The 1,000,673-nt window shown below is 39.7% G+C and overlaps 8 protein-coding genes and 1 long non-coding RNA gene across 12 annotated transcripts in view; 2 read left to right on the top strand and 7 right to left on the bottom strand.

The window, feature by feature from the left end:
• LOC102799377 (solute carrier family 22 member 7-like) overlaps positions 1 to 5,299 on the bottom strand; it is a 9,048-nt gene extending 3,749 nt beyond the window's left edge. The window contains exons 1-8 of the mRNA XM_087849677.1: positions 5,259 to 5,299; positions 2,959 to 3,025; positions 2,466 to 2,869; positions 2,160 to 2,263; positions 1,801 to 1,955; positions 1,496 to 1,664; positions 1,235 to 1,355; positions 1 to 7 (exon numbers count right to left, since the gene is read on the bottom strand). The exon at positions 1 to 7 is cut by the window's left edge and continues 103 nt beyond it. Of these exons, the coding sequence (XP_087705803.1) occupies positions 1 to 7; positions 1,235 to 1,355; positions 1,496 to 1,664; positions 1,801 to 1,955; positions 2,160 to 2,263; positions 2,466 to 2,852 (943 nt within the window). The 5' untranslated portion in view covers positions 2,853 to 2,869; positions 2,959 to 3,025; positions 5,259 to 5,299. The remainder of the gene's footprint in view (positions 8 to 1,234; positions 1,356 to 1,495; positions 1,665 to 1,800; positions 1,956 to 2,159; positions 2,264 to 2,465; positions 2,870 to 2,958; positions 3,026 to 5,258) is intronic.
• Positions 5,300 to 34,284: 28,985 nt separating this feature from the next.
• epas1b (endothelial PAS domain protein 1b) lies at positions 34,285 to 82,608 on the bottom strand. Its single transcript, XM_087849990.1, has 16 exons — positions 82,197 to 82,608; positions 58,026 to 58,216; positions 53,069 to 53,223; positions 51,507 to 51,594; positions 47,196 to 47,314; positions 46,254 to 46,456; positions 42,785 to 42,891; positions 38,252 to 38,399; positions 37,919 to 38,124; positions 37,524 to 37,759; positions 37,074 to 37,184; positions 36,059 to 36,591; positions 35,739 to 35,835; positions 35,468 to 35,543; positions 35,198 to 35,374; positions 34,285 to 34,997 (listed from the first exon to the last, which is right to left on the bottom strand). Exons 1-16 carry the CDS (start codon positions 82,220 to 82,222, stop codon positions 34,846 to 34,848), a joined length of 2,625 nt encoding a protein of 874 aa, XP_087706116.1. The 5' UTR covers positions 82,223 to 82,608; the 3' UTR covers positions 34,285 to 34,845.
• Positions 82,609 to 85,386: 2,778 nt separating this feature from the next.
• Positions 85,387 to 191,836, bottom strand: LOC102799087 (protein kinase C epsilon type-like). Its single transcript, XM_006783506.2, has 15 exons — positions 190,778 to 191,836; positions 149,777 to 149,840; positions 139,296 to 139,464; positions 136,527 to 136,561; positions 136,348 to 136,436; positions 136,104 to 136,233; positions 135,825 to 135,967; positions 135,411 to 135,507; positions 135,054 to 135,322; positions 134,779 to 134,952; positions 111,933 to 112,087; positions 93,868 to 94,006; positions 92,814 to 93,002; positions 90,333 to 90,479; positions 85,387 to 90,050 (listed from the first exon to the last, which is right to left on the bottom strand). Exons 1-15 carry the CDS (start codon positions 191,123 to 191,125, stop codon positions 89,904 to 89,906), a joined length of 2,295 nt encoding a protein of 764 aa, XP_006783569.2. The 5' UTR covers positions 191,126 to 191,836; the 3' UTR covers positions 85,387 to 89,903.
• A 12,590-nt stretch (positions 191,837 to 204,426) lies between these two features.
• Positions 204,427 to 564,077, top strand: atrnl1a (attractin like 1a). 3 transcript variants are annotated; one of them, XM_087849987.1, is made up of 30 exons: positions 204,427 to 205,277; positions 251,230 to 251,313; positions 253,156 to 253,269; positions 254,155 to 254,283; positions 258,606 to 258,814; positions 261,708 to 261,882; positions 261,958 to 262,045; positions 264,211 to 264,457; positions 270,789 to 270,972; positions 274,259 to 274,413; positions 288,333 to 288,417; positions 290,864 to 291,075; positions 294,070 to 294,188; positions 295,363 to 295,479; positions 296,486 to 296,618; positions 303,270 to 303,457; positions 306,079 to 306,292; positions 306,900 to 307,091; positions 322,550 to 322,798; positions 323,201 to 323,338; positions 350,336 to 350,429; positions 365,211 to 365,263; positions 384,938 to 385,032; positions 387,345 to 387,423; positions 391,149 to 391,306; positions 410,561 to 410,622; positions 427,797 to 427,875; positions 499,707 to 499,802; positions 543,471 to 543,585; positions 562,394 to 564,077. In XM_087849987.1, exons 1-30 carry the CDS (start codon positions 205,033 to 205,035, stop codon positions 562,513 to 562,515), a joined length of 4,230 nt encoding a protein of 1,409 aa, XP_087706113.1. In that variant the 5' UTR covers positions 204,427 to 205,032; the 3' UTR covers positions 562,516 to 564,077. The 3 variants fall into 3 exon arrangements, with proteins under 3 accessions (XP_087706113.1, XP_087706114.1, XP_087706115.1); XM_087849989.1 differs by lacking the exon at positions 204,427 to 205,277 and adding an exon at positions 239,818 to 239,936; XM_087849988.1 differs by lacking the exon at positions 295,363 to 295,479.
• On the bottom strand, positions 262,195 to 266,464 carry LOC102798880 (uncharacterized). The gene is made up of 4 exons (XR_436667.2): positions 266,397 to 266,464; positions 263,026 to 263,110; positions 262,523 to 262,931; positions 262,195 to 262,412 (listed from the first exon to the last, which is right to left on the bottom strand). It is a non-coding gene; the product is annotated as an uncharacterized LOC102798880 (long non-coding RNA).
• Positions 564,078 to 579,624: 15,547 nt separating the features above from the next.
• Positions 579,625 to 705,173, bottom strand: gfra1a (gdnf family receptor alpha 1a). 2 transcript variants are annotated; one of them, XM_087849986.1, is made up of 11 exons: positions 704,651 to 705,173; positions 703,873 to 704,178; positions 702,969 to 703,049; positions 684,363 to 684,533; positions 616,009 to 616,187; positions 614,925 to 615,097; positions 610,745 to 610,854; positions 609,958 to 610,092; positions 598,437 to 598,618; positions 586,626 to 586,673; positions 579,625 to 583,401 (listed from the first exon to the last, which is right to left on the bottom strand). In XM_087849986.1, exons 1-11 carry the CDS (start codon positions 704,688 to 704,690, stop codon positions 583,249 to 583,251), a joined length of 1,578 nt encoding a protein of 525 aa, XP_087706112.1. In that variant the 5' UTR covers positions 704,691 to 705,173; the 3' UTR covers positions 579,625 to 583,248. The 2 variants fall into 2 exon arrangements, with proteins under 2 accessions (XP_087706112.1, XP_087706111.1); XM_087849985.1 differs by lacking the exon at positions 684,363 to 684,533.
• Positions 705,174 to 708,058: 2,885 nt separating this feature from the next.
• Positions 708,059 to 728,537, top strand: ccdc172 (coiled-coil domain containing 172). The gene is made up of 8 exons (XM_087850496.1): positions 708,059 to 708,243; positions 708,414 to 708,499; positions 709,903 to 710,019; positions 710,469 to 710,634; positions 713,200 to 713,301; positions 715,780 to 715,882; positions 728,260 to 728,347; positions 728,502 to 728,537. The coding sequence occupies exons 1-8, from the start codon at positions 708,165 to 708,167 to the stop codon at positions 728,535 to 728,537; spliced, it is 777 nt and encodes a 258-aa protein (XP_087706622.1). The 5' UTR covers positions 708,059 to 708,164.
• Positions 728,538 to 733,056: 4,519 nt separating this feature from the next.
• si:ch1073-126c3.2 (uncharacterized) lies at positions 733,057 to 740,459 on the bottom strand. The gene is made up of 6 exons (XM_006783505.3): positions 740,370 to 740,459; positions 740,121 to 740,209; positions 739,854 to 739,968; positions 733,770 to 733,882; positions 733,553 to 733,667; positions 733,057 to 733,319 (listed from the first exon to the last, which is right to left on the bottom strand). The coding sequence occupies exons 1-6, from the start codon at positions 740,410 to 740,412 to the stop codon at positions 733,144 to 733,146; spliced, it is 651 nt and encodes a 216-aa protein (XP_006783568.2). The 5' UTR covers positions 740,413 to 740,459; the 3' UTR covers positions 733,057 to 733,143.
• A 177,623-nt stretch (positions 740,460 to 918,082) lies between these two features.
• On the bottom strand, positions 918,083 to 920,182 carry LOC148099888 (sterile alpha motif domain-containing protein 3-like). Its single transcript, XM_087850495.1, has 5 exons — positions 920,042 to 920,182; positions 919,264 to 919,356; positions 919,009 to 919,173; positions 918,511 to 918,717; positions 918,083 to 918,277 (listed from the first exon to the last, which is right to left on the bottom strand). The coding sequence occupies exons 1-5, from the start codon at positions 920,072 to 920,074 to the stop codon at positions 918,083 to 918,085; spliced, it is 693 nt and encodes a 230-aa protein (XP_087706621.1). The 5' UTR covers positions 920,075 to 920,182.
• Between the last annotated feature and the right edge of the window lie 80,491 nt (positions 920,183 to 1,000,673).

The raw sequence follows: 1,000,673 nt of genomic DNA, 5'->3' as shown, positions 1-1,000,673 counted from the left end.
AAAGAGTCTGTAGAAAAACAGAAATAATAAGCAGTTAAACATGGATATTGATTTCTGGGCTAAATCTAAATTTTTATTGGGTTTTTTTTGTTGCTATTTTAATATGTTGGTTCGAAACAGGTCTCTCTTGTAAATGTTTTCAGTTTTCAGTTTTCAGTTTTATTTGTCATATGCAAGTTAGCACAGGGTCAACATTGCAATGAAATGTGTTTGACGAGCAGCAGTCACTCAGCAGCATGATACAGTAGGATAAAATATATTAAAATAAAATAAAATAAAATAAAATAAAATAAAATAAAATAAAATAAAATAAAATAAAAAAATAGAAAAATAGTAAGGAGCAAAATATTAGAGAGACATAGTAAAAGAGAAAAGATGACTAAATATATATGTATCTATAAATATAAATATATGTACACTAGTGATTAAATAAGAAAATCTTGAAAAGAAATATGACGAGAGGGCAGATGGGATATTGCACAGGAATGAGCAGCAGAAAATTACAGTATTGGGAATGAGACACAGAGTCTCAATGTTTTGTCCTTCAGAATGCTGAGGCACAAAACTCATATTGTATGTTTTGAAGAAGGTGATGAAACAGGAGGAATGACTGCAGTTTTAAGCGGTCTGTCAAGAAAAGTTCATTCAAGAACTCTGGAGTTTCACAAAGTGTGGACTAAGGCTGATGTCACTGTATCAAGAGCCACAATCCACATCAAACCTCTCCTGAACCAGAGACAAAGTCAGAAACATGTAACTTAGGCTAAGGAGAAAAAGAACTGAATCGTTGCTCATTGATACAAAGTCCATTGAACATCAAAGTTGAAGAGTGTGGATGAAGAGTGCACAGTATCCAAGTGTGTGAAGTCCAATGTGAAGTTTCTGCTGTGATGATTTGGGGTGCCATACAACTGTCTACCAAGAGATTTCAGAGCATTTCTTTAGTCTGCTCACAAGCTTTGTACGGATCCTGAATCTGTTTTCCTGTAGGACCTGGCGCCTTCTCACAGTGCAAAACTTGTTAATATTTTTGCTTGATTAACCCATGCAACTTAACTTTGTACTTAAGTAGAATTGTCAGGTATCTGTACTTTACTTGAGCAGTTTTTTTCTGACAACTTTTTACTTTTACTCGCTACATTTTTAATCGATTATCTTTACTTTCGACTCATTTTCTTACATTTTCAAAATGGGCTTGTTAGTTTTGGTTTGACGTATCTGAGGGAAGTCTTACCTCTAGTTTTTCTCTGGAAAGTTTTTGTCTTCTGTTGATGTTTGCACATTTGTCAAGATAAAACTGGGCCCTTTCCACTTTACCATTTGCTAAAAGCCAGCGAGCAGATTCAGGAATCCACCTACAATTATAATCATACAATACAATTACAACGATTCTAAGTCAGATGTGGGAAATACCCTTCCAAAAAAATGTCATGAATTAATGTTGTTATGAATGAAAAACATCTGTTTTGTTCCCCTGCTGTTGTACTTCACTTACCACCAGGTTAGAACTGCGAATCCTAACGGGGCTGTAACTGTCATGGTCAACGCCCGCCAGTCAGTGAGAAGAAAGGCAATCCCAGCCAGCAGCATGTAACCTCCAGACCAGGCCAGGCTGCCAATCACCCCAATAGTTGACCTATGACTTATGTCAGCCCACTCAATGGCTGAAAGGTATGACAAGTACCAAAATTAATGATTATTAGTTTATTGTTAATCATGAATTTTAAACCTACAACAGCTGATTTTAGGGGCGCAACATGTGATGTGTTAACATTTTTTGAAGGCAAAAAAGTCATTTACTGAGAACTATTGAGATGACGCTGATTCCTGTCAGTGAAAATCCAGTGAAAAATCTCAGCACTGCAAACAGTGTGTAGGAGTTTGCAAATGTGCTGGAGAAGCCGAACACGATCGACAAAATGTAAGAGACCAGAAGCATGGTTTTTCTCCCATACCTGGAAACAGCACAGGAAGTACATTTTCCCATAACAACCTACAAAGGCCTCAAAGGGGTTTCACAAATGTAAAAGTACAGTCATGTTTTTTAAGTGTGGTTTTGACCAAAGAATTATCACAACTATTATTCCTTATACGATAAATTGAACAATGGAAAAACAAATGCATCTCCAGCGTAAAGTGAACTGCTAGAATTGGCTTACTTATCACAGAAGAATCCAAAAGCTAGAGCTCCGATCATAACTCCAACGAAGAATATTGTGTTTGTGGTTTTTGTCTGGCTCTTTTTATCACAGACAAGGTTCCACTGGGAAAGAAACCCACAGAGGAAAGCATCATTTAATTTGATCCATTTAGAGACTAGTTTCTTCTATTCAGGCCAATGTAAGGGTCAATATTTTTTTAAATAAAATTTGAATTTCATGACAGTCAATTTATGTCACACACATCTGTGCATGTTTGTTTTTTTTGCAATATTAGTTTTTAGTCGTGCACTATTTTTACTGTACCTCTGTGGCCAGCGTGGAAATGAAGGTGGAATTGTCATAAACCCATCCACTCTGACACCAAACTGTGGGCAGGTCAGTGCGGTTGGAGCTGTTGGATAAAAGCTGAAACTGAGGCTCTGCGAACATCTCACAGGATTTCGGCTCCCCATCTTCTCGTACAGGAAGGCTGACAGTCAGTTTCTGCTCCCGAGTTAAATTTCTGAAGAGTTCTTCTGAAGACTTCTCCAGCGTGCTAATGTCACAGTGGTGAGGGGGCACAGCAGCAATGAAGTTATTTAGTAAGAAGTGACAGGGGAGGACCATCCGCGAGGTGCACAGCAGGATGAGGATGGCGATTTGGAAACGCCCAAACCCATCGATTTCCTCGAGGATGGTCTCAAACTTCATCTTTGCTCTGCTTATGACTGCAAAAGTAAGAGGTTTAGAGTTAGTTTAAAATGTCAGAAAGTTAAAGATGTGAACATGTATCAATACAAAGACTGAGATTACTCACCTGCATAAAAAGCTGCATAGGGTGCATGCACTCGAGCTGCAATGTCCTCTTCTGAGTTCTCTGCGCTCTTTTATATAATAGGGTTGGATTTAAGCTCTTCAGAAATTTGTCTGGCAAACTGACTTGATCATTAACTTCAGGGTGACTTTTGGCCGTCATTACATTGCAAAATACATCAAAGTCCAAGTTGGTACTCCAAGTTACACATTGGAGAAGCTAGTGCAAATGTGAAATGCCCCTTAACCCTCATGCTACATGAACGTAAGGGCAATAAAATGTAAATAATGCAAACCGCAAAACCGAGCAAACAAATGATCTCCATAAAAAGCTTGTGACATTTCCCTTCATAAAATCAGTAAGCGAAAGTGACTCTGGGAAAGGGCGAAATGTTCTTACTCTGATCTCAGTGTCTCGGGGTCTCTGTGTGGGCACCTTCTACAAAGTTCAAAGTTCAATAGAATGTAGATTTTAAGGCAAATGCCTCAAACAAGCTAGGCTGGTTAGTAAACCATCCACTGATAACCCTCAGCCACATTTTAACTTACAAGTGTTAGTCCTTCTTCCAAGAACAATTGAGCTTCAGACACGCCCCACTCTGCATACGTTTAGGACAGAAATTATGTAATGCTCGAGGGTCACTAGTCAGCAAATATGACAATTAAAATAACTGATTGGATAGCACTTCTAAGATATTAATTCTCTCACAGTTTACACCTGTGTACATTATTAAATTGAGCTTTAGTCATGAACTGTTTTATTTCTCATCTGTTTCTAATGTATTGATGTTTCACCTTTCTTCATTGCATAACAGTCAAATAACAATGTAAAAATCAGAAACAGATACATCTAAAAAAGAGTTAAGAAATACTACTTTAATTCACACAGATAAACTAAAAAACAAAACAAAAAAAACCATACTAGATGTAGTTAGAGCCCAACTTGCCTTGCCAGGTTAAGATGTGATTGAAACATGTCAGTTTAATCAATTACAATTTAACATGTCAGTTTAATCAATTACACAGAACAGTACAACATGTATATATGTAGCTGTAGCTCAGGTGGCAGAGCGGGTCAGCCACTAATCAGAAGATCGGTGGTTCAATCCGCTGCCTCCTGGCTGCCAAATATCCTTGGGCAAGATACTAACCCCATGTTTGCCTACTGGTGGTGGTCAGAGGGCCCGGTGGCGCCAGCCTCGCCTCTGTCAGGGCCCCAGGGCAGCTGTGGCTACAACGTAGCTTGCATTGTGAATGTGTGTGTGAATGACTGAATGTAGTGTAAAGCGCTTTGGGGTCCTTGGGGACTGAGTAAAGCACTATACAAATGCAGGCCATTTACCATGCCAGGCCATGTTTGTTTTACTTGGCTACATGTGTGTCAGTGGATGTTTCAACCAACCAAGCTTGTTTAATTATTTAAGAGCAACAATAGAGGAACTGCAAATGTTACAAGCAATTCCACTGAAGAACCATCTGCACACTGCACAAAAATTACTTTTCAGGTTTACAATTTCCCGCTACTTGGAAAATTAAAGAGTAGAGGTCAAATATCATGCAATTTGAATTTGAAAATTGCATTTTATGCTGGATACTATTACAGGTCATCGAATCCCCACTGAATCAAAATTAAATTAATATTTAAGAAAGAGGGGGCCTCTGAAAATTAGCATCTACTTCACCATTTTTGAAAATAGTCAGAGGTTAAAATGTATTTGAGTTATTTCTGGTTTTAGTAAACAACTTTTGATCAAATAGCTGAACCGCTTTTTGAAGCATTTTTATATGTTTTTTTCCCCAGCTACAGATGTGAGAGACAGAATGTAAAAGTTAGCAGTGCCATGCTATCATGCTGCTTTTGTGATTTTTGTTTGGGAGTTGACCTGCGCAAATACGCATGATGATAAAGCACTGTAATTTGGAAGCTCAAATTTGCATCAGCAAGATATTTCCTCATGTTCAAAACATTCTCCTCATTGAAATTATATCACAAACCTCTGTGATGATTTTAAGCAATCTGGTGGGACAACATTTGGCTGTAAAAATCATTCTAAATTTGGGAATAAACATGTCTTCAGGCATGAGATTGCGTGTGTGTTTTTATGGGGCAAAAAAGTCCATCAGAGGCACAGTTCTTAATTGGAGTAAGACACATGTTCTAAATATTGGGATATAAGTAAATACACTGTAGATATTTTCCACATCAAGTAGTAATAGATGAAAAAAGGGGAAAGCGCATAATTTTGTTTTGAATAACTTTTTGTAAGAAGAATTTAAACCATTAACTTACATTACTTAACTTACCTGCAAAAGTCTTGAGCCACTTTCTTCTTTGCTTCCAAGGAGCCAGAGTTTCTTGCGTGTTTTTAAAGTGTTCTTGAGAAATAGTTCTTCAAACTTTCTGAAGGTTCTTTTGTTTGCTTCTCAGTTAAGCCACTTATCAGGCACGTGAAGGGGGGGGGGGGGGGGGGGGGGGGGGGGGCTAGAGGGGCTTGAGCACCCGCCCCTTTCCTGATGGGTGCCCAAAGTGCCCTTTTGTTGAGGCAACTTTTTTTTTTTTTTTTAAATTATTATTATTATTTTTTTTTATGTGTGTGTGCGTGCGGAGTCCTGTCTGTGCCCCTCAACAATAATATTTAACTATTAATCACAGTTTTGCTAAATAAAAGGATCTGGCTTGCATCAGTCACATGATCACATTTAACCAATGATCGCCCTTGTCGGCAGAACGCGCTGGTTACGAGCCGGGAACGAGCTCACAAAAAGCACGCGCATTTTTAGCGGTCCGGAGCTGTAGGAGAAACACAAATTAACTCAGAAACACAGACTGATGCGACAAAACCAGTAAGTAGGTGTACAGCGTAAACTGTAGTGTATAGCACACAGGAGTATTAGCTTATTACGTACACGTTGGTAAGCTGACAAACATTACCTGTCCTTTTATTAACTGCACAAGTAGTGCTGGTCATAGCTGCTAGCTACCTGGCTGTCATGGGTCTGTAGCTCTGTCACCGTTTTAGAGAACATATTTAGTTTTAAAGTAAGTTTCCGGGCTTTTCCTGCCTTATTGGGGGATTATATTTCACTAAAAAAGGATCTAATATGCATGTCCACATAATTATGCATTATTATAATTATAATATATTAAAAAACACACGCTGTATTTTAAAGAACATACATTAAGAAGCAGATTATATTAGATTTATATTTTAAATAAGACGAAATTTGGATTTTACAGCAGTAAAATTATTGTATCTTTACAGTTTAATAAGCTTTGCCCCTGCACAGAGTGGATAGTGAAACAAATGGAATCATCATAAATACATTATTTCATATTTATTACTTCCCCCTCCTCATTGCTTTATTATTGTAGCTCTAGTAATAAATAATAATGTAAGGGTTCTGCATCAGCACCGTGATGCCCATAGTATATACAGTATTCTGAAGAAGGTCTAAAATGTCACTGTGTGTGCGTGCATGTGTGTGTTTTATTTAGATGGATTTTTTTTTTTTTTAAATATTACTCATGATATAACATTGTCCAGACATGGCTGGTAAGGACATGAGGAGGAAACAGTAGGAGCTGTGTGAGGCTACTAAAGGCAGGGCTATAACATTTTCTGTCATCATTTTATTATAGATTAAGTGCAAGAGTTGTTAGGTGTGGATAATTAGATTATAGTTTATTGCAATAGCAAGTTGTGCCTTGTTCTCAGATAGACAGCAAGTGGAGAGTGATATATGAAATGATGGGATGGAAGGAAGAAGAGAAGCAAAGAGTGATTCACAGGCAGAGCCTAATTTATTTCTCACAGTTTTTTGTGTCCTTATGGTTCCAAGCGCTGTCACCAATCTTTGCATTTTGTTATTATCTCATGACACTTGTTTAATCAGCTACCATCTCTCCTATGGACTTTTTAATGTCTACAGTCTCAGATCAACACAGCCCTGCCCTTCCCATATTAGATTCTTGATGAATGTGTGCTGTTGTTATTCAGCCTGGTTCAATGTGCCCCTTTTTAACTTTGAGCACCCGCCCCTTTAAACCTCTCTGCACGGCCCTGCCACTTACCACTGACCTATCAATCAATCAAGCATAAAAAGGCACTTAAACTCAACAGACAAACCAATGTTGAGAAGTAGAGCAGAGCAAATAAAGAATTATGCCTAAACATATAAAAGGGACCATAGTGGCTTTTTTCATACGAAGTTTTAAAACTGGTAAATTTGAATTGAAAGTGACATCACTGGACAACACTTTTTAGAGGGACTGTTTAGTTTTGAAGCTCTTCCATCCAGGTTTTACTTCAGTGCTATGAAGTAAAAATGGACTACATCTAGAGAAGAGCATTCCAGGGTGATGACCCGCAGTTGCAAATACAAGTAAAACATAACCATCCTACATAATTTACATTTGAGTAATCAATTGCTATTTGTCTTTTTCTTTAGCCTTTTTATACTAGAAGAATAATGAAAAATGGGAAAAGCAAAACACATCCAAATTGGAAATGTAGTTAATTTTAGAAGTTTAAAAATGTTTACCTTTGTTTTTATTTTTTCAGCCCAATAATAGATTATTGTATTATAATACCTAAAGAATTAATTAATGTATTAGAAATTATTAGAATACATTAAGTATTCTAATACATTAGAATACTATGTATTATGTATTAGAATACATTAAGATTAGGCTTAAAACTTTCCTTTCCGGTAAAGCATATAGTTAGGGCTGTATCAGGTGACCCTGAATCATCCCTTAGTTATGCTGCTATAGGCATAGGCTGCTGGGGGACTCCCATGATGCATTGAGTTTTTCTTCTTTAGTCACCCTTTTTACTCACTATGTATTAATAGACCTCTCTGCATTGAGTCAAATCTGTTATTAACCTCTGTCTCTCTTCCACAGCATGTCTTTATCCTGTTTTCCTTCTCTCACTCAAACTGGTTGCAGCAGATGGCCCCGCCCCTCCCTGAGCCTGGTTCTGCCGGAGGTTTCTTCCTGTTCAAAGGGAGTTTTTTCTTCCCACTGTCGCCAAAGTGCTTGCTCATAGGCGGTCATATGATTGTTGGGTTTTTCTCTATATGTATTATTGTAGGATCTACTGTACAATATAAAGCGCCTTGAGGTGACTGTTGTTGTGATTTGGCGCTGTATAAATAAAATTGAATTTAAAAAAATTACATTAAAGGTATATAAATGTATAAATTATAACTGTTGGCTAAATTTGACAATCTGTATTTAATGACTGAGCAAGTGTTTTGTTTTAGTCATCTGAAACTGATTGAAGTCATGCTCAAGTACGACGGGTATTTGTTACGGCAGTGACCACATTTGGACACTAGGTGGTGGTGTAGCCTCTTCTTATAAAGATAAATTAAGCTCAGCATGCTACAGCAGGTGAAATGACAGGATTAACACACTGAACAACTTAATGTTGTTCTTAACAACATTAAGAACAACTGGAGAAGTTGTAAAAATGTAAACGCACAGGACATAAAAAGGGATACAAGTCCTTTTGGACTTTGATTGTTTGCGGTTTGTTAATCAACAGAGTAAACCAGCAGCCCACACTAAAAGCAATTAATGTGACTGATACACAGCAGTAAGAGTTGTAAGAAAGCAAAGAGTTTCTACGATACTATATAAAAGTCCTCAAGCAAACCCTTTTAAAAGGGAAAAAATCAGAAAAATAAGGCCCTTAAAAACTTTTATTATCTTACATTCTTTCTGTGTGTAAACGACTGTTGATTAAATGCATCTAAATGCTGAAACTGGAGAAATCTCTCCCTTGGTTTCAATTTAACAGGTAAACCTTGTTATCAGTGCATTTCACTTCAACCCATTTCAAAGGATGAATTAGAGTGGAAACTGTGAGCCGGGCCTGCTCGGATCACTTCTGAAAGAATGGTCAAAAATTCCCATAAACACACACTTAAACCCTGTGGAAAGCTTTCCCAGAAGAGTTGAATGTCAGGAGATCCTGAAGCCTCAGAACATGAAGAAAGAAATTTCATTTTAACATCATTTGTTATTTAATATTTTTTATTGCTTTGTTCTAAAATTCAGAAAATGGAAGAAAAAAAACAAGAAAAAGTAAGTCAATTAATTTATATATTTTTAATGTTTCCTAGTTAAGACAACAACTAAACTTAAACACACTGTTTTGAATAATCATACATGTTCGTGTATTTTAAAGAACGTGAAGATTTGTGTCAACTCAGAGAGGAAAGCTTTATGAATGTATATACACGGAGAAGTGCTTTCTAAATGACAATCTTTTATTTTTTACATGAAGTTCAATATTGAGTACACATACAGACAAATGCACACATGAAAAGCATCTGAGCAGTCAAAGAGAGAAGCGTTCTCATGAGAAAGCTGATGTTTACCCTGCGGAAGCTATACAGTCTGCACTGTCTGTGGCTTTCACTTAAACACACACACTGACGGATGAAACGTCTCCCCGGCCATATGTCTGTGTGCTTCCCCTACGCACAGGAAGTGCCCTCGAGGGCGCCGAGAGGTTAATGAAGCCACACTAACACAAGGTCAGAAAATGTAGCACATTGAATAACAAAATAACTGGAATGTAAGATTTTTTGCTTATAACTTTTAATTTCGGAATATAAAGATGAATAAGTAATAATAGTATTGAATTAACTAAAACTCAGCATTTAAATTGTGATTGTAATTTACTTAGAAGAAAGAGCTTTGTATTGAGCCATCGAAACCACAAAACCACAACTTTGCTATTCTGGTTTATTCAGTCTGCTGAGACAGTGCCATTTTTGGCCAAAGGCATTTATTTTCATTGCTCGAGCTCGGCGACATACAGCAGACAGATGTGGTTGTGTAGTAATTGGTGCACATAATAAAGCACTTAGTAGTTAAAGAGCAAGATATTTCTGTAAGGAACTAGTAGACACCATCTGCTACAATAAGCAGCTTTATTTATACAGCACAGCTCTTCAACAAGTTAGTTCAAAGGTCGTTACAAACACAGGGGTGACAAAAAAAAGCCAGAAACAATATTAATTGCTTTAGCGTGGTGTTGGGCCACCTCATTGTACCAGAGCAGATTCAGTTTCTCCCATGGGGGGTTAAAAAAGTATCATAAAGTAAAGGTTATCGCTCATAACAACTTTATAATTATTTGCAAAGGATCCATTATTTTTCCTTATACTTGTTGTTTGCCACCTGTCTGCAGGTGGAGCAGCAACCTCTAGTGCTGAAAAGCTGTGAAATGCTAATATAAAAGTACCTTTTAATGTGAGCAGTAATCCATTTGTTTTTTATATTGGAGCTATTCTGCTCATTCTCAGCTTCATATTTTAATTCTTGGAATCCACTACAGTTGATTTGAATAAATCCCAGTTTAGAAATGAAGCATTTGTATGTTATACTTGGCCATGATGCAGTCCTTCAGCTCATTTTGCATGAAATAAGCCATTTTTGCTACCCTCCCTTTAAATCAATCTTTCGTCTGATTGGCTCTCCCTTGCAAATAGAAGGTGTGAAGAGCATGTAGGCAGGGTTTTCTGTGCTCAAAGCCAGAGCTGTGTCTGGTGAAAGTGAGGCTGTTCTGGAGAGAAGACCACCTGCGGGCCTGGCAGGTTCCCCGCGCACCCGACCTCCGACCCCAGCTAGGTAGATCTCTCCCGCACGTTGTCCACCACCCCAGGCCGAGCACGTCTTTCCAACGCTTCAACCTCCGGCTCCAGCTGGGCAGGACCTGCTGGCTCCTCAACCTCTGAGCAGGTGAATGCACAGGTGGTGGGGGTGGAAGTTGTTCAGCTGAGCTCCTCCAGGAAACAGGCACGGGTGCAGGCTCTTGCCGGGCACTAGCTGCTCCCACCCACGGAGTGTGTACAGGTGCAGAGGGAGGCTGTGCCTTGGGTGCCCTCACCCTGGGAACTGGCACAGGTGTCAGAGTAGACCAGACCTCAGCCACTCCCACACACTTGGGAGTTATCTATATCACTGACTTTAGCTCATTAGCTAGTTAGCAGTCACAGAAGCAGACAGCTAATAGTATTTATGAATACTGGTACTTATCCAGCCAATGGAGGCAAAACCTGTGCTATCATAGCAAAAAATAATTTTAGTTTTCACTAAAATGGAAAGTCATATTAAACCAAAATCAAAATTATTTTCAAATTGAGACAGCAAAATATTCCTGACTTATCTGGTTACAGCAGTTAACCAAAAAAAGTAACAATTCTTCTACTGAAACACTTTATTTTGATAAAAGCATTAATATTTACCACAGCCCCACATGAAGCCTGTCAGTGTAATGGCTGCCCTCCCTCTCACTTTTCCCTCCTTTTGGGGTTCTTGCTCCCACAATGCATTTCAGCAATTAAGCAATATAGAGAAAACTCCTCTAGATAACCAATATGGAAAATTTCTTCACATTTATAAAGTACATCGTACATTTTTAAAGAACGTTTTTACAGCGAAGGTTGAAGTCAAAGCAGCTTGCAAAGAAAAGCGTCTGGACTTCTTTAAGTTGCTTGAAGACGTTTCACGCTCAGAAGAAGCTTCTCAGATGAGAGGTGAAACGCCTTCAAGCAACTTAAAGAAGTCCAGACGCTTTTCTTTGCAAGCTCCTTCGTCTACGATGACCTGGATGACTGAGAACCTTCACAGACAGTGAAGGTTGAAATTGTTTTACATCTGGATGAAAATATGGCTGACTTAAGTGTGGTTCTAAAATGAAAGAAACGAGAACATAAGGTAAATTTTAGTATTTTAGATAAACAGAAAATGAATCATAAAGTATAAAGCAATAAAGAGGATTGAAAAACAGCGACAATGAAAAGAAAAGGGAAGAGTAAAAAACACCATTTCGGTCAGGCTAAAGTTTGGTGATGTATTTTAATGATCCAATCTGTTTGATTGCAACAGATTTCTAGAACATAATAAAAGCTTGAATCTTACCGTACCCTTGTATCATCTGTTGTTAGACTGCAGCACAGTGTAAAACTAAGAAATTACTTTACAGTCTCATTTTATGGTAATTCCTCTGTAAAATCACAACTCAACACTATTGTTTCCTACTTCTGAGGTACTTGTATAAGTAAGAAACAGAAGAAAAACTTTTTCTTAAATCTCTCACCAATTATTTCTTTATTTACAGTGTGTGAAGGATGTGTTATAAATGTAGTGTTTTTATGTTTATTAACCCTTTAAAACCGGTCAGAGCTGCACGCTCCGTTTTGCGCAACTACTTTTAAATCCTTGTAGAACTGCAACCACGTAAGCTAGCGCAATAATTTTTTTTGCATATGAAACCGGAGGAGTTGTACTTACATCTTATGCCATCAGCTTGTCCTAGGTCACAGTTTCCTTCCACACACTTCCTACGTTAGAATAGACGTCAGCGTGAACTATCGCATGTCCGCCATTACCTGCCCAAAACCGGAAGTGACGTCATTTTCGCGGAAATGTAGTTTTTTACCATCAAGGCCTCATGAGCCTATACTGGTGTTTTTAAAAGTTATGTTTGACTTTATGACTTTCTGTGTCGTTTCTGGGATGTTTAGAACTAAAATTGCACTGCTGGAAATAGTTTATTTTGATGCATATGCTGCTTTTTTGCAAATTTGCACTATAATATTTTTTTTTCGTTTTTCCTGCAGTATATAAAAATTGGTGTATTTCAAAAATAAAACTATGAAGACACTCAAAATAAATTTCCTGTGGTGGGAAACTATTTTGTGCAACTTTTTTGTATTTACAGTTTTGAGGGATAAGCCTCTTAAATTTCTCTAACTAGAAATATATGTTAAAAAACAAAAACGATTTTCAATTTTTTTGTAGTTTATTGCACTTTCTTGCAATTTATGTAATTACTATGCACTTAATGCAGACATATTATTAAAATTTGGGCTATAATGGTTGTATTGATGTATAGCAACTTGAAATGCTCCCAAAAATGGCTCTACAGCATGTAAAAATATAATATAAGCTCTGGCGGACTTGGTTCTATGGTAGGTCTTAAAGGGTTAATAGGGGATTACCCCTGACCGCTTTGCCACCCTGTCCCATCAAACGGCTTATTTTTGTCGCCTTTCCTGATCAGGCAAACTGGGCTCTGATGGGGTCAAACAGTAGAATGATTAAATAATCATTGCGTAAGCTCTTTGTCTTTGTGCTTCCCAGATCAGAACAGTTCCTGAAAACAAAATTCTAGACTGGAAATGGTTTGATTTGGCCAAGCATTGTATGAATGCTGAGTGACTGTATTCCCACAGAAAACAGATTGGCAGTACTTATGTGATGTCAGATAGCCATTGTCTTACTGTGTCACAGTAAAAAATAGCTGGGTTCCAGCGTAGCAGACATTGCTGATTATTCATAAAGAATTAATTGTTTTGAATAGCCATTTCCCCGAATGGGGAAAATTACACAGAAAGCTGAGACTTCTCACTTCAACAAATATCTGCTGTTAGTCAGTTTTACTGTTTTACTTACCATCAAGGCAAAAAGTTTTGGCAATGGCACAAATTTTGTGTTTCATTTTACTGCTTCAGTTTTTATTTGGTTTATATTTGTCGATGACATTCACACAATGCTAGCATCACAGGCTAAACACAGAAATGTCACCAGCATCGCTAAGGGGTCAAATTTCGCTAGCTGACTGGTCAGGTCCCACCCCCAGGTGTGTGCGGCTGTACTGAGCAGGGATTTTTCCTCAGCAACGTTTGCTGGACAAGGATTTGGGTAAAATAAATGTTTATTGGATATTTATATGGTCTGAAGTCAGAAACAGTTAAACAAATAAAAATGTTCAGACACAGTTTTGAGAGAGATAATGAAGTTAATATAAACACTGAATTCTTTGGAAAGTATTCGATTGTGTTGATGTTTGGCTGTTTTTGTGTGCAGCCAAGATTTTCAGTCTCATCTTTGGTCAGCTCAGCTTTTCTTGTACTGCGTCTCAACTATTATCTAGAATTGTGGCATGGTTAAAATCAGTGCTAATAATGACAATTCTCATATAAGCACTTTTCCAGTAACACTGTTCTGAGTCCCGACATTGTTCCTTATATTTCTATCACAAAGACAGGTGCTAATAGCAGCAAAAACTAGCACTGACCTGGTACCAAAACTGCGGTCGTGTCCAAATTCATGGGCTGCATCCTCCTGAGGCCGCATTTGTAGACCGATTACGTCACAGCGACGCGCCGAAGGCTGTCCAAATTCGTAGACTCCTCCGAATGCAGCCGACAAATGCGTCCTCCTTTTCCCCGAATTTGAAGGATGGGTCGGGTGTGTCCTTCGTGGCCTACCATATCCCAGAATTCATAGTTCCCAAGTACCCCACCCAAACTCCAGTTTCCAACAATGGCGGCTGCTACTAAGTTTTAAAATTACTCATACTAATCTTTCTGGGTCACAAAATAAACTTTTAACATATTTTCAGGCGAGAAAGTAGCTGTGTAAACATCAAATATCTGCTCGGTTTATCAAGATATCGCATATTTGCAAAAGCGCTTTGATGTTTTCGGAGACGTCTGCTACCCACCAGCTCGATAGCAAGCCGGGAGCTCGAGGGTCACTGATGCGGCCGAGAACGGCACAACTCCCGGCACATCATTTTCAGATCACCGCGGACTTTCGCTGCTCGGGTTAATTGTAATATATAAATCACTTAGACAACCTAAAAATGTTATTGTTGGGCTTTTTTCAGTGTTTTGTTTGTTCGTGAGTAAATCGGTTTGGCTGAGATTAAAGTTATTAGATTAGATTAGATAAAATAAAACTTTATTAATCCCCGGGTGGGTTCCTCCTTGGTTTTTATACAGCTGACTAAACTTCAAACAGAAAACTGATTAAACAGAAGTGTGAGACAGTCGAGAATTTACGCCAGTGTCCTGTTATATTTTAGAAAGCAAGGAGCAGACGGCCGAGTTTATTAAACTCCACCGAGACAGCGGTGACGCTAATCAGAAGGCTAGACCGTCCAATTTCACAGCCGTTTACTTCCGGCCTACCCGACCTTCTGAGGACCCGGCCCACGTAGACCGCGAAGGCCGGGTCCTCAGGAGGATGCAGCCCATGAATTTGGACACGACTCTGTGCCAAAGTCAAAGGAAAAATGGACACCTGTGAATATAGGAGGGGCTAGGGGTATTCTACCTGCTATGACTTTTTCCCCCCAAAAATTACTTCAGTGTATGCTAGTAATGCAATGTAAAGTTTGGCCTGTTGAAATGTTGCCTGTGTGTGATACCCTGAGGGAAACTTCCAGTCATGCAGAATGGAAATCAGACACCAAGCTCCTCTTAAAGAAACTAAGTGTCTTTTAAGTACATTTTGTCGTCTTTAATTTTTACTTGCATTTAGCAGAAAGCAGTTCCAAAGTATTACTGTCCAAGCATTGATGGTCCAAAGCACACGCTCCTCCAGGGAGCCTATGTGTGCTCAGCAGAATTTATTCTCTCCATTATATTTACACCAGAGCCATCTCTGCTGTAGAGATAGCAGAGATCCTTAAACTATAATTTCAGCATCCTTTAAAGGAATAGTCTAAGGCAGACGTTCCCAAAGTGTGGGGCCCGCCCCCTAGGGGGGGCGCAGAGCCATTGCAGGGGGGGCGCGGCATGAAAAGGGAAAAAAAAACAAAAAAAACAATGCTGCTAGCATGGGGCGCCTACACGAACGCAAAGCAGGAGATGAAGCATAGCTGAATATGTTTCCAAATCAACTTCATTCTAAGGATTCTAAGGGAAGCATATCTTCCCTTTGTTTTAACCTGCACAAGTGCCGAGGTAGGTCTCCCCTGCAGAATTGGTTTTCCCTTTGTCGGGAGCCAGCCCATTCTCACTCCCGAGGCGTAACATGCTGACGTTTTTTCACGTTTCGCGGGCTGTTCAAATCATGGACAAACAGGATCCCACATTCTTGATTTTTAGTTCAAACACTTGTTGTAATGACTAACTACTCCTGACATGTTGGAGATGTTTGCTCTTTATACAGTAAAGTTACAGTGGGATACAAATAATATCAGGCTGATCCTGCCAGGATTTGTTCCCCCTGTCTAAATCACGGACAAACAGTATCCCACAGTTGTTCATGTTTTTAAACCCATTTTGCATAGAGAGGCATTTTTTTTTTGAAAAATGTATTGATTGCAATGTTGAATATTATTACACAGGAAAAAAACAACTACATGTAAAATAATCACACCGTGACGCCTCTGCCTTTGTAAATAGACAGTAACTGCGTGTTTATATGTAAGCCTGTAAAACCTGAAGATAGAGACAAAATACTGTTAATCTGACTATCTGCCATTCTGCAATTCCTCTCATGTAAACAATAACGTGGCGCACAGTTGACGTGAAAAAAGGCACATGAACTCTAATCCTCATCCACACGTAAACGCAAAAAATTAGTTTTAAAAAATCTCCATTTTCGCCGTTTATGTGTGGACGAAACAGCTGCGTTTTCAAAAATACCCGTGTAGGTGTGGACGTAGTGTAAATTAGTTAGCAGTTTATTTTCTTAGATTACTTGTTTTTGCTTAATTGTTTACTAAATGTTTGAGGTGTGAAATAAACCGCAATTGAGCAAAATATGGGTGTGTGTGGTTGGAGGACGTATTAGTGCGTGCGTGTGTGTGCGTGCGTGCGTGCGAGGGGGGGGGGGAGGGGGGGGCGCGAACATTTTTCTGTAAAACAAAGGGGGGCCCAGCGAAAAAAGTTTGGGAACCACTGGTCTAAGGAGCGTGGAAAGAAAAGCATCTGGACTTCTTTGAGTTGCTTGAAGACGTTTCACCTTTCATCTGAGAAGCTTCTTCAGTTCTAAGGTCAAATGGGGGAGAGTCCCAGATTCAAACCCAGTGGGAGTTTCCCCCCAAAGAGGGACAAAAGGACCCCCTGATGATCCTCTACCTAATCACATGAGCCAAGGTGTGAAACTGGGTGTAGGTCACAATCAGCCAGGGTTTCAGGTGAGTTCATTGTGAAACCTGGCCTCACCCTATCATGTGACTTCCTGAGGTCAGATGGCCCAGGGTGTGAGTGGGCGTTAAGGCGTCTGGGAAGGGATCTCAAAACTGGATTATAGATGGCAGACAGTTGGTGTTGTAAACCACCGCCTCTGTTCAAAGATGGTCGCTCACAGTGGACATAGATGGCTTCTTTCACTCCTCTTTCAAACCACACCCGCTTTCACACCTTGGCTCTTGTGATTAGGTAGAGGATCATCAGGGGGTCCTTTGTCCCTGTTTGGGGGGAAACTCCCACTGGGTTTAAATCTGGGACTCTCCACCATTTGACCTTAGAACTGAAGAAGCTTCTCGGATGAGAGGTGAAACGTCTTCAAGTAACTCAAAGAAGTCCAGACGCTTTTCTTTCCAAGCTCCTTTGACTACGATGACCTGGATGACTGAGAACCTTCACAGACTTTAAAGGAACATATACTGAGAAAATTAATTCTAACCGCTGTTGGGATCCAGTAACTTGGCTGTCAAAACAAGATGTAAGGTATACCACGACTCTCTTTCTATCTCTCTCATGTTCTAATCTAAAAGTGCTCTGTGATTTTAACATGGGAAAGTGCCTGTTTGTTTACAGCGTGATTTGAGCTATACTGGGGGGGTCAGTCCCAGCTGAAGCAACGCAGTGTCTTGGGACTGAATCGGAAAAAAACAAACTGTTCCTGGATCAGCGTGTTGGAAAACAAGCTGAGTCCCCACAGCATTAGGCTAATATAAGAGTGGACAGAGAAAGGTTTTGACAGAAAAAAATGACTGAGTCAGGTCACACCCTTACAAACGTTAGTTTCCTCTTTTTATCAGCTTATCTGTTGACGCTTCTCATAAGTAAAATAACATTGTGTTTTTGAGGGTAATATGAAGCTTTGAGAAGCTCATAATATTATTCGCAAATATTGATTTGATCCGAATAATAAAGAAATATATATAAATTACTGACAGATGAATCTTTGAATCTATTTCATAACAACTCACCTAAATGACAAAATATATCAAAAAATGTCTTGATGCATGCTCAATCATCCAGGTAAGTAAATCTCCAAAAGTTGATTTTGTTCATCAGCGTTTTTCAGTGGGAGTACATTTGCTGTCTTAAATAATCAGGCCCCATCTTATCTTAATGACCTTGTAGTACCATATCACCCTATTAGAGCACTTCGCTCTCGCTCTGCAGGCCTACTTGTTGTTCCTAGAGTATTTAAAAGTAGAATGGGAGGGAGAGCTTTCAGTTTTCAGGCCCCTCTTCTGTGGAACCAGCTTCCAGTTTGGATTCAAGAGACAGACACTATCTCTACTTTCAAGATTAGGCTTAAAACTTTCCTTTTTGCTAAAGCATATAGTTAGGGCTGGACCAGGTGACCCTGAATCCTCCCTTAGTTATGCTGCAATAGACGTAGGCTGCCGGGGGATTCCCATGATGCATTGAGATTTTCCTTTCCAGTCACCTTTCTCACTCACTATGTGTTAACAGACCTCTCTGCATTGAATCATATCTGTTATTAACCTCTGTCTCTCTTCCACAGCATGTCTTTATCCTGTCTTCCTTCTCTCACCCCAACCGCTCGCAGCAGATGGCCCCGCCCCTCCCTGAGCCTGGTTCTGCTGGAGGTTTCTTCCTGTTAAAAGGGAGTTTTTCCTTCCCACTGTCGCCAAAGTGCTGCTCATAGGGGGTCATATGATTGTTGGGTTTTTCTCTGTATCTATGAAGCGCCTTGAGGCGACTTTTGTTGTGATTTGGCGCTATATAAATAAAATTGAATTGAATTGAATTGAATTTGCATAATGACTGAAACTGTTTATAAGGTTGGGGAAACCTGCAGTCAGCTGAGACTGAAGAAGTCACTTGGATGAGTGACGAAACATTTCTCCCACTGAAAACGCTACGTCCAGATGAACAGAATCAACTTTTGGAGATATCATGGCTTGGTGCATTAACTCCACTGGTTGCAAAACAGATTATTTATACTGAGTCACAGTGAGTTTAAAACCTTAGTAAACACTTTTCTGGTGTGATACAAAATGTTGTTCATTATGTAAATAAAAGTCTCCATGAGTCAAAAAAGAGGCCTAACTTCTGATTGACAAGTTGGTACTGTATGAGCATGCACACCAAGAATGCAGCGCTTGGCTCAACGGTCCCAGTTTGGTTGCAGTAAAAGTTAACCAAGACATTAAGCTCAAATCTTTGTTTAGGTAAAAAGAAAAAAGATCTACTAGCGCTGCTAACAATCCATATTTTTAATGTTGTAAAGCATTCAGTGAAACTTCCGAGTTTCAGCCTTTTACTTTTACTTTTTCTGGATGTTCAAAAGAAATTTCAAACCAGTCCGTTGCAAAAAAAGATCAAATTTAACTCCCCGTGTAATTCACTAACGCATATTTGGAGTTAAGCTTTCGGCTTTTTGTAAGGTGTAAGGTTTTCAAATTATTTTTTCCCCAAGAAAATATATTGTTTAAAGTGGTGAGCTGGCATTTAATGACCCCAAGTCGGTTACCTTGCACCGAAAAATGGGAGAATTTTACTGATTGATGCTTGAATTAATGCTGGTTTCACTTGAGTTGATGAACAGCCATGCCCAGACAATGCAAGTAGCACTCTCCTGGCTTCCAGCAAACCTGACAGGTGATGATTTATCTCTTCAGATAACACCTTTCCACAACCCCAGAGTCAAGTGGGTTGGTGTTATTCATTTCCCATGGTGTTCCAGGCAGTTCACTGCCAGAAAAGCATGGCATGCAGCTATTTTTGATGCACGTAATAAAAGCCACAGCCCTTCAAGGCATGGTGGCATAGATAAAGGGACTTGTTGACTGTGTTGAAAATGTGGTTTGCCAGAACAAGCAATGTGCCTGCCATTTGTCCTTCTTCATCTCTCTCTCATTGGCTGCTCACTTGTTTCTGCTTATGCTACTATTCCAGACACTTTTTATAATAGATTTGCAGACCCATCACAATTATACACCCATTATATCATGCTAATGTGGTAAGAAATATGCTGTTTGGTGTCTTCAAAATAAAAGCCTCATCCTGGTTTGATAATCTAATTTATTATTGTCAAGCAGCATTACATTTTTGTTTTTTTCGCCAGTATGACTAAAAGTGATTAATTGTAGTAAAGCTAAAAGAATAAAGTTATACCATAGATATGGAAGTGAACTCAACAGACTAGTGACCGACTGCCATCTGAATCACTGGGTCTGGTGGCCTGAGATTCATATTAACCTGTCGTTAACGTTTAACTTGTCCAACTTGTCCAAAAAAAGCAAGAATGAGATACTCTCTTGCTCGTCTGCCCACAGGCTTTCTGCTTTTGTGGCAGTATCTGTGGTGCACCGTAGTCAGTGTTGGGGAGTAACGGAATACATGTACCGCCGTTACGTATTGAAAATACAAAATATGAGTAACTGTATTCCGTTACAGTTACCGTTTAAAAAGGTGGTATTTAGAATACAGTTACTTTGTTGAAATAAATGGATTACACGGCGGTACTTCCCTGTTTCATATTGTGGCGGGTCAGGACTGTTTGGGTTTTGTTTGACAGCTACGTTCTGTTGTTCCAGGCGGCAGCGTTACGGTTGCCATGGTTACAGGGTGACGCTCTCTCTCTGCGTGTTTCCTGGGTGAGAGAGACCTTTCTGTTGTTGTTGTGCTAAGCTAACAGGCAGAATGCTACAGGTATAGCTCTAAAGAATGTAGCATCATAGGCAGTGTAGTCCGTGCTGCAGGGAGAATGGACTGCCATACCCGTTATGTGTCTGTGAGCAAGGGAGGGAGAAAAAGGAAAAGTATGAGTTGTCATCGAGCAAAAATGGGAGCTGGAAGCATGTAAATATAATAATAACCACTGCAGCCAAGAAGAGTGCCTGACGAGCCCAGTTGTAAGTAAGCTATTAAGACTCGACTGTACACCATGTTTGTGTTTTTCTCCGAAAACAATAAGTTCTGTTGGAGCAGCCTTTCAACGCCTCTCTTTGTCTCTCGCTAGCAAAGTTGACCCAGACAACAAAGTAAAGCTATTTTTTGGCTACGAGCCCGACACAGAACCCACCGTATTAGCCAGAGGTCCCTTTACTACGGTTCGGAGCCGCGGACCTTCAGTAACAGTAATAAATCACAGCAATAGTACATTCATGTAGTTGTAAACAGCATGATAATATATTAAGTAATCCAAAGTATTCAGAATACGTTACTCTCATTGAGTAACGTAACGGAATATGTTACAGAATACATTTTGGGGCATGTATTCTGTAATCTGTAATGGAATACATTTTAAAAGTAACCTTCACAACACTGACCGTAGTGCACACCAAACATGCACTTTAGTGCATGTATGCAGCTTTGCGGTACAAGCCATACATACCAGCTTCTCGTGCAGTAAATTTTAGTTTGCCGCATGAAATGGGCAGAGTGAGAGATGCACAAAGCTGCAACCGGATGCTGATTTCCATTGTTTCAACCTAAACTTATATTAACTGTGTCTGTTTGTGCATGTGTGATTTAACTTTGCTTACCTGCTGAATATAGATATTCATTTTACCTTTGTAGCCTCTGATTAAATGGAATGATCCTTTTCAAAAAGTGCTGAAAGACACCACAAAAACTCTTGTTGTAGAGAAAATCTGACACGCTTTTACTTTTTAAAAATTATATTAAATTATATCACTACATTGCAGCCCGTTCTCACTCCCGAGGCGTAACATGCCGACGTTTTGTCACGCCCCGCGGCGTTCCTGAGGAACGTGATATGGCAAGCCATTAGTGCCAAAAATCGCCACTTTTCTAACCCGTTTGGTTAAGAAATGGCGTAAAAAGCGCAGTTTAATTATTCAAAACGCCAAAAAAACGGCGTTCTGTTCCGACAAACGGCGCTTTTTACGTCACTCGAATGGCGCCCTGAACGCACCATCCGAGTGACGTAAAAAGCGCCGTTCAAAATCAGACGTAAACGCCGTTTTTATGCATCTTTGAACGGGATTTTTTACGGCGTTTTGAATAATTAAACTGCGTTTTTTACGCCATTTCTTAACCAAACGGGTTAGAAAAGTGGCGATTTTTGGCACTAATGGCTTGCCATAACGCAAAAGGAGACCTTCGGCGTTCTTATGGTACGCGGCTGGTTATGGCCGAAATCCAGTGCAATGACGCTCCCGCGGTAATAGACGTTCCAGCCCTGTATTCCAGCCCTAAACCTAACCTTATCCCTAGCCCTAACCATAACCTTTTTCCTGAGGTTAACCAGGACTTTAATTATGTTAAATAGCGTGTTTCTAAGCGATTTGAAGAAAAAGAGCGAACATGTGTAGATTGAGTCCATACGGTTCTCATATTTCCTCATTTTTCCGAGGTCGTCATTTAGGAACGTGGTGGGTAGCCGAAAACGTAATATGTTGACGATTTGTCACCTAGCGTAAAATGTGACGCTTTGGGAGTGAGAACGTGTTGTACATTGACAAGAGGAGTTGGTGGGCCAATGGGTCAACTGGTCCTACAAGCACTGACAGCAGCTCATTCATTCATTTTTATTGCTGACACTGTATTACCCAATCAAATCTCTTAACGCAAACACCCCACCCCTACCTTCGTTGTGTAGAACAGAGTTTAGTGTGAAAGAAGTGGTGAAAAGGTGGAACTGAAAAGATAAGACATAAAAAGAAACTAAAAATAAATGCAGCAAAATGTGTCAAGTTAACTGACATGTTACCTGAGATTGTTGCTAGCAGCAGCAGTGGAAAAGTGCAGGAGGAGGAGGGGCCACGACCGCAACCCTAGAGACGAAGAGACGGAGATGTTTGACCTGCTTTGACCTTGAGCCACTGCTAAAGTGTAGTTTTTAATTGTCACATGATGCAGTGCAGTGCAACTAAGAACTAACCCAACACCACCAGGACTTGTTAAGTCCAGTAGAAGAACTTATTTTCTTTTTTTTAAGTCAGCCTCAGCTGGTCATTACAGGAATTGCTGTTTCTTGAAACTTCCTTCTACTCATTTTTCAACCCACAAAGTTTGGCAGTTTTAAGAACATCATGATTGATAATTACAGTAATTACAATAAATTCTGTACCGTGACACGCATATTTCACAGGCAACTGTCTAATAATTTAAAACAAACAACAACAAAACAATTCCAAAATGTTTGGCACTAGTAGAAAAATGCTGCTAAGTATGGAAGTGTATATAATTCGGAAAAGATTTGGTGCCATATTAAATGTTCTGCAGAAAGCACTGGATAAAGACTTGCATTGGAAACCTGAAATGAGAGGAAGCTGGTTGGTCTGCGTCGCCGGTTCCGCCCATTTTTTACCTCCGCCGTGTTTTCCTGGCTCCCTACCTGAAGGAAACAAAACACTCTGAATCAGCATGGAACAAAGGGATGCAAGATGTGTGTGTTGTTTACCTGCAGTCCTCTCTGAATGGCCCATGCATGCATTTGTATGGCCAAAAAGTTTGGGTTCCTGTCTTGATGCAAAGGAAGGAAGAGGTACAAAACATTAAAAGTTGAATGTATTTTGGCTGATAAGCCATCAGGATGTGCTGGCATAACACTTTGCAAGAGCCTCTGCCGTCAGCTCCCATTTGCTTTAATGACTGGGAAAAATTCTGTCATCATTTGTTTGAATTATGGGAAAACACTGAGCTAAATAAATGCAACAGGAATACTCCAAAGACGTTTGTTTGGTAATGGTTGTTTAAGTGTATAATCTGCTTGTGAATCAGATTATCCTATGGAGTTCATGTAAAAAAGATGGACATAGCTAGCAGGTTTGAAAAGAGAGGCCGACATGGAAATTTCCCCAAACCTGCAAAGTCAGTGAGAAAAGGATCCCACTTCTTTATCACTTCCCCAATGAGGTGTTGTCTCCGTTATTTGCACTGTCAGATTATGTCTGGTTATTGAAGCCTTAGAGGGTACAACAGAAACATTCAGTCAAGGCTCAAAAAACTCACATCACCACAAGCGTGACATGTGAATCATACATCTGCATCAGATCTACGCCATAACCAGAACCCCATTTTAACCCTACACCATGACCTTCTACATAATCTTATGTGCACCTCCCAAGAAATGTAACTACATGGTTGACACAACGACTTGAATGGTGCGGAATATATGTATTCATAGCTGCTATAGTCAGCTGCTGTGTAGGTGTAGCACTTAGAGCAGGGGTGTCGGACTCCAGGCCTCGAGGGCCGGTGTCCTGCAGGTTTTAGATCTCACCCTAGGTCAACACACCTGAATCAAATGATTAGCTCATTACCAGGCCTCTGGAGAACTTCAAGACATGTTGAGGAGGTCATTTAGCCTTTAAATCAGCTGTGTTGGATCAAGGACACATCTAAAACCTGCAGGACACCGGCCCTCGAGGCCTGGAGTCCGACACCTGTGACTTAGAGGAAGCTGAATATGTGGCGGTGTTTGTCTCATCCTACCTGAAAAACTTCCATTACTTGTGGTTTTGGGGTTTAGTTTATCCTCAGCGTTGTGACCTGAATGTGGCAGAACCTCTCTCACCTGGGAAGCAAAAATGTGGGGAGACAATAAGTCTATAATTGCCTTTCTGTGCCTGTTTTGGTCTGTTTGTGTGGATCTCTCAGTATTTCCCAGTCAAATAGAGGATATGCGTCATAATGCAGCATAAAAACACAGCAACAAAAGCACAACAACAAAGGTAACGCTTTGAAAAAGGCTTTCCATGCAACAGGAAAGTAGATCAGACTGTCATCAAAAGGTTTTTAATAGCATGTGGAACATTAATGGTGGAAAGTATGGCCATCTTGAGTTTGCGTTTAAAATCAGGTGGAACAAAGCCAAGTATATTAAAACGATAAAGTACAATTCAGTACAGTTCATTTGTTAAACTGTACAGACAGATAGAAAACAAAAGAGACAAAAAACACCAGCTGTCTTAATGAAACTGGGCCACCACATTCCTCCACAACAGGCAAACTGGTGATGGTGATGTTCACTTTGTTTCTGTTGTGATAATTGTGGTGCTGGTAGACAGCAAGGTCAGTCTTCTACATTTGTGCTGACGTTAATACCTGAGAAGGTTTAAAACTCTGCAGAGTTACTGATTTTGGTGACTTTTACTTACTATGCACTTTGTAACTTCAGTCTGTCACTTCATGCCAGAGATTCCTAAATGCTTCCACCTTACAATGTCCCAGATCTTCTATTGGTGAGTTTCAATCTAGTGACTCAAGATCACTCAGTCAGATCACTTCAACAATCCATACATTTTCTGATGTTTATCTGGGTATGGGTCGCGGGGCAACACTTTAAACAGCCACGTACTCCCGCTATGTTGGTGAGACATTGAGGCGTTCCCAAGCAATCTGAGAGAGATAATCTATCCAGCATGTCCTGGGTCTACCCTGAGGCGTACTTTCAGTTGAACATACCTAAGACACCCTTACCTAGGATGCGCCTGGGAAACACCCTAGGCATCCCAGACAGATACCTATCACCTCAACAGCCCCTCCCAAATGACCAAATTCCTTGTCCTATGTTTAAGGGAGAAATGCGGTGAGGAAAAGGATTAATATCCCTTTTTATAACGATATTATTCATTGGCCATGCAAGTAAAGTTTTTGCAACAGCACAAAGAAAGCTGCCAGGTGCTCCTAGTGTAGGATTAGAGTTTTTCCTTTAATTTTTCACCTGGTGTGTGTTGCCTCAGCTTGGCCAAACGTTAGAGTTAAGTAGGAGTTAAGACGACTTTGTCTCAAACAGAACACTTAAAAAAAAACTTTTATGCAAATATTAGTATTGTGTAATTATTGATTTCAAAGTGTGTGTGTGTTTAACAGGAACAGCAGTTTTGTTATTTATTTATTTTAAGTAAATGTTAATGGTCAGAAGATGAATCATTTCCATGAGGTAATCACATGGAAAACAGTCTGCAAATATTAAGATACTTACTTTTAAGCTAACCTCAACTATCACAACAGAGCGCTTAACTCCAAACTTTAACGTTAGACTAAACCTGAATCCCCAAAACAAACTGAAACTCGCAGATTTGCCTTGTAACATTTCTCCTTTGATCCTGTGCTCACAAAGATGGCGCTGCAAGAGCACACACAGAGAGCGAGGAAGAGGGAGGGACCGGCAGCACAGAACAGGCTGTTACAGAATGTTCTTCAATTAAAATGTTTGAAACTGCTAAATGGTCTTGAACTGAGCACTCGATTGGCTCCAGACCAACTCAAACACGAGAAGACGCACGAGAGCGCGCACAAAGTTGCTTGGGCAAACTCAAATCATCTGGTAAACAGTCCCTTCTGTCACAAATAAGTAAATACTTCTGCCTACTCCTTTTCAAACAAATAATGGAATGATATTTTGTAATGATTGTGAAGGCACATGTTTGAAATGTTTGAAATGAAAATGAACTGAACTGAACAGTAACATTTTAACAAGGATGAGTACACTACATGATAAAAGTACACCAGCTTTTGAAAAATGTGACACAGCTGGCTGTCAACCAGACGTGGAATTCCACATTATAATCTTTCTACTGATCTGAGAGGATGATGTTTAAATATGTCAGGTTTAAGCAACGAAAGCAATGTATCTTGACGCTGAAGTTCAGCAGAGCTGTGCCACATGTACCTCTGTCACATGTAATAATTTTGAACATTTAAATACATTTGAGATGGTTTTCACTAGCTGGGACCACATCCTCATTTTAGGTTTGACAGCATTTCTAGTGGACAATGGCAGATGGCTTGAGCATGAGTTGAGGCTGTGGTTTGGGGAAGGCCTCAGAGGGGACTGGCAGCGTCTACTGGGCCGGGCACATCCCCATGTACTAATGAGAACTGAATATATTAAAAAAGTGAGGTAGGGTGGGGCATGAAAATGAGAGCAGCTTGTTGTGCCAAAAGGGGGGCATATATAGACAGTTCTCTGTCTACAGGAAAAAGCCATTTGCCTGAACTGTCCTTATGATACAGACAGTGTTGTGAAGGTTACTTTTAAAATGTATTCCATTACAGAATACAGAATACATGCCCCAAAATGTATTCTGTAACGTATTCCGTTACATTACTCAATGAGAGTAACGTATTCTGAATACTTTGGATTACTTAATATATTATCATGCTGTTTACAACTACATGAATGTACTATTGCTGTGATTTATTACTGTTACTGAAGGTCCGCGGCTCCGAACCGTAGTAAAGGGACCTCTGGCTAATACGGTGGGTTCTGTGTCGGCTTGTAGCCGAAAAATAGCTTTACTTTGTTGTCTGGGTCAACTTTGCTAGCAAGAGACAGAGAGAGGCTTTGAAAGGCTGCTCCAACGGAACTTATTGTTTTTGGAGGAAAACACGAACACGGTGTACAGTCGAGTCTTAATAGCTTACTTACAACTGGGCTCGTCAGGTTCTCTTCTTGGCTGCAGTGGTTATTATTATATTTACATGCTTCCAGCTCCCGTTTTTGCTCGATAACAGCTCCTACTTTTCCTTTTTCTCCCTCCCTTGCTCACAGACACATAACGGGTATGGCAGTCCATTCTCCCTGCAGCACGGACTACACTGCCTATGATGCTACATTCTTTAGAGCTATACCTGTAGCATTCTGCCTGTTAGCTTAGCACAACAACAACAAAAAGGCCTCTCTCACCCAGGAAACACGCAGAGAGAGAACGTCGCCCTGTAACCATGGCAACCGTAACGCTGCCGCCTGGAACAACAGAACGTAGCTGTCAAACAAAACCCAAACAGTCCTGACCCGCCACAATATGAAACAGGGAAGTACCGCCGTGTAATCCATTTATTTCAACAAAGTAACTGTATTCTAAATACCACCTTTTTAAACGGTAACTGTAACGGAATACAGTTACTCATATTTTGTATTTTAAATACGTAACAGCGGTACATGTATTCCGTTACTCCCCAACACTGGATACAGTTGAATAGCATATGATTTGTTTTGTTTTTTTATTTAGGACAGTTCTGATTTCTTTTCAAACATTATGACAGTCAAAAGGAATATCCTTCAAAGAAAAGAAATTCAGACATATAACTATGTGTTATCCTCAGTTACCTGACTTGACACCACAGGTCAGCCCACAGCAGCAGTGCTCCAAGCTTCAGACTCACTATGAACCACACCAGCGTAAGGGAGTGTTATAACAGTCATTAGCAGGATGTGGTTAAGGGATAAGGGTAAGGGATATTGTCATGTCTATTTATGCTGAAGTCATGGTGGTTTGAATGTTTTGTAAAAACCTGTATGTGATAGATATCTAGAGAATACATCAAAAATAATTACATCGAAAAGGTGGGTTTTATCTAAAAAGATGTTTAACTGGGGGAGAATCACATTTTTATCATGTACTCCAACAAAAACAAAAAAGATGATTCAGTTGGTGAAGAATGTCAAAGTTATCTATATCACACGTACTAGGTTTTGCTTCTGTTAACTATCTATAGATGTACTGTAATATCTAATCAGCCAATCATATGGCAGAAACTCAGTGCAATTAGGTATGTCGATTTGGGCAAAACGATCTGCTGAAATTCAAACCAAGCATCAGAATGGGGAAGAAGGCTGAATTAAGTGATTCTGAATGGGACATGGTTGTTGGTGCCAGACAGAGTGGCCTGGGAGTTTCAGAAAAGGTGATTTTCCTGCACAACCACCTTTAATGTTTACAGAGATCCATCTGAAAAGGAGAAAATATCCAGTAAGCAGCAGTTCTGTGGGTGAACATATGTTGTTGAAAACAGGTGACAGTTGCAGTGCGGTGCCATATAAATAAAAGTGGACATGCATCATGACTGCAGCCCACAAATCAGCAACTGTGTGATGCCATATCAAAATGGAACAAAATCTGAGGAATGTTTCCGTCATCGTGTTGAATCGATGCCATCAAAGAAAATAAGTATAACCTTGCAGCATGGTGTACCTAACAAAGTGGCTGTGTTTCTGCTAGTTACATACAATGCTTGTATGCAACTAGCAGAAAGACCAACTCCCAGGTATTATTCAAAGCAGGGTTTTCTTTAGAGAATTTTTGTAACATCAAAGCTGCAAATGTATATATTATATTAGAAATATGTCCATTATTATTACAGCAGATTATATCAGTAAGAAAGCTGAAAAGATATTCATTGATAATTTATGGCAAAGAGGTGGGATTAAATAAGTGTGCACCTCTTCCTACCCCTTTTCCATATGTAACTGACTTGATATTGCGATATTGAAATTTATTTTTGCTTTATTTTGTTAGCATTTTTTTCTTTTCTTTGCTAAATGAACTTCTGTGTATCATTTACATGATCAAAATAAATCGAACACAAACAAACATAATGGAATATCTTTGGATTTTGATTAAGAAAAAAAAAGGAATCCTCAATTTATTTTTTTTTTAGAGAAAGAGATATATATAAATAAAACATACACACATATAGTTGATGAATAAGGGTAAGATCAGTATGCTTTAATAAGATATCAGTGCAGAAACACAAACTTCTTATTGGGTTACATTCCCCATATTGTAATAATAATAATATTAATATTCATAATAATAATAATATCATCAACATAGATTTTAAGCATATTATTTTAAAAAAATCAAAATGGTATTGTAGGACATTGACAGAACAGAATACAAGTAGCTTAACATGGATCCCATAAGGAAAAACAAAAACCCTGTTACACAAGCCAAAGATAAAATGCGGATATCTTTTTAAAGAGGAAGCGCGATGAGTGAGTGATTTGTCACTTTACCCTTCAAGCAGCACAGTATGTTGCGCAATGGTGATAAGCCTCCTAGAGTTAAAACACAAAGCTAAAGACCCAATGATTTTTTTTGGATTAGCGTCACTAACGCTCGTGTCTCTTCGACATTTCTTCAGGGAAGGAGTTTTTGTTTGTTTGTTTGTTTGTTTGCTTCCCCTTTAATTTCCGACTTGGCAACATATCTTAGTTGTCGTTTTATTTCAACACTGGACATACATTTCACCTATTTGGCATTCAACAAGTTTCACGGTAGCTGCTGAATGCTAACAACATAATCGCTTTTAATTTTCTGGCCAAAGCTAGTGGAGTTTTTTTTTTTCCTTCTTTTTAAATCAACTTCCGTGTAGCCAACTTTTTCCACATGCATTACCACAGTTTCTTTCTTATCTGATGAGGTCACTTAAACTCATCTGAGGTGCTGTTCTTTGTCACTGTGCACATTTCCTCACACTAAATACATCTTTGGTTTGTAAAATTTCACTTACCACTGAGATTCTTTACTAGTTTATATTGCACATAAAATTTGCAATTAAAAAAAAAATGATAACATGCTTCAAACATGCTGTAAGGTGCTTTTCTGGAAACCAATGTTTCTATAATTTTATATATTTCAAACACTGTACACAATCCTACAAACATTATTAGCATTTAATTGAAGCCTCTTTTTACTCTAAATATGAAAAACTTCCAATTTAATCAAGGGTATAAATGGCCTCTTCTTTGGGGTTAAAAAGAAACATTTTGGTAAAGTGAAAGGAGTGAAGAGGAGAGGAGAAAAGTGATTTATCAAATGGACAAATGGAGAAATATGGCGCAGGTAGGCGGGCTGAACAGGAAGTCTGTCATTTCATTTGTCCTTCAACTGAACTTCACTTCTTTACATCTCCTCTTATTTGAGATTGTTGCAAGTTTTGGTTGCAATTTTACTGTTAAAACTCTTCCTCCTGACAGATTTGGCCTAATTATATGCGGTTAACTTAGAGGAAATTTAGAGGTAATTAATTTAGAAGTAAGTAACTGCACATTTTCATTGTGTAATTACCTACTGCATTTTTATTTTATTTTAATTGTTATCAGGACTGTCCCCTTCCTCTTTTTTGGCACAGTTTCAATATAATCTTTTGATATTTCACAAAAGTATGCTTGTAACAGACACCTTTAGCACCACTCAGTGCCAGAAAACCCTTACAGGCACATGAGCGCCGACTGAAGCAGCATGTTGAGACACTATATATTAAAATATAAGAGCTTAACATTACAGTCAAATCTTTTTTTCCCACCCAACTAATTCTAAAAACCCACAAGCAGCCTCATTAGCAAACAGGTCATCTGATAAGCCTCACACAAAGCTTAATTTGTTATCAAAAGGAAGGATTGGTTCTGATGGGTTTCTACTCAAATCCAAGAGACTGGCTCATCACTGCTGATCAATTAGGATCGAAATAGATCCCAAAAGCTCTATTAGGTTTGGGTATATTCAAGCAACAAGTGAAAGAAAGATACAATGGCGCAAAATCTGAGGAGTTATCATCAAAATCATTCCAACTGAATGTTTTCTCCAAATATTATAAAACACATGACAAATTTGTATTTAACAATAATCCATATTTCTTAAAAAAAAAAAAAAAAAAAAAAGTTTTTGGGGGTTTTATTTTTAGATTGATATCTTCTAATTGGCTGCGAGAAAATATCGCAATTTCATATCCAAATTTAGATTCATGCAGCAAACAGGAGAAAAGAATTTACCTTTAACTTAAGATGCAATGTCAAGTTAAGATTGCATTTGATAATCATCCTCCGCAGACCTACAGTATGCCATCTACAGATCTAAAGGAACAAACTGTGCACTTGAAGGGTGACCTCGGTATGTTGAGACAACCATAAAGTCATAAGGCACATCATAATGATTAAAATGAAGTTGAGCACATCAGGCAGAGAACATCAAAATACAGTGTTAGTGGATCCAAGAGATGTAATAAAAGTTCTACAAATGACAATGATACAAGGTCTATGAGGCACCTTTTGCTTTTATATATGCAACTGGAAAACTATGTGATTAACAATGTGGCAACTTCACCTTCCTTACAATATTCAAAATGCTACATATCTGAAAAGTGAAACTTAGAAAACTGATATTTACCTCTTGTTTTGTTGTTTTTTTTTTAATCTGATTTTTTTCTTGTTATTTTTAAAGCAAGAACAACAACAGTACTGGCCAGCCAACAGACTCCACGGATATTTTAGGATAGAATAAAAAACAAAAATGCCACCACAACACAGAAACAGCACAAGAAGAAACAGCACTGTGAGGGACTGGCTCTAACTGCATCTACGGGGGGGTAAGGTAAGGACAAAGTACCAGGACACAAACACGAAAAACACCATCTTCAACATTAGTTCTGTTTTAAATACATAACATATGTGTACAAAGCTCAAAGTGGTCACCACACAGAGATAATTACCTCAAAAATATAGACTGAGCTTAAGAAAATACTTTGAGAGGAAAGAACAGAAAAACTGTATTTCACTGAAGACATACTGACAATGTTTGGATGAAAAATTAGTTTCAAAATCTGCTTTTATGGCAAGTAATCAAAGCCTCAAAGCTTTCTGTAACTGGCAGCCACTCGGTTTGTGAGTAAAGAGAAACTGGCCATGTCCTAATCTTTAAGAAAATTATATAAACTCCACTTTCAAGTCATGTCACAGGCTGCTGTACTGCATTGAAACCATGGCTGCTGCTATGTACATATGCATTGTCTGAATGAGTAAGTGATCATGCCAACGCTGCCGTCTTTACCCTGTCTGGTATGTCCAGCGGTGTGCGCAGGAGGTCGGGGCGGGGGACGACATCCAATCATGATCTTTTGCCCTAATAAAACACCAAGGGGCAACAGAGGTTAGTAGAGCCGCTTAAGCTAAGCGCTATTTGGGCTCTACTGGATCCCCCCAAAAAACACCCCTCAGCTGCCCGTCTAGACAGCTCAAGTGCCCATCTGATCAGCTAAAGTGCCCTTTTGATCCCTCCCACGGCACTTGTGATTAGCCCAAGTGCCCCCTGTGTTGGGCCCAAATGCTCTCCAGTTGGCTTAAAAGAGCACACCAGTGACAAATCTCACATACTTTACAGCCTGACCATTCTCTAAGCATTCTGCAAACCACATTTCTTTTTCAAGCTGTGCTTCCTACAATGATTGTACAGCTTGTCTGCTGACAATTTTGTTGTGTACTGTACATAATTCAAACCAATAAGTGTCTCAAACTAAATGTAAAACCGTGCCACGACATTATTCAGCAAATCATGCAAACTTTTTCTTAAAGCTTCCCCAAGTACAGGTGCAGGACAATAACGAAACCAAAACACCCCCCCACCACACATAGGTGTCCCCCTTTTTCAAACAGTCCCTGGTCCCCTCATAGTCTGTGCACACCACTGGTCTGGTCTTTTCGGGTTTCCTGTATTGCATATAATGTGTGTTAGCTAATAACATTTAATCATATGAACTCTTACAGTGTGTGCATGTCACATTCCTTTGTGCAGGCTATTGATTATGTACATAAAGTCTAACTTTGTTACTGACAATCTAAGTTTTAGCTCAATGAAATAATTGCACGATAAGAAAATAACCCTGTATCCACACAAGCTACTTACCTGACTGAGAGACACTAAAGTGAGGAAAGCGTGTTTAGACAGATTTAAGATGAAGATGTTAAATCTTAAATGTTCAGATTACATATATTGCAATATGTTTATTACAGTGTCAGAGAGAGAGTGAGAGACAGAGAAAATGAGAGAATGTGGTACGTTGAGTAAGAACTAAAGAAGAAGAAAAAAAGACAGCGTTAATGTGGTGAAGTGTCCGGTCAGTTTGGTTTGAATAAACTGGGGGAATTTCATAAAAGCTTCAATATCTCAATTCAGGAAAAGAAGAAAAGACTATTTACAATAATGATATGTCATTTGAAAGTGAAACATACAGATCTAATGCTACTAGTTTATCTACTAAAGCAGCAGAGATATGCTACAGTGATTTGTGGGATGGATTCAGACAAAACGAGGCAGGCTGATGAATGTGAGGCTTGAGCAAGGCTGGGTATCACTTTTACTGCGTCCGATTCTGCTCGGCAGTTCTGGTTCTGGTCATAACCTTTCAAATAAAGCAACCTTTAATTCTCTAAAGATTAAAATAATACTTAAATTGGAGTATTTAAGTCTTGGGCATAGAGGAAATGAAATTAATACCGATCTGGCCACACTGTAAAGTACTCCAGTCCAGCATATTGCACCACTATGATTAAAAAGAAATCATCTTTGGGTAATGAGAATTCAATAGTGTAAAGGATTCTTAAGAAATCTTTAAAATGGCTACAATTTACCAGTTCTTGCTTGAAGCTTCGACTGGGCCGTGTCTACAAGTTGCTGGTAAAACATGCAAATGTGAAAGAAGACCGTGTCTCTGTTCATGTGTAGGTAGTATAATATCATCTCTTCTGAGCGAAATGCTTTAGCTAGAAGAGTAGTAGGGCTGGGATCTGAGCTGCATAGAGTCCATATCAGGGCGTAGGTCAGCTCACAGACTCCCGCTTTGCTAAACCTAAGCAGGAACCACTAACACCCCTTTTACACCAGAGACCCGAGTTCAGGATGTGTTTTCAAACATAGCGTTGCCACCCTGTTGGCATCTATACCAAACCCGGTGAGATCCCAGTGTCAAAACTCTTAAATAATTAATGTGATGGTGTGACCTTTGTCATGTATTAAATGTGCAGCATTGACCTTTTTTTGACCAGTGACCGTTTGTTATACATGCGGGTCATTTGATGTTTGGCTCAATGGTGGTCAACCTGCATCTGATATGAGTCGAGAGCTTGGCAGGGAAAGGGGTGCGTGTGGCTTGACCCTGATAACTCAGCTTGGTCTACACAGAGAACGTAAAAAGGGGATGGGGAAAAGAGTGTGGGGCTAAATAAGGCAGGATGTGGCCATTAATACCATTCTCTATAGTTAGCTGAGCTTTAGGGCTCACAGAAGGCCTAGAGGTACAAAGGTAAAGAAAGGCTTAAGTCTCGTGCTGCAGGTCGAGGCTCAGGGCAGGGAGTAAGTCTAGGTTTATGTCGCTGTTTGAATCTGGGGCTCTAGGTGGCCTGGTCCAGGGCTCTCAGCAGGTCGCAGCCCTGGAGGAGGTGCAGGTTGCCCTGCAGCGGGACATTGACCTCGCAGTCATAGCGGGTCAACTCCGGCAGAAAGGAGGGTTCAAATGAAGGCCCCAGCAAACGACTGGCTATGCCTAGAAAATGACAGAAATAAAGAAAATCCCTGTGTCAGTGATTTACTTGTTTATTTGAATAAAGTAGATTTAGTCAGAGCAAGATGTTAATGGCTGAGTCATATATTCTGCAACGTAAAGGTACTTTAAATTAAACAGAAGACTAAACGAGTACTTTAACTGTCCACGCAGTGATATTAGCCGACTAAAATCCAGCTCACCCTCAGACTTGTTAGAAGGCAGCATGTTATACTCTCTGTAGTCACAGCTCTTTTGGGGAAAGCCTTTTTCATTTCGACCACTTATCCCATTTCCTGCGTACAGTGACTTCCTGTGTTGTTGCAGCGAGTTGAGACATGGAGCCATGCTCCCTGGCATCATTCTCGCCATCTCCGACTCTGAGAGGAGAGAGCGAGAGGTTAAAAAGGTGCAGCTGATGCGTGGAAGAGATGATAAAACATGGTTTCCATCCGTTTGCTGCACAAGCATACCTGCACAGAGGGAACGATCCATGCAACTGTCACTCCTTATCCTCTTCCATATGAACTCTGGCAGCTTGCTCTCACCCTGAAACAGTCATACTCAACTGATTAGCAGTTCGTGCATGAAGATTTTTTTTAGGCAAACTATCAAACTCAAGAATTTAAATCGTGGTTTGGAAACTAACGTGCAATCTTGCCTCAAAATAATGCTTTATGTTACACTGAATGCTTTAAGTTGCAGTGGAGCTTTTGCTGTACGATAGGAGTCGGAGGAACTCACCACAGCCATCTGGCTGAAGGAGCGCTTCATACTGTTGGCCATGGCCACTCTGGCTGGACTCATGTCTCTGTAAGCTTGTACAAAGTTGTCGATGGACCTGCATACACAAAGTGGATAAAAAAAATTAATTAATAATAAATAATTGCGGCATTAATAAAGAGAATTTGGTGGTAAACGCCCTTTTTTATTTAAATCTATCATTTAAATCATGTTGTTAAGGTTTTTATTCCTTATTCCTTTTAGTCTTATATTTTCACAGTTATATGCATCAAGTTAAATTTTCCTTGAGCACTAAAATAAGAGACTCATAGTTAAGTCACCTCTGTTTCTGCATGCCATGTGGCATGTTCTGCTTGCAGGATGGCCGATCTTCCAACATCGTGTCCATCAGACAGGCTTTGGTGGGTCGTGGTTGTTGTTGGTAAGTCAACAGCGGGTCTGGTGGCCACTGCAGATTCTGACTGCCCCCCATGGAGGACAGCGGGGAGCTGGCTGGAGCCTGGTATGGGGGATTGTGCAGATGCCCCATCATGTATGACCTTCCATGGGGATCTGCATTCCCCTGGCTGGAGACTCTCTTCTCCCCTCCAGCCCAGGATGAAGATGCCGCACGCTGGTAGTGGCCTGGGGATTGGGAGGAGGTGGACAGGGGCTGGAAGAGGCTGGCCACATTGTTGAAACTCTGTTGGGTGGTCTGGTTAGTTTGAGGCAGGCTGGTGTTGCTCCCCATGGATCCTGCTGGAGCTGCCTCCAGGGGCTTGGACTCTGTGACAATGGGATTGAGCTGGAAGTCCTCTCCATCCATAGGGATATAAGGAGCCAGAGTCTCCAGGTCCAAATCACTCAAGTCCCTCTGGATAGCAGAAATCATTTTTGTTTTGTTTTTTTAATACAAATATTTAAGAAAAGAGATCCTTTTAAGCATTTGGGAAAAATATAAATTATTGCTTTAGACATTTGAGTATTTGTGGCTGAGATAATGCTGCAGTGTTCTTAAACTGCCACTCAGTTTAGACTAACAGGATTACGATGATTACATTAGCAACTCAATAATAAAAACATCATTGTGAGCACTAATATTTTATCAGCAGCCACTCAAATATGTAAACCACTGATTTATAGTTTTGTTTAATCCAGTACTCATTAAATTGAAGAACTACTAACATAAAATGGAAAATGTCCTGGATGTTTTTCTCACAGACTTATAAGCTAAAGGTCAAAGACACCATAGCAGTAAATTAAAAAGCTAATGATACAGAATACATATGTTGAGCTGGTTAATTAACTAACTCTACACAACTTTGGTCACTCACACATATGCACACACACACACACCTCAGTGTTTGCAGGACTGTCTCCCTTTGTGTCCAGAGCAAACAGCTTCTCTGTGAGCTCCACCCTCAGGTCACTCTCCACTGAGCTGTAGTAATCATCTGGGCTGCTGGGCTGCAGAGGTGAAGGACAGAGGGAAGGATGAACAAAAGGAAGAAATTAGATTTGAATGAGAGAAAGAAAATGATAAACACAGACAAAAAGGACTAATACATAAGAGAAACAAGAGAGATGAGTTTTGACAAAGGCACTATTCACTGCTACGAGCCTATCCCATCCAAATAACCACCCCCGTTATTCTCACACACTCTGCCCAGTTTTAGTGACCTCACCGCACACTGAGAGAATAAACCATGCAACAAGTGTAACCAACCAGTCACTCGCTCACTAACTAATTACTCTTTTCAGTTTCACAAACTGGCTCTCAGTCGTGCCCCGTCTCGCTGTCCTCACCGTGGAGCAGCTGCTGAGGCTCGGAGTGGCGCTGCCCGGTGGAGGGTTCTGCTGCACAGTGAACCCGCCACCGGCCATTTTACCCACGTCCCCTGGAGCTGCAGTTGGGGGTCCAGAGGCATTGGAGGCAGAATTGTGGCTCTCACTGGCCCAGGACGGTGGTCCCGGAGGGGCCATGGCTGAAGCAGACACCTGGGAGTATGCTGGCTGCTGGGGCTCTTCAAACTGAACACGACCTGCGAAAAAGAATCACAAATTTGAGCCAATCTTTTAAAAAAGAAAATGAAACTGTATTAAAAAGTTGTTTCTGCTATATCGTTTTTGCCAAAGTAAGGTGGAAGAACACTGTGACCATAACAGACGCAGTAGGAAGTTTTACAGAAGTAAATACTGACTGAAGTCGAGGGAAACGATCGTGTCTCCAGGTGTTGGAGCGAGCTGAGCGAGATCTTCCGGCTCCTCTTTGAATTTACTGAAGAGGGCATCTCCAGGCTCTCCGCTCACACCCACTCCAGGACTGAAGAAGCTGCTCATGTGTCGTGGCTTGAACAGAGACTCCGTCTGCCCCAGGGACAAAATCATCGACTTCTCCTCAATGTCACTACAGATTGGAGAAAACGCAGCAAATTTGAACTTTGAGATATAGAAATCGGAATATTTTATGATTAAATCCAGGCAAAGATGGCATTTAATTGAAGGAAACTTGGACTAAAAATGAAGACTCTTACCTGAGGACATAGTTGATGCACACGATGCACTGCGGCTGAGAGTTGCGGCTGTTATAAATGACAGTTCCCTGGGTTTCTACCCAGACGTAACCCCCGTTCTTAGCCAGCATACGATACTGACCGCTTACTGCCTGACCCTTGGTACACACTGCATAAGGAAGAGAAGAAGAAACAAAAAAGAAGCGATGAATAACATTGGCGTTTTCGCTTGCAAGTTTAAAGCAGATATAAAACAATTTTCCTGAAACTGTGAGCATACTTCCTTTATTCTTCAAAAGTGGCACACTGATTTGACTCGAAAGTGACACTGAAACAATAATGTCTGGTCAGGGTTTTATTAAGTCATTTCTCCATGTTCACCTTTTGCTATCATTTTAATTAGAGTCTTTACATAACGATTTAAAATGCCATGAGATGACTGTTGACTGGCACTAAATAAAACTGCGCTGAATTTGATTTCAGCTACTGTCCTCATGAACAGGACTGCTTCAAACAGGGCCATTGTAATCAGTGTTCTTCCTTATTACTCAGAAATGACTCACTGAGAGTAGTTGTTGAGTTTTTGTTGTCCATGCGTAAAATTGTGACGCGTTCACATTGTCGTATAACCCGGTGAGTAATCTTCTGATGAGGAAACAAAACCAAAGAAAATAAACTGATGGTTCTTTTTAGTTTGTCGATGTCAGTGACAGGTGGACTGTTTAATCTTCTGTGTTGCAACTTTCCAATCAAAGGTCACATCAGTAGTAAAGCCTCACGCCAGTCAAATTAGAAGACGGTGTAAACCTTCAGTACTACTTATTAAAAGATTTACGTGAGTTTATGTATATATTGGAGCTTGCATGTGTAATTTTGACCATGTGTGTATTAGAGGAAATCCAAATAAAGTCAATTTTTGCTTTTTAAGGTTATTAAAAGATCTATTCTAGGAAAAGAACAGATCGAAGGAAGTATTAAATTCGTGCCCATTTGGAGTGCCTGTAAACTCTTGACCACAACTGTATGTGGTGGATTTTTATACTTTGTTTTTATTTAGGTGTTTAAAGTCCAGATTGGCTAATTATTTGTTAAATATTTGGATAATCCTTTAAAAATCAAGCAAATATTTGTAAGCGGGACAAGGCGGGATGTTTGACTTTGACTCGAGAAGGAAATGTTCTGGCTACAGTCCAGAGTTCAGCACTGGCGTGGGAAAGGCGTAGGAATGGTCACAAAGCGTACATAAGGCCAGTGACTCCCTGCGTGTGTGTGTGTGCGCAAGTAAGAGTGTTGAGAAAGCTTGGAGGGGACAACACTGCATGTAGCAGAGAACACTGTTAGCATGTGCTGATCGACAGGCCGGTCACGTTGGCCGTGAGAGCGGCTCGTCTGTGTTTGTGAGACGTTCAGATGGATAGAGAGTCCTTTATCTTGGCAAATGTCAGACAGCTAAGGGCTGCGGATGCAGATGACTTAAGATCAGTGGAAAGAGGCTAAAAGAAAAAAATTTCACATGCAGCACACTAAACAAAAACCTGAGGACTACAATCCTCTTTCAAGTCACTTTTTTGGTTTTTGTTGACATGCATAATTAAAGTGCAGCGAGACCAAAAGAACATGTCTAAAAGGTCGACTTTGGAAGTGCAAAACTTCAAAAGACAACTTGATATCAAACAATCCCAATATGTGCTGAAATATTTCTGTTTCAAGCACAATGGATTTGTTTTTTAAGCCTATTGTTGTTTTTTTTGTTGTTTTTTGAGCCAACCTTTCAAAGTAAGTCTTTGATTTAAAAAGTCATAATAACTTGACTTTTGTAAATGTGAGTTACTTTGGTTTTTTATTTAAAAAGAATGCACTTATTACCCCAGATGCTTGTAGATATTATTACTTTGGGCCTGTGGTGTTTTTTAATCCATCCAGACCGTTTCAGTGTGAATGACCATTTTTGGAAATATTGTCCATGTTATTTATTTATTTTATTTTATTTTTTGTTTCACACATGGTACAGCAGTAATTCATTCCCACACACAACCTTCCATTCAATTAAAGTAACACTGTTTCCATGCATGAAAAGGAGCAGGAAGAAGAATCCTTATTGATACCTGCCCCCTATTTGTGATAATACAAGTAGGCAACTAAAATTACACTCTGACAATTTTCTGCACATAACAAAACAAAACAAACATAACAATATACTCAACAATGAGCAATACCACTAAATATCAAACTAAAAGGATCATTTTTCTACAATTAAATTCTATTATTTTCAACTTCTTCATATTGGTTTATCATTTTATTCTTATAGCAGATTTTAAATTGAGAAACATCTGTACAACACTTAAGATGATCACTGAGAGAATTCCAGTTATGCCTGTGACTGTTGGACACATTTGCCTTTGTGTGGTTCGAGCAAACCGGTGCTTAAAATAAAACTTCCTTCTGCCGTCCCCATTTTCTGAACACAATACAAATAAACTTTGTAACTTAAGAGGTAGTGTTTTATTTTTTGCCCTAAACATAATAGTTAAAGTCTGTAATTTTACTGTGTCTTCTAGTTTTAATAATTTCAATTTTCTAAACAAATTATTAGTGTGTTCTCTATATTTAACATTGTGCATAATTCGAAGCGCTGTCTTCTGTAATAAATATAATGGTTTCATATTAGTCACATATGTATTCCCCCATACTTCAACACAATAACTCAGATAGGGTAGAAACAATAAAAAATATAATATTCTCATTGTCTTGTAATCTAATATATATCTAACATTACCCAGGATATAAATACTGTTCTCTTTAATACTAAAATATGACAGTATTCTATACTTCTTATGGTTATTGAAGTATCAAAAACAGAATTTAAAAATTTGCATTTAAAATTGCACAAAATAAATCGATCTTTAATTGTAAGCAGTTTCCCCCATAAACTGCATGATTGTGGAGAAAGACCCAACTGTGATGAGAGGCTCGTGCTTGGCTGTATGCATTAATGTCATCCAGTCTCTATTGAGGGTAATGTTAGCTAGCGGCATGTTTTATCTGACTAGTAAATGGAGAAAATTGTAAAACCACAATTTTTCTTTATGATTTTGGACTAATTGGGTGTGGAAAAAGTGACTGTTGGTTTATTTTTTCAATTACTGTATTTAGGTACTTCATGGTAGGACAGGGAGAGTGCTTTTAGTTTAATGAAACAGGCAGCAAAGACAACAACTACAGCTCTGAAACTCACACCATAACAATCTGGATTGAAACACACCACTACAGGCTACAGGGGGGAAAGTATTTGGGTTGTTCTGCTTCTTTAAGTTTCTGCTTGACAGCTTTTTAAATGATGAAAGTTTTGGATGAAAATATTATTTTCTGTGAAAAGTAAAATATCAAATTAGGTACAGTTTTGTGTCTTGATGCATGCTCAATCATCCAAGTAAGGAAAGTTGATTCTGGTCATCTGGATGTAGCGAATCAACTTTTTTGGAAAGTACAGTTTTACTTTTCAAAGAAAATATCAGGATTAGTGTTGGCCCAGATATGCCAGGAGGAGGGGAAAAAAAGCATAATCCTCTTTGTAACAAGAGCATTTTTTGCTGTGTACACACAGACACACACACACAGACACACACACACACAGCCATTATGTTGCAGGGGTGGTTTTAAGGAACTAAATTACCACTTTCCCTCGTGCACTGTCAAAGCCTCTAATGATACAGTACTGTCAGTGAAGAGAATAGCCATGACACTTCAGAGCCTTGTCCGCATGCACACACACAAGCAACACACATCACACACACCCACACACACAGTGTTATTAGATTGTAATAGAGGCCACCTGGTCCCCTGTCCACTGTGTTTGTGGCACCAGATGTGCAAACCTCATCAGGCCATCAGTGGATGCACTTAATTTAATAACAGACATCTTAATACCATGTTGCTGCTCTTTACATACACACAGACATCCACATATGTCTAAACAAGGATAAATGTATTTGTCTACCTAAAACATAAATAAATAAATAAATAAATAAATAAATAAATAAATAAAATAAATTAAAATAAAATAAATTAAAATAAATTAAAATAAAATAAAATAAAATAACATTTTAATGAAACAAAAATGTCTGACAAGAAAAACTCCGATATCTTCACTCAATAAACTTTAGGTATTACCAGCTGACTACAAGCTTGAAGCGTTTAGCTGATCTGGCTAGTGATTATGCAGTTTTTACATCCTGATCACTAAAATTAGAGTTCATTTAGGGAATCCTTCAAAATAAGTGCCTCGAATGTGCCATTTCAAGATGGCTGCCAATAGTAGCAAGCGTGCAGAAAGGCTCTAATTATTGTTTAAGAGTTGCTCCATATTTCATCAGGTTTTTGAACCAATCGCTTACTGCTACGCGCAAAATCTGAGGACACGCAGGCCTAGATCTTAGCTAAAGGCAAACTACACGTGCAGATTGTGTCCATAGCTGAATCACCGTGGCTTGTTTTGCTTCATATTTGATGTTTGAGGCGTTCAAAGTCTTTTTTAAAGTCCGAGCGTGTACTTACAGTTTTGATGACTCTTGGTGACACTGTCTGAGTCCAAGGCGTGGTAGAAGTCGTAGATGGAACGACCCAGCAGATCCTCGGGAGTGTAACCCATCAACTCTGTTACCCTGGAACACAGACACAGACATTTAATAAGACACGGGCTTTTACTTATTATTTGAACTTTTCTCACATGTACGACTCAAAACACAAATCCTGCACTCCATCCTGAACTTCAAAAGACATCATGTGCCATTTGGAAATCAACCTGAAAGGTGGATAGATTTCCAAAAATAAGAATTGCTCGTTCTGTCTCCAACCTCCCGGTGCTTCAGGGAACAGCTAATCTCTCGTCTCTCATCACAAGTTCACGTTGTTAATCAGGATTTCGTTGCTGGCTTTCAATAACCACGTTGATAAAACTCCCTTTTATTTCTCCTCAACTCTTTCGCCTGTAAGTAGAGGTTTTGAGACTAAATAACAGGATTACTGTAATCTGATTACAGGTGCACTAATTTAAATGAAGTTTTTGAGTGCTGAAAATAATTACATACTTAGCTTCAGGCTGTTTTGACAGCAAATACACTTATTTATATACGTTATTAACTTTAGTTTAATTTTGACTTCACTGAGAAGCCAACAATTAGGCTAAGGGTCAAAAGCAGAGCCTCTTCCAAACAAACTGTGCTGTGAGAACATGATTCAAACCTACAACAGGAAATGGGCCCCTGAAAACAAGGTTTTATCAGGATAAGGAGACCGGGGAGGGTAAACTGGGACCGAGAATGAAGATAAGTTGTACTTAACCCAAATTAAAGTGCTAGGAATGTGATTTTATTTAACTCCAACTGCCACCAAAATGTTTCACTCTGGCATGAGGATAAACTCCATCACCTTGGATAAGCAAGCTGCTGACTGAGTGGATGTGACTCAGAGTTTAGGGATAGGAAACACTGCAGCACCGTTTTATCCTATTTGTACCTCTGATCATCACACTCAACATTTTTTGATGTCAAATCAGTTAAAATACAGTTTTCATCATCTATATTGCCCTTTAGATAGCTTTGGAGGTGTGAAGCCAAAGTTTCATTGAGATGAACAGTCAGCGGATGATGCGGTGGATTTATTGTGTGAGGGACAGAGCGAGAGGTCTGGTGATGCAGACCCTCAGATTGCGTAACGCTGACAGATGTAGTGAGGAAAGGGAGGGAAGGGAGGAAAGGGAGGGGATGAATGTCTGGAGGGAAGAGGAGTACATAGGCACAATGGGTTTAAAAAAAATGCATTAAGGCCAGAGAGGAGAGTCAGAGTGGGGAAAGAGACGAAACAAAAGCATTAATAAAACATGGTCACAACTAAAATAGCTTCGAATTACAACAATGATGATTACGATGGTGATTGCTTTCTTTTCTTTCCTTCCATTCATTTCCTGCATGTTAAGTAAGTACGAGTGTTTCACTGTTATTTTTATGTTATTGTGCATCACGGTGTACTTTACATTATTACAGATATAAAAGCAACAAATGACAGTAAGACCAAAGCAGAAGAGCACATTACCCTGCACGCTATCGTCTGCATACTAGAGGTGGGAATCACCATACATCTCACGATACAATATTATCACAATACTTAACGCACGATACGATATTATTGCAATTTTTTAAAATATTTTGCGATATTCAGATTCTGTACATAAAGGTAAACTTTATCAATATTTATTTTATCTAATATCAAAGTCTCACACTCAGTCTTTCTCTCATTTCAGTTTTATTGTTGACAAACTGAACGGTTTGTATTACAGTCTAGTCCAACTTAACTGAATCAACCATCTGGTACAATTATAGCTATTCTGAACTATGCAGTTTATGAAAACTATGCAGCCCCTTCAGCAACTGAAGAATTTGAAAGTAAATTAAAACAAAATATAATTTTACATTAAATAAAAAAGTTTTAAACTTAATTAAAATAAAACATGTCTTAAATTAAAATAAATAAACTGTCATGTTTATTTCTGCCATAAACAAGTTAAACACATTTGGACAGTGAAGGAATGTCAGGATTCTTGCTCAGAAAAAGGATCAACATGCTCTGAAGTCAGAGCACAAAAACCTTTTTTGTAACAAAATATCGATTTCTGCTGTCCCTGTATCGATACATTATTAGCAAGCAAAATATCACCATACTACACAGTATCAATTTTTCCCCCACCCCTACTGCATACGAATGATTTTATACAAATGTTTGAATTAAAACTCTAAAATGAATTAATGCAGGAATCTGATAGATCTACAACATGCACTGTAATAAGTAATGATTACTTGCATGACATTTCTGAGTGACACTTAAAGTAACATAGTACACACAGAAGTGTTGTCCAAGTCTAAATTATCCAAATTGTATAACTTTAGAAATTCCCTTTGTGTCCTTTTGTGTTTGTATTCCTTATACTGTAGAATTGAGAATACAGCCAATAGCCATACGTCATTTATAAAGCTGGTATTTAATCATAAAATGGACTTTCTTACTGTACTTAGTAAATTATAAAGAATCAACAGGGACACTGAGGGGAGGAAATAATTGTTCTTCTTAGGTCAAACAGAGTTTAAGCAAACTAAAAGGTTAAACTTCTGATTGTTACCCCTCTTGACGAACTAATTATTCCTAAGTGATACGTCTCTGTTCTTTCCCCCTCTCTCTCCTTCTTTGTTTCCTCCATCTCTCACACTGCCAGGCATGAGCTGAAGAAACTTTCTGTCCCTCCTCTAATGAGTGTAAGTCTCTGCCGAGCCAGGAGGGTCGACCCACCTACAATAAACTCATTTGTGTAATTGGAGAGAAGATTTAGGCGGCTATTAAATTGCACTAAAAAGGGTGAAAAAGAAAATGGGCTCTTGTTTGTAGTGCGGTCACGCACAGACCTGTGCATGCAATACACAAAAGGAACATTTCTCTTGCATGAGAGGCTTGATAAGATTACAGATTTGCGTGCATGCGATTGTGTAACACCAATCTGAAAATGCGCCGTGTTCCCTTCTCGTGCCAGTGGGAAAGAAATATCTGGGTGCAAACTATGCAGTCCTTTTTAGGTTTAAGATAGCTGCTTTTCATGCTAACCTACAAGTGACGAATGATACCTGACACAATGTCAGATGTCATTTTGTTTGGCAGCTTTAAAAATGTTTCAGCTTTTAGGCTTGTTCACGCTCTAATCCAGGGTCATTAACACTTGGCACGCTCTGACAACGGCATGACAGCGCCTCATTCATTTAGGTTTCATCACCAACTTCTATTTTCTTACCTGCTAAGTCAACACACTGCAATCGCTCAAGTCTTCTGTGTGTGTCAGACTTTAAGAGTTATGTTTTAATTGGCAGCAATGTGAATCTGCTGCTCTACTGAGGTTCAAACCAAATATAGGTGCATAATATACGCTTCGGTGAATATATTTTTATCATTTAATAAGAAATCTAAAAAATATGTTTCTGCCTACCGCTCGTCACAGTAGGTGAATTTCATGTCCATGCTGTGTCTGCTCAGGAAGGTCTTGCTGTCCAGCGGCGTGTCGATGTTGGACGGGTGCGGTATTGGTTCGCACATCAGGACAGCACATGTGAGCGGAGGCTCTTTGAAGCCACACAGCACTCGTGGAGGGCAGCTGTTGTACATCCTCAGTTGTCCGGTGCAGTGAAGCACCTGAGGATGGAGTTTACACAGTGTCAGAGTTACCCCTGTGGTGAATAACATGCAGCCATAGCGCGATTATTACAGTTTTCCCTATCTGAGTGTTCATATTTACCATGACGCAGACACCTATTGTAGTGGTCATGTCTTTTTTCCCCCCAAATAACTCGATATTAATGGCCAGGGCTGCGATGGTTTCTTCAAAAGACTGTAAATTACGTCTTACCTTTAAAAATAATGCTTTGCATTACTGCTATACAACCCAGAGAAAGCATTTCTCTACACTATTTGTTACACTACTTTTGTGTTGCTGCACAAGATTGCTTGTGGAATTGCTATTTAAGGATATAACATTAAACTTTTAACATGGGCTTCTAGACTCCTACCAGCATCATGAATTGCTCTGGATGATGGAACTCCAGGCCTCGAGGGCCGGTGTCCTGCAGGTTTTAGATCTCACCCTGGGTCAACACACCTGAATCACATGATTAGTTCATTACCAGGCCTCTGGAGAACTTCAAGACATGTTGAGGAGGTAATTTAGCCATTTGAATCAGCTGTGTTGGATGAAGAACACATCTAAAACCTGCAGGACACCGGCCCTTGAGGCCTGAAGTTCCCCCAACCCTGTTCTAAAATCTAAACCCTACCTGTGTCCAATATGTGGCTAAATCTATTCAAAATGTAATAATCTCATTTTGTGTGTGCAGTTGCTGCAGATGTGATGCTTTGTAGATGTAGCAGTTGTTACCTTCCAGCTGGCTGACTTGAGGTTGACGGTGCGTCCTCTGTTGGTCACCGTGCATTTCATCCTCATGAAGAAATCTCTCTCTGTGCTCAGCTCTTTGCCTTTTTTACCAAAGCCACTTCCTGGAAGACACAAAAAACAGTGTGTCAGAAGTCATCATCTGAATCATCATACCATAATACAAAGTCACTGAGCAGGGGCAAACAGAAGCATTTAAATGATTCAGACCTGCTCTTGTGAACAGCTTTTTAGCTTTTTGCACAGTATATAAAATTCCCTTGACATTAAAGCATGATAATATATGGATCCTATAAGTATGAGGAGATTTAAAACAAAGTTCAGTGTCTTTTTTTTTTTTTGCAATATAATAAACTGGAAGTTCACTCCCTTTATCTCCCTTCCAGCTTAGACACAGAGGACTTGGAAAATAGGCCAAGCTGTTACATCACAAGGTCAGAGTTCAGCCCCGGAGCTGCAGCCACAGAGCAAAGACAAGTGAGTCTTTTGTCAAACTCCACGCTTAAAAGTGTGTCTCTATCTCCATATGGTTACACTCGAGCAAAACAAACACCACATAAAAGTTTCCCCGACACTTACAACCACTTTCATGTTCAGATGTGAATGAGTGTGGAGTGAAAGTGTGTTAAATAGAAAGGGTCTATAAATCAGAAGGTATCGTTCTGCTTGTGTGCTTTGTGGCCACTGCTGATAAGAGTTATCAACCACAGCACAGCGAGTGTGACCCTGTATGTGTGCAGGAGAGAGGGAAGGAGTAGAAAGTGGATTCACAGACAGAAAACATGTAGTATGGGTGTACTTCTGGGTCTGCTTTGCACTGCAAGTGTAACATCTCGTCACTATCTCTACCCCATAATGCCTTGTTCCTCTCTCAGCGCCTTCCCTCGTCTGCTCTTCCTCACGGTAGCAGCTCTTATCGGCTTTCCTTTGCACATGTACTTTACAACTCCTCTACTTTATCTGTTTATAGGTTCCTCTCTGTATGACCTTTGAACTTTTGTTCTCATGTTTTTTTCCCCCCTTGTGGACCCATCAGATATAGAATATTAATAACCACGCTCTGTTCATGTTTTGAATTGTTTTGCATAGATCGTTTCTGTCCCACAAGTAAAAGCAGGAGAGTTAAATGGCTCCGTAACAGTAAGAGCTGCAGGGCTGTACAAAGCATGCGGAAGATGTCAGGCGTTACACAGATTTACTATTTCAGAAGAATGATTTTTCATCCTCAAGTAAATCAGAGGATATAGATGTCTGAGGGTCCATTAAATACTTTGGTCAACTCCTAGATAAGACAGCTGCTGACAACAAGCTGACAGTACTGTGGAATATCATCGTCCTGTAGGATTGTGCAGGATTTACAAGCCCCTGAACTTTCCTCTAGCACCACAGCCAGCCAAACACTTCTAACTAATCTACATTGGCCTCAATATTGAGCCACTGGTACATGAAGTGAAGAACCTGTCCAGGCTATATTAGACCTAAGCTAAAGTGTACATGTCTGCAAGTATGCACGGTGTGTTTAAGTCAGTGTTGACATCACCCACACTACACTACAACACAGCAACCACGCTTGAATCTTCCATATGGACAGCTGTCTGCATAAGTATGTGCAAAAGCATATCAGCAACTGTGCATTCAGTTTTCGGAAGTTCAAACGTTTTTAGGAAGAAAATGGGCAGATTTAACAACTCCTGAATAATCATTTAAGTTCATTTAAATTCCTCAGACTCTAAAAAGTGAGCATTTATCTGATGGAATTAGCCACTGACATCAAATCGAGTCAACGCCCGGACCAGTGAGACGTGTTTGGGCAGCACAAGGGATTTTGTTAGTTATATGGCCGAACTGTGGGAATAAAGGGCATAAAAGGAAAAAAAAAAATATATATATCACACTATTAAGAAGAAGAAAACATGCTTATTATGACTTAATGTCATTAAAAAAAAAAAGTCAAGGTTAACACAGTCATTATATCCCTCGGCCCACATGACAGGAGTTGGAAAGTAAGCCAAGCTGTTACATAACAAGTGAGAGTTCAGCCTTGGAGCGATGCCTCAGAGCCAAGAAATGAAGTGTCAAACTCCAAACTCAAGTCTTTATCTCCGTATAGCTAAAGTTGAGCAAAACAAACACCAGACGAACGTCTCTTCAGGCCAAAAACAACTGCGTACGTTAATATGTGAGTGACTGAGTGAACGATTTAAATAGAAACAGGTCTATAAAATATAAAGTATTGTTCTACTTGCAAGTTTTGCGGCCAGTGCTGATAAGCGTTATCAACACTCTGTGTGTGCTTATATTCTATATATACACACATGCAGGGGAAAGAGTTCAAATACTCAACAAAAAATAAATAAATAAGTTTAAATGAGTTTGTTTGCGTTAACATCAGCTGATGACATTTTATTTCACTGGAGTCACGCTGCAGATACGTAACACCAGTGCGACTACACATACACAAGTAAAGAAGTCACACCGGTGTTACTTGTCCACAGAAATGTCCAAAAAGCAGCAAACTAACACAATATTGGTTTATTGTCTTTTATAATTGAGGCGACTGTTGTTGTGATTTGGCACTACATTAAAAAAATTGATTTGAAATCAGAAACAACTAGAATTAAAATACAAACTCTAACATGATTGGGGGAAGTTTACTCAGATTATGCCTCCAGTTATCCAGCATGGCTGCATGACTTCAAACTTACATAATCTCAAAATGCTGTAAAAGTGGACCTAATGAACCGCTGCCACGATTTCAAATGGTGAAGTCAGAGTGTGTACAGGCAATGAATTAATATGAGGCACGCTCTCGGGTTTAGATGATACACGGTTTAACACAGTTTCTTTTGCTCTTGTTACTGTATGATGTCATTGTGAGTGGTCATGAAAGCGGACTCAATACGGAGGGTGACCATAAATGAGGAGGAGCTGATTTCAGACAGAATGAACTGAAAGGCGAATTTTTCCTTTACTAACAATATGAAGCTGGTAATGAGTATTACAGGTGACCTTTAAATGTTTCCAGTCTGAATCAAAGCTTAGGAATCTTGTCTTCTGGGCTCGAAGACTTAACTATTCGTATTGTGAGCATCTTTTAAGTGTCATTTTTTTATTATTTTTTTAATTTGCGTGGTATTAATGCTCTCCAGTGATTTGCTTAATTTGTTTTCTGGAGGCGGCTGCACACCGGTGCAGCCCCCTCTAGCTTCTGCCCGGTGGCTACTGGGTGACCCCTCGTCTGGGGATCCTCAGCCCTTCCCATGAAGGTGGCACGGATGCCCCTCCGGTGGTCCTCCTTGGGCTCTTGCACTCTGGGGCCTCTGGATGTCTGGGGCCTGGATCTCCTCCATGCCTGCTTCATGCCCTGGGGGGCGGGGCTATGGCTCTCTACATCCTCTAGCAGACCATTACATGGGGAAACCATTTGAATACAAGCGCGCCGATCCACACAGGTGTGCACACGGGTGTTCACTGTTCATAGACTTAAATCACACCTTTCTTGGCTGCTACTTCAAAGCACATTGTGCGCTGTCTGTCCTGCGTGCTGCACAACAACATTCAATATTTAGTATTTACTGCTGTTTACACTTAGCTAGATTAATGTGATGGTGTTGTGTTTAGTATGTTGCTCTGTTTTGGGTTTTTTTTGCTTGTTTTCTCTTCTTTTTCTCTCAACAGGTGATCCAGGAGATATTTTTTCCCCCCCCTTTCTCACTGTCCCTCTCCCCTTCTGTTTTTCTTCTCCTTCCTCTTTCTTTCTCCCTTTCCTATCCCTCACTCATGTCTGTCCCGTCTGTAACAACTGAAAATAAAATAAAATAAATAATAAAAACCAAGGTCGATCAAATGGACCAATACGGCAATGCCATGATGATCCATTTGGCAAAATAAATCCATTGGGTATCCTTGTTGGTCTTCAGACAACAATTCTGACGGCTAAAGAACCAAATGGGACAGGCAAAAAAAAAGAAAAAGAAAAGAAAAAAAAATGTTTTCTGTTACATAGGTCTTTCTATGATCTCCTCATGGTGACGTGGGTGGGACAAAACATCAACTTTGTACACAGGATATCCTATTATCTAATAGGCAGCTTAGCTTGTGAATTACTGAGCAAATTTATTCTTTTATTGAGTAGATAAGACTCCACAGACATTCCTCTACTTTATTTCAGGGGGCATTTTTTGATAAGGAGGAGAATGAAAAGATCACTTGTCATGTCAGAATGACTGCATATTTTTTTTAATCAGTAAACCATAATCAGGTGAATGTAACGGTTGTATGAGATTGTGTACTAACCAGTCGTCTTCAGACTGAGGTTTTCTCTGATCTCCTCATGGTCGCATGGGTGGGTGAAGTCAAAGATGCTGTGACCAGTAAGCTCCACCTGAAAAACAAAAAGCAAACAAATAAATAAAAATCCTGAAATAAGGAATGTTAAATAAAGATATACAATTGCCTTTCTGTTACAGTTTTCTCTACATTTTACAGTAGTTGTTCCATCAGTTAGACATGCTGCATATTTCTTTTTCTGCCACCAGCACCAGTAGTTTGTTTGGGATAAATAGATGAAGAGGGGGTAGTGAGCGTGATGGCGGCCACCATGAATGAACAAATGCACAAAGGTGTGTCACCTCCAGAAACACAGAATGCTTCAACACTAAACTAACAAAACTAAAGTTTAGCAGCTTGTGATTGTAATCCTCTGATAACCAGTCAAGCTGCACTTTCTATGCAGTTTATATTTGCCCCATATAATATAAAATATGTAATGAACACACTGAAAGAATTAAATTTGGACATCAAAGACAACCAGAAGTGAAATGCGTCTCCTTCTGTTCCACAGCAAATCAAATCACTTTTATTGTCACATCACATGTGCAGGTACACTGGTACAGCACATGTGAGTGAAATTCTTGTGTGCGAGCTTCACAAGCAACAGAGGTGTGCAAAGTACAATAACATAAGAACAAGCAAATATAAGAATGGCTAAATCTGAGAATTATATGAATAAATATATGTACAATATAAGAGAGTATGCATATTACTGAATGTTTATACTAAATATGTATGTCTACGTGTGTGTGTGTGTATACATATTTTACAAATTAAATAGAGTAAAAATAAAATAAATATATAAAATATACAGAGGTTGGTAGTTGGATTGTGCAAAACAAGTGGCATTTATATACAGTATGGAGTGCAACGGTGTAAGGAGTGAAGAAAGACCACTACGTTTTTGGACAAATCTACCACAAATGATACATTCTTCCAGAAAATCCACTTAAGGGACATCGAGTTCAGGCAGATGGGTCAGAAGGACAGCCTGAAATCAGAAAGCTGAGGGCAGCGCAGGGTCGCAAAGCAGAGCTTTTGTTTCATCGTTTACAGTAAACGTCTCCTTTACGATTGGCTGTTTAAGTTGGTGCCAGAGAGGGTGGGGAAAGAAAATGCCGTCTTGACTGAACACACACTGCTGGCATGACAGGCATTTCACATAAACACACCCCACTCTCTCCTGACTACCCGTTAACATCCTCATCTGCGTCCTGTCTGACTGGGTTAATGTCTTTCTTCCAATCTTCTTGAGAAGTTGAAGAAAATAAAAAAAATCTATCCACATGTCACGTGCAAAGATGTTAGACGTTGGTGAGGTTTATGACCACTCAAAGCACTTTAAACTACAAGCCAAATTCACCTGTATTTATATGGCACTTTATTCTGTGTCTGTGGATGCCCCCCTGCCCCCCCACAAAAACAAAAAAAGCATCAACTATGACTGCGTGGAAATAAACAGGAACTGATCACATTTAGTGTCTGCACATGTCTGTTTATTTAAGTGTTCTTTAATGGCTGTGTACCTGCGTGAGTCCCATGAATTTGTTGATGTTCTCGGACAGGAAGATCATGTCACCATCTGATGTTACCACGGTGACGAAGCCCTCCAGAGACTTCAGGTACAGGCTGTCCATCTGTCCGTTGTCCTCGCTGCCGTCGCTGCTGCTGCTGCTGCAGCCTGGAGGGAGAGGCAGCAAACAAGAGACGCTCACAAATTGTTTCTCATTCAGTGCTGATTATAAATGGATATCATTGTAAATCTGTGTGTGTTTGTGTGCACGCATCAGGCTTGTTTTCCCTCTTGAAGCTTTGGCTCGGGGACAAAACAAACCACTGTAGCTTCTTCCTGCGTCTCCGGCCACCCCTGATCCTCGACCCTGACAAACTGCAGGCAAACTGCTCAAGCGGTGCCCGCTTTTAGGACATAACTTGCAATTATGCTCAAATACGCTCAGCGCAGTATCCAAACATTTACACACAGTGACTCCAGTCTGTCCACAGTGTCTTGTTTCAGCTAATTGATAGAAAAAACACCTCTAGCCTCGAGCTGGCCCCAATTCAAGAGGCAGGGCGTATGCGTTTGCAGACGCTGGCTTCACGCTGAACAAAGCCCAGTAGTTGATGGGGGTGGAGGGTGGGAAGCTTGCAATTCCTCCAGTGTGTTTCCCTGAGATAAGAGAGAGCAACTCTCAAGGCTTCCAACGAGGCCTGGGGCTTGAGTTTGGAGCTGGGCCCAGATAGCATTAGCCCCTGAGGGACCTGGAGCTTTCACATGGGCCCCAGGGAGCTGGGGAGACTCTCAAGGCTCTATCCAAAGACCAGCGCCACCTTTGGCCTAAATACTAAGCTGTGATTACCAGTCATTTGAACCGAGTTGCACTTTTCTTCTCTGTGCTGTTCTTTGGTTGCGTAACTGCCCTCGTTTCATAATAATGGGAGCAGAACAGAGCGTTTGATAGGGACAGCTGCTGCTAAGATAATCATTTCCCCTCTATTTTCTGACATTTGTCCGGTCATACTGGACAGAATGAAGGGACAGAGCAGTGAGGCAAAATAAGTTTCTCACAATATGAACTCAGAACATTATGTGACTGTCATAGTGGGAATTCTTTTTCCGCCATTGTCCTGTTCGTCACGTTTGTAAAGACGGAATATCTGGTGCATGCTTTCACATGCCAAACAAAAAAGATTCAGGGTGTGCTACACATTAGGACGCCACAAGAGAAAACCTTGACAATGTCACCTACCCGATGTGGGCTTCAGGGACTGAGGCTCAAATGAGCATCTATTTTTTTGGGTTAGGATTTGATTTTAAAACGAGGAGAAGAAAACGTGAAACTGAACAAAAACAAATATTTTCTTTCTTTCTTGTTGAGCCTAAACTGTCAGAATAGTTTTGTTAGGTCAGTAAATGCCTGAAGGGAACCAGTACCAAATATTTAGACATAAATCTAAAAGTAAGGCACAATTTCGATAAGTACCATTAAAAAAAACAAATACATAACACACAAACTGTTTTCTGAAAAGATGAGAAATATTCAGTAATGAACGCAACCAAGGATAGAAAAAAAGAAAATCCATATGCACATCTTGTCTGTCATTTATGCACATGTTACTAAAGCAGTAACTTAACATAAAAACACTCTACTGAAAACATCTGTTACAATAATTGTTTGGAAATTTCTATATTTTTTCCCTTATTTTGGTCAATCTGCTTTTTATTCTACTCCTTATCCAATCGCTAGGGTTGCTGGAATGTTGAGCATATCCTGGTATATGAGCATGAACTGAGCATATCCTCACACCCATTAACAACAGGCAGGGCTCTGCTGGACAGTGGGTTCAAACTTATCAAACTTTTTTCTATTTGGCTGATGATTTCAGACAATCCCAGTGTTGGTCAGGAGATCAGGTGGTTAGAGCCAATATTGTGTCACTAAGACGCTGAACTGATGTTGTGCTCATAAGTTTAGTTTTAAAGCAATAAAATAGGCTAAAAACACTTAACACTTTTAAGTATCTCAAGTATATTTATTTTGATTTCCATTAACTTCAGCAGTTTGTAGTCTTTGAGGGAGCCGCATTCTCAAAATATCTTATAATAGCATGTATAAAATATATATAAAAGTAGTTGCTTAAAATCTGGGGAAATATTTATTAAAGCATGAGGAGAGGAAGGAGCAGGATTTCAGCATGTTTTATCATATATTAGAGCTGCACGTGGTGCAATTATGTGTTTATTTTAAATTATTTCTCTTAAGTTATATGCTAAGAAAACGTTAAGCACACTAAAGATACTTTTTTAAAAACATAAATTATTAATTTATTATGAACTCAATTGAGGGAATTTGCAATTTGCCAGAGAACAAATGGCGTACAGATGAAAACAAAATATTTGGCCGTCTGATCAAAGGGCAGTAAATCAGTATATTTCCCAAAATGTAGGACTCTACTTCAAACACAGCTGGGACCACTGCAATTAGGAACGCATATGTTTCACAGTATTTTAAGTTAAGTCAAAGTCAAGTCAAAAATACAGCTGAATCCTTTGAGTACCTCCTAATCAGTACATCAAAGTTCATCAGGTCCCAACTGAGCGTACGTTACATAAGGGAGGCGTTCCCTACAGCAGCTCTTGGAGGCATACACAGTATGTTTGTGTGTTTGTGAGGGTGCATTCCAGCATGTTTGGCGCCAAGGCAGTCGGCTGTTATGGCTAGCAGGGGTAACGCCAGCACCAGCCGAACGATGGGCAGAGCTCTTCGTTTCCTCCGCAATCTCTCCTTCCATCACGGAGCAATCAGACCGGCCTGATAATGCTGTATCTGCAGCTGCATCTCATGGATCTCCTTGTGCTCTCCTCCCCTCTCACCCGCTGCTTTCCTACCCTCATTACCTTTACAGCTCCTCCCCGTGCACGCCTCCTCCTCCTCCTCTCGTTCGCACTTGTTAACCTCTCGTTTACATACATCTCATACATACTCCCCCCACCACCACCTCCCTTAACACTTCTTTATCTATGGCGAGCACGTCTGACAACCGCTACTGGAATTTCAGGAAATGTTAATCACCCTAAATTGGTTGTATCACCCAAATTACTTTTGAGTGCTTTGAGAAAGTTTCCGTAGCTACCATTGTGTTCGGATAGAGGCAGATGTTTTACAGGTGGATATCTCAAAATCTTGGAATTTGAAACTGAAACCATTTGCATTTTTTTCTCTTTTTGTGGTTAACTAACCCTTTAACCTCAGGCAAACGCGCAACGAATGTGCTGCTGGATTGCTTTTTTTTTAATCTTTGTAAAACACCCTGATTAATTGTTCTTTTTTAGTGGAAACTCAGCCCATATTCCATAATCTTTATCAAGCATCGATTTAATTTGTGTAATTTGTGCGCTTTAAAATCCTTAAAACTACTTGAGCTGCTAAATGAATAAAGAAACGACACATAAATGCTCTGATTAATGATCGTCTACAAAGAAGAAATGGGAAGTAGTGATCATTGTTGTTTAAGGAAGCACTGGTTGAATGCATGGCTATTTCCTCTGCGAACAATGAAAGTAGTCAATCATAAATAAAGAGCAATAAATAGAAATATCAAAAGTTACATAAGAATAGACTAATGGCAGTCTAAAGATTTACAGATAAGTCTAAGCTATGGCATTAATCACAGTGCTTTCCTGTGTTTTATTACAATGGTGTCGTAGAGCTGACAGCTTTTATTAATTGCTATAAAAATGGTTTTAAAAGAAATTATAAATCAGGTCAGCTCACAAAGTGTGAATGATGGGAATTATTTAAATTACATGCCAACATTTTTTTTTCTCCTCCGTGTGTTATAATGACACAGTCAATAAAACAAAAACAAAGAGTCATTTAAATCAGCGACAACCTGAATATTGCTCATCTACGCACAAACAGCTTTGACTTTAAAGATATCGTGGGGATGTTTACCAGCATACAGGTGTCAAAGGTTAAAAGCTCACTTTACCTCCTCCCCCTGTGTGAACTCGAGTTTTCTAGCTCTATTAAGGAAAAATAAACATTTTTTAACAAGCTGCAGCGCTGACAATTGACGTCGGTTGTTAAATTTTGTGGTTCTCTGATCTCGCTTCGAGACATGTGCAGGAATTCCAGAACAATAGGTCTGATTCTTTGTCGAGCTTCCTCGGCTTCTAATTTTAACTAAGACGAGAGGAAGGAGGAGAAGTGCAAAGAAAGACGCCAGCAAATACTTTCCTGCTTTACTGGACAACTCGACATAGCAACAGACACACGCACGAACGTGCCGACGCAAATCTGTGATCACGCGTCAAAGAAGCTGCTGGAGGGAGGTGGTGTGCCGTTTGAATTTTTTCCCCTTTGTGTAACGAATTAAGATTCACTGCACGGAAGCTTGCACCGATTTGCATTTAGACGTGTGTGACAAATTAAAGGAAAAAATACATATGGGCTTGGTAAAGAGCTGATGTGCTGTAAGAACATCTTCAGAGCGCCTTGGTATTGACACACTAAGAACTCTACTGAAGGGATGGCCAATTCTCCCAGGTTCATTCTGTTCTCCTAGAGGTAGTGAGTCCTGTCTGGAGGACCAAAATCGTACATATTTGACATCAAAGGCCAATCACAGCATTGGTGGCAACAAAAGTTGCCTCAAGGTGCTTTATATTGTAAGGTAGACCCTACAATAATACATACAGAGAAAACTCCAACAATGAGCAAGCACTTTGGCGACAGTGGGAAAGAAAAACTCCCTTTTAACAGGAAGAAACCTCCAGCAGAACTTCGTTCAGGGAGGGGCGGGGCCATCTGCAGCGACCGGTTGGGGTGAGAGGAGGATAAAAGACATGCTATGGACATGCATATGCCTATGTTCATAACTGAAACCAAGTCAGGAGTCTCAATTTCTCCCTTTAGTTTGTCACCCATGTGCATATTTGTGTGAGTCTGTGTGTATCTGCCTGTGGCGTAGTGTTCGTACTTATGGCGAGCAGCTTGCGTGTACGGAGGAAGCTGATAGCGAGCCTCATGATGGATGCCTTGTCCAGGTGAGCGCTGACGCTGTGGGATAAAGGCAGCTGGTGGGCCAGCTCGTAGAACACCTCCGTCTCTTTGCTGCGCCTGCAGCGCGCTGCATCGCGAGACTTCTCCTTACGTCTCTCCGAGCTGCTCCTGCGCCACAAAACATGACAGACAAATGGTCATTTAAACATGAACAATGACACATAATCATACGGTTACTCTGGAAGTCAGTTGGCTTAATGAGACAGTCGGTCTTCGTTAATAATTATATTCCAGGTTCTTCTGTATCGTTCAGCAGTTAATCTTCCATGAATGCACTCACTGGTCTCATAAATCCCCATGTGATTCGACAAGCACCAAATGTGCCCGTTTCAAAGGGGGTTCGCTCACAAGTTCGAATACAATGCATCATTCAGTATAAATACAAAGAAGTGGTTGGTTTATAAAGCTTTTCTGCAGCCCTGAGGTACAATAATTGCTCTTTTTTTCCCCCTGAAAAATTAGGACTTACATAATTCCACATCAGAAACAAACTGGGCCATGTGGAAATATCAGCAATATCAGAAATTCACATCAATGATACAACAAATAGAGCTGCAGAAATGTTATTGCGCTGCCTTTGTTTTTGCAACCCAACACACATGAACTCACTTTTTTGATAAAGTTACACAAACATATTCAGTATTCAAAAATTGCTTGACTTGCTTCTTAAAGGACTACGATTGAACCCGAATTTCACTTTGTGTGAGCTTGACACCAGTTATTGACCGTCATACACAGTGTTGGGAAAGTTACTTTTAAAATGTATTCCATTACAGAATACAGAATACATGCCCCAAAATGTATTCTGTAACGTATTCCGTTACGTTACTCTCATTGAGTAACGTATTCTGAATACTTTGGATTACTTAACATATTATCATGCATTTTACAACTACATGAATGTACTATTGCTGTGATTTATTACTATTACTGAAGGTCCGCGGCTCCGAACCGTAGTAAAGGGACCTCTGACTAATACGGGTTCCGTGTGGGGCTCGTAGCCGAAAAATAGCTTTACTATGTTGTCTGGGTCAACTCTGCTAGCGAGAGATGGCGGGAGGCGTTGAAAGGCTGCTCCAACGGAACTTATTGTTTCGGAGGAAAACACGAACACGGTGTACAGTCAAGTTTTAATAGCTTACTTACAACTGGGTTCGTCAGGCACTCTTCTTGGCTGCAGTGGTTATTATTATATTTACATGCTTCCAGCTCCCGTTTCTGCTCGATGACAGCTCGTACTTTTCCTTTTTCTCCCTCCCTCGCTCACAGACACATAACGGGTATGGCAGTCCATTCTCCCTGCAGCACGGACTACACTGCCCATGATGCTACATTCTTTAGAGCTATACCTGTAGCATTCTGCCTGTTAGCTTAGCACAACAACAACAAAAAGGCCTCTCTCACCCAGGAAACACGCAGAGCGAGAGCGTCACCCTGTAACCATGGCAACCGCAACGCTGCCGCCTGGAACAACAGAGCGTAGCTGTCAAACAAAACCCAAACAGTCCTGACCCGCCACAATATGAAACAGGGAAGTACCGCCGTGTAATCCATTTATTTCAACAAAGTAACTGTATTCTAAATACCACCTTTTTAAACGGTAACTGTAACGGAATACAGTTACTCATATTTTGTATTTTAAATACGTAACGGCGGTACATGTATTCCGTTACTCCCCAACACTGGTCATACACAGAAACATCGCTTCAAAGCCTATCAGTGTCTGTCAGTACATTAGGGGACGTCCCTGTTTGAGATGCAGCAGAAAGCCAGTTCAGTTCAGCAGTGGGCAGTCAGGCTGGTTTAAGTTGCAGAAACAGTTTCCGTGTAATGGAAAGCAATAACTTGTATAACGAGTAAAGACACTGCAAGGCAGAGCTACAGAAGGAACACGAAAAAGATGTATTTAGAGATAAGAAAACAATAACTTCTTATGACGCGACACCATTTCCTTCACTTTCTGCATGAAGAGATCAGTCACCAGGTCACTAACACAAACACTGTATATCTATGAAAAACACACATATGTACTCGCTGAAACAGCACACTTCAAAAATGATCAAAAGATCTTTTTATGAGAAAAAAGCAAAATGTGAAAAAAATGCATTAAACTTGTTATAAAAGACGTTCATCCTGGCTTCTGATTTGAATACTCACTAAAATTCAGTCCCTAACCAACTAAAGACTGGCTTTTCTCAACCTTTTCCTCTTGATGTTAAAAGAAAAATAACCATCCCACTGGTAACTCATTCACCTCCTGTGTCCACTTTCATGCATATTTTTGTTCAACTTTCTCATTCATATTTGGATTTAGTGAAACCTATTGAGCAAAATTCAATTTGAACTTTGCCAACAGGAGGATTATACAGCGTGTTTGGAGTCTGTGTTCCATGTCAGGGAAATGGGTTTTAATAGATGTAAATTGGTCTTTAAAAATAAAATTTAAATTGGAAACCTGCTTAAAGACGTGTAGGCAGGTGATTATTTTAATTTCCTCTGGTTAATGCATTTGTTGTTTGAGGGAAAGAGCTTTTGCTCACAGCACCGAGGTTCCAAGATAAAAGCTTTTACTTCAACAATCAAATTGCAATCTGAAAATCTTTTCATGGCGGTCAAGCTATAGCAAAAATGCTGCCAACAAAGCCTACACAAGAGCGAGCCAAATTATGTCAGCAAGCAGAACTCTGGGTAATTTTCCATGCATATGGTTTCTTTTTTTTGGCTCCAGGCTCTGAAAAAGAAATGCATCAGATTTGGACGTGAAAGCTCAAATAGGCGAACAGTCCTAGTTTAATCGCTGATCCAAGACAGCAGCACAACAATCCATATTAGGACATCACACGTGGAGTTTGGCTTTATCTGGGCTCCCTCGTATGCTCAAATTCAACTCTTAGTCACTGGATACCGTCTGCACAACATATGACTGGTAAGGTTGCGCAACAGGGTTCAGGTTTATATGAAAAAGCTGCAAAGCAACAGCAGCAGGGGAAGAAACTGACAGAAGAATGCTGCCGGATGGAACAATAAAACCATTTAAACTCCATTTAAATCCACTGAATCACCTCTGCAGAAATACCTGGACAGGAACAGCATGATTATGCAACAGGTGTGACTATAAATAGGACAGTGACCAATATGGATACACAGCAGAATACAGCATAGTTTGGTTTTTTGCAGTTACTGCAGTTTCTCACTCAACAACCTGAGGATTACTCCAAAATACACAATTGTCATAGACTTTCATATTATTTAGAGTCTGTTAAAAAAAAAAAAAAAAATCAGCTTTCATCTGTATAGCTGTTTAGAATTACTTAATAGAAGACTTTTTTCTAATTTATTCGTTAAAATTTTTTTAAGGCTTAAAAGTTATACTCTCTTTTGCTTGTTTATTGTAGTTTATTGTCTAAATACCCATCTATAAAGTCTTGGCTCCAGCTCTGGTGGTGTTTACTTTATTTGGGCATTAAAAAGCAGGTATCTGCACCTTAAGTTCATAAAAGTGTATTAGCTTGGCTCTGGGATATCAATTCTCAGGTAAAACAGCATTTAATTTGTTTTTTTAAGTAACAAAATTAGTAACAGGACAGAAACATTCTTACAATCTCCATCCTAAAATGCAGAAAAGAAAAAACTAAAATAAAAGTTCCGATACAATTAAGTGGGACCTTTCTCATACAGATTTAAATTGAGCATTTTGTTCTTTAACAAGAGCCAAAAACATGTTAAATTTAAAAAAAAAAAAAAAAAAAAAAAAGTGCTGTGAACAAAGAGCTTTTTTACCCTCAGATCTGTGAGCAGCCTCTACGGAAAAGATAACTTTACAAACCACAACAGACGAGGTGCAGCACTGCTGAACTTCACATGCCCTCAGTCAGTGGTGACACGATGTGGTTTATCAGACTTGATCACATCTGTGGCAGAACTGCAACATGCAGGCCCAGAAAAAAATGTAGCAGTGCAGAAGAAACAAATATTTTGGCACCACAGTTAAAAGATAAAGAAGCCAGATGCCTTCACACCGTAAAAGATCTCTTCTGAAGCGGAGACTTAAAACCCACTGAGATAAGAGAACAAAGTGCCAAATTAAACACCTGATGAAATACTGAACCAAGTGAAACGACTAAAGAAGTGTTTTCTTGCTATGACACGGTCGAACAGCAGAAAACGTCATGGGAAACTAGAGAAAGACCTTCCTGCATGCCCATATAGAAAGTGTACATTGAACCATTCAACCGTTGTGCATACCGATGCTTTACACAACACAGCAGCTAAATGCCAGGAAAAATGGCAGTCGTGTGTGTTCTGGACGTGTTTACATTATTCCATAGAGCAGCAAGTACATATAAGAGGACATTTTATCACCACTTGGATCAGATTTACAGTCTCTGTGGGGCTTAAAGTGTTTTTACAGACTCTTGTAGATTTCAATATATTACTGGTTTCCAATATTCAGCTTACACTTTATTTACGATACTTTAGATGACTCGTTTATTGAGTGGTTTTCACATTTCCACGAATCCTGGCTCGATGACACATATCCCTTTGCCTCAGGAAGGGCATCCAAGGTAAAAAATAATAATAAAAAAAAATCAAACATGTGGAGTTGCTCACCGTCATGACCCTTTGTGATTAAGTGTACTGCCAAAAGTGGCTTTTGTTGTGCTGCAATGAAGGGATACTTCAGAAAAACTAAGTTATGATAATACTCAACAGGTGCTGAAAGTGTCCACGACCTTCCCACTGCAGACTACAAGACATAAATGCTTATGCATTAACATAAGATCACTATGATGCACATTTATTAATTTATGTAAATAAATGTCAAGTGTTCTCTGTCTGTGAGGTGCCCACACTTGAAAAAGACCAGACTTTGAATTCACTTTATTTTGACCAGCTAGTTTGATAGCTGATAGGTAGGTGAAAAGCCTTTCAACACAAAAAAATAATCATTCAGATAAATTAAATGCATTATACAGAATACAAATGAAATAACAAAAATATATACACTTCAGTAAAGCCATTTAACATAGCTAAAGCTAAATACTTTTGTCTAGACTATCATTTAATCATTTAAAATATATCCAAAATCATAGTAGAAATAAAAAGGGTAAATTGGCTTTTTATTTTCTATTATCACAATTATTTTCTCACAACATCGTCTATGGAGAGCAAAAACTGCCAAAAGTAAATAATCATAGATTATTTTATTTTTTGTAATTTAACTAAAACAAATTCTAGAAAGTTAATAACATAAATTTATAGTATTTCTGATTTAATTTGCACTTCTGTTAATGTTAATTCCTTATATTTGTTATGTTTATGCTCCAGAGACAAAACCCGTCCTTTTAACAGACAAGAGTTTTTTTTGTTTTTAAACAAAAACAGGATCAAATCATCTCTTTTACTTAAACATAAAGCAAGAGCGTTTTCAGTGGTTCGCATTACAAAATTAAACTTTTCCCTGCAGCCAAAATCTGGAGTCCACAAAACGCACAAACTAGAACATCCAACATGCATTAAGGACAAGATAGCATACAATTAACAGGAAAGGCAGAGCACAGAAGCACCATTATCTTATCTCATCGAGTGTTATGTCCCATCAGTGCGTCTCCCTGCTCGTCTCTCCCAGGTTTAAACTCATTAACCTCGACTGTCAGTCACTCAAAGTCTCGTTACTGATGAGCCAGCAGACAGCAGACTGTTTCCACTCAATCAAGCCAACTGAGAGAGCTAACTTCAACTAGCTCCTTGATGTGTGAATGTGTGTGTTCTTTTATCTTTGTGTGTGTGCGTAGTGTGCCACTCTTTGATCGTCCACGACCATTGTTGCTGAAGGTCCCAGCAGACTATTTCAGTACAGAAAACAATGGGAGTCACAGCGCTTCACCAGGGCATCGCAGCCTTCTGATGTACTCACTGACCCCTCGCTCACATTCGCAAACGTGCACGCACACACGCACCCACCTGTGCGTGCATGTGCATACCAGAGGTTAGAGGTCAGGTGCATCTACTCAAGTAAAACTTTAAAAAATTTCCAGTATTTTTCTTCTTCCTACCTTCTCTTTCCTTCATTCCTCAAATCGTTCCCGCAACGATTTACTGCAGAAAGTGTGTTCACTTTGACCTGCAGTAAAAGATAAATCTGGTCTGACAGATTTATTTCATCTTGTGCTTCAGTGACTCAAATCAAACAAAACCAATGCTGGTAATCAAGTAATGCCGTTTTTTAAAGCATTTAATACAAGAGGTACTCCCAAAGTGCTCTTTCTGACACCAAGATAAAAACCTACACGCACAAAAAGCACTAGGAGATACGTGGGGTGGCTGATATTGCAGTCACACATCCTCAAACTAAAAGAAAAGAGTCTCGTCAGATACCTCATATTCAATTATTTTCCACTTACGTTTATTATACATGTATATGTTTTTTTACCTTCCCTTATGTCATTGTTTGAATACATTTAGGCAGTAAAACTACGTGACTAAGTTTGCAATCATGGCTCGGGTTAAAGCACAATGCATTTATGACAGTATCGACACAAATGCATCACATCCATTTCAGACCATAAAGCACTCCTACTGAACTCTATAAATGCTTACAGAGTGTTTTACAATGTGGCGTCTGAGTCCTGAGCGAATTGTTGTTCCAGTAGTAAAAATACATCGAGTGGAGCGTCTCGTCTTGAGAGAGAGGGCCATATTGGACAATTTGCCAACCAAATTTACTCAATACTATCTCAAGTTCTGTGGAATTGCCTCACTTGAGTGAGACAGGAAGTTTCCTCTTCTGAAGCCTGATTTCTGGACATTGAAAGTTATTGTGCAAACTTGAAGTGGCTTAGATATTGACCCAGATTGGTAAATGGAGGTAAATGTGGTCTTTTCTGTTTGCTCCATCTCTTTTTAGGGTTAACCCCAGCTCTTAGACTTTGCACCTTACTCATGCAGGACTCCAGATCTGATACATTTATTTAAAAAGAAAGTCTTCGACCTACAGAACCTGCTCAGACTTGCCTTTGCATTGCTGCATTTTGTATGTTTTGATACAGTTTGAGATGCTGCATAAAAAAGTTGTTGGTAGTTGCTGCTCGATACAGACGCATATTTGAGAAGACATAACAGTCTGGCTGCAGAGGGTACCGAGTTCATGCAATCAAGCCATGTGGAAAATTCTGTACGATCAGCCAGTCGCTGCCCTCCTCAGACTCTCGGCTCATCCCAAAAAGTTGGATCAAACATCATGAAAAACACATTAAAAGGGCTGCTAAAGGACATTATACCGTTTGCACCAACCTCTCAGCTCCTGCTGGCAGGGCCTCATCCTTTAACCTTGGGCTACGCACACTAAAGCAAACAAGCCAGAGGTTAAACATACCTCAAACCAACATACCACAAGTTTCTGCCACTTCAGAATGACACACTAAACTCGCAACCACAATATATAGGTGTGCTGTACATGTACAGCAAGGTGACCTCCAGCAAGCTGACAGTGATGATCCGTCAGTGCTGCAGTCATAAACACTATTTTGAAAGCTGAAACACACCTAAAAGAAAAACCCAAAACAGCACACTCACTAACCTCAGGCCAAAACATGAATCAAGCCCTGGATTGTTGAAGCTTCTGAAATGAAAACATCCCACAAGTTTCAGCTCCGACTTCTATTCTTGCCAGAAAATGATGTAAAACGCGGAGAAAACATTCTTTGTTCTGCTCCGATTCATCGGCACATCTAAAAGCTGCTTTTAAAAAGGCCTATGAGAGTTGCAACCTAAGCTGAGAGGGGGGAGATGCGGGTCACCAGCTATTTTAATCATCAAGCACTCACGCAAACGTGGTATGAGTAGCTCCAAAAGGATTTCTGTTTGTGATGGAACAGATGATTTGGTTTGGTCTGTTTCTCCTCTCTAAGAGGGCGACGTGGTGTGAGATCTGGGTATTAAAACAAGTAGAAAACACACATCTGGCAAACCTCTGCAAGAGAAGTGAGACTCACTCCAAACCACAGCAGTCACATGCTCAGGTACACGCAAAAGGCCTCTCACACATACACAAACACGAGCAACATCAGCCTGACTCACACTGAATGTAGAGCCCTGAATGTGACAATACTAATTGTGGTTGAAAGGCTGAAGATGGAAATAGTACTTTAGCAGCAGATACCACTCAGAGATACTTGGAAAAGCCAACCTTTATTTTCATACCTGCAAGCCCATCAACTTTCCTTTGTTTGCTTGCAGTAGTTGCGACTTAACTGGAAGTTGTGGTCAAGTCGGCGCCACTGAAGCAGACGTCATTTTATGCAGCTCGTCAGCCTCGCACACTCACCAGTACTCTGTTGTGTTCAGATGCAACACTAAGCTTTTGGCGCCAGTTATCTTTGTCACATCATTCCGAATACCAGTCGAGCCAATTCTTTTAAATCCGTCTCAGCATATTTTCTGTTTCACTCACATTGCAAAATAATGACGTCAAACTCGTTGCACATGCAGGCCGTTTATCCTACTCTGTTTGCACGTTGTTCATACGCAGATAAGAAAGCAGCTTCTTCAATTTACCCTCCTCCCCTCGACACACAAAACAGCAGAAAAGGAGTAAATATGGGAATCAATAGACGAATTGGCCTATAAGCACAATTGGTGATGGTATCAATGATATCAATAAATCAGAACCTATTTTTCAAGATTAACTGGCGTCTTCAGCTTCAAATGCAACGCTTCTATATTCTCTAGGTAATCTGATTTTTTTTAGAATATAATTATCAGACGAACTAATACCTAATTTATTGGTTAGCTACAACCTTATGCTTAAAATACTTTCTAGGACTGTGGAGTGGTTAGTCATTCAGTCATTGTTTCTGGTCAGTGGGCTGTGAGGACAGAATAGCTTGTGCTGCAACTACTTTTTAAAATTTATCATACTCTACTTTTATTCTTCTTCTCAGCGCTTCTTAAAAAGTTTCAGAACCTCAAATTGCATTTTCCTTCTTCCATATATCAGCAAAAAGTCATTACTTTAACTGACAGCAGCGTAACACTAATCAAAACAGTGGCGGAAATAAAATTAATCACAGTGAAATAGAATAGTAGAATATGAATCATGTCTATTTTGATTTGTGAAATTAACTTTAAAATGACTTTTAATGGTTTTTAAAATGAAAAAAACATCTATAAATCATTTGGCTCTGGCAGTAATTTGTCATCTAACAGATCCACACTTGCAATAAATACACTTTTATTGAATAGACTTCAAATGACCAAATTTGAGTTGTGTAACTCGTGTTTATAACTTTCACTTGGCTCTCAAATCGTTTTACAAGCATCGATCAGAATTGTGAGCTCACCCGACAGGCAGCTTCAGAATCGAACAAAGCAGCAGAGCCAGATGTTTTTCAACCTGAAGCGTTGCTACTTCTGAATGTGGTACAACAGTCCACACCCTCGGGTCCTCATTCATGATTTTTCTCCCCCTTACCCGCAATCTTTTTTCAATCACTTTTGGTACTCTCGCTGCGATTAACTTGCCATTGGACGCCTGCAGCCCGGAGCGTGAGGAGGAACATGTGCACGCACGCTCACATGCTGCCCAGTCGCGAGATTATTTTCAGGCCTAATCGGAACAAAAACAAAGCGGGCAGAGCTGCTGCCGCTGCTGCTCTCGGACATATTGTGTCTGTTCCCCTCTCTGCTGGCAGTAATGAGGCCGTTAATACAGTTTTCCCCTGCAGCCCTCTCTGTCTGCACAGCACAAAGCTTCATCTGTTCAGATCTGCATTCAAACATGAGCAGATAGAGAGCGTGGTGTTCAGGGTGATCTGACACCGCATCATATCTCATGCACTAACGTATGAAAATTAATCTTATGTAGATTCATGTACAGTAATAAGCATAAGACACACACACACACGTTAACATTTAATTGAATCTGTCCAATTCTTATTTTTAGGTGCTTAAAGATTTATTTTTGTATCTTTGGAAGGAGGTTTTAAGGTTTCCTGCGACAGAGAAATTAACTAAAAATAAAATAAAACAGCCCAGGACTGCCCCTTTTCTAATTAGCAGTTTTTACACTTTCTTACAATCTTATGTACAATTAAAAGAGGACTTAAAATGTGTATGAAATAAACTGACTTTTAAATATAGAAACTTGTGGGATCATAACACAGAAAACCCTGCTTTTAAGACAACTTGAAATACTATAGGGACAAAAAGTAAAAGTGAGGGAATCACTTCAAAGGATCGTTTCAGCAAATGTGAAGCTGCAAGTGAAATTAAGCTTTAAAAAAAGTCCTTTTTTTTTTATTAAAAAAAGATTTAAGGCAAATCTTCCATTTAAGCATGAAAAACTTTCATCTCGTTACACATTTATTTCTTTATTTTTACTTACACAGAACATCAACGCCCATTCTTTGGACATAATGTCATGGTGTGTTATTACAACAAGGCCGAGGTTTCCATCACTTAAAAGATGCGTTTAACTCCAGCTGTTTGCATCAACAGCAGGCAAAAAAAATTCTACAAAAGCCTGTAATCTGAGTAAGCCGAGTTTAAAAGACACGAGCTCATCGCAGGTTTATGATTCATGACTTCTGTAAAGACACAACAAAAAAAGAAAAATTGTCTTCACCTGGTTGTTCGGGGCAGAAATGTGGGTTACATGAGTAACCTGTTTGGTCTGGAAACACGAGTGTTGTTCACCTGTTTTCTGATCTAATATTTCTGAAGTGTATTATTTGTAATCTTGACTTTGCTTTCAATAGCCAAAGTCACTGCCACAGTCATTAAAGAGGCTTTAATATGTTCATGTACATAAACAGAGGTATACAAACACTCTGCAGTCATATTGGTACAATTTAACCTCCCAAAACTTTACTTAAACTGAAATATATATAAATATAAATATAAATATATTCCTGCTGTCTGGGAGATGTGTCTTTCTGTTGACACCAGAAACTACAACATGCAGGTGCTGTTAACTGAACAGACACTAATCTACGAGTTTGTTATTCAAGTTCTGGGTTGAATCCTCAGGTTGTTCAACAAGCAGCCGCATAAACACACGAACACACGGACACAAATGCCCAGAAAACAGGTCCTGACTCCTGCTGTGATTGTTGTGATAACAAGCTAAAAGGTGCTTATAGGAAACAGATCCTGTGACCAGAGCAGGTGTCAGGCTGTGTTAGTGCGAGCGAGTGTGTGAACGTGTGCATGTGAGTTTGTGTGCGCAGGTGAGTGTGCTTCATGGACCATTTGCTCTTTTGCTCAGTAACTAAAAATGTTCTAATCAGTTTGTTGTCATTTCTCTGAGGCTTGAACTTTTGTACCATCCCTTCACCTCTTCTTCAAAGATCAGTACAGCTGTATGAAGATCGCTATCAATTCCACTAAAACTAGATGAAGTCTTGTTGTGCGCGGCTTTGCTGAACAGTACGCCGTTTACATGTCTGTCTTTGGTCTGAATTAAAAAAATAATATATATTGTTCTGATTTTAAAATTAAATTTTCATTATTTAACAATGAATAATTAATCTTTGTTTAAAAAACAAAAATATATTATGTTGATCAATCAGAAGAGGGAGACTAATAGATTTAAAAGTGACCAAGTATTTTTTAGTGTGTTACTAAAACTATAACTGATGAAGTAGTCTTTGGAGGAATGTTACGAAACAACAATAATAATAATAATAATACTAATAATAATATCATCATCATCATCATTTCATTAATATCATTTATTTCCCTGGGCAAAAGGGAGAATACACACAGAAGTCTCACACAGGCATATTGGCACTTATTTTTTTAAGTGTACTTTAAAGAATGTTGAAGTCTGTTTGCGTATTTTTAGATTGTGCTTATGGAAAACATGCTGCTTTCCACTATAAATGTGGTCTAGATTCAGAAAAGGCCTGCCCACACCCATAATACACACACAAACAACTAAGCAGACACACACACACACACACACACACCTTTCCTTGCTTACAGTGGGTCTTCCTGCAGTTGTGGCGCCTCGCCGAACAAACACAGAGCAACAATACAGTACTGGCTAATCTGTGATCCTAAGGAACATCAAGTTCTGGAAACACAGCCAAACAGGCGTTTGTCTGTGTGTGGGTGCGCACACACAGACACACACACACACACACACACACACACACATGGGTGAACAAACAGCTATCCCAGACAGGGGCCCCGACTTCGCCTCAATCAGGGGAAGAACGATGCAGGAGATTGCTGATGATTCCGATAGTCCATGAAAGAGAGCAGCGCACACACACACACACACACACACACACACAGTCACACACACACACACACTCACTCACTCACTCTGGCACAAACAAACCCGCCCACAGCACGCTGATGGTGGGGATAGACTGGCTGATTGAAAGAAGCACAGAGGAGATGGAGAAAGGGAAAAGGAGAAAGAGAGGGAGGCCACAGGTGGCGCGAAGGAGGTCAGCTGACCAGACTAGAAACCCCGCTGAGAATACCAAATGAGCCGAATGGCACAAATCTAAACATTTAGATAGAAAAACCAAAGTAAAAGTAAAAGTACAAAGATTTACATGGTGAGTTCAGGCACCTTACAAAATCATTTATTTCAGCTCATCAGAGAAAATTTTAAAAAAGTTTGAAATTTTTTAAATTAATGTGTTATTTTGTTGCCGTCTTTTTATTGTCATTATTATCATTGTTACTGTATCCAGATTCTCCAAGACCTAATTCATGTTTTAATTAGTGTTCTATATAATCACAATAACTATGTCAACAATGTCATTTTACACAGAGAATTGTACTATTTTACAGTAAGAAACTGCTGTTGTACATGAGAGTAAGTGCACTGTTAAATCCCAATAAAGTACAGCAAACTTTAAGTGTTATTATATAAATAAATTTAAAAAAAATCAGCACTGTTGGGGGGAAAAAAGAGCACCTGTAGTCATGATGAACAAAGTTTTTCCCCATGTGATCTGAATTATTGCCCCCTGATGAGATAACAGCCGACCTGAAGTGATTAACTACTACAGGAGTCTTGTTCATGGCTCTGTAGAACCAACAGCAATCAATAACTTAAACACTTAAATCAGTAGAGCACTAAAAAGTTTGGGACGCAGTCCATTTTCTTATTCTAACTACAGATGAAAAGGGATGAGCTGACTGCTGACTCAGTTAATGTGGTGGGGCAGATACAGATGGCACCTGAGAGAAGCTTTGGTGGGTAAATCTGTAGTATTCGTGGTTTACGGGTCTCGCATGGAAAAACTGAAGAAAATCAGGTTCCTAGCAATGATAAAACTGTTTCATTACTCAAAGTTTCTGAAGAAAGCTAAAGCGATATGATTAAAAAGAAGGTAAGGAGAAAACTGACTGTCTTTACTTTGCATGTTTTTAAACGCAAACCCAATGAACAGAGGACTGACTACAGCGGGATTACAGCGACAGGATTACAGGAGGAATGTGAGTGTGGTTTTCACTTTATTATTGCTTTCACTCAAGTTTCTGACATAGTTGTCAAGTCAAAAGCTGTGAAACTCATTTTGGGGCATTTTTAAGTGTTTTACTGATTTACTGTTCCATCCTGGTTATCGGCTCTTGACCTCTGGTCCCGTTTTGCAAATTCACCTTGAACAGTAAAAGTGCAGAGAGAGCTGAAAAGGACATTCAAGGAAAAAGCTTTTAACACACAGGAGGGGGAAACAAAAAGGGAACAGTAATGTCTTTCAACACAAAAACTTTTCAAATGAGCAAAAGTGAAAAAATGACAACTGTTGTTCTGGTGAGATATACAAGTTTCCCTGATTTTTTTTTTCTTCTAAACAGCATAAACTCCACTGTGAAATTAAAAAATATATATAATCTTACAGAGCACTGCAAAGTGACTTTTGCTAAAGTGCATTGTATTCCAGACTAAATTTGTGAATGTGCCCTAAAGCTCCAGAACAGTGACGCATGAGGGAGCATGTGGAGGCTTTTTCTGTGTTTGCTTTTAATGAGTGCATGAGGTGTGATCAAAAAAAAATCCCCATAGAAAGAAATAATCTAATCTGATTCATATTAGGCTGATCTCCCTGTGAGGCCATCTCTTTGTGCACATACGTTCTGTTCTGACATGCAAATCTGCACAATGGATGTGGGAGGTGACTGAAGACTGTTTTCCCACTGCATCTGCTCGCATACAATGATACACCAAATCTTAGACACCTGTGGACATGACAGTAGAACTCTATATTGATGTCCTGATCCTGGAAGATGATTGGTGCATAAACTGGTTAATGTGGGATAAGAGTCTTAACTGGAGATATAGCTCTCATCAGCACTGATGATCCCCCAACATGAAACTCGGGTCACGTTACAGGGTGAGGTTTTCCTCTAAGAGCAAGTTTGAGGTGAAATTGTAGATGCATACGTACAAGTCTTCAACATGAACACTGGAATAAATATAAATGTAAAGGTTTATGCAGCTCTACTGTGTTTAAGGAGCATGCATCCATTCTTTGTGCAGTGTGGTTAAAATGACTCTTCTGTTAAAGTTAGTGGAACTTTATCATTGGTTACAATAACAGAAACAAGGCTGTGGATATGGAATGATTGCGGTCAAGCAGATGTTTCGGTGTGAAATAGAACAACAGCGGTCACCCCTTTTTTCCTTCCACCCTGACTTCTCGCTACATGGACTTTTTACTTGTGTTTTTTGTGGGAAATGCAAATATGTTTACAATAAAACTCCACATTAAGGAAAATGTGGCTGCAGTTATTTATGATGAGTTTCAGAAATTTGTAAATAAAGCAAAATCCCTTCTGCACACAACTTTCTATGTCCAGCTTCTGACTTTGAAGCGCAAACGTTTCACAGTCACTCGAGGTGAAACGGGAAGTCTACAGGGAGATGGAGCTCAGCCAGGTGACATACAGGGGATCGTGGAGCCCAGCCAATTTGGTAGCAGAGGAAAAGGAAGAAGGGGAGCTGGCGGACGGGAAAAAGGAAACGGCAAGGAGACACAGTTCTGAAAAAGAGGAGAATGTGGAGAAGCAGAAAAGGCAAAGAACAGAAGGGGGGGGAGGCCGTGGCAACAACAACAAAGTGAGCGGGGTAAACAGCGCTGTCGGGTGTCCAGAATAAATGTGAGACAATGTGATACGAGCGAAAAGCAAAAAAGAAAGAGGTTAAAGACAGGAGGAGGTAGCGTAGGCGGGTGAGAATGAATGAGATAAAAATAACAATGGAAAGATGGAGAGGTTTCCCAGACCGACTCATCGCCTCCCCTGCTGTTTCCCCCTCACTGCGCAAGGGTCTGATGGCCAATTGGGACGCTGGACTGTACGTACGGCTGACCAGGGCCCTCAGCAGTTAGCAGGGTCTCAGGTTTACCAGTTTGTTTACTGCACACACTCACTTTTGAGCTCTTCTTGCCATTGAAAACAAAAACCTTCTTTTTTTATTTAATGCTTGATATTTACAGCTCGTTGGTGCACTCACTCACTCACTCACAGACTGAAGAAACTTCCAGTTTAATTACAGAAAGAAGTACGGAGCCCCGCAAGGGACATGGGAGAAAAGAAAATTGAGACGGACTTTTGCGAGATCTCGCAAAACTAACTCGGGATCTCGCAAAACAAACTCGAGATCTCGCAAAAGTTTTAGCCGCAGTTTTAGCTCGAAGCTAACGGGAGGTCGAGACCTCCCGTTAGTTCGAAGCTAACTACAGCCGGGAGGAACACCGCTTTCCCGGCACATCGTGCCTCGACCTCCCGGTCGGCTTCGAGCCAGCGTCCGAAGAATGCGGCTAAAACGTTTGCGAGATCTCGCAAAAGTTTTGCGAGATCCCGAGTTTGTTTTGCGAGATCTCGCAAAAGTCCGTCTTAATTTTTTTTTCTCCCATGTCCCCTGCGGGGCTCCGTAAAGAAGTGCAATCTTTTGTGCTCTTTAATTTGTTTAAACACTCAGAGCGTTTGTATAAAATTCCCCAACACTAAAAACCTGCAGATAAAGTTGATCGTTTTATGTCTAATTATGGTTGATGAGTTTTCTCATTTAACTAATGCTTATGATAGCCAAAAACAACAACCGTTCCAACAGTCTGAGTACTTAAATAGAAAAAAAAAAACTCTAATTTTTAATCATTTAAAAAAATTAAAAAAAACAGTCAGTTCCCTTTTACCAAGGCTGCGCCATGCTGATCGTTCCAACGAGGGAACAACACCGGTTTTTTTTTAAAGCTGTCCAGTGAATTCACAGCAGGCGAGTGCTCATCATTATCCTCCGTTACTCAGGCAGCTCCCTCTGCTAAACCAAACCAGCGCGCTTCCAGTAGTGAGAACACGTCTGACACAAACCATCCCCTGCGGCGTGATACATGTGAGAAAGAGAAACCTTCAGATAATTCAGAACCGATTCTCCCAGCGTTTTCCATGGGTCATGTGTAAAAACAGCTTGTGTCAATAAGATCGTGTTCAGTAAAAAGCAACAAAGTAAAACAAGCACTCGGTTCACAGGCATTCCCACTCAATTCACAGCACTGTATAGAATAATGAAATAAATTCACACCCGTTGCTGGAAAGTAACAATCACTGACATGCACTTTTATTAACTTCTGAATTCTGTCCTTCCTGCTCTGTAAGTGCTCTCAGCGCTGATGTGTTGGCCAGCCGCCTCTTTCTGAATCCACAGCTGCTTCTAAAGCTTCAAGTCCACCGCTGTCCGTGAGCAGCAGCAGCAGGAGAAGCAGCGTTCACCCAGAAAGAATCACTCACGATAAACCACACGAGTCACACAGCTGGCAAATGTAGCGTAGCTGCGTCTGCATCACTTTGCTACTTAATAACCCCAAGTCTCTCTCTCTCCCCACTCAATCTTTCACTCGCTCTACCTCGCTTTAGTCTCTCTTTTTGTTTGGCCTCTATTGTTTCGGTCCTCATCTTCCTCTCAAATTGTTTACCCCGAGTAAAACACTGAATAAGAGCTTGACAAACGCAAACAGTGTACTCTCAAAATAAATGGACACATTCCTGACCACAGAGACTCAAAAACTGACAAACAGACTGAAGTGACTGTTGCTGGTACCAAGCTTTTGTTTGTTTATTCAGATTTTAACTGAAAATAACTCACAATGGCAGAGCCGGCGAGCAGCTCATAGTGTGTTGTAGTAGCACCCCCCTCCCCTGCACCCCCCTCCCCTCCACCCCCTTCTTAAGGGAAGCAATAAATTCTGCCCATACTTGATATTGAAGACAAAGTTCAGTCGAGGTCTGGGAATCATTGCGAGTTGTTAAGAGGCGCTTCTTGTAAGTCATCAAACCAAAAGTGTAACATTAGTATTATTTAAGGTCAAGTTTCCAGCTTTGTCACACTCCGGGAAAACTGTTTTGGGAAATCCCAACACAACTTAAAAAAGAAAAAACCCCAAAAAACAAAACAAAACCGATTAACTGTTCAGCAACTGTTAGTAATCTTTTATGCAATGCGTTCTTGTTCGGCCTCACATTTTGGTTGCGTTGCTCATAACGCACATCCAAGGTGTCGGCTGGGCAACAGAAAAGTCTACAGCCTCTGGAGCTCAAAGTAAAGGCAAAAACTGCAGTTTGTCTAGCTGCCACTTGAGGCCCTTAAAACTAGTGTGAAACTATAAATCCAAATGTCTTCATAAACTTTGCATTTACACGAGTTCCAAACTTTTTCTTAGGAAAGATAAAGCTTTCCTTCTTTAGACTGGGCAGTAATGAAGATAGATTTTAGACATATTGTTCCCAATATGAATTATTTTAAAGAACTGTGAGGATTTAGAGTTTCAAACCTCACTAAAGCCCTCTACTCTAGTTAATGTACTTAATCACTCCCCATCTCTGAATACAACAAACAAGCTCCAATTTTAAACATTCGGGCTTCACCCTCTCCATCTTTCCTTTCACTCCTCTGTCTTGCAGCGGGCAGGTTGCACGCCTTCTGTAAGTGGCGTGATGTTTGGGTCGGGAGGCCGGGTTTGCCCGAGGTTAGCGCACAAAAGAGGCATGAAGGCACTGAGTTGACGGGCTTCTGTAATCTGACGCAACGCCACAGCTGCTCCTTCTGCACTTTACTCATCGGTCTTTAAATGCCTCATTGATTTACGCTCATCTATAATCACCTTTGCATCCACTTGATTATTCTTGATTATTTCTGTCCTCCCCTTTGTGTGCTCTCTGTTTTATCTTTGGCGACTTGCTCACCTCCCTCACCCTCCCCTCCCCTCTCCTTCCCGTGGATGAGCATAAGAAAGCAGGACACAAAGATGTAACAACAGCAAGAATATGTTGCCAAACTGGTGTGTTTAGGAGATCATTAAAACCACAAATCAGGCTTTTAAACAAGTCACTCCACAGCACCAACACCACTCAGGATAAGGTTCAAAATGACCAATATGATGGATGTGAGCAGTTCTAGCTTTAAAGCACTGCAGCACTGACAGCTCACACAAGCTGACAGAATTATTCAGCAAGCATTAACACTGCCTGATGTCAGATCACCAAAAGGTGAGTCCAGCCCACTGCATCAAAGCTGCATTTTACACTTTTCATTGTATATTATTCTAAGAATCAAGTTGCAGGTTATACTTGGAGCAAATCATAAAACTGTTGCTTGTTAATTTTGTCCAAACCAGAAGTTTTACAGCCTCCTGACAGGAAAAAACAAACGCGACCTGTGGCCGCTGTGACGATCTGCTTCTTTGATTTACGAGAAATTGTTTAAATTACACTTATTTTTACAAAGTCATTTAAGCTGGCCCATATATTTTATAAATGGATGGTTCATTAAATGTCAATGTTTTCCATATGTACCTCTTAAGACAAACAGAGGGAAAATTTGGAGGCAAGTTATTACATTTCAACTAGTCTGAGGTTTAAACTGGGCTAGCTCAGCATATATTCCCACAAAAAGAAAAACTTTTCAGACATTTTCCCTTTGAGTCTTTGGAGTGAGTGAAAGGCTACAGTTAGACAGCTTAGTATGTACCATCTCTTATAAAACAGTCATTAAGAGAAACTAAACTCAAAGTCATTAAAGGTCTTAAATTCATTCAGCTATTTTTTGGTGTGACAGCTGTCATATAAACACCTCAAAGACACCATAAAATTTGATTCTTGTTAAGATGATTTAACATGCTACTAGTTGTTTTTCTCCTAGAATTAAAACCAAATCATCTCCTCAATAAATGCAAAAGTTTTATACCTAGAAACTGCTATGATAAGGTTCTTAACATCCACAATTTAAATTGGCCCATTTTGTTATTGCTAGAATATACAGCTACGCCCCCACCAACTATGATAACGGTAAAATGTCCTCCAAAGAGACAGAAAATACACCCGAATGGCTCAATCTCTCAGCAGTCATGTAATGTATATCTGCCTGGCAGCTGCCCTGGACTCTGACCTTTGAGCATTGTTTCCAATGGGATCACATGCTGAAAGAAGCGAGAGGAGATCCTCACAAGCCCACAACTTATTTCTGGTATCAGTAGACCAACATGTTAAAAAAAAAAGAAAGAAAAGAAGCTATTCAATGTATTCAGTAGCGTGACAAACACTGCTGGTGTGTTACGGAGTCAGGTTGTGGTAACGGCTTTCTGAAGTTGTTACAAACCAAAGTAAACATACAAGTGTACACTATGTCAACCACTGTTATACATAACAAGAAAGAATACTAGTAATGTAACATTACTTGTGAATCCAGTTGAGCAATGTAAACACTCGGGTCTAATAAATGAATAAAAGAAAGCTACAAAGCAATATAGCGTTGTAATAATCATCGTAACTCAACAAGTAACAAAATCCAAATTATTGTCGCAACAAAATTATGTTTATATTATTTATAACACAAAATATAAGATGTATTTCAAAAATAAGAGAGAGCTTTACTTCCCCACTGATCTATGGCCGACACCCTTGCAGTCATTGTTATTTGGGGAATTTCAGCTTGCCTGGAGGACATTTTGGGGGTTTTGGGAGCACTGCTGGCTGCTTATGCAAACTCAGGAAGTGTTTCTTTGCTCCAAATCAGAAAGGTGTGGTAACTCTACCAGCAACTAATATCATCAAGACTCAGAAAAGATTACAGTGACAGTCCAAATCAGCGTTGACTCAGTGGATGACAAGACACAAAGCTGGCCTTACGCACACAGATTTTATCAGACGTTTTTCACCCAGTTCAAGGTTCTTGTAACATGTTCGGGCTCCTCTTTTCGGGCTCTTGTAAAAAGATACTCCTGAGAGGCTTTCCTGAATTTATTTGTGCCTTTAGTTTGAACTTCTTTTTTTCTTTCTTTCTTTCTTTCTTATGAACAGATTTATCCGTTTACGTTTTTTCTGTTTTTCTAAGAACTTGTGTGACTGCTTTAACTTGCCAAAACTCGTAATGGTAATGTAGAAAAACCTAAAAAGTACCCCGTTTCCTCCAATTTTGCTTTACTGCATTCTCAGTTTCGCTTCAAGGGGAATGCATTTTCTCTCTGACAAAAAATCTTCCAAGCAAAAAAAAAAAAGAAGAAAAAAAAGGCAAAGCCTGCATAAGGTGGAAGCTTGATCCAAAAGATCCAAGATAGTACATGCAGGAGACAAGAGGGTTCAACTACAGTGTGAAATCACTACTTTCCCCCCTCATCAAGTCTTGTACTGTTTGTTGATGTGTGCATTTTTTTTTTTTTTAATTTTCAGTTACTGATGAAGTCCCAACCCATCAAATTTTTGAATATTTGCCTTTAAAGTTCCAACTGCAGAAACATAAATGATTAGTCAGTTATTAAAAAAACATTTATTATTATTTTCTCCATTTGCAGACTATATTGAATTGAATTGAAATGTTTATTTCAGTCAACAACAACAACAACAGATTATAATTTTACATAAAAGTACTCAAACAGTAACCGAAAAAGGAATAGGCTGAAGCTTTATGGCTTATACTTATCCTATCCCTTACCCCCATAGAAATAATCAAATCCTTAACCAAGAAAATAAATAGCATTGATAAATAAGTTGTATAACAGTTTGAAAAGAAATCAATGATAAATCAAGAAATTAAATCAACACAAACCTTTTTTAACAAACCCAATTTCTATAACCTTGTATAATACGAATTTTTAAAATCTTCCTGAAGAATGACAAAGAAAAACACATCTTCAGTTCATCATTAAGTCCATTCCATAATTTCACTCCCAAAACTGACACACATCTATACTATATCTGACAGTTCATTTTTCCTTCTTCCATGAACATGTTGGGCTTTTACAAAACAATAAGCAAAAAAAACAATCAAATACGTTCCAGCTGTAGCTTTAAAATAGACACGCACGCCAACTTATAAAGAAAAATCAGTGACTCTGTGATGAAATCTTTTTGTGTATCACGATACAGAAAATATGTACCAGCCGGACAAGAAGTCAGTTCACCACATCCACATGAGTATTATTAATAAAACCAGTGAGAGACGCCGCATCTCAAATAAACACTGGCAGCTGTCATGAATCAAAACTTATCAAACCAATTATGACTTCCAGGCAGCAGCAGTGACAGCATACTACTGTGTGACACAAAGACAAACACACACAGAGCACACCAGCGAGAGGACAAACACCAGTGAACTCTCACACACTTACACACACACACAGCCTGACAGAGACACACTTGCAGAGATCCCTTCCCCTAAAATGGCCGATAGGTCTTCAGTGGGAGCACCGAGGCGTTGACCAGTCAGAGGAAATGCCCTATACTCATCTCACTTTCCATCTCCCCGAGTCATTTTCTCCCTTTTTCTCTGAATGTTTTCACCCCTGGCACAGTTATCCTGCCTTAGTCCCCTGCTTTGTTCACCTTTACGCTTGATCTGACAGACAAGAGTCAGAGAAAAGAGTCAGAGGTGCACAGGACATACAAGCAGGTGTCGAGCGAAAACAGCTGCACTGGTTAAAAATCAGTTTTCTTCTCCAGGTCGTGTGAAAGATTAATTTGCAGAAAATCTCTGGGAATCTCTTAATTAAATGTTAAGTTGAGCATCGTTTCACGCTCTCACCAGGAATCAAGCAGCAAACCTAATTTACATTTTCCCACAGGTAAGACGTTAAAGCTAACCGGCCTGTTGTGACCACAAACCGAGACAGGCTGAGACGAGTTAAGCATTATCACGCAAGATTAAGCCTGAGGCTTCATGGCTACTGATGAACAATTAACAACCAGAAAACAAAGGAATAAAGCCAGGGAAACTGAAGAAACCTGAAATATTACAATACATAATTAGTTGTAGAGCCAAATTATAAACAACTTCACTGGTCAGATCAATGCTGGGATACACTGACCTAGATGAAACAGGCACAATTATCTCCTGTTTGACTAGTTACAGGACAAGATTATCTGCTGTGATATGACTAAGTTAAGAAAAAGAAAAGATGTCACAGCTCTATGAATGCTGCCAGTCACGCCGCCAAATATCAGCAACAGTTTTTGAGATTTTGGCTAAACATCAGGTGGTTAGAGCAAGAGCAAGGTACTGCAATATATCTGCAGGTCTAGAACTTTCCTGATCAGGCAGTCTGATATCTGCTGTAATGATTGATTATCCTTTACTGATGCCCAGCTTCTGTTAGAAGGAGGTTAAAGGTTAAGAGCTTGGGTTCTCTCCAGAAAGTGCTGCCTTACTCAAAAAAAAAAAAAAAAAAAACAAGAAAAAAAAAAACTGTGGTGTCTTTTTTTTCTTTGTTACCACTTGTTCAAAAGTCCATGTAGATCTTGTTAATATTTATACATTTATAATGACATGCACCTTTCTATTGTAAGCTGCTACTTCGCATGCAAGTTGAGCCTTTTCTCTGTCTGCTCTGCATCCTGTGTGCAGGATCAAAGTGTTTTACGTGGGTTTCATATGAAGAAAAGAACTTCCATTTAAAAAGATCACAAGTGTTGTGCATTTCAACAGCGAACCTCTACATCATTTTTTAAAAGTTAATGATTTGTTTACAGGACCACTTAATGTGGAAATTAGTCAGTAGTGGGGTTTAACCTTAGAATGAGCGAGAAGCAGATCAGAAATTGTATTAAATTTCAAATTTGAATATATTTAGAAAGTATTTTAAAGTCCTTTAAAGTTCATTCGGGGTTTTAAAATATGCACAAGTCAATGTGACTGCGGCTTCTCGCAGTGAAACCCAAATCAGCTCATTTCCAAAACAAAAGCTCAGTTCAGTTACAGGCTAAACCGGTGTTGTGCCAAAAAGTGATTGTCTGCCAAAAACTGATTTCCAGTGTTTCTGTGTATTTTTTATGTGTAATATCTTTACGTATGTTCGTAAATAGACTTCAGTGAACAGGGTTTACAAAGGGGTTACATAAAGAATTTAAAAATTATCTGTTTTTTAAGTATCTTTACAACTTGTACTTACCAATAGCGTAACCAATCCGCTCCTTTATCCCCACTGAAAATATTTTTACTGAACTATTGTAATATTTGCTGCCATTTCTGCTGTCCTATTGGGCAACTTACTCTTACAAAATACATTTTTAATGTTAATGAGATTTTTTTTACTGCATAAATAAAGGTTATATAAAAGTCACTGCCAAAAACTGATTGCGTCTTCTATCTTGTTACAAGAATGTTGTTTGTGGCTCAAGATGACTTTATGTCATCCATGAGGGATGCATTTTACATATGTTTAACATATTATAGCCCAACAACTTACTTATAGCACTTTAAATATGAGCAATCGCTTTTTGGCAAATACCGGAAATCAGTTTTTGGCAGACAATCACTTTTTGGCACAACACCCGGCCACTTACCTTCCAGCCCCGGTGCATCGGAGTTAATGCAATGCTAAGATTAAAGCTGTGTGAAACCAGCGCCTGTCGCTGCCTTCCAAACGAGCACAGAGCGCAAAGCTAGGCCAAGTCACATGCAGCACTGCAGCAACAGGTCCCTCTCTGTGCCACAGCAGCCAACTGTCAGGCAATTTCTGCACTAAATAAACAGCCTCTGTTATTAAAGCCGCGAATTAATAAAGTCACATCCAAGCGGAAGGCAATTAAAACCGCAGAGAGGCTGAAGGAGAGGAGTGAATCCAGTATCTCTTACCTCTTTTTCTCCTTTTCGGCTGTCATATTTTCGCAACGCTGTTTCCACGACAGTCTTGAGTAAAGTCCAACTTTAATAAAATTATATTAAAAAAAATAGGGAGACGAGAAAAAAGCAGGTTTAAGACCGAAGTGCGCAGGTCACAAGGAGCCCGCTGACAGATCAAGTCATTAAACCTGTGAAGCGTTCAGTTAGTCCAGGCTGGCGGTGATTGAGCTGGGGGATTGGGGCCGTACAGTCTCAGAACACTGCCGAGGATTGTACAACCTCTCACCCGCTGAGAAAAGACTCCACACAGGCTGAACGCTGAGCTGCTGCTGCTGACAGAAGCCGCCCGCAGGTCCGCTTGTCAAAACTTTTCTTCGCTTGCTGATATGCAAACTCCCAGAGCTGCTCTGCCTCTGACCTGAGGCTCAGCTGAAGCTCAGTCCCGAACAGCTGATTGGCTGGAAACGCCACCGGGAGACCACCCCGCCCCTTTATTCAGCCCCGCCCCTCCCATTGTAGCCGCTGAGCTCCTTACCTGTTTTGTTCCTACAGATAAAGTCGCTTTTTGGCCTAAAAACTAACCTACAGTAACCAGACTAGAAGTATAATGTAGTCACCTCTCACTTTAATGTAAGCTTATGAAGCTTTACATGAAACCATGATTACAACTGTTCTGAGAATTTATCTTTATGCCATAAACACACAGGATCAGATTGTCTCAAAAGTGAGTTTTAACTCAGTGTATCCTAGTTGTGCTTCTTTAAAGGCACAGTTTAACTACTCGTGTGACCTTTCTAGGAGAAACTAAACTTTTACTGGAGGAAATGCTGTGTCAACTTACTAAGAAGTTTAAAAAACAGTCTTAAGTTTGCCAGAGTTTGCCCATCATTTATACTTCATGTATTAAACTTAGGTACCTAATCAGGTAAGGCTCAACCTCCAAGTTCAGTAAAATTATGTCTTACTCAAAAGTGAATTGACATTTTGAGACCCTTGGTCAGTAAATTCAGATTTTGAGTCAGGTAACTCAATTTTTTTGACAATTTCTGGTTTTCTAGTAGCGAAAAGCCTCCACAGAGTGGGATGATTTTCTTTATTTAACAACTGGATGCATCTGGATACTGGAATCAGGGTGACGGCCGCGGTGATTATTCCACCGTCTCCACGCTCGCTCAAAAAACACACGACGACACTCAAAACGCTATTGTTGAAACTTTAAAATGTGGAATTCAAAACCAGTGAGTGATGTCATGGTCATAGTCTGCATGTCATATGTGTGTCGTGACTATGATACATCTACAATCTGTTGTTTGAAACACACTAATGTCACCATTGCACAATACAACCAAAATGTATAGTGCTGTAGCTTGTAGTACTGTAATTACTTTGTGACACAAAGTTTTAACACAGACGCCAACGACAATTTCCAGTTTCCAAATTTATATACGTTTATTTACACACACCCATACACACATACATATATACATATATATATATATATATATATATATATATATATATATATATATACACAGTGTTGGGAAGGTTACTTTTAAAATGTATTCCATTACAGATTACAGAATACATGCCCCAAAATGTATTCTGTAACGTATTCCGTTACGTTACTCAATGAGAGTAACGTATTCTGAATACTTTTGATTACTTAATATAGTATCATGCTGTTTACAACTACACGAATGTACTATTGCTGTGATTTATTACTGTTACTGAAGGTCCGCGGCTCCGAACCGTAGTAAAGGGACCTCTGGCTGATACGGTGGGTTCCGTGTAGGCCCGTACCGAAAACTAGCTAACTAGCTAACTAGCTAAACACGCAGAGAGAGAGCGGCACCCTGTAACCATGGCAACCGTAACGCTGCCGCCTGGAACAACAGAACGTTGACAACAAAACCCAAACAGTCCTGACCCGCCACAATATGAAACAGGGAAGTACCGCCGTGTAATCCATTTATTTCAACAAAGTAACTGTATTCTAAATACCACCTTTTTAAACGGTAACTGCAACGGAATACAGTTACTCATATTTTGTATTTTAAATACGTAACGGCGGTACATGTATTCCGTTACTCCCCAACACTGTATATATATATATATATATATATATATATATATATATATATATATATATATATATATATATACACACATTCCATGGTTCCAACTTCCAACCATGGAAATCTTGACATTTTCAGTGTCTTGTGTCAGATTAAAATGCCCAATCATGCAACGTCATCCTAACGTCATTGAATGACCTGTGGTCTTAGTTAACTTGAAAAGTATAAAATGTACTAAATGTTTTTACTAGAGTTTTAAGTAGGACAGGAGTCAGTCCCGAGGCCCGTGCACGAGAAGCAGCCTCGCATGTCGTCTTCTCTTTGCCTTTCTTATCACTGATCTGCTGTCAGTCTTCACAGCAGTGTTTCCATCGGCGACGTCCAGAAAAAATGTCAAAAACATGGAAAGCATATTCATTCAAACTCATTTCTTCCCCTCATTCTTTAATAGAATAATGAATACAGCCTGCTGTCCTGCTTTTAGCCTCAGTTAAAATGGAAATCTTGTTCTGGGTTTTACGTAAAACTTAGATTTTCTATATTGAATCTCTTATCATGAAAATTTTTACCATTCAAGTCCATACAAGTTCACCATTTGCACTTTTCTGGCGGTTGTCGTTCGGGAGTCATTTACTGGCATTGTCCGCTGAACTAGAAAACAGATTTCTATCTATGCTGCAGGTTGTCAGGTGTAGATGTAACACAACTGTGTCAATTTGTGTTTATGTGTAAGCACCTGCAGAACAGACCAATAGCTGGCTTTAAATATTCACTTTTTCTAATTATGATATGTAAGGTGTACAACTAAAAACCAAAGTAGACAGCAATAAACAGCCTGTTGCTATTGTTGCTATTCTCAGCGAAACATCAAAGTTGAGCTGTCATTTTAAGAGCAGGTTGCACCGCATTGTTCAGAAACACATGCTTTGGGTGTTTAATGTTGTCCTCCCGAGTCAACATCTCAAATATTTCAGATGGAAAAGATACACTTACAGTAGCTTCTGCGTTTTGCAAATTATAAAACATATTTTCATCTGTTTTTTTGACACATCTGAAATTAGTGCAAAGCGAGCATTAAAAATCACAGGAGCTGAAATGATACGCCAAACAAACAGCCGTCTCTCTCTGACATCATGATATTTAATCCATTTCAAAAAAAATTTAAAATACACCTTCACATCCTTTTAAAATACAGTACATTTGGCACGTAGCGCAAAAGGGCGAAAAGAAAAAAAAAATCAACATAAACACACATGAAGGGCATGGAAATAATTAATCAATGAACAAAATGTACAGACAGAGCTTCACAAATACAGGGACTGCGAACAAACCGCATAAACATACAGTAACACTGCAGGAAGATGAACGTTTGACACTGTATGCATCATAATACTGTATCCACTGTTTGAAATCAACATCGTGCCTCCTTGTTTTGCATTTATCTCCAACCGCCTCCATCGCCGATGTGACAACGAGTGAAGATGAGCTTCCTACATGAAGGATGTTTTTGTTGGAAACAGCATTTGGCATTTAACATGGAGGACTAGGCGTCCCTTTCTAGTTGTAGTGGGACAAATAGTTTGACTTTATTTTTTCAAATTAAAGACTAAAGCAACAGGAGACACGAGAGAAGAAGAAAAGTTGGACAACGTTAATCGATAGATCCGCTGTATTTACAGTAACGCATCTTCAGCTCTTCAAACTGCTGCTACAGCATGAGTTTTACTGCTACATGAACGGTGCTGCTTGTTGTGCTATTCTTGGACTTTAATGAAATGACATTTAAATGTCATCTGCATGTGAATAAAATTAGATCACAACTCCCACAAATTACCACATATGTAACTTTTTAGCACGATTTGAAACCAATTTCGCAGTAAAGGTTCTATGTTGTCATCTTTTGGCTGATATTAGCCTATCACTGCTGTATGCTGTCAGATTTCTTTCTTTTACACAATAAAAAGAAAAAGCATAAAAGATGCTTGATGACATTTATAAATGCTGTCATCACGCAGTTTGCTCAGCTTTGACTGACTGGCGCTGGTACCGGTCCAAAAAATGCAGTATCACCCTTGAAATGTTTGAGCACTTCGTAAGCAGAGGCTTTATGGGGATGGACGGGGAATCATTTTGGAAAATGAACATTTATTCTATGCCGTTAACATCCCTGACACTCTGCCTTCTTCCTCTACTCTGTGCTACCTTAAATGGACCAAAAGTAGCTTCTGAGATACTGAAATGTGCTGCTACATGTCTGGTGGAAGTATTGTGCTCAGGGGACATAAGCGGCTCTGGTGTATTACCGGGACCAGTCTTGCTCCAATCATAATGCTTTTTTAGACACAGCACTCAAAATCTTCAGATCTGAGGATGGCGTGTCTGAAAAACACTCATCGTCTATCCCTGTATTTCAGGGTGATATCTTGAGGTTAGGCAGCTAAAACGCGGAGATGAATCGGATTTTAATTGTAACTGCATTTTCTTTCTGTTTGTTCCAACAAATAGCATGATAATCAGCTCTTATTTATTTTAAGTTGTTATTTTGTGAGTTGTAAATTAAATGCAACCCATCAGTGCCAGTGCAGTAGTTTTGTCCTTGTTGAAAAGTTCAAAATCAAAGTCTTTGGCCAGCATGATCCATCCATCCAATTCCGGGTCAAGGCGAGCTGGAGCCTATCCCAGCTGCCATAGGATGAAAGCTGGGGTACAAATTTGGGACAGGGCTAACACGTAGACATCCACATCTACGGCCAATTTAGAATCACCAGTTCACCTAACCTCTACTATCTGCATGTCTTTGGACGATTGGAAGAAGTACCTGGAGCGAACCCATGCAGATGCAGGAAGAACATGCAAACTCCACACAGAAAAGCCGTAGCCAGAGGCTGTGTGCCCCATGATCTGTCAAGAAGATCTAACATGTTCCAGACATTTTAACAGGTTACCTGCAACTGCTTCTGTCCCCAGATAACCAAGGATTTCTCAGCAGAGAACCGGGGTGTTGTCTCCCACTGGAGCTGTTGTTGCCTCTTCGTGATGGGGTGTCACACATATGGGTGGAGGCTGCCCCTGTCAGACAGGCTTTAAGGTAACAGCCCAGCATCCCTCACACCGTTCAATCAATTTAGTCATTTATTTGTTTTGTAAGAATCATTCTAAGTAAGAATTAAAACTACAAATGACCAAACTAAATGGTCACCATGACGAGTTAAGAAAGGTGTTGATGTCCACAACCTGCATGGGACAGGTGTGACCTCCAAGCACTCCAGTGTTGCACATTTTCCTTAAAATTGAATTTGAAGTTTGCACATTTACTCACATAGCAGCTCAACATGAAACGTGCACTTGGGAGAGTTTAGATTTGCTCCAACTAGTGGTGCATGAGCCCATCGGCGGTACAGAGACTACTTCCTGTTTAGCTATTTGGGAACTGTGACCATTATTTACACACTTACTGAAAAAGTACAAGGAAATTAAAGAGCACATACGCTCTTAGGTATTAGTAAACTTTCGGTCACGTTTGTGTTTATTAGTGCCCTTATCATCATAATTTCTGTTAAATAGGCCCTCAGGGGCACTTATTGATACATAAATGATTATTTTTTATAGGATCTGAAGGCAGATTTCAAAGCTTCAATCTACTTTAAAACCTCGTTGTGTGTTGCCTTCAATACTTTTTTACAATCGCCTTTGTTCTGCTGTCATGCTGGAAGGAATTTAATAAACAAATGAAAACTTGCAAAGTCTTTTTAAAGTCACACAAGTAAAAAGTGCTACAAACTGTAGCCATCTTTTTTTTTCTTATAATAGCGCGCTACTTTCTGCACTGGCTGCTCTTGACGATATTCATTTTTGGCAAACATCTTTCATCAGTGCGTGGCAATTACATATGAATGTGAGAGAAATGGTGCTGAAATGCTTATTTGATGGTTTCTGAGAGAAGGTGGTGAATACTTGTCACTTCTCTCTGTGAGCTGAACCTACTGTACTTCTCTTCAAATGCAAAAAAGATAGAAAAACCCCCAAAACTCCTATTTCAGAGTATTGCACATGGAGCTTTCTTTAACATTTCTGGATTCTTTTCAGCTCGCTATAAAGGTATCAACCTGCAACATGGAGCAAAATCGGCCCAATATCTTCCTTATTTGAAGCTTATTTTACTTCCATGTTTAGGCCGTACAAGAGAGGGGAGGAAGAGGTCGAGTGAGTCTCACTGAAATCTACAACATGAAATTTAAAGATTTCTAAAAACACAAAAAGAACAAGACAATCCAGTAAAAACTACTCAACAAAAACCAAAAAATGTATTAAATTAAAGTACAACTTGATGGCAAGAGAAAACGGGCTCTTCTCATATGTACACACACACACACACACACTGCAGAGCAAATACATTCAGTTGAACACATTCTCCTCTGTGTACGATCCTCGACTTTCCTGTGGAATCACGGGGGTTTGGTTTGTCACGTTAGAGACAGTAGGTCCAGTACATTCACTGGTAACGCAGTTACTGTACACACACGCGCGCACACAAGGCATTTCAAGGATAAACTGGTCACAAAGGTGTTTAAGGAGCTGACCCGGGAAGATTTCGCTCCGCAAGGTGCATCGAGAGAGTCAGTAACAAGCACTTCAGCTAAAATGAATCGTCTTTTTAAAGGGCGCCCCGGACGTTTCCGATTCAGCTTGTTCCAGCTTGTTATTTGGCTTTACTAGACAAGTGTCTCCGTGTCAAGTATCGTGTCGTATGCAAAACAGCTTGTTAACACTGTAAGCAAACCTCATCCCCATAATGGACACTCCCAGTAGTAAGCTACAGTAGTACCATTTGTTTTTGTTTGTGTTTTTTAACGAGGAACTGGAATGTCGATGTCGAGAAGCTAAAAGAAAGTTAGTAACGGAGCGCAGCAGAACTACTGAGATAATGCTAAACTCAAATTTAAAATGCCAAAGTGTCACTCCAGTGATGCCTCTTCTCGAGTTATTATTTAAGGTATTTAAACGCACTGACGAATACTGAGACTACACTTTTAACGTCAGAAAAATCTCGGATTTCTCACGCCTCCTTTCCACACTTCTTTCCATAACGAATAAAACAGTTTTCAAGATATTTCTTGTTTAAATACAATCATTGGTTCAATGATTTTTTTTGTCATTTACATACACGTAGGAAGGGAAAACACTGTTTAAACACTGAGACACAGGACGCAGCACATCATGTAAAGAAACGACTCTCTCTAGAAGAGGTGTGCAACAACACATGCATGCACACTTGTACACACATGATTTCTCTCTCATTCTCACACACAGAGAACATGACCTTGCCTTTGTATCTACTTCCGTTTGGTTTTGTCCGCCTGCTTTTACAACACACCCGAACCAGCCGAAGAAGCATCGGGTCGTTTCTTACAGTAACTGACCTGCACTTGCATGCTGCTTGAGGTCCATGGGATATGCACAAATGGACAAACGACAAGAGCACAGAAACCATAATGAGTAATACAAATGGTCTAGTATATTTCCTGGAGTGGTCAGAATCTGGAACAGCTCAGGAGGCCGTGTTTCTTTAAATACGGTGTCTTTGAAAGTTTTTCGGGTGTGGTGCGGTGTTTGTGGTTAATGTTACACATCGGCATGTACGTGTCTAGGCTTTGGTCTCATCGCCAAAATAGGAGAATCCTTTGAACTCGTCTTGGTTGATCTGCTTGATGATGCTCTCTTCAACAGGCGTCAGAACGGGTTCCTCACGGGTGAAGTCCTGGTCAAAGTTATTGACGTCCCTTTTGGTTTTCTGGAAGGAAAGGACGAAGAGATAAGGTCTTCTTTTGGTGGATTTAGCCTTTGGACATGAAGTAACTGGGTGTGCAGCAGTGTCAGCAGTCTTCAACAAGTAAGATCAGTGTTTGGTCATTCAAAGAAATTGCATTTTTGCAACAAAGGCTTAACTTTAACTTCTTTTCTCCACCTTTGAACAGAATAGTAATAATCTTCACATTTTTGCATCATCCTCTGCAAACAGTCTACAGTTGCTTTCCCCCACAGTTGCTTAGTTACTTAGCGTGTGTGTACTCACGATGCGAGGTTTGAACGGTGGTCTGATCTTCCTCTGCTCCAGCAGCGTCCAGTCAATCTCTCTAAAGAACGGGTGAAGTTTAATGGCCTCCTCCAGACCCTGAGCCACCACGCAGCCCAGACGCTTGTTAGGGCTCTTAGTCATAAACTGACAAGTGCCAGAGAGAAAGAGGAGAAACAGATACGAAAAGAGAAAGAGTGAGAACATTTTTAAGGATGTGATTTAAAGAGGGAGATTTGCTGCTGAACAAGAATGTCTTTGTAAAGGAAATAAAAACTAAGACAGGGTTTTAAGTCTGTTTCATTATTAATTTCTATTTCATTTCCTGATTCTAGTCTTGTAAGAAGAAATTAACAGATATCATTTTCAGAGATCTCAGACTGAGTCAGAGGAAGATTCGCACAATAAGGCCAAAAACACCAAACATCTAAAAAAGACAAAGTTTTGTTTCAGAACAGAAAGTAAAATTAAAAATCTTTCATTTTTTTCTAATGAAAAAAACGTCTTGCAGCTGCTCTACCAGAACAAACTACCAAATATAAATTACCACTGATGGAAATAATCTTCTTTTAATATTGTATTATTGTATTTTAATATTATATAATATAATTTTTGGCATTACAGTTGTTTGCTCTTTTTCTAATGCGATCTTTTATGTATAAAGGCAAAAACAACAACAGCATGTGAAGAGTCACCATATTTTCAAGCAGAAAAGGGGAAATTCTGGGACTATTAGTTGCTTATTTATATAAATAATACATAAGAGCCATTGTTTTTTATTAAAATGCCTTCAGGATTTTTCGCATGTATGTTAATTAAAAACTAGTGGAGCAGTAGCGCACAAGCTGTTCATGTGACTTGAAGTCCTTCAGCTGGATGACATGTCCAATCAGAGCCCATAGCGCCGGTCAAGTGACCGGTCAGAGTCCAAGACACTGTCCAACATAAACACACACTTTCCCACAAGGCTTTGCAGTCAAACTGTACCCACAGCCAAGGTAAACGCGAAGCTTGTGATGGAAAAACTGGATGAACAAATACACAAATGGACAAGTGGTGCTGCACACGCAACCAGTACCACACAGAGACAAAAGTAATAGAGAGGGAATTATCTTATGTTGCTTTAGTGGAGGAACAGGAAACACGGATCAACAAATGACACTGAGAAAAAAGCAGCATCCTCACTCACATGTGAAAAAGAGACAAAAGCAGGGAAACACGAGGACAGATGGAAACACACGACCAGCTCCATTTGTTCAATTGTGATACACTCTAGTGGAATCCTTTATAAAGTGCAAGTTTTAGTGCTAAAGATATACATAAGATCGAATTATATATCTTATGTAGCATAAGGAAAAACACAAGAAAAATCAGGAAAGACTCAGAAGACGGTAGTAAAAAGGGTGATTTGATTATGTTAATTTGTGTTCTTACTAAATATCCAAAAATGTCACCACTGGAATTATCATGATATGTGGAAACCATATCTTTCTGTCTTTGTGGAATCTAAAATTGGTTCAGAATCTTCAGAATAATCCCCAAAAGTCTGGACGCAGCATTATCCACATAGCAGACTGTGTAGGTCAGGAGTGTCCAACTCCAGGCCTCGAGGGCCAGTGTCCTGCAGGTTTTAGATCTCACCCTGGGTCAACACACCTGAATCAAATGATCAGTTCATTACCAGGCTTCTGGAGAACTTCGGTCGTGTCCAAATTCATGGGCTGCATCCTCCTGAGGCCGCATTTGTAGACCGATTACGTCACAGCGACGCGCCGAAGGCTGTCCAAATTCGTAGACTCCTCCGAATGCAGCAGACAAATGCGTCCTCCTTTTCCCCGAATTTGAAGGATGGGTCGGGTGTGTCCTTCTTGGCCCACCATATCCCAGAATTCATAGCCCAGCCAAGCTCCAGTTTCCGGCAATGGCGGCCGCTACTAAGTTTTAAAATTACTCTTATTAATCTTTCTGGGCCACAAAATAAACTTTAAACATATTTTCAGGCGAGAATGTGGGTTAGCTCGTTGATAATTAAAAATGAACACAAAAAACGGAGAAAGATTTTGGGGTCCATTTTCGATTTTCGTGCCGTGGCGCTGACAACCGGAAATACTCTGAATTAAGGGCGGGAGTAGATCGAGAAGGCTAGACCGTCCAATTCCATAGCCGTTTACTTCCAGCCTACCCGACCTCCTGAGGACCCGGCCCACGTAAACCGCGAAGGCCGGGTCCTCAGGAGGATGCAGCCCATGAATTTGGACACGACCTTTAAGACATGTTGAAGAGGTAATTTAGTCATTTAAATCAGCTGTGTTGGATCAAGGACGCATCTAAAACCTGCAGGACACCGGCCCTCGAAGCCTGGAGTTGGACACCCTTGGTGTAGGTGAACTGTTTCTATTTAATCTGTATGAAACTGCTTAAATAACTCATTTGCTGAATTTCGACAACAGCGCAAATGACACAGTGTCACAACTAACTGACCGCTCTTAGAATGGACACGGCCTCCTTGCTGAGCCAGACCGGATAGAGCACGTCATCGTGGAGGATGGACTCAAACAGGTCGTCTTCGTTATCGGCCTCAAACGGTGGCTGTCCTGCCATCATCTCGTACATCAGCACCCCTAGCGCCCACCAGTCCACTGACGGACCGTAATCCAGCTCCTGGAGGATCTAAAAAAACCCAGAAATACTCCTGTCAAGCCCAAAATGCTTTTATATACAGTTTATCTTTCTTTCTTTTCTTTCAAAGGCCTTTTTATTAGACAAAGGTTCCAATACAATGTATACAATAATACAAAATGCTTCAGAATTTTCCAAAATTTCAATCTTGTTCTCACCCTAACCCTTAAAACAACAAATAATTGGCAAATAAACCAAAAAACAAACAGAAAAAAACAAACAAAAGCAAAAAACAACAAACAGACTCATAAAAGAAAAAAAACTAGACGGGGGGGGGGGGGGGGGGGTTCCTTGGACTACTCAGTAACAGTAGTTGTGGGCCTTTCAAAGAAGTCCAGAAAGGGGGACCACAGTTTATAAAATTTATTTTTAGACCCACGAACTGTATATCTAATTTTTTCTAAATCCATACAAGACATTATATCTTTTAGCCATTGCGTGTGTGAGGGGGGAGAAGAGTCTTTCCACTTCAGCAGTATAGCTCGCCTGGCCAACAATAATGAAAAGTTTAATGTTTTGAGTCTGGAGTTGGACAGATTCAGATTCTGGACCGCACCAAACATAGCACAGAGTGGCTCTGGTTCAATTTGATGCTGCAGGACTTCAGACATGGTATGGAAAACAGATTTCCAAAAGGTGGACAAAGAAGGGCAGGACCAGTACATATGAAACAATGTACCAGGAGCTTATATACAGTTTATGAAGACGAGCATTGGTCCCCCTATTTAGTCTATCTTAATAAACTGTCGGGGATGGCGTGCTTGGTTATAAAAATACCCGTCTAATCACAGCTTAGTGTTTAATACTCAAGTGATGTTATGTCTGTTGCTCTGTTTATGCATTGTTTGAGTGTTACCTCAGGCGCTATGTAGTCCGGTGTCCCACAGAAGGTGGTGGTGGTGACTCCATTGAGAATTCCCTCCTTGCACATCCCAAAGTCTGCCAGCTTACAGTGACCCTCAGCATCCAACAGTATATTGTCCAGCTTCAAGTCTCTGCAGAGCGGAGAGGTTGTACGGATAAATAATGACAGACATCTGTGTTGTATAGCTACAGCGTGTTTCCATATTCAGAAAGATCAGTCAAATATAGGCATAGGAAAAGTTTTTCAGGAACAGGGGAAGAAAATATTCATTTGGAATGACGCGGAAAGCAAACGTGTTAGTTAAAGCTACAGTTATAGCATGCACTTTATTTCACACAAGTGTATATTTGAGAAGTCAAAGATATAGCCACAGTTTTAGTCACAAACTAATACAGGGAACGGCAGGAGGACAGGGGGCAAAGAGAGAAAGTTAAGGGTTGAACAGGAGGAGCACGTAAAGGCGAAAGAGAGAAAATGAGAGAGCCAAAGAGATAAGAGCAGCAGTGTTGAAAGATGACAAGGTTGGTCATGAATGCAGCCGCTCTGGGCTTGATGGTTGATCGCTACAAAAATGTCAACATGTCCTCGATGCAGCCACTGCAGCCATTCAGCCCGAGGTGTTTTCATAAATACAGTCGCCCCGACAAGCCAAAAAGGAGACGGAGCGTGCGTGCTTCAGGTCGAGAGCTTATGCAAGCGTTCTGTTTTTGTAAGCCCCAAAAATAAAAAAGGGAGTTGCACAATCCCGTGCTGTTGAAAAGTTTGTTCTTTTCTGTCCCACCGTGTTTTTGTCTGACGGAGCGTTAAAAAAAAACCATACGAAAAATTCAGATATGCTGAAAATGTCTATCTGGTTCCTGTCTGTTATGTTTCATAACTACACTTATATCATTTTTTGTCATGTGATGTATTTCGCAGTAATCTAACAGGTCCGAGCAGTTAGGAGATGCATCTGGATCTCGTGCAAAGTTAAGCCGCGAATGCTATGCTAATGGGAAAACTAGCGTGACATGTTAGATGCAGCAAAGCCTGACAGCTGGGTTTGACCACGTTTTTGCATAACAGACTTGGAGTCAGGCTCAGGTCAGGTGCTTTTTTTCAAGTTGGAGTGATTTTCAGTTGAGGAGGGGAATGTAGTGCACGAGAAGATGATGTTTAATGTTGCGCTGTTTTCATATTCATTCGGTGATTAAAGAACATTCAGCTTCGTCTGCCAAGAAATCTATTTTTTTGTGGTTTTTGTTGTTGATGAATGTTTGCTTTCATTTCTCTGAAAACCACTGGAAACCCTAAACTCTCATCAATCCGAGCTGAGCTGCCCAGAACAACCATGGTTTTGTCCGGCCGAAGAGCTGGACGCTGTGCCTTGCCAAAAGGCACACTGGCACAGCAAAGAGCAGCGCTTGTTCTGTACTTTCCCAGATGAAAAATTACAACTGCGACCCCTCCTCGGCTGCCTGTTTGCATATCTCACCCCAAGGCGACTCCCTGCACATTAATTCTGCGCTGCCTGTGGAAAGGTACAAAAATCACATATGAATTTAATGCGTTTTTGATTGAATTTAAATGCCCGCTGACGTTAATCTTTGTATTACACATCACCTCGGTGCAGGAAATTCAATATTAAGTGGCTGCAGGTGTTCAGCGGCACTAATGGAATGATATTTATTAATGTGAAAATGCTTTGTGAGCTCAGAAGTGGGTGTAAACAAGAGCTAATAATCTATGTTGCAAACCAGAAAACAGACAAAATTTATATAATCTTTGTGAGTATAGTTATATCTTTAATTAATATACTGCAGATTAAGAATCCGTTTTCATCATCAAACTTTGATTCTCTGCACAAATCTTCACTGCTATTATCACAAGTGATGAAGTCTTTCTGTTAATAATTGGTAGGATTATGGTAGGATGCACGGCAGCCTGGATCAGAATGAAAAAATAAAAAGATCTCTGGGCTTTGAACCAACTTCTTTATTAAGATTAACGATCAGTAGAGCCCATAAATGTATTAGTTTTTTATTTGCAGGAACAACTTTCAATAGAGATTTCACATTAACATGTCTTTATTACTTTACTAATAAATGCTATGGTTTGCTCGTTTCATTCGTACAGTGTGCTCCTTAATATCAAGTCTGAAAAACATGTTCGTTGTGTTCAAACAACACAATAATCAAAACCATAAAGCATTATTAACTTATGTCATAAAGATTCAGGATCAAAAGTTGCAGTATCAGAGTCCAACATTCAGTTAATGCTTAAGTACCATGGCTTGTATTTCAGTCTTTTAGTAAGTCCAATGAAAGCAAATGATAAAATGTGTCATCAGTAGATGGTCAGGGTGTACGAGATATACAAATCTAATTGTTTGAGTTTCGCAGCTTCAAAGTCGATTGAATCAAACGGTGCGGAAGGTGGGGAGGGGGTCAGTGCATGCAAGGTAGTAATCTGGAGGGTAAAAAAAAGAATAAAACCAAGGCAGAAGTGCAAAACACTACAGCTACTCAAACGGACACTTCAGGGTAACTCGCAGAGATTGTGTCCAATGTCTCCAAAAAACAAACAAACAAACAAAAAAAACCTCATGATGTGATATTATAGTATATCAGAAATCTGTTCACAATTTTTATTACAAATTATATCAGTAAGGAAGCTGACTAAATATTAACTGATAATTTATGGCAAAGGGGTGGGATTAAATAAGTGTTTACTTCTTCCCTTTCAACTTGTAAATTAATCAGAACATTTTTTTTGTATGTAATTTGTATAGTATTTTTTTTCTTTCTTATTTTCTTTTCTAAACGTACTTGTATATTGTTCACATGTTGAAATAAATTACCAATCAATCAATCAATCAATCAATCCAATCTCCAAAGCTCCATATTGAAGCAAATATAAACGTGTTTACAGACATTTAAGTTGCATTGTGACTTAAAGTTATACATCTTTAGAAATAAGGTTGCTCCATATCACACTGCCCAATGACAGAAATACAAAGCGGGACCAACATGTAAGCCGCCAATGATGATTCAATAAAAAGGGACTTACATGAAGGTTCAATATTAACGTTTTTGTATTCTTAATTCCTTTTTTTCTAACTAAGGTACCTCTGTCTGTTTGATAATATGCATTCAGTGCACTTGTCCAGATCTGGTTACTCCTGGATCCAAAAATCAACATCTATCATATCATCCCTTTGCAAACTCTGAGGTCAATAAACAAAATTCTTACTTTAGGCAGCAGGTGAGCTTTTACTCAAATTTTCAAATACAAACTATTATTTATTCATTTCGTGCTGGCACTAACAGAATAAAGCATTACGAAAAACTGGAATTTTACTTCATAGAATCTCCTGGGATGGAATTTTGTAGAAAATTGTATCTTATTGTATCCAAATCAGTATCAAGTCATTTTCTTTCTGCAGGGAATTCACTGCTGTAGTTTCTTTTAGAGGAGCTGTAATAATGCTCAAAAAACAGGAGCTGCTCTGCTCACACTGTCAGGAGCTCTATTTGGAGTTCACACACACACACACACACACACACACACACACTCACGCACACACACACAAGGCAATCAGGCCCAATTGAGAGCATTTCCTGTGTTTCATGGTAATCTTGAGTGATTTTTCCATTACGTCCCCAGCGGCAGGGCCTATGCTCTGTGACAGCTAACCCTTCTCTCCCATCCCTCCATCTCCTCATCTGTGTGACTATATGTTCCAAACACACATCTGGTCAAACATACAAACACACACAGACTGTTGCCACTGTATATTTTCTCTTTGTGGAATCACTGCATGAGAGGCACATCAGGCTGGGAGGATATTAAAGTCAATAAACTTGAGGATTAATTTGAAAAACTATAATATTGATGTCAGCGAGTATGAATATTAGGTTTTGCAACTATACTTTAAATAAGCAACAATGCTATATGTGACAGAGTAGCACTCAAATACTTAAGTTAGATATTAAGGATGGAGTTTTATTACTTTTAAGCAGAATTTAAAACAAATTCTTCATAAGAAAAAAAAAAACCCTTATCTAATTACCTATTATAAAAGAAAACAACTTACCTAATTTCAGTTACTACTACTGCTTATTTTTTTTGGATTCCTCTCAGATAGTCATATCTTTACCACTTGTTTTTGTGCGTGTGCAATAATCGCTACTAGTAAAAGATCTGGGTCTTGAGGTTTGACCCAGACACCCAACAGCAGAGTTCAAAACAAGATTTTGTGATGACCAAGTGTTGCATCAGGACAGGAACGTGATCAATTGGGAGACAACAATATAATCGTCACTCGAATTGAAGACAAGCTGTTTTGACACAGATAAAAAGGCACATGAGAGCATGTGCAAATGTAAGAGGGTGCACCGAACAAGTGGAATGAGTGGTCAGAGTGGGAATTTGACTGTGGTGTGGAAAGAGTCTAGAACTATAGAAAAAGATGACCCTGAAAGCTTGTATATGGTGTTCCTTTTTAGCATCAGGGCAAGCAATTTCGATCAAACACTACACTGTAAACGACTGAGTAGCATTAGTTGTTTTGACGTATTCATATTCACGTTCCTAAATTAATAGCATATTAATTATTAATTAACTTAATAAACTTCATTTATTGCATTGAATAATTAATAGGTTTATTATCCCATTGTCTTTTATTTGGATGTAATGTTCCCAGATTTCCTCAAACTTCCCTACTGTGATACTTTCCAAAAGAGGCACATTTGGCCTTGAGGGCCAGTGTCCTGCAGGTTTTAGATGTCACCCTGGGTCAACACACCTGAATCAAATTATTAGTTCATTACCAGGCCTCTGGAGAACTTCAAGACATGTTGAGGAGCTTATTTAGCCATTTAAATCAGCTGTGTTGGATCAAGGACACATCTAAAACCTGCAGGACACCGGCCCTTGAGGCCTGGAGTTGGACACCTGTGCTTTAGGGAATTATTCTAAAGATTCAGAACCAATTTTAGATTCGACAAAGACAGAAAGACATGGTTTCCACATATTATGATAATTCCAGTGGTGACATTTTATTTATATTTAAATCAGCTGTGTTGGATCAAGGACACATCTAAAACCTGCAGGACACCGGCCCTTTAGGTTTGGAGTTCGAGACCGCTGATTTAAGCTATCCAGATAGAAGATAGCAATAGCTATCTGCTATTCTACAGGACAGATTTAACGAGTGTTGGATACATTTCTGAGACATTTTGGTCCATACAGGCATGATAGCATCACACAGAGGTTGCTGCAGATTTGTCGGCTGCACATCCACGATGTGAATCTCTCATTCCACCACATTCCGAACGTACTATTGGATGGAGATCTGGTGACTATGGAAACCATTTGACTACAGTGAACTCATTGTTATGTTCAAGAAATGATTTGCGAGATCATTGAGCTTTGAAACATGTGATCTACTGGAAACAGCCATAAGAAGATGGGTACACTGTGGTCATGAAGGGATGGAAACCGCAACAATACTCAAGTATGCTCAATTGGTGCTAAAGGGCCAAGAAGACATCCCTCACCCCATTACACTACACAAGACACAGTTCATCCACGCTTTCATGTTCTTCACATCAAATTCTGACCCCACCGCCCCAATGTGGCAACACAACACGAGACACATCAGACCAAAATTTTCTTTTCTACAATTTCGGCGTGAACTGTAGCCTCAGCTTCCTGTTATTAAATGACAGGCGAGGCATCTGGTGTGGTCTTCTGCTGCAGCAGCTCATCTGCTTCAAGAATCAATGTGTTGTGCTTACAGAAATGCTCTTCTGCACACCTTAGTTGTAACTAACGCTCATTTGAGCTACTGTTGCCTTCCGGTCATCTTGAAACAGTCTGGCCTCTTTCCTCTGACCTCTGGCATAAACAAGACATTTTTGCCAGAGAAGTGCCGCTCACTGTCGCTATTTTCGCTTTTTTTGGAACATTCTCTGTAAACTCTAGAGATGGTTGCGTGGGAAAATCCCAGTAGATCAGCAGTTTCTGAAATAGCCAGAACAGCCCGTCTGGTACCAAAACTACGGCACGTTCACTTAAGTCATCTTTCTTCCTCATTGTGATGCTCGGTTTAAACTTCAGCAGTTCATCGTGATCATGTCTACATGCTTAAATGCACAGAGTTGCTGCCATGTGATTGTCCACTCAGATACTGGCATTAATTCAATTCAATTAATTTTTTGCAAATGGTGCAAAAGTTACTTTATATTGTAAGTTAACCCTTTAAAGCCGGTAGGAGCAGGCACGCTCTGTTTTGCGTAACTTTTTAAAAATCCCGGTAGCACTGCAACCACGTAAGCTAGAGCAATCATTTTTTTTGCATATGAAACCGGAGGAGTTGTACTTACATCTTATACCATCAGCTTGTCCTCGGTCACAGTTTCCTTCCACATATAGCTTTGCAAAAACTGCATAAAAAGCACTTGCAGCAACAAAAACATAATATTTCAGAAACACGCTTTGCCGATCCGATCAGCTGTTTGTAACACTTCCTACGTCCATCAGCGCGAACTATCGCATGTCCGCCATGACCTGCCCGAAACCGGAAGTGACGTCATTTTGCGGAAATGTAGTTTTTTACCATCAGGGCCTTATGAGCCTATACTGGTGTTTTTAAAAGTTATGTTTGACTTTATGACTTTCTGTGTCGTTTCTGGGATGCTTAGGACTCATATTGCACTGCTGGAAATAGTTTATTTTGATGCATATGCTGCTTTTTTGCAAATTTGCACTATAATATTTATTTTCGTTTTTCCTGCAGTATATAAAAATTGGTGTATTTCAAAAATAAAACTATGAAGACACTCAAAATAAATTTCCTGTGGTGGGAAACTATTTTGTGCAACTTTTTTGTATTTACAGTTTTGAGGGATAAGCCTCTTAAATTTCTCTAACTAGAAATATATGTTAAAAAAACAAAAACGATTTTCAATTTTTTTGTAATTTATTGCACTTTTTTGCAATTTATGTAATTACTATGCACTTAATGCAGACATATTATTAAAATCTGGGCTATAATGGTTGTATTGATGTATAGCAACTTGAAATGCTCCCAAAAATGGCTCCACAGCATGTAAAAATATAATATAAGCTCTGGCGGACTTGGTTCTATGGTAGGTCTTAAAGGGTTAAAGACCCTAAACTATTAAAAAGGAACCCCAACTACATCTGACTCGTATAAGCAAGCACTTTGGCGACAGCGGGAAGGAAAACTCCCTTTTAACAGGAAGAAACCTCCGTAAGAACCAGGCACGGGGAGGGCAGGCATCTGCCATGACTGGTTGGGAGATTAGAAGGAGACAGTAAAAAAGGCTACACCTCTTCAACTGCATTAACAAGCAGCTGAAGACGTGTCTCTAACAAAATGTACAATACTAAAATAGGATATAACTAATATTACTAACCATATAACTAACAGCAACCATAGAACTGATTCAACTATAATACAGGTTAAAATGAACAGAATGGCTGAACCCGAAAGACAGACTATCTCATTAGGTCAGGCATTCAATCCTAATAACATTATGCTGACTGTGACCCAAAAGACTGTGAGGTGTGACATCTAGGTCTTTGTTCCCACTATTGTGTGACGCCGTGTGATGGTGTATATTCATAGGTTTACTTTACACAGATACATATCTGCTCTTAAACCAGTCTCAACCTGCTCTGACAACAGTATCACCTCTAAGCATTACCTTCCATTTGGTCACATAACAAAGTTGAAAAGAAGGGAGCGTGAGCTGCAGTCTAAAAATATTTCTTTATGAGGAGTGCGGGGTGGTGGTGGAGGTGATGGGAGCATAGATGAGAGGCTTATGGGAGAAAAGACGAGATGGCGAGGAGAGGGAGGGAGCAGAGGAAGAGAGCCGGGACGTAATGTTCCCAAAACACTTGTTGTTCATCTTCTCTGTTCAATAAAGTGGGTCAGGGACAAGAGAGAGTGAGAGGAATAGGCGGCGAGAAAGACACAGTGGTAGCTTAGTCAACTCAGCCATCATGAATTAACACGCAATGCGTGCGCATCCTTGCCAACCTCTGACAGAGTAATATTCACTATCAAAACAGCATGACTGAGAAAACACTGTTGAAAGACTGAACCATTAATCTCAATGTTCGCGAACGCCAAGTGGAGTCAGTTTGACCTGGGAATGGGAATGAATTCTTTCTGGAGGTGAGCCAGGAACTTCAAAAAATGTCTCCATTATGATGAATTTCAATGTGCTTGTGCTCTAAACTCAGTGGAAAATTACCTTCTATGATACATGAAACTGAGCTGGAGCAGTCAACAAAGCCTTGGAAGCCCTTTCTCTCCAAAAATGCAGAATTCAGATACAGAGCAACAATCCTGCTAAGGCTAACTAAAGCAAGTATTATTCTGACAACCTACTTAAAACTGTCCAAACATGGACATAAATCTTATTGTCAAGTGATGCTCTACAGCGATTAGTATACTAGAAAAAAAAAGTTCTGCATCTTTTTGAAGTATTTCTGTTTTTACAAGATTATACCCCATTCACGAGGTGGACTTTGGGTGGAGTTTCACTTTAATGCATGATTATGAGGCCAAAAGCAACAAAAACTAAGCGCGGGACAATAAAGCTTAGAGCTCTTGGTTAGGACTTTGATGACTGATTTGGATACCATTGTGCCAACCAAAAGAAACACAGACATGTTCACACAGTTGAAATTGTATGATTAGACCCTCCCCCTTCATTAATAAAACCATTGTAACACAAGCTGTGTGAAACAATGAGTCGTGTTCGAGCAGGCACCAACAGGACGGGACATTTGTTTGTCTGAGATCATGTATCCAAAACAACCACGTAGCAAAACAGAATTATGAAAAACTGTAGATCTGTATTTGACATCCTCTGTTTGTAAATTATGTAAATATGTTACACAAGTGTTGCCTTTTTTGTCCTTCTTCTTTTTTATGTAAAAGCTTGTTACTCTTTCTTCATATTTAGTTTTCCACTATGTTTAACAGTTCTGCTCTTTGCCCTTGTTCTGAATTTGATGTTCAACCAACCATAACGTACTATTTCAGGCATTCACTCTGTAGCTGCTAGTCAATTTAACAGCTATATGTTTCATAAGTAACTAGTTTAGTCAGCTTTACATTTTTAATACTGTTAGTAATAAAAACTGTAACTTAGTTATCTTTTTAACAATACCAAGTCTTTGGCATAGTTTTGGCAAAACACTTTAATTAACATTCAAATTAATTAATATTGATATTTTAATATTTTAGCTCACTGAGAAAAACATATATCAGCTGTTGTATCTATTATATGTAGCTAGCAATGTAACTTTCCAAAGCATGAAGTACTGATTCTTACTTTTAAAAACTATTTTTTAAAAAAAACTATTTTTAAAACTATTTTTAAAAAACTACTTTTAAAAACTATTTAATAACTTTCACTTTTAGACCATTGTTGTGTGCAACCTAAGGTTGCTTCACACACACGAGCATGTGTGTGTGTGCGCGCGCGCACACACACACACAGAGCAAAAGGTCAAAGGCTTCAGTGAATAGGTGACATAATCCAATTAATCCATTACTGGTTAAACTTGTTCAAATATGCACAATTATTCTCCGTGTACCCCTGGTTGGGAAACACAGCTGTAACTGGCTTATCTTTAGCACCCAGCAGGTACTGGGATATTTTTTGTTGTATTTCAATGTAAAAAAAAAAAGACTGCATAAGACAGACGTTCCCAAAGTGTGGGGCCCGCCCCCTAGGGGGGGCGCAGAGCCATTGCAGGGGGGGCGCGGCATGAAAAGGGAAAAAAAACCAAAAAAAACCAACGCTTGGACACTGCCAGCACGGGGCGCCCACACAAACGCAAAGCAGGAGATGAAGCATTGCTGAATATGTTTCCAAACCAACTTCATTCTAAGCCAAAGACTAGAAAATATGGTGAAGCACATCTTCCCTTTGATTTCACCTGCACAAGTGCCGAGGTAGGTCTCCCTGCAGGATTGGTTTTCCCTTTGTCGGGAGCAGCGCTGGGCTGTTTAAATCATGGACAAACAGTATCCCACATTCTTGATTTGTAGTTCACAAACACTTGTTGTAATGACTAACTACTCCTGACATTTTGGAGATGCTAGCTCTTTATACAGTAAAGTTACAGTGGGATACAAATAATATCAGGCTGATCCTGCCACGATTTGTTCCCCCGGTTCAAATCACGGACAAACAGCATCCAACAGTTATTTATGTTTTTGAACCCATTTTGCACAGAGAGGGATTTTTTGAAAAATGTATTGATAGCAATGTTGAATATTATTACACAGGAAAAAAAACAACTACATGTAAAATACTTACACCGTGACGCCTCTGCCTTTCTAAATGGAGGGACAGTAACTGCATGTATATGTAAGCGTGTAAAACCTGCAGATAGTCAGATTAACAGTATTTCGTCTCTATCTGCCATTCTGCAATTCATCTCATGTAAACAATAACGTGGCGCACAGCGTGACGTGAAAAAAGGCACATACTTTTGACGTTGCATGACGAACTCTATATTCCTCGTCCACACATAAACGCAAAAAAGGAGTTTTAAAAAAATCTCCATTCTCTGTGATTCGAAACGCCGTTTATGTGTGGACGAAACAGCTGCGTTTTTAAAAATACCCGTGTAGGTGCCGACGTAGCATAAAAGACTTTATTAGTTTATTTTCTTGCTACCTGCATATTACTTGTATATGCTTAATTGTTTACTAAATGTTTGAGGTGTGAAATAAACCGCAATGGAGCAAAATATGGGTGTGTGTGGTTGGAGGATGTGTTCTTGCGTGCGTGCGTGCGTGCGTGCGCGCGCGAGGGGGGGCGCGAACATTTTTCTTGTAAAACAAGGGGGGCCCAGCAAAAAAAGTTTGGGAACCACTGGCATAAGAGATGGATGTAGCTTCCAGGTTTTAAAAAGGGATGTTGGTGTTCAAGTGCCTTACATTAGCTTTTTTTTTTTTTAATGTCGAACACACACTTTCCCGGTGAGTTGAGGTTCTCAGTCACTGGGTTACAATCCTTTTTTTTTTTTTTTCTTCATATCATGTCTTAGAGATGATTATTTGTGGTATGCTTATTGGCTAACGATTTGCCAAATCAGTGTGTAGTTTTACAGGATTCCAGAAACCAGGTGACATCACAACATTTCCCATCATCTCACTCAAAGTGCTTTTTAAAACTTGCCTCAGTCACTCAGTCATACAAACACTGTTTTCTATGCTTTTTCTATGTAAATGCGTTCTATCTAGCGTTCACACACTATCATACTCAGATGGATGCTTTGGAGAGAAACTATTTTTTGTGTCGATTTATTTGAACATTTGTGTTCTTTTTCTTTATTATTCTGGAATTGAAAACTAAAAAATGGCCAACCCATTTATTTCTTGTTTATTTCTTATCCTATTCTTTGATTTGAAATGAATATTTTTCCTTCAAAGCACATCTGATTTTATAAACATTTACATTTTCAACTAAAATCTTCTATATTTAGTTTTATTAATGCTTTACTGACACATACAATACTGTAAATATAAACTAAATAACACGTTAGACACTAAGATTTGTTATATTAACTTCTAAAACTAAAAGTTTTTTTTTAGTAGATGCACTAAAAGGGACAAAAAAGTTTTCTGCTCTATTGCTCCTTTGACTCAGCTGATGCTAGTCATATTTCATCCTGTCTGTCTGAAGAGCAAAACAAAGAAAACATACCTGGCAATATTGTGATCAGCTACAACAAAATGAGACTTTATTAAACCCTCTGGCAGAAATGAGCTGTTGGAGCAACAAAACAACAGGATTCATACAAAGTAAGAATGTTTAAAGCAGTTTCCTGCAACCATTATTATCCTGCACATATTCATCTGATAGTTATGACTTTTTGAGTAATTTTTAGAGGGGTGTTAAAGAAGAACCCCCCCAAAAAACACATGCTTGGTAGGTTTCTGGAAATGAAACCAAAAGACTGAAAGGGCAGTTAACAAGAATTTTAGGTGGGTGATTACAGGAAGAATGTGCGTTGTGCAATTGGAGTTTACCATCATCTCTGGCGTGAACTGACCTTTAATTTCTGGGCAAACGAGCAAATTCCCAGTTCTGCTCACACTGTGTTTGTGTGTTTGTGCATGAGGATTTCATCCCATCACTTTGTATTCATGGCTTTGAAGGGCAGACACATGGACAATAAAAAGTCACGACAGTAAACGTGCACATACACACAACCAGCAGCCCCGGGACAAGCTGCAACCAAAACAACCACATCTCATGTTAATGCAGTATTTGTTATTGTAATAACTGATATATAATTTTAACAGAGGCATTCTTTTTATTTTAGGACATGTTTTGGAACAACTCAGAGACATTTCCAAAACAGCGGTGGTTCTTTTTGTTCTTAATAATAGCCCCAATGTTTAATGCCAAGACTGGAACCAGTTAATTAGACTATTAAAGGCTTATAGTTTTTGGAGGTTGTCACATCATAACCAGCCAGGGTACCTGCTTATTTGTGAACAACTGCTGCATTTATCAGGTATCATTAACAATATCAAAAAGTTTGGGTTCAATGAGAAGTTTTTTTTAGAGTAAACTGAAAGTGCATCACCAGGCTGCTATTTTAGTTTAGACTGGCATTAGCTTTTAATAGGCTTAGAAGTTACGGTAACTTTGTAGAGCTGCACCGATTACTGGATAGTCACTGGTCTCATTGACTGTTAATTTACATAAAACTGTTGTGTCTGCTCTGACAGGATGCTTACAGGTTTAAATACTTTCACGTGAGAAAGAAGGTTTTCACAGGACTCTATGCAGTCCTTTGAAAAATCGTCATGGAGGACTTTTGGCCCACTATTCTTTGCAACAGTTAACCAACATTTGCAGCCGTTCATTCATATACAGCTCACTTAATGTCCACCCACAATATTTCAGTCGGGTTGAGGTCTGGACTTTGACTGGGCCACAGGGACAACTTTTCTTTTTCGGCCATTCTGTTATAAATTTGCTGCTGTGCTTGGGACCATTGTTGTGTTGCTTGAGCCAATTTGAGCCAAGCATTTAGCTATCAGACAGATGATCTCACATTTGACTCTAGAACACTCTGGAGTTTGGAGTGCATGGTCAACTTAACTGCAAGGTCCCCAGGTCCTGTGGCTAGAAAGCGAGCCCAAATCATCACCCGAGGTGTCGACACGAGGTGTTTATCCTGATATGCTGTGTTGAGTTTTCGGCTGAAGTAGTGCTAAGGCTTATGGCCAAACATCTCCACTTGAAGAGAGATATTTGGCACCCCTTTCAAACAAGCCATAGTTGTTCAGTCTTTTGCTAATTGTGTGGTCAGCTTTAGTATTCAGTATGCTGACTGAGGCCTGTAGAGTCTGATATGTGGCTTTTAGGTTCAGAATTAGGATTAAATGGTCTGATCTTCTGGTGAATCTGCTTGTACATCAATCCCTGTAAAGACTGTGGCCTCCTACAGCAGTCTACAGTTATCTATCCTCTCTATGGAAGCAGTAAGGCTTTACTCAGTTTTTCACAGACCTACATGGAAAACTATAATTTTTACACAACTTCCTTAACCCATAGGTATTGGTTCAGAATAACAAGGTAAAATGCAATTATTTGGTAAATTTTACAAATGATCCTGATTGCTAATGTCACCGTATTGTCCTAAGTTTGATAAGCAAGCAACTACCAAGACTGAAAGTATAGTTTTCCTCGCAAATCTCACATCTGTCCTTTTTCCTGTCAGCTACCAAGCATTTTGTTTTTTGTTAGTTGGCAAACAGCTGTCATTTTGTCACATTTTGTCCAATCTTCTCGCCCGCTCCAAAAATAGCACACTCTTAACAGTGCCGTTACACTGTGTGATCTAAATGTGTCGAGGGGTCAAAAATAGTAGCATTCAGTTCTGAAATGTTTGTGCTGGCAGAATCCATACAAACTCTGAAAGGACAGTTTGATAATGTTCAATGTCTTTTATCAGTAAATGTGTGTTTAAGATTTTTAAGAACCAGCCTGTAAACAAGACAAGTAAAAGTAGCCAGTGTACTTATCTTTTCTTGAGACTTTTTTTGAGAATAGACAAAACAATGAAACAGTTTTCATTGTTCTGCTCAGTTTGTAGAGTTCATCAGATAGCAAAACAGGGTGAATCTGAAACTGAATAGAAACTTACTACTATCCCAGTACTCTTTAGCCGACAGGGTGGAATAATCAGGGCTATGTAATTTTTTTCAGATAGGTCAAAGCTGTTGTGGTATTCTTTCTCTATTATTGACAGGAACAACCTAAGACCTTGACAGTCTCCACACTGTGAAGGTTTTGACAGTCTGCCTGATTTCACATAGCCTTCTAGGGTTCAATCTTGACCACAATGCTGACCCGTCAGAATTTAACATTTTTAAATATTATTTGTTTTTCTCTTGCTGCACTGATCTTTTCTGCTGTGGAACAATCAGCTTTTAAGATAACAGTGAGAAAAAAACCCATGTTTGGCTTATAGATGAAATATGAATATCAGAGATGTGCCTCAATCTTTAAATTAACGTCTCAACTCTGAGAATTTTATCTCCTTATTTCTTATATTTACTTCTGTTGACAAGAAACTGGCCTGAGATGTTTGAAGGAAACATGTCAGAATTTTGTCATCATCAAGTTAGAGACATTTTATTTCTAATGATAAAAGTATTTATGAACTCTTAATGAAAAGTACATGTAAATGTGTTTAGAAAGTATTGAAAGTTGCAGGACATTTTCTTAAAAAAGATCGAGTATATGGACATGATATTTTCATATATGGTCTTAGACAAGGACAACATGTGGAAATGTTTAAAAAAAAAAGGAAGAGGCACATGGAGGCTGCTGTGCCTCAGCAGGTAAAATTATGGGTCGTGTAAGACTGGAAGGTCAATAGTGATTGACGCTTGTAGTATACATATACATATTTATTCTTTCTGGATTCTTACAGTGAGTGTATTTTCTAACTTACAACAGAACATTTCAACAGGGTTTTTTTCACGGCACCATTCAAAGAGACCTGGTTGTTAGTCTAGATTCGGGCTGGACAGACTGCTGTGAGGACTGACATGAAGTTTCAACTAAGGAAAATGTTTTATATCAACAAGCCTGTAGGTATAGATGTGAGCTTGTTTATTTGTTTTAAATATTTTGCTGTTGGGAGGATCATACAGGTGTCAGGGAATTGGAAACTTAAAGCCATGGTAGATGGTACGACATAAACACATGCAAACTCATGCACAGGTTGCATGATGAGAGACTCTAAACAGCAAATTAAAGTTCACATTCATCCAGGAAAACAGCAGAGAGAACAACATGCTTTTCTTCCATCAGTGATATTTTTGGATCAAACAACCAAAATCTTCCCTGAGTCTCCATCCATCACAATGGTGTTATGATTCAAGTTGTGTGGATTTTTTGGGACCAATTGTGTGTTTCTTATTGGTTGACAATGATATTATGACTGAATGGATCCATGCAGACAGAAAATACCTGGAGCAAAAGGACAGTGAGGTAATCTCAGCACACGTATGAACGCAGAGCACTTCCAGGGTCATGACCAAACACAAGAACACTCTGTGAGTACTCGACAACAAGCAACACTGTGAGCAACAAAATGAGCTGTTCCTCTCTCAGTCGCTGTTCTGAAGGATCCAAACCAACCTGACATCAGTGCCACTCAACATGCCTGGATGAAGTTTAACTACACTCACATATTTGGCTTAGTTGTTCTACACCTACTGTAAATCAGCTGATCAAGCTTGAGGATGTTTTTTCTTAAAGGGTGTCCATCCTCCACAGAACCAACTAGCAGTGGTCTAGAAACCCAAACATTCACTTACCATCACCGGGTAAAGTATTCGTTAGCAACACGAAGTGAGGCAAATGACTGAAGCAGCTATCGGTAGGAAAACCACCGACTTGCATGTGACTGAGAAATAAATCCATTAGAGAGTTATCTACCTAAATGATTGTGCACTAGTTACCAACTGTCAGCTACAAAGCAACCCCCACTGAGTGAATCACTTTCTATCTTAATAGGGCTTTGTGTTGGAAAATTAAGTTTTTCTGTGGTTGTTTACAAAGCTAACAATGTGCAGCCCAAGACTGATGATGCCTGAACTAAACTTGAGTTTAGCTTGAACGGAAAGAAGTTAGAAAAAAATAATCAAACACTGGTCAAACATAGCTGGTGAATAGAACTGAGACTACCAAAAATGCAAACATCTTGGTATTTAACAAATAGTTACCAAGATTTTGAGTTTGATGAGAATCACGGCTTTACTATTATTCTTAAAGTGTTTTTTTTAATCCACCCAGTATTTACTCAGAAAATACATTCATAACAGACAATATATTAGATACTTTGGTAAGTCTTTGGTAAGTCGGAGGAACTCTCATTTATACAGTTTTATATATAAGGCAATACTTGGGTTTCTGCCTTCTTATATATGTTCCCTGCTTGTAATGAAACATGCTGGTCGGTATTCTCTTCGTCCGCATGGCTACTTGTTGCTTTCTGTTCCATTTGCCCGAACTGAACTTGGTAAAAGAGCTTTTGTCCATTTAGCACCGTCGGCTTGGAACAAACTGCAGAAGGAATGGAAAATGACTGAATTCATTTCATTAAGTGCTTTTAAATCTAAACTACGAATCCTTGAGGCCAAGTCCATAATATGCAACTGTTTCAATTAGATTGAGTGTCATTTTAACTGACTTTTTTATTTTTATTTGAATTTTATTGAATTTTATTTTATTTGTATTCTTTCACTTATTGTTGCATGTGTGTTGTTGCTGCCTGTGTTTGAGTAATTTCTGTAACTGTGAGACATCTGCTGCTGCCTATCTTGGCCAGGTCTCCCTTGAAAAAGAGGTTTTTAATCTCAATGGGATCTTCCTGGTTAAATAAAGGTTAATAAATAAATAAATAAATAATACTTACTGGAACACACTTCTACATACAGGGGTGGATGCAGCTACCAGCATCACCATCACTGGCTAATAAATCATGCAATAACTGACTCTACAATAAATAAATTGTTGTTGCTAAAGTGTTTAGAAAATGTTCAGGACAAACTGTATAAAGTTTGCAGTTGTTGATTCTCCATTCATTCTCGGACTTTAAGCATTGCAGTGCTGATGTACCAACTTCGGACAAATGCTAGTGCCTTAGCCAAGGGCAATGACAAAATAATAGTAGCAAGGTAAAGCAGATTAAGCATGGTGACAGCATGCAAACTGCACAGAAGAGATGTTATGCGGCATTTTTGTCAAATTAAATGGTTACCTAGCACCGTATAAATTTGAAAAGGACTGGTTCTTGCCCCAAAGCCACTATCAATAAACAGATAAAACTACATTTGGCACAGAGGAAAAATATTACTTTAACAAGACTTTATGTTTTTTAATTACTGTGCTGCATATGTATTAAAGCAAAGCAATAGTTGTAAAGTATTTGGTCATGTGTGTTTTCCACCTTGGAAACTCAAAAGTACATATTTAAAGGTTCTTAAATATATTTTCAAACCTACCACTCCACCTTTTATGGTTCATGCATTCAGAAACGTTCAAACCAGCAGAATGATGTGCAGCCACTGAGCAGTTTGACAACAAAGTTCACAAATTACGTGCTCAGTGATTCTGTGAATCACCCACCTCTGAATGACTGTCCAAACAATGGAAACATGTTATGTGTTGTTAAAACATGGGCGCTCTGACACCTACTCAGACCAATGTACATTTCAGGAAAGGAAAGCTTTGCTGCAGTTTTCTTCATTCTTTGATTTTTTTCAGAAATTCTCTTATGTCTCCTGTTAATCGAACAAGCAGCATGTGCACGCTTCGCAATCACAATTAAAGAAGGGCGAGTTAAAAGGCTAAAACTAAAATATGTCCTGAAAGAGGACTGGTGTGCTAAACACTGCTACACCCGCTAAAATGTGGTAATACACCATGAAAAGAAAAAGATCGCATGGTTGCCTGCTGACCATTTAAACACATCACGGTTACCTGTAAATGACTCCGTGTCGGTGCAGGAACATCAGGGCAGATGTGACCTCGGCGGCGTAAAAACGAGATCGTGCCTCATCGAACTTCCTCGATCGCTGGATCTGAAACATCAGGTCTCCTCCATTAACATATTCCATCACAAAGAACAAGCGGTCCTGCGGGAAGACAGTGAAAAACAACTTTATTCAGTAACTGTGGAAATATTTCAATTCGAAAATGGCAAAAATATCAACATAACTCACTGATGTTGGTAATTTTGTGATGAAACATGGCAATAACAGAGCAGCACTTCCTCTTTTAAGATCCTTGATTTTAAGCTAGTGCTTTTACATTTATCCATTAACAATAAATAATTTAAACTCATAAATCATATGCAGTCATTAAAACAAAATACATTTTATACACTTGCTTTTGAATATTTTCAAAACTTTAGATTATATGAGTTTTGGAAACTAAGCAGAAATCGTTTACAGTTAACTGTTAAATCTTCTGTTACATCTTTTTTGGAAACTTAAAAGGAACCAATTATTCTTTTCTTTATATTCTGTCTAATGAAAACCATTAAACTGGTGGATGTTCATTTTAAATATGTTTCAAACGTTTCAAATAATGAGGTCGGTGTATGTACGAAGAACCGCTGTAAGCCAAAAGTTCCATTTTCAAACCGTTTTTCTGCTCTTGATTCTATATCTGTCATGAATCGCTGTGCGGCAGGCAGGAGTTGGACCCAAAATGCAGACACTCAGGCACGAGGTTTAAACACAAAGAACTCAGCTTTATTTGCTGGCAGGAGAAAGGCATACAAAGTAAACTAAACTGGAAACTCAAACTAAACTCACAAACTAAACTCACAAGGGAGACACAGGGAGATCCACACAGCAAGAGGGACGACGCGACACTGACTCAGAGAAACACAGGGTTTAAATACACTGGGATGTAACGAGGGGAATGAGACACAGAAGGAGAGCACAGCTGGGAGAAATCAGAACTGACGAGACAGGGAGCAAAGTAGGATACACTCACATGAGACACAGACCTTCAAAGTAAAACAGGAAGACGCAAACTAGACTAGGGGAGACAGAGCAACTAAGAAACACAGACAATACCAACAACAAAGAGACACAGAGGGCAGCTACTAAATACTCAGAGAACTAAACAGAATACAAGAAAACCAAACAAAGACACTACACTAAAGAATAAGCTGGGACAACAAAGTGAACTAAGAACATAATACAAAAAACTCAGAGGCACAAGAAACTCAAAACACTGGGTCACTGACCCAGGACCGTGACAATATCAAGCCTCTTCAAATGGCGGCCCGCGGGCCACATGCGGCCCAGAAGCAACCTCCGAGTGGCCTAGCAATATTCCACCCACAATGCACCGTGTTGTAAACATATCAAGCTATCGCTTCACCGTTGCCTTCGGATTGCACTGACATCTTATGAGCTAAAAGTTGCTGCAATTGTTCAGAAAAGAAAATGTCACTTCTCCCATTAATAATGTCAGGGTAACTATAGCCCACATATCAACATAATGTGGAATGTCTAACAAAGCCATGCCTAATTCCAGGGGTTGATATAAAACAAAACTGTATTACCTCAGTGTGCAGCAGTAAATGTTGTATTCTGTGTTACTGCTATTTGTGCACTGATAGCTTTGATAGGATTGACTGTTCTATTTTAATTGTGTTAAATGCACTTTAAGATGTGTCTAGGTCACATATATATTGAAAGGGAACTTTCAAAATGTTTTTTTTATTTTATTGGAGTTTGTGGTGTGCATTTGTGAGATGTCACCAGATTTAAAAGGGACAAAATGAATAAACATTACTTGTTTTTCAATACGTTTCTGTTGGTTTGAAATTTATCACGATATGCTGCTTAATGGCTGCTAAAAAATATCTGGCCCAGATAAATTCCTTGTTTTGAAAATCAGGCCCAACCAACTTTTTAGTTGAATAGCCATGTTCTATATGATATCCTGGAGTCTCTCATGATCGTCACAGGTACACCGCTCTGGCTCGCACAGCAGCCCCGCCCACCAGCTGTTCAAACATTCAGTTTTTCACAATTTTTTCATATCACATCTGCCTAAATCAAGACATTAGAAGAAAACAATAAATGGAACACGAACTGTTTATTAATCAGAGAGAAAATCTTAGTTGTAAATTTAACTCATTTTTAAAAACACAAGACACTTTGGATTTTGTCTCAAATTTCCCCGAGTAGAGAAAGAAAAACAATACAGATCGCTATGTGACAACCACTAATTGTCCCTACTTCCATAGAACCCCTTCCTGTGATACACACACTTACAGAGGCGAAAAAACAACACACACACTGCTGTAGACCACGCCCTCTGAGCTCTATTCTCTTGGTAATGAAAATGGGCTCCGTGGGGAAACAAACGGCCTCCTTCCTGAATTCCAGCTCGCTTTCTCATATAGGAAATAAGAGAGAGAGAGAGTATGTGCAGTGAGGGTGCTGTGATATAAACAGCTGGGTATATAAGAAACAAGGAGGAGCCCGTCAGAGCCATTGTGTGAGGCCTCAGGGTTCACATCGTTAGCTGTTAAGGTGACACAGAGCTACAGATCTGAAGCTTCTGTGTTTCCACCACATTAAAGGAGACCCCCGGCTGTGAGGCGTATATAGGATTTGTAAAGAGCGACAAAGACTGAATCTGAGACACAGGAAGTATGTAAACAGAATATGTGCATATGTCCATTTATCCCGTAAACTCTCTAGAACAAAGACAAATGCATTTCTATGTGTGCGTTTCATTACATTGAGAGCAAACAAAGTTCTGTTTCTTGCATGTACCTAAAACTGTGGAGCTAGCTGCACAAACAACCGCAGTTTCCTCTCCAATGCAATTAGCTGTGAATGGGTTTAGGCATGACCTTTATTTTTAATTTGCATGACAATGATTGTGCATGTTCTACCCTTTGTTATTTAAAAAAGACAACAGAGAAGAAGAAGTCGAAATTTTGTGATTGTCTCGCACCCACTGAGTTCTCCTTATTAGCATTGGAACAGTGATTAAGCACGAACATACAGCATCTGCTGCATTAACTCATCAGATGCACGTCAAACCTGTCGCCTGCTGGATATTTGGGGCATGTTTACTTAAACTGTCTGTATGTTTGGCCATAATGGAGTGTTGAGTTGCTGATCCTGAACTAGTGAAAAATTCTGAAGGTAGTCGTCACTCTAAAAGAAAGACACATCTTGATTTGTTGTTTCGAACATTTCAAAAAGCCGGAACATTTTTCTAATACCTTAAAAAAGCAGTTGGTCTTGGTTTAGAGTTATAGTCCCGGAATAGACAGCGAGTGTGACACAATCGACCTGTCAGGTGCAGCTCAGTCTTTGCAGGTTTGTAAGCGACTGTAAATGTCTAATGGACTAAAGTAAACAAATACATAAGGACAACAGACATTTATGAGAGCATCATTAAGCCAGAGAATTGAAAAAGTTTATGGCATAAAAAAGACTCTTGTTTCTTAAATCTAAAATTAGAGTTTTCAGTTTTTTTGACCACTTTGCCCCAGTTTTCCCAACCCACTTTACAGATGAGGACATAATTATTAGCCTCCAAGTATTTCCCAAGTGATGTTAAATAGAGCACAGAATTTTAACACAGCTTTTCCAAACATCCTGGTTTTATTTTGGATGCTTACATTTGCACAGAAGCAAAATGAATCTGAGAAAAATCTAAAACTACCAGCGTCAAAATGATTAGGCCCTGTGATACTAATAGACAGTTATGTTGTAGTGCAATCATTTGTTGTAGTCTCACATCCTTCTCTCCCGAGTACTCCCAGACTATTTTTCTTTGGCGAATCTTTCAAACTTCTCTAGATTTGCTGGTCTTCCTGCATAGACGTTGATCTTCAGTTCACCTCAAAAATTTCACTGGGATTCAAGTCGGGGCTTCGTGCAGGCCAGTCAGTAACCTTCATATTGGTCTTTTGGAGGTAGATTTTCTGCCAGGTTCGTTCTGTACTGTGTGGCTCTCTTTGAATTTCTCAATGATTCTTCCCACTTGAGTTTTAGACACTTGGAAACACTGTGGTAACTTCAATTCAATTAAAAATGTTGGAAATTTATAAAACAGTGCACAGATTTATTTCTCTTCTGATAGCAATATTAACCAGTTATGGCAATTCCATTGCAGCTCAAACAAAACAACAGTCTGTCACCAACTGTATGCTTCCTTTCTACAGATATACATTAACCTTCCTCTGGTTCCCCTTTTTTAAAATAAAAAATACAAATAATTTATATTTCAAGTGCTAAGCTTCCCAAAGGTGAGGGTCATTGCTAGATGGAGAAACTACCTGTTTCTCAAACTTTTATCTTGATCACAACTTTTGACTTTCCACAGTTAACCCTTTAAAGCCGGTTGGAGCGGACACGCTCCATTTTGCGTAACTATTTTTAAATCCCGGGAGCACTGCAACCACGTAAGCTAGCGCAATAATTTTTTTTGCATATGAAACCGGAGGAGTTGCACTTACATCGTATGCCATCAGCTTGTCCTCGGTCACAGTTTCCTTCCACATATAGCTTTGCAAAAACTGCATAAAAAGCACTTGCAGCAACAAAAACATAATATTCCAGAAACACGCTTTGCCGATCCAATCAGCTGTTTGAAACACTTCCTACGTCCATCAGCGTGAACTATCACATGTCCGCCATGACCTGCCCGAAACCGGAAGTGACGTCATTTTGCGGAAATTTAGTTTTTCACCATTGGGGCCTTATGAGCCTATACTGGTGTTTTTAAAAGTTATGTTTGACTTTATGACTTTCTGTGTCGTTTCTGGGATGCTTAGGACTCATATTGCACTGCTGGAAATAGTTTATTTTAATGCATATGCTGTTTTTTTTGCAAATTTGCATTATAATATTTATTTTCATTTTTCCTGCAGTGTATGAAAACTAGTGTATTTCAAAAATAAAACTATGAAGACACTTAAAATAAATTTCCTGTGGTGGGAAACTATTTTGTGCAACTTTTTTGTATTTACAGTTTTGAGGGATAAGCCTCTTAAATTTCTCTAACTAGAAATATATGTTAAAAAAACAAAAACGATTTTCCATTTTTTTGTAGTTTATTGCACTTTTTTGCAATTTATGTAATTACTATGCACTTAATGCAGACATATTATTAAAATTTAGGCTATAATGGTTGTATTGATGTATATCAACTTGAAATGCTCCCAAAAATGGCTCCACAGCATGTAAAAATATAATATAAGCTCTGGCGGACTTGGTTCTATGGTAGGTGTTAAAGGGTTAAATGGGGAAAAATGGGGAACAAAAAAATCAGTACCCATTAATGAACCTGCTTGTGCCAATCCCAGTGCCGTACACCATCATTTCTTCCTGTTAAAAGGGAGTTTTCCTTCCCATTGTGGCCCATTGCTTGCTCATTAGGGAATCATACGATTATTAGGTGTTCTTTCTAATCTTGTAGCGTCTTATGATGTAAAGTGCCTTGCGCTGACATATACTGTAAATTTGTGCTATATTTTATTAAAAGCTGAACTGAAATATATTTAACTGAATGCAGTTACAGAGCTTCAAAGACTTGATTGTTCTTTAATGAGAGTCGCTGAATCTAGACGACGAGGAAGTCCAATTTTGTTCGGATGCAAAAATTGTACATTAGCAGGTATTTTGCAGATGACTGCGAACTTTTCTTCTTCTCATATACAGATACTTCATAAGACCATTTTAACCCTTTCATGCATGAATTATGACAACCTCAATCAGGACTTTTTTTTTCTTAAACATTTTTATTCATCTTTAGGCATGAAAAAAAGATTTTTGAACTTCATTTTTTTAAACATGAGTTTTTTACATATCTGAATTATGAATTTGGTATGGAGGGACACATCACTGTCCAATGTACTGGTTGATGTGCAAGTATACCATCAACACTGGCACAAATACAAGAAAACAGCCTTTGAATAGCCACTGTAGTCCACTGTAGTGACCACTATGTGTGAAAGGGTTAATGTGCTATCATTATTTCCAGTAGGCAGGTTAGTATAACAGATACGATGGAAATCATTCGACTTCAAAACATTTTGCAGTTGTGTAGCAACTATATGAAGGCTACAAGAGATAAAATATTACGCTCTATATGAAATATGTCAACGCTTATCATATCTAAGGGTATGATAAGGGTACCAGATGTTGGTAGATATTATGGTCTGCTGACCTGCTGAGATTGCGGTTTAAATGATTAAATTGGATATAGACTTAATTTAACAGCATTTGAAAATCATGTCTTCTTAGCTTACCAACCTCTGTCCCTATGTAGACGTTATACCTTATTTTGTGTTGTGTAGAACTGCCTAACAAGTCTAAAACTGATTGTAAACAGGTACAGTGGGTATATGTTACTATACTAATCCCTTTTTAATCCTTTTTAACTGCCATGAAATCAGGATTGCTACTTTTTTTAGGGACCTTCCATAATGAAGCATTATACTGTCTGTAGTGTATTGTTGCTTTTCTTTAGTTGGATCGGAACTGATTAAAAAAATTAATTTGGCCATTCACAAAAACATGTCACATTCATGCCATGTATATTTAAAGCCAACCTTGGGCTCTTTTCTCCCCTCTGTTATCAGTTTAAAGAGGCCTCAAAATTTCGTGTTACATAAGTGGCCGATAGTCCACCTCAGAGAGAATTTCTTCCCTCCCTCCACTCCTCCTGAAAGCGACTTTAAACAGGATGTTGAAATAGTTTGTTTAAATGTACCCAAAGTCCCAGCTGGTCCCACCCAATCAAACATGAATAAACATTTCCTGACTGTAATTACAAATGTACAGATACTGGCTTCCCATTTCTGACACACGGGCGCGCACACACCTACACACACACACACACACACACACACACACACACACACACACACACACACACACACACACACACACAGACAGAGACAAAGTCAGGGCATATTTTAGAGGCACACGGCCAGACGATTCACTACATACTACATAATGCTGACAATAACGTCTTGATGGTTATCCGACGATTTTGTGTGTGTGTTTCTAAAGTTTGTGTGTATGAGCCCTCTTGGTGCCAGCCGGCTGTTAAACAAGTCTTAACTTGAATCTCATTGCATCTTATATAAGCCCAAACCATTACCTCATACCCTCTGTACTGTGACCACACAGTCAATCACACACACACACACACACACAGACAAACATTTATATATTAGGGCTGTCAGCGTTAATCTCGTTAAAATGACGCTACGCCAAAACTGCATTAACGCAGCAAATCATCATTCAGATCTGGCGTTTGGAACTATTTTGGTTTTCATGTGACGTATGACCCTGATGGTAAGCGCGTCATGGACTAAAGTAAAACAGTATGTCAGCTGTGCCACGCAATGCTCAATTACATGGGTGGGAACTAGTGTGTTAGCGCAGTTAGCTCGTTAACGTGTTGACGCCGTCCAGCCCCACACACGGGGCGATCCGCGGTAGCTCGTTAACAGAGATTTGCCGTGTTGTGGCGTTAACGTCATTTCAGATTAACGCTGACAGCACTAGTGGGAACACAACGAATATGACTGCACATTTACTCCGACATCATCCTAGTGCAAAGACAAGTGGAAGCAGACAAAAACAACAAGCACGCATGCTACAAATTTTACCCGAGTCATTTAGACAGCCGTTAGCACATGATTCTCCTTATGGGGACCTGATATGTTTAATATGCTGCTGAGAATATAGCCCAGAAGAAGCGTATAGTATAGCTTTTATTTTGGAAAGAGACATTTCTCTGTAATAAATTCTCTTTTCCAAAGATGAGGGATTTCTTGATCAGATAGATTTTTTTTATTCATTATTTTGTTGTTTCAGCAACATTAAATTTAAAAACTGTACTTTTGAGTTAAAATATATATTTATAATTTTAAAAAATGACAAATTAAAAAGGCATGAACATTTTTTGTATCGAAAATAAATAAATAAATATATATATATATATATATATATATATATATATCAAAGAAAGGAAGAAAAAGAAGTAAATTGTGTGCAGCATAGATGAGTTTTTCTGTATTTGTTTATTAAATTGCAATAATTTTGATGTGCTCACATTGCCCTTAAAACTGAGATCTAATTATAGAAATGTTAGATAAGATGTGTTCATCTGCTGAATTACTTTCCACCACTCCAGTTGTTGAAATGTTAGCTGTAACGCACTGCTTCTCCTCTCCTGAAAATATGAACGGCTGACATGAAGCTAAAATAAACACTTTCATCAAAGTCAGTCAAAAACGGGGAACAAAAAAACAACAAGTGGGGTTTGAACTTTTGTCCGTGCACGAACAAAAAAACTCAATTGCTGCCCCATTTTCCTCGGAACATTATGAGCCATTACCGTTTGGCTGCTGGTCATTACCACACAGAGGCAACCAGTAAAGATTCACTTGGTGATTTCATTCAACAGAATCTGGGTCCTGAGTTTGTTTTGTAACTTTGAGGAGTGACTTTCACTCCAGATGTGACAACGACTCTTCAGAAAAACTTTGATTCATACTTTTATTTCCCTTTTTATTTTATTTATGTGTTTTTCGCAGATGTTGACTTGAAGAGAAGAGCTGGACTTTCTTTTCTCTTTGCAAAAGGAAATAATTGTAATTGGAGGACAGAGCGTACTCTGTGTGTGTGGCCACTGAACCTGTTTTTGCTTTCAAAAATTCTGCATTCTAATCAGTTAAACATATTAAACCCTAATGTGTTTATAAGTAGAAACATCATTCCTGCATTCTTGGCTTTGCCTTGAGTCTGTATAATCTTCAATTTAATTTGTTCCTCATATTTATCAATCACTGCATGTATAAACACACAACAGCAGTAATACAGGGCAATGCATAATGCAGTAAGGGTTTCATACATATATTTTTTTACGCAAATGGAAGTTAAAGTTGACAAATGTTGATTCTTTTAGATGTCTGTTGTATTTCAAATGTCCTTCTACTATCCAATGTTATTAAAAGCTACCAATAGCAGAAATTAAATATGGTGAGATGTACATTTAATAAGCTGTGGCTTAAGGTGGATATATTTATACATTTTTCTGGCTCTGGCACAAAAATACAACATCCAGAAATCAGTAATTAACTCAATCATACGAACAAATGTTGGCAGCAATTTAGAGTTTTGGAAGCAGCCTATAGATGATGTGTCTCCATGGACAGACCGTAGACTGTATATAAAAGACGGTCATAGTCATCCACTACTTTGGCATTTCAGCCACAACTATGTCAGTGTTTCCAACACATGCTAAATATATATAATGGCAGATAACAAGATAAAAAAACAGAGCCATAAAATACACACTTTGCTCATTTTAAAATTGTGGACATTGCATAGTTTGTATGGTACTGTGTGGTGTATGGTATTGCTCTTAAAAAAGCTTATATATTCCAGGCTCAAACTGAGAAACAGAGAGACGTGCACTAAAACATAGCTCAATTTATTTTCTATTTTCCACTAATTGGACCATAATTTTTTTATTTATTTTTTTTTAGAAAAACCTGAGATACTATATCAAAAAAGTAATTTTCTTACAGACTTTTTATAGAATCTGACTTTTTCTCCCCCTGCTGGCCATTAGGAAGAATGCAAGTTTAAGCCACTTTAGTTTTTGGTGCATATATGTAAAAAATAATGTCAATAACTATATTAAAAAAAATGTCATGATAAACTAAAGACAAACTTTATAACAAAAGAAAATCTTATATAAGATCAAAATCAAAATTGATTTATATTAATCCTTTCTGACCTGCCACCTCTACCACCGTTAGGTTTAGGTAAGTAAACATCAAGTCTGAGGTCTAAGGAATGCATTATGTAAAGGTTTCAAGTATAAAATTACATGTTTGTCTATGCCTGAACTGCAACCCAAGAACAGCAAACATACCTCAACTAATGACTGTAGTTTTGTAAAGAACAAGGCTGACACATATTTGGCCGGGCAACCTGAATGTTGTGCCTGTGTGTGTTTATTGTTCTCACACACTAGTTAGATACTTGGTGTGGGCTGCTGGTTCTCCCTCAGAATATCTTCTTACTCCTTGTTCCCATAATAAATAAATGAATGAATGACAAGAAAAACTTGTTTTTCATTGGTCAAAAGAGAAAAAAAGGAGGTAAGTAGTTGACTGTGATTCATTTAATGAGAAACAGACTTCCAGGAATGTCAGGTGACTATAAAAGGTCGATCAGGTGAACTGTGCACCGTGTGTGTTTTGTGTGATTTTGAACTGGACAAAGAGGTAGATGATTCTGTGTGTGAAGGTTTTTTCTGTCTCTAAGCAACAAAAAAGTGCAGTGAGGATAATGTTCATCCATACATGTGTGAGCACTCCCTGCACATCTTCAATGTGTGGACAGAGTGAGAACGTGTCAGCAGCACATCAGGAGGAAAAGAGGAGGATGGAGGGAACAAGTGGCAAAATAGGGATGTTAGGATAACTGGAAAACAGAAGAGAGTGGGACGTATGAAGCCAAATATGTACTTTGATGGGTCGGCACAATAGTGCAAAAGTTCGCCTCACGCTGAGAAGGTTCACCTGTTGGTTCTCCTGTTTGCTCATGTTTTTTCTTGGTTTCCTTGAACGCTCAAAGATATTAAACTGTATTTATGGCTCCCTCTGCCTTCTCTAGGAGTAGGACCAACGCAAAAGCTGAGGACACAAACCTGTGCGCAGGCCTGTACAAGCAAAAAATGTGTTGCCCAACAACCATGGGGATGGATGCTACATTAAGGCCAAATTCTGACTGGCTGCAAAGTCAAATGAACCCAAGTACACATCAAAAATCATCTCAAGTTACTTTATGTACTAAAGTAATCATCGTACAACATCAGAGCGTCCCAATCAGGAAGAACAGCTACAACAGAGGAAGTGATTACCAGCAACATGGCGAGAAGAAAACACATTAGGTGACGGTCTGGTGCAGAGGTCTTGAGATAAAGTTTTCTCAACTTCAAAGCAAGCAACTAATGCAACTACCAATGAGAGTGAAGGACACTGTTGACAGACATATGGCAGGGTAGTATATACATTGGAGGGTTACCTAGGCAACCGGAGCCTGGACTGTGCTTTAGTGACCAACCAACAACTACATCTCTGTGTGGATGGCCCTTTAGGAGAGGCAGCCATCTGTTGCAACCAGTCACAGAGTGAAGGGCAAAAAAATATAGAAAACAGGAGTACCAAGAAACCAAAAAGGGCAAAAAGTATGAAACATAAACTGAGGAAGAGACAGAAGATGATATTTAATGAAAAAATCTTTACCTACATTAGTCCACTACGACAAAAAACCCTATGATGGGCTGGTGAGGCTGAACCCTTCTGCCCAGCTAGGCTAGGCCGCAGCTGCCTTCCACCCTAGTCAGATAAGTAGTTAAAAAATGGATGGGTGAAGACGCGATTGTAATAACAGCACTGTCAATGTTACCAGTGCTTTCCTCTTTTCATTTGAAAATGTGCAAAAATGGTGCCAGTCAAATCTGTTGTGCAAAGAAAGGAGCAGCATGACACTGCTGACATCGGGTTAATGGTTGTCAGAGATGCTTTTTTAACCCCACTGCAACTCTCAAAAAGCTCTTTGGGGAAAAGAGGACAGGACAAAATGCTCTCATTTTAAAGGTTGCACAAGAAGTGCAAGAACACACACACACACACATCCAAATAATTTGTACTGATGAGGTGATAAACACAGAGCTGGCATCAGGCTGCTGGTTGTTACTACTGATCCGTCTATTAAAAAGCTAATTTGCCCAGAAGAAACGCTCAGAAGACATCTTCTATTCACATAATAGTGTCACAGTGACTTGTAAAGGGTCTAACTATCACCCAGCTTTCTTGAACACCACTGAAGATTTGTCATAATGATAAGAAGTAGACTATTCCTGGAACATATCCACCCAGATCCAAACATATCCACCCAGACTGGCTGTCTGGGTGGATATGTTTGAAGTTTTTCTTGTGAGTGTTTACATTCAGTCTAAGGTGAAGAGATGGGGTCAGTTCAAGGGTGTCAAAAACAGGCCTTGCAACTTACATTTGTATTGTGTAACATCAGGTGCTGGTCTTAGTTTATATTTAATATCTAATCTAAATGCAAATTATGCTCTAGTTCACCATCTACATCTCACATGACATTAAAGACTGCAAACACATCTTTAGCTTTAACTTAGCTTAGCTGCAAGAAAGGTTCAAATTTCACAATAAAATAAGTTTGCTATTACCACAAATAGCTACTAGGTTGTCTGTATTTAGATATTATGACTGTCCACATAAAAGCACATGTAGATGTAGATATTGCACCCCCAACGTCATGCACACAACGTTATTTGCAGGTCAGGTCACTGCTAAACCACAGGTAGGTTTAGGTTTAGGCTGCATTTTAGCAAAACAAGCATAGCTTCAAAAGCAAAAAGATCTTATCTTTCAATCAAAGTCTCTGAGGTACAGTTTGGCCTTGCAATTCTTCAATTACTAAATTATGTATAAATTCCATATAAAGGGGAAGATATGACCCCAGCCATAACCCTGACACAAAGCCTATGATGAAGTTAAAGTGAATAATGTCCTGTGTTACCTGAGCCACAGGGGGCAGCGTTCAGCTGAACTGTGCACAACACTGCTGCTGAAGAGTTTGAGAAAAGTGTCGGCAGTGACAAAAAGGACATCCGCTGTGTCGTGACAGGTTAAAGTCCTCAAAAGCAGAGCTTATAAGCATGAATTAGTAAGTCTAGTACATCCTAAGTAGTGGTAGTAGGAGTGCTAATGAGCTCGATGCTCAGCTGAGACGTGGTGTCACACATAAATGACCAAAGCAAGGTTGCAAGATTGATATCTATCAAACTGCTTTATCCATTATTACTGCAAAAGCAAAGGTGGTCACTTTACATACAATAGGACAAAAAATTGATAACTCCAAATAATTTTCATGTCGCCACATGTGAATGTCAATAGTTGCAGATATAACAGATGTTAAAAAGTAAGACACATGAGTTGAGTTTGACTGATTTTCATCTCTGCTCTCAGTCTTCTAAACCTCAGTCTGTGTCTGTTATTCTCTGGCTGTCTTCATCTCTATTCGTCCTTCCATCGTTCTGTGTCAGTCCATCTGTCGCTCTCTGTCCTAAGCACCGAACAACAAAGGTTCATTAATGTACCTGCCTGGTTTCTGGCCATCCCTGCTTCCTCTGATCTTTCCCTCTTAGAGTTCATTAAAAAAAACACTCACTCTCCACTGCAATCTAACCGGCTCTTTACATCACAGCTACTTTTTCCCCCCTTTAAACCAATCCGTTTCAACGTCTGCTTCTCTTTATGTAATCTTTCCTTCACTTTGGCAAAAAGAAAACAACAACACAAATACCACCAGCCATCTTGTTATCACAAATACTGAAAAAAGACTTTTTCACGTCTTCCCCTCATCATCTCGAGTTTGCTCTCCTCGCCATCTGCATTTCCTCATCCTCTCCTTCTCTGACTTCACTTCTCAGCCTCACAGTGTATCGAGCAGAACGAGGCCTTGGCGCTACTGTTGTATAATGTTATTTACATTTCTCGGCAGTAATTAGGCCGATAGGGGAACGGTTGTGATCCCACAGTCGATTAAGAAGAACGAGGAGGGCGGGGCGGTTGTAGGTAGAACATAGGTCACACAAAGTACAAAGACTTTTTTAGACATAGTGATGTCACCATGAACTCAGTGCCTCCATCGGGTTTTGGGATATCTTATAATGTAGTCAGAAGTTTAAAATCAAATTGAATAAAAATGCATAATGTAAAAATCGACCGCAATAATTATCAAAATAGATTTAGACAAATAATATAATAAAATAACTTAAAAAAAATAGTAAAATAACAAAAATAAATCATCCAAATGATAGTTTTCTCAAATTTTGGAATTACTCACATTTATATAAAATGAATCAATACAAGCACTAAATTAAAAAAAATCCTATAAATATTATAAATCAAAGAAAATGGATTTTACAGTTATCACTTTAGAAAAAAAAAAATTTCAAATTAGCACAATCTCTCTTAGACAGACACACAAACACTTGCATAACCACGTCCATGTATTCATCACCAAAGATTATGCACGACACAACATGTCTGGACAGGCTTGTGTACCGGAGGCCTGCAGGTAGAGGCCACTGAAGCATCCCGCGAGTTAAAGGGACAGACCTGGTTACTGAGGTGAGATAAGAGTTTTTTTCGGGGTTCTTTAAAAAAATCATAATTATTATTTTAAAGTGGAGTAATGCTTCTAGCTTTGTATAACTGTGCTGCACTTACAGCCACACAGTGGTAATACCCACCATGTTAGTGTAGATGCTTATAAGTAACATTGCATTCACATTTGTCTTTCTTTAAATATAGGAATTAATTTACAGGACAATAAATAACTGTTTTTTGTTTAGAGTTAATTCACATATCCACATAACACTGCATTCTAAAATAAGTGCGCACATTTTAGTTTACACTGTTATGTATGATTAATCTTTTGTTTTCTGAGTTACCTTAGTTGCAGCTGTTCCAGTCCCTTGATTAAGGAGCCAAGAGGTGGAAAAGGGGCGGAGCAAGCTTTAAAGGAAGACTGCAAATTGGTTCATGCCATAACTCGGGACCATGGGGGGGAATTGGAGTTCATTATGTTTGGTTTAGTTAGGTTTTGTGTGTTTTACCCCTTCTCCTGTTTTTGTGGGCTGATCAGCCACTATTTAAGTTTCCCCTTTGTCTCATTAAGTTAGGTCCGTTTGTCTGAGTTATCAGTAGTGTTGTCAACTTTGAGTAGAGTTTTGTTATTTTGACCTCTTTTATGGGCCCAAGATTTTGATTCTTTTTCCATAATTTAACCAATTATGTTTGTTTTTTTTAGGTTAAATAAATAATTTTTTTGGACTTTAACCTGTGCCTAAGTTTCCTTCACTGCTCGGTCCATCACAATAACCTACAAGTAATTAGTAGGCTATATTAAAAGTAGCATCTGAAAAACCAAGGCATGGTTGTCATTTGGACAAGGGTGGATTGGAGATGAGTCAGGGCCTCAAGTTGAAGACTTCAAATATCTCAGGAACTTGTTAGAAGTCGGGAAGAGAGAAGATGGACTGAAGGCAGCGTATCAGCGCAAACAGTGTATCAGTGCGCTGTGGTGAAGAGAGAACTGACCATAAAGGGGAAGCTGTTGACTTACTGGTAGATCAATGTTCCTTCCCTCGCCTATGGCCATGAGTTTTGGGTACTGATCAAAAAAGTAAGATTGTGGATACAGGTGGTGAAGCTTTCTCCAAGAAAAAGGTTGAGAAGCTTGTGATTGGGGAAGTTTCAGAGGGAAGCTGCTATGTCTTTGCATAGTAAGAAGCCAGTTGATGTGGCTCAGGCCTTTGATTAACACACCTCCTGAACACATCCTTAGTGAGGCTGCAGGAGGTGGCTGAGTAGAGCGAGGTCTAGGCGCCTCGGCTTAAACTCCAAGTAGTGGAAAACAGACGGATGGTGAAAACACCACAAGAAACAGAAATCCTTCTGCAGACACTTGAAATGAATGTCAGAATCAATCTCTTGGATTAAATTCTTCAGTTTAAATCAGTGCCACATTGTATCGTCACGGTCAGACTAGCACACTGAGTCGATACAGATCAGCCCGGTGAACGGCTGAGTGGGACTGGCGTTTTGCAAGAGGCGAAGAGTGACACCGCTGCTGTGTCTGTGTCGTTGTATATGCAGCATGTACATGTGGGTTTGTTTACAGAGCATTCAGTGCGTGTTCTCAGAAGAGTGAGGTGGGAGGGTGAGGGGAAGTAGACGGGGTCAGTTGGGTGAGGCAGGTGATGAAGGTGGGGGTTACACAACATATGGGATACACATCACTGATAAGGATCAAAGCTGTTACATAAGAATTGCAGTCCCTTTGTCTCAATCAAGAACACAGTTTCAATAACCGCTGGTGTGTGTGTGCGCGTGTGTGTGTGTGCGCGCGCGCGTGTGCACGTAAGAAAAAAATAGGAAGAACAAAATAAAGACGAAATAATGCAAGACACAAATACGTTTTCTATCGTTCTCTCCGTCTCTGTCGACTCCACACACGTTTGTGTTCGCTTTGGAGGAAAATAACAGGAATAAATAAATTGAACAGGAAACGCCATCAATTAGTGTAAGACTTTCCAGAGCATTCAGAGAAAATAAATACAGATGCAGCTTGCAAAATATGCCTCCTCCCTGACATATCTGGCTCCCACTGGTCCCTTGCAGAATTATTGCAATGTGAAGTATAAGCAGAAGCAGGTGAAATAATCTCTTTACCAGTGTGTCATAATTCTCTTCCTTTCAAACATTTCTTTAATTGTCTACTTCTTCTAGATTTTTAACTATAAAGAAGGTGATTATGGTGACACTCATGAGGTCATGACCTTTTTTTTAATGTTTTGAAAGGAGGAAATGTCTTAAAAATAGTATTACCGTAATTGTACTTTTTGCACAAGTTTTGAACCCTGCGGCTTTTAGTCAGGTGCGGCTTTTCTATGGATTGTCCATGATTTTTGTGATATCGTAAGACGATTTGTTTTGTTTGTTCCGCTGTTCTCCGGCACTACATTGCCTGGCGGAAGGATCGGGGTTCAAGAGTGGTATGTTGGTCACATGTCCATCCGCCAGGCAACATAGTGCCGTACGAAGTAGCGCGAAAAACAAACTTCAAAGTAGCGCTACGCGTTCAGTGGGAGGCGTGGATGACGAGCGGCGATAAACTTGCGAAAAGCAAGTTATGCTCAACTCCACCGGTGGATTCTGACAGCGTGGAAAAGTGTGAAAACATCCACGATCACCAACGGATTTCGAAGGGCTGGACTGCTGCATGATGGAGATGAGGACAGCGCCACGGCCCTTCTGAGGGTGTTCGACTCTGACACTGACAACGAGGATTTGTTTGGTTTTGAAAGTGACAACGAAGGAGAGAAGCTGAGAGTGGATGACGAAGCCATCCTGAGCCTGTTCGTTTCCGACACTGGAGAAGAGGACTTTGGTGGTTTTAGTGCGCAGGAAGAAGAGAAAGATGGTGGTGAATGCCTGACTTTTCTTCTTGTTAAAGCCGTGTCACTGCACCTGAGCCTAAAAGGTAGGCCGAATCTATTTTTCTGGTATGCTGTAGGTTATTGTTATGTACTACATTTGTTACTCATTTATGAAGCACAGTACATGTTTCGTACTTGTAATTACCGCTACTTGTACATATACCTAAAAAGTTATGCAAATATGTACCCGTAACTTGTTTTTCAAAATATTAATAAAAGGGGTGTGTCTCCAAACAGCCATCTCTTTCCTGACAATTCCCTTTGTGCATATTCTCTTACATATGATAAGTCAACATTGAAACACCTGCGGCTTTTAGTCAGGTGCGGCTAATGTATGTACAAAACAGGATTTTCCCCTGATTTTAGCTTGTGCGGCTAATATTCGGGTGCGCTTTGTAGTCCGGGAAATACGGTATATGGATCACTGGCAGCAGCAAACACACCTTGAGAAGCGACTCGATTGATGGTCTGTTGACACAGAAAAGGAAAAGAACAAAGAAGCGCTGTTTTATCAAAGAAAGTTATTCCCGAAAGTGAGGTCATGTTGCTTTAAATGAGAAGGTTGAAGATTCTTTCACACTTCTGACTTTTTACTTTGATGTTAACCTAACTTTGAGGCACGAAACCTCCCCTGAACTTCGGTCCAGTGACGACAGCTGGACCAGATGACAAATCTCAAAGATGGTTGGTTTCAATTCTAGAGTGGAAACTTAACTGAAACTCTGAAAAATGTTGATTCTTTCCAGATCTCTTCAGAGATGATGACGGAAAGAATGGAAGAAAAACGATACCACGTGAAGATAAGGAAACTAGAAAGCAGCAAGAGAATAAATCCATGCATTTATTATTTATCCATCCACTTTTGCAGATAGGAAGCTACCTGCTGAACTGACAACAGTCGATATCAGAGGCACAACCTTCTATAAACTGAGGGTTCCACATAAGTAAAGTTCAGTGGTGTGGCATGATTGAAATATGAAATATAACAAACTGAGAAAAACTCGCATGCAGTGGAACCTGACCATTAGTGTGAATTATGTATATAATGTGTATGTATATCATTTTGACCCTGTGTGGATTAGAGAAAATTCTAAATATTGTCAAAGTTGTGCAAACGATTGTTTTATAAAACCATAAAAGTTAAATGCTATAGAATCATTCCACCCTGCAAAAATTACACACCCCCCAAAAAATCATAGAAAGCCTAAAATGACCATGACATCTATGGCCGTGACAAGTGTCTGTGAACTTGTGACCAGAGCAACACACATATGCAGTATGTGTATATTCCATTTCCTGTCAAAACATCATTTCCTGGAACATAATCTGAATTCTCAGAAGTGTTAGTACCTGTAAGAACTGCACAGCAAGTCTTCTAAAATAAATGCCTCATTTACAGCAGACCTATAGTGTACAGTGCATGTAGTGAACATATAGTGTAACTTTTTTAAAGATTGTTTTAACGACTGAAATATCTTCAAACGGCACCTTCAGGACCTTCAGCTGAACTCAAAGACGTTTTCACGCATTTAATCCCAGCATCTTATCTGACCTTTAATCTGTTTTGCATTTGCAGTTATCTCATACAACCGATTCCTGTCTATCTACATGAACATGAAATGGCTATTTTTCACTTTTAAGACGCAAAGGTCAGTAATGGATCAAATTATTTTGCCGATCACACCAGACACCAAAGTGTGAGAGATATGCATCATAGGCTTTTACGCTTTTATGGCTCCTGCGTGACCAGGCTGAACTCTGGATGCTGGTGGAAGCACTGGGATGGGACAGAGCCAGCAGGCTGTCTTTTCTCACATGTTGGACATGATGGGAAATTCTCTGCATCAGATGCATCCTCACTACTCAAAAGACTCTGGCTGTATCCTAATTCAGGGTCTGCAGCCTTAAAGGCCGCATTTTAAGGCCGATTACATCACCGCGACGCGACGAAGGCTGTCCCAATCCAAAGGCTGCTCGAAATGCGGCCCTCAAATGCGTCCTTCATTTCCCTGAATTTTAAAGACGTGGCGGTGTAGACTTCATGGCCCAACATATCCCAGAATGCATAGCGCGGCGGTGGGTGTGGATAATTTTGCCGAAAAAAAACAGCGGATGAGGGGCGGCCGAAGAGTAAACTTTAAGTAAGTACTGAATATTATGTCACTTATTTATGTGCAAATGTTTACTAACGAAGAACATTAAAACATTACTGTTGGCCACATGTCGGCAAAGTTATGTGACAATAGTGACGTTTGTACTAACTTGGTTTTACAGCCTTTACTTTAAAATATACGCCGTTCAATAGCTGAGCTTAATCTCACAGAGAATGATCAAAGCTCATGTAGACACAAACAAACAAATGAACAAAAGATTTTCTCCTTCATTTCTGTCAAACAAAGCTGTACGAAACGTTTCCAGCTGTTAGTATCATGGTTGCTAGGCAACCTGGGCAGCGCAACGGAGGCTAGACCGTCCCATTTCACAAGCCTCGCACTTCCGGCCTTAATGGTCTTTGAGTACGCGGCCCTTGTGGACTGTTAAGGCTGCGTACTTTAAGGCTGCAGACCCTGAATTGGGATACAGCCTCTGTTTGTTTCAAACAAGGGTCTGAACCAGCAACGTCAAACATGCAGACCTGAGAACAAAAGTGCACTGGATGGCTTTTTGAAAAGTGTGAAAAAAAGCAGAAAAGTCATTAATAACTCCAATTTTATAACTAAGTGCGCTGGTAGTATTGATGTGGGGTCACTAGTGTTGCTAAATAGCAGTGAAAATACATGCACATTTAAAGAAAAACTTCCAAATGTGAAGTTGCACGGGTCATAAATAAGCAGCACAGCAACTTTTGTAGATGTACTGTGATCCATAAATTTTAATGGCACTTTTTCAGAGTAGAAAAATAGAGATTTTTAAATAGAGATGTTTATCTTTCATCTGTTTGGTAAAACGATGGTTCATTAAAGGTGAACAATGGTTGGTCTAGACCATTTGAGGTCAAATTGAGCCAACTACAATGACTTTGACACCCTTGGTGTTAACTTTAAATGGTCTGGTAGAGCGTGCAGGAGGCAGAACACATGGCGTTCACTCACTCAGTGTAAATTCAATGCACAGCTGCCTCGGCTTTTCACACACGGGCATGATTAGACATTAAATTGTAATTCGCAGTAAAGAGGGATGGCAAAGAATTTATAAATCCAGCAGAACATTTGCCTTCTCGTACTCAGCTCCACCAGGCTGTGAAAGTGCACACATGAAGGCACATTGACACTGATGAGTGGTTTTAGCTATTTCAGGAAAGAGCTGAAGAGATGCTTTATTTGTAATAAAAAAATAAAGGTTTCAGCTTTTTTTCTTTTAAATAACAAAACCTCTCAAACGTTCATGCTTACCTCGCTGACTGTGTGTGCAGCTTGTGTAAAGCTAACACCTGAACCTCTTCAGGTTCAAGCTGATCAGAAAGAAGTTTGCACCTCAGCGAATTATGTGTCCTGCTCTCGTCTGCATTTTAGAAAGGACACACCTGGAAGTAGCTTTATCATAAATACACACGCTCTCACACATGTGCATGTACAAAGCCACTATATGGTTCCCGACAGGAACATTTATGTAATGCACAATAGACAAAACATACAGAGGTCTGAAAGGACTGCCCATGTAGGGGCGTCCCACCCACGGCTGCCCTTTGTGTGTCTGTCTGTCACAGCCAACTTAAAGTACTGATGGATAAAGACGCTAAAAGTGGAGATGATGAAAGCAGAGTAACCTGTGAACGAGGGAGGAAGAAGACTGAAGACTGGTGCTTCGCTGCTTTAGTGTTAAAGCTGCTTGAAAAGCTGCCTGTTTAACAGCACAGTTCATAAAATGTTGCATTCAGCAGATATAAAATATGACACCTGAAGACGATTTGATCCAAAACATAACGAGAAGTTGTGATGTGTTCTGAGAAGTGAATACAGAGCAGTTCTCTTATTATAGTTCTCGTATAGGTTGACTGTCTTGCTGTAGTTCTCAGTCTATTACTGCTCTGGATGTGTTTACAAACCTACACGGCATGCTTAGCTGTTAACACGTCCTCCTTTAGGGCCTATTTAACCCAAAATAATGAACCTAAAATACAACTAGGTCAAGGGGTGGACAGGTAATGGCCTTAGGCCGTTTTCACACATGAACTTCGAAGTCTGAGACGATCAAGTTGGGATATTTTCTCCACAAAGTCACTTAAATCCTAAATTTGAGCCACCTCTCATTCAAAATCATCTTCTCAGAGATGTCCAGGCAGCTTCCAACAATGAAGCGATTTTTGGAGCACGCTCCGGAGGTCCTGGCCTGGCACCTGTGATATCTCTGTGGACCTTAAACTTGCTAGCATCAATGTCTTTTTCAAACAGACAAGACTTTCATGTGGAAAATCGCTGCTGGTAATTTTTCATCATTTTGCTAGACCTACCACATTGTAAGGGAGGATTGAGGATTTGTTTTTACTTTTACAGGATTGTGCACTAAGAATTTGTACCCCAGGTTAAGTTGTTGGGGTGTTACTGCAGCATCCTGAGGGAGAACATTTAACAGCATGTCACAGTGCCATCTTGTGTCAGCACAGGGCACAATGATTATGCAACCCACATTCGCCTTTGATCTCTCACCCAGATATGCATCCCTGTGACTTTGTCCACTTTCTGAAAATAAATCAAGTTTAAGGTTTGCTCATTTGACACCGAAGTGAATCCAGCAGACGTCACAGCGTAACAAGTCCAAGGCAAGGTGGCGTGCTTGAATCAAACTTCAGCTACCTACTGTCTTTACAGCAGGTAAGGGTTTAGACGTTTGGAGAACCATCACTGAAACTTTTTGATCACACCTCACTTCATTTGCACGGGTGGAAACACTCCACGTGGTTTAGCCAGGAGGCCTAAGGCGAGGAGCCTGAGTGTGAAGGAGGCACGTACCTCCCAGTGGTAAATGCACCGGACTATTAGCAGCACCATTTGTACCTCTGAACAATCCAACATCACTCAGGCAGGTTAAATATCAGCTAATGTTCTATCCAACATAATCCCCTGCCAAGCAGAAAAGTACACTGCTGCAGTGCACGTGTGAAAGCAGCTGTAGTGTGAGCACAAGATGTACGCAGTTTAACCCAACAATCGTTTTTCTATTAAGGAGAGGGGAAGAAAACAAAAGGAAATTACAAAAGAATTAACAGAAGACTGCCTAACAGTTTTTCTCAGGTTTTAAATGATCTTTTATCCCCTTTACTAATAATCTAATAAGACTAAATAATCAAAATGAGAAGAGCAGTAAAATCTTTTATCCTGAACATGTAAGTTATTTTTATCTTATTTCTTCAAATTCAACAAATGATCAAAGCTTTGGATTAAAGATGTTCAAAAGAAAAGCAGCAGAGAAAAAGTTCGAGAACAGCCTGCAGTTTGATTCAGGTTTTCCTGTGATGGATTTCACTTTCACTTGTTGGGTGAAAGTTTCCCTCTTTTTTAAATGTTTCTATTTTCATTCTTTTTAATCTGTTGTACTTTTGAAGTTTTCATCAAGAAACAAACAGCAAATGTTTTCTCCAAGAGAGCTTGTCAGCTTTGATGTACGATGGTACAGATTCTAAGTCCAATGCTGCCCCCTGGAGGTGCAAATAATGTCTGCATGTTTGTGTGCGTATGTGTTTGTGTGTGTGTGTTTGTGTCCCTACTTTAGTCTGGAAGCAGCAGAAGAGCTGTGTCAGGTAGGGGTGTCTCCTGGCCAATGCTAAGATCCGTTTCTCAGTCATGGTGCAGTCCACGTCGTCATCCTGCAGGATCACGTCTTTCTTCAGCACCTTGACGGCATAAACCTCGTCTGTGCCCTTCATCTCCGCCAGCATCACCTGGTCACATGACACAAACTCGTCTTTGTTTTCCGGTCCATCCTTTTCACTGCACATCTTACTGAATTTCACAAACAGAGCTGCAGAGGAAGTGAGCCCACCTTTCCAAAGCTTCCTTTCCCCAGAACTTTGATAAACACAAAGTCATGCAGGTTCATCCTCTTGGCCTCTGGAACGCTGTGACCTTTGACCTCGCCATTCGCCTGGCTTTCTTCGCTTTCCTCTCCGACGCTGTTCCCATCGCCTCCCGTGTGCGTGTCACACGTTACCGTGTCCACAGACGAGGAGGAAGACAGTGGGTGTGTTTTGTGCTCCTCTCCGCGGTGGTCAAACGACAGAGCCTTCCGGATGTTCTCCAGCTCCTTCACGTCTGCAAGAAAACCAAGAAAAATAAGAGCTGTGCGTGTGTCTCCATTCTGTTTGCTCTTCAGAGTTTAATAGTCAGAAAATGAGCCTACCCTGATCACACGGGGAGGTGGGGGCAGACTTTGAGCGATCGTCTTCTATCTGAGGGATCCCTGATAACGGCTGCTGAGGATCCTGAGCCTGAGTAAGCTGTTCACAGAAAACATGTCCCCATCAACATTTTCATCAAGAACTTATGATTCACGGTCGGTATGTTAACACCACATGCAGGCGACAGCGAAAACGCTCATCGCAAGGCTTCATAACAGGACTTCACACAGCAGCTGTTGACACCATAGTGCGTAGATCCATCTTTTAAGTACATGGTTTTTGACGGACACATCCCCAGTGGGTACGCCCCTCAATTAGTTTCCACTGTTTATTCAGAAAAACCTTTAAATACCATTAAATATAAAATTTAGAATAACTCTAAAGCCTCTCGAGAACACTCTGGCATATTTCCAAACCTTTTTCCGTCTCTGGGCACTGTTAGAGATCTTGTCTGGAGTGACTCCGAGGTCAGACAGGACTTTAGCGATCCCTCTGGCATCAACGCCACAGTTTGGAGCTACGTTACTCTCACAGCGTCTGTGTACATTCACCTTACAAACTGGGAAACGAAGCAAGAAGAGTAAGAACAGTTTCAGAACAGATTCTAGAAAGAGTTTATCCGAACGATAATATACAGACATCTTTAATTTGCTTACAGTTGTATTAGCTAAAGAACGTCACATGCTCACTTGTACCTTTACACTGGAGCCCCTGTCGCATCAGACCCCACAGCAGAGACCCACAGTGGTCACAGAAGGTGAGAACTTTAAAGTTGTGGATGCTGAACTTGTGCGGGACATTAACGCTGAATCTCTGAGACCCCACCTGCAGGATGCATCAAAAGACAGTAAGACAAACCTGCAAGGATCTAATGTTAGAGTGGTCCCTGAAATTTTTAAGAATCCGTGCGTAGGTTGTTAAAGTGTTTCACATCCGTACCTCCCCGACCATGTCGTCCTGCTTCTTCATGCCGGCACATTTGGTAATGATCAGCTCATGGCAGCGCTTGTGGACAACACAGGTACACACTGCAGCAGGTAGACACATACAACACACACATTAACAGGTTTTACGTGTGATTGAAGTGCAGCCACTTGTAAAGGTAAATATTGTCTTACCTTGACACTGATAGCCCTGCTTTCCTAAAACCCCCCTACAATCAGACAGAGATAAGAGAAATGTTAAAAAAAAAAGTGTTGTGGACTGCCCTCTTCATATTTTTTACATAATTTAGAAACTTTGATTCCCTTTTTCAAGGTTTATGTCACAATTTTAGAAGATTATTTAAGCTGCATTTAATAGAAAATAGAATATCTGATTTAGAATTGTTACAGTACTTTGATTTTGAAGGTCAAGCTTTATTGCAAGCCCCATAAAGGTTATGAGTGAACATCAATGTCTGAATGATTATAAATCTCATAGTAATGCTGGAAAACGAGTCCATTAATTTGTTACATCAGCTTCTACCAGGGCCTAGAAAAACGGCTTATCTTTCACCTGTATTAACTTCTCTTTACTTTGAATTTATAATCAGTCTTTCACAGATAAAGTCCTGAATGATGAGGACTCATTGTATTTGCTCAATGCAAATAATTTTTTTTTGATTTGTCTACTCTGTTCCAAAGTTTGGGTTTTGTCCTGTTTGTTACCACTAGAGCTGGCACAAACGATTATTTTCATAGTCGACTAGTCACCAATTATTTTTGCAATTAGTCGACTAATCAAATCCATTGGACATAAAACGTACAGCTTATTGCACTAGCATGTGTCTGCTCTTATATAACTATCATTAGCTTACAGCTTTAAGTGTTTAAGGTATGTGTTAACTAAAAATAAAGACAAGATGATAGTTTATTAAATTTTAATGAAATTTGCAGATTGTTTCAGTGAAGTTTAATAAACTCCTTGCTATCTAAAACATAACGGGACACCGGAGTATATTCTGGAGCATCTCACACTTCTGATAATCAGCTGTCTGCTTGATGTTTATTCAGCTGTGTAAAAACTATAACTTTAATCTCAGCCAAACCCATTTACTCAGGAACAAATAAAATACTAAAAAAAAGCCAAACAATAACATTTTTAAGTTATCTAAGTGACTTATATATCATGTTTAACCTGAGTAGCGAAAGACAGCATGGTTCGAAAACGATTATCCAGAGTCCGGTGTTCTCACGGACTCTAGTGAGCCTAGCCCCCAGCTAGCTATCGAGCTAGTGGGTAACAGACGTCTCCGAAAACGTCGGAGCGCTTTTGAAAATATGTGGTGTCTTGATAAACCGAGCAGATATTTGAAGTTTACACAGCTACATTCTCGCCTGAAAATATGTTAAACGTTTATTTTGTGACCCAGAAAGAATAATAAGAGTAATATTAAAACTAACTAGCTGCCGCCATTGTTGGAAACTGAGCTGGGCTGCGCTATGAATTCTGGGACAGAGCTTCTTCTTCTTCGGGGTTTAACGGCAGCTGGCATCCTTGTACATGCAGTGCTGCCATCTTCTGTTTCAGTCCGTTATTACACTCTTAAATCCTACTACTTATTCCTGCGTCTTTTGGGATCTTACAAAGCTTCAAACGACGCGTCGACTATTAAATCAGTTGTCGACGATTTTAATAGACGACGTAATCGGGACTAGTCGATTAATCGTGGCAGCCCTAGTTGCCACTTATCTTTTTCCTGCTTAACTAACTACAGCAGGCGCTTAAACCTGAGGCTGGTTCGACTGGAAGTGTCTCCCTGTTAAAAGGGAGTTCTTTCTCAGTTATGTCATTAACCAGTTGTTGTGGTTGTTTTTCTAAAACCGTGTGTCCTTACTTCCAATTTAAAGCAAATGTGTTTCATTTAATAAACGAGAAAGAAGCGCAGCTGTAAGCCAGTTTGTGGAAAAAGCCTTTTTGTGTTTAACATCATGCAAATTCTGCAGCATCTTCTCTTTCTCCTTTGGCTTTTTTTTTTTGCACACATACGGGAAGGTAGAGGTTGAAAGTTTTCCTCCTCCTAAAACTCTACCAGGAGGATGATGGGAGTCTAGTATTATTCTTCGGCAAGATTCAGTGGATTCTTCAGCCTCTGCAAAATGATGCAGTCTATGCTGGTTTCCGACACATTTATAAACGGGCAAGAAACGAAAAGTGGCGCTGTTCTCAAACCCACTGAAAGGGCGTATTTTTCAGAGATTATTTCAGGATATAACAGTGAGCTTACACAAAAATTAAACAGACTCCTTGCAGTTTTTTTGCTGATTCACCACATCACAGACCCTGACCACTCGGAGACCGAAGCACAGCTCCCTTGTGATTCTGATTACACATCAAACGTTCTTTCAGAGCGCAGCTGAAAGCGAGCGGAGCACCGAGGCCACATGGTTTCCATGTGAGTGAAGCTAACAGCCGTTTGTTGGGATGGAAACAAACACAGCTGGCTTTGTTTGTTACTCCCCACTTCACAGCATCCACTGTGCTTACGTGTAAACAAGAGAGCAGGTTATTACTGGGAGAAAATCGGGTTAAGGAAGTGAAACAGCGAACGCACATCAGTGAAAAGCAGCTATTGTAAAACGGATGTTTACACACAGCTGGTCAGTTAAGAAACTTTTTCTTTATTAACCCATCAACACTTCATACGTTCACTCTGAACCAACCTTGGCATTTTCAGTGAGAGACTCTGGATTCATTAACCTTTGATAGAAGGACTCGCAAATGCAATTGCTTTCATCTCTTTGCACTGCTGCCACATTCCCGTCCCGTCTTCAGTGCAGACACACTCTCATCTACAGTTTGTTGATTATTTTTCTTTCTTTATTTACAGGTTTCTTTCTGCTGATCTGTAACGACTGTGCGCATATTAATCACTCTATAGACATGAGCGTGCATGTGCTTCTAACCAGATGAAGTCCCTGCAGTGCGAGCAGTACGTGGGCTGTCTCAGGTAGGTGGCCATGAACTTGTGTCCGTTGACTTGGTGGACTCTCCGACGGACGGCACCTTGACGCTTCCTGGGACGCATCCGCTGTCGAAACACGCGCTCCTCATTTTCGGTAGAGCCTGCCGCTGCTGCACGAAAACACAACAAAAATAGAAGAAGGATGTTATGTTGTGTTACAGTTATGGTTTTATTTCCAGTCTCTTCAGTAAGCCAAACTAACGTGAATAAGCTCCATTTATTCCGCTTTTTGATAGTCAGTGCTTTATAATCTTGGTAACTCATGCTGGCATCTCCTGTAAATGAGCAACACCTGCACGATTGATGATAAATAAAAACTGCATTTCCAACAAGTAGCCAGTAGGTGGCAATGACACTACAGGGCTGGCAGTGTGTCCCTTTGGTGACAATCAACACATTAGTCCTTTTTCCTTAAACCAAGTCCCAGTGTTTGTGACCTCTGCTTTTCTTCTGGTTTAATTACTCAGGGGTTTCCCATGGCAGTGCAGAGGTTTCAATTACTGCCTGATCTTGTTAGGCTGTAGCTCAGGCGGTAGAGCAGGTCATCTACTGATCGGAAGGTTGGTGGTTTGATTCCTGGCTTCCCCTAGTCTGCATGCCAAATATCCTTGGGCAAGATATTAACCCCAAATTGCTCTCCGATGCATCGATCGGAGTATGAATGTGTGTGAATGTTACTTAAAAAGCACTTAGATCAATGTGCTTGTGCAAATGGGTGTGAATGGGTGAATGCACAAGTTGTGTAAAGCACTTTGAGTGCTCAGAAGAGTAGAAAAGCGCTATATAAGAACCAGTCCATTTACCATTTAATTACACACACATTTCATAGGATGAGTAAGTGAGAGCGGAAGACAAAGAGGTAAAGGAGAGGTCAGTTAAAGTCAAGTAAAGAGGAGTAAGGGAATAGAGCAAAGACTTCACTTTGAAACTTTGTAGAAATAGAGGTGGTGAGAATTAAAAAAAAATAGAAATGAGGTCGTTTGTATTTATTAAATAGGCCAAATTGTTCAATTTGATGTGTTAATACACCCAGATCTATCATATTGTGCCATTTGGATAGAAGAACTCCATGTGGACTACAAGCATTATCACTCACAACTAAACTCCGAGTACTGTGTGTTACATTCCACCTGACAGCGTGTATATTTTGGAGACGACTCAAACTCACTGAGAACATTTAAAAAAAGAACAATTGAATAATTCAGTCCTGCGATATAATTGATTTGCATTTTTGATATGACTGACGCTGCGCGAACATCTGTCTTCTGACTCTGTCGGCCACATGTGCCGTCGAGTATGCATTTCCAGTTTCCTCAACAGCCGTGGCTTGAGAACTCCAAACATCCTCTCTCTTTGATCTTACATTATTCAGCATTCAACAACGCTCATCGTGTAGGAAAGTAAAGCAAAGAGCAAAGCTCATCTGGGACCCTGACAGAGCAGCTGCTGCCAGTGACAGCCCAGGCTCAGCTGATATCCTCCAACACACCCAACTGGACAATCTCAAATAGGGAAAGCTATTTAAGCTACTGCAGCATGCCCATCTGCAAGCTGCTCTGCACCCCAACCCCACCACATCTCCCTCTTTCCATTTAACGCTCTGACTACATCAGCGTCATATCTGCTGTCACTGACGCTTGTTCTGTTCTGCGCTTTGCTCTCAACTTTTTTTTCCACTGGCAACACCTGCAGCACTTTATCTCCCTCCCTCTGGAGGAATATGAGTTCCCAATGCTCCTGCAAATACATGAACTTGAATGCATGAAAACTTGGTTTGCTAGCTAAAAAAAGACACGTCTACATCAACTTACATGGAACCTGCTGAATGCTATAACGCTTAATGATTCTTGTTCATACATATCGCATGTTTGCTCATGTATTTGGAGGTTTGAGAGATTGGCAGTGAAGCATTTTGCCTCTCTCTCCAAATACTAGAGCCAAACATGTGACAGATCGTTACACTTATTTCTATTTCTTTAAATTAGGGGAGTTCCTGGACTAATCTGATAGTTCTTTAGGTGACAGAAAAAACATTAAGAATATTCGAGTGGTCTAAAACAGCGGTCCCCAACCCCCGGGCCTCGGACCGGTACCGGTCTGTGAGTCATTTGGTACCGGACCACGAGAGTTGAGGCTCAGGTGTGAAATGTATAGTTTTCAGGGTTTTTATCGGTTTTCAGCGTTATTTTGTTATCGTTTTTATCGTTTACTCGGTTTTCCTGGGTCTTTTCACGTGTGTTACGAATAAATCTTCTTTTTTTTCGGTACCGGTACTAGTTTTATTTTGTTGTATTTATCCGCGACACCTTAAAGGCCGGTCCGTGAAAATATTGTCGGGCATAAACCGGTCCGTGGCGCAAAAAAGGTTGGGGACCGCTGGTCTAAAAGACAGAAGACACTTAAAACTGAGCAGATTGTAAATGCACAGTTTCCTGTGTAACCTTTCTAACCAGTATAATGCTGGTTAGTGCGGTCATAATCGGTTTACTTTCCACCTGTGCTCGATTATGACTTCCATTCAGATAGAGTGGGAGAGAAGGTAGTAGCAAGTGGGATGGTGACATCTTCAAACGGGTAACTGTTGTTGTAGATTAATGCTATAAGAATAATATGTTTAACCGACCAGTATTTCTGGATATGACTGGACATGTGCATGCCTGTTTTAACACATTGTTAGCTTATAATGTGCCATTAATCACCATTTAAACGACTACAATCACAGTTAAGGTCAAATACAACAGTTGTCATGTCTTTTAGAGCTTTTTTCTTGGAGGTCAGAGGGTCGAAAAGTCTGGACAAGTGATATACATCAATTTCAAAGTCATGATGTTACAAAAAAAAGGAGACAACAAACATGAAGAGATGGATTTTTTTGGGTGAGTATTTCACATTTTGCTGTTATGCGGTGGTAGCTGACGGAAGACACTAAAAGAACAGAGAAAGTGAGAAAGAAAGCTACTGAAATAAAGACATAGACAACAATGTTTTAGCTGGGGGAGAATTGCAAATCACAATCTGAAGTAAGAACAAATGGTAAAATGGTAAATGGCCTGTATTTGTATATATCCAGTCATCCACCCATTCACACACTGGTGATGGCAGCTACATTGTAGCCACAGCCACCCTGGGGCGCACTGACAGAGGCGAGGCTGCCAGACACTGGCGCCACCGGGCCCTCTGACCACCACCAGTAGGCAACGGGTGAAGTGTCTTGCCCAAGGACACAACGACCGAGACTGTCCAAGCCGGGGCTCCAACCGACAACCTTCCGATTACAAGGCGAACTCCCAACTCTTGAGCCACGATCGCCCGAAGAACAAAGAACAGAACAATTTAAGACCTGTGGTTAAACTCACGTGCAGTATTTCCCATTCAAATTTGGCTGGTTTGTGTAACTTAGCTTGAGTTCTGCTGTGTTTTCTCAGAGTGAACCCCAGTGATTGTGGTGATGTAATAACTGAACTTTCCTCTGGTATCACCACCTTGTCAAACTTTACATCTCCAGTAGCACCACTCTCTAAGCCTCAAAGTCTACATTCCTTCCTGCCTGTCATGTTCTGCTTGTCATCAGTCTTACTCCTTCAGCCCCTTTGCCATCAGCATCGCCTAGCAACTGATGACTGCTGCCTGGCAACAGTGTTAGACTTGGTGTCTTACACTAGGGAAGGAGTCAGGGTTGGAGGTTGGCAGCGGTAGAAAGGTTGCTCCTCTGTCACGTCCTTATCATGACCCCAAAAGTTAGACTTAAGTAGGCCAATGCTTGCATTCTTTTTTGGCTTTCAAAGTCAGGAACATATTGACAGATAGTCTCTGATATTTGTTGAGATGCAGCACGCTAGTATCAAATGTTACCTTGAAGATGAAAGGCCTGAAGAATTTTGTGAATAAATCTGAACATCATCTCCCTGCCATGAATGAATTCAATCTCTGAATCCTGAAGGATATCTGGATGCAGATTCATTTGTAACATTGTCCACCAGGCCAGTGTTCTTCAGGTCAGTGTTGATGTTCAACACTTTTATGCTGGGCAGCGCCAAGCTTGCATTTTCATGCAAATGCATCCACAGTGTTTCAAGTAATTTGAAAAATGAATAGTCAGACAAACCAAGTAATCACATTACATCCTGGGTGAGTGAAGGAGGTAAACATAACTGCAAAGTTATGTTTATCTAAAATATAGATATTTACTGTTGCAAGGATTTTAGTCCAGAGGGCCCGGTGGCGCCAGTGTCCGGGAGCCTCGCCTCTGTCAGTGCGCCCCAGGGTGGCTGTGGCTACAATGTAGCTGCCATCACCAGTGTGTGAATGTGTGTGTGAATGGGTGAATGACTGGATGTGTAAAGAGCTTTGGGGTCCTTAGGGACTAGTAAAGCGCTATACAAATACAGGCCATTTACCATTTACCATAATGGCACGATATACTGGAAATGTTTTGGCTCCACATCCATGATGTGAAGCTCAGACTCCTCAGGCCAGGCAATCTAATCTCCCTTTCTTTGGTTTTGGTGAGTATGTGCAAATTGCAGCCTCGCTTTCCTGTTCCTAGCTGACAGGATTGGTACCCAGTGTGGTCTTCTGCTGCTGTTGTTGCCCATCTGTTTCAAGGTTTGACGAGTTGTACCTTCAGAGGTGTGTGCTCACCTGCATACCTTGACTGTAATGAGTGGTTATTTGAGTTACTATTAGCTTCCATCAACTCAAAGAAGTCTGCCAGTTCTCGTCTGGCGTCTGCCATCAGAAAGGTATTTTCACCCAGAGAACAGCTGCTCACTGGGCATTTTCCTCTATTTTTGGACTATTTTCTATAAACCCTACTGAAAGTTGTGCAGGAAAATCAGAGTAAAGTAGCTTTCTCTGAAATACTGAGACCAGCCCATCTGGCACCAATGATTATGCCACGTTCAAAGTCACTATATCACCGTTCTTTTTTTTTTATTGTGTGCTTTTTTTGTGCGTGGCTTTATTTTGAGCCCCTACTCTATTAACCTATTTCTATTCTGATGCTCAGTTTGAACTTTGAACAGCAGGCTGTTTGACCATATTCTCATGCATAAATGTGCTGGTTTCTGCCATATAAGCAGCTGAACAGGTATACCGAACAAAGTATTTGGTTGGTTAGTTCAGCGGTCTCCAACCCCCAGGCCTCGGACCAGTACCGGTCCGTGAGTCATTTGGTACCAGGCCGCGAGAGTTGAGGCTCAGGTGTGAAATGTGTGGTTTTCAGCGTTATTTTGTTATCGTTTACTCGGTTTTCCTTGGTCTTTTCACGTGTGTTATGAATCAATTTTCTTTTTTTCAGTACCGGTACTAGTTTTATTTTGTTGTATTTATCCGCGACACCTTAAAGGCCGGTCCATGAAAATAATGTCGGGCATAAACCGGTCCGTGGCGCAAAAAAGGTTGGGGACCGCTGGGTTAGTTTATGTTGTATGTATTTGGTTAATAAGATTTTTTATTTTTTTATCAATAAAGAACTCACTAAATTGTTGTGTGTCCTGGAGGAAGCCATAGTCAGTGCTTACTTGTAATTTTATTTTAATTTTTTGCTGTTGTTATTGTTTCTTTATCTGTTTCATATTAATGTTAATATTTAGTCAACACAAAAGTGAGGTGACCCACTACTATCAGTATACGGCAGCGGTCCCCAACCTTTTTTGCGCCACGGACCGGTTTATGCCCGACAATATTTTCATGGACCGGCCTTTAAGGTGTCGTGGATAAATACAACAAAATAAAACTAGTACTGGTACCGAAAAAAAGAAAATTGATTCATAACACACGTGAAAAGACCCAGGAAAACCGAGTAAACGATAAAAACGATAACAAAATAACGCTTAAAACCGATAAAAACCCTGAAAACCATACATTTCACACCTGAGCCTCAACTCTCGCGGCCCGGTACCAAACGACTCACGAACCGGTACCGGTCCAAGGCCCGGGGACCGCTGGTATACGGTATCCCGTGTGCCAACAGACAAGTCTGTATTAAGCATGTGCATCTTAAGCATCGTTTTTTCATCACTTTCACAGAAGTTTAACAGATGATAACAAAAAGGGTCAGACAAAACACACACATTACACTTGATTTTAGCAGCAGAGTATGACCCTGGAGACAACAAGGCTTTGTGAGAGTGTGTGTGTGTGTAGGTGTAGCTGCTTCCACAACCCCGTGCTTGTATTAAAGCTAATAGGCTGATTGCTGTTCTCAGGCCTGACAGTTCACCCATGTCTTCTTTGCTATGCAAACACATTTAAGTAACGACTGCAATTGCAGTAGATCACAAACACACAGGCACAGAAACATACGGTATGCCACTGCAAAGAAACAACAAGGAGCAGAGTCCCAGCAGGCAATATAGCTTTAGAGTCCATTTACGAAAAACAGGGAAAAGGAAAATTAATATTTCCTGCAGAAAAACCTAATGAGACCTCTTTGTCACTCTCCACTGATCTCCCTCTCAATCACTTTCAATGATGTAACTGGTCCATTAACGAACACTCCACTTTACTAATCAATTTATCACCCCACAACCACTCCCCTTCTCCTCTCGCGACCTCTGAATAACTCCCCTTCTGCCTTCTCTCTCACAGTCTCTCATGTCTCTCCAACATACCATAAAAATGCAATTAGGTACAGATTAGATGTACCAATGTTAACTTTTCACCTCTAGTTCAACATTCTGTTAATAGGAGGCCCGATTGAAAAGCTCCACAAGTATGAAGAGAAATTTCAAAATAAAAGTTTCTACAAAAAGATGATTTGCAATATCACTGTATTTTGCTAAACATGCGCATATCACTTAGTAGTTACATCTCAACAACAATAGAATAGAATAGAATAGAATAGAATAGCTCTTTATCGTCACTGTTGCAAGAACAATGAAAGGCAGTTTGGCATCTCTCCATGTGTGTGAAATACACAATAGCGTAAGTATTTGCAAAATAACACAGACAAATTTACATTTACACAAGAAAGATATGTACAAGTTATACATACACATGCAAACATACGGATATGATATTGACTTTCTGCTGAAGTCGGCCAGTATAAATGTCTCTGCTGTGTGTGACCAGCCCCACCGTGCGTGGCTCTTTGTGAGTAGTTCTTAACTGAGCGGTGGTTTCCCTTAAGTGACGGCGGCCTCCATTATTTTGTTTGGCCTGCCTGGTTATTGTTAATAGCAGTGTTGCTGTCTTTTTCTGTTGAAGCCTTATAGTTGTTTTCTTTGTTGAAGTGGTCACTATCTCTTTGGGTTGACCTGTCCGATTTATCATTAAAGCAGCGGTGCTGTCTCTTTTTGTTGTTACTATTTATATGATTATTGAGTTAATTGATTATAATAAAGACTTATTTTGTGTTAAATACCTCTGCCTGGCGTTCTTTTCATTTCAACCCGGATCCAACTGTTACTGTCTCCCACCCTCTTCGCCTAGCTTTTATGTGGGGACGTAACAAAGTGGTGCCGATTGCCCGCTCTGCTGCCCTCACCACCCGCTGCACTTTCCTCGTGTTCTCCACAGTGCAGCAGTTGAACCTGAGTGTGCAGCAGTGAGTCAGAAGGGTCTCGATGGTGGAACGGTAGAAGTTCACTAGCAGTCTCTGGGGTCTGTGACTTCTTCAGTCTGAAGTCCGAGACTGAAGAAGTCACTTGGATGAGTGACGAAACGTTTCTCCCACAAAACGCTACGTCCAGATGAACAGAATCAACTTTTGGAGATTTACTTTCCTGGATGATTGAGAATGCATCAAGATATCCAGGCATTGCTACAAATCACCCAAACTGGCACAGCTGGCATTTCGAAACAAATGAATGCACAAAGCTGTAAAGGATGTCACCATGGCTACATCCATCCGGTGGTGTAATAATTTCAGATTTTCACTGCATGATAGCAAATATAATTCACAAAAACAATAATATTGCAAAATTGATTGAAAATCTGAAAAATGGATGCTATCGGTCAAAATCATCCTCAGCTTCATTTTATTTACTTAGCTGAAGCAAACATCAGATATGCAATGCTCAGTTTTTATACTGCAGTGACTCAGTCAGGCCGTGCACAAACTGAAGTCAAAGCTCAGTGTAGAGCCACACAGCTGCAGTGCTATGGTTAGCTTACACTGCTCAAAATGGAGAAGAAAAACCACTGCAAGAGAAGACAATAAATCAATAATTAAACTAAGTATTAATTCATTATACTTCATTCATTCCAATGCTTGACTCAACACTGTAACAACAGCCTAACTATACTTTTGTCTATGACTAAGGAAGCAGGTTTGCTGCGGGAAGTACCTCGCTCCACAAGTGAGAAGTTGCTGCAGCAACAGAAAAGTGAACCGGTTAGTGGTTGTCAGCTTACTTTAGTCAGGCATAGTGTGGTTGCAGAGTAATGGTTACTGAAAGGGAAGAGAACCACGATAAATTGGAAAGTGATTCTGTTGCCCTAACTGGGCTGGGCTGATTATTTCATCATGTGCGAATATTTGACATATCAGTTCTTCATTTTTATATATCTCGAACCTTGTGTCCATCTTTTACATGCAGTCTATGGGGCCTCAGCATTTAGTCAAAGCATCAACGATTATAGTCTCGTTGCAAGTGTAAGTACTAGTTCTGTATATCACATCAGTATCTGCACTCCTTCTCAACCACACTGTTACATCTCTGTTTTTGCAGCGAAACATACAGCGACACGTAGGAGTACAAGATTACAGCTCGAGGCTCTCTCGAAGCACTGTGTCTCACATCTTAAATGATGAGGTGATCTCTGAGTTTACAGTCAAACTCTGATTGCATCATTTAACTTATACCGAAGAAGATATCATCGTCATAGAAACACGTAGGGAATCTGACACATCTATTTCCTAATGTAATGCTGCGAATTCCGTGCAGTGACAGGGTGACTCACTCCTGACTTCACGTTCTCACCGAGTAACAAAAACAAAAAAGAGAAGTAACTTAGAACTAAACACACATATCTGTTGGTTCATCTAACACCAACATTGTTTTTACATTCTCTTTGTTCCTCTATTCCTAATTCCAAATTATTGTCATTTCTAAAGTGTATGCTGCATTATAGAGCAAAAACCTACTTTCTCTTAACACAAATGGAGCACTTACATTATTGCTTTCACTTTCCTTTCACTTAACACCCACTAAAAGCTCAAAAACTGCACATTAAGATTATTAGAGAAAGGATGTGAAACTATAATGACGATCAGTATGAGTGCAGTCATTTAACAAAGGCTGTGGAGACTGTTCTGGTTTTTTTATATTAGATATTTTTTTCCTTAATCTGGTGGACTTTTGCAAATCAAGAGGTTCAAACTTTTTTTGTTTAACGACCATTTTTATAAATGAAATTGAAAATAGCAGCTTTTTGCTCATGTTTTTACAATTTTGCCATCATTCTGTGTTTCTGGGAGACTTTACACATCACTATTTTACCTTTTTTACCTCTATCAGAAAAACTATATGGACTGTAATTTCTTTTTTTTATGACAGTTTAAATTTGAGGAAGGCTTTGAGTTGTGCATACTTAGGGCATCTCTTTAAGTGACAAAGCCAAAGCTGTCTTCTACACTTTACATGCACTTATTCCCTTCTTCTGACTGTGTCTTTGCTAGCACTTAAAATAATATTGTTAGGTTGTTTTTAACTATATTCACTGCATGTACAATTCCAGTATTTTATTTTAAAACCACATAACATGTATTTGTCTCTGTGCAATACAACCAAAAAGGCCAAAGGATGTACCTTAACAACACAACAAGGAGGGCCAAAGTAGTATACTTGAGCTACTGCAGTTAAAAACTTTAACTTTTTAACTGTTTCTAACTGCATGATAAGAGATTAATGGTGTAGTCTATGCTTTTATTTTAGCTCTGACATACCTTTGAACTGTACTTACATATTTAACTCAAATACATCACTACTAGCGTTGTTATTACAAAATGCAAAATAACAAATTATTGAACTGTCATTGCATATTTGCGTATCCTATTACTCTGTCCCATCTTAAAGATAGTGTTATTAATATCCTATTTATTGTCAATATTTGTTATATGAGCTTATTTGAATTTTTTGATATAATTTATTAAAGGTTATAAAACATGCTGCAAATATGTATAAGGACTTTGCACACATGCAAGATGTTTTAATACATCTGAATGTGGCAACACTGGTTTTCTGCAATACAATGAGGAGAAGGTGTGAATGTAGCATCAGCTGTGAGAGTCAGAGTGACTTGACAAACACAGGCTTTTGCCTCGTAATACAACATCTTCATCATCACTTTACACTGAAAGCTCCTGCGACAGTTACACAGCAGCTTTTAACAAGAGATAAGTGAGACCGAGAGCTCTGTGTTACATACATGGCAGACCCCGCTGAGCTTCATAAAACAGTGTCACTGAGTTCTTACCTTCACTGGAAGATCCTGATAGGTCAATAACAACATACACCTTCCCCTCTGGTTCCAGGTCAATCTGCAGAGAGAAAGGTAATGAGGAATAAAATAAGAAAGAGACAAAAAAAAAATTAGACAAACTCGTACTAAACGATGCCGAATTAGCAGCTTATGCTGCAGTGTACTCATAGGAGTCAACTTAATTCCTTTTATACTAAATGAAACTGAATTATTTCCTGAAAATAAGAAAATGATTCTTTAATAAATAATAATTAATTAACAATGCTTCTCTACTTCTTTACGTGTTAGGACTAGGGCTGCCACAAACTATTATTTTGATAGTCGACTACTCACCGATTATTTTTGTGATTAGTCGACTAATCAGATCATGCATCCATTGGACGTAAAACATACAGCTTATTGCACCAGCAGCATCTGCTCTTATATAACTATCATTAGCTTACAGCTTTGGGTTTGAAAACGATTTGCCGGGAGTCCGGTGTTCTCACGGGCTCTAGTGAGCTATCGAGCTAGCTGGTGGGTAACAGACGTCTCCGAAAACGTCGGAGCGCTTTTGAAAATATGTGGTGTCTTGATAAACTGAGCAGATATTTGAAGTTTACACAGCTACATTCTCGCCTGAAAATATGTTGATCGTTTATTTTGTGACCCAGAAAGAATAATAAGAGTAATATTAAAACTAACTAGCTGCCGCCATTGTTGTTGTTGAGCTGGGCTGCTATGAATTCTGGGACACAGCTTCTTCTTCTTCTTCGGGGTTTAACGGCAGCTGGCATCCTTGTACATGCAATGCTGCCATCTTCTGTTTCAGTCCGTTATTACACTCTTAAATCCTACTACTTATTCCTGCGTCTTTTGGGATCTTACAAAGCGTCAAACGAAGTGTCGACTAATCGTGACTAGTCGACTAATCGTGGCAGCCCTAGTTAGGACCATTCACTCACTAGAGATAAGATAAGATAGACGGAGATAGAAAGCATTGCAGTTATGAAAAGCATTAAACAAAAGACATGCAAATATGTAAAACATGTCATTTATCATTGCACGTTTAAGGAAATCAGTGTTTGCAAGGATGTTACGAGGCAGCTAAAGCAGCTAGTTAGCAGAGTCAATAAGAGTAGCTTATGTATTGTTTTGGTTGTTTATTGTATTGTATTTATGCTTTGTTTTTTTTAATGATACTATTAAATGGGGTTTTTATATACTCCTGATAGAACAATGATTCATTGCAAACCTTTATAGAGAGCGACTGATGCAAAAATAATATCTATCAAAATATGAAGCTGCTAGACTTGCAGAGAGAAAACAACTGCAATAGATATTTCTGATTATACCGCCCAGCGCTATCTATGTTGGTTAGATATCCTGAGTAAGCGGAAAATCACACTGAATGATGTCCGTAGCTTCATGTGCTCAGATAACTCTTAAGTGACTCAGCAATTTATAACAATCAGGCGCTATCAGTTTTAAAATGCATGAACTTCATGCAGCAGTAAGACCATTTAAATATATATGATATAATTCAAATGAAAAATAATTTAAATGAAGAGGTGAGAAGATGGGGGACACAGGTGAGTCTGGTAGGGATTTAAGCCCCGATTAGGGTGCGTCTTTGACCAAACGGTACATCTTACAAGACCATCATCCAGACAATGCCTGCAAGTGAAGCCAGAAGCAGAAGGTTGCCAAGGCTGCAGCGGACTTGCGTGCCACAGGAGACCAACATGGAAACCACAGGGCGAGTGAGATAAAACCAGCTGCGAAGTTGTTACTCTGACAAGCGAACAGGGCAAGAGATGCAAAGTGAGATGTAGACAAAGGGAACCATTAAAAATCCTTCCACAGCTTCACCTGAAGGCACCTTGTGAGTGTTGCATCCTCTAAACACATCTTTTAGGCTGGAACTGAGCTAAACATCAAGTGAATTCTAACTTTCAGGCAGGGTCAAAAGTGCAAGCAAGTAAAGGAAAGAGGTGCACTGACTCACAACACAAGGGGAAAAAACATGAGTTTCCTAGAATTACTAGCTTTATTCCAATACCGCTGGAAACCAAAACTGCAAATTAAATTAAAATATAATTTTCCAGCCACCTAGCCCTACAAACAACTTCCCAGATTTGATACCATCTGAATTTGAAAACGCATAAAAAATCCAGACTTTTAGACAAGGGGCACGTGGTCTGATGGAAAAGTGCTTCTCAATCTGCTATCACTATGCACCATCACTGCAAGCTAATTAGCAGAGATCAGTGGAGCAAGAACAGGGGGTGCATTACCCTGCTCTGCCTTCCCTTCTTCAAAGTTTCAGTCACCTTGTCTGAGTTACAGTTAGAGTGGCAGGTATGTAAATGTGAGGTCTGTTTTGTCAAATGTTTTTGCATGCTATGTTGCTCTCTTGCGTGCACAATTATGCAATGAAAAAACACAAACCCTACCAAAAGAAGTTTTAAATAGGGGATCATTCAAAGGAAAGCCCTATGATGTGATTGTTTCACATGTGGTTTTCACAGTATTTTCCGTTATGTGCTTATGGTATTGGAAAAAAAAGCAACGCAACTAAAAAATATTTACCAACCTGTGAGAAACCGTACAACTGTGGCATCCTGTTGGGCCAAAATATCACAGTGCCACTTGCAAGACACACTGGCAATGTGGCAAGAAAGTTCAAGGAAAAAACTGCTGTGGCGTGCAGTTGAGATTGACACATATCCTGTCAGACACCCACACGTCAAATATATACCTCACAAACACTCACAGCCACACTCTCACACGTATAAGACCCATATGCAAATATCGAGGAGTCTGAATGGTTTTAGGGAGACGTTTAGGGAAGTGGAGATTATTGAGTGCCTGCACGTGTGTGTGCATACAGTATACATCAAAGCATGTATGTCTGCGCCTTAGCACATTTGAGCAATCTGATGAAAGCGGGTACTGGCTGAAGGGTTCACTGAGTTTCTACCAGCAGATTGTACCACCCACGGTGGTGATAATCCCAATGTGAACACACACATTCACACATTCACACGCACACTGTGAACAGCAGTAAGCGAAGACTCGTGCAGTGAAGGCGAACAGGCGTGGGTTCAGTAATGTATACAGTAAGAGATGGAAAGCAGAGAGAGGGAGACGGATGAGGGGGAGGACAGAGAAAGTTTGTTGGCTCGTTCCAGTACGACAGTGAAGGAGAAGGAGGGGGAAGAGGGTAGCACTCTTCCTGATCTTTTTCTTTTTTTTTTTTGCAGTTGTAGTTGTTAAAACACATTTTATATCCACTACTTGTTCCTGGAATGGCACTTCTTTTTCCTTCCCCGCTTAATGGATCTTCATCATTAGGCAGGACAGTACACTGTGAACATTTTGAGGTTTAACAAGATAATTATTCTCATCCATCTGCATTTTCTAGAAGAACAAACGGAAGGAAGGAAGTCATTGTGGCAGATGGACAGATGAGAGAGGCAAAAAATTACCATGAAACTGACAGAGGAGGGACAGTCGCATTCTGGTGACAAGACTGAACGATCTATAAACAACGAAATTACTCAGATTCGGGCTGTTTTTGTTGCCTCTGTCAATCAAGCAAAGAAAGTGTGTTGTCTTTGTGACAGATATGGAAAGAACATGTAGGTGTACTGACAAGTGTATTGGGGATGTGTTGTTTTTCTAAACCCATACGCACTAAAATTATCCAGGGTAAAAATGTTTTATAGAGAGGGATTGACATTAAGTGTAGTTAAAAGTCAGGCGGATTGTTTGGAAGCAGTAAAGCAGGCCAATGATAACTGTTTTTGATGAATAAAATGGGCTGTTTCCCACAACTGCTACAGGACCGGAAGTCTTTTTGCAACCAGAAGTATAACAATCTGGCTGTTCATCCACCCATCCACCTTTGCTTATTCAAGCCTGAGTCATGGAGGTAACAGTTCCTTTAGTAACCTCCTTTTCCCGGCTAACAAGGTGTTCTCAACCCTCCTGAGAGATCTATGCAAAAAGCAGAAACCAGATCCTGAGAAAGTGCAAACCTTCCATCACTCGGTTACTCTGATAAATCATTCCCCTTTCCATACATTTTTTGTACAGAACTGGTGACAAAAGGCAGCCTTGGTGGAAACCAACACAACTGGGAATGGCCTGTAGCAATATACCCCTACTATATACCCCACCCCGAGATACCCCATACTCTCAAAACACCCCAACACACCCACATACATGCTCAAGGGGATAAACAGTTTATCCGGCGTTCTGGATAGGACAATAACCAGATTGTTCCTCCTGAGTCCGAGGTTTAACTAATGGATAGACTCTCTTCTATAGGACTCCGGTACAGATCTTCCTAGGGAGGCTGTGGATTGTGATCCCCCTTTAATTAAAGCACACTCTCTGTTCCACCTTCTTAAAAAGGCAAACCATCCAATGGTCTGCCAATCCAGAGGGATCGTGCCAGATCTCTGTGCAAGGATGGGTCAACCAAGACAACCCCACAACATCAAGAGGGTTAAGGAACTCAGGCTGAATCTCATTGGCCCCAGGGCCCCTTCTACTTGGGTGGATGAGAGTTGTGTAGTGATGGATAAGGTACCCCCCACATTCCTAAAGTGCTTCCTCTATGGAAGCAGTTGAGGAGATCATCCAAGTATTCCTTCCAACACCCAACTATATCCACAATGGAAGTCAGCAGTGCTCCATCCCCGCTGACCAGATGATTTTCCCCTCCCTAGTCATCTGATGGCTTGCCAGAATTTCTTTGAGGGCAGCCAAAAGTCCTGCTCCAGGGCCTTAACAAACTCCCCACACACCCAAGTTTTTTTTAATGAAGGTCCATGCTGGTTATTTGGGATGTGCCTGACGAGGCCCAGCAGACAAAGGCCAGGTAACCAGGCACTCTCTCTAAACCCTTTAAAGACCAATCACCTGCAAAGTTAAAATTACCAATTACTGTTTGGCATGTAGTTGGCAAATGTTTGCAGACATTTTCCAGCCCATTCTCACTCCCGAGGCGTAATATATTGACGATTTGTCAAGTCCCGAGGCATTCCTGGGGAACGCGAAAGGTGACCTTCCGCATTCTTATGCTACGCACCGGGTTAGGGATGAAATCCAGTAGAATGACGCTCCCGTGGTAATACACATTCCAGCCATGTATTCCAGCCCTAACCCTAACCATAACCTTATCCCTAACTTTAACCAACCTAACTTTAATTTAAGTTAAAAAAAAACGTACATGCGTAGAACGGTTCTCATGTTTCCTAATTTTCCCGATCTCGTAACATAGGGACGGGTTGTCACCTGGCGCAAAATGTTACGCTTTGGGAGTGAGAACGTGTTGCATGTTCCATGCAAACTACAGGCAACTGTAGCAATCTGCTAACGACGAATCGCATCATTTGCCAACAAATTTTCCCTAGCAATCTGAGATTGTCCATAATTTTTGCCTGGAAAAGGAAGGTGTAGGTAATTTTAGTTCTACCCATATGGAAAAGATATATATAAATCTGATAAAGTTTGTATCTGTCTTGTATGAAACTTGTATGAAAAGCATACAAGAGTGAAAACACATATAAGATCCCTTGAAAAATTATATAATGAAACTTGTATGTTTTGGATACTTACTAACAAAATATATGAAAGTAATGAGAAAGTGGCCACTTTCATGAGTAAATCATATATGTTTTTACTGTTTCTTTCCCATATGGGTACATTTACAATAAAAGAATATGTGAAGCCCCAAACTTAAAATCAGAGACCTACACAACAAACAATCGAAAGTATAAACACTGGTGTAGAGCCTTAGAATGGAAACAACATCAGGAAAGAAAAAAGCGCTGTGTCCATCAGGACCTCAAAGATCACAGCACACATGCACACAGTGCCTTTGAGGTCACAGCTCTCCATTCATCTGCTGCTACTGAGCATGCTCAAACTCACAGGTGCAGATGTCACTAAATATAGATGCTGAAGAGGAAGGAAAAGGCCCTTCAGTGTGCATGCGTGTACGTCCGCTGGTTTTGTTATTATGAATTCTCTCCCATACACATGGCACACGCTCTAGATTTACTTGTCATCGCGTTCGACTGGTAAAAGGAACATTTTAAGATTAATCAGGGAATAACTTCATCATGTGACTTCACATAAAACAAATCCATTTTTCAGTTTTCATAAAAATCAAACATGTTAATGTGAGACGTAAGTTAATCCAATCTAGATTTGATTGGTTATAAACAACACAATGCTGTATATCTGCTACTTTATTTCACTGGCAGATCAAACGTCACATGGTTTTCATCACTGTGCATATTGTGTTGTATATCAAACAAGGAGTCAAATTTAATATATATTTTTTCTTTCGAAAAGCTGTACACTTATTTATAGCGGAAAAAACACACACACAGACACACACAGACAAACAAATGCACACATAGGATAATTAAATTGCAGCCTTTAACTCAATTGAGCAGGTTTTCCTCCATCCTGCCTCATCTGCCCTAATGCATCAAAAGCGTGTGTGTGTGTGTGTGTGTGTGTGTTTGTGGTTTATGTTAATAACTGTAAAGTGCTGAGATGATCAGTCATTCTGTTCAATCTTTTAACACCATGAATGTTCATCACAATCATCCTTTTTCTGTGTTTGCTCTCACACACCTGCTACACTCTCTGCCCGAGTCATGAACTCAGATTCGGAGGTGCTAATTCTCAACTCTGCCACTTCACGCTCGGCTGCAAACCGCCCCAGTATGAGCTCGAGGCTGTCGCTCGATGAAGCCAACAGGACTTAATAATCTACTACTAGCATAGGTGAGATCCTATACCTGCAAATTCTTTCCATAAAAATCATTAACAATCTGGAACAAAGGGAAGCCAAAGGGAGTCCAACAGCCAACTATCATAAAAAAGAGACAATCTAAAACTACCATGACCAATGTAGGGACTTTTTGTTACTTCACTGCTACTGTATCAAATGAATTAGAGATGCAATTAAGGACTTTTTGAACAGCTTAATTTTTGATTATTACCCTTTTTGCAATTTACTAAGCAGGAGTATATTTTTTAATAAATTGAGCAAAATGTATCTTATCCACAAAGCCCAAGATTGGTTATTTTATGCAGCTGTTCACTAAATTTGGGTCTTTTCTTTTTCTTTTTTCCCCAGGTAGAAACTTCAAACAATAGCCCTGGGTGTAAGGGGCAAAAGTGTGACTCAGCTGTATATTGCTGTGCAGCTTCTACTGTGTATGAGCACGTGTGAGAAAGTGTGAACTCCTAGTGATCCAGACTGGCCCAAAAATAAAGGTCCTTCAACAAGTCATGACTCCTTTCCACACCTGCCAGCTCTCTAAACACACAGAGACACACAAACACACAGCCCCACTGGCTGTCAAGGTTGAAGTGAAATCACATGACTTTGGTGAACTCTTGGCTCTAAGTCGCTCCAAACACGCTGTACGCTGACACTCTGACACTCTGACGTTCTCTCCTCCAACATGAAAACAACAATGGTAATGTAATAATATATGTCACTGTGATTTTAGGGTCTAAATTCATGCAATTAACGTGAATGAAATACTATAATCCAGGGAGAAAACTGACAATAAAATCATCGTGTTGTACAATCATGCTGTATTTTAGTAAGTCAGGAGTGACTGGGGAGTGCCCAAGACTAAGACCAAGTATCCAAGTCTTTCAATGCCAAACTATCTGTGCAGCCAACTTGTTTGCCAAACTAGAAACACCGAGCGAAACATCATGCACTCCCATGGTAAAATTCCCTCTTTAACAGGAGGAAAAAAAACATTTACAGATTGCTACAGATAATCGGGCAAATATGGTCACTTCTGCTGTAAAAAGCAACATGTGATCAACCAAAATGTCCAAATTCAAAGCATAAAAATGGAATTCCTCAAACCAATCTCTAATATCATGGTAGCTATGTACAGCTTTTATGGAGTGTATAAAAAAGACACTAAATGTGGCCACATTTGAGTGTGGACAAAACTATTATAAAACATATTCAGCGATCAGGATTAAGCGCGGATGTGGTCTCAAAAAAGAAGAGAATCACAACTGCGAGAGTAATAATGAGTGAGAGACAAAGCGAGAGCGAGAACAGGGAGCACATTGTGTTTTATCTATTCTCCGTGACAGAGAGCACACGGCCCCTGTGGACTGACACACTGCAGAACCTTCAGACACACACACACAGACACAGACACACTGCTAAACTTGTAAGAGCGCCTGTTGAACACACGCCTAACATAAACCCATGCAAGCTTGGTATAAGCTTGCTCTTCTGCTCTAAGAGCTCCAAAGGACTGTCTCAGATTTCAGTTTCATCCCGTTTCAGCTTGTTGGCCTGATGCGCCCGTTTCTCAAGGAAGTGATGATCATGCTTCAGTTCACCTCAGTGTAGCCACTTGGTCACTAGGTTAATTTCTAGGGATGCACCGATACCGATACTGGTATTGGGTATCGGGGCCGATACTGTAAAATGTGTGTGTACTCATACTCGTAAAAGTTAACCGATACCATGAACCGATACTAACTTATTTCATTAATCAGAGGGTGGCTTGTCATTTCTGTTGTAGTTTTTTAGATTGGCCACTAGGGGGACATCCCGCGCTAAACAGGCACAGGGTTAGACGAGTCAGACTGGCGGCTCTAGATAAAAAAAAAACAAACTGGAGGCTGCTGTAGCTAGGCTAAGCAAAATGTCAGCAGTGTGGACCGGAACAGCCAACTTTAACTCAGGTTTTGGAAAAGCGATGAAAAATGTCAAGAGAAAATCCACGGGCAGTTAAAATAACAGAGGCTCTGAGTCATTTTATCGCTCTGGATGACCAGCCAATGCCGGTCGTGGAAAACAGAGGATTGCACCGTCTTCTCAGCATACTCGAGCTGCGATATGAAATTGCGATAATGGTGCCAAAACTTTCTGAAGAGGTAAAGACAAGCAGTGTGTGTGTGTGTGGTAGAAGTATCGGTTTTTGTACTCTGTATCGGCAAGTACTCAGATCCAAGTATCGGTATCGTATCGGTTTGAAAAAATTGGTATTGTTGCATCCCTATTAATTTCTTTAATTTTTCCATTTCTTTTTTTTGTATTGCATTAATCCATTTTCATCACCGAAAAAGGGACATTGTAACATTAGATATAATAATGCAAAAAGGGTTATGAAACTACCAGAATCATAAAAGCTGGTGAAAACAAATTTGGTCATAAAAACAGACAAGACAACAAATAAATATAAATATAAATAAATATAAACAAATAAAACAGTTTTTTTAAGTAATGAAAAAATGTCAACAATGAAGTGATGCATGCGTATCACTGTTGTGCATGGGATGGATGGATGGATGGATGGCATGCCACACATGGTAAGCTCCACACCTCACCACCCGTTGATTCACTTTAGTTTAATTTACAGTCACTACTTTAAAATATTCTACTTATTGTTTAATATTGTTTCTTTATTAAATGTATTTATTTTTCCATCACACCTTCCAATGTTTATATGGCGTGCACACATATTAACGTTGCAAGGTCAAAGTTCTGTTTTATGTTATATTAATACATCTTTCTTTGTTTGAGTTACCTGGGGGTTGGCTTCTCCTCCTGTCGGGCAAAAGGTGCAGCAAAGGGCTGGGAGAGCTGAAGTACCACTGACAGCCTAATTGGATTGCACCACATGCTTCATTGCCTGGGGGGTGTTTCATGTTTGTTTAATTGTTTTGTATTAGTTGGTTATGTGGCAGCCATCTTGTTTTCCCCCGTGTGTGTCATTTGGTTTAGCTAAACCAGCAGGTCAGTTTATCTTATGTTTGTTTGAGGTTTTGTTTATTATTATCTTGAGTTTAGTCTATTGAGTTGACCTGTTTTATTGGTCTGCCTGTTTAAGTTTTGGCTTTGTTAAATATATTTTCATATTTTTGGGTCAATAAAACCTTTTTGAATTAAACTTTTGAAGTAAAACTTTTTGAATTAAAACACCTGTGTTCTTTATGCTTTACTGCTTGGTCCCTGACAATGGAGGTAGACAAGCTGAGATGGCAAACATTGCCACATTTACAAGAAACATGCAGAAAACGAAATCCTTATCCAACAAATATCTGAAAATCTCTAATATGTTACAAAATTTACAAAACCTATAACCTTTCAAAAGGGTTTCATAACTTCATTCTCACTCAACCAGCAAATTACAACATTGTAAAGATGCCCAGTGGTCTAATAAATAAACTATCAACTACTGAAGCTGCCCATATGGAAAAGAAATAGTAAAAACATATATGATTTACTCATGAAAGTGGCCACTTTCTCATTACTTTCATATATTTTTTTAGTAAGTATACAAAACATACAAGTTTCATTATATAATTTTTCAAGGGATCTTATATGTGTTTTCACTCTTGTATGCTTTTCATACAAGTTTCATACAAGACAGATAAAAACTAAGATTTATATATATATCTTTTCCATATGGGTGGGGATTGTGGGTTCAAGTCCCATCTGGGTTCAAGTCCCATCTGGGTTCAAGTCCCATCTGGGTCATATATAGAGTCATATATAGACAATTCCTATGGTTGCAAACACATCTCTGGGCCTATAGAAGTTGATAAGAAAGCATCCTTCTGGTCTGAACTCTTTCATGATAAGTATAAACTCATCACTTCAGTTATTTATTTTTTAAATATTTTATTTATTCAAAGTGAGAGAAAGAAGCATTATCTGAGACACGCTCACTGGCTACCAACACATAAATCATGAGTTGGTAGCCAGCGAGTACGGCGACAGTCAGGTCCATCACTCACTCATCACATCTGATTTCTCAGACTTGACAAACCAGTTGGTGGTGTATTCAGCACAGACTTTTTGCACCACATGCTGAGCAGTGTGCATGATGTATAAATGCAATGAAAAAAATGTGTTTCTGTTTAGATCTGAAGGTCTATAGAGACTCTGTAACCCAGAGTAAAGGACGAAATGAAAATAATCTCTTTTACTGTTGCAGTCAATTAATGACAAACAAATGGAGGCATTAATCCCAAGCAGTAAGATGAGCGCACATGTTCTGGCTCCAGAGAATGACTTTAAACAGCTGGATTGTTTCTACTAATGCACTGGATTTACTTCAAACAAACCAGAGTTGCGACAAACATACAAATATACACACTTAAACACACAGGCCCCCTGTCGGTTCCCATTCATAACTGTCCTCGTCTGTCTTTGCCTAATTTGTCCCTGTTGAATAAGTGATGCTGCAGCATTGTGAACTAAGCAGCTATGGTGACACACATACAGAGACACAGTTTCCACCAGAGTTATGCATTTAAAAGGGTTTACTTTATTAGCTGTCAGAGATTTATTTTTCAAATAAGACTTTTGTACTTTTGTTTTCTATTTTTATAAAACTGAAATTTTAAAAAATTGTGACAAAAAAACAAATTTTTCATAGATAAATATGTCATCCCCAATATTCTGCTCTTATTGACCTACATTCTAACTCAATAAGAGAAGATAAGAGAGTGTCGCTTTTTCCCAAAGTAACACTATGTTCACAGGAACATTAAATTCAGTGTCAGATTGTGGGTATTTTACATAATTTAATCTACTGCTGCAAACTGACACTAACAATACAGAGGATTCTCACACACAGCTACAGTCGTCTGATAATGTTTGATCCATTGCATATTGATCAGCCAGAAGCACCACAGAGGTGGACCTGGACCGTTCCTCGTTTTCCAAGCTGCATATCCTTAAATCCTTCACTCACTCCCCTCACACAAAGATTAGAGGAGAGGAGACAAGGAAGCTTCCCCGGGCGCCTGCTTAGTGGCTGCCCACTGCTTCACTGAGTGAATGGGTCAAATGCAGAGAAAAAACAAGTAATCTCCCCACGGGGATCAATAAAGTATCCATTATTATTATTATTATTATCTCCCTAAATGGGACTTCTAACCTCACTGTGACATTAGGCACAGATGCACCATACGATTTTTGCTGTAGCCTAATTAATGCTCATGATATGTTTTGCAGAATACTTTTAATTAATTGACAATATGGTAAAATATGACAAGATATTCTAACTATTATATAGCTACGAGTTCTCCTCTGGTTTTGGTTTGCACATATAACTGTGTCATCCCTCTTTAACACGATGAAGACAAAAACAGCACCTTTGCCCCTCCAGCATACTCTAGATGTAATTTAGGAGTTAAGACCTCTTTCAATATGGCGTGCTGACACTGAGGCAGGGGTACAAAGCACAGAGGACACAGTTAGGAACAAATTAGAGAAATGAGAAAACCCTTTTTCTCCTACTTCATGCAAAACTACAAGCCTGCTTCAGTGTTTCGGGAATTTAGAAGCTGTTCGGGAAAAGAAAGGAGACCAACCAAAACAAAGACATTGATGCAGCTCATCAGGTTTGTAATATAAACACAACGGGGGAAAGATGAGACAGAGATGTTGTCATTCGAGGAGTTTTAAGAGCTGTAGTTAAGCTCACAAGTGATTTCTCCCCAAAACTGTAAAACCTTCACTATGGGAAGCTTTTAAGAGGAGAGTTGCCCCATTTATTGTCATTAATGATCCAGCATTAGCTGTATGTAACAAGAAACCGGAATAACTGAAAAAACTAAATTATCCTGGTTAGTCCAATTAATATTTGTGGACATGGATGTACTTGTCTCAGTAATGCAGAACAGCCAATTAGTCGATCCACATGCTCACTGGCAAAGAGAGAGTCGGAGCAAGCGCCATACTTTAGAACATCCTTTCACATCCTCACAACAACCTGCCACCGTCTGAAGTACGTTTCCTTCCCCAATACAAAAACTTTGCCTAACTGCACCATAAATGAGCTTTTCTATTCTTATCTATCACTAAAGCATTTTACTTGATAAGTTACGCTTACACAGGCATGGGCACAGGGCTCGATCTAAATGATCTGTGGTGACTTTTGAGTGACTTTAGTGGCCTACTTCTATTTCCTAAATAGAACACAACCACATGATGTGCAGGACTGTGTCACAGCTTATGATGACCCATTGTCAAGGCGTTTCCTTGCTGAAAATATGTCTTTGGTATAAATTAATAAATGAACCTGGACTTTAAAAAAGTGGTTGAAAATATTCTAATCAGTGTGCTGGTGACTTTCATTTGGAGAAAGTCCAAAAGTGTCGAGTCTTGACTGAAAATAAGGGGAAAATAGTGTCGGGGAATGGGAAAGCTTGAACCATGGATGCCATGGTCAGCATAACCTGTGCTCAAACCTTTATTTAAACCACAAAGAAAAACTTAAACATACTGTTAATAACGGCATATGCAAAATAGCAGATGAACGAATGAGATGGCATTGAAGCAAAATTATAAATGTACACACTGTGATAACCAAAGTAGGTCAAAAATGTCTATCATCTAAAAATATAGCACATTTGGCACACTGGATAAATATATAGCAAAGCATATCTGCAGTTTTTGTATTGAATTCTCTTTTTCCATGCTAACTAAATTACTCACATGTTGCTCAAATTTACAACAAAATCTTGAGTAATCATGCCTCATAGTGCTGTTTCACCCCAACAGAGCACTTTGCTGTCAGACTGCTGGCTTGCATGTGGCTCCTGGAGTATTGGCTGTAGCTCAGGTGGCAGAGCAGGTCAGCCACTAATCAGAAGGTCGGTGGTTCGATCCCAGGCTGCCTCCTGGCTGCATGTCAAATATCCTTGGGCAAGATACTAACCCCATGTTGCCTACTGGTGGTGGTCAGAGGGCCCGGTGGCGCCTGTGTCCGGCAGCCTCGCCTCTGTCAGTGCGCCCCTGTGGCTACAGTGTAGCTGACATCACCAGTGTGTGAATGGGTGGATGACTGAATGTAGTGTAAAGTGCTTTGGGGTCCTTAGGGACTGCGCTATACAAATGCAGGCCATTTAAAAGTAAAACGGGAGGCAGAGCCTCCAGCTTTCAGGCCTGTCTTCTGCAGAGCCAGGTCCCACTTTGGATTCATAACACAGAGACACTTTCTACTTTTAAGATTAGGGTTAAAGCTTTCCTTTTCATAAAGCATATAGGTAGGTTAGTCAGGAACTTTGTTACACTGTAATGTTTTATTTAAGTCATCTATACTTATACATCAATACTTGTTATTAATCTCTGGCTTTCCTTCACTTTGTGTCCTTTGTCCTGTCTAACCCCCCTCACCTACCGCTGTTTACGGCAGATGCCGCAGCCCCTCGCTGAGCCTAGTTCTGCTGGAGATTTCTTCCTGATAAAACTGAACTTAATTAAACAGAATTTTCACCTCAGCCACCACATTGTGCACATTACATGCTGTGGACTGATTTATAGCGTAAATTACTTGATTGTGCAAATACAGTCTGTAAGGCTGTAAACTTCCTCTGATTGGTTAACTGAGCTCCTTTAGTTTGTCACTTTTATCTGGCTTTAAACAAACACTGTACCAACCAGGTAAATTTAGTGAGCATACACACACAAACACACACACACCTCCACAAATATATCAGCAACTGCTGGACTGACAGTGCAGGATTTTAATATACTGCATGTTCGTTTGTATGTTTCACAGCCATAAACTAGTCTTTGCAGCATAAGACTTTAAAGCATGAAGTTGGCACACTGAACCTCAACTTCCACAACCAAATCACTCTCAGCGTGCCTATGCAGATGTCTTAGAGGCCCTCTCTGACAATATCTGTATGTACCATTTGAACGCAAGTGCATCTGTGCAAGAAGCAGCAGTTGTGGTTTCTCACAGATGGAGATAGAGATCGTTGCCTGGAATAACGGAAGAGAGAAAAACAGAGATTGAGGAGAAACATGTGCATTAACCTCCAACTGACTCGAGGCAGGGTGGATGACGCTCTAAGGGAGCAGGAAGAGAAGTGGGGAAAGAGACAGACAATACTGGAAGGAGATTCAGAGACAACTCACAGTTACCACTGACTGCCACACAGCGCTTCAGTGTCCAAACCAAATGTTAACAAATGTATCTGAAGACATTTACTTAACAGAGATAATACATTTTTAGGCCGGTGCAGACATCAAAAGAAAATAAAATACTGTACATAAAATCTAATACTCATAACTAGAGCTGGGCAGCATCTCCAAACATTTGTATCACGATATCTTCTGAGTTTTTGAGTTTGCATTGACTTCTTCTTTTCTTTGGAGTTTATAAAAACTCTTGTGTCCTCATAAAACAACAAAGAAGACATAAAAACAATAAAACACAGCTAAAACAATACACGCTCCACTCTCAGGCTCTGTCAACAACAATTAAATATTTGGCACAGGGCTTCAGAGCCAGGCCTTAAAAGACTTGTTATGATTTTGACTTAGCAGTAATGTCTGCTGCCACTGTTTTTAAAGCGAGTCAACATCTGGCTCATTACCTTTAGCATTTCCAACACACAGCTGTTACATGTAGACTTGAAACAAACTCCATTTGGGCTAATTCTTCCAAACTCTGGGGCACCAGTTACTCTGTCGCTGGGTTAAAACATTATCTTTGCCTCACCTGGTTCCTGAGTTGCCTCACTGAAGTCCATCACACAAGCAGCACAATGACAAACAGGCACAGTGAAGCAAAATAAGCAAAATGATTCTCATTGTGCTGCCCCTTTAAGGCAGGCATGATCATTTGGGTGTGTGTTTTTTGTACCAGCAGACTTGCCGTAGTACCTCATCAGTGAAAAACAGTTCTTTAGACAAACTGTCCTCTATTCCACTTTTTGTTAAATTTTTCTTGCTGAGCCTGAGAGAGCACATGCCTGTAAGTAGTTGCTATTTGTTTTGTAAGCTTTCCCGCGATAGTTTTGTGTAGCAGTTTAGAGGTTTGTGTGGAAAACTTTCTTTTGTGAGGAAAAACGGCCGCGATGCTAACACGTCTATGGGATTTCCTATGTAATGTTAGCATTAAGCTAATCGCTAAATGCGTGGGCCTAATAACCAGTGAAAGGGTTTGGATAAGTTTGTGTTTATGTGTTATATACATTGTAGTGCATGACTTAATGTTTTATGTTGTAAAGAAAATGCAATTACAGCAGAAATGTAATATTTTATTTTTGTTTCTGTACGAGTTTTACAGTGCTCCAACATTAAATATCTAAAACATATCCGCTGACACCTGTTAGCTATCTGCCAAGCTAGAAACCAGCTTCACACCCTAGTGAGGGCAGAATACTCATATTTAAAAAATAACAATATTTTCTAAAAGAGGAAGAAACAACTGGTTTCATCGTTAAAAAACAGTCTGCAGGATTTCTTCTCTCCTATTTTAACATCCAGTAGCTAGCATTACCATCTTTGTAAGTTTATAAATGTGACATTAATAATGTTAAAAATAATTTTCTTGGCTTTAAAGTAGTGAGCCAATAAAATTAGTTCTTAGTTAAGAGATAAAAGATAAAACTTTATTAATCCCTCGGGTGGGTTCCTCTGGGAAATTTGATAATACAGTAATACAGTTGTAGTAATACAGGCCTCTTCTCTAATGGCTGCTAATATATCATTTTTAGACAAAGTCCACAATAAATTAATAGTGTGAATGAAATTCAGATCAGTACGCCGCAATATTGGTCACTTCTACTTAAACACCAGGGTTTTTATAGTTAACCAAAACTACTCTAAAAACTAAAACTAGATGTGAAAGGACCTTATTGTAGCTGGAAGTTTCGCCTCATTCACGCAGCTCCTGAAGCAGTTTAATATTCCTCGGCCGCATTTTTTTATTTAAAATTTCGTTCATTTCTGGAATTACCTGAGGAAACTTCTTTGGATAAAATTATTAATAAAAACATTCATAAGAGAGGGGCGATTAAAGAAATCTATACTATATTATTAGATCTACAGTCTCCTTCTCTCTCCATCCTTAAGGCACAGGGGAAGAAAGACCTTGGGATGGATATAACAGATGAACTCTGGCAATCTTTTCTCCACAGGGTACACTCCTCTTCTATATGTGCCAGGCATGGGCTCCTCCGATTCAAGGTCCTACACCGATTACCTATCTCCAAGGAAAACTTAGCCAAGTTCTATCCGGGAGCTGACCCCCTGTGTAACAGATGTAAAGCAGAAACAGGTTCACTCCTTCATACTTTTTGGACGTGCCCCAATCTTCATAACTATTGGGTGTCTATATCTAAGACCTTTTCAGAGATATGTAACATTAAATTTGATCCTTCTGCTCTTAGGCTGTCTTTGGAGTGATACCTCAAAACGTCACTCTCTCAAAATACTTTTCGAATTCTATTTTCTTTACTTCACTTTTAAGATGGAAGCAGGAAGCTCCTCCCACACATGAACAGTGGCTTGCAGACCTCATGAGGTTTTTTCAACCACTAAATTTCTTAAGGCATGGCAGCCATTTCTATTTAAAACATTTAAAACATTTAAAATGATCACCTCATCATGACCTGATACCAAATCTCTACATCACTATCGTAGTTAACTGTACACTGAATGTCCCTTATACATTTTATTTTATATTTGAGTTTTGTTTTGGTTTTTTTTTGTTTGTTTGTTTTGGGGTTTTTTTGTTTGTTTGTTTGTTTGGGGGTTTGTTTGTTTGTATTTCTTCTCTCTTTCTGTTATCTTTTGGGGTATTGTACATATTGAACAACAAAGTATTGTATATTCAACGTTTTCCCAGTAACATGCTGTTGTAACTGAAAATAAAATTATTTTAAAAAAAAACTAGATGTGAAAGAAAAATGTTTCAATTAATTAAAATCAAAATAGAAACTAGACTTTAAAAAAGCCAAAATAACTGAAATGGTTTTGGGAACCTGCACTGTAAGACCGAATAGTAATAGTTTGATAAATGAAATGAGTTCCAACTACTTAAAAACCTGTTATAAGTTCATACACCTTTATTTTTTTTGAGTAGTTTGAACAAGTTTTTTCAAGTTATCAGTACTTGAATATATTGATTAGTTTCTGACATTACCCTTAAATAATTTTAGTTTTAACACTGACGTCACTTACGTGCCTACGTACGTACCTACATGCGCCACCTGTTTCTTTATGAAGTGCTGGATTCCTCGCTTCGAGTGCGAATGCCCGCTCATTACTCCGAAAGAAACTTGTGGAACGTTAATATCCGAACAAAAATAAAAACATTTGTGAAGGGGTTGTTTTGCGGCATTGCCTTTGACGCTGGATAAAGGAGGACGTGCTATGGTATGTTACGGACTTTTGAACTGGAACAGCTAACGCTCTGCACTTGGCTAGCTGCATTTACCGCCTTTGCAGCATCTTCAGGAGCGCTTTTGTGGTAAGTTTTATTTTTTCTGAAACTATAGTTCTCTTGTAATATGGGTTTTTATCGTCATAAATGTACAACTCTAGCAGGCATTTAAGAATTACATGCATGCATCGTTTTATCCATGTCGCCTTGGCGATAAATATCATATAACTCAGACAAACACTGAAAATAATTTTTTAAAAATCTCCCTTGAAAGAGATCCTTCACACTTAATGTACATTGTGTATTAATACTAGTTTAGCATACCGTTGTGTTTAGCAGCAACAACCTAAAAAAAGATTTTGAACAAAACTCTTTCAATGCAGTTTAATTAATTAAATTCAGACACTTTCTCTTGAAGAAAAAAAAACACATCCACTGCCCGAAGCCCTTACTGTGTGTTCTGTGTTAACAGACACTTGTTATCTGCAGAATATGTTGCATGTATCCTTATGACTTTGTGCCTTGAGGGGAAACTGACTGTGGGAGGAGCAACAAGAAAATTGCAAACTTCTTTTACAGAGCTGAAAAACACAACTGCACTGCACAAGTTCATCTTCGCGATAATACTCGTGTTTATTGCTCTCTCACTCTCAGCATGAGTGGAGGAGAGAGGAAGAGACCGCCCACACACCCATCTGTTTCTACTACTACTGCACACACACACCCACACACATGCAAAAACACATGCATACGTCTACATTCAAAAAATCACGCGAAAAAGACACAAATTATGCATTAGTATTAGCAATTACACCACAGCTTTCTAACTTAGATTCATTGTGCCACAAATGTCTGCAAGAAAGTGTTTTGCATGCACCAGCCTATATTATGGTCCTGGCGTTCTTCCAGGTCTCTTGTACTGTGTGATCTATTTGAACACGTTGTCATGATGCTATAAAAAAAGGTTGTCTCTGGGTTATCTTGCACACACACACACACATATATTCACAGTACACACATAGTATATCATGCTGTCCTCGCCCGCCAACACTAATTCAAAACATACCTGAAGCATTAGTCGACCATTAGCTCCACTTAAAGATTTATATTAGAGCTGTTTGGCCTTTATAAACAGCAGGCTGCAGAACACAGCCCTGTACTGAAGGCCTCGAACACACCACATGACAAACATCTTAACTTGTAAATTTACAAGTTGAAAAAAAAACAAAACGAATTACTCAAGATGTCTGCATCTGCTCTGGATGAAGAAACTACTATGAGAAATACCCAGAAACATGTGACTTAAGATTTATCTCTGTTTGATCAACAGAAGATGAATGTTCGACATTTTCAACCAAATAAAACAGCAGTTTGTCAAAAGTCTAGACCCATGCTGGCACCATATGAAAATAGGTAACAGGGTATCTATTCTATGTCAGAGTGAACACTGTGGTTATTTTAAAATGAATAGTTTATTTATATGCCTCTCCTGTTGCACAGAAACAAAAAAGAAGCTAAAATTCAATTCAGTTCTATTCTATTTATGTAGTGCTATTTCACAAAACCAGTCACTTCAAGGTGATTTATATTGTAAGGTCAACATCCTACTAGACAGAAAACTCCAAGAATCAGATGATAAACAAGCACTCCGTCACAGTGGGAGGGGGCTTTGCTTTTAACAGTAGCAGCCAGAAGACAACAAGAGAGAAAGGGAGTACAAAGAAAAACGTAATAATTTGTCAAAAGGAACTTCACAATTCTTGAAAAATAGAGAAACTAAAAGACCACAGGCATTGGATGTTAGCTCTGAAAAGGGTGACATCTGGAGTTGAGAACATTTGATCTACAGAACTGACATTAATGTACCATTTTTTAGGAGCTGGTGAAGCTGGTCCAGTATCTCTAGCACTAGCTTTGGTGGAATCGTAACTGGAAATGGGATCCTGGCATACCTTTTATCTGCATCTAATGTAAGTCAAACCACAGTTTACACAATAAACAATGTACTGAAGAAGTCTCGCAAGTAATGACTGAGACCATAATTTCACCACAAATGAGTTTATCAAAGTCATAACTGTAGGAAGCACTAGGGGAGTTTTGTCATGTATATATATCATCTATATATACAATATATAGATGATATATATGCAATACAGCAGGGGTAGGCAACTCCAGGCCTCGAGGGCCGGTGTCCTGCAGGTTTTAGATCGCACCCTGGGTTAACACACCTGAATCGAATGATTAGTTCATTACCAGGCCTCTGCAGAACTTCAGAAATGCTGAGGAGTCATTTAGCCCTTTGAATCAGCTGTGATGGATCAAGGACACATCTATAACCTGCAGGACACCGGCACTCGAGGCCTGGAGTTGCCTACCCCTGCAATACAGTCTATGCTGGCCATCAGAGAGATGGTTTAAGAAGCTTCACTAGTGGCTCCACTTTTCATTTTCACAGGCAATGTCCATCTTTTATGTACTTACTGTCACGGTCCTGGGTCGTGACCCAGTGTTTTGAGTTTCTTGTGCCTCTGAGTTTTTTGTATTATGTTCTTAGTTCTCTTTGTTGTCCCAGCTTATTCTTTAGTGTCTTAGTTTGGTTTTCTTGTATTCTGTTTAGTTCTCTGAGTATTTAGTAGCTGCCCTCTGTGTCTCTTTGTTGTTGGTGTTGTCTGTGTTTCTTAGTTGCTGTCTCCCCTAGTCTAGTTTGCGTCTGTGCTAATTCCTGTTTTACTTTGAAGGTCTGTGTCTCATGTGAGTGTATCCTACTTTGCTTCCTTGTCTCGTCAGTTCTGATTTCTCCCAGCTGTGCTCTCCTTCTGTGTCTCATTCCCCTCGTTACTTCCCAGTGTATTTAAACCCTGTGTTTCTCTGAGTCAGTGTCGTGTGGGTCTCCCTGTGAGTTTTAGTTCATTGTTTCCCAGTTTAGCTTAGTTTACTTTGTATGCTCGTTTTTTCTGTGACCAGCAAATAAAGCTGTGATTTTGAGTTCATCCCCTGAGTCTGTGAGTCCTGCACTTTGAGTCCTCATCTCCTGCCTGCCGCACAGCGTTTCATGACACTTACATACTGTAATATCAAGCAACAGGTTGATATTATCTGCCGATACTAACTACTTGCCAATCTGACAGTATGGGCATTTGTGATGGCCTACAAATTAAAAATTAAAAAGAAGAGAAAAGACAGGAGAAAGATATTGATATTGTGTAGTTTGTCCACCAGACAACATTGTGCAACTTCCCAGCTGATCCTAGCAGAGTCGGGCAGAACATAAATAAGTAAATAAATAACTATACACAACACACGTTAGGAAAATCTGTGTAACTCTTTAAGACCTACCATAGAACCAAGTCCGCCAGAGCTTATATTATATTTCTACATGCTGTGGAGCCATTTTTGGGAGCATTTCAAGTTGCTATACATCAATACAACCATTATAGCCCAAATTTTAATAATATGTCTGCATTAAGTGCAGAGTAATTACATAAATTGCAAAAAAAGCGCAATAAACTACAAAAAAATTGAAAATCGTTTTTGTTTTTTTAACATATATTTCTAGTTAGAGAAATTTAAGAGGCTTATCCCTCAAAACTGTAAATACAAAAAAGTTGCACAAAATAGTTTCCCACCACAGGAAATTTATTTTGAGTGTCTTCATAGTTTTATTTTTGAAATACACCAATTTCTATATACTGCAGGAAAAACGAAAATAAATATTATTGTGCAAATTTGCAAAAAAGCAGCATATGCATCAAAATAAACTATTTCCAGCAGTGCAATATGAGTCCTAAGCATCCCAGAAACGACACAGAAAGTCATATAGTCAAAGATAACTTTTAAAAACACCAGTATAGGCTCATGAGGCCCTGACGGTTAAAAAAAAACTACATTTCCGCAAAAATGACGTCACTTCCGGTTTCGGGCAGGTCATGGTGGACATGCGATAGTTCACGCTGATGGACTAGGAAGTGTTACAAACAGCTGATCGGATCGGCAAAGCGTGTTTCTGGAATATTATGTTTTTGTTGCTGCAAGTGCTTTTTATGCAGTTTTTGCAAAGCTATATGTGGAAGGAAACTGTGACCGAGGACAAGCTGATGGCATAAGATGTAAGTACAACTCCTCCGGTTTCATATGCAAAAAAAATTATTTTGCTAGCTTACACGGTTGCAGAGCTACCGGGATTTAAAAATAGTTACGCAAAACAGAGCGTGCTGCTCTGACCGGCTTTAAAGGGTTAAAACTCAAAAAATATTGGTTGACATATCAGATTTTTAAATGACCAAACATTGGTTTCGGTATCATTCTAATGGCGCCTATGCTTTCAGGTAGAGGGATTCATTTTGCTGGATTCAAAAAATGTTGTTGCAAGTTTATAATATATAAGTTAATAAGTTGCTAAACCTTAGGTTTGGCGAAACGTCAAGACAAAGGTGCAGTAAATATACTCTTTTTACTTTTCATTTCGCTTTATTTTGTTTTTACAATATCCGCAAATGACTAAGGGGGCAACTGACGAAGAAGTTTGGATACCTCCAAGTCTATCTCTGACTACGAGGTTGATTCAAAGATTCAATTATTAATGTCACATGTTGTCAACTGAAGCTTAATGAGCTTCATGTTAACCTAATCACACTGAGATGCATTCCTCTGGCGTAGGGGAGAGAGAAAACTGTCCCAAAGCCTTTACGGTATCACATGAGCTTTAGTCAAGCTGAAGTCATGTGGCTTCATGTATCCTCAAAGAGACCTACAGCTACACTTGTACAGGAACACAGCACAGATAAACACAGAGATACAATCATCTAGGGGAAGTTTCATGAAGGCAAAAACTAATGAGAAGAATCATCTTGCACTTTTACTAAGAATGTCACCTAGATTAAAATTTGCAGTAATTTTCCAGTTATATACTGCATTATGCATATTTAGGTACATTCCTGTATGGCTGCTTGTGATTCGAAAGCATGTTAACATTTCCGAAGCTTTTATTGAATCTAGCAAGACACATGATTTATTATTCCCCAGGACATCACGTTGCCTTACTTAAGAAGTCGACCGCTTTGGAACAAGTTTTAATTTAGTAGACTCAGCTCTAGCCATGATTCACAGCTCAACAACTGTTGTCATATTTTGATTAAATTGATAGTTATATCTAGTTGGTACACCACACTGTAAAAAAATAAATAAATGTAATATAAAAGTATTTAAAGTTACATAAACAGACCGTGATTTTACATTTCAAATGTAAAATAACATAAAATCACTGTAAATGTAATAAAACATAATTTTCTTGTTTTTTTTAATATATTTGTCTGTACATATGCATATTTAGATTGTTAAAATACATTCACAAATGTATCATAATTTCACAAATATTTGTCTGTTATTTGACAGATTGAACTGTTAAATTCAAATGTAATGCTATGGAAAAATATATAAAATGATTCCTATAAACTTTTTTTTTTTACATCGAATAATGTTATTTAGGGCGATCATGGCTCAAGCGTTGGCAGTTCGTCTTGTAATCGGAAGGTTGCCGGTTCGAGCCCCGGCTCGGACAGTCTCAGTTGTTGTGTCCTTGGGCAAGACGCTTCACCTACCGCCTACTGGTGATGGCCAGAGGGGCCGATGGTGCGATATGGCAGCCTCGCTTCTGTCAGTCTGGCTCAGGGCAGCTGTGGCTACAACTGTAGCTGCCTCCACCAATGAGTGAATGAATAGTGGAATTGTAAAGCGCTTTGAGGGTCTCGAAAAGTGCTATATAAATGCAATCCATTGTTATTATCATTTAAACCAACTGTTAACTGCATATTTCTGTACATTTAAGTATAATTATTCATATTGCCGCATTCATTGACCTTGTTTATAGGTAATTTCATTGTTTAATCACATTAAAATCCCATGTCAAATTAGGGCAACAAACTGTATTGTCATTACTGAAAATAACCGTATTTTTATGAGAAAGTTATTTTCTGTTATTTTACGGTATTATTTTGGCGCCCCAGCTGCCGGAACATTAGGGCTGCACGATTTTGCATAAAATGAGAATCACAATTTTTTTGCTTAGAATTGAGATCACGATTCTCTCACGATTTTCTTTTCCAGTATAAATATTTATTGCACTTATTAACTGCACATCAACTTCGTAACAGTTGAGACTGAACATAAAAACAATAAATAAACATAAAAACAACAAATGTCTCACATTTTGTCGTTGCCGCAAAATGTTGTACTGCTTGTAATTCCGTCTCCACCGTTGCTCGACACTGCGTGTATAGAGCAGGTAGTGCAACAATAGAAAAATAGTTGCAGGACGGCACTGTGTAGCGTTTGTCTAGCGTGTTGATCGTTTTCCTAAATCCCTCGTTTTGCACAGTGTTGATGGAGCCATATCTTTGGTCAGGTGATAAGTAACAGCCTCCGTAATTTCTTTGTGCCTGCGGGAGTTCGACGTGTATAGGGAAGCGCTGTATGAGGTTCCCGTTATTGATGTTTGGGCGGTTGACCGGGACGGATTTTCTCCTGTCACTTTCTCGTCATCCGTGACGTGCTCTCCGTTGTTTTTTCCTGCTAATTTTAGCAGCCAGCTTCTGTATCACGTGGTATAAGGCTCCGCCCTTGTCATTTGTTGAGCAGGAAGAGTGAGCGCTTGTTTTCATGCAGATTACGTCCCGGATCAAAATGCGGTACAATCGTTGTCTTTTTTTTTTCTTTTTTTTTTCAAATCGTTGTCATTTGGAAATGAGATCGCACATAAGTATGAATCGAGATCGCGATTTTCTAACGATTAATCGTGCAGCCCTACGGAACATTACTGTTTTTTTAGGATTTTTTTTTACAGTGCATCTCTACCTGACTGATCTGCTCTGCTTTTTCTGGGGTGGGGCCACTATCCAGAATACTGAGTTTACACCTAATTATGTGCATTAATAGTTGGATGGCTAGACATTTACAGACATCTTTACCCAACTGTTACATAAGTAGCTAAGTGGAAGACCACGAAAAGCAAAAGAAACCGATTACATGTATTTGTGTAATACAGAAGTAGCTGATCACAGCATCATAAGCCGCTCAAATCCTTGAGTTTGGCTGAAAGCTTGATAAACGTCCACTCTGTGTTTGTGTGAATGGAACAACAGGGTGTTTTCTCTCCTCTCATCCTGTTTATGAGGAAATGTAGATGGTGCCTTACTAAGTTTAATTCTGTTGTGTGGAGCTCACCGGTGATTTACGTTGCAGACATTCCACAGATGCTTGACCTCTACACTGCAAATTATGATTTACAGACTTCATCAGGCTGTTACATGAGCTCTGCAGTACCTCTGTGTGGTATATATCAAATCTCCAGTTGATTTTCTTCCTTTCCTGTTCTGAGAGCCCATGTTTACATTTCTGTGTTCTGCTGCTTAACAATTCGGCAGGTTAGCCACACATAGGTAGCACCATGTTTTAATCCTCCCAGTGCCATCCACAATCATTTTACTAGTGAACAATCCCCTCGCACTTACTTTGAAAGGTCAGATACAGCTGAGCAGCTAACTAGTAATGCTTGCTTTCGTTATGCTTTGGAGATCTACTGCTACTTTAACTAGAAGATGGTTGTGCAGAAGCATTCTCTCAGGCTAACGCTGATATCAGTACTTGTGTCCAGACTTGTGAGATGCCTCTTTTCTGCCCCCAAGCTCAGGTGTCACTACAGGCTCTGGCACGTCCTTAGACTTTTGTTCTGTATTTAACTGTTAGCATTTAGATATGAAAACCCACATTTTAAATGTGGTTTATCATAGCTACACACCCAACTTTTGCAACAAACCAAATTGCTTGAAAGTTACTTAACCCTTTAAGACCTACCATAGAACCAAGTCCGCCAGAGCTTATATTATATTATATTATATTATATTACATGCTGTAGAGCCATTTTTGGGAGCATTTCAAGTTGATATACATCAATACAACCATTATAGCCCAGATTTTAATAATATGTATGCATTAAGTGCATAGTAATTACATAAATTGCAAAAAAGTGCAATAAACTACAAAAAAATTGAAAATCGTTTTTGCTTTTTTAACATATATTTCTAGTTAGAGAAATTTATTTATTATCCCTCAAAACTGTAAATACAAAAAAGTTGCACAAAATAGTTTCCCACCACAGGAAATTTATTTTGAGTGTCTTCATAGTTTTATTTTTGAAATACACCAATTTTTATATACTGCAGGAAAAATGAAAAAATAAATATTATAGTGCAAATTTGCGAACTAACTTTTAAAAACACCAGTATAAGCTCATGAGGCCTTGATGGTAAAAAACTACATTTCCGCGAAAATGACGTCACTTCCTGTTTCGGGCAGGTCATGGCGGACATGCGAAAGTTCACGCTGACGTCTATTCCAACATAGGAAGTGTTATGAACAGCTGATCGGATCGGCAAAGCGTGTTTCTGGAATATTATGTTTTTGTTGCTACAAGCGCTTTTTATGCAGTTTTTGCAAAGCTATATGTGGAAGGAAACAGTGACCGAGGACAAGCTGATGGCATAAGATGTAAGTAAAACTCCTCCGGTTTCATATGCAAAAAAATTATTGCGCTAGCTTAAGTGGTTGCAGATCTACCGGGATTTAAAAATAGTTACGCAAAACAGAGCGTGCCCGCTCCGATCGGTTTTAAAGGGTTAATAGTTTAGCATGACATATATTTAGCACTAATCCTACAACAAATAGACTGTTTTTGTCTTTTGGGGTTTTTTTTTAATTATTACTTGGTTATTTTGATTATATGGAAAGATTATGAATGTGTCTGTTTTAGCCTAAAACCATTCTGCAAATAACAGAGCACCGGAAACACACTGGAAAGAGACCAGGAAACGTCATCAGTCGATAGAGAAGAATATGATATAAATGCTAATAATCCCACGTGTGGCAAGCACAACGATATGGAGAAATTTCACAGTAATTCTTGCTTCAGTTCTTTTCTTGTGAAAAGTGTTTTTTTTATGAAGTGGTGCTGACAGGAACTGCAGGAGAAACAGTAAAGCTTTCATCACAAGCGGCTTATTTCTTCATCATGCATTCCTTACATATCTGTGCCACTGCAATTTACTGTGTTGTAGCGAACACGGACAGCGCAGCAGAAAAATGAATGATAACAGAAGCTACGGCGGGGCACCTGGAGAGCCAGATTTCTCATCTCCCTCTTCCTTTCTTTCGCTGGGAAGTAAACTTGGACAGTGAAAACAGGAAGTAGGGCCTACCGTGTGACTCCAACACACTGCCCCTATTTTTAGACGCACACACATACATAAACATGCACAGCCCAGCCCCCGTTTCCTTCAGCCCATACAGAGGACACCCCTCTACTACAGCCCACAGGCAAACAGGGTCAAGAAGAGAGCAGGCCTGAGCTCTTCCTCTATTCCCTCTGCATGAGAGTTTACAAAGCCTACGGAAGCCAAACTGCACTGCACCGAAAATGCTGAAGAGGCTTTCAGCAAGACACTTCCAGGTCCAGAACCCATGTAAAACACAGATATGCATGTCATTTCACAGTGTTTACTGAAACCTCTTCTCCTACAGACTGTATTGCATTGTATTGTATAATGGTGTAACTCTGCATTAACATGCAGACAGCCTTATATTTTTGTAGCTGCCTGAGATGGTGCAAGTAAAGGACCGTTAACTTTTAAGTGGCTTCATCTTCAGGGATTATCATTTGATTGAATTTTCTACTGTTGCACCACTGTAGAAAGGTTCACTGTAAAAAGTTTAGGCGAATGGTTTAATAATAAGATTAGTAAGATTTATATATTCTACCAAATAGTCCAGATGTGATTACATGTAGGTCAATGATTTAACGTGGTCAGAGTACTAACACTGCTCAGTAACAGCAACAGCGGTAAGTGATGCCAGTTTCTGGCAAATACATTGGTATAATTATTAATTTGATCACTATCCTCTGCTAGTTATATCCTTCCTGCACTTCTGCTATTTTTTAGGTGACACCCTGAAAGTCTGTTCTGACCAATTACACTTTTGAATGTGCAGTTTTCACCACAGACTTGTGCAAATAAAAACTGCTGAGTGAGCGAGACCCAATGGTCATATCAGAGCACAGGCATACTGGTATGCAGGTATTTTTCCCTCTCTCTCTCACCTTTCATTGTGAATTGTATCCTAGACCAGCGGTCTCCAACCTTTTTTGCGCCACGGACCGGTTTATGCCCGACAATATTTTCATGGACCGGCCTTTAATGTGTCACGGATAAATACAACAAAATAAAATGAGTACCGGTACCGAAAAAAAAGAAGATTTATTCATAACACACGTGAAAAGACCCAGGAAAACCGAGTTAACGATAAAAACGATAACAAAATAACGCTGAAAACCGATAAAAACCCTGAAAACTATACATTTCACACCTGAGCCTCAACTCTCGCGGCCCGGTACCAAACGACTCACGGACCGGTACCGGTCCGAGGCCCGGGGGTTGGGGACCGCTGTCCTAGACTGAACTTTAAAAATGAACATCTTTACATTGTGTTCGTCTGTCAGAATTAAGTTGTCCTTTCTTTTCTGAAAAAGCGAAAATGAAACACTGCATAAAACTATCAGCCACGAGAAAAATAATCTTTATCAACTCATCTATGAATATTAATTTCAACCATGACAGGGGTTTCATAGGGTTAAGTACTGAATTCAACAGGGCTGAAAATACAGAAAATGTTCGGTGCCTTTCAGCAAGACATTGAACCACTGACTGATCCAGAATCAGTGCAAAAGCATGCTTTGACCTTTGTACGCCCATTTGCATTAGCACACTAGGGCAACGCCTTTCTTTAAAATTATACAACATGAAGTGAATTTTACTTTCCACACAGATCTTCCAGTGCACAATTGTTTTTGCATGAAACATTCCTCAGATGACTGAACATAAAGTATATAACTGTTTACAGAAATGACAGGCTGGGGCCTTCATCAACATGAGCCTTGAAGTGTGGCGCACTCGTTAACTCGTCAGTCGGAGCTGAACTTGTTTTCGCCTCGGCAGACTTTTCCTGTGTGTCTCCTCTGTCAGCTCCGGCAGCTGAACCACAGTCGTTTCAACCGCAGACAACCACACAGCAATCTGCCTTTGTCACAGTTGCAATACCACAAAAACAGTGTTAGCGCCACAGCTGGGAACGAGAGAGCTGGAAGACACACCAATGATAGTTACTGGTTGAATAAAACAATATTTTCCCATTTTAAAAACTTTATCAGTCTGCTTTCATTATATCCATCCATCCATCGATTCTCTTCCCCTTTTGCTTTTCAGGGTGGGTTGGGGGGGATGCCCGAATCAGCAGATCCCCCAAACCAATGCATCAGTATCAGATTGCAAATGGCAAAAGTTGGATCCGTGCATCCCTGGAGAGTGCAGTCTTAATGAAAATGGACATTTTCACAGATAATTTCACAGGTTTCATTTAATTCCCCTAGGTAGTTTTTGTACAATCTTACCTCTACCTTAGAAGAAGATGAAGAATATTTGCACATGTTTATTTTCTCTATGTACAACGGTTCTATGGTTAACTCTGTGCTAATCACAAAGAAGCTATCTCAGCATGTTTGAATGATTTATAGTGTTTTTGAACCTGTATTGTTTGCAATGCACGCATCCCACGGGAATATACTACAATCACTGTATTCCCGCCTCCTACCCCTCTTAGAGTGATATGTTTAGCCACACACAGATTACCATAGTCTACCACTGGCACTGGTACTTCATAGACTTTTTTTCATATGTATTCCATGTCCAATAGAATTAGACTCTGCACAGAGTCCATGGATGATCATTGCTAATCAAAAGCGATGCAGGAAAGTATAGAAAATGAGAATAAATTGTAATGTCTTTCATTGCAGTTCTGGCAGCTGCTGGCTAAATCCATATGGCACAGAACCAATGTTAAGAAGATATAGCTCCTGCCAACACTACTCACATCACACCCTTTACACTGCTAACAAATGAGGGAAGGTGGGAGTCTTAGCAGGAGAGAGTGAACAACAGAAAGAGGCCAAATGTCCGTGTTTTTTTAACAATTATGTGAAGCGTTTTCATTCGAGTGTATCAATGTGAGATGGGCTTTTACAGCAAGTGCGCAGACCACTTAATCTGATGAACCTAACAATGAGAAGAGTTGTGACTAAAACATGACTGGACAAAGCAAATGATATCTGTTCGTACTCATCGGTTAGCTACTTCCTCTTCTTTCATTACATCAGATGCCCCCAAAATACATGTGAAACATTACAATTTAAACACAAGGCACAGAAAGAGAGAGAGATCTTTACATGTCCCTGTGCAATCTTAATCTGCAATACCAATGCTCACTGTCTCATATCGCATTTTCCTCCTTCTGCTTTGCAGTACACTACAGCAGCGGTCTCCAACCTTTTTTGCGCCACGGACCGGTTTATGCCCGACAATATTTTCATGGACCGGCCTTTAACGTGTCGCGGATAAATACAACAAAATAAAACTAGTACCGGTACCGAAAAAAAGAAAATTTATTCATAACACACGTGAAAAGACCCAGGAAAACAGAGTAAACGATCAAAACGATAACAAAATAACACTGAAAACCGATAAAAACCGTGAAAACTATACATTTCACACCTGAGCCTCAACTCTCGCGGCCTGGTACCAAACGACTCACAGACCGGTACCGGTTCGAGGCCCGGGGGTTGGGGACCGCTGCTCTACAGTAGACCCCCGCCAAGTCCCAGTTTGGAGTTTGTGGCCTCAGCCATTTGCAGATTTTTTCTTAGAACCTAACTAATAAATGTTCATGGAAATATCCTCCACAAATAAATACCCCTGTACTTGGAGGGGGGAGGTTTGAAAGTAGCCAATCCGACAGCATCGGCATTTCTGCATCATAAGAGTTTACCATGTGCAGCTATCTCGAGTGTTCTTTGTTATTAAGATGCCGCCCAAATGCATATTTAGGATTTTAACTACTTTTTCCTACCACATCTGAAATACACGGTTTAAGGATCTTGCTTTGGCACGTACCACCAACCTAAACGCTGTTTTCAACCAAGCCATGGCAAAGATGTCCCCCCGGCAGGACGATAGGAACAAAAACCATGACACAAGCCCAAAGTGTTGAGCAAGCCTTAAAACAGTGCATATCCCAATCCAAGTGAGAGTCTGTGGGATGTTCTAGAATAAAGCTGATCCACAAAGCCTCCATCACGCAATCCACAGTACCCTGAGGTCCTCTGCCAGACACCACAGGTATTTGAAAACAGGAAAAAAGTTAATTGAGTGGGCTGCTGTTCAAACGCCATTAGACCCTAGCCTCCCATTTCCCAATGTATGGAGAGGTCTGCACAGCTCTACCTCCAACTTTGACCATATCCCTGACTTTCATAAGAAACACTTGCAGCTATACTTCTATAACTAGGACTGATTGATATATGTAAGAACATGTTTAGCTGAAAAAGAGAAGTTATGGTTCTAGCATTTCTATCACCAGTGCTATGGTATAGAAAAATGTCTATTCAACCATAGAATCCATAAGAACTTTCATTTCGATGTGCATTTCTAAAATCCTCAACATGAGTTTGACAGCTGCTGCAGTCCTCCCCCTCCATCCCTCAGTCATTTAACCATTCAAAAGCAGACAGCTTCCTTCAACACCCTCTTTGTCTTGCTCTTGACTGCCTCTCTACCTCCCCTCAATCGCTGCCTGTTTGACAGAAACACCAAACCCTGAATGTCCTTCTCCACACTTCTCTCTTTAATGACAAGTTCCGACAAGGCAGCTGCCTACACACGATTCAGAGGAGAACAGAAATTCCTGACAGATTTAGGAATGCGATCTCCTTTTCATGTCAAACGAACATCAGTTCTTGCACCTTTTTTCTGTTCTCCAGCGTTTTTTTCCGGATCTTAGCCAAAGCCACATATCAAACTGATATTTGCTGGACTGAAGTAGCGTTAATTCATAAATCATGTTCACCACAGACCAACCAGTGACCGGCCCTGCTAAATCACATCCCACATGTGCTGGATATGCAAGGCAAAGCACAGTTATCTCATTAATTCTGAAATTATTGAGTTTATTTACAATTTGCCACATACTTTATTACGTCTTGGCAGTTTGGAAACTGGTCAGTACCCAAATGCTGTCACTTCAGCAAGTCAACTGTGAGCTACTGGAGCACTTTGCACAATCCATTACACAACAATTTTCATATCGTTGATTACTGCTCTTCATGCATGCTTGAATAATGAGCTCAAATTTCTGGGATGTGAACTCACTGTTATGGCAGAGTGTGTGTGTGCGCGCGCACTGTGTGACCTGCTCGGCAGGTATGACTTTCTCCTGAAGGTGATCATTCACAGAGCTTGTAAAGGCTTGCGGGAATACAGTGACACATTTGGATTTATGCCCAGTTTCTTTTTTGTTGTTGTATTAATATTGTTACTTGTCACAGCACGGGTAATAGGTTTCAGTTCACATGCTTTTGCCAAATGAAATATCTGCTGATTTTTTGATTTCCAGGCACAGTGGATACTGTATCACCATTAGACAAAGACAACACACCAGTGTCTCCAAAACCTCTTTCGTTTGCTGCAGAACTATTTTGCGTCATGGGATAAGATCTTGCCAAAGGATAAAACTGTCCAAAAACCTTAACTCTCTGACGTTCCTTTGCCATGAATAAAAAGGCTATTGTATGTGCTGCAAGTGGGGAACTGTGTGGGTTCTTTAATGGAGTTCATAAAATTCATAAAAGATTAAAGGAGAAAGCATTATCAGATATGAAGAGATAATAAAAGTGTGGGAAAGCAGAAGCCACAGACATAGACAGAGGATGACAGTAAAGCATTCAGGTGGGACATTGTGGGACAGTTCAATGTGTTCTCGTCCCAGGGTTTCAAATACATCCATTCTGTCACATACTGCTGGCATTACAGAAATACACGCAGGATTACCTTTGGTGTTGGTGCTGTGATGCACCGACTGTGGCAATACTGGTCTAATGTTTTAAAAAACAGTGGACCCTGGATTGAGTCCCAGTCTCAGTCTAATTTCCTTTCACTCATGTTTTTGTGTTTGTTGGTAAAGTTTAATAAGGTTTGTTTTAACATGCAGCATTCCACGATATTAACCCTACACACTGCAAAATGATGCTTATGGCCACTGACTGCATCTAAATCAGGGGTCTTGAACGCCAGGCCTCGAGGGCCGGTGTCCTGCAGGTTTTAGATCTCACCCTGGGTCAGCACATCCAAATCAAATGATTAGTTCATTACCAGGCCTCTGGAGAACTTCAAGACATGTTGAGGAGGTAATTTAGCCATTTAAATCAGATGTGTTGGATCAAGGACACATCTAAAACCTGCAGGACACTGGCCCTCAAAGCCTAGAGTTCGAGACAACTGATCTAAATGAAAAGCTGTGGTAAGTCTACTGGCTCTGAATGCACCTGAGTGACTTTTATGTGGCAAAGAAATCATTTTAACTCATTATGTTGATGAATTACTGGATAACACAATAACTGCTGAGTTTAGATAGAAAGCAGCCTGGGTTTTCTTTTGTTTTCCCTGTTCCTGTGGTTACTGGCTATTGACAAGTGACGAGGCACCATCTGATATGTGTATCAGTCTGATCCTGACCCAAAAACCTAGATGGTGACAAAAGATTTCCCTCAGCAACAATCAATGGAGCGGTCTATTCAGTTCTTTCAATTTATAAAGCGTGGATAGCCATGTTTAAGTTGAGCCGTTTGTCACCTTACACACAAAACAGACACTCACAGCCTCTTTATCATGCTGACGGATTCAGTTTCCTAATTTAACGCTGATATTCAATCATTATTCTCATCATTTCTTTTAAATTAAAGATGTGTTTGAGTCCTATGGCTTATTTTTCATTGTCCCAAAATGTTTCGATTAATTTCCATCCTCTATACAGCCACCACTGTTAGGCTTTTGCTCACTCTGAAATCACATGTTATATTTTCTTGTCTGGTGTTTAAGCAATCCGCACAACATTTTATTTCATCTCCTGTTTTCAAACCAACACTCCCTGAATCAGCAGCAAATTTCACAAAAATGTAAGATGAATTAGTCTTGTATTCATTAGTATAAAGAGGAAATAAACTTGGAGAGATACCATCAGTCTCCCACCCCCATGGGGCCCCGGTGTTGGTAATAATAGCAGATGACACTGCAGCACTTACTCTAACACACTTTGGTCATCTAAACATAAAATGATGAGAACCATGTAGCTCCAGAAACAAAGCACAGACTGCATTTGTATGACACTCGGGGGAAAAGTAAGAAGTTGTGTTTCATGATTGATGACGTATGATACAAAAACAATCTGCTGACTAACAGTAAGTACTCTGCCTGAGTTCCTGGAAGACATGTTTTGGTGTCACAGACAGGTGGCACGGCTCTCCTGAAAAATGCTGTGTATAATAAAACATCACTGTGAGGCAAACAATGTGCACACTGTGATTTGTGGTAATGTTCTTCTGACTTTCTAAGCAGTCTGAGTATCATTCTCCTAAAAAGATCTCATACTTCTTCAAGTCTGTCATATGCCAAAGAATAAAATAATACGTTTTTTTTTTTGTGGGAACTTACACAAATCTGTAACTGAGCCTGAGCCCAGAAATAACAAATAAATCACTCTTTGGTATAAGTGGGACTGTTTTAGTCTGGAGCAAAGTTAGTCTCCATCAACCTAACGATGAAATTTAGTTAAGGTTCCACTACTGATTTTACCGTCTAATATTATTATGGATGCATGTTATGCCATATTCTTGATATTTAAATAGATTTATTGTTTCCCTGCATGCATGATTGAAGAAATATTTGGAAAGAATAATACAACATGACACAAAAAGATGTACCATGTAATGCGATACGATACAATCCAATGGGATAAGATTGGATCAACAGACATGCAGGGTTGTTAGTTGGTACATGATACAGGACATGTTGGTTTACACAAGAGTTTTCTTTACAAGTTTCCTCTTTCTCACCACAATAAGAAACAACATATGGCCTCAGCTAATCAACTCACTGATTGGTGATTACTTCAGACCGGTATTGATTTCAGCCATAAGGGCAGCGCTAAGTGGTGGGAGTGAGCAAGAAATCCAGTCTAAGCAAATCATGTTTTGTTATTCTGGAATTATTTGATGTGAAGAATCGGTTTGAAGCTACTATAGTAAACATCAACTTTCTGAGCCTTTGCAATTCCTCTGCTTAAAGGATAAAAACACTCCACAACAGACTTTGTTGAGTAGCTTACGTTAGCATTACTCATGAGGAAATTACACAGTCTTAGTTCCCACACGCTGTTATCTAGTTCTTCTTTAAGCTGACATAACTCTTGATGTAGCTTAAGTTGAGACATGTTCGCCCGTGGGAGTGCCTTAAAACAAGTGCAAACACAAGGTGCAAGACTCAGAGGACCAAGATGAAAAATTCTTGTCATGCTGATGAATGAAAATGGATCAGGCTGACAGCCGTATAGCGCCTTTTGACTTAAAAAGCACCACCGCAGTTCAAGAAGATTACTATTTTCATGTGTAGTAATTTATATTTAGAGGTATACCTCTGCGATCTTTCTTGCCCTTTACTTGCATACATGGAGCTGGAGGCTGGGGAAAAAGCAGCAAGACTAGCACAAACCACAAGTGACCGTACTGGAACGAGAAGGCATAGCGCTAGGTTAGCAGCTAATGCTAGCAAACACTTTTAGTAAGTACCATTCATAAACTGTACAATGCACAGACACTATTAAAATATCACTCATCAAAAAACTGAAGCACAAACGTCTTGGATTAGCTGTGCCTCACATGTTGCCAGATAATTCATTATAAGGCTACAACAGCACCGACAGCACAAACGGTTCTAGCTTAGCAGCTAAAGTTATCAACAGTGGCCATACTGTTGGTTAACATGCGTTTTGATGCTGAAAAGTTGGGCATTTTCACATGAAAGGTCTGATTTGCCTTCAGGAGTCAGCCTTGAGTGGCTACAAGAGGAAACACACTTTTTTGGCTTCATTTTTGAGCTCTGGAGGTTGCCACTTGCAGGCTAGAGTAGCGTCAATAGCGTGCCATAAATGAGATTTGTCAATACGATGCTTTACTTTTTGCTTGATGTAACAACTTAAGAAGGTTTAACAAAGACCTGAACTCGATAAAGTACTCTAACTAGCAGAAAGTTTCAACAGGCACATTGTGTAATACTACTACTTAATTTAACTGAATTTTATCTAATTTGAGTTACTAGTGAGTAGTGAGGAGAGCAGTCATAACAGCATCCCTGTTTGATTCTTTCCTACATTAAGGGCAATTAAATGTTTTTAATATAGCGCCAGATGACAACAACAGTCATTTCCAGCTGCTTTATATTTTAGGCAAGAGAACTCCAACAATTTTAAGTTTTAACAGAAAGAGACCTTCAGCAGAACAAGGCTGTGTGATGAGCAGCCATCTGCCACGACCGGCTGTGGGATTAGAGGAAAGCGAAGACAGAAACAGAGGAGCGCAGAGAGACTGAACAACAAACAAGCGAGCAGAAATAAATGTAATGATATGAAATAGTGTAAATGCACAGGACGTCCACCAGCAGCACATGTGATACAGCTCAGAAATATTTAAACCCATCAGAAGATTCACTGAGACTCTCCTATTCCGAGTCCTTCTGTCAAGAACTTAAACTGAACACATGAGACTTCACACTCCCCCACAGAACAACCGTCTCTGTCCTACAGAGCAACATTCTGTAAAGGTTTCCATCCACTGCTTTCTCTCATCCTGTCCTTCTCCCAGCTCTCTCTCACTGTGTCTAATGGACCTGATGGCCTCATCAATAATACAATCAACCAACTATTTGCTTCACCGGCTTCAGACAACAATGGACGGCTCCCCAATGCTTCTGTGAATGTGTGCATGAGTGTCATGCATTTGGCCTAACTGCATCCACTCTTTGTAGCTCTGCCGTGGGTCACTGGTTCATCTAACAAGAGCACAACAAAGGCAACAGGATCTATATTGTGTGTGTAGCGAACCCTGTTGTGCATCTGCTAAACTTAGCTGCAGGACAGCAGAGTTTGGGTTGCAGAGATCCTGCAGTGTACAACAAAAGCGTGATCTTCTTTGCACAGTTTCTAAAGATGCGATCTGTGGTCTTTCCAGTAGATGTATCAATATACTGTGTATCTGTATGTGAGAGTTGGATGAAACACCAACAGTGACCATGTTTGGAGTCGCTTCTGCTCACAAGTCCCTGCATCCCAGCATTATGTCTTTAACCACCTTTCAGCTGCTCTCAGTGTTATGTGGCTAGCTGCTGAAGACAGTCAAGTTAGCTAGAGGAGCATGTAACAGAAGCAGAGCCAGACATTTCCCTTGGTTTGGTTCTCTGCACAGAAAACATGACTTCATATGAATCAGCATATTGTTCCATGTCTGCTGGATGTGTAAATAAGCAACTGTTCGCTAACACAGCATAACAATTTAACAACACACACTGTCACTTTCCCACTTGTTCGTTTTAGAGGAACAAATAAACTTTAAGAGTCAAGGAAACTGATGTACCAGCTCATGGTAAGAACATGAGCTTCTACAATATAAATGCTGTTATAAATATAAATATTTGTTTGTACTTTTGAATGTTTGAATGAGCTAGCGTCATGCTAAACTCTTATGCCCCATGTCATCTGCTCTGTTCAGTTGACTTGCAGGTTGAGATCTGCACAATCCAACTTTGTTTACCTAGTTCACAGCAACAGTCATTTCAAGATCTCAAAGATACGCACAAGGTGTCCCATCGCTGCATTAGGAAATAGTGAAAAGGGTTTCATATTCCCAACTCGTCCTATACAGAGGCTTGCAAAGGACCATCTGGAATCACATTATAAGTCATTTAATGTACATCATCAATGGTGAGAAGGTGAGTTTAAAATTTTAACCCGAGCACTGCTCTTCTTCTTTTACCATGTCTTTCTTCAACACGCTAAAATGCAAACCACAGTCTCTGCAGCAAAAACCTCCGAGGCTAAAAAAGAAAGTTTCTTTTAATGGCCACTTGAAGCTAGCTACAGAAGTCCTCACATGTTAAAATGTCCTAAATTAAAGCAGAACGAAATATTTTACATTCTGTTATGATAAATATTTATGGGTTTCTTTGGGTGATGAGAATTTTGTATAATTCATCCATCTGGATACTGGTGCAGCCTAGACCTAGGAACATGGCTGCTTTGATTGACAGGTGTGCCCACACAAGGCTCTGTAGCCAGCAGCCGTCTGCTGAGCCTAACCTCCACTAACTGAGTCACTGAAACTGACTTACTGGTACTGATGCCTTTGGAGGGAAATTATCTTAAAAATAATACTACACAAAATAAAAAACTGTGTTTAGGTTTTTGTGAGTCAAACTTTTGTACTTTATTTTTAGGTTACTTAGCATTAATTACCCTGTCTGTACGTTGCACTTGTACAGTTTATAGATGCAGCTCGCAGACCTGGGCTAATAATTTAGCGCTCCACCAGCTCATCATTTCCGGATCCAAAAAAGCAGCATGCGGGTTGAGGAAACACTAACACTGAGAGTTCAAAATGTAGAGTCTGAAATCTATCTTTGACCATCTTTTATATACAGTCTATAGCCTTAATCTACTGCCACCTCTCCATTTTCCAAACGCAGCCTTTGTAGCTTTTTAAGACATCAGTTCTCTCTCTTCATCCACTAATGCACCATACAATAGGACACCGTGATGCATCTGGTGATGCCAGCTCCATGTAGCAGTATTTAACACACTGGGATGGGGATCTTTCCCATAACTTTTCCATCTGAAAATGCCAGTTGGAAAAGTTACTTTTTTTCTTGGCATCCACACTTTACAGCTATCATTTGCTCTAGGTAAATAAATAAATAAATAAATAAATTTTTATTTATATAGCACCTTTCAAGACAGAATCACAAAGTGCTGCACATAAGATTACAAGTCATAAAAAGATTTAAAAAGAGAAAATAAAACAGGCAAAAAATTTACCAAAAGCAGTTTTAAAAAGGTGAGTTTTGAGTTGTTTTTTAAAAACAGCTACTGAGTCCACAGTTCTTAATGCTTGGGGGAGAGAGTTCCACAGTCTCGGGGCCACAGTGGCAAAAGCTCTGTCACCCTTAGTCCTCCTCTTAGTATTTTTATAGCAAGTAAGCCCTGATCAGATGACCTCAAAGACCTGCTAGGGACATCGGGCTGTAGCAGATCAAAGATGTAGGCTGGTGCCAGTCCGTGCACAGCTCTGTAGGTCAAGACCAGGATCTTAAAATCGACTCTAAATTTAACAGGAAGCCAGTGTAACTGAGATAATAACGGTGTCACATGTGAGTACTTGGAGGATTTTGTCAAAAGCCTCGCTGCAGCGTTTTGCACAACCTGCAGACGATCCAGAGAACCTTTGCTTAGACACATAAACAGCGAATTACAATAATCCAAGCGTGACGAAATAAATGCATGTATAGCAATCTCCAGTTCAGAGCGAGATAAAACCGGGCTTAGCCTAGCCACATTTCTTAAATGATAAAAACAAGACCGAACCAGAGATTTCACAATGTTTACTTGTGTTTACTTTCAATTGTGAACATGTCTAAAAGGGCAGGGCTTGAACTTGAAATCGAGATGACGAGCAAATGATCTTCACTTAATCTATTAGTTGACTCCTACTCGTTCGGAATATGAATCATTTATCAAGTTAAAAGCAATTAATCATTTATCAAGATAACACACTAAATACTGAGCGGTCAAAGCTTCTCAGGCGTCAGGATGTCAAACCCTAAAACGATGCACGTTTATGGTGGGTCGTTTTGGTTAACTGCACTTTTCTTTTGAAAAATGCACTCACTAGTTATTCATCTCTGCCTCTCTTCCACACTGCATCTTTTATTTTACTTATTTATTTATCTATTTATTTGTCCTGTCTCAAAGGGGTGTTGGGGTTTTCTCTCATTTATTGTGGAGCAGCCACATAAAAAACATTTTTCACATACAGCTCACGTTGATATCATGTTCCAGACAAAGGACTGATAAAAATCAAATTTCTGTTAGTGTAAAGAAGTTTAACTAAAAATGTAATCAATTAAGTATCTTAATATAAGACAAAAAGTGCAATTTTAACAGTATGTCTCAGTTTTTCTACATGATAAAAAAAAATGCTGCTGTAGTAAATGAAAGGAATCTGTGAGTGTGACTCTTTGGGATTCAATTTGGTGTATCGTAAATGGCCCGAGGGGAAGTCTTTAACAGTAGGAAAAGCTGTAAAACTTGTTAAAAGTTCAAAATGTATCCCCTCCTTCACATTTTCCAAAGTCATCCAGAACTGCTTTGTTTGACACCCCTGTTGTTGGGTCTTTAGATTATAAGTACAGCGCCTGGAGGTGACTGCTGTTGTGATTTGGCACTATATAAATAAAATTAAATTAAAAACAACATTAGCTAAGCCTTTTGTATTATTAAGTGTTGGTCCTGTCTTATTATATCGAGTCTGTAGATTATGTAATATGATGGAACACACAGCTTGTATTTTTAGGTGTAAATCCCTGCAACTATATGACTACTTATAGTCTGCTTCCTGCCAGACTCCCGGGAGAATTGTGATTGGAAAAAGAGCGATTAACTGATTCATTGGAAAACTTTCCCACTGAGGTCCGTTTGCCTACGACAGAGAAGGTGTGAGCACCTTGTTCCACTATCACTCCCACTGTGTGTGCTTCAGGTGTCTTACCCAGTCCTCAAAGTGCTTGCTGCTGTTCTGCAGGATGTCCTCGAATTGGATGATGCAGTTGGCCACGAAGTCGTCGTAGCCAATGGGCGCGTCGTGGAAGACTGATAGCTCTATCTTGCGGCCGTCGTGGACCTCCGTGATGAACTCGTCATTCCACGTGGGGCTGTTGGTTTTCTGCTTGGTGGAGGTCTGGCCCACGCGAGAGTCGTCCACGTTGAGGGCGATGTACGTGTCCAGGAGGAAGGTCTGAGTCTTGGGACCGACGGCGTGACGCAGGGACCAAGCTGTGGGTTTGAGGTCCAGAGCCTCGCGGATCCTGATCTTCAGCTGCCCGTTGAAGACCACCATGGCGATGAAACGTGCTTCCAGTAAAACCACAGGACACCTTTCTCCTCAAACACCCCCCAAATCAACCGTGCTTTAGCGCTTTGACGGCTCCGTTCAACCGGTGGTCCTCCGGGCAGAGCGTGTTCCTTCCACTCCGATATGAAGGAGAGAGTGCAGTCACCAAGCACACCGGGACTGCTGTCGTGTCTCGAAACGTCTGCACTTGTCGATTATGCTACAAAAATTTCCCCCCAGAAACTGAACTTCAGTGGCGGAAAAAGCGACCGTTAGCCCGGGAAGCCTTCAGAAGTGCACGGAAGAAACATGAATAGCTACGGCGCACATACGAGCAGAGGCCCCAGATGTGAGTCGCTCTGTCATGGTGTTTACCTTCGAGGTATTAAAAAGCTCTGTTAGCTGCAGCGGGGCTCCCTGGAAGCACTGGCCTGCGTTGCATTGCACCGTGCGGAGGGTGGGAGGCTCCAAATACCTGCTGCCAGCCGCCGCGGCGCACTGGAGATGTTCGAGCTGCGAACCAGACAGCGGCCGGTAACGACCGCAGCAGGGGCGGAGAGAAGGGGGGCGGTGGGTGGATGTGTCAAAACGGGCTCCTGCTGCTTGGTGCACGGCCTGGTGTCAGTCCAGTGCAGCTGTTTGAGCTCAACTTCCCGTGGACACAGCCTCCCGACACCGCTGTGTGTCTCCGTCTCTCTCGCGCGCTCTCTCTCTCTCTCTCTGGTGCAGGAAATGCGAAAAACACGTCAGATTTAGCGGAGCCTGATGTGACAGACGGGGGAGTGCGACGCAACCAAGACTGGGGCGGTGTTTAGGAGCAGCGGGGCTGGGGGGGGAAGGTTGGATGAATATGAAAGCAGAGAAATAAAAGCCCGAACAATTCACCAAGGTGCCCTTGAGCAAGGCTAGGGCTGTATAAAGAAGCCAGTGCAGGTTTACACAGTAATAGGCTGCGTGTAAAGCTGTTTTATTAATGCAGAAAAAACAGGTGTGTGTGCAGAAAAACAACAAGAGTGTTTAATACTGAAATGTGGACGCCAAGCAGCATGTCTCCACTCATTTTGCTGCATGTCCAGGTGCAGAATTATGAACATTCATTCACTTAATAAAGGCCATTTGCCAAGGCCATAAAAAGATGGGACCTTAGGGGGATGAATGTGAGGCATGTGTGGAATTTAAAAGAGGTGACTGAAAGCCATGTTACTTATCAGCAGCATGATGTGTGCAGCACTGAAGAAAAATATAACCTAAAACATCTGCAGCCTCAAGTGGCTTTCACAGCATTAAGCAACATTTCAGTTTTCAGTTTTGGTTTACCAAGGATGCAATGCACAGATTGTGAGTAATTGCCTACTTTGCACCTGCAAGACTGCATTGCAAGATATGAATGTTTGCCAGGGCTCTAGCAGGACTCTAATTAGTTTTGCAAAATCGTGTCACAAGTCTTCATAGTTTCCATAGTCTTTAAAACTGTACCATTGTTGTTTGAATTCCTTCCAGGGTAAAAATGAAGCGGCGTGTTTGCAAGGAGCCAGACGCAGCATGTGACACAGAGGAATGAGATTTTCTACCTTCTCATATATACAGACAAATGCTTTATATGTTTGACACAGAACCTGCAGTCTGTTTCTCCCGAGGCACAGATGACAAATGTGATTTATGTGTAAGCTTAGTTTTATTTGGAATAATTGTAGAAGAAGAGTCGGGCGTCTGCTTCATTTAACAGCAGAAACTACAAGGTGACCACATGCACGGGGATCTGTCTTAGTGCAGGAGCACACATACCTGACAGGCTGAGTGCAACACCAAGAGGGATTCATATTTTGCACGAGGGGAGGATGCATTTATGTGCAGATAGCACTGGAGCAGCTGAAAACACTGACAAAACTCAGTTTTTAATAGAGAGTGAACATGTTCTGTTATCTATTAGCAAATACGTAGGACAAATATGTCGGCTTTCACTGGCTTTGTTTAATGTGTTAGACAAAAAAAAAACAGTTTAACAGAGTTGACCTGTTTTCAAACAGCTGGTCTCTTTCTTTAAGTTCACTTTTGTTGAATACTTATGCAACAACAGTTACAAAAACAGAGAACCTTTTTTTTGCGACGTGTCTTCATCTCTTTATCTGAAATATGAGGAAGTTTGAGAAGACTCCAAAATATCTTTACAATCTGCAGAACACAAGTCTGTTAGAGGCTAGTTTACTCGCCTCATTTAGGCCATGTTATGCAAAAGTGAACATTAATATAGAGTGGTGGGTGCAGATTAACGGAAAAAAGGTGGATATTGAGAAACACTCAGATGAGCAGGGTGAAAGTGATCTGTTGTGCTTAAACCTTGAACATCACTGACCCCTGTTGTCGATTGTTTGTCATTTCAAGTTTCGGGCACCTCCCACCAGCTGCAAAAATGATAAACTGCACTGCTTCTGAGAGAGGACAGAGAAAGTAAATTACTCTACACCGTCTGTCCCAGTTTAATTCTCTTACAGCCTCTTACCATGGCCATTTCTGTGTCAGAAATACAAGAACTAGTGTATTTCTATCATGATTTCTTTCAATGTCCTAAAAAATTACAAGGTGACTGAGAAATAAGACTTTTTCATATACTCATCATATACTGACCTAATGATTTCAAGTCAAGTCAAGTCAAGTTTATTTATAAAGCACATTTAAAAACAACCAAGGCTGACCAAAGTGCTGTACAATAAAATACAAATATAAAATACAATAAAACACAAGTACATAAAACACCTCACTGATAAAACAATAAGTTAATACAGTAAGTTAAACCTTGCTAAAAGCCAATAAGAAGAGGTGAGTTTTAAGAGCAGTTTTAAAAGTTCCTAGGCTTGTGGAGAATCTGATGTGAGGAGGTCAACTGTTCCACAGTCTGGGTGCAGCCACAGCAAAAGCCCTCTCTCCCCTAGTCTTTAATCTGTACCTGGGAACATCTAAAAGCATCAGGTCTGCTGACCTCAAAGATCTCCTGGGGCGGTAAATGCTAAGAAGCTCTGCCAGGTAAGGAGGTGCAGTACCGTTAAGAACCTTAAAAACCAGCAGTAAAATTTTAAAATCAATCCTAAAAGCAACTGGGAGCCAGTGGAGAGAGCAGAGGACCGGAGTGATGTGGTCTCTCTTTTTGGAACCGGTCAGCATGCGAGCAGCAGCGTTCTGCACCAGTTGGAGGCGACGCAGACAGGAACGATCTAAACCAGCATAAAGGGAGTTACAGTAGTCCAGCCGTGATGTAATAAAAGCATGGACCACCCTTTCTAGATCGTTCCTGCACAGGTAGGACTTGACTTTAGCTAAAATCCGTAGATGATAAAAAGATCCCTTGACTACGGAGCTGATTTGTTTATCAAATTTAAAAGCACTGTCAAAAGTAACACCGAGGCTCTTAATGGAGGAAGTACATTTGGAAGTTAGGGGTCCCATAAAATCAAAGGAAAGGTTGGGGTCTTTAGGAAGCCCAAACACAATGACTTCAGTTTTACTAAAGTCAAGTTACTATTTCAAGAAACACACAGAGGTGGAACCATACTTGCATACAGGCAGGGAAACATTTTTAAGCCATCTTAGGTTTTTAATCCTCTGGTTTGTACATTTTATTAAATGTTACACTTTGTTACAGTAAATGTAGAATATTAGCAAATAGTTTAAGATAAAATAAGGCTATGTGTGTGTGTCTCAGTTTAAAAATGAGTTTGACACCTCTGATCTAAAAGAAGTGCATTGTTACTCATGTTACCAATAGCTGTTAGCTTAATGTTGGCTTAACATTAGCTAATGTAACATTTGATTCCATTCAGTGCTAATGTTAAGGCAGCTTTACTGCAAAAAGTCCAAATAATAATATAAGATAAATAATAATTTTTAATAATAAATAATATAATAATAATATAATAATAATATAAGATAAATAATAATTTTTAATAATAAATAATATAATAATAATATAAGATAAATAATAATTTTTAATAATAAATAATATAATAATAATATAATAATATAATAATAATATAAGATAAATAATAATTTTAATAATAATCCAAAATAAGAATTATAAGGTAAAATATTGCTACATGTAGAGAGAGGAATGATACATAAGGATCAACAGAGATTTGGATTATTAGCGAAGTGATGAGGATCTGACAAACCTTTGAAGATATAAAACAACTATAAGCTTTAAATATTTCTTTAAATGAAATCAATCATCATCCAGATACTTTGGATGCTTTGAGTGTATAAAGACATACAACTGAAAGCAAATATGTGGGAATGTCAGCAGTTAAACTGCTGCAGAAAGATGTTATTTGCTGTGTCTAGTGAGCATTTGGTGGAAGCTCAGTCTATATTGTTATAGATGTGAAAACACAATTTTGTCTTCCAATTGTAGAAAAGGGTATGAAGCTTCCTTTTATGACTCTTTCAGCTGCTGCAGAGAGGAACGACTGTGGTCGGTGGTTGCAGCAGTGAATCTAATATTCTTCTTTTCTGTGGTTTTCCATCATTGTTTAAAAGGAACAATGTATTTCGAAGACTTCTCCAACTTGTTTTCTCATTAGCACATCAGCCAATGTGTCTCTGAGCTCTGCAGATAGGAATCAATCACACGCACAGGAAATCCCCTGGACTCCGGCCACGTCCTGCCCTCTTTCCCCTCTCACTCGGCCGGATCTAAATCAAACGAGCGTGGCTTGGCAACAGTGGATAGGCTCTTCATCACAACTGTAACTATGGTCACACTAGGACAGTAACATCCCCATGGCTACAGGAAAATAACTGTCCTGGACATTTTTCCACTTTAAGTGGCTGCAGGAATGAAAGGAAAATTATTTTTATGGATCAGAGAGGAAGTTCCCAACAGGAGAGAGGAGAAACTGTAGACTGTAGAAAGATGGAAAACTGTTCTGAATAATTGTAGGAACTGTTACTAATTTGTTTTTATTGAATTTGACATATATTCCAAACATAAAAATTCACATCTCCAATAACAGTTCATCCATCCTTTCCCTAACTGCTTATCCAGCTATGGTTCCTGGAGGCTGGGAGCTGAATGATAAATAATAAATTCATTAAAAATAATAAAACATGCCAATATTGTATAGGTTTATCTAAAAGGAAAGTTTTAAGATAGTCTTATTGGAGCCTGATAGCCGAAGACTCTGCCCGCCACTCCTACTTTCAGAAACACGAAAACCCTGACATCTAAGAAAATTAAATAAAGATGTTTACATCTCTTTCTGAGTTGTTCTTCCCTTCCTGTAGTTGTATAAGTCAGTTTCTCCACTACTTACCTACTTTTACTGGTAAAACAGCAATCTTTCTGAGAAACTGAGAAATTTGATTTTGAAATGAAATTAAACAATTACTAGTTGAAACTAATCTAATTTTCTTACAGTTTATGACCCTGTTTTTCAGAGCGGCACGTGTTTATATCATATTTACAGGGCAAGTCTTCACTTCTCCTTTTCCAAATGATTGACACACTCAGTCACAGATGTCCTAAATCCATGATTTCACAGTCTTTTGTCATGCGTTTATTTTTCAAGAAGGGCAAAGAAATTAAACAAAGAGTCAATCATGACTTTCTCACATCTTCTGGGGGCCCTAAGCAGGATGGAAAACCCCACTCAGCCTCCAGTTAAGCCCTTCTGTGTCTTTTGTATCATTATTTTTTTTATTCTTTTCAACTGGATATTGTTTGTGTTCCTCTATCAATCTTGAGTCTGAGTCTGAGTCTGGCTTAAGTTGAAAAATATATATCAGCGTTGAAATCTTTATACTGGGGGTTCTCTAAGCTCACAAAGACCGAGTGCCAAGTTAGGAAACCAACATATGATTGAAGACTTCACAAGAAAATAAATGTTTAGTCCATGTTTGTAATGTGTCAGGTCAGTGCACACGCTGTATTTGTTAATGTCAGGGAGGGTTACACTGTTGTGATGGCTAGAAGGGCTGAAATTGAACACAGGGACACCATCCTAGCTTCAAATCACGCACTGACGACTTCACCTTGTCCTCGGGCTTAGAATAATTGATTCCAAATTAAACAATTACTTTCCCCTATCTTGTTGGTAAATTTCTATGTAACCTGCCTTAGCAGCTACTAAACACCAGGGGGCACCAAACATCAATCAACATTTCTAACGTTTTTATTATCTCTTCCCAAGGACAATATAATTCCCCTTTCTTTTTTATTATCCACTCTCCCGCTGCACGTCAGTGTGTGTGTGTGTGTTTTAGTGTGTCTTCTTTCTTTTTTATGTCGGTGAAATGGCGGCAATCGCTCTCAATCTGTAGCCATTTTTGAGGCACATCTGTGTTATTAAACACCTCACAGCTGGTAGTGAAAAACATTAATATGAGCACGGAGAGGAAGCTGATGGGCAGCAAACCAAATGCGCTGAATGCACCTTCTCTGTATCCTGCATGTCCGCATAATCCTTACTCATCCCCGTCCCTCCGCACCACTTAGTTATTGCACTGTTTAATTATAAACAAACTGTCAAAATCAATATTGGTTTATTTATTTTTTTCATTTTTCCCCCTCAAAGTGGGTTTTTTTTGTGTAAGCCAATCAATAATCCTACTTTGGCCCTTGGGGGGAGGTTAAAAACGATCTATAATAGGATTCAACTCAAGCAGCAGGAATAACAACGAGCCAAACCAATTTCCCACAGGCTAACAGTGAGGTTTAAAAGCACAGTTTGATGTCCCTTGTAGCTTAAAAGCATGAAATATGAACACAGAAGTGACAGTTTGCGTTTATTAGGCCTTTCAGCCTAGAAGTGTTTTAAAAGAATGATGACATGTAACTTTCATTTGTATTTATTCACTCAAAAACATCACCAGGGATGAAAGCATCTAGTTAAAGTTACAACGCTGACAGTCCTGACACCGCACTGTGACAATTAATTTTCTACTTCATGTCCTGCCAGAAAGTTAATGAATATTGATATGCAAAAGGTGCACACCCCCATATTCTTGACCTTGTCATTTATCTCATCTTATGAGGCGAAGCAGAACCCAGATCAGTATTCTCATCGGAAGACATTTGATAAATACTCTCCCTAATTTAGAAGCAAAGCAGATGGTCTTGTTGCTGGCAATAGAGTTGCGAAATTGGGGCAGAGAAATAAGTGTGTGTCAGCAGCAGAAGCATCAGCAGCAGCAAGGTGCTCCGTGAAGAGCAGGAGGTAGTGCTGCGTGTCCCAGGAGGGGTGTAGAAAGGGAAAAACCAGCCTGCAATAAAACAGCTGTTTCTGCAAGAAATGGCTGGCTGCCGAAATACCTGCTCCGCTCAGATAAAACCGAGTCCAAATAAGAGTTCTTGCTAAGCCAAATGTATTCTTTACATACCCGAAGGCACTAGAAATGAATTTGAATGTTCTTTTTTTGTTTTGTTTTTTAAAAGTAGGCTGTTAAAATCATTTGATGTTGTTGATTAATGCGCCTAGTGTGAAGTAACAAACCCATATAAAATCAGTCCCAATCATATGCAGCTGATGGATCTTTTACACCGCAAGATATACTCGGTGTTTTTGCTGAACACTGCAGGCTTTCATTTATCTTTTTCAGAGAGTCATCTTCTTCTTTTTTTTTTCTTCTTCTTCATTTTAAAATTTCCTAAATCAGTGAACACCAAAGTTTGGATGCTTGGTGTGCAGATCTGTTCCTAACCTTGACTAAACAGTTTCAAGTGGCTTACGGGGATCATAGGAAATAAGAAAAAAAGCTCCAGAAAAGCATCTAAATTGATGTTTGCCAACTGTTCTGGTGCAATAACGTCACTGGCTGTCTTATGTGTCAACTTACTGTAATTATCATTTAGGTTTAAGACATTTTTGCACCAAGTAAGGTTCTCAGACTCAGCGATTTCTTCTGAGCTCACTGTCTTAGAGGTTGCTCTATTTACATTTCCAAGTAATATTTCAATTCAATTCAATTTTATTTATATAGCGCCAAATCACAACAAAAGTCGCCTCAAGGCGCTTTATAGATACAGAGAAAAACCCAACAATCATGTGACCCCCTATGAGCAAGCACTTTGGCGACAGTGGGAAGGAAAAACTCCCTTTTAACAGGAAGAAACCTCCGGCAGAACCAGGCTCAGGGAGGGGCGGCCATCTGCTGCGACCGGTTGGGGTGAGAGAAGGAAGACAGGATAAAAGACATGCTGTGGAAGAGAGACAGAGGTTAATAACAGATATGATTCAATACAGAGAGGTCTGTTAACACATAGTGAGTGAGAAAGGTGACTGGAAAGGAAAAACTCAATGCATCATGGGAATCCCCCGGCAGCCTACATCTATTGCAGCATAACTAAGGGAGGATTCAGGGTCACCTGGTCCAGCCCTAACTATATGCTTTAGCAAAAAGGAAAGTTTTAAGCCTAATCTTAAAAGTAGAGATAGTGTCTGTCTCCCGAATCCAAACTGGAAGCTGGTTCCACAGAAGAGGATATTTGCATTAATGATATTTGTAAATGTCATCATGTAAGGTTGTGTTACATTGGTGCTAATTTAAGCTTTTGACCTAACAGAGATTTATTTATAAGCGAGTAGTCAAGGATGTAAAATGTGTGTTTTTGTTGTAGCCTTTACTCCTGGCCTATACTTTCTTATAGACACCTGCCACCAGTATGTGTGAGTGTAGTGGTAACAGTACTCACCTATGAAACTAGGGCGTGTGCACGTGTAGGTAGTAGGTCCATATAGTGTGTTTTAGACCCTTTCAAGAAGACAGAAGTAATATTATGTGAATGACTTATTTGTAATAGCTGAAGTCCATGTGTGCTTGTTGATCTTTGACAGTTGCTCCAAGCATCATCATGGTGTCAGTCAGCAAAATGTTTGTCCCCGTGTGGTGTAATGTTACACAGGTGGACACTGATACTGGACCATAAGTAATGCATCACAAGAAGCATCACGATCATCCTCTGATAAAATAAATTGGTCACATCAGTGTTACAAGAACTTAATGTCATAAAAAGGATCTTTTTTAACCAAACTATGATATTTTCTTTGATATACCCGAACTTAAAAAAGCAGCAAGTGAAAATCAAAGCAACACTGAGTGAAAGCAAAACTTACCTGTGGTCACAGATGAAGCTTGAACTCCAGTTCATGGTTGAAAGTCGGGTGTGTTCGTGCCACCTTCCTCCGTGGTCACATTTCTAATGTGAAAACATTTCTTTTTGTTGCTTCAGGAATGCTAAAAGAAATCGGAGCAGCAAATCTGGTGATCTTTCAGGTGGGAGACTTTTTCAATTTAAAGCTGCTTTCTTTTTTATTTTGGCTACTTGGGGGAAAGATTAACTCTTGTTCTGAGTAGTTTTGTTTTCTGTCTATCAAACTACACCTGCAGTTACTCTGGAGGTTGTAGACACCCCTGTTGCTCTGGTCAGCTGAGCTGCTATGTTAGCTAGCTTGCTGTATACTTGTTGATGTAGATGTTGACATTAGACTGTATGGTCATCAGAGATGGGCCGATTACTTTTTTCAAGTAACGAGTAAAGTAAGGGATTACTATTGCAAAAACGGTAATTAGATTACCATTACTTTCCCGTAGGAACGCTGCGTTACTGCGTTACTAAAACCGTGATTTTTTTTGCGAGAATGTCTCATGAGAGTGACGTAAGCGAGTGCGACGTTCGTGACAACAGCTGTGTGCAGATCAACAATGGATCATATATCGAGTGCAGAGAGAGTATGAGCGTGCAGCGTTTAAAGCGTGGAAGTACTGACCTTACTTTGAGTTTGATTCCATAAAAAGTGACAAAAACATTAGCGTCCGTTGTGCGTGGGAAGAAAACTTCTTTTTACAGCGAAAAAAACCCCTAAACTTCCAAGCAAACACCGAGTGCGCTATGACATAATGGGAAATTCACAGAGAAACTCGCGGATTCTTCCACTGACCGCTGCAGCACACCTGCACCAGGATAAACCTCCGCCTAACCTACTCCTGCTTTACAGGTGAAAATAGAGCAAAAGGACCGCTAGTCTTTGACTTTATTTATTTTCTGCTGTGTTTTACTTGCATCTATTTGAAAGAGTGAGTGTAAACACACACAAAAAAAATTATTTTATGTGCTGGAATGTGCAGAAAATAGGTTTAAATATTAAACAAATTTCTTCCAGTCAGAGAATGTTGCATATAATTAAATTTTTTGCTTGATGCATAAAGTTAAAAGATTAAAACTAATAAAACAAGTTTTAAAAAGAGACTTTTTCATTTGATTACATTTTGTATGATGGATTATGTAGAAAAAGTAGAATTGGGCTGAAAGATCTATCGCTTTATCACCTATTCAGGTTGTAAATCGTGTTTTTAAAAAGTAACTAAGTAATTAATTACTTTTGAAAATAAGTAATCAGTAAGTAAGGGGATTACTTTTTGGGGGAAGTAATCAGTAATTAGTTACTGATTACTTTTTTTTAGGTAACTTGACCAACACTGATGGTCATACACAATAACCTTTGGCTACAAAAAAGTCACACAGACTAGTGCTAAAGCCAGCAACAGTAGCCCACAATCACATTGGTGACATAGGGTGGCCATGCTTTGCACGAGGTATGATCAAAACGTCCAGGTCCATAAAAATATCTCCTTAAATCTGGCCAGTCTTATCTTTAGATCTGTTATTGGAAGTGCTGTTATGTCTCTGTGCGTCTGTGTTGGATCTCCCCCATTGTGTCAGTAGACCAACTCTTCAACTTGATTTTTTTATTTTTGGGAAGTGGGTGAAGCTGAAGGGAGGAAGATCTGGGGTACAGCTGGTGAAAGAAGAATGTGCTGGTGTGACCCACTCCTCAGCTGTTGCAGCATGACCTGAATCTCATCACCAGCCGTGATCCTTTCACATGAAATTCAGGTCAGTTTGACACACTTGCTCTCTGCACAAGTTAGAAGTTTATGGTGAAATCGCTGAGCACACAGTATAAGTGGTCACAAAGGGACTTTTCTGCTAAAAACAGCTGAGAGAAGCTGTCTGTACATGGCTGAAAAGACTTTGAACTGAATTACAGCCAAATTTTAGTCAGGCAGGGTTTTTGAAGTTTATTAACCTGCTGGTAAAATCTATATTCTCCACTAATTATTAAGAGTAATTTATGACCGTTTACGAGCTCTGTAGATTTTCCTGTTCCATCATCTGCTGACTGCTAACTTTGCCTGACTGTTTGCTGTGCATGAAGGACAGTGTGCAGTGGATTTATCAGAGCTTGTATTAAATAGTTACATATTCCTGCTGAAAACAGCTTTTTGGTGAGGGCAGTGAGATCAAACCTTGCAGCAAATAAGCTGTAAACCCCAAAACTGCAAGATCAAAGATACTCACAAAGCTGCACAGTTAGTAATAATTTGGAGTCCTTTTTTGTATTACACACCTGAACACAGAATACCCTCAGCTTTTATTTATTAGTATAATTTAGCCAATAAATGCATTTTTGGCAAATTTCGGCCGTGCCTTTTTGTAGCTTGGAAGAAATTTGGATACAAATAACTCACTGCAGTGTTGAGACTCACCTTGTTAAACACCAGGTGTCTACACACATGTGTAACTGCTGTAACCAATATCTCAAGTTGAAACAGAGTGATTCTCTTCATCACAGTGTGGCAGAGTAATATCTTGCTTTAGAGAAGTCAATGTTTCGGTTTGAGGATTATCGTCTTTTGGCTTGCTGCGTGGTTTTTGTGAGCCCTCGGGGAGTGCAGATGCAAATCTTGGCTTTGTTTTTCAAAAGCACAGCTTGGCTCTAAAGAACATCTTTGTGTCTTTAAAGCCTTCAGAGTGAGATGAAGTTATAAATCAGGCAGACAGTTTGGGGAATTAGGCCTCCGTTGTGTCAGTCCGGTTTTAATGTTGTTGTCATATCTGTCTTTGAATCGACTCAGATGCATCCAAATGTGTCCAACCAATGCACCGAGAGCTTAGGTGGAAAGAAAGAGGTTAATTTCTTATTTGAAAGCATCTTTTCTCAGCTGTAGATATTTTGCACTTTAAATCAACACTGACTGATCTCTGAAATAGAAGGACAGACTGTGGGATTACACGTCTTTTACTGTTTCCAGCTGGTTTTGAAATGTTTGTTACATAGATAATAACTATTTGAGCAATAAAGCGTACCAGTGATTGCTAGAATGAATGCGGTGGGGGTTGTTACGCTGTCTCCAATTTGTCTCGGGGCAATAGTTCTTGAAGAAATTACCATTTTGCTGCAGTTTTATTAGCGATCATTCCCCGCGGTTACCCTTTCTCATAAGTTTCTGTGAAGGCGCGAGCGTGTGCGTGCGTGAAAAACTTCTGTCGAAAATGAGTAACAAAATTGGATTTTGACATTATGGTTGAATTTACTCAGCCTTGAAAAACTAAACAGCCAGTGTTGGGTTTTGCTGAAAAGAATTAAGCTAATTTAATTAGCTAATTTTTTTCATCAAAGGCACAAAAATAATCGAAAGACAATCATATGGATAACAGACTTTCAGCCTCACTGGGTAATGCTTTGAGTGATAGCGTGTCCTTTACAAGGCATGCATTTTGTTTTGACATAAGCATCATACAGCATATACATTAGCGGTCTATACAGTGTGCATGCATACCCTTGGTGGCCAAATTACTGGATATCAAGGTCATTCTGCATGATGTTCAGGGCCAAAAATGTCCACATTCACAACACTTCTTCTAGATTTGCTGGGGGAATATCAGGAGACAGCTGGCGGTCAGGACAATACAGAAAGGTGGCGGGTTTTCCCTGTTTTCCTCCAAAACATGTGCAGTTATTGTTTTACTGGCGAAGTTTGCTGTAGTTGCAGATAGCCAAAGCTCTCAGTGATCAGTGACACTGAAAAAAAGCTACAAGAATTAAGTTTCTAAATGGAAGAAAGAAAAATAATTAAAATAAATGTAAAGGAACCCCTGTACCCGATTACTTACAGTACAGCACATGGTGCATCATTTTGACTTGGAAATACAATAACTCTCTCTCTCGCTATCTCTGTATAGATTTAGGTAAGGAACTAGTGTAGGTATGCATGCCATAGGGATAATTATTGTAAAAGGAAAATATTTCTTCTGTGTGCAAAATGTCTTTCTTCATTCTTCTTTCTTTCATTGTTCGTCTCGAACATGCGCTTCAGGTGTAAAAACGCGCTGAGACAGTCGGTGTTGCAGGCGAATGTCACCGGCTTTGTCTCTGCTGCATGCCGTTTAAAGGGAACTGCCCCTTTAACCGCGTGGCCGTACTGCTCATGCTCGGGGCTTTGTGCTGGAGTTTCCCCCTGTCAGAAACCAGCTGTGTGGACTGAAGAGCGAGAGCAGCAGGCAGGAGAAAGAAGCAGAAGAAGCGACGATCCGGGGGGAGCTGCGGCTGTCGCATCCTCGGAGGAGAACAAACCCGGGCAGAGGGGAGGGCGCGTCTTTGTCTGGGAACACATCCAGCAGGAGAGGAGCGCACGGTCGTCTGAGCTCCGTGGATTGATTTTATCTCCTGGATTACAGCTTTTCCCCGCTCAGAGAGCATCATCCGGTCACCATCGCTTGTATTCGTTGGAAACTGCACACTGGAAGTTATCTGGAAGAGTTGCTTGGACGCGCGTAAGGGGGCTTTCGATGTGAAAGTGGATGAATACGAGAGGAAATGCGTTCACGGGCTTTTTAACGTCGGAGCAGTTTCCATCAAAGTTTCACCTCTTTGTCCCGTCCCGCAGCTTCTCTCCCGCAGCTCGGCATGTTCTGACAGCGTAACTGCTGTTTTCCTGCGCCTTTCCCACAGGCGTCACAGGTAAGCTGCTTGAGCCAAGTGACACCTCAGCTCATGACAACACATCACCTCACAGCCTAACGTGACGGCTCGCTTACTCTCCGCTTGCAGCCTCCGAAAAAAACAAGTCTACCCGCGTCCATCATGGTCCTTGTTAGCGGGACACGTCTGCTCACCTGGACCAGGTCTTCACAGAGCAGGTCCCGGGAAGTGTTGAAAATATACCTGGGAATACTGATGATGCTTCATCTCGTGGTCCACGCGGAAGCCTCCTCGGTGTCCAAGTCTTGTGATAAAAGCTGTTTTTCAGGGAAGTGCATCAACGGGACCTGCGTGTGTGACCACGGCTGGGTCGGGGATCAGTGCCAGCACTGTCAGGGAAGATTCAAGTAAGTTGGTCGACAGCTTGCGTGAATTTACAGTTCAAATCGTACCTGTTGTACTGTTTCTCATATCACTGTTGTGGCGATCAAAGGCCAAAACATGCAGGGTCTAAACTCTGCTAATGGTTACTACATCTTCTTTTCTTTGTAATATTAGTTAACTAATCTCACTCTTCGGGGATTAAGTGTAAAATGTTCACCTGCGTTTAAACCCAAGCACTGTGGATGATACCTGGCTCTATTGTCAGAGTGTATGAGGGTAAATTAATGCCACAGCAAAACAAAGACTGAGCACCCTGATATTATGCATTCATATTTTATGTAAAAAAAATGGTAGAAGTTGGTACACAGGAATATTAAATGTAATCTACAATAGTAAGTCATGGTTATGCATGAGCAGTGTTGGTCAAGTTACTTGAAAAAAGTAATCAGTAACTAATTACCGATTACTTCCCCAAAAAGGTAATCCCGTTACTTTACTGATTACTTATTTTTAAAAGTAATTAATTACTTAGTTACTTAGTTACTTTTTAAAAACACGATTTATAACCTGAATAGGTGATAAAGTGATAGATCTTTCAGGCCAATTCTACTTTTTCTGCATAATCCATCATACAAAATGTAATCAAATGGAAAAGTCTCTTTTTAAAACTTGTTTTATTAGTTTTAATCTTTTAACTTTATGCATCAAGCAAAAATTTAATTATCTGCAACATTCTCTGACTGGAAGAAATTTGTTTAATATTTAAACCTATTTTCTGCACATTCCAGCACATAAAATAAAATATATATTTTTTGTGTGTTTACACTCAAATAGATGCAAGTAAAACACAGCAGAAAATAAATAAAGTCAAAGACTAGCGGTCCTGTTGCTCTATTTTCACCTGTAAAGCAGGAGTAGAGTAGGCGGAGGTTTACCCTGGTGCAGGTGTGCTGCAGCGGTCAGTGGAAGAATCTGCGAGTTTCTCTGTGAATTTCCCATTACGTCGTAGCTACTCGGTGCTTGCTTGGAAGTAACGCATTACAAGTAACGCGTTACTGCCCATCTCTGTGCAGGAGTGTAATGTACTGCACAGCTTTGTTTGTTTGGCTGCATGAGTATAAACATATTTCTAAAAGGAGGACATTAAGTTTTAAAGCCCAGACATCAGACTGGTCACTGCTTTAGAGCTGCAGGCACGAGTCTCATTCAGCTGACATCAACCGAGTGATTCAGCCATTGCCCGGCTGATGCCTTGCCTGTGATGTTTTATGAGACAAATTTGATTTGTTTGCAAAGCTGAATTTTGAGTGAGTTTGAGTAGTAAGTGAAAAGTAAGAAGCGACCATGCTGTTGGGTCTGTCTAGCACAGGCTGGAACGAGACAATTTAAAAACTCAGCAAAAGCATTGAACACCAAGTAGGCAAAGTTCTTCGTGTTACTCATGCATGAGGGAGACCTGCCTGGAGCCAAGTGTCGTTCCACCACTTGACCTTCGTCAGACTCTCGTCCGCTCCCCCGTAACACTGCTCTTTTATTGAGCTTACATGAATATACATAGGTTCATTAACATATGACGTCTACATACAAACAAAGAGTACCTTGCCTGTGCGTTGTGTAAGTGTGTGTGTGACCCCATAAATGACTTCCCTAACCCTGCTGGTCTGGAAGTCCAGCAGTTTATCTAAACAAAAGGCACTTAGACTAAAACAGATATAGATACGCTTATCCTACCATAAAACAATAAGAGAAGGTACGACCTCTCCCATGCTCCCAGGATGTGGGTGTGAATGCCAGAACACTCTGGAATGCGCACAAAGCCTTTGCAGACTATTAAGGATCACACATCCTATCACTACACAATCGATTATACACCTCTAAGCATATATGGTTAAATATATGGTTAAATATTTCTAAGCATAAATGATAATACAAACAGTACAAATCTAACACATACTTCTTGAGAAAACTTAAACAAAGCTGACTTAAGACGTTAAGTTCTGATTAACGTCTCCAGAGAGTCTGAACGGGTTCTGCTAAAATATTTATAAAGACACAAGCCTGACCCGGAAAAAAAAGGAAGAGAAGAAAAGAATAGGCATTGTTTTGTAGAAGCACTAATTAGTACAAACCACTGTCACCTGCTCAGCCACAGGCAGGAGAAGATGGTACAACCACAGAACACAGTGCTAGTGTGTACTCTAGAAAGGATTGCAGCAACAGTTAAGTTTAATAATACATCCGAGTGGGGACATATGTGCGGGCATGCTAAAAGACAGTATGCAATAATTTCAAATATGGTTCATACGGACCACATGGTTTTCTTTGTATCACTTGCCCAGAACTGGCACCAGAGTAGGTCCCTGGTACACCTGTCTCAGGTGGGCTGACTTGATCATTTGATCTCTTCATCTTCATACATGTTCTGAATTGTTCTTAGTCTGGTTTCATTGGGAAACCGTTACAGGAGAAAAGGTGGAGATTCAGAGACTTACTTAGACTTAGATCCTCCCGCGCCGATCGGCGGGAGAGAACGCCATCGAACTCGGTCTATCACGGCAGTTGTTGCTTCATCCCATGACAGTCCGACTGAACGTAAATCTTCAAGGAAAGTCCTCCTCCATGTTATTTTAGGTCTTCCTCGCCGTCTCTTTCCATTCTTCGGGTTCCACAGAACCGCGACACGGGCAGGTCTCGGGTCCGGTAGCCGAAGGATGTGATTCACAGAGATTCAGAGAGGGTAAAGAAATTCCAGCCCCACAACTCATCCAGTATTATATATCATAGCACATTATCTTTTAATGCATTAAAGATGTAGTAGTAGACTGCAACTGATTTTTTATATTTTAATCTTTTGATCTTATGCTGCATCTATGTTCAGCAAAAAGGTTTTAAAGGTTTCCAACACAGGCAATGGCACATGCATATTTTGTCATTAAAATCACTTTTGCACGTAATGAGTGAAGAAGTGAAGAATGACACTTGGAAGGGAAATTACACAGCAAAGAGCCGATACTGGGGGGAAAAGTCTGTCCACCCACTGCCTGTTCGACTGGTTTATTCCCTCTTGACTTTTATAGCAATATGGAAGCCCCACATCACATATGCATGATGATAAAAGTGAAACATTTTATATGAAAACAATGTGTTTGCTGTTTATAAAAGCACACTAGTATAGTCACTGATGTCTGGGTCAGGTTAGGCCGGAATTGCTCTGCAAAATGCTTCCAGCAGAACATTATTCTGATAAGCCTTCCTGGGGAGTGTGTGTACGTGACATAGAGGCAACTTAACCAAATGTTAGATTAAAAGTCTTCTATAAAGGAGGTGTTTCATACTTGACTTAGAAAAACTGCTTTAGGTATTGTAAAAAACAGATATTTCCCTCTCTCTGCCTGGGAGCAGCTTAAATGGTCAGATCCCCTCTCCCTCCTCGCTCTGTGGCAATATTCACCCCTCATATCGTCCTGAAGGAACAAGCATACCTTGTCACGGTCACCTGCAGCCTGCTCTGTTTGAGTACGGATGAAGAAATGGCAGGATATCAGTCTGGTATTTTCTCTCTAGAGGACAGTATCGATTCCTCGATCAATACGAATGTTGCAAGAGCACCGGGCAAGACAAAACTGCAGGGATGAGCTTTTCTTCTTAGCATCTGCTTGATATCATTCACTAATACAGAGTGCTTCTTATATACAAGCAATGGGAAATGATGGGAGTGCTCGATTAAAAAGGTAGAACAGCTGCGCCATCAAATTGCCCAATGAAGTGAAAGCGTATCATTCATGATAGTTCTGAGCTATCAGTCTACAGCATGTTTAACCCTTACGTGACCACTTTACAACTATACAACTAATAAGGGCTTGCTAAGCAGAGGCTTACGGTGTCAGGAGGTCCCTGCAGCAGATTGCATCTGTTTGGACTGTTTGCATTTCTTGTTTGAATGTTTATCAGCTTGCTACAAAGGTCACTAAAAGACAAGAAAGGGACTCAAATGAGTACAGAGAGACTGAAATGACCGTAAAGAAAGAAATAATGATTGTAGAGAGACACAGGCTCACTACAAAAGAGTGCAAAAAAGCAAATAGATGAAAATAATAAATGACCACAAAGAGATAGTTAAACGATACGAAGAAAAGACAGCTAAAGTGACCACCAACAAAAGAGCAAACATAAGTAGCATAAATTGGGATTTGCAGGCAATAAAGACACAGATGAAAATGGCTCACTCGCTATATCCTAAATGACCGTAGACCACAGGGAGACCTAAATAACCACAAGGAAAGACAGATTTATCGCACAGAGACCCTAACTCATGAAAAATATGGAAGAAAGTCAAACAGATGAAAATGATGGATGTTTTTTTCATTAGGAAGAAGCCGTGAAGCGAGACTTTTAAACACGGCACGTCTTAAATGCAGGTGGCGGCATTAACCAATAAACACACTGAAGATGGTGATTTAATGGCATACGAGGTCGTTACATATAATGGGGACACAACTATGTGGGAAGTGACATGTGGGGAAAAATTGCCTGCATCTCGGGCTTTATACGGCATTTATTCTACTGCCAAGTGGCGATAAAAAGTGTCTACTGTGGCTCTCGTTATCCTGTTGCAGGTATGGGCTTAATTAGAGTTGCTTTGCATGGCTGACAGTTCAAAATAATCCTTATCTATGTTTGACCCTTAGTTCATCCACTGTATGAAACAAGCTGTTCTTTGCTCCTTTCCCACTCTCTTTTAGTCAACTTTGGCTGCCCCTTGTAAACAAAGTTTAAATAGCAGGTGAATAGCTTACAGTCAGTGATGTAACCACATTAGGGATATCCTCGCTCACTGGTCTTATACAGAGGCTAGAGTAGAATAAAACTTGTCTGAACACTGAGCTCAGACATTTGGCATCAACTTGCACATATCCTAAAATAATTATATGAAACTTCAGCCATGTTTGATAGAAGCATCCAGCAGTGTAGCAGGTTATGCATGACAGAAAACAGGAGAGAACAAAATAAGATCCTTTCATGATACACATCTGATGTCAGAGAAGGATTAAAATGACCATGACGTCTTGATGTTACTGGAGCGGTGGGGGAGTGGGGTATATTTACAGGCCTATGCCTGGGCGCCACTGACTCAGGCTGCTCAAGATGTGACTGTTGAGTGACCTTTGACAACAAGTTTCAAAACATAATACTCTTCCCATCCTACTCGCATGAATATGGTATTATAAAATAAAAATGGATGGATGGATTTCAAAACCTTCCTTTGACCACTAGAAGCAAGCCTCATTGTCATGCACTGTAATTAGCGCTGTGTATATATTCTACACATTGTACCTTAAAAATGGACCGATCCAGCACCTACTGTTTAGACTGTAGCTATTTTGTTTTATGTGTTTTTTGGAGTCAGAAGTATTTAAAGGATGGAGTGCTAATTGGAGTGGAGTGCAGCAAATGCTGCATCTGTAAAGCATATGGGTACACCTGCCAATTAGTGGGAAATAACAGATAATTAGACTGGAGCACAGATGTCATATTGTCACATACTTCCAAGGGATCCAGTTAGTTATGGAGATGAAGTCTAGCAGATAGCAACATACTTGCCAGGACTCTAACTTTAAACCAGTATCCAAATGAAAGAGTTTAGTTCTTATGAACAGGAAAAAATATATCAGGGTGTAAAAATGTTTATTTCAACAGTTACTTTAAAATGGAAAAATAACTATTGAAACATTTTAACGTGGGAATCTATGGAAATTTAAAGTGGCTATTTGAGGAACTGCAGTTTTCAGTATTTCGACATTGTCTTCATTTTCCAGCCTTGGAGGTTTTTCATGGAAATATAAAAAGATATCTTTAAAAAATACTTTTTTAAATTTTAATTTGTAAAGTGAAAATGTGTCTTTATGTTAAAGTTAATAATGGAGCAGAAAGACACTGGAGGTTGCTTCCTGGTATTATGAACAAGCTGTTGATAAGTTTCCTTGTCAACAATGCTCTCTCCAAACAGTTGTATTATCTGATGGAATTCACTGTTTCATCAGCTGCATCTATAGTGAGGACAGACTGAAGGGATCTGTGCTTCAATAACGCTGGTCTGCTTTGGAAATGCTCTATAAAGCTAAAGCTTTACTGGCCATTGGATTGCAGTTGGATGAGCCACACACACACACACACACACACACACACACACACACACACACACACACACACACACACACACACACACACACACTGTACTGTGCCACATAGATAGATCCAATAAAGGAGAAATAGGGAGACAGCTCTGCTTGTCTATTGATTTAAGGCATATGTGCTCTGTTTGGTCTTATTGGTTCACAGTATCAAAAGGTATTTTCTCTCTTTATTTTTTTTCTGCTCTCATGTTGTTTTTCTTTTGATACAAACTAGATAGCATCTTTTTCCCCACCTGCAGCACACAAAAGCATACCTAAAGAAGTCATCAGCCATCAAAACGCTTAACTTTAAAATCCAATTTCCTTTGATGAAATGTTTTTTATAACCATTTCACAGCGCTACAGTTTCCAGTATATTTGAAGTTTTTGAAGCTTTATAACATCTTTAAACACATTGTGTTTTCTTTTGTGTTGGTTTGCAGTAATCTGTTTCTGTCACAGTGAAAGAACTCATCATACTAAAGGAAAAGATCTATCCAAGTCAACATGGTAAAATTGTTGGCCAATCCTTAAGCTCTTATTTTGAAAGTTCAGTTCAAAGTTCACTAACAACCACATAGGTCCAGTCGTCACCCTCTAGTAATTTCCTACAGCTTGATCAGCTTGCTCTTCTTGTGGTTCTCGGTGACATTCTGCTGTCTTGAATCTGTGATCTTCATGTCGTACTCATTCTCATTCTGCTCTGGAGATCGCCTGTAAACTGGAGGGTGACTCAAAACACAACCCACAATAGTTGGAGAGCTGGTGCTACTACACTGAGTTCAAAGAGGCAGCCAAGCAGAATGGGGAAATACTGCTCAGCTGCTCTCCAAGGTAAAAGAAACTATGTTTAACATCCATTTTCACAAGTGCTGGATCTAAGGTGTAGTGGTTTAGAAATGTTTGCCTTACATTCAAAAAAAAGATCCCTGATTTGAGACACAAACTCAACCTCTCAGTGTTGGTCAAGTTACTTGAAAAAAGTAATCAGTAACTAATTACTGATTACTTCCCCCAAAAAGTAATCCCGTTACTTTACTGATTACTTATTTTCAAAAGTAATTAATTACTTAGTTACTTAGTTACTTTTTAACAACACGATTTACAACCTGAATAGGTGATAAAGCGATAGATCTTTCAGCCCAATTCTACTTTTTCTACATAATCCATCATACAAAATGTAATCAAATGGAAAAGTCTCTTTTTTTTTTAACTTGTTTTATTAGTTTTAATCTTTTAACTTTATGCATCAAGCAAAAATGTAATTATATGCAACATTCTCTGACTGGAAGAAATTTGTTTAATATTTAAACCTATTTTCTGCACATTCCAGCACATAAAAAAAAATAATTTTTTTTGTGTGTTTACACTCAGTCTTTCAAATAGATGCAAGTAAAACACAGCAGAAAATAAATAAAGTCAAAGACTAGCGGTCCTTTTGCTCTATTTTCACCTGTAAAGCAGGAGTGGGGTAGGCGGAGGTTTACCCTGGTGCAGGTGTGCCGCAGCGGTCAGTGGAAGGATACGCAGTTTCTCTGTGAGTTTCCCATTACGTCATAGCGCACTCGGTGCTTGTTTGGAAGTTTAGGGGTTTTTTTCGGTGTAAAAAGAAGTTTTCTTCCCACGCACAACGGACACTAATGTTTTTGTCACTTTTTATGGAATCAAACTCAAAGTAAGGTCAGTAGTTCCACGCTTTAAACGCTGCACGCTCATACTCTCTCTGCACTCGATATATGATCCATTGTTGATCTGCACACAGCTGTTGCCACGAACGTCGCACTCGCTTACGTCACTGTCATGAGACATTCTCGCAAAAAAAATCACGGTTTTAGTAACGCAGTAACGCAGCGTTCCTACGGGAAAGTAACGGTGATCTAATTACCGTTTTTGCAATAGTAATCCTTTACTCGTTACTTGAAAAAAGTAATCGGATTACATCTCTGGTCACAAGCTAGTGCACTCCCAGTGTCTCTCCCAAGCCTGGGTAAACTGGAGGGTTGGGGCAAGTAGGGCATTTGGCATAAATGGTTACAGTTACAGGGAAATAAAGCCACACCTGAAAGTACTTATCTTTCACAAGTTGTCCTTGTGTCCTTCTGTTAAACTGATACATACACTTTTTTTTATTTTATTTCTGTGTTGACCTGTATCTACTGTTCTACTGTTCGGTGTGGCTATTGCTATTTATGCATTTACTTGGTTGACATCAGCTGCAGGACTGCATGGTTGCCTTGTACTATCCCTCCTCCCCACTCTCCTGCAGGACTGTGTACACCTTGCCTTGCACATCAGTTCATGTTAGCTGCTCTCTTGCACTTGCTCACTTTCTCTTTTATGCACTCTTGAAGCTCAGCTGGGGAAGCGTTGACACACTGTCCTCTAACATATTTGGTAATTAATTAACAAAATGATTTTTTACAGAGGTAGCAGATCCCTGGTCAGACACTGGTAACGATCACACTACAGACAGACTCCTACAGTGCATGATTTGCTTAACTGTGCAGTTATCACACTAGTTGAACAAACCGATCTTTGGGGGACAACTGTGCCCAGACACATTATAGAAATCACTAAAGAACTACAAAATAGTCTCTTCTAGTAAATGCAGAGGTAGTCATCCTCCTTATGTTAACTTCGGAAGCACTTCCTGTAGTTTAGCACCAAACCTCAATATCTCCATAACTTCAAATAAAGTATAAGAATAAGGGTTAGTAGACCCATCCATCCACACCAGGAAACTCTTGCTTACGTTAGCACAGTTCAGAAAAGTAGCCCTACAAACAAACAGCCACATTGTATTCGATAATACCATAGTTTTGAAAACAACTTAAATTTCGGTGATGAAAGCCGAGTGTACGATGTCCAAATCAAGCGCTTTGCTTGTGTATTCATCTTTCATAGCTCCTGTCAGCAACCTTTCTATTGGAAACATTTGAAAAACAACCCATGCTTATTTTTGTTTTAATTATTTAATTATTATTATTATTGTTTTCTGTTATTATTGTTTTCTTCAATTTGCCATTCTGTTCAAATGGCAAATTGAAGAGTCTCCTTAAGTCAAGTGCACAATCAGCAGGAGTAAATCATAAATCACAAAGGAGAACTATGCAGCAATGAAAGAGTACTCTCAATAGAAGAATTTCTTCTAAATATGTTACCTGTTTGTCCTCAATTAACCTCATGGTTAGAAGGAAGAGGCGGTGAAACACTTGTAGACCTGCGTAACATCTGGCAGTTTCACCAGCAAACTCTGATGCAGCACATCAAAGTCAATCTTTTTGCCCAAGGTTTTGCTAGAATAAACTGCTGCATTAATCTTGCTTTGTCTCTTGAAAGTTAAGTGAAAAATGAATTCACACTGATCAAACATTGCCAAGCCATTATCTCCCAACAGAGATGTAACAGGGAGGTCTGAAAGAAGATGCTGATGGTACTAATTGATAGAGAGGAGGGGGAAAAAACATAATGCTGCTGCTGTTGAGCCAGATGGAGCGAACTCAGTCAGTTTATCAGGGTTGGTGTGATAAATACAGCACGCTTCGCTCCAAATTTAGACAGCAGCCGATCAGATGACAATACAATATTGCAGTTATATTAAGTGAAAATATACATGCAGAAAATGCTATTTTTATTTCTATAAAAATGATTATAGCTTTAGATTAAAACCCTCCACTTCATGTCTGATTTAATCTGTCAACTAATACTGTGAGCGCAGTTTTGATATTATAGTGCCACCAAAATCCTATTACGTGATGCTGGAGTCCATTATGGTCCCCGTTCAGCTCTGCACATCACATCTGTGTGCAGCAGTGTGAATATCATGAATATCATTTCCCTTGTTGGTTTAGAAGTTTGGCCTAACAGAGTTAAATCCTTAGAAGTGATAGATGAGAATTTAAATCATGATCATGGGAATTTGTTCAGTCTGAATATGACATGAAATCTTGTTGCCAAGTCGGAACAACGTAGGATCTGTTGCCAAAAAGAACTTTTAACTATTTGAAGATACTTTACTTTCTAATAAGTTGATGACTCATTCTTCTGTACAGAGTAAATTGGATTCAGGACACGTCCATTGCAAAAGTAAAATATGTACATTAGCAAAAAACAGTTTTTTATTTAATATGAATTAATCAGCAAACATTGACCTATAGTAACTTTGAAAATAAATCTCCATCACAGTAAAAAAAGCTGAAAAAAATAAAGGATTCTACATACCATATGTAGAAATGTGTTATTAAAGAGCTTTTTGTGTTTCTAACTTATGGTGTTAGACTGGCTGTAGCTCAGGCGGTAGAGCAGGTCATCCGCTGATTGGAAGGTCGGTGGTTCGATTCCTGGCCTCCCTAGTCTGCGTGCCAAATATCCTTGGGCAAGATACTAACCCCTTGTTGCTATCCGATGCATCCATCAGAGTGTAAATGTGTATGAATGTTAGATAGACAGAACAGATTAGAAAAAGTGTTTGAGTGAATGAATTAGTTGTATAAAGAGCTTTGAGTGCTCAGAGTAGAAAAGTGCTATATAAGACCTAGTGAGTCTTGGGAGATTAAAAAAAAAAAGAGAGATAAATGTAGCCACTATCATGTAACTTATTAATTTGTGATTTTAAAACCATGAACATTATTATTATTATTATTATTATTAGTAGTAGTAGTAGTAGTAGTAGTTGTAGTAACTGGAACCAGAGCAATCATCTTGAGTTATTAGCTAATGCTAGCTTGGCTAATGCTAGCTTGGCTAGCATTAGCCAAGCTAGCATTAGCTAATAACATCAAGGTGTATCCATGGACTGATGATGTAGCTCGAGTACTGACTCCTTCTTGGTCTGTCAGTACAGCTGAGTGCAGAAACGTTATTGCTTTAAAACCACAAATGTGGTTGAGAGTTCCAGTTTATAAAATTAGCTGAGGTGATGCCTGGCAGACAGTTAGTGGCTAAAGCTACTCGTGTCAGGAACTGTCTACCATTCAAAAGCAGCCTTATCCTTATTAACTCTTTTTCACCCAAGTATCAAACAGACTGCCTGGACCTATGTTGTAATTTTGGCTGTAAAATTTCAAGATAATTCTCATCTTTTCTGAACCATTTCAGTTTTCTCTCTAGCCCAAAACAGTTGAGGAGTTATGGAAATATAAGCACACATAGTAACATCTATGCCCAGCTGATTCCTCTGTCTATGTGTTAAGTGAGCAGTACCTTTTGTGCTATTGTGATACAACAACTATCCTTATAAAGCACATGTCTTTTCTTCTCTTCTTTCTGAAACCATTTGAGTTTCTTTGTAGCACAAACGGTAACAGACTTACGGTCGTTAAAGAGTGCCTGTGAAATCGGCCCACTGTCAGGCTGATGGTAAAAAGACTTAATGTTTCATGTCTTAAAACAACTGAAGTGGCTGATTGGTTAACACCATAAAAAGAAAAAAAATCCACCAGTTATCAGCTGTTACTAGGAAGGAAGAAACGAGCCTTTAGAGAATAAAAAAAGGTTTCCTACCAGACTGCAACCATGTTAATTTGTGCTTTAATGGGAGTCTGTTGTAATTGACTTACTTTTCGAAACAACCCCAAGTGGCTATTACTGTGTTTTGTTTTGTTTTTTCTTGGTTTTTTAGGTACATCTTTTTAGGCCAATCCAGATTGTTGTTGATTGTGAAATACAACAGCACGGCTTATTTGAGCTGCAGTGTAGAGAATGCAGAGCTACATTATTTATGGCCAGTTTAACCCTTATCACACACAGGATCAGGATTTAACTGTTAAAAACTAAAACAAATGCCCCTTTTCAATAAATTTGTAGAGAAGTTGTAGAAATTTTAATGTCTTAAAAAATGCCAACAACACGATGTTTAAGTGCATTAAAAATATTTTGCAGATGAAAATTCCCAATCAGGTTTCATCATCTCACTTAAAATAACAGTATCTATTGTATTTATAATACCGTACCTGTATAGTTATTGTTTTCTGTAAATTAAGCATTAAAAATATGTCATATTACATTTTCTTGAATATCTTGAAAGTGATAAAATGAACACTGTGGCTTGAAGTTTAACACTTTATTTTATAGTTTGGTAAGTACCGAAATATTCAATTTAAAAAAAACACATAAACAACAAAATAAACAACAAAAGAAAAAGTAAAAATGTTCAATAACTACCAGCAGCTGGCAAGAATTTCAGTTCAAGAAAACTCCAAAATATTTATTGCAGTTACATCTCAATCCTGCCAGTCTCGATTTATCAGAGCACTTATACCCGCCATCAGATTTTCTGTTTTTTGTTTTGTTGTAAGCCTCTTTAGTGAATTTGACCCGAGGATGAACGTTATCGAGAACACAAAGTATAATATAAGAAAACATTTTGATTGCCTTAGGAGATACTTTTGATAACAATCAGGGTCTTATTCTTAAGAAAATATCTTAAAACACACTCATCATGTTTACAGTAAATTATAGCCACAAATATGCATAAATAGTCACAGTCGCAAAGGGAGTTCCAAATATAAATCCTGCTGGGAGAATGGAGCCATTCAAGGATAAAACAACCACACAAGTGTTTTAGTGAGAGACGTGCAGAGTGGAGACAGAGTAGAGTGCTTTTTTTTGCCATCAGAGTCATCATCTGCTGACATGGGCTCCAGTCCATGTGTGTATGTGTGTGATTACGTGTGTTTAAGCCTCTGGCAGTGTGGCGTAATGATGACACAGCTCGTCTACTGAAGATGTGGTTTGTTTGTGAGTGTGTGTTTGTGTTGGTGTGTGTCTATGACAAACCGTGCGTGGGAGGGAGGAGCATCACACTGCCATCTGTCCAGTGGGAGTTAATCCTGCTATGATGAGAGAACGCAAGGGCATGACACACGCATGCACACATGCACGCGCAGCCGGATTGGCAGGTGTGTTACATGAATAATGTCCCCCATGTGGTCCTCCCTGAGGCCGTAGCAGTTTCTCAGAGATGAAGGTCCGTATTTATGACATCACAATAACAGTGGGCTCCACTAATACTCCATCTATAGATCAGACAGGACAAATTTAGGTTATTTTCAAGTAATTTTCCATCATTTGAAGAATTTAGCATCAGTCATCTATCAGCAACCACTAAAACAAGTAACGTGAATGTCACTGATCCAGGCATGTGCACCCCATCTAAGCATATGGGCTAGGCACATATGATTGAAGAGAAATTATAAGGCCCAATCATATCATTTCCTCTCTGTCACCTTGTTTTCAGTCCTGATTTAGTTACATGCAACTCCACATCATTAACTGTCCTTCTATTAAAAGTGAGTTTTTTTTTTCCTTCTGAGTGTTGCCAGTCTCAGCTATCAGGTTATTGTAATAATTTAGGATGTTTACCTTTCAATATAAGGGGGTGTGAGGTGACTGTTGTTGTACATTGGTGCTTTATTAATGAAACTGAACATGCCTTCTGTAATGCCACACTGCAAAAACTGCTCAGTGTGTCAACACATGAAAAAGAGCTGAAGGTACCGACCCCGATTCTCCAATCTTAAGATGTTAGACTAATTAAAACTCCACAAAATGCTATGAAATCAGCCTGATCTCTGGGGACACCACCCCATAGGACAGTGGTTCCCAAACTTTTTTCGCTGGGCCCGCCTTTGTTTTACAGAAAAATGTTCACCCCCCTCGCGCGCACACACACACGCACGCACTAACACATCCTCCAACCACACACACCCATGTTTTGCTCATTTGCAGTTTATTTCACAGCTCAAACATTTAGTAAATAATTAAGCAAATACAAGTAATCTGCAATAAATTACAGGTAGTAATAAAATAAACTACTAACTACAGTTAGTAAGGCTACGTTCGCACCTACACGGGTATTTTTGAAAACGCAGCTGTTTCGTCCACACGTAAACGGCGTTTCGAATCACCGAAAACTGAGATTTTTTAAAACTCTTTTTTTTCCGTTTACGCGTGGACGAGGAATACAGAGTTCGTCAAGCAACGTCAAATTGATGTGCCTTTTTTCACGTCAGCTGTGCACCACGTTATTGCTATGGCAGATAGTCGGATTAACAGTGTTTTGTCTCTATCTTCAGGTTTTACACGCTTACATATAAACATGCAGTTACTGTCCCTCTATTTACAAAGGCAGAGGCTCACGGTGTGATTATTTTACATGTAGTTGTTTTTTTCCTGTGTAATAATATTCAACATAGATATCAATAAATAAATAATAAAAACATAAACAGCTGTGGGATCCTGTTTGTCCGTGATTTGAACTGGGGAACAAATCGTGGCAGGATCAGCCTGATGTTATTTGTGTCCCGCTGTAACTTTACTGTATAAAGAGCTAACATCTCCAAAATGTCAGGAGTAGTTAGTCATTATGAGAAGTGTTTGTGAACTAAAAATCAAGAATGTGGGATCCTGTTTGTCCGTGATTTAAACAGCCCAGCGCTGCTCCCGACGAAGGGAAAACCAATCCTGCAGGGGAGACCTACCTCGGCACTTGTGCAGGTGAAACCAAAGGGAAGATTTGCTTCACCATATTTTCTAGTCTTTGGCTTAGAATGAAGTTGGTTTGGAAACATATTCAGCGATGCTTCATTTCCTGCTTTGCGTTTGTGTGGGCGCCCATGCTAGCCCTAGGGGGCGGGCCCCACACTTTGGGAAGGTCTGCCATAGAACAAGGTGGGAAGTGACTCAAACTGGCCAGAAGGCAGTGACTCCTCTGGTTGGAAAAAGAAGTATGATTGTAGGACTCTATAGTTAGCTTAATTTAAGACCTCAGTAAACACCCGATGACTTTATAGTCCAAATCTATTATTTTATTTTATACAACATGTTGTAAATTTTTATTTTCATATCTCAAGGTCTTGTTTATGAGTGTGGGAACAGCAGAGTGGGAGATTGACAGAAAGATTGGTGTGGCATCTGCAGTGTTATGGACCATATACTCGTCTGTTATAGTGAAGAAAGAATTGAGCATGAAGGTCAGGATGTTGATTTACTGGTCAACCTACCAACCCAGTTAAGGTGGTTGCATCTGACTAGGATGCCTCCTGGATCCTTTCCTGATGAGTTTCTTTCTTTCTTTTAATTTGTATCCTTCTTGGAGGAAGCTACAGGGTAGAAATGCTGGAGAGATTCCATATCTTAGCTGGCTTGGGAACAAACTGGTGACCTCCCAGAAGAGTAGATTCAGTCATTAGGGAGACGGAAATCTGGGCACATCTGCTCAGACTGCTGTCCTTAGACTTGGTCGAATATAGAAACATAAACCTGGATGTGCTTTAGGATGAGGATACCTTTTGACTGACACGTTTTTTTACTGTCACATTTGGTTTCAAAATTGGTGGAGACAGTTATCCAACTTAGGACAGCAAGACCCCGCTATGCAAGGGAAGACCTCAGGTGATAATATCTGTCTTTTACCTACAGATGTTGCCCTACTACAAAACCCATTTTTGTGACTGTACAATGTGAAGTCAGTTACTTGTGGTTGTGAATTGATATATGCTACAATTCAGTGATTTCCTGTTGTTGGTATATTTGTAAATTGAACATCTTTGTAGTTTGGTCAATAGTCAGCTAAAACAAACAACAAGACCTGGTAAGATCCTCACTCTAAGCGTAATTTATGTTCCTCAGAATGTGTCTGTGTCAGTACATCTTACCGTTCACACAGCGATCCACTACCAGACGTGCTCACGCTTAGTGCTTCAGAATTCCATCTATGTGTCGCTGGAAGTGGATGACATTTGCATCTGCTAAGTGTTGATTGGTTAACACGTGTTTCTACTTCATCTCTTTGTATGTTCTAACTTGCTGATGGACCAATACAGCACAAGCAACAGCAGCCCACAGACTGGTTGTATCACATACTTTGTGCATTGCCTCCATTGACAACAGAGCTCTTAGCAGATAGACGGGTCATCCTCAGATTGGCTGCAAACTGCGAATGCGCTACCCTCACTAAACGGCAAGTTACACTTTAATAAAGGCGTTGACGGATTTAAAAGTAGTATGATAGTAAAATAGTTATCTCATGTGTAACCCAAAGGCCTTATTTCCTCTAAGATGCAGTGTTGCCAACTTAGCGACTTTGTCGCTATATTTAGCGAGTTTTCAGACCCCCTAGCGACTTTTTTTCTAAAAAAAAGTCGCTAAAAAAAAGACGTGAAAGCGCATATCGCTTTAACTCTCAACAAGCAGCGGGTGCTGTAACGCAGTCAGTTCTTCTTTTACTCTTTTACTCTTATGCTGTTTTGTGGATCACAAGGTTTAAAACTACTTATAAACACACACACACACACAAAGTAACTCCACCAGAGTGCCTATTTCGGGTCACTTTTGCCGGTCCAAGCCCGGGTAAAGGAGCAGGGTTGGAATTGTGACATTACAAAAACAATAATTGCTAAAATAAATTTAATTTGTAGTTCTAAATAAATTCTAAATGCATTTAGGACGTTTTTTACTCAGTTTATGTCTCTTCCACGATGTTATTTCTCTCTCCAACAACATAGATTACAATTACATTAGCATGACCAATTATGCAAATTAGGTGATGACGTCATTTAGCGACTTCTAGCGACTTTTAGGACAGCCAATAGCGATTTTCCTTACTGAGGAGTTGGCAACACTGCTAAGATGCTGTATGAAAATGATTTTGCAAATAAAAGACTCTTTTTTTTTTTTTTTATAATTCAGTCCAATTAAAAAGAGGACAGCATAATAGAAACTTGACCTCATCAGCAGCAATGGTAGTAGAGCAAACATACTCAGCCTTTAGCTTCTTAGGCATTCGTAATGGCAAAATTTTGTGTCCTCATTGGGTAATTGGACAGAATGTTCATAGACTTCTGGTGGAGTTTAAATCAGCTGATTTTCAGTGACATTTGGATTTGAATTTGATCAGTACTCATGGATAGCTTGCTGGATTTCCAGACGGTCTTTACTCCTGGCTTTCTGCTGCATTAGAGCTGAAAAGACATGTAAACAACTCACAACAATCTTTATTTGTCGTCTCAAGACATGTTTGTCACAAATATGTAGAACCTGGTGTGCTGTCTGTTCAATCATCTGTCACTTTCAAGTTCTTCCAGTGACAGGAAAAATTGATATAGCTTGCTGTTTAGCTGATAATTGATGTCATGGTCCCGGGACTTCTACCTGGTGTTTTGTGTTTTCCTGTATTTTTGTCATTTGCTGTTATTATGTTTTAGGTCCACTGCTTATTCTAAGGGTTCCTAGGTTATTCTGTTTAGATGTCATTTATTAGATTTCCCCTCGTGTCCTTACCGCCTGTGTCTCTGTCTCCCTCCGTGTATCGTCAGTTTCTCCTCCTTGCGTTTTGTTCCATGGTTTTCCAGCCCGTTAGGTCTGTGGTCTCCCCGTGTTCTCTCGCTCCCTCCTGTCTGCGTCTGTGTGTACTTCCTGTTTTACTTTGATAGTCTCCCGTCAGTATACGTCACGTTGTTTGCTCCTGCCCTGTCTTGTTATGATTATCAATGTCAGCTGTGTTCCCATGTCCCTCGTTATCCTTCTGTGTATTTATGTCTGCGTCTCCCTCTATGCTGTGTTTTTTTTCTCATGCACCTCCCTGTGTGATTAGTTTAGTAATTTCCCAGTTTAGTTTGGTATTGTTTGTTTCGCCTTTTCCTCTGTTTCAGCAAATAAAGCTGCCCTTTATTTGGTGAGTTTGGTGAGTTTGGTGAGTTTGCGCTTGGGTCCAATTCCTGCCTGCACACAACTAGTTCATGAGAAATTGAATCAAAAATGATAAATATCTAAGACTGACACCATATGTCTGGTCAGCTACTTTCTGTTAATGTGTGGGGAAACATCAACATTTTGTGTAAAACAAAGACAATTGTCACTTTTTCCTCTGTCAACTAGAAGTCTTGTAGGCAACATTCAAACTGCAGTCCTGGGTGTGCAGTTCAGGTTTATTGCTAACACACAAAGACTGTAGAAAACTTTTATACAGTCAGTGGTAACCAGAGATGAGCAGTAACGCGTTACTGTAATCTGATTAATCTGATTACTTTTTTCAAGTAACGAGTAAAGTAAGGGATTACTATTGCAAAAACGGTAATTAGATTACCGTTACTTTCCCGTAGGAACGCTGCGTTACTGCGTTACTAAAACGTGATTTTTTTTGCAAGAATGTCTCATGACAGTGACGTAAGCGAGTGCGACGTTCGTGACAACAGCTGTGTGCAGATCAACAATGGATCATATATCGAGTGCGGGAGAGAGTATGAGCGTGCAGCGTTTAAAGCGTGGAAGTACTGACCTTACTTTGAGTTTGATTCCATAAAAAGTGACAAAAACATTAGTGTCCGTTGTGCGTGGGAAGAAAACTTCTTTTTACAGCGAAAATAACCCCTAAACTTCCAAACAAGCACCGAGTGCGCTACGACGTAATGGGAAACTCACAGAGAAACTTGCGGATTCTTCCACTGACCACTGCGGCACACCTGCACCAGGGTAAACCTCCGCCTACCCTACTCCTGCTTTACAGGTGAAAATAGAGCAAAAGGACCGCTAGTCTTTGATGTTATTTATTTTCTGCTGTGTTTTACTTGCATCTATTTGAAAGACTGAGTGTAAACACAAAAAAAAAATTATTTTATTTTATGTGCTGGAATGTGCAGAAAATAGGTTTAAATGTTAAACTAATTTATTCAAGTCAAAACAATTTAAAAAAAGAGACTTTTCCATTTGATTACATTTTGTATGATGGATTATGCAGAAAAAGTAGAATTGGGCTGAAAGATCTATCGCTTTATCACCTATTCAGGTTGAAAATCGTGTTTTTAAAAAGTAACTAAGTAACTATGTAATTAATTACTTTTGAAAATAAGTAATCATTAAAGTAACATGATTACTTTTTTGGGGAAGTAATCAGTAATTAGTTACTGATTACTTTTTTCAAGTAACTTGACCAACACTGGTGGTAACACCTGATATTTTTCCTCTAGCTGTTCACATTTTTGTTTTTTAAAATAAAGCCACAGTATTTAATTCCAGCGTGCACTGGTCACAGGCCTGAAAGCCGTCACATGAGTAATGCTATTGTACAGGAAAAAACACTGAGGCCACAGAAACCAACATTTACAGTTTTAGAGACGAGTCATTAGAAGATGCCATTAAAGCCAATGAACTTGCATGGATGATAAAGACATAAAATTATGGCTTTTCTATGGAGCGGTGTTTCTGGCTGCTAGAGCACAAACAAGTAAACTAATTGAGAGCTGAAAATAAAAGTGGTTTAGACTGAGGGTGTGATGCAAAAAGAAAAATGAGATCTGCATCTGAATTAGGATGATACACGGAAGTGGACGAAGTTAGATCTGAAAGGATTAGATCTGATGTGATTTGTGCTGCTGTTACTGTACTCATTTTTTAATATTAAAAGGAAGAGGCACCAGGAATCATGAGGCGCACCGTGCTGCTGCCAGAGTCTCTGTTTACGATCTCCGTGAGACCACTGCTGGTTTCCATGAGTCAGTTTTGTGTCATACTCGTTGCTGAATGGTCAACAGAGTTTGATTTGGAAAACAAAACATGTTCCTCTAAAGTCCGGAGCAGATTTTCCTACACGTATACCAACCAACTGTGTCTGTTACGCATCTAATAAGTACATACATAGGCTGTATCCCAATTCAGGGTCTTTTCACACAGCTTTGTTTGACAGAAATGAAGGAGAACATCTTTTGTTCATTTGTTTGTTTGTTTCTACATGAGCTTTGATCATTCTCTGTAAGATTAAGGTCAGCTATTGAACGGCGTATATTTTAAAGTAAAAGCTTTAAAACCAAGTTAGTACAAACGTCACTAATGTCACATAACTTTGCCAACATGTGGCCAACAGTAATGTTTTAATGTTCTTCGTTATTAAACATTTGCACATAAATAAGTGACATAATATTCAGTACTTACTTAAAGTTTACTCTTCGGCGCCCCTCATCCGCCGTTTTTTTTCGGCAAAATTATCCACACCCACCGCCGCGCTATGCATTCTGGGATATGTTGGGCCACGAAGTCTACACCGCCACGTCCTTAAAATTCAGGGAAATAAAGGACGCATTTGAGGGCCGCATTTCGAGCAGCCTTCAAATTGGGACAGCCTTCGTCGCGTCGCTGTGACGTAATCGGCCTTAAAATGCAGCCTTTAAGGCTGCAGATCCTAAATTGGGATACATCCATACAGATTATAATGTTTCTTCGCAAGATTTATTATTGTGGGAAGCAGTCACATGAATTTATGACATAAGCTTGATTGTGTTCATCTTGAATTTTTACTGAAATACGACCAAGAACAGCTTTAATTCCCTGCTGAAACCCTTAGAAATAAATGGTGTGTGTATGTACGGTATGTGTCGTGTGTGTAGTTGCTTTAGAAATGCACACAGTGTGTCTGCTGACTCTGAAGTTATTTCGTGGCGGGGTGCATCTCTTTGGATTCAGACCTCTGTGTCCTTTCTGGGGTTTTTTTCACTCTACCTGTTTTCATCTCTCCTTCTGTGCTCTCATTTTTGTCCAAGTACACACACACACACACACACACACACACACACACACACACACGGCCATGTTTTCCATCCATGCCTTGAGAAAAAAAAAGTCAGTTTCTCTTTTTTCTAACAATCTGTTAGTTCTCACAGATGATTTCATCACTAAAGCATGTGCTAGCTCTGCTTTCCTGTTTTTGTATCCATCTGTGTGTGTGTGTGTGTGTGTGTTTGCACGTGGTGGGTGGTTGTGTTTACAGTGAGAGCTGGGCCTCCATTATTTGTCTCCATGTTTGGTGTTTGCCCATGTTTGCTTTTAACTTCCAGTCCTCTTCGATTTTATTTTCTTTCTTCTATCACTGGCATGATTCTCAGGCAGTGCTCTCCAGACAGGCGTGTACGTTTATGAGCGAGAAAGAGGGAACATTTGTGAGAAGGACAATGTGATAAGAAGTCGTAAACGTACGTATCTGCTGAGAAATGCATGCTCTGCCTGAGGGGGAACGGTCGTCTTCTCGTGGCCTGTCACTTTGTGCAAGGTGGTCAGGACTTCCTGTTCTTTCTCAGGTACTCGGGATAACCAGGTGTTATTATTTTACTTGGCTTTAAAAAAAACAAAACAAAATAACATTATAATAAAAAAACCCATTTACAAATTTTTAGACTGTAGTCAATATCCACGTTTCTTCTCTATAGGACGTTATCAGAAGTGTGTATCTGTGTTAGTAGTCCAAACCAGACGGTGGTCTTACCTAAAGCTAAATCTTAATACATCCAAGATGAGGGACATTTGTTTAACCAGGTCTTATCAGTTCTGATCCCAGATTGTGTTTTAACTTTAATGCCATTTGGGATCAGATCAAACCCTTGTTGGTCAGTTTTGTGCTGGCGCACTACTCCAGGTAATTATGAGCAGAAATTGCTTCTAGAAAGTCAAAACATCAAATTCCATTCCATTATAATATCTGCCAGATGATTTTGAAAAAGGTGACTTGCAATAGTTCAGCTTCTGTGTCAGTGGTTCTCAGGCTTTTTCTGGCGTGGACCCCTACAGAAGACAAAGTTCAAAAAAGTTCAAAACTCATTTTAGTGAAATAAAGGTTATCACGACAGCATGAGGAATCTTCATTCATGATATTTTTTTAAGCCTTGCACTCCAAACCCCATTTGCCACTGCAAGCCAGTCCCACAATTGTTGAGCATTTCAAAACGGCCTCATACCTGAATGATCAATATGTAGATTTACAGCTATCAAAACAAATATGTCTGCAGATTTGAGTCTCATGCATGTAAAATGCTTTGCTAGGTGTAGAATAACCTCACAGTCTAAGTTAAAGTTAATCAATATTCCAAAGCTAGTCTTAATGACCACTCAAAGCAATTCACACTATAAGAAATTCTCTCTCTCTCTCACACACACACACATGCAGTCTTTATTCCTTCCACTCTCTATCACCTCACACCCCTATCATCTACTGCAGCGGTCCCCAACCCCCGGGCCTCGGACCGGTACCGGTCCGTGAGTCGTTTGGTACCGGGCCGCGAGAGTTGAGGCTCAGGTGTGAAATGTAGTTTTCAGGGTTTTTATTGGTTTTCAGCGTTATTTTGTTATCGTTTTTATCGTTTACTCTGTTTTCCTGGGTCTTTTCCAACACGTTCTCACTCCCAAAGTGTAACATTTTAAGCTAGGTGACAAATCGTCAACATATTACGTTTTCGGCTACCCACCACGTTCCTAAATGACGACCTCGGAAAAATGAGGAAATATGAGAACCGTATGGACTCAATCTACACATGTTCGCTCTTTTTCTTCAAATCGCTTAGAAACACGCTATTTAACATCATTAAAGTCCTGGTTAACCTCAGGAAAAAGGTTATGGTTATGTTTAGGGATAAGGTTAGGTTTAGGGCTGGAATACAGGGCTGGAACGTCTATTACCGCGGGAGCGTCATTGCACTGGATTTCGCCCATAACCCGCCGCGTACCATAAGAACGCCGAAGGTCTCCTTTCGCGTTCCTCAGGAACGCCGCGGGACGTGACAAAACGTCGGCATGTTACGCCTCGGGAGTGAGAACGGGCTGGTCTTTTCACGTGTGTTATGAATAAATCTTTTTTTTTCGGTACCGGTACTAGTTTTATTTTGTTGCATTTATCCGCGACACCTTAAAGGCCGGTCCGTGAAAATATTGTCGGGCATAAACCGGTTCGTGGCGCAAAAAAGGTTGGGGACCGCTGATCTACTGCACAGCCAATTTAGAATCATCCATTAACTTCAAATGCAATAAATACTACAAATGTACACAATTACAGTATACTGCAACACACTGTTGCATGCAGTAGTAGACAGGAAACAAGCATCATTTCCAGTGGAGAATCCCAAACACTTCCCACTTTGTTTTCCTGAGTAAACTCATTGTTGATCCTAAACCCGTTTTCCTCCACAAAGCACATCCAGTAGCTTTCCGTTATTGACAGGAGGAAGTGAGGACAGGTCCACATCAGTTCAGCTCCCGAGAACCAACAGCAAAAGTTTTGTTTAACATTTTTACAGCTGTAATAAAAACTGTTGTGCTCAAGCTATTAGGGAACCTTGTTCAGTGATTACACAAACTAACCTCGGCGCAATGTTCAAATTCATTTGTTTGTTTTTGTGCGGCGGTGAGTTGAAGTGTATTCAGGACTAAGCAGGCACGTTAAGGGCGTGCCGTGGGGCTTGTGTGCACATGCGTACATGCATGCAGAGTATTGGAAGCCAACCAACAACAAAAGAAAGAGGCTGACAACATGGGATTGTGATTTCAGTCGGCATGACAACCTTTTGCAGCCTCATAACACACAATAGCATTTTAATGCAGACCACATGTGATGGTACTCACCACTGGAGCAGGACACACACACACATACGCAGATGCACGCGTGTGCACACATACACACATGCATACCCCTCTGTGGGCTGTAGGATAGTATATAATCAGTCGCGGGTTGTCTGGGCTGGAGTGAAAACTTTAATAATACAGCGTCCTGTTGTAAGAGTGTAATAGTGGTTCGATTTCTGCACACAGCTAGTAGCTGTGTCAGCACACAAAGAAAGAACAGTTTCTCTGTCCCAGGAAACATCAGGGTTCGCTGACTGAATTCATCAAACTGCTTAAAAGAATCACTTTAAGATTTTGTTGTTTTTGTAACAAAGCCAAGCATCTGATGTATAGTTAGTTTGAATGATACTGTAACAAACCCTTCAACTCTAATTTGGCCCTCAACATGTGATTGCAGTATACTGATACCAGGAAATAAACATCACATCCTTTAAATCATGATTGTAATAAAGCCTTTTAATGATGAATCAGCGCTATGGCAATAGTTTGATTACATTTAAGCCAAAAGCAAGTTGGTTATATTTAGGGAAAATTTAAGATTAGAAAACCTTTGTTGTCTTGATTACAGTAATAAACAAGTGATTAAGGTTGCGGGTGTTCCTTCAGCAGCCAGTCCCTGGTACAATTCCTGGCATACTGCATGTCATTCCCCTGCTCTGTTATCTAGAGGCTATGACTCAGTAATCACAGGGTTGGCTATTCAGTCCCTGGCCCCACCATGCTGCAAACTTTCCTTGGCCAAGACAACAAATCCTTGCTGATCTTGATTGCAGCTAAGCACCTTGTGTCTTTGTGTGCGTGTGTTGGTGCATGAATTGGTGATTGGGAAACATTATAAAGTGTTTGGTTGAGCTATCTAGCATTTCTCCACATTTTCTGTCTAAAAGTAACAATAGCAAAATGTCCAAAAAAAAATGAAACATGACAAAACTAGCAGATCTGGGACATGGGAGAGACTCTTTGGACTTCTGTGTCCATTGACTATAATAAAAATGTGAAACTTGCAAGAAGCTTAAAATTCTTGCTGTTAACTACTCCATTCAGTGAACAGCGCAAGCTACAAGGAGAGAAACAGCAGTGGGAGGCTCATATCTGAAAGTGTGTAGTTTAAGACAACAATGCCTACTGTATTTTACTGTCAGCTGCACTAAATAGTATTTGTCAAACACCAGTGTCAGCATCAACAGTGAAGAGGTGACTTCAGGACACTGGACTTCCTAGCAAAGTTGCCAAGAAAAAGCCACAGACTTGCCAATAAAAAGAAATAGACATTGAACACTGGAGGACTGGAAGAGGATGTTGTGGATGGTAAATCCAAGTATGAGGTCTCCAGATCAAACAGAAGAACATTTGTCAGACCTAGCATAAATAAAAATATGCAAGAACAGTTATTAAAACCATTGGTGAAGCATGGTGGTCTCCGGAGCTTTGGAGGTGGTAAAATAGCAGATTCATACACAATAGAAGAGACCTTAAGGAAGGAGAGCTATCACAAGATTCAGACAGCATATGATTAAGGCCAGTTTCAACCTACAACAGCATAATGACCCAAAACACACCTCCAAAATGTGTCAGAAACATTTAAAGACTAAGCAGTCAGACAGAATTCTGAATATATTGGTGTGGCCACCACAGTCTCCAGATCTGAACCCTGTAGAGCTGGAGGGGAAGTTTGACTGTATTATAATTTAGTATCTAATTCCTATAGGTTGTCTTATTATGACAACAGTACATGGGATTTCATCTGCACAACCGGTGTAAAGTACCTACATTTTCTTTAAAACATTTTTCCCTGACGTGTACCAAATTAAACCAACTATTTTTTTGTGGGTTTAAATTTTAGCATACCCACAGTTTTCTATGATGAAGAGAAATTGACCATTCATTGCTGTGTACTCACAAAACATGAATGTTTTCTGTACGATCATTTCTTGGTTTAATCTGCAGTGTATAAAATGTACACTGCTGCAGGTGACAAAGCAGAGCAAGTCTTTGTTTTAGCTTGCTCCCACTTCGAGCATTTTCAAACCTATGTTCAGTCAAGCTGCCCAAACAAATCACATTGAGTGCGATCCACTATCAATATGATATACCTTTAAGGCATATCCCTCATAGTTATTAGCTGTTAGCAGCTAGTGGGAACAGAAACTGAGATTTGAGCTTGAGTAACAGCAATATTGGCTTTTTAAAATTTACTACACATCGATTCAATGTGTCAAAAATGAAGTCACTGGTGAACAGACCTAAACCAGCATTCTTTCTATTCAAATTCAAATTTTATTCAAATTTTATTTGTCACATACACAGTACGATATGCAGTGAAATGCTTAGACAACTGCTCGTGACCTAAAGAAAAAAAAAAAAAAAAGGCTATGAATAAGATAGGAAATAAATATGAAAATTAAAAAGGGTAAATTTAACTAGGAAGGAATAAAATAAAATAAAATATAAAAATTAAGTTAAAAATGAGATAACTGTACAACACAAATTAGAATGAAGGGTAAATTTAACTGGGAAAGAATAAGATAAAATATATAAATTAAAGTTGAAAATAAAATAATTGTACAACAAAATACACAGTATAGAAATATATAAGAATGTATGAAGAAATATAAATATATATATATATACACAATAACAGCAGCTGTACAAGTATTAACTGGAAATGAGGAATATAATGTCCAGTGTAATGTTCTAATGACCACCAGGGGGCAACACCTCTCGTTACCAAAATGCATCTACTATTATAAAAATCTGTGGAAAAAGTGACCCTCTGCTCTCTTACTGTGTGATGTCAAACACTGTCCTGCTAAGAATATGGGCTCATTCAGTAGTTTTGAGTCACGCTGAGTACAGTATGTGCATTTTGTAAATGTCGGTCCCCATTAATGTTAAGAAGGATGCTAGTTGCTAGCCTTTAAGTGTGCATTATCCCTCAGTTTCTCTGTCAGATCACCCCTCGCCTGCCATGTCTGGTTTCAAAACCCCAAGATGGCATGACTATTAAGGTTGGTCGCCGCTATGTAAAATCTTTCCAACCAACATTCGTCAGTCCAATAACCGATGATAGTTGATATATCTGCGCAGGCGCAGAGTTTTTGATGGGCGGAGCAACATAATCCTGCACGGATTGATTTTTCTAGGTTTTCTTTGAAGGGAATATTTTACTTTCATTTCTTGTTTGTGTCAGTATTAATACAGCTACTTTTTGGACTATTCATTCATTCCTTTATGTATTTATTTGAGATGCGCCAAATCACACTAAAGAAAACTTTACATTAGAATTTTTTTTAATGTTTGCTGGAGGAAACATTTTGGTTTTTAACTTTTTGTTTAATTTTGTATTTGTTGTTTGGTCGAGTGTGTAAGACAGATAAACACTGGAACGCCCTGTAAACACTGTTATAGTGGAAAATAGAAGCCAGTTTCTCTTTGTTTCCCTCCCCACCATTGTGTTTTTACTTAAATCAAATGTTTTGGGTTTTTTCTGGACACAGGCTACTGCCTTTCTTTCTTTCTGTTATGAGCCTGAGTAAATGAATCGCTACTTTTGGGTTAGCGTTAACCCAAATGTAGTGTTTAATGCAATTGTTCGCAGCTGAAAGAGGGTGCCGTTAAAGCAGCGCTATTATTTTTCCATTGACTGCTTCTCTTAGCTTCAACCAACACTATTAGCAAACTTACTCATGGGCAAATGAATAAATAAATAATTTGCTCTTGTAAAAACGATCTGTGAAAGGCTCAGCCTATCATTGATGGTCGATATATTTGTCCAGTTGCCCGACCTTAATGACTATGTCAATGCTCATCTTTAGTCTTCACAGCAGAACTCAGCAAGTTAATCCTTAGTGCCTGTCTTTTATATACAACTGTGCAGTAGCTCAATAAAGGCATGTAATGCATTATTTTAACTTATGAAATTCACTGTCCTGAAATTGGCATTTAGATATGCCTATTTAACTTATGAGACACAAAATAGAGCTAGGAAATAGCTACTGAAGAAATACGATCTTGTAGCATTCCTCACGTTTTATTACCACAGCCCAGTTTTGTTTACTTGAAAGCAAACTTTTCATCTTATTAAATCTAGTTGTGTAGGACCTTTACTTTGGTGGTGGTATATGTCAACTCACAGCGGCTTTGAGGCATCTTTCAGGTTCTTTTTGAGCAGATTGAATTGACAAGGAGGCAACTTTATGTAACCCCAAGTCAATGAAGAGTCATCTTGTGCATCTTGATCAGCTGTGTGGTTATGCTGGAGTGCAGTTATATATTTTTGAACCAGCCATGATGGGACAGAGCGTTTCTTATCTAAAGAAAAATCTTTAGATAAGAAAAGATCAACAAAGCTGCAAAGATTGAGACTTTATTGAAGTGCTGTATATATTATTCCATGCATGAGCACAGCTGCTGATACTGATGGCCCTATAAAGGTTTCCATAAATTAAGCTGTGTTTTTCATAGTGATGCTTACGGCTGAGTCAGGATGATTTTCTATTCAATCAATAAAATAATTCCAACAGAAGTGCAGCTGTCTGGTTGAAAAACCTCTGCATACACTACACCTGTGTGATGCTGCTTACAGCTTCCCCTGGAACGCCCTCTCACTTCATCTTCTCTATGCCATATGTAGACAACACAAATGTCCTCAGTGATGATAGAGGGGGGGTAGTGACTGAAGATGAGCTCAGAGCATAGGGTTTGTGATGATGTTTGGCTTAAGTAGCTCTAAGTTTTGGTTCCTATCTGTAGTTCATTTAACAACTTCTCTTATTTTTCTTAGTGTTTATCATCTGTTTGTCATTACCTGTTTTAGTTTGGCGTCTTTGTTTATTTCCCTCCTTTTGATTATCTGCTCTATTTCAACATCATAAGTATATATTATCCTTTGTTTTCCTTTTCAGTTGTTGGTTTGTCAGTTTACCACCGGTTATCTTCCTCCTTATGTTCCCAACTTAACCTTTTAACTTTGTCTTTGTCAGTGGCTGCGGATTTTTATCACACTGTCATATAAAAAGACAACAAAAAACAAAGTTTTCACAGTCTTGTTTGTCTTTGCAGTCCTCTTAAGTTGAGGTCTGAACTTGGCCATTGAAACACCTTGATTATTATTATTATTATTTTTATCCATTCTGCTGTTGCCTATGATCATTATCCTGCTGACAAAGTTTCTGTCCAGCTCTAGCTGGCAGACAGATGATCTTAATGTTGCAACTAATGCAACTTAATAATTGCAAGGTGCTCAGGTCCTGTGGCAGCAAACCAAGGCCAAATCATCACCCATCCACAAGCATGCAGACTTGTTTGTTTGTTTGTTTTTACAACAGGGGGGCTGTGCATTATGTCAAATATCTCCACTTTGGTCTCACCTGTCCAAGTACATTATTGTAGAAATCTTGTGGTTTATACACATGGAATTTTTGCAAATTTAATGTGTGCAGCCATGTTCTTTGTAGAGAGAAGATGATTTCTCCTGGCAGCCCTTCCAAACAAGCCGTGCATTCCTACTGACAACATCTTCATCTGACATTCCAACTAGATATAAATTACTAAGAGGAAATACAGGTTTTATTTTCTGTGTTAAATTGAGTTCAATTTACAGCCAATTGCATGTTTCAAACCTAAGTAAAGCATATTTGTATGATTAACTTAAATACCTAAACCTTTGCACTCTGCAAAGAAAACTGCTGCAAATTGCATTGTGTAAGACCTGTTGCAAATATACTCTTGATTAAATCATCTATTCTGTTTTGTTTTAAATTAAAGTCGGTCTCTGCAATAATCAAAGAGAAATTAATGCACAGCAAGAAGTGATCATTTGGCACGGATATGAAAAATCTACCAACAAAACATTTGATAGAAAACAGATGTAGCGTTTAATGCCCTTTGTAGTCATGTGACTTTTTGCCTCATGGTGTATTACTCAACTTCAAGTTTCCCCAGGTTAATAGAGCTGAGACACCAGTAATAGACTGACTAATAAAGCTCATTATCTACAGGTTAAACCTTGGGGGACTGATGAAGATGAATATTTGAATATGACTTTCACTTCCTGCAGAGGCAGATGGGTAAAGCAAAGTCACCTCATGCGTATGGATGTCCACATCGATATGCGGCTTGCTCAGTGTTTTTGTGAGTGATGGTGGAGGAGGCTGGGCACGTGTTATATCTGTTCTTCCTTCTTTGCTCCTTTTCTTGCCCATAAGAATAACAAATAGAAATAAAAATCCCTTTTATCCTTTATCCAAAAATGTCTGGTTTTTGGTTTATATCTAGATGCTTTAAGACTTGTAAGTCTCATCCCGTAAAAGCAGTGCTTTTACATTTTTCTCATATAACTCAAACGTCATATAACTTAACTAATAAAACACTTTTGTGACTAAATATCTATTATAATACATATTTATCATAGACACCTATTCTATCTGTTATCTTCCTAACCTCTTCTTCCTTTCCTTTCCTTTCCTTTCCTTTCCTTTCCATCATTTCTTTCTACTTATTTCTCTTTTTATCTTCGTCTTGTGTCTGTTTTCTTTTTCTTTCTCTTCTATTCTTCTGTATTGATTCTATTTTCCTCAGTCATCCTTCTTTTTCATCCCTCTACCTCTTTGCCTGCATCTTTAATTTTCATTCCTCATTTTTTCTTTATTCCTCTGCACCACAAATTTCTCTTCTCCATCTCTTTTGTTGTTTAACATCTCATATTCCTTTCTGTTCTTTTTTGTATTCCCCGTATTCTTCTCGTCCGATCCTCTTTGCTTCTTTCTTTTTCCTTCTTTTTTCTTGTTTTGTCTCTTCTCCTTTAGGTGACTCTGCTCTGTTTAAACAGGTCATGTTGCTATTAGCTTTGCGTTGACCTTATTTGAGGTACAGGAGTAATTTGAACTGTGTGTGTGTGTGTGTTTTGAGAGAGAGTGCGGGAGAGAGAAAGATTGGGGGTTCTTGCAATGAATGATGCTCTAGTGTGAAACCCATTGGACCATGACTATACCTTAGGTGATAGAGACCCAGTAACATCAATCATACACACTCACACTCTCTCACATACACAGACACACAGTCTCACTCTCTGCCTTTGTTATTCCCGGTAGAAGGGCTTTTCTTGATTTTTAATAAAGGATATCTGCAGAGAAGGTCAAGGTTATTCAATTGTTGGCCATTCATCTCCTCATTTCGCTTTCCCTCGACACACACACACACACACATACACACAGATATCTCAATCTTCCCTGTTGGCCCTAGCTTGGGGACCCTTACACCTTTGGGCATGTGTGTGTTTGTGTCCACCTTTGTGTGCACACTCTTCAGTGTGAACAATGCAGCCGTCATTTCTGGCTTGTCTGGTTATCCATCACTGGCTCTACGCAGCTCTGTCGCTATCTTCTGTGTATTTTATCCACTGCGAGAGTTTTGCACAGACCTCAAGAGGTGTCACAGATAAAATTACTTACTGTTTTATCAGAAGACTCTTTGAACTTAATACAAACATAAATGTTTGGAAATTGGAAAGTGGATGTATTGCCAGTGGCAAGATAACGCTGAAATAATGTATTGTATCTAGTAAAAGGCAACTGTGGCAGGACAGAGAGGGCATATAAAGCTCTGAGGTTACTGTGGAGAACACTGTTAATCTGTTTCCTTGGGGGATGGAAGCTAGAGATTTTTGAAAATAACAGATTAACGCAGGACAGTGAATTACCAGATGGAATATTATATGAAATTCCAAAAGCCTTTGTGTTGTAATCGTTGTGAACCAGAGACGAGATAATACAATCAGACCTTCTTATGTGATCCAAATAAAGGCTTGAAATAGCAGAAATGCTGTATCTACCGCCACCTCCAAAACAATGGAGAGAAGCCTTTCCCTGTTCAGAAATAAAAACAAGGCAGAGGCCCAGTGGTGTCCTCATCTTTACGAGATCAATACATCAAGCTTAGTTTGCTGATATGGAAATTAATTCATTAAAAATGCCAGACTGCACTGAGGAAAAATGCGTTAAGAGGGTAGACAGGTACTCAAAATAATTTCTCAGGAGGGGAAATAATGGGGAAAAAAATCTTATTTACTGTTGAATCCAAGTTTGTGGCAATAACAGAGAAGTGTATGTAAGGAGACAAACAGGAGAGAGAGAGCGATTCTGCAGGAAACCAAACCCACTGTGAAACATGGTTTTAGGATTCGTCAAGTCTGGGGGTTGTTTTGTCTACTCAGAACATATCCACAGTAACCAAGGAGAAGCAGCAGGACGGAGAGCTCAAACTTACCTTAAACACTAAGTACTTTGCAGTATGGAAATCTGAGAGGCGTTTATATTTGATTATCCATCCATCGCTTTTCTTCTGCGTGTCCAGTTCAGGGTCAGATTCAGGGGCTGGAACCTATCTTAGCTGCTATAGAGAGAGGTTGGAGGCAGGGTATAGCCTGGATGGGTCCCAGTCTGTTACAGACAACCAATCACATTTACAATAATGGGCAATTTACACTGCTTCAAAAGAAATGAAGGAACTAGCATTAAGTCAGTTAAACTTTTGGGATATTGATGTGGTCAGTTAAGTAGCTCTACTCATCTTTTCTGACTGTGTCTCTACTGTTAGCATGAGCTGATACCTGGAACCTACAGAGGTTGCAGAGGTAGTCCAACTCCTCTAGGATGGCATCATCAGTGCATGTCATTGCCAGAAGGTTTCCTGTGTCTCCCAGCACAGTCTTAAGAGTATGGAGGAGATTCCAGGAGACAGGCAGCTACTCTAAGAGCGCCAGGCAGGGCTTAATCCATCACCAAGTCCTTAATCCATCAGCAGTTCCGGTATCTCCTCGTCTGAGCAAGAAAAAACACTGCCAGAGCTCTAGAATATGAACTGCAAACTGATGGTGTGAGTGTCTCTGACAAAACAATCAACAAACAGACTGCATGAGGGTGGCCTGAGGGCCCAAAGTCCTCTAGTGGGCCCTTTTCTTATTGCCTGACACCGTGGAGCCACAGAGTAAAAGAATTAGCATATCCACCACTGGCACCATGTGCTTCTCAAAGATGAGAATATTGACCCTCAGTACATGTGGCAGATGTGAAAGGGCATGGAGAAGCTGTGGAGAACTTGTAACATTCAGTATGACTGGATTTGTGGCGTGTCAGTGATAGTCTAGGGAGGCAGGAACAAACTTCATACATAAAGGTCCCGTATAGAAGGTGGATTCAAAACCAGGACCTTGCTGTGAGGCTATGGTGCAAATAACTTCACCTTTGTGCTGTCCTGCATTTAACTGTGATGAAATAAAAGCTAAAGCCAGTCTCTGCTTTTGTAGCATACGTGTTTTGATCTCAAAATAAAATAGCTAAAGTATGAAAAACATTTACAACCTGTTGTCCAAAAACTCTACACAGTCTTATGGAGTGATTATACACGATGTGCCTTACATATACTGTCCATTCTCTTCTGCTTGTCCTTGTCAGGGTCGGGGGGCTGGAGTCTGTCCCAGCTACAATAGTGTGAGAGACAGGTTACACCCTGAACAGTCTGTTACAGGGCTAACAAAGAGAGACAGACAACCATTCCCACCCACATTCACACCTATGGGCAATTTAGATTCACCAATTAACCTAACCCCACTAATTGCATGTCTTTGGACTGTGGGAAGAAGCTGGAGTACCTGCAGAGAACCCATGCCAACACGAGTCCGCAGCCCGGTGGTGGACAAACTCAGGACCTTCTTGCTGTTAGACAACAGTGCTAGTCACTGCGTGTCGCCTCCTTTAAAATAAAAGTATTTACAAACTCATTAGTATATCATATTTACAAAAAAAGTGCATAAATTGTAAATGGCCTCCTCTCGATTCAACACAATTTCATTTCCCATCGATAATTTATTCATGGCTCCCAGATGTGACATCTTTGACTGACTGAACACAACAGAAAACTGAACACTGACGATGAATAAAAGTTGGAAACTTCCCCAGGCTCTAGTGGGACCCTGTATTTGAGGACACATTGCTGGTATTATTACCTCAATGTTACCTCAGAAAAAATGAACTTTACTTGAAATCCCACTGTGATTGAATTCCAACTTTCTCTCGCTTCAGTATTCCCACCACTTCAAGCAAGCTTACTGCATGTACAGAATTAAAATAAGGTCCTAATTTTTCATTCCCAGATGAATAGAAGAGGCTTCTCTCTCTGCAGAAATGAGCAAAAAGCTTTTATCAACCAACTTATTGGGTAGATTTACAGTAAAGCACTCTTAGATTATGTTGTTACTGTGTCGTGTGTGATGATATAACCACATTTAACTGGGCCTTCTAAAGTCATTCAGAGGGCATATTCAGAAAAAGCCTAAGTAAACAAAAGTGTTGTTTGGAGGTGCAAAGGCAACCTTCCTGACATACTTACTCTCATTCAGGTTAGGAGTTGTCAAGTCATTATCTAACCCCAGTAACCTAATATTCAGCTGGGAAAGCTGGCAGGACATTGGATATTTATTTCTCCTCGTTGCACCGTTAGACTTTCCTAGAATGTAAAATGCAAAACTTATAATATCACAGTGTAGTATATTTTGGATCTGCACCTGAACTATGAGCCATTATACTCAGTGTTGGGGAGTAACGGAATACATGTACCGCCGTTACGTATTTAAAATACAAAATATGAGTAACTGTATTCCGTTACAGTTACCGTTTAAAAAGGTGGTATTTAGAATACAGTTACTTTGTTGAAATAAATGGATTACACGGCGGTACTTTCCTGTTTCATATTGTGGCGGGTCAGGACTGTTTGGGTTTTGTTTGACAGCTACGTTCTGTTGTTCCAGGCGGCAGCGTTACGGTTGCCATGGTTACAGGGTACCGCTCTCTCTGTGTGTGTTTCCTGGGTGAGAGAGGCCTTTTTGTCGTTGTTGTTGTGCTAAGCTAATAGGCAGAATGCTACAGGTATAGCTCTAAAGAATGTAGCATCATGGGCAGTGTAGTCCGTGCTGCAGGGAGAATGGACTGCCATACACGTCATGTGTCTGTGAGCGAGGGACGGAGAAAAAGGAGAGTGGAAAAAGTATGAGTTGTCATCGAGCAAAAACGGGAGCTGGAAGCATGTAAATATAATAATAACCACTGCAGCCAAGAAGAGAGCCTGATGAGCCCAGTTGTAAGTAAGCTATTAAGACTCGACTGTACACCGTGTTCGTGTTTTCCTCCGAAACAATAAGTTCTGTTGGAGCAGCCTTTCAACGGCTCTCTCTGTCTCTGCTAGCAAACTTGACCCAGACAACAAAGTAAAGCTAGTTTTCGGCTACAAGCCGACACAGAACCCACCGTATTAGCCAGAGGTCCCTTTTCTACGGTTCGGAGCCGCGGACTTTTAGTAACAGTAAATCACAGCAATAGTACATTCATGTAGTTGTAAACAGCATGATAATATATTAAGTAATCCAAAGTATTCAGAATACGTTACTCTCATTGAGTAACGTAACGGAATACATTACAGAATACATTTTGGGGCATGTGTTCTGTATTCTGTAATGGAATACATTTTAAAAGTAACCTTCCCAACACTGATTATACTATATATAGTTTTAAATTTCAAATTAGAACATTTACGTTAAAATATGACTTGCTATGTCATACTGTGATATAATGTGCAACCATGAAAAGTATTCCCATGTAGTAAAAGTGGTGAACGGTGCTGCTGAGTGTACTCAAGCTGCAGCAACCTCAGCAGAGACTCAGCTGTGTTTTTTTTTTTTAACACAAGGGAGGGTACCGAGTGGCCTTAGAGGGAATTCCACTGCTCTGTGCATTGTTATAAATTATGTGATTCAATCAGGCGAGTCTCTGCCACAAGCTGTTTTTTCTAAATATGGTCATCTAAAACTATAGAGTGCAGGAGTGGTGTTATTCTTGGAGGATTTTCAAGGCTGTGAATTTTTATGATTTCTTTTTCCCCAAATGTATGAAAGAGAGTGTGTGTGTGTGTGTGTGTGCGTATCTGTTTCATGAGGGAAGGCATTTTTGCAAAGTGAAATCACTTCTGGACAACTCTCCCTTCTTTAATAGGTCAGTTTACGGCACAGTTTGAGAGCAGGCGTGTGCTGTGAAGGGTTAGGGTGATGATTAAAGGGCTGGGAACGAAAACAGTCTCTGGAAGCTCTTAAGCACAAACATGTGTGCGTCGTTTTGTTTCTCACATAGATGATGTCAAAGTCAGCTGACTAGATGCTGTCACTGAAAGTCTTTGTGCGTGCGGTTGTGTGTTTGTGTCACTGCGGTTGTTTTTGATTATGTGTTCCTCTCTAGTATGAATGTGTCACTGGGCTGTCGTGCAGTTAGCGGTCAGTAAATGTCTGTCTGTAGTGGGGGATTACAGAGAAAATCAATACTACAAGGCTGCTTTGATGTAGCCTGTAAGACACATTGACCTGTCAGTTCAACTTGTAGCCTTGAATTTCTTCTTCTCTTTTTGGTGAGCAGACAGTCTGCTTAACTTTAGTTCTGCAATTCAGTTCAGTCAGGGTTACACTGCAGACTCTCTGGGCTAATACTGCTGTAATTCAATTTCCTTACTGGTGCCATTATGGCTTATTAAATCTTAAATAACCTGATGCATTAACTGTGGCACTGCTGTACAGCATAACAGTATAGACAGATGTCCACCCAACTTTCTGAGGCATCCTCCTGGGAGCTGTAGTTTTTAAATGCTCATAAAGATGGTGTGTTTTGTCTTTATTAAATGAGGTGTCCATAGTGTGCCCACCTCCTGTCTAAAGACAGCTGGGATAGGCTGAAAAATCTGATTTAAACTTGGCTAATCTCCCCTTGAAAGTCATCTCTGTGCGCACCTCTAGGCCACTTGCAGTGCTATTTAAATCACTTCCTGGAAGTATCACTTGGTACTTTTGTGCATTTGTTATGAGCCTCAAACATGCATAGAGAGTAAACATCAGCTCTGAGCCTAAACCGGCTTTAATGACTGCTGATAAAAACTGGGTCTCCAAACAGCAGCTTGTAGTGGGAGATTCATAGCTAGAAAGCAGCACGTTTTTATTTTTGTTTTGTTTTTTAGACATCTACAGTGCTGTGCATCATAAATTCATCCCTCAGGGTGAGACTGTCAATGCCGTGTTCTTCTGTAAAATCTCAAGGTGTATGTAAGGCGTACGCCTGCAGTTTCAGCCCCTCCCCTACCCAAGCGTGCACGGGTAGGGCCACGTATTATCGACACTTGCAAAACAGACGTGTCTGTCTGCCTTGCATGAACACGTACACAAGAAGCAGTAGTTAGTGCGTGTGTGTGTAAGCAGCAGTTGTGCTGATCCATCATCAAATAACAGAAAACAGGAAGATATTTCCGACTATTGATTTTTAAGTCAGATTGTAATTTGACTGCATTTGCCAGTAAATGTCATGACTTAATAATGTTATAGCTGTTTAGCTAATATCCAGGCACTTGTGTTCACTAATTAGAGTTGGCTAAATAAATCAGCATTGTATATCAACTTTAAAACATTTCTTCATGATGGAAATGAGAAATAAAATCCGGCATGCGTGTTTGTCTTTCATCTGTGCAATAAAGATAAATAACGCTGGCTCCAATGCTCTCGGCCATCGACAATGCCATCAGGAAGCAATAGGATGATTGGACTATGAGCAAATTGCCCAACCGTAGTTCAGACCCAGAATACATTTATACAAACTCTAATAGGGATGCACCGATACCGATATCGGCCTGGATACCACATTTTCTAAAGTACTCGTACTCGTTAAAAGTCCCCCGATACCGGGGACCGATACCACGGTCTGAGACCTGTCTATGTTTGAGCGGCATGTAAGGGGTTAATCACAGGCCCCAAGTGCCCGCCCCCAGGCCCCGAGTGCCCGCCCCCAGGCCCCGGCTGCAGCTCAGAGCTGAGAGAAGGGCAGGCGAGACAAGTCAGCCGTGTGGAACTATTTCAAAGTGAACGAAGACGCGAAAACAAAGGCGGACTGCAAATTGTGCTCAGCGAAATTGTGCAGAGGAGGCTCTAAAGGTAGCGCATTTAACACAAGCAATTTAATCAAGCACCAAAATCCCAACACGACAACGAGTACAAAGAGTTTACCCACGCTTATTTACCCACGCTTATTAGCACAGAGGAGCATAGCTGATGCTATAGCAGTGGGACGCAAAATAGTTGGGCATTTTAAACATTCCGCCTTAGCCTACTCCCGCCTCGAGGACATTCAGGGACAGCTCAACCAGCCAATAAAGAGACTGCAGCAGGACGCACAGACGCGCTGGAACAGCACGTATTACATGCTCCAGTCCCTCATTGAGCAAAAGCGAGTGCTGGGCGTGTCCGAGCACAAACTCCCTGACTATCTCACCGCTCACCAATGGGCTCTTATGGAGACGACTGTTGCCATCCTCGCCCCCTTTGGGGAACTAACTAAAAAAGTGAGCAGCTACGACGCACTAGCCTCTGATGTCATCCCAGCTGTGACTGTGCTAGTGAGACTTCTAAACAGAGAAACAGACGAACAAATTTAAAATTAAATTTTGTTTTTTTATAATTATTTATTCTGTAATATGTTGCATACAACATGCTTTTCATTTTAAATAAATGTTCTTAATTCCAAACTAGTCCCTTGTTTGTTTGTTTTTTGTTAAATTATAGGACTAAAGCTGTTACCTGCAAATTTAAATCATGTTTTTATTAAGTACTCGGTATCGGCGAGTACTGAAATGCAAGTACTCGTACTCGTTTCCAAAAAAGTGGTATCGGTGCATCCCTAACCTCTAAATGTATTCTGTTGTTAATAATCTGCTGCCTCTGTTAAACATGACTTATCAGATTCCAATGATTCCAGGCCGATTTCTGTTTAACTCTGGCCACAAGTGACAGTATCAGGCTGCTGAAGAAGTAAATTTTGCAGCAGACTTAATAGAGAAGTCATAAAGTAAGCAACTGAGTAATATTAGTAATATTAACTAATCAGCAATAAGGCAATAAACCTTTAGTAAAATGCCACAGGCTTCCGGAAACTGGTGGTCATACCCTACCTAATAAGACTGAATCAGTGAAGCAATGCATTTAACTCAATCTCTGATACCTTATAAATTTACTTCCATCGATTACAACCTTTTATAATTTACTGAGAATCTGAAAGATTTAGCTTCAGCATATGACAACAACTATACTGCAATTCTGAGACTGAAATGCTCGAGAGAAACAAGTGTGAAAGGGATGAAGAAGTTGTTGGCGTCATGAGTAATGCTGCTTTAAAAGAATATGTTTTTTTTTATTTGAATAGATGAGGAGGTGAGTGAAGGCTTGAGCTTTCCATTAGCAGATGTGTGCATGACACGAGCAGATGGTATTAAATGAGTAGGGAGGTGGTGCAGAAGGTGTAGCCAGGCCTCCCTCTGGATAGAGTGACAGGGGAGAAGATGAAAAGGGAGATTTGTAACTACACTACCTGGCGATATTGGGCTCTCTCTCTTAATCTGTCTGTCGCGCTTGTTCTTTTTCCATCCATTTGTCTGTCTATCCCCCATGCATCTGTCTTCTGTGCTGCATCAATTATTCACCCGGAGCAAATGAATATTTCAAGGGGGTGCTGGACTCTCTTCCTCCATACCTCATGCTCTCATTGCTGTCTCTGTTTTTATCAGTCTGCTCGCCGCCCCTCCTCTTGCTCTGCCACCGTCACCCTTTCACGGCTCGTCCCTCGGTGCTTTCGTACAATATATAAGCATGTGTTACTCCTGATCCCAATTCCGCGGTGTATGTAAAGGTTTTGACTTTGGCCTCGTATTATGACCAGCCTTCTGCCCCTGCTCACCATTTATAACCTCAGCTAGCTGTGAGTCTGCCTGTGAGTGATGGCTTCCTGCCGACACATGTACGCCGTCTTCTTCTGTGCCAGGCGTTTTTGGGGGAAGATTAATGGGAGAGGTGTTTGGAGTGACGGCTTGTTGAGACTGTAGGAGGCTACTCCAGTCAGCTTCACATTAACAATGAATGTGATCTACCTTGCACATGCTTTCATAGATACTGAATATGCAGAAGATCTCAGCCTGAGAAAACCAGAGGAGAGCTAAACCAAGGCTTTGTTAAAATTTAACTCTTGATTCTATTTTTTTGAATAATAATTTTTTGCACGTTTCAAAATGTTAGGGTTTGGGCGATATAGTGAACCGGTCATTGTCCCACACATCTGTTTTCATAGCTGCTTATACAACTGTCGGAAACAATGATTGCAAATAGTTGTGTTCACGACTTTAGATCACAAAGCAGAGAGGGAGGCAACACACTCCAACATGGGCAGGCTGCAGTCAGACTGAATGGTCAAGGTTTGCAAATAATTGGCATCTAATTTCTAAACACAAGCAGATTACTAACACGTTACTATCAATCTGAATTAGTGCAACTGTGACATGTCTTTTTGCAATAGCAGGCTTGACTCAGCTGGTTCCCAACTGTTCATATTCTGGTTATATTCCTATATAAAAGCACGATTGTCAAGCCCATTTGTCACTGTGCAGTTAAATTGCTGTCTTGCAGCAACTACATCTCTTTTTATGGAGGAATTTCTGGACTCTGAAGACAGCAACAGATTTGTCCTTTCTTGTCAATTTATAGCAGTTAATCACCAAATTATCACAGATTACATGTACTGACTCCATTTTATCACAAACCTAAACTGTGCACAAAAGCTGCTTTGAAGACAGACCTGATTGCCGTCCTTGAGGCAACCATTTCAAATTTCCAGTCTATTGCACACGGTCACATTAGTATTTAGCATCTGATTGCCACTTGCTCGTAGTAATCGTATGATGACTAATTAGCTGTTTTTTTTTTCAAATGCCACTGTACCTGTAAAAATACACAAACAATTAAAACACAAAAGAAGAAGAAGAAACAAAAGTGACAATGGAGTCTGAGTGACTGAGGTTCTGCAATTGAATTTCTAAGAAGTTTACAACGCAGTAAACAGTAATTAAAATAATAAAAATATAGGCTGGGAAGTGCGTTTCACTGCTGCCACACATCAGCATGGTTTAAGCTTTGGCTTATTCAACCCACGAGGAACTTTTTCTGCAGGCAGAACCCAGGCATGAGTAGGGATGGGTATCGTTTAGGTTTTATCCGATACCAGTACCAAACCGGTACTTTTGAAACGGTGCCGGTGCTTAAACGGTGCTCGAACCGGTGCTTAAAGAATGGAGAACACAAACTTTGTCCAAAAACCTCTCATGTTTAGCTGTTTTTTTGTAAAAAGATAACAATGTTAGCCTTTTCTGCAGCTATAGGGGATTTATGGCATCACTCTTGGCTGGAAGCAGTGCTTAATCAATGGAAAAAACACAAACTTTATCCAAAAACCTCTCATGTTTAACTGTTTCCCTCTTTTTCTTTGGTCATTTTAGCCTTTTTGGCCAGGGTGAAGGGAGTATCTGCCATCAAACAAGAAGACAGCCGCATGTAACTACGACGGTGTTTGCTAGTTCACCTTACATGCATTAATGTAATAACGTGGTTAGCCTACTCAATGTAAATTACACACGAACAACATTAAGCTACTCACGCAGAGAAGAATGGCTGCTGCTGCCATCATCATCGTCCTGGCCACTGGCAGGGCTAGGGGCCAGGACTCTCCTCTTCTGGTTTTTGGGGGATGTTGCTTACTCCGGGTCCGATAACAGGCAACCCACAAGCAGTAGATGTGCACGGTGTGAGGTCTCGCAGCAAGCTATCAAATACGGCGCATTTCTCGGCTTTAAAAGAACCCCGCTATGCGTCGCCAGGTGTTTCATCAAATTTGAGGTGTTACCTCCTTTGCACAGTATCACCTTAAAGCACTTGTTGCAGGCTGCTGAGTTTCCATCTTTTGGAGTACAGCCAGACTTTTGACCGCTTCGCCTTGGGCATTTTTAATCTGTAGCTCTGCTCTAAAAGAACGTACGTACCAGGGCTCGCCTACTATCCTTGGAAAGGTAAAATGATTGGCTAGAATTCAAAGTGTATGACATCTCAGGGGGAAAAAAAGCACTGAAATAAAGCACCGAAATGTGTGCTGCTTTTTGGTCTGGTTACTACCGTTTATGTCAGAACCGGTGCCATAATGGCACCGGATACCGGTACCCATCCCTAGGCAGGAGTGGCCTTGTTGCTTTCCCTCACAGTCCAGACACATGCATGTTTGGATAACTGAATAGATTCAAAGATTCCAGCTGAGATGAGTTTTTCGTGTGAATGGTCATCTGTGTGTCAGTGTGCATTATCCCCTCTATTACACCATCTTATTTGAAATAAGCTTCATCCTGCTCCAACCTTCGATGCAACAGTGTGGAATGAATAAACGTTCCAGCATTTTTTTCTTTTCTATTTCACTTTTGTTTTCTAGCTTATGAACTCGTGCTGTCACAGCACAGCCTTTTAACCTTTTAGTTGCTGTTGTGGGTTAAGATAAAATAGCCATACTAGGCTTTTGGTTGCTGGGATGTAGCAGTTGCTTCCTTCTAGTTCTTCATCATTTAACACCCACACTGCAAAGAAATTGCACGAGTGACAGTTAGTGACTTTGTAGGCCTTTTCCTCTTTTTCTTAGACTTTGATAATGGCTTTACATTTTATTAATTTCACCTTTCAAAGCTCTTTGCTAAAGTTTTACAGCATTTCCATAATGACCTTCTTTAAATGGGATGTGAAATATGGCCCTAAATTCCAAAAATGTGAACATCAATAAAACAGGTGCAGTAATAAGACAAGAAAATAGACAATAGATCTTGGGAACAGACATTCAGTTTTAGACATTAAAGATGTTCATGTGTCATCATCATCATCATTATCATCACCATCATCATCACCATCAATATGATCAACATTTAAGTCATTGTTACAGCAGCATGACATGAATATTTGTCTTCTAATCCAGGATTAAAGCCGGGGATCTAACTGTGATCAGCAGGGACTGATAGAAGAGTGATAGATGGAGGAGTAAATGGGCAGAAGTGAAGGGAAGAAGAGAACAAAACAGACAGACCTTCTGCATCCTGTCTTGTTCCTCCTTTACATATATTGTGTCTGTGAGTGTGAGTATATGTGTGTGCTTCTGTTTTACTGGCAGGATGTATGCATTTACTGTAGCTCGCATCCCGCTGTGCAGCAATCTGTTAGCACTTCCTTAGGTTCCTTTGTTTACCAGAAACGGCATACCTGGCTGAGGTTCTGAGCTGGGAGTGAAATGTAGTGAAATGTTGCACTCGCACAAACACTTGTTACCTCAAAAACTGAGTGTATGCACTCTGCAGGATGCTAGGGACAGGGCAGTTTCTTCTAAACGTAACCGATGATGGTTTATGACTTATGAAATGCTGTTTTACAATTGCAGCAGTAAGTGTTTTGCTGGGCGTGAGAAGCATCATGGCAAATATAAATATGCTTTACCTTTATTGATCGGATGGATGCTTCTATTCAAAGTTATGGTGGTAATGTTATATATATATATGTTGCTAGAGGCCTTTTTTCCTTCCATTTTATGCTTTCAATCACTATTTGATGTTTTATTAGCAGTAATACAATACTATATGCCTTTCATTATTGAATGTCTTTTTTTCTCTATTTCATATCAAGCAGCACTATTTTCAAGACAGATTTCCTCTTGGGGACAATAAAGGTTATTTGGCTTGATTGATTTCTTTGAGTTCTGTTTCCTCTGACATTAGAGTCTACGGTCAGAGGAAAGCATTTTACATTGATTGCAAAACTAATTGTCTTTAATTGGTGTATCATTGGACACAGTTCATAAACACGAGTTAGGATAATCACATAGACCGACGCTACACCAGTGAATTTTTAAAACAGTGGGTTATTCCATTTTCGACGTGTGCTTCAGAACTAGCTCTCAGCCTCATGTTGTGATTTTGTGGATTCTACCAAGTTTTATCTACTATGTCTGTCTCTGTTATCTTGTTTTATGCTTTCCCCCCCAAGGACACAAGAAAAATGAGTTTCACTCTATTTTTCTCCTTCTTCTTTTTTTCCAGTCTGGCAGTGTGCCACGGTGAGCACAGATCCTATAGTGAGGGCTTAGATAATGAGCACACACGGTCACACAGTAACATAGTGTTCGACTGGCGGCAGCCGGCGACGTCGTCACTGTATGTGGTGCCGATATGTTGTGTGTGAGAGTGTGTGTTTTCAGATTTTCCCTTGAGCATGGGATTACTTTGATTGACAAGTGCAATCGCTGGTTACCACCATCTCAGTTTTTACAGATGTCACACGAATTTGTCATGTTGGGATCGCTATAGCAACAGCATCAGGGATTGTCTCACCTTGATTTCAGAGGGACGCCACGTTTCGTCACCTCATACTGTTATTCTGCCAATCTTTCAGTCAGTCTGAATCAATCTGAGATGCTTGTTAGGCCTGCTGCCTGGGAAAATAATAATTATTAACATGACTGCAAAGCAGAGCTGTGTTGGGCAGTCTTTGGTTCCACTATAGCACCAGGAAGGACAAAAGGGGAGATGACAAATCTTAGTTTTACAAGACATAATGTAATGTAATGTAATCCAGGATTAAATAATGAATACAGCTGTGGTGTCTGCTATTGTGAAGCCTGATGGTGTCTTCACAATAAAACCAGCTCCATTCATAAAAACTGGCACGAAGCAGATGAGTTAGAATACACACCAAGGGAAATTACATTTTTGATGGGGTGGGTGGTGCTGAAAATATGGAGAAAATTTTATAATAAAGAAATAAGTGTGCGAGATATTAAGTATTCTTTGGCAGGTAGACTGAGAAGAATCCTAGCTGAAAGTAAAAGATGGTGACTGGACAGAGAGGGGAAAAAAAGATGATGCACTGAAATAATGTTGTACACTTATAAAATTTACTGAAATAACATAAAATATGTTGGAATATAAAATTTACAGGCTTTAGTTTTAGTCTTTGGTGCATCTGTTTATTGAGTCATCTGCACTGAAAAGGTGCTGTGTTCTTATTCTAATACCTGTGCAGAACCTCCATATAGTAACAGTTAAAAATACTAAATGAACAATCAAAACTAAAAACTGAAACTGAACATTTTAAAATGGTAAAAACTCAACTGGAATGATACCCTCACCCAGGCACCACCCACCCCCAACACTGCTCACTGGTGGTGGTGATGATGATGAAATCATGGCTCATGAAGACTTTGGATGAGGTGCCTGAACAAAACACATGATGTAGAAATGGGGAGGAGGATCGCTTCGCCATGCCACACCCCTTCAAGGGAGAGTGGAAGATCACAGTGGATTAAAAGGCGATAAGAGGCCGACTGGCTGCGTGGACACAGTTTGTTGGACAGGAACATTTTGAACGAGGTGAATTTGACAGTGTGAGATAATGTACGTGCTGAAGAATAAAAGGCAGCAAGAATAGGCGATGTTACCAACTAACTTCCTTCCTGGCTTCCAGCCTTCTTCTGTGTACATGTTGGTAGTGGGGATAATGAGTTGAGCTGTGTTGATGTTTGCAAGCATCTCTCCTGATGCACAGTTGCATCCCAGTTTGTGTGGCTTTGTGTCTTCATCCTCAGCTCAGTGGATGCATCCATCATGGCAGGCGGTTTTTCCTTCTTTAACACTGCTCTCTTCTGCCAAGGTCAGCTCGTTATATCCATGCAGCTCAGTACTGGTCCCATTGTATTGCAGGCTCTCAATCTCTCACTTTAATAGCAGCTTCCTCTCATTGATTTTAGGGTGCTGAGCTACAGGATCCTTCTTGGTTAGTGTGGATGTTCTTCTGCTCCTCCATAATTTCCATGTAAGGTCTCTAATCGGTCCTACTGTTACAGCAGTCTTTAGGGCGTATGATGTTCTTAATCTGGGGGAAATAATTAAATGGGCCATTTTAGAACAGTTAGGCTGAGCACCAGTTGTTATAAAGTGCTCACTATTTCATATTGCCAAAGTTTTACTGTGCAGTCATCAAATGGATGTTGATTTTAAATAATTTAAGCTATTATTTTCAATTCAAATGATATAATATTAAATTTGTTGCTAAGAAGAATGGTTTCTTCTTCTTCTTTTTATATGATTAGTGTGTTTGTTTAAAACAAATGTTTATTTGTATTTTCTTACCAAGGAATAACCTGAAATAAGGAGGGAAAAAAGCTCATGCCCTGCCACGCTTGATCTGGTGGTAGTAAATCAAACATTAAGCCCAAATACAACTCCTCGATGTCACATGATTGCACTGATGGGGACCCTCACTGATGTAAAAATGAGTATCTTTGTCTTGTAGGGGTCACAAGATAAGATTTCAACTCTAATTTCTGTCTGTTTTGGGTTGTTTGTTGGTGCGGAGGGACGAACCAGGCCACAGACTCCAGTTGTTTCTGATTTTGAGCATATTAAACTGTGTCGCTGTGTTCATGTTTTCTCCCCTCTGTGTCTCTTTCTGCAGGTTAACAGACCTGTCAGGCTCTCTCACAGATGGTCCATTCAACTATAAGTACAAGACCAAGTGCACTTGGTTAATAGAAGGATTGTAAGTACCACTGTTTTTATCTTCCACATGTCATCATTAATCTTACTTACTTCCACTTGGATAAAGACTTTATTCTGTATCTAACTTAAGGGCTCTAGATAAGAGAGACTGTATTATTCTGTAAAAAGAAGGTTTGTCTATGAATATAGTAGTTACTGTGCTCCGTAGTTGCTTTTTGCATATTTACTGCTCATGCTGCACTGACTGAAAGTGCTTCACTCGCAATTTTATTCTCTTGCTGTGGAAATACAATGCTTGTTTGCACTACATGTTGTATACAGTGTTAGACCACCGTGTAAAAGTCACAGAATGGCAACTAAAATCATTATTTTCTAACACGGTGTGTAAAGTCATACATTTAATGGTCTCTGTATGCTCTGGAATGTTAGATGAGCTCTGGGTAAAGCAATGAAGATGTCCATGATCTCCTTGGGAAATGCTGAAGGGCAGCTCAGGCTCCGTAATATATTACTACGATTATATATGCTATTATTTATTTTACTGTACTAGCTGCATTTTCTCTAAGAAAAATGAGAGAAAGTTACTCAAAAGTCAGTTCAAGCTCATTTTATTTGTATATCGTATCACACATTCCCCTCGGAAGGCTTTAACTACTGAATGGGTGACTGAAAATGTGATTTTCAGGCATTTTTGTTGCACAACAAGAAGGTCACCTTGCCAACACATTTCAACTCCCAACTCGACACTTAATGGGACTCACAGTAGTGCATTTGTGTCAGTTTGTGTAGGTTTTTGGTTACTGAATAGAAAAGGGAAGTGTCAAATTTTAACTCTGCTGGTTGTCAGCTCTTTGTATTTTATAAATTCGGTCTGGCCCACAGACCAGTTATTCCACATATATTCTTTGAATCAGCTCCCAGCTAACATCTACATGTAGAGGACAGTCTGCACACTCTCTGATAGGACCAAAGCACCAAAGCTTCTCCTTTCTTGTTATACTTTAACATAAACTTCACTGATATGTCTCCATTTACAACACGTCACATTACTGTGACAACTTTTGCCCACCGTGTTGTTGTGCCCATTTCAGACATTGAGGCATTCATTAGAACAAGCTGCACAATGAAAAATGATGCTAAAGGGTTACTGCCAATCATTTTTACACATGCTTTAAAACATGCTAATGAGCTAATCTGAAAGATGATTTTAAGTGATAGATTCATTTTTAAAAAAAAATATTTTTAATGACAGATTGTTATAAAATCTCCAGAGCATATTCATTTGTCAAAGAGGAATAAATAAATCAGGTATGAGCTAAGAAAGGAAACAATCTGCTCCATCACACCCTGGTGTATTTAAATTTGCAATGATTGTACAGTGCAGATTTTCCTGGAGATTTACCTTCATTTTAATGTCTAGGCCTATTAATGTCTATTTTTTACCAATTAGGTATGCATGTCCACATAAGGGAGACAATGATTAGTTCCCTGGTGTTTGCCTTTATGTGTAAAATCGGTTGATCATCATATGCAGGTTTATCTAAAGCTGAAATAAAAGTTTATTTCAGGATTGGACCTTTACAAAACTAGAATACTTGATACTAATAGTCTGCATGTGAACACTGCACGAAATGCATCTTCTACAGTGCTGGCATTAGGCAAGGACACATCTCACAAGGATTTTAATATAGCAAAAAGGTTTTCTGCAGTGGCTGTGAGTCCCTGAACTGTCGATTTATGATCTTAACCACAGATCTTATGAATAGTGGAGACACTTCCATAAAGTAAGAATCATATGAAGCTTATAGGTAGTATATATATTTATCAAGAGTACTTTTGTCACACCTGTTTATTCTGCATTCCCTCTCTCCCCGTCTCCCAGCCCCAACGCTGTACTCAGGCTTCGCTTCAATCACTTTGCCACAGAGTGCAGCTGGGACCACATGTACGTCTATGATGGAGACTCCATTTACGCCCCTTTGATTGCCGTCTTCAGGTGAGCACCTGCTAGTCTGAATAGGAGAGCTGTGCAATGGAGGGAATATGTAAATGACTTAGGTACCCTTTGGCACTGCTTCAAAAGTGCCAATAAATTTGTGCTTGTGCAGTCAAATGACTCCATGTATGGCCAAACAATGGACCCCATAATTGCTGGCTTACCACAATACAGCAATAATAGAAAGAAAATACTGCAATTACTCACATTACCCCTGAATGCCACTTCTTTTTCTCGAGATTTATTCTGTACTTTGCTCTTTTTTCCCTTCTAAAGAACAATCTACAAGCATGTGGGTGGAACTCTTTCATTTCATGCAAATTCATTAAAACAGTAATGCCGCAATATTTTACCAACCTCCCACTTATTCTAATCCACTGAGGCTTATCTCTCGTTAAGAGTTCAATTGTTTCCATAAAGGGGCAATTTGGACTATTTCAAGAAAAATATATAAAAATATCTGCCATTTGATTATGCATAGTCTCGACTTGTGTCGCATTCTTACCTACAGTAAGTAAGCTTAAATTGTTCATTATGGATGGGTACCTCCACTTTGCATTGTAAAAAACAAACACTAGTTCCTGCAGGGAGCTTGGGCTCAGTGTGGACATGGGTACATTTGCAGCGCATTGCACGGATTAAAAGTGACAACCCGGTCCCCACAAAAAATCATAATCAAACTAAATTTAATTTGCCACAGCACTGCAATGTTTTTTACTTCAAGGCTAATTACTGTCATGTATTTCTGTGGGGTGGCAGTGCTTTCAGACTAGAGCACATCATAGACCAAATAGATTTCAGAAAACCTTCTGTTATTATTTTGGGTCCACGGGGGACGTCTGTCTTTGCAGGTCTCATTGCCTTTCTGTTGAATTCTTTTCTCAGCGGTCTAGTGGTGCCAGAGACCAGAGGTAATGAGACAGTTCCTGAGGTTGTGACAACATCCGGCTATGCTCTGCTTTACTTCTTTAGTGACGCTGCCTACAACTTGACTGGTTTCAGCATCGCCTACTCGTAAGTCTTGATATTGTTCTCACCGTCACTCACCCCCACCCCATCAATGTGTCCACTATTTGACAGATTACCAGCTTGTCGTGGAGGACAAAAATGGCCAAAGAAATGTAATTGTTCCCGTTCGTGATCAGTCTGTTCTCTCCGATATAAACAAAAGAGAACACATTTGTATTTGTATTGAAATTTGTACTGAAATGTCAGCCAAATACCAAATCCTGATAGCATCAGCTTGTTAATGTGTGCTTATTTGTGGCAGCAGATCAAATGCATCATCAGCTAATTGATTTGCAATATCAAGCAGTTACATCCACAGCTTACTAAGTGATTATTTTTACCAAATGCTATGGCTGTGTTATATTGTGTGCTTCTATTGTCTGTGTGATTTCATTTGTCACTTATAGAACAATGAAATTAGTCTTTTCCCATTAAGACAAATCAGAGTGACATGAAAGTTCAATACAGACAGAAAGTGTGCAACAGGCTCATATTATTAATATTTTGATAAGATAAGATAAGACTTTATTGATCCCACGACGGGGACATTTTTGCGTTAATGAGAACTTAACAAGGTAAAAAATTTAATCTGTATATTTCAAAATTAAGCAAAGGCTTTGAGAGTTTTTGCAGCTTCTCATTATCATCTGCTGCCAGACTTTGACTTCAGCTTGTAGTGGCATTTGTTCCCTGGGGCGACAGAGAGAGACTAACACAATTTTTTGTGTGTTGGTGGCTGATTTAACAACCGTGATCACTGATTGGGATGACGCCCACTCATGTGAACCTGGTTATGTTGGGAGAAAACTTGGAAAGACATATAACTGGCAGCTGTGGGCGGATACTCTCCCAGGAAAACAACACAAGAAGAAGGGGGGGAAAAAAAAAAAATCCAGATTTTTCACACCACCTAGCTTCTTGGATTTGGTGAACCACATGCACAATTAGCTACACTAATAGTGTGTTCAGAGACATTGCATAAGCAGGACACATGACATTTAAAAAAAACTTACCAGGAAGCCTTATAATGCTCTCCAATGTTGCTCTCTGTAAAACCACAGTTGAATTATGAGCTCCAGCTGGCCTCAAATGGCAACAGTAAGCCGCTCTCCATTTCTGGCTGTCTGTTGCCGTTGGGGACAAAAGAATCCAAGGTCACTGGGAGAAACTCACGTGATTGGAAAAAAAAGAAGAAAGAAACAAAGCTGAAATACTTTCAGCCAGCACAGATTGTGAAGACACCAGTATGTGGCACCACCTGGTGAGCGGCTCAACATGTAACGGTAATAGTCAAGCAAGGCAAAATTATAATCTATAATCACAGCTGTGTCATCTGAATTGACAACAATGATAACTTACATCCATCCTCTTATCAGAAACTTGCCTATGGTGCAAATCCCATGTCTTTTTTTTTTTCTATGTATGCTTCCTGACACCTCTTTATCTTTGGCACTATATTTGCATTACCTCTTGGGCTGAAAGCCGTTGAAGTTCCCAGTCTGATGAAGCCATAAAGGAAGTTGCTTTTGCAGTTGTTTCTTTTCTTTTTTTTTCCTTTAGCTGGTTTTGTGCACACCATTTTTCTATCTTCTCACAAATGTTATGCTCATCACTGTCGATAGGGCGATCGTGGCTCAAGAGTTGGGAGTTCGCCTTGTAATCGGAAGGTTGCTGGTTCGAGCCCCGGCTTGCACAGTCTCGGTCGTTGTGTCTTTGGGCAAGACACTTCACCCGTTGCCTATTCAATTCAATTCAATTCAATTTTATTTATATAGCGCCAAATCACAACAAAAGTCGCCTCAAGGTGGTGGTCAGAGGGCCCGGTGGCGCCAGTGTCCGGCAGCCTCGCCTCTGTCAGTGCGCCCCAGGGTGGCTGTGGCTACAATGTAGCTGCCATCACCAGTGTGTGAATGTGTGTGTGAATGGGTGGGTGACTGGATATGTAAAGCGCTTTGGGGTCCTTAGGGACTAGTAAAGTGCTATATAAATACAGGCCATTTACCATTTACTGTCAGGCAGGGCCTTTGATATGAAATAATATAATAAACTTAAATATTATTCATTACTTTTGTGGTTCACACAAAATCTCAAGTGTGGGATGGTTATGGCTTAGGGAGGTAGAGCAGGTTATCTGCTAATTGGAAGGTTGGTGGTCAGGGAGGGATCCTTGGATATCCAAGATTCTGAACCCCAAGATGCTCCTGATGCATTCATTGGGGTGTGAATGTTAGATAGAAAGCACTTAGATGTGGAAAAAAGTGCTTGTGTGAATGGCTGAATGGGACATCTTGTATAAAGTGCTTTGAGTGCTCCAGTAGAGTAGAAAGAGTGCTATATACATTTACTATTTACTCGGACTGAAGGCCAGCCAGTCTGCCTCGCCATGCCAACTGGGAACGGTGTTTGGGAGCCGCTGTAACATTGCTGGTTTTTGTTTCCTGGCTCTATTAAAAGCTGAGTCGTACAGGATCATTCACACTGTTAGATTACTATCACCCCTAACGTTAAACCAACCCGCTTTGTGCAATTAGTGATGGTCAATACTGAAAACTGAATGCTATGTAACTCCTCCCAAGCTGGACATGCGTACATTTACACAGGTTCTTCTTAGCACACACATACACATACAGACGCACACACATGCCCACGGAGAGGAGATGAAGGTTGTCATGACAACACCCTTGTTACGGTAGCAAACCAGCTTTTTGCATTAACAAAAATATGATTCTCCGCCTCTGGTCCTTCACATCTTTCCCCCCAATTTTTCTATCTCTTTCATCTCGAACTTATCTGATATTCCATAGAAACGCCTTGCAACGTCGGTCTCAGTGCTTTTGTGTTCAGTTTTGATTTTTATGTGGAATTTCTTTGTTCCACCTCAGTTTCCCATTTTCAGTCAGGTCTGTCTTTTTCTTTGCGTTTTCCTCGCTGTGTCTATAATTTATCTTGTTTAAAATCAGAGGTGGTTTAGCTCCATCTCTATTGTGTGTCACATTGTTTATTTTTGCATAACATTCAGTTAGATTTGGTGGCTTTTATCCAAAGCCACTTACAGTAAGTGGATTCAAACTTTAATGTAAGCAGACTCAAAGTCCAGATCTACACAGTGATGCCTTCATGGTCTCTGGCTTTGCTTTGTATTTTTAAGGTTCTTCTTTTTCAATACATAGTATTGCTTTTGTTGTCACTGTTATTGTTAGGTTGAGTTCTGATTCCTCGTTTCATTATCATTTTTTTGCATGCTTCGTTTACTCTTCAAGTCTTATAGTTTTAAGACGTCTTTAGTGTCACTTTCTATTCTGACTTTGCTGTAATTCACTCAGTAGCTCCTATTCCTGTCTCACCTTTTGTGTATCCCCCCCAGTCCCTCTTGTGTCTTGGGTTTTATTTCCAGTCTGATTGTCTTGATTATGTTCAGCTGTGCCCCTTTCCCATTTCCCACCTGTCTCCACTTCCCCAATCAGCCCTTTTTGTCTTTTTTGGATTGTGTGTTGTTTCTCCTGAGTTCCTTGTGTAAATTTCCTGTATTTCAATGCCAACTTGTTTGGGTTTTTTTTTTTTGTATGTATTTGGATTATTTATCTTTTGTTGTCTTCCCAACAAATCTGATGCTCATGTGATGTTTCAGTTTCACGCAGCAAGACTGAGTGAACATTCTTTGCTACATTTTATTTAATAGTAAGAAATAGTTGATGTACTGTGTGGTTATTTAAAAATGATACAAGATGTTTGTATACAAAAGCCTTGAGAGAGTAAGAGAATAATATATCCTAGGGATGCATTTTTACCCAGGGAAGCAAAACTGGATTAGCTTAAAATGAGAAATTCAAAGAACTGATCAAAAATGACAGCAGGACTCCTGATAAAAGAATTAAGAAGATTTGATTGTCTTGCCTCTTTAATGAGATGAGAACTTCAATTTTTACCGGGGTTGATAACGAGGAAATTGGAAGACTTTTAGATAGCAATGCTGGTGAAATATTCACGGAAGTTAGTGACGGTTTTGATGGTGTTGGGCGTATCTGCTGAACAGGCGTTCCAGCAGATATTGAACATGAATCCACTCTAAAGCAAATAATACACACATCTAACATGTAAATGTAAAAAATAGCAACTTTGTTTATCAGTAAAGTTTACTATAAGTATATAAGTAGATGACTGCAATCGCCTCAGTTAATATTTCACGAGGCACGCACAAGATCTCAAGGCCACAGACTCATCTAAAAATAATATCTGGCCCGTCACAGTCAAGTATTCTCTTTTGCTCATGGCTCTCCATAACCTTGAAGATGTTTTTTTGACTTTCTGGCTAATTGTGTCTCCCGCAGGATAAACTCTTGTCCCAACAACTGTTCGGGCCACGGCAGATGCAGCACTGCGAACTCGGTCGCAGGACGTGTGTACTGCGAGTGCGAGGAGTACTGGAAGGGGGACGCGTGCAACATCCCTTACTGCAGAGACAACTGTGGCAGCCCAGATCACGGCTACTGTGACCTGACCGGGGAGAAGCTGTGCGTCTGCAACGACAGCTGGCAAGGTAAGAAAACGGAAGGCTGAATTTTATTGGGGAATTTAAAACTTAGTTTAGTGATACATAGGAAATGAGGATTTTATTGGGGGAAACTTGGCTTCATGTGGTGCAGCCAGGATGGCAAAACAGGCACTTTAGCTTGGTGCTACTGTAATGGGCTTCCTGCAGTGAAGACAGGAGTGGAGTGCAGGCGAGATGATAACAGAGAGGAAAAGGATAGGGATAGTTTAAAGTGCTATGTCTGAACCTTCATGACCTTATTTATTAATTCATGAAGTGTTCACAAACACAGTAACCACTGATCCAGTAAGTATTTTATACACTGATGTCTACAACTGTAGTCTAAAATGGGGCAAAAATGACTCTGAGATATGACACCATGCTTTTAGAGATGCTTCTTATTGGATTCTAGTCATGCAAACACATTTAAAATGGTTAATTTAGTCCAGTTTCATGATGCTTTTTTTAGTCATCAAATGAACAAACGAGCTCAGTGTGAGTTTTTTTGCTTATGCTTTCCTTTCAGTTTTGCAGTTTTCAATATTAATATGAAAATCAACTGAAAGCACAATCCCAGTGTCCTCCTGGTTTATGCCTAACACAATGCTGCCTGATTCACTATTATTTAATATCATAAAATATTATACGGGATTCCCAGGGAAATGTTCCCTAGTGGCACAATATATATCTAGCTTCATTGCTTTTTTTTTTTTTATATTGCAGTCGTAAACAAATCCCTCTTGTGGCTTCACAATCAACAACTTTATTTCAAATGATGTTCTCTGACAGAGAATGATTTTAGACTAATTTCCTTTTAGAAGAAAAGCGGCTTTTCTTGGTGCTGTTCACAGGGGTTTTATCATTTGTAAAAGGCTTTTGCATGAAATGAAAGTAACTGTTAAGTCAGCCAGTATTTACATCTTCTAAAGCACCGGTTACAGATTTGCGTGTTTCGGTTCAGTTTTTGCAGTTAAAACATGGATAATCACGAAAATCTGACCAACTGCATGTTCATTGGAGATACAGATCCAGTTTGATCCTAAATGTGTAACAAACATATTAAGAGAATACATAAGAAGAACAATTCAGCAGACAACAAAGTCTGTTGAAGTTGGATGGTGAAGTGCTGCCCCCTCCTGGAAGGATAATGGTAGCACAAGGAGAAAGGAAAACCAACTTTTCCCCATAAAATGTTGTTAAAAACAATACAATAAAAATCTCCAAGAATGAAGATTAAAAATGGATGCATTTTAAAGGCAAAAAATAAAAAAATAAATTGATGACCTGATTGTGTGTTATAACTAAACAGATTAATATGAGAGGTGCTACAGTAGGAACATATTGCTAAATTGCAATGATCGCGCACTCTGTGACTCGTTAAATAAAGACCCAGTTTAAGTACAACAATAGGAAAAAATATTAAAATCACTTAATATTTAACACTTCAGTTTTAGGGATATGTATGTGAGTGTAAAATTCTATTTCAGTATTTGCTTTAAGTTTTTTAGACACAAAGACATAAGACTAATCCTAAAATCAAAGGTGTGTGTGTGTGTGTTTTGGTAGAAAAAAAATCCAACCTGCTTACAACAATGCTTGTTTGTTTGTTTGTTTATTTATTTATTTATTTATTTATTTATTGAGTAATGAAGTCATAATTTGCACAAAGAGATATTGGTTAACATATTTTTTTTTGGTGTTTTGACAGCCACAAAGGTATCATCTCTGAACCTACCTAAGTCACTTGAAAACAATTCAGATGGACTGTGCTATCCATCTATGACAGTGAATGGGTCAGATTCTGGGCTTTAGGATTTAGCCTCTTATTTCTACAGATCACAAACTGTTCACACAAAAGCAACAGAGACACCAGTGAGGCAAAGTGATGTATGTGTATCTGTCTGGTAATGAGTGAGGTGGAGATGGATACAGAGCCTCAGAGCAGGCATCAGAAACACAAACGGGCTTTTAATAAAGGTATTGGTCACCATGGAAACCACCAGTTGGCAGCACCAAAAAAAAAAAAGTTTTTTGCATTAATGGAAAGAGCATTTTCTACAATTTGTCCTTCATTCCCCTCTTCCCTCTACCCCCCGCAGAAAGAAAAGTGCTGAATGCGTCTGTGATCGAGTGCTTTTCATTTATCTCGTTTTCTCACGTCTTGCTTTAATCAGACTCACCCGCAATGTTAGAAAACCCTCATTTAATCTGTAAAGATGTGCTTTTATTCTCGACTGCCATCTGGATAAGCTCTGCTTTGTGGTCTGTCAGTTTTCTCGCTTTGAGTTAAAATATTTTAATGTGCTTTACAAAATAATAAGTAAAAAAAAGAATAAAATAATTTAAAATAAAGGTTTTTTTTTGCATTATATAAATAAGTAGAAGAAAAACTGTTCACTGAAGAAAACACGATCAATTAGTGAAACTAAAGAAGGCAAAACGGTGACGATGGGTAGAAGGGTTCAAGGAAGAGCAAGAGTATAAGCTTTAGAAAACGATGGACAGATGCAGTGAATAACAAAAATGTATATTTTAATAACATGTATTGTAGAAGTGGTCTTGTTTTTCTTTTTCTTTTTTAAAAGATATCTGAGGTTGCTCATCATCATCTGCTCATAAATGAGCTCGAGTTTGTGTGTTTGGTGCCTATTCATAGAACAGCCACTAGGTGGCACCAAAGTAAAAATAAATAAATAAATAAATAGACTGGCAACCTGTTAAGGGTATTCATAGGCTACAGTTCCCCCATGACCCTGAACTGGATAAGCACAATAGGATTTATAGATTGATATTTTGAGAAAACTGAATTCATTTGCCCTTCACTATCTGTAAAATAAATATTGGACACAAAGTATGTAGGAATTCCAAAAAGTGAAACATGTCCTTTTGCCTCCATCAGGTCCAGACTGCTCTCTTTCCGTTCCCTCCACTGAGGCTTTCTGGGTGCTGCCCAGCATTAAACCATCTGCTCAATCTCTGGGTCGAGCGTCCCACCGGGCTCTGGTGCATTCTGGGTTGATGTGGGTGGTGGGAGGTTACTCCTTCAACTACTCCAACTACCAAATGGTCCTCAAGTAAGACACATCCATCTGACTTAGTCGACTGTGATTGTCTTTGAGCTTTTTCCCACTCTTTCCCTTTGTTTAAAGCTACAACCTAGAGACCAGCACGTGGGATGTGGTGCCTGTCAGCAGCGGCCCTCTCTACAGATACGGACACTCACTGGCTCTGCATCAGGTAATCCTGCTTAAGTTTTATATTTCACCAATGCTAAAAACAAGAAACAGTATCATGTTTTTGGTACTACTCCATGCTACTCCACAGCAGTGAAAATGTGGAAAGTTTTAGCATTTATTCTGGATTCTTAGCTTCTTAGCTGCCTTGAATGCGTGCTTCTCTTTCTTCATTTTGATAAATATTAAATAAGTCTGCTTTGACATTGTATATATCATTTATGGGGGGGGAAAAATCCCAGACAACAAACTGATTAGAAGTGTGTGTGTTGCAGTCCATGTCTAGAAACAGCTCTTGCTCTCTGAAGTTATATGGGGTCATTTCACAGGACTGAGGCGTTTCTAGAAGACTGGCCCATATTTCAGCTTGCCTATAAAGAAATGAGAACATCAGAATCATTCATGTGTCTGCTATAGATCAATCACGCCAAAGCCAGGAGCATCAAATGATGTGTCGCTGTCCAAATACTGGGGCGCTTACTTTTTTTTTAGCGTGGAAGGAATGGTTTAATGGTGGAGGACAGGAGGGAGAATGAAGACAAACATCTCGTCCTGCTGTGCTGAAGGTGAGATTTGATCCAGAGGAGGTCAGAGCGTCTGACTGAAGCCTGCTGATGATTTGTAGCCTGCAGTAACTCCTGGCTTGTTTACTATACGCACAGCTTTAACTTCAAACCCACCCTGTTACTGTGAAGGCGGATGAAAGGAATCACTTTGCTCCATCGGCAGATTTTCTTTTGAAACGTCTTTGACTTGAGGACAAAGCAGACGTGCTTTTGCCTCACCCTTTAGTTTCACACTGGTATTTTTGGTTACTCACTATTTTAGGTGATTATGTTTGGCAGATGGGAATCACACGATGGCTGATGGGTGCGTGACAAGGTGTAAGGCTGCAAAAAAGAACAGCAAACACAGTTTTTGTTTTGCATTTACAGCTATTATAATTAATATATTCATATTTACAGTTACTGACTAAATATTTACAGTGCCAAAGGTGTTTGTCAGCATAAAATGCATTAATAGCTGTGCTTGAAAGGTTCACAGCAGTTAAGTGATCCTGCAGCAGCACCTGTAAAGACAAGTGATTTCATTAGTTGATGCTAACAGATGCCTAATGTTATCAAGTTCCTCCCTATGCCACTAAGTAAACTCTGATCTTTAAAGGAGCTGTGGTGTTTTCTGTTTTATGGCACCAGAAGTGTACAGCAGGTTTTTGGGGTCCTTATTTGGGCTTGTATTGATACTGTCAGGGTGTAACGTGTACACTAATCAGGCATAACTTGGGCACTGGCAGGTAAAGTTTATAACACTGATTACGTCTTCATCATGGCACCTGTTAGTGAGAGGGAAATATCAGGGAGCAGGAAGAATGGGCAAGCATAAGGATTTTAATGGGCCAAAATGTCATGAAAGACGACTGGGTCGAAGCAACTCCAAAACTGCAGCTCTTGTGAGATTTTCTCGGTGTTCAGTATGAATCAAAAGTGGGCCAAGGAAAGAGCAGTGGTGAACCAGAGACGGGGTGATGGGCAGCCAAGACTGAAGGCTGGCCTGCGTTGTCTGATCCAACAGATGAGTCGAACGTGCTGGACGAACAAGTCCAATCCAAAGAGGTCCCACTTTGCAACTTCCACAATTTAAGGATCTGTTGCTAACATCTTCAGATACCACAGGACACCTGCAGGGGTTTAGTGGAGTCCATGCCTTGATGGGTCAGGGCAGTTTTGGCAGCTAAAAGGGGGACCAACACAGTATTAGGCAGTTGGTCACGATGCTATGGATGATCGAGGTGCATCCCTGAAGATCACGCAGCAAAAAGTTGAAGCAAGATGATCAATTTTATTCAGGTCACTAGTTTACTGCAATCCCCACAAAGTGGTCAAAGATCAGTAATAATATTAAAAACATATTGATTGAATCAATGTCTGGATGTTTTGTCCTTGTTGAACGCAGTGCTGTCTTTTGCTGCAGAAGACATTTCCCATTATAATGATGGGGGTGGTAAGAACTCTGAAGTCGTATTACTATCAGACAACCAGGGGGCCCATCAGAAGGTCTGCTGACTGCTCAAATGTGATTAGATATTAGAGCTCAGGCAAAACTTCATAACACTTCCACAAACATCACATCACTCTAATACGAAATCTTCCTCGTGTTTCCCTTGTGTAGGATGACATCTACATGTTTGGCGGGAAGTTGGAAGCAGGTCCTGCTAATGTGACCGATGAGATGTGGGTGTTCAACATCCCCAGGCGTACCTGGTCGTTACGGAAACCAGTCCCGCCACCTCCTTATGCCCTGGAGGGACACGCGGCGCACGTGGTGGAGCTGGCCAATGGCGAGCCAGTGATGCTCATCATTTTCGGCTACTCGCCAATCTACAGCTACATCAATAAAGTGCAAGAGTACAACATCAGTAAGTGTGCTTGCTGAACGACGTGCAAAAATATCATCGTCCTTTAGAGACTTTTCAGTTGGTTTTCATTGATGTAAGCTGGACAAAAGGAACCTTCACAAACTGCTGATGTTTTCTGTAGAACGTTTCTTGAACTGGTTGGACCATAATTAGGTGCTTTTAGGTGCAAGTAAAAGGAAAGCCATTTCTTCCTTTTACTTGCTTCCTTCTACCGTTGGATGTTCATGTTAAATGTAGACAAAGTTTCCAGCAGTGACAAAAGCTTATGTGAGGAGGGGATTCTGCACTTATGGAAGCCAGAGGAGGGGCACCCAACCGGTAGAAAGGCTTATGGTAAAAAAGACTGACTGACTGATGACTGAAGCTAAAGTGTCTTGTTCCAGAAAAAGTAAAGACATGGTAAAGCACTTAGCACTTAGTTCCTCCTACACCATCGGGCAGCTAGTGATCTCCATCGATGTCGGTCAGCAGCGACTGCTTCAGCTTCGTCCCAGGCAATGTCGACAGTTCTCAGATCGTCCATGAATGGTCGGCCTTGCTTTCGCTTGCCAGTGCGTGGACGCCATGTCATGGCAATCTTCGCTGTGTCCCAATTCAGGGTCTGCACGCTTGAAGTACGCATTTTAAGTGCGATTACGTCACCGCCACGCGACGACGGCTGTCCCAATTCGAAGTGTACTTCAAATGCATACTCCAAATGCGCCGTCGATTTCCCCAAATATCAAGCGTGGTCCGGTGCACGCTTCGTGGTCCCATATATCCCACAATTCATAGTGCGGCGGTGGGTGTGGATAATTTTGCCGCAAAATACGGCAGAAGGGAGCGGCCGAACTGTCAAAGGTAAGTACTGAATATGACGTCACTTATTTATGTGCGAATGTTTAATAACGAAGAACATTAAAACATTACTATTGGCCACATGTCGGCAAAGTTATGTGACATTAGTGATGTTCGTACTTTCAGCGTTAACTTGGTTGTGTGTGTATATATATATATATATATATATATATATATAAATAATATGACAATACTATAATATTGGCCATATTATATTTACACTACCACAATGAGATGATTTTAGTCTCGTGACCAACATTAGCTAATTGTTATTTACTAACTAATCTTAAAATGACTGTTCAATACAGAAATGAAGCCCAACAATCATGTTTTACAGTCCTGTGGTCTCAGCCTCAGATACTCAACTAATCACAGTGATGTCATGACAAAAATAAATGACCAACAAAACATTTTTCTCCTTCATTTCTGTCACACAAAGCTGTATGTAACGTTCCTCGCGGTTAGTATCATGGTTGCTAGGCAACCTGAACAGCGCGACGAAGGCCAGACCGTCCCATTTCACAAGCCTCTCACTTCCGCACTTCTCGTACTTATAGTACGCACCGTACGTAGTACGCGTAGTGCGCGTACTTCAAGCGTGCGGTCTCTTAATTGGGACACAGACCTTAGCTGGGCGATGAGGGGGTAGGCGTAAAATATGGCCCGCAAAGCGGAAGCGCCTTTCTGCAACAACATCGGCTAACGGGCAGGTGCCTGTTCTTCGTAGGACCTCCTCATTTGTTATTCGGTCCCGGTAGGAAACTCTCAGGATTCGCCGCAGACCACGTTGTTGAAGCACGTTCAGATGTTGAATAATTGCACTTGTTGAGCGCCAGGTTTCACTAGCGTAAAGTGCAGTAGGGAAGACGATAGAGTTCAGTAGTCTGATCTTGACCCTAACATTCAGGGAGGTCGAGTTCCAAATAGGTTGGAGACGTCGCACGACACCAATTGCCTTCCCTACTCTGGCGTCGACATCCCGATCAGAGACCCCGTCAGTCGAGATGATGCTGCCAAGATATGTAAAATTCTCCACCTCTTCAGCACGTTGTTGGTTGATTATGACAGGAATGCGGGCACGTGCATAGCCAACTCGGAGTACCTTGGTTTTTTTGGCGCTGATTCTTAATCCAACTTTCGTCGCCTCCCTCTGCAGGGCCGCGGTCAACTCTTGGAGGTCTTCCTGAGTCGAGCCCCCTCGACTCTTTACTATATAAAGACATAGTAAAGAGTCAGTATTTTTTAACTGCAAAAAAATCTAGTGGACCCATGTTACTGCAAATCTATCAAGAAGTCTAATGTCATGAATTCAATAGCTGTCAGTAAGAATACTTCCACTTGTCCTTGAAGTGGGCAGTTTTAAAAGCAGGAGGACTACAGGTTGTGTGAATTAAGAGATGAGAACATGTTGAATTTTCTTCTTTGTCGTTATAGTGATGAGTTAAAAAGACATTTAATTAAAGTCTAGGTTTAATTAAATGTCCTTTAACAATTCAGAAATGTTTGTGGCACACTGGTGATGACAGAATGAAATGAGTGCTTTAATAATTCTGGTGTTTATAGGTTAGCAGTCTTTGCTTAAAGGTTATGCTGCTACCCTGGCTTTGCTTTCTGGGTATGTAATGCTTTGTTGCAATCTCTGGGCTGGGCGTGTTGTTTTATGCATGGCACAACAATAAAATCCAATAAATGAAGCCAGAATAAGAAGAAAATGAGCAAAATATATTCATATTCTTGTGAATGGAGTGGGCTGCAATTGGCATTTGTTTCCGGTTTGACAGTGCTTTTGTACAATTTTACAATGACATTGTACTGTACAGTATACATGCTGTTGTAGTACATAGTGGTGTATAATGTAATTACCACACAAGAGTCAGATATGTGATAAACAGCCTTGTGTTTCATTTCAGTTTGTTTTGAACACAATTGTGGCCTAAAGACTAAAACGACTGGAGAAAAACATCAAGCCAGACGATCTAAAAACTGAGAAGTACAACACGCACAGGCACTGAAACCTCTTAGTCTCTGCTTTGCGTCTGTGAGCCATACCTCCCCAAGCTTCTCTGGTTTAAAATTTAAAACACCGACTACATTAGAAGACTTTTCTTGAAGAGTGCAGTTGTGCACAGTTGCAGGCTAAGTGCTGCTCCCTGATAGCAGAAAGGTTTTATGAGGAGTTGACTCTAACAGTCCATGTATGACTGATTACTGATTTTATTCTGTCTGTGATAGATGAACGTGAGCTTGCACAGTTAACTGTGTGGACTAAAGCCACACCGTAACCCTGGTTGGCTGAGGGCCTGAGGAAATAGGTGGATGGTTCTAGTTTTCAGGTTGAAAAAATCTTCTCTAAAGCAAGTTTACTGCTATAGTTTTGTCTGTGTAGCCTCTCTTTCACATGCTTTTAAAATAACGTTGATATCGCATTTATCATCAGTGTATATCTGACTCCGTGTCTTTATGGCTGTGTAGAAGATGGCGGTATTGTAATGTTGTACACCAGCTGATGGCGCTAGAACCAAATGTTTGAATAATTCTGGAGAGGAAAACACAAGCATACACATATTTACACACTTCCCGCAAGATGCACAGCACAGGCTGAAAAGCAGAGGTGTGTGCAGCCACACAATCTTCACACACACCAGTGCACAGAGCGTGGTCATTAAGAAGAGGTGGCACCTAGGCTGGATTGTCTGGGAGAAGACAGTGATTAATGAATCCGCTGCATCCCCTCACTCCTCTACCTCCTTGTCATCTTGATTTTTTTCTCCCCCTCTCCCATCCCTCCCTCTGCACTCTTTCATCTGCTCCTCACACGCCTTCTTTCTTTTTTAAATCTCCCTCTGTATTTTTCTTTTCACCTGCCCGCCTCAGCTTCTGACCCCCTCTGTCCACATCACTGTGTGCTCCTCTGCCTCACCTTCTTCCTTCCTTATCTGCACTCAAACGTCTATCACTTTCATCTTCACCCACCTCCATCGATTCCCTCCTTCCTCTTTCTCTGACAGTGTCACAACGTAAGTCTGCACTGAGCATCATTAGGCTTCAGAGGGAGCAAGAAGGAGTCAGCGTAGTGTGGAAATGAACAGAGGGGGAGTCGAAGCGAAGTGTAAAATATGAGGTAAAAGGATTTAATGACCACTCGGAGAAGCGGGTTCACAGCAATTAGCTGTGAGAGATGTGATAAGAGTTGACCTTCTCCTTTCTTGTCGTCACTTCAGTGCTGCCTTTCCTCCTACCCCTGTTTCTCTTGTTCTTTTATGCTATTTTTTCCCACTCCAGGTGTGTGGTCGGCTGTCAGTTGCTCGCCGGCTTTCTTTTCTCCTGTCATTTTTCCTTTCTCAATTGAGTACAGTTCAGTGAAGCTTTTTTGGGGCAAAATGCTGTCATTAGCAAAGAGAAATCAGATCGACAGGCCGCTAAATCATTTCAATGATGTCAATATTGATATATAAGACGAGAAGCTCTGGTCTAAAAGATGAAACAAACTTCATCCTGCTAAACTATTAGTTTTTCTCTCCGTTTCTCTCTATATACTTCCTTACTTGGTTTGCTTTTTCTGTATGCTAGTTTTGTTTAATATCATTTATAAAATATACAACAAAAATACAGCAATTTTGTTCTTCTGGCTGCTACCATCAGGACCTTATCTCTAGCATCCACTCTGTCTCACTAACTCTTAGCATGTCTTTCACTACAATCGTCTTCCTGGCAACTCCATATTCAAAATCCTGTTTTCCAATATATTCACTATCCCTCCTCTGCACATCTGCCTTCGTGGCCTCTGGTCCTCGCAGCTTCACTGTTCCACCCGTCTACCTCTCATACACATGCATTCTGTCTTGCTTCTACTTACCTTCATTCCTCTTCTCTCAAGTGCATGTCTTTACCTCTCTGGACTCTCCTGTGCCTGCTGCCCACAGATCACAATGTCATCTGCAAACACCATCGTCCACAGAGACGCCTGCCTGACCTCATCTGTCAATCTGTCCATCACCACTGCAAACAAGAAAGGGCTCAAAGCACTGATGTAATCCCACCCCCACTTGAACCCATCTTTCACTCTAACTGCACACCTCACCACTGTCTCACTGTTCTCATACGTGTCCTACACCAGCCTCACGTACATCAATGCCTTCTCTAGATCCACAAAGACAATTCCTCTTGTATTCTTCCACATCAACACTTGCAAAACAAACAATGCATAACTTTAACTTTAACTTTGCTCAGTTTCACTTAAGTAGCATCGATCTATTCACAGTTAATTATATTGTTTTCTTCCGTTTTTGATCTACTGCAGCATATTTTCAAGGGGGTTATGTGCTATAAGAGGCCAGGCCAGGAAAAACTTCATAGTTTGCTGTGTTGTATCCTCAGTTACTTTGACACAGTGGCATCTGCTGTGATGCTTACACCTCTGATAAAGTCTCACAAGTGTTAACTTTAGTTTGATACCACATAGTTTGTAATTGCAGAGAAATGGTCAATTCACTTTGGGCATGTCTGGTGTAACCTGATGGGATGAGAGAAAAGCAAAGACTGAAAAAAGAGCATAAACAGACAGACAACAAACAATATAACAATAAACAGAGGGCATGTTGGTGGGCTGGTAACCGCTGACCTGAAACATTCAGCTCTGGAGCCAGAGATGCCTGCAGGAAGGTACAGAGAAGGCAAAGCATGATCTGTGACATGAAAAAGGCACAAAGTTAGTGACATGAAATATTGCATGGAGCGTAAAAATGAGGCGTTTTATTTTCTATTATTTTTGTTTTATTTTTATTTTATTTTGCCTCCAAATATCTTAGAACTTTGAAACAAATTTAGCTTTGGTGTAATGAGCATCCACAATACCAAATAGATCTGCTTTTTCTGAGTTGTATTTTACGGCTCTCGCTGTGTTGTTACTATGAAGGAATGCAGTTGTTGTGATTTGTAATTTTAAAGTGTTTCCATTTTCATTTTTGTACAAAGTTTGTGAAGTGTTCAGATTTGTGTTTCTTCTTTTTTGAAATCGTCATTCTCAGATTTTGAAAGAAGAATCAGGAGCAGCTTCAGTTCAAATGCACTCTCTCCTCCCTTTTCTGTCTCTATTTTGATACTACACTTGGTCTCAAAAAATTCTTCTTAGGCTTTGTTTGTTTACTTTCTTTTATTTATTGGGGTTCATCTGATGACGTAACCCCTGCCCATTTTTTAAAAATCATTTTTTATGCACCTGAATCGATCTTGGCTCTTTGAAAGGCCGCTTTTAAACTGAAGAAACTCTAATTTTCTGTGGCCTCTCTCCCTGTTTGGCTCGCTCTCTCCTCTCTTTGCTTTACATCACCTCTGGAATAAAAACTGCTTTGCTTTTTGGCAAGCACAGTGAAAAGCCAAACTTGCCAAAGCATAAAAAAACATTTTAAGTGATCAACTTTGATCTTTCCACAGGGGTGCACTCCATTAATCAGCCCCTCTCTCTCCCCCCCCTCCCTGTTTGTTTGTGTCTCAGGGTCTAACTCGTGGCAGGTTGTGTCTTCCGGAGGTGCAGTGGTCCAGGGAGGTTACGGTCACAGCAGCGTGTATGATGAAGCCAGTGGCTGTGTGTTTGTCCACGGGGGATACAAGGCACTAAATAACAACAAATACGGCCTGGTGGACCACATGTACCGCTACCACGTCCACACAAGAACATGGTGAGGGCACATTAACAGTACTATGGATTTTTTTTTTATTGCAAACATTTCGTTTTAATGCTAAATGGATATGATATCTTCAGCATAAAAAAAAAATAGAAATTTACTTTGATGTCCATGGTAAACATAACAGCTGTCTGAATCATGGTAATTCCAGTTTAGCTGTTTGTCGTGTTCAGGGCTATACAGAGGTTTGACCAATCCCATCATGCACGAGGTGAGTTCTCTAATTGGGGTGCAGGGACCACATAGTGCCTGTGACTGAATTACATCAATAACACAAGTGAAATGAGTCCATTACTCTTTCCCTCATTATCTTTTGGCCATAGCACACCATGCACTCTGTCATGAAATCACTCACTTCTGTGAGTTTGCAGCAAGGTTCCTGCTGCTACATGGCTTGGCTCAGCTTAATAGCGGGTGAGAAATATGTGAAATATACCCAAGCTATCAAAAGTAGTGTTTATATTATGTTGGAGTCTTAAGAACATGTCCGCACTGGCTGCAAAAAAGGTCAACCCTTAGTTTAGATCAGCGGTCCCCAACCCCCGGGCCTCGGACCGGTACCGGTCCGTGAGTCGTTTGGTACCGGGCCGCGAGAGTTGAGGCTCAGGTGTGAAATGTATTGTTTTCAGGGTTTTTATCGGTTTTCGGCGTTATTTTGTTATCGTTTTTATCGTTAACTCGTTTTTCCTGGGTCTTTTCACGTGTGTTATGAATAAATTTTCTTTTTTTTCGGTACCGGTACTAGTTTTATTTTGTTGTATTTACCCGCGACACCTTAAAGGCCGGTCCATGAAAATATTGTTGGGCATAAACCGGTCTGTGGCGCAAAAAAGGTTGGGGACCGCTGGTTTAGATCATGGGCAGGGTGCATCCTGAACAAGCTCACAGAACCAGCATAAATATTCAAACATGTTTTAAAGTTAAATCCAGCCAATCACAGCTCAAACTTCACTCCACTGTAATCGTGTTTTGATTCACATGCAATTTACCAAAAGTAGATGTTGGTCAGCTCGTGTCCCCGGCCTGTTCACGTACTGCAGTTTTAAAGCTGCAGGTGTTTCCATTAAAATGTTCTTCTTTACATTACAGATAACGATTTTGTTCTTTTTAACCCTGCTGCTTTTCCTGACAGCTGATGTCATTAGTCACTCTGCGATGATTAAAACATTACTTCCACCCTGTTGCCTTTTAGACATTATTCATGCATTCTTGCAGCCTTTAGAGGACTTGCATGAAGGAGAGATTTTCATAACAGAAATTTATGCAAAATCATAATGCGCCAGAAACAAGAGTATCCCTTGAGGAACAGTTCTTCACAATGGGCGTATTTACCTTTGATATTTTCCTATTTACCTTTGTTAAACGTTGAGGCTGAAATCATTGAATTTAGCAACTTTGTTACACAGACCAAGATAAATTTGTGAGTGCGACAGCGGTGCGTTTGCAAATAAGCTTGTTATTATAAAGATATTGTACTGTTTACATCACAGCTTAATAAAGAAATGTTTCACCATATAATAAAAAACATGTTTAATAAGAGTTCTTAATAATAGTAGTGAAAATATGATAATTTATTGTAGCCTCATGTCTTAGAAGATAAAAGAGAGTCTGCATAAAAAGTTAATAACTAGTTAATGTGATAATATTAATAGTTCTGTGTAATCACTTTAAATATACACAAACTCCTTCTGAGGAAGGAAAATCACCAAGTTCCTGTCAGAAAGAGGAGCCTGGAGTGAGAATGCAAGGATCTGCCAGGAGCTTTGACCTCAGATGAACTCTGACAGATGGATTGGTGAAAGTGGATGCTGGGCTCTATCGTGCTCTTAACATCTTTTAATATACATGCGCACAGTGGACACACAAGTAGGCATACATTAACAAATGCTCACATGTGCATGCAATCTCTCGGTGCCTCTCACTTTCCAGCTGGAATGTGTTGTTGGAGTCGAGTGTCACTTGAGCTCTTGGACTGATGAAATTCCCAGACTGACACATCCCTGGGTGTTCCAGTGATTTATACTTCTCCCTACCAATGTAAAGATCATCTGGCCTCTGTCAGTGTAAAGCTTCTGACAGGCATGACAATCTTTTCTACGTGACATCTATATGTTAGTGGTTTCCAACTGTTTTGTAGCCATTAAATTTGTCACATATACTGGCCAGTTTAACTCCTATTCCAAACTGTTGGACGACGGCACATTTTGCTTCTGTACAGCTCTACAGTAGCTTTTTTTCCCATCTTTTCTCGTGTTTGCTCCCTGTAGATTGCTGCTCTACAGGTAACCCAGGATTTGCTCAAACCTGGAGAACTGCCTTCCCCTATTTTTCACCCTGGTCGATTGAATAACCTTGAAAAAACACTTAAGCTTGATGATTTTTGCATCTCTGGGAGTGTAGAAGCCTCTAAAAAATATCCTAAAGAGTTTGGTAACTATTCCAAAACCTAGTATTTGGTTTTGTGTTTATTATACTTTGCTTGATTGTTGGCTTTTTCTATATTCATTATGCTTGATTTTACATTTTTATAACCTTGTAATGGTGTGGACTCCTGATCAGCTCTCCTTTTTTAGAAGAAAAAAGTTTATATATTTACATTTATTAGCAATGTGACCTTAATTGGATTTGTTAAATTACACACGTATTTTTTGTTTGATAAAAATGTTTTTAATATAAAGATATTTCAAGCTCTTAGAAGTAGATGTCTGTTTTGTTTTTGTTTTGTTTTTGTTTTTTTGGTCAATATTTTAGAATCAATAAATATGACTTCCATTCCAGGTCGCTGTTTCAATGCCATATTTAAAGTATGTTCTGAGTACTCGTTGCCTTTTCACAATAGAGATAGCGATGCTGCTCGTACATATAAAAAGTCTCTCATGAAGTAGTGGGTCTAGTTTCAGTATGAGAAGATTTAAATCAGTTGAAGGCAGGGCAGAAAGTCAGCATTGCTGCAGTAAATTAAGCCACAGATAGACACTGCAGTTGTTCTCTACTTTACAACCTTTGACCTCAGAGAGATTGGACACCACAGACTGAGACCCCCTACAATGTCAGGTGTGTGTGTGTGTGTGTTGCTCCTGTGAAAGAACAGTTGGTATGAAGGGCAGTCACCACAGGCCAGGTCACAACCTGAGAGACGCCATCAGTTGCAGTACATGCATCCATGGACACACATGTCACGCAGACACACGCATAGCTGACAAATTGATGCTTTCCTGACGTGCCTCACATTGCTGATTAACCCAACTCTGTGTGGGTGTGTGTTTGTGTGTGCACGCAGGTTAATCCTCAAGGAGAGCGGTTTGGCACGGTACCTCCACTCGGCGGTGCTGCTGAGTGGCACGATGCTGGTTTTTGGTGGAAACACTCACAATGACACATCTCTGAGCAACGGAGCCAAGTGTTTCTCTGCAGACTTTCTGGCTTATGATATCGGTAAGAACAAGTCACATATAAACAGACACTTTCACATGGGTGGATGCTAGATTTTGAAGCAAATGTTGGTGTGAACACCAGTTTTCTTGTGCACAGCTATTAAAGGTCAGCCACTTGGCAGGTAAACACCTCTCCAGAGTTCTCATGTGGATTTAGTCATGCCAGGGTCTTTTGTATCTTCATGTAATCCAAAACTGACTTAATAATGTTAAGATAAGGCGTCTGTGGGTCCATTTCACCGTCTCTTCTCACAGGCAATAAGACAGTGAGATATAGTTTTTGCTGCACTCCTTGTTTTTGAGTTAATTTGTGATAAATTATATGCCTGCCTGATGGTATTAGTTATTATTGATTAATAACTGGGACATCTAAAGGTGCTTTCATTTATTTAATTCTTCCTCTAAGGCTGGAAAATAGGTCCTTTCATTGAGTGATCTGGATGGAATTCACAGAATGTCTTTTCAGATAGATTTTCTGTTAATTTGATATAATACTACTTGGAACCAAAACATTCAGTTTCTACAGTAAACTGTATATAATAGGTGGCTCTAGCGTCTGAGTCTCAAAAGTGAAGCTAATTCAGAAGTACCGTAAACAATAATTTTCCCCCCCACTGCCAGCAGGGGGCGACTCCTCTGGTTTCCAAAAAATTGACATGTTTATTTTGTAAATGTGGTCCTGTTGTGAGTAAATCCGAAAGTAGAATATGCTTTAATGTAGAGCTCTGCCAAGCCACAAGTGTGCGACGTGTCTGGTTTCAGAGCCGCTCTTTGTATGTTCAAAAAATTAAGATGATGACAGTCAAAATATTCAAGTCAGAGTTTAAAAACCAAGCTTCAAAATCACCACTGCGTGACAACATGGTGTTTTTATCTCTCTTTTTAAAAATTCATTTCACTTTTTGGGGTTTTCTCTTTGATTTTTTTTTCTTTTGTCCTTCCACTTCCATCTGTTACTGTTAAAAGGCCAGATTTGCCTCGTGCCTACTTTTCTACATATAAAACTGCCTGCTGCTTCTAACCATGACTTGTAGTTGACTAAAAGGGGCTGCTTTAACCCCACATCTGCACTCTGAGTGCTCCTGCTTGCAAGGAAAACATGTTTTTAAATTACGTTCTATATCTCATGTACGATAAGTCTTGGTTTGCTCTCAGTTCTGGTATTATTATAAGCATCCTACATATTTATATTCTGTATTCACAGGTGATATTATCTGCAGGGCAGTTCCATTCAATAACCACTCATAAGCATAATATTCAACTCATCCTCACCATCAAGCTTTATGTAGTATTTATTTGTTCTTATTAGTCATTTAGAGTGCTTTCTTCTAAAAAGAAACACACATGCATATTGTATTTGGAAGTGATTTCCTGGTGTGAATCCGATTTGTGCAGCAACAGCATGTTGAAATGCCCTTAATAGTACATAGAGGAAGCTGCAACGTTACTGCACTGTGACAGACCTAAAAACAAGCTAAAAATATTCTTGCAACCAGAAGAGACAGTAAGAAAGAAACCAAGACTGTGTTAGGTTGCGGACACTGCAGTATAGGTATGGAGTATTGATGATTAAGGATCCCATTATAGGCTAACCAGTTACACCATCAACCAGATGGTATGGGAACATTAACGGCCCTTGACAGGGATAGAGAAAGACAACAATGAAAGGGGCTTCAGGTGAGGAAGATGCAGATTAGTTCTGCTCTTCAGGAGGAAACAGTGTGCAGTAGATAGATTAAAAGAAAGAAGGAGGAAATGATAAAGATGTGCGAATATTTATGCAAAAGGTCCTGAAAAAATCGAGTGAAAGTGAAACATGAAGAGGAAAAAGCAGCATGTTGGCGATGGTGGTTCTTTAACTGTATATTTATCTGCATGTAATGCTTGCCAGTGTCTGTTAGTGGTGAAATAATTGTTTCACTGCAAAAAAAAGTCATTCAGAATAATCGTCTGCCAGTTTTTATACTGATCAGTGTTTCTTTGACTGTGATCAGGGGTGTGAGTGAGACTTTCACGACATAGAGCCTCGGGTGTGGTGGTTCACCTTGTCAAATCGGATTTCTAATCACATGCCGCTAATAGTGAGAGGCAATGGAGACCCTTTGTTTATTTATTTAATACTACTTTTTAAGTTTTATTATATTCTCGGGGTGCAGAATATGTTAAAAATTTCCTCTTAGCCACAGTTCATCCAACAGATGTCAGTGCAGTATGTTGGGATGTTGCTGGAATTTAAAAGCTCGGAACAAAAGGAGCAGAGCCTTAAAATGTCTAAATGGAAATCATGTAGGGATTATACTTGGGAAAAATATATTGTAGAAAAAAGTTAATATTTTTAAATATTGTTAGTTAGAATGGTTATTTTTTATATTTACTGACTGCCAAGAATTGGGAAAACAATTTTATTGAAGCAGCAGCTATAGATTGTTTAGGCATCACTGGGTGAAATGAGTTTTCATATCAGGGAAAATGAAACATGCTAATGCTTACCTAGCTTTTTTGTATGGTTAGGGTCAGGAGCTTGTTATCTCCGAAAGTTGGTGGCCGCATCCACATCACCAATGTTAAATGTAATCATTAACATATGAACATTACCTCTGAAATTACAGCGGTTTTATTAGAGACACAGCTGATCGTTTTGCATTTTGCATAATTTTAAAAAGTTGAAATTTGTTCAGAAGCCTATTGAACGGCAGAAATTAGGTTTTCTTTTTGGAAGTAAGTAAAAGGGAAAAAAACAGCGGCCGACAGCGCTGTAAACAACGGTAGACTTGTGCGTAACAAGCATGCGAATAATGCAGAAAACTGTTCTTGAAGTACAGAGAGAGAGAGAGAGAGAGAGCTGTGCATGAAGTGTGATTTTTATTGTGGTGGAAGCAAAACAGCAAAAGTCAGAGGGAATATAGGACGATGTTTATGTGAAGCGTAGTTTGGATCTTCTTTTGCTGCTGGTTCAGTCAACAATCTTTGGAGAGAGATCAAACTAACAGCTTTAGAATCAACGCCAAAAGGGCGTAAACGCAAAGTGTGGACCTGCCGAAACATCGGAATCAGCGAGCTGTCGGCTTTCAGCTCCGACCGTGTCCGTGCCTTCGGGTGAGAAAGGCGACATGTCACTGATTCTGATCCGTCGGCAGGTCCGCGCTTTGTGTTTACGTCTTTGTGCAGAATCCGTGTTCCTGCTCTCATTTACTGTTTTAGCTGTTTGGTGTTTGTCGAAACTGAGATTCCGGCATTTCGGGCAAAATAAATTTATATTAAAAAATCGATTCAGGATTTTATTAAATCGATATCACGTTATCCAAGCCAGAATCGATTTTTAATCGATAAATCGATTATCAAAACCCACCCCTATTTTAAACCCAGTACGTGGGACCACCAGTAGCCTCTGACCTGAAGACCTAAGTGCTCGGGATGAAGCATGAGGTTTCAACAGGTCAGAGATATACTGGGGAGTTTCACCGTGCAGAGCTATAAAAGTTACAACTAAAATTTTAAAACCAATGAAGAGAAGCCAAAACTGGAGTAATGTGTGACTTCTTGTTTGTACCAGTTAAAATTCTTGCCGCAGCATTCTGTACAGACTGAAGGCGATCCAGAGCTGATTTGTTGACACAAGTAAAAAGACTGTTACAATAATCCAAACGAGAAGAGATAAAAGCATAAATAATCATCTCAAGTTCTGCCTTTTACACCAGTAGTCTGAGTTTAGAAATGTTTCTTAAATGATAAAAACAGTTCCGGACAAGTTGTTTAGAGTGCTTCTCAAGAGTTGTTTAGAGTGTTTCTTAGAGTGCTTTCAGCCATGACAAAAGGTCTGGCTATAATGCTAATGTGCTCAGCTATTCCGTGTTTGAGTTGTAGTTGAAAGCTGCAAGTATTTTCTTTTAAATTTATAAAAATGGGCTTTAAAATGCTTTTTTGTACTTGGAAATATCAGCCCACTGTCCAAATCTGTCGTCCTTCCCACTCTATATTTTATATTTCTCGTCACTCTTGTAAATTACAGAATAACAGGAAAAAAACGACTGCTGATATTAGAGTAGCAGGTGTGAGGAGGGTGATGAAATAAAGGAGAATAGTGCTAAAGAAGGAGAGAGGGACGAACACGGAGTGGAAGAGAAATAAAGAGTAAATGAAGTAGGGATTTAGGGAGGAGAATGGAAGCACTGCGGACTTGTGAAAGAGAATTGCCTAAAGACATTAAAGGTGTGCCAGGGTGAAGATGATGATAAGCTTGTGAACAAAAGGCAAAATAAAAGGTGATAAACAATCAGGCATGGGTTTACAGAACGTCCCCATCTTAATGAAGGTGAAAGCCAAATGGTTTCAGATACTGTTTTCGCTCCATCAACGCTTGCAATAAATGTGTGAATTTACGTGTCCCTTAACTCTGTGCAAACACCCCTGTCTTCATAAATATCATAATTTATTCATTACTGCTTTTATCACCTGCAACTTTTGTCCGTTTTCAAGCTGGAGCTTACCGGAGAGGCAGATAGAAGCTGCATTATAGTTTAGGTGGGAAGATGAAAAACCAAGAGGAAAGATGATGACGTGAATGATCATCAGCTGGAGAAAATAATATGTTGCAGTCAAATATTTATTTGTTTTTTAAATATTGCTCATGTGTGTAACTTAACTGGGCCTTTGCACATTTTAATCTTGCCCACATGTTGCTTTAGGTTCGTATTCATTTTGCTTCACCAAGGTGTAGCTGTGGTCTGCACAGTAACACGAGGGCCGTGCACATATCAGCCTAAACAGATGGGCAAACCTCCACAGCACCTGCAATCTAACTAAAGCTTCAGTTGCACAAGGCTGAGGCTCCTCCATGAGAACTATGGATGAACACAGTAGTCTACTAGAGGGATGGAAGCTATTACAAGTGGTTTTCACCGGAGCCATGTATACCTATTGTTGACCATTTTCACCTGGACACTAGCAAGCTACTTTCAGCAATCATTCGTCAACCAGTCAAGACCAACCATAGCAGTCAATGGTTAAGCCATGCATAAAAATGTTTACTATAATATTTTGTTTATAATTACAGTTTAGTTAAAACTGCATATGTGTCCTTTGCACAAATGTGACATAAAAAGCATTTTGGACATCAAGCAGTGTTATCATTATATTATGCTTGGCTAACTGACTGCTTGAGTTTCCATAGGTAAAAGCTTAAGTATATGCTTGCTGGCTCACTAGACTTTGATCAAAATAGAAAGCAACCGACACTCCTCAGTGTTGTAACTAGAAAAGTGAGTTTTTTAAGCTATGATTTTCTCCTAACCATAACCATGTTGTTTTGGCAAACGTTGTGCAAAAACTGAAACTCGAGGCATTTATTCCACAGTTGGAAGTCCTGCTGCCTCTTAAAGGGACTATTGTTTGGTGTAAGTGAAAGCGCGTTGAACATTATTTCTGTCCACCAAAGTGGAACAACCACCATTAAATCAGGTAATAACTGAGTTCTGGGCTCTGCCCTGCAGATTGTCTACTTGTAATATCTATGGCAGTAATAATAGTTAACGACCATGCAACAAGCTGCTAACATTCAAAACCAGTGGCTATCTTTATAACACAGACATGAAATATATGATAATTTCATAAACACTGAACAGTTTTTGTTTGTTGTAAAAAAAAAACTGTAAACATCACTATCTGTGATAGGAATAGTTTTTGGTTAAGAGTCAGCATTGGATAATTATTTTGGTTAAATGAATAATTAGGTTAAGGTGAAGAATGGTTATGTTATTTGTTCTCAGAGGCAGTATAAACAGGTTTCCTGTGTCAAAAAACAACTACACTTCGACCCACACTTTATTGTTCACTAGCTCTTTCTTCTCTGTGTGACAGTAGTTTTTAGTTCAATGGCAGTTTTACGGTTTTGCCCTGAATACAAACACCGGCTGCTCTGGGATTTGCTTAAACAACCAGTGCTGTTTGTTTTCTTGGGAGAACAATCTGAAGTATACACTGTGTTACAAAAATGTACGACTTGGGGGTCATGACATTCTGAGACAGCTGCAGGCTGTTTTCCAGTGTGGCTCTCTTCTTGCACATTATAGCGGGCTCCCCATTGTTATGGACTTGGACTGCGTCTTCTGCAGTGAAGCCCTTTCAAAGCAAGGATGTCAAGGTTTGGCTAAGAGAACTGGGAGAGTCAAAGTGACCGCTGAGTAAGGTTCAAATGAGTTTATGGAAAGTTCAAATAATGAAAGGATTGAGTTGGGTGAGAGCAAGACTAGATTGTTTGTGAGGAATGAGGAGGCAAAAGGAAAACTTGAGCAAAGGTGAACCTGTAGGAAGCCATAAGCCAGCGAGCACATTTAAGGAAACCAGGACCACGCAGTGCTGGAGATTTTAAATTCAGCAATCAGGCTAACGGTTAGCGGCTAACGGTTAGCGGCTAACGGTTAGCGGCTAACGGTTAGCGGCTAACGGTTAGCGGCTAAGGTGGTTAGCCGTGGTTAGCGGCTAACCACCTTACGTGAGTGGTTACCCGCTAACCACTCACGTAAGGTGGCTTATTAACTCGATAAGTCAGGCCAGGAAAGGGCCAACAGAGCTGGCAACAGAGCAGCATAATTTACAAAGAAAATAAAACTATAATTTTACAACAAAAATACAAAAAGGTTAAATATTACAGGTTAAAAGTGACACGGCTGCTGCACACAAAGCTACTGCTTGAGAAGAGTTTTGCATGTATAGTATTATTTAGCACTGTGTGAATGTCCTGGCTTCTAATCTGTTTGAAACCAGGACAGATGCTGTGTAAGTTAATAGAAATGTCAATTTCACAGTTTCTTTCATTAAGACAAAGAACAAGCTCACATGAATACAATTCTGTATTCTATTATATTAATATATTGTTTAGATGTGCGCAGGACAATTTTAGCCTTATTCTTTCAACTGCAGCTTCTGCAGCAATAAACAAAGTGAGTTCTGAACTGTCTGAAAGCATCTTTTAGCCAACAGGAAAAACCAACAAACAGTGAAGCGAACATTTTATAGATGCTCATCAGCAAAAGACAGAGTTCAAACCTGACTGTCTGTAGGATCTTCCAGGTGATGTAAGGAGATTGTTTTCCAGACTGGTGAGAAATGACTGGTCAACAGGTTGTGGCTATATTTATCTCATAACTAGAACATAACCTGCCTTGGAGCAGGTTAGCTAGGCAGCATACGTTACTACGGTGATCTGCTCCAGTGAAAAGTAAACTACTTTTATAACACTGAAAACCAGGATTCAGCCCCAAATCATGCTTCTTGACAGAGTTACTGGGTTAATATTAAACCTGAACGTGCTTATCAATAAAACTGACTGTGTGTGTGTGCGTGGTCAATGACCAAAAATTAAAGGAAAGTTCAAATATAGCAAACAAACATACACATTAATATATTGATGTAAATATTTTAGTTCAACTTCCTTACGTATTTTTTAAATTTGTGTTTCGACATATATCTTATTCTTTCTAGTAGAAGTTTATCTGGTGTACGACCTTGATCTTAAATATCTTCTTAGTTTTACAGAATTACTCCATCCCTGTTGTAACCATGTTCCTTTCACAGTACATTATATTTTTTGACACACTGGCAGTTGAAATGTGTTCCTTGTTTGTTTTTTAGGCATTTTTTTTTAATTAAAACAAAGCTCAGCAGCATTTCGGGATCCACCTAATGACTCCTTTCACTACAGAGTGTTGTGGTGCCAGGTTTCTCAAGGAATTGATTAATTAAATACCTGAAAGAAAATGTCAGCGTCAACAGTTTCTTACAGTCCAGGATGAAGAATTCCAATTAGTGCTGAACAACCGACCAAAACGAAAAGATGTTCAGTTTACTATTGCCTTGGTTTAAGGAAACAAAATAGTTTGTTTCAGTAGTTGCATTTTTACTTAATGGGATAATTAGACAAGCTAAAAGCTGCACTAGCATCATATATCAGAGTGGAGTGTGTCGCATGGAATTCCTTTCTTTCCTCACTGTGGTGCAACAGACTCCTCTCACCCAGAGAGGGATTATGTGGAATTAAAGGCCTCCGCTGGGTCAGTGTGGTGACTGTTTAACACACTCAGGGTTATGAGGAGCTTAAAAAAAAGAAGAGTTTAAATCTGAGCCAAGAAATGTCTCCTAGCTATAGTTTCCTCCTTCCTGTCTTCATTCTTTCTCTTGCTGCATTCACACTTTTCCTTTAACCCCTGCTAACTTTAGCTAAATCTGTGATGTTCGCCCTCAAGTTACATTTGAAAACTTTGATTTTTACTTTGTTCTTCGTGATTCCTGTCTTTGGTTTTTAATCGTTTACCTTATTAGCTGTTTACTGCTCTATTGGCATCTGCATTTATAAGGGCTGGTGAATTAAAATGTATAAAGTGGAAACCATCATCGTGAGTAACCATCACTTTCCGACCAGAAAGCACTTCAACTTAAATGTGTTTGGAAGTCCACAAACATAACAACCAGCTGATCCGAGCATTGGTGGGCAGAACTTAAGCAAGGAATACGCGACAAAAACCCCTAAAACAAAACAAACAAGATTATCTTTAAATAGAATTAGCATATAGTCTTTACTAAGACAATACGCTATATCTTTATTTTTCTTGCATGTTTGAAAAAAGAATCTATTCTATTTTCAACTCACCAACTTTCATTGTGAGTATTTAAAATCCTGTATCAGTCAATTTCTAAGTACAAGAACCTCATGATGAAGGCATTTATGAATCTCCTTATAAATGGAAAGAAGTCAGAAGAAAACATCTTCTCCTTCTTGTTACAGTGCTGAAGTTACAGTATTCACATTGGCACAAGGTGGTGTAGATACAGGAAAGGCCCCTATATCTTTTGTTTACATGTCTGTGGCTCCACCCAAACACGAGGTGATGAAAAACACTTTTAACCGCGACATTAATTCTGCATATGCACAGACAGAGGAACTTAGTAACAAAAAAGGAGAGAGCTGAGCTGCTTAAAGGCTTCTTTTCTTCTTGTTCATGTCAAAGTTTATGCTGTTGATGTTTCAGAGAGGGCAGCAATCCTCAGACCTAAATAGGACCTTTTCTACCTCCCTCTTTCTATTGTTAGACTGCTCCAGAGTGGCTTTGTGTGAGTCACAGTTCAAAATAATCCTGGTTTATCATTGTTGTTACTGCCCATGTTCCAATCACATAGAACTGAGAGTAGAAAAAAACAGAAATGGCCCATTTAAAACCTCCTAAGCTTTGAGCTCACTGCCCTTATTTGTATGTGTACTGCTTTCAATGTTTAAAACAGGGCATCGACGCAACAAGAAGCACAATATAGCTCTTATACCCTAAGATTGCTGAACCTCTACAAGCAGGCTATCAGGGGCACTCAAAAATCCTCAGACTAGCTACTTTTTTCTCCGCCAAAATGGCACTAAAGGAGGCCGTGCAGAGGTGCTTCCTGCAGTGGAACACAAGTTACTGAGAAACAGTTTTTCTTAAAGTGGCTTCAAGCAGCAGAACAAAAGACATCAGTTGGCTTTGACAATAACATCGTAACTAAAAGCACAGCAGATAATTGATTTGATTCTTGACTTTAAAGAAATACAAAGTCTATGAGAAATGTGTTAATTACACTCATTCTGAATAGAGCGTCTCGACTGAGCACAATTTGGTCATTTTTGGGGGAAACCTTTAGTGTTAAATAGGACATGCTGTGAAAAATACTAAACATGTTTAGAGTTACGACAGGGGGTTGCTTGGCTTCGTATCTACGTGTCTTCACAGAAAGTGTTGATCTGCACAAGTTCTTTTTTAAAGCTCTGCCCTCTGTCGCATCTCTTCAGGAGATAATTAATTAGTTCCACCTGTGAAGTCACTTCTCTCCATCCCTTGTTTTGTCTCCATTTGCTCCTCCGTTCCTCCCTGTCTCTGCGCTCGCTGCGAGCGGGGGCGTTTGGAGCACTAATTTGTTTTTGTTTTGCCGCGCTAACCTTGGAGGGGTGACATGACGTTATTAGCTTCTCCTGCTCTTCTTCTGCCACACATTAGATTCAGGTAGACATGGAAGGCACTTTTCATTTGAATTTAATTCTCCCCCTTCAGCTCTCCTTCCTCCCCACTTCCATCCTCCCACATCCTCCCTTCCCCTTAACCGTGCCACCCTCACACTTCTAATTAGATTTTGGGGGAAAATGAACTCTGATTAAAAACGCAGTCCTCTCCAACCTGACACACCATAGGCGCACGCCCACGCTCTGTGTGCGACACACAAACACCTGACACATACGCAGATCTCGCTGAAAGGCCTGTGGCAAGCTGAAAGCTTGTTTGGAAGATGTTGGAAGTCGGGATGTATCTGAGGAGCAGACAGTGGCTGCCGTTCAAACCTCCACGTCCTCCTCCTCCCGGCTTTCTTCATCAACTTCTCCATTAGCACAGATCCGATCAAACTGTCAATCAGCCCGGCCGCACGGCTGCTTCGATCTGGACTCATGATTTCTCCCTCTGTCCCACCATGCATTATTAACACAGATTTTCTCATATCCTAAGAGGAAATTAAAATCTGTGTGGGTCCGTGTGTGTGTATGACTGTGTGTGTGTTGTGGCTGATAAGTATCTGTTGAGCCTGCAGTTCTTGGGTGGACAATTTGACAGCAGTCTCGGGGTGACTGGTTATGACTAGAGGATGGGATCAAAAGTCACCGAGGTTGTAATCTTTTTTTCCATTTAGAGCTTGTTAGAGGAAGATTTTTAGCTGTGGCTGGAGGTTTGAGGTCAGCTTCATCATCACAATCAGGCTCTTGATTCACATGCACGAATCATAGTTCCACATATTATAGAGTAGAGCTTTCATGCACAAGTTCACTCCTACTTCCAAGGTGCATGGGGAAGCTCTTGATCCTCAAGAAGTAAAATCTTAAAAATGCCACAAGCTGAAATGTGTCATTCAAACAATAAGTAGACAATAAGTCCATCCATCCATCCTTTTAACAGCATATCCATTTTAGGTACCATTCCCAGCCTCGCCAGGGTTTCCCAAATGAATGAGAACTTGTCATAAAGAAAGATTAGATTCAGTCAAACTGGAAGACACAGGAAAGGGAAAATGACGGGACACAAAATGGAAAAATGAGAATACTTTTTTTTATTACAGTTGCTAATTCCTTTTAATATCTTTTTGTCCACTTAGGATTTAGTAGAATCAGTACCTCAGATTTTATTGCTTCGCTTATGTTAGAAAATCCATCTTTTGTCCATGTAGTTGTTACTATCCATTCCCTTAGAGGTGGAGTCACAACACTGAGACACCTACAAAAAAAAAGAAGAAAACTTTAAAGCGTTCAGTCAGAAATCTGTCTTCTCACCATGAAGGGGGCTTGAAACTGTTTACCTTGGGCTGCCTGAAGCAGCACAGAGATGCAAATCTGCTTGTTTACTGTTTTCTATCGTTCTATTGGAGCACAGATTACAAACAGCTGGGACGTTTCGGTCAACAAAAGCGAGAACTCCACAAAACAACAAAACCTTATTATTTTTTATTATATATTTCAGATGCTGTTGGTTATTAGTTCGCTTATTTTAGCAGTTATGTGTCTTGCAGACTGTTTCGTGTGGTAGATTCTCTAAATCACATGAAACATACAGCAGGTCTCCGAGGGTGTTTATTGGCTTCACAAGAACTGCAAGGCCTATTAATTCTTAATAATTATAAAGTGAACATAAAAAAAACACACATGGAAATATTAACGTAGGAAGCTGTTGACATTTTGTCAAAATTGTCTTGCAGATTAAGTAAAAATAGAGCTTTAATAATAACCTGCTTATTTAAAAGATATGGGCCCGTTCTCTTATTAACCGCTCTCTCACTGACTTCAGTAACAGCAAATCAGTCCAGAGAAAATAACAAACCAAGCGCACCTTGGTATATTCAGTACTAACAACATGATTTATTAACTCCGATGCACAAATTCAAGTGAAGTTTTGGTTGTAATGATTAATTCTGGAGCAAAACGAGTGAATAAAATATCGAAGATAAACGTCAGCTGCTTTATTCTGCAGCCAGCACAACTTGGAAAGTTCTCAAGGAAACAAACTCCTGCCTCACTGCTGATTCCCTGTAGTGCCTAAGCTTATTTCGGTGCTCAGAGTGCCAAGTGCCACAAGTGGAAAAATATTTAAACTTTTAGCATCACATGTGCCTCAGGCTTCAGATGGATGTTAGATGCCATATAGTTGTGCACACCTGGATCCCACATTGAGTGATGATTACCCAGGCAGAGGTGCCAATTTGATTCAGGTCCTTGCAGGTTATATTAAACATGAGCTGACAAACAGCTGTGTGTGTGTGCAAAGCTCTAGAAATAGATGCTACAAGGATAAATCTCCAGACTGGAGTAAAAATGTCTCGTGTTAATAGCAGCTGTCTTATGAATTGTTTGCCCTTCTTTTAATAAACTTCTGGTATCCTGCTTCTCATTGTTTAAACCCTAAGTTTTATTTATTCATAAATATTATTCATCAGCCTTTTTGTCAAACAATATTAAATAATAATTCCATTTACATGGTTCTTTTGCCAAGTGCTTTGACTAGCAAAGCCGAATCCAGAATTTCAGCAGAAAGCTGGAAATTAGAGCTTCCTGTTTAAAAGCAGTTAAAGAAAAAGACTTATAACATTAATGAAGCAAATCTAACAGAAAACCGTTGGAAGGACATAAAAAGACATCACATAATAGTGAGTTTGTAAAAATGTGTTTTTAGAAGTGATTTGAAGGAGGTCGCAGATTATCTCCTCAGGGAGGTCGTTTCAAAGCCCACAACTTATTCGCTTTAGTGATTTTTGAGTTTCTCGAGCAAAAAGACTTAATTAATCTTGCTTTGGTAGGTTAAAAATCGGTTAAAACTTAACCTATTTAAAAACAAAACCTGAGGAGTTAAACACCTACAAACCGGTGCTGTTTAATTTAGCCGCACAATCACCGTTCTTCAGAGCTGCCCGATTCCATCGGCATCACTCTTCTTGTCGTGTTAATACGACTGACCTTTAACCCCTGCTAGTTATGAACCCATTGCTCTTGGCGTTGATTAGAATAACCTCTTTTTGTCTGTCCCGTCACCGCGTCCTCTGTGGCATCCCTCGCTCTTAAACAAGCGCTCCCAATTAGCACAGCGCTTAACGAGGTCGTTAGCAACCTGGTGTCCTCAACTCGACCAGCGTTCTGTGTTTAGGGAAAGGCGTCTATAGCTAAATGGCACATTTACACTCACAACTTGGACTCTTTTTCCATCTATCTCACTCACACACTCTCTCTCACACACACACACATACATTCAGTCACTCAGTCATTTCCATATTAATATAATGGGAGTATGTAGGGGTCATTAAAACATCAGCGAGTTGTAAAATCCAAATAGTAAAACACACAGAGCTGAATAGCACCAATGATAACTTGAGAGGGAGAGAGAAAGAGAGGAGGCTGTTTTATGATCATATTTGTGGCATGATGTGTTTTATGAAGTCAGCTCCCACATTATCTCCCCTATCATCTCTCTATCGCCATAATTCGATGTGAGAAGGTTATGGTAATGAGTTCTTATGGAATTGGGGGAAGGGGTTGAGCTGTGGGTCACACTCTACTGCTCATTGCTCTTGCATATAGTACGTATGGTTCTCCTTATTCTTCTATTATAACTGCATGGGGGAAAATGAAGACAATATTATCCAGTCGTATATTATCGTTAGCATTACCAGTTAAGGAAAACTGTATTTTTTCCTGCTTACAGTGATGTTCACAGTAGCTCTTTGTCTGTTTATTTTGTGCAGTGCATTTTCACTTCCTCAATAAGTGGGTTGTTTATGTTTTGGTTTTCAAACGCTGCAGCAGTATATCAGCGCACACTCACGAGTGATTATATTCCTAAATATCGTTGTGTGTCTGCATGTGCTCGTCCTCAGCTTGTGATGAGTGGACTGTCCTTCCCAGACCAGGCCTGCACCGGGACATCAACCGCTTTGGACACTCTGCTGTGGTTAGCAACGGGTGAGTTTCTGCTTTTCATAACACGCCCCCCTAACTGATCCAATCCCAGACTCTATCAGGCTAATTCTTGTTTCCACCCTATATACAATAGTCAGTGTTGGGAAGGTTACTTTTAAAATGTATTCCATTACAGAATACAGAATACATGCCCCAAAATATATTCTGTAACGTATTCCGTTACGTTACTCAATGAGAGTAACGTATTCTGAATACTTTGGATTACTTAATATATTATCATGCTGTTTACAACTACATGAATGTACTATTGCTGTGATTTATTACTGTTACTGAAGGTCCGCGGCTCCGAACCGTAGTAAAGGGACCTCTGGCTAATACGGTGGATTCTGTGTTGGGCCGAAAACTAGCTTTACTTTGTTGTCTGGGTCAGCTTTGCTATCGAGAGACAGAGAGAGGCGTTGAAAGGCTGCTCCAACAGAACTTATTGTTTCGGAGGAAAACACGAACACGGTGTACAGTCGAGTCTTAATAGCTTACTTACAACTGGGCTCGTCAGGCACTCTTCTTGGCTGCAGTGGTTATTATTATATTTACATGCTTCCAGCTCCCGTTTTTGCTCGATGACAGCTCGTACTTTTCCTTTTTCTCCCTCCCTCGCTCACAGACACATAACGGGTATGGCAGTCCATTCTCCCTGCAGCACGGACTACACTGCCTATGATGCTACATTCTTTAGAGCTATACCGTTAGCATTCTGCCTATTAGCTTAGCACAACAACAACAACAAAAAGGCCTCTCTCACCAGGAAACAGGCAGAGAGAGCGCGTCGCCCTGTAACCATGGCAACCGTAACGCTGCCGCCTGGAACAACAGAACGTAGCTGTCAAACAAAACCCAAACAGTCCTGACCCGCCACAATATGAAACAGGGAAGTACCGCCGTGTAATCCATTTATTTCAACAAGGTAACTGTATTCTAAATACCACCTTTTTAAACGGTAACTGTAACGGAATACAGTTACTCATATTTTGTATTTTAAATACGTAACGGCGGTACATGTATTCCGTTACTCCCCAACACTGACAATAGTAAAACTTTGATAGAAAGGTCTTTGTAATATATTTTCTGAGGTTAATGTAATTTTGGAAGGAGAATCCCCCGTATTACTAAAGGTAACAGAGTATTTTATTTTTTCTGAGTGTATCTTGAAATAAAGCGATTTGGTTCACAAAAACATGCATGAACTTGCATTTCCTAAGTGTTTTCTTGTAAAAGTGCCACTTTAATCATAAATCTGCACCTTTACCAATCGTCCTTTGGACATTTCAGCAGTGATATTCAACCTTTGAAAAATATAAGAACAAGCCTTCCTGCTCAAATGACATTCATGCAAATAAACCACATCTATCCACAATGCGTGACGCTCCAGCACAGCTTTTTCATTTCCTTGATGTCTTCCTGTGATGTCCTTCAAATCTTGAGCGTCTCAGGTGAATTTTGCCTCTGCCTTCCTCCTCGACAGGTATAGTTTTGTTGTGTAGACTGTTTATGGATTGATCTTTTTTTTATCTCAATCTTATATTTAGTTTTGGTTGGCACTTCTCTTGTCACTTCTTCCTCCGCCTGCTCCTCTGTAGCTCCCTGTTTAGAAACTACGTCTCTCCCACCTCAGCTCTCGCCTGTATGTGGATGTTTCTCCTGCTACACTCTGTCAGAAACTTTCTTTGCACCTTCTATATATAGATACTGCATATATATATATATATATATATATATGGCCACGTGTATTTCACTTCATTACCTCGAGACCTATATTCATTTCCATTTTTTTCCTCTCTAACTTTTTCTCAGTACCCTCATTCACACGCAGGCGGATGTGTGAATGGCCTTTGGGCTCTGCTTTCTAGAAAGACGTGGTTTTCAAATTACTTATTACAGCTACGTACAACAAAGAAAACCCTGCCGTTGATGCACTGAGCATTTCTTGTTGCTCAGGTTTAGCCTGAAAACAGATTTTGATTTTCTTGAAAAGAATCTGCGAACATCAGTCCCAGACAATCAGAGAGTACAAGACATTTTGTTTGGTGAAATAGAAAAAGTTATAGTGAAAGTATAAATATCAGAGCTTTGTGATACTTAAATGTTTGCAGGAGTTTCATCGACTGACTTATTGCTGGGCTGAGAAATGACAGCCTGACCTGTTAACACCATTTACCCACCAAAAAGTCAGCTTTGAGCTCAGAAATGTCAGCTTTGAACTTCACAAGGACGGCTTCAAAATAGCAGCTTTTCTTTTTCATCCCCCCCCCCACCACCACCTAAGTCCAGGTTTATTTTTAAAGGTGTTCCTCTAACTTTCTCCTCCTTTCTGGAGGCATTTCTCATCTGTGTAAAGCGTGTAGTGTCTCGCTTTTGCTTCCTTCCACAGCTGTATGTGTAAGTTCTCTTTTCCTGTTAGTTTGTATAATCGTCCCTTCTTCATCTTCAGCTCCATGTACATCTTTGGAGGCTTTTCTGGTATGCTTCTGAACGACGTGCTGGCTTACACGCCTCCATCCTGCCAGGCCTTCTCTAGCCCAGGATTGTGCGCCGCTGCCGGGCCGGGCGTTCGATGTCACTGGGTGAAAAGTAGATGTGTCCCCTGGAAGCCGAAACCACTCGACCACATTTTTCCTGCTCCGTTCTGCCCTGCTCGGCCTGGTATGTTATGCCGAGCTTCTGTTTACCGAGCAAATTCTTTGCCATTTATATGCATCTGTTTCTTTGTTTCAGTCTAAATATTTTCACTGCCATGTCAACATAGTTTTCCTGAAATGTACCACACAATCAAGCACAAGTGCAACTCCCAAAAGGCTTATTTTTTCACAGGAATCGTAATTATTCTGGAGGGCTCTGAAGTATGTTTGCAATTCATAATTACAGGAACAGAAGGTCAGCACTGCAACAATTACCTAATTTCAAAGTAATTAGGATCGGTCTGAACCAGATGTAGATGCGGTAGCTCTTCCAGGTATTCTGCTTCAGGCACCTCGCTCGAGGTTTAAGTAGAAAGTAATTATGAAAATGATTTTGCTGTCAGTTTTAAATGGAGCATAAACCCACATGGATTGAATGAATTAAAAGATCAAATCAATGGGTTTGCATTTAAAAGCCTGCTCATTGCAATTTACATACACCTTATCTAACCTTCATAACCCATGACAACATTTATGTGTCATCCCAAGCACACAAATCCCATTAATGTGCATAAAAACAAAATAAAATCTAACCTTTATTTAAAATTTAAATGCTACGTTTTCAATTTTGTTTTCCTGGGTAATGTGATAAATGACACGCCAAAAAAAACCCCAATACCAGATTAAAATGTGTTCTTTACTGAGGCCAGAATAACAAATTATAGAAACTATAGTTCAAAAAGAGCATGTAGTCAAACCAGCAGCCTTGTGAACACTGATCATCTCTTCTACTGCCATCCTGTGCAATCTATGTTTAGCATGTTGAAACAGTCTTAGTTCACACTGCAGGCGAAAGCGCATCAAATCCGATTTTTTTGACCCTATGCGACCCATATCCAATCATGCTATGACAGTGTGAATGGCACAAATCCGATATTTTCAAATCCGATCTGGGTCACTTTCGTATGTGGTACTGAATCCGATACATATCCGATGTTTTAGAAAGCAACTGCTGTGTGAACGGTCAAGTCGCATTAAATCTGTCTTTTACGTCACTGACACAAGACAGACGCCAATTATCAGCGCCGGAGAAGACATCGCGAACGCTTTCTGGCCATCCAGTGTAGAGGTCAGTGAAACTGTTGGGAAGACAACGTTGGAGAAACGTGAACATTTTATTTGTTCTGTATAATCTGCAGATTCTGACAGAAATCTGCAACTATCCTTTGAAGCACCGCTCCTCTAAAACAGCAATAAGGATCATTATTAGGTTATTTACATTATTATGTAAATAACAAAATAACTTAAAGCAAAATTGGGAAACGTGAAGTCCGAAGTCTTTATATTAAGGTCATCAGTCAAACAATACTGTTGGTCTGGGTCTAAACAGAGCGCGTTGTGTGTGACGTCTTCTTTTGCGCATGCGGGCATCTTTGAGCGTTCACACTAGAGCGCGTTTGCTGTCACATTTTGTTTGTAGTGTGAACGAGCAGACAAAAAATCGGATTTGATCAAAAAATCGGAATTGAGCATTAAGACCTGCAGTGTGAACGTAGCCTAAGTATTAGGTCTGCAAATCCCCAATGCGTAGGACGATAAAGTTTAAATGTTGATACGGACATTTGGTAAGAACTTGAGGTGCCCACTAATCATCTCTGGGTCCAAATATCTCTTGCCTATTGGAGGAATTGAACTTAGAACCACTTTCACTCTTGAGTCGTCCATGTGCTTTTCCCTGAGCTATCAAGACAGGTTGACACTTTCCAACGTCAGAGAACACAGGAAGAGACCAACGATGTGGTGATAACGAGCGAGCATGAAATGGCTGTGAAATTCAACGACTTGTAGATTGGTGAAAAAAAATGTTAGCGGAACAAAATTGGCGGGTTCTAAGTTACACTTACCTCATTTTTGAGGCAGGTAAGTGAACTAGTGAAAGGTACCACTGATTGACATAGGACAGGTTTGGAAATGAAAAACTTACATTACTGAAGCCAGAAATGTCCATTATAGTATCAAACTGTCAAAAACAAAGTGATGCTCTGTGGTGTGCGTTCATCGATGCTGAAGACAAGTGGGAAAAAGGACTGTGTCCAGTCGTCAGCAACCTGTCTGGTTGTGGAGAAAGATAATAATGGACGACCGCAAAGACACGTAGACGACTCAGGTAAACATGTGGGACAAACCTAAACAATTAAGCCTCCCAAATAATTAAATATAAATAAAGAAATAAACTTTAATAGAAAAAGTAAGAAGACCTGCAAAATGGGAGATTTTTGGATGTTTCCATATTTGGAAATATAACTTGTCAGCTGGTAGCTCCTGATTATCATTAAGCAAATGAATCATTCAGCTATTAAGTGTAATTTTAATAAGATGTTAAATTCATTTTAAAAGCTTATGATTAAAAGTATGAACAGGCAGTAAGTACACTTAATGTTTATTATAAATGACTGGTAGACAAGAGAAGAAGGCATCCACTTAATAATGCAAACTTAAAGCCTGAGTAGGATGTAAATGGCTGAAATATAAAAAATATTGACACCTGTACAAAAATAAGCTATTTGGATTTTTTCAGCTAACAAAGTTGTCACTTGGTAGCTTCCTGATTATTGCATCCAAATATGGTAATACATTTTATTTTACACTGCCCTAATAGTTTAAGTAGTTGTACATGTTCACCTGATGACTCTGTGCATTATATGTATTAACTGACTGATAGACATTTACATGAAAATCACATTTACATCTTTGCTAGTCAAGAAGTCAAATCACCAACAGATGAACTCTTTGAAACATTTGTTGGTTGATTTCAATAAGTGGAAATCGATTACTGAAGGTAAAACTGTACGAGTTATGCTCAGTCCATAATAATATGTAAGCATTTTATTGTCCATACACTTTATTTAGACAGTAACAATACAGATTAGGGGAAAAAAGGCTGTGACCTGGTCTCTTTGTTGCCTTTGTACCGATATACTTATGTTTTTTTAAATTTGTCTGTGTTCTCCATTTTTAGACAGTACAGATGAGCAGTGTTTCCGCTTCTCAGACTGTGCGAGCTGCACTGCCAACACAAGAGGATGTCAGTGGTGTGAGGACAGGAAGTGCATATCTGCCTCAAGCAACTGCACTGTGGTGAGGCTTTGCTGACTATCAGTAAAATATCTATGGAAAACCTTATCGTATAGTATTGATAGTACAATAATTAAATTAAATCTTTGATGGAATACTTAACATATTGGTTCCCAACAATGCTAGAAGTCATAAAAAGTGCAAAGACTGTTCTGTCAGTGGTTGAGCATCAATGCAATTTGGCACCATAGAAAGTATAAAATATGGATAGAGGTAATTATATTTGGATAAAAAGGGCTAATCAGCTAATTGTAGCTTGTATGGTTTTCATCCATAAGCTGTATAGGGGAACACACACATTTGCTAGTTAGCTAAGTGACATACAACACTCAACAAAACCAAAGCAGAAACTTCTTGGACGGTCTGTATCTCACAGCAAGGCATAATGTTAGATTACTCAATAAAACGTTAAAGACAATGGAAAAGTCGAGTGTAATGACCCAAAGTATTTAAAGCAAGGCCTGCCTCCAGCTGCCTAATTTGGGACACCTGTCAAATTGGCCATGCCCAAAATGCCCCACTTAGTTATTATAGAGCTGTGAAATTTGACATTTTATCATACAAGTCTGTGCGGATTGACTTGCTTTTGCAGTCTCAAGTGACCATTAAAGAAAATGCATTTTAAAAAAAATTAATCTGAGGTTTTTCCTTGTCTGTCACCAAAATTGCACTCAGAAAAAGCTAAATTAGTGGTGGATTGGAGATGCAGCCATTTGGAAACGATCCTTTGTTGAGCGAGAGCTGAAAACTTGAGCTGATAAATGCTGGAGGAAAGTTCAGAGGCTTTTCAAATGACTGGTTAAAGGAAGAAGCTGTCGATGTCTTATGTAAAGTCTTAAAACAATCAACACCAATCAGTGTGGTCTTTTTAAATGATCACACATACACACACGCTCATTTAAGGTTTTTGTTTTTTCTTTTATTCTCTGAAGCATCAAAATGAACATTAAAAAAAAAAAAGCAAAGTAATCGTTGGGCTGAAATTAAACTTGTTATAAATATTTTCTTGTGTTATTTTGTTACGTTTGCTCGTTTTGTTTCCTCCTTTCACGGTCTCTGTTTTTAATCTAAACCCTGCTTTGTGTGTGTTTGGCTATCTGTTGCTTTCTTTCTGTCTACGTGCTTGGCTGGATTTGATCTGAATCTGTGAATGGTTGTTTGTGTGTGTGTGTGTTAGCTGACTCTGGAGCTGGCCCAGCAGCATGGCGGCGCTCTGTCTCTGTCTCCCCCTCCGTCCATGTTGTCTGAACATCAGCTGAGCTTGTGGAAACACGGAGCCAGGAGAAGGGGACATGTGTGTATCATTTGACACTTCCTGTTAAGCTTCAGGTTTGGGCTGCAAGGTCACAGGTCACAGTAGCCCCTAAGGTTATGTGGACACTGGGGGGCAATATAAGTACAAATTTGCATGTATTTCATGCATTTCTTCTTTCTCCAACAAGTGGTACTAAAAACGGTGTGAGGAAAAAGAACACTATGTTGTGAGGAGCTGTTCATGTCATTGAGTGATGTAGAAATTGTTACTGATCAAAAGCTTTTGAAGGTTTTGTAAATAATTTGTAAGCAATAAAGAGAATCATAGAATATGGTCTCTGTTCTGAGACAAGACTCGTCATGCTTGTTTGAACATGAGTCTGTTTTTGGATCAATCCAAATGACACATCCATTTAATGCCATTTCAGCAGCAGAAAAACAGAATGTACCCTCAATAATCCTCAAAGTACGTAAGCAAAAATCATGAAAACAGGACATGAGCAAAGGCCTCTCCTTGGCGCTTTGTCTAACCTTCAAGGTTTTCATAGAAATCACTTTTTATTTAATATGCTAAGAAATTGGTGGACTAAAAAAAATGAAGGTCAGGATTGTATTTACCTGTGCAATCATGGATATAAAGATGTGTCATCCTTTTGCAGAAAATGGGATTTTGTTTTTTAGGCTAAAGTACACTTTGCTGGTACCTGATCAAATTAGATTTTTTTTTGAAACTTTTAAATAATAAAACAAATTTCCTATCTGTTCTGAAACCAATAGCTAAAATTGCTGCAGTGTAACTGTGCAGCATATAGAATAAAAACTACATCTCAGTATAATGTGTCCTGCATATTGATTTTCTTTTCCACTCTGCATGTTCTGTTGGCTGTTTAAATCACCACGCCCATTTATACTTTATTTATTTTCACCATTTGTTGCACACTATATCGAATTCTCTAGCTTTATTGTATTTATTGTTGAAGAGAAAACTGTCAAAGAACTCTAGCCCACTGATATTATTTCCTGTTATTTTGTGTGTGTGTTTGAAGACGGTAAGAGACTCATCCAGGTGTAAGCGCAGGGAAGAGCTGGAGTGTTTCAGGCTGGCCAGCTGCAGGAGCTGCTTGCTGAACGTCAACTGCCAGTGGGAGCCACAGCAGCAGGAGTGTCAGGCGTTGCCCGGTGAGGAGAAACACTCGTGCATGTAACATAGTAGCAAACAAATTAAGTACCTCAAGTTAAATTCATGAAGCTCATTTTATTCCAAGTGAATCTGAAAACTTTTTCACCCGGCTTTGCAAAGTCTTTGCACAGCATGTTTGTGATTTGCTTTCTAATCTGCTTCCTCGTGCAGATTGAGGCCATATGCAGCAAAAATGAGAACGCCTTGAGAATCTGCTCTATTTACATAAAGAGTTTCACAAATGCACGCGTGGATAACCTGTTTTATAAATGCACTGTGAATCTTTTTGATGATATTTACGACAGTGTAGCGTTCGCCCTGAAGTGACTGCAATACTTTTTCGGAACTACTGGAATGTGTGTCATATAAAACATACTGTGAAGTAAGACAAAACATTTTGCATGTTCCCACGCTAACCGGTGGCATAGTCTTAGTGGTCTTCGCAAATAAACACCCTCATATATTGAGGCAAGCAGACATTCAGACAGGATTAGTATGAACACACACATAGAAGCATGCACACACTTGAGAAATGTGCTCTGCACTCAGCAGCATAGAGAAGTAGGCCAATTAGAAGTGTTTACTGGATGTTCTGAATATGAATCCTTGGATGACTAACAAGTTTGAGTTATGCTGTGCAGCCTTAAAGCCATAGCTGCTCCTACTTTGACTTTTACTGCTAGCAAATATAGGGGCACAGGAAACACTCCTGCTACTTGAGTCCATAAATGATGCAGTTCCATGTTTTATTGTGTTATAAGGACCTGCTGGGTTCAAGACTTGTACCAGCTTTAAGCCGAAGATGGCGGGCCCTTATGTTTTGCTGGGATAATAGAGTTTGATAACTTGATTATTACTCAGGAATGTGGTAGTTTGTTCATTTGCCGTTCAAACCCATGTCTGAAACTGGATAAAACGAAGCAGAAATATCAAGTTTTCTCATGACAGTACAATGTAGACTAACTAGGAATGTTCCCGATGACTAATTTAAACAGGAGAACCACTAATGGACTAGCTCTGTGAAACAGAAAAACAAAATTATGCTCAAGCTAATGGATCAGGTTGGGGGGGTTCATTATAAACGTGTACTCAATATTGTGTCAATATTGCACATAGGATAATGTCAAATAATTTGGTAATTGTTCATTTGCACAATTATGTTCAGAAACGTCTCACTACCAACATGCATGTTTCATTTCAGTTAGATCTTGAAAATAACAAGTACAAAATAAAACCATAGATAAATTTTAGTCAGAGCATTATTACAGCGTTTTTATAAATATTCTATAAATGTTACAATACTGTGAACATTGTTTCACTATTGAACTGAAATTCTGTCAGAGTCACAGCCCTAGAAAGGTTAAACCACAGACTGTATATATGTATGAGTCATTGGGTTTTGGACTGAATTTTGAAGCCTAAGCATTTCATTTTCATTTTAGTATCATATCCATATTTGGATGAGACAGTGTACTGTTAATCTAATCATCTAATTTAAATACAAAGAAACTTCATTCAACTGTAAATTGGTGCAAAGCACTGAAACATGAGTTAAGTAAAACTAACATGATATCAATAATAAACAAACTGGATCTTCTGGGTGGGTTGTACCTTATAGCAAGCTATTCTATGTTAGATCATTCCATTAAAATTGCACCAAAAACACCAAAGACACAAACATGGCCCAGGGATCCAATTCAGTGACTACACTTAGCAGAGGTGAGGCCTAGCAGAATTCAACTGACCATAACTCAGTGTCATTTAAACGCCCACGCCCTTAATTCCAGTATCCAGATTGAAGAGACAACTATACAGTTGTTATGAGAGAAGACCCCATAGAGGCCAAAGTTGTTTTGTACCAGGGTGTAAAAATACTTTTTAATGCTATAAAGATAGTATAATGCCTTTAACATGGCAGTGCCAGATTTTTAATCGGGATTTAAAATAATTAGTAGGGGTGCAACGATACTGGTATCGATATTGAACCGTTCGGTACAGTGCTTTCGGTTCGCTAGCATATGTATTGAACAATACAAAATTTTTAATTTATTGTATCAACTTTTCTTCTGACGATGCTGTCTGTGTTGAGCGCTCAGTGGATCTGCGCTCGACAGTGCAGCCTAGGAGGAGTAGTTGAACGCAGGTTCACTGAGCGCAGGGCAAGCTAGCAGACAGAGGTTAAGCTGTCGTTGCAACATGGCAAATTGAACCTCCCCACCCTCATTCAGATCTGGGGTTTGGAACTATTTTGGTTTAATGTGACGTATGACCCTGAAGGTAAGCCCATCATGGACTAAAGTAAAACAGTATGTCGGATGTGCCACGCAATGCTCAATTACATTGGTGAGAACTAGTGCGTTAGCGCAGTTAGCTCGTTAACGTGTTGGCTGTCCAGCCCCACTCATGGGGCGATCCGTGGTAGCTCGTTAACAGAGATGGAGATTTGCCGTGTTGTGGTGTTAACGTAATTTCAACGAGATTAACGCTGACAGCACTAGTGGGAACACAATGAATATGACTGCACATTTACTCCGACATCATCCTAGTGCAAAGACAAGTGGAAGCAGACAAAAACAACAAGCACGCCGTTAGCACATGATTCTCCTTATGGGGACCTGATATGTTTAATATGCTGCTGAGAATATAGCCCAGAAGAAGCGTATAGTATAGCTTTTATTTTGGAAAGAGACATTTCTCTGTAATAAACTCTCTTTTCCAAAGATGAGGGATTTCTTGATCAGATTAATTTTTTTTTATTACTTTGTTGTTTCAGCAACATTAAATTTAAAAACTGTACTTTTGAGTTAAAATATATATTTATAATTTTAATAAATGACAAATTAAAAAGGCATGAACATTTTTTTTGTATCGAAAAAATATCAAACCTTGACACCAAAGTATCGAACTGAACGGTGAATTTTGTGTATGTTACACCCCTAATAATTAGTATAACTGGTTAGTACTTTTTGTGATAAAATAGCAAGGGCATTAACGTACTGTGTACAGTCGAGTAGTTACCCACATCCCCAAATAATTCTAAACTTATGGTTTTTTAATTATTTTTTTCTATTGTTTTTCGGCCTCAGTGGGAACTGTTTGGGAAGTGGCTTGTTTTTTAGCTGCTGAGGTTGCAGCTTGAGTTAAAGATCGTCCGTACAGTTGTTGCCTCAGTATGTTAGAGCGATTTAAAACTGTTAATTACAGTTTTAAATAAATGAAATATATGTGAATTACCATTGAAAATTTTGCACTTACAATCATCTGCATAATATTTCACAAATGTACGTAGTTTATCAAGTGTGCTTTAACGTTAGCAGCGCTAGCACTAGTAGACTCATTTCCTTGTAGTTTAATGTCATATCCCAGTGCAGACTATGGCTGGATATTTCTCTGGTGGAGTGGAGACTTCACATTGGTTTATTATCCAAATGATGAAAACGGCAGTTCATTTTCTGGTGGTTCTGGTAGTATAATTTTGTAATGATATGTTTATTTTCAAGGTTTGGGAAACCAAGGCTGTGATTGTATTTTGTTTAAAGCTTAAATGGACAGAGATAGAAGACAACTATGTGCTTCTCTGTAAATCAAAATGAGTACTATTTGCATCTTCCATGCATCTGATAGTATTCTGCAGCTACCCTCTTATATTGCACCACTGGAGCTTCACCATCCTGCCACGTCTCTAGTATTTATATGTCCACAGGCAAGATTATGCTACTTGGCATGAAGCGTTGCAGACCACACAGAATAAATAAGATATTTCTTTTTGGTTTGAGTCCATTAACATGCTGAGGCCGAAACAAAGCTTCGGTTTTCCTGGAGTTTTATGTGGAGATGGCTAAGAAGAGTTGGGTTATTTAAAGCTGTCTCTAACACCATGACAGCAGTGGCCTTTTCTTTAGACATCATGTTATGACTCATTCTAAACGGTCCAACATGTTTATGTCTGATTCTTACACAAAGACTGTAACCCAGTCAATCTGTTTATTCTTACGCTCCCCCTTTTTAACCCTTAATCTTACTTTCTTCTCCTGTTTCAGTCAATTATTGCATGTAAAAAAGATAAATAAATAAAGAGAGCAGGTATTTTCTTTTCTGTTTTGGAAAGGTTGGTGATGGAAGCCATTATAGGCCTGTGAATGTAATCAGTCCTGGAGACCAAAATAAACAGCAGTGCTCTGGAGACTGAATGGCTATTCTTTCCTTTCATCCTGGCTAATTGAACGGCCTCTGCGCTGTTATAGTCTCCCACAAGACACTTTAGTGACCCTGATAAGAACAATGAGTGCATATATGCGTTTTATGGGCGAATTTATCTTCCGCTTCTACTCAGTCCTGTTCCTTTATCCTACGGGCGACATATTGTTAACTCCTGGGAATCCTATTTGTCAGGTCTGTACAAAGCAAGAATTTGCTGCTTTAATCTAAGACAGCATTAATCAACAATTACATCAGCCTCTAATATTAACTTCATAAATATTTAATCACATAAGCCAGAAGAAATTCTTTTAATGTGGTTCAGTCATCTGTTTATTCTGGCAGAAAAGTTTACTCTCCAGGCCATCACATTTGTTCCAGTATCAGTGACTTCTTTGTCCATCACTTACCTTCACTGAGGATCCCGCTTTGGTCTCAGCTGACTCTCAGCTCACTTGCACACCTGCTCCTCATTAGACTTGGTCTAAATACCAACCCTCAACTGGCAGCATGAAGGATATCAATTAGGTGCCTGCTTGACTAATGATACCTGCAGTTACATCCAAGTAAAGGCTTAGACCATTCTTCTTGTTTGCGCCTCCTCCTTGATGTTGCATTGTTGCAAAAAAATAAATCTCTAATATAAAATGTGTTAGTCTAGCACAGGGGTCGGCAACCGTTAACACCCAAAGAGCCATTTGGACCCGATTTCCATGCAAAAGAAAACACTGGGAGCCGCAAATACTTTTTGACGTCTAAAATGAAGATAACACTGTATATATTGTTTTTTACCTTTATGCTTTGTGTGAACAACTAAGGTGTGTTGCTTATTAAATCCATTTTATTTATGTAATTAACACATTTTGAACTCTTAAAGTAATATAACAAAAGGAAACACCCAGCTGAACTAAAATGATCCATGTAGCAAACAAAAACTGTTGTGAGCCGCCCCCCTTATATCGCCTTTGGGCTTTTAGAGCCTTGACCTGACTTTTAAAAAATAATTGGGAAAAAAAGCACTATGCTGCTAAAAAATGAAAAATAGATATTTGCAAAATTCTGCCTAAATATGTATTTTACCTGGTTAATGTGTGTGGCGGGGCGTGGTCTGCAGCGCCGCTGCAGGGGAGTTGGACGCAATCACGCCTTGCCGCCTTAAAGTCTGTGCTCTCTCTGCTGTTGTGTTGTTGGACTGTGAGCTGAAAAGCTACAGCAGCCGTGAGTGAAAAGTGGTCAATAAAGAGATGCTGAAAAGCGTGTTCATGGAAACATCGTCGGGTCTGCCGTGATATGTTTACAATGGGACTTCTGCTCCTGAACCTCTGCACACAGCTTCTGCAAATCGGGGCTGTACGAAGTTACTTTCATCTTTACGCAGGACTGTAAGCTGTCATCTATGTATGGAACGCCAGGACTGAGGCGTGAGGGGTGTTAGTTTTTAACATAGTTCACAGTGGAGAATAGCTGCTGACATAATGTGGATCCGAAGATCCATAATTGGCCTATCTGGGGTTGAAAGTCTCAATAAATGCACGGCGTTTCGGCGGGTATACCGGCTTCCGTGAGTGTGACGTTTATTTTGAGCGATGAAAAATAAAAAAAATACAATTGTATTTTTATATTTCAATATCACAATCTTCCAATTTAGAACTACAAGTTAAAGAAAGAACTAAAATACACTTCAGCTAAATACTTCTAATTTATTTTCCCAAACTACCTGGAGCCGCAGAATAAGGACTAAAGAGCCGCAGGTTGCCGACCCCTGGTCTAGGAAGAGGCCTATGTCATTTTGGGGAAACTGGCCCATGTGATTTTTCTCTGCTGTCTGGCTGATTGTCAAATTTATGCTAGACATGTTAAGCTAGCTGTCTATATGATGTTTTGGTGTACAAATGACACTCACGTTTTAGGTAGAAAAGAGGCTAAATTGCCTAAAATGTCAAAGGAAGTTAGTTCATTAGCGTGCTAAGATTTTTATCCTTCAACTTTTTCTTTTAAAATGCTGCTTTTAATTACTAAATATGTTAACTTGCAATGCTAGCTAACATGCTAATGATCTGTTAAATCTTAGCCTGGGTAGATAATATGCTAAAGGTCCAGTAGCCTGTTAGCATGCAAATTGCTAACAGGCTAAACGTCAAAAGCCACTCATTAGCAGAATAAATTCTTAATATATATCTGAAAGTGGAAAATTCTAAAATGCAAAGATTGAAATCATGTCAATCTAAGGTATTGCTTTAAGGTTTTTGTTTTTACCCCAAATGTGTAATATCTGTACATTTATTAATCATATTGTTTGTTTTCTTCTGTGTAATGAATGAAAATTTGAGGATTAGAAGTCACTAAAAATATCATTTTTATGCTTTTTATAATGTAGAGATTATTGCATGAAAGTTCATTGTACAAATGAAGTCGAAGGGAAAAAAAAAACAGTACTGTGTTTCTGTATGCAGGCCAGCTGTGTGGGGATGGCTGGCACCAGGTTGGCGAGGTCTGCCTGAGGATCAACTCCAGCAGAGAGAGCTATGACAATGCCCAGCATTATTGCAAAAACCTTGGAGGAAATATTGCTTCTTTGTTGACAGACAAACAGGTCAATTTTGTTCTGGAAGAGCTACAAAAATATCAGCTACAAGACAAGGTGGGTGGTTGTCATGCAGTAAATTCAGAAATGACAGGCATGCAAACAATGTCAGTGACAGGTATTCATTATTTTCCACTTGTATGCCTTATAAAATAGCAGTGGCTGTTTATGTACCATTATATGTTGGTGGGCGAAGATATAAATCCAAGTTTTAGACATGTTTGGAATGATAATCATAAGAAAGAGTAGCGTGGAAGCAGATGTAGGTTATCACTTTAGAATAGAGGTTCCTGGTGAAAGCTATATTCTTCAAGTCTGTGTGTATTCTACAAAAAAGTTACATTGGAATGACAATAATTTAGGTTTTTAATCATCTTTAGCACTCCTGACTAAAACGATGTGTAGTCACAACCTTAAAAAATTATTGTTCATAGTTATCTTTATTAATTTGGTCATATGAAGAATTCATGAATCTTCTGTGTATAAATATTTTTTAAAATTTAGCTGATGTACCTGAGGTTTATTTAGTGGCATTCCTTCTTGTTAAAGCTTGTTATAACTGCATGAAAAGGTTTGAAAGTGTATGCTAGATCACTTCAGGGCCAGTGTTGAAAAGATGTAATTATTTCCAATAGATCCTCCAAATAAAACGATCAACTCAGTTGTTTGTGTCTATCCTCAGGAAATTGAATGAGTCTGGTCTGAGATTAAGCAAAATTTAAAAGCATTTTGCCCAGATATGATTAAAAAGTTGTATGAATGTAACTTAAGGTTACAACTGCCACCATCTTCGTGCCATTGACACAGGTGTAACTTTGTGTATTGTGGCCATTCTGTGACACATGTGTACACAAACCTGCCTCCATACATTATTTATCATTGGATGCCAAAGAATGTGTTTCTGACCATCACAAAGCAAGGCTCACAAGCAACTAATCATTAACAGAAGCAGTTGTGGCGGTTCCATTTCCATAGATTCAAGATATTTCTAATTGGGGTGTTTAGTGTTTTGACTACCATGGAAATTGGACATTTAGAAAGCAAAAAACCCTTTTAAGACCACCATGGAGCACAAAGACAAACTGCATGGTTACAAATGACCGTCACACTGAAATGTTCACTTCTAATGCTCATGTTAGGGACTCCATATGAGAATCTGACATGCTTGACAACATTTCATGATGAATCCAACATGTCCGGAGAAACAGTGGAGGGTACAAATGTAGTTAATTTTCTTCATTTTTTGACGTTTATAAATCAAAATCTCACAACCTACATTTACTACGCCTTCAAAAAAGGTTTTTTCTTTTCATCTGGTTTACAAAGGATTTGTAAATGGAGGAGCTGACTAGACATGCAGATACAGAAAGGCGTGTGAAAATATGCATTTGCTGACATATAAATGCAGTGTCACAGTATTCTTGGGAACCTGAATTTATCTAATGAAATGAATCACAGCTGTGGGAAAGTATTCTTTCACGTCACACATGTTTTGTCGGCAGATAATTCAAATGTTCACTGAACTACACTTCAATCAGCTGCCGTAATTTCTGGCCCTTTTTGAAATCTTGAATGAGTTTGTGCTTTTATAGTAATTACAGTCATTTGCAGATGGTTTGATTTAGGATCCACTTTAATGGAAAACACGACACTGGCAAAGTAGATGTTGTCTTAGTTAAATTACTATGTGCTTCTTGCTTAGGTGATAAAAAGCATAACGTGACCTGCTATGAAAGAAACAGGATGAAGATTAATCGTGTTTATACTCTTTGATTTGATGAATCTGACAGAAGCACAGCTATCTCTCTAAAGGGCAGCGTCTACATTTGTGCAGCATTTACTTACACAACTCTATGTAAGAGTTTATAAAATATTGTAGGGAACATGAATGGAGACTTTTACCATCTTTGTCACCCCAGAAACAAGTTTATATTTAACTATCAATAAAGCTCAGTTAATTTCTGAAGAAAATTTTGGAAGGATCTTCTCTTACTGTGATATGAAACAGTGTCGAGTAACATCATAAGGACTGTCAGCTTTCTCCCAAGTTAATGACCAGTGCTAATTCCACATAACAGAATATCAAGAAAAGGCAAGGCAAGTATAGCACAATTCAACAAAAAGGTGATTCAAAGTGCTTTACAGAGACATTAGAAACAAAAACAAATAAAAAGCATGATTTAAAATTGATTAAAACAAGCAAACTAACTAATTAACAAACAAACAAACAAACAAAACAGTATATAAAATCAAAACAGATAAAATCAGAACAGTAGATAAAATCAGTAGTTAAATGTAAGTTTTGAAATTTAAGCTTAAAAGTGTGGATTTGGTGTTTTATTCAAACGCAGCTGAGAACAGGTGAGTCTTCAACCTGGATTTAAATAAACTGAGTGTTTCAGCTGATCTGAGGCTTTCTGGGAGTTCGTTCCAGATATAAGGAGCATAAAAGCTGAATGCAGCTTCTCCGTGTCTGGTTCTGACTCTGGGAACTGATAAAAAACCGGATCCAGATGACCTGAGGGATCTGGAAGGTTCATACTGGGTCAGGAGGTCACTGATGTATTTTGGTCCTAAACCATTCAGAGTTTTGTTTATGGTTTGTTTAAGGTTTTTTTTATGTTGTACATAAAGTCAGTCACTGACTGATTCAAACCTGTGTCTTTCTGCTTCTACAGATGTTATCTCCATGGGTTGGCCTGAGGAAGATTAATGTGTCGTACTGGGGCTGGGAGGATGCATCGCCCTTCACCAACACCACCCTGCGATGGTCACCTGGAGAGCCCAGTGACTCAGGCTTTTGTGCTTACTTGGAACAAGCTCAAATGGCTGGTCTTAAGGCCAACCCCTGCACTGCCACCACTGATGGCCTGATCTGTGAAAAACCTGCTGGTGAGAGAAAAAAAGAATAGAAAGACAAAAGAAAAAAATGTATTTGAAGGTTAGCGCACCTAATGAAACCATACACCCACCAGCCACTTCATTAGGAACATCTGCTCATTGTGCAAAATGCTAATCAGCCAATTATATGGCAGCAACTCAATGCATTTAGACATGTAGATGCGTTCCAGGCAATCCGCTGAAGTTCAGACTGCTGTCTTTTTCTTGCACAACCATTTCTACAGTTTACAGAGGTCAGAGTAATTTGAGTAGTCTGACCATTCAGGCTCACGGTGGTAGGGTCATGGGGTCATAGGGGGATATTTTCTTGAAACACTTGCGGCCCCTGAATATTACATGAGCATTGTTTAAGTACCACAGCCTGCCTGCGTATTGTTGCTGACCCATGTCCATCCCTTTATGAGCACAGTGTATCCATGTTCTGATGGCTGCTTCCAACAGGAATGTGCCATATTATCTCCAGATCTATAAAATAGTCAAACTTGTGTTTTTACAGCTACACTATCTTACTATTTGGATGTCACTGAATGCAAAACAAATGTAGCTAACAGGTCATTTAATGTCTCACCCACCACGGTGCTGTCTATCCCTTGCTCAGGGAGTCCTCAGAGTCAGAGTGCTCGTCCCTGTAAGACGCCTTGTGCTCTGCGCACCAGCTGTGCCAACTGCACCAGCCAGGCCATGGAGTGCATGTGGTGTGGAAGTACTCAGCGCTGTGTAGACTCCTCTGCGTATGTCATTTCCTTCCCCTACGGCCAGTGTCTGGAGTGGCAGACCCAGGATTGTACTGGTGAGACTTTTTACTATGCTGCTACCATCATTGTAGAGGGAAATATTATATTGTTTTTTGCTTTTATTCATCTGACAGGTAGACTTATAAGTATAACCATAGGTAATTACGTGCAAGAACAAAAAAATCACTCATTTAGTGTGCTTGGTGCCTTACACTCCTTCTTTTTGTTTTGTTTTTTTTACACGTAGCCTGAACAATTCCTTACTGTCTGTAATTCCTATTTATTTAGAGGAATATTTACTCAAAATGGGTCATTGTTTTTCTTTTTTTTCTTTTATTAAACTGAGAAATTCTAGTACTTTTTATTTGATTACTTTAATTTTTGCGAGTTTTGGATTGGATTCTTGTACAAGTCTCAGTGGTTTAAAATTGTTACTGATATTGGGAGAAATAAGTTACAAAGGTCAGGTATAATATTGTTTGTCCATAATCAAAGTGGAGTGTAGAGCCATGCCAGAAAAACATACACTTGTGGCATTTTTGAATGTTTGTACTCTGCTGTATGTTATCTTTGTGTCAGGATCGTTTATGTCTACACAAACAAATAAACAAAAGATAAAAACTGTTACTCATACCTTTGGGAAAGAGACCAAAGTGCGATGTGTGGACAGAGTCATTCCAGGCTCCCATCGACCGTCTTATCAGCAGTCAATGCTACCCATCAGCCTCACACACACATTGACTCAAAGGCACCAACACTAGGGCAGCGCCAACTCTCCTGTAGCTACAGGGCAGAAAATCAATCACCTACAATGACACATGACTCACTCAATATGAAGTCCTCGCTGCTGTCTCTTAACATTTCTCTGATATACAACCTCTCCCTGGGGATGGTATAGTTCAGCTTCACCGCTGCTTTCTGATGAGATGGTTTCTTGGCATGGCTGAGCCCTGTGACTCTTTCGTGGCTCCTAATCGTTTTTGGAGTTTCTAAATCCTCAGTCTCACCGGGAAAGTAACTTGGTGAATTCCGTACAACAAATTAAACGTATAGGTGGTTAGGTTTTTAGGTGAATTTTCATCTACTCTGGATCACATTTCAATTGAAAGGTTGGTTTGTCCAGGCTAACACAAACAAGACAGAGGGTTAAGCATTAAGGCGTAAATGGAAATCCAGGGAAGATGTAACTATTACTACTAGTACAGATAAACAACAAGATGGGAACCAAAATACAAGCTATCACATAATTGAACTGTCTCTAGAAGTTATAAAATAATAAGCAGCAAGAGACTAAAAGGACAGGAAGATCAACTAAAGACTATATCACCACAACTGAGATTCACAAGAAATGTGAATAATAAAGAAATGAAATATAATTATTCTCAAACACAACCCAACAATATTCAAACATCCAGAGTACTCAATAATAAACTGATAAATAATACATGAATACCAAATCCTCACAGTAACTCAAAATCCTGGGTCCAAAACCTGGGGATAAGTACTCTAGGTTGTACTTTTGCAACAGCCAGCAGACCACATAGGGATTATAGGACCACCTTGTGTCTTCCTTTTACATTTTATTTTCCCTTGCTGTAAGAGCTCTGTAACACCGAAATTTCTCATCCGTGGGATAATAAAGGTCTATTCTATTCTAACTCAGAAAATCTAGGGAAACAATAGAAATTGCAGTTTAATTGACCTAAAGAAGTTTGGGTAGAAAAGCTCAGTTTATTAGGAATATTGGATAAAAAAAAAATAACAACAGTGACTTTTTTTTAGTTCATGGGACAGATACAACCAGTGTGCCAAACTGTCTTAGTTTTTCTGAGATGTGGCATGAGACTCTATAGGGGATGTCCTTGTGGACAAGAAATACATTAAACTGGTAACAGTATACACTGTGGCACTCAGTCCTAGCTGGGGCTGCACAAGACCCTCAGTCATGGGTCGGTTGCGTCTGATCGTCCAGCTCAGGTCTCACAGGCCGAGGTGGCTCACACAGGGGACTCAGGATCCACCAACTGGGGCACAGCTTTTGCAAGAACCTGGACAGGTGCCAGTTCAGTGTGGGGAGGCCCCGAGCAGAGCTGTGTCCGGTGGAGCCATATGTGGGGGGGGTCCTGGATACCATCAAAACACTGGATACATGGATTTCAGTCTAATGGAAGTAGAGCAGAGTTAATCCAGCTTCCAGAGAAAATGGCCAACTGCAACCTGTAGGTGGCAGTAGGAGGGAGGCCAACAGGCCAGAATAGACATCATTTTAATTGAGATCGGTTTTCAGATTTGACTTGACAAGCCCCACTTGCCTCACTTGCCCTAATTCAATGCTGTGAGGAATGAGGCATGACTTATTCTATACACATAACACTCATTTTCTATATTTCTATATACATAGCTGCTTGTGCAAAACAAGAAAGCTTGGAGTTGATTACAAATTTCTGCCTTTGATTTTATTGCAACTTTGGAAACTTCAGACGTCTAGTTTAAGATTCTGGACCTCAGTAATTTCCAAACCCTGTTTAGAAATTAGTTTGGTTTTATTTTAGGGAAGGTTAGAGCAAGGTAGAACTATATTTTATTTGGCAGTTCAACAAGTGTCTCTTAGGGGGAAAAAAAAATCAAAGTATTCCCCTGAGGCAAAACTTTGCATTGTTATTTTCTGTCATTTGTTAGACAAATACTCACTTTGGAGCAAAGTGTTCTTGTTTGTGCAGTTACAGAAACTGCTTAAGAAACAAGAATTTTCTTTCTTTTGTGACTGGTGATTATTATTCCTTCCTGATGCCAGTACTCTAAGTGCAGACAGCTCTCCAGTCTACTGTTAGCAAGCCAAGGATGTCTTTCGTCTTACGTTCGGTGCTTGCATAATGGCACGTCCCCCAACTTCTCTTTTATTATTCATGTCTCCATTTGGTGACAGAAGGTATGTAGGAGGCTTTTGTTTTGTTTTTTGTTTTTTACCTTTGTTGCTGAAAGCACAGCTTAGTTTACTTATTGTAAAATATGACATATTTTATTTTTCATATTCCCCCGATAATGCATCTCAGTCCACAATAAAGGCACTTCAGCTAACATTATTTAATATCAGTTAATTTATAAATTAATTAGCATTAAGTAACGATAAACAAATGTCTCAATGTTTAAGGATTTACCTGTTTATTGCTAATGTATGTTACTAGATGGTTAGTGAAAATTACTAACATGTATATCATGACATTGGCAGCCAAGGTGTTTCATTAATCATAAGCAATTGCTTTATAGTGATAAAATACAACCCCATTTACTTTTTTAAATCAAATTTATTCAAGGTTCATGGTTGTCCACCTACTCTTCCATTCTCTAACTTGTAATCGGTTTTTCCTTGAGACTTACGTGAGACTTATATTTACTGATTTCAACTCTGACTTGACCCCAAACTAAGTGATACCACGTCAACAAACAAAAACATTAAAAATGTGCACCGCCTGTACCTGAAACAGTTTTTTTGTTGTAATAAAAAGGCCAAATTTGGGTTCTGCAGTGTGATTGTTCCCCCCCTTCCTTTCACTTCCTTGTTGACTTGTTTTCAGCTAAAGCTCTGCCCCAGTTTTTGGCGTGGATATGTATGTATTCAGTTTTTCATTACAGTAGTTTTGTCCTTAAGAAGTTAGAATTAGAATTTCACTGTGTTTGGTCTTATAGTCCTGTTTTAAAAACCAAGTTCACCCTTGGTGGCTTGAGCTTCAATATAAAATAATAAGATTAAAATGTTGAAACATGTAGAAAATAGCAGCATTTATTTTTATCATTTTTCTAGGCTGGTAGAGCACAGTTCTGTACTCTGGTAGACGCTCGCTGCTGCTTCTACTTCTATAGTGCATAGAAGTTGTGGAAAAATAATTATTTAACAAATGCTCTTTGTGACCTATATTGTAGGTCGAAAACAGTTATTTGTTAAGAAATGCTTTATATATGATAATTATGATTGATCAGAATTCATAGCACTCACATATGCACACATTTGCTGTGAATGAGCTAAAATAGTACATTGGTAGATTGGTACATACACAACTGTGGTCTTTAAGGCACAATGACCTGCCGTAAACAGCTGAAGGGTTCATGACCGTGGCGTTGGAAACTTCCCCCTCTTCCCCCTCCCCAAAAAAATAAAAACATTCTATTGCTTGTCTGATGATCCAATTTGAACTGGGTTATTTCTGTCTCAGACTGATTTGGCTGCAGGCTTTCTGTATCATTCCCATATTTCGTGTAAGCCAGAGGCTGTCTACACACTCTTCAGCCAAACATACTGAAATAATTAATTTCCAGATGTCAAAGTTGGAAGTTTTGGAAGCTCTTTTGTGGGTAAACTAGTTTTAATTTCCAGTCTACAGCAATGACTTTGTGTTATGAAATGGTGTATATCGTAGACCTAACAATGCCATGGGAAGGCTCTGTTGAGAAGTTCTCCAAGAGCAAACTTGACTCATACTTGAATGTGGCAGCTGACGTTCAACTGTCAACTGTGAAAGTGGAGAACCCACAGAGATTGACTGCGGCGCCTGTGTTGCAACATCTACAGTTAGGTTGAAACACGCTGGGGTGCAGTACAGGGCTCACCATCAAACATCACTTACATCATCAACAATCAAAGATCTGTCAGCAGCAGACACTGCAGGCCACTGGATCTGGATAAGGCAGCAGAACACCATATGGGCAACAAAAGCAACATCAACATGGTGTCATGGGGGGGTTGAACTTGGTATGTTGGGATTCACTGTTAAGCTCTTTGGAGGGGGTTTCAGGCTAGTCAACAATACAGAGGAGATGGAGGACGTTACTTAAGAAAATGGTGATGAAATCATGTGAAGTCTAATAGCAGCACCGACAATGTTTGGTAATAGTCCTTGGACTCTTATGTGAATTGGCAGCAAAAAATACTTTGTTAGCTTGTCTTCAGTTGGTGTTAACTTTGGTGACAATTTTATTACACTTAAGATAATTAATGGATATGCTGTTGATGTCTATGCTTGGGGTTATATGACATTATAGTTTATTATGGCAAATAAGGCAAAATACATGCTGTTAACATGTGGTGTGAAATCAGCAGTGGTGTAGGAAATATACAGGTTCTTTTGTTGAAGTAGCAATAAGTCACCATTAAGACTCCGTTTCCTTACAAATAAGTGACCTTCCTTCACGATAAATCAATTACACTTGTTAGCTGATTGGGAAAACAGTCTTTTAGACAACTATATATTTACAGTGGAATAGTTTAAGAAAAGCAACAATGATGAGCCCCTCCAACACTTTCACCTTCTTCTTTCCCAGAGACCCAGGGCTCCCTCTCCCTAAACATACATGCACTTGTGTTTGCCTTTCAGTTTCTATTGCTGTCAAATTTAGCTTTTCTTTGCCACCTCTGACAAAGAGATCTTTTCTTTCACTGTGGAGAGTTTCCACAGTTCATCTGCTTGTTCCATTATCCTTCATTTCAGCTAGTTGGCAGTGGCTACAGATAGCAACAAAAGTGCTGTCCTGTTCTTGGTTTGGTTGAAAAATTGTTGCAGATTTGGACCCTGCTGAAGGGTCTCGTAAGGGTTAGAAAAAAAAAATACAGGCTTTCAGTTCAATTCAAGTTTATTTATATAGCTCCAAAACACCACAACAGTGTCTTCAAGGTGCTTTGTACTGTAAGGTAAATACCCTACGGTATTCCTCCAGTCTCTTCAGCAAGTTATGGTCATTACCTATTGGAAAATGTGCCTTTCTATTTTAAATTCTTCAGCAGCACTTCCAAAAGGTCCCATTTAATTATTTTGTTTGTCTTGTTCTTTAAGATTATCATTTATAATAGAAACAACAACTTAGTTTTTGTTTTCTTGTGTATAAAAGTGGCTTCCTGTGGTCTGCTAAGCAACGAAAAGCCAACATTTGCAAAGGTGGGGGTCCCCACTTTATAGCCATAGTTTTATTAGGGCTAATTTTCTCATGATTATAAAATAAGCAATGAGAAATTTCAAAAGGAGCCAGTTGAGGAAGTTCTGGCTAAGGTTCCTTCCTTTGGAGGTTTTACAGGCACACCTAACTGGGTGGAAAGCCTGTAGTACACTAGGAATCTGTTACTGAGATAATGTGTCTCCTCTGGCCTGAGAGTGCCTTGGGATTCCCAGGAGGAACTGAAAAGTGTGACTGGGAGAAAGGGGATCTGGAATACCCGACTTCTGGTAAGCAGAAGAGAGTGGATGGATGGATATTTACTACCATACCTTTATGTGGAGCAAGGTGTATTTCAGTTGAATGTAACAAATCGCTACAGTCCAAAGGCTCAAAAAAGTCCTCTGCTGCAGAACTGCAGCAATTTGAGCACAACTGGTTACATTATAGTGTACATGATTTGATTTGATTTTTTTGCTCACTTACTACCTTCTTGTCCACATACAGACATAAACCAGATGTTAGTTATATTATTTGAGCTGATATTGGAAAAATAGCCTTATTTTCTGTGAGGAAATCATTATGTGAAGTCTGTGTGTGTGTTTCATGTTTATCCCACATGGTTTCTGTGTGGCGTTTGGGGGTTTCATGTGCTTGGAGAAAAGTGAAGGGGGAAGACAGCCTATGGGTTCTAGACTTGATGTATTATGCATGGAGGCTTACAGATCTGTATTCTACTGGCTTCAGTGATGCTAACTGTCAAGCACCGTAGGAGCAAATAGATTACATGAGATGGAGCCAGACGATCTGCGCTATCCAGGGACACCAGATATCAGACCCAATGTGATGAACAGAATGTGGCACTGAAGATTTTTGATAAGGTGAAAATTCCCCCTTCAGAACAAACAGTCCTTTCTTTGGAACACCATAGATGTCATCTGTTGTGTTTAGGTATCCTCAGGGTGATTTCTGTCAATGATGATGACTAATCCTGATTTCAGTAAGGAAGCTGATGAGAAAGAACACAGAGCAGAAATGTACCTGTTTTTTCTACACATTGCATGAAGTATGTGGTGGGTGTTATTTCATTTCTAGCCATTTAAAGCTGCCATCGTTGAGGAAATGCAGTGCTTAATGTTTGTTGTTGACACAACTTTAAAGGCCCTCAGTCTCCAAGTGATGATAGGAACTTGAAAAAGTTTTTAGCGACTGATGTTGTGCGAGATGCAAACACATGTCCTCTTGGATATGACCCAGTTACTGCATTTATGTCTCTTCTTCTAGATGGAAATCCAGTAGATCCTGTCTTCCCCAACTTTGACCAGTGCAAAATACAAATTTTGTTAATCTGGTTACTTTAGATATTTTACAGGAGTAATTAATATAATATACATCATTTTACCTGCCTATGCAAAAGGGATAATTGTCTCATCCCCAGATCCATATTTTTGTTATTGTACAGTATAACATCAGTTGTGCATGATTCATATTTCAGAATAAGAATTATTTATCTTATATTGGTCCTTGGTCCAGCATCACCCTTCATCTGCCACCTGGAAATGAACTATTTTGGATTTGCTCTGAAGCAAAGTTGAACAGCATGTATGAGGGGCTTCTGTGCCACGCCTCTCTTTGACCCAGAAAGTCGATTCTCTTCTTCTGGTCGCTGTGTTATCAGTTGGAGAAATTATGATGACTTTAGTCTCACCTGACTGCAGTTTTCCCCAACCTTATAAATGTAGCTACATAACGACTGACTAGCACCATTACATAACAATGAACCACAAGCTCAGTTTCCTGTTTGTTAATCATTATCATGGCCAATGATCAACAACCATCGGTGTCATTCACAGAGAGTTGAAAAATTGCCCCAATTCCAGCACTTTAGCATATACTCTTGTTCACTGATAGTTGTTACCTTGACATCGGCATTCCTCCCAGTCCAGGATGTGCACATGCTCTTCATTGAAGGTAGGCCCCTAGCCTGTAAACGTAAAAAGCCTACAAAATCCTGGTTTGATACGGTAACTCTGTGTTTGTGCCGAGGGACTCGATCCTTGGTTTGATTGTTTTTTGTGTAGCATATCTTGGGGTTTGAAAATCAGAGAGATATTGTGTTTTCGAAAAAAAAATGCACCTCAGCTATTCTTACACTCCTGACACATAAGAGATCACCATTGATTTTCCTTTAGGAAGCAGTTGTCCTTCTCTCTTGGATCACCAGGAGAATTCTTTAGGCATCTTCCCAGCTTTGACAAATGTAACCCTGGGATAACCACTTTTACTCAGGCTCTTTTTGATGTGATGTAGCTCTGCTTCGCCTGTCACTGGTTCTTTGAGGACAGTGATGACACCCAGTTTGTGCTCCAGTAGATGATGAGAGTCAAACCTTAAATATTGACCCGTATGTGCTAGTTTACGGTACACATTGACTTTCACGTCCCCCATTACTGATGGCAGTTTCACAGAATGCTAGCCTGTCATTTTTCATATCCTCCCTGTTGAATTTGATATATTTGTCCAGCAAGTTAATGGCATCTGTGAGTTGTGGTAGGTCCTGAGATTAGATTTTCGGCCAGGTCTCATCCATATACCTGAACCAATGGCTCTGGGATGTTCTGGGATAGAATAACAGAGCCCTCTTTTCCACTTCCTCCATATACAAGTTGGCCGTAATAGGCGAAACTGGGGAACCTGTAGGACACCCATGTTTCTGCCTGCAGTATTGGCTCTTATAGCTAAAATATGTGTGTTAAGATACTGTTTAAAGAGCAGACATGTTTGGTTGATAATAAAGCTTGGGTTCATCTTGTAAAATATTACAACTACCTCCATAGCTTCGGTAACTGGAAAACAATTGAAGTCTCTTATGATATAACATTCTTATGACAGAGCGTTGTTTAATCTGATTCCATAATGACGTTCCTGACCTTCCCCTCAAAATTCAAAGTGTTCTGAACGTAGTATGTGAAGCTGGTTATCGACGGGTTGAAGACCAAAGCCAGAAACCTGTCGGGAACTCATAGGCTACAACCTGCTGCTTTCATTTGTTGTGCTGGAGAAGGAAAGTAGTGGTACAGTCTGCAGTGTGGATATGGGCATTACTTTTCATTACTTTTCAAGTGCAAACTCCAGGACAGAAACAACAATATTATGCTGCTAACACAATTTTGGCTCTTTGCTAGTTTATGCTAACAATAAATTAGCCAAAAGCTCCGAGTTAAACTGAGTGAATCCCGACCCCAGTCCAACAGTCAGACCCTGAACTCATCCAGGTCTGGAAATCCCAAAAAGTTAGTTCTGTTCATCTGGACGTAACGTTTTCAGTGGGGGAAACGTTCCATCACTCAGTGATTTCTTCAGTCTCACATCGTTTTATGGAGAAATGCAAAAATAAAGTTAGAAGTGTTATAAAAAATGCTTTTTTCCTGGGAGTAATTACTTTTAAATTTAGGAAAGGTATTATTTGTAATATGTGTAAAGCATTATTTTGTTTTTGAAAAAAAACCTGATCACAACAAAGAAGGGAAATACTTCCAAGATACACAAACATTTGACCACACATTGACACAGCATGCAATTAATCTACAGGAAGGTAATGTCTTTAATATGCTGCTTGGTGATGGTGTTGAATCTCAAAGCAGAGCTAATGAAAACCTAATAAGAATTAATAAGAAAATTGATAAGAAATTGATAAGTGATATTGATAATGGAATCAGAATCTCTAATATCATTTCCCATCCCTACACCTCTGTAGCAGGTTGTACAGATCCAAGAATAGAGGAAAAATGTGAACTGAGCATTTGACCCTGAGCTTGTGGATCAGTGATTACTTTTACATAATATGCTGACCTTGTTATGTGAAAGTCCATTTTATTATGAAAATCCACCATTGTGTCTATTGTTGTGGAAGTTTTCCATTTAAATAAAGCCTGCAGATGAGCGGTAGCTAACATTCTTTAATCCAAACACACAAAGAACATACAACCAAGCTTGATGGAGAACCTACATGACCACGGGGCAGGGTCAGCAGAGTCTCACTGAGCCTAGCATGGGTCTCAGTTAAATACCTTCTCCAGGAACAAAAGGCAGTACACAGCCTTTTCACACCTTAAGATTCACACTCCCTTGCTACCTCCCAGAGTCCTCGAAGAGACAAAAGACTCTTCCTGTGGAGTTCCTGTTTCCCCCAACATCCTTACTGCACCCCCTCTTAACATATGAGTGTCAGACATGTTAAAATCCAGTGGCACCAACGCATCATACCATAATGTGATTAATAAGTGAAAGAATTCCTATACAATATGTACTGTAAGTGAGAAAAAATACAGAAAAGCACAATAATCTTTTTAAAATGATTTTTTCAATCATGAATGTAACAGCATCTTTGTATTGCATTTAGCAGCCATAATTCATATTTTAATAACTATGAAGTGCAATACATTAAAATTAAATCACCATTGTCCATCATTGTTTACTCGTTACCATCGGTTAAGTGAGAGAAAACAAAGCTCTTTTGCAAGATATTAGAGAAAATATTTTAAGCCATTTGAAGTATGTAAGTTATTAGTTTCTTATTTTAATCTTAACAATATTCAATAAGGAAAAAAATAGCCAGTGGTCAACAGTTTCATCAGTGAATCATGATTAGATCTCATGTTGCTGTTGTTGTTTTATTTATTTTTTATTTTTCCCACTCTCATGAAGGCACCATCCAAGAGAATATTTTCTCTAGAAATAACCTGGAGCTAATGTCATGCAATGGCACATGGTACAGCTACATCTTTGGTGCTGTTAAGTAAAACGAAGGCCTTGTAAACCCCGTAGGCACTCTATTTTTCCTCTCTCTCATCTTCATCTGCTCTGAATCCCAAGACTTCAGGAGGCAATAACCTCTTTAAATTCTTTCCATGTGGAACACAGATGAAGCCAGATAATTGGAAATGCTATTAAAAATAGAAAAGGCTCAGGCAACGAGAACATAGCAGGTAAATTAAATTATCCATGCAAACTACTGTTATGTTAGTGAACATCTAAGGATCTCAGTATCTTCTGTCCATGCTAATATTTGTTTTCTTCTACATTCTCTCACTTTTGAATTAATTGCTCTTACTTGTGCCATTTAGTGCCCATCGAGCCCGTTTTATCACATTTGTGGCGTTCAGACTGATGCCTGAAATATTTGGTGCATTTTCTCTCACTAATTTTGACACATTTTGCAAATGAATAGCAGTTCAAAATTTCAGTCAAATGTTAGATTAATATTTTGCTGAAAACAGCCTTTAGTCGTGAAGAAATTGCCTTGCACTAAAATTACATCTCAAGTTTTACAAAGTTGAAGTCTGAATCCTGTAACTTTCAAACCATGCAAATCATTGAAACAAGTATCTGCAGACACAAAACTATACAATTCACTTTTTGGAGAAAAAAAGAAGCTGGGGGAAGTTTAATTGGTTGTTGAGTAAACATTTTGTCTGTCTTATGGTCCAGAACTGGTTTAGATTGGATATAAATTGAAGAGGAGATAGGCACAAGCTCAGCTGTGACTTACACTGACAAATCAATAGTGTTGCTTCCTCCTTAGTGTGGTTCAGGAAATCGAGAGCCAAATAAGCTGTAGAAAAGAAAATCTTAACATTTTTGACATTTTTAAGGAAAGGTTTTGTTCATGTGTCTCAATACTGTAATCTGATTACATTAAACTACCAAATGCCAAATGTGTTGGTTTGACATGATTGAAAATGGTTTATTGTACCTGGTTAAATTGCGTGCAAAAAGGGTGCCATGATTAAATTGTGTTCATCCAACAACTGATTTTTTTGAGTGTAGATTGTGTAGCATTCATTACTTGGTAAAGACCGATATGTAGTGATGATATATAGTAATGACATATCATTACTATATAAAGGTATAAAGAATGAGGGTCCTGATGCATGCTCAATCATCCAGGAAAATAAATCTCCAAAAGTTGATTCTGTTCATCTGGACGTAGCGTATTCTGGGAGAAACGTTTCGTCACTCATCCAAGTGACTTCTTCAGTCTTCGAGTCTTCGTCACTCATCCAAGTGACTTCTTCAGTCTTCGAGTCTTCGTCACTCATCCAAGTGACTTCTTCAGAAACGTTTCTCCCAGAATACGCTACGTCCAGATGAACAGAATCAACTTTTGGAGATATAAAGAATGAGATCACTGATACAAAGGGGGGGAATGAGGTTTCTCCAAAGGGTGGCTGGCATTGCCCTTAGAGTTAAACCAAGTAATTCGGTTATTTGAGAGGGGCTCAGAGTAGAGCCGCTCCTCCACATCAAAAGGAGCCAGTTGTTTGGACATCTGAGTAATAGGCATCCTAGTCAGATGCCCAAACCATCTTGGGAGATATCCTAGGGAGTCTGCTTGGATCTGGAATCTTATTCGGACGTGCCTACTGGGAGAAGAACCAGGAGTAGGCCGAGGACACACTGGAGAGATGACATCTCTCGGATGGCCTGGGAATGGCTCAGTGTTACCCTGGACAAGCTGGAGGAAGTGGCCGGGGAGAAGTGCCCCCACGACCCGGGCCCGGATAAGCGGAAGAAGATGCATGGATGGAGCAAAGAGTAATGTCAGACTGGTTTGCACTCAAGTATATTAAAAAAAAAAGTGTCATTGTCCGGGGACTATGTATTGAGCATTACTGAGACTGAAGCAAAAATTGTGGCCCTGCACTGAAAGTCTGACCTGACCTGGAGGGACAAACAACAGCTGTCACAGAATGAGAACAGATTGGATCTATTAAATCAAAGAATTCTCTTTTCATGAAAAATGAATAAATAAAAAGATCTGGCAGAAGAGAATTGGAGTCGGTACCAAAATCTGCCAACATAAATGCAATGGACTGATATTTTTAAATGGTAAACAGGCCTGGTATATTTATTGGATATTAGAGTCTGCTCTTGGGTATGTAAATGTGTGCTTTTCTGTCAGCGGAAACCCTACCATGCGGTGGATTAGGGATATTCTGTTGAACCGCCTTTCTTTGAACTACTGACTTTAGTGGAAGATCAAGTGAGCTGTAAGAAGAGAAGGGCAAAAAGAGATGAACTAAGGGGAGGTGAAAGTAAAAAGGGAAAAGAGCGCAGTGGGAGAGCGGACAAAAAGAGAGGATGAAGGAAAAGTAGAGCGGTTCCGTCGCTTGTGATTTCATTTGTGCCTAAAAGGGTTTTAGACGAATAAATGGAAAAAATCAAATTAAATCAAAATGACAGAATATGTAAAAGAGGGTATAATGGTGGAAAGAGCTGCAGTGAATGAGCACGAGATGGGGAGATGCCTTAGTGAATAGAAACGGAGAAAGAAGGATAGTGGCAGAGAGGAGATAAAGAGCAAATCTGAAAAAGGGGGGAGCAGAAGTTGGTAATTACAAAGTGGGAGAGAGAACAAATGAATCAGCATTGCTGAAGCTGAATAATGCAACGGCGTAGCTTGCAAACACACAGAGGACAAGGAGTGTATTTCAAGCAGGAACGCATAGAGAAGGAAACAGATACTGGTTCGGCTAGAACATCTGTGGCTTATGAAAATGCCTCATGTTCAAAAGAGAAAGAAGTTCTGGTGAAAATGCAAATGTTACGCATTCGAATCATCTCACTGGGCTATAAGAAACAACACCTCGCATACCTCCTCTCAACCTTTTGGTTTCTTGTGTACACGGCAAGATACCCACAAAGTCTCTTTGTGAGTGTGTACTTCCACCCTGGCTTTGTAGACTAAAATTCATCATGACAAGAAGATGAGCTGAACTGGAGAACAAGAGCAAAACAAGAATGAGATTCAAAAACAAGCTGTAGAGTTAACTTTGGAAGGCCAGAGACTCTAGAAGGAAAAAAATCGAATGTTCGTCACCGATTGCCTGCTCTCTGCAGCGTTTGCTGAACTAAAAAGGCTTCGGTATGGAGATTTTCAGTTTTCTTCCACAACTATTAAATGCCATACCTTAAAAACATAATGCCATTTTTAATTCGCACTAGTAAAGTGTTTTTTGAATGTCACCTCCACTTTATGAATACAAATGCTCGTCTGAACATGTGGAGTGGCGTGGCAAAGAAAAGCCCATTTATTTCTAAATGTTGAGGGTCAAAGAAAAGGTGAAAGCAAAAGATGCAAACAATATTAGAGGTTGTAGATTACATCCCAGGAGGCTTTTATGGTGTTTATGCTTTTATTCAAGCTGTTGGGAAGAATTGTAAGTGTAAAAGACAGAATATGGATAAAATCAGCTTTTAAGGTTTCAAACCAAATGCGTGTTGAACATCTCTTTCACACACAGATAAGACTGGTGTTGAAGTATATGGTAGTAGTTCTACATATTTAAAACGTTTTGAGTTTGAAATGCTGCACTAACTAATATCATGTTGGGAAGACAACTGGTTTTTGTGCCTCTAAAGCAGGGGTGGGCAATCTCAGTCCTCGAGGGCCGGTGTCCTGCAGGTTTTAGATCTCACCTTGGGTCAACACACCTGAATCACATGATTAGTTCGTTACCAGGCCTCTGGAGAACTTCAAGACATATTGGTCGTGTCCAAATTCATGGGCTGCATCCTCCTGAGGACCCGGCCTTCGCGGTCTACGTGGGCCGGGTCCTCAGGAGGTCGCGTAGGCCGGAAGTAAACGGCTATGGAATTGGACGGTCTAGCCTTCTCGATCTACTCCCGCCCTTAATTCAGAGTATTTCCGGTTGTCAGCACCACATCATGAAAATCGAAAATGGACCCGAAATCTTTCTCCGTTTTTTGTGTTCATTTTTAATTATCAACGAGCTAACCCACATTCTCGCCTGAAAATATGTTTCAAGTTTATTTTGTGGCCCCAGAAAGATTAATAAGAGTAATTTTAAAACTTAGTAGCGGCCGCCATTGCCGGAAACTGGAGCTTGGCTGGGCCGCGCTATGAATTCTGGGATATGGTGGGCCAAGAAGGACACACCCGACCCATCCTTCAAATTCGGGGAAAAGGAGGACGCATTTGTCGGCTGCATTCGGAGGAGTCTACGAATTTGGACAGCCTTCGGCGCGTCGCTGTGACGTAATCGGTCTACAAATGCGGCCTCAGGAGGATGCAGCCCATGAATTTGGACACGACCGTTGAGGAGCTAATTTAGCCATTTAAATCAGCTGTGTTGGTTCGAGGACACATCTAAAACCTGCAGGGACACCGGCCCTCGTGGACTGAGATTGCCCACCCCTGCTTTAAAGTATAATCGGTAAAATTTGTCAGTATTTTGCTATCAAATGTAAATTGAGTGACCCATTAGTTGAATGTCCATATTCAAATGAACATATCCAGATACAAATCACACTGATGTTGTGACCTTTTAAAACCTTGCCAGAGAGATTGAAATATCATGGAGTAACATTACTTATTTTCCTTGGGCAGTAAGTACCTTAAGGTAACTGTTGTTATGATTTGGTGCTATAGAAATAAAACTGAATTGGACTGAATTGCATCGTCATCCTGACTACACAAGCAAAATTATTTTCCGTGACTGTAAAGTTTGCATGCTTGTATGCAAGTTTATATTTGATTTCTTTCTTTTTTACATCCCTTATCTGTCAGCCCAAAACTGTTCAGGTCTGAGGACGTGCGCCGAGTGTCTGGAGAGGGTGGAGTGTGGTTGGTGCGGTGATCCCAGTAACACCGGTAGGGGCGTTTGCATGGAGGGCTCCTACAGAGGCCCTCTGAAGCCTGTGACCGCAAAGGCAGGGCCCAGAGACCGGGATAGACTGCGAGACAGGGACATGGTGGTGGATCAGGGTCTCTGTTCATCAGACAGAGGCTACAACTGGGCTTTTATCCAGTGCCCCGGTGAGTGAACCACGAGACCAGACTGGACCAGATGACACTGAGGTTAAGCTTTGTGAACTCACCTTTCATACCCTGTAATTGAGTATCCCACTTAATTTGAATAGTGAAGCCTCTTCTGGCTGCAGTGTTTTATCTGCAGCTAGAACTGAAGTAGGAAATGTGCGTTTGCAATAGTTACCCACTTCATCTATAAGTATGCGATCGCCAAGTGATTCTGATAGTGAGCAATGTGTATGATGGAAGCAGACAAAATATTAGAAACACCTTTCAATGCGACGTTCAGCGCAAATAAAATGATAACCTTTGCAGGTATTTATTGCATTAAAACCACTTATGGTGAAGTGAAGATGATGTGTACTACTGCACAGGCTTTCTCATGTTCCTATGAATGTTCTCTTCCAGCATGCCAATGTAACGGTCACAGCAGGTGTGTGAACGGCAGCGTATGCGAACACTGTGGAAACCTGACGGCAGGGACGCACTGCCAGAGCTGCATGCCTGGTTACTATGGCGACCCCACCAATGGAGGGAAGTGTAATGGTAAGTGCAAAGGTGACGGAGGTTAATAACTTTGTTTTTGATGAGCATCAGCAAACCTCGTGAGTGCTCTGCAGAAACATCCTGTTCTGTGTGTGTCTGTGAAATAAGTTCATTTAAACGCAGCAGAAACATTTTGGCAGACGTTCCCTATTTTAACAGCTTTCAGACGTGTGAAAATATTACTTGTAACCAGCAGTTTACAGCATTGTAATGGCCACAAACAACCTGGTGGGGGCAGTGTTTAGAAGGCATGATTCCCAGCTTTGGTTCCTTTAGAGCTTGTGGTCACCAGCAGGACACCGGATGAAACCTGAAATGTATGTAGTGCGAAGAGGATTGCAGTGTGTGCGTTTCCTTTATTATTTTTTCTTTCTTTCAAACCTCCAGAATTAATGAAGATGAACACACAGATCTGTATGTTTTGATTAGAAGCAGCCTCTCAGCAGTTCCTCCTCACTTTTGTTTTAATGCTTCATATGGAAATAATCGTAGTGCATAATCCAGCAGTCGAAACAGGAGAGCGTGTGCGTGTGGGAAGCGTGTGTTAGCGTGATTTGAAGGCTTCTGGAGTCTGGTTTGGGAAGGTATGGGTCTTGATAGGAAAACAAAAAACCCCGTCAGCGACAGGAGAGTGTATTGAATGAGTGAGTGACTGCTAGAGTGTGAGTGAGGGAGGGAGAAGTGAGAAGGAGGTGCAGGAGCATCAGTCTCGCAGTGACAGATGTGCGTTTTGGCTTGGCGGCGGCATGACATTAAATCGCTCTTAATCATTTTCTTATTTCCTGAGTTGACTGGTGTCTCTGTCCCTGGTGGCTTTTTGCAAGGAGCACGGCGCTGATAGATGCACGCCTCTCTACGCCCCCATACAGTACAGCCTTTAATACAGTTTCTCTCCTTTTTTTGGCTTTATTTTCCTCTGTATCCTGTTTTTTTTCCTCGTGGTCTCCTTAACATCCCCTGGTCACATTTTCCCAGCTGTGTTTCTCTCCATGCTCCACACATTTTCTCTTCTTGACACCTCTTTAATATTTCCTCCATATGTTTTATGTCATATTCAACTTTCTTTTTTTTTCCATTCTTCTTCTCTCCTCACTTTATTCCTCATGTCCTTTCCCTATTTAATGTAATTGTCTAATCTTATTCCTAAACTGTTAACTATCTACTTTTTTCCTCTTTGTCACATTATCAGGATTTGAGTGATCGCTGTGCTGTTAGGAGTAATTTTGTTCTGTGAGGGTTTCTATGGTCAAACTGGTCACTGTTGAGAGTCCAGACATGCATATAACTTTAAAAACACAAGAACAAATCACCTTGCCTCAGAGAGGGTTACCTGGTCACCACCTGGGCCAGGCCTGGTGTGTTCCTACTGGCACAGCCCAAAAGAGCGACATGGGGCTTACCTTCCTCTAAGCCAGGGGTCTCGAACTCCAGACCTCGAGGGCCGGTGTCCTGCAGGTTTTAGATGTGTCCTTGATCCAACACAGCTGATTTAAATGGCTAAATTACCTCCTCAACATGTCTTGAAGTTCTCCAGAGGCCTGGTAACGAACTAAGCATTTGAATCAGGTGTGTTGACCCAGGGTGACATCTAAAATCTGCAGGACACCGGCCCTCGAGGCCTGTTGTGTTTATGTTTTACATTTTATTTTCTTCTTTGGCATATATGTGCTGGTTAAACTGGATTTCTTAACAAACTAATATCATCTATAATGTCTTTTTTCTTCTTTGACTACAGTGACTGCACTACCTCTTTTCACATCACCTTATTTTTTTCTCTTTTACACTTCAGCTGTTTGCTCTCTTAGACCCTACAGCAACTCTTTATCATCGCCATCTTTTTGTGTCACCTGTCCATCATTTCTATCAATATCCATTTTCTCCATCTTTCTTTATAAAAGGGACCACTAGATTTACCTTGGGCTAAATGGCTGGGAGGCAATGATGTGTGGCCGATCACAGCGCTGAATGATAGAGACACAGCTTTGTCCCTAGCAGGAAGGGGAAAGGCCTGTGCTCATAGCATTGTAAAGAGTATGGGACAGCAAGACAGTGGGGGGAAAAGAGTGAGAGAGACAGAAGCAAAGACAGGCTGACAGGGGGAAAGATAAAAAGCATGTGGTGAGATTTACAAGGTTAATATCGGTGGAAAAGGACAGTTGCCCTTGGACAGAGAGGCGATGAAGGAGTAGAGGAGGAGATGGAGGGATAAATAGAGAAGAAGAGATGGAGGACGGACAGAGGAGAGGGGAGTCTGTCCGTTCCCCTGTCCCCGTGACAGATGATTAACTAACCTTGTCAAATCTGGATGAAGTGTGCGTCTGTGTCTGTGTCTATGCATGTGTATGCCGGGCATTAGTGTCCCTTTTCTCTCACTATTCCATTCACCTTGTCCTGCACACATACAAACGCACCCACAACCACACCAAGCTTTAGAGCCGCAGCTGACAAAATGTTAGATGTTTGGTCAGACTTTCAGGCCCTCAGAGGAGAACATACATTTTAGAGTGTGACAGGAAGCATGCATGTTTTATACACATTCTGGCAGTTTTTGTTCTGTTGATTTTTTTTTTACATCAGAGAGTCAGACTGGTGATTCTTAAAACATTTTATAATAAATTTGTCATAGTTGGGTTTGCCCTGGAGTGTTAGAGGAAAACATCCACACCTGGGAGTATTACAACCGGAGTTCTTGTACCACGATCTACACAATGCCTGACCTCCAGCCTGTTCAGTGGCCTCATGTGGGCCATTTAGCCACCAAACAGCGCTTGACGATAAGGACTGAGTTACGGTGCATTTACACATCTTTGTGTAGGTGTTACAAAGGCTGTGTGTAGGCGAACGTACAAAAGGATTGTTAAATATTACCTGACGCTCTCTTTGTTCTAAAATTATGAATTGGGGGTCTTTGTCCAGTCACCAACAAAGATGTTAATTTGTGGTTGGCTTTGTTGCTGCCATGAAGGTGTCCTGTTACCACTGCGGCCTCTTTTTTTTTCCTGGTCTGTACCTGCTGATGTCTTTTGGTGGTGGCAGCCTCCAGCAGCTTCCATTAGGAGACAGGCTGACGCATTACAGTCAGGTCCACACATTTGTATAATGACAACATTTTTGTAGTTTTCCCTGTATTTTCTTTGGAGGATTTCCCATCCGCCACACTGGATGTTAAATAATGAAATGTCATTGAAGTGCAGACTTTGAGCATTATTTCACAGGGTCCAACAACATTATTACTTCAAGTGCTTGTGCCTGGATAAATGAGGAGGGTTGTGACAGGAAGGACAGCTGGTGTAAAATCTTTTTGCATCTTTGCCAAATAAGACATGGTTGGGGTGATTGCCCCTGGTGCAACAAGGCGTTGCTGGAAACTGTGCTACTTTTTGCTGAGGAGAAAGTAAGAGGAGGGGGGGAAGGAGTGTAACGACAGGCTGGACTGTGGAGGTGAGTAGCAAATTTAAAAGTAGGGTCACAAGTAAAGGGAGATAGTTTACTGATATGATGGAAAAGACATAGGAAGTAAGTGTGCAGGAGACCGGGTGGCAACGCCAGGAGTATTAAAGGTCGATTCAAGCTGTTCTACAGGAAAAGTGTGCGAATAGTGTTGTGAAGGTGAATAGTGTGTCTGGAGCTGGAAGTCAAAGGGGTGCAGGGCTCGCAAAATCGCCCGACGGGCGGGGCTGAGATAGATTTTGCGAGCCCGACCGGAGATATCGCTAGCTAGGACGTCGGGCTAGCGATTTTGCGAGCCCTGCGGTGATGTTCAGTGTTATTCGTGTGTATGCCCCACAGGTTGGATGTCATCTAGAAGAAGTAGTCTGGACTAAGGCCTGGTTTAGATTTCTGCAGAGTCTTGTATGTAAGTGGTCGACTTATGTTTCCAGCATTTATGCTTGTTTTGGTGCATTATGTGTTAATTACTGTGGGGTTGTGTGCCTGTGTTTTACATTAGGTGTCATCCAATAGAAATAAATAAGATGCCACGCTCTTTTATCCCCGCTGGGTCCCATCTCTCTGTGATGTGTCTGTCTAGAATTTTCACTTCTTTGTACATCCCTCGTGTCCATTCTAGTTTCAGTCATCTCCGTCCGGGAATTTATTCCTTATATTGAGACAATGATTGTTATTCTATCACTAAAAAATTTTAAAACTCCAGTGAAAGGATCTGCAAAAAGTAGCTGGAGTAGTTGACGGTGCTTACAGGCCAGTCATAATAGTGTAGTTACTTTTCTAGAGAGGTGCACTTCAGGTTATGGTATAGAGATTGTGACTTTCGCGCGTTGCATGCCGGGAACTCGTGGCAAAACAATCCAAGTACCGCATCAAATGCAAGCATTTGCAGCACCGCAAAACGTTCATTCTTCGGTTCCAATAAATTCTTGCTTTTTCTTTGCCCCCCAAAAAGGAATGTACAAAACGAAGGAGAACAATGCCGGTCCGTACAAAGACAGACTTGATGAAAAGTCAAAGAAAAGATACGAGGAAAAAATCAAACGAGTGAAAGGGTTAGACCTTTATGAGCACACAGAGTGGACAAAATACGTCCAACTTTCACCACGCTCATATTTATAATTATACGCTTCTTGGAGTGAGAGCATACACTCATGAAGTTTAGTAACTTCAGGTCACTGCAAAAAGCCCAGGTACAGTTATCGACGGATGGGTACAGGACCTTGAAATGCACCGTGTAGAAAGAAAGACCATCGTACGAACAAACGTAAGTTTACCAGTCTCACAATCGTCTTCATAAATACACATTTGTTAACCGTTTATTAATAGGACCTTTGAGCTCAACGGTAATTAATTAGTAGTGGAAATCATTTCTGGTACGCGTTACAGAAATGTAGCAGTGACAATAATACTGTATGCTGTAATCGTACTGGGCAATTAGTGATACAAAAAACCTGTTTTATCCTGTGAATAAAAGTATACGTTTTGGTAATAACAGAAGCGAAACGCAATATTGTGTCAGGACAATTCACTATTTATGCACAATAAACAAATGAGCATAGCGCGACAATTTCTGTTCAGCGCCAGACTTGCTTGTAACCTATATCACCAATTATGTTATGAAAAATGACGTATTAACTACTACAAAACACTGACCTTTGTGGAAATGCTTGGAGCAGACTAACCTGTGAGCTGGAGTGTTCTGGGACGTTATATTTGGTCTTTGAATGGCTGTAATCCAGGCCATCCGTCGCCTCTTTGTTACTTCGGAAACATGGCTCGAACAATTTCTCTTCAACGACGTAATCCGATAACAACCGATCTCTTTACCCGTCGGCTTCCCGTGGCTGTCATGCGACCGGCTATTGCAGTTAATAATACAACAGCTTCTTGCCATTTTTTGTGTTTCTTTTTATCGCTGTGTAACTGAGTTCAATTGAAAGCCTGCGTGCGCTAGTACCTCTTGCCACAAGTTCCCAGAATTCTTTGCGGTTTTACCCCTGAATGACATCACATTTTCAATCTCTATAGTGTTCAGAGGGGTTGTAAATTTCCAGCTGAAGCATAAATCCTCAGTAATTTGGATGAAGTGGTGGAGTGTGTCTCCTGGGACTGGTGACAGAGAAAGAGGAAGGCAGTGGCAAAGATTAAATGGTGGAAGTTGAAAAAGGAAGAATGTTGCACAGAGTTCAGGAAGGAGTTGAGACAGGCTCTGTGTGGTAAGGAAGGGTTACAGATGATGGGAATGTACTGCTGAAGTATTGAGGGAAACTGAGAGACACATTTGAAGTGTCATCTGGAGAGAGATGGCACTTTGTTGGACGGTGGTGGAATGAGGAAGCACAAGAAAGTATTCAAAGTAGACAGGGGTACTGGTAAGTTAAGTGTATAGCAGAGGAAACGCCTTATAGTGAGTTGTATGTGAGGCTGGACACTAAGGAAAAAGAAAGGGACCTGTATTAATTGGTGTGGCGTGGAGCGCCATCAGCTCATCACGCCTCCCTTGTTCAAAAGAGTGCGCCCGGACCTGGAGGTGGTTGTTGCGTGTAGGACGCAGCGTGTTTCAAGGCAAAAGCAACCAAAATAAAGGGTGTAAAGTGGGAACGATGTGGTCGGGTCTGTCATTCCCGTTTCAATTGGCTAGATAGAAAAATTAAGACAGAAGGTATGTGTAACAGGTTAGGATAATTGGTGAAGAGAGTCCTTGAGAAGTAGGAAAGAGTGCTTTGAGGAGCTGATTAATGAAGAAAAGAAGAGAAAATAGGATGGAAGAAGGACAGTTAGTGAATCAGAAAATGCAATCAGTTGGTAAGGAGGAAGTGGGGGCAGCTATGAAGAGTAGAAGGTAAAGGTGACATAACTGTGAAGGTATGGAGTCGTCAAGAAGAGAGCGCAGTGGAGTTTTTAACCAGATTGTTCAAAAGTGAGAGGATGCCTGAGGATTGGAGAAGGAGGTGCCAATTTTCAAGAATAAGGGCAAAGTGCAGAGCTGGAACTACAGAGGGATGAAGTTGATGAGTCAGACAATGAAGACAGTCTGGTTAATCAGTTACTGGTATATCTTGTGTACTTCTTATAAATATCTGTTGTGCTTTAACAATAACACAAATCTTTAAAAGTGCAATTCTTTAACACTCAAACTAAGAAGACAGAAAAACTAAAGATTTGTCAACAGAATTGACGGCGACCAAGCTGTGGTAATAAAGCTGTTAAACATTGTCTACACAGGGAACCAAATTTCATTTATTTCACGGTGAGAGTAGACGCCCAGCTAACATGTGATTCATTCTGTTTCCTGATTTTTGGGGGAACGCAATTTCTTGGCCTCTGTTTGCTTTGTGTGGTATGAATATAGCTGCATGTCCTCATTATTTACCAGTTCAGAATAAATAAGGCTTTTAGAATAATCGGAATGCTGCGGCACATATGTGGCTCTTTCCCTCAACCAAGTTCCTCGTACTCATCTCATTTCTTGCATTCAAATTATGTATTTCTTTTCAAATATATATAAAAATATATTTTTTGGGTATTACTCAGCCTCGGTGAAAAGTCATAAATAGCAAACAGACCACGGAGCGTCTGTGCTGCCCTCTCAATTGTCTTCCAGGCAAGACTTGAGCATGTATTATGTCTTCTTGAGCTTGTTATCCTTTGCTACCCAGTGCTTCAGCATATAATGCTCCTCTGCCATCGGCACCTCCCTTTGAACAGTTTTATTGCTTCCATAAATTTTGCATGATTCACATCAGTAGCTCCCTGTCTCCATTGCACTCTGATACTCCATCTTTCTCTGCACCACCTCACTTGCTCTCTCTGGCTGTCTCGGAGTCGCGGTGAATGTGTGATACACAGAAACGCTTCACATTTCAAAGGTAGCTGCTGGGGCTTGGGGATGTTTTGTCACTTATCTATATGGTTTCATCATTTCTTACAGGTTCAGCTCAGGTCAGTACTTGTTTCTTGTGTGATACAAAGAAGTTATTCAGTGTGCTTTAGTGTTCAAGCATGACGAGATTAATAAATCTACAGAAGCTTACAAGAATAGACAATCTGCTATGAATTAACTGAGAGAAAGAGAAAGGAGTACTTAATTCAATTCAATTTTATTTATATAGCGCCAAATCACAACAAAAGTCGCCTCAAGGCGCTTCATAGATACAGAGAAAAACCCAACAGTCATATGACCCCCTATGAGCAGCACTTTGGCGACAGTGGGAAGGAAAAACTCCCTTTTAACAGGAAGAAACCTCCGGCAGAACCAGGCTCAGGGAGGGGCGGGGCCATCTGCTGTGATTGGTTGGGGTGAGAGAAGGAAGACAGGATAAAGACATGCTGTGGAAGAGAGACAGAGGTTAATAACATATGTGATTCAATGCAGAGAGGTCTGTTAATACATAGTGAGTGAGAAAGGTGACTGGAAAGGAAAAACTCAATGCATCATGGGAATCCCCCGGCAGCCTACATCTATTGCAGCATAACTAAGGGAGGATTCAGGGTCACCTGGTCCAGCCCTAACTATATGCTTTAGCAAAAAGGAAAGTTTGAAGCCTAATCTTAAAAGTAGAGATAGTGTCTGTCTCCTGAATCCAAACTGGAAGCTGGTTCCACAGAAGAGGGGCCTGAAAACTGAAGGCTCTGCCTCCCATTCTACTTTTAAATACTCTAGGAACTTAGTTGTGGAGAATTTTTTCAGTCAGGAGTTTTAGTTTTGTTTTAGTTTTTTTTCTCATCACACATGTTGTCAACACAGCAGCACTTATTTTCCAGTTGACTCCAGACAGTCGATTGATGGTTTACTTGTGAAAAAACCCAAAGAGGCTGAGAACTAGAAACCAACATGAAAGTCCTTCGATGACCACTTAGGTTGGCTCCTAAAGTGGGTGAATCCCCTTAGATTCTCATGTTAAAGTCATAGATAAAAAAAATAACAAAAACAAAACATGTTTGTGGTCTCTGTGCAGTAGCTATTTTTTTCTTTTGCCAACAACTGTACAGGGAGTTAAGTATAACAAAAAAGAGCTAAATATCTCGAGATGAACACCTTATCTGGTTATTTAGTTTTCCTTTTGGAGAGACATTAATATCTGTAACATTATGCGCTACAGATGCGCTGCTCATTGGTTCAGATGTTTTAAATGGCCTATATTTACGTTTCCCTGACGAGCAGCCTTTTGCAGACAAGTGACCCAAGACAGCAGCACAGTGGAAGTAATTCAAAGTTTGTTGAAACACTTTAAAACCTCTTCAGGATGGAGTTCAGTGGATGTTTTGGTTGGTGTCCTCAGTCCTCACCCTCAGTCTCTGAGCTGCTATTTGTCTATTTCTTGCTTAAGTAGGAGGAGTTTTGGATCAGGCGTGACTCATGCGATGAATCCCTTTGTTAGTCATAGACACACAAACTGTGTTGTTGTTGTATTTTGAAGTCAACCTCCAATATCACAGGAAAATGCCCATAAAAAAAGAAATCAGTTGGATGACTGTCAGGCATTGCTGCTCTGTGAGCGAGTTAAGTTTGTTTTTTTGTATTTAATGTTTAAATATGAACATTACTGATGATTATTTGGTAAAGGTGGCATCTTATGTTCCAACTGGTGCCTTTTTGTTTTCCCTTTCTCTGTTTCAGTCTGTCCCAAGTTTGAGGTTTTGATGTACAGTCTCTAAGCGGGGTGTGACTGCAGGAGCTCTTTGTAAATTTGTGTTCAGTGCAGGAGCTATAGAGATGAGTGCTGTCTCTGCAAGAAACTGGCAACCCAGTAGCATCAACCACAGAATGGGACAGATAGGACAGCAGGGTAGTGTGTGTGTGTGTGTGTGTGTGTGTGGATCAGACAGAGCCAGCTGCTGTTCAGCTTCAGCAGCAGTGGAATAGCAGAGGAGGGATGCAGCCTGCAGAGTCGCTCCATTCACTCTTCTCTGTGGAAATGCTGCCAAATTCACTCTCACCTGCTGTCTCGAGTATGTCTTTGTGAGTGCGAGTGTTTATGTGTGTTTGTGCATTTTTTTAAACATTTTTTTTTGCCTATAAATATGCGTGTGTGTGTTTATGTACCTGTGGATCCCTGTGGCAGAATTGCAAACTACCCAGCATTCGTAGCGGTATCCAGTCATCTTCCCCCCGGCAGCTCTATTCCTGGCATGTGACTGGTCAACACACAAACGCATAGACAAACCCAAAACACACAAGCAGACCGACACACAAAACCACACACGTACAAACACTTCGGTAAATATGATTTTAAACGGCTTTTGAATCCTTTTTGATCTCCAGTCGGTGGAAATAGTGTTTTTGAAGTCTTTCTGCAGCTGTGACTCGTGTCTCATCTAGAATAAGCTGCTTTCTTTGAGACTCTCATTTATGGCATTCAGCTCAAAGAGAGATTAACCGGCATGCATTTAATAAATTAGTTCATGTGCTATCACGGAAGACAAGAAGTTATGCTGAATATACTAAAATAATGTATCCTTTACCTTTGACAACTTTTTCCTTACAAATGCAACCACAACAGTTCACACAAAAATAATATATATATTTGTTTGTTTTGTTTTGTTTTTTTCTTTGCAAGGTAAAAATGGTGTGCATACTCTTAACTGGGGCCACTGACCAGGCAGGGTTGACTAAAACAGCATTACAGGTTTTTAAAATTAAGTGGAGACCATGCAGAGAAATGTAATAGTATAGAATGTAGGGGGTCAGTGAGGTACTGAGGGTCTTGCAGGTGAGGAGTCTTTGAGGTTGAACCCCGATAAGCTTCTGCAGCATCATCTGTCGGTTAATGTATATTTTTTAAATGCATCAGTTTGGATTTGCACAATGTTGAACAGTGTCTCCTGAATCTCTGGGCCTGCCTTAGGTTTTTACACTGCTTAGATGCTGACCAGGCCCTGGGGGTTGGTGGGGATTTTTGAGGGATTTTAAATAGTATTTTGTGTTTTTGACTTTTCTATTTACCATATTTGGGAAAGAGAGATGATACTGTTTTTTGGCTTTCAAGACAAAACACTATTCAATTCACCAAATAATGAAATATTTAATACCACTTCCTCACATTCACAATCCCAGTGATCCCACTGCAGTCCTCCCTGATTTTGCTCCATCTGTCAGTTGAAACATGCGTAACAGAAAAGAACGAGGTATAAAAAAATTACTTTATTTCTGTTGGTAGAATATTCTGTATAGGGTCAGTGAGCAGGTTTATGTTCAGTGGAGGCAGTGTTTTATGAGTGTGTGTAGCTACTAGCCTATATTTAAAACTAGACTTAAAGTAATTATAAAAGAGAGAAATTAATTTCAGTTCATTTATGTCACTTTTCATGTATCTTTAATTTAATTGCTTAGCTTAGTTTTTTTTCTTCTTGACAATGAAAAATATAATTTGACAAAGTACGCCGGAGTTTCGCAGAATCGCCAAACGGTAACAATTTGTTAGGTGAGTGACTTGAAATCATCAGAACACCAGATAAATCTGCATTTGGAGAAAGAGTTGATACTTCACATATCACAAAGAAGAAAGTGAAAAATAACATCCTTAGATAGAACTGAGAGTCGGTTAATTAACAGCTTACTGCAAGTGTGAAAGCCATCGCTTTTATATGTGAGCAACATTAAGTGACAGCAACGTGTCAGGCTAAAACAGATGTGTACTTGCACATCTGTACTACTTGGACAGCACTATAAGCACTTATATATACACATACATTATAATCATCCACTATATGTTGTCCATATTCTGGTCTGCAGGGAAATCAACACATACGGTAGGTGTAAATGCGTTTATATTCAGGAAAACCACTGGAAATAAAGGCACTGCTGACCATGTGTGTGACCTCTAATTAAATCATAGCAACTCTTTCTGAATTGGCCAGCATGAGGAACTGAATCTGAATCAATATGTAGTTAAGAATTGACCAAAGTGATCTTTTAATAACCATCTTATTGAGGAAACTATTTCCAAGTTTGCCAAATCTGCATAGACTTTAATTAGATGGCTGCTTATTATAAGGGACAAACACCTGAATATGGATCTGTTTTTATTTATCTATTTATCTATTTGTAGATGACAAACATGGCGCTGCAGCTACAGTATGTGTGCTTCACTTCTCCTGCAGCTGATGATTCCACACATCGTGTGCCTACATTGCTGAAATGCAAAGAATTGTTTAGTTGCTGTCATGGAAAGAGATTTTTTATTTACTGTTTATTGTTTGTTTTAATTATATGTTCAAGGGCTATCATTGTATGATCTCTACCTTACAATTTAAAGAGTTTTGAGCTGACTGCTGTTATGATTTGGTGCTTTATGAATACAATACATAAAGCAACCCTGCAGTGTACTCTCTGAGTACAAAAAGTATTTGTATCAGGATTGATTTTAAACGTAGTTAACTTGATCTTTATGCAGAGCAGCACATATCAAATCTGTACTTGTATACATTTAATGTTGTTTTTTTATTGATTGATGCTCCCAATGTTGCAGTTGGATAGCTTATTATATTATAATCTAGCAATGGCATATTTTAGTGGGGATTTTTTGTTTAAATAACCCAAAACTGCACATTTAACAAACAAAAAAAAAGCTTTAAAACATATTTTAATAAAAGTAGAAGTAGCATGCATATGAATAAGTAAATTACTATTGGCAGTGATCACTGTGGTTCATTTACAGAATGGAAACGAATGAAGAAAAAGGGGGAAAATTATTATGAAGAGCTGTTGTCAAAGGAGCTTGCAAAGAAAAGCGTCTGGACTTCTTTAAGTTGCTTGAAGACGTTTCACCTCTCATCCGAGAAGCTTCTTCAGTTCTAAGGTCAAATGGTGGAGAGTCCCAGATTTAAACCTAGTGGGAGTTTCCCCCCCACAGAGGGACAAAAGGACCCCCTGATGATCCTCTAATCGCCTGAGCCAAGGTGTGAAACTGGGTGTGGGTCCCAATCAGCCAGAGTTTCAGGTGAGCTCATTGTGAAACCTGGCCCCACCTTATCATGCGAATTCCTGAGGTCAGATGGCCCAGGATGTGAGTGGACGTTAAGGCGTCTGGGGAGGGAACTAAAACTGGATTATAGATGGAGAGTTGGTGTCGTAAACCACCGCCTCTGTTCAAAGATGGTCGCTCACAGTGGACATAGATGCTTCTTTCACTCCTCTTTCAACCATCTGTCCTCTCTGTCCAAAATGTGAACATTGGCATCCTCGAAAGAGTGACCTTTGACCTTTAGATGCAGATGGACAGCTGAGTCTTGAGTCCTTAGAACTGAAGAAGCTTCTCAGATGAGAGGTGAAACGTCTTCAAGCAACTTAAAGAAGTCCAGACGCTTTTCTTTGCAAGCTCCTTGGACTACGATGACCTGGATGACTGAGAACCTTCACAGACATGAAGAGCTGTTATTTACAATCCCTCATTTATAATGTTGCATTTAGCTGTACTGAATTTTTCCAGCTCTAAATACCTAATTGAAATATATGCTGTTATTAGCTTAGAATTACAGTGGAAAAAGTGTTTACCCTCTTCCTGATTTTCCTTTTTTTTTTTTTAAATGTTTGTCATACTGAAGTCAGATCATCAAACACATGTAATAAAGATAACACAAGAAACCAAAATGTAGTTTCTAAGTAAATGTGTTTATTTTTAAGGGGAAAGAAATCCAAATGTGCATGACCCTGTGTGAAAAGTGATTTCTGAAAAACTGAGATGAGCCTTTATTTCTTTTGCTCAGCAGTGATTTTCATCTTGGAACTCCATGCAGGCCATTTTTGTCTCTTTGTTATGTTGGAGTTATGAATACTGACTTTAACTGAGGCAAGTTAGGCTTGGAGTTCATTGGTTGTTGTTGCTGCACTTTTGGGGTAATTTTGGTTGGTTGCCATTTGTGCATAATGGTCACTGTGGTTCGCTGGAATCCCACAGCTTTAGAAATGGCATTATAAACATTTCCAGACTAAGAGATCTCAATTACTTGTCCTCTCATTTGTTCCTGAATTTCATTGGATCACAGCTTGATGGCTGGATTTTGGGGATCTTTTGGTCTATTCCACTTTGTCAGGATGGTCCTATTTAAGTTTCTTGATTGAGAACAGGCGTGGCAGTAATCAGGCCGGGGTGTGGCTACAGAAATCAAACTCAGCTTTCTAAAGATGTAATACACCACATTTAATACATATTATAATGGGGAGCAATCACTTTTTCACACAGGGCCATGTAGGTTTGGATTTCCCCCCCTTAATAATAAACACCTTCATCTAGAAACTGCATTTTATGTTACCAGTATTATCTGTGTCTAATATTTAGATTTCTTTGATCAAAGTCCACAAAACTTTATTTATCCCCAAGGGGCAATTAAAATACATGATACCCTGCCAACCATACATATAATACACAAACATCACATTGGGGAGACAGGTCAGGCTAGGGTAGCACTGGCCGGTCGACCGCACGAGCAGCGATCCAAACCGAAACCATAGAAAATGCACAACATATGGAAACACGAGGAGAAAAAAAGAACTCCCCCAGACTGAGCTCCAACAGGGAGATCAGTTTGAGAACAGAAAAACCACCTCAGCACATAAATCATCACATCTCACAACGTAGAAGACATAAGCTTCGAAATTGTTTGGAGGGGTGGGGGCTGGAGTGTAGGTATGTGTCCGTGTGTGTGTGTGTGTTCAACCGAGAGAAAGTGTCCCTTCACCTGGTTAAGCAAAAGTCAACAGTCTTCGGTCGACGCGGGTGGCCTTGAATGAGGGGAAGAACGTCACAACACAGTCCTGTTATCTAAGGGAGAATTTTGTTATTCCCGTCAGCTTTTGCCTTGAGCATCCAGTTGGCGCCAGCAGGGCCGCATGAGATGAAGATGGTCCGAGCCAGCTCCAATCAGCCAGAACTCTGTTAATGTGGTTTCGAATTGATAGATGTCGTCCAATGTCCTCCATCGAGAGTGTCGCCAGACACACGACGATTGATGATCTGAAACGCTTAAATGTGACAAACATACTAAAAAAATAGAAGATTAGGAAAGGGGCAAACACTTTTTCACACCAATGTATAAAATTCAATAAGTGATGTGGCAAATTATATTTGACCTTTTTCTCCTTGTGCATCCTGCACATGTGCTGAATCACTGCTGATGTAGATAATGTGATACAGTGTGTTTGGACTGAAGCTGCAGCTGGCATCGGCATGTTGCTACGCTGCCAGGATGAGCCATGCTAAAGGTAGCTGGCTAATAGTTATTGTTTTTGGACAGGCTTCTGATGGCTTTAGCTGAGATCAGTGTTGTTAAGGATTGCTGTTAGGTTGTGGGGCAATTTTTTGTGTGGCGTTAAAGCAGAACATGGTAGCACATTTGGGTCTAGTTCTCTAGGCAATCAACCAATGCAGGTGAGTTTGCATGCATTCCTCAAAAAAAAAAACCCAAAGTGCATTGCAATCTTTTGTCGTTTATTGGTTCAGTGGCAGGAGCAAACAGCACAAACATGAACAAAAGTAGCACACATTAGTTTGAGATGCACTTCCCCATGTTTTAATATGCAATCTATTTTCTCAGTTACTTTACATTTTAGATCAAATTCTCTTGCCTTCAGGTGTGCATGAAATATTTTCCAAGTCTTCGTAAAAGCATTCATCAGATTTTCTAAAGAGCTTTTCAACTGTAGAGGTAAAAGCATTTCATTTGTGTCTGCATGATTTTCAGTATGTATGTGAATTGTCTGTGTGAAATGTCCAGATATATAAATGAACACATTTGATTAGTATGTGAGGAAGCTTTTTGATAACACGTGTAAAAGGTTTCACTAGTTTATGTGAAAGTGTTTCAGGTGTGAGTTCATGGTTTTCAGCATAGTGTGCGAATGAATATTGGAGATAATTCAGAATAATGCCTGTAATGGTCGCACTAGTTTTTGGTGTGATACCTGTTTTTTCTTCTTGATGTAAACATGTGCTTTTATTCTGAAGAACTGAAAAGTTGAAATTAAAGGGTAATGTCTTTTTTTTGTCTAACCTTTTTCTAACCTTAACATTAGAGGTGCAACAATACTCGTATCAATATTGAACCGTTCGGTACAGTGCTTTTGGTTCGGTACGCATATGTATGAACAATACAAAATTTTTAATTTATTTGATCAACTTTCCTTCTGATGATGCTGTCTGTGTTGAGCGCTCAGTGGATCTGTGCTCGACAGTGCAGTCTAGGCGTAGTAGTCGAATGCAGATTCACTGAGCGCAGGGCAAGCTAGCAAGACAGAAGTTAAGCTTGTTGCAACATGGCAAATTGAACCTCCCCCACCCTCATTCAGATCTGGTGTTTGGAACTATTTTGGTTTTCATGTGACGTATGACCCTGAAGGTAAGCGAGTCATGGACAAAAGTAAAACAGTATGTCGGATGTGCCACGCAATGCTCAATTACATTGGTGAGAACTAGTGTGTTAGCGCAGTTAGCTCGTTAACGTGTTGGCCGTCCAGCCCCACACACAGGGTGATCCGCGGTAGCTCGTTAACGGAGATTTGCCGTGTTGTGGCGTTAACGTCATTTCAGATTAACGCTGACAGCACTAGTGGGAACACAACGAATATGACTGCACATTTACTCCGACATCATCCTCGTGCAAAGACAAGTGGAAGCAGACAAAAACAACAAGCACGCATGCTACAAACTTTACCCGAGTCATTTAGACAGCCGTTAGCACATGATTCTCCTTATGGGGACCTGATATGTTTAATATGCTGCTGAGAATATAGCCCAGAAGAAGCGTATAGTATAGCTTTTATTTTGGAAAGAGCCATTTCTCTGTAATAAACTCTCTTTTCCAAAGATGAGGGATTTCTCGATCAGACATTTTTTTTTTTATTATTACTTTGTTGTTTCAGCAACATTAAATTTAAAAACTGTACTTTTGAGTTTAAATATATATTTATAATTTTAATAAATGACAAATTAAAAAGGCATGAACATTTTATTTTTGTATCGAAAAAATATCGAACCGTGACACCAAAGAACCGAACCGAACCATGAATTTTGTGTATGTTGCACCCCTACTTAACATCTAATCATCTACACATAACCAAGTGAACAGTACAGCAGCAACATGCAGCACTGGTGCAACTGGTGATTGAATTGGAGAACGACAAGTCTCATGACCTAACATAGCAGTTTTACAGCCAGTGTTTTTATAGCTATCAAAATTCAGCTTTATAAAACCAAAGAAACACCGACCAAAAGGACACAACACAAGAATGGTAATGTGTCTTGTTTAAGCTCCTTAATATTAAGCAGAAATAAGAATCTGCTGGTTTGGAAGTCCAACTGCACAAAAATATTTTTTTTTAACCTTTTTCTGCAGAAATGAAGTTGCATTGAGTTTTGTACCTGCAACCCTATCGGGAATAAGACAAAACAGACCGAAGTAACATAAAAGGTTCATTCTTGAGTCAGGTGTTCTGACTGACGAACATACTCGGCCACCTTCTCACCTAAACACACATTCAAACACATACTGGCAACAGTCTGGCTTTTTATTGTGCGCGTACATGCGGAGGCAGTGGAGTGAGAAATTGTACTCTCTTCAGGGGCTCACACAAGTCATGGGAAATATGATTTATATCAATTTTTTTGCTAAGAGATCAGGTTTCTTTTTTCCCCATTGCTTATTTTTGTGTTGTCAGCATTTGCTTGATGTGCTTTCTCCTCCATCCATTTCATTCATTCATTTATTTATTCATTTTCTCCCCCTACTCTTGGCACTTGAATACGTCATATTATGTGGATGGACCGGATGACTTAAGTACTTATTTTACTTTTAGTGACAATATATCTGTATTAAAAAGATTCAAAAATATTTTCCATTTTTACTGAAAGAGTCTGTCTTAATGAAAGGGTTTATTGAATAGTGAATTCTGAGAACTCCTAACCTAAAGAGAACTATAGCTATATTTAAGTGGTAGAGTTAGCTTCCATATCATCTTTCAATAGAGGGTAATATCCTGTGCATATCCTCAGCACGCACTGAGTCATAAGTAGACATTTAGAAGACTAATATAAGATAAGATAAGACTTTTTTTTTGCGTCCTTGGTCAGGTCGTCTGGTCGTCATCATGATGTCTGTGCAGGACAAACATGGATTGTACTTTATTATCTGAAAAGTTTGATAAAAGAAGTCTGGTTAAACAGATCTTATTGCCACATTAGAAAAACTTAAACAAGTTTCAAGTAATGTTCAATCTTATTTGCATGATGCATTTTATTAACAGCTTACTGGTTGAAAACTCATTTTGATACAGGAGGGAACTGCCGGTCCATAACAGGGAAAACATAGCTGTGTTATATCTGCCAGATTGCTGTATTTAGTCATTTCATATGGTGGGCTAATTAGGTTTAAACTTTCACAGTGTTTCAGTTTGTTCAGGAGGAATTCTAGAGAATCCATTAGCTGTCAGAGTCAGATTGTGTACAAATTTCCTTTGTTGCTGATGTTTGCTTCACTGTATAATCCAGCTCATGCTACTAATTACATTTTTCCATGAGTATATTTGTCAGCAAGTGAAAAATATAGTAGTGTATTGTCACAGTCTGGCGAGGGCAGACTGTAGGGGTTGACAAAAGGACCCAAAACGCAGACTCCAAGGAACAGGAAACAGAACTTGAAATGTTAACAAAAAGCGAGCCGTTTAATATGGCTGGTAAAAAAAGGTACAAACAAAGGGCAAACTGAAGCAAAATTAACACAAACCTAAACTGGGAAATCTAAACAAACAATAAGAAAAACCTAGACAAGAAACTTGGAAGCATGGCGTGGACAACAGACGACCTGACCATGACACACTGAAAACAGAGGACTTAAATACACAGGAGGTGATTAGGGGAAGTGGGAACACATGGAGGAACAGCTGACTGACATGAGCCTAATGACAGGACAAGGGAAGTGAAACTAAATACAATGAACAAAGAACACACGACTCCTTCAAAATAAAACAGGAAACACGAGACAGACGTGATAATACGAACTTGATAACATAAGACACGCAGCATGAAACACAAAGGGTGAGGGAAACTTAAATACAGGGGAAGAAAACACAAGGAGTCTAATAACCAAATGAACTTCGCTAATCTAATGAACTTAAACATAAACAACATCCAAATAAACTAAAACTTAAAACGCTGGGTCAACAGACCCAGGAACATGACATGTATTTCTTAAAGTAAAGATAATGTTGGTTGAATCGGTAGTTTTTAGAAGTATTAGTGAATTCTGACTAATAACACTTGTTACACTGGGGTGTGCCAAATGTGTGTGTTGGGGGATATCTGGGTTTATACAGTAGCTATTATATATATGGATGTTAGGTAAAATGCAACGTATGTTCTGTCATAATCAGTTGTTTTTCAGTCATATATTTTGCATTACACAGTACTTTAAAAAGTATTGCATTACATCACTGAATTACTCTGTGTGGAAAGCGATTTCTTACAGTACTTAATAAGTTACTTTTGCAGTACTCTATAAGCTGGTCTGAGAGGCATTGTCACTACTCCTTTTGTTAATGGTCTAAGATCAGGCTCTGGCTGCTTGGCTGGGATCAATATGCACTCAGCTTTAAAACCACTCTGGATTTGTCACTGCTAACTTTGTGCTGGCATGCTGTCAATGCAGATATTTGCAAAGTCATATTAGCAGCACCTACAGTATACCAGGCCTGGACACAGTTTGCACTTTATAAAAGTTGCAGACTCAACTTTTCAAAAGTTACAGACTTCCCTAACATTTTCCTCATCCCTTCTGAAGTCTGCTAACTGTAGAATGAGGATAAAAGGGTAATGTCAGGAACTGCATTTCTTTTTTTCTTCTTTTTCTTCAGTTGTCATTTCCAGTTGAGCTGTGGCTAGGGTTGGAAAAGTAATGTATTACATATACAGTCCCAATCAAAAGTTTAAGACCACTTGAAAAATGGCAAAAAATCCTATTTTGCATGGTTGGATCTTAACAAGGTTCCAAGTAGAGCTTCAACATGCAACAAGAAGAAATGGGAGACTAAACATTTTTTTTCAGCATGCAATTTATTGAACACAACGCTTAAACTAAAACAGGCTGTTTTTACTCAACAGTTTGATTCTCAGTTGGCTGAAATTCTGCAAAGAGAAACTCAAGACCCCATCACGCGTAAATCAGTACTAGCCACATTACTTTGAACTGCATTATCAAATAGATTAGCTGTGTGCTGTACTGACAAATGTTTGGTAGACTTCATTGAATTACTTTCAGTGTTTCGTGGCTGTGAAATTTACATAATTTTATTGAGAACATGAGGTGAAAACTGATTAATGCACATTTGTAAATTATTTTTTAGATGTTTTTACGAGAACGAGATCGCGGATACAAGTGGCAGAAATGAGCTTCCTCCGAAGGGTGGCTGGCATCTCCCTTAGAGATAGGGTGAGAAGTTCAGCCATCCGGGAGGGGCTCAGAGTAGAGCCGCTGCTGCTCCACATCGAAAGGAGCCAGCTGAGGTGGTTCGGGCATCTGACAAGGATGCCCCCTGGGCGCCTCCTGGGTGAGGCGTTCCAGGCATGTCCCACCGGGAGGAGGCCCCGGGGCAGACCCAGGACACGCTGAAGAGATTATATCTCTCGGCTGGCCTGGGAACGCCTTGGTGTTCCCCTGGATAAGCTGGAGGAGGTGGCTGGGGAGAGGGAGGTCTGGGCCTCTTTGCTTAGGCTGCTGCCCCCGCGACCCGGCCTCGGATAAAGCGGATGAAGATGGATGGATGGATGTTTTTACACTGAAAGGTCACCTGTCCTAGAGTGGCCCATATGCTGTGAAGTGATTGCTCTTATACCACCCATCCATTTTCTTCTCTTTATCCAATCCATGGTGATGCAGGGGTCATCCCAGATCAGTTTATTATTCATGCCTACAGTCAATTTACCCATTAATCTGAGATGCATATCCTTGGACCAGGGGAAGAAGCTAGGGTACAAACAAATAGAACCTATGCAGGGATGTGGTGAATATGTAACCTCCACCCCTTTGGATTTGAATCCAGGATCTTTTTGATGTTGCCGCTGTGCTAACCATCATGATTCGTCTTTGATTTAAGAAAAAAATCTGCACGAGTTCATTGGAACCATGATATCTTTTCAGGATTGCAGTCGAATCATTTTTAACAAAGTAATCAGAAGTGGAACCTCTAAGTTTTGCAGACTTAAAAGCAAAAGTAGCACAAAACATAAAGGCAATGAATCTGATCACAACAGTTAAACTAATCAATATCAAACTATATGATCAAGTAAATGGACTCTTACATTGTTTTGGGCCAAGAAAAAGGTTTGTGAAGACTAAGGATTTAATATGAAGATTAGGGCTGCCACGATTAGTCGACTAGTCACGATTACGTCGACTATCAAAATCGTCGACGACTGATTTAATAGTCGACGTGTCGTTTGAAGCTTTGTAAGATCCCAAAAGACGCAGGAAATAAGTAGTAGGATTTAAGAGTGTAATAACGGACTGAAACAGAAGATGGCAGCAATGCATGTACAAGGATGCCAGCTGCCGTTAAACCCCGAAGAAGAAGAAGCAGTGTCAGGTATCATAGCTTTGTCCAAATTCAGGAACCCATCCTCCTGTGCCCGCATTTGTAGGCCGATTACGTTACAGACTGTCCAAATTCGAAGACTCTGACAAGCGGCCAACAAATGCACCCTTCATTTCCCCAGATTTGAAGGATGGGTCGGGTGTATACCACGTGGCCCAACCTATCCCAGAATTCATAGCGCGACCCTGCTCAGGTTCCAACAATGGCGGCAGCTAGTTAGTTTTAATATTACTCTTATTATTCTTTCTGGGTCACAAAATAAACGAAACAATCTGCAAATTTTATTAGAATTTAATAAACTATCATCTTGTCTTTATTTTTAGTTAGCACATACCTTAAACACTTAAAGCTGTAAGCTAATGATAGTTATATAAGAGCAGATGCTGCTGGTGCAATAAGCTGTACGTTTTACGTCCAGTGGATGATGATCTGATTAGTCGACTAATCGCAAAAATAATCGGTGACTAGTCGACTATCAAAATAATTGTTTGTGGCAGCCCTAATGAAGATGATGTCAAATGTAACTTGCTTTCACATGGTGCTCTACCAACTTCCTTATAATTATTGAATATTTGTCAGTAATGTGTTAAGAGAAATCAAAATAGTGCTAAAACTGCAGGATACAGCCACTGATTCTAGAGTACTTTTGGATGTTTAACACATTTATTCGCTCCAAAACAGGCCTTATTGCCCCAGTCGGAAGTAGGAAAGTAGGATGTACAACCAAGAGCTGGAAATGCTGTGTAATTGTCAAATAGAACAAACTTATTTTTATTTTGTGCTCACATTTTACTCGAAACCAAACTCTTTAGAATTTAAATTGTATTTAACTTGTCTCACTGAGCAGTACTTCAGCTGAAATTTGAATTCGTGCATACGGTTTTGTGGACAAACGGCTGGACTAGATTCTAGTCACGGCACTCATCAGAACACGCAGAGCAGAGGATTTGTCTGTGCCGGGCCTGCTCTGTTGGAAGCAGGGTGGCTTTTTCTGCTGAGGGGATTACAGTAGTTTCATGTTTGTTTAATCAAAGGAAAGAAATAATGGTGCAAAATTGACTTTGTTATACTGTGAGATCTTAAATAATTGAACTTAATTCTAGCATCAAGTGGCAGCCAAAGAGGTTGCGCTACGTCTCTGTTCAAGTGTCTTAATTCAGCCTTTAATTAGGCCTTTGAGATTACAGTTAGACAGCGGGGGCTGAGAGGCCTTTTCTTCTTCTGTGTTGAACCTTGTGTGTGAAGCTCTCAGATGATTGCAGTGTTCAGTGCCAGCCTCCAAACCAAAACAGTACTTTTCTGTCTGTTTTTCTCCCTCTGTCCCCTGTTCTTATTCTTTAAGAGCCACTGGCAAAATCAGTGCGACTAGACGAATACATGTTTCTCCTGGCTGTGCCCTTTGTGCGCCTTTGTTGGCTGCCAACTAAATCAATATTGTATGAACAGCAGGGTGACCTGAGCCTGCGCTAACACACCTGTGATTTGTCTATTATCTCAAGTCTAAAAGCCACTTCTTGTCAAGATTCTGTTATCTTCCGGAGCCGCGCAGTTCAGTGTGCATCTCCGAAAAGGTTTTCTGTTTTTCTGACGGGTCAATTTAATTTAAAGTAATAGATTGAAATTGTATTTTGTTATTGTTTCTGTCTCGCCAGTCGGCATCTGTCACAGAATGTCAGTTCAGCTTTCAGCCTTCTGACATTTAAGCTCCCCTTGTTTTTGTGCCGTAGCAATGTTTATGTGTGCTACTTTGCGTTTGCTCCGTGTAAGCAATCGAATCGAGCGCTCTTTCCAGGCAGAAGAGGAGAGGGAGGACTTGAAGAGGTTGCTTTCCTCTCATTATCTGCGTCTTGCCTTTACCTTGACCTGAGCTCACCACTGTTTTTATTACAGGCCCTGTCTCTGAGCCAAATGGAAAGAATAAGAACAAAGCACAAAGTCAATTCAGCTGGAGTGGGACACAGTAACGAGTGGCTGTGTGTGAATGTGAACGCACACACATACGCACTGAACTACAAGGGTGCAGAGAACGTTCTTGTTTGTCACTACCTTTAGGCGCTGCATGCAGAAGTGATTTAGTGTTTAAATTATAGGCTTGGCTCCATGTGAATTATCTGGCGACATCATGCTTTTATACAAGAAAGTAATTAAAAAGATTAAACTCACATTTCTGTGGCTCGAATCAAAAGTAGACTAACTACAACAGATAGCTGGCAAAAGTCAAATTTTACCATCCACACTGTTACCAAAGGGCTCTATCCACTTTTAAAGTTGGATTTTTTTTACATCTTGTCATTGCCAAAAGTTTTGAGAATTACCCAAGTTTTGATTATCACAGGCTACGTCCACACGTACCCGGGTATTTTTGAAAACGCAGATTTTTCTATGCGTTTGCACCTTTCGTCCACACGTAAACGGCGTTTTCGGTCACTGAAAACTCTGTTTTTGCATTTACGTGTGGATGAGAAAAACGGAGAAAACGCAGCGTCAAAGGTGTGCGCATTTTTTGACCTCACACTGTGCGCCACGTTATTGTTTCGGTGAAATGAATTTCTACAATACTGTTAATTGTTCTCTCTGCAGTGTTTAAATGCTTACATATACACACACAGTTACTGTCCCTCCACACATACGACTCGGTTCTGCTTCTATGCCCCAGCTTTGTTTACTTTTTCCTGCCGAGGCTTCTAGACTTCTGATTGGCCAACATTTCTACACGGTTAGGAATATATCGCCACCTGCTGCTTTGGCATGTTCCTAGCAGCGTTTTCCTTCATTTCTGCCTTTACGTGTGGACGGGATTATTTTTTAAAACGAAAATACACGTGTATGTGCGGACATAGCCTCAGTTTTGCTGCTTTAGTTTTTGTGATGCCAATTTGCGTATACTCCAGAATCTCAAGAAGAAACAAACAAACTGCAGTTCAGCACTGCAACATAAAGCATCATTTCAGGGATCCTCTCATTTACACAGGTGCTAGTGGACAAGGCTGGAGATCACTCTGTCACGTTGGTTGAGTCTGAATAGCAGACAGGATCCTTTAAAAGGAGAGTGGTGGTTAAAATCATTGTTATTTTTCTCTGTTCACCATGGTTATGTGCAAGAAAACTTCATAACTTTGCATAAAAAGGGCTTGTCCAGAAAGGCTGTTGCTGCCAGTAACACTGCACTCAAATCGACAATTTACCGAATTATTGAGAACTTTAAAGAGAGAGGTTAAATTGTTGTGAAGAAGCCAGGACTGTCCCTTAAAGATGATTCGATTATAGGATCATGACATCACCAGTGCAGAGCTTGCTTTGTTGCTTCAGGCCACAGTGGGTTTTACGTTCCCCTAAAAAGGTCCAGGGGATTAGGAAAAGTAACAAAAGATGTCCAAATGGTTCAATTAACAGGTTTTATTAATGTTTCTATTAGTAACTAAACTAAAAGAGACGGACAAACCGCTATCACCTTTTAAAGAAACAAAACACCAAAACTCAGGTGTTGGTTGATAAACTGAAAATAAGTCAAAAAGGGTTAGTATCAAAACACACTCCTCTCCACATAGCAGCAGCAATCAATCACCACACACACAGCTCACTAGCTGCAACACAACATGGCTCTCTGGCACTACAGCTCACCTTTTTCTGGCCTTAAGTATTCCTAATTGCTCATGGGAGTGAGCTGTAGAAAAAAGGTGGCACCTAAGGCAGGAGAGGTCAATTTCACAATAACAGTGGTCACATCCACTGTAGACTGCAGTTTGGTCTCTTGGTTCCTCAGTGATGATCCTTGACACGAAGGTCAGTGTGACAGACGATGATATGTGCTCTCTGTGCAGGTTTGAAACCATGCGGTGAAATCACAGATGCGCATGCGCAAGTGGTCAGAACAGGACCTCTAGGAAATGATCTAAAAATAACAACAGCAGTGCTGAAAGCAGTGCGACAATGCTCGAGATGACCTTGAAGTTGATAGCAACTTAATTTGCATTAGGAAGTGGGATTGGTCTTCATATGGACGTTTGACTTTGGCACGGACAGTGCTACACCTGTCAAGATAAATGGTACATCACTAGGGATGGGTATTGTTTAGGTTTTATCCGATACCAGTACCAAACCGGTACTTTTGAAACGGTGCCGGTGCTTAAACGGTGCTTAAAGAATGGAGAACACAAACTTTGGTATCACTCTTGGCAGGAAGCAGTACTTAAACAATGGAAAAAACACAAACTTTGTCCAAAAACCTCTCATGTTTAACTGTTTTCCACTTTTTCTTTGGTCATTTTAGCCTTTTTGGCCAGGGTGAAGGGAGTATCTGCCATCAAACAAGAAGACAGCAGCATGTAGCTATGACGGTGTTTGCTAGTTCACCTTACATGCATCAGTGTAATAACGTGGTTAGCCTACTCAACGTAAATTACACACGAACAACATTAAGCTACTGACGCAGAGAAGAACGGCTGCAAGTCGTCTCGCAGCAAGCTATCAAATACGGCGCATTTCTCAGCTTTAAAAAAAACGCTATGCGTCGCCAGGTGTTTCATCGGATTTGAGGTGTTACCTCCTTTGACAGTATCACAGTATCAGCTTAAAGCACTTGTTGCAGGCTACTGAGTTTGCTTATTTTGCTGTGAAGTACAGCCAGACTTTTGACCGCTTCGCCTTGGGCATTTTTAGTCTGTAGCTCTGCTCTAAAAGAACGTACGTACCTGGGCCCGCCTACTATCCTCGGAAACGTAAAATGATTGGCTAGAATCTAAAGTGTATCACAGCTCAGGAAAAAAAAGCACCGAAATGTGCGCTGCTTTTCGGTCTGGTTACTACCGTTTATGACAGAACCGGTGCCATCATGGCAGCAGATACCGGTACCCATCCCTATACATCACACTATTGTTCTTACATTTGTAACACACACTTTCATATTTATTGGTTGAGACATTTTAGTTATCCATAACTGAAATGACTTTGAGAAGCTAATGGGTTTCTAAGAAATGCACATTGAAAGAGTCCTTGGCTGAGGCAGCCTTTCCTCGTGTTCATACTTCTGCTGTGAATAAATCTCCTGTAATGTACTGCAAGATGGAAAAAATGTCTGTCTTCATTTTGTGTGAAAATGTGTAAAGAGGTTGAGCTGAAAAGCTGAATGAATAAGGATTCTACAATCGGCTGAACAAATTATTTTATTTCTGCTCTTCTGCTAGTTTGAGTTACAGGATTAAACATCCCACAGAATGAGGACATCATTTACATTTCTTTCTTTAACTTTGAACAACATGGGGAACAAGAAGATTCTGCGTCCTTTAAAAGTCCTGATCATTTTAACAGGGATCTTCTCATTGCATGGATACAATCCTAACCAAACACTTTCTTTGCAGCTGTTGGGAAATGTGTTGTTTGAGTGAGAGTTTTTGAAGTCTTTGAAGAATGCATTAGCTTAAGCTCACTTTTGTCCAAGAAGAGGGGAACAAAAGAAATTAGTTAAACAAGAGATATCAGTTCAATCAGAAACTAAACAACTGTTATGATTGGGAATGATGGGAATGATTCAGAGCTGCAAGATGCCTTGATTTTCTTCCAAAGACATGAGTGATTTGTCCTTTCCTGTGTTTTATTTTTGCCATTTCTCTGCTTTCTTAACCATTTTAACTGCCTTCTTGCTTCCTCCCCACAGTTTCCTTTCTGCCTCTATCCCTCCTACAACTCACTTTGTCTGCATACATTTACTCATCTGGAACATTGTGAACGACAATGTTTGCGGATTAGTGTGTTTATATACAGTATGCATGTCTCAGTGCTGTGTGCTGAGCAGGTCCGTTGCAGTAGATGGAGATTAATGTCTTGCTTGAAGGGCGCCTCAGCATTATTTCCACAAGTTGTCATCAAGAAATTGCTGGTTTTCTGTTATGTCTCTTTGATATCAGGAGTTTTCAAAAACCAAACTTGACACATCTTTGCTTCTTCTCTTTCTCTTGTTGTCTTTACAGCGTGCAAGTGTAACAGCCATGCCAACGTTTGCCACGTCAACACAGGAAAGTGCTTCTGTACCACCAAGGGCGTCAAGGGAGACCAGTGTCAGCTGTGAGTGTGCCAACCCCGATCTAACTTGTCTTGAATTATTAGACGACCCGATCAAATAAAATTTATTTAATCAGTCACTTTAATGCTTTAATATATGACTGACAACAAGAAGCGGACTGGAGAGAACACTCAGTGATGTTTCAATGTGCAACGATGCTTCATCGTGACACCGAATCCATTTCATGATTGCAAATTTGCTGATTATTGCATAAGTTTTGGATTAACAGTGAAATTAGGTTGATTCAGGATTTGATATTTTGGGTGATTGGAAAGCTAGAATAGTGTTTAAAGAGTGCATGGGTTGTGTGTGCATGCTTTCCCGTGACTGCCAGACTGCACCGCTGCAGCACTACAATATCCTAAATGGCTTGGCGGGCCAATGTGCCGCGGAGACAGACTGAAAACTGCTGCATCAATAAATCTAGCAGGCGAGGGTAGAAAGCAGAGCTGCTGAGTGCTCTGGTGTTTGTGTGGTTTGCCATGTACAACATGCAGCATGATGAGACAAGACAACCCCGGCTGGGACAGATTTCTTCCCCTTATTCTTAAGCTATGATAGCATACCTCAGGTTATTTGAGTCTATCTAAGTGAGTGTGTTTGATGATTTGCCACCAGTTATATATTTTAATAATCAGGTATAGATTCTCTGCCCCGTCTTTTCAATTACTTCACTCAAAACATCAGTATGTTAACTCGTTTTATTAGAGCTGCGGCAATTTGTTTTTGATTTTCAGAACAAATAACCATCTAGAGAAATGATTTGCAACGTGAGTTGTTATGATTGATGGTAAACATGGTTTATATAATGATATTTCCTCCTCATTATTTCTCCTCCATGCTCTTGCAGCTGGTGCCTTTACCTTTTCTTCCCTCGCTGTATGCATGAAGCTTACAGCTATATGTGGAGGAAGAGGTGTCGCGTTAGTTATTGGTGTTATCTTGCATATTTCTTTTGACATTTACACTAATGTTTGCATCTAGTGTCGGTACTTAAACAGTCTCAGTCCTTCAAACAGTTAAAACTAGAAAGTAACTCTAGCACATGGGTCTTGATCTCGGGATTCACCGATACCGTAAAATGTGTGTGTACTCATACTCGGAAAAGTTAACCGATACCAACTTATTTCATTAATCAGAGGGTGGCTTGTCATTTCTGTTGTAGTTTTTTAGATTGGCAACTAGGGGGACATCCCGCGCTAAACAGGCACAGGGTTAGGCGAGTGAGACTGGCAGCTCCAGATAAAAAAGAGAAACTGGAGGCTGCTGTAGCTAGGCTAAACAAAATGTCAGCAGTGTGGAACAGCCAACTTTAACTCAGGTTTTGGAAAAGCGAAGAAAAATGTCAAGAGAAAATCCACGGGCAGTTAAAATAACAGAGGCTCTGACTCATTTTATCGCTCTGGATGACCAGCCACTGCCGGTCATGGAAAACATAGGATTGCACCGTCTTACTCGAGCTGCGATATGAAATATAATAAATGAACAGAAGTGTTTATTTATTATTCTGAAAGCTCGAGACAGTGCCAATAGTTCAGTGATATTTTGTAAAATTACAATGTGGAGACTCCGCAATAATTTAACAGAAGTGCTTATTTTTCAGTTGAAATATTTTTGTGGTCATTTTTATTAAGATTTTATTTTTTATTGGCAGAGAATAAAATAAAACCTGTCTTCCAATTCATTGCATTTGTGTGTGTGTGGTAGAAGTATCGGTTTTTGTACTCTGTATCGGCAAGTACTCAGATCCAAGTATTGGTATCGTATCGGTTTGAAAAAATTGGTATCGTTGCATCCCTATCTTGATCATCTTGAGTCATACCTACTGCATGTGACATTTTGACCCCGATTTAGACTTTGACCCTCACCACTGACGACCTTTTGCCAACCTCTCCGTGTCCTTTAAGTAATCCTGAACCCTAGCTCTGCTCCTGACATGAACGTGACTTTGTCTGAGGGCAAAGCACCTGCCCCCTCACACTACCAGAGACTCTCCACATGTTTTCTGTCAACTTTAATCAGTCTTTTCCTGCTGTCAGCGTGCAGAACATTTTGTACTCATATGCAGTCCTCCCCATGTGACCTTGGAAACTTAACCTAGAGAGACACAGATTTTTGCCAATATTTCCCAACTGCATTTTGTCTTCAAACGTGTTTCTGTTGAATTGTGTTGTTTTTGATCGACCTGCAGAGCTAAATAAATTTTAGAATACCTTTGAAGGCCAGGATAATTTTTTACAACACAAACTTTGATATTTTCTGATAAACAGGAACACAAACCTCTTCACTATTTCAAACAACAGCACCAGGGTTGCAAAATGAAACAAATTCAAAAACATTTGAAAACAGTCCCTTAACTGTCTGTGAGGCTGGCTTCAAAACACTGACAGTATAAAAGGTGGATGTAGCCACTTTGGCATCATCTACTATGCTACAAAGTCCCCTTTAAAGGCTTGGAGATGTGTGTTTTAAACATTGCCATTGTGATGTTGTGAAACAAGTGGTGTCTTGTCAATCACAAGTTGCTAGCCAATGAGCGTTCCCTGTAAAATTCTTCTTTCTGATTCTTAAATTTAAAATGTACAAAATGCTCAACAATGGCTGTGGACCTGAAGAAGGAGCTGCTGACCGTCTTCTACCGCTGCTCCATTGAAAGTGTGCTGACATATTGCATCGGTGTGTGGTTCTCCAGCTGCACCACAGCACACAGAAAGGCACTCCAGAGGGTCATCAATATGGCCCAAAAAAGGACTGTACGCACCCAGGACACCGGGTGTTTAAGCTGCTGTCATCTGGCAGGAGGTTCAGGCTGCTGAGGTCCCGAAGAAATAGACTCAAGGACAGCTTTTACAACAGGGCAACAGCCCTGATCAATGCAAATAGCTGACCTGACTGGCTACCTACCTGGACTTTTTTAGGGGGGAGGTAACAATGTTTAAAACAATAATAATATTTATATTTATAACAAGGTGCAATAATAATTAATGTGCAATAATAACAGTGTGCAATACACTTCTTCTTCTTTTTTTATTACTAAGTTATTATACTGTGTTGTGTTGTTTGTGTTGCGTTGTGATGTGTCGTATCGGGTCGTGTTGTGTTATATGTAGTGCCGACGTAGGACAGTTTTCCAATTTCATTGTACTACTGTACTATGTATGACTGTGCAATGACAAAGAGTTATCTTATGAAAAAGGAAGAAAGGACGTTTGCTTGAGTCATGTTCGAGTTCTCGTCACTTTTAAAACTTGCAAACTGCATCCATCTGTTTATAGTGTATCTGCTCCAAAAGGAAGTTAAAGCACCACATATGCTCCCGTTTTCAGATGGAGATCTTTACAGCACAAACAAAAGACATGTTTTTGTATCAAGAACTCAGTAAATATTCACTACACATTGTCTGGGCTTCGGCTACTCAGACAGTCAGATGTCTGTAGCTGCCATCCCTCATCTAATGAGAGTATCTCAGCCGGAGCTCTCTCTCAAGTCTTTATGCCTTTGTGAACACAAATATTTCTATATCATAAATAAAAACAAAAGTAAACAAGTGAACATAAGGCTTAAAATGGTCCCAGATAAGACTCAGACTCTAGCTTCACTGGTGCTTAAATATGGAACTGCTTGCTTATGCTGTCAGGTAGTACAGTAGGACCAAATGACTTGTGTTAATTTAGTTGTAGGGAACTAAACAGGAGAAAGCACAGCTACAGTAGCTGGTTAGCAGTGAGTGAACTAGTTTATCCACTAGTAAGTCATTGGCATCATTGTCTCAGATGGAATAAAAAGTAAAAAGAAAATAAATAAATCACCAAATTTCCATGTGCAACCTGCCCAAGCTGAGACTCTGTGGGAAACCCTGATCATCACTCAGCTACATTGAGTCTACCACTATTAACCCTTTAAAGCCGATCGGAGCAGGCACGCTCTGTTTTGCGTAACTATTTTTAAATCCCTGTAGAACCGGAACCACGTGAGCTAGCGCAATAATCTTTTTTGCATATGAAACCGGAGGAGTTGTACTTACATCTTATGCCATCAGCTTGTCCTCGGTCACAGTTTCCTTCCACATATAGCTTTGCAAAAGTTGCATAAAAAGCGCTTGCAGGAACAAAAACATAATATTCCAAAAACATACTTTGCCGATCCGATCAGCTGTTCATAACACTTCCTACATTGAAATAGACGTCGATCGCATGTCCGCCATTACTTGCCCGAAACCGGAAGTGATGCCATTTTCGCGGAAAATGTAGTTTTTTACTTGTAGGCCTTAGAAGCCTATACTGGTGTTTTTATAAGTCATGTTTGACTTTATGCTTTTCTGAATAGTTGCTGGGATGCTTAGAACTCAAATTGCACTGCTGGAAATAGTTTATTTTGATGCACATGCTGTTTTCTTTGCAAATTTGCATCATAGGATTGTTTTTCATTTTTTTCTGCAGTATATAAAAATTGGTGTATTTCAAAAATAAAACTATGAAGACACTCAAAATAAATTTCCTGTTGTTGTAAACTATTTTTTGCAACTTTTTTGTATTTAAGGTTTTGAGGGATAAGCCTCTTAAATTTCTCCAAGTAGAAATATATGTTAAAAAAACAAAAACGATTTTCAATTTTTTTGTAGTTTATTGCACTTTTTTGCAATTTATGTCGTTACTATGGACTTAATGCAGACATATTATTAAAATTTGGGCTATAATGGTTGTATTGATGCATAGAAACTTGAAATGCTCCCTAAAATGGCTCCACAGCATGTAAAAATATAATGGCGGCCTTGGTTCTGTGGTAGGTCTTAAAGGGTTAATAGAAACAGCTATTAAATATGTGTTAGCTATACTTGTGATCATCAGCAGTTTAATTAGGACAAAAAAACGAACTCAAGACAATGTCGGGTCACTCTGATTATCATGTTAATAACGTGGCACATTTGGAACAAAACTCAGTTAAGCGGACTAAATAAACTAAATAAACGCTGAATTGGAATCGGCCATACGTCCTAAGTACACCTGCTCATTTGGCATTTGTGCTTGTTTTTCCGTGTAACGTTTCTTTTCAGTGCACACGGATATTTCATTATTCTGTTGGAAACTCCACAGAGGGCTGAAAGCAGAAAAGGTTCACTTGTGTGTGTTCACTTGTGCATCACTAAGCCACCGTGCTGCTGTCGCTTTCACCTTTGATTTGCCCTGACGCCGCATCCCTCTTTCTCTCTCGCTCGCTGTAAATGTGTCTCCGTCACAGCGGTGGGTGTTTTGGTTGAGTCACTCCAAAATGGTGTGCCAAGCAGAGGGCCATTTGTTTGTTGTTTTGATTATGAACAAGCAATTTCCCCCCGGGGGTGTGGATGGCGAGCACCCTCGGGTTGCAGCAGGTGCGTGGATGCATATTTGTCTGTGTGAGAGCGTGCGTTCATAAATGCAGAGAATCAGAGAGACGTTGGGACTTGTTTTTGTCTTTGGTGTCTGTACATTTGTACAGATATTGTCACTTTGTCTCGGTTTAGAGTGTCTTTTTATATTTATTTTCTTCGCAATAATTTTGCATCCAACATTAACATAATCAGGTCAGGACACCCACCAATACAAGATCTTCACTGACACATTAATACAGATTCAGATTCCAAATAACAATCATTTTAAACTTCAGTTTAAAAAGTTGCATGCATTAGTTGTACATTTTAGATAATTCCAGCAATCTTTGATGAATGATTATTTGTGCACACTTGTGTAAAAGAATATGTAATCAGCCATAACTTGAACTCTACATCAGATAAAGTTGACATAGCAACAGGTACCTAGTTCATCAAGAGCATGAGATTGTTAGCTTAGAAAATTTAGCTTAGAGTGTTAGCTCGGACATGGAAATGGAGGCTTTCCATTTTCAACACTAACACTCACTGTGCGTTGTCATAGCGCTACATAGTCCTATTACACAGTCATAGTCATACTGATTACGATTTCTGTCAGAGCATATCTACACAACCTCAAAACAACACAACTGTGGGAGCGACCATGTTGAGGGTGTCGCTCAGTAACAGGTTCATTATTTACCTGTTTGAATTTCATTGAAGTAGAGTTTCAATAAAATGACCAAATTTGTATGAGAAGAAAAGAAACTGTTTATAAACTCCAGCAATTTGAAAATCTCAATGGATCAATTGGTATTGATTTAAAATCCAAGCAGTATGTGCTTCCACAATAAATGTAAAGTATTTGGTTTTGGTTAATGTAAATTTATACATAAGCTTTTAAAAATCAAACCATTGTGTGTGTCAGCACTTTTAATGTGCAGTTTATTGAACAGTCCATAATTTCTTCTTTCTTGTCGTGTTGTTTGATTCTTTGATCATTTTGATTTGGCTTTAATTGGCCTTCTCTACTGGGCTCCTTTCATCGACAGCCTATTTGCATGTTTTACTATTCCCAAGCTCAGACCTTCCCAAAGTGTGGGGCCCGCCCCGGGAAAAAAAACAAAACACTTGGACACTGCCAGCACGGGCGCCCACACAAACGCAAAGCAGGAGATGAAGCATCGCTGAATATGTTTCCAAACCAACTTCATTCTAAGCCAAAGACTAGAAAATATGGTGAAGCAAATCTTCCCTTTGGCTTCACCTGCACAAGTGCCGAGGTAGGTCTCCCTGCAGAATTGGTTTTCCCTTTGTCGGGAGCAGCGCTGGGCTGTTTAAATCACGGACAAACAGTATCCCAGATTCTTGATTTTTAGTTCACAAACACTTGTTGTAATGACTAACTACTCCTGACATGTTGGAGATGTTAGCTCTTTATACAGTAAAGTTACAGCGGGATACAAATAACATCAGGCTGATCCTGCCATGATTTGTTCCCCCGTTCAAATCCCGGACAAACAGCATCCAACAGCTGTTTATGTTTTTAAACCCATTTTGCACAGAGAGGCATTTTTGGAAAAATGTATTGACAGCAATGTTGAATATTATTACACAGGAAAAAAAACAACTACACGTAAAATAATCACACTGTGACGCCTCTGCCTTTGTAAATGGAGGGACAGTAACTGTGTGTGTATGTAAGCGTGTAAAACCTGCAGATAGTCAGATTAACAGTATTTCGTCTCTATTTGCCATTCTGCAATTCATCTCATGTAAACAATAACGTGGCACACAGCGTGACGTGAAAGAAGGCACATAAATTTGACGTTGCGTGACGAACTCTGTATTCCTCGTCCACACGGAAACGCAAAAAAAGAGTTTTAAAAAATCTCAGTTTTCGGTGATTAATATGAGGACGAAACAGCTGCGTTTTCAAAAATACCCGTGTAGGTGTGCACGTAGCATAAAAGAGTTAGTAGTTTATTTTATTACTACCTATAATTTATTGCAGATTACTTGTATTTGCTTAATTGTTTACCACTTTTCTTGTAAAACAAAGGGGGGCCTAGCAAAAAAAGTTTGGGAACCACTGCCCAAGTTTAATACCACGTGTTGTCTTTTTTGTCTTGTTTTGTTTTATTCTGTGAATAATCTGCCATAATTAAACCCATAAAATCCCAGCAGTAAAAACATCTTTCTATAGTAAAAAAAATATATTTAATATATATGAGCTAAAATGTTTCGTCTCAATTTTATTTACCTTTGCTGAGAGTTTTACCAGATCAGCACTTGTCATTTGCTGTGTGTGTGTGTGTGTGTGTGTGTGTTGTGTAGCTGACTCACCATTTGTTTTAAGTGATGAGGCTCTCCAGTCTCGTGTGGCCCCTATCTTGTTCCCATTACAGTCGTTTTAAGCAGCTTACGTGTCTGTCCACTTTTTGTGGGAGCTTTGCATCCAGGACTTTATGGTCCCTTGAAGAGTAAAACAAAAACATGTCCTCTGCCCATAAACCTAACCTCTTGCAAGTCTTTCAACTTCTTGATATTAGAGTTACAACATTCAGTATGCATGTTTAAAAAAATCATTATTGATTGCTGCTTCAGCAAATTTGCTAAGTGTGTATTGTTTATAAGATTGTTTCTAAGATTGGGGAAACCTGCAGTCAGCTGAGACTGAAGAAGTCACTTGGATGAGTGACACACGTTTCTCCCACTGAAAACGCTACGTCCAGAAGAACAGAAACAACTTTTGGAGACTGTATTATTTTTTTTTCTAGATTATTAGCAACAATCCTTCCCCTTTTTACAAATGTAATAATATAACTTTTTTTCATGTTCATGTTCATGTTCATGTTTTTTATGTTCAAAATCTGAGCTCATACCACCAAATGCAGCCTACAAATAGAGACGGCTACTTCAAAGCCATCCTATCTATAATTGGGGTCGCACTTGAATTTGTCCCGAAAGACGATATTCCTGCACTGCAAAAAGATCCAGAGCAACAGAATATATGTTTTGAAAATACTATTTTTATAGGTGCCCCTTTTTTTTGATCAACAATTAGATTAATGACTAATTTAATTGCATGATTTCTGTTCGTAACTAACTCGGAACTGCACCAGAATGACAACATCACTAATTAAAATGGATCCAAACTCACTCACAAAACCATAAAATCTGTTTGCATGTGTGTTTTTTCAAAAACATACATGTAAAGATGACCTTTTTTTTTCCCACTTTCCTGCAGAAATGTTCTGCTTGAATTCAAAATACAAAAAAAAATAGGACAAAAGTGCTTTCAATATTAAAGGAGCAGCTTCTGCCACTCAGAAACTTTATTTTGTGAGGCGAGAACGGCACAAAACAGCCTCGTCTAAAAGGAAAGCTCTCTCCATTTTGGCCTCCGCTGCGTCCGGGCTTGCAGAGCATTTGTTTGATAAAAAGTGAGTGCAGAGTGAATACAGTCCCACATCATGAAATAACGGTGGTTAAATCCAAGAGTAAAGTTTGTAAGAAGGCAGAGTAGGGCAGGTTCATGCTTCTTGTACCAGCTAACATATTCTTCAGAGCAGCTATTGTAAGTAGTTGGAATGAATCTCTAACCTACGTTGTGGGTAGAGAAGCAAAATTAAAAATATTTGGAAATATAACCACAGCTTAAAAGAAGAAAACTATGATTAAAATGAGTGAACGTACTTTTTAAATCATATTTGGCTTCAGATAAAGGCCCAAGGCAATTTATGACATTGTGTTTATCAAAGTAAATCTCCTTGTGCTGAAATAGGCTTACTATATTCATTCCTTTGTGGCAGTTGGCTGGGAGCGACTCCAAAGCTTTTAAAGTCACAGAGTCCTCTTGAGATGATGCAGCTCCATTTACCAAGTCTCTTCTCTGGATTCAACACTTTTAATAAGCCTCTTTCATCCTCTCTTAAGCTTCAGTTCTCCTTTTAAGAAGGGCACTTCACCTTCCTTGTGCTTCACTTTGCTTTGGCTTCTAGTCTCAGAGACTGGGTGGGGGGTCTATTTGATTCTTATGTTTTTTTTCCTCCATCCACATCATATGTGGTGGTCTATATGTAATAGAGTCTTGCTCATTTAAGTGGTTTTGAATAGGGATGGGTACCGGTTCTGTCATAAATGGTAGTAACTAGACCGAAAAGCAGCGCACATTTCGGTGCTTTTTTTCCCCCTGAGCTGTGATACACTTTAGATTCTAGCCAATCATTTTACGTTTCCGAGGATAGTAGGCGGGTCCAGGTACGTACGTTCTTTTAGAGCAGAGCTACAGATTAAAATTGCCCAAGGCGAAGCGGTCAAAAGTCTGGCTGTACTTCACAGCAAAAGATGCAAACTCAGCAGCTGCAACAAGTGCTTTAAGCTGATACTGTGATACTGTCAAAGGAGGTAACTCCTCAAATCTGATGAAACACCTGGCGACGCATAGCATTTTTTTAAAAGCCGAGAAATGCGCCGTATTTGATAGCTCGCTGCGAGACCTCACACCGAGCACATCTACTGCGGGTGTGGTGCCTGTTATCGACCCGGAATTTGCAATATCCCCCAAAAACCCGAAGAGGAGAGTCCTGGCCCCTAGCCCTGCCAGTGTAGCAGAAATGATGAGGATGATGATGCAGCAGCAGCCGTTCTTCTCTGCGTGAGTAGCTTAATGTTGTTTGTGTGTAATTTAGGTTGAGTACACTAACCACGTTATTACATTAATGCATGTAAGGTGAACTAGCAAACACCATCATAGCTACATGCAGCTGTCTTCTTGTTTGATGGCAGATACTCCCTTCACCCTGGCCAAAAAGGCTAAAATGACCAAAGAAAAAGTGGAAAACAGTTAAACATGAGAGGTTTTTGGACAAAGTTTGTGTTTTTTCCATTGTTTAAGCACTGCTTCCAGCCAAGAATGATACCATATATGCCCCATAGCTGCAGAAAAGGCTAACATTGTTATCTTTTTACAAAAAAACAGCTGAACATGAGAGGTTTTTGGACCAATTTTGTGTTCTCCATTCTTTAAGCACCGGTTCGAGCACCGTTTAAGCACCGGCACCGTTTCAAAAGTACCGGTTTGGCACCGGTATCGGATAAAACCTAAACGATACCCATCCCTAGTTTTGAACAAATAATGCAGAGGGGGGTACTGTGGAGCAGGTTCAACAAAGCCAGATTTTCTTGGTTATCCAAAAGCCTAATCAGAGTTAACCCAGACTTCCTGCTTCAGGCTTTGTGTTTGATTACATGAGCATTTGCAAGGGGAAAAAAACACTAAATATACATAAAAAACTAAAAGCATCTGATTAAACTTGGATCTTTACTTGGTAATTACACCTAAAAGCTAATCGCGTTTTTGCTTTTCTTTGGTACTTTTGGGTCAATATCATGTTGCACCACTCAGGCTGTCCTTAACATTAGGTCTTGGACTCCTGCTCTGATATTGTTTCTTAAAATTATGAATTTATTGTTCTCTTACTGATTTTCCAACATGGTCCCAAATCATAATGCTACTTCCACCATGCTTCAGTTTGGCTCAGTTCCTGGCATTGGTGTGCCTTTTTCTCTAAACAAGTGTTGTTTACACAGAACATTGTGGTGTTGTGGAACATCCAGGTGGTGCTTCACAAACTTGAGATCTGATTTAAGTAATGGATTCATTTTTTAAGCAGTCATTTCTTCCGTTTCCTTCTGTGTCCAAGTTATAGAAATGTCTGCAGGTGCAGGTTTTGTTGTTACTTTATTTCATCTTCACCTTTTCAAGGATTGTATATCGTGTACATCATGCCTTCTCCTAAAGATTGCAGCTGTCCTGTATTTACTTCAATTATAGACAATTTACATTAACATTTGAGTTTTTAGAAATGCTTTTTGGGTCTTTTCCAGCTTCATACATCTTTAAATTGCTTCTTGTATGGTCCTGTGAAGGTTTTTGTGATCGAGACATGGTTCACACCAATCAGTTTCTAATGAGTGGAGCTGTAACCGGGATTTGTGTCTTTATTTATAGGCAGGGCACATCTACAGCCCACTCTACTCGTCTCCTAATTGGAACAACTGACACCAAGTTGCTTTTTGAAAAGTACCGTTTGAATCCATACTGTTTCACGGGAACTTGCGCTTCTTCCATTTGGCCTGATGGTGGTGTTTATTGACGTCACAGAATTTTCTGCATCCTAATATAACTACCTAAAAAGAATAAATTTAAGATGCTGATGCTTCTTGTTAAAAATGTGTTTCTAGTATCTGACTGCTGCTGTCATATACACATTTCTGTGTCAAAGCCAGTGCACATCTTAATGAGAACTGGCAAGCTGAAGCCAAATGTAGGTCTAAGCTGTTGTTTATCTGTTTAAAGTCTGAGAGGGCTTTTCCTCTAATTTATTAGAGAAGAGTCTTGTTGCTGTTTCTTGTTTTATTGTTGTCCTAAACTCCTGATTCAGGATAAAAGCTCTGTGAAGCTGCTATGGTTTAAGGCCACGTCCTTGGCCAGTGTTTATAGCAGAATGAAATATTCAGCATCCAGCATAGCTCTGTGACCTGCTGCAGCGATACAGAAGAATTCATAAAGACCAGCTGTAAACTCGACCTGCTCTCGCCTTCTTGTTCATGTAGCCCCCCCCCCCCCCCCCCCCCCCCCCCTCACCCCTCACCCATTGTACTCTTGAATGTTCTTTTTAGGCTCTATTTTCTTCCCACTAACTGTCTGTGTTGTTGAACCCTCCCTCCTTAATCTGTTGCACTATGAATCAGTCATTGTTCTGTGGAGCTCTTTGGATTATTCATTGACCATATTTGGTCAGTAAGCTGCATTTGATAGCAGCTGGTTTGCTTTCTCGCTCTCTCTGGTCAAAATACAGGATTCATCAAGTCATTGCAATATCAGTAAACACCTTATTGTTTTTCATTTTAAAGTCTTCCAAATGAATGTCCTATAGAGCCACTCACCCACTGACACAAAAGAGATTTTTCACTCCCTCACGGCGATGCAAAGAGCCGTGAAAGCCTTGGCATTATAATAACAATTATATTTGCTCTTATCACATTTTTTACGGTTCCTTTTCCACCGAGCCTGCACTGGGAGTTTAATAACTGTAGCTTTTGTTCTGTTCTGCCAGGCAATAATTTACTTATCTGTGGCCTAAGCTGCTTCAGGTACACATCATCCATCTTGGCACTTTAATGGCTTTAAAAGTATGCACATCATTTCCCGATGATAACGGAATAAAACCTGTAACTCTGACGTTTTTCTTCTATTAGTTCTACTTACGAACTTAAAACATTCATTAATTCTGTTTATGTTTGATTTTTTTTTAACAGATATTTGTTGCAAGAGCTCATTTGAGTTATTAGGGACTTTTTGTGGACCTAAAGGTCACAGATGTCAGCAACAGCCAATTACCGCCCATCAACAGATGATGCATGCATTTTAAAAAGATGTAAAAAGTCTTTTTGGTCACAGTGAATCGGCCTAAATGTCAAAAATGAAGTTCAGATAAAAAGTGAAACGCAGACTCTGATAAACAATTTATTGTTTCACAATGCTTTTTGGAAAATACGTCCACAATGACAGCGGCTGTTGTCTGAAAAGTGAAATGTCAGGGTGTTTGTCTCTTGCCATTGTCAAAAATATGACGAATATGTTTCCTTCTTTGTTTTCCACTCAGCAGCCTTGATTAGAGTCAGCCCAGACAATCCAAGACAGAAATTTCAATCTGAGTGACCTAGAAGAGTACAGGTCGAACCTTTGAGTCGCATTTAAAAAAAGGTAGCATTTACCGTAAAGCAATGTGCTTTTAAAAGTCTGTCTACTTCAATATCAGTCTTGAAAGATAGCAAAACACTGTCAGTGTCTGTTGCTTGCCTAATGTTTTGTCTGAGCTCTTCTACAAGTCTTGTGAATTTTATATTTATTATAATTGAAGAAGTTCATCCTTTGGTCAGTTTTTGATAGATTAATCTGTCATTACTAATCCGTCACAACCATTGGCGAACGTGGCTCAAGAGTTGGGAGTTCGTCTTGTAATCGGAAGGTTGCCGATTCGAGCCCCGGCTTGGACAGTCTCGGTCGTTGTGTCCTTGGGCAAGACGCTTCACCCGTTGCCTACTGGTGGTGGTCAGAGGGCCCGGTGGCGCCAGTGTCCGGCAGCCTCGCCTCTGTCAGTGCGCCCCAGGGCAGCTGTGGCTACAATGTAGCTGCCATCACCAGTGTGTGAATGTGTGGATGACTGGATATGTAAAGCGCTTTGGGGTCCTTAGGGACTAGTAAAGCGCTATATAAATACAGGCCATTTACCATTGTAGCAGAATTTACATTTGTCATAATTACCACAACTTGCTATCATTCTGTCTGTGAAAGTTTATTGGTCCAAGGGGACCTTCTCTGTGCTGTGTGTAGTGTGATGTACTTGAGCTACCTGTTGCAAACCACTCTGACTGACCTGGACGTTTTACTTTCTTAGCCAGAAGCATTTTTTTTCTCTATAATGGGTAATGCTGAAGTGATTCCACTTTACAGGCTGTAGCTCGCCAGTCTGTCTGACCAGTTAACATCCTGTCTTATCCAGGTAATCGTTAAACGCAAAAACACAAAAGATAAACAAGGTTGTTCCAGAGTTTTCCACCCCAGCCAAAGCTGACCAGTTGCTTGAGCTAACGTGTTACTCTAAAGCGTGATCGAGAACAGCTACGCTATTGTCCCAGCTATGGATCTGAGCGCAGCAGTTGCTTTTCAACGTTGTCTTTTCAAGTGATGTGTTTTTGTATGGATTTCCAGTGTGATCTCATCCCAGGGCATCTAATAGTGCAGATTTGTCAAATGTGGTAAGAGCCTCTGTTTAGCTCTCCGGCTTATGAGGGAGGCACAGTTTGTGCCCTGTTTGTGGCTTTGTGTCTGATTTACTGTTTTTATATCATGGAAGTGAAGCCAAGAGGACACCTTGAGCAGTTTCCTTTGGACTTGGATGGAGCTGGGCCGCCCTTTGCATATAAATCCGCCACATTTGTTGAGTTTGTTCAGAAATCTAACCTGACCCACTGTTTCTCGTGCATGTGCATGAAATTCTTTAGAATGTGGAGACACTGAAGACTTTGGAAGAAACTGTCTCTCTCATCAGCGTTATAGTTTGAGGTTTTCTTTTTGGTAATTATGCGTGCCTGCTTGTATGCGTGAGTCTGTGAGGCTCTGGGAAATAGAGAGCACGCAACTGATTAGAGAGAATTATCGGGGGAATTGGCCTCACAAAAAGCTGGCAGAAGACGACACACACACACACACACACACACACACACACACACACACACACACACACACACACACACACATTTTAAGACAAAAACTTCATGCAAACTCAAGCTGCATTGAATGCAGATGCTATTATTCTTTGTCTCACTTCTTTTCTTTGTACCGCTCTCTTTTTCTGTGTTGTTGCAGATGTGACTCAGAGAACCGTTACCTTGGTAACCCCCTTCGAGGAACCTGTTATTGTAAGTATCCCGCCACCGATACACCTGAGTCTCCCTCGCCTGCGCACATCCATTCTCACCTTGATTAATCTGTCAGTCTGTGTGCATGTTTCGTTTATTTTGTGTCTCCAAAAAGAAAGGAAAGCGTCCAGGAAGTGGACACGAACCTTGTTAGTTTTCATTATTTTAAGTGACCACAGAGTAATAATCTTAATTACTTAATTTAATAAAGTAAAAGAAACTTCCTTTATTTGAACTTTGTTGAAACTTACTGCAATGGACATACACTTCAGTTGGGCAAATGTGGAAATTAGTGATTAGCTTTATTAATCACACATACTGCCAAAGGGTGACTTTCAGTACAGCTTAGAAGTGTCATTAAGTAGATTTCATAGCGTTTTGGTGAAAAATTGATTGTGACTTGAATACAAATCTGCATTGTTGTTTACCGGTTGTGTCTAGAATGTTAACTGATTTAATCTCTTTGAGAAAACAGAGCTGTAGAAGCTACAGAGGGATGCAGCCACAGGCTAGGTTTACATCACGATCTGCCCTGAGAATCTTCTTGTTTGCAGTGATTGATAGATTGATAATACTTTATTCATCCCGAGGGAAATTGGGTTAAGGCTGCCGGCCGTGCCAGCGCCATCTTACCATACATACATTACACAAACATCACATGGGGAAGACAGGTCAGAGAGGTCTAACAATGGAAAATGCACAACATGAGGAAAGATGAGGAGAAAAAAGATTGGTAGATGTCGTTCAATGTCCTCCATCGAGAGTGTCGGCAGACACACAACGCAACCGACCATTGAGTATCCAGCAGCAAACGTCTCGCAGGACAATCGGGCTCTCCCAAGCCCAGGAAGGTGTCACTTCCATTACGGGACCAGTTGATCAAATCCATAATTCTTTAGGTTTTAGAGAACAAGACTGAGAAACTCTTTGAGGGTTAGAGAATAAGCGAGACTATACAAAAGACATGAGAAACCAAGCAGGAAAGATGAGGGAGAGGGAGAAAAGTGCGAAGAGCCAAGAGAGCAAAAATAAAAAAATAAAAAAATAAAAAATGATGGAAATGATGAAGGTTGACAGAAAGGCCTGGAAGGGCTCTCGTGGACTGATTCAGATGATGTTATGAGCTGTAGTGAGAGCTGGGAGCATGTGAAAGTGAGCCTGGAAAGATGGAGGTATGAACTGGAGAGTAGGGATGCACCGATACCGGTATCGGCCTGGATACCACATTTTCTAAAGTACTCGTACTCGTTAAAAGTCCCCCGATACTGAGGACCGATACCACGGTCTGAGACCTGTCTATGTTTGAGCGGCATGTAAGGGGTTAATCACAGGCGCCGAGTGCCCGCCCCCGGGCCCCGGCTGCAGCTCAGAGCTGGGAGAAGGCGAGGCGAGACATATCAGCCGTGTGGAACTATTTCAAAGTGAACAAAGATGCGAAAACAAAGGCGGACTGCAAATTGTGCTCAGCGAAATTGTCCAGAGGAGGCTCTAAAGGTAGCGCATTTAACACAAGCAATTTAATCAAGCACCAAAATCCCAACACGACAACGAGTACAAAGAGTTTACCCACGCTTATTAGCACAGAGGAGCATAGCTGATGCTATAGCAGTGGGACGGAAAATAGTTGGGCATTTTAAACATTCCGCCTTAGCCTACTCCCGCCTCGAGGACATTCAGGGACAGCTCAACCAGCCAATAAAGAGACTGCAGCAGGACGTACAGATGCGCTGGAACAGCACGTATTACATGCTCCAGTCCCTCATTGAGCAAAAGCGAGGGCTGGGCGTGTCCGAGCACGAACTCCCTGACTATCTCACCGCTCACCAATGGGCTCTTATGGAGACGACTGTTGCCATCCTCGCCCCCTTTGAGGAACTAACTAAAAAAGTGAGCAGCTACGACGCACTAGCCTCTGATGTCATCCCAGCTGTGACTGTGCTTGTGAGACTTCTAAACAGAGAAACAGACGAACAAATTTAAAATTAAATTTTGTTTTTTTATAATTATTTATTCTGTAATATGTTGCATACAACATGCTTTTCATTTTAAATAAATGTTCTTAATTCCAAACTAGTCCCTTGTTTGTTTGTTTTTTGTTAAATTATAGGACTAAAGCTGTTACCTGCAAATTTAAATCATGTTTTTATTAAGTACTCGGTATCGGCGAGTACTGAAATGCAAGTACTCGTACTCGTTTCCAAAAAAGTGGTATCGGTGCATCCCTACTGGAGAGAATAGAAGCAAGAGAGCATACATGTGGAAATGAGAGGAGGACAGGTCTAACAGGCTGCGAGGACTAGTAAAAGTAGATGAATTTAAATATGTGGTTATAACTATTCAAAGAGAGTGCAGACAGGGTGGAATGGGTGGAGACAAGTATCAGGGGTGATTTGTGACAGAAGCACAGCAGCAAGAGTGAAGGGCAAGGTTTATAGGATGATAGTGAGACCTGCTATAAACAGGTTGCAACATAAAGACAGAGGATATCAGAGGACGGCTCAGACCGAGCAGTCGGGAGGCAAAGTTGGAGAAGCAAGGCTGAGATGTTTTGGGCATCATTTTGGATGATGTTGATCTGACAGACTGGAGAAAAAGAGGAAGATGTAGTAGTGAAAGAGGATATGCAAAGGACGTGTGTTTTGGAGGAGGAGTCTAGAGTTTGGGTGAAATGGAGGCAGAAGATTTGCTGTGCTGACCCCTAAACGGAGCAGAGCAGTCAAAAGAAGAATCTCTTCAAGAAAACATGACCCTATTTAGGTAAAATGCAAATGAAGCTTTGGTTATGTCCCTTAAAATTGAATTTTCAAATCAAATTTCTGGCCCTGACACAGAATCACACTTCCTTCCTTCCTAGCATGTCATGTAGCAGGTTTACCACAACTATACATTCATTTGAGAGTCTAGTGGGGTGATTGATTTTCAAAGAGTAGTTAAATATTTTCCAGCGAATATCTGTCTATCCAGTACTTTTGGCTCTAAATGGACATTCTTAGTTGGTAGTAAACCTTTTGGTAGATGTTAGTATTGAAATAACTGCATCACTGTTAGGGCTGCACGATTTTCTGGCTTAGAATTGAGATCACGATTCTCTCACGATTTTCTTTTCCAGTATAAATATTTATTGCACTTTTTAACTGCACATCAACTTCGTAACAGTTGAGACTGAACATAAAAACAATAAATAAACATAAAAACAACAAATGTCTCACATTTTGTCGTTGCCGCAAAATGTTGTACTGCTTGAAATTGCGTCTCCACCGTTGCTCGACACTGCGTGTATAGAGCAGGTAGTGCAACAATAGAAAAATAGTTGCGGGACGGCACTGTGTAGCGTTTGTCTAGCGTGTTGATCGTTTTCCTAAATCCCTCGTTTTGCACAGTGTTGATGGAGCCATATCTTTGGTCAGGTGATAAGTAATAGCCTCCGTAATTTCTTTGTGCCTGCGGGAGTTCGACGGGTATAGGGAAGCGCTGTATAAGGTTCCCGTTATTGATGTTTGGGTGGTTGACCGGGACGCATTTTCTCCAGTCACTTTCTCGTCATCCCTGACGTGCTCTCCGTTGTTTTTTCCTGCTAATTTTAGCAGCCAGCTTCTGTATCACGTGGTATAAGGCTCCGCCCTTGTCATTTGTTGAGCAGGAAGAGTGAGCGCTTGTTTTCATGCAGATTACGTCCCGGATCAAAATGCGGCACAATCGTCGTCGTCTTCTTTTTTTTTCTTTTTTTTTGTAAAATCGTTGTCATTTGGAAATGAGATCGCACATAAGTATGAATCGAGAACGCGATTTGATTTTCTAACGATTAATCGTGCAGCCCTAATCACTGTGTTGTTTTGCCTTCTCGTGAGCAAAAACATGGTCTGAATCTGATGGTTTTCTCATAAAATAAGAGTCGGATCCAATTTGAACACCAATATGTGCCTCACTTTTGATTGTGAGAGAGGGTCCAGTTATTGTTATTTATTTGCTTGACCACAAAAGCATCATATCTACTGCATGTCTGAGGCAAATGTAGAAATAAGCCATAACCATCTCTCAGTAGTTGGACTCATATATTGAAGTTTTGAAAAAGAAAAAAAAAGAACACCATCTTCTTGTAACAGTTGGTTGCAAATATTTTCTTACTTTTGAAATGGATAAAGAAACAAAGTTTTGTTCCGCTCCACAACTTTGTTTTCCTGCTTCCAGATGCTAGCAAGGATCACATTGACTTATCTCATTTGCAACAAATTGCTGGTTTTCCTTTCAAAGGGCAAACGAAGGAGGAATGCTGCAGACAAAACAGATGTTTTGTGGCACACAACCATTCTCACTCAGTCTGCATCTTCTCCGTCTCTCTCGCAGCCACTTGTGCATAAATACATACACGCGTTCAGTCTATGAATTGCCATCATCGCTTCTTATATTATAACACACTACAATCACGTTCAAGTCCTGTCAATGTCAATAACCCTCTAGTTTGAGTGAGGCTATCATTGTTTCAATGAGGGAGGCTTGAAAGGATACAGCAATCAGAAGCCATCAATTGCACTGGTAACATCAGAAATGCCTTTGATCGCAAAACAAGGTCTGTTGAAGAAAGGATAGCAGCATACTCTCACCTTTGCTGCTGGAAAACTTTTATCTTGATATGCTTTGACTGAGCGGTTTGCACCATTGTGCCCTTCAAGGAAAGGCAACAGTCAGTTAAAGAAACAAACCAGCTAAGATTTTGGAAATTAATTATTTATTGTTAAACAGTTCGATCACACCGCAGTTATTTTTGCCTGGAAAGAGAGCAGTTTGCTTTGAAGGTACATTCAGTATCTTTTTTGAGGATTTTAAATAGGAAAAAATAAGTTATCGTCTTGTACATATACTCTATACTGGCAAAATTATTCACTTACCAATCAAAACTATTAAAATCAGGTGTTTTGATCACTTCCATAGCCACAGGTGTAAAGAATTAAGCACCCAGACATGCAGACCGCTTCTACAAACATGATTAAATTACGTGCTCTGTGAATGCCAGTGTGGTATTCCCTACTAAATATAACACAATCAGCTGTTAGCAGTATTATAACAAAGTGGAAGCGATTGAGAACAAAAGCACATGAGCCACAAAGTGGTAGGTCTCTTAAAGTCACAGAGCGGGGTCGGCGAGGTGCTTAGTGTGCAGAGGGCACCAGCTTTCTGCAGAGTTAATCAGTACAGACTGCAAACTTCATGTGGCCTTCAGATTAGCTCGACATCACTGTGAAGAGAGTTTCGTGGAATTGCTTCCAGTGGCTGAGCAGCTGCATCCAAGCTTTACATCACCAAGCACAATGCAAAGCATCAGATGCAGTGCTGTAACGCATGCTGCCACCGGAGACGAGCAGTGGAGACGGGAGTTAGAATCATTTGGCGATTGATGAGCCAATTGAGGTTCGGTACTTGTCAGGAGAACAGGACTTGTCTAACTACACTGTGCCAAATGTAAAGTTAGATAGAGGTTGTTGTGTGAGTTTGTTTCTTCAAGAGTTAGGCTCAGCTTCTTAGTTCCAGTGAAACGGACACTTAATGGTTGAGCATACCAAGACCTCTGGGACAATTTTAGGCAGATGAGCAAACACTTTTCACTATGTAGTATACATTGAGTAGTGTGTGATAACACCTTCCAACAAAATGATGCATTCTCATGAACTTTAGAATTAATCTGTGATTCAAATTCCTTCCACTAAATTACTTTTTATTTATGTGGCTAGAGACTGGTCAGATACTTAGCACCTTCAAACTCAAGATATGAAGGATCATAGCTATGTTTATTATTTGAGAAGGGGTTCCCTTTATCCAAGGAAGTAATGATGTGAAAGAAAGAGATAATGAGATCGGCACTAGGTTAAAAAAATAAAAATCTTCCTCCTCAGTTCAACCCTGATTTCCTGAACTGAAGTAGAGCTCTAGAGTGCTAGACTTGACAAAATATTTAATTGACAAATATCCGATTTATTCTTGATTTATTGCTAAGTGTTGATTATTCAAATATGTTGAAACACATCGGCCAGCAGCAGCATTATGGAGACATGCGAAGAGCTGTCTGTGGCTGGTATGGAGTACAGACTTGCATTTAATGCTTCTGATCTCTCTTGGTTTACTAAAACATGTTTTTTTCCTTTAGGATTATACACTTTAATGGGGAGGTGTAAGAAAACAGAAATGAGTTCACTGCAATCTACTGACATCTAGTGGTCATATTTTGCACACTGTACCTTTAAAGCAGGGGCTGGCAACCTTTCTGATGATGAGTGCCATCTAAAATTACCTCAGAAGTCAATGTGCCATATGATTGCATTAGCAATAAATTTAATAACGCTTTATATTAAGTTACACACTATATAGAAGAACTTTAAAGAATTATATTTGTTCGCAGATGTTGGCAGCTATCAGCGAATAGTTATCAGCTATTTTGAAACAAAAGAGACACTTTTTATCCATAACAGCAGATGAACTGTACAACAGAAAATGCAAATGCTATTTATGGTCTCCTCACAACAATGATAAGAAAAATGAACTGGGCCAATATGGCATGTTTGTAAATACAGAGACTCACATGTTAATGTGATCTCTGGTCTCTCACTCAGAGACACAGGTCTCTAAGTGTCCAGCATTCAGACGGCTACCTGAGGACACTTTTGAGAGAAAGTCTGCTCACACAGATATGTAGAGCCAAATACTGTCAATAAGGCCTCTGCAATGTTCTGAAGACAGTTAAACTTGTCAGGTAGTGATGTCCAGCAGGTGAAAATGCAGCTCCATGAACATGAACAGCTGTGGATTCCAGCTGCGTTTGTAGTTCTGCAAACTTTGACCCCCACAGAGTCGAAGTTTTTATTTCAATCAGCTGCATTTCGATGTTGCATTAACTGGCATTAACTCAGCCAGTTAATGCGAGACAAATCCAGCTGCTTATTAAAGATTTCTGGTTTGATCAGAAAAGAAAACATTGGTCCATGAGCGGAAAGCTCCTGAAGCATTTGAAGTGTCGGAATGTGGAAATTTCAACATCGCTTGAAAAAACTGCCAGCTAGCAACGTCCCTGTCACCGGTAGGCTGTTATTTTTTGCCAATTACAAGTTGAATCTGGTATTTGGGGTTGTTAGCTAAGATACCGTCATTGAGAAGCGGCACAACTGTGCCTATGCGAGCTAATTTGCGATGTGCACCGCTGGCGCAGCCATTTATTTTTTAATCAGATTAATTCACTGCGTGTCGTGCCCTGGGCTGGACTGGGACAAAAAAAAAATCGGCCCGGGCATTTTGACTAGAGACCGGCCCCCCAGGTATTAAAGCCATAAAGCCTTTGAATGAAAACAAACACTGTTGTGACAGTGATGTACAGTCTTGTTGGTATAAGTATGATTTCTATACATTTTACATCAGATAAAAACTTTGGTTGTAAGATTCAGATAATTATTTTTTAAAAGCGAGACTTTTTAAATGAGAATAAGAAAGAAAAGTATTTCTTTTTGCCCCCTTTCCCTGTTAATGCCTTACCTGGCAAAACTTTGCTAGATCCACCCCTGCACATTTACCAGCTGTCAAGTACTTAGAAAAGGATCCTGGTGTTATTTGTCTCTCAGAAACAGTTCATAACTTCAACTCATTCATGTCACCTAAAAGGTAAACCTGTTTCTCCATCACCTGTTCAGCTCTGATGATTCAGTAAGGACGTCTCCTGCTTTCATCTTCATGTTTCCCTCTCACCACATATCCAAACCGACATCATGACCAGCAGCTTTTACAGCTGTGGCTCCAGCAAACATCAGCTGACACTAGAAAGTAATATTAAATAAATTCTAACAACAGCTGATCAAGCTTAAACGTGCTGCTGTTGTTTAGCGTGACATCCGGCGGTTTCCTCTTTCTGGCGCAAAGTGGGCGATAAACAAACAAGAGAGAAAAGCTGATCAGCTGATCATTGACCAGTTTCATGATTGAAGTAGCAACAGAAGAGGCAACTGACAGCGTAAAGACGCAGAATAACTCCACCTTTGCATCTTTTTCCATTCTAGCTGAAGTACGGGACTGTGTTCCTTTTCAGCTCAATACAAAACATGTAATATTTTCTCTGAATACAGGATGATTCCATTTTTACGGGACGGTTGGCAACTCTACTAACTTATCTATCTATCACTATCAGTAACATCATAACATCCACCCAGCTGTATAGAAACTCCGTCATAGCTAGTACGCAGTACGAGTTATTGTAACTGACGGTAAAAAGTCACCACAACGAAAATAAACTCCACCTAAACTTGGTTTATATCTGACCCAGACAGACTGCAGGTCATAACTTCTTACCTGAAGTTCAGTTCACCTGACACTTGGACCGGCGGCCGCCTCGGTTCTCTCTTCCTCCTGCCTCCCCTTTCCCTCATCCACCTGCTGGCCTCTGTGGAAGCTTCGCCATAACCCCGACCAAACAACTCAGTTATTTTTACACATCGGCCAGCATCTGGCCAATCCGCCACCTTTCATTATTTATACCGTTACAAAAAAAAAAAATCAGGCCAACTGTGGTCGTGCCATCAGTTAACCCTTCACGTGCCAGCTGTGGCACGCGTGCCCAGGGTTGCCGACCCCTGCTCTAACATTTTTGCACTGGGTTGTAAACATGCTTATTCCTCTGCAGAGTTAGGGTTATTCTAACGTGGGAGTCCAGGGAACTGACTAGCTTTTGGAATCTGCCTCAAATGACCATTTAAGGAACAGCAGTTTTTTTGGTTTATTTTTTTGGTTTATCCATGTTGTCTTAATTGTTTCCCCAGACACCGCCAATTGATTTGTCCCAGTCTTGCAGACAGTCTGACCAGCAAGCAAATGCTATTTAGTTCCTTCATGTCAAAATCAAATCAGACGCTCTACAGTGAACACTACTACAAATAAGAAGTAAATATGTGAAAATATGTGTTCAAAAGGATAATATTACCCCTGTGATTGCTTTTGAAACAACTGCTATTTTATTTGACTCTTAATAGATTGTCTATTTTTATCCAGTCTGCTGGCTTTAAGACTAAAGATTGAAGGCACTAGATGGCACCAATGCAATGCCCTTACTTTGGATAATGCTTATATATGTATAGTCAGGCATAGAAATGCACATGTGCAAGTTTTTAGTGTTGTTAGTGTGTATGTACAGGGGTCCTTAATATCTCCATGGCTGCACCTGAAGTGCTGCATGTTCGACTCCATTATGTTCTGTCATTAATGTGGTTTTATCTTTTCTGCTGTTTATGAAATGGAGCTGGCTCTGTTTGAATAAGAGCAAGCACACTTGGCTATGCATGCATGAAAGCACACCGCAGCCTTTTCTGTGCACACATGCAGAGAGCGAGTGTATAAATTACAGATTTAAAAGCCATCTATTTCCTTGTACTTTGAGGAAAGGAGCTACAATTGTGGGAGAGGTCAATATTAGCTTTAAATGTCATTGGAAGGAAGGTGCTGATAAGAGAGGCTTCATCTCCATCATGTGAAATTACATGCAGAGTACATGAGAGGAAGCACACCGTGTGCTGGAGATTCGGACAGATTTACAGTAGAATTTTGGTAAAGCTGCACCACCTGTGGATGTCTATTGATGTGGAGAAATGGTGAAAAGCTGTCAGACAGCTGACAGCAGAGAGATTAACTGGAATCTAAGGAGGCAGTGTTGGGAGTATTAGCCATGCGAATAATCAAAGGATGTGTATTTAAACCTTTATGTTTATAAAGTGCAAAAGGAAACCAGTTTATATGCGTTTCCATTTTTTATTTAAATAACAAAGAACTCCCAAGTTTTCAAATCAAGAAGTTTTTTCTTTTTTTATTATTTCAATCTTAAATTGGCAAATGGAAGCACTGAGTTGCTGTCCAAATTTCTTTTGCTTTCACTTCTGACTTTGTTAAGCGTAGGAAAGAAAACGACTTGGTTATGAAAATTTTAGTATTTTCCCCATACAGAAATTCAATTTTCTGCTTTCTACTTCTTTAATATGAGAAATAGAAGCCAGGGAAACTACCCAGCAGCACTCTGGACCTCTAGTTATAAGGCAGGATCTTAGTCAAAGGCATAGTGACACAAAAATAAGTTTAGCTTGTTTTAATGGAGGAATTCGCCCCACAAAAATGAAAATTCCAGAGAAATGTTCGGCTCTAGCTTGAGTTTGAAACCAGGACCTCGCTGCGAGGTAACCATGGTAACTGCGTGACAAATATATACTATGTAAGGTTTAGGAAAATATCCTAGTTCAAGTTAACACCATTAAGCAACACATCAGAAAACTTCCATAATCCAGTACAGCAAGATTTACTGTAAAGCCACATTTAAAGGTGTCTGCACCGACTCAAACGAGTTTGTGTACACAGCGGCCAGAGGTTGCTTTATTTAACTATAGGTCATAAAATAGCTTTTGATAAGATTGTTTTGTGTAGAAGAGCAGTCACAGCTGCTTCAATACCCTTGAATTAGGTTGATGCACCTAGTTAGCATCACTGTAGTCACAACAGAGTTGAAGTTTTCACTCAAAACACATTCGACGAGATATTTACCTTTCCAGTTTATTGTAAGCAATGTTTCGCTTAAGAGGTTTAAGCCAGTAAAGTCTGTGGTGGGACTAAAGGCAAAATTGGTCTCTTAAGGGACAGTCATAAGGAGTGCACGTGATTCTTAAATTTAAATAAAATATTTCTACGCTGCTTCTGCAGAGTAAAAGGTTGGATTTATTCCATTAATGTGGCAGTGACCATCTGCCCTAACGAGCAGCAACCCTTACACAAAATACTTAACAGGGCATCAGAAGTCCAGGAAAAGGGGTTAAGTACTCACCTCAAACTTCTTAAAGGTGAGCAACAAGCCATTATCTAAACCAAGCAGCTACTCAAGGTCTAACAGCTGAGTGTCCTAACAAGTCCAGCACCCTTGGCATCTGCTCTGAATCAGACATGTTTAGCAATCTGCTCCCTTGTCTCTCTGCGTCTGCTAGCCTCTTACTCATTTGTACAGACTATTTCAATATCGGCTGTAAATAGGATCATTGGACGTCATGTGTTGTTTCAATCTGAACTTTGAACCTAAATTTTCAGGAAGATGGACTGATGCTTGAAAGCTCATTCAGTCATCTACAGTTTTAACTCAGAAATCCTCTTCTGGTAAACTGCAGTGAATTAAACAAATAATTAAAAATTGCTTTTTTATGGCTGTCATGCACACAGGGGTAGTTCTTGTACAACATCATGGTCACATGGGTTCTTTTTGTGTGACATCGTGTGCACATGGGTTGTTTAATGTGTTTAAACCAGTGGTTCTTAACCTGGGTTCGATTGAACCCTAGGGGTTCGGTGAGTCGATCTCAGGGGTTCGGCAGAGCGTCCGCCGTGACATGCACGGCTCATTTTGTGCACCAGTAAAAAACATATCTATGTCTTGAATTTGAAAAAAAAAAATCATATTTTATTTTTCACTAAAGGGGGGTTCAGTGAATGCGCATATGAAACTGGTGGGTTCGGTACCTCCAACAAGGTTAAGAACCACTGGTTTAAACAAAGCATATTGGATGTGATACAGCCACTGGGGGGTTTGGTGAGGGTTGCTGTCTAATTCCCATCTGATTGGTGAGTGATTCCTTGAAGTTGCCATATAGCCAAATTGACCTGTTGCTTGGTAAACCAAAAACCTCCTTGTGATTGCTTTGGTCACCTACTGTTTGCATGGAAGATGCCAAGTTGCCTACAAACACTTACCAAATACTAGTCAACTGGTATTAAAATCCGAGAAAAGGCAATGCAAACTGGAAAGGGAGAATGCAAACATCTCTGTAGCCAACATACTTCAAAAGGCACAGCTTTTACATTTCTGTTTCTGGTCTGTGTTGCACTTTTTGCAGTTTCACTACCACTGTGTTCAAGGCAATCTGCTAACGACCAATGCAGCTGCAAGGTGGTTTTCACTAACCAATTGTCAAATTCAATTCAGTTTCATATACACAGTTCCAAATCTCATCAACAGGCACCTCAAGGTGACCTGCTTCAATATATAATTGGTCCATCCTTGTGCAAAATTTGAAAGAATATAAAACTTGATGAATGGCCAATCTGATGCCTCTGGCCAGAGCTTCCTTCCTGGCGCATAGGCATACTAATATCATCTCTATCATTTAAGCACGGCATCTTATAATGCAAACAGAAAGCAACATTTTGTCCTAGAAGTCTAATTTTCACAGAGTTTACAGCAAATATGTGGAAAAAAAAACAATCCAAAATTCTTCTTGATGAAATCTTGTTTTCAGAGTGACGAATGCGAGCGTCTGACTGGTGACGGCAGCGTTTCTCATCTCACTTGGGGATGGAGAGCAGAGAGCAATGCTTTGGTTCAGTTAGCACTGTCATATTGAACTAGCAGATCATTGATGAAAAGCAACTTTGCTATTTAATGAGTTTGCCCCCAGTCAGACTAGCATTTATGAGGAGGCATCACCAGGACAACGCTTTAATGAACCACTGTCACATTCTATCACAGTCAGCTACAAGCGACGTCTAATTAGGAATGGCCACCAAGTGTCCCACCACTTCCATTGGGAAGAACAGCAGTCCCTTGAATTAAAAGCTAACATCAGTCACTCCACAGTCCGTGGCGCTTGCTACCCTCAGGTCTGCCGGGAAAGCCTAGTCAGGCCGAACAAAGAGGCTCCCGTGTTTACTGACAGTATCACCCTCACAATTAAGGGATAATTAATGATAGACACCAACAAACGAGACTGAATAGTGATGCAATTTCTATAATATGAACCAGTGATGGGAGAATATTGAGGACATTTACTTTGTCATATCCCCATTTCTTCTAGATATCACTAGATTTGTTCTTGTGGTGATGTGACATCAAAGACAAATGAAATATAAATTGGAGAATGTTGTAGCCACTTCAAACCTCAAAGTAGCTGCATGGCAGTAATCAGCAAGCAACAGCATTGCTGGCCGAAGGCCGTTCATTAGGCCACGACGTGGCGTCCGTCCAAGACGCCTTAATATTCGCTGACAGGCAGTCTGTCTGGACTCCTATCCAACATACACTAATTGGTCCTATCAGGCCAAAAAACCTTTTTTGCAATCCAGTAGTTACCCTTGACAGGCTATTAAATATTATTTTAGATCACTTTCACTGAGGTTCACTTAGTTTGATACATAGTTATGCGCCTGTGACATTTTGGAATGATATACACACCAGACAGTGCAAACATCTTAATTGCAGTCTGAGAATACAGTGCACCCAACTTTTTATGGTGTACTAGGCTCCAGTATATACAAGTCCTATGGAGTATCTTTGTATGACAATCTGCTAATAGTGCATCATGGATATTTGCTTATCTAGAGTATTGGGAAAACTGACTGGATGGAGAATGTTACCTGTGAAGTCTTATTTTATAGTTATATAATATAACCACAACAATTATTCTTTGCATAGGAGTATAAGTACATGCAGTGTTGGGGAGTAACGGAATACATGTACCGCCGTTACGTATTTAAAATACAAAATATGAGTAACTGTATTCCGTTACAGTTACCGTTTAAAAAGGTGGTATTTAGAATACAGTTACTTTGTTGAAATAAATGGATTACACGGCGGTACTTCCATGTTTCATATTGTGGCGGGTCAGGACTGTTTGGGTTTTGTTTGACAGCTACGTTCTGTTGTTCCAGGCGGCAGCGTTACAGTTGCCATGGTTACAGGGTGACTCGCTCTCTCTCTCTGTGTGTTTCCTGGGTGAGAGAGCGCCTGTTGTTGTTGTGCTAAGCTAATAGGCAGAATGCTACAGGTATAGCTCTAAAGAATGTAGCATCATGGGCAGTGTAGTCCGTGCTGCAGGGAGAATGGACTGCCATACACGTTATGTGTCTGTGAGCGAGGGAGGGAGAAAAAGGAAAAGTACGAGCTGTCATCGAGCAAAAACGGGAGCTGGAAGCATGTAAATATAATAATAACCACTGCAGCCAAGAAGAGAGCCTGACGAGCCCAGTTGTAAGTAAGCTATTAAGACTCGACTGTACACCGTGTTCGTGTTTTCCTCCAAAAACAATAAGTTCTGTTGGAGCAGCCTTTCAACGCCTCTCTCTGTCTCTCGCTAGCAAAGTTGACCCAGACAACAAAGTAAAGCTAGTTTTCAGCTACGAGCCCGACACAGAACCCACCGTATTAGCCAGAGGTCCCTTTACTACGGTTCGGAGCCGCGGACCTTCAGTAACAGTAATAAAACACAGCAATAGTACATTCATGTAGTTGTAAACAGCATGATAATATATTAAGTAATCCAAAGTATTCAGAATACGTCACTCTCATTGAGTAACGTAACGGAATACGTTACAGAATACATTTTGGGGCATGTATTCTGTAATCTGTAATGGAATACATTTTAAAAGTAACCTTCCCAACACTGAGTACATGTCCATGTGCATTATTTAACATTAACAGAAATAGCATCAATAATATAATAATTGCTTTTTTGTAGCAAAAAAATGAGACTTTGGAAGGTGATCACTTCTTAGCTAAGCTAATCCAGGTAAAAACTTCTCCAAAAGTTTATTTCCAAAAGGTTTGTTACTTAATGCATATTTGCAAAGTATAGTGGAAAACGATGGCTCTTTTCCAGTCCTTTAAAAACACACTTGCTTTCATTGTTTTAAAGCACCTTGAGGAAACTGTCCTTGTGATTTGTCGCAATATAAATCAAACTCAATTGAACTGAATTTTGTGTTACATTCTTGAGAAAGTAAGATGACGTAGAGCTAGCATGGTGTGATATTTTTGGAATATGCAAATTTGCACATCGTGTACATGTACTCTTTCTGTGATATCGCCACCTTTAATATGCATTGTATTATGTATTTTCGCATGTATTTGAGCAACTTTGGATGCATCTGAAACACTGGTGATTGTGCACTTTGCTACTTGCTTCCACCTCTGATTATTGTATTATTAAGGCTCAGTGAGCTAGAAGATCAAGGTCACTTGACCTCATGCATATATTACCTGAAGCACCTTGAGCTCCTTCCGGGTCTGATATTGAATCCATTGTGTCCGAGTGTTTACTCGCCCAGGTTTAACTTGTTTTCTCAGTGAGGTGATGTTGTAATATCTGGCCTGTGCTCTGTCAGGAAAGTGTTGCAAATGGGAAATAATGAGTTGTTAACAAGCATTAAATGAAACCTCAGCAAGAGATTGTGACAGCCTGACATTGTAGGTGAGTTCACGCTTGTTTTGAATTTCTATTTGAAACAGACTGCTGGAATATCAGATTATGTTCTGGGTGAGGGCTTCCTCATCTGTCTTCTCATTTCTCATCGCAGTGTTTAGTTTCATAAAGGCTGAATCAGCTTACACACTATGGTAATAAGATCACCCATCTGTGAACCTGAGAAATTGGCACGGACTATTTCAATTTCAGCTGTTTTTTTAAATTTTTTTTGGTGTGGGGAGGGGTGCTAATACCTTTAGTGACACGATGATACGATTCATTCAGAGTGAGAATTTGCACATGCACACTTGTAATTGAGATTGTCTAACTGCTGTCAGATTTCTCAGATGGGAATTGCAATTAGCTGAAATGAAACGAACTTTTAAACCTGCATGATGCTCTTCTTCTTGTTAGGCTTGAAATCAAGCATATTGGAAATGCACAGAGGGACTGGCAGAAATTGTTTTAGTGCTGCTTTTCCTACTTGTTTCCTTGATTAACCGTACAGACAAATATGCAAACAAACAAAGATGCATGCAACCATCCATGCACAGGAAATGTACATACTGGATGTGAGGACTGAGAGGTAAATACATGAATACTCTGTTCATGCACACACAAGTCCCTATCCTACTTACAAAGTTAAGAAAAAAAAACAAAAAACCAAATACTGTGAAGTTGTACTGACGACCCTTATGGGATAAACAACTGAGCAGCAGCAGTGCACGTCTGCCTGGGAGGGAGGGAGGACGGGAAAGATGTTAAGGAAAAATATTGTCTTTGATCTGATGATATCTGCTGTTCGGGCTAACTTGCCATGAAGGCTGAACAAAACAGGGCTGTTTGTCAAACATAATTTGCTTTCGTCTTGGAGACGCCCCAGGATTCCACAGCTGAAAGGAAAGTAGTAACTAAACATGTTTCTTTCTTTTTTTACAGCGTGTGACACAAAGTTTTTCTGCTGTGTCGTTTGAAAGCTTTCACAGCGTCTCTACTGACTCCTGCCACTCAGTGTCACATTTTACGTGTGACAGCACTGGCGGTTCTTTTTTTTTCATTCACACAGTAACTCTGCATCAGATCTGCTGTGGAGCTACAAAGCCCTTTTTACCCCTCAGCCGTAAAAGGCTGATGGGGTCCTGTCGTCACCCCACTGGGCAGGAGGGCGGGTAGGTGGGGAGCCTGAACACATACATTTCTGAATGCAATAACTCGAGAACAAGGCGATGTAGGAGCTTAAAATTGATACGAAGTTCAAATCTCAGTGACTTCAACCTCAAAGTCAGAGGTCAAGTTTTCTGAAAATCGTGTGACTGCAGTAACTCCAGAACTAGGTGACGTAGGATTTTGAAATTGATACCATAGGTGCAGCTACTAAAACTCTTGGAGGACTTTGAATCTCAGTGATCTCGAACTCGAGGTCGGAGGTCAAGTTCTGAAAATCCTGTGAAAGCAATAACTTTATAAAAAGGAGATGTAGGATACCATGGGCATATCTACCAGTAGGCTGAGGGGTAGGGATGGGTATCATTTAGGTTTTATCCGATACTGGTGCCAAACCGGTACTTTTGAAACGGTGCCGGTGCTTAAACGGTGCTCACACCGGTGCTTAAAGAATGGAGAACACAAAATTGGTCCAAAAACCTCTCATGTTCAGCTGTTTTTTTGTAAAAAGATAACAATGTTAGCCTTTTCTGCAGCTATAGGGGATTTATGGCATCACTCTTGGCTGGAAGCAGTGCTTAAACAATGGAAAAAACACAAACTTTGTCCAAAAACCTCTCATGTTTAACTGTTTTCCACTTTTTCTTTGGTCATTTTAGCCTTTTTGGCCAGGGTGAAGGGAGCATCTGCCATCAAACAAGAAGACAGCCGCCTACTATCCTCGGAAACGTAAAATGATTGGCTAGAATCTAAAGTGTATGACATCTTAGGAAAAAAAAGCACCGAAATGTGCGCTGCTTTTCGGTCTGGTTACTACCGTTTATCTCTATCTCAGAACCGATACAGATATCGGTACCCATCCCTACTGAGGGGTAGCGCTGGCAGCCGCCAGTATTTTATTTGCTGTTGTCCTTAATGAGCAAAAAACCCCATTAACTAATCCAGAGTATAAACTGTTTTTATAATACATTGTAAAAGGGAGTTTTTCCTCCCCACTGTCACCAAGTACTTGCTCATATAAATCCATCTGATTGTTGGGCTTTATTATTGTAGGGTCTTTACCTTACAATACAAAGCACCCTGAGGTGACTGTTTTAAAAAGTAAATACTTTTTTTTTTACTAAACTATCTAATGTTAAGTTTTGCAGGCATGAACAATAATAAAGAAAAAAGATTACAGTTTTAAATGTATAAATTATATAAAATGCTTAAACTGCTAATGTAACAAAATATCTCTCAGTAAAAACAATTTCACTTCCTCCACTTTTTGGCACATGGTAAGATCGAATATGAAATTGTGAAAGAGCAGAAATATTGTATCGATTTAAATTCTACCACTGCCCGTAAAAATCAAAACTTTTAGCTGTTTTTAAGTTTATTTTCAATCTTCTCTTCCACGTTGTCTGCTTTCAGCATGGTCACTATTCTTTACTCGGTGCAGGTTCCAGGCTGACCGAAGCCATTGTTGACATCTGTGTCAAACTGACCCGACTTTTATGTCAACTGTCAGCATGGTGTTCTCCTCGAAAGACCTGAGGCATGTGACAGAGAACGTTTGGTAGAAACCACCAGAAGTGTGGGGTTTGTGCCATTGGGTGCAGCCATACAGTACATTGAAAACTCAACAGACTCTTGCCTTATTAGCCAGATTTGTCTCCCTGTGACTTTGTCCAAATTCAAGTTGAATGGTCTGAGGAAAAGTGTCTGGAAGTTTCCTTGAAGATGTTTCACCTCTCATCCGAAAAGCTTCTTCATTTCTTAAAGAAGTCCAGACGCTTTTCTTTCAAACTCCTTAGACTACGATGACCTGGATGATAAGAACCTTCACAGACATATTGACGTTGAGTGGTTTGCCTTCATGACAGTGGAGGAGATCCTGCACACAGTGGTCAGAATGAAACTCAAATAACAGCATCACTGGAAGTAGATGCATTATCCAAGGGAACTCCCCCGAAGGAGCTTTTTATGCTTTGTATCATGGAGCTTTGTAACTGCAGCTCGTGGTTTGTGTGGTTATTCCAAGTTCAACTAATTAAATCAGTAAAGGGTAAGAAACAGTGGGATTGAAGTCTTGCCCAAAGACCATTAATAAGAAAACCACTAGCTCACATATATTATTTTCCTATCTCACTGGCTACTGGAAAAAACTAAATGTTTCTTTGTTATTGTTACACATTTAACTACATGGAGGAAAATAAAACAATTATTTGGTTACATCATGAGTTTAAGTTTTTTTTAGTTACATTGGTTCAATTTTAAGACTTTGATGTTTTGTGTTGTGGTTTGCATGGAGTTTGGGTAAAAAAAGTGTTTTATGTGTTATGTCAGTCTCCCTACTGGTAATTATCTGACAGATCTGGTGCTGAAATTCAATACACAACTGCTCCGGCAGATTGTTAAAAACTATGAAGAAAAAGAGAATAACTACAAACTTTTTCTTTGACCTAAAAATAAAAGTTGTACCCGAGTCTGCTATAACCTTATTTTCCCTTGAATATGTGCGTGCGTGCACACACAAACACACACACCTGAATTCCCCTGAAGGGTTAGCAGGCAGCAGTTACACTGATTAACTAAAAAATTATCCTCTCAAACAGTTATCTTCTCATGGCCGCACAGCTGCTTTCTCTCCTCTTTCTGTGTTTTCTCTCTCGTGTTCCCTTCCTCCCGTTCTTCTACACCCCCTTCCGACTGGCAGACAAGGTGACCCAGCGTCGCTCCTGCTGTCCATCCAGATGTTGAATCACTGCGATTCTCTCCATACGTTGCTCATTGTCTCGCTGACAAAGAGCTGCCTTGAGACGCTCAATAAGAGCTCCTTTCAGAAATTATTAAATCACTGAGACAACATGATTATTTATACTCTAAACCATGTTGCACTGATCGATTGGCCTGTTTGCTTATAGAAAAGACCGGCATCCACAATGAAAGCAGCCGTGTTCGGCTTTATAAAATACATGTGTGGCTGCGCTTTTACTCAAATATGCGCACCTTGTTTATTTTGTGACTGATTGAGATCTTTGACTAAAACTCCACTACTGTAATCTTATTCATCTAATTGAATATCGACTCACCGTCAGTGCCTCTGGTGTTTTTACTTTCATAAATCTGTGTTTGATGGTGACGACAATAAAATCAGGCAGGATGGAGCCGTTCTTGAAGAGAAAACTATTGAAATCAGAGGGAGCTAAATACCTAAAAATGTTCCACTGCTAAAAGATCGGCTTGTTCACAAGACTTCTCATTTGTGTTTTGTGCCTCTGTTTGTCTTTCTGTTGATCAGATAACCTGTTGATCGATTACCAGTTTACCTTCAGTCTGCTTCAGGAAGATGACCGCTACTACACTGCCATCAACTTTATGGCAACACCTGAACAGGTAATGTCAAGAGAGGCTCATTAATTATTTTTAGTATTTAAGAGTGGCCTGTTACGTTTTTATCCAGCTCTGTGCTTTCATTATCCTCTCTACTCTTAGGATTTATGCATAAAACCTTTTGATAAAACCCATAGCTGCCCCTCCCTGAGCCTGGCTCTGCTGGAGGTTTCTTCCTGTTAAAAGGGAGTTTTTCCTTCCTACATTCTCCAAAACACTTGCTCATAGGGGGTCATATGATTGTTGTGGTTTTCTTTGTATTATTGTAGGGTTGTGACTGTTGTTTTGATTTGTTGGTATATAAATAAATTGAATTGAAATATATAGTTCCAATACATGAACGTTGTGTAATGCATAGCTACATACATGTCTGTGAAGGTTCTCGGTCATCGTAGTCAAAGGAGCTTGCAAAGAAAAGCGTCTGGACTTCTTTAAGTTGCTTGAAGACGTTTCACCTCTCATCCAAGAAGCTTCTTCAGTTCTAAGGTCAAGTGGTGGAGAGTCCCAGATTTAAACCTAGTGGGAGTAACCCCCCACAGAGTTCCCTCCCCAGACGCCTTAACGCCCACTCACATCCTGGGCCATGTGACCTCAGGAATTCGCATGATAAGGTGGGGCCAGATTTCACAATGAGCTCACCCGAAACTCTGGCTGATTGGGACCCACACCCAGTTTCACACCTTGGCTCAGGCGATTAGAGGATCATCAGGGGGTCCTTTTGTCCCTCTGTGGGGGGATACTCCCACTAGGTTTATATCTGGGACTCTCCACCACTTGACCTTAGAACTGAAGAAGCTTCTCGGATGAGAGGTGAAACGTCTTCAAGCAACTTAAAGAAGTCCAGACGCTTTTCTTTGCAAGCTCCTTTGAATAGCTACATACAGTTTAGGTTTTTGTCCTATAGACTGATGGAAATGTGGGAATAAGCTTGCACGCTCTTTAGTGGCTAGCAGTGGATGACTTCTCTCTCCTCCCAAAAAATAAATATATTAATAAATAAAGTCTAAAACTGGTCCTAGTCCTTCATGATTGCTGCCCACCAACACCACAGCGTTTCTGCTTGGCTACTGGAAACCAAATGCTCCATAGAAATTTGGTCATAGTGACCATCAAGTCATATACTGGTACTGAAATCCTGACTTGTCGGCTAAAGTAGGAAATTTGGCATTTTCATTGCCATCTTTTCAAACTGGATGTGATAAGTCAGGAGGAAAGTTAAAGTAAGAAACCAAGTTAGCTCTAAGACATACACTCATCCATTTCCATTAAATGGGAGCATAATTTGCAAAATTAGGGTCATGTAGTTTTCAATAAGACTTAAAAATAATGATTGAAACCGTAAGCTCACTATGACTTTACTTAAATAATAGATCAGTGGAGCTGAACACTCTTTTTCTTATAGGTTTCTTTTTGCAACAAGTAGAGTTTCCCTCTGCTGGCAGTTAGAACAAATGCTTAATTAACAAGCTTCTACACTGGCTTCACTTTTTAGACCCGGCAGTCGTCTTTCATATGCCGTCTATCCTGCAAAAAGAAGTGCACGTAATATGACAACTATAAGAAAGTTTCCAAGCTGACATGAGATCAGCACAAAACTTTAAAAACTTGAGAAATCATGTGCTTGGAGCAATATAATCCCTGTGCCCTTGCTTACAGGGATTATTTATATATTCCCTGACCTCATGAACTCTGCCCATGTTCCATATCAGCATCCGACATTGTAACAATACTTTTAAATGTTACTTTTAAAACTATCCTTTAAACAAAGACAGAGGAAGGCATGTTGTGGCAGTGCACAGCTTTGGATCTATAAAAACATATATCCTCCAAATGTAAAGATCTGTTGTCAGACGAAGGAATCTGTCTAAACTCTTGACTTTTATCTGTCCTGTTTTTCCTTCTCGGTGCCTAAAGCTGTGTTGAAATACAACTCAGAGTGGTAACACTGGAGACAAAATCAATGTAACGATGCAAAAAGAGGCCAGCAGATTCAGATTTGCCCTAGGTGACATGAGTTGAGGCCAGGACGAGTCTGCTCAAGTTAAAAATGTTTTCGCAAGTAGTTCTTCTGTTGGCTGAAGAAAAGCGAGTTAAAGGAATGTAAATAGCCTGGGGAAGGTGTCCAACAACAGCGTGAACTGCAAAACCTGTACATAGACCAAAAAAAGATGAGAAAGAAATAAAAAATTTGCTTCAGTTTCTTGCTGATTGCTTCTTAGGTCTGTCTCTGAGGTTCTCCATCTTCAGTCAGTTTGTCCCCGAGCTTTGATTTCATTCTTCAGCTCAGTAACACAACCTTTGTTTTCTTCTTCCAGGCCAACAAAAACCTGGATATGTCCATCAACGCCTCAAACAACTTTAACCTGAACATCACCTGGTCCTTAAGTTCAACCGGTATGCTGCACACACACTTATTCATACTATTCTTAAAGGGTTCCTTTTGCTTGATTTGCTTGAAGGTAATTTGGCTCGTCCATCCACTTGCTATTAAATAATAAATAAAAAGAAATCTTCAGGTAGCAAAGTTCGCTCCTTCACACACGCTGGGTTGTGCCCCATCAAATAGCTTTAATGTGGACATGAAGATATCTCGAGGCATGTTCCCTGTTAGGATGCTGCATATGAGCGTTACATATAACTATATATAACAGTGTTACACAACTTTGTAATGCTGGAGAACAAGGCCACCTTTATTTGTACGCATACACAGACTTTATCTGCAGATAGTAAAGGGTTTAAAAAGATGAACATACCACAAGGAAAAAAACATCCGTTTATCTCAGAATAAAAGCTGTGATTTGGTTATTCGAGTGACGACTGCTGGAGCAAAACGTTTTGGGACTGTGTCCAGAAAGAAGAAATTCAAACAGTCGAGTTATCAGTGTCATGTTGCCCTGCATCACACCCAGATTCATCACCAGCTTGTTACAGCCAGGTCAAGTTGGGAGCTGATTTAACACGGCACATTTCAGTGGCATTTTTCCTTAATCAGAATCAAATGGCACATATAAATAAAATGTATTATTATTACTATTATTGTTGTTATTATTATTAATAATAATTTGCTGAACTTATTCTATATTCAGTATTTATTTTAAGTACCTCCTATTAAATGTGTTGTATCGGGAATTAAACTGTACTCAACTTCAAATTGCAGCACATGTTATGTTGATCTGATAAAATGTGGGTGAGGGTTTGTTAAAGTACAATCTCTGTCTGTAAACAAAAAAGTGCCAAAATTACCCAGTAAATTAAAAAAAATATACAAAAAAACCCCCAAGGGGGTGGGGGGTTCAGGGCATGAGGCTTTTTTGGGGCTGCAGACTTTTGTACATGGATGTGAAAAGCCTGCAAGTCAATTTTCTAAGTGGTGCTTCTAATATATATTTTTCTTTTTACCAGTTTAGTCATGTGTGCAAATTTCAGAGAGTTCTCAAGCAATTTAAGATGTTAAGAGGAAAAAAAATGTGATTAATTTTATAGGACATTTTTAATAAACACAGCAGTTTCATGAAGGCCCTAATAAAAGAATCAAAGCGCCTACAGGGTTAGCATACAAGCTTTAGTAATGTTACTGATTTTAGCTGATTAGCGCTCGACTCAGGACTCTCTCTGAGCACAGTGTGTGCTTGGCATTCAGCTAACTATTTTTAATTACTTTCCTTTCTTTTTTTGAATTAATAAAAAGATATATATTAGTCCCGCAGAGCCCTGGGCAGGAGACAAGCTCGTGACTCTCCTGTTAGCTTGTTAGCTTTGTTGCCGGCATAGTTCTGCTCACGTTTACACTGTGCATAGATCTAATCGGCCAAAATAATTGGAAACACTTTAAAGACACATTTAAAGAACTCCCTTCATTTTAGACATCTCTCCATTGAAATCTTTTGTCATGTTGTGATACAGTGGTCCAGTCTGTCTCCAAAGCTCAAAAATGGTCAGCTCCACTTCCTGCTTGCCTTGCAGGGATTCCCCCTCTTGACAAAACACATCAGAAGATATTCAGAATTTTGGCATTAGGGTATTTTAGACGTTTCCCCTCCTGATTCCAATTAAGATAAAAGCACTTTCTCACTCTTGGGATCTTGGGGCCCACAGCTTAGTCATTTTGGGACTCTGCGCTTTGTGTGTGTGTGTGATTGTCTTCAGACTATTGCAGAGTGTTTAATGGCCCTCGATAAAGCAGGAGGTGGAAATATATTATTCACACCATCTGAAAACTCAGCCATTAACACAGAACTGCTGATGATGCTCCGAAGGATCCTGAAATCAGACCTCTTCAGCACTGCGAGGAATTTACAGGCTCACTGTGAATTATTGCAAGGTGTCATGATAATGCTTTTGCTGTGAATGTTAATTTGCCTGCTTGGGATGAAAGGCACGCCTTGGCATTTTAAAATCACCACGCTGTTTTCGCTCAACCTGTCCAATTACCAGTTTTTGTTTTAAATTTATCTTTACAAGGACATTTGGATTGAAAACAGCCTTGCTGATGGGCAGCTCATTGTGGTGTTCTCATGTGGCTGCTGAGTATGAAAGTTTTTACCGCTGTAAAACCGAGCTGTACTCTGCAGGCTGACATGAGACCGGTCTTCTTATGTCTTCGTTTTCAGAAGTTATAACAAGTGTTTTGTCAAAATCTGTGTAATTTGAGTTATTATGAAATGTATCTGATCAACTTCATTCAAAATATCTACAGGAGAGACAGTGTGCTGGGGGAAAGAACTCCACAAAAACAATTATATGTTACCAGCAAAGTTTCAGTCATCCAGTCAAAGGATATCGGCTAATGCAAACTTAACAATTTGTTAAATGGGGCCTTAAAAAATGGTATTACTTTACGCCAGAAAAGCCTTTTTTTCCCTCTTTTTTTTAGGGCTTTTTCATCTATTTTTTTTAAAAATATATAACATTTATAGGAAACTATAAAATTACACTAAATAAACCTTTTTTTTTCAGTCCTTTGATGATGTCTTTAATATAAATATCCAGAAAGCCTCTCTTCTTCTTAAAAACAAGTCCTGATCTCCACCTCTAGGTGGCCCTGAAACAAATTCAATGCCACAGATGCAAAGGTCCCATTTAATATCACTGAATGTGCTGCTAACAGCTTTACGTATGCATGGCCATGTATTTTTTTTTTTCAATATTTTATAATACAGCTCAGGCGCTGAGATGATAGGACAAGAAATAGCACAATAATAATAATCAATAGGGAAAGACAAAAGAAAAAAAGGAAGAAAACATTAAAATTAGAAACTACCAGTATCCATAATGAATTAAATGTCATGAATATGTAATAAACAGGGAAATTGCAGTGCCATGGTACATGTTTATACAACGTGAGCTTTCTCAAGGTGAGTACAAAACGGAGTCCAGGATTTTGAGAAAACATTTGCTGCAGGTGTTTGCAGGTATCGAACTTTTTCCAGTTGAATGACTGATAACATGTCATTGAGCCAGACACTGAAGGAGGGAGGAGCAGCGGACTTCCATTCCTTTAGAATAAGTCTTTTCGCAATCATCCGAGGTCGATTGGCACCCGCACAGTCGCAGGGATAGTTCTGGAATGTACACAGCCAAAAACTGCAATTTCTGGATTGGGTGAGATGGAAATCCCATAAGCTTTAGAGTACCAATCAAATATTTTGGACCAAAAATTGGTCAATGAGGGGCAACGCTTCTCATTGGTCTCTGATGTTTTACATCTGTCACATATGGGGGAAGTTGAAGGATAAATTTTGTGTAGCCGAACTTTGGAATAATGTAGCCGATGGACAATTTTAAATTGTATTAATTGATGTCTGCTGTTAACAGAGCAGGGATGAATTTTTGATAGGCATTTGTCCCACATTGATTCTGATATTTCTATGCCCAATATGGCCATGTATTTTTACAAATGCAGGTACAAAGGCTTGTTGTCATCCAAGAATGTTTTTGACTTTGGAGGCAAATTTTGTTCCTTTTACCTCTTCTCATGGACTGTTATGAACTTCCTGCTAATACACGTGTTTGCTGAAAACTGGTTATTGAAAACAATTATCTTCACAAGCCACGAGCGGTTGTTGTTAAAATAGAAGAAAAATCGCATTCGTTTTTTAACCTTTTTCTGTTCCTCACAGCTGGAACCATCTCAGGTGAGGAGATGCCCATCATAGCGAGGATGAACATTAAAGAGCACCGTGACAGTTTCTCGAGTGAAAAGTTTAACTTCAGACTTCACCACAACATCACCTTCTACGTGTATGTGTCCAACTTCAGCTGGCCAATCAAGATCCAGGTAAGGTTGCATGGATGCAGGGATGTGAAAAGTCAGGAGAGTTGGGAATGCTGTAACTTCATATTCATTTGACTTAGTAACTGACTGTGAGTCATGTAGACATGCCTTCAGATTTTTCTTTTTGTATTGTGATACATTAAAATCAGCAGTTTAGAAATGTGTTACTAAAAAGATTAAAACGAATACTGAAACTAAAACACAACAACTCTGATTCTGAGTTTTAGCTCTGGTGAATGAAGTTGTTATTGCAATTATTTTAAATTGACAATAATATTTCTGCTGTTTAGTCTGCCATTGATACAGGATATGATGAAAATTATTATGATAGTGTTCATTTTGAGGTCTGACTGTGATGCATGCTGGGAACTCATCAGCTAGTCCTCCAACTTTAGCCTCAAAAGGCAGACATCTGAGCCAAAACTTCCTGTTTCATCCACCTACCGCTCTGGTGGACCTGCTACATTATCAGGTCTCTGAATCAATACCTTCAGTACAATATTGTGGCAAGCTGAGGAATCTTAACAACAAAGAACTCACCCAAAGGTTGAGCCTGTTATTCTACCCCAAGCAGGAAGGGGGAGTTTTTTATTGAACAGTTCACTGTGTTACACTGTGCTTCAGAGGGTCAATAACCCCACACATGAACTCACTCATGGGCTGTGTCCCATTTCAGGGTCTGCACGCTTGAAGTACGCATTTTAAGTGCGATTACGTCACCGCCACGCGACGACGGCTGTCCCAATTTGAAGTGTACTTCAAACGCATACTCCAAATGCGCCGTCGATTTCCCCAAATATCAAGCGTGGTCCGGTGCACGCTTCGTGGTCCCATATATCCCACAATTCATAGCGCGGCGGTGGGTGTGGATAATTTTGCCGCAAAATACGGCAGAAGGGAGCGGCCGAAAAGTGAACTGTCAAAAGTAAGTACTGAATATGACGTCACTTAATTATGTGCGAATGATTAATAACGAAGAACATTAAAACATTGCTGTTGGCCACATTAGTGATGTTTGTACTTTCAGCGTTAACTTGGTTGTGTGTATATATATATATATATATATATATATATATAAATAATCTGACAATACTATAATATTGGCCATATTATATTTACACTACCACAGTGAGATGATTTTAGTCTCATGAACAACATTAACTAATTGTTATTTACTAACTAATCTTGAAATGACTGTTCGGTACAGAAATGAAGCCCAACAATCATGTTTTACAGTCCTGTGGTTTCAGCCTCAGATACACAACTAATCAAAGTGATGTCATGACAGAAATGAATGACCAACAAAACATTTTTCTCCTTCATTTCTGTCAAACAAAGCTGTATGTAACGTAGTATCATGGTTGCTAGGCAACCTGAACGGCGCGACAAAGGCCAGACCGTCCCATTTCACAAGCCTCTCACTTCCGCATTTCTCGTACTTATAGTACGCTCCGTACGTAGTACGCGTAGTGTGCGTACTTCAAGCGTGCAGACCCTGAATTGGGACACAGCCATGCTGTAATATTTTCTCTTTCTATCAAAACAACAACTATCAGTGAATTTACACCAGAATATTAGCAGGAACGGTCATAAGAGTTACGTAGCCAAAACAAATGCAAGTACAGTTTAATCATCTTAACTGGCAACACATGCTCCCAAGGCATGATGGGAGATAGCCGCTCCCAACACGTCACAATGCGCTATATCTCACAGTCACAGTTCTACTGTGTTGAAAGCACATTTTTCTTTTATATGTGCATAGTGTGGAGGATATCATAAGGGCTTGAGGCAATCAGATATAAAACACAATATTTATGAGTGTTTTAAGTTGTAAATCGGTCATTTTGACCCGAATATGACGGGAAGGTTAATCAGCACCGTCACATGTGTCTGCGTTTGATGTGGAAGTCTGTGCTTCTTTGGTTGCTAGTGGGCCTAGAACAGGATTTACATCAGGAACATCTCCTGAGCAGGAGAGTTTGTGGGTGGCGTATGAAATAAAACGCACATGAGTAACTGCCACCATTCCCTTTGGCCCCAGTTGCACCACAGCCATGTGGGTTGGCTCATGTGTTGGCAAGACGACCATTCAGTCCCACCATTTTTGACAACCACATTTCTCATTATGAATTGATAGAAAACATGTTTTTATAGTTTCTGCAGAGGACAATAAGCAAGAGGTTGAAAAAAATATGCATATTTTTTTCTAGTAAGCAGTAAAAACAGATCAGGCTGACCTGAACATCAAAAAGTTTGTGCAAAATTGTTGTCCAACGACAATTGATGCATTTTAGTAAATGGACTCGCTCTTTTGTTTGCCACCTGGTGAGCGTGCTCAAACATGAAGGGTCAGTAACTCCAACTGATTACAACCACAAAACTAAAGCTTCATGCACTATAATCTTGTTAAATACACATTCCCACTGTTCATATGAAGATATGTGTTTTTTGAGATAAAGTGTGATGTAACAGAAAGGAGGCTTGAAGTATACTTTGTTTGGATCTCAAACAAGAAAAAAAGAAAAGGTTCATTGTTCAGTTTTCATTTTTTTAGTCATCTATAAAAACGTGTTGCACAAGTTCTCTGTATTTAATTATATTTTGAATGTGGTATTATTGAGAAGAATAACTTGTGTCCACACTTTAAATCAGTTTAGCTTTGGGAATCATAAACTTAATCAATCAATGAATAACGCAATACATCATGCAAAATCTGAAACGATTGAGTCATTCTGTCACGTTTAACTACAAAGGTTCACCAAAGTAAAAACATGTATTGTTTTCTTTTGTTTCTGATAATCTAACATCTACTGGGACTGTGTCTACCTCACATGCTTCGCTCACACACCATATGCTGCAGATATGCAAGCCGAGAGTTTGACAAGCATCAGTTTCCAAAGGAAAGTTTCTTTGTCAAATAAATGTCTCTTGTGTTGGCTCAGGAAACAAACTTTTATTACAATATTACAATATTGCTGTCTGAGGACTTGTGGGTAAGTTAAAAGAAGCGATTAATTACTCATTACAAATCCAAATAAAGCAGTTTTTGGGTGGACTCGTTTAAGTTGCAATCATTTAAAGATTCTTGAAGATTTAAAGTGTTGGGAAATATAATGTCTAAGGACTTCACAGCCATTGTGTTGAAACGTGTGCCTGAGCGAGTCAGTAACAGTGTTCGGAAGTATGCGTCGTGATGATGATCACCATCATTCCCAGTTTTCAGGAGCTGTCTCCCTGCAAAACATATAGCCCCAACAGGACATTGAGCATAAACTATTCTGAAAAGTGTTTGGCAAATCTGCTATCACATTTAATGATCTGTGAGTTTTCCAGTATCTCTCCATCAATTATGCAGCACCGGATTAAATCTCCAGGCGGCAGCCGCACACACTGAATATTCACACTGCAGCCTTATGATCCATTAAATTGAAGTAGACTTTTAGTGGTGATATTTTAAAATGACTGTCATGCAGGTTCTGGAGTGTGGGCTGATGAACGGTGTCAAGAAGTGAAAGAACGGAGAAATTAGGGCAGAGTGATGACGGGTAGGATAGCTAACTGATGTCGAGACTATCTTACAGTCACAACGTCCAGTGCTGAGGAAGTGGAGACATTTTAATTGACAGACTGGGGAAGACGGACAGCAGGTTGAGAAACAGCTGAGGATGCAGGGTTGGATGAGGAGATACATGCAAAACTACAGTAGCTCTAAGTTTTGTTAACTCATTCATTCATATAGTGCTTACTGCAAATGTGGGCTTTGAGAATCGTAGGAAACCTTGTTATCAGTGCATGATTATCTGCTTATAAGTTGATTAAAAAAAGACCCTTAATGAAGATTTAGCAATATGAATGAACAGTGTTGGGAAGGTTACTTTTAAAATGTATTCCATTACAGATTACAGATTACATGCCCCAAAATGTATTCTGTAACGTATTCCGTTACGTTACTCAATGAGAGTAACGTATTCTGAATACTTTGGATTACTTAATATATTATCATGCTGTTTACAACTACATGAATGTACTATTGCTGTGATTTATTACTGTTACTGAAGGTCCGCGGCTCCGAACCGTAGTAAAGGGACCTCTGGCTAATACGGTGGGTTCTGTGTCGGGCTCGTAGCCGAAAACTAGCTTTACTTTGTTGTCTGGGTCAACGTTGCTAGCGAGAGACAGAGAGAGGCGTTGAAAGGCTGCTCCAACAGAACTTATTGTTTTTGGAGGAAAACACGAACACGGTGTACAGTCGAGTCTTAATAGCTTACTTACAACTGGGCTCGTCAGGCTCTCTTCTTGGCTGCAGTGGTTATTATTATATTTACATGCTTCCAGCTCCCGTTTCTGCTCGATGACAGCTCGTACTTTTCCTTTTTCTCCCTCCCTCGCTCACAGACACATAACGTGTATGGCTGTCCATTCTCCCTGCAGCACGGACTACACTGCCCATGATGCTACATTCTTTAGAGCTATACCTGTAGCATTCTGCCTGTTAGCTTAGCACAACAACAACAAAAAGGCCTCTCTCACCCAGGAAACACGCAGAGAGAGAGCGTCACCCTGTAACCATGGCAACCGTAACGCTGCCGCCTGGAACAACAGAACGTAGCTGTCAAACAAAACCCAAACAGTCCTGACCCGCCACAATATGAAACAGGGAAGTACTGACGTGTAATCCATTTATTTCAACAAAGTAACTGTATTCTAAATACCACCTTTTTAAACGGTAACTGTAACGGAATACAGTTACTCATATTTTGTATTTTAAATATGTAACAGCGGTACATGTATTCCGTTACTCCCCAACACTGGGAATGAAGTAGTTAAAATCAGTAAATCTACATGTGATTCTATTAGAGGAAGCTCAAGGCATTTGTTAATGTTCTTAAACAGACTGTAACTGTTAGGATGGAATTGACTGAGCTTCAACACAGAAGAAGCTTAAAACAAAAGAACAAACATCTTTTCATCACCTAATGAAAAAGAAAATTGTGAAATTATCAAACCATCTATTTATCACATTATTGAATCTTTTTTTGTTTTCATCATCCCACTGCTGAATATGATATGAAGCACGCCATATTAACTTCTAATTGTTCTTTCTTTCTGAGGGTTTGATGTATAAAGTGCATTTTAAGCGCACATGGATCAGTAACACAACCCCAGTCGGCTTGTGTTATCAGAGTCGTTTGGTGTGTGTAAAAGTCAAAGTTTAGTGCAGAGCGTTCTGTACCTCATTATGGGTCATTTGTCCATCGATCGCTCCCCTCATATGCATTTCCCATTAATGGTACATTATCAAAGCTCCATATATCTGCTGGTGGAAAGGTGATATGATAATTACCGAGAGGAAGCCTATCTCGTCACCATGTCAGCCAGGCTCGTGTGTAACATGAGAAGCATGCGGCGTCCGGTCCTGTGACCTTGGTGGCTTCTGATGATGGAGTAGGGCGAGTTTGAGAAATTGTCCTGAGAATTGATAATGACCTGGCCTGATATATTTGATTTAATAGAGCTGGGTACACACACACACACACACACACATGCATGCAAGTCACAGGATAGCAAATGGAGTGACGGCACAAAGTGGCAACACAAGACAGCAACAAATCTAGAGGTGCCTGCTTGATTGTCAGGAAATGTAGAATTTTCTAGAGGGAATGATTGCAAGGCCACCCCTCTGACCTTGGGTCGTGAGCTCCCATCAGCTCCCATCTATTTGTTTTAAACGTGTATCTCATTCACGGGCACTGGCTTTTATAATGTCAGGGATGCAGTGATCCAGCAATAGTGATAAACTAATAAATTTAGCAGGTGCTACAGAATATTTACAGACATTGCAGGAAGATGTAATTCTGTTAAAGTTAACCTGGCTTACTCTGTTTGACCTTTTAGCTGTGTGCACCTCTGGCAGCACGAGTTGACACCAAAAGTGACGTTATCTTTTGTGGCAGTGAAACACAAACAAACACTATGATCTACAGTCTCACTTCACATGGCTCCTCCTCGACTTCATATTGAGCCCCGGGCCAATAAGACTGCAGGCCAGCTCTGGACTGAAGTCTGTCATTCAGAAGCTGTTACACAGACTCAGGGCACAACCTTACATGTAACCTTTTCTCACTCGAAAACAACCTATGTAAAAAAATAAGATAAATAAATATTGAAAATATCTGTGGCAAACTATCCGGTTGTTAAGTCTGACGTCACTAGCCGTGTCTGGGCCTAAACTCCGCTGCAGGTCCATATATCAAACGATCACTATGGCATTACTGAGAGTTGAAAAGCTGTCTAAAGTCTTTCATCTTTAATAAAATGATCAGCGTTCTGCTCTACCAGGTGTAACAATTGAGTTTAACATCCAGGCATCCATGAAAACGGAATTTATGACATTTAACGGAGTTAGCAGGAAGTTAGCAGGAAGTTAGCTCGCTAGCTTCTATCTAAATACAATATAGCATGTCCTGACTGCGGGGTTTTGGAAACAAATTCAAACGTACAGCTCTGTTATCACTTCCAACATAAATGAAGACAGAAAACTAAACAGCAGTGATGTTTGTAGGGTTACTGAAGTTTGGCTAGCTGGTATATAATGATGTGCTATGTGACCGCTAGCAACACAGCTATGTTAGCATAGCATAAACAAGCTAACTTTTTTTCCACTCGATAAAAGTTAACGTGAGTGTTCTCGGTGGTCAGGAACAAATGTAATCGCATGGCAGGATGCTGTAAAAGGACCAAACTTCAGCCAGGAGAACAACTGAGATAATCCATCCACAATACGAGGTTAGTCATTCATATACTGCTGCATGGGCTGGGCTGTAGTTACATCCTAAGGTTTTAAAAACTGAGCTTAAATAAATGATTAGCGGTAATAAAAGCCGAGGGAGGTCAACAGTGATCACTGACTGTTTTAGGAGCTTTTTGAGATTAAATAGAAGAAAATACAAACATTAAACATGTTAACAACACAAAAGCCATATTAAACGCAGACTACCTTAGGCCTGGAAGTAGGATTCATCACGTCATCACTTAACAACCGGATTGTGGCTTTACAGTGTTTCCCTCACAGGATCTTGATGTTGGCTGAGAATTGAGAGCTGGATGCGGAACAGATTTTTATTAGCTCACTGATATTCCCCCTTAGCTTTAGCTCCTCTGCACTCATCTCATATTTTTATGTATTTTATGTCATATGTAACTCCATCGGTACCTACATACATCCTCTCATGTATCTGAGTCCAGTTTGTGGGGGCAGCAGTCTAAGCAGAGATGCCCAGTTTTCACTTCAAGTGGCCAGTTGCTCCAGTTCTTCTGCAGGGAAACTGAGAAAGCTCCAAGACAAGCCAAAAGATATAATCCCTCGAAGGGTCTATCCCGGCCACCTCGCAGTATGACTTGCCTGAAACACCCGAACAGGCATCCTACTCAGATGCCTGTTCGGGAATCTCAGTAGGGTACTTTCAGGGTGAGGGAATACAAACATGGAGGAGGGAGATGGCATAATGGGTTTTCATTAAAAGTGTGTGTGTCTGCTTTTTCAGATATCCAACACTTTGCAAATACTGAATTTCTCTCTCTTTGATTAAACAAACTTAAGTCCGAGATAATAAAATTATATGTTGCATCTGCAAATACAGATGCAACAAATCCCAAGAAAATACAGACCATCACTCTAATTTGTTCATTTGACACCATTTTTTCCCATAAAGTAGGACTGGCCTGGTTTTGTTTCTAATCAGAAAATCATGTTTTATTGATTGGGCACACAAACATTGTTGGAACATGACCCAGTTTCTCTCCATCTTTTCTTTTCATTTGTTTGTTTTGAAAGAACAACTAATTTAGCCACAAGTTCTATAACTCAACATCATAACTGTCTAATTTGAACATCTCTGTTTGTAATTTAGCAGAAAAAGTTATTTTAACAGCGAAGGCTTTGCAATATTGCTTAAATTAACAGACGTATGTGTTTACATTTTTCAAAAACACTCAATTGGAATCGATGACAGGAAAATTAGCTGTAAAAAGAGCTCGTTCTGTACATCTGCTTCCCTGCTGCATCGCTCAATGCATTGCAGCTTAAACGCCCGCTGATTAAAAGCCTTCTGTCAGAGGTGAGCAGCCATTTTGTTGCAGAGGAACTCAGGGCTGTGATAATTTGATTTGCTGCTCAGTGCTCGGTCACTCATCGTCTGTGCCATCATTGAAAAGGATGCCTCTTCTAATCAGATATCCGCCACACACACAAACACCCTCTCTGATCAGTCGGTTGCAAAGTATCCATTATTGGATTAAAACAGAAGCCTAAATGGTTAACTGTCTGACCATCACACACACACACACACACACACACACACACACACACACACACACGACAAAGGAGGATTGAAAGCACATCTATCTGATGCATCTCATTGAAGCAGTATCGCATTTCATAGGCTAGAACAGAAGTCGAGAGGCACGGCGCTACACATGTAACCAGACAGGAAGTCATCAGCAATCATCAAGACAAATTAGGTTGGTTACAGAACAGATACATGTGTAGCATGCGTGTGCGGGAAATGGTCACCTCACATTTATAACAGCAACATTTAGTGACCAAAATCAATGTATTTAATCAATCATCTGATCAGTAAAGCTAAGTCAATTTAAATATTTTCTCAAGACATGTGCAGGTTTAACTTCTAATTCAGAGATAATATTTGAAATATTCAATTGTAACTAAATATTTCAAATATTTGAAACAAACAGAAGTCCTGACTGCTCTGTTATTTGTTATTTGGGGTTTTTACTGCAGTTTGTTGCTGGTGTTTGAGCTGCAGATTAATGCACGAGCGTGCCTTAAGCACCTGTTTAAAGGAGACTGCATCTGTGAGCTCTCCTAACAAGTGCACACATATGGTAGAGCAGGACTCATTTGCATAACATGTAGGTGGAGGCAGCACTTGGCAACTGCTTCACGTTGGTCATTAGGTTCTTATGAATATTCAAATACTGAGGGAGCATGCACTGTAAACACATCGCTTTTCAGTTAACATGCTGATATTAGCACGTGTACATGATTTCTATATGCTTCATATTCATTGAGCACTGTCTCACTGCTTTGGGCTGTTATTGAGCTTTAAACCCTAAAACTAATATAGAGTTGCATTAAATAGTTTCAGCATATTTATTTCTCACTTAGACCATTTTTGTACCACACGTACAGTAGACATGTATGTGCGGATGTAAGAAATATTTCCCAACATATTGATTGCTTTGATTGTTTTAATGGATTTCCATACTCATTTTACAAATAACTTCAGAATTTACTTTTTAAATATACTGTACTACACTTAAGCTGGTTTTATAGTTTAAATTACTATTAATATTACATACAAAAGTAACACACTAACAATAACTATAATAGAGAAAAGGGCCATTAGATTAATAAATAATGTGGGGTACAGGGACCGTACAAATGCACTCTTTGTCAAAATGCAAGCTATTAAATTCCAAGACTTGGTGAAGCTTAAAACAGCGCAAATAATGTATAAAGTAAGAAATAAATTGCTTCCAAAATAAATCTGTAAATTGTTCATAGAAAGAGAAGGTGGGTATAACTTAAGAGGGAAATGGATACATAGTATACATGAATACAAAGTGCTAGAACAACTTTAAGAACTATGTCTATCTCAATTGCAGGAGTTAAATTATGGAACAGTCTAACATAAAACAGTTTAAAGTAAGATATAAAAACCTAATTTTAAATAAGTATAAGGATGAAGAAAACGGGGTTAACCCAGGACGGTAATGTTGCTGGTAATGGTGTTGTGGTTCTTTTTTGTTTTTTTTGTTTTGGTTTGTTTGTTTTTCCATAACTTGTGTATCTGCAAATTTACACATTCTGTATTTTTCATATGAAAGAAACTATACTGTGGTGGGGCTTGCTAATTTCTTGTTTTTGATTTATGTATGTTTTGTTTTGTTTTGCTTTACTTTTGTTTCATATGTTGTTTAATTTAAGACTAAAAAAAAATTAAATGAATGAGAGGTAAAACTTGAGGGGGTAGGGACAAATAAGTAAATACTTCTGCCTACTCCTTTTCAAACAAATAATGGAATGATATTTTGTAATGATTGTGAAGGCTCATGTTTGAAATAAAAATGAACTGAACTGAACTAATATTACTTTAATAAATAGCACTTAGGTGGGGAGTAGGATTCCTCTTTTAATACTCTTAATACACTAAAATCGAGCATAGGGTTAGTTCAGCCAGGCCAGTGAATATTTTAAAGTCAAGTGAGCTAATACAAATAGATAAGATGACTGCACAGCTAGCCACTATCAGCAGATTAGTAAAGCCTCCAGATACTGTACATCTGCAAGCCGCTTTGAAACCCTACTCCAGTCTAACACCTTCTTTTTAATGCTGCATTTGACTCAATCACTGACAAATGTGTTGGTACTGGTGCCTGTTCAGTGCTCCACAAGTTTCTTTCTGCTGCTCTTACTCTGCTTTATGCTTCCCACATGCATATTTACAAGGGCAGTTAGGGAGATGAAATATGTACTTAACTTTCTGACTGTTGAACAATATTTTTATTTCAGTCTTTGAAAATACCCTTGCTATATTGCTCAAGGTTGGTATTTGTTAGGAAAAACGTCGTGGCTAAACTCAAATACGTTGCATATATTAAATATAAAAATAGACTTTTGATTTGGATCTTAATACACTAAATCTCTCTGCGTGTCTGCTAACTCCTCTACACAATCACTTCAGCAACCAAACTCGACACACAGGTGCATCTTAGGCTTCTGAGGATCATCTATCTAACAACATTGTGCTGCCTAGCAACCACCTATGAATTGATTAAATGGCATATTTGTAATGTTTATGCACGTATAACAACTTAATAAAAGTGCTGCCACTTTAATTTCATGAGTATCTAATTTATAGCCACAAAACATCATCAGTTATGATAACTGATGATGCCATCACTTTGCCTGGCACCCACCTAATAGACTAAATTGAATGTAGTAGCACACTGTTTTTTAGACAGAGAATGGTTGACAAATTATCAAAATTATCAATTAATCATAGATATTTAATTATGCATATTCACTTTTTCTGGATATTAGCAAACAGTCACTCTGTTAAGTGTTATCTTGAATACTGATCCCTTTGTTTTTGTTGCTTTTCTCAGTGTGATTAAGTTATCAGTTTGCCAGAAACACAAACAAACCACTGTTGTAGCATTTCCATGAACTAGTTTTTATAATTAAAAGGTCCCGATTGCTGGTTTGAGTGAACAATTTATTCTTCTTTGGCTTTGTAGGAAAAAATTCCCAAAATGGGCACCACATCATTACTGCCTGAAGTCTGTGTCAAACACGAGTTCCAAAGTTACTGTTTTCAGCTGCTATAGGTTTGAGTATCAATCAGGGTCTCTGTGTTATGAAGTAGTTTCCCGGTGATGGACTGTTTCTTTCAGTTAATATGAACCATAGTTCCACTGCCCTGCAGCCCTGATGAAGATTAAGTGAGAAGAGTTCCTCAGCTGCTCTTTTCCATCTTCTTTTCCTTCTGTACTTTCTGTGTACTCATTTCCTTTCCCCCCTTTCGGTGCACCCCTTTTCTATTTTTCTCCTTTTCCTTTTACCTTCCTGTATTGATTAGCTAAGCACTTTCTTTTATTCCACGTTTTAACAAGCGGCCCTTGGTTCAGGGTTAGGGAAATCAAAGGCAGCCCACTGCTGTCACAGCTCTTAAGCTCGTCCCCAGAGGGCCACCGGAGTCCCTTCATAATGACTGGATTGTAGCACTGGAGTCCTTGGAGCCCTCTTTATGTCATTCCTGTTCTTCTCATTTTTTTACTCCTCCCTTCCAGTCCTTCCTCTCACTCTCTTCTCTGGTAATTGCAGTTCTGACTAGCCGGTTGACCCCTGACCTTCAAACAATTACATTCTATCATGTGTTTGTGCTGTGATGTGTGGGTTGTTTCAGTGTTTATTGTCTGAGTTTTGGAGAATTCCCTTCTGTAGTAATTTTTTCTGACCCCTTCTCCCTGCTGTATTTCCTGTAGCTGCAGTTTGTGTTAGGACCAAGTCTGCTCCAGCAGCACTCACCGTACTGTTTCAAAGCTTAGTTATATCGCAATAGAAACATCAGTTCTTCTTATGTTATAGTCATTTAAATCCGTAAGTGAAATATACTGAGGCATCTCTTTTATTCTAAATCATTGTTCGGTGTATATGAATCCGATCTTTTTCCTGAATCCTTCATCTTTTTCTTTTTTACCTTGAGGTATGTCTGAAACTCATTTGAAGTTGTTTTGTAGTATTGGCCACTAACTCTTGCACAATGAGCATTTTGCATGTTTTTTAGATTCTCGTAAGAATTTTCTGTAATTTTTGAAATGTTTGATTGAGCGAACTCCAACATGAAAATGCACAACTACTTTGACAGCGCTATGTGTGCTTGTGCCACACCCCCACAGTGTATTATTGCAGCTTTGTAGCATAGTTTGCTAATGTTAACAACATAGCACTGCACCCTTCTTCTTCAAAACACCAATAACATGGCATTGGCCAAAATGCTGATGTTTAGGCTTTAAAATGAGCCCAAAACTAGTTGGTGATGTCACCGCAGCTATGTCCAATTTGTTGAAGTTAAATTCACTGATTCTGTTGTGAAAAACAGAATCTATTATTATTATTATTATTATTATTATTATTACAACAGCTGCAGTATATTAAAAACCACTAACCTCAGTAGAGCTGTTCCTACAGATGCATCAAAACTATGAACGGGCTTAAAAGAAAATATGTAGCAATAAATAATTCAACATGCAAAGCACACAGGAGCACTTTCTATTCCATAAATAGCATATACTGTGGTGACTGATGTAATCGCTCTTTTTCAATGTAAATTTCACTAAAGATGTCTAATCTTTCAGGAGTGCACTACTTACCATTATAGTATCTGACATTGATTTGTCTTAAGCCCTTTTTGGATGGGATTATTGTTGCCTGGGGGCCTCATGTGATTAAGAAATTACCCGTCCCACTATCTCTGTAGGTCCTCAGTCATCCAGATCGCGGTAGTTTTGAGATCTTGAGAAATAAAAGAAGGAAACTGGACTTCCTATATTAGTCCTGTGTTAGAATCCCTTTATTAGAAGTACAGTTACTATTTATTTTCTATCACTCCTGCTCCAACCAGCTGTTTCATATGTTAGTTTCACAGATTCAATTCATTTCAATTCAATATAGCGCCAAATCACAAGAACAGTCGCCTCAAGGCACTTTATATTGTAAGGTAGACCCTACAATAATACACAATACATACAGAGAACAACCCGACAATCATATGACCCCGTATGAGTAAGCACTGTGGCGACAGTGGGAAGGAAAAACTCACTTTTAACAGGAAGAAACCTCCAACAGAACCAGGCTCAGGGAGGGGCGGGGCCAACTGCCGTGACCAGTTCAGGTGAGAGAAGGAAGATGGGATAAAAAACATGCTGTGGAAGAGAGCAAGAGATTTATAAGAAGTATGATTCAAAGCAGAGAGGTCTATTAACACACAGTGCATGAGAAAGGTGACTGACGTAGTATTTATAAAGTGTGTTTTACTCAGATTTACTGACATTACTGGTCACCAACTCGACCTAAAGTCAACCTAAAGGCTGTTGGGCCTGTTCACAGTAAGGATGCTGTCATTCATGTTATTCATCTCATTTCCTTTGGCAGTTTGCTCCCCTCCATGCTGTACAGAAGCAGAAAACCTAGATTTGTACCAAAAGGTTTCCAAACTTTCCTTTTTAATGACAAAGCATCACTTTAAAACACACACAAAGATGTTTAAATATAGGAAAAAAGGCAACATCACCAAGATGTGACATTGTCTTGGTGAATGAGGCTAAAATTGTCACAGGACATTTGTCTTTGATGCGATTGTATTGACATGGCTTTTATTGCTAAGGATTGATATTGAAAATGACTTACTACAGGTCTCCATAAAATAATTACACCATGTAAAGAATGGTAGCAGGATAACAACATGGTTATACAAATAGTTTAGGGCACTTTCTTATATGCATCAGTTTTGTGTTGCTGCAAGTTACACCATGGCAAACTGCCGAACTATAAGTGTGCACAGGTCTTTGCTGCCAAAATCTAAATGCCAGTATTGCTCTACACCACTCTGCAGTTTTTACTTAAGGCATATAAAACCTGTCAAGAGACACAGTTAAGTTTGCTTTGAAGAAACCAGCAAAAACAGTAGCTTGAAAATGACCATAGAATTATCTCCTCTGTATCTCAGTAAGAGTTGCACAAATATAGTGCATTTCTTCTTCTTTCTAAGTTATACTTAAATTGTCCAAGTTATACTTGTCTGATGGTAATTGGCTCATTCTACGTATGTGCACATTAAGCTTGCATTATGTGTTTGTCCTCGTGTTAGATTCTCGTTTGTGGCTCTGCAGTGGTGTGTGCCGGGATGAAAAGGGTGTGGTCTAAACATCTTATTGATTATAGTTGTTTAACGACTGCAGTTGTTGTAAATTGAAATGATGGTAGTTGGCTGGTGCTGGTATGGGACTCATGAGTGCGGGAGAGAAAAATTAGGAGCAGTTTAAACTTACTGCATTAAGTGCAGCGATCATAATTTGTCCACTGTGCAAGTTTGTGTTTGTTTTGTTGCGTTTGTTTTTCAGTGTACAGGATGTTTATCCATTGTTTGACAGTAAATGTGCTTTTTTTTGTTTGTTTTTTGTTTGTTGCAGTATGTGTGTACACTCATAATAACTCTTTATATTGTCAGGGGGGGATGATGTAAACTGCTGCAGTAGAAGCCTGAATGCAAAGCCAGGCTCTTTTCTCCCTGATGCCTGTATTAATGCTGTGTCCCACTGGACCAAAATCAGCTTTTCTGCAGCTTTTTCACTGTCAGGCCATTTTACCTGCTGCACAAGTGCTGGTAAACCTCTTAAGCTCATTCTGCCCCATTTCTTTCCCTCTTCCCCTCCCAAGTAGTCTCAAAGGATTCACCGAAGACAAAGACGCAGCCTCTTTGACTATTAGGGCCATTTAAAGGTATCCCCATGTTGAACACGGCTGAAATACAGAGCCGTTATTTTGATGCGTCCCATCAGTATTTATTTTATATTTTACAACCCCAGTTAGCTGCAGTGGTTTAATGTTTTTAAATTCATTCTTCACAGTCTACCCCTCACAATGCCATGTGAGGGGTAGACTACTACTCAGTGCTACTAAGTACATAAGTGGCTTTGCCTGTACCTCTCTTATATTATCTTAAAGTTTCATGAGAGAAAGTGTAAGATTTTGACACCTTTGAAAGACAATTAGTACGAAATGAAAGACTTTTTGCCTCTAAAGCAAAAATGAAAAAGAATAAGAAAGTGCGGGTCTGTCTAGCATAGGATGATTTCTTATTAAACAACTGATGCACATTTAAAGACATCTAAAGTTTAATTGTTAAGAATTTATTAGATTCTAAAGTTAGCTTTTAATTTCAAGAGAAACTCTGAGGGCAACATGTCCTCATAGTAATTAGATGTCATAGTCTCTCCTTGGATATCTTTTTTTTGTTCCAATACACTTCATATCAAAAGCATAAGCTGTCCTTATAAACATAATTTAATTTTCAGTTGGAAGAAGTGATATTTCTTCATGAATGACACATTTGTTATTTATATAATATGGTTTGATCTTCATCTACATGTGAGTCACACTTTTATGCACAAACTCACTCAACAAATAAACAAAAGCACAGGTCTCAGATGTTGGGTGTTCTAGTTAAGGAGGTAAGACAAAGTGTTAGTTGAGCTCCTATAAAGAAACACATACTGATAAAGTACGCTCTTCTCAAGAGGATTGGTTGGTATGAACTATGCCTCGATCACAACAACTTTCTTAGGACCTTAATATAATCATTATGTAATATCCTGGAGGTTGGATCAAAGAATTAGAAATATTAGGACATGTTGCACAAGAACATCTGGGCAGCAGTTCCTTAAGCTTATGAGCACATTCTGTAGGTGATCTAACTAAACAATAAACCAAACCAAAGTAAATATTCAACAGAGTGCTTGAAAGAGAACTAAATTTAAGTTTTGGAAACTCCAAAGCAAGTCACTAACTTTTACCTAATTGAGACGTCTGTGGCAATGCCTGCTGTGTGCCATCAAGACATCAGTTGATGATGTGGAAGTGTCAGAAGCAATTTTAGGCTAAATCTGATGAAGGCTATTGCTGTTAACCCTTTAAAGCCGATCGGAGAGGGCACGCTCCGTTTTGTGTAACTATTTTTAAATCCCTGTAGAACTGGAACCGCGTAAGCTAGCGCAATAATTTTTTTTGCATATGAAACCGGAGGAGTTGTACTTACATCTTATGCCATCAGCTTGTCCTCGGTCACGGTTTCCTTCCACATATAGGTTTGCAAAAATTGCATAAAAAGCGCTTGCAGCAACAAAAACATAATATTCCAGAAACAGGCTTTGCCGATCTGATCAGCTGTTCATAACACTTCCCAGTTGAAGCAGACATCAGCGGGAACGATCGCATGTCCACCATTTCCTGCCCGAAACCAGAAGTGATGTCATTTTTGTGGAAAATGTAGTTTTTTACTTGTAGGCCTTAAAAGCCTATACTGGAGTTTTTATAAGTCATGTTTGACTTTATGCTTTTCTGAATAGTTTCTGGGATGGTTAGAACTCAAATTGCACTTCTTAAAATAGTTTATTTTGATGCACCTGCTGTTTTCTTTGCAAAGTTGCATCATAGGATTGTTTTTCGTTTTTCCTGCAGTATATAAAAATTGGTGTATCTCAAAAATAAAACTATGAAGACACTCAAAATAAATTTCCTGTTGTTGTAAACTATTTTTTGCAACTTTTTTGTATTTAAAGTTTTGAGGGATAAACCTCTTAAATTTCTCCAAGTAGAAATATATGTAAACAAACCAAAAACGTAGTTCTAGTTGTAGTTTATTGCACTTTTTTGCAATTAATGTAGTTACTATGGACTTAATGCATACATATTATTAAAATATGGGCTATAACAGTTGTATTGATGTATATCAACTTGAAATGCTCACAAAAATGGCACTACAGCATGTAAAAATATAATATAAGCTCTGGCGGACTTGGTTCTATGGTAGGTCTTAAAGGGTTAAAAGAGGACCTAAAAGTGTCAAGGCTACACTTTTGCATTTGTTCAGTTAAGCCATTAAAAAAATACACACACATTACGTGTTGAGGTGTTGAAAAAACTCCTTTGTGAAAAGGTTTTTAATTGGTAGTCATCTTAGTGGGACTTTGACAAATCGATTGTTGTTTGGTCTGCTGCTGTGCAACTTTTCAGTTCTTGTATTTTCTTAACCAAGAATGCTCACTTTCTTAAATGTAACCATATTTTAAATGAGTGGTTAAGACATTGGGAAACACCATTAATAACAGTCATACTGGTTGAGCTTGGAAGAAACTGACAGGTAATCAGTTTTCCAGTGAAGCACACCTCCTAATTGAATTACTCCCATTTAATTACTAAATGGATCAAAGCTCTAAGATGGCCATTACAATTCTTAGACTTTACTCTTAGTTTTCTACGAAACAATAGCAGTGATTTTGCTCAGTGCACTGGCACACCAATACTAGCTCTAAGATGATGACTACTACTTTTCCCCTGTACTTCTGTACTGGTTGTGCTGCTGGCATGAAATCATAAGTGAAAACAAACAAACCACAAACCAGTAGCAGCCAGTAAATTTGTGCTGTTGAGAGTTTTACTTTTGTACACAAATATTCCTTTTTTTTAAATGATCCTCATTAACCGCTCGTCTTTGGTTGACTTGGTCATTTGGTTATTTATCTTACAGCATTGATCCATATCAGGAGTCTTTGTGCCTTCTAACTGTAACTGAAATATCAGCTTTTTGTTGTCCCTGCAGGACAGGAAAGTGAATGGAAAATCAATTATTTTTGTAATAAATAATCCTCTTAACATGATGGATTTGAGACATAGACTGCAGTGGCTTTTCAAGAGTTTTCATATCTGAGAGCCAAAACTGTACTCTGAAGCCAGAAGGCACATCTTACATAGACACAGCAAAACGCACAGTAAACTCACACAGCTGTTCATAAACACGGATTGTATTGAGTTACAGCGTGAGGGATGAGATGAGGTGAGAGGTGAGGATGGCTTTCATGCTGTTAGGAATATGTGTGGGTGTGTATGCTGACGAAACGAGTGGAAATATAGATAATACATCTTTTAATATAACAAAATCAGTACAAGAATGTGGCTCATTTAAACATGCACAAACTAGATGAAGTTTTTGGCCACTTTAAAAAGGACATATCATATTTTTTAACTTTAAGAGCCTTAATTAGTATAGCAGACATTGGAAACAGTAAATTGGAAGCTCGGGTTTCCACAAGCAATAAAGAAACGTTGTTTGATAATCAGCCAGGATGTTGTATTCACTAATATGTAATTGTGCTTTTCTTTACTGGTTTTGAAATGTAGAATAATCTGTTAAAGTTAAACCAGTTAATATCTGCATGGTTGAAGACGAGCGGAAAAATCAATTAACAATAATTACAATAAATACGCAGTGTGCATTGACTGAGTCGACATGTTTTATATCTGTGGCTTTGAACGCCAGAGTGTCACACACTGCACCAGCATCCCAGAACAGAGAACATGATGGATGATGCAGCCAGTGGATTTAGTGGAGCTATAGCATGCAGTAGGTTTGTCAAATTTCAATTGTTGAACAAAGTGCTGCAGAATACCGAAGAACACAAAAGGCCAGAAGCTTTTAGTCACAGGCTAATCTTATAATAACCTGCAAACCATACGGTGCTGCGTCACATTGTATTCTTTGTGTTTGTGTCATGTTTGAATGGAAAAGGCAGGAATAAAACCAATGTTTTTTGTAAGAGGTCTGAACGCTGGCCTTGGATAAAGAAAGATGTTTAACAGATACTGTTTTGGTTTCCAGTGCTCTGTAAAAGGAGCAATAACAAAGCAGTGCAGTGACTTTTGTGGATTTTATAGTCTGTGTTGTTCTTACGTTTGCAGGAAGAAGTTTTGTTGGAAAAAGTTCCAATCACAAATGGGAGGAGAAGAAAATCTGCATTTTAACTGCTGTTCAAAGGTCATATAGAGGCAAAAAAGTCAAACTTGTACATTTTGCACTAACCTCTTGCACTCTCTTTCCCTTTCTTGTCTTGTCTCAGATTGCTTTCTCTCAGCACAACAGCATCATGGACCTGGTGCAGTTCTTCGTTACCTTCTTCAGGTAAGTTTTTGTTTTTTTGATTGTTATATTTACTTATTTACTGCATCTTTCATGCTGAGCATCCGCCAGCTTCTACAGCACCTTGTAGGGCTTTTGCTGCTCAGTGGTTCAGCTCCCAGAAGATCTTTGCTCAACTGAGCTCTAACTTGAAGTCACAAAGTTACAGTAGGAGGCAGCAGCCTCAGGAAAGACACTTCACCCTCAGCAGCTGTGTTACCTGCTGCAGGAGAAGTGTGGGTTGCTAAGAAAGAGCATGGATGCACAATTGATTGAAACGCAATTTTATCCTGAAGAAAACCTGCAGGATTAATAAGACTAAGGGTGTTGTGCTTGCTCTTAAAAGAATCATTTTGAAACCTTAATACTTAAAAAATTTAGGTTTCATAAAACAAAAAACTTTCCAAATGAGTTGCTTTGACCTGCAAATCAGCTAATTAGTGGGCTCCCAATCTTTGAAAAACCAGTGCATTATTAATAAGCTCATAAGAATTTTATAGTTGTTTTTCATACCTTCTCACTCACTTGAATTGAAGAAAATATATGAATTTCATATCTAAACTCAAAATGCTGAAACCTAAGAATCCAGTGAAATTAACTATGAGTTTTTCCTTACTATGTTTGTTATGTTTCTCTTATTATAATAAAGCCATCATAGCAAGTGAGGAAACGTTCACTAAAAGATTAATTTATATAGTAATATTTATTCATACTTGCCCTTGGTTTACTTTTTATTGCATAAGTGTAAAAAGACTATAAGTGTACACTATTTGTGTCCAGATGGTTGATTCTTCATAGTCTTTAATCATCTCTGGGTTGTTAAAAAACACATTATAAATACAATAATCGTGGTTATAACAATGACGATAAACGGCTAAATAAAACACGAAGAAATGAATGTAGGTTTGTTAACAGCTCACATACCTTGTAGTCCTTGTCAACAGCCATCAAGTTGAGAATCACAGCTTCTGGGATATTACCGAGCACTTCCATTCAGTTCAATTCATTCCTTCTAAAATTAAGTTTTTCAAGGCTGAGTGTAAAAAGAGTGACCAGAGCCACAGAAATAACTCCTCATTAACTTTTCTAGTTGCATTATAGTCTTTCATGTGGGAGAGTATTAAAGATTTCCCACTACCAAATTACCAGTACTTGGATGACAAGCTTTGATCCAACTGTGTAAAATACACTTTCTGGCAACTCTCTAGAGGGTAGGCCTAAGAGGAATCATTTTTTGTATTGCTTAATTTATTTTTTATTTTCCACTAAGTTCCAGGAAATCCTAAGAACCTGGAAATCAATTTACTCCCCAGAAGCAGCAAAAATATGTTCGCCTCTCAGAATGCCACTTAAAATATACTTGAAATGTGCAATTTCATTACACATTGTATTGCACATTGCATTGTATTTTTATTTTTATTCCTATTTATTCTATTTATCCCCTTTGTATATTTATTTATATATGTCTTTGTATTTATATATGTGTGTGTATATATATATATATATATATATATATATATATATATATATATATAATATTCTGTAACTCTGTAACTCTGTAACTTCTGTCGGTGCTGTGCTTTTTTGGAAACCGAATTTCCCAGAGGAACCCACCCGAGGGATTAATAAAGTTTTATCTTTATCTTTAATGCACAGATGAGGTTTTACCATGTTTAACTATAAACCTTGATGATATTTGACATGTGTTTGTTCAGACAGTTTGAACTGAAACAAATGCAAACATACATATAAATAAAGTGTATAAGAAAAAAACAGAATTTATAAAAACAGAATTTATACAATTCTAATGAGTTTGGAAATCAATATTTGATATGATCACCTTTATTTTTCAACATCGCCTGAAATCATTTTGGCAAGTTTTTGTAATTCCATCAATTTTGACAAGATCCCCAACACTACTGCCTGAAATGCAACCCCAAACCATGACAGAGCCTCCTCTACATGCTTTACAAATGGCTGTCATAATCAGTACTGTACCTCTCTCCTGACCTACTCCAGGAACCAAGATTTTCTGATTTAGATTAATCACTCCATCAGATCTGTTGCCACTGATCTTCATTCCAGGTCTTGTGTAGTTTGGCATGCCCCACCTTTTCTCCCCATTTCTCTTCCTTATGAACTTCTTGACAGCCACGCTTCCACTGAGATTTTGCAAACAGTAGATTTATCAACCAGGTGCCAAGGGCCAGGTGCATCTCTCAGGCCCTGTGTCACATCTTTGCTGGATTTGTTTTCCAATTTCTTAAGGACAAGACTATCTGATGTTATTAATCTGCTGTAGTTTTCTTGTCCTCCACTTATCTGGTTTCCTCAAAATTTTTGATGGCAGACTGCACATATGCTGCCTGCTGTGGTGAGATTTGGTGCCAAATGTTCATCTAAAAGCTCTTTGGAATCATCTTCCTGGTGCAGAAACACTATTTATAGCTGTAAAACTATGTTTCCCCTGTTACTTGTGATTTTTGGATTTCTGGAATTAGTTTTTTTGTTGCTTGTTAGACTACCTGCCTCACTCTAATAAAGGTTCATTGTCCATTTCCTTATTCTGTCTGCAAGTCTGCATTTGGCTCCACATTATCCACACATTATGATAACTATCCGGTTGTTAAGTGATGACGTGACGAATCCTACTTCCAGGCCTAAAGTAGTCTGCGTTTAATATGGCTTTTGTGTTGTTAACATGTTTAATGTTTTGTATTTTCTTCTATTTAATCTCAAAAAGCTCCTAAAACAGTCAGTGATCACTGTTGACCTCCCTCGGCTTTTATTACCGTTAATCATTTATTTAAGCTCAGTTTTTAAAACCTTAGGATGTAACTACAGCCGTACATGAATGACTAACCTCGTATTGTCAGTGTTGGGGAGTAACGGAATACATGTACCGCCATTACGTATTTAAAATACAAAATATGAGTAACTGTATTCCGTTACAGTTACTATTTAAAAAGGTGCTATTTAGAATACAGTTACTTTGTTGAAATAAATGGATTTTCCTGTTTCATATTGTCGCGGCTCAGGACTGTTTGAGTTTTGTTTGACAGCTATGTTCTCGGTGGCAGCGCTACGGTTGCCATGGTTACAGGGTGACGCTCTCTGCGACTGTGTGTTTCCTGGGTGAGAGAGCGCCTTTGTTGTTGTTGTTGTTGTTGTTGTTGTGCTAAGCTACAGAATGCTACAGGCATAGCCCTAAAGAATGTAGCCTCATGGGCAGTGTAGTCCGTGATGCAGGGAGAATGGACTGCCATACCCGTTGTGTCTTTGAGCGCGAGGAGGGAGAAAAGGGAAGTAGAAAGGTACGAGCTGTCATCGAGCAAAAACGGGAGCTGGAAGCATGTAAATATAATAATAACCACTGCAGCCAAGAAGAGAGCCTGACGAGCCCAGTTGTAAGTAAGCTATTAAGCCTCAATTGTACACTGTGTTCATGTTTTCCTCCGAAACAATAAGTTCTGTTGGAGCAGCCTTTCAACGCCTCTCTCTGTCTCTCGCTAGCAAAGTTGACCCAGACAACAAAGTAAAGCTAGTTTTCAGCTATGAGCCGACACAGAACCCACCGTATTAGCCAGAGGTCCCTTTACTACGGTTCGGAGCCGCAGACCTTCAGTAACAGTAATAAATCACAGCAATAGTACATTCATGTAGTTGTAAACAGCATGATAATATATTAAGTAATCCAAAGTATTCAGAATACGTTACTCTCATTGAGTAACGTAATGGAATACGTTACAAAATACATTTTGGGGCATGTATTCTGTAATCTGTAATGGAATACATTTTAAAAGTAACCTTCCCAACACTGCGTATTGTGGATGGATTATCTCAGTTGTTCTCCTGGCTGAAGTTTGGTCCTTTTACAGCATCCTGCCATGCGATTACATTTGTTCCTGACCACCGAGAACACTCACGTTAACTTTTATCGAAAGTGGAAAAAAAGTTAGCTTCTTTATATTATGCTAACATAGCTGTGTCGCTAGTGGTCACGTAGCACATCATTATATACCAGCTAGCCAAACTTCAGTAACCCTACAAACGTCACTGCTGTTTAGTTTTCTGTCTTCATTTATGTTGGAAGTGATAACAGAGCTGTACGTTTTAATTTGTTTCCAAAACCCCACAGTCAGGACATGCTATATTGTATTTAGATAGAAGCTAGCGAGCTAACTTCCTGCTAACTTCTAACTCCGTTAAATGTCATAAATTCCGTTTTCATGGATGCCTGGATGTTAAACTCAATTGTTACACCTGGTAGAGCAGAACGCTGATCATTTTATTAAAGATGAAAGACTTTAGACAGTTTTTCAACTCTCAGTAATGCCATAGTGATCGTTTGATATATGGACCTGCAGCGGAGTTTAGGCCCAGACACGGCTAGTGACGTCAGACGGATAGCAGAAAGGCAGTGTTCAGCAGCCAGTCTAGGAGTATATCATCATTGATTATGCACACAAAAAAGTCAAAAGATAGAATGAGTTTCACATTTACGCATTAATCAGCTTAAAGCAGCAAAAATACAGATGATGGGAAGCTACATGGGATGAAATGTCTTGCTTACCCATCTTGTTTATTTGTCTATATACAGTAGAGCTTGCTGTGGACATTTAAAGGAATCAGCACAAATAGACATGAAACAGGGCAACATCCTGCTGTCTGTGCATTTTCCTTCTTTATCTTTCTGAGGCAGGACGTTGTTTAATAATATTATTATTGCTTTTTGTCGTTTAAGATAAATGGACATAATTAAATCCAAAAATAATTTCCACTCCATCTATGGTTTTCCTTTATAATAACTCCATTAGAAAACACACAGCCAGTCATTTTTATTTCTCTATTTTTGGACTGGGTGAGAGTCGTTTGTGTTACAGCTCATAGTCATGCAGACCCACACTGGATCTAATGAGACTGTTTTGGGAAAGATGTCTGGAACGAGCTCTGCTGTCTTCAGGCAAGATTCTGCCACTCAGCTCTGACGTCGGACAAGTGTGTGTCTCTGTCTGTGTTAGTGTGTGTGTGTGTGTGTATATTATTTCCTGTATATGTTCACATGTATCCTCTTTCCTGTGTTCATGTTTGTGTGTGTGGGAGTGTGTGTCACTATGCAGCCATGTGAGGAAGTGAGACGTTTTTGTGCCCAGGGCCGGCTTCTGGACATCGGCGACCTTTAGGCCAGCATAGAGAGATGATGTCACCATTAGGGACAGTGTCAAGTTTTGCCGGGAGAGTTTCTTGCATGTGTGTATGTATGTTAGTCACTGCTGTGTTGATGAGTTGCTCTCTTCTGCACTGCAGACTTGAGAAAAGGATATGTGCTAAAACAAGGGGACTTTTCTTTCCATTGTTGGTTTATTTGCAGCATGTTTTATAATGCGATGTGCATTTATTTTTCTTTAAGTTGTGACAGGGGATTTCTGAGAATCACCCCACAATTCTTCAGCTGAGACACCTGAGTTAGGAAACACAAACACTGCAGTTGTCTTTACTCGCGAGGACGGTCACAGAGCGCTCATACGCAGGAGACACTCACGGACTCGCGCTCTGTCACTGTCTGCGTTCTTTATTTATACAAGCTTGTGTGTGTGTACAAAGATAACAAAGTTAATCTAAGAACTCAGAGCTGAGGTTCCCCTTTTCTAAGTCTGCATCAGGGTTTTAATAGTTTTGCAATTTTCATTAGTTTTTATTTTTATTTAGTTTTGACTTCAGATTTTCAATTTTATATCAGTTTTAATTAGTTTTTACCAATTGTTTGCTAGTTTAGTTTAGTTTTTATTTTTTGAAAATCCTTAGTTTCAGTTTAGTTTTGATTAGTTTCAGTTATAGTTTTAGTTGTGTTTGCAATAATTAAGTGTAACAAAATCCCAGTTTCATCATATCAGTCATTCTGCTTATCCTTGGGTATGTTGCTATTCCAGCTACCATACTGCACCCTGGACAGGTCGCCTGTCTGTCGCAGGGCTAACACGCAGAGACAGACAACTCACATCCCCACCTATGGGTTCTTTAAATAAATAAATAAAGGCAGATGAACAACCATTGATACCAGGCAACTATAAAATGTATATCTTGGCCCCAATGAGACTATTAACTCTCGCAGCACCGGGTGTTCGTAATTTTGGTTCAAGTGAATTGATAAACGTTTTGAAGGTAATTGACTCACACAGTTGTGTAGATATCCCCGTCCTGTTGTCTCGGGATGCATCACGCTGCCTTGCCTGGGGTTAGCTTCTGTTTTCTGGGGATGAGGGTTGAGTGTGCTCCCTTACCTTCTCAAGCTAAGCTAGGTTAGCCTTCTTGTGTGAGCTTTTCAAGTGCACTTTAAGGTTTGTGGGATTTTTTTCCCTTTAGAAATGTCCCTCATAATTTGTCTGTTTCCACTACAAGACACTTGCTTTATCCAAAACACAGTCATATTCAAAGTAATCCCAATTTGGACTCTGACGCTTTCTCCCGACTTTTCCTGACATGATTCTGCGCGTGGACGGAGCAGCAACACAGACGACTCGACTAACGTGCTGCCACCTGCTGGCATAAGGAGACACAGCAAGAAAAAAATCTGGAAACTAAACTTCATTTTCACCCTTGACTCTTGTATGACACGCACACATCAATGAAAACTAAACACATTTTTGCTATAAATTCAGTTAATTTTAGTTAGTTTTGTGAACACTCATTCCAGTTTTAGTTAGTTTTCCTTTTTTTGTTTTTATTTTTATTTCCGTTAACGAAAATGTTTTTTCACTTCTAGTTTTTATTTCGTTAGTTTTTGTTAACGATAATAACCTTGGTCTGCATGTTCTTAGAAAAGAGGAAGCTGTTAGTTGTTTATCGCACAAGAGTTCATGTCAAAAGTCACGTAGACATTTGCTTAGTGATCAATAAAAGAACACATTTCATGAAGCTGATCACACTATATACAATTTTCTTTTAACAAGTTTCATGAGTTCATTAAAGGGTTTTGAGCAGCAGTTTTTGCCAATGTTGAACCGAAAAGCAAACAGACCATCACGTTCTCGTTCCCATAACGAGGTGAACAATGTGGCCTTTGTGTCTGTGATATTGGGTTATGAAATAATAAAACTCGTTACCACTATGCCAACTCTCGCCACAATGCCAACATCCCCTGCTGAGTTTGGAAGTTTGTTCACTTACAAATGTATGAAAAGGCTCTGTGGTAGCTTCATTGTTAAGTAGAGAGACAGAATATTAACCAGATCCAGACACATACATTACATAAAAGTTATGAACGGCTGTGTGCCCATCTGCCATTACATAATAGACATGCATTGTAATATACTTTGCATAATAGATTACAGCCAATCAATTACAGATAATACTGATCTCAGCTTGTGTGAATAAAGCACACCTGTACACAGAATCACCACCATCATTGGCAAGACCAAAGACTTGTCAGATGATGTCATGGACAAGATTATAGATCCTAAGAAAGAAGTTCGGAGAACTGTTGGTTATTCAGAAATGGAATAAATGCAGAATGACTATCAATTTCTCTTGGGCTTGTTGCGAAATCAGTTTCACCCCGGTTCTTTTATTCGTCGAAACTTCCAGAGACGGCACCGGAACTCAGTAGTCATTTTCACAAAACTTTTATTCATCTTTATTCATCTTCATTTAAGCATGCACTTCTAGAAGGGAAGACGAGGCCGGTGTGTCCCTCTGCAAAATCTTCACCCCTTTGTTAGTTACAGCCAGCTTTATAGAGGCGTCCCCATCATAAAACCCCCCTACGGTGTGCTGCAAACTCTGTGTCTGTGTCTATGTGAGTGCTCGTGTGTGACTGTGTACGCATACCTGTATGTATGTGTGAGTGCACATGAGTGAGTGTGCGTGTGGATGTGTGTGCGTGACAGTTAAAACACTGTGGGTGTAGGTGACTCCCTAGAGGTCATAAAAAACCCATTTCCCTTCCAGACCACAGCTATCCAGGTCAAATGTTGAGACCCCCACCCAAACATTTTCTGGGGAATTTCCACTCAGGATTAACTCCTCTTTGTTTTACTTTCACAGTTCAACTGGGGAGGGTCTCCTATACTCTACTCCTAAATTCAGGACACAATCAGGCCTTTATTACATTGAGGGCAGTGTCAATGTTTCTACAATAATTCTAGATTCTATGTTAACACATTTCTAAACTCTAAATCAGCTAAACATTTCTACAAGCTCATGCGTGAGGATGATCATGAGAGATGGTAGATCAATCCAAAACTACACGGGAAGATGCTTGTTAAAGTTCTGAATGCAGGTGGGACCAAAGTCACCAAGAACACCTGCTGTGTTTGAAGGAAGAGAAATGCTAAATATGATCCAAAGAACACCATGGCCACAGTCAAGCACAGAGGTCAATCTATCAAACAAATTTCCCAGAGGAACCTACCCGAGGGATTAATAAAGTTTTATCTAATCTAATCTAATCAATCTACCTTGCTATCCTCACGAGCTCTGGGTAGTAACCTAAAGAATGAGGTTGCGATACAAGCAGCAGAAATTAGTTTCCTTTGAAGAGTGGCTGGAGTAGAGCCACTGCTCCTCCACATTGAAGGAGCCAGTTGAGGTGGTTTGGGCATCGGACTGGGATGCCTTCTCAATGCCTCCTAGAGGTGGTTTTCTGGGCATATCCTACTGGGAGGAAGCCCCGGGGCAGACCCAGGACTCTCTTTAGAGATTCGATCTCTCAGTGTTTTGAAAAGTGAACTACTTCAGCTGGGAGGTAGGGGTGGGGCAGTGTGTTCCATCTATGCTGTATGAAGTTGTGCGTAAAACTGAAAGAGGGGAAAACTGTTCGGTATTGGATGGATTACCTGTTCAGAGATTAATTGTTAGTTATTAGTATCTGAATATTTTTTGACAACACTTTAGGGTAATTGAAGAAAAACGAAGAAGTCTGATGAATTAAATGCAGTCTATCGTCAAATGTTGTCCTTACCATGTCCACATGCGGTGCTGTAGATTCTGTGTGTGTCACAAGTCTGGACTTCTTGGCTTGTGTTGCAGTGTGCAAGTACCAAAGAGCCTTAGTCATGACTCTCATTTTGTGTGTGTATGTGGGGGGTAGCCTTTAGGCAGAAGGCAGAGTGATGAGATGCAGTCTGGCAGTGGGAATGCAGAGAAAATTAGAAGATATGCAGCTAAGGCAAAAATCAGGACTGGAAGTAAATATTGAACATGTATCTGCATGTCAGTTAGTGATCTGATTTACTCAGATTACTTATTACCCTAAAAATACATTTAGGCTACGTCCACACGTACCCGGGTATTTTTGAAAACGCAGATTTTTCTATGTGTTTGCAGCTTTCGTCCACACGTAAACGGCGTTTTTGGTCACTGAAAACTGAGATTTTTAAAAACTCCGTTTTTGCATTTACCGTGTGGACGAGAAAAACTGAAAAAACGCAGCGTCAAAGGTGTGCACATTTTTTGACGTCACACTGTGCGCCACGTTATTGTTTCGGTGAAATGAATTTCTACAATACTGTTACTGTTACTTGTTCTCTCTGCAGTGTTTAAATGCTTACATATACACACACAGTTACTGTCCCTCCACACATACGACTCGGTTCTGCTTCTATGCCCCATCCTTGTTTACTATTTCCCACCGAGGCTTCTAGACTTCTGATTGGCCAACATTTCTACACGGTTAGGAATATATCGCCACCTGTTGCTTTGGCATGTTCCTAGCAGCGTTTTCCTTCATTTCTGCCTTTACGTGTGGACGGGATTATTTTTTAAAATGAAAACGGAAAATCTCTGTTTTCAAAAATACCCGTGTACGTGTGGACGTAGCCTTAAATTCTATCTCTGCAATAACCTCTCCAAAGGGTTCAACACCTTTAAATTCGGTTTAGGCAACCAAATCTCTCGGTTAAGGCTGGAGAAAGATTGAGTTCTGGGCCAACACTGCTTTGTGCATGACAGTGATCTACAAACGTCTGTTGAGTATTCAGCAGTTAATTCAGTAATTGAGCAATTAAGTGTCCTTCAAAATCAATTTGGTGATGCAAATTAGTTATAAACATATTTTGTCAGAGATAGGTGATGGAACCTGGCCTCCATTGGTGCCTGAAGAATTGTGTGACAGTGTGGTGTGAAAAGGCATCGTGTTTCTTTTAGCATTGCTGGTCAAAAATCCACAACAGTCTTATCATATTATAATTAATGTAAATGTAGAAACTGTGGTGCAGCCGATTAAGTAGAGGACTTTTACCCACTCCGAGTTGAATCCCGTATGAAGCCAAAAGCCTGCATGAAGCAGGCTTAATACAGAGGGGGGGACAGCTGCAGGAGAAGGGCTGTCTATTTTCAAATCCTTAAGGGTTTTTATTTTTCAGTTCTAGATTTCTGCCTACTGCAGCTTTAATTATAGTCCAAACATTTGAAGCAGAATGAAAGTTGGCGACATGAGGGCAGAGGGGAAAAGAGAAAAGACTGAAATGCTGCAGTATTAAACAATAGCTGGAGAAAAAGCTCAGCCATTATTAATTTTATGTGATATTTTGAAAATGGCATCGTTTTAAGTGTAAATACAGTCTCGTAATGACTCATATCGATCTGTGTTGGATGTGCTTTTGAAAATTAGGCCCAGATGTTTAAAGATTCCCCGAGTAGTTGTAAAAGTTTCTTCCACAAAGAATCTACAGTTTAAAAACTCTCCTCCCCTCATCTTCCTGTCTCTCCCACCCTTCATCCATCCTCCATGCACATTCTTTTTCATATCCAAATGAAGGAGAATGGCCATAATTAAACAGCATTTATGTTGCTCCTGTCCACAGTCTCAGATGCTAATTGGTGACACCGCAGCGAGGCTTTGTCCAATTACTCCCAGCTCTGACTCGCTTGATTAGCAATCAGTTTCATTCTCTCTCTTTTTTTCCCTAAAACAGCAGAGTCGCTACTCAGAAGTGAGTGGCTCATGAGACTCCCTGAAATTGCCCATGTCATTTCAAAATGACCACCATGACCAACATCCACTTCGAGTTAAATTCTCTGTGGTGTTCTCTTTGATCGGATATCGGGGTAGTGACCGAAAGGATGAGATTGCAGACAAGCGGCGGAAATAAGCTTCGTCTGCAGGGTATCTATTCTCAGGCTCAGGGTGAGGGTGCTTGCTCATTTGGGAGGGACTCAGAGCAGAGCTGAACTTTAGAGCAGCTGACTGAAAATCTGGCTAGGTTGCCTCCCAGGTAAGGAAATTTGCCCGCCCCCCCCCTCCCCGTAGCAGATAGCTACGAATTTAACTATTGATCTTTTCAGCATTGTCTCTAGTTACTAAATTTTCCAGATTTTACACTCAAGTCAGTATAAAGAAGCTGACTGAGTGGCAGTGGGATAAACCAGTGGTCCAACCTGCCAAATATCATGATAAATAATATAACACACGAGCACATCAGTGCATTTTTCCCCTTTCCTGCCATGAAAGATGACTGCTCTCTCTGTGGGCCTAGTTCTTCAAGAGGCTTCTTTCTTTTAAAATGAGTGCTGGTTCACAGGGAACCGTTAGACAAACGACATCGTCTAACATTGTAAGATGTTTACCTTCCAGTGTGGAGCACCTTGCACTCACTCTATTTTCATTCATTTTTTATTTTTGCTCAGGTTATATTTGCATGTTGAAAAGTGATAGTTACGGATTCCCAGTGGGAAATGCCGGCGTTCCATATGTGATTAATTGGAAGACAGACCAGATAACTTATTGCAGAGACCAAATGAGTCCACTTAAATGGTTTCATCCAGACTCTGCAGCACTTTGTAACTGTTTATTTTAAAGAGTGGTTTAAAAATAAATTATAATTATTTCCTTTGCTGAAGTGCCAAAATCAAGGCTTGGAAACAAACAAACACACACATTGAAAACATTACAGTTAGAGAACCTGCAGCTTCTCTCTCATGACTCATGCCCTCAGCCTGTCCCTACACTTAGAGTTGATTTGCTGCTTTAGCAAATAGCACAGAATCAGAAACAGCTTTCTATCTGTGACCCATGTTAATTGACTATCTTATTGATTTTTTTCCTACCTTCAGGGGTTCAGATGATTCACTGTACTTCTCTGCATGTGTGTGCTCTTGTGTCTGTCGTATGAACTGTGCTTTTCTACATTTATTTGCCAAAGGCTGAGTCACTTAACCCTTTAAAGCCGGTCGGAGCGGGCACGCTCTGTTTTGCGTAACTATTTTTAAATCCCTGTAGATCTGCAACCGCGTGAGCTAGCGCAATAATTTTTTTTGCATATGAAACCGGAGGAGTTGTACTTACATCTTATGCCATCAGCTTGTCCTCGGTCACAGTTTCCTTCCACATATAGCTTTGCAAAAACTGCATAAAAAGCGCTTGCAGCAACAAAAACATAATATTCCAGAAACACGCTTTGCCGATCCGATCAGCTGTTCGTAACACTTCCTACGTCCATCAGCGCGAACTATCGCATGTCCGCCATGACCTGCCCGAAACCGGAAGTGAAGTCATTTTGCGGAAATGTAGTTTTTTACCATCAGGGCCTCATGAGCCTATACTGGTGTTTTTAAAAGTTATGTTTGACTTTATGACTTTCTGTGTCGTTTCTGGGATGCTTAGGACTCATATTGCACTGCTGGAAATAGTTTATTTTGATGCACATGCTGTTATTTTGCAAATTTACATTATAATATTTATTTTCGTTTTTCCTGCAGTGTTTAAAAATTGGTGTATTTCAAAAATAAAACTATGAAGACACTTAAAATAAATTTCCTGTGGTGGGAAACTATTTTGTGCAACTTTTTTGTATTTACAGTTTTGAGGGATAAGCCTCTTAAATTTCTCTAACTAGAAATATATGTTAAAAAAACAAAAACGATTTTCAATTTTTTTGTAGTTTATTGCACTTTTTTGAAATTTATGTAATTACTATGGACTTAATGCAGACATATTATTAAAATTTGGACTATAATGGTTGTATTGATGTATAGCAACTTGAAATGCTCCCAAAAATGGCTCCACAGCATGTAAAAATATAATATAAGCTCTGGCGGACTTGGTTCTATGGTAGGTCTTAAAGGGTTAAAGAAGAAGAAATAAAAGCCATGGGACCCAGAGTCGTTCTTACACATCCCTCGGCTGTTTAATCGTTTCAGTTGTTCTTACCTGTAGCTGAACAGTCTTAAAACTAAACCTATCAAGAAGCTCAGTCGAGTGTTAACAAACCCACAGGACAACCCTATCCTTCCCTCTTCTTTCTCCTCCCTAATAATTGTAATAGCCACAATTAGCCATTCTGCTTCATTGGGTAGATGGCTAAGCTCAGGCCCTGTGGCCCATTAATGGTGAGCTGAGGTAAAACAGATTGAATTGGGAATCATGTGCCCGATTGAATCTGAGCCAGTGGAGTGTTTTTAGAATTTAGAGGATGGGAAATCCTTGCAGTGGAGTTACTGAGTGTGTTTGTCTTTGCAGTAATTATTCTGGGGAATAGTTGCTGTAATTGGGGTCCGGTACTATCCGGTGTGGGGGTTGTTGAGCCTGTGAAATCAGGACCGTGTTATGCTGATGGTTCAAGTGGTTCTCCAGTTAGCTGTGAATACACCAAAAATAATGTTGTGTTGTGTCATTTAAAAAAATCACGTTTGTCTAACTGGTGACCACTTAAGCCAATAAAACAAGCATTTTATGTATATTATTATACAATCTTTGGGCAATGGAAAGACACAAAATACATATTGCATCAGTCTGTCATGTATTCACTACAACCACCTTTGTACTTCAAAAAACTCTTTGAGGCAAGCTTTTTTATAATTTATATAAATAGCCTTCAGAAATGGTTCTCCAGACTTCTTGAAGGACGTTGGCTACTTCTTCCTTCTCTCTGTTAAGATAATTCCCCACTGCTTCAGTAATGACCGACCATGTGGGGTTTTTTCCCCAGATACGCTGTTTTGCTAATGTATTAGGGATCATTTTCATGCTGTGAGAGAAAATCTGTTGCCAATCAGATGTTTTCCAGATAGTATTGCATGATGGATTCAAATCAGACAGTACTTGTACGTGCTCATAATTCCATCAGTTTTGACAAGAAAGCCACTGGTTGAAATCAGCCATGACAGAGGCACCACTGTGTTTTACAGATGGCTCTAGATACTGTTGTATCTGCCATACACACTGACTATAATTTGAAACAAACGTGAAATTTGGATTCTTCACTCCCGATGACCCTTTGCCACTGATCTTTATTTCAGTTCTTCTGTACCTTAGCATACCGCAACCTTGTCCCTTCCTTAAGAAGAACTTCTTGACAGCCACCCATCCACTATGACCATTTCTGAGGAGACTTCAGTGAACAGTAGAGGGATTAACTGAAGGTCAAGCTGCATCTCTCAAGTCCTTTGTCAGATCTTTGCTGTTTTCCACCTAATTTTTTTAAGGACATGGCTTTCATTTCTTCTGTCCTCCCCTTTTCTAGTTTCTTTAAACTTTTTTAAAGACAAACTGGTAAGAAACGTAGCAAATAGCTCTTTGGGAATCATCTCCATAGTACAAAAATACTTTATTTCTGTGCTATCTTTGGCTTTTTCATAGTTTTAACTAAAGAAACAGAGAAAAAAGTGTTTTGATGACAGGCTGGTAGTAATATCGAATCTAAAGATACAGTTAGTAATTGGTTCTTTGCTAAGCTGCCTGTTGCTTGAATAAGTCACAGATTATTGGGCCAACAAAAAAAAGTTCAGGGACTGAACTGAAAATCAGTGAAAAAGCAGCCAATGTCCAACAAAACTCTTAGATGGATGGATGGACGGATGGTCTATCAATCTTCTTCTGCTTATCCGTGGCCGGGTCGCGGGGGCAGCAGCTGGGTCTGTCCCATGGCCTCCTCCAGGTGGGACATGCCTGGAACACCTCACCCAGGAAGCATCCTTGTCAGATGTCCAGACCACCTCAACTGGTTCCTTTCGATGTGGAGGAGCAGTGGCTCTACTCTGAGCCCCTCCTGGATAGCTGAACTTCTCACCCTATCTATAAGCGAGAGTCCAGCCCCCCTTCGGAGGAAGTCCATTATTGCCGCTTGTATCTGCAATCTTGTTCTTTCGGTCACACCCACAGTTTGTGACCATAGGTGGGGGTAGGGATGTAGATTGAACAGTAAATTGAGAGCTTCACATTTACACTCAGCTCACTTTGATAGACATTCAGAAAAAAAGTCTTACTCCTTGAGAACAAAATCTAAAGCCATGAAAGGTGACACAAAACTTTTGGTCAGTACTGTAGGTGTTTGTACCATGTTTGTTTTAACCGAAGAAATGAAAGACACTGTGATGCTAGATGAAAGCTTTCATAATCTGCAAAAGTCAGCAGCAAGAATCTTTAAAGTGGATGGTTTTCATCCAGCAGCAGCAATGAGCATCTTGTCCTCACCACCGGAGGGGATTTCCTGGTTGCGATGTCTCTGAATGCAACTGAAAAGTCAGTGGACTGAAGAGGCCATGACTGCAGCCTCCTCACCACAATTGGTCTGAAAATGTCACGCTCATTACAACACTAATACCCTTTACAATGCTGTCATCTCCATACTGAGAGATGGGAGAGCACATGCACACGCACTGACACACACAGAAACAGATGAAGAGCAGGATTGTTTCGAAGCTGCTGTCCTCAGCACTTTCTCAGGGACTTCCTGTTGTTAAGTCTTTGGGTGTGCTTGTTTTGAGTTGCTGTCAGAAGTTCTGCTTGAGAGAGAAGCTTTGTGTTTGGCCTGATAACTTTGGCCTCCAGACATTGAACTTTGTAACAGAATGTGTGGATGTGTGTGCGCATCTGTGTGTAAATGAAACCTTGTTCTTTGTTAGAGAGCATCATGTCGCTCGTTGCCCTCTTGCCGCCCCTTTTGTGTCCTAAAATCCCCAGCTGCCTGTGGTCACTGCGGTTTTGTATCTCGCCACATATTTCTCAAGAATTCCTCTTTCCTTTTTAGCCTGCGGTCTGCAAAAAATGGAGGTAAAGGGAAGGAAACCATTTATGGTTGTATTTTTATAGTGAGAGCTTAAAAGACAGTGGAAGCTCCAAGTACGTGGTGCTTAAATAATTGTGTTATCCACAGATACTGGAAGCAGGATAACCCCAACTAATAAAAAGAAAACATTAACAGCTGAAAAGCTAATTATAAGAATGAACACAATGATTTTTCTTTTGTTTCACTGACTATTTTGTCACCTTGAGTGACGTCAAACACTTAGTTGTAATATTTTTGACTAACAAGCATTAGGGATGCAACGATACCAATTTTTTCAAACCGATACGATACCGATACTTGGATCTGAGTACTTGCCGATACAGAGTACAAAAAACGATACTTCTACCACATACACACACACACACACACACACAAATACAATGAATTGGAAGACAGGTTTTATTATATTCCCTGCCGATAAAAAATAAAATCTTAATAAAAATGACCACAAAAAAATTTCAAGTGAAAAATAAGCACTTCTGTTAAATTATTGCAGAGTCTCCACATTGTAATTTTACAAAATATCACTGAACTATTGGCACTGTCCTGAGCTTTCAGAATAATAAATAAACACTTCTGTTTGGAATAAAATAAATACAAATTAGGTTTGAGAATAAAAGAAACTTTTAAATTATTGCAGAGTGTCCATATTGTAAACAAACAAAATAATAATTATTATATAAATAATAAGATATAAAAAATTATAAAATAAATAATAAATAAAATAATAATTGGCCCCCTAGTGGCCAATCTAACAAACTACAACAGAAATGACAAGCCACCCTCTGATTAATGAAATAAGTTGGTATCGGTTAACTTTTACGAGTATGAGTACACACACATTTTACAGTATCGGCCCCGATACCCGATACCAGTATCGGTATCGGTGCATCCCTAACAAGCATAATAAAAAAAACAAAAAAACAACCCATGTTGTCTTTTGGGTGAAAGCCATCTGTTCTGATTCGTGCCACATCAACTGCTGGTTACTTGAAATGCTAACATTTCTTGTATAACCTTTTATTCCTAGAAGTAAAGCGGTTCTTTAAATTGTTTCCATCTAATGCTGCCTGATGGGTTGTTGTTTTGTTTTTTTGCATATTCTTGTTCATGCACTACTGAGAAATCATTGATTTTGGATTGATTTCTCATCTGTCTGTCTCCTCTGTCCAGCTGTTTCCTGTCGCTGTTGCTGGTGGCTGCTGTAGTTTGGAAAATCAAACAGACCTGCTGGGCCTCACGGCGTAGAGAGGTAGGACACATCTTGGATAATGTCTCGCCTTTGTGTTTGTAATGCGTTTTTACGTGTGCATATGCATTTGTACACATTACATGCAGAGCATTGTCAAGCTGTGCGTGCACTTGATTCTGCTGCACAGAAACGCAGATGCAGCTGACACATCAAAGGGTAAACACTGATACTACTTCCCACCCACAAGTTGTGAAGGGTGGGTTAATGTCATGAGTACTGGAAGGAAAAAAAAAATCTCTCTGCTTAACGAGCATCGCCATGACGATAAACAAGGCCATTCCCCTTAATTAGTGCTCCTCATGAACCAATTAACTCAGACGAAGTGATGCTAAACGGAGTGGAATAGAGTGATATATCACTTAAAGCCTGAACAGATGCCACATCATTTCATATTTACTTCTGACCCTCCTCCGAACACACTCGCAGACACATGCAAAAACAATTTAGGCTCCAAATCAATCCCATGCTGCGCTGTTTGACATGTTTTTGGGGGGATTTTTGTTTTGTGTTTTAGCAGTAACCCTTATTCTCTTTATCACACTTTGTGTTTTATGTTTGTGTCATCAGGGAGGAATCACTGTTGGTTTTGGACAGCTGTGATAATAGTCTATTGTTACTAGTGTGATCCATAGATGTACCACGGGGAGCTATTGTGTTTAAATACACTTGTTGGTTCTTGCTCTTCCCCCTTTTCTCCTCCACTGCTGTTTTGTCATCGTGCAGAAAATGCTGATCTTTTCATTTGCAAATTAACTTTCCCCATTTAAATGATGATGACGTGTGTCTTTAAGATTTATGATGTTTCAAAAATGAATCGCCTTCAATTAGGACTATTCGTAATCTTCTTAAGTGGAGTGAACCTTTATGTTCAGTTAGTGACGTTTTTCTCACATGGTGAATGCAAAACTAATTGTTGTTCGGTTTTTACAGATTTTAATGAATAGAGTCCAGATTGCAGATTGAGCCAGTATGACGTTGAGTTTGCATTAGCGTCTCTGCCGAAGAGAAAAGCTTGAAGAACATTTCTGGTTGCAGAAAGTAAACAGAAAATATTTAAAAAAAAACACAAAATAAGCTGCTAATTATGTACCTGAGACTCTAAAAGATGTGTGTGCTGAAAACTTTAACAGACTTTTTTTAAACAGTCCAAACAAAATGAGCTCCCCTGCTGCTAATGAGTATAACAAACAGCAGTGTTGCAATGACAGTAAACTGGCATTAGCATTAGCTAATGAAGCCAACACGAAACACTGAAAACCGCAGTTCTTAATATAGCCACTAGAGGCTGTCTTCTAAAGAGAGTCGATCCCAATAAAGTCCAATGTTAAAGTGACTTTAAAGATGAAAGAACTATTTTTACAGCTTTATAACAACTGTATGTGTGGTGAATCTCACCCCGTCTGTATTACTGTATTAAGGGGTTAGCGTTATGCGTGATTGGAGGCATGGCTGCTCTGAGGCCACTAGCTGTTTTCTGGGTATACCCTTAGCTAATTTGTGGTATTGTTGCCTTTTGGAGCATTTTGGGAGTGAAACTGTAGAATTTGCTTACATGTTAATCACCACTACTTCACAGATATGCGTCTTTGTGTTTATATTATGTACCAAGGTTGTTTAAATATTATAACTAAAAAATATTATTAGAAAATGGTATCACAGTGGTAGGACATATACAGTCTATGATCATCCTACAGCTATAAAGCTGTAATAAACCCACCATGCTGTGACAAGGGGCAGAACAAGCTATGTTCAAGAGTAGCTCATTTTAAACGTGTGTTTTTGTTTGTTTATGTATATGTATATACATAGATAGATCATCAACTCATTGGAGTGTCCAGATAATGAATGCAAACGTTGCTCTGACCAAATCACTGCCAACACATTTCACATATGAGTCTGATGATAAATCAGTAATGTGTTTAATGTCTGGAAAAAAGGTGCTTACAGACAATCCAGTTGTTGTCAATTTAAATAGTCAGATTTTTGACCTTATCATCTGTCTTTAATATTTTATGTTGTGCAGAATCTTTCCTGAGAAATGACAAGTGAAATATAGAGCTTGATATAAATATTGAGGATTCTTGAACAGCTTTATCCTGTGTGTGTGTGTGTGTGTGTGTGTGTGTGTGTACTTACAGGTGTGTATGTTTCCAGCGCAGTGATTGTTTAGCCCTGTTTTCTCAGTGTGAGGAGGAGTATGCTGGTTGCTGGCAGGCTGCTTGACACTCTGCTACAATATTTATGAGAGCTGGTCTCATATCACAGCACATTCGCAATGCTTACTGCACTGTTGGTTAATTTCCACATTTCTCTGTCTTTAACTGTGTGAGTCTCCCTCATTCTTCCTGAGGGCTATTTTCTTTTTACTGTCCTTTCCTCTGGATGATGGAGGATATAATAAGTGAAAAGTTGCGCAGTGGAGAGAAATTATTGTTATTGGAACTTGAAAGATCCGGCTCAGTTTTCCTCCCATCGTTATTTACAGTGCAGTTATATAAAATAAATTACTTCTTTAAGCACATGGTTAAATCAGAAAATTCTAATAGAATTAAAGTGCAGCATTCAAAGTATCAGGGAACAGCCATATTTTTTACAGCTAGTAGTGCAAGTAGTTACTGTCTACCATATATAAGCAATGCATTCATTGTTTTTACTAAAAAAGTCGGGGATTTTCTGTAATACATGACCTCAATACTGACCTTAATCTGAAAAACGACAGATTAGTCTGTCAGTGACAAAATCTCGTTTTCCTTCTTTAGCTCTAAGGACCAATTGTGTCTTTTCTATTTACCTTCAGATGATACCTGAAGCTTTCAGATCAATCTCCAACCTCAATTTCCCACTGTATCATTTATGTCAGATGATATACGTGACTCAGAGGCACACTTACCCACACAGATACAGTTCTAAGCTTCGCAAACACAGTTTGGCTTCAGAAAACAATCAAGCAGAAAATTAACCAGGCCAATCAATAGCGCTGATTTCTTTGTTTTTATGGTTTCTTGGTGTTGATGTATTTAGTGTCAACCTGATTATTAGGGAGATAAACTGCTGCTCCTTAAGGGGAGAGATGGATAGTACAGCCATGTTTATCTCATGTAAATTTTGCATTATATGAACTACAAGCTGATTGCTGAGCTGTTTGTGTGAGCCTTGTTGTAACAGGAATCCACTCAGTGGTCAATTCATTAGATACACTTTTTAATCTACCAATTAATGGAAATATCTCATCAGCCAATCACATGGTAGCAGCTTAATACATTTAGCCATGTAGACACAGTCAAGGTGAACCGCTGGACTTCAAACTAAGCATGAAAGTGGGAAGGTGATTTGTTATTTAAGTGACTTTGAACATGGCATCGTTGTTTCCAGACCGGCTGGTCTAATTATTTTAGAAACACACAACCACCTCTAGGGTTTAATAGTTTGAAAAAGAGAAAACAATCCAGTTCTTCTTCTTGATGCCAGAGTTTAGAAAATAATGCCCCAACTGCTTTGAGCTGAAAGGAAGGCGACATGAACTCGAATAAACACGTCTTACATCCAAAGTATGCAGAAGAGCATCTCTTGAAAGAGATGTGCTACAGCAGCAGATGGCCACATTGGGACTGTTAGTATCAGCTAAGAACAGGAAACTGGACAATAGAAGACTGGAAAAACATTGCCTGGTCTGATGAGTCTTGACTTCTGCTGTGACATTTTGGGTAATGGGCTCATAAACAACATCCTGCCTTGTATCGGTGATTCAGGGTTCTAGTTTTGGTGGGTTTTAAACACAACTGCTGCCTGAGTGTTGCTACTGACCATATCCATGTCCTTATGACCACTGTGTATCCTCCTCTGATGGCTAATGCGCAGTGTCACAAAGGTCAAATCAATTCAAACTACTTTGTTGAACATGACAATGAGTTCACTGTATTTAAATGGTCTCCAGAGTCAAATCTGTGGCAACTGTGTGATGCTACCAGGTCAATATGGAACAAAGTTTCTGAGGAATCTTTTATCACCTTGTTGAAGTTAAATATCATGATGTACCTAATAAAACTGATACAATGAATATAACTTCTTTTTCCTCGAGATGAATTGATGCATTTGAGCCTCGTGTTGGTGTGAATGCTCGTGACAGTGTGCCCGGCTCACATTATGCTACCGGTCTGCTGACGTCACTCAGGACTAGGGCTGTACGATATAGCGATATATATCGGATGACGATATAAAAACATCTATCGTTTCATTTTACGCTGTCGTTTGTTTCGTGGTGTCGCAAAATAAACTGTTTACGGCAATATTTTTTCATCGTTCTGATGGTCACTGTAGTGGCTATATTAATTAAATTTCTCTCTTTCTCTTATATGTAATATAACCACACTACGGACGGACAAGCGTCTGTTTTTATGCGTTGTGGTTAGCAACAACGACAGTAAAACCATCGTGTGTCTGCTTGTTTATGTTCCACATATATCTTTCACAATAAAGCTCAAGATCCTGTTGAGACTTTTCAAAATAAACTGAATCACGTGAAAGAGCAGATTAATTAAAAAAGAGCCGCCAGGTGCTAAAAAATAAACCTTAGACTCAAACGTTAGAACAGGCTTTTCCCCGCAGCACGCCGTGTAATAAATACTCACACAGAAAACGGCGTCCGTTACAACTTATGTCTAAAAATGTATCGTTTCATGCATCGGTTAAAACACTCGACTCCAGCTACATGATGCGCAGCTGGCAACACTTCCCGCAAGTCGAGCTGCACGAGAGTCACAGAATTTACAGAAAATGTTACATTTTTGTGATTTATATCGTTACCGGGACGATAGAATTCTTATATCGGGATATGAGATGTTGGTCATATCGCACAGCCCTACTCAGGACTTCCATATGATATGGGTGTGACATAGATGTGAATATGCATATTTCAAAGAGAATTTTCTGACATCTTTTAACACATCAGCACATCTTTGTTTATAACCACCTTTTTAAATGATCAGGATTTACTGTGACTTAACATAAAAAGAATTTATGAACTGAGCCGTAATATAAAGATATTAAAAGTGTCAAGTCTGTCAGGTTTAATACTAGAGAAAAAAAAATCTCTTTCTAGCTTTTCTGTGTGAAGTATCATCTGTTCATTGCTCTCTCCTCCTCTCTGCTGCGCTCTCCAGAGAGCTGGTCTAGTGGGGAACCACAGCAGAAGGTGAAAATGGGATCTCTTCACCGTTAATTATGGATCACAACCAGCCACGAGACTACAGAGAAAACTGGATATTAATAGAGCCGCAGCTTTATGTTAATTGCTTTTTTCTCATACTTGTTTTTTATTACCAACAATCATTTTTGGATATGAGATCAAACAATCAAAAGCTACTTTGAAATTCTAATGCTGATGCGCAGAGACAAGCTGCGCACCATGTCTCTGGTTTTCCCTAATAGGGTTGCTCCTCTGAAGACTGTGTGAGTATGTGTGTGTGTAGTGTGTGGATTTTTTGAAATCCACCACAGCTGATGCTGCCTCGCGGCTAGATAAATTAGTCAAATAAAAATGAAAAGCTGGAAAGATGGCCAGCCAGAAGGACAAGATTAAGGTCTTCTCTGCACCGCTGACACTTTTTCAGATGCCTTTTTTAAATCATCCTCTCCTCAGTTTTTAAACTCTTATTTGGCCTCATCAGAAAAGCAGAATGTTGTTATATGAATCTGTATGAACACTCTTATAGTGGAAACACGATATTTATGGGACGATACCTTGAAAAGATCCTGGATTTGGTGATTCTAAACTGACCATGGCACATGGTTATGTGCCTCCATGTGTCAGCCCTGCAACAGACTGACAACCTTTCTAGGGTTTACCCTGCGTCTTGCCCTATGATACCTGATAGGCTCACATTTTAACATATTTGGGCAAGAAAGTTACATGGCAACACCTCCTTCCACTCGCTTAAAGCTTGGAATAGTATCTGATTAATGTTACATGCCTTTTGTTACCCATCCATCCTTTCGCTTCTGCTTATCCTTTTTTTCAGCATCGCAGGGGGCGCTGGAGCCTATCCCAGCTGTCATAGGGTGAGAGGTGGGGTACACCCTGGACAGGTCGCCAGTCTGTTGCAGGGCCAACACATAGAGACAGAGAATTTAGATTAATCAATTAACCTATCCTCACAAATATGTCATGTTAGTAGATATGTCACCAGAGTGCATGTTAGATGTCTGGCAGTTTTGGGCTATTGAGGTCTGTCCAGGGCTTTGCTTTGGATCCCGAACAAGACCCATTGCAGTTGTCCAGTGGGGTGGTAACAAATCGACGAGTGTCTCTGCTACAGAGTCAATAAGTGATGGACGAAGTCAGCGATGTTCATTTATTGGAAAATAAACTGCTTTATTGACAGATTTAATATGAGCCTGGAATGCAATGGATGCTGATGCTGATGTGGTGCAACCGTCAGTGTCGAGGAGTAGAATTCCAGCCTTCGAGTAGGGCCTGGGGGGCTACAACCAGGAGTTCTGTTTTACTACTGTTGATTATAAAATGTGAGTGTCTCAAGTGGCTATAGAAGAACTGCAGTTTACTACATTCTTACCTTGGCTTCATTTTTCAGCCCGCATTTGAACGTTTGCTAAAAGCAAGTCATAAAACGTCCTACGGTCTTTACTCCAAGTCGTCAAACACCAGTTTAACCCTCGGTTATCTTATGAATGCTCTGATGTAACACCTGTGGCTCTCTTCTAATGAAGTTGTGCTTTAATACTGCGAAGCCACACCATAAGTTGACAAACAAGACACATTTTCTCAAATATTAAAGTGTCAATTTTAGCTGTCTTCTTAGCAGCATTTAAACCATCATCAAAACAAACAAACTGTCAAAAACAGATTTTTAGCTGCTGGTTCACATAATTATCTGATGCTTTTAGTTGCTGGCTTTATACTTCTAATACAGATTAAAAAAAACTTTAATATCCGATTCAATTGAAAGTCAATTTTTACCGACTGTTTAAGCTGGAAATCAATAGAATATTACAAAATAACCATTTTTAATTAATAGGAAACCTTTTTGAATAAGTCTGTCTCCCATGTTGTTTTTATGATGATGTTAAAAGTTAAAAGTCTGCCTGCACCTTCTGTGCATCTGTCTCTCTACTCTATAAAAAGATTCTCATTTAGTTTATTGGTTTACTTGGTATTTTTTTAAATTCACATCCCAGACAGATGTCGTCACTCTTCTTTGCTGATAAGTTATCCTGAAGACTTTATTACTTTGCAGCACCGCCGGTTTCTGCTTCTGAATCTGAGCATCGCTCTCCCTTTAGCTGACGGTGCCCCCTGACCTGTGCAGTCTTCACTACAGCGGCTCCACCTCTCACATTAATTTTCTTAAATTAGATGTTTGCACTCCCCTTGCGTGAGGCAATTAACATATTGTGTCATTTTTCCTCTACACTCATTAAGGAATTATACTCAGAGATGCTCCACTCCAAATTACAGGAGGCTGAAAATTCTGTGCATAATGAAGAAGAAGCAAGCTTGATTAAATTTAAGTTTTGAGGCTGTTTTGTTTGTTTAGAACTTGTCAGCGCTGCACTGCAACCAGCGAGCTGGCTTATGGAGCTAATTATGCTGCTGTAAATGCTTTCCCGAGGTCTCTTACTGTCTAATTTCAATGGCAAGATGATGAGTCAAAGGTGCTTAAGCTAATTTTAATGACAAGATTGTGTCAATATTATGGCGCTGTGAGCCAGAAGCCATTTATTACCAAAGTAAGTAAGTCAAGTTTAAAATATAATAAGCAACCTTAATTTTTTAATAAAGCTTAGAATTAGATTATATTGCTCGGAGACTTTTTTTAATTTCAAAATAAAGGCTCTTCTTTTTTTCCCCTCTTCTCCTTTTTATTAAAACTTGTTGGGTTTCCACGATTCTGCAGAGGTGATGTTATGCTCTGATTGCTCAGTCCTTGGCTGCAGCACACTCCAATCTGCAGTTGGAGAGATTAGCCTGTCTGGACCACTGAATGCCAAATCACTTGTGTACGGGCGCCGTTTTTTTTTTTTTTTTTTGGTTTGTTTTTCCTCTATGTGTGTTGGTGCTACACAGCATGTACATATGTTTGTGTGTCCTATTATTTAGTTGGCATTAATCGAGGTGGCAGATTAGTAGAAGAGGTTTAATGTGGCCAAGCATGGCTGGATGTCTGCGGATGACCGCTGTTTAAACAAATCAAAGGGACGAGAGGAGAACGTAGACAAACACATGCACACACCGTGACCAGCCACCGTGCAGCCGGCGCTTAACCTCCAAACGTAGTCGTCCCTACTGTTGCATTTACGAGCTGGCCAAGTGTACAAACAAAGCATACAGAGAAAATAATGGGAGTTAGTTTACTCTCTGTTCATCTATTTATAAATTAGGCAAACATTAAAAATATTTGTTTTAAAAAGATGAATGAATCAAAAAAAGAAACGAGAGGGAGGTCTGGGCATCTCTCTTTTGTTCTGCTGCCCCCACCTCTCGGACCCGATGGAGGATTGAGGTGTATTCAATATAAAGCATTTTTTATTTATTTGGTTAGTCTTTAAATTGAGCCGTGTATTTGTGTGCTACTGATTCTGGCATTTTCAGGTCTCTATACTTTTTGAAGCCACTCAATCAACAGAAAGCAGAATGACATCCTGGCATTTTCACTATTGCAATGCTGGAAAAGCATTCGACCTTTAAATGTATTTATTTAAATATTTTCCTACCCGTGAAGTGTTGCATTTAAAAAAGAAAAACATGTACTTTGTGTGATATCTGGCTTTTTGAGTCCTAAAATAAAAGTCTGTTTGTATTCATTTAAAACTGCAAAACCTGATGCAAATTACTGTACACACACCCACTGTGCATGTTGCTGATAATTTCTTTCACATAGGGAACATTCTTGCTGTTGATAGTACGGAGTCTGTTGTCTACCACCTTTCCACCTTTGATATATATTAGGGCTGAATTTTGCAAACATCTTTTACTTTGTGGCAATTATGTCATATCTTCCTGTTGCCTAAAGGATTGCAGAGTCATCCTTCGCTCCTTCTTTTAAATACGGTGCTTCTTTGTTTGTGAACGCACAATGAGCCGTATGTGAACAGGATTCATAAACACGTCTCTGGGGTGAAGCTCAATTAAAAGGGCTGAAGCAAAGTGGGAAACTGTGTCCTGGTCAGATGAATGGGAATTTGAAATTCCTTAGGAAAAAAAGATGGTGGATCTTGGAATTAGTAGCTTGCACATCTGGAAAAGCACCACCAGTGCTGAAAGACATACACAGCTTCCATCCAGGGAAAGTCTTTTTCAGGGAAGGCCTTGTGTATTTTCAGCAAGATGATGCTAACTGCGTATTGCAGATATTACAACAGCATGGCTTCATAGAGAGAAGACCAGGTCGTGAACTGACCTGCCTGCAGTGCAGACCTTTCAAACTTTTGGCACCGCACGGTATAAAATACACAAAAAGGCGCTGAATGCGACAGCATCAAGGGTGCCTCCTGCCTCTCAACCCCATTTTTCTCCCAGTATGAAGATTTTTCTGAAAAACATTCTTGCGAAATTGTTTTGCAATTTCAGAAGTACAGTGGAACCCCGACTTATGAAATTAATTAGTTCCCGAGGGTCTTTCGTAAGTCGAAAATTTTCACAAGTCGAAGCACCCATCGCGCCTTTTGAGTGAACGATAGGGCTATAGGCTAATTGCTAACTGCAACAACAATACGTTGGTCATGTCCAAATTCATGGGCTGCGTCCTCCTGAGGCCGCATTTGTAGACAGATTACGTCACAGCGACGCGCCGAAGGCTGTCCAAATTCGTAGACTCCTCCGAATGCAGCCGACAAATGCGTCCTCCTTTTCCCCGAATTTGAAGGATGGGTCGGGTCTGTCCTTCATGGCCCACCATATCCCAGAATTCATAGCGTGGCCCAGCCAAACTCCAGTTTCCAACAATGGCGGCCGCTACTAAGTTTTAAAATTACTCTTACTAATCTTTCTGGGTCACAAAATAAACTTTTAACATATTTTCAGGCGAGAAAGTAGCTGTGTAAACATCAAATATCTGCTCGGTTTATCAAGATATCGCATATTTGCAAAAGTGCTTCGACGTTTTCGGAGACGTCTGCTACCCACCAGCTCGACAGCTCGCCGGGAGCTCGAGGGTCACTGAAGCCGCCGAGAACGGCACAACTCCCGGCACATCATTTTCAGATCACCGCGGACTTTCGCTGCTCGGGTTAAACGTAATATATAAGTCACTTAGACAACCTAAAAATGTTATTGTTGGGCTTTTTTCAGTGTTTTGTTTGTTCGTGAGTAAATCGGTTTGGCTGAGATTAAAGTGATTAGATTAGATAAAATAAAACTTTATTAATCCACGGGTGGGTTCCTCCTTGGTTTTTACACAGCCGACTAAACGTCAAACAGAAAACTGATTAAACAGAAGTGTGAGACGGTCGAGAATTTACGCCAGTGTCCTGTTATATTTTAGATAGCAAGGAGCAGACGGCCGAGTTTATTAAACTCCACCGAGACAGCGGTGACCAAATCAGAAGGCTAGACCGTCCAATTTCACGGCCGTTTACTTCCGGCCTACCCGACCTTCTGAGGACCCGGCCCACGTAGATCGCGAAGGCCGGGTCCTCAGGAGGATGCAGCCCATGAATTTGGACACGACCGTTGTTCAAGTGGAACAGTGAAGCACAAGTATAAAAGCCAAGGGGGTTGTCACATGATTCGGAAGGCATTGTGGGCATTGTAGGCATTCTGGGCTCAGCCAATCAGAGCCAGCGGATTTCGTTACGCGGGCATTTTGCCGTAACACGGGCAGAAATGTTGCTGTTACGTGCCTTTGTAAATTTTTCGTTAAATGGGGTACTCGTAAGTCGGGGTTCCACTGTAACGTTACACTGCTGTCAGCTTTTGTATTCAAATATATATTTAAGATGCTGTTTTTATATTTTACCATGCTCTGTTGCTATTGACCCAATTAGTTGCAAAATTTTCCTGCAGATGTTTCTTTATAGTACCACTTGTTACCACATGTGATGCCATCATATCTAAAATGAGCTAATATTATTCTTAAGTGGATATTTTTGGTACTAACAGTCTTAAACTATTTCTCAACTAGTGCTCATGTTATGTTTACTCACTTGTCGCTGATACAAAAAAAATGTAAAAACAGGCAATATGATAAATGTTAATGATGCTGCTATCAGTGCAGGCCAGGTGACCACCGTCAAAGTCAGAGACCCCGATTAGCTTGAAGGTGTTGGTGTTCAGAGTGCTTTAGCAGCACCTCACAGCCACCAGCAAACTTCAAAAGCACCGAAACGTGAGAGACGATGGCGGAGAGGGGGGAGGAAAGGGGTGGAGAGAGAGAGCGGAGTGTTTTGAGGGACACAACAAGGACATCTCCCCGGAGCCATATGGTGGTGGAGATGGTTTTATACGGTTGTGTTTGTCTGCCTGTTCCGTTTAAGATTTTTACTGGAAAGTGCCTCAGGCCGGCCGTCTGTAATAATATAACTCCCTCCCTCTGCTTCCCTCTCCTCCTTTTTTTTGTGGTTTCTTTGTCTCTGCTGCCGTCCTAAAAATCTCTCCGCCACACAAAGCATTTTGATTGATGGCTGCTGTTGACTCTGCTGTTGACACATATCTGGGTGGGCGTGGGTGGTCAAGCTCATATAAATAACTCCAGCCTAAACCAGCGACTTGACTCCTGGACTTTAACTCTGCCCTTTGCCCCTGTGCACGTCTGCATGGACAGACTGATATTTATTAACAGTTTCTCTTCTTTTTTTCCATTTGTTTGTGTTCTAGACTGAATACGACACGTTAACACGATCATATGCCTGCATATATTTGAATAAGTGTAGCCTGATTATTAGGAAGGCATGTAACCCTTATATGTTTAATGATATATTTTCTAGTATTGAGAAAAGTTTAACATAAGCAGAGTTTTGACTAAATCCCAGGAGAAACTGAAGCTTATCATCGTCTTTTTCACTTTATAATTCCCTGACAAAAACTGAAGGTGCTTTTCACTTCGTGTCAGTGAATTATAAACGGATTGCGGTCAGATTGTGGTTGGACAGAGCGTGTGCCAGGTATGAATGGGCGTCACTGTGAACAATGTGATCTTATAAAAGAAAAATTACCTGTCAGTAAAACTACTTGGACTAATTATAGATTTACCACACTTGACTTGAAGCAAAGAAAGATGGTTTCAATTAAAAACCTGTTCTGTCTTGTGACTCCAATCAGCATGAAGGTCTTCCAATGGGGGTGAGAGGTGGAGGTGCAGTAAGTCACTGTTTTATCAGCCACGAGAGAGAGGGTGCCTGTCGCCCAAATCTAAACTGGGAGCTGAAGGCTCTGCCTCACGTTGCACTGTCAAACTCTAGGAACAAAAAGCAACCTGCAGTCTGAAATCAAAGTGCTCTCTGGGGTGATGCAGTACTGTGAGGTCTTTAAGATAAGATGGGGCCTGATTATTCAAGACCTTGTATGTGATGAGCAGGATTTTAAATTTAATTCTGGACTTAACAGCCAATGAAGAAAAGGCAATATGGGAGAAATATGCTGCTTCTTTTGTGGATTTCCAACTCTAGTCACTCTAACCAGCATCATCTTAAATATAAAGTAATGTCTACAAGTCTAGATTTAGCCAGTTCAGCAAACACACAAGAAAAACCTAATTTATAAATTCAGTATCTGATTTTAATTTTCTGAAATGAATGAGGACATTACATGTCTATAAATGTTCACTTGCTGAGCAGTGAGCAGTCACCTTTGAAAATAATCTCTCCTCTTCCTGTGCTTCTCACATTTTTCTGCATCTATCAGTGTCGCACATTAATGTTTTTTTGTTTGTACATTTACAGACACGATTTCTGACAAATGACATAAGAGTTTGTGTGTTTGGGGATATTTACCGAGTCGTTTGAAATTAGTATTGAACGCTGTTTGAGATCATACCAGCATACTTTAACTCCTGACTGTTATATATGCCCGATATTGCCCAATTGTGTCATTTCAGCACATTTGACTGAGAGTTAAATGCAGTAACTAAATATTTGTCAGGCTTTTTGCAGTGGTTTCTTCCTTGATTCAATTTTAATTGATTAAAGGAAGAAAAATGGTTATAAAAAAACAACAAATCAAATTTTAAATATATTTCGCTTTTATTGATATTTTATTAAATAGCTGAATACACTAATGTCTGTGAAGGTTCTCAGTCATCCAGGTCATCGTAGTCAAAGGAGCTTGCAAAGAAAAGCGTCTGGACTTCTTTAAGTTGCTTGAAGACGTTTCACCTCTCATCCGAGAAGCTTCTTCAGTTCTAAGGTCAAATGGTGGAGAGTCCCAGATTTAAACCTAGTGGGAGTTTCCCCCCCACAGAGGGACAAAAGGACCCCCTGATGATCCTCTAATCGCCTGAGCCAAGGTGTGAAACTGGGTGTGGGTCCCAATCAGCCAGAGTTTCAGGTGAGTTCATTGTGAAACCTGGCCCCACCTTATCATGCGAATTCCTGAGGTCAGATGGCCCAGGATGTGAGTGAGCGTTAAGGCGTCTGGGAAGGGATCTCAAAACTGGATTATAGATGGCAGAGAGTTGGTGTCGTAAACCACCGCCTCTGTTCAAAGATGGTCGCTCACAGTGGACATAGATGCTTCTTTCACTCCTCTTTCAAACCATCTGTCCTCTCTGTCCAAAATGTGAATATTAGCATCCTCGAAAGAGTGACCTTTATCCTTAAGATGCAGATGAGCTGCTGAGTCTTGTCCTGTGGAGGTGGCTCTTCTGTGTTGTGCCATGCGCTTGTGAAGTGGCTGTTTGGTTTCTCCAATGTAGAGGACTGGGCATTCCTCGCTGCACTGTACAGCAAACACCACATTGTTAAGAATACACTAATATAAATCAGGAAGGAACAAATATGTTAATACAGGTTTATCTTCATTGTTTAGTTTATCTTAAAATGGATTTTCAGTTTTGCACCTGTTCTGAGAAGTACAGCTGTTCTGTCGGGTGTACTAAGACATAAAAACAATTCTATGCCATTTACAGGATGGGCAAGATCATGACATGAGTGACCGGCGTGCTGCTGGAGTCATAATTCCACCCATCCAGTCCCCTCTGGAGCCACAGTGCCTGGCTGAAGGAAGCTGTCAGTCCTCTGACTCCCTCTCAGAACAATTAGAGAGACCTTTAATGGACTACAACTAACAACAACAATAAATGCATCAGCACAACATGGTGTCTGGATAGTAGTTAAAGTGAAAAGTTATTTCATATGATCTGGATCAGTTATCTGAGTCTGATAATTATGTATAATTATCAGACTCAGCAAAGGGCGCTGCTGTTATCAATCCTCATGTTCATTATATACATAATAAAACTGGAAATTCAAGCTCAAAATACTTTATCACGTTAACACTCATAATAAAAATATAATTTTTTGTGTTATTCACAGGTTGTAGGTAGAGATGGCACGATACCACTTTTTTATGTCCGATACCGATATTATAAATTTGGATATTGGCCGATACCGATATGAATCCGATACAGTGTGTTTTGTAATCAATAAAACATTTTTTTAATATCTTGCTGCATTTTGTATAAGTTTATACTCAAGTTTAAATAAATAACAACACTAAAGCTATTCTGTTATACCTGTATGTAAAAAATACACTGCGCCCAAAATATTTCATAGTTCAGCAACACTGATCAATCTAATAAACTTAAACCTGCACCATCCTCCCTATTCTGGTATTTTAAAGAGTACTTAGCAGAAATATTAAGCAACCTAACTAATGGGGTTGCAAACTCCCAGCAAAAAAAAATAGGGAACCACCATCTTCCTCATGATGCTTAATCGAGGTAATCAAATTTAATTTGAAGCAGGGGGGAAAATATTCACAGAAATCAATTATTTTTCAAGAATAATTAAATAGATTCAACATCTTTCTTCAACAGAATTGCAGACTGCACAGATGGTATCTTCCCAAAGGAAAAAGTACTATAGCTTACTAGGGTATATTAGACTTAACAGTTACTATATACAGTAATGGACTTCTATATATTTTACATCAGATTAAAACTTTGGGTGTAAGATTCAGATAATTATTTGTTAAAAGCTCGACATTTTAAATGAGAATAAGAAAGAAAAGTATGTCTTTGTGCCCCCTTTTCCCTGTTCATGCCCTATATATGCCCTAAATTCCATCTTTTATACTACCTTTATAGTATCTGTGGGTTGGATAATCAGCCGTGCAACTCATGTTACATGTGCGTGTTTCTTTTTGAATGTAGTCGGCTAAATCTACAGTGAGCAGTGAAAACTGGAGCAGCACAGATCAGCTGATCGCAGCCTACTAGTAAAAAAATCTATTGAAGCTCACGAAACAAGTTTTTTCCTGAGTGATCCTTTACCTGGGAGGGTTACCCCACCTACAAACTGATATGTTTCACATTATATCCTCTGAGCTGCTTGATTTTCCATGTTGAGCACATGTGGAAAATGAAGACAAGAAGCAAAACCTGTTTTGAGTTTAAATTACAAGATGCTACCACTGCAGTAGAGCCCACAATCTATAAGCTGCATCCCAGTATACAGCGCCAGTGTGGGCGTGCAAGTTCTGGGATGTGTTGCTAAACATATCTTTGTACTAACATAATCCTTGTCATATCATAAGCCAGTGGACAATGATGATTCTAATCCAGCTCTAAGAAGCTTTTCATAAACAGGATGCTCACATACACGCACACATGCACGCACGCACGCACGCAGAGCGATGCTTCAGCAGCAGAACTCGGAATAAAAACTCGGAATGAAAGCTTTGAAACGTGCCTTCAGAATTTGTGGTTCACAATTTTAAAATGGTGTTTTTTTACTTACTCATCGTGTGTCCTCACATTTCAATACTTTGAGGATGCTTTTAAGTACCTGATTATTGAAGAAATGTACCTGCTATAGCAGAAATTCAAAAGCAGCATTTATTGTTTTGGTGAAAAGTTTAACACAGTATAGATACACCGCTCAAATTGTTAAAGATTCAATTTAAAATTGCTCACAATCCATAGATGCCATTAAACAAACAAGCAAACTTTGAGCCAATGTTCTTTTTTTTTTTTTTTTTTTTGATTTTATTGTTTATTTCATTTTCACTTGCTAAACACGGGACAGACATGACTGGGGGAAAGAAAAGGGAGAAAGAAAGAGGGAAAGAAAAACAGTGAGGAAGAGGGACGGAGATAAAGGACAAAAAACAAAAACCAACAAAACAAACAGACAAAAAAATACATATATCAATCACCTGTTGAAAGAAAAAAAGAGAAAACAAGCAAAGAAAAAGAGAGCAATATGATAAACAACATCACGATGATCTATGTGAATATAACAGTAAATACTAAATATTAAACATTATTGTGCAGCACGTAAGATTGACAGCACAGTGTGCTTTGAGGTAGGAGCCAAAAAGGGTGTAGTTTGTGTGTGTGAGCACCCGTGTGTACACCTGTGAGCATGGACGCGCTTGTATTTAAAAGTTTCCTTCATGTAATGATCTGCTAGAGGGTGTGGGGGGGCCACAGCCCTGTCCTCCAGGGCATGAAGCAGGTATGGAGGAGATCAAGGCTCCAGACATCCAGAGGCCCTCAGAACACCAGAGACCAAGGAAGACCAACAGAGGGGCAGCCACTGTTGGTCTTCTGCCTCTATCCCGGAAAGAGCTGAGGAGAGTCCCAGATGAGGGGCCAGAGTGACCGAGCCCAGGGCCGAGGGCACCCCACCCCCGAAGTGGCCCGAGCGAGCCCCAGGTTCCAGGCCCGACAAGCAGCCACCAGGAGTGAGCCGGTGCGTACCTGGACGCCCAACCCCGGACACAAAGAACCACCAACGCACCGAAATGAGCCAATGTTCATTTCAAGAAATCATCAGTTAGCACATCGCATGTGAAGGTCAGAGCTTTCAATCAGCATCCAGCAGCTGCTCTCTGAACGTTTCTGTCAGATCCATAACTAGATTCAGGGAGAACTTGAACCATGAAGATGACTTTCCATATTCTTAAGGTGATGCTTACCTCAAGTCTCTGCTCCCATTATGGCTTCTTTTCTGACCCACTGAGGAACATGTTTTATATGATGGGATATTTGGGACATGCCAATCATTCCTGAGGGGTGATTGTTTAACCCAGTAGTGGGCAGTTCATTTTCCCGTGGGGACCACATGAGAAGCTGGCACTGTTGTGGAATACTGCACCAATAAACTTAGAGATATAAGGTAAAACTAATATTGGGCGGTATTGAGTTCAGTTTACTGGCGTGGTCCTGCAAAACGGTGCGGCTTTCTCATCCGGCCCTTCTGGACAATGAACTGTCCACCGCTGGTTTAAATGCAGCATGAGTCATTGAACAGGGGCTTTTTCCATACTTTTATTTGGCATATGTTGGAAAATGCCTGTTGTTTTTTGTTTTCATTATCTTCCATCACACCACAAACCTTGGTGCTCAATTCTTATGAATTGCTCAGATCTCACTTTTTGTTTATCTGTGCGCTTTATTCTTTAGATGTGGCCAGTATTCAGGACGCTCCTGGAACTCACGTGTCGAAACGATGCCGCGTGCGTCCTGCTTTTACGCAGGAGTAAATATGCAGGCGGCTGAACTCAGCATTTACGGTTTCATTTACAAGATCATGTGGAGTGAAGGGAATTTGTGAGGGGATGACAAAGAGGATGCAGATTGTGATGTGGAAAGAATCATAACGAGACATTAAGGTCAGCCAAGTGACATTTTAGTCGCATGTAGATAAAGAAGAACAAAATCAGACGTGTCTGCGATTCAGGACCAGAAATGGACAGAATTGAAAAGATCATATTCAGCGTGATTGGGACCAATCACACTGTTGTGAAAAAACAGATCTGGATCACATATAAATAAAAAATGCATGATTTGGGCCACTCTTGCCTGCAGTGTCGACTTAGACCTTGAAGTCTATAAAAAAAAAGACAGAGCAAGAAAAAGAGGGCAGGTGCAGGATTACAAACCAAAATAGCAATGTACAAATATATAAGCATTCCTCGTTTCAGCTTTTAACCCTTTAAAGCCGGTCGGAGCGGACACGCTCCATTATGCATAACTATTTTTAAATCCAGGTAGCTCTGCAACCACGTAAGCTAGCGCAATAATTTTTTTTGCATATGAAACCGGAGGAGTTGTACTTACATCTTATGCCATCAGCTTATCTTCGGTCACAGTTTCCTTCCACATATAGTTTTGCAAAAACTGCATAAAAAGCACTTGCAGCAACAAAAACACAATATTCCAGAAACACGTTTTGCCGATCCGATCAGCTGTTCATAACACTTCCTACGTCCATCGGCGTGAACTATCGCATGCCCGCCTAAAACTATGAAGACACTCAAAATAAATTTCCTGTGGTGGGAAACTATTTTGTGCAACTTTTTTGTATTTACAGTTTTGAGGGATAAGCCTCTTAAATTTCTCTAACTAGAAATATATGTTAAAAAAACTAAAACGATTTTTAATTTTTTTGTAGTTTATTGCACTTTTTTGCAAGTTATGTAATTACTATGCACTTAAGGCATACATATTATTAAAATTTGGGCTATAATGGTTGTATTGATGTATAGCAACTTGAAATGCTCCCAAAAATGGCTCCACAGCATGTAAAAATATAATATAAGCTCTGGCGGACTTGGTTCTATGGTAGGTCTTAAATGATTTAAAATGTTTTTCCCAGAGGGAAACATGCTTCAGTTTGAATGTACTGCACAGTTTAACATATCTACACTCATTACACAAAACAAGCTCTCTCTTAACTGTCTATGACTCTGTCAGTTCTGTTTAAGACCTAATGAAGCTTTTTTCTCTCTCTCTGTCTGAACATGGCGATGATTCCTTGAGTGCAGAACAATCTCAGTCCAATTAGCTGCTCGCACTAGAAATTCATCCTACAGGGAAGTGGAGCTGATGCTTTCTCAGCGATGTTGATTTGTTTAGGGAAGCAGATTAAACCGATTCTCGCTTGAACCTAACTTCATTTCACATACCTGAACAAATATCATGCTGAATATGGGGGAGCTCTTTTTCTTTTTTCCTTTTTTTGAATTAGTGGAAGCCAAATTGCTTGTTGGGATTCAATTAGAGACTGTACACACACAAAACAATAATGAGGTAAATCTACAGAGAGAGCGGTTTGCATAACACTGCACAGTCTGAGTGTAAAGTGTTTTATACTCTTCTGTTAACCCCCGAGTGCAGTAATAGTCACTTTTGTTGTCTTTAGTGGAGGCATGTCACTTAGTAAGGACAGCGATGTCAACATCATCATCCTCCTGGTAGACAAGGGTGTGTGGACAATTTTGTTAAACCAGACTGACTGTAATGAGAAATTTAAGTCACTATTCAGTGACAAAGATACTTCTGAGTAGGGATGGGTACCGGTATCTGGTGCCATGATGGCACCGGTTCTAACATAAACGGTAGTAACCAGTGTGTAATTTACATTGAGTAGGCTAACCACGTTATTACAGTAATGCATGTAAGGTGAACTAGCAAACACCATCATAGCTACATGCGGCTGTCTTCTTGTTTGATGGCAGATACTCCCTTCACCCTGGCCAAAAAGGCTCAAATGACCAAAGAAAAAGTGGAAAACAGTTAAACATGAGAGGTTTTTGGACAAAGTTTGTGTTTTTTCCATTGTTTAAGCACTGCTTCCAGCCAAGAGTGATACCATATATGCCCCATAGCTGCAGAAAAGGCTAACATTGTTATCTTTTTACAAAAAAACAGCTGAACATGAGAGGTTTGAGAGGTTTTTGGACCAATTTTGTGTTCTCCATTCTTTAAACACCGGTTTGAGCACCGTTTAAGCACCAGCACCGTTTCAAAAGTACCGGTTTGGCACCGGTATCAGATAAAACCTAAACAATACCCATCCCTACTTCATAGCCCTACAGATCATACATAATCTAAGCTACACCAAGTCTGTGTGTCTTACTAAAAGGCTGCACCGTTTAAACCCTTTGCTAGTGTGAACAGTTGTGTTACCTACAACATCTTCCAAGTGTCTGACTTTAGTCTTCAGTCAGTTGTTAGGCAGCTCAAAACACCACATTCAGAACACTTTGGGTTTTATGGAGAAGGTGCGGAGGCAGATGAAACACTGGACTTTATTCACAGGAAATTACAGGATGACCTCAGCAATGGAGACACCCTGAACAGCGACCAAGTGTGTCTGCTCTCCAAACTGTTTACAGTCCACATGGGTGTCCCACAGGTTCCCCACTTTTCACCTATTGTGGCTAACTTGTATCTAGAGGAAGTAGCAAAGATAGCCCTGATATCCTATTCTGTGACAGCACAGAGCTGTTGGTTCAAGTATGTGAATGAAACCTGGGTGAAAATCTAATCTCAGGAAGCACCACAATTCACAGATCACATTAACCCAGTGGACAAATACATCAGGTTCACCAGCGAGTATATGAAAGATAACAGGCTAGCATTCTGGGACTATGAAAATGCCATCAGCAAAGGGGATATTTGAAAGTTGATGTGTGTTGTAAACCAACACACCATCTCCGTAGACACAGTTGCCAGGGAAGCACGAGAGCATCATATCAAAAGAGCCTTTAGTAAATGTGGTTATCCCGGCTGGGCATTCATCAAAGCTCGGAAGATGCCGAATGAGCCAACTGATCCAGGAAAGAAGGACAACTGATTTCTATATGAAAACCAGTGGTGATCCCTTTGAGTATCAGAATGGCTGAAAGGATTTTTTTTAACACACAGCATCTTTAAACCCCCAAAAACATCCATGGATTTGGTCTTCAAGCACAAACAGAGAAATATAGTGTAGTAGATTAAGTGCCCAGAGGATTGCCTTAATCAGACATTGGGGAAACAGAACAAACTGCTGCAAAATTGTAAAACACAGAAGAGCTACTTCGTCAGGCCAGAACTTTGCGATTGTTTTATACCTACAGGCTAGACCAGTCCTTCAGTGATGAGGAAATGCACATCCTAGATAGGGAGGGGCGCTGAGTGGTGCAAGGCAGCCATCTGTATGAAAAGGGAATGACCATGATTTATACTACTGCAGGTAATCGAAATCATAACCGATGACATAACCGAGAACCCATCCACGTAACCTGACTGCTTCTTCTGAGAAATGTCACTAGTTGTTGGGTCCACGGAGCCCCACAGTGACTGAATGCTGTGGAAGGATTACATTGCAAGTTGCAGCATAGATTTCCTGCAAGAGTCTAAATCAGGCGTAAAAGTACATCTGTTACCATCTTACAGTGCTGTGATTGCAGCTATTCCCCATCTCTATGTGAACAGTCGTCATGGATCAGTAGTCATGACAGTTTGCATATTAACAATGAATAAAATGAGCTCTGGGGCCGAGCGGTAGGTAAGGGTGCTAGTTTTAGGTTTAGTGTTATGCAGCTGTACTGTTTATAAGGTCGGGGAAACTTGGAGTCAGCTGAGCTGTAGAGGTCACTTGGTTAAAATGTTTCTCCCACTGAAAAGTCCCAGAATCAACTTTCTTGGATCTGTGTGTGTGAGTATGTAGGTAGAAAAATAATGCAGGGCAGCAGCACTGGCACATCAAACGCAAGCTTTACGCAACATGTGCTGTCATATTGCTGCTAACTGTCCAAGAACAACCACCTCCTCTGTAGTAGTGATGCGTGATACCACTGATTTGCTTTCCGATCCGATACCAAGTATAATTCAGGGAGGTATCGGCGATACTGATCTGATACTGATACTTTGTACCTCAAATTATAGCTTCATAGTGATTACAGGACGTCAGATTACTTGTTCTTATCACTTAATAATGCAGAATTATCATACAGAAAACTGAAGTTGTGTGCCATTTGAGCATGTTGCCTGCCTGCAGCACTAAAGGACTCCTCAAGAGACGTCTGTCTCGCCCTAGCAACACCTGTCCCCTTCCTCGTGTTCAGTTCGCCTCAACATAAGCTCGTCATATTCTGTGATATGATTTACTCTGAGGTGTTTGACGAGGTAAATGGTGTCGCCACAACACCTCACTTTCTTGCCACATGTATCACAAACCGCATCTTAGCTGTTTGTGGAGGTAAAATACGTCCGCACATTATTCCATTTACGCTCAGCCATTGCTGTGAGTTCGCACGCCACGGGGCTGCGACACATTTATACAGCCGTATTTCGCACATGACTATTAAAGGCGGAAGAGGAAGTAGTTCCTTCCAATGTAGACAATCCAAATGATATAGTTTCTTTCCACTCTGTTCCTGTTAATGATAAACTACAAATTTACCCTAAATTACTAAAATATCGATATTTTAATATGAGAATCGATTCTAGAACATAAATGACTGGTATCGGAGGAATCGATATTTCAGTATCGATCCGCACATCACTACTCTGTATAAGAAAATGATTTTCAAGTGACAAAGCTCATGTTGTCTATATTCAACAATAAATATGATAACACGTTTAAAAGCTTTAAAAGTAATGCAAATGATTTTTATTGCAGCATTTTACTGGGTACATTCCACAAATGCAATACACCAGAGAACAGGAAAAATCATGCAAAACCAAAGCACTGGGACATGTTAATGAAGCATGCTTTGACAGCTATGATGTTTTCAACATGAATATGTATCTTGAATTCTGTGGGTAAAGTTTTATATATTAAATATATTAAATAAATCAAACATTATCGGGGCTGTATGATCTAGTTAGAGACCTGCTGAATGTGGTAGAATTTCCTTCTGTTGTTGCACTCTGTCCACTGCCTGTGCTTCCTCCTGAGGCCGTCTGCAGGACTCAAATGAGATTTGCATTTTCCTTTTTCAGCTAAGTTTTCCTTTTGTGATTAAAAGAACTTTGTAGTCGGAGGTACACTCACACTGCAGGGAGATGCACTGGTAAACAGACTGAGAGACCTGGTGATTATTAAAAGTTTCAAAGCTCTGTCCCCGGGGCATTTCTCCCATCATCTGCGTGTATTTGTATTTTGCTACATTTTTGACTCACTCACAAAAGACTGATTTGATTTACGTCGAATCCGCGAATGCTCTCATTCCACCATCTGTGGCGTTGAGTAATCGCAAGAGAAAAATCAGGCATATTCAGCGATGTCAAAACATTTAAAAATACACATTTTGCATCCACTTCATGTCTACAGTTACATCTCAGACTGCAAATAGCAGCGATCCGTGCCAGCAGTTCAGCAGTGACTTCATAGATTAACTTATCAGCCTGAGAGAAGAAATTAATCAGTCAAATCAAACCTCCTGCAGTCTGCAGGAAAAGGAAAAGCTGCAGACGCCCACTCCATGATGCATAAACACAGGTCAGGCTGAAATTACTGTTGACTCAGGAAAAAAAATAATGCCAGCACAAGTCTAATGGTAGTTTAATCCTTGAGAAAAACATTGTCCGTAGTTTTCTCCATCATTTCTCTTCAGCTAGCCGAGTGTCTGAAACATCTATTAGCATCTATTTGGTTCAAAACTGTTTTATTTTTTCTTGATGCATTCTCAACCATCCAGGAAAATAAATCTCCAAAAGTTGATTCTGATCATCTGGACGTAGCGTTTTCTGGGAGAAACGTTTCGTCACTAATCCAAGTGACTTCTTCAGTCTCAGCTGACTGCAGGTTTCCCCAATCTTATAAACAGGATATTTGCATAATGACTGAAACCAGCCCACTGAAGGAACAATGGGCTGTGAGGTCAGTTCCTTAATCATAATTATGCAAATTCTCATGACCATTGATCAAAGACCACTGATCAATGGCCATGAGTACCATTCACAGAGAGTTGGGGAATGGCTGCAATCACAGAAAACGCTACGTCCAGATGAACAGAATCAACTTTTGGAGATGTGTTTTATTTTGTTTTTTTCAAACTGGCCTGAAAAAGTACCTGAAAAGAAGCAAAAAAAAGTCAAAGAACTTAAGGTTTTAGGAGACTTTATTTTGTAGACAAAATACTTAATACTGAAGTTAAGTATATATGTGTGTTTTGCTGTGACTACAGCAGCAATCACAGCTGAAAATGAAAATATGTAGTTAGACTTAAATATTGCAATGGCAAACTTAATTACAGTAAAAATTCTGATTTAATATGATGTCATTACTGAATAACTTCCATTTGCACCACGTCTGATTGTAACATTTGTAACAGACACACACTGGGCATCAGGGTTTAAGAGTGTTTTCTTCCTGCCAGCCCAGCAAGAAAACAGCCACTATCAACAAGTAGCTAACAGCGAACATCCTCACAGAGACATCCACATAAATACTCGCACTTTCCATTTAAGACGCCTGGAGTGACTCCACTACCAGGAAGACAATTAAAGCCTCTAATCAGAGCCTCTGATCAGAGCCTCTGATCAGAGCGCAGCATCTCGCTTTCCTCCCGCTCTCTACCTCGTGCTCGCGCTCCTTCAGTGTACTTTCCTGTTTCTCGCTTTTATTAGATTAGACGTAGAAAAGAACATACAGACCAGGGCGCTTAAATGTATGATTCATAAAGGCTGGAACGACAATTACAGAAAACGTTTCATAAAACAAAGAATGGCGTTTCTCTGTAAACATATTGTTTGTATGTACCCAGTTAAAGTGCACCAATACATCAGACAGATTTATTGTAGGTTTATTTTCTCTGAAGAACATGATTTACTCTTTACTCTTTCAGACAATAAGATTTCCTGGATCTCTTGTTCAGTCGTGCAGTCTATATATTTTGAATTTAGGTGTGAAATATGCCTGCAGAGATGCGTTTGAAATTCAGCTTTCTTATGTTTTTTCCACTTAAACTGCTGTTAACTCATCTTCTATACCAGGGGTCTGTAACCTTTAACACCCAAAGAGCCATTTGGACTCGGTTTCCATGCAAAAGAAAACACTGGGAGCCGCAAATACTTGTTGAAATCTAAAATGAAGATAACACTGTATATATTGTTTTTTACCTTTATGCTTTTTGTGAACAACTAAGGTGTGAAATCCATGAAGTGCTACAGAGAAAATTACATTTTATTTATGTAATTAACACATTTTGAACTCTTAAAGAAATATAACAAAAGGAAAGACACCCAGCTGAACTAAAATGATCCATGTAGCAAACAAAAACTGTTGTGAGCCGCCCCCCTTATATCGCCTTTGGGCTTTTGGAGCCTTGACCTGACTTTTAAAAAATTATTGAAGAAAAAAACATTCAGCCTAAATATGTATTTTACCTGGTTAATGTGTGTGGCGGGGCGTGGTCTGCGCCTCGCCGCCTTAACGTCTGTGCTATCTATGCTGTTGTGTTGGTATGTGTCGGGCTGTGAGCTGAAAAGCTACAGCCGGCTGTATGCGTGCAGCAACCGTGTGTGAAAAGTGGTCAATGAAGAGAAGCTGTAAAGCGTGTTCATGCAAACATCGTCGGGTCTGCTGTGATATGTTTACAATGAAACTCCTGCTCCTGAACCTCAGACGGACTGTAAGAAGTCACTTTCATCTTTATGCAGGACTGTAAGCTGTCATCTGTGAGGCGTGAGCGGTGTTTGTTTTTAACATAGTTCACAGTGGAGAACAGCTGCTGACATAATGTGGATCCGAAGATCCATAATTGGCCTATCTGGGGTTGAAAGTCTCGATAAATGCACGGCGTTTCGGCGGGTACACCGGCTTCCGTGAGTGTGACACTTATTTTGAGCGATGAAAAAATAAAAAAAAAATACAATTTTATTTTTATATGTCAATATCACAATAATCTTCCAATTTAGAACTACAAGTTAAAAAAAGAACTAACATAAATAAAATACACTTCAGCTAAATACTTCTCATTTATTTTCCCAAACCACCCGGAGCCGCAGTATAAGGACTAAAGAGCCGCAGGTTGCCGACCCCTGCTCTATGCTAATGTTGGACTGTAAAATGTGTTTAATCAATGGTAAGGTCAACTCTAAGTATTCCTCATTAAACATAGCTAAATGTCACCAGGGGAAAATGAGGAAGTACCTACTGTAGGTTCACCTCTGCTTTACAACTTTTTCTCATGTTCACAGTTCACATTAAGAGAATTAGTTTATCTGTTTATTAGTATTTTTTGAGTGAGTGCTGATTAGTTAAAAAAAAATCTGTATCTGTTATTTTTGTAACATCAGTCACATGCTTTAAAATGACTTAAATAAATATAGTGAACAACTGTAGATGATATGTGGTATTGTTGAGGAAGGCTTCATAACAAATACGATACAAAGAAATTTGAGACTATTTTTACTCCTGGTGTACGGCTCATTGTTATTGATGCTTCTCTGTATATACTTGTATGTGTGTGCACTGCACATATGAGACTTCAGAACTCATGCATATTCACATTTGCATACATTAAAAATGCATATAATTAAAAAAAAGAATTCAGGCAGCAAGAGAGCGAAAAGACAAACTAAACTCACAGATGTGAGTGTTTTTTGGCCTTTATACACACAGATTGACTGATTGAGCTTCATATGTCTGGATAAATATGTTCATCCTGATTCTGAGCATGTCGGTGCAAATTTCACTGACCTCAGATAGAAAATTCATATTCTCAGGTTTACTTATTTACTTATTTTTTTGTCAAAGCCACTGGTGTCTCATAGATATGCACATTGTGTCCTTTGGTTTTTCATGGCAGGTTTTAATGCAATACTGAGATAGATCTTGCTCCCAACTTATTAAATATGATTAAAGACCCCTTGGAGGCACATTTAAACACGCAATATAAACAAATCTTTACAAAAATGCACGGTTATATTGTGAAGGAGCTTATTTTAGCCAAAACCACAAACTTTTCCAGTCATTTTCAGGACCTAAACCTAAACAAACAGCCATCCTTTCAAATTCCAAATGCAAAATATCTGCTTAGAAAATGGTAGCACTTTTCAGAATTGGCTGTAATTGAATTCCATCTTTGCAACAGCAGTATTTGATGCCCTGAGGTGGGTGAGAAGTAATTTAGCTGTGACTAGCTGTGTGCAACTGTTCTGTTGACCTCAACTTCACAATCAGCTGTTGTACTAGCTCAGTTGTTTCATCTTTTTTAACCATTTAAACCTTGAAAAAGTTGGCAGAATTTTTTTTTTTTGAAAATTATGTTTATTAAAGCTTCTGACAAATTTAATACAAGAAAAAAAATAATATTAATTTGCATATATGAGTTTTAATTTGTATTATATTTGCAACGTCCCTTTTTTTTGCAGTTTATTGCTTAAAAATGTATTGTGCAATTTATTTAGAATTTTCAGTTGAAAGAACAAATCACACTGATGATGCAGAAGGCTCAAAAACTAACTCACGTCTTAAATATGATATGCTCGGCATTACAGGGTTCAAATGTTACCTGAAGATATACTTTAGCTCTAGTAAGGTGCAAAGGCAGTCTTTCTCTTTCCGCTCAGTTGTTGAACAATCAAACCAGAGAACAGTCTTCACTGTTTCTCGTGCTTGGCTGTAATGGGACGGGGCCCTTCTCTGTCTGAGTGATTGGCCCAGTAATGTAGGCAGAGTGCTGTGGTGGCAGAGTAATTGGCTGTGATTTAAAAACCCTCGGATGGCTTAAGTGGGAATGCAGTTTGGCAAATTAATGGTTCTTAATCGAACATGTGTGAATGGTTTAATATGGTGGAAAAAGACTCCTCGGAGGGCTCTAACGGAGAGCGGCGAGGCCATGGAGCTGTAGTCCTCCCATAAACCGAAAAACAACTGACGGTTACAATATAGACGAGCGTACGATATTAATAACACAATGACGCATGCTACAAAGTTTTTGAGTTCACTTTAAATTATAGTTTGTCAACTCTAAAAGCCTAAAAATTAAGTTTAGTTTAGCATAGCAACATTGTTTTTTCCTCAGCATCATTCAGAGTAATGTCTTTGACAGCAGTGAAGGCTGATGTGTTAAAGTCTTGCATGGCGAAACTAAATTATGTTCGTCAAAAACTTATGGCATGCCTCCATGTTAGTGTATCCACGGCTACACGAGAGGGTCCCTTCAGAGCGTGAAAGCGGAGCTGTTTCTCTTTGATTACCTGAGAAGGTAAATACTGTTGTGCAGTGGAGAGAGAAATGGGCGAGAGATAGAAACTCCTCGAGTTATGACCCTCTGTGTTCGCAGTGTCTCTGTTCTGCTTCACGAGAGATGCCAGGAAATTAGAATAACTGGGGTGGGAGCACCGGATGGGGTTGATCAATAGATTTAACACGCTTGCGAACACCTATCTGATGTTTATATTGGGATATCGGGATAACATGAGCTACTCAGTCTGCTTCATTGGTCCCGTCTTTGCAAGTAGCTTAGCCTGGAGCAAGTTATTTCATCCTAAGCCTCTTCTCTTCATCTATATTCATCTATATCCAAGGTCCAAAACCACTGCGCTGATGTCCTCTAGCAAAATTAAACTGGACTGGACACGAGTTATCATATTTTACACGATAATTATCCACATTTCCACATATTTTTAGCTGCTTCCTAAACAGGCTCTTAGAGTAAATGGTGTTTATTGAGTTTAAAAAAAGAAGAAAGCAGATCACGTGACCGTAAATGCTCACAAGCACCAACTATTTACCAACGGGAAATGCCAATGCTTTGTTTCACCAATCCAACACCTTAACAGGACACTGAAGGGGAGGATTGTGCTTCAGTGACTGGTGAGTTAAAGTATTGTGTAGCTGCTTCTGTAATGCTAAATAGGACCACCAAGTGTGCACCCTTGGTTGCACTAAAGACATGCAGAGTAATAGCAGTGCTTCTAACTTTCTTAGTGAACACAGAAATGAGCAGAGAGTTGTGTGCGTGCATGTGTGTGTTTGCACTTCTGCATCCCTATCAACTGCCCACTGTCACTGAGGGAGCCACTCAATCCCACTGTTGCTTTCAGCTGCTGTTACCACTGAGAAAGATTGCCAAAATATTTTTTTCTGTTTGAATTTTGAATTCTTTATCAGTAAATTAGAAATGTCCAATGGGATTTTTGAGTAAGAAGTCTGTGCAGAGCATCCCACAACCATCTAAATGTGGTTAGCTGTACTACACACCAAAGAAAACAGTCATTTCATTAATTGCACTACATGTTTATTAATTGCGAACCACAACTTTCAAGAAGTCCTGATTAAAATTAATAATTATAGAATAATTGAAATTTAATAGCACAAAGCAACAAGAATAAGTGATTTAAAAAAAACTGACTTCAATCCAGGAACAACAATATAAACACATCTGCAAACAAACCAACTCTATACGAGATGGTCATACTGGCTGTAGCTGTGTAGGCAGAGCAGGTCACCTACTGACCGGAAGGTTGGTAGTTCGATCGTAGTCTGCTCCAGTTTGCATGCCAAGTATCCTCGGGCAAGATGCTAACCCATGTTGCTCTCTGATGCATCCACCAGAGTATGAATGCGTATTGATGTTAGTTAGAAAGCACTTAGAAACAATAGAAAAAAGTGCTTGTGCGAATGGGTGTGTAAAGCAAGTTGTGTAAAGCACTTTGAGTGCTCAAGATAGAGTAGAAAAGCACTATCCAGGAACCGGTCCATTTATTATTTCTAAGCATTTGACAATGCAACATGCTAACCTCATCCATAAACAAATTAAGCATGTTAATGTTAAGCTAGCAGAGTGTGGTGCTGAAGTGGAAGGTATGCTAACACCAACTTTAGCAGAGGTTGTCAGGGTCCCTGTGCCTACCCGGTCGGCTCAGTATGGCTACATATGTTTTTATATTCTTTTTTGTTCCTGCTCTCTCCCTTTCCCTCCTCCCTCTGCCTGGGCGGAGCTCACCTGTGGGCTCCTGCCCTTGGCCCACGCACCTGGTCGCAATCACGCACCTGTGGCTCATCACGAGTGTTCCAGCTCCTTTATAGGCAGCTCTGTGTTTCTCGTCGCTGGACCGTCGCCGACCCTCATTCCCTGGACCAACCCCTGTGTTACCTGAGAGTGTGAAGAGGAGCGTGAGGAGTGGACGGAGTGTGTGTGTGACTTTCGGCGTCTTTCCCGTTCGTGTGTGGACCCCCGGAGCCCGGCTTTCCCCTCACTTTTGTAAATAATCACCTGGTGTATCGTAATATAGACTCTTGTGTTTTCAAGACCTAGAGCTTGCGCGTGAGTCCGTTCAGTCCCGTTGTGACAGAGGTGACCAGGTTTATGAGATACATTTCTACCAACTTTCATAGGATTCTTAGGCTTCTTTGAACTGCTCTGTTAGCTGATTTAAACAAATTAAGCATGTTAATGTTAAGCTAGCAGAGTGTGCTGCTGAAGTGGAAGGTATGCTAACACCAACTTTAGCAGAGGTGACCAGGTTTATGAGATACATTTCTACCAACTTTCATAGGATCGCTGTCAACAGAAAGGCTTCTTTGAAGCTCTATTAACTAATTTTTCACAACTTGGTTGTCAACTCAACCTCTCCCAGCTGGCATAGGTGCAGAAATGTGAGCACATGAAGAGTTTGGGAATGGGAATTACAAAGACGGGGTATGATAACTTTTTAAGGAAAATGAGATCTTTTAATGTCTCACCTGAGATGTTGTTCTTGTTTTATAGAAGTTTTATCGAATCTGTGATGTCTTTTTGTATCGCTGCCTGGTTTGGTAACCTGACGGTGAAGAATAAGAATCGGTTGGGACTTCTGGTAAAAACTGCTAGCAAAATTTCAGGGCACTGGCAAGATGGACTTTTGGCCATTTACAATAGAAATGTGCTTAGAAAGGCTCATTTTATTATTAATTGTGTGAACCATCCACTTCACAGTCAGTTTGAGTTGTTGCCTTCTGGCCGCCGTTTTAGAGTACCTCTGAGGAGGACTAAAAGACTCCAGGTCTCTTTTATCCCTACTGCGTCTTGTCTCCTTAATGGCAAATAATTGTCCTTGAACTTTCTATCATTATTATTGTTATTATTATTTTATTGTTCTGTTTATTTTTATCCTGCTGCTAAACTAATTTCCCCTTGTGGGACAATAAAGAAATTGAATTGAATTGAATGATCACAAAATTAATGGAATGTAGTAGTGATAGTAGTATTAGCAGTAGTGATGTAACAGTGTAACAAATAAATAAATAAGTAATCCAGTGCATTACTTTAAAAAAAGAGCAAATGTTAGTGTGACTTGTTCGTGACTTTTTTTGAACAACAAATCCTAAACTAACAAAAATACTGTACCGTATGTCCACCTTTGCTGTCTTTGTTTGCCATAAGAGAAAGTGTCGTGTGTTTTTGTCTCTCACTCCTTTTAGAGCATCCCACCTTGTGTGTATTTACTTGCCAGTGTGTCTCATCTGCCTGCATGTGGAGACGAAGAGTAGATAAAGAGTGTAACTCTGCAGACTAGTGGAAAAGTCTCCAGGGGCGAAAAGCCACTACAATCAAACAAACGGAGATGCCATTAACCCCCCACGGGGACACGGGCCCAAGTGTGTGTGTGCGTGTCTGTGAGTGTGTGTTTTCTGATCAAGTTTAGCCGCCCTCGTCGCTTTTTACATCATTACTTCATAAGAGAACATTGTGATTTTTCTGTGTTTGGGTTTTCATTTGTATGTCTGAGCATCTGTTTGTGTGTATGTCTCCATGCATGTGTGTCAATGTATTTGAGGGTACTTTCTGACAAACGCGCTTTTAATCAAACACTTGAGTTTCTTCTTTCTTTAATTATGTGCGACCTAATGATGCATAGGGCTTTGTTGTCTTCATTAAAACACAAACACTCGTTCTGCTCTTCACTTTCCCCCCCCTCTCTCTTTCCTCACGCTCACTCTGCCCCTGAAGTTAAACTATTTAAACTTTTTACCAGACGTTTAATAGAGAGGAGAGTAAGAAAAATAAGAGGATGGAAAGAAAATTAATTTTGCTGTCCAGTGAAAGTCTGACAGTTTCACATTTAATCTGCTGCAAAGGAAGTTTATTTTTTCACAACTAATAAAATTTGTTTCATGTAAATGCTTTGAGCAGTGGTGAGAGAAGAAATTATTAAATTCAAGGAAAAGTAAACTTTTACCCCGTTATTCTTCCTGAAAAGTAATCAGGTATTCGCAGTTTTAAAAAAAAGTATAAATAGATAGTATAAGAAAACTTAACAGTTTCTGCTACATAGTCTAAGGAGCTTGGAAAGAAAAGCATCTGGACTTCTTTAAGTTGCTTGAAGATGTTTCACCTCTCATCCGAGAAGCTTCTTCAGTTCTTTGGTCAAATTGTGGAGAGTCCCAGATTTAAGACCTGTGGGAGTTTCCCCCCAAGAGGGACAATGGACCCCCTAATGATCCTCTATCTAATCACACGAGCCAAGGTGTGAAGTCCCCTGTGGGGACACTCCCACAGGGCTTAAACAGGTGAAACGTCTTCAAGCAACTTAAAGCAGTCCAGACGCTTTTCTTTCCAAGCTCCTTAGACTGGCATGATGGCATGGATGACTGAGAACCTTCAGACTTTCTGCTACATACACACGAGTAAAAACTGTGGCTGGATTCCACTAATAGAGTCTACTGTTGCAAAGAGATGCATCAGATTGCTGCTCTGCTTTTACTCAGTGTCTGATCCATCTGTCTTTTTTAAAAATTTGGAACAGTTCATATTTAATGCTCTAGGAAAAGAAACTGATTTAGGAGATGCCAGTAACCTCACTCCTACTTTATGTCGCTCTGTCCTCATTGGCTTCTGACCACTTTAACAGCACATCTGAAGGTGTGGCCCAAACATGGCAGTCTTGGATCCGTGCACTTTTATGAATGTGCAAAAGTCACGGCATCAGTCTAAAGATGACTTCTGCCATTGACTTTACAAAAACTTACCTGCAGAATCAGTGACATCTAACTAAAACTAGATTAATTAATGATTTTTTTTTAAAGATCTGTTATAATGAGATTTTATCAGCCTTTCTTTTATATATTAATAATAATGATAATAATAATAATGCTTTTAATGTTTTTTATTCACAGCAATTTCAACTTTTGAATTACATACTTTTACATTTGACTTAGTTTTATCTATTTTGGCAGATTTTTTTTTTCTGTTGGTTTGATGTTGAACAAAGAAGCAGTGACATTACAGGAGGCGACGGGTGTATTTGCTGACATGCTGATATTCTGTTAACTCATTTCATGTAAGATAAAAGTGTTCGATGGTCTCTAAATGATAGAAAGTAGGTAAAAACTAAAACTCCACAGTTTATTTTAACCTAAAACCTTTCTTTTTGAAATCTTGTGAATCTGTCTGAGATAAGGACACTGACTGGACTCCAACAGTCTTATTAACAGTTCAGGTCGACCCATAAAGACAAACCTTGACCTCGACTACAGTTTTAAGGAGGAGGGTAAATGAAACGGGCAGAGTAGAATTACAGGACGGAGAGCATGGAGGTGATATGAGGAAATAGTTGTCAGAGGACAGGGACAAAAATACAGAGTAGTTGTGTGTGAGAGAGAGAGGCATAGCCGAGACTACCTGCCTGTGTGATTAATGAGACGGTGGAGAAGCTTGAGCTTCTACATGAAAGTGACTTCAGGAGAAAGTTTTTATTAGGTGTCAATGCAGCCCAGGTAGTTTTTAAATACTTTAAAATTGAAAAAAGCAGTTTCCCATCTCTGTAATGATTTATTTATTTATTTATTTATTTATTTTTGCTTGTTGTTGGTAACAGTGATTCATAAGCCTTTTAAAATAGGTTAAAGGAACCAAACAGAGTCAACGTTGTCAAAATGTGTGCTGTTTTTCTTTGTCGTAATGTGTCAGATTTGAGATATGAATATTTACTGTCTATCCTAAATATATTTTTTCTCATTCTTAATCATTTAATCGTTTTGGTCTAGAAGAGAACTTGAGATGGTTTTCTTAGAGAGTCTCACTTAACATGCTGGATCTCAGTTACAAGCGTAGAAACTGTTACACTGTTACAATCCCTGTTCCAGTCCCTCCGCCACCTTAATACATCATGTGTTACTATATGTTAAAAAATTAATTTAAAGCATGTTTCCTACAGCTGATGGTACAGCCAAAGATAACAGAGGAATTTAGTCACTCAAAGCCTCGTACAGTCACACAGCTGCCCTGGCTTTTTTCTAAGAAAAATGTGTATTACTCAACCAGTTGGCAAGTAGTTGCTAGAAGTTACCAGCTGTCACAAAACAGGTACAAGGTGCTCCTCCTGTGCAGTAAAACTTATGAACAGTGCAACTCTTACTTTGATGGTAAATGGTCTCTGTTTCCAGTCTTTCAATTTCACTATCACTAAGTAGGTACCATCTGTTTCCAAACAAGTCCTCATTCAAATTATGGGCATATTGTGGCAACCAATCACGAGGATGTTTTTGGCACAGCAGCTTCGAGCCTGATTCCACCTCCAATCACTCACCATACACTCAAAAAGACATGCTGCTGATTTTCAGGAGGTCACCAACCAATCTCTCAGCCCTAATTACAGCACCCTGAATTCTTATTATCTATTTGATTTAGGGCTATATTGCTAAAATTAAGTATTCCAAGTGTAATTTATTGAGTATACTTTGTATGGGTTTAGCACCAAAATCAACGGCTCTCTACGTCAGTTGTCACCCTGTCTGGTAAAACCATAAAGGAAAAAGAAAAGATGTTCATAGCTGCGACATTCCAGCAGCTTAAACAAAGCAGCAGTAATTGACATCACTCAGAGGACTGTCCCTTTCCAAAAACAAAACAGTCAGAGCGAACGTCCCTGATACATATTTCCCTTTCCTCATGAGGACTCTCTCCTCGTCTCCTCTTTTATCTTCCTCTGCCCCTCTTTCTGCGATGTGACCGGTTTGTTAAAAAGTGACCGCCTCTCATTAAACAGCACTAATGCAACTTTTAATGAAGCTGCCGTTAGGAATTACTGGGCAGTAACACACTTGCTTTCACATCCACAGAAACACTCGCGCTACGAGAGGGAAAACAGTCTCATTAGTTTGATAGTTATTGTCGTGGTTACTGCGAGCATCGTTACCGTGGACACAATCTGACATCATTAAGCGTCGGAGGCCAGCCCTTTAGTTATGAAGTCAGCAAAGATTTCACACAAGTTTGAAATCCCTGCAAGGTTTTATTTACAGTGAACAGAAATAATGGAAAACCGATTTTAAAGAGTTTTACTTGTATATTTATGTTGTATCGAGTGTATTAGCAAGTTCAGTTTCCACTCGGTGGCTCTAATAGCTTAAACAGATATTTTTGCTGCATTGTTTTATGTGCAAATCAGTGATTGAGTGTGTATCAGCATGTCCATGTTAGCTTGTGTGTGAAATTGCTGAAGAAATGCTCATTGCTGATTAAATCACTGATGCATGATTTGAGAGTTTAGTGATGACAAGAAGCATTCTCCCTGATTTGTTTTATACAGTTTTGAAGTTGAATTTTTTTTCTTCTTCTTTTGTTAAATCAAGCATCATAGAGTGAAAACACTGTGCCGATGAGCACACCAGAGCAAGTAGAGAGCAGATTCTTAGTAGAGATCAACCCCCCACTGTTTTGGTCAAGTAAAACCACATAGCTACATATGCATGTGGATTACTGAAGGCTTTACTTCCTCATGTGTAAATACAGTCCTCTCAACTAAACATTTATATTAGCCTTTTGTTCCTGCGGGCGGGCCTGTAAGTGTTCCCGAGGCAATATTTAGCAATGCCTTAAATCTGCGTTCTCTTTAATGGCCAGCATGGATGATTACTCTGTAAAAAGATGAAAAATAACCCTCAGTTCTTTTACTCTGTGATCTCCTTAAATGCTTTTTCCTGATGACTAAATGGGCTTATTGTAGGTCAAAGTGAATATAACACAAAGGTCATTTTGTGAATTTTGGTCATTATTAGAATCAAAGAGCTCAGATTATTGGCTGCTCTCATGAGGATGCTCTCATAAAGCAATCACCATTACCTGCCAGGAAGTATGTTAAGTTTGCAAAGTATGTAAATGCAAACTCTCTATAGCTCAAACGTGCAACACCAATTTATAGCTTGCTGCGATTTAAAGGGTATTTTCTTCAAGTATCTTTAGGAAAAATCCACTGAAACACCTGCTTGCACAGTTTTTGCAGGTAAAGTTCAAAGGTAACTCTAACTGATACGCAGCTGCATGTAAACGCACCGACTGCCCCGCGCCTCAGAGGTACGGCAGCGCTGCATCGTGGTTGGCTAGCTGGCAGGAAGCCCGAGCAGCAGCAGCTGTTGGTGCCACTCTGCAGATGTAAATAACGGTCCAAGATCATGAGCCCACATTCACAGCTTATACACAAACACACTCGGAGAGAAACACCTCCCATAGCACCTTGGGAAATTCTCCTGCACTCGCGTGCCATCTGTTAGCGTACATGGATGAGATGGAGAGGAGGAGAACAGGTGGGAAGGGATCCCATTCAGCGCAGGTGGTAGGTTAGTCAGACATAAAGGGAATGAAGTTGGGAGAGAGAAAATACAGTCGGCGTACCCGAGAAAACAACTCATTTTACAGGTTTGAAACAAAGAAAAGAACAGACTTTGAGACATTATGTCCTATTTTGTCAATTCTTATTATTTTTTTAAACAACCAGCAACATAACTGGGGTAGCTGTGGTCGATCAGAACATCTGCTAATTGTAAGGTTCAATTCCTGGCTCCTCCAGTTTGTTGTGTGTGTTAAAGTGTTTTTGGGAGAGGGTTAGGGATGGGTATCGAGAACCGATTCCCACTGTTTAAATTCCTTGGAATTGTTTGCCATTTTTGCAAACGATTCCCTTATCGATTCCAGTCGCCCCGAATGACGTCACCACGTTGCCGAGCGTCATTTACCTGGCAGGAAACACGGCGGCTAAGCGGCTTAAACGCTAAAAGGTTTGGTTATACTTTACGAGAACGGATGACAACAGGGCAACTTGCAATACTTGCAAAGTAGATGTTTCATTTAAGGGAGGAAACACTACGAATATGCAAAAGCATTTGCTCACAAAACACACGATGACCTTAAATGAATGTCGTGTAACGTGCAAACGTTACCGCGTGCAGCGGTAACGTTTGCACGTCGTCTCCCGTTAATGCGGCAGGTAAATAATCAACTAACAGTGCAGATTATGTTAGCGCGATCTGCCTTATTACAAAACCTGCCATTACTGTGCATTTAGGTGACCATGATGAGAGAGACAGACAGAGTCTGGCTCAGATGCTGGCAGTTCTCGCTGCAGTCTACCGTAGCGTCTCCTTTCAGGCAGGATAGACGAATGTTTGTGGTAAAAGGCTTGCACCCATTTGCCACAGCAGATGCCCCCGATTTTTGGTAAGTGAATGTGTTTAATTGTAGGCAGGGACATTACTGGATATTCTTGTGTGATTGCTACAGAATAATTTATGTTACACTTTATATTTATTTTATTATTTTACATTTACAATTTTTATTTTTCCTGGGGACCCTGTGACACCCCATTGAAGAGCCGTAGGCTGTGGATCTCTTAAGATCTCACTGTTGGGTTTGTAAGGCCATGTTACTCCTAACAAAGTTACAAAGTTCTGAGCTAATCGACCTTAGTGTTCTCCTTTTTTTAAAAGGATCGATAAGAGAATCAATAAAGAATTGAATCGTTAAACAAAATCAAAAATGGAATCGTAATCGTGGAAATCTTATCAATACCCATCCCTAGACGGGTACTGAACCGGAGCATTCATCAGGGAACACAATAAGGTATAAACAAAGTAATATATAGTCTTGTCAAGTGAAACTATATAATACAGAAAATATTTATATAGTCTTGACCTTTGACTCTGTTACTTAATTTCAATACTCCTCCAAATGTGATATTGCTAAAATCACAAGCAACCTGGTGACACAGAGTCACGAGTACTGGAAGTGTCTTGCAAACATGGCACAAATAAGTCAAGAAATTGAATGCAGCACACAACTTTACCGTTTACTGACTTCAAACTTGGACAGCTGCGTGTTATTCTCACTTTTTTCCCCTTTTCTGTCCAGATTGATAGTTTTGCTTCCGCTTCTTCACTCACCTCACATCACTCACCCTAATTTCCTTCGGGATTAATAAAGTATTCTGATTCTGATTCATCAAACTTCTAAACACAGACACCTATAATGACACCAAGGGAAGGTGGCGCCCTCAGTACTAACCACCGAGAGCTCATATCTCACCCACCAGGTTCCTCTGCTGTGTTATGGAAATCCCTGCTTTGTGCTTTTTATTTGTAACCTTTATGAATCTCCTGACGCAGTATTCAGGAGTCTTTGTTCTGGTATTTGTTACACTACAACAGACACCTTCTTGTTAACATGATAACTCAAGAATGAAACACACTTACACCACAGGTGCTCCATATGGAGATGATCTAATTAGATGTTAGAGCACCTTGTTGCATATATTTTCATTTTAATGAGGGAAAACTAGTTTCCCAGAAAACGCTATAACTCCTAAACACTTTACAATTCAAACTGACACCAGACGTTAAGAGTATGCCAAAAGTCAAACGTATTATTGTGGGGGGAAAAGTTGATAATTGCTAATTAATGAGCTAATTGGCTGAATTAGGATAAACTTTTTAGCGAACATGATAACTCTACAATACAGGAACTTTGCACTTAAACACTGCAGGAAATCCACATGAAGTAGATGATCTGATTAGATGCCTCTCGGCATAAATTTGCATCGTAATGACTTCAGTTTGATTTGTTTAAAAGTATGCGTGGCAAACTTCTAGTACGTGTTCTGTTGTCACAGAATTAATGATGGCACATAAGGCAGCCGAAGTGCCTTTTGCATTACTTTCTCAGATTTCGGTGACCTTGCGAAAATCGAAACGCAGCTCAGCCAGTGTTAAAAAGCAACAGAGGTTTAATCAGCCAAAAATATGCAGTCAACTTAAAAACAAGGAAAAAGTCATAATATGTAGCTCATATTTGCTTTGCAAACATATACTAAACATACTTACTTTAGCTGTGCCCTGACCCAGATATGCTTTTATCTCTTATGCTGCCCTTTTCTGTTTCTGTAGAACATTTCCAAACTTTATTAGTATTAAAAATCAGGATAATAAGAGCTCCAGTCAGCGCTCCAAAACCCTGTTATTTCATTTTGAATCCTTTCCTCTCTGTGAGCATGCATTCTTCAAAAAGGGATTTTCTTTTCTTTCTTTTTTTTGTAAATGATGAATATCTTGTTTTCAGAGAAGGGCTCATTCATTTCCACCTCCTGTCATCAGACTGAGTCAGAAACAGACTCCGATATGTGCCTTCCAACAATCTGGTCCCCTGCTGTCTATTCATCTCTAGTAATTTCCTCACCTCACTAAGTTCATAATTATAACTCTGCACAGCCATTATTAGGGCTTCAAAACAAACAACAGAGCCCCTGCAGCTGAGAAGCCAGCCATGACAGCCTAAATACTCTTCCTTTCCTTTTATTAGCTAGCTTATTAACATTTTAGCCATCAGGGCTTTCAAGATCCAGGCTGCCACACAGAAATGATGAAATGTAATATCCAGCAGATTATTCAAAGTAAGTTTGACATTGTTATTATTATTATGGTGTGTGTGAAGACGTTGATGGCAAAATGAGATATTCAGCTTTTAGAAGTTTGACATTCACTTTGAAGATAATCAAAGTAAAAGGAGTAACACCTTTATGGACTAAGTGTGTTGTAAGATATGTATGATAATGTTGTCTTTTTTCTTTTTTTTTTGACCAAATATTGACTTTCAAGCTCATTAAAATCGTACACACTCATCTGATGTACTGTATTTAGATTGTACGTTTGCATAAGTTTCAATAAATCAGTGCAGCTGATTCCCAATTTCCAGGCAAAATATAAAGAAATGAAGAGTGGCTCGAGAAAGTTGCACAGTCCTTTATCTTTATTCAGCTTTTTTTTTACAAAGGTTCAAGGTTCTTTATTTGTCACATGCATAGTTATACAAGTATAACCAGTGTTGGGGAGTAACGGAATACATGTACCGCGGTTACATATTTAAAATACAAAATATGAGTAACTGTATTCCGTTACAGTTACCGTTTAAAAAGGTGGTATTTAGAATACAGTTACTTTGTTGAAATAAATGGATTACACGGCGGTACTTCCCTGTTTCATATTGTGGCGGGTCAGGACTGTTTGGGTTTTGTTTGACAGCTACGTTCTGTTGTTCCAGGTGGCAGCGTTAGGGTTGCCATGGTTACAGGGTGACGCTCTCACTCTGCGTGTTTCCTGGGTGAGAGAGACCTTTTCGTTGTTGTTGTGCTAAGCTAACAGGCAGAATGCTACAGGTGTAGCTCTAAAGAATGTAGCATCATGGGCAGTGTAGTCCGTGCTGCAGGGAGAATGGACTGCCATACACGTTATGTGTCTGTGAGCGAGGGAGGGAGAAAAAGGAAAAGTACGAGCTGTCATCGAGCAAAAACGGGAGCTGGAAGCATGTAAATATAATAATAACCACTGCAGCCAAGAAGAGTGCCTGACGAGCCCAGTTGTAAGTAAGCTATTAAGACTCGACTGTACACCGTGTTCGTGTTTTCCTCCAAAACCAATAAGTTCTGTTGGAGCAGCCTTTCAACACCTCTCTCTGTCTCTGCTAGCAAAGTGACCCAGACAACAAAGTAAAGCTAGTTTTCGGCTACGAGCCCGACACAGAACCCACCGTATTAGCCAGAGGTCCCTTTACTACGGTTCGGAGCCGCGGACCTTCAGTAACAGTAATAAATCACAGCAATAGTACATTCATGTAGTTGTAAACAGCATGATAATATATTAAGTAATCCAAAGTATTCAGAATACGTTGGGGGGGGTAGAGGAAGAACATTATATATATATATAGTATATACATTGGGTGAATGTGCTGTAGTAGCAGCAAGCAGGTGAATTCTGTACATTAATAAGAATAGACAATCTGACTATTTTACAGAATAGACAATATAAACATATTTAAAATTGAAGGAATTTGAATTAATCTGAGAAGGTGCATCAACAAATAAATGGCCGCGCCAGCGGTGCACATCGCAAATCAGCTTGCATAAACACATTAGTTGTGCCTCTTCTTAATAACTACCAGATCCAACTTGTAATTGGCCAAAAATAACTTAGGCTACCGGTGAAAGTTGTTAGCTTTCGACATTCCGACACTTCAAAAGTGTCAGAACCTGTCCGCTCAGCACAGTATCAGCACCACGGAGATACACGGATACATCCGTAGACTCGAGACACAATGCATTTTTGGGACTTTCAGGTGTATGGACCAATGTTTTCTTTTCTGATCAAACCAGAAATCTTCAATGAGCAGCTGGATTTGTCTCGCATTAACTGGCTGAGTTAATGCCAGTTAATGCAACATCGAAGCAGCTGGAATCCACAGCTGTGCGTGTTCATGGAGCTGCATTTTCACCTGCTGGACATCACTACCTGACAAGTTTAACTGTCTTCAGAACATTGCAGAGGCCTTATTGACAGGATTTGGTTCTACATGTCTGTGTGAACAGATTTTCTCTCACATGAGTTCTCAGGTAGCCGTCTGAATGCTGGACACTCGGAGACCTGTGTCTCTGAGTGAGAGACCAGAGATCACATTAACATGTGTTTCTCTGTATTAACAAACATGCCATATTGGCCCAGTTTATTTTTCTTATCATTGTTGTGAGGAGACCATAAATAGCATTTGTATTTTCTGTTGTACAGTTCATTTGTTGTTATGGATAAAAAGTGTCTTTTTTTGTTTCAAAATATCTGATAACTATTCGCTGACAGCTGCCAACATCTGCAAACAAATATAATTCTACAAAGTGGTTCTATATATTGCGTAACTGTTCATATAGAGCGTTATTAAATTTATTGCTAATGCAATCATACGGCACACTGACTTCTGAGGAAATTTTAAATGGCACTCGCCATCAGAAAGGTTGCCAACCCCTGATATAGACAATATAGTGAAATATTCAATACCACAATATAAGAGCAGCAACGTATTTTATGGAGCCACGAGGCTCTTTGATAGGAAGCTTGATCTCATTACATCACATATCCTGAGCTCGTTGATTGCAACATACACACTCGTATTACCATAAAGAGCTATAGACTGTGAGCACCGGACCATGCTGTGTGTGTGTGTGTGTTTTCAGCTACTGTACATGTGTGGTCCAAAGACATGTGACTGTGTGGTTCCTATCTTTGTGAAACTTCTCACTGGGAGCAGTGAGGCGAGACTGAGGAGGCGCAGTTTGTGACCCATGCTTCATTATCCGTCTTGTAGCGGGCTACAGTGCGTGGTGAGCTGTGACGGACACTTGGCACAGCCAATCCTTGCTGGCAGCCAGACAGAGCAGACAGGTCGTCGACAGCAGCAGAGGAGGCCCAGGGTGAGCGACTAGCCCACAGAAATGGAGAATCCTACTTAAAAGATTTATGAAGCTACATATTCAAGTTTGAAACAAGTTTGCACATCAGAGAAGGGAATTTATGGTTGAAGGGAAGCATTTAATTTAATTAATTTTTTCCAGAAAAAAGTGTTGTCATTGCTTAAAGACGATGATGAAGACATCAGTGTTGATCAGTCTGTGGGATCTACAATTATCAAATGACACATTTTATTATTATTATAATTAGTAAACTAATTTGTTCCAATAGTTAATGTTAAAAATATTTAACACTAAAAATGTTTTCCCATACTGAAGCAGACGGCAAGCCCATGCAAGACCCCAATGTTGAGATATGGGAACCTGTTGCTTTACTTGAGCTTTCTGGTTTCAAGAAATGAATTGAGATGTGCTGTAAGGATGCATGGATGCCTGAGTGTGCACGTGTGAGAGACACAGAGGAGCAGAGAGGAGGAAGGTGATTGCAACCGAGTGGAGAGCGGACATCTGCTCTCATCTCACTGGAGAGGCACTCGTCGGCTTCTCAAGAGGACCCGATCCCCATGGGCCAATCAAAAACCAAGCGCAAACCTCCTTCCTGAGTCAATCGTCCAATCAGGCAGAAGGACACCAGCTCCTTGTCAGTCAGTTAACCAATCACTCTTTTTTTTATTTTCAGGTTAAAAAAGTATGCTCTTTTAGGTAAATTTATCAATAAAGGGCAAATACAGCACTCGTATTTAGGCCAGTGCTAGACTTGAATGCTGATAGACTGCAGTGTGGTTACAGCATGGATTGAACCAGCTAGAATATAACTGAGTATATTTGCTTGAATACAGGTACAAACTTAAATTAAGTACAACAGGGTACATTAAGTATTTGTTATGCTACTTTATTCTATTTTGCCACTTGCCTTTACGCCAATATGTATGTATATGTAATCATGGCAGCACAGGAACAGCTCTGAGCACAAGATTCATAGAGGCTGGGGTCTATCACACCAGGCAAGACCCCAGGTGCAGGCTGTGTAAAGATGAGACGATCCAGCACATAACAGCGGGGTACAAGATGCTAGCACGCAGGGCATACATGGAACACCATAACCAACTGGCCAGCATAGTGTACAGAAACATCTGTGCCGAATACAGCCTGGAAGTCCCGAGGTCAAAATGGGAGACACACCCAAGGGTGGTGGAGAACGACTGAGCTAAGATCCTGTGGGACTTCCAGATACAGACGGACAAAGTGGTGATGGCTAACTAACCGGACATAGTGGTGGTAGACAAACAGAAGAAGTCGGCCGTAGTGATCGATGTAGAGGTTCCCAATGACAGCAGCTCGAGAAATACCAAGGGCTCAGAGAAGAGCTGGAGAAGATGTGGAGGGTGAAGGTAACAGTGGTCTCAGTGGTAATCGGAGCACCAGGTGCAGTTACTCCCAAGCTAGGTGAGTGGCTCCAGCAGATCCCAGAAACAACATCGGAGATCTCTGTCCAGAAGAGCGCAGTCCTAGGAACAGCTAAGATACTGCGCAGGACCCTCAAGCTCGACCTTGAAGGATAGACCGCCCTCAGGGGCGAGAGGGGAATATGTATATATATATATATATATGTGTGTGTGTATTTTCTTATTTTGTTTTTCTTTGTAATACATCATTAACTGTTAAACGGTATATGACTGGGAAAAGTTCCATCACACATAATGGAGCCTTGGTGTTAGTATTGACTCAGCTCTGACTTTGGATGCCCATGTAAAATCTTTGGTTCGCTCCTGTTTTTATCACTTGAGAAACATTGCTAAGCTGAGTCCCATTGTATCGCGCTCCGAATTAGAAACTGTCATTCATGCATTTGTTTCATCTCGTCTGGACTATTGTAATTCTTTGTTTACTTGTTTATGTAAAGCCTCTTTGGAGCGTCTGCAAGTTGTTCAGAACGCTGCTGCAAGCTTCTGACCAAGTCCTCCAAGTCCTCCCATGTCACACTCCTGCTGATTCAGCTGCACTGGCTCCCTGTTAAATTCAGAATCCAGTTTAAGGTTTTGACCTTGACTTTCAGGGCTCTGCATGGACAAGCACCAACATATATAAGTGAACTTTTACATCCATACATTCCCAGCAGGTCCCTGAGGTCATGTGACCAGGGCTTGCTTGCTGTCCAACACACGAGGCTGAAAACAAAAGGCGACAAAGCTTTTGGAACTGTGGCCCCCAGATTGTGGAACTCTCTCCCTTTGAGCCTGAGATCTGTGGACTCCGTGGTCGCTTTTAAAAAACAACTAAAAACTCATCTTTTTAAACTTGCTTTTGGTTGATTTTTATTTTTAGGTTTTAGCTTCTGTGAAACACTTTGTGATTTTTATCTTGAAAGGTGCTATATAAATAAAGTTTTACTTACTTACTTAATGATTATGCTTACTTTTTAGGTACTTTAAATATGTTTTGATTATACAACTTGTGTGCTATTAATCTACTTAACTAGGATTATAAATTTTACTTACTTTTCCACTTTGTACAACAGTTATCCAACACAATATTACTCATATAACGTCTTGTTCAGCACCACTTTGTGTAATGAATCGCACACAGGGCTGCAGTCTGAATATCATGCCCAAACTTTCTGGAAACACCCCTGTGGTCTGGTTAGGATAATTTAAACCCATCCTGTGCTAAACTGTAATAAACATTATGCTCATCTTAGTGAATGAAAACAAGCAGGACTGAGATTGTAAACACTTTTTAAAGGAACTTTTGAAATGTCTGGAGAAGACCAGACCCAAATCCAAGGTGCCTTAGTGTCACTTTGAATGGCTAGCCTACTGCTGTAGGGAGGTTGGGTCTCACGTGAAAAGAGGACAGACATTACCACAACCAAAAAAAGGTGCAGCACTGGAAGATAACTGACAGTGACTCAATAACAAAAATCTATTAAAACCAGTAAGATCTTTTCATTCTGCATCAAAAGGGTTACACTGATCTCAAAATTAAAAAATAAATGTCACAATAAGAAGCTTTGATCAAAACAGAAACTGGCATAATGTGAGAAAATTGGTTATTTCTGATGCTGAAATGGTGCAGCGTAGAAGAGGGAGTTACAACAATGGGTATGATATTAGTTACCGTCAGGCTCTCAGTAAGATGAATGGAAGTGCATTAGTGCTGTGTTTATTAATGGTTTGGAACAAAGGAGCTGAGAAGTTGCTATGCAGCATAATTTTTTTCATTCTTCTTCCCAGCACAGAGATTTCGTGTTCACGTCTTCCCTGTTTAATAGCCATGTCTGAAAGAACCAGTAAGTAAATTTGTTATCAAATGAAGTTTTAAAATTAAAGAGCAGAGGTAACAAAAACAAGCTACTGCTGAAAAGATGTAAACAGCAAAGATGTCGCTGTGAGACATCCATGTTTTTTAAAAGGAATGACAGCGTGTGTGTGTTTTGCTTAAAAACAATAAGAAACTACAGGGGCTTGGAAAAGTATTTGTCCCCCTTGAACTTTTCCGTATTTTGTCACATTACAGCCACAAACATGAATCAATTTTATTGGAAGTCCACGTGAAAGACCAACACAAAGTGGTGCACACGTGAGAAGTGGAACGAAAATCATACATGATTCCAAACATTTTTTACAAATAAATAACTGCAAAGTGGGGTGTGTGTAATTATTCAGCCCCCTGAGTCAATACTTTGTAGAACCACCTTTTGCTGCAATTACAGCTGCCAGTCTTTTAGAGTCTGTCTCTACCAGCTTTGCACATCTACAGACTGAAATCTTTGCCCATTCTTCTTTGCAAAACAGCTCCAGCTCAGTCAGATTAGATGGACAGCGTTTGTGAACAGCTGTTTTCAGATCTTGCCACAGATTCTCGATTGGATTTGGATCTGGACTTTAAACCGTTCCAGTGTTGCCCTGGCTTTATGTTTAGGGTCGTCGTCCCGCTGGAAGGTGAACCTCCGCCCCAGTCTCAAGTCTTTTGCAGACTCCAAGAGGTTTTCTTCCAAGATTGTCCTGTATTTGGCTCCATCCATCTTCCCATCAACTCTGACCAGCTTCCCTGTCCCTGCTGAAGAGAAGCCCCCCCAGAGCATGATGCTGCCACCACCATATTTGACAGTGGGGATGGTGTGTTCAGAGTGATGTGCAGTGTTAGTTTTCCACCACACATAGCGTTTTGCATTTTAGCCAAAAAGTTCCATGTTGGTCTCATCTGACCAGAGCAGCTTCTTCCACATGTTTGCTGTGTCCCCCACATGGCTTGTGGCAAACTGCAAACAGGACTTCTTATGGTTTTCTGTTAACAATGGCTTTCTTCTTGCCACTCTTCCATAAAGGCCAACTTTGTGCAGTGCACAACTAATAGTTGTCCTATGGACAGATTCCCCCACCTGAGCTGTAGATCTCTGCAGCTCGTCCAGAGTCACCATGGGCCTCTTGGCTGCATTTCTGATCAGCGCTCTCCTTGTTCGGCCTGTGAGTTTAGGTGGACGGCCTTGTCTTGGTAGGTTTACAGTTGTGCCATACTCCTTCCATTTCTGAATGATTGCTTGAACAGTGCTCTGTGGGATGTTCAAGGCTTGGGAAATCTTTTTGTAGCCTAAGCCTGCTTTAAATTTCTCAATAACTTTATCCCTGACCTGTCTGGTGTCTAAATCCAATCGAGAATCTGGCAAGATCTGACAACTGCTGTTCACCAACGCTGTCCATCAAACCTGACTGAGCTGGAGCTGTTTTGCAAAGAAGAATGGGCAAAGATTTCAGTCTGTAGATGTGCAAAGCTGGTTTTGCAAGCCCCTGTGTGTGTGTGTGTGTGTGTGTGTGTGTGTGTGTGTGTGTGTGTGTGTGTGTGTGTGTGTGTGTGTGTATATATGCGCATACATGGATAGATAGATATAGATATATGTTGAGAGAGAGAGATAATGTATAAACTAGAACACCAACATTAACCCCATGAACATCAAAAGTTGATGTTCCTCAGTAAGTTGGAAAAATTAACCGACCTCCGTCTCTTGCATCCGCGTCTTAACTCTCTCCTGCTTCTAACGCTCACCTCTGCTTTCCAGCCACAATGTTTTGTCTTCCTGCAGCACTTTGTTGCTCATCTCTCTGTTTATCCACCGTTCAGGCAGCCTATCCGTGCCTCTATCTCCTTGTTGCTTCCCCATCCCTTTCCCCCCTCTTCTTTCATCAAACACCACTCCTCACCTCATTTCTACCCCAACAAATATAGATCTTCACTTCTGCTGCTATTCCTTTCTGTACCTCTCTTTCTTCTATTTTCTTCTTTCAAGAGGAAAACATAGTTTGAGCTCTATGGATGTGAGCAGTGCTGTCTTATCACAGCACAAATCTATCATCCTCTCTCACCGGTTTCTTCATCACTTTGTCTCTCAACACCCAGTCTGAGAGTCCTTACCTCTGTCTGACTTGTGGAATAGTGCACAGCTTTCTCTCTCACACACACACTCACACACACACACACACAGTCACACACACACACTCACACACACGCACTCTCTGAGGAGTACAGCTTCGTTCCAGTGGCTTTGACTGTGGTACTTTACCTTTAGATGCTGCTCTAAATGCTGTGTGCTTCCTCTGTCCTCAGTCTCTAAGGAGCTATTTCCTGCCTTTTCATGTAGCTCTTTAGCATCTCACCAGTCTCACTGTCATTGAATGTCAATCCAGTGGAACGGATCCTGTGACTTAGTGCTGAGAATAAAACCAGTGACCTCCCAGTTATCGGTCAGTTCTGCCACTGAACAGGCATAAATGCATAAACTGTGTGAGTAGACATTTTTCAGCTTAAAATTTCTACAGCCTCTAGGATTTTATCTTTTCAGATGTTTGCATTAGATTTTTTTTAGACTAAAATAAGAAAAAAAGGACTTTAGCCTCATCTGAAAGTTAATGGACTTTGATATAATTATCGCATTGCCTTTAATTTAGACAGATAAAACTTATTTTACTGCATTAAAAAAACACCCTCCCTCATAACTGAGTCAAATCTGAACATGCTGATGTATACATGAAAAACCACTAAATTCACTTTGATTTACAATTTCACGTTTTTGTGATTTTAAGCAGGAGGTAACTTATCACAGGGCCAATTAGCTACTTGTGAAGCACAATGCATTGTTCTTCCTCCAATAAGAAACATGATCAGTCTAAAAAACAATACAAGTGATTCTGTTAAGGCGAAAATAACAACAAAATGCAAAGATTTAAAGAAACTATAAAGCTGAGCAGGAAAGAGTGAACAAAACCCACTGATTTGAGTCAAACATTAAAAACACGCAGGTTGGAAATCTATTTAATCACAGATTTAGTCTGCATCCATTGTTTTGGGAAGCGGCGCGAATCAATAATTTTGTGATTGTAACAGCCCTGAGGGACGAAAGAGGAAAGGAATCTGCTCAGATAATGAGCTGCTACTCGAAGCTGCAGGGCAGCAAATTATAACGATACACACATCACACACACTTCTGCACACACACTCACACAGACTCCTGAATGGAATAGAGTGAGTTATGAGCATGCCTGATTTATATGTGTTCACCTCATGTCACATTTCATGTCATCAGCAGCCTTAATTTTGCCTGGAAATAAAATTGAGAAAGTAAAGGCACTTTACACAGTGATAAACCTGAACATTGTAATGTATACTGCTGCTCCTAATAACTATGCCTTAAACTTAAAAGAATATCTCCAAAAGTTTTATGAAATAAATAAAATATTTCTTTTAACAATAAAAATGTTACAAACTGCTGCTCTTGGTTAGTGGCTTTCTTCTTTTGACTTGAGGCTCTTCTGTGGTGTTTATCTGTTGTTTCTGTGGCCCTTATATAGACAAAAACTGCATCAAAAACACACTACCAACATGTGAGACCACGTGAGAGTTCACGAGTCTCAGGTGTACGCTCGCTGCTCCACAGATGCACGATCAGCTCTTGTTGCATTGGTCTGATGGGGCAGACTCTCTAATGCCTCTATCCTGTATACTTAAGCTCTATGGCAATCTGCAATAGTGCTGTGCTGGCTTGTTTATTGGCAAAACCGTTGGCTTCCCTCACTCTGCTCTCGAATTCCTCCCTCCCTTTACCACCTCTCTCTCTCTTGCTTTCATGCGTGCTGTCTTTCTACCTTGCTCTCTCCATCTCTCTCAGAATATTTGTTTATCCCAACGTTATTGACTTCTCCCTCTCTGCCAACTTTCCCTCTTGGAGGCCGATAGCTCGGCCAAAGACGCTGCTGGTTTTTCATTTCCACAGCTGGCACACTGTGCTGAAAGGGGCCCGACAGGATCAGCACTATGCCTAGATGTCTAAATTAGTCAGCCTGACAAACAATTGCACTCACACACCCTTGCGTTGGCGAGCTTCAGCTAGTTATCGATCAGAGATTGATTGACCGGCTCCTTGTTAAAAAGATCTCAAGATGAGGCCTGCATGCTGGCCAGTAAACTTGCTGACTCCTCTGTCACTCACAAACACAATGATGGTTTACACACACGTATATACACACTCCTAGTTGATGAGTTGTATATATTGGCGATCTGAGGCCATTGTTAATGAGATGAGGGAGTGTTGAGTAGTGCTGGTCTCGGCAGCTTTACACTGAGGTTTCACCGACACTGAGAAAGATGAGGGGGGCAGACAAATAAAAAGGGAGTGAGACAGATCGTGTGGAAAAAAGATGGATGAGATGATACAGTAAAACAAAATTAAGTAAACAGACACCGGGAAGATGTTTTGGTCATATATCATGTATATACTTTGCTTTCCATAACTTCCAACTGGTCAGTACTTCTTTTTAAAGCTCCACTTTGTGAAACATGCACTCAAGTTAACGTATTGTAGCATTTCAAATGGGCAGAGACGTCAACCAGAGCATGCGAATACTTTTAGGTTGGAATTGTAAATGTAGAGTAAGTTAACCAGGACACCACAGTTTGTGTTCCACTTTCTTTGATTTTTTTTACATATACAGGGTGGGCCATTTATATGGATACACTGTAATAACATGGGAACGGTTGGTGATATTAAAGTCCTGTTTGTGGCACATTAGTATATGTGAGGGGGCAAACTCCTCAAGATGGGTGCTGACCATGGTGGCCATTTAGAAGTCGGCCATCTTGGATACAACTTTTGTTTTTTCAATAGGAAGAGGGCCACGTGACACATCAAACTTATTGGTAATGTCACAAGAAAAACAATGGTGTGCTTGGTTTCAACGTAACTTTATTCTTTCATGAGTTATTTACAAGTTTCTCACCACTTATAAAATGTGTTCAGTGTGCTGCTCATTGTGTTGGATTGTCAATGCAACCCTCTTCTCCCACTCTTCACACTGATAGCAACATCGCAGGAGAAATGCCAGCACAGGCATCCACTATCCGTAGTTTCAGGTGCTGCACATCTCGTATCTTCACACCATAGACAATTGCCTTCAGATGACCCCAAAGATAAAATGGTAAATGGTCCTTACTAGTCCCTAAGGACCCCAAAAGCGCTTTACATATCCAGTCATCCACCCATTCACACACACATTCACACACTGGTGATGGCAAGCTACATTGTAGCCACAGCCACCCTGGGGTGCACTGACAGAGGCGAGGCTGCCGGACACTGGCGCCACCGGGCCCTCTGACCACCACCAGTAGGCAACGGGTGAAGTGTCTTGCCCAAGGACACAACGACCGAGACTGTCCAAGCCGGGGTTCGAACCGGCAACCTTCCAATTACAAGGCGAACTCCCAACTCTTGAGCCACGATCGCCCCATAAAAGTCTAAGGGGGTCAGATCGGGAGACCTTGGGGGCCATTCAACTGGCCCACGACGACCAATCCACTTTCCAGGAAACTGTTCATCTAGGAATGCTCAGACCTGGCACCCATAATGTGGTGGTGCACCATCTTGCTGGAAAAACTCAGGGAGCGTGCCAGCTTCAGTGCATAAAGAGGGAAACACATCATCATGTAGCAATTTCAAATATCCAGTGGCCTTGAGGTTTCCATTGATGAAGAATGGACCCACTATCGTTGTACCCCATATACCACACCAAACCATCACTTTTGTTGGTCCAACAGTCTTGGAGGGATCCATCCAATGTGGGTTAGTGTCAGACGAATAGCGGTGGTTTTGTTTGTTAACTTCACCATTCACATAAAAGTTTGCCTCATCGCTGAACAAAATCTTCTGCCTGAACTGAGGGTCCTGTTCCAATTTTTGTTTTGCCCATTCTGCAAATTCTGTGCGCCGATCTGCTCCTCATGTGTTAACCTCTTCGACGTGTCAATGGCTGTGAACAAAGAGAAACTTGTAAATAACTCATGAAAGAATAAAGTTATGTTGAAACCAAGCACACGATTGTTTTTCTTGTGACATTACCAATAAGTTTGATGTGTCACATGGCCCTCTTCCTATTGAAAAAAATAAAAGTTGTATCCAAGATGGCCGACTTCTAAATGGCCACCATGGTAACCACCCATCTTGAGGAGTTTGCCCCCTCACATATACTAATGTGCCACAAACAGGACTTTAATATCACCAACCATTCCCATGTTATTACGATGTATCCATATAAATGGCCCACCCTGTACAGTCATGAGAAGAAGAAAAAAGTGAGTACTGTACACTATGCAGTCTTGTGAAAAATTAGGTACACCCCACGATACAGTAGATTTTATCAATCATTAGGGGGGGAATTTTGGCCCACTCTTCCTTACAGTGCTGCTTTTGTTTATTGGGGCTTACTGGCATTCGTTCATGCACAGCTTTCTTAAGGTCTGACAATAATACTTCATTCAAGATTCTATTGTAGATTTGCTATGTTTGATTGTTGATGTGATGCTGAGCATTATGGCTTTACATTCCTACTTTGGTGTTGTCTGTCCAAAGGACATTGTTCCAGAAGTCTTGTGGTTCGTTCAGATGCAACTTTGCAAGGTTATGCTGTGCTGCCATGTTCATTTTAGAGAGAAGATGCCTTGTCTTGGCAACTGTCATAAACTTTAAGGTTTTACATGGTGACATGGTCTATACAGGGTCACGGCAGCCTCACCCCCTGTGATTCTGATAAGGACAAGCTGAATAGAATGGATGGAGAATGGATGGATGCTGAGTGTGGCCTTTAGAGTCAGAAAGCTAGCTATTGGGGGGTTGGTTTTTTTGCAATTTTTCAGGGCACCTGAATGGTCCAGAGTAGCAAACTGCCAAAACATTAGATTTTTTTAGAGGTGCTAACACTTGTTGGTGATCAGTTAATCAAGTTTGATGAGCAACCCTTCTGCTTTTTAACCTGTTAATTCCTATGTAACTAGTAACGGTGGAGTCAGTTGTGTTTTTACTAGCATTTTCCTTTTTACGTGACTGTATGCTTATTCTCTTGGTAGCATAATAGTAGCGTTCATCTCACTTCTGAAGCTTGAATACATGCAGAGAGTTGTATGATGTCATCGGAAAAATACCATGGTATAATAACTATATAAATATATTACTGCCTCTTTTGATGTATTATTTTACAAAACTTACATCTTTGGTGTTTCCAACCCACCAGCACTAGAAGCCAATTTTATTCAGTTGACCCGTGTTAATTCCCTTGGAGGAACCATAAAGTTGTGAATAAAATTATATTTGACAGTAAATTAAGCCCAGAATGATTAAACATCTCTTCACATTACTACATCATGAAGATGTAATGATCTCATTAAGAAAAGGTTTGCCTGTGTGGATGTTAGCCCCCTAACAATCATTTAGAGAAACCTCTCCTTGACCTCAGGGTTGACAACCTTAGCCAGACTATCCTGGCTGGGGTCACTTCCCCGCCAGAATCTAATTGGGCACGGGGCAGGAAGTGGCAGTCACCTGGCCCGTCAGCTGTGGAGCATAATTGGTGGATAGGACGGATGCCAGCCAGCCAACCAGAGAGGTCAGAGATAAGGATCGTGTGCTGCGTCACTGGTGCAGGTGGGAATTGATGAACGTTAATCTGATATTTGATTAGTTTGTGGAAGGGAGGGTGCGATGATCAGACACACACACCCCACACACACTACTTTTGCCACATGCATATACACAAGAATAGTTAAATACACAAGCATCAGTCACACACACACACTGGCGCTCCTCTTGGGGCCGGGTAGACAGATGGGAGGTTGATGCTAATGGGACACACGGCTAAATGGACTAAATGGACTGGATAAACACAGTTCCCAAGGAAACCAAAGGACTGCGTGTGTGAGAGAGAAAGAGGCAAGAAGCAACACAAAGAGAGAAGACCAATGCATTTACAGAGAATCTGTTTGCAATGTGTGTGATTGGGGACTCCTAGAATAACAAGCCAGTGGGCTCATTGTGGATTACATGTGTGTAAGTGAGAACGACTGCGGTCAAAGGGATGCACGGTTGTTTAAATCTTGTAAATCAGGCTGTCAAGGCCATAATAAGAACCACCTACAGGTTTCTCTCCTGGCAGACACATTTATACACACACACCTACACACAGGCCTCATCTCGAGGAAAAGTTATGCGTATGTAAAAATAAATTCTCCTTTATTGAAACCATATGTACATCCATTCAGTCAGGAAAGATTTTAAAAAACTAAAGCGAGCTAAACCTTAAACAATAATAATCCAATTAAGTGGTTAGTGAGGAATTTAGTTATATAACTCAGCCCTACATACGAGATCATGACTGACCTGAAATCCTCGATTATACACACGTACACATCATCTTAAAAATGAATAGAAACAATAACCTGTTGTAATAATAACACAAATAAATCATATGTTAGCACAAAAAATTAACAAAAAAAATACAGAATCAATTAACAAAGTGAAATTTATGAACAATACAACAATAAATGATGACTTAATGAACAATAGTCTATCAACTCGTGCATTTGTATAATAATTTTGAGTGGTTCTTATTCAAGTCTACCTTTCTATATCAGTTTACAAGTAAAGAAGAAACTTACATGTTCACATACTCAAGTGGAAAATGGTTCAGTTCTGCAAGATCCCAGTAACACTGTTGCCCTCTGCATGGTTCTCCAGTGCTGGAAATATTTGATATTTGTGTTTTATTCTTTATTCTACGTTGTCAACTGCTAATTGTAAAAAAAAGAGAAAAGAGTCTAATAATATAAATGCAGGCAGACTGACTACAACATGTCATCTGAGTCAGTCTGCATCGATAAGCCCGACTTTTATATCTTATATAAAAACAAGGTTTCCAGGTGCCCGTGTCACTTCGCAGTTAAATCGCTTTGCTACAGCAACCACGTCACTATTTCTGGAGAAATTTCTGTTTCAAATCAATGAGCTGGCTGGACATTAAACGCAAGTTATCACAGACCTGCCTAGTCATTGTATATGATCATACCTTTGGTCTTGCTAGGCTCTCCAAACACAATTTTCCCAACTGTGACTCTAGCATTAGGCGATAAAAACTACTTGGTTTGGTTTTATAAAAAAACCCCACACAACACTGACCCTTCATACTAATAAACTATGTTTGATTAACATCAAAGGACACCTTGTGCGTATCTGTGCTTATCCAAAATTATGATATTTGATGTTCTCAGATAGAGAGCAGGCTGGCAACACCTGTTGATCGCTTACTGATATTGGCTATAAATACTGGTCTGAAACACTTCTGTGGGAGCTCTATAAGCACCATATGTGGCTCATATACATGGTTGTGTTTCAGTTTGCAAAAGTTCTGAGCGTAACTTGAGAGTTATATGCTCCAGGTACATCAGATTAACACCAGCTGCTGGATTTTTGTCTGTAACAAAATGAGATGGCGAGACGTGCTAACGACACCGACACATGCATCCTAGTAATACTCGCTGGTCTTTCATTCTCTTAAAATATGTGCACACATGTGTGCTGGCCTGTGGAGAATGGGGATGGATGATGGCTGTCTGAGGAGGCCAATGATGAGGGCTAATGTGATAGGATGTAATGAATGACCTCTGAAAACAGCCCACTTTTCTTTCGCTCCAGCCCTGTCTCCTGCTTACTCGCTCTGTCTTTATGTCTCCCTCTCTCTGTCTGTCAGCCGGGGGTGATTTAGTGGACCAGGTCACCACACTGTTTAACACTGCAGTCGCTGTGTTTGAGGAATAGAGGGGTGGACAGCGGGGTGGAGAATAAGAGACATGTCATCAGCTTATATTTGCCCTTGTTCTGACACATTTTCGATCCACCTTTTTATGTTTAGTTTGGTCAAAGTAACACAAAATGTTACGATTTTGATCAGACTTGCTGTTTTTCATGTTTTGTATACATCAGTGTCATATTTTGACTCTGAGAATATATTTGGATATTTTGAAGTTTATCACGATCGTTACAAGGTTGGATAAAAGTGCTGAAACTTCACATGTCAAATCCCATAAATGGATTTTAAAAAACTGATTCTACTTTGCCTATTCTCCCCTTCAGGTTCATCTACTTGATCACATCTGAACTGCCTGTTGGTGTTATCTAAGATGGAGCATTATGCATAAACGATTATAGCTTTTCATATCACTAACGTAAACTGATTTCCACTTTGGAAGAAATGCAGTCAAAATTTCGTGTAATTGTAATCTAGTATTATTGGACATATCGGGAAGGAGGCCTTTCAGTGTTTTGCAGATCCAGTATTTTTTTGGTAGCAGTGAAAAGAGAGCTACCCACCTGCAGTGAAGTTAAGGGTCTCTTGTAAAATATTCAGGCTTTCAAACTGTTCATGTATACATATCGCCCATTTTTGTCACATACCCAGTGATTTCTTTTCCTATTTCTGTTTTATCTCATGTTATTTCCCTATTTGTGTCTCTGTGTGGCCTTTTCTTTTCTCTTTCTCCTTCCAGTCAAAGCCTTAGCAGAAATTGACAGACAGTTAGCCGTGAATGGGACTTACTGGTCATAATACAAGAGTGTGTCCGCCTTGTTCACAGTAACAGCTACAAGCCATGCGATCTATAAGCCGTTTCTGTCTCTCTTTGTCTCGCTGGCCCTCTCTAATTAGCTCCCGAAATCAATTGGGGTTAATTCTACCACTATGCCAGGATGTGTGTCAAAGATATTCTGCTGCAATCAGATTGTGTGGCTCTAGCTGTAACATACCGCCTCCATCTGTTGTGAAGCTGTTTTGAGGATGGTTTTCGCTATTGGGACCAGAGTGAGGTTTGAGATGCAGCTTTACATTTTTAGTTTTCTGTTGTTTTTTATCCTCAACAAAGTCTGCTGTCATTCTAACCTTATAAATTGTGCTTTTAAGTCTTTCAGCACAACCCTCACCCACCCACCCACCCAAAAAAAGACAATTACTTAATTGTTATGCTGAGAACCTGAAATGACCGGTCACATACAGACTTCCGATTGTCATGTTTTGTACTTTTGGGAATGAATTTAGTGATTTATTGTTGAATTTTGTAAAACAAGGGGAAACAAAGGCTTAATGTCAAACATTTGTTCCTAAAGACAAAGTCAAAAGATGAAAAAACATAAACAAAAAAACATGCGGGTTAGAGGACCCATTCCTGAAGGACTCTATAGGAGTGTTTTGCTCGTTGCCTCTCGAATGCTAGCTTGGGTTTGTGTCGTCAGTTGCAAATGTTGTAAGCCCCTTACAAGACTGCAGACATATTTTTGTTGGTATCCGTTCAACTACAATCCAAAGCCTTGTCTTGCAGCCAGCTCTGAAAAAGAAGTGTTTTGTCCAGTCCTCGAGATGGTGTGTTGGAAGTCGGTGTAAAGTGGCGGATTCTATCAGACGAGGATATCTGTGCCCTTGTTTACTCTACTCAGATCCCACTCACCACATTCAGCCAGGAGACAAATGCTGTCTGGAAACTTGGCAAACATGGCGGAAATGAGATTTGTTATCGCCTCTTGATTGTGGCCCCGCTAGCATACAAATCCAAGAGGCATGGAAGTGTGTGGGGCGAGTGTGTGTTTGTGTGTGTGAGATTCCCAGTGTAAGTCAGTCTTTCTTTACTCACACCTGTTTCTTTGCAGACACCCCACAGACAAATTTGGCTTTTTTTTTGCCAAGTGTTTTTATGATGTAAATCCACGAGTGCACCCATGTGTGCGTCCTTTGTTAAGCAACCGCATTGTATCAAACAATCGGTCCAGCGGCATCTCTGTGGACACGACGTTTGTGCAGATTCATTCTTCTTTCAATAGCTAATATCATACTTTATGCTGAGAAGCAAAGCTGAAAATCCTATCTGTCTTCAGTCACAGCGCTGAACTCCAAAGCCACATAATGAAGGACTAATTGAATACTTATCACTATCAATCATGGCTTTATGAATATCTGCGTGTGTGTGCGTCTGTGTGTGGTGTTTGTCCATGTGTCTATTATGGTGTTCCAACAAAGCTTTGCTGAGAGAGTAAGATATTATTTGTATCTTCTTGTATTTCTCGTCTCTTTGTGTCTGAAAGCATCCATGTGTCTTGACATACTTGAAAGTCTATGTATTAAAAATGAAACAGCATTTCTGGATTGCACTTTTTGTGCAGAATGAGTTGATGCCCCAAGTTCATGTATCTAGGGATTCCCATTAATGAGAGTCCACCTTTTTCACACAGGCCTTGAACTGTAAGCTCCATATCAACAGCAAAGAGGCAGCAGCTTCAGTCCTCAGCCAGTTAGCACAATTAAAGGAACAATTCACCCCAAGTTCATTTTTTCCCCCCATTTGGCCTGTAGTACTTTTTTATGAATCTTGGTTATTTTGATATAAATACACTCTATACTAGACGTAGGGCTGTGCGATATGACCAAAATCTCATATCCCGATATAAGACATCTATCGTCCCGATAACGATATAAATCAGCGGTCCCCAACCTTTTTTGCGCCACGGACCGGTTTATGCCCGACAATATTTTCATGGACCGGCCTTTAAGGTGTCACGGATAAATACAACAAAATAAAACTAGTACCGGTACCGAAAAAAAGAAGATTTTTTCATAACACACGTGAAAAGACCCAGGAAAACCGAGTTAACAATAAAAACGATAACAAAATAACGCTGAAAACCGATAAAAACCCTGAAAACTATACATTTCACACCTGAGCCTCAACTCTCGCGGCCCGGTACCAAACGACTCACGGACCGGTACCGGTCCGGGGGTTGGGGACCGCTGATATAAATCACAAAATTTAACATTTTCAGTAAATTCTGTGAATCTCGGGCAGCTCGACTTGCGTGAAGTGTTTCCAGCTGGGCGTCGTGTACTTGGAGTCTACTGTTTTAACCGATGCATGAAGCTATACATTTTTAGACATAAGTTGCAACGGCCGCCGTTTTCTTTGTGAGTATTTATTACACGGCGTGCTGCGGGGAAAAGCCTGTTCTGACGTTTGAGCCTAAGGTTTATTTTTTAGCACCTGGCGGCTCTTTTTTACTTCTCATCCATAAACAATCTGCACGTAATTCAGTTTATTTTGAAAAGATTCAACAGGATCTTGAGCTTTATTATGAAAGGCTTATGTGGAACATAAACAAGCGGACACGTGATGGTTTTACCGTCGTTGTTGCTAACGACAACGCATAAAAACAGTCGCCTATCCATCCGTAGTGTGGTTATATTGAATATAAGAGAAAGAGAGAACTTTAAGAAATGAATATAGCCACTACAGTGACCATCAAAACGATGAAAAAATATTGCCGTAAACAGTTTATTTTGCGACACCACGAAACAAACGATAGCGTAAAATGAAACAATAGACGTTTTTATATCGTCATCCGATATATATCGTCATATTGAACAGCCCTAACTAGACGTAGATTTACACAAAGCAACATCCAGTCTACAGCTGTGCACCTTATTTTGAATGTACCTATACTGTTCTAAAGATAATATATTTAAGTTATATTATATTTATATTATATCCAAGTTATATTTTGTTACTAAAGCAAACTGTGCTGTGAACAGTTTCCCAGAGTAATATTATTTGTTTTACGTCAAAGACAAAAACCCCTTGATGATGGTGACAATCTTACAGGATACGAACATTTGCGGCACCTTCAGCAGTAATGCTGTAATGTTAGCACTTCTTTCAGTGGCAAATGTAAACAGGAGACATAGTTTCTATGTAAAACTTTGAGTATATTGGTCATGTTTCTAGAGACAGGCATTGCTTTTGAGTTTTTCAAATATATTCCTGGGAGCTTTACACACCACACGTTGAGTGGCATGTACTTCCATGAACAGAAGGCAAACATTTCCACAGATGAAATCTCCAAAGCTGAGCAACTCGCAGCATCAACACTGCTGTTATGACATATTTGTGTCCAGAGCCTAACCCAGACACAACTGAGGTATGTGCAGAAGTCAGAAGCAAACAGACTTGATGCTTGAAAACTACCTGCTGGTCTAGACAGATATATTGATACAAATTAAGGCTTATCTTCCTATCATGCTTCTGTAAGACAGACGCCTGAAAAACATGGCTTGAATGCATTAAAGGAAGATGGAGCGTTAAGATGGTGTCTGAGATCAAAGCTGACGACAAATCTCTGTGTTTCCAACTTGCACCCATTGTTACGAGTTGAAAAACACCTACAAGGTCTTTGAGTGAAGGATTTGTTTAGGTTCAAAGCTGTCATTTGACTCATGTTTCAGTTGTATTTTACAAGCTTTAATAAGGATACCAAATGAAAATTAAATGAGATAAGACTGCAGATGTAGGCGAAGAAAAAAAAAACTTCCTCAGCAACAGTGAGAGGAGGCCAGGGCTGACTCTGGTTTGTAATTGCGCACATACTGCTGTATTATATGTTTTGACATTGTGAACTCCTTTTTAGCTCCTGCTTATAATCGCCACATTGATCAATTATAGAAAGTAGCAAACCAACAGGAAAAGCCTCAGAATCCCTTTTATAGGCTTTTATTATAACCAATGAATTACCTTCTCCTGAGACTAATTAAATAATGTACTGTTTGAGTAAAGTGCTCTGTTTCATATGTGTAAAAATTACTTTTTTGAGTAATGACCCCAACATTGTCTGTGAAGGTTCTCAGTCATCCAGGTCATCGTAGTCAAAGGAGCTTGCAAAGAAAAGCGTCTGGACTTCTTTAAGTTACTTGAAGACGTTTCACCTCTCATCCAAGAAGCTTCTTCAGTTCTAAGGTCAAATGGTGGAGAGTCCCAGATATAAACTTAGTGGGAGTTTCCCCCCACAGAGGGACAAAAGGACCCCCTGATGATCCTCTAATGGCCTGAGCCAAGGTGTGAAACTGGGTGTGGGTCCCAATCAGCCAGAGTTTCAAGTGAGCTCATTGTGAAACCTGGCTCCACCTTATCATGCGAATTCCTGAGGTCAGATGGCCCAGGATGTGAGTGGGCGTTAAGGCGTCTGGGGAGGGAACTCAAAACTGGATTATAGATGGCAGACAGTTGGTGTCGTAAACCACCGCCTCTGTTCAAAGATGGTCGCTCACAGTGGACATAGCTGGCTTCTTTCACTCCTCTTTCAAACCAGCTGTCCTCTCTGTCCAAAATGTGAACATTGGCATCCTCGAAAGAGTGTCCTTTATCCTTAAGATGCAGATGGACAGCTGAGTCTTGTCCTGTGGAGGTGGCTCTTCTGTGTTGTGCCATGCGCTTGTGAAGTGGCTGTTTGGTCTCTCCAATGTAGAGGTTTGGGCATTCCTCGCTGCACTGTACAGCAAACACCACATTGTTAAGTCTGTGTTTTGGAGTTTTGTCTTTCGGGTGAACCAGTTTTAGTCTGAGCGTGTTGCTGGGTCTGAAATGCACCGGGATGTCATGCTTGGAGGGGAGGGGGGGGGATACTCCCACTAGGTTTAAATCTAGGACTCTCCACCATTTGACCTTAGAACTGAAGAAGCTTCTTGGATGAGAGGTGAAACGTCTTCAAGCAACTTAAAGAAGTCCAGACGCTTTTCTTTGCAAGCTCCTTTGACCCCAACATTGCTCACAGCAAAGAGGGGAAATACCTCCAACATTCACAAAAAGTTGACCACACAACAAATCTGCAATTAATCTGTAATGTCTTTGATATGCTGCTTAATGATAGTGGTGACTCTCAAAGCAGAGCCAACGAGAACCCAATGAGAATTGATAAGGCATCGAATCGAGAAGTGATAGCGATAATAGAATTGGAATAGCTGAATTCTTCTCAATTCCCCATCCCTAATCGGGGCTTGCTGGTTGTGCAGCATAAAAGGCTGAAAACTGAAGGAGACAGAGCTTTTGCAGGCTCTGGAAGTCTCTCAGATCTGTGGACTGTGGACTCTATGCAGGCTTTCAAAAAAACATCTTAAAACTCACCTTTTTAGCCTAGCGTGTGGTTAACTTTTGTTTTTATGTTCTGGCATTTTGTTGTGAAGCTCTGAATGTTGCTATACATGTAAAATTTCATTTACTTTAATTACTTAGTGTTGAATTTAGCAAAGGACAAAATTTCTTCTGGGGAAATACTGTTCCACCCCTCCAGAAGGTTTCCAGGTGTTTGGAGTAGACTTCTCCACAATCTTAAGTCAATCTTACTATATATGCATTTTCAGGATTGGATATGGTTCGTTTCCTTTTTATCTTATCTTACCCAGAAACATTCAGAATAATGTATCCATCACTTTACCAGTGCCATTGGTTACTACAACTCTTTATCATAAAACGATGTGCATATACAGACAAAAATATTCACACTGCTTTTCATCGTTGAAGTTTTTATTAATACTCATATCTTTGAACTCTTTGGGGGAAACCCACTCAGGCACGATGATGGCAGGAAACCTTTAAAAGGGCTGTCTTACTGAAAAAGGACTTTTAATGGACCTAAAACTGAACTTTATCACGCTTCTTCGAAACAGATTATTATGTTCACATGCATAATGACACAAATAGGCCAAGACCCAGATCAAAGCCAGAGCAGTGATTTTTTTAAACACCATGAAAGCATATCACTCTCTTAATCTTTGCTTATAATCAAAGGGGGCGAAATCAGTTTCAGATGACTGCTATTCCTGTAGCCAAGGGACTGATAACCAACTTTTGTTCCTATTGTAATTTTCCTCAAAAAGATTCCAATCCTGAAATTGTAATTTGTCACATCTAACGGATGAATAGATTTGTCCTGCTCTACTGACACAGAAGAGAAGACTTTATTTTACGAAATCACATATTGCTTGACCAGATTTTACATTAAAACTTAACTGAACCATAAAATGTACTGTCACAGTCACCCTTTTCATCTGCTCCTTCGCACATTTGCATTTCCCTTTGAGGCACACAGTAGACACTCTTTCAAGCAGAACTATATTACACTCTTTATGGGACATTGGGCGATTCTGTAACATCAGTTTCAACAAGGCCTGTGGGAATATTTGATTTGAACATTTTACACCAATTTCTTTAAAAAAATCCGTTTTTAGCAGCAGCCATTATAAGAATTACAAGTTGTTTTTTTGCCTACAATTTAAAGTGCTGCTTATTCTGGGACACTTATCGTTAGTTATAACACTACTTTTGAAGCATACCTTGCAACAGAGTGAAATTCTTTGCACTGGGAGCAGTCTGTAAGAGTTATTAAGCCTTGTCCAGAAGAGGTGGTTTCTCTTGTATCTCTGATTAACACATTAATCACAACTAAACTTGCAGCCTTCGGTGGAATTGATTAAACCATCTAGTTAGGTTACAGATAGACTGTGGGGACATGGACGCTGATGTTGCATTCCATCTACAGGGGAAATGTGGGGCAGGGGCGGTAACATTAAATGAGAAATGGGTTGTTTGGTAACTTCATATTAGTACATTCAGTTGTGTCACCCTACATTGTTCTTTCCTTTTACTTGCTATGCTATTCTCCTCTGCGTTATCAGTAAGGCTTCATTTTATAACAGATTTTCACAGTCAATGCAGGAATCAAATCTTTATATTACTGAACAGTGTTTCACAATCCACAGTCAAACTGGATGACGGGTTTAGGAGTTTCAGCTCCTTATGTGCGACGCCCTTTTTAAAGGGACCAAAAGTAATTGGACAACTGACTCAAAGGCGTCTTAATGGGCAGGTGTCAATTTCCTCAGGGTTGATTTGAGGGGTCGTGCTTGTATTTGGAAGTTTTTGGTGTTGTTGAATATCCCAATTCTTTGATCTTTGGGCTGAAGGAAGAACAACACTCGGTGTATAAAAATGCTCAATCAACAATCTCTTTATTCCCTACAACAGCGGTCCCCAACCTTTTTTGCACCACGGACCGGTTTATGCCCGACAATATTTTCACGGACCGGCCTTTAAGGTGTCGCGGATAAATACAACAAAATAAAACTAGTACCGTTACCGAAAAAAAAGAAGATTTATTCATAACACACGTGAAAAGACCCAGGAAAACAGAGTTAACAATCAAAACGATAACAAAATAACGCTGAAAACCGATAAAAACCCTTAAAACCATACATTTTACACCTGAGCCTCAACTCTCGCGGCCCGGTACCAAACGACTCACGGACCGGTACCGGTCCGAGGCCCGGGGGTTGGGGACCGCTGCCCTACAACACTTTGACCATAAACGTCCAAACGGGAGATGTGGACAGGAGGGTGTCCGCCAGATCTCGAAGTGTCGGACAGTTTCTCACGTTCTTATAGCGTCAGCCCCCCTCCAAAGTCATAAAACCTAAACATCCACATTCTTTCTCTCTCAGTGAGCCTAAGTTTTGACCTTGGCTTCTTGTGCAGTATGTTCTGTTCTTTTCTAATCAGACAAATAAGGCCACGATTCTCCAAAAACAGTATTTCTTATTAATCAGCAGTATAATGCATCATAAAACAATGTAATTCATTCACAATAAATCAGCAGTCTAATGTAATACAAATCAGTCTAATATATCTAATAGTTGTCAGGAGTTAAATGCAACCTAAAACTACATAATGATTTTTAATCTTTAATTAGGGGTACAACGTGGCATAACATAATATAATAATCTCACAGTGTGAACAGACAAGATGCGGTCAAAGGAGCTCTCCCTGCAGGTGAAACAAGCCATCCTTAAGCCATCCAGAAAAAACCTCATCCAAGAAATTGCTACAATATTAGCAGTGTCAAAATCGACCTTTTGGTACATCCTGAGAAAGAAAGAAAACACTGATGAACTCAGCAATGCAAAAAGACCTGGATATCCATGAAAGGCAACAGTGGTGGATAATCGCTCCATCATTTCTATGGTGAAGAGAAATCTCTTCATAACAGCCAACAGAATCCAGACAATACAGAAAGAAAAAGGCAAGAAGTCGTTGAAATCTCTTTATTCAATCAGGAAAGTATTTACATGACATAACCTACAGCAAGCACTGGTAATTAAAGTGAGTGAGAGCACAGACATGAGTCTTGATAAAAGTGCAAATCTTAAGTAAACACAAGAGTCTTCCTAACTTGAGGCTGGTCAGAGGAGCAACAGGCAGCAAGGGGTTGGGCAAATCTGCGAAACAGGTGAGGGCAGTTAGATGGGGCAGAGTAACCAGGGAGAATGTGTCAGGTAGCGTGTACACGAAATAATAATGAGATCCTTGGAGGTAGTAGGAGAGACCTTGGTCCGAGAGGAGGCTGATGGTGGATGGGCGGGGGGCGAGTGAGGACCGGAAAAGAATGCCAATAGCCAGTAGGTGAGTGGTGGTCCAAGCTGACAGGAAATAAGTGGCGTCTGTCTAAGGGGGTTGGTGCACATGAGATAAAATCTGAGGCGGGCTGGGGAAGCGGGGGAAATAACGGACAGGAAACAATCACTAAAAAACGTCTAGCTGGACTGGCCGGTTTATCAAACTGAGTGAGCCGATAATCTGCCAAAGACTGGATAGCCGCATTGGTCATTTTGAACGGCGGTTGTTTGCGTCCGATGATTTGCAGGTGTTATTACAGTTTTCATTCATATAAGTCACCTTCCTGTGACTCCCTATATTTGTTTTGCTTCCTGTCCACCCCATTTTTTCTCACCTGTCTCATTTCTCATGTGCTTATATTCCTGGTAGTCAGTTCCTATTATGTTTGTATTCCCACCTTCTCCTCTTTCCTTGTTAAAGTGTCAGGTTGTCTGCCTTTGGGTGTCACTGGTCTCTCTTGGAGTGGATTTTCATTAGCTTTGCGTGTACACTGACAAACGCGTGCTGGTTTTATTTTTGTAGTACCACCAATTAGGGGCTGATGTTGTATTACACCCCCCCAACAAAGACCTACAATCATGCAAACACCCACATACATAGATGGGTTTACTAACCTTTCTATAGCTGTGCCCTCACAGAGCTGGTGTGAAGTTTAATTGCTGCCACAGTAGAAGAGGGACACTTGTGGTGCTATGAAACCCATCATTAGACAGGAGTAGATCTGAAATCAACAAACATCACATTACACAGATATTTCCAGCCTAACAGGACTGGCAGTTTGAGCTTGCAGGTGCTACTACGGTTGAGCGGTGTTCTGTGAAACATAATTCAGCATGTGATTGGCTTCATTGTCGCATTTTTTCTCTTGGCTGTCTGTCCAACTCAGATGGCTGGATGAATAAATGTGTGGATTTTGTCCCGCTCCTCATGGCTAACTAAACACAAACATATTTGATATGGAGTAAAAAATGGCCCAGTGCCAGTATTACCTGAAAAATATCAGCTTTGTGTCTTTCTCTGATTTAGTTTGGGATTTCAGGTACCCAGCTAAAGCCCTTGCAGGAAAATTGGATAATATTTCTAACTGTAACTTAAACACATACTCACATAGGCTTTCTTTGCTCTCCGCCCTCTTATGTCATCTCGGTGGTGTGTGGTGTGGCACTGCTTGTTTACAGCACAGCAGAGTTAATTAGCTGTTTTATGGCTGATTTACAGTCCGACGGGCAGACAGAGGAGATGGCCGCTGTCTTGTCCTTGTTGCCTGCTCAAGGACTTGTCAAAGAGGGCATTAAACTCGCAACACATGCACAAGCACTCACACACAGACATAGACAGACAAGTGGTCTTTTTCTGACCAAAATGTATATTTGTATTTTTCTTTGTATTTATAAAGACGTTTGGAGGTACCACGTACATGCAGTACACACTTGCATCTTCAATACACTTACCCCAGACATGAATATTAAACCCACTTTTTATGTCTAAACATAATTCCACTGTCTAGACTCATTTATCAGGTTGCAGCGCTCACACACGCAGATGTGACCCGGCTCACCTTGACCAGTTTGTCTAATCTCACTAACAGAGGAGCAACAGCTTTAGGGAATAAAGAGCTGAGAGAACACCTCGCATGACACAAGCTCGCACATGGGTGCACGCAAACGGTGTATAAACAGCTCAGCTACCGTACTGCGGTAAAAGCTATCAGGAAGGAGACTTTGTTTAATGGTCTGATGTAGGGCTGGGCGATATATCGAGTTTTTTAAAAATATCGATATGTTTTTATACGAGATATAAGATGTGACAATATCCTTTATATCCATATAGTCTATGTTACGTTATAATTATAGTTGTGGAGCCACAAGTTTGCCTCTCTTTCGTCCACTTTTGTCTTTACGCAACGTTACTCGACCTTGCCTCTCTCCTTAACTGAACACAACTCCCCCATCGCTTCACCTGCAGGCAGCGACAAGATGGACACGGCAAATCTCCGTTAACGAGTTACTGCGCATCGCCCCGTGCGTGGGGCTGGACGGCGTCAACGTGTTAACGCGCTAACCACGCTAACGAGCTAGCCACGCTAACGCCATGCAGCCCACAGGCGCTGCACAGCCTAAAATCCTTTCATTCTCTCAAAAGTTGATAGTGCGCCTTTTGTATGAATTCTGGTTGTGCTTACTGACTGCGAACCGATTTTATGTGGAACACGGCGCTCAGCAATCTGTCAAAAAATGTTTTAGTTCGACTTTGGTAAGCTACGGAGCTGCACCGCTTGGTGGATTGTCGGAGCGTTACGGCTACCGAGGAGCCTCGCGTAGTAATACGTACTGTGCTTCAATGTAATATTACCGTATTGTGTGTGTATAAGGACCATAAATGGCACCTGTTAAGAGACACGGTTATGAAGCGGATTTCAAACTCCAGGCTGTCAGTCACACAGTAGAAGTTGGGAACAGAGCAGCTGTGAAATCTGTCTCTTTGTTATTATGCTCATTGTCTTTTAGTTTACATTTTGACTGCACAATTGTGAGCTATTTGTTATGCACAAAAACAACATAGTTTTCTTTTATTTATGGAGCATTATTATTTAATAAATGCTCATAATTTATTTTTGAGTAGTTTTTTTTCATGTACATCTATGCTGTATGTTAATAAAAGTGCCTGTGTGACATCTGGGACACAGCTTTGACTAAGAACTCTCTTCTTGTTCTTACTTTATGGCTTTAAACAAATATCGAGATATATATCTTATATCGCCATCCAGCTAAAAAATATCGAGATATGAATTTTGGGTCATATCGCCCGGCCCTAGTCTGATGTCTTCTTCACATCGTAATCCTTGTCTAAACTAAACCAAACAGCCTTAATTTTGGAAATTTAAAGAAATGTTAAGGGATCCAGTTATGGATGAATTAATTAGGAATTTTCAGGCCCGAATTTTCCAATACCAGCACAGCTAAGAATAAGAAGTGGTAGAAACTCTGATGTTACAAAAAGTAATAATGTCAATGGAAAGAGAATTTATTAGGATGCGTTCAGCATACAGCATATGATTTTGTTTTTCAAGCTTTAAACAAAGATGGATAAATGAAATAGCAGCAAAGTTTTGGATGGTTAGTGAACCATCAACCAAAGCTAGGATTGCTAGGCTAATATATAAAACAGAAGCAATGCAGAGCTTATTCACCACACTGACATCCTAATTGGCCAGACGGTGGTTCATCTTATCAGATATATTAGTTTGGTGTACTGGGAGTCTGGAAGCTGAATAAGCTTAATGAGCTTAATAAGTTTGCATAAAGGTCTGTGAAGACTTTCAGTCAGAAGCCACTTGGATGAGAAGTGAAACATCTTTGCAAACCTAAAGAAGAAATTGTCTTTTTTCAAGCTCTCAAGATTTGCATAATGGTAAACTGCACATGAATACTGTTAATACAACAAATGACTGCTGTAAATGTTTGGGCGATCGTGGCTCAAGAGTTGGCAGTTCGTCTTGTAATCGGAAGATTGCCGGTTCGAGCCCCGGCTTGGACAGTCTCGGTCGTTGTGTCCTTGGGCAAGACACTTCAACTACCGCCTACTGGTGTTGGCCAGAGGGGCTGATGGCGCGATATGGCAGCCTCGCCTCTGTCAGTCTGCCCCAGGGCAGCTGTGGCTACAACTGTAGCTGCCTCCACCAGTGTGTGAATGTGAGAGTGAATGAATAGTGGAATTGTAAATATAATATATAAATGCAATCCATTATTATTAAATTCTGAAAACAAAAAGGAAATCAACACTAAACCGTGATGGACGAAATCCAGAAATATGGCTGACATTTCATTACTTACCAACAGCGTCGCCCACTTAGGTTCAGTTACTCCAGACAGTATAGACTAGAGGCACATTTGCATGTATAGTAGTGACCTTCACATTCAGTGTTACTTATGAATAGTTTTTCAAGGGGGTTAATATGCAATCTGAAAGGCCTGGGATGGTTTGGTGCTGATCACAGGTCTGTCACACTACATTTTTAAAATAAATCCTTTTTTAAAAAACTTAATCAGGGTGATTAACAAATGCCTCTGTGTCTAACAGATGCACCTCTGGACCCTATTTTCAGTAGTTTTGGACCTATTTTTTCCCCCTGCCACCTATCCTGCCTTCACAGCAGTATAACAAATCCTGACGCACTCATAAAGGTTTAAAAAGGCTTAAAGGGGATCTGTTACCTCATCCACAGCTTCCAGTACACAGACACCCTTCCTCTCACACACACCTACTCAGCTAGTCTTTTACAAATCTAAACTGACATCTGCAGGAGGCTAACAGCGATGCTAGCAAGCACTCGCTGTCATGTGAGCAGCATTCCCACAGCGGTGACAGCTAACAAGGAAAGACATCACATTAGCGGGCATGGCAGCGTGCTAGCAGAGCGCTTGCCGCCGCCGGAGCACCTGACTGTGCTGATGTAGCTACAGGTGTACTATTCAGTCATGCTTAAAGAGTCTGACACCGGCAATCGAGCAGCCGGCGGCGCGCTAGCACAACACCTGACAGCCAGTTAATGTCAGTGTGCAGCCTTTTCTCATCAACAGGAGAAGACACGGCAGCACGAGAGCTGCTTCAGTTTAGAGGAGTGTAGCAGAGTGTAGAAGCCATTGATATTTAGGAGGGGTTTACACTTTTTTCTCTCTCCTTTTCTCCTTTTCCTGTCCTGTCCTTGCCTTTTCTTATTAATTTGTTTTTATTTTTCTCTTTCTTAATCTAGTGCTGTGCTTTGGGCTTCTTTTATTGGTTTTGCTCTTTTCATTTAATTTTTTCTTTATCGCCATCCATCTATTTTCTTTTGCTTGTCCAATTCAAGGTCACAAGGCGGGCGGGGGCTGGAGATATGCTTCGTTATCTGTTTCTTTTTCTTTCAATTTCAAATATTCTCTAACATCCTTGCAGTGCTTCTGTTCCTAATGTCTTTCTTTTCTTTTGTTAGGAATGTTAGGAAGTATAAGGAAAAGTCTGTTTTAAACTAGGGATGCAACGATACCAATTTTTTCAAACCGATACGATACCGATACTTCGATCTGAGTACTTGCCGATACAGAGTACAAAAAACGATACTTCTACCACACACACACACACACAAATACAATGAATTGGAAGACAGGTTTTATTATATTCCCCGGCGATAAAAAATAAAATCTTAATAAAAATGACCACAAAAAAATTTCAAGTGAAAAATAAGCACTTCTGTTAAATTATTGCAGAGTCTCCACATTGTAATTTTACAAAATATCACTGAACTATTGGCACTGTCTCGAGCTAATAATAAATAAACACTTCTGTTTGGACTAAAATAAATACAAATTAGGTTTGAGAATAAAATAAACTTTTAAATTATTGCAGAGTGTCCATATTGTAAACAAACAAACAAAATAATTATTATTAAATAAATAATAAAATATAAAAAAATTATAAAATAAATAATAAATAAAATAATAATTGGCCCCCTAGTGGCCAATCTAAAAAACTACAATAGAAATGACAAGCCACCCTCTGATTAATGAAATAAGTTGGTATCGGTTCATGGTATCGGTTAACTTTTACGAGTATGAGTACGCACACATTTTACAGTATCGGCCCCGATACCGATACCAGTATCGGTATCGGTGCATCCCTATTTTAAACCACTTCACCGTATCCTGATGTGGTGAAGTGGTTTTTGTTTTGTTTTTTACTTCGACCTACTGTGAGTGTTTTTGCATGCTAGGTCAAACTCCTCCAATGTTCAGGTTATTCACATTAGAGACCAAAAACTTGATCGACTCCCTCTGTCTTCCCAACATTGCTTAACATGTCACAGCCTGCATCAGGCAGAATTTCTGCCAAAACGACCAGAAACATACTGATTATTGCCTGGCATGTAATTGGCTAGAAATGAGTTCTTCTGTGTGTAGAACAGGTGGCTAACCCCGAGCTAAATGTAGAAACAAAACCCCATTAACATGTCCGTATTGATTTGGAAAGAGCTGGGAAACCGAGCTAATGATGGAGAGGGGAGATGAAGATGCAGTGAGCATGTTGTTATTTTTCAGGTGTAGATGCACTCCTTAGCTTTATTGATGATGGTGCGTGTCGCTGTTTTACTTTGTGTGGGAGGATTCTTCTCTTTCTTTTTCACTCTTCATTTAAATGCTGTGCTGTATCTTTGTTTGTGTTTTCGGTCAGCGTTTGGACCTCATGCTGATGAAGGCCTCGCTGTTTGCCTTTGTTCATCCGACATTTCCTCATTAATGAAGTTTGCCTGCCCTCCTCCTCCTCCCCTCTGACTCCCACCATTCCCCCACCAGCTGCTTTTCCCCACTCATCGTTGCCTTCCTCCTGTGTGTTAGAAAGCATCTACTTTGATCTCTGCCCCCCTCCATTCCTCCTAAACCTATATTTTCATAATCCTTTCTTTTTTATCATTTTTCTTCATCTACCTGCTTCTTTCTTACTGCTTCGTTACTTCTGGCCTTCTTTCCAGTGATATCCTTTTTGTCAGTATTACTCCTTTAGCCCTGTGACTTCTCTTTCTTACCACCTTAACATGTTTGCTTTTGTCAAACAACCCTGATCGGTTTTGGGGAGTTTTTTGTGAATTGTGAAGCACTTTAATCTCATTTAGTTTGCACTGTTAGGATGCCCTTGAGCAAAGCACTTAACCTTCAGCTGTTCCCTGTAGAGTTTCTCAAGGATAAATCCAGTAAAAGAATAACAACCTGTGTTTGAGTTCTGACACAGTAATCTGTCAGAAATAAATCCATGAAAATAAATAAATTAAAACTCTTTTTTTTCCATCTCACTCTACAGCAGCTGATGAGAGAGCGACAGCAGATGGCCAGTCGTCCCTTCGCCTCGGTCACTGTAGCACTGGAGGCTGGTGATGACCAAGAGGAGCTGCTACAGGTCAGAACAAAGGCACAAACACAGAAATATACAAAACCAAAGAAGACTTGAACACGTGGGTGAATTCTTAGCATTGCAATGGATAAAAGACACGTCTAACACTTGTGTTTGCAAATCAGCAGACTTCATAATGTTATGACTTTGTTAGCTCGATGACCTTCTGTCATGGCTGCTGTTGTGCAAATGATATGTGTGGATGCAAAACATGATCTAGACACTGTGTCTGTGTGTTGAATTGCAATTTGGATTTTTCCTTTCAACTACTTGGAATATCAGGCTGTTGTGAAGAGCTGTGATAGGAATTATCTCACATCATCAGCATCAGCAGGTTATCAAAGTAAACTGATCACATGAGTCCATGTAGTAAGCGATCAAGTTCCTTTAACAAAAGTGTAAAACAGATATTAGTGATGGAGTCCAAAGATCTCCCATGTAGTTAGGTAATCCCTGCTGGTGGCCCAATAACTGAGAACGCTTGTACCATAACTATTGGGATAGTGCACCGAGAGCTACCAGGAAGTCTGGTGAGAGGGAGAGGCTTAACCCTTTAAAACCGATCGATCGATTTTTTGCATATGAAACCGGAGGAGTTGTACTTACATCTTATGCCATCAGCTTGTCCTCGGTCACAGTTTCCTTCCACATATAGCTTTGCAAACATTGCATAAAAAGTGCTTGCAGAAACAAGAACATAATATTCCACAAACACGCTTTGCTGATCTGATCAGCTGTTCATAACACTTCCTACGTCCATCAGCGTGAACTATCGCATGTCCGCCATGACCTGCCCGAAACCGGAAGTGACGTCATTTTCGCGGAAATGTCGTTTTTTACCATCAAGGCCTCATGAGCCTATACTGGTGTTTTTAAAAGTTATGTTTGACTTTATGACTTTCTGTGTTGTTTCTGGGATGCTTAGGACTCATATTGCACTGCTGGAAATAGTTTATTTTGATGCATATGCTGCTTTTTTGCAAATTTGCATTATAATATTTATTTTCATTTTTTCCTGCAGTATATAAAAATTGGTGTATTTCAAAAATAAAACTATGAAGACACTCAAAATAAATTTCCTGTGGTGGGAAACTATTTTGTGCAACTTTTTTGTATTTACAGTTTTGAGGGATAAGCCTCTTAAATTTCTCTAACTAGAAATATATGTTAAAAAAACAAAAACGATTTTCAATTTTTTTGTAGTTTATTGCACTTTTTTGCAATTTCTGTAATTACTATGCACTTAATGCAGACATATTATTAAAATTTAGGCTATAATGGTTGTATTGATGTATATCAACTTGAAATGCTCCCAAAAATGGCTCCACAGCATGTAAAAATATAATATAAGCTCTGGCGGACTTGGTTCTATGGTAGGTCTTAAAGGGTTAAAAAGACAGTGACATGATTAAGGTTTTTATTTGGAATACACAGAGCCTTCCTGAAGCACAGTGCATGGCCAAGTCAATAATCGACCTTTGACAGTTCAGACAGAATGACAGAGTGTTTCTCAAGTAGCCATTAGAAAACAAAGAGCTACAGAAGGTACATGCCAGCCATAGCAGCAGTGTGTGGTGGATCTGAACAGAGTTCAAATTATGCACAAACAACCTCCTAATCCCTCTCTTGTGCCAGGAAGCACCTGTATATACTCTGGTGTTGCACTTCTAACCTCATAACTTTGTCATAAAAATGTAGAACGCCAAGTTTGTTCTGCAAAATTTGTGTGCACGCTGACTTAACCCACTAGGTTTGAAGACTTATCATTTGTTGTGTTGGATTTTTTTTTTTTAATCAAACTCATTTTGGTTCACAGGACACATGCAGGCCTGTGCATGAGCCGAGAACTTAAGAGAGCTGAAACGCTGAGCTCAAGTGAAAAACACCCTTTACCCTTACTCTCTTTTATCATTTGCCAGACAACATAAGATTTTTTCTTGTTGAAATATCTTTCTCATTCAGTTAGATATTTTTAGATTAAGTACATCATTTTGTTTATATTTAGTGAGTCTGACATACAGATCACAAAGGAAAGGCACAAAACCTCCTCATGCACTCACTTGTAGTATTTTTTTTTTTGCAAGTAAACAAGAAAATACATTTTCAGTCCTGTTCAGTGAGGCTGCTGTAACCACAAAATAAACAGCAGTGCATCTTATAGAAAATTTGGAGCAATTAATGACTTCGGTTAATCGTCCAAAATGCCCAATGTGACAGGATCTCCACTCATGTGTATGGCACCACTGTCACTTCTGGTCCAGGAGGTGGAATGTTTCCATGTTGTTTATCAAGATTAATTCATAGACTTTATAACTGTGTCACATTAGTGTGTCAAACAGGTGTGTCTCCACAAAAAAAGGGGGAGAGGTCCAGTTCAGGGACTGCTTAAGATGGGAAGGCACCTGTTAGCTGCAGGCACCTACGTCACCATCTCCATGTTAGTCACCAGTATGACCAGTAAAGTTTAAAAAGATGATTCTTTTGTATTTGTCTTGTTTTACTGTTTTTAACTTGGTTTTTCTGCTGAATAGTTGGACATTATTGTAGGCTATGGATGTTGACCCTGAGGTGGTCATTAGAGGAACTGCACTTTTTTGGAGCTTTAATTCAATTAAATTCAATTAATTTGAATTCAAATCCATTTGAGTTTATTTATATAGCACCAAATCACACCGAAAATCACCTCAAGGTGCTTTATGTTGTAAGGTGAAGACCCTACAATAATACTGAGAAAACCCCAACAATCAGATGACCCTCTATGAGCAAGCACTTGGTGACGATGGGAAGGAAAAACTTCCTTTTAACAGGAAGAAACAAATGGCTGCTCAGGAAGAGGCAGCCATTTGTTGCGACCCAATTGGAGGCAGGAGGAGGAGGACAGGACAAAAGACACGGTGTAGATGAGAGTCAGAGATGAATAACTAATGACTGAATGCAGAGTGGTGTATAAAAACTCCTGTGTTGGATTATATTTTCCAGCCCTTAAGGTTGTTGTTTAAATTTAACCAAGAAAGAGTCAAACTTGCCTTGACTCTGAACTGAAGCCAGTGTGAATACTAATGGCTGTTTGTTTATTTTCTATTGACCAAGCAAAGAAGTGTGTTTGCATTCTGAAACAGAACTAAACAAAATATTTAATTTTTAAAGAAGATAACTGCTCAAAGATCGATCTACAAAATACAGTGTGCTGTACTAGGTGAGCTGTAGGTGAGCTGCTGAGCAAATGGTGATAAGCTGACATTTGCAGACATTCAGTGTGTGTGTGTTTGTGTGTGTGTGTGTGTGGGCCACAGCAATTGATAGAAATGACTGAAAACATATTAAACACTCGCATGTCTTTCTGTGATGTTGCAGGCGCCCTCAGGCTTTAAGGTTTGCAAGAAAACAGGACGACATGAAATTGTCTTTAAGATGCTCTGCCAAGCAGATGTAGACAAACACAGCTCACCTTAAAAACATCCATTTTACACCTCAGGGAAGATAGGAAGCTGAGGGGGGGGAGAGTGCAGCTGTTTTCAATAGCTCACTTTTCACTTAACTGTCCTGTGTGAGAACAGGCTCGCTCTGTGATTGTCCAACATGCTGGCGCCTCACCTTCATCTGCTGGCTCTGAAGGGTCCTCCAGAGGCAGTCTGGGTGGTGGAGTAGGGGCCCTGAGAGAGGCAGCTGGCCCCAGTGCTCCTATCAGCCTCTTCTACAAAGAGAGCAAAGGACATGAAAGCAGCACTCTCAGTGAAATGGTAACTGCCAAATCAGCCGTGCCCTTCTCCGGCAGGCTTTTGTTCAAATACTGGTGTCACCTCTGTTTTGTGATTCCTGCCGAGTTTAAATAAACAGAGAGACAGATCGGCTGTGGAGTGGCAATTAGAGTGAATGGCAAGTGGATCCAAATACCCAGAGTGAAACTTTCCTGAGAAATGAATTGAATTGCATTCTGAACAATGATGTTTGCTTCCAACAGTTGTGGGGAAATATATTCAGTATTGTGCTGCATACTGTTAAAATAACCCCTTTCCTTAACAGCAGTGCACTCACTAACAGCTCAAACACATTCCCTCCCGAGCTGTGACAGGTTTAGTTCAGCTTGAGCCTAAATAAGAGAAACGGAGCTTTTGAAAATAACAAAACAAGCAAAAAAAAAAAGGTTAAACCAGTTCAGCTGGTTGGAAGCTTCATGGTTTCAGCGAATCTGAGAAGAACAAATATATCTAAGTTCAACCTCAGAAGTTGATAAAGTGTGACATTACTTAACGGGCCATAATGAAACCCCTAGTGCGGGGTTAAAGGATGTGGTTATGGCGAACGAGTGGGATTAATTTGGTTCATCGATTGGGAAACATTTTTCTACCTTGTCTCTTGTCTAGCATATTGAAAAAATGCTCCAGATTTTGATTGGCTTGATTTTCAACACGTTCTCACTCCCAAAGCGTAACATTTTAGGCTAGGTGACGAATCGTCAACATATTACGTTTTCGGCTACCCACCACGTTCCTGAATGACGACCTCGGAAAAGTGAGGAAATATGAGAACCGTATGGACTCAATCTACACATGTTCGCTCTTTTTCTTCAAATCGCTTAGAAACACGCTATTTAACATCATTAAAGTCCTGGTTAAGATCAGGAAAAAGGTTATGGTTAGGGCTGGAATACAGGGCTGGAACGTTTATTACCGTGGGAGCGTCCTTGCACTGGATTTCAGCCATAACCCGTAAGAACGCCGACGGTCTCCTTTCGAGTTCCTCAGGAACGCCGCGGGTCGTGACAAAACGTCGGCAAGTTATGCCTCGGGAGTGAGAACGGCCTGTGATTTTACAACAATGAACACTGCTGGACAGACACTTTATAAGGTCTAGCTTTTCTCCAGGAGCTGTACTGAAGACAGGGAAGGCTGCCCCCATGTGAAATTGCGGGTCACCACTAAGTCACAAGCTTTGTGGACTTTGTTGAATATCACAAAAATGACCTCAAATATAAAGAAATGCAGCTACAACAGAGACTCTGGCAGTTTCGGTAACTGTTTGAGGTCATTAGAAGGTGACGGGGTTTGTGGTTACTTCTGTTTTTTGCATTACTTCTGTTATTCTTGAGTTTCACAAGAAACTTGTGGATTGAAAAGAAATGTGACCATCCATGGACGCATCGCTAGTGAAATCCACTTGATTAACAGACAAAAGACAAAATCATTGCAGTTTGTGAAATAGTCACAATGTGTAATTATTGATTTGCATTTCTGATGTTTATCTGTTCCTGGATGGCAGGATAACAATCTGCCCAGGCGGATTAGGACACACACACCTCTGATCATCTCCCTGCCTTAAAATCTTTTAGTGCTGCATCTTGAAACAGTCTAGAGCTCAAACAACAACCAAATCAGAAACTGACTTTCACTTTCTATGCTTGGCACTGCATGGAGGGATCAGCCGATTTGGTCCATTCCAACTTTTCATTAACCCTTTAAAGCCGGTCGGAGCGCGCACGCTCCGTTTTGCGTAACTATTTTTAAATCCCTGTAGAACCGGAACCGCGTAAGCTAGTGCAATCATTTTTTTTGCATATGAAACCGGAGGAGTTGTACTTACAGCTTATGCCATCAGCTTGTCCTAGGTCACAGTTTCCTTCCACATATAGCTTTGCAAATATTGCATAAAAAGCACTTGCAGGAACAAAAACATAATATTCCAGAAACACGCTTTGCCGATCAGCTGTTCGTAACACTTCCCACATTGAAACAGACATCAGCGTGAATGATCGCATGTCCGCCATTACCTGCCCGAAACTGGAAGTGACATCATTTTCGCGGAAAATGTTGTTTTTTTTTTACTTGTAGGACTTAAAAGCCTATACTGGTGTTTTTATTAGTCATGTTTGACTTTATGCTTTTCTGAATAGTTGCTGGGATGCTTAGAACTCAAATTGCACTGCTTAAAATAGTTTATTTTGATGCACATGCTGTTTTCTTTGCAAATTTGCATCATAGGATTGTTTTTCGTCTTTCCTGCAGTATATAAAAATTGGTGTATCTCAAAAATAAAACTATGAAGACACTCAAAATAAATTTCCTGTTGTTGTAAACTATTTTTTGCAACTTTTTTGTATTTAAAGTTTTGAGGGATAAGCCTCTTAAATTTCTATAACTAGAAATATATGTAAACAAACCAAAAACGATTTTCAAATGTTTTGTAGTTTATTGCACTTTTTTTGCAATTTATGTAGTTACTATGGACTTAATGCATACATATTATTAAAATATGGGCTATAACAGTTGTATTGATGTATAGCAACTTGAAATGCTCCCAAAAATGGCGCTACAGCATGTAAAAAAAGGAAGTAAGCTCTGGCGGCCTTGGTTCTATGGTAGGTCTTAAAGGGTTAAGCAACCAAGCATGAGTGAAAACTACTGCTGACTAAATAAAAGGTCAATAAAATGGATTTAGAGCCTCAGATTTTACAGGAGACTCAAAAAAACCCTGAAAATACTTGCCTTGCTCCTCACAAAGGTGAGATCTAAACCTTCCTGTTTTAACTTGCTGGATTTCAGTTTAGTTTCACCGAGTCTGCAACATCCTGCAATTAGAAAGGCCATCTTTGCTTTGCTGATAAACCACAACTTACCTTAGTCGGAGCATGTCGTTCTGAAACTTCTGCCAGAGTTCTTCTTTATATATGGATGGAAACATATCGCTAAAGGTTTATGCACAACAATGTGTTGCACTTTTTTCCCCGTATGCCCTAGTAAACTATCGATGTGTCATCTTTGCTTAAAAAAAGAGAATGTGCCTAGTGTAATGTACTGTGACATTGTTTATTTGCGAGTTGTTTAACAATAGATTATCTCATTACACAAGGTGCATGGAGCAGCAAATCAGAACAAACTAATTTAAGTGACCTTGCCTTGATGTTACTCATTTCGGCAAATAAATAATCCTGATGGGAGCAATGCATTGTGGGAAGTGAACTCTTACTCCTGAGCCCCGTGACAGATGGTGCAGGAGATTTGATGGCGTTCAAGAGGCCAGCTAGTCAGAATAAAAGCCACATGAATAATAATGTGCATTGAAAGCTTTGTTAGATGATGTGAGGTTTAAACAAAGACTACTAGAGTCCTCGGCATGTTTGCTAAATCAGGAGAGATTCATAGACTTTAATAATATTTCTTGGGTTTTTTGCAACATTCAACTTTTTGTAGGTTCAAAGATGCATTAAACTTTAACATCCTCTTTATTAAACATTACTGAAATGATATCACATTGCAGATCTACTGGAAAACGGTTCCCCTTGTGTTGTCGATGATGTCGACGCAGGAAATATATCGATTCACGTCTTCAATTTAAAATCCCGTCCACCTCCACGTATCTCCCCTTCCCGCTTAAGGTTTCCTCTCCTCGCATTGTTTGAGCTGAAGGTTACAGAAACAATAACGAAGAGGGCTATCTGCACCTGATGTTTAATTAGTTTTAGTTTCGTTTTGGCCACGTTGGATTTGGCTGAGCTCGGTGTGGCTCACGTGCCTGCAGAAACCTCAGGAGTTCCTTCCCCTTATCGCCGCCTCTCTGCCTGGTTTCCATTTCATTCTTGAAGGTGAGAGACAATGGAGCAGAACGCTATCTTCACACTGAGGTTAATTACACAACATCTGGTTCATAGTCAGGCATGCAGCTTAGCATAATTGTGTAATTAATGAGAGAAAAAGAACATTTCCATCCTGCCCCGCTATTTTATGTTGTCCTGCTTATGCAGTGCAACAAATAGAGCCATCATCACCCCATTTCATGCCATGTTTAGACAGCGAACAAGGAGCACAGCACCTGTTGTTTCCACACTTGAGCAGTGATTTGGTGTGCAGAGGAGAGATGGGGAGGTGTGTCGATTCAATGATTAACATATAATTGCGAGGAAAGACGTGTGATGGAGGATACATGCATGGAGGGCGACTGAGTTGTGCTTGTTTTACATTATCTGAGTTGGATCGCTTTTTTGACAATTTGCGCTTCGAACCATTATTTCTCCATTGTCATGCTGTGTGCCGTTTTAATCCAATCACCACTGTTGAGCTTTTCATTTTATAATATCAATCCAAGGTAATTGGCATTTCTGCTTGTTATCTATACATACGGATTCAGTGAGATGACTGTTTTTTGTAGAGATACTTTGTCTCAAATTCAATCAGCCATGAAGAAGAACCTGTCTGATTACTCCGTGAGGGGTGAAGCAGGGCTGGGTGTCGTCACTGATTTCTATAACTGATTCAATTCTGATTCACGAGGTTTTGATTCAATTCAGTTTTGACTCAGACAGTCAAAAATATTATAATTCTGATGATTTATCAGTGCTGACACTTGTGAGACTTCATCAGAGGTGCAAGCATCGAAGCAGATGCCTTTGTGTCAAAGTAAGAGGATGAAACACAGAAAAACATGAAGGAGGTTTCCTGGCCTGGCTTTTTATAGCAGATAACCACCTTAAAAAGATCCTGCAGTAGATCAAAAACAGAAGAAAACCACGAGTCAACATATGAACATTACCTGATGCTGCTTGTCTCGAAGTACACTGAGAGAGAAAGCTGTGAAGGGAGTGCGATTTTATTCTGGTGGAAGCAAAACTGCCAAAGTAGGAGGAGATTCAAGCATAGTTTTGATCTTCTTTTGCTGCTGGTTCAGTGAATTTTGGTTAGTGAGTGACAAAACCACTGATCTGTACCTGTTGCTTTCCTATGTATCAGTGACAGCTACCTGCTTGCATACTTAGTACTTGCTTTGGTCCTATTTCTATTATCCTCCTCCTATTCTCTATCTTACTTGTTAAGCACATTGGCATACCCTTGGTTTTTAAGTGTGCTTTATAAATAAAGATTATTATTATTATTATTATTAAAACCTGCAACTTCAGAATCTGTGAGATGTCAATTTTGAGCACCCGACGACGTACCCGCGTACGTGCTGTCGTACTTTGTGTTTACATCTTTTTGCGGAATCCGTTTACCAGCTCTTTCATCGTTTGCTGTTTTAGCTGTTTGATGGTTGTTGAAATAGTTTTGTGAGCTTTAAGCTGAGATTCTGGCATTTCTGGCAAAATACATTTATATTTAAAAATCGATTCAGGATTTAATGAATAAAACTGCACTATTCAAACTGTGAGAGATTAGAAATTATTTTGCTGTTATTGTTAATCATCATCATCATCATTACCATTGCATTAATAATACAATCTGCAGTATTGATATTGCATTCAGATGTTTGAACATTTTGGTACCCAATTAGCCTTTACTACAGGTGCAGTTATAACCACTTTAAACTGTGGAGTTGAATCTATAATCTTAAATGCTTTTGAATGCTTGTTATAATCTTAAATGTGTACGTGCTGGCCTTCTGTCTGGTGGAAAAGGTTACAAGTTCGTGTGAGGTCGACCCACATACACTCACACATTAGATAGACTCATTTATAGGTGAGAGGTTAATCATGTTTGCTTGTAACTCTAAAATTGTCTCTGTAAAAGAGGAACAGTTTGGTTTTCCAGACGGGAAGTGAAAGTCAGAATGTTGACAGGAAGCATCTATCGTGGAGACGGAGACAATGTTATTTTTAAACTGTGTTAAGTCATTGTGGTTTTGAAACCTATGTATGAACTGTATCTGAGTGACGTTGAAGGGCGTCAGTAAATTTAAGCCCTGAAAGGTATAAAACACCTGCTTATGCTCTGTAAGTCGGGGATCGGCGCTGTCTGCGTACAGTGGCGGTCTTCCCACGCGTGTCATTAAAATCATCGTTTGACTCCACCCGGCCGGACCAGTGTTGTTATTATGGAAGTTGATTACCTCCTCTACCCCTCCTCAATACTGAACCTAACAAAACTAAAATTGATTTAAATCAACCCCTAGTGTGAAGGTATGAGAACTGAGAGCGCTGACTACAGTTCCGAATAGTGCCATATAAATACATTTTGCTTACGTACCAATAAATAAGACAGCAATTGATATATTTGTGAATTCCATTTCAGCACCAGTTTCTGAAACGTCTGAACATTAAAAAAAAACAGCAACTGATTTGAATCTTGCCAATTTCCCATTCAGTGATATGTCTTTGTGGACTCTTCCAGCATGAAAGCTGTTTTTAGTTTGCTCTTTCTGAGCCACAAACTGAAACTGCAGAAAAGCATCTTTTCTTTGTCGAACTGATCCAATTTTCATGTTGAGGTTCATCACTGTTGTTGAGAGCTGATCCATCAGTGTGAAGCATCCAAATTTTTTTTTTTTTTTTTTTTTTGGGGGGGGGGGCACACACGCTAACACATTTTTTGCTCGCTGTCTCCCTTGCTTACCAGATTTGCCTCGCTGCAACTTTTTCCTGTTCCCCAAAAACATATTCAGTTTGAAGAAGTGGTTTTAACACATCAGAGGTGATGCAGTGTGATCACAATGGTTCTTAAATGAAATTTAAATCAGCTTACTTTTTATAATGTAGTCAGAGTCACAGAACTCTTGATGGGTAACATCTCACTAAAATCAAGTATTCAGTAGCCGAACTTTGGTGTCAGGTTTCACTGCACTGTGCTTTCCATACACCCCACTCACATCTGTACACTTCACCATTCTTTTGCATGAAAACATTGTCTGGTAACATAACTGAGGGATCACTTGCTTTTCTCACGGGAATATAATTACATGAGCATCACTTCTAAAAGCCATGATTAAAATAAACGTATTCATATACACAAACATTCATCATCTGACTGATGATTCATGCTCACTTTAACCATATGGGATCATTTTACCATGTGGGGAAATACTGTATCTTCTTGCATAGTAAATGGTAAATGGCCTGTATTTGTATAGCGCTTTTACTAGTCCCGCCTAGAGACCCCAAAGCGCTTTACGCACCCAGTCATCCACCCATTCACACACTGGTGGAGGCAGCTACAGTTGTATCCACAGCTGCCCTGGGGCAGAGGGTGATTTTCTCAAGTTTTTCTCTAAAGCTTCCTTTAGGTTTTCTTTCAGAGGCTTCAGTTCACACATAAAACAAACAATAAAAAAAATGTCAACTTCTCAGTAAGAACAGTTTTTAGGATTGAATTTTCACATAGACGTGGTTTACGCTCAGACTTCCTAGGACACATCAAGGATGAACTTAAATTCTCCAGGTGGATTTTTTTTAGACATTATTTCCATCTGTGGAAGACTTGCAATTACAGGTATTCTTGGAACAAGAGCCTTCTATCATTAACATTTTCAAATGACGAGGTGTCTGGGCTCGGTTAATCTCTTTTAGTGATGCAGACTGCATATGTCACAGCTGGAAACGGGGTTTTTTTGTCGTCTAAAGACTTGCAATTATACTCTTTAGAAAGAAAAGTACGTTGAGCAGAACTCTCAGTGTCAGGGATGGGTTAATGATACAAACTCCATGTGTCACAGCTGGAAAGAAATGTGTTGGCTTGCACACGTCCATGCAAACTCGTCTGTGTTATCGTCTCCGTTCTCAGAAGATGGAAAGTTCAGTCGCAGAGAAAAACAGAACTTTTTACAACTTCTTTCTCTGGGGAGCATTTTCAGCTGGAACTTTACAAATTTTCAAACTTTCCGTGGCTGCAGTGAATACTGTATGTGTAAAGTTTATTGGATTAGATTGCCTGATATGCAGTGCTGAAACAGTTCATGGTTGACAAAGATTAGTAAACTTTTCGATGGCACGCCACAGTTTCTAGGGGTTTACTGCTTAAAAATTATGGAATATTAAATTGTACGAAAGCAATTGTTCACTTTCCCTATTTTGTAACCAAATCCTTTCTATTAAACATTAGAAATGAATGCATGAGACTCAGATGTTTTGATCAAGTAACCATTCACATTGTTAACAATGCATTGGTAGTTGCTTAAGTTAACTCAGTTTTATCTATGATGATTTATTTACCAAATCGATGTTTTTTCAGCATGTTGTGGGTTCGGAGATGCTCTTCTGCATATCTTGGTTGCGGTGAGTGGTTGTTTTAGTTCAAAGTTCTTCCAAATCGACATTTTTACCTGCTGCTTACTGGATAGGTTCTTTTTTTTGGACCATGCTCTGTAAATCCTTGAGATGGTTGCATAGGTAAATCTCAGTAGATCAGTAGTTTCTGCAAACTTCAGACTAGTGATGTTCGATTCGCGAACGAATCATTCAATACTCGAGAATCACTTTACTGACTCGTGAATCATGATTCACAAGCCCAACTGACTCACTGACTCATCCCTGTTTCTGTTAGCAAACTAATTCCATTAGTAGAAATATATCTAGCTTATAATTAAAATTGTGGGGGAGAAAAAACAACAGCCAGTTTCTTAACAAAAGCATTTCTTCTCTGAACTGGAAGAAAAAACCCTGAGTGGAAGCTCACATCAAGAAAATAGCTCCTCGGTTCATAGTAGCATCGCTCTGCTAACATGCTAACAGCACATTTGAGCTACTCACCCCCTCCCTTCCTGTGCTGAATCATAGAGCAAACGAATCACTCACTCACCCCCTCCCTCCTGGCTCACAGCTTCTTCTTCTTCTTGGTTGGCAACCAATGTTAAGGCGCATTACCGCCCCCTGGCTCACAGCTCAGTGGACATTTAGATGAGAAAATATATATTTGACAAATAAAATACAAATAAACAAAATAAATGTTTATTAAGCAATTTTGATAGGAAATTGCTTAATTTTAGAAATGTTTTTGCTCTTTTTTGCTCTATAAAATAGTTGTTTTTTTAGAATCATTCATCTTAGCAGTGGGATTTACATGAAAAGAGAAACAAATTAAGTTTGAGTGAAAATGTACATTTTTTGCACTCTCTGGTCAACTGACTCAGTGAATCAAATGACTCAAAAAACCCGATTCACTTTGGTGAGTGACTCATTAAAACTCGATTCAGTAAAAAGAATCAAATTTACCATCACTACTTCAGACTGTCTGGCACCAACAACCATACTACATGCAGCCATGATACATTCAAAGCCACCACCTCATGGCGTACGTGGGCCTCGTTTGCAGCTGAAGATCACCTCCTCTACAGCCCAACTTGATCAGAGCTTTCCAGCGAGTCATGGCCGCATCATGGAACCCAGGCAAAGTCATCAGCATAAATCGATGTTTGCACCACCTCTATAAACTACTGCCATTACATCGTAAAGCTGATGAGCCCGCAGCAACTAGCATCTGCACGCCGCATGCCTCTGCCTGCAAAAAAATCAGTTCCCACCTTGCTGCTGATTAATGGCAGGCTCTTGTTTTCATAATGCTATTTAAAGGAAAGAATGAATCAATTTCATATCTTATGTTTTAATGTGGCATATTTATTCTTCAGTTGTGTGGATTTAATGTGCCTCAGAAAGGAGTGTTGGTGGGTGGAGATGGATGCACGGATGGATGGATGGATGGAAGAACAGTGAGAGCGAAGGGGAAAGAAGCAGATAAAGAATATTTATGATGACTGGGAGTAATATATGTTTGGTAGAAATAAAGCACAGATAATTATTGAATGCATGCAATCACATCACACACAACGACCACTACAGGGCTTATCGGATAACACAAAAGCTTTTATCCGACAGAGAAGAAGAATGAGAAAAGGTGCAAACACATATGAAACACACACTCATTTGCATTCATCTTGGACAATTGCATGTACGCTCCTTCGGTTTACTTTGGCTTTCCAGTCACCTGTGGCTCTTTCTGTGTGTCTCACGGCTGAAGCGCATGGCTTTCACACACAAACACGCAGAGCTGTTATTAACTCAATAACTCACACCTCTGTCAACACTAACGAGGCTAAAACAAACCCATTCCTCTTCATGTTCTGTTTGCACTTCACTAAAAAGGCGCTTTTTCTTTTTTTAATCATTCAAAGCATGAACAGACATTATTTCGCTGCACCTGAACAACCTCAGCTGAGCAAATTTACTGATGGGTTTTCACCAGTCTCTGTTTCTTGTTTTCTTTCTATAGTGTTTTTCTTTCTGTCTTTACTGCCTCGCTGTCTCTCTGTGGTGTATTTAAATTGTTTCCTGAGGGAAACAAGGGGTGAACGATCTATTCTTTTGCGTCTTTTTACCCAGCAATTTTATCATTTTGCAGTTTGCAATGAAGTAATTCAGGGTAAAGACAAAGATGCCAAGCACTCAGTCAAGGATAAACAGTGGAGGTTAAGATATGGCGCCAGAAAATTATGGTTGAACTTGTTGACCCGGCTCAGATAAAATACCACAATAACCAGCTCCTCCTGAAAAACACGCTGTGCTCAGTCAGACTTGGATTTATTGTTTCTAGTAGGACGAAATTAAAAATGTAATCAGTTTTTTTTCTAAATTAATCATTAATGTCTCAATTTCTTTAAAGGTAAGAAATGCTTGAGTGAACCCATATTTTAAAATCTAAAAATTGAGAATCAGATCTGCATTATATATCTTCATATAGATAACTATACAAACACAGTCCCATTAACCCTTTAAAGCCGGTCAGAGCGGGCACGCTCCGTTTTGCGTAACTATTTTTAAATCCCGGTAGCTCTGCAACCACGTAAGCTAGCGCAATAATTTTTTTTGCATATGAAACCGGAGGAGTTGTACTTACATCTTATGCCATCAGCTTGTCCTCGGTCACAGTTTCCTTCCACATATAGCTTTGCAAAAACTGCATAAAAAGCACTTGCAGCAACAAAAACATAATATTACAGAAACACTCTTTGCCGATCCGATCAGCTGTTCGTAACACTTCCTACGTCCATCAGCACGAACTGTCACATGTCTGCCATGACCTGCCCAAAACCGGAAGTGACGTAATTTTGCGGAAATGTGGTTTTTTACCATCAGGGCTTTATGAGCCTATACTGGTGTTTTTAAAAGTTATGTTTGACTTTATGACTTTCTGTGTCGTTTCTGGGATGCTTAGGACTCATATTGCACTGCTGGAAATAGTTTATTTTGATGCATATGCTGTTTTTTTGCAAATTTGCATTATAATATTTATTTCCGTTTTTCCTGCAGTATATAAAAATTGGTGTATTTCAAAAATAAAACTAAGAAAACACTCAAAATAAATTTCCTGTGGTGGGAAACTTTTTTGTGCTACTTTTTTGTATTTACAGTTTTGAGGGATAAGCCTCTTAAATTTCTCTAACTAGAAATATATGTTAAAAAAACAAAAATGATTTTCAATTTTTTTGTAGTTTATTGCACTTTTTTTTGCAATTTATGTAATTACTATGCACTTAATGCAGACATAAATTTGGGCTATAATGGTTGTATTGATGTATAGCAACTTGAAATGCTCCCAAAAATGGCTCCACAGCATGTAAAAATATAATATCATCTCTGGTGGACTTGGTTCTATGGTAGGTCTTAAAGGGTTAACATACTTTCCTTTTCACCCAGATAAAGTTATTTCTTAGGCATTGTATGTAAGGCCAAATAGATTAGTCTAATGATTAAAATGTTACTGAACACTAATAAAACGTGTATTATTTATTATTATTATAGACAGTACCACTAATGCTAAGTTTAAATTGTCCAACAGATTATAAAGGTTGCATTGGACGTATATTTCTAAAAACATCTCAAAATACATTAAAAAACTATTTCCTGCTACTTTACCTTTACATACTGTACACATATATAATAATGATGTATCTAATAGTAATGTGGCTCTCACAGACAAAGTTCATATATTTCTGCAGAGCTAAGAACTTGTTATATTTCTGCTTCATTGTCCTTCCTCCTCTGTACTAGAGGATTTACCTTGAAACAGTAGGTGGGAACCAGTATCTTGCGGAGAAGAGACACAAAGTGCAACAAAAATATGGCAGTTAACCTTTTATGACTGAGCCTCCATCCTAAATTTTGGACTTTTTGTAGACTCTAGTTTTAGCTTTCGTCCCTGGTTGTTTTTAACAACTTTTATCAGTCGAAGCCAGATTTTTCGCTTTAGCTTTAAAGAACAGCTTGCTCTTTTTACCAATGGTACACCATATGTACCCTCTACATATTTGAGGAAGCATAAATGGGTGTTTCATTTGATCTTTGACCAAACTTTATATTTCTGTTTTATTTTCAGCCTATATTCTCTTCAGCTCTCACTACTTGCAGCAGTGTTGCTATCGCGGTTTTTCAGATGTTCTGAACTCTTTACAGCCTCTTCACAGGTCATTTTATGGCTGCCATTGAAAACGTAGCGTACCTGCTTTCTGACCATCTCTCCTTGGGTGAAATTTTGAAAGTTGCATAGATTAATTTTTTATTCTTTAGCATAACCCCAGTGAGTTCTGATTTGACATATAGGAAACAAAACCACTGCTGCTATTTTAACAATTAGGTTTGTTTGGGTTTTACTTTGCAAAATTGGGTTTTTTTTGTCGCAACAAGATGATCCAGCTGAAATATATTTATTTAGATGTGTTCTGATGAAAAGTACTTTTCTTTTGCAGTTGATAATGATGCCTACCTTTCTTTCTTCTGCACTGTATCAATCGCATAATGTCAGTATTTATGTACAAGCAGGTGCTGAGGTGCTTGTCACACTGATGTTAACATTTCTCAAGCCTTTTTATCTCCTATGTTGTTGTTGTTCGTGTGTAGGCTATCACCACCAGCCTGTATATAAAAGATTAATGTAGCCCCCGTGATGTCACCTGTTAGCTTGTGAACTGTCTTCAGCATTCTCACTGTCTTAGTTATTTTGAACCTGTACATGACTATATTTGGAGCAGAGGGTAGATTCAGTAAGTTAACAGCTAGCATTAGATCTGGCCAGCTAGCCTGGTTAATAGGATCCATATACAATTAATTCAGTGTGATATTGAATGAAAAGCTCATTTTGACTAAATACAGGTTTCTAAGACTGTGTACCTTCTAACAGCACACTTAACCCCTTAGAGGCGTGCTGGTAAACATGTGCCACAGGGCAAATGCTAACCTTCATGGTGCACAGTCCGGTTTGGCTGACTAGATGACTTTTCAATATATGGACATTGCAGGAAGCCATACAATCAGTTATTTTTAATGGAAACCAATGCCGTTCTCGGTGTAGTGATGCAATGCCAGCATTTCACATACAGAAGTTAAGTGGAATGTGTGGAAAGTTGGCTTTTTTGTACTGCCAAATCCAAATGTTTCTGCCTTTTCACTATTGTCAGTACAAACTGGTGACATATTGATATTGCCCTTTTTTTCTAGAGACTTTAACTGTTAAGAACAGAGCTCCATGGACCTAAATTTCTACACAGGTCATTTATAAGTATTAAAGTATTAAAACCTTGCCCTGCCCATTGGGCATTTGTAGTAATAATAGCAGCATCTGAGCTTTGCTACAGCAGTGTTTATGGGTAAAGTGACCTGATGAAATGAGCTGGACATGTTGTTGGCCTGTGTCTCAGCTGGTACAGCTGTTTAGTGCCCACTAGCTTGCTGCTTCAATGGTGCAAAGAATCACTCCATGGCGAAAACATCACTGTGCTTACAGTAAAACGAGTTTGACACCCTTGCATTGGAGTCTTTCTAGAAGTGTCTCGCCTCTCACTTTAATTTCAATGGTCCTCAGAACATAAAAAGTGTCATATGACATGACTCTTATATTACTGAACACGCAATGAGAGGATATAACATCCATTTACCACTCAAAGAGACTGCATCCTTGTATGTAGCCTTAATTACTTGCTTACTACTTAGTGAGATTAGGAAAATCTACCTTCAGAAGACAAAGTTTTGGTATTTTGGTAAAACTATAGGTTTTCTTTGGGGCCCCAGAGGTTGGCTAATGGGCTGGCAATGACAGGCTCAATACACAAGATCTCAAATTGTGTTGTGATGTTTCAGTGTCTCAAATTTTGCGCTCATTTCTTCACAGCAAAACCCATTTCTGTCTTTGTGTATCTTTCTTCATGTTGCGTCTTTCCTCTCCCGTCTTGTTTATCCATTTTTGAGCCTCCGCTCCTTCGTCTTTCTCCCCCAGTCTGTCCAATCCATCACGTTATTTAGTGTCAGTTTCAGGTTCAGCTGACCAAGCAGCAGCGCCTATTATGTCCAGAACACTCAGCCGGTGCATATACTGCGTTTGTGGGTGATGTTTTAGTGTGTGTGTGTGGATGTGGGTGTCTGTTCCTGCTTGCAACAGTTCGCAGTTCTGAGAAAAGGGTTGGGGTGTGTGTGTGTGTGTGTGGAGATTCACAAGGTTAGAGGTAAAAGCTTTGTGTTTACTTGATAAACCATAAACTACTGCACATCAAAAGAAAAATAACAATAGCACTTTTTGTTACTGATGTGACACCAACTTGCCTCAGAAGGATATACATTTTATCCAATCATTTTTAGACACAAATAAATTTGAGGATTGATGGAAGTATGTTGATGTGTTAACATGAATAATACCTTTCCTTAATATTTAAAAATCAGCTCATGCGTGGCTTGTTCTGGTGTCGAGACAGGGACTCAAAGCAGGCCTCAATAATAAAAGGATAAGAAGCTGATTAAATCAGATATATTAAGGAAGGAGATTGGGTGGTGGTGGGTTGCAAAGCGGCTTGTAGATTGTACCATACATGAGGGAGCCAAAAAGGAGGAGGGTATCAGCTGATATGGACTGGCACTGACATATGCTGGGATGGAGGTTTGACTTTGGCCTGTCCTAATTAATGTTAAGCTTGATTTTGGGCATTTTTGTTTTACAAGGTTGTAAATGTGCATTAGGGAAACAGACTCCTGATGTGTCAGGTTGTAGCAGAGGCCAAACTTGTCCTATTTACATAGTGTCATATCTTCTTAACACTTACCTTATCTGTCTGTGGTCCATTGCGGCTTACTTTATACATTAATAATATAATATACCGTAATTGTCGGGCTATAAGCCGCTACTTTTTGCACAAGCTTTGAACCCTGTGGCTTTTAGTCAGGTGCGGCTTTTCTATGGATTGTCCATGATTTTTGTGATATCGTAAGACGATTTGTTTTGTTTGTTCCGCTGTTCTCCGGCACTACGTTGCCTGGTGGAAGGATCGGGGTTCAAGAGTGGTATGTTGGTCACATGTCCATCCGCCAGGCAACATAGTGCCGTACGAAGTAGCGCGAGAAATAAACTTCAAAGTAGCGCTACGCGTTCAGCAGGAGGCGTGGATGACGAGCGGCGATAAACTTGCGAAAAGCAAGTTATGCCCAACTCCACCGGTGGATTCTGACAGCGTGGAAAAGTGTGAAAACATCCATGATCACCAACGGATTTCGAAGGGCTGGACTGCTGCATGATGGAGACACCGCCACGGCCCTTCAGAGGGTGTTCGACTCTGACACTGACAACGAGAATTTGTTTGGTTTTGAAAGTGACAACGAAGGAGAGAAGCTGAGAGTGGATGACGAAGCCATCCTGAGCCTGTTCGTTTCCGACACTGGAGAAGAGGACTTTGGTGGTTTTAGTGCGCAGGAAGAAGAGAAAGATTGTGGTGAATGACTGACTTTTCTTCTTGTTAAAGCCGTGTCACTGCACCTGAGCCTAAAAGGTAGGCCGAATCTATTTTTCTGGTGTGCTGTAGGTTATTGTTATGTACTACATTTGTTACTCAGTTATGAAGCACAGTACATGTTTCGTACTTGTAATTACCGCTACTTGTACATATACCTAAAAAGTTATGCAAATATGTCCCCATAACTTGTTTTTCAAAATATTAATAAAAGGGGTGTGTCTCCAAACAGCCATCTCTTTCCTGACAATTCCCTTTGTGCATATTCTCTTACATATGATAAGTCAACATTGAAACACCTGCAGCTTTTAGTCAGGTGCGGCTAATGTATGTACAAAACAGGATTTTCCCCTGATTTTAGCTTGTGCGGCTAATATTCGGGTGCGCTTTGTAGTCCGGAAAATATGGTAATTACTTTTAATGTACTTCAATGTCAGTGTCAGGCCCTGACTCTCCTTTGTGCTGCTTTTTTTACCTTCCATATACTTAATGACGAACCGGCTATTCTCTACTTTTAGCTGTGAATCTGAATATCTTGGAGTTACAAATATTTGCTGTTTTGTCTCGCATGCTTCAAAGCACAGTTTCATTATTAAACATCTGTCCCAAAGTCGACCAAGGTTTTTCTCATTATTGTTAGCATTGTGTTATTTTATATGTGACATTCATGCACTGTAGCATCAGCAAGCCTTAAGGCTCTTTAGATAGTCATAATCTTAGATTGTAGCACCACTGCCACACCAATAAACCAGGATTGTGTTCCACAAAATTGAGAGGAGGAGGAAATGGTTAAGAATATGCTTCAATCAAACTAGGCCGCTTGAGGTCTTGGTGTTGTCCGGCCGCTTCTGAATCATCCAATTAGCTATGATGAATTTGACAAATGGGAATATAACGCAGCCTGTTCTCAAAGATGTCCATAGTACCGAAAACTGATGGAAGCAGGCGTGTAAGGAACGAGTCATGGCTTCAGAGAGAAGGTGAAAATATTCACACATCCTAGGCATTCACTATGCTGTTAGATGTTTGTTTGTAAAAGTAACAACATTTGTTGCACTACCACAAAAAAAATCCGATTTGTTAAATGCTTTTTTTAACTTAACAACAGCCACTGATGGAAGCAAAACCACGTCTTTTTAAATCTGATAAAATATCCGAGACTTTCAGAGGTGTGCTACAATGCAGCATTGTACTCATTCACTTTAGGCCGTTTCTTCAACATACAGCCTTTGCTTCCCTGCCCTCTTAATGATGAGTGTGTTTCTTTGTTCTCCTCTTGCCGCCTTAATCGATATCTCTTCCTCTCCACCTCTACAGTCCATCAATACTGAATTTGGAGCGGAAAAAAGCATTTTCAGGAATGATGATAGCTATCTGAGGATTTTTACGTGGGTTCGTGTCCACATGCGTACATATATACAGTACAATACATGTCTTTGTATATGTGTGTACAATCATGGGTGTACGTATTCCCCTATGGATGCAACCTCACATCCTTGGCAGCAAAACACATTAATCTTTCCAACACTAATAGTGAAAGAAGAAGTGGAAAGGACAGAGGATGTGTGGGTGTGTGTGGAGAGAGGGTGAACGAGAGATATACTCCACCTTCCAAATTAAGAAGAGCCAAAAAAAAAAAAAGTTTGGCTTTCATGAGGCATTAGAGAGATGATTAATTTGTCGTCTCAGAGAAAGAGGGATGGAGGGATAGAACGAGACGAGGGAGCGGGAAAGAGACAGTGAGGGAGAGGTTGTGAAGTGGCCCTTCTGTCCTCCCTTGCGGTAATAGGATTGTTCGTTTACTGACGTGCTGATTAAAATGGAAATTCAACACAAGTCCAGACTCCCTCTGTCTCACACACGCAAACACACACATTCATACAGTGTGCTTAGTATGCAGGTGTGTGGAGACAAGGATGTGACCTGGTGTCCCGCTCTCAGGAATGCAAGAGGAAATGACAGGGACAAAAATGGAAAAAAAAAAAAGTAAAAAGGAATGATGGAAAGTGGGAAAACATAAAAGACAGATAACGGAATAAACAAAGGCAGAAGGGGGAAACGAAACTTAGGAAAGGCACAAGGATACGTATCAAAGTTACAGGAGTTAATTTAATCATAAATTATTCATATTCAGGAGTAAAACTCCAAGCCGAGGAAATATCAGCTTTTAATTATATAGTAAATATACATGATGGCTGCTTGTGACCGCTGTGGTTTTGTTCTGTTTGCTGTTTGACTATTTGTGAACTTTAAACATGTGTGTTTGCAGACTGCAGTTTGCTACACCAGCATTTAAGGATGAGAAATTACATACCAGCAATATTTGTTTTTGTATTAATGCAGGGTCTTTACTTTATGTACCTAATATAAAGCATCTTGAGGCAACTGTTGTTGTGATTTGGCGCTATATAAATAAAACTGAATTCAATTATTAAGACATTTCCAAATTTGCTCAGTGTTGTAAATGTTGTAAATGAATTGCCATGCTTTGGTTATGCCAAAATACACAAGAAGTAAACTGTACAGTAAGCAAAGCAAGTGTTTGCTTATGGAAAAACTTTATGGCTTCTGTTCATTACAGAGATTATGACTGATAAAAATATACTCTTTGCATAGTTGTCACACAAACAAATGTTAATTTTAGACATAGATAACAAGTACATACAAAATGCACTTTTTAAATGGTGATTTCATTTTTTAAGAGAAAAAAGCTATCAAAACCTACCTACGTTGTCTGAAAAAAAAAGTGTCCTCTAAACATAATAACTGGTGTCCCACTCTTCTTAGTCCGGAGTCTGAATAGGCCACTCGAAAGGCTTCATTTTGATTTTTGTTTTTAAAGCCATTAAGAGCTGGACTCAATGGTGCGATTCCGATCACTATTCGGCTGCATAACCTGAGTGTGCTTGAGGTTCAGGACATAAAATGATGGCCAGATATTGTCCTTCGGGATTTTCTGGTACAGAGCAGAATTCATGGTTCCCTCAAAAACACCAAGTTGTCCAGGTCCTGAAGAAGCAAAGCAGCCCCAGGCCATCACACTACTACCACCATGTTTAACCCCTTTTCCATTAGTATCAACTCGGATTGACTTGGCTTGGTTCACCATGGTTTTCAGGGTTTTCCATAGTACCAGGTAGCAGGTACGTTTTTTAGTACCTGCTCACCAAACGAGCAGGTACTAAAATGTGAAGCTGTCAGACTGCATGCCACCAGTTGGTTGTTCAGTAGCATCACCCTCAGTCATAAGAGTGTCCCATTCATGAAAAATACAACCACCATATTTGAAACCCGGCAATGAGGGAAATGGCTACAGAAAACAACGCCATGATCTCCGGGTCTGACGAAAAGCCAGACTGAGCAGCAGGTATATTCCTACCTCAACGTCCACCTTTTTTGTAGCGTTCGTGTCGCATACAGATGCTCGGACACGTTGCAATGATAATGCACACTAGTACGGACTGATTGATGATCGGTAGCAAGTCGATCCCAGTAGGTACTAATGGAAAGGTACAAATGGACTGTTTTTTTCATGCAATGTTCTTAGTTTTACTCCAGATACTTTATTCCAACATTTCAACTTTTATCTTGTATTTTCCCAAAAGTTGGCAGATTATCAGGATGTATATTTGGCAAATGTGACACAAGCCTTTGTGTTCTTGTTGGTCAGCATTGGAACTTGGAGCTCTCCCATTGATGCCATTCTTGACCACTTTCTTACTGTTGAATCATGAAAACTGACCTTAACTGAGCCAAGCAAGGCCTCTGGTTCTACGTGCTGTTGTAGGTTGTTTGGTGACTTCCTGGGTGAGTCATCAGTGGGCTCTTGGAGTAATACCTAGGAAGGTTCACCACTGTTCCAAGTTTTCTCACAGTGGTTTGGTGGATTCCGAAGCCTTGGAAATGGCTTTGTAACCTTTTCCAGAATGATAGATACTCTGATACTCTGATGATAGATCAGTACTTTCTCACCTGCTCTTTTTTTTAGATTGTGACATGTTGCTTTTTGATATTTTTTAAGCCTCCTTCACTTTGTCAGACATTTTCTGTAAAGTAATTTCTTGATTCAACCGGTCTCACGGTGGTCAGGTCTGGGTGTGGCTATTAAAATTAAACTTACCTTTAAGAAATGATGGTTGATAACAGCACCCTGAACTCCAGGCCTCAAGGGCCGATGTCCTGCAGGTTTAAAATATCGCCCTGGGTCAGCACACCTGAATCAAATGATTGGTTCATTACCAGACCTCTGGAGAACTTCAAGACATGGGCTGTATCCCAATTCAGGGTCTGCAGCCTTAAAGGCCGCATTTTAAGGCTGATTACGTCACAGCGATGCGACGAAGGCTGTCCCAATTCGAAGGCTGCTCGAAATGCGGCCCTCAAATGCGTCCTTCATTTCCCTGAATTTTAAGGATGTGGCGGTGTAGACTTCGTGGCCCAACACATCCCAGAATGCATAGCGCGGCGGTGGGTGTGGATAATTTTGCCGAAAAAAATCCCGGCGGATGAGGGGCGCCCGAAGAGTAAACTTTAAGTAAGTACTGAATATTATGTCACTTATTTATGTGCAAATGTTTAATAACGAAGATCATTAAATATTACTGTTGGCCACATGTCGGCAAAGTTATGTGACATTAGTGACGTTTGTACTAACTTGGTTTTAAAGCCTTTACTTTAAAATATACGCCGTTCAATAGCTGAGCTTAATCTTACAGAGAATGATCAAAGCTCATGTAGAAACAAACAAACAAATGAACAAAAGATTTTCTCCTTCGTTTCTGTCAAACAAAGCTGTATGAAACGTTTCCAGCTGTTAGTATCATGGTTGCTAGGCAACCTGGGCAGCGCAACGGAGGCTACACCGTCCCATTTCACAAGCCTCGCACTTCCGGCCTTAGCGGTCTTTGAGTACGCGGCCCTTGAGGATCGTTGAGACTGCGTACTTTAAGGCTGCAGACCCTGAATTGGGATACAGCCATATTGAGGAGGATTTAACCATTTAAATCAGCTGTGTTGGACACATCTAAAACCTGCAGGACACCAGCCCTTAAATCCTGGATGGGAGACCCCTGATTTACTGTATTGTATTTATTTAGGTTTTTCTAGGACAAAGAGAGCGGTTATAGCAAGAAACTCTTCAGCACTTAAAATGCCAAATAAATAACCATAAATGGTGCGAATGTAACCTGGCAATGAGGGGAAAAGGACACCAAGGTTAGCTAAGTATGGAAATTATATGCGCATTTCACATAAAATGTTTCATATTTAGTGTTTATAATGATTTTTAAATTATAACTGTAATATTTGACGATGTTGCCGTTCTTGTGGAGGCTTCCTTTTGTCTCAGTTAATGAGGAACTCCCATACTGGCCTTTTATTTGGTTGATGTAAAACTTGACTATACTGACTTCAGACTTGATATTCAAATTTAATTAGAATTGGGATTTCCTTAATTATGTTTTACTAATTCCAGAAAGCGGTCATTCCACCCTCTTTGCAACTCAGTAGAGCACAACAAAGAATATAAGAAGAGGAGGGAAGAAATGCAAAGCAACATGCAGAAGGATTGTGAAAAAAGGAGTGAAAAGACATGAGAAAAGATAAAAAGCAGCCATTGACAGCGAGGCAGAGGGTGTTGTGTGATGTGCGAGGCATAAGCTATAGACACATTAACACTCTTATAGATGAGAATTGTAAATAATTTGCAGTAATGGTGCATTCAGGCAGCTCTTGCAAAAGGCTGATTCAACATGACACTCGATTTCAGTCCCACTCTGGGAGCCTTCAAACACCACTAAGCGATTTGCTTGACAAGCAGCCGACTTCGTTCCCACCAGCACAGAGAGCAACAGCGAGCCACCAACTCCCAGCGGTGCAGCTTAAAGCCAGGGTGCATGTGTGTTTAAAGGAGTATCATTCCTCGTTTCTGCTCCTGATTTCAGCCCTGTCATCCTCTCTGTGTCTCATCATCTTTCCTCCTCCAGCCCTCTACCCTCCTGTTTTGTTCTTCTCCCACTCTCATCTCTTCTCGCATTTCATCTCGTGTTCTTCTGCTCTTTTTAAGCTTCTTTTCTCGCCTTTCTCTTTGCCTCCCTTCACTTCCTACACTCTTTCATCTCTTCTTCTTCTTTGCTGTCATCTGTCTTTTAACTCTTCAGTCCCTCTCCTCCACTTTTATCCTGTTCTTTGCCCTTTTCCTGTATTTTAAGGTCCGTTTTTTGCTTTCCCTCATGCCATCCATCTGTCCTTCGTCTCCTTGTGAATGTATCTGTTTCTAATCTCTTCATTTCTGTTTTTTTTCCCCTTGCTCTTCCTCTCTCCCTTTGAGTCTTCTTTTCTCATTTACTTTCGTACATCCTTATAGTTATTTTCATTTGAAGTTGAAAGTCTGCGTGTCCAGTCGGCATTTTCAACCGGAATGCCCCCTCAAGTCGGGCTTTTAACTTGGAAAGTCAGAGCGACCCCACCAACCCCGACTTAAAGATTCAGCTGCAGTGTACGTAAACATTTAGTGAAGCTGTAAAACTAAATAAACCACACATGGAGCACTGACCAGGCTTTGCAGCAGTGTCTTTAAGTTAAAACTGTATTGCTAGTGATGCATTAACGGCTTTGCCTTGCTAATAAGCAAAGCAAATCCTGCTTTTCCTTCTGTTTTCCAACTGTAATAATGGAGCACATTCAAATTGGGATTGACATCACTTCCAGCTCTTAAAACTGATTTCTGAGGATTTCTGAGGCACTTTGCCTCCTTTCCTTGTTTCTTTTTCTCATCACCTCTACTTCTCAGCATCTCCTCCTCCTCCTCCTCCTCCTCATGAAAGCCACTCTGTCGATCAGTGTGTTCATACATTTTAAAAGGAGAGCTGTTACGATAATGCTGGAGGCGAGCCTGCAGGAAGCTGTCAGAGATACAACAGAACGTCCGCGCTGCTACTCCTTTCTGTTTACTTGTTTACCAGTTGTGACAACAAACAGTTTAAGAGAGAGAAAAGAAGAAAAGGGAGAGGGAGAAGAGAAGCGACGAGGCAATCTGTATCTCCTGTTGGATCTCTCTGATTATAGGGATAAAGATACCACTTTGTGCTAGAAAATCTCTGCTCCCTCTCAGAGCCAGAAGGGATTTTTCCCCCTTTTTTCATAGAAATACCTCAAACATGTTGCATGCCTGCTGTCTCTGTCGTCCTCTCCTTGGGCTACCGGCTGAATCCAAATGTAAATGGCAAGCTGTGCTTTGGTTTTTTCTTCTTGTTTTATTCATTAAAAGCAAACTGCTCCTTGTTAAATGCCACAAGGAAGGAATAAAGGTTAGAGACATTTGCGTTTGCTCTATTTGTGGGTTGACAAGTTTTGAGATTTAAATCCTGATGTCATTTGATCACGTTGTTGTGAACTCCAGAGTAAATTATTGCAGGTATATATTAAAAATGACTACATATTAATCTGTTTGAAGTGATGACCAGCTTATCATGTGAAACGATATCTGCACTTTCATCCAGTAATGGCCTAGAGTAGAAAAATAGTAGACTTTTCCCCCACCAGTTACTGATTTGATTTCCTGGTGCAGCTGAGTGTGTCTGGATAATAAAACTGAACGACATTCATACTTCTCTGGAAACTCCTCTTATACAGGATCACAAGCAGAAGAATGATGAGCTACGTAGAGCCAGCCCCTTCTTAACCCTTTAAAGCCGGTCGGAGCAGCACGCTCTGTTTTGCGTAACTATTTTTAAATTCTGGTAGCTCTGCAACCACGTAAGCTAGCACAATAATTTTTTTTGCATATGAAACCAGAGGAGTTGTACTTACAACTTATGCCATCAGCTTATCCTAAGTCACAGTTTCCTTCCACATATAGCTTTGCAAAAACTGCATAAAAAGCACTTGCAGCAACAAAAACATAATATTCCAGAAACACGCTTTGCCGATCCGATCAGCTGTTTGTAACACTTCCTACGTCCATCAGCGTGAACTATCACATGTCCGCCATGACCTGCCGAAACCGGAAGTGACGTCATTTTGCGGAAATGTAGTTTTTTTTACCATCAGGGCCTCATGAGCCTATACTGGTGTTTTTAAAAGTTATGTTTGACTTTATGACTTTCTGTGTCGTTTCTGGGATGCTTAGGACTCATATTGCACTGCTGGAAATAGTTTATTTTGATGCATATGCTGCTTTTTTTTCGCAAATTTGCATTATAATATTTATTTTCATTTTTCCTGCAGTATATAAAAATTGGTGTATTTCAAAAATAAAACTATGAAGACACTCAAAATAAATTTCCTGTGGTAGGAAACTAGTTTGTGCAACTTTTTTGTATTTACAGTTTTGAGGGATAAGCCTCTTAAATTTCTCTAACTAGAAATATATGTTAAAAAAACAAAAACGATTTTCAATTTTTTTGTAGTTTATTGCACTTTTTTTGCAATGTATGTAATTACTATGCACTTAATGCATACATATTATTAAAATTTAGGCTATAATGGTTGTATTGATGTATATCAACTTGAAATGCTCCCAAAAATGGCTCCACAGCATGTAAAAATATAATATAAGCTCTGGCGGACTTGGTTCTATGGTAGGTCTTAAAGGGTTAACAGCACAAACAGCATGAAACTCTTACCTCGAGTATCCAGAAAATGATAAATGTTGACTTAAAATGACAAAATTATTAACTTTAATTATTATCAACTGTTTGTTTCCATACTGCATATTCCATGTCTCTGAAACAGATTTTCGTAAAAACCTAAACATACTTATTGTTAAAAAGAGAAAGACCTTTGATCCAGAGGAGGTCAGAGGATTGTGAGGCTGGCCCAGTTAGAGTGAGTAATTAAACACACACACAGATGGTGAATAGTGACACTAGTCAATGTTTGATGCTGCATTAATTAATGGCGATTAGCATGTTTTCTAAGAAATTAGTGTTGTTGTGTTGTTTTTTTCTCTTCGTGGAAAAATGAAATGATACATAATCTGATCATAGCTGACTGTTTAAACCCCATCAGGTTTTACACAGGCCAGCGGTCTGTAGTACTGGACTCAATCCTGACTCAGCAAACGAATATGAAACTGGGTTAGCCAATATTTTCTACAAATTGTGAGGAGTGCTTCTGCTGTGGCCTTATTTAAAATGCATACAGCAAGAAGAAAATCATGCTTCTTAAATGTGTTCCCACCTAAAGTAGAATATCACACAGATAAGCAAGTCAAATGTACTGCACAAACACACACACACACACACACACTATCTGTGTTGCTCCCTGATCAGCACCATTTCCTCTCAATCCAGCAGACTTCCCGGCGAGAGCAGCGACAGATACAGACAGAGAGAGGAGGAAATGGCAAAAGGGGCTTTGGACGGAGAGAGGATTGGACACGACAATTTTCTGCCCCACGGGGGTGGACACGCATGGGCGCCCTAATCGGCTAAGGAAGACACGGCGGGGGGGGGGCACTCTTCACACCTCAGGGGTCAGAGAGCGAGGCTTTGTGTATCTGTGTGTTCCCACGTGTAGGCTAGTCTGAGATGTGTTTGGCAGGGAGGCCATTCCAGGGTTGCAGCACCTTCAAAGCCCTTCAATCCAGCGTCAAGCCCTTTGTGTCAGTTTAAAGCCACTTAAAATGCCACCAAGGAGGATGGGAAATGGTCGGTAAGGGCAAAAAAGGGGAGAGAAGTAATTCAGGACCTTCAATTACATTCAGATATGTGAGTTTTTTTCCTCAAAATTAATTTGGCTAAACAGTAGAGCATTGCCTTTTTTCTCTAATTGTATTCTCCTGGATATAGGAAATTTAACAAGTCAGAGTCCAACTTTGGTTCCATTTGGAAGTCTGGATACAGCCATGTACAGCAAAAGTACATGTGATCTTGGTTTAGTCAAGCATCTGAAAACGGATTTCTTGCTAACCACTAACAGTGTTGGCAGTTTTGAGTCAAGCTCAATTAGGTGTGGGCGATAAAAACGATAAAAAAATTTTCCAACGATAGAGATTTTGACTATACCGCTCTATCGCGATAGCGCATGTTGATGATGTCTTCAAGCTGCGCCGGTTTTGGTCGAAAGCATCGCAGCGGCTAAAACCATTATCATCTGCAAATTATGGCGGGCGACAGTCGTAGCAAAGAGATGAAGCACTTTTGAAATATGGGGAAAGCCAAAAACTGCGTCTTCCGTAACATTGATTGATTAATGTTGAATTCTCTCGCAGCTGCTCTATTCCCATGTTGTTGCAGTATATTAATATATAACCTCGTATTGTGGATGAATAATCTCAGTTGTTCTCCTGACTGAAGTTTGGCCCGTGTATAGCATCCTGCTATGCGATTGTATTTGTTCATACAGAATCCCTCACGTTAACTTTTATTGAGTGGAAGAGAAGTTGGCATTCATCCTCCAGCTTCACTGTGCTAATGTTATGCTAACATAGCTGTGTCGCTAGCAATCACGTAGCACATCATTATATACCAGCTAGTCCAACTTCAGTAACCCTACAAACGCCACTGCTGTTTAGTTTTCTGTCTTCATTTATGTTGGAAGTGGTAGCAGAGCTGTACGTTTGAATTAGTTTCAAAAATCTCTCAGTCAGAACATGGTATGTCATGTTTAGGTGGAAGCTAGCGAGCTAACTTCCTGTTAACTTCTAACTCCGTTAAATTTAATAACTTCTGTTTTCATGGATGCCTGGATGTTAAACTCAATTGTTACACCTGGTAAAGCAGCAACGCTGATGATTTTATTAAAGATGAAAGAATTTAGACCGTTTTTAACTCTCAGTATTCGTTTGACTTTGGGACCTGAAACTGACGGAGTTTTGGACCCAGATTACTCCGCGAAGATCCTCAGTACGGCAGCCGTAATGCTCTGACAATCCATCAAGCAGTGCGGCTTACCAAAGTTGTACTAAAACATTTTTAACAGATTTCTGCAGCCAAAATCGGTTCGAGGTCAGTAAGCACAACCAGAATTCATACATAATTCATACATCCCCTCGATTTTTGAGAAAATTAAAGGATTTTAAGTGTGCCTTATAGTGTGTAAAATACGTTATACAGAAGGAAAGAATATATCGCGATATATATCGTTACCGCACGTGCTTCAAATTATATCGCGATATGGATTTTAGGCCATATCGCCCAGCCCTAAGCTCAATGCATGCTCAGCCGAGTAGTTGTCAGTAGAAGAATGCAATCGAAAACTCTTTAAAAACAAGCTCCTTCAAGGTAATCACTTACTGCTGCTCTTTTTAGAGGGCTCCCCATTTGTTTTTTAACAAATGCACAAGTGCATCTGTGATTTCACCACACATCTTCATCAAACTCACCCAACCTTTGTGATCACTGGCAAATGAAGCTTAGTCTACTGCTAGCATGAATACACTAGTCCTAAATGGAAGAGTCCACAGTCTCGAAACGTCAAATTGGATGACAGATGTGAGTGTGAACAAGTGTCTGCTGGCTTTGTGATGGACTGGCAACCTACACATGGTAATCCCTGGCTCTTACCCAACACCCCCTAAAGTTGGGGTAAGTCTGTAAAATACTAAAACTGCCTAAATACCTAAACAAAAAAACAACAACAACCAAACAAAAAAGGGAAAAGTGGAAAAGATGTGATCCGAAAGATAGTATTAAACATTTTTCTATCATTTCCATTCCAAATATTGTGCTTCAGCCTTCACAGCCAACATGAGGTGAATTTATCTCAACTGAATCTTTTGTTACTTTTATTACTTTGCAGTGCACAAAAAGCTAAACCCAAGTAGATTTGATAAGGAGTTCAAGATAAAGGAATCCGATTAAGATTCAAAGGCACTTTCACATTTGATAAAACATTTGCCAGACACCCCTCTACATATCGGTGACGCTTCGCACACGTGCAAACACACACACCGCAGTAGCTTTGAACATTCGAGTGTGAGAAGTGTAACAACCAGACAATCAGCGTAGCAAAGATCCTGCTGTGCATTGAGATGGTCCCTGAGGCTCTTGTTGATATGAACAAAGATAAGATCCTTTTCCTGAGATGTACGTGATATCCAAGTTTTAATGCATATATATTTTCCTCACTTGTTAGAAAGCATTTGATTTGGGACACATTTAATAATTTTTAGTCATTCATCTTTAATCCTGACATGTAGGTCTCTTCTGACCAGTAAAGTCACTGGATTGCTGGGATGTTCAGGACTGTTGGACATTATCTGGTATTTGTTCTGCAATGCCTTGATAGCGTCAGTTTCAGAGAGTTTGATGAGATACAGAAAGAGGAAAATGAGATGGGAAATGGAGGGACACAGTGACAGACAAAAGACAGATAGAGAGTGATGGAAGTAATGGGTAAGATGAGCCTGACAGTGAAGATTGGCTATGAGAGGACGGTGGAACCAAGGAAATGATGTGAAGCAGAGGAAATGAGGGAATTTGGAGGGGGGGGGACCTTGGCAAGTTCACATACAGGTCATCTCATTGTTAATATGCATATTTCTACGTAGACCCTTCAGGTCAGGTATTTTCCTGCTGAATATTGAATGCACATTTTTACTGACCTTATAGTGTAGACACTGTGTCAAAGCACAAAAGAAAACAAGCGATTTTAGAATCGTTTAAATATACCTGACACAAGTCCTCACAACTTTGCTGAACTCTAAGGTTCTTGTCTTTGAGAACGACGCTGTCTGTGATCAGTTTTCTAATTTTGTTTCCGTGCTGGTTGGCTTGCTGGCTAGGTCACTGTTGTGCTACAGAGCAGAACCTCAACTACTGTCAGTAGCTGCAGTCCAGGATGTTGGAATTTACTGACTTACTGTGTGGATTCAGCCTACTACTCCTGTAGGAGAGGAGAAATATTCCAGACTTAGGTTGTCCTTTGTTTGCTCAAACAAGAGATAAAAAAAATGTACTACACAGTAAATAAAAGTGCATAATACAAATTCAAAAATATGAAAATTATTATTGCTACAATGAGAACGCACTTGATTGCTCCATTTTTGTCAAAACCTACTGGTAACTTGACAAAACCATCTCCTGTAGCTATGTAGTTTGCCACCTTAGCCTGAGTGCAAAGAGCCACAGCAGAACCCAGTCACCTGGGAAGATAAACAGGAGTGCTACTGAATGGTGGTAATGGTGTTTACACAAATATATTCCCCGCCAAAAAAGTTGGGATGTTGGTGTGTTGATATTAAATACTTCCATTATTCCAGATGTTGCCAGTTGTTCTTTGTCCACCAGCTGCAGTAAAATTAGACACCTCTAGTTTGCCTTTAAAGGGCAAAAAAGGGAGTAAGTCCTCGGTTTGTCAGCAGGGGACTGGCAGGTCATGTTGGACCTGGTTTTGACTGTTAGTATGTTAATGACTGTTTATAACTCCTTCCTTTGGCTTTTAGTCACTGATTAAGTTTAAGCACTAAAAACTGCTGCTATCCACAAATGTGCCTCCCCAGTGTGGATAAATGTGACACCAGTGGTGTCTTTTACAGCATCCATATGTGACAAGTTGGGTGTGAAAGACCTGTCTTGCAAGAATCTGTGTCACACACAGATGTGTTATTTTTAAGAGCAGAAGCGAGAAACCGAGTCCCAAGAATCACAGCATGTGCAAAATGTTTAAAAAAAAAAAGCAGAATGTTGATTGGTGGACCATTTCAATCATTTTTTAAATTGAAAACACAGCAAACGCACTACGACCTGAGATAGATTTATATATTAATACTGTATGTACTACATTTGGCCAGTTTTCTGTCAGTGGCTAAAACAACAGTCTGCGGCTGCTTCTCTTCTCCTCAGAGTAGATTGCATTTTCATGCCATGCTTGCTGTCCACTGGTTACTTACATGCTTATTTGGATGTCTGGATTAGGAATTTGCAATTTACCACATCTGTGGTTTCACTCTGCTATACCCGGGGTTGAGCACAGCCTCAGAGTAAAAATGACAAAATGCAGTTATTCAGAGGAAGATAATCTTTGGCTCTATTTCCTCTGGCCACAGACAAAATATCTATCAACGTCGTAACACACTAACCCACACCTACAAGCACTGCTCAATTGACAATAGTTCATTCAGGGAACAAAATGGGGGTATTGGACTTTTGCAAAAACTGTTTATTTGAAACAAGTACAAGAGACAAGAAGCAGAGAGATTTGAATGAGGAGCAAACCGGAGAGCTGAGAAAGGATGCTGTGAAGGGAGGAGATAAAAGCAGGAAAGAGGCGAGACTGACACCTTTTTCAATGACCTCACTTTTCCTGAAACATCTTAAAATTTTCCTCTTTTTCTCTGCTGTTATTTTTGGTAAATGCAGAAGGAAAGAACCTGAAAGAGACAGAAGAAATGGACTCAAAAGAAAGTGACCTTGTCTGTTTCTTTTCACTTTATAGGGTGCAAGGGGAAAAAAGTTAAAGGCAGTTTTCCAGCCAGAACCAGTTTCGTGATCTGATGTAACCAGCATTTTCTTTTTTTCTGTACAGGGGGAAAAAACACACAAAAAAAACATTGACTAAATCATGAAACAAAAAAATATTCACACTTTACTTACGCACACAGATAATGCAGATAAACACACTGCGTACCATTTGCTGCAATTATGGTGCTGCTCCTCTGCAGTGACGTTAGCTGGGGTCATCAGCGCTACAACACTGCATGGCCAAATCTGACTCCATCTGTTCTCACAGGAAGGTGTGATTAGCAAGCAACAATGTATGGCACTGAATATTAGATTAGATTCAGTTACAAAAATGTTTCCTTAAGAGGTTTTTCTTTTAATTACCAAGACAAAATATTCCTCATCCTGTTAATTTGGAACATTAACAAGGAACGTTACAGTTTATGTTTACAGGGGTTTTAGTTTGTTATTGATGAATGACTGTAGGGCAAAATGCTTTTGTTACACAGTTCTGCTGATCCACTCAAACTGTTGTCAAATGTTAACAGAAAAGAAATTAACATGCTGTGAATTGATTTTATTTGCACAGTTGAGCATATTGTTCACGCATGCCACGTTACCAAGCTTAGCGCACATCCTTTGGATTTGGATGCCATATTGGTAAATCGCATGTAGAAAATGTGCTAATTAAGCCCCTCCTATGACCCTGAATTGATTACGCAGTTGTGAAACTGCATAGATGGAGCTGGTTAAACTGCCTTAGCGTCTGTGCCACCAACCGTTTACCAAAAAAGTCCATATAAATCCATACTTTATGGATTCGCTCGTGTGAGAACGTTAAAAATACGAGTTTGAGATCTACATTATGGACTGGTCACTAACTATTTAGAGGTTTTTTTCTTTACTTTCCTTTTTTCATCCTGTTTATTTTTTGTTTGGTTCAATTGAATTGAATTGTATTTATAAAGCACCACATCACAACACTCGACTCGAGGCACTTTAAATTTTAAGGTAAAGACCCATTAATACAATAATACAGAGAAAGGCCCAACAGTCAGACGACCCCTATGAGCAAGCACTTGGCAAACAGTTGGAAAAAAAATCCTCTCTTTAACAGAAGAAACCTCCAGCAGACCCAGGCTCAGGGAGCAGCCATCTGCTGTGACCAGTAGGGGGTGAGGGGAGGGAGAATGCAAATGCAGAGAGGTGGATAAACACATGGAAAGTGGAAAAAAAGATCAAGAAGAAGAAACTCTCTGGAACCTAGGCCTATTGCAACGCAACTAAGGGAAGCTTCAGGGTCACATCCTCCAGCCCAGACTATAAGCTTTATCAAAAAATCATCTTAAAAGTAGAGATAGTGTCTGTCTCCTGGATCCAAACTGGGAGCTGGCTCCACAGATGAGGGGCTGAAGGCTCTGCCTCCCATCCATCCATCCATTTGCTTCCGCTTATCCTTTTCAGGGTCGCGGGGGGCGCCGGAGCCTATCCCAGCTGTCATAGGGCGAGAGGCGGGGTACACCCTGGACAGGTCGCCAGTCTGTCGCAGGGCCAACACACAGGGACAGACAACCATTCACACTCACATTCACACCTAGTGACAATTTGGATTATCCAATTAACCTATCCCCACAAGCTGCATGTCTTTTGACGGTGGGAGGAAGCCGGAGTACCCGGAGGGAACCCACGCAAACACGGGGAGAACATGCAAACTCCACACAGAAAGACCCCGGCCTGATGGTGGAATTGAACTCAGGACCTTCTTGCTGTGCGGCAACAGTGCTAACCAGGCAGCACGGTGGCTCTGCCTCCCATGCTACCTAATTCAGTTCAGTTTCATTTATATAGCGCCAAATCACAACAACAGTCACCTCAAACCAACTGTTGTTGTGATTTGGCTAAGAACCACAAGTAGCCTGCAAAGTTCGTGTGCGGTTCTTCACATGACCACTACGTCTCTCCTGCATAAACTGTGTTGATGAATCATAAAATCCTAATGATGTGATTGGAAGGTAGAGGAGAGTACCTATGGACCTGGTAAAAGCCATTCAGTGGGTGACAAAGTAAAAAAAATTAGTATAGTTGTCTGTAAGGTGAATGAAAATCTGATATGAGACAGTTCTGCCTGTCAAACATGAGTAGAAGTAAGCAAGTGAACAGTGTGCAGACAGCTTTATAAGATTGTGCTAAAGACAGCACAAAATCTTTATTGCTGAAAATCATTTTGTGTCTGTAAAATTACATTGTATTAATAATATGCATGGAACAAATGAATAAATACATCAAGACAGCTTTGGCATTCCCAAAGATGGGGCCGAAGCTCCAAGAGCTGCATGCTTAAAAACAACAATCTTTCTGGATTATTTCCAGTAATTCTTTATAGAACGAGGGAGCGAAATAGCTCAGTATTGCCAAGTAGCCAATTTCAACATTGCACACAGTCAGCAAAAGCTGTTGTCTGGGCTTCAGTGACATTTTATATTTAAAATATAAATAAAATGAGAGTAAGAGACACTGAGAGTGTGTTGTGTCTCTCTCTCTCTGTCAGGTCAGAACCTTCATCTCTACTCGGTCACTATCAGCTGAGGAAGCTTTTATGCTACACACAGCTCAGCACGAATTTACTCTACACTTAAATTGCTACCTGGACACCACCCACCTGACTCTCCTTTCTAACCTTACTAATTTCTGTACTCAGCCCTTTTTTTTTTCTTTGGTTCATGTTTACCCCCCCTCTTCCCCCAGCACAGTCACCTCCCACCCCCCCACTCCTTGCTCCCTCTTACTTACCTTGATTACTTTGGGAAGGGAGCCAGAGAAAGTTCCTACAGTTGTCACACTGGTTATGCTATGTCATTTACTATCTCTCACACACACACACACATGCTAGCATGAAGTCAATATACCATAGAAAGACGCACACACACTACTATTAGATTTGTCATTTTGCAGAGCTGATAAGACTTTTGGACAGAAAGATAAAATAGTCCAGCTTATGTTTTTTAAGCTGAACTGCTAATTGCACTGCTCACACAAAAATCAATTTAAACAGTGTGTGCATGTGTGTGTTTGCAGATATTGGTCAGTAGGTGCATTGCTGTAACTGTTTACTAGTAGACAAGCTTTTCATACTATATCATGGTTCCTCTATTCAGGTTTCACTACTCAAGGCACTATAGGACCGTCTACATTTGTGCAAAAGGCAGTGGTGTTTTGTTAGAGATGTGTTAAGATCTCCTTATTACGTTTAAAGATGAGTCTCTTTTATTCACAAGTAAAAGGTACTCACTCAGTAAATACTTTAAAGATGTCTCAAGTGTGATCTATTGGTTACTCTTTGAATCACCTCATGTTGCCCTTCCTGGTCGTGGCAGGGAGGGGTGTGGTCATAAACTCTGCAACTGTATGTTAAAACAAAGAAGCAGCAAATGTATGCTTGACTGCAGAATGTGTTCTGCCTTCTTAGACAGCAAAACAAACTCACAAGATAACTAGCAAGTTGTTTTAAAGTGCAGTTTGACACATGTTAATACATTTATGAAAACCCCATGTCTTCCACAGGACTCAAAAAACCCCAAAAAACCCAAAAAACAAAGTACATGCTTAATTCAATTCAATTCTTTTTCATTTATACAGCGCCAAATTACAACAACAGTTACCTCAAGGCGCTTTATATCGTAAAGTAGTCCCTACAATAATACCTACAGAGAAAAACCCAACAATCATATGACCCCCTATGAGCAAGCACTTTCATGACAGTGGGAAGGACAAAAACAGGCACATCCATTTAACAGGAAGAAACCTCCGGCAGAACCAGGCTCTATCACTGCTCCTCCACTACTGCTTCCATTGCTCATCATATCTGATCATCAGCAGAAGGTTTTAGCAGTTTGCTGGTCTGGAGCATTCAGGTTTGCGTTAACACAATGCCACAATCCTTCCAGTAGTGGATGTTAGAGCAGCTTCTCCCCATGGTCAGACCCCCAGAACTACATCCCAGACTATACAGGCCTCAATTAGCATGTTCAATGTGAAAGTTCATCACAGAACAGTTTGGAAGGCTTTCCAGGTAAAAAAAAAAGAAGTAACACAAACTACTATGCTAACAAGTTTTCTGGAACAAGGAGTTTCATTTACTAAGATTTGCATAGAAACGTTCTTACCCTGAGCAAAAAACAAGTGCGTATCCAAAATTACCATTCATAAAACATATGCACCAACTTATTTTGTTCTGTGTTGGTGAATGGACATCAATCTAAGCCAACGAGCTTCTGCAAGCTAAATGCAGACAATCTGCATACTATCCCACCTCCAGTTTCTCTGTAATGAGACACGTTTACCTGCAGGTAAAATGGAGACAGCGGTGACAGTGATGTAAGAGAGAAGACTGCACCTCAAAGGCAAGAAAAGTGGGAAAAAGCCAGACTCAAGAAACTGTAAAATAGTGCATGTGAGGAAGCCACAGCTTTCTAAAGTGTTTCCACCACAGTGATGAAATAACAGGATGCTGAATATCATTTCCCATGAGATGCTCACTGTGGCTAAAGTAAAAAATAAAAAAAGTTTGGACATCAAAGCTGATATACAAAAATGAAATTGTTCAGAAATTGTTGTTCGAGAATATAGAAGTCATTTTTAATAAAAGATTCTAATTCAATTCAATTTTATTTATATAGCGCCAAATCACAACAGCAGTCGCCTCAAGGCACTTTATATTGTACAGTAGATCATACATTAATAGATACAGAGAAAGACCCAACAATCATATAACCCCCTATGAGCAAACACTTTGGTGACAGTGGGAAGGAAAAACTCCCTTTTAACAGGAAGAAACCTCCGGCAGAACCAGGCTCAGGGAGGGGCGGGGCCATCTGCTGCGACCGGTTGGGGTGAGAGAAGGAAGACAGGATAAAGACATGCTGTGGAAGAGAGACAGAGGTTAATAACAGATATGATTCAATGCAGAGAAGTCTATTAATACATAGTGAGTGAGAAAGGTGACTGGAAAGGAAAAACTCAATGCATCATGGGAATCCCCTGGCAGCCTACGTCTATTGCAGCATAACTAAGGGAGGATTCAGGGTCACCTGGTCCAGCCCTAACTATATGCTTTAGCAAAAAGGAAAGTTTTAAGCCTAATCTTAAAAGTAGAGATAGTGTCTGTCTCCCAAATCCAAACTGGAAGCTGGTTCCACAGAAGAGGGGCCTGAAAACTGAAGGCTCTGCCTCCCATTCTACTTTTAAATACTCTAGGAACAACAAGTAGGCCTGCAGAGCGAATCAAGTGTGAGGCCATCTGTCCAACAGCAAACATATTGCCCAAAATGGGACACAACGGGACGATGAGTCCAAGAACTGCGGCCAAAGAAAAGAATCAAGATGTTACAACAACCAGTCAAAGTCTAGACCTCAACCCCACTGCCACTGCTCTGGCATGACCACCAAATTAATTTTTAACATTTTAATTTCTGGCCAAGTCAACAAACACACTGATGTTTTCACTGTTTTCTTCATCAGAACATATGTACAACCTGTACATATCACTTACAGATGAAAATCTACAGTAAAAGTTTTCGTGTTTTCTATTTTGGCCTGTTTATGACACTTTAGTGCATATTGAGTGAAGTTCCCAAAGGATTTTAAGCCATAGTTAAAGTAGAAAATACAACATTTTCTTAAGTAAAACTTGTTTCTTACCTCTTATACTTTATACCAGGTGCTCCTAACACATGCACTTGTGACCTTTACGTGACTCTGCAGATATTTTTACTGTTTCCTTACGTTTGAATTTTAATGACCCCCGTGCAATAGTAACGAGTAATTTCCTGGGGGAAATAGTGTCTCGTAAACAAGATGTAATGCGAACATGATTGCGAGTGTGTGTTCTCATTCCTTGTGGGTTGCAGTCTATGCATCTCAGATTAAAGAAACTAGTGGGCCATAACTATACAAACACAAACACACACACACACACACACACAGTCAGAAGGGTTGCTGTTGCTTTGGAAACCATGCATTCAGGTAAAAGTATAAACCACAATGAAGGAAATAAATAAAAGTGAGCAGTTTGATATATGTTGATGAGTGAAGTATGCAAGTGTAATTTTCAGGTCTAACAAGCACCTGTTGTTCATTTGATGCCATTCCTTTCTTTCCCATATTATCTTCCTCATCCTCTCACTTAACACTCCTCAGCAGAACAATGACTCATTTGTTTGTCTGTGTATTATCTCAATCAGGACAAAGAGTGTTTGCTAATAAGAAGTGGTAGTTACAAACTCAGTTAAGTGTGTGCATGTGTCTTTCTAGTTAGCAGAGTATTCATCATTTCCTGACACTCTGGAAACACTAAACAAATAGAGGAGCTTCCAGCTTCTAATTACGCTGTACACTCCAGCACTTAAACCTATTAGCACTGCAGGGGAGTTTGTGTGTGTGTGTGTGTGTCCTGTACCAAGCTGGTCCAAGTGCACTGATAATTTGATCACTTTTTTGATAAAAGCCTACTGTGCTGCCCACTACTTATATTTACAGTGTTTAACATACACACAGTGTACTCAGTGTTGGAGAGTTGAAATCAGTCTCATTGAATTTTAAGTTATTAGAATCTAAGGTCACCCGTAGTAATCCCATAGTTGGAGAGCAACCTTTATTTACTTTTGTACGCACAGATGGTGTTTTCTCACAACGGCCTGTTTTGAATTTATTCAGTTTGACAGAGTTGTGCTTTGAGCTGCCCATTTTAACCACAGCATTATACCAATGTGCAATTGTGCATTCAGCATTTGTGCGTTTAATATTTAATGTTCTTCCATGTGTTTGTTTTTTCTAAAAAAATAAAAAATAAAAAAGGCATGTCACTCTGCAAAATTTCACTGTGCTATAACCAAGCTATGCAAAACACTCACCAGAGCCAACGCAAAGTGCAGACATTGGAAAGAAAAGTTTGCAGACATCTCTAAGCAGTCCTGTGAAAAACTAAATACATCCTACGATTTGTAGAACCAATTTTAGCAACAAAAATGTGAAGAGTCGTTTTCTGTATGACTTGATCAACCCCTCAAATGAAAAATAAACAACATACCATACACATAGGTGTTCACAGCCTTTGCTCAGTACTTTGTTGAAGCACCTTTTGCAGCGATTACACTCTCAAAACCTGTGGTAGTGATGCCACATGCTTGACACACCTATTTCTAGCCCATTTCTCCCATTTGTCTTTGCAGTACTGCTCAAGCTTCATCAGGTTAGATGGGGAGCGTCTGTGCACAGCCAATTTCAGATATTTCCAGAGATGTTCAATTGAGTTCAGGTTTTTTACCTTCAAGTCTGTGACAATCACACAATGATATTGAAGCCACTCCTTTGTTATCTTGGCTATGTGCTTAGGGTGGTTGTCCTGTTGGAAGATTAACTTTAACCCCAGCCCGAGTTCCAGAGCGCTCTGGAGTCGGATGTCTCTGTACATTGCAGCATTCATCTTTAGTCTCCCAGTTTTTGCTGATGATAAACCTCCCCACAGTATGATGCTGCCACCACTATGCTTCATTTAGGACTGGTATTGGCCAGGTGATGAGTGCTGCCAATTTCCTATAAACATGATGCTTGGCATTCAGGCCAAAGAGTTCTACCCTTAAACTGGGGATTTTGTTTCTCATAATTTGAGAGTCCTTCAAAGCACCTTTTGGAAAACTCCAGGCAGACTATCACGTGCCTTTTACAGAGGAGTAGCTTCCGTGAGGCTTTATCATACAGGCCTGATTGGTGGAGTGCTGCAGAAATGGTTGTTCTCCAGGAAGGTTCTCCTCTCTCCGCCGAACAACGCTCGAGTGACCATCCTTTTCACTTGCCAACTAAGTCCCATTTAACCTGATTGCTTAGACTGGCTTTGGAGCCAGCTCTAGGAAAAGTCTTGGTGGTTTCAAACGCCTTCCATTTGTGGATGATGGAGGCCATTGTGTTCACTGGGACCTTCAATGCTACAGAATGTTTTTCTGGACCCTTCGCCAGATCTGTGCCTCGATGCAATCCTGTCTTGGTCACTTTCTTGAACTCCATGGCTTCCTTTGTGCTCTGACATACACTGTCAACTATGGGACCTTATAAAGACAGGCACACCATCCAAATTATGTCCAATATACTGAAGTGGACTACAAGTTATAGAAACATCTAATATCTGATCAGTAGAAGCTGGATGATACTGAGCTTATTTTGCAATTTTCAACTGAGCTTCATGTCAAAGACTGTGAATACTCATGTACATGTTTTATTTGTTTTTCATTGTAAATACATTTGCAAAAAAAATCAAGCAAGTTTTTTCAGTATGGGTCATTGTATGTAGAATTTTCAGGTAAAAAAAACTTTGAATACTAAGTTTCCGTGTGTTTTAAAAAAATTGATGTGCATATTTCCCATTTTCCAAGCAAAGTCTGAAGTAATGAGAGGTGACTCAATACTTTTGCATAGCACTGTATGGTAAATGCATTTGTATAGCGCTTTACTTAGTCTCATTCACACACACATTCACACACAGGTGATGGCAAGCTACATTGTAGCCACAGCTGCCCTGGGGCGCACTGACAGAGGCGCCCCAGGGCAGCGTTGCATACCATAGATATACATACATATATTGTCTTCATTTGTTTTATCAAACTGCTACTGTATTTCACTTTTCTTTTTGATTTTTTCAGTTTAAATTTTCTTTAAAAACATCAACACAGAACAATGTATATTAAAACACAAAAACTAGACTGCATTTGCAGATTTTGTGAATTTTCTTGTCTCCTGATTTCCACACGGAAAAGAGGATGAATCAGAAAAAGCAGAGGGAAAGGGTAAACAAGGCAATAAATTGAAAGAAAAAGTTGTAATAAGAAAATGATGTATTTATGCATACAATATGTGAGCATGCCACTTTACCACAGACTGCAGTGCTAAACAGAGTCCATCCCTGTGACCTCTGTGGTACAGTGCAGCAGGCGGGTCAAACCGGATCAATATATCAGTGACTCTTATCCTTGTTGTGTATTCAGATGAAAGGAAACAACTCTATTAGACATTTAGGTATTACACAGACAGTAAGGAAAACTACATGTAGTGAGTCCTAGTTGGACTGCACAGGGATGATGTGGTGTCCTTATATATATTTTTTTAAACTTCATAGCTTTATGTATTCAAATTTTTTGCTTCATAACTTTTGCACTGTCCACTTCCTGCTATGACAAAACAAATTTCCCACGTGTGGGACTAATAAAGGTTATCTTATCTTATCTTTAATTTTTTACCATATTTAAATGTGGTTAAATAAGGTAAAGGTTTATGTTCAGGAATTTAAAATCAATCTCAACACCTGTTTGAATGCAGAACTAACTGATGATTACGGGATGCTTGCTTGATGGATGGATCAATGGAAACAGAGGAAACAAAGTTGCTATTTTTATATATAAATCTGTGTCTGTTTGGGGCTTGTAGAAAAACACGAGGCATTAGCAGGAGGGGCGGTGCAGCTGATATTTTAACACCTGTTTCTGTGCACTTACCTGGAGAGCCTGATAAGACGGTCTCCATCTAAATCAGCTGCACAGCAGGTGCAGCTCCACAGGCTGCCAGTCAGCCTGCTTCCCCCAGCTGGGAGCTTTGCTCATAGGGATGTTGGCAGCAGGGATCTGGGCAGCACAGCTTGAGTTGAGGATGTCTGCTACATCCTTCGAATTGACTGGCTTGCTGTTCTGTTAACCTATAGGAGTACTGTGTACATACAAATCACACCACTGCCTACTTGTTGCATATTTAATGTGTTGATCCTTTTGTCCCTGTCTGTGTGTTCTGTTTGTAGGCAGTGCCGAAGCCCATAGCCATGGAGCCGTGCTGGGGGAGCAGAGCAGGTGTTCTCACAGTGCTACTGTACCTGCCCAGAATCCCATCTGGAATACCTCCACCTGGACAGTCTGGTAAGATCCTTAGACAGTAATAGACAATATGCAGTACAGTATGTTTTATGTTCAAAAGATTGATGGGCAGTATTTGCAATGTTATCTAAGAAACTGCCAGCGACGTGTTATTTAAGGACCCAAACCTTCTGCATACATCACTGCAAATTTCTAGTAAACTTCTGCAGTGTTGTGCATGGATTTATTTTTTATTTCTTTTTTTAGGGAGGGGAGGGGAGTAGTAATTTCTATCTAATTCTAATTTGTTGTTTGTTTTTCCCTTCCAATATATTGTCCACTAAAGTTTTACACAGTTTCTCTATAAGAAAAACAAAAAACTGCTGCCTTAGCCATATTTTGTGCTGGCAAACTTTAGTAGGCAGGTTGTACATAAAGAGCAGCTGCAGTAGTTGCAACTATCAACACAGTATTTATGTCCACACATCCATCTCCAACGGCCCATGTTGCTTTTTCGTGATCAAATATAACATAGAAAGCCCCGCACTGGTTATTTCTCTGCTTTCATTTGATTCTCACCGCTGTAAACTAACAGCTGTCTCTGAAACCTGAATTCCTTTGTTACTGCCACAGAAAGCATTCACGCCATTATGTGATCTTTTACAAGGTGAGCTGAACGATGTTTCAAAAAGATCCAGATGCAGCAAACTGTGCTTCACATGTGCCTTGCAGCAGCTCCCCATCGGCTTTTTTGTAGAACAGGCTGTGGCATTTTAATCAAAAGCCGAATAAACACTAAAATGTGATGGCATCAACGGCATCATCAAAAAAAAATGTCTTGATGTTTCTTGGTTGCCACCATTAGAGCAGAGCCATGAGCAGAGCAGAAGGGTAGCTTAGTAGTTTGTTTCGAAGTCATTTCATAGCCCAAAGGTTAAATCTTCAATCCCTGATCTTACGCTCAATCATAGCAGAGCAAAAATATGTTCTACTTACACTGAGTTTAATGTTGAAACTGTAAACCTAGAGGTAGGGCTCACAATATCCTGTGAGCAGAGTCTGCAGGTTATGTTCTGCATCAATCAGTGGCAATTAAGGGAGAAACGGTGCCTTGTTTGATTATTCCTCAATCCAATAGTGTTTAGTTCAGCACATGTAAATCGGGATTCGACGTGTACCCACTGACTTAGTAAAATACAAATCTGGGATTTAATTAATTGTTTTTAAGTTGTTCTTTTGTTAATATTTGGACTTCTTAAGGACATTCATAACATAGCAACACAAGAAAATCTTAAGCAGGTTTTAAGAATCCCATCTATAGCTTAAAGACTTCTAAAGAGATCTAAAACCCTCAAGTTTTCCCATTATGATGGCAACACAAATAAGGTTTAGTCAGGAAAAGATCACAGCAATGGTAGATAAAACATGAGACCAAGTAAAAATTTATCATATAGGGTTGAACAACAAAATAAAAAGTGCATTCAAATCATGATTCTGAGAGCAAAAGATCCGAGACAAGACGGGCTTTAAAAAAAAAAGCAGCTCCTTTGTTGTCCAGTATCCAGGAATCCTGCGGTCCAACCGAATTTAAATGTGTTGACTTTACCTAATTTCATGTTGAGTTGATATTTGCAGCAACTGTTTATCACATAACCAGCAACAAGCTTGTTCATTTCCTCTTGGAGTCCCAGCTTTAGCCAACACAGTTCCTTTCCCCTTCCTGTGGAGCTGCAGTGTTTAGATTGCAGATGTTTCTTGTCTTTCAAGTATCTCTTTGTATCTGACGCACACACATTACAGATATAGTGTTTGATTTACTAGATACTGGTGCCCTTGCTAACCAAGCTCAAAAGTCCAGTTGGATAAACCATTTACCTAACTTACCCGTCTCTTGACCTGTGACACTTGGGATACGCTCCAGCTCCCTTCACAATCCCGGACAGGTCGCCAATCCATTAACAAGTAAACAAAGTGAGTCAGACAACCATTCAGACACCTAAGGTCAATTTTTACCAGTTAACCTAACTGGCACGTCTTTGAACTGTGGTAGGAAACTCCACCCATTTTGCTCATTCAAACCCAGGACCTGGATTTAGGGGTGACAATGCTAATTACTGCACCATCTAATGTTCGCCAGAAGAATAAGAAAATACTTGATTACTTACAGTAATCTGTAGTGAGTTAATTTTGCATTACCCAACACCTTTTGCCATTTTAGTGGATGAACTGGGGAAGAACGAGCAAGAAAAATCAGTTCATGTGATGATTGGGTTGAGTTTTTAAAACAAAGTTAGAGTTTAACAGCAAGATGATTGATGACTAAAGTCATATTATTTATTAAATGAATATCTTCTATAAAAATGTTATTTTACTGTTTCAAATCAGGATGTGGTTCATTCTTATATACTACAGCAAAAACAATGGAGAGCACAGGAAACGGTCCAGGAAAGAAGTAACCTGACAAAATGTTCAAAATTATTTTTTTTCTTTAAATTAAGATATTAAAATGTCTTTAATTTTAGTATGTGAAGAATAATGAATTATTCAGAAAGACTCTTGACATATGGCATGTTAAAGTTGGTCTGATGTGGTTAGACCTGCCTGGTTTTCCTCCAACACTTGCTGTTGGATCAATTGTTCCCCTCAATGAGACATCCTGACTTTCCGCTGTCTGAGCTCATGTTGCGCTATAGACGGGTGACATGCGATATCCCCGGGCCGCTCCAGTCGACCACCAAACAGCTGTGGAAATCAGTGTAAAGACAGCAGTGCTTTCTTTGAGACCTGACCAAAGCTTGCAGGGATGTGCACTGTCAGCATGAGGTCAGTCTTCTCTCTCTCCAGCTCATCTTCCACCTCAGTCAACCTTTCATACTTTTCTCGCTCAGGCATATATATTTAATCTCCCTTTGTATTTTCCTTTCCCCCTACAGCCTTTTGGTTGAAGTAGACTGTGTGTAACTGAAGCTGGTGTGGGAGGCTTTTGCTCCTCCAGGCAGGAAGTGTTTCCTTCGATGCCATGAGTACCTTGATGACGAAAACAAACAGAGCAGACAGAAAATTGACCACTTTGCAAGAAAGCATTTTCTCAAGGTTGAAAGATCCTGCAAAACATTGCAACAGTCACTGGAGTCTAACACAGGGGAAGGAATAAAGCATTAAAGACCCAGAAGTAATTATGCAAACTATAGAGAAAACTAGAGACACTAAAAGTAACACGAAAAAATGAGGACCAGAAAGTAGCCAAGAAATGTTAAACAAATTTCTCCTTTGTGTGTCATTAGCCCATCCATCAATTTCCTGCCATTAATCTTAGCCAACCAGTCCATCCTACCAGTGGCTGGACAAAGCGGGACCAAAACAGCTTGTCCCTGTGCTGCCATGATTAGTGCCTCTGTGCTAATTATGGCACTACAAGATCCATTGAAGTTGGGGTCTACCACAGCAGACAAGACCCCAGGTGCAGGCTGTGTTAAGATGCCCCTGAGACAATCCAGCACATGTGGCTGTAGCTCAGGCGGTAGAGCAGGTCATCTACTGATCGGAAGGTTGGTGGTTCGATTCCTGGCTTCCCAAATATCCTTGGGCAAGATATTAACCCCAATTTGCTTTCAGATGCATCCATCGGAGTATGAATGTGTGTGAATGCTACTTAGAAAGCACTTAGAACAATGTGCTTGTGCGAATGGGTGTGAATGGGTGAATGCACAAGTTGTGTAAAGCGCTTTGAGTCCTCAGAAGAGTAGAAAAGTAGAAAAGCGCTATATAAGAAGCAGTCCATTTATCAACAGCAGGGTGTAAGATGATAGCAGACAGGGCATACATGGAACGCCATAACCAAGCTTAGTATACAGAAACATCTGTGCTGAGTATGCCCTGATGATACTTCCAGATACAGATGGACAAACCAGTGATGGCTAACCAACTGGGCATAGTGGTGGTGGACAAGCAGAGGAAGACGGCTGTAGTGATAACTGTAGCGATACCGAATGACAGCAACATTAAGAAGAAGCAACACGAGAAGCTGGAGAAGTACGAAGGGCTCAAAGAAGAACTCGAGAAGATTTGGGGGGTGAAGGTAACAGTGGTCACAGCAGTAATAGGAGCACTCGGTGCAGTGACCCCAAAGCTAGGCGAGTGGCTCCAGCAGATCCCGGGATCAATAGATCTCTGTCCAGAAGAGCGCAGTCCTAGGAACAGCAAAGATACAAGCTTCCAGGCCTCTGGTAGACGACCCAAACTTGAAAGAATAAAGAATAAATAAATACCACACATGCAATGTGTTACAAAAAAGTACTACAATTGGCATGATGTTTTTGTTTTGTGTTCACTACCTTAATCTACCTGATGTTTTGGACATTAGCTCATCACAGAAGGTTTAGACTCATTTTCAGAAAATTAAGGGCGATACGAGGCTCATTGTTCCAGTCAGGCTGCTCTCTGGAGAATGTTTAGGCCTTTCTCATCACAGTGGAACAGCAGATCTTGTTACCAGTGTTTGAAGTCTGACATTGTTACTGTTGCTCTGATTACCACATAAGCGCACACAGACGATCACAGTATTCAGAAATACAAACGAAATGTAGCGCATTAACACAACTTTTAGAACACCACATGAAAGTGCTTCAGTAACAACACATTTCCCACCTACTATACACTCGTGCTCCTCTCCTACCAACCTTACGCTCCCTAGAGAGGCTCTCGTGTAGGGTCAGACAGCAGTCCTCCATTGATGTTAGCATGTATGAAGGTGAAATCACTGCAGGCTTGCTCCGCCCACCCTCTGTGAAAGACACTTCAAGAGGAATCTATGATGAGCGTGCCCATTTTAGCTCGCTTTCCTTCGCATCATCTTTGTTTTCTTCTTGTCCTGCGCTGCTCTGCTCCCTCGAGGTGTTACCATTAACTGACCCTTTACATGTAAGAGGGGGAAAGAACAATTGGAAACAAAATTACATGGTTACAGCTCACAGTTTCTCAGCTTCCTGTAAAAAAAAAAAAGAAAAGAAAGTAGAATAAATCCTGCTTACTCTTTCCTTATTCTATTCTGTTCCATTACTGTTCTTTGAAGGCGGGGGATAAAAAATGTCCTCCACACAGGTTCTTTCAGACTGCAGGAATTTATCCATAATTCTAGTAACTGTACAAGGTAGTACCTGGTATTTTTCCTGTGTGTACACTGCTGGACCTGGGAACCATTCTACTTTTTGGTGCTACATTTTTGTAGTCTTGCTCATCTTGCTTAATATGACGTAGGTGCACTCTAACTGGTGTAGATAAGTGTATGCTAATTGGTCATTAAATGGACAAAAAGGCGTAACGCTAACAAAAACAAGAGCTCTTAACATCAACCTTTAAAAAACACAACTAAATAACCTGAAGTCTATTAAAAAATCCAGAGGAAATTATAGTTTGGACAGGTAAGAGCAAAATAGAGAACTCTTCACAAAAAGCGCAGAAAGAAAAGGAAGAGGCTGAAAAAAGACCTCAACAAGGTGACACTGCATTGCCAACCACTACCCAGCAACTAGTACTTCACTTCAGAGTTCCTGTTAGTGCAAATGTCAAGAGAAAAATGCCTTCGATCTACATGATTTCCATGTAGAGGAAGGTATGTAGTTACTGTCCAGCATCCACTTAGTCTTACATAATCAGCACAAATAACACTGATCAAAAAGCACCTACTGAGAATAGTTACATCACCTTCCAACTCAACTAAAGATATTCTGTAAAGCACCAAAAGACGTCATTCCAAGCTGATGTGTGGATTATTTATTTATTTTTTATTTTGAAAAAGTAATCGTCTGACTTTTCATTATCCAAACTCCAGCAGAGAAGACATTTAATTGCAATCAAACGTCATTTACTGTACCTGCAGCACATCTGGTGCATACTGCAGCGACTACGTGACAAATGGCACATTTTAAGCATTAAGCCATTACGCTGTTCTAAGAGGTTTCTTTATTTCAGCTGAATTTGATTTGCTTTTCACCCTCTTTCAAAGCAAGCGATAGATGGAGCACAGATAAACTGGCATATTGTTCGAGCATTAGCCAGGGTTCTGCTAAACTTATGATAAAGAGAGCGTACGCCTAAAGGCAAAGCTCCTGCTTTCCTAGTGAGTCTAGTGTCCAAGTCTAATCAGCGATAAATGAGACTGCAAATCCAAGTAGTTACTCTTTCTGCTTGGAGAGGTAATTTGGCAATCTGATGAGTTTTAAAGTGTGACATGTTGCACTGCATGAGCTGCAGAGCAGTTCTACTTTCCTGCACTGCTACAGTGTAACTACACTCTCCATGTATCACAGGATGGTGTGACTTTTTATCATGCTGCATGAGCTAACCTCTGCATGTGAAACGTCCTTTCTGGATAGCAGAAGAGGCCTCCAAAAGCTCCCGTGTGAAGCTCTTGTTTCTTCATTTTGATCCAGCTAGACAGAAATACAGTGACATTGCAAATAACACAAAGATCACTGTGTAAAACCAAATCCTTTTCTCTAATAATAGATTCACTTTCTGGTCCAATAATTCAACCAGAAATCCTGAAAAGTCAAGTAAATAGCGGGCGACCCACTCCAGTTAGACCGGCTGACAGCTGTTGTCAGCCAAATTGCAGTGGACAACTAACACATGGTGCCTGCCTCTAAGAGCTACTCGCATAGAAGCGGGACAGCTTGACCACTGTGTGACTGTTTGACTGATTCAAAGTCACAGTGGCCTGACATGATGGACAGAGCAGGAGAAAAAGGCTGACAGGATGGGTGACATAGGGGAGAATGGAAAAAAATAACAAGAGATCGTATTTTTGGCTCCAGCCACCACTTCTCTGTGTCTGCATCCCAATTCAATTCTTTCTCATGTCAGTTTTACCTGTTTCTGCTCCATCTGCGGCAGCTGGTGTCTCCCCCCCCACTTTTTCATTATTTGGTACATAAAGCGGCTCTATCAATGATATTAGTGGATTTAGCAGAGTGCAACTATTCTCAGTTCAACGCAGCAGAGTTCAGGAAGGAGAAAGACAGACTGTAGGCTACATTTTCTTCTCAGGCGCTCTCCTGAGCTTAGATAGTGGGTCAATAGAAACAGAAGCACAGCATTATTCACAGCCGCCTTTTCCTGCACTAATCTGCCTATTCAGCAGCACAGTTAGGCCCTTGAATATATGAGAAAAGGGAAAAAAGAGGGAGAAATACAGGTACTGTAAGATGTTAAGTCTTTCAAGAGTAAAAATAGAAAAAGCAATGTGACAGACAAAGAGAGAAAGGAAGACTTCAAAGACAGTTTTGATAAGAAGCAGAACCAAGTTTCTGAAATGAATTATGTGTGAAAACAAGTAGAACATTGGCGATACATCAGTGGTTACAGAATTGTTAAGAACGGAGCCCAAGGTAACACCTCTTTGTTAGCAAAAACAGATTTGCACAGTAAGACAAATGTTGTAGGCATCCATCCATCCATACTTGTTCCATCCATCCATCATCATCTTCTTACCCAAAGTCAGGTCATGGTTGCAGAAGTCTAAGAAGATATTGTGACCAATGTTTTTGGCTTCTCACGTAGCATCCTGAGGCATTCCCAAGCCAGATACATCATGTAATCCTCCAGTGAGTTTGGAGTTTGGATCTAGGGGCTTTGCAGGAAAACATGCACAGATGCCAAAAGTACCACAGCTGACTATTTTCTCAGACTTTGTGTTGTGCTCTCTAAAGTTGGATACACCCAAAATAAAGTTCAGTAGCTTGTATTCACATTTTCATTATCTTGGTCATAATATAGAGGTAATGACTAAACGTGAAAAGTGGAATACAATCTTGCCTTCTGATTCATGTTTGAAAATCATTTGGTATCATACCACTATTACTTACCCATCTCATGCTCCATTTTACCATCGTTCGCAGATTCCAGATCTGAAGTGCAAATCAGAACCACATCATCTGTAAAGAGTAGAGGCGATTCTGAGTTTCTGAACCCTGATACCCTCCTCACCTCAGCTGCATCTTAATCCTGGCACATCACAATGCCACTAGAAGTTCAAAATCCACAGCACCTTCCACAGGTTTTTGTGGACAGTATCCACAGTCAAATTCTGTCATTCCATAAAGCACATGTCGAATGGATGGTCAAACTTGGGGACAGATTTGGGAGATAAGCCAAACCCCTCTAAAAGGTTTTTTCATTCACTTCCAAGTGTACATATTTCTAAAAACAAGATAAAATTAAGTTATATAAATTTAAACAGTGCTTCGCCATCTCTCTGATACCCTTCTATTTGCCTTGTTCCCTCTCCTGAGAAAGCATCTTTTGCTCATTTTGCTCTATCATTCTCACTTTGGTCAATTTACCGGTTGATCTACGTCCCTACCCTCACCTATGGCCACGAGCTGTGGGTAGTGACCGAAAGAACGAGATCGCGGATACCAGCGGCGGAAATGAGCTTCCTCCGAAGGGTGGCTGGCCTCTCCCTTAGAGATAGGGTGAGAAGTTCGGCCATCCGGGAGGGGCTCAGAGTAGAGCCGCTGCTGCTCCACATCGAAAGGAGCCAGCTGAGGTGGTTCGGGCATCTGACAAGGATGCCTCCTGGGCGCCTCCTGGGGTTGGTGTTCCGGACATGTCCCACCGGGAGGAGGCCCCGGGGCAGACCCAGGACACGCTGGAGAGATTATATCTCTCGGCTGGTCTGGGAACGCCTTGGTGTTCCCCCGGATAAGCTGGAAGAGGTGGCGGGGGAGAGGGAGGTCTGGGCTTCTCTGCTTAGGCTGCTGCCCCCGCGACCCAGCCCCGGATAAAGCGGATGAAGATGGATGGATGGATTCTCACTTTGGCCCTCTCCCGAAAGGGAAGAAAAATCCAACTTTATTATCCCTGAATAGGGCAAAAATACACCACTATGGAAAAAAATGATAAGAGTTGACACATTAATAAAACACTTTCCTAATTCAGTTAAGCCTCGTTTGCCATATTACTCCTTGATGCAGTATGATTGTGCAGGAAGCAAACAAAGGATTTATAGAAATATTCTGCAGCTTTATTGAACAGCTTAGTAGATCCACAAAGCTGGTCAGAATGTGCCTAACATCTCTCTTTGCGCAATTGTTGTTTGGAAACAACATTTTAACATTTCCATTGTGAACACAAATATGTTAAAAATCCATTTTAAAACCGCTAAGCAGCAGTTTATTTTTTATTCTAGAAGTAAAAATGAAATTGGAAAGCAACTGTCTGTTTTCTTACCTCAGGATCAAGACAATGGATCGACTTTCATGTTGTTCTACTACATGTATAGCTACCTGTTAAAACTGTCTAGATAGGGACCCCCTGAGATGGCTTTCAAAAGTGAGCAAAAAAAAAGTGTGTAAATTCTTGAATCCTTTGTTTAAATGCCAACATTTACAGTAGATCAACATCTTTAGGGCCTAGTCCCCAAAATGGTTTGGGTCTCTTTAAGTAATTAAACAATGTTAGGGTATGTGAAACCAGGAAATGATCCCCTGGGTGTTCCTCAGTACAGGGCCCTGATATGTACATTTCTAACCCCAATAAAAATAATACCGTGAAAAATAGTCAAATCAAGGCTTCTACATAAATATGTGAAATGTGTTTTCAAGCTATGTTATATATACAGAAAGAGCAATGCAAGCTGTTACACAGACTATATTGACAGCTGGACTGATGAAAACAGTCAGACGTAAGAACAACAAGTGCAAAATGCAGCTGAAACAGTTTTTGTGTTGACAGGCCAAGATGTTTGTAACACTAGCTCAGTTCATAGAGTGAGACCAGAGGGGTTAGAAAGAAAATGAATAGGTTAACAAGCTTTGTTGAGTCTAAAGCCAAAGTTTTTAGTGTCACAACGATGGCTCTCTTTACCTGGTTAGATCATGATAGACATAAGCTGCACAGAGCAGATCAGATTTAGAGCTTTGGTTTAAAATCCACAGGAAATGCCATGTTTTCACAGATTCTTTTATTTATACTATGCTTTAAGTGTTATACAGACTCTTTGCTGTAGGAATAAGTTTTATACAGTGATCTCATAAAGAATGTTGTCACAGGACTGCATTACAGGAATGGATGCCCCATCAAATTCACCCCCAGAGCAGAGTGTACAATGGTCAGAGATTATTAAATGTTAAGGTTTATGACAGTACAATTAGAAAAAGACAAGTAAGGCTTTTCAGGAAGGGATGCCAGGAGAAGGCCTCTTCTCTCTAGAACAGGGGTAGGCAACGCCAGGCCTCGAGTGCCGGTGTCCTGCAGGTTTTAGATCTCACCCTGGGTCAACACACCTGAATCAAATGATCAGTTCATTACCAGCCCCCTGGAGAACTTCAAGACATGTTGAGGAGGTAATTTAGCCATTTGAATCAGCTGTGTTTGATCAAGGACACATCTAAAACCTGCAGGGACACCGGCACTCGAGGCCTGGAGTTGCCTACCCCTGCTCTAGAAAGAACACAAGAGCACAGTTTAGTTTTACAAAGTTGCATCTGAAGAAACCACAAAAGCTCTGGAACGATGTCGTTTGGACAGATGTGACCAAAGTGGAGCTTTTTGGCTATAAAAGATACGTTTGTTGAACAAAGCCATATGAAAGCAAATGTCGAGGGTAGTGATTTAGACTTGTTTTGTAGTTACTGGACTGGGTACACTTTGCATTCACCTTAAACTCATCTGCATAGCAAAGTATCCTGGAGTCAAATACTGGGCCATCTCTCTGACAGTTCGACTAGGTGAATGGAGCAGAGCTTTACAGTCACAGCAGAGCAAACTGTGTATCACACTATTATAGAAATGTTCCCGTTTTCAGTTGGCAATGCAGAAAATGTATCAACGTTTATATGCTTGATCCGCATCTGCTGCCAAGTCTCTTTTAGATTGCTCAAACTACAGCTAATAGAGAAGAGATTAGAAAATTGATCAGTTAGAATGGTATGCTATTTATCACTAACAGCCTTCGGTGAATAAAATTGATGCCTGATTAAAGCGAGATTAAATTAAACACATTTCCATGTCTCCTTTATTAGGCGGGAGGGTGTGAGACCCAAAACCAAGTAAGCTTTACCGTTTAAAGTTGTGACTAAACATTAGCACCAAAAGGACAGAATAGAAAAATAAATATTGAGCCAACTTTTATTTATTTTTAATTTAGATGCTGTTCTTATGAAAATAGATTTAAGAGAGAAAAGTGGTCTCTGTGTTTCGGGCTTCAATGCAAATTGTTCTTAAAGATTTTTAAAGAGCGAGACAAAATACTTCTTGGATCTTATTCTATCCCCAATGATTAAATTTCTATCGACCTCATTTAACTGTCGGGCTATTATAAATAAGCACATTTCCCAACATGAATTTTTATAAGCAGACACTGCGTTCCTGTCTCCCAGCCTCTCTCAAACCAGACTGAGTGTCCTAAAAGGATTGCTGTAGCTGTATTGTGTATATATGACCTCTTCAAACCCTCCTCCCTACACCCCACTGTCACCCTCTGAGCGTCAGACTTGAGAGCTGCATGACAGGAACTGGAGGGCAAAGCTTGGAAACTCAGCTCCATTGACCCAGAATGGATCTCCAATACTTTGATCCTCTCCATCTTTGAAACCATCTAACCCACTGGGATACGGCCTCCTGTCACCCCCACTCCTCCATCTGTCTGCTTGTTGACTTTTGCCCATTGTGTGGCATTTACACACAAACAACTCGTGTATTTATTGTGCAGGTTTGAATGATGAAGTCTTAACCCTTATCTTGTTTTTCCTTTGCCACTTGCCTTTTGTTTTGTTCCAAAATGCGGGCGTACTATTAAATTGATGGACATCACTTTAGAAGTGTTGACGGATCAAGTAAGAGACTCAAGGTCTTGCTGACTTTATAATTTTATCAGATACATTTAAAAGAAAAACGCAGCAAAGGAAAGTCGAGGCAATGTCAGCTCCCCGATGAGCACCACTGCTTGAATTCATGCAGCCGCTAAAATGACTGCTTTTCAACTTTAAAGACACATGGTTTTGGTTGTTTAGTTTTACTGCTCTGCCTTTTTGTCCTCTTGGCTCTAATACACTTAGAGATATTTAAATGTAAATTTGTGCACTTCAGATCTCTAAGCAGGCGTGAAGAAATCCTCCACCAAATGCTGTCATGTACTATTAATGTAAAGCATCCTAGATACCTGAATCCCAACATGTGTAGTTCAAAGCCACTGTAGCTATGTGTCATGTTTACTGAATGTTTCGTGGATCTATTAATATTAGAATATCAGTATGTTGCTGTTTGACTGACTTTAATTCACGTTGGCTTCATTGAATGCTGATAGCTCTGTTTTTCTGTTTACCACTGCTCTGCATCCTCAGCACGCTTCCCACTTTCATTCAAGGGGAAACACAAAACCAAGCTTTGATGTTTCTTATATAGGAGGGCCTCACTGTGAGTTTTGTGACCAGGTTAGCAAGCAGGCTCCGCCTGTCACAGATGTTTTCCAGCTGCAGTCCCAGTTTTCCACATCGGATCTGTGTCGACATGTGTTCCTGGGGAATTTTGTCTCCCGCTAATGACCCTATTAGTGCATCGGGAGTTGGAGGGGTCTGTGCATGTTAGGGGGGTGAGGTGGGGTGGGGGGGTTAATGATGCGTCAACTCACCTGACAAAACAATCACGTTAATGTGCTCGGTTACCACGGCAGCAAACGAGCACTTGCACTCACCTGCAGCATAATTTGATTACTTTTGACCAATTTAATTTTGCAAATGGAGATGTGTGTGTTCACCTGGAAAAATCAACACAATTATGATGGCAATTTGTCAGAGGTGAAAGCGTTTTTGATGGAGGAATATTCAGATATCACATTAGAAAATTAATTCTGTTTGCTTTTTCACTCTGTGTGATCTTTCATCGTGAGGCCATGTGTTTGATAATGTGCAGATGCAGGGCATGTATGTAGGTAAATGACAATGGCTTTGTTCCACAGAAACATTACATTCCTGCTGCGTGTGTCTTTTTATAAAGTTCTTGTGGTAAGCAAGTAAGTTGCACACAACCAGGTAACAAACCTGTGACAGCAGATTTAGGAAATGTGAGAAATACCTCTTATTATCTGTTGTGCTACTGTTCATTTGATTATTTATCAAACACTTCTAAACCCTCAAGTTTCTTTTCTCTTCTCATTGAGGGGAATTTAATTTAACCTCTTAAGACCCAAACTCTTCCACAGCATGCATTTTTAATTTCTCTTTGATATTTGGGCATATTGGGTATTGAATTACCAGATTGATTTATTTTTTACCTGATTTTTGTTTCTAAGAAAAATGAGAACCACATATGAGGATATTCGTTTAAAATTTCGATGGAACAGTAACAGTATAATGTCCTCAGAAGTGGATATCAGTAGGGCTGAGTATCGTCACTGATTTCTAGAATCGATTCGATTCCGATTCAATTTGATTCGAATCGGGGAAATTTTGCCTCAGACAGTCAGAAATATTATTCAGTTCATGCAGCAGTACATTTCCATATTTTTATATCTATAAAAAGAAAGCTGACACTTGCCAGATTTTATAAAAGATATAAGCATTACAGCAGATGCCTTTGTGTCAAAGTAACTGAGGATAAAACACAAAGGTGATTTTCCTGGCCTGGGATTTTATAAAAATATTCTGCAGTAGATCAAAAACAAAAGAAAACCATTAATCAACATATGAACATTACCTGATGCTGCTGAAGTGAAGCAGAGCAAAGTTACAGAGGTTTTATTAGAGACACAGATGAGCGTTTTGCAATTTTGCATAGTTTAAAGTTTAAATTTGTTCAGTATTGAACAGCAGAAATGAGGCTTTCTTTTCGGAAGTCAGTAAAAGAAAAGAAAAAACAGCGGCCGACAGCGCTGTAAACAACGGTAGACTTGTGCGTAACAAGCAAGTGAATAATGCAGAAAATAGATTTTTAGACGGGAAACTGTTCTTGAAGTACAGAGAGAGAGAGAGCTGTGCATGAAGTGTGATTTTTATCGTGGTGGAAGCAAAACAGCAAAAGTCAGAGTGAATTCATGACGATGTTTATGTGAAGCGTAGTTTGGATCTTCTTTTGCTGCTGGTTCGGTCAATATTGTCTGGAGAGAGAGAAAACCTGCAGCTTCAGAATCAGCGCAGAAAGGGCGTAAACACAAAGCGCGGACCTGCCGAAACATCAGAATCAGCGAGCTGTCGGCTTTCAGCCCCGACCGTGTCCGTGCCGTCAGGTGAGAAATGCGACGTGTCACTGATTCTGATCCGTCGGCGGGTCGGCGCTTTGTGTTTACGTCTTTGTGCAGAATCCGTGTTCCTGCTCTCATTTACTGTTTTAGCTGTTTGGTGGTTGTTGAAATCTTGTGAGGTTTAACCTGAGATTCTGGTGTTTGAGGCAAAATAAATTTATTTTAATGAATCGATATCACGTTATCCAGGCCAGAATCGATTTTAATCAAAACCCACCCCTCGATATCAGGCCCTTGTAGAGCAAAATTGAGTATTTTGGTCTAAATAACCCAAAATGTGATGTCCACATATGTGGACGCCAGGTCCTAGGAGGTTAATGCAATAAATATGTCTTTTTGCTGTCCCAACAATCTAAAGTATATGAAGCCTTAAAGGATGTGAAAGGAGTTGTTTAAGCTCTTTTGTTGAGCTTAAAGACTTCTCAGATTTAAATTAATTAAAGAATACTGGAATCTGTCTTTACTATATTCAATAAATATTGTTTTAAAATTCCAATTTAAGAAAAAGAGGAAAATCCAAGCACACAGCTCAGCGTTATCAGTGGCACTGCATAGAATAAGCATACAAGCAATGCAGCAATAGCAGGGACGTGTATTTACTCCACAGACATGCAGAGAATCTGCAACAATCCTTGCTGGAGTTTAGAGCAAATTACAAATTACCAAAAGACCAAGAAAAGCCAAATCCTGCATGTATGGTCGCCAAACAAGCATACCTACGAAACTATTGCCAACAAAACACAAAGAGCCGTAATGAACCATGTTCCGACACACCATGTGCTGCTAGCTGATCATCTGCCTCCAATGTTTTTTGGAAGAACAGAGCACATTACCGCTCGCTGCCATGTTCGCCTGTGTCAGAACTTTGCAAAATACTCATAATACCGTGCACAGGTGAACGCACGCTTAAATGCATAAACTTGCAGAGTCATGTACACACAGTCACGCACTGTGTAATCGGCTTTCCCCTTTCCACCCACTGGAGAAAAAAAAATATCCCAAGAATCACTTGAGTGTGAAATGCTGAAAACATCCTGCATCCAAATCATATCAAGAGCACGGCAGATTCCCTTTGCTATTTGCCCGTTTTGTTTACTTGGCTCCTGCATGCCGGCAGATTGAGCACTTGTCGTAATGACCATGCATTGTCAGGCCCACGGTTGTCGGCAGGGAGAGAAGGACTGGCTGTATTGACAAAGCTGCCATGACTCTAAAACCACATTAACAGTACAACTGCCAAACTAACACAATGCTCCGAGGCATCGGATGCTCGGTGCATCCATCCTGATGTCTGTAAGCCCTGCTGTGGAAACCGAGGCGAACTTCACTCACAGAAGATGTTTTTAGATGGATGGTGAGAGGGAGACAGAGGGAAAAGAAGGAAAAGAGACACGATGGTGGGAAGATATACCCCACTGACCTGAGCGTTATCCCCGCTGCCTCCTGCTGAGGTCAGAAAGATGTTGACAAAACATTTTTTGGATGTTGTGAAGAGGTGCCTATTGAAAAGATGATGCATCACCACCTGCCACATGCTAAGGAATTTCACCTTGATGTTTTCTCCCGTAGGGCCAGATTCACTTATGCCGGGCTCACACTGTGCGATTTTTGGCCCATTTTGAGCCGATTTTTGAGTCGTGCGACCGTTTTGGCAATCGGCCCGATTTTGGCCTTCATCGTGCGTCGTGCATTATACGTGGGGTAACGAGAAGCGATTAACACCTCACGACCAGCTCCCGATCATCAATCGCTTGGTCGTGAGGATGTCACCGCAGTTTCTCACACTGCGCACGCGCAAACACAAATGTCAGCGAAAAAGACGGCGCAGCACGGCAGTGCAGCGTGTGATCTGGACACAAGCGATGGCGGTACTTGTAGAACTTTGGAAAGCTCATCCGAGCCTTTTCGATGTGGCCTCACAAAATTATCACGACCACAACAACCGTGAAAATAGTTGGATTTACATTGCTGCTCAATCACAGCTGCCTGATCATGTTTTTCATTAGCAATTTAGCAAAGTTGATGGTGGTGTGTGTGTCTGTGTGAGTCTGTGTGAGTGAAAGACAGAGAGGGAGGGCGAGCGACAGATTTTCTGTTATAACCTTCATTTTATGGAGGCACAGTGTGAGCACTCGGGTCGCATCAGAGCATCGGGTCGTATAGTGTGAGACCTGCATCGTGACCTACGAACTTCTAACCCCTGCGAGTCAATCGTACAGTTTGAGCAGGAGCTGAATAACGCGACTGACAAAATCGCACAGTGTGAGCCCGGCATAACTCGTACCACCAGCACCAACTAGCATTAGATATCGTTCTATATATACAAACTGAGTGCAGGGATGGACCCTTTGTCAAACATTTGGGAGTTTTGTGCATCAGGTTCCTTCCTCAATGCACAAAATATAAGATGGAGAATATTTAACTTAAGCAAACAAATTGATTTACTAACATTTGTGCCACACAAGTTACATAATTGTGCCAACATTTATCAGATATTTTCAATTACTGAAGCCGATGTTCATTAAAACGACTCTCTGCCAGCCTACATGCAACATACGTATGACCTATATTTATATGTTACTGATTACAATTAACAAGCTGTGCCTTTCTTGTTAGTAAATTACCTGCAGCTGAATATCATCTCTTAGTTTGTGACCTAAATTGCACAGGTCTTGGCAGCTACATTGAAATGAACTCTGACTTTATTTTGAAAACCGCAAAACTTTTGTAAATTACCTGCAAAAATAACCACGACTATCATTACTATTTCTAGATTGTGCTCACATGCCAATTTGCCCCATCGAGTAAATCTGGCACAGCCTCTTTACTTTCATCTGTCCTGTTGTTTATTTTTACCATCAGTAATAGTTTAATATTAACATTACTGGAAATCATCCCTGAGAGGGTTGCATCAGGAAGTACTTCTGGGATAGAAATTTGCAGAATAATATGCAGATTCATCTGCTGTGGCCAGAAAGAAGCTTTATTAACATTATTAGATAAAAGAAATAAATCACAGTCCTCCTTTCACTTTGGGCGTCACCTCAGCATCTATTTCCATCTCATCGTATCTGTAGCATCCTTCTCTGTTACACCGAGCCTCTGCACATCCTCCTTCACTACATCCATTCAACATCCTTTGTCCAATATAACTATTATCCCTCCTGTGCAAACCAACCCTCATGCCCAAACCATTTCCAAAACACTTGACTTGAGCGGTCTCGCTGATATACCCATTTCTGTTCTTGTCCATTCTGGTCATTTCGACATCTTCAGCTGTGCTACCTTCAGCTTGGCCTTCTGTCAGCGCGACTGTGAATATATGGAAGTCCAAACGAGGATAAAATAGCACTTCTCTGATCAAACTCAAAAGATACGAACAGGGACTTGCTTTTCTAATGACTATAAAAATAGAAGGTACCAATTTAGATCCTTGCAGAACTCCACTTTGAACTCCACAATTTAAGCATTGAAAATAATTACTGGATATGGAAAAGATTTAACCATGTGAGGTATAAGTTATCATTGATGACAGGCCCAACTCTCCTTTACTGGCTATAATGACATTTTTTTTTTCTATCAGTCTTGTCTTGGCAGGATGTGTTCTTACAAATGAAGATATTCTGCATTTAAAATTTTTGGTAACAATTAGCTGTTTCTAGCTGCTTGTAGATAAGGAAAGACACTATGCCACTTTACTATCTAGAGAGATTGTGCCGTTATGGGTGCATGTCTGATGCAGGGGCGTTAACACCTTTCTTATATCACCACTCTGAAGACCGATGAGCGTTGTCAACAGGTTTACTGATATTCAAAAGGGTAAAACTAAAAACAAGACAAAAAATACAGTCATGACATACATATGTGCAGCATAATATACATTTATATACTACAATGCTACTACATAACATATGTCTAATTATGTAAACTTTTTAAACTACTACTGATGCTATCCCAGACGACCTCCAAAATCGCGGGTAGCTAGCTTAACAAAAGGACTAGCTTTACAGCCAAATACTGCATTAGCGGGGAACATATTGTACAAAAAACAAAGTTGCAATTTATACTTTAAGTACATACCGGCGATACAACCATAAACCGAAGATTTGAACAGTATTTTTCCCAACAGGACACCATAAACTGTGTGCCGATATGTTTCCCTTCTTTTTGCCTTTCTTGCGCCGACTTCCTGTTCAATAAAGTTGTTTCAAAATAAAGCAGTTTCTAAAGCGCATTACTTGGAGCAACCACAGAGGGCGCTGTAAACACATAACAAATAACAACTGACTGAGAATGATATTTTAGTGATACAACATTTTACAACTTTTAGTGATAACAGAACAGAGATAATCAACCATGTCAGTTGCAACATGTATCCATTTCTTGGTGTGAAGTGATATTCTATGATAAATGTATCAATGTTTTGTACTACTTGTCTACATCCCCTTAATTATTTCTGTATAAGAGCAAACATAACAAATAACACAGGCACGTATAAAAATCTACTCTCAAAAAGTGGTCATAGTTTTACCTTGATCAAGCTGTATTTATCTCACCTCTGTCACATCACACTTTCAGTACAATTTGAGCCCATCTTTCACTGATGACCCTATTTTGTCTCTGGGATTGCAGGTATCGCCATAGCCAGCGCTCTGGTCGACACGTCACAGCAGCGAGTGATGGACTTAAAAGAAAGAGCCCTGGGTCTGAAGCACCGCAAGCACATTGTGCACCATCAAGGGACCTGTGTATGAACTATGTGCCCTCAACAAGGTACCACCGCATCCAATACGTCCAAAGGGGAATTTCACTGGACACACTATTTTTGACTTTAGACACAATGGAGAATTGTGAACACAAAGGCAAAGCCTGCAAAAAAATAGGGTTGGATGATCCTTGACCATAAAGTGGTTTGGAAAGAGGACGGATATGGATTGAAGCATACAGATGGGGCGAAACTACTCTCTTCACAGGCACCCAAAAGTGGTAAATGGTACTTGTAGTCTTTCTTCCTTGGACCAGATACAAGGTTTTTGTCATTGTCCCTCGTCTGTATATTTTCAGAGAAGTACTTGCAAAGTGAGAATGAGAATCTCTCCACCACAGCTTTCTTTGAAATTTGCCACGAGGAGCTGGCAGACCTTTTCCATTTTCATGCCATGTGGTTTTGTCTCTCCCGGGTTCTACAGTCTGCCATATTGACAGAGGAAATAAAATAGAACTTGTTTTTCGCCAAACAAAACTAAATGACTTTGACCTCCAGTCAGAAGATATTGATAGCTGATATAAAGTCGTCCTGATTTACAAACCCAATGAGACTCAAGAGCAAAACCAGTAAAGAAGAACACAGATTTAACTAGATAATTGCAAAAGTCTGTTACAATGATTCACAAGAGGAAAAAGTTTCATTTGCTAATTTTGAAGTTGTGAATTCAAAGAACTGCATTTTTGCTATGAAGCTCATTGGATGCAAGTAAAAAAAAAAAGTGTTTTATGAAATATGTGTGGTTTGTTTTTCCCTACACAGTTGAAGTTATAGGTTTTAATATCTGCTCAGGTCCTCTGTGATGAAAAAGGTCCATTATCTGTAGCTCTGGGCCTTATATACACACATTTGTATATGCACTATAAGTGAAATGCTTTACCCGTACATTAGAACCCTCTGTGGAATTTTATTATGCAACTGATCTTCCAAACATGATGTTTATTCTGGGCTGCGATGTAACCTCAAGGTCGGCATCACACACAAACTACTGATGGTATTCATATGCCTTTTTTTTTTTTTAATTTTTTCATTACTGTGAAGCTACCATGTACATCCTCCCTCATGATATTTCAAGTCTGTTTATCTGTAACACTAATATAACACATCTCAGTATATATTATTTATTAAAAAATGCAAAATGCAGTTAAACATTTTTTAATTAACTCACAAATTTTTGTTTTGTTTTGTTTTTAAACAGAAACTGTAGATAATTAATTTTATAAAGGAAGTCTGTGCAGTAATCACGTTTCTTTGCTTGTGCCCTCGGTGTCTTTATTCATTTCTAACTCTTTCTTTTGTGCATCACAGAACGTTTCATGTGATGTTAAGATGCTTTCCCTTCATCTCTTGTATCAAACCTCCATTTAATGTTGTAAAGTCACCTTTATCAGCTGCACTGCATACAAAGTAACACGATGTCTCGATGCACATGTATGACCTACTGTTTTCTTTCAGGCATTTTGATGTCATTTTGCACCAATTTGTTGCTGAGATTTTGGATTTACAAAGGGCAGCTCACCACCGTGTATTTGTCCATATAAGCATTAAATCTGTACATTTACAATTTTAAAAAAAATTAAATGCTTCTTTGTGTTGATATTCAGTCTGAAACTGTGTGTACTGTTACCTCTGGTGTTGGGAAACCGCATTGATTGGTGTTCTCAGGATGTCAGTCAGGTCGAATGACAAGATCAGCCAGAACTACAGACGGTGTCACCCAACACTGTTTCTAGAGTTACATAACGACTCTCACAGCATCCTGTGAAACAGAGTAAAGTCAACGTTACTTTAAACGTAATGTATCGCAGAAAGATGATGTTGAATTTCCACGATTCCCATGTGCTATCAACATCCTAGGTATCTAAAGCACCCCTGCTTTATTAATATGTACCAAATCTAATTATTAAAACCACTTAAGCCCCACGCCCCCGGTACCGGGGGCAAAAAGGAGGAGATCACGTTTAATCGGTTATAACGCGGGTTGAGAAATATAAGTCCAGACATGTGTGGTATCCACAGAAACCTCAGAATCTCAGCTAAAATGTCATATAAACCATTTCTACAACCACCAAACACACCGAAAACAAGCCGTGATTAAACGAGCAGTTACGTAAATGCGCAGAAGACCGCTAAACAAACAAAACCGAACCAGAAATTCTTCAGACTTCCTGTAACCGGCTAAAGATGGGCTGGTTAGCTTCCAGAGCTATCACTGACTCCACACACCAAGTTTCACCACGATAAGACCAAAATTCACTGAACGAGCCACAAAAGAAGACCACAAAAACACACAGCGGCACAAATGCGCTAAGACAGAAATTGGCTTACCGTCCTGATTTCCTCCGTTATTTTTGCCGGTAGCCGCGTGACTAACAGTAGTTACCATGCCTACCTAACGCATCAGAGCAGTTCTCCATCAACAACCTCCATTTTAGATCCACCTACAGAGACGTGACTGAATAGACGCCACATGCAGTAAATTTGGGCCCACGTGGGTTTTGGCATCACAACGTCTGATTGGTTGAAGTGACATGAACGTGGCATCGTCACTGTGAATCTATTGGCTCAAACGATTAAAAAGAGGTGTCAATCACGCAAATTGACCAAAAGAAACCAAAGTTACAGCCCCTCGGAGTTTAAAGGGCCAGAGGCCAATCAAACGCTCTATGCGTGCTGCAGAAAAGGGCCATTACCATGTAAATGTGTGGTTAATTCTTCAAAAATATATTTAAAAAAAGCATGTTTAGGCCTGTTAATAAAATTTACCAATTTCTGCTCTTTAAAACCTAAAAAAAATCAACTGGCATGGTGTCCAATTGTGTGCCAAAATTGGACATTTTTGTACAACGTCTGGATATTCATGTATTGACAGCGCTGTAATTTTTCACTGTTTCACTTTAGAAACACGAGTCTTTGCACAGATGATGTTTATATGTCGGTTACTGGATTTCTGGAACCAAATGTGATCTGAGGCATATTTTTCAAAGGGTTATATGCTAAAAATTAAAAAAAATAATTAGGCGAGGATAAAATCTACTTACTTTTTCTGTGTTCCAGTCTCAGTAACTTTGACACAGTAATATCTGCTTCAGTATTTACACCTCTGATGAAATTTCCCAAGTGTTAGCTTTATTTTTATACCAAGATTGTAAGGACAGAATTTGTAATTGCAGAGAAATAATCAAATAAATTTGGGCATTACATTTTCGAGCAGGAAGCTCAGAAACCCCCTTGGGGCTTAAGAGGTTAAAGGCTTCATTAAGTTAAAACTGCTTTTTATAAAGTGGATTCCACAGGTGTACCCAATATAGTGGCCACTGAATTGTTTCCTGTTCACTTTCTGTTCTCTGTTTCTGTTTTATAATGTCCCTGGTTACAACCATCACTGCCTCCTATTTGTCATAATGTGTGTGCAAAGAGGGGACATCGAAAACAAGCACTTCCATTACATTTCTCACCATACAAGCCAAATGTCCTGTTTAATATACAAATTAAACAATAACTGCATTCCAGCCATGTGCACCTCCCTGCCAGAGCATCACAGTAAGATGTTGTTTAATAAAACCTGGATATGGCTCAACGTTTGTACAAATACTATCGTTTTAAAATAAATCCACGTCTCCTCCTGCTGCACTCATAAATGGCTGCTGTATGCTTTTAAAATCGACTATGGATTATATCCCTTTGTCATAAAGCGGTGGGGGCTGCTTGTCGAGGTGATCCCAGAATCTTCTGAATTAGACACTTTTCTGCAAATGTGGGGCTCTAAACAGAAGAAAACGCCAAAATCTATCCTTTCTAAGGAAAAGCTGCGGGGGATCTAGTGGCTGCATTTCAAGATCATTCACAGTCAGTAATACAGAGGTAAAGACATCCAGTTAAACAATGTTTTCATGTCAGTAATCATTTATAAATTCCTTCTTTTACCTTAAAATAACCTTAAGAGCTACCAGTTTATTCCACCGGGCATTTCTTTCATGTTTTTTAATGTCATATTTATGTCTAATCAAACAACTACATTAGGGTGTACATCCTAATTGGACCTTAATTGCAGAAAACTATGAACAAAGGCGTAATTGTTATATTAATAGAAGCAATTTAACATGCTGTTTGACCGTTTCCTTTGAAAATCTCATCTGGAACTTGAAAGCCGTCTGAACATTACATTGGGTCAACGCTGCTGCTGTCACCACCATTAGTGACCAAGAGGAGATAAGTGCTCCTTTTTATGCTCTTAGCTCACTGTATTTTCTTCCTTCAAGATAAAAGGCTACAGTATTTAACATTAAGTGGATTGCTGGCATCTCCACTCCGCTCAATACCCGAACACCAGGGGCAGCAGGAAGTGGTTCGCTTTCCCTTTTATCTTGATCTGAGATGTTTTTGAACTGGTTCTGAGTATGAAGAGGGCCTGTGTTTTTAGGGTAAAGTCAATGTAAGAAGCTCAATAAATGACTGACACCCCCTACCACGACCACACGCAGCACCAAACAGAATGCAAACGTGCAAAGTGTCTCAAGAAAGAAGGGACACCTGTCTAAGTGTAGCAGATTTCAAATGGTCGACTGCGTTGTGACGACAGACACAGACTGGCTGGAAACTGGATTTATTTCTAAAAGACAAAGTGCAGCAGCAAAATCAGTGTCACACAGCAATAGCAGGCCTCTCCTCATTCCAGTGTGGAATCCATGCCGCTCTGCTTACAATATATAAAAGAAAATACAATCTATCAAAACAACAACCACTTTAAAATCAAATGCTATAGTGGGGTAAAACAGAGACAAATATGAAGCCACTAATAATAACTTGTAATATTTAAATCCCCACTAAGATGGATCAATTACACAATACATATTCAAACAACTTTAACTTTTCCCAACATGGCTGAAAATACTATTCAGTGTGCAGCCTCAGGTCATGAACTCATTATACACATAAAACAAAACCTATACATTTACACATACCTAAAAGACAAAGTGCAGCAGCAAAATCAGTGTCACACAGCAATAGCAGGCCTCTCCTCATTCCTGTGTAGCACAAGTAAGCAACACATAAGCGGATGGTGTAACAGATAAAACGCAGTTCCAATTACTATTTTCCTCGTTCAAAGCAATCAAAAACACTTTGGGAGCTTTTAGCCATAAGAACTAATACTTAGCAAAGACAAATACACCAAATTTAAACGTATAATTTAGTACAGGGAGAGGAGCTGCAGAAAGTGTGCCTCACCAGTGTGGAATCCATGCCGCTCTGGCTGGGAAACCCCACACATGCAACATGTTTACAAGTGGCGTCACACTGATTAATGCCCCACTTCAACAGTGACACGTGGAACCTTAGTTTTACAAAAATTTAATTTACACAATAAAAAAAAATAAACTATATACAATACAGTTTTGAGAATGTTCACACTCAGTATATTATATCTCAGCTACATAAGCAATAGCTTTCTGCTAGAGCAGGGCGATATGACCCAAAATATTTATCACGATATACATTTGAAAATTTGCGATAACGATATAATTGACACTAGACAAAATGCTTTACAAAAAAAAACATCAATGTATTTTCACTAAAACAAGCAGCTTTTTTATGTGCATTAAAGTTATATAAAAATTTAACAGTGCAAATACAAATTCCTTGCTGACAGTTTAACCAAAGGGCATTTCCAGTGGAAATTGGCCGACATATCCTCAGCATAACCATGTATAATATCCACAAAACTTAAAGAGGTTATACACACACAACACGGTAATATTATGTTGAAGCACAGTACGTATCAGTCCGCGAGGCTCCGCCTACGATAGCCGTAATGCTCCGACAATCCATCAAGCGGTGCGGCTTCGTAGCTTAGCAAAGTCGTACTAAAACATTTGACAGATTTGTACCACATTAAATCGTTTCGAGGTCAGTAAACACAACTAAAATTCATACATAAGGCACACGGGATTATAAGGGGCTCTGTCGATTTTCAGAAAAATCTAAGGATTGATTTTAAGTGTGCCATATTTTCCAAAAACCACAGTAATAACGACGGCCCGCTAGCATGCTCTACCAAAAATAGTGCTTTGTTGTGTACCTGACGGACGAAAGCCAAACCAGTTCCACACCACTGAAGTTGCAGCATTTTTACAAACCAGTAATGGTTCATCCGTTTCATTCAACGATCCGCTTTCGCTCTTCTCATTCTGCGTCGCTGCCAGGTGCGTATGTAAACAAAGGCACTGCGCATGCGCGTTTTACTCATATTCTATCGCGATATTTCATTTTCTTATCGTTTCCCAACATTACACCGGTATTACCGTGAACGGTATGATATAGCCCAGCCCTACTTTCTGCTACTCTTAAGCTCAAACTGCTTTACAACTTAAACATGCAATTTACCTGTCATACACCCAGGTTATATTTCACACCTAACAGAAGACAAATGGAACTAAAAGCTGATCCATATTTTGACATTTGTCTACACAATACCATCGGTACTTCACATATGATTTGACATTAAATACATTATAGAAAACTGCCACAACTATCATGTCAATTATTATTGAGATAGCTCTCTGTCACTCACTGATGATATCAAAGGATTGCTATCAGCATGCCAGTAACAGAAGGTTTTCAGTAACAGAGCCTTTTTAGCATCATTTAGGGTGTCATTGGAAAGCCCAAAGTGATGATTAAAAGGGTTAAGGATGCAATTTATTGATAACAGCCTCCTTTTTGAAGCCAACTACAACTGCTCGTCGGCCTCACAGCTGCTCAATAAATGACTGTTTGCCACGGTCCTTGAAAACTGAGGTTATCCAATTATATCTTGATGCATCCTCAATTATCCAGGTAAGTAAATCTCAAATGTTGATTCTGATCATCTGGACGTAAAGTTTTCAGGGGAAGAAACGTTTCTTCACTCATCCAAGTGGCTTGTTCAGTCTCGGCTGACTGCAGGTTTCCCCAATCTTATAAACAGTACATTTCCATAATTACTGAAACCAGCCCACTGAATGAATGCGCTGTGAGGTCAGTTCCTTGATCATTAATATGCAAATTTTCATGACCATTGATGAACAACCACTGATCAAAGGCCACTGATCAATGGCCATGAGTACCATTCACAGAGAGTTGGGGAATGGCTGCAATCACAGCATTGTAAGATGGTGAAAGTAGCCTTAGGCCGCCTCCTCGATGCAGAGATGGTCTTTCACCTCGCATGTTTTTGTGGTTTCTTGTTTTCGGTGTGCTTCAAATCCAAAAACACGATGTCCCAGCTATAGCAGCTGGATAGCGTAGTGGTAAGACCACATGTGTTTCCTGCCTTGGGCATCTGTATCCAGTCCTGTATCCTCATGGCTAAAGATTGATGAATTACAATAGACATGCTAGGGCAAGGGGGAGTCAGGACAACAGGTCAGGGGGGAGATATGATCACCCACCAGTGGATGAGGTTTGCCAACTTTGGGGCCTTGGAAGTGGTAGTTATATTATTAGTTAAGTCCTATTTGTTACTACAATACCTCCCAAACATGTGTTCTTGATGCTCAAGCTTAAATATGATAACTTATCATTAAAAAAAACTGCTACTACTTTGTTAACTTTTCAGTTTTATGTCAGAGATGATTTTCAGCTCGGTGGAGATAACGTTTCTGATTTAGAAAGCTCAAGGTCTAAATTTAAGACATAAGTAGAACATTTAGTCTGAAATGAGTCTTCTATTAAATTAGCAAAAATCAATCACACATCACCTCTGCCAAGTCTGCATTTTGTCACATACACACACACAGTCTCTGTTAGGAGCCCAGTGCACACAGTGCAACGCTCTAATACAATGTCCTCGTGTCCTTTTCAGAACATGTTAAGTAATAAAACTGATTACTTCTTAAGGTCAGAACTCTGGTTTTTCTCTTTTCTCCTTCAGCTTGCCCATCTCTCACTTCCACCCTCTTCCTGCCTCCTTTCTCACATCCGCTTGGCGTCACCTCCTTCTTGTTGAGGACTCAGGGTCAGCTGAGCCACATCCTTGTGATTGATGCCCCGTCCAGACCTCAATCTTTATGCCATTACGGGCCAATTGTGGCGGGTAATTCGGGCCACAGTCTGAGGACGAGTAACCGAGTCAGGCAGATGAGTGTAGGGGGTGGGTGGGGAGTGACAAAGGATTACAAAGCACACTGCTGTCCTCTGTCCACCTCCCTCCACACACACACAACCAAACCAGCGACCAGCCAGTAAGTCAGCCAGCCTCAGTGACGCTGTGAAGAATGCTGGCCCTGTGAGCGTCGTCCTTTACTCAATACCACCACGCACTGCTCTGTCATAAGTGGCCTTCTGCACTAACAAAGAGAGTATTTTTCCCCCCCCTCAGCACACAAAGTGCAATGATGTGGATGAAAGAGGAGTGAAGCTATTGATGCACTATATCAGCTTAATTTTGTGAGCAATAACCAGAGAGACAATAAGCAGCAGGGTCAGCTGACAGGTCGAGGTGACCGGTTTCCTGCTTTGTCAGAGTTTAACTTCAGAGAGAAAACATTGTGTCATCGTGTAATCTGTGTTCCCTCTTGTTCTGTCAGTTTGTCACCCAGACTGACTTTATGTAATCATCTAAAGTTATTCAAAGTTTTATCTAAATAAAAAAGCTAAGTTCAGCAAAACCTTGATTTCATCCTTTATGTTTGGATCAAACAGGTTTCTTCAATATGCTTATAAAATAATCCCTGTTTTGCGTTTGTCTACAGCTTTTACGATTTTATTTAGCAAGGTTAAGGCATTTGAGAAATGTGAACTTTTTGTAGTGTGCCGTCCCATGTGGAAAAGAAATAATTCAATTCAATTCAATTTTATTTATATAGCGCCAAATCACGACAAAAGTCGCCTCAAGGCGCTTCATAGATACAGAGAAAAACCCAACAATCATATGACCCCCTAAAAAAAAAACGACTGGACTTCTAAGTTTCTTGAACAACAGAGCTCTGGTTCTTTAGACTACCATGACATGGATGAGACTGAGAACCTACACAGACACATTTAAAGAGACATTACTAACACATTCACATATAAATACACATCAGCCACCTCGCTCTATTGTTTCTGGCTTAAAAGGAGCCTGGAAGTTATACCTTCCTTGGTGACTAGTGGCTTGTTGGCTTTAAATATATTATCTCCCTATGCTGGTACTGCAACTTAAGCATGCGTGTCCATTTCACTCTTAGGAGAGACAAAGCGTGACATGTACACAACGAGCCAGCGTCTACTGAATACTGAGGAGTCTAATGAGGTTTAATTAAAATGCGTCACCATAAAGTTTTGAGATCAAGAATTCTTACACTGTATTGTTGCAGAGCTGTTAGAATTGTTCTCGTTTTCTTGGTTTTAGTTTCAGTTAATTCCAAAAGATTTGCTTGTTTCCTCTTTAGATTTTAATCTTTAGTATTTATTAATTTCTCTTTTAGCTTTTTTGCTAATACTATAGTTCTGCATATATTAGATGCAAGGTGTAGAAAGAATTTGTATTACACACTTGTATGAAGGCCTGTTAATTCACTGTCATGGCATCCCGTCGCTAACACATCCACTGATGCCCCTCAGACTGGTTGTGTTTACAAACACAGCCAAACAGACAAAGACCAAAACAAGGGCAGTTTATATACACTTCTATTTATTTTTGGAAACCAGAGGGTATTCTTTCTTTTTATCATGACTCTACCGTCAACAAAAATTGTACTAAAAAACCTTTGAAGCTGCTGTGCATCTGCAAGCCACTTTGCAACCCTTCTTGCAATTGCTGACTTTTACACTGTCGTATCCATTTTAACCGACGCCTGCTCTGTGCTGATCTTGTTGCTGCCCCTCCTTTATCTTTACGTCTATGCATGTAGAAGGCAGTAGGTGCCAGAACAGAACATTTCTCCAAAATATTAATTAATATAGGTCAATAATACATATTACAATGTTCTCAAACCCCAGTGCCAAGTCCTAGAGGCCAGTCTGTGACCCCCTGGCAACCCCAAATCCTTGTGATCTCTAGCAACTAAAGCAATGAAGGAGAATCCACATTTTTTTAAACCAGCAACTTGGTTGCCAGGTGGTCGCAAAGTGGTCGCCCACCAATCTGTATAACTTGTGACTGGGACATGAGAAGATTGCTATTTGTTTTGTTATTTATTTACTTCTAATTATAAAATTATAAGTAAGTATACTTATATTAATAAATATTCAGGAGCATAATTCTGGGACCAGCCTACCTTCCTTCTCTCACCCCAACCGGTCGCAGCAGATGGCCCCGCCCCTCCCTGAGCCTGGTTCTGCCGGAGGTTTCTTCCTGTTAAAAGGGAGTTTTTCCTTCCCACTGTCGCCAAAGTGCTGCTCATAGGGGGTCATATGATTGTTGGGTTTTTCTCTGTATCTATGAAGCGCCTTGAGGCGACTTTTGTTGTGATTTGGCGCTATATAAATAAAATTGAATTGAATTGAATAACACCTGACTTAACACATGAGTTTATCAGTAGTTTGTTGACATACATTTTTTCTTCTTCTTCTTTTTGATCTCCTAAAATGTTTATTCAAATCTCACTAACACACATTATTGGTTGTTCTGTCTTACAAGAGAATTAAACGAAGAACAGATATTAAAGTTACAAACAAAATGACCAATTATATCGGGATTATAAAGAAGCACAGATGATTACGACAAACACATTTATTATTATTCATAACCTATTTGTCACAGGGACATGAATTGGCCACACAGGAGTTTACTGCACTGCAGTGCAATTCCCTCATGATACATTAATAGCTGTTAATTCATGCTGGTGTCAGGAGACCCGGTGTGTTTATGTTAAGTTTTATGATCCTCTTATAAACTGCCCATTAATGAATAGAGCTTTTGTATCGATGAACTATAAAATATATAATATGAGGAGTCTTGTTATGAGTGTGAGCGAATGAGGCTACTGGATGATTGTCAATTCTGACAATGAGTCTGGTTCAGGTTTATTCTGGTTATTATTCATATGCATCAGCTATCTTAAAAGTTATTGATGCTAAAGTGAAAGTGTTTATTGCACCATAAATCTCTATAACATGTGTGCCTAGAGAAAGGAAGGGCAATGCAAGAGTGTGTAGAAACCTTACCTGTGTTGGACTCTGGAAAGGTCGAGTCAAAGAAGATTAAAATGTTATCTGGACCTATCGAGGTGGATGAGTTGGAAAACAAACAATCCAGTCAGTTCTCATGAATGCAGAAAAAAACATCTGTAAACACGCTTTAATGCTGTAATTTTGGTCATTTTCAACATGTGGTTGAGAGGGGATTGACTCCAATTTGGTGGCTACATGAACTTTTAGCACCTCCATGTTGGCTTCATGCTTCATCTGTGGGGGTCGTACCTTGATCCTAACAAATGACAACTAGTAACTGTTTGAGAGATGAGGCTGAGATGGAGATCTACTTTGTCTCAAAATTAAAACATTTTTAAGAAGATCAAATCTAAACTGTAGTTTGAGATTTTATAGAACTTAATGACCTCTAAAAATGAAAAATGTCTGAGGAGGGTCAGATAAGACACCTCCTGTTGCTTAATATATACAAAGATATTACAACCTGAGGGACAGAACTATTATTTAATGGGAAGCATCTTCATTTCATCTCAGCTAATATGACCAAGCAAATCTCATAAAAGACTTTCAAACGTTAAGGAAACACAAAAACATGTGCAGAAAGCTTCTACACTAAAGGAACTTCCAAATGGCAGCTAGCGAGGTAACCATGAAGATTTTGGAGCCAACATTCAAAATTTAGATTGTACCCATGACCACACTCTAAAGTCAGTAACTGTCATGCATTCTTTGTTTCTTCATTCAAAACAACACATTTTAGTTTGCAGCAGGTTTATTGATTTGGAGCTATTTGTAAGCGCATCTATTTAGTTTCCATATGTATTTATACCAATTCATTTCTTTTTTGCTTTGTGATTGTGACTAATCATTGTTTCTCTTACCTGCAATGATCCGTGAAAGCTGCCAGACAAAAGATGGCTGCCAGGGTTTAAAGCACTTAAATACATGGATGATTGGACCGCACCACCACTTCCTGCTGAAGGGGGAGGATGTGTATTTTCTTTGATTTAAAAAAAAAGTTTTTGTATTGGATTCAATATTTGTCTTTAGGGTTTAGTGGTTTTGATTTTCTTCTTTGGTGTTTAATTTATTGACAAACTGGACTGTACTGCATCGTTTTTGTTGTTTACATCTGTGTTTTGTTTAGTTACCCCCTGTTGCGTCATAGTGGTCTGACCTGCCTTGTGTGTCATTTCCTGTTTAGGTCTGTTATGTTTGGTTTGTCAAGTTCACAGTTTCGTTTTGTTTCTTTGACCTCTTTTATGAGCTCAACATTTATTGTTTTGTAAATATAACTTTTTGGGTTAAATAAATGAAAACCCTCTTTTTCTAGTAAGTTCACAATGCAACACCTGGAAAAAAGCCATGAAATGACCACAACTACCATAATTATCAAGTCAAGTAAATTCTAAACACTCATTAAAAAACAAAAAGAAAAGTGCAGAATTTGCCCGTGCAGTAATTCAAGCATGGTGTCAGTTCGGTCAGGCTAGGACGTCACGTCTAGAGGCAGATTTGCTCCGCCTACAGTTGCTGCAAATCTGCAAACTAATTTGCAAGGCACCGGCCATCTTGCTGTGCAGTTTCTGACTTAAACGCCTGTTGTCACTGCTGCCTCCTCTAATATTTGCTGGATTTTGCTAAAACTCTCAAAATCTTACTAAATATATCCAGTATCACCTTAGATGGAAGTATTAACCTTCTTTTGAATATAGCGGTCCTATGTTTCATTTGTATTCTCTTAAAAACAAATCAGCATGATTCAAGATTTTGATGAAAATCTCTTGTGGAAAGGACACCATTGTATCTGTGCTAGGACCAAATTCTAGTTCACTAAAATACGCGGTCATTAATTTGATTTCAGGGACCCCTGGACTAAAGATTATATGCATTGGAAACAGGTCCACATTATCTTCCTGCAAGAAAATACAACTTGAAAGGCATAAATGATGAAATTTGCATCTATAGCCAACCACTGTTCTTATTCTAAAGTTATTCCATTTTACTGCACAGAAGCCAGGTGATGCCTGCTTGTGCCCCACAGCTCTAATCACAGCACATGCATGAATGGGTTTCCACAGTATGAAAAAAATGGCTTTAATGACTCTTAATCGGCTCAATTTCTGAATGTGAAACGTTGCCTGCTATCAAAAAGTCATATTTTCCACATTTACTGGACTTTATTATTTGATAGCTGTCTTTACAGTTTTGTTTGGAAGCTGCAGGTGGAGTGAGGACTAATTTTAGGATTGTATGTCATGTGTTTGTGTGACTATTTTATAGTCTATATTGTGACTTTCAGATTCAGCACCACCTGCTCAGGGGCACGTCCACGTAAAGTAAACTGGGTAGAAAGAGACTTACAAAAGGGGAGCTATAAGGTTAAGATTTATTATTTTAATTGGTACCATTCCAACATGTTAGGTTTTGGTGCTTTGGTGTTTTCATTAAACATAGACTTTTGTTTTTAAGCATGTCTCACACCTCAGTAATCCACACTTCTCCTCCAGGAAGTAGAAAGAAAATGTCACTTTTAATTGTGTTAACTGCTCTTTGTACCCCGTCAGGTTTGTAAAGTGGACAGAACTGAAGGGTAAAGTATGTTTTTGGAACAAATGAAGTCTTTCCACTTGAGGCTGCCATATTAATTACATCATTGTAGTTATTCTACTGTATATTCTGCTTGATTCTCGGACATTTTTTCATTATTCATTCCATGTAAATATTCTTACATTTTCAATACTTCAATAAAAATAAATTAGCAGCAGATGTTCCAATCTAGGATGTTGGAACTTTGAATGTTTGAAATGTCAATGCAAGACTAATCTTTGAAGGAATCTTAATTGCCAAGGTGAAGAGAAACAGCCAGTATGAGTCAACGTGTTTCTTTTTCCACTAATGGACTCCAGATGAAACAGATGATAAAATAAATAAGTTAACCCAATAGAAAATGAATGTAAGCAAACCTACAAACAGTAACAGATCTAGAATCCCCACCATTCCTTTACCATATAAGGGAAACAACCTTTATTTTAAACTGATGTAAAACAAAAACATCAGTTTGTTCTACAAAATAGATTTTTCACTAAATTTGCAAAGTAACTGGTACAGTAACCTAGATAATAAAGTCTAGTTTAACAGGGATTTTGGAGGTTGTGCATGGTGGACCTCGACAGCAGAAAGTGGATTAGCGTGCACAGCAGCAGCTCTAGATAGCCGAAGTGGAGTTCAGTAGACTGTATAACCAAAAGTTGGGTAAACTGCTAGTGAAATAAATAAATTGAATAAATATCAATAGTAGTAAGAGTTTCCATGAACTGAGCAGGCACAGTTTTGTTTTGTATGTGGATGTCTGCAACTTTGATACAGTAAAGGAATAAATAAATGACATGTGTTGAAACTGGACGTGGAAATGTATTCTTTTGTTCACTGACGCTTTACGAATGTTGAACACAAACTTCAGACCAGAAATGAGAGTCAGCAAATGAGTGCACCCTTCACTTATAACTTTCTTTATGTTCCTGTTGCGACCAACGGTTGTGAGCTGGTCTCCTTGGCAATAGTAGATAAATAAATTATTGAAACCATTACATTTTTTTTCTGCGTGTATGAAATTTGTTGCATAGTTAATGGCTGCACATAAAGAGTGACTTGGACACAGTAGTAGAGAACGATGTCTTTAAAGAATAAGCAGCAACTTATTCTTTAAAGACATCGTTCTCTAAAGACATCCTCATGGATTGCTGCTTACAAAGAATAAGCAGCAATCCATGAGGGTGGCACGGATGCCCCTCCGGTGGTCCTCCTTGGGCTCTTGCACTCTGGGGCCTCTGGATGTCTGGGGCCTGGATCTCCTCCATGCCTGCTTCATGCCCTGGGGGGCGGGGCTATGGCTCTCTACATCCTCTAGCAGACCATTACATGGGGAAACCATTTGAATAAAGCGCGCCGATCCACACAGGTGTGCACACGGGTGTTCACTGTTTGTAGACTTAAATCACACCTTTCTTGGCTGCTACTTCAAAGCACATTGTGCGCTGTCTGTCCTGCGTGCTGCACAACAACATTCAATATTTAGTATTTACTGCTGTTTACACTTAGCTAGATTAATGCGATGGTGTTGTGTATAGTATGTTGCTTTGTTTTGTTTTTTTTGCTTGTTTTCTATTCTTTTTCTCTCAACAGGTGATCCCGGAGATATTTTTTCTTCCCCCCTTTCTCACTGTCCCTCTCCCCTTCTGTTTTTCTTCTCCTTCCTCTTTCTTTCTCCCTTTCCTATCCCTCACTCATGTCTGTCCCGTCTGTAACAACTGAAAATAAAATAAAATTTAAAAATTTAAAAAAAGGTCGATCAAATGGACCAATACGGCAATGCCATGATGATCCATTTGGCAAAATAAATCCATTGGGTATCCTTGTTGGTCTTCAGACAACAATTCTGACGACTAAAGAACCAAATGGGACAGGCAAAAAAAAAGAAAAAAAGAAAAAAGAATAAGCAGCAACAAAACACCTGGAAACACCAGTCCATCTCAAGCTGTAGCTGGTTACTTTCCCCGGATCACCTTATTTTAGGCATTAAAAATAGTGTGAGTCAGATATTTTGTGCAGCTTGTTGCAATAAGTGATGTGGCATTTATGTTCACTGCCCCAAATTAACAAATTCTTGGCTAATGGGTTTCCAACTGCAAACGCTTAACACAGTGCTCGGTATTAACGCGTGAGGATGTGCAGTTCACTTAATGGAAGAGAAAGTAAACTCAAATGTCAGACTAATTTGATGACATTTGATGACGATGCACACAACAATTTCCCCCATCGTGCTTTTCTATTATACAATAATGTTTTATTCATATTGCTTAAAATGCATCTGCAGATGTGCCCAACGCCAACTATCAACACCATTTTTATGACACATTTAGCCATAACTGGGAGCTCGAGGGCCAGTATTTACCTGTTCGAACGACTTTTTCAGCCCACTTTCTGAATCTGCTACACAAGTGCTCCAAAGCGCTAAGTATTTGGAAACCTTTCGTGAAAACCGATTCAGAAAGGAGGTGGGAATGAGGAGGGAGAGACAAAAAGTGAAATGCTGGAGGAAGTTTGGCCTCACAGTGCAGTAGGTCAGTTTTTTTGTGCTTTTTCAAAGGTGGCTAAAGTGTTTTCTCGGTAGGGAAATTTCAACAGTGCAAGGTAATTTCTTCATGCAGTTAACGTTACACTCAAGTGTTTCCAGAAAATCAGCAATAAGACCACTCGAGCCAGGCGCTTGAGTCCAACCCACATATTAATGACTCCTTAAGGATTATTAAGTGCAGTTGACATGAATATTTCCTTGCTTAAAAACGCCAAAAAAAGCCAAAAAGTCCAAGACTCGGCATGTAACCCATACTTCTGGTCATTAAATTATTAAAAATAAATAATGGCCCCCAAAGCTGTTGAATGGAGGCTCTGGTGTCGTAGACCCCAGCCTTATTGATCTTGTGCTTAGAGCTTATATATACCTAAATAAGATGTAATTGATCAAAATGCTGCACATTATCTGTACAAAAAAATATATCTACAGGAGTATGGATCTTGCCGTCTTTCTTTGAAAGTTTTTCTTAAAGTCCAGCACCTGCCACAAAGGTCTCTGGGATGCGCGTACCCTTTTGTTCCCCGTGGTTCCCAGCACGGCGCCTCGGATAATATAGTATTGCTGTGTGCTCGCTCGCTCTGCTGTGACCCCTCCTCCTCACACCAGTTGGTCAAAGCTGAAAAATTGTGCGAAACCTCAGATGACTCTTACTTTATCTTCGGGTTTCCTCTGGCTTGGTAACCCAGGGTCAGCTGCATTAACACACACGATCTTATCGGCCTCTCTGGATCACCTCACATGGCCTCAATGTTTCTTTAATCCTGCCCACCTCACCTGCCTTTCCCACGGGCCCGCTGCCTGCCTTTCATGTTTCCACAGTGAAATAACATCACATACAAGCAGTCTGGGTGATTTAACAGTTTTTAATTATAACTTTTTGTACAACAGATTTTACATTTTCACAAGCTAAGAAGTTGATGATGCCACATAGCTAAGGGAGTCTGCAAACTCAAAATCAAACAAACAAAAGCTGGTATTTCTGGTATTTCAAAAGAACAAATGGGACTGTGACGGACGGCAAATATATTTACCATCTCTACTGTTTGTTTGGTCCAAAAGTGGGGATCCTTTCATTGTGAGGAAGTGTCCCCAGTTTTGAGGCCTTCTGTGATCAGAAAGCACTGAGTCACTCTCATATTCCAAAGACCACGAAGACACGGCTCTGGGATTCAAATATAAAATGATCACACATACTCTAAGACACAGTTCTTAGAAATCCAATCAGTCCTAGGCAGGGCTTTTTGTAAAACAACAACTAATAAGATTTCTCTTCAACTTCCCATCCAAACTGCAGACATTCAGTTCGTGGGAATCATCCCACGTCCCCAACCATCTTCAAACACACCATAAAAAGATCCTTCCAAAGCATGGTCCGGAATATATCTGTCCTTAAATATTGACTTCTAACACCATGCAATGAGTTTTCTGTCTTCCTTAACTTCAGCATAAAAAAAGAACCATTTAAATCTTTAGCAGGTCCATCTCATTAACTTCAACTCATCAAAAGAGCACAAATTAGTAAAAGATAGAAAAATAAGTGTCATTTTTATCCAAACAACAAACAAACAAAGAAAAACCTGTCAACACGTCATAAATGGGGCTATGGTACAAAACAGTATGCTTAGGAAATACAGCTGTTTTTAAAGGTACAGTAAGAGAGTTATAATGATATCCTCTGCCTCAGATGCAATAATATTCCATAATCATGTACATACTGAGAGAAATATACATTTAAGTTGTTATAAAAAACAATATTCTGGCTTATTCAATGTACTCTATGTTGTATCTGAATGTCAAAATAGCTCACAATGCTCTGAAATAGAATATTATCAGACATTTATTTGTCCAATTCATAGTTTCAGCCAAGCACATACAGTGAATATACCATGTTTATGCTCGGTAAATAACATTAAAGTTCTACTATACATTAGTTGTGTTTTGAGAAGCGACATAAACCTAAGCAGCGAGTGATGAGCATCTCGTCAGTGGCTAGTGCTGAACATGCCACAGAGATGTGTACAAGTATCCCGATCACAGAGAAATCTGTCAAAATTAAAAGCTAAGATTTTATTTGCCTCCAATGGAAAAGCTGGAAAAATGTGTTTCCTTTTTTAAATTTTTCCAGTAGTCATCCAAAGTAGACGCACAAAACCACTAATGATTTCCATATAGCTCAGAAGACAAAAGTAACCATTTGCTAAACTCCTGCCTGTGCTTAAGGTGTCAAGCTTTGAAGTCTGTTCAACATGACAAAGAGCAATTTAACAATATTTGAAAAGTAGGAAGGGTGGTATCATCTCCTGACGCTAACGTTCCATTTTAAATACCTAAATCAACTCTTAAGTTGATATTTTTTATAATTCAAATTAGAAAATTATCAGGTTATTAACAACTAACACTGTCAGATCAGGACTCTTTGCCCTCCGGAGCATCATCCACGGAACATTTACCAAAGTTAGCTCTCATTCTCAAAACTGTTTCTAGTTTTCCAAGTTGCTAATGATGACATATTAGAACAAAATAATTTGTATTTGCACGTCTGCTAAATGCATGCTCACGGTTTCCCTGGAAACACAATAGGCTCTCTATTGTATGTGCGTCTTGTTTTAAAGCAGCTTGTACTGAACTTTGGATACTTTGTTATTTATTTGTTTGTTTTTGGAACTAGAAGTGACAGATTAGGACCACAGAGTCAAGTGCTAAGCTGTTAGCTAGCACTAGCAAGTTTTCTTAGGAAGGTGCACCCACAGACTGAACTGTTACACTGCACAGACACATACCTGTTGATAATATTCAAGTAATATACAATTAAAAGATGAGAACTTCCCCTTAAAACTGGAGCACAGAGTTAGTGGACAGACTATTGGCCAAATTAACCACACAGGAAGTGATCACACTAGAAATGCTCCAAAAGGTAACAACACCACGAATATGGCCGAGGGGTCAAGTTCAGTGACCTGAATTAGCCGAGGTGAAGGCTAGCAAACATCTAGCATATTTCAGGCAAACAGCACAGCTTATATTAGGAAGCAGAGTTGGCGTGTAGCCTGCAAGTGTACAACAAAACCCCTCATTTGAGGTTCTCGTTGTCTAACCAGTAAATGTTAATTATGTAAATAAGCTTGTTAGTTAGAGATTATAAAGTATCTGTGACAGATCTTTGCCTGATTCTGCCTCTTTTATGTCATTTGAAACTCGCCATACTGGAATTAATTAGGAACAGTGACTACGGCTTATGGGGTTTAGCAAATGGTCAGCTTAAATTTAACATTTCCTCTCTGAACATGCTTTGACAGTTTTACAATTGAGGCAATAAGTTGTAACACAGAAGTGACAGAAGACGATGTACCGATGGATGCACGATAGTGCTGATTACACTCTGCAGCAGCAAGCCTGCTTTTTTGTCAGCTCTGGTTTTTGTGGGCTCGATGCAGTGGCGTTCATCTAAGCAAAAAAGGAAAATTCAGGTAAAACTTTAGCAGCTTCTCTCTTACCTTCTCCAAAAGAAACATTAAACATGGTTCGGACAATTGCGAGTATGTACAATCACTAACGAGTGGAGTGGATTCAGCCGTCCACAGCAGCGTCCCGACCTGTGATCACTGAGCAACACGCCGTTTTATAAAGTGAAGAAAGGGAGCCGAAAGCCTCGGACCGAGTGTGTTGCTGTTGCCGTGTGTTTCTGTCTGACTGTGTGAAAATGTGCATCAAGTGTTTGTGGGACTTTGCCTGTGTGCTTCTGCCAGCGGCAATCTGTGTTCAGTATGAGCTACAATAAAAACAGTTTGGGCGCTAAACTTCTCTGACGTTTTAAATTAACGTATTTTGTCCTAAAAAAAGAAAATTATTTTTTTTTCGTCAAGTGACATTTAATTCAGCTCATAAAAATGTAAAATACCAGATCACGCCATTATCAAAACAGACACAAACCACAGAGGAGATGGAGTAACACCTAAAAGGCTGCCCAAGTGATAATATGTAGCCATTACTGAACTCACTGTGACTTTTAAGCGAAAGATCCCACCTATAGCCTCAACACACAAACAGACATGGGTGAAAACTGATCAGACAACTCTGAAAATTGATGTTCGTTTACATTGCGTTCCAAGAGTCACACGCTGTGGTTTATTGGAATGTAGTCTTCCAGTATTTTCTCATCTCTGCCCAAGTGAGCGGGGTACGAACATCTCCGACTAACCCAACGTGAGCACACAGTCAAAACTTGAATTAACATGTATAGCAGATCACTGTTTTAGCACACAGCAGCAATGCTAAAAAAAAAGAGAAAGAAACAACAAAGCTTTTCAAAAATTCATTAAAAAAACCCAAAACAAATCAAAGCAGGAATTAAAAGACAGAATCCAAGAGAAAAAGTACAACAGGTCTAACTGAAAAGAAAGGATATAATTCCTTGTTTGTCTTCTTTTATACAAATGTGTTTGTCAGTCTGTTTGTTGCTGGGAAGTGACGCAGCTACAAATTGCCTTGCCAGGAAAGCGCCGGCAGGCTGCAGTACCACAGCCAGAACAGCGGGGGCAGCAGAGAGGCCGGGCCCTCGGGCCGTCTGGAGGCAGCAGAGTTTCTCGGGATGGCGTTGGAGGTACTTGGACCATCTATCTGAGGGTCCTGAGAGACAGGTAGACATAGATTGGAGAAAATGAGCTCAGCATGGTTCTGAGATGTCCCAGAACGATTATGTTCACAATATGCAGCTGGTATTGCAGAGGAAATTAGGAGGAAATGCTTTTGCTTATTTTTATTTTATTTTGTTAATATTATGCCTACATACTCATGTTCACAGTGTTTAAAATATCTTCAGCATTCATTTGGTGTGGCACACTAAACTATGAAAAGGTTGTTTTTATAAGTAAAATGCCACCGTGGAAAGTTAAAAAGTAGAAGTGTGTGTGCGCGCTTAAATTAGCATGTGCACCACGTGCTAGTATGTGTATACAGGACTTCACCAGAGGTCTTTGGCTAATAAAGCTGCAAGCTAACGGCTGGGTCATCTCCCCAAGACCTGGCCCTGCCTCTATTAAATGTCAGTCCAGTGCATAACAGTGCCTTATTATTGTACAATGACATTTACAGTGAACTTTAAAAGCCACCAGATAAGCAACGATCCCATTTCAGCCTCAAAGGAACTACAAAGAACAGGAGTTTACAAAGAAGGCGGGAAGGATTGCCGTGGCAATCACTGTCAGATGGAGGTCGGAGACTTTCAGCTGGGTCAGATTAGAATTGGTGATGATATGATAACTTGCCGATTGCCTTGTGGTCGCGAATGAAATTGTCGTATCAAATGAAAGAGCAGAACAGTTTGTGCTTTCATCACCGACACAAGTTATAGATTCTCTTTGTGCGATACTGTATCTCAAAGCAAATCTTTAATAGCAGTTTTAACCTGTAACATCAATATAAACCAAACGGCCACCGTAATAAAACCTCCCGTCTAAAAAAAGCACAGGTCCCCCTCGTGTCACCAAAATAACCCTGACCCCTCGGAGATAGATACAAGACCTTTATGGTGAGTTTTCTTAGTGTGCTGCGGTGTGGATGTGGGGATGTTGGCAGCACATCTTCTGTTTCTGTTACTTTAAAATGAGCGAGGAGGAGAATACCTCACGCATATTTGGACTCAGGGCTGGGTGAAGACCTTATGATCATGTGAACAAGTGTGATATTATTTATTTGGGTGGTGTGTGTCACAGTAACACCCACATGTATACCAGGAACACGTTTCCCTAGCAGAATCATTAAATTATAATAGGGCTGCTCAATTAATCGAATTTTAATCACGATTACGATCTGGGCTTTCAACGATCATTAAAAATGACTGAGCCGATTATTAGCCCCTCCCTCGTGCTTTACTCTCGCGCTGCTCCGTGTGGCAAATCGAGCGCACCTCTGCATTTCGAACACGCCTCACAACAATTAAGAGCAGCGGTCACCAACCTTTTTTGCGCCACGGACCGGTTTATGCCCGAGAATATTTTCATGGACCTGCTTTTAAGGTGTCGCGGATACAACAAAATAAAACTAGTACCAGTACCGAAAAAAATAAAATTTATTCATAACACACGTGAAAAAAACAATGAAAACCGAGTAAACGATAAAAACGATAACAAAATAACGCTGAAAACCGATAAAAACCCTGAAAACTATACATTTCACACCTGAGCCTCAACTCTCGCGGCCCGGTACCAAACGACTCACGGACCGGTACCGGTCCGAGGCCCGGGGATTGGGGACCGCTGATTAAGAGGACCCGAGGGAAGCTCGGAAAGCTAAGCAGAAGTTATTTGGAGAGGAGAGTGACTGCTGTTTACGGAGCCCCGCAGGGGACATGGGAGAAAAGAAAATTAAGACGGACTTTTGCGAGATCTGGCAAAAGTTTTGCCAGATCTCGCAAAACTAACTCGGGATCTCGCAAAACAAACTCGGGATCTCGCAAAACAAACTCGGGATCTCGCAAAACTTTTGCGAGATCTCGCAAACGTTTTAGCCGCATTGTTCGGACGCTGGCTCGAAGCCGACTGGGAGGTCGAGGCACGATGTGCCGGGAAAGCGGTGTTCCTCCCGGCTGTAGTAGGTCTCGACCTCCCGATAGCTCGAAGCTAATGGGAAGAATGCGGCTAAAACTTTTGCGAGATCCCGAGTTTGTTTTGCGAGATCCCGAGTTTGTTTTGCGAGATCCCGAGTTTGTTTTGCGAGATCCCGAGTTTGTTTTGCGAGATCTCGCAAAACTTTAGCGAGATCTCGCAAAACTTTAGCGAGATCCCGAGTTTGTTTTGCGAGATCTCGCAAAACTTTAGCGAGATCCCGAGTTTGTTTTGCGAGATCTCGCAAAACTTTAGCGAGATCCCGAGTTTGTTTTGCGAGATCTCGCAAAACTTTAGCGAGATCCCGAGTTTGTTTTGCAAGATCTCGCAAAACTTTAGCGAGATCCCGAGTTTGTTTTGCGAGATCTCGCAAAACTTTTGTGAGATCCCGAGTTTGTTTTGCGAGATCCCGAGTTTGTTTTGCGAGATCCCGAGTTTGTTTTGCGAGATCTCGCAAAACTTTTGCGAGATCCCGAGTTTGTTTTGCGAGATCCCGAGTTTGTTTTGCGAGATCTCGCAAAAGTCCGTCTTAATTTTTTTTTCTCCCATGTCCCCTGTGGGGCTCCATAGCTGTTGGTTGAAAAGAGAGGTAAAAAAACTTCAGTGGTGTGGAAACATTATGGGTTGGCGGAGTCAGACGTGGATCAAGTAGACATAGTGTGTAAACTTTGCTACAGTGTCGTAGCTGCACCACAGAGCAACACTGCAAAGTTCACTAAATATAGATGTTTACATTTTTCATTTATTTCTTATATTGCAAACATTTGCACTGTTATCAGTATTTGCACACTATTTTGTATTATTTTTTGACAATCTTTAAAGTCATTATTCAATACATTGTTATTGTTAAATAAATATCGTCAAATAATCGAGATCTCAGTGAAAACAATCGTGATTATCATTTTTGCCATAATCGAGCAGCCCTAAATTATAACAAGATTATCAATGTTAGTTACTTTGTCTGTCAGGGACAGCGTGCTGTGGATAGATACTTGCAGAGCCGTGAAACATACTTTAGATGGATACTTTCCACTCTAGTTGTCAAGGTTTTGGTATAACTCTTATCAGAAGGTCTACATTTTGTTGCTTTGTAGATGCCTTTTTAGCCGTAAAAGGTTTACTTAAATACATCTCTAACCTTACTCAAAACACATTAGTTGCTCTTCATGTGCTAGACATTCAGCTTATGCTTATTCTTCACTTTATACCATAGATTTGTAGTACAACATTCACCGGCATTGAACTTACCACACAGATGACGCCATCGGCGCTCGAGTTCGACTGCGATTTCTGAGCCTGCAACAGAAGGATACAATCAAACATCTCAACCTACAATCAAGTTTATATCTGCAAATGGCAGTCGGGTTATACGTTACTGAAGTTTCAAGGTCGAGAGTCTGAAGTGTGCATGTTACATCACGAAACAGAGACTGTCAGCAGAGAATCAGCAGCAATTAATTTGCTTTGTTCAACAATCAATGCAGCAATATCATTTTAATTAGACTGAAAATATTCTGTCAACAGGTGAAAACACACTGTGTTCAAACACCGTGACTGTGACTAAACGTCAAACAACTATCACATTCATTCTGTGCGTTTATGAAAGCTCGGTGCTGCTCTGATCATAAAAGCCGATTGGAACCTGAAGCTGAATTGGAAAAATCTACAGTAACCTTGCAGAGTTTACGCTGAGAGCCTGTTAAACTTTTAAAGCCTCTGATATTTACAGAAGAAGAACGAGAGTGAGCGCAGGGGGACAGTCAAACCCCCACTCTGATTTGATCTCAGATTTATCATTCAGCAGCTGTCATGCACTCAAATACACTGCCTTTGAGTCCCAGTCTGTCTCACACACACACAAACGCTTTCACCATGTGCGTAAATGAAGGTTAGGGACTGTTCTGTGATGACAACCATGACGGATAATTTGAAGGCTTAACTTTTTTTTATGATTATTACGAGAGTATTAAAATTACAGCATACGTAGATATCATACCAAACGCAGAAATGCTCTGTGATGCAGAATGCAACTCTGTGGTTGAGCCCAGCCAACTGTGACCATCCAGTTTTTCAACAAAATGCTTGCTGGGTTACTTAATTACTACTTAATAACTGTGTGTCAGCTAATATTAGTGTCCTTCCTTTTTTATTTAGGAAAAAATGTAGAAATGTATTTGTATTTTGTTAAACAGTGTTGATTATATCTAACAATATATCACACAATCGCATAAGGCAAAGGTACTAAACTAGAAATTGCTTTTTCCATCTCTAGCTGGTATTTCAAGCATACAAAAACATACAAAATACAGTCCTGATCAAAAGGGACGGTCGGTTTTAACTGGAAATAACTTTTATCTTATCTAAGAGATCATCTTTAACCCTTGGATGCACAACCTACCAGTACCTACACTCTTCCACAAGTGGGGTCAAAAATGACCCCAAATAGAAACAATGCATTTTGCTATAAACTCGGTTGTTCCACAGCATGTCTTTATTCTGTCTTCCTTCTCTCACCCCAACCAATCACAGCAGATGGCCCCGCCCCTCCCTGAGCCTGGTTCTGCCGGAGGTTTCTTCCTGTTAAAAGGGAGTTTTTTCTTCCCACTGTCGCCAAAGTGCTGCTCATAGGGGGTCATATGATTGTTGGGTTTTTCTCTGTATCTATGAAGCGCCTTGAGGCGACTTTTGTTGTGATTTGGCGCTATATAAATAAAATTGAATTGAATTGAATTATTCTTCAAAATCTTTAAAATGAATATATCTATAATGAATATCTTATCTAAGAGATCATCTTTAACCCTTGGATGCACAACCTACCAATACCTACACTCTTTCACAAATAGAAACAATGCATTTTGCTATAAACTCGGTTGTTATTCTTCAAAATCTTTAAAACGAAGAGTTGTTATATTTTCATATTTGAGGTATTCCTAATAAAACATGTTTGTGACATGAGGCCCTTTGCATTTTTATTTATTTTTGCATGAATTTTAAGAAATTGCAGTTTTTGTATCTCTTGCATCACTTTTGCATGCTTGCTCGGCATATACTGCAGAAGCTGGGCCTTCCCTCTGAAAGGCACAAGTTGTTCATCCACTGTAACACAATCACTGAGGATGAATTTCTGCCTGCAGTTGACCAGGAACAGGCCCCATATGTAGCAGAAAGCTGCCATGTCGTTTGTTTTCAGTCGGTAGGCTCTGGTCCTCTTGTCATCAAAGTGCAAGAAACGGCAAATATCTTCAAATCTTTGAATTGACATAGTGGCCTTGAACAATGGGTTATACAGAGGACTCCCAAAAAACACACCGACTGGTACATCCCAGTTTTTCTCACTTCCTGCAAGAATTTCAGTCAATCAAATGAAGGCCAGGAGCTTATGTTTGATTTGATTTTTCCACTCTTTTCCCCTGTCTGTGGCTACTCTTCGTGCCTCCATGTTTGTGCATGTCAGCACCTCTTCTATTATATTATCAGACATGAGCATCTTCCATGCATCTATTGGGGAGACAGTACTAAACCCAGGTGCAAGCCCTGGCCGATTAATTCAGATTATTGTGGCTAGGGCTTTGACCCCACGTGTGCATCTAAGGGTTAAAGTAAAGAAGCAGCTTCATTATGACAACTGTGGTTTCAGTGTTGAAGTTAACCACCAGAGCCCAGAACGTAACATTAGTGAAGGTTATTGTGGCATCATCTTGACAGAAAACAGAACAAAAAGTCAGCAAACATCCAAAGACTGGAAGTTTGAAGTCTAGAATCCAAAATTCAAGTAGAACAGAAACGAATGTGCCGCAACCAGCGTCGAAACATACATCAAAACCTCCGAGTTCACTTTGCACGAGATAACTGAACAGGGAATACAAAAGAATATATTTAACTGTGTTGAATTCAGCGTTACTCGGCACAGTACATGAAAAATATATATAATGGAAAAAAAGAAACATATATAAACATCGTGACAATCATGTCCTCTGGGTCTGAGCTCTTCAGGCAAATTTCTAAACAGATTAGAAGTGATTACCACTTTTGCTGATTGCAAGCCCACCATGAGCTGATTTACTGATTGGCAGTGTAGACCTTGTAATCAGCGTGTGAACATCTCGTATTTTTGTTGTGCATTTGGTGAATTAAGCAGCTGGTTATGAGTTTGCTACCTGTTTTTCTTTTCTACCTCTAAGAAAAGAAACTTTCTTTTTCTCTTTTCTTCTAATGACCTGCACACTGAATATATGTATTGAGGATGGATGCTGTAAGTGAAACGCCTGTGTGTATACAGGAAGTAGGTGTGACAGCATAATAAATGGCTCCTGTATACAGTATAGTGAATTCAGGCCAAAAATAGGGATGCACAGAATGTAGCAGGCATAGTATTATAGAAAGTGAGAATGTGTATTTTGTTATTATACCCATGCTTCAGCGCTAAAGTGGAAAAAATAGGGTTGGGTGGAATGATGTCTATAAATCACGGTGTATTTGCAGGCCTCTGCACAACGACCCAAACAGCAGAACAAGCTGAGATTTTAAAGCATTGTCAAGGAAAAAAATAACAACACAATGACTAAGCACAACTTGAATCAGGTTGCGTTTCCTGATGAGGGCCCATCTGTGTTTACCGCCATTGTGCTAAACGTTTCCCCGTCTCGTCACTGAAAGAGACGATAAAGTTTTACAGCTTGTTGCTGAAGTTTCGAATCCTGAGGGCGCCGAGTGTTTCGCTGCGAAACGTTGGAAAATCTTAATCATGTGAATGTGAATCTTAGATCGCGCATAGATGTAGGCTTCCATCTGCCACTTTATTGCTTTTATGATTGCAACATCTTCATGATGACTAACAAATTCAGCAATTTAGATGCAGATATTTGTACGATTTGCATTGTTGCAACTGTGAATATTAGTCATTCGTGTCTTTATAAGATTTTCTGGTGATGTTAAAAGTGTAATGTAATAATAATTGTGATTTAAAACGAACAAACATAGCAATCGAAACACATTTATTGCCTTTGCTTCCTCTTGGACTATTGAGCCATTTAGAGTTTTCGTCTTTTACAAAGACATCAAGTCCGTTAACAAACATGTGCATGGGTGGAGGTCAGCGAATTCAAATCCACATTGCTGTTCTTTGTTTTGTTTTTCTGATTTACTTCCCTGTTTGGAAAAGTCACATTAGCATGTAGAACATTTCCATATTTGTCCAGGGTACTTCCTGTCTGCTTAGGAGTCAACTATATTTATAACAACAAAAAAGAAAAAAGAGAAATCAGGCTGACAAAGCCCTGCGGTTTTTAAATGTGTGCTGATCTGCACACATTTATGTGTGTGTGTTTCTCTGAACATGTGTGTAAATTTTAGCCCTTTTGTGTGAGGGAAGAAGAAACGCGGCAATTCTAGTATCTTAATTTCCTGTAAAAACTAAAGAGGATGAAAGCGTCTTCATATTACCGCCAAAACAAAGACACACAGTGGGGAAATTAAACAAACCCTCTCCAGCACAAGACACTGAGACAAGAAAAAGGAAGCTGGGTCTCTTCTAATTCAGCTGGCAGCTTGAGAAAAACTTTTCAGCCACATGTTTGAACATTTTATAAAGGAGCCAAGTTCGATTTATAGACACTGATAATTTGAAAGGTCTCGGGCAGGTTATTCTCCTGCCCCTAAACATATAGATCTCACTGGGAGGTGAGGAGCTTTCAGCTTTTGACACCTTCAACATTTTTCTCTCCTCTTTAATTTTTTTGTCTTTCAAGCCGGGGTAAATGCACTTCAGATCTGCCAGATTCTCACTGGCTGAGAGTGTAAAGGTTTTGAGTCAGTGTTTAATGGTGATTGTTCTGCATGTTTGTGCGTCTGTGTGTGTGTTTGTACAGGAGAGAGATCAGTGAGGAGAGTAGAGTGAGTTTTCTTGACAGGCCCGTCCCCCGAGTGTGTCATTTCAACAGCATAGTCCGCATTGATGCTTACACACACATAAAAAAAAAAAAAAATCACACACATACATGCAACAGCACTCGAATATACCACACACACACACATACACACACACACAACAACTCTCTCATTAACTTGTATTTGACGTGGTATCAGAGCAGTGCCAACAGCACACACGCATCAGTACACTACCAAAGCTCATTATCAGTGCAGACTGGGTGTTTGTGTGAGTGCGCTTGCCTTTGTGTGGATTTGTGTGAACAAGCTTGAGTGTGTAATTGCATCTATCTAGAATATCTGTCTGTTAACTTAACTTGCAGGGCTTCATGGCTGCTTATACTGTCTGTGCCTACGTGCATACAGTACAACCTTCCTCACCAACCATATTATATGTTGCAGCTATCACTTTCACATAGATTAAACGCTATGCTATTCTCAGTATGAGTAAGTAATGTGGAGAACGGCCCAGCATAGCCAGCTACATTGCTACTGAGGCTACGTCCACACGTACCCGGGTATTTTTGAAAACTCAGATTTTTCTATGCGTTTGCAGCTTTCGTCCACACGTAAACTGCGTTTTTGGTCACTGAAAACAGAGTTTTTAAAAACTCCGGCCAGGGTGGATATTTTTGAAAACTCAGTTTTTGCATTTACGTGTGGACAAGAAAAACGCAGAAAACGCAGCGTCAAAGATGTGCGCCTTTTTTGACGTCACACTGTGCGCCACGTTATTGTTTCGGTGAAATGAATTTCTACAACACTGTTACTGTTAATTGTTCTCTCTGCAGTGTTTAAATGCTTACATATACACACACAGTTACTGTCCCTCCACACATACGACTCGGTTCTGCTTCTATGCAGTGTTGCCAACTCCTCAGTAAGGAAAATCGCTATTGGCTGTCCTAAAAGTCACTAGAATTCGCCAAATGACGTCATCGCCTAATTTGCATAATTGGTCATTCTAATGTAATTAGAAAACCTACACTGTTGGAGAGAGAAATAACATCGTGGAAGAGACATAAAGTGAGTAAAAAACGTCCTAAATGCAGTTAGAATTTAATTAGAACTACAAATTAAATTTCTTTTAGCAATTATTGTTTTTTTAATGTCACAATTCCAACCCTGCTCCTTTATCTGGGCTTGGACCGGCAAAAGTGACCCGAAATTGGCACTCTGGTGGAGTTACTCTGTGTGTGAGAGTGTGTGTTTTATAAGTAGTTTTAGTTTTAAGTTAGACTCTTTTTCTCCAATCGATCTTTCTGAGTTAACTTCAATAATTACTTCCTCCAAACCATCAACGTGTCTTTTAGACCCCATTCCTACAAAACTGCTCAAAGAAGTCCTGCCATTGATTAATTCTTCGATCTTATATATGATCAACCTATCTCTAATAATCGGCTATGTACCACAGGCCTTCAAGGTGGCTGCAGTTAAACCTTTACTCAAAAAGCCATCTCTAGACCCAGCAGTCTTAACTAATTATAGGCCAATCTCCAACCTTCCTTTCATATCAAAAATCCTTGAAAGAGTAGTTGTCAAACAGCTAACAGATCATCTGCAGAGGAATGGTTTATTTGAAGAGTTTCAGTCAGGTTTCAGAGTTCATCACAGCACAGAAACAGCTTTAGTGAAGGTTACAAATGATCTTCTTATGGCCTCTGACAGTGGTCTCATCTCTGTGCTTGTCCTTCTTGACCTTAGTGCAGCGTTCGATACTGTTGACCATAATATCCTGTTAGAGCGATTAGAACATGCTGTAGGTATTACAGGTATTGCACTGCAGTGGTTTGTATCATATCTATCTAATAGACTCCAATTTGTGCATGTAAATGGAGAGTCCTCTAACCACTGAGGTTAATTATGGAGTTCCACAGGGTTCAGTGCTAGGACCAATTCTGTTTACATTATACATGCTTCCCCTAGGCAGCATCATTAGAAGACATAGCATACATTTTCACTGCTATGCAGATGACACCCAGCTCTATCTGTCCATAAAGCCAGATAACACACACCAATTAGTTAAACTGCAGGAATGTCTTAAAGACATAAAGACTTGGATGGCCACTAACTTTCTGCTTCTTAACTCAGATAAAACTGAGGTCATTGTACTCGGCGCTGAAAAGCTTAGAAATATGGTATCTAACCAGATTCTTACTCTGGATGGCATTACCTTGGCCTCCAGTAACACTGTGAGGAACCTTGGAGTCATTTTTGACCAGGATATGTCCTTCAACGCACATATTAAACAAATATGTAAGACTGCGTTCTTCCATTTGCGCAACATCTCTAAAATTAGAAATATCCTGTCTCAGAGTGACGCTGAAAAACTAGTTCATGCATTTATTACTTCCAGGCTGGACTACTGCAATTCATTATTATCAGGATGTCCAAAAAACTCACTGAAAAGCCTTCAGCTGATCCAAAATGCTGCAGCAAGAGTACTGACAGGGACTAGAAAGAGAGAGCATATTTCTCCTGTTTTGGCTTCCCTTCATTGGCTTCCTGTTAAATCCAGAATTGAATTCAAAATCCTGCTCCTCACATACAAGGTCTTAAATAATCAGGCCCCATCTTATCTTAATGACCTTGTAGTACCATATTACCCTATTAGAGCACTTCGCTCCCACTCTGCAGGCCTACTTGTTGTTCCTAGAGTATTTAAAAGTAGAATGGGAGGGAGAGCCTTCAGTTTTCAGGCCCCTCTTCTGTGGAACCAGCTTCCAGTTTGGATTCGGGAGACAGACACTATCTCTACTTTTAAGATTAGGCTTAAAACTTTCCTTTTTGCTAAAGCATATAGTTAGGGCTGGACCAGGTGACCCTGAATCCTCCCTTAGTTATGCTGCAATAGATGTAGGCTGCCGGGGGATTCCCATGATGCATTGAGTTTTTCCTTTCCAGTCACCTTTCTCACTCACTATGTGTTAACAGACCTCTCTGTATTGAATCATATCTGTTATTAATCTCTGTCTCTCTTCCACAGCATGTCTTTATCCTGTCTTCCTTCTCTCACCCCAACCGGTCGCAGCAGATGGCCGCCCCTCCCTGAGCCTGGTTCTGCCGGAGGTTTCTTCCTGTTAAAAGGGAGTTTTTCCTTCCCACTGTCGCCAAAGTGCTTGCTCATAGGGGGTCATATGATTGTTGGGCTTTTCTCTGTATCTATGAAGCGCCTTGAGGCGACATTTGTTGTGATTTGGCGCTATATAAATAAAATTGAATTGAATTGAATTGAAACCTTGTGATCCACAAAACAGCATAACAGTAAAAGAAGAACAGACTGCGTTACAGTCAGTGCGGGAGCAGCGGCTTTGCTCATGCGCGATTCATTTGCAGTTTGGACGCACAGGTGTGAACGTCTCCTGCCCTGATAGCAGCAGGGGAGGACTATCCTCCGCCCGTGAGCGCTTTGGCACGGGTGAGGTGCTCAAGGCAGCACCGCTGCTTGTTGAGAGTAAGAGCGATACGCGTTTTCACGTCAAAAAGTCGTCATAAATAAGTCTCCAATAATACCAGAGAAAGTCGCCAGATTTGTCACTAGTCGCTTTTTAGAAAAAAAGTCGCTGAAAACTCGCTAAATATAGCAAAGTCGCTAAGTTGGCAACACTGCTTCTATGCCCCAGCTTTGTTTACTATTTCCCACCGAGGCTTCTAGACTTCTGATTGGCCAACATTTCTGCACGGTTAGGAATATATCGCCACCTGTTGCTTTGGCATGTTCCTAGCAGCGTTTTCCTTCATTTCTGCCTTTACGTGTGGACGGGATTATTTTTTAAAACGAATACGGAAAATCTCAGTTTTCAAAAATACCCGTGTACGTGTGGACGTAGCCTAAGACACTTTGAAGTGTTGGCGTGGCGCTCGGTAACATCACCTCAGAACCACATTACTGGTTGATTCTTCTCTACATCACTGAGGCACTGAAGAAAGCTGAAAGCAGCCACTACTGATTTGTCCTGCAGCAACAAGTGTTCAGTGTCAGTTTTAGCTCTTAGCTTTAACTTTTTCACCTTCTAACCTCTGATATACATACAGCAGACCTTTGTAGGACTTCGAGCACCATGGTCTGTAAGCCAGGTTTGCAAAGTCATCCTAGTACATCACTGTAATGCCAGCCCACATCAGATCACCAAGCAACAGCCCAATTTTATAAATGACATGCTATTTGTGCAACTGCACGCCACTTTGCAACTTGCTCAACTTCCTTCATGCAGTCAGTCATAGTTTGTCTAAATGTGCATCTGTAGTTTCATAAAAATCCAAAAGATTAAACATAGAAAATATACACAGAACTAAAAGTAAAACTAGCTAAAAGCCAAAAAATGGTAAATTTTCATAATTATTACTTTTATTAATGAATTTTTAATGTCACAGTTGTTCTGCCTTCAGTCAGGTGCCCAGCTTTCCATGATTAATGCAGCTCTGGCTTCAGTGTTGTGCTAATTAATATTTTAAATATTTAAATAAAACATGTTTGGCAGGTTAATTAAATTCTAAATTGGCTGAAGATGTTAATAAGTAATGAGTGTTTGTCAGTCTTGCTTTATCAGCCATGTGATAGACTGGCGACCTGTCCAGGACGTACCCTGCCCCGACCCTATAACGCTGAACAGACCCCGTGTCCCCCGTGACTCTGAGCTCCATAACTGGTTGATTAAATGGATTAGTAACAAATAAATAATCGATTTTGTTTCTAAAAAGAAATAGGTGATTTCAAATGACGAAGCTACATAGATCTTATGATATCACTCTTTATTTTGCAGCTTTTATCTGTCCGGTTTGTTGTGGGTTTAAAACCCTCAGCTTTACTACAGTGGTGCACTCTTACTACACCCATCAAACAGGTTTCTAGAAAAAGCAGCAGTAAAAGCTGCAATAAACTCGGCACCAAACTGCAACCAAAGTGCTGACTTAAATCGCTAAAGACCCAGTCATTTCCTTCAGAAGATGGAGGATCTCAAAGGAGGTTTAAATTTATCAGGTGGCCAGAAACACGTCTCCCAGTGAATCGTAATGTTGTGTGTGTCTGCTGAATGTGGAAATAAACAGAGTCTAAAAAACAATGTTAATAATTGTCTAGCACTTGTTCGGTTTCTCTTAAACAGCAGAAAAAAAATCAATCTATGAAAGGCTGGGTTCAAAGGCTGCGTTTTTAAAAACGAAGCTAATTGTGTTAAGTGGAGTTTATCCTCTTTAAAATTTGCTGACTGTGGATTTTTAGAGGTATCACAAAGACGAAACCGAAACTATTCAGAAACAGCTGAAACAGGCACATCATGTGCAAATATAAGATAAGGATAAAACATGGTGTTTACAGTTAAGATTTCTATTCTCAAAAACAAACGATTACGGTGAAAGTGCCTGTAAACAATAACTTTAACAGTTGCATGCTGCTGCATTGGGCTGTGGTATCGTTATATGTGAAATGGCCCTCTGAGGCTCTGTCATCTCTCTGCTGGTAATCACAGTGTTATCCTCATTTCCTCCCTGACCCAGGAAGAGCCTGTCACCAGTGTTCAGGACTGATCCCTCCATTTACTCAGCCAGATAACTGTTGTTCCTGTAGTGCAGGAGAAGCTGCTCCAAAGGACAGACTGACAGTTTCAGAGCCTTGCAGGCCACATTAGGGAATATGTGGATAAATGCATAGAAATCTACATAGGGGGTAAACATGAATAATCCCATCGCACTGGAAAAATATTCCTGTCCACTTAAAACAATATAATCTCTGATTTGATCTCCACCAAACCTAAGAGGACAATCTCCCTCCATATCCCCATCGGCAACTTTTTAGCACCAACCTGGCAATATGACAATGAAAACAATCGTAATGTTGAGTAAAGCTGCAGATGTTAGCTGGTATTCTCAGTCTATTTGGCAGTAATGACAATACCCCACATTTATCTGTACTACAGTACTCATGGATCTAAGGGGGTGGTCTTCACACGACATACAGCCACTATAGGCGGGGTTAGCACAATGAGGAGAATACTATGAACCAAAGTTATGTAAGATTAATTTATATTCTAAAAAAACTAACAGAGAGAAAGAGAGAGAGAAATGACATTTACCAAAGAGTTGCAGATTATCAGGTCAGATAAAAAAGTAGGAAACTTTGATACTTTTAGAAAAAAAAATCATTTTTTACAAAGTAAAACTATCTTGCACCTGTGCTACATTACGGAGACCCGCAGGGGACATGGGAGAAAAAAAAATTAAGACGGACTTTTGCGAGATCTCGAATTAAGGTTTGTTTGTTTCTGTTTGTTTGTTTCTTGTTTGTTTCCCGAGTTTGTTTTGCAAGATCTCGCAAAACAAACTCGGGATCTAGCCGCATTCTTCCCGTTAGCTCGAAGCTAACGGGAGGTCTCAACCTCCCGTTAGCTTCGAGCTAACGGGAGGTCTCAACCTTCGAGCTAACGCGAGGTCGAGACCTACTACAGCCGGGAGGAACACCGCTTTCCCGGCACATCGTGCCTCGACCTCCCGGTCGGCTTCGAGCCAGCGTCCGAAGAATGCGGCTAAAACGTTTGCGAGATCCCGAGTTTGTTTTGCGAGATCTCGCAAAACAAACTCGGGAAACAAACAAGTCCGTCTTATTTTTTTTTCTCCCATGTCCCCTGCGGGGCTCCGTACTACATTGACTAGAATCCAGCAAAATAAATTTGGGGCATGCTGAAGGAGGGTTTCAATCTTGATATGTATAACCTCAAATGTGAGACTCACATGTATGGTGTCATATGGTGTCTAACTGAGAAATAACGCTGGGAAAAAGGAAAAAAAAAGTCTGAGAATCATTTTCTTACAGACGTCAGCAGTCATTTTTCTCCTTCTTATAGTGCTATTTAATTTTCTTTGTGATAGCCTCTATAAAATCCCCCTGAAAACTCCATGCCGACTCGCTTTGTGGTAGTTTGCAATTTTTGAGGGGCAGCATTGGAGGCAAAAGATGATGACAGGTTAACCTGCAGGATGACAGCCTTCCCTGCTTTCTTCAAAGCCACTGGATAAACCCAGACGTTAAAAATAAAGAAATAAAGAGTACCGCTCCTGCAGTGTTGATCTTTGAAAACTAGACACAATAAAAAATGTTGGAGATTGGCTGGACATGTGGAACATGTGTGTGTGACCCACCTGTAGGCTGCCGCAGAAGTGATAGATTGCAGGGTCTGTGTTAATGTGGTTGTCAATGGTGTTGGGGTTGCGTTCACGGTTTCTTTGGTAGGGGGTGGTGATGGAGGTGGTGGTCTGGACGGGGGACATGGGCTGCCACACCCCGACATCAGTTCCATTCCCGAAGGCCTGGATGGCGTTACCTACAAAGGGAAGAAAAGAAATGATTATAGGTTTCCTGTCCAGAAAACCAAATCCAGGTAAGTTAAGTTATTTCATGGCTCAAATGCACGATAATCCCCGTGTTAAAAGTAAAACTGTATTTTGCCCAAACCACAATTATAGGAGAGTTAGTGGGTACTTAAGTTTTGTTATCACTTCCCTCCATTATAAATTCACCACACCGTCAAAAACCTGAGTGCTGATGTGGCTATTTACCATTAGAGTCCATTAGCAACCCTATTAATAGCCTTCTATGGCTTTGATGTAAAACACACACACATGCATATACACACACATCAGAGGGAAGCTGAGCCTTACAGAGCTGCTGTTTGAACATAATGATATTCTTCCCTCCAACAGTGAATTATGACCCTGAAAACTGTGGTAAAGGAAGGAAGAGCTGATCTGCATAACTGCTCTTTAACCCCACTCAAATATTCATACTTACATGTGCAAAGACACGTGATTATGTCGGTATGATGAACAGCACGCGGTATTTTCATATTGCATGTTCAGGTTTGTTGGTTTCTGCAATTTTCTTTGACAAATCCAGCGTCAAAAATTAAAAACGCAGTTGTGAGACAAATTTATAGAAATATTAGTGTAAATTATGACTATAATCTGTGTTTAAAATCGATTGCATGCATAGAGCATCAATGCAGAAACGCTGTGTTGCTGTTAGAGGGGAGCTAAAAGAAAGTGCTGCAATTAAGTTTAAAATAAAATGTGTTTTATTAGCATAATAACCTATCAGTCTTTTCTTTATTTAGCTCTTATTGAGATATATCTGTGTCTTAAAAAAGATCCATCATAATTCGTTAATGATAAAAGATCTATATTTGAGAGTAAAAGCAGATTCATGGTTGCAGATTTATGTACCTTAAGGTTTACCTATACAATAACCTGCACCTGCAATAACTTGCAATGCATTAAATACATTAAAAAGGTCAGTCAACATTTGACATTAAAAACTTTTCACAAAGTCCTTAAATACACCCAGTTGGACTTGATAAATTCATTTGTGAAATGATGTAATGTAACACACAGTAATGTTTAGCATACATACATAAAGACAGATATTTTGTATTATAGTAAGAAAGCTCATACTGACTAATACATACATGCCTGGTGATTTGCCTTGTATCTGAATATGATGCTGACACCAGTCTATGTTGTTGCTTCTGGAGAAAATGAGGCTTTATTCTCTCCAGTAGGTCAGGAAACACTCGATTAAAGAGAATATGGAGACACATCCATAAGCAGTTTAAAGGAGGATCTAAAAACCAAGTGAACGTGTTTCAGCCTGCAGACCTGTAAATTTGCTGATTCAATTCCAGGCCTTTGTAGAGTGGCATCCTTTAGACCGGTTGTTTCTTTGCAGGACCAAAAGAGTACCAGCAGCCGTGTTAGCAAAATTAATTGGTGAAAACTGAAGAATGGCTGATATCGGATCTGAGAGAAACAATCCTCGTAGTCTTTTCTGAACACAGCAAGACAGCGTCCCCTAATTCCTGCTGACCCAAATCGACTCGTTTTCTTGTGCAAGACGAATGAGGGGGTCCTCGGTGTGTGCCTGGCATCTCAGATGTTCTCAAAATGTTTACCTCTGGCTACGTGCATTAGAAAAGTCTGGATTTTAAGGATATTTTATGGAATTTTATGCAATCAGATTTTGTTCTGATCTGTTTGAATAGTCCATGTAAAGAAAATGGTGAAAGTTAAATGACTTCGATTTAAACAGAGTTTCTTTGAAGCCACTGAACAAATCACGATCTTCCGCTCCTCTGCTCTTTCCGTTCCTTCCTCCTGAAAAACTGATTTCCAATTGAACTCCCCATGACCTAGAAAGAACCTTTGAGTTAGTTCCAGTCTGCAGATTTAATAAATGTGACTAGTAATCTCAAACTAAGCAAACCCAGAGGCTTCTTCACTTGATGTGCCAAAGTGAGCTCTGGTAAGAGAAAGATCTCTGACACAGACAAACAGCATAATGTTTTCATTAATGTAGATTCTATAGAACTTTATTGTGAAGGTCGTTGTACTTTTTTGTTTCGTTTAGTTTTATCAGTGTAGAAATCACATATAATGGCAGAAAAAAAAGGCTATGATTGTGTTTTATTTATTATTAGCTATAACAATAGACATGCCTTTTCTGTGTGTACCTTTCATTTTGTCAGTGACAATGCAAAACTATTATTCCCTCAACATATTTGTTTAACATTTCACAAGAGATGCGGTAGCTGAAGAAATTGGCTGGCATTAATTTTTGGAGATGCAATATTCAGCACAAAACAAGTAATTTTTGTCAATATCCTGCACCCCTGATGCGTGCGGCTCCGCTCGAGCGCGTGAATATTTAATTTTTCGCCGATGTGTGTGTATGCGATTGCCTAGCTTTGTGTCGAGGCAGCAGAAGGCTGATGGGGATATTGGAGGTGTTGATGGGCTCTTTTTTGTCTCTTCTGTGTCTCCTCACCTAAGGCCTAATTACAAAACACACTCACAGCACAGTGAGCGTGCGTGGAAAAACAGGTTACATGTCAAATTAAGGCACAGGACATCAGACCTGCATGTGTGCTCACTCCATTCCTTATTTTTAGATATACAATGTTTTGGAACCTGTGTTTTTTCCTCTCTGACATTTCCACTCATTTGAAGTGTTTTTGGCAAGGTGACGACTTTGACTAATTATTCAGCATGCTATTGTAGAAATAAATACAAACTTTGTTCAGAGATTTAAAAAAGGATTATTGATATTTCCTTAGTTTCTGTTGCAAAAGCTCACATACAAATATCTGTAAATATATCTACAGTTACAACAGTGGATGCGCATATTAAACATGACCACAGTTTTAAATATTGAGGTCAGTATTGGTCAGTACTGCTGCATCCTCGATGCATGAAGGAGCGTTTCTGCAGGTCCTTCCTCCCTGCAGCTGTCAGACTGTACAATCAGAACTGCTCCCAACAAACATAGATGTTTACATCAATGCTGTAACTGCAATAAGTTAGTTAATTAACCAATTCGCACTACAACCTGGTTTGCCTCTTACCTGTAATTATTTTTATTTAATTTAATAACTGTACAGTACTCTCTGTTTATAGTAACATTGTCCTTAATGTAAATATGTAAGAAAAATTGTGTATGTTTCTGTTCCGTGTCCTGTGTACTGTTTGTTTGTATATTTGTCTTTTTGGCTGCTGTTACAACCAAATTTCCCACTTGTGGGACAATTAAAGGATTATTCTATTCTATTCTATTCTATTCTATTCAGTAGGTGTATAAGTCAAATACTAAGGATTCAAGTTTTTTTCCACTTTAAAATCACACTAAGAGCAGATTTTCATAATATAGTCATTTTAAACATTAGTGCAAAAAGTAGCACTAAAACAGTTTCTTTCAGTCAGAAGATCAAGTGAGTGGCTGCACAAGGAAAAGGAACCAATGAGGATTTTGATGTGTGCATCATGCAAAGTCACTCTCGTGATTCTCAAAATTAGAAAACAACCAAAACTGAAAAACAAATTACAAGCTAATCTTCTCTAAAACATTATAAATGCAAATACAGCTAGGTGTTATGCAAATTATTTTTGCAAAATACCACATTTTAAGCATCGGAGCTGTTTGCTTACTAGCATTTGCAAAATAGCAACTAATCAATATTTGATCTTCTTATCTTGAATGAAAAATGAAACCTTTTTGTACTTATATGAAACAGCATGTGTAGCTTTCACTGTGAGTGAAAATGTCATCAGCACACTAACCAACACGAGCATATTATTCACTAAGGTGACACTGGGCAAGTTCACACTCGTACCTCTGACATTCACACACTACCGCACAATTTCTACGGTTTCACTTCACCTCCTACAGATTAAACTTCAAGAAGAGAAAGTATTATGTTAAGGGCAAAGCATCAATCCTTGACGTTATTTGCATAATAAACCTAAAGACACTGAGCCTTTGGCTTTCCTCAACACATTTGATACAAAGCAAATGGAAGTCCTGCTACTATTTACTCAGGATATATAAAAATGACTCTGTGGCATACCAAACAAAATCTATTCAGTACATTAGCTTTCAGATACTGTTGACTGTATGAGATTTATGTGGCCAGTTTGATGTCACCCGCTGGCTTTGGACTCCACGTTCTAAAGTTTCAGCATCAGCCTTTAATATGCACCCATGCTGTTTTTCTGAAGACAAAACTGTCCGCAGTGAGAACGTAGAGCGTTAAATTATCAGCTAAAGCTAGAAAGCAGGGTTGGTAAACATGTCGGCTAATTAGTGCAAAGTAACAAACTAAACAGGGAAATCAAAAAGAAATTCACAGACTTTTTGAGTGGGCTACACCACACAGAAAACCATATTATACCTGACACTGTGAGGAACCTTGGAGTCCTTTTTGACCAGGACATGTCCTTCAACGCACATATTAAACAAATATATAAGACTGCGTTCTTCCATTTGCGCAACATCTCTAAAATTAGAAATATCCTGTCTCAGAGTGACGCTGAAAAACTAGTTCATGCATTTATTACTTCCAGGCTGGACTACTGCAATTCATTATTATCAGGATGTCCAAAAAACTCACTGAAAAGCCTTCAGTTAATCCAAAATGCTGCAGCAAGAGTCCTGACAGGGACTAGAAAGAGAGAGCAGATTTCTCCTGTTTTGGCTTCCTGTTAAATCCAGAATTGAATTCAAAATCCTGCTCCTCACATACAAGGTCTTAAATAATCAGGCCCCATCTTATCTTAATGACCTTGTAGTACCATATCACCCTATTAGAGCACTTCACTCTCGCTCTGCAGGCCTACTTGTTGTTCCTAGAGTATTTAAAAGTAGAATGGGAGGGAGAGCCTTCAGTTTTCAGGCCCCTCTTCTGTGGAACCAGCTTCCAGTTTGGATTCGGGAGACAGACACTATCTCTACTTTTAAGATTAGGCTTCAAACTTCCCTTTTTGCTAAAGCATATAGTTAGGGCTGGACCAGGTGACCCTGAATCCTCCTTTAGTTATGCTGCAATAGATGTAGGCTGCCGGGGATTCCCATGATGCATTGAGTTTTTCCTTTCCAGTCACCTTTCTCACTCACCATGTGTTAACAGACCTCTCTGCATTGAATCATATCTGTTATTAACCTCTGTCTCTCTTCCACAGCATGTCTTTATCCTGTCTTCCTTCTCTCACCCCAACCGCTCGCAGCAGATGGCCCCGCCCCTCCCTGAGCCTGGTTCTGCCGGAAGTTTCTTCCTGTTAAAAGGGAGTTTTTCCTTCCCACTGTCGCCAAAGTGCTGCTCATAGGGGGTCATATGATTGTTGGGTTTTTCTCTGTATCTATGAAGCGCCTTGAGGCGACTTTTGTTGTGATTTGGCGCTATATAAATAAAATTGAATTGAATAACTTCATTAATAAAAAACAACTAAAACCACAAACACAAGACGTCCAGTTCAGTGACTCAAACAGGCAGAAATGATGACTAGTAAACAGCAAACAGCCACGTGCATGACACCAGTATCCAAATGAATGAGTCAAATTAAACCGGAAGCCTTTTTATATGCACTAAGTAGCAAATCCCTCTCAAATAAACCTTTCTAAAACACCATGACAAACAATGATTTAACCTTCATCAATGCAAACGGCAAGGTGCACTAGAACAAACATGATATCATCTTCCCACTGCAGCAGATATTGGTGTTAGTAGTATGAGTTTGCCTCATGCAGATGTCTACATTACCACTTTATCTCACTTTACATGTACACGGATTGTTGTAATACTAGAATTATGTTGGACGGCGTGACCTTTGCATATGCAGGAAACGGGGAGGAATTGCACTAAAAAAGCTTTGAATATATTAAAGTTGCAGTGTCTCCTTGAGAATATTAAAGCGGCGGATCCGAACCTGGGGGTGGGTCACACAATAACCGAGAAGCTGTATAAAAAAAATTACAGGATAGGAACGCAGAAGGAGGCGTGTGCTATAATCGACCTCGATACTCTGAAAGCTCACACAACAAAACATACACATTTAAGGAAGTCAGAAGCTTAGAAAGATACAAACCAATGTAATGCTCAAAAAGTTCTCTTTTCTGTCTTTTTGTCTAGTCTTTGTCCTTCCTCAAGTTACTTTCTAGCCATGACCCTGTAGCTGGTGTGTGTCAAGATCGTCAGAGTTGTCAGTTCCACTTACTGCTGAGCAAGCCTAATGAGAGCAGAAGGAGGGAGGGCATGAAAGGAGGGAGATGGAGACAAAGAGTTGGGATGAGCAGACAGAAGTGGGATGAAGCATGAGCTGGAGAACAAGGGAAAAAGAAAGGGTTGTAATGGGAAAAATAAGGGAGCAGTGAAGAAATTCGGGAGAACTGAGACTAATAATGAAGAGTCAGAGGAGGCGTACTCCTCCTCACTTTGAACTATGTTCAACTTCCCCAGCGAATAAAAGCAAATAGTAGATATAGAGGGTGTGTTTTAACCCACGTTAACCCCCTTTGATCTTGGAAATCTCACAATGACACTTGAACACACAAAATCGCGCCAGCACGCAGAAGCAAAGACTTACAATACGTTTCATGTCTCCCACGTGCACTAGCTGGGTGCAGACTCGCACGCGTGCACGCCGACTGCAGCAGCCCTTATTATCTAGAGCAGAGGAACCTTGTTAACCCTGACTGGTAAAAAGACAACGGAGTAGAGAAAACAAGACGGGGGAGGGGAAAAAGATAATAGAAGAGGAGAAGACGAACGAGAGCGTGAAAGAGAGAAGAGTTGGTGAAAACGAGGCTGCGTCTTGTTGGTGTTTTCTCATCTGCTAACTGCCATTCTGACAGAGGAAAATCAAACCGCCCACTCTGCTCGTGTAGAGCCGAACACCCGGCACCAACTCGTTCCCCTCATTGTGACTACAGCTCATTGTCTTCAATGCACACCGCTTTCTACAGCACACACCCACGCATGAACACCCTGCCCAATTGACTGCTTGCCACACGTGTCTCGTGGTTGATTGCTTCATCAATCGAATGCTGAATTTTTAATTAAGGTGACTGTACATCTCGACAGCTGCAAATAGATAGTGGTCAATCTGTGCTATGCTGCACAAAACTAATTCATCATTCAGACCAACTTTCACCCAGTGACAGGTTAAAGCTTGTACAACAGCAACGTGAACAAGATTTCAAAGAAGCTGCGAGTCGTGTTAACTCATTCAAATTGCCACTCGAGGCTTTTTTAGGAAAAAACAAAAAAGCGCTGTACATCAGGATCAAGCTGATGAATACAGAGGGAGCTTCAGCAGCTGATAAGACAGATATTCTCACTGGGAGTTGGCAGAGATTAGAAGAAGAACTGAAGGACAGTTAAATATTGAATTAATATCTACCCTGTGACCAGAAACACAGCTAATGGCAGCGTATGAGATGTGATTATAAAGTTACGCAATTCCGCCCAGGAAACATAACTTTCAAATCCTCCTGGTACACTGCTGAACCACGTCAACAATGGCTGCTATTTGTAAATGCCACTGACATAGTCCTGAAAAATGTACTTGTATGGGAATTTTAATGAACCTCCACTTCTCTTTCAAAGGAATCCCACTTTTATGCCGAGGCTCATTCACCAGTGATGATGAGAGCTAGGTTACCATCTACAACACAGTGGGAGTACCGTGTTTAGCATTTATAGAGTTCAACATTCGTATCTATCCAAATTTCAGCAGGTCAATAACTGACATGACAGCCGTCTGACGGACTGGCTACTTGTCAGGATGTACTCAGCCTCTTGCCCTGTTAGAGTTGGGATAGGTTCTTAACCCTTTAAAGCCGGTAGGAGCAGGCACGTAACTATTTTTAAAATCCCGGTAGCACTGCAACCACGTCAGCTAGCACAATAAATTTTTTTGCATATGAAATCGGAGGAGTTGTACTTACATCTTATGCCATCAGCTTGTCCACGGTCACAGTTTCCTTCCACATATAGCTTTGGAAAAACTGCATAAAAAGCGCTTGCAGCAACAAAAACATAATATTCCAGAAACACGCTTTGCCGATCCGATCAGCTGTTCATAACACTTCCTATGTCCATCAGCGTGAACTATCGCATGTCCGCCATGTCCTGCCCGAAACCGGAAGTGACGTCATTTTCGCGGAAATGTAGTTTTTTACCATCAGGGCCTCATGAGTCTATACTGGTGTTTTTAAAAGTTATGTTTGACTTTATGACTTTCTGTGTCATTTCTGGGATGCTTAGGACTCATATTGCACTGCTGGAAATAGTTTATTTTGATGCATATGCTGCTTTTTTGCAAATTTGCATTGTAATATTTATTTTCATTTTTCCTGCAGTATATAAAAATTGGTGTATTTCAAAAATAAAACCATGAAGACACTCAAAATAAATTTCCTGTGGTGGGAAACTATTTTGTGCAACTTTTTTGTATTTACAGTTTTGAGGGATAAGCCTCTTAAATTTCTCTAACTAGAAATATATGTTAAAACTTTCAATTTTTTTGTAGTTTATTGCAATTAATGTAATTACTATGCACTTAATGCATACATATTATTAAAATTTGGGCTATAATGGTTGTATTGATGTATAGCAACTTGAAATGCTCCCAAAAATGGCTCCACAGCATGTAAAAATATAATATAAGCTCTGGTGGACTTGGTTCTATGGTAGGTTTTAAAGGGTTAACCTACTCTGAACTATATAAGCAATGCAGAGAAACAACAACCAAGTTTTATTTTGATATATTTAATTTTTTTTCCAATCACATAAATAATAATTTGCAATTTGAACTGATTTTTGCTTGTCGACATAATTTAAACCAAAATGCCAATTAAAAGTGGCTTAAAGTAAAATTCCAGAGCGCAAGAAGAGCTGGAATCTTTAATAGGAGATTTATTTCAGGTATTTTATCAACACCTAACCCATGTCATACCAGCTACCACACATCAGAAGCTACATTAAACATACTTTATAACTAAAGCAGGAGATGGCAGCGACACTTTCTCATCAAAATCTTTGCTGATTAAATGAAAACATTTTCCAATTTTAAGTTCAGCTGATTGTTTTCACCTGTTTTCTGCTCCCTCCTGCTTCTTGTTGAGTTATTGTTCCTGCATTCCTCTCTCCTGAGTCAGCTGTTACGCTTCCCCTTATGATGCTGCCCTGCCTTGCTCTCCCTTTCTCTTGAAATACGGTGACACCATGAGGATAAACATTTGTTTAAGACTCTGCATTTTGAAGCCTCTGCATACCATGTCAGTTTTTTGGAATAAAAAGCTATTATGGTTAGTTGCATTATACCTATGACGGCACACTCAAGCAATGAAATATTACAATTTCACTCACAAAAACTGAAGCATAAAAGTGACAACAGCATCTAACAAGCTCTAAAAGGAACCACAGAATGGTCGAGTGGTTCGAGGAAGCCTAGCAGAGAGCTGCCACCTACACCTGCCTGGATCAAGACACCTGTAATCCAAAACCAACCACTCTCACAACTCAAGTGTCTAGAGGGATGGGTTTTAAAAACATCTACACACCATTAGGCCAAACCCATATTTTATAACCAGCTGTAAATGTGCTTTTTAATATTGCTAAGATGGGTATTTAACCTCCTAAGACCCGAGCTCTTCCACGGCATGCATTTTTAATTTCTCTATTTGGGACCCGATGAATGTAAAAACAAAGAATTACCAGATATTTTCTTTTTAACCTGATTTTTGTTTCTAAGATAAATTAGAGCCACATATGAGGACATTCGTTTAAAATTTCTATAGATCAGTGGCAGTAATGTCCTCGTAAGTGGATATCAGGCCCTTGTAGAGCAAAAGTGAGTATTTTGGGCTAAATAACCCAAAATGTGATGTCCACATATGGGGACGCCAGGTCCTAGGAGGTTAAACATGGGCATGTGTGGAAATGTACTCACTTTTAGAGCCAACCTCAAGTGGCTGCTGCAGAAACTGCAGTCTACAGTTCCACACTGCCTTCGTTTTCCAGCTGCTCGGTGAGCACATATGCTCATCCAGCATGGGTGTCCTTGAGGGAGATTGTCTTCCAGCTGTGACCCTGTCTCCTGACCTCCGTAGAGGAATCAATTAGGAATCACATTACACTTAAACTGTGTTGGGGAGGAAAGAAGCAGCTGACTGCCACTGAGTGTAGTATCAAAACAGAAGGAGCAGAACCAGTTTAGATTACAAGGAAACTCAAAGTGAGTCCGGCTTACATGTGCAGCTCTTTAATCTGGTTAGAAACAGGTGTGTTTACACTGAATGTGTGTGGAACAAAGAGAGAGAGATAGATAGAGATAGAGATAGATAGAGAGAGAGAGAGATAGAGATAGATAGAGAGAGATAGAGAGAGAGAGAGAGAGAGAGAGAGATAGAGATATATATAGAGATAGAGAGATATAGATAGATAGAGAGATATAGATAGAGAGAGATAGATAGAGAGAGAGATAGAGATATAGATAGAGAGAGAGATAGAGATAGAGAGATAGAGAGAGATAGAGAGAGATAGAGAGATAGAGAGAGATAGAGAGAGATAGAGAGAGATAGATAGAGAGAGAGATAGAGATATAGATAGAGAGAGAGATAGATAGAGAGAGAGAGAGAGAGTGAGTGAGTGGCAAAGTGCTTCTACGCAGTGTACCAGGGGCACGGAGAAAAGTTGTCGTACCATAGGCACGAGGAGTGTGTGTGTGTGTGTGTGCGTCTGTCTTCATGAGTTTGAAGACATTTTTAAGACTCAAAAAGTGGTTTTAGTGTCAAGGTTACAATTAGGCTATGGTTCCATTGATGCTAAGGGTTAGTGTTAGGCATTCATTTTCGATGCTTAGGGTTAGGGTCAGCAGCTAGGGAAATCATTTTGTCAATTAAATGTCCCCACTACGATATGAAAACACGACTCTGTGTGTGTGCATGTGTGTGTGGATGTGTGACTTCAAGTAGGTTTGTTAATTAAAGTCATTGCGTAAGAGGGTTTAGATGGAAAAGCCTCTTTCTGTCAAAGATCTGGAGCAGGAGTTCTGCTACACATTGAGACACTCTGGTGCAATATGACTGGCTTTTTTTCCTGTTATGCTGCTGGATAACAATGCAAGCATGGCAATGGGATATATTTGGTAAGAAGGAGATACTGGAAAGAAAGGAAGGGATAAAAGTGCACAACAAGAATATGACCAGCAGAGCAGAGTAGGTGAAAACAGACAGACACAGAACTCAGAAGAGCTGCTAAGACTAAGCCACAGTCAAAAAATAAAATTGAACAGATAACAGCTGGTCAAAGTAGAGCAGCACAAGAGGAAAACTTACGTAGGCAGGTGTTCTCTGTGAAGAACTCAGTGAATTTGTCACACTCGTCCTTATTGTTGCCGCTGTTGCTGCAGTCGCAGTAGGGAGAGACACTGATTTTGGGTGAGCGCAGGTAGTTGGGAGTCATGACAGTACCTGAAGAAAGATGATCGAATGATTCACTGATTATTTTCAGTAACAAATGTGATCCATAAACAAGACTTTATTGTAAACTGTTCAACCCTGAATGAGCTGCTAACTACCGATTAAAAAAAATTTAAAGCCTTCAAAATATCAGGTATCATCATCGTGCTGTGTTGATGATAAATGTTTAGCAGTGATTTTTATTTTCTACGAGAGAAACGCAGTCTGGTGGAGTTTCTCCAGGAAGCAGAATGCAGAGAAGGTGGAGTGAAGAATAGGCTCTCTCTCTGCGAGGGAAAGTAAATAGCTTCAGTCAGTGATTTCTCACTCCCCCAATGGATTGTTCCCTTGTGCTGGCTGCAGTCCAGAACAGGCCATTTTGTTTTGCAGTAGGCAGAATGAATTGGCGCTGTGTGGACAGTGTGTGTATGCGTGGTCAGGTTTGGCGACTTGAGAGGACCAAATCTCGAGTGTTGCAGTAACTGTTGTCGGGAAGAAATTGAGAGTGGGATTGGTCCACTACAAAAAAATGACAGCTCGGTTCTTCATGTCAAAGCTGTGTTACATTTTTAACAATGTCTTAAGCAAATTCTCGTATTTGAAGATCTGAGAAACTGCAGTCAATGCCGAGTCAAACCAACCGGTCACAATCGAGCGAACTCACCAATCAGACCCGAGTACGCGAGGAGGCAGTCTGCATAGTTCTCCTTCAGGCAGCCTGACAGCGAGCGCGGCTCCGGCTGGCAGTTGACAAAGAAGTCAGCGAGTCGTGACCTACAACACACACAGATCAAAAACTATTTTGTGATTATAGCTCCAGCAGATAAGTTCAGACGGCCAATGCGACTGTAAATGAGCAGCAAAAGGCCCGGTTGAAATTAGTGTCCACTGGAAGTCATTTGTCTCAATTCAATTAGCCTTCCTAATGGCTGACTTCAGTGCGGTAAGAGGACCCTTTATGCTGCGGCTGGTTTGTATCCTGGAATGAATGACGCTACGGACCATTCTCCGCCCAGTCTGTTCTGTTTCATTTACCTCCTTCAAAAATGTTTGTTTACACTTTTGCACCAGGTGCAGTGGTTTGTGAAATTGAAATGGTGTTTGTGGTCCCAAGGAATTTACAATTTGAAGTGAAATTACGTGTGATATAGTGGCTCTTTGACACAAAGCAAACACCTTCAGACTCAAACATCTTTAACCATCTTAGTGTGTTGGTGCAGTTTTGCCTATAAATCCTCTCACTACTGTTAAAACTTCAAACTAAGCTGAGACATTTCCCAACACGGTCGGAACAGGTCAGAAAATGAAAAGTTACTTGCACAAAACAGCAGATGTTACTGGACAGATTTTCACATTTTTTTTAAAGTAAGTATGACACATTTTTTCCAAATGCTTTTTTTTTGGTAAAATACTGTTAAATGGTTTTAAATGTCAGTAAAAAGCTTTGCATAGCTTGTGTTCCTGCACTGTTGCTGAATAAAAGCAACAACAGTCGCCAAAACTGCACATAAAACTCAAAGGTGGTATGTTGAATGTGCAATAATTGGTCTCCACCAACTACTCGTGTTTAATTTGTGTGCGTGTTTGTTAGGACTTGTTTAATACCTGGACACCAAAGATCGTCTCTAATTCAGTATTTGATCGAATGTGAAATATATTCAGTGGTTTTCTGTTTGATTTACTAGGAACAAAAAGGTCATTGAAGAATATTACAGTGCCCAAGTAAAGTTGATCTTTGTAATATAAGTGAGTTTGACCAAGTTTATGCAAAACAGGAGATGTTAGGTTTCCGAGGACTTGATGAACAGCCTGGGTTGTAGTCATCAAATTCAAAATGAGCGTGTTTAGTATTTCTCATGTTCAGCATTTAAGATGCTCTTTATACTAGTTTCACGCATCCAGATACGGTTCAAATGATTTGCAAAGCAGTGCATCCTTTTTCCTCCCTCTCTCTCTTTTGTTCCTGTCTCAGTTTTTGTTGGACATGGGGTTGTATCTGCACTTGCAGTGTGATCTGTCTCATCACAATCTGGTGCAGAGCTGAGCCGTGCCTGGCGAGAGCTGTCAACAGCAGCCAGCATACTACACCTGACATATGGTGAGGGAACTTGTGGAAATGCATGGCTTTAATCTGTCTGTGCTAACTGACAAATGGACCGGGAGGAAGCCGTGCTGCAGTGAGACCTGTTGTTCAAGCCCTGAGCATATGTGTGATGGATCGAGCGTACGGAGGATTGAAACTGCCAAAATCAAAAATGAAGAAAAAAAAAGAAAAATGACTGAATATATAAATATGTTACAACAACATAAAAATAAATGCAGCCATTCATTGCGTTTCGTTTTTGATTTACGTTTATCAATATTAATAAAATGACAAAAAATGTATTTATATATGCATCCTTTTCCTGTGCATCCACCATACTAATGTCCTAAAACCCTCCAAATTCAGTATCTTTCTATATTTCTGTAATCACTTTAAAAAATTACCTTATACAAAAATAAATGCAGAAAATTTACATTGAATTCTTGGTATAATAAACTAAATTCTGGCATCTTAGGTCCTTCATAGGAGAGTTCCATTGGGAGAAAGATGGACGCAAGAAGAGAAACTTGCAGTTTAAATGTACTGCTGCCATGCTGCTGTTAAGCAGAGACAGAGGGTGAGGCGAGAGGGAGGGAGACCCGAGGCCACAGTCCAAATGGAGCTCATTTATGATGCCTAATGCCTCCATTTAATCCCAGAGACCCACAAGACTGCTGGCTGAAGCCTCCGGAGACTGCATAACCACATATACACACACTAGTGAGGGCAGTGTCAGATGTCCATCACTGAATTACTCTTTTCTGACTCTTAATGCAGGAACCCTACAGTGTACGTGGGTGTGAGTCTGAGACTTGAGGCATAAAGGCAGACAATTTATTACTGCTGGTGCTAAATTGACTACTACACAATGTAAAGAGGTGTCTATGGGGGATGTTAATGCACAAATGTGTTTCACAAAGTGGGGACTTTGCAGACAGAAAGCTTGTCCACTGTAAAGAATTCGATTTTAGGCTCTGTGAGTTAAGATTAGAGTAAAGCCGAGGTCAAAGCATATTTGCCGCAAGCCACTTTCAGTGAAATTTCCCTCTAAGTTTTTTATTTAGTTATACTGTTGGAGGTTTTGTTCCATTTCTCTATATAAGGAACGACAGTATGTCAGTGCACTGTGTGCAGGCAGCTGCCTTGTTCTTGTGGCCCATCAAAGAGCCAAAACACAAAATGATACTGATCTTTTTTACAAGCTTGCACATATTGGCTGTTTCCCAATTCAGGGTCTGCAGCCTTAAAGTATGCAGCCTCATCGATCCTCAAGGGCCGCGTACTCAAAGACCGCTAAGGCCGGAAGTGCGAGGCTTGTGAAATGGGACGGTCTAGCCTCCGTTGCGCTGCCCAGGTTGCCTAGCAACCATGATACTAACAGCTGGAAACGTTTCACACAGCTTTGTTTGACAGAAATGAAGGAGAAAATCATTTGTTCATTTGTTTCTACATGAGCTTTGATCATTCTCTGATTAAGCTCAGCTATTGAACGGCGTATATTTTAAAGTAAAGGCTTTAAAACCAAGTTAGTACAAACGTCACTAATGTCACATAACTTTGCTGACATGTGGCCAACAGTAATGTTTTAATGTTCTTCGTTATTAAAGATTTGCACATAAATAAGTGACATAATATTCAGTACTTAAAGTTTACTCTTCGGGCGCCCCTCATCCGCCGTTTTTTTCGGCAAAATTATCCACACCCACCGCCGCGCTATGCATTCTGGGATATGTTGGGCCACGAAGTCTACACCGCCACGTCCTTAAAATTCAGGGAAATGAAGGACGCATTTGAGGGCCGCATTTCGAGCAGCCTTCGAATTGGGACAGCCTTCGTCGCGTCGCGGTGACGTAATCGGCCTTAAAATGCGGACTTTAACCCTTTAAGACCTACCATAGAACCAAGTCCGCCAGAGCTTATATTATATTTTTACATGCTGTGGAGCCATTTTTGGGAGCATTTCAAGTTGCTATACATCAATACAACCATTATAGCCTAGATTTTAATAATATGTATGAATTAAGTGCATAGTAATTACATAAATTGCAAAAAAGTGCAATAAACTACAAAAAATTAAAAATCGTTTCTGTTTTTTTAACATATATTTGCACAAAATACTTTCCCACCACAGGAAATTTATTTTGAGTCTCTTCATAGTTTTATTTTTGAAATACACCAATTTTTATATACTGCAGGAAAAACGAAAATAAATATTATAATGCAAATTTGCAAAAAAGCAGCATATGCATCAAAATAAACTATTTCCAGCAGTGCAATATGAGTCCTAAGCATCCCAGAAACGACACAGAAAGTCATAAAGTCAAACATACCTTTTAAAAACACCAGTATAGGCTCATTGAGGCCCGGACGGTAAAAAACTACATTTCCCGCGAAAATGACGTCACTTCTGGTTTCGGGCAGGTCATGGCGGACATGCGATAGTTCGCGCTGACGTCTAATCCAACGTAGGAAGTGTTATGAACAACTGATCGGATCGGCAACCCTTAAAAGAGCCATGGTTAGCCTATGGTTTTGACTGATAGGCGCGGGATGCTACCACATGATGAAAACTAGTTACACAGTTGATCACAAATCGCTTTTCCTGCATATCCTACATCGTCGATCTACATCTAATGCCAGCTTAAAAACATAGTTAACATCCAGAGCACACAGCATTTATCTCAGAAATAAACCATGGCATCACACGGCATCCAAGTTACAGTATTTCTGGTACTTATTGACATAAAAAGGGGTTCCTCACTTGCAGATGTAGTTGGTCTTGCAGGATGCCTGCAGCTCCAGACAGTTGGGTTTCTGTTTCTCTTCGTATGAGCAGACAGGAACGATGGTTTGACGTCTCCTTTCAGAGCATGCCGTTTGGTCGCTGAGCGGGCATGAGCAGAATAGCATGCCGTAACTGTGCTTGGGAGGAACCTGTGTGGCAAAAGAAACCACGACGTTAATGATAGAAATTAATTCCTTTATTAAGACACGCATTATTACTCATATTTTGGCATTATTCTGGGCTACATGTTGTACTGTCTGTGCCTTTAGACGCATTTTCTGGATTTCTTTCTCGATGTGGTCTGAAGTAGCTGTTTTCTATTCTTTTTGATGGATTATTGTTGTTGTTTTTAACGGCTCCTTTTAACTTTATTCAGTATTTATCGGTACAAACTCACCTTGCTGCAGCTCATTTGCAGCAAGATGGTTTAACATCACTTCAATAAAGCATCAATCAAATCTGACGTTCAAGTTGAAAGAAAATGTAGATGTAACGAATGACAATCGGACCACAATAGGAGAATGTAATGATACTTTAATCTCCAACACAAAGAAAAGCCTAACGCTCAAGGCTCTTTACGCAAAGACATCTCTATTATGATAAAATAAAGCAAAATTATACATCACAAAGATTAACAATGTCACACTTTCTCTGTAGCATTCCTATTTATTCATATTGTCGCTTTGCAGAAGCAGTGCCGAGTAAAGTTATTCAAAAAGGGGCATCGCAGAAGCTGGGTTGTAATTACACTGCTTCACATCATTTTTTACAATATGGAACAGACAGCAAAAACATCTTTTGTGTTTTATGACTGAATCAATGTCAAAGCTTGGCGCTGGAAAAGCATACCCTGAACAAAAAGACCCACATGATTATTTATTGTGAGTTTGACAACCCCTCAAACTTATGCACTTCAAAATCGTTCTCTCTTTTGAAGCAGGTCCTTTGTCCTGGACATTCGGCTTTTATCAGATATCAGTCATTTGGAAAACCTCCAGTGTGTGTGTTCTTTTTCTTTCTGTTTTTGTTTTTTGATAAGCTCGTATCAGAAGTGCCTTGCCTTGTCAAAGAACTGCCGCAGAGCCTTGTGGCACTTCCTCTTGTTGCAGACTTCAGCTGTGGAGACGCGGCTGGTGCAGGGGCTGATGTAGGCCGAGCGGTACTTCTTACACGTGTCATTCAGGTTGCAGGCCTTAGCGGCATTGAGACAGTTGTTCTCTCTGGCCACTGCAGGTTCACCTAGTGACATAAAGGGGAGGGGAGAGGATGAAAACAAGAAGAAAGGGTTATAATCACAGAGGTCATCGAGAATGTGATGCTAATGCAAAGCAACCCAGAGATCACCAGAAAAAGCAGAAAGCACTAAAAGTGACTGTGTGGGAGTGAGGAGGAGGATCCAGGTGCAGACATGGAAGGAGACGGAACTGAGTTTAACCCTTTAAGACCTACCATAAAACCAAGTCTGCCAGAGCTTATATTATATTTTTACATGCTGTGGAGCCATTTTTGGGAGCATTTCAAGTTGCTATACATCAATACAACCATTATAGCCCAGATTTTAATAATATGTCTGCATTAAGTGCATAGTAATTACATAAATTGCAAAAAAGTGCAATAAACTACAAAAAAATTGAAAATCGTTTTTGCTTTTTTAACATATATTTCTAGTTAGAGAAATTTAACAATCTTATCCCTCAAAACTGTAAATACAAAAAAGTTGCACAAAATAGTTTCCTACCACAGGAAATTTATTTTGAGTGTCTTCATAGTTTTATTTTTGAAATGTACCAATTTTCATATACTGCAGGAAAAACGAAAATAAATATTATAATGCAAATTTGCAAAAAAGCAGCATATGCATCAAAATAAACTATTTCCAGCAGTGCAATATGAGTCCTAAGCATCCCAGAAACGACACAGAAAGTCATAAAGTCAAATATAACTTTTAAAAACACCAGTATAGGCTCATGAGGCTATATGGTAAAAAAAAACTACATTTCCGCGAAAATGACATCACTTCCGGTTTCGGGCAGGTCATGGCGGACATGCAAAAGTTTGCGCTGACGTCTATTCCAACATAGGAAGTGTTATGAACAGCTGATCGGATCAGCAAAGTGTGTTTCTGGAATATTATGTTTTTGTTGCTGCAAGTGCTTTTTATGCAGTTTTTACAAAGCTATATGTGGAAGGAAACTGTGACCGAGGACAAGCTGATGGCATAAGATGGAAGTACAACTCCTCCGGTTTCATATGCAAAAAAAGTTATTGCGCTAGCTCACGTGGTTGCAGAGCTACCGGGATTTAAAAATAGTTACGCAAAACAGAGCGTGCCCGCTCCGACCGGTTTTAAAGGGTTAAACAAAAGGCGAAACGTTTGTTAGGCTGAAAAAAACATGAATACAAAAGCAAAGCAAGGCGAACAAGGGGCGAGAACTAAAACTAAAACCTAAACTAGGAGAACTAAACTGAGATGACATTAAACATGAACAAGATTCTGACCTGAGAAACTATAATGAGGAAGAAACAAGAACATGAAACATAAACACGACCTGAGCAGAATCATGAACCACAGGCACTGACGTGGCGTGGTGGGAGGAAACACAGACGACCTGACGAAGACTGAATAAAAACAGACTAAATACACACAGGAGGTGATCAGGGGAAGTGGAAACACATGGGGAAACAGCTGACTGGAATAAACATAATGACTCTGTGGGGGAAGTTAAACTAAACACATGAAACTTCCTGTTAAAAGGGAGTTTTTCCTTCCCACTGTCGCCAAAGTGCTTGCTCATAGGGGGTCATGTGATTGTTGGGTTTTTCTCTGTATCTATGAAGCGCCTTGAGGCGACTTTTGTTGTGATTTGGCGCTATATAAATAAAATTGAATTGAATTGAATTGAAACATGGAAACGCCAGACCTTTCAAAACAAAAGCAGGAAACAATGAGAAACGTAGACATGACAACACCAGCTAGACACTTGAGATATAAAACATGTGGCAAGACAAACGCACAGGGACAAGTTAAAGTACAACACTGAGGACAAGACAGACGACATAGAGGACAGGAAAGACTCATAACTAAGGAGACAGAAGAACCTAAACTAGACTTAAAACTCAAGAACTTAACATCCTTTCAATTGAACAAGCATACGAATCCTCTGCATCAAAAACAATCACAACAATGCGATACATCGTCAAACTAAAAGTGAAATGTATTAGCTTATGTAACACAGCTCGTTCTCTTTGAGGCCATGTGAGGTGGCTTGTTTTCGGTCAACGAGGTTGTATCTCATCTCAGCTCCACATAAAAACACTTTAATTGTGGACCGAGACAATTAGCCAACTGTTCCACAAATAACTGCGTTTTCATCTGGTGTAAGAGCTTACTCAGGCAAACACAGATACAAAAGCCTGGCCTTTTTAATTTGCTCCAACAACATTTTATGCGATTCAAAGTATATTAATGAGTGAGAATTTCTTACTTTGGGCAATTGGTGATCTAGCCTAGGCGCCAAATCTATGCTATCTGTATCTATGTGTGGACAAATTAACAGCATAAAAGGGCATCAGCTGAGCCAACAGCACAGAGATCAGCTGCAGTGTTGCTTCCCTCTCTGGGCTGTTGAACTAATAAAGTTCAATTTGTTTGTGGAAAAACTGCATTAGGACATCATATCTTATTTCACTATTAGCAATCAATATGTGTATTACACTAGAAATGCAGCATCTAATAAGCTCGACGGAGCACACAGATTACACCTACAGGTCATTACAAAACCGAAGCATATCAGCTGCAAAGGTCTCTCAACAAGAGAAGTAACAAAAGACTCAGAGACAATGTAACAGTCTAATAATGTTTTCTCAAACGAAGCAGATAACCTCAGCAACACATTTTCAACCTATATCTGTGTTTGTGTGCCTTAGTGTTTGCATTTCTGTCTTTGGAAGCGTATGTGTGCATATGCTTATGCTAATCGTACAGAAGACCCCATTTGGAGTCTCACTTTCTGTTTAGCCTGGAACAAACAGTTGCCTTCATCTCCGTGGCCCTGCAGGCTAACAGGCATGCGTTTGTGTATGCACACAGTCGAGGTTCAGTACTTGTCACAGTCTCCAGTGCAGTGCATCGCCTGCCTGTCAGCCTGCACTAATTGCCAGGGTTGTCCTCAATCCACCATTAATTAACATTTTCATACACCCCCTTAAATTATTTTCTTAGGTTAAAAAAAAGGAACAACAACAGCATTTTTTTTTTTATAACAGCGTCAATTAAAATGGGTGCAGCCCAGCGTGATAAACATACCGATGCTGCAGTAGGGGGGGGTGTATGGTAAGATCTGTTATCGAGTCGACAAACCCATCGGCTGATGAGTGCCGTGTTGTCCTGAGCAAACTGTGTTAATGAGATTCAACACATCAAGGCGAGGGTGGAGGAAAGAAGAGGGAGGAAGATAAAAGGGACCCAGAGACGTGTGGGGATATGAGCTGATAGTCCAGCGCGGTATTAATTGGCGACATGGTGCTGTTTGCTTTACTACAGAGGAGGAGATCCTTGAGGTGAATGCTTCCCAAAACCTCCAGCCGACTCAGTGCTGACTCACTCGTTTCCACTTTTTACTATTACTTTGCTTTCATGTCTTCACCTTACCTTTCACCCTTTTCTTCCAACATGGAAAAACAACAAGCTTTTCCATTTACAAGACTTTCCCTCATTTGGTTCACACCTCCCTCTGTATTAATTACAATGTATGCAATTTGTTTTGGTTTGAATGTTTTTGACAATTTTATATTGGAATCAAGTTTGAATTGCTTCATTGATTATTAATTTAGTTTTTAATGGCTGTGTGTATAAATGTCAAACTATGAATAGTGTTATTGTACATCATCCTAAACAGGCGTATTCTCTTCTTTGTCTACTATTAACATGATACTGTAACAACTCATAATAAAATTCTATCCATCCATCCATTCTTATCTGCTTATCCAAACCAGGGTCCCGGGAGGTGCTGGAGCTAACATAAGGGAAGAAGTGGGGTACACCCTGGACAGGTTGCCAGTCTGTCACAGGGCTAACACAAAGAGACAGACAACCTTTCACACTCACGTTCACACCTATGGGTAATTTAGAATCACCAGTTAACCTAACTGCATGAAGGAAGCCGGAGTACCCAGAGTGAACCCACAAGGACACTGGGAGAACATGCAAACTCTCAAACAGAAAGGCCCAGGGAAGCCATGTTTAAGACAAATTTCTACTCAGTTACTGGCTACTGGTTTAACCCTGTCTCAAAGACGACTTATGTTACAATGATAAGTCTGACCTAAGCCCCTAAAGATATTAGGACTTAACCGCAGGAACAGGGGTCAAGACTCAGTCACTTTCAGGTATTTCTTTTACACTCCGAATGGTTCTGTGACATCTATAGGGAAGATTAGAGACAGCATGTCTAGTTGAGGCTGGATGTACTCCATTTCATTTATAGTCATTTTAAATATAGCATGAGAACAAAGACCTGAAAAATGAATCACTTCCAGTATTGTAAAATTTGCTTTTCTAACATTTAAATGGCATTTTTATGTCACATGTTTATTTTACATGATTGTTTGTGCTTTTAACTCCCCTGTATCGCCCCCACTACACAATCAAACATGTGAACATTTCTTTTCCTTTCATGTGCTCAGATCAACTGCCTGAATCCAAAGTGTCCAATCTGTAGTTGCCCCATGCACTGCTTTAAGAGGTTTGTTTTTCCCTTGTTTATGTTCAACTCTATTATTACAAACTGATGTAACTAAAAAAAAAAAGCTTCAGAAAGCTTCATGTATCATTTTAGAAAGTCCAAGACTTTTGCAGTTTGGGAGGCTTGATTTAAACTAGGATTAAGTATAAAAAGAGCCTCTTGTTCTCTAATTACATTCACAAGTTATTTTTTTGAAGTGTTCTCATCAAAATAGAGTTTTTAATGTTAGGGATGCAATATTTCCTGAAGGAGAAAAAAAAAAGCTTGTGTTGTAGGATTAGTACAAATCAAGACTTTAAGATCCTTTGAGGTTGAAGCCAGCAAGTATTTTCAACTATTATGCCTGCCTTAATAAAGGCTTTTAATGTACTGTAGATCCTTACTCTGGCTGAGAGCCTGAACCGTTTTTTAATTTTTCCTAGCATTTAGCTTCAAAAGTATTAGAATTATTCATGGACAATATATATACATGTATAGAGGTACAGCTGACTGAACCCTTTCCCTCTGAATTCCTTTTTCTTTTCATCAGATATATTACTTTTGCTTTGATATCTCTCATCTGAGCCTGCATCCGCCATAACAGCACATGATTGACAGTCCCATGGACTCTTCTCCCTGACTAGATGAACACGCTACTCATTCCTCTGCCATCAGTTGTCTGATTTTCGGACCGTAAAAATATGGCACCTGTTCAGACAGCATCGAATTTCTGCCTAACTATTCCCTCAGATAAGTTTGTGAATACATCTGAGCCAAGAAATAGGTCATGCACATGGAAAATTGGGCTTTGTTTTACATCTGTTAAACCGTGTTTAATTGTTTGTTGACAGGCACTTTCAAGTTGCAGCACAGTATGTCGTCATCTAAACACTTCTTAGTGGATGTGCTCTGGATTTATGAGACTTAAATGTATCTGCTCCATAAGGAAAGTGACCATTCTGACTCTCTAAGGTACTCTAGATGTTTGGACTTTCAACAATTAATCAGTGTTTGACTGGTTTCAAATGCATTTTTTTCATATTTATTATTGAGAGACAAGTGTACATTAGTTTACAATGACAATATAATCTGTTCCCCTCACATATTTTTTAGTTTTTCTTACATGAACAGATACGATAATACACACACACACACACCCACACACACACACACACACACACACAGGCACACCCACACACACGCTTAAATAAAATTGAAAAAACAAACAAACAAACAAACAAAAACCCTAAGAGGAAACCCAAAACAAACAAACAACAAACCCCAAAACACACACACAAAAAAAAAAGGGGGGGGGGGGGATATGATATTAATCAGCTGGTAGAGCATTTAATGACTTGCAATAGTCTATGAAGGGGCCCCAGATACGATAAAATTCTCTGTATTTGCCCTTCGCCACAAGGCCTATCTTTTACAATTTAAGAAATGACATCACATCTCTAAACCAAAAAGAAACTGAAGGTGGCTTTGAAGATTTCCAAAGATGCAACGTCTAGCCAAAAGTGATGTAAAGGCTAATATTTTGAAGTGTGTAGGGTCGGTTAGACCAGTGTTGACTGGAAGCCCAAAAACAGCTAGAAAAGGGTCCATGCAGAGCCTTGGAAAGAATAACTGAATACTGACTCCAGAAGCCGTGGATCAAATGCATTTTGAAACATGACAACCGAACGTACACAAGATTTTCCTGGCTCAAAGTGGGTCTTTGAAGGGTGAATGAGCAAATAAGGCAGTCTGCATATAGTAAAGGCAAAGTATCTGTGTTAGCTTACTTAACTGAAATCTGTGTAAACTAAAACAATTTAGTTATTCCAGGCAACACTAATATATTCAAAAGAGAACAGCTTTATTCATGCGCAATAATTTAGATGTATTGTCATGGTTGTGTTCTGGGTTTTTTCCACGCTTTCTTGTGCACATGGAAAACTAGAGGCAACAGCAAGATGCTCACACAGAACAGAACTAGCATCAATAAAATCATGTTTAACGCTGATTAAGTTATTAAATACAGAAGGTGGGTTGCAAAGTGGCCTGCAGATGGCTTGCAACTAGCATAAACACCATGTCCTGTATGAGAATTGCCAGTTGTATGTATAGTGGGGCTGTGCAGTTGGTCAAATTTACCTTCACTTTCAGTTCTGGCTGTAAAAAACCTGCATACAAGCAGAACAACAAGCAGCATTCCCCCTACAGAGACTTGATCCGAAACTTCCTGGAATCTGTCCATCATTGCACAGAGAGATAGAAGACAATGTAACATGACCTAAATGGTAACACTGGGAAAAAGTTTCATCCAAACAGACTCACTCGGTTGCTCCTCAGCGACCAGTGGTGCTTTGACAAATAGCCGCAGTATCATGGATTTACCCCAAGGGCCCATTAGGACAAATACAAAGTTGGACTGCATGCAGTGTGAACGTGTGGATACATACGCTTCCTGCATCAATCTGCCCACATCCTTGAGTCTGAACACGCCTGTTTTCCTCACGCAAACATGCACAAAAACATGTTTGTAGTATTTTGTTTATACCCGCCTGCGCCCCTAGTGTCAGCAAATACATTTAATGAACTCCCTTTGCACTCCTGGCAGATGGCATTGTCTCTCCAAAACACAGGCACACACACAAACACACTGCGTGCTATGACAGGGCCCATACAGGGTTGGGGCCGGGGCCATCTGGAGGCCTGGTAGGGGGAACGAGGCCCCCCCAGTGGCTCATGTTTCCGATTCAGCCTCAAATTGATTATCATGTCGCCTGTTTCCTCCAGTCCCGCTGCCACCCTACCCACCACCCCCACTGTCTAATTTCAATTACCACGGGACACCACAGGGTCGAATCCTGACCTCATCCACCTCTGTACGCCCCCACGCACCACTTGTTCAGCCCTTTTCTCGTCTTTTTCTTTCTTCTTCTCTCTTTTTCTGTAACTCCTCTGAACCTCCTTCCCTGTTTCTCTTTTCTGCTTCACTCTTTGTGCTCCTCTTTCACGTCTTTATCCATGCAGCTCTGGATGTATTCCAATCATTACCTCCCTTCCTCTTTCTCCATCATAATCATCCATCTCTAGACTTCTCTCTTGTGGCTTCCATCGCTCTTGTTTTCCGGTATCTCCTCTCCCCTCTGCCATCTGTCCTTTATTTTGCCTTTGGAGTGAAGTGTAGCCATTTAATGGCCTTTCCGTGGCCTTTGTATGACTTTCAAATTTTCATTATTTACCTTATAGGAAGTCTAGTTGTGATATTGGGTTTTTGTACTGCACGTAGTGTGAATTTAAAACTACCCTTCCTTTTTTCCGTTTTTCTCTGTCAAGGTTGTACTTTTGCAGGCGAATATTGACTTTTGTGCTATGATTGATATCGATTGCTAAGGAAAACTGTGTAAAAATGTATGAGTCAACCCTGAAATCCAACTTGACTTCAACCCCCACTGGTGGAAGGCATGTTTTTCACTCTCCATGTCATTGATATGAGCGTACCATTGTCCTTGCCTTGAGCCTTGCTATTGTTGCAGTATGTAACTGTCCTTGTTATAGCTGTTTTAAATATAATGACATTCTGTTTTCCCAGCAGTGTTTGTCACTAGCGGTTTTACTCCAGTCTGACAGAACATATTACCGCACTTTATCCAGTCATTTGGGGGTCAGCGAGGGGAAACTGGGAGCACTTGACAGGTGTGTTTGTTTCCACTGCTCATAGCTCTGCAGCAGTGGAAACAGTCAGTGGTTCCATGCTGTGTCACTGGGTGACTGCTCATAATTCACAGCCTCTTTGTTTGCTAAGTACAATAAATGCGCAGGGATTTGTCCTGGTGGTGTGGCTGCAAGGGATTAAAGAACAAACAACGTGACACCCCGGGCCAAGCAGACTTCATACACAGTGAAAGGTGACAGCTTTAAAACACTACATATTAAAGTCTAAACATAAATATATTTCTGTTACTATTTTAAATATTTGCTTCATGACTCTGCTTTCAAGCTGCACCAACTGGGTTTTTTGTTTGTTTTTTTTAAACACATTTTGCATTAACTCTTTAGGAATTGTTGCAAGTGCAAGTGAGCTAGGCCATCAGTAGACTGTGGAGATATAGAAATTCTTTTATTGCTGCCATATAATCTGCATCATTATAACTGCATTGATAACATTCTGTACAGCATTATTTCATCTAATAATATTTCTCACAGTATTGATATTGCATTAAAGTTGTTTATTGAAGATGTCCATTTGAGGATCCTTCCATTATGTTAACTTTTATTACAAGTACGGTTAGAAGTATTTCATACACATTGCATATTTGTGCTTATTTCGAGTTGATGTTCGGTTCATTAAGGGTCTTAAGCTTCAGTGGCGTGACTGTCCAGCTGATACATGCTGAGGGAAACTGGAACATAGAAGGATAACTGCAATGCATGCTTACAATACATATAACACATATAATCTAGGAATGTGTCAGGCCTGAGGCCTTAACTCATTTGGTGTCTTACTATATTTTACTCTACTTGGCAACAGATGACCAGAGTCCTAATTAGCCCCAGAGGTCCTGAGGGCTTGAAGTTTATTACCTTGTATGGAAGATGTTATAGAAAAGAGAAGTTCTATGTCTGTTTATAGCTATTAAAGATGTACAAGATTAACTGTGACTAATGTCTGTAACCTATTTTAATCTGTAATTGACGCCATGGGGGGGCGTGTACCCCACTGCTTTATAAGTATACAACATGTATTTTGGTCAGAAGACATATGCTGATGTTTTCTCCGGGCTGTTAATAAACTCATCGTTTGATTGCACTTTTCTGGGGCCTCCGTGGTTTGTCTCACTGCTCTACATTGATCGATTTCGCGACAAGACCTAAAAAACAACAACAACAACAACAACAACTAACGAATAATGAAGAGAGAGCAAAATCTTAAAGAGTAGCCAAATCAGCATTTTGGTACATTCTTAAAAAGAAGGAATGCAGAGAGTATGTGAAGGCAGCTGCAGTAGATCAGAACGTCACACGAAACAAGAGTGGTAACAAAGCACCAACACAAATTGAAGCAACACGAGCCTCGGTAAAAACAGTAGCTGCTCGGATCTGAAAAAGGGTCGGTACGTCATCACTTAACAAGCAGATATGGGTGATTTCAATCTGTTACACATTACAGGCCTCGGTTTTAAAATGCGATGTTCGCTTTTTATTTCCCCTTAGAATTTTTCCCAACCGTAAACTTAATTTGCTCGGCGCTTGTCTTGATTATTCATTGTCTAAATTATTTTCCTTGCACCTCCTTCCCACTTTGAGAAATTACCTCACAGTCAGATTCAATAGAAAAATCTAACATAATAAACGAGGCCTGAGGTCTCTTCTCTGGGAATCTGCTCTCTCCCTCTCTCTGTTGATTATCAGTGGTGAGTTACACTGCCATCTGCTTTAATGGGCTCCACGCTTGAAAGTGCAAGACAAGCAGAAATGGAGAGTGTGGTGTGGTGAAGAAGGAGCCTTAAGGTTTACTCATCTTTCTTGGCCTCTTTCTATTTTTCTTTCCTTTCTAAACTATGCGCCTCGTTCTTTTCTGATTCTCTGCTGGCTTCCTCTACCTCCCTTTTACTTTCCTTCAGTGTGGTTAATAATCTCACTCTTCCTCCAAACACTGTCCCAGTGCAATAAAGCCACATGGCACTTGGTGCAGCAAATACCATAACTCACAGTTCCTAGTAATTGATCCCTGTAGTGCAACAGTCTCTTTCTCTTTTCCCTTTCATTCCCACCCTTCCATCTATATCTTTTCCTTCCCACCTCTTGTCATTTGTACCAACTTTTCCCTTCCAATTTCATCAAATGCATTGAGGCTAGTCCAATAAAATCCGCCAAAGACAATTATTTCTGTCTCTCCCATTAGCTGCTTTCTGTTCTCAGTTCGCACTGCAGTGTTATACTTCCCCCTCCGTCGAGAAATCCCTTCACCTCATTTCATCAGTCCTGCTTTGCTAAAATTACAAGCCAGGTCCCGACAGGAGTGCTTACCTGATTACTTAAACTGCTCTCAGACCCTCATCAGGTCTTCCAATTTCATACATGAAAGGTATTTTCTTGCCTGAAATTTTGCCTTTGGTCCAAATTTTTTCCTCAAACCCGGGATTTTGAGAGCTGGAACTGATAGAGGAGCAGCAGTACAACCCTTTGGCAAATGGTGTATGCTGGCTAGAAAAAAAGTTTCCCTCCTCTCAGCTTTATGTTGGCCCTATATCCCAGCTAAAACTTATTTCCTTTTGAACCCCCCGGTCTACTTTGCAATATCAACAAGCTATTAGAAGCATGCCTCTCATGGTTGAGTGGTTTCCTTCAACACCTCTGGAACTAGATGTTCCCCACATGGCTGGAATCCCAGCCGAGTTTTACTCCTTTGATTCCCTTACTTCGACTTTGTCCCAGCTTTCAAAGAGAGGTAAGAGATAGCATGTTAATTGTTGATTTCTCTTTAACAACTTGTTAATAACAGTTTCATGAATTTGGCTAAATTAGCAGGACAGAAAGAAAGAGTTCTGGTGCGTGAGCTAACCAACTGCAGAGCAAGTTATGGGGCTAACAAAAATAAAATCAGTAAGCTGAATAAGCTTACCTTGTTTCCCTGTTAGTTTGTTTGCTATGTTGGGTTAGGCCTTGGGATTCAGAGGGAACGACATGTTGTCAAACTACGATTAAATTCTCTCAGTCCTTCTGGGATGGGAGAAAAGAAACTGGCAGCAGTGAGCCAGTAAGACAGTCATGTTGTTGGGACAAAACCCTGAGAAGCTCTCACGTGTTCGAACCAGAAGCACTGCAGCACGTTCAACAGACCAAAGCTCTGTGAGAGAGGAAGAAAAAAAAACTTGAGGAGGCAAAAGAAAAGGGGAGTGGGAGGAAAAGAGAGGGAGAATTGCCTTGGCTCTCCACAGTGATGAATCTCCAGTGAGGCCTGTTTCATAACCCGTCTGCCAGTGTGGAGATCAGCCGGTAAGAGCAGGCCCTTTGGGGCTGCAGGAGAAATATATGGCTCTTTAATAATCTCCACAAACACACTCCAGTACAGTATTGTACAGTATACCACCCCCACACAACTCCCACCCTGGTCCAACCCTCTGAACACTATCTACACTCTTAGAGTTCTTGTCATATAGATTCTTGTTATGTATAGATTTTGGTGGCCAGAATAAGGAAAAGTAACCCGATGTGGTAATGGATGGAAAAAGAAAATCTATTGTCCGAGTTATGATTTGCTTTATATGACAGTTTAAAAAGTGCCATAAAGATGCCACCATGAAGCTTAGCATTTTGATATCTCTATCTATATCTATATCTCTATAGATATCTCTATCTATATCTATCTTTCTATATTTTTTTTTTCGATACAAAAAATGTTCATGCCTTTTTAATTTGTCAATTATTAAAATTATAAATATATATTTTAACTCAAAAGTACAGTTTTTAAATTTAATGTTGCTGAAACAACAAAGTAATAAAAAAATAAATCTATCTGATCGAGAAATCACTCATCTTTGGAAAAGAGAGTTTATAACAGATAAATGTCTCTTTCCAAAATAAAAGCTATACTATACGCTTCTTCTGGGCTATATTCTCAGCAGCATATTAAACATATCAGGTCCCCATAAGGAGAATCATGTGCTAACGGCTGTCTAAATGACTCGGCTAAAGTTTGTAGCATGCGTGCTTGTTGTTTTTGTCTGCTTCCACTTGTCTTTGCACTAGGATGATGTCGGAGTAAATGTGCAGTCATATTCGTTGTGTTCCCACTAGTGCTGTCAGCATTAATCTGAAATGACGTTAACGCCACAACACGGCAAATCTCCGTTAACAAGCTACCGCGGATCGCCCCGTGCATGGGGCTGGACTGCCATCACCTTAATGAGCTAACTGCGCTAACACGCTAGTTCCCACCAATGTAATTGAGCATTGCATGGCACATCCAACATACTGTTTTACTTTTGTCCATGACGCGCTTACCTTCAGGGTCATACGTCACATGAAAACCAAAATAGTTCCAAACGCCAGATCTGAATGAGGGTGGGGGAGGTTCAATTTGCCATGTTACAAGGAGCTTAGCTTCTGTCTGCTAGCTTGCCCTGCGCTCAGTGAATCTGCGTTCGACTACTCCGCCTAGGCTGCACTGTCGAGCGCAGATCCACTGAGCGCTCAACACAGACAGCATCGTCAGAAGAAAAGTTGATCAAATAAATTTTGTATTGTTCATACACATGCGTACCGAACCGAAAGCACTGTATCTAACGATTCAATATCGATACGAGTATTGTTGCACCCCTAATATATATATATATATATATATATATATATATATATATAAATAAACACACTGTTTGCAAGAAGCACCTGCTCTAAAAGCAAAAACGGTAAGAATTGCAAGGTCCTTCACTCTCATTAAGTATTTTTAGTTCTGACACAAAAATGTACTCCAGTGGAATATTCAAACACTTCATAATGACTCAGCACATTAACTGATATTTAGAGAGCTTTGCAGATTCCTATACTCTGTTAAGAATCTGCAAGTGGAGGGGTCAAGTGGTTGTATGCGCTGGTTTGTTCTAGAAATGTTGGTATAAACACAGATGAACTGTATCTTATGTGTCTGCTCAGACCTTCTCCTGTGAATACAGCCATCTATTACCTGTTTTGTGGTCTACGTGTAAAAGTTTAATTTAAAAGTTGTTAAATGAGTTGGAAAAAAAAGGCAGAACATTTTGAGTTTTTAAGTCTGGTGTTGTAAAATAGCTGATACTCTACCTATCACCATGCTGATACTACTTCTACTGACCATAAACAACACTTCAAACAGTACTAGCCTTCTTATTCTCAATTCACTAGATCCAGGCCATTATCTTGATGCCAGACTTGGTGGCCTCTAGTTCAGTACCTTAAAGCTAATGCATCATCGCCCTACCTCACACCAACTGCCACCCTCATATCTGGAGAATACCCCTAACACCCATTTCCTTCTGCTTAATATACCCAGTCATTCTGCTTTCCACTGGTCCCCTGCTCAAATGGCTTGTCCCTTCTCCCCAGCCACCAATATGTCCCAGCCCTTCTGCCTTCACCGTCCCCAACACGCGCTCCCTCTTTGAACATCAAACAGTCGGCTGCAGAGATGGATGTGGACATCTAACAACTGCTGAACCTGTTTACTCCTGTGTGAGTACAAGTTGCAGCACAAGCACATGGTGCATGAATGTATTCAGCACCTCACGTGCGTCTGTCAGATTGATTTACAATAGTGGCAGCGATGGGCCAATGAATTTGTTACGCTGTCGGGAATAAGCCGGAGCTGGGGGGGGGCAGTTATTGTTGTCCGTAATTAGTCCTGCTGGTGCCCTCTCAGGTATCTATGTGCGAGAGAGTGGTGAGCAGATAGAAAGAGAGTGAAACGGCAAGGGAAGGCCCACAGGAGAGGCAGAGAGAGGATGCAGTTCCCAACAAAAAGTTAAACGCAGAGACTGTCAGCACTTTTCTTGACTAGAGAAATTGAGAAAAGACAGAAAGACAGGATAATTTCTCTTTTTTATCCTGCCCCCCCCCTAAAAAAAATTATCAATAAAAACATCACCACATTCCCCATCAATCCAGGTCATAGACTCAACAACAGCACCACAGCCATGCTTCCTTCAGCCATCGTTCATCTCTTTCGGACCACTAAAAGAGGGAGAAATCTGTGCAACTTTCCCTTTATGACAGGAGGAGGTGATGGCTGCTGAAAGCAATCTGACGGCTCAGGACTTTCCGATCGATACTAAGAGGCGGCAGCGCAGTCAGCTAGTGCAGCAGTGAAAGGAAAAAGAGAGAGAGGCTGTCACTGTCGAGCCTGGATAAATAGATCACCGGGATTACCAGCAGTCACATTTGACTGCTAGCCGCACTCTTTTTAATCTTCCAGCCTGACAGAACCATCTTAACCCAAATGAGAGCTAGGTAGCGATTCATGAATCCAGGGAGACATTTGGGACTGAAAAGTATGATTCACTATAAATAACTTAAATTGCAGGACCTGTGGATCTAGCCCTTTAAATATTCATCCTGCCTAAGTGCCCTGGAGCAATCCAATCCAATTTTATTTATATAGCACTAGTCCGTGACAACAGGCGCCTCAAGGCACTTTATACTATGAGATAAAGACCCTACAGAATTACAGACAGAACCTGAACAATCAGATGACCCACGATGAGCAAGCACTTGGCGAGCGTGTTGAAAAAGAAGTCTCTCTCAACGGAAGGAGACCTCTGACATACCGAGCAGAGATGGGCTGTAACGCGTTACTTGTAACGCGTTTCTGTAATCCGATTACTTTTTTCAAGTAACGAGTAAAGTAAGGGATTACTATTGCAAAAACGGTAATTAGATTACCGTTACTTTACTGTAGGAACGCTGCGTTACTGCGTTACTAAAACGTGATTTTTTGCGAGAATGTCTCATGACAGTGACGTAAGCGAGTGCGACGTTCGTGACAACAGCTGTGTGCAGATCAACAATGGATCATATATCGAGTGCAGAGAGAGTATGAGCGTGCAGCGTTTAAAGCGTGGAAGTACTGACCTTACTTTGAGTTTGATTCCATAAAAAGTGACAAAAACATTAGTGTCCGTTGTGCGTGGGAAGAAAACTTCTTTTTACAGCGAAAAAAACCCCTAAACTTCCAAACAAGCACCGAGTAGCTACGACGTAATGGGAAACTCACAGAGAAACTCGCGGATTCTTCCACTGACCGCTGCACACCTGCACCAGGGTAAACGTCCGCCTGACCCACTCCTGCTTTACAGGTGAAAATAGAGCAACAGGACCGCTAGTCTTTGATGTTATTTATTTTCTGCTTTGTTTTACTTGCATCTATTTGAAAGAGTGAGTGTAAACACACAAGAAAAATTATTTTATTTTATGTGCTGGAATGTGCAGAAAATAGGTTTAAATATTAAACAAATTTCTTCCAGTCAGTGAATGTTGCATATAATTTAATTTTTGCTTGATGCATAAAGTTAAAAGATGAAAACTAATAAAACAAGTTTTAAAAAGAGACTTTTCCATTTGATTACATTTTGTATGATGGATTATGCAGAAAAAGTAGAATTGGGCTGAAAGATCTATCACTTTATCACCTATTCAGGTTGTAAATCGTGTTTTTAAAAAGTAACTAAGTAATTAAGTAATTAATTACTTTTGAAAATAAGTAATCAGTAAAGTAACGGGATTACTTTTTTGGGGAAGTAATCAGTAATTAGTTACTGATTACTTTTTTCAAGTAACTTGACCAACACTGATACCGAGGCTTAGGGAGGGGCAGCCATCTGCTGTTTGATTGGCTTGACTGGCAGGGTTGGGGCAATAAGAAACAAGGAGCAACATACAGAATAAAGCAAACTAAAAGAGAAAGTAGAGAGAAGCTAATGACACGGAGCAGTAGCATAGAAACTCATGGGAAGTGAAAAGAGGAAAAAGTAGAGGAAACGCTCAGTGCATCATGGAGGGTGTAGGAACCACAAGCATCCCTGCACTCTGACAACAAAGTTCTCTGCTGAGATAATATAAAGTCTTTAAAATAAGGATTTAAAATTCAGGAAGCCACTGAAGAGTAGCTAATATGTAAGAAATATGATTACAAATCTTGTTATGCTGGATCCACCGAATGCTTTTCAGGGAGCCTTCAGGACGACCAAACAACAGCAGTTTGTGTCTAGAAGTCACATATGCTTTTTCAGCATTAATGTGAGAGTAATTTTCCTAATTTCGTCAGCACTGGCAGATAAAAGAAGACAGTACAAGGCATGGAACTGCAAAGAGCTCTACAGGTATATAGATAAACATGTGCTCTATTATGTAACTAATCACTGAGACATCAAGGATTTTGTTTAAGGGAGAACAAACAGGTTGCTGATCCACGCCTGAATACAAGCATGCTGCCCTCTGGAGACTTACACTGCTACTATCATGACTAAAAATATTCCTCATTTGGTGTAAACACAATCTAATGATAACAAAATAGGCAAAATGATTCACATCAAATGTAGAAAAACACCTGTTACCTAATGGAAAATACTATCAAAAGTGAAAACAGCCAATAAAATGTGAGGCACTGTCGGCAGAATGAGATCATTGTGAGATCTGGACAGCGTCTACAAGCAGTTTTAGGCTGCTTTATGTTCTATATGTAAACTTAGTATTTTGTTTTTAAGGTAACAACTTGTGTTATAATGAAAACATTAGAGGCAACATTGTGTTCGCACATACTACAGCGGGGTTGCTAACACATGTGTAGACATAAGCTGCTGGGATACTTCACAGAAACTTGGTGTTTTTAGCTAACCAAAATGCATTTCCTTAGCATTTTAGCTTTCTGTTGCTTATCATGGGACTCAAACGTTTTCCCTCTAGTTAGCATGGCTTCAACAGTATTGCACACTTTGTTCTGCTTTAATGGGGGGATGGTGTGTGTTTTATGCGTTATATGTGTGTGTTTCTGTAGCTCAAGTCGTCTACCAGAGGCCTGACAGTTTGAGGGTCCTGTGCTGTATCTTGGCTTTTCGTGTGTTTGCACTCTTCTGGATAGAGACCACTAACGTTCTGCATGGAGTCTGCTGCAGCCACTCTTCCAGTTTCAGGGTTACAGCTCATAATGCTCCTATTACCAATGGACTAGCTTCTGCATCTGCTCCACTTGTTCCTTTAGTCCCTGGTCCTTTTCTACTTTCTCGTCCTCCTTCTTCCTGAAGTTGCTGTCAATCATCACTATGGTTGGCCAGCAGCTGTTTGTCTGTCTGGAACTTAAAGTCCCACAGTACACTAGCCCTGTTGTTCTAAGCCACCTCTGGTAGCATCTCCCATGAGGACCTAGAGACTTCTATATGCAGGACAGGTGTTCCTGTACACTATCCCAGAGGTTGTGATGCTCAGTGTCCGCAGTTATGGCTTGTCCTGCCACTATGTGTTGGATAGTCCCCGGTAAATCTACCTGGGAAGATGTTAAGACACCCCTGAATGCTTCAGACAAACAAACTGCCAAAACTGTTTCCATATGGAAACAATAAGGGTGTACTTACTTTCTCACAGGACTGCAAAAAGTCTTCTGAAAACGTTCTTTTTCATCATAACTATCATCACAAGGAAAGAAACTAAGTTGAATCCTTGGCCATCAGATCAATGAACTGGTTAATGAAGTGACTCCCTGGATTTACAGCCCAGATATTGAGTCTATCACATATTGCGATGTAGAGTACATAAACATGGGTTATCTTGAGGAGCAGACACGGACGTGGCCTGTCACTCAGACAATCTCTATACCTCACATCAAGCCAGTGAGATGTTTTTATACGTTTACATCTCTTTGCTTCTGTGTTTCTTTTCTCCATAAATACATGTCCGAGAAAACAAATCCCTTGCCATCCCAAACTCTTGCCCTCCCTCGTATAACTGACATAGAGATGGGCGATATCAGCCAGCGCTCTCTCCTCCACAAGCCTTTTGCAAAGGCACGGGAAGCTTTTGATTGATGATGTTCATTTTCCAAGCTGTGTCTTGGACACTTTAGCTGCATACGACCCACTTCTTTTGGGCTATATGTTTTTAATTTAACATCCAGACGTGTCAAAGTCTGGCTTGAAGATGGATGAGAACTCCTCTACCTCTGCTGGCAGGTTGAAAGAGGAAAACTGAGTGGGAGGGGTGGAGTTGTAGTTGGGGTGGTGGTGGTGGAGGAGGGGGGCTGAATAGTAAGATACAGAGTGTACAAAAGCTGCCTTATAATGAAAAAGAAAGGAAAGTGAGTGCTGCCGACGCTGTCCAGACTGCTGACAAAGGCGGATGAGATGAGAGACAAAACGAGTGAGCAAGAAAGAGAAAGACAGAGTGGAGGAGAATTGAAATAGAGAGACAAAAGCACAACTGGCATTTTGGGGGAGAAGAAACTTTGTGGGAGATGGGCGAACAATGATGGTAAAAGTGGAAACAAAGAAAGATAGACAAAGAAGAGGAAGAGTGCACACATTTCCCTCGTAGGGGATGATAGTTGTAACAAAAGCTTTTTTTAAATCACAGGCAGGGCTACAGTGAAACTCATTTTCTAACGAATTTGGATTCTATTCGTTTGTAGAGGAATTATTGAAGCAGAAAACTGAAGTACTTTAGAAGTCTCCAGTTTTGCACACAAAGTTTGTAGCATACTTGGTAAAAAAAATACAATAAAAGGTTCTTTTTATGGTTCTTGTTTGCATTCTTCTGCAAACACGTGACATCAGTTCTTCCTCACTTAACATTTTATCTTTCTAGATGTTTGATTAGATGTCTTACATTCTTCTCAGAAATTAAAAGTCAAACTTGCATCAAATAGATAATCCATCATGTGTGTGTGAGAATTTGCAGTAAGCAAGCGCAGACTTTTCAGTTATGCTACGATAAACAAATACACCCAGACGGCAGACACATTTAGGCTACACAATTGGGGGCTACTCTGTGCCGTGACGTGACCACAAGAAAACTGCAAATGTTGGCAACATTTGAGCTGTATTTGATGATACTGGTATGACAAATGGAAGACGAGCAGATGATCAGATTTCAGCTCGTATGAAAAGTAAAGAAGATCTCTCTACAAGTTGAGCACACTTTTTAACAACAACGTATAGGAAAGCAGGGAGGATTTGTCTCACTACAGGGGCACTGGGCAGAAGTAATTTAGCAGAAAAGACTTTGTTCCAAACAATAACGCCACAGAAAATTTGGTTAACAGAAGTCAGTCTCACAGTGCCTCATTTGCAGCTGCCTAGCTTAACAGTAGAAGACGAATATAACATCCAGGGCTCGAAAGCAACGCAGGCACAGAAGTGCCTTTAACCTTAATGTCCACCAGGAGGCTTCCAGTTCAATAGAAGTCTACAGGAAAATGGGCTTGACTTCTATAAACACTTTCCTAATGAGTTTATGAGCTCACTTACTCATTTCAGGTCATACTGAGTAAAAAAATCTCTAAATCATCTTGGTGGCGCTAAGTTTCAGAAAGCGACTGCGGTAATGGTGTTGCAGCCAGCGGACACACAAATCAGTCATCGGATAGACGACTAGTTCATGAATATTTTACTAACAATTTTGTCTAGTTGCACCTCAAAGACTGGATATTGCCAGCATTTCTTGATGAAACAAATTTCCCTTCATGCAGCCTTATCCTAAGAGGGAAATACAAAAGAAATGGTTTTACCTGGAAAGCCAATGAGCAACATCGTGTCGTGTACTGTGAAGCTACACCAGACAGTGCTGACATTTAGTTTACAGGCCAGTGAAGATCTGTGCCTGTAGTAGCCATAAAGAATTCTCCCATAGACAGGATCTGGTGGGAGTCTGGGGGCTGGGGGGAACAGAAGGGTTGTGTGATGAGTTCATGATTAAATGAGATTAGTTAATGATTACCTAATGACTCGACAGGCGACCCCAGCCTCATTTACTGACCACCGACTTCCCCTGCACACTCTTATTTGGCATCATGAACACAATAGGTCAGTGTGCTCAGACACAGCCTAATTACGTTGACTGTGGATGCTGTCTCATTTCAAACCTCATATTTAAAAGAGTAAACCCCCAAAAAACAAAACAAAAAACCCACCTCCATAAGTTTACTTTAATCTGAGCCAGTTTAGGTTTTTTTCTTTGCTTTCCCACCCTTTCCGTCTCGCTTTTAGACCGTCTGCATTGCTTACAGTCCATGTTTCATTCAACAACTCTGTTCTGTACCTTTCAGTAAAATCAAACCAAATAAAAAGCACTCAAAGAAAATCAGCAAAGGCTCCCGTGCCTTGACCATCCATTTGGTCTCACTGTAGAGGTTAAAACACAGTGCCTCAACTGATTCTATAAGGCAGCCTGCTGAGTGACTCAGGATCCATGAGCATTTCCTATGTATTACCAGGTGAAAGTGAAATTGACAGAGTGAAGAAGAAAGCTTCTGGAAATATATTTTGAGTGTGGGCTGCCCTTTACAGGACTTAGTTTGTTGTCTGTTGCTTCTAAAATTCAAAGCGTGCAAAGTTACAGCTTATCTGCTTTGACCTCCAAAAGTGGACTTTTTAGAGACTTCAAAGAGTTTTTGTAGTTGCTGTTTTTATGTTATTTTATTCCTCAATTATTACTGAACTGCAGTGGAGAAAGCACATTTTGGTGTTTTCCACTTAAGCCAAGCTTACAGTATATACATATTGTTTGTTTGTGTGTAGCTGAAGCTGGTAGAAGACACTTAAAGTGAAACACTGAACATGAAATATAGGAGTTACTACCATCACATAAACTCATCTGTTAACCTTTTGTAAAAAGTTAGTTTAAACAAAACAACTCCTCCTTTACAAAACAGAGAAAGTCACATTTGATAAAATGAAAACAAAAGCGAGTCTCATCAACAGCAGACAGAACCAGGCAGGACTGACTGTATATAGACTTAAAAACAGTTTTTACCACCAAGCCATACGACACCTCAACCACAACACTTAAACACACACAACACAGCTTCACAAGCACCCTGTTTAATCTGCACTGGTCACTTCACTTTATTGTTATTGATATTTATATTTAAAAGTGCAATACTGTAATTTTCTGCTGCTCATTCCTGTGCAATATCCCATCTGCCCTCCCGTCATATTTCTTTTCAAGATTTTCTTATTTAATCACTAGTGTACATATATTTATATTTATAGATACATATATATTTAGTCATCTTTTCTCTTTTACCATGTCTCTCTAATATTTTGCTCCTTACTATTTTTCTATTTTATTTTATTTTATTATATTTTCTCCTACTGTATCATGCTGCTGAGTGACTGCTGCTCGTCAAACACATTTCATTGCACTGTTGACCCTGTGCTAACTTGCATATGACAAATAAAACTGAAAACTGAAAACTGAAATAAAACTGTTAGACGGTTTATACACGAATTGGCCAACGGGGGAAACTCATTTGTTTGCAAACAGCAATTAAATTGTGCCAAATCCATCCTTTACATACAGTCTGTGGTCTCACTTCAGCCAAATGATGTTTAAAGTACATAAAAGCTGAATGTAATAGATGGAGCGTCCTCCTGTCGGGGGTTCGACTCCCCTGAACGGTTGCCCTGAGCAAGGTACCGTCCCTACACACTGCTCCCCGGGCGCTGCATTGGTGGCTGCCCACTGCTGCACTGGGTGAATGGGTTAAATGCAGAGGAGCAATTTCCCTACGGGGGCTAACACATTACATTACATTACCTCAACATGAATCTAAAGCTTTAAGCTGTTCAGAAACAGTCGCCACTAAAAGAAATGTTGAGTCACTGACATCTTATTTTGTTTTGTTCTGAATAAGGGCAGCTGAAATCTTAAATATTGGCTTTTTCTCTTGCTAACAACTCAGGGTGGGCGCATGTTTTGTTATTAAATTTAATGAAGGAAAAAAAAAAGAATCCCCTTGTTAAAAAAGAAAAATAATAAAAATCAGAACTGTGTTCAGAACTTTCTATTAGCCTAAATGCACGTGCTTGGTTCAAGTTCCTTGATCAAAAGATTGGCCAACCAATTATTTTCTTATTAACGCTTTCAGACATCGTGTAACGCCGTGGAAGTGTTTGACTTGTTCAGAAATCCTCTGTTTGAGTGACAGCTGAGATTTAGCTGCTACACAGCACACGTCAGCAAAGGTTTGTTCATCCTCTTTGCTTAATCCTGTTTGTTATCTAAATCCACTGTTTTCTTTATGACTGAAAAGGGATAGAGGTGTGTGTGTGTGTGTGTGTGTGTGTGTGTGTGTCTGTGTGTGTTTATAGTGGAGTATAAATTTGCAAGTTTAGCTCTGTGTATCATTGCGCACTCAAACCCCTGTTTATGACTGCATGTTTGCGCACCTGTATGCGAGTGCAGTCACATAAATATGCACATTTACCTGTGTGTGTGTGTGTGTGTGTGTGTGTGTGTGTGTGTGTGTGTGTGTGTGTGTGTGTGTGGTTACTCGGTTCTGTCTAAATGCCTGCGGTTTATGGATATTCATTACAGAACCATTACAGCAGAGGTTACACAGGACGGGGGGATGTATTATCTGCTAATGCATAAAATACAGTCTCCCACAAACACACACACGCGTGCACACAGACACACACATACATGTCCATATCTCTTCACATCTCAGGAATGAAAGCATCAATCATCCCGTGCGGAGGATCGACCCGAGCGTCTTCGACGCCGTGTAGTGAGATGATGAGAAACAAATCACCCAAACACATTCCTATCTGCTACTTCCCGGACAATTGAATCACTGCAAGTCACGGCGGCAAATCACCGCCTCGCGGGCCCGACGTCCGTAAAGACGACTCACTCGTAATTGAGCTTTATTAAAATGGGAGCGCGTCAACGACAAATAGATCGCAGTCGCTGGCTTTTCACGAGGCAAACGTTCATTACATTCAACAGCCGCTTCACTTCCTCACAAGGTCGATCGATCCCGTATCCCTCACCGGGTCGATGGGATTGATCCGCATAGCCGACTCCATCATGTGACAATAACAGCTGGCAGATGTCCCGCCTAAGGCGCTGTCAGTTGAAGCGATGGGTGTTTTTATTTACTACTAAAGCGAAACAGTAAAACTGTGCCTCATATGCTCGGGATAGATTTCAATCATTGGAAAAATGAAAAGAATGCCGCGGACGTTATGGAAATATCAATGTGCCGAGATATTGGGATATAGCAGGAATTTTATATCTATAAGTTGAAATTTGTTCATGAGAAAAAATCCAGAACCTTTAAATTCAGTGATAAAATTATGCCCAGGAATAAATAACAAAAATAAATATTTGTCTCAAATGTGAATGTTAGTTAAAGACCAAATAAGCAGAGCACATTACTAATAATGGGTACAAAGACACAGTTTCTTAAAACGAGGTCTTTCAAATGTAAGTATTTGAGGTTTCTCATTCCTGCTGAGTTTCAGGCATCGTTAGTTTAGCTCTTTGTTTGGTGAAAGTTATTACAAATGAGGCCGAGGGCTGTTTGACTTTGTTAGAGCGAGCGCTCCCCGTGTGCCTGCGGTCATGTTCAGGAGATAAACACAGGACATTAGCTTCAGGTTGGATGAGCCTCAGGGGCTACATGAACTAATCTCCTCTAATAGACAGCAAATATTCACTCATTACACCCGGAGTGTTCAGCGCTGGTCACTTCCTCCCTGTTTGACCTGCGCAGAGACGCTGAGCTATAGTTAAAACAAAACCATAAGAAAGTGTGAAGTAGAGCAGAAGTTAAACGTTAACCATCGGCAAGGACATGGCTTATAACCAGAACCAATGACAACGAATAATTATCCTCGTTGTCTTAGAAAATCCAGCCTTGACAAGAAAATTTTAAAACTCTGTGGAGGTAAAGTTACTGAATGAACAATGATGCCGGCTGTGAGTTTAACCTCATATTTCGAGGTCATTTTTTGGTGTTTATTTTAACAAATTAAAAGAATGGAAAATGCAAATTGATCAGTGTTCATTGTGAACACATACACACAAAACAAAATCTGCTTATTTAATGGCATCTGTTTGAATTTGAAAACTCCAGGTACGTTTTGATTTGTTGTTAAACAAATATGTCTGTTGTTCATCCCTTAATAAATAATTTTTATCTTGGTACTTAAAGTGTGATTTTCCACTGACAAAATGAAATAAAGATTTAAAGAAATTCTGAAAATCGGCGTGTAAACTGGTCACAACTTGGACAAATACAAAGACACACGAGTGACAACAACTAGAAGTAGAAATTGCATTATTTCAAGAGCGAAGGAGGCAGAAAAGTACGTTGTGTCTTTTTTTGTGAAAGGGCCTTTCCACGACAGACAGCTGAGAGGACGACAGAGGGGGGGAGTGGGACAGACAGAGAGACACTGACAGACAGAGACAGATGGAAGCTGAAAAGAAAAGAAATGGTATGCACGAGAGGAATGTTCTTAAGGGGTTTTCCTCCCGGACAACGAGAGATTGTTGATTTAAACCGAGATCTAAGCAGCTGCAGCAGTGGATTATATATTTAAGTCGTCTTCTACTGTCCATCATTTCACTTTTTAGCCAATTTATCTCCACACGTTCCAGCTTCATTCCATGCGAGCGCGTTTTTGTTGTGCATGTTCCCGTGCGTTAACCAGGTACCATATATCTACGAGAGTGTGGTGCAGAGCACAGCTGTGGAAGTGGAACGCACACTGCAGCAGCAGTGATTGACCATATTCCCCCTGGAAGGAAACATAGTGTCTGTGCATCTCTGCATGCATCACGCACCGAGCTGGGAGAACACTGATAAACCTGCCGCAGCCTGATTACCTGCCCGCCAGATTCACTCACTCAACAAATCCCGCTTAGGCCGAGGCCACATTGCAGATTTGTATTCATCAACGAACACTTTACCCGCAGTCAATCTCCATGGTGTGCGCTAATCAGGACCTTCAGAACAGCACTGGAGACTATTAAGCAGGACTCAACACAGTCGAGCCCACTCCATTTCCGAAAGCACGCCTGGAGAGGCACCGATGGAGCCATCACCTCTGCTGGTTGTTAATTCACTCTTTTTCACACCGTTGCTCCTTGTCTCCCTGCAAGTCGCTCTTTCTGTTCGTCTTCCTGTCTCTCTCTTGCTAACTGCTCCTCAGTGATTTGCTTTGGCCAGGTTTGATTCGTACAAACTTCTCGTTGCCTCTCTACAATATTTTAGCTGATCTTCTGTGTTTCCTACAGCAATCCTCTCTCTAGTGTCTGCATGTTGATGAGGGGACCTGTATCGAGCGCTGTGGCTGTATTAATCAGGGGCACATGGAGCCATTCCAGGGACTCTGGGCCCATTACTGAAACATTTAATAATTGATCAGGTTACTCAAACACGCACACGAGCTAGTACATCCACAGAGAAACTGCATATGTCAACGTTTGTCAGGACTGCAGTACAAATTAGTCATCAATTCGAGACGGGAGCCGTCAGGTGAGGAGCTGAGAGCTGACAAAAATGTGCATACAGTTACTTAAAATAACCAAATATTCAAAATATACTGTTGTTAAATATATATTTAAAAAGAAACCACACACACAAAAAGAAAACTTTCAGCTTTAACTGCTTGTTTTAGTTTTCATGTTTTTCCGTTTTGTTAAAATAAATTAGAAAAGGCAGTTTTAAGTCAAATAAGCCTTACTGCCAATTTTACATGTCACAGTCAATCACAGAATTCATTTTATGGAGAACTACTCAGCCCGTGTAAAGAGTCACAGATGTCTACAGCAACTATGGAAAAAACTTGAGGAGCCTGAGAAAATAACCCACTTCACAACCTTTGCCTGGGTCTGCAGAGCACACATTTCTACAACAAACCATGAATGGATTTCCAAACTTGACCAGTAATAGAAGCCGATAATGTCACGGCCGAGTCCGCTTCAATTTTGACCGCTCTTGCCGTTGCCTCTCAGAGGTCACGCAGAGGTATGAACATGCAATATGAAATCCCTGCAGTATGTTGAGATAACACTGGTGACAGATTATCATGATAGCATCATGATTGGAACACAAACCTCCCTCCTCCATCACACTCACATTTTCTTAACTCTGTCCCCTCTGGAAGGCGCTCATGTGGTTATTACCAACAACACCATTTCACCCAGCTGGGCTAATTTCATGCTCGCCACAGTCACACACAAGTGTCCACAGTGTTGGGAAGGTTACTTTTAAAATGTATTCCATTACAGATTACAGAATACATGCCCCAAAATGTATTCTGTAACGTATTCCGTTACGTTACTCAATGAGAGTAACATATTCTGAATACTTTGGATTACTTAATATATTATCATGCTGTTTACAACTACATGAATGTACTATTGCTGTGATTTATTACTATTACTGAAGGTCCGCGGCTCCGAACCGTAGTAAAGGGACCTCTGGCTAATACGGTGGGTTCTGTGTCGGGCTCGTAGCTGAAAACTAGCTTTACTTTGTTGTCTGGGTCAAGTTTGCTAGCAGAGACAGAGAGAGGCGTTGAAAGGCTGCTCCAACGGAACTTATTGTTTCGGAGGAAAACACGAACACGGTGTACAGTCGAGTCTTAATAGCTTACTTACAACTGGGCTCGTCAGGCACTCTTCTTGGCTGCAGTGGTTATTATTATATTTACATGCTTCCAGCTCCCGTTTTTGCTCGATGACAGCTCATACTTTTCCTTTTTCTCCCTCCCTCGCTCACAGACACATAACGGGTATGGCAGTCCATTCTCCCTGCAGCACGGACTGCACTGCCCATGATGCTACATTCTTTAGCGCTATACCGTTAGCATTCTGCCTATTAGCTTAGCACAACAACAACAACAGGCGCTCTCTCACCCAGGAAACACGCAGAGAGAGAGCGGCACCCTGTAACCATGGCAACCGTAACACAACAGAACGTAGCTGTCAAACAAAACCCAAACAGTCCTGACCCGCGACAATATAAAACAAGGAAGTACCGCCGTGTAATCCATTTATTTCAACAAAGTAACTGTATTCTAAATACCACCTTTTTAAACGGTAACTGTAACGGAATACAGTTACTCATATTTTGTATTTTAAATACGTAACGGCGGTACATGTATTCCGTTACTCCCCAACACTGAGTGTCCATGTGATGTGGCATAAGTTATGCTGGAGAACTCATGATGTAACATCTGGTAAAACTTTTTTTCTTTTAATCTAAACCAATTTTAGAAATGTGGGAATTGAGGTAATAAAACCCCCACGTAGAAAGACAAACTGTGCTCTAACTGCTTCCCTCCGTATAAACACCAGGCATTTCAGCCCATCAAGGCCTTAATGAGGAATTTAACATTAGAGCACTCTTGTGATTGAACAGCCTGCGTCACGTCTAACAGTGGTATGTCGGTTTATTTATCAGACAGACAAACCTCTAAAGGTGGAAAATTAGGAAATTAGGAAAAGGTACAATCGTTGGTGCATGGCTGGAACATAACTTTGATATATGTCTCTGTACACCTGTTCATTGTATTTTTCTACTAATGATAACTTGCAACAATCGAGGAGTAATATGAAAAATCCCTCTTTTAAATTAATGTATTTCCAAATCTACTGGATTCATTTGTTTATTTATTTTGATTGAACATTGAATGTTCGTCTCTTTTTTTTTGATCGATTTTCTTTGTACAGTGCCACATATTACACAACTGTTTTCACTAGCTAAACGACTGAATAATTATCTGCTCTCCAGTTGTATAACTGGTGAAGTGGCCCAGTGTGGTTAATATGTCATCGTTACTTAGAGCTGTGAGCTGATTGGCTGTTACTGTTATGCAAAAACTAAAGTTTATGCAACTAAAACTTTGGGTGAGGTTAGGTGGGTTAGTGTTTTCAAACTGTTGCAGTTTTAGGCCGTGAATAAATAAGAAAATGAGTGAAAAATAGATTTTTGAAAAACATCTTGAAACAAATGAAACTTCCTTGCAGTAGAAAATGTCTTTGCATGACTTGACTGAACCCAGAAAGCAGATGTACAACAGACACCCACCCACCACCCGACTCAGCTCCTTTACTTTTTTACTGCATTATATCAGCAGAAAACTACAGTGCTTTGTGTTCCTGTCTGCCCTGAATCGCCTTTCATGAATATTTCTCGTATTTTTTCTCACTTTTCATGTTTACTTTGGCTTTAGCACTTTGCTGTTTGCATTTTAAGATGTGTTAATTTAAAAAAAGAGAAAAAAAAACCTTCAGGAGGACGGCCAATCCAAATGGTTGGAGCTTCATTACCCATCAGTAAGTAGCGTAGGTGATGAAGAGCTTCATATGCGACTCTCTTAAAACCTCCTGACCAGCTACACAGCTTCAAAATGACAGCTTGAAGAGTATGGATGCATCTTAGAGAGTGTTTGCGTAACTAAGCAAATAGCTTTTAAACAACCCTGTCAGAAGAGGCTTCAAGTCACCATATATGAGCCCTCTGGTGATAATTTAAGATAATCATGTGAAGCAAGATGAAAAAGGCTGATGAAAAGATGAAGAGTTACTGCTGTAATTCAGTAGCAACCCTGCAGGTATATATAATGCTTCAGCCACAGAAGCGCTTATTATTTCCAAACGGTGTGAAATTCACTGTTATTTCATTTCGATACAAACGTGTCACGAAGAGCTAAAAACAAACGGTTGAAAGTCAAATTCAAGCAATGGAAGCGCTCTTTGGACTTTTCTAGTAAAGACACAGCCGCTTCTTGGCTTAATATATAAACAAGAGCAGTCTACACTGGCAAAGACACCACACGGTAATTCTCAGTGTGAAACCTTTTTATGGCTCAACAGATAGAGAGTGGCACAAACAGGAGGCAATCTCTGCAGGTACAAAACACTTTTCCCACAGCCTGCTTCTTCTTCACTTCCACACAGCATAAATCACACGATGAAGCCACAAAGATGACTTTATGTGCATGTGTCAGACGAGGAGTGTGAGCTGGATGAGCACTCGTGTGGCTGAGCACAGAATGCCCCCCAAAACTGCTTCAGTTTAATTGGTACTTTCCATTGAAGTGGACCTAGTACAGTGAATCACTTGGACTTTTTTAATAACTTGAGCTCCAAGTCATCAGTGATGATGAGAAGTTGCATATCCCCAACTCCTGACTCTGTTTTGGAGAAAAATAAAGGATTAAAAAATAAAATGGAAACAATTTCTAAAGTTCAATTTTTGTCCTCCGATTGTCGAGTCCTCGGAGAAAGATGTTCAAAGATCGAATGTTTTGATGGTCTAGAGCAGCGGTTCCCAACCCCCGGGCCTCGGACCGGTACCGGTCCGTGAGTCGTTTGGTACCGGGCCGCGAGAGTTGAGGCTCAGGTGTGAAATGTATAGTTTTCAGGGTTTTTAATCGGTTTTCAGCGTTATTTTGTTATCGTTTTTATCGTTTACTTGGTTTTCCTGGGTCTTTTCACGTGTGTTATGAATAAATTTTCTTTTTTTCGGTACCGGCACTAGTTTTATTTTGTTGTATTTATCCGCGACACCTTAAAGGCCGGTCCATGAAAATATTGTCGGGCATAAACCGGTCCGTGGCGCAAAAAAGGTTGGGGACCGCTGGTCTAGAGTCAGCACTAACAGGCCAGCATGATTGCATAGTATTGGTGCCACAGTGAGCTTTGCAGGCCATCGTGTTTTAACAGTTTATGTGTAACAAATAGTAATTGTGGTGAATTCTGTTGCTGCTACCTGTCCTCTTCAAGCCAACTTTCTTTCCCTCTGATCAGTCTTCTACATTCGCATGGCGCCATCAACATCAAGCTTTTGAAAGACAAGCACACAAGTCTTTCTTTATAGCCTCTGCGCTGTTTGAATTCCCAAAATTCCTCATTTGCACTGCCAAAGAGACATGTAAACTGACTCCGGTGCTAGAACATAAATCCTACAAAACATGAATCCAGCAACGCAACTAGAATAAAATCTGATGGGAAAAAGACAATAACAGTTGATCAGATAAGCAGGCAGGCTATAAGCAAGCCAGTATAGTGTGCTTATAGCCTGAAATGTCTTATTTGGATCTAACGTCTCTAAAACACCTCACATTAAAACACTTTACCTGTAATACCGTAGAAAGAGTTCATATACACTTGAAAGTCCTCTCATTAGTTCATTGTCACAGAGTGAAAAAAATCCCCTCCATTAGGTAGACGGCGTGCTATGATGAAGGAGGCCATAGAGGAGCAAGTGATGCTCCACAGATCCAGCTGTCTACATACAACCGGTGAGCGTCACACCGTAGATCCCTGTCTGTTTGAAAGAAGGTAATGCAGGACACATTAGAGCGCACATGCACGTACACACACACACACACACCTTAACTTAGAAACAGCTTAGTTCTCTGACACTGTTTAAATAACAATTCCTGACCAAGACCGAGCAGTTCTGCGATGAAGTGAAGCGATCACACTGTGACCTTTGACCTGCAATAGCACTCCAGAAAACAACGACTAACCTCTCTGACATGCATCGGGTTTTTTTTCCACTTAAAATAAAAATAAAAATCTCTGCATATACAAAATTTTTGTCCTTTTGAAAAATTCAGGACAATTTGTCTCTTATCCTCTTATCCTTACAATCAGGTCTCATAAAGATCTCAGTGATTTAGCGAAATTAAAAAAGCCTTTTGCACTGTTGAAGAAATGAATGACGGGAAAGATGTGTTAGAGTAAATGTGGGTAAATCTAACAGTGTTACAAAGTACATCCAGGCTGTTACTCCTACTGCTACCTTTAAGAGGCCTTGGAGAGGTAGCGGTCTGTCTTTAAGGCATGTTCCCAATTCCCAGCTCCTTGCTACAGATCCCGCTGCACGACTAGATGTTTACTTTTACTCGTAATCCGAAGAAGCCCTTTCCCTCTGTCATTCCTCTGTCGGCGTTTACACCCAAACCCTCCATCTTCTGGACGCAGTCCAGATGTCAGATTCTCTCCACCCAAGTGAAAAAGTGGGGATGTTCCCAGGTTGTAAAGATGACGGAGAAGATAAACAACATGGGGGAGCCAGAGAAGCAGCAGGAGAGAATAGGGTCCCCTGCTGTTTTGCTTGAGCAGCCATTCATCAGGTGTTCAAGTTGTTGGGCAATCTATTTCTCTATCCTTTTCAGCCATGTTGCTGAGATATGGCCTGGCAGACCTGTGGGCAAAGGAAATGGGCTGCCTGTTTCTTTCCTCCAAGGACCTGGATTTATTTCCTTTGGTGGGAGGCTCAGAGAGGATCCTGCTAAACACAGAACTGGATGAACGAAACAATTGCCGCCGTTCTAACCCACTGCTCAATTTATATTCTGCAAGGGGCTGAAAAGAAAGCTGCATAACGGCTATTCAGTCAAAGCTACTAAAAGCTACTTATGCATGACAACAGGAGTCCCTGAGGATGACCTTTTGCAGTCATGCATTTAATGATTGCACTCTCCAAGGGTTAACAGCAGCTACAGCGTGACGTCAACCATGGCCTGCCGTAAACGTCTTCGGGAGGAAGTTGAGTTTTACGGTTGAGCATATTAACCGTCAGACTTGAAGAGCTTCACCGAGTAGTTAACTGTCACAGTTTTAGATTTTGGTTGTGTGTCAGTGTCATTTTTTCCTGCTTCTTTTTGACATTTTCCCTTTTTTTGCAGGACTTACAGGGGTCTCGCAAAGTGCTAACAAAGTTAGCTACTGTATGAAGACTTGTTAAATTAGTATCAGTGACACTGAGCACCTGCCCTTTGAGCTCAAGCTCATTTTGGAGGTAAACTTTAACCTGGACCGGCTTTTAAAAGGGAATGAAGAGAAAACGTTACACAACAAATCAAATACACACATTTTTACATGGCTTGATGATAAAGATCTTTCAAACAAGAACAGTGGAGTCATTAAAAACTGATTTATATTTGATATAATCTTTCGGTGCAGAGGATTTAAAAAAACAACATTATGACCACAACAAGATGAATAAAACCACAAAGACCTCAAAGACACCAAAGCATTTGCCTACAGGCATAAAAGACAAATGCATTCCAGTGTACAGTGTTTTTGATCAACTAGTGCATCTCAGGCATGAAAGAAAAAACGTAAGGCTCAGAGTCAAAGTGTCAAGGCGCCACGCTGATGCACTCGAGAGAAACTTTCAGCGGCTCTAAATAATATTTGACAAGCTAAAACACCTGACTTACCGCGGCTCTTCTGCAGCACTGGGTTCCACTTAAGTAATATGTTTCCCCTGAAAATTTGTAAAGCGAGAGCTGCTCTTGTTCCTCGCACACAACATTTCCAGCCGTGAAATACAATTTCAATCTATCCAAATAGTGAGCCTGTATCTATTTTCCTCTTTATGTGGCCTCAGAGACACACGGCAGTGCCAGGGCGACTGGTGATGAAAGCAGGTAATCGGGGCGGTGGTTTTATGATCACCTGCTGGGTTTTTGATGTGTGTCAGTGGCCATGTGAACATGATGGCTGAGGGGAACAAAGGAGCTGCTCTTGTGAACTTTGGTTCAGTAGGAAGCTGACTGCAGCTGTTGATTTAAGAAGAGGTGAAGGCCTTTTCATCTGCAAGTGGGCCACAGCTGAAGACCAAGCGAGACGCAGGGCTGGGAAGCAAAGGACAGGGCGAGTGGATGCACGCAGCACACGTGAGAAAAGCATAATCGACATAAACATGCAAGAACCGGCTTGAATTCCTTATGGACAGAATTAAATATAAAGGAGATTTACTGTGTCCATAAGGATAAGAAAATACAGCAAATTAAAAGAAACCTAAAACGCTATCATATCTATTTCGCTCCAAGCTATTTATGCAAGAATCCCAATCAAATGTACCTTTTATCATCATGGTTGGCTCTAATAATCATTCTAAGAAAAAACGACTATTTGAGAAAGCAACAGCTTTATTTATTCAATTAAAGGAGACAATGTCGGAGCGGAGACTTAATTCTCTTTTAACTGCTGCCAGCACAATATGGCTCAACCGACATCCATATTTAAGACCCTAGTGCATTAATTAAAATGTGACGCAACCAGTGCACTCAACTGCAATTTGAGCACACAAAAGAATCCATTCATTTGGCCTAAAATAATCATTAAATGCCGCATATCCTGTTCCCTAACTCATTGCCGAGTTTTCCTGTTATTTATTCATTGAATGTCTATTAACCTGAAGGCATTTCACAGAGAGTAATTTATTATTCAATAAGGTTAACGCTGGGGTGCCAACACTCGGAAACAACATTTATTTGAGACAAATGTGAAATAAATCTCTGCTTGAAGGACCGAGAGAAGGTGAGGAAGACAGAAGAGAAAAGAAAACTTTACCAAGCTTTAAAATAAATAAATAATCAAGTGCTGAGTATACTAGTGTAAAATTTCAGTTCCAATGAATCAGTGTGCATGTTTTCGTGTGCTCTGCATGCCAGCAAACATTCCTAACAATGATGCGATTTTCAGCCTCCAGGCTACAGCCAGCACAGTTTCACATGTTATTGACCGTCCAATTTGCTGGATATGATTTGCCCTTGACATACACACACAGATCTGGGTCAAACAGCTGCACATGCTAACATACATGCAACGTACACACATACCATCAGAGCCGTAACAACCCCAAAACCAATCCCTTTCCATCCCTGTAGCTATGTTTTAATTTGGTAAAGCTCACGCAACTCAGGCTCATCTATTTTATGTCATGTTCAGCGTCGTAATTCAATTCCTTAACATGTTATATAACCCAGTTAAAATGTATTGTAGGCTTGTACAGTGGGAACAACAGTGAGCTGTATGGACACAATGAGCCACTGAAAGTTTCCCTGTTGTGAAGATCTCTTGTATTAGTCGCATTTTGTTACCAGATTTTAATTATCTCGAGAAAAATGCATCACATGATCAGAAATAGTCACACATATGCAAAGACTTATGTCACATAACAGAACAGAACATGACAATATTAGGAGGATCCCTTCTCTATGACATCATAAAGATCCAAGAGTCAAAAAAACTGTATGAAACTGAGCTTTTTGCTCACAAGAATTCCTTGTGCACACACTGACATCATTACTTGGTAGGACCCACTTTTGTAAAAGCTTTTATTTGACAAATACTAAACAAAATAGGCCTTTAAGTTCATAAGTAATTTTCATTTTCAGTCACCTTTCAATTCATTGACAGTAGGGCTGCCACGATTAGTCAACTAGTCACGATTACCTCGATCACGACTATCAAAATCGTCGACGACTGATTTAATAGTCGACGCGTCGTTTGAAGCTTTGTAAGATCCCAAAAGACGCAGGAATAAGTAGTAGGATTTAAGAGTGTAATAACGGACTGAAACAGAAGATGGCAGCACTGCATGTACAAGGATGCCAGCTGCTGTTAAACCCCGAAGAAGAAGAAGCTGTGTCCCAGAATTCATAGCGCAGCCCTGCTCAGTTTCCAACAATGGCGGCAGCTAGTTAGTTTTAATATTACTCTTATTATTCTTTCTGGGTCACAAAATAAACGTTTAACATATTTTCAGGCGAGAATGTAGCTGTGTAAACCTCAAATATCTGCTCAGTTTATCAAGACACCACATATTTTCAAAAGTGCTCTGACGTCTGTTACCCACTAGCTCGATAGCTAGCCGGGGGCTAGGCAAAGCCGCTGAGAACCGCGGACTCCCGGCAAATCATTTTCAAACCCACCGCCGTCTTTCCCTACTCAGGTTAAACATATATATGTCACTTAGATAACTTAAAAATGTTGTTGTTTGGCTTTTTTTAGTATTTTATTTGTTCCTGAGTAAATCGGTTTGGCTGAGATTAAAGTTATAGTTTTTACACAGCTGAATAAACGTCAAGCAGACAGCTGATTATCAGAAGTGTGAGATGCTCAAGAATTTACTCTGGTGTCCTGTTATATTTTAGATAGCAAGGAGTTTATTAAACTTCACTGCAACAATCTGCAAATTTCATTAAAATTTAATAAACTATCATCTTGTCTTTATTTTTAGTTAGCACATACCTTAAACACTTAAAGCTGTAAGCTAATGATAGTTATATAAGAGCAGATGCTGCTGGTGCAATAATACGTTTTACGTTCAATGGATGATGATCTGATTAGTCGACTAATCACAAAAATAATCGGTGACTAGTTGACTATCAAAATAATCGTTTGTGGCAGCCCTAATTGACAGCAAATTTTTCTTGCATGACTCTCGAAGAGCAATATCATCCTACTTTGATAAAGATGTATTATTACAGTTGCAGCCATTGAGAAACAGCTTCGTATCCTGCATCTTTTATTCAAACAGCTGAATCCATATATTTGCCATATTTCCACATATATCAGGAAATGGTAAAGCCCCGAGTTACAGTAAAGCCTGATGGAACATTTCTTGCGCCTCTGGACAGGCTTAAATCAAAATCTTTTTTTCCTCAGAGGTATAGGAACACTTTCCTTATAGCCAGTGCTGAGGTCCACTTTTTACACTCTGCTTAAAAGTGCAATGCTGATCATTTTTGATAAGTTTTCTGCAGACAAATGCAAGTCATCCCACCCAAGTGCACTCCGAGTGGACTGTTGTAAAAGAAGGAGAAAAAAAAAGAGCCTCTCAGACTCCATTATTTCCTTGGCCGTCTTCCAGTGTGTGGACACGTTTCAGCATTTAGCCAGAGTAGTGAGAGAAGATAAAACAAGCACACTGCGAACTGTTTCCGTCAAATTTCCATCGTGCGGTATGATAGCTGCAGGTGGAGAACACAGGCAGCGTGTTTCTCTCAAGAAATCTTTCTGTTTAATTTCCCAGGCCGCCCGCCTGCTGCCTGCCATCCAGAGAGGATATGTTAAATGTGCTTGGCCTGGGGATGTTTGATTTCTCTCTGCTGCGCTCCCTTCCATCTGACAGATTGGAATAATAAGGAGAGCTAATTGGAGAGGCTGCTCATATGCTTATTAGATGGGATTTTTTAAAAAGCTCCCACCTCTCCCTTTTTATATATATGTATATATGTAAATATATAGGGTTATATATGTACACACACACACATACATTTTCTGTCCCTCATAGTTCATATACTGCGGCAAACTGAGTGTGTGTGCCTGTCTGTGGGCGTACGTCTGCCCTTATATATGTCCAGAGCGTTGCCACAACTCTCTCCAGCTTTCTCCAGCCAGCTGATAACAGCATATTGGGACACATTTTCAATTTCTACTACTTAGCATTACAACGCTTCTTAATCCGGGAGAAAATCAATGCCTAATAACCTATGAAAATGTACAATTGCTGTTTTACCATTGCCAGAGGCCTCGTCTGCATCCCCTGGGCATCAGGCTATAAATATGCCTACATTAGCGCTTAGAAGAAAATAAAAAACACAGAGACGGGCTAAAGACTGAGCTGATACCGAATACTCGAGCTGGGCAGAAAACAAACGGCCCCTCTTGCTCTTAAAGTTGTTTGAAAGCATATTGTAAACTGCTTTTAAGGTCACACCATTTGTCGGTAACATGAACGTGTTTGGTAAAGCTACCTTGTACATTTTAATGATGGATGGATGCGCCACTTTGAAATAAATCTGAATACCTAAGCCACTTAAACATTAGTGAATTTAAAATACACACTGCATTCAGCACTCATGCACCAGTGCTCTTCATTCAAACAAGAACAAAGACCACACAGCTCCTTCAAAAGATTTTATTTTTCTCTGTGTTTTTGAGCTCAATTTTCCAGACCTGCTTGTATGAGCTCTTTACTTTTGCTTCCAATGCACAGTGTATTATTTTTAAGCAAGCTTTTCATTACACATTTGCTGTTTGCCATTTCTCTAATATGGAGTTAATATTGACTGATGTTAAGCAAACTGAACCGCTCGTGTGGATTTTTCCTTTGAACGCCGTCTCGTGTGTTTCCCTGTGCAGCGATGAAAGTGTGGCTTCTGTTTAGCTTCAGGAACAGAGAGAGCTCGCTGACAGTTAAACCGGCTGAATTCATTACTTTAGCTCATCTTATTTGCCTTTAAGGTCAGATACCTTCCTGTATGTTACCTTTGAAGTGCTAATTACACTTTAACTACATTATTAGTTAAAAGCATGATTTAAACCCAAGCATGTGAGATTGTTGCATCTACAATTTCATTAATTATTAACTGATAAAACTAAAAATGTAGAAATTCATGACAGCTTATGTCATAACCAGAGATGGGCAGTAACGCGTTACTTGTAACGCGTTACTGTAATCCGATTACTTTTTTCAAGTAACGAGTAAAGTAAGGGATTACTATTGCAAAAAGGTAATTAGATTACCGTTACTTTCCCGTAGGAACGCTGCGTTACTGCGTTACTAAAACCGTGATTTTTTTGCGAGAATGTCTCATGACGGTGACGTAAGTGAGTGCGACGTTCGTGACAACAGCTGTGTGCAGATCAACAATGGATCATATATCGAGTGCGGGAGAGAGTATGAGCGTGCAGCGTTTAAAGCGTGGAAGTACTGACCTTACTTTGAGTTTGATTCCATAAAAAGTGACAAAAACATTAGTGTCCGTTGTGCGTGGGAAGAAAACTTCTTTTTACAGCGAAAAAAACCCCTAAACTTCCAAGCAAGCACCGAGTAGCTACGACGTAATGGGAAACTCACAGAGAAACTCGCGGATTCTTCCACTGACCGCTGCGGCACACCTGCACCAGGGTAAACCTCCGCCTACCCCACTCCTGCTTTACAGGTGAAAATAGAGCAACAGGACCGCTAGTCTTTGACTTTATTTATTTTCTGCTGTGTTTTACTTGCATCTATTTGAAAGACTGAGTGTAAACACACAAAAAAAATTATTTTATGTGCTGGAATGTGCAGAAAATAGGTTTAAATATTAAACAAATTTCTTCCAGTCAGAGAATGTTGCATATAATTTAATGTTTGCTTGATGCATAAAGTTAAAAGATTAAAACTAATAAAACAAGTTTTAAAAAGAGACTTTTCCATTTGATTACATTTTGTATGATGATTATGTAGAAAAAGTAGAATTGGGCTGAAAGATCTATCACTTTATCACCTATTCAGGTTGTAAATCGTGTTTTTAAAAAGTAACTAAGTAACTAAGTAATTAATTACTTTTGAAAATAAGTAATCAGTAAAGTAATGGGATTACTTTTTTGGGGAAGTAATCAGTAATTAGTTACTGATTACTTTTTTCAAGTAACTTGACCAACACTGGTCATAACCTAGTAATTCATAACCCAAAAATACCAAAGATTTGCTAGTTCAAAGGACTATACATGGGTTTTGCAAATGAACAACTAATCTGAAGCAGATATAAATATAATCTGTCAAAGAAAGGGTTTATGTTCTCATTATAATCTCAAATAAGCATAGATGGTGTAAATAAAGTGCTAAAGTTAAAGTTTAGTGGTGGAAAAAATATCAAACCAGAACATCAGTGCTGCTGTGGGTCAGCTAGCTCACCATCCATCACAGTTTACAGGTGTTTGCCTTTAAAATGACAAATGTGATGCTGACCTTCAGCACAATTTGGGTCAAGAACCATTAGGTTGCAGGTTTCACTTAAATTTGAATATTCAAGGAGGATTAGAGATGAACTGTGAATGGACAGGATGGACGATGGATGACTCACCATGGCCTGAGCTTATCGGACGAATGAGCTAATGAAAATATCCACTTTTAATAAAGAGGGAAAGGGGGGAGATGCCACTTCAGCTCTGCTCCTTTTTTCACGGTACTTTCGAACGCCGCTTCCTGCGCTAGTGACATTGTATTTATCTGAACCTCTTTTGGCCATACAAAGGTTTTCACTGAGAAGCATAAGTAGTACTATTTCAATTCCATCTATCAGTCGCTGATCATTGTCACATACTTTTCACCACGTCAACCAAACTCGCAGACTCCAGATCATTGTTGTACCCGAGTCTAACTGGGCTAGGCCATTACCCCAGCTGTGATAATGAAAAAATCAGAGTGGGGGTGGGTGCAGCATTCTCCACTGACTGTTTGCACTACACCTTTTTTTGCTTTGCCAAAAAAAATCAGTAAAGTGTTATTTGTAGATAGGGCTGCTCGATTATGGCAAAAATGATAATCACGATTATTTTCACTGAAATTGAGACCTCGATTATTTGACGATATTTATTTAACAATAACAATGTGTTGAATAATGACTTTAAAGATTGTCAAAAAATAATATAAAATAGTGTGCGAATACTGATAACAGTGCAAATGTTTGCAATATAAGAAATAAATGAAAAATGTAAACATCTATGTTTAGTGAACTTTGCAGTGTTGCTCTGTGGTGCAGCTACGACACTGTAGCAAAGTTTACACACTGTGTCGACTTGATCCACGTCTGACCAGTGTTGCCAACTCCTCAGTAAGGAAAATCGCTATTGGTTGTCCTAAAAGTCGCTAAATGACGTCATCACCTAATTTGCATAATTGGTCATGCTAATGTAATTGTAACCTATGTTGTTGGAGAGAGAAATAACATCGTGGAAGAGACATGAAGTGAGTAAAAAACGTCCTAAATGCATTTAGAATTTATTTAGAACTACAAATTAAATTTCTTTTAGCAATTATTGTTTTTTTTAATGTCACAATTCCAACCCTGCTCCTTTACCCGGGCTTGGACCGGCAAAAGTGACCCGAAATAGGCACTCTGGTGGAGTTACTTTGTGTGTGTGTGTTTATAAGTAGTTTTAAACCTTGTGATCCACAAAACAGCATAACAGTAAAAGAGTAAAAGAAGAACTGACTGCGTTACAGCACCCGCTGCTTGTTGAGAGTAAAAGCGATATGCGCTTTCACGTCTTTTTTTAGCGACTTTCTTTCTAAAAAAAAGTCGCTAGGGGGTCTGAAAACTCGCTAAATATAGCAACAAAGTTGCTAAGTTGGCAACACTGCGTCTGACTCCGCGAACCCATAATGTTTCCACACCACTGAAGTTTTTTTTACCTCTCTTTTCAACCAACAGCAGTCACTCTCCTCTCCAAATAACTTCTGCTTAGGTTTCCGAGCTTCCCTCGGGTCCTCTTAATCAGTGGTCCCCAACTGAGTCGTTTGGTACCGGGCTGCGAGAGTTGAGGCTCAGGTGTGAAATGTATAGTTTCCAGGGTTTTTTATCGGTTTCCAGCGTTATTTCGTTATCGTTTTATCGTTTACTCTGTTTTCCTGGGTCTTTTCACGTGTGTTATGAATAAATTTTCTTTTTTTCGGTACCGGTACTAGTTTTATTTTGTTGTATTTATCCGCGACACCTTAAAGGCCGGTCCATGAAAATATTGTCGGGCATAAACCGGTCCGTGGCGCAAAAAAGGTTGGGGACCGCTGCTCTTAATTGTTGTGACACGTGTTCGAAATGCAGAGAGGTGCGCTCGATTTGCCACACGGAGCAGCGCGAGAGTAAAGCACGAGGGAGGGGCTAATAATCGTCTCAGTCATTTTTAATGATCGTTGGAAGCCCAGATCGTAATCGTGATTAAAATTCGATTAATTGAGCAGCCCTAATTGTAGATGGGAAATTTGCTAAACAGCAAACTTCAGTTAACTGAAGATTTTTATTACAACTGAGAGTGAGACAGACATCAATCAGATTGTAGATATTAGTAATTATTTTATGAACAATTATGCAAATCTCCCAAATTGAAAAAAATCGAATACTTTCCCTCACTGACCTTTGCCTCAATACTTAAAGTGCAGTTTATTATTAACACTTTAAACAGACTTACTTCTTTCTGTTCATCAGTTAAGCACTGTGACAGTATAAACCTTGCCAGACGGCACCTGTCTTTTTGTCTGTGTGCGTCTATGCACGCATGTTTGGGTTCTCCGCAGCAGTTTATCTTGTGTTTTGGTGAGTTGGAGGAGAGATTTTCCCCGGTGACACAGAGCAGGAAAGACCTGGCTTTACTGGATGTAAACAGGCAGGCCGGCTAGGAGGATGAATGACTGCAGAGCTTCGCTCGGGCTTCATCAACGTACCCACACACACACACATCGCATACAGTGCATCACAAATACCTGCCACCTCCTGCAAGCAAAGCTCTCCATCTTAGGGGAGACAAAGTTCAGCTTTGCTCAGTTCTGCTCTCATGAATGCATATGGATGCTCGTTGCAGTCCGAAGCTCATCGCTAGCAGGTGCGCTATGAAATCCATCAGCTCTTCCTCCTCCAGAAGAAAGTGTAGCAGCATTTCCCACTTTAAACACTCACACGCAGGGTGACAAATCAGTTCGCAAACACAAACACACCTCTGAGAGAAACACAGGGCCCATGTGAATATCCACAACCTTACGTAAGCAGAATGAAGCCGTCAATTAGTCATTCACCGCAATATTTATCAATAAAGAGCTCAAAGAATGTGTTTTCAAATATTACGCACACAAACTTAAAACAGCAAGCCAATCACAAACATATAAATAGCATCCAACCATCCATCCTACCCTCCTCTTCAAAGCATCTTCTTAATAACGTTCATAACTTGTGCCTGGCAAGAGCACTTCTGCCTGGCCTTGACAACTTCGATAGCTCTTTGGAAAAAATCGATGCTCAGATAGGAAACTGAATCAGAGCCTGAGGCTGAAAGAGAGGAATATGGCACAAGTGTAGTTTTGAAAGAAAAGCTACTATGGAGACAAAGACAAGAAGGGCAAGAGATGAATTAAGATGTTGGGGGAATGAGTGTAGAAAGGAGGAAAAAGGAAGTATGCGCTTGACAACAAAGGATACTTGTTCCAGTATATTTAATTTAACATTCAGCTGTATTTTACATCTTTTAAGATGAATCGTACAGTCATCTTACAGTGGTTGCTTATTGAGCCAACAAATCACATATTTATTAATAAGGAGATCTGGAATCGCAGCCTGTTCCCAATCCCAGGGTGTTAAAACTTGTTTTGCCAAAGCTATGGCCGACTATGGAAAGTGACATTGTTTTCACTCTCTACTCTATGCTTTTGAAGGACATCTGGGTATCAGACTTTATTTGGCAAAGTGGAACCTGGGTGAACAGTGTAAAGAGACAACTAGACCAAGGAGTAACTGGTGCCTAAACCTCCCCAATGACTACAAGTGGATGTACATGTACAAGGAAACAAAGTAAAACAAAGTCCCAAACAGGACAGACATTGCCGTATCCTCAGTGTTGGGGAGTAACGGAATACATGTACCGCTGTTACATATTTAAAATACAAAATATGAGTAACTGTATTCCGTTACAGTTACCGTTTAAAAAGGTGGTATTTAGAATACAGTTACTTTGTTGAAATAAATGGATTACACGGCGGTACTTCCCTGTTTCATATTGTGGCGGGTCAGGACTGTTTGGGTTTTGTTTGACAGCTACGTTCTGTTGTTCCAGGCGGCAGCGTTACGGTTGCCATGGTTACAGGGTGACGCTCTCTCTCTCTGCATGTTTCCTGGGTGAGAGAGGCCTTTTTGTTGTTGTTGTGCTAAGCTAATAGGCAGAATGCTACAGGTATAGCTCTAAAGAATGTAGCATCATAGGCAGTGTAGTCCGTGCTGCAGGGAGAATGGACTGCCATACACGTTATGTGTCTGTGAGCGAGGGAGGGAGAAAAAGGAAAAGTATGAGCTGTCGTCGAGCAAAAACAGGAGCTGGAAGCATGTAAATATAATAATAACCACTGCAGCCAAGAAGAGAGCCTGACGAGCCCAGTTGTAAGTAAGCTATTAAGACTCGACTGTACACCGTGTTCGTGTTTTCCTCCAAAAACAATAAGTTCTGTTGGAGCAGCCTTTCAACGCCTCTCTCTGTCTCTCGCTAGCAAAGTTGACCCAGACAACAAAGTAAAGCTAGTTTTCGGCTACGAGCCCGACATGAACCCACCGTATTAGCCAGAGGTCCCTTTACTACGGTTCGGAGCTGCGGACCTTCAGTAACAGTAATAAATCACAGCAATAGTACATTCATGTAGTTGTAAACAGCATGATAATATATTAAGTAATCCAAAGTATTCAGAATACGTTACTCTCATTGAGTAACGTAACGGAATACGTTACAGAATACATTTTGGGGCATGTATTCTGTAATCTGTAATGGAATACATTTTAAAAGTAACCTTCCCAACACTGCGTATCCTAGATGTTTCTTCCAAACCATCATCCCCCCCAGTCTCCTACTACAGGCTTCGCTGCTCTTTAAAAAAATGACTGTTATCTCTTTGCGTTGAATATTGCCTCAGCTAGTGCACAAACATTAAAGGACATCTTGAGCATATTTTTGTAACATCAGTAGCATCTAATAGAGCAGCAGTATTTGAAGCCTTGTGATAAGAGTGCTTTAGTAATCCACAGCAGACATCTGTGTTTAGCACGGTAAAGAAAACATTCGTGATAACAGGTAAAGGAAACATTTTCCTCCACAAATCTGAACCGTGGTTTAGTTCCTACTCTGGTCCAGGAAAGTTTAATAGAGCATTTAAAGAAAGTGCTCTTCTAAAAGCACCTAACCAGTGAATGCTCTGATGTAAATGGTTAGCAATATATAACTTTTATTTTACAAAGGAACATATAAAAGGGAAAACCATCTTACAAAAAGCCCCAATTGGCAGCTTTTAGAAATCTACACCACATTTCTTGCAAGAATTGTAGCTCTCCACATCACAGGCCACTCTTCTTGTTTCTTTGAACATTGTGTGTTCTTAACTTGATGGAATATGGACCGAGTCTGTAACAAAGACTTTCTGGCTCACTTTGCTCTGTAATGTTTCCTGTTTATTTATAATTCAATGGACAGAGAGCTTATGATAGGGTACAGAGAGGACCTGTGGTACTGCATGAGGACGTCAGTAGTGGCAGAACAGTATGTGAAGCTGGTTCAGGACACCACTGTCTGGTGCGAGACAGTGGTGAGGTGTGCGCTAAGAGTGGGAGATGGGTTTGAGGTGGGATAACATCAGCCATCGGCTCTGAGCCACTTGTTATTTGCAAGGGTAATGAGCAGGTTGACTGAAGAGGTCAGGCAGGAGTCTCCGTGGACGTTGATGTTTACAGATGATGCTGTGATCTATACTGAGAGTAAAATCAGGGTGGGAGAGAGCGTGAAAAGGTTGAGGTGTCCAACTAAGAGAAGAAGAATGAAAGTCAGTAGAAGCAAGACATAATGTGTGTCTGTGAATGAGAAGGAGACAGAAAAGGTGAATATTCAAGGAGCAGTGAAGCAAAGCCACAAACAGTGAGCAAGAGAGGTAAAGCATGGAGTGGGTGGTGATGAGTGTCAGGTGTGGACGGATATCAGCAAGAGTGAAGCACCATATTTACAAGATGGTGTAAATATGGTCCAGATGGACCATACTGGTGTATGGTTTGGAGATAGTTGCACTAGTAAAGAGACAGGAGGCTTAACTGGAAGTGGCTGAGTTGAAGATGTTAAGGTTTTCATCAGGAGTCACCAGGATGGACGCAATTAGAAATGCAAACATCTAAAGTACCAGCTCAGGATGGAGGACAAAGTTAGAGAGACAAGATTAAAATGGTTTGGACAGAGTAGGGATAGTGGATATATTGGACAAAGAGTGTTAAATATGGAGGTGCCACGCAGGAGGAAAAGAGGATGATGAGGGATAAGATTAATGGACATAGTGAAGGAGGACATGCCCGTGTGACAGAAGGGGATCCAAGAGTTGGGGTAAGATCAAAGGAGATGATCTGCTCTGGAAACCTCTAAAGCAGTGGTTCTTAACCTTGTTGGAGGTACCGAACCCCACCAGTTTCATATGCGCATTCATTGAACCCCTCTTTAGTGAAAAATAAAATGTGATTTTTTTCAAGTTCAAGACATAGATATGTTTTTTATTGGTGCACAAAATGAGCATGCATGTCACGGTGGAGGCTCTGCCGAACCCCTGAGACTGACTCACCGAACCCCTAGGGTTCGATCGAACCCAGGTTAAGAACCACTGCTCTAAAGGAAGCACCCAAAAGATGAACAAGTAGTTAGTAGTTATTTCTGCTGGGCTTTATCTTATTTTTTAACTAGTTGTGGCATGTTTTTTATTAGTGTTTTGTTTGTTTTTTTGCTAGTGCACTTTTTTCTCACATATTCAGCCATCTATACATTTGATTTCCTATCCAATTAGGTTAACAGAGGGTTTGAAACTGGACCCTTTGATAGGTTGCCAGTCTGAGTGATGTATGTAGCTTGTTAAAAGGTTTACTTAGCTTAGGTTTGCAGCTATGCTACCTAGGAAGTTATTTCTGCCCAGAGGTTGGAGGACATTTTTCTATACTTTAAAAGATGGATGTATGATAGTGACTGAGTGTAATTAGTTTAGAGTAGATTACACGAGAGGTCCTTCATCCAATGTCCAATGTGCTCTGACAACAGGCCTGAAAAAAGTACAGTTCTAACCCCTAAATGATTTTGTATGACAGACAAGTGCAAGAAGAGGAAATAAGAGCTGAGGAGATAGAAAGGATTTATTTCTACTTAAACGATAAGAGTCCAGTTCAGCAAAGTTGAGGGGCGAGATATGTGAGAGGGGGATGTAATTCAGGGTGGAGCGAGGGACGTGAACTATTTCATGAGCAGATGACAGCTCAGATTAGAGCAAGAGATAGGGTGTTACTCAGACGCCAGGACCAAACTGGAAAGGTTGTTCTGCCACGTTGTTAGTAGTGACAACAGCAGTGGTTCAAATGTTTTCTTCCAAAGTTCAGTGTTTAAAGAGTTAATGGAGGTTCAAAAGTAACTAAAAGACCGTATAGTTTCAACATTGTTTTCTAAATGCATAGCTAGGTTTAATAAAGAACGTGCAGACAGATTTACAAGGAAATAGTTTTGAGTTTGTTTCTCTATTCAAATTACTAATGAAAGCTAAAGCTGGAGCTATACTGAGCACCGTCAACATACGCATCAGGATGTCATGTAAATAAATAAGATTATGACTCAAACAAAGCTATAATTATACTGTACATATAGACAGAATAATGACACAGTGAGGTCAGCATTTGTTGATGTGGTGATGACAGCTCTGCTCTACAGGAAGAAGGAAAAATGCTACTTCTGGCAAGATTTCACTACATCATCAAAGAGTGATTAATGACTTGGGATTTGCTATTGGTAGAAAACTAAGGAGAACCATTTCCATGTATAGAAACTCACTCACAGACCTTAACGATTTGTAATTAGGCTAAGTCATGGCCAATCAGTCAACAAAATGGATGCAACAAAGTGAATCTTTCCATAAAGCAGTCGTTGCTTACCAGTAGGTCACGCATGCTGCACGTACCGAGAACTGCATCAATTTCGAATATGAAATGACATTTCAGTATCCTGGAAATGTAAATAAAAGGCTAGTTAATGTTCAAAGACTAGCAGCATTAATTTGGCGACTGATGCACAATTAAGCAACTTTAAATTCTGACCAGATACCTGAGAGGCAACACGTGCTTGTACGACTTCATGAAAATCTAGTGGAAAGGGAGGGTTAAGGCCAGTAGTTCAAATGATGAGCAAGAGAACTAAAAGTGTTTTTAGATAGATATTTCTCTTTTTTATTCACCAAAGAAGGAACATTTCACGAATATTTTTACATGAAGTGTCTCCATCTTTAATGAGAAGCTCCTAAATGGACTGAGCTCTGCAACCTCGAAGACCACGTACTTGCATTTACAAATATGAATATATGTAAATACACACACGTATGTGCTCAGATAAAACAAAAAAATAAAATAAAAAAAATAAAACAGAGTCTAAATGACATGAAATGACAATTATTAGGTCTGAAATGGAGTAGGAAGAAGTATAACATACTTATTAATCCCTACCCCATGCTCAACATTCTATTGAATCCCACTATTCACCTAATTCCCATCATCACTTACCCCACACAATAAACAAGGAGAACATGTATTAACATAGCTACAGTGATAGATATAATTTAGATACAATTTAGCATAGTTATATATACAATGGGTGATCAACTTTATCAGTTTCATATTCTTCCAAAATCAGTTTTCGAAACATCTTTATAAACTGACTAATGCTTGAACATTGCTGTAGGTCCACAGTAAAACTGTTCCACAGTTTTACCCCATAAATAGTAACACAAAAGGTTTTAACCTTTGTCCGTGCTTTAAGAGTCTTCAGATTTAATTTTCCCCTTAATTCATAGTCCCCTTCTCTGTCAAAAAACATCCTCTGTACATTTCCTGGTAACATATTGTATCTGGCTTTGTACATAATTTTTGCAGTTTTATATTTTATAAGATCCATAAAATTCAGAATTTTTAATTTCAAGAACATGATGTTAGCATGGTCTCTAAATCCTGCTTTAGTAATCATCCTGATTGCTTTTTTCTGAGTTTTACATAGTGGTTGAAGTGAAGTTTTGTATGCATTTCCCCAGATTTCCACACAGTATTCTAAATATGGCAATATAAGTGAACAGTAAAGTACCCGGAGTGATTTGGAAGGCAAAAAATGTTTAACTTTACTCAGTACAGAGATGCTTCTTGACAGTTTAGCTTGTATATGCTTTATGTGAGGTTTCCAGCAGATTTTGTTATCTATTATCACACCCAGAAATCTGTGTATCTGTGTTTGTAGTCATATGAAGATCAAGAAGCTGGGCAACACATTAGAAAGTAGCCTTTCTGAGTAAAGGAATGAAAAACTATTTGTCTATAAAAATTCTGCCAGTGAGTGGATAGCCCAGAACTGAGGTGATCACACAACCTGTAAAGACTCGTGGTTGTCTTGTTCTCCTTGGTACCAAGAAAGCAACAGAAACTAATTTAAAAACTTACATCCAAATCTCCCGAAGTGAAGGAAAGCTGGTCTAATCATATACCACCAAGGGCTTAATTACTTAAATGCAATGCTGGCTGAAAGAAAAGCCATTGAACTGTAATTCTCTGTGACTCACAGTGACTCAAACGACGAGTCAAATAAGTGCACCACATGAAATCATGTGACATCCAGCAGTGTACCTTTATGTTCCAAATGTTGCCATTATTCCCGTGTCCCAGTAAGATCCTTCACAGGACACTTTGTCCTAGCATGTTTTAAGGCGCTACACTGAACATGAAATTTGTATGCTAATAAAATCTGAATCTTATCTGCGTTACCATGGCAAACACATCGCAGGGGTTCTCTTTCTCTTTTCTTAAAGACAAAGTTAGTTACATGGAAATGAGTGAGATATATTTTCAGACAGGAGAAGACAAACAGTATGCAAACATTGCATTAGACCACCTCTTTACCTGTGAGCTGAAGATATAATGTACACAAATGATTCCTGCCACAGAGCCTGTGGGGAAATCCACAGCAATTCCAACTTCAATTGACATTTAAGTCAGAGGCGTGCGCATGATTGCAAACGCCTGTGTGCAGATTTATGTGTCTAAGCATCCACGTTAGTGTGTTTTATGCGTTTGAATCCATCTTTTAGATTGCGTGTTTTCTCTTGATTCACGCTGCTCTCCCCACACAGCCGGAGTGTAAATGTGCTCCTCTCCGTCCGTCAATCAGCGAGCTTATTAGATCGAAGTGTCAGCAACTAAACAGATTATTCCAGCAAGAGGAAAGCACGAAAGCAATAACACACTCCCAGCCTCAATCTGTTGCTTTTAACTTCATTTCACAGACAGACTCCTCTCACTTTCAATATCTCCACCAGCATCACAATTCACCTAAAAGGCAACAAGAATTTTTTATTGGATCAATCGTTCTGCCACAGAAAACACAAAACACAATGTTTATGTTTTCCATTTAAAGGAAGAAGACGAACCCTTTGCTGTATAACTCTAGTGCAATGTTGCTCTGGATCAAAACAAGCAAAATGAGAATTAAAGGACCATTCAAATATTTGTAAAGGCCACTGAGTGGCCTTTACAAATATTTATTGTTAATGTTCAGACCACACGAAGTATTAAAAAGCCAGTCAGAAGCGGAAAACTACAGAGGAATACTAAGCTATCAGCTAACGCTAACAACCTCGGTTAGCAAGCAAGTGCATGCATGAACGACCAACAACAAATGCCGACTACTCTGTGCTACAAGAGTTTCACTGGACTAAATGAATTGGCTGCTGTACAGAAGAGGCCGTATTACATTATTTATAACAGAAGTGCAGAAAAAAGGCACCAGAAGTTCAGCCGCTCGCGTTAGCAGAAATGAAGCCTAGCATAGGCTAGCCTAGCCTAGCAACTGGCCACATCTGCATGCACTGACTCATGTGCGAGTTAGACAAAGAAATAAATATATAATCTGTCTTACAGCTGTTGTACATTCAACTTTATAGATAAATATAAAGGAAAAAGAAGACAAATTTTATATGCCATCAAACAAATGAAGGCAAGGACTCACTGGGCTTCTAATAGTATAAATAATAATCATTTATTTGCTTGTAAGTAAGGTCAGCTCTTCCTAATGTCATTATACAATCATAAACTTTTTTTTTTTTAATCAGTTCCAATCTCCTCATCAATACAAGCACTTTGCACTTCAGCATTTCAAACACTTTCGCAACATTACGAGTTTTGTTTTTTACCTTTTTGATTTTCTTTTGTTCAAGTTCAAAAATGTGCATAATGCTTGCGTGACTTACTTATGGTGTAAAAGACTCCTTGCAGAGAGCTTTTCTAATTGGCCTGCCTCTCTCCAAGACCAATCAAAATAGCTGATAATTGGAACAGCAAGGGGTGGGCGGGAGGTCAGGCAGGACACTGCCTCACTTCTCATCGGAGTCTTCTCTAATTCACTCTTTCTTCCTGTTGGTCTCTGCGTCTCTCTCTGGCTCTCAGTATGCATTTACAACCTTAATTTGGCTACTACTACCTCAGCAGTAATATCCACACGATGTCTGCCAAGTCTGCCTCTATTTCCTCTCAACCTGCTTCCTTTGTGCTACATCCACTATAATGTATTCTGTCTGACTCTCATTTTCCTGAGGTGTGACACCACAACAGTGTTTCTGTGTGGGCTCACATGCTCATATTGAAAAAGCAGAATCATCCGTAGATACCATTAAGTAGAGAATGACTGAGAGGGTGTGCGACAGAACAGCTGAACGCATGAATAAAACCTGAGAGCCAGGTTATGTCATCAATATTTTTCTTTTAAAGCTGGCTTTGTATACATATATTAGCTTAAAATTTGTGTTCACCTGAGTAAAAAAGTTTAACTTCTGATAAGAGAATTTAAATGTGAGCCGAGCCCACGGTGGTGCCACAGGGGTGCAGTTACTTTTTTGTTTTGGCAACTAAATTCCTCCGCATAATCTATTTCACCACCTCCCACTCCCCGTTCCAGCCGACGTTAAATTCAATCTCTATAACGTGCAGCTGCTACTTGTTTTTCTGGATCTCACTTTTCATTAATCATAAACGGCATTACATGTCTGCGGTGAGTGACTGCATTTCTTCTGACAGGATAACAGCAGTTGGGTAATGGTAGGACTGCAGATGCCCTTGCAGGGGGAAAAAAGGCTCAGATGAGCACTAGTACCCTTGTGTTCTTCTTCATGTGTCCAAAGAAAGAGGCACAAAATCAGCGTCTCGCCTCTGCGGTTAATTGCTCCTCCGAGATTTTACGCTAGCTATCTGTAATTAACTTCACCTATGTCTCTATGCTACATGAGCCGCTATATGATCTTCTGTGTAGACAATAAGATTAGCAGCGTGGCCATGCCGAGTCAGGCCGAGTCACATCTGTTCTCCACATCTTGATTTATGGTTTAGAAATGATGGCTTTCCATACTAAGCCCTTAAAGACACACTGGGGAGACTTTCAGAGTCTGTTTGCCTTAGTGGAATAGATTTGGCTCGGGATTTCAGTAAAACTGCAAAAAAAATAAAAGGAAAAAAATGTAAGACATTCAAACAAATATCCCCCCCCCCCCCCCCCCCCCAAAAAAAAAAAAAAAAAAAGAAATCAATCAAGAAATGAAACGTGTGCATATGCAAAAACAAAACAAATGCCCTCTTTACCCTTGAGGCAACAGCTATTCTACAACCAAATCCCCATATTCATTACCTTCCTGGAGCCTAACGGTAATAAGAAACAGTTTCAGACCTTCGTCCACTTCATTCAGTTCTTTACGTTAATACAACGTAGGCCAGGGAGCAGAGCGCAGGCAAGCTGAGCATAACTGGCAGCTTGAGCACATAATCCCAACTACAACACGGCACAAAAGCAGAGAGGAGGAGAGAGGGGGACTGAGGGGAAGGAGAGAGGAGACAGGGATAAAAAGGAAGGAAAGACCGCAGAGTTTAGAAGAGGAGAAAAGAAAGAATCAGCTGAGAAAGAGAAAAGTGGGCAGATACTTAGGAGATCTAAAAGGTGTGTTAATCATCTACAAAGCCATTAACAAAAAGGCAAATGAGCTTGTCGTTAAGAGTGAAAATATATAAGATATATCACCCAGGATTGTAAATTTTACATTAATGTTCATCCAAACCAATGAATCTGTGCTGCTCGCTTGCATGTCAGACATTTGGGATCATTTTGTATTCAGTTACAAAAATGAAACAAAATGCAGCCAACATAAACACATCATACAAAACACAGATGCCTTAGAAGGAAGAAACAGCTGCAACACTAAACTAATGTAAATCACTGCAGTGTGAATGTGTTTACTGACAAATCTGCATTGCAATTACAGGAAGTTCATGTGTTAGAAAATGTCATTTTTCTCCCCCCTTTTTGGTTTTTTATGAGCGATCCACGCTTGATAAAAAACAACAACAGAATTATTGTTTCACTCGGAACTGCAAATAAAAATAGAAGGCTTAAAAAAGGCTAAAGTAAAATGTATTTACAAGCAGGTGTGCTAATGAACAAATGTTTTTGTCTTTTTCAAAATTGATTTCAAGCCCCCGCCACCACTCCCCAACCCACAAATCCCCCCACCCCACAAGAAAAACAATGATGACGGTATCATCATGACAGGTGGAATCTGTGGTCAAGCACCAGCTTGTTTTTCCGTCTGTCAGGCACACAGCGGACAGCTAACAGGCATCGCCACAGTGGAGATTTCACCCAGGCAACATGAAAAATAAGACACGAGCAAACCTGCAGAGTCATTTATAATGCAACCTGATCAACAACAGTTACTAGCAAGAAGATAGTTAAGCCAACTAAAGCAGCTTAATATCTTTGTTTGTGAAGAAACTAAAATGAAGCAGCAACTTCCAGATTTAAGAAATTAAGTCCACACATACAGTGTAGTTCTCTTGTGGGCATTCGGGGACGGCTCCAAAAGTGAGTCTAAATAAACTATTAATAAACTATTTTTTGTTATATCTCCTATGGTTAAAAATAAGGTTTAAAGCTAGGTTGTTGTTTCAGTGACTGACAGTGGTGACAGCTGTGGGCACTGTGGCTGATCCCTTTTGGCTAGGTCTCAACTCTGCTAATAAGAATCACTAACCTTGATATAACAAATGATGTAGATTGCTGAGATACAGCAAAGCATGGTAACATCAAAGGTGCTATTTGAATAGTTAGTGACTTGTACATTGCACTTTGCAACCAAGCTTGATTAACTCAAATACTTAAACTTGTGGCTCAAAAAATAAATAAATAAATAATCCCTTTCTGTTCGGTGGCAGATTAGACAGATTACATTTGTCTAATGTGAAGTATTAAACTTCTGAGTACAATACACCGTGTTTAAAAGCTGACTGGAGGGCATGGAAAACATATTTAAGTTTCACATCCATAGTTCTGCCCCTTAAGTCTCACGCACATTTCACCTTAATCTGCAAAGCGAAAGGGCCTTGAAAGTTATTGAATTAAAGGGTTCTTGTCCCTTGTGAGTGTGAAGCAAAATTGCTAAAATGACCTCAGGCTCCATCGGGATCAAATTTGCTCTTGACCAACAAATGAACTACTGCATTAATGCATACTTCCACACTCATTTACTCACTGCACGAGCCGTTACTTCGCCCGCCTCGTCTGATTTCCATAACTCCACTGCCAGCGAGGCTAAAGTGGTTTACCTCAATGGAAATATTAGCAAAAACATTGCTTTACCAGCCGAGTGACTTTACTGTTTAATTCAGTGGTAAGTATGCACACGGGCGGCTAATTCCGTCTGAAAGTGCATGAGCCAAACAGCCGCGGATGAATTAACTTATCGTATCGTGGCCTGGTTATTCCGGGGTGTAAATCTCTAGTCAGGAAAACAAGTCAAACATCTTAAGATGGAGTGTGGTTGAGTGTGGGAATACATTATTTTGAGTTCCCACTTGTAAATGAAATTGGTTTCCTTGCCAGTCGTAAGCGCATTTGCACCGAGTACATTTCAACCTTCACTTCCCCAAGTTAAGATGCAGGAGCACCGGCGCTTTGCATGTAAATCTCTCAAGTTTAAGCACACAGCCTACGCTTGCTGGCTTGATCTTTCTGTCCCTTTCTTTAACTCACACACACACACTGTCTCACACCGACTTACTCTCGCTCACACACACACACACACAAAGCTGCACGGCAAATCCAACTCTTGACTTTAACTCTCTAAAACTCGATAACTTGAATTTCCCATGAAATACACTGCAGGGCAATTCCAAAACAAGTCGCTGGCAAATTCAACTACACACACACACACACACACACACACACACACACACACACACACACACACACACACACACAGAGCTTGTATATACACTCATTAGCACAACTGCATCAAGTCTCTGGCAAGTAGATACAGACACCTACGCACACAAATCAGCGCTCACCCGTCATCTGAATAAGTAAATGTAACAAGGCCAGTTTTTTTTCAAATCAGGTAAAAACAGAGCAGGTGCTTATTTATTTATATAGATAATATAAATAATAATATATAATACTTATTGGAGAAGAATAGCTACGTGGGTTAATATTTATGTGCACACTGGAACTCTTTCCCATGTTGCTTGTCTGTGTTTATTGTGCTATGGTGTGTTGATATCTGTGCATTCCTGTATTATCCTTTTGTGTTACACATTTCGATGTTTTTTTTCCTCGCTACCTAGCCTGACCTGTCTCCCCAATGTGATGTTTGTGTATTGTATGTACGGTCGGCAAGGTCTGTCATCTCGGTTGTGGGCAAAAGACCTGCAACTGACAAATAAAGGCTATCTCATCTCATCTCATGTGCTTGAAAAAACACACGATAAATTTGTTAATAATATAAAGTGTATATAAATTGTTACAGTGTTTCATTTTAAAAAGCAGTAGAGGGTTAAAATAACAGTGAGAAAGAAAGACTTTGTCCCCGAGTCCTTTTTCTTCCATATCTCTGGCTAATTTATTAAATGGTGGTGGTGTTTGTTGATATAATGTGGGTCTGTTGAAATCTCACCGCTTCATGAAAGCCACAAATTACAACCACGGCCCATGACTTTGACCAACGCAAATCAACCGCTGCTTTAAAAACACCCGACAAGTCAGCGGACTCAATTCTGACGGCATAAAAACCCTGTGTTTGATTTACATTATGAGGCCACGCAGACCCCAGTGCTGCCAAGGAAAGCAAATTCTGCTATGACATTCATATGTCAACATGCAGCCAGGTTTAGAAATCCAACTCAAACCAGAAAATGACTCCAACGAGCACGGCCAAAGTGTTTGCTGCAGAATGACCACACAGTGGGTCCAAAGGTCCAATATTTACATCATTATCTCCTCCATTTTCCTGCACTCTAAAAGCTCGTTCTGGCCTGCAGCAAACTGGCACAAGAATCCTGCTCCTGTCATGCGTTTCTCCATAAGTAAATACACTTCATTTGATTTGCTGTGATGGTAAGTTGTCATATCTTGTAGGATTTTGTGTGCATGTGTATATTTGCATTTATTTTTTTATTTGTTTAAGTGTTAGACGTTTTCATATCTAATATTTAAAGGTGACACAAACAAGTTTTGAAATACATAAAAGTAACGTTTCCATGACAGCTTTTAACCCTTTAAGACCTACCATAGAACCAAGTCCGCCAGAGCTTATATTATATTTTTACATGCTGTAGAGCCATTTTTGGGAGCATTTCAAGTTGATATACATCAATACAACCATTATAGCCCAGATTTTAATAATATGTATGCATTAAGTGCATAGTACATAGTTGTTTTTTAACATATATTTCTAGTTAGAGAAATTTAAGAGGCTTATCCCTCAAACCTGTAAATACAAAAAAGTTGCACAAACTAGTTTCCCACCACAGGAAATTTATTTTGAGTGTCTTCATAGTTTTATTTTTGAAATACACCAATTTTTATATACTGCAGGAAAAACGAAAATAAATATTATAATGCAAATTTGCAAAAAAGCAGCATATGCATCAAAATAAACTATTTCCAGCAGTGCAATATGAGTCCTAAGCATCCCAGAAACGACACAGAAAGTCATAAAGTCAAACATAACTTTTAAAAACACCAGTATAGGCTCATGAGGCCCTGATGGTAAAAAACTACATTTCCGCGAAAATGACGTCACTTCCGGTTTTGGGCAGGTCATGGCGGACATGTGATAGTTCACGCTGACGTCTATTCTAACGTAGGAAATGTTATGAACAGCTGATCGGATCAGCAAAGCGTGTTTCTGGAATATTATGTTTTTGTTGCTGCAAGTGCTTTTTATGCAGTTTTTGCAAAGCTTTATGTGGAAGGAAACTGTGACCGAGGACAAGCTGATGGCATAAGGTGTAAGTACAACTCCTCCGGTTTCATATGCAAAAAAATTATTGCGCTAGCTTAAGTGGTTGCAATTCTACAAGGATTTAAAAGTAGTTGCGCAAAACGGAGCGTGCCCGCTCCGACCGGCTTTAAAGGGTTAAAGACACATTTTCAACCCATTTCCAAGTCAATACCAGATCTTTTGAAGTCAACTTCAGCCTTTCTTGGGACTTTAGATTCCAAACCAACATAAAGCCAGTATTTTCAATTAAACATGTATTTTTGTCTTTACATTGTCTTTGTGAAGCAGACTTTCCCGTATACCTGCTAGTTTGATCAGATCAAGGCTTGATCCTGTTCTCCCATAAATGAACAGCTCTGGTGTTAATCTGGAACCAGACCAAGACCAATTCCTCCAAAGTGTCTTGATGTGGCTACTTTGGTTTGTACCTGAGCGCAATTTCCCATCTGCACAAATGAACCACGCCAAGAGGAAGTCCAATCTAAACAGACTGTACAGCACAGGTGAGAAAACGCCCCAAATGCTTTAGTCAAATGGCTGTAATCTCACCTGACGTCCAAACTGAAGTTATGTTTTATGGAACAGGGAACATTTGGCTCATTACAATGCTAAATGCTAAATCCATTACTTCGCTGAAGAAAGTAATTAGTTACACTTCTGCACTACAGTAGAAAACCTGAGATGCATGTTTACAATATGTTGTTGACACCCAGGTATCAGCTAACCAATACCGAGGACATACATCTTTGAACTTTATTATATTCTCCACCCCTCTAAGATGGAGACCAGTCTACAGAAGACTTCTCCACCCCCCATACAAACTACTTACCACATACCTTCCATATAAACTAACACGAGTGTGAAAGCACTGATTATTTATTCTTTCCCCCCAGCTGCTCAGTACGTAGGTGACTTGTTACAGATTTAGGTTGTGTTTATTCATGAAGTCATTTCCAGTTTCATGTTGTAACCACTGATCTCCATTCCAGTCTGCACTTTGTCTATTTTCCACCTACTTCAGTACATTTACCAAAAGTAATTCTCATCTAATGAGCCAGATTCATTTGAGTCATTTTTCCACAAGTTTCCATATTTTGGTCATTTCTCAGCTTGTTTATTTTTCCTGTATCTCCCACATTCTTTTAACTGATTTCTCCTTAATAGCCAACTTTTAGATTACCCCGTTTACCCCGGATGAGGTGGGAGAGGTGACTGGAGAGAACAGCCTGGGCTTCTCTGCTCACACCCAGTGTATGTTTCAGTGAGGCGTCTATGTCATAACCTATGACATAACAGTAAACACCTCTGAACCCCAGACTCTAACCTACGATGTAAGCTGACGTGCACATCCCAAGAAATGTAACTACTCATTGGGTCCTCCTGTGCATTTCTAGCTAATTTTAGTTTTCAGTGAGAGAATAACCATCATCACCACAATATAAGAAATAATCAACATGATTCACAAATGTTTCCAAAGTCTTGGAGGGATACTATTGGAATGGGCATAAGGGAATGTAAAAAGATGTGGGGGGAAAAAAAGGAAAAAAAGTTTTTAAAAAGTCCCAGCATTTTATTTTTTCCTGTCGAAGGGAACCACATATGCTGCTTCTGGTCAATCAGCTTTCTGAAATTATTGCTCTGCCTCCTCAAACGTGGTCCTAACTCAAAACACCGATGCCAAAATGCCTCAGGCACACCACAGTTTCTCTTGCAGGTTACAAGATGTAACCTGCAATCCTTGTACGACCTGACAATTGATCAACTGACCCAGTATTTAATTTTATGAGGTTATAATCCTCAGAGTTAGCATCTTGCTTGGCTACTCTTTTCATTCGCTGTAATCTTACACCCACTGGCCAGAGCAATGTCAAAACTGTTTTACTGACGATCAGAAATGATCAAAACTGTGACAACATGAACATGTGAATAAGGTCTGGGTGTGGTTCACAGTGTTGTCATATTGGTATTGCTTTAATTCGAGTTAATCTTAGTTTTTAACCTTTTTCAGGTTGTTTGATTAACCATCATCACCACAATATAAGAAATAATCAACATGATTCACAAATGTTTCCAAAGTCTTGGAGGGATACTATTGGAATGGGCATAAGGGAATGTAAAAAGATGTGGGGGGAAAAAAAAGGAAAAAAGTTTTTAAAAAGACCCAGCATTTTATTTTTTCCTGTCGAAGGGAACCACATATGAAATTCCAGGACACAATCACATAGTCCTTAACAAGTAACGCACCAGAACAAGCATGAATGCAACAACGTCAGCCACTTACATGGGTTAATTCGAGGGATCCACAGAGAGTCCCCACAGAAGTCTAAATCAAGCTGCCCCTCAACACGGTCAGGGTTAAATGGATAGATGGATGATTTTGGCCTGATGATCTTTGACCACCTGTTATTAACCTTTGGCTTTCTGAATGAACGATTTCGATTGCCAAACTCTGGTCTTTCATCTCTCTGAACTGATGCAGTTACATTGTTTCACTAAAGACAAAATGAATCGTTCCGTTTGTAAAGCAAACACAAAAATAGTAACAAGTTACGCTCTTCCCTGCCAAGTGTACTGTCAGTATGGAAGCAGTACTTTTTGTGTTTTACACCATAAAAGAAAATAATTTAATCTTCTCAGATCAGCATTAGCTACAATCGCTTCTAAACAAAATGTCCAGCTCCTAACTTGCCAAGTCCATCAGCTTGTTCTCAAGAGCACAATGTGGAAAGCCAAAATAGCTCTGCAGAGCCACGTCAAAGTGCCCGCCAGGGTCTGAACCACCACCGCAGGCTTTCCGCTGTCACGGCATACTGATATCAGTGGGAAGGAAATGCCCCCGCTCATTCTCCAGTCCACAAAATGAAGCAGAAGCAGCAATCTGGTGGGAATGTACGCACGTGTGTGCGGCGTGTCAACATCAGTGATTTAAACGGATATGCTCCACAGGCATGACAGCAGAGTATTGTGAATTAACCATCAGGACGTCTTTCTCTCTGCAGTGCACAAAACAAGGCCGACTCCGCGCTCGCACACATGCACACAAACACCTGCGCGCACACGCGCCCATGATGCACATTAGCACGTTTGGCTGTGCAGCTCTCACGCTGGTCCAATTGCACAGTATGTCCCTTTCACCTCTCCCTCCCTCTGGCTGGACGGTGATAAGTACCCTGCTCTCAGGCAATGCAAAGCTGTGAATAATGGATGAAGTACAAGTTGCGAGTGACCACAGCAGAGCGCTCACATGACAGACACAATGACAGACATGGCAGGGACAGCAGGCATCTGTCTTTTTCAGCGCCTCTTCTCCCCCATGTCTGTGTCCATTTGCCACTTTCTTTATCTCCATGTTTATTGGAACAAATCAGCAGGATGATATTTCTCTTTTTATTTCAAAATAACATGATTCAGACTTCTGAAAAACTAATTTCACTCAGCAAGTTTTCCTGTCTGACAGCCTCCAGTGATTTGACCCGGGGTCGGCAAGCTTCACTGTTTGCTATCTCATTTGACCTTAAAACCACTCACACCATGTCTGTCTCGATTTATGAATAACGGCAGCATCAACACACATGCACAAACATCACCCTCCGTTCCCTTAAGGTGGTACGGTCATGCCAGCTCTAATTCTCATAATACTTTGTGTGCTTTATTTCAAGCTGTCCTGGAATGCTTTTTACCATTATAGTCTCTTTTAGCGTTCGTGTGCACAAAGTACACGCGCGTGCTTCAGCGTAACTCTGAGTCCGAACGCGAAGGAAGGGCAGTGCATGTGACATTTTGCGAGGTCTTTGAGGCTCGGTGCCAGTAACCTGTGGGGGTGGTGGTGGGTATCTCGCTCCCGCCTGGTTAGCTGACTGCCACGGTTACCTTCGGGGCTCGCAACGCGCTCAGTGACCTGTGCTGCTCTACTTGAGCAAATAACGCAGAAGGGGGCGGGCGAGCAGAGGAGCTGAAGATCTTTAGTAAACACCACATTATAATGTCATGTAACTGACCCAGCCCTGTTTCGTAATTTTGCCTAATGAAGTTTGTGGGTTTGTTGGTTTTCTCAAACCTCTTTACATATGCACTGTTCCAACAGTCGGGTATTTATCTTCCTGTAGCCGCGGACTCAGTCTGATAAATTGCTCATCTTTATATTCAATCATTTTTGCATCAAATAAACAAGCAGGAAGAGAACTCTCTTTCTTTTACTCAGGCCAGACGCTTGGATACCGTCACTACCCGATCCGTACCGGAAACCCGATCGGTACCCCGCATGCGCAAAAGGTGTCTACTTCCGGTCGAAGCATTTTACGATAGTTACAGGTCAGAGTATCTGTTAAGATGTTAAGAATAACAAGTATCTCTTAAAATGTTTTCAATAATGAAACATTTAATATAATGTAGACAAAAACAAAAAAATAAAAAGATAGTGACAGATCGGGACTCCCGATCCTTACTGCGCATGTGCAGGGGTTTTCTTCTTCTTCTGTTTGTTTAATGGCAGTGTACTCCCCAGTGTACGAGGATACCGCCACCTGCTGACTGAGCGAATGAACCCTATTGTAGTGAAGCGTACTGAAGCAGCGTTATTACAAATGTATGTTTTAATTTGATTTAGTGATAGTCGAGTGTGTTTATGCTTGTCTGTGTAAAAAGGATTGTTGGAATACTGATGATGATGTCCGCTTACACTGTCAGTTGTCAGTAAACACTTAATCTGGCTGATGAATCTTTACATGACACATTGCTAAGTCAATATTATTAACTCTGTAATTAGGCGCCATTTTTCTTATTTTACGGCGCTGTTGTTCAATCGGGGGACGCTCTCTGTTGAGGAGAAAAGCATGAATTTGTTTGTAAATGGATTATCCACTGTCGAAAATGAGGCAGAGCTGTTGAGAAATGCTAGGAGCTAACTGGGCGCTAACCGTATCATTCAAATATATTGAATGTCGCAATGTTGGCAAAGAGAGGAAGTGACGTAAGATCGGATCGGGTAGCGACAGATACAACTCCAGACTTTATCCAAACACGTTATTTTGATTTGATGTAAATTTGTAACATCCTGTGAGGCTCGACATGTGATTTGTCTTCATATGTAAGAAAGTTGGTCTCTTTTATATAAACAGAACATGTAAACATGAAAACTCAGACGTAAGTCCTTTACAAACTCCACGCAAACACTATACGCTTTTTTTTCACCTATTCTTTTACTGCCATTCACACTGACCATTTTATTTCATTGGATGAATTGACAACGTGTATTTTTTCAAAACAAACTGGATTTTTTTAAATTATTTGGATATGAAATAAACTGATCTGACATTCAGACAATTATGTTTGGCAACAAGTGCGCTTGTAGCTCAAAACCTGCACCAGTACGAATATGCAAGAACACGGCTAGACGCTGCTTCCGGTCATTCAGCTTTCTGAAATTATTGCTCTGCCTCCTCAAACGTGGTCCTAACTCAAAACACCGATGCCAAAATGCCTCAGGCACACCACAGTTTCTCTTGCAGGTTACAAGATGTAACCTGTAATCTTTGTACGACCTGACAATTGATGACCCAGTATTTAATTTTTATATATTTTTATAATCAGTGTTGGGAAGGTTACTTTTAAAATGTATTCCATTACAGATTACAGAATACATGCCCCAAAATGTATTCTGTAACGTATTCTGTTACGTTACTCAATGAGAGTAACGTATTCTGAATACTTTGGATTACTTAATATATTATCATGATGTTTACAACTACATGAATGTACTATTGCTGTGATTTATTACTGTTACTGAAGGTCTGAACCGTAGTAAAGGGACCTCTGGCTAATACGGTGGGTTCTGTGTCGGCTCGTAGCTGAAAACTAGCTTTACTTTGTTGTCTGGGTCAACTTTGCTAGCGAGAGACAGAGAGAGGCGTTGAAAGGCTGCTCCAACAGAACTTATTGTTTTTGGAGGAAAACACGAACACGGTGTACAGTCGAGTCTTAATAGCTTACTTACAACTGGGCTCGTCAGGCTCTCTTCTTGGCTGCAGTGGTTATTATTATATTTACATGCTTCCAGCTCCCGTTTTTGCTCGATGACAGCTCGTACTTTTCCTTTTTCTCCCTCCCTCGCTCACAGACACATAACGTGTATGGCAGTCCATTCTCCCTGCAGCACGGACTACACTGCCCATCAGGCTACATGCTTTAGAGCTATACCTGTAGCATTCTGCCTATTAGCTTAGCACAACAACAACAACAACAAGGCCTCTCTCACCCAGGAAACACGCAGAGAGAGAGCGTCAGCCTGTAACCATGGCAACCGTAACGCTGCCGCCTGGAACAACAGAACGTAGCTGTCAAACAAAACCCAAACAGTCCTGACCCGCCACAATATGAAACAGGGAAGTACCGCCGTGTAATCCATTTATTTCAACAAAGTAACTGTATTCTAAATACCACCTTTTTAAACGGTACCTGTAACGGAATACAGTTACTCATATTTTGTATTTTAAATACGGCGGTACATGTATTCCATTACTCCCCAACACTGCATGTGACTAAGGTCTGCGTGTGGTTCACAGTGTTGTCATATTGGTTTCTTGCCCTTTAATTCGACTTGATCTTAGTTTTTAGCCTTTTTCAGGTTGTTTGATTAAATTCTCAAATTCACAATATATCATATACTGAATTGTACCTGATATTTTGACAGTGGGCATCTCCTCAGTCGAAACAGACGTTTACATTACAGCAATTATTTAAGAAAACTTTTAATATGACACACAACATCCACAATAAAAGATGCATTTTTTTCTTTCCCTTACGCATTTGTTTTATACAGAGTGTATTTTCTTGGGACGTGCAATAAGTTTGCTCATATGCTAATCTCGAGCATTTAACACCATTACACAGCAAAACAATAGATTTACCTTGGAGCTCTGTTTCTAATTAATCATCAGTATTTATATTAAGGCTGTAAAAACTGTGCAAAGTCTGTAAGAATGGAACCAGAGGATAAACGCTCTGGGCGTGGCCCATCGTAAGCTCCTCTGAGTAAGAACGCTGATTTAAAATAAGCTCTCCCTTTCAGACAGTTATGACTCATTGGTTTGGGAGGAGATTTTAGGCTTCCTCGTTAAATGATAATAGCTCATCCTAAAGAGTGCGCGCCGGTGGCCAAATCTCCCGAGACGACAAAGCTAGAAGATGATGACAGTGTGTTCTGGGTGGTAGAGAGGATCGTGAAAAATTCCCCTACTGTGCTCACACAAATCAGTGTTTTGCTTTTCAAAACTTGAGGAAAAGGATAACACAATATTAGAGAGAGTGGTGATCATTGCTCCAATCAAAGTCAAGGTAAATGTTAAACAATGTTAAACACTTCAAGTTGTCTGAAACTGACTGGAAGCCGAGCTTAAACCACTGAAAGAATAGACTCATGTTGAGAGCCACTTTCTCAAAATTGGACTCATATACCAGCGAGAACGTCTAAAACTGCTCCAAGAATTATTAAAAGTTTGTTATTTGCGACTACACTGTGAACTAACACTCGACTTTTCCAACTTTCTCCTCTCACCTTCGTTCTCCTTCTTCCTCCCTGGGAACTGCACAACTCAACCTCTTTTGGTGATGTGTTTTTTTGCAAAAGAAACCCTCTCGTATCGCTTTCGGTGAAGTTGAACATTTCGCAGCATAAGCATTGTGACCTGCCTGAAAAGAAGAAAAACAAAAAGGCCCAGAGTGAAGTTGCTAGCCGACGGCTGTGTTTTGAATCTGACACGTGGCTGCTCTTCACATGACAGCATTTGGGGACAAGAAAGAAATCCTCAAGGTGGTTGATGCAGCGAAACACTGATGTCATGCATCCAAATGGTTGCATCACTAAACCACCTTTTCACATTCAGTTAAAAGTGTGGCGTGGTTAGAAAGTCTTCACTGAGAGGACACTTTTGAACTCGGAGCTGATCTAATCTAATGACAGGCCTGATCGTCACATTTGAGGTTGTCTGACATACATTTTTAATGATAATCTTTTAATGTTTGATATCAGAGCAGCTGGGCTAACATACCCAGCTGGTTTACTGAGGGCAATATTTATGTTTAATCTATTTTTTTACAATGCTTTTTTTTGTTGCTTAATTTCTTCTTTGTCATTTCATTTTTTTTAAGCCGTTATACCTCATTAATCCATTTTTCAAAGACTAATGATGAAACGGAGGGACAGTTTACACAGTACGGCCTTCTTCGTCAAAGGCGTGTATAAAAATTCAAACTAAAGTAACCAAGTCATGTTTGACTTGAAACAACTGTGTCTTACAGGGGAAATGAAAAGTCCGTTTATTCCTCCTTTTCAAATCCTCACTGCAGCACCATAAACGACAATTATTACCTGAGATGATGAATCTTTTTAAACGACAATTTTGGAGAAACGGTATTTACAGTTAAGCCCTCAGCCGCATCCATATTCCTGTCAGAGAACAGAGGGATGGAAGTTTTTAATTAATCTGAACACCAGCATCCCTGAGGATACACAGACATAAATACTCTCTCTCACACTCACACACACACAGAGTATAAACCTTTGCATACACGTCTCTCTGAGACACTTTGTCAAAGTAAAAGTGTCTAAAGAATGAGATGGAGCAGTTGTGCCCATTTGAAAGTGCTACAAAGCTGTGAGACACAGTTAAGAAATGTACATACATTTACATCATCTTCAGTCGGCGAACACATCATCTATTGTTTGATGACTCTGGGCATGCAGCCTGATATTTTAGAGCTTCTGCTGTTCTCACCAGATATATGGGCCAAGACTTCCTGTCCCATGCACTGATCAGTGTTTACAAAAACGTAGAAATGTATGAAAAAGCTAAATTATAGTCAGGCAATAGCCAGTAGCCACAGACAGACCGAGAACCGCAGCTGTGTAAAACAACAGCCAAGCAATCGCCCAATCAAGAGCAACCAGACGCTCCAATATTTCCTGTGTTTGTTATCTTAACTTCACCGTCTGCAAGAGCTCTCAAATCTGTGTCTGGAAAAGGGGGTTTATTGAATAGTTTCTTATGCGTGACATTAAAAACATACGATCTGGCTCCAAATCCTCATCAAACAAACCTTTTTTCTACGAGAGGATAAACCCTCACTCAGCGTGGCCACACACGACACGTGCAGCGAGGTCAGCCAGTGAAATCTGCCTCCTTAATGATGCTGGTGACATTTGTGCGTTTAGCCTGTGCGATAACGCCGTGTGGATTGTGATTGTGACGGCTTCTTGTAACCCTAATGCAGTTTTCATCTGAAGTTTGATCATTTACGAACACCGTTTGACATCTTTATGTAAAAAATCCATAGAAAATGAACAAAGATAAATATATGAAGTATGGTTTTTGTTTGTTAATCTACAAGTTTTTAAAACAAAAAAAACAAAACCCTGGTTTTCACATGCAGCATCACAAATGTTCTCCTGCTTTTGCTCTTCTCATGGATTGTTTACTGGCATGCAACCAAAGCCCACTTAAACATGATTGGTCAGTACCCATTACCACTCAATAAGTTCATTACAAACTGAACAACAAACTACACCAGCTTTTAGAACTATTTTGATGTACACATAGCTGAATATGCAACAAAAGTATTTATACACAGAGCCACCTTCTTTCTGAGCATTTCGTTATATTAGTGCTACTGAAGTTGGAGTGCCAGCACTGGGCCCCAGAAAGACTCCAATCCAGCTCGCGGGATGGCTTTAGAAAAGTCATTAAGGAATAGATGACAGTGTGATGCCTCAAAGGCATTTATGTCATTTATCTTTAATGTTTGCTTTAAAGTAATTCTTTTGTATGTCTTTAAGTTAAAAAGAACAGTAAAAAGAGTTAAAACATGTTAAGAAGCTTTAATTTTGAAGGTGGACTTGCTAGTAACCTCACTTCCTGGTGGGTTACCTGTATTGCTTCATTTCCTGTTTAATTCCTCTTCCTGGTTGCTCTAAGAGGGAGAGTGACATGCGTTCTTGCTCTGAGGCTTATCTACAGCCATCCACTTGGGAACATTGTTCAAGCAACGCCGTAAGTGTATATATTTCACGATGAAGGTGTTAAAAAGGCATAAATAGCGGTATTTGTTAAAAATTATATTTTATTTGTGATTCATGGAGGTTGATTTGCACATGTTAAAAAAGGCAGTTTTGATGATCATTACTGTTGCTAAAGCTAACACGAAGGTGTAAGGTCACATTTTGAGTTATTTCGTGATGCAATATTTATGTAAACGATCGTTTTTTCTATTCTGTATTTCTTTTCAACTACAGTTTTCACCGCTTGTCAAATGAAAATTCTGAGTAAAAAGTCAACTCTACTCGGACTCGTGTATTCATTGACAGAGGTTTAGCTTGGTGTTTAATCAGAGTTGCTACACTCTGCAACAGAACACTACAGACAGTCTCTGATTTTTCACCATCTACAATAGAAATGTCTATATTTTAAAGTTAGTCCATATCGTTAAAAAAAAAAAAGGAAACTAAGAAGGGAAAAAAAATCATGCAAAAACATTATTATTTACTTTGTTTCATTATTACAAAACTTGTTACTTTTTCTGTAATTTTACACTTTTATTGGTCACAGTTTCGTCCCAAAGTGCTGTGCTGACAGATTTCTTCCATTTACTATACAAGGATTTATTTAGCATGTAGAAAAACAGACATGCTGTTACCACGCATTGAATCCCTCAGTTAAATTCCTTAAAACACTGACAGAAAGAGGAGTTTCACTGGTCTTCACAATGTAAAATGACTTTGACATCCATGCTCTATAGTGTCTCTTTTAGCAGAGCATGAACAATGCCATGGAACTAGCAGTGTACTCTGTATAGTCAAGCAGAACTGTTACGTGTTAACATCTTCCTCCAAGTTTGCTCCTGTGCTGAGACCTCTTTACAAAAGTAAGAGTTCTCGTGTGTGTGTGTGTCGGCTTACTTGACCGGTGCAGCTCATTGTGAGTCTAGCTGTAGGGTTGTATTTTAAGGTCAGATGCTGAAGCACAGAGTAAGATGGAAAAACAGACAAACTTTACTCAAGGCTGAAAAACAATTCTAAACACTGCAAAAAATTGTAACACAGTGGTTAACAAGTTACCACTCTGGTCGTTTACTTCTTTCAGCCTGGTGATGTTGCAGTTCTGCATCTCATGCAAACATTCATTTTTCTCTTACAAAGGAAACAAGTCATGAAGCTCTCAAACGCAGACACAGGTAGCACTCCACTGCTCATTCAAATGTCGTACTTCTCTTAATGAAAAGCATGCATAAAAGCCGGTGGACTGAAAAGTCCTGCTGAAATCAGGAGAGGAAAGAGGAGAGAGAGAAGATGCCTACTGCCCCTGAGGTTTTAGTCAGAACACACAATTCAGCATGATTCAGCCTCATTCAGCTCGGTGCCGTTATCCCCCTACAGCGAGACTTGGAGCGGGTATGTGTATTTGCCAGTGAGTGTACGTCTCGGGTTCGTTGTGCAAGCACACAGATGTGCACCCACACATGTGATGGTGTCAGTAATAAACGATCACGCTTTTCCAGTCCAGCCAGACAATCTATTAGCATGACACGTGGCTATATTCGTGAATACATACGCACTCCGGGTGGATATTTACTCCAAAATGCGGTGAATTGCAAATTCGTTCTTAGCAAAGCAACTTTTCAGCAGGCTCTGATGCAAAATGAAATATTTCGCATATGCATTGGCGCTGCCTGCAATAAGCTGTTTTAGGCCATAAAACTAATGTGGCAGTCACAGACATTGACTGCCCTCTAAAATGGAAATTCATAAGCCAAAATGGCACAGTGGGAATATCAAAATATGACACATCCTCTTCTTCTTTCAGCCCTCCCACTTCTCACTGGCTTCTGCCACCTCCCCATCCCTCCCCATATCTTCTCCTGGGTTTTCCATCTGTTGTGGAAGTTCTTCTGAAGGACATGTCAGCTCTTCCTGACACAGCTGACTAAGCAGACAGACGGACAGACTGGACTGACACCTCTCTCATATGGTCCCGAGTGAATTCTACAACTAGTGTGGATGAAATCAGTATTAATATCTTAACAGATCCAAGGAAAATTGACTTTAAGTCTCATATAACAGAGTAAAATTGATTATATTCTATTATATTTTTACATTAAATAAAAATACGAACTACGAGACACCGAGAACATCTTGGTTTTTGTTTGGTTTAGATATGGTTCCCTGTGGTACGTGCAGAAAACCACTCAAACATGTAGTCTCATGGGTATACACAAAGATGACATTTAATAATTTGCAAAATGAGGCAGATCAAGAGTGCTGTAATGTAGTCAGCCTCCCGTAATAAACTTAAACTACAATCAAATTGAGTTTTTTAAATATGAAACCTCATTAGATGACAGATAAACCCTGAAGTTGTGCAACCACGACTGCTGCTGCTACTGTTTTCACAGTGTTTTAACATCACAAACTGAAAACACTCTTACTTTATCTCTAGAAAACATCATGCATGATCAAACACACACACACACACAACTCTATTTCATTACCCAGAATGGCCCAATTGGGATGAGCTCTCCTGTTTCTACTGGGATCCTGAAGTTCCGTGGAGGAAGGGCTCCCTCTGCCCAGAGCAGGCTCTCTGCCCTGGGAAAACCTGCCCTGGGTGCCCCCCCTGCCCAGAGCCGAAGTGGCAGAGGTGCTCCAAGGTTCCCCACCCTCTGTAAGAGATGTGCTTCATTCAGGACCACCAATCAACATCCATCAGGGTTCACAAAGGTCACAGGGAGGTCGAGATGATAAAAGGGAAGCTTACGGATCAAAGGGAAAAGGAGAACAAGAACCAGAAGTGAGCATTCACATCATTCAGGGTGTTTTCTAGGTAGGAAGAAGGAGCACAAAGGAGCCAGGCGTCTTGTGATGCTAGGTTTTACAAAAGGAAGAAGTCTAGGATAGCTTAGTGTGCTACAGAAGAGAATAAGGAAAGAGGAACTGTAGCCTGTCGCATCACTGAGGGAGTATAGTTCTTATCTGCAGGCAACAGAAAGAAGAAGCTCTTTAATCAAGGTAATCACAGCTGGTCCAGATGCTGCTCTGTACCTGCTCAGAGGGATCGCAGCAAGCTCTATGTGACTAAGGAACAATTGGCTGGTTTTTACCCAGACTACCAATCGACACAGTGCACAGTTGTGTTGGTGGGGATCACTCTCTGGCTAACTAAATGAAGAGGTGTGCATGAAACCAAATAAAATCAAACAATCACACTAGCCTGACAATTAAACAAGTCAAGAAAGGAAGAATCTGCCGCTGCCTGGAAAATTGGGGGCACGCAGTTCTGGAGTTTTTGTTAGAGGAACGGTTGTGGATGAAACAAATGCAAATTTATGTATCAATGCCCTCATTTAACATCATGGAGAGCAAAGACTCAGACAGAACAAGAGCTCAGCTGGATGCTTGTCTCTGTGTGTATGGGTGCCAGCGGGTGCATGCATTCCCCAACATTTGTGTGCATGTGTGTGTGTGTGTGTGCGTGGGGGGTGCACTCTCAGTTCTTGGTTATGTGTGTCTGTTTAAGGCTGTGTTTGCTTTTCAGGGATGCTGCTGTTCTGTGATCAAAAGGAGAAGCACGAAGGGAGAAAGGAGAGAAAAAAGGGGCAAAGCTATTATTCCCCAAAGACAGCAGTTTGTTAGTTGGAGACACAGCTTTAATCAGACGCGCTGTGGCTGTTGACAAACACGATCACAGGGGGGGAGTGTAAATTCCTTTTCCAATCCACAAAATGACCAGTGGGGAAATGAAAACGTGTACAGAGCATGGAAAGGAAATTTGTCCTGCCGTGCTACTCTGGAGCAAAAAGTTTAGTAGAAATAGAGACTTTAGACTATTGAGAAAAGATATCGCTACACTACAGGTTTCACAGCGAGCTGAGAAGATGTGCATGATCACTAGAGGTGGGAATCACCATACATCCCACGATACAATATTATCACAATACTTAACGCACAATACAATATTATTGCAATTTTTTAAAAATATTTTGCGATATTCAGATTCTGTACATAAAGGTAAACTTTATCAATATTCATTTTCTCTAATATCAAAGTCTCACACTCAGTCTTTCTCTCATTTCAGTTTTATTGTTGACAAACTGAACGGTTTGTATTACAGTCTAGTCCAACTTAACTGAATCAACCATCTGGTACAATTATAGCTATTCTGAACTATGCAGTTTATGAAAACTATGCAGCCCCTTCAGCAACTGAAGAATTTGAAAGTAAATTAAAACAAAATATAATTTTACATTAAATAAAAAAGTTTTAAACTTAATTAAAATAAAACATGTCTTAAATTAAAATAAGTAAACTGTCATGTTTATTGCTGCCAAAAAAAAGTTAAACACATTTGGACAGTGAAGGAATGTCAGGATTCTTGCTCAGAAAAAGGATCAACATGCTCTGAAGTCAGAGCACAAAAACCTTTTTTGTAACAAAATATCGATTTCTGCTGTCCCTGTATCGATACATTATTAGCAAACAAAATATCACGATACTACACAGTATCGATTTTTTCCCCCACCCCTAATGATCACCACAACCAGCTTACTACTAATAAGTGTAACTACTGCAAGATGCAAATAGAATAAGATGACAATGATACTCAGGATTTGAAAAACAAAAACGTAGGACCGTGACTTTTAATGAGTTTGCAAATTAAACATCTCCATCAACTGTTGGACTGGTTTTGGAGAAAACACATACATACAGTGCAAATACTAAAGTAGCACCGTTGGTTTTGTATAGTACAGCGTGATGCTGCCCTCGCTCAAAGATAAAAACAAAGAAAAGTCACCGCATAATTACTAAAATAATTCCTAAAAGCCATTCTTGGATTTAAACGAGTCCATAAGAGGTCAAACATTGCAAAGATTTCGAGCAATGGAAGCAGAATAACTTTAGAAATCCACTCCTATAAAAGAATGAAATGGTATAGCTCATTGCAGTCCCATTTGCTTTGGGAGAGTATGAAATTCCATTAAGACACACCGACACAAGTGGAAGCCCTGACGGCTGGAGCCGAGGCGAGTTAATCCTGCGAGTTGACTGTGTGCAGCTGAGGGCTTAGAGCAGCAGCTTAACACAAGGCCGCAGCTTTGGCACACCTGCCAGTGGTCAGTCACGCCTCGGCCAGCTGAGCGAAACACAATGTGATTATAACACATCATTATTAACGACACTGTATTAAATCGATTTTATCCTGAACGGTTTAAAACGTTGTTTAAATGTATTTGAGCACGGTGAGTGACGCAATATTAAAAGTAGGAGCAGGCAACTCTGTGAGCGCTGATTTGGGGACACGTTTAGGTTGAAATTGGCTTAAATTTTGGAAGAGTTTTAAAAGTATTTAAATGACTATAAGTCAAAATAAGCCAAACTATGAGAGGTATCTGACTCCTCTATGAAAAAGAATCGAACTACACTCATTGAGCGTTGGGTTGGGTAATTAATCACATTTGTAAAAATGAATAATTTTTGCATTATTTTGCTAAAGAGTCTGTTTCATAATGAAGAGCACAGCGTTCCTTTACAACAGCGGGCTCTGTAAATCCCGAACTTACTAATTCTTTAGTTCAAGAGCCAAATTGGGACAGAGAAGACCAAGTCTTCCACAACGGATACACAAATACCCAAGTGAAATTTGAAAAGTGGAGAACTTTTCTAAATCCTTAGGCATGTAATATTGGGTTCAGAGAAATATATGCAATTTACACTTCAGGCAAGCAACATCTGCTCAAGTTTATTTTAACGTGTACTGTTATACGAGGCTAAAAAGGCTGCATAAAAGTCTTTCAAACCCCCCCACGCAACTCTTTCTTGAAAACTGATCTTTCCCAACTTGTGCAGTTTAAGCTATATTTTTGCAGTGCAATCTTTGCTCGACTGGATGTGCACACATAGCCGTGTATAACAATCAGCGTAGGTGTCTGCTGCTGTGTATGTGAAAAGTTAATTGTCCATATTTGCATGCAGTATAAAGCAGCGGCGGGAGGCAGACCTGGCACATGCTCCCACCCACTGATTTGAGCTGTCAACCACGTTTATTAACTATGATGAATCACCCCTCCACCTCACATCCAATCAAAGACCTCTCAGAGGGACTCAAATCTGGTCACCTTTAACTAAATGATTTTCTTGGCCCATGGTGCGGCAGCCAGCGATTGGACTGGCAACCTGATAATATGGCTGCTGTTAGAATTATTCTGCCAACAGCCCACAGCTGGATCAGTCATTTTTGAAACAGTGTGGTGAATTAAGTGGCCAGCTGACATGCCGCTGCACGGTTAGGACATTTTTTTAAAAAGCTTGCTTGGCATGTTAAAGCAAAAAAATAAAGAGCTCTACATACTTGGAATATAAAGGTGTTCTCTTGACCTTGCCTTGAGGATTAAATCTGTACTGGGTTTCATCTCTGCTGCATAATATAGTACATTTTACCATATGAGCTGACAGGTACCACTGAATCAGAATAATCTTTCTTCCACAATGTAGAGGGATTTTCCGTGAGTCTTGCTTTTTCTCCCAAACCTCCCAAAATTCATCTATTTTTAACTAAACATGTATTTGCACATGTTATACTAAAAATGTCAGCAGCACAGGGAAGAGACAAGGTCAATGAAAACACAAACCCCCAACTGACCAAGTGCTTCTCCCAGATCAGAAAAGTAGACCTCGGCGTGGAACTGTACACCTCGAACGTCACTGAAGGATAAAACCTTTGATACGGGCCTGAACGGAAGAGCTGGGGCAGCAAAGACAGAGGGAACTGCACAAAAGGAGAGCGATCAATAGATTCTTGTAGACACGGCCTCAAGTTTCCAATCCAACACAACGCTGTATTGATTAGACTTCAAGGAACAGGGATCAGAATGTCAGCAGTGGATTTGGGAGTCTTTAAAAAAAAAACTACTGCGCAGAGGATGGAACAATAGTATATAATGAGGCACTTGCTTATGCACTGCAAACTAATAACATACTAGACCTGCAAGATAGTAGCACAAGAAGGTGCACCAGAAACATGCCATGTCGGTGTAATACAGAGGGTTTTAAAAAGTACCAAGGACAGCAAAGGTCTTCCACTACATGCATCAGAGAACCAAACAAGGGAAGTTATTTTCTGCAAATATTAGAAGCACTGGATAGCCACTGTGCAGAGAAAGAGGAAACCATCATCATCAAAGCAAACAAACAGAAGCTGTAAGGTAATTGGAGTAACTGTTGTCTAAAGACAAATGCTGTCTAAAAAGTTAATATTATAAACATATGCTGAAATGTTATCATCAGTATCTCACTAATAACTTGTTCTAAGCTTTCCCATTAATCCCCATGTCATGCTGAGGTAAATGGCTAAAATAATTAGAAGTAGAGATTTTTTATGTCCGATACCGATATCATAAATTTGGATATTGGCCGATACCGATATGAATCCGATATAGTGTGTTTTAATCAATAAAACTGTTTTTTTAATATCTTGCTGCATTTTGTATAAGTTCATACTCAAGTTTAAAAACAAAACAAAACACTAAAGCTATTCTGTTATACCTGTATGCAAAACATACACTGCACCCAAAATATTTCATAGTTCAGCAATACTGATCAATCTAATAAACTCAAACCTGCACCATCCTCCCTATTCTGGTATTTTAAAGAGTAAGCAACCTAACTAATAAGGTTGCAAACTCCCAGCAAAAATAAATAAATAAATAAAAATAATAATAATAAAAATAATAATAATAATTAAAAAAAAAAATAATAATAATAATAATAGGGATCCACCCTCCACCTCATTATGCTTAATCGACGTAATCAACTTTAATTTGATGCAGTGTGAAAAAAATGCCCAGAAATAAATTATTTTTCAAGAATAATTAAATAGATTCAACATCTTTCTTCAACAGAATTGCAGACTGCACAGATGGTATCTTCCCAAAGGAAAAAGTACTATAGCTTACTAGGGTATATTAGACTTAAAAGTTACCATATACAGTAATTCACTTCTATACATTTTACATCAGATTAAAACTTTGGGTGTAAGATTCAGATAATTATTCATTAAAAGCTAGACATTTTAAATGAGAACAAGAAAGAAAAGTATGTCTTTGTGCCCCCTTTTCCCTGTTCATGCCCTATCGGCCCCCCTGGCTAAACTTTGCTAGATCCGCCCCTGCACAGTTACCAGCCGTCAGCTACATAGAAAAAGATCCTGGTGTAGAAAGTAATATTACATAAATTCTAACAACAAATTATCAAGGTTAATAGTGCTGCTGTTGTTCAGCCGCTGGTTTCCTCTTTCTGGCACGAAGTGGGCGATAAACAAACAAGAGAGACGGACTCGCGACAGAAAAGCCGATCAGCTGATCATTAATCAGTTTCATGAGTAACAGCAGGAGAGAGAGAGAGAGAGAGAGGCAGTCGCTCCATATATCGGTTGTTAAGCTTAACGCGGGAATGCTTTACAAACATTCAGAGATGAACTTACACACTTGCTTTACTTCTCTCTGGGATAACTTTCTCGGAGATGAAATGCCGGTGTTGTGCCAAAAAGTGATTGTCTGCCAAAAACTGATTTCCAATGTTTCTGTGTACTTTTTATGTGTAATATCTTTACGTATGTTCGTAAATAGACTTCGGTGAACAGGGTTTACAAAGGGGTTATATAGAGAATTAAAAAATTATCCGTTTTTCAAGTATCTTTACAACTCTGTGCTATTTTACTTACATTATAACCAATCCGCTCCTTTATCCCCACTTAAAATATTTTTACAGAACTATTGTAATATTTGAGCCATTTCTGCTGTCCTCTTGGCCCACTTACTCTTACAAAAGACATTTTTAATGTTAATGAGATTTTTTTAACTGCATAAATAAAGGTTATATAAAAGTCACTGCCAAAAACTGATTGCGGCTTCTACCTTGTTACAAGAATGTTGTTTGTGGCTCAAGATGACTTTATGTCATCCATGAGGGATGCATTTGACATCTGTTTCATATATTATAGCCCAACAAGTTACTTATAGCAGTTTAAATACGAGCAATCAGTTTTTGGCAAATACCGGAAATCAGTTTTTGGCAGACGATCACTTTTTGGCACAACACCGGTTTGGTAGCGAAGCTCCAAATACTCAACCAGACCGCTGACACTGACGCTGGCACGCCTCTATCACGTAATGCACACTGCTCCGACGTGCTACGGTTCTGAGCCAAGTTACGCCGTGTCACAAGTTTTGTGAGGTGCTTTGCTAGATCCGCCCCTGCACAGTTACCAGCCGTCAGCTGCATAGAAAAAGATCCTGGTGTAGAAAGTAATATTAAATAAATTACTAACAACAGCTTATCAAGCTTAAACGTGCTGCTGTTATTCAGCCGCTGGTTTCCTCTTTCTGGCACGAAGTGGGCGATAAACAAACAAGAGAGACGGACTCGCGACAGAAAAGCCGATCAGCTGATCATTAATCAGTTTTACGAGTAACAGCAGGAGAGAGAGAGAGAGAGAGAGAGGCCGTCGCTCCATATATCGGATGTTAAGCTTAACGCGGGAATGCTTTACAAACATTCAGAGATGAACTTACACTTGAACTTACACTTGCTTTACTTCTCTCTGGGATAACTTTCTCGGAGATGAAATGCCGGTTTGGTAGCGAAGCTCCAAATACTCAACCAGACAGCTGACAGGTCTGGCACGCCACAGCCGCTCTATCACGTGATGCACACTGCTCCGACGTGCTACGGTTATGAGCCGAGTTACGCCGTGTCGCAAGTTTTGTGAGGTGCTTTTTTGATATTTAATGGATCGGATTACATTTTTTATTTCTCTCCGATATCCGATCCAGTAATTTAGGTCAGTATCGGACTGATACCGATACGTAATATCGGATCGGTCCATCTCTAATTAGAAGCATAATAACACCTTTTAGACCAAAAGAACACCTCATTGTATTTTAGAGATAAATGTAAATACAGCACTGATAACACATCCAAACTGAAATAAAGCTACACTTTAGCTGTTTTACAGACATGCCAGCTTTGCTAGGATTCTGCTAAGGCATGCTGATTGGTCTTTAAGCATTTACAAGACATACTTTCTTCATGGCACCCATTTAAAAACAGTAACTAGACAGAAACACTGCAGTTAAACTAAACCAGAAACTTAAATGCGTGTTTAAAAAGCATCTGGTTGTGGTAACTGAAGACAGCTGCTATAAGGAGGATGCCCGAAAACAAAGTGGCAGATGTTGTAAAGTGGTGTTGCTATGACATTGTAACCATAAAATATCTTGACCTTTTCAATCCAAAAGCATGATTGACATTGCTGAAAAAAAAGAAAAAGAAAAGAAAATGTTAATGCTATTAAATTTACATTTGGGGGGCTGCAATTCCATATGGCCCCCTTCACTCTGGGATATGACAAAGTGCACCGTACTAAACATCATATCCGTAGAGCACGCTATTATCTGACACTAACTGGTACTAAAAAATTATTATCACCTAGAAGCTCCCTTGTAACATTAGCGATATAGTGTCGTCTTTGCTACCACCAACAGACACACAACTTCCTCATTAACAGCTGAAGCAGTCGACTTTCATGTCACTAATCAACCCGTCAGGAGGAATTTTGAGACTTCAGCAGAGCTCTCTTATTTGAACAGCACTGAAGTTTGAACATTTATCAAAAATGTTAATCTAGCCATTAGCTGCTTAATTATTAGCAATTACCACACAGACACAAAGCCAGCCTCAGGGAGTCGCAAGCTAGCATAATTCATAGTGGCAGCACCAAGTTAAAACATGGATCTGTTCCCTGTGGAGTAGGAGCAGCTAAAAGTACCTTTATCTGCTAGCCACATTAGCTGTACTAACACAGATGATAATGGCCTTCCTATCTATAATAGTTGGTGTTAATTTAACAGGATAGCACAATTATTTGTGTCTTAAACATGTTAAGTTTTATTTAAACCCAATAACTTTTGTTAACCCTGGCTTTAGGCCTTGTGTTTTTTTAAGCTAACCCTCAAACTCAAAAACCCAGCTCCTGGTGAATCCAATGCATCTCCTGGTGTTTGTTCAATGCAATGCCTATGAGCATAATCTAGCCAGCAGTTACATATTCCTAAATGTAACTGTGAAAACAATTTAGGCAAATAAATTTGCTGCAAAGGTAGAGCAACCCCCTTTCTAGGAAGCCTGAATGATAACAGCTCCAGGCATGTGAGTCATTCTAGCTTACAAAGTAAAAGTCATTTTCTGGGAAATGATGGAAAGGGTTTTTAGGAATACTGATGAGGTCAGAAGTGCATGACTGTGATACCTAAACTAAAGCAGGAAACTCATGACTTCATCAGCTGCTCTGTGTGTTCCTAGAAAAACACATGACCTCCTCTTAGCTGGCATGAGGACTGAATAGTGATGGACAGATGTTTCTTTATGTCATGAATCTTTACTCTCAACATGTGTGATTCCTTGGCCTTGTTTTTCTTGTGAAACACATCAGCTATGGAGGGCTTCTTTGGACATTTTGTAATAATTTAAGGCTGTCTTAAGGGATTTTGGACATTTAACAGTTATAACTGCTCAAGGTAGCAACCTATTTTACCTGTCTGCACTATAGAAACTGGGTAGTTGTTGGGTCTCTGCTGTTAGGATCTTGTTAGCTCATACTACAGGGTGGGCCATTTATATGGATACACCGTAATAACATGGGAACGGTTGGTGATATTAAAGTCCTGTTTGTGGCACATTAGTATATGTGAGGGGGCAAACCCCTCAAGATGGGTGGTGACCATGGTGGCCATTTAGAAGTCGGCCATCTTGGATACAACTTTTGTGTTTTCAATAGGAAGAGGGCCATGTGACACATCAAACTTATTGGTAATGTCACAAGAAAAACAATGGTGTGCTTGGTTTCAACGTAACTTTATTCTTTCATGAGTTATTACTCACATATACTAATGTGCCACAAACAGGACTTTAATATCACCAACCATTCCCATGTTATTACGGTGTATCCATATAAATGGCCTACCCTGTACTTTCTTAGCATTAAAGGAGCTGTAGTTGGGCCAGGTAGTGCACACTGATTGGCAAGCACTGCAGCACCAACAACTGCCAATAAAAAAGTAATAACATATTAGTTACGTTTACAGCAAATCTGGACACGGGCATTAAAAGACAAAACACAGAGAAATACGAGGCCACACTGACTCAGAGTGAAATACTTGCCAGCAAGTCTTTCACAACATAGCAAAGCAATGTAGGAATAAAATGAAGAGGCTCAAACACGATTTCAGGGAAAGCAAATGAGTACAAAATACAGCAAAGGTGTACTTCTAATCACTAGCTGACTATAAAAGCACTTAAGTGTGGATGCAAAAGAAGTAAGGCTTGGAAGGTACGTTGTTTCTAGGGAAGTGCTCTCTCTGAAACTGATCTGAAAAGAGTCTAAAGGGTCCTTTATGGGGTCTGGCCACTAGTACTCCATCTGTTTTAATAACATCAGAAAACCAGTCACAACCAGTGTGTTGGAATGGTCCATCACTAAAAAAAAGAATAAAGAGGAAGTGATAAAGTCCTTTAAAGGAAACTTATGTCCAGAGAAACTCCCAGCTGTAAGTCTATTTGACTGAATAAGCATGAAGCAGGAGGGAAAAAAAATGCGCTCAGTCAACTAAGAAATAAAAAAATCAAGTTACGAGGCAGGATCCTCTCTCATTCGCTCTCTCTAAAATGTTTCTACCTCCTTTAACTCCTCTGCATTTCCTCCCCGAGTTTCTCTTACTCTCTTAAACACACACAGATGCAGGCGTACACGCAAACACAAGCAGGGAACGAGATAGCGATAGGCACTCTTATCTCTAAACATTGGCAGCTCATAATGAGAGTGACTTCCTCTGTAGCCAGTGGTTGAGTGGTGCTGACAGCTTCTCAGCACTGCGTGTCAGCACGGGGGGATTTGAAGCGCCGCCTTAGCTTGACAGCCAGGCCACGCACTTACAGATGTTTTCACGCTCACAACACACACATATGCGCAGACGTCGCAGCGACTACGCTTCAAGGTTGACTTCTGTGGGGAGGAGGACAAGATCTGTTTGAAGTCTTGACACATGGAAGAGACACAATATTGAGCTTTGGTGTATTGGGGCTTATGAGTGGTGAGTGGGTGATGTACAGAGAGCTGCTGTAGCAGCCAACTGAGGGGAGGACTGAGCTTAAGGAGAGAGTTTAAGCCAAGCAGACATCAATACACGGCGACAGGGAATAAATTCATTACAAGCCAGAGACCACACTTTCTGATTACTGCAGAGCCGCCTGTAGAAAATTTGGAACATGCACAGGTTGGAGATAAATACCTTCAACACCTCGGGTGAATTTAAGCAACACTTCTCGATGCCCTTGACATTTAAGTATAGGAAAACACGCAGAGAAAGGTTTAAAGAATGTAAACATTCTGTCATGCTATACTGCATTTATTAAAAACTGAGCTGTTTATTTTAAACTTTTGAAGCAGTGGTTTAAGATAAGTGCTGCCAAGCCGAACACAATATTATCACCTCAGAACTGTCAAATGTGAAAGGTCAGTCTGCAGGCCAACGTGACCACGATAGTTGTGTAAACTCATCTTTATTCATAGGTTTCACGTCCTGGAATCTATGACGCTCTTATCCGTTTCCCACCGCTGCCACCCTATCATTTAAGCAGTGCAAGTTGTTTTTACATTAAGTCACCTTTGGCTGCTGGCCTGACAGTCGATTAAGGTGTCACTTTCTGCCCAGTGCAATGTTTCTCTCACCTCTCATCATGCTGGTGTTATATGATAATTGTCTCACACAATAATAACAGTCTTATCGGCAAACAGAGGGATCATGCGGTTTAATCTTTGTGGCGTCACGTCAAAATATATATATTTTTAGATAGGAAACAAATAGTGAAGTTCATGGGGAGACCTGGGAATTTAATACGCACCAATCAACCACAACATTTATACAATCTAATATTTTGTGGTTCCTCCATTATGCTTATGAGGCCTCTAAAGGTGTTCTTTCATTTCACCCAATCAGACATTAGGCAGATCTAAGTCCTCACCAGAGATAGGCAGTAACATGTTACTTGTAACGCGTTACTGTAATCCGATTACTTTTTTCAAGTAACGAGTAAAGTAAGGGATTACTATTGCAAAAACGGTAATTAGATTACCGTTACTTTCCCGTAGGAACGCTGCGTTATTGCGTTACTAAAACCGTGATGTATTTTGCGAGAACGTCTCATGACAGTGACGTAAGCGAGTGCGACGTTAGTGACAACAGCTGTGTGCAGATCAACAATGGATCATATATCGAGTGCAGAGAGAGTATGAGCGTGCAGCGTTTAAAGCGTGGAAGTACTGACCTTACTTTGAGTTTGATTCCATAAAAAGTGACAAAAACATTAGTGTCCGTTGTGCGTGGGAAGAAAACTTCTTTTTACAGCGAAAAAAAACCCTAAACTTCCGAGCAAGCACCGAGTAGCTACGACGTAATGGGAAACTCACAGAGAAACTCGCGGATTCTTCCACTGACCGCGGCACACCTGCACCAGGATAAACCTCCGCCTACTCTACTCCTGCTTTACAGGTGAAAATAGAGCAACAGGACTGCTAGTCTTTGATGTTATTTATTTTCTGCTGTGTTTTACTTGCATCTATTTGAAAGACTGAGTGTAAACACACACAAAAAAAAATATTTTATGTGCTGGAATGTGCAGAAAATAGGCTTAAATATTAAACAAATTTCTTCCAGTCAGAGAATGGTGCATATAATTAAATTTTTGCTTGATGCATAAAGTTAAAAGATTAAAACTAACAAAACAAGTTTTAAAAAGAGACTTTTCCATTTGATTACATTTTGTATGGATTATGCAGAAAAAGTAGAATTGGGCTGAAAGATCTATCGCTTTATCACCTATTCAGGTTGTAAATCGTGTTTTTAAAAAGTAACTAAGTAATTAATTACTTTTGAAAATAAGTAATCAGTAAAGTAACGGGATTACTTTTTTGGGGAAGTAATCAGTAATTAGTTACTGATTACTTTTTTCAAGTAACTTGACCAACACTGGTCCTCACACCTGCTGGGCGAGGCTTTCATGGACAAGACTTGCTCAGTTTTGCCAGGTGTCACTGCCTCCCTGACTGCCAGTCCAAGTGGACACCTGACACCTCAGTCTCTTCGTGCTGCTGTGTAAACAGAAGAGACGTAAGTAGACAATAGCTGCCAGCGGTGCCAGCCAGCCTCTCCTGGTACTGCCCCCTGAACCCTATGCTCCATCCCTCCCCTGCAGCAAAGACGAAACTACACCCTGCCACTACAATTATTCATATTTTTTGAATAATATATAATATAAAATGTTTTTCAAGTTCTTTCTCTCGTGTTTTATTATCTGACTCGCTAGCAGCTTATTGTTGTGGCAATTGTCTGTATCAGCTACACTCCAGCAGTCCAGCTGAATCCAACTTGACAATGTTGGACTGCAGCTGCTGGTCGTAGTCCTTCTGCTGTCCTGGAAAGCTGCTGTGTGCTGGAGGCGACTCTAACCAGAACCTGAAGCAGATGGAGGACTGGCTCATGCCGGACCAACTCCACAGAGCAAAAGAACGACTACCGCCATCAGCTACACATCACAATAGTAGTTTTCGTGTCCATTGCAAGGAAAAAAAATGCTGCGGAAAATGTTAATCAGCTATTAATCTGCCACAGTGAAGTAGATAATTAAAATACTTGCAGATAACAAACTGATAGACAGAGCTGATTGATTTAAGACCATTTCCTTTCCTTAGAAATGCATGCACAAATACAAGTGTGCGTATCCTCCAGCTCATATCTAAATCTGTGGGAAACCATCATATTTAGATCAAGGGGATTTGAATGTAAACATCAACACTCTGAACTCTTTCTCATGTTCTCAACCCATTTCTAAATTGCCATCTGGAAATGCCGCTGGCTTGAAATGATGCATGTAGTCAACAGCAATGTTATGGTATGTTTCAAAGCTACATTCACATGAATGCAAGGACCCAGGTCATTACCCAGCGTTGCCCATATTTTATTTTATTTTTGTAATTCTCAGCATTCAGTCTCTTCATTAAAAGACACACAGGAACAGTAGCAAGTTTATGTGTCCATTGCAGGACCTAAAAATCCCTCAACATTAACGTTTTTGCCAGCCTATGGGGAGCAGGCTGATACTGTAGCTTCTATAGTAGCTCTACTATCCAATCAAACTGCACAGATGAGCCGCTGACCGTTCAATTCTCCACCCTTTTCTAATGTTTTGTAAGTACTAACCACTGTGTACAAGAAACACTCAACAAGACCTGCCATCTCAGAGATACTCTGACCCAGCTGTGCAGCCTGCACGACATGGACCGTGTCAGCTTCGACTTCAACATCTGACTGTTTACTTCCTGCCTTATGCTTTATAACCCATCCCTTGGAAAGCACCATTTTAACAAAATAATGAATGTTATTGACCTGTCCGGCTTCATTGTTGCATTTACAGAATGAAATGGTCAAATAACAAGATAATGTGGAAGGCACAAGAACCAGAAGGAGCCACTGAAGAGGAAAAAAGAGAAGCGCCCATGGAAACATGAAAGGTACCTGTAGCAGCAATTGTTCATGAAGATAATAATAAGAACATACCCAGGCTGTGTATTCATCCATTTCCTGGCCACTTTGATTTTCCAGCACCCGGGGCCAAATGGCGTGGCAGTAATTCCAAGTTCACTTGAATCTCAGAATAATATGCTGTGTTTCTGTGTAGCTCTCTCCTGCATGGATCACTGACTCATAAACATGGGCAAGTGGTGAAGAAAAAGGCAGCTATTTCATGTAAAGTCTGCTCTCCGCTTCCTCTAGGCTTAAACGGACTCCTGCCGTGTGACAGAAAATTGCTTTTTTTCCCCTCCTCTCAATGCGACGTCTACCTTTTTTGTTTACTGATTTCCAAAGCCTGTCACTGCAGTTCAAAGAAAGGTTACACGTTAAACTGAATCGAGTATGTATACGTTCGATGCAAAGATAACACATGCAAGACATATCGATGAAAGTATCTGCATCGTCTATATACGTCAAATGAAAACAAGATTTTTAAAATAAGCGGTGGTCTCTGCGGCTTCACAGATAGCAGAAGACATGTAAGCACTTTAATGAAGTAAAACACCAAGTGAATCAGACAGAGTTGCTAAGGAGAGATGGGAAGAAAGGGCTAAAGCAACTGAAAACCTTGATATTTTAAAGAGGAAGGAAACCGATTAGTGCAATTGACGGCCTAATTTAAAGACGGCTCTGCTCTATCCTCACACTTAAGCCTTGTTTCCTTCCACCACACGCAGTGGTTAAATAGTTAAGCACCAGTTTTAAATATTTCATGTGCAGAGATCACATTTAAAAGTTCCAGACTTAAAGCTGTCATCGCTTTGATACAAAAACAAGCATTTAATGGAGCTGCCAACCTACAGCAAGATATGGTAGTGTTGCCAGTCCACAAATGATCTCTAGCAACCTCCAGACAGCAGACAGACATTAATCTGCATATATGAGAGACTACAAAAACAGACAAGAAGGCATTTACTCTTCATTGCTTTTGAGGTCTACTGGAGAATTTCAGTAGGGTCTTTTTCACCCCAATATTTTATCTTTTTTTTTTTCTTCAAAATCTAAACACCAGTGACCACAACAACAGTAGGTGCTCATTTTTTTTCGTACCTCACATTTGATTGTCAGTCACTAGACTGACAAGAAGTAAAAGGACTTCTCAGGTAAAGATCTGAGCTAAAATCACCTAGAAGCACTGTGCATGTAGTATTATTTCATTATTTTGAGAGTACTATCATGTGAATAATATATGTTGGGTGATTTAAATATTTTTAAATGTTTAAAAGCCACTAACTCTCACTCACTATGTATTAACAGACTTCTCTGCATTGAATCATATCCGTTATTAACCTCTGTCTCTCTTCCACAGCATGTCTTTATCCTGTCTTCCTTCTCTCACCCCAACCAATCACAGCAGATGGCCCCGCCCCTCCCTGAGCCTGGTTCTGCCGGAGGTTTCTTCCTGTTAAAAGGGAGTTTTTCCTTCCCACTGTCGCCAAAGTGCTTGCTCATAGGGGGTCATATGATTGTTGGGTTTTTCTCCGTATCTATGAAGCGCCTTGAGGCGACTTTTGTTGTGATTTGGCGCTATATAAATAAAATTGAATTGAATTGAATTAACAGAGATTTGCAGTTACTAACGACTGAGTGAAGCCATGAGGAGGAAAGTGCAATGGTGTTGTGATAAACAGCATCATGCTCTCTGCTTAAACTTCCTGTTAAGCTTTCTTTAATGATTTTTCTCAAAGTCAGTGCACATATACTGCACATTTATGTTGCATAAACTGTGCATCTGCATGGCTAAGACAACACTCTACACGTCTGTCTGATAAAATCAGACTGAGGTTTATGGGAGTGTCACTAGGAACAGGTGTTCAAGGGCGGTGCAGTGTGTGTTTGAGCATCTGTGCATCTGTGCACTGTATGTATGGGTGTCACTAGAGATTAGTGGCTTAAGTCAGAGACACGGGGTCGATTATGGAATTACAGGATCATCGGGGCTGCCTATTGTTCCTATAGCCTGGGATCACTGCCGCGCTGCCTCACTGAGACAAACACGAAGCACATGAACAAGAAGAGAGCCTCCAGAAGCGGAGGGCTCATCACAGATCAGTAACTCGAATCATCTGTACATTACAAACAGATGTCTCAGAACCTGAGTGCATCCTGCAAGAATAGTTTTCTTTTATTCAGTAATTTGTCTCACGAATCAGTAGAAAAGCTGTCCCTAATATTTCGGGATGCAATTGACAAGCAAGAGAAAGAAAATGTGTTCAGTAAGAACTTGAAAGTGATACAAGTCACCAAAGAAACCTGAAAGACTGAGAAATGCATGCTGGGTATTGTGCCGAACCATAATATGGTTCTTTGGAAAGTTCTGGCAGAACGGGATCAAAAATAGCATAATTTAAAAAAATGACATCATATAGTTCTCCTTTCAAAGTCTGTATTTTTTAGCTTTTTTTGTATCCATTAATGTTCTTTGCTCAATTCAACGTGCCACACTGTAGAAGTGAAATATAAAAGGCTGTCTGAGTGATCAAAAACAAGCACTAATCATTTCTGCCTCGATCCTTCTCCTGTCACCTTGCCCTTTAATTTCCTGCAGAAAGCGCACGAGAGGCAGAGTGAGCGCAGGCTTTCTGTTTCTGTGCTCCCTGTCCTCTTAGCCTTATCCTGCTATTCACTGATTAACCCTTACCCCACAGCCTTCTTCTCTCACCCGTTCTTCTCCACTTTGAATCTCCTCTAATGATAATAGGCTATTCTCATTCTAGCGATAACTTCCTGCATTATCCATCTTTCCCGTGCTCATCACCACTGCACATTCACTCGCCATAGAAAGAAGTCATGCTCACCATAACTGCGGCTTAATGACAGACTCGGGCTGATCGGATATTAGAGTAAGAGATATATGCGGACATAAAGAGGTATCTGGTTAAAACTCGACAATTAATCCGGTGCTTCCCAACCAACTGCTCGGGACCTCCCAAGGGGATCCTATGATAAATTGAAAGAGGGTCGTGGGAGCATTGAGGAAATTAAAAACTAAAGATTTATTAACATTATTCAAACTTTTCTTTTCTTTCTTTTCTCTCTTGAGCTTATGAAAATGTGTCAAGTCCAAACAATTGTGATGATAAAAGTAATTCACCTCAAAGCTTGACGTGAGGGGGTCACATTAAGACATTGTTTCAGTTGAAGGAGAGATGTGATGTGAACTATTCAATTATGCAACAGCAATTTTGCATTTTTCACATTTCTGATCTTTCACTAAAAGAAAAGTAAATACAAACTTGTTAGCCTGAAATCATCACAAGAACGAGACCATAAACCTGTCTGTTCTCGCCCCGGGAAACCACAGCTTTGACTGTCTAGGAGTGGCACCTGCCTGTGAAGTGAACTCTGATACCGTGCCGCATGTGTTTCAGCACCGATGGCCTTTTTCGGACTGGCTGGCATACTAAAAACCACAAACATTGAATGTACTTCCTTTTTTTTTTATAAATAGAGAGTAGGAATAGAAATGATTGAGCTTTACACAAACGCTGGCTTTCCATCCAGTATTTCTAAAGAAGATAATTGGTCATGAAGTCGATAACCCAGTCCAAGATTTGGCTTATCTGCATCTTGCCACCCACATTATGATCTCATCATCTGGGAGAAAAGCACTGGTTTAGGGCGAATCAGCCTATTGTGAGATTTGACACAACCCCCCCCCCCCCCCCCCCCCCCCAAAAAAAAAAACCACACAGATGACAGAGGAAACAGAGGAGCCACCTCTCTTTCAAAAGGGGTCACAATATCAGCCTTGTTCTTTGGAAACGTGGAGGCAGAGCATGTCTGTTTGATTCGTCATGGCGCTGATCACCTGCAGAGTAATAATAACAATGTAAGCAGCAACATGATTGCGCCACATACATACGTCAGCCTGTCTAATATCCACGACAGTCTCAACTGTGGGACCACAGAGAGCCTGAGTGGCTGCAAAGAAGGGAATAACATCGCCATCTAGAGGCTCGAGTCAGCATCTTTCCCACACACAGCTCTGAACAGAAAAAAAAATGCTTGTCATGCTCTTCCAAGTTACTCACACACTTCTCAACAAGTGGATTCAAACAGCCACAACGGGAAGCTGCCCGCAAAACCGCAGTGAAATACACCTCAAACAGCAAAGAGGCCCTTCAGCATCGAAAGATTTACCCACTGCTCAATGAGACTCAGAACTATAGCTCCCCATGCAAGGTCACTTCCAGCCAGCATGCAATATTGCTGGGGTGAGAACAGGGGGAGAGAAAGACTGATAGCAGAGATGATGAGGGAGGATAAATACTTGACACACAGATAACCTTCGATGAGAGCATGCACAGCTTGGAGCTTATCTCAACTGAGACAGGTGACAGTGAAACAATGGCAAAATAAATGGCCAGAGATGGAGGAAAAGCCTCCACGGGGTGGAGAATGTTTAAATATTCTTACCTATGATGGGAGCCAGACGGAAAATATCAGACAGGCGGCTGTTCACGGGTTCATATGGAGAGTCTTCTAAGAAATCATTACCTGCGAGAAAGATGACAGCATGTTATAGATACATTTTCAGCCTCCTTCTTGTGTTGTTAATCACCCTTCAACCCATACACTGGCCTGCATGTGACACGGGTTATTTGGGTCAGTCGATATCCACGCTGGCGCACAGCCACATGCTTGATTAGGCAGGTTGGTCAGCTGTGTTGCGCAACTGGAAGTCGACTCGCTGGCGATGAGCTGGATGCAGTTTGGGGACTAAAAGGCCCCCCCTGCTGTGATCGACACTTTGAGATGGCACAGCTAGCGCTAAGGGGCTTCACGCTCTATTACCCTCGAGGGAAGTGATTTGAGAGGTCAGAAGGTATCTGAAGCTCAGTAGGACCACTTCTGTGAACCAAGTCAGGGGGGCAAATTTGTGTTGTGCATGATCACATTGGTTGTGCGCTACTTGTTTTTTTTTTTCTTATGTTTATGGAAGCAGATAAAATGAGACTATAGAACTAGAACGAAAGGAAAGGAGGGCGAGGACTCATTTCGCTTCCGGAGGAGCTGGAAACCAATCATGTCACCCACTTTCAAGACAGATCAGAAGGCTTAAGCTGTTATAGTTGAAAGCCCTGAGGTGGGGCGGGGGGCCGACTGGGTTTGTGACACCCCCAGAAAATTATAATAACAACATTAGATGACAATGAGCTACTTTTTAAATTCTATGATAGACATTTAAACTATAACAACACAAATCTATATTTTAATTAGAAGATGGTTAAATAGTTCTAAACATAAATCTGTAGCTCGGGGTCGTTTATTTTGTACAAGAACACACACAAAAAAAGTTCCACTAAAGTCTTAAGCCAACCTTGTAAACTCTGATACATCCCCCAGTAAATGCGCAGGCAGTTCTTCTCCTTCTTCATGCCCCTTTTACACCGGCAGTTGTACAGCGGGCTCTGTTTGAGCGCGTCAATCGCGCTCCGGCACTCGTCCTTGGCTTCCAGGCCGGCCACCATGCTGAAGTTGCTCTCCTTGCCGCCGGCCACGCACTGCCTCATCGTGCGGTACTTGGTGCTGCACGCCTGCTCCTTCAGACACTGCTCGTTGGCCCGCACGCAGTCCAGCCGGGTGGCCCCGGCACGCAGGTTCTCCTCCGCGTAAGACAACACATCTGAAAAATAAAAGTTTTATCCGTCGCGCGTTTTCTCACTTTCCCAGCAAACACTGGAAGCTTAAGCACTTTTCAAGCTGCTTTAGGGATTAAAATATTACACAAATATGAGCTTTTATTATGAACCACATGTAGGTCGCCACAAAAGAGTACACGGGCTATTTTTTGGAGCCGCTATTTTGGAGCAGTTATGCACATAGTTGCCTAACTGGCACTTTAGTTCAGCTGAAAGTAGAGTATAAATTGCTGTCAGATTCACTGTTGTTTGTTGAGGCACTGACAGCTCCTCAGAGTTTTTTCTTTTTGGAGCAGTTTACTGCACAGTTGCGACCACACTGTACTGCGAGCAGCCGACGCGTCTGCCGGGCGCCTCTTTATTAATAGAGCGCAGAATGTCGCTACTAAATATTTGATGAAACTCTATTATCAATTCGAAGCGAGCAGTTGCTGGTGTGAATCAACTTAAACTTACCTAAAACAGGAAGAAGAACATAAAACACAGCGAGGATCATCGTTTTTCCTCTGCGTGGGAAACAAAACCCCTTGTTGGAACGTAATTTCTTAAGTTGATGCGAATTAACAATCGTTAAATTCCCAGGGTACTTCCACTGTATTGAAATCCATTGAAAAGGTGCAGCACTGCGCGCTCCTCTGTATACAGGACAGATCCGGCTCGCCTCATGCGAGAGATAATTTCCCCTCCAAACAAAGTGTCCAGTCCCGATTTCTGCTCTTTCCTTGACTCAATAGAGGGAGAGAGAGAGGGAGAGAGAGAGAGAGAAGAAGCGCTTCTTTTTTGTCTTTCCCGGGCGGGTTTGTCTTCTCACCGCGAGGAGACAAAGACAAGGGATGAGAGCAGCGGTGGAAAGCGAAAAAACGGGCGAGTGTCCTCCAACTCCAGCTAGTGGGATGCTTGCGTCTGTGCGTCTGAGCGCACACAGCCAACTGGAGTCCCACTGCTGTCTAGCGCATTCAGCAAGGAGGAGAGTGCCAGCTTCCCCCTCGCGCTAAAGTACAGTAATCTGATCATAAATTTACAATGATAGACCTTCCCATCAAAGCACCCCCCCCCCCCCTTTACCACAATCTCAGCACAAAAACTCAATCCTGAACTTTTAGCCCACTTAACTCAATAATGAATCAAATAATGTAGAATATGCTTTAGCGTTATGATCCTTTTGTTTTTAATAAACTTTCCATGATAAGTACTATTAAAATGGGCACTTTTGGTGTATTTTAACTGCTGCTGCGTGCACGTGATTACATTTAAAATAAAGGGAACCGACTTTAACAACCACATGTGAATGTGTGTGTGTGAGTGAGAGGGGGTGTTCACATTTGAGTGTGCATAAGCTGCACTGATGGGGAGAGGGCAGAGGGCATGGCTCCTGTGTATGTTTATGACATGATTAATATAGCAACACGTGTAGATGCTTATATGGCAGGTTTTGCTTTTGTTTGTTTAGATGTGAAGCACCTTTTGAACCTGGAGCGAGAAGGTGGGGCGGATGTATTTCAGCTTTAGTCAATACTCCACACATATCACGCATTTGTGACTCCTCCCAGCTTCATATCGTTTTCATATTATTTGCAAATACCAACATTAGAAGAAAAAAAGTGTTATGCAACAGTAGTTACCAGCTGTGAAGACAGAGGACTGTTGGGTGTTTGCTCATGTCAGAGGTATGATCTAATGTTTTTGATGGCTGACAGCAGCCTGACAGCGCCGAGCTGAGAAAAACCTGCCCTCAGTCTGACACAGAGGAGAGCGGACACTGTCGCCATCTGTTGGTGATTTGAAAGAAAAGTCACTGTGGTGCTTCTGGTGATGAGCAGCTTAATTTATTGTCACATGTATAGAAAGGCAACAAACTGATTATTACAAAAACAGGGATGATGCATCGTGGAACTGCACTCTTCCTGTAACTCATTGATTGCCTGTATGGTATATTTAGGGGCTAATCCACTTGGATAAATACGTATGTCAAGGAGCCGCTCTCTGCATTAACGACTGAGGCTGAATCAATCACGCATCCTGTGCCCACAGCAGTAAATCAACTGCACACATATATAGAGAAGCAAGGAGCAGGTTCATTCACAGATGGGCTGTGAAGCAACTGATTTGAACATCAGTGACTTATCCCTTATTGAAAATAAAGTCCTGGATAGGTTGGTACAGGTCAATCCTGCAGGCTACATTGATATGACACAGGCCAGTATCCATGGATATTATTAAAACGAGAACATGACTGGAAAAGAGACAGAAAATGAGATGAACGGCAGTCTCAGTCCGCACTGTGGGATAATTGTCTGCTTACAATTTGATGACTTTGCTCTTCTAACGTCTCCAAAGGGAAGCTTGCCAGTCAGGGGGGAGGCTCAGGCTGGTGATTTATGAAAAAAGCCCTAATCAATATTTGATATTAATTTTGTAAATGAATGTCAGAATGATGTAGCCCTCCGGTCGTTTAACTGTTTCAAGCAGTAATGTGTTTTATGGCACCGGATCAGAGGCTTTTTCTTTTCTTTTTTTTACGAGAAACCTGGTCAAAGTCTGGAATTGTGTGACAAATGTAGGCAGCAGGTGTAGATGGATTACTCTGAGAAAGCTGACTGCGCCGATACAGCACTTCATAACACTCAACAGTCAGGCTGAGTGGGGACTGATAAATGTCAGTGTACTGCCGGTCACTATAGTTAGGCGGTACTTCTCTAATTTATATTACCAGCAGATACAGGACAAGGATGATGACTCTGAAGAAGGAAAACGTCAATTTAATTGCTGACTTGAAGATTTAACACAGGTTGAGTTGTGATTTATCTGATAAATCCATGAACTATCTACAGTTAACTGAGGCTATATCCAGGACATAAATAATTAGCTGATTGATTGTGTTTTTTTTTATTTGTATTTACTTAGTGAGGATAGGTTAATTGGTAACTCTAAATTTCCCATAGGTGTTAATGCGGGAGTGAATGTGCGAATGGTTGCCTCTGTGAGGGTCCTGCACAGTATCTTAGCTGCTCTTCTGGATGGAGACGTTGGATGTTGTTCCTTGGATCTGTTGGAGCCACTGGCCTAGCTTGGGGGTCACTGCACCTAGCACTCCAATTATCACTGCGACCACTGTTACCTCCACATTTTCTCGAGCTCTTCTCTGAGCCCTTGGTATTTGTCATGTTAATGTTCAGTCTTCCTGATGTTGCTATCATTTGGTATTGCTACATTTATCACTACAGCTGTTTTTCTGCTTGTCCACCACCACAACTATGTTCAGTATGTTAGCTTTTACCAGTTTGTCCATTTGTATGATGATATTTGTGGGTGTTACATACTGTGCAGGGGCCTGTCCTTTCATGATGGTTCCTCCTCTTGGAGGAGCCAGAGGGAACCATCATGACGGGCCCCTGCACAGTATGTAACACCGGCAAATAGAAGAAGTGGCTGATATTGAGAAATCCTACCAAGGGCTGGAAAGACAGCACAGAGGCACTAATCATAGCAGCAATGGAACACGCTCTGAGTATAAGGTCAATAGAGGCTGGTGTCTACAACACCAGGCAAGACCAGATCTAATTTTTCATAAGTATAAGATCATAAAGAATAAGATTGATTTATTTATTTTCAAAGGAACAATCTTTATAATATTTAATGTCAACATCATGATATCAAATGTCAAATTTAATTTAAAATAACTGAATAAGCAAAACTAAACCCAAACATTTTAAGGACACAATAAAAGTAATGACTCACGACTGAAAACTATGACTACTAAAACTAAAGCTAAATATACTGAACTACAAATACAAATTAAAGTTAAACAACAACAACAACAAAAAACTAATTAAAAAATGTTGCAACAATGTCACAATTATAATGTGCTAAGTCAGTCATTCAGACTCTTTGTCCTGACAGAAACAAGCCTCCTTAGGTTAGATGCTCTGCTAGCAAGCTAACTGTTTATTGACCAAGCTACTAAGCCAAAATGAGTTTAGACACACTTTTTCAACAAATTCTTTTAACTGAACAACAGTTAGCAGAACAGACACAAAAAATCAAGGATGGTAAGTTTTGTTTATTTCTCTCATCTGTTTTTTTTTTTTTTTTTTGCTCAATTATCACTCTTCAGCTAGCAAATAAGCTAACAGCTAAACGCTAGTGACAATGCTAAATATGTATCTATACAGGCTACTGTATTTTAATGTTTAATGTTGCATCATGTGATGTTTTTTAGTCAAAGTAGCCATCATCAGATGCAATGAGAAGATAAAGAGTGTCACTGAGCAGTATGGAAAGAACAAAGAGGAACTTGATGAAAAGGTAAAACTGTTGCTAGTTGATGCTAACGAGTGAATTATATATATTTTGTGACCAGAGGCAAAGCCACACTGTTTTTAAGATGCTCACATTTATTAGATTTTAGATATAAACCATTTGGTTCTTCAAATAACCCTTTGTGTGAATGGTAGCTGTAGTTTACTGAGCTTAGATTCATCATATAAAATGTCTTAAATGATCTTGAACTGTGTTTATCAAATATTTACACACTAGCTGTAAAATCATGTCACAGGGTGATGGAAAGTGTTCACTTGTTGCACTGTATTTTAGCCCCTGTAAATTTGTCCGTTTCACGGTACTGTGATTTATTACATAACAGCTTTATGTTTACACAGCTCAGTGCGCATTTCAGAGGTCCCATATTATTAATTTTCTAATAAAAAAATAATAAAATGTTGTTCCTGGAATGTTTTACCTGGGATGTAACATAACACGTGTGTATGTATAACAAAAATAGTTAATATTATAACAGGCCATTCTACTCATCATCACCTTTATAAAACTGAAAAAATACACACATTGTAAAATATAAAAACTGATTAATTAAAAAAAATCAGACATTGAACTATCAAAGCAGCACAATGCCATATTGAGGAGCTGATCTAGTTTATGATTTAGAACACTTAATCTCTACATTTAATGGCTAATTTCCCCAAATAACACTACTGAGACCTTTAGTTTGTGAGATATAATGCCCCATTAAAAATAATTTTAAAAAAGAGGCTCTTTGGTTTTTTCACAAATATTGCAAGGATCACACCCGAGTGATGATTTGAAACACATGGCAGTGGTATCTTTTTTTTTTTACTATTGAGACTGCTTACATTATGCAGATATGCAGGCTGTGTTTACTGCACAGTGTTTACAGCTCTCGTGATGTAAGGTCTTATGGTTTATGAGAGCTGTCTTAAGATAATTACAGTGTTTATAGGACTTGGAAGCTGATTGCGCTCACTGAAACATGCTGCACTTTAGTATTACAGCAGAAGAAAAGCGAAGCTACTTTCTCCTCTTTAGCTCAAGAAACAGACTGAAATTGCACCAAAAAGTTATGCCCAAGCCAAGAATCTACCTTCCTACATAATCGCTCTTTCTTTATGTTTATGATATCAATTTAAAAAGAAACCTGAATTTTTGCTGAACTAGTTAAAGAAAGAGGATGTTTTTAGTTACAGTTTCAAAATAACTCCAGTTATTATGTCTGTCTCTAATAATCAGGTATAGAGTATATACTGATTGTTCCAAACTAGAACTTTGATCTCATTTCACCCCGTCTGGTATCAAGTGATATTGCTCACATACGAAGCATCACCAATCCATCTCCCTCGCTGTACATCTGTCTGTCAGACTGTGTGTCTTGATCATCTCCTGTATTTATGCTTCAGGCTCAGCAGTTGTCTGCAATGAGGCTGCGGTGTGACCTGGCAAAGAAATATGAGAACCAGATGTTAAAGCAAATTGAAGAGCTGCTCTGTCAGAAGAGCCACCTCAGGGATCATCTAGTAGGTTGAAGCCTGGATCAATACTTATCTCTCAAATTAGACAGGTTGTATCCAATATGGATACCTCTTCAGCTTTAATAGTTTAAACTTCTTGATTGAATCACAGTACTATATAAAATGACCCGATCAATTAATCAGTGAATGCACAGATCAAAAAAGTGGTGTTTGCATTTTTGTAGAAACTGAGTTTGACATTTTAGAATTGCTTGTTTAAAATTCCAGAGGTATTGAACTAGGTTATGTAAAAAATAATGTAAAATCAGAGCCTCATGCAGAATCCCACCAAAAATGGTGGGATTCTGCATTCAACACAATAAGCTCTTAGAGCAAAGATTTTCTTTTTTTCCAAATGTTATCATAATTATACAATAACATTAAGTCTGTAGTACCACAAGGTCTGTTAATATTGTTGTTCGAAGTATTTCCCATGATCCTCCTTTTCATACCAGACCAAGATAAAGATGGTGGCTAAAGAAGAGGAGGAAAACTTCCTTCAAGAGATCTCGAGGTTTAACAGTGACTTCAGTCTTAAGGCGAACAGAGAAACAGTCTTCAAGAACCAAACTCACACTGTGCTCCTGGATCTGGGGAAGGAGGTGGAATCGATACACAAAGGTCGTAAAACACTTTGCTGTAGTGTTTTCAGGGAAGACAGAGGTTACATGAAACAGATGTGGCCCCGAATGCTGCTCTAGAAATGATTAGTTATTTTAGAAATAGGCTAAATAGATCTCCAATGCCTATAATTCATGAAAAAGAACGTTTTCAAGGACTCCATGCAGCACACTCCTTCTGCTTCTGTGGGAGTTAAGAGAGTGAGTAGCAGCCAGGTGCTGGTAAAGGAATGCATTTGATTCACTCATCATTAACAAGTGTGACCACCTTAATAAAAACAGAACATTTACCATAATCTTCCCAACAAATTCACGCCAAGGTCAGATCGTGCAGCGTTTAGAGCAGCGGTCCCCAATATTTTTTGAGCCACGGACCGATTTAGGTCTGACAATATTGTCACTGAACGGCCTTTAAGGTGTGTCGCAGATAAATGCAATAAAATAAAACCAGTACCGGTACATAAAAAAGACGATTTATTCATAACACATGGGAAAAGACCCAGAGAAACTGAGTTAACGATAAAAACCCTTAAAACCATAAATTTCACACCCGAGCCTCAACTCTCGCAGCCCGGTGGGGACTGTTGGTTTAGTGAAACAGCTAAAATTCCTACAGCTACATCTCAGACTCACTTAGCATGTTAAATGTTAAAGTTCATGGCAGTATAATTAGAAAACGACTGAATAGCTATGCCTATTTTGGAGGGGTGTCCTGATTTATCTTAAAAGACTATGACATTGAAAAGCCTTTGAAAAGGGCTTGAAAAGTTGAACAAACTAAAGAACTTCAGGATCAATGTCCTTTGACCAAATTGTAGATATCTGGCCATAATGCACACCACCCTATTTGGCAAAAACCAATGAAAGCATCTCAGCACGAACACTGCAAACCATCTGTCAAGGACGGTGGTGGAGGGGGGGGTTATTTGGGTTTGTTTTACAGCCACCAGCCATCTGTGAATAGTCACTAACATGTCAGGTCTAGTTGAGTATTGATTTAGTCCGCAAGTAAAAAGCCCTAATTTGGCAGATCAGGTGATCTCATTGCCAGCTCGCTGCTGGTTGGGAAGCTGATACCCTTCTAGGGCTGTGCGATATGACCGAAATCTCATATCCCGATATAAGACATCTATCGTCCCGATAACGATATAAATCACCAAAATTTAACATTTTTTGTAAATTCTGTGAATCTCGGGCAGCTCGACTTGCGTGAAGTGTTTCCAGCTCCGCGTCCTTTACCCGGAGTCGAGTGTTTTAACCGATGCATGAAACTATACATTTTTAGACATAAGTTGTAATGGTCGCTGTTTTCTTTGTATTTATTACACGGCGTGCTGTTCTAACGTTTGAGTCTAAGGTTTATTTTTTAGCACCTGGCGGCTCTTTTTTACACTCAGCCGTAAATAATCTGCTCTTTCACATGATTCAGTTTATTTTGAAAAGTCTCAACAGGATCTTGAGCTTTATTGTGAAAGGTTTATGTGGAACATAAACAAGCGGACACGCGATGGTGTTACCGTCGTTGTTGCTAATGACAACGCATAAAAACAGGTGCTTGTCCGTTAGTAGTGTGGTTATATTACATATAAGAGAAAGAGAGAACTTTAAAAAATTAATATAGCCGCTACAGTGATCATCAGAACGATGAAAAAATATTGTCGTAAACAGTTTATTTTGCGACACCACGAAACAAACGATAGATGTTTTTATATCGTCATCGGATATATATCGTTATATCAAACAGCCCTATACCCTTCTACATATTCTGTTTGCAGATCAATGTCCTGTAAGATTTTCAGGATACTATATAAGCTGTTGCCACACAGCTGCAAGCTGCTTTGCAACCCACCTCCTGCCCAGCTTATCATTTTATGCTGAATCTGGTTCACTTTGTGTCGTCTCTGACGCCTGTTCTGTTCTGCTGCTGCTCTGCCCGCCTCCTGCCAGAGCCGTGCTGCCAAATATGAGTTATCCCTGACAGAAATACAAATCTTCTTTTGACTGAAGTGGTCCTGAATGAAATGAATAATTGCTACATCTACTGTGTATGAGCCCAGACATCTCATAGTAGTGTAACAGTTGCCTGCTAAATATAAAAATGCAAGAAATTATACCTGTTTAAACACCCAAGATCTGTGTTAAGTTGGTTAGTGAGTTCAGGACTTATAATAATTATATAAGCTCACACTCAAACACCTGGCGTTTGCTGCACTATTAATACTTGTGAACATATATATCTATTAATGTGTGGTTAGATATTTAACCACACAAAGGTAAAGTAAAGGTTAAATATCAAAAAAGGTTTTAGAAAACAAGTTTAATGTAACAAAGGTTTTCTTGACAGTTTGAAACCAGCCAAACAAAAACACTGTGTTCATGTTTTTAATGTAATCATTAGGATAACTAACAGGCCTAATATGAAGTGATTTAAACTCAGGTTGTGACCCCTATGACAACCGTCTTTGCGTTATGTATTTGTATTTTTGTCCAGCAGTATACATTCATTATAGAGTTTCTGGTGATTATTAACCTTTGCAGATTTATCTTCTCCTCTTCTATAATTTAGAAAAGGAGTTGATGAGCTGCACAAACAGTCACATGAGCTCCGTTGCTGAAGAGAAGAGAGCACTCCTGCTTGAACTACAGAGTCTGAATGATATCGACGAAGGTGAGCAGCGAAGGTTCATTTTATGCAAAACAGACCATAGCCATATTTTTAAAAGGACCTCTGTAAGCTCCTTTAATTTTTCCACATGCATTCACACAGCCTTTAACCCAGACCAGCAGTTATTTTATAATTCAGCTGGTCTGCCAAGGCAGTTTAATCTTGAGCCCAGATGTTAGATCTTCTACAACATATTTCTGGCTCCATGAACAGGTTGAGCGGGTGTGCTTGCCGCGTTTTTTTAAATCTGAGTTAAGGAGGCTGTACACACACATACTGTAATAAGTCCTTTCTAAGGAGAGGAGCCAAACATTCCATGTCAAAGTAAATCCAAAAGTCTACAACTTTGTTTCTGTCCAGGGGTTTACCACATAAAATCCAAAAGGTGAGACAGAACAAAGTCCAAAAACCAGTCTGTACACGAAGAGAATAAAAATGAAATAAAGACACTGGCGAAACAAAGCAAGAAGAAAAGCTTATACTAGAATTATAAGAAAGGGCTGCAAGTCTTGACTGCCAACAAGACAATCTGACATTGAACCAATGGGAAAGGGAACACACACGAATGCACAGGTGAGTAAAAGTGGCAGCAGACTGAAAAAAGTTAGCAATTAAATAAAATGTAAGAAAACGGGCAACAAATTAAAACAGGAAGTGAGAGAAAGAACATAACAAAACTCAGCGTACCATCAAAAGATTAAGAGTGGAAAGGTAGTTGGTACAGATGACATACCTGTGGAGGCACGGAGCTGAGCTAGATGAGAGATTGTGTGAGCTCTCCAGAAGTCTTAGAGAGTGAGAGGATGTCTGAGGAAAGACAAGTGGTGTCAGAATTAATCATTTAAGATCATTTATGCTTAGAAATATATATTCGTTTGTATGCTGATAAAAATCATATCCTTATTAGGTCTGATAAGATTCTGTGTGCACCTGTGTACCATGAGATGAGAGGAAGCAGTCTCGATGTTATAATTCTGTTAGCTTTTGAAACCAGACTGTCCTGTTCTGTTTAAAAGTGCCAGAGTTCACACCTTTAAATGTGAGTTTGAGATATGACCTATTGCAAGTTCCTGTTTTTATAGTTTAGCAACTTCTGCTTTTCTGCATACAATTTAAGTTCATTGAAAGGTCATATGTCTATGTATAGTATGGCTGGAAACACACACACACATGCACCTACACACACACAGAATACAGACACTGATGTTGCTCGGATACGCCTGTTTTAAGAATGTCACGTGCGAAGGAGTCAGTTGAAGTTGGTCGAGTTCAGGTGAAGGAATCTTTTCCTCAACTTTGATTGAATTCCCTCGCGAGCCACAAACACAGAGAGTGCCTTCTCACCTTGTTTTGTCGTGCAGTTGTTGGTCTCGTGTTCCAGCGGGGTTTGTGCCTAGATAAACCCAACAAGTGGTGTACTGGTTCAGGCTTTCAAGAACAAGGGTGATGTAGCTGTAGCTACTACAGAGGAGTAAAATTGATGAGCCATATCATGACGATATAGAATATCGTTATGATATGGTCTCGAGATAGGAACTGTGTTACTCCATGAGTAAGTCATGTATGTATGAGAGAATGAGAAGCACAGACTGGCTGCAGTGGACAGTTTTTTTGTTGTTTTTAACATTTAGTTTCACTTCACTACAGAGAACTTCTTTGTCTTTCATGACTTTCAAATCAAATCAAATCAAAATGTATTTATATAGCACATATTAAAACAACAGTGTTGACCATAGTGCTTCACAGTCAGTAAAAGCATGACACAGTTAAAACAAACAATAAAAGAGGACAACAAACAATAGGTAACAACACAACAAGCTAGACCAGCCAACTAGACAGAATCAAAAGCCAAAGTAAAAAAATAAGTTTTAAGACGTGATTTAAAAGACTGGATCGACTCGGCAGTACGAATATGAGCAGGGAGGTTATTCCAGAGTCTAGGTGCCACGGATGCAAAGGCCCGGTCACCTCTCGACTTCATTCGAGTCCTAGGTTGTGCTAGGAGCCTGTGATTGGATGACCTAAGTGCTCTGTTGGGATTGTATGAGTGGAGTAGTTCAGAGAGATAGCTGGGCGCTAAATTATTCAGAATATTAAAAGTGAACAAAAGAATTTGAAAATCTATACGATATTTAACAGGGAGCCAATGTAGTTTGGCTTAAATTGGAGTTATGTGTTCATGGATTCTCAAGACTTTGGTCTTCTTTGTGGCAGGAGCTTAACTAAAAGATCGACAAACACAGAAGTGTAGCCCACATAGCTGTTTTTGGCACTGCCCTCTTGGTGGCTGCATGCCAGTCTGCAAGCTCTGCGTAGGACCAACACACAACCATACCAGTCCCTTTAGAATAAGAACATTTAACAGTTGTAGTGTTGTATAATCCAAACCTTGTTCCATTGTTTTAACCGTGCAGCTACAGCATGCGTCTGTCTTCCCTGAGTGACGTCGTCTTATGTTTGATTTATTGCTCCTGACTGCAGACCTGGATCGGCAGCTGAGTGAGGCTGAAGCAATGACAGGATCTCTGAGATCGGAGAGCCAGTTTGTCAGTCAGAAACCTCTCGCTGACAGCTCCTGTCTGAGGTGAGTGCTGGATAACTGTCTGGATGCCGAGGCAGGTTTATGCATTTGGACACATAGATGGAGTCGACAGCACCAGATTTACTTGCAGTTACATCATGTCACAGAATAATCTTTGGGAGGTCCAACACAGTAAATATTACAGATAAGTAAGACTCAAAAGAGCAGAATTACATAAAAACACAACATTAGGCTACTCAGCATTTCATTAACAATATTTCCACAGAGATTCCTGGTGTTTTAAACATTTTGCTGAGCAGCTGTGATTTTTAATTAGTTGAGAATTTTGTTTTGTGAATGCTGTCGGAGGACTCGGTGTTCAGAAGCACAACCGCTGTCCCCTCTCTGCAGGACCCTGTGGTTTTCTTTAGTGTAACTGCACAAAATTCCATCTCAGTAGTGGTATTATCAGCTTTGGTCATTTCTACAACGGTAAATGCACTTAAGAAAAAGACAGATGAAAGAAATGCTGCAGAGCCAAGCATTCTGGCTTTTAAATTAAACTGTTTACAAATGGGAGATCTGGATCATACCGAGAAGGGCTGAATAGACCAGTAAACCCAGTTCTTGTCTTGCCTTTTTCTCCTTCTTGATCCTGCTGGGTAGAGTCCAAACATAGAAGTGTAAATAACAGCACATTAAGGCCATTTGGTTTAATTAAGGCTTTGATCTGGAGTGTATTTCATTTTGTCAGCAACTGGAGAAAAACAACCAACTGAGGCTGTGATTGATATATTTATTAATGATGACAGTGTAAAGCTTAACATTCAAGCTAAGTGTTTAATCAGCTTTGGTTTTAGTGGAGTAATACATCATGCTTTAACCACAGACTGTATATAAACGATGGACATAGTAATGCATCATGTTCATTTAGTAAATTGCTGCATTTACAGTAAAATAGATGTTAAATCAGGGTATGATGGATACTTTGAAATCTAGAAGTAGGAGCAGTTTCCCATCGAAGTGCTTAGCTCGAGGCGCCAAAATGGAGTCTACGCACCAAAGGATGATCTCGTGTCTGCTGTCTGTGGCTTTAACTGGAATAATCTATAAAGGAATTCACTCATACACGTCACATGTAGAAAACCACGTTACACAGAAGTCTGTTTTTTTTAGGTCACTTCAACAGTTTGGATTTCTCCAACAGTAGTTCTTTGACTTTCAAAGCAAATGAAAAGTATTGAATCTGTTACCATTAAGGCTCCTCAAAGGAAACTTTAGGGAGACTTTGTCAGATACAGTTACTTCATCATTCTTTTATCTTCTAGTGGGTATGAGCTTTATTGTCATGACTCGTGCTGTGGCAGGCAGAATGTAGGACCCAGATGCAGGACTTGAAACGAAAGGTTTAACTGAAGGAGGCAGCTTTAATGGCTGTGCAAAACTCAATACAAGAAAACATAAATAAAACTAGAAATAGAAACTTTGGAATTAGAAACTAAAACTAGAAACTCAGAGGAAACATTTAGTGATAAGGACCAAAAAGGCACAGCAAGACACACAGCGACATGAGGTAATGACAACACATGGGCTGTATCCCAATTCAGGGTCTGCAGCCTTAAAGTACGCAGCCTCAACGATCCTCAAGGGCCGCGTACTTAAAGACCGCTAAGGCCGGAAGTGCGAAGCTTGTGAAATGGGACGGTCTAGCCTCCACTGCGCTGTCCAGGTTGCCTAGCAACCATTATACTAACAGCTGGAAACGTTTCATACAGCTTTGTTTGACAGAAATGAAGGAGAAAATCTTTTGTTCATTTGTTTGTTTGTTTCTACATGAGCTTTGATCATTCTCTGATTAAGCTCAGCTATTGAACGGCGTATATTTTAAAGTAAAGGCTTTAAAACCAAGTTAGTACAAACGTCACTAATGTCACATAACTTTGCCGACATGTGGCCAACAGTAATGTTCTAATGTTCTTCGTTATTAAACATTTGCACATAAATAAGTGACATAATATTCAGTACTTAGTTTACTAAGTTACTCTTCGGGCGCCCCTCATCCGCCGTTTTTTTTCGGCAAAATTATCCACACCCACCGCCGCGCTATGCATTCTGGGATATGTTGGGCCACGAAGTCTACACCGCCACGTCCTTAAAATTCAGGGAAATGAAGGACGCATTTGAGGGTCACATTTCGAGCAGCCTTTGAATTGGGACAACCTTCGTCGCGTTGCTGTGACGTAATCGGCCTTAAAATGCGGCCTTTAAGGCTGCAGACCCTGAATTGGGATACAGCCATGGACAGACGAAAACACAGGGCTTAAATACACCAGGAAGTGACGAGGGAATGGGAAACAGGAGGGACAGACAGCTGGGACTAATCTGACCAAACGAGACAGGGTGGAAGCAAAACTGAAAACAGTGAACACAGGACACGAGACCGTCAAAGTAAAACAGGAAATACAAAACAGGCAATCCAGACGCAGACTTGACAAGGAGACACGGATGACAGGGAAGACAGAGGAGATGCACGAACATAGAAACCAGGAAAGAACAGACAAGAAAACATAACTGACTTGACACAGAGAACACAAGGGAGGCACAGTAACAAAACCTAAGATCTAAAAATCACTAAAGTATAACCAGAAATCACTGAATCAAATAATATTAATAAACAAAAACATAAACACTGAGTCACCAGACTCAGGATCGGGACATTTATAGCGTGACATATTGAACTCTGTCAGTATCATCAAATGTTATCAGGGCCTAAATAACAACAAAAGGAGCCACTGATCACAGTAATTGTCACAGCCAGAGAAAACAGTCAACAACACAATATAAAATTGGGATGATCTGATATCCTCGTGTTGGTGTTGTTCCCTCGTCATCATTGTGACAAAGTGGCTAGGACAGAAGTCATTTGCCATTTGTCACTTGTGTATATTGTTATTCTGTGTTCTGTTACCCTATAGTCTATCATAATGCTTTAATGTAAACACAGCACATGTAACCTTGGCTCTACATACTATCCCGGGTCTGTTTGTGGTAGCATTGGTTATATTCATTTCATCTGTGCAAATGTACTTAAAGCTAAATGTCACTTCATCATTAATTGATTTGAATCTTTCATTTGTTTATGTAGTTTGGTTATACTTACCATTGTGTGTTCCTCTGAACAGGTCCTATGTGTAAAACAGGTATGTGGGAATGGCCGCCCCAGTACTTCCTGATTTTATAGGATATGATGTCACTGATCATGTCAATTGGGTGTAACCAAATGAAGGGGTGTTTCTTTTGTGTAAAATTGTTTATTTCATTTAAAATAACCCCACGAGTCAGAGTAAGTGAAGAGATTGACTTTTCAAACTGTTTAGTTGGGTGAATGAGTTTGTTAAGTGGAAAAATGATTTTATTCCTGTTTCTTTGGACTAGACTGTGTTATTTAGTCTACCCTGTTTTCCCAATGGTGGAGGTTAATGAGATCCAGGTGTGAGTAGAATTCTATATAAAGCAGGTGAGATTTTGACTGAGAGGTTCTTATGTTTCTGTGAAATAATTGTTGAAAGGCGACGCCAGAAAATAAAGAATACTTAAAAGAAACTTGAACAGTCTGCAGATGCTGTCTTCCTATCACCTTCCATGCTGCTTATGTCACGCTACCTCACAATCATAAATAATGTTGTTCCAGGTTCAACATTGCAAGTGACCAATCACCTTCTCCTGACGTCATCCGCGACCTCGAAAAAAACAAACGCCTTCAAAAAATCTACTTCACTTCCAAGAAGACAAACCGCCTCTGTTAGAACAATATGTATAATGCTTACCGTTTATTAAAGAAAAGTGTCCTGAAATGCAAAGAATTCAAGTTCCTGGATATGCGGACAGAAGTGGTTTCTCTTCTCGCAAATGAAGTAATTATTTTAAGGTGGTATTTTTCAAAGGCACAAATGGGTGACGTCACAACAATGTGATTGGTCGCTTGCAATGTTGAACCTAGAACAACATTTATTATGATGATGTGGGAACAACACCAACACGAGGATATCAGATCGTCCAGAAAATTGAGGGCTGACGAGTTGCTTGAGAACATTAGATGACTGTTTTAGTACCCTGTGTTCAGTTGGTGTTAGAAAGCTAACATTAGCTACGTGTTAACAAGTTGCTACAGTTAGCCAAGTCACTTGGACACTTTCAATGTAAAATGACCTGAACACTCTCAGAAAGCTTCTGAGCTTAGCTTCCATGAATGTAGCAGCTTAAATCAGCGGTCCCCAACCTTTTTTGAGCCACGGACCGGTTTATGCCCGACAATACTTTCATGGACCGGCCTTTAAGGTGTCGCGGATAAATACAACAAAATAAAACTAGTACCGGTACCGAAAAAAAGAAGATTTATTCATAACACACAAAAAGACCCAGGAAAATCGAGTAAACGATAAAAACGATAACAAAATAACGCTGAAAACTGATAAAAACCCTGAAAACTATACATTTCACACCTGAGCCTCAACTCTCGCGGCCCGGTACCAAACGACTCACGGACCGGTACCAGTCCGAGGGTTGGGGACTGCTGGCTTAAATGGTAAATTGCCTGAATGGCGCACTGACAGAGGCGAGGCTGCCAGACACTGGCGCCACCGGGCCCTTGAACCGGCAACCTTCCAATTACAAGGCGAACTCCCAACTCTTGAGCCACGATCGCCCCAAAAGTGACGTTTGTTTGAAAGAGGACCAAACTTGTGCTTCACATGTAGGAAAGCTAAGCATCAAGATCCCTCTGTGCTCACTGTTTTCTCTGTCCGTTATATTACACTGTTAATAGTTGTTAATCGGTGCAGTTCAGTATTCATTATAAATATGTGGGTGTCACAGCCCTGGGTTCTCTGTTTTGAGAACTCTTAAGTTGTGCTGACGATTAATCGTCTTTAGCTTGATTCTTTGTTTATTTCTTGCGTTGTCACTTTGGTGCTTCTGTTCCAGTTACTTTGGTGTTTATAGTATTTGTTCTGTCAGTGAAACGTGCCTCCCCTGTGCTCCCCATGTGGAGTAAAGTCTCTGTCACTTTGTTAGTGCTCCCCTTTTAGTTATTTCTCGTATTACTTTGATAGTCGTTTGTCCGTATGCTTTAATTTTAGTTTACTTTTCGTGTCTCATTGAGCTGTGAGCAGTTCCACGTCACCTCCTGTGGATTTAGTTCCTTGATGTGTCATACTGTTTCCCATAGTTCCTGCTGTTTGGGATTAACCTCTAGTGCGTCAGATGGTTATTCATGGAGTTCCTGTCTGGACATTTTGTACCAACACATCCTTCTCCATTGAATCAGTCTGTGTTCATCCTGCTAAGATATTTAAACTGAAATCCATAGCCTTTGATCCATGTGGTTTTCATTTAGCCTTTCTTTGCTTTTCAGTTTCTTTATTCTATTTTTCATTCATGTTTTCAGTCAAATCTTTCTAACAATGTTGTTGTTGTAATTTAAATCTGTTTTTACTTTTTGCTGTAGCCGTAAAGCTACATGTCTTAATGTTTCTTATTTCTTAGTAAGTACAAGAAAAATATATACATAGATTTTTTCCCCTGTTCTGTCAGAATTGCTTCTGAAGGCCAAAGAAAGGCCAACAGTGGTCTGCGTCATCGTTATATTTTATTAGAACTTTATTAGGATTTCTTTATTTTGGATTATTACAACCATAACCGACAAGACTGGGGACGGAAAATAAAAAGAAAGAAAGAAAGTGAAGTTGGAGAAAGAGTTAACATAAAGACTGAGGAAAAAATAGCAGAGAAGAAAAGAAAAGAGGAAAAAAAATGACAGCATGCCATGCCAAGCAGCTGCCAGGAAGCAAACCAGTACACACTCGAGCTCACAGCCCCGGACACCGGGAACCACCAACGCAGTGGCGGGTTGGGGCACTGGGGGAACCTGAGATGTTCTTAGAAGAGAAAGAGTCTTAGACCTAGGGCTGCACGATGTTGCATAAAATGAGAATCACGATTTTCTGGCTTAGAATTGAGATCACGATTCTCTCACGATTTTCTTTTCCAGTATAAATATTTATTGCACTTATTAACTGCACATCAACTTCGTAACAGTTGAGACTGAACATAAAAACAATAAATAAACATAAAAACAACAAATGTCTCACGTTTTGTCGTTGCCGCAAAATGTTGTACTGCTTGTAATTCCGTCTCCACCGTTGCTCGACACTGCGTGTATAGAGCAGGTAGTGCAACAATAGAAAAATAGTTGCGGGACGGCACTGTGTAGCGTTTGTCTAGCGTGTTGATCGTTTTCCTAAATCCGTCGTTTTGCACAGTGTTGATGCAGCCATATCTTTGGTCAGGTGATAAGTAATAGCCTCCGTAATTTCTTTGTGCCTGCGGGAGTTCGACGGCTATAGGGAAGCGCTGTATAAGGTTCCCGTTATTGATGTTTGGGTGGTTGACCGGGACGGATTTTCTCCTGTCACTTTCTCGTCATCCCTGACGTGCTCTCCGTTGTTTTTTCCCTGCTAATTTTAGCAGCCAGCTTCTGTATCACGTGGGCTCCGCCCTTGTCATTTGTTGAGCAGGAAGAGTGAGCGCTTGTTTTCATGCAGATTACGTCCCGGTACAATCGTCGTCGTCTTTTTTTTTTTTTTTTTGTAAAATCGTTGTCATTTGGAAATGAGATCGCACATAAGTATGAATCGAGATCGCGATTTTCTAACGATTAATCGTGCAGCCTGACCTGACACATAGGCATAGACAAACAGGCACCCACAGACACAAACACGCATTCCCTTCCTCACGCACACAAACACAAGAATTGTGAATACTTAAATATAAAACTAAACACTAAAAAGAAGCAGCAGAAAGCACTCGGAACGACATTTAGGACAGAGATGTACAGATGGACAGTGTACAGTATAGATGCGTGGCATAAATTACATTCTTTCCTACAGAAACGTATTGAAACAGGTCCACCCTGTTGCTACATTGAGAGACGTCCTTTATTTAATTAAAGGTTGGAGATCAATAGTGTTCCAGGAAGGAAGGGTCATTGTTGTTGCTGATGCCGCCACTTTGGATAATGTCCTCTCCACAATACCACGGATCAGTTTCGTTTCAGGTTTTGAAATAAAGATATTAAAGAGGAAAGGAATAAGGACGTGTAAAAAACATTTGTGTGCTTTATTTATATTTCTCTATATATTAATCTTCATGTGCGCTTCCTTTTTTTGTTAGCCCACCTTTTGTCTCTCGCTCTCTCTCTTAGTATCTTAAATCATGCATGTGTGTGGCATGTCCTGTTCATCCATCAGCCTCATTAAACATACTAGGTCCTTCATTACCGCTGGGCTTATTAGCCCCGGGAAGTGCTGAGGATGTAGCTTTGGCGGAGACACCCCCTCCTGTCGTAGTTCTTATGATCATCCATTCTGAACTGAAACCATCAATCCTGTCTTTAGCCACTGCAGCGTGTCTTTAAAACGCATATTTAACTCTCTGCTTATTGATTGTTGGAAATTGAATGCATGTCAATTTGAAAGAGTGCAAGAGTCATTTAAAAAGTGTTCAGTGTGCAAAACAGTGGCTGCAGACTGGACACTGTCACAATAGAAAGATACTTGAAATATGCACCCATGTGATTGGAATCGATTATATAAGAGCTGCATGTATTTTATTATGTGTCGGATTTTCATCGCTGACATATTACTGGCAAATTATTTATGAGTGTTCATTTAAAGATGTCATAGCTCTGTAGAGTTCCAGTAAAAGCCAGCAGAGACCACCAACAGCCAAAAATGCCAAATGAGTATTGCTTTAGGGACGTTATTGCGTCGATTGAAGCACAGCCCGGTCGCCTTAAAAATCGGATTTGTAAGTTCCAGAGAGAAGTGTAAAGTTTAAAACGCGTCTGTTGGTTTTCAAACTGTGAAAATGCAATTTTAAGGCAGGCTGTTTTATTGTTTCATTAACTTCCAATAAAAGAAGAAACGGTTCGTTCGTCTTCAATTCAGGTGTAGCTCAGTATGGATCCTCCACAACTGCCATAACAGTTCAATCTCAGCCAAGGCGTCACGCTGCGTGGATCAAAGTCCAACGGTTTATCAGAGACAAACTGAACCGAGTAACACAATTGTATGTTTATAAAATTATAGTGTGAAATATTAACTCTGCTGCCATAAACGCAGACTGCTTTTAAAGGCACAAGAAGAAGTTTGTTTCAGGCTGTAACTGAGGAGCAGCAGTCCATAAAGTGCATTTTTGATCTGTCTTTATCTGATATACTTTATGTGATTGCTTTGTTTAAAACTTGTCATTGTTATTACATTTCTTCCAAGATATTGTTGCAAAAGTGCTAATTTTTAAAACTTTACAGTAGTAACAGCTTCTCCCTTTTATTCTAATCTTAGGTTTAATTAAGCGAACACTAGCAGAGCACGTTAAAACTTTCAGTTAACACATATCACAGTGAAACTTGCCCAGTTTTAATGATATTAAGGCAATAAAATCATCAACACAACTTCCATTCATTATATTTTTGTAAATGCATTCTTTTACACATGATCAGGACTTAATATTTTGTCCCCAATAGCAAAAAATGGTTGCATCCATTTCTCCATTTTTTCCCGTTCATGGTTGCAGGGGGCTCGGGCTGGAGAGACAGACAACCACTTACACTCACATTCAGACATGTGGTCAATTTAGCAGAGATTCAGATCATTGGTTCACCTGACATGCATGTCTTTGGACTGTGGGAGGAAGCTCACACAGCCACAGGGAGAAACTACGCAGTGAGAGGCCAGTTAAAACCCAGAACCTTGTCACTGTGAGCCAAAGGTGCTAACCACTGGACTAGGTCACCTACTAACTGGAAGGTTGTCAGTTTGATTCCAGTTTGCATGCCAAATATCCTTGGGTAAGACACTAACCCCATGTTGCTCTCCGATGCATCCATTAGACCAGGGGTGTCGAACTCCAGTCCTGCAGGTTTTAGATCTCACTCTGGGTCAGCACACCTGAATCACATGATCAGTTCATTGACAGGCTTCTGGAGAACTTCATGACATGTTGAGGACGTAATTTAGCCTTTAAATCAGCTGTTGGATCAAGGACACATCTAAAACCTGCAGGACACCGGCCCTCGAGGCCTGGAGTTCGACACCTGTGCATTAGACTGTGAATGTTAGATAGAAAGTGTTTAGAAAAAGTTGTGTAAAGTGCTCAGATTGAGTAGTAAATCGATATTTAAGAACCAGTCCATTCACTAAAAAATATAAAAAATAACCCCATGAAAATCTCTACATTGTTGTTTTATGTGTTCAAACTTTTCTTAAATGTTCTGATTTTTCTTCGGCCTTCACCACATTTAACCTCCATGTTTTATTCGGCAGACTTTTAAAAACAGTTTGACATGAACAAAAATCTTTTGGGCTGGATTCCTGACTTTGCCCCTGGACTGGCGTCACACTGGGTTGCGTGCTTTCACTCTTACCCTTTGTGTCCTGTATCAGAGTGGGTGTGGAAGCAGGACCATTTAAAAGCATGCAGATGACTCTGTTAATGTTAGACTTTACCTGACCTTTGCATTATGAGCTTCAGTTTCTTCTGGATAAACACAGTAAAGCTTTGTTCCTGTGACCATCACTCAGATGAACAAACGATAGTTTTTGATATCCTACATAAAGCAGTGATTTTGGATTTATCTTCTAATTATATTTTATTCTTTATATTTGTCGTCTGTGTTTGTTTTGAAAATGTGCATGTGTGGTTGGATGACTCACCTGCTGCAGATGAAATCTGCCTACGAGTACAAAGTAATATGACCCTGGCTGAATATGCAGATGAGGCGTCATCTGTCTAATTCCTCTCTTTTTATCATTTAGAAAATGTTGTCCAAAAAAATCTGCTCTTGCAACATTTTTAGGAATAGAAAGTTCTATAAATCAGAACAAGATGTGCTTTAAAACAGCGGTCTCCAACCTTTTTTGCGCCACGGACCGGTTTATGCCCGACAATATTTTCATGGACCGGCCTTTAAGGTGTCGCGGATAAATACAACAAAATAAAACTAGTACCGGTACCGAAAAAAAGAAGATTTATTCATAACACACGTGAAAAGACCAAGGAAAACCGAGTTAACGATAAAAACGATAACAAATTAACGCTGAAAACCGATAAAAACCCTGAAAACCAAACATTTCACACCTGAGCCTCAACTCTCGCGGCCCGGTACCAAACGACTCACGGACCGGTCCGAGGCCCGGGGGTTGGGGACCGCTGCTTTAAAAAGCTTCAGAACATAGATGGGACTAAAACGTCAACTCTGAGTCTGAGGAAACTACTTTTTAAGAAAATGTGACCTTTAAATATGTGGAGTGAAAAATTCTGCGTATTTCTTCTGGGGTAAAAACAATATCATGCTCTGTGTGTAGCAGCTATGATTTCCTAGAAACAAGTGAACTAAGCAGTGCAGCATGGTGGCACGGTGGTTAGCGCTGTTGCCGCACAGCAAGAAGTTCCTGAGTTCAATTCCAACATCAGGCCGGGGTCTTTCTGTGTGGAGTTTGCATGTTCTCCCCGTGTTTGCGTGGGTTCCCTCCGGGTACTCCGGCTTCCTCCCACCGTCCAAAGACATGCAGCTTGTGGGCATAGGTTAATTGGATAATCCAAATTGCCACTAGGTGTGAATGTGCGAGTGAATGTGAGTGTGAATGGTTGTCTGTCCCTGTGTGTTGGCCCTGCGACAGACTGGCGACCTGTCCAGGGTGTACCCTGCCTCTCGCCCTATGACAGCTGGGATAGGCTCCCGCGACCCTGAAAAGGATAAGCGAATGGATGGATGGATGGAAGTGAACTAAGCAGTGTGTATACATATTTGAGCTAAATAAAAAGTCTGGATTTCCAATTACTAATTGAATTTGCACATCAGTAGCTCAGCTCTAACCAGACTAAGAAGCTTTCTGCTGCTCTCAAAATGTTTCTTTCTTTCATTGACGCATCTGTGTGTCCTCATCTTTTATGTCTCTTTTCACCTGCAGCCATGCACTTTAAAGCACCCAACCCGCCTTTACAAATTTCCATTTGGATGATTTTGGTGTGAGAGAAATTGCTACACTTGATTTATTGCTGTCACTTCATTTTATACTAAGAAATTTGTCCCTTGTGGTCTTCTGTTCATCCTTATATCTGTGGAACAAGCTGCAGGAGACATTACTAAATGCACAAAAACAGGGAGAATGCAGTGTTGACTGCAGCTTTGTGGAGAAAGAGTCTAACATTTTAGGCTGTGAGTGTTTGTGCTCTCTACACTCCCCCTCTTCAGCTGTGACATTTGTCATACATGGTGTACATTTTGAATTAACAGCACACAATTATGCCTCATGCGGTTTAGTCACTTTTATCAAGTGCTGCAGTCCGGCTTCGTTTTCTTAGTGTGCCACAAAGGTTACATCATGCAGGATCTGCTGATCACAGAATGATCTGTTACCGGTTTTGGCAACAAGGCGTTGGACTTCTGAGGCTTCCACCTCTGAACGCTGCCTGATACAAAGAGCACGAGAGCGAGGGTTGCTCCAGTGACTCATTGTAGCTGAGCCAGTAGATGCTTACTGGCAAAAGCCTCCCCAAGGAAAGTGTGGGGCCTGGTAGCCCTGTCCTGGGTGAGGTATCATGGACGATTTTTCTCCTCATCATAGCTCTGAATCTAAGATGGGTGAGGCATTACAGAAACTACTCCTCTACATCAAAAAGAGCCGTTTTAGGTACGCGTCTGATCAACATGCCTCCTGCGTGAGGTGTTTTGTGCATATCCAACTAGAAGGAGGCCCAAGAGCAGACGCACGGGAGAGATTATGCCTCTTAGCTGGCTTGGGAATGCCTCTAGGAGGTGGCCTGGGAGCAGTAGGTTGGGCATCTCTGCTCAGACTGCCCACACTTTTCCCTGCTGACGCAGATAAATGGCAGAAAGTGGATTGGTAGGATCTGTTTCAAGATAATTCATCAGTTTCAACTCATGTAAATGTATTGTGGATGCTGGGATACAGTAAATTGTAAATACCTTAGTTGAACCGTAGTCCTAACCCAGTAGTGAAATTGTTTTTGTGCAAACAAACAGTCGCCGAGTCGAACGCTGTGATTTATGTTGCACATATAGTTACAGCACCTCGCTCTGAACATTCATCTGAAATGTCAAACAGTCAAATAAACTCAGACTTCAGGAGAAATCTGTTTAACAGATGGCAGCTATTGTGTTCATTTTGTCGTTTTTCAGAAAGCATTTGAAATATTTTGTGCATGTGGATTCGGTGTTCCCACCATTATAAATACTAGAGGGGAAAATTGTATTATGTTATGTATTTCTTTTATTTTGGACACAATAACAAAGCAAAATTTTGAAGTTTATCCAAATGTTATGTTTTGTTACTGTCGTGGTTTTATTTACTTGCCAGGCTGAGGAAGGAGCTGGAGATGCACAAAGAAGGACAACTTGAGCATCTGCGAGAGGAACTAAGCTCAGAAATTCAATTCCTGCAGTCAGTAAGTTGGTGGCTTTTATTTAAATTATTCTATTTATTCCCTTTTTTAGCACGACACAGTCATACACAGATGCTGTCAAATTTGCTTAGAAGTTTTGTCACATTTGTTCTTTGTAAACCTTTTGTTTTTGCCCCCCTTTCTTTTTTAATTGCAGAAGCTGGACCACAGCCAAGGGGCTAAGAAGTGTTAGGTTAGGCACACTGATAATTTGCAAAGTTTATCTTGTTTGTCTTATGTTCAAAAACAAAGACGCTGATTTACAGACGGTTCGTTTCTGCTTCCCTGCTTTCTTTATTCTTCTTTTTCTCCTAAGAGTCTTAACTAAGCCCTGGATAATATTTGTTTTTCTATGTGTGGATTGAATATTTTCTTTCTGTTGGTCTTTACACTTTTGTGCCCATTTCTGAGATAGTCAGAAACCCCTCTCCCCCCAAAAAACAAAACAGGTTTATTAAAATGTATGAATCCTTTTTTCCATGTGTCTAATCCTTGCTTATACCATCAACAAGTTATATATATATAAAAAAAGATTCTTATTAATGTAACTATTCACATACACATGCAAAAAAGGTATTCAAAGTTTGTCCCAAAAGTGATTTTATATTGCCCTCTAGTGGATAGAATATGGTATTGCGACATTCCAGTCCATTCAGATCATGCCTACTGAAACAGCAGGTGAACAGACATTGCATGATTGTTGCATGCATTTTATTTCATTTCATTTTTATTCTTTATAACATTCATCATATCCTGATACCTACCTATCTAATGCTGTCAGCTTGGTAGGCTCTTTACCACCAGACTGAAACAAATACATTTTTTGATAAAAAAAATACAAAAAAAAAAAACCAAACACAAAACAACTTTTTGATTCCTGGCTGCAGTTTTCTCCCAGTTAGCTATAAGATTGTGTTACGTTCTTTGTCTAGGCGTGTATTGAACGCAACAAGAAATTGGCCCCACTCACACACCACCACAAACAGTAGTATCTTTTAAAGTGCTAAGCAGCCATTTATTTGCTTCAGCAGTGAGCAGTGCCAAAAATAACAAACAAACTCCCTAATGGTCCCTACGCTTTCCTACACAAAAATGAAAACCAAACAAAAGACAATTCACTTACCTAACTTTCTAAATGAAAAACAGGAGAAAACTTAATCAACAAAAATGGCTTCTCACGCCTACTAGGCTGCTGCAGTGAAGAATATATACAAGGTGAACAAAATACACAATTGCTACTTTGCAAATCTATTTACAAAATTAAGATACTAACACCAGACACACACACAGGGTTATACTTACAAATCACTGGGCACAGACACTCTACACAGCACCGAATCAAAAACACATGCTCTTTGTTGGATGGTGGAGGCTAGTAGAGAAGGGACCAGGTAGCTGTCATCTGGTAGTTAAGTTCTGGAGGTGATTAGCCAATTATCCAATCCAAGGACAGGAAGAGACTCCACCCAACTACTCAGAAGGCACGCCCAGGTGTCCACCTCCTAAGAGAGAGAGGAAAAAACCCAGCCATCCTCTGGTGGGAGGAGTCACACATAAAACAAACACTGACAACATTGGATCATAACAATTGTTAGAGAGGACAGCCACTCATCACTGGTCCAACAGTAATGTCACAATCATAATAAGGGTTCATAGACGAGGTCTGTTCAACACAAAGATTAGATAAGCTGAGGGTTAGGGCTTTGAGCAAGGTTGCCATGCTCTTCCATTTCTAGTTGGGTAATTAAACTTACTGATCAATAATACAGTACAGAGTACATGGGTAAATAAAAGTTTTACTGAGTGAGTTACCAGCCAGAAAACACAGAAGCTTAAGATGCAATATTTAGGCTTTTGCCACCCAATGGAAGCTCTGTGCAATTACAATTTACCACTCTTAATCATTCAGTACACAGACAGTTATTTCCTTAATTGATAATTAGATGGTCTGCCAGCCTACACCAGAGGGTCGTGCTGTGGGTCATTTTCTCTCTGATTAAAGTAACTCGTAGCAGAATGATGTGGAATGTCAATGGCTACCTAATGAGATCCTGCAATCTCATTTTGACTTTTTAACCTCGACCCCGGTGAGCTACATCTGGATGCGTCTGCAAAAACCGAGAGCAGACAGAACAGCAGACAAAGCAGTCCATTTGACAGGGTGGTTAACCTCATTTTAATGGCTGCTCTCGTCAATATGTGGCTGTCAAGCACATGAATATTGAGTGTCTGTTAGTCAAATGAAGTCAGATGGAAGAACAGTGAAGATGGCGGTAAGACATTTGCTTTTGTTAATGTAAATGAAAGAGATGCAGTCATTTATTTATTAATATTTAAGCAGCTGCATTGACACAGATGCATTTGCATTGTTTAGGTTCACCTCATTTTCCACCAAAGATGAAGAACTAGATGAATTCCAGAGGGTGGTTGAAAAGCTTGTCTTGAATATAGTTCCAGTTGCAGAGGTAATAACCAATATACTCTGCTGTGTACACCAGTTTTCCTTTTAACTTTAAAAATCTGAAAGTTTAAATGACTTATTATAGGAGTAGTCAGCAGATAAATTATTAATGTCAAAAAGGGGCAGAGGATGGCAAACTCTTTTGGCATGTTTGTATCACCGACGTGTTTAACTTTATGTTTTTTGCAGTGCCACCTGTAAAGGGATGTGACATAAGGTAGCATTTGAACCATGATGGACGTGCTCTATAATGTTGTACTGTGGACATTTATGTGCTTTTCTGTGCAGAGGAGTTTTTTTGTTTCCTGTTCTCATGCTGTCCTCCTGTAGCCCAGCATGAGTAGAGGTCTCTTTTTTTCCTCTTGTACTTTCCCATTGTAGTGTACATTTCAGTGTTTTTTCTGTAATGCAACCGTTCTCTGACTTGTATCCCCATGTGATGTCTGTGTTGTGTGTGTAAGGTCGGGGGGCGGGTTCATTCCACTGCAGGGCAACCTGCCACTGTATGTGGCGAATAAAATTTGAACTTGAACTTGAACTTGATATCTTGGTATCACTAGAGTAACATAGGAAATCTTGTCTTGTCAAATGTATAGTACCTACATCACCAGAAGGTATCCCTGTAAGTACATATTCTGAGCCAGAGAAGGGGAGAATAGTCGATTAGAGTTCAATGATGCTGTAATCTCAATACGTGCAGCTTTCGGGTGCTTGTTTAGCTCAGTGTGTTGAGCAGGCCACCACATGCCATACAGCTGAGAGCGGCCGGCCCGGGTTCGAGTCCATCCTGTTCGCCGCATGCCTTTCCCTCTTGCTTTCCTGTCATTTCTTCACTGTATCTGTCAATTTCTTTTTAAAAAAGGCTAAAATAACAGCATCTTTTACACATATAGTTGAAAATCTTAATGCTGGTTGTGAGAGAAATATGTGAGAATTTGCAACTGCTTTGCCTACTCTGTCTTTTATTAGTTTACTACCTAAAATTCCATAAGCACCTTTAACAGCTGCACAATAATATTTACATACTAATCACAGAGTGCGACAAATGTGAAAATAGAGTTTCAGCGTGCATCGTATGCCCTTACAATATATATCGACATCCAATGAAGAACAGTTTGGAGACAAACACACGGCAATGGGCCTACGCTGTTGGGAGCTTCCCATGATGCACTTCTTTACTCATCTCTTTTCACACTCTGTTTTTAATCATTCGTGATCATTAATCTGTCTTTTTTTACACAGTATGCTTTTGGTCCTGTCTTTCTGCCTTCACCCTCAGCCGTTTGTGGCAGCTGGCTGCCTCTCCCTCAGCCTGGTTCTGCCAGAGGTTTCGTCCTACTGTCACCCCAGTGCTTGCATGCAGGGGGTCTTCACATTGTTCGGGTTTTCTTTATGTTACTGCAGCATCTTGGCAGTATAAAGCACCTTGAGGTGACTGATGTTGTAATTTGGCCCATATCAATAAAACTATATTAAAACGAACTGTTCCTTTGATCTGACAGCATGAGGGGCCAGTATAATATTAGTATTAAACTGTTTCATTATGATACATGATACACCGCCAGTGTGTAAACTTTAATCTGGATTTTGTCCTAATAACAGGTGGATTCGGGAGACAGACACTATCTCTACTTTTAAGATTAGGCTTAAAACTTTCATTTTTGCTAAAGCATATAGTTAGGGCTGGACCAGGTGACCTTAGTTATGCTGCAATAGACGTAGGCTGCCGGGGGATTCCCATGATGCATTGAGTTTTTCCTTTCCAGTCACCTTTCTCACTCACTATGTATTAACAGACCTCTCTGCATTGAATCATATCTGTTATTAACCTCTGTCTCTCTTCCACAGCATGTCTTTATCCTGTCTTCCTTCTCTCACCCCAACCAATCACAGCAGATGGCCCCGCCCCTCCCTGAGCCTGGTTCTGCCGGAGGTTTCTTCCTGTTAAAAGGGAGTTTTTCCTTCCCACTGTCGCCAAAGTGCTGCTCATAGGGGGTCATATGATTGTTGGGCTTTTCTCTGTATCTATGAAGCGCCTTGAGGCGACTTTTGTTGTGATTTGGCGCTATATAAATAAAATTGAATTGAATCGAATTGAAAAATATTGAGATATTTTCAGGCTTTCCGTGCACACGGGTTATGAAAATAACTGCTACAATGGTGAGCCACTGTGAAAATGCAGGGTCTGTAAAGTGTGAAACTATGCAAACATATATTTATGTCCATATGCACAAATGCCAGAAAAAAACACTCAATGTTCAAGTATTTATTAAATGCTTTTACTGCAGCAGGAGGTCCTTTTATACCCCATTTTTCATGACACGGTTCTCTATCATGTTTAACCGCATACAAGACAGGCATACTTCAGCTCTCCTTGTACGCCTTTACCCGTCAGCTCAGCAGTAAAATCTTCAAGGGTGCGATTCTGCATTTGACTGCTGCTCTTGGTTGTTATGCAGTCCTGATCTTTTGGAAAATATGCAGTTGTTGCTCCTGAGACTTGAATAGATGCTTCTAGAAAGCAAGACATAAGTTCAACCTCATATCTTAAAATTTACATTCAGTTTCTGGTATTTAAACTCTGTTTAGGGCCACTGAGATCACACTTATTAAAATGCAATGAAAAAGAACTTTGCAGAGAAAATTGCAAGCACATTTGGATATGACTGAGTGGTTGGGAACGACTCCCTGCTTTGACATCAGCTGCAGATTCATAGTAATAAGAGATGAATAAACTGCTGCCTTACCGATGCACTCAGCCAGCTTGTTTCCTCCTACGTACTGGCTCTGCCACTGATATCCTGTTTGCCCACTACATTCATCAAAAACACGTCTTTTTCTCAGAAAACCAAAATCATAACCCTGTGAAAAAAGACTCGTATTACTCATCCCACTTTCCGCTATATGAATCATGAAAAACTGAAAAATATATGACAGATGCTGGTACATGCATGTACCACTTACATAGTTGCACATGGGTTTGCAGTAGCGTTTGTTGGCAACAGTGGCACATGCCAGCCCCCCGTTTTTTGGCACTTCAGCTTCTTTGCATTGTGTTGGCTCAGATCCTTGGCATTCTGTAAATCAATGAATCACGAACATTTATATATTAGATGTCTATTTCTACTGTCTTTCCTGTTTCTTTAGTTCTGCATTATACCAGAGCTTCTGTTCAAAAACAGGGAAAGTAACCTTATTTTAAATGTAAATGTTATTTTCACTGTGTTCCTCAGTAAAGTTGAGGGTGACATGAAAAGCCACTTGGCAGTTACTACTTTCAAGGGTCCTTCTGTGCGTAGTAGACTACAGTTCATCTTAATAAAGCTTCCGTTCCAAACCAAGCACTCGTGTGCCAGTGATTCCACTTCATTAAGTATTCCTCAAGGAATGCGATCATTTTCTTGTACTCTAGAGCACTTCTGAAACCAGTGGTTTCCAAACCTTTTTTGCTAGGCCCCCTTTGTTTTACATGAACATCTTTGCGCGTTCCTCCAGCCACATACACCTAGAGTTTGTTTTCAAACTCCATTGTAGTTTATTTCACACCTCAAACCTTTTGTAAACAATTAATCAAATAAAAATGAACAGCAATAAATTAAAGGTAGCAATAAAATAAACTACTAACTAGGGATGGGTATTGATAAGATTTTCACGATTCCGATTCCATTTTTGATTCTGTTTAACGATTCGATTCTTTATCGATTCTTTTTAAAAAAGGAGAACACTAAGGGCGATTAGCTCAGAACTTTGTTTTATATCTTCTCTTTGAACAAGATAGAAATTTAGGAGTAACATGGCCTTACAAACCCAACAGTGAGATCTTAAGAGATCCACAGCCTACGGCTCTTCAATGGGGTGTCACAGGGTCCCCAGGAAAAAAAATTGTAAATGTAAAATAATAAAATAAATATTCTTCTGTAGCAATAACAAAGTATAACATCAATTATTCTGTAGCAATTACACAAGAATATCCAGTAATGTCCCTGCCTACAATTAAACACATTCACTTATCGAAAATCATCTGCTGTGGCAAATGGGTTCAAGCCTTTTACCATAAACATTCGTCTGTCCTGGCCTGAAAGGAGACGCTACGGTAGACTGCAGCAAGAACTGCCAGCATCTGAGCCAGACTCTGTCTGTCTCATCATGGTCACCTAAATGCACAGTAATGGCAGGTTTGTAATAAGGCAGATCGCACTAACATAATATGCACTGTTAGTTGATTATTTACCTGCCGCATTAACGGGAGAGGACGTGCAAACGTTACCGCTGCTGCTGGGTTGATATTCACGAGTCCGGAGCGGAATTAAAAACACGATTAATTCATTTAAGGTCATCACGTGTTTATTGAGCAAATGCTTTTGCATATTCGTAGTGTTTCCTCCCTTAAATGAAATATCTACTTTGCAAGTATTGCAAGTTGCCCCGTTGTCATCCGTTCTCGTAAAGTATAACCAAACCTTTTAGCGTTTCAGCCGCTTAGGCGCCGTGTTTCCTGCCAGGTAAATGACGCTCCGCAACGTGGTGACGTCATTCGGGGCGACTGGAATCGATAAGGGAATCGTTTGCAAAAATGGCAAACAATTCCAAGGAATTGAAACAGTGGGAACCGGTTCTCAACAAGAACCGGGTTTCGATACCCATCCCTACTACTAACTCTTTTATGCTACGTCCACACCTACACAGGTACTTTCGTCCACATGTAAAAACGGCATTTTGGGTCACTGAAAATGGAGATTTTTAAAAACTCCTCCCAGGGTGAAGTTTTCAAAAAGTTGGTTTTTGCATTTAAGTGTGAATGAGGAAAACAGAGATTTAGTCACACAACGTCAAAGGTGTGCACCTTTTTTGACGTCACTAACCTTCCGATCAGTAGATGACCTGCTCTCCTCCTGCACTACAGCCAGTGTTGGGGAGTAACGTATTTAAAATACAAAATATGAGTAACTGTATTCCGTTACAGTTACCGTTTAAAAAGGTGGTATTTAGAATACAGTTACTTTGTTGAAATAAATGGATTACACGGCGGTACTTCCCTGTTTCATATTGTGGCGGGTCAGGACTGTTTGGGTTTTGTTTGACAGCTACGTTCTGTTGTTCCAGGCGGCAGCGTTACGGTTGCCATGGTTACAGGGTGACGCTCTCTCTGCGTGTTTCCTGGGTGAGAGAGCGCCTGTTGTTGTGCTAAGCTAACAGGCAGAATGCTACAGGTATAGCTCTAAAGAATGTAGCATCATGGGCAGTGTAGTCCGTGCTGCAGGGAGAATGGACTGCCATACACGTTATGTGTCTGTGAGCGAGGGAGGGAGAAAAAGGAAAAGTACGAGCTGTCATCGAGCAAAAACGGGAGCTGGAAGCATGTAAATATAATAATAACCACTGCAGCCAAGAAGAGAGCCTGACGAGCCCAGCTGTAAGTAAGCTATTAAGACTCGACTGTACACCGTGTTCGTGTTTTTCCTCCAAAAACAATAAGTGTCATATCATGTACATCTTAAAGCTGCCTTCTTTGCCCACTCTGTCTTTTATTAGTTTACTGCCTAAAATTCCACAAGCACCTTTAACAGCTGCACAATAGTATTTAAATACTAATCAAAGAGTGCAACATGTTACATGTCTAACATAGTCTAACATATTCATGTCAGTGTCACACATCTCATCCTAGAGCAGCTATAGGACGGGCTATGCATGGATGGATCCAGCCTTAAACTCAACTACACCCCAACATTTCCAGCCTCTTGATGTGGTTCCCAATTATGTTTCAGACTCAGTAACATGAGGAGGGTCCAGTGGGAGCTCTAATGTGATCCTTACATAAATCCTCATCTGGATAAACATAAATTTCAGTTTGAGGGATCATTTTAATCGTAAAAAGACAGAGTAAATTAAGAAGTAAATATTAGTCATCTAGTTGTTAATGACATTCTGCTTCTTGTTCGGTGGTACTTTATTAGTGCGTCTTGTTTCTAATGAATATATTCAAGAACTTTCACGCCTCAAAATGGGCTTTTGGGAAGAGACTTGTTTTTTTTTCTTTTTAATGGCCCTTAAATATACAAAAATACATTTTATGCTTGAGTGAATTAAACTCCATTAAAAATGGTTGAAAATTGACATTCGAGTCCTGGCAGTTCTCCTTTGCGCGAAGGCCAAAATGCCATTGCTGAGCACCAATATTTATTTTATGCAGGAAAAAAAAATGCATTTATGTATTTGCACTGCCGCTTATGAATCTATTAAACTTTATGATCTTGCTTAGTGCTTCTTTTTTGTTGACAACTGAGTTACAATTATTTTAAGATGGCTAAAATTGGATTACTAAGCTATGAATGTCATGAAACGTCTGTGTGCAGGCAGGATAGGGCCCAAACGGGAGTACTAAATACACTGGGAAGGACACAGGGAAATGCATACTGACATAAATACACAGAAGGATTACTAAGAAATGAGAACACACGGGGAACACAGCTGATACGAATTAACAAGACGCCACAGGGGAACTACACCGAACACAAAGCTTTCAAAATAAAACAGGAAACTGTCGAATATCACAAAGGAGTGGGGGAAAGGCAGATAAATGTGAGGAAGGGAGAGAGACATGACACAAAGGGAGACAATAAACCATAACAAGACACGGGGAAATGAGAAGGTCTAAGGAGATAAACATTCTATGACACTGTGGTAGCATCTGCCCTTTTCTATGCAGTGGCCTGCTGGGGGAGTGGATGCACGGACAGGGACAGGAGCAGGATTGACAAACTGATGCGGAGGTCTAGCTCCGTGCTGGGATGTCCCCTGGAGTCTGTGGAGGTGGTTGGTGAGGGGAGGATGTTAGCAAAGCTGACATCCATCATGAACAACCCACATCACCCACTGCATGTACATGTGAGTGGGCTGAGCAGCTCCTTTAGTCAGAGACTGAAACACCCTGGCTGCAGGAAGGAGCGCTCTCGCAGATCATTCATCCCAACAGCAGTTAGACTCTATAACTCCTCAATCACGATGTCATAAGTCACTGGACACTGTGAACATCCACGGTCACCACTTCATGCATAATGGACCTTCCATGACCTTCCAAGCTATATAGTTTATGTCTTCCATATTTCCAACTATATCCATAATCACATACTGTGTATGCTACCATTGTATATAGTGTATCATCTTACTTTTTTTCATTGATTGTACTCATAGCTGGCGATTTTTTGTTTTTATGGGCCGATCGATTTTTTTATTTTTTATTTTGGAAGGGTATAAAGGTGTTGGATTGGCCAATTGGTCATGATCGACTCTGGGCTGGACCAATTACAGCTGAGGAGGTCGGATGCACCCTCCCCCTTGTTTAGCAATCTTATAGGCCATCCATCGGCTCTTTGTTACTTCGGAAACATGGCTTACTACGTAATCCGATAACAACCGATCTCTTTACCCGTCGGCTTCCCGTGGCTGTCATGCAACAGGTGTTGTGCCAAAAAGTGATTGCCTGCCAAAAACTGATTTCCAATGTTTGCGTGTATTTTTATGTGTAATATCTATGTTGGTAAATAGACTTCGGTGAACAGCGTTTACAAAGGGGCTATATATGGAATTAAAAAATTATCAGTTTTTCAAGTATCTTTACAACTCTGTGTTATTGTACTTACATTATAACCAATCCGGTCCTTTATCCCCACTTTAAATATTTTTACAGAACTATTGTAATATTTGAGCCATTTCTGCTGTCCAACTACTTCTTACAAAAGACATTTTTAATGTTAATTAGACTTTTTTTTAACGGCATAAATAAAGGTTATATAAAAGTCACTGCCAAAGACTGATTGCGGCTTCTACCTTGTTACACTAATGTTTTTTGTAGCTCAATATGACTTTATGTCATCCATGAGGGATGCATTTGACATATGTTTCACATATTATAGCCCAACAAGTTACTTATAGCAATTTAAATACGAGCAATCAGTTTTTGGCAAATACTGGAAATCAGTTTTAGGCAGACAATCACTTTTTGGCACAACACCGGCTATTGCAGTTAATAATATAAAAGTTTCTTGCCATTTTTTGTGTTTCTTTTTATCGCTGTGTAACTGAGTTCAATTGAAAGCCTGCATGCGCTAGTACCGCTTGCCACAAGTTCCCAGAATCCTTTGCGGTTTTACCCCTGAATGACATCACATTTTTGGTGGGCCGGTCTCTAGTCAAAATGCCCGGGCCGATTTTTTGTCCCAGTCCAGCCCTGATTGTACTTATTTGTATTTTTGTATTTCCTTCTGATATCTGTACCTGAGCTGAGGTGACGCAAAAATTTCCCCGTTGTGGGATCAATAAAGTCTTATCTTATCTCTTATCTTAAACATAGATGGGAAACATGGAATGACACACACAAGGAAGAGAAGATGGGCACAGAAAAGGGAGATAAGGGACTGACACACCTAAACACATACAGAAGTGGACACAGACATGACGGGAGCCTAAATGTACAAAGGTTAACATGGAATAAACTCAGGATTACTACTAAGATAACAAACCGTAACACCAAAGGTCATGAAAACACAATATATATTCTTTTTGACACTGGTTCACCCTCATCCCAGTTACAGTTAAACACTAAATAAATAAAAATACACTTTAGTCAACTTTTAAATGAATCTTCCACTAATTTAATGAAAGGGTGAAATACTTTGAGTGAACCTGAGGTTGTGAGATCAGCAGTACTAGTCAATGTTTCTAATCAAACTGCTAACACCGTGATCAATAACTTCTTCATGTGTAGCAGCAGGTTGTGTAACTGAAACACAACCACACATCTCTGGTGTTTTTGACAGAACTGGCTTCTTTTTAATGTCCGATGCACAAAACTGAGATGAGAACAAATGTAAACATCAGTCTTTAGGTTATATTTAAATTCATATCAGCCTTTATTTTTAAACATTGATCATTTTATATTGATGTTGCTACGGTAACTAAAGCCTAACATTTATAGTGGTTCTAACAGAATTGAAGTGAAATGCAGAAACAACACAAACAGTCGCACATGTCGCTGGCTCATCCTCCTACCTTTCAGCTGGTGTTTGTGCAGAGTATCCGTCAGATTCCTCATGTAGAGCTCCAGTGCAGCTGTCTGCTGTGCACTCCAAGAAGATGGTGGGTTTTCGCCACACTTTACTGCCACCTATTGGTTAATATCAATTTAGTTTATATGGAAAGCAAATGGAGAAGTTATTTATTTTCCTTTCCTTTCTTTACCGTCGCTTAATTTTAAGTAAGTAAATGACGTGAGTTGTATTTATATGCATGTATGTGGAAAGACAAATTAATACTTGCACTGAGATCAGCTGACAAACGTTCCCAGACTTCAGCTTGTGAGCTGCAGTCGAGCGGAATAGTTTCATGAGCCGCACAGGAGGACAAGACTGCAACCAAGCACACAAACTTAAAGAAAACCCCGATGTAATATTCATCTTCTCTTTTACACCTTACATTTAATCTTCCTTTAGCTGCATCTTTGTATTCCTCATGTACAATCTGCCTGTGATCTCACGTTAAGATAAACATGTGTAAATGTGAGTTTACCTGCAAGTGAGCAAAGCCAAGTCAGCGTTGCCTTTAAAGCCATGGCCACTAAACGAGGGTTTTTCTGCCCCAGAACTGAGGACTCAAAGCTATGACAGGTGAATTTATTGACTCAGTCTGTCAGGGCAAAGTTTACAGAATTGGTAAATACTGTGGTTTTCAGCTGCGATTGGAGTCATCGCCTGCCAGCGTTTCCTTGACGATGACGTAACATGAAAGTGAAAAAGATTAATTATTGAGCACGTTAAAAGATTTTACTTTATTACCTTTATAATTGTTTATGTTTAGCTTTATTTGAATTTCACAGAAATGCCTGTACATAGCGTGTCAGCATTTCTTTAACTGGAACAAAGTGACCACACGAGGAAGTTGCTCAAGTTTAGACAACACCCACATGTATTGTTTTAACCCACTACAAGATCGTTAATCAACTTGTTCCTCCTTGTCTTGCAAGGCTGCATCCTGTGCAGCCTCGTATGCAATCACCAGATAAGAAGTTGTTTTTTTCCTTAACTTGTACTCCACCCATGAGTGTTATGCAAGATAAGACAGTATATAATAAAGTTTGAGCAGATGCTCGGCGCGCATTTCTGCACGACTCTGATAGTTGACAGATCGTGCTTAGGAATCGCCCATGTACATGAATTAACTCTGGGCCCATGATTCTTTGCTTTCCTGAGGTTTTTCTCCTAACGGAGCACCTTTAAAAACAGTGTCACTTATACATGCAGTATACAGGAGCTTCAGAAATTGTTCTTCTCTTAGCAAGAGTTGTTTTCAGTGTGCATGTCCCTGCTTTGTGCTGATGGGGGAGCTGGAAGCACACGCTTACTGCTCCAATTAGAGCTTTGTGCTGTTCTGCTTCAAACTGGATGCCACTACTACTTCTTAGCTGCGAGACCATTATGGAGCCAAATGTCAGAATGTGATTCAGACGCACACCCTCTCACATACATGTGCGCACACCAGCCCATCAGACACACTGGGTGACTTAGTGTCAGCCAGTAGTTGTGTCACGAAGGATGACTGTGTAAATAATTCACGGTGGATGTTATTCATTATGGATGTCTGATGATCTGCGAGAAAATGAATTATTGAAGCTGTTAGGAAGAGTGATTGAGCTCATTAACATGGAGAGTTGCCTTTTTTGTTTGATTTGATTAAAAAAAGAAGAGTTCCTCCCTGTCGTCTTACCAACTTGTCCTCTACATCCTTCTATTCCTTGTCCTTCTTAAGAAAATCCTTATTTTGTGAATGCTGTCTGGAATTCTTTCTATAAAAAAATTTAACAATAATACGTTTCTTAAAGTGTGAACCTATGATTTTCTTCATGTTGCAATGGTTTGCACAACAAAGGGCAGTTACTGTCGGGGAAACCTGTGTTGAAGCTTGCTATTTACTTGCATCAGCCTTTGTAGAAGTTTGAACAGAGAGAGCAAAAGAGAGAAAGAAACAACAATCATCTGGTGAATTATTAAACTGCAAGGTCAGACGTACAGTTTTACCCAGTTTATAAAAATGTCTGACTGAAATCTAAAAGTCTTCTGGTACAGCAGTGAGAGTAAAGTCATTTTTCGTCAGCTTGTTCTGGCATACAGTCCTTCATGTAATTCTACAAATCCCCCAGAAATGAATCATTTTAAATTATTCAGTAGCGTTAAAGCAACAACAGCCTTTGATGTTGTGATTAAGCATTTGGTAAAGGACATTTCGAGCACCTATATCTTTTTGAAACATGCACTGGAGTTAACCTAACTCAACCATCTCTAAACTCTAAACATCAGTTAAATGAGGCGGCAGTGGCTTTTACAAAATCCACTATTAGGGAATCAGTACAGGCTGTCATCTCTGTTTAAAGATGGTCCAACATAAATAAATTTGATGTTGTGATGACTTTAACCCATTTTCAGGCAGGCCTCTAATATGAGACATTAAGAGTAAAAGTTCTGGACCTCACTCATTTCTAAACCCTGGTTAAAGGTGTAGGACCTGTTCTCCTGCAGCAGAAAAGGCTACACTTCTGAAGAGTTTTAATTTGATACAATCAAATAGAGACATTTTGAAAACTGTAAAGGACTTTAAAATTCACTCTTTTGCCGTATAAACTGTTTATCTAGAAATATGGTAGATGTGTGTTGTGTTTAAAGATGGGGTTTAAAAAAAGTAATCTATTACACTTCATCCCTTCCTGAGCACCAGCAGGCCTCATTACTAAGTAATGCAGTACTACATACTGATCAGAGAAAGAAATTTGTTACACTACTTATTGGTTTACTTTCACATTACTATGTAAAATAACCTGAAATGCATTGTCATATAATCAATTAACTATATAAACCTATTGTTACTACTACTCATTGGCAGGTTGGAGGTTCGATTGCAGGCTGCTTCAGTCTGCAGTTATCCTTGGGCAAGATGCTAACCCCAGGTTCTCTCCAACTTTTCCATTGGAGTGTGAATGTTAGATAGAAAGCACAGAAAAGGTGCTGGTATGAGTATATGAGGCAAGTTGTATAGCTTGCAAAGAAAAGCGTCTGGACTTCTTTAAGTTGCTTGAAGACGTTTCACCTCTCATCCGAGAAGCTTCTTCAGTTCTAAGGTCAAATGGTGGAGAGTCCCAGATATAAACCTAGTGGGAGTATCCAAAAGGACCCTGATGATCCTCTAATCACATGAGCCAAGGTGTGAAACTGGGTGTGGGTCACAATCAGCCAGAGTTTTGGGTGAGCTCTTTGTGAAACCTGGCCCCACCTTATCATGCGAATTCCTGAGGTCAGATGGCCCAGGATGTGAGTGGGCGTTAAGGCGTCTGGGAAGGGAACTCAAAACTGGATTATAGATGGCAGAGAGTTGGTGTCGTAAACCACCGCCTCTGTTCAAAGATGGTCGCTCACAGTGGACATAGATGGCTTCTTTCACTCCTCTTTCAAACCATCTGTCCTCTCTGTCCAAAATGTGAACATTGGCATCCTTGAAAGAGTGACCTTTGACCTTTAGATGCAGATGGACAGCTGAGTCTTGTCCTGTGGAGGTGGCTCGTCTATGTTGTGCCATGCGCTTGTGAAGTGGCTGTTTGGTCTCTCCAATGTTGTATAAGCTGCTTTGAATGCTCAGGTAGAGTATAAAAGAGCTATTTAAGAACCATTTCATTTATATATTTATAAAACACAAAACTGACAACAAAAAGTAAAGATCAAACAGCACAAAAAGAGTTTAAAGCAATGATTTCTCCAATTCTGTTTATGGGTTCTTGGTTAGCGTTAGCACACTGTCTGTGCAGATGTTTGCCAAGAGCCAAAGTTAGCATAATGGACGCAGCTTGTCTTTTGTGCATATTGTATAATGTGCATAATGTGCATATCTCCACTCCATAAACGCTGGAGGCCCCTCCACCATTTCCCTTCTCCTGGTACGCAGACATTTGAAGATCCTTTGCAACACAAGTAACAATTTTATTTTAACAGTGATGTAATTACTGAATTTTATAGAGCAATGTGTTACTTTAGCACATTACTAGAAAATGCAATTTGAGCACAATCACACATTCCAAACATTGCTTGTGTTTATAAAAAAACTTTCTGTTTATCCGACTGGTTTGCAGGTCCCCAGCCACCGCCTACAGGTTATCCAAGGCGTTCCTGAACCTCTTCCTAGTAGGACATGCCAAGAACACCTCACCCAGGACACTAAGGAAGCAGATCCCCAAACCACCTCAACTGGCTCCTTTCATACGGAGAAGTGGCTCTACTCCGATTCCCTCTCAAATGACTGAACTATTTCTAATGGAGAGGCCAGCCACCCTTCAAAAAGAAGCTCATTTCTGCTGCTAGTCTCATTCTTTTTGTCACTACTCAAAGCTTGTGACCATAGCTCACGGTATGAGGAATTAGGTCAACTAGCAAATTGATAATTTGGCTTTTATGCCCTCACCACGAATTGCTACCTTACATGGAATATGGCCCCGCCCACCTGGAGGAGGTGCTATAGGGGTTGACTGTCCAGCCCCAGCTATCTGGAACAACATTACACACCACAGAATTATTCTTTAGTGTTATTCTTTACTATTGTTGTCACCATGGTGACCTCATAGCTGGTTATGGCCATGTTTCCAGGGAAAGTGATCGGCAGATTTAAATGAACTGTTTGCTATAATAGGAAAGAGAAGCTCATTTGAACCTTGGATCCACTCCCCAAGCATTCTCCTTCTTCTCCTGGATAAGCTGTTGCTTTATATCAGTAAACATTTTTCATTCCCATTTAAGGTTGTGGTCCTTATTGGAAGAGAAAGGATGGTACTTATCTTTATACTTCCTTTATTTAGATACATCTGGAAAGCTTTTTAGTAAACTTAAATAAATATGGAAACAATAAAAACTAAAAATTCACACGTTAAACTAATATTTTGTCAATTATTTTTATTAATTTATTTATTGCATTCAGAGGGACACACACAGTTTCCTGTTGTTGCACAGAAAATCTAGAAATAACGCTCTAAATACATTCTGCTTGGCGTCCAATATTTAGCCCTAGGGAGCTTCACTGGTGTCGGTTGTCACTGTAGGGACAGAAGCTGCAGCCAGCATCTGGTTTTCTTGCAGGATTAGCCTTGCTGTCCGTGATAATGAAATCGGTGCAACAACCATCCAAAGATCAATACTAACACTTCATTTTTTCAAATATTTTTGCACAGCCCTCTGTTGCAGAAGGAGATAATTATGGTTATTTAAACAGTGGACAACGCTTGTGTATGCAGTATATTGTGTGAAACAATGACCGACGGTGCTGTCATTGTTTATTCACACAAACAAAAAGTCACCTGTCAGGAAAATATAACCATGAGTCATTTTAAACATTTGAACAAACCAAAGCTGCTGATGAGGACTTTGACTTTATGTACAAAAGCGCTCGCACACACACACACACACACACACTGCTTAAACAAACAGACAGTGTGCCAATCCAGCCCAATTCCCTGCACACTCGCTTACATCAGTACAGAGCCATACTCACACCTACAGACACCCTGCGTTACTGTGTGCTATCAAAGCGATGACGAATGGCGTGCATGATAGCAACACGCTCTCCTCTCTGTCTAACCTTTCTGAAATACTCGTGACATTCTCCCTGCAGCGCACCTTGTCTGCCTCCCTCACAGGCATTGTGCCGAATTAGCCAGCCGTGGAAAACGGCTACTCTGTTGTCAAATGATTCACACGGATGAGCTGCAAAAAAACAAAAACCGTCCGGGCTAATTGGTATTCAAGAAGACGCCGCGCTACCTGTTTCAGAGTCTTCCTGTTTGAGAGGCTCACAGTGCCTCCGGGGAAAGTTTGAATGCAGTTGCAGCTGATGAATAGCTAATAACTTCTATTAGCTCATTTAATTACCTCTTTGCTTTTATCACAAGGCTGATTTATTTTCTCAACACACACACGGGCTGCAGCAATTGCGCATCATTTTAAAGCCGCAGCACACGGCCCTGTAAGAGATTTTGGAAGATTAAATGCGTAAATGCCTTCGGAAGCGAGGGTTTAACACGGATGTTCGACTCCAAACTGATCTTGTCAGTTGAAAAAGGGCTTTTTCTTTCTAAACAAAAATCAAAGCAAAAGACGGAGAGAGAGAGAGAGAGAGAGAGACATGTAGCGAACAGGCCAGTTAAAAGTGGGCCTGATAACTCCAGCTGTGCAGCATCACACATTTGAAGCACCGAAAAAAGAGGCTTTCTTCTCCCTGTCTCGTCTAACCTCGCACACTAATTAACAAACTATTATAGTGACAGAAACGTCTGCTGAGAGCATTCAATGAAAATGTCTAAAAACAGTTGACTGGCAGCTCCAATCACCACTCGTCTCCCACTGTTTTTTCCTCTCTCTATTGTTTAGTGTACACAAATTAGAAGAAAATCACAGTGGTACCATTTTGGGGGAAAAGTGCAGCAGGAGAGAACGTTTTAAATGAAAGACTCTCTGTGCCAGATAAATGGATCCCACTGAGTGAGCCTGTTCACACAGTCACTTAGTCACCCAGTCAGTCAATCAGTCAAATGAACATGCAGATTGTTCAACACCTACCGGAATGAAGAGAACATCCACGTACTGAAGCAACAGCCCAGAACACACACCAGATGGGGGAACCTATTAATTGATCAAATATTTATAAGATGCAAATGTGTGGGGGGGAAAAAAAATGATGCCGTCGCTGTCCCTGAACACCTGTTTCCCTGCCGGCTTACTGAGCTCTTGTTTACCACCTGTCTTTGTACATACTTCCTCCCTTCCTGAGCACCAGCAGGCCTGTGACTTTGCCTCATGTCTCACTGCTTAAAGATTCTACAGCTTGTTGGCTAGCAGTGTTGTGCGCTACAATTATCCAGTAAACAGGTATGTTTACCCTTTCCTTTACCATCTGTACTCATTTAATCACCTACATATTACATCCCCGTTCACTGCTCCGTGTCTTTTTGCATACCTTGGTCCACTAATGTCAAAAGATTATGATCTAATTGGCTTTTTGTATGCTAATGGCTATAACGGACTGTATATAACAGTGAATCTAGGCTCGCCTTTAGCATGTGGACTGACCGTATTTGCATGACAAGTTGGAGCGCTACATTTTCATCTACATACATGTGACAGGTAGGGCTGCCACGATTAGTTGACTAGTCACGATTACGTCGACTATTAAAATCGTCGATGACTGATTTAATAGTCAACGCGTCGTTTGAAGCTTTGTAAGATCCCAAAAGACGCAGGAATAAGTAGTAGTATTTAAGAGTGTAATAACGGACTGAAACAGAAGATGGCAGCACTGCATGTACAAGGATGCCAGCTGTCGTTAAACCCCGAAGAAGAAGAAGCTGTCCCAGAATTCATAGCGCAGCCCAGCTCAGTTTACAACAATGGCGGCAGCTAGTTAGTTTTAATGTTACTCTTATTATTCTTTCTGGGTCACAAAATAAATGTTTAACATATTTTCAGGCGAGAATGTAGCTGTGTAAACCTCAAATATCTGCTCAGTTTATCAAGACACCACATATTTTCAAAAGCGCTCCGACGTTTTCGGAGACGTCTGTTACCCACTAGCTCGATAGCTAGCCGGGGGCTAGGCTAACTAGAGCCGTGAGAACACCGGACTCCCGGCTAATCGTCTTCAAACCCACCACCGACTTTCGCTACTCAGGTTAAACATGATATATAAGTCACTTAGATAACTTAAAATGTTATTGTTTGGCTTTTTTCAGTATTGTATTTGTTCCTGAGTAAATCGGTTTGGCTGAGATTAAAGTTATAGTTTTTACACAGCTGAATAAACATCAAGCAGACAGCTGATTATCAGAAGTGTGAGATGCTCCAGAATTTACTCCGGTGTCCTGTTATATTTTAGATAGCAAGGAGTTTGTTAAACTTCACCGAAACAATCTGCAAATTTCATTTAAATTTAATAAACTATCATCTTGTCTTTATTTTTAGTTAGCACATACCTTAAACACTTAAAGCTGTAAGCTAATGATAGTTATATAAGAGCAGATGCTGCTGGTGCAATAAGCTGTACGTTTTACGTCCAATGGATGATGACCTGATTAGTCGACTATCAAAATAATTGTTTGTGGCAGCCCTAGTGACAGGTAACAATAATGTTAATCGCTAATTAGTGCTAAGAAATAATAAAATACAAAAGAAAATTGAATTTCCCTGAGCTGTGCTGCACAGCATTGTTAGACAATCCAAAACAAACGTGCTAAAAGGTCCAGTTTGGGGACTTGGAATCTTGTCAGATGCCTGAAATTGCTGTTACCGGCAACTGAGCTCCTCACTTCATCTCTAAAGGTGAGCCCAGACACCTCATTTCTGTTTGTATCCACCCAGAGCTCGTGGCCGTAGGTGAGGACAGGAACGTAAATGAACCAATAAATCGACAGCTTCACTTTCACGCTCTACCACAACAGGCACGCGCACCACTGCAATCCATCCGTCAGTCTCCCACTCCATTCTCAGTGGGCACTCTACCTTTCCAGTGGGAGAAGTTAGTGTTTACATCATAGTGCAGTGGCAACTACTGTACTGCAGAGATCGCTCGAAATATTTTCATAGGCGTTTGTATGTCTGTGAACAGATTTTGTCAATAACGTCACAGCTGGTGGATTTTGTGCATCGCAGTTTTGCAGCAAAATGTGACACAGTCACAACAAAGTCTATTATACTGAGTACATGCACTCAAATGTCCCGTTTTTTTCTTATTTTCGGTACAAATCTCATCTTAGAACATATTTCTGCTTCCACCTCTAATGTCATTTGTAAGGATGCTTAAACCTAACCATATAACAGACTGAAGTGAAAAGCAATACCAAAATTATTGTAAATTATTGGTATTTAGAACACAATACTTTGTGTACATGAACAGGAATAAGTAGTTTTCATGAAAACGTGGTAATAATAAGATAATATGTTTGTGGTTATTTTACAGAGAAACACAAAAATAATGCAACAAATTACTTTCTCCTTTGAATTTAAGTAACATACCACATCACTCTTAGGAACATTTTGCTGTGTAAAATATGTAATATAAGTACTTTTTTTAAATTAATGACCCCAACACTGATCACAACAAAGTGTGGAAGTTATTATTGCACTTGCTTAGCGATGTGACTCTTAAGCAGAGCCAATGAGAACCCAGAGAGACTCGATAAGAGAATTGTTAAATAATTATCAGTTTCTTTTTTTATTTTTTAAAATTTCTTTATTTAAATATCAAAATTCACAATTACAAATACACATAATACAAGCACCATGCACAAATTATTCACATCTTGTTTTACATTTTACTAGGGATGCACCGATACCGATACTGGTATCGGGTATCGGGACCGATACTGTAAAATGTGGTATCGGTTAACTCGTAAAAGTTAACCGATACCATGAACCGATACTAACTTATTTCATTAATCAGAGGGTGGATTGTCATTTTTGTTGTAGTTTTTTAGATTGGCCACTAGGGGGACATCCCGCACTAAACAGGCACAGGGTTAGGCGAGTGAGACTGGCAGCTCCAGATAAAAAAAGAGAAACTGGAGGCTGCTGTAGCTAGGCTAAACAAAATGTCAGCAGTGTGGAACAGCCAACTTTAACTCAGGTTTTGGAAAAGCGATGAAAAATGTCAAGAGAAAATCCACGGGCAGTTAAAATAACAGAGGCTCTGACTCATTTTATCGCTCTGGATGACCAGCTAATGCCGGTCGTGGAAACCATAGGATTGCACCGTCTTCTCAGCATACTCGAGCTGCGATATGAAATTCCCAGCCGCCCACACATCAGGGAGATAATGGTGCCAAAACTTTCTGAAGAGGTAAAGACAAGCAGTGTGTGCGCGATGTCAGTCCTTGGTTTAACGGCACAGTGGACTGATGATCCACAGGCAGATGAGGAGTTCATCAATGCCAAATACTTTCGTTATTTTGTTTGTTTGTTTACATTATGGACACTCTGCAATAATTTAAAAGTTTATTTTATTCTCAAACCTAATTTGTATTTATTTTATTCCAAACAGAAGTGTTTATTTATTATTCTGAAAGCTCGAGACAGTGCCAATAGTTCAGTGATATTTTGTTAAATTACAATGTGGGGACTCTGCAATAATTTAACAGAAGTGCTTATTTTTCACTTGAAATTTTTTTGTGGTCATTTTTATTAAGATATTATTTTTTATCGGCAGAGAATAAAATAAAACCTGTCTTCCAATTCATTGCATTTGTGTGTGTGTGGTAGAAGTATCGGTTTTTGTACTCGGTATCGGCAAGTACTCAGATCCAAGTATCGGTATCGTATCGGTTTGAAAAAATTGGTATCGTTGCATCCCTAATTTTTTGTTCTATAACCCCTTTTAGCCCTTGTTTTCCATATGTGTACATTTATAATGCACATCACCAACCAAAACAATCTTCTTTTATTTTCACTCATCTTTTCTTTAAACAAACCGTATCTTACTGATTTTGTATTATTTTTCAATATTAAAATCTAGTTTATCCATCCTCCTTATTTCAACCGTCCTGTAACATGATATCAATAGATGATCAAGAGTTTCGTCTTCATCACAATATCACATTATCAGTTTCCATCTCCAATCATGTGAGACTGTGTTGCTTGGTATGAATAGCTTCTATCTGCCGAGTATGTTATGATTTTTCTTTTTTTAAAAATTCCTTCAAACAAAACTAAAACAGGTGTAGTCGATGGAGTTCAAACGCCTCACTGCCTGAATATCTGAGAATCCTGCACCTTAATGATCTGTAATGTATGGAAAATGTAAAAGAAGGAAAAACAAGGTTTTTGAGCGCTTGAATTTGCAGAAAAATAATGAGCTCAGTCTGTGTGTCTAACTTGTCGCTATCAGAGAAAATGTCAGTGTACATGTTGAGTGTCACGTAAGCCGTGTGCTCATGTTTTCCTTGAAGCAGGAAGTCATATAACATAAATGAAAGCGCACCGGCTCATCCACGGAGGATCAGTGTCAGAGGTGAGGATACGCTTCACAGCTTCATGACAGAAGGGCACAAAAAAGGAGCAGGAGTTCGTTGTTCTTGTCTTTAAAGGGTTAGCGCAGCTGAGGGAGGCTGACAGGAGTGCCAAAACTCCCAAGTGTCTTTTCTTAAAGAACAAAAGCACAAGTATGAAAGGTTTTTGAATTGTGCGAGAGGAGGCTTTGTTAGCAATCAAAAGGATTTTAAGTGAGATTTCCAACCCTTTTCTTTTAATAACTTTTTGTGCTTTGAGGGAAAAAATAAAAAATAAAAATGCTCTTGACATGTTGGTGCCTGCTGGTTAATTTATTCTTTGTTGCAGACAAAGATTTAGAACCTGTGATTCGACGAGTCGCTGCTTCAATAACTACATGAACATTTTCTTTTAGACAACAGAAATTAATTATATTAGTGGAAAGTTTTTTAGAAAAAGATATAGAGCTGTAGATGGCAAATTAAATTAAACAGGAAGCGAGAAATAGAGATGGAGCTGCAAACACCAGCAGGACAAAAGCCAGCCTGGCTGCAAGAAATGAAAGAAAAAGAACATCTTTGATTACTGCAGCTGCCACTAAATGTTAGGTCGCACAATTTTACATCATGTGTTCTTGACACCACGATTGGTGCCAAGATGATAGTTGCTGATTTGATTGGTTGTAACAGACAAAGACTACGTAGGAAGGGAAATACCTTCATGGAGGTTCTACGAGACTTGGCCTGAGATATCTTGACACTGAGGACCAACCAGAGGACTGCAAGGCTGAAGGCAGTGTGCATGTTTGAATACAGTAGTGATACCAAGTGTTTAAGTGCCAATTTATTTACTTGTGCTTCCTGAAAAAGGGCTCACGAGCCTCTGGGCTGGGCATCCTCTGTCCTCTATTCTTCATTCATCCAGAAATCAATCACAGTAAGCCAACTAGAAGGATGTCATGATCCTCTCTTATGAAGATGTGCTTTAGGAAGAAGAGGGAAAAGCCTGATGAAGGAACTATAGGATATTGTATTATTATCATCCTTTCTGCAGCCATTGGAATAGGTTTAATTTGAGCTGTGGAAGAGTAGAACTTAGATGATCATCACATGGGAAACCTTGACTAATAACCACTTTAATTCTGACTTTTCAGTCCTCTTTTATGTTGGTCTCACTTCAGATGTGAGAGTTTGATATCAGACTGCTTTTGTGTATCTTTTAAATTTTTTTAAACTTGGAATAGCAACTTGATTAAATGCTCTTGAAATAAACTTTTCCGATCAGTTATTTTAATTCATAAGCTTGTGGTTTGACTGTTGCTCATTTCAATTCAATTCAATTCAATTTTATTTATATAGCGCCAAATCACAACAAAAGTCGCCTCAAGGCGCTTCATAGATGCAGAGAAAAACCCAACAATCATATGACCCCCTATGAGCAAGCACTTTGGCGACAGTGGGAAGGAAAAACTCCCTTTGAACAGGAAGAAACCTCCGGCAGAACCAGGCTCAGGGAGGGGCGGGGCCATCTGCTGTGATTGGTTGGGATGAGAGAAGGAAGACAGGATAAAAGACATGCTGTGGAAGAGAGACAGAGATTAATAACAGATATGATTCAATACAGAGAGGTCTGTTAACACATAGTGAGTGAGAAAGGTGACTGGAAAGGAAAAACTCAATGCATCATGGGAATCCCCGGCAGCCTACATCTATTGCAGCATAACTAAGGGAGGATTCAGGGTCACCTGGTCCAGCCCTAACTATATGCTTTAGCAAAAAGGAAAGTTTGAAGCCTAATCTTAAAAGTAGAGATAGTGTCTGTCTCCCGAATCCAAACTGGAAGCTGGTTCCACAGAAGAGGGGCCTGAAAACTGAAGGCTCTGCCTCCCATTCTACTTTTAAATACTCTAGGAACAACAAGTAGGCCTGCAGAGCGAGAGCGAAGTGCTCTAATAGGGTGATATGGTACTACAAGGTCATTAAGATAAGATGACATTTGTGTCGCATTAATATTTCTCCTTGTTTGCTGTACTCATTCAAAAAGTCACAAATATGTTTTGGAAAGATCTTTAGGATTCATAGATTTCTTAGCCGTGTTACTGAGTCCAACTGAAAACAAGAAGTTGGACATTTCGCACTTTTTCGAAACCTAAGAAAAAATAAAGTGAGTCACAACTTCGTTTTTGAGGCTCCTCTGCATTTATTAACACTGCCAGCGTGCAGCTGCTGACTGAGATCACAACGCCGTGCGTGTACACGTGCCTGTGTAAGCTTACCACAAAAGATTCAATAGTGGTATTAACTTATAATTCATATTTTGGGAGCAGAAAGTTTGAGAAGAAAAATAGATGTTTGCTGCCCGAGGCGTTCCTAGTTTAGGAGGGGAATGTCAAATGCATGTGTGCTAATTACTGGAGGACGGCTCTGTATTAACCAACTCTAGTGCATCTTTAAACTGGCAAATTTAAGATTCTTCTTAGTGCCAGCTGTGAGACTCTCCGCTGTTAGGTTTGGCTACACACACACATAACTTTGAAGGCTGGGTTTGATGCTGTTGCATGTAGTAGAATAAGAAAAGCTGCCTTTTGGGGTTTCCACTTGCATGTGTTGATTTCTCTATGTGACAGTGTGCCTGAATTATTAGTTTAATTCTCCCCCAAAAGCCCAGTAAAAGTGCCTTTTTTGGGATTGTGAGTCCCAACACAAACACTTGTGTGTTCAGATAAGTTCTGACTCACTTTTAAAGTGGAGCGAGCTAAAGCAGAGGGACACTTAGAAGTCTGTCGGTCTGAAAACTGCCCAGAGATCAGACACTACATAAAGTCAAAGTATAATGTGGGTAGAGGCCGGTCACCCACACTCATCCAATGATCCGCTTCAGCCAGCTTTGCAGACAATCCATTTGATTTCTTGTTCAAAGTGTAGTAAAAAAAAAACATTAAAGGGACTAATTTTCAAATGATACGTCGTTTCTAATAAATCAGTTTTGGAAAGTCTTTGCTGTTTGACATAGATAAGCTTTTTTTCCCCTCCAAATCCAGTTATTATAAACCCAGTAAATGCCTTTAAAAATCCCATTTGAGCAGTTTTCATGAAGGCATTGTGTCGTGAATTATTCATAGGGTCTCATTCTGGGTTGTTACTGATCAAAATTTCATGGTGAACATCACAAAATCAGGTTTAATAAAAGATATATACCTGTGTCATCCATCCGATTAGAGGCCATCCACAGGGATCGGTAACATTTACCTCCAGAAAAATGACTAAAAAATTATTAATGCATGAAGGGTAAATTTAAGGGCGTGAGATTCCCGATATATAGGCATTAAGACACGAAATAATAGCGCGCTAGTGTTTGCACTCCTCACTCCAGTAATGACTGTGGAATCCTTTTCAAAATATTTTGCAGCATCCTTTTTCCCCCACAGCAGAAATATTGCATTAAACTAATGAAGTTTTTTTTTTTACCTTGCACTTTCATCTGCTTGATAAATTATTTTAAAAAATAACCTACCAGATTTGTTGGCAGCTCAAAACTACCGGGATGGAAGTGCAGATATTTGGCTTTATTCAAACTCATATTAGTGAAGGTTTTCTAAAGAAACATTTCAGCTCTGCTTGTTGACTGCTGGCTGTTTGTTTGTTCTTTACTGTTTGGAACTGAATCATTTCAATAAAACTTGTTTTCTGGCAGACATTGAAAAAGTCATTCCAGGTTACTGCACAAGGTTTCAAATGTTCTGCAAACGTTTTCACAGTTTTTGCCTCATGGAGCGTTTGCATTAGTGGCAAAGCATAAAGTATACAGAGATTCCTGAGCTGGCAAAGCTTATTGGCTCACCTGAAAGGAATAAAATATGATTTTATCTTATTCAGAGGAGCAGTATTCCAAATCTCATTGTGCAAAAGGAACCAGATTTCAAGAATAATGATTTTAATTTTTTTCTAAAAACTCTTTGATTTTTCTTGTAAGTTGTAGCTGTCTGTGAAGAAAAGAACTCAGAATATAGAATAAAAAGTCTCCAAAAAGTTGATTCTGTTCATCTGGACGTTGCGTTTTGTGGGAGAAACGTTTCGTCACTCATCCAAGTGACTTCTTTCACCATCTTACAATGCTGTGATTGCAGCCATTCTCCAACTCTGTGAATGGGACTCATGGCCATTGATCAGTGGTCTTTGGTCAGTGGTTGTTGATCAATGGTCATGAGAATTTGCATAATTATGATTAAGGAACTGACCTCCCAGCCCATTGTTCCTTCAGTGGGCTGGTTTTAGTCATTATGCAAATGTACTGTTTATAAGATTGGAAACCTGCAGTCAGCTGAGACTGAAGAAGTCACTTGGATGAGTGAAGAAATGTTTCTCCCACAAAACGCTACGTCCAGATGAACAGAATCAACTTTTTAGAGATTTACTTTCCTGGATGATTGAGAATGCATCAAGACATAGAATAAAAAGCTTAGTCATAAGTCAAAAACTACGCATTATTATCTACTCTTAAAGAAAAAGTTTGACAGGGACAAATCCATCGTTGAAATAAACTGTAAGAACTCTTGCAAGTCACCATATTCATCATATTAGTAAGCTGGTGACATGACAGAGGGTGGATACTGAATACAGATTCATTAGCACAGTCCTGTTTGTGAGGTCCTGTGCAAGATTAATCATTTGCAAGACACCATCTTGCGACTAGTGTTGGGTGCAACTTGTCTCACAGAAATGCATTATTGTAATCACATTACATTTTTGTTACTCTGTATTATAATTAGGGATGGGTACCGGTGTTCTGACATAAACGGTAGTAACCAGACTGAAAAGCAGCACACATTTCGGTGCTTTTTTTTTCCTGGGCCAATTCTAGCCAATCATTTTACGTTTCCGAGGATAGTAGGCGGGCCCAGGTACGTATGTTCTTTTAGAGCAGAGCTACAGATTAAAAATGCCCAAGGCGAAGCGGTCAAAAGTCTGGCTGTACTTCACAGCAAAAGATGCAAACTCAGCAGCTGCAACAAGTGCTTTAAGCTGATACTGTGATACTGTCAAAGGAGGTAACACCTCAAATCTGATAAAACACCTGGCGACGCATAGCGTTTTTTTTAAAAGCCGAGAAATGCGCCGTATTTGATAGCTTGCTGCGAGACCTCACACCGAGCACATCTACTGCGGGTGTGGTTCCTGTTATCGGACCGGAGTTAGCAACATCCCCCAAAAACCCGAAGAGGAGAGTCCTGGCCCCTAGCCCTGCCAGTGTAGCAGAAATGATGATGATGATGATGCAGCAGCAGCCGTTCTTCTCTGCGTGAGTAGCTTAATGTTGTTCGTGTGTAATTTACGTTGAGTAGGCTAACCACGTTATTACATTAATGCAGGTAAGGTGAACTAGCAAACATCATCATAGCTACATGCGGCTGTCTTCTTGTTTGATGGCAGATACTCCCTTCACCCTGGACAAAAAGGCTAAAATGACCAAAGAAAAAGTGGAAAACAGTTAAACATGAGAGGTTTTTGGACAAAGTTTGTGTTTTTTCCATTGTTTAAGCTGCTTCCAGCCAAGAGTGATACCAAATATGCCCCATAGCTGCAGAAAAGGCTAACATTGTTATCTTTTTACAAAAAAACAGCTGAACATGAGAGGTTTTTGGACCAATTTTGTGTTCTCCATTCTTTAAGCACCGGTTTGAGCACCGTTTAAGCACCGGCACCGTTTCAAAAGTACCGGTTTGGCACCGGTATCAGATAAAACCTAAACGATACCCATCCCTATTTATAATGCATTAGTTTCAATTCAATAGTCATATCACAATTATCTGCATGATGGGTGGATAAAAATGTGCTTGATTTATGTGCACTTCCACAATACTCAATAATATAAAAAAGGTGGAGGTCTTACTTATATTTTATTGCACAAAGTATGGAGGCAAAGAGCAAACTGTTCCTAGAAAAATCAGTCCATCAATGCAAACTTGTCTTTAAAGCTCTTCAAACAACCTGCTGATCTCTGTTACCCACTCTGTGACGCCAAAATGAAACTAGCTGCACAGGTTATACTGCAGAGTCACACAAATGTAATTCATCACTTTGAAAAGGGAGTAAAGAATGTAAGTCATTAGCTACGTTACTATTTTTAAGTCAACACCCAGCTTGAAGTTTCCCAGCAGTTTGCATCACGCGTGCTGTTCCCATTGTTTATATACAGTCTGTGTTTGCACCATTGCTGATAGCTAATAACACAAATACATTTATGTGATATCAAAGGATGAATAGATATTTCCCTAGATAGGCACACAGATGTACTTTTGTTTTTGTCTCCTTTAGTCTGCCTTCTTACTTTTCTCTCTCGTATCATAGCACAGCAGCATTAGCATATGAGTCGATGTACAAGTGGGGCAACACCTGCGCGAACATTTAGTCTCCGTGCAAAAAGAACAGCGCAGAGAACGATGGCTCACTGACACGTCAGGTGTCGTTTACCTCCAAATCTGCTCAGAGTGGCTTTGTAGATGTAGGGTGAAGCACCGTATGTGTGTCTGTTTAACCCCGGGACCTAAGCAGATGCTTCACTTAACACGCCGGTGAGCGTTGCTCCTTCCTTCATTATTTTTAAATGTCATGTTGTCTTTGTTTTTTTCCCCCTGTACACAACACTGTACACCGCAAATGTCACAGTCTCAGCCCAGTGTCTGTCTTCTGTTATTCCCACCAGTGTTTATTTTATTTCTACACACAAATCAATAGAAAATTCAGACAGGATGGTAAATGAGCTTCTTTGTCCCTAAGCAGGTACCGCTAGGGTGCCTCTAGTCGAGAGATTCAAGCCCTTATTTTTTGCCACTAAGCTGTTAGAAAACTGAATTGTGCAGCTCGCCACAATCTAACCATGTGAAAGTGATGCCTCATGATTAGCATGAACCACATGTTTTATCCTCGCTTCGGTTTTTGGTTCCCATGCGCATCTCCTCACGTGCCCTACCAGTCAGCGGAGCATGTGTGTACAAAGTGCACCAGTCTTGTATACTTAAAGGGCATGTTGTGCTTCAGTTAATATAACCTCTTCAGGGAAAATGTCTTGAATGATTAAATTAGCAGCATGTGAGCTCAAGCACATGTAATTTCACCACCTGAAGCTTAGTGACTAATTGATTGTTTCTGAGCAAGTAACAGCAGCTGGTAGTGGGTTCAATGTGCACACAATCTTAACCAGTGGTGGCATTATGTGACCTTGCCTGCCCTGATTTCAAATCAAAAATAGTTTATACTTTTTTATCGTGCAGGAAGCAACTTAACCCTTTAAAACTGATTGGAGCGGGCACTCTGTTTTGCGTAACTATTTTTAAATCCCGGTAGCTCTGCAACCACGTAGACTAGCGCAATTATTTTTTTTGCATATGAAACTGGAGGAGTTGTACTTACATCTTATGCCATCAGCTTGTCCTCGGTCACAGTTTCCTTCCACATATAGCTTTGCAAAAACTGCATAAAAAGCACTTGCAGCAACACAAACATAATATTCCAGAAACACGCTTTGCCGATCCGATCAGCTGTTCGTAACACTTCCTACATTGGATTAGATGTCAGCGAACTTTCGCATGTCCGCCATGGCCTCCCCGAAACCGGAAATGATGTCATTTTCGCGGAAATGTAGTTTTCTAACCATCAGGGCCTCATGAGCCTATACTGGTGTTTTTACAAGTTATCTTTATGACTTTCTGTGTCGTTTCTGGGATGCTTAGGACTCATATTGCACTGCTGGAAATAGTTTATTTTGATGCATATGCTGTTTTTTTGCAAATTTGCATCATAATATTTATTTTCGTTTTTCCTGCAGTGTATAAAAATTGGTGTATTTCAAAAATAAAACTATGAAGACACTCAAAATAAATTTCCTGTGGTGGGAAACTATTTTGTGCAACTTTTTTGTATTTACAGTTTTGAGGAATAAGCCTCTTAAATTTCTCTAACTAGAAATATATGTTAAAAAAACAAAAACAATTTTCTATTTTTTTGTAGTTTATTGCACTTTTTTTGCAATCTATGTAATTACTATGCACTTAATGCAGACATATTATTAAAATGTGGGCTATAATGGTTGTATTGATGTATATCAACTTGAAATGCTCCCAAAAATGGCTCCACAACATGTAAAAATATGATATAAGCTCTGGCGGACTTGGTTCTATGGTAGGTCTTAAAGGGTTAACTACCTTTATGTCCCAATAAACGTCCAAGGAAGACAGAAGTGTAAGGGCCAAGGGGTACGACACTTTACACTCCTGTCCCACATTCTTTCCTGAGGGCACTGCATATTATTTTAAGAACCAATGGGTTTTGCACCTGAGGCTAAATTCTCACAGTTGGAAAATTTTGCAGACAAAAAATAAATAGAAAAAAATTCCACCCACAAACATCCCTATGCTATCATTGTAAATACCGTCCACTGAACGGGCTGCCAATACGATAAGACCACTGCTGTTTTCATCCTCTCCTCTGCTGTTTGTTGCACAGTGTGTGACCAGCCCCACTGGTAGTGTAACAGAATGTAGAGACGAGCAGAAAAACACCTGAGGAGACTTGCACTGAGCTTAAACGAAACAAGTTTGAATGGCTCAATAAAATGAATGCACTCTTTTTAACTATTTGGATTCATGGGAACTGTTTGTACTGTGTACTCTCTGTGCAGCCAGTTCCAACACGTCAAAGTAGGATGTGAACAACAGCTCCGTTATTCAAGTGTTTAAAAGTAAAAAAACAAAATTGCACTTTCACACTTCTCAATCAATCAATTATCATTTTGACTGACTGATGTGAAATCTACCGTGGTAGTGAGCAGAGATGGGCAGTAACGCGTTACTGTAATCCGATTACTAAGTAACGAATAAAGTAAGGGATTACTATTGCAAAAACGGTAATTAGATTACCGTTACTTTCCCGTAGGAACGCTGCGTTACTGCGTTACTAAAACCGTGATTTTTTGCGAGAATGTCTCATGACAGTGACGTAAGCGAGTGCGACGTTCGTGACAACAGCTGTGTGCAGATCAACAACGGATCATATATCGAGTGCAGAGAGAGTATGAGCGTGCAGCGTTTAAAGCGTGGAAGTACTGACCTTACTTTGAGTTTGATTCCATAAAAAGTGACAAAAACATTAGTGTCCGTTGTGCGTGGGAAGAAAACTTCTTTTTACAGCGAAAAAACCCCTAAACTTCCAAACAAACACCGAGTAGCTACGACGTAATGAGAAACTCACAGAGAAACTGCCGTATCCTTCCACTGACCGCTGCACACCTGCACCAGGATAAACCTCCGCCTACCCCACTCCTGGTGTACAAGTGAAAATAGAGCAAAAGGACCGCTAGTCTTTGACTTAATTTATTTTCTGCTGTGTTTCACTTACATCTATTTGAAAGACTGAGTGTAAACACACACAAAAAATATTTTATGTGCTGGAATGTGCAGAAAATAGGTTTAAATATTAAACTAATTTCTTCCAGTCAGAGAATGTTGCATATAATTAAATTTTTGCTTGATGCATAAAGTTAAAAGATTAAAACTAATAAAACAAGTTTTAAAAAGAGACTTTTCCATTTGATTACATTTTGTATGATGATTATGCAGAAAAAGTAGAATTGGGCTGAAAGATCTATCGCTTTATCACCTATTAAGATTGTAAATCGTGTTTTTAAAAAGTAACTAAGTAACTAAGTAATTATTTACTTTTGAAAATAGGTAATCAGTAAAGTAACGGAATTACTTTTTTGGGGAAGTAATTAGTAATTAGTTACTGATTACTTTTTTCAAGTAACTTGACCAACACTGGTAGTGAGGTGAAACTGAAAAGTCTCTGTGTTGAATACACTACCCATACACTTTCCTCCTTTCTTTACCATTCTTGTGACAGAGGGGACAGCTGACTTATTGCTGCAATTTTAAATTTTGCATTATTGAACGGTGACTTTGTTTCAGTTTGACTTCTAAATCAAGCAAACCAATTTAAGAGAGAAAGTTAATGTCACGTTAATTTATTTTAAGCTTTTTTTTTTATGTGTTGTTTCAGTATTTTTAATCCCCATTTCACATTAAATACCAATACTGATAAGTAAAAATATCTTCTTGCAAACATTAGCCAGCCTTTAACCTGCCGGCTCCTTCACAAAGCCTAGGTAATAACAGACTGTGCTGTGCGTTCAGAGCTACTGAGTGGGCGCGGGTACTGCCTCCTGCACACTCTATCCAGGCAGCTCCCTCGCATAAACCACTGTGCAATCCCAGCAGTGCAGAACTGTTCAACGTGGAACGCATCCTGCTGTGTGCTACCCGTGAGAAAGTGGAACATATCTAAACCTGATTCTGTCAAAATTAAGTGTGATGGCTTCGGTTTTACAAGCTTCATTTTTTAACTTAATAAAGTAGAGTTTGAAATTTCATTATTTTTACTGTCTGGTCTGTTACAGAGTTACCACTTTTGATTTTCTACTGTTGCTATGTCTATTTCGGTGTATGGCATATGGCTAGTGGTTGGTAAAGATCACTAATGCATTGATGCATACTCAATAATCCAGGTAAAGAAATCCCAGAAAGCTAATTCTGTTCATCTTCATTTTCAGTGGGAGACACCTTTTGTTACTCATCCAAGTGACTTCTTCAGTCTCAGGTGACTGCAGGTTTCCCCAGCTTTAAAAACAGTACATTAGCAAAACGACCATAAATAGCACCACCTATTACCAGTGGGACATGAGAAGAGTTTCATGTTCATTAATGTGCAATTTGTCATGACTGGTGATTAGGGATGCACCGATACTGATACTGGTATCGGGTATCGGGGCCGATACTGTAAAATGTGTGTGTACTCATACTCGTAAAAGTTAACCGATACCATGAACCGATACCAACTTATTTCATTAATCAGAGGGTGGCTTGTCATTTCTGTTGTAGTTTTTTAGATTGGCCACTAGGGGGACATCCAGCGCTAAACAGGCACAGGGTTAGGCGAGTGAGACTGGCAGCTCCAGATAAAAAAGAGAAACTGGAGGCTGCTGTAGCTAGGCTAAACAAAATGTCAGCAGTGTGGAACAGCCAACTTTAACTCAGGTTTTGGAAAAGCGAAGAAAAATGTCAAGAGAAAATCCACGGGCAGTTTAAATAACAGAGGCTCTGACTCATTTTATCGCTCTGGATGACCAGCCAATGCCGGTCGTGGAAAACATAGGATTGCACCGTCTTCTCAGCATACTCGAGCTGCGATATGAAATATAATAAATGAACAGAAGTGTTTATTTATTATTCTGAAAGCTCGGGACAGTGTCAATAGTTCAGTGATATTTTGTTAAATTACAATGTGGAGACTCCGCAATAATTTAACAGAAGTGCTTATTTTTCACTTGAAATATTTTTGTGGTCATTTTTATTAAGATTTTATTTTTTATCAGCAGAGAATAAAATAAAACTTGTCTGCATTTGTGTGTGTGTGTGGTAGAAGTATCGGTTTTTGTACTCTGTATCGGCAAGTACTCACATCCAAGTATCGGTATCGTATCGGTTTGGAAAAATTGGTATCGTTGCATCCCTACTGGTGATCAATGGCCATAAATATTATTCAAAGAGGTGGGGAATAGCTGCAATCACAGCATTGTAAGATGGTGAAAGACCTTTAGGCCCCCTCCTCGATTTTCACCTAAATGGCCTCAAACCAGCGTGCGCCTCCATGTCCAGGATGTATACATTCGCGTGGTCACTGGTCTGTAAATATAAAATAACTGTGGTAGCTCTTCTGTGTTGTGCCATCTGCTTAGCCAGAGGTTGAGTTCCCTGATGTATAAATCACAACAATCATCCTGGTAATTAATAGGATACACTGTATCATTCTGTTCCTGCCAAGGGACCCAATCCTTGGGGTGGACACATTGGTTTTTGGAAATCCACAGAGATATAGTGTTTTGAGAATACTCTGATGCTCCTGACACATGAAGATCACTAAACACTAAATCTTAAGGTGCCTTACATACATCTATAAATATCCGTTTTTTAAAAAAGGGAGAGCTGCAACATCGTGCTATTCAATACATCATTTTCAATAAATCATTTATGGATCTTTTGCCTTTCTGTGCTACAAATGTGCTTCTGTTGGGAATAAAAGTGGCCTGACAGAAAAAGTAAAATACTTTGTGCAAAACACAAGTTTCTTGGACAGTTTTAGGATTATTTTATGGTTTTACTGGTTTATTGCATTTTATAGAGAAACAGTAAGATTAGCATGAGAGGTTTTAAGACATGAGACATGAATCATGAGCTGCTGTCTGAGTTTTATAGTACTACACGTTTCTAAGGATGCTGTGCCTCATGGGACAGTTTTATATCCTCATGAGACACGTTTGTGCAAAACACCTCCCTGATGCATTCATTTGGCATGAAACTGATGCTTAACCGTTACTCAGATTCTCTTTTTTCCTGCTTTAGTCTAAAGAGAAGTGAAGTACCTGGCAACTACTTGAAATGCATTCAATGCATAATAAAATACATTTGGCCAATATTTGCATTTAGATTTTTTTCAAAACTCAAATGGTTTTAAAAAGTATAATATAATTTGATTGTAGCCGTTTTAGCAGCTCATTATACAGACTTAACATTATGGAATAGCGAAAGGAAGACATTTGCATTTGGTCTCAGGCTTAGCGTGGTTTGAGCGAGTGGTTTTCCTTCCCTAATTCTTCCTTTTTTTTTTTCCTTCACTTAACATCTCCTTTGTAGTCAGCATCCATAAGTTTGTCATAAGCAGCTGTGAACTGCAGACCTCAAAGCAGGATGCTGAACACAAAAATTGAGCTAAAAATCAGCCTTAAATATTGTTTGCTTCAAGGCTGTAAACAAAGCCAAAAAATACTTACATATTCAAATATATTCAACAACCATCGGTAATTGAATTGTTGGTGAACACAGAGCAAAAAGCCACACAGCAACAACAAAGTTCAGACAAAAACTGAGGGTTTAAATACACAAAGGCTGATTAGTGGACACAAATCTCTAATAGTACCAATTATATTTTATTTATATTTATTTATTTTCTTAGTCATTTTTTAAAGTGTTGTATGTTGGAGCAGCAGTTTATCGGCAGCTGAGAGGAAGAGGTTGGATAAACTCATTAGGACGCCAGCTCTGTTCTGGGATGCACCCAGTGCAGGTGGTGGGAGACAGAAGGACTCTGGTCAAAATAACATCTCTGATGGACAGAGTCTCCCACCACATGCATGTAAATGTTGCTGAACTGCAGAGCTGCTTCAGTGACAGACTGCTGCATCCTCGATGCATGAAGGAGCGTTTCTGCAGGTCCTTCCTCCCTGCAGCTGTCAGACTGTACAATCAGAACTGCTCCCAACAAACATAGATGTTTGTAATCATATGTAAAAATTGTGTATGTTTCTGTTCTGTGTCTTGTGTACTGTTTGTTTGTATATGTGTCTTTCTTGCTGCTGTTACACCCAAATTTCCCCTTGTGGGACAATTAAAGGATTATTCTATTCTATTCTTTATCTATATAAATTGATACTTTTTATATAGATAAAAAGTATCAATTTTTTTTCTTTTCTTTGTTTTATCTGAGCACATATGTGTGTGTATGTACACAGAGTAAATGCAAGTATGTGTACTTGTGTATATATTGTTTTTTTTGTATATGTCTGAAATAAATAAAGATACAATACAAAAAAAGATACAATACTATATGCAGTGATACATACATTTCTGTTTCAATGGTCATTTTTAGATGCTTTTAAAATGTCATTAAGATTTTCACGAGTCGAGATCTGAATGGATCAGGAGTTTCCAAGAGGTTAGTATCACTTTCAAGTTGAAGTCATTGCTCCTAAGGTATATGTAGCTTCACACACACATAGCGTCCCTCCAGATGGTTCACAAGTAAGAGCGAATGGTGAACAGCTTTAGTATTATTGGAGTTAAATGACGCAGCAAGATGTTATAGCTGCTCTCCATTTTTAAAGACGATCAGAGATGCTCATTTTATGGAACATTTAGTTCTGTACTGTTGCTCTAACTGTACTAACTGACCAGTGGAAAGCTGGAATTTGCAGTATCACAGTATGCGTAGTATTTAGGCGTTTCTCAGATTTGTGTAAAATAGTCAAATGAAAAGGTAATAAAGAATTAGAGTCTTGGGCTACACTTTAAAGTAAAACGATGTGGCAAACACTAGGTATGTGAGAGTCATCAAATAAACAAAAAGCTAAAGACATCAACATTTATTTAGCCTTATATTAGCTAATATTAGCAACCATAATATTGCGACTTCACCAGACTGAGTGTCTGAGGAAGACAAAATGCATCTCTTATGTCACTGATGCCTTAAAATGGAAGAAGTGGAATGTGTTTCTTCTTTAAAAAAATAAGCACTTTAATATCTCAAAGATACTTATATAAAATGTTTTGCAAACGGTTCATAGGCAGCGGATTATGATGGGATTTCACAGGCATTCAATCTGCCATTCAATCACAAGCATTTTGTTGGACTGACAGCTGAATTCCCGTTTAATCTCATCCCAGCTTTCTATCTAGCAGGAAGGCAGACGCAGTTCTGAAATGTGTTTATTGGTTTCTTTAGCTGGCAACAAAGTTACACTTTCATGTGTATTCTGTTGCTCTCCACGAGTGGGATAACACTGATGGGATAACATTTATGTAATCATAGCATGCAAAACGGAAAATACCAAACATGCATGAAGGTAAAATTGTGCATCTGTGAAAAGAATCTCCCGAAGTCTCAGGAAAATGTGCATCTTTAGCCTTTTGAAGGCTAGGCTTATTTTTTATTGTTTTAAAATGAAACTTTTGATTCAATCATTAAACTAGAGAATTTAAATAAGAACCCTTCTATGAGGAAAATGCTGTGGGAATGGTAGCAGTTTCCACTGTCTATACCAGAAAGAAAAGAAAGAAAAAGGCCCATTTACCTGGAAATAACTACAGTTACCCTATCAGTGAATCCTGTTGCAGATCCAGTGGTTTGCCTGCAACTGGCCCTCAGATGGACCATCTGTCCACACAGACATACAGGTGGCCAGATGGTCTAACATATTTGCTGGCCCCTGGGCCCCACAGACAGAGACAAGAGGAAAATTGGAGGCTTTCCACATCAGCCTTCTGCAAAATAAAACATAAAAACAGACTCTCTCCGTCACAGATGTGCACACAGAAGCGAGAACGTAGAATGAAATGTGACTCTTTGACCACCCGGAGGTATCATCAAAAACAAATGCTTGAAAAGAAGTGTCTTCAGAAAAAACACAGAGTGTATGTGTGTTTTAACAAATAGTTGTGACTGTAGACTGAATGATATTGTGAATTTAGTCTGCATGAATTGAAAGGAAATGGTATGTAAGTTATTATTACTCCCCGAAACTGCCCTGAATGCTTACTTTTCTGTGCTGAAACCTAACAAAGGTACAAAGGTATCTAATCTAACGATTTCTACTCAGCATCTGAAAACAATCCAGAGCTCACAGGAACTGTAGTTTTGTACATTTGGTCGGGACCATGGAAGAGAAAATGATACGTTGACTACACATGTCTAATGAAGGAACGGGGAAAAAAACCCAACAAAATTGAAATAAATAACAGGTGGCATTATGTTAATGAATCTTGAGGCAAATGACTAATAATTCTGTACTGCTGTTTAACCCAGTTCCAACAGAGGGCCTTCACTTATGTGTGCTATATCTGTCTCATTATTTATTATTAATGGATTCATGCATAAGATAATGTGTTAAATAAATAGCAAATATGAGCAAGTTGGCCATCTTCCTAAAAAGTATTTATGTCTGAACTCACGGGTCAGAGGTATTAAAGGCATTTCTTTATATTTTGTTAGAAACATTGAAAACATGTACGACAATTTATTGAAAAATATGAGCATATTCATGGAAATACTGCTACCTCAATTCTTCAACACATCCGAAATTCTCAGCCAAGCTTTATTATGATTTTTTTTTTAACCCTTTAAGACCTACCATAGAACCAAGTCCACCAGAGCTTATATTATATTTTTACATGTTGTGGAGCCATTTTTGGGAGCATTTCAAGTTGATATACATCAATACAACCATTATAGCCCAAATTTTAATAATATGTCTGCATTAAGTGCATAGTAATTACATAAATTGCAAAAACGTGCAATAAACTACAAAAAAATTGAAAATTGTTTTTGTTTTTTAACATATATTTCTAGTTAGAGAAATTTAAGAGGCTTATCCCTCAAAACTGTAAATACAAAAAAGTTGCACAAAATAGTTTCCCACCACAGGAAATTTATTTTGAGTGTCTTCATAGTTTTATTTTTGAAATACACCAATTTTTATACACTGCAGGAAAAACGAAAATAAATATTACAGTGCAAATTTGCAAAAAAGCAGCATATGCATCAAAATAAACTATTTCCAGCAGTGCAATATGAGTCCTAAGCATCCCAGAAACCACACAGAAAGTCATAAAGTCAAACATAACTTTTAAAAACACCAGTATAGGCTCATGAGGCCCTGATGGTAAAAAAAAAAAAACTACATTTCCGCGAAAATAACATCACTTCCGGTTTCGGGCAGGTAATGGCGGACATGCGAAAGTTCGCGCTGACGTCTAATCCAACGTAGGAAGTGTTATGAACAGCTGATCAGATCGGCAAAGCGTGTTTCTGGAATATTATGTTTTTGTTGCTGCAAGTGGATTTTATGCAGTTTTTGCAAAGCTTTATGTGGAAGGAAACTGTGACCGAGGACAAGCTGATGGCATAAGATGTAAGTACAACTCCTCCGGTTTCATATGGAAAAAAAATTATTGCGCTAGCTCACGTGGTTGCAGAGCTACCGGGATTTAAAAATAGTTACACAGAACAGAGCGTGCTGCTCCGACCGGCTTTGAAGGGTTAAAATATGTCTTCAGGAATAGTTCTCCAGGCTTCTTGAAGGACATTCAAACTCTTCTTTGGATTTTGGCTGCCTTTTATTCCATTCTCTGTCAAGATGATCCCACGCTGTTTCAAAAACGTTGAGATCCGGGTTCTGGGGAGGCCGATCCATGACTGATAGTGCTCCATTGGTATTGCAGATACCTCCAGAATATTGCACGATAGATAAAAATAGCGCAAGACTCTTGCACAGCACTATATGTTCAGGAATAAACAACTAAAAGACTGTATGGTTTAGAAAATGGTTTGTGAAATGTGAAGTATCAGCAAATGTAGAGTAATGTATTGAAGTATAAAAGCAGTATTGCATTGAAACTGATTTCATATGTTAACCCATTTTCTAGAAACAAAAGTCCAGAGCAACACTTTGGGTTGGTTTTAAAGTAGTATTGAAAAAATCAACTCCCAAAAAATAGATCGTCTGAAGATTGCACTTGCACTAGAAAACCAATTTAACAGAACAATTTCATGTCTCATTTTGTTTTGTGCTTTTGACATAGGCTCTCTGCCTTGCATCCCTCTACTCAAGCCGGCCTCCTCTCAGTCCTCTGGCCTTCGCTCGGTCTGCTTCACTTTCTTTTTAAAGCTCCTGAACTCCACTCTACTTATCTCCCAAGTCATTTTACTTTCAGTGATTTTGTAATCAGCTCCTCATCATGACTGTCTGCAGCTTACTTCTAATAGGTTTTCCTGTGGCTAATATCAGCTCCTTGTCTCTGTATGCTATTAGCCTCTTTAATGAAAGCATGACCCCTATCTGTGGCCCTGCCTCAGTCTGCCTCTCAGCCCATCCAGAGCTTTAGACGTCGCAACAGTGAAGTGATGGAAAATGTCACTTCTTGTCCGTATTCAATTTGATCTTAGCTATTATGGCTCTGTGGGGCTCAAACACAGCTACAGCTCGAGGCTGAAAGAGGAGTCGGTTGGTTCTTTGTGATAGTTGTCCACATGATGGGATACATAGCATGCAGAGCCCAGATTTTGATCTCAGCAGCTGTTTCTGCAGCCATGTTCTTGAAGTGGTTGTACAACAAAGACAGACAAAAGAAAAATGAACAGCAGAGAAAGCGCTTCTCACAGTAAGACAAACCTTTCTCTGGTTTGAACTTCAGCAGATTCTCGCAACAATGCCTGCATGCCTAAATGCATTGAGATGCATGCAATGTCATTATTTGATGAGACATTTGTGTTTGCAAGCACTTGAAAAGATTGAATTTGAATTTATTTATTTAAAAGGGACAGTGCAGCTGCTAATTTTCAACAATTGTCCCTTGTTGGGCTCACAATCTAAATAAATCAGCCCGTTCTCACTCCCGAGGCGTAACATGCCGACGTTTTGTCACGTCCCGCGGCGTTCCTGAGGAACGCAAAAGGAGACCTTCGTTGTTCTTATGGTACGCAGCGGGTTATGGCCGAAATCCAGTGCAATGACGCTCCCGCGGTAATAGACGTTCCAGCCCTGTATTCCAGCCCTAAACCTAACCTTATCCCTAGCCCTAACCATAACCTTTTTCCTGACCTTAACCATGACTTTAATTATGTTAAATAGCGTGTTTCTAAACAATTTGAAGAAAAAGAGCGAACATGTGTAGATTGAGTCCATACGGTTCTCATATTTCCTCATTTTTCCGAGGTCGTCATTTAGGAACGTGGTGGGTAGCCGAAAGCGTAATATGTTGACGATTTGTCACCTAGCCTAAAATGTGACGCTTTGGGAGTGAGAATGTGTTGAATAAACACATATTACAATAAAACATACATTTTCATAAAACCAAATCATAAATACAATTACAATTGATAGACAATAATTTAAAATACAATTAAAATCATCAGATAAAATGACTACAACTTTGGTTTCCCTTTAACCTTCAATGTAAAAGATCTAATGTCTGTAATCAGTTTGATATCGGTTGGAAGTGTGCTCCACAGATGGCAGCCTTTATAGAAAAAGCTGACTGACTGAATGTAGATCTGCGATATAATATCTTGCAGTTGCCGTTCACCTTACTCCTAGTAACACGATTACTATGTATCTATTGAGACACTCTGGAGCCATCCTATTTATACATTTAAAAACTAATTTAAGATAACACCAATGATTAAAACTCTTAAAACTAAGTAAGTTATATTTCTGTAAAATGTGACAATGATGCCACCGAACCGATTTTTTATCCATTATTTTTAAAGATTGATTATATAAGGACACCACAGGCTGAATTGTAGATGGTGCTAATGAAGTGGATGAATGTGGTACGTTCAGTATAAATGTGGCTTATAGTGTAGAATGTTTTCAGTTGTTTCTTGGACTAGAACAGTAACTATACAAATGCAGTTCATACGAGGAGTGAGAAGAAAAATGCTCTGAATGAGAGGTACAGACAGAACAGTGTGTTATATTAAAGTACACTGATAGACAGCATGTTGGACCGGTTTTCTTTCCACCTTACTCATAGTAATAACTGTGATAAGTGTGATATATTAACAGTAAACAACGACAAAAAAGCCAATACATTGCCAGCTGGGTATCTTTAAGAATCTAATTTTATTCATAAAACACCATTTCACAACAACAACTTCTTTCAGGGTACCTGTTGCTATGAGGTAACCATCGCGTGTGAGCAGGATTTGCTGACAGTGAGGAAGAAGAACTCCCTTTGAACAGGAAGAGACCTCATGCAGAATATGTCATGGTCCACGGCCCGGTGTCCGAGGAGCTGATGGGATGCCCACGCCCACGGGTGTGGCTGTTAACTCCACACCTGCATCCCATCTCAGGCGATTATCAGGTGGACTATTTGATCCAGCCCAGCCAGCTGCTCCATGCCAGTCCGTTAGTCGTCTCGCAGCGGTAACGTGCACCCACGGGAAGGCGGTTGTGAAAACCCTCATTTACCTGAACAAACGCTAATCTTTTCCTTTGCGCTCAGGTAACAGCTCGGCGTGTTTTTGAGCCACCTGCCCATCTGGAGTTTGGATCGCCTCCGGTACCGATCGCCTCTACTTTCCCGGAGCTCCCCCGCGGACCCTCACCCCTCCCTCCGGCTCCCACGGCCCCGCTTTTACTCTAAGACTCTTACTCTCCCCCACGTATGCTGCTATTTCCCCGCTCCCCCGTAACTCTCTTGGTTTTTCTAGTTTCTCGCGTGTTTTCCTTTGACCCTTCCGGGGCACCTTTAGTTGAAATAAAGTTTATTTTTCGTACTCCTGTGCGTGTTGTCTCTGCTTCTGGGTCCAGCTTGTGTACTGAACTTCGGTTCATGACAGAATAAGCAAAACACAAGCTAACCAAACAAAAACAAAGGTTAATGCCAGGCACTTATAAAGATAGCAAACTAGCTATTAATCAAATTATTGGTTTAAATATCCACAAGGTAACAGGCTGAAATACACAAAGTGTAAGCCCTGACTGTGGTGGCTTTACAAATCTACCAAGAGGCAGCATAGCTATATGAGCAGGACCTTGGCAAGTGTTAAAGACAGTAAGATATGTCTGGGAGCTGCTAACAACAGCAGCTGAGCTATGCTAGGTTGTGTCAAGGGGACAGGTTAGCAGTATGTTAAAAGATCTCAACAGAAAGAATGAAGGACAACCTGTTAGCCGCCACATGCGCTGCTAAAGAGCAAGCTAAACTCTGTGAGGTTGTGATGTTTGCTTTTCTAAGGCTGGCAGTTTGTGTGATGTTACATAAATGCTGTGTAGGCAGGAGAAGGTGAGAGAGCTTTTGTCGGTGTCAGCCTCAAGAGTGTGAAGCTGCGACTGCTTCCTAGAATCTTTGCAGACCCAAAATCAAAAACTGAGTAATTTTTCTTTTTTGCTCAAAGCTCCACAAGAGACCTATGATCATATTCTCATCTGAGCAGTTTGCATTGAAATTGCACTGCTGTTAAATCAAAGAAAGAACAGTTATATCTGCTCGAAGCTCTTAAGGCACATTTTAACACTTCCTGGGAACCAGTAAGGTTTTATCCGAGTCAGGAAATTTTGCACGTGTGATAAGACAAAGGCAGATTTTCTGCATATACACGAGTGCCCTGCTACTACTGAAGAGTCATTTTTCCTCCCTTTAACAAAGAGGAAACGTTGAGCGGGCTATTGACACGAGAACAAACATGTTGGTTAGATTTTTATTCAGGTTGATCCTTGAATAATTGAACATACCTGCTTCAGTTTGGCTCCAGGGGTAACTAGAAGTGAAGGATATGTAACTCTTTTCATTACTGCTACTAAAACTGACAAGCCAGATGCTGTAAAAGCACAGCACTGTCAACACAGCCTCGACTTTTGGGATAATGTCATCTAAAAATAGGAGAGAGTGGGATTAATGTTGACAGTAAATCAAATATCAGGATAAAGGTATCGCTGTTCCAAAATTAGATTAGCATGCAGTAAAAGTTGTTCCTGAAACTGTGCTCAGTTCAGACTTCAGTCTGTAAAGCCATTTATTTGCTTGAAACCTGTCCTCCCAGCTGCATCATTACTTCCTTGTTCTTTCAGAGATGGAGTCAGGGGGCCTTCAATAATTAATGACAAACTGTTCCTCAAAGTGCTGCTCTGGAACTTGGGTTCCACCCACATGACTTTATTACCAAATGTGGCCTACCCACCACTTAAAAGAGCACCGGCAGCAGTGGTTATTCCAATAAATGTGTAGTCGAAACACGTTCCTGGGAATTACTCCTCTTCAACGCGTCGCTCCTGTGGGTCTCTCCAGGTTTAGGATTAGCCTTTATCCTTTGTTTTCCTGTTCCAAAGAAGATTTTGCTACATTGTACCAACTTTTTCCCCTGCAGACCATTACTGAGCAGAGTTTATTTATTATGTGCACTCAGGGACTCCCAAAAACCTCAGGGGCTGAGGGAGGTGAGACATTATCCAATGGATTCATTTGTTTTTGCTGTTGTTAAAATAAATAAATAAAACTTCCTCCATGTTTTTGTCTTTTAGAAAGTTCAAATCAACACGGAGGCTCTTAATAAAGCAATCTTTCCGTGTCAGAGCTCCTCCGACACCCTGCATCCTCTCTCTCCCGACTCTTCCCGATCAGCGCGTCACACAGCTTCAATCCAGTTCCAGTCACTGATCTCCGGGAGACTTAACAGTGCTCGCCATAGATTGAAACTCTTTAGATATGGTAAAGGTTTCTGAGAAGTGTGTCTATGCATGCATCAGTGGTGCCAGTACATCGCACTCCCATTTGATGGACCTCATGCTTAATTAATCAATACAGCTGTCACAGGCTGGTATTTTTGTACTTCTGTCTGTTTTGCTCCATTTTATTTTAGACAGCCGCAGCGTTTGCGAGCGCTGCCAAAATGTGCGTGACGTGCAGCTAAAGCTGAAGCTGCTGACATGCTTCTTTCAGAAAACTTCCTCAGCAGACAGCGACGGCACAACAGTCTAACACTGTTAGACTTGTAAATGTCAACATCCCGCTTTAACGACTCGTGAGACTTTAACCTCCACCTTTTCTGATTTATGTGTTCGATGTCACAAATACTGTCATGACTAATGGAGAAAGCCTGATGGCAGATGGGCTTGTACCCATTCTCGCTTGGGCGTCTTAGTCATTGGTAGTCACGCTGTCATTCCTGCCACCCTTTTTCCTTTTTCTTCTTTTTTTTTTAAATTTAAACCCTCTCCTTTTCAACGTGCTACCATCTGGGGAGACCTACGGAGGGTTTAGTCCCAGTGGAGCCTTACAATGAACTGTCTACTGATGGAGCTCTGCAATGGGAAAAATGACAGGACAGAATACAGTGTTGGGAAGGTTACTTTTAAAATGTATTCCATTACAGAATACAGAATACATGCCCCAAAATGTATTCTGTAACGTATTCCGTTACGTTACTCAATGAGAGTAACGTATTCTGAATACTTTGGATTACTTAATATAGTATCATGCTGTTTACAACTACATGAATGTACTATTGCTGTGATTTATTACTGTTACTGAAGGTCCGCGGCTCCGAACCGTAGTAAAGGGACCTCTGGCTAATACGGTGGGTTCTGTGTCGGCTCGTAGCCAAAAACTAGCTTTACTTTGTTGTCTGGGTCAACTTTGCTAGCAGAGACAGAGAGAGGCGTTGAAAGGCTGCTCCAACAGAACTTATTGTTTTTGGAGGAAAACACGAACACGGTGTACAGTCGAGTCTTAATAGCTTACTTACAACTGGGCTCGTCAGGCACTCTTCTTGGCTGCAGTGGTTATTATTATATTTACATGCTTCCAGCTCCCGTTTTTGCTCGATGACAGCTCGTACTTTTCCTTTTTCTCCCTCCCTCGCTCACAGACACATAACGGGTATGGCAGTCCATTCTCCCTGCAGCACGGACTACACTGCCCATGATGCTACATTCTTTAGAGCTATACCTGTAGCATTCTGCCTGTTAGCTTAGCACAACAACAACAAAAAGGCCTCTCTCACCCAGGAAACACGCAGAGAGAGAGCGTCACCCTGTAACCATGGCAACCGTAACGCTGCCACCTGGAACAACAGAAAGTAGCTGTCAAACAAAACCCAAACAGTCCTGACCCGCCACAATATGAAACAGGGAAGTACCGCCGTGTAATCCATTTATTTCAACAAAGTAACTGTATTCTAAATACCACCTTTTTAAACGGTAACTGTAACGGAATACAGTTACTCATATTTTGTATTTTAAATACGTAACGGCGGTACATGTATTCCGTTACTCCCCAACACTGTCAGAATACGGAGAGGTGATGTGGGAGAGAGTTTAACGATCTCTGTCTCGATGACTACGCCTGCTGTTACGTGTTCACTCGTCCTTGATGCCAAGTGAGTTCAATCCATGTTTTATACCATTTGTATGTCGCCTAAACATTTTTTCTGCATGGTCTCATCATAAATTTCATACCACTGACTGAATATGCTGGCTGTAAACATGAAACGCAATGCTTTCATGTGTGCAGCTCTGCTGTGGCTCTAAAAATGAATTCCAATGTATGTTGTTCCATGACCAGGAAATGCTTATTATACCCTCGATAAACTCGCTCTAAAGAACATCAGGCAGTTAAAACACTAATGTTAATGTACATGCATTCCAGAAATGTTGATATGAAATGTATTTTATGGTTGACAAACATCTGAATTATTATTTTTTTAACGTAGCACTAAAATGTTGAATTCTTTACTTCAGTTTGCGTTGCATCAGATCACAACAAAAGCAACAGGACAGAAACGATAAAGAGTGACACTGACGCAGCAGGTGGTCTTCATGTTTGTGTCCCCGAGAAACAAAAGTGAATTTGCTCTAACTCATCCCTTTTTCTCACCACCCACGTCAAAATGCACACCTTCCTTCATCCTCCTGCGATCCTGCCTTTCATCTTTTCCACTTCCTCTTCCTCCTTCCCTGCTGATCCTCATACGGCGCACTAATAATCAGCTCAGTAAATCAATATCCGAACCAATAACCATTACCTCAAATGAGAACTGCTTGCTCTAGTGAAGGAAAGCAGCTGACACCTTTGTAAAAGCGCCCGTCATTCGCGTCCATCGACCTGACCGAGCCACACGGAACCTGCGGGACGACTCGCACAGCATGAGGCAAAAACAAAAGAAAGGAGGAGAGAAAAGGGAAGACAGAGACTGACTGCTAGAGAAAGAAAACCCAAAGTTGTTTCCAGTAAATAAATCTCAGCCACAGATAAATTCACTCTGCCAGAATTTATCCTCCTTTAACAGATGGGATTTGGTTCGCTGCTTCTGAGGCAGAACGACTCTGTGTGTGCTCGTTTTGAGGCAGAATGGGATTGGAGGATACATAAAATGGCAGCCTCCCTGTATCCCTCCTTCCATCTCTTTTCACTCCTCCTCGATCTGCTGGAAGCATCGATGTGGGTCACGTGTAAATCAGTGCGGTGGGTCGAGCTGGTGTTACGGGATCCCCCAACTGAGACATCATACATCATCTCAGCTTGCTTATTGTAAGGCAGGCGCTCACACTGTTGGTTTATAGATCACTTATGTAAGCGAGGTGTTGGGGCGGTTTTTATTTATTTAATTTAATTTTGGGCTGGTGTTCACTCACTGGCCCACAGATGGCAGTGTGGGATAAACGATTTCAGCTGGCAGTGTTGGTCATCACTGTCCAGTCACCTGCTACCCTGAATCAGAAGAACAGGTAGATTCAGGTAAACATGCCAAACACACAAACACACTATATCACTCTCACTGTGTGTGCTCTCTCACCAAGTGTGAATGATGAATCTTATAGAAAGAAATACTACAGACAAATGGTTGAATTGCGTTGGTGGGGAATTAATGACAAAACAGGAAACACCAGAACAAAAGGTTCCTGCTTCACATGCTACAGAACCAGTAAAACACTGCTAAATCTCAAGTTTAGCAGTTAGTTAATCATAGTCTAGATGATCGTGTCTGCTGCTGTTAGCAGTGACTGTCAGACCATCTTCACTCCCTAAATTTATGTTGCTTTGCTTTTCACATCACCTTTAACCCTTTAAAACCGGTCAGAGCAGCACGCTCTGTTTTGCGTAACTATTTTTAAATCCCGGTAGCACTGCAACCACGTGAGCTAGCGCAATAATCTTTTTTGCATATGAAACCGGAGGAGTTGTACTTACATCTTATGCCATCAGCTTGTCCTCGGTCACAGTTTCCTTCCACATATAGTTTTGCAAAAACTGCATAAAAAGCACTTGCAGCAACAAAAACATAATATTCCAGAAACACGCTTTGCCGATCCGATCAGCTGTTTGTAACACTTCCTACGACGTCAGCGCGAACTTTTGCATGTCCGCCATTACCTGCCCGAAACCGGAAGTGACGTCATTTCGCAGAAATGTAGGGTTTTTTTTTTTTTTACCATATAGCCTCATGAGCCTATACTGGTGTTTTTAAAAGTTATGTTTGACTTTATGACTTTCTGTGTCGTTTCTGGGATGCTTAGGACTCATATTGCACTGCTGGAAATAGTTTATTTTGATGCATATGCTGTTTTTTTGCAAATTTGCAGTATAATATTTATTTTCGTTTTTCCTGCAGTGTATAAAAATTGGTGTATTTCAAAAATAAAACTATGAAGACACTCAAAATAAATTTCCTGTGGTGGGAAACTATTTTGTGCAACTTTTTTGTATTTACAGTTTTGAGGGATAAGCCTCTTAAATTTCTCTAACTAGAAATATATGTTAAAAAAGCAAAAACGATTTTCAATTTTTTTGTAGTTTATTGCACTTTTTTGCAATTTATGTAATTACTATGCACTTAATGCAGACATATTATTAAAATCTGGGCTATAATGGTTGTATTGATGTATATCAACTTGAAATGCTCCCAAAAATGGCTCCACAGCATGTAAAAATATAATATAAGCTCTGGCGGACTTGGTTCTATGGTAGGTCTTAAAGGGTTAAAGCACGTGCTCTTGTCACAGCCTCCTATTCTGCTAGTGAGAACTGTGATTCTCACTCATGGGTTAAATAGGCCTGTAAACACCACTGAAAAATAAAGCATTTACATTACTTTTCCAGTTTTTCTTTTTGCAGCACAAATGATAAAATGGCAATAAATAGCAAAAAGTTTTTTATTTCCCTAAACTCCAGTCATAGGACTGTGAAAACAGATAGATCAAATTAAATAATAATAAAAAAAACATAATTAGAATACATTATTAAGACCATCAGCCTGGTGATTTTGGAGGTTCACTCTCTGGGGAAAGTAAATGGTAACGTTCATTAACAAACTGGTAACGACAAAGTTCAGCTGATCATCAGAAGATATTAAATGGATCCACAATCTCTGTTTCATCAGCAAGATGATCGACTGAGGATTGTCCTGTAGGCTGCTAGAATGTCCACAACACATTACATGAAATCTTGCTAGTAGATATCCAGATATGGTGGAACTAACCTATCACTAAAGCTTATTTCAACATATTTTAGTTTAAGTAATCTAAGAAGAAACTGCACTTTTGTACATCCTTCAGATTCTGTTGTTGGGTTACATGCACTTATGTCAATTAGATGTGTTTTTGGAGGCAGGTTGCTGCTATTAGCTAGTCTACTGTTTCAGATTTGAATTAACATCCCTTCAAATTTTTGATTAATCTGTCCTGCAACAATCAACAAGAACTGGCTAAACTGCCTTGCAACCCCATTCAATGACTGTCCTCTAAGCCTTCAGCATAAGACATTGGATTGGTGTGCATCTTTCTGTCCTATGCCTGCTTAGATCAAAAGTTTAAGATGTGCGATAAGTGTGATATGAAATAATAATGTGTACAGGTGATTCCTGCAGGTTACAGATTATGATACAGAACTGCTTTTGAACTATGATCTTATGTCTTGACTGTATGTTATGTGTTTTTTAGCATCTTAGTGATTGCTGGTCATTTTCCTTTAAGGGTATACACTAGGGCTGGTTTCGATATTCTCTTCCTCCCTGGCCACACAGCGCCCCTAATGATCCAGGCCCAAGTGTGCATCACTTTGTCTCAGCATCTGTCTCTTTTGAAAAGCACTCTTGCAGATCACAGGTTTAATGATTTTATGTATTCTTGGGCTTAATTGGGGAAGGAGAGACAAACATCCTTCACACAAATTGGTCCATTTCTAAAAGCAGTTTTTATGGAGGCAGCTGTGGTTGAGGAAGCACTGAAGACCTATAGTATTCACACTATATGCGTACCTCGCCCAAGTACAACGAAACACGCCTAGGCCTGCATTTTTAAGCAGGCCACAGTTTGCAGCAATCGCATTATTCAAACTAACTGAACTCTGGGGATCAAATGCATCTGGGCACAGTACGAATCATGTGAGCACACCACAACTGTTTGTCTTGATGATGTTGGAGACCGCTGGTGTTAGCAGTGACTGTCAGGCCCTAACTTTAAAGCATGCGCCCTTGTCACAGCCACATCTTCAGTAAGTGAGAGTTCTGACTCCAAAGGTTAAACAGGCCTGCACACACCACAGAAAAGTGAAGTACTGTTCCTCACGATAAGAATGCTCTCAGCTCAAACGGCATGCTTGTTAGGTTAAATGGTGATTCTAATCTAGTCACATCTGAGAAGGCAGTGGGGAATAGCTGTATGTCCTGCTTCTCACCAATAGCCTTCCACCAACTACGAACCTGAACAGCAGGTAAGTAGGAGACAAATATGATGTGATTCAACTCATGGCTAAAGCTGTTGCTGATTCATTTGAACATTTAAATTTAAGTAGTCAGAAACTTGACTCGCTGCTTATACACACGTATGATGAGTAGGGAGTAGGCTGTATTTTCAATTTTTCCCACATTCTGCTTACTCTCGTTTTACAGCCTGCCAGTATTGCGGTAAAAATGTGAATGACGGTGAGTTACACACTTTGTGCCATAGTTATTTTAAAAGATTCAGTGAGAATAAAATCAAACATTGTTAACATGCACAATGCAAAACATTCACAATCAGGTAATGCACTAGAGGTGGGAATCACCATACATCCCACGATACGATATTATCACAATACTTAACGCACGATACGATATTATTGCAATTTTTTAAAAATATTTTGCGATATTCAGATTCTGTACATAAAGGTAAACTTTATCAATATTCATTTTCTCTAATATCAAAGTCTCACACTCAGTCTTTCTCTCATTTCAGTTTTATTGTTGACAAACTGAACGGTTTGTATTACAGTCTAGTCCAACTTAACTGAATCAACCATCTGGTACAATTATAGCTATTCTGAACTATGCAGTTTATGAAAACTATGCAGCCCCTTCAGCAACTGAAGAATTTGAAAGTAAATTCAAACAAAATATAATTTTACATTAAATAAAAAAGTTTTAAACTTAATTAAAATAAAACATATTTATTGCTGCCAAAAAACAAGTTAAACACATTTGGACAGTGAAGGAATGTCAGGATTCTTGCTCAGAAAAAGGATCAACATGCTCTGAAGTCAGAGCACAAAAACCTTTTTTGTAACAAAATATCGATTTCTGCTGTCCCTGTATCGATACATTATTAGCAAACAAAATATCACCATGCTACACAGTATCGATTTTCCCCCCCACCCCTATAATGCACAGAGTAAATGTTACGATGAGAAAACTTTATTCTCCCATTTCAGGATTCATTTTTCTTGCCGTTCTTTATAACAGTGATTTAATACCAAATTTCACACTTGATTATTTCTAAGGCAGGGGGAAAATGTGATTTGTTAAATAAGCCACTTTAGAAACAAAATACTGCAAATGAGCTAATTTTAAGGTGCATTAGAGATGTAAGAAGATATCCTTTATAATATCCCAGTTTCCCTCCGATTAGGCTGTAGGCTCAGATAAATGGGATTTCACTTCTCCAAGGTGAAATAAAACTGATTTAAAAAGGATACATGATGAAAGTATTGATAGCAGATCTTATTGTCGTACCATGTAATTCTTTGACACCACTTTTCCGTCTGTATCAGGTTTTGATGAAATCAATGACTCCCAACAATTTGCACCTGCAGATAACACTGAGCCGCATCAACGTGACAAAACCCATTAATTAACATTTTCTGCAATTACTTGGAAACTTGCAAAGTGGCAAAGCAGACTTTACTTGGTCAAACATTGTGAATACAAGTGTTGACAAAGAAGACAGACAGAGACAGGCTTTGGGCTTTGGCAGGCAAGCTAAAGCAAAAGAACACACAGGCTGACAGGGAGGACAGAAATAGATGGAGAAACTTTAATCTGGCAAAGGGGCGAGAGCTGGTTGGTAGGTATATGTACTGGGCAGATGACTAAACAGGAGCAGCTGTGTAAAGAGGAGGCTGACCAGTATGAAAGTGGTATGACTCATTCTGCTGAAGCTTCAGGGCTGAAAGACATGGTTCCTTGAAACAGTGTTCAACAGGCTTCGGGGTAAATTTCCTCTTTGTGAAAAGCTTGTATAACAAAAGAGGGTGTTTAACACACCACTGTTTCTGTTTAAATCATCACTTTCAGCGCAGCCCAGGTGACAGAGAAACAAAGGACAACTGGTGGGCAGGTGCAGAATAGCTAAATCTGAAGTGATTGGATCCCACTGGGCACAGCTGTGTTACATTCAAGATCTGACGTATCTACCAGAGCTGATTGTCACCACTCAAGAAACTGCATATTATTGGCAACACATCTGTTAGAATCTGGTGGGTAAAACTCAACCATCCACACTCCGAGTCACGTTTATTCTTGAATAAAAGCTGCAAATGAATGAGACAGGACGTCAGACGCAGGAATGGCATAGAGCCTCCAGGCAATTTTCAAAACAAAAGACCAAAAAAAGTGTTTCGACTCACGGCTCTCCCAGAGTGATTTGAAGCCACGGGAAAGATGAAAGAAAATCTGAGATACAATGTCATTAAAAGCTAATGTCTTAAATGAATATATGATAATTAAAAAATGCATGTCTGCTTTCTTCCTGAGAGTGAGATGTGAAGATCATTGCAAAAATGAGGACGTGACTTGCTTAGCGTAGTCTAAAAGTATATTCTCAGACAGCTGTTACTAGCTTAGCTGTGCCTAAGTACCCATTAACACAGATGACCCACAACAAGCTGACCTGTTGTGAGGAGCTCTTTTATCATGAGCTGTGGTGTAGCCAAAGGAAGGGCAACCTCAAGCTGACCAAACTAAATAAAAACTACAAATTATTTCATTTAGGAAATAGGTTAAAGCTGTGGTCAGAAGTAGAGTAGCAAAGCCAGGTCAACCAATATGCACTGACCTGTTTGCACAGACAGCAAATCTGCTTTTTCTTCCCATTTTCATTGTATAACCCACAATTTATCCCCGTGTATCTCTTTCCTTCCTTTCACCAGTTTTTTCCTCTTCTTTTCAGTGTAGTGCCAACCATTCATCTTAATTTAAGCTGCTAAATTATAATGTTAAACATAACTCAAGTCTCTGTAATGGAAGGAACGACCCAGTTCCCCACTGATTGGCAGGCTACCAGTAACTTCAGCTCATCACATCTTCCCACCAACTGGCTTTTCTGTCCCCTGCCTGTCTCACAGCTAATTTTATTGATGGTGCCATCTTACACAAGACAGGAAAGTGAGTCACTTCGATTTTCTGCAGCAATCTTGTGCAATTTTTACACCTTTCTCTTCTCTTAGGGCAGTTAAAGTTAGCAGTTAGTATATCATAATTACAGGGAAATTGGCAATATTTGAGCAAAGGTTGAAAAAGGGGTATTAAAATTGCTGTCAGATGAGCTACACAAACCAGGCACAATCAATGAAAATACCAGGGACAGAGAGGCTTCTCTTGTTTGAACAGAAACTTTGGATGAATGGTGCTACCAAAAGAGGACAATCATTTCATAACGTTGCTTTTTACTCAGTGCAGGTGGCTGCTCTGGATGAGTGATTTCTGAGAGGAAATGGAAAGCAAAGCACAAATGGAGGTGAAGGTGGAAGTAGGAGGAATAAGAACTGGATGACAGCATCAGCAAAGTGAAATGCTTAAAGTCAAGCTTTATTTTACTTACGTGTCTTTCCCAGTGTGATTTGAGGGTTTCTTCTACATTCAATCCAATAAATTGACTCTCAGTCATTCACAGCATTTTCTGTGACTCTTTAGATGGTGGTCTAAATCGATTTTACTGCTGTACTCAACTGCATATAACCTGTTAAAACACGGTGGTTCATTTTAGATCAGGTCCAAAATTATAAGTCTCTGTCTGGTTTACATTTTGTCAGCATTTAACTGCTCATTGTCAGGAACAAAAAAGATGATTTTTATATTTCTAATGGGTGAAATCATGTATTGTATTGCTTAGGGATGCACCGATACCGATACTGGTATCGGGTATCGGGGCCGATACTGTAAAATGTGTGTGTACTCATACTCGTAAAAGTTAACCGATACCATGAACTGATACCAACTTATTTCATTAATCAGAGGGTGGCTTGTCATTTCTGTTGTAGTTTTTTAGATTGGCCACTAGGGGGACATCCAGCGCTAAACAGGCACAGGGTTAGGCGAGTGAGACTGGCAGCTCCAGATAAAAAAGAGAAACTGGAGGCTGCTGTAGCTAGGCTAAACAAAATGTCAGCAGTGTGGAACAGCCAACTTTAACTCAGGTTTTGGAAAAGCGATGAAAAATGTCAAGAGAAAATCCACAGGCAGTTAAAATAACAGAGGCTCTGACTCATTTTATCGCTCTGGATGACCAGCCAATGCTGGTCGTGGAAAACATAGGATTGCACCGTCTTCTCAGCATACTCGAGCTGTGATATGAAATATAATAAATAAACAGAAGTGTTTATTTATTATTCTGAAAGCTCGAGACAGTGCCAATAGTTCAGTGATATTTTGTTAAATTACAATGTGGAGACTCTGCAATAATTTAACAGAAGTGCTTATTTTTCACTTGAAATATTTTTGTGGTCATTTTTATTAAGATTTTATTTTTTATCGGCAGAGAATAAAATAAAACTTGTCTGCATTTGTGTGTGTGTGGTAGAAGTATCGGTTTTTGTACTCTGTATTGGCAAGTACTCAGATCCAAGTATTGGTATCGTATCGGTTTGAAAAAATTGGTATCGTTGCATCCCTAGTAGCAGTTTTTATTCATATATACCGTTTTATTTATTTATTTAGTTTTACCTTAATTTATATTTATTCAATTCAATTCAATTTTATTTATATAGCGCCAAATCACAACAACAGTCGCCTCAAGGTGCTTTACATTGTAAGGTAGACCCTACAATAATACATACAATATTTATATAGGTTTTATCTAATAAAATTGGCATTACCTCACTTCACTACGATAACTTCCAGAGGTAGGGAGTTCACTGAGGCATTCTCCAGTGTTTCCTGGCTGTATACCAGTCTCCTCCTGCCCAAAATACTTCACCTGGTAGGCTTCCAGTAGACACCTAATAAGACATCTGAATCATCTCAACTGGCTTGTTTTGATGTGGAGAAGGAGCCTCTAGTCTGAGACCCTTCTGAATAACTGAGCTTCACATGTCTAAGAGAGACTCAAATAACTCTACAACAGTGTCATCTGGATTGAGTGGTGGTCAGTGATGGAGACCTTGTTTTCTTTTAATAAAATTCCCAAATGAAATGTTGGGGATGGCTATAAATATTCAGTCTGTCAGATTTCTCGATGATGATGCCACTGCGCTACACAGAGCTCGTACCGTTCTCTCTCTTGCTGCCCAGCTGTGGCTGTTTCTTGTCCTGTAAATCCTATCCAAGCTTTTCAAACACATTGTGACTGTGAGCACACAACAGGTCTGGCAAATCATTAGACAGTGAGGGGCTGAACAAGTTTTTATGGAGTATTTATTCACTTGGTAACGCATAACACAAGCAGTCACAGACGCACAGCAGATGGGTTCTTTTAATGCCTTGATTTAAGCCAACACCGCAAGGACAAGTAAATAATGGCTCAATTAAGATTAAATACTTCAAGTCAAATAATGAGATCTCAGCTGACCCATGACACTTTTTCAGTCACTGTTTTTGAGCAATAAATTAACAATGGCAGGATAACACTCGTGGCTTGCAACCCTTACTCCTCACAGATGCTGTAAGTTCTCTTTATTTATTATTTTTCCGATTGTAGGATTGCATTATCTGTGGACTGATTACCTTAGACAGCTAAATGCTTTTTCCCCCCTTTTCTTTTTTCTGCAGTTCACACTTTAACAAACTTGACTTGCTATAAGCTTTGAAATGTGCAATATGGTACACTAAACACATCATGGCTCAAACAGCCACATGAAAAATGAATGTATTTTTTTGTGCATGTGCATGTATTGCCATTCTGAAGCGCATTAAGTAACTTTATTCATTTATTCAAATGATATTCCTTCTTTTGGAATAATTTCTAGTCCAATGTACAGGCGTTTTAAAAGTCCTTGTGTGCGTGTGTGTGTGTGATATTCCCAGCTAGACTAGATACAAGATGCCACTTACTAAAGGTTCTGCTGGTCGGATGGCAACATGTGCATGTTGTGCAATTGAAGAGACAGCAACCAGTGACGCTAACTGTCAGGTTGCAGTTGGTGATATTTAGGTTAGCATGTCCTCGAGTGCACTGCTGACCTCTCTTCTTCCTGCTGACAGTACTCTGACCTCATATATGCCTTATATAAAGTATAAAATACACCATATATTGGTTTTCATAAATAAAATTTACAATAAACGAGAAAGCCAAGTAATCAAACCATGTGTACTTTTCCCCCCCAAGGAGGTTAAAGTCATGCAAAAAACAAACAAACAAACCCAAAAAACAAACAAACAAAAAAAAAAACCTGTCAATGGAAAATTGTATTTAGTAGTCAGTATAATCTTTTAATGATATAAGTTTGCATATGGTAGAATACTGCATGTAATCATTTGTGTTTAGAAGTATAGTTGGTGGCATATTGAAAGAATATCTCACCCTAGGAAGTCTGTAACAACGTTGCGTACATTCCAGGGTGTTCTGGCGTTCACCCCCACATCCTAGGAGCGTGGGAAAGGTCGTACTGTCACGGGGTGGAAAGGGACAAGTTTCTAGGGTTTTTTACTATGCATGTTTTGCCGTGTTTTACCTTTTTTAATATTTTAATATTGTACACTGGTTTGTTTTTTATGAGTTTTACTGCATGTTTTTATTGTATTTATTTGGTGACTTGTCCTGGAAAGACTCCGCCCCTACCTGATTACAAACCTAATCACACCTGGGAGGTCCCAGAGGCCAATAAGAGGGCCTGGCAGACCACAAAAAAGGAGGCTTGAGGAAGAGGCTTGGAAAGGAGGCTTGAGAGACGGGCAGGCGTGAGTGGTGTCAGGCGGCGGCGCCTACAAGCCCGGGGGCCTGGTGGAGCTTGGCGTTCGAGAGAGGAGGATACAGCGCTGGCAACCAGAGACGCAGAGCGAGCGGTCCGACTGCTGCAGCAACAGGAGGCCAGAGTACGCGTCTGCAGGGAATTGGAGGCGACGAGACGGGCCGGTGCCGAGTGGCAGTTACAAAGAAGCGGCGGGCGGAGTTGAGAGCTCTGCCCACCCGGGGTAAGTCTCTTGACTTTCCCCTTTTAATGATTCAAAGCTGCCTAAAAGAGTAGTAACTGCCGCCGCCTCCCTCCTTTAGCGCACCGGGGCGCAGAACGTGGAGAGGAAGGCGAGGACGCCGCCGGGTTCCCCTCCTGCACCGCTCCGCTGGATTTTTTAACTTTTAGTGACTTTTATATCGTGGCGGACGCCACCGGACTTTTAATGTTGTGTTTTATTGATTTTTATTGTGTTGTCCCCTGGCCAGGGTTGTTTTAATTCATTTTACATTTTTAACTATTTAAATATAATAAATTATATTTTAATTATACAGTTTTAATTCGTGTGCTTTCCCTTGGCGGCTCCACTGCTCTGTCCGTTTTGGAGGAAGGTTTCCCTCCTTTAACAAACACTGTGAAAAACATCACCTTCGCTCCGTTACAGTACCTTGTCTTATTGTTTTACGGTAGGATTAACGTAGCTATGTCAGTTTTAGTCTAAGTGCCTTTTTTACATATAGATGAACTGTTGGATTTTCCAGACCAGCAGGTTAAGGGAAGTCGTTTATGGGGTCACACACACACACACACACACACACACACACACACACACACACACACACACATACATATACACTTCCACATTCCAATGTAAGGAACAAACGCTCACTGAGGTATAAATAAAGACCAGGGCAGTCTCTCATTGCTAGTCTTTGAGGCTTGCTCTTGTGTGTGAGCTTAAAGCTGCCCTTGCTAGCAAGAAAATCAGTGTGTTTCTCCTCTCTGATTCTCAGCTGAAGAAGTGTCTTAGAATACATCTCTTAACAAAAACGAAACCTGAAAAACATGAAGCTGTATTGTTATGAGGCAGTATATGAGATAAAAAGTCAGAATTTAACATTTTGGATGAGGGAAACCATGACCCCTCCCTTCCTAAAAACTTGAAAGGCCTCGACTCGTAAAAAATATGAATGGTAAGGAGATAGATATGTCTCAACAATCAATAGTTGTTAAGATATGTTCCTTAAAACCAGATCAGGTGGAGCAAAAGCCAGTTATTTATTTATTTATTTAAATGTTTTTCATTCAATTGGAAAGAGAGTGTAGTTGTTTTCCATCAGTGCAAAAAGGCTTTCTTGAGTTAAATGCTTTAGACACTCAACGCTTGCCCATTTACAACACATCCATCACAGGATTCCTAACTGTGCACTAAAAGGCATTATTGACATGAATGTAAAACCTTTGCATAGGTTTCCTTGAAATGACCAAGGCTACTGGTGTTGGCTTTCCAAACTGCACGAATGACAAAGTGCAAAGTTTATTTGTGAAAACACACAAAAGTCATCATCAGATGGTGTTACCCAACAGACAAGTGGATGAGTGCACATCTAACTGAAAAAACTGAAATCACAAACTTAGGTGTTCATATAGAATCAACTGATATGTTTTCATTTTAGAAAAAAAAAATATCATGCTGCTGCATCTTTGCCAGATCAGCAAAATGCTCATGAAGTGATTCAGCCATAGTAAGTTATTTATATAGATAAATACACAAGACTAATACGATTATACCCATAAAGAATGCTGAAACTCCACTTTTGCTGTCAAATATTATTGGTGGTTTCAGGAGTTTAAGGCAGTTTATCTGTACAGTGACGTACAGGATTAAATGCGAGACCTTGAGCTGACCAACGACTTGGAGCTTTTCGGTCTGCAAGCACATTGCAAATTTATTAAGCATTTTAATCAGGTTTTCATTTACTCTTTCTTCAGCTACAATTCCCACTAAAGGATTGCTTCTTAGCAAGCCTTGCTGTCAGCCAAATGGCCTTGTGGTGAAATGGACAGAAGGGTGAAAAAAGCAGCAGGATATGAGGCTAAGTCCCTATTCTCTCCCTCTCGCTCGCTTTATCCACAGTAATCCCCGGGAGCCCTGAATGATAATGGGTAATGGATCTCCAGACCAATCCCTCCCCCCTGTAGAGACACACACACACTAATGTTTCTGTCACTTTAGAGGACATTGCATTGACTTACATTCATTTCCTGGAGACTTGCATAGCTCTTAACCCTTACCTAACCTTAGCCTTACTCTAATCCTTGCCTTGACCATTAACCCTTTAAGACCTACCATAGAACCAAGTCCTCCAGAGCTTATATTATATTTTTACATGCTGTGGAGCCATTTTTGGAAGCATTTCAAGTTGATATACATCAATACAACCATTATAGCCTAAATTTTAATAATATGTCTGCATTAAGTGCATAGTAATTACATAAATTGCAAAAAAGTGCAATAAACTACAAACAAATTGAAAATCGTTTTTGTTTTTTTAACATATATTTCTAGTTAGAGAAATTTAAGAGGCTTATTCCTCAAAACTGTAAATACAGAAAAGTTGCACAAAATAGTTTCCCACCACAGGAAATTTATTTTGAGTGTCTTCATAGTTTTATTTTTGAAATACACCAATTTTTATATACTGCAGGAAAAACAAAAATAAATATTATAGTGCAAATTTGCAAAAAAGCAGCATATGCATCAAAATAAACTATTTCCAGCAGTGCAATATGAGTCCTAAGCATCCCAGAAACGACACAGAAAGTCATAAAGTCAAACATAACTTTTAAAAACACCAGTATAGGCTCATGAGGCCCTGATGGTAAAAAACTACATTTCTGTGAAAATGACGTCACTTCCGGTTTCGGGCAGGTCATGGCGGACATGCGATAGTTCACGCTGATGGATGTAGGAAGTGTTATGAACAGCTGATCGGATTGGCAAAGCCTGTTTCTGGAATATTATGTTTTTGTTGCTGCAAGTGCTTTTTATGCAGTTTTTGCAAAGCTATATGTGGAAGGAAACTGTGACCGAGGACAAGCTGATGGCAGAAGATGTAAGTACAACTCCTCCGGTTTCATATGCAAAAAAAATTATTGCGCTAGCTCACGTGGTTGCAGTGCTACCTGGATTTAAAAATAGTTACGCAAAACGGAGCGTGCCTGCTCTGACCGGTTTTAAAGGGTTAACCATTATGCTTCCATGGTGCATTTTTGTGATATTGCTTCTGCTGTCTTGGTCTTTGTTCCTAAACTGCTAAATCCCCACAATGTTTTGGTCTAGACAACATTATCTATAAAACTGTGCATGGTCGCCTGTATAGTCAATGCTAACGATGCAGTTTGCTATGACTAACACACTGCATCTGCAGGTCTCCATTTCTCCATCCATTCCATCCTATATTATGTTTCCTCCCTCCTTTGGTGGCAGCTTAACATCCCTTTCCAGAGGTATTTGGGAAACTTTTAAATTTAATAAACAAAGTACTTGAACAGCATTTCCTGGAAATAAGTGAGCAGAAAATGAGTGAGTCATGCATATTTGACACACACTGATACATATTGACGTGTGGGGAAATAACTGACTTGTGAACATGTACACATTGCACATGACTGAATCCAGTTGATGTAGGTGTTGTGCTGTTTTCGCCAGTGCTTAAAATCCAAAAACATAAAATGTCCAATAGACATCATACCTGTTGCATGTGCCCCACATTATTCTTGGTAGAATATAACACGTGACACTGTTGTACAACCAAATGGAGCCAGTGTATTTTACACACTTTTTGTATGACACAAAAAGCGCAACTAAAAATCAATGCTTCTTTAAAAAGAAAGAGAGAGATTACATGGTTGATTTCCCAAACAGGAAACAGCTCATTCTAACTCTTTCGTTTTTTCGAACTACTGCTAATAAAGATCGAACTACTGCCCAAAAACATTCAACAACTTTCTGGAGGAGTCTGGTGCCAGAGGAAGGCTAGTAAACGGATAAAAGGTAGCGCTGCTGTGTTGCTGCATTGACCCAACCTGGTGGTCGATATCCTAACCCAGACAAATCAAACGCCCACCCAATGTCCAGTAGCCAGAGGCCATTTAACACATTTCAAAGTGCTTGGATCTCAAACCTTTGCAGAGCCATGAGCCACGTCTTTTAACTGATGCCCAGCAGCAACAACCCACAGAGCTGCAGATTAATTTGCCTCATCTATAGTGCTGTTACGCCTTCTATTAGGCATCACGTTCTCAGGTTCACAACCTGTTGATTTATATTTCCCAGGTCTCCCACTGCCTTTTGCTAGCATGCTCAGAAGAGAAGAACAAAGTATGCCTTGTTAAATTCACCCACTGCTGACAAGGAAACTTTGACGTAGAAAACGACTTAACTTTGGATTTCTGAAGTAGGCTTCGTACATCCATGCGGCGCTAGGAACAAAAAACTAAACAAAAACAAAAAGAGTAAAATCTCCCCCATTAACGCTGTTGTCTACAATTTTGTGCACATGGAACTTGAATGAAGAACATAAATTGTTATCAATTATTAAAGACTAAAACCTGTAACAGGATGAATCATTTCATCTGTGTAATTAACTGATAGCTGCATTAACACATTGCTTCATGAGGAAAATAAATGTTCTAACAATACTCAATGTTTACTCATTCGAGGAGTTTTCATAAAAAGGAATAAATTTCTTTGCCGTGTAATTAAATGAAATTGGTTGTAACTTGTAAATTATAGCGTTGAAAATTGTGTTTTAATCCGCTAAACACGTCAGATAGACGTGCAGATCATATCTATATTGGGTTCATCAGTCCATGACCAATTCTGCGTCTGTATCAGGGTTCCCCAATCCCAGTCCACGAGGGCCGGTGTCCCTGCAGGTTTTAGATGTGTCCTTGATCCACCACAGCTGATGTAAATGGATAAATGACCTTCTCAACGGCTGTATCCCAATTAAGGGTCTGCAGCTTTAAATGCCGCATTTTAAGGCCGATTACGTCACAGCGACGCGACGAAGGCTGTCCCAATTCAAAAGCTGCTTGAAATGCGGCCCTCAAATGCGTCCTTCATTTCCCTGAATTTTAAGGACGTGGCGGTGTAGACTTCATGGCCCAACATATCCCAGAATGCATAGCGCGGTGGTGGGTGTGGATAATTTTGCTGAAAAAAAACGGCGGATGAGGGGCACCCGAAGAATAAACTTTAGGTAAGTACTGAATATTATGTCACTTATTTATGTGCAAATGTTTAATATCGAAGAACATTAAAACATTACTGTTGGCCACATGTCAGCAAAGTTATGTGACATTAGTGACGTTTGTACTAACTTGGTTTTAAAGCCTTTACTTTAAAATATACGCCGTTCAATAGCTGAGCTTAATCTTACAGAGAATGATCAAAGCTCATGTAGAAACAAACAAACAAATAAACAAAAGATTTTCTCCTTCATTTCTGTCCAACAAAGCTGTATGAAACATCTCCAGCTGTTAGTATCATGGTTGCTAGGCAACCTGGGCAGCGCGACGGAGGCTAGACCATCCCATTTCACAAGCCTCGCACTTCCGGCCTTAGCGGTCTTTGAGTACGCGGCTCTTGAGGATCGTTAAGGCTGCGTACTTTAAGGCTGCAGACCCTGAATTGGGATACAGCCATCATGTCTTGAAGTTCTCCAGAGGTCTGGTAATGAACTAATCGTGTGATTCAGGTGCGTTGATCCAGGGTGAGATCTAAAACCTGCAGGGACGCCGGCCCTCGTGGACTGGGATTGGGGACCCCTGGTCTATATAATGTCCAAATTTGGTCCACAGTTTTGACATTCAACATTTGAACTCTGGACAAAGTCATTTTTTTGAAAATTACATGATTCACACTTAATTTTTTGTTTGCTAATATCAACATTGCTGTTATCAACGTTATACATATGAATATTATTTATAAACATAACATTAGGTGTTAGTCTATAGATTTATTCAGTACATGTGGCTTTTTGTATTTCAATTGTATATCAAAGGTTTTTGTATTTCCATTAACCTCTTAAGCCCCAAGCCTAACTGATCTCCTGCCTTTTGCCCCCGTATCAGGGGGCGTTGGGGCTTAAGAGGTTAATAAACTTCTATGTTTGTAACCAGGTTAAAAATGTTAAAAAAGTTTAAAGGAGCATTTGCATTGTATACGGTCCGTTTTTACAAGTGTCCTGTTTTATTGCGAAGAGCTTTTTTAAGAGGAAGTGAATGTGCAGTTTCTGTACAGCAAATATGACCTCCACCCTATGGAAACATGGGACTATATATGTAGAAGCATTATAAAAACAACATCTAAAATGTTTGACACTGAAAAGATGTCCACAACTACCACAGCTGGACTATAAATAGCCTTTACACCGAGATCCTGGACGTGGACGTCAATACTCAGTAGACGTAGAAAAACAAAAAAGACGTCGTCTGGTGTTACAAAGCAACCCCTCCAGTGAACCAAAATTGTACTTCCAAAAATGACTTATAAAATACGCCACTTAGGGTTTGCTATAGAATATTTGTTAAAGGTAGAGTAGAGATAAATTGTAATGCAGTGTCCCCAAACTAACCTACAAAAACTGATAGTATACTAATACTCTGGTAGAGTACTAACTAACTAACCAAATGATAATATCTTTTGTGTGCTCCAACTGTCCAAAACAATCCATGCAAGCATCTCTGAAGTCACTTAGACCTAGAACAGACGGCCCAGGGAGTAACACACAGTCAACTCTCAGTCAGTAGAAATTTGACCACCTTTTCTAATACTAGCTGTTTGCTTTCATCTTCATAAGTGATTCTGGTAGAAAGGCACAACAACTACTTATTTATGTTTAGAAAAAGAAAGTACTTTAGGTTGGGAAAAGCTGAAAATCACTCTTTTCATCTGGGGAAGAAAGAAAGAGATTGTTTCTGGGCTGCTTTGGGAAGCAGAGCAAAGGTACGTTCGGCCTCAGTACAGCTGCTAGTTTCCCAGCAGCTCAGGAGATTATATAAAACTTCGAAAGCAATTGAATCGGTGAACACCTGAAAGAATTGTTGATTAAAATATCAGAGAAACTGTTCTCATATTTAAAAGACGTTGCACAAGCCTTCCCCAAGGTAGCTACTGTCTGGTCAGTCTTACTTTTTAGGGAATGTTATTATATTTTATATGTGTTCGTTTTGGCTTATTTATGCTTTTAAACCTACTTTAATTATGTTTAAAAATAGAGCAGTAAAAAAAAGTATGTAGGAGTAGGCCCTGGACATATAATACTCCATAACTTGAGCTTATATAATATCACACTACAGTATATTTCTAACTAACTAGGCAGCTCATTATCCTTCTCTTGGCAATCCTTTCTTTAAAGATATAAAGCACTTTGGGCTCAACTTGAAAGGAAAGCAGGAGTGAAATGTAGGCTAAATGTAAGATCAGGGTTCAAAAGTGACATATTTGGGTGGAACCTTAATAGTCCTCCATTCCCTCTGTGTTGGTATTGTCATGTTTCGGCTGTGTCCAGGCAGGAGAAGGACCCAAACGCAAGACTCACCACACAGGAGTTAAACTCAAAAAGCTGCTTTATTGCAGAATGGCACAAAAAATATAACTAAACTGGGACATGGATAACTAACACACAGGAAAACACAGCCATGAGGGAGACTACGACACTGACAAAGAGAAACACAGGGCTTAAATACACAGAGGGATAACGAGGGAATGAGACACAGAAGGAGAGCACAGCTGGGAGTAATCAGGCTGGACGAGACAAGGGAAGCAAAACTAGAAACACTCACATGAGACACGGACCTTCAAAATAAAATAGGAAACACACTGACTGAACTCTAGACATGCAAACTTAACAGCAACTGAGACAGAACATAGGGACCAGAAACATGGGACAGAAAGGCAAAGTAGACACAACATGACCATAACAACGCCCACAGGGAAAGAGCAAAACAGAGCACCGAAGCACAGGACCTCTTTCAAAATAAAATAGGAAACAATGAAGCACTGACATGACTACATGAACTTGACAACATAAGAAACAGACATGAAACACATGAAGGATAAAGGAGACTTAACACAAGGGTTGAAAACACAAGGGGAATATAATAAGCAAATGAACATCGAAATCTAATGAGCTTAATCATATAAACATCCAAATAAACTAAACTCAAAACACTGGGTCATAAGACCCAGGATCGTGACAGGTATAAACAATGGCAGTCAGAAATATAGTTTTAACTAGCTCTGTACACCTTTATTATCACTTTGACCTTCAGATTAATGATTGAAGGAGAGGTTAGAGGTTAAATGTGACATGATATTTTTAATGACGACGTAAGTGGGCATAACACACTTGTAACGATCATAGTTTCTCAGTTATAGGACTTAACCAATAAATCGTTAAGTTGACCTTGAAGGCCTCGGTGGATGTAAGGCAAATTTTAATGGATTGTTAACATGACCCCGCTCTACATGCCTACACAGATGTATCAGAATCCATTCATAAGCTTTTGAGCTATCGTGTTTACAGAGAGAATGACACAGAAGCAAATGCTATGAAAAATATAGCCTCCTTAAGTGGTGGTGGTGGTGGTGGTGGAGGGAGAAAACTGAAATGATTTAAAATATTAAATATATGCTTTTATTCTGCAAATACCATCAAAGGCAGCGCCATGAAATTAGAAGCAAATATTAACAGCAAATTGAGGACATTGTTTCAGCTCCAGCATACTCAATTGCCTTTGATGAGTCAGTGGACATGAATGATACTGAGCAGACAGCGCTGATGTAAGTAGGCGAACCTAGCTGGGCTGCAGTTGATACATTTGTGAGGCTATTGTGAGCTATTTAAAAGCCAAAAGAATAAATTCCAGACACATTTCAGTAGCTACAGACAGGACGTTCAGTGAAAGGAACACAGACTGGCTTTATGACTTTGCTGCAGAGCTTCTTGGATCGAAACCTACTTACTTTTAATTTCATCTTGGACCATGAAACACTGTCCAGTAAAACATTATTTCCAGAATGTATGGAAACGATGAACCTTGTCATCCAAATAGCAAACAGAGTAACTGAAAAAGGTTGAGGTGGATAACAAAGTTTGGTGGCTGCACCAAATGATGTGAAATGTAAAAACTTTACTGCAAAGCAAAGACCTGACCTATTAAAAGCTGGAAAATACCAGTTGGCTGGAAAAGTTACATTTTATGGCGGGGATGACAAGTTATCCAAATGTGCTGAACAAAAGTGTCTAGAGGAAGAGAAGAATGACCGTACAGAGAGGCACACACTCATAACAGTTTAACTAGGGACACATCAGCTATGAATCTTTACAAAATGTGATTATTGGAAACTGCATTTGTAGAGGGAATTGGTGTCTTTCTCTGTCAGACCATTATCCCACTATTCCAACGCCTTTCTTGTTCAAAAACACAAATTGGTCCCTACAGAAAAACTCCAAGTATCGGATAAATCTATGTTTGGATGCAAATATAAATCCTGACAAATATATGAACATAAAGATTTTTTGAAGGCCTGTGCACCTTTGGATCAATGTACTGATGCAAGTATGTTTTCTCAAGCATGAACTACCGGAAATTCAAGTATTGCCCGGCCCTCACTGATGACAGACTGCAGTCTTGTTTGAAGACTTACAGCTCTGATACTGAGAAAATCTCTAGTGTTGTTCAGGAACAGAAATCACAATAAATAGGAGACAACATTGTCCTTTAATTTATATCAAACTATTTGTTGTAAGTTGTATTTTGCTAATAAACTGAATGACTGTTAGCAGTTATCGCTTATGGGTGTTAAGGTAAGATGCTGAAGAAAGCAAAGGATTGCCTCAGTGAACTCAGCTTAAATAACATAACGTTAAATAACATAAGTGTTTACTTTTTAATAAATGCTTTTTGTTATTTTAGTTAAAAAGTTAAATACATTTAACAAAATGTATCATTCAGGAAAATCAAAGGTACAAAATAATAAATAAATAATCGAGAGTAGTTACTTGTGGTTAACATTTTTTTTTACACATATTAATAGGGATGGGAATCAAATTCCCAGTAATACAAATGTTAGTCTGTCTGTTGATTCCACTTGCTTCACGATCAGCTGATTTGCTGGAGGATGAAAATAGCGGGGCAGTCTACAGTGTGGATATGGACATGACTTTCTATTGTGCAAAAGGTTGAGAGCGTGATGGTTGCAGTGTTGCCAACTCCTCAGTAAGGAAAATCGCTATTGGTTGTCCTAAAAGTCGCTAGATGATGTCATCACCTAATTTGCATAATTGGTCATGCTAATGTAATTGTAACCTACGCTGCTGGAGAGAGAAATAACATCGTGGACGAGACATAAAGTGAGCAAAAAACGTCCTAAATGCATTTAGAATTTATTTAGAACTACAAATTAAATTTCTTTTAGCAATTATTGTTTTTTGTAATGTCACAATTCCAACCCTGCTCCTTTACCCGGGCTTGGACCGGCAAAAGTGACCCGAAATAGGCACTCTGGTGGAGTTACTTTGTGTGTGTGTGTGTTTATAAGTAGTTTTAAACCTGATCCACAAAACAGCATAAGAGTAAAAGAAGAACTGACTGCGTTACAGCACCCGCTGCTTGTTGAGAGTAAAAGCGCTATGCGCTTTCACGTCTTTTTTCAGACCCCCTAGCGACTTTTTTTTAGAAAAAAAGTCGCTAGGGGGTCTGAAAACTCGCTAAATATAGCGACAAAGTCGCTAAGTTGGCAACACTGGATGGTTGCTAATGTCGCTAAAGTTGCTAACACCGATCCGTACCGGAAACCCGATCGGTACCCCACATGCGCGAAAGGTGTCTACTTCCGGTCGTAGCATTTTACGATAGTTATGGGTCAGAGTATCTGTTAAAATGTTAAGAATAATAAGTATATCTTAAAATGTTTGCAATAATGAAGCATTTCAGTACAATGTAGACAAAAACGAAAAATAAAAAGATAGCTACGGATCGGGACTCCCCGATCCTTACTGCGCATGTGCAAAGTCGGACCGTACAAATCGGGTCTACCCGATCCGTACCGCGCATGTGCAGATGTTTTCTTCTTCTTCTGTTCGTTTACTCCCCAGTGTATGAGGATACTGCCACCTGCTGACCGAGCGAATGAACCCTATTGTAAACTGAATTGCCGTCATTACAAACGTGTGTTAAATTTGATTTAGTGATAGTTGAGTGTGTTTATGCTTGTCTGTGTGGAGAGGATTGACTGGAATAGTGATGATGATGTCTGCTATCACTGTCAATTGTCAGTAAACACTTAATCTGGCTGCTGAATCTTCACGTGACACATTGCTAAATCAATATTATTAAGTCTGTAATAAGGCGCCATTCTTCTTATTTTACGGCGCTGTTGTTCAATCGGGGAACGCTCTCTGTTGAGGAGAAAAGCATGAATTTGTTTGTAAACGGATTATCCATTGTTTAAATGTCCCGGGCAGTCGAAAAGGAGGCAGAGCTGTTGAGAAATGCTAGGAGCTAACTGGGCGCTAACCATATCATTCAAATATATTGAATGTCGCAATGTTGGCAAAGAGAGGAAGTGACGTAAGATTTGCGCATGCGGGGTACTGATCGGGTTTCCGGTACGGATCGTGTAGTGACAACAACTTTAACTCGTAGCAAGCGAGAGTAACATGAAAGTAATGTAACGAGTAGTATAATGAATTACTTTCTCCAACACACTGCATTACTTTTCAGAAAAGTGTTCTGTGTAATATGTGTAATACATTTTGAGTAACGACCCCAACATTAAAAACAATAAAGACAGAAAATCCATCCCTTCTACTTTTGAAAACTCAATGAGCTACAGGTAAGCTTGCAGTCCGATGTTACTGCAGTCGTTATAATGGCCACCTGGGACTCACTATCCTTTAGAAGTCCATGGGAAAATGGCCCACAACCTCTGTAGACACTTTCCTAATAAGTTTCTAGACTCAGTCATTCGGTTTGAGTCAAATTCATTAAAACAGTATGTCCACTTTGCACGTTTTGGTGTCACTGAGTATGATTATTCATTGTATCAGCTAAGGACTGGTGACTGTATGATTTCCTTTGCATTCTGCCCAAACTACCATGAGGAAGCCACAAGGTTTTATCCACCAGAAAAGCAATATTTTCTTTTACAGTATTCACTACTGAGAATCAGGCTTTGGCTGTTTCCAGTTGGAGTTTTCTAAAAGCACACAGATAAAAGCAAAATGCTAAAGGTGAGCGATTTAACACTAAAACAAACGATGCAGAAAGGTTCTTCAGAATCAGGCAATGATTTTCTATAGGCTGATAACCGTCTAAGGCTCCTTTCACAAATATATAGCCACTTAATTCATTTTATATAATATCAAAAGCTCATAATAGCAGTTTTATGGAACCTAATTTCTATTCTGGGCATAGTGACAACGCATCCACTGAACCGTCCCTCTGTGCATAGACCCCTTTTAAAGCTGAGAGAACTAAGTGAGAAGTGATAGACGTAGCCAGACGAGGCAGAAAAATAACTGAGCCTAAAGGTGTCATTCATAACTGCCCCATACCTCCCACATGACTGTGTAGGAGAGAACATCTTAGATATCTATGGATCATAAGATGACAAATTCACCAACAACCCACACTGCTGGTGCGGCATCGACACTGCTGGCATCACATATGATCATAGATTGATGAGTTGAAGTTAAACTGATCTATACATCTGACATAATATACCTGCAGATTCCTTTTTTGGGGGGTACACAATCCTGCTTGCTTATTATAAATCAGCAGCCTGCTTTCTTATCTGTTCTGGAACAAATCATGCAGAGAAAATCTTGGCTTCACAGAAACCAGTATAACGAGCATGACATTTCCCTGACAGTAATTAGTGCTTCCCTCTTGTAACAGGAATTAATTGTGGCATTATTCTCTCATGTCTACTATGAACAAATAAACAGTGATTTAAAATAAGATTATTTCTTTGTTCGGTTAGTTCTGCTGAAGATAATGTTTATAAATAATTTATATATTTTATATATAATAACTACTTTTTTTGTGGAGACTGTTGTTAAGAAAGCTCACAGAATACAACGGATATCTGCAGACTGTTTTCCAGAAGATTTTTATCATTAGAAGCTCTGTTGCTCAAAAAATACCTCTTTCGTATTGGTCATATTCCAACACACCAATATTTTTTTTGTCACACTTGATTTCTAACTGAAAGAACAGTTGATAACTCGATTGGGAACTCGTGCAATCATTTGTTTCTTATTCTTTTTTTGGATAAATACAGCAATTTAAGCCATCACGGTAATCAGTGGTTCCATTGTGTGGTAAGTGACACGTCGTTCAGGTTTGCTTGCTTGTGTGAGAGCTGAAAATAATGAATTATGCTTGACTGAGTGCCACAAACTGTCAGAACATTTGGTGGTTTTTGTCTCAGTCACTGAGGATATGTTGTTTAATGGCTACATCACAGAACAGCAATGAAAGCGATACATAAAGAGACTGAGACTCAACATTAAAGTTCACAATTTCATATAGATAGCTAACACATTTCTCTTTGGTTATCTTGGTAGTATTGTAGTTTCTACAGTATAAACTGCTTTGAATGACTGATGTTAACTCCTGGTATATAAATAAAATTAAATGAAAGCCACTGCTATTTTTAAATGTTACACTAATATCTCTCAATCCATTTTTACCTTTTATCCAGATCTGTGTAGGCAGCAGCTTAAGCAGAGATGCCCAGATTTCCCTCTCCCCAGCCACCTCGTCCAGCTCTTCTGTTGGGCTACTGAGATGTTTCCAAGACATCTGAGAAACGTTATCTCTCCAAGACAGTTCTGTGCCAAATCTTAAGCCAGGTCCATCTTTTAAATATTTTCTTCCAAGGAGCCAGTCTTTCTTGTAATTTTTAAAAGTAGCCTTGAGACAGTCCTCCAGGATTTCTGAAGGTCTTTTAAAGTTTTTCTTTGGACATTGGCTGCTTTTTCTCTCATTTTCACTTGCACCCGACCAATTTCAGAGCATTTATTTTTATTTTCTAAGTCACTTAACAGTGATGTATGACTCACTAAAGCATAAGATAGGGACACAACAAGGAATGAGTCAGTGTTTTGTCTACACATAGCAGACGACTTAGCAAAGAACCAATTTTAAATCTATAATTTGACGGGAATAAATGAATGGAGGAAGAAGGCAGCTAAAAGGCCTCTGGTGTCACGGCGGGGTGCGCCGGTGTGAAGAAGAGGTAGACCCAGATGCAGACACGGTGGAGACAGAACTAGGTTTCCAAAAATAAAGCGAGCCTTTATTGTGGCTGATGGCATGACAAAAACACTAGAGAACACTGAAACTGGGAAAACTAAGGAGACTAAGAACACCGTGTAAACTAAAAAGACTCTGTGAAAGAACTATGAAGAAACTATGAACACAGTAACTAGGCAGGCTATGAAACGGTGACACAATAACGGAAACTATGAAAAGATGAGGTGAGGATAACAGACGATCTGACCCCGACTGAACAGAAACACACGGATTAAGTACACATAAGGAATGATCGGGGGAAGCGGAATCACATGGGGAAAACAGCTGACAACAATTAACATAATGACAGGACAGGGGACATGAAGCTAAATACAATAAACAAAAAACACAAGGATCCTTCAAAATAAAACGGGAAACGAGACCCAGACATGACTCGAACTAGACAAACTAAAGAACTTGGACATGAAACATGACAGATAAACACACGAAGACTTAACACAGAAAACTTCACACAGGGATGAGAGAAATGGGGAGCTTGATAAATTATGAATTAAAACTGTAACCTAGGCATTAGAGAATGTATGCCTAGGTTATGCATGACACTCACTATGTATTAACAGACCTCTCTGCATTGAATCATATCTGTTATTAATCTCTGTCTCTCTTCCACAGCATGTCTTTATCCTGTTTCCTTCTCTCACCACAACCGGTCGCAGCAGATGGCCCCGCCCCTCCCTGAGCCTGGTTCTGCCGGAGGTTTCTTCCTGTTAAAAGGGAGTTTTTCCTTCCCACTGTCGCCAAAGTGCTTGCTCATAGGGGGTCATATGATTGTTGGGTTTTTCTCTGTATCTATGAAGCGCCTTGAGGCGACTTTTGTTGTGATTTGGCGCTATATAAATAAAATTGAATTGAATTGAATTGAATGTAACTAGATAAACGGAAATGAAACTAGACTGAAAGGAATAACAAAAACATCAAGAAACTCAGAATACTGGGTCACATGACCCAGGACCATGACATCTGGAAGTCAATTCCTGAAGACTTCTGAAAAAATATACACGAACGTTTCCTAACAGAATTCAGGCTGTGATGACAAATAAAGGTGGTCATACGAAATATTGACTGACTATTGACTACACTGCTCCAGAGTCCGATGGCAGCGTTCTTTACACCACTGAATCTGACACTTTGCATTCATGTGACACTTGGATCCAGCTGCTCAGCCAAGGAAACCCATTCCATGAAGCTCTTTACACACTGCTCTTGAGTTACTCTGAAGGCCACATTATGATTCGAAAGAATGGGTCTGCATGTCTTGGTGCTTGGCTTTGTGCACCTGTGGCCATGGAAGTGATTCGAACACCTGAATTCACTGATTATGGTGGACGAGTGAATATTTATACGTGTCAAAATACAAAAATGTAGCACCCCAAAAAATCTCTTTTCTTTAACCCTTTAAAACCGGTCAGAGCGAGCACACTCCGTTTTGCGTAACTATTTTTAAATCCCGGTAGCACTGCAACCACGTGAGCTAGCGCAATAATTTTTTTTGCATATGAAACCGGAGGAGTTGTACTTACATCTTATGCCATCAGCTTGTCCTCGGTCACAGTTTCCTTCCACATATAGCTTTGCAAAAACTGCATAAAAAGCACTTGCAGCAACAAAAACATAATATTCCAGAAACACGCTTTGCCGATCCGATCAGCTGTTCATAACACTTCCTACGTCCATCAGCAGAACTATCGCATGTCCGCCATGACCTGCCCGAAACCAGAAGTGACGTCATTGTGCGGAAATGGAGTTTTTTACCATCAAGGCCTCATGAGCCTATACTGGTGTTTTTAAAAGTTATCTTTGACTTTATGACTTTCTGTGTCGTTTCTGGGATGCTTAGGACTCATATTGCACTGCTGGAAATAGTTTATTTTGATGCATATGCTGCTTTTTTGCAAATTTGCATTATAATATTTATTTTCGTTTTTCCTGCAGTGTATAAAAATTGGTGTATTTCAAAAATAAAACTATGAAGACACTTAAAATAAATTTCCTGTGGTGGGAAACTATTTTGTGCAACTTTTTTGTATTTACAGTTTTGAGGGATAAGCCTCTTAAATTTCTCTAACTAGAAATATATGTTAAAAAAACAAAAACGATTTTCAATTTCTTTGTAGTTTATTGCACTTTTTTGCAATTTATGTAATTACTATGCACTTAATGCAGACATATTATTAAAATTTAGGCTGTAATGGTTGTATTGATGTATATCAACTTGAAATGCTCCCAAAAATGGCTCCACAGCATGTAAAAATATAATATAAGCTCTGGCGGACTTGGTTCTATGGTAGGTCTTAAAGGGTTAACAGTCTGGAGTATTAGTTTTTCTTCTTACTAAGTTTTTGGGGCAGGTACAAGAAAGATGATTATACTGGTGCAGACATTGTGATGAAGATGATCTCAAACTGTGACGACAAGTGTGACTGGAAATTATACTCAACAACGTAGTGTATGCTGCACAGTGTAGCGAGGAATGCCTAGACCTCTACATTGGAGAAGCCAAACAGCCACTTCATAAACGCATGGCTCAGCATAGAAGAGCCACCTCGACGGGACAAGACTCAGCTGTCCATCTGCATCTAAAGGACAAAGGTCACTCTTTCGAGGACGCCAATGTTCACATTTTGCAGATGGTTTGAAAGAGGAGTGAAAGAAGCCATTTATGTCCACTGTGAGCGACCATCTTTGAACAGAGGCGGTGGCTTACGACACCAACTCTCTGCCATCTATGATCCAGTTTTGAGATCCCTTCCCAGATGCCTTAACACCCACTCACACTCTGGGCCATTTGACCTCAGTAAATCACATGATAGGGTGGGGTTAGTGCTCACAATGGGTTCACCTGAAACCTTGGGTGATTGTGACCCACACCCATTTTCACACCTTGGCTCGTGTGATTAAGCAGAGGATCAATTGGATGGTCCATGACCCTCTTGGGGACACTCCCATAGGGCTTAACATCTGGAACTCTCCACCAGTTGCTCTTAGTACTGAAGAAGCTTCTCAGATGAGAGGTGAAACGTCAACAAGGACACCTAAAGAGGTCCAGACGCTTTTCTTTCCAAGCTCCTTTGACTATACTCAGAATAATTCAGCCATGGAAAGCAAAATATAAAAGCAAAGTATTGAAACCAAGAATGAGTTGCACGAATTATTACTTCCTTCTCATCTGTTTTTCCATTAATAATGCTTATCTGGTTTGACAAGTAAAAGGAAAATGAAACAGATTTTTAAATATTCATACTGATTTTGATCACTTGCATTTTTTCAAATATAACAAAATAAGGCAATTGTATCTTTTGGTCACAAAGTTGACAGAAAAAAAAGAAATTATCATTTTAAGATTAAAAAAAGTGATTAAAACAAAACAGAACAAAACAGAAAGTCCTCCTGAATGAGCTTTTTTTCATTTCTCATGCTTCAACTGGATTCTATGCACTCCTTTAATTCTCTATCACAGTTGCTGGTCATTAACTATAGCTTGAACTGGTCAGCACATGTCTGTGGTACTCGGTTCCCCAGTGGCTTAAATGTGCTGAGCGCAACACAGTTTTGCTGCAGAACTTGCGCAGCACTTTACCTTTTTTTCTTTGGGGCTTTATCATTGCAGTGAAGCTCACTGTGCACCTTCCTTTGCTCACAACATTCACCAGAATACAGTGTTGGCATTGTATATTTCTCGAAACCAAAAGCATACTTTAAACAATAATGGGTGTCATATGTTAAGATACTATATGTTACTTTTCATTGGGTTTATTCATTGGCATCTTACAATGAATTAAATAACATTATTTTAAATGTTCTTTATTTGAAACAATAACATAAAAGTTTCATTAGAATTATCCATTTAACAATTTCTAATAAAGCTTTTTTTTTTCCAGCCTGTTCATTTAGTTTTGTATATTAATTTAGGTTATTTCATGATCAGCAAAGTCATTCTTTCAACGATGTTAACACTTAAAGCACTCATGCTAACACAGGAATATTCAGTGTTTTCATAAAAAAGTATGTATAAATCCACCCTTTATTATAATGTTTGCCTTGTTGTTAAAAATACAACAGTCACATGGTCCAGTATCATGTGACTCAATGTCTTAAATCCTGTGCGTTTAAGACATTGTGTTGTATCCCTTTAACCAAAGGAGTGGTGCTTAGTGAAGTCGCTTGGTAATACACATAAAGTCTGCATTAGTAAGAGCTTAAAGGGAGATTTATTGTAGATGTCAGTCTGGCAGTCAAGTGTGCATTTGTGTGACCACATCAAAGTAAAAATGTAAAATGAAGGCTTTTGGGGCTCAGCAGAAATGAAGATAATCTGAATTTGAAAGGTTTTTGCTAATCCAGAGCAGCCTAATTTATTACATTAACAGAAAAACAAACAAAAAGCCTCTCAATTCTTCACCATACGGAGGAAAAACCTCTTTGTCAACAATTAGGACTGATTTGTGAGGTGTTTTCAGACACACTTTCTGCACTTATCCTGTGTGCAGCCTCATTAATGCTATGAAACATAAGGTTTGCACAAGAAACCACATTCTCGTTCCCAGGGTGTCAGATACAAGTAATTTATCAAAGTCGGTGGTATCTCAGGGATATGCACCAGGTGTGCTTTGGTGTTGGCCCACAGGAGCTGAGAAATGAACAAATCAGGTAACTCAAGCAAATGACAAAAACTGCTGTTCTTGGAGTGGCCATCTGAGGCTGACATTGAAATTGAGGTAATCCCCATGCTTTTCTGTGTCGAAATACCCAAAGAAATACTATAGTGGGTGATTTAAAAAAAATTACATCCATCTGGTGATGCTTTAAATGAGAGATGTGCTGATAATTGCAGCTATTGTTAGGAGCTGCAATATGGAGAGAAGTGGACCCAAATGCAGGACTCGCAGGCAAGGCAAGTTTATTTGTATAGCACAATTCAACAACAAGGTGATTCAAAGTGCTTTACAGAGGCATTAAAAACAAAAACAAATAAAAAGCATGATTTAAAATTGATTAAAAAAACAAAACAAGAAACAAACAAACAAAAAAACAGTAGATAAAATCAGAACAGTAGATAAAATCAGTAGTTAAAATGTAAGTTTTGAAATTTAAGCTCAAAGTGTGGATTTGGTGTTTTATTCAAATGCAGCTGAGAACAGGTGAGTCTTCAACCTGGATTTAAATAAACTGAGTGTTTCAGCTGATCTGAGGCTTTCTGGGAGTTTGTTCCAGATATATGGAGCATAAAAGCTGAATGCAGCTTCTCCGTGTCTGGTTCTGACTCTGGGAACTGATAAAAGACCGGATCCAGATGACCTGAGGGATCTGGAAGGTTCATACTGGGTCAGGAGGTCACTGATGTATTTTGGTCCTAAACCATTCAGAGCTTTATAGACCAGCATCAGAACGTTAAAGTCTATCCTCTGACGGACAGGCAGCCAGTGTAAAGACCTCAGAGCTGGACTGATGTGGTCCACTTTTTTGGTCTTAGTGAGGACTCGAGCAGCAGAGTTCTGAATGAGCTGTAGTTGTCTGACTGATTTTACAGATTGAGGATGTGGATGGTATTTATTACACAGACAGGACATAAGATGACTGAGACTGAATGACTGGCTGACTGGACTAAACTGAACGGCGAAACACACACGGAGATTAGACAATGAACTGGAGGAAACTAAGCACTTAAATACACAGAAGTGATGATGATGATGATGATAGGTGAGTACACACAGCACACTAAATCCAGCTAATGACACAGGAAGTGGAACAGAACATAACACACACAGACTGAGGTTAACACAATAAAACAGGAAGCAAATGGAAAATAAACAGAGAACATGGACAAACTGAAAACACTGGGTCAACAACCCAGGAAGCCTGACAGCTATAGCCAATGGATGTATGATAGGGCTAATCCAAGTTAGTGAACTGAACCAATCAACCATGTTTGTGGTGTTGGTGGATAGTTAATTGAATGATCATCAAAACGTATCCACAAATTGTTATTGTAGGAATCTGTTACTTAACACTTAGTATGCACACTGCACAGCGACAGTATGTATGGAGCTGACCAGTGTTGGTCAAGTTACTTGAAAAAAGTAATCAGTAACTAATTACTGATTACTTTCCCCAAAAAGTAATCCAGTTACTTTACTGATTACTTATTTTCAAAAGTAATGAATTATTTAGTTACTTAGTTACTTTACAACCTGAATAGGTGATAAAGCGATAGATCTTTCAGCCCAATTCTCCTTTTTCTGCATAATCCATCATACAAAATGTAATCAAATGGAAAAGTCTCTTTTTAAAATTTGTTTTATCAGTTTTAATCTTTTAACTTTATGCATCAAACAAAAAATTTAATTATATTCGTTTTTCTGAACGTCTGCCCTCTCGGAGGAGGGTGGAACAGCACAGTGGGTCACCTGAAATTAGTTTAACATTTAAACCTATTTTCTGCACATTCCAGCACATAAAATAAAATATTTTTTGTGTTTACACTCACTCTTTCAAATAGATGCAAGTAAAACACAGCAGAAAATAAATAAAGTCAAAGACTAGCGGTCCTGTTGCTCTATTTTCACCTGTAAAGCAGGAGTGGGGTAGGCGGAGGGTTACCCTGGTGCAGGTGTGCCGCGGTCAGTGGAAGAATCCGCAAGTTTCTCTGTGAATTCCCCATTACGTCGTAGCTACTCGGTGCTTGTTTAGGGTTTTTTTCGCTGTAAACAGAAGTTTTCTTCCCACGCACAACGGACACTAATGTTTTTGTCACTTTTTATGGAATCAAACTCAAAGTAAGGTCAGTACTTCCACGCTTTAAACGCTGCACGCTCATACTCTCTCTGCACTCGATATATGATCCATTGTTGATCTGCACACAGCTGTTGTCACGAACGTCGCACTCGCTTACGTCACTGTCATGAGACATTCTCGCAAAAAAATCACGGTTTTAGTAACGCAGTAACGCAGCGTTCCTACGGGAAAGTAACGGTAATCTAATTACCGTTTTTGCAAAAGTAATCCCTTACTTTACTCATTACTTGAAAAAAGTAATCAGATTACGCGTTACTGCCCATCTCTGGAGCTGACTAACTAAGCTTGCTAGTATTAGTTGATAACACTACGCCCCCTCAATCAACACGGTCACTCCTGTCCCAGCCCAACATCAGTAGACACGAGGGGTTGGATTCAAAATGGCCACACCCACCTATAATTTGATCTTTTATTCAAGAACCAATTCTTTAAACTCCCAATGGCTAGAGCAATTGTTTTGTCCAGATAAGGAGACATGAGTGACCTAAATCCCAAGTTTGGTTTGGCTGTTTTGTGTTTTTGCATACAGCTTCACTGTCTTTCCCCCGGCTGCAGATTATTGCCTGTGTTTGCTGTTTGGTGATGTCTAAGCACCAAAGCAACTTGACTGAAAAAACTGTGTTTTTAAATTCAACAAGATGTTGATACAATATTACCTTAACCCCTTTCCCAGCGATTTATGCAGTCATTTAAAGAAAAAAAGAAAAATGTAGATGTTTTCAAGGTTGCTGGTTGTTAACCTTGAAAACGTCTACATTTAAACTGAAGAAGTGGTTGCAGCATCCCTCCAGGAGGAACTGTTAAAGCTGAAAGCACTGATGCAGCCAAAGGTGTGTGTTTGTGTGTGATTAAAGAGAGTGTTTAATGATTTGAGAAGCTGCACAGCAAAAGGTAGCCTTTGATGTGCAGAGGGTTGCTCTCAGAGTGGAAACGCAGGTGCTGGTAGACCTCTCTGGCTTTTGGTCAAGCAACTTGGAATGAAAACACAATTCTGTACATATATGCAAATATATGCATGTGCAAACACATTCACTGAAAAAAGAACATCCCACATCACACAATACCACCCGCACACTTGTGCACCACCTCTTGTGACTTGTTGGAATAAGATGACTGCATCTGACATATCAGTTTGACCCTTGCTTGACTGGGGTCAGAAGTGTGGCAGCTACAAATGGGTGCATATTCGTGTGTGTTGCACGTGGTGTCAGGACTAATGTGGCGTACGGTGACATTCTGATAAATCTCCCGACGGCCTGTGCTCTGCCCTTTCACAGCTGCTGACTATGTTAATGGAGAGTGGAGATGCAGGGTCTGCTGGGTCTCTCTGTCATTCCACCCCCTCTGGAGACACTTACAGTAGAGATGGATTCGATATTTAAGTCGATACAGCTTGCAGTCCTACCTGAGGGTGGAAGACTTGAATTTAGTTTAAATGCATCCTGATAGAAAACAAAATTGGTGAATGGATATTCTGCCCAAAAGTATCAGCAATCGTGCAGCGGGGCACTCGCCACTGCTAAGAGGCTAAAATGCCTCAGGAAAGAAGGCCATTTGCCACCAGTAAAATAGAGCTGCAGTGTGCCATCTGTCTGTTGCTGCAAAATACAATTCACAAGTCAGTTTAGCTTGTTTAGAGTTGGTCCAGAGAGCAGCAGTATGGTTTCATGCTGAGAAAGAGCAATAAAGATGAGATGTTTGCTTTGAGAGTGTTGATGGAGAAATATAGAGAAGATTAGAAGGAGTTGCACTGTGTATTTGTGGCTCTAGAGAAAACAAATGATAGGATGCCAAGAGAGGAGGTGTGGTGCTGCATGAGGAAGTCAGGAGTGGCAGACAAGTATGTGAGCCTGGTGTAGGAAATGTATGAGGACAGAGATAGAGTGGAGAGGTGTGCAGAAGGAGTGACAGATGCGTTCGTGGTGGAGGTCCATCAGGGATCTTTCCTGGGCATCGTCTTGTTTGCAATGATGATGGAATGGTTGACAGATGAGATCTGACAGGAGTCGTAGTTCATGGACTATAATGTTATCAGATAACACTGTCAACAGGAAGGATGCAACGAGTAAAAGTAGTGAAAATCAAAGAGTTTAAAAACCTTCCAAAGCATAGACGGTGAACAAGAGTGGTGAAGAAGAGAGTACGGGCAGGGTGGAGATGTGTGACAGAAGGATAGCAGAAACAATGAAAGGAACTGAGACTTACAATGATGTGTGGTTTGAAGACAGTGCCACTGACAAAAAGACAGGAGGCTGAGCTGGATGAAGGTGGCAGATTTTCACTGGGAGTGACCAGGATGGGTCAGGATTACTGTGTACATGTGAGGGACAGCTCACACTGAGTTTGGAGACAAACATAGAGAGGCGAGGTTGAGATGGTTTTGACATATGCAGAGGAGGGATAGTGGATATGTTAGATAAAGGGAACCATATTCAGTACAGACACTTTTTTCCCCCTTTATTTAAATATTCATCTTTATAAGCTGGTCTTTGATTTCTGCACACTTTAAACTTTGTGTAAGCGTTGATACAGGTATTACTAGTTAAACAATCTGATTCTAGCCATATTGCAAGATCATCGTCAGTCAGTAAAACAAGAAATCCCACACCTCCAAGTGAAGTAGAAATCACTTTTTTCTCATGTATTATAAATGTATTCAAGTCACACTTCTCACATAGCTCAGCATCTGTTTAGTGAAATATAAATAACCTCTCTACAGCCTCAGCTCCAGTTTCTCCTGATGCATTTAGCATACATTTGATCACAGGCTGAATCCAGCTTGTCTGCTAAGACTGTTAACAAGAATGATTTAAAGGGATGTTAGGAACCGTTAAAAACTGATATGCTCTCATTTGTCATTGATTGATTTTAAGAAAGCAGGTTACTAGTCTGTCAGATGGAAGACGCAGGAGAGAGGAGTAGAAGAAGAAGGCCAAGGTCCAACCATCCAGTTGAGTGAGTTAGGCTGGAGGGGACAAATTGAGCAAGTTTGAAGAGGGTTAAAAGACGCTGGATATCCATTGTGTCTATCTTGCTGACTTAATGTTAAATATTTTATTAATTTAGGTTTCCATGTATGACATGATGGAACGTTGATAGATAAACACAAGATTTTGTTACTTTGTTTCCTGGTCATAATTAAAAATCTCTGTCTTTTTGTTCAACTCAACCCAAAGCACATGAGAAAATAGCTGCATGCATTTAACATTATTAAATTAGGAAAGCGGGGGGCGACCCGCTCTCTAAGCAACACTGATGTGTTAATAATGAAAAATTGTTGGCAAATTAACTACTCAGTGCCCACTATTGACTGAGAGTGTAGGGGAATATAAAAATAAATGTGATAACATTTGTGGACGTAGTAAAAGGGGGAAAAGATGAGGCAAAAGAATGTGAAATGGGATAAAAAGTAGATAAAGGGGGAGATATGGCAGTTAATGGAAAGACAAAGGGGAAGTCAGGATGAAGGAAAATGAGATGAGGCAGAGCTGAAGAGGGAAAGAGACTGGAAGAAGAAGCAAAAAAATGCAAGCAGAGGTTCAGAGGAAAGATGAGGCATTATTAACATTCATTATCATATAATTTCACATAGTAAATATGAAATTTCTTTCCAAATCCTCGAGGGTTATTCCGAGCATGCTCTTGATGTTCTTTTGACCCACAGTCAGTCTTGAAATAGAGTTCTTTTCTCCAGGCGCTGCGGATTGTGATGATTATTCCCGCGTGTGAGCAAACATGTCTGTGACAATGCACAGCTTAATGCTGAATAGTTTGCAGAAAATAAAAACTTTATAACTCCCTTGATTGTTAACTTTCTGTCATTTTAGTTATTTAAGGAAATGTTGAAATAATGACAGATTGCTTCTGTGTTCGGTGCTGCAATACAGAAAAAAAAAAGCACAAAGAAAGCAGCTAAGCGAAAAGTTGAGCAGATGATGGGGAAAAAAAGGAAATTGCTTTATAATGGTATAAAGAGAAAGATGAGAAAAATGGCAATATAGGTCTGAATTGAAAAGCTTGATGTATGTCACACTTTTTAAATAAATCACATTACTAAGTTAATTATAGCCTCAGAAGTTTTCATTTTCTTAAGAATATGAATGCCACTTTTAAGATGTCTTAATCTCAAAAACATGAATACTTTTTTAACTCCTAATGTAAATTTTAATGTCAACACTAGGGATGCAACGATACCAATTTTTTCAAACCGATACGATACCGATACTTGGATCTGAGTACTTGCCGACTCAGATCCCCAACCGCCGTGTGGGCGGTTGGGAATTTCATATCGCAGCTCGAGTATGCTGAGAAGACGGTGCAATCCTATGTTTTCCACGACCGGCATTGGCTGGTCATTCAGAGCGATAAAATGAGTCGAGCCTCTGTTATTTTAACTGCCCGTGGATTTTCTCTTGACATTTTTCATCGCTTTTCCAAAACCTGAGTTAAAGTTGGCTGTTCCACACTGCTGACATTTTGTTTAGCCTAGCTACAGCAGCCTCCAGTTTCTCTTTTTTATCTGGAGCTGCCAGTCTGACTCGCCTAACCCTGTGCCTGTTTAGCGCGGGACGTCCCCCTAGTGGCCAATCTAAAAAACTACAACAGTAATGACAAGCCACCCTCTGATTAATGAAATAAGTTAGTATCGGTTCATGGTATCGGTTAACTTTTACGAGTATGAGTACACACACATTTTACAGTATCGGCCCCGATACCCGATACCAGTATGGGTATCGGTGCATCCCTAGTCAACACCATATCCACCACAGATTTATTCATTTATGTCTATGTGCCTACAGTGCTTGATGAAGAAAAAACATGATTAAAATCCCAGTTTTTCTTCTAATCTTAACCAAATCAGTCTTGAGCTCTTGCGAAGAAGTGAACTTGACCTCTTTGGTTTATAAAGATGTTTCACCTGCCATCCAAGAGGCTTCATCGGTTCTCAAACAGGTGACGGAGAGTCCCAGTGGGATTGTCCTCTCGGAGATGGTCTTGAGGGTCACTGACCCACTATTAATGCTGTCACATGAGCCAAGATGAACTATGAGTCATTACCAATACAGGGGCCAAGGTGTGAATCCTCTATGAAACACACCCCACCATCATGTGAGCTATTAAGGTAACACGAGTCAAGGTGTCAGTGGGGAGTTGGAACTGCTTGTACCTCGAGACTGGATTGCTCGAGGTGGCTCATAGCTGCTGTCATAAGCTTGACCAAAGCACTTTTATAGCCCAAATCTTGTGAAGTTCAGGAGGCAATTGCAGGAATGTAACAGACCAACACAAGAAATGTAAGATAGAACGAGAAACACACCAAGGTGTGGGTGGTGGAGGAGAAACAGCTATATAACAGATGAGTTGATGAACTGAAATTAAATACAAGACACAAGAGACGATAAACTATCAGAGTAGAACAGAAAATAAACAACAACCATAACAGAAACGTGAGAATGCGGGAACGTGAATATATTTGACAATAAAATGGAAAGACACAGGAGGATGAAACAGAGGGAAAGCCAGGGGCAAGTAATAAAACTCCATAGATACAAACAGTAATAAGAGCAAAAGTCAGAGGAATAAATTTTAAAAAAATCAAAACCAGAGAACCAAAGCAACTGAAAAGAGAGCATCTAAAAATAAACTCAAGTACCCAAGAACAGACCAGGGATCATGACATATAGATGTATATATAACTTTTTTGTTGCAAAAAAGAGCTATAAGAATTATAAACTAATCAAACTATATAGAACCAACTAACATTTTGTTTATTAATCTGAATACCCTGAAATTTTATGATTTAGTTGAATATAAAATGGCACAGATAATGTATAAAGCACAAAATAACTTGCTTTGCCCCAGTACTCAGAAGCTGTTCAAAGTCAGAGAGAGTCAATATGACTTAAGGGGAACAGATTTCTTTAAAAAAAACAAGATAAGGACAAATATAAAGCAGAGATGTGTTTCTGTTAGAGGAGTTAACCTGTGGAATAGTTATGACAGTGATTTAAAAAGGTGGAGTTCATTTTCCTTGTTTAAAAATATGTTTAAAAATAGAGTATTAGAAAAATATATATATCAAGAATGAAAAGAGCAAAGAAAAACAAAAACAAAAAACAAAAAAACCTCTTGATTCTTTTGCTTTGATGTAGTTACTTACTAAGGTGGAAAGTTTTTTGTTTTTTTGTTTTTTTCTTGTTTGTTTGTTTGTTTGTTTTGTTTTTGCTTTGTTTTATTATTTGCTTCGAGCCCTGTGTACAGGAGCTGCATGCTAAAAGATCTTTTGTTAAAAGGGTTGGCGTAATAAGCAAATGCTTCAGCCAATACCTTTTGATTAGCCTTGTCTCATGCTTTCTTGCTTTGTGGTAGATCTTTGTTCTGTCTTCACTGAGATATTTGAATGCTAATCAATAAAAAAAAAACAAAAAAACATATCAAACATATGATACCAAGAACAGGTCTGTGATAGGGATGCACCGATACCGATACTGGTATCGGGTATCGGGGCCGATACTGTAAAATGTGTGTGTACTCATACTCGTAAAAGTTAACCGATACCATGAACCGATACTAACTTATTTCATTAATCAGAGGGTGGCTTGTCATTTCTGTTGTAGTTTTTTAGATTGTCCACTAGGGGGACATCCCGCGCTAAACAGGCACAGGGTTAGGCGAGTGAGACTGGATCTCCCTGACTGAATCAGGGAGATAATGGTGCCAAAACTTTCTGAAGAGGTAAAGACAGGAAGAGTGTGCGCGATGTCAGTCCTTGGTTTAACGGCACAGTGGACTGATGATCCACGGGCAGATGAGGAGTTTGTTCGTCAATGCCGAATACTTTCGTTATTTTGTTTGTTTGTTTACAATATGGACACTCTGCAATAATTTAAAAGTTTATTTTATTCGCAAACCTAATTTGTATTTATTTTATTCCAAACAGAAGTGTTTATTTATTATTCTGAAAGCTCGAGTTAGTGCCAATAGTTCAGTGATATTTTGTTAAATTACAATGTGGAGACTCTGCAATAATTTAAGTGCTTATTTTTCACTTGAAATATTTTTGTGGTCATTTTTATTAAGATTTTATTTTTTATCGGCAGAGAATAAAATAAAACCTGTCTTCCAATTCATTGTATTTGTGTGTGTGTGTGTGTGTGTGGTAGAAGTATCGGTTTTTGTAATCGGTATCGGCAAGTACTCAGATCCAAGTATCGGTATCGTATCGGTTTGAAAAAATTGGTATCATTGCATCCCTAGTCTGTGACATACCTAAAATCTGTGTCTGATCAATTTATTTATTTATTATGATAAATCTGTAGGAACGAAATGCTTTCTATAGATGAAATAAACTTATAGACAAACAGGAAACCTTCCTTTTAATGACAACACTTAATAAAGAAGTCTTAATTTGGATTCTACGAAAAGATAATATGATTTTATCCTGTTCACATATCAAGTCACCAACTTGAGTGCCAGTCTCCATTTCACACCCCACTAATCAAATAGTGGCCTTTATGAAAAACTTTTACTGGCAGCTGAGGTACAAGAACACATCAATTGCTTTGCCCATAATAGCTATATTACTTTTCTTTTATTTGATTATTCAAATTCTGCCTGTCCCATGACTGCAAAAGCACACCACAGTGCCAGTAAAGCAACACTATGGCTGCCAGTACATTGGTTGTATAATTAATAAGCTTCTCTGAAACAATAAATCGAGTTAAAATATTGTTTTGCAGGTGATGTTGCATATGTAAGACTCTTATTGTATGCAAAGAGGATGGCTTTGCGTTGAGAAACTACAAAAAAGAAAAAGCATCATATATATATTGAACCTTGAACCTTTTATTGATCTGCAGCCAAACAGGAAGCTGCAGAACAGCTGCCCTTGGAGACGAGAGTTTACCTGTAAGGCATGTGAATGTGTCTCTGCGTGACATCGGTGTGCACATGTGGGTGTTACAAACATGCTTCTCTTCTTGTCACGTGCACCTTGTGCAGTCGAGCAACTAAAATGTTTCAGCTTTCTCACGTTCTTTTGATCTAAAAGGCTGAACGATGCACCCCGACACGTTGTTCCTGCTATTACTAGATAATGGCCAATCATCACTCTTTCCAGGAAGGCAGAGAATAAAAGGTTATTTTTACTTCTTCCTCTTCTTTGTATTTCTTGCTTATACCACCTATATTTCATTTCCATTCTTTAAAAACTTGCCCTCTGACTTCTATTGTTATGCTTGATTAAACACACATTCATCAGTGACGAAACTATTCCGCCTGAATAAAACTCCGCAAACTCTTGCGTTGGTTATTATTTGCATTTTATTTACCGTTGTTGTTCTGTGCCTTCTTTGTCAGCAGTAGAGTTCCTCAAAGGCAAACACTCCAGACCCTGGTGTCCAAACACCTCAGAAACAACTCCTTCACACAGCTTAGTGAAAAATGTATGGAGTGTGTTTTCACCTACGTATTTCTGTCTCTGTGAAAGCATCTTCCTTTCACCTTGATCTCACCTCGCTTCAACTCGGTATGTAGCAGTGACTGTCAATGCTTCTGTGTCTGCATTTGTGTACATACCCTTTTGATAATTTAACAGCGTGCACGCACACACAGACACACAAACATCTTTGTAAAAGCGAGAGGAACCACTGTGTAGGTGGCACTTTCTTTTTCTGCAATAGCTTTTACAACTGCTGAGGAAATTACAATGCAACATCCTACATTTCTTTGAGCTCCAACCTTTAAATCTTGGGATCAGATATGGTCTCTGAGATACAAAATAAATCGTAACATAAAAGTCAGAAAAGGCGCAGAAATTGATTCATTTTACTCTTCCACATTCTTAGCTGTTTTTGTTCCCCACACTGAGTTACATTTGGACATTTCACCTTTCAGAACTACCAAATGCATATTTGCACACGCCACAGCATTTTATATGCACAGCTATCTTCACCAGCTAGCTGCAGCTGATGTCTTTCTGCTGTTTGCTGCTTAACATAGATGGCGTTGATACTGAAGGTGTGAAGTTGTCGAAACGGTTTGCAGATCAGAGGGGAACAGAAGTGCAAGGTGTTAATTTACTGTGTTCACATTGTTATGAGCAACAGGATGTAGGAAATAACCAAGTAATACGTAGGAGATAATAATAAGAAAAAGCGACTTAACGGCTATTACACTGACAAAACGATAATAAGGCCCAAAGGAATAACAAGGGAGGAAAAAGAACAAAAGCAGGAAGTGAAAGTTTTAGGAGAGAAAAAACTACTTTGAAAATAAAGCAGGAAGTAGCTAAAAGGGAGACAAAGCATGAATAAAAATGTTAGAAAAAATAATAATTAAACTGATTTTGTGTGTGTATATATATATAGGGATGGGTATCGTTTAGCTTTTATCTGATACTGGTGCCAAACCGGTACTTTTGAAACGGTGCCGGTGCTTAAACGGTGCTCAAACCGGTGCTTAAAGAATGGAAAAAACACAAAATTGGTCCAAAAACCTCTCATGTTCAGCTGTTTTTTTGTAAAAAGATAACAATGTTAGCCTTTTCTTCAGCTATGGGGCATATATGGTCTCACTCTTGGCTGGAAGCAGTGCTTAAACAATGGAAAAAACACAAAACCTCTCATGTTTAGCTGTTTTCCACTTTTTCTTTGGTCATTTTAGCCTTTTTGGCCAGGGTGAAGGGAGTATCTGCCATCAAACAAGAAGACAGCCGCATGTAGCTATGATGATGTTTGCTAGTTCACCTTACATGCATTAATGTAATAACGTGGTTAGCCATCTCAACGTAAATTACACACGAACAACATTAAGCTACTCACGCAGAGAAGAACGGCTGCTGCTGCATCATCATCCTCATCATTTCTGCTACACTGGCAGGGCTAGGGGCCAGGACTCTCCTCTTCGGGTTTTTGGGGGATGTTGCTAACTCCGGGTCCGATAACAGGCACCACACCCTCAGTAGATGTGCTCGGTGTGAGGTCTCGCTGCAAGCTATCAAATACGGTGCATTTCTCGGCTTTTAAAAAAACCGCTATCCATCGCCAGGTGTTTCATCAGATTTGAGGTGTTACCTCCTTTGACAGTATCACAGTATCAGCTTAAAGCACTTGTTGCAGCTGCTGAGTTTGCATCTTTTGCTGTGAAGTACAGCCAGACTTTTGACCGCTTCGCCTTGGGCATTTTTAATCTGTAGCTCTGCTCTAAAAGAACATACGTACCTGGACCCGCCTACTATCCTCGGAAACGTAAAATGATTGGCTAGAATTGGCCCAGGAAAAAAAAAGCACCGAAATGTGTGCTGCTTTTCGGTCTGGTTACTACTGTTTATGTCAGAACCGGTGCCATCATGGCACCGGACACCAGTACCCATCCCTATAAATGGCCAATCATCCTATAAATAAATATATTTATATATAAATATATAACTTTTCTTTTTCCTTCCATTTTCACCAGTGTTTTTTTTTTGTTTTTGTTAACCTCAATTTATTATGTGCAGGGTTGACTTGGCCAAAGGGGAAAAAGAGTAAACGACAGAAACACTGGCAGTCTTGCCTTCAGCTTGCTGTTTATTATGGAGCTAAATGAAACTAGGTGGCAGATGGGTGAGAGGCTTCACTGCTCTGAGATCCAGCACCATTCATCTGCATTAGGACCACTTATTATAAAGGCAGCAATTTATTTTCTTGGGCACTTTTTGCTGTGAGGCTGAATACTGTACGTGGGAGAAAAGGAGGAAAAGCAATGGAAAGAGCGAATTGATTCTGCAGGATGAATGGAGTGAATGCAGTATAATATTTATCTCCACTAGATTAACTGGGAAAAAATGGAAGCTTAATTGAACATTTCCAGCATCCCTCTTTTTCTGGCTGTCATCAGCTCGCTGTGTGCCCTTTTCTTGCTTTCTTCTTTTCATTTGCCCTCCTGCCAAGTCTCCAGAAGAACAGATGACAAGGACTGCAGTCATTCATCGACGGAGGAGAGAATAAAGAGAAGACAAATCATGGCCGCTGAAAAATGTGGCGTTTTTATTAGGACCGGTGCCATTTCTACGTTGATTTGCATCTGGATAGTTTTCAAACTCCAATGAAGATGCACAAGAGCACACACACGATGACAGATTGTCAGGGATACAAACTGACACATGCAACACACTCGCATTCGCACGATGAAAGTTGCTCTAATGAGACAGGCAGCAGCCCCACAACAGTGTTTGAGGAGCTCCACTCCTGCTACTAAACCTCAGGCCCTTTATACATACACCTACACACTACAACCTACCATTAGCATTCAACAAGCTGCCTGAGTGCATTTTGCAGCAGTTATTTTAAGCACAGAGTATAATCATGCACAAATGATCAGAAACATGCTAGTGGAAACATGTTTAAGTATTATACATTCCAACTGAAGTTTGAATCGTCACAAATGGAGGTTATTGAGCGACTAGGCTGTGGTTTTCTGAGACGGCATACGTTCTTATGCTTGTTTTTATATGTTTCGTCTCTATTAACCACTATGACTATGCTAGGTTTAAGCAGTGCTTCAGATTAGATTAGATTAGATAAAACTTTATTAACCCTTTAAGACCTACCATAGAACCAAGTCCGCCAGAGCTTATATCATATTTTTACATGCTGTGGAGCCATTTTTGGGAGCATTTCAAGTTGCTATACATCAATACAACCATTACAGCCTACATTTTAATAATATGTCTGCATTAAGTGCATAGTAATTACATAAATTGTAAAAAAGTGCAATAAACTACAAAAAAATTAAAAATCGTTTTTGTTTTTTTAACATATATTTCTAGTTAGAGAAATTTAAGAGGCTTATCCCTCAAAAGTGTAAATACAAAAAAGTTGCACAAAATAGTTTCCCACCACAGGAAATTTATTTTGAGTGCCTTCATAGTTTTATTTTTGAAATACACCAATTTTTATACACTGCAGGAAAAACGAAAATAAATATTATTGTGCAAATTTGCAAAAAAGCAGCATATGCATCAAAATAAACTATTTCCAGCAGTGCACTATGAGTCCTAAGCATCCCAGAAACGACACAGAAAGTCATAAAGTCAAAGATAACTTTTAAAAACACCAGTATAGGCTCATGAGGTCCTGATGGTAAAAAAAACACATTTCTGTGAAAATGACGTCACTTCCGGTTTCGGGCAGGTCATGGCGGACATGCGATAGTTCGCTCTGATGGATGTAGGAAGTGTTACAAACAGCTGATCGGATCGGCAAAGCCTGTTTCTGGAATATTATGTTTTTGTTGCTGCAAGTGCTTTTTATGCAGTTTTTGCAAAGTTATATGTGGAAGGAAACTGTGACCGAGGACAAACTGATGGCATAAGATGTAAGTACAACTCCTCCGGTTTCATATGCAAAAAAAATTATTGTGCTAGCTTATGTGGTTGCAGTGCTACCGGGATTTAAAAATAGTTACGCAAAACAGAGCGTGCAGCTCCGACCGGTTTTAAAGGGTTAATCCCTCGGGTGGGTTCCTCCGGGAAATTCAGTTTCCAGTAGCACAGCACCGAAAGAAGTTGCATGTTACAGATACATTAAGGGGAATGAGAGTAAGGATATAAGCATAAATACACCATATATACACATATACACATATATAGATACAGAATATACAATATGGATAAATAGGATTGCTCATTTGAGTGAGTATATTGCACAGTGATTATTGCACAGTCGAATATAAGAAAAAAAGACAAAACAAAAACAAATATTGCACAGTGTAGAAAAGCACCTACAGCTCAGCTGTTCCCGCCCTCCCTTGTCCCCCTGTTTCTCCTCCCTCTCCCCTCCAGTGAGGAGTTAAACAGTTTGATGGCGTGTGGGACAAAAGAGTTTTTAAGTCTGTTGGTTTTTGACTTTGGGAGAAGCAGCCTGTCGCTGAATAGCCTCCTCTGATTGTTTACGACCGTGTGCAGAGGATGCCCGGCATTGTTCATAATGTCCATCAGTTTCTTTAAGGTCCTCTTCTCTGCCACTGTCACCAGAGTGTCCAGCTTCATGCCGACCACAGAGCCCGCCTTCCTGATTAGTTTCTCCAGCCTGGATGAGTCCTTCTTTTGCTGTTCATGCAGAATATAATACAAATACAAAGCATGCCAATCATTTCACATTTGGGGTTCCTTACAGCAGAGCAGGTCATTTACTATTCAGAAGATCGTCAGCCTGTTATCGCTCAGATGCTGCAAAAATAAAAACTATGTTGCACTTTTTCATTTATTGTTACGTTTGAAACTTTCAATTCAATTCAATTTTATTTATATAGCGCCAAATCACAACAAAAGTCGCCTCAAGGCGCTTCATAGATACAGAGAAAAACCCAACAATCATATGACCCCCTATGAGCAGCACTTTGTGACAGTGGGAAGGAAAAACTCCCTTTTAACAGGAAGAAACCTCCGACAGAACCAGGCTCAGGGAGGGGCGGCCATCTGCTGCGACCGGTTGGGGTGAGAGAAGGAAGACAGGATAAAGACATGCTGTGGAAGAGAGACAGAGGTTAATAACAGATATGATTCAATGCAGAGAGGTCTATTAACACATAGTGAGTGAGAAAGGTGACTGGAAAGGAAAAACTCAATGCATCATGGGAATCCCCCGGCAGCCTACGTCTATTGCAGCATAACTAAGGGAGGATTCACGGTCACCTGGTCCAGCCCTAACTATATGCTTTAGCAAAAAGGAAAGTTTGAAGCCTAATCTTAAAAGTAGAGATAGTGTCTGTCTCCCGAATCCAAACTGGAAGCTGGTTCCACAGAAGAGGGGCCTGAAAACTGAAGGCTCTGCCTCCCATTCTACTTTGAAACGATCCATAAGATTCTGATTTTCATGTTTGTGTGAGCTTAACATAATTTTCACCAATATTAAATCAGCTTGAGCTGTTATTGGTATCTAGCATCACATAAAATAAGAAAATGATATCTTGAACCAATACAACCCATATGGAAAAGAAATAGTAAAAACATATATGATTTACTCATGAAAGTGGCCACTTTCTCATTACTTTCATATTTTTTTTTAGTAAGTATCCAAAACATACAAGTTTCATTATATAATTTTGTGTTTTCACTCTTGTATGCTTTTCATACAAGTTTCACACAAGACAGATACAAACTTTATAAGATTTATATATTTCTGTTCCATATGGGAAGTGTCACACTTGGATCCACGCCTCGCTCATCACATCTGGTTTCAAAACACTGACTACAAAGGCACCAAACTTGAGTTTTCAAAACAGGACTGGGGACATTACAGAGGTTAGTGGTGGCTATGCTTGTCTTTTATATATCTGTGCTCTATGGATAAAAGCTAACATGAGCCAGAAGCAGCCAGATACATATGCTGGAAGGAAAGCTACGTTAGATTTGGCACATGATGCCTAAGATTCTGTCAACTGAGAAGGAAATAGTCTGTTAGTTTTCCAGTATTTAGTCTTTGATTTGTGTTAATTTAAGTCAGCAGAAGTGTTGTTGAATAAACATTTTAGTAAAATATTTGTATTGTGCATAAATCTCCATAAGTTTACATCGTATATTTTAACTTTTCAGCTTTTACATCTAAATATTTTTAGCTTCATCACATCCTCTAAAGTGTTGTTAGAGGACACGGTTGATAAATGCACATTTTCCAACCTCTTACTGTCTGAACAAAACCAGTCCTCCTCACTTAGCATTAGTGTTACTGCAGCTACCTGCTCTCCAGACTGAACATCAGCATGTCAGTCAGGGGGTGATTCACTCACTTGTTCATTAAAATCCTGTCTGATGGCGCCATTTAATCCCCAGGGAACAGAGTATTTCCAGGAACAACTTTCATCATTATTCCACCCAGCCAATCACAGCAGCTCACCTGCAGCCTTGAGACACAGCTCCATTAGTTTAGTGGAGTAAGGTAAAAATGGCCTGCTTACAAGAGAAAGATGATCTCAATTAGAGTGCAGCACCTGTCCAGTGTCACGTTGCTTAGACTCTATTGCACTCTATTTCTGTAGTAGTTTGACTGCACAGAGGTGCAGAGAGTGTGCAGAGGGTGTGCAGAGGGTGAGCAGAGGGTGTGCAGAGAGTGTGCAGAGGGTGCAACTGTAATAAAATTCTGAATTATCAAGCACAGCACACAGACAATTAGATCTCTGTGTCTTACGGGTCCTGTCGTCTATTTTAGTTTCCATAGTGTTTCATCAGAACTTCCAGCACTGTTGGGAAACCCCGCAGATACCATGTCAGGTTGTATTTGTGTGTCTGTGTGTGTGCCTCTGCTTTTATCATCAGAACATCTAGGAAGGGTTGCTGGAGGGAGCAGCTACATATCCTCCAGCGTGGATACACAAAAACACAGATTTGTTCTCGTATTTTGATATCTGTGAGCACCAATAAAAGTTTTCACTCTACAGAGCGGCACGTTTGGAGACTGAGGACAATCCCGGTTCCTGGTTAAATTACATTCCACATGTTGTATTTCTCAATGTTTAACTATATGCGCTACGTTACCGTCCTTCAAAGAGGAGCTTCAAGTAGTATACACAGGAGTAAGGCACGAACTTTAAAACTTTAAAACCGCAACTATGGCCTAAAGAATGAATTATTAATGCACAAAAACTAACTCAGAGTTTACCACATTGTCTTCAAAACATCTATGATATATGCTCTAATGTGCTCATCGCAGAGCCATAGGTGTAGTGTTGCTGGAGTGCAACCAGAGCAACACTCCTTTACTTTCTTTCTTTATAGCTTACATGTTTTTATTAATGCAATTTGCACTACTCTCTTGCACCATCTCAATCTTACTTTTTAACTTTATTTATTATAGAGTGCACTGGTTTTATTCTTCATCCTGCTGCTGTAACACAGTAATTTCCCCCGTGGTGTCAATAAATTCTCCATCCATCTATGAGTCTATGAAGACTAACACTGGAGATGACAGAGATGGGCGGTGATAGAAACATAAGACAAAGGCAGGAGCTATTATCACTACTACTAATGAAAACGAGAACATGATCCAACACGTTAGATGACAAAACTGAAACTCCTCACTAGTCTAGCCGTAAAGTGACTCAAAACGACATGAACTCACATCACACCAGAAACACTAAACTAAGTAAATAAATCAAAACATGACCCGCAATTAAAAAACCCAAGTTATAGAAGAGAAAGAGTGAAATCCAAACACAAAACATAACAAAGAAACAGTGGGACGGTCACGTAAAGCGTCCTCGGTGTGAAGCTGAAAGCAAACTTTTCTTCTTGTAAGCTCGGTTTTCTTTGTCTTCCTTACACAATGATGACGATGACGACACTGGGACAGAGCAGCGGGCCACAAGGTGCCTTTTTCTTTGCCGTTGTCCCTTAAGCAAATGAGAAGCAGTGCTTGCATCATCCTTTCGTCTCTCCTCCCACTCTCTGCCCCGCTGGATATACTTTGATCAGGCATAATGAGTGTTGCACTTATGAGCAAAACGTATACACTTGGCTACATTCGCTTCAAGAAGTCTTTGTTCTGACTCTGGTATAAACATGATTTTGTTGTTGTAATTACTTCATTTCATGCTGCTCAGGACCTTTTGAAATGCAAGACTTTACAACGCGGTCTCAACAGACTTGCATTAAGGTGAATTTTAGAGGGAGCGATCTTAGAACATGAAAGGTATTAAAAAGTCTATATTAGGGAGCTTTGTTAAGCTCTTACGCACAAAGAACGCTGCAGAATGAAGTACTCTCAGGGTGTGATGATAGATTTTTGTCACAGGAACTTTTTTCCTCTTCCCAGCTAATTTGCATTTCTATTTTTATTTGTCCAATAAAGTGGAAACAATGTCAAAAAAAGAGGCAAAAATAGGTTATAGTTTTGAAAAACTAATTGGAGTCTGTTAAAAGTGCTTACCCAGCACATGTGCCAAAAAAGTTTCTTCTTCTTAAACCAACTGGGCCACATCATCTCTATTTCTGGACCTAAGTTGTCATGAACTTTTAGCTTCGTTTTCAAGGCTTAAATAGAAAGTGACACAAATAATGTTATCATACAAAGAACTGTCTGTGTTCTGTTTTTGTTTTGTTTGGGTTTTTTTTGCCTGTCCCATTTGGTTCTTTAGCCGTCAGAATTGTTGACCAACAAGGATACCCAATGGATTTATTTTGCCAAATGGATCATCATGGCATTGCCGTATTGGTCCATTTGATCGACCTTTGTTTTTATTATTTATTTTATTTTATTTTCAGTTGTTACAGACGGGACAGACATGAGTGAGGGATAGGAAAGGGAGAAAGAAAGAGGAAGGAAAAGAAAAACAGAAGGGGAGAGGGACGGTGAGAAAGGGGGGAAAAAAAATATCTCCTGGATCACCTGTTGAGAGAAAAAGAATAGAAAACAAGCAAAAAACCCAAAACAAAGCAACATAGTAAACACAACACCATCGCATTAATCTAGCTAAGTGTAAACAGCAGTAAATACTAAATATTGAATGTTGTTGTGCAGCACGCAGGACAGACAGCGCACAATGTGCTTTGAAGTAGCAGCCAAGAAAGGTGTGATTTAAGTCTATGAACAGTGAACACCTGTGTGCACACCTGTGTGGATCAGCTTATATTCAAATGGTTTCCCCATGTAATGGTCTGCAAGAGGATGTAGAGAGCCATAGCCCCGCCCCCAGGGCATGAAGCAGGCATGGAGGAGATCCAGGCCCCAGACATCCAGAGGCCCCAGAGTGCAAGAGCCCAAGGAGTTGCAGCCCGTTCTCACTCCCGAGGCGTAACATGCCGACGTTTTGTCACGTCCCGCGGCGTTCCTGAGGAACGCAAAAGGAGACCTTCGGCGTTCTTATGGTACGCGGCGGGTTATGGCCAAAATCCAGTGCAATGACGCTCCCGCGGTAATAGACGTTCCAGCCCTGTATTCCAGCCCTAAACCTAACTTTATCCCTAACCCTAATCATAACCTTTTTCCTGAACGTAACCAGGACTTTAATGATGTTAAATAGCGTGTTTCTAAGCGATTTGAAGAAAAAGAGCGAACCTGTGTAGATTGAGTCCATATGGTTCTCATATTTCCTCATTTTTCCGAGGTCGTCATTTAGGAACGTGGTGGGTAGCCGAAAATGTAATATGTTGACGATTTGTCACCTAGCGTAAAATGTTACGCTTTGGGAGTGAGAACGTGTTGAGGAGGACCACCGGAGGGGCATCTGTGCCACCTTCATGGGAAGGGCTGAGAATCCCCAGACGAGGGGGAACTGTGTTCTGTTTGAGGAGTCCTATTAAATGTTTTTTCTGGAATTTTTTGTTCACAAAAGAGGTGAACACAAATAATGAGAATGCAGTCTGGATGGCCAGTCATTGCTTTCCTGTTTTTTCTCAGAAAATGCTGTCCACTCATATTCACTCCGCATGTAAAACTCATTGCAAACAAACCAAAAAGCGTTCATTGCTGATAATCTTGTCACTTTTCTAAAGATGCTGCATATTCCAATGCAGATATGTGTTTATAATCTGTGACTCAGATAGGCTAGAAATGGATGGATGGGTGGATAAGAGCTGAAAAGATCTGTGCCTACATTAATACCTTTTTCTGTTTTTACTTCAATTAAACCTTAGCGTTTTGAAACCCTGAACTATTTCACTGAAGGAAAAAAAGCTCTCATCTTTTATAGCAATCATGTCTCCTGGCTTTCTTTCATAGGAATAAGTGCAAAGTCTATTTACTTGCTAAATATATATATATATTTTTCTTTTGGAAATTGGTATGTGAAAAGGAAAGCCAAATTCACCGTGAAATATGAAAAGGAAAGGGTGAGAAGGTCAGCGTTAATGTGTCTTTTTCTGAGCTAAATGGTGGTATGTAGTGATACAGGTGGATGATACACAGAGTGTACTTTCCCAAACAGATGTCTAATGGAAGGTCCGTATAGGCCATCCCAAAGCAAATGCTTTAAAACAACCATTCTGTCTTTGGAGTGTCAGCTGTGAACCTGTAATGCAAAAAATCATAATTGAATCAAACTGATGTGGAGCCTCAGTTTGATTCATATCTATCTATCTATCTATATGTATATATATATATATATAACAATCAACACCAAGATGCTTCACTTAAGGCTTCAGTGTTGGACTTTATTCACCAGTATGGCTCCTATCTCCATCTTTCATATCTGTCTGCGAAAAATAACCAACTACTAAATTGCCCTTGGTGGTGTGCTAATATTTTTAAATGTAAATGGAGCCCTGCAGCAATCCATGTTATTTAATTAGCTCAGTAATGGTGCACAGTCTTTTCTGACAGTTGCTTATGTTATGATGCCAAACTTTTAGATAATGTAATTTATTCATGTTCCACTAATACCAGCCTCTGGGCACGGATGGCCATGCGATCAGGTGCTCGCTCTCAACAAAACTCTCATTTTAAAGCTGTTGGCATCAGTGCAAATCAGCTGTGTCGAGACTGTACGGTCACAGGAATAACAGCCGGGTAAGCTGTATAGAAAATAATAACATGTAAGCTTTGTTTTTCTGCTTGAGTATGAGGCTACGTCCACACGTACCCGGGTATTTTTGAAAATGCAGATTTTTCTATGCGTTTGCAGCTTTTGTCCACACGTAAACGGCGTTTTTGATCACTGAAAACTGAGGTTTTTAAAAACTCCAGCCAGGGTGGATATTTTTGAAAAAACGAGAAAAACGCAGAAAATGCAGCGTCAAAGATGTGCGCATTTTTTGACGTCACACTGTGCGCCACGTTATTGTTTCGGTGAAATTAATTTCTACAATACTGTTACTTGTTCTCTCTGCAGTGTTTAAATGCTTACATATACACACACAGTTACTGTCCCTCCACACATACGACTCGATTCTGCTTCTATGCCCCATCCAGTGTTGCCAACTCCTCAGTAAGGAAAATCGCTATTGGTTGTCCTAAAAGTCACTAGAAGTCGCTAAATGACATCATCACCTAATTTGCATAATTGGTCATGCTAATGTAATTGTAACCTATGTTGTTGGAGAGAGAAATAACATCGTGGAAGAGACATAAAGTGAGTAAAAAACGTCCTAAATGCATTTAGAATTTATTTAGAACTACAAATTAAATTTCTTTTAGCAATTATTGTTTTTTTAATGTCACAATTCCAACCCTGCTCCTTTACCCGGGCTTGGACCGGCAAAAGTGACCCGAAATAGGCACTCTGGTGGAGTTACTTTGTGTGTGTGTGTTTATAAGTAGTTTTAAACCTGATCCACAAAACAGCATAAGAGTAAAAGAAGAACTGACTGCGTTACAGCACCTGCTGCTTGTTGAGAGTAAAAGCGATATGCGCTTTCATGTCTTTTTTAGCGACTTTTATTAGAAAAAAAGTCGCTAGGGGGTCTGAAAACTCGCTAAATATAGCGACAAAGTCGCTAAGTTGGCAACACTGGCCCCATCCTTGTTCACTATTTCCCACCGAGGCTTCTAGACTTCTGATTGGCCAACATTTCTACACTGTTAGGAATATATCGCCACCTGTTGCTTTGGCATGTTCCTAGCAGCGTTTTCCTTCATTTCTGCCTTTACGTGTGGACGGGATTATTTTTTAAAATGAAAACGGAAAATCTCCGTTTTCAAAAACACCCGTGTACGTGTGGACGTAGCCTCAGTGCATTGACTGTCACTGGAAACATAAAGAAAACTGACTGCATTCCCATGTCTTGCTACTTTTGTTGAAAAGAAATCAGGATGTCTAGACTGATAATCTGGCTGTTGTTTGATGTCACGCATGAAAGACTGTTAAGGTCACCGCTGACATTACTGTGGGTTAATTGCTATGCAGGCCTTTTTTTGAGGAGGAGGGCGTGGGTTAGGGTTTGTGTTAACATTTTCAGATGTGAGATGTGAAGACTTCTCACTCAAACAGTCAGAACATGTAGACAGACAATACCTTCCAGTCACATATTGACTTGATGGGTAACATCAGAATGCCCTTAGAGATTAATATCATTTTCAAAGTATGCCCCGTGGCTGTAAAAGAAAGTTTAATGTTGGAAGTACAGATGTGAGAAAAGTAACCTTATTTCTCCTTGAGTTAAATACTTTGGTTTTCCTCTAGTTTTGCTCTGCACAAAGACTTTAAGTTCCCCTAAATGTTCATGTTGGAGCATATATACAAGTGCCTCCTCTCAGTATCCCTGGACTATAATAGCACCCACTGTCATAGCCCTGGGTCATGTGACCCAGTATTCTGAGTTTCTTGGTGTTTTGTTATTCTTTTTAGTCTAGTTTCATTTCGGTTTATCTAGTTACATTCTGCCATGTTTCATGTCCAAGTTTTCTTTGTTTGTCAAGTTCAAGTCATGTCTGGATCTCCTTATGTTTCCTGTTTTATTTTGAAAGAGTTTTGTGTTATGTTTAGTTTCACGTGTCCTGTCATTATGTTAATTGTTGTCAGCTGTTTTCCCCATGTGATTCTACTTCCTTTGATCATTCCTTATGTGTAGTTAGTCTGTGGCTGTATCCCAATTCAGGGTCTGCAGCCTTAAAGGCCGCATTTTAAGGCCGATTACATCACCGCGACGCGACGAAGGCTGTCCCAATTCAAAGGCTGCTCGAAATGCGGCCCTCAAATGCGTCCTTCATTTCCCTGAATTTTAAGGACGTGGCGGTGTAGACTTCATGGCCCAACATATCCCAGAATGCATACCGCAGCGGTGGGTGTGGATAATTTTGCCGAAAAAAAAACGGCGGATGAGTAACTTTAAGTACGTACTGAATATGTCGTCACTTATTTATGTGCAAATGTTTAATAACGAAGAACATTAAAACATTACTGTTGGCCACATGTCGGCAAAGTTATGTGACATTAGTGACGTTTGTACTAACTTGGTTTTAAAGCCTTTACTTTAAAATATACGTTCAATAGCTGAGCTTAATCAGAGAATGATCAAAGCTCATGTAGAAACAAACAAACAAAGGAACAAAAGATTTTCTCCTTCATTTCTGTCAAACAAAGCTGTATGAAACGTTTCCAGCTGTTAGTATCATGGTTGCTAGGCACCCTGGGCAGCGCGACGGAGGCTAGACCGTCCCATTTCACAGGCCTCGCACTTCCGGCCTTAGCGGTCTTTGAGTACGCGGCCCTTGAGGATCGTTAAGGCTGCAGACCCTGAATTGGGATACAGCCTGTGTGTTTCCACTCAGTCAATGTCAGATCGTCTGGTAACCTCACCACAGTTTTCATAGGTTTACTCCATTGGTTCTCTGTGTTTTCTAGTTTACTCAGTGTTCACAGTTTTTCACTGAGTGTCACAGCCTTTTTGTTAACACAGTGTTCATAGCCTCCTTACTTTCCCTAGTTCCTTGTTTTTTCTTCGGCAATCAGCCAATAAAGACTCGCTTTATTTTTAAAACTATGTTTTGTCTCCACTGTGTCTGCATCTGGGTCTACCTCTTTCCTCACACCGGCGCACCCCGCCGTGACACCCACAACATGAAATAAATCACGTAGCTGTGGAATTCACCACACCTGCTTTTCTTTCTTTCTTCTTTCTTAAATAAAACCTAAAGATGCTTGAAAGAAACCAAACAAACAAACAAACAAAAAATGTTGACCTAATGTTTTTGTATGCTGGTATTTTTATACATTTGGTTTACAATTTATCTATTAGTAACCATCAGGAGCAAACAGTTCGTCTGTTGACAACACTTTCTCTCTACATTGAAGACAGGCTTCAAACTTTCCTTTTAGAGCTGAATCAGACAACACTCACCTTAGATTTCTGTTTGTTTGTTTGTTTGTCTTGTTTGACCTAAGTGCTGTGTCGTGGTGTGTGGAAGAAGCAGACTCGAGCACAGGTCTCCTTGCAATGAGACAGTGAATTTATTTACAGAGTGAAACAATTACAGTCCAGTGAAATCCCCTGGCCGTGGCCCCCGGGGTCCATTCACCCAGCTCCCGTGTTCTCCTCTCCACCTCCTGGTGCGAAAGACAAAAAAAAGGAGTAAATAGCAATCCGAAAGCGAGTTTGAAAGCGCACACGATCAAGACACTACTAACGAGCTTAGTCTAATGATCCAGCGCTGATTGAAGCCTGGTCACCGCGTTAAATACACCGGGGTCTGATGGTGGATAATTCACGGCAGCTGGTGAATGTTAATTAATCGGCGGTGTGCCGAAACTCTGAACGGAGCTACTTCCGGGTCGGCGGACCTGCCTCCGGGAAAGCGCGGCTCCATCAAAATCAACCCAAACATAAATGATCAGGTCGCCCAGCAGGGCTGGTCAGACCATGACATGCTGGGAGACTTGAGTACGTCTTCATAAAGCACTGTTGCATTCTCTCTTCTCTCTTCCATACTGTATGCTTTGGCCCAGCTTACTATGCTCTCCTTTTTTCCCTTTCTTCTCAACACTCATGTTTGCACATGAGATAGCAATAAAAAAATCATACTTCTCTGTTGCCTTCAAGGCTGTTGACCTTGACCCTTTTCTCTATCAATTCCTGTCTGTTTCCTCCTCCCAACCTCCATCCCTTCATGGCCTCCTCCATTTCTATCTGTATGCCACAGCAGGTGGCCAAAGGTATAAACATTTCATGTGGTGTGTATCTGCAGGGCTACACGTCTTCCTTACTGGAATCCCATTGCTGATGTCCTCTGGCCTTAAACCCTCCCACCTCTCCGCCCTACAGCAGTTTAGACCACTACTGATAGACTCATCCACCATTATCATCACCAGACCAAGCCAGGGCTGCTTCCTATTGTAGGTCTTGGTAAGGCAACAGACACCTTAAAGGGAGTTAGTGGACAAGGTCAGCTGATCTGCAGTATGCATGGCGGAGCTAATGATTGGCTTTTGCGGTGAGACGAGTTATCAGCTGCTCTGACAGGTTCACTGAAGTACACAATGTGTGCAAGGACAAAAATGAAACAATAATTCAAGCTGTTCAAAATGAGACGTGTAACTCATTACGCTGTGAACTTGAACCACCTCCTCACATCATCACACCAGCTTTTATTGTTTTTTCTGTAGGTAGAATAACATTTTGAACTAATTTAGACCCGATGAGTTGATAACAACGCGAATAAACCCAGTTACTGTCACGTCCGATGTGGCAGACGTGTGGAATAGGAGATAGGACCCAAAAGGCGGCAGCTCTGGTGCAGATGAGTATTTATTCACAAAAGAAAATACGTGTAGGTGTAACAGAAAACCTAAACTGGGCAAACTAACAAAACAAACCAGAAACGTAGATGCAGGGAGGTTCGGGGAAATAAATACAGGGAGACCAAGGGGAAACAACACAGACGAACCAGCACGAGGACGAGGTAACACACCCTATAAATACACACGGCAGGAATCAGGGGATGGGAAACAGGAGGGGAACACACCTGGAAGACATCACAGCTGACGAGGCAGGGGAAACGTAAACAGAACACACTGACATAAGACACAGACTTTCACAATAAAACAGGAACTTACACATGAAAGGACACAAACTAAGAAACGCGGACTAGATACAGGAACACACGGGCAGAACAGAGTAAACACTAAACAGGAAGAACAAAACCAATAATCACACAAATAGAAAACACAAAACGCTGGGTCAAAAGGACCCAGGACCATGACAGTTACTCTGAATTGTTTCCAGTTCACTTAGGGCTTCTTTTTCCATTACAGCTTGAAGTTATAAGTAAGACTTATTTATATGAACTTTGTGGAAATAGTACCATGACATATTGACTGTTCATTTCAGAATTGTTGCTCTAGTAGTTTTTATATTATCTTTCAACTGCATGCTGTCATAAATCTTACTCTATGTAATATATGTATATATATATATATATATATATATATATATATATATATATATATATATATATATGTGTGTGTATATATATATATATATATATATAAGTTATTTTCAGTATGAATGTTTTGACAAAAGGTAACAGTGCAAGACTTAAACATGACTCATAATGTGACTTCAGCTCATCGAGCGGTGGGTTAGAAATTAATAGTATGTTATCTCACCAGAATGTTGCTAGACTAGAGTCGATGTTAACAATTTATTTATTTACTTTTTAATCCGATTCCCTACTTTCACCATGGCCATTAGGCACACTAGTTTATTGACTCTCAACATTGTTATCCACACAAAACAGCATGTCAGTTGCCATCCTATCATATCGTATTAATGATGATGCAGACGTTGTGTCAACAAAAGGCGAACACAGTCCATAAAAAGAACATCTGACCACATCAGCTGGAGATTTCCTTGCTAATCAACCCGTTTAGAATTAAATGTGACACAAAGCTGGAAACTTTCTGTCTAACTTGAAAATGCAGTTAAAAACAAAACTACCCTTAATGGGTCCCGGTGGCTTCTCGGTCAATTTCAGTTTAGTTCCTTGCTTTAAATGAGCCTTGAGGCTGTGCTGCTTGGGCTTGGTGCTGCAACTGCTATCATACCACCACTAATGGTGTGCAAAGCTTTTGTGTAGATTCGGATTTTTATTATTTTTTCTGTTTCTTTCTTCTTCTTCTTCTTTTAAACCCGTTCATTTATCAACATTTCCCAGGAGTGAGGATCTGTATGACGGTTAGAAATGTGCACAAGTGATTAACTGCTCCAATAAAAACTATAAAAATGCTGCTGATGCTACTGTACTAAGGAAGATTATTAACCGCTGCCATGAGATTCAAAATTCAGTGAGTTTAAAAAACAATGTGCTGGAATATTTGTTTAATTTAAGGTTCAGAAAATCTTTCAGAAGCCTGTCTTGGAAACCTCATTGTAATTTTAATTTCTCAGTACACAGAAAGGAATTAAACCAAGGAAAGATTTAAGCTTAGGTTTAATTTGTATTTCTTTTTGATGGCTTGAAGAGGTAAAACAGACGTTTGTGTTTGTATCATTGAAGGATCTTTATCCTACAATATAAAGTGCCCCGAGGCAACTGTTGTTGTGTTTGGGAGCGACATAAATAAAATTGAATGAAACTGAACCAAAATTGAAATCACGAAGCCACAAGCATAAAGACACCACAATGCAGCAAAATGACACTATATTGGAATATCTATTGCTCAATAGCATCAAAAACACAACAGTGTGTTTCCTTCCTATACATCCTCAGCATTATACCCACAAGCAGGATTCCACTTGAGAAAAAGAGCTATGTGAAGCATGAAATTAGTTCATGACAGCTGTAAAGACAAAGTCAATACGGACTAAAGAGAATCTGTGGGGCTCAGCCAGACAAATAGTTGTGTGTCATTGACTCCCTCTGTGCTGGGGTGGTGTGAAGAAATCCAAGTCTGTGATGCAGGCGAGAACATAAAATCAGGCAGTGGAAATTAACCAAATCCTTACAAATAAATAGGCACATTTGAGATGTTTGTTATGACGAGTATATATATCTTTTCAGCTAAGATTGTTATATTAAATGTTATGCAATGCTAACATGAGCCTATCTGCATATGTGCAGAAATGACAAGCTAATTACTCAAGGGAAAAGGCCGGGTTAAAAAGGACTACAAATTGCACCCATGTAGAAATATTTGTAAGCGTCCATTTATCTGAGGAAGGAGTCTTTTTTTTTTTTTGCAAAGTTGGACAGATTTTCTTATTATTTTATGAGTCACTCAGTTTGTTTTGTTATCCCTGCTGTTATAGTAGGCTGCAACTTTTTTGCTTCAGTTTAAATGACTGCTAAATGTAATTTTTCATCATTTTAACATAATCCTTTTTAATTATCAGAGAATGCTGTGCAGTTGCTCTTTCACAGGTTTAACTCATCGCACTGCAGGGAGTTCCACCTTCTGGTTTTCTACCTCGGTTCAAAGACATACAAGTCAGGTGGGGTGAATATTTTATAATTGCTCTAGTTTATAAATGTGATGTATTCCTTGCTTTTTGGTGTTGGCTCTGAGAGACTGCTGTTTTCATCACTGTTCTCGGGGAAACCTGCTCATGCTGTGCAAACGATGCAAACGATGCCACTGACACCTTTGCCAGTAGCACAGCATGAATAGAAGTTCAAAGTGGCAGGTTATTATGGAACCTAAATGTGAACAATAAACACAAGTTAACGGATTCAAACTTCTAAACTTTCCTAACAAAAATCGAAACTTTCAAATTACCAAAAATGAAAATAAAATGACCAAAACAAAACAAAACAAAAACGATTCCTCACAGAAGTCTGAAATTTCTTACTCTGCTCACTAACTTGCACTCTGTCTCTATCTGTTTTGCTCACACACGCACACACACACACACACACACACACACACACACACACACACACACACACACACACACACACACACAGAGTTAAACGCTGACTTCAATGGAAAGAAGTGGCAGAGGTTTAAGAGGGCAGGTTGCTTTCAACTGGGATTTAAATGGACTGGTGTCATGACCTTGTCCAATCTAGAGGCAGCAATCCCTTCAAATGGATCAATCATGGTGCACCACCTGATGCCTGTCATCCTAGCACGCACATCCACATGCTCTTTGAAAAAAGGGAAGAAAAAGATCTGTAAATTAATTTGTCTTCAAATAAAGTTGTTACAGCATCTCATGACATTGTAGCCAACTTAGTGTAAGTTCATTATTATTTTAGTTAAACTGGAACATGCAGTGATTTGCTATCTTTCTTTAGTGTAGATCAATTTCAATATGTCACCTTAGGGTCTTGGGAAATGTGACGACTATTTTGGGATGCATATTGATTTGTCGTAAACAAAAAGAAGATCATTAAAGCAGCGGCCACTTTGAGTGTTAAACGATAATGACATGAACACTTCGAAAGCTTGCAAATATTAGTTCTCTAAACTGGTCTCGTTCCATTGCATAACACCAGAATCCAATTAAACCTGTCAAAGGAGTCAGTAGCACTCCAATTTCTTCTTCTGCCCTTTACTCACAGCTAATAATCATCTGGCTTGGCCTAAAAACAGGAAAACTTTTACATTTAACTGAATATTTTTCATTGTCGTGTGTAGTCGAGAAGTGTACTGAGGGTGGAAGAGAAACAGCAAATGAAGAAAGTGGGTGGCAAAGTTAAGAAAACTTAGAAATCTTGACATTGCAGTGCTTTCCATCCCATGGCATCAAAAACGGCTCCAAAAGGCACCAACAGCACAGACGTGGGGGACGGACCGTGAACAGCTACAGCTGCCTGTGTCTGAACATCTGTCAGGGAGGTGGCCACACCCCAAACCCCAGTGCCCAGGTGGATGCTCTATATAAAAAAATGCCCCTTGAAGAAGGACCTTCAGGCCAACACGTTCTCACTCCCAAAGCGTAACATTTTATGCTAGGTGACAAATCGTCAACATATTACGTTTTCGGCTGCACGTTCCTAAATGACGACCTCGGAAAAATGAGGAAATATGAGAACCGTATGGACTCAATCTACACATGTTCGCTCTTTTCCTTCAAATCGCTTAGAAACACGCTATTTAACATCATTAAAGTCCTGGTTAAGATCAGGAAAAAGGTTATGGTTAGGGCTAGGGATAAGGTTAGGTTTAGGGCTGGAATACAGGGCTGGAACGTCTATTACCGCGAGAGCGTCATTGCACTGGATTTTGGCCATAACCCGCCGCGTACCATAAGAACGCCGAAGGTCTCCTTTCGCGTTCATCAGGAACGCCGCGGGACGTGACAAAACGTCGGCATGTTACGCCTCGGGAGTGAGAACGGGCTGTTCAGGCTTTAAACTTTGCTTTTTAATGTCGTAAAATTATCTGTTTGGAGTCGCCTCCAAGTGGCCACTACAGGAATTGCAGCTTTTTTTCTTTCTTTTGAGTTCTGGAGATTGTCACTTGGTTTAAATATTCCCCTTCACTGAGTAGAAAAATGCTGAAAAACCCTTACTTAATATGTTTAAATATTATTATTATTGAAGGGTCTTTACCTTACAATACAAAGCTCCTTGGGGCAACTGTTGTCGTGACTTGGTGTTTTATAAATAAGCCTGAATTGAACTGAAAATGTGTTGCTAAGGGGTCCTTCCCATCTGACCATATGTGACAGGTTGATAGCGAAACTCACCTTTGAAACCGACAACCTGGTGAGTCACAGCATCAGTGCTGAAAGATGCCTGGTGTGTATCCGTGTAATAGTATTTAATGCCTAATGAGATTGGATCGATTATTCTCACATCGTTATGTTGCTCTTTTGTGCTTATTTTAAAACGAACATGTTTGATTTGTTGATGTGTTTGAAGGCATGCTTCAGGGTCACTCATTGATCTCACGCTTCATTCATATTCAAATTAGCAGTCTAATCTATCCCACTTCATCTTCCGCGTCGTGATCAATGGCTCAATTTATAAAGCTTTTGTATGGTTGTTGAGGAAATAAGCGATCCAAAAGCCGTAGGGAAATGTTTCCAGGCAGCTTGCTGACAATGACCGCAAGTGCATGCAGGTGGCACAAAACAAAAGGCACAAGATGAATAATTAGCCCATCATTTCTAATTGCTGTAATATAAATGTGTGCCCCATTTACCTATACAACCCTTTCCAAGTGACATAAATATTTGATTTCCACTCGCACTAATGTGCTAATGATAGATCTTCTTACTCTACAAGTGGTAATTCAAGTCACCGCATATAAAAGTGGCTAAATGTGCTCGTCGGCGCTACACTGAAGTGTTCATCTAACTCCCAAGAATATTCAATTTCATACCAGCTATTGAATTTTAAGAGGATGCAATAATCCTCTGGTTTGGTAGAGTGTTTTCTGTTTGCCGAGAAAATTGCTGATAGAGGTTACAAATGGCTGCGGAATGATGGAGACAATTGTGCTCGTATCCCTGATCGCATTCGCTGTGCCATCTGTGTGAGGAAATTGGTTGAAGGGCTTTTAAATGCAGAGTAAATGACACACAGAAGTCTACTATCGCGTTATATTCTGTTAAACTGCATGCTTAATGATGGCAGGAATGAAGGAAGATACAAATATAATCTGTCTTCACAAACAAGCTGTTTCTTCATTAATTTAGATGTTTACCAAGACACCAAAAAAAGGTCAATTTCTCTGGTGTCTGAAGCTACAAGTACACGGACACGTTTTAGCACGGTTTCAGAAATAATCTGTGCCTGTAAATGCACATCATACTGACCATTCGTGCATGTTTGTAAAGCGCACAAAGACAGTTGGTTGCTTGTACAAAATGAAGTGGAAGAGCAACAACAAAAAAGTAAGACCAGAGATTTTCTCTGCTTGGACTGTTGCAATGATGAGGTGGAACAAAGTAGCACAAAACCTGCACTGGGAGTTGTTGCGAAGCAAATATGTCAGCGTTGCCGGGCGGATTATTCACTGCTAGAGGAAACCATTGCAAAGAGAAAGGTGTGCACTTAAAAGAGGAATTTAATTTCACAAAATATGGAAGTTATTATTGTAATGTTTGGCTTCATCAAACTCAAAGTAAGGTCAGTACTTCCACGCTTTAAACGCTGCACGCTCATACTCTCTCCCGCACTCGATATATGATCCATTGTTGATCTGCACACAGCTGCTGCCACCAACGTCGCACTCGCTCACGTTACTGTCATGAGACATTCTCGCCAAAAAATCACGGTTTTAGTAACGCAGTAACGCAGCGTTCCTACGGGAAAGTAACAGTAATCAAATTACCTTTTTTGCAATAGTAATCCCTTACTTTACTTGTTACTTGAAAAAAGTAATTGGATTACTTACTGCCCATCTCTGCTGACAGGACATGAATGTTTTCATCATCGCTCACAAAAACCGAGACGCAGTGTTCACGTTTTCTAAAGTGACCCATTAAAACCTGCAGCTGACTCAGTTTAGTTGTTGTATAGTTTCCAAAAGTCACACCTTTACTATTTCTGAAATGGAAAATGTAGTGTAAACATGGTGCTACTGCTCTTGAATTGCAGATATCAACGCGCCAGACTTTACTTTTAAAGTAAACGTTACTCCAGATATTTCTGTTATCCTCCTCCAGACGGGCATAAAAAGTGACTAACAAGTCTGAAAGTTGTCTGTTTGTAAGCGGTGGGTATTTATTGTGTGGATGCTGAAAGGCATAGGCATAGTATTTGTGCAAAATCATAGTATTACTGCTAAATCATAGTATTTGAGCCAAATTATAGAATTTGTGCTAAAACATAGTATTTCAACCAAATCACAGTATTTCTGCTATGTTATGGTATTTGTGCTAAATCATAGAATTCTTTCCAAATCATAGTCCATCCATCCATTTTCTTCCGCGTATCCGGGGCCAGATCGAAGGGGCAGCAGCTCAAGCAGAGAGGCCCAGACGTCCCTCTCCCCAGCCACCCCCTCCAGCTTATCCGTTCCCAGGCCAGCTGAGAGATATAATCTCTCCAGCGTGTCCTGGGTCTGCCCCGGGGCCTCCTCCCGGTGGGACATGTCCGGAAAGCCTCACCCAGGAGGCGCCCAGGGGGCATCCTTGTCAGATGCCCGAACCACCTCAACTGGCTCCTTTCGATGCAGCGGCTCTACTCTGAGCTCCTCCCGAATGGCCAAATTTCTTGCCCTATCTCTAAGGGAGAGGCCAACCACCCTTCGGAAGAAACCCATTTCCGCCGCTTGTATTTGCGATCTCGTTCTTTTGGTCACTACCCACAGCTCGTGACCATAGGGGGAGGGTAGGGACGTAGATCAACCGGTAAATTGAGAGCTTCACTTTTACGCTCAGCTCTCTCTTCACCTCAACAGACTGGTGCAGCGTCCGCATCACTGCAGCCTCTGCACCAATCCATCTGTCGATCTCCTGCTCCCTTCTCCCCTCACTCGTGAACAAGACCCCGAGATACTTAAACTCCTCCACTTGGAGCAGGAACTCATCCCCGACCCGGAGTGGGCACTCCACCCTTTTCCGGCTGAGGAAAGGCGAGCTGGAGGCCATCACCTCCAAATCATAATATTACTGCTAAATCATAGGATTTAAGCCTAATCATAGAATTTGTGCTAAAATATAGTATTTCTGCCAAATCATAGTATTTCTGCTATAGTGTAATATTTGTGCTAAATCATAATATTTCTTCTACATCATAGTATTTGAACAAATCTTAGTAGTTGTGCTAAAATGTAGCATTTCTACCAAATCATACTATTTGGGTTAAAACATAGTATTTCTGCCAAACCATAGTATTTGTGCCAACTCATAGTATTTGTGCCAACTCATAGTATTTGTGCCAAATCATAGTATTTGTGCTAAATCAGAGTACTTCTGCTAAATCCTAGTATTTCTGCTACATCATAGTATTTGAACCAAATCTTAGTAGTTGTGCTAAATGTGTAGTATTTCTACCAAATCATAGTATCTGTGCTATGTTGTAGTATTTGTGCCAAATCAGAGTACTTCTGCTAAATCAGAGTACTTTTGCTAAATCTTAGTATTTGTGCTCAATCATAGTATTTGTGCTAAATCGTAGTATTTCTGCTACATCATAGTATTTGAACCAAATCTTAGTAGTTGTGCTAAAATGTAGCATTTCTACCAAATCATACTATTTGTGTTAAACCATAGTATTTTTGCCAAATCATAGTGTTTGTGCCAAATCAGAGTATTTGTGCCAAATCAGAGTACTTCTGCTAAATCTTAGTATTTCTGCTCAATCATAGTATTTGAACTAAATCATAGTATTTGAACTAAATCATAGTATTTGTGCCAAATCCTAGTATTTGTGCCAAATCAGAGTACTTCTGCTAAATCTTAGTATTTCTGCTATATTGTAGTATTTTTACCAAATCAGAGTATTTCTGCCAAATCAGAGTATTTGAACCAAATCTTAGTAGTTGTGCTAAAATGTAGCATTTCTACCAAATCATACTATCTGCGTTAAAACATAGTATTTTTATCAAATCCTAGTATTTCTGCTAAATCATAGTGTTTGTGCCAAATCAGAGTATTTCTGCTATATTATAGTATTTGTATCAAATCATAGTATTACTGCTAAATCATAGTATTTGAACCAAATCTTAGTAGTTGTGCTAAAATGTAGCATTTCTACCAAATCATACTATTTGTGTTAAAACATAGTATTTGTATCAAATCCTAGTATTTTTGCTAAAAACATAGTATTTCTGTTATCTTATAGTATTTCTCCTAAATTCTTGTATTTCTGAGAAGTTATCATATTTCTGCTAAGTTCTTCTATGTTACAGCATTTCTGCCAAGTATACTTGGCAGAAATTATGTTTCCTTTAAGTTATTGCAGTTCTGCTAAGTAATTACATTTTTCTTATGTTCTTATGCTTCTGCAAAGTTTTTACAATTTTTGCAACTTTTCAGTTTTTTCAGCTATTTTCAGCAGACAGCTTCAGCTTTACAGCATCCACACACATTTTTCTAGCTACACTAGTGATGGTCACAGCATGTTACCATGTCACAATGTCCCCAACACCTTTGCTTTTCTGCTCCTAATTCATACTCGGTGTGTTTCATGTGTGCTAATTTGGTGTCACAGTTTCACCTCCTGTGATTTTTCTGAATAATGAGGAACAAAAAAGATGATTTATTTGGAGCATTTTGGAGTTTGAGAGGTTATCAAATAAGCAGAAGCTAAATTAGGAGGCTTTTGGAAAGTCACGGTGCTTACAGATCAGTCCTGACTTCTTCCATTTTTAGTCTGTGGTTGATAGCTCAGTAGGCAACCTCCAGGGTAAAAAAAAATTAAGCCAGTGCCACAGTCCACAGTCCCTGAAATAGTCTGGCTCAAATAAGTCAATCCCAGGCTACCGTATTAAAGTGCCTATATTTACAGCAGAAATATGTGGATGCTTTGACCGAAAGGTGGGTGCTTTTTTCTCTTTTTTACCACTTAATATGACAGTGAATTAAATATGCACGTATCTGTTTCAGTGCTTTAAAAGGGGGTTCTCTGAACCAGGAAGTGATGTCACTTTGGCTGTGATCACTTCGGGGAAGCTCCACTAGCTTTTTAATAGCTTTAAAGCCTGCAGGGTGTCTGTTTTCATCAGCCCTACTGTATTTCTGGTCATCGTGTTTGAGTATTGATGATGGAAAAATCTGTGAAAACATTTGTTTTGTAATCTCTAGAAGCCATGTATTGTTAGAAATCCCAGTTTTTCCATACAGCCTTGACTTTAGATACATACAGCAAATTGCTATTACCTGAAGTAAGGTGCAGGGGTTCACGAGACTGGCTCTCAAGGTTATCTATGTAAACAAGGAGGTCTGCCTGCCAATCTGTGCCCTGCTTGATCCCTCATGCTTTCTTTGATCCCTTCCTAGCTCTTTCTTTGTCTGCAGCCCCTCAGGTGATCAGGCTGCTGACCAGATGAATTTCATCCATTTTTACCTCTTATCTATTCATTAGCTTCCAGTGCTCACCGCATATAATGCAGGCTGGCATCAGATTAATCTCCATCCATCTCCTCTCCTGCTTTTTGATTAAACGACTTTTATATAGGCAGCATTATTTCTGGAATATATGGTTCAAGTAAAGCTGGACTTTTTCTTAATATTAAATATATTTTTATGCTTTTTCACAGAAAGCTTGGAAGATAATTTTATTATTATGATTTTATGATTATGGTCGGGAAATCATGGAAATGCCTGTTAGTAATAGGAATTTCACCTCCTTGCACCTTTACTTTCAACATAATGAATTATTTTATAATGAAATCCCAATCATAATGTTTTTATTTGCTCAGATATGTTGACACTACCTTGGAAAAAAAGATGTCTGGTTTTCTCCTGTATATGAGAAAACCAGACATCTATAAAGGCACTTGTATTTATTTTACAAATGAGAAAAAATAAATCAGTGTCCTGATTAATTGTCTAGGTGCATCTAATTTGGTGTGCGTGTGTGAGTGTGTGTCATAAAAACCTCTTCACACTGGGAAACCATCAACAGAAGATCAGTGCAATTGCTATGCTGAGCAGAGTTTCATGTGTCGCATTGAACCTATTTGCATATTGGAACAGCTAGATTTCCCTCTGGCATGATTAGTTAGTAAGCTGTCACTGCTGTGCTGCCACAAAAGAAGAGAAGCATCAGTGCAACTCAGGTACTGGCATTTGCAACATGGGCTTGTCTCTTTCTCCTCCGTATGATTTGAATCAAAGTACTTTGGGTTAAAGATTAATTTGCCAGTCTGCATTCATTTAAATATCTGAACGGATCAGTAAAGTTTTAGTTAATCTTATAAACTATGGCAGTTCGTGTTGACAAGAAGAGAAAACATTTGATACTATGGCACTGATTAACAACAGTTCCCATCTTCACGTGTGTGATTTCAGGGAAATAAATCACTTCTTGTCAGTGAGGCTAGAACAATACGACAGTGGCTCATTAACAGAGAAATAACATTAGTCAGTCAATACAGGACAGACTTCAAACAGACTGGAATGAAATCTGCCTTACAGATGGATAACATTGTAATCAATCACTGCATACCTTCAATAAACACAGGATAACATTGCCTTATACAAATGACAAATATAACCCCTCATCAATTTCCTTTGACGTCGCTTAACAAAGATACCAGCTCCAGAGATGCTGGAGTCAATACGTCTCATTTGTAGTATTCAGTGTTGGGAAGGTTACTTTTAAAATGTATTCCATTACAGATTACAGAATACATGCCCCAAAATGTATTCTGTAACGTATTCCGTTACGTTACTCAATGAGAGTAACGTATTCTGAATACTTTGGATTACTTAATATATTATCATGCTGTTTACAACTACATGAATGTACTATTGCTGTGATTTATTACTGTTACTGAAGGTCCGCGGCTCCGAACCGTAGTAAAGGACCTCTGGGTAATACGTCGGGTTCGTGTCGGGCTCGTAGCCGAAAACTAGCTTTACTTTGTTGTCTGGGTCAACTTTGCTAGCAGAGACAGAGAGAGGCGTTGAAAGGCTGCTCCAACAGAACTTATTGTTTTTGGAGGAAAACACGAACACGGTGTACAGTCGAGTCTTAATAGCTTACTTACAACTGGGCTCGTCAGGCTCTCTTCTTGGCTGCAGTGGTTATTATTATATTTACATGCTTCCAGCTCCCGTTTTTGCTCGATGACAGCTCGTACTTTTCCTTTTTCTCCCTCCCTCGCTCACAGACACATAATGTGTATGGCAGTCCATTCTCCCTGCAGCACGGACTACACTGCCTATGATGCTACATTCTTTAGCATTCTGCCTGTTAGCTTAGCACAACAACAACAGGCGCTCTCTCACCCAGGAAACACGCAGAGAGAGAGCGTCACCCTGTAACCATGGCAACCGTAACGCTGCCGCCTGGAACAACAGAACGTAGCTGTCAAACAAAACCCAAACAGTCCTGACCCGCCACAATATGAAACAGGGAAGTACCGCCGTGTAATCCATTTATTTCAACAAAGTAACTGTATTCTAAATACCACCTTTTTAAACGGTAACTGTAACGGAATACAGTTACTCATATTTTGTATTTTAAATACGTAACGGCGGTACATGTATTCCGTTACTCCCCAACACTGGTAGTATTACAGCTCACACTGCATCCCACACCACTCATATATGTCAAAGCATGTGGCAGAACACTTAATCGTTAGGCAGAAAGTAAAGTCATGTACGTAAGAATTGGCGAAATGGTAGAAAAGGACTGGTTTATGTAACATGAGATGAAAAGCCATCTATCACAGACAGGAGTAATTTGTGACCATTTGAATCTGGGGATAATGGCATGCATTTTCACACACATTCACCTGGAAGTCTTTCCACATTATTGTGGGATGTGAAAATGACAGAAGCTGTGTAGAGACGGAATAATGGGAGCTGTAGTACAAAATGTGCATTCTTCCTCACCTTCACAGAGCCGGCCAATTACAGTGTGAACTGTGATTGTTGTGTTAATGAAGTTGGACAAATTGCCATTTTCAAAGGACTTTTTTTTCTCTTTTGACCATTATGAAGACAACCTTTAACCACAGTATAATAATAGAATGACAATACGATTCTTGAGTTCACCAGTTATTCTTGACCTTGAATGCAACAGGTGGCAAAATGATGTTGATTGAAAGACAAAATGCCACTTTTTAGTGCTTGGCTTTCCAAAGTCAAAATCTTACCAATACTGTTCTGCTTAAGAGTTAATACGAATTAGTAACAGCAATGCTGGTACTTGGCTATCACACTTTGCTGTCTCAAACTATGGCTATAAATACTGAATATATAATAATATAAGTATATAAATATAAGTATATAAATATAATATATAATTATATATAATATAATAATTATATTATATTATAATTATATATAATATATAAATATTATATATAAATATTATATATAAATATATATAATATTTATATATTATATATATATATAATATATAAATATTATATATATTTATATATTATATATATATAATATATAAATATATTATATTATAATTATATATAATATATAAATATTATATATAAATATTATATATAAATATATATAATATTTATATATTATATATAAATATTATATATATAATAATGAAGTAAAAACAATCAGCTGTGTTCTGTTTTTACACAGTCTTCATTTTAGAGCAACTAATGCCAACTAAAGGTTATCCAAGGTTTATTTTTAACTTTATATAATGTTCCTCTGGAATAATAGTATTTTTGAAGCATTAGTTTTTATGTTATTCGTTGTATCTAATGTGTATTTTAACTTCACAATCTGTAATCATTTATAAAATGAATAAAAACCATAAAAATTAATCTTTGATTATGTCTGTGAAGGTTCTCAGTCATCCAGGTCATCGTAGTCAAAGGAGCTTGCAAAGAAAAGCGTCTGGACTTCTTTAAGTTACTTGAAGACGTTTCACCTCTCATCCGAGAAGCTTCTTCAGTTCTAAGGTCAAATGGTGGAGAGTCCCAGATATAAACCTATTTAAACCAGATGCCTTAACGCCCACTCACATCCTGGGCCATCTGACCTCAGGAATTCGCATGATAACGTGGGGCCAGGTTTCACAATGAGCTCACCTGAAACTCTGGCTGATTGGGACCCACACCCAGTTTCACACCTTGGCTCAGGCGATTAGAGGATCATCAGAGGGTCCTTTTGTCCCTCTTTGGGGGGGAAACTCCCACTAGGTTTATATCTGGGACTCTCCACCATTTGACCTTAGAACTGAAGAAGCTTCTCGGATGAGAGGTGAAACGTCTTCAAGTAACTTAAAGAAGTTCAGACGCTTTTCTTTGCAAGCTCCTTTGACTAATCTTTGATTACTAACTTACTTAAAATTAGACAAATCAGATGACATCCTGGCGTTCCTAGTTTTGAAACATATACATATATATATATTATTGCAACTTAAACTATAATTAGGAATCATCAGTTTGTTATGTTGAGACAAATATATAGTTTGCATCCACACAGTGTTTTTGAAGATATTTCAGTCCTGCCAATAATTTCTTCTTTTGTGACCGACACAAAAAGGCGCACTTAACCAATTTCAGATTGTGTAAAAACTCCTTTGAAATCTAAACATGTAACTGCATGTAAATGAAACTGGGAACTGGATTGTATTTTGTGTTCGGATGCCATGATACACAACGCTTTTCATAACCCATAATTTGATCAAAGTAGCTACATAATTATGCTAATATGCATGAATTTGTAAATGCCAACATAATTTGTCCCTCTTTATCGTGTTATGTTTCTAACAATGTACGCTAAATGTGAGACTGGCCACAGCTGTGAGCTGCAAAACGTGTGAGACCACAGTTTAAGTGCAGCTGTCCAACAGATTCGCGCGGTGCTACCTCTTTCTCTGCCTTACTTCCATTTGTGTTTAACCAATTACAGTTTTTGTGTTTTCCTCAAGCTGTGAGAGAGCAGCTTTGCTCCTTTGCTCCTTCTCGTCTTAGTTATACAAGTAGTGTTAATTTACGATACAAACTTTCTGACTTCCACCTACATATGTATGCATTTTCTTGAAGCTTGTGTTGCCTGTATATGCATGCAGCTCATTAGTGTCGGGTGTCCATTGATCACCTTCATGTAGTGCAAACGCCCCTCTTGCGATTTGATTAAACACACTGCATAGAGAAAGGGATTCATTGTAATATTGATTCTTGTCTGGGCCTCCAGAAAAATTAAAAAAGATAATTATTAATGGGGGAACCTCCTTCTTATCTACAGCACCCATTGGACCCCTGTCCTTCAAACCCAGAGGTCAAACCCACTTATTTACCCTTGTGTGCTGTACGTTGCACCGGCATCATGCAGTGCTTTGCTGGGGGAACTTTGTGCTCTCTATCAAAACCTGCATGTATTAAAAATTATTTTTTAACAAAGAGGAAAACCCAACTATCGCACTTAATCAACCAACCTAGATTTAACGTTTTGAAGAAAATAATAAACCTGCCTCAAAGTAAGCTATGATTTTATAAACAGACCTGTCTAAGTAGACAGGAAAGGAGGGGAAAGGCTATGCTGGAAATAGTCTAGGCCAGACTCAAACCCAGACCTCTGCTGGACCTTTGCTACATGGTCACATGCTCAACCGGGTGAGCTATAGCCATCATGATTCATGGCAAAGGACTCAGAAGCAGACTTAGACTAAAAGCCACAGATCAGAGATTTATTTTTCAGGAGCTGGTTGACACAAGAGTTAAAGCTATAAATCACAATAAACTTCAAATAAGTCTCTAGTAAGGACATCACCAGTTTCTCAGAGTGAACCTTTAAGGAAAGGGTCTTATTGTGTTTTTGTAGGGTCTTTACCCTAGAATGGCAGCGCCTGGAGGCAACTGTTGTCGTGAGTCGACGCTACATGAATAAAACTGAATTGAAAGTTGGCAGACAGGTGAATGAGATCTGCGGCTCACCAGAGCCTGAAGTGCTGCAGGTGACCCTGAATCCTCGCTTAGTTGTGCTGCAATAGGCTTAGGTTGCTGTGGGTTTCCCATGAAGCACTGAGCGTTTTTTCTTCATTCACCTCTTTTTGCTTTTTATGTGCTTATACGGCGCTTTGCATTTAATCAGTTAGTATTACTTTATTAAATTAGTTACTCTTGCAGTGTTGAACAGAGTCATTTAATCTTTTGTCCTCTACCAACCAATTGCCTCAAGTTACTTCCTGTTAAAAGGGAGTTTTTCCTCCCCACTTGTTGCCGTATTATGGAGCCCCGCAGGGGACATGGGAGAAAAAAAAAAATTAAGACGGACTTTTGCGAGATCTCGCAAAACTTGCGAGATCCCGAGTTTGTTTTGCAAGATCTCGCAAAAGTCCGTCTTAATTTTTTTCCTCCCATGTCTCCTGCGGGGCTCCGTACCAAATGCTTGCTCTTAGTTTTTTTTCTCCAAAATGAAATAAACAAAAACCGTTAATGAACGATATAAAAATCATAATTAGAGAAAGGTATTTGATTTAAAGAAGTATTTTGAGGGGACAACGTTGTACATTTGCAGCATTCACTTTTTTTTAAAAAGAACTTTTGTTTTATTCATGCTTCCTGCTCTGTATGAATCAGTTGGGATTCAATGGAAAATCCGCAACAAAGCATGTCTACAGCCAGCCTGACTGGGAGATAATCGAATTCAATAATAGCCTTGACTCTGCACTCTTTGGTGCTCCCTCAGTCTATTTCTATAGCCTCTTTCCATAATGCCTCCCTCTCCCCCTCACTTTCTCTCTTTCCCCCTCATGTTGTTGCCAGCCTGGCGATGGCTAAGTGAACTGATGGATCCCATACAGTTTCAAAGTCTGTGTTGAATAATTCAAAATGTTTGCACGACCTATAAGGACCATCTGACACATAAATATACACTTTCTTAGACTTCATGTTTTGAAATGATTAAAAAGAAATGTATGAAAGAGAGTTCCTTTGATTTTCTGCAAGGTAGTTTGCTTTAATAGAAGCAAGTGTCTCAGTACTGCATGAGACATATCCTTAAGAATCAGTGTTTACTTTCTATTTCAACTCCGTTTTATGGAATTAAAACAGTCTTCAAGAACCTGTGAGGATGTATGTAAGAGGCACAGCTTTGAGCTAACTCGATGCTTACATAATGGCCACCTCGTGATGCAGAACATGGTGTTGATCAATAGCAACACTGTTTCTATTAAGAGAAACCACAATTAAATGTAACTACAGATGCTAGCGCAACTATACTGAGTGTCAAGAGAGGTGACCCTTTAATAGGCAGTTAACATTAAATACCATATGGTTTAATCAGTCTTAAGAGTTCTTCTGTTTGCTTCACAGTCTTATATCTGTAAATTATGCCATTGTACATATCCTTGTTATCTGTTGTATCACTAGAATCCATCGCAATGAGTCAGGCTGACAGATGTTACCCAATTTAAATGAATCACCATAGTCAATGATGATGTACTCCTAAAAATCGCCACCGGCACCTTTGCAGTCGCCTGAATGCTGCTTCACTTACATTAACATGCTTATATGTCTCATGCTGCACTAGAGCTGAAATGATGTGTCAAATGCTGCTGTGGCGTCTCATCAGCCAAGACAGTGTAAGGCTCACGCCGGCTCGCCTGCCAGCATCCAGAATCCTCCTGTTGAATAATGCAGAGCCGAGCCTGCTCCTTCTCTTTGACTCGCGCATGTCTGTGCACGCGGAGCATCAAGCAAACTGCGATGCCATCAACATGCTAATTGCATGCAGATAGGTCGTACCGTGGCAAACGGTATAAAAGGTACAACGGCGACTGACTCGTTCATCACAAGCGGATTACAGAGCTTAGGGGGTCAATATTAATGCTATCCATATATGTCGCCGTTAGCACATCACTGGCGCCGAACATTTGCACAGGTCCCCTGACAGACACACACTTACACACACACTGTTCTTCCTGAACCATAGTCCTGATTTACAGCTTAAGAGATGCCTGATTATTATTATTATTATTATTATTATTATTATTAATTTTTTTGTGGTAAACATCACGTCAAATGCAGTAAAACACACAGGAATACACACTAATTGATTACTGATCATCTCTTATATGGATTAAACAAAGTGTAGTGACAAATAAAGAAGGGCAGTGTTATTATATGTTAAAACAATACAGCAACTACAACTCATCGATGGGTGACAAATATTAGCCATTCCAACATAGGAGGGTGCTGTTATACAAGAAGCTTCCAGAACAGCTTCAAACGTTCTTGTCATACATTTAAAAGGATTTTTTCAGGCTCAGGTTGGGGTTACTTTATTTATACAAGTAGATAGATGTTGAGTCTAATAGGTGAGTCATCCATCTACATATACATATTTTTACACAACAAACACACAGATCACACAGCACAAAAGCATAACGACATAACGAAGAAGAAAAATCATCCACAACACATCATGTGGAAAAGAAAAGGTAGGTGGAAGCATAAAGGGAAATATGATAAGTAAGGCAAGCTTGAAAGTCGGTCTCTGTTATAACCACGTTTTTTCTCCAACACAGCCTCTTTAAGGTAAGTTTCTTGTAATTTCTTTAAGCAGCATTCACGATTGGTTCTCTTCTACGCATACAGAGGATCTTTCACCGCTACACTGTGGAGCCACTCCACGGAGGCAACAATGCTAGTAACAAAGAGGGTCTTCTTATATAAATACACATGATGCTAGGACATGCACACGAGGAATCAAAATAATAAAATAAAATAATAAAATCAAAATTTCAACATTATGCACTACATACTGTAAATTAATGCCACTGTTTTGCACAATATCCAACTACAAACTTCTGTATATTTTATATATTTTATTGCTTACTCTATTTAATTTGTAAAATATGTATACACACACACACACGTAGAAAAACATATTTAGTATACACATCCAGTAATGCATATACTATTATATATTGTACATATGTTTATTAGTCTCAGATTTAGCCATTCTTATATTTTGCTTCTTTTATGTTATTGTATTTTTGCACAACTCTGTTGCTTGTGAAGCTCGCACACAAGAATTTCACTCGCATGTACTGTACCAGTGTACCTGCACATGTGATGTGACAATAAAAGTGATTTGATTTTTGATTTGATTTGATAAAAGAAAAGAAAGTGCAACTGAATAATGAAGCAACACACAGAAACTCTAGGACATATGTTATAGAAGATGCTGAATTGCAGGATGGGCCACAGGTAGGTACAAGCCTGCTAAAAAGATAGGGCTGGGTATCGTCACTGATTTCTAGAATCGATTCAATTCCGATTCACAAGGTCCCGAATCGATTCGATCCACGATTCGATTCACTTCGATTTGAATCTGGGAAATTTTGACAGTCAGAAATATTATAATTCAGATCAGTACATTTACATTTTTTTTATCTATAAAAAGGAAGCTGACACACGCAAGACTTTATCAAAGGTGTGAGCATCACAGCAGAGGCCTTTGTGTCAAAGTAGCTGAAGATAAAACACAGAAAAACATGAAGGTGATTTTCCTGGTCTGGGATTTTATAAAAATATTCTGCAGTACATCAAAAACGAAAGAAAACCATTAATCAACACATGAACATTACCTCTGAAGTTACAGCAGTTTTATTAGAGACACGGCTAAGCGTTTTGCATTTTGCATAATTTTAAAAAGTTTAAATTTGTTCAGTATTGAACAGCAGAAATTAGGTTTTCTTTTCGGAAGTATATAAAACGAAAAAAAAAAAAAAAACGGCGGCCGACAGCGCTGTAAACAGCGGTAGACTTGTGCGTAACAAGCAAGCGAATAATGAAGAAAACAGTACAGAGAGAGAGAGAGCTGTGCATCGTGGTTGAAGCAAAACAGCAAAAGTCAGAGTGAATTCATGACGATGTTTATGTGAAGCGTAGTTTGGATCTTCTTTTGCTGCTGGTTCGGTCAATATTGTTTGGAGAGACATCAAACTAACAGCTTTGGAATCAGCGCATAAAGGGCGTGAACACAAAGCGCGGACCCGCCGACAGATCAGAATCAGCGAGCTGTCGGCTTTCAGCCCCGACCGTGAGAAAGGCGACATCTAACTGATTCTGATCCGCGGGTTGCGCTGTGTGTTTAAGTCTTTGTGCAGAATCCGTGTTCCTGCTCTCATTTACTGTCTTAGCTGTTTGGTGGTTGTTGGAATTTTGTGAGATTTCACCTGAGATTCTGGCATTTTGGGCAAAATAAATTTATATTAAAAAATCGATTCAGGATTTTAATGAATCGATTTTATGTTATCCAAGCCAGAATCGATTTTAATCGATAAATCGATTATAAAAACCCACTCCTATAAAAAGATACAAGGAGCAGAAATGGAAGGGTACAGCTAAAAACAGGGTGGCAAAGAGAAAAAACAAAACAACGAAAGGACAGGATGCAAAATAAATAGAGACACAAAATCAAAGCATTTAACAAAATGAAACTGGAAATGACTAAAATAGTGACACAAACAGTACAAAAGATCACTCAAAAATGGAAGCACCTAGGAAACATTGAAAACAACAAAATAAACCACAACAAAACCCCTAAAATCCTGACAAATATGAAGCACTGACAACAGAGGAATATAGATTATATGATTTTAAAAAAAAAACATTGTGAAAAATCACTGTTTAAAAGCACAGTGGGTGTTTTTGATTAAAGAAAAACACAGGATGTGTTCTGGTGCCACGGAAAACTTCTGCAAACTTTTCTGTTGAACTGCATGACGTCATCGCGCTTCCACTCTATTCTTTGTAAACCAGTTGCTAAAATAGGTTTCGATTGCCCAATGTTCTTGTATTAAAGGCAGTTGTAGAACCACATCACTGCTGTTCCTGCACTACAACTGCATTTTGTAAATTACCAAGCAGGCGGAGTTTTATTTGTGATTTTACGATGGTGGACAGCCTCATAATTGAGATGCTCGCATTCTGACATTAAAGTGTTCTCCAATGTCGATGCCTCCAATAAAGATAAAACATTCACGCATTACTGGCATTGCAATCAGCGGCAATTTGACCATTGGGGTGATCATCAGGACCAGAATTGTGGGTCATTAACCATTTCATGCTGTGCAAACATCAATGAGAAGGCGCCTGCTGAGAGGGTGCCGTGCAGCCCAGATTCTGATTTTCCGCTATGCCCAGTCTGTTCCCGAATAAATCACCTTTGATATTGCAGTTTGAGGTTGCATCTAAGTAGCTTTTAAGCAAAGATCACAGGCAGAATTTTATTAGAATTAAATTAATACCAATTTGTGTCTTTTCAAGAACTACAGTGAGACCGTGGACTCCCAGATATGGCCACAGTCAACTGTTTTTTTGTGGAAAGCATAGCAATGAATAAGCCATCTAATTATGCAGGCTTGTGAGCACTTACCAATACTTCCATTATTTTAGGCTGTAGGAATAATCTGAAACTGAGTATTCACTGGGATTCTGGTAGACATGCAAAAACAAAGGGGAAGTACACACGTTTACACCAATGGTGTTCAGGCAGTCAGAAGCTCCCGCTGTGGGTGTCGGTAAAAAATGACCACTGCAACTGCCATCCTTCCACTTTATGGTCATTCTGCCCAGTGGGGACTAGTTCAGCCCCATTCCTTTGCAGTTTATATCTCACTTTCAGCCCTGGGGCAGTAAGCATTGCCGCTGTGTCACCTGGCGGGCAAGAGGATGTTTTCTAAAGCTTTTATGTAGCACTCCAGGGCTGGAATCGGAAAAAAAGAGAAAACAGTACAAGAGATCAGGGAAAAAAATCCCCAAACAAACACAAAAAAAGGAAAATAAAGAAATAAACTTTACCCTTTCATAAAAGTGGAAATTTTACAGAGGGAATAACCATGACAAGTAAACAGAAAGCCCAAGATTGTATAGGCTCTTTGGTGGATTACCTCAGTCAAGGAGCTGCAGATAGCCAACAGCATGAACACTCAGATACTACACTCAGTTGTAGCACACAGGCAGTAAATGCAGCCTTTGTAAAGATAATAATGTTCAGTTTTCATAACATTCTGCCAGAGATTCATTTCAAGTTAGTTCTTACACAGCTTTTGCCGTTTCCAGAGGCTATTATTACATTGTAAGCAACAATGACATTTTTAAAACATTTGAAGTTCAAATCAATACGCCTGACCCAGCAAGTATAATATATATATATAGGATAATATAAAAATGTTGTATTTAAGAATAATTTCCATACTCTCAATCCACCTTATTTCCAGCAGCCGTCACCAAATAAGCTCTGAAAAAAACCACATTTTGTATCCTGCAGAACCAAACGACAGAGCTGGCATGCTGGAGGAAAGATGAGTCTTATAAAAGGAAATGTGGCCAGATTGTCTGAGGATTTAATATACTATGCTGTAGCACTGCAGCTACACAAGGTCCACAGAGAATTGAAAATTTATGTGTCCTCCCAGTGGCCTTAGCCTAATGTGGGGTTGCTTTATATAAATTGCAGGTTTATTTAGCTTTTGTGATCATTCCTGTTGTTCCTGGGCCCAGTGATTTGAGTTTTGCATAGCTTATCTTTTCTTGGTTCATTCGTTGTAGTTATTCTAGTTTCGTTCTTGGTTCTTTCTTCTTTATAGTTGTCTTTTTAGGTTCTCAAACATGCTGAGCTACCTGCTGTGGAGCCCCCTTGTGAATAAGGGAGTAGCTGAAAGTACCTTCTTATAGCAGCTTCGTTTTTAGTGCAGCAGGCTGCCATCTTCACCAAAACAAAGCTCTCATTGATCATTTGGGTTAAACGGCAGGATCTTCACCAGACAGCTGGTGGTCATGACATTGTAAATAAGGGTGTTCGCTGATGTTTGCTCTCCTGGAGCTGCTGCTTTCTGTGAGCCCTGAGTTGGAATACAAAAGTTGTTTACCTCCGTGTGCCTTTTAAAGCACAGATATTCATGTAACCCTGACTTCAAAGGCAAGCGCACTTTGTTTGAGATCTTGAATGCATTTCTTATCCATTTGTTGAAGGGTAACTTAAGTTAGTGGCAACCACGAAAACGTTTTAATCAAACTATTAATTCAGTCTAAATATTCGGGGCTTGTAGTTGTGCTGCACATTTAGAAATACAATATCAACACAGTTGCTTCGATTTAATAGCATATTAAGCTTTTCTCTGCACTCGATTTGCTTCAGTTTTTATTTCCCCATCTTACCTTTGGGATTTATGGAAAGTGAACCAATATTCATCGTTCTCTGTAATCAGTTGATAGATGCAAGAAGGGAGATTGTCATGATGAGGCAGAGGCTTGTGTGTCTTTAAACACCTCCTCATTTCCCTGCTTATATAAACAACAAGCCCAAACCTTTATCGGGTTTGGGTTTTGTTTGGAAAGAATGAAGCATTCTGTCAGTCGACATGAGGATATGGGTTTCATATATCAGATATCACTGTCTGTCCACATATTAGGATTTTATATTCTCCTATCTGAAGCCTGGATTACTTTACATGTTTTATTTATTTATTTATTCATATGTGATCATAAAGTTTCAGGACTGCACAAAAAAGTAATAAAACAAAAGAAATAAAACCCTCAGTGTCATCGGCAACAGTGAGGCAATAGTGCTAATTGCAATAAATGCTGTTATAATAATCTAAAACCAAGATAATAATATATTAATAAACATAAGCTTTTGGAATTTTTGGTTTTGCACCTTACAATTATTTACTGAACCAAATATTTATCCTTCCTACCTGGAAAACAGCCCATGCTAATAAAAACCCTCCCAGATGAGATAAATAACAATCTAATTATGAGAGCTGCAACTTTTTGCTGTAAGCCAGTTTGTTTACCTGTCCTGCGACATCTTGCTAATTTGGCTGAGCATTCCTCCAATATACTGTCAGTCGTTTTGATAAGTAGCTTCCTTCACCACAGAGCATAGCCCGAGGCTGAAGTATCCACCACGGACAGAGAAAGCAGATGGCAATCACAAACTGTGTACAATAAACTCAAAGTGATGCTTATGTTCTTGAGCTTTCCTGAAAGGTTCTGCTCTTTTGAATATTTACCGCCATTGCGTTTCTTTACTTAAAGCCAGCTCGTGCATGCAGTAATAGCCTTTAGCAAACATTACAGACATCACTGAATAACCAATTTCAGACAAACGGGACAAAGATGAATAATGTAACAATGTACAGTACAAGGCATTTAAATTACTGATTAGAATATGAGTAATATATTGTTGATACATTGCAAAGAGAATATACATACACACACACAACTGTAGCATGTATATGTGTGTGGTCTCTCGACCTAAAACATCTGACAGCACAGCGTAACAAGAGCTCTGTAATGCTACTGTGTGACAATCATGCAATAATGTGCAGGATATATTAGGTTCCATCTGTGCCTTCAGGTGCTTTTGAGGCAGCTAAATCTCGTGGCATATTTTGTGCTTCTACATTTTCAGTGATTACAGTTGAGTTGATGTAATTAAAAAGTAATACAAGAAAGAGTAAGACTTATTGCATTTGGAAGACTTCTGATATTAGAGACTGCAATTGGCATATTCAGATTTCAAATATAACCATTTCCTCCTTTTTCCATTGTGAAAACATTGGATTATGTGTTTGCAGTCACACATTTGGCCTATTTTGCCTCCATATATTACTCAAGTTACTACTGTCTTGACCTTTCACATTATATATAGCCAGTGTTGGGGAGTAACGAAATACATGTATCGCCGTTACGTATTTAAAATACAAAATATGAGTAACTGTATTCCGTTACAGTTACCGTTTAAAAAGGTGGTATTTAGAATACAGTTACTTTGTTGAAATAAATGGATTACACTGCGGTACTTCCCTGTTTCATATTGTGGCGGGTCAGGACTGTTTGGGTTTTGTTTGACAGCTACGTTCTGTTGTTCCAGGTGACAACGTTACGGTTGCCATGGTTACAAGGTGACGCTCTCTCTCTGCGTGTTTCCTGGGTGAGAGAGCGCCTGTTGTTGTTGTTGTGCTAAGCTAATAGGCAGAATGCTACAGGTATAGCTCTAAAGAATGTAGCATCATGGGCAGTGTAGTCCGTGCTGCAGGGAGAATGGACTGTCATACACGTTATGTGTCTGTGAGCGAGAGAGGGAGAAAAAGGAAAAGTACGAGCTGTCATCGAGCAAAAACGGGAGCTGGAAGCATGTAAATATAATAATAACCACTGCAGCCAAGAAGAGAGCCTGACGAGCCCAGTTGTAAGTAAGCTATTAAGACTCGACTGTACACCGTGTTCGTGTTTTCCTCCAAAAACAATAAGTTCTGTTGGAGCAGCCTTTCAACGCCTCTCTCTGTCTCTCGCAAGCAAAGTTGACCCAGACAACAAAGTAAAGCTAGTTTTCGGCTACGAGCCCGACACAGAACCCACCGTATTAGCCAGAGGTCCCTTTACTACGGTTCGGAGCCGCGGACCTTCAGTAACAGTAATAAATCACAGCAATAGTACATTCATGTAGTTGTAAACAGCATGATAATATATTAAGTAATCCAAAGTATTCAGAATACGTTACTCTCATTGAGTAACGTAACGGAATACGTCACAGAATACATTTTGGGGCATGTATTCTGTAATCTGTAATGGAATACATTTTAAAAGTAACCTTCCCAACACTGAATATAGCTGTTGCGAGGCGAAGTGTCCATTCTGGATTAATCCTCACCCACTGGGATCCTCTCTGCATCCGAGCTTAGCACTAAGAAATTAACTTTGTCCGAATGTCTAATGAGTCTTATAGTGTTGGCACTCATAGGTCTGCATTCTGGAACTCTTCCAGTCCTCTTAGGGGCCTGTGCAGCGTTACCTGTTGCAAAACGTTTTTCAGCACTTTTCTTTCATCAAATGAGCGCTTTGTGGCTTCTGGGCTGCACAATTAATCCTGCGTTAATTGTGATCATGATTTTGTCTTTCACTATTAATTAAGCTTGATCAAGTGAGATACTGACATTTTCCAATTTGTTATGACTGCTCCAGTACATCAAATCAAGCACTCCCTATACACAACTAAACGGTCTCACCAATCATAGGTGATTAACTGGTCTCATGCCTTTCACACACACACACACACAAAAAGTTATGGCTTCAGGCAAATCCTTTTTCACGACAAAGAAAATGGAACAACTTTTTTTGTACTATGTCAAATAATTTTTACTTGCATCTGGAAATCTCTGTGGACAGGGTTTTACAGAATAAGTACAAACTGAAAGGGCTGAAAACTGAAGGTATTAATAATTTCACCTAGTTTCAGATAATAAATTCTAAATCACAGACTTAGAGTTTATGTTTTTGTAAACAACCACGGCAGACCCTGGTGCACGTTCATGCTTTGCAGGATACTTTATTAGCACTTTTACGGTTGCTGTACATCCGCTCTCCCGCTGCCAGCTCAACATTACCACAACAACCACAACCACAGGACCCAGTACAATATTTAATGCGGTGGGGCGTGATTGCGGATGCCGTGCAGGTGCGTCCGCCTCCTCTGCACGGCACCGCAGGCCATGCCCCGCCACAGTTTTCTATGAACATTATTCTGTTATGTAATCCGTAACCAGTATGCAACCATCTTTTTTTTGGTTTCACATAAACAGAGGGATTTGTGCAATGTGGCCTTGGAGTTGGGCTGCCTCAGGAAGTTATTGTTAAAACAAACACCTCTTACTTTCCACTTTCCACGAATTTTAGTCAGTCATCTCCCACAGACAAGTGAGATGAGAAGCAGACATTCACACAGGAACTCTTCATTACACATGAATACTTAGTATCACATGTCACTGTTTGAACACCGAAAGTCATATTCAGTGAAACTAAATGGAAGGACGAAGCTAACACAAACAGGAAGTATAGTCTCCTGGCAGACCACTGCACTGCTATCTTCCCTGATCCTTACCAAGTACTTTAGAGCAAATGCACAGTGCTGCTTTACACTAGTGTTTGTGCGTTAAGCTTTGTGCAGTCATAACAAGTTGGGGGTACTTGGTCATTTGTATGGGGATTGCATTCACCCTCGAATAGTGACAGATATAATGTTAGCATCTCCAGTCTCCAATGTGAAAATGTGCTCCTATTTGACTTAAATGGGTTGATAAGTGCTTCCTAGTAGGCGCAAGGGGCCATTTAATGGCATAACATATGGGACTGATAACAGCCTAAACATGAGCCTAGATATAATCACATGTTGACTTCTCCGCTGGGCATTTTCTCTCCAAAGTAGTGTAAAGGTAAATCCTTTACTTTTCTCATTGCAAATGCACAGAAGTGAGAGCATGTGGACTGGGACGAGCATTTTAAGAAAAAATAAACCATTCCAACTTCTATGTTAAACTGCTGTAGCTGTACAGATGCACTGGAGAAAGCCAGTTAATCACACTTAAAGTCCCGATACTCATGATGAGCCTTAGTTTTTAACCTGCTCAACTTTATTTATTTCATACATGTCACCTCACTACAGTATGCACCGTAGTGATGGGGTTGAGCAATGCATAACAAAGACAGGGCGCGTGGGAAATTTATGAGGCAGCTTGCCTGGCTGTGCCTGCAGGTCTGGTGCAGATGACTCTCCGGTGCTCCTGGGAGGAATTACTCTGACAGGGCAGCAGAGGGATGCTGACTGGTTCACAAACAAACGGCTGGAAGAAGAGAAACAGAGAGGGAGAGTGGGGACGACTTTCCAGCGGTGGCATTAGTTGCCTAATTTATGAGAGTTAACTTTGTTAGAGTCAAAAAAAATACTTGAACGGCTCTTCAGTCGCTGCAGTCGTCTTCTGTTTTTAAAGTGTTGTCACTTTGGGAAATCTGCCATTGTTAGTTTTTGTTGACACTTACAGAGGCTACGTATCCTTCTGTTAAATCCATGCAATTTTGGTCTTGACCAACATTTTCGAGGCATTAAACCATTTTCTCAGCCACACTATGTGAGTGCACTTGTAGTCTTTTTGCATCAGTCAGTCACAATACTTGTGACTCGTTTTTCAGTATCAATCAGCTATCACTAAAGTGCTACCAGAGTGCAGCTGTCTCTGTGCGAGTACAGTTTCCCTTTGCAGGCATAAGACAAATACATGAACACACAATACTCTCTCTCACACACTAAACACTATATTATGATTTATTCTAAGCAATAAAAGCTACGTTAGCATAATTGGCACACCTATGTAACATATGCAGGCTTTGCCCAGGAGACACTATGATAAACATAAAGACAGCTTAATTGGGAGTATTCTCCACAGGCCAGTGCCTTTTCTCAACCTTTCTGATCTAAATTAAATTCTGAAGCAGACTACCAAACAAAAAAGATACGTATTTTAGGGCCCCAGAGACACAAGCGGGTGGGATAATGCTTAAAAAACCCAACTCTGAGCACTTATTTTTAACCTTTACAGTAGGTAGTTCTTATTATATATAGATATATAGTTCCCAGTAAAAGATGTTGTATCTAGTTCTGATAGGAGCTGGGCAAAATAGATAATTCCCCCCCATTTCAGCTTCTTTATTAACTTTCTCTAAAGAAAAATCTTTGTACTTGCAGTCTGAGCCATTTATTGCTCATAATTATGTCTTAATGATCTCGAGTAGCTCTTATAGTTTCGGCTGGTTCAGGTAACCCTGAATCATCCCTTTGTCATGACTGAATAGGTTCAAGTTTTTGGAGGACTTTCAGCGAACACAAGTACTCCCTTGTACTTTTATGCCACTACTGCAGTCACCCAGCTCTCTCCCTCTCTCCCACAGTTTGTTCTTTCTCCTCCGTGTCCTCTCTTTGCTGGCCAATATCAGGTGCTGAGAGATAACAACCCTGTTTTAGAGACCTACTAAATCCTCATAAGAGGTTGACAGCAAAGGGATTTTTACAATTGCACAGGATAGAATACCCACGTTCAGGAGCACATGAGAAACCTTTATTCCAAGCATAGAAGACACACAGGTAAACAGTCTAGCATGTGCAAACAATGTGAAAAAGTCCAGAAAAACAAGGAAAACTTAAGGCATAATAGCCTGAGAACACCTGACTACTTTTAACTAAACATACTCCAAACAGAACTCTACTTTCAGCTGAGCAGCTTCTTCTGCTTGTTCTAGAAGCAGACTACAAAACAGAGGAGACCGGGCCTTTGTGGTTACTGCATCTAAACTTTGGAACAGTCTGCCTTTTTAACACAGGACCTCCCAACATCAACATCGTGTCTTCTGTTTCTCTCTATTTTTATGCATATTTTTTTTTTTTTCTCTCAGTTTGCACAGCACTTTGGCAGTGTTGGGTAGGTTACTTTTAAAATGTATTCCATTACAGATTACAGATTACATGCCCCAAAATGTATTCTGTAACGTATTCCGTTACGTTACTCAATGAGAGTAACGTATTCTGAATACTTTGGATTACTTAACATATTATCATGCTGTTTACAACTACATGAATGTACTATTGCTGTGATTTATTACTGTTACTGAAGGTCCGCGGCTCCGAACCGTAGTAAAGGGACCTCTGGCTAATACGGTGGGTTCTGTGTCGGCTCGTAGCCGAAAACTAGCTTTACTTTGTTGTCTGGGTCAACTTTGCTAGCGAGAGACAGAGAGAGGCGTTGAAAGGCTGCTCCAACAGAACTTATTGTTTCGGAGGAAAACACGAACACGGTGTACAGTCGAGTCTTAATAGCTTACTTACAACTGGGCTCGTCAGGCTCTCTTCTTGGCTGCAGTGGTTATTATTATATTTACATGCTTCCAGCTCCCGTTTCTGCTCGATGACAGCTCGTACTTTTCCTTTTTCTCCCTCCCTCGCTCACAGACACATAACGTGTATGACAGTCCATTCTCCCTGCAGCACGGACTACACTGCCCATGATGCTACATTCTTTAGAGCTATACCTGTAGCATTCTGCCTGTTAGCTTAGCACAACAACTTCTCTCTGCGTGTTTCTCTCACCCAGGAAACACGCAGAGAGAGAGCGTCACCCTGTAACCATGGCAACCGTAACGCTGCCGCCTGGAACAACAGAACGTAGCTGTCAAACAAAACCCAAACAGTCCTGACCCGCCACAATATGAAACAGGGAAGTACCGCCGTGTAATCCATTTATTTCAACAAAGTAACTGTATTCTAAATACCACCTTTTTAAACGGTAACTGTAACGGAATACAGTTACTCATATTTTGTATTTTAAATACGTAACGGCGGTACATGTATTCCGTTACTCCCCAACACTGCACTTTGGTCAACCTGTGTTGTTTTTAGATGTGGTAAACTGACTTCACTTGACTACAACAAGAACAAGAAAGGGGGAAAAATGAGAACTTGGGGCCGTACACACAGCTGAGTAACAGACGTTCTGCTTTCCCCGACTAGTCAGGGCAGATGGCTGCACTCCCCCAAGGCCCTCAGCCTCAAATCTACAATGGTTTCTTCCTCTCCAAAGGAGGACGGCACAAATTGTTACGAGTTGATTAATGTTGTGAACTTGAGTAAAAATAATTACATTTTTTATCTAATTTCTCCCTTTGAAACCAGCTTTTGTAAGTTAACTAATTCAGCAGCAGCTCCTTCTATTACAGTGTATCAACACCTAAAATAGAAAATGTAAAACTATAACACGACATACAACAGGAAATATAAAAGAACACTGGTGTCACATCAGTGCATGTTTTGCAGGCATCAGCCTTTCCATGACCTGCCAAAATGCTGCATTAGAGACTGTTAACCTTCTTTTTTTAACACCAGCTAGAAAGGAGTGACGGGAGAGTCGGAAAAAGAGCAAGAGCTGACAGGAGCGAGAGAGAAACAGCGACTGTGACGGAGAACACTGCTTTGGCTTAATTTGATGACCTACAAAACAGCAAAATTTATATATTTATGTAAATAAATCTGAGTAAGGCACGGGCGGATGACAAATGTCAACTGGCAGGCTTGACAAATTGAAAACGTAGACATCTTGTCGTCTAGCTGTTGGTGAACGAGATAGGGTTAACGTCACAGTTTAATACGTAGTGATGATAAATTGTGTCTTTTAATTTAGTCGCCTTGTGTTACTATTATCTCATTACTGCTGGATTAACGGTGTTTAATTCATAATTAAATATTTTGTCTCCAAATATTTAGCAAGTGTGGATGTCAGAGGACCCTCGTGATAATTTAATCTAAAGTCTTGATGCTCAGTGTTAGTGCTTAGAGAGTTTAAATGAGCAAAACATTTTTGCAGGCAAGCCTTAAGCCAACTCAATCTAATATAATTAGAAGTTTATAGCAGGATATTATTATAACCGATACGTTTGCTCGTGTTTTCATTTGTGATCCGCCTTTTTTTGCCATGTTTTCTAGCAGCTAATGACTCACGTCTTTAGCAGTCTATTTAATGTTACATAAAATGCAGTGCAAACTTTTGCAAAAAGTTCAAAGTGAGTTCAACTTCATACAAAAGCTTTCTTACCGGCAGAAATGAGATACAAAATCTAAAAATCCTGATTCAGCCCTGTTTCCCAGCTATGTGGCAGATATTTTTCATGTGTCCCATTAGATTTTGTACTTAGGTTTAAAAAGCCATCAGGATTGTTTACAATCTAATTTTCCTGCTGGGAATTGTCATGCTTTTAGAAGTGAAAATAAATTGGGTTTCAGACAAGAAAAACTTAATTCAACAAGGATTTTCTGTGAAGCCATAAGAAAAGTGTTTGCTGCTTTATGTTCTAATCATCCATCTGTTTTTCTTTTTGCAGGTTTAGGTTCACAGTCACAGCTGGGCAAGCAGAACATCCCGGGACAGCTGTAAGCAGATCATCCCAGGTGCCTGTTCCCTCTGCATCTTCCAGATGCAGGATGTAGGAAGGTGCTCCCAGACTAGCTAGAGCATGCGGCAACGCCATCTCACGCAGGCATTGGGTCTGTTTGAGGTTTTCTCCCATTTGTTTATGCCTAGTATCCATAAGGGAGGCTCCCTGGTGGCATCCGTACTGGTGCCTATCTCGCTATTAAACTATTTAGCATGCAGAGAAGCAGATGCTACTTTATACATTTAACGGCCACGAGGCACTTATTGGTTCCCTTAAACATGCACTCACCCAAAAATAGACTGATGAGGATTTTTCATTTTCCTTTAAATGACTTTAATGTTTATTGTTTCACCTTTCAGGTGTGCAGTGTTGGGAAGGTTACTTTTAAAATGTATTCCATTACAGATTACAGAATACATGCCCCAAAATGTATTCTGTAACGTATTCCGTTACGTTACTCAATGAGAGTAACGTATTCTGAATACTTTGGATTACTTAATATATTATAATGCTGTTTACAACTACATGAATGTACTATTGCTGTGATTTATTACTGTTACTGAAGGTCCGCGGCTCCGAACCGTAGTAAAGGGACCTCTGGCTAATACGGTGGGTTCTGTGTCGGCTCGTAGCCGAAAACTAGCTTTACTTTGTTGTCTGGGTCAACTTTGCTAGCAGAGACAGAGAGAGGCGTTGAAAGGCTGCTCCAACAGAACTTATTGTTTTTGGAGGAAAACACGAACACGGTGTACAGTCGAGTCTTAATAGCTTACTTACAGCTGGGCTCGTCAGGCACTCTTCTTGGCTGCAGTGGTTATTATTATATTTACATGCTTCCAGCTCCCGTTTTTGCTCGATGACAGCTCGTACTTTTCCTTTTTCTCCCTCCCTCGCTCACAGACACATAACGGGTATGGCAGTCCATTCTCCCTGCAGCACGGACTACACTGCCTATGATGCTACATTCTTTAGAGCTATACCGTTAGCATTCTGCCTATTAGCTTAGCACAACAACAACAGGCGCTCTCTCACCCAGGAAACACGCAGAGAGAGAGCGTTGCCCTGTAACCATGGCAACCGTAACGCTGCCGCCTGGAACAACAGAACGTAGCTGTCAAACAAAACCCAAACAGTCCTGACCCGCCACAATATGAAACAGGGAAGTACCGCCGTGTAATCCATTTATTTCAACAAATTAACTGTATTCTAAATACCACCTTTTTAAACGGTAACTGTAACGGAATACAGTTACTCATATTTTGTATTTTAAATACGTAACGGCGGTACATGTATTCCGTTACTCCCCAACACTGAGGTGTGTGAGACACAACCCATACAAACAATCACAACAAAGACTGTTTTCCAATGTGTACGCACTTTCTGTTCCCTTTTAATAAAAAAAAAAAAAAACAAGCTTGATGTAGTTTACCTTCTTTAAAGTTGGATGGTGAAATTACCCACCAACTACTATATACTAAATATGAAGACTAATACAGGGGTGCAGTTTGACTATTTTGATTCCAGTGTGATTTATTTTCTTTGCCCTTGCTGTTTGCATCATTGTTTTATTTGACACCACTGCTGTTTTCACAATTGTCTTCGAATTTTAAAACTTAAATATATTCAAAATTAAAAAGAAAAACACAATTTAGATTCAAGAACTCGTGTTATAAAAACACAGAGTTAAGACTTATCTCTTCCTCAGAGTTTTAATTCGGTGCAATGTTCAGAACTGTCTTGTTCAACAAGGTTGTGGTGCGTGTTCTCATAAAGACTGACCCTTAGAGGGTCAGCTGTCCATCCAGGTTCATAGTGTTACAAGTATCGGTGATAAATTGTTTACACAGTCATGCCACAGGGATGTCTGTTCCTCATGATGACAAAAAGCAAATCCCCATGAAAAATATCTCTCATTTAAAGACCAGAACACTAATGCAAGTTAATGTAATGTCCTCTGAATTCATGGACACAAAGCTGTGTGTGTTTTGAGTCTGTATGTGTGGAAACACATCAGCACCCAGGTGTGTTTCTTGGCAATCCCGTCCACTGACTCTGTGCCAATGTTGCTGCTTGGCTGAACATTAAATCTACTGAAGGGCTGAGTTTATTTTCCTTGCTTTGAAGGCCGTATTTATCGTTTTCAATTATCTCACATCCATAAAAGCTGACCCCTGCTCTCGGCTGCACGCTCTGAACCGCTGGAAAGAGAAAAAAGACCAAATGTAAAACTGTACGTTCAAGCTTTAGAGTGTGTGTCTGTTCATTCATCCTGCAGGAACTTGTATGAATGCACTTATTTTTGCAGGCAACGACAGCGGCTGGTGACACAAAAGTTAAAGGGGAACAAAAACCAGCATGGCATGAAGTTATTTTACACCAGTCGCCTTCTCATCTCTCTCTTAAAAAATGCCTTTACATAGTCATATTGTGGACAATCTTGAGATTATTTTTTAAAAATTTAATTACATTTGTTTTGTTGGTCTGAAAACGTCTTGAGCCAAGGATAGGTAATATTAGTGTCGTATGTTTTTAAACGGCATGTATGAGTGCAGGGAAAGTCTGAAAACTGCACACAGGGGTCCCATTTCACTGCAGGGCAACCTGCATGTGGCGAATAAAGCTTTGATTGACATAGAAGGACTTTGTCTGAGTTTTAACCCAAGAATCTCTTCCAGTGATGAAATATAATAGTTAAATTATTATAGCCTTGTCTCAGTTATGACCTTAAGTTACTCACTTGCTCACTTTACTTTATTAAAGACACACACACGGGTCCATAGCAAATAAAATAAATGCATGCAAAATACAAAAAAAGAAAAGAAAATTTAAAACAAATTCCACACTATTACACAATACAACCTAACTGAACTCAGAGATGTAATTATACTATTTCTGGAGTCCTTTACACTACTGTGCATCAGATTGCGAAATATAGCATAACAGGTAGGTAGTCCAACACCAGTGTTGGGCAAGTTACTTTGAAAAAGTAATTAATTATAGTTACTAGTTACTTCTTCAAAAAAGTAACCGAGTTAGTAACTGAGTTACAAGATGGTCTGTATTTGTATAGCACAGTCCCTAAGGACCCCAAAGCGCTTTACACTACATTCAGTCATTCACCCATTCACACACTGGTGATGAAGCTACATTGTAGCCACAGCCACCCTGGGGCGCACTGACAGAGGTGAGGCTGCCGGACACTGGCGCCACCGGGCCCTCTGACCACCACCAGTAGGTAACGGGTGAAGTGTCTTGCATTTTCTTGTTAGTAACGGTAACCAGTGTTGCCAACTCCTCAGTAAGGAAAATCGCTATTGGCTGTCCTAAAAGTCGCTAGAAGTCGCTAAATGACGTCATCACCTAATTTGCATAATTGGTCATGCTAATATAATTGTAACCTACGTTGTTGGAGAGAGAAATAACATCGTGGAAGAGACATAAAGTGAGTAAAAAACGTCCTAAATGCAGTTAGAATTTATTTAGAACTACAAATTAAATTTATTTTAGCAATTATTGTTTTTTTAATGTCACAATTCCAACCCTGCTCCTTAATCCGGGCTTGGACCGGCAAAAGTGACCCGAAATAGGCACTCTGGTGGAGTTACTGTGTGTGTGTGTTTATAAGCAGTTTTAAACCTTGTGATCCACAAAACAGCATGAGAGTAAAAGAAGAACTGACTGCGTTACAGCACCCGCTGCTTGTTGAGAGTAAAAGCGATATGCGCTTTCACGTCTTTTTTTAGCGACTTTTTTTTAGAAAAAAAGTCGCTAGGGGGTCTGAAAACTCGCTAAATATAGCGACAAAGTCGCTAAGTTGGCAACACTGACGGTAACGGCGTTGTAACGATAGAAACAGTAATTAGTTAGGTTACTTGTTACTGAAAAAAGTAACGCCGTTAGTCCCATCACTGTCCAACACTAACAAACATTCGGCTTGCACTGGCCCACCTTAGCAACTTGAGCATCAACCGCATTCCATCATTATGAGCCAGATTGGAAGAATGCTTTGAAGAATGCAACCTTGACTGCAACAGTGCACATACCAGACTCACGGTCAGCATATTAGCTTGTGCATACATTAAGCAGTGGCATTGTCTAGAAATGTTCATATCATCAGACAAATCGTCAGATATGCAGTTTGTTACTTATACATCCACTATATCGTGGAGTCTATGCAGCCATGTTCTGCATGCAGAGGAACCACTGCAAAGTGTAGCACTGCAGGATGCTGCTTCACAGTCCTAATGTGTTTGTGTCCTGGACAGCTGTGATGCCGGAGGCATAGCTCAGGTGTTCATGTCTGGTGATCTACAACTGATATGACAGTGCTATATTTTGGCTATTGATTAGTCAGAATAACAATTAAAGGATTAGCATAGTAATGAAATTGATCCACTGATGTAAAGATCCTCCCCTAGAGCAGGACAGCTTCTCTTTTCTCTTTTGGCTGACTGCTAAAATATTTTAATCAGACTCACCAAAACGGATTTTTTTCAGAAAGAAAAAACGATATATATATTTTAATTATGCTCAGTTATTTTTTTCCATCACAGAAATACCCTTGTACATTTTCTCTGTTGCCTCTCAACGGACCAGAGCAAACATTCATTTGCACCCTTCAATGAACTCAGCTTTATCTGCTGCCTCTTAAAACCTTGAAATCCAAACAAACCATCTCAGTATCTACAGACCTACCCACTCCCTCCCTTCTGAGCGATAGTGTGATACTAACATCTCCCCACTTTTGATGTTAATAGTAAATTAATAAGAGTTTGGATTTTAAAGTCTCATTATCCTGCTATGAGATACTCTGCTGGCCTTGGGGCACACAGCCGACAACAGTTCCCTTTGAACGGGGAGTGTATCAGCCTAACCCCCCTCTGTTAGCCATTTCAAAGCAAATGCTGCAATGGACAGAAAATGATGCCATCTGCATGTGAGTGTGACTCCCACCCACTCTCAGCACTGCACATAATCTCCTTTTTATGCTGATTGTCAACTCTTGTGATTATGAATTTGAACAGTGTGTGTGTTTGTGTGTGTGCACACGCAGGCGCCTGTACCTGTGTCTGTATCTGTTTATTCTTCATAGTTTGCAGAGGCATGGGGGTCAGTGCACAGAGATGAAACAAAAAATATTATTTGGCAAAAGAGGACAAAGTACGCATTTGAAGAAACGCATCATTGGGAAACGCTCATCCATTTATCAGGTTGGACGGCGGGTCATTACGTGCACAGTACTTATTGTTAAGCTGTTAGCAAATGTAGCTGCAGTTCTTTGGATGATGACAATGAGTTCTTGGATAATGTTAGCACTACTAACAGTTTCTTTATTTGTTTTTTCCCCTCTGCAATATAAAAACTTCTATGTCAACTTCAGAATAACCCACGTGTGGTCATAGAAATATTCAAGAGTTAAAACTCTGCTGCCCGTTTAAGCTATTAGCTAACAGACGCAGACAGGGAACACGAGAGCATCGCACATTAACGTCAGTGTGTAATCTGTGTCCAGTTGAATCAGAGGTGCCATTTACGTTTCCACAGCACCCGTTTGATATGGCAATTTATTCGTCACTGTTTCATGGTTTCAATGCATCAAACTTGGCTCCATATGGATAAGTCATTTGCTATGGGTTGTGTGGGTGTTTATGTTCATCTGGGATCATTTTACAAGCATTTCCATATAACATTTGAAAGATCCAGGTATCACAATGGTCTTTTTAATCTGTGTGTTGGAATATTATGCCTCACATCTTCAAACCAGCAGAACTTTTCTTCAGTGTGGCCTGTTGGTTTAAGAAGAGACACAAAAAATTAGTAATTTTGATGCACTTTTTGCATTTATTCAGGAAGCTTCTGTGTTGCTCTATTCTTTATGCTAATATTAGATAAAAAGTTAAATGAGTTTTCCATTAAAAAGCAAAGGTTTCTACTGATAAAATGATGTGTTTGTACTTCAAATCTATCAAACATGTTGAACTTTTTTTTTTAATCATAAAAAACTGTAAACTAAATATTATTTAATAATTAAAACCTACATTATTTAGACTGGGGCTTGCTGGCTTGGAATCCTCATCATATTTGTTACCACTCAATTGATATTGATACATGGATACACAGATACAACAACAAAAATTGTAGGTGAAGTGAATAACAGCCATAATTTCTTTACAGTGCAATATCAATTTTGGAAACCTCGGATCCTGGTATTCATGTGGATGCTACCACTACACAATGTTGTAGACCAAGCGCACTCACCATAACCATGGATCTCCATGATGGCAATGGCCTCACCATCCCACAAAACCAAACTCACACTGGTTTTGTGGTATCCATATTTGTTTGAACAGAACATCTACAGCACAGGTGTCGAACTTCAGGTTTTAGATGTGTCCTTGTTCCAACACAGCTGATTTAAATGGCTAAATAACCTCCTCAACATGTCTTGAAGTTCTTCAGAGCCCTAGTAATGAACTAATCATTTGATTCAGGCGTGTTGACCCAGGGTGAGATGTAGAACCTGCAGGACGGCGGCCCTCGAGGCCCGGAGTTCGACACTCCTGATCTACAGGATGCACTGGAACAATTGTGATCCATATCCAGCTATCAAACCGGGTTGAGACAAAGGTGTTCTTTCCATGAGTCAGAGCTGTTGTGGTAGAACAAAGTGAAAGATTACGAGCACAGGCCTATTTATATAGAGCGATGCGTACTGAAAAACTACACATCTACCTTCATACAACTGAGAAAAGAAAAATAATCTCTAAAATGGACTCAAACAACAACAGATTGGTGTCCATATTTGTTTTGACGCTGACCTTCCATGGCGCTCATCCCCCTTCCAAAAAGTAGCTTTGGAAAACAGAATTCTTTCCTCAATCTGTCAGAGCGCAGCTTTTTGAGGGCGCCGTCTTCCTCACACTGTCACTGTCCCTGCTGGCTGTTGGGACCTGTCCCCTGAGCAATCTGCCACCCCCTTCCAGTCAAGCTATTATGGGAGAATGGGTGAGAGGCTGCCGCCAGCTATTTTCTGCTCACACTATTTAGTGCTTGGTTTTGCGGCTATTTTTCCCATTTGTGGTCCTCCAACCCACCCGCTCCTCTTCATAGGGATAGCAATTTGAGGGTGTGTTGTTTATAAAGTTGGAGCTGTGAACCTTCTCTGGGGCTACAGTAACCTCTGTCTTCTGATAATCTGCCAATTACCAAGTACTGCTCAGTGTTAGGAACCCCCCTCCCTATCTCTTCCAACACGCATACACACACATAGACACTTTCTACTGTCTCCATGGTAACCTCTTCAGGGGCTGACAGAAGAACTGTGGAGAATGAACTCAGAGATCATAATTTGACAACAACTGTGGGTCCCTTTATCCCATCCTAAACCATACTGGGCAAACTGTGTATTTTGTGTATTTTTTCATCAAATCTGCATTGTTAAGGCAGTTATATTAAATATATTTACATAACGCAGTACAGGAAACTTCAGAAAGAATAACGTCACTCTATCTTAAGCATATTGTGTTGATAATAAATGTGAAATCTTTTGGGTTTTTTTGGATTCTTGTGATGCTTGGTAAGGATTTCAGTGCTCTTGCTGCATTTAGATTGCTTAGTAAAGGCACTACTACTTCAAACTTCTGGGGGCAAAAATCAACTTCTGTATAAAAATGATTCAACCTTCATGTTCAGAACCATTTCTAACGATTAGAGATGGGCTTCCAGGCAACAATTCAGAGACCAAACAATAGTTTGGTGTTCAGATGACCAGGAAAATGCTTGTTTTTTGTTTGATTGTTATTTATATTCCCTTGGTTACAAAAAGATTGTGGTGTAACTTAAAATTTACCCGATGTAAAAAAAGAAAATAATTTCCTGGCTTTGGAATAAATATACACCATCTCATCTGATGTCAGCTCCATGAAGCTGAGGGATTTGATTTGGGAAATTTAGAGCAAAGAACCTAAATTTTGCCACACATCCTTGTGTGGCTGCTTAGAGCACATTGAATAAAGCATATTTGAAACCATTTGACTTTTCCCTCGTACCACCGAAAAATTAAAGCTTCAAGGTTGCTTTTAAATGTGGAAGTGAAAATGATCACAATGGGGCTGACATCGAGCAATCAGCAAGAGTGTAGAAACTCTCAAAGCACTTTGCAGGGAGCCATCCTAGAATAACCAATTTAATATAAAAAATCCTGATATGTAGTATGTAATTCTGTGATCACACACACACACATAGGTGTGTTTATAACTGTGAGCAGTTTCAGTTTCTATGTATTTTTAGAATGGCTTGTGAAACTAAGGTATTGTGGGACACGGAAGGGATTAAAAGAGAAAAAGTGTCACAGTCTGGCGAGGGCAGAGTGTATGAATTGAAAAAAGGACCCAAAACGCAGACTCCAAGGAACAGGGAGCAGAACTTGAATGTTAACAAAAGGCGAGCCGTTTAATGAGGCTGGTAAAAGGTACAAACAAAAGGCAAACTGAAGCAAAATTAACACAAACCTAAACTGGGAAATCTAAACAAACAATAAGAAAAACCAAGAAGCGAAGCGAAGCGTAGCATAGCATGGACAACAGACGACCTGACAATGACACACTGAAAACAGACGACTTAAATACACAGGAGGTGATTAGGGGAAGTGGGAACACATGGAGGAACAGCTGACTGACATGAGCCTAATGACAGCACAAGGGAAGTGAAACTAAATACAATGAACAAAGAACACACGAATCCTTCAAAATAAAACAGGAAACATGAGACAGACGTGATAATACAAACTTGATAACATAAGACACGCAGCATGAAACACAAAGGGTGAGGGGAAACTTAAATACAGGGGAAGAAAACACAAGGAGTCTAATAACCAAATGAACTTTGCTAATCTAATGAACATCCAAATAAACTAAAACTTAAAACGCTGGGTCAACAGACCCAGGAACATGACAAAAAGAGGATATGTTAACAGCTGAGAATCAAAGAACCATTAAACATTGAATCTAAAATATCTCTAATTTGCCATCAAGACTTCCAGACCTGCATTATAAAAGTCATATTTATAATAACAATGATGGAAAAGTTACACAAATTTAAAAGAAAAAAACAATTGATTGTGTGTATTTTCACATCATCATATCGCCAGTTCCCATCACAGGCCTCACGTAAGCCAAAGGCCTGACGCGTTACCACATCAGCCCTCGAGAGATTGTCTGGGCTGTAACAAATGTTGTCACTATTGGAAGGTCACATGTTACCTGGAGTAATATAGAGGGGAATTGTCCGGGTTGAGCTTTACAAATCACTTTTTCAGCCCACAGCTCAATGTTCAAGGTCCCTTCATTATATTTAAATGATTCCACTGGTCAGCTTTTTCACACCCTGGGAGTGCTGTCTCTTTCGTTGAGCTCTTAAAGTTTAAAATACATAAATGACAGGACACAACATGATGTCTCAAGCATACAGAGGCATGAAATGAATGATATGAATGCACCTGCCCACTACCTAAAGAGGTTGGATACTGTGTACCATTGTGCTTTACGTTTTATTACTGGCTATGGAAATCGTGTACATCATTGTTCTTTGTATGCTGCTGCTAAATGTCCATCTTTGCATATTCGCAGACTCTCCCATTGGTTGATCTTTATCGATAAATCTCTCCTTGGGCTGGTTCCATCTTATTTATGTGTTTATATGTGTAAAAACCACAACCAATACAGCCTTCGTTCGCACAAAATCATACAATTGATTGTCCCAAAAATCAGAACAGAATTGGGAAAAAAGGCTTTTAAATACGCTGCCCCTGCTTCCTGGAATAATCTGCAGAAGGAACTGAAATTATCAGAATTGGTTACCTTGGGAGAGTTTAAGTCTGTCTTAAAGGAACGAGAGAACCAAGGTTATTATCGTTAACGAAAACTAACGAAATAACGAAAACTAGAAGTGAAAAAACATTTTCGTTAACGGAAATAAAAATAAAAACAAAAAAAGGGAAAACTAACTAAAACTATAATGAGTGTTCACAAAACTAACTAAAATTAACTGAATTTATAGCAAAAATGTGTTTAGTTTTCATTGATGTGTGCGTGTCATACAATAGTCAAGGGTGAAAATGAAGTTTAGTTTACAGATTTTTTTCTTGCTGTGTCTCATTATACCAGCAGGTGGCAGCACGTTAGTCGAGTCGTCTGTGTCGCTGCTCCGTCCACGCGCAGAATCATGTCAGGAAAAGTCGGAAGAAAGCGCCAGAGTCCAATTTGGGATTACTTTGAATATGACTGTGTTTTGGATAAAGCAAGTGTCTTGTAGTGGAAAGAGACAAATTATGAGGGACATTTCTAAAGGGAAAAAAATCCCACAAACCTTAAAGTGCACTTGAAAAGCTCACACAAGAAGGCTAACCTAGCTTAGCTTGAGAAGGTAAGGGAGCACACTCAACCCTCATCCCCAGAAAACAGAAGCTAACCCCAGGCAAGGCAGCGTGATGCATCCCGAGACAACAGGACGGGGATATCTACACAACTGTGTGAGTCAATTACCTTCAAAAAGTTTATCAATTCACTTGAACCAAAATTACGAACACCCGGTGCTGTGAGTGTTAATAGTCTCATTGGGGCCAAGATATACATTTTATAGTTGCCTGGTATCAATGGTTGTTCATCTGCCGTTATTTATTTATTTATTTAAAGAACCCATAGGTGGGAATGTGAGTTGTCTGTCTCTGCGTGTTAGCCCTGCGACAGACAGGCGACCTGTCCAGGGTGCAGTATGGTAGCTGGAATAGCAACATACCCAAGGATGAGCAGAATGACTGATATGATGAAACTGGGATTTTGTTACACTTAATTATTGCAAACACAACTAAAACTAGAACTGAAACGAATCAAAACTAAACTGAAACTAAGGATTTTCAAAAAAATCAAAACTAAACTAAACTAGCAAACAATTGGTAAAAACGAATTAAAACTGATATAAAATTGAAAATCTGAAGTCAAAACTAAATAAAAATAAAAACTAATGAAAATTGCAAAACTATTAAAACCCTGGAGAGAACAGCTCTTTTACTCAGTGTGACTGTTTTTAATGTACTCTTAATTTGATCTGTTATTGTATATTTTACACATGTTGGTATGGGATATTGTATTCGTTTTAAATGTTATATACCTATGTGGTATGTGACTTTTGTTGCCATGATGCCAGGTTTCTCTTGGAAATGAGATTTTTAATCTCAATGAGATTTTTTACCTGGATAAATAAAGGATTAATAAATAAAAAATATGAAACATCTGCCACCGTTTAGGGGATTATGGGAGAAAACAACTGTTCATAGGCTTTTAGGCTCCTTTCAGATTACACAACTAGTTTAATTGGTACTCTTTCATTTACATATTGATCACATCTTGTGTAAATCTCACAGAAAGCCATTAGTAGAAAATTATCCTTATCCTTGCAAGTAGAGCAGGACTTTTCAACTAAAGATGTTGCACCTGGTCAAACCTGCTCATAGATATTTGCATCAGTGAAAAAGATGTTGGACTTTTGCTTTGGTGAGACTGAGGCATGGTCGCTGGAGATAAATATTACCTGAGATATAATGTATTTAAGCAGCTTTCTGTCTGTGCTTTGTTTGAGTAATTTGCTAAGAGTAAACACCATCTGTTACACTGCAATTTACAAAACAATTCGCATGGATTTTCTAATATACAGTAAATAAGCCCCATCCACCAGAAATTTGGACCACTAACAAACAAATAATGTTCTTTACCAAATGTTGCTCATCGTAATCTTTAAGCTCTTGCTGTTTGCATGCCAAGTACCACAGAAAAGAAAGTCAGAGCAACTTCTGTTTCTGTAATGCAGCGAGTTTCCAAGAAATCTGGGCTAATCACTTATGAACATAGTGGATAAAAAAAGAAAGTGAACATAGCTTAGCATGTAAACAGTCCCTGTAGATTCAGTCTGATAGAGAGCTTAAGAAGACTACATCCCCTTTCATCCCCTTGCCCCCCTAAAAATATTAAATTAGCGTTAAATTAAATTATTAGTGGACCACTTTTTGCCAAATAGTAGCACATCTCCTTTTCACAATAATTAAGTGAATACATTTCACCACCCATCACACTACTGCCTATTACGATGGCCTATAAGCTAATGCAAGTGCAATTTTAAAGGATTATTTACTGGTTAACTCAGATAAACTTTGCAGGAATTTCATTGCCAACTTTTCCCTATCAGCTCAGACAATGAAGACAAAGCACTGCCCCTCTAGCTGAAGAGAGAAGTTTGAATTATGACTTTGTGACAGTTTTCTTTCCGATATTATTACATTTAGGAACAGAAAGCTGAAGGGTAGGTTTTGGGAAAAACAAAATACAACATTAACCACGCTTTGGAAGGCAAACCGCTTTCATCTGTAAGAACTTTCTCGACCATTTCCTTGTCGGTGAAGAAATATGCTAAATGTGTACCTTGTGCACTAGAACACGGCGTCTACGAGTCCTGACCATTCCTCCATATTTGATGAGTGAGAAGGGTTGGTCTGTTCCCTTTGACTGAAATAGCTCTTTCCATTTTTTGCTTTTAGTGAAATGTCTTGGAAACCACTGGATGGCTGATAGTGGTACCAGTACCATCAGACTTACATGGGCGAGATGAGTAATAACTACAGATGATCTTCAGACCAAATGAGCTTACCAGATAACGCTGGGCAAGTCAAATAGGCATTTATCAGTAAGAGGAAAGAATTGTTAGTCCTTAGAATTTCTTTTCGTTGTCTGTTTTGTTCCTCCTTCCTCTTTATGTTTAACGAACCTTATCAATAACTGTATGAGCATTTCCAAAGTTTTGCTGATGAGTGGGTGTGAGTGTTTGTACAGTGGTGTGTGTATTCGCTGCTGGGCTGGCAACAGCAGCAGTCAAGCATGAGCAGTGAATAATACACACAGTCACAAACAAGTAGTGCATTAGCAGGGGCCATTACCCCCATCTCTCCCTCTCCTACGAGCACACACATCCATGCAGACACTCAGACACAGAACAGGATGTAATGGACTGTGTTCTGCTGAGCTTTGATGGTAATGAATGTGAGTAGAAATGTGAAAACAGTATAAACTTCATAACTTATCTCAGCAGAGGGTGAGGAAATGGGTCCATTTGTTTAATTCTGCAGCTTTACTTTGTTCTGATTGAAGTGTGGTTAACAGCAGTCATTCGATTCATGATTTGGTTTTGACTGCAGCTCCTCTCAGAACAAAATGTGTGGCCTAATTTTAAATTTTAACTAGTCAAAATGGGATTTTAATTTCCACAAAACTGTGCTAAATAAAACCCTTTTTATAATTCGTGGAAGAAATGACCTTCCTTTGTGCAGTAATTGGTAACTCTGCAATTTCAGTTCCATTAATGATTTATTTTCATTTATTTTTATTAAGCTTTTTTTTTTCCTTTGGAGGGCATTCACTTTGTTGCACTAACCTCTAAACGCTGTTTCCACCAATGAAGTTTTACTATTCTATACCCAAGAATGTTTTCTGTTGTATCATTCGTTAATAATACAGTGGATGGTTGTGTGTCCATATGTGGTGCCTTCATTTCCTTTTCTTTATATTATGTAGTCAGTTTTTATAAGCACCTTAAGGGTAAGGTTGTCACGGCCCGCGAGGGCAGACCGTGTGGAGAGTGTGTTTGGTGGACCCAGGTGCTGACACAGACGCTGGAGGCAAAACTTGTGCTAAGCTCAAAGCGAGCCTTTAATCAGGGCTGATACAAAAGGCAAAATAACAAACCATAAACTATGGGAATGACTAAACTAAAAACCTAAACTGGGAGTAACTAAGGCTATGAACGAAGACCAGGACTGAACTATGACGAAGTACTGTGGACAGACTATGAACACGACATGAAAAACTGTGAACGAGATCTCGGTACTGGCACATGAAGGTGCAGGGAAACATGACTGGAGAAAGTGACTATGAACATGTCCAATACCGAATCTTGCAGACTAGAATCATGACGTGCAGCTAGAAATAATAGGGTGCACGAACAGACGACGCGACGAAGACACGAAGACACACTGGGCTAAAATACACTGAGGAAGTCATCAAGGAATTAGAGACAGAAGGGGAACACAGCTGGGAGGAATAAGACCTAATGAGCAGAGATGGGCAGTAACGCGTTACTTGTAACACGTTACTGTAATCTGATTACTTTTTTCAGGTAACGAGTAAAGTAAGGGATTACTATTGCAAAAACGGTAATTAGATTACCGTTACTTTCCCGTAGGAACGCTGCGTTACTGCGTTACTAAAACCGTGATTTTTTTGCGAGAATGTCTCATGACAGTGATGTAAGCGAGTGCGACGTTCGTGACAACAGCTGTGTGCAGATCAACAATGGATCATATATCGAGTGCAGAGATAGTATGAGCGTGCAGCGTTTAAAGCGTGGAAGTACTGACCTTACTTTGAGTTTGATTCCATAAAAAGTGACAAAAACATTAGTGTCCGTTGTGCGTGGGAAGAAAACTTCTTTTTACAGCGAAAAAAACCCTAAACTTCCAAACAAGCTCCGAGTAGCTACGACGTAATGGGAAACTCACAGGGAAACTCGCGGATTCTTCCACTGACCGCTGCACACCTGCACCAGGGTAAACCTCCGCCTACCCCACTCCTGCTTTACAGGTGAAAATAGAGCAACAGGACCGCTAGTCTTTGATGTTATTTATTTTCTGCTGTGTTTTACTTGCATCTATTTGAAAGACTGAGTGTAAACACACACAAAAAAAATTAGTTTATGTGCTGGAATGTGCAGAAAATAGGTTTAAATGTTAAACAAATTTCTTCCAGTCAGAGAATGTTGCATATAATTAAATTTTTTGCTTGATGCATAAAGTTAAAAGATTAAAACTAATAAAACAAGTTTTAAAAAGAGACTTTTCCATTTGATTACATTTTGTATGATGGATTATGCAGAAAAAGTAGAATTGGGCTGAAAGATCTATCACTTTATCACCTATTCAGGTTGTAAATCCTGTTTTTAAAAAGTAACTAAGTAACTAAGTAATTAATTACTTTTGAAAATAAGTAATCAGTAAAGTAACGGGATTACCTTTTTGGGGAAGTAATCGGTAATTAGTTACTGATTACTTTTTTCAAGTAACTTGACCAACACTGCTAATGAGACAGGGGGAACAAAGCTAGAAACACTGACATAAGACAGGAACATGAACCTTCAGAGTAAAACAGGAAACAAGACACCACTAAACAAAAACGCAGACACGACACTGAGAGACAGACTAGACACTGAACTAAACCTGCAATAAACATGAGAACAAAACCTACGAACTGATCCCTAAACAAGAATAACTGAAACATAGATTCATAATCATCAGCATCATAATAAAGAAAGAATCCAAAATGCAAAAACACACCAAAACATAACTCAAAATACTGGGTCAAACTGACCCAGAACCGTGACAAAGGTATGATGCAGATCAGCCCTTCCATGCGCATAACTTGAACGTAGCACAAGCAAAACCCCTCCACAGAGAGCCCGTTCTCACTCCCGAGGCGTAACATGCTGACGTTTTGTCACGTCCCGCGGCGTTCCTGAGGAACGCAAAAGGAGACCTTCGGCGTTCTTATGGTACGCGGCGGGTTATGGGCGAAATCCAGTGCAATGACGTTCCCGCGGTAATAGACGTTCCAGCCCTAACCATAACCTATTTCCTGAACGTAACCAGGACTTTAATGATGTTAAATAGCGTGTTTCTAAGTGATTTGAAGAAAAAGAGCGAACATGTGTAGATTGAGTCCATACGGTTCTCATAGTTCCTCATTTTTCCGAGGTCGTCATTTAGGAACGTGGTGGGTAGCCGAAAACGTAACATGTTGACGATTTGTCACCTAGCGTAAAATGTTACGCTTTGGGAGTGAGAACGTGTTGCCACAGAACACAGTAGGCACTGATAACAGATATGGTAAAGATTAAGTTTAACATAGAAAGACAGATCGAGGTGAGAGGCAGGTGGGTTGCATAGTGGCTTGCAGATCACAGCTGTAGGCACGCTAAAGCAACTTCATGTACAGAAACTAATTAACTGAGATATCAGCTGATATGATGCTTGAATAATTTCTATGTTCAATATAGGCTGAGCAAGAGGGACATGCCCCAAATGATTTTTAGTTTACCTCATATAACTCCTTGTAATGACATGGACACCATTTTTCCCTCTATAAATTGACTCAAAGGACATTAATGGATTTTTAATGTTTAACTATTTTCCTTTTCTTCTGCTAAAAGTAGGCTAAGTGCAAAGAGTACTCCCTAGAGACATCCTCTGTATATTCAATGTCTGTGTAAATTCAGATTTTCTATGAATTTTAATAGACGAAACTCCCCATTGTCTAAAGAGAGTCATACATTTTACAAGACACAGTTTTGAAGAAATAACAGAGGAAGAGTCGACCTGAATCCCAGCAGCTACCAAGAGCAACATTTGTCAGCCGTGCTTCCATACACTGGAGTATTTTTGGCACTGCATAACAGTTTAATGATGGCCAGAAAAGAATAATTAAAAAAATGAAAACTTGTGTCATAAATCTTGTAATTAAGCTGTGAAGGCTGGGAAAAACCCAGAAAAGTGATATTTATTGTTGTATAATGTACAGTATCTAACTGTGTTCTCGATAATGACAGAAATGATTTCATAAATCTGATTACTTTGGAGTGTACTAACCTTAATTACGCCATGAAAAACACAACATATTTCCATTTTAAAAGGAGAGCTGCGTGTAGGTAAACTAAAACTTAGAAACTGTAAATAAAGTATTTTTCCCCTAAATTATAGATTACACGTGTTATGGAATGAGAACAGTTTTTATTAATGATTGGGTTCAGAAAATTAAAAAGAAAATTAAAAAGATGTTAATAAATTCACCACCAACCACACTGTTTTTAGCAACTGCTGATAAAACAGGGACATTACTTAAGCCAGCATTAGCTAAAGTGTAAAATCCATTATTTCCTGAAAAGTGAAAAAGCTAATCGCTCATTTTGATGAAGAAAACAAAGTAAAATAAGCCATTCTACATGTAGCATCAGGCCCTTGTAGTTACAAAAAATACATGAAAAAAGAACAACTCTCGGATGTGTAGACAAGCTGCAATCAATCAATCAAAGCCTTAATCAGTGCCTACATTCAAGTTAAATATACAGGTTAATCAGATTCATATAACTTGACGACATCTATTATGAGGTGTTTTAGTAATTTTGAAATAATGAGCTGATTGAAAATAACAGACTATAAACTTTCCAAACAGACAGCGGGGCCACAGCTGTAGTTACAGTTATTTAAAACACTAGAGGGGCGTATAATTATGCATATTTGAGTGCAGTTTATCATAGTACATAATATAGAGCTTACTAAATGGATTTGTCTTTTTCTCAAATTCCACCCCCAACATCAGTGTCTAACATTAATAACCTCTGAATAAAAACTCCTCCAGTAAGTTTTTCTCTAAGCTTGTGTTGCTTCATTTTAGATTTTGAGTCCATTGCTCATTTGCAAATGCTTCCAGATCACTAATGACCTTTGGTTTCCCTGCAGCCCCCAGGTTCTTTAAATGCCACAACAGATTTTCCACTGGATAACTGTCCGGGACTGAGATGGCCATTGGAGGACAATCCAGAAACAATTTCTGAGCCGAGCTTCAGTCCACTCAGATGTATGATTGTTCAAGCCTATCTTCCATCAGCAGAGCGAATAGCTTCAGTAGGTGTAGAAATGGTCACTTTGCAGCTGCCCTGCACATGTTGTAACCGAAGACTTCTACTGCAGCAGTTAATGTTAACAACAGCGGCAATAGTTTCTAAAGGGAGAGGAGATCATTACTCACTCTTGCTCCGAGTTTTCCTGCAGTGGCTGGGGATTACAAGTGGTAACCTTTTTCGTTACAAGCCCATTGGACCCTTAAATGAAAAGGAAAGCTGCCCTCAGCCAATTGGTTATAACATCAATTTTGGTGTCACATATTTCACCGGTCCTACCTTGCCTACCACTTCAGCAGAGTGGAAACACTAATTGGACTTCATGATGAAATATCTGGAGAAGAGACATGCACAGTTGTCCAATGTGCTCGCCCCAGAGCGGTCGACACCTCTGAATTCTCAGTCACATCCAATCTTGGGGCTTGCCATTTGGGGTGTATCATCCTCCACCCCGCTTTCCCCCGCAGTTCTCTCAACTATTCTCCCGTCAATATCTCACTCTTCTCTGTGTTGTTAGATCAAACGCTGCCCAGTGGGCATTTTTCACTACAACCTTGAAGTATAATCAAGGGCTTACTTTGGTCTGGTGCATCACAGCTAAAGACATTACATAAGCTATCCGACATCATATTTTATTCAGCCCTGTTTCAACATCTGAATAACAATATCGAACAGAGGAAAATAGCTTGTGCGTGAACATTTCAAAGAAAGGTGCGTAAACCATACTGATACAAATGAGCTGTGTACCAACAAGGGTCATTAACCTCATCTTGCTTTCAGTCCACATTCTGTATGAACAAAATTGTATACACACACACACACACACACAAGCTCTATAATGGGCTCTGCGGTGAGCAGCTCTGATGGTGATGAATGAGAGTATTAACAGTGTCTAATTAGCAGCTAGCCACAATAATATGGTGTGTTCAGGGGAGTGAAACAAAGATTGTGGGCTCATGAGGGCCAAATGCTCTGGCCGTCATTAACGTTCTCCTCTTTTTATTTATGTTGTTTATGTTTTACAATCTAGTAATGGGAGCAACATATCGCATTAGGTCTTAATAAGGTTACTACAAATGGGTTTATGTTACTTTTTAACATTATATATGTCATAGGTGTTTTAAATTCATTTAATTTTGTGGTAAAGCAGTGATGACACACTTCCACCCATTCAATCTTACTGCTTGACTGGGGTGGGCAGAAACCTGTGTTATCAGTATAATGTCACTGTCCTGGATGCACTTTTCACTTTACCATTGCACTCTTGTCCTAATTTGCAGTAACAATAAAAGTAATGTCCACATCTCTGCTCCTCAAAATTGCAGCCTACTTTACCATTTTTATCTTCTTGTACACAATCAGCTGATTTTAACACAACCGTGGAGGAATTCATGTTTGATATTTCTTCTCCGCCTTCCTGCATTTCTAATGTCTTTCATTACTGCATCACTAAAAAATGTGATTACAGTTACAGTGCAGGAGGTTGCAGCTAACACTGACTATAGCTAATAATAATAATAATAATGGATTGGATTTATATAGCGCTTTTCAAGGCACCCAAAGCGCTTTACAATGCCATTATTCATTCTCACATTCACACACTGGTGGAGGCAAGCTACGGTTGTAACCACAGCTGCCCTGGGGCAGACTGACAGAAGCGAGGTGAAGTGTCTTGCCCAAGGACACAACGACCAGGACAGAGAGCCCGGGGATCAGATACGATATACAGATACGCTTCCCAAGCCTGAGCCACGGTCGCCCCACGGTAGCTAACCCTTACTTCTGAGTGTCTGACAGATGTTTGTTAAAATTCTGCAGCTCAAGTTTGATCACCACTTGAAAGCTTAATTAGATCGTGGCTCAAGAGTTGGGAGTTCGCCTTGTAATTGGAAGGTTGCCGGTTCGAGCCCCGGCTTGGACAGTCTCGGTCGTTGTGTCCTTGGGCAAGACACTTCACCTGTTGCCTACTGGTGGTGGTCAGAGGGCCCGGTGGCGCCAGTGTCCGGCAGCCTCGCCTCTGTCAGTGCGCCCCAGGGTGGCTGTGGCTACAATGTAGCTGCCATCACCAGTGTGTGTGAATGTGTGTGTGAATGGGTGGATGACTGGATGTGTAAAGCGCTTTGGGGTCCTTAGGGACTAGTAAAGCGCTTTACAAATACAGGCCATTTACCATTTAATTCAAGGTAAATTTAGTGAAACAGGAAGGACATAAATAAGTAGAGGTGGGAATCACCATACATCCCACGATACGATATTATCACAATACTTAACGCACGATACGATATTATTGCAATTTTTAAAAATATTTTGCGATATTCAGATTCTGTACATAAAGGTAAACTTTATCAATATTCATTTTCTCTAATATCAAAGTCTCACACTCAGTCTTTCTCTCATTTCAGTTTTATTGTTGACAAACTGAACGGTTTGTATTACAGTCTAGTCCAACTTAACTGAACGCAACCATCTGGTACAATTATAGCTATTCTGAACTATGCAGTTTATGAAAACTATGCAGCCCCTTCAGCAACTGAAGAATTTGAAAGTAAATTAAAACAAAATATAATTTTACATTAAATGAAAAAGTTTTAAACTTAATTAAAATAAAACATGTCTTAAATTAAAATAAGTAAACTGTCATGTTTATTGCTGCCAAAAAAAAAGTTAAACACATTTGGACAGTGAAGGAATGTCAGGATTCTTGCTCAGAAAAAGGATCAACATGCTCTGAAGTCAGAGCACAAAAACCTTTTTTGTAACAAAATATCAATTTCTGCTGTCCCTGTATCGATACATTATTAGCAAACAAAATATCACCATACTACACAGTATCCATTTTTTCCCCCACCCTTATAAATAAGTCATCTTGTCTACTTAGATGCATTTATGTTTTACTCCTACATGGTTATTACTGCTGCCAGGGAGGTCACTGCTACTGCCTCAGCAAGAATCCATATGGTGAAAATACTGGCATGAACATTTCTTCACATTTTCAAACTGTCAGTCACAACACAATAGTTAAATGGTGATGATGTTAACAATATTGATAGATTGCAATGTGATACTATCTGGATGGATCCCAGATTTAATATTATGCTGTCAGTTGATCTATATGTAAAATTATATCCGATCAAAAAGGTGAGATTTTTGTTTCATTCACTTTAATCTTTTAATCTGTTCTTTGTAACATATTTATAGGTTTTTAAATAAATTAAAAGAGTAAACAAAATGAATTTGAGTTCTCACTTGTTTCGTGTTTTAATAATGAAGTGAATTTAAATGCATATGCCAGCAATGGTGGGTGTGTATTCTCATCCCAGGCCATCAATTACTGTTGTTTTGTCTGAAGCTGTTGTTGTCACAGAGATGCACTCAAAGTGGCCTTCGGTGTTGGTGGACACAATGTCCAAGGCAATATTGTATAATAGTCCCGCTGGGTACATCAGCCTGCTGCTTTACAAACTTCCTCCTCTCGCATCCTCTATCACTTTGTCATTCAAATAGGAGCTTTGTGCTTTGTGCTTTGTTTTATTCTGGTTAGGTTTAAGTATTTACTCAACTAGATTTAGGAAACGACAAAAGTTTTGTAACACAGGAATAATCTTGTACATGGAAATTGACCCTTACATATGCCACTTCACCAAATCAACACTGTACATAAGAAATAGGGAGTTTTAATGTGACGCCAAAGGGTTGTTTACCCATATTTTTTACTTACTATACTGCTGAGTGACTGTCTGCTGCTCATCAAATAAATTGCATTGCAATGTTGACCCTGTGCTAACTTGCATATGACAAATAAAACTGAAACTGATATCAGTATGGACAAGTCAGGAGTGAGAGCTACGTCAGTTGTCCCTCAACTGTCATAGCGATGTTGCTAAGAGACGACGTGCACATGTCGCTGAGATGCCAGTGACTTTGACAAAGTGGCATTATTTGATGCCCTGAGCATAAAGATGGGAACAATTTTCATGGACAGTTATACAATTGCTTTTTTTTTCCTTCAGAAAGTGTCCGTACTCTTTGTTTGACAGTCCAACTCAGACTGATGCAAAAGATTGTCAGTGTTGGGAAGGTTACTTTTAAAATGTATTCCATTACAGAATACAGAATACATGCCCCAAAATGTATTCTGTGACGTATTCCGTTACGTTACTCAATGAGAGTAACGTATTCTGAATACTTTGGATTACTTAATATATTATCATGCTGTTTACAACTACATGAATGTACTATTGCTGTGATTTATTACTGTTACTGAAGGTCCGCGGCTCCGAACCGTAGTAAAGGGACCTCTGGCTAATACGGTGGGTTCTGTGTCGGCTCGTAGCCGAAAACTAGCTTTACTTTGTTGTCTGGGTCAACTTTGCTAGCAGAGACAGAGAGAGGCGTTGAAAGGCTGCTCTAAGGAACTTATTGTTTTTGGAGGAAAACACGAACACGGTGTACAGTCGAGTCTTAATAGCTTACTTACAACTGGGCTCGTCAGGCACTCTTCTTGGCTGCAGTGGTTATTATTATATTTACATGCTTCCAGCTCCCGTTTTTGCTCGATGACAGCTCGTACTTTTCCTTTTTCTCCCTCCCTCGCTCACAGACACATAACGGGTATGGCAGTCCATTCTCCCTGCAGCACGGACTACACTGCCTATGATGCTACATTCTTTAGAGCTATACCTGTAGCATTCTGCCTGTTAGCTTAGCACAACAACAACAAAAAGGCCTCTCTCACCCAGGAAACACGCAGAGAGAGAGCGTCACCCTGTAACCATGGCAACCTGTAACGCTGCCGCCTGGAACAACAGAACGTAGCTGTCAAACAAAATCCAAACAGTCCTGACCCGCCACAATATGAAACAGGGAAGTACCGCCGTGTAATCCATTTATTTCAACAAAGTAACTGTATTCTAAATACCACCTTTTTAAACGGTAACTGTAACGGAATACAGTTACTCATATTTTGTATTTTAAATACGTAACGGCGGTACATGTATTCCGTTACTCCCCAACACTGAAGTTTGTCTAGTTTCTTTCCCCATCTATTTATAACAGGACACAATATTCTGTTATATGAAAAACAAAAACAAATGATCAAAAAAAAAAAAGCATCACACAGAGTGCCTAAATATGCTAGAAGGAACTGTTAGAGTTGGTATTAAATGCCTCATAGGACTTTCAGTTTCACTTTATATTAATATGTTTTCATATTTTTAATACTTACATCTTGGAAAACACGGGCCAATGATGCCTCCAGTGAGCTGCAGCTTTTAAAATTTTATCTGCAGAATTTAATATAGAGAGCTGTCAACGCCACTCTGCAGAATCAAGATTTTTAAAAGAGTATCTGACAGTTATTTTATTTTACTTTATTTTATTGAAAATGTAAGACTGCAGACAATCAGAAAAAACAACAAAACATTTAACCACCTGGTTTAAGTAATCCTAATGCTCTAATTTTATTTGATAGAAGTATAGAAGTATTTTTCATTCAAAGTAACAGTTTGTGTTGAAATGTTCTGTATATCACCGAACATTTCAACACAGTCGTAAACTGTGATGCTATGAGGCATTAAACACCAACTCTAACAGTTCCTGATGCTACACCAGTCGTAAACGCAGGCAGCCTAAATGTGTTTGCCTTGCCACAGTTGTTGACACTGCAGACCTCTGCAGACTGCAGAGAGACATCCAAACATCAGAATTCAAAAAGAACAGAAAAAGGAAAAGATAAGACAACTTATATGAAGAAAAAAAAAGACAGAGGGAGTGTAGGAGACGCAAAAGGAAGCAACAGGATGGCACCCACAAGGATTTTGGCTGTGCGATAAGACTTTGCCTTAATAATGTCCAACAGCAAGCGTTTTGGTGATCACGCCTTGCTGTCTTATCTACAGCTCCAGAAGAGAGGAGACATTTATGAGTGTCTACAGGTGTGTGTTTATACGTACGTGTGTGTGTGTTTGTGTGTGTGATAAAGTGAGCAAGAGAATTATAACAGTAAAGAGAAAGAGAGAGAGAGAATGGTTCATAATGTTTATTATATTTTGATATTTTTTATTGTCAATTATCGTCAAAACTGTTCATACGGAGCATCTGGAAAGTATTCAAGTGCTTCACTTGTTCCACATTTTGTCATGCTACAACATTACAAAATAGATTAAATTATGTTTTCTTACCTCAAAATTCTACACACTATGCTGACAATAATCAAAGTGAAAAAGCTTTGATTGAAATCATTGCAAACGGGACATGACACTCAAAATTGCATCCTGTTCCCACTTATCATCTGTCAGATGTTTCTACAACTTGACTGGAGTCAATTTGTCTATGTGAGGTCACACACCGACAATGCATGTCCCACACCAAGCCAAGGATCCAAGGAATTGTCTGCTGAACTCTGAGATGGTACTGTATCGAGGCACAGATCTGGTGAAGGGTACAGAAAAATTTATGCAGCACTGAAGGCCCCAATGAGCACAACAACCTAAATGGAGGAAGTCCACCAGGACTCTTCAGAGAACTGGCCACTCAGCCAGTGTGAGTGGTGAAAGAGCCTAGGTGAGGGAGGTGACCAACAACCCAATGGTCACTCTCACAGCGCTCCAGCATCAAATAGAAGAACTCTCAAGGACAACCATTTCCTCCTCAAATCAGACCTGTATGGTAGAGCCACAAGGAAACCATTCAACAGTAAAAGGCACATTAAAGCCAATCTGGAGTATTCCAACAGGTACCTGAAAGACTCTCAGACCATGAGAACCAAATTATCTGGTCTGATGGTTGAAAGATTGAACTCTTTGGCCTGATTGTAAAGAATCATGTCTGGAGGAACCAGGTACTGCTCATCGCCTGGCCAGTACCATGCTATGAATACGTTTGTGGGCAGCAGGAACTGGGAGACTAGTTAGGATAGAGGGCGAGGTGAATGCAACTATGAAAATGACATACATTCCTCAGTCAAACTTCATTTAAATATATAAAATATTCAGCTTTAGTAAATCCAACAAAATTTATGCAGATTTACTCAGCATCAATCAAATACCTTAGAGCAACAAAATGTTGCCTTGTTAGATCAACTGTTTTTTACTTTATGTAACAAGCAGAGATGGGCAGTAACGCGTTACTTGTAACGCATTACTGTAATCCGATTACTTTTTTCAAGTAACGAGTAAAGTAAGGGATTACTATTGCAAAAACGGTAATTAGATTACCGTTACTTTCCCGTAGGAACGCTGCGTTACTGCGTTACTAAAACCGTGATTTTTTGCAAGAATGTCTCATGACAGTGACGTAAGCAAGTGCGACGTTTGTGACAACAGCTGTGTGCAGAACAACAATTGATATTATCGAGTGCGAGAGAGTATGAGCGTGCAGCGTTTAAAGCGTGGAAGTACTGACCTTACTTTGAGTTTGATTCCATAAAAAGTGACAAAAACATTAGTGTCCGTTGTGCGTGGGAAGAAAACTTCTTTTTACAGCAAAAAAACCCCTAAACTTCCAAACAAGCACCGAGTGCGCTACCACGTAATGGGAAACTCACAGAGAAACTGCCGTATCCTTCCACTGACCGCTTCACACCTGCACCAGGGTAAACCTCCGCCTACCCCACTCCTGCTTTACAGGTGAAAATAGAGCAACAGGACCGCTAGTCTTTGATTTTATTTATTTTCTGCTGTGTTTTACTTGCATCTATTTGAAAGACTGAGTGTAAACACAAATATATATATATACATATATATATACACATATACACACACACACACCACACACATATATATATATATATATATATATTCATATATATATATATATATATATATATATATATATATATATATATATATATATATATATATATATTAGTTTATGTGCTGGAATGTGCAGAAAATAGGTTTAAATGTTAAACAAATTTCTTCCAGTCAGAGAATGTTGCATATAATTAAATTTTTGCTTGATGCATAAAGTTAAAAGATTAAAACCAATAAAACAAGTTTTAAAAAGAGACTTTTCCATTTGATTACATTTTGTATGATGATTATGTAGAAAAAGTAGAATTGGGCTGAAAGATCTATCACTTTATCACCTATTCAGGTTGTAAATCGTGTTTTTAAAAAGTAACTAAGTAATTAATTACTTTTGAAAATAAGTAATCAGTAAAGTAACGGGATTACTTTTTTGGGGAAGTAATCAGTAATTAGTTACTGATTACTATTTTCAAGTAACTTGACCAACACTGGTAACAAGTATCAGTCTTGTTGAATGAACTAATACACAGTCAGATAATGTTACATATCTCAATCTTGTTGTTTCAATTAGATTCACTTATTTAGATATAAATATACATTACATTATTAACACATCCAAAGAAATGTAATATTTTTACTGTAATTGGCAACAGTTAACAACATCCAACAGTGTTGGATGTTGTTAACTAGTTCCTCATCCTTCAACACCTTTTTAAACCCATTTCTTTGTTTTTTGAGAATTAATTAAGGGTCATTTTGTGCTGAGGATGTTTAGCCCTATACGTACATGTTGTAAATGCAATACGTGTTGGTAGAGCAAAAACTTGCCTGTTTCCATTATTACTCTCTGTTCTGTGGAGGGGTGAATTTAAGTGCTAAAAGGGGTGAATCAGAATTAAATAACATAAACATTTCACAGTTTGTGAGCACAGAAAAACTGTAGAAAAACGTTGAGTTTATCAAAGACGCCACATTTGAAAAGCTCTTTTGAAACAAACAGTTAAACTGAATCTTTGACTCAGTGTCCCATTAAATCGAGTTTAACCTGTACTGTATTGTAAGACACACTAATTGTTTCCTGCCTCAATGTTGTACTTCTATAAATGCTCTAAAAATCATAAGTGTAGTAACTTTTATGCATAGACATTCCATTCAGTACTGTGAAATTAAATACATTCATTTTTTACAGTCAATATTAAAACAAACTTTAAAAAATAACTGATATTTTTTAACATATTTAACATTGATTGAACAGTAGAAGGGAAAAACTGGGTTTGTGAAGTCCCACCCACAAGTTTAGCAAAAGTGTTGCTTTTTTGTTCTGGCTGTAAAACTGCATGCTCATTTGCCAATTTGTCAATCACCAGTCATTAGCCAATGATAGTCGTCCTTTCCAAAACACAATATGACCAAGATTTGCAAAATGAACTTTGCAGTTTGTAAAATTTGCATTTAATATGACCTGAAGTGAGTGACTGAAACCATAAATCCAATAACAAAGTGTTTACAGAGGTCCAATAGTTTCTGCATATTTTATGCAACCACATGTAAGCGACTTCCTTTTACAGAACCAGAAGCTGCAGCCATCTTTTATTCTATCTATGGTGGTAAAAATTAGTGCTGTCAAAATAAATTTAGACAACAAATAAAGTATGTATAGTACTGTGCAAAAATCTTGGGCCACCCTTCATTTCTTTTTTATTTTGCTTCCAGTGATCCAGACTTTCTATTGACTTTTAAAAGTGATCTTGAGCAACACTTTTCCAGGCTTTCTGAATTTTTTTCAAAATGGTTATTTTTTTTACAATTTATTTTTTTATATTGCCTGTATGCTCACTCAATTTCAGCCCAAGGGATCACCCAGTGTTGTATCTACACATAACATCACTTATTTGTAACTGTATATGTTGGTACTTTGTAATAGCAAAAAGCCGTCTCAGACAGTTCACGTTTTGTTGAAGAACAAAGTTGCTAATACCAAATATTGACTTTCAAGGTCATTGTGCAAACTGTTTTTGTCTTATATGCATTTCCATGTGTGGTTGCACATTTAAATAAATACTTCCTATTTCCCTAGCAAAATCAAAAAAATGAGTGGTTCACAACTTTTACACATCAGTTTCCAAAACGAAACATGTTTTTAAAAATTACAAGCAAACTGAATTAGTTACCTCTATTTTTGTAACTATCCTAAACCTAACACTAAAGGGTGCCGCCTTCTGTCAGTCTTGTTCAACTTGTCCCAAGCGCTTGTTTTTCAGAGTTTGTACCATGGATGACGATTTGTGTCCATCAAGATTCCAAAATATCTTCAAATATATATTTGCTGGATACCTTAAGTTTAAACAGCAGACAGCGAGCCCGTGCAGCGCTAGACAAACCACTCAGGACGACCACAGCTTGAATGAAGACACAAACAGATTTCCACACGTACTCACTTTCTGTATGATCATTTTGACAGTAAATTGTACCTGAAGTATTCTACAAAACACAGCATAGGGCTAAGCTAGCTTTGTTAACTGTAAAATTATAACAGTTTAATAACTACTTATACTCATCACTCCTGCTTAAATTAATAAGTATTTAGGTCTATATTTATACACATGCATTGCTTACCCTTGATATTAAGGATGCAAAAAAAAAAAAAAAGTTTTGCAACTGGTAGCTCTGAAGATGCGTTAGCTTAACAAACTTGCAACGCTTTTTCCCGCTTGCTTTAATTTGAACTTTTGCCGGGTGTGGAGCATGTGCAATAGTTACCAGTGAAAAACTCACTGTTCTGAAGTATTTACTTCTCATTGGGTGAATACATATCAATTTAGTTTATCTGAATTTTCTTTGATTCAAATCCAACCAACAAGAAGGAATCATTTATTACTGCAAAACAACATATTTATGGTATTCAAGCATTTTTATATCTAAGTAATCAAACAAGTGCCTCCGTTGACGGTTGTATATAAAAAAAAATAACTGAATTAAATTTAAAGGTTGTCAGCTTTCAGGAGCCATGTAAGTGCTAAGATAAATTAAAAAAAAATAGAGACCTAAGATTATTTGGCTGATCTACAAAAAGATGCTAGCAGTTGGAAAAGTTTTGAAAAAAATGGCCAAGAGTTTTTTGATTGATTGATTGATTGGTAATTTATTTCAACATGTGAACAATATACAAGTACATTTAGAAAAGAAAATAAGAGAGAAAAAAAGTACTATACAAATTACATACAAAAAATCGTTCTGATTAATTTAGAGTGTTTTAGAAGTAAAACATATTTGACTGAGAGATGTGAAAATGGCCACAGAAATACCTTAAACGTCCTCGTCTGTGGGTGTGCGTATATACACACACTCATATACACACTGTAGCCCTGAGTGTCACTTATCAGAGTGCTGTTAAGCTTCACAAGAGGTCTCTATCACACAAAAGGTGAGCCTTCTTAAAAGCTTAGTACTCCATATTTAAAATACTACATTATGCTTCTCACTGCAAACTGATTCAGAATAAGTGTCAGGGTTTAGGTCAGGATCGTGAGTAGGTGAATATACAGTGTCTGTGTAAAATATCCCAGCTCATAAACAAGTATACGAAGCAGGAAACGACTCCATAGCCAGGTTGAGCTAGTCCCAATAATACCTTTTGTTTGTGTGACATTTAAGGCTGCTGACAATACATACATTGTTTATCCCCGCCAACTGCTTGCTCTGTGACAGATAAAAAAAACAAAAAACAGACAGCTCAAGGCGACTCTTGCCAAAAAGATTATGACAATAGCTGTTACCTTGGGATAAAATGTTACTTCGTAAAAATCTAAATTTAAGTTTAGCGAAGCTGCAGACCAATTTTGCAAGTCATGTAATGAGAACATTTATCTTTGTCTTTGAATAATGAGCGATGGATTAACAACATTTGGCAATGTCACCGGCAGTCTGGGCAGATATACCAGTCCAAGGAAAAGAGTCCAAGAATTTTGTGTTATACACACTGCACAATAATACCGTTTGTTTCATGTTTTCTTTTGTTTTTTGGTTTGTTTTTTTAAATAATTATAAGAGCAGGTCTGCCACTTTGAAAACAAAGAACACAGCGCTGTTAAAAACTGTATTGTGCTGCCACTTTGCATAACATGGTAATAATAAATGAGCAGGGGTTCCCGAGTCCTTCTCAAGCTTAAACACTTCAATTGATTCTGAGAATGGGCTTAGATCTGCTGCTCTAACTCTTTTGTTCTACAGAGACAAGATAAACAACCCAACTGAAGTGAGCATCCACATTCTGCTATGCACCTCTGTTAGAGACTTACTAGAGATGTTCTGGGCAGTAGCACAGTGTGAGATTATCTAACAAAAACAAAGCTGGGTGAGCTTTTAATTCTGGACAGGTGAATGATCATAATATATGCATAATTATTATTTAAATAGTCCATAAGAAAAAGTAAAACTCGGGAGCAGAGATGGGCAGTAACGCGTTACTTGTAACGCGTTACTTGTAACGCGTTACTGTAATCCGATTACTTTTTTCAAGTAACGAGTAAAGTAAGGGATCACTATTGCAAAAACGGTAATTAGATTACCGTTACTTTCCCGTAGGAACGCTGCGTTACTGCGTTACTAAAACCGTGATTTTTTTGCGAGAATGTCTCATGACAGTGACGTAAGCGAGTGCGACGTTCGTGACAACAGCTGTGTGCAGATCAACAATGGATCATATATCGAGTGCAGAGAGAGTATGAGCGTGCAGCGTTTAAAGCGTGGAAGTACTGACCTTACTTTGAGTTTGATTCCATAAAAAGTGACAAAAACATTAGTGTCCGTTGTGCGTGGGAAGAAAACTTCTTTTTACAGCGAAAAAAACCCCTAAACTTCCAAACAAGCACCGAGTAGCTACGACGTAATGGGAAACTCACAGAGAAACTCGCGGATTCTTCCACTGACCGCTGCGGCACACCTGCACCAGGGTAAACCTCCGCCTACCTACTCCTGCTTTACAGGTGAAAATAGAGCAAAAGGACCGCTAGTCTTTGACTTTATTTATTTTCTGCTGTGTTTTACTTGCATCTATTTGAAAGAGTGAGTGTAAACACACAAAAATATTTTATTTTATGTGCTGGAATGTGCAGAAAATAGGTTTAAATGTTAAACAAATTTCTTCCAGTCAGAGAATGTTGCATATAATTAAATTTTTACTTGATGCATAAAGTTAAAAGAATAAAACAAGTTTTAAAAAGAGACTTTTCCATTTGATTACATTTTGTATGATGGATTATGTAGAAAAAGTAGAATTGGCCTGAAAGATCTATCACTTTATCACCTATTCAGGTTGTAAATCGTGTTTTTAAAAAGTAACTAAGTAACTAAGTAATTAATTACTTTTGACAATAAGTAATCAGTAAAGTAACGGGATTACTTTTTGGGGGAAGTAATCAGTAATTAGTTACTGATTACTTTTTTCAAGTAACTTGACCAACACTGCTCAGGAGTACACCCTGGGACCAGACTAAAATGTATCCCTCATTCTCTCTTTCTATTTTTTGTCATGTAATTTCAAGTAAAGGATAATCTCGTTATAAATCCTGCCATCCTCGGGCGATAGCCAGCCTTTGAAAACCCAATGGACAGACACAAAAAGTACTTGTTGTTCAGCTAAAAACAAGTCTGTTTGTGGTGTTCATGGCAAGCGAGTTTTAACCCGACAGCAATGATGAGCAGAATCACCCTCAGTGGACGAGTGCAGACGGCTGGGTTGTCGCTGAATGTTGAAATATGACCCACAAGCAGCGTGCGTGACAGTAGAGGTCATAGGACTTGTTATTCTGATGTCGTTTAAGGTTGCATGACGCCTCAGAGAGGACACAAAAGCAACAGATCACTGATGATCTGATAAAAATCTGGCTTTGGCAAAGACATCGTCATTGTCTTTTATGGACGCACCAAGAATTCATGCCACTGTCTGTAAAACCGTATGTGTGGACACTGGAAGTGGGCCATTGAGAAACAGGAAAAGATTAATGCAGTGAAACATGGAAATGTCACACTGTGAAGCCGCTGGTGGTCGACTTCTGCAAGCTGCTGACTGTGAAGCTGTGGGTTGTGTGGGTATAAGATTTTTGTAAAAGACATCAGTGGTAAAAGCACAGCTGTGGGGTAAGACGAAAAAGGAGGTCATGTAACGGAGAGCCGCACTTAATAATTTTGGTCATTACTGTGGCGACTACTTGATTTTCTTAAGCAACACCTTATTAGTGAACTAATGAGTGAATGAACTCTCATGTTTACATGTTTACATGAGCATAACATCAGCATCCTGACAGAAAAGCCTGAAACCAAAGGGGTGGATTTTTCTTTTAAAGCAACAAAAATAGATTTTTAATTTATTGTTTCTCATTGTAGTACTCTGTACGATTCTTCATATCTAACATGCACACACACTCACAACGATAGCATCTCCTTCCAGACAACTCACATACAAAACTACTTTAACACTTTTTTTGGCACACATGTAACAACTGCGTCAGGATTGCAGACAAGGTGAGTAAAATTACAGCCCTACTATAGGTAAAAACTAGGGGTGCAATGATACACAAAATTCACGGTTCGGTTCGATATTTTTCCGATACAAAAAAAAGTTTAAAAATGTATAATTAAAATTATAAATATATATTTTAACTCAAAAGTACAGTTTTTAAATTTAATGTTGCTGAAGCAACAAAGTAATAAAAAGAAAATCTATCTGATCGAGAAATCACTCATCTTTGGAAAAGAGAGTTTATTACAGAGAAATGGCTCTTTCCAAAATAAAAGCTATACTATACGCTTCTTCTGGGCTATATTCTCAGCAGCATATTAAACATATCAGGTCCTCATAAGGAGAATCATGTGCTAACGGCTGTCTAAATGACTCGGGTAAAATTTGTAGCGTGCTTGTTGTTTTTGTCTGCTTCCACTTGTCTTTGCACTAGGATGATGTCGGCGTAAATGTGCAGTCATATTCGTTGTGTTCCCACTAGTGCTGTCAGCGTTAATCTCGTTGAAATGACGTTAACGCCACAACACGGCAAATCTCCGTTAACGAGCTACCGCGGATCGCCCCGTGCGTAGGGCTAGATGGCCAACACGTTAACGAGCTAACTGCGCTAACGCACTAGTTCCCACCAATGTAATTGAGCATTGCGTGGCACATCCAACATACTGTTTTACTTTAGTCCATGATGCGCTTACCTTCAGGGTCATACGTCACATGAAAACCAAAATAGTTCCAAACGCCAGATCTGAATGAGGGTGGGGGAGGTTCAATTTGCCATGTTTTAAGGAGAGCTTAGCTTCTGTCTGCTAGCTTGCCCTGCGCTCAGTGAATCTGCGTTCAACTACTCCGCCTAGGCTGCACTGTCGAGCGCAGATCCACTGAGCGCTCAACACAGACAGCACTGCCCAAAGGAAAGTTGATAAAATAAATTAAAAATTTTGTATTGTTTGATACATATGCGTACAGAACCGAAAGCACTGTATCGAACGGTTCAATATTGATGCGAGTATTGCTGCACCCCTAGTAAAAACTTCATAGGGAACCTTTAATTCAGGTTGAATTTAGGTGTTTTTTGACTATTATCTCTCATCAGCTCCCAGATCACTGCGAGTATGCTGACTGGATATCAATAAGTAGCGTGTTGTTGTTGTTAGGCCACAGCACTACATGCACTGTTGCCATGTCTAAGCCACTTGCTTGCGGGTATGACACCAGCCAGCAGTCAATCACTAATCAATGGACTAGCAGGGCTATAAGCAGCGCATAGATAGACGCCTGTCACATCTTAGCTTCGACAGTTGGCTGTTCTGTGGTTTCAGAGTTCAAACAAACTGACAGTTATTTGAGGTGCTCTGATGTTTAAACAAACGCATGCTGTCTGTTAATGCAAATTCACAGAACACCTTTTTTTTCAGTTCTCTCACATTTCACTTAATTGGATTTCCGTCTTCTTTTCCTCTTTGCTCCTTAAGCAATTTGTCAGCGTAAAAGCTTTCAACAGTATAATTGCACAGACAAAAGTAGCTTGGGCTCCGTGCTCATACGGAGGATTGATATCCATGTGAGTCATTTTCTGTTTACTGTCAGGTTGTGGGCTGAGAAGTCTAGGGAGTTATTGTAAATGTCTTGCATGTGCATGCTGGCAGGCAGGGGTGGAAAGAAGAAGAGCAAAGAAATGGCTCTAGAGATGCTTGTGATGTGACACTACAGAGGGTACGGAGGTCAGAGCAGAGAAAATCCAAAGGGGGTCAAAATACAGAACAAGAAAAGGACTAAAATGGTTCTTGTCAGCTTGCAAAGTTTAAAATTTACTGTTATCCCTACATTTTCTTCCAAATATCCAAGATAGGAGCTGGTATAGGGTGAGAGGTGGGATATTTAAAAGTATACTACTTACAAATCTTCATGTAATCTTTAAGGTGATTTAACAGAATAATAATATATTTTTTGTATGGTTGCTGTTGGCCAAAATACGGGGAAAAAGTTAGTTTGCATGACAGTATTTCAACCTGAAATTGTAGCTCTAACACTTTGTGCGGTACAGCATCACTTTCTGTTCTTGTTGCAGTGCACAGTGGTGTTTTTGTGTAGCTTATCCGTGTAGCCCATTTAATTAAAACTGTTTAAATAACGTCTTACTTCATAGAACAATCTGTGCTGCTAAATATATTCACAGTATTCATTCACTGTGTCTTTAATGATTTGCTAGCTTAGCTTAGCTCGTAGCTGACTTGCTAGCAGCTTGGCCTCTTCACCTCCCTCCAGCACCGTCCTGCTCAGTGTGTGGTGTGTTTGCTATGGCACTCCTCGGCCTCCTTCAGTAATAATGATATTGTAATAAATATAGTAATAAAAAAGTGGAAATTATAACTTAGTGTTAATATAAAGATCACGAAACTATAGTATATAACAGTTTAAGATTTGTATGTTTGTATATCTTCATCTATTTCTTATCCTTCTATTCTTCTTCCATCTGCCTCCTCCACTACTGCTGTCGCCTCCATCTCCACCTTGCTCACCTCAAGCCTCCTGAACTGGAGTCAGAGCTCACAGGCCTGCACTTCCCAGATAAAAGCTACCAGAGTGTTTGAGGTGGTTTAGCGGTAAAATATTTATTTGTCACAGCTCTTTCCCCCCAAATGTATTGCTAAGTGTTGATATTATTAAACTATGTTTAAAAATATTATCTACAAAAACATTTTTATACACAAATAATAGTAGAAACATACAGTTATGAGGAAATTCAAGATTGCCAGCCATGGTCACTATGGGGCACAGAGGGTTAAACAAAATTCTCCTGTTGGTAATTTGGCTGTATACGCCCGTGCTTGTTATTTGGGAAAATGTCTTTTGAAGAAAAACAAAAACAAAACAATACACAAACTTGTAGAAGGTCTGTAGCAGTGTTTAATCTTTCCATCTTTAAGCATCAATTGTGCTGTTCCACTCTACCTTCATATGTCCATCCATCAATCTTTCTGCTGCTAATCCATGTCCAGGCTGTGGGGGGAACATTTTAAATAGAAATGTCTCTCTCCTGACATGTGCTGCACCTCTATCAGGAGGACAACAAGGCCTTTCCAAAGCCAGCCATTAGACAAAATCTCTTTGGCATGTCCTGGAGTCTATTCCCAGCAGTTCTTTCAAATTTGATTTGAATATATAAATGGTAAACACAAAAAAATCCAGTACCACAGGCAAGAAATGTCTAGTTCTATAGTTTCCAAGGAAAGTAAATTTAATATTTGTCCATCACAAGGCTAGAGACCACAAGCATTTTTGCTGATTTGAAGGTGCTTTTATTCTGTGACTGGTTTGCAGGAAGGTACTGTCTAATGTGTGTCAGCTGCAGACTACATTCAATTTTAGTCAGCTAGAATGCATTTTTGAAGTTGTAAATGTCATGAAAAGGCTGTGTGAATTAACTTGTGGACCAAAGTGCAGGATGCAAGAGACAGGGGTTTAATTACCAAGCTTTTAATACTGATAAGTCTAGAAAATGGAGTGATCAGAACTAAGGAACACAAAATTCCAAAATTCTCTAGTAATTTAAACAAAGGAAGCGCAGAGAATACCAGCAATCTTCCACTATGAGAGCACATAATATATGCATGAGACAAGGAAAGAGGAAACAGGTGAGGAAACCATTAGGAAGAGAGAGAGCGGGAAGTAAACCATACTAGACATTTCTTGCCTGTGGTACTGGAATTTTTTGTGTTTACCATTTATATTCAAATCAAATTTGAAAGAACTGCTGGGAATAGACTCCAGGGCATGCGAAAGAGATCTCGCAAAACTTTTGCGAGATCTCGCAAAAGTTTTAGCCGCATTCTTCCCATTAGCTCGAAACCTACTACAGCCGGGAGGAACACCGCTTTCCCGGCACATCGTGCCTCGACCGCCCGGTCGGCTTCGAGCCAGCGTCCGAAGAATGCGGCTAAAACGTTTGCGAGATCTCGCAAAACTTTTGCAAGATCCCGAGTTTGTTTTGCGAGATCCCGAGTTTGTTTTGCGAGATCTCGCAAAACTTTTGCGAGATCCCGAGTTAGTTTTGCGAGATCTCGCAAAAGTCCGTCTTAATTTTTTTTTCTCCCATGTCCCCTGCGGGGCTCCGTAAAACAGAACCTTATAAAGACAGGAAGTTAAAAAAAAGAGGCCTGTATTTGTATAGCGCTTTTTCTAGTCCCTAAGGACCCCAAAGCGCTTTACACATCCAGTCATCCACCCATTCACACACTGGTGATGGCAGCTACATTGTAGCCACAGCCACCCTGGGGCGCACCAGCAACCTTCCGATTACAAGGCGAACTCCCAACTCTTGAGCCACGATTGCCCCAGTAGTAGCTAAAAGGGAATGTGTTAGGAGACAAAATGACAAAAGAGATGAAGCATAAAGCCCAGAAAAACAACACTAAGTAAATACCAACAACAACAGAAGGCCAAACCAAAGAAAACCTAAAAAGACTTGAAACAAAAGTTATGAATCATTTCTAAATGACAGTAAGAAAAGAATCCAATCAAGAATCACTTCACAAAACTAATAGGAAACATTAATTCTCAAAAACTCAAACCATTGGTCCACGACTCAGGGCCCACGGCAGTAAAATGGCTAATGAACTGCATTTAGCCTAATTGTAGTTTTTCTTTCTCCTTCAGCTAACTACAGGCTTTATAAAAGAATATCTTGAGTTCAGTGCTGACATTTATCAACTTGGATTCTGTCTGATGCTCAGCTTGAGACAGGGTTATGCATATTGGGCCAGCAGGAGTCAAAATGCATTAATTAACTTTTATCTGGAGATTGAGCTTCATGAGCAATTGTCTTTATGCTCTCTGTAGGTTTTCTGAAGATATCTGTTGATCTCCATCTCTACCACACACATACACACAAAGAGAGAACAAATGAGGCAATGAGAAAACGAGAGAGAGAGAGAGCGAGCAACTGAAGAAAGATCTTAATTAAGATTAGGCCCGAGCCACTACTGTGTGTCACCAGCTGGCTCTGTGTATCCACTACATGACTCCATTTTTTCCTCCCCACTTCCTCCTTCTGTTTCTTCAATCTCACTTTTTTTAAAACCCACAGGTTGACTTTCCAGTCAGGTTCTCATTGATGTTGACAACACTTCGTTTTTTGTGGAAATCTGGCATCCAAACATTCATATACACGAAGAAGATATAACTTCTTATAATCATCTTATAATCAGTGTTGGGGAGTAACGGAATACATGTACCGCCGTTACGTATTTCAAATACAAAATATGAGTAACTGTATTCCGTTACAGTTACTGTTTAAAAAGGTGGTATTTAGAATACAGTTACTTTGTTGAAATAAATGGATTACACGGCGGTACTTCCCTGTTTCATATTGTGGCGGGTCAGGCCTGTTTGGGTTTTGTTTGACAGCTACGTTCTGTTGTTCCAGGCGGCAGCGTTACGGTTGCCATGGTTACAGGGTGACGCTCTCTCTCTCTGCGTGTTTCCTGGGTGAAAGAGGCCTTTTTGTTGTTGTTGTGCTAAGCTAACAGGCAGAATGCTACAGGTATAGCTCTAAAGAATGTAGCATCATAGGCAGTGTAGTCCGTGCTGCAGGGAGAATGGACTGCCATACACGTTATGTGTCTGTGAGCGAGGGAGGGAGAAAAAGGAAAAGTACGAGCTGTCATCGAGCAAAAACGGGAGCTGGAAGCATGTAAATATAATAATAACCACTGCAGCCAAGAAGAGAGCCTGACGAGCCCAGTTGTAAGTAAGCTATTAAGACTCGACTGTACACCGTGTTCGTGTTTTCCTCCAAAAACAATAAGTTCTGTTGGAGCAGCCTTTCAACGCCTCTCTCTGTCTCTGCTAGCAAAGTTGACCCAGACAACAAAATAAAGCTAGTTTTCAGCTACGAGCCCGACACGAACCCACCGTATTAGCCAGAGGTCCCTTTACTACGGTTCGGAGCCGCGGACCTTCAGTAACAGCAATAAATCACAGCAATAGTACATTCATGTAGTTGTAAACAGCATGATAATATATTAAGTAATCCAAAGTATTCAGAATACGTTACTCTCATTGAGTAACGTAACGGAATACGTTACAGAATACATTTTGGGGCATGTAATCTGTATTCTGTAATGGAATACATTTTAAAAGTAACCTTCCCAACACTGTTTATAATATTGTAATGCTAATTGTAATACTAAAACAGCAAAGACCACTGAGAATACTTTTACACTGGAAATTTCTGTTCTCATAAAAATGTTTTGAGGGAATTTCATTGTACAGAAAACACACAAACACACCCCGAGTCAAACTTGACACAGTCACACAGTTGCTCTGCACCTGACACCAACTCCGACTTAAAGCTGCTAAAAACAAAAGCTATGCAACTCCACCACTGTGCTCCCACTCACTGTTCTTCCAGGAATATTGTGGGGGAGGAAAACACACACAAACACACACACTGCACACAGAGCTGTCATTAGTTTCTTCAGGGCAACTAAGAGAGAATAAGCAACCGGGTGTGTGACAGATGCAGTGAAAGAAAAGATGGATTGGGGCAGTTGTTTTTGTTTCTTCTCTTAGAAAACACTGCTTGTACAGTATGGTGAAGCTAGGCTGCTGCTCACTGGTGGTTTGGCTGTTTGCTTTATTCCATTCAAGCATATTCCACTGGTGTTTTTTTAAATCACGTCTTTGATTAAAATCCAAAAACATCAGGATGAATGAAACACTCAAAATCTTCTAAAAGCATAACATTTTGCTTTAATACCTCTGCCACAGAAGGTAGTTTCTCTATATTATATTTTCCTATTTTCCTAATATGAAAAGCCTGGATGACCTGAACCATGAGCAATTTCATATAATCACATACAAAATACTGGAATTTTATGAATATCTCAAAGGAGAAATAACAGTTTTTCAGTCTATGAAAGAAAAAAGAAACACGTGTGCGGTTATTTTCATGATGAACTCACACTGGTGCATTTCAACTTTCTATAGAATACACTATATGTGGTGTGACAGGAAAATTAATTTAAAAATTAGTTCATTTAGAGAAGTTTGTCTCTTGTATCTGAATTGCAAAGCAAAACAGGTGGAACTGGGGTTTTCTGTTCTAAAATCTCTCAGATTTCCAAGCGTTACAAGCCAATCAGTTCCACTGTGTTTCACTCATCTTCTCTGCCTTCTCCTTCTTATGCATCTCCCAGGTAAAACGTTTCCACCTTGGGGATTGAATGTGCTCATCTCTCATGGGCTGATTTAAATTGAAGGTATCCAAATGCAAATGAGAGCCCCCCAAAGGGGACCAGACTTGAAGCATGGAGCCCTACTGGTCTATAGTTAATGAGAGTAACTAAGCCTAATTTTATTTTATCATATTCACTATTTTCTCTCTTCCCCGATTCACTTTGAATGGTCAAAGGTGGGCATGCAATTACAGTTGTCCTTTAGACTGTTTTAACTAATACATAAAGATTATCCACATGCAGGAGACTATGGAACGCTAGGACTGCCATAATGAATTAATTAAATACACCATGAAATAATTAATTAAATGTGGCAATAATTAATTAAAATGGGAAATAATTAATTCAATAAATAGTTATGACACATGTAATTAATTAATTATTGACATATTTAATTAATTATTTATGTATTTCACATTTTAATTAATTATTGACACATTTAATTAATTATTTATGTATTTCACATTTTAATTAATTATTTATGTATTTCACATTTTAATTAATTATTGACACATTTTAATTATTTATGTATTTCACATTTTAATTAATTATTGACACATTTAATTATTTATGTATTTCACATTTTAATTAATTATTTATGTATTTCACATTTTAATTAATTATTGACACATTTAATTAATTATTTATGTATTTCACATTTTAATTAATTATTGACACATTTAATTAATTATTTAATGATATATTTATTTATTTCATTATGGCAGTCCTGGCGTTCCATATGAGACCAGAGAGCAGCAATGTTTTAACAAAGAAATGTATCGGCTATGTTAGCTAGCAGACAGAAAACTAGTTTAACATTACTAGAACACCAGTGATATACTCGGGGAGTTGGTTTGATTGTCAGCATCATACAGCTGATGTAATGATCTATAATCTGTTGGAAGAGCTGGGGTAGATTTACCCCCGTTGATTGCTTTTTCACTTTCTTATACTCTTTTTTTCCAATTTCCTTAATTGCAACAGATGGTTTTACACCGTTCATAAGTGTTAAAGGCATATGATGGCGACATGCTGATTACTTGATGCAGAGCAGGTGTGATGGCCAAAGAACCACCCACATCCAGGCATCAGCACAAACACATACGTAGTGCTTTTCTCATGTATTTCGTGTCTTCACTGTCCTCTGTCCTCCTACCCTTAATATAGAAATCAAAATCATTATCCATCTTTAAAGATCTCTCAATTTCTAAAACACATTTGGAGGAGTGAGGAGAAAGGAGCTTTGATGGTAGAGCTATAATTGAGGATGAACAGGTGCATGCTTTGCAGAATTGTCCACGATGTAGACAGAAGTGTGCTGGAAGATACAAACCAATGTGACAAGAGGACTCTACAAGTAACTTGTTTTTATTTGGGTTTTTTATTCAAACCTTTGTTTTACCAATTGTGTCTTGTTAAAATACAAATCTGTTCATTTATTTCACATTGTGTTGTAAATGTAAAGCATGTATTATAATAATATTTTTATTATTATTATTATTATTGATCTCTGGCTTTCTTCCACTCCTGTCTTTGTCCCCTCACCCTCAGCTGTTAGCACCCTCATAGGATTGTTGGGGTTTTCTGTGTTTTCTCTGTATTATTGTAGGGCAGGGGTGGGCAATTCCATATGTGTCCTTGAACCAACACAGCTGATTTAAATGGCTAAATTAGCTCCTGAAGTTCTCCAGAGGCCTGGTAATGAACTAATCATGTGATTCAGATGTGTTGACCCAAGGTGAGATCTAAAACCTGCAGGACACCGGCCCTCGGGGCCTGGAATTGCCCACCCCTGTTGTAGGGTCTTTACCTTACAATATAAAGCTCCTTGCGGCAACTGTTGTTGTGATTTGGCACTATATAAATAAAACTGAATTGAACATATTGAATGTATTTCTGTGTAAATTTTTCACAGTAACAGTAGATAGCATTATAGTGAATGTCAAACAACTATTACAACTCGTAAAATTCTGTATATAATATTCAAACACTGGTCACTGAAGAAATTAAAGCATGCTGGAATGGAAATAAAGAAGATGAAAATATGTTAGCATCAGGAGACAGAATCCTTTATTTAGTTTTTTTTTTTTTTTTGCCTGTCCCGTTTGGCTCTTTTGCCATCAGAATTATTGTCTAAAGGCGAAGAAAGATGCCCAACGGATTTACTTTACCAAATTGACCATCCCAGCTTTGCCGTAATGGTCCATTTGATTCACCTTTTATTATTTATTTTATTTTCACTTGCTAAATACGGGACTCCTTTATTTAGTTTTGGTCATAATGACAAGAGTAATTATGAAGTTAAAAAAAAAGATGATAACAAAAAGCTACCTAAATTTTTAATAGATAAAGGCATCTGCTGGAAAAAAAAAAAAGAAGTCGGTTAACAGATGTTTTGGTTCATCAAATGCACTAGCAGGTCGGACTCAGGCGCAGGCAGCGGGTCACGTTCACAGTTCTTAACTTCATTGAACACTAAGTGCTATTTACAAAGTGAGGGATTTTGGGAAGGGCTCCACGGGTCGGTGGGGAAAGGGGCCTCACACTCACGCTCAATCTTTCAAACAGCAGGAAATAGGAAGGGTCCAGGAATCTGGAGACAGGAAGTGAAGCAATCACTAAAGGTACACGATATTGGGCACAAATCTATAAGCCGGGATTCTCACTAACGTGGTAATTCAATATTCCAGCGACGAGAGGCTCTCAGCTGCTGCCTTTAGTATTGTCCAGAAACAGTGATGAGCTACAGGTGAGTAATTAGCGGCAGGTGTCCGAGGTGAGCTCCGCCCCGAGTGATGCAGGAGCAGGAGGGAGGGGAAAAGAGATCAAAACAAAAACAAAAACACATTCAGCCTTGCAGGGCTGGCCGGGCAGACACAGGGACCATGACAGCGTTAATAATATCAATGCACCACTGTGTGTTTCATTCTCAGTGTCCTTGTATTTACCATGCTGACACAGTGACAAACGGGGATGCTAAGTAAGCCCCATCACTAATTTGTGGTTTAGTGCTATGTCAATGAAGTGACTCAAATAGGATAGAGCCATAGCTGATGTCAAAGAAACACCTGCCTTTTTCCAGACAGTCAAAATGTGAAGAATATGTACTGAAATAGCTTGTGTATGGTATAAAAAAACCCCATGAAACCTTTTGAAGAACAAGGCAACAACAAAACCATTTTCATGGAAATTATTATGATTTTAATCAGTTTTACTTATATTCTGTAGTGCCAGTTCACAACAGTCCCCTCAGGCACTTTATATTGTCAAATGAAGAACCCTACAATTTCCGAAAGGAAGCCCAAATAAAGAGACCATCGCCTTTGAGCAAGCATTCAGCAAATTCCCTGTTAAAAGACATGAAAAGAACAGCTCACTGAAGGTGAGCTAACGAGAAGGCTACAAACAGCAACACAAGGTATGGGAGAGGGTAGATAAAAGTTGATCACAGGCAACAGTGCCATATAAGCTGAATGGAGAAGTGCTCACTGCATCATGGGAAGTCCCTATGCAGTCTGAGCCTGTAGCAACACAACCAAGGGATGGTTCAGCATCACCTGGCTGAGCCCTACCTATAAGCTTTATCAAAAAGGAAAGTCTGAAGCTCTTAAAAGTACCGAGTGCTTTTCTTCTGAGCCCAAAGTGGGAGTTGGTTCCACAGGAGAGCTTCAAGTTTCTACTTTTAGAAACTCCAAAAACCCAAACTAAGCTTCCACTCTGACACTAGCCTGCTCCACTGGCATAATATTGTGGGATGTTTAATATATGATGCAGCCTGATCAAACTTAACTTAATACATGAGGATTACATTTTCTAGTAGCTGTTCAATCTGATCTGTATTTGTAACATAGTAACTGTGATATATTCACAATATTTAACATATTGATTTGTGTTGCTGGACACAAATTTTCCTCAAAGCAAATTCCTGAATTTATTTTGTGTCCCCAAACACTCCTCCCCCCGTCAGTCATCTCTCATATATACTGATTAAAAGGCAAGGGGAAAAAATCTGGATTTGGAGGAGGTTGTCTTGACTTTCATTCTAAAGAATATGAATCATACATGCCACAGTTATAATTTTTAACATATCAATTTTTAATATGTTATTAATTACAAATATTTTGCTTTGTTAGATACAGATATTAAAACCTACTTGTTTAGCTTTAACAAGATACAGTAGTTTGGTTTAAAATGCAACAGTTGTCATGTCTTTTAAAACATTGTTTTCCTGGTTGCCTCTGTGACATCTCCCTGCTTTCACTACAAAAAATACATCCTCCTAACCAAAATATATTTCCTATTGAAATGCATTACTTGCAAATTCATGCTCACTGACTTGAAAAAACAGATTTATTCTTCTGACTATTTCATGAACTGCCTTGAAATTGGGCTGCCCTTTCAGTACTTACTGCAGTATTTTGGATCAGCTGAAGGAATAGCTGCAACTAATTCATGTATATGTACCTATATCTTTATATCTAGATCTAGACAGAGATAGAGTCTTTATCCTTCTATCCTCCATCCTCTGGTTCTCTGTCCGAGGCCTGGGAGCTTGAGGGTCCTGTGCAGTATCTTAGCTGTTCCTGGGACTGCGCTCTTCTGGACGGAGATCTCGGATGTTGTTCCTGGGATCTGCTGGAGCCACTTGGTACTTTAGGTAATCTTGGTAACCGGCTATAGAGGATCCAGGTTTCAGGCTTGACCATGATTGCATCTTTCAGGTCAGTTCCTCTCACACTCAACAATCCTTCTTCCATCGGCTTGATATCTCCCCCCTGACCTGGCTCCCCCTTGCAGTGTTGCCAACTCCTCAGTAAGGAAAATCGCTATTGGTTGTCCTAAAAGTCGCTAGAAGTCGCTAAATGACGTCATCACCTAATTTGCATAATTGGTCATGCTAATGTAATTGTAACCTACGCTGCTGGAGAGAGAAATAACATCGTGGACGAGACATAAAGTGAGCAAAAAACGTCCTAAATGCATTTAGAATTTATTTAGAACTACAAATTAAATTTCTTTTAGCAATTATTGTTTTTTGTAATGTCTTTCACGTCTTTTTTTTAGAAAAAAAGTCGCTAGGGGGTCTGAAAACTTGCTAAATATAGCGACAAAGTCGCTAAGTTGGCAACACTGCCCCCTTGCCGTAGCATATGTGTTGTACCTCGTTAGTCTCTTGTCCAGAGAGCAGTCCCTTCTTCCGAATGTCGGAATCTTGTAATCATACTTGCTTTCCTTAGGCACTGTTATTAGAAGGCATAGCATCCATTTTCATTGCTATGCAGATGATACTTAACTCTTTCATTGAGGCAAGATGACACACACCAATTACTGCTTCATTTTGCCCAAATGACAGATGACTAGAAAACTTGTGTTTAAATCCTATCTTGTTCCACTGTTCAAACTTTTATTTTACTTTTATTATTCAATAATTTGTCTTACAAAAATATACAAATTTATTTTTAAATTCATACTGAAAGATTTGATTTAATAGATTTAAACTCGAATGCATAAAAAACAAAATCTGATTTTCAACATCTCGGTGTTATCAGTAGGAAACTAGTAGGTTACTTTGAGTTAAATCAAGCATAAGTCATCACCCTCTTGGATTTCTAGAAAATCATTTGCAAACTTAGTCTTTCAGCTAGTTTCTATGGCGTGTTGCTATCCGGTCGTTAAGTCTGACGTCACTAGCCGTGTCTGGGCCTAAACTCCGCTACAGGTCCATATATCAAACGATCACTATGGCATTACTGAGAGTTGAAAAGCTGTCTAAAGTCTTTCATCTTTAATAAAATGATCAGCGTTCTGCTCTACCAGGTATAACAATTGAGTTTAACATCCAGGCATCCATGAAAACGGAAATTATGACATTTAATGGAGTTAGAAGTTAGCAGGAAGTTAGCTCGCTAGCTTCTATCTAAATACAATATAGCATGTCCTGACTGCGGGGTTTTGGAAACAAATTCAAACGTACAGCTCTGTTATCACTTCCAACATAAATGAAGACAGAAAACTAAACAGCAGTGACGTTTGTAGGGTTACTGAAGTTTGGCTAGCTGGTGTATAATGATGTGCTACGTGACCGCTAGCGACACAGCTATGTTAGCATAATATAAACAAGCTAACCTTTTTTCCACTCGATAAAAGTTCAGGTCAAGTAAAGTAAGTTCAAGTTCAGTAAAGGTCAGGAACAAATGTAATCGCATGGCAGGATGCTGTAAAAGGACCAAACTTCAGCCAGGAGAACAACTGAGATAATCCATCCACAATACGAGGTTAGTCATTCATGTACGGCTGTAGTTACATCCTAAGGTTTTAAAAACTGAGCTTAAATAAATAATTAGCGGTAATAAAAGCCGAGGGAGGTCAACAGTGATCACTGACTGTTTTAGGAGCTTTTTGAGATTAAATAGAAGAAAATACAAAACATTAAACATGTTAACAACACAAAAGCCATATTAAACACAGACTACTTTAGGCCGGGAAGTAGGATTCGTCACATCATCACTTAACGACCGGATTGTTCTGCCATCAGTCTCCACCCTGTATTAGAAAGAGAGAGTGAAAGAGAGAAAAGTGGGTGGGGGTGGTGGGGGGTAAATTGCTAGGTCCTTTGGTTAAGAACATAGCATCGAGACTACATTTAGCCTCAGAGACAGTATGATGGGGAGATAAATGAGTGTCATATTCAATCTTTCTTTTTATTCATCTAAATAGACAGAAGCACATCTTAGTAACTTCTAGTCATTCTTTCATATCATTCAAAGTCAGGGCCTCACATTGAAAGTCAGAGAAAAAGCTGTGCTGTGACGCAGTCTGCCTTGTCATGCAGAGACCTTGTACTGTGTTAACTATTTAAAGGAAATTCATATATTCATTATTTTTAATCATACAGATTAAATATTTTCAGGATTCTTTTAACTTTTTTTCCCATGTAATATCAAATTCCATATAAATAGCATGCTTGTAGATGCACAGTGATAAGATAAAACGTGTTTTGGGGTGGCTCATGTTATATTTCAGCCCAGTCTTGGATCACAAAATTTGCTGTGTTTATATTTGTTTATCTATTCATGCGATCTGGCTCTGCCTTTGTGCTGAAAACACAAACAACATGACAGAGCACTCCTCACCATGGTCATGGTAGATGACTGCCCCTCCCTGAGCCTGGTTCTGCTGAAGGTTTCTTCCTGTTTAAAGGGTTTTTTTCCTTTCCACTGTTGCCAAGTGTTTGCTTATAGGGCATCATTAGATTCTCTGGGTTTTCTCTTTTTTTTCCTGTATTATTGTCGGTTCTTTACCATACAATATGAAGTGCCTTGAGGCAACTGCTGTTGTGATTTCAGATTTTCGGAATAAAACTGAGTTAAGGTGAACGGAATTGAAAGAGCAGATAATAATGAAATTTGTCCATGACTTTGGATAATAGTTTTTGAAGAGTAATCAGGTCTATTGGCTACTGTAAGTACTTGTCCAATATTTGTCTTAGATTGATTGCAATTCTGAACTCAGTTGTATATTTTGTTTCCCTTTGTGAAGTGGTCACCTTTTTCTTTTCTTTTTTTTGTCACAGTGTGGTTGAAGCAGACTGTGTGCGTTGTAAATAGTGGACCCAAATGCAGATAAAACAAGGTGTGGAAGCAGACTTAATATTAACTGAAACTGGTAAACCGTACAAAATCAAAAGGCAAAGGCAAAACTAACAATAACCTAAACTGGATGGGCTAAACATAAACACCCTAAAACAAGAACATGTACCTAGAACCTGACACGAATTGATAAATCTGGAAACATGGCATGACATGGAAACAAAGCAGATGATCGGACAAGCGATGAGTGGAAACACACAGACCAAATACACACAGGAGGTGATCAGGGGAAGTGGAAACACATGGGGAAACAGCTGATTAGACTGAATGAGATGAACTGAATGAAACTAAACACAATGAACATGGAACACCAGACCTCTTCAAAATAAAACAGGAAACATAATGAAACACAGACATGACAACACAAGCTTGACAACATAAGACATGAAACACATGATAGGCAAGGGAGACTTAAACACAGGGGGTGAAGACATAAGGGGAATCTAATAAACAATGAATTATATATGGCAACCTAGGCATAACAGAAATGAACTTAGATGACCTATTGAACTTAAACATAAACTATAACCATCAAAATATATAAAAACTCAAAACCAAAATCATCACAGGACTGCTGCCTTTACTGCCTTTCATCTGGCAGGTGAAAAAGTAGCTTGCATGCTTAAAAGTTTGCCTTTAATAGAACCTAGAACTCCTCTGTTTCCAACTAGGACATACGTCTTAAGTGTAAATTATCCACTGAAAAAGTGAGAGCTACATGACTGGTGTGAGACCTGTATCCATGGTGACTTTGCCATACACTATGCACGTAACAACACCTTGGGGCAGCGATAATTGCTGCTTAGTCTGTAGATGCCTTTAGGAGCCATGAGCACCTCTGACAGCTCATTTTGGTGGTTAAAATGAGCACATTTCCCAGCTCAACCATTTTTTTTCTTAGGGACATTCACCTGTTTCAGTCAGTCAGTCAGTCACCTGCCTTCTGTGTAATTACTTCTATCATTTGGTCACTGGAGTGTCTGTAATTATCTGCTCTTTATCCCCACCTCTAAATATTAATTTCTGCACATAATTACAGAAACACTGTCACACAGGCACTGCCGCTCAGCTCAGCCTTGTAAGAGTTCACTTCAGTTACATCAGGCATGGAAAACCAACTTTTCAAGTGGTAACCCTCCTGAGGTTTTCAAGGACGCATTATGAAATCTTTGAGCATCTCTAATGAATTTGTAATTAATTAAACAAGAAAATGAAAGCTAGACCTGTTTTATTGACACCAGAATATGTGCAATTTTCAAGGATTTTGTGATGATGATAAGCATTAATGGGCTGACATGCTAAAAATCTTGTAACAGATATATTATCCTGCTCAGTTTACTTTTTAAAAATGTTTAGCTAAAATAATTACAATATATAGTACTGTGTAAAAGTCGTGAGCAGCTCCTATTTTCTGTGTGTTTATCAGCAGTATTTTTGCACCAACAAAGTGATTCCTAAAACTCTATTAGCCGAGCTATTAGCACATAGGAAAGCTTGTCTTTGAGAGCCCTGACTATACTGAGGAATAAATGTGGTCATAATAAACTTTCAAGCTAATTGCTTGAGCTCGTGCCACCCTAGGCAGCAAGAATCAGTCAGTCAGTCAATCAAATCATTATTTCAAAAGTAACAAGTGTCATAACCAGAGATGGGCAGTAACGCGTAATCTGATTACTTTTTCCAAGTAACGAGTAAAGTAAGGGATTACTATTGCAAAAACGGTAATTAGATTACCGTTACTTTCCCGTAGGAACGCTGCGTTACTGCGTTACTAAAACCGTGATTTCTTTGCGAGAATGTCTCATGACAGTGACGTAAGCGAGTGCGACGTTCGTGACATCAGCTGTGTGCAGATCAACAATGGATCATATATCGAGTGCGGAGAGAGTATGAGCGTGCAGCGTTTAAAGCGTGGAAGTACTGACCTTACTTTGAGTTTGATTCCATAAAAAGTGACAAAAACATTAGTGTCCGTTGTGCGTGGGAAGAAAACTTCTTTTTACAGCGAAGAAAAACCCTAAACTTCCAAGCAAGCACCGAGTAGCTACGACATAATGGGAAACTCACAGAGAAACTCGTGGATTCTTCCACTGACCGCTGCGGCACACCTGCACCAGGGTAAACCTCCGCCTACCCCACTCCTGCTTTACAGGTGAAAATAGAGCAAAAGGACCGCTAGTCTTTGACTTTATTTATTTTCTGCGGTGTTTTACTTACATCTATTTGAAAGACTGAGTGTAAACACACAAAAAAATATTTTATTTTATGTGCTGGAATGTGCAGAAAATAAGTTTAAATGTTAAATAAATTTCTTCCAGTCAGAGAATGTTGCATATAATTAAATTTTTGCTTGATGCATAAAGTTAAAAGATTAAAACTAATAAAACAAGTTTTAAAAAGAGACTTTTCCATTTGATTACATTTTGTATGATGGATTATGCAGAAAAAGTAGAATTGGGCTGAAAGATCTATCGCTTTATCACCTATTCGGGTTGTAAATGGTGTTTTTAAAAGTAATTAATTACTTTTGAAAATAAGTAATCAGTAAAGTAACGGGATTACCTTTTTGGGGAAGTAATCAGTAATTAGTTACTGATTACTTTTTTCAAGTAACTTGACCAACATTGGTCATAACACATAAAAACAAATGAACATAAAATCAGTGAAAGCCTTTATATTTACATTAAAAATTGTCAGGGCTCTGTGTGCAGGCGGATGGAGAGGAGGATCCAAATGCGAGACTCTGAGACTGAATTGAAACTGAGAACTTTAGCTTTATTGCTGGTGATAAACGAAAACATGAACTGAACAATGACACTGAGAACTGAACACACAGGCATAATTCTGAGGGTACGACGCGACACTGACCACAGGAAAACACAGGGCTAATATACACAGGGTGGTAATCAGGGAATGGGCAACAGGAGGGAGACACAGCTGGGAGAAATTGGACTAACGAGACAGGGGGAGCAAAGCTGCACACACTAACATAAGACATAGACTTTCACAATAAAACAGGAAGACACAAGGACGCAGACTAAGAAACACGGGCAGAACTAAAAATAAACCAGAATAAGCTGGAACATAGAACATCATCATCACAAGCACTAAGAGAATAAGAAAACAAACACACCAAAGTAACTTGAAACGCAGATTCATCATAAAACCCAACAAAGCACCAGGGAAAAATAAAGAACAATCCATCATTCAAAAATAAACCAAAACATAACTCAAAATACTGGGTCAAACTGACCCAGAACCGTGACAAAAAATGTTGACCATTTCCCATTCGAAAAGGAAACAGCTTAATAAGTCTGACCTCTGTTTAGCTCATCTTATATATTTGGTTTGATCATGCAATCAAAAATATACATATATACTATAAATAAATATGCCTGTAATACAGTTTCATCTAACTTTTAAAATGATTCATATTTGAACATTTTGTTTTTTTCAAACCTTCCATTTTATTCCACAAATTCACACCAAAGATTATGCTACACAGATGTGCTGACTTTATTTATGTATTTATTTATGTTTAATTTGCCCCTTCCTTCTCCCTTCAGCTCATATCATTTAAAAATTATTTTCTGGTAACAGAAAATATTTTAAAAATATAAAAATAATTAAATATACCTGCTCATCCCATTATATGACCAGCTTTAAATGTATCAGAAGCATACATTGTTACAGCTTAAACATTATGAATTCATGTGCTCCAGATATCCAACCCTATTAACTATCCTTATTGCTCTTTCTTGTAATTTACATAGTGACTGTAAAGTGTTTTTGTATGTCTGTTACTTGAATATCCACTCAACAAATAAGTAAGTAACAGAAAATTTAAGTCTTAACTTTGACTGAATCACTTTAAAACCTCCATTTTTGTTTTTTTTTTGTTTGTTTATTTTTGCTTTCTTTAGCCTATCAGAGATGGACTTGTTAGTGTTTCGTCATGGTCATTGTCCTGTAGCATTGGTCAAGTTTACTTACGCTTCAGGGCACAAACTGATGGTTAGGAAGTGCTGTGTTAGTTTTTTGCTAGATGTAATGTGATGCAAATCATGCAATCTAAGAGCTGCATCTTAGACTCCACAGGGCTCAGTTAGCATGTTAAGTGCTGAAGTTCATGATAGTACAATTAGAGAAAGAGTGAACAGTGGCTTATGTTTGCAAAGTTGCATCTGAACAGAACGTGAGACTTCTGGAACAATGTTCTTTAGAAAGATCAAACAGAAGTGGTCAAGTTCAGCGATAGTGGGCAGCGCCAGATGTATCAAACCAGCATATAAACACAAACGGCTCATACCAGCTGTCAAGCATGACCATGGAAAGGTGATTATTTGGGCTTCTGTTTTTTTACTGCCACATATCAACCCTTGCAGTCACAGAGCCAAACATGAACTACTCTGTATACCAAAGTGTTCTGATATGACGCCATCTGTCTAGCAGCTAAAGCTTGGTGGAAACTGGATTATTTAACAGGAGAATCCTCCCAGCACCAAATCTACAGCAGACTGACTGACCAGACCTCAACCAGACTGAAAGGTTGTAGTGAGACCTCGAGACAGCTGTGTATAAATAAATGTCTGCAAATCTCAATAAACAGGACTGCAGAGAGTCCTGTGAAAACTTTCTTTTTTACATGAGTGTATGAGCCTTGTCCAAGGTGTACCCAACTCTCGCCAAATGACAGCCGGGAAAAGCTCCAGTTTCCCCCTCCTGGCTAGGAATTGCTTCCCACGAAGCAATGTGTCACATGCAAAAAGTGAAACAGCAGCCCGTTCCAAATCTGGCCCTGGCACCATCTCTCATTTCACTCCATTTGCACATCGTGTGGCGGGACTACTGCATTAAGTGTCGTTTCAAAGGAACCAACCAGGCATCAACACAGCAACACAGTGATGCGCAATGACTGAATCACTTTCTGTGTCAGTAGCGGACATTTCAGGTTGCCAAGGTAGCCCTTTAATATATAACACCCAGCACGCCCCTGCGGGCGGTTTATCCTTCAAGCTCGGGTCCTCTACCAGAGGCCTGGGAGCTTGAGGGTCCTGCGCAGTATCTTAGCTGTTCCCAGGACTGCGCTCTTCTGGACAGAGATCTCCGATGTTATTCCTGGGATCTGCTGGAGCCACTCGCCTAGCTTGTGAGTCACCGCACCTAGTGCTCCGATTACTATATATATATATATATATATATATATATATATATATTGTTCTAGTTAGCAATTAGCCTATAGCCCAGGGGTCAGCAACCTGTAACACCCAAAGTTGGACCCGGTTTCCACGCAAAAGAAAACACTGGGAGCCGCAAATACTTTTTGAAATCTAAAATGAAGATAACACTGTATATATTGTTTTTTACCTTTATACTTTGTGTGAACAACTAAAGTAAGTAAGTAAAGTTTATTTATTAAGCGCTGTTCACAGACAGGCAGTCACAAAGCGCTGTACACAAATATTAAAATAAACAATACAATTAATAGACATTATACACAATGTAAAAGATCAAATGTAAATAATGTAAAGAATATAAAATACGTAGATCAACAAAAGGCTTGTTTGAACAGAAAAGTTTTTAACTGCTTTTTAAAAGAATCCACAGAGCAACAAAGGTTTGTTGCTTATGAAACCCATGAAGTGCTACAGAGAAAATTACATTTTATTTATGTAATTAACACATTTTGAACTTGAAGAAATATAACAAAAAGAAAGACACCCAGCTGAACTAAAATGATCCAGCAAACAAAAACTGTTGTGAGCCGCCACCCTTATATCGCCTTTGGGCTTTTGGAGCCTTGACCTGACTTTTAAAAAGTAATTGGAAAAAAAGCTCTATGCTGCTGAAAAAGGAAAAATAGATATTTGCAAAATTCTGCCTAAATATGTATTTTACCTGGTTAATGTGTGTGGCGGGGTGTGGTCTGCAGCGCCGCTGCAGGGGAGGCGGACGCACCTGAGCGGCACCCGCAATCACGTCTCGCCACCTTAACGTCTGTGCTCTCTCTGCTGTTGTGTTGGTGTGTGTCGGGCTGTGAGCTGCAAAGCTACAGCCGGCTGTGTGCGTGCAGCAACCGTGTGTGAAAAGTGGTCAATAAAGAGATGCTGAAAAGCGTGTTCATGCAAACATCGTCGGGTCTGCTGTGATATGTTTACAATAAGACTTATGGTCCCGAACCTCTGCGCGCAGCATCTGCAAATCGGGGCTTTCATCTTTACGCAGGACTGTAAGCTGTCATCTGTGAGGCGTGAGCGGTGTTTGTTTTAACATAGTTCACGGTGGAGCTGCTGACGTAATGTGGATCCGAAGATCCATAACTGGCCTACCTGGGATCGAAAGTCTCGATAAATGCACGGCGTTTCGGCGGGTACACCGGCTTCCGCGAGTGTGACGCTTATTTTGAGCGGTGAAAAAATAATAAGATATAATTTTATTTTTATATTTCAAAATCACAATAATCTTCAATTTAGAACTACAAGTTAAAAAAAGAACTAAACATAAATAAAATACACTTCAGCTAAATACTTCTCATTTATTTTCCCAAACCACCGGGAGCCGCAGTATAAGGACTAAAGAGCCGCAGGTTGCCGACCCCTGCTATAGCCTATCGTTCAGCATATGGTCGGGGAACTGGCAGGTAAAAATCCGAAAGACTGTTCCCTACCACGACTCATGAGTCCTGCAAAAGTTTCAATAAACACCTGCTCTCAAGCACTTCAGGCCTTAATAGACTCGGAGGCAGAACAAAGTTTGTTTTGTTCTTGCTGGCCTTCTCTACGTTCCCTCCACGGTCCTTGAAAGTTATAATATAATTGATCTCATTAATAAAAATTAACAAAATTAACAAAAACTATTTCCAATCTCATGAAAGAACAGTGTCAGACCTGAATACACTCTTTAAGTATTATGTTTAAATGGATCATGTTTACATTTTTACAGTTCCAGCAATGATGTCTTTGACTGCTTGATTGTAGTTTGTGTTAATTACTACAATCTACATTCACAGGACTAATCAAAGGTCCCTAGTTCATGACTGGGAGGAGATACAAATTCCTTGGAGGGTTATGTCTGGTGAAAAAAATATATATAACCAAATCATGTAGAAGCATTGCTGTGCAAAAAAAGACTTATTCAAAAGATACTATTAATTATAACTAAAAGGTGCCTCAGGGTAAGACATTGGGTTTGTTCAGCAGGTTCAGGCATTAAAAACAACAAACTGCAGACATGCTAACTGTAACTGAAGTATTTTATTAGTAACAGTAATGGACTGGTTTTATTCAGCAGTTTTCTCCTCTAGCAGACACAATGAACCAGCCACATAACCTCGTCATTGTCTCAGTAAGAGGGTCCTGGGTTTGAAAGCACTGGCCAACTGGTTTTGTGTCGAGTTTGCATGTTCTCGCTGTGCCTAATGTACTGTCAAAGTTATGTAAATTAGATCAACTGATGATTCTAAATTGGCCATGGTTGTGCATTTTAGGTGAATGGTTGTCTGTCTTTGTGTTAGCCCTACATTATTACTAGTCATCTTTTCAGGCTGTACACTACTCCTTTGACAGATGCAGTAGGTTCCAGTAAATGGTAAATGGACTGGTTCTTATATAGCGCTTTTCTACTCTGTCCGAGCACTCAAAGCGCTTTATACAGCTAATTCACACCCATTCACACAAGCACTTCTAAGCTTAAGTGCTAAGTATTTAACATTCATACACATTCAGAGCAACATGGGGTTAGTATCTTGCCCAACACTCTCAGAAATAGGGGTACCAAAGTGTACCAAAAAGGGTACAAATGCTTGTCGCTGGGGGTGTTCCTTTTTGTGGGACATTTCTGTACTCTTTAGGCTTGGTACATTTTTGTACCTTATGAAGTTGTACCATCTGAAGTACAATCATGTACTTTCCTAAGACATAAATGTACCTTCAAACTATAGTACAGAAATGTTCCCTTGAAAAGGGTACAATAGGGTACCTATGAGGGTACCCCCCCAGCGACAACCTATTTCGTACCTAAAGAGACAAAAATGTACCCCCAATAGTCCAAAATATTTGGTTATTTAACCATTTATTTTCGATAAAAGAATCACATCAAAGCATTTAAACAACCACAGGAATACATCCTTGATTACATTCGTATATTGCCATAGGACATGTCAAGAAAAATATATATAAAGTGGAAAATGTGCTTGCAATCACGTCACACAGAATACCTCAAGGACACAAACAGCCTATCATCAACTAAATAGGTGTCTAGATCTTGAAACTCTAATTCATTTCCTGGATTGAACAGGATCCAGTCATTGTCAACTGCCACTTGGTAAGCATGGAAATGACATTCATAAAGTGCAAGGAAGTACCAGTTTCCCACACAATACCCAACAAGTATCAACATTCAAAATATACTTGATTTTAAAGAATATAGGTATGGCTTCAGTGTGTACATGGCCAACTACAAAAACATCCTCAAGTTCATATTTGACACTGCTGACAGATATAGCAGACAGACGCTGAAGCACTTTATCCTGAAAATGCACATCTGTAAAACTTTTGTTCATTTCCAGAGCATTCTGTAAGTCACCTGGCAGAGATGAAAATGGCACACTGACACTTGTGCTGAGTGAATGTTCAAACTCAACAAGCAACCTATCTGAAGAAAACTCCCAGCACTGAGAGCAAATGAATTGTCACAAAATTTACTATTTGTATGAGGTCAAATTAGCACCTGTAATGTCTTCAGCCAGTGCATTCTCTCTTGCCTCCATGTAGACCTTCTTCAGTGGCAAATCCTTGGTTATTTGAAGAACATTTTGAAGAACAGCAGTGAAGTTTTCGCTAAAGCGGCGACAGATGTTGTCTTGGCAGGGATGCATTAAATCAACCTCATCACACAACTGGAAATGAAAAGAGCAGAATAGACAAAAGAATGACATTTTACATTGTGGATTTAAACTTTTGACATGTTTAAAGACACAGACTGGAGATAAATGTAAAGTGCTTTAACCCTTGAACAAAAATTCTAAAGATAATGAACAGATTGATTAATCAGTTAGTACAGAAAAAAATAATCAGATTTAGAGACAAAAAAATCATTAGCTGTTTCCCCAATCATCTTAACAATTCTTACCCCTGCAGATGTCCCCAGGAATGGATATCTCTTTAATAGGTCCACAGTACACATTCCTTCAGCTACCTCTCGACGTCTCCATGCAAAGGTTTTTGTCATGCGGTCTTTCACCAGTGCTGTGTCAGGATGTAGCTTCTTGTGCTGATCATTTAGCACCTTGATATGAGCATCAATGGAGGCTGCATCTTCCCCCACAAAGCACGAATCCTTTGTCAAAGCAGATATCAGTATTATCATAAGTAAAATCTGATAAGTTAATGTTACTCGAAATGCGGTAATTTGTACACCAAATGCTTTGGAAAAAAATGCAATAATGTTGAATAGGAATTGCAAGTTGAGCAGACTTTTGTTAAATCAACTGTGAAGTTCCTTTTTCTATGTTAATGTTATCTGTTAACATGTTTCTTTCAATTAATGTTTACTTTTAGCTTTACAGTGAACATAATAAGACTACATATGTTACCTTAGCTCTTAGAGGCTGAGGGTGTGAGGACTTACGAGAGAGGGCTTCAGTCTCTTCAGACAGGAGCTGCTGGATTCCTCTGTGGTCCGATGTTTCTGCGTGCGTCCAAACTTTTCTTTAACCCAGTTCACTTCTTCGTTGCTGATTAGGGGAGCCTGTTCTGCTTTGAACTTTCTCTTGAGTTGGCCGTGCCAGGTGTCCTAGTTGTTTCAAATGTATATAAGTAGTTAATTATGCTTACTTTATATTAATATAATCTATAAAAGAAACAAAAAAGGAGAGGTACTCACATAACCATTTCCGTGTACATCTCTTAAGAAAGGATACTTCACAATCTTTGATGGGCTTTGATGACCTGGATGTAGTCTGAGTGGGTTGGGTACCTGTTTCAAACATAAGAAAAACAACCCACAGCACACTGATTACTCTTATCCTTTCCTGGGGGCTTTTATGTTCTTCAATTCTTCTAATCATATTGTTATTACTGTAAATAGTATGTTATAGACCAATGTCAAATCAATGTAGCTAAAGTTGATTTTAATTTTTAAAAAATGGGCATGGACAAACAGCCACACCTCTCCCAAACTTCATTAATTAATTGACTGCAGTCCTGAATTATTAATTTACTCTTGAGCAAATTCGAAAATGAACACTTTGGATATCATAGTCCAGACAAGGTCTGGAGACACAGGATGTATGGTTTTACCACTATTGCCAGTTCATTGGAACCATGTGTCACGCCAGACTCGAACGCTGGTCTCCAGATTGGGAGGCAGATGGGCTAACCATTTGTTCTCTGCCTCTCGTACAACAGCAATATTAATATTAAGAAATTAATGTAATTATTCAGAAAGGAACCCTTACATTGTGTACTGTGACAACATTTCATAAAGAGTCCCAATTATTTTGTTTCGGTACTTCAGCGACTCTGCGGGAGAATAGAATCCTAGGCTATCTTGTCTGTTAGCTTTCACCCATGTTAAATCTAGCTCTTCGGACTTTTGCTAACTCCACTGTAAAATTACACGTTGTAATTTTTATAAAAACACAAAATCACACCCTACTTACCTCAAAACCTTTGCGCCTCGTCGTCTGACACATCAATGCCTTCTTCCATCAACTTTTTGAGGGGCTCCTCCGTCGATAACCCCTGAGAGTCATTTTCTGCGTCAACGCTAGTCAGCGCGGAGGCGGAGCACTCATCGCTGCTGGCTTTTCAGCCTTTGGGATTAATGCGCGTTGCGAACTTGACACATGAAAATACAACATTGTGGTATTAATGCGCAGTTGTTTAGAAACCGTTATGCTGTCTTGGCGAACTATATTTGTAACTTACAAAATGTAGTTTCCGTAACATAAAAATCTGCTTGACATTTTAACTTCCAAAGAACCTCGGTTTAACTTGATGTTGCAAATTCCATAAAAACCTCACAATTAATGAACAATTCTAGGATGTAGTAAAAGCGAAAAAGTAAATGGCCAAACATAACAGTAAAATGATTTCACGTTTTTGAAGGCTACAACCAAGATTTAAAACATTAAAAATTATAACTGGAACTTAATGAAATGGAAATGGACCAGTTTTTTTTAACATCATTTGGTTGTGTCTGCATGTCATTGTGTGTGTGTCTGTGTGGGTTTTTTAATATAATTTAACATAACTTACACAAAGGTAGGTTACAGATATTCTTTGCATCATAGGATAATTTACGTACAGAGGAGAGGACCAACAGATTTGATTATACCATGTAGCTTTTATGAGCACACTCACATCTCATATGAATTTTACAATTAACCAGGCCCATCCAGATTTTCCCATGCTGACCCATTACCACATTCTGCCACTGTCACTGCAGTACAGGTCAAAATGGTACAGATTTGTACTTTATATCAAATTGAACCTTTAAAGGGGCATTTCTGGACTTTTAAAGACCAGTATTGTACTTTTAAGGGAACATTTTAAAAAAAATGTACCTATAGGTACAAAAATGTTCTTCTCTCGTACCTCTATTTCTGAGAGTGAAGGATATTTGGCATGCAGCCTGGGATTGAACCACCGACCTTCTGGTTAGTGGCTGATCCGCTCTGCCACCTGAGCTACAGCCACCCATCATGACCTTGATGCAGTGTTGCCAACTTAGCGACTTTGTTGCTATATTTAGCGAGTTTTCAGACCCCCTAGCGACTTTTTTTCTAAAAAAAGTCGCTAAAAAAAGACGTGAAAGCGCATATCGCTTTTACTCTCAACATGCAGCGGGTGTTGTAACGCAGTCAGTTCTTCTTTTACTCTTTTACTGTTTTGTGGATCACAAGGTTTAAAACTACTTATAAACACACACACACAAAGTAACTCCACCAGAGTGCCTATTTCGGGTCACTTTTGCCGGTCCAAGCCCGGGTAAAGGAGCAGGGTTGGAATTGTGACATTAAAAAAAACAATAATTGCTAAAATAAATTTAATTTGTAGTTCTAAATAAACTCTAAATGCATTTAGGACGTTTTTTACTCACTTTATGTCTCTTCCACAATGTTATTTCTCTCTCCAACAACATAGATTACAATTACATTAGCATGACCAATTATGCAAATTAGGTGATGACGTCATTTAGCGACTTCTAGCGACTTTTAGGACAGCCAATAGCGATTTTCCTTACTGAGGAGTTGGCAACACTGCCTTGATGTGGATTAATGGTTAGAAGGATGGATGGCAGCACAAACCAGGAACCAGGCATGTTGTTTTTGCTACGAAATATATTTTGTAAATTCTATTAAATCGCTCAATGAAACCCGTTGTTGGTTTACTGAAGACAGTCCTACTAGAAATGAGTGGATTCATTTGATATCCATTATATTTGTTATGGAAAGAATAACTTTTAGACTGAAGTCGCAGGCGGACTCGTTTGAGGAATACTGGTCGAAATGGTTGAACTATATACAAAAGGGAAAACCTGATATTCTATAATCTCGTATTTCATTTTTATTTATTTATTTTGGGTTTTTTTTTGTTTTTCCCACTATTGTTCTGTTACTAAATTGTACTGTTGTATCCCTTGTATAAAAAAGAAAACCAATATCACATAAATGAAAAAAAATCATTCGATGAACTCTTCTTTTAGAAGGGACAGCAAAGGCGTCACATGTCAAAAGCCCACAGTTATGGGAGTCTGGATAAAACCTCGAGCAGTCTGGGATGACAGAGCAAGTTTAGAACCACGCTGTTGATATCTGTTATTTCTATTATAGGATTTATTTAGCTTGCCATGAAAAACAAATCCCCGGCCATATTGAAAATAGTTATGGTACACTCATGTGATCTTAATGAAGATGAGCTACACTGAACTGATTAAATTAGAAGCAGTGAATTGAGCTGACGGCAGCTTACTAGGAAAGAGTCGAGGCATTCGACGATGTTTATGGGGTTCAACAAAATCTAATCGTGTTTAAGTTGATGTGTCAATAATTCCAGAACCCTTAGAGTAATTGACATCCAACTAATCTTTTGGTATATGATAAAAGGGCCTCTGTAACCCTCTCAGCCTTTTCCACAGTAAATCCATTCCACTTATGCTGGCTGCCTGAATGGTGCAAATGTCAGTATTTGTTTATCTGGGTGGACTATTGTGACAAGCGAGAAGATAGAATAAAGACATAAGAAGAAAGGGTGAAGTGGAATACTGTTTTCTATTTCGTGTCAGTTGACTGCCTCTCCGTGTTGATTTATAATGTGCTCAATCAAATGTTATTTAGTTTGGTGGGGGTGTTAAGAAACTGCAGAGAATGATTATCACTGTGAGTAGCTTCTTAAACTAATTGTTTATTCATTTACAGACGGTGAATAATGGGAGAGAAAAACACCAGAAGACAGATGAGCATCTCTCCTGCGCACACACAATCTCACACAAAGATTGGAAACCAAAGCCAACAAAAGCACAGCAGATGCAGTAAACAGCCACAGACAAAGAGGAGGCTGCAGTCAAACAAACATTTTATTATCGAAGATATCATGCCAGTCCATTTTTAAGTGTGTTCCTCAAGCTCAGGTCCTCTAACAGAGGCTTGGGGTTTATTATATAATGAATTCTTCATTAATTACTGTCTTCCAATTGTGCACGCACACATGTACGAGCCGGTTTAATGGTTTCATGAACATGATTAAGAAATCTTTTCTATTTTTTTTTTAATAACACAAGCTAAGGATGTCGTATGCTGCGAATAAATTGAGCGGTGGCTCAAAGATTTGAATTCTTTGACCTCAGCTTACAAGGTCAACATTCATTACATTTGTGTCTTCACGGTTTATCTGCACAAAGTGTGACTTGTCTAGTTCAGTCACTTGTGGGAGAGTAAGGCAGTTGAAGCAGAATCTTATCGCTCGAGCATTTAGCGGCAGAATTTAACAGCAATTAAAGCTGCAAAGCCGAAACGTCTGCCACTAAAGCTGAAGTGCCAGACATTGTGCTAAATCTACAAAGTTTTTAATTCTGCGTAATTTACATCAGCCTTTACTGACTTTTAGTCTTTGTTTCTGCCTTTATTCCAGTAATGCTGCGTGTCTTGAGAATATGCTATTAGCTCTTAATCAGTGGAAGACACTGGCATCACTTGTAAGGATGTCTGTGTCTTTCAGCTGCTGAAGAGCAATATCAAGTCCCATAGGGTACTAACATGCTGGTGTTTCTTTAACCTGCACAGAAGATATGATCCACACATCAAATACAACTGTATCACACAGACTACCACTGATGATGTATCAGTTGATGGTGTAAATAGGTACTAAATAGAGATGTGTTTTGCTAAAAAACCCAATAAAAAGAAGCAGTAAGACCTTTTTTCAGCCTTTACTCTGAAGAAAATGGTGAAGAAAGTGCTGAATGCCTTCTAAACCTTAAAGCTGTCTCAATTTCCAAAACAATCATCTCTTATTCGCAGTGTTGGTCAAGTTACTTAAAAAAAGTAATCAGTAACTAATTACTGATTACTTCTGCCAAAAAGTAATCCCGTTACTTTACTGATTACTTATTTTCAAAAGTAATTAATTACTTTAGTAATTTACTTTACTTTACTCTAGTTACTTAGTTACTTTTTAAAAACACGATTTACAACCTGAATAGGTGATAAAGTGATAGATCTTTCAGCCCAATTCTACTTTTTCTACATAATCATCATACAAAATGTAATCAAATGGAAAAGTCTCTTTTTAAAACTTGTTTTATTAGTTTTAATGTTTTAACTTTATGCATCAAGCAAAAATTTAATTATCTGCAACATTCTCTGACTGGAAGAACTTTGTTTAACATTTAAACCTATTTTCTGCACATTCCAGCACATAAAAAATATATATATATTTTTTTGTGTTTACACTCACTCTTTCAAATAGATGCAAGTAAAACACAGCAGAAAATAAATAAAGTCAAAGACTAGCGGTCCTGTTGCTCTTTTTTTCACCTGTAAAGCAGGAGTGGGGTAGGCGGAGGTTTATCCTGGTGCAGGTGTGCCGCAGCGGTCAGTGGAAGAATCCGCGAGTTTCTCTGTGAGTTTCCCATTACGTCGTAGCTACTCGGTGCTTGTTTGGAAGTTTAGGGTTTTTTCGCTGTAAAAAGAAGTTTTCTTCCCACGCACAACGGACACTAATGTTTTTATCACTTTTTATGGAATCAAACTCAAAGTAAGGTCAGTACTTCCACGCTTTAAACGCTGCACGCTCATACTCTCTCCCGCACTCGATATATGATCCATTGTTGATCTGCACACAGCTGATGTCACGAACGTCGCACTCGCTTACGTCACTGTCATGAGACATTCTCGCAAAAAAATCACGGTTTGAGTAACGCAGTAACGCAGCGTTCCTACGGGAAAGTAACGGTAATCTAATTACCGTTTTTGCAATAGTAATCCCTTACTTTGCTCGTTACTTGAAAAAAGTAATCGGGTGCTTATTCGTAAGACATCTCTAATGTCTTATTTTCTCTAAATTCTCCAACTGAATACCTCAGAGAAGTTAACCCGTGTTTTGTTTTGTTTTCTGAAAAGTACTTTTTGTCTAAAGTCATTAAAGACTTTGCCCTTCTGACATCCTTTGTAACTCAGTTTGTAAAACAGTGACAGGGCGAGGGATGCCCATAACACAGTAATGCCACTCGGTCACTCAATCATGAGATATTTTGGTTTCGTTACTACTGGATGGCTGTCATGACCTCTGTTCAATATAGAAAGTTGCTTTTTTTTATCAATAACTTATGACTTACTACTTAGAAGCTAGGCCTGTTCTACAAAGTCCTGCTTTATTATTGATTTGACTCTAATAGACTGTTATTTACAATCATCCTATTGTAGTTAATAAAACTTGAATTTAGGACCTAGCAACTGAGCCCATGAACCCATCAGGAAAATATTAAGGTCAGAGAGCAGGTGGAGCCCGTTCTCACTCCCGAGGCGTAACATGCCGACGTTTTGTCACGTCCCGCGGCATTCCTGAGGAACGCAAAAGGAGACCTTCGGCGTTCTTATGGTACGTGGCGGGTTATGGCCGAAATCCAGTGCAATGACGCTCCCGCGGTAATAGACGTTCCAGCCCTGTATTCCAGCCCTAAACCTAACCTTATCCCTAGCCCTAACCATAACCTTTTCCCTGAGGTTAACCAGGACTTTAATGATGTTAAATAGCGTGTTTCTAAGCGATTTGAAGAAAAAGAGCGAACATGTGTAGATTGAGTCCATACGGTTCTCATATTTCCTCATTTTTCCGAGGTCGTCATTTAGGAACGTGGTGGGTAGCCGAAAACGTAATATGTTGACGATTTGTCACCTAGCGTAAAATGTTACGCTTTGGGAGTGAGAACGTGTTGGCAGGTGGCATGTAGGGCCATTTCCCATAGCTCTTATCTTAAGATCTTAGATCTTATTTTTGCAACCAGAGGAATAACTCTCTCTCTGCCATTTGAAACAGTCAAGTTTTAAGGTACTTAAGCATTTGCTTCACTTTTTAGACAAATTATATGAGTCATTTAATGCTACACAAGACATAATTTATTATATCATATAGTATATTCTGTTTTAGACATAGCTGGTAGAATGAGATTCCTTTTTTTATGTCCCAAGTAGAAACAAAACAAAACAGAGCAAAACACACTACATTAGAGAACACACACACAGTTCTTATGTTTGTTTTGTTAATTATGTTGTTTATTAGTGGTATTACTGGCAGGAATATTTGTATTATAGTCCCTGGATGCCTATTAAACAGTCTTGATGAGCTGAGAGTAGAGTAACATAGTAACCACACAGTTCAAAGCCCCTTATCTAGTAGGATTCGTTAACAAGCAGTCAACCAGCAGTGAGGGATAAGAAGCAAACAAGGCCAAACCCATAAAAAGGATGGAACAGTGTGAATGAAGGTACAAAGGCAATCTGGCCAATCAAAAACATGATTGATATCTACGCAGCATACTAGATAAGTAATGAGGGAATGAACAGCAGGTGCGGTGGTTGTCGGATGGAAGGAACACAGTTAACTGCAGGGCACGTGGGAGTGGCTACATCTGAAACCACAGGAAACAGAAAAGTAACAAGAAGATGAATTAATGAATGGAACAAAAGCTTTGGGTGTCAATACGGAGGAAAAGTTCAGTTTAACAATATATTTAGTATCAGTTACTACTAGCTCTACTCTTTTAAATCTCAGATGTATATCTCCATCAAAATTAATTATGTGCAAGTGTTATATTCAAAGTATTTCCCAATCAGTCATTGGTGCATAATTACACATTAAATACTGTCATTGTAATAAGTGATTTTTGTAAACAGCAACTGGACAAGAACAAATGGCAAATCTCTCAACAGTCATTAAAAAGTCTTTAGTTTCAGAGTTTTCAAAAGCCTCTGTCCAACAATATGTTTTAATCTCACAAGCAGATCATTTTCATCTTCCAAGTAATTAAGTCAAAGCGTTTTTTTAAAGCCTTGCATAATTTCTGCCGTCTGAAATGCAAGGATCATAAAGACGATTTACAGTCGAAATAAACAGCTGGAGGAACAATTTGCAAATAATTAGGTTTATGATATGCAAATAAAAACAAAATCTCAGATTGAAAGAAGTAAATATGGGCAAAGGGTCACCAATCTGCAAATTATAGAACAATTTTAGACTAATGTTGCTCGACATAAAATTGCAAAGACTTTGATGGCATTATGTACTGTAGATCAGTATTGGATGGCCATGATTTTCAGACTTGGATGGCATTGCATTCAGAAACAAGCATGATTATGTCATAGAATCACTGCATGGGCTCAGGAACACCTCCAGAAATCACTGTCTCTGAACAAAGTAGAATGTGCCATCCCCAAATCCAGGTTAAAATTGCAAAATAAAATTGCAAGGAAGCCTACGCAAACACGATCCGGAAAGACTGCCATCTTTTCCGAGCCAAAGCTCATTTGAGGCAAAGTGGAAAACTGTTCTGTGGTCAGACAAATCAAAATTATGAATGTAAATTATTTCATAAGGACTAAAGAGAAAAAAAAACATTCAGCTCTTTCATCAGGAAAAGCACCATCGATGCTGAAAGGTTTACATATGCTTCCATCCAGATGATATCATTTTCAGAGAAAGCCTTATTCGGCATATTTCTGCAAGACAGTGCTAAACCATATACTGCAGCTATCAGCAGACCAGTGTGGGTGCTGAACTGGCACGCCTATAGTCCAGATCGTACACCATCAGAAAAGATTTGACATATCATGAAACAAAAAATATGACAAAAATTACCGAGGACTGTTGAGCAGCTAGAATCCTAAATCAAACAGAAATGAGACATTTATGTTTGTGGACCTAAGGGTGGATGTTACTCAGAGATGGGCAGTAACGTGTTACTTCGAACGCGTTACTGTAATCTGATTACTTTTTTCAAGTAACGAGTAAAGTAGGGGATTACTATTGCAAAAACGGTAATTAGATTACCGTTACTTTCCCGTAGGAACGCTGCGTTACTGCGTTACTAAAACCGTGATTTTTTTGCGAGAATGTCTCATGACAGTGACGTCGGCGAGTGTGACGTTCGTGACAACAGCTGTGTGCAGATCAACAATGGATCATATATCGAGTGCGGGAGAGAGTATGAGCGTGCAGCGTTTAAAGCGTGGAAGTACTGACCTTACTTTGAGTTTGATTCCATAAAAAGTGACAAAAACATTAGTGTCCGTTGTGCGTGGGAAGAAAACTTCTTTTTACAGCGAAAAAACCCTAAACTTCCAAGCAAGCACCGAGTAGCTACGACGTAATGGGAAACTCGCAGAGAAACTCGCGGATTCTTCCACTGACCGCCGCGGCACACCTGCACCAGGGTAAACCTCCGCCTACCCATTCCTGCTTTACAGGTGAAAATAGAGCAAAAGGACCGCTAGTCTTTGACTTTATTTATTTTCTGCTGTGTTTTACTTGCATCTATTTGAAAGACTGAGTGTAAACACACACAAAAAATTATTTTATGTGCTGGAATGTGCAGAAAATAGGTTTAAATATTAAACAAATTTCTTCCAGTCAGAGAATGTTGCATATAATTAAATTTTTGCTTGATGCATAAAGTTAAAAGATTAAAACTAATAAAACAAGTTTTAAAAAAGATACTTTTTCATTTGATTACATTTTGTATGATGATTATGCAGAAAAAGTAGAATTGGGCTGAAAGATCTATCACTTTATCACCTATTCAGGTTGTAAATCGTGTTTTTAAAAAGTAACTAAGTAACTAAGTAATTAATTACTTTTGAAAATAAGTAATCAGTAAAGTAACGGGATTACTTTTTTGGGGAAGTAATCAGTAATTAGTTACTGATTACTTTTTTCAAGTAACTTGACCAACACTGCTGGTAAATATATCAAACTTTTCAAACAACTTTATTGACACGTGTTGCTGCCATCATAATCAATATATAAAAAACATGGGTCTATGAGATTTACACATTCTTGGATTCTCTAGAATTGTGTTTTACTGTATGTGATTAAAATATTAATTTGATTTGATTACATGTTTAAAATCCACCAGGTCTGTACACATGTTCTCTGGGTTTATATGAAGTTTTTAATTGTTTGGGTTATAATCCATCCAAAGTTTATTTGGCCAAGTTTTCAAATGAGGCATGATTATTGCTGCCCTTTTCAAAATAAAAACTCTCTCATCACTCCTTTGATGAATGAAGACATTCACTTTTTCAGCTGCGAATGTATGACAGTGAAGTAATAGTTTTATCTGCCATTTGCTAGAGCTGAATGACTGTCTACTGTTAATTATTATTATAGAGACACATAAGGTGTTGTCATAGTGCTAAACACTTACTTTAACTTAAGATGGTTGTGTTTCTCTGTTAATTGTATTAATCAAAAATTACATGTGTAAAGTCAGTATTGTAGGTTTTAGATCAGATTGAAAGAAGTAAATATGGGCAAAGGGTCACCAATCTGTAATCCACCTTAAAATGATCAAAATTGCTGCTTTATGATACATTTGTGTGATACACATGTGCTCTGGAAGAGTCCTTGTACCATTTTCTCCCACACACGGGCTCATAATGATTAACATCTGTTTAAGGTGGCTGTTAGTCATCTTAAAAACCGACTCAACATCCACCATTAACCCTTTAAGACCTACCATAGAACCAAGTCCGCCAGAGCTTATATCATATTTTTACATGTTGTGGAGCCATTTTTTGGAGCATTTCAAGTTGATATACATCAATACAACCATTACAGCCCAAATTTTAATAATATGTCTGCATTAAGTGCATAGTCATTACATAAATTGCAAAAAAAGTGCAATAAACTACAAAAAAATTGAAAATTGTTTTTGTTTTTTTAACATATATTTCTAGTTAGAGAAATTTAAGAGGCGTATCTCTCAAAACTGTAACTACAAAAAAGTTGCACAAAATAGTTTCCCACCACAGGAAATTTATTTTGAGTGTCTTCATAGTTTTATTTTTGAAATACACCAATTTTTATATACTGCAGGAAAAACGAAAATAAATATTATCATGCAAATTTGCAAAAAAGCAGCATATGCATCAAAATAAACTATTTCCAGCAGTGCAATATGAGTCCTAAGCCTCCCAGAAACGACACAGAAAGTCATAAAGTCAAAGATAACTTTTAAAAACACCAGTATAGACTCATGAGGCCCTGATGGTAAAAAACTACATTTCTGCGAAAATGACGTCACTTCTGGTTTCGGGCAGGTCATGGCGGACATGCGAAAGTTTGCTCTGACATCTAGTCCAACATAGGAAGTGTTACAAACAGCTGATCGGATTGGCAAAGCGTGTTTCTGGAATATTATGTTTTTGTTGCTACAAGTGCTTTTTATGCAGTTTTTGCAAAGCTATATGTGGAAGGAAACTGTGACCGAGGACAAGCTGATGGCATAAGATGTAAGTGCAACTCCTCCGGTTTCATGTGCAAAAAAAATTATTGCACTAGCTCACGTGGTTGCAGAGCTACCGGGATTTAAAAATAGTTACGCAAAACAGAGCGTGCCCGCTCCGACCGGTTTTAAAGGGTTAAAACAACATATCAAGTTAATCAAAGTCACAATTACAACAACTACGCAACATAGTAGGAGCTCTGCCCTGCATCGGTTTCTATAAACCTTTACAATTTGACAATTTACTATTATTTACAGTAACTGGCTTTCTAAGAGATCACCATTAAGTAACAGTTTATGTAAGTAACAGCTGTACCAAGACTTTCCACAAGAACATCTACGCAATAAACGTAAGAACTCATATAGTCGCTTGATTAGTCCATACTTTTTCATTAAAGTTCAGTGGTTTGCACAATCTAATTTCAGTTAAGGAATATTGCTCGCTTATAGAGCTGGAAGCTGCAACTTTGATAGTACCCACTAAAGCAGCATGTGGTTCTTATATATCTCCTGTTAACAGCCTCTGCACCAGGTTCCCATTAAACACAGGCTGATCCCAGGATTCCTCACTCTGCTCTGCGTATTAAGATTATTGCACTGTGAGATCACCAAGAGACAACTTAAATCTTCTGATAGCTTGTTTTGTTGCTGTCTCGGAGACTCCATTATCTCTGAATTAGTCTCTCAGTACCCTAAAATCTTGAAACTTTAAGGAGCTGCAACACTTTGGGAGTATTTATTTATTTTAGATTCTCAACCATCCATTTATAAAATTCAGGGTCACCAGGGGCAAGAGCCAGGGTAAAACTTGGGCAGTTTGCCAAGCTGTTGCAAAGCAAACACATATGTTAAATTCATTAGAATTACAGATTAACCAATTAACTCCACGCATATCCTGAGAGAACATGCAAGCTCCACACCCCAGACTGAATTTGAACCCAGGACCTTCTTGATGTGAAGTGCCTGTGCTAACCAGGTCAGGTCAGAGTATCAGTTGTTGAGGTCATATTACCCAAAACAGCAGATTTTTGATGCTGTGTTGCCATTAGAACTGCCGGTATCACTGTGGCTGAGCTCTATGAATTATCTTTTATTCAGAAAAAAAATATGCTAGAAACATTCCTCATAGATTTTGGTGAATATTAATATTATAGCATCATGCAGTTGCTGCAGATTTGTGAGCTGCACATCCATGATATGAATCTCCCACTTCAAGACATCCCAAAAGCACTCTAGTGACTGTGGAGGCCATTTGAGTACAGTGAAGTCATTGTCTTGTTCAAGAGCCCAGGTATGTTACCTTGCTGGAAACAGTCATCCAAAGAGGGCTACACTACACAGGTAAGCTCAGTTGATACGAAGAAGGCCAAAGTCTGTTAAGAAAATATTACACCACCACCGCCTTTGAGTACCGACCTTGTTGTTGGGGTTGTTACTTAAAAAACCCTTACTTGCTACTTGCTACTTTTTCTTAAAAGTAATACAGTATGTGACTTAGTTGTTTGCTGGAGAGAGTCAATTGTTACATTACTCGTTAAATTACTTTCGTATTTTTTTCTAAAATGACCTGAAATGCATTTTCACATGAACATGGCTAAAATTTTACACACCAAACAAATCTGTATCATAATGGAGACATTCATAATATCTTCTCACACATGTTTCTTTTAGCTTTTATGTGTTTATTTTTTTTAACACAAAGTCAACAATACAAAGTGAAGATAAAGTACAGCCCAAAGAATCTAACACTAGTGATGTGCGGATCGATACTGAAATATCGATTCCTCCGATACCAGTCATTTATGTTCTAGAATCGATTCTCACATTAAAATATCGATATTTTAGTAATGTAGGGTAAATTTGTAGTTTATCATTAACAGGAACAGAGTGGAAAGAAACTATATCATTTGGATTGTCAACATTGGAAGGAACTACTTCCTCTTCCGCCTTTAATAGTCATGTGCGAAATACGGCTGTATAAATGTGTTGCAGCCCCTTGGCGTGCGCACTCACAGCAATGGCTGGGCGTAAATGGAGTAATGTGCGGACGTATTTTACCTCCACAAACAGCTAAGATGCGGTTTGTGATACATGTGGCAAGAAAGTGAGGTGTTGTGGCAACACCATTTACCTCGTCAAACACCTCAGAGTAAATCATATCACAGAATATGACGAGCTTATGTTGAGGCGAACTGAAGACGAGGAGAGGGACAGGTGTTGCTAGGGCAAGGAGTCCTTTAGTGCTGCAAGCAGGCAACATGCTCAAATGGCACACAACTTCAGTTTTCTGTATGATAATTCTGCATTATTAAGTGATAAGAACAATAATCGGACGTCCTGTAATCACTATGAAGCTATAATTTGAGATACAATAAAAGATACAGTAAAAAAAAAAGTTTTTGTACAAAGTATCGGTATCGGATCAGTATCGTCGATACCACCCTGAATTTTACTTGGTATCGGATTGGAAAGCAAATCAGTGGTATCGCACATCACTATCTAACACAAATTAGCTTATTCATCAAATAGTGATTTTTGGGTGTGTGGGAGCAAATGAAAAAATAATATGACCACTTTTACCTAAAAGTGCCGAGGAGATCATCTTGACCCAGAAATTAATGTACATTATTTACTGTGGAACACCAGGTTGCCTAGCAACATAATCGTTTACACATATTTTAACATGAAGGCTGAAATAACACTGGACCGACCTAGCTAGATGTGATTGATAACTGAATATATAAAGGACTGTAGTTAGGTCAACGGGATTTTGAGCCAGAGTGGGCAGCGTGTGACCAAACACATGAAGAACGCATGAAGTTGCTGGCTGTTGTGAGCAGAGGGGGGAACCTAAGCTAAACTGACCAGAGAATCCAGAGTGTAGAGGACTAATCTGAACAAACAGAGTGAAATCCAGAGCAGAGCAGTCCGAAGGGTCACAGGCACGGAAAGGAGAATTGAGGATGTGGAATGCATATGAGATGATCCACAAGCATAAACAAAGCTTTACAAATGTGTACAATGATTTGTGTGTAACTTTTCAGGACTCAGATGTGTGTGCTTCAATCCACACACAAATACGAAGCAATTCGACCACACGTAAAATTATTTTCAAATACGTACATCCAAAACTGAATAAATACTGATCATTTACAAACAATTTATTAACTTCAGCTCACCAAATCCAATCATTTTTTACTTTCAAAAACCTTTCTGTGCACTGTGATGGACCGAGTTGAAAACAGGAGGAGTCCCAGGAATTATTAGAAAAATATAGTTTCCATTTATTTAACCCCCAGAAATTATATTTACAAGCGTAATAAATGTTGAGCTCATAAAAGAGGTCAAAGAAACAAAATTGAACTCAAGCAAAGAATGCCAACTTAACATACAAGGGTATATATAATGGCTGATCAGACCATTGTGACACATGAGGGGTAACAAACAAAACACAATCATAAATCACAAACGATGCAGTACAATCTAGTTTGTTAATAAACTAAACACTAAAGAAGAAAACCAAAACCCATTAAACCCTAAACTCAAATATTTAATTAAATACAAATACTTTGTTTTTAAAGTAAAGAAAACACACATTCTCCCCTTCAGCATGAAGTGGTGGTGTGGTCCAATTATCTTCCTTTTCATTTAATGCTTTCAAACCCTGGCTTCCATCTTTTGTCCAGCAACTCCCAGGGATGATGGCAGGTAAGAAATAAAAAGACAAAGGTTAGTCAAAAATCAAAGAAATGAAGTAGTATGAATACATAAGTAAATTAAATGTGCACACTTACAAATAGGACAAATGTATCCAAACCAATCAATAAAGTTATTGGTAACTAAAATGTATTACTATGTTCAAATGAAGAATGAAAATACAAAAGTTACCAACTTTAGAGTGTGGCCACGGGTTTGGCCATCACATGCACACAAATGTCTAAAACTACACGTAACATCTCTCTGTTCACTCACAAAACCTTAAATACTTGTGGATGAATCGCTTGATATGCACAGATCACATTGCATGCCCACGTAGGGTTTTTGAGGCAAATTTAACTGACCCATCCAACTACCAGCCAATAACCTGCTTCAGCAAAACATAGAAATTCCTGTCAAGCATCATATTAGCAAAATGAACAGGGAATGCACGAGTGGTGCACAGAACGGAATTGACAGGGACACCCGAAGGGCTAAGCACCAGCTATTGGTAGACAGAGCAGTCCCAACCTGTTCACCGCCTGGACTGACTATAAGAAAGCCTATAACTCAGTGCCTCACACATGGATCCTTGAATGCCTAGAATGATACAAGATCAATGGGAACCTAAAAGCCTTCATCAGAAATTCAGTGGGGATATGGCGAACAACACTAGAGGCCAACATCAAGCCAATTGCACAAGTTGCCATCGAGTGCAGGATTTACCAAGAGAAGCTCTGTCCCCACTGCTGTTCTGCATGAACCTGAACCCCTTTATCAACTATGGAATGGAGCAAACACCAGCCACCTCCTCTTCATGGATATCATCAAGCTGAACAAGACATCGACCCTCTGAGACTGCACACAAAGCGGAAGGAAGGAGGCCCAGGAACTAGTAAGTGTCAGAACCACTGTCCAGGATGAGACAGTGACCATATGTGAGTACATCAAGAAGATGGCTGATAGTATGCTTAGTGAATACTTCAGGTGGCATAAACCCGAGAAAGAGGAGAAGCAAAGACGTAACAATCATGGAAGGATGGTATGGGTATGTACCACCGGCAGATAGAAGAAGTGGCTGACATCCAGAAATCCTACCAGTGGCTGGACAAAAGTGGACTGAAAGACAAGCACAGAGGAACTAATCGTTGCAGGAAAGGGACTCAGGGACAAGCTCTAAGCACAACATCCACAGAGGCTGGGGTTTAGAGGGGTCTACCACACCAGGTGCAAGCTGTGCAAAGATGCCCCTGAGACAATCCAGAACATACCATCAGGATGCAAGATGCTCGCAGGCAGGGAATACATGAACACCATAACCAGGTGCCCGGCATAATATACAGGAACATCTGTGCTGAGTATGGCATTGAAGGACCGCGCCATCCAGCCGGCCGAGTTCTTCTCGGTTCAACGCATGGACAGGACACGGGACTTGGGGAAGTCAAGGGGAGGCGGCGTGTGTTTAATGGTGAACAACAATTGGTGCAACAGCGCGAGCGTTGTTCCTCTCACATGCTCCTGCACACCAAATCTGGAACTACTGTCCATCATGTGTCATCCTTTTTATCTACCTCGGGAGTTTACATCGGTCATTATAAGTGCCGTTTATATTCCACCACAAGCGGATGCGGTCACTGCCTTATGCGAGCTACATGAGGCACTCACACAGCACCAGACACAACACCGGGACGCCGCGCTTATTGTGACGGGGGACTTTAATAGTGCCAACCTCAAACGCACAGCACCAAACTTTCATCAACATATCACCTGCCCCACCAGGGGTGAAAGGACACTGGACCACTGCTACACTACGGTCAAGGATGGCTACAAGTCACAATCTCGCCCTCCGTTTGGCAAATCCGATCACGCCGCCATCTTCCTCATGCCAAAATACAAACAAAGGCTGAAACAGGAAGTTCTGGTTCAGAGGAAGGTTGCACGCTGGACGGACCAATCGGTGGCCGCGTTACAGGACGCACTCGATGACGCAGACTGGGACATGTTCAAAAACAGCTCCGATGATGACGTCAATGTGTTTACGGAAGCGGTTGTGGGATTCATCGGGAAACTAGCGGATGATACCATAAATAGATAAAGAATATCACAACGTTTCCCAACCAGAAGCTGTGGGTGGATAAAACCATCTGCGACACTCTGAGATCCCGCACCGCTGCCTACAACACGGGGCTCGCGACGGGGGACATGGACCCGTACAAAGCCGCGTCATATAATGTGCGGAAGGCGGTGAAAGAAGCGAAGCAGCGCTACGGGAGGAAACTAGAGTCACAACTCCAACAGAGTGACTCTAGGAGTCTGTGGCAGGGATTAAGGTCAATAACGGATTATAAAGCACCAACAACCGGTATGACGAACGCGGACGTGACTCTGGCAGACGAGCTGAACACTTTCTATGCTCGCTTCGAGGCTGCAGCTAAAGACACTAACGGTGCTAACGCTAGCAGCGCTAATGCTAACGGCGCTAATGCTAACGGCGCTAACGCTAACGGCGCTAACGCTAACGGCTGCAGACAGGAAGATACTGCCAATACCGGAAACGTGCTCATTATCTCCGAGCATGACGTGAGGAGAGCCTTCAAGAGAGTGAACACCAGGAAAGCAGCAGGACCAGACGGCATCTCAGGTCGTATCCTCAGAGTCTGCGCATACCAGCTAGCACCTGTGTTCACTGAGATATTCAACATCTCTTTATCTTAGTCGGTGATCCCCACATGCGTCAAGGAGTCCATCATTGTTCCTGTTCCGAAGAAACCCCACCCTGCTTCTCTCAATGACTATCGCCCTGTAGTTGTGCTACCAGACCAGGGTGAATGCAACAGTGATCCCTGTTGTAATTGTAGCACTCGGGGCAATTTAATGTTTAAATTTAACATTGTTGGCTGCAGTGCAGTCATGCCTACTGGGCTGCATTGTGCAACAATATAAAAGGCATTGTATGGCATTTAAAAAAAAAATCTTTTCCACCCTTTTCTTTTGTTTCTTAGTTTTCTAGACGTGAACCTAATGTGAGGCTCGATTTTTGTGATTTAGATCATTCTGGATATTTTATCGGATAAATGAACGATCCTCCCAAGATGGATACATCTTAAGACAAGCAGTCAGAATACTCAAAGTCCTTCAACAAGTCGTTTTCTCACTGAGTCCTTCAGCTCATTATCCATATTTGTCACTTGGTCGCACACACTCCAAGGCAAGTCTGCTCTTTGTCAGCTGTTTGACACGTTCTTCACCAGTGGGAATGCTGGTACTCTTCATTTCCATGGTGACGCTGAACAAAACAACAAGTTTGCTGTCTTTCTGTCTCTATGATCAAGAGAGGCTGAAAGAACTGATGTCATGTTTGCAACAGACACACATGTGGGTTTCTGTGCATTGTTTCTATGCATGACTTTCTTGCTCCTTTCCACTCATACGTGAACACAGAGGTTGAAAATACACAAAGTCACAGTAAAACAACACACAGACACCACTAATAGCCAGCATGTACACACTTCCCTTGTTAGCTGGAGCTGCTTAATGATTTTTAAACAGAGGAGGAACACCAAAGTGAATAAAGAGCCAAGCAGAAGACCCCGACACATTTTCTCTCATTGAGCTGTGGGAACATATTGTACATGTAGCAGGGTAGAGTGTGAGAAAAAGAATAAACACGTAACTGTATATTTTTAAATGATTAGCACATATGAAACTGGCAGGGAGGGATGTGTCCATGATGATCCTTAAATGAACAATGCTGTTTTAGTTATGACAAAACAATTTCCGCATAAACATGAAATGATAATGATTTACTTTGAGTTAAGCCTCACACAGAGATGTGCACTTCCCCGTGGGTTGGTTCTTATCTGTGACTCACAAAGGCTCGTTGTCTAAGCAGAAAACATCTAAATAATTTACAGAAAGTTATTCTGTAAATATAACCAAACCAATATAGCTGCTGTTTACTTATTTACTGTAAGCAATTACTAAAGAGTTAATTGACAGACTTGGTAATTTATTATGACCAAATGCATTCACGCTCTGAGCTACTGTGTTCTGTTCTTCTCAGTGTAAACTGCTGTATCAATCCTCTCTAAAGAAGAGAAAGAAATGCAGTCTCTACCTAGTATGCAAACAGTAATTAGCCTGTATCACATTTTTGTATCACATATTTATTTCTTATCTTTCTTATCTTGGTCAGTTTCAGAGGAACAGACAAATTACCACCTTATCTATACACAGTCTATGTCATTAAAGGCTTGTCTTATACTTCCGATACTGCTTCAGCATAAAACCAGTGTCACAACAAATAAAATGAAGCATCATCTCATAGCATAGCATATACATTTAGTCATTGAGTCATTTACTGCATATTTTGTGAAATTATATACAAATATATGCATATTTATTCTAACGTTAAAACATTTTAGGGTTTTTTTTTCTGAAGGTGCTTCTCCAAAATACATGCAAAATTATCCAGAATGTTCACTGTTAATTGTTTGTAATTAAATGTGTTATAACGTGGCCAGATTGCTCATATTAAAATAGAAACATGAAATATTTTATAAGACAGATAACATCAAGACAACACAGTCTTATTTATCACTTAATAATTTTCAATCCAATCCAGCCTAAGCATGATTGAAATTATAGTAGGACTATGCTTTTCACGTTTGCATGTTTCTTTGTCTTTTCCCTAATGTATTCCGGGAAATGTTCCAGCCCACAACGTAGCCCACTGACCTTTGCTCAACTGCAATGTCCAACCTCTGGCCTAAGCTCACAAATATTAATTGGCAGCACCTGCATGCTTGATATGGATACATGAGGGAATTCCTGGATGTGGTCAGTCTCGTTTCGGAAATTGTCATACTGCCAGAAAACCATGACTCAAGATTCAGACTCGGAGAGACCGGCCAGCAGTTTGCAAAAGACTTTATTTAACAAACCGTGGAATGAAGGAACCAGGGCAAACTCACACTCAGGGATTCTTCAGGGAAAGAAAGAAACATGTTAACAGGGATTCTGAGGCAAATGAGACACTTTCAGAAAACTTAGACTGTCTTATGTTTTCCATGGGGGTTTCCAAGTCTTTCTATATGATTTTCCCGGGAAGGTAAGTGGTTACGTAAGGAGTGGGCAGGCATATGTTTTTATAGGCAGGCTTGAGACAGATGACGAGGAACCGAACTAGAGGTGAGCAGCTGAGGTGGAGAGAGAAGATAATTACTTGCTGAGAATTGAACCCCACAACTAACGAACCTGATTACCACTGCAGGGGTGATGATGATCTGGCAGAGACATGTTGCCTGCGCTGCCCTAAAGTACAGCCAAGGAAATGCAGGCCAGGTATGGACAAAGAGTACCAGAGGCAGAGCTCTGCCCAAGAGTGGAACCACTTTAGTCAACTTGAGGAGGAAAAAACGAACTAAAAAACCTGGCTGTGACAGAATGTATCTAGAATAGAATAGAATAGAATAATCCTTTAATTGTCCCACAAGGGGAAATTTGGTTGTAACAGCAGCTAAGAAGACACATATACAAACACACAGGACACAGAACAGAAACATACACAATTTTTCTTACATATTTACCTTTTTACATATGGACAATGGTTACTATGAACAGAGTACTGTACAGTTATTAAATTAAATCTTGCTACTCACTTTTAAAATCCTGAATAACATTGCACCCAGCTACCTCACTGACCTCCTCAATTTGTACACTCCTTGTCGTGCATTAAGATCATCAGGTCAATTACTCCTGGCCCAACCTAAGTTTAGACTGAAGACCAGAGGTGATCGTGCCTTTTCTTCAGCTGCACCCAACCTTTGGACTAGCCTCCCAGCTTCTATTCGGGCCTCGGACTCTATTCAATCCTTTAAATCAAGATTAAAAGCATATCTATTTGACTTGGCTTTCCCAACCAGTTAATACCCTTTTAAATCTTTTAAACTTTTAAATCTCTTATTAGATTTTATTAAATTTTCAGAACTGCTTTTAAATTTAAATTTAAAAGCAGTTCTGATTAAGATAAGATAAGACGTTATTGATCCCACAACGGGGAAATTTTTGCGTCACCTCAGCTCAGGTACAGATATCAGAAGGAAATACAAACATACAAATAAGTAGAATCAATGAAAAAAGTGAGATAATACACTCTATACAATGGTAGCATACACAGTATGTGATTATGGATATGGTTGGAAATATGGAGGATATAAACGATATAGCTTGATATAGCTATTGTACCACTACTATTCCTATTTATAGACATGTACACACACACACACATGAACACACTAAATATTAGAGGTGGGAATCACCATACATCCCACGATACGACATTATCACAATATTTAACGCACGATACGATATTATTGCAATTTTTAAAAATATTTTGCGATATTCAGATTCTGTACATAAAGGTAAACTTTATCAATATTCATTTTATCTAATATCAAAGTCTCACACTCAGTCTTTCTCTCATTTCAGTTTTATTGTTGACAAACTGAACGGTTTGTATTACAGTCTAGTCCAACTTAACTGAATCAACCATCTGGTACAATTATAGCTATTCTGAACTATGCAGTTTATGAAAACTATGCAGCCCCTTCAGCAACTGAAGAATTTGAAAGTAAATTAAAACAAAATATAATTTTACATTAAATAAAAAAGTTTTAAACTTAATTAAAATAAAACATGTCTTAAATTAAAATAAGTAAACTGTCATGTTTATTGCTGCCATAAAAAAGTTAAACACATTTGGACAGTGAAGGAATGTCAGGATTCTTGCTCAGAAAAAGGATCAACATGCTCTGAAGTCAGAGCACAAAAACCTTTTTTGTAACAAAATATCAATTTCTGCTGTCCCTGTATCCATACATTATTAGCAAACAAAATATCACCATACTACACAGTATCGATTTTTCCCCCACCCCTACTAAATATACATATGTATACATATACATACATATATACCTGCACATGTCCATACACATGGAAGGTCCATTATGCATGAAGTGGTGACCGTGGATGTTCACAGTGTCCTGTGACTTATGACATCGTGATTGAGGAACATCGTGATTGTACAGTCTGACAGCTGCAGGGAGGAAGGACCTGCAGAAACGCTCCTTCGTGCATCGAGGATGCAGCAGTCTGTAACTGAAGCAGCTCTGCAGTTCAGCAACATTTACGTGCATGGCGTGGGAGACTCTGTCCATCAGAGATGTTATTTTGACCAGAGTCCTTCTGTCTCCCACCACCTGCACTGGGTCCAGGGTGCATCCCAGAACAGAGCTGGCCTTCCTGATGAGTAATAACTGTTATTTTCCATCTTATGCTATAATCTTTTTGAAATTTGATGTTGTTGCCTTGTGTGAAATGTTTGATGGCCTAAGTTTTAGAAAGTACTAAACAAGAATTATTATTTCTATTGAAATGTTAGGTGATGGCTGCAATTTAAGTGTTGTATTTGTGACATTCTTACTTTGAATTTAGCTGTATTATAAACTTTTAGGATTAATATTAATTGTGCTTCAATCGCAGATGCTGGAAGCCTTGAAAGGTTAATCTATGAGTGAACACCAAAAAAGCAAAAAGGGAAAAAAACAAACAAACATGTAGAGTTTTCAGTCGCTGTATGTTTTGGAGGACTCCTGATTCCAAATCATTATATAAACTTGAATTCACCTTCTTTCAGCTTTTGTATCACAATCATGGACTGGGGTTACTATCTGTGACATCCTGTTAAAAAGCAGTGATGTGCAGGGCACATCGAAAGAAATGTTACCGGCTGCTATGAGAGGAGCAGACACACTCCGATGTGGGAAGATCAATCCTAATCTGACAGTCATTCACTGCATGAATCACCATGATGCTGTCAAACATGCTACAGAGGCAACAACTCATTTTTTTCTTCACATATTTCACTCCACTTATTGACTCTCTGGACTAGTTATTTATTCGTTTTTTTTTTTCTCATCTATAATGGACCAAGGGTTATCTCCAGATATATGGAGAGGAGGAGTTACATGCCAATGATGGAAGCCCCTACCCAAAGAGAACAAGGGAAGCTCAGACGTCCATCCTCAAAATATCTTGATTTGCAGACTGACTGTAGCTCAAATATTTATTTATTTTATTTATTTGGCTGACAGCATGCTGCATCTTTACATTTCCAAATGATTTCATGTAAGTTATTGAAGTTTGCACGACTGACCATATGATGCTATGTGCGAAAGAGGGATTTATTTCTGACGATACGTTTGTATTGTTTGGTCTGACTGCTTACTCTGTGTCTTTAAGAGGGAAACGTGACACTAAGAAAAAAGAAAAAATAAATTGCTTTATTTTAAATAAAGAGGTGAAAATATATTTGCAAATGCAATAATTATCAATCCTAATCTGACAACCTTTTTTTTCTAACAACATTCTCAATTATCAAGCTAATGCTAATACAAGGTAATTTTTTCATAGCTGTTGGATTGTGAAATTTCAAAAAGTGAAGATTAAGGATTTAAATGTTCTTGCACATTTGGAGTGGGGTTAGACACCAGATCTAAGTTAAGTACAGCACCTTTGCATGTGGTGGAATGAAAAACTATGTCATGGATATGCAGCAACAGCATGTCTGAGTAATGTTTCCATCATCTTGTTACTCTTAACGACGCAAATTACCATCAAGAATTGAGGCAGCCCTGAAGGCAATAGGGGGTCCAGCCTGGTAAGTAGTACCAGGGTGTACTTTATGAAGTGGCCAGTGAGTCTAGAGCCTAATTTGATCTCAAGAGAGAAAGATCAATAGCAATAACATGCACTCCATTTATATTTTCTCTAGATTTAAGAAGTACATTCTGCTGAAATCACACTCTGAAGTGAAAAATGCTTGGATTTTACAATAAAAATTGCCAGACAACAGAAGGCATTATTTCTTTTTTTTCTTTTTTTTTTGCCTGTCCTGTTTGGCTCTTTTGCCATCAGAATTATTGTCTAAAGGCGACGAACAATGCCCAACGGATTTACTTTAGCAAATTGACCATCCCAGCCAGAAGGCATTATTTCTTGTTAAATCATTAGGGGTTAGACAGCTGTAATTCTTCACAGATTTGAAGTCTTTGAGATAGTGTGATAATACAAGTTAATTTTTTCATAGCTGTTGGATTGTGAAATTTCAGAAATTGAAGATTAAGGATTTAAATGTTCTTGCACATTTGGAGTGGGGCAGTCTTTGAGATAGGGTGGCCAGGGACGTACCGTTTAGTCAAAAACAATTTCATTTGTATACAAACCAAACACCAATTTACAAACATTATTTTGGAGACACGTGCTTTTATGTCTGTACATTATGGATGATCTGATATCGTCGTGTTGGTGTTGTTCCCAGATCATCATGAAAATGTTGTTCCAGGTTCAACATTGCAAGTGACCAATCACATTATTGTGACGTTATTCTTTTGCGCACCAACCCATTCGTGCATTTATGAAATTCCAATGTTGCAAGGACAATATCAATTCTGCTTAGCGTTTATTAAAGGGTTAGGGTCAGGGTTAGGGTCAGGGTTAGGGTCGGTTGATCGGCGGACAAAGGCGGTTTCTCGCAGCTTAAGTACAGTTTTTTGTTTTACGCCGGTTTTTCCCGAAGTCGCAAAAGTATGACATCACAACATTCTGATTGGTCACTTGCAATGTTGATCCTGGAACAACCTTTAGTATGATGATCTGGGAACAACACCAACACGAGGATATCAGATCGTGCGTACATTATAAGCATGTTCCTCCATCCCTGCATTCCAGTAATGCATGCCTGCCACAGTTCAATACCAGGCAGGTATTTTTGATTTCATTTGAATAATAAAGATTCAGTAGGTTCTGTTTAAATACATCAATACATAACTCAAAAGGCTTAACAGACAGATTTTTGTACAGTATGAAAATCAATTACCAGAGTTAAAGAAACACTTTGGAACATGTTACCTTGAATTTAAACTGGGTCAGCGACAAAATAATGCTATGCGGCGGTGCAGTTTAACTATGGATTGACTTGAATTCAGAACTACTGGTTTCAGTCACCCACTGCTTTTTAAATTGGCTATTTAATCTTTAAAAATAAGATAGTACAGTGTTAACGGGTATTTTTAAACAGCAGCACTTTGCCATATATCTCTAACTTTGTCTAACCCATTCAACCTTATAAATTGCAGGATTCCTCCTCACTGCATTAGTAATGGAAATTTTAACACAAATCTCAAGTAATCAATTTTTACAGCTTTTCCAAGTGATAGATACAGAAGTTCAGCTCAGTTAGGTATATTATATTTATTATATTCTTTGTAGATTAGGCTCTACAGCTCCTTCGTGCCAAAGTGATGTATAACAGCAGCACTTGGAAAAGCCAGAATACAATCCATTATCATGACCAGTGACATCTCATTATCAGATGTTCAGCTCATTGGATGTAGCGTTACGCTAACACCTTCAGCTGCCACACCACTCAGATTCATTTCCACTGGGCCAACCCCAACTGGGAATATATTGCTTTCCATGCGCAGTGAGTCATTCTGGCTAATAGCATATGCCAGATAGCTTTAGGTTAATGTCAGCAAACAGCTTTAAATAAGAGAACAAAAACAGGTTTATTGTTTCTCTAAATGGCCACGACTCTCACCTTTCGTAGAGCATAAAAAGAAATCACGCTGAGGCAATCGACTGTCAGGCGCTGATTCAATAATTGTCTTTAGGAGAAGACAAGGAGTCAGACAGAAATGTACTCTTGGCATGAAAGCTTGAATCTCTGTCCGGGAGCTCCCAGCTCAACTCTTCTTTCCAGCCTGGAATCTCATAAACCCAGAAAAGTCCAAAAGAGGCTCCTTTGGCTCAAAGTAGTAGGCCAGACAAGAAGCTTGTGTGTCTTTGTGCGTGCATGCATGGGAACCTCTACGATAACACTTTCTTTTGTATGTGTGCCCAAAAGGTCTGAAGAGGATAAATGGAACCAATTACTGGTACTTAACCACTCATCGTGGCTCTTGCTGTAGCCACATGGCTCTATGACAACAGTTACACACTGACACTTCACACTTACACAGATCTGGAATTAGTGGCCCGAAAACCATCTTCCTGTGAGAATTGTCTTCGTACATCGGCCGACGCTTGTGGCTGCCCTCTGTTGTGTAGCTAATTGAAAAGTGATATTTTTATTCCACATTTAATGAGAAACAATGTTATCAGGTTCCAGACTCCATACTTGAGGACTGATTATCAGACAATAGGCCCCTGAGCCCAGACACACAGTTTTTAAGCCCACCTATCCCTTTTTTTCAGAAACACAAAATAAAGACTGCTTTTGAATTTCCTTCAGCAGGTGATGCAGGACATTAGGTAGTACTGCAGCTGAACTTTAGTGTTTTGTTTATACTGTAAATGAAGATGTGCTGTCTAACAGCTTGTCACAGTCTGGCGAGGGCAGACTGTAGAGGTTGACAAAAGGACCCAAAACGCAGACTCCAAGGAACAGGAAACAAAACTAGAAATGTTAACAAAAGGCGAGGCGTTTAATATGGCTGGTAAAAAAGGTACAAACAAAAGGCAAACTGAAGCAAAATTAACACAAACCTAAACTGGGAAATCTAAACAAACAATAAGAAAAACCTAGATAAGAAACTTGGAATCATGGCACGGCATAGGAAACATGGCGTGGACAACAGACAACCTGACAATGACACACTGAAAACAGAGGACTTAAATACACAGGAGGTGATTAGGGGAAGTGGGAACACATGGAGGAACAGCCAGGGCTGGACTGGGACAAAAAATCGGCCCGGGCATTTTGACTAGACAAAAAATGTGACGTCATTCAGGGGTAAAACCGCAAAGGATTCTGGGAACTTGTGGCAAGCGGTACTAGCGCATGCAGGCTTTCAATTGAACTCAGTTACACAGCGATAAAAAGAAACACAAAAAATGGCAAGAAACTGTTGTATTATTAGCTGCAATAGCCGGTGTTGTGCCAAAAAGTGATTGTCTGCCAAAAACTGATTTCCGGTATTTGCCAAAAACTGATTGCTCGTATTTAAATTGCTATAAGTAACTTGTTGGGCTATAATTTGTGAAACATATGTCAAATGCATCCCTCATGGATGACATAAAGTCATATTGAGCTACAAACAACATTAGTGTAACAAGGTAGAAGCCGCAATCAGTCTTTGGCAGTGACTTTTATATAACCTTTATTTATGCCGTTAAAAAAAAGTCTAATTAACATTAAAAATGTATTTTGTAAGAAGTAGTTGGACAGCAGAAATGGCTCAAATATTACAATAGTTCTGTAAAAATATTTAAAGTGGGGATAAAGGACCGGATTGGTTATAATGTAAGTACAATAACACAGAGTTGAAAAGATACTTGAAAAAACAGATAATTTTTTAATTCCATATATAGCCCCTTTGTAAACGCTGTTCACCGAAGTCTATTTACCAACATAGATATCACACATAAAAAATACACGCAAACATTGGAAATCAGTTTTTGGCACAACACCTGTTGCATGACAGCCACGGGAAGCCGACGGGTAAAGAGATCGGTTGTTATCGGATTACGTCGTAAGCCATGTTTCCGAAGTAACAAAGAGCCGATGGATGGCCTATAAGATTGCTAAACAAGGGGGCGGGTGCATCCGACTTCCTCGGCTGTAATTGGTCCAGCCCAGAGTCAATCATGACCAATTGGCCAATCCAACACCTTTATTATTATTTATACCCTTCCAAAAATAAAAATAAAAAAATCGATCGGCCCATAAAAACAAAAAATTGCCAGCGGCCCACCAGTCCAGCTATGGGAACAGCTGACTGACATGAGCCTAATGACAGGACGAGGGAAGTGAAACTAAATACAATGAACAAAGAACACACGACTCCTTCAAAATAAAACAGGAAACACGAGACAGACGTGATAATACAAACTTGATAACATAAGACACGCAGCATGAAACACAAAGAGTGAGGGAAACTTAAGAAGACACAAGGAGTCTAATAACCAAATGAACTTCACTAATCTAATGAACTTAAACATAAACAACATCCAAATAAACTAAAACTTAAAACGCTGGGTCAACAGACCCAGGAACATGACACAACTGTCCAAAGATTTCTGCCACTGTTCCTTTATCTCTTTCGCCTCCACAGCTATCTTTTTTTTTTTTTTAGAAGAGAACAGAAGAGAAGTACATGCACATATAATATGTAGTAATACACAATCCCATGATAACATATAAATTGCTGTTTTGTTTAGCAGTGCTAAAATTAGAGTAAATGCATCTCTGCAGGTACAAGGTATTGTTTTAGTGAGAAAGATACACACATAGTGCGATGAAGAGAATAAAAAAGACATCACTGCAGTCAGTTACAACCCTGTCCTTGCCCTTCAGCAACATCTAAATGATTCCACAGGCTGTGTAAATATTGCAGTGTTTCCTGCAACCACTGGGGGTTGCTGTTTCAGTGAGAGATTAAATGGCTCTTCAGGCCAAGTAACACAGTAAATCTGCATTGCTCTGCATTGTAATGAAGAGAAATGTATGCATATCTTTCTTCCTTGGGTGTAACATCAATATACTTATTCTTGTCTTGATGTTTCTATTTTATCTTTGATGTTAGTTGAATGTGCCAAATATTAGACGATGACATAATAATGTCAAGTCATGTCATTGCAGTTTTTAGGTAGTTCATTTTCCATATCTGTTGCAGTCTTATTAGCTCGACCCCTTTACAGTTATATCAGCACTGTTTGACAGTGAAGACATATTTTTATAGCTTGTACACTATGGTTACAGCAAAATGATCCTCTAATCACTGTTACTGACAAATACAAGATGGATTCGTCAATATCAAAAATTGTCAACTTGTGATATGAAAAATCCAACAAATATTTAGAAAATTGCAAAAAAAAACACAAACATCCCTTCTACTGCAGGGTATGTGACATTTGCATATCTGTTACTAATGTGGAATTTATGCAGATTGTTATAAAGCTACACATAAAACTGAAAAACATGGAAGGACAAAATAACTAAGTAATAATTAATTGCAATTAAGAGTCTTCTTCATAACTTGAATTAGCCTGAGAAGTGTTTTTGTGTTAGCAACCTGAAAGGTATATTTACCTGGTGACTATACCTGTAATAGTGCCACATGCACCTCCCACTCACCATTTAAATTAAGGTTACTGTCCCAGACTGCTGTATGGTGAGGCTTGCTTCAAGACGCAGTGGTGTTTAAATTCTGTATTGATCCTTTTACCTACTTTGGCCACAAAAATAGATATAAAGATCTTTATGCATATCTGCATCTATGTAAACAGAAAAAGATGAGGAAAATATTTTTTCTATCTCTGTTCCTAAGAGCCACCAAGAGCTTTACTGTACCTCAAAAGGAAAACTAATTATTTTTGTAGTTTGTTTTTCATGCTATAACAGGAAGAAAATAAATACAGGTGCAGAAAGAAGCAAATTGGGATGAAAACAACGTAATGGAAGCATAAATAGAAGAGAGAATGACTGACAACAGAGCATTAGTAAGCTGAGGAAAATTGAAATGCAGATGACTAGGTATTCTGTTAAGCTCTTATACTTTCTCTCCTCTTGAAGCACCATCTGCAATTTCACTCTCTTTACACTTCTCTATAACATGTCTTTTTAGTTTTTTCCTCCCCTTTATCTTTCCCTTCAGTTCCTTTTGTATTCTATCTCGTACTCCAGTCTGTGTGCCCTCATTTTTATCAGCACCACTCTTTTCTCCTTGTTCTTGTCTCTCCAATCCAAATGCAAGCGACAATGAATTCCCTCCCTGGCAATGAGCCGTCTAACCTCAGGAGCAGCAGCGATCCTCAGCCATGAAGAAGGGAAGATATCGCTCTTCTTAAATCTTATGATACCTACTGTCTGTGTTTGTAACACTCAAAGCACAAGGTTCTTCCTACTGTACACTTTTGTAAAACGCTTTTAAAATACTTCTAAATGTAACAAATGCAATTCGTTAGCAATAAAAATGTTTATATGATTTGTTTTCTAGGGTAAGATTTTTGGATCTTCATAAACCTGAGCTCCTTAGCATGGACATCCATGTGTCTTGGTAAAGCACAAAACAATTCATGCTAACATGCTGCTACATGTCTATTTTAAATCAGTGTATTGTTACCGCTATCTCTACCTCTATTTATATAACTGTACAGTAGCAACCAGCAGTCCTACCCTTTACTCAATGTGCAATACCACCAATCACATTGCACCTTATACTGCACTGAACCTACACTGTACCTGTAGACAGTGTTGGGAAGGTTACTTTTAAAATGTATTCCATTACAGATTACAGAATACATGCCCCAAAATGTATTCTGTAACGTATTCCGTTACGTTACTCAATGAGAGTAACGTATTCTGAATACTTTGGATTACTTAATATATTATCATGCTGTTTACAACTACGTGAATGTACTATTGCTGTGATTTATTACTGTTACTGAAGGTCCGCGGCTCCGAACCGTAGTAAAGGGACCTCTGGCTAATACGGTGGGTTCTGTGTCGGGCTCGTAGCCGAAAACTAGCTTTACTTTGTTGTCTGGGTCAACTTTGCTTGCGAGAGACAGAGAGAGGCGTTGAAAGGCTGCTCCAACGGAACTTATTGTTTCGGAGGAAAACACGAACACAGCGTATTGTCAGAGTCATAGCTTACTTACAACTGGGCTCGTCAGACACTCTTCTTGGCTGCAGTGGTTATTATTATATTTACATGCTTCCAGCTCCCGTTTTTGCTCGATGACAGCTCGTACTTTTCCTTTTTCTCCCTCCCTCGCTCACAGACACATAACGTGTATGGCAGTCCATTCTCCCTGCAGCACGGACTACACTGCCCATGATGCTACATTCTTTAGAGCTATACCTGTAGCATTCTGCCTGTTAGCTTAGCACAACAACAACAGGCGCTCTCTCACCCAGGAAACACGCAGAGAGCGAGAGCGTCACCCTGTAACCATGGCAACCATAACGCTGCAGCCTGGAACAACAGAACGTAGCTGTCAAACAAAACCCAAACAGTCCTGACCCGCCACAATATGAAACAGGGAAGTACCGCCGTGTAATCCATTTATTTCAACAAAGTAACTGTATTCTAAATACCACCTTTTTAAACGGTAACTGTAACGGAATACAGTTACTCATATTTTGTATTTTAAATACGTAACGGCGGTACATGTATTCCGTTACTCCCCAACACTGCCTGTAGATATGAAACGAGGCACAAAGGCCATGCCAGCGCCTGTGTTGGGGGTGTTAAGAATGGTATTTAAAGCAGATATCTCCATAAAATACTCACTTTTTCAAAATTGTCTTTCTGTATGTAATAATTATAGAATTTTAAAATGATTAGATTTTCATTTTGTATTTAATGGGGATGCATTACAAAATCACCTTTCATTATGTTGACGAAGAAGGATAAATCTGGCCAAGATCATCCAACGAAATTAATAATAAATAAATAAAAAGTTCAATATTTCTCTGCTTTTCTGCCACAAACTCAATACTAAATAGTACCATTTCATGAACAAAAGTAAAACTCCTGGTCCAATTGTATTCTAAATTGTAAAAGTAAAGCAGTTGCTGCTCAGACTTTTTAATATATCTCCAAAAGTACAGTGCAGTTCTATGAACCCAGAACCTCTAGTGAATGTAAATGTATGCAAACTGAAAACATGGCACTGGGAAACAAGGGAGAAACAACGGGTCATTTTATACAGCGTGTTTGGGGGTAAAAAAATAAATTTTGCTCTAACAGCGCCTGACTTGCCTGACACAACCGCGCACGAACAAACGTGGGGTTTGAAAATGCAAAAACTGCAAACTTTCCTCTGTTATTGTGTATTAAACACAAATAGATTTCCCATCACCATGTTGTGGTGATTTTCTCTTTAATTGACTAAAATCTGTTTCAGTGTTCTTCATTATTTTGTGAACAAAGCAGCAATTTTTAGCGTAGGTGAAGAAACCATCTGATCAGCTACTTATTTGAGGACTTGACCGAGCTCTGTGCAAGGTGAAGTTGATAATTGTGAACAAAAGGACGCTGTGTTTCTCTCATTACAAAAAGGCTCCAGGGGTTGTAATAAAACACAGTGCATCTTTTCAGCGGTGTGATTTACTTTATAATAGAATCTGTTAAAATTCAGTTTGTAACATTTTCATACTTCATTGTTTACAGGGATTTACTCTGACTGATGCGAGTCATTCAGTGATTTATTGTAATCATTCAAGGAGCAACAGACAATTAACGCTCAGCTGAACTCATGTAGAGCTGGAGAACAAGCTCAAAGGAAAAACAACAGTATATGTAAGTATGTCTTTAAGCTGTAAATGTCCCTTGTGGTTTTTCTCTTAACCCTTTAAAGCCGGTGCATAACTATTTGTAAGTCCCGGTAACACTGCAACCATGTAAGCTAGCGCAATAAGTTTTTTTTGCATATGAAACCAGAGTTGTACTTACATCTTATGCCATCAGCTTATCCTAGGTCACGGTTTCCTTCCACATAAAGCTTTGCAAAAATTGCATAAAAACCACTTGCAGGAACAAAAACATAATATTCCAGAAACACGCTTTGCCGATCCGATCAGCTGTTTGTAACACTTCCTACGTCCATCAGCGCGAACTATCGCATGTCCGCCATGACCTGCCCGAAACCGGAAGTGACGTCATTTTCGCGGAAATGTAGTTTTTCTTTTTACCATCAGAGCCTCATGAGCCTATACTGGTGTTTTTAAAAGTTATGTTTGACTTTATGACTTTCTGTGTCATTTCTGGGATGCTTAGGACTCATATTGCACTGCTGGAAATAGTTTATTTTGATGCATATGCTGCTTTTTTGCAAATTTGCACTATAATATTTATTTTTGTTTTTCCTGCAGTGTATAAAAATTGGTGTATTTCTAAAATAAATCTATGAAGACACTTAAAATAAATTTCCTGTGGTGGGAAACTATTTTGTGCAACTTTTATGTATTTACAGTTTTGAGGGATAAGCCTCTTAAATTTCTCTAACTAGAAATATATGTTAAAAAAACAAAAACGATTTTTAATTTTTTTGTAGTTTATTGCACTTTTTTGCAATTTATGTAATTACTATGCACTTAACGCAGACATATTATTAAAATTTGGGCTATAATGGTTGTATTGATGTATAGCAACTTGAAATGCTCCCAAAAATGGCTCCACAACATGTAATAATATAATATAAGCTCTGGTGCATTTGGTTCTATGGTAGGTCTTAAAGGGTTAACTAAGGACTTCAGTGGTCTTTCACAGTATTGCTGTCCTGCCGTTTTTCTCTGCTCGTCAATAAATATGTCGTCTATCCAGTATGCATATGGTTTTTCTCTTTCTTCAGCCGTGGACTCTCTGTTTACTTCGTTGTCTTCACCAAAGCAGAAAGAAGGATCCCTTATTCCCTCCTCATGCATGAAGGCCAGCTCTTTATCAGTCACCCCTGTGGAGATGGAGAAAAAGAAAGATAGATTGGAGGAGGGAAAGTTTTATTGTGTTTGTGTGTCCGTGCTGGATAAACAGACAAAAGAAACACAGAGTGAAAAGCTGTAAGTAATACATAATTGCAATATCTGAAGAGATAATGAAATGGAAAGCATGCACGGCAGCACTTGTTAGGCAACAATTTATCTTTCATCAGGCCACAAACAGACTTCATGAGGACATTTTTATGTTGCGTTACATTTCAGTCAAACGTGCACTTACTCACTGGGATTTGGTCGCTAGCTTTACGCTAAAGATTGTGTTTTTAACAGCTAAATCAAGAGAGATCCCCCCAGATAATACTTTCCCCCTGAGAACAAGGCTTCTTCGGAGCATTACATTTCACATAATACACAGAAAGTCACAAACTGCAACACTTAAGGTTCTTGACATTGTCTTTCATTACTTCTCCTCTGCACTACTTTCAGTCCACCTGTTTGACAGCTTGATGTGGATTTATTAATCCTGGTTTCAGTGTGAAGAGCCTCTGTGAGACCAGCGACCTCATATGTTGAGGTCATACATCAGCTCTACACACACAGCGATGGGGATTGCAACTTTTTTTGCCTTCCTTGGTCAACTTGACTCTTATTAATTCCAGTTCTTCACACGGACAACTGAATTTTTCACCAATATTAAAAAAATAAGATTGAAATGTTCAGTATATGAGCTATGGCAACAAGTCTCTCCTCAGCTAGTTCTCACTGAATCATGTACACTCTCATTCTCCACTTACTGTCATGTGTTCTGCATCATTTCTTTGGTGTCTTGATGGCTTCCCTTTGCGCTGCTTTCTGACATGATCTTTCTTGTCTGTTGAAATGCCACAACTGTGACTCTTGATATCTCTATTATTTGTCATTTTTAAGCTGCTAGGCACTAGTCAGGCACAGTCACCCATCACATGGACTCTTCACCCTCCTGCCCTCTAGGAGGCGCTACAGGAGCCTCCGGACTAAGACCACCAGGTACCGGAACAGCTTCTTCCCCACAGCTGTCAGACTCCTGAACTCCTCCTGACATCTGACCCACACTAAACTCATGGACTGGACATACACACACCCACAACCACCTACACACACACACAATGGACAACCGTAGCCTCAAACACACAATAATAACATGGACTGAACCACCACTCACAACCACTAGCACTTTATAGCCTTATCTTAATGACCTTGTAGTACCATATCACCCTATTAGAGCACTTCGCTCTCGCTCTGCAGGCCTACTTGTTGTTCCTAGAGTATTTAAAAGTAGAATGGGAGGCAGAGCCTTCAGTTTTCAGGCCCCTCTTCTGTGGAACCAGCTTCCAGTTTGGATTCAGGAGACAGACACTATCTCTACTTTTAAGATTAGGCTTCAAACTTTCCTTTTTGCTAAAGCATATAGTTAGGGCTGGACCAGGTGACCCTGAATCCTCCCTTAGTTATGCTGCAATAGACGTAGACTGCCGGGGGATTCCCATGATGCTTTGAGTTTTTCCTTTCCAGTCACCTTTCTCACTCATTATGTGTTAACAGACCTCTCTGCATTGAGTCATATCTGTTATTAACCTCTGTCTCTCTTACACAGCATGTCTTTATCCTGTCTTCCTTCTCTCACCCCAACCAATCACAGCAGATGGCCCCGCCCCTCCCTGAGCCTGGTTCTGCCGGAGGTTTCTTCCTGTTAAAAGGGAGTTTTTCCTTCCCACTGTCGCCAAAGTGCTTGCTCATAGGGGGTCATATGATTGTTGGGTTTTTCTCTGTATCTATGAAGCGCCTTGAGGCGACTTTTGTTGTGGTTTGGCGCTATATAAATAAAATTGAATTGAATTGTAGAAATTATCCACATATCTCACTTATCTTAACTGCACTACTGTATAGCTCTGTGTAAATAATCATTCTGTACATACGATAATTTTTAATCCTACAACTGTTTATAACTTGCATAGTTCACATTTCTGTATAGCTGTATATCTCAGATTTCTGTATAGTTTTTTATTTCATATTTATATCCTGTACATAGCTTGTACTCACTACAGCCTGTACATACTTATAGTTATAGCATATTCATAACATACTTCATACCGTGTACATTATAACATACCATAATAGACCCATTTCTGTAATATACTCACATATCTATATTATTGCTAATATATATTGTAATATATCTATATCACTAAAGCACTTCTGGATGGATGCAAACTGCATTTCGTTGCCCTGTACCTGTGCATGTGCAATGACAATAAAGTTGAATTCTATTCTATTCTATTCTATTCTAGATTCATTGAATTTTACTCTATAGTTATGCAATCTGGGCAAAGATGAATGACAGCTGTATCTATACTTTGCTTTAAGTGCAGAAATTTTAATATCAATGTTTTAAGTGGTTGAGGTTAAGATTTAGAAAACTTAAATCTGGAATCTTAAAGCTGCATTAGACTTTACAAATAATATTTTTTTCTTGACAGATAACAAGTGACTGACATTGCTGATTGGCTTGTACTGTTGCATGTGTAGGAGGTGGCACATGTTCCCAGCCAAGACGGCATAGGAACAGAATTATTAAAAGAACCCTCCTGTGTTCAGTAATTTTAATTAAATTATCTCCATGATCAAGAAAGAGCAATAATTTGATTACTTTGAACACTCGTTATCTGTAAAGACTGAACCACATTGCATGATTTATTCTGGTTTGAAATCATGTTTTTCATGTTTTTTTCCCCCCAAGTAGAAGCAGTTTGTCCTTCACACATCCCTCCATCCGTTGTCTCAGAGGAGCTTTTAGTGCGCTTTTGGAGTTTGTGAATAATCAAAAACATCGCTCCTGGTTGGTTTGCCGAGTGTGTGTAATTTTTGTTGGAGAGCATGCGATGGGAACACTTGAGAGAGACAGACGGTGTAAGAGAGGAAAAGAGGTTGATGGAGGGGAAGAGAATGTAAGGCCAAGCTGCTGTTTGGTTAGGCAGTGAAGAGGTATTTTCTACAGTGTGTTCCCTTTCCATCCACAGGGGCCAACTCTTTATCGGCTTCCTCTGTGAGCAGGCAGGAAAAGACAGAGATGTTGGTATGAGAGAAAGGCGATGGGCACAGTTACCTGAAAAAAGACTGGAAATGGTGGTGAAAGAAGAACAAGGCACATCAAGGGGATTTGGACCTTCTTTCTTTCTCCCACATGTTGAGAACAAAAGTGCAAGTTTATTGTATGTGCACAATGCATTACAAGAAAAGCTGCTGTTTTCTTAGAGCAGGACTAGCTTTTGAAAGAAGAAATAATCTTTTCTCCAAAACAAACAAAGCAAGTTTGATTCTCAAGCAACAAAATAGCAACAAGCCCAACTCAGTACCTCACTATCATTATATTTTTGAAAGGGTCATTTTTTAAATTAAAGTAGACAGTCATTATTTATCCACATGCAGTGTGTTTGCCTCGTCTAAAAGCTGTTTTTTAATGGCTTTAACACTGATTTGGGCAAGATCGGGATAGACAAAGGGTTCAATAGGATTTGGCAGCGTGGTGAAGTCGTAATGATTTAAGATAAGTGAGGTTGATTGTATGTCAACAATTTGTATGTGCCTGCTTTATCATCAATTTGTAAAGGCAATTCAAGAGCAGCCCTGCGAAGTCGATGGTACTATCATCTTAAATTGGTTCATTCTGCAATCTTGTAGTTACACTGACGTCTCTATTAGTTCTCTTCTTGAAGAAAAACTTGGCTGAGGCTAAATTACATATTGTACTTAATGAGCACATCTGAAGATTTTTGCCAGCTTATTTGGAGCAATTATATTACACATCTATAACTTCACTGCAGTTTCAACAAATAAGATTATCTCGTCACCCAACAGGTCCACTATTCATGGCGCTGTAAAAACCAGAAACTCATGTCAACTTCCAAACGTATCTCATCATAAAAAGCACACTTTACATTTTGGATTCCAGCACTGAAATTTTAGTATTCCTGGGTATTACATGCTGATAGTTATTCAAAACAACTTTGTGTCTCCCAGATATGCAATAGGTGTCCTAACCAGCAATCCACTGGCTTTATGGTGACAGTTAGATATGGCTCTCACTTCTATTGGCCACATGTGCTTCTTTAAAGTGTGATGTTTCTAAAAAAAAGGTTAGATCCCATATTTAAACACACATTTGTACACAACATATAACCAGCCACACTTATCCTAAGCCATTGCCGCTATCCATATCCACTATCCTGTCTACATTATTTTAAAATAAAGAAAAATATTTCTAATACTGATATTGGTGCTGAAATATTAAGTATATATATTTTTTTTAAATCTTCCATGAAAAAGTAACAACAACAACAACAATCTTTATTTATAGAGCACATTTAAAAACCAGCGGTATACCAAAGTGCTTAACATAAGAGACAGAGAAGTAACACGAGTATTATAATGCCTTAGCAAAGTATCAAATATTCTCACAGGTCAATGCCACTAATACACAGGGGTAATATAAAATGCATATGAAAATAAAAACATAATAAAAGCACAAGCCATAAAAATATGTATAAGAAAAAAATAGAATATGTCTAAAAGTCAGGTGCGAACATTAACAAGCAGGAAAGGCAAGATTAAACAAATAGGTTTTTAACCGTGATTTAAAAGATTGGATGGAATCAGACGCCCGGATCACAATCGGAAGGTTATTCCACAACTCTGGTGCAGCCAGGGCAAACGCCCGGTCACCTCTAGACTTCAGCCGAGATCTAGGCTGCACCAAGAGTAACTGAGTAGATGATCTTAATGCTCTGGCAGGAACATACGATTTAAGGAGTTCCTTAAGGTAGCTCGGTGCTGTGTTGTTGGTAATTTTAAACGTAAGCAGCAGTATTTTAAATTGGATGCAGTATTTTAGTACCATAAAATAAAGTAAAATCTACTCTTGTCATTTAACATGTAATCACCACTTCTCGCCCATGAGGCTGTGTTTTAGCAAAAGTGTTCCACTGATATTTCCCTGCTTCTCCTTTGGATCCTGAATACACAGACTGTGATTACATAAATAGTAAGCATTACAGAAAGCCTGCCAAACCTGCCTATGGTAATATAATAACAGTTTAATAAAAATCTTACGAAGCTTGAAAATCAGACGACAATTATGAACCTCTTCAGTCTATGTCAGCTTCTCCTCACACGTTCCTGTTTTTATCAACATTTTCTCTCTTTCTTTCTCTCTGACTCACTATGGAGTGAAGAAAACAGATTTGTACTTGGCACTTTGTTTGGGAGATAATTACCTAGACCTCTGTAGTCTGCTCACTGAGCCTGTCTAAAAAAGATATACTCACACACACACACACAGAGGGAGAGAGAGGATCCATCCTCAGAATTAGTGATGTCGTGATGTCGTAACTATGGTGGATCTGTTGGCATGCCTGCTGTTGTGTGTGTTTTTCTGTGTGTTCGAGCACTGTTACATACAGACACGTACACACTGCCAGTGTCCTCGTGTCTTGTAGACTGTGACAGGAAATATTCGCCCACCTGCTCCTCTTCATTATCCAAAATGCAGAGCTGTAGATGTAGGGCGGAATATCTGGCCGGTTACCTTCCTCTTCTGTCTTTCTCGCCTCTCCCTTCCTTTCATTCCCTCCTCTTTGTTCCTCCTCTCCGTTTTGTTACAGCTCCATCTGTTTCCCTTCCTATTCCTTTTGGCTTACCATTTGTAACTACTTTTTCCCCCCTTGTGCAGTACATATCCACTTGATTTTTTCCCTTCCTGGTTCTCTCCTCCCCTTGTTTCCTCCCTTCTCTTATTTCTGTCATTCAGTATTTTGACTCCACAGTCTTATTCAGTGTCTACTTTTCTCCCTTTATTCTGTTTTCTTGCAGTGCTGTCTTCTACATTGCATTATTCCCTCTCCTTCCCACCCCTCTTGTCTTTCTTTTATTCCATTATCTTATCTTTTCACCTCCTCCCTTCCCTTTTTGGTCTTTTTTATTTCCTCTCTGGTAATATTCTTAAATACATGTTCTTTCATCTTTCCTTCATTTTTTACTCTCTTTTCTTCTACTCTTTATTAACGTGTTTCCTCTCCTTTTCTTCCATCTTTCTCATCTTAATCTACTTTTCCACATCTTGCTCCTTGTTTCTTTTAATGTTCCATCTTTGTGTTTCCACCCGTCTCCTTTTCATCATTCCTTCGTGTCGCCCCTTTATGCTCTTTTGTCCTCTCCTCCTCCTACTTTTCATCTCTTCCTACTTTTCTTTTGCTTCTTTTTATCCATGTTTCTACTCCTTCCTGTTTCTCTCACCTGTTCATTCTTCTCTTCTCCTTTGAATGCTTTCCACGTATTCAATTACTCTGGAGTTGATTACATGCTTAAAATGCGACACTGAAGGGCGAATGGTTACTTACTTTCAGAAGGAAATCTAGGGGTGTCCTGCTTACGATGCTGCAAGGCTTCTCCCCAGCTTTTGTTTTGTTTACATGCTTTAAGAGGCGCCTGTCCTGCTTTATGCTGTGAGGTGTGTGGTGTAGCAAGAAGAGGGAGGGAGGGAGGGAGGATTCTCCATAGGAAGGATGCGGCAGTCTCTCTGACCTTGCACCTTTCATTACAGATAACACTTTGGTGCTCAGTTGGTTACATTGTGCTATTTAAATTGGATGGTTTTACTGAACATGTTATCAGCTGACTGATGCATACCTTCCCAAGCGACCTCTCTTGATGTTTCATTTGCCCTTTAGTACACACACACACACACACACACACACACACACGAGATGTTTTAAACAAGCACAAAATATTCAAACAGCAATGAAGCAAACTTTGGTTTGGTCCCTCTGTTAATTAGTGCTTGTCAAAGATGAGTAAAAAAAACTTTAAGAGTGATTTTGCATATTTTGCATATTTTAAAGTATTTATCAGACATGGACGTAAACCTTAGATGAAAGGAAGTGCTTGGTTTTTGACCTCACAGTCTTAAATCTACAGGTGCAGATTGTGCTATGATGATAAAAATACCCATCATAGGTATCAGGAGACTTTCTGATATCTCAGATCGAGCACAATCTAACCCCTTACCTTAACTCATGTTTACATAAAGGCTTCCTCCTCACAAAGCATGTGCTAGCTCCCTTTCTACGCTAAGTTTCTACATGATGCAGAACAACACAATCACCAGTGTTGGGAAGGTTACTTTTAAAATGTATTCCATTACAGATTACAGAATACATGCCCCAAAATGTATTCTGTAACGTATTCCGTTACGTTACTCAATGAGAGTAACGTATTCTGAATACTTTGGATTACTTAATATATTATCATGCTGTTTACAACTACATGAATGTACTATTGCTGTGATTTATTACTGTTACTGAAGGTCCGCGGCTCCGAACCGTAGTAAAGGGACCTCTGGCTAATACGGTGGGTTCTGTGTCGGCTCGTAGCCAAAAACTAGCTTTACTTTGTTGTCTGGGTCAAGTTTGCTAGCGAGAGACAGAGAGAGGTGTTGAAAGGCTGCTCCAACAGAACTTATTGTTTTTGGAGGAAAACACGAACACGGTGTACAGTCGAGTCTTAATAGCTTACTTACAACTGGGCTCGTCAGGCTCTCTTCTTGGCTGCAGTGGTTATTATTATATTTACATGCTTCCAGCTCCCGTTTTTGCTCGATGACAGCTCGTACTTTTCCTTTTTCTCCGTCCCTCGCTCACAGACACATAACGTGTATGGCAGTCCATTCTCCCTGCAGCACGGACTGCACTGCCTATGATGCTACATTCTTTAGAGCTATACCTGTAGCATTCTGCCTATTAGCTTAGCACAACAACAACAACAAAAAGGCCTCTCTCACCCAGGAAACACGCAGAGAGAGAGCGTCACCCTGTAACCATGGCAACCGTAACGCTGCCACCTGGAACAACAGACCGTAGCTGTTAAACAAAACCCAAACAGTCCTGACCCGCCACAATATGAAACAGGGAAGTACCGCCATGTAATCCATTTATTTCAACAAAGTAACTGTATTCTAAATACCACCTTTTTAAACGGTAACTGTAACGGAATACAGTTACTCATATTTTGTATTTTAAATACGTAACGGCGGTACATGTATTCCGTTACTCCCCAACACTGACAATCACAATATTTGATTTCATTTTATTACACTTAAATTGACTGTGTATGTAACTTTGAAGGAAAAAGTAAAAAGCAGTTGGAGTTGGAGACACTGACAGAACATTGTAAACAGGTTGCTGTAATTTTACAGTGAGTGGCAGCTGGATGCCAGTAAGTTACTGTACGCGATGTACAAGTTCACAGTAGTTTTGCTGTTAATGAAATTTACAGTCTATCAATATACCAGCAAATATAGTTTAGTCTTCTGCAGAAGACATTGACACTATGTGTCAGTTATTGAAAATTCCTGGTATGTCAATATAATAAGCAACATCTCAGCAAGACACGTTTGTTCAGAATATTTCCTCACACACAAAAAAATGTCAAAGACCTGTTCACCTGTTAAGAAGGTGCCCAATGTAAAACAAGAGGCTCCGCACAGGTGAGGTTACAGAGCTTTTGCCCCTTAGCTGATCAGACATCAGCTCAGGACTCTTGTAAGTGTAAAAACATTGTCATGGTCCTGGGTCAGTGACCCAGTGTTTTTGGTTGTTGTACTTTTACTTTTGATAGTTTTATGTATTATGACTGTTGTGTTTTGGTTTCCCAGGGTTTAGTTGTGTTCCCTCTGTTTGGTGTCATCCCTGCCTGTGTATCACCTTTTGTGTAGTAAGGTCTCTGTGTTTAGTTCGCGTTTCTTAGTCTGTGTCTTTGCGTGTATGTGTTCCTGTTTTACTTTGAAGGTCCCTGTCTGATGTCAGTGCGTTCTGTTTACGTTCCCCTGCCTCGTCAGCTGTGATGTCTGCCAGGTGTGTTCCCCCCTTGATTCCTGGTGTGTGTATTTATAGTGTGTGTTACTTCGTCCTCGTTGCTGGTTCGTCTGCGTCTCTCCGTCCGTCGTTCTATGTTCACTCGCTGCATCATTCTCTACATCTCCCTGCATCTCCGTTTGTGTCTCGAGGTTTCCGGTTAGCTTTATTCTTAGTTTTTCCCAGTTTAGGTTTTACTCAGTTCTGTTATCGCCACCCTCGCCTTTTGTTGTGTGTGCACACTCCACATCTTGGGTCCGTTAATAATCAACACGGTTTGCCCAGCTAACCGTGACAAATATATAATTGCATGTAAGGAATATTTGAGTTCTTACTTTGGCCCCTTTAAAATATAACATTACCTTTAAGAAAAATAATAAAAAATCATATATTTTCTTATAAAAGTTCTGCCTAACTGGAGAGAGGCCTGGTTAAATTTTACTATTACCCTCCAGTTTAAACCTTAACCTCTAACTTCCCCCCTTCTTCTAGAGGAAGACTGTCAGTTATATAAAGTAACATCTCTATATGCACACTCATCTCCATGGGCAAGTTATTATCTATAAGGTTATCGAGCTTTTCTATGGGACCTAAAGATTTTTTCCATTTCAATCTGTAGACTTTCTAAATCTAAATCTGTTTTGATTGCAGGGGATATTAACATCCATCTTTCTTCTTCTGACAATCTTTTTACGTCACAGTCTTTAAGCATTGTTAAATCTTTTAACTTAAGTAGGTTTGTCACAGGATCTATATACAACACAATGGACACTCGAGATATATAATATGTCATGTAAAGACATTAGTCTTAGATCAATGTTATTATTTGTTCATCTGTCATCTCAAGAAACCTGTCTAAAAATACGCCAAACCTGACGTGTAAACATACTATTATGACCTCCAGTATAGTCAGATAAAAAAGCTCTTTTTCATTGGATTATGGTATAGTTTTAATACTGACACAATCCTGAATAACTTAGATCAAGCTGTACTTGAAATAAAAAATCCCCTAAACATTATGTGACTTGATTTACTGACAGCATATTTGTACTGAAATTAGAATATTTTTAGGCTGAATGCAAAGGAAAAGCCTTAAAACAGACTGAGGAAGTCACCCAGATAAGTGAAAACAAAACTGCAACCTTCTTCATAAAACCCAAACTTACCCTTTGTAGAGAAACTGGTATTTTGAAAGCTCATTAACTCATGAAACATTTGCTGGTTGCTGCAGACACTCAAGTTTTACTTTTATTAGATTTGAGTACTGAATATGACAGTATAGATCGATGTATTTCATTCACTCACCTCAAAAAACTGGTTGGTGTTTCCAGAACAAAGTTGGTTTTATTTTTACTTAGGGTCGATCTTCTGCTGCTTATGTTGGCGACCGTGGCTCAGGGGGTTGGGAAGCGTATCTGTAACTGGAAGGTTGCCGGTTCGATCCCCAGGCTCTCTGTCCTGGTCGTTGTGTCAGTCTGCCCCAGGGCAGCTGTGGCTACAACCGTAGTTGCCTCCACCAGTGTGTGAATGCAAGAGTGAATGAATAGTGGCATTGTAAAGCGCCTTGAAAAGCGCTATATAAATCCAATCCATTATTCATCTTCTATGAAGACCTGTGGAGAACCTCAGGAGTCTGTCCTTGGCCCTCTACTCTTTTCTTTATACATATTATTTCGAGGATAGTCCTTCACAATCATAGTTTGAATCATCACTTTTATCCAAATCACACAGCTCAGCTGTGTCCAAAAGGAGATAGAGACAGTTATAGATGCTTTTATCTTCTCTAGGTTAGAAAATTGATGTCATGTACTGTGTGCAGCAGGCAGGAAGTGAGGACCCAAATGGAGACAGGGAACTCAAAAACAGCTTTATCGCTGAAAACCAACATTAACTAAACTGTCTGTGAAGGTTCTCAGTCATCCAGGTCATTGTAGTCAAACGAGCTTGCAAAGATGGACAGATGGTTTGAAAGAGGAGTGAAAGAAGCCATCTATGTCCACTGTGAGCGACCATCTTTGAACAGAGGCGGTGGTTTACGACACCAACTCTCTGCCATCTATAATCCAGTTTTGAGTTCCCTCCCCAGACGCCTTAACGCCCACTCACACCCTGGGCCATCTGACCTCAGGAATTCGCATGATAAGGTGGGGCCAGGTTTCACAAAGAACTCACCCGAAACTCTGGCTGATTGGGACCCACACCCAGTTTCACACCTTGGCTCAGGTGATTAGAGGATCATCAGGGGGTCCTTTTGTCCCTCTGTGGGGGGAAACTCCCACTAGGTTTATATCTGGGACTCTCCACCATTTGACCTTAGAACTGAAGAAGCTTCTCGGATGAGAGGTGAAACGTCTTCAAGCAACTTAAAGAAGTCCAGACGCTTTTCTTTGCAAGCTCCTTTGATTAACTAAACTGGGAATCAACTAGGCAGGAAGGCAGGCTTGGCAAAAGTAACGCAATGAAGAGCAGAGGAAGACGCAAACACTAAATATAAAAGGGAAACACAGCTGTCACTAATTACACTGACCTGATGGGGAGAGCAAAACAGAACATGACGCACGCCAACGAGAGACGATCAAAGTAAAACAGGAAGTAGAACACAGAGACATGGACCTGACACAGAGGCAGAGGCATGAACTGTGGGAATAGAATTTCCAGCTTTATTCCATTGTGTTGCCAGAGGATTATGAATTTCAGATGTGCCTTTGTGAACTTGTGTCCAATATCACTTTGACATTTTGACATTTAAGAAAATATGAACTTACAAAAATAACTCCAAATGATCAGTTTGGAATCAAATTAGGCACTAAAACATTTTCCTGTGCATTATCCAAGAAACATTGGCCAAATGGGGAAAGAACTTTGTAAAGACTGTAATATTGTTTAGACTCATGCAGGCTGTGGGGTGATAACTTTAGTACCTCCAAGCATTTGAGGGCTTGTCCTTGATTGTAGGTGAGTTAGACTTAGTGTGCTGGTTTATTCATCCATCCCACCCGTGTGGTGAAGAGCCTTGGCATGAATTATTCTCATTTTCATTTCTTGACATTGAGACCATCCCTTGTGAACCTTCATCTGGGACTTTTATTGGAACTGCTGCTGCAATGGGAATGACACTTTATCATCAGTAATTTTGAGAATTACTCAAAGTCAAACTCAAGAACATCCTGAATGAATTTGATTTTTTTTTTTTTTTGGTGGGGGGAGAATGTACCCAGTTGCCACTTTGGGATTTATGTTCTTAAGTAGATCTGGCTGTCGCTGCTGAAAATAAACACTTAAGATAATGAGGGCTATGGTTTTTAAAAAAAATAATAAAATGTGTGCATTTCTCTTTTTCTCCTAATTACTTGTTGTAAGTGAGCCGTAGTCCTTAGCAAAATAAAAATGCCCAAGCAATTATCCATCTTGTTTACAAAGTGAATGTCCCATCAGAAAAGCTAATTGCAATTTCCAGCATAATAACAATATTCTTTTGAAAGAGTAATTGCTATTATGGCAATGTATGTGAATTATGTGTTAAAGTGCATAATACACAACACTAGAATAAAGTCAAATTGTTCTCGGGGTGAACTTCTCTCAGGACCAACTTCCTGGGCTGAATAACAAAAACAGTCCAGGGAAATAAAAAATTAAATTCCACTAATGGACATTTGAGGCTCACTAAAAGCAAGGAAATCTCCAGAAAAAGCAAATTGCCAAAATTTACAGCAGAAATAAACAGAGGATGGTCCAAAAAACAATGTCTGGTCCCCACAACAGTTTTTCTGTTTATTTATTTTTTAAAAGCAAAACCTTGAAAGTATGATTATTATTATTAAAGCTTAAAGTTAGAGGTTGGACAGGTGGATGACCACACACCAACTGGAGGTGGTAGTTTCTTCTTCTCACTTCAATTAATGTGAGTCGCTGAACTGGACCTTTCAGTCATGTTTGTTTTTGTTTTCTTTTTGAAGCTTTTTCAAAATCATTTTTCTGATATATATATAGGGATAGGTATTGATAAGATTTCCACGATTCCGATTCCATTTTCGATTCTGTTTAACGATTCGATTCTTTATCGATTCTTTTTAAAAAGGAGAACACTAAGGTTGATTAGCTTACTTTGTTTTATATCTTCTCTTCGAACAAGATAGAAATTTAGGAGTAACATGGCCTTACAAACCCAACAGTGAGATCTTAAGAGATCCACAGCCTACGGCTCTTCAATGGGGTGTCACAGGGTCCCCAGGAAAAAAATTGTAAATGTAAAATAATAAAATAAATATTTTTCTGTAGCAATAACAAAGTATAACATAAAGTATTCTGTAGCAATTGCACAAGAATATCCAGTAATGTCCCTGCCTACAATTAAACACATTCACTTATCAAAAATCATCTGCTGTGGCAAATAGCTGCAAGCCTTTGACCACAAACTTAGTCACTGCTCGGTGACATTCGTCTATCCTGCCTGAAAGGAGACGCTACCGGTAGACTGCAGCGAGAACTGCCAGCATCTGAGCCAGACTCTGTCTCTCTCATCATGGTCACCTAAATGCACAGTAATGGCAGGTTTTGTAATAAGGCAGATCGCGCTAACATAATATGCACTGTTAGTTGATTATTTACCTGCCGCATTAACGGGAGAGGACGTGCAAACGTTACCGCTGCTGCTGGGTTGAGATTCACGAGTCCGGAGCGGAATTAAAAACACGACATTCATTTAAGGTCATTGCGTGTTTTTTGCATATTTGTAGTGTTTCCTCCCTTAAATGAAATATCTACTTTGCAAGTTGCGCCGTTGTCATCCGTTCTCGTAAAGTATAACCAAACTTTTGAGTGTTTGAGCCGCTTAGGCGCCGTGTTTCCTGCCAGGTAAATGACGCTCCGCAACGTGGTGACGTCATTCGGGGCGACTGGAATCGATAAGGGAATCGTTTGCAAAAATGGCAAACAATTCCAAGGAATTGAAACAGTGGGAACCGGTTCTCAACAAGAACCGGTTTTCGATACCCATCCCTATATATATATATATATATATATATATAATAATTATCCTAAAAATTAAGATAAAACTGGACTTCATAAAACAATAAGTAGTGGTTTTCCTTACATTGTTTTAATACAGTTTATATTTAATCAGCTGTGGCTGTACTTGAACTCTGACAGTTACACTGCTTTTCCAGAAATGCAATTTTAGCTCCACTTTCTATACAGCCTAATCAGATTTCCTTTGTTGTTCCATAAATTAAGTTTCATTATGTGGAAACATTACGACTAGTTTTACATTGTCACAGAAAGAGAACTGATGACAATTACATCCCAAACTTGAATCATCCTTTTATTAGAGGTGGAGGCAGTGTATGAGGGGATCTCCTTCTCTCTTACACACACACACGGAAACAGAAGTTTTTTGCTCACACATAGCTGGACTACACAGCTCCTGACAGACTTGCATGTCTGAGAAGCACACTGTTAACAGGACGCAAAGTCTGAGTCACACTGTGCAATGAGCCCCAGGCCCACTCAAACATACAACTCATCATCACACCTCAGCAAACACACACACACACACACACACACACATAATCCCAGGAGTGTTACGGCAGCTCAGTAGGTTAAAGCAAATAGCAGGTACTCATCAAAGGATGATGGGATGAATCTGGCTCAGGACCCCTCGTGCGTGTCATCCTTGAACTCCCTCTCATACAGTGAGGAGTGACAGCACGTCACTCCTCACTGTATGCTATCCAATATATCTGAACTAGCATGAAAAACAATTTTCTTTTAAATCTCACAACCTCAAAACCTGATCCTCACGCATGAAAAAGTCTAGATTAGGAGATATTCAGAATTCTCAGCTGAACATTTCCTGTGAGTATTCATTTCTTTGGTGGATGAATATAAGCAAACTGAGCTGTTAGTTCCACTTTGTGTTTGTATTCTTATTAAGTGTATCTATCTCATTTGCTTCTTCTTGAGCAATGGAAACTTTTTCAATGCACAAAAGAATGGCCATTGGAGCTCTCTTCTGCTGTGCTTGAGGGGAAGCTTCCTTGGATAAAGATTAGTCTAAGATTATAACATCTACTCATGCTCATCACCCTTTCACCTTTATGCTTCTTCTTCAAGAGCCTCTGTTTCTATCATTGACTTCCAGAGTGTGTAGATATTTTGTGCATGTATGTGTTGTGAAATGTGTGTGCATGTGTGTTTCTATGTGTTGGGAAGGTTACTTTTAAAATGTATTCCATTACAGATTACATGCCCCAAAATGTATTCTGTAACGTATTCCGTTACGTTACTCAATGAGAGTAACGTATTCTGAATACTTTGGATTACTTAATATATTATCAGGCTGTTTACAACTACATGAATGTACTATTGCTGCGATTTATTAGTAAAGGGACCTCTGGCTAATACGGTGGGTTCTGTGTCGGGCTTGTAGCCGAAAACTAGCTTTACTTTGTTGTCTGGGTCAACTTTGCTATCGAGAGACAGAGAGAGGCGTTGAAAGGCTGCTCCAACGGAACTTATTGTTTTTGGAGGAAAACACGAACACGGTGTACAGTCGAGTCTTAATAGCTTACTTACAACTGGGCTCGTCAGGCTCTCTTCTTGGCTGCAGTGGTTATTATTATATTTACATGCTTCCAGCTCCCGTTTTTGCTCGATGACAGCTCGTACTTTTCCTTTTTCTCCCTCCCTCGCTCACAGACACATAACGTGTATGGCAGTCCATTCTCCCTGCAGCACGGACTACACTGCCTATGATGCTACATTCTTTAGAGCTATACCTGTAGCATTCTGCCTATTAGCTTAGCACAACAACAACAAAAAGGCCTCTCTCACCCAGGAAACACACAGAGAGAGCGTCACCCTGTAACCATGGCAACCGTAACGCTGTCATCTGGAACAACAGAACGTAGCTGTCAAACAAAACCCAAACAGTCCTGACCCGCCACAATATGAAACAGGGAAGTACCGCCGTGTAATCCATTTATTTCAACAAAGTAACTGTATTCTAAATACCACCTTTTTAAACGGTAACTGTAACGGAATACAGTTACTCATATTTTGTATTTTAATTACGTAACGGCGGTACATGTATTCCGTTACTCCCCAACACTGGTGCCTGTATACTTAATAGAACAATAACTGCCTGCTGACTGGTTTAATCAAGACATCTTGCAGTACAGTGAACATCTGCAGACCCTCGGACACAAACGCTTCCAGCAGAGTGATTGATTACATGTCAGAGGTGTGAGTAAATTTGCAGATTTGTATTTTTTGTTATTGTGTGTGTCTGTGAGTGAGTCTGTAATGGTTTATAGCTTTCATGGCATTTAAAGAAAGAAGAAAAAATAAGTCAGAGATAAAAAAAAAAAAAAAGGGAAAAAAAAGCTAAATAACATCACAAGAAATGCAAATGGACATTACTTACCTGTGGTGAAAACCGAATCAATATGGAGAGCCACCGTCTCCATGTTTTTACTGTCCCTAATGATTCATTTGACAGAACCCACACAGAACTGAACCGTTTGAATAGCACATCCACAACAGGGTGAACTGATGCAACAAAAGGCAAAACTACTTTTGGTGCATTCATTTCATCAGAGAAAAAATGTCTTTAAAAGTTCTAAATGCCTGCATATTTCAAACTTTATGAATGTTCATTCTAAATAACTCATGTACTTTGTTTAAACTGTCATAAACAGAAAGCGGGAGGATAAAAGACTTTCAACATTCAAACAGATTTATTATCTATATGAAGAGGACATATAGGAGAATCAAAGTCATGATTCTCTCGCCTTACTGCAAAGAAAAAATAAGAAGAATTAAAAACTGAGACAGATAAAGGACACTCTAGGGAAATCTATGACAGTCCAATCTATGTATAATAGTGCACTAGTGCAAGATATGAATAAAATAAATAAATAAACAGAGCAGCTTGTGAGTCGTACATGGACAGATTGCAGTCGACAACAGCAGCAGTGGTGCGCATAGTTGCAGTAAAGTGCCAAAGACAGTCTGCAGCATTAAAGATATGAAAGTAACTGGTGTGAGAGTGTTACAGTGCAGGTAGAGTTAGTGGGACGTAGGGCAGAGTTAAGCTGTTCAGCAGTTTAGTGAACTGAGCGCTGTGAATAACCTCTCCTGAAGTCTATCACTATCTCTCTGGTCTTTTCTACATTTAGGGAGAGATTGTTGTTTTTACTCACCTCATTCTTATAGTTGTCATTTCATTTACCTAATGTATATATATTATATATAACTTATTTCTGATTCTGGTCAACCTGCACTGAAAAAAAGAACATGTTGGATGTACTTATTTCAACACTGGACATACAGATGTTTTGCTTTAGCGGCAACTTAAACAGCTGAGTTAATTTAACTTTAAAACATGAGGCAATTGTGTTAAATACACCCAGTGTCACGGTCCTGGGTCGGTGACCCAGCGCTTTAAGTTTATTATGATCATTTTCTAGTTTATTATTATGATGATCATTATTGTTTGAGTTCTCTTCGGTCTGCCTCTGAGTCTGCGTCTGTATCTCTGTCTGTCTATGGTGTCACCCCGTCTGTTTGTGAATCTGTCTGTTCAGTTCAGCGTCTTGTCTGGTTCCCTGTGTCTGAGTTTCCTGTTTTATTGTGAAGGTCTGTGTCTTATGTGAGGGTGCTCAGTTTACGTTTCCCCTGTCTCGTCAGCTGTGATTTCTCCCAGGTGTGTTCCCCTCCTGTCTCTCATCCTTTGATTACTGCCGTCTGTGTATTTAAGCCCTGTGTTTCTCTGTGTCAGTGTTGCGTCATACCCTCAACTAGCTGTGTGGTCTGCGTCCATGTTTCTAGTGTTTAGTCACCTGCCCCAGTTTAGTGTTTCTTTTCTAGTGTTTCAGTTCCTCTGTTACAACCTTTGTTTGTCTTTTAGTGAGTTTATTTAGTACGAGGTTTCTCCCAGCAATAAAGCTGCGCTTTAAGTCTCACTTCCGTGTCTGAGTTCTGCATTTTGGGTCCACCACTCCTGCTTGCCTGCCTGCCACACAGCCAACCATGACACCCAGGATGCTTACATAAATCCAAGAGATGGCCAGCCTCCTTTTTCAATGTGGTCACTCCCAATGCAAATCTTAATGTCTTTAACTTTGCCACCTCCAGCTCGACTTCCTCGCTCTTTAACCATAAAACCACACATCATGGTATTTTAAATCATCTACCATCACCATCTCTACTCCTTACATGTTCAGCTTTTCCAACTGCCCCCCTCTCATTAACACACATGTATTCTGTCTACTGACTTCCATTCCTCTTTTCACAAGTGCATACTGTTACGACTGTGATCGTAATCATATGTAAATTTGAGTGTCCAGGTGCTCCTCCGGGATTGGTGCATCCAGGGTGGATGGCTTGCACCGATTGGCTGAGGACCGGGAGGCAGCGGATAAGAAGAGACCGCCGGGAACTGCCACTTCATTCATCCTCGGCCCAACCCAACCGGCAGACCGTTCACTGTGTCATTATGTTACTTACTGTAAGAGCATGTAGGGGTGGACCGCCTTTTTGTTTGATCAGTTTTCTCTTGTGTTTTTGTTAGGCAGGGAGGAAAGTGATTGTCGTTTGGTTTAGTTCTTTTGAGTAGGTAAGTTGTGTTTATTCCTGAGATAGGTTACCTTTTGTTTGTTGTTTTGGCCTTGGGTTCACCCTGAAGTTATGATATGCTCCCTTCCTTTGTTTAACTGCACTTATTGTAAATAAATCACTGTCACAAAATATTAAGTGTGTGACGTGCTGCCTGGGGTTGGACGGGGATGGATCACCCTTTATGTTGTGGTCTGGCCGCGCCTAGACGGGCCATAACATAATTGGGGGCTCGTCCGGGATGCTGCATGCTTCTACCTGCTCCCTATTCTCACTACAAATCACAATGTCATGTGCAAACATCATAGTCCATGGAGACTGTGTTACCTCATCTATCAACTATCACAGCAAAGAAAATGCACAAAGCTAATCTTCCATTTCCAAAAAATAATTAAGAATTTGACCTGCTGTATGCTGAATAATGGAGGAAAGAAAGAACAAGATATTATCTGAATTATATTTGAGATATCAGCATAGGGATGTGTGCTTTTTGTTGTTGTTATATATTTTCCTTATTATGGCCCTTAGGTATAAGGCCATATTCATATATTCTTTCATATTCATATTTAATGCAAGAAAATCATTAATTTGTTGCTTAAAAACATATGATATATGCAATGTAATGTGTGTGTGTTGTAGCTGCATGACTAAAAAGCAAAAGGCTGTGCACATTGCCTTTATGACATGATAGCAGAAGAAAACCATCCAGAGAGATTATATACAGTAAAAAGTAGCATACCGAGGGTATGTGTGGCTCTATGATAGCATCATATATGCCTTTGAGGTAAAGGCACATTTATGTTGATACGTTTACTGAAGGGAACCATAAGATAATACGTTTCAGTTGCCAGGATGCTTATCATAATGGTTTGTGTTTCGCGTGTTAGAGCCATTATGACAATAGTGTTGCCAAACAGCCTTGTGTTTATCATAAATATGTGAAATTGCACAATAAATACACGGAAATAAAAACAGTTCATACAAAATGTTTTCTGTCATTACAAACAGAGAAACATAAAAGGGAAGTAGAAGGAACCCGAAGCTCCGGGAGAAAATCCACAAGGATTGTGCAATCTCTAGACAAAAACAACTTTATTTAAATACTGTGAATCTTGCAAGGAAACACACACACACACACACGCGTGTGCATGCTTTTCAGAGTGGAAGTTGCTTTGTTACTGCTAATCCAAACAGATTTGGACCAAATTTCAAAGACCTACTCTTCCAACCTACAAGCAGTAAGCCTATTTTTACGCATACTGACAAGAAGCCATTTAACAGCTGCCTTGTAGTCCCAGTGCTCTACTTTTGGTTGCTAACCAGCCCTTTTTATCTCAACTCACTGTTGTTTTGCCAGATGGTCTGGGGGGGTTTGTTACATGATCATACTTTTTAAACTTTCATATTTTCCTGTCCTTGAACGGCTGTTTGACATCACATGTAAGTTCAGTACCTTTTCCCTTTCATGTGTTGGATCAAAAGCCAAGATTTCAAATGAAACACAGAGCTGCAAGTTTGTTCTTGGTCTGGTGCAGCGATGTGACAGACACACTTAGAGCTGTGAACGTTTGTGTGTCTGTACAAACGTGTGAGTGTGTGTCCCTGCTTGCCTGCATGTGAGTGTATCTATCAGAGGGTGAGTGTGATGGTGAGAGAAGACAATACAGAACATAGACTAATGTTCTGACACTCTTACATAACTCTGACAGAAAGCCAGAGGACAGCAGTAATTCTACGTGTTGAGTGTGAGTGAAATTGTGTGCGTTTGTCAGCAGGATAGCCAAGACAGTGCATGCCCTTGAGCACTGGGATAAATCTTTCATCAAAAAAGCAGAAAATCTGTGCATCAGCACCTCCAACACTCAAATATTGAGTTATATCACTTTTATTTAATTATTTGAAACAAAAACTGTGGAAAAAACAAGAAGTTAATCGATTTATTTTTTAAAGTCAGACTTTTCTTCACTGGCTTATTGTAAAGATGGGACTCCAGGAAATAATTGCCCCAGGCGAACAAACCATCACACATATTGTTCAGTAAACAGTGTACACTTTAAACTTCATATTAAACAACAAGGACATATCTCTGCCAGAATAATGGTTGATTGCTCCCTGTGGGCTGGGAGAGATACTACAACAAGTATCTTGGGATCTTGTTAACAAGTGACAGGAATCGGTGCAGTGTCAGCAGTTATGCTGTGTAGTAACTAATAGAAAATTTTAGATAATGTCTTGGTTTTTCTATCAGAAAGTTCCCAAAGGCTCAAGCCTAGGGACTTCCTGAGTGGCTTCTATTAGTGGCCTTAAAGCATTCCTCTGGCATCTGTCGGTCTTACACTTGCGTCTGTAACAACATGAAGGGAAAAAGGCTCAGCTGTAGGCCAAAGATTACAAAATACCTTATCGGAATGAACTGATGAACATAATATTTGTCTGTTGCATACAAATGCACCAATGGAGGATATTCTCAGAACTGGGGATTTAGTAAAACCTGTAAGGATGTAATGTTGCCTTGGTTGTCTTTTGTAAATGCAGTAAATGCAATGCATGCATCACAGCTTACATTCGACTCTACTGAAACTTCTTTCTCAGTACAAAACGATTGTGATTCGGGAGCTGAGCCGAAAGGCAAAGTTTTAGATTTACAAGTCAATCTACGTTCCAGCCCTCACCTATGGTCATGAGCTCTGGGAAGTGACTGAAAGAATGAGGTCACGGATACAAGCTGTCGAAATGAGTTCCTCCATACGGTGGCTGTGCTCAGCCTTAGAAATGGGGTGATGAGCTCAAACATCCAGAGGAAAAGGAGCCAACAGAGTGGTTCAGGCTTCTAATCAGGATGCCTCATGTCTCCCCTTGGAGGTTTTATAGGCATGGCCTGCTAGGAGGTGATCCAATGGTAGAGGCATAATTTGCTGGAGAGATTGTACAGCTCATCTAGCCTGGGAAGAAGTAGAACATGTTTTCTGTTAAAAAAAAACAAAAACAAAAAACCCCAAACAATAATAAAGAAAAAAAATATTTAAGATGGACTGAATGTAAGAAGAAGATAAGATAAAGATAATCTAATGGAAATTAACAAGATTTAAGTTATTTAACCTTCATTATGATAAGCTCACAAGTTGTTCAATGTAGATTTATATTTTTTGGAACAAACAAGTATTAGTGATCTCATCCTGATCTCCTGATCTTATTAAGCAATTATTAACCTATTATTACATAATCCATTTTTTCAAAATTCAATTAACTGGTAAAATCATTATTTTAACTTGTACATCTTTACATTGTCATTATTAAATGGTAAATGGCCTGTATTTATATAGCGCTTTACATATCCAGTCATCCACCCATTCACACACTGGTGATGGCAGCTACATTGTAGCCACAGCCACCCTGGGGCGCACTGACAGAGGCGAGGCTGCCGGACACTGGCGCCACCGGGCCCTCTGACCACCACCAGTAGGCAACGGGTGAAGTGTCTTGCCCAATGACACAATGACCGAGACTGTCCAAGCCGGGGCTCAAACCGGCAACCTTCCGATTACAAGACGAACTTCCAACTCTTGAGCCACGATCGCCCCATTAAAGGCTTATTAAAGGCTGAAATGGCTTAAAGAGAGGAAAGTCATAGATAACATGAAAATTTGACCTTCTGTCAGGTGTATTAGTCTGTACTAATATTATTTATAGTACAATGCTTATTGCAAAAAAAAAAAGCCACAGACTGTGGTGGAGCACCAGTTTTGCTTATTTTTTGGACCATGTGGACTGTAACTTTTCCACTTCACCTGTTGTTTACCAGATCTTCCTGATAACGCTGTTTTGTTTTCTTCTTTTTAGACTCAGCCTGTAAATATAAATGCCCCTGTCCTTCATGGTTTCTATCTGCTTCAGACAATCTTATCATCATTGTTCCATTATTACCTCCTCAGTGCTTTCTCCAGAGTGGCCCTATGTCACATCTTCTGTAATCCCAAAGAACCCTTTTTCTCCAGCTTTTACAATGTGGCACGTCACTCAAATATGAGTCTCTGATCATGGTCCTGCAAAATGCCCCAAACATCTAAATGACACATGCAAATTCCTTTTGATGGGGATGATAAAGTTCAAAACGGTTTCACCAAGTGGCATCATTTTTCCCGTCTTTTAGGTGTGAAGGTGAAGATGTCCCGTACACTCCTGGGACATGTTTTGGAGTCTTTGTCACAGAGAAAGACTCTTAAAACAGTCAAAGTAATTGAAGGGTTGCTTGACGTCCCATTTTCTTTGAGTTGTTATAGATGACAATCATTTGTAGAATATGAGAGTGACAGCAGATATACTGCGGGCACACTGGCACTGCTATCAAGCATGAAGCCAGACAGTTCAGATTCTCTGGTCTCCACCAACAGACGTCATTTACTGAACGACATATATCACGTGTTCTATAAATCAGGAACTCAGAGAAGTACTGAAATTCCTGAATTTCCATAATTACACTGCAGTTACTCAATAACATATAAGTACTGCCCAGGTTCAAAGAGCAAGTAATTGCTGTTTTATAAGTCGATCATTGCTGGTGATGAGAGTTGGGTGGATAAGACGTTTATAGTGGAAGATTCCCAAGGACAAAGGGTTTTATAAGGTCATGGGTCCAATCAGAATATTTCTGACATTCAGGTGCTTGTAGACTATGAATTTCTCCCTTGGGATTGCAATGTTCATGAGTTCTACTGTAAACTGTCTACTTTACTGTCTAGTTTACGTTTCTTAATAATAGTAAGTTTTCTGTTAGCTTCCAAGCGTTGTGAATAAAGACTATTTTGCCTCCGGTTTTGAAAACTGCACTTGAGTCCATCCCTTTTCCACGGGCCACTGTGCCGTGACACACCCACTGTGTTTCCTTGCAAAATTCACAGTGTAAAGAGGATTAAAAAGTGAAAAACATTTATTTATGCACCTTTGTGCTGTCCATTGGCTGGCAGACACTACAACGAGTGCTTAAAATCTCATTGTATATACAATTTGTCCCCTTGTTAAGGCCACAATATACAGTTTTCACCCATGTTTGTTCTCATGAACACAACAAGCACAAAGACATCAGTTATGTTAAAAATGTATTCACAGATTTGAACCTCCCCAATCAATACGTTGTAAGAGAAATGTTTTTAAAACACAAAACAATGCCCTTTCCAAGCACAGTGTGGTAAACAATAAGCCACAACCTAATTTCCATCAAAATAAGCTACAAGTTGATTGTACAAGGACCAGCCACAAAATGCTATTTAAAAACAACAAACAAAAAAACAATCAGTAATGTCACTCGCATACTTGTATAGTCACTATAATCACTTGACACGCCACGCTGCTGCTTACAAAGCAATGTCTGACAAGGAAAATGTCTTCATCTTTAATAGTCTTAACATAATCTAACCTGAAAGTAATCTCCTCAACACTCGTGTCGTCTGATTCTATGACAGGTACTCTACAGCCGTTCCACGTCTGTGCTTCACTGTGGCTCAGACAGTCAACGATGTTTGGGCAAAACTAGCTTAACACAACAACACAAAATCACAGAATGAACAGAGAAAACAGGGGAAAGAAATGCAGCCAAATGTGCTTTATGCTCATTCATTTTGTTTATTGTTTTAAAATGATCTCAAGTATTCTCAGTAAGGTATTCTCTCCGTTTCTCTCCAGCACTGTAGCCTTGTGAGGTTCACTGGTCCACTCCATCAAGGTAATGTGATTAGTTTACTAGGCTTGGGACCAAAACAGGTTTCCTCTAGCTTCAAGCACTATAAGTGTTTGTGCGCATGTGTCTGTTTGTGTGCGTTTGAGGCTTGGGTGGACACTTTGATGGATGATGAAGATGAGCAAATCAATACAAAGGGCCTGTCATTGTGGCTACATCCCAATTTACCTCGGCGTGTCTGCACTGTCAGTCAGCGAGGTAAGACAGAACAAGAGAGAAAGAAAGAGTGGAGATAATGATAATATGATGGGGAGGGTAAGAGGATTGAACGGAGGATAGGGAAGTGTAAGACAGATGAAGAGAAGAGGAAGAGAGGGACTGCTTTGCAGAAAGAGATCAATAGGCAGAGGATGTGGTGCATGGGGTTAAGGAAAGAAAGTAAAACGGATGACAAATAGATGCAGTGTCCAACTTTGGTATCTTCCAGCTGCGGCGTCTCTCATATTTGGTGCATTGCTTGATACCTTAAGAAATTCAGTCACGCACACGCAAGTAGAAACTAGGCCTGTAAAAACTTGTGAACACACTGTGGCACAGGCCCATTCATACAGTCATCCAATCCCTAAAGGGTTGCTCTAGTCTACATAGGCGATAAGGATGCTAACCCTTGACGGTTCAAAATGGATTAGACGCATCTTGATTGTGAGTCAATTTTCTCTGCGCTGTAAGCCTTAACGTGTGTTTTCAGCACCAGTGCTTTGCTTTTAATGGTTCCTGACTGCTTTCTGAATTTAAGGATGGAATTAAGTTATCTAAAGGGAAATAGCTCAATGAAAACATCACTTTGCAGTTGGTCGCTGCAGAACTGTCTGTGTGCATGTGTATACGCGCAGCCATGCGTGCGCTAAGCCTTTGAAGAGAGCGAACGAAATAATGCAGTAGCATTAAAGCATCAGTAATGTGGGTATTTTCAAAATCCCGGCACTTCACAGCTCTTGGTTCTGTCTATTCAACTGTCACAGCTGACAAGCCAACAAATGACTTTTTGTATTTCCCAGAGTTCAAACTTTACGTAAATGTCTCAAGGCTGTGGTTATCAAAGATTATGACTGTTTCGCAGCAATGCTTTGTCAGATTTGCTCGGTTAAAGGCTTGCATTAAGATCATTTTAATGTCTCATTCTGACGTTTACTTGCAACAGCAATCAGATGCATACAATTATAAGACAGAAGCCTCCATAGAAGAAATTATTTTTACTTTGCATTGGATTGGATGAATCCGAAAAGCTGAAATACTACAGATGTTGCTGCGATAACAATAACCTAATAATTCATCTAAAGGTCTTAAAGAAGCAGAACGTGATGTCACTCATTTGTTTGCAAGATGCTGTTTTTAAGCCTCTTGCTCACCACAAAAGTTTCAAGAGGGAGCTGCTGAGGTGATCTGACTCTTATCTGCTACAAAATGAGTGTGCACTTTCACATAGTTTCAGTCACAATGTAACCCAAAAGCACTTCTTGCTTTATTGCTCTTCTGGATTCTAATGGGGACCATCATTTACAAAACACACATTGTGTTGTATTCAGTATCACTTCGAACTAGTAACTGAAGCCATAAACATATCAGGAAACTGTTTACTAAAGACGTGAATTAAGAAGAACTGAGGGCATAAAAAAGCAGTTTTTGTAACCAGAGTAGGATAAGATGGAACATAAGATGGAAAATGTTTGGCTTCTTAGAAGTCAAATGTGGCTTTGTTGCATAAACTCAACAACACTAGTTGCTGCTGCACAGGAAAAAACATGAACACAATAATAATGGATTGGATTTATATAGCGCTTTTCAAGGCACCCAAAGCGCTTTACAATGCCACTATTCATTCACTCTCGCAGTCACACACTGGTGGAAGCAAGCTACAGTTGTAGCCACAGCTGCCCTGGGGCAGACTGAGGCTGCCATATCGCACCATCGGCCCCTCTGGCCAACACCAGTAGGCGGTAGGGTGTCTTGCCCAAGGACACAACAACCAGGACAGAGAGCCCAGGGATCGAACCGGCGAAACAAAGTTCATTAGCTGCATTTAAATGGGATTTCTTCTCACCACGTGTCCCACTCTACTTCTCCCTTTAGAAATTAAAAAGTCGTGATAGTGTTATGAAGAGACAAATGAAAATGTATTTTTAAGTATCTTTATCCGCCCACTTTGAAAATATTAGCAAATTTGTCCTTTTCTCCCCATTAAACTCTGCCTTTTATTTATTTAATTCCACAAAAATGCATTCTTTAAAACAAAGGAAGAAAATTTAGGAAACCTATAAAAAGTATAACAGTTTCTTACCTGCAGTATACACGCGTTTCTTTTTAGCCACCAAATGAGGTTGGAGAATGTTGAAGACAACTGACGTTGCCTCAGTAAATCCAAAAGCTAATGAACCTATACAATAAAATCTGAATTTCATATAGCAAACATTTGCTTTCTAGTCATAGATTTAGCAACAGCCACTTCACATACCTACCAGTGAAAAACAAACAAAGAAAAAAAACATCACTATTGGCTTTTTTTCCACACAAAGAGAGGTCTAAGCTGCAGGCAGACAAGCTGTTCACAGCATGCTATGATTGTGGATCACCCATGTAAAACACCTCTTTAATTACAGATTACATACTACCTACATAAAGCAACATTGCTTGTGTTAAAGACATTCCACCTGGCAGCTTCTGTCTCAATTTTGTGTTAAACTGGAGTACATAATGGCATGTTACACAACGTACCAATTAGTAATACAAGTTGCAAGGCATGTTGCTTAGAGGACATATGACAGCTATGCTTTACAACTGTGCTGCATTTGCTTGGCTCCATGTGCCAGCTGTTTGATCTAATTAAGAGGCTGTTTCAAACCTGTTAGAAACCTTATTCAAACTCAGCTTATAGAATCACAAATTTCAAAACAACATTTATGTCCTTGGCTGTCCTCCCATGTATCACGGCTCTGCGTTTTTTGTTTTTGTTCAAGGACAAACTTAGATTTTTTTTCTTCAAGCTGCTGTACTCCTCCAACACACACACACACACACTCTCTCTCATTTAATTGCAGAACATCCACCTTTAATTTGTGTTATGGCTTTTCCCTCTAAGTTACAACAGTAATGAGGCAATTTCTCACTCCCCCATTTGCATGTGATGTCACGTCACCACTTATAGAACAGAGGTGGGGAAAAAATATGGCTAATCTAGGACAAAATCTGTCAGGGTGTCGTTCAAGCTTCTAGAAAATGTTGAACCTCCACAGATGGATGATGAGTGGGCATGTATGTATTCTCACAACATTTCTAGTGTGTGTGTGCGTGCGTGTGTGTGTGTATATTTATGGAAATATGTCAGTGAATGCGTGTATGTGTGAGAGAGATTGGTCACATCCCCTCATGACTTTGTGTTTGTGATGATGAGCAGGACACAGTGGGGAGCTGCAGCCAGCTGTTGTGACAAAGTTATAACTAGTATTTATCAGGCCAGTCAAAAACTGCTCCACCAAATGAGCCAGCCAAAGGTATTTTAAGGCATTAAACATCTCATCCATTAATGGAAAAAAAATCCACATGGTACAGAAATCTTTATGTCACTCTACCGGCCGTTTCATAGTCTAGCAGTTCCTCATTCCCAATTTTTTTCAAAACCTGTAACGTCTCATGTAAGGTTCATCAGTGCCATTATGCACCGGGTTTTGGGATGGGTTTATCACAAATATACTTGTGAAGGGCCCCATAGCATGTACTGAGAGCTATTTTTCAATTTATCTCTAATCTTGTGAATTTTATTTATATAGCGCCAAAGCACAACAACAGTGAATACGAATAAAAAAATAAAAATAATGTCTGCATTATTGTGTAACTTGACACATGGCACTCATCAGGTGGCTCAATTAACATCTAGATTCCAAAAACATTTTATCCTTTTCTTCTAATGATGCTCCGCGTTACACTTTTACATAAAGACACATTCATAGCACATCATATGATGACCTTTCAGTTGGTTAATTTGTGTAATTATGGTGGTATTTCTTACTTTATGTGACAGCCTTGAGCGCAGCAATAGCATTAAGGTGTTGACTGACATCAACTGCTTTTTGAATTATACTTTATAATTACTGACTCATTCAATCATCTGTGTGGGTTCTCTGACAAAATGTGTCTGACAGATGATAGTCTGAGCTTTGAAAGAAACCAACTGGACTTCTTTAAGAAGAATAAGAAGTCCAGTTGTGTGTTTTTTTCCCAGGCTCTTTATACTAGCTACCAAATCACTTATACCCATCTATCACATTCATGTAGTAGTACAGCTATGCCTTGTGTTAATACTCTGTTTCTTTGTAGTTTTAGTCAGCATCTGTACATCCCTCCACTGCCTCATCTGTTGTCTTTTTGGTCAATTTAACATATTTAATGGTAAAGTCTTTTGGAGTGAACTTACCATCCCATGTACAACTAGGGAAACAGAAAGTTACCATGCATATTCATGGGCAACATTTTTAAACACAATAATGTGAATTTTATTTGATAGGATGGTAAAATACTTTTTGCAGTGTATAATTTCAATTTTTTTAGTCTTCACTTCATCTATTCTATGCCTGTGAACGGTAGTAGGAAACCAAAATGCCTGATACCCACACCTAAGATTCTGTCCAATTAAAAAATGAAACAAAATTAATATATTGAAGAAAATAAAATGAAAGTATGGCTCTTGAATTCTGTTCAGCTCTTTTTGCTGTGAAATGTTGTCAGTTCAATTGTATCCAGCTGAAAGAGGATAGTTTGCTGTGTATGTGAACATTTGTTTAAATTTATGTGTGAATTTAAACATATATATATTCCATCAATGAATCAGTTGGATATGGACCTACACATTTGTGTGTTTGTACCAAGTCCACCAACTTGAACTTCCCAAAATGAACGTCAGGAAAATGATTCTCATCTTTATTTGAATTTGCATTTCCACATCAGTGCTAAAGCTCAAGATGATTAAACAAATTAGTACACTTGCATATCCCATAAGACAGCCCACATAGTACCCTTTTCTAAGAATCCAAACCACTAAACAGCAGACAGACAAATCAGTACTACAGGTCTGGTTGGAAAAAATAGACATGCAAGTTCTTTGGAAGAAAGCAGAAAAACAATCAGTGTTAAGATCGATGAGTTCAGCGGGGGGGCCGGGAGGAGGAGTTGGCCGTCCGACTGGGGTCTGAAGTGCGGGGCCTCCCTGCTGCTGCGGAGTCGGGGCGGTCTGCTTCTCCCCACTGCAGGGAAAAGGGTAACACCACCTGGGTCTGGGTGCAGTTTCCCCCTCCAGGGGCAAAGGTACCTAGACCCGGTTCGTAGAGTACGCTTGGGGAGTGTGATTGTGTGTACAGCGTCTCTTTATGTCTGTCTCCACGTTGGGTGAGTGTTGAGTAATTGCATATGAGAGCATGAGGGTGGGAATGGATGTTTGTATCTGTGTGTGTCTGTGTCTATATGTCAGGTTGGGTATCAGACGCCACCTCTCTGGGGACATCTCAGGCCCTCCAAGGTATGGAGGCCTATCTCCCCCCACCACTCCCCCTGCCAGTGGCAGACACCCTCAGACATCGGTGCGTTGGTGGTTCTTTGTGTTCGGGAGTGGGCGCCCAGGCACACACCGGCTCACTCCTTGGTGGCTGCTTATCGGGGCCTGGAGCCTGGGGCTCGCTCGGGCCACTTCGGGGGTGGGGTCACGTCACTGCAACCCCCCCTGGCTTCTGCTCCGCGGCTGCTGAGTGACCCCTCATCTGGGACTCTCCTCAGCTCTTTCTGGGATAGTGGCGTGGCTGCCCCTCTGTTGGTCTTCCTTGGTCTCTTGTGTTCTGGGGGCCTCTGGATGTCTGGATCTCCTCCATACCTGCTTCATGACCTGGAGGACGGGGCTGTGGCCCCCCCACACCCTCTAGCAGATCATTACATGAAGGAACCTTTTAAAAACAAGCGCATCCATGCTCACAGGTGTACACACGGGTGCTCACACACACAAACTACACCCTTTTTGGCTCCTACCTCAAAGCACACTGTGCTGTCGATCTTACGTGCTGCACAATAATGTTTAATATTTAGTATTTACTGTTATATTCACATAGATCATCGTGATGTTGTTTATTATGTTGCTCTCGTTTTCTTCTGCTTGTTTTCTTTTTTCTTTCTCAACAGGTGATCCAGGTGATCGATATATGTATTTTTTTTTTCTGCTTATTCTGTTGGTTTTTGTTTTTTTGCCCTTTATCCCCGTCCCTCTTCTCCGCTGTTTTTCCCCTCTTCCTTTCTCCCTTTTCTTTTCCTCATTCAAGTCTTTCCCGTATCTAGCAAGTGAAAATAAAAAAATAAAAAAATAAATAGATAAAATAAACAATAAAAGATGAATCAAATAGACCATTACGGCAAGGCTGGGATGGTCAATTTGGCAAAGTAAATCCGTTGGGCATCTTTCCTCGCCTTTAGACAATAATTCTGATGGCAAAAGAGGCAAACGGGACAGGCAAAAAATAAAAAAAGATCGATGAGTTCAGAAGCTATTTTCTGTCATGTTGTTGTATCAGAGAGAGAGAGAGAGATCTAAAAAGCACTTCATACTACATTTGCGTTGATCATATTAATAATTTGATTTGTCACACCTCAAGGATTTTATCTCAGCGTATGTTCACTCTAAAAAAAAACTCAATGCAGAAATATTGTTGTCATTTTTGACAAACGTATTGTGATTTCACCGGCTGTTTAATCAGTTCCTCAACCTTTGCAACAATTTTTGTTTATCATTTTTAGAATTATTCATTCTTTTTTATTTTGTTTTAAATCTACATTTTCTTGTGGACCATTATTTTCTATTTTAGCATTGTACTGTTATCGCTACGTGTTGGATACGCTGTGTATGTTAACGCAGGTCAACCGCAAGCCAAACTCAATTTTCATGAGCCAGGAAACGGAGCGTCTTGCTCCTTTATTACAGTCTTCTCAACGGCTTACAATCTTTTACAACTGAATAGCTCGATGAAAGTGTTGAGTGAAACTAAAAAATAAACCAGAAAATAAAATATCCTTTAGCTCTTTGACATTGTGAAATATATGCACAAAAGAAATAGTTAGTGACAGAAAACATGTATCAAAGTTAGTCTTAGCTGCTAACTAATGATAAATAGTAGTTTTAGCAATCCTCTGATATGCAAATTAGATCGCTAGCATCATTGCTATGTTAATAGACCATGCTCTAAGCAAAATCCGCTTCTGGGATAAGGCTAATTCCTGGCACAAACACATTCACAAAACAATCTCTAAATCAGCTGTTATAAACATATAAAACAAACCAGAACATGTAATAAACTTACAGCCACTGCTTTCGATGGTGCATATAAAGATTCAGGCCACAGGAGATGAAGTTTAAACACAGATAGGCAGGTTTCCTGTACAATGCTTTTTCCCAACTGACTGCAGCATCTGCTTCCCACAATGCATTGCGAACACAGATTACTCCTTCAAAATAAGATACAGAAAAACTAATGCTGATTGTATAGAACATATTTTTAACTAAATGACTCTCTTTTTTTAACATAAATTACCACAGATGAAATATGACATTTTATCACTAAATTATTATGAACCATTTTTAATCTTTTACTTGGGACAGAACAAGCATTATAGTATAATGTTTAATAGCATTTATTTGGCTTTTCAATGCATAAAATTATTCTTAATCATTTTTGTCTTGTTTTTTATCACCGTTAATTCAAGCTTTTGATTTATTATTCTGACTTTTTTTTTGCACAACAGTTTTTAGTGCGCATGAGTTTGTAAATCACTTTTTCTCACATCAATAACTTGTAAAGTGATCACTTGTCAGTTTGCACAATGATGTGATTGCTACAGTCAAAATATTAACCAAGCCACAGCATAGGCAGTGGTTGCATTACTGTTCCCATGCATGTTAATCAGAAGCTACATTATCACAAGAATACATTTACAAGTCAGGAAAGGCAATTATGTAAAACATCTGTGAATGCAGATTAACATACTCACCTGTTTGGACACACAAACATATGTACAATCTATGGTTGAAATAAATACGTTGCTTGATAAAATGATCACAATCTCAGCTTCAGGGAAAGTGTAACAGATGAACTCAGTACTAATTAATTTCTTGGTTTTTCTCGCTCTGTCTCGATTCCCCTCCCTTTCTATCTCCTCATCTTTCCTCAGGTGGCTTTGCTCATTCATTTCATTACATTCAGCTGGCCATATTCTCTCACTCTCTCTCTTTGCCACCTTCCCAGCCCAAAGGCCCCTTCTACACTACTCAACTCAGAGCTCATAACTCCCCTAATTGAAACCGTCATTGCCTTAATTGCTTTAATTAATCACCTTTCCTGTGGTAAAGCCTTTGTGGGAATTTGTAATAGATGCTGACATTGGCTGCTTGCTGAGAGTGACAAAAGAGTCAGACAATAAATATCTTTCCTTTATCAAGAGAATGGAAAGCTGGACAGAGGAGTCAAAGGACCCGGAGCAAATGTTTCCCTTCTGAAGTTCTAATATTCCTCATCTAAGTTTTAGACGGGAATATTTATGCACAACGATCTGTTTGACTCCACTGATTCAGATTCCTGAAACACAGCTGTGACTCGTCCTTGCAGAGTGTGCTGTAAACACATTTCTTTGCTCACAAAAATCCCATGTTTGGAGAGCTGGATGCTGTAATTTAATATTGTAATGTCAGGTTTTCTTTTTTCCACCTCTGAGACTTTTTCTGAACTTTGATAACAGCATAGTTCAGCGTAATGACTCAATAAAATTGTATTCTGACTTTGCAATTTATAGGAGAAGTTACACTTTAAGTGTTAAAGTGTAGCCTGACAGTTTCTCTCTCACAGTTATTGAGGTTTCCGAGATATCGGTAAGTTATCTTTAATATAAAACTGAATGAAAGGTAAAGGAAAGCTAGTCCGTCAAATGGAGAGTGCCAACAACGACAGGAGTGATATATATCTGAGGTGTACCAACAATACGATGGATTAGCACATCTATACGTCCATAGATGCACTGGTATACTTCATCAGTGATGGTCATCAGGTGTTTGGGGTCTGGCAACATCAGACAACTCACTCAGGTGACCCAGTCATAGGTGATCAGGCTCAGAATTATGTCCCAGCAACACTGGCCCACAATTTGGACCTTTTGATCAATTAACAATTGATCAACAATTCTTTTGGCTCACAGTATGTTCTCTAGCTCCTCATTCCTCTTTGTTTTTCAGCCATTTGCATCAATTGGCTTCTTCCACATCCTAGGGAACTCAGGGAACTGTAAGCTTAGCTACAAGGGCCTGTTTGGAAGAATGGAAGTTGGTGTTACTTGGTCTGGAAACTTCAGCTGCTTGCCCAAATCCATTCAGTATATATCCATATCCATATATCCATTCAGACCTTGTTGGAGATACCGAACCCCACAAGTTTCATATAAAAACTGGTGATTTTTTTTCAAATTCAAGACATAGATATGTTTTTATTGGTGCACAAAATGAGCCGTGCATGTCACGGTGGAGGCTCTGCCGAACTCCTGAGACCAATTCACCGAACCCCTAGGATTCGATTGAAGGTTAAGAACCACTGCTAAAGAGAATAGTCTGACTGATGGTTTCGAGTTTGGCTGAGGCTTCACTCCAGCCCTTACAAAGGAGAGTGTCCTTTGGCCGCAGACCTGCTTATTGGTGGCCACTGCATTGAAGATGACATTCACCAAAAACTTCGGCACCTGGTTATAGTGTGAGTGATAGTGGTCCTCCCCAAGGACTATTGGACAGTGGTCAGGATATAAAATACAGTAGAATAGCCCTTTATTGTTATTGTACAATAAAAGGCTATTCTACTATTGTACAACAAAATTATGGGTACTCCATGCCAACTGAGAAGGAATAAAATATAAAAAGTATAATAAATAACAATCAGGAGAAATATATACAATCAAGAGGAATAAATTCAAAACAAGAGAAAGGCACACATTAGATAACAAAATGCTTTGAAGTGCAAAGGACTTGCTCTGACTATGGAGTCTGTATGCAAGTAGCCCGCTCCAGCATACCCTTTGGGCAGAGAGGGCATGTGCTCACTTTTGCCTCAGATATGCAGGTTTCCTGGACTGGGTAGCACTCGGAGCATAAACCGGATACACTGACCTTCTGCACATCAAATGTCATCACAGGTCAGCCTCACCCCTAGTTTGTCTTCCTGTTTCATCAATGGCCCCTAATGCTGTATGCCTGCTGGTCCTGACCTCCTCAATGCTTGCTCTCTCCTCTTGGAGGATTGGATTGGATTTTTTTAATTGCTCTGTACCTTGTTGCACCAGAGCAGTGAGTTGGATCCCAGCCCTGCACGTCCTGTCACCACTGTGCCCAACAAGGGGTTTGTATCTAAGCCGACAGTCTGTCACTTCCATCCCCTCTTGAGCTCACCACTTCAGACCTGCCTGCACATGTCTGATTTTCAGATCTTGTTCATACAGCTCTACTGCTGCTATATCCGCTCACCATTGTTGATAGTCCATTATCTGAGGTCAGCATCTTAAGGTCCACCCTACTGGGGTGCTCCCACCCTCCCTCCTTTCTGTGGAAACCTTTGGGTATGTCTCAATGGGTTGATCTGTAGCTTAAATGGGTTCTTCCTCACGGAAGATGCAGGTTTGGCTGCCAACCCCTCCTACCCTTGATGTTGTCTCTCCATGCTATCCAGTGTCGCTCCAGTAGTCCTCCACCAAGCTATCTTTGGTCATTACCTAGCATGTTCCTGGGGGCGATTGGCTAAGCCAGATTAAAAAAAAAAAAAAAAGAGTTGAAAAAGTTGTATTTCAAAAGAAAGTGCAACCAAAGCTAGACTCCAAGGGGATACTAGAAAAAATAATAATACACAACAAGGCGTAAGAAGATGAATTTCTCATCAAGAAACAGGAGAAAGAAACAGAGCATTTGTAAAAGTAATTAACAAGAACACTAAGGGAATCAGGGAAGACTGTAAACTATATATGAAAGAAGACAAAACAAGAACTAAACAAAATAAGTACAAACAAGTCAAAGCAGTAACTATAAGACTACAAAAAAAAAAAAACTACAAAAAGACTAACACTCATACTGGAATAATAAATAATCAAAACAGGAATCCAAAAAGAATTTATACTATGCAAAATTTGAAATAACAATAAAACCCATTGAGAAATACATATCATTAATAACCAAAAATTTCAGTTTCAATATCAATTACCCAAAAAATCCCAAACTCAAAACCACCGAGGCCTGGGACCATGAAATTGATTTTCTTTTGTTAAGTATCAGGGGGAAAGAAAGAGTACAAAGTAGAAACTATTCTGTATACTATACTGAAACCATGCAATAGTCAATGTGTAAGACTTGGACATTGTAGTGGGATTAACAAATATTACTGCACAACTTGCAGACTTTATGGTTTGGTTATTTCAAAGTTGTTTTCTTTTACTAATTGTTTGCATTTTTGTCTGCTCTCTGTAGGGAACATCAGCTCATGTGATTCGTTACCAGAGCAGAGAGCCTGACACCCACTGAGTATTGATCTGTCTAAGAAACATCACATCGAGCTGTTTTTATTAAGCTACTTTTCCCTAAAAATACATAAATAAGTGTTTTCAAAAGGATTAACGGTTACTTCTGTGGATTATAATGCATAACAACAAGGATGATGTAAGATGAAAGAAAGGGCAACTTTTTTATTGTTTTTGTCGTTTGGTAGAACGGGCGAGTGTATGAATGTATACATGTTGAATACAGTTAGTGTTAGATTGAGCTTGACATCCCATGTAGCCTTGCATTTAATTGCATTGCCCCTGTTTCTCTTTTGTAGGAGCACCTTTGAATCGCTGAATTGATTCCTCTGTTTTGATGTCCCTTGCTATTTTTGTTGCAGCCATCCGTCCTCATGTAGGACGCTCAGATCTCTGTGAAGCAGGAAAAAAAATGTTGATTTGAGGAGAGTTTCAAGGCTCAGCTGAGAGTCAAGGAAGTAATTGACTCAATAATAGGCTTTAAATTAGATTTTTCCCATAATCGCAGATGTTGCCAGATCAAAATGCACATTTATAAAAAAGAATGCAATGCACCATTTGAAAAGTTGGAACAGGACCATGAACCAGTCCAGTCCATAAATGTCTAGGAACTGAGCAGACCAGTTGCTGGAGTTTTTGGAAAGATATTGTCCCATTCTTGGATTCTACCTGCTCAAAAGTCCTTGGTCATTATTGTGTTTTTCATTGCATGCATTTTAAGTTTGTGAAAGGTCTCAGCTACGCACAGGCTACTATTAACTCGTCTCTTTTACTCTGAAACCTAGGCGTCATAAAAGCTGCAGTATGCGGTTTGACATTGTCTTAATAATATGCTATATAGGAACCAGTACATTTACCATTTAGGTTTTTTCTTATTTCTTACACTTATGTTTCAGATCAGCAAAGTAATTCTAATTTTATTACACAAAGATAACCTGAATAAATAAAAATGCAGTTTTTAACTGATGATTTCCTTTGAATTGAGCATAGTGGAAATCAAGTGCAAATCTTATAGCTAGTCTGCTGACCTATATTTTGCAATGTAACCAGGATATCTGATTAAACACATGGATTCATTGACCAATCACTAAAGACAGATAAATTCAGGCAATATGAAAAAAGTTACAATTAATAATTACATAGATAATTAAATAGATAAGCTGACCATAGATAAAGAATAAATGAATACATTTAGGTAAACACAATTTCTCCCACTCTTCACATACCTGCATGCAACCAATGCCATACTACAAGCAAAGCACATGCAAAAAGAAATGGAAGGCACGAGTCTGAATATCACATTTATGAGTCTGCATGCACCCAGCCCAGACATTGGCAACAGCTACTTAAACTTTTAGTTTCAGGCCAGAAAGAAAAACAAAAATACTGAACTGAAGTTGGTACTGCAGAAGACGAAATATGGGATGAGCTATTCTGGTGGAGTGCATCAATATTGTAAAATGAGAGCAGATGATTTTTTTTAATTAAAATATGAGAAGCTGTTATTATTTGGCTTAGCCAAGTGTGTAAATGAATAAAATGATTGCCTTCAAGTTAACCATTTGGAGTTTCTATTTTTCTTCTTGGCTTGACTTCCCACTTTTGCTCTTGTTCTCCACAAGTCAGACTGTCCACTTTCATCATTCATTTTTGGTGTCACACGGCCTGTGGTGTAGACTCTGTATTTCTAGTAGTTCTAAAGACAATCGAACAAGAGAATCAAGACAGAAGTCTCCTGAAATGTGAAGAAAATGGATGTCCTTATTTTGAAAGTATGACTATTTGGCCTAAATAGTGCATTTACAATGTACCATGTAGAAAAAAAACTTAAAAAATCTTTAGTTAGGTCAACTTTTGAATTTTAATTGGAATCAAGAACCAGTTTGTGTGGAGAACTGGTTCCCAGTAGTTCAATTCCTTGGAATTGTTAGTCTTTTTATTTATTGATCTCACTTATTGGTTTCACTTGTGCTACAATCACTTGATGAAGAAAAAATAATACATTTATTTAAAAGCAATCTCATGTTTGTGTGCTGGAGGAAGAAAAAAATGGCACAATTTACACCATGAATGTGACTGTTACTTGTGTGCTTGTGCTTACACAACTTTGGCCGTTTACAAGCACTTGTTGTCAAGGTGGACGGAACTGACTCAGGTGCAGACTCAGAGTTTTGAAAGAGATGGTTTGCGATTGTATTTACAATTGCAGAGAAGCTCTGAGCCATCCTTAAAATTAAGTAGTGGCAGGAAAACTTGGTCAACGAGCAGCAGCAGGTGGATAATCAGGACAGCTGCATAGGCGAAAGGCGGGAGCCCATAATGAGCTCCGCCCAGACAGACATGAGAATGAGGCGAAAGAGAGATAAACAATAACAACATGTGGCTTGGAGTGAGCCAGCCATGGAGACACTACAGACAGCATGTTAACACTAAGCTAGCCAAGAACCCAGAGTGATGTTAAAGCTTAGTGAATGCTGACCTCAGCCCAGCAGTTAGACCTTAAACTTCAACAGGTAACAAAGGCAGTGACTCATATGATTCACTTATTCATGTGTCTAAAGTGGAATCACTGTGACAATTGTTTTGTGTTCATACTTAAATCTTTAGAGAAATATTATATATGTGTCCTTTTTAGGATATAGATTTGTGTTGGTGTGTTGGGACTGTAGCCTTTAGGTGTATATTATTAAATGTTAATTGTGAGACATTGCATTTCATATAGTTTTACAGACATTTGACCACATAGCATGCAATTAATTTGCTCAGATGTAATGTCTGATATCCTGCTTAGCAAGGGTGGTGATTCTCAAAGCAAAGCCAGTGAGAACCCAGAGAAGAAGTGACAAGTGATGTCAATAATGGAATCGGAATACCTTCCCATCCCTACTTTTAAATATTTCTTCAAGGCCAGTGGTATTAAACATTTAGATGGAGAATTGTTCTAAAATGTAAAGTTCTGTGAATATCTTAATCACATCTTAATTATTGTTTGTTTTTGACACTCCATTATATTTTATACTGCCCAGTTGACTTTGGAGTAAAAGTGAGGCCCATTTGACTAAGGCCCAAAGTGAGCATTATCCTTAAATAAAAGTAGATGGTGCAGTGGAAATGTGAATCTTCCAATCATAACTCAAAACTTCATAGATAGTGTTTAAAGTGAAGCACAAATGTGACTGCTGCACACACTCAGCCAAATGATCAGCATAATGATCCTGTTAATAAAACCTGAAACAAAACCACAGCCAAGTTTCCCATGATCAAAACCAGTTCATAACTGGCCAAAAATTATTTTGGCAATTGGAAAATAGAGCATTAAGGATTAGGGTGGAGGAGACAGAATTTGCAGGTTTCATACTTTTGAAAAATCTCTTTAAAAAGAAATAAGTTCATCCTTGTTGGGGTTTATTTCATTGATCTTCTCATCTTGTTTAAGCCCACTGTCATTAGGATAAACTTAAAAATTGTGTTCAATATTTTATATATATATATATATATATATATATATATATATATATATATTTACTGGGAAAGTAAATTATAGGTCAACAGTTGACCTATAATAAAACCTGTCCATACAGCCATCGGTCTATTGAGACCAATGTCAGGTCTTTGCTAGATTTGTTCCTATTTAAGAAAATGACTTTAACTTCTTTCGTCCTCCATTTGTTCAGTTTAGTTAAATAATTTAAGGACACACTGCCAAGTTTTCGGGCAGTTAACGCCAGTGCAACTGTGTTATCTTTGGCATTTTGAATGGATTAAGCTAATGTATAGATTGCCATTTGGGTTCAAGTTCTTTATATTGTGCTTCATTGCTACAGTTCACAGGTAATTTTGTTTCCTGGACCATTTCCAGCTGCACCCACGGAATAAATCTCATCTTCGTGTACCCATTTGTCCTTAGGGAATGATTGTCAAGGAGTTTTTTAAATTTACTTTTATGTACTTTTGGACTTAAGCCACAGCTGAATACCGATAACATTTTGAGAAAAATTAACTGCATACAAAATTGAACCTAATGACACTTCATCAATAGATAGTTCAGGCAAACAACCTACATAAATGCGCAGGTCTCCCAGATATGCAGAGGGTTTCAAAACCATGTCTGTTTAACACACATTATCCTCACTTTTCCCAGGAGGAGTTTCCTGCTACATAAAGGGCAGGTCAAGGCACAGCAGGAAGGTGAAATAAATGACATGTGTATTTCACTGTTTTCACCAACCATGTCAAGACGGGTGCCATACATCATTCCACCACAGTGACATTTTAAATTGGTTACGTCAAATTAATCTGATGTATCATGGCGCCATGCTGAAGGCTCAAATTGGTTTTGTGGCCTGTTATGAGCAATGGGTAGGGATTTATCAAGAGTAGCTTTTAGTTGTTGCAAGTTCTGGCATACTTTCTTCCTATCCTTTTATAGCACAAGAAGCTACACGTATGTTAGCTTGGCATACTACATCATGTATGGATGCATGGAAAATGCAAAAAACTACTTTAACCCTTTAAGACCTACCATAGAACCAAGTCCGCCAGAGCTTATATTATATTTTTACATGCTGTAGTGCCATTTTTGGGAGCATTTCAAGTTGCTATACATCAATACAACCATTATAGCCCAAATTTTAATAATATGTATGCATTAAGTGCATAGTAATTAAATAAATTGCAAAAAAGTGCAATAAACTGCAAAAAATGAAAATCGTTTTTGTTTTTTTAACATATATTTCTAGTTAGAGAAATTTGAGAGGGTTATCTCTCAAAACTGTAAATACAAAAAAGTTGCACAAAATAGTTTCCCACCACAGGAAATTTATTTTGAGTGCCTTCATAGTTTTATTTTTGAAATACACCAATTTTTATATACTGCAGGAAAAACGAAAATAAATATTATAATGCAAATTTGCAAAAAAGCAGCATATGCATCAAAATAAACAAAGAACAAAAAAAAAAGTGAGCAAAACAGAAAACACAGAACACATCATGTGAACCCCTCCAACTATCCCCAACAAGTTGAATTTGAGCTTAAGGTGACCTATCCAGTTGAATTTGAAGAACTCGACTTTATTTTGAATAATTAGCATTGCAACTATAGTCTAAGGAGCATGGAAAGAAAGTGTCTGGACTTTTTTAAGTTTCCTTGAAGACGTTTCACATCTCATCTGAGAAGCTTCTTTAGTTGCAGAGTTGCAGATTTTAAGCCCTATACGAGTCTGTACCCCCTATTGATCCTCTAACTAGGTGTGGGTCACAATGAGCCAAGGTTTTGGGTGAACTTACTGTGAAGTCTAGGCTAGCCTAGCCTAGACCCAGGCTTCACAATGGGTTCGCCTGAAACCTTGGTTGATAGTGACCCACACCCGTTTTCACACCTTGTGTGATTAGGTAGAGCATCAACAGGGGGGTCCATAACCCCCTGGGGAAACTCCCATAGGACTTAAATCTGGGATTCTCCACCATTTGACCTTAGAACTGAAGAAGGTTGTTGGATGAGAGGTGAAAGGTCTTCAAGGAAACTTCAAGAAGTCCAGATGCTTTTCTTTCCAAGCTCCTTAGATTACAATGACCTGGATGACTGAGAACCTTCACAGGCACAACCAAGCGCTTGCTGATATGGAGGTTGTCTGATTGTTGGGGTTTTTGCTCTATACTGTTATAAAGCGCCTTGAGGCTTGTGATTTGGCAGTATATAAATAGAAAAGAACTGAGCTGAACTGTATCAAAACTGGTAGAGATGAAGTTGAAAAGGTTCACAAGAAAAATAAAGCACAACAATATTACATTCATTTTAGTCTGTAGGAGGGCTCCTCAGTAAATGTAGCATGGTTAACAAGCTTTTAAAATGGCACCAGACTTATTTTAATAGGAAATTTGGCCCGGGCCGCTGCAGGAAACTTTTAGGAAGGAAGTGGTTACGGGGTTTTTAGCAATCATTTAGCGAGTGTATAGCTTATTAGATTTAAATTCCTTGCTGCATTTATTCATAAAGCAGTAGGAGACGAAGGGTTGACTTTCCCGCAACATTCTCAAATCCACTGTCATACCGAGGCAACACCTGTCACCAGGAGAGAGAGGATATACACTGCTGCATATTCTACCACTACAACCGTGTATATTCAGGCAACATGAATGCTGATCAGAAATGACACAGTTCACTGATCCCTATCAACACCTCTAGCCATGTGGAAACTACAGCCAAAAGCTGTATGGCAGTTTAACACTTCTGAATATTCCTTGCCATTTGGGGCTGGCAGTTTATTTTTTGACAATTCCAGAAAATGTGACTACAGGACATGTCGCGGCACGTCTGGCAGTCCAGTTATTCAGATCAATTACTACCATGTCCCTCACATAAGTCTTTAGTTTAGTTTATTTATTCATTGATTTTTGCCAAATAGGCCTCAATATCTGGAAGTTTTAAAAATCTCACCAATTTTAATTTTCATCATAGTGACAGTGCTGGTATCCACAACTACCTGTAGTCTAATTAGTCTGTCTGTAGGCTTGGCAAGTATTTGTAAAGAGAGCAAAAACCAAAAATGTAAAGAACATTTATACCTCAAATATTTACAGGGATATTAGCTCAAATTTATCTTTGTACAAATCTCTATGAATGTGCTAAGCAATATGAAGACAACCTAAGGAAACCATTGATTTTATCTCAACAATCCATTTGGACTGCTACTATTTTAATGATGATGATCGCTGCTGCTACTACTAGTACTACTATTACAGAGATACACATCACAAGTGAAATCCACCAATGCACTCTCATTTTTAAACCTACAGCTGATCTCAGTAGCTTTCAAAGATGTGAGGGTGAATTAGCTCAGTCGTGTTCCAGTGGTGACTGAAGTCAATATTGCAAATAAATGTGAGGAAATTGAAATGTGTCTTCCTCGGCAAGTGAATTATAGGTTCAATAGAGGAAGGTGGAGCAGTGTAATGGAGACGAAGAGGAGGGAGGGAGGAATTTGATAGGAAGCATTCTTTAGGTTTGTCTGGCTGTTTGTATGACTCTACATTATATGCCATTTTCCTATCATGTTGTTTACTTGTATGTGTCATTTAAAAATATTGTTTTAGTCTTCAAAGCAAGCCAGAGTATATACAAGTACAAGGGGTTCTATTATAGACTGTATCATTGCTTAAAAATGCAATACAAAATATACTCATGGACATCAGAGTTTGTGGTTTATATTGTTCTCCTGGGCAGTGGACAGTCATTGCGATTTCTTGGTGGTCTGAGGGTATTTTAAACAAACTACATGCTCTCAGGCCTTGAACAAAAATCAAACATTTCAACCTGATTAAGATTGAGTTAAGTGATTTACAGGTTAAAAGATGTATAGAAGGAAAATAATGTGTTGTGGGAGAAACGAAACGCTACATCCAGATGAACAGAATCAGCTTTTGGAGATTTACTTACCTGGATGATTGAGCATGCATCGAGACAAAATAATGTGTTAAATCAATAAAAATAAAACTCACTGAGAAATTGATTAAACATATGTGAGGCAATTGGACATGTTTGTATCTCAAAAATACTTTTTGCCCAGTTTATTAGTGTTCAAGCTACCATCTGAAAGTGATGCAGTTATGAATCTACATATCAATATAACTAACAGGGATTTCTACTCCACATTGCAGTGTGCTTTTTATATTTATTGATTGCCTGACATAAAGTCTGTCTTTGTTAACCACGATAAAATGTAGATAAACAAAAGCTCTACTCACAGAATTTGGGTAAAAATCTAGAAACCTGGACTGATGCTTTCAGCTTCTGACTCCTTTGAACAGTATAGACTATCATAACCAGAATTCTGCTTATTCACTCCTGGCTATAAGACAAACAAAAAACAAATCAACATAATGTCTCTGAAAACCTCTCTAGGCAAGGATCTCTCATTAACAGAGTGGGAAATATAAACTTTGTCATTTTTTATCAGTATATGCCCAAGTAGAAAAGAAAGAAGCAGGGAGATGGAAACAGAGACAGGTTGAGGTTAAGACTACAACACCTAATCCATCACACACACACACACACACGAAGGAAACTAGGTAACACAAAGGGACTTGCCTTGAGTTATCAAAATGCTAATGCAATACAATGGACAACACTGGCTATGGGTTTTTTTTGGGTGAACTGGTTCCTCACTTACGGTGTATCTGTCTGTCCGAGGCCAGTGGTGTTGAGATTGAGAAAGAGGAGAGGACAGCGGAATTGAGTGATAATACGCTCCATGTAAGCTGACCTTTTTCTTTCTCACCAGCTGACAAACAGCAGGAACAGTCTGTCAGGAGGAATCAGAGTTCGTTTGAGTCAAAATGCTCAGCAGTATGAAGACATTACTCTCCAGAATAATAATAATAATCCTGGCACAGATATTGGGAGTGAATATTGAGGGATGTGTGCATCACAAAATAGGACATTTTGATTAAATCAAGTGATTTGTGAGTTTGATGCAAATGACTGTGTGAGTGTACATATCATTACACGCCTCCTGCTTAAACCAGCCTTATTCCATTATGTGAAGTACCTGCTAGAGTCCTTTAAGGTGGCACATGGCATCTGTCACACTTAGTATCCTGGCTAGAAGAAAAATGCCTTAAGCCAGCGGCCCCCAACACCCGGGCCACGGAGCAGTACCGATCCATGAGTCGTTTGGTACTGGGCTGCAAGAGTAGAGGCTCGGGTAAATGGTAAATGGCCTGTATTTGTATAGCGCTTTTACTAGCCCCCCTAGGGACCCCAAAGGGCTTTACACACCCAGTCATCCACCCATTCACACACTGGTGGAGGCAGCTACAGTTGTAGCCACAGCTGCCCTGGGGCAGACTGACAGAAGCGAGGCTGCCATATCGCACCATCGGCCCCTCTGGCCAACACCAGTAGGCGGTAGGTGAAGTGTCTTGCCCAAGGACACAACGACCAAGACTGCCGAGCCGGGGCTCGAACCGGCAACCTTCTGATTACAAGGCGAACTCCCAACTCTTGAGCCACGATCGCCCTTTCACAAGGTGTGAAATTGATGTTTTTTATCAGTTTATATCAATATGTTTTTATAGCTTTTATCGTTAACTCTGTTTCCCTGGGTCTTTTCCTGTATGCTATGAATAAAACTTCCTTTTTTTGGTACTGGTTTTATTTTGTTGTATTTATCTGCGACACCTTAAAGGCTGGTCCGTGACAGTATTGTTGGACATAAACCGGTCTGCAAAAAAGGTTGGGGAGTGCTGCCCTAAGCTATAACTTTCTGTATTCAAAGGACACAAACCTGGATTGACGAAGATTAATGTTTGCATTAGTATGAACTGTATTTATATGGGTTCTTCCCTTTTCTTTATAACCAAAGATGAATTCAGAAATTTGAATTACATTAAGTTCCCTTTTATAATCGCCACAAATATTGACAATTTTACAGCAACCTAATCACAATTGTAAACAAAAGAATAAAACACCAACCATCAATGAATTAGTGTCATTCACTTGTACTGTTAATTATTAATAAACTTTGGCGCTCTTCCACGGCGTGTTTTTTTTGTCTGGTCTCCCTCTTTCACCCCCAGTGAGTTGTGGCAGATGGGCCTGGTGATGCCAGTTTTCTTCCTGGTAAAAGGAGGACTTTCCTGCCCACTGTAACCAAGCGCTTGCTATAACTTTCTGTATTCAAAGGATACAGGTAATTTGAAGTTGGATGTTCCCTTTTGTGTTTGCCACATCTACCTCCATCTCATCCTATCCCTAGCATCATCTTCTCTCACATTACATGTCTGGATTTTCTCTTCTCAGTTAGTTACTGGTAAAACTTGAAGGGCTCAATTAGGACTCCTATCAACAAGAGTAATATTTGTAGTGTATATAAATATACATATATATATATATATATATATATATATATACACACATATTTTATTTTAAAAAGGAGCACTTTCTGGCAAAAGTATGCTCAGAGTAAGTAAAGAAACTGGCTGCTTCTGATACGTTTTGATCCTCCTAAGAGGAGAAAGTTAAAAAGATGCAAAGTGGGGTGAAAGAGTTGTGAAGAATTCCATGTCCCCTTATTTGCAGTCTAATAATGCAGATTTCAGTCAGGGAGATTGCTTCTGGCCCATGATTTTTGATGCCTCTCATTTTGTCCTGATGTTTTCTGTCTTGTGTTTGTCGTCAGTGTTTGAAATGAGCCGTTTTCAATTTCTATGACAAATGAAACAGGACAAAGAATTGGATTGAAAATTTGCAAAATTCACCTTCTTTTCTTTGTTTTTTGTCAGTTGTAGGAAAAACATAGATAGTGGGCTTTCTCCTTTTGTTTATTTATAATAACAGAAACATTTCTATCTACTGCACACTTGCAGAAAAACCAGAGTAAACATTAACAATACAACAAATAAAATAGTATTAGCCAAAGTATTTTACATAGCTTCAGAATTGATGCCCCCCCCCCCCCCCCACACACACCCCACACACACACACACACTTCCTCCTTTTGAGAACCTAAATGATTCTAAAAATATATATATATATATATAAAGATATTCATAACACAGATTCTCTTGTCTCCTTTGATAAAAAGGGTTTGAAAAACACACACATCATATTCATGTATTTAAATGAATTTTTTTTCTTAGCTTTTCAGAAGTTGCTATGCTACCATTTGTAGTAGTTCTTGGATCAGAGGTTTGAGGTAATAACAAGCCACCAAAATAGTGACATAAACAACAACCACCCACACACAGAGAGCCATACATACTCTACATATTCACAGTCATGCTGCATTTAGTTGTTAGAACAAGCAGTGCAAATTGTCCATGTGTGGTTGAAGTGCAATAAAAAAAAGTTCTTGACAGAGACATACATCATGAAATAGAAAAAAGAAAAGTTGAATGTCCAAACTTGGGTTTAAGAGCACTTATGCAAATATGTGATGTCTTGATAAATCGAGCAGATATTTGAAGTTTACACAGCACCATTCTCGCATGAAAATATCTTAAAAGTTTATTTTGTGACCCAGAAAAAGTAATATTTCAAACTCCGCCACTCTGTGTTCTCTAACCCTTCCTTCCTCGTTTGAGTTTTGGACGAAATTGCATTTCGTCATTTAAAGTTGATTGGAGATCAAAACAGCCAATCAGATTTTTTTGCATCCAAGTCTGTGATTGGCTGGTTTTGTGGCACAAATATAACGGTGTACAGAAAGAGTTGAGCGCGCACGGGCAGAAATGTTGAGAGCGCGAGCAACATATTATGAGCGAGCGCAAATGCAAAAACTGAGCGAGAGGGGCTGCTATTGTGTGTGTGTGTGTGTGTGTGTGTGTGTGTGTGTGTGTGTGTGTGTGTGTGTGGATAATAGCAAACACTGAAATACATCTTTTGCACGCAGTAATGAATTTTGTTCACTCAAATTCAGCTTTTCTTCACTCAAAAAAAATTTCTCCTGAAAATGCAACACTTGCACCTGCAAATTTTTTTACGTGCGCTCAATTTTTTTTTTCATTTGCTGATAATAGTGGCACAAAAATAACGTCATACTATTGGCCCCCCACAGAGTTCATTCGCACCCACCGATACGAAAATGTATGCAGAGGTGTGAAATTTTAAAATGCTGAGGATGCATGCTTATAGCAGATGAGCAGAGATCAGATGAACCCTTGAGAGGTTTCCTGCTGATTGAACCAATTTCATGAAAGGATGGTCAATCACTCACCGCTAAGTTGCTTATCATTACTTTTGTTGTCCTGGCAACTGAGCATAAAGAGCCTCTAGAAGGTATTCAAAGCAACATGGAGATTTCCATGTGATCCGCAACTACAACCAAAGAATTCAGCTTGGATCCTTATGGCTTTGACATTTAAGATTGTTTTCTCAACTTAATTAAAGCTAATAAAGCAGACCACGTAAAAGATCTTTGATTTCAGAGTAGAACGTTTATACAAAACCTTCTTCAGTCCCAATAGAAGTAAAAACAGAACATAAAAACACATGAAACAAGCATTTGAAAACACAGGCAAACCAGCAGATGGCTAAGCTAGAAATCCCCAAACCTAAAACTATACCAAATTTGTGGAATCCCTGTTGAAAAAGCTTGCATTTACTCGACTGTGATATTACACAAGAACAAAAAAAACACATTATTTTATTTGGAGACTTGTATGAAATGATATTATGTTATGTTAAGGCTTTAGGAAGTTGTCATTTTTCAGGCAAAACTGCTTAGGGAAATCACTGATATAG

The sequence above is a fragment of the Neolamprologus brichardi genome, chromosome 13 (assembly GCF_056152115.1).
Source record: "Neolamprologus brichardi isolate AB-2024 chromosome 13, ASM5615211v1, whole genome shotgun sequence".
Classification (NCBI taxonomy): Eukaryota; Metazoa; Chordata; class Actinopteri; order Cichliformes; family Cichlidae; genus Neolamprologus; species Neolamprologus brichardi.
This window is presented reverse-complemented; position numbering and strand designations above follow the sequence as displayed.

Bases quoted from the DNA above. Each gene is read 5' to 3' on its own strand.
- ccdc172 (XM_087850496.1), top strand. From the start codon at position 708,165: ATGAGTTTAGACACACTTTTTCAACAAATTCTTTTAACTGAACAACAG. The intron at 710,020-710,468 runs GTAGGTTGAAGC...TTTTCATACCAG, and splicing joins GCCACCTCAGGGATCATCTA to ACCAAGATAAAGATGGTGGC. The intron at 710,635-713,199 runs GTCGTAAAACAC...TCTATAATTTAG, and splicing joins GGTGGAATCGATACACAAAG to AAAAGGAGTTGATGAGCTGC.
- LOC102799087 (XM_006783506.2), bottom strand. From the start codon at position 191,125: ATGGTGGTCTTCAACGGGCAGCTGAAGATCAGGATCCGCGAGGCTCTG. The intron at 149,841-190,777 runs GTAAGACACCTG...TTCTCTCTGCAG, and splicing joins GCAAGCACTTTGAGGACTGG to ATTGACCTGGAACCAGAGGG. The intron at 93,003-93,867 runs GTAACACTCAAA...GGGTTTTTTTAG, and splicing joins CGGACTACATAGCGCCTGAG to ATCCTCCAGGAGCTGGATTA.
- LOC148099888 (XM_087850495.1), bottom strand. From the start codon at position 920,074: ATGTGTCAGACGACGAGGCGCAAAGGTTTTGAG. The intron at 919,357-920,041 runs GTAAGTAGGGTG...TGTTTGAAACAG, and splicing joins CGAGGCGCAAAGGTTTTGAG to GTACCCAACCCACTCAGACT. The intron at 918,718-919,008 runs GTAAGTCCTCAC...GCTTTGACAAAG, and splicing joins AGAGACTGAAGCCCTCTCTC to GATTCGTGCTTTGTGGGGGA.
- si:ch1073-126c3.2 (XM_006783505.3), bottom strand. From the start codon at position 740,412: ATGGCTTTAAAGGCAACGCTGACTTGGCTTTGCTCACTTGCAG. The intron at 740,210-740,369 runs GTAAACTCACAT...GCTTGGTTGCAG, and splicing joins TTGGCTTTGCTCACTTGCAG to TCTTGTCCTCCTGTGCGGCT. The intron at 739,969-740,120 runs GCAAGTATTAAT...ATTAACCAATAG, and splicing joins GTTTGTCAGCTGATCTCAGT to GTGGCAGTAAAGTGTGGCGA.
- gfra1a (XM_087849986.1), bottom strand. From the start codon at position 704,690: ATGATCCTCGCTGTGTTTTATGTTCTTCTTCCTGTTTTAG. The intron at 703,050-703,872 runs GTTGGCTTAAGA...TCTTTCTCGCAG, and splicing joins GATGTATCAGAGTTTACAAG to GTAATGATTTCTTAGAAGAC. The intron at 610,093-610,744 runs GTGAGTTCGCTC...ATCTTTCTTCAG, and splicing joins CGCGTACTCGGGTCTGATTG to GTACTGTCATGACTCCCAAC.
- atrnl1a (XM_087849987.1), top strand. From the start codon at position 205,033: ATGGTCCTTGTTAGCGGGACACGTCTGCTCACCTGGACCAGGTCTTCA. The intron at 291,076-294,069 runs GTATGTTATGCC...CTCCATTTTTAG, and splicing joins GTTCTGCCCTGCTCGGCCTG to ACAGTACAGATGAGCAGTGT. The intron at 365,264-384,937 runs GTAAGTATCCCG...TCTGTTGATCAG, and splicing joins CCTTCGAGGAACCTGTTATT to ATAACCTGTTGATCGATTAC.
- epas1b (XM_087849990.1), bottom strand. From the start codon at position 82,222: ATGACAGCCGAAAAGGAGAAAAAGAG. The intron at 51,595-53,068 runs GTACACAGCCAT...TTTGTTTTTCAG, and splicing joins AATTCATGGGACTCACGCAG to GTGGAGCTTACTGGTCACAG. The intron at 35,544-35,738 runs GTGAGTTCCTCC...TGACTGTTTCAG, and splicing joins CCTTCAGCCAGATGGCTGTG to GGTGAGAGCAAGCTGCCAGA.